The 1153433-nt window shown below is 35.0% G+C and overlaps 47 protein-coding genes, 11 long non-coding RNA genes and 21 pseudogenes across 139 annotated transcripts in view; 43 read left to right on the top strand and 36 right to left on the bottom strand.

Moving 5' to 3' along the window:
• The window catches only part of LOC145966241 (uncharacterized), a 6003-nt gene extending 4778 nt beyond the window's left edge, over positions 1–1225 (bottom strand). For 2 of the 4 annotated variants that reach the window (XR_014436997.1, XR_014436998.1), the window contains exon 1: positions 994–1224. The gene's annotated coding sequence lies outside the window, so the exon portion shown is untranslated. Of the gene's footprint in view, positions 1–993 lie in introns of all 4 variants that reach the window. The other 2 variants (XM_083090199.1, XM_083090198.1) reach the window with 1 other exon arrangement.
• A 1180-nt stretch (positions 1226–2405) lies between these two features.
• On the top strand, positions 2406–37795 carry Dip2 (disco-interacting protein 2). 7 transcript variants are annotated; one of them, XM_083092427.1, is made up of 17 exons: positions 9305–11881; positions 12224–13149; positions 15307–15378; positions 19160–19366; positions 22219–22383; positions 24538–24732; positions 25451–25955; positions 26070–26406; positions 26585–27398; positions 27472–27902; positions 28039–28270; positions 30914–31026; positions 31148–31534; positions 31594–31929; positions 32011–32307; positions 32387–32943; positions 33108–37795. In XM_083092427.1, exons 1-17 carry the CDS (start codon positions 11058–11060, stop codon positions 33358–33360), a joined length of 6651 nt encoding a protein of 2216 aa, XP_082948553.1. In that variant the 5' UTR covers positions 9305–11057; the 3' UTR covers positions 33361–37795. The 7 variants fall into 7 exon arrangements, with proteins under 7 accessions (XP_082948558.1, XP_082948559.1, XP_082948553.1 ...); XM_083092426.1 differs by having other exon boundaries at positions 30896–31026; XM_083092432.1 differs by lacking the exons at positions 9305–11881; positions 12224–13149 and adding an exon at positions 2406–2634 and having other exon boundaries at positions 30896–31026.
• Positions 8147–9085, bottom strand: LOC145967487 (uncharacterized). The gene is made up of 3 exons (XR_014437435.1): positions 8914–9085; positions 8644–8763; positions 8147–8397 (listed from the first exon to the last, which is right to left on the bottom strand). It is a non-coding gene; the product is annotated as an uncharacterized LOC145967487 (long non-coding RNA).
• A 4552-nt stretch (positions 37796–42347) lies between the features above and the next one.
• On the top strand, positions 42348–72602 carry Ae2 (anion exchange protein Ae2). 7 transcript variants are annotated; one of them, XM_083092300.1, is made up of 10 exons: positions 42348–42714; positions 52363–52559; positions 62457–62634; positions 62760–62841; positions 63077–63457; positions 64652–65339; positions 65861–65923; positions 68538–69132; positions 69265–70363; positions 70437–72602. In XM_083092300.1, the coding sequence occupies exons 2-10, from the start codon at positions 52503–52505 to the stop codon at positions 71107–71109; spliced, it is 3816 nt and encodes a 1271-aa protein (XP_082948426.1). In that variant the 5' UTR covers positions 42348–42714; positions 52363–52502; the 3' UTR covers positions 71110–72602. The 7 variants fall into 7 exon arrangements, with proteins under 7 accessions (XP_082948426.1, XP_082948425.1, XP_082948427.1 ...); XM_083092299.1 differs by having other exon boundaries at positions 52360–52559; XM_083092301.1 differs by lacking the exon at positions 42348–42714 and adding an exon at positions 43615–43889 and having other exon boundaries at positions 52360–52559.
• A 1453-nt stretch (positions 72603–74055) lies between these two features.
• On the top strand, positions 74056–75759 carry Mos (proto-oncogene serine/threonine-protein kinase mos). Its single transcript, XM_083092292.1, has 4 exons — positions 74056–74193; positions 74260–74441; positions 74581–74972; positions 75129–75759. The coding sequence occupies exons 1-4, from the start codon at positions 74117–74119 to the stop codon at positions 75423–75425; spliced, it is 948 nt and encodes a 315-aa protein (XP_082948418.1). The 5' UTR covers positions 74056–74116; the 3' UTR covers positions 75426–75759.
• LOC145967432 (U6 snRNA-associated Sm-like protein LSm5) lies at positions 75420–76179 on the bottom strand. Its single transcript, XM_083092294.1, has 3 exons — positions 76021–76179; positions 75751–75947; positions 75420–75605 (listed from the first exon to the last, which is right to left on the bottom strand). The coding sequence occupies exons 1-3, from the start codon at positions 76064–76066 to the stop codon at positions 75573–75575; spliced, it is 276 nt and encodes a 91-aa protein (XP_082948420.1). The 5' UTR covers positions 76067–76179; the 3' UTR covers positions 75420–75572.
• Positions 76180–76533: 354 nt separating this feature from the next.
• Rox8 (TIA1 cytotoxic granule associated RNA binding protein Rox8) lies at positions 76534–82739 on the top strand. The gene is made up of 3 exons (XM_083092291.1): positions 76534–77813; positions 78804–79100; positions 79371–82739. Exons 1-3 carry the CDS (start codon positions 77226–77228, stop codon positions 79665–79667), a joined length of 1182 nt encoding a protein of 393 aa, XP_082948417.1. The 5' UTR covers positions 76534–77225; the 3' UTR covers positions 79668–82739.
• A 2187-nt stretch (positions 82740–84926) lies between these two features.
• Spas (spastin) lies at positions 84927–95275 on the bottom strand. 8 transcript variants are annotated; one of them, XM_083090540.1, is made up of 8 exons: positions 94892–95275; positions 94199–94728; positions 93852–94022; positions 93004–93264; positions 91336–91703; positions 90847–91178; positions 90458–90768; positions 90083–90356 (listed from the first exon to the last, which is right to left on the bottom strand). In XM_083090540.1, the coding sequence occupies exons 1-8, from the start codon at positions 94894–94896 to the stop codon at positions 90151–90153; spliced, it is 2184 nt and encodes a 727-aa protein (XP_082946666.1). In that variant the 5' UTR covers positions 94897–95275; the 3' UTR covers positions 90083–90150. The 8 variants fall into 8 exon arrangements, with proteins under 8 accessions (XP_082946669.1, XP_082946670.1, XP_082946673.1 ...); XM_083090543.1 differs by lacking the exon at positions 90083–90356 and adding an exon at positions 84927–89500 and having other exon boundaries at positions 94199–95270; XM_083090544.1 differs by lacking the exon at positions 90083–90356 and adding an exon at positions 84927–89500 and having other exon boundaries at positions 91336–91691; positions 94199–95269.
• Positions 95276–105146: 9871 nt separating this feature from the next.
• On the bottom strand, positions 105147–108734 carry LOC145966588 (general transcription factor 3C polypeptide 5-like; annotated as a pseudogene). Its single transcript, XR_014437080.1, has 8 exons — positions 108581–108734; positions 107746–107880; positions 107133–107655; positions 106476–107042; positions 106092–106285; positions 105814–105996; positions 105600–105734; positions 105147–105458 (listed from the first exon to the last, which is right to left on the bottom strand). The product of XR_014437080.1 is annotated as a general transcription factor 3C polypeptide 5-like (transcript).
• Positions 108735–111605: 2871 nt separating this feature from the next.
• Positions 111606–114788, top strand: LOC145966598 (solute carrier family 35 member G1). Its single transcript, XM_083090799.1, has 3 exons — positions 111606–111917; positions 113471–113686; positions 113930–114788. Exons 1-3 carry the CDS (start codon positions 111606–111608, stop codon positions 114419–114421), a joined length of 1020 nt encoding a protein of 339 aa, XP_082946925.1. The 3' UTR covers positions 114422–114788.
• Positions 114789–114966: 178 nt separating this feature from the next.
• LOC145966584 (uncharacterized) lies at positions 114967–125922 on the bottom strand. Of its 4 annotated transcripts, XM_083090774.1 has the most exons (8): positions 125785–125922; positions 124513–124872; positions 123834–124301; positions 123351–123746; positions 122439–122564; positions 121918–122154; positions 121354–121681; positions 114967–121120 (listed from the first exon to the last, which is right to left on the bottom strand). In XM_083090774.1, the coding sequence occupies exons 2-8, from the start codon at positions 124833–124835 to the stop codon at positions 119687–119689; spliced, it is 3312 nt and encodes a 1103-aa protein (XP_082946900.1). In that variant the 5' UTR covers positions 124836–124872; positions 125785–125922; the 3' UTR covers positions 114967–119686. The 4 variants fall into 4 exon arrangements, with proteins under 4 accessions (XP_082946900.1, XP_082946898.1, XP_082946899.1 ...); XM_083090772.1 differs by having other exon boundaries at positions 123351–124301; XM_083090773.1 differs by lacking the exon at positions 125785–125922 and adding an exon at positions 125015–125740 and having other exon boundaries at positions 123351–124301.
• Positions 125923–126929: 1007 nt separating this feature from the next.
• Positions 126930–128796, top strand: LOC145966596 (flavin reductase (NADPH)). Its single transcript, XM_083090797.1, has 5 exons — positions 126930–127217; positions 127722–127886; positions 127975–128064; positions 128306–128437; positions 128514–128796. The coding sequence occupies exons 1-5, from the start codon at positions 127145–127147 to the stop codon at positions 128660–128662; spliced, it is 609 nt and encodes a 202-aa protein (XP_082946923.1). The 5' UTR covers positions 126930–127144; the 3' UTR covers positions 128663–128796.
• Naa80 (N-alpha-acetyltransferase 80) lies at positions 127609–131982 on the bottom strand. 2 transcript variants are annotated; one of them, XR_014437081.1, is made up of 7 exons: positions 131790–131982; positions 131082–131364; positions 130076–130195; positions 129847–129980; positions 129384–129724; positions 127969–128084; positions 127609–127881 (listed from the first exon to the last, which is right to left on the bottom strand). XR_014437081.1 is itself a non-coding variant. In XM_083090796.1 (5 exons), exons 2-5 carry the CDS (start codon positions 131231–131233, stop codon positions 129369–129371), a joined length of 762 nt encoding a protein of 253 aa, XP_082946922.1. In that variant the 5' UTR covers positions 131234–131364; positions 131790–131981; the 3' UTR covers positions 128174–129368. The 2 variants fall into 2 exon arrangements, 1 of the variants encoding a protein (XP_082946922.1); XM_083090796.1 differs by lacking the exons at positions 127609–127881; positions 127969–128084 and having other exon boundaries at positions 128174–129724; positions 131790–131981.
• A 261-nt stretch (positions 131983–132243) lies between these two features.
• Positions 132244–136529, top strand: Twisted (Protein O-mannosyl-transferase 2). 2 transcript variants are annotated; one of them, XM_083090782.1, is made up of 14 exons: positions 132244–132502; positions 132771–132854; positions 132938–133022; positions 133140–133244; positions 133349–133457; positions 133541–133809; positions 134039–134145; positions 134352–134544; positions 134774–134977; positions 135055–135206; positions 135295–135383; positions 135467–135615; positions 135695–136104; positions 136266–136529. In XM_083090782.1, the coding sequence occupies exons 1-14, from the start codon at positions 132420–132422 to the stop codon at positions 136369–136371; spliced, it is 2145 nt and encodes a 714-aa protein (XP_082946908.1). In that variant the 5' UTR covers positions 132244–132419; the 3' UTR covers positions 136372–136529. The 2 variants fall into 2 exon arrangements, with proteins under 2 accessions (XP_082946908.1, XP_082946909.1); XM_083090783.1 differs by lacking the exon at positions 132244–132502 and having other exon boundaries at positions 132771–132831.
• Positions 136530–136581: 52 nt separating this feature from the next.
• LOC145966585 (post-GPI attachment to proteins factor 6) lies at positions 136582–146655 on the top strand. Of its 5 annotated transcripts, none has more exons than XM_083090780.1 (6): positions 136582–137181; positions 140578–140858; positions 141245–141528; positions 141731–142360; positions 142439–143372; positions 143657–146655. In XM_083090780.1, the coding sequence occupies exons 2-6, from the start codon at positions 140677–140679 to the stop codon at positions 143817–143819; spliced, it is 2193 nt and encodes a 730-aa protein (XP_082946906.1). In that variant the 5' UTR covers positions 136582–137181; positions 140578–140676; the 3' UTR covers positions 143820–146655. The 5 variants fall into 5 exon arrangements, with proteins under 5 accessions (XP_082946906.1, XP_082946905.1, XP_082946903.1 ...); XM_083090779.1 differs by lacking the exon at positions 136582–137181 and adding an exon at positions 137199–137320; XM_083090777.1 differs by lacking the exon at positions 136582–137181 and adding an exon at positions 137336–137732.
• Positions 145689–149282, bottom strand: LOC145966593 (uncharacterized). Its single transcript, XM_083090794.1, has 5 exons — positions 149192–149282; positions 148730–148815; positions 148289–148475; positions 147905–148046; positions 145689–147350 (listed from the first exon to the last, which is right to left on the bottom strand). The coding sequence occupies exons 2-5, from the start codon at positions 148813–148815 to the stop codon at positions 146944–146946; spliced, it is 822 nt and encodes a 273-aa protein (XP_082946920.1). The 5' UTR covers positions 149192–149282; the 3' UTR covers positions 145689–146943.
• A 1568-nt stretch (positions 149283–150850) lies between these two features.
• LOC145966594 (uncharacterized) lies at positions 150851–152786 on the top strand. Its single transcript, XM_083090795.1, has 4 exons — positions 150851–151161; positions 151317–151500; positions 151646–151811; positions 152394–152786. Exons 1-4 carry the CDS (start codon positions 150889–150891, stop codon positions 152548–152550), a joined length of 780 nt encoding a protein of 259 aa, XP_082946921.1. The 5' UTR covers positions 150851–150888; the 3' UTR covers positions 152551–152786.
• Positions 152787–153197: 411 nt separating this feature from the next.
• LOC145966587 (L-asparaginase) lies at positions 153198–160763 on the bottom strand. 2 transcript variants are annotated; one of them, XM_083090784.1, is made up of 9 exons: positions 160659–160763; positions 158883–159151; positions 158224–158335; positions 157565–157679; positions 156839–157175; positions 156061–156375; positions 155217–155521; positions 154791–154964; positions 153198–154461 (listed from the first exon to the last, which is right to left on the bottom strand). In XM_083090784.1, exons 2-9 carry the CDS (start codon positions 159040–159042, stop codon positions 154096–154098), a joined length of 1884 nt encoding a protein of 627 aa, XP_082946910.1. In that variant the 5' UTR covers positions 159043–159151; positions 160659–160763; the 3' UTR covers positions 153198–154095. The 2 variants fall into 2 exon arrangements, with proteins under 2 accessions (XP_082946910.1, XP_082946911.1); XM_083090785.1 differs by lacking the exon at positions 160659–160763 and having other exon boundaries at positions 158883–159160.
• Positions 160764–229208: 68445 nt separating this feature from the next.
• Positions 229209–230238, top strand: LOC145966604 (uncharacterized). Its single transcript, XR_014437086.1, has 3 exons — positions 229209–229332; positions 229690–229768; positions 230072–230238. It is a non-coding gene; the product is annotated as an uncharacterized LOC145966604 (long non-coding RNA).
• Positions 230239–231997: 1759 nt separating this feature from the next.
• LOC145966602 (uncharacterized) lies at positions 231998–235921 on the bottom strand. Its single transcript, XR_014437084.1, has 3 exons — positions 235718–235921; positions 233698–233899; positions 231998–232603 (listed from the first exon to the last, which is right to left on the bottom strand). It is a non-coding gene; the product is annotated as an uncharacterized LOC145966602 (long non-coding RNA).
• Positions 235922–238108: 2187 nt separating this feature from the next.
• Positions 238109–240043, top strand: Saysd1 (SAYSVFN motif domain containing 1). Its single transcript, XM_083090798.1, has 2 exons — positions 238109–238355; positions 238465–240043. Exons 1-2 carry the CDS (start codon positions 238203–238205, stop codon positions 238813–238815), a joined length of 504 nt encoding a protein of 167 aa, XP_082946924.1. The 5' UTR covers positions 238109–238202; the 3' UTR covers positions 238816–240043.
• On the bottom strand, positions 239361–242799 carry LOC145966591 (uncharacterized). Its single transcript, XM_083090791.1, has 7 exons — positions 241788–242799; positions 241486–241622; positions 240851–241072; positions 240632–240786; positions 240177–240369; positions 240015–240096; positions 239361–239859 (listed from the first exon to the last, which is right to left on the bottom strand). The coding sequence occupies exons 1-7, from the start codon at positions 242063–242065 to the stop codon at positions 239655–239657; spliced, it is 1272 nt and encodes a 423-aa protein (XP_082946917.1). The 5' UTR covers positions 242066–242799; the 3' UTR covers positions 239361–239654.
• A 3481-nt stretch (positions 242800–246280) lies between these two features.
• Positions 246281–247444, bottom strand: LOC145966605 (uncharacterized). The gene is made up of 3 exons (XR_014437087.1): positions 247296–247444; positions 246521–247035; positions 246281–246402 (listed from the first exon to the last, which is right to left on the bottom strand). It is a non-coding gene; the product is annotated as an uncharacterized LOC145966605 (long non-coding RNA).
• An 839-nt stretch (positions 247445–248283) lies between these two features.
• LOC145966385 (Y-box-binding protein 1-like) lies at positions 248284–250109 on the top strand. The gene is made up of 2 exons (XM_083090440.1): positions 248284–248325; positions 249320–250109. Exons 1-2 carry the CDS (start codon positions 248284–248286, stop codon positions 250007–250009), a joined length of 732 nt encoding a protein of 243 aa, XP_082946566.1. The 3' UTR covers positions 250010–250109.
• A 10449-nt stretch (positions 250110–260558) lies between these two features.
• On the bottom strand, positions 260559–263358 carry LOC145966600 (uncharacterized). The gene is made up of 3 exons (XR_014437082.1): positions 261759–263358; positions 261396–261589; positions 260559–261067 (listed from the first exon to the last, which is right to left on the bottom strand). It is a non-coding gene; the product is annotated as an uncharacterized LOC145966600 (long non-coding RNA).
• A 5681-nt stretch (positions 263359–269039) lies between these two features.
• LOC145966384 (uncharacterized) lies at positions 269040–274641 on the bottom strand (annotated as a pseudogene).
• Positions 274642–282279: 7638 nt separating this feature from the next.
• LOC145966603 (uncharacterized) lies at positions 282280–283482 on the bottom strand. Its single transcript, XR_014437085.1, has 3 exons — positions 283333–283482; positions 282688–283229; positions 282280–282586 (listed from the first exon to the last, which is right to left on the bottom strand). It is a non-coding gene; the product is annotated as an uncharacterized LOC145966603 (long non-coding RNA).
• Positions 283483–285991: 2509 nt separating this feature from the next.
• On the bottom strand, positions 285992–288052 carry LOC145966601 (uncharacterized). The gene is made up of 4 exons (XR_014437083.1): positions 287838–288052; positions 287205–287755; positions 286795–287103; positions 285992–286034 (listed from the first exon to the last, which is right to left on the bottom strand). It is a non-coding gene; the product is annotated as an uncharacterized LOC145966601 (long non-coding RNA).
• Positions 288053–288876: 824 nt separating this feature from the next.
• LOC145966592 (uncharacterized) lies at positions 288877–292096 on the bottom strand. Its single transcript, XM_083090793.1, has 2 exons — positions 291664–292096; positions 288877–291105 (listed from the first exon to the last, which is right to left on the bottom strand). Exon 2 carries the CDS (start codon positions 290880–290882, stop codon positions 290052–290054), a length of 831 nt encoding a protein of 276 aa, XP_082946919.1. The 5' UTR covers positions 290883–291105; positions 291664–292096; the 3' UTR covers positions 288877–290051.
• Positions 292097–292596: 500 nt separating this feature from the next.
• On the bottom strand, positions 292597–298267 carry LOC145966589 (uncharacterized). 4 transcript variants are annotated; one of them, XM_083090789.1, is made up of 5 exons: positions 297653–298267; positions 297419–297562; positions 297078–297167; positions 296925–297004; positions 292597–293931 (listed from the first exon to the last, which is right to left on the bottom strand). In XM_083090789.1, the coding sequence occupies exons 1-5, from the start codon at positions 297980–297982 to the stop codon at positions 292983–292985; spliced, it is 1593 nt and encodes a 530-aa protein (XP_082946915.1). In that variant the 5' UTR covers positions 297983–298267; the 3' UTR covers positions 292597–292982. The 4 variants fall into 4 exon arrangements, with proteins under 4 accessions (XP_082946915.1, XP_082946916.1, XP_082946913.1 ...); XM_083090790.1 differs by having other exon boundaries at positions 296925–296989; XM_083090787.1 differs by lacking the exon at positions 292597–293931 and adding an exon at positions 295377–296412.
• Positions 293927–295329, bottom strand: LOC145966590 (uncharacterized; annotated as a pseudogene).
• Positions 298268–301749: 3482 nt separating the features above from the next.
• Positions 301750–679208, bottom strand: Pxb (putative Hedgehog signaling attenuator pxb). Of its 3 annotated transcripts, XM_083089604.1 has the most exons (8): positions 574853–574974; positions 574420–574463; positions 390563–390740; positions 354329–354441; positions 326310–326565; positions 314574–314685; positions 310053–310409; positions 301750–309434 (listed from the first exon to the last, which is right to left on the bottom strand). In XM_083089604.1, exons 3-8 carry the CDS (start codon positions 390722–390724, stop codon positions 308785–308787), a joined length of 1650 nt encoding a protein of 549 aa, XP_082945730.1. In that variant the 5' UTR covers positions 390725–390740; positions 574420–574463; positions 574853–574974; the 3' UTR covers positions 301750–308784. The 3 variants fall into 3 exon arrangements, with proteins under 3 accessions (XP_082945730.1, XP_082945731.1, XP_082945729.1); XM_083089605.1 differs by lacking the exons at positions 574420–574463; positions 574853–574974 and adding an exon at positions 676942–679208; XM_083089603.1 differs by lacking the exons at positions 574420–574463; positions 574853–574974 and adding an exon at positions 411872–413180.
• Positions 630859–863848, top strand: LOC145965985 (uncharacterized). Of its 6 annotated transcripts, XR_014436933.1 has the most exons (5): positions 630859–631929; positions 632343–632388; positions 660363–660478; positions 726539–726644; positions 782720–782876. It is a non-coding gene; the product is annotated as an uncharacterized LOC145965985 (long non-coding RNA). The 6 variants fall into 6 exon arrangements; XR_014436935.1 differs by lacking the exons at positions 726539–726644; positions 782720–782876 and adding an exon at positions 863628–863848; XR_014436936.1 differs by lacking the exons at positions 726539–726644; positions 782720–782876 and adding an exon at positions 831174–832187.
• LOC145967104 (uncharacterized) lies at positions 647646–649535 on the top strand. Its single transcript, XR_014437302.1, has 3 exons — positions 647646–648226; positions 648347–648460; positions 648534–649535. It is a non-coding gene; the product is annotated as an uncharacterized LOC145967104 (long non-coding RNA).
• LOC145967617 (5S ribosomal RNA) lies at positions 692941–693060 on the top strand (annotated as a pseudogene).
• Positions 693501–693620, top strand: LOC145967619 (5S ribosomal RNA; annotated as a pseudogene).
• LOC145967611 (5S ribosomal RNA) lies at positions 694069–694188 on the top strand (annotated as a pseudogene).
• LOC145967620 (5S ribosomal RNA) lies at positions 694623–694742 on the top strand (annotated as a pseudogene).
• Positions 736595–736714, top strand: LOC145967618 (5S ribosomal RNA; annotated as a pseudogene).
• LOC145967616 (5S ribosomal RNA) lies at positions 737152–737271 on the top strand (annotated as a pseudogene).
• LOC145967610 (5S ribosomal RNA) lies at positions 737869–737988 on the top strand (annotated as a pseudogene).
• LOC145967608 (5S ribosomal RNA) lies at positions 743353–743472 on the top strand (annotated as a pseudogene).
• Positions 743744–743863, top strand: LOC145967626 (5S ribosomal RNA; annotated as a pseudogene).
• Positions 744135–744254, top strand: LOC145967615 (5S ribosomal RNA; annotated as a pseudogene).
• On the top strand, positions 744526–744645 carry LOC145967625 (5S ribosomal RNA; annotated as a pseudogene).
• Positions 744917–745036, top strand: LOC145967614 (5S ribosomal RNA; annotated as a pseudogene).
• On the top strand, positions 745308–745427 carry LOC145967613 (5S ribosomal RNA; annotated as a pseudogene).
• LOC145967624 (5S ribosomal RNA) lies at positions 745699–745818 on the top strand (annotated as a pseudogene).
• Positions 746090–746209, top strand: LOC145967612 (5S ribosomal RNA; annotated as a pseudogene).
• Positions 746650–746769, top strand: LOC145967609 (5S ribosomal RNA; annotated as a pseudogene).
• LOC145967621 (5S ribosomal RNA) lies at positions 747041–747160 on the top strand (annotated as a pseudogene).
• Positions 747433–747552, top strand: LOC145967607 (5S ribosomal RNA; annotated as a pseudogene).
• On the bottom strand, positions 812644–833462 carry LOC145965986 (uncharacterized). Its single transcript, XR_014436939.1, has 3 exons — positions 833044–833462; positions 824487–824698; positions 812644–813051 (listed from the first exon to the last, which is right to left on the bottom strand). It is a non-coding gene; the product is annotated as an uncharacterized LOC145965986 (long non-coding RNA).
• On the bottom strand, positions 837364–894644 carry LOC145965983 (uncharacterized). Of its 5 annotated transcripts, XR_014436932.1 has the most exons (4): positions 894236–894644; positions 893767–893813; positions 875903–875950; positions 865851–866336 (listed from the first exon to the last, which is right to left on the bottom strand). XR_014436932.1 is itself a non-coding variant. In XM_083089606.1 (3 exons), the coding sequence occupies exons 1-3, from the start codon at positions 894254–894256 to the stop codon at positions 837513–837515; spliced, it is 390 nt and encodes a 129-aa protein (XP_082945732.1). In that variant the 5' UTR covers positions 894257–894644; the 3' UTR covers positions 837364–837512. The 5 variants fall into 5 exon arrangements, 3 of the variants coding, with proteins under 3 accessions (XP_082945732.1, XP_082945735.1, XP_082945734.1); XM_083089606.1 differs by lacking the exons at positions 865851–866336; positions 875903–875950 and adding an exon at positions 837364–837834; XR_014436931.1 differs by lacking the exon at positions 875903–875950.
• A 1076-nt stretch (positions 894645–895720) lies between these two features.
• Positions 895721–958713, top strand: LOC145967258 (BTB/POZ domain-containing protein KCTD3). Of its 5 annotated transcripts, XR_014437324.1 has the most exons (13): positions 950175–950370; positions 950659–950972; positions 951048–951200; positions 951350–951538; positions 951649–952128; positions 952376–952492; positions 954161–954318; positions 954435–954621; positions 954815–955093; positions 955435–955634; positions 957540–957869; positions 957944–958188; positions 958292–958713. XR_014437324.1 is itself a non-coding variant. In XM_083091969.1 (10 exons), the coding sequence occupies exons 1-10, from the start codon at positions 896014–896016 to the stop codon at positions 955632–955634; spliced, it is 2109 nt and encodes a 702-aa protein (XP_082948095.1). In that variant the 5' UTR covers positions 895721–896013; the 3' UTR covers positions 955635–956765. The 5 variants fall into 5 exon arrangements, 4 of the variants coding, with proteins under 4 accessions (XP_082948095.1, XP_082948092.1, XP_082948091.1 ...); XM_083091969.1 differs by lacking the exons at positions 950175–950370; positions 957540–957869; positions 957944–958188; positions 958292–958713 and adding an exon at positions 895721–896045 and having other exon boundaries at positions 955435–956765; XM_083091966.1 differs by lacking the exons at positions 950175–950370; positions 957540–957869; positions 957944–958188; positions 958292–958713 and adding an exon at positions 943842–944231 and having other exon boundaries at positions 955435–956765.
• On the bottom strand, positions 908842–947091 carry LOC145967255 (uncharacterized). Of its 4 annotated transcripts, none has more exons than XM_083091961.1 (8): positions 946580–947091; positions 941382–941682; positions 938051–938142; positions 922079–922185; positions 920982–921283; positions 919255–919432; positions 915345–915514; positions 908842–913868 (listed from the first exon to the last, which is right to left on the bottom strand). In XM_083091961.1, the coding sequence occupies exons 1-8, from the start codon at positions 946624–946626 to the stop codon at positions 909081–909083; spliced, it is 5985 nt and encodes a 1994-aa protein (XP_082948087.1). In that variant the 5' UTR covers positions 946627–947091; the 3' UTR covers positions 908842–909080. The 4 variants fall into 4 exon arrangements, with proteins under 4 accessions (XP_082948087.1, XP_082948086.1, XP_082948088.1 ...); XM_083091960.1 differs by having other exon boundaries at positions 938051–938145; positions 946580–947089; XM_083091962.1 differs by lacking the exons at positions 938051–938142; positions 941382–941682; positions 946580–947091 and adding an exon at positions 922990–923128.
• Positions 956317–960024, bottom strand: Sras (Ras converting CAAX endopeptidase Sras). 2 transcript variants are annotated; one of them, XM_083091970.1, is made up of 6 exons: positions 959790–960024; positions 958510–958615; positions 958301–958439; positions 957983–958219; positions 957845–957907; positions 956317–957768 (listed from the first exon to the last, which is right to left on the bottom strand). In XM_083091970.1, exons 1-6 carry the CDS (start codon positions 959909–959911, stop codon positions 957554–957556), a joined length of 882 nt encoding a protein of 293 aa, XP_082948096.1. In that variant the 5' UTR covers positions 959912–960024; the 3' UTR covers positions 956317–957553. The 2 variants fall into 2 exon arrangements, with proteins under 2 accessions (XP_082948096.1, XP_082948097.1); XM_083091971.1 differs by having other exon boundaries at positions 959299–959931.
• Positions 959480–974169, top strand: Fbxo11 (F-box protein 11). Its single transcript, XM_083091964.1, has 8 exons — positions 959480–960638; positions 964551–964865; positions 965467–966261; positions 966487–967339; positions 967449–967669; positions 968035–968253; positions 968330–968537; positions 968631–974169. Exons 1-8 carry the CDS (start codon positions 960545–960547, stop codon positions 968758–968760), a joined length of 2835 nt encoding a protein of 944 aa, XP_082948090.1. The 5' UTR covers positions 959480–960544; the 3' UTR covers positions 968761–974169.
• A 15970-nt stretch (positions 974170–990139) lies between these two features.
• Positions 990140–1009310, top strand: Side-iii (sidestep III). 4 transcript variants are annotated; one of them, XM_083091657.1, is made up of 16 exons: positions 990140–990555; positions 992828–993373; positions 993733–994244; positions 996926–997058; positions 997994–998202; positions 998642–998752; positions 999650–999856; positions 1001255–1001400; positions 1001514–1001664; positions 1002198–1002328; positions 1003100–1003259; positions 1003999–1004295; positions 1004933–1005253; positions 1006512–1006802; positions 1007320–1007429; positions 1008756–1009310. In XM_083091657.1, exons 3-16 carry the CDS (start codon positions 994058–994060, stop codon positions 1008867–1008869), a joined length of 2568 nt encoding a protein of 855 aa, XP_082947783.1. In that variant the 5' UTR covers positions 990140–990555; positions 992828–993373; positions 993733–994057; the 3' UTR covers positions 1008870–1009310. The 4 variants fall into 4 exon arrangements, with proteins under 4 accessions (XP_082947783.1, XP_082947782.1, XP_082947784.1 ...); XM_083091656.1 differs by having other exon boundaries at positions 992095–993373; XM_083091658.1 differs by having other exon boundaries at positions 990140–993373; positions 993872–994244.
• A 581-nt stretch (positions 1009311–1009891) lies between these two features.
• Positions 1009892–1012132, bottom strand: LOC145967055 (uncharacterized). Its single transcript, XM_083091660.1, has 3 exons — positions 1011848–1012132; positions 1010793–1011059; positions 1009892–1010341 (listed from the first exon to the last, which is right to left on the bottom strand). Exons 1-3 carry the CDS (start codon positions 1012001–1012003, stop codon positions 1010099–1010101), a joined length of 666 nt encoding a protein of 221 aa, XP_082947786.1. The 5' UTR covers positions 1012004–1012132; the 3' UTR covers positions 1009892–1010098.
• Positions 1012133–1013263: 1131 nt separating this feature from the next.
• Positions 1013264–1014846, bottom strand: Med6 (mediator complex subunit 6). Its single transcript, XM_083091654.1, has 5 exons — positions 1014595–1014846; positions 1014282–1014441; positions 1014013–1014187; positions 1013586–1013832; positions 1013264–1013509 (listed from the first exon to the last, which is right to left on the bottom strand). The coding sequence occupies exons 1-5, from the start codon at positions 1014623–1014625 to the stop codon at positions 1013430–1013432; spliced, it is 693 nt and encodes a 230-aa protein (XP_082947780.1). The 5' UTR covers positions 1014626–1014846; the 3' UTR covers positions 1013264–1013429.
• A 264-nt stretch (positions 1014847–1015110) lies between these two features.
• On the top strand, positions 1015111–1026781 carry Lrrk (Leucine-rich repeat kinase). The gene is made up of 4 exons (XM_083091632.1): positions 1015111–1015395; positions 1016758–1016854; positions 1016943–1017023; positions 1017585–1026781. The coding sequence occupies exon 4, from the start codon at positions 1017598–1017600 to the stop codon at positions 1025065–1025067; it is 7470 nt and encodes a 2489-aa protein (XP_082947758.1). The 5' UTR covers positions 1015111–1015395; positions 1016758–1016854; positions 1016943–1017023; positions 1017585–1017597; the 3' UTR covers positions 1025068–1026781.
• A 749-nt stretch (positions 1026782–1027530) lies between these two features.
• On the bottom strand, positions 1027531–1028575 carry Mrps23 (mitochondrial ribosomal protein S23). The gene is made up of 4 exons (XM_083091655.1): positions 1028393–1028575; positions 1027962–1028123; positions 1027780–1027885; positions 1027531–1027704 (listed from the first exon to the last, which is right to left on the bottom strand). Exons 1-4 carry the CDS (start codon positions 1028434–1028436, stop codon positions 1027576–1027578), a joined length of 441 nt encoding a protein of 146 aa, XP_082947781.1. The 5' UTR covers positions 1028437–1028575; the 3' UTR covers positions 1027531–1027575.
• Positions 1028576–1028645: 70 nt separating this feature from the next.
• Mcm3 (minichromosome maintenance 3) lies at positions 1028646–1053703 on the top strand. 3 transcript variants are annotated; one of them, XM_083091646.1, is made up of 12 exons: positions 1028646–1028849; positions 1029103–1029215; positions 1029293–1029501; positions 1029680–1029810; positions 1029888–1030126; positions 1030236–1030478; positions 1030744–1031107; positions 1031409–1031713; positions 1031837–1031987; positions 1032101–1032522; positions 1032780–1032988; positions 1053521–1053703. In XM_083091646.1, the coding sequence occupies exons 1-11, from the start codon at positions 1028781–1028783 to the stop codon at positions 1032976–1032978; spliced, it is 2445 nt and encodes an 814-aa protein (XP_082947772.1). In that variant the 5' UTR covers positions 1028646–1028780; the 3' UTR covers positions 1032979–1032988; positions 1053521–1053703. The 3 variants fall into 3 exon arrangements, with proteins under 3 accessions (XP_082947772.1, XP_082947773.1, XP_082947771.1); XM_083091647.1 differs by lacking the exon at positions 1053521–1053703 and adding an exon at positions 1037008–1038834; XM_083091645.1 differs by lacking the exon at positions 1053521–1053703 and having other exon boundaries at positions 1028647–1028849; positions 1032780–1033074.
• Positions 1028670–1045413, bottom strand: Na (sodium leak channel non-selective protein na). 3 transcript variants are annotated; one of them, XR_014437277.1, is made up of 31 exons: positions 1044981–1045413; positions 1044307–1044440; positions 1044026–1044211; positions 1043578–1043801; positions 1043168–1043442; positions 1042613–1042860; positions 1042026–1042415; positions 1041648–1041839; positions 1041436–1041573; positions 1041135–1041341; positions 1040804–1041000; positions 1040611–1040733; positions 1040179–1040352; positions 1039933–1040112; positions 1039596–1039848; positions 1039261–1039428; positions 1038929–1039137; positions 1038599–1038719; positions 1038352–1038485; positions 1038112–1038277; positions 1037280–1037474; positions 1036980–1037197; positions 1036540–1036763; positions 1036142–1036278; positions 1035905–1036041; positions 1035494–1035644; positions 1035289–1035426; positions 1034876–1035050; positions 1034451–1034797; positions 1029452–1029509; positions 1028670–1028804 (listed from the first exon to the last, which is right to left on the bottom strand). XR_014437277.1 is itself a non-coding variant. In XM_083091633.1 (29 exons), the coding sequence occupies exons 2-29, from the start codon at positions 1044409–1044411 to the stop codon at positions 1034619–1034621; spliced, it is 5244 nt and encodes a 1747-aa protein (XP_082947759.1). In that variant the 5' UTR covers positions 1044412–1044440; positions 1044981–1045413; the 3' UTR covers positions 1033282–1034618. The 3 variants fall into 3 exon arrangements, 2 of the variants coding, with proteins under 2 accessions (XP_082947759.1, XP_082947760.1); XM_083091633.1 differs by lacking the exons at positions 1028670–1028804; positions 1029452–1029509 and having other exon boundaries at positions 1033282–1034797; XM_083091634.1 differs by lacking the exons at positions 1028670–1028804; positions 1029452–1029509; positions 1043578–1043801; ... (1 more) ...; positions 1044307–1044440; positions 1044981–1045413 and having other exon boundaries at positions 1033282–1034797; positions 1043173–1043313.
• Positions 1045593–1054908, bottom strand: LOC145967045 (ATP-binding cassette sub-family C member 5-like). 9 transcript variants are annotated; one of them, XM_083091635.1, is made up of 26 exons: positions 1054634–1054897; positions 1054216–1054555; positions 1053774–1053873; positions 1053460–1053612; positions 1053104–1053262; positions 1052891–1053038; positions 1052578–1052811; positions 1052324–1052497; positions 1052056–1052203; positions 1051792–1051940; positions 1051431–1051541; positions 1050725–1050835; positions 1050078–1050217; positions 1049543–1050001; positions 1049324–1049450; positions 1048748–1048893; positions 1048560–1048666; positions 1048296–1048483; positions 1047812–1048088; positions 1047584–1047737; positions 1047370–1047498; positions 1047001–1047277; positions 1046722–1046887; positions 1046455–1046638; positions 1046194–1046386; positions 1045593–1046064 (listed from the first exon to the last, which is right to left on the bottom strand). In XM_083091635.1, the coding sequence occupies exons 3-26, from the start codon at positions 1053848–1053850 to the stop codon at positions 1045810–1045812; spliced, it is 4266 nt and encodes a 1421-aa protein (XP_082947761.1). In that variant the 5' UTR covers positions 1053851–1053873; positions 1054216–1054555; positions 1054634–1054897; the 3' UTR covers positions 1045593–1045809. The 9 variants fall into 9 exon arrangements, with proteins under 9 accessions (XP_082947761.1, XP_082947762.1, XP_082947763.1 ...); XM_083091636.1 differs by having other exon boundaries at positions 1054216–1054515; XM_083091637.1 differs by lacking the exon at positions 1054216–1054555 and having other exon boundaries at positions 1054634–1054898.
• Positions 1054909–1056216: 1308 nt separating this feature from the next.
• Positions 1056217–1061885, bottom strand: Glo (heterogeneous nuclear ribonucleoprotein glorund). Of its 4 annotated transcripts, none has more exons than XM_083091649.1 (9): positions 1061758–1061885; positions 1060776–1061065; positions 1060254–1060397; positions 1059338–1059476; positions 1057642–1057910; positions 1057352–1057545; positions 1057131–1057250; positions 1056881–1056980; positions 1056217–1056567 (listed from the first exon to the last, which is right to left on the bottom strand). In XM_083091649.1, exons 2-9 carry the CDS (start codon positions 1061032–1061034, stop codon positions 1056479–1056481), a joined length of 1314 nt encoding a protein of 437 aa, XP_082947775.1. In that variant the 5' UTR covers positions 1061035–1061065; positions 1061758–1061885; the 3' UTR covers positions 1056217–1056478. The 4 variants fall into 4 exon arrangements, with proteins under 4 accessions (XP_082947775.1, XP_082947777.1, XP_082947778.1 ...); XM_083091651.1 differs by having other exon boundaries at positions 1057657–1057910; XM_083091652.1 differs by having other exon boundaries at positions 1057738–1057910.
• A 1868-nt stretch (positions 1061886–1063753) lies between these two features.
• Crm (cramped chromatin regulator) lies at positions 1063754–1068082 on the top strand. The gene is made up of 10 exons (XM_083091648.1): positions 1063754–1064339; positions 1064428–1064688; positions 1064817–1065020; positions 1065307–1065497; positions 1065643–1066137; positions 1066264–1066422; positions 1066554–1066697; positions 1066836–1067150; positions 1067237–1067350; positions 1067448–1068082. Exons 1-10 carry the CDS (start codon positions 1064153–1064155, stop codon positions 1067550–1067552), a joined length of 2175 nt encoding a protein of 724 aa, XP_082947774.1. The 5' UTR covers positions 1063754–1064152; the 3' UTR covers positions 1067553–1068082.
• A 2775-nt stretch (positions 1068083–1070857) lies between these two features.
• LOC145967042 (ETS homologous factor) lies at positions 1070858–1076206 on the top strand. Of its 2 annotated transcripts, XM_083091630.1 has the most exons (8): positions 1070860–1071072; positions 1071156–1071252; positions 1073173–1073308; positions 1073753–1074010; positions 1074259–1074324; positions 1074424–1074504; positions 1074583–1074778; positions 1074864–1076206. In XM_083091630.1, exons 2-8 carry the CDS (start codon positions 1071211–1071213, stop codon positions 1074973–1074975), a joined length of 891 nt encoding a protein of 296 aa, XP_082947756.1. In that variant the 5' UTR covers positions 1070860–1071072; positions 1071156–1071210; the 3' UTR covers positions 1074976–1076206. The 2 variants fall into 2 exon arrangements, with proteins under 2 accessions (XP_082947757.1, XP_082947756.1); XM_083091631.1 differs by having other exon boundaries at positions 1070858–1071252; positions 1073173–1073254.
• LOC145967040 (uncharacterized) lies at positions 1075656–1082181 on the bottom strand. The gene is made up of 8 exons (XM_083091629.1): positions 1081182–1082181; positions 1080942–1081079; positions 1080610–1080818; positions 1076991–1080022; positions 1076637–1076773; positions 1076238–1076456; positions 1075925–1076119; positions 1075656–1075804 (listed from the first exon to the last, which is right to left on the bottom strand). The coding sequence occupies exons 1-8, from the start codon at positions 1081746–1081748 to the stop codon at positions 1075745–1075747; spliced, it is 4557 nt and encodes a 1518-aa protein (XP_082947755.1). The 5' UTR covers positions 1081749–1082181; the 3' UTR covers positions 1075656–1075744.
• An 839-nt stretch (positions 1082182–1083020) lies between these two features.
• Positions 1083021–1089348, top strand: Alpha-man-iia (alpha-mannosidase 2). 2 transcript variants are annotated; one of them, XM_083091620.1, is made up of 8 exons: positions 1083023–1083166; positions 1083643–1083788; positions 1083882–1085239; positions 1085313–1085651; positions 1085726–1086034; positions 1086216–1086747; positions 1086888–1087040; positions 1087227–1089348. In XM_083091620.1, the coding sequence occupies exons 2-8, from the start codon at positions 1083654–1083656 to the stop codon at positions 1087809–1087811; spliced, it is 3411 nt and encodes a 1136-aa protein (XP_082947746.1). In that variant the 5' UTR covers positions 1083023–1083166; positions 1083643–1083653; the 3' UTR covers positions 1087812–1089348. The 2 variants fall into 2 exon arrangements, with proteins under 2 accessions (XP_082947744.1, XP_082947746.1); XM_083091618.1 differs by having other exon boundaries at positions 1083021–1083788.
• On the bottom strand, positions 1087296–1091071 carry Naa40 (N-alpha-acetyltransferase 40). Of its 5 annotated transcripts, XR_014437275.1 has the most exons (6): positions 1090395–1091071; positions 1089896–1090315; positions 1089407–1089792; positions 1089153–1089311; positions 1087718–1087934; positions 1087296–1087622 (listed from the first exon to the last, which is right to left on the bottom strand). XR_014437275.1 is itself a non-coding variant. In XM_083091625.1 (5 exons), the coding sequence occupies exons 2-5, from the start codon at positions 1089899–1089901 to the stop codon at positions 1087856–1087858; spliced, it is 630 nt and encodes a 209-aa protein (XP_082947751.1). In that variant the 5' UTR covers positions 1089902–1090305; positions 1090382–1091071; the 3' UTR covers positions 1087296–1087855. The 5 variants fall into 5 exon arrangements, 4 of the variants coding, with proteins under 4 accessions (XP_082947751.1, XP_082947753.1, XP_082947750.1 ...); XM_083091625.1 differs by having other exon boundaries at positions 1087296–1087934; positions 1089896–1090305; positions 1090382–1091071; XM_083091627.1 differs by having other exon boundaries at positions 1087296–1087934; positions 1089896–1089998; positions 1090382–1091071.
• LOC145967038 (3'-5' ssDNA/RNA exonuclease TatD) lies at positions 1090514–1095206 on the top strand. Its single transcript, XM_083091623.1, has 2 exons — positions 1090514–1090884; positions 1092700–1095206. The coding sequence occupies exon 2, from the start codon at positions 1092729–1092731 to the stop codon at positions 1093641–1093643; it is 915 nt and encodes a 304-aa protein (XP_082947749.1). The 5' UTR covers positions 1090514–1090884; positions 1092700–1092728; the 3' UTR covers positions 1093644–1095206.
• Positions 1095161–1104472, bottom strand: Mus201 (rad2 superfamily protein mus201). 2 transcript variants are annotated; one of them, XM_083091616.1, is made up of 10 exons: positions 1103960–1104472; positions 1099758–1100580; positions 1099374–1099549; positions 1098701–1099144; positions 1098378–1098594; positions 1096799–1098255; positions 1096602–1096700; positions 1096312–1096525; positions 1095928–1096158; positions 1095161–1095857 (listed from the first exon to the last, which is right to left on the bottom strand). In XM_083091616.1, the coding sequence occupies exons 2-10, from the start codon at positions 1099843–1099845 to the stop codon at positions 1095199–1095201; spliced, it is 3585 nt and encodes a 1194-aa protein (XP_082947742.1). In that variant the 5' UTR covers positions 1099846–1100580; positions 1103960–1104472; the 3' UTR covers positions 1095161–1095198. The 2 variants fall into 2 exon arrangements, with proteins under 2 accessions (XP_082947742.1, XP_082947743.1); XM_083091617.1 differs by lacking the exons at positions 1099374–1099549; positions 1099758–1100580; positions 1103960–1104472 and having other exon boundaries at positions 1098697–1098943.
• On the top strand, positions 1103582–1112029 carry Su(h) (recombining binding protein suppressor of hairless). Of its 2 annotated transcripts, XM_083091622.1 has the most exons (3): positions 1105082–1105097; positions 1105728–1105782; positions 1107265–1112029. In XM_083091622.1, the coding sequence occupies exon 3, from the start codon at positions 1107379–1107381 to the stop codon at positions 1108906–1108908; it is 1530 nt and encodes a 509-aa protein (XP_082947748.1). In that variant the 5' UTR covers positions 1105082–1105097; positions 1105728–1105782; positions 1107265–1107378; the 3' UTR covers positions 1108909–1112029. The 2 variants fall into 2 exon arrangements, with proteins under 2 accessions (XP_082947747.1, XP_082947748.1); XM_083091621.1 differs by lacking the exons at positions 1105082–1105097; positions 1105728–1105782 and adding an exon at positions 1103582–1104841.
• Positions 1112030–1112244: 215 nt separating this feature from the next.
• On the bottom strand, positions 1112245–1136064 carry Ck (unconventional myosin-VIIa ck). The gene is made up of 27 exons (XM_083091615.1): positions 1135431–1136064; positions 1130883–1130929; positions 1124780–1124893; positions 1123798–1123944; positions 1123521–1123705; positions 1122727–1122848; positions 1122386–1122642; positions 1121660–1121825; positions 1121133–1121263; positions 1120648–1121043; positions 1120180–1120560; positions 1119938–1120093; positions 1119225–1119818; positions 1118690–1118899; positions 1118112–1118486; positions 1116965–1118005; positions 1116311–1116555; positions 1115876–1116236; positions 1115435–1115553; positions 1114970–1115366; positions 1114658–1114840; positions 1114353–1114554; positions 1114155–1114283; positions 1113956–1114052; positions 1113789–1113886; positions 1113534–1113703; positions 1112245–1113241 (listed from the first exon to the last, which is right to left on the bottom strand). Exons 2-27 carry the CDS (start codon positions 1130898–1130900, stop codon positions 1113035–1113037), a joined length of 6501 nt encoding a protein of 2166 aa, XP_082947741.1. The 5' UTR covers positions 1130901–1130929; positions 1135431–1136064; the 3' UTR covers positions 1112245–1113034.
• LOC145967269 (uncharacterized) lies at positions 1126293–1127222 on the top strand. Its single transcript, XR_014437327.1, has 3 exons — positions 1126293–1126469; positions 1126736–1126909; positions 1127025–1127222. It is a non-coding gene; the product is annotated as an uncharacterized LOC145967269 (long non-coding RNA).
• Positions 1136065–1137951: 1887 nt separating the features above from the next.
• On the bottom strand, positions 1137952–1141924 carry Wdfy2 (WD repeat and FYVE domain containing 2). The gene is made up of 7 exons (XM_083091613.1): positions 1141644–1141924; positions 1140896–1141037; positions 1140611–1140816; positions 1140118–1140357; positions 1139887–1140025; positions 1139613–1139812; positions 1137952–1139538 (listed from the first exon to the last, which is right to left on the bottom strand). The coding sequence occupies exons 1-7, from the start codon at positions 1141802–1141804 to the stop codon at positions 1139400–1139402; spliced, it is 1227 nt and encodes a 408-aa protein (XP_082947739.1). The 5' UTR covers positions 1141805–1141924; the 3' UTR covers positions 1137952–1139399.
• A 462-nt stretch (positions 1141925–1142386) lies between these two features.
• On the bottom strand, positions 1142387–1151727 carry LOC145967029 (proteasome activator complex subunit 4B). The gene is made up of 14 exons (XM_083091610.1): positions 1151595–1151727; positions 1151228–1151486; positions 1151006–1151146; positions 1150320–1150485; positions 1149836–1150234; positions 1149163–1149311; positions 1148070–1148389; positions 1146823–1147822; positions 1146308–1146581; positions 1145531–1145914; positions 1144859–1145428; positions 1143158–1144768; positions 1142837–1143058; positions 1142387–1142687 (listed from the first exon to the last, which is right to left on the bottom strand). Exons 2-14 carry the CDS (start codon positions 1151482–1151484, stop codon positions 1142544–1142546), a joined length of 5637 nt encoding a protein of 1878 aa, XP_082947736.1. The 5' UTR covers positions 1151485–1151486; positions 1151595–1151727; the 3' UTR covers positions 1142387–1142543.
• Between the last annotated feature and the right edge of the window lie 1706 nt (positions 1151728–1153433).

Below are 1153433 nucleotides of genomic sequence, written 5' to 3'. Positions count from 1 at the left end.
TATACGAGATATAATTATCAATGTAAATGATAATGCAATGCAATTTTTTAATATCACAACAGTTGCGAGCAAAAAGAGCATTAAAACCAGGCTAAAGTTCAAAGAGAAAATTGACATTTTATATACAAATTGTACACAATTCCCCCCCCTTTATGTATTATATTATCTTAACTTATCATTAGATATATATTTTAAATAGTAATAATTAGTATAATCAAGAGATACGGTAATATTTCGCGTCAAATCACGCGCAGTAATAAAATAAAAAATAAAGCAATTTTAGACGATACTATAAAAATATCTTACCATATATATATATTTCGAGTCGTTAATGTGTGTATGTATATGTCTGTGTAAATGCGCTTTCTTCTCTTTTATTCGTATATAAAATATAAAACATATTCATTTATAAAATACACATATATATATTCTCATAAAAATACGCTTTTTAGCATGTTAGCTATAATAATATTTCTTATCTAGAATAATGCCAGAAATTAAATAGATAAGACTTTTATTCATATATATTAGATCAAGGTTTATAGAGGTGCATTCTTATCAAAATACAATATGACAAATACAAGATATATATACATACGTAAAAAATAGCCACATACATATAAAGCTCCCGAAGATTAAACAATGGAAAGCGGAAATGTAAATAATTATATATAAAAAAGAAAAAATATATATATTCGCGAATTTTTTTTCAAAGAGGCAAAAATGTAACAAATATATTTTTATTATCAAGAAAAGAAGAAATGTATATTTGTATATGCGTACATACGTACAAATATATACGTAGTAAAATAAGTATCGATTCTTTTGTGGAGGAAATATCGAAGAGAAATAAAATAAAAAATCACGCGGAAAATAACGCATAATTAACGAATTGGAGCTCACGCTATTGGATGTTATCGCGATATTTAACATGACCTTCGTAGTCGAAGCAGCTTAAAATACGGTATCAATCCATTTCGCAAATTCACTCACCAAGTTAATTCCATCGGTGCGGATGATGTCATGGTCCAAATGCGATTAAACTACAACGCGAAAATGCGGTTAAAATACAGCGCGATGTCACGATCACCATAGAAGTGCACAACACATTTAATTAACGATTTTATACAATGTGCATGACTCGCATCGCGTTGCACGTCTTCAAGTGTCTACGGTAATTTATAGCACTAATCTCACACACAATCAACATCGAATCGGATTGGATCGAGTTTTGAGTCATCGACTAAATAAAATATTAAAGACCATCGACCAGTGTTGGCAGGCGAGTCAGGTTTTTCGCGCATGCGTGATAATAGTGGCTAACCAGCGATGTACCACATGTGGAAGATTTGGCGGACTCGAGGAAAATTACTTAGCATACAGACATAGTTGAGTGAAACACAGTTTATTAAAAGTTTTGTGATATTTAATAAATAGTCGTGAGTTATTCGTATAGTGTATGATAAAAATGTGTGCTGTTGATCACAATTTTCTAAGAGAAAATTTTTTCGGGCGACCAGTGGCACACCTTTTTGCCTGTATTAGATACTTCATTGAGGCCTCGTTTGCCGCGCATGCGCGAAAAACCTGACCCGCCTGCCACACTGCCATCGACTCTAAGTAAATTTTTTTTTTCATAATTATCAGCGGGCTTGGAAATAATGCAGGATAGAAAATATATAGACGGAGCGTCAGCTGTGTTGAATTTCTAAAATATAAATTTTAATATATTTTTGTTTCGTTCTCCCTTCAAAAGTTTCATCCTCGAAAGCTCCATATTAGAAGGAAATAAAATGTGTTGCTCTTAGTATTTAAATTATCTTTAGTTTATTTCATAATTAAATAACTTAGTTTATTATATAATTAATATTATAATTAATATTATAATATATTAATTATAATATTAATTATAATTAAAATTAATATTATAATTAAACTTATAACTTATAAAAATAAAAAATAGGAGCAATTATTGACGAAAGATACTATTTTTATTAAAAGTACGGTTTCACACTCATCTTCCAGCGTCAAAAAATATCACGTGACTAAAAATAAAGATACCCATACAGCATAAATTGTTGTTACATTGCAGCAATATTGCTGCAATGTAACAACAACGGTCTGTATTGTATGGGTATCAATTCGTCGTTTTTCGATTACGTAATGTCTTTTGATGCTAAAAATTAAGACCCATATTCTGAATCCTCTTTTATCGATAAAAGTGCCTCTAAAAGTGGTTTATAAGCCTTCTGATTAGCTATAAGCCACTTTTAGAGGCATTTTTATCGATAAAAAAGGATTCAAAATATGGACCTAAGTGAAAACCTACCCTAATGCGGAACGATCTTTATACGTCGGGTTGGCAGCCTAGTAACATTTGGACGTCTATGATTTTTCCAGCACGCTCGAAGCGCGAGATCCCGTCAGGTGGCGCCGCCAGCAGCACGACGGTCTTAAGTCAGTGTCAGGCAAGATGGCTGAACGGTGGTGACGAGTCGTGGTATGCACCGCTGGTGGATTCGCTATCACGGCGCAGCGTGGATGGCCTAACGATGGCCGAATACATCGACATCGGCAAGCTCCCGGAGGACGTACGGGAGAAGCTCGCCGAATTGGATCTCGAACTGTCCGAAGGTGAGTGAAGTTTTTTTTCCCTCAACCTCGTCGCAGGGCGAACGATGCGACGATCGTCCACCGCCCTTTGCGACAAATCCTGTCTTTATTCGTTGCGCTTTTTCCTCTCTCCTCTCTCCCTCTTTCTTTTTCCCCCTTTGTCTCTCCATCTCTCTCTCTCTCTCTCGCTCGCTCTTTTTGATTCACCCCGTGCTACATCGAGACAGAATCCCCTAGAAGCCCCCCCCCCCTCCCGTTTATTGATAAAATCGATAACACCTTACGGCCGTTGCCGTCTCCTCTCCATTCCAAACTCGTTCTGTTATTAGGGATACTCGGTAAATTTTCGCACTGCTTTTTTTTTGTAAATCTAGCAGCGAGAAAATATTGTTTAAATTCGTCGTCGCTTATGCGCTAAAAACAAAGGAAAATGTTGGGGGAGGAGCGAGAGGGCGAGAGATAAATTTCAAAATACACTGATAAAGCATATCAAAGCGTAATGTCAATGCTATTCGTTCACGGTATTTCTCGTCCTTTATTTCTAAACACTCAATGGGCGTTCATCCTTTTCAAATAAATAGAGAACTCCTTTATCCTTCAATCAAATTCACATTGTTACGTAGTTACTTTTACAACGATCATCTTTTGTATTCTTACGCTTATATTTTATTATGCTTGCATCATTTGCTCTTAGAATTTTGAATTAAAATTTTAATCGGCTTGTTTTTGAATGAATGAAACCATAAACGTCATTAGAAAGATTTCAAAATTTATCGTTCTATTTTGAAGCATTCAGTTTCTCGAATTTATAAATACTTTGCGCGACATACTTAATGTATGTCTATCATTGTGACATTTCAATATTTCTAAGCTTCAATATTTTTATTCGATGAAATTATGCTTTTATATTCGCATAGCTTTTATTTTTATCGCGAGAACTTAAGGAAAAATTCGACGGATCGATTACATTAAAAATTAATGAATCTAATACATTTTCTGATTTATGAATTTGACATCATGCAACGCACTTTTGCCCTTTTAAAATAATTAATTTATGTGTATGAGTTAAAGATTTTTAGAATTAAAATTTTGATTTTTATGAATTTTTGTATACAGTCAAAATCGCGGTATAGTTATTATAAAAAAAAATTAATAGCCGTTTCCTAATTTTTTATAAAAAGAAGTGTTCGATATAAAAATATATATATATTTATTTATTTATTTTATATAGAGTTTGAGATTAAATTATATTCTGCGAAGCAATTTTTATTTTAATTCACACAAGTTAATTAAAGTAAAATTAATTTAAGTAAAGTTATTAATTTTATATTTTAAAATGCTTTGTCGATGTCAAATTTATAAATTTCGAAATATTAGATTTATTATCTTTTGCATAGCTAATTCGTCCAGTTTCTCCTTAAATCTCATCGATATGGATCTTTCGACATTGCGGTCGCGTCGTGAAATTACACCTGCGCACGTCACGTTACAAAATTATAACTCGAGCGTGCACCGGCTCGACATCGCAGACACAGGTTCATAGTTTTTTTTTTTTTATGAGTAAATTGCAACCGAAGAATATGTTTATTTGCATTTGTGGTTAAGGCTATTAAGATGAGAAAGCGACCGGTTTTTCAAGTTACTTTTGCCTAAATAACTTTTATAAGATGTCCTTTTAAATTAAATATTCTTTAAATTAACAAATTAATCGTTTGTTATCGATTAATTACGAAATATCATATTTTTCATTAAATTTCGTTTCATAATTGTGTGTACAAATTAATTGGATTAAAATCTTGTAGAAACATTAGACACACGCATTCATATCTTCTCTTTCTTTCTTATAACTGCTATTATGAAAATATTGAATATTCAAGTCGAGGAATTTGAGTTTATATATGCGGTCGATGTTCCAAAAAAACCTTTTATTTAATTTCTTAAAGTTCACTGCGCGATTATTGATATACATGATATATAATCGTGATATAGTCGACGAATCTTCAAATTTGAAAATTCCCGATAGTTTGGAACGAGCGTCAATTAATCATTAAAGTCATGGTTTACGGACTATATCATTCGTACACTAGTTGAACAAGGAAAATACAATTTCTTTTGGTCAATTACTTGCTCGGTTAACATACAGCACGATTGTAATGTAAGCGGCTTATGTAGTCCGGCTGTAAATAAGACTTAAAAGTGTCTATGTTACACACAGTGGCGTCATGCATCCGCATTAATAAAGAAGAGACAGCTCCATTGTGACGCTCAATTTTGAATTACGCGAATAATTCTTGTTACACAGCATTTTTACGTGCTTCTGACTGATACTTTATAGTCTTACAGCTTTGGTTACTCTGTAAGAAAAATATAAATTTACTTTTCAATTAATTAAAGTTATTTTTAATTAAATTTTGCCAAGCAATTTTTAATAAACAGTAAATTAGCTGACTGATATTTTAGATTACATGGTAAATAAAACTGGCAGTACGTAAAAAATAATCCTTATACTTGAAAAAATGGCTAATTTATTTCGAAAACGTAATCAATTATGCAAAAAGTTATATATTAATCATGTATGTGTATATGAATAATATATCTCATAGAACTCTGAGAAGTTATATTATCGAAATTCGATACGTAAAAAAAATATAAAGCAGAAAGATTTCAGTTGCTTTAACTTTGTGTATCATTATTACATGCATTTATGCACATGCATGTAACTGCAAAATACACAGTTGTACCTTTGTCTTTAGTAAAACTGTGTTTACAACTCTGTTTTTTTTAAATATTTGATGCAATTTTTTATTCTGTATAAAGAAATTTAAAATTAGTTTAGGGAATATTTTAATTTTAAGCTAACGAAATAATAGGAGATATTAATTTATGAAGAAGCATTATTAATACACTATTTGTCTTGTTAAATAATATTTAATTGACTCAAAAAATGTTTTTCAGTCTAGATACAAAAATTTATTTGATTCTTAAATGTTGATATGTCTAAAAGATTCTTTAATTCAAAATGTTTGGAATAGTATATTCACTTTTTAAATAATCTAACAAAAAATATTCTAATGGGCTAAAAAAATTATTGAAGAAATGATATAAAGAAATTATTGAATTTAATAAATTAATAATGTAATAATTAATTTTAAAATAAAAATAAGATATTTAGAGTGTGATGGTAAGGATGCTTTACTTTTTTGGTATTTATTTTTTAGAATAAATTTTTTAAATTATTTGATGTATTACTTTATAAATGTTACTAATAAGAACTTCTATATTTTTAAATCTTTCAATTTAATTTAAAAAAAATTAAACAGTTATATGTGACATCTATTTTACTCCAGTTTGATGAATGTTTTATCCATTTATTGCAAACACATGAAAATCGTTATTTGAAGATTTCCTTTCACATACAGATTTTATCGTATTTATCGATGATTCAGATCATTGACAAGTTATGAAGCCATTTCTTTGTCGCGTAATCTTTTTCGTCGCATAATCCTTTCCCCCAGATATGCACGATGTTAAGTCATAAAGTCTCGATATACGAGCCGTTGATATGCCTAGAAAAAGAATAGAAAGCGATCTCAACCTACAATTTCATAATTGCTGTGTTATTATGCGAGGCCAATTAGAGGTAACGCGTGCGTTTATCTCTACGATTTCCATAGATTCGCGGTTGCATCGCGATTGTCTAATCTTATAAATTATCATTAATTCTGTACAAACATCTCTATATATTGGAATCAATATAGAAAGCATCTTATAGATGAACAATATTCTTTTTCCTAAATAAGTGTTAAGTCATAAATATACTAAATGCTCAAATAATTCATCGCATTTTCTCTATGAATGAAATCGTTTAAACTATCTGAAAAGTGTCAGCTTCAGAATTCTGTTTCAGAAGTGAGTTCGTGTGACATTTCTAAAATACGTACTCCTTTGACACTTTTCGTTTCACGAGAGACAGCGAGGAACGGGATGAGAGACAGTTGATTAGCTCCAATTCCATCACACGCAGGTGCAATTGCGAGAGAGCGGAGTATCATGCAGCAGCACCTCCTCTTTCACGAATCCGTGTATAAGATCAAGGTCGACAGATTCATGGGTAAATGTCCTGGAGTGTCCTTGAGCCGGTGCGCAACGCGCATCATAGACGATTCCTCGCGCTCTTATCGACCATTATAATGTCCCTCCTCCGCACAACGTCCTAACAATGTACCTATGTACGGTGCAATGGTACGCGTTTGCCGTCACCGTGTCCAGGACCAACGGTATCGAATATCTGTGGTATGTAAGATCGTAAGGATTCGCGATTCGCGCTTAGAACGATGGTTTCCTCGAGAGTCATTTGAAAGTATTACGTGGAAATGTTAAGGCTTGTGTAAAATTGCGTAATTATCATCATATGGGATGTCCAATGAGACTTGTACTCTGAATTTCAATGATAGATTTTCTGGTGAGTTTGGGGTCAATTTCTCCTCAGCAAAAATAAAAATAAGTAATTTTATAGAATCTTACGAAATTATATAATGATTGAAAAAGATGTCGTAAAATTAATTTTAAAGAAATAATCAGATGAGATAATCAAAATCATATTTTTTAATTTAAAACGAACATTTTTTTAAATAGAATTTGTTTTGAGTTATAAAGATATATAATATCAAAAAGTGGAAAACTGTAAATGATATTTCTCTTGATATTTCGTAGCTAAAAAAAAATTGGATTCAGGATAATTACTTTGAATTATTATAATTAAACTATTGAATCATGAGACACTTTGCATATCTCGAAAGTTATTTCTATCAACAATTAATTATATTATTAATTTCTTCATCATTAATCTTTTTGTATTTGTACAAGAAACGTTATTGCGAAATATATAATTCTAAAAATATGTATATGTGACACAAAAAGAGTTGAAAATAGGATATTTATTCTTTAGAAATAATGCGTGCGTTTATCTCTATAATTTCCGTGGATTCACGAAAGATTGCATCGTGGCATTGTCTAATCTTACAGATTATCATTAATTCTATACAAATATCTTTATACAACAAACATCTCTATACTATAAATATCTCTGTTTGGAAAACGTGCAATTTTCAGAGAACTTTTTTTATCTTGAAAAATTAGAAAATTCTTATTTCATTGGAATAAAGGAAATTTAAAGAAAAAACTATTTTTTATTAAGTTGTTAAATCTTTATATATTCTAATCAATCTAATTAGCAACAACAACACACACATGCATATAACTTGGATGTGAGTTTGTAATAGTAGTGAATTGCATAATCTTCTAGACCATTATACTCTATGTATTATGTATAATATACTATTATATACTTTATATACTAATATTCGAAACTTAAGTGGAGCTTCAATTTTTTTTCATGATGATATTAATAAAAAAACATTAAATATAAATTCATTTCAATTATGAATGAGTGGATAATACGGAATGGCTTATAACGATGCTTGATTTTGAGCAAATATTTTTGCTCAAAATTGGATTTAAAAATTCTCTAATTTTGCCTGAAATTTTGAGCAAAAATATGTGAAAAATTATGAAATTTTAAGACATTTTTTAAAGATTTAAATAAACATCTTGGCACAAGCATCGTTATAAGCCATTCCATATTATCCACTCATTCATAATTGCAGGCGAACTCGAAGCGTTTGACTTCAGGAGACGATTGAGCGTAGGCGTCTCGAATCTCATTCGCGGAGAGAACATTGATCGCATGTTTTCTCTAGTCTGCAAATATCGTCATTTGTTGGACTGAAAGAGATGCAAATGCTTTATGATAAATTGCTACGAATGTGTCTGGACTTGTGCCATCTTTCACTGCGTCCACCCCCATTAATTACTTGGATTATACCAAGTATATTGATACTTCTAGAAGTATATTGATACTTCTAGATCGAAAAGCAATCGACCCATAAATTGAAATTTTTTCACGAAGTAGCATCGTTTAGCGTTTATCTGATTTTCATCTTGTTAATTTTATTTTAAATGCATTCTTACGTTTTCATGCTCAGAGAAAAACATTATTGGATGGTTGACAATCAGTACTAAATGTGCGATGGGAGCCCCTGAGTCCCTCTCGGAACTAGGCTTCGCCAAACAAGGCAAAGAATTAAGGATCTGCGAATAAAAGAAAGAGAGAGAGAGAGAGAAATCCTAATTTAATAACAATTATCTATCGATACGTGTACGTTATATTTTGCGTGGATTTCAACATCGCGGAACAATATCGCGGTGGACCGAAACTCCAGTTGATCCGCATAATCTTACCTTCAGAATCTCTCTCTTAGAAGGAGTTAGCACCAGAGTCGCGAGATCTCGTGGGGGCTCGGGCGGCGCGGCGAAGGGTGTCAAGCGAGAGATGAAGCGAAGGAGAGTGGGATGCTGCGAGCGACGAAGGCAGGCGAAAGTCGACGGACGGCATGCCATCACCACTCTTATATTTTCCTTCTCTCTCCTTCGCCGAGCAAGTTCCTGAGCGTTCAAGTCCTCTCGCTCGCTCCTAGTCTGGCAACTTTTACACGCGCAAGCCAGCTTCCCACCCGTACGTTTCCCTCTCCCTCTCCCTCTCTCTCTCTCTCTCCCTCTCCCTTCTTGCACGCGTATGTGTGTGTGTAAGAGAGAGAGAGAGAGAATCGCCAAGAGTCGCGGAGAAGGCGCAAATGCCAGTGATTCGACACGACTTGGAGTATGCGTCTCGACGCGAGACGAAGCGAGCGTCGCGCGAATTCGAACGCGCGGACGCGCGGCATCGGGTACATCGCGCGATCTTGAAGTCTGCCTAGCTCGCGAGCGAGGTCCTTCTCGAGGCGCGTCCGTATTCGCGAATCTCTGACTCGGCGAACTAACACGTAATTTTATTTTTCAAACAACTTCACCGCGCGTTGTTTTCCAACGTGCGAGTAAATTATCTGGTGGCTCTGGCGAGGCAAGAGCGATGGAAAGGCTTTATTCGCCTTCGATAAAACACGAGAAAATATTCTGGATGGAGATATCGTAGAAAAGGGTGTGTGCATGTGCCCCGAGCAGTGATGCAGTAGTGATTTCAAATCGAGCGAACATGGAGTTCGCTGCGTTTCCGCCGAAAGTTATGATCTTTCGATGATACTCGCGAGAATTTCACAAGTGTTTGATTAGGTTGAAGTATAAACGAGGAATTATATACTTTAAGCAGTGAAAAATGATTGTACTTTCATAGGACTCGTTGCCAAATATAGGTTTTACTTGCCTAATTTTACTCGATATTAAGTGACAAAGTCCTAATTTTAATAGGCCTTTTATTTATTGATCAAGTATCGAGTATATTGAGTAAATTGGATTTAATTGGAAATCCTCTTATGTGCGGAAGGCATTCCGCGCAGAGGAGTGCGTTCGAATCGTCGAGAGAGGTCGCATGGAGAATGGCGGAGGAGAAGAGGATAGAAATGAAACAAACAACATAATTGTTCGAGGGCAGAGAAAGTATCTGAGTTTCAAGGTACATCGTGTTACATTTCGTGTTTGCTTAAACCATCGAGCAAAAATCCAACGTAAAGCAGGATCGATAAGCTAATCGATTAGATATGGGAACAGAGTAAAACCATGAATTAGGAAAAAAGCTTATATAATTCATCGGTCAATGACTATTATGTTATAATATTAAATGGAGGCACAAATATAGATAGATATGTCTTAATGTTGAAAGTGTATCGTGTGAAAGTGGAGCAATCTTGATTCGAGGAATTTTAAATCTAATGATAAAATCGTGATAAATAATCAACATTGAACTTGTCTCGCTTAAAAATAAAACCTGATTATCGATTTTCTCGATATCGAATGCATTGATTTTGAAGATGCTCGTACAATCCGTGCCAAATCTCCTCATGTAAAATGATCACCTCGGTTGAGCCGAGGATACGCAGGAAGAAAAGGGAAGAAGAGGACAATGAGGGAGGAAAAACGGCAGCGACGTCGAAAAAGGAAAGCCACGCTGATCATTCACGATTTGAGGACTTCGGTTCTGTTGCACTTTAGCGAGTCTTAACACAACACAGAGAAAGGACGAAAAAGGAAAGAGAGAAAGAGGGAAAGGCGAATAGAAGGATACGAATAGCAAGAAAAGGGCGAGGAAGAAAGAAAAGCAAAGAGAAAAAGAATCAAGAAGGAAACAAAGTAATCGAGATAGAGAAAAAATTAATAAATTCACTATTTTCACAAATTTTTACTTTTATAAATCCAGGATTATCTTTATATAAATCTTTGTTGATCAGGCAAATGACTTTTTCTTCCGTATATCTAGGAACTCATTTATCAATTCTTACAGAAATATATTCACAGAAATATATTCGGCTTATATCGGCTACCATTTCTTGAGCATAAATCTATAGCGGTCCTCCTTTTACTTTTGCGAGCTGAGATTGATCGTGTTGCTCTTCATGAGGCCCCTCTCTTTCGAGAATCTGAGAAGGCTCGTGGGCCGTAAGAAGGATCGCAATGAGCCTTCCTTCAAGCGTAGCGAGTCCTTCAAACGAATTTCAATTAGGAAGAGTTACCTGGACCGGGGTAAACGACGGAATCGTATCCAGAAGAATCTGGATACCACTGTTAATTTTCCTTTACAACCAGCAGCAAATGAGAAGATTATCTCTCAACAAATTAAGGAGCAGGAAGAATCGAAGAAGAATCAAGAATCTTCCCTTAGTCGCGATTTTATCACCTACGACGAATGGCTTCAAGGTGTTCGCTCTGCCTCCCGCGAGAAGCTTCACGAAATTAATGTCGAGTCTCTTCAACATGTCAAAGTTAAGGTCGCGAAACCTGCCAATCAAACCGACTTGGCGGATTCGATCACTGAGGATCTGAAAATTCTTCAACTCGATTCTTCGCCCATCTTAACGCCCAAGCCCAAGCTTTTTAGGATCACCGATGATGAAACGATCGAAAAGCATGACACTCCTTCTTGGACCCAAGAGTCTTCCATGGAAGGATCACCTAGCGTTAGCATTAGTCTTGGCAGGATATGGAGGGATGCGGTGCCGGTTCCGGTACCGGTTTCTGTCTCGATTCCGGTATCAAGCTCTTCTTTCGTCTCGAATTCTTCTCACCATTTTCTGGACAGTGCCTTAAAGGAGAAAAAGCCGCAACCGACTATCACAAGAACGGTCTCGGCGCCTGAGAAACCTGTCAGTAAGGACAACACTACTTCATCATCCTTCGGTTTCTCTCTCAGGATCAGCAAGCTCGCGGATTTCAGACCAGGGTGATTAAGATTGAAGCTTGCCGATTAATCAGTGATAGGAGAACGTGTTTCCTTGATTAATGTATTGGAATTTTCGAGTCTATTTCGAATACATTCAGATTTTGTATCTAAATAAAAATTATTATATATTGATTTGAATAGCAGATTATTATAATTTTACATTAATTATTATAAATCTTTCCTTGAGATTACACAAGTTTGTTTAATTTAACAAAAATTAATTAAATTAATTAAACAAATACCAATAGATCATTCGTATTTTCACGTTCACTGATTGATCGACTAGAATTTCGTGCTGACTTGAAGAATATTTCGATCGCAATCTTGACTCTTTGACTTTAGGATGACGCGAAACTGTCTCTTTCGCCGGAAGGCACCGAAATTGTCGCCTAGCATAAGCACGGAGGGTTACTTCAAACGAACAAGCACATTCAGATGCTCTCGTCGCCGAGGTGGCAAAAGAAACTCTCAACGCGCCAGCAAAAAGAATCAACAACCTGTTATTCAATCTCGCACCAGCAGTCCGGTATGGTTTATTCCACCGGAAAGACGTCGCTCGAGACGCCAACGAAGAGTCTGGCGGGAGATCAGATACTTTCCTGACGAAGGTCCACTTCTGGAGAGGATCAACGACTGGTCGTCAAACGTGTCAGATGATCAATTCGATGATCAGAAATTGCTGCTATCGGGCGATTTCAACATCCGCCGGGAGGATGATGCTTTCAATTCGATTGTTTCGTCATCATTGGGTTCTTTCTCGGCAACGTCGTCCTCATCATCGGCTTGTCCAGTTCCAAAAATTAGTGATTTTAACGAAGATAAGTTGTTCTCTGAAGAATTAAGGACTAACGGTCTTCTGGCTCGTGGGACCACCTGGAAGCTTTCAGCGACGACGATGACGACGACTGCGACAACGACGGTAACGACGACGATAATGTCAACGGCGACAAGTACGGCTATTTCTGGAAATTATTTTGCTAGCAGCCGCTTTCTTAACTTTTTGGCCGAAGGTATTGTCAAGGAGAGGTCGAAGGGTGAGAATTCCAATACGGATTATACATGTCTTTCGTCGACCGACAGTGAAGACAACAATGCCAATCGCTTTAATGAGCGTAGGAGAAACACCAAGTTGCCGCAGCAACAACAGCAGCATCTCAAGAAATCTGGACCCAGGAGACGACCCTTGCGTCGAAAGTCAGAATTAAAAAGAGCATCCGGTCAGCCGGTGTTCCTCGTGCGCAAATGCTCATCTTTGAGGAAACGCCCTAGTAAGATCTAAGCTACAGTTTTCTATAGGTTGTGGTTATTATTCCTGTAAATTATCATTACAGGAATAATAATAATATAGTGATAATAATAATAATAATATATTATTATTATTATTATTATTATATAAATACTAATAATATATTATTATTATTATATAATATATTATTATATTATTATTATATAAATGATGTATCATCTATAAATGATAATTTACAGGAATAATAATAATATAGTGATAGTAATAATAATAATAATAATTATTATTATTATTATTATTTAATTGTAACTTTCCGTCAGCCTCTGTCGACATTAATTGTGCAACACATTTTTCACAATTGGTTTCGAGAAGCTTGTTGCTCACGATCACAATTTTGCAAGCGTATTGTGATCACGGTTTAACGTGTGTCTCGTCATGACTTTTGCTTTTTCCTTCAAAAGTTCGACGACTTATAATGCAGAGAAATTCTTTCGTACTAGAGTCGTTTTGATCATAATTTCAGATTAGCTTCTTTAATATATTTATAGCCGAATAAAAATCACTTTCTCATATATGTATTTAAGAAAAAAATATACAGAAAAAAGTAATTTTTTAATCAGGTTTTTTCAATTATATATGACTAAATTATAATTTTAACATACATTTTATCACATATTGATTAATTTTATAGGGTTAATTTATTTTTTTATGTTAAATTGCATGTGAAATTTTTTTGCAAAAAGAAATAAAACATTTTCATACAATAAATATATAAAATAGAATGTAAAATAATATATAAAATAGAATGTTTTCATTTTAGATAAAATACGGACATGTATATATCTAATTTCTGTTTTGATTTCTCTGAGCACAAAACATATTTTTCCGTAGATAGATTCTTATACTACGTTTCTTTCGATAAATTGTTGCGTATCAAGATGAATTACGATTTGATTTAACATATCGATGATGACGGAAATCGTTGAAATACACTGATTATCATAATCGCGATAGTCCGGTTTTGTTTTGCGAATATAGGAAAATCGTGTCTCGGTCGTTAGGATCAATTCCTCAGCGTTTTCTCGAGTTACCAGGTGTAACGAAAGGCGAGTATGTACTAACCAGTTTTATATCGGGACATGGACGAGCTGCGTCATTAGTATCGACCGCCAACCGTGCGTATATCGATCTAAAATTCAATCCCCTGCATTTTAATCTTGCAACTTGTTTCCAGCAATTCAAAGATCTAGAATTTACGCTATTGGCATTACTCTCTCCTTATATTTTATCTCTCCATTTTTATTTACTCTTCCCATCCTCTTGATGTGAGTGGATATTATACCTTTTCAATATTTTTTTAGATAGACACTTCGTACATATATTATGATAATCGTTGTTCGCGTATATAGTGCAATAAAATAAACATATCTTTGTCTGATATTTCCATTACAAAAAAGACAAATTTATAATAGATAATATATTTCTCTTAATAATAATTCAGAATGTTTATATTTATTAAAAAAACATTCTTTTGTGGAAATGGAAATGAAAAACTGGACTCTTTAGAAATTTCTTGTACCTGAAAAAATCCTGAGGAAATTTTATTAGAACTCAAGAAATTTAAAAAAAATTTTCTTTTTAATAATTTAGCTCTTATATTGCAACAGTCGGCAAGCCAAGTGATTTATGTTTTAAAATATAAGTACATATATGTATCTGTTTATATATTTAATATCTTAACAAAATATTAAATGTACATATTCTTTATTATAATTTTTAATAATAAGAAATGAAAATATAAGAAATATTTGTCTTATGAAAACTATTCAGATTTTTTTTAATACATTTGCAAATTTAACACTTGAAACTTAAATGGATCTGTTTTTTTTTCTTCGTGAAAAGCATTAAAAAATGCATACAATAAAAAAATATTTTTTAAAAAGATGTATTAAAAAATCTTTAAAATATTCACTTTATCTGGAATTTTGAATAAAAATACTTAAAAATCAGGGAATTTTTCTTCTCAGATTTGAAACACTAAAATTTGTAACTCAATAAAAAATTCAAATTATTAGGATATTACAAAAATATAAGAATTAATGTGTGAGACTTGCTCGTGATATTATACAAATTAATTATTAGATTGGACAATTAATTAAACTGTTTTTTGTTTTTATAGGAGACATTACGCAGAAGGGTTACGAGAAAAAACGGACACGTCTACTTCAGCAGTATGCTTCGAAACAGATAGGTGAGTCTCTTTCGCTTTTCTAGAATTCATTAAGATTCCCGCAAATGCAAGATACCATCGCTCATTATCCACAATATGCGGCAACAGAGCGGATGAGAAAATCAACGATGTGAAAATAATATTATCGCTTCAATATCATGTTTGATGATTATTTTAATATTCGATCAATCGATTATACACATAGAAATTGCATAATCTCGTATTATGAATTCGAGACAACTTTTAAACGAAATTAAGGGACACTTCATTTTTTTGTACGCTTTGTATTAATTTTATTTAATAATATTTGTAGTTCATAAATATATTACCAAATTATAAGTCTATTTTCTATGATGTTTAAGTTTTCTATAGTCCATAAATATTATCAAATTATAGGTCAGTTATATTATTTATTTTATTTATAGTGTTTGGTCAGTTATATCAGTTATATTATTAATTTTGTTTATAGTGTTTGTGTGAAAGCGCGCGTAAAAAACTTTATAATACAATCAGTGAAATATTTTGCATTGCGCATATAATTAAACAATATCTTGTCGGACGGAAAAGCAACTGTCAGTTTCTAACTTTCCAAGTCTTATCCCTCGTCGCATCTTGACATGTGTAATGTTGCGCCATCGAGAGGCAATGCCACTCGCAATATCAATCGTGTTCCGATTCTCAAGGGACATGTGCTTCATTGTGTGCACAGTGGCAATTAGATGGCAATCTGTATAAAGAAGAAGGGATGAAAACGCAATTTTCACGCGGCACGTGTCATTTTTACGCTCGGCACTTTGCAACTGTAATGTGCAATTGTTGCATCATGCGAGTCGCTCAACGCACAGATTGAAAGAAAAATTGCAGTTTTAAAAGGAGCGTACGCAATTCCAAGCGATTTTATTTCCATTTATTTCCTCGAGCGACGTTCTTTGCTTTTAAGGATGGGGTCGACGAGATCTCAAGCTTTACGAAAGTTTTACGGGAGAGATCTTAACGTTGAACGTCAGCTTACAGCAGGTGCAAAAATTTCATGCGGGCTGTGTTTTCGAGCCGCTAATCGTTATGGTGACTTTGCAACTCTCTCCGTCTTATCGCTGCAAATTAACGGAATTACACAATTGCCGTCACAATTTCACGCATTTCTCGTTGATGCGCGATTACCTATTAATTTAATGCTCTTATAATTGGAGGTTCATTTTCACTAATTTGGAACAAGCTTCAACACATGCGATCATTTAAAAATATAAATTATTTGAAAATTTAGTTTGACAATTTTATAAATTGTCTAACATATAGAAATTCTCTAAATATGCTTTGCAAAAAGTGTATTAAAGATTTTACACATTCTCTAATTTATTAGAGAAGGGACATCGCATTTAGAAATCTTTGTGACATGATCGCTAACTTTTTAGTAAAAATTTTAAGGTTTGCAATTCAATCATTTTGAGCACTTTACGCAATCTAACAATTTGTATGTTTAGCGCAATTATTCAATTTTTATGTAGAAAAGTTTATTTCCTCTTATATATATGTATTTTTTATGTTACTTTTTTAACTTTTTTAATCTTGTATAATTTCAGCTATGTATATTTGGGAATACTTTGAAATATTTTTAGGTACAATAAATTTTGTCTATAAGTTAGAAAATATCGGTTTTGTTTTTTTATATACTCATAAATATTGAAATTTTTCTTTTTTCTCTTATTACTAGGAGTGAAGAATTTTTTTCGTGATTTTAAATTTTCAATCTTTTTTTGAAACCTTGTTTTTTTGTAAATTTGGTAAATTATTCTACTATTACACTGTGTATATTTTTTGTAACACATTAGTATAGCAAATTTGATTTTAATTTAGTATTTGAAGTTTTTTTTTATTGAAATCTCAATTATTTTATTTGTCTCTAGATACAATTATCATTCCCAAATACAACTATTTGTGTCTTTCCAAACAACTATCTAGGGGCAGTTCTCAAACAGAAAAAAATTACTTAAAATTAAGAAATTTTATTTCAAGAAACTATAAAATGTTAAACACTCATTATGTCTTCATAGGCAATATTTAAAATAGTTAAAATTCTTTACATGTCAAAATAAAAAAAATGTCATTTAAATGTTAGCTAAACATCATAGCCTTCGCTGTTAGAGTTTTTTTGATATCAATTTTCTCGGTAATCGTTGCTTGTCACGCTTCCTACGCAATAAAATTAATTTAGAAAGTTAATAAATTTAGAAAGTTAGAATCGACCAAAGAGCAATGTGTACATCATCGTTTAAGAGAATCTCGTACGTTTGCAATAAACTATCCTGTATAGTTGTGCGGACGCGCCTTTGCACCTGCAACTGTGATCGGTAGAACCGCTGCAATCGGCTTGCAGTTTAACTGTACCTACACACGGAAGAAACGCTTCCGCGTTATCCGCTCATTAATGCTATCTGCCATTGTCGTGAACGAGCGAGTTGAACCAACGACAGTTTTCTATGAATTCTAAAGAATCGACCTAGTCAAATAACGGCAAACTCTTTTGCATTAATTCTTCAAGCGCTCTATTTTTCCAGAACTTGTAGCTTCTTTGATCAATTTTCGAAATAAAGGAAATCGTTTTCATGGCGTTGAATGGTTAATAATACATTGCGAAATCCTAATAAAAAAATATTATTTCATTTTATCATTTTTAATGACGATTTTTTTAACGATAAGTATCTTCAATTTCTTTTCCAAATATTTCAGCTATAAACAGATATCTATTTCCTGGAAAAACTCCATGGAAAGCTTGAAATTTTCAGAGATTTTTCTTTGCGCTCAGGAAAAATTTTTATATAATTTTATTAAGACTCAGGAAATTAAAAAAAAATTTCTCTTTATTAATTTTATTCTTATGTTATAAACAATCCATTGATAAGCCAAGTCTTGAATTATGTGTTTAACATATATTATAAATATACATTTTTGTTTTAATATTTACAATATTTTACAAAATATTGAATATGCAATACATATTCTTTATTGTAATTTTTAGTGATAAAAAATGAAAATGCAATTAAAAAAAGATTTATCTTACGAAAGATATTTAATTTTTTCAGTATATTTGCAAATCTAACACTTAAGCAAAAATTTATAAAAATTTCTAATACATTTCGGGATTCATAAATTTTATATTACACAAAGCTTTTTAACATTTTAAAATATAAAATAAATAATTAATTTATATGCATAAAAGTAAAGATTTGTCGTTTGAATATAATTTAACCTCAAAATCATAACTATATTATTTTATACTATTTTATTTATATCGAACTAACTTTTTTATAGTGATTGCACTATGAAAATTTTAGTGACTATACAAATATTCATGAAAATAAAAATTTTAATTTTACAAATCAAATTTTTACTTCAATTCACGTAAATTAATTATTAATTTTATATTTTAAAAGGCTAAAAGTGCAAATTCATGAAATGTATTAGATTTATTAACTTTTGACGTAGCTGATCCAATTCCTCTTTAATTGGCTCCATGCTTTTTCTTCGTGTAAGTGAAAAGCATTAGAAAACGTATATGTTAAAAAAATTTATTTTAGAAAGTTGCATCGAAAGATCAGTAAAATATTCTCTTTATCTAGAATTTTGTACAAACGATAAGATACCCTGAAAGCTCGGGAAATTTTTTTCACATGACTCGAGCGTGGACATCCTGGGAAATTGTCGATACGGCTTCGAGATAAGACAGTGGCAGGACGCAAATATGAATATTTAAGACTAGGAATAAAATGCTCCAGTTGTGTGCATACGCACTTATGGATCGTAGGGTCTGGAAATGGTGGTATGGGTGGTGGAGGTGGTGATGGTGGCGGCGGTGACAGAGGCATTGATAAAGGACCGGAGAGAACGAGTTACGGAAGCGGCGGAGGTGGGGAAGGAGGAGGAAGCGGCAGCTATGGCGGCGGCCGACCGCAGCCACGTGCACGGCGCACGCAACGACGCGTCACGCACAACGAGAAGCGTTATCACTCAGGTAGCGCCATGCATTACGTAGCCAGCGAAAGAACGAACGTTCTTCCGAGTTGCGGCAAACGGGACGTTGATTAGCGCGCGTAACGTTATTGATTGTGTCTCAATTTTGCTTCGATCTCAGCTTTCAGCTTGTACCTCTCTGTAATGAACTTTATAGGAAATGATTGTTATAGAGTGGCTGTCATTAGAGATTAGAATAGAATGACGTAAATTACACTCGATTTTATTCTCTGGATTTTATTGTCGTGCACACGTAACACATACACACATGCATACGTAAGTGAATGAATAGCATGACTTTTTAGCTAACAGGATGTTCACCTCCTAGAAATATGCGGGAAACCTGAAATCTTCAGGGATCCCTTTTGTACTTGGAAAAATCAGGGAATTCTTATGGTATTTTATCGGGACTCGGGGGATGTTTTAAAAAATTCTGTTTGATAATTTTGCTCTCATACTGCAAACGATAAGCACAAACTAAGTGAATTATATGTTTTAAAATATGTTATAGATATTTAGCTCTGTTTATATCAGATATTATATATATTATTACGGTGACCATTCGTTCTTTCTTCTAAAGGACAGTCCTTTATTTTAAGTAGCTGTCCTTTAGATTTATTCATTTTTTTCAAAACTCAATTTTGTCCTTTATTTTTACAATTTGTCCTTTATATTACAATTTTGTCCTTTATTTTTTATTTAGCGTTTCAATGTCTAATGTCGTTAATTATATTTAAAAATTTTTTTTCATTAAAATGATTCATATTAAATCCGTTTTTATTTTTTATTATCCGAAACCTATTTAAGAAACTAAGGGTTTGTTTCAACATATAAAAGATATAAGAATACGTAGACTTCTGATAGTTACAGAGTAGTTTTTTTTTTGTTCGGCGATCTCCAGGCTTGTCCTTTATTTTCTCTTTGAAAATATGGTCACCGTATGTATTATAGATATTTATTTATTTGTTTATATATTCAATGTCTTAACAAAATATTGAATATACAGTACAGATTCTTTATTATAATTTTAATGATAAGAAGATGAAAATATGCAAGTAAGAAGTGTTTATATTATTTAGTTTTTTTTTTTTTCAATATATTTCCAAATCTCTAGCACTTGGAACTTAAAAGCCTTTGTATTTTCTCTTTGTTGGGTGAAAAACACTAAAAGATATGCAACAAAAAAATTTTAGAAAGTTGCACAAAAAATCTAAAATATTCCCTTTACTTGGAATTTTGGGCAAAAATACCTGGAAGATCAGGGAGAGAATTTTTTTACAAAATTAAAATAGACATCCTATATAAGAATGTCACGATAAAATTCCATTCCTCTATAATTAATATAAATTTTACGAGATAACAGCACAATATTCCTCGCTTCGAAATTTCTTCGTTCTTTCAATCCGTATCATTGTATATATCACATGATCAAATTTGTATAAAAAAATGGATGTAAATCCTAGAATGAATATATATCCGTTTTCTGCACATTATTGAAACGAAGTTTCATCATCATCATCATCATTATCATCATCATCATTCATCATCATCATATTGCTTGTACTTTTCTTCATGTAGTCTTGCCTGCTTACTCCCTATCTCGCGGCTGTTGCCTCGAGACGCTTTTGCACCTTTAGATACTTTTGTAATTTGACCAGGCGATAATCGAGACTGATTGTTCCATCTCCGAGTGACTAGATTGTAAGCCAGCCGGCCTCGATATTCTCGCTATTAAAGCCAATCGTGTCCTTACTATACTACTTGTTTACGATAGGAATTTTCAATACTTGACAGGATATCTTTATACATGAGAGATACTCGATATCGATTATAGGCATCACAGGCATTACTCTTGACAAGAAAATTGTCTCGTATTTTTTTCCTTTTTTTTTGTAGGGCGCGTTTCAATAAAATTCGATTTCGATAGATAATACGCGATAAACTCACGTAACGCGAATCTCCTGAAATCGCTCGGTGATTATTCCGACTGAATCACGGCACCGACCGGCCCTCCTCCTCCTTCTCCGACCTTCCTGCCACGGACGATCGATATGACGAGTCGCACTCACGAGACGCAGCATCATGGTAAAATGACCAATCGTTAATGACGCAATTAGATGGTTAGCTCGCATCCGGATAAACAATGCTCTTCCACGGTATACAAATCATGGAGGACTTGAGAACAATAATAACCGCTTCGAATTCACTCTAGAATCGGGGTCTCAAACTCGACACTTTAGCCATATGATGGAAGTAGGGAAAGACTATTTTCATTCTTTGTGATCTTTTTGTTAGATGACTTAAGTTTTAAATGTATATTTTCTTGTAGCGATATAATAGATTGAAACTTAAAAGGCTTAATTAGATATTAATATTTAATTATTATTTATTAATATTTAATTAGATTATTTTGGTAGATTTCAGGAAATATTTCATCTACTCTTTGCATAAGTTTGCCATGATCTGCCAACCATGCAAAGGAAGATGGCACATTTCGGTTAGGATAGACCCTTGCCTTAGGATCTATGGATTCTTGATTTCTATCTTTGATTTCAAGGAGCTTCCTTGGAGCTTTAACATCTCGCATCGTTAACATGAAACAGTTGGATTTATTCTTTCCAACGCTTCTTGAGAGCTCTGGAAATTCATTGCGTTTGATTTGCAATTAATAATAACAAAGTAAATAAAGGGAGAGTACTAATTCCAAGCACCTCCGAGCTTGTTTATCCGGATGCGATGAGACCGAAGAAAAGCGAACGATGACAAGTCTTGCGATGACGAGTCTTTGCAGCCGATCCTTGTAGCGTCCCAGTTTTGTCTATGTGCCGTTTGTCGTTGTTATTTTGCATGCAGGTGGTCGCTTAGCGCCTGGCGGGATCGCCAGTCCCCCAGGATCTGGCGGTTTCACAGGGAACACCGGGAACTCGAATACAACTGCTGCAGCGGCGGCGGTAGCGGCAGCGGCTGCGAGACGTGGTAATCGCAGACTCACACGCAATGAGAGCCGCTATCATTCCGGTGAGTACACTTGCACAAGTGATGCTAGGAATACCGGAACTACCATCCAGGTAGTACGACAGTAGGTATATATCGTTGAATTATTTCTTCTCTCATGTTCCACATTTTCATATTATTCAAGTCGAATTTGCAGATCTATCGATTATTTCGGTCTACAGACACAAATTTCTGCTCGTCAAAATAACAGATGACTCTGACAATGAATAGCGATATTGGGTGAAAAATTATGACTTAAATTTTTGATTTAAATTGATCTTCTTTCTTCCTTTTTCTCTTCTCATTCAACATCCTAGAAACTCGTTTTTACAAGATATACGACTTTTGATTTTCTCAAATATTTATATAATGCATCTTCGAAATATCTAACAATAAATAAGTCGACATAAATAAAATTTTTTTCGTCAAAAGAAATCTAGAACGTATATGATAGGTAATTTATATTTTTGTGCATGAAAAAAAATTATACTATTATTATATTTATCACAATTTTGATGAAATATGTGTAGTATTGAATGTGATTAACATTATTTACCTATCCGAATAATTTTTTTATCACGTCTCCAGCTCTGCATTAGTTCGAATAAATTTCGAAGCTTCTAGAAGCTTGGTTTGCGCGCCTTGTCCGCATATTTTGTGCTTCTTGCTATTGTATGAAACGTCGTTTCGTACAATCGAGAAATAAAAAATTCGCTTCGCGTTTGAAAGCGTTGATAGAAGGATATATATTTATCTCAATGCAAGTACGGATAATCTTCCATCTGGTACACCGTTATCGGCTGACGAGTCAACAAACTGTATCTTATTGAAAGATCGAAAGTCGGTCCAGGCACATTCACGTCGACTCGTTTGATGTATAGGACGTCTTACAGTAATAATGTAGAATTTCATCATATTATACATATTATACAGATTATTAAACAATAACAATATTATGAATTTTTATTCCGTTAATAATATAAAATTTCATTTCTTAAACGTTGAATTTTGTAATATATTTTTAATATTAATCAAATGTGAAATTTTTTAGAAGAAGTATAAACTATAAAACGAAAATTATAGAAAGAACTGTACATAAAGAGAACAGATGTTTAAACTGTACCTTAAAATTATCTTTTTACTAATAGTGAAAGTTTTAAAATAGGTCATTTTTAATCATTTCACTATTTGTCACTTGAATATTTATTATATTGAATGTTTTATGTAATTGCTTAATTTTTATAGAAAAAGAATTTGTTTTTGTATTTCATCTATTGGTATTTTTTATGTTGATGTATATATGTTATGTTCATGTATTTTATATATGTAGTGTATTTTTATTGTTCTTCTTTTTAAGAAATCTTTAAAAAAATTAAATATACTATGCATTGTTCTGTATGGATGTGTATGTATGTTTATTAAAAAAGCAATATATCGTTAAAAAATTGTTTTTTATAGAAAGTAAAAAAGTATCAATTGCACGTGCTTGTTTAATAAAGGTACAACTATTCTTTATGTTTCAATAATTTTTAAACAGGAAAACAAGATTTAAGAAAGGTTAAAATACATGCTAATTTAAGAAAACATGAAGATTATGTGAATATTCACATTTATGCGCAATATTTGAAATAAAAAAAATAAATAGTGAAAAGTCTAAAATTTGAAGTAAAAAAATATTTCTAGGTATATAACATGGTATTTTTTATTGTATAAATAGAGTATATATTGAGATATCCTATAGAAGTACAATTTATAACGAACTGTTCAATATTGCATGAGATTATAAGAACATTGCGAATATATTATCTGGAAATATACGTGTAATTTTATGTATACTTAATTGTAAAAATAATGCGCTTTTTTTACAAAAAGAAAAGAAGAAATTAATTGCAATTATATGTACAAAAAGTTTTTAAGAAGACTATTCGGACTGATTTTATCACATTTTTAATGAGCACCAATATTAAAATGAAGCATTTATTAAGAATCTTAACTCAATTTTCTTCAACCTTTCCATGTTTCTCTTAGCATTTTATTTTCACAAACCTTCCACATATATGCGTGCGCATACGCTACAAGAATGTTGAGATCATCAGTAATATAAAAGCGAGAGTAAAATCGAGTGCTTTGTCACCCGCCTTCGTCATTCGTCCAACTAATCGGTTCCTATGTATTTAGAGGTGCGCCAGGAAGCAGTGCAGCAGGCTTTGGCAGCGATGCAGGGGCGGCCAAAACCGTCCTTGCCGATGCCATCGAAGAGAACTTCTGTGATGGCCAGGAGCCCTGACCGGGAGAGACGCGACAGCGGTGAATCCAGTAGCGATGAGGACAGCGTTGTCACCGAGGAGAGCCCTGGCGCAGGTGGTCCGACCGGTAAATATTTATTTTACTCCCTTTATCCGGCTACATGTCGGAAGTGAATATAAACGATTCGAGAATTATATCTATGAAAAGTTTTGTAAAAATTACTTTTTCAATGAAATCAGTGAATTAAGCAGAACACTAATCGAACAACAATGTGACATAATCGTAAATATGATTTTATTCATTTATTCTTTCTCGTACAAAAAGAAGGGAAGATACTATCAAGCACTGCATATGTGCTGTACACAGAAAAAAAGGACATTCTTGTTTTGAAAATATATTTAGTTTTAACATGGAAATCTTGAAATGAGATTATATTGTGTTAATTAAAGAAAAATATAATTGCTTGAATAATTGCTTACTTGAATGAAGTCATTTTACACAGTTCAATCAAGAAAAATATATTCTTATGATTTAAGACTTAATTTTCTTGAATGGAAAAGAAACAATGTTAGATAAAAAATAACATTTTTAAATCAAAGATTATAATTTTCTTAAGTCTAAAGTAGAATTAAATAATTATATATTCTTGAGATGACAATTACAATATTAAAATAAGACTATAATATTGTTAAAATTTACAATTATTAAGTTCTTCTAAGAAGATTATAAATTGTTGCATATATATACGAAAACAATAAACGCGTTAGTTTAAGTATATAAGTTTTGATTTGACACTTATTTTTTTTCTGTGTTAACTATTAATAAATGATCATCGATACCGTAGGTACCGGTCTTTCGGATACCAGCAGTACTGGCTCTGCCCGCGATACTCCACCACCGCCGAGACCACCGGCGAGAAGGCCACCCGGTGCAGATATCACCGATATTGCCGAGTATACACCGCATGCCTATTGTAACATCCAACCGCCAGACGTGACTCACGTGACAAGTAACACCCCGGTCGGCCAGCAGCAATCGGCAACGCGTCGACCTGGCGCCGACCGGGTCAATCGCTATGCGCACGTGGTCGAGGATCAGAATAATACCGGCACCACTGGCCGCTGGAAGGTTTCCGCCAAGATCCAGCAGTTATTGAACACGTTAAAACGACCGAAGCGTCGGCCGCTACCTGAGTTCTACGAAGACGATGACATCGAGCTAGAGATCGCCGCAAATCCGAAGGATCCGAATGCTCCTAAACCCGAGGGTGGTTCCATGACGTCGGCGATTGGCGAAATATTATCGGTGCCATCCGGCCTGCCGCGATCTCTTGAAGCCGCGATTCAGAGGTGAGCTACGATCGAAGAATAGTGTCATAACAATTTGTGATTGATTTAAGACTAAACCTGGATTTACAGAGATTCAGCGTTCGATATAAGAATTAATTTATTATATATCTGCAGGTACGGCTCGGCGTCGTATAAAGCACCTGTAGCCACTGTCTTAGACCCTAATGGCAAACTTTGCGTAACGCTCACGTATGGGAAACTGCTCAGTCGTTCCCACAAAATCGCCTATACTCTACTGAATAAGGCTCTAAGTCGCGGTGGCGATTGTTGCCTAAAACCCGGCGACAGAATCGCCCTAGTTTATCCAAATAACGATCCGATCAGCTTCATGTGCGCTTTTTACGGCTGTTTGCAAGCCGGTATTGTACCGGTGCCCATCGAAGTTCCTCTGACCCGACGTGATGCGGGTTCTCAACAGATTGGTTTCCTCCTGGGAAGCTGCGGAATTCAGGTATGCCTTATGTCACCTTATTTGCCGATCAACATTCTATTCTATGTTTGCATGTCCAATTAACTGTACAGCTTTGCGAGTTACATTAGTCTATTAATGTTACGTAATTACATACGTAATCGTAATAGTTCTCCAGATTTTAAGAATAACAGTATTTATATATCTTGATATTTTTCAGGTGGCGCTGACCAGTGAAGCGTGTTTAAAGGGTCTGCCAAAAACGGCAGCCGGTGAGGTGGTGGCCTTTAAAGGTTGGCCGAAATTGCATTGGTTTGTTACCGAGCATCTGGGCAAGACGCCTAAAGATTGGTTATCTCCACCGCGACTCACTGACGACACACCCGCGTATATCGAATACACCACTGACAAAGACGGCTCTGTGATGGGTGTGACCATTACTAGAGCGGCGATGATGGCTCACTGCCGCGCTCTTACGCAGGCTTGCGGCTACACCGAAGGCGAGAATGCCGTTTGCGTGCTGGATTTCAAACGGGAAGTTGGCCTTTGGCACAGCACTCTGACCAGTGTGCTGAATGGCATGCACGTTATCTTTATCCCATATGCCTTGATGAAAGTCAATCCCGCCAGTTGGATGCAGATGATCACAAAGCATCGCGCAAGCGTTGCCGTCGTGAAGTCACGAGATCTCCACTGGGGTTTGCTTGCCACTAAAGATCATAAGGATGTCTCCTTGGCATCTTTAAGGCTGTTACTCGTAGCGGACGGCGCGAATCCCTGGTCACTATCATCCTGCGATCAGTTTCTCTCGGTATTTCAATCCAAGGGACTTAGGCCAGACGCTGTTTGTCCTTGTGCCTCTTCCAGTGAAGCCCTTACAGTCTCAGTAAGAAGGCCAGGACGCGCAGGAGTGAATGCGACTGGTCGTGGAGTTCTTTCCATGTCCGGGTTGAGTTACGGAGTTGTCAGAGTAGATCAGGAGAATTCTCTTACATCATTGACGCTGCAGGATTGCGGACAAGTAATGCCTGGAAGTGAGTCAATCGTTTATGCAAGTCGCATTTATATAATTCATTTTTAATGATTTTTTGTCCTTGTATTTTTTAGGTATAGTAGTCGTTATTAAAATGGAAGGACAACCGTCCATTTGTAAGACGGATGAAGTCGGTGAGATTTGCGTACATAGCGCGGCGACCGGTAGCCAATATTGGGGCTTACAAGGACTTACTAACAACACTTTCAAAGTATCGCCTTTACAAGCTGATGGTACTGCCTTGGGCGATGTAGAATACACGCGATCAGGCTTGTTGGGTTTTCTCGGTCCTGGTGGACTCGTTTTCGTTTGCGGATCACGCGACGGTCTCATGACAGTGACCGGCAGGAAACATAATGCTGACGACATTATTGCCACCGTGTTGGCAGTCGAGCCGATGAAATTTATCTATCGCGGTAGAATCGCCGTTTTCAGTGTGAGGGTCCTCAGAGACGAGAGGATATGCGTCGTTGCCGAACAACGGCCTGATTGTAGCGAGGAAGAGGTATGTTTTGAAAATTGAATGCTATTTTATTTATAAGGCGGAGGATGAAGAAAGAATTCTATTTTATTTCCTAATAAATATCGCGCTTACTGGAAATTGACTTGGACATATTTTAAAAGTTTGTTATTTCATCTAGAGCTTCCAATGGATGTCTCGAGTACTGCAAGCAGTCGACTCGATCCACGCTGTGGGAATATATTGCCTTGCCTTGGTGCCACCCAATTATTTGCCCAAAACGCCATTAGGCGGTATTCATCTATCGGAGACGAAACGCCGCTTTCTCGAAGGTGCTCTGCATCCAGCGAACGTGCTACTTTGCCCTCATACCTGTGTCACCAACTTGCCGAAGCCGCGCGAAGTTCATTCAGGTAAGTAAAGCTAAATTTATCAATGAGTATTGTATTTTTTGAAATTCTTTTGAGCAGGTGAACTTAAATAAATTTCAAAAATTATCCTTAAAAAATGCTATGTGCTTGTTTAAAAAGTTGCAAAGAAATGTATTTCTTTAAAGTATATTTTATTTTCGAAGTTATTGTACATAAAGTGCTGCTTTATCTAAAAAGTTGTAAAAAAATATATTATTTTAATATATAGGATATCCACCAAAAACAAGATAATTATCTCTTTAATTCAGATGATAAAAGAATATTTCAAACTTAATTTAAATGATTTTGAAAGGCGAATGTGATACAAAGAAAATTTTCTTTTAAAGTCATTTTTTTAATGGAAATATATAGTTAAATAGAAATATATAGTTCTTTCTTTTGCATATTGCCAATTGTAGTTAACTAGATTTGTGGTTAATTAGATCAGAAAAATGTTAGGAAATTGAGATTCCTTAAATAAACATTTTTACATTAGAACTTTGCAAATTATGTTCTGCTTATATTGCATGTAGAGCCATAATAAATATTTTTTTGTTATATAATTGAAATTCAATACAAATATTCGGTAATTTCATTCACCATTCTAAAATATTTTCAATTAAACTATAAATCTAAGATTAAAGACATGAAATCATAATTGGTCACATTTAATATTAAATATTTTATGAATCAAGATAATGTACACATTTTTTTTAATTGCACTATGTATGAATGACCGTACAGCGAAAGAAAATGAGTGTGCTTGAGTGAGTATAAAAAAAGAAAGAAAGACAGAGAGAGAGAGAAAGAGTGAGAGAGAGAGAGAGAAAAAAAATAATAAAAAATGAGAGAAATATTCGTTAGAATTTTAATTAGCATATCAAGATGGATTTCTCATACATCTATACAAAATCTATATAAAATTGATAAACTTAGAAATTTGATCCACATGATATAATATCCTTGTATATACGTACATGAGTAATTATTTATATTAATGAACACACATTTCTGATGTTGAGCTTGATAATTATAATTAAAATATTGCGATTAACATTTGCTTATGTCTTAATCGGAGCCTTGTACAAGTTTTTATCTATTTATGTAAATATGAAAAATGCAATGTGGTGAATGGATAAGTCTCATATAACTTTATATGCGAAATAAAATTTATGCCACATTATCTTTGAAACAACATCTATAATTAGACGGTTCTACATAAACTTACAATCTTTCACGCGAATCGTAATCCATGTCTGTTGTTTTTGATATGAAAAGATAATAATAAGACCTTGCTTCGCGTGAAAAGTTGCAAACATACTATGAATTATACTTTGTTAAGTTAGACTTCGTTTCACATCGTAAATACAAAATATGAAGTAGATATCGCTTTCTCGTAAAACATTACAAACTCATTTTATTATATAACTATTAATATCCGATTTGTACCGAAAGTATCGATTAGTATGAAGTAAAGGAAAACTGTAAATTTATGAAAAATTGTCTAATTATAGACTTCGTACCGAAAATATCAGCCAACATGGATTAGACTTCACGTAAAAACCTGTGTAGCCTTTCACTTCACCAATATTCACATATTGCATTTTTAACATTTATATAAATACATAAAAAATGATACGAGACTACTGATTAAAACAAAAGCAAATGTTAATCAGTACTTTATTATACATATTAAGATCAAGATCACCAAAAATATTGTTCGTTAATGTAAATAATTATCCATGAAAGTAATTATCACAAAGTAGGTATATCAAAATCATAAAGTTTGTTTTTTAATTCATTTGTGTGTGTTATATAACGTTTATTTAATAATAGATATATGAAATAAATTGCTATATATTATAAGAATTTTTGAACGATAAAATACAACGTATATATATGTCTTTTTCGAAATACTATTTAGATATTGTGTGGTTCAACAATATTATAAATCTTTCCAAAAAATATTTGAGAGCCACAACTATCTCGCGAAATATTTGTGATTAAGTTCGAACGAAAAGTCTTATATATTTTTAGTTAATAAGTTTTTGACACAGTTAATTACGCTTAGCATGCTATTCGATTTAATAATCCCTCTTTCTTTTGTCTGAATTCCGAACATTGTCGTATCCTAATTAAGTGCAAGTATAATTGAATCTCAGTAACTGATAAAAAGATAAGTTCTGTTCTTTTATTTTAGTTATATTTATTATTAAAGCTTTTTGTTATTATTTTAGTCATTTTTATTATTAAAGCTTTTTGTTATTCTTTTTTTGCTAGAATTTAACGCTTTTCTTTTGCACTTTGTTGTTTACTTCTACATCAATAATTTTAATGTATGATGCAATCAATCTGGCATCAATAATCAACCTGGACTTATACAATCCAATAAAGAAAAAATTCGGGGATTTTCAAGCATCCATGGATTCAAAGTAAATCCGCGTTAAAACACGAATAGACCTGGAATGGAAGGCCCATGCGAACGCGTATTACTGGCTCCGATGGCAAAATCCAAATTGTTCTAGTTTTGATTTTCCGGCCTCAGTCAGGGAAGAGTGTGTGAGCTACTTCATTATCGGGTTGAGTGTTTGTGTTGGTTTACTAACGGAATGGTGCGGGGGCGTGTAGCGGGGGATTCTGTTGCAGATGTCGGTCCGGCTAGTGTTATGGTGGGAAATATTGTCCAGGGCAACCGATTAGCCTCGGCGCAAGGACGAGACATGGGTGTCTTAGACGAGGATAGCGATAATGCCAAAAAAGTTCGTATAAATCTGATAAAAATAACATTTAATTTTAGAAAAACTTTAATTCCTTCTTCTCATGTATAGAATTTGTATCAATATGCATTATATATTTTATAATATCTCATCGTTTGTGCAGTACCAATTCATCTCTGAAATTTTACGGTGGCGCGCTGTTAGCACTTCGGACCATGTGATATTTTCATCGTTAAATGCAAAAGGTGCTGTGGCCACTTCATTGTCCTGCTCGCAGCTGCACAAGAAGGCCGAGAGGATCGGGAATTTGCTTCTAGATCGAGGCAGAATCAATACCGGAGATCATGTGGCGCTCATCTTTCCACCCGGTACCGATCTGATATGTGCATTTTATGGCTGCTTGTACGTAGGCGCAGTGCCGGTAACTATCAGGCCACCCCATCCGCAAAACCTTCAGACAACTTTGCCGACCGTTCGCATGATCGTGGACGTCAGTAAATCCATTCTCGTGTTGACCAACCAAAACATCCTCAAGTTGCTCAAGACAAAGGTAACTGAAAATGCTCATTTAGGTAAGCGAAAGTATTATCGATTGGCATTGTCTTGTAGGAGGCGAATAACGTGGTCGAGGTAAAGAGTTGGCCAATAATCTTGGATATGGATGACATGCCAAAGAAGAAACTGCCGGTCATGTATCGGGCGCCTACCGCGGAAATGCTGGCCTATCTGGACTTCAGCGTTTCGACGACAGGAATGCTCGCCGGTATCAAGATGTCTCATGCGGCGGTGACTTCGTTGTGCCGTGCTATGAAGTTAGCGTGCGAACTCTATCCTTCCAGACACATTGCTCTCTGTCTAGATCCATATTCAGGCCTTGGTTTTGCATTGTGGTGTCTTAGCAGTATATATAGTGGACATCACTCCATATTAATACCACCATCTGAGGTAATTTCTTGTGGCAAAGACGTTTTTATCTTCGGTTCCAATGATTGCTTCAAATTGATGGTTTTATTAATTGATGGTCAGGTGGAAGCCAATCCCGCGCTCTGGTTATCAGCAGTCAGCCAATCTCGAGTAAGAGATACGTTCTGCTCATATGGTGTCATGGAGTTGTGCACCAAGGGACTCGGCTCCTCAGTTCATGCACTCAAAGCACGAGGAGTCAGCCTTGCATGCGTGAGGACGTGTGTTGTTGTCGCTGAGGAAAGACCACGAATAGCATTAACGACGAGTTTTAGCAAACTATTTTCCGCCCTAGGCTTGAGTCCGCGCGCGGTTTCCACTTCGTTTGGCTGTCGAGTAAACACTGCCATTTGCTTACAGGTAAGATTGATTAGTGGAGTTGATCCCTTCAGTTTGTAAATCATTTATAAATCGCTACTTTGTCAATTTTGTTGAATAGGGGGCATCCAGCCCGGAGCCTTCGACAGTCTACGTGGATCTCCGCGCGTTACGTAACGATCGAGTATCCTTGGTAGAACGCGGTAGTCCGCATTCTTTGTGCTTGATGGAATCGGGCAAGTTGTTACCCGGCGTAAAAGTGATCATTGCGAATCCCGAGACGAAAGGTCAATGCGGTGACTCGCATCTAGGCGAGATCTGGGTGCAATCGGCGCATAACGCGAGCGGTTACTTCACAATCTATGGTGATGAGAGCGATTACGCTGATCATTTCAACGCGCGGCTGGTTACTGGTAACACGAACGAGGTCTACGCGAGGACTGGCTATCTCGGCTTCTTAAGGAGGACCGAAAGCGTTCAGCAATCGGTGATCAGCGATGTGCCTGGTGATACCACTAACCCGACCGAAGCCGATCTCGTATCAAATGATCCGGAATTGCATGATGCTGTGTTCGTTGTCGGTGCTCTCGATGAGGCCATACTATTGCGGGGTATGCGCTACCATCCAATAGACATCGAAAACAGTGTCATGCGATGTCACAAGAAAATCGCGGAATGGTAAGTTCTTTTTAAATCTCTTCCTCTTAAATCTTATTTGTATTTTTACTTTATCTCTTTTCATAATAATGTCGTTCGATAATCCTGTATTCTGAATACTTCTCTTAATTGTATTGACGGTTCGTTATTAATCGAAAATTTGTTATCGTGTTTCTTTTTTCCAGTGCCGTATTCACATGGACCAATCTCCTAGTGGTAGTGGTAGAATTGGACGGTAGTGAAAGCGAAGCTCTCGATCTCGTGGCTTTAGTAACGAGCGCTGTGCTCGAGGAACATCATTTGGTGGTCGGCGTAGTGGTTGTAGTGGACCCCGGTGTGGTGCCCATCAATTCGCGTGGTGAGAAGCAACGGATGCATCTGCGCGACGGTTTCCTCGCGGACCAACTCGATCCCATCTATGTGGCGTACAATATGTGAACGAATGTGCAAGAGAAGGTTCTCACTCCCTTCGTATTCCGCCCTCCTCCCCATCGACGTTTTTTATCCAACGTGCCGAGAGTGCAATGGAATTCCATTCGCTCCACGTACGACGATAGAATGAGTGATCTTTGCGAAAATTTAGCTAATAAAAATATCTTATTCTCGTTTATTTTCCTTTTTTATTTTATTCTTGGTTTTTTAAAGAGGATTTTGAATTATTTGGATCGTGTATATATAAATTCTACTTTAGAGTTTCTAAGAATTCGAAGTTTGGTTTTATAGATTTTTTCTCAATCCAACAAATTTTTATACGAATATGTACTTACTGGCAGCTTACTTTTAATCAGTTACCTGCACACAAAAATCCATTATTAAAGCGAATAACTTGACATAAAGCATAAATAAATGAAATACGAATAAATATTTCGATAGATGGAGTTGTACTGTGTGTCAAAGAACGTTAATACACACACTCCAGCAATGTGAACATCATCGACAAAACGTACATGTGTGTAAACTTGAAATATTTTTAAAAAGTTTAACTTGCCGCAAATTGTCCCTTGGAAACTGATTAAATTGAAAAATCAGTATCGTATTATATGCACATATATGACACACGATATGATAGAATAATTGATGACAAATCATAAGATCATCGATGATATAAGTGAAATCATAAATTTACAATTATGACATCATTCAGTTTTTATAAATAAATATTAATTCATCGCTGAAATATTCACTATATATCTTTTGACCATTGATAATTTTATGATTCTTTCGAAACTTCAATAACATAGCATAGATCTAAATTTCATTATTTGATTCTTGCAGTTTTGCGAAGTAAAAAGCGCACGAAAATTTTGGTTTATTAGACCGAAACACGCACAATATCTCGCAATTTTGTATTTAAAGCCAAAGTACTATATGTATAACATGCAACACACGTCTTTTTACATTAGCTGTAAATTCCACTGCGAAGAACAAGAGAACTTTTCTCATTGATATTGAGGAATAACAAAGAGTTTCGTCGCAATGGTGATTTGACGATTTATGATTAATCATTCACAATCGTTTTTACGTTTTTTAATTGAATCTTTTTTTCTAATTTACTAGAAAAGTCGAACTTCAAATTACAAATTTATTTGGAATTTAATTGGTCAATACAATTCTGCCCCAATCTCTGCACAAACAAGTATATAACTAGCTCGCATGTAAGGATGTAGATACGTTGCGACATTAAAGCTGCCAAGCATACAGTTTTGTTTTCTTTTTTTATTTATACAGATTTAAAAAAAACGAAAATGTTAAATGGCGCATATTTTACTAGCCTATATATGTAGATGTAAAGATGAGATTTTTTAGAAACGATTTTAGTAAAAAGAAAGATGTATTAAGATATAATTGAAAGTTTAACACACGCAGAGATTTAGTATTAACATTTTGTACAAAAATACATCTCAACAGTTTTATACATGAACGACGAAACTCTTATAATAATAATTCTTATAATAATATAAATAGTTAGTGAAGATTCCTGAACTTTGTCTAGAAACGTCTAGAAACGTTGAAAGTTGTGTGATCCAAAAATAGTGTGATTGCGATTGTTTTCCCTCGGAAAGACTTTTTTACTTACGAATATATATACAAAAAGTTGCGTGTTGATAATTCTCTAATTTTATATTCTAATTTTTTAATGTAGTGCGGCATAAAACACATATTGTTGCGATAACTTGCGAAGTTCGATTATAATAATCACATGTGCATTTTTCGTGCGTAAAAGATTAGTTAAATATCGTGGACATTAACTGATTAAAAAAAAAGAAACTAGATTTTCTTATCGATATAGACTTCAGTCCAAAAATTTTAGTCATCGTATGCGTATCCTTTTTTAATTGTTAACTCGACTGAATTTAATTCCATTCAAAATAAGATTCCGAGAAAAATTTAATTTTGAATTAATTTAGCCATTATATTTACCTATTAGTCCGTGACACTTGTACGAAAACACAATGGAGCGTTTACAAACGATTAGTAAACGCGAAGTATTATCGATAAGCGACAACTTGGTCAGTGCAATATACGCATAGTGATTTATAATCCCTTGCGGATTAATCGTACCGCAAATTTTCAATGGTTATTTACAGGCAGCTTTTTCATAAATACGTAATATGAGAAAAAAGCGTTTCTTTCTCTGTTCCTTCTCTTTCTCTTCCTTTTCCTCATTCTTCTTTTCCTTCCTCTTTCTTTTTTTCCCATTCTTTCTGCCTCCCTTTTTTTTATTTTTCCTTGCCTGTTTCATCTTTTCCCTTTTTTTCTCTCTTTTTTTTATTTTGAAAGATCCGTTAGTTCATTCTGACTCTTTTATATTTGCTTATTCTTATTTTTTTCTTTTCCTCTCATTGTTAAGTTATCGTGCCATGTTATCTTGTGTTAATTTCTGCACTTTTACGCATGGAAAAATGCACGCGCCTGTAAATAGCTATGTTTATATATGCTCGGTTGCACTGACAACCTCGGTTAATTAACTGTCATTAAAATGTTACATCATTTCGTTTTTTGTCTTAAGTCCTAATTTATTGCAATTATGATATTACAATACAATTATAAACAAAGAAATGTTATAAATTAACGGTATAGTTATTCAACACCTTAATTAACCAGTTAATCATAATTGATCTCATCTTGCTCTCTCATCAATCTTTTTCTCTTCTTTCCTTTTTCCTTTTCTCTTTCTCATTTTTTTTCTCATTTCTTTTTTTCCTCCCTCTTTTTCTCTCTTCTCTCTCTTTCTCTTTTTCTTTTGTTAATGACATTCTTTTAGAAATTTGTAGATGATATTTTTTTTAAAAATTTATTTAAAAAATTTATGGTTAATTGACATGTTAGTGCAACTGATGCTTAAATAACAATAGAATTTATTAAACTGATTCAGCTTTTACGCGGAAAAAATTAAACTTTACTTTCTTTATTTATCAGCATACAAGAAAACAATTAAAAATTTTTTTATTGGTTTATTATTGATTTAAGCATAAATTTTTTCGAATTTTGCGATGCAGATGCGTTACAGCATTGTTTTGAAACTCAAAGATTGACTCCTTAATTTTTTGTGAAAAATATAGTTTTCTTAAAAGAAGGAAATATTATATGAAAATATAATTACGAAACATTATTCCTGCGAGATATTAGATTGAAATAGAAATATTCTATTTTAAAACCAAATAATTTTTCATGAACGATTCTGAATTTTAAGATTTTTTTTCTATGTCAAGTTTATTATACGATAATGTCGATCAATTTTTTTTCTTTGTACGTGAATGAAGAATGTAATAGATGCCTCCCGAGGAAAGTAAGAATGTGCAATGAATAACTTTACATTGGACGACGAACGATTGTTATAACTACATATATAATGTCGATTAATGATAGGTCCATTACATCCAATAACATTTGGATTTAGAAATATCCGAATCCTTTGATTTTTTATTTCACGGATGTATGTGTACTAAAAAGAATGCTGTCAGACACACATGAAAAATACAAATAATATGCTGCGTTAAGGGATTAATAGTATTTTACCATTTATACATGATCGTCGAGGAAACGATGGGAGATTATTTCTGTCAAATGCATTTAATTTTAAGATCGATCTATCCTCGGTCAGAAAAAGGAGATGTTAAACCTGGCCGAGATTAAGCATATATTTGCCATGCGATATAAATAATCAATTATATTAAAATTGCAGTACAGATAATTGACCGCGATTGATTGATTGCATATTATATAGTTATTATGCAATCAGCAACGAAATTTCATATTAAAATTTTATGTGCCACTACGCAAAATATAAATATTACGATTTAAAAAAATTATATATATATAAAATTATTGTTATCATTATTATTTTTGTGTCTATCTCATCGGACAAGCATAATGATGTATCAGAGGGAAAGAATTTGACTTGTTCTCAATTTAAGGATCTTTGCACAGTCTTATTAGCGGGTTCAGAGGATATGCGTGAATGCCTGCGTGCATATGTAAGAGATGACTTGCTTGTATTATGTGTATAAATGTTGATAATTAGTTAATAGAAATGTGTGACATGTCGGGATGTGTCGCGCGGATCCGCAGATCTACGTAGGACGCAGGATCCCTCAATCCCCAAGCTACAATTCTAGAAATCGAATCTAGAGCCGATCCTTCAATCGGCATATATCTAGACCAGCACAAGGCTGTGTATATACAATGCCCTGCGTTAGAATTTATTAAGGTATAGTTTGTACGTTAAACTATATATATATATAATATTATCATCATCATCATTATCATCTTTATTATTATTATTGCGAATAATATAATGATCATTGTCTTAATCAAGCCGATAGTATCATCATGCCTCATGTATATCATATTAAAAACGAACATATTAATACTCGCGTGTTCGTACCTGAAATGTTCAATCCTTTCTATGATCCATGCACTTTCCGATCTTAAATTGTTCTCAAGGACGAGAATCGATGTGAAGAAATTTGCGTATTCCTCTGCAAAAGCATTTCTAAAAAAAAAATAATTCGATAAAACTAAATATTTCATCAAATTTTCGTTGTAGATATATTAAATCTTGCTATTGTAAATTATACTTGTTTTATAGTGATTTTCTATTTTTAGTAACAGAATTGATTTTATTATCTGGCGGACTTCATTAAAGCTTCTAGTTATTATTGATGTTATGTTGTATTAGAAGCGAGAAATATGAGTTTTATTCTTAAGTAAAATATTTTGAAATAAATAAGTTTTTTTTAAATCAAATTTCTTGTATTCAATAATCTGGATTGGTAAAATATGCCGAAAACTGTTTTGATTCGTGAATTAATAAGTTCATCAATTGTAAGGTTCATGTTCAGATTTTGTTGAAAATATAGAACATGTGTGAAATTATATAATCATTTATTAATGCAGGATAAAAAAAAAGTTTTTAACATATTTTTCTAATCCATATTATCGAACACGTGGTTTCATTTAAAAAAACTTATTAATTTTACGATGTATTTTTCTCTCGCAAGAATACGAAACTCGTATGATTTTTCGCTCTTGACATTATTAACAATTAAATATAATTGTAATGAGAATACAGGACCTTTAATCAGTTAATGTAAACGCGATTTACATATCGAAGTATAAAATTATAATTCAAATTGTTACAAAAATCAATCGTAAAAACTCGTTTGTTGTCTATCACATTTTGGCTGATTATTAATATAATTGCATATTTTCCAACATTGATCGAATAACTTTCTCATTATTGATCCTCAAGATCAAGAGACACGATCTTGCATCAAGTATAAATAACAATGTGGCATTTAATTTTTAATCCTTTGAGGACGACAAACATATATGTATACATTTAGAATTTTTTTTCAAAAGAGATGACAAACATTTATATAAATCTTTAACTTTAATCAATAAATGTAGCATTTTTTCATATTTTTCACTTCTCTCAAAATTTGAAGTTTTTTGAAAATGAAATTAATTTGATGATTTTCAAGAATTCAATTAATCAGAAAAATTTTCAATTAACATGTGAAATCAATTGGGACCGGAAGGAGAACAAATGCAGGAAAACACTTATTGATAGATATTTTCCTTTCTTTCATTCACTCGAAAATAACGAAGATGTATCGTTTCTAGGTAGTATCTTTCAATTCAATTTAAGAAAAGAAAAGGATTAAGATATGAATGTGATGTTGATCTCTGTATAACCGATTGCTTCGAGTATCATATTAAAGCAATCATGCTGATTGCTTTAACTAGTTTTTTATCAAAACTACATTTACTTTCATTAAACAAAAATACTTTTTATAAATTTTATAAAAATTTGATTAAAAAAAAAGTATCCGTCCTCAAAGGGTTAACAGAATGCGTCGGATTAATTCGAATTTGCGGTGAATTTTACAAATCGAGTACTTTTCCTCTTTCTACCCTCTCCTCCCCCCTTTCTCTTTTCACAGCACGATATAAAGGCAGGCCGATAAAACGCGCCCCGTTACGTTGATCCCACAGAATTTGCATAAATGCATATGCAGCTTACAAAGTAGGACCATTCTGAATATACTTGTTGCGAACCGGTGCATGCATATGCGATCAGCATAATACAGCATGAACTGGTAATCTGCATATACCCATTGATAGTGCAAGATGACGAGTGAAAAAGGACAAAAAAATGGGATAAACGGATCTCCGAGCGTGCCGCGGCGATGTATATTCATTAAAAGTTGTCGGCGGGGAGAGAGAATTCGACTTCTCTCTCGGTCTCGATTCCACGACCGACCCAATTTTGCGCGCTCGCCGTCATAAAGAAATTGATTGACGTAGTACGCCGGAGAATCGTCAAAATTGTGCCCGACAATGCGATCGTGGCACGAACGTCCGCGGCAATGAACGCATGCTTTCTCTTTTCTCGTTTGATAAAAAAAAAAAAAAATATTCTGCAGAGCTAGCGTTGCGTTTCTTTATCGTCCCATAATACATAACACGGTGACTAATCGAGGCGATCAATATTTAGAGCGGTTCGATTTTTATGTATTTTTCTTTCGTCCGCGAGCAATTTGCAGATAAAAGCTTCGAATATATTCTCAAGTGTTTCTTCTCTCTCTTCTGCGTGTTTATATCATAACATGTGTCTATAGTCTGTATATAAATATCCTCGTCTCCTTTTCCTCTTTTTTTTTATATGCAGTTTGATTTAATTAATATTTCTACAGCTACTTTGTTCTATTATGAGGAAAAAAAGAGAGATTGAAGACAACTTTAAATGAAAACATTTTCATATTTTCATCTTATTCTAAAAGATTTTAATAAAATCTACAGAAACTTTTGGTTTGCGAGAAACATGTAAATTAAAACTTATAAATTAACAGAGGAAAAGGAAAAGACACGGACAAACAAGTATGCAAACATCGAAAAAATAATTGATTTATTTGGATTAAATAAAATATCATTCAATATTATGTATCAAATTTTGATTTTAAATATCACACATTCATAGAAAAGTAACTAATTATCAAAATATAATTATTTCGAATTAATATCATGGTGGGATACGCAAGATTTGACTAAATCACGTGGAAAAGTGGCATATTTGTTCAAATTTTCACCGCTGGAAAAAAAGAAGTCTGCTTTGGTTACCATGATAACAAAAATTTTAAACTTTTTGATATAAATTTTTTTAAGTGATACACAATACAATTACTTTCATAATAAAAATAGTCACTTAATCGATAATCTCTGCATCTAGTTAGAATTAATTTGATATAATTAATATTTCTATAGTTGTTTTGTTCTATTACGAGAAAGAAAAGATTGAAAGCAACTTTTATTTTAAACGAAAACATATATATTTTCTTCTTATTCCAACAAAATTTTGATAAAATAATAAGATGAAAATATTTAAGTGTATTGGTTTGTAAAAAATATATATAAATAAAGAAAAAAAACAGGAACAATCAAATATTACAGAATCGACAGAGCTATTTATCTTTTTGAATAGTATATACAAATTTTTTCTCTCTCATGGAAAATCGTACTTTTTTAGTAATTGTATCTTTTTTATCAAAATGCGATATGTCAATAAACTCTCGAATGCAGGGACTCGTGCGGATTGCATATAGGACGATTCAATTAAAAAGAAAAAAAAGAAAACAGTTTTAGTAAAATTCGAAAGTTGAATTTGATTTCTCGAAACTCTGGAGAGTCACGATTTTAAGTAATTGTATTTTTTCTATCAAAATGCGATCTGTCAATAAACTCTCAAATGCAGGGACTCGTGCGGATTGCATATAGGACGATTCAATTAAAAAGAAAAAAAAGAAAACAGTTTTAGTAAAATTCGAACGTAAAGTTGAATTTGGTTTCTCGAAGCTCTGGCGAGTCATGATTTCAAATAATTGTATTTTTTCTATCAAAATGCGATCTGTCAATAAACTCTCGAATGCAGGGACTCATGCGGATTGAATATAGGACGATTAAAAAAAAAGAAAATAGTTTTAGTAAAATTCAAACGGAAAGTTGAATTTGGTTTCTCGAGGCTCTGGCGAATCAAGATTTTAAGTAATTGTATTTTTTCTATCAAAATGCGATGTGTCAATAAACCCTCAAATACAGGAACTCGTGCGGATTGCATATAGGACAATTCGATTAAAAAGAAAAAGAAAAAAAACAGTTTTAGTAAAATTTGAAAGTTGAATTTGGTTTCTCGAGGCTCTGGCGAATCAAGATTTTAAGTAATTGTATTTTTTCTATCAAAATGCGATCTGTCAATAAACTCTCGAATGCAGGGACTCATGCGGATTGAATATAGGACGATTAAAAAAAAGAAAAAAAAGAAAATAGTTTTAGTAAAATTTAAACGGAAAGTTGAATTTGGTTTCTCGAGGCTCTGGAGAATCAAGATTTTAAGTAATTGTATTTTTTCTATCAAAATGCGATGTGTCAATAAACCCTCAAATACAGGAACTCGTGCGGATTGCATATAGGACAATTCGATTAAAAAGAAAAAGAAAAAAAACAGTTTTAGTAAAATTCGAACGGAAAGTTGAATTTGGTTTCTCGAGGCTCTGGCGAGTCACGATTTTAAATAATTGTATTTTTTCTATCAAAATGCGATCTGTCAATAAATTCTCGAATACAGGAACTCATGCGGATTGAATATAGAACGATTCGATTAAAAAAAAAAAAGACAAAAAACAGTTAATAAAATTCGAACGAAAAGTCGAATTTGGTTTCTCGTGGTGAGTAACGATTTGAAAAAGACCACGACATCGGCGCGCAAACGAGCCCGCTTGGGGGCAACTTGGCTCGGTTCGCGCGATTGGCTGGCTCTGGCCGGTCAAACAGAAATTCAGTTCCCGCTCTACTCTTGTCTCCCGGTCACCTACGGTTAATATCGGCGTACGGTGAACGGAGCGGGCAAATGAGCGAGCGAGCGAGCGAGCGAGACGGACGGAGCCGGGTTTCCCATGGGAAGAGCCGAACGTTCCGAACTGGTCATCAGTTTGTCAGCGGCGCCGCTCTCGCGCGCATGATCACCGCGCGCGCAAACGTATCTTCCGTGTGTGCCCGTGCACATAACGTTGTTAGATACACTGTAAACATATACACGCGTATGTCACATCCGTCTCCGTAAAAGCCGGCGGACGGTGAGACGCTGAGAAAGCGGAGCGCGAAGGCGGAAAGGCCGGGGCCGGAATCGTGCCAGGAGAGCGGACTCTCGTGGTCCGGTCGTGGCAGCTCGAGCAGCCACGACGCCGTTGCCCGCGCGAGTGGTGCGCGTCCAACGATCGATTCGGAGCATAGGTACGTACATATATGACTCGTGTCACACAATAGATCGCGTGTGCCTGGATCATTTTCGCCGGAAATAACAATGGCGAGCGCGAACCGGAGTAGCGGACCCTCCTGCTCCGCGTCGCCCATTTCTCCGATCTCTCGCGACAGTTTATGCCAGCTTATTTCGCCGGTTGGAGAAAGAGGCGCGAGAATCGTATATATCTTGAAAATCTAGAAAGTACGACACTTTCTTGTCAACTCGAACGCGATGCACACTTTTCTCCTATTGAGCGTAAGGGAAGAATAAAATTATACAAAAATACCTTCTCTCCAAATATAAAGACCGAGCTATATATTTTGACAGCGTTCGAGCGGTTTATTGCGGTGTGAAAAATTACACGCGTCGTAATAAAATTAAATTATCGCTTCTGTTTATTGCTCGTTTATACGTTTGTCGCGTCGATTGAATATCGATTTTTCATATTAATGAATCAACGCGGGCAAGCGCAATTTTTTTTGTTACGCGCGAGAAGAATCACCGCTTATTGTTTCACAGAGATCGACGAGCAGGATACGCATATTTGGGTCCTGCGTCAGCACGATTTCTCTGGAATGCGATAACATAACTGAGACTATAGAAATACATCGGTCAGCACGATAACGTGCATAGATAAGAAAGCTTTTTTGCGAATTAAAGGAACGATAACGAAGCGAAAATACATGCATACACACATATGTACCCGAATACACGTAATACATAATTCTGACACGTAAGGAGAGATCCGCGCCAACGTTCAAAATTAGATCGGCTAATAAGCGAAATAAGACACAGAAGGGAAAATTCGCGTCGAATGAAAATAGCTTAAAATTGTTAGAACGAGAAATAAGGACCAGGGAATAGACGGTTCGCAATTTATTTATTTTCGGATTGCGAAAGTGGTTCGTCACGTTTTCTTTCTATATACATGGCCTGGCATTCTCGAATACATTATACTACTTTTTCCCTTGTCATATGCATGCTTGTCCGCCGATATTACATTAGCTCCGGGACAATCGTGATTGATGAAGCAGACCGTTAGCTCATATCGAAATAGCGTAATAATAGTTATAATTAGATGTGCTGTTTCTATCGTTGACGGAAGATGGGATTTTCGGATTATTTAAAGTGCGAAATGTGACCTAGAGGGAACACTTTTATCATAGTAAGTTTATAATAAATTATATCAAAGTAATTTTATAATAAATTAGTCTTTTAATTAATGCGGACAAAAAGAATTCTTTTACTTGGCACAAGCTTCTACGAAATAAAAACATTAAGTATTTATTAAAAATTATCGGAAGTTGCTTGTTTCGCTTTCAATAATAAATGATTCATAAATCTCAGAATATCAATTTACGATCGTACCGAAGCTTGTTCAGGAACGATCGATTTGATATAAAATGAATGAGCTTCATTATTTATTGCCCGATGGTTTAGTCAAATTTTTTACACGCAATCTATAGTTCAATTTCAATCGTTTCATCGATATGTGTATAATTTTTGTATTGTCTAACAAGGTTATTACTTTTATCGTTTCTTTTAAATATCAGCAAATCTGAAATAATTTAAAGATAATATTTAATTAATTTTTTAAAGATAATATTTGAAGAATAAAAATATTCCTTTCGGAGATAATATATTTGAATAATTCTTTGATAATTACCCGCAAAGATCTATATAATCCAAGATACACTTTACAAAAATATTTTAATCAATTACATATTAATTTACATAATTAAAAGTATCTCATCTTATGTAAATTTTTCAAGATCAATGTAATATAATAATTTATACAAAATTATACATATTATCATTTTATTTTTTTACAGTATAAAAAAATTCCCAATTAGTTATAATTCCGAAATCAATTTTATCATGCAAAAATTTCTATCTTGTTAAAAGAAAAATTATTAATTATTATTTTTAAAAGAAAGAGAAGTAATTTTTTTATAACCATTTTTTTATTAACCTCATAAGTGTTTAATCGTCTTTTAAACTCGTTATAATGATTGACTTCTTTTATATTTGTCGTTTGTTGATAATTATTAACAAGCTTTCATTATGTGATATACTTTTATTGTTAATGCAAAACATTTGTGCCGATACACGAATGTGTTTTATTTACGATACAAATGATTTATTGATGAATTAATGATAATAAGCAACCACTACGACACTTAACCCAGGACATTTAAATTTATTTGTACATTTTTATAAAGCATTTCTTGATTTGTTTACAATAAATTTTTTGTTCAGATAACAGTATTATTTACAAGATTATAACATAATAATCGTCATCGTCGTATACATGTCTACTTTCCTCTGACTTATAAGGATATACGTAAAAATCGCGATTTTTAATTTAAAATTTTTTACAAACTATGCAAACAAATTTTAACTGCAAATATATTATAGTACACAAAGAATATAGAAAAAAATAATATTCAATTTTAATTCGTATTTGCACATTAAGATGAACAATCTCCTTAAGACACGTTGTAATCTTGATGACTCTCTTTATGACTCATAAAATCCGTCAAGAAGCTTCTGCTGAAGCTTTCTTTCTTTTCGGAAATGGTCAGCATCATCGCTGTCATTTTTCGTTTGGTCATGGCTCACTTAAAATATCGCGATTATCAAAGTTTGCAGCTTTGATTATCAGGTTATCGAAGTCACGAGACGGTCTCGCATTCAATGAGCTTAATCGCACACGCGACGTCTCGTGACGATGAATCATCGTCCTAGCGTACGTTGAGCACCACGGAGAGACACCACGTCCTCGTTCCCCATACGGGATTTCGGCCGCCGATCAATTTGCATAATTCCGAAAGCGAAATATAAGCGACTAGATTTTTAAGGAGCAGAAATATATCCTTTCGCGAAAGAAACTTCCAAGTTAATTTTTTTAATATGAAGGAAAAATTCATTTTTCCATTTTTTTAAATATACAATTATAGAGAGTCACATGATCAATAAAAAACGGCAATATATGCTAAATATAATATATATATATATATATATATATATATATATATATATATATATATATATATATATATTATATTTAGCATCATGAATGTCTTCCACTTGGAGATATCTACGTTCATTTTGAACGCATTATTTTCAAATATTTACATCACGACTATTGATTCGATAATTTCCTAACAATTAGTTGACAACTGTTTGATATATTAAATGCAAGGTTAACAGAATATAATTTTTGTCATGTTTCTTGTTTGGTCATAACATTGCTAATTCTTCCGAGAGCCAACAGAGTAATGATGCATGAATATCTAAATGCATTCGACCTGAAAATAACTATGTCTGTTCAAACGTGAACGCATTTTGTGATATCGAGGGTATACATGGTGTGAGAAATGCCTTAACGTATGATTTTGCACGTATTGAAATGCACGTGTCTCGTCTCTGTACATTTGTGTGTAACTGTTAATCATTCGAGAGATGGTAACGCTATTTTAAAAGGCAAAATAAAATTATTATAAAGAAATTATTATTTTATTATTATTAATTTTTTAAATAATTGCTATCATTAATCATTATTATTTCTTATTTTTCATATAACCAATAATCATTATGTCATTATAAAAATGAATTACGTGTACCGATAATGATATGCATGAAAATTACGTGTCAAGATATTATTATCACATCCTCTGTAGATCTACATTACACAGAGTGTTTCTAAAGTAACTATCTGTTTTGTAAAATAATAGGAATTATAACAAAACATATTAAAAAAATGTATATAAACAAAATATATATTTTATGAAGCTAATTTAATTACTTTCTATGTGGCCATTTATGTATATATAATATCTCTATAGATCTCAAAGAAATCAAATGTTTCCGCGAAATGCACATTCAAACATTACAAGTATTATCTTTTGAACTTCAATACAATTTTAGTACGATTTTGAATCAGCTTTTTAATTCTTCTTCGATACATGATGTCAGGAATGTCTTTATATGTGAGATTAAGCGCATTTTTGAAGCAACATATTCGCGAACCAAGCGCATTTTGTTCCTTACACAAGAATTTTTCTCAGAGTAATTTCATTTAAAAAATTGACGAAACACACGTTCCATTACACACATGTCAGTTATATTGTTCGTTATTTATCATAACGGGTGTTTCGACAAGTGATTTATTACGCGCGACTTCCGCAAGAATTCATAAAACTCAATTTACTACTATCAATTTACTTTAAATACCGTCATTATTGTTATCGTCAATGAAAGTAATTTTTAATTTTATCCGCGTAATTTAATGTCTGCCAAACGTCTACTTCTTCGATAAAAATCCTAAGAGAACGCACGTATATATAATGTGACGTCATTTGATATAAGTCAATATTTAAAAAAATATTTATGTAGTATTTAAAGGGATTGATATAATAAAATGATTTATATATATGAAGAAAAAGTAAATTGTCCATACACATTCATTACATTTCACTACAATTCACATTTTACATTTAGTCTTATAATATAATAACGAATACATGTGAAGATATATAAAAACAAAAGGATAGCTTTTGTTCTTCGATTTTATACTTCGATTATATTCAAGTGAATTTCTTTTTAATAAAACTTCACATGTCATTCACGTAACTTTATTTGAAATCCCGTATCTTGCACATTCTTTTATTTATTATATACTTGAAATACAAAAAATTAGTATTGACAAGTAATAAAATGCGAGATAAATAGTTGCAGTAAATATAGAAAATATAGAATAAATTTCTTGTAATTATGTATTGTCTTTAATGATTTGTACAGAACAATCAAGAAAAATTGGATGGTTAAAAGAAGAAAAAAAAAACGAGAGACGACGCGCGTAGTAATTTTGATGATTGTCTAATGTGAGCAGCATGTTAATTGCACTAAGTAAATGTTATCGCGTAGCAGGTGATTACCAATGTGACATTATTAAAAGTTCATAAATTGTCTTAACATTCCAAGAGAATTTCAGTACCTTTATTAAGTTAATATAATTAATATAATTAATATAATTAATATAATTAATATAATTAATATAATTAATATAATTAATATAATATAATTATAATTAAATAATAATGTTTTTAATAAAAATTTTAATATAATTATATGACATTTAACATAATATTTCTATTTAACTTTTCCAAATAATTTGTTCTTATAGTTTGTTATAAATATACATTAACGATGGAATATAATATAAATGATGATATGATTAAAAAATGACAGATCAAGAACGGAAAATTTCTATTACGTTTGTACAATGGAACCGATTCAGAATCGATTTCAATGAAAAATATCGAATGGTTACAGAAATTACAAAAGAGACCAAGCGAGAGATTGAGAGGCTCTTTCTTTGTTCTCATTTGCTTCAGGCATGGAATTTTCCACAGAAGAACGTTTTATGAGGTCTGTTGAGCGATTATAAAAGGAATGCGGTCCATTTCTTTTACTCCCCATCTTATCCCATATAACATCTTTAAGGTCCATCTTACACTTTAATTTACACACAACAATTATAATTAATCAATACAATTTATTATAATATTAAAATATTATCTTCAGATAAGAAAAGAAAACTTGAATAGCAATTTAAAAATATTATTTTTCGCAAATTCAGTTATGCAAAATACACCTTTAGGAGATTAAATTACAACATCTTGATTGTAAAATTTAGTTATTTTAAATAACTTTAGATAGATTAGTGATATGATGATATAATTTTTAGTTGAAAAGCATGTGTCAAAGAAGAGAATTTTTCGTTTATTTTATAAATAACGCGCTTTTCATTGATTGACACGCGCATTAAATTGATCTAGTAACTGTGCCCATTTTCTTTAAAATCTGTTCCATCTCGCCCCTTCTCTTTTATATATATATATATATATATATATATATATATATATATATATATATATATATATATATCGTTAGTCATCGCACCGCGGACCATGTGCGTGCACTTTGAAAAGACTTAAAGTGGAGCATGAAATAATATAGATGTTTCTATACAACAGTGAGGTCTAAATAGAATAGATCTCCATGTGAATGTTCTGCGATATGATTTCCCGTTACAATACTTATAGATTATATAAAATTCGAAAACACATTCATCATAAAATAAATACAAAATTTTTTACAAAATTAATGAAATTTATCTATCGCGTTAAATAGGAGTAATTTATTGTTGTTATACAAGGTCGCAATTTTCTCATTATTCTTTCAGGAATTTGCATTATAGAAGTATCACGTTATACAAGGTGTTTACTACATATTTAAATATATTTTATTAATGATTTATTAATGATTACTATAAGTAACATTTGAAAATTTTTCATTTTTTTGTGAATTTCTCCTATTAATTTTATATAAAGGAAAGAAGCGTTTTTAATCTTCTCTCTTCTTAGATTAGCTTCGAATTATTGTTATTCTACGAGAGCAGATAAAATATATGTGGCGAAAAATAATTTATTTTCCTCAGATTTTAGATAGATGTATCATAATTAAACAACGCATTTTTATGAGTCGCGCTACTATTAATGGGCTCAATCGTATATACAGGGTGTCCCAGATACACCCCTTTTAAAATGAAAATAAATGGCTTTTATCAAAAATCGCGAACAATTTTTAAGTAAATCGGGTACGCTCTATCAAATGGTGATATTTTCAACTTTTGATTCCGACTGGAAATACGCCATCCGGATCGGAAGTTGAATTTTTTTAGGGGAACATGGTACTTTTTATTATAGATTTGAATTGTACGTGAAAAAATAAGAAACTTTTGTATCAAACGTTTTTTCTGAAAGTGCCTCTGTGTTACTTAAAAATTGTTCACGATTTTTGATAAAAGCCATTTATTTTCATTTTAAAAGTGTACGGGTGGTCTGGGACACCCTGTATATGCGCATACGAAGCATGAGATGGATATATATCAGGATTCTATGATGTAAAACCAGGTCGAAAAACCTTCGCGATGGTCCCTCTCATTTATATAACCTTGTCCCACAAAGACGACGCCAAAACGAGGGAAACATAGCGTTCCTTTCTCTTACAAGAAATCATCTCGTTCATTTGCACGTGCAGGATCTCGAAAAATCCTGCCGACATCCGTCACGCCACTTACCAGCCTCAATCATCGGAGATATTCCTCGAATATTGAAGAGGAAAAATACGGAATAATTCTTTAAAGAATGCACGACAGAAAATCAATGTTTGTTTTGTTTTTTCATGTATCTGCGCATATTTATATGACAAAGCACGACGTAATGTCTATATATGAGTAATAATTCTTTCTTACCTTATTAATTTTAAGCATATACACATAAATCACATAAATCTAACATAAAAATATTATATATATCCGCAGTTGTCGAATAAAAATTAATTGACTAGGCTCGTAATAAAACTGCTCCATTATTTTGCATTCGGACCCCGGAATAAGTAAACCGATTCTCATATTTGTTTAATAAAAAAATTCGATCGATCGCTAAACAACCTCCGGACATATTATTCTTGCATACGTTCGATAACTGTAATAATTTTAATGTCAACGTCGCTAAAAATTTGATGAAGCACGTCTGTAGAGAATGTCACGCATTTGTAGCTTGCGGGTTCACTTCATATCCGGCAAGCTTACGTCACACGGACAGTGCGAAGTAAGAAAATCATTTGACTGATTTTGTACACCAAATATATGTATTGTGTTAGTGAAGAATATTAAAAATAAAAAAGTCTCATCGAATATAATCGATTTTACTCGCACGATTCGCTGCTTGTATTGTGTCCTATGAATGATGGTAAAACTTAACGGGACAAGAGCGCAAGAGGTTGTAAAAACAGGCGCCTGAAAATAAGACAACTTGACGTCACGTCATAGCAGATGTTACGTTTACAAAGGATCCATCTTTTTGTCGAACAAACAAAACCGACGACAAATGGAGAATTGGTCGATTTCCTCGCTACCAGACCTCCTTATTATAACATTACAATACAGGTTTAAGGTGCTTCCATACCGAGTGTATTGGATGCAATTTCATTTTTTTAAAGATTATACGCAAAAGTATAAAAGTTTCAATAGAGAGAAAAATGTGTGTGTGTGTGTTTATGAAATTAAGTAAAAAATATGCTTATGAAATTTAGAGAGAGTTTCATACATATATAATGTAATTACTTTCCTATTAATAAGAAATGATGAATGTTATCGCATTGTTATGAAAACATCTTTAGATCTATATATCTTCATATATATTCGCACGTATTTCATATCTATGCAGTCTGTTGTGTGAATGAAACTAGTCGTCAAGCTTTTAAGATCATTATTATTACGGTGAAAACGTAAAAATCTTGGAAACGTAGGAGATCTCAAAATCCTGTACAAGAATGCGAAAGTAAAGCAAAGGTAGTGTATTTTGCATAAAATGTCTTATGACGTGAGTAAAGAGAAGTGTCAAAGTAAACAATATAAGTATATATAATGTAAATACAATATATTATGCATGTATTGTAACGCACAAAAGAGACAAATTTTTCATTCCGAATGTTGATGTAATCATCGTTATGTAATTGTAGTGGGACAAAAGATGGAAAATTACGTGTCAAACCACTCGACAGACTAAATTATGTTGATTGTCGATCACACGAATACATGTCCCAAGAAATGAAAAGTGTATGTGTGTATGTGTGTGTCATTACATCTCACAGCTCATTACAGCGCGTACTTAACCCAAGACAAATAAGAGAAGACTGACTGCATTGACTTTGTTCGCGATTGTCACCGCGTTGTGAAAAATTAACAATTAATAACAGATTACGAGGTAAACTAACGAGACATGTACAACAATGAATCATTTATGGCACAATGTTTGGATTTAATTTTTGAAAAAAATGTGAAGATATTCATATGTAACTATAATTTCGATTTCAAACAAGTACAATGAAATCGAAATATTGACATTTAAATTGCATTAAATTAAAGTATCGATGTGTTGATATTGGACTCGTGCCTAAGCTACTTTAATAAGTATAATGGCGAGTATTAAAAATGAGAGAGAGAGAGAGAGAGAGAGAGAGAGAATCCTTCATCAGTCACTTCTGATGAGGCATATTTCATTCCGAATGTCATACTGTTGAGAGATCTTTACGATTAGTCCGCAAACAAGTGTTCGCGAGATTGGTATTAATAGTATAATTTCCTCAAAAACATTCATATCCTCTTTATCGCAGAAAATCTCGTTTAATTTCGCGTTTCGTTCATAATCAAACAGTAACTTTGATCTCTAATATTCTATAGATTTGCAGTATCTATATCGCGAAAATATTAAAGAATATTAGAATATTGAAAATTATTTAGAATCTAGCAAGACATATAAAGTTGATCCAATTCGAGTCTGTAAATTAATTGTTTCATTGAAGTTTTTTTTTCTGATAAACACAACTCATAAACGATTTTGTTTTGCTAAATAAATGCATACAGATACCCCGATTAACTAGAATTAAATCTTGAAATGTACATCCTATATGTTAATCTTCTAAATAAATATAACTCCTTTTATTCTTGTTAGAGTCATTCTATTGTATTGTATTAATCGCAATTGTGATTATTCGTGTTTCAGCAGCCAGCAGAACGGAGCTGTCATCACAGCGACTACTCCACATGTGGATATCGCCATCCCAACTTAGGATCGGTCGGGCACCCAGGAAAAAGACACAGCCTTAAGCTGATAGCTGCGCCATCAGCTGCTGCGACCGGTGAAAGATGGAGAACACTGATGGATCTAGAAGAAAGCTCTCTTTCCTCGGCTTCGGCAAACGGGTATCAGTGATTTAATGCTTAATCATGACTTAACTACAGCGCGCAATACTTAATATTTATAATTAATATTTATAATTAATATTTATAATTAATATCTAAAGATATAATTGAACGAGAAACATTCATGCTTGTACATCTGAGAATATTATCGATTGGTGTCGGATGATCTAATAGAGGTAGCGGTATGTCGATAAATGATATTCCATATCGGGATCGATATGCATTCAAATGCGTACTGCAATAAATGTAATATCACATTACTTGACTGGCAATGACAATATCTCGTATATATATACATGCAAATATTGCAACCATCTTTGCATTCTTTTTATTTTTAACAATAAAATATGAATGTCTCTCTTCGATTTTCATGTTTAGTTTGGAGAGAGTAGCTTAAAATAAGAGATACATTTTTTTTATAAAATTGTTTTCACACATACATACATTTTAAAGATTGAAAATTCTGTCGAAGACAACTCGTATTTAATTAATTTTAAGCGGATTTTGCCGAAACCATAAGAGATACATAAAAAATGTTTAAGATGAAAATTTTATGGCTTTAAATATATTCTTTATAATAATAGATTTTAATTTTTTCAAAGAGTGAATATCTTTAAAGATCTACTTTCTAATCTATTTCACATTAATAATCTAACAAATTTTAAATTTTTAAAATTTCTTGGCAGCGCTATTTATGTTACGTCTGCATCGCGCTTATATATATATCGCACGGTATTTGATAACAACCTATTTATTTCACATTCCATACAGTTGCGTGCACATGCATAGCATACAATATATTAAATGAATAATTTAAATATAAGAGGATAATTTTTTAATACTTTTGGCGATATTTTTAGCTAAATAATTTTAACATTTACATTAAAGAAAAAAATAATATCGTCAAAGGCATTAAAGATTATCCTATATATATATAATACATAATAAAAAGTTTAATAAAATGTTATATAAATTATAAAAGATAAAACTTATATAAAAAATGTAATAAAAATTATATGCAGACAAATATTATACATTATGTATTATAATATTCCATATTATGGAATATATTATATTACTTTGTACATATAAAATTTATATAAAAATCAAAATGTTATAATGTTTTCCTAGAACAATCATTCGATTTTATATTTTTATAATTTGTATAGAAATGCATACATTTTTCATAAAAAATATTTTAAGAAAATTACGATATATATATAGGCAATTCTTTTCTCACATTTTTAAATTAAAAAAAACAATATGAAAATTATTCTTCTCTTACTATTTTTAAATTATTCTTTTTATTTTCCCTATAAATAGGGCAGAGTTGTACAGGAAAGAAAAACATATATGAATATATTTTTATATATAATTATGTAGAAAATTATAAATATAAATATTAAAAGCAATAAAACTTTTATCTGAGACATTTTTCTAATATATATATATATATATATATATATATATATATATATATATATATATATATATATATATATATATTTTATTTCTCTCATGATGATAATATTTACGATATTAACTTGAAACTAATAATATATCACTCAGTTATCTACAGCAGAAAGAAAGATCTTTACAAAAAGATGCATATTTTTAATTGAAAACTACTCTTTATATATACTCTTTATATATACACGTTCAAAGTCCATTACAATTGAGAATAAATTCTTCTATATGTTTGCTTGTGTGAAAATCCTTCATATCAATTAACACTTTTAGCGCTTTTTAAATTTTTCTCACCAAGTATTCGTTTAAATATATAGCATATTTATCTAACAATAAGTATTTATGCAAATATTTATGATAATTATTATATCATATCGCTATTATATTTTGGGGATAATAATAGATCTTTTTTTTGATTGTGAAGAAAGCGATATTTTTTATAACTTTTATTTTCTCAATTGATTTGATGAGAGAAGGATTAAGAAGCAATTGTAACGTGAAACTTCAAAACGATAGTTAGTGACTCATTGACTTTTACACTTCCGGCACAATCATTGCAAGTTTTATTGCAATCATGATAGATTGTGAAATATAATAGATCTCTTTGATCTGTTAAGAAATATATAAACATTTCTATGAAGAAAGAAATTATACAGTAGATACGAAACGCTCTGCAAGAATGTAAAGCTTTTGTTAAATATAAATATACTATACTATATATAATATCAATCTTTTCGTGTCATTGGCATTAGTCGACAAAGTTTAACACTTTGAATATTTTGGCGTATAATTGGAGATAGAATATTTTTATAATATTTTAGAAGACTTAACTCTTTTCTTTCTCTTTTAATTAGCTCCTAGTCAATGAATTTCATTGTAATAATATTAAAAATCGATCATTAAATCACACAAAATCATCAGAAGATTGCAAAAGATTTTATCCGATTATACAGGTCTGATATTTTCTATCATTTTTGCTAAGAAGGCGACATTAATTTTCTAGTGTATTATTCTGATTCATCTAAAAAAAAAATCAAAATTCATCTAAAAAAAGAATATGCAATAAACATAGTCTTCATTCAATTTTGTCGACTAAATAAACAAATTCGTATACTTTCGCACGTGCTATCGTTCGAAATGAACGTAAGCATATGAGGTAATGAGGTTTCGTAAATGTGAATCATAATGAGATCTTCATGTCAAACATATTCTTCATGTCAAACATTTCGTGCATACAGAACGAGTTGTATATAGGAGAGGAGATCCGTGTTAGGAAGTAGCGTGTGGATTATCACTTCATCGCGATTGTCTCCTAACTCTGACATAGATTCGTAAAAGCGGGACGACCTCGAGCGGGACTGATTAGCCTGATTGTTGACGGTCGCAGGTCAATAACCATTTGATATCATATATGCGCGTGATATAGGCAAAGACGCGTGACTCGCGCGGCCAGCACGTGATTTCGATCGCGAGGAAAGTTGCCAGGAACGCGCTGCGATCACATGCTTCCACATTGCTCACATTATATATTTATTATACTATAGTTTCTTACAGTGTGAGGAACGTAAATTTTCAGAGTTGCGTTCCAAAATTTATTTTTCTTTGGACTAGAATGGCATTCGATCGTCAGTCAGAATAAAAGAACCCAAAATTTCTTTATCCTGTAAATTTTGAAACATTAGTCAAGCGAATCGAGGACTCGACCAATCGAATATCGTCAACATATGCAGAATTATAGTAATCAAAACGGTTGCATAATCACAAAGAATCGAATCCAGACGTTTATCCTTACAAACGAATTATCGAACACATTAATATTGAATTGATTACGAAATCTCGGTTTGATCGATCACGGATGTTCATTCTTGCTCTTTTCTATTACTCGCAATTTTTTTTCACTAAGATTCACAACGTTTAATACGATATAATTTTTTCGATTTGCGATTAGTTTCGTTTCGTTTCATCTGGACCAAACAACGGAGTGTCGGTCGCTTTCGCTCCTTCGTTTTTATATGGAATTGAAAATTGTCTAATGAAAACGCAAATTGGACTAGCATTCGCGAAAAACGATGTTAAAAAAGAGCAATTTTTTTATAATAGCAATAACAAAACTTTCTGAAATTCAAAGAATATTCATTAAAAAATAATAATTCAAAAAATTAGAAAATTATTAAAAATTGTCCACAAGAAGTTGGACAATTATTAGGCAATCTTTAAATTATTGAGAGATTCGAGATGGCTATATTTGTATCGAATCACGCGGTACCAATTTGGAACATATTATGAAACAAATTATGAAGAACACACACGATAATTTTGAGAAAGAAATATTTTCAGTTTTTTAGGAAAATTATTTTATCGAAAAATTGATTTACCAAATTGATTTTTTATTATTCTCTTTCTCCTTTCTTTTTTCACACATACCGTAGCCCGAGAGCAAACAAAGAGGTCAAATTCCTGAAATAGATCCGCTTTGACTAATGCTCTTCTGTTGCATTCTCATCGTGCATCGCATAAGTTTAAGGTATTAACAAGTCTAGCGACGTTCAGGGTAGCGCTTATGCAAGGTCGGAAGCCGCAAATTCGATTATCAAGAATGGCGTCAATCGTATCCGCGCTATCATGTAGAGCTGATTGTCGCCGGCGTTGCCAGTGTACAGGTGGGCCGCTTATGTCGGAGCTTGTTGCGCGGTTTATCCGCGCGAGAAAAATCACTTCCATGTTCGCGACAAAGGTAGGAATATCTGTTTTGTAATGATGTTAGATTCGTCATAGGATACGCTCCTCCTGCTCATTTCTTTGCCGCTCAACGAGACAAGCAAGATTATCCGTTTGTTATGCAATGATTGTACAAAGCATTTATTTATCGATTCACTTTAAAAGCTGGATAGCCTCGAAGCTGTCCAAGTCGTCGGAACATACCTTTGCGTCGATAATTCTTTTAATAATAATTTCTAAAAGACTTTATCGTTTACAATATTTTGGATATCAAAAAATCGTTTAATTGCAAGTATGAATGCAACTGATTTTTTTATATTGTGATTGTTAGTTTAACAATGATGAAGAAAATAATAGTAGATAAAAAATTTTTCAGGGAAAAGAAAAGTTCATGTGAACAATTCGAACAATTTGAGGTCTGTGTTTTTTCTTCATTTTTTTATTCACGTTTAATTATTTTTCTTTCTCTTTTTTTCTGTCGTCTTCTGATCACGTTTAAGGTTCATGTAACTCGCCGCCAAGTGAACTTGTGCTATGAGATAAAAGTAGCCAATCGTTTAAAGCATGAAATTTTCTTTCACAGAATCTAAACATCACTTTTTTTTGCATATCTTTTACATTTTTATTTTATTTTTCTAGAATATTAACTAAAAAGATCGATAAAAATGTCGGTGCGAGAATTATTCTTCCTTGCGTGAGACTTAATTGCAAGATTCTTAGGAATCACGTGTACGTACATTGACCATCTTGTTAATTGCGGAAATAATCCACGAGAAATAATTGTCGATAAAAAACGAAGATTATCGTTTGTCATTGACCGACAAATATTAAACGCTTTATCGATTCTTCTGTCGGAAAAGGTCACCACGAACGTATCAGGGAATAAATTAGAAAGATTGCGATTCAAAGTCGATTAGCGCAGAGAAGCACACGTCGAATAGGAAAACTTGAACGATGATGGAAGAGCTTATTGTTGTCTTGTCGATAATAATAATAGTGTTGATGCTAATAAAAGTGAAAAGATTGGCGATCCATATCGCGATGATGGAGTTGTTGATGAAGATCAGTAACAAATAATAGATATCGATTATCTCTTGTGAAAATAATCAACGCGAAAATGCGAAAAAGATTCCTATAAAAATTTCTCTAAATAAATGTGAAACTTTTTATCCAAAGATTTCCAGATTGGTTTTTGTCATCTAGACAAAAGTATGCGATATATATTTGACAAAAGATATGTACAGGATGAAAGTAGACAATTTCCATAGGCATATAATACAAGTAAAAATAATTCCATAAGTTAAAAATCTTATGCATCTTTACTGAGATATTGGTCTTTAAAGTTAAAATTTGAAAAACATTTTTCTTAAATAACTTTTATATCACTTCAGAGATTTTAATAATTTATAATAATTATTTTTATGTCAAGTACAGGTATTTAAAATAATATAACATGATAGATTTCGTAATATCATGGCGAAGAGCCAAACGCAAATTACTTATAAGCTTTTTAATTTAAAACAAGACGATAGGTTTCTTTTATTTTTAAATGTTTTTAGATTTTTTCCACATTTTTTCTAAAAAAAGTTTCATTTTTCTCTCTCTCGTAAAAACTCACTGTTTCCGAGAAAAACACATTTGATTGATAAAAAAATAAAGTTTTATTCACAGATAATAGAGCAATTGTACGAATGCATTGTAGAAAAAAATTTTATAGGAATTTATATAGGATTATTTTTACCTGCTCTTTTACGTGCTTACTTTTACCGAAAGATCCTGTATATATGTGTATACAAAATGGAACCTGTATATATATTTGGTGGGAAAAATTGTTTCTCTTATATGTTGCTTCTTTTATTCCTCGTGCACGTTTCTTTCCCTTCAATGATCGATAACATCTCTATGACCTAGGCCGGGGTTGACCCGGTCAATGCAATTCTTGTTCCCCCATCGCGCGTACCGCTTGCTATTCAGCACCGTCAGCTGAGGTTTCCCACCTGCGGTTGTGGAGATTCCCCCTCCTACTGTGAGCTTTCTCCTCCTTCGAGCTGTTTTACTCGAGTCTTTTTATTCCGGATTTCACGGCCGATTGACACTTGTTGCGTCTCCCAGTCTCCGTCAATCATTTGCCTGCGCACAGCTCTCTGATGACAGCTCTCTTATTCCAAATATGCCAAGGGACTGGCAGTTGTACCTTTCTTTTTTAAGAAAGACCATAGTTTTTTGCTATATATATATAGAAATGTTAACCATTCATCAATTGTGTGTTAATTGAGTTATAGTGATATAGAATTAATAGCAAAATACTGGACAGATTGTCCAATAAGTTGCATTTATTCTTTCTCTTTCTAGCTTTCTTTGTCTCTTTTGAATTGTTATGTAAAAGACTTGCACAAGATCTGACAGAGAAAAACAAATTCAATAGTTTTAACATGCGAAGAATGTCTTTTATACGATTTATTTGTACTTCCAAATACCTCAAAATACCTTTGAAATACTTCGAAAACTTGTCCATTCTTTATCCATCTTCCTATTCTTCCTATTTATTTTACCTTATTTAAATGTATTCTCTTCTTGTTAATCTTGGAACAATTTCCATATTTTATCTCGTGGTACAAAGGAAATTGATTTCTTTTATTTATTACTTTCTTTATATAAACATCTATCCTTTTTAAGAGGCAAAATGCAAAATTGCATAATCTTTTTCTCTTTTATCTCAGATTTTTCTCTTTTATTTAGATGGATATCTATTCATTTTTTTCCAATATAACAGTATACAGTGTCTTCGAAAAAATCTCATTATCGTTCGAAATAAAAATACACTAATCCTGAATAATATTGTTTAATTTAAGCGATCGAATAAAAAGCGGTACACTCGGTTGTACGGTCGTTGGCCAGGAAATTAGCTTACAGGAAATTGAAAATCTCGAGTGGAAATCCCGATAAATCGCGAGTGGATGGGTGGGAAGGGAGGAAATGAGACGGGAGCGGAGAAAGAAAGGAACGAAGGGGTTACTCTCTGATTGAGCATATGGGGTTAATATCGATCCGTGTGCGCGCGCCTTCGCTTCCTCGGACTGTTCATGCGTTTCCCCACCATCCTTTTTCCCCTCTTTCTCTCTTCCCGGTCTTCCCGGCACCACCCTCCGCCCTTTAGTTCGAGTCCCTCCAGTTCCGAGCGCCAACCGGCCGGGTTGTCACTCTGCCCGGGATGCCATGCCCGAGGTCGCTGCCGGTTCCTCCAGGAAATCGTTTCTGGAGCGGGCGCGGAGCAAACTTCTCCGCTGGTTACGACGTTCTCTGCGGACCACGCACCAGGTGATCAAAATGGGCCATCTTGTCCCGCTCACGAAATATTGGCCCGTCATCCTAATCACCACTCGCACTTTGACTAGACAATTTCCCGGGGAGGCAAGGTCTCCGTGCTACTCTTGTAGCTCCTTGCTCTTGACAAATCTATTTATAATTCTATTTAATGAAGTATAAGGAAGATCTGTTATGTCATGCAAACAGTCTGCGGAAGTTGTCGCAATCTATAGGTTCGGGATATGGACTTTGAAGTCTGTGAAATCCAAATATTCCCAAATATAAATTTTTACAAGTCAGATACAGTGACAAATTATTCTTTTATCTAAAATGTATTGTCATGTAATGCACAATAATGCACAAGAAATATATAATCTCCAACACTATTCTATTTCTCTCTCATTTTTACTTATAATAAAATTATTATCACGAACGTTATGAACTAGATCTTGCATGAATTACATTTTTTTAGTTATTACATAAGCAACGATATTTGACATGTTATAATTTCTCTTTTAATATTATATTCTTATCTTTTTTTATTGTAAAAAGATGGACATTTTATGTTATTATATCCACGCTGAAATGTAGAAATCATATTGAAAGAAAGTCTGTTCTTAAATTTCCAACGTAATCTTGTTGCAAAAATAAAGCACTAGTTGATGAAACCGTGTGATGAAACACGGCTACATTCTTAATTTAGTTTTACCTTAGCTAGTTTAGTTTTACCAAGTTCTTGGACGCTGACAATTCGCAAGAGAGAACTTGGCCAAATAACTCTGTGACATTCATTTTGATAGTCGTGCCGGATGACGTGTCAAATTAGTTCGATACTGTTTCGAAATTCGTAATAAAGAAGATTCTTATATATATTTTTTTTCATATCTTTCTCTTAATATTAAAATGATTGATGTATCATAAATGTTTTTCTATTCAAAGTTGAAATTCATATCGAGAGAGTATCGGCTTAATTTTTTTACGATAAAATAATTTTACAACTTGAGTTTTGCCGAATAAAAAAGCAAATATATGCTCCTGGACAAAATTAACGCATAATTTTTTTTTTCACTTTTTCTTTAAAATTTTTCGTTAAAATTTAAATATCAGCTTTTAAAGAAAAAGTGAAAAAAAATTATGCGTTAATTTTGTCCAGGAGTATATATCCGAGTGGGAGATCCATTGCAGATCTGCCACTATACAAAGCCAGTTTTCTGATAACATGTAACGAAGTGCGAGATCGATTCTCTCACAATAGCTCTTTGGCTATTGTGAACAAACGTTATGCGCTTGACCCGGGCAGATATGCCGGGTAATGTATTTTTAAACTTGTATGAGAAAGTGAAACATAAAACAAGGGAATGAATTTCAAAGTGAATTTCTGTTTTACAACAAATTGATAATTGATAAAATCGCACATGAATTAGCGCATAGTAAATTGGCTGCAAGAGGTGAATGTAATCTATCTTTAGATTACGAAAATAATTTGGATTTCAAAGTGTGATGAACGAAATTATGAGCTAACGAGCTAATTGCAAATTTAAGATGTCTATTCCTGAAACATCTATTTTTCGCAAATACCTTTAATGACATTTATATGCATGTGAGATGTGAAGAGTCAGAATGCGTAACTAATAAATACTTAAAACATTATACCACTGTTAATATTCGACAGTGTTAATATTTGTCAAATGTACAAATCTACAAATCTCCTAGAATAGGTTGATAATATATTTGTCTAAAATAACAGCCTGATTATTCGTAAATACCTATATCAATTTTTTCTAAATTGCATAGATGAAATAGCAATAAAAGGAATTAAATGCGCTTAGTTGCCTCTTGTATAAAATATCCCATAAGTAGAAATCCTTAAAACATTTTAAAATTCGGTAAAAGGAAAGAAATTGGTGGAAACAATCTCTTTTTATAAACGTGTAAACTTTTAATGAAAATATGCAGTGGTTCTTCGATAAACGATCTAAAATATAATAAGTAATTCCTTACGTCAAGAGACGTTATACATCAGACGGTTTTATGTAATAGTCTGGTAATAACTAACAGGTCACGTATGAAACAAGACATAAAACTCTTTGCTCTTTGTACAATATTAATCCCGAGGAAATATCAAGAACTTTACGTGCAATGAGTGAACATTCTATATATATATATATATTTTTTTATAGAATTATGATGGTATGATTTTATTGCAGCATAAAATGTGCGACAAGAATAAGAAAGCGATATCTTTATGAGAGACTCGAAAACTTATTTTACGCAAAGTTTGATTTAACATCTTATCGAAGACACCTGACATTAAGGACATTGTTCCTGCTGTAATCATTAAAATAATTTAAGGCGCTGAACAAATTGCGACAAATGTCAATTTATGCCTCTGTTTGACATCGTTAGATCGATGGACATGGCGCGGAGATGGGACCGGAACTCGACGAGGAGATGGAAAAGGTCTTCGCGATGGACACCGCAGAGAAATTCGACGTAGCCCGGCTCGGTTCGCCCTCGGAATCGACTGGATCGGATCGAGATCGCGATCGCGGGCCGCCGCGACATGGCGATCGCGATGTCAATCGTAAGTTATCTCTTTTCTACTATTTTTATATTTCTGTATATTTATATTTCTCTATTTTTCATTTCTGGAATCGTCTCTCATTGAAATCGAAAACAATAAAAAACCGATAAATTTTTTTTTTATAGAACACCGAAAAAGAAGTTACCCTCATCCGCACATGCCCCTAAAAAGTTTGCATTCCAGATCTATGCGTCGACATTTTTCATCGTAAGTTACGTTTCAAATAAAAATATACATTTGATAAGATCTATTTCTTTTGGACTTTCTGAAATATCTTTTGACGTTCTCACTCAAAAATATGAGTAATGATAGAAATTCTTGTGATGCTTCTCTAAATTTTAAGATGTGATGTTATTAAAATTCGTTTGAATGTGTGTTGAACTTCTTCGCCGAATATTGACATCAAAGAAGGTAGATCTTATATTACTCCAATTGTTCTTAGTGAAGGATCGACGGCGGAAGCATTCGAGAAGGACCACAGCAATGGTCAAGCAAAGAGTAATGAAGTCCAGGAGGTCGATGGAACGAATCAAAACGGATTGCAACTTCCCATTGCACCTGATCAAACCGAAATCGAAGGCGATGAAGAGACAGCGGAGGAAACTGAAAACGTAATTAGTAGCGAGAGCGAGGCACCAATCTCAGAGAGAGCAGCTTCCGGTTTCAGCGACAGCCCGACCGTCGGTAGTCCGAGGGTGCAGTTCGAGAAAATCAAGGAAGAAGATGGACCCAGCGCACAAATGGAAATACAGACAGATGATGCTTTGAGTGGCCTCCACGAAGATGATCGAAAGTGCCGACGGCATCAAAAACATGAACATAAGTAAGTTAATTCGATCTGATGACTTGAAGAGAGGAAAAAGAGGGATAAAAAATAAAGAAGAAAAGTCGTAACTTTGAATTAGTGTACTTAGCGTCAAATAAAAAGATAATGTCTTTGCGATCTATATACAGGGTGTTTCTTAATAAGTGCGAAAAATTTTAGGAGATGATTCTTTGTCGAAAATTAAGGGGAGTTTTTCATATAAACATTAAAAAGTTCTAATAAAAAAATTGAAGAGGGGTTCTAGTTTCATCCCTTTATAACAATATGGGAGGCTGAAAAAAATATTAATAACCTTTTTACTAGTAGAAAATATTCACCTAATTTCATTTCTTTAACTTGTCCCAAATTTGAGAACAAACTTAAAATCTAATTTTTACGCCCCATTTTTGGAGAAGTGTAACTCCACAGGGAGGGATGTATGAGTATATGTTTATATGAAAAACCCCCCTTAATTTTCGACAAAGAATCATCTAAAATTTTTCGCACTTATTAAGAAAAAAACACCCTGTATATTTATATATAATAATAGTAGAATATAAAATCTCTTGAAAAGTGACGATAAAATACACTGAAGTGAAAATATAATTTCAGTTTATAATATACCGTGTCTGCAGATGTTATATACGTAAAAAGTCGAATTGTCCTCGATATTTAAGTGAAAATTAAAATCTGACATTTTAAATCATAATTGGATTCATATTTGCTGTATAAACTGTGCAATTATGAACACGAAACGGTCGATCTTTTTTCGTGCCATCCCGAGCAACGAGCTAGATTCGTGGCGCGACAATTTCGGTACGGAATGGTACCAAACGGATATATTAAAAATTTACAGGGTGTGTGCTAGAAAATGTATATCAGCGTTAATTTAGATAGGACCAGAGATTCTTTTTAATTGTTTTCGCAGATAAGAAATTCTTCCGCGCAAATGAGAACTCTATAATTTACCTGTGGCACGAAATAAATTGAAGTTATACACAAGAAGATAAGGACCAAACAAAATGCCTCATTATATGTATAAATGCATTATCACTATTATTATTGCAATAAGTTTAATAAATCTTGATTAATTTGAGATGTCTTTCTATTGTGATAAAAATATCAGAGAGTTTTCTTTCTTTTATAAAAAATTCAAATTTAAAATTCTTTTAAAATACAAAAATATTTGATTGATCAATTAACTTCTTTCAGACGTCATCACCACAAATCTCGCAAGTATTCCCTGCAGGAGGACCCGCAATGGCGGAAACGGTCAGGAGCCGGTCTATCAGATATCTCGAGTTTACTGACTCGACGCGTCAGCGTCCAGCCGGAGGAGGCGAGCACCTTGCAAGAGCTTGACATCGATGATTTGGAATCACATCGTAGTGATGATCCGCGCGGTATGCGCCGACATAAAGCCGCCCACTCTATAGTGCAGATTGGCCGACGTAAAGAGGGTGGTATCCCTCTCGATACTTTTAAAAAGATGTACGATCACTCGCCGCACAAGGTATTCGTTCAATTAGACGAGTTACATGGCTTAGGCGAGGAACGTGAATGGCGTGAGACTGCCAGATGGATCAAGTACGAGGAAGACGTCGAAGAGGGTGCCGACAGATGGGGCAGACCTCACGTGGCCTCTCTCAGTTTTCATTCACTGCTAAATCTCCGTCGTTGTTTAGAGACCGGTGTAGTCCTTCTCGATCTGGAGGAAAAGGACTTGCCTGGACTGGCCTATAGAATAGTCGAGCAGATGGTCGTCGAGGAGCTGATCCTGGCCGATGACAGACCAGTCGTGATGAGAGCGCTGTTGCTTAGGCACAGACATGTGCATGAACACGAACGCGGTTTCCGATTTGGCGGCAAGAGGAGTTATTCCAGTTACACCAGTCTTCAGGTAATTTAGCTTTAGCGCCAATGCTCGCCGTGTACATTTATCGTGCGCGCGAAAGCGATTCCGATTAATCTCGATTAATCGCAAGACTCGCTTCGAGATTGCTTGTGTTAGAAAATAAATAAATATCGATACAGAAAGTGAGGGAACCGTAATAATCAATTATTCAACCAGATAATAACCGTATTTACAGGCTTTAGGGTTGCAAATATAAATTAGATTCGACGAGAATTCCAGCTTAATTTTTGCTATGCCAGACTGATGCAATCCTGGATTTGCATGTATTTAATTTCGAAAACTCGGCAAATAATAATCGCGACGACCATAATGGATGCTGATACATTTTGCCATAATTACGCGTTGAAATTTAGAAAGAAAAATGAATTTTGTATGTTTATTTCGCGATCTATGGAAATGTCGAAGACCACCTGCGAGGACGATGTGTTACGCGGTCAGTAGTGAGTAGTCACAGTGGGTGACAAAAGATAGGCTTGACTGATAGTGTGCTAATGTTATTTCCACAGTCCATCTGGCTGGAGGAAGAAGATGCTGCGCGGGAAGCCGCTGAGAACCATGTAACTCAACATGTAAATCTCTCGTTTCCCGAGAATCACACAAACGCAGTCTTTTTTTATATATATATCTTCTTGTTACTCTATAATCGTTCATTCTATTCGTCCGCTACTTTCATACAAATATTTTTCTATTTCTTAAACTAAACCCGGCATGAGTTTGCGGGACAAATAAAATGTGTACATTTATAAATAATTATAAATTTTTTCTTAAAATCCTTTTTTAAAAGTATAACTGTACACAATACAAAACATTTATTGGATAAATATTTTTTATTAATATTTTCGATTTTAATTTGATTTAATACGTTTTCTGTGTATTTTATATATCAATTATCGACAATGTTGCAGCACAAAATTTATATATCATCAGTTTATCATTAGCTCTAATAGCTAAATCGATATATAACAAAAAACACTGATTAGAACAGTCATTAGCAATATGTTACTATATAAGTATTGTAATACTTATATTAGGTTACACAGCATATCGAAAAAGAAACCAAACTTTAAAATTTTCATCATCAATTTATCATTATCTCTAATAGACAAATCAATGTAGAAAAACATTAATTAGAATTACATTAGCAATGTGTTACTATATAAGTATTGTAATACTTAATTTACACAGTGTGTCGAAAAGAAAACTAAATTTTAATTTTTTCCCTTGAAATTAACAGCATTATGTAACATCTAAATATCAGAAAAGATAGTTAAGCATGCTTATCCCTTCTATCGAAATCCTTTATCAAAAATGGCTTCTATCAAAATTTGATCGAAATTAAACAAATAATTGTGCATCACCTAGCATCTACTATATAACTATTTCCTATTAAAATGAAAATGACAATATTAGATAACGTTAAAGCTATAGAAGCAACCAAAGATTATTGAGGCTATCCCAAAGATGGATTTACACAAATTGGATTTACACATTTATATTTTGGTTCAACGTGTCTGTTGTATTGATGCAAGAATGATTCAGGTATTTTAAATACATATTGATTTTTGACAAAATAAATAATAATTTTTTTTATTCAAAAAATTTCTTTTCCGACACATTGTGTATACATAAATAAAATTCATTTTAGTCACATAATCTTTGGAATAATTTTTGATAAAATTTTGCTTATATCGATTCAAATTTGCGATTTTTTAAAATTATTTTGATAATATAAATACCACGGTTTTGTTTTGTGATTTAAGCAAACAAATAAGATCACAGCTCATTCTTGCAGTTTTTCCATTGTTACGTCCACAACTTGCAGTTTTTCCATTGTTACGTCTCCGCGGGTGTCTTCTTACAATTAGTGGCTTACTTAGTACGGCTCCTGAAACCTATATTCTAGAAGTTTTCGTGTAGTGCCGTCCACGTCGATCAATAACGACAACTTAAAATGCTTATAATCATGTGTATCCCGCTTCTCTTCATTAGGCTTCAAAACTTTATGTATAATTTATTTATACTCTTTTTTTCCTAATTTTCTATATTAAAACCACGAAGATATGACACATTTCTCCGGCATTGAATAGTTCGTATAAACTATTTTATATATCGTAATCTCGGAGATCAGTTTTTCAAAACGTTGAACCGTATCTTCGTGTATGTATTACTTTATTTTTGTGTATTAATTTATACTCACGAATATATTCTTTATAGCGATAGAAGAGTTTTTTTCAGTTTTTAGTTTGAAATCAGTACTTCTAACAGAGTGTTTTCTTATTGTGCGATATTTTGTCTATTTCTATGCGTCATGAAATGCTAGAATGCAATCATGTTCTTTTTGTTAATATGTTTTTACTTTTTTTATTCTGTTAAAAAGCTCAATCTCAGCTTGTTATTCCTTTTTGTTGGGGAACTTATCACATATTATATTATTTTTGAATATTTTATTTTTCATAAGTTATTAGACAATATCATGAAATTAGACGAACAGATATCATTCTATCTAAGTCTTAAACACATTTCGTAATTTGATGAAGAACCGAGTTGTATTAACATAAATGAAAAAATTATTATTTCTCGATTTATTAATAGAGAAGATCTTTAATAAATATTTATAAAAGATAACATCTCAAAAAAATTATCTTCATTTTATGACATATATTTTACGGGGTAGAATCTTGTGTGATTGTACTTTAAATCGCATGAGCGACTCTTTCTGATTAATATATCACTTCTTTACTGATCAGTTTATATTCATTTTAAGTGATCAATGACTTTGATGTTGACAAGGCGTGATCTTCGATAACTTGCAATAGATTTTAATTGTCATTCATTGTTTCAAAAGCTATAAACAATTTAAATAAATAAAGAATATGCTTTCTGCAAAAGTTATTCATAACAGCACAGAAAGATTGCAGACATATTATATATAATGAAGATGACTGATGAGATATTATTTTTTATATATATTTATTGATTTTTGTATTAATGAACAGAGAATATATCTTTTACTTACTGCTAATTCTTCTACTTGAATTATTTAATGATATGTATGTTGTTCTAGTTTCAAGATATTGAAGTAATCGATATAGAATTCTCTCACGAAAAGTTTATATAGTCTTTCTTCGACAAAATCAAAAAATTCTCAGACAGCTCTCTAAAAAGTTTCGAAATATTCGACAGAATCTGCACGACGCGAAGCCGAAGATCATATCATCGAATCTGGCGCTCGACAGTAATCACACCGTAGTCGATATAAAGGAGGAGCTAACATATATGAGTAGTAACGAAGACCTAAAGAAGAGTCACAATGACTACATTCTGAAGAGGATCCCAGCTGGTGCTGAGGCGATAGTTGTTCTCGTCGGCGCTGTCGATTTTCTGGATCAGCCGACAATAGCTTTCGTGCGTTTGGCCGAGGGTGTACTGATGCCGTCCATTACGGAGGTTACAATACCAGTCAGATTTATGTTCACTTTGCTGGGGCCAAGAAATGCAGATCTGGATTACCATGAGATTGGTCGATCCATTTCCACGCTAATGGCGAACACATCATTTCATAAGGTTGCTTATAAAGCGACCGAAAGACGAGAGCTATTATCAGCCATCAACGAGTTTTTGGATGATTCGATAGTATTGCCACCCGGTGACTGGGAGAGACAGGCCTTGTTGCCATTCAATGAGCTTAAGGCGAAGAGCGAGGCTATCAGAAAAAGAAAGGCCAAAGCGCTCGAGGAGAAGAGCAAACCAGTGCAAAGTGAAGCAGCTATAAAGAAAGGTAATTTCTTCAAAGTCTTTTAAAATTCGTAGTATCTTGATGGATGAATTGAGTATTTTTTTCCAATTTTTTAAATTTATCTCATCTTCTTTTCTACGTTTTTACATAACTAATCACGTCTTCAATAAATAGCTCTTTTAGCCGGCGAAGAGGAAAAAAGACCACTGGACGATGATCCACTGCGACGTACCAAACGACTATTTGGTGGCCTCATCAACGACATCAAGCGTCGTTATCCTTTTTACTTGTCCGACTTTACGGATGGAATGAACTCTTCTTGTCTCGCGGCGGCCATCTTCATGTATTTCGCCGCGTTATGCACTGCTATTACTTTTGGCGGTTTAATGAGCGATAAGACGCAGAATACGATTGGCATTTCTGAAACCTTGATTTCTTGCTCATGGACGGGCGTGGTGATGGCTTTGTTTGCAACTCAACCGCTGGTGATTATCGGCACGACTGGTCCGCTGTTGCTCTTCGACGAGAGCTTGTACAATTTTTGCCTGGCGAACGACCTTGAATTCCTTACTGTACGGGTATATGTTGGCGTTTGGATGGCTATTATTGCCGCGATAGTTGCCTGCGTCGAAGGTTCGGTCCTTGTGCGGCTCTTCACACGTTTTACCGAAGAGATTTTCACCGGATTGATCTCCATTCTCTATATCGTTGAGACATTCATCAAGCTCTACAATTACTTCGTACGTAATCCACTCCTCTACGAGTACAGCTTCGGACCAGACACCAACAACACCATCTATCCGCTCTATGTCGTCGAAATGCAAGTAACTAATTCACTGAATGAGACCGGGGAAAGCTTGCACTTGGAAAATGCACGCGAATTGATACCGAGTCGCGACATCGCTGGATTGTTGATCAATCAGCCCAACACGGCTCTGATGTGTACTATTCTTTGCCTCGGTACATTTCTGGGCGCCTACTACTTAAGAATCTTCCGTAACAGTCATTATTTGGGTCGTAGTGCCCGACGAGCCTTCGGAGATTTCGGCGTGCCCATCAGCATCATTATCTTCGTTTTAATCGACTACTTGACTATGGTAAAGACAGAGAAGTTGCTTGTTCCCGAAGGTCTCACCCCAACCATGCCTAACAGAAATTGGTTCGTTTCTCCAACTGGCTTTGTAAAACCTATTCCAGTCTGGATGATTTTTGCTTGCGTCGTGCCAGCTTTGCTGGTTTATATTCTAGTGTTTATGGAGACTCAAATATCAGAGTAAGTAAATTTAATTCATTTGAGCCTAATTATCAGCTGTGCTTTCGACTAATCAATCATATTTGATGTGCAGATTAATCATCGACAAAAAGGAACGCAAACTACGTAAGGGCAACGGTTATCACATGGATATTGTAGTAGTCTGCCTGATGAATGTGGGGTGCGGTTTGATGGGCGCACCTTGGTGCTGCGCCGCGTCGGTGCGCTCCCTCACTCATGTATCTGCCGTAACCGTGATGTCGCGCACCCACGCGCCCGGTGAGAAACCGCACATTGTCGAGGTGAAAGAACAGCGGGTGAGCGCTCTTCTGGTCGCGATACTGGTAGGCGTAAGCGTACTGATGGCGCCGCTTTTACGTCGGGTGCCGATGTCCGTCCTACTGGGTGTGTTCCTCTACATGGGCATCTCGTCAATGAACGGCGTACAGCTGTTCGATCGCGTCAAGCTGTTTTTCATGCCAGTCAAGCATCACGGCACAGCAAACTATGTGCGGCGCGTGCAAACCTATAAGATGCACGTCTTCACCCTCATACAGATCCTGTGCCTGGCCGTGCTGTGGATTGTCAAGAGTACAAGGGCTGCCCTCGCTCTACCCTTCTTCCTCATCCTAATGATGCCGTTGCGTGCTCAGATGAGCCATTTCTTTACCGCGGCGGAATTGCGTGCTCTTGATAGCAAAGGATCCGACCACGGCGAGGTCGAAGACGAGCTCGACTTTTACGAGGAGGCTCCGTTACCTGGTTAGACTGTGCCTTATCGACATGTCTCTCTCTCATACTCTTTCTCTAAATTCGTCTATCTTTTCAAAACTATTTACTGATATACCTGCCTCATACATCAGGGTCTCCTAAAACGTCTAGTGCCAGTCGGAGAGTACAGAGTTCTATTTTCATCAGATTGAGATGTATAATGTTCTAATATTGGGTTTATTGATAGAAAGATGAAAAGTGATATCCAATGTATTTTAGATAAATGATAGCGTCGAGAAAATCGACAATTGCCAGAGATTGTTGGACTTTATTTGTGGATTCTCGGTTGCACAAATCTTTCCGCAGATTTTGTATGAGATACTTACTTTCGCAGATTTTTAGTCTTTCATATATCCTTAATTATACATAAAACTAACATTCTATGAGCTTCTAATGAATTTTTGTTCGCGCACATAACATTGCAAATCTTTAAACTTTCAAATTTTAATTTTATAGATTTTAGTTTCAGAGTTTCAAGGAATAGCATTTTTATTCCACGATTCTTCAAATTTCTAGATACACGAATATTCAATAACATTTTTTAATAGCTACTTTGATTACATCTATATTTATGCAGTTATTTTCTATCATAAAGCTGTATATAAATAGTTTCATTACATTACCGTATATATTAAAGCGATTAAATTATATTCGTGTATACATCTAATGAATGCTAAGATATGTTTACGTTCTTGAAACGGAAAGCCTCTGAGTGCCTCAAGTTTGATCGTTCGACGATACAATGCTCAGGAAAAGTTAATGTAATGGCACATGGAAATAGTGCCAAATGCGTTACGAAAATGCGAAATGCGTTACGGGAATAACAGTTTGGTTAGATGATGTGATCGCCGAAAGATAATCATAATTCTTACAAATATCTTTCCTTCCTCTTTCTCTCTTCCATATGTAGATAATTCTTTAATTATTGAATTCTACACATCGAGCAATTTACAATTCTTAATATCTTAGATTCTTAGATTTCGTGCGAGACACATTTTCTTCTTATATTTCTTCTTCATAATTGCTTCGCAATTTCTTAGTTTTACAAATACGAGATTCTATCAATTCCACGAATAATGAATTTCATATTAATATCTTATATATAATCCGATTATTAATTCCATTGTTTCTGCAAACTTTTCCACATTTGCACGTCCTTAAATACATTTCAATTTTTGATTCCTATTTACATATATACATATATATATATATATATATATATATATATGTATATATATATACACTATCTTTAAATACACAAGTACTTACACATATGTACCTGCATATTATTATGCACGCGCGTACAAGTATACACACATATACACACGCAACTCGTATATCTCATTGACTTGCATAGGTACTTTTGCGAGAAGATACTTAAAGATAGGCGAGAGATTTCCTTACATATATATATATATATATATATATATATATATATATATATATATATACATATTTTTATATTTAGACACGCATTTACACATTCAGATTTTCATAAATCTCCATTTCCAATTCCATAAATCTTTGCACGGAATAGATCTTCCGTTAGATTTATGGATTTTTCAATGAATATACGAGTCCTGCAGATTGGTCGAAATTGCAGTGTTTTTATTTCATCTAATTTCTAATGCGTTGCGCACGAATCTCATTAAATATATGAATAAATTCATAAAATATATTAAGTTAACATTTCATGAATTTCTAATGAATTTTTGTTCACGTACATAATGTCGTGAATATTTAAACTTTTGCCAAAAATCATGATTTCAGAGTTTTAATTTTAAAGAATATAGTATTTTTATTCCATATTCGCATTATTCATTATGTACCATGATTTTAAATCATTTTTACGTTTAAAATTCGAAAGAAGTGTGCGCGTGCTTCCAGCAAATTAAACAATCGATAATGCTAAATAATTGAGTGGTCCGAAGCCTATAATAAGGAATAAGGCTGGTGAGAGAAGTAGAAGGCTATAGTTAATTGAATAAACTATTTTCAACTAAAAGATATATATGTATATAGAGATGATGTATTGTATTTTCATTCTCTTTAGAATATATGTTATTAAATCTCTATAAAGTCGCTTATATCAGATATATTGATTGTTAATTAATAGTAGGATAGAGAGGTCCAGAGATAGGAGAAAACGGAAACCCTGATACTCTCTTAATCATTGTGATAGCAAGCAGAAATGCTCGAAAACCAAGACGATATCTTAGCACTTTAATGTTGATAACAAACAAGTTTGTAATGCAGATTTTAATTAGTGATGACATTTAATCGATCATCGTAAATATTGATGCACACATGTACATGCAGACATATACACATCTGCATGAGTTACTATTATATGGTATTATAATGTAACGAGGGCGAATTGTTGGAGCGATAGAGCAATTGTAAATAATCTAATTAATGTACAGTATTAAAAAAAAGAGAAGAAAAAAGTAATAATTAGCAATAGGCTCTTGGTAGCTAATTTACCTCTTGAATTTTAGCGACTGAAGGAATAAAATATATTTTAATTGCATTCTCTGCTGTTTAATATTTACATCGTCCCAATTTTCCTTTATTATTTTTTAATCGAAGTCTTCTAATGTGTAGAAAGAAATTATAAATCGTATTTCATCTATTTGAAATTATCTCTTCCTTGCGCGTTATAATATGTTTATATCATAATAAAGATGTTTTATCTATCGTCCTTGGACGTATTTATGTACAGCGAAATACACAAGAATGTATATGTGTGTATTAATGGAAAAAATCCTATTTTTCCACAGTAATGCAATGGAAATTTAACAGTTTTCTATGTAAGTGTTTGTGAAAAATTCGATATAATTTCTCATGTCTATATTTTGATGTATAGAATTAATTAATATTAAAATATTTCTATATTTTTACGTATTATATTTTTCTATATATCCATGCAGAATATAGAAGAATGCTAGAATATAGAATATTTCTATGTATAGAAATTATTATGAATACAATAATCGAACATAAATGGCTTCGCCGCGAAAATTAATACCCGTGTTGAAACATCTATCACCTCGACCATTCGAAAATGCATCGAACATTAGGTAAGGATAAATAATATCTTTACTATTACATGTCAAGTTAAATAATCGTAAATAATAATTTAATAGAGCATCTTCAAGTCCGAAATCGCCCAACATTTTAAAAATTGTGAAAAATGAAAATTTGTTGTCGCCGTTTAATATCGATACTCCGAATAGAGTCAGATTGTTAAGGGACGGTCTACCGAAAAAACATCCTCCTGTACTGGGCACAGGTGCTTTTGGTACCGTCTACAGGGCGCTTTATAAAGGTATTTTAATATTTATCAGTAAATTTTATTGTGATTTGAAAAACGCATAAAGAGATGAGAAAATCGTAAAGCACAATAGAAATTTAAACTTTATATATATTACATATATTACACCTCCTCGTGTCCCTTTCTTTCTCAGGGGATCAAGTAGCAGCTAAGATAATTGAACGCAAACGGAACGATAACGAAATAATAAACTCGGAGAAACATGCGGCCGTTCTACGACATGCTAACATTGTGAAAATATTGAATGTGGAACAGGGTAGCAGCTTATCGCTGATAACGATGGAGTTGTGCGGTACATCGTTGCAAGACAGACTACAAGAATTGGTTCTATCGAAAGAGAAGCGGGTTTCCATTTGGCGAGACATCGCTCGTGCCCTCCAATTCTGTCACAATTCCGCAGTGATACACGCGGACGTCAAAGCGACCAATATTCTGATAGCTGCTGATGGTCGAGCCAAACTCACAGACTTTGGTAGTTCTATACTAATTGGCGAACCACAAGTTTCGATTCAGCCACAAATACACGTATGCAATTCGTTAAATATTTATCATTAAAAGAAAGTAGTTTATCTTCTAATTTGCAGTTGTGAAGAGAAAATAATTGCAATAATTTTCTACAATGATATTTTCATATACTATATCTTTATTTAAAAAAAGAAAAAAAATTTGTCTCTTCATCAGGGCACACCAGGTTACACAGCACCAGAAGTGCTCAGAGGAGATGTACCTACATTTGCCGCTGATATTTACTCACTAGGAATTGTTGCTTGGCAAATGCTGTCTCGAGAAGTACCTTTCCACGGATTGCATATCCATACTATCATATATATCTCTGTAAAAGGAACGCGTCCTAAAAGTGAAGATCTCGACGATGAATTTGATGGAAGATATAAGGAACTGTTCAAAGCAGCATGGTCGCAGAATATCGTGGATAGACCAACACTAAGCGAAATAATCAATAAACTTAATCTCTTATAGTCAATTATTAATATTTATTTACCTGTGAAAACAAGCTCTTAAGCATTCAGAGGATCTTATTTGTGATATATAGCTAAATTATCATTTGTGTCTTAATGGAATAAATCCTGAGAGTTATACGTTGGTATGACATATTGAAAATCAGTTTTATGTATCTGGCATCTCACCACCAGGTACCAGCTGGAAAAAAAATAAATTATAAACAAAAATTCTTGCCTGATTTTTCTTTTGTATGCCTCATATGTCAAAAGTGTAATCTACTTTGAAAATTTTAAATTTCTTAAAATTGAATGGAATATTAGATAACACCAAAGTAAAAAATTACCATAGTAATGTTGCTGCCATTGAGAAGAATTTGATCCAACTTGGTGACTCTACGACCTTCGGGAGTTGCCTCGCTTTCTGTTACATCCTCCAACAACATATTGACGAAATCGTCGAAACCTTGCAAAGTTCCTACAATCTCCTTGTCATTTTTCATAATGATATGTATTCGAGAACCAATACATTTGTCGACTAATTCTGCAAATAAATTTTAAGAAAAGAAAAGATTTGAAGGAAGAATATATTTACACATACAAATTAATTATTTTACCTAAAGGCAACAACGTAGATGGATTCGTGCTCACCGAAGTAGCCATGGTGATTCGTACATATATATTGAAGAAAAGTAAAGCCACCGACAAGATGTTGTTAAAGGCTTCATGGAGTAGCTTGAAAAGAAAATTTACCGCGCACTGTCGTAAATTTGAGCAAGATCCGACAGTCCACACTGTCAATTGGCCAGTTGAATACTAGGATCTTCTGATTGATCAATCTGGTTACCTTAAATATGTATGGACATGGCTAGGACTCTGCATTTAACTGACCAATCAGGGCAAAGAAATTTTTTGTTTCTTCTGTCTTGATTGGTCAATCGAACGCTACTCTACTTCAAGGAGCAGAGTAGTATTTAATTGACCAATCAGGACAAGAAAATTTTTTTTTCAATCCTAATTGGTCAATCGAATCTTGGAGGAGTAAATTTTGGAACTCAGCCCAGATATACAAGCTCTAGTGAATTTCGCAAGACCAATGATTCGTGTTGGTTTACGCGCTACCCGATATGAGAGCTCGACTAGTAGCACACAAGTAGCTAGTAGTACAAAAACACGTGTACGTTGATGAATTCGGAGCATCGGAATCGCCGTATTTATTATAGGTTAATCGTTGCGGAGAGAACGTCGAGGAAATTGTCGAGTGGAGCAAACTGTCCAGTAACGGCGGTGGTGGCGGTGGTGGTGAAAGGTGTCGCGTTAAGAGACATTTGCACGGGGAGGCGTACGCGCGCTGGCGTTTGCACGCGCGCGTGCGAAAGGAAACACGAGCGCGAGAGCGAGAGCCGCGAGCGCGAGCGGCCATTTTAGTGTAAGTATGACGTAGAGAGGCTGGGTGTAACTTTGCCGTTCTTATCGTTGTGCGCGAGAGAAAAAGATAATCGACTCTCGCTCGACCAGGCGAGCGACCGATGTCGAGGCCGGTGGCGAGCAGTTAGAATCCACGCGGACAGACGTTTTGTTTCAACGCGGGTGATGAAAGTCAGCTGTCCAGCTTGTCATTGTCATCTCACCGCGCACATAATCTCGTAACGACGCGCGCTTGTTGGCAGCGCTCGCGGGGCAGTCTCGGCGTGGCTGAGAGGGGAAAGTGTGCAAACGAGCCGAGGTAAGGCAAACGAACGAACGAACGAATCTTTCGACGGGAGATCCCATCATTAGGAGTAGCGAAAGCGCGTTCGCGGCGGCAGCAGCGACCGGGGAAATGAGCGAGGAAAGTAATCCGCGTACTCTGTACGTGGGCAACCTGGACGCCTCGGTGTCCGAGGATCTTCTTTGCGCCCTCTTCTCACAGATCGGCGCGGTAAAAGGATGCAAGATCATCCGAGAGCCCGGTAACGATCCGTATGCCTTCGTCGAGTTCACGAATCACCAGAGCGCGGCCACGGCGTTGGCCGCCATGAACAAGCGTTCGTTCCTCGACAAGGAGATGAAGGTTAACTGGGCGACCAGCCCGGGCAATCAGCCGAAGCTTGATACCAGTAACCATCATCACATATTCGTGGGCGATCTGTCGCCGGAAATCGAGACGCAAACGTTGAAGGAGGCCTTTGCGCCCTTCGGCGAGATCAGCAATTGCAGGATCGTACGCGATCCGCAGACGCTGAAGAGCAAAGGCTACGCCTTTGTGTCGTTTGTCAAGAAGTCAGAGGCCGAGGCGGCGATTAATGCGATGAACGGTCAATGGTTGGGTTCGCGCAGCATCAGGACGAATTGGTCCACCAGGAAACCACCGCCGCCGAGATCCGAGCGGCCACGACACTCGAACAATAGTAAACCCAACTACGAAGAGGTATATAGAGCCAACCGGATTGCTCCTGGGTGGTTGTGGTTAGAGTAGCTTCAACTAATTCTTTACATAGTGAAATTTGCGACTAGGATCTATGTAACTTCTAGGATCTATGCACGCAGTCATTTATTTACAATTTTTTTTGCCTATAGGGTGTTCAATGTTGAACGATTAAACTTCCCCAGGATGTTCCATGAGAAAAAAATGTTATATAAACACAGGTCTGGAAATACTTTATTAAAATGTTACAACAAAGATATCAAATATGAATAGTAGAATTATTATTAATACATTACGATATGAGTAGATCGTTGAGATTTATTTAAGAGGGACCATTTATTTGGTCTCTGAGAGCATCAAATCTTATATTGCTAAACTTTTATCTATAGGAAAATATAAAAATGATAATCTACAAAAAGAGTTGTATAAGAATCGATCAGTTTATACAAGAATCGCAATGGGAACTAATAGGCAAAATCAATGATATTCGCTGAACTAAAGCAAGATAGATATGATATTTGTAGTGTATTAAATTCAATCTCTTAATAATGTCGATTTTGCATTAGAAATGTGGGATAGCATTTTGAAACAGAAAATTAAATAAACTTTTTTTTCATATGTAATATGATAAGATATTTCTAGACCTATGTCTACATAGAATTTTTTCTTATTTCTAATTATAAAACATACTGAAAAAATTTGATCATTTAACTCAAACACTCTGTAGATATATCTCATATATGTAAAGATATTTAAAAATTTATCGTGTTTTAGTTTAATATTAATTTTTATGCAAATGAGAAAAAAATTGCAATTATCATGGATTTGGAATAAATAGCTCTTTCTCATTTATTTATTTTCTTAGTGATAAATTCAAAGACAATAGATTTAGTTAGACAAGAAGGAAAAAAAATTAAATTTATTTGTTCAATCTTAATTTTAATGCCAAATTTTATACAGTAGTCTAAAAATCAATTATTGTTCTCTCAACAGGTATATAATCAAAGTAGTCCTACCAATTGCACTGTATATTGTGGAGGTTTCACAAATGGCATCACAGACGAGTTGATAAAGAAAACATTTTCCCCCTTTGGTACCATCCAAGACATAAGAGTGTTCAAAGACAAGGGATATGCTTTTATTAAGTTTACAACTAAGGAAGCTGCAACGCACGCTATTGAATCGACGCATAATACAGAAATCAACGGTAGCATTGTCAAATGTTTTTGGGGAAAGGAAAACGGCGATCCAAACAGCGTCGGTCCTAACGCCAATCATCAAGCTCAACAGGTTATTGTTTACATACCTATGATTACAAATCGTTCATGGTCCGGTCATTATACACCATGTACATTTATATGTATTTATTTCAGATTTATTAGCAAGCATAATGAGAGCATTCGCACCCCTCTTAGGCCTATGTAAATTACTTTATTTATCTTTTGTATCCCATATTAGCTAAAAAATTTATATATATCTATATATACATATATATGTTTTACATCTTTTACGCAACTGAGTCGTATAAAAAAATAGACGTAAATTTTTTTTTTACAACAGGTGACGGCAGGAGTAGGACAGTACGCGTACGGTTATGGCCAACAGATGGGTTATTGGTATCCACAGGGCTATGCACAGATGCAGGGACAGTTCTTGCAACCTCAATACTATGGTCAATATTATGGGCAACAGGCACAATATATGAATAGCATGAGGATGCCTGCACCAAGCGCGGGTGCCTGGCAGCCGACGCAAGCTACCGCCACACCTCCGACAGCGAGTGCCCCCTTGCCACCAGGCCAGCAGCCCACTATGGTAACATATGCCACTATGCCACATCAGTACCCTACACAATGAAATTGATCATTGACCAGCTAATTGTTACGTACGATATAGTTGCCTCGGGGCTACTACGAAAATCGTTCTGTCATATACCTAGAGCAACATTTATATTTAAGTTTTCGGCGATGTGTGTGTGTATGGCTGTGTGTGTACGTGTATGTGTGTGTGTTATAGCACACATACGGCAATGCCGGTTCTGTGAACTAAATATAATTTCGCTCGAAATTAAACGTTCGCAATGGAAAGCAAAGCAAAAAAAAACAGAAAAAAAATAAAAACATGGTATGCCGGAATCTTTTTTGACTAAATGGAAGATTTGTTCTGAAGGACATTATTTTTTTTCTACGTTCCCTTTCCGCTTCGCCCCCTCCTTCCCGTCATAGAGAAACTTAATGTAACGTTAATTATATCGAGGTGTAAATTTCTCGCGCACTGATGATATTTCGTGTACCGTTTCATGTACCGTGTGCCATCATTGCGCGATGTAACGTAAGGATTTAAGTTTTACGATTTTGTATGCCGATGTTGACCAGGTATATCTCCGAACTCTTCGTTGCGGCCCCTAAAACTCAACCGAGCCCCGCACCCGTTGGGCTGCGCAAGCGCTGACGTGCGGCAATTTTGCGTTGTTAATACTGTTTTCATATTTTTGCCATCGCGAGAGACAATCCCCTTTTTAAAAAGGGGAGTTTCCCTTATTTCAATTTTGGATCATCAATGAACGACACACGCGCGTTTATTTGAAAATGAAAATAAAGCGCATGATATTAATACCGAACATAGTTAATAAGATAGAAAAGCGTGATTAGCTAGACACGGTGCCTGTGATGTATAGCTAGACTTGCGGATGCGTGTACGCCAAGGCGTGTGCGGGGCTCTTTAACAAATAAAACTCTGTGCGCAAGAGTCGACTAACGAGTTATAATTTTTCTCGTTATGTGATATTTATCGTCGGTGGTTGATGTATAAAAAAAAACAATTTGCTATAAGAGAGATAAAAAGATGATTTTGCTATAAACATTAGTGAATCGAGATTTCCTTGTGTGAATGCGAATTTGAGCACACTAATCGTTACGACGATGTGCATTAACGGCGTGTCGACCAACGCTCTCTCTATGCTACGTTGCTTGCCTGTTTTCAAGCATTATGTTCTGTTCGTGGAATGTTCGTGATTAATACGTTATGCTTATTATATCTTTATGAGAATCCTTGCCATGATTTTAAAAAGAAAAAATAAACATGAATATATAGATCGCTCATGAGTGTATAACAGCAAGTACGAAGAGATTGGTCAGATATCGCCATCAACATATTCTATCGTAGACTGTAAGTAATTTAGTGATTCTCCACCGTTTATATAAACGACCTAGCCGATCGAAAAAAATAATAAAAATAAATGTAATTTAAGTCTAACGGTAATAGTAACAATAAACACACGCATATACTTCCATCGGAACATATTTCTCAATCAGGGACAAGTCACACATTGATATCTTGGAATATCTCCGAATTAAGATACAAGAGCATTGAAAATTAAAAACGTGTGTGTATGTGGGTGTGTGTATATCTCGTAATACTTCAAGTATACAGATGTCGATAATTGATTTTTACACGGTGAAACGATATTTATTCTTTCGATTGACAATCAACCGTGATATATCCACACGTTTCTTCGAATTATCATAGTCTGTATGGCACGATTCGTGATTCCTTCGTGTCTTCCAAATTTACATATAACGGAATTCGCAGCACAATTGTAACAAGTTGGTTTTATTTTCCTTAGTATCTCCTTAAAAATAAAGTTCCTGTATTCTCATTGCAGCTATATTGAATTGTGACGCCAGAAATAAGAAATCGTGTAATCTTTTCTATTGCAAAGTATTTTTTTTAAATGCTATCACTCTTGTATTTAATAATATTATTTAGTAAAATTCATTATCGGAAATTGCCTTTTTGTTATATAATAAATGCACACATATATAACTTGTCTTACATTTCGAAAATGGAAGTTCTCGATATATTTTACCATTTTATACTATTAGTACTATTAAGTACAATAATAATAGCATATAAAAAAAGTTTATTTATTTCACATGAGAAAGTTTTGCATCGCAGTTTCCTGCTTCTGATACTATAATTCAATGTAGCATCAGTAAAGGATCAGGAGCTTTTAATCGCTTGGGGCTCGAATGACTTTCCGATCGTGTACTGATTTAAGGAAAATTTCATATGATGTGTATTGAGAGATCTACTGTGTAAATGATCATCTCACGTACTGATACACCTTGCGGACATCGCATGCGTTTATTACTGCTCGTTTTATTTTTGCTCGAGACTTGTTCTTCAAAGCGTAAAACTCAAATACTTTGTGGATAATTATAAGATTATAATTGATTATATGAATGATTACTTATTATTACTACAATAATCTTTTGAGTATTAACATCTTTTTTTTATTATGACATGCGAGTACTATTGATTGCGCATAATTGTTTTTCATGAAACAATTTTTACGCACGGACCTCGATTTGTGTGTTGCATTCGTTGCATTATTCTGAGTACAATTCAGTACATCTATTAGGAATTCCAATTCTTTGAAAGAATGAAATAAATATTCTATTTAAAGAATGACGAAGCGCCATTTCATTTTGTATTGCGAAATTTTCTGACAGATGCAAGTGAATTTAATTCCAACGATGTTTGACACGAGATAAATATTAGTATCTCAGTTCACCACCGACGGTAAAAATGCCATGAAACTTTCAAAATCAATTTGTATAAAGTCAGTATATAAGCGAGCCGAGATAAGAAAAAGGGGGTAAAACGGAGATAAAAGCTGGGCATAGTAACGATTCGATTGCGATAAGTGATATCGAAAGACCGAGAAAACTAATTTGAGGACAAAAAAACGGATTTGTCTGCGGCGTAAAACCAGCAGAGAGAACGAAAAAAAAAACAAAAAATGTTATATAAAAAGTAATTTAGGTATGGCAGGGCATGGAGCTCTCAAAGATGCTTAGGATAACGTTATAATAAAAACAAATTATCCTTTGAATGAAAAAAGGAATAAATATTTAAAATACACAATATCTTTCATTATTTTCGTGATCCTTTGTTTCCAACTTTCTTCCTATTTATGTATTTGATCTATTCTTCTCTTATAGCGGCTAGGAAATGAGGTTTATATTTTATAATTTAATTAATGATCTCTCTTAAAAAAAATTAAATCATAAACTAAATTTGTCCCCCTATATGTTTAGACACACATAATATCAATATTATTTGTGGCGCGTATAAGATTGATATCAAATGAAATATATATTCATGTGTATACTATATACAGGGTGGGCCATTTTAATCTATGCACCCAAATTTCTTTGTACCTAAGACAGATACGGAAAAATGATTCAGACAAAAGTTTTATGGTTTCGAGGGGGCCATAAGATGGTATCATTGGTTTGACCTTGAAGAGTTATTTGAAGGTCACATGAAGGTCACCTTTAATTTCTTAAATGGAATCTACTATTTGTCATTGCACATTCTTGTAGCTTATCTCGAGAGCTTTCCAAAACACTATAATTAAGTACTTTTTTGTTAAGTACTTTTTGAGTTATGAGGCTTGAAATAATTTCTTAATTTTACATAACCGTAAAATATCTTGTAAAATATTCATTTTTCGATTATCTTACCTTAATACTTTTATGTACAAAATAATGAGAGGAATCAATTGGTGTAAAGAAAACACATAGTTGTTTTTAAGAAAAAATATGGAATTGTTAATTGCAAATTACATTTTTTTTTCGAAACAATTATGTGTTTTCTTTACACCAATTGATTCCTCTCATTATTTTGTACATAAAAGTATTAAGGTAAGATAATCGAAAAATGAATATTTTACAAGATATTTTACGGTTTATGTAAAATTTAGAAATTATTTCAAGCCTCATAACTCAAAAAGTATTTAACAAAAAAGTACTTAATTATAGTGTTTTGGAAAGCTCTTGAGATAAGCTACAAGAATGTGCAATGACAAATAGTAGGTTCCATTTAAGAAATTAAAGGTGACCTTCATGTGACCTTCAAATAACTCTTCAAGGTCAAACCAATGATACCATCTTATGGCCCCCTCGAAACCATAAAACTTTTGTCTGAATCATTTTTCCGTATCTGTCTTAGGTACAAAGAAATTTGGGTGCATAGATTAAAATGGCCCACCCTGTATATAATATATATTGAGTATTCATATATATTATACTAGGTATATACATGATTTTTCTTATTTTTTACACTCACAGTAATCTTTCACATATCACATATAACTTACGAACGATTTGTGTGCACAGTGATCTATCCGAAAAGTATCACATATTTTATTATTCATATCTTAGCCAACATATACATATCTTTAAGCCAAAAAATTTATGATCCTTATTATATAAGGATGTTAAGTATAATAATAACAAGAGTTGTATATAATTAATTAATAAAAGAAAACAAAAATTGAAAGACATTGAAAATATAATATTTTTAGAATTAAATATGTATGTTTTTGTATCAGAAATATCTCTTCTAATGTCATGCAGACTAACAAAATAAAAAATTATGATTCAATTGCGTTTGAAAAAACTTTTGCGTTACTCTTACCAGAAGAAAATTTAAGAGGAAAAATTAATATTTATACTATATATACATATTTATTATACTCTATAAATGCATTCCTGATTAAAGCATACACATTGATAAAATATTGATGTTTCATAATTCTGTACATGCGCTACACTATGAAGTATTACATTAGAGCATTCAAGTTATTCTGAAAAGTGTATAAACATCCACTAGATGTATATAATTATTTTGCTAAACATGTATAATACTACTGTGTGGCATATTTATAAGAATATGTCATTATTCGTGCTTTCATGAAAGTTGATAAACTTAAAGACAATATATATAATAATTATTGACATAAATAAACTTTAATATTCTATACTAATTTATCATGAGCAAAAAAAAGATACACCAAAAATGTTCACGCAAAAATTCGGAGGGCATCGTATATATTATCAAGAAATATTTGCTAAAGATTTGTATTGACAATTTAACATGTAATTCACAAAACATTAGCTTACTGAAAATATTCTAAATTATTACTATATGTACACTGATACGCGCACGCACGCACACACTCGCATATCTGTATAGAGATCACATACTTCTGTTTTATAATTTAAAGTTCACAAATAAATATACATATATGTTAATCATAATAACTAATTATTTTTATTATTAACAAAAATGAATAATTTGTCGTAAAATTATCATAAAAGAAGATATACAGGGTGTTTCAGACCACCCGTACCACCCATTTAAAAACTAGAGAAGGTTATTTCAAAAAAGTAAAAACATTTTCTTTATAAATCGGGTGCGCTCTATCGAATGGTGATATTTTCAACTTCTGGTTCCGGCCGGAAATAGGCGATTCAGACCGGAAGTGCATTTTTTTAAATGGAACCCCCTATTTTTTATTACATATTCTTGTAGCTCATCTCGAGAGCTTTCCAAAACACTATAATTAAGTACTTTCCGAGTTATATGAGGCTTGAAATCATTTCTTAATTTTACATGAACCGTAAAATATCTTGTAAAATATTCATTTTTCGATTATCTTACCTTAATACTTTTATGTACAAAATTACATTTTTTTTTCCGAAATAATTGTGTTTTTTTTTTACACCAATTGATTCCTCTCATTATTTTGTACGTAAAAGTATTAAGGTAAGATAATCGAAAAATGAATATTTTACAAGATATTTTATGGTTTATGTAAAATTAAGAAATGATTTCAAGCCTCATAACTCGGAAAGTACTTAATGAAAACTAACTTAATTATAGTGTTTTGGAAAGCTCTCGAGATGAGCTACAAGAATATGTAATAAAAAATATAGGGGGTTCCATTTTAAAAAATGCACTTCCGGTCTGAATCGCCTATTTCCGGCCGGAACCAGAAGTTGAAAATATCACCATTCGATAGAGCGCACCCGATTTATAAAGAAAATGTTTTTACTTTTTTGAAATAACCACTTCTCTAATTTTTAAATGGGTGGTACGCGTGGTCTGAAACACCCTGTATAATAATATTAATTAATATCATGGATTTTTTAAAATTCATGATGTTAATTAATATTATTTTTTTAAATCGTCAATACAATCATTGATAAAATAGTTGAAGATAATCAACAATTATAAGTAATGTTTAAAAAGAGAAATCTCTTATGTGCAAAAAACATACGCAAATTTTTGTAACTTGTAATTCAAGTATTTAAGATTAAATAGCATCATTAATATAATTCATCATTGACATAAAAAAACATGACCTCTGATTATTATTTTAATTAATTTGTCATTAACATATTATAAAAGTAGTAAAATAACTTAATCAAGGCTCAGGATATTCCATAATGGAAGATCAGAATTTTTAAATGATTCATCTTATGTGAAGTAATATTTGCTGTGCAAAATTATCATAAATTCTAATCTAACACAACTAATGCAATATTCATATTTTGAAATATATGTATTATAAAATAGCATATATAACTTAACAGTAACTGTAGGCAGTGCAAAGATTGTTATTAAGGAAACTAATATCACAAATAACTCGAAAATAAAATTCGAGAACCAATATCCTGATAATGATGCCGAATAAAGCTTAGTTTATTACAGTTGCGTAAAGGAATAAATCGAATTCTTATCAGTTATCACCTTATGAGCATTATATGCCCATCATCTTGAAAAATTATCAAGTCACAAGTAGATTTTGGAAAGATTCTCTTCCAGAATATTTGTATATATTGCATTCTTGTGTACTCGAATGCATTTTAAAGTGTCGTAAATAATAAAAGCTGTACATACAAGATATCAAGTATGTACATTATAACATTACGTTTTCGAATGCATTACATGATTTTCTATCTGCACAAACATAGATTTAAAAATCTCGAAATATCGCGAATAGAAAGCATGTTGAAATTGAAATACTAAAATTGCATATCTCTTATATTCTAATCATGAAATATATCCTATCATTTACTTAATGAATATATCATTTTCTATTCGTGCACGAAGCGTGATGTGTGTCATTTAATAACTACACATTAGTTTTATTTGTAACATTTTTTCATTCTTCTATTGCACAAAGGAAGCATTATACGCGAATGAAGCTTCATTGGAAATGAAATCATTATCTTTAATATCTTGCGCAGCAAATCTTATCCTACACAACTATATGGCGGTATATTCTGTATAATACTTCGAACAATTGGGAGTAAATTTGCGTTATATCGCAATTGTAGCATATATATCTCATGCGGACAATCCCATGTTAAATATATTAATTCCAGTATATCATAATTATCCTACTTTTGAGCACCGGAAGTAGACAAATGTCATAAAAAAAAATGTATTTGTACACGTATATATATATATATATATACGCATGCACACACACACACACACACACACATCTTTGCACATGATAATAATATATCCGCATTGTTTATACATAAACTTCACAACAAATACTTAAGATTTTCATATACAGATTTAGATTCATTCAGTTCGTTGTTTATAGAATTTTGTATTAAAACAGAATTTCTTCTGCTTCTCTTTTTTTTTATTTCATGCAAGTATACATCGCCGCGCGATCTTCTTTATATCGAAATACAAGAAATATCAAATAAATATTGTGAATCAGTATCAAACATAATTAGATTATATAATGCAACATTTGGAGATACAATTAGTGCGATTTGTGCGAAAATGACGCGTATATAGATGATATTTACTTATAAACGATGTTTACTCCTCTCGCGCTCGTTTTCGCATACTGTAGTGATACATGTGTTATATATACAGGATGTGATTTGAAAAGTTTCCATCTTGTTTATTTTGTGATCGACTAATTTTTGTAAAAAAAAATGTCAAAAGAAATCAATTTTGTTTACAAGAGGATGAGGATGAAACCAATTATCACATTCATACGTTTTTTTTTAAAACAAAATTAATCTTTCTTGGCATTTTGTAGAAAATTAGTCAATTACAAAATAAACAGGATGGAAACTTTTCAAATGAATATCCCATAAGTATTTATATGCTATATGTTTATATATGTTATATGTAATATACTTATATCATGTCGTGTACAAATCACACGACTATAATGTTTTTTGTACCCTTCATGATACCTTTTTATTATCTGATTGGACGAGCACTGTTTCATTTGAAAATGCAGTCTTTCTACTGTCATGATAATGGATCGGGTCATGTCATGGTGTTAAATTGGTTCGCTCGCGTCAACTTTATAAATAATATATGTATACAATCGAGTATTTATAATTTTGTAAATTCTCATTACATTATACAATTGCAAACTATGTGCTTAATCACATTTGTTTTCTTTTTTTAAATATCTAAAGTTAACTATGGTAATACATAACGTTCTCTCTCTAATATTTGTTTTTTTAAATACAATTTACCACATAAACAAATATCATACATTTCAAATACTAGTAATCAAATACTATTGAAGAAACTTAAGAAACTGAGAGAATCATGGAGCTAATAAATATATAAATACGCATAAATAATAATGTACTTTTAATATCGGAATGGTAACGTTAAAGCTATGAGGGGAAATCAGAAAGTAAGAGATTCCCAAATTATGTACTTTTTTAATACTTAATTTTTGGTAAAGTACTTACATCTCTCAAATCATATCTACACTACTTACTTATAATCACCTTTCCTGTTGTAGTATTTGTTTAAATGAAAGATCCATGTATTAAAATATCTGTCGATAGAATTTTGTAATGTAGCATTTTTGCATTTCATGCTTGACATCATCATTTGATTAGAATCGCTCGCAAAGATGTGAAAATTGTGAAAACAAATGAAAATCTGTTCTAATCAGATAATGTCAAGTAAAGTCTAAAAATGGCTACATTAACAGGATCCAATCTTTTATCGGCAAGATTTTGAGACGGATCTATCAGTTTAGACAAGACTTTAACAGAAAAAGCGACTATGTTGGAAAATAATGTAAGAATATATTTATTTGAAAAATGTAAGTACTTTATCAAAAACAAGGTATTTAAAAAATATATAAATTGTGTGAATCAATTGTGTGTACTTTCTCATTTTTTTTGTACATGCTAGATTATAAATGCAAATATCTGAGCATTAAGTAGAAATAGAGTATTATGTATCTCATAAAATCAATGTGAAACATTCTTTGACATACATTTTACTTTAAATCACTTACAAAATGTAAGTTTTATTCACAAAAGATCGCTCTAATGTAAAAATAAGACAAGAATTGAACAACTACATTTATAATGCTAGGTGCAATAACAATACGAGTCAATCTAGTAACTTATTTGTTGTTAAGATGAAAGTATCTTAGGAATTGAAGAATATATCTTCTTTATCTTCCTGCTCGTCCTCTTTATAAACATCGATATATCGTTCATTGAAATTGAATAAAAATGCAAAAATTGTTTTTGTATCGAGACATTCGAAATTACATGTTTCTTTCGTTATTTGTAATTCCACACATTTGTAATTCCGTTTTGTAGAATATATCTAATTCAAAATACGATTATTCTCAAAGTCCGAATAACTCTTAAATCATAGACTCACATCTCCGTATTCGAAGTTCCATTTTTCATAAGTAGTTAAACTTGCCGGCGAAACGGATCTGCGAATTCTCCTGAGGGAATCACGGAAATCTTGCATTGTGATATTACGGACAGAATTGAGATCCAATTCTTTCACCTGATCTGGATTCAGTTCTGAGAATAATACAAAAATAATTATTTTAGTGTTGTTTAGTTAGTGTCTAATTAAATTAAGATAAGATTTCATAGATCTTTTCTAAAAATGAATTTTAAAGCGTAATATAGAAATCTAATAAAACTTTTTACATCTTTACCAGATTTTAAAATGCACAAAATTAAATAATATATAGATACAATAAAATTTTAAAATATGACTATGTAGTAAATATATATTATTAGAGAATGTGTATATATTTAATTGATAAGACTATTTCTAAAATCAAAGAGATCAAAATGAATTAAATATAAATATAAAAAATAAAATAAATAATTAAATCTACGTGTGATTAGTCCAAACGATAAATCAATGCTATAAGGAAGGCTTGTTTAGGATCAAGAAATTCACAGGTGGTATTGCGTGTTTTACAAATCTATAATTTTAAAGAACAATTTATAAACATACAAACGTTTTGATCCCTTTTAAATCCTTTTCAGTGTGACAAAATATTGAATATTTAATAAAACATATAAAAGAAATTAAGACTAAATAGATCAAGTTATAAAGGTAAAACAAACGGGAAACTAACACTGTACAGGTCAAATAATAAAATTGTAAAGTAAACATCATATCGCGATCGAGTCAGTAAAGATTACAGACAAAGATTTTAAATTTTAACTGGATAATACGCAAATAATAACATAGAATTTTTGCAAAGAACAAACAAGATTGTGAAAAAAATAGATCTTTGTCTGTTGAGAATGAGGATGAGAAATATAATGCTTAACATCGTACGAAATTTAAAATGCGTTTGCGTCACAAAAACCTGCGAATTTCTTGGTCCTAAACAAGCCTTCTTTATAGCATTAATTTCTAAAATCGAGGGATTATGTTTTAAAATTAGCAGCCAAATTTCTATTCATAATTAAACTTAAAAACACAAAAAAAGCCCAATAAAGTTGATTTAATATTACCTCTGATAGGTCCAAGTGCTGCATCCTTAGCTAAACCAGTCAAATCACTTCCTGAGTATCCCTCTGTTAGGACTGCCATCTCGTTCAATTCTTCGGGTGTTAAAGGATCATTATGCTTGGCCAAGAGTCTCTGAAGTAATACAATTCTTGTCTGCAGATCCGGCAATGTAACATATACACGTTTTGTGAATCTCCTTAAGGCAGCTTCATCCAATTCTTGTGGTCTATTTGTAGCAGCCATAACGAGCACTCTCTCCTCAGGATTGCAAGGCAAACCGTCAAATTCGACTAAGAATTCTGTTTTTAATCTCCTAAAATATCAAATTGATACCTTGATTTCTTCGCCACGGCTTACAAACGAAGTGTACAAGATAGATCAAAGTATATACCTGGAAGCTTCATGTTCGTTATCTTTTCTCTCGCTTAACAACGAATCCACTTCATCGATGAAAATAACGGACGGCTGTAATTCCCGTGCAATCGCGAACAAAGCTCTTACTAATTTCTCACCTTCTCCGACGTATTTGGATGTCAGACTAGCGGCGGAGATTGAAAAAAATGTTGCGTGGCACTGAGTTGCAACAGCACGCGCCAACAACGTTTTTCCGTTTCCTGGCGGACCAAATAATAACAATCCTCTAGCTGGTGTTCGCAAACCAGTGAATAGTTCAGGTCGTAGCGACGGTAGAATTACCATCTCTTGTAAAGCTTGTTTTGCAGTCTGAAAATCAATATTGTAAAATAATTAATGAAAATAAAAATAAAGTTTTTATCCATTTAATTAGTAAGGAAAACAATTTGATTAGAACAGAGAGAAAGGAAGGAGAAAGAAGAAGAGAGAGAGCTAAAAAGAAAAAAAAAAGAGGAAAAAAATATACCTCTTGGCCAGCAATGTCTTCCCATTGTACTGGCGCTCCTCCTTCTAAAATTTCATCAAGAATCACTTGCGTAAGTTTTGGATCCACACCTTTTAAGATAGGTACTTTTCTAGTTGGCGTGCTTCTGTTACTATTTGAGGTAGTGGGTGTTCCTGGGCGTCGTATAGGTGAACCATTGCCCGGTATGGATAGCTGTCTTTTCACGGAAGGCGGTGTAGACGATGGTTTGATAGGCATGGTCCTATGGCAAGGTTGAATAGGAGTCGACCTACCCATACTTCTTGGCAATGTCTGACTCTTGCTCAGAGGTGTTCCCGTTATCCGTTTACCAGGAACTGACAATTTTCTGCCAGATGCTGAAATGACATCTGCATTTGCAAATAAAGCTCAAAAATAGTAATGTATCATTTTGATAATATAAAGGAATATATATATATATATATATATATATATATATATATATATATATATATATATATATATATATACACACACACACATATATATATATACATATATATATTATATATATATGCGCACTACTCTATAATTATTAAAAAATAAGCTTTTCCTTTTAGCAAAATTTCTGAAAATGTATAGTTTTACACATATCTCGTTTTTCTAACATGCTAATATAATAATATGCATTTGCTGTTTTCTTGAATCTTGCAAATCTTGATAATTCTGTTGTAATTAAATTTAATATTCACATTTTTATAATGAAACACTTAAAGAAATATTATTTGAGTTGAGAGAGAGATGTAAAATAAATTATCTTTTAGCAGCAAATGGCACTTTCTAGCTCCAAATAAGAAGTAGACATTATTCATATAGAGTGTCCGAAATGTGTCAGGATAACTTAATATTTTGAAAAATATGCATTTTATAAAAAATGTTTCAGATAAAACTTGCAGAATATAAAAGATATATTTTGCTTTAACAATTTGACTTTATGTTGTACAATTAAATTAAAATCATATTCTTGGAAACTTCTTCACTTGGGATAAAATCGTGTTCACTACAAGATGCCCTCTCAAAGTCAAACAACTTTTATCTAATACATTTTTTAATTTTGCATATTTTTTGAATCTCAACTTAAATATAAAACACCCTATACATAAATTTTAATTCAGTTTAAACATTAAATTATTTTATGAATAATAGAGCTTATAGAATTTTTAACTACAAACTTTGAGAAATAAGCTAAACAAAGAATACATCTCATTGTAATTCTAAGTAGATTAAATAATATATAATGAAAAAATATATATTATGACTTTTTCAAATACAATTGTGTTCATATGTATATATTAAAATGTTTAATAAACTTTGTCTGTATTTGATAAATAACATGTTAGATCTATTTGCAAAGCATTATAATGGAAAATTTGGGAATTATATATAGAAATCTAAGAAATTCTACAGCAACAGAAAGAAGCATTTCTAAAAAGATATAACACGGCGTTGATGCATGCATAATAACTACAAGCTTACATTTGTCTAGCTAATCCATGTGAAACGTATGATATGCATTAGGGCTAAGAAAGAACAAGCATTTCTTCCAAATGAATAATATGAATCAAAGAAAAGGAGGACACTATATATATTATTTACATGCATTCGACTCTTTTATTAAAGTTTAAGTGCAAAATCTCAGACGAATAATACCTTCAGTAGTATGACAGTTTTTTGGCGAACGTGGTTTTAGCTTGGGAATTTGGGTACATATAGTCTGGCCGCTATTAACTGTCGCGTTTATACTGTTCGTGTTCTTAGTATGATTAGCGTTAAATGAAGTTTGAGCAGTTTGAAAAGTGTGTATATTGCGGCGAGCCCTCAGATGCTTTCCCAAATGCTTGCCGTCCATTTTATTTCCAGCAGCGCGATATTGATTGTTGATACCCAGCTTTCTCAGCTCACACACACTCACTACAAAAAAGGAAAAAAACATTCTCTGCCATGCTGCAATAGGCTAAAGAGAAAATCAGGCTGATCTCTTCCACAAGTGTACCGAAAGAGTACCGATGTATTAAATATCACTATTGTTAGTATCAAATGTGTGATTACTCCAATTGCTATATAAATACTGCTATATGAAATTAGACTATTAATTATATTAGTATATTTGGAATAAATAAGTTTGAACGTTATTTTGCCTCTGCAGAGAAATGCAAAATAAAGATTAATTTGTGCACAAGAAATATAAATCATACAAAATTATTAAACGCGACATGCATATATATATATAAACGTACACGTTCGTACATGTGGAAGAAAATAAAATAAATTGCACACGAGCATGCCAAGTACATCGATATCCTTTCTCTTGCCATTGTCAAAATTTACCTTTGAACACTTTGTTTTGCAAATAGAACTGGTATGAGAGAGTACATAATATTGCATCGATACCGACAAATTTATCATATTCACGAGTAATAGAAGTTTATACCATAGGTAAATAAGCGTGGAGTAGCTTAGTCGATGCGCAAAGCAAATATAATGACGAGTATACTAACCGAGGAAATCAAGCCTATCTTTTGCCATTGCCAAGTTTGTACACATCTTGTCGTGAAGTCTTTGTGCGTGCTCCCATACTTCACCATGTCCACCGGTGCACTCTACAGCTATTCCTTTTTCAAGTTCTCCAATTCCCTTCTTGTACAACTCGATCGCCATTTCTTTCTGTCCTGTTGCAAGAAGTTAACACTGATCAGATATTAAATTGTATGTGCAAAACAAAAAATCTTAGACTATACTATATTAATTCTATAAAATATAAACATTCTCTTAAATCTCTATATTATAGTTATATTTTAGTTACTTGTTGCACATCTTTAAAAAATTGCACTAATAAATAGTATACCTTCATTATCTTCATCAATCTTGAGTGCCTTGCTGATAAACTCGAATGCTCTGCGATGATGGTGCTTTTGCTTGGCAAGCAATGGATCTCCAGGACCTGGCCCGATCGGACGTCTAGGCAATTGCGACATGATCTCTCCCTCTACCTGACCACTGTTGGTCAAACGACCATCCGTCGGCTTTTGCCCAACAACAATCTCCAACTGGCAGACCTGTTTGGACGCTTGTCTACGCTGGATCAACTGAGACGTAGAGGTATACAGATACTTGAACACCATAAACAATTGGTATAGCAGAGTCCGTAGCACATTAAACAGTAGTATCAGCGGGAAGGAGACAACGTAGAGATTACGCTTGTGCACCGATGGCTGCGGACCGTCCAAGAAGCGATGATGACTGTGGTGATAATGATTGTGATGATGACCGCCGCAGTTCACCGTTGTCGTGGTTTTCTCGCCGTTCTCGCTCTTTGTCACGCACAGCTTCTTCGGCGACTTCGTGCCGAATTTTCGTATCGGGCGTGCACCATCGCTGTAAGACATCTCCTAAGGATACGGAAGGATACTCTCCCCGCTACTACTACTGAACCGCGCCGCTCGTGATCGCCGTCGACGATGGTGGCAGTCGCGGATGGTCGCGCCAACATCCCCAATGTAGCGATCGGGGAACAGATCTGTTGGAGGAGAATACTTACATCATTCCCGGTTGACCGTGCGAGAGTAGGACTAAAGGAAGGAGGAGATGCCACGGGAAGTCACGTTGAGAGATTCGTGGAAAATTTCTTGGAAATAACAACGGGACGGTGATGACGACGGCGAATCAACTTCTCGTTCGCTTCCTCCTTGCGTTCCTCTCTCACGAAACAGCAATCAACGAAGGAATGCGATCCTTCACTCTTGAGCATCGCTTGTTTTCGTCCGCTCACTCCGATATACCTAGCCTGGCATTTCCCGGTGGTTTACTTCATCCATAGATAATGTAAAATATATAGATTAGAGAGAAGACTGATAGCGTTTTCGACTTGTCGGGTTCAATCGCTCCAGGGTAGTTTACTAGACGTTATTGATCAATCACAGCCATTCTTTTGAAAAATGTAACCATATATTCTTCAGAAGAATGACTGTGGTTGGTCAGTAACGTCTATAAACTACCCCGGAGCGATTGAACCCGACAAGTCGAAAACGCTATGAGGGTGGGGTCCCATGGAGCGTATTACGATACGCGCGTATCGGGCGTATTGAAAATCTGACCAATCGCAGACGTAACTTTCCCGTATCACAAACAGCGGAACGTCTGCGATTGGTCAGATTTTCAATACGCCCGATACGCGCGTATCGTAATACGCTCCATGGGACCCCACCCTGAGAAGTATCATGGCCCGCTTTTAGATCATTCCTGAAAGCGATACGCCCTCTGTGGACATTAACAAACGTGAACTACGTGAAACCACGAATGTTCTCGTGCACGAAATGCCGGTAGCACCAGTACACTCCGCGACAACGATTCGTTCCGTGGCCCCTCTCGCGGCGCAAGGGAGACGTAGATGGCCAATCAACTGGCAGCATAGCAGCGGCTGATTGGTCAGTTCTACGCTCCCCTTGCCCCGTGAAGAGGGGCCCCGGAACGAATCGTTGTCGCGGAGTGTACTGTATAGCAAGACATGTATATAAATTGATAGTAAATAAATTATTCAATCGCGAAAGATACTGTAATCTTCCAATGTAATGTTCAAAGATGAAATAAATATTTTTCTATATTCATTGTCATATTTATATATTTTTATTTACAAAACACAAAATGCCTGCTGTGGGATAAAATCATTTTTAACCGTATTTTCTATAAATCTTAATTAGCAATCAACTGATCTTTGATATTTATCAATCATTTTTTTAATTTTTTAAAAATTTAATTATTAATACATGTACAAATTAATCACTGATTCTTCTGAAGTTTTTATAATTAAGATTCGAAAAATATGATGTTGCAAAATATTTTAAATGTCTCTTCCTTTATATAAAATATAAAGAATTCATATAATATGTTCCATTTTAATATAGCCAACATTATTTATATATTTTTATTATAATTTTCATACCAGCATAATATTTTTATGCTTAATACTTTATATAATACAATGTACTAAATTATAAAATTTAATATAATTACAAAATAGTATTACTATTAATAAATAGGTTGTATGCATACTGTCCTTTAGTTTCTAATCATTTCCAATCACTATGCATTTCTATCCAATATATTCTCTTTTTCGAGTTCTTGAATTATTATGGTTTATTGTATTCCTTTGTGTTAACATCATAAAGACTACCATCACTTGTCATGCTTATTCCTTCCTATGGAATCCATCGGAATACTTTCTTTGTTCTCAGGTATAGATATATTCAAATCATTGTAGTTGCCTTTTTCTATTTTCTCGATTATTGTCTCTTTTTCTTTCATTTTATTCAAAAATATTAAGATAATTAATATAATATATATTTATATAATTTTGGCATCTCTATTAGTCTGACTCTTCCTTTTCGATTTGTTCGGCATGGCTGATCCTACCGGTAACTACGGCCGGAATTCATAATTCACTCTTATATTTAAGATCATCTTAAGTAAGTTGGAATATAACTATTTTACTAACTAAACGGAATCTTAAGAAGCAATCTAAGACGATATTAAGATTAAAATGATCTTAAATATAAGAATAATCTATACGAATATCGGCGTACATTATCGCCGGCATAGGTCTCAGGTTCACGAGAGTACGCAAACCTCCTCACCCGGCAAATGCCTTCGTTAAGATGGAGATACATCGAGGAGGAAAAATTATTTTTTTTTTTAATTTTATTTTCTTTTAATACAGAGTTTCCAAACAGAAAATATAATATATATATAAAATATATATTACATAATTATAATATATATATGGTAACGTGTAAATTACAATTAATTTGCAATTACATAAAAAACACATTACAAAATAAATATATAAATAAATAAATATATATATTACAAAATATATGACAAAATATAATACAAATTTAATATAAAACATAATTTGAAACTTAATAGAAAATAAAATTTATTACACAGAATTACACGAAAGTGTCCAAAGTATACGTCTAATATAAAATTTACTAAGAATTTTTACATAGACTAGACGAGACTGATTAGTGATGATTAATTACGCGATATTTATTATTAATAATCGACATACAATAATAGAATTTAATTAGTTTTATATAAATAACGTATAAACATAAATAATCATAATCAAAAAGAGTCATTAATAAAATTGATCGTCTCTTCGATTGTAAAAGAAAGTATTTGTATTATTGATGCATTTTGTGCAGACTATCTAAAAAATATTCAAAACGCATAAAGATAAAGCAAGCTTCGATGTAAATCAAAAATTAAGTTACAAAATAAATCACGATTTAAAATTTGCGCGAAAACGCGACGAATAAATAAATCGATAATATTCGGAATATTCGATTGGGATATGCATAACTTTTATAATATAATAATCGAAGCCCTCAATAGACACGCGATATAATTACTAACACCCACAAGTGTCGATTTATTTGTGATTAATACATAATTTTATATAAATGTCGCGATTGAGAAAATACATATTGAAAATGCATATTGTATTTCGCGCATGATTAGTTAAATGAAATAAAATAAATCTTAAAACTTTACAATTTTAAATATAATTAAAATATAATTAATATATAATTAAAAAATTGCGTTATCGCCACCTTTAATAGAGAATAACGAATGATTTTATCAAAGTCCCTCTAATAATCGATATAATAATTAGAGTTTAATAAGATTTATATAATGTAAACAATTGCAATTAAAACAGTCATTAATAAAATTATCGATCGTCTTTTAAATAGTAAAAAAAATATTTGCATTATTAGCGCAGACTATTAAACAATATATTCGATTTATTCAAATATTTAATAACATAAATAATTTGATATTGACAGCATTAACATATTTGAATTTAATATTATTAAACTTAATACGCATATATTTTTAATTTTTGAAATAAAATATAACATGTTAAGATATAAACATTAATAATTATGCAATTTCTTTAATATTCCTGAAAATAATTTTGATAATTTAAATTTCATTTCTAAAACATTTTTATTTTTAAAACTTGTTACAATTGTATTGTATTTTTCAATGATAATATCAATATTAGATTATAATTAAAACACAATTATAACTATATTTACAATTTACAAGTTTATGATGTTATCAATATCAAATAAATATATTCAATTTATTCAAATGTTTAATAACATAAATAATTCGATATTGACAGCATTAACATTTGGATTTAACATTATTTAACTTAATACTTATTTAATTTAATATTTTTAATATATATTTGAACTAGAATATAACATGTTAAGATATTTCTTAACCCTTTCACTCCTGTAGGGATATATATGTCCCGGTGATATAATTAAATAAATTTTGTTCGTCTTGTACTTGTTGAACCTTTTTTCTCAATACCTAACCCATAGAATTATAAATTTCCAAAAATACAAAATTAGGAGTGAAAGAGTTAAACATTAATAATTATACAATTTCTTTAATATTCCTGAAAATTTGAATTTTGAAAATTTCATTTTAAAACATTTTTATTTTTATTTTTAACATGTTATATTTATTTTTACATTTTTAAAAATAAATTCAATTTAATTTTTTTAAATAATTTTGATTTATCCCTAGGATTATTGGAATATTAAAAGAATTGAAAGAAATAATGATCTTAACAACCCTATGAGTCCTAACAACCCTATGATCTTAAGAACTCTATGAGCCCTAACAACTCTACTTCCTGATTAACTAAAATTATTCGAGATTTGGGGAGCCTACCTCTAATCATATATATTTTAATCAATGCCCTAATTACATTCCCTAACCGTATGCGAGCTTTTCTTCAGGCCAGTTGACCCTACCTTTCGTTGATCCTGGCCACTTTCTTGCTCGATCTCTAATCACAGATCGAAAAAGGAGATAAACAACTCCTTCTTTTGCCGGCTAATTACAGGCAAATGAGCGTAAATATTTCACGCTCATCGTAACAATCGTTCGATTTTACGATCATTAAATATTTGAATATAACCTTATTTTAACTAAAATAAAGCCAAATTACTACAAATTTCTATATATTATATTAGATTGCTAACACGGCTATATATGATAAGTCATTTATTATCATGTTACAAGTTATTTAATGAATTAATCATTTGGCTTTATATTAAGTTAAAGTAAAGTTTAAAACTAATATCTACAAACAAATTCTACGATGGATGAGCTAAGAAATTAGAACAAGATAAGTGTGCGTTATAAAAATAAAGTAGCATCAGAACTTGATAAAATTGATAAAATTATTAATGTGTGTTCTTTATTTAATAAATTAGATAAAATCTTTACAAACAAATCTTTTCTTGATCTTCTTTTTTTAATTATTATTTCAATATATTTTTGCAATAGATGCAAAGCATCTCGAAAGAATTTATTAAAAGTTATTTAATTTAATCTATCCTACTCATCCATTTTAAGGCAACGGATTTATCTACAATCTACAATCTACATATACATCTACAATTTCTACGAATCCGTTATCTTAAAATTAAATAAAAGTTTTTCTCACTTACCGGCACTGATGCGCAACAGCGGAGTTGTTGTAATCGAAGCTAGTTGTCTATAACATACAAATATAAAATTCATTTATAATAATGCTCAAAATGCAATCAATATTTCAAAAAATTTTTATCGTGCGAAATTTTATATCTGATGTGTAAAATAATAAGCAGAGATAAACACGTGTGGAAAAATTTTATAAATTTTTGAAACTGTTTTTTAAATAGAAAGTTTTATGACCTTTATAAAAATCTTTTTCTCTAATTTTCTCTTTAATTCATTTAAATAATAAGACCGAATTATTATGCGTACAATTTATACCAACTGATATACAAATAATAAATATTCACCATCAGGTTGCTCCGCCGATGCAAGATGCCTCTCCCAGGCCTCCTCCTCCTCTCATGTTGTTGACGCGCGAGACTTTTAACGGCACTCCCGCACTCACGAGCGATATTTTTATATCGCTATTTCCGCTATTTTACGCGCGATACTAAACGGCACTCCCGCACTAATTCGGTACGATTAAAAATTTGGTCGCGCGATGTATATATTTAATATATATATACTTTGTACGACACTCCCGGTTTCGGTACGAGCGAAAATCCCATTTCATTTTACAGAATCAACTTCGAGCCAAAAGGTCGGGAATGCAACGATACAACGAGCAAAGACTAGGCCCGAACCGGAAAGAAGACGAAACGATTGACGGAAATAGAGGAAAATGAAGTTCACCAACTCTTTTTCGCGCATAATTATCCTATCTCGTATCGAACCTGGACCCGCTAAGCACGATTTCAGGTGCTTCGCCCGGAACACGAAGTTTCCCGCGATTGCAGGACATGGCTACACCAGGCTGGTAGACGGCAAAAGAAGAGGATACCCACATTTTTTAAATGCTAACATTCAGCAATTTAGAAAATGGGGAGGCAACCCCTTTTACCGAGCGAAAATCGTGCCTAGGGGAATCCACTCGACTCCTCGACAGGGTTAACACACGCAGTGCGTGTGGCTGTAGACGAGCAAAGAGAAGGGACTCATTAACGACCATTCCGAGCAATCGATTGAGTTCTAACTAATTCGGGTCGAATCACTTGACGAAGCACGAAGCGCGAGTGTACATTGCATAGCAACGTGTGCAAACTCGAAACATCCCAGTTAGTTGGCATCGGAAGTAGAGACTCGTGACATAATAAATATGAAATTGGGATTTTTATACGAAAAGTCCAACGCGGAAGCGCGAAAACGCAACGACGCGAGAATACTACAACGCGGAAACGCCGCCGTCCGCGACACGTTGACGGCACCGACGACGCGAAAGGGTACTTAGCTTCCCTTTCAGGCTCCTTAAGATTTATCCTAAATAGAAAAATTTAAGATAAACCTCAAGGCACCATCCAAGTACTAAGCCCTCCCACCCCGACAAGGTGTACCCAATGGGAGGGTTATATTATATATGATTTTATATATAATATATTTTGTGGAATTTATTTTGTAATATACTATATAAATTTAAATTCGCAAATATAAACGATAAATAAAAATATAAAAGATAAAAGAAAATATATTACATAAAGCAATGTTCAAAATAATTGATTTTAAAACTAATTATTGCGCGCAATTAATTTTTATATTTTTACTTTTAAATTGATATATTTTAATATTATAAATTGCATAATTACAAAATAATTTATATTTCTTAGATATAAACTTTTAAAAATACGATAAATAAAAAAATTCTATTTTTTTATATGTGAAATATTTAAATATATATATTAATATGAAATATTTTATAAAACATAAGAAGTATCTCAAAATATTAATAAAATATTTTATAAATGTTTTAATCATTTTAAAATAAAATGGAATATTTTTTATAAGTATATGTATTATATATGTATTATATGTATTATATATGTTACAATTTAAAATCACTATTGAATCACTATCAAAGAAATAAAACGAAACGTGAAATATGTATAATTTGAATATATACTAATGATAAGTAATTTATATATTGTTGCGTCCGCGAAACGATATATATCGAACGCGCGCGACACAATCGGCATACGCTGACGCTCGTGCACTCGTACCTAATAACACGATTTAAGGTGCACAAGAATTTTAATAAACCGCGAGTAACATACAAGAATAATCGTAAAACGGATCACAAATAGACGCGCGTCCACACAGCTTGACAGCTGGACTCAGACTCTCTGACAGTCGTTGTTTATAACAACATCTTGACAACGCGCGCGGAAACGATCTTCTTCGAAAGAATTCAACGGGTGACGAATACATTCAGCGGGACGGGACGCGGGGACGCAACAATATAATAAATAATGAATGTGATAAATAATTTATATTAATGACTTACATCATATCTTATTGGTCCATCGATTTCTAAAACCTCCTTTTTTCTTTTGCTTTCTTCGCTTTTTCCTCGTGGCACTTCAATCTTCGTTACACTCATTTGAATTCCTTGTTGCACTTACACTCATTCACGAAAAGTTCTTCGTTGCACTTGCAATTGTGTTCAGAGAAAGAATTTGATAATATATGAAACGTCTCACATCACTACTTCACTACTCAAGAGCCACTGAGCGAATGATTGTAAGTCAGAAACATTACCGCGGTACTGTTTATATCGCCAAGGTTGACTATGTAAAGAAAGAATTTGATAATATGTGAAACGTCTCTCACGTTACTACTTAAGGTCACTGTGCGAATGATAATAAAGCCATGTAACATATTAACAATAGCGCGATACTGTTTATCAAGGTCGGACACGGTGTTATTGATCATTCTCTCATTGCCAAAATATTTTCTGTAATATAAAATATTTGCGCGAGGAATATTAAATTATAGAAGTATTTTAATTTATTGCTTAAGATTAATTGATTATTTATTAAACTATTCATCATGAAGTCTTTCGTTATGCTAATTATTTGCATTTATAATTCGATTGTTTTATTTTGTGTTCCCTCATAATCTAAATTATATTTAGATTGTCAAATAGAACGATAAAGAAACACGGATGAAATATATTTGACTTTAAGTATTAAAATAATAATTATTGTCTGTAAAGATCGCAATGATCGAAATGATTATTTCATATTTTGGATTTGTATCACTTAATCGATTCTCGATTAAATTGTATACATCGCGAAATATACATTTCGAGATCTATCGTAGCGACGTAATTTTACGTATTATTTAGCATATATGAAATTAAGTATTAATCATATCAAATTCTTAATGTACCTATCAAATCAATCACGTTCAGAAAAGGAATTTGTCGAAGCTTCTGGCATCACTTTGTTTGGATTCATTGCGCGAATGGTAACAACCAAAGCATGTAAATATTAATGCGCTATATATATGTTGCAAAGGACGCGGTATTATTATTAATTTGTTGCAAAAATATTTTATATATTATAGCATACATGTACGGGAGGGGAAATATTAAATTAATTGAGAGAAATATTTTAAATTGTTGATTAATTTATTATATGATTGATGTATTACGAATTTTTATATTAATATCGACTTTGCGATTTGACTGTCAGACTAAAAACAATAACGAAATAAGCATATTTAGTCAAGTTAATATTTTTTTGTATAATATCTACATATATGTCATGATTACTATATAAATAAGACATTTAAATAATTTTCTTTTTTTAAGAAAAAGAAAGAGAGAAAGAGAAAAATGACTCGTAGTAATATTAATTACAATTTCAAAAACATCCTCTGATTATCTGTTATAAATATAAACGTTAAGCACAAATTCCCTTTTATATAAAGCAAAGTGTCCAAAATCATTGATTTTGAGAAACTAATTATTACGCCCAATTTATATTTTTATTTGTCCGTTGAACAGATATTTAATATCATCAATTGCACAATTATCGAAAAAATTTTGTCTTGAGTATAACTTTTAAAAAGTATAATGAATAAAAAAATCTAATTCTTATATATAAAATATCTAAATAAATATATTATAAAACATATTTTATAACGTATTAATGTATCTATTAAATATTAATATATCCATAAGGTTTTCATGTATCTCGTATAAAAATGTTTTATTTTATTTTATAATTTTAAATATTTGAAAATAATTTTAAATATATTGAAATTAAAATGTGGAATGTATGTTATATATATTGTATGTTATATATATGTGTCTTATATATTATATATACGTTATATTGCATGATAATTTAGAATGAATCACTATCCAGACAAAAGAACGAACAATATTTATTGTGTGAAAATAATATATAAATATGATAAATAATAAAATTATTTACCGCATATGTGTGTGTGTGTGTGTGTGTGTGTGCGTGTGTGTGTGTGTGTGTGTGTTCCGTACGTTGCCTAATACTTTTCCAGATCTTTTTTTTCTCCCTTGTATATTCTTCGCTGTTTCCTGGTGGCACTCATCCGCGTAAATATGATTAATTACAATTAGTAAAATACGATTAATTACCATAGTCTAATACGTGGGACATTTTGCATGATATTCTCGATCGCGGAATAATCATATGAAATTCGCACTTTATTATATCATAAGAGCAACATTTATACGAGATTAAAATTAATAATATAACGGTAATAAGCAGAGCGAGTAGCACTAGTACTGTTGATGTATATATAATATATATGCATAAAACACAAATCTCGTAAGATCAAAAATTAAAGTAATGAAAAATCGTGATTAAACTATTGTTTAATTAATAATTAATTTATACTTACTTTTTAGAAAAATTTAATCAAAAGATACTTATTAATTATAATAATTATAACGAATTATGTTGCAATATTAGTCACGATCGGGTTGGAAAAAGAATTTGATAATATACGAAGCGTTTCGCACACTACTACTTTATTATTCGAGTGTCACCGTGCGAATGATGACAAAGCTGTGACATGTATAGCGCGTTTGCTATACGTCGCCAAGGCCAAACATGGTATTATTGATAATTCTCTGCCGAAATATTTTACGTACTACATATACACGCGAAATTTTAAATTATAGAGAGTAAAACTTTAGAAAAAAACACCAGGGTCGAATCGTCTTGGCCTTGACATATGTTGTCAAAGTCACTGTCCTGAGTATATATATATATATATATATATATATATATATATGTATGTATGTATGTATGTATGTATGTATATATATGGTAAATGTTTACGTTACACAGCTCGAAAAATTTTTATTTTCATATATGTTGTAGAGGATACATTCCTAAGTAATACACTATTTGAATTTTGCAGCGCTCTTTTCGTTTCTAAGATATACACTTTTGAAGTTTCATACTTTTATGTCATCTTTTCGTTATTTCCTATTTATGTGTTTACATTTTTTTGTTTACATTTTCTCGTCACGGTTTCATGTTATAAAGTGTTTGTATATAACTTCCTTCGTTTTGAAAAGTATACATATGTGGACACCGTGGGTTCCGCCCCCACAACGTTTTAATAAACAACGAGCGACGGCTAAAACCTTCTGAAGGTTACTCAGAAGGGTGCCTCTATAACATATGTCAAAGTCAAAGTCATCAGAGATTACTCCTCTAAAGTAAATAATTACCGAATATTACATTTCAATGTATTTTTCAAAGAGGTATCTAATAGAAAAATGCAATTAGATTTTTTTTTGTATATTCATAGTTTTAATTACTTAAATTCAAGCTAAATAAATTTTCATTAATCACATTCAATTCCAAAGTAGACGTAACACTTGATCGAGTTTCTGTAGAATTCGCTTCGCCTTTTTTCGTGCTTTCATGAATCGTTTTATTAGTCTTTAATTTAACTATATTTCCGTTTTCGTGGAAGCGATGTTGGATCTATATTAAAAAGTATAATATATAATTTTATTCTTGATATATATAACATAATGTTAATGAAGTTGAAACAAGTACGTACGGTCCTCAGGAATGTTCATCTTTTTCTCAGAACAGCATGCACTTGTTTGTTTAAAATTTCTCTGCATTGTACATCAAAACCATTTGGCAACCATCCTCTCTTCTCGTGACATTTTATACCAGGTAAAGAATCAGGGAGCTTTGCCAACATTTCTTGTATTTCTTCTATTAAAATGTCGCAATACTAATAACAAAATAAATAAAGATAACAATTTTATTTATTACACGAAATCAAGTATTTTCATTATCAATACTGCAAAGAAAGGAATTAACAAATACCTGATAAAATATTTGCCGGCAAGGAGGTACCATACCTTCCCGGTATATATATACGTTCTCATGTAAATGATGTTCTTTTTTCGGACTTTGTTTCTGACTGAAAGTGGTGAGTACAGCAGGTTTTTGTTTACAAACAGGCGCAAATTTGTATGGTAATTTATAATTTCCTTTGCCTCTATCAGTAATTAATTCATCTATAAATCATACATAAAAATTTTACCCAACAAACACAGAATATTGCAGCAATATTGCGGCAATATTACAACATTGCAGCAATGTTGCTGCAATATTTTGGTTGAGTGGGTAATTGTTTTTAAAAAATATTGTTATATTGCTTATGTGAAATATTAAACACCTTTGGCAATTAAAAGATATATAACTTACACGTAGCTTTTAATCTATAATCTAACACCTGATACTTTCTCGCATTAATATCCTCCCTTGGATCGTAACCAAGTTTCACCCACATGTTTCTCCATGGTCCGGTCTTAAAAATATACGCTACTGCTAGTAATAATATCTTCAACTGTTCACGTGTAAATTGTGTTTTATATATAATGGCATTTTTGGACCAAATTGGACGCTCTTCAAAAAGTTGGTGCACTTTTTCTAAATGTGCATTCTGAGGAAACTTTACTTTCATAGCTGTTTCAATGCCTATTGGTGCTGCAGTAGGTACTCCTACTGTGGAAAAGTATATATTATTGGAAAAACCTGCTTGACATTTTTTGTTTTTATTCTCTGAATTAGAATCTATCTTAGTTTTTGGTACGTATTGCCGCACAGTGTCCATTTTGCTGAATCTAGCTGGTAGCGGAATGTAAGGCACGTCATTCTTCAACCAAGAATAAGGTGGAATGCCTACTGGATAAATCAAATTATATATGCACTCCAATTTTTTTGCATCTGATTTGCTCTGTGTCATTGGTACATATTGAAAATCGCATAAATCTACAAGAGAAAAGAAATATTAATATTCTGAATAAAAAGAGGATTAGAATCATTATACGGATGTTTTACACAATTTATTATAAAACATACTGGTAAATACGAATTCAGTTTCTACTTTTCCTAATATTTTTAAACATGGCAATTCATAATCTATTTCTTGGGACAAATTTTCATATTTGCTATTGTCAAAAGTAGGCAGTACATTCCTTTTTCCTTCTGGAGAGTTTTCATTTTCATGTGTACCATCTAAATTGTTTATATTATCTGCAGTACAATTTTTCTCTATAGTATTTTCAATATTAGCATTATCTTTGCAGCTATCCTCTTTTATCATAACGTTAGATATACTATTAATCTGTTCATCCTTCAACAAATGGAATGTTTTAAGATTTTCTTTATTAATAATGGAAGATCCAGTAGCTTTCAGATCTGCAGTATCTGTACACTTTGATTTTGTAGCTTCTGTTATATCTGCTTTTATTATCCTATTTTTTTTCATCCTAACTCTGAGTAAAAAACCAATTGTGCTGTATCTATTTCCATAGGTAGGTTTGCTATTTACATCATCAGGTCTGAACCGCAATCCTAGTCTTCTATTAGGGGCATCTGCAGTCTGTTAAATGACTAAATATATATATAATTGAATAATTGAATAAATTTTAATATAATTAATTGAATGTAATATCTAATTTGTATCATGTACCATAGAAATAGAACTAATGCCTCCTAATGTCTCGATTGCTTTATCAACGTTAACTACGTTACCCGGATAATTAATACATATCAGTTTCTTATCAAATCTGTATCCAGAAATTACCGGGCCTGGATACTGGTCATCCTGTTGATTCGTTTGTATTTATAAAAGGATATTCAGAATAAATCTTTAATTAGTCTTTAATTTAATTCGCTCATCTTACAAGTGTAGGCACGGAAGTGTCCCCCTCCGATTTTGATGAGCTTTTAATATGTTGTTTTCTAGACAAAAATAAGGGACACGTATTTTTTTATACGTGCCCATACGCGTCTAGAGGGTAAAACACCCCTTTGAAAAAAATCGGTTTTTTTCTTTCGAGATGAATGTTTCAGAAACTATAAGAGATAGAAAAAAATTTTCAAATTAAAAGTTAAATGGCTTCAAGAGTACTTTACAACAATAACAAAAAAAATGTTGAAAAATTATTTTGAAAAATTAAAAAAATAAAAAATTTTTTTGTTATTGTTGTAAAGTACTCTTGAAGCTTTTAATTTGAAATTTTTTTTCGTATGAGCACGTATAAAAAAATACGTGTCCCTTATTTTTGTCTAGAAAACAACATATTAAAAGCTCATCAAAATCGGAGGGAGACACTTCCGTGCATACACTTTTAGATTTTGATAAAATACTCCCATCCAAGTTTTGTGTCACAGATTTCTTTTAACCTTGAATTATATTTTCTCCAAATATAATTATAAAATTTTTGTTTTTATGCAAAAAGTCTTGGAATGTGAGTGTATTTACATCAAAATCTGAGTCAGTTAAATTGAATATTTATCCTTACATTATTCTCCGATAATTTGCTAGAGGAATCGTCGCTATCCATTTCTTAACGATAATCTGTAAGAGCCCCACGTAAGTCAGTAACGGCGAGAGGACGAAAATTAAGGATGACGACTGAACAGAATTAACTCGTGTTACTCGTAATGTGCTTTAAGACCTTTGCACAATGCTAGGCAACAGGTAATAGGAATAGGGAATAGAAACTATTCACCAATAAATATGCGGAATAGAAAATATCCGCCAATAAGAGCAGAGAATAGATACTATTTCTGTTCTTATTGCCTGTTACCTAGCATTGTGCAAGGGTCTTTACGCCTTAACATCTCATTGTAGATGCCGCTTAACTTTGGCCGTAACTTTAATCCTTAAGAAAATGCCGGAGTCCTGTTTTACTGATAAAATGACATATTTCTTTTTGTACCGAAATTTTTTCATTAGTTGCACAGAATAATAAATGCTTCTCCACGATTAAAGTATATACAGAAACACAGCGGAAATCTCCCGATTTTACGTTAAAAACAAAAAACAAATTGAAAAATTAGTTTTTTATCGGGGTCAAATCGTAACAATATTTGCTTTGTATGTACAAAACAAAATATATGTAGATTCCCGCTAGAGATTGTAAGAAGGAATATAAATGAACTTTTAGAAATGAGTTTAGAAGCCTAATGAAAAAGATTTCGATAAATAAACCGAACATTTGTCTATTATTAAGCATGTGCTTATTTTTTATTTATTTTCTAAAGGAAGAATTTTACAAGCATTCTGATAAAAAGGCCTATACCTGTAATATCTATAACGACCAAGTCTTTGTAGCAAGAGTTGCGTCGCCAATTCATATTGATCAAAGATCGCATATTTATAACGCTGGATTCTTTCAGGAATGTTAAAGAGACACTGCGAAAACTTCACAATATCATAAATACATAAACATAAACAGGATTCGTTATTTGGATATGTCCGAATGACATATAGAACATTGTATACGCACCGGCAGGAATGTATTATAATTTAATTATTATTTAATTTAATAGAATGATTGCCGGCCTTTGGTGCACGCGGTTCAACCGCATTTCTTAAAGAAAGAAAAGAAAAGTATGCATATCGATACTAAAGCACACGAGACACGTATAGAAACAGCGCGGTATATAGCTGTCTCGCTCGCACTCTCTCCGTTCGAGCATCGAGAGAAGGAGACAGCTATTGGACATCACTAACTCGGTACGTCTTGTAGTGCTTTCTCTCTCGCTCTTATAACGTGCGCAAAGGACTCAACATTGGAGCGTCCCCCACCATTCTACTCCCACTTTCTCCTTCGCTGCTTGGTTTACGTACGTGTGCGCTTTGCGTGTTTGCGTATGACGTCTGTGACCGTCACACACACAATGGGATTTTATTCCCGCCGGTGCTGTACAAAATATCGGTTCTTAATCTCGTTGTCACAGAATCTATACAGGGTGTCCCGAAACTAACGCTTGATATTTTAAAGGCAGATTCTCTGGCCAATTTAAAAATGATTTTTCCTCAGCGAAAATGTCGAGGAAGATCATTATTTTTTGCATATTCCCAATTTTTGTCATCATGTATCTTTCTAACTAAGCCTTAAATTAAAATTATATTAAAGTAAACTCTATCTAAAATTAACTAAAGAATGTGACTTTATTAATATTTTATTCCCATAAGCCTTAGTTTGCGAAAAATTCTTTATTTTCAATCGTTTATAACTCGAAAACTATTAGTGCCGCGACACCCTGTATAGGTCGTACACTCTGTAACGTCATTCTGGATAGAGTAAAATGTTTTAATCAGAAAATTACAAAATAAATTAACACGATTACGTATTTTAAATTTGTGCTAATTCGTGATTATGAAGTATCATAAACGTTCAATTGAATACAATTTACAATGAAGAAAGAAAGTGGAAAATATCAAGAACGAGAATTTCAAAGGAAAACCAATACGTTATTAATTATATTTTTCCTCAGAAAAAGATAGGCATGCTGGCTTCCGACTGACCTTCCGTATGAAACAGCACCAACGAGCACAACGCCGTAGAGTGACCACATCCCCCAAGATCCCTCTAGTATATACTAAAATCCCCACTGTATCAAATAGCAGTGGCGGATGGATCCTAGATAGAGTAAAATGTTTTAATCAGAAAATTACAAAATAAATTAACACGATTACGTATTTTAAATTTGTGCTAATTCCTAATTACAAAGTATCATAAATGTTCAATTGAATACAATTTAGACAAGTGAAGAAAGAAAGTGGAAAAGATCAAGAACGAGAATTTCAAAGGAAAACCAATACTTAGGTATTAGCGTGTTTTTAAAAAAAAATTTGATAAACTTTTTTAAAGGCAATTGTTATAAAAAGATAAAGAATCGATGGAAAGTACTGGCGCGAATATATCAGTAAATCGACCAACGAGCTCTATCGAAGAACAGTGTTCACAATTTTGCGACGAATGTTTCGACGGATTTACACTACCAAAAGATTTCGTGGATCATTAAGTTTATTAATTTTTTATATTATAGATTAATTTTTTATATTTCAGATTGTGAAGAGAATCTTACGTATAAAAGCGAACTATGTATAAATTATTGATACTGAATATAATTTCGTCATTATTTTTACAAATATATCTTTCAGACTCTTTGATAATTATTGAAACAAAAAATATCAAACGATATTCAGCTTTGATTAAAACGGAAAAGGAAGATGCAACATAAAATAATTGACAAGGATGCAATATTCTATAATTTTAGAAATTTATCAATTTCTGCTCAAAATTTGTTAAGTAATATTTTTTTGTTAAGTAATAATAGAAGAGAAGACTGAACAAAAAAAATAATGTCACGATTAATCCCCAATAATCATCGATCTAAGTTATGCTAGTTACGAGCGAACAGCGTCGCAGATGTCGTCCAGACGACGTACATTATGCAGCTCTTGCGCTGCGTCGATTGCTCGACACGCTCGCCTCCTCACCTTACGTCGTGTGTCGCGAGTGTTGAACCACGATGAAGTTTAATATAGAGCCCACTACGTCCTACAACAGCATCCATCCTGTCTATTACTACACCGAACAGTTCGCCAACAATGGCGAGACTTATCGGGAGGACACGAGATGGTACGGACTCTTTCTCGCATTCCTGTCGGGTATCTTCTTCACCATTAGCGCTGCTCTGGTTAAGGTAGTACGCAACGTGGACCCTATGATCCTGCTGGCCATCCGCGCTCTGATACAGAGCCTGGTGATGGCTGTCGTGGCTTGCAGATCGTCCACAGATCTCTTCGGCCCTTCCGGACGGAGGATACTCATACATTTTCAGGTAACGTACATATGTGAAAACAATATATGTATATCGTCTTCATGTGTTAATTATTATAATTTTCAAAACGCAATAAAAAAGAAAGGCTAAAAAGACCGTGGCGCAAGATGTTAGAACGTAAAAAATAAATTATAATAAAAGACTTTAAGTAAGAGATATAATATATTCATCGGGGGATCGTCACACGATATAAATTTGTGAAGAATAATTTTCACGTATGCGGTTTTATTGCGTCCTTTTTCTGATGAAGAGGTGAGTTGGCCTTCTTTCAGAAAATTTAGCTTATAGCCAGACATTATTAGTTTTTTAGTTTACTAACTATCTATGCGCTTTCATTCCTCACATCAATTGTTAGCGTTTAAATTTTGCGACCGTTATTATTGTACACAATGTCTATGTGTGTCCTATCGCGTTTGTCTTTGTTTAATCGCGCTCTGTTATTATCATTTTATATTTTAATTTTGTTTATTTTCTAACGACTTCTTGAACATTGAAAATGATCTTGAAAAGATCGAAACGTACGTATGTAATTTTATTTTTATATCTAACAGATTATTAATATATTATGTCTCTTACTTAGAGTCTTTTATTATTTTTTACGCTCTAACATTTTGCGCCACGGTCTTTTTAGCCTTTCTTTTTTTATTGAGTTTTATTATCATCTAGACCGTATATTGCTTTTGTCATTGTATTATAATTTTCATTAAGATCATATTTTCATTAAACTGTATCAAGAAATAATCGAGACCTATATTAAAAAGCTGTATTAAAAAATTTGAAAATAAAAAATAATTTATAGTTTCGGGGGATGGAGGCAATATCTATTAAGAATACTTATTAAGAATTATTTGAAAGAATTGATACATATCAATAAAAAAATTATATATACAATTCCTTTTTTATTATATAAAATTTTTTTTTAATTATATAAAGAAAAGTTGAATCTTGATCTCTCTTAACGAAAATTATGATAATTAATGGAGCAAGTGGGAATTCATTGAAACTATAGTTCAATGCTTTTTTTGTGTCTAGAAAATATTGTAATCCGAAGAATATATGAAATTTCATTTCCTTCTGCCGACCAAACTGTACTTACGTAATGATGTATCAATCGCTCTAGTTTTATAAAAGAAATACCTATCGCTCTAACACACGAGACCAATTGTTCGCTTCTCTCTTAACTGATTACATGTACGAAATAATCACTTATCCGCAGGCGTCCGGCATTTTACGACGCATATCATATTATTGCATTAAGCCGGAAAAGATTGGCAAGCATTATTTCGTAACATCTGCGTTCGTAAAGTTTAGCCCACGAGAAAACCGAGGTGCTTTTGTTTTATAATGTTACATTAATAATGCAATAGCAAAAAATTGAAGCTAACTAAGCTAATTGAAGCTAACTTATAATAATAAACTGTTATTAGCAATTGATAACAATTATTTTGGTAAAAATGAAAATCGATATTCACCTTCATAAAACGGAGACACAAGTTTTGCTTTTCCTTACAATTGTTTCATTCGATTTTTATCACCTGATCCTGTCCTTCTAGGGTCTGGTAGGTGGCATGACTCTGTCATTGCTGTATTACACCTTTCGAGAATTACCTTTAGGAGATGCCACGACAATCATATTCAGCTCGCCGGTGATCGTCATCGCGCTCTCCTTTCTCTTCCTGAAGGAGCCCTGCGGCATCCTGCGGATCCTGGTGATCTGCACACTCTTCACAGGTGTCATCCTCGTCGCCAGACCGCCCTTCTTATTCCAGGTAACCGAAGACGAAGAGAAAACGATCTATATTCGATGATAAAAAGGTCTCACAGTTGGGTCAAGAGATTGTAATTGAAGGATACAAGCCTAGTTTTTTTGAAATAAGATATTAATCTTCTCAAATAAGCTATTAATCTTTTTCAAATAAGATATTAATCTCATAACCGAGGAATTTTAAGTTTATGTCAATCTTCACAATCATCAATCAAGTCAATCTCTCAATTGACATCTCTCCTTTTAGATGCACCATGCCGAGAGCTACAATCTTATGGGATATCTATGCGCCATCCTGGCTACCCTTTTCACTGCGTTCAATATCGTCGTCATGAGAAAATGCTCGGAGATACATTATTCTATCCTGGTGCTGAATCTATCGTGCTGGTCGTTCGCCTCATCCATCTTCTTCTACTTTACGGTATCCAGTCACAACACTCATGAATTCCACAAATTCCGGCTGCCGCACGACTGGTTCACTTGGAGCCAGATTATGCTGGTAGCGTTGACTGGTCTAATCGGCCAGGTTCTGGTGACGAAAGCATTGAAGATCGAAAGCGCGAGTAAAGTATCGGTCACCAGGTCGCTGGATATCATACTGGCATACATGATCCAGGTGTATCTCTTTGGCGAGAACCCGACATCGACTAGTCTGACAGGGGCGATTCTCATCATCTTCTCCGTCATTTGTATGGGCTTCGAAAAGGAGATCTACGCCGTCTGCGATTTCATTCCTTAGCTACGAACAAAACGATCGTTCGCGATCGAATAAATCGCGAGGGAGAATCTTTGAGGGCGAACAATCTGATCTCGAAATCTGTACTCGTGACGAAAATAGGTGCATCGCAATCTCTCGGCAAGATTCAATTTTCCCTTAAAATCACTGACGATATCGAATCGTAACAAGTGATATTAATAAACACTAACGTTAGTATATTAATAATATCAATTTATATATATTTTTCAATCAATTGTTGCTGTACAATAAGTTTCCGAAGAGGTCGATTGATTCGCAAATAGCATTCACGCTTTCGTTAGGTTCTCTCCGTATCCTTTTGCACTTCTCCCTACATTTTAATTCTTAAAATGACAATACACGACGGAGCGTCTTGAATCTCATGATAATAATAATAATAATAATGAATAATAATTATAAAATGACAGTAACAATGATAAAGTTACATAATCGGTTTCAAATCTACATGTATACAAATATACGTAGTTTTGCAATGATGTAAGCGGGTAGAAATGTTTTCGTTCGACACTACATATAATATATACATATATATTTATATCGATGATTTATTCAATGGGAAATCAAAAAAGGTATACAACTACGATTAACAGTAAACCGCTATACCATATCCAAGGTAATATAATTATGTACATGTGTGATTTTTTCCTCTACTATCTCTGTGTCTCACGTCCCTGACGAAATACGCGAGAACGCGCGATCCTGTTAGTTTTGGAGAACGGACGCTACGTCTTTATTTTCTTTTTTTGACAGTGTGCTTAAAAATCTATACACATTTCAGAGTTCGATTTACAATTCGAGAGATACACGTAATGTAGGACATACACGTGTCCGCGCACGCATTCTTTTTTCTCTCTCTCTCTCCCCCTTTCACACACATCCACGCATTTTTCTCTTTCATTCTGTCTCTCTCGATCAAATAGTGAAATTTTCGTCATGCAACACTTTGTTATATCCTATGACTAATCTTACTCTATGTTCTGCCTTATTTTAATTAGAGAAAGAAGTCGTATATATAATTACTTACACTATATACGAGTGACTTCTCACTTGAAAAAGGTATGTGTGTGCATATATATGTACTTTTATTTTGCCTCGCTCTCATTTCACCCTTTCTCGTTTCACATTGCATATTTTCCCGTCACATCTCTTGCACCCCAATACAATCGGATACGCATCGTCTTGATGCAATCGCGAAAAATGTAATCGTCAAATTCATTCGGGGAGACACACACGATCGAGAGATACACCGATAGCGATGTAACAGAGGAATGTATGTCGCGACAAGAATCCTTTCGCGAAGAAGGGCGTAGTTTTCGAGCGATTTACTCACAGTAATTTTCGCAATCTACAAGTCTTCCATGTATGTGTAAATATATGTATATATTTACATGTATATATTCCTCTTTCTCCTCCGATATCTGTTTCTCTTATTTTACATTGGTCATATATCTCTCTCGTCCCTAGCGTATAATTCTCGCGACTGTACAAGTAAGGGACACGTATGTCTGTGTGTCTATATTCTGGTACAATAATCATCTCCCTCTTTTCTCGATTCTCGTATGAAGCAGCTGCGTTTTTCACGCAACTGTATATATAAATCTATGTAGTATTGCTAAAGGAGGAAGTTGTGTTAGCTTTGTCATGTAGCTTGGGACACATGCGATAGAAAATACTACGATACAATTAAATATCTCGAATAAAGAGATCGTGAAGATTGGACGAGATCGCGAGAGGATGAACGAAATTTCCGACTCACACGACGAATCTCTTCGATGATAATCGTCAATTATCGTTGTTGTGACTGACGTCTACTTTGAAAGATCTTCGATTTGGAAGAAAATGAGACATAAACAGTAAATTGAGTAACTACGATAATTCTCTGTAATAAATATAATAATTCTCCCCTATTTTTCCAAACATTGTATGAATTTAAAACTTCTTTTCATCCCCTGATGAAGGGTGAAAGCTTTTTTTTCCATCCTTAAGTTTCCGATGCGCGCGATCTCCCATCTTCACGATATCTAAAAAAAGATGCTCTTCCGGATTCACTCGCCTACACTTAGAATTATCGAATCTTTGCCGGCTTTCAGATGTCAAGCTAAATATCCCTATCTTCTCAGACAGACCCGCTTTTTTCGACATTTCCCGGAGAAATAGAAACGAAGTTTTTGGGTAGGCACTGCACGCCGCCGATCCTTGTCATCACAGTATCAAACAATTAAATGTACATCTTACTACACTTCGAGAAATACGGAAATTTTTTCATCGTATCCAAAAATACGTTTTGGCTACAAAAATAGGGCACACGCGCTCGTTTCTTTGTTTCTCCACCATCTTTTCTTTTTCTTTTCATTTTTTTTTGATTGATTGCTTTAATCAACATCGTGCAAGTATGAGTACAAATGTCCGTCTAGAATACAATGTCAGCATTAAGATGAGCATACATTCGAGTATTGTTATCCTCTCTTTTTATTTTAAACATTCAATAAGGTCTACGACTGCAACATAAATATGCAATGTATGTCCTTTTCCCTCTCTCTTTCACTTTCTCTATTAAAGTTGACAAGATTTTTACTTCCGGTAATTAAATATAATTACCGTAGTCATCAAAAACACATAAAAATTTCATTATCGAGATAGTGTTATCCGAATAATCTGAAAAATTCAAAGTCATGGCAAGAAAGTGCATAAAGTGTTGAATCCGATATATTCTTCGTCGTCATAATTATTTTATAAAAAAATTGGGTATATTTGAAAAATAATGATGATTCACATATATCATATTTGATCCAGAGGTTGATTATAATTTTGGAATCACAATTTAAAAAAAAAAAGAACACGGAGCGTCTCGCTAAGTGACAAAAGCAACGTCAACTCATGTAATGTGTGCGTGAGAAAGATAAAGCTTTTGTGATTCATCGAGATGGACGTGAAAAGCTGTTTATGCATTAAAAAGTTTATGCTATTTGTACTTAAGTCAAAATAAAGCTTGAAGGAAAATCAAGGAAAATCTATTCAATAAATCATTTTTTTTGCTCAAATTGTTCAACATTCGCAAATAGGAATACATATATTATGCATATATACACATATTGAATTAAGGATGAATATTTTTACACGATATAATACGAAAATTTATTAATTAATTAAATAAAAAATTTATTAATAATAAATAAATTTATTAATAAGTGTATTTATTTATTTAATAAATGTATTTACTTATTTAATAAATGTATTCATTAAATAAATAAATTATTATTAAATACATGAAAATCATGGATCTGATATGAGCAGCAAGACTCTCTGAAAATTAAAGTCAAGAAACCATGCAAATTTCTTATAACACGGACTAGCATTATTTATACCAATCTGTACATTTCTTTTTCCCATTCATAGGAACTTAAATGAGATCTTTCTTATTTATGTGATGATTGGCAACAAAAAAAGGTATCTGAATCAAGCCATGTCAACTTGCAGCCACACACAATAATATGTAGAATAACAAATTTATAGTGATTTATTATATTTTTTTAAATAACAGCTATATCAGTGCGGCATTTTTATACAATTTTGAATATATGTATATATATATAATATGTATATATCAGTTTTTTTCTTATAATATATCAAAAGAACTTGATATATAACCATCTTAAGAAACTACATTTTATGTACAAGAGACCACAAAGTCGTTAATTTTGTAAAACCCGACAATGTCCAAAGATCTAAAGAAAAATCAGTTTTGTTAAATTTGTGAATGTCGTGATGATTGTGCTGTTGAAGACAATGCTTAGAATTGATTCTCTCTTTATCTTTCTATTCTGTACTCTAACAATATGTTTAATAATATAGTAATGATAGCATACGATCGCATCACATTCAATGAACAGATCACTGATTACGATACAAACAATTGTATATAAACTAAAATTACACTAAAATTATGCTAAATTGTGCTAAAAATAAAAACTAACATTCATACAAATACCCTACATGTAGTGCTATACAATTATTTTATTAATTCTTGAGAGCAATTCACGTTTTTATGATGATTTTTACAGAGTTACTGTTAATCTTCTAGCATTTTCTGCATTCATGCAATCATCTCTCAAGTTTCATGACATCTCTCGCGTCATTATTATAATTACTTATTGGTAATATAAATATTTTTTCAATTAATTTTCTTTTTCCTCCTCCAAAAAAATAAAAGCAAACGTCATAATTAATAGGATAACAAACTTGTAGTTACAAAATAAAGATCTCACGACGGAAAACCCTAAATTGCAATGCATTCAAATTCACAAGTACTAAAATAAAGGTGGCTCGTGGTAATTCAACACTTTATTCCTTGCCTCTGTTCGCTTATTACGAAAATAAGTTAATCATTCATTCTAGTCGATGTACTCGCACATACACATGGATATTCAGAATTCTTTTCATATTAGTATCGTACTGTAACGTACAAAGAATTGCATGGTTTTTGTCTGCATATTATACCATATTTTACTTCTCGATTCAACTTGTATCATAATACTTTCTGTATAGAAAATTGTTTAACTACAATTTCATCATCATATCAAGTTTCAATATTAAAAATTCTAGACCAGATAAAAATTCCGAACAATACAAAAACCGACGGTCCATTCGCGTCGGATATAATGTGGAATAATGTTTTCCTTTAAGGGAGATACAATACTTTTCATATGTCATAAATTATAATATATGATATAATGATAATTATATCATATATCATGATATATGATATAATATATAGCATTTCATGGTATCATATACACACCTCATGTCAATTTCATCTATAGTTTGATATAATCAGTTATCAAGTATCTACTCAAACTTCAGAATTGAAACTCTTGAATATTCGCGAAAAATATATAATACAAGAGAAACATATCATAAATAATGATAAGCAAATCAAACAATGACCAATAAATCTTCCAATGCGCGAAACATGAAAATTCGAGTACATTCGATAGAACGATAAGTATATATATGTTTGAATCATGACGCTTGGTAGAATAAAGAGTGAGGAGAATAGAATGATTGGGAAAAGGAAATGATAATGAGCGATCGAGGATAATGGTGATATAGGAGAGGATCAACAACCGTCGTCTCCTACGAAACAACAAACCTCAGACTGTGACGAAATATTCGATTTGATTAAACTAGTATGCTTAAAGAAGTAGAACAAACTTCCGCGCCGCTTTCCGGCTCGGATAAATTATTAAATCAAATGTGTATCGGTACGTGCACCAATAACTCAGCACGGCTGGAAAACACCGCGGCGCACATTTCGCACGTATACTCTACTGCGTCTGGTATTATTGTTTCCGGGACATCGTCCACCGGCGTAATCACACTATGTACAGCGAGCATCCTCGTCTGCGGTGCCGATTCCACCTTCACACTAAGTTTAACGTTGTTATCTATGTTGTCCATTTCCTCAGTCGCGTCATGCGGCAATATGCTCTCCTCCTCTTCCTGAGCGGTGACAACACTCGCCTCAAAGGCGACTTCCAGATTGCTACCGTCCACCGTGTGCTCCATCAGTCGCACTGGAGCACCGCTGTTCTCCAAGTTATTATTATTGTTATTATTGTTCTGTAGTTGCTGCAAATGTTGCTGCTGCTCTTCCATTTCCGGTTCAATTGTTATATCCAATTCCTGCTTTACTATCGTCTTTTGCCTCTTGGATCTTTTCAAGGTAGTTGACCTCTTTTTGGTCGATTCCTGACCCTTACCGAGTGTGAGAATATTGCCGTTATTATTCCTGCGACTGTCGCTGGTAGCCTTTGGTACGCCTGGCTCTTGTTTAATGTTCACCATTAACTGTTGTTGTTGTGGCTGCATTGGCACATCCTCTTTTACCGGTTTTGTCGGGAATATAGCCGGTGTAACCTGCAGTTTACCTTCAATGTGGTAACTGACATTTTTGGTACGTGGTCGATTCCTCTCACCACCAGGGAAAATACCAGACTTGTGCTCATTTGGCATCACCTTCGGCGTCCGTGTTACCATCGTCTTCGTTTTCTGACCCTTCTTCACGCCATCGCTACCCACTTCCACCGGTACTCGCGTTTTTTGCGTGTGTATCATCTTCGGTCGGCCCGATTGGTTCGACGATTGCGTCTCTTTCTTCTCCTCTTTGCGAAGTTTCTTCTTCGAAAGTTTCGACTTAGACGCGTTTAATTTGGAATTGCTCACGATCGAGTTTATGTTCTGCAGCGAGCTCTCAAAACTCTTCAGTACATTCTGGTAACCTTCCTGGACATTCGACCGTTGTTTATTTTTCTTGCCAAGTTTTCGCTTCGTGTTGTCCTCCGAGTCGGAACCGCCACCACCGCCACCGCCGCCACCGCCGCCAACACTGCCACTACCGCCAGTGCCGCTTTCCATCATGTCGTACGAAAACTCATTCTTACGTACCACTGTATTCGTTTCGTGTGGCTTCAACTTACGTCTCCTCTTGTACTTGCGCGGTCCGGTTTGCGGCTGACGACTCAACGCGGTATTATCGTCGCAGTGCTGTACTATGTGCGCCACTATTTCTTCAGATGTGCCGAATGACAAACCGCATACCTTGCATAAAAACGGCGTCACACTACCCACGCATTTTGGATCCGGCCCAGAATGATGAGCGCGCACGTGTTCTCGAAGAACCACCTGCGATGAACAAAATATAAAATTCAATTATTTATTCTACAAAACAGCTTTTAAAAACGGAAAAACTTTTTTTTAATGCATTAAATGTAAAATATTTAAAAAATACAATTTAACATTATTTCAATGTTCTATTACAAAAATTCTAATATTCAAAATGATATGACGTTATCGTCAGATTACAATTTATGAATCTTTTCCGTTTATATTTTCATGCAATCCAACAATCAACTTACTCTTTGATTGAAAGCCCGAGAACAGATTGCACATTCGTATGGTTTCTCGCCGGTGTGAATGCGCTCGTGTTTTCTCAACGTACCGCCGTCAGCAAAGGCTTTCCAACAAAACCGACACCCATAGGGTCTCTCACCCGTATGGATACGTATGTGGATCTGTTGCGAGCTGCGACTTCCAAAAGTTTTACCGCACTCGCGACATGGGAACGAGCGACCGCCCAATTCCTTATTATGTGAATGACGGTGACTAACAAGAGCCCTTCCATCGGGGAATTCTTCGCCGCATTCATCACAAGCTACCATTTTATTACGATGAGATACCATATGTCTGCACATAACACAATTATTTATCTAATTATTTACATTACAAAAATGTGCGAAGAAAATCTTGTTTAAAATAAAGAAGAATTTAAAGAATTACAAATAAGAAAATTAAAGAATTACAATAATATTACTATAATACTCTGACCATATTATTATGAAATATAACGTAATATAAAGTAATAATATAACGTAAATGCATACGTCCAGAGAAGGTAGCAAAAATTTTGTCATATTTATTACCTTCGCAATCTGGCTTTACTGTGAAAGCGTTTCGCACACTTTGTACAACTAAAGGTCTTATCGACATTATGCACCCACGAATGCTTCAATAAGCTGCGTTTATCCTTGCATGTTTTGCCGCAAAGCGTACACGTATTCGGTGGCGCGTCCTCGGCGTGATTCTGTTGTACATGCTCCGCAACTTCAGCTTCATCGCGGCATCTCGCCCCGCACAATAGACAACGGCGACTAGGAGATCTTGTTTTAAATAAAAATTATCAGATAAATATATATATATATACACACACATATATATATATATATATATATATATATATATTTACATGTATATTTATGTATATGTATATTTATTTATCTGATGATTTTTACGTCTACCGCGAAATTCATTCTATTCGAAGAAGAGAAATCCGATCTGCTCCGTATACAATCAACATATACTATTGCAATATATTTTAAAATTGAATACTATTTTCGCGATTATGTCAATTGCTGAATAATGAAAGAAGAGAATGCAACTATACCTCGAAGCATGAAGTTCTGCATGTGCTAATAATGCTAATGCCTCCTCGAACCATTCTCCGCAAACATTGCATACATGATGCTGACTGGAACCCTCCATTGTGTCCACTTCTTGCTTGATATGAGCTCTATATACACAATATTAATCTTTACATATAAACAAATTGTTGATATTAATATTTGCAATACAAATTTTTAAATTATTAAAAATAAAAATGTATAAATTTACATATGAATGGCTTAGAAATGTCAAGTGGTCACATTCAAAGTAGATTTCGAGTTATTAGCAGATTTGAGATAGAAACAATGTGATGTATTATCAATCAATATAACTACATTGAATATCTGTTTTTTAAAGTCAATCAGATTGTACAGTTAAATATTTTTAGATGTACTTATAGTAAAAGTGAACGCAAAAGTCTATTTCTAACTTTTCTTTTTTTTTGTACTACTTGGCATCTGAGTCATTCATACCAGATTAATATTTATTATAAAAATTATTATAAATATAATTATAAATATTATATAATAATTATTATAAATATATTATTATAAAAACATTCTAATTATACTATAATTTTAATCGTGATATTTTTTTAATTATTGATGCATACTTGTGTTAATTTTCTATACATACACACACCAACTAAAATTTACATATAATAAAAAGATTAATTCCAAAAGAAATGCTGATACTTTTAATAAATTCTGAAAAGTTTCTTTTATGTAATTCTTCAACATTCTCAGTTAAGCATTATGATGCTTTAAATATAATTCCATTAAAAAAAATATTACTTTTCTTAAATCTATAAATTTTCAATTATTGATAACTTAAAAATTTATTTTTATGAAAAAATTGTTTTTATCTCATACCTAAGCCATTGTATTTAAAAAGCGATAATTAGATCTCTTACTTTTGATGGCGTTTGAGCAGATCCAGACGATGAAACAGTACCCCGCAGGTGTTGCAATAAAACTCGCCAAACTCTCTCGTATCGCCAGTGTAAGTGGTATCGTTATCATATTCCTCCGTGTCAGATACCTGCGGGGGAATAGTACCGCCATGTTTGTCGCGCATATGATCCCGCAGACTGCGGACATCCCAGCACATCTCGCCGCAGGTGCATTCGAGTGGGCTGTCACCACCATGAATCCGCGCATGTGAAGCTAAAGCCTTTTCCCTAGCAAAGCCGATACCACAGAACTGACAGACGTAGGGTTTGGTCGGATCGGTAACAGGCCACTGCGGTGATTGTTGCTCGACAGACATCTCGTCCATTTGCCACCTCGAACTGGACGCGTAATTGCCGCTGCGGGCAAAATCAAGCGGGTCGATCAGGTCGTCTTCAAGTAGCGAAAGCGTGTCCTCGTAGTTATCGTACGGTTTATACACATACTTGCCCATCTCCATCTTGATGTTATTTTCGATGTTGTTGCGCTTCGGCAGACCAACCGCAGTATTGCTCTTCCGCTTGCGTGGCGCGCTCGATTGCACCTTCTTGCGTCTACCCTTGGTACCACCTGTTGTCGAATCCTCCTCTTCGGCTTGTAGAGAGTCTTCGTCGTTCAACTCGTCCTCCAGACCGTCCCGTGACGGTGGATACGCGTGGGTCTTCAGATGATTATTTAAGTCGCACTTGCGCACATAACGTGCTCCGCATAAGTTACAACCATGTGGCCGATCTGTCTGATGCGCCACCATATGATTCATCAGATTCGCCTTTTTACGGAACCTACGACTGCAGAAGTCACATGGATATGGCCGGGCGTTCTGGTACGAGTCTTGATCGATCGGCAACGGTATCTCCATGTCGTCATACTCCAGCAAATTGTCATGCGTCACCTTCGTTTCTGGAATCTCGACCCTTCAAATGAAATAACTTATTACAAGGCGGCAAGTTTTGAAAAAATTGAAAAAAAAAGTCAACTCTGTAGGATCTCGATCGAAGAGTTTTAAGAGCATAGAGATATCCTAGATCAAAATACTAAATCGTTAAGATAATACATATAAAGCTTTGTTAAAAAGATGCATCGATTATAATAATTTTTCAATATACATATCTATATTGAACTTACCCATCATCCGGACCAGGTCTATCCCAATTATCGGCTATTACTTCTTCTGTCACCTGTATATTCAGATAATCGTGGCCCTGATCTTGCGGCACAATATAGATAGATTCCATATCGGTGGTCTGAGGTACCATCAATATCTCAGACTCTGTTGTAGACGCTACATCAGGAACAGATTCAACGGTTTCCTCCACTACAACTTCCTCGCAAGCGCCTATTACCTCCTCTTCCGAAGCGACCAATTGTGCTTCAAGGCCGCATATCACTTCTTCGTGAAGCTCCACATCTCCGACCCATTGCAAATTTAGATCCCCGGCGACGTCCATTTTGTTTGATCTTCGAACTATTTGATCACTGAAATCACTGTAACATATTATGGATTAATAAGTACCTGTGTCTCGCTAATTTACATCATGATGTCTTATGATTATCATAATCGTATAAATCAAACTGGAACTGATCTCGCAAACTCATTACACGAACGAGAAGCCTTTCTTCCACAAACCTGTTACACAGGTCGCATCCCGCGAGTTTTACACAACGGACAGCGATTTATTTATTACTCGACGTTTGCGTACAATTGTATACGTTCTTATCGCAAAATCGTCGAGTTGGTCTCGAGACGCAACGTGCAGTAGGATGATTCTCCGCGGATTCAAGATTACATCATAAGAAGAGGCGAGCCTCCGTCGAGGAACCGCGATCCTCGGACACTTGACACGTAACAATATTCCCGGGAGGACGATCCGACTCCCGAGCAACACGCGAATAATTCTCGGCAAAAACTCCTTCCCCCTCCCTTTTCGCGTAAACCACGCGACAAACGATAATCGGAATGAACTTGGCCCGAACTCGGCTGACGAATCGTCTTGGTTGCGTCGCCGATCGTGTCTGTTGACGTCTCGGCTCTAAGGTTATAATTATATAGGTTATAGCGTTTGTGTAACGAGAGAGGTTATAACGAGAGGGAGATACGTCAGGGACGTGGCGTCGTCGGGCTTGGTAGCGCTAACACGCTGGTGTATCCGCGACGCCGGAAGCGAGGGGACCTCGAGGACGAGCGTCGCCAAGCGCCCCGAGCGAGGACGGACAAAGTGCGACGAGGCGCGAGCGAGCGGAACCGCCGTCTCTCGGCCGCTCTTCGCGTGGCCCCTTTCTCTTCCATCTTCCGGAGGAAAACGCGCGCGCGACAGGGGACACGGCGTCGCCGCGCGTCCGACCCGGGAGATCGGTGCGGGAGACGCGGCGCGTCCGCGGATCGCGAGATTTACTTACTGTTAAAGAGCCAGACGGCTACGACGCAGCCAGCAACCTAACCAAAGAGCACTCGTACGCGGTCGAGGGAGTGCAGCGTCGACCTTCGGTTGTTTTCAATCTGGTGGGGGATGCGTTTAGAAATAAAACGTGACAAAATGGCGGCGGCCCGTAATGAATGCGCGCGCGCGCGCGCGAGCGTCCATCTGTCACGGGTGCGGGATGACGTGTAGACGGGAAAGTCGTCGCTTTGTCCGTGATTTCAGCCAACGATACCTCGATACAGCCAATAGGAGGATTCGATTTCTAGGGACCTCAGCGGCAACGCTTTTTACGCTTCAAAAACGCGTTCTATTGGGCTGCGTTCGGAAATATCATCCGAGTGTACCCGGGTATCATTTTATCCTTGTTGTTCACCGAATGTTAAACAAGGATAAAATGATACCCGGGGGCACTCGGGTGATGTTTCCGAACGCAGCCCTGAGGATTCATCAAGATTCTTGTTTTTGCGCATTTTTAAAAGCGTCGTTCTAAAATCGCGTTCTCAAGTGGAATTATGAGAGGTTTTGATTCGACTATTGTCATTGTCAGTCAAGATACACTTGTCTCTCTCTATCTTTTTATATGCATATTAATTATACATAATAAATCAAGAGATTCGATGATTCGTTTTATCTATATGTACAGAAATAATAGGTCATAATTTATTACATGTTTATTTAAAAATTGAAAAAGGGGATGGAATGTAAATAGAATGAAATTAGATAAATTGACTCAATAAATTATATTATACTTAGATTATTATATTCATATATAAAAATTAAATATATATTATAAAATTGTATAAATATACATTATAAAATTAAATATATAATTAAATAAATATATGTTATTATAATTAAATAAATAAAAAAAAAAAAAATATATATATATATATATATATATATATATATATATATATAGTTTTATAACAGCAATTATTTAGGTTCAATATATTAAGATAAAAAAATTTTTTAATCTAATATTAATAATATAAAATATATAATAAAATATTTTCCGCAATATATCTTTAATTTTTCTTTATCAAACGCTAGACGCAAACTTCTAAGGAAAAATACATTAATTATGTATTAAAAGATGCTAAATATGCCATCTTGAACAAACAATAGAAACGATAAATAATACCTCTATTGCATAAGAAAGATAAGCTATATGTCAATCTGTATTCATTATCATTGCTATCACCGGTGCGGTTATTAACATATTCGCGGATGACATCTCGTTCTTCTCGAGATGCGCGCAAAAATGATTCGTCATTTTCTGTCTATCGACACTTATAACCGTGCGTGCGGCTACGTGTTAACGCATTATTGTCGGCGAGATGAAGCGAGTCGTGATATTCGGTGCTACCGGAAACACCGGCCTCTGTTCTCTGTCATCGGCCGTGGAAAATGGTAAGTTTTCCGATTCCGATACCACTTGCATGTGTGTGTGATTACGAATTTCATTCGGTCTCTGATTCGGATTCTTGATAGTGACATGGTGCACAGCTGATAATGTCATTCTGTTTATTGTGGTAATTGCGTGCAGTTAGTGTTGTACCGAAGCTTCCCTCTGAATAATTCGAGTGACGATGATCCATGCAAGAGAGATCGTTTTCTTTTTCCAAATTGAAGTACTTAAAGTATCTCTGTACAAAATGATTCAATGATATAATTAATATGAAATCATGTAGACACTAAGTAAATCGTTTGAATTAATGTATATTGCCTCTATCCATTCATATAAATTATATAAATTCAAATAAAATCCATATAAATTATATATAAATAATTGTATTTATGTAAATAATTGTACATGATGTGATTTATATTGCACTGTAATTATAAATCTATGTATATGCATAACATTAGCCTTTAAATTTTATTTGTGATATTTTTTATATTACTTATTATCAGGCCTGGATGTAAGAGCCTTTGTAAGGGATGAAGCCAAAATTCCTGAGAATCTTAAAAGTAAAATTGAATCGGTCGTTGGAGATGTCACTAATGCAAAACAAGTTGCAAAAGCGGTAGCTGATAGAGATGCTGTTGTTGTAGTCCTTGGAACTAGAGCAGACTTGAGTATATGCAGAGATATTGTCTTATATTACTATTATAATATAAAGTAACATATGTTAATATATGTTTATCTATTTTATGTTACCTTTAGGTCCTACTACTGTGTTATCTGAAGGCTTAAAGAATATAATAGATGCCATGAAAGCGCACAATGTTGAACTAATCTCCGTATGTCTATCTGGTAATAATTGAGAAAAAATCCTAAAAATGCCAAAATAAAAAATCTATTATATTCAAAGACAAATTATATGTATATAATTTATTTATTTAATTATTTTTGTTCTATATAGTGTTACATTTTGCACTGAATTGTTTAAAAAAAAAATTATCTCAGTACTTCTAACATGTTAGGATTTCCTATATTTAATTATTTAATACTTTATACTTGTTTTTTTACAAATGTCTATATTAATTGCTTTCAGCATTTTTATTTTTTAAACCTGAAGCAGTGCCTGCTATATTTAGGGATGTGACTAAAGATCATAAACGCATGTTTGATATGATCAAGACAAGTGAACTAAAGTGGGTGGCAATATTACCACCGCACATAACAGGTACATGTAGAGAAAATGAGAAAGTTGGCCCTCTCTTATATTTACCAAAAAATTTCACTAATTTTATATGTTTCAGAAACACCAAAATCAAAATATGTTGTTACATTCGACTCTTCGCCTGGACGCTTAATTTCCAAACATGATTTGGGCGCGTTTCTCGTAGAGTGTCTTACGAAACCTGAGTATTACCAAAAAATCTGTGGCATTGCCACAGACACTTCATGATGTGAGAAGAAATGGAGGAATACGTAAATAATGAAATGCATGCATTTTTCTAGTGAAAAAATATATTAAATATATATATATATATATATGTATATGTAAATATATATGAATTATATACATTTTTGTGTAAATGATGTTATCGCATTTGATAATTTTAACATCTATATAACTGATATGAATTGCATGGATCAAGAAAAGCGTATTTTTGTATTATTTTGTTGCACGAACAAGACAATAAGGAAAGCATGATACTTAAAATAAATATAGAAGCGCAGTCTGACTTGCAAAATAAATTGTACTAAAAAATTGAGAAATCTATCTATCTACCTACTAATTATAAATTAAAGTTATAAAAGTAACTGAAGAAATGAATTATAAGAACGGTATCCAATATCTTGTTTATATCGTTCGGTTAAATTGAAAAGACAAATGCACTTTACCTTTCATAATTATCCGAAATGATTTGCCTAATCAATGTGCACTAATTAATATGATTTAAGTAAAATATTGCTCAAATTTTCTATTACAATACGATATGTTAAATTATCTATCCTGTCCTATAATTTACCCTGTTCTTTAATTTACCCTTTTTTTGTCATCGATTTCATTCTAATCGTCGAAACCGTTCCACTTCACTTTTAATCGAATGCGAAGATTCAGTAAGAACAAGGAAACCCTCAGAGGTATTTTGATATAACGCTAGGAATCATAATTTTTTTACCATATGTGTTTTTTGGGATAGCATTCGCGTGTCAAAAAATTTCGATAATTGGAACGTCGGCATCGGGGGTGGTGGCGGCGGCGGTGGCTCTCCAGCGGATTGATCGGCGTTTCGTTCTTTAAATTTCGTCCTACCGAAAGGAGGACTAGCAGTTATGATGTCGTTAATGCCATACGCTTTGAACGGATCACACATCTTGTATCCGTTTTTATAATAAAACACTTCTTGACCGTCCGTTTTTAGATATATATTCTTCAGGCCTCTTTTCGCAACGTATTCTTCCATACCACGCAATAATCTAGACCCTAATCCTTGAGATCTACACCTATAGTCGATTACAACTGAAATATTATAGATTCTTTATTATAAAATGTTAAATGTATTCATTATATGGTGTACATATGACCTGAATTAATAAATTTCAAAACTACATACATGCAATAGGATAACTGGTTTTGCTTACCAGATTCTATGAAGCAGCTAATTTTTGATCTAGCAATCAGAGATATTTTGCAATGTCCAAGAACCTTGTCCTTATCATTAATCAGAATCAAGCACGTGGGAAAATCGTCGCAAGATACATTCAGAGATTTTATACTGCAATATAACAATACAAGAGCTGTGAATTTGTCGATACATTCTTTCTATCTTTTTGTAGACCGTCTTTAAGAACTAAGGGGAACATAACACACCGTGCAGTTTCGCTTCGAGGCCATTCAGAATTAAGTAACTTACAACAATCTCTGATCAAATCAGGCCGATGGTGGAGAGGTATCACTACGTACTTAGCAGTGCTTTCCGTCATATTTTGTCTGCAATTAAAATTTAATTATTTTAAAATCTTTTCATTATTAAATATAAATCATATTTTAAATATATTATTTTATTTAATAAAATTTAATTATTTTGAAATCTCTTCATTATTAAATATAAATCATATTTTAAATATTTTAATTATTTCATTTAAGTATCACATAATTTCTCAATTTTTAAATCATTTCTCTAATAGTAAAGTGCCTATTACATATTCATGCAACATAAAAAAATTTGTTTCAGATCTTCTATAATTTATTAAATTATTTTGAAAATAAAATCTTCAAATTTTATAAAATATTCAGATATACACCTTCCTTAATTAAATTTACTGCTACGTGCAAAATGCATAAATTTTATATTGTATATAGATCAATCAATAATTATATATAAATATTTTCCAATATATATTTTATATATATCCCCTTTGATTAAATTTTATTTAACATACAAATCTTTATCTCTATCACGCTATAAATACATTCTATATATAAAAAACAGCTTTATGAGTTTGTGATATAGCTATCAATATCTATATATAAATATAAGCTAAACCACACAATCTATAAACCTTAATCAATATGTATACATATTTCTGACATGTGTTTCACTCTTTTCAATCAAATATTTTTTATAAGGCGTCCAAATCTCAGTTGACATATACATCCCTTCCTGTCATATATCTATAATTATATTCCGCATATGAATATAACTATGAACACAAGTAGTACAGCTAAGAAAACATTTTCTCGCAGTGATTGTCGCAATGAAAATTTTATTAATCCATTGCACCGCATTCTCGCAATACTTGACACTCAGGTGGACGTCACTGACATGACAAGTGACCGCGAAGCAGAGGGAGGGCGGCGAAGAGGGTATTCTTACCCGCCTAATTTCTCAGCGAGGTGGAGAGCTCGTTTGCGCGGACTCGAATGGAAATGGCATCCCGGTGGCGACGGTGTCATCGTTTTCCGCTCCGGAATGATATTTCGGTCTGATTTTATCCCCACCGCGTTATGCCGAATAACCATTCCCATGTGCGTCCCTCTCGTGCGCACCCGTCCCACCTCTCTCTGATCCCCGGCTTCCTTTCATCTTCTCGGGTTTCTCGAGATTTTGCATTGTTCCTTATATATATCTTCTTTATTGACTAGCCAAGATTCGCTTTCTGTTAAAAATGTTAACATATTTCGATATATCTGATTACATATCAATACACTTCTACCCTAAATTTTGCACGATTCCTGTCGTTAATTTGCTAAGAATCGGAGAATTTTAAAATTTTGCGAGCATGGAGTCTATATTTTTCTGATACAATGTGTCAAATCAGCTGTATTATTATATCACGTTTTCTATTTATAACATATGTAGGATACGATTTACCAATTATGTAAAAGAAGAAAAGAATTTAAAGTGCACTTGGAAATTTTCAGAAAACAGACAAGGGATTTAAGATTCTTATAAAATTATTTATAAATTAAAATATGATAATCTAATTAATTTAATAGCATAAGGAGCGCGACATTAAAGAAAAGTTTTATCAATATATCGAATATGCAAATTAACGACAGAAGATACAAACGTCAAAAGAACCTCTAAGAAATTCCACCCGCGTCTATCTAGGAAAGACTCAATGAGAGACAGTATCGGCGTTTGTCCGTGACCGATTCTATTAACGTTCGTCTCGACCCCGAAAGCCCCGAAGCGACCTTTTTTTCTCGGTATCTCACTTTTCCCCGTAACCTCTATTCTATATGCGGAACCGTAGTGGTAGTGAGTGACCTGCATTTTCGCGCACGTGACATCGGTGACGTCATCGTCGCCGCGACAACAAACGCGACGAATCAGCAGGCGCGTAGTTGACGTAGAGCGCTTCTTGGGCGCGTCCAATAGGAGCGTCTCTTTTCTAGGGACAAAATGTCGTCACCTAGGGAATATTCGAAAACGAGGTCTCTCATTGGACGTCGCGCGATACGCGATACGAAATTCAATATAGAGCGTGTGTACTATATTACGTGCGTGATTCATGCTTCATTCATATGTCAAAACCAAAATTAGTTGGCTTCCATCCGTGTATGAGGGTAGTGTGTGTTCTCATTTTTATTTATTATTTGCCTCTTGAAAGAGAAGCCGGAAGATTGTGTAATTTTTGTACGTTTTAATTAAACAAATTGATATATATCTTGTTCTTTATGAAATAAATACATAATAATAGATTAAAGTATGAAGAGCGCTGGCCAAGAGACCGTTTGTAAATTAAAAAATGCGGCGAATGCGGAAGTAAACGAGAAGATGAACAGTGCAACGTATGTGAAACTATAGTTTTTAATTGAAATTATCGTAATTATAATCCTACTCTTGACGAATAAATCATATCCTAAATAAATTATATCCTCTTCTTTTTAAAAATTTCTTCTAAAAAAAATATCATTCTTGAATATAATAATAATTAATATTATTAGAGAATATATGTATAAAGATCAATTATTTCCTTATAAATTTGATGCAAAACACGAATAGAATAATTTATTACAATATTTAATAATTAATTACAATTCGCTTTTATACTTGTAGAGATTGGTGGCTCGTGTTTGGAGGCATAACTGCACTTACTTTAATTACTAGATTTTACAAAGTAAAAGAACCTGAACATGTATGGTAAGATGGAATTAAACATTTTATTAATTTTATTTATATTTCATTGATTTAAGACAAAATTCTAAAAAATTTTTGGCTTTCAGTTGGGATGAAACACATTTTGGTAAAATGGGCAGTTGGTATATAAATAGGACATTCTTCTTCGATGTACATCCCCCTTTGGGAAAGGTATATAATTTTTCAAAAAAAAAATCTTATCTGTTATTAAGATAAATCAAATATCATATTAAAATATCTAAGATGCATAAAAAGATTTACTAAAAAAATATACTTAATTACTTTTAGATGCTCATTGCTCTGTCTGGATATATGACAGGCTACGATGGTAGATTTGCCTTTGAAAAACCAGGAGATAAATTTGAGAATGTCAATTACGTCGGTATGAGAATAGTAAGTTAAACTCAGTTATAAAATAAAAAACAAAATGTATTAAAAGATACAAGACTGATTTGAAATTGAATTTATAATAATTTTTATTCGCAAACATTTTTTAGTTCTGTACAATTTTGGGTGCATCCATTGTCCCTTTATCTTATCTCATCGTATGGGATCTTACCAAATCGATTTGTGCTTCTGCCCTTTCTGCTATTTTCATTCTATTCGGTAAGAATTGTTACACATTATAAAATTTAAACTTACAATTCGAGAATCAAATTCAAAGAGATCATTAATCGTTTGCATTTCAGATGTAGGACTGTTGACGTTAAATCAATACATACTCTTAGATCCGATACTACTGTGTTTTATGATGTGTGCGACGTGGGGAATGGCGCGCGTGGCGTCGCTCCAAGATCGGCCATTCACGCGATCCTGGTGGTCCTGGTTATTGTTTACCGGAGCCTCGCTCGCATGCACGATCAGCGTGAAATTTGTCGGGCTATTTGTCGTTTTACTCGTGGGTTTTTATACCGCATACGAGCTCTGGCGAGAATTGGGAGATTTGTCTAAGCCTATCGTAAGTAATTCTCGAGAATTATTTCAATTTCAAGGCTTTTAATGTGACAAATAACGAGCTTTACATTAGCTTGCTTTATTGAATTGAGCTTAATATCAAAAATCAATAAAAGTTGATGTTTGATATTAATAAAGATCGATGTTACACATAACGCTATTAATTTGATAATTAGTAAGATTCCAAGTAATAGTGAAGTTTCCAAAGATCGATTTCGATTTGCTTTTTGCAGTCTTATGTGGGCAAACATTTATTAGCACGGTGCTTTTGTCTCATCCTATTACCAGTTTTACTTTACATGCTATTTTTTTATATCCATCTTTCCGTTTTGAATAAAAGGTAAGAAAGATTATTGTGCGTCGATATACATACAAGATATTTCCTCATCATTTATCCTATTAAAAATATCTATATAAAATACTTTTGATATTAATATTGCCTTATCCCTATGTGAGTACCTTGTGTATAATGTATGCAAATTAGTATCATATGTGCGAAAATGGCTAATATTCAATTTACACAAATGGACATTTATATTTATCTAGCGGAAGTGGTGACGGATTCTACAGTTCCGAATTTCAGTCACTCTTACGAGGGAATTCCTTATATAATGCGACGATGCCACGACAATTAGCATATGGTGCCACTATCACATTAAAGAATCATCGCACAGGCGGCGGATACCTGCATTCCCACTGGCATTTGTATCCTGAGGGAGTCGGCGCTAGACAACAACAGGTTTTTTGGACATATGAATATTATACATAATGTATATAAAGGGGTAAGGTGGAGAGTTTGATCTCAGATAAAGTGATAAATTTATGTCACTTGTCAAAAGATATAATACATATAATGCATATCTTATTTCAATTGAAGAGAAACGTAAGGTTACTTGATACGAGTAGGCGACTTTAAATGAGACAAAGTGTCCCGCAATAACACTAATTCACGTATCTGATTGCGTTAGATCACAACCTATTCCCACAAGGACGACAATAATCTATGGTTAGTGAAGAAATTCGACACGGACGTGATACCATCTGAGCCGGAATTGGTCAAACACGGTGATCTCATTCGCCTGGAGCACATTATCACGAGACGGAATTTACATTCGCACAAGGAGATCGCTCCGATATCGAAAAAGCACTACCAGGTCACCGGATACGGGGAAGTAAGGTGATCAATATATTCCCGATATGATTACTCACATGATTTGTCCGTCAATCGCCTTTTTTTCTCGTCTCTCAGAACGGTACGGGTGATGCTAACGATGTCTGGAAAATATTGATAACAAATGGAAAAAACAATGATGTAGTGGAAACCGTGACGAGTAAACTGAAATTCGTACATTATCTTCATCATTGCGTCCTAACGTGCAGCGGCAAAACGTTGCCGAAATGGTTGGTAGAGACAAAAATTACACTGATCCTTTTCATAACTCATACGGCAAGGTAATTTTTTACTATATCAAATTTTTAATTAATGCAGGGGATATAGTCAACAAGAAGTCTCTTGCAACCCCAATATGAGAGATAAAAATGCGTTATGGAACATCGAGGACAATCAGTATGCCAAATGTAAGCGAGCGATAAAAGATGATTGAATCTACGATTGAATATACGATGAAAATGATATATAATGTTGTTAATTTTTTTGTTAGTACCAAACGTCAGTTTCCGAGTATACGCGCCGGGATTTCTCGACAGATTTCTGGAGTCGCACGCCGTGATGCTGCAAGGAAATTCGGATTTGAAAGTGAAAGAGGGAGAGGTGTCCTCGCGACCTTGGCAGTGGCCTATAAATTACAGAGTAAGTTATTTTGACTTATGAATTCATTGCATGCATCCTGGCACTTTGCAGCGAATTCTGAAGAGATTCTTATCTTTAGGGGCAATTCTTCTCCGGAAACAATCAAAGAATATACCTACTCGGTAATCCCGTCATTTGGTGGGGAAACATAATCTTTCTTGCAATATTCGTCATTCTTTACGTTTACGCATCCGTGCGCGAACAACGGGGCTGCGTCGACGACGCCGTTATCCTTGAGCAGCGCGGCAAGATAACACATGCCGGCAAGTGGCTCTTCCTCGGATGGATCCTGCATTATGTACCATTCTGGGCGATGACCAGAGTGCTGTACTTCCATCATTACTTCCCGGCGCTGCTGTACAGTTCCATGCTGACTGGGATTATATTGAATCACATTATTGAGTGCCTCCTACTGTTGTTTCCCGGTAAAGTGGGAAATACGATTTATCATGTTGTACTGGGAATCATAATCTCCGGTACTGTATACAGGTAAAAGCTCACTTTTCACTCTAATTCTAATTTTATTGTAAAATTTTAACAATATCCCGAAAAATTAAAATTCTTTGAGCGAATGTTATTTTTATGTCATATGTTTAAAGATATGATATTACTTTTGAAGTAATTATTATTTCGATTAAATTGAATTACAGTTTCTATCTATTCTCGCCGTTGGCTTATGGGATGGACGGACCCTCCGCCATGGACCCCGAGAGCTCGATGCATTCTTTGCGATGGATGGAATCTTGGGAATTTTAAAGTCTGATTTTATCGACGAAGTCGGTTTATATGCAAAGTATTTTATACGTACTTAAATATTTTATATTCATATATATGCCTTCGAGAACGACTAAGATGCTGGAAAAAATGCTCATCTTATTTATATTAAGTTTTATATTAAATTTTATTTTAATTTTTATGAGCTATACATATAGCGGTTTATACACACCATGGTTTATATTTTTTACAAGTTTATTTATACAATATTGAAATGATTTAATAGTGAATTAAGTCTTTTCTCAGAACCGTGCGATTACTTGATGGAAAATTAACTTTCCCCCGCAATTTTTTTCAAGAATTTTGCAGAAAAAAACTACCATGTGTATATATATATTCTCTACATTTCTTAATATTACAATCTAGTACTCGAGATAACATCGTCTTACGAGCGTAAGTGGTAGCATCATCTTCCCACATCATTCATTCAATCGTGACGACAGCACGATTACATACATAGGACGCATACATGCATTGGCTCACTTATCTTGGGATAAGTTCCACTACGCTCAATCCGGGTTATTTAGTTGGCCATAAAGTTACTGATACGGGAGATTGTTCTCTCTCTATCGCATTACATGCAATAGTTCAGGAAAACTCTCTTTTAACGATCATCGTGATTCGCCGCAAATCCATCCGGATGTCAGTCATTAAACGATCGATTGCGAATCGATAAAACGGGCAACTCTTGTTTTCCGAGATCGTTGAATTACATGGCCATGTACGGATCGGAAAAAAGTACGCGCGCGTGGGCTCTTGAGTGACGGAAGCGCGGAGGCGGCGCGTAATTTCGTAAGAGCTAAGAAAACTCGATTAAAAAATCAATTAAAAAATGAAAAGAAAACTCGATTAAAAAGCATTTAACCGAGGAACAAACACTCAGATAAGAAGAGGGATTTCGAATCTGAAAAGATGTCTCGACTTTTAAAAGGTTCCTTCCGTAAAGTTTGACGAGGCGTTTGAGGAGGCGCTTGAGGAGGCGCGTGTGCCAGAGACACAGCCCCGGGTTCCAAAGCGCTTGGCGGCCGAAGGTCGACGCGCGCGCGCGCGCGCTCGTTCCCAGTGACAGATACACACATGTACACACGCGCGGGGGATACGCACGCGTATCGCCCCTCGCGGTATCGCCGCCGATGACGACAGAGACGACACCGAGGAACGGGGCGAGACGAGTCGCGCTCTCGGATATTCGGCCGCGCTTCCTCGCCGCCGGCGGCCCGTCGTCAGAGACAGTCGTCCGGACGGCGGACCCTGTACAACGTCGCGGTGGTCCAGCGGATGCCGCAGTGCGTCGTCGTCGGCGGCCGCTCGTGTACGACATATTGCGGGCTCGCGTAAAATAGGTAGGGATTCTCGCGTAAAATAGCTAGGGAGTCTCGTCGACGGGACGATTCTTTTTCATTTCCTATTTTATATAAATGTATGTATATAGATAGAGAGGATGCGGGGTCGATTGTTGTTGGCGCACGCACTTGTTGCTGCTGCGATCGCATCAATGGTGGTTCCCGTCTCGCGGACGGTTCTCAGCGTCGAGCGCGACGACGCTGTTTTCTCGTCGTGGACCTCGTGTGCGTCGCGACGACGACTGCGCGCGTCGACGCGTCGCGCACACGAGGCGAGAGCGCGATTTTCTCCCGGTCGTCGCGTACTTGTTTTATCGCGCGCATAACATATGCGGATAGTTCGATATAATGAGGAGAGAAAAATTGGGAAGCGAGCAACAATCCACCTGTGCAATGAATGGAGTAGTTGGAGTATTTTTCGAATAGCTTTTTCGAGAGCAGTATCGGCGATATTAGTGATAAAATCGGGTTTGCGATGATCTCAGTATCTCGATCTTGATTTGCAAATGCGAGTTTTGTTTTTCAAATAATTTGAATCGCTTCGTGGAAAAAGGTAAGCTTGTATAGATTTTAATGCAAAGCGCGTTACTCCGATTTTCAAATCTTATTTGGTAAAGTAATTTTTGATAAAATTTGATAAGAAATATGCGTAAATAATCAATCGATATTGAATTGGTTATATAAAATATTGACACACCTGTATGTGCACACGTATATATAAAAAGATATAACTGATATTTGAAAAATGCGTTTAGGTACCAATTTTGCAGGCGATAAATTGCTTTGATCGGTAATTATAATTAAATCGTTTTCGCTACAAAAATTGTACGCATGCAGATAGAAAAGGGTTTAAAAAAGCATGTTTTGAAAATTAAATTTCAGAATTAAATTTCGTCAATTCTATTCAGCTCATCAATCTACTTATTATTACGCACACGGTTTTTCCTAACTAATTAAATAGCAATTTATCTTACGCGTTTACGTCATCAAAGACGTCACTTTCTCGAAGCTACTCGGATATACTATTCGATTTTCCGTAATGTAACGACAGTATCGTGGTCTACTTTACGTGACTACATAATTATAGATCACTTATTGCTGATCGCATGAACGATTTGCCTCAAAACAGCGCGATAAGCTTTATTTTATCGATATCCGACCGCGTTATGACAATATCGGAAATCAATTGTTGATGTTTTTTTTTTAATAACTTTGTCCGAGACAGCTCGGATTAATTAATCCATAATACGGATTGCCAGCTATCGTTCATAGATCCCTCTAACTGATCTCATTGCGTTCAACTTTGTCGACTTACGTTCGTCGATTTGTCCCCTTATCAAGCGCGGTATCTTGGGCGGAAAAGTTTTGTCCTTTTATTCGTACGTTTTGCGCGCGTCTTCATTATATTAAAATTCAAATCAAGTTTTCTGTTTTTCTTTTTTCTTTTTTTAATACAGCGATTCGATACTATTTCTGTCAAAGGACTCGTTAATTTTCCTCTTTGAAGCGGTATTTTCAATTTTTCGTCTCGCGAACGAGAGGAGTGATCTTTTATTTCTCGCACAGCACGAATAATCGATTTTTATACTCATAATGAACAACTCGCCAATTACGTAAAGGTAGAGAACAACAAAAAGCCTCTTTGTTCTCCTCCGCTTTTCCATCCGTGAAAATTCCACTGGGATTTTTTTGCCACGGAATTCAAATTCAATTTACAGTTCTTTACAATTTCCGCGACTTTAATTTTCCGCTAAATAACTCGCGGTAATTAAGTCGCGAATTATCGAGTTCCTTTCCCTCCCCAAGTTCAAAGGGAAACATCCATCATTGTGCGAGATTTCGTCGCGAGTGCGAGACAATCTCGGACACATTCGCGGCACTTAACATCATTCGCACTTCTTGAACGAATAAGCGCACTTATGCACTTCTTACACTGCCCGCAGGAAGTGTGAATTAACGATGGAATCTGACCTACTTGACCGTGCATATCTCGTATCTCAAATCTGCTTCTCTTTCTCTTTCTCTATCCTTCAATCTCTTAAATGAGTTCTATAAGAGTTATACGCGAGAGAAGGCAGTCCACTTTAGCGACTATCCGGGCACGGAAGAAATAATGGGGTCGGATAATGTTAAGTCTCGTGAATATTGTACATCCCTCCATCAGTCATTTCGCTCAGGAATACCAAAAGTATTCTTCGAGCTTGTAGAACGTGCGCGCGCCCGACAGTTACTCTTGTCTCTATAAGCAAAAGCGTAAGAAAATATTTTCCAGCTGTAGTTATTGATTGAATGCTCGATATATAAAAAGTGACGGAAATAGAAATGTCACACCGACATCGGCTACTCAAGTTCTAGAATATTGAAATAGATAAGCAGGCATTTATCGCTTGTCGTCTCGAGTAGCGATAAATTTACGAGGCAAAATATCTATTAAAAGAATGAAAATAATAAAATAATGTGATTGACCGATACTATTAATTCGTACAATCAATTAATTTGCCAGGCTCTCTTATCCGACCTGTTTTCGTTATTTATCGACTCGTGAAATCTTTATAAAGTATTATACGAACTCACGATGCAGGTAAAAACTGATAACTGATCTTATTTTTAACGTAGGTTGAACTATTTCACGTTATCATCTGAAATATTTTTCTTTATGCAAATTTGCAGTTTAATTAATTATAATAAAAGCGACACGTATAAAATGACGTAAAAGAGATTAAATAAAAATCTTCAAAAAGCACGATGAAGAAATATCCTTTTTAAAGTCGGACAAGAAATGATATTTCAGATGACGCTAATATTCAAGTAAATCGAGAGAATTAATTTATCGATTTTTGTGCAGTGCATTTTACATTTAGTTCCATTACAAGGCTGAGCTTCTGCTTCCTCGCAAAATTCTTTGGAACCGGACGGACATCCTTATGTAGCAAGACGTCGGAATATGCTTGAAAGCGCTTTAACCGTGCTGTTGGCATGGACACTTGCGGCTCAGCAAGGACTATGTGGCAAATTGGAGAAAGTGGCCCAGCAACCGAACAACGTCCTGGTGGATTATTACGCCTACCGTCACATCTCGATTGTCCACTTCAATGTGCCCGAACTCTCCGTCGCGATCGCCTTCAAGTATGTATCGGATCCAAGGAAATTTGAACGAGTTACTCGGGATTTTGCATTTTTAAAATGCAGTCGAAGAGAATCAATAGCGAGATTATATTTTAATTTGAATGTTTCCTGCGCGATTATTAACTATTTTTACTATTTCTCTCCGACCTCTGGAGGAAGCGACCTTACAAATTTAGACTTCAATCCTAATTTTTCTCTATTAACGTACCTATTTTTTTATTAAATATTTTAATTAATATTATATTCGATGAAAAAAATTTAGAGCGATAAATTTCCCATTCCTTCGAACTTTTCGAGGCTGAAACTTTCTGTTATTTTATTCTACTTACATGTTCTTTCCCTCAAATTCATCCGAGTCTTCACAGAGATGCCTTGTCGCGTTACAGATTCACGGCGAAAGAAGAGAAGACTGGCGGGATAGGTAGATGCCTGCCACGCAATGTCTCGTTGTACCTAAAGTCCGGCAGCTTGCCATTCGTCCGTCCTGATGGATCGAAAGTAGCCGCGAAATTAATGGAGATGAACAAACGACGGCGACATTATGGCCTGGAGATGCAGAGCAACGGCGATCAATATGTGATTAAGATAGAGGCCCCGCCGGCGGGCGATTGGTACGCAATCGCCTTCCGATCCTGGACCAATCCCGACACGGGGAAGATCAGGCAGCAAGGTAAAAGACTCAGTTTATTACGACTCCTTCAACGAGTAGAGATTATATCACATTATTTGCGTTTTTCTAATTCATTAAAAGAGTACAGAAGCTTTTTTCTATAACTAAATATATATCTATACAAATAAAAGTGATTCTATTTTTGTAGAAATAGAGCCAAATCACCGATATATTATAGGATTAATAGAAAACTCCTTTGCAGGTCTCAGCGCATCCTGCGAGACTGTATTAGATACCGAGATGTTTATGGAGGCACCAGCGACAACATCACTGGTGAATCCCGAGGTTGAGCACGAAGTGCAATTGGACGAGGCATCCGACACGACGATAGTGCAGTATCTTATGCCGGATGTCGGTCTAGCAGAAGTGAACCTGACTTTAAGATCGTCCTGTGGCGAGGATTGCGAGATTGTTGTTCATATCACGGCGGAGGACAATCTCGCTGGTGGTCTGCTCAACTCCACGACGACTGTCTTACCTTTCAAGCCCTATGCTGGTGGCTTCCACTATGTAACCCTTCGTCTACTGGCTGGAAACTCGTCGAACGTGACAATGCGATTGGACTGTCAAACTAACAGGGATGATCAGGTGACGTCGGTAGTGCTGTTGAGGAAGTCCTTCCCGGAGTTTTTCCTCTTCGATTACGAACACCTACGCAGTAACGACACGAAACCCCAGGCGTTCAACGTGACCGCCAACGCTCTCTCCGTCCTTAGCTTCGAGATTGGTCGAGTGTACGATGTTGGCGGTACGGTGACTCTGGGCTTTAAACTAGTCGACGTGGAGGAAAAGTACAAGAAAAACATCGTCCTCGTGGCCTGCGTTTCTTTAGGTTCATTTATATGTCCTTAAAATTCTTCATTAATTTTTTAAAAATCAAACGGATCTTAAATGAATTAATTTTTTCCAGGTTATTACTCCAACATCACCTCGGGTGGCGCCTGCGTTCGCGCGCATACCGTCACGACAGCGGACATATACGTGAACGCGACCGAACCGGCTTACGTACACATTCCATTTCCCGAGGCAGGAACCTGGTACGTCAGTTTGCGCGTTTATTGCCCCGAGAAGGAGGCGACGGCGATGATGACAACGACGACGACGATGATGACAACAACGACAACGAGCAACAGCAATAATAGCAGCACTTGTTCTTGCGCCCACAGTTGTCTTCAGGGTAACACCGTGTGCGACAAATGCGACTGTTTGCCGCGCTGCACCGTCGCCCGGGTGGAGAGCATCGTGTCGTCGTCGCCGTGCATCGAGGGTCGTTGCGGCACACGTGGCAAGTGCATGCACTACATGAGCGGTGGCTTCGTCTTCTCGGCGTGTTATTGCACCGGCGGTTATCGCGGCTTCGACTGCGCGGACGCGACCTACGTTCTCAGCACCAGTGGCATACTCCTGCAGTTGCTCGCCTTGACCTTCAGCAACTTTGCCTTCCTTGGCTCGATTTATATAGCGATACGCCGCGAGTACTTCACTGAGGCGGTCGCCTACGCCGCGGTCATGTTCTTCTCGACGTTCTACCACGCTTGTGAGGCCGGCGAGGACGTCTATAGCGTATGCATTATGCGACTGAGTGTATTGCAGTTCTGCGATTTTTTCAACGCGCTGCTCGCCATCTGGGTGACCCTGGTGGCGATGGCGTCGTTTGGACCGCGGTTGACGGCTTTCTGTCAGGTAGCAGGTGCTATTGTGCTCGCCATGGGCGCTGAGATGGATCGCACGGCGCTCTGGGTATTTCTATTACCGGCTGTTACTGGTTCCGCCTTGATCGGTCTGTCCTGGGGACTCAGATGCAGGAGGAAGCGAACTGTCAGATATCCCTCGCGTCCGTACAGGTAAGGAAGTGAAAAAGAAAGGGAGAAAATAGCTCAAAAAAGATCGATTTATCTTTAAAATAAAATTCACAAATTGATACATCACCAATTGATACACAAACAGAGTGATAAAGCAAAAACTAAATTATCAAACCAGATAAACTCGGTTCAATCAGATGTCTTTCGTCTTTTTACATGCAATATTTGGCTGTCAAAATTTGGCTGTCGTTTACTGCTTTTGATATCCTTATTGCTTCATAAATATAGATATAAAATGTTGATGATGTGACTTTTCCTCTGTTTAGAACTATCTGCTTTCCAGCTGGATTTCTTCTTGTCTCTATGGGCCTCGTGTGTTATGCCTTTCTACAAACGCGCAAGAATTATTATATTATTCATAGTCTGTGGCACGTATGCGTGGCAATAGGAGTTATTTTACTTTTACCGAAGCGCCAATATATGAAATGATAGTCCAAAAACTGCATATACGTTGAGGATAAGTTCAAGGAAAACGAAAATATTATCAGAAAACTGCGTGATAGTAAATAACCAAAGAGATATCAGGGAAATTATTAAGATATAAATAGATGTCATCGACGATCCTACAATTTTTATATAAAATAAATCAAGTGTCGTTTTTCATTTTGAAAGACGAATACAATTCGGAAATTTATGTTAGTTTAATATCCAACGTTCATTAATATTTCATTAATATTTTTATATTAAACTCTTTATTTTGATATTTAATTTTTAGATAAATTAAGACTTAAATTATTATATTATTGAATTGCAAATTATTTTTTTAGCACAAGAAACTTTTGATTAAAAAGATTAAGACTTATTTCTTTAGAGAGGGAAGTTTCGCAATTTATAATCTCAACTTTCCATCATAAAGACGCTTGATTAATTTTGTAGAAAAGTTGTTCGATTGATCGAATACATACACGGTGCACATATATGTATATCACAGAGATATTATTCTTCTAAAATCGACAGTGTATAGATATGTAAAGGAGTTTTCAAAGTGGAATAGATTTTCAAAGGAGAGAAATAACTAAATCTATCGATAATATACGATATTTAGCAATAAGACGCATAAAGCAACGACAGTATTAAATCAAGGTGACTTGTCCGTAAAGGAAAAATATTTTCGAGCCTGCATAATTCAGCATGACTGAAAAGCAAGTTCTTGCTCATTTCGACAAATAAAGAAACCGAAGAAAGTTGACATCAATGGTACTTGATTGTTCTTTTAAATTTCGATAGAGTTAAGATCTCTGTTGACTATAAATTTCTGAAATAATATACGGAAATAGATTGAAAAGAAATCATTAATTATTGCTAAAGTGTTGAATTGCTCTTGTGATGTTGGATTTTATAAAAGCGTAGTTATCTCTTGTTTAATAAAATTTTTGCGAAACGCGTTTTGACGTTTGTAAAAAATCTTGTCGATTGCACGAAAATTTAAAATATTTCACTATATTTTATTAATTTACTCGCACGTAACGACAACTGTTTGCTGGACCAACATATATTTCTAGGATATGTATAATATTTTAAATGCGTGAAGAAGGGTTCTCGTGCGAGAATGGAGCTTTTTATTTATACAAATATTTCCTGCTATCTTTAGCCTCCTATCAACTGTTATAGCAATATTATAATGCCCTGTGATTTATAATTATTACATATTAATTTTATTGTTTTTTAAAGTCAATTTAGTGAACTTTATGAAAACATGCCATATCCGATCAGTATACATTCCTCATTGTTCTCGTCTCTTATGTATAGATATCTCTTATCTTAAATTTTAATTTCTTTTTATCAGACTTGTAATAGTTTAATGTTTATTTGTTATGCTAAGATAGTAGTGTACAAATGTAAGTTTAAGAGAATAAGGTTTTTTCTCTTAAAACTTTATATCTCGCACATAAACCTGCTACGAGAATACGCGAGGGTAAATAAAAAAAGTAAAGATATATATATATATATATATCTTTTCTATTTTAAATTTGACGATTAATGTAGGAAAGAAATATATATTAATATATTTATAGTATATATAGAATTATATTTTTCTCTATATAAAGCATTGACATCTGAATAGATAGACGGAGCCTTTTGAGAAGGGTAACTGATAAATGCAGTAAGGGGGGAGTGCATGAACTTCGGTTAATTCCGTCAACGTTCGACTATATTCGGCACAATTTGACATTACATGACGATTCCATTGACATCATCGATTCTCAACTAAATTTTCACAGAAATGTTTAAAAAGTGTTTATTTAAAGAAAATCGCTAAATATAAAAATAATATGAAAATATATAATAATATTAAATAATATATAAAATATACATATATACTTATATACATACATATATATATATATATATATATATAATATTATATATTAAACAATATTAAATATATATAAATTTAAAAATAATATAATAAATATAAAAATAATATGACATTAGTCACAACACAACTTCGCACAATACATGTGAGCTGAACTTTGATGTCAATGATTGGAGTCGAATTATTAACCGATCATTATCGGGAATAACCGAATTCAACCGAAGTTCATAGAGTCCTCCTTTACCGCGAATATCAAAGTCCCCCTCGTCCTAATCGATAGCTAATGCTCCGTCTATCTATTCAGATGTCAATGATATAAAGTATGAATTTTTTTTATTTTTTTTTTCCTACAATACAGAATTAAGAACAGAATGAGAATCTGTTATTTTTAACAGTCAATTTTTTCGTTGATTCAAATTTTTGCAAGAATTGCTCTTCTTAAAATACGCATTATATAATTTCTAATTAAGTGATGATAATTTCTCTTCTTTTTTGATCGTTTTCTTTTCAATTAGGGGCGTCAATTGAATTGCGACGAGTCGAAGAAATGGAAAAGACACCTCGTGTCTTTATTTTTCGATTCACCCTTGCGTCTGTGTGCGGATGTATGCGTGTGTTGTCCGAGGGGAGCGTCGCGTATACATAGGATAAAACGACATCGTCATGGGTAGTGCCTGTACTGATTGTTGACACGTGTTAAGAGCGACACGCCGCAACCGTGTCGCGACTCTAGTCGATTCTATTTTCTTCAATGTGAAAGCTGTATAGACTATATAATATTTTCTACTTTCTATAGGCGAAAGACAAAAATTTGTCACGTTGAGCGCACGAGCGGGGGAGGAAGGTTCGAGAGAGAGTTTCACTTTTATTATTAGTTTATACACATACACACATACACACATGTACAGATGTAATTCTCTACGAAATAAAGATGAGACTATCGTTGTACGAATCGAACTAGAATATATCGCGAGAAAACAGCAACCGAAGCATCCGCTCCTCGTGGTAAACGATGCTGCATCAGTATTATGTATATATTTTAAAATTATCAACGGATTGTCGTCGCCTCTCTTTCCTCTTCATCTCATTGTGAAAAAATGTACTGGACATATGACTTAGTGAATCAGACATCAGATATCATTTTCATTGCTTTTTTCTTGATTTAAGAACCTTAATCACCTTTTTCGCGTCGTCTTTCGAAGGAACGACATAAAAATTACATAAATGAATTAATTGTTATAGCGACGAAGCCGCGGTGGGCGTCGTGACGCGCGCGTTTGCCGTCGCGATGACGTTGGCCAGCAGTGACAGCATCGTCTCCATCGAGAAGCCGCAATGCGGATACGATCTCGAGCAGTTTCTGTTAGCCCTGCCGGTCTCCACCGCCTCTTCAATCGCCGTGCCTTGCATGGCGGTGCGGAACACCTGATTGCTGGTGATGGCGTTCACCATCTTGTCGAAGGATGTCACTTTCTCGTCCTTGTCATCCTCGTTCCCGCTCCCATTCTCGTCGCCAACCGCGGCGGCCGCCTGCTGGGAATAGGTGCACACCGCGCGTTGCATGCACGAGGTCGTGTCGATGCCGTGACGAGCGAGGACGTCATCGATTTTCGTCAAGGTCTGAGCGAAATTGGAGTCCTCACCTGCATCGGATCGGTCTATATATAATTAATGTTGCCTGGGAATATAAAGGATCTATACGATGCTGAAAAGTCCTCTATGAAATTTGGAGTCAAGCTTTCTTTAACGAAAAAATCGAAGAAGATCATTGCATCTCTTTTTTCTTAAATTTTATTCTTAGCTAGATAAGAGATCTCAACTGGAAAATTTGAAAAATTATGAAATTTATCAGATCCTTTATATTTGGTTTCGTTTGACGAAAATTTAAGCAATGCACAAAGCTGTATTATTTATCAAGAAATTTCTTATAAATGAGGTGTCATAATTTTTAAATAATTATGAATTTCAAACTTGAGAGTCTTCTTTTTGAAGTTTTGAAAATCGTCGTGTTGTAAACAAAATTAACAATAGTACGTTTTCAACGGCTTGCAGCAACAATTTTTCTCATCAAGAATAAGAAGTCAAATTTCTAAAAATTTATGGAAAACCTGTGAAATTTATGAAATCAAGAATTCATAAAAGAAATAAAATAGATGATACAGAGCATTCAACCGATATGGATGAACGATATACTTACTTCTCGCGTAAGCACCATAAGTGCCCGATAAGATATAAAGCAACTTTGGGATGATAAGAATTGATCCCACGCCAATGATGGCTCCCAAGAGAAGTCCGCCGAGATCTATCTTGGCTGGTGCGTAAGGGGACATCCCGTAGCCCTAATCGAATCAATAAATTTAAATATACGGAAACGATGAATTTTCGAATTTAATTAATTAATTTCGACTGTCACCAAAAATATCAATATAAAATATCAGTTGTTTCTACAAAATTTTTTCACAAAAATGTATACAGAATGAAAGAGGGTGCAAAGAAGAAGAAGAAAGGGAGAGAAAAAAGTGTGTTCTAAAAGGTATTTATAAAAAAATGGAAGAAGAGAGAAACACAATTCAATACTTACGCTTCCTGTACCTCCGATATTGGTGAAACCAAATCGCGCTTCCTGACCGCGATCCGTGACGTCGTTCATCTCAGATTCGCGTTTCGGTAGATTCTCTTCTCGTTGTTTAATCTGAGACGACGGCATAGCTACCTGATCCTGCGCTTTCGCATGCTTTTCCATATAACTGATGGAACTTGGCACAAACCTGTTAACGAAGGCATTATATTGTATGAGAAATGAGAGATATATAAGCTCTTTAAAGATAAGCATCTAAGAAGATAAACATCTAAGAAGAATATATTAATCTTTCAAACATTTAAATAAAGTATCTGAATTTTTCAAATATTTTGTTAGATTTCTTTCAATACCTTTGTAAAAAATTTTTAAAGAGAAGGCATATATTTTAGATAAATATTGAATTACTCATATATTATTTAGGACATTGTTAAAGTGACTTACCCTCCATCATCAAACTTTGGATTGCAACCGACCAGAACAGCGATACAGCTTATTACCATAGTTAAAGTTCGCGAAATTCGGGACATCTAAAAAAAAAATAGACAATTCAATAAATAATAATAATAAATATCTTATAAATAATAATAAATACAATAAGTATAATAATAATAATAAATATCCTATAAATAAACGCAAATAATACTAGCATATTTCAATGAATTTCCATTAAAAGATTCCCATTAAACGACAAAAAAAATTACAATTTGTTGATATTTTTATCCTATCAAAGTTTAAATCATGACAATATTTTTCACTCTGAATATAATAAATTGTTTTCAAAATTTCACATACATATATAGCGGGGATTTTAACACACTTCACGTTCATCATCAAGATAATTATTTTATCAAAGACATTCATTGGATATCGCGCGAGTGCAAGGATAATATCGAACAAGAATACCTTCGGCAGTGGCAAAGGCGAGGCTCTCCGAAGCAAAGTATGATGATCTGAGGTTAATCTTAGAAAACGAGATATGGCGATTCATTCAGTGTCATGGACTGGCTGCGCGGAGACTGCTTTCGGGCATATATAGTTGCTTTGGTCGTCTGGACACGACAAGTCGTGGACATAATTGGAGCCGCGGTTTCGCTTTCATTGTTAGGTCTTCATGGGACGTTGACACGCGATGCGTGACGCTCATCGTCGTCATTCGAAGACGAAGAAGGCCGCCTCTTCATCTGCGTAGCGGCTGCAGCCGCTTCGTCACGTCGCCAGTCAACTTCGCTCGAAATCCCGAAGCTGAAATAATGGCCGTACCGTCAACAATTGTCCTTTTAAGACATTCACTGACTTCTGACTGATTTCGAGACATCTCCGGCACCTCGACACTATCCTTCTCCATGCGTTATTTCCCGTCGCGTTACGAAACACGCGCAATCTTAGGGGTAGTTACGAGCAATACTTGCTTAATTATTTATTATTTTGTGACTTTGAGATTTTCGAGAATGGCATATATAATAATTTGGCGCAAAAAAATAAAGTATCGAAAGAAATATAAATAAAGTATCGAAAAAATATAAATATATAAAAATATATTAATATATAAATATACAGCAGAGGTCATTTTAGACATTTTATAATTTGTGACAAAATTTTATATTTTAATATAAAAATTTAATATTATACTTATATATTATAGAATTCTATTACAAATTAGATATTATTTAAAACAGACTTAAAATGAAAAATATTTATAGAATTTATAAAAATATTTTCATAAAAAATATTTTATATACTCATATGTATAAAATATATGTTTTTATAAAGAAAGATTATAGAAAAGCTTATAGAAATTCTTATAGAAAAGCTTATTAAAAAAAAACGAAACTTATTAAAAAAACCGAACTTATTAAAAAAAACGTAAAAATGTTTGTAAAAAAAGAATTATAGCGGTAGAAGAATCAGAAAAGACTCCCATAAAATATATATTTTATGGCTCTTTATATATTGGAATATTTATAAATATAAGAGGCTGCGGAAGCGGATACGAGCAGCAGGATCTACGCTACAAGATCACGTATCAGAGACCTTCCGGTGAAAGAAATTTGCGCGGAAAAGAAATTCCTTGTCATGAACATTCGATGTGTTTGCGAACGAGTTCAGTGGAGGTGGAAAAGGACGGAGTGCGAATCGAGAGGAGGACTCCCCTGTTTCCTCGCGAAACTCGCGTGTCGCGCTCTCCCCGGTACAAGCACGACGGAATTCGTTCTGGACGGTGCCCCGGAAAATTCGTCGAAAGCCACGGTCGGCCGGGTCTATCTCGAATTCTGATTTCGTCGCACTCTTTCTCCGGCGGTGAAAATTCGCGCTCATAATCCGCGACAAGCGGCCGTCGTAATTATCGGAGTCCGATGCATTATGGGCTCGTGCAAAAAGAAAAAAAAAAGACAAAACAAACAAACCGCCGCCTGACGTGTAAAGGCGACTAATATCTTTTGCACTCACCACGATTTCGCCGCCTGGGTTCGTTAATTCTGTCGCGAGAAATCGGTATTTCCTGCTTCGATAGGGGTGGGCGAGCACGTGTTGCGAATAGGACGCGTCAGTGAGGTGGGGGCCCGCTGCACTCGTCGTTGAAAAACCCTCGGGTGGCACAAATGCATCCCATTACTTCGTGGAAAGTTGAAGGTAACGAAAGCACCGCGAATCGAAGAGAAAGTATTAATATTCTGCTCGATTTAACGACCGAGCAAAATATGAGGGCTCTTCCGAGTGATTCGACCATCCTGATTCTTCTACCCCTCGCGTTATTCTTCGTGCGTGTCATCGGCGACAGCGATGCGAGAACATCCACGAAGTTTAATAGTCTAATTTTCAATGGCCAGAAGCCACAACTTGTCTCGTTTAACAGTAAAGAAGGAGATATCGAAGTAAGTAGTGTTGCAATTAATATAGAAGTATTTTTTACGTGCATATGTTATATCGCGCAATTTTCCCTACAAAGTATCCAGTAATTCATCAATGAATGATTACTTAAGTTTCACTTTTTTCAATAAATAAATCTTTCCAATAATAAATTTTCCAGATCAATTGGGACGTATCGGTACCTTTCTTCAGGATACCGTTGAGTCATGTAAACAAACATAACGAGATATCACCGCTGATTGACGTTAATACGAAAGGATTGTCGGTCGCTGGCATATTGACAGCCATTCTCACCTTAGCTGTGCCCGTCTTGTCGAAGCCAGGTCCTGGAACGCATTATCGAAGTATGAACCTTTGTCTTATTTATATGAGAGATCGTTGATCTGTGTGTGAACACATTCAATAATAAATAAAAAAATATTTATTATATAATTATAATTATATTACTCTCTTAAATATACTCATCCGGAAAAATGAGTTTATTCGCAGGTTCCGATTCGCAATGGTCTCGAATGGGGAATACGATAAACGAGATCATGCTCGGCAATAATTACATCACACCCTGTGTACAGCGTATCATCTGTTCCATCGTTTCCGAGGCGAGTCACTCCAACAATCCTACGAGTACTGATAAGATCATCGATGGTTTATCAAGGTATGAATAATTTGTATATAATTTTCTTGTAATAGTATAATTAACAAGGAATAATTAAACGTTATTTCGGATCTTAAATATCAATCTTAATTTGAGAGAAATTAAAAATATCTGTAAAATATAATATTGTATTGAATAGAGAAAATTTATTTATTTATAATAAATAACAGCTTATTAATTTAATAAAGCTAATAAATTTTATGAAATTTAAATAAAAGAGAGTTTATAAGAGCAAGGAATAAACGCTATGCAACGTGCGAAAGTAAGAGACAGAATGAAGTAATTTATTTATTCTTGAGCGCTATAATAACGCTAACGATTAAATAATAATTAAAATAAGAGTAAAGATTTCGCTTTCTATCGAAAATTGTTGACAATCATTGTTGATTGTACACGCACGTTTTGTCCAATAATATTAACATTAATAATGCGAATTTAATTGCTCCCATTAATTGCTTGATTCCAGAAAAAATCAAATATTAAGATTATTAACACGCAAGATACAAATTATAGAGTTACACGAAAAATTCCTTAATTAATTATATGAAAAATTAAATATTATTTTTAAATATTCTTCAACAGTCACGAGTGGTTTAAGGAATTTACAAACGGCACAGTCCTTCAGGAAGCTATAAGGATAGGACGAGAAAAACATCACGACTGCGGACGTATTTATAAGGAATGCTTTGTGACACCGCGAATCCTTAAAAGCATAATGATGCAATTCGGCGCAATCTGACATTTAACATTCCACGTCAAACGTTAATTAAAGGTATTATTGATCGAATTTTTTACGCGTGTTTCTCTTTATCTCATCGCCCATGTCCTTATTATTTATTGCAGCAAGAACAATCTATTACACGTGAATTTTTGCAAAAACTTAGACATCGCTATCGTCGTCAAAGGCCAGCGAATCTGTCTCACGTTCAATTTTGAAATCACTCGCGGTGTAACGAGCGAGTTACATCAGGGAAGTCGATCTACATTATTCCGATGCACGAAGTGTGAAATTTCGTCGCGTTTAAGAAATCGCTTTAAGTGCAATTCAGATGACACCTCGGCGCGCTTTCACTTTTTCTTTTCTTCACACAATCGCAGAAAAAATCAGCCATTTTAGTAAAGCAATAATTTTGTTTATCGTATAATCCGTTTTATTACTCTCGCGGAAAATTATGATTTCAATTTTTTTACACCACTACAAATGAAATTAAAGAAAATATAAATATGCATAATTTTTTCTTACACATTTGAAAGAATTTGAGAAAATTTTTTTGCAAAAAGTGGAAGATAAATAGAATCAACTAGAAAAGATACTCAAAGCGATATTATTTATGTATATGAGAATTTTAAAAAACTTGATTGTTTTAAAAAATGCATTATTCAAGATCAGGATATACAATAAGATTTTAATTTGATTTTGATACAAGGAATAAAAGCAATAAATCAACTTAAATAATCACAGCAATTATCAGTTTAAACTATCACAGAATTATTATCATATAACTGTTATAACTATCTTAAAAATTATTACACAAATATTACGATTTCCTACTGTTGTTTCTACATTCATCTGAAAAAATCTAAAAAATATATATGTATTCAATTTTGCATTTATTATTATAAAATGTGTGCAATAATACACGTTGTAATATACACACAAAATTCAGCTGCATATAAAAGTGTTAAATTCTCCAATAGACTAAAAACTATACAATTATTTGTTATTGAAATTATGTTTGAAAATATTGAAATGCGCATATGTTATATTTCGATAAATTGTGTCTATTTCTATCCATAATCTTATAATATATTTTTTAATCTTTAAGACTCGATTGCGCCGATTTTAAAGCAAATTCGTGTTAAATATATTTCCTTTCTCCGCTTAATGTAATTTTTATAATTAAATTATAAATAATTAAATTTTGAAAAAGAGAGGGAGCAAGTCGCTATTAGCACTTGTTTTAGGCGAAATTCGTAATTTTTCTAAGATCACATTCTTCCTCTCCTTCCTCCTCATCATGTACATTAGGCAAAAAGATTAAAGGCCTATCTCTTTGCTTCCTGTTTCTTACTTTTTGTCTATTGCGTTTTTCTTCTCTGCACATTGGCAATCATATGAAAATCATTTTTGTCACATATTTCTTGTCTCTTCCGGGGTTTATCAATTTTAATCTCCAGCGATAGAAAATAAAGAAACGTAAAGCAAGACACGAAGCAAAGAAATAAACAAAAAACAAGAAACAAGACGCAAAGAGCACATTGTAGATGAGCTTTAAGATTACATCTACGTGTGCGATTTCGCTGTGGATTCGACCACGATATTCCGTCTGAAAGACGCCAATAAATGTTTCGCATTCTCGGCTCGCACGGTTTCCGCGAGTTCCGCTGCGGTTTGTCCCAGCATGTCGAGGCAGTGCGGATCCGCGCCGTGCTCCAGCAGGAACTCAATCGTTTCCGGGTGATTGTGAAGAGCGGCAAAGTGCAGCGGGGTGCGTCCCGAGACATCGTTCTGGGACAGATCGGCGCCGGCCAGGAGATATGATTGTAAACGCTTCGTGTTCCCGACACTCGCGGCCGCACACATTCGCTCCCCTATCAGCAAAGCGTTGCCGTGAAAATGCGCCCCGCACTGCAGCAGCAGCTTGATGATCTGGAAGATCACGTGAAAATGTCCGCGCTTTTAACGCTGTCGATGAAGCAAGTGATTCTAGTTTTTTAATCGATTAACTAATGATATCTTCCGGTATAGAATTGGGACTACGAAATCGTCATGATTTTTTACAAGACATAAATAATGTGGACTTTTTACAATAGAAAGATAATCTCTTATAAAATATTTATAGTAAAATCAATAATTTGGAATATGTTAAAAATTTATTTCTACGATTTCAAAGTATCTGAGATTCTTTTAAAATTTGTAGAATATGATAGTAGGGTTTTGTGAAAACAAACAATTCGCAAGATGCAAGTTTTCTTCACCTCGTGACGATCGTATTCGATCGCATCGGTGAGAGATGTGCGATCAAAGCGATCTTTGATATGAATATTTGCACCCATCTTTAGAAGACATCGCACGACTTTTATATCTCCTTCACAGCAAGCTACATGCAAAGCTGTTCGACCGTCTGCGTTCGCCTGTGAAATATCTGCACCCTGAATAGAGAAAAGTCATTAGAATAATAACTTAATGTGTAAGAAATTTGCATCATTTTTATGTTACAATATTTAATTAATATCCTTGCTAATAATGCTATTCTAATTTTGATTTAAATTTTCTTTGTATAATTATATAGAGAAAAAAACTGAATAATGCAAAAGAAAACGGGAAAGTGTCTGAAAGATGTACTAATTTTTCGAAAAATTATCTAATCGACGCGAAATTGAATGAAAGTGAAAATTACTAACGTATCTTTGTAACGATTCGAGTTTTATGATGTCACGTCTGATCACAGCGGCACTCAGCATAGCTGGAAACAGGATCGATCCCAGCTCCTGCAGCTCCGCTGTCGAGGATAATCTCAAGGATTTAGCGACAGCCTCCACCAAATCCCAATCCTGCAATGTAGGCGGTTGACCGGCTGTCAGTTCGCCACGCAAATTGGTTTGCATCATTTGCCGTTTGGTTTCCGTATCCCATTCGTGTTTCGATAAGACATACGCGAGTTTCGTCAACGCGGCCTCCGGAGTCATATCGAATCCCAATATTACTCCTGCATATTAATAACAAGTTAATTTCTGCGAATTACACATATTTATTAATTTTATATATATTTATTAATATATTTATATATATTTATTAATATTTATTTTACATATATTTTATTTTATATATATTTATTAATATATTTATTGATTTTAACGAGTAACATTTAAATCTCAAATGTGCGAAGAGATATTTATGTTTACATAATTTTCTTCTTCGTTATGCATCCTGTTTTACATGAATCTCATTATATTTCTCTTAATATTATATTTCTCTATATTTCTATTATAGCATATTTCTTTATAATATTTTTCTTATTACATTTCTCTTATAGTATATTTATCAATATGATATCTCTTCACACATAACTTTTTCCGAAAAATAGCTTAGGAAAGAGATAAAGAAAATTAAGCTTTAATATCATATAAAATTAATGGAATATTTAGACAAATTTTTCTCTTCCAGTATTATTCATACAAACGATTGTGCGTATATTTAATGCTTTTTTCCATAATAAATATCCATAAATAATACCATCACTCGTACCATTTTTTCGGAGCAGTTTTCCAGCTTCGTACGCATCCGATACGCATCCGGTCGCGCATTGCGTGATATTCACGATGATGACACCGCGCTTCGTCGCCGCGCGAAGCTCCTTGATAATGTCATCGCGATTCGTCGGAAGGTTCCCCGTGCCATAGGATTGCAATACGACCCCCTCGATAGGCGATTGAAGAAACACCTTGACCAGATCGGACGTGATGCTGGGAAACAGCCGGAGCAGGCCTACGTTTCGATTGAGCGACGCGTGCACGGAAAACTTCTCCAAGGTGCACGAGCGGAAAATCGAGCGATAGTTCACTGCGAAGTAACATCATCTTCGAACATACTATATATAGAATATTTCGGAAGTTTTTTCAATAAACTTTGAGATGTTCCTTTTGGAAGAAGAGTACCAGTATCTTTTAGTTTAATAAAAAAATAAATTTCGCTTGCAATAATGCGGCATAATAATTTTAGCATATAATATAATAATTTAATAATAGCAATAATAGCAATTTTAGCATATAATATAATAATATAATAATTTTAGCATACAATGCTATTATTAAAAAAATTATTATTAAAAATAAATTATAAAATATATTATTAAAAAAATATTATTAATTACATAATTATTAAATACAAAATTATAATAATTAGACTATTTATAGAGCCTCCAAAATATAATGCGTTTGAAAAAAATCCTGCTGTATATAAATCTTGTTTTTTTAAGTGTTGAGAAAAAATTTTAGAGGAATTGCTCTCTTGCTTTGAATCCAACCTTCGATTTTGATGTTCGCCGTGGCCAGGGGTGGAAAATTCGGCGAGTGGAAGGCCTCGAAGGAGCTCGCGGATGTCTTGCTCGTCCGATTGCCGCGCAATAAGTTCGTACCGAAGAACACGCATACCTCGGGTATGCTATAATTCGCTGCGATCACAAGAGACGCCAGGAAGTTGTCCAGGCCGTCGCTTCTCGTGTCGAAAATCGGCATCTGCGAACCAGTCAGGATGACGATCTTGCCCAAGGATTCGAGCATGAAGGATAACGCGGATGCTGTGTAACTCAGAGTATCGGTACCATGAAGAATCACAAATCCGTCGAAATACTCGTAAGATTCCTACAGAGGGAAAACTTGTGAAGATCGCTTCTTGTTAACTTAATCAGATACGGCAGAGAGCATCATATTTATATATATATAGCGCTTTGATTGCAAGATTGCAAGTTTTGTCATCTTATGATGATATGTTTCCTTCTGTTTGACTTGAGCATTTATCTTGAATGTTTATTTCAAAAAAATTAAATGCACACGTAAACTGCTTGTTATAAGTAACTGCTTATTAAGTAACTGCTTGTTGTATTAAGTGTCGCTATTAAAATATATTTTTATAATTGCTTTTTTATCATAATTTATCTTTAATTCTTATCTTTAAATGAGAGATAAGGCAATGTATATATTTTCATGGGATAATTCTCGCTGTCGCTATCGCTATCGATGAGTCACAATACCTTGATATCGTTAGCAATGCGAATCCACTCGTCCATAGTCATGTTACTAGAGTCGCAAAGATTCGAATATTCTAACACATTATAAATGACTCGGCGATTATCTGTTGCGGTCATGCTGCAAAATTAGGAGAAAAATATTTTTAATATTTCGCAAGGGGAAACGAAAGGTAAGTAGGATCGATTTGCATTCTTCCATAAATTCGCTGGAAATGTATTGCAATTTTTATTGCGTTTTCCTGTAGGAAATAAGTGAATTGAAAAAAGTCGAAAGAAATTTAAATTTTTCATTTTTAAATATATAGATCAATCTTCTATTATTTCTTCTTTTTCGATGTATTGACGCTGATTTGCAAAATCAGACGATTGTTCGATCTTTTATCATAAAATATGTAGTATTCAATATCAAAGAATATGATGTGACATAAAAATGTGACATAAAAAGTTTTATCAAGGAGTGACGTATCTAAGAAAGATACAAGATTATTTAATATTTTCATTTGAATAAATTGTAATAGGTTCTTTCTTATTGAAGAAGATGGAATTAATATTCTGAATCCAAAAATGTATATAAGGAAAGAATAAGATTTTGGCAATAATTATTTTTCAATTCCTCATTTTTGCATATTTTTACAGTCAACCTGAATCATATTTGTACTTACGGTAGCACTAATGGCCCCATCGCTCCGAATGTCTTCTCGGCATATTCACGATCATGGAGCTGCGGATATTTCCGTAGATTTTTGATGAATGCATTAGCTATTGGTACCAGTACTAGAAAATAAATATTCTATTATTATTTATAAGACTGAAATTTTACATAGACGAAGATAAAATTATAAATTTCTTACAAACTAAATTATAATAAAGTAAATAACTTATTTTGTTAGAAATTTTTGATTATATATATGTATAATCTCTATACAATATGTTCTGTAAAATCGATTTATTAAAGATTTATTATATTATAAAACAAAGAATGTGTAAAACGAAACATTAATAGTAGAAACATGTATAGAGAAGAAGCAAGAGGTGTTTCTACGAAAGTGAGAATTTACAGATTATATACTCTAAGAAAAATAAAGAATTTAAATAGTCATGAATTCTTATGAAAATAGATAATAAAAAAACGGAAGAAAAGAATTTTGTGAAATCAAAGAATTAGAATACTAAAGATTTAAAATACACAAGAAAAATTGAAATTTATAATGTGTGTGTGTGTGTGTGTGACTTTTGATTTGCGATTCAATAAAATATATTTTGTCTTTCTTGAAAGTTATTATAATTTTTCTAAATTTCACAATTATGTATTGATACTTACCTCCTTGCTCATTTCTCACCATTCCTATTGTGCCACCCGTGTAAAGCACCAAGACGCGTCCTTCTGGCTTGTTAGTCAAACCGGTGGGACTTTTCTTGACACTTTCCATATTTTCATCATTATTAGTATCGGCATGTGATTCGCAAAGTAATCGTGACATAATCGTTCACGCGTGTTCAGCTTTCATGCACGTGCTCTCGTTTCAATGACTCCTACAAGACTGATTTCTTACGCAAGATGAATCGCTGATGCCGCATGAAATCTTGCCACTAACAATATATGTTCTCCAGAGATACAGATATGATATATAAATAGATAATAGTGAATAGAATGTTTTTTATCTTTTTCTTCAGAGATGGAATATCGCATGCTTTGCAAAAAAAATGCATATATTTATACATATTACAGAATATTATATATTATATATTTATACATATTCAACAAATTGCGATGATATATAAAAAAGAGTTCAGTTTATGATAGTTTATGATAATGATATTTTTCCAATTCTTCGACGTAGCAAATAAAAAATTCTTAAGAAATATTCATATAAATTATGTAAAAAAAGTATTATTTAAAAAAAAAGCTTATTAAAAATCTTTAAATTTTATAAGATTTTTGTTTCAATAATGGAAGATATTCGAATATATAAGGAGATTAAATCTAAATTAAGATAAGAGATTATTTTAGATTGCAACTTTTTAATGAATATGCAAAATACGTCATTATAGCTTCTATATAATATGCTACAAATATGATATATAAATAAAAGAATATTATTCTATTTTTTTATTATATATAGTTTTATAAATAAAACCATATTTGGAAAACAGTATACATTTAGCTCTACATTTTTTATTCATTTATTGACTGAAATTCAAATAAGATAAATATATTCATTGATAATATCTGTATCAACGTTTTGACTTAATCGCTTAAAATGTTATTCGTTTCATGAAATCATTCATTATATACTTATATAAAAACGAAATAAGCGAGGAATAAAAGCCTTTTTGTTATTTTAATTTTGTATAACAATTCTATACCTGAAATTCGTACATGTGAATCATTATAATATTAAACTATTGAATTTAAATTGATCAACATATCATTTCATATTCATTATCGAAAAAAGATTCGACAAACATCAAGTTTTAATTCATTTTTAACTTATTTATTCTATTTGTTAAGTATAGTCATTGAAATGTTACAAAATTATAATATTTTAAAATTTGATGTAACATATTCATTAATTGCTATATGAGATTGATAAATAAAAGCCGAGTCTGCAGTTTTTTAGTTGTTAACATTTTATTATATATATACTATATATATGTAATATATATAGTATATATTATATATTATATATTTATTATATATATACTATATATATGTAATATATATAGAAAGGAGAGAGAGAGAGAGAGAGCATAGTTTCTAAATGTAATTTCTAATAGTAATTCAAAATATTTTTTAATAAAGAATGATAAGTTTTCAATTAAAGCCATCGTTAATATTTTGATATTTTATTATAGTGATTATATAGATAAAATATAATAAAATAATAAATAGATAATAATAAAATAATAAATAATAAAATAATAAATAGAAAATAATAAATAGATAATAATAAATAGATAAATAGATAAATAATAAATAGATAATAAATAGATAAATAGATAAATAATAAATAGATAATAAATAGATAAATAGATAAATAAATAGATAATAAATAGATAAAATATAAGAAATATAATGACTATATGTAATGTTTACGTTGGGAAACTACGTTGGATACTATAGATGATAAATGAACACAAATAGAGCAATAAGATAATTTGCGAAATGATAACGTCTACAACCTTCCATATTGCTTCATACATGGTATAAGCAGAGAGAAGACTGAGAGATGTCATGGCCCGCTTTTAGGTGATCCCTGGAAGCGATACTCCCTCTGTGGACATTAAAAACGTGAACATGAACTACAAAGTCAATGTCCACGAATGTTCTCAGAGGGTAACATATATGTCTCTCTGATAATATAAATAATATAAATAAAAATATAAATAATTTAATTAATAATAATTTATTATATAAAAATATTAGTATGCTCTCTCTTTCCACGCTATTATTTATTTATTTATTTATATGTGTTCTTTTTCTTCTCAACATCATTTATTTATTTTTTATTTATTTATTTATTTATTTAGCTCGCGCTATGTCAGTCTTCTAAAATGCAAAACTAAATATTATAGAATTTGACCTTGAAAATAAAATAATCGAATAAATTCAAATAATTAGCATAACGAAAGGTTCCGTGATAAGTTATTTAATAAATAATCAATTTTAATTAATTAATAAAAATACTTCTATAATTTAATATTCCGCGTTAGCGTATATTTTATAATATATAAAATATTTCGGCAACGAATTATCGATAACACGGTCGAACGGTGTTCGACTTTGGCAATACAAAAAATAAACAGTAGCGCGCTATGTTAAAGCTTTAATATTAGAATTAACTATATTTCGACCAATGCTTTAAATTTTCTCAATCCTTGTTATTAAACAATATACAATTTAATCGAAAATCGATTAAATGATAGAAATCCAAAATATTAAATAATTACTTCGATCGTTGCGATTTTTACGGACAATAATAATTATTATAATATTTAGAGTCACAAATATATTTCATCCGTGTTACTTTATCGTTCTACTTGACAATCTAAATGTAATTTGGATCGTGAGAGAACACGAAGTAAATCAATCGAATTATAGATGCAAATAATTAGCATAATGAAAGGATAAATTGTTTAATAAATAATCAATTTTAATCAATAAATTAAAATACTTCATTAATTTAATATTCCGCGTTAATGTACATTTTATAATATATAAAATATTTTGGTAACGAATTATTGATAACATGGTGTTCGACTTTGGCAATATAAAATATAAACAGTAGCGCGCTATGTTTCAGCTTTGTCATCATTCGCACGGTGACTCTCGAGTAATAAAATAGTGGTGAGAAACGTTTCGTATTGTATTGTAATTTTTTTACTAAACACCGATTACGATTAGTATCGAAACATAATTTGCTTTAAATATTAATATAAATTAATTAATTAAAAATTAATTCACGACATGAAACTGTATCGCAACTATAAATCTTTATCGAATCGCGCAATCATTCATTACCGTGATTAAAAATTGAAACAAAATATACATAAAAGGGGATAAGAGACTTAATTATGTTATGAACTTTCGATCATTGATGCTTATTATATTTCATTAACAATATTAGAATTAATTATATTTCGACCAATATCTTAAATTTTAACAATCCTTGTTAATTAAACAATGTACAATTTAATCGAGAATCGATTAAATGATAGGAATCCAAAATGTTAAATAAATGCTTCGATCGTTGCGATCTTTACGGACAATAATTATTATTTCAATACCTAGAGTCACAAATATATTTCATCCGTGTTACTTTATCGTTCTACTTGAAAATCTAAAAATAATTTGGATTATGAGAGAATACAAAGTAAAACAATCGAATTATAGATGCAAATAAATAGCATAACGAAAGGCTCCGTGATAAATTGTTAAAAAATAATCAATTTAAATCAATAAATTAAAATACTTCTATAGTTTAATATTCCGCGCGCGAATATTTTATATTACAGAAAATATTTCGGCAACGAGAGAATTATCAATAACACCGTGTTCGACCTTGATAAACAGTATCGCGCTATTGTTAATACGTTACACGGCTTTATTATCATTCGCACAGTACCCTTGAGCAATAAAGTAGTGACGTTTCATATATTATCAAATTCTTTCTTTACATAGTCGACCCTGGCGATATAAACAGTACCGCGGTAATGTTCTTGACTTACGATCATTCGCTCAGTGGCTCTTGAGCAGTGAAGTAGTGATGTGAGACGTTTCATATATTATCAAATTCTTTCTCTAAACATAATTGCAAGTGCAACGAGGAACTTTTCGTGAATAAGTGTAAGTGCAACGAGGATTAAAGTGCCACGAGAAAAGAGCGAAGGAAGCAAGAGAAAAAAGGAGGTTTTGGAAGTGGATGGATCAATAAGATATGATGTAAGTCATTAATATAAATTATTTATCACATTCATTATTTATTATATTGTTGCGTCTCCGCGTCCCGTCCCGCTGAATGTATTCGTCACCCGTTGAATTCTTTCGAAAAAGATCGTTTTCGCGCGCGTTGTCAAGATATTGTTATAAACAACGACTGTCAGAGAGTCTAAGCCCAGCTGTCAAGTTGTGCGGACGCGCGTCTATTTGTGATCCGTTTTACGATTATTCTGAATTCTTGTATGTTACTCGCGATTTATTAAAATTCTTGTGCACCTTAAATCGCGTTATTATTTACGAGTGCACGAGCGTCAGCGTATGCTATGTATTTTGCCGATTGTGTCGCGCGCGTTCGATATATATCGCGTTCGATATATACCACGTTCCGCGGACGCAACAATATATAAATTATTTATCAATAATATATATATTCAAAATATACATATTTCTCGTTTCGTTTTATTTCTTTGATTGTGATTTAATAGTGATTTTAAATTGTAACATATATAATACATATACTTATAAAAAATATTCCATTTTATTTTAAAATAATTAAAACATTTATAAAATTTTTTATTAATTAATATTTTCAGATACTTTTATGTTTTATAAAACATTTCAAATTAATATATTTATTTAAATATTTCATATATAAAAAAATAGAAATTTTTTTATTTATCATATTTTTAAAAGTTTATATCTAAGAAATATAAATTATTTTGTAATTACGCAGTTTATAATATTAAAATATATCTATTTAAAAGTAAAAATGTAAAAATTAATTGCGCGCAATAATTAGGTTTAAAATCAATTATTTTGAACATTGCTTTGTATAATAGATGTTCTCTTATCCTTTATATTTTTATTTATCGTATATTTATTTATATTTGCAAATTTAAACTTATGTACTATATTACAAAATAAATTTCAAATTATGTATTATATTATATATAAAATTATATATAATATAACCCTCCCATGGGGTACACCTTGTCGCGGTGGGAGGGCTTAGTACTTGGATGGTGCCTTGAGGTTTATCTTAAATTTTTCTATTTATGATAAATCTTAAGGAGCCTGAAGAGGAAGCCAAGTACCCTTTCGCGTCGTCGGTGCCGTCAACGTGCCGCGGACGGCAAGCGCTTCGTTACCGCGTTTTCGCATTGTAGTATTCTCGCGTCGTCGCGTTTTCGCGAAACTTTTGGACTTTTTCATATAAAATCCCAATTTCATTTATTGTCACGAGTCTCTACTTCAGATGCCAATTAACTGGGATGTTTCACCGAGTTTGCACACGTTGCTATGCAACGTACACTCGCGCCTTGTGCATCGCGGCACTTGGTGATGCCGGCCGCGCAGAACGTATGTCCAGTACAAAATGTACATGGGCGCGCGGGTTCGAGCTTCGCGCTCGATCGGCTTAGTGATGGTCACGCTCTACTTCGTCAAGTGATTCGGCCCGAATTGTCTAGGACTCGATCGATTGTTCGGAATGGTCGTTAATGGGTCCCTTCTCTTTGCTCGTCTACAGCCACACGCCCAACGTGTGTTAACCCTGTCGAGGAGTCGAGTGGATTCCCCTAGGCACGATTTTCGCTCGGTAAAAGGGGTTGCCTCCCCATTTTCTAAATTGCTGAATGTTAGCATTTAAAAAATGTGGGTATCCTCTTCTTTTGCCGTCTACTAGCCTGGTGTAGCATATAGCAACCGCGAGAGGCATAATATGTCCGGGCGGAGCACCTGAAATCGTGCTTAGCGGGCCCAGGTTCGATACGAGATAGGATAATTATGCGCGAAAAAGAGCTGGTGAATTTCATTTTCCTCTATTTCCGTCAATCGTTTCGTCTTCTTTCCGATTTGGGCTTAATCTTTGCTCGTTGTATCGTTGCATTCCCGACCTATTGATTCGAAGCTGATTCTTGTAAGTGAAATGGGATTTTCGCTCGTACCGAAACCGGGAGTGCCGTTGAAAGTATATACATACTAAGTATATACATCGCGCGATCAAATATAAAATTTTTAATCGCATCGAAATAGTGCGAAAATCGTTAAGTATTCGCGCGTAAAATAGCGAAAATAGCGATATAAAAATATCGCTCGTGAGTGCGGGAGTGCCGTTGAAAGTATCGCGCGTCAACAACATGAGAAGAGAAGGAGGCCTGGGAGAGGCATCAGGCACCTGTGAAGCAACTCTATGGTAAATAAATTATCGCTTATATATAATTATTTATTAATTGCGTACGCGCGATTTAAATTAAGTAATTAATCGCGTAATTTGATTTTTTATTTACATGACTTAAACAAGAGAAAAAGAGAGAAATTTTTACTTAAAAACTGTAATTTAAAAGTTTCTACGTTCGAATAGCTTTTGATCGAATTATTAAATTATTACTTATTAGTAGAATTTTTTTCAAAATTTATAAAATTGTTTATCTGCTTATTATTTATGTGCGTCGGATATAAAATTAAATGCATATAATAATAATTTTTTGACCGTGACTACAATTTGAATCTTCTTTGTATGTTACAGCCCAACAAAAACTATTGTGAGAGGAGGAGGAGGCCTGGGAGAGGCATTTTGCATCGGCGAAGCAACCTGATGGTGAATATTTATTATTTATATATCAATTGTTATAAATCGTACGCATAATAATTCGTTCTTATAATTTAAAGGAATTAAAGAGAAAATTAGAGAGAAAGATTTTTAAAAATATAAAAATTTCTATTTAAAAAATAATTTCAAAATTCATAAAATCTTCCCATACATGTTTATATCTGCTTATTACTTTTGCACACTAGATATGAAATGCCGCACAATAATAATTTTTTGAAATATTGAATGTATTTTGAGCTTTGTTATATATGAATTTTATATTTGTATGTTACAGACGTAGTTTTAATAACGACAACGTAGTTTCGATAACAACAATTCCGTAGTTTCGATAACGACAACTCTGCCGCTGCACATCAATGTCTCGGTGAGTGACAAAAACTTTTATTTAATTTTAAGGTAACTGTAGAGATTGTAGATAAATCTGTTAACTTAAAATGGATAAGGATAGATTAAATTAAATAACTTTTAATAAATTCTCTCGTTCGAAATGTATTGCATCCATCGCGAAAATATATTGCAGTATTTTAATTATAAAGAAAGAACATCGAGAAAAAATTATTTTTGTATAAATTTTACCTAATTTATTGAAAAGAACATTAAAAATAAATTCTAAATTATTAAAATTATTTTTATTTATTATTTTTTCAGGAATATTAAGAAAATTGTACATAATTATTAATGTTTAAGAAATATCTTAACATATTTACATTGTAAATATTTATAATTATATTTTAATTATAATATTGATATTATAATTGTAAAATACAATATAGTTATAAACTATAATTAATTTAACTATAATTATATTACATGAAATTGTATTTTACGATTGTAAATTACATGAATACATTCTTATGTAAATTACACGAAAAATTATCCGAAGTATACGTATAATGATTACATAATAGTAATTCATTAAATTAACATATTTAATTCTATAGTATATATTTTTGAAATATTCATAAAAGAATAATTGTTTGTATTTTCATACCAAAGAGTCATTAATAAAAAATAAATTCGGAATCTATTTATGAATTCCATATCGCGCGGAACTGAATATTCATGAAATAAATTATGATTGCGAAAATACCGTGCTCTTTCCGCGTTTTTTTCGCGTTCTTAGATGAGATTGCCGTTTTAATAAAGGATCTTATTGCCGTCCCCCTCAAATAATATTCTTAAATATTGCTAATTAAAAGTAAAAAAATATCAAATAAGAGTATAAAGAGTCGATGTTGAGTTAGCGATTAAGTATTAGCTTCACAAAATTTAACGATCGGCTTCGATGTTATGAAGTTGCGAGTCAATTATTATACGGATTTAGTGATACTTTCAATTCGATTTATGTATTTACGAATTTCGTATCCGAAATAAATATTCGTAAAATTACGGAAACATATCATATTTATTTCTGCATACTTTCTCTATTCTTAGACGAAATTGCCATTGTAATAAAGGATCTTACCGCTGTCCCTCTCGTGAAATAATATTCCTGAATATTGCGCTAATTAAATTTAAAGAAGTATGGAATAAGAGTGTGAAGATTCGATGTGTTAAGTCAACGATTAAATATTAGCTTTATAAAATTAAACGATAACCTTCGATATTATAGAATCGCGAGTTAATTATTATGAATTTAATAATTTGTTTCTTCGGTTATATTTGTGTATTTACGAAGTTCGTATCGGAAAATATTCATAAATAAATTAATAAATTACGGTTGCGAAAACACCGTGTTTTTCCCTCGTTCTTTTCGCGTTCTTAGACGAGATTGTCGTTGTAATATAAGAGTCTTATCGTTGTTTTTTTCGTTAGGTAAACGTTAATGAAAGTTGCGTGACTCGTACCGCCGAGGAGTCGAAACGATTTTCATCATGGAGAATTATTTCTTATCGGTTTTTGTAAGATCCATTCGCGACGTCTAGTTCGGTGCCTCGTTGAAAATTGGGAATTTTTATTGTAAGATTGGAACTAATCCCAGGTTTTCCTGGCAATTTCCGACAGCAATGATTTCGGTAGTCATTCAACGACGAACGCCATACGCTTCTTTAAAGTCGAATTAATTTAAATAATATATATTTAGATGTGAGAGAAAATGCATCTATTTTTTTCTTCTCGTTAAAAATGTTCTGTCATTATTAGGATTGGTATTATTATTGTCTAATGCCAGAAAGATTTAATAGTAGATTAAATATGGATATAGCGTTGTGTATAAATTTTTATTAATATTATATATTATATATACGCGAAATTATACATGAATGTTACATAAAATGTGCGAATACTTAAAAATTTTGAGACGAATCGAATGGGTACCCTTATATCAGCAAGATATTGATTAAAAAAAAAAATTATTAATTTAAACATTATAAGAATAAGAAAATTTTAGAAAATTAATCTAGAATTAATTATATATTTAAAATTATTTGATTTATTTTATTTTGCACACTATTCGAATTGAAATTTTTTAAATCTTGCTGTTATCGGGTTCGATTCGTCTCGCGCGCGCAAACGGTACCCCAAAATTATTGTGTTCGCACATTTAACACAAACTCCAATGGTGCATGGATTTTATTATTTATAAATATAATCGTTCGTAATCACATTTCTATAAAAATTGCTATATCCATTTAATTTTTAATAAAGAAATATATTTCTTAATAATGGAAGAACATGTTTTCTGACGTGAATATCAATTTCGTGAATCGAAGATAATGACGAGGGAATTGTCGTTGATTTATTACTGAAATCATTGCTATTGGGAATAGTCCGGAAGATCCGAGATTCGTTCCCTCCTACAGTGAAGTTCCCGACGTTCAATGGATCACTTAACTTTTTTTCGCAGATTGATCTTGCGAAATCTGATGAGAAACAAGATGCTAATCGTTTTCCATTTTTAAGATCGCTCCTCTTTTTATCGCATATTACCGGTATATCACCCGCGTATTTGATAACTTCGATTATTATATTATAAAAATTATATGCAATTAAATATTTGAAATATTATCGATTTATTTATTCGTCGCGTTTTCTCGTGAATTCAAGTCGCGATTTATCTTATAAAGGATTCGCAAATGAATCGGACAGTGAGTACTATATTCGTAAACATTATAGACATCAAATTGTCTGTCGAAATATTTTCGCATTTATATGATATTAATTATATCGCGCGCGATAATAATGTCTATTGAGGGCGCTTCGATTATTATATTATAAAAGATATACATATCGCAATCGGATATTCCAGATATTGTCGATTTAATTATTCGTCGGGAATTTTAAATCGCGATTTATTTTATAATTTAATATTTTATAATTTAATCGTTGACTTACATCGAATCTTTGTCTATCTTTCCACGTCTTTGAATATTGTCTTTAATAGTCCGCGCAAAATGCACCAATAATGCAAATACTTTCTCCTACAATCGAAGAAACGATCAATAATTTTATTAATGACTTTTTTTATCATGATTATTTACGTTTATACGTTATTTATATAAATCTAATTAAATTCTATTAAATTCTATTATTGTATGTCGATTATTAATAATAAATATCGCGTAATTAATCATCACTAATCAGTCTTGTCTGGTCTATATAAAAATTTTTAGTAAATTTTATATTATACGTATACTTTGGACACTTTCGTGTAATTCTGTATAATAAATTTTATTTTGTATTAAATTTCAAATATTTTATATTAAATTTGTATTATATTTTGTAATATACATTGTATATTATATATTCTGTATTAAATTTTGTAATATATTTTGTAATATATTTTGTAATATATATATTTGTAATGTAATTATTTTTATACTACATAATTTAATATTTTGTAATGTGTTTTTTATGTAAATTGCAAATTATAATTATAATTTACGTTGTATACATTATAATTATGTAATATATATTTTATATATGTATTATATTCTCTGTTTGGAAACTTTGTATTAAAAGAAAATAAAAATAAAATAAAAATTTTCCTCCTCAATGTATCTCCCCACCTTAACGAAGACATTTGCTGGGTGAGGAGGTTTCAGTACTCTTATGAACCTGAGAGCTATGCCGGCGGTAACATACGCTGATATTCATATTCTTATATTTAAATTCATTTTAATAATGATCTTAGATCGCGTCTTAAGATTCCGTACAGTTATTAAAATAGTTGTGTAACAATTTCCAACGTATGGGCACACACATACAGGTAAGTACGTATAGGTAAGTAATTTATAAAAATTATTTATCACGTTTATATATTATTTTCAAAATAATGATTTAATTGTTTTATAAATAATCAATTAAATAATCTATAAATATTAAAATTCTTCATTAATATTTCGCGTGTATAATATATAATGCATAGAATATTTCGGCAACGAATTACCAATAATATGTTCAGCTTTGTTGATATAAACAGTAACGCGTTATTGTTTACATATTACGGTCTCGTAGTCGTGTGTGTGTGTGTGTGTGTGTGTGTGTGTGTGTGTGTGTGTGTGTGTGTGTGTGTGTGTGTGTGTGTGTGTGTGTGTGTGTGTGTGTGTGTGTGTGTGTATAGATGTAAAAATGTTTTAAGGCTTCAAAATTACAGTTATATTAAATTTTAAGATTACCTTTGATTAAATAAATCCCAGTATGGGTCCTAGGTGATTGTGCGAATAGTTCCCAGAGACCGGATATTAGTGTTCAAAGATGAGTCGTCTGAGAGGTTTTTTAGTTGCCCAACACTACCCCATCAGATCCGATCGATGCGCTATAAAGTGTATTTCTCCCTGCGCGAAAAAACAAAATTGAATTAATTAATACATTATTCAAAAACAATCGAATAAATTCAAATAATTAGCTCCGTGATGAATTGTTTAATAAATAATCAAATTTAATCAATAAATTAAAATCTAATAATTTAATATTCCGCTCGTGTATATTTTATAGTATATAAAATATTTCGACGAATTATCAATAACATAATGGTCGACTTTTACAACGTAAACAATAGCGTGCTATTGTTTGTATGTTATGGTTTTGTTATCATTTGCTCGGTGACATTCGAGCAGTAAAGTAATGATGCGAAATGCTTTGTATGTTAATTAATTGTTTAATAAATAATCGTTTAATTAATCTATAAATTGAAAAACTTCTACAATTTAATATTTTCATGTATATATTATAGTACGTAAAATATTTCGGCAACGAATTATCAATAACACGGTGTTCGACTTTTGACAATATAAACAATAGCACGCTATTATTAATATGTTACGGCTTTGTTATCATTCGCACGGTGATACTCGAGCAATAAAGTGGTACGAAACGCTTCGCATATTATCGAATTTCTTTCTAAATACGATTACGATTAATATCGAAACAATTTGATATAATTATTAATAATTAAAAATTAATTAACTTATGAAAAACGACATAAAATTGTATCGCAGCGATAAATCCTTATCGAATCGTAATCATTAATTACTGCGAATAACAATTGAAACAAAGGATACATAAAAGGGGATAAAAGAATTAATTTTGTTATAATCTTTCGATTATTAATGCTTATTATAATAATTTCTCTAACGATACTTATTAAAATTAAATAAATTTCGATCAATTTTAAATTTTCTTAATCGGCAATCACTCATAGAATATTTCAACGACGAATTATAACAATAACATAGTATAAGTCGGCCTTGGCGATATAAACAGTATCGCGATAATGTTTATGATACGATCATTCGCACAGTATCCTTGAACAATAAAGTAGTGACGTTTCATATATTATCAAATTCTTCCTTTCCATAGTCAACCTTGGCGATATAAACAGTACCGCGGTAATGTTTCTGACTTACGATCATTCGCTCAGTGGCTCTCGAGCAGTGAGGTAGTGATGTGAGACGTTCCATATATTATCAAATTCTTTCTCTAACGACAATTGCAAGTGCAACGAGAAACTTTTCGTGAGTGAGTGTAAGTGCAACGAGGAGTTCAATCGAGTGTAACGAGGATTGAAGTGCCACGAGGAAAAAGCGAAGAAAGCAAAAGAAAAAAGGAGATCTTGGAAATGGATGGATCAATAAGATATGATGTAAGTCATTAATATTTTAATTATTTATTACATTAATTATTTATTATATTGTTGCGTCCCCGCGTCCCATCCCCTTGGATGTATTCGTCACCCGTTGAATTCTTTCGGCGGGAAGTACGTCGACGGAACAAGATTGTTTCCGCGCGCGTTGTCAAGATGTTATAAACAACGACTGTCAGAGAGTCTGAGCCCAGCTGTCAAACTGTGCGGACGCGCGTCTATCTCTGATCCGTTTTACGATTATTCTGAATTTTTCTGAAGCGTGTGTCGATCGATTGTGTCACACGCGTTCGATATATATCGTTTCGCGGACGCAACAATGTATAAATTATTTATCAATAGTATATATTGTTGTATAACAACGACGGTCAGCTGAGTCGAAGGATAGCTGTCAAGCTATTCTTCCGGACGCGTTTTACATTACGGGTCGTTAACGCGAGATTTCCCCTGTTATTATTTGTTGTTTGTGTATTCTGTGTTTCTAATTAAAATTCTTAATTTCCGTTAAGAGTGTCTTGTTATTTTACGCGGTACGCGAGTGCCCGATTGTGTTGAACGCGCTTCGATATCTCGAAGTCGCCGCCGCGGATGTAACAATATATTGAAAATTTATATATTTCTCGTTTGGTTTTATTTCTTTAATTGTGATTCAATAGTGATTTTAAATTGTAATATAGAAAAAAATAGAAAAAAATAGAAATTTTTTTATTTATCATATTTTTAAAAGTTTATATCTAAGAAATATAAATTATTTTGTAATATGCAATTTATAACATTAAAATATATCTATTTAAAAGTAAAAATGTAAAAATTAATTGCGCGCAATAATTAGTTTTAAAATCAATAATTTTGAACATTGCTTTATATAATAGATTTTCTCTTATCTTTTATATTTTTATTTATCGTTTATATTTGCGAATTAAAATTTATATAGTATGTTACAAAATAAATTATATATTATATTATATATAAAATTATATATAATATAACCCTCCCATGGGGTACACCTTGTCGCGGTGGGAGGGCTTAGTACTTGGATGGTGCCTTGAGGTTTATCTTAAATTTTTCTATTTATGATAAATCTTAAGGAGCCTGAAGAGGAAGCCAAGTACCCTTTCGCGTCGTCGGTGCCGTCAACGTGCCGCGGACGGCAAGCGCTTCGTTACCGCGTTTTCGCATTGTAGTATTCTCGCGTCGTCGCGTTTTCGCGAAACTTTTGGACTTTTTCATATAAAATCCCAATTTCATTTATTGTCACGAGTCTCTACTTCAGATGCCAATTAACTGGGATGTTTCACCGAGTTTGCACACGTTGCTATGCAACGTACACTCGCGCCTTGTGCATCGCGGCACTTGGTGATGCCGGCCGCGCAGAACGTATGTCCAGTACAAAATGTACATGGGCGCGCGGGTTCGAGCTTCGCGCTCGATCGGCTTAGTGATGGTCACGCTCTACTTCGTCAAGTGATTCGGCCCGAATTGTCTAGGACTCGATCGATTGTTCGGAATGGTCGTTAATGGGTCCCTTCTCTTTGCTCGTCTACAGCCACACGCCCAGCGTGTGTTAACCCTGTCGAGGAGTCGAGTGGATTCCCCTAGGCACGATTTTCGCTCGGTAAAAGGGGTTGCCTCCCCATTTTCTAAATTGCTGAATGTTAGCATTTAAAAAATGTGGGTATCCTCTTCTTTTACCGTCTACTAGCCTTGTGTACTGCGCTAGTGATATAGCATCCGTGCGGGTCACCTGAAATCGTGCTTAGCGGGTCCAGGTTCGATATGAGATAGGATAATTATGCGCGAAAAAGAGCTGGTGAACTTCATTTTCCTCTATTTCCGTCAATCGTTTCGTCTTCTTTCCGGTTTGGGCCTAGTCCTTGCTCGTTGTATCGTTGCATTCCCGACCGGTTGGCTCGAAGCTGATTCTCAAAAGTGAAATGGGATTTTCGCTCGTACCGAAACCGGGTGCCGTTAAAAGTATATACATATTAAGTATATACACGCGCGATCAAATATACAATTTTTAATCGCATCGAAATAGTGCGGACATCGTTAAGTATCGCGCGTAAAATAGCGGAAATAGCGATATAAAAATATCGCTCGTGAGTGCGGGAGTGTCGTTGAAAGTATCGCGCGTTAACAACATCAGAGAAGGAGGAGGTCTGGGAGAGATATCAGGCACCGGTAAAGCAACTCTATGGTAAATAAATTATATTACTTATATATAATTATTTATTAATTTCTACGCGAGATTTAAATTAAGTAATTAATCGCGTAATTTAACTTTTTATTTACATGACTTAAACAAGAGAAAAAAGCGAGAAATTTTTACATGAAAACTGTAATCTAAAAGTTTTTACTTTTGAATAGCTTTTAATAGTATTATTAAATCATTAAACTTATTAAAAAGAATTATAATTTATTAATAGAATTATAATTATAAACTTCTTAATAGAAATATTAAATTATTAGTTAATAGTAGAATCTTTTTTAAAATTTATAAAATTGTTTATCTGCTTATTGTTATATGCGTTGGATATAAAATTAAATACATATAATAATAATTTTTTGAAATGTTAATTTTTTGACCGTAACTACAATTGGAATCTTCTTTGTATGTTACAGATCAATGAACTATTGTGAGAGGAGGAGGAGGCCTGGGAGAGGCATCTTGCATCGGCGAAGCAACTTGATGGTGAATATTTATTATTTGTATATCGATTGTTATAAATCGCACAATAAAATATTTGTATATCGATTGTTATAAATCGCACAATAATAGTAGAATCTTCTTCAAAATTTATAAAATTGTTTATCTGCTTATTGTTATATGCGTTGGATATAAAATTAAATACATATAATAATAATTTTTTGAAATGTTAATTTTTTGACCGTAACTACAATTGGAATCTTCTTTGTATGTTACAGATCAATGAACTATTGTGAGAGGAGGAGGAGGCCTGGGAGAGGCATCTTGCATCGGCGAAGCAACTTGATGGTGAATATTTATTATTTGTATATCGATTGTTATAAATCGCACAATAATTCGTTCTTATAATTTAAAGGAATTAAAGAAAAAATTAAAGAGAAAGATTTTTATAAAAATCATATTAAAAATTTCTATTTAAAAAATAATTTCAAACTTTATAAATTCTTTCCATACGTGTTTATATCTGCTTATTATTTTACACACCGGATATGAAATTCCGCACAATAATAATTTTTTGAAATATTGATTGTATTTTGAGCTGTGTTATAAATGAATTTTATATTTGCATGTTACAGACGTAGTTTCAATAACGACAACATAGTTTCGATAAAGACAACTCCGTAACTTCAATAACAACCCTGTAACTTCGATAACGACAACTCCGTTATTGCACATCAATGGCCCGGTGAGTGACAAAAACTTTTATTTAATTTTAATGTAACGGATCCATAGAGATTGCAGATGTAGATAAATCCGTTGCCTTAAAATGGATGAGCTAGGATAGTTTAAATTAAATAATTTTTAATAGATTCGTTCGAAATGTAATGCATCACGAAAATATATTGCAGTATTTTAACTATAAAGAAAGAAGATCGAGAAAAGATTATTTTTGTATAAATTTTACCTAATTTATTGAAAAGAACACTAAAAATTTTATCAATTACATCTGATGCTAATTTATTTTTATAACGCGCATTTATCTTATTCACTTATCTTATTTCTAATATCTTATAGCTCATCCATTATAGAATTTGTTGTAGATATTGTTTTTAAGCTTAATATAAAGCCAAATAAATCATTAATGAAATAACTTGTAATATGATAAATGTAATATGATTAATGTTATACACATATTAATTTTATATTTTATTATAAATTGTGTATTACTATAAAAATTTATTATTTATATATATTATTATAATATCAATCAATCTTTATTGGTAATCTGGACAGAGGTTTTTATATTATCAGAATTTTATATATTATACTAGGCTGCTAACAACTAAAGTCAGGATAACCATTTACAATTGGGCAGGATACATATACAGATTAGATTACTATATATACATATTGTTTCATTTCGCCGGCATTTATTAAAATAAATATAAACTGCAACGAGATAAAAATAAATATAAGCAGTTATAAAATATTAAAATATAGTATTAAAATAAATATACAAGCAATAATTATATAAATTACAATTGCATCTTTCGAGAGTGACAGTGTTATGTTAAATTCTGTGATACCCGGAATAAATTCTGCCCAATTATAAACGGTTGCTCTTGTTTTATATTTTACCATATGAAATATGGCCGTGTTAGCACTCTAATACGATATATAGAAATTTGTAATTTGGCTTTATTTCAGTTTAAAAAATGAAATTGAATTTATTTTTAAAAATGCTTTAAAAATAAAATCTAAATTATTTAAATTATTTTTTTCAGGAATATTAAGAAAATTGTACATAATTATTAGTGTTTAAAAAATATCATGAATACATTCTTATTCAAATTACACGAAAAATTATCCAAAGTATACGTATAATAATTATATAATAATAATTTATTAAATTAACATATTTAATTCTATATATTTATTGAAATAATCATAAAAGAGTAACTGTTTGTATTTCCATATCAAAGAGTCATTAATAAATTCGGAAAATTTTTATATATAAATTTTAGATATATATGTATAATTTTATATATTTTAAATTTCATAAATATTTGATTAGAAACTTTACAAATATTGCTAATTTTCGTGTCGGTATTAAATATAAAAAATGTAAAAATGTAAAAATACGATGTTAAATTAATGATTAAATACAAGCTTCACAAAATTTGACGAACGTCTTTGTTATAGAATCGCGGCTCAATTATAAATTTAATGATACACTTTTCGTTAGATTTATCTATTTATGAATTCCATATCGCGCGGAACTGAATATTCATTAAATAAATTATGATAGCGAAAATACCGTGCTCTTTCCGCGTTCTTTTCGCGTTTTTAGACGAGATTGCCGTTTTAATAAAGGATCTTATTGCCGTCCCTCTCAAATAATATTCTTAAATATTGCTAATTAAAAATAAAAAAATATCGAATAAGAGTATAAAGAGTCGATGTTAAGTTAGCGATTAAGTATTAGCATCACAAAATTTAACGATCGCCTTCAATATTATAGAATCGCGCGTTAATTATTATGAATTTAATAATTTATTTTTTCAGTTATTATATTGGTACACTTACGAATTTCGTGCCGGAAAATATTCATTAATAAATTAATAAATTACGGTTGCGAAAACACCGTGTTTTTCCTTCGTTCTTTTCGCGTTCTTAGACGAAATTGCCATTTTAATAAAGGATCTTATCGCTGTCCCTTTCGTGAAATAATATTCCTGAATATTGCGCTAATTAAATAAAAGAAATATGGAATAAGAGTGTGAAGATTCGATGTTAAGTCAACGATTAAATATTAGCTTCATAAAATTAAACGATCACCTTCGATATTATAGAATCGCGAGTTAATTATTATGAATTTAATAATTTGTTTCTTCGGTTATATTTGTGTATTTACGAATTTCGTATCGGAAAATATTTATAAATAAATTAATAAATTACGGTTGCGAAAACACCGTGTTTTTCCCTCGTTCTTTTCGCGTTCTTAGACGAGATTGTCGTTGTAATATAAGAGTCTTATCGTTGTTTTTTTCGTTAGGTAAACGTTAATGAAAGTTGCGTGACTCGTACCGCCGAGGAGTCGAAACGATTTTCATCATGGAGAATTATTTCTTATCGGTTTTTGTAAGATCCATTCGCGACGTCTAGTTCGGTGCCTCGTTGAAAATTGGGAATTTTTATTGTAAGATTGGAACTAATCCCAGGTTTTCCTGGCAATTTCCGACAGCAATGATTTCGGTAGTCATTCGACGAACGCCATACGCTTCTTTAAAGTCGAATTAATTTAAATAATATATATTTATATTTAGATAATATATATTTAGATGTGAGAGAAAATGCATCTATTTTTTTCTTCTCGTTAAAAATGTTCTGTCATTATTAGGATTGGTATTATTATTGTCTAATGCCAGAAAGATTTAATAGTAGATTAAATATGGATATAGCGTTGTGTATAAATTTTTATTTTTTAAGTAATTTCATATTGTAATAGTTTTTATTAATTGTTTGATAAAAATGATTACGAACGAATATATTTTATTATTAATTATTAATTATTTCTAGGTACTGGGGATATTAATATTAGTTTTTAGTTTCTTTTAAGAAACTATTTGCAGGTATTGGACATCCATCGTCATTTTAGAATATTAGTTTTTAGATATATACCATTTTATATATATGTATAATAAAATACATGCACAAATTAACGTATCCAAAATATTTTTATAATTTTTATTAATATTATATATTATATGTACGCGAAATTATACATGAATGTTACATAAAATGTGCGAATACTTAAAAATTTTGAGTCGAATCGAATGGGTACCCTTATATCAGCAAGATATTGATTAAAAGAAAAAAAATTATTAATTTAAACATTATAAGAATAAGAATTTAGAAAATTAATCTAGAATTAATTATATATTTAAAATTATTTTATTTATTTTATTTTGCACACTATTCGAATTGAAATTTTTTAAATCTTGCTGTTATCGGGTTCGATTCGTCTCGCGCGCGCAAACGGTACCCCAAAATTATTGTGTTCGCACATTTAACACAAACTCCAATGGTGCATGGATTTTATTATTTATAAATATAATCGTTCGTAATCACATTTCCATAAAAAAAATCGTTATATCCATTTAATTTTCAATAAAGAAATATATTTCTTAATAATGAAAGAACATGTTTTCTGACGTGCATATCAATTTCGTGAATAGAAGATAATGACGAGGGAATTGTCGTTGATTTATTACTGAAATCATTGCTATTGGGAATAGTCCGGAAGATCCGGGATTCGTTCCCTCCTACAGTGAAGTTCCCGACGTTCAATGGATCACTTAACTTTTCTTCGCAGATTGATCTTGCGAAATCTGATGAGAAACAAGATGTTAATCGTTCTCCATTTTTAAGATCGCTCCTCTTTTATTGGATATTACCGGTATGTCATCCGCGTATCAAATGACGTCGAATTATATTATAAGAATTATGCGCAATCGTATATTTTGAATATTATAGATTTATTTATTCGTGTCTATTGAGGGCGCTTCGATTATCATATTATAAAAATTAATACATGTCGCAATCGGATATTCCGAATATTATCGATTTATTTTATTCGTCGCGTTTTCTCGTAAATTCAAATCGCGATTTATCTTATAAAGATTCGCAAATGACTCGGATAGTGAGAACTATATTGGCAAACATTATAGACATCAAATTGTCTGTCGAAATATCTTCGCATTTATGATAATAATTATATCGCGCGCGATAATAATGTCTATCGAGAAGCGCTTCGGTTATTATATTATAAAAATTAATATAGATATCGCGCAATCGGATATTCCGAATATTACCGATTTATTTATTTGTCGCGTTTTCTCGGGAATTTTAAATCGTGATTTATCTTATAATTTAATCGTTGACTTATACATTGAACCTTTGTTTATCCTTCCACGTCTTTGAATATTGTTTTTAATAGTCCGCGCAAAAGGCGCTAGTAGTGCGAATATTTTTTGCTACTATTTAAAAGACGATCGATAATTTTCTTAATGAATGTTTTAATCGCGATTATTTACAAATTGTGTGATAATTTGAGTGATAATAATATATCGCGCACGCGTCTTGATGATTTCGATTATCATATTATAAAAATTTTCCATTTTATCTTATTTAACTAATCATACGCGAGATAGGATATGTATCTTATTTGACGGCGTTCATATAAAATTGCGTGTTAATCGCAAATAAATCGGATAGTGAATTTTATATTCGCAAATATTACAGACCTCGAATGTCTGTCGATATATATCTTCGCACTTATATGTGACAGCATAATTATATTGCGCGCGTATCTATTGAGGACTTCGCGATTATTATATTATAAAAATTATACGTATCGAATATTCCGTGTATTATCAATTTATTTATTCGTCGCGTTTTCTCACGAATTTTAAATCACGATTTATCTAACTTAATCGCTGACTTACATCGAAACTTTGTCTATCTTTCCACGTGTTTGAATATTGTCTTTTATAGTCTGCGCTAGTAGTGCAAATATTTTTTTTCTACTATTTAAATAGACGATAATTTTATTAATGATTAATCGCGACTATTTAAATCATTATATAAATCTTATTAAACTCTACTAATACATCGACAATTAGAGATATAGTTAGATAGTTAAATTATTAGAGAGGGACTTTGATAAAATCATTCGTTCCGTTATTCTCTATTAAGCGTGACGAACAACGCGATTTTTTAATTATATGTTAATTATATTCAAAATTGTAAAGTCTTAAGATTCATTTTATTTCATTTAACTAATCATGCGCGAGATGCAACATGTATTTTCAATATGTATTTTTTCAATCGCGACATTTATATAAAATAGCGTATTAATCGCAAATAAATCGCAAATAAATTCGCGAATATTACAGACCTTAAATGTCTGTCGAAATATCTTCGCACTTGTGTGTGATAGTAATTATATCGCGCGTGTCTATAGCGGCACCGATTATATTATAAAAATTATACATATCGCAATCAAATATTCCGAATATTGTCGATTTATTTATTTGTCGCGTCTTCTCGCGAATTGTAAATCGTGATTTATCTTCTAAAAATTCGCAAATAAATCAGACAATAAATTCTATATTAGCAAATATTATAGATCTCGAAATATCTTCGTATTTGTTTGATAATAATTTCGTCGCGCGCTGTCTATCGACGGTTTCAATTTTCATATTATACAAAAATTATGCGTATCGTAATCGAATATTCCTAATATTATCGATTTATTTATTCGTTATTTTTTCTCGCAAATTTTAAATCGTCATTTATCTTGTATTTAAATCACTGATTTATAATCGACGCTTGCTCTATCTTTTCGCGTTTTGAATATTGATAACCTACATAAAATGCGCCAGTAATGCAAATACTTTTCTCTACAATCAAAAAAACGATCAATAATTTTATTAATGACTCTTTTGATCACGATTATTTACGTTTAAACGTTATTTATATAAAACTAATTTCTATTCTTAAATTTTATTATTGTATGTCAATTATTAATAATAAATATCGCGTAATTCATCATTGCTAATCAGTCTTGTTTGGACTATGTAGAAATTTTTAATAAATTTTATATTATTCATATATTTTGGATACTTTCGTGTAATTCTTTGTAATAAATTAAAATTATTTTTAAAAAATTAAATTGAATTTAGTTTTTAAAAAGTTTTAAAAATGAAATTTAAATTATCAAAATTATTTTCAAGAAGATTCAACAAATTGTATAATTATAAATGTTCAAGATATATTTTAAAAATTAAAAATATATCATATATATGTGTAAATTAATATATAGCTATAATATTAAGTCCAAATATTGATGCTATTAATATCAAATTATTTATGTTATTAAACATTTGAATAAATCGAGTACATATATTTGATATTGATAACATCATAAATTGTATTTTGTAAATTGTAAATAGTTATAATTGTATTATAATCCAATATTGATATTTTTAATTATTGACATAGTTTTGTATAAAATACAATTATAACTATAATGATATTACATAAAATTGTATTTACGATTTTAAATTACGTGAATACATTCTTATGTAAATTACACGAAAAATAATTTAAAGTATACGTATAACGATTATATAATATTAATGTAAAAATTCGATACGAAATTAATGATCGAATATAAGCTTTACAAAATTTGACGAACGCCTTCGTTATAGAATCGCGATTCAATTATTATAAATTTAATGATATGCTTTTCGTTAGATTTATCTATTTATGAATTTCATGTCACGCGGAACTGAATACTCGTATTCGTAAAATAAATTAATAAATTATGATTGCGAAATTCCGTGCTCTTTCCGCGTTCTTTTCGCGTAATTATACAAGATTATCGTTTTAACAAAAGAATTTTATCCCTGTCCCTCTCGTCAGATAATATTCCTAAATATTGCTATTTAAATATAAAGAAATATCGAATAAGAGAGTGAAGATTCGATGTGATAAGTCAACGATTAAATGTTAGCTTCACAAAATTTATCGCGATAACCTTCGCTATTAAAGAATCGCGAATTAATTATTATGAATTTAATAATTTGTTTCTTCAGTTATATTTATATTTACGAATTTCGTATCGGAAAATATTCATAAATAAATTAATAAATTACGGTTGCGAAAACACGGTGTTTTTCCCGCGTTCTTTTCGCATTCTTAGACGAGATTGTCGTTGTTCCTTTCGTTAAATAAACGTTAATGAAAGTTGCGTGGCTCGTACCGCCGAGGAGTCGAAACGATTTTCATCATGGAGAATTTTTTCTCATCGGTTCTTGTGAGATCCATTCGCGACGTCTAGTTCGGTGCCCTGTTGAAAATTGGGAATTTTTATTGTAAGATCCCACAATGGCTCTTATGTGGCACGTGCATTTAATGCGTTGAACGCATTGCGTCGTCGGTGCCGTCAACGTGTCGCGGACGGCGGCGTCTCGTTACCGCGTTTTCGCGTTTAGCTTTCTCGCGTCGTCGCGTTTTCGCGAAACTTTTGGACTTTTTCATATAAAATCCCAATTTCATTTATTGTCACGAGTCTCTACTTCAGATGCCAATTAACTGGGATGTTTCACCGAGTTTGCACACGTTGCTATGCAACGTACACTCGCGCCTTGTGCATCGCGGCACTTGGTGATGCCGGCCGCGCAGAACGTATGTCCAGTACAAAATGTACATGGGCGCGCGGGTTCGAGCTTCGCGCTCGATCGGCTTAGTGATGGTCACGCTCTACTTCGTCAAGTGATTCGGCCCGAATTGTCTAGGACTCGATCGATTGTTCGGAATGGTCGTTAATGGGTCCCTTCTCTTTGCTCGTCTACAGCCACACGCCCAGCGTGTGTTAACCCTGTCGAGGAGTCGAGTGGATTCCCCTAGGCACGATTTTCGCTCGGTAAAAGGGGTTGCCTCCCCATTTTCTAAATTGCTGAATGTTAGCATTTAAAAAATGTGGGTATCCTCTTCTTTTACCGTCTACTAGCCTTGTGTACTGCGCTAGTGATATAGCATCCGTGCGGGTCACCTGAAATCGTGCTTAGCGGGTCCAGGTTCGATACGAGATAGGATAATTATGCGCGAAAAAGAGCTGGTGAACTTCATTTTCCTCTATTTCCGTCAATCGTTTCGTCTTCTTTCCAGTTTGGGCCTAGTCCTTGCTCGTTGTATCGTTGCATTCCCGACCGGTTGGCTCGAAGCTGATTTTAGTAAGTGAAATGGGATTTTCGCTCGTACCGAAACCGGGAATGCTGTCCAAAGTATATACATATTAAGTATATACATCGCGCGATCAAATATAAAAATTATATGTATCGTGAACAAATATTCCGCATATTATCGACTTATTTATTCGTCGCGTTTTCTCGTGATTTCAAATCATGATTTATCTTATAAAGATTCGCAAATGACTCGGACAGTGAGTACTATTCGTAAACATTACAGACATCAAATTGTCTGTCGAAATATCTTCGCATTTATGTGATAATAATTATATCGCGCGCGATAATAATGTCTATTGAGGGCGCTTTGATTATTATATTATAAAAGATATACATATCGCAATCGGATATTCCGAATACTATCGATTTATTTAGTCGTCGCGTTTTCTCGAGAATTTTAAATCGCGATTTATCTTATAACTTAATATTATCTTAATTTAATCGTTGACTTGTACGTCGAAGCTTTGTCTATCTTTCCACGTGTTTGAATATTGTCTTTTATAGTCTGCGCTAATAGTGCAAATATTTTTCTTTACTATTTAAAAAGACGATAATTTTATTAATGATTAATCGCGATTGTTTAAATCATTATTTAAATCTTATTAAACTCTACTAATACATCGACAGTTAGAGATATAGTTAGATAGTTAAATTATTAGAGAGGGACTTTGATAAAATCATTCGTTCCGTTATTCCCTATTAAACGTGGCGAACAACGCGATTTTTTAATTATATGTTAATTACATTTAAAATATGTAAAGTCTTAAGATTCATTTTATTTCATTTAACTAATTATGCGCGAGATGCAATATTTATTTTCAACATGTATTTTTTCAATCGCGACATTTATATAAAATAGACATTTATATTAATCGCAAATAAATTCGCAAATATTACAGACCTTAAATGTCTGTTGAAATGTCTTCGCACTTGTGTGTGATAGTAATTATATCGCGCGTGTTTATTAGGGCTCCGATTATATTATAAAAATTATACATACCGCAATCGAATATTCCGAATATTGTCGATTTATTTATTTGTCGCGTCTTCTCGGAAATTGTAAATCGCGATATATCTTCTAAATATTCGCAAATATATCAGACAATAAATTCTATATCCGCAAATATTATAGATCTCAAATGTCTCGAAATATTTTCGCATTTGTTTGATAATAATTATGTCGCGCGCTGTCTGTTGGCGGTTTCGATTATCAATTACATAAATTATTCATTATTATTACAAAAATTATGCATATCGTAATCGAATATTCCTAATATTATCGATTTATTTATTCGTTATCGTATTTATCCGTTTTCTCACGAATTTTAAATCGTTATTGATCTTGTATTTTAATGTATTTTGACTTACATCGAAGCTTGATCTATCTTTTCGCGTTTTGAATAAAATTCTATTATGTCGATTAATAATAATAAATATCGCGTAATTCATCATCGCTAATCAGTCTTGTTTGTAGAACTTTTTAATAAATTTTATAGTATACGTATATTTTAAATACTTTCGTGTAATTCTTTGTAATAAATTAAAATTGTTTTTAAAAAATTAAATGTAATTTATTTTTAAAAATATTTTAAAAATGAAATTTAAATTATCAGTTATTTTCAAAAAGATAAAACAAATTGCATAATTGTAAATGTTCAAAATATATTTTAACATGTTATATTTTATTTAAAATATAAAAATTAAATATATAATTTACACATATATGTGATATATAATATTAAGTCCAAATGTTAATGCTGTCAATATCAAATTATTTATGTTATTAAACATTTGATAATAAAACGAATCCATTTATTTGATATTGATAACATCATAAATTCTATTTAGTAAGTTGTAATTTGTAAGTAGTAAATTGTGTTTTATAAATTGTAAATAGTTATAATTGTATATTAATTATAATTTAATATTGATATTTTTAATTATTGATATTTTTGATATTGATATTTAATATTGATATTTTTATTTTATTGAGATAATTGTGTATAAAATACAATTATAACTATAATTATATTATATAAAATTGTATTTAAGATTGTCAATTATATCAATGCATTCTTATGTAAATTACAGGAAAAATGGTCGAAAGTATACGTATAATGGTTATATAATAGTAATTTGTTAAATTAACATATTTGTTTCTATAGTACATATTTTTGAAATATTCATAAAAGAGTAACTATTTATATATTCATATCAAAGAATCATTAATAAATTCGGGAAATTTTTATATGAAATGTAAAAATTCGATGCTAAATTAATGATTAAATGTAAGCTTTATAAAATATGACGAACGTCTTCGTTATAGAATCGCGAGTCAATTATTATAAATTTAATGATATACTTTTCGTTAGATTTATCTATTTATGAATTCCATATTGCGCGGAACTGAATACTCGTCTTCGTAAAATAAATGAATAAATTATGATTACGAAAATACCGTGCATTTCCGCGTTCTTTTCGCGTTGTTTTCGCGTTCTTATACAAAATTATTGTTTTAACAAAAGAATTTTCCCTCTCGTTAGATAATATTCCTAAATATTGCTAATTATATATAAAGAAATATCGAATAAGTGAAGATTCGATGTTATAAGTCAACGATTAAATATTAGCTTCACAGAATTTAACGATCACCTTCGATATTATAAAATCGCGAGTTAATTATTATGAATTTAATAATTTGTTTCTTCGGTTATATTTGTGTATTTACGAATTTCGTATCGGAAAATATTTATAAATAAATTAATAAATTACGGTTGCGAAAACACCGTGTTTTTCCCTCGTTCTTTTCGCGTTCTTAGACGAGATTGTCGTTGTAATATAAGAGTCTTATCGTTGTTTTTTTCGTTAGGTAAACGTTAATGAAAGTTGCGTGACTCGTACCGCCGAGGAGTCGAAACGATTTTCATCATGGAGAATTATTTCTTATCGGTTTTTGTAAGATCCATTCGCGACGTCTAGTTCGGTGCCCCGTTGAAAATTGGGAATTTTTATTGTAAGATTGGAACTAATCCCAGGTTTTCCTGGCAATTTCCGACAGCAATGATTTCGGTAGTCATTCAACGACGAACGCCATACGCTTCTTTAAAGTCGAATTAATTTAAATAATATATATTTAGATGTGAGAGAAAATGCATCTATTTTTTTCTTCTCGTTAAAAATGTTCTGTCATTATTAGGATTGGTATTATTATTGTCTAATGCCAGAAAGATTTAATAGTAGATTAAATATGGATATAGCGTTGTGTATAAATTTTTATTTTTCAAGTAATTTCATATTGTAATAGTTTTTATTAATTGTTTGATAAAAATGATTACGAACGAATATATTTTATTATTAATTATTAATTATTTCTAGGTACTGGGGATATTAATATTAGTTTTTAGTTTCTTTTAAGAAACTATTTGCAGGTATTGGACATCCATCGCCATTTTAGAATATTAGTTTTTAGATATATACCATTTTATATATATGTATAATAAAATACATGCACAAATTAACGTATCCAAAATATTTTTATAATTTTTATTAATATTATATATTATATATACGCGAAATTATACATGAATGTTACATAAAATGTGCGAATACTTAAAAATTTTGAGACGAATCGAATGGGTACCCTTATATCAGCAAGATATTGATTAAAAAAAAAAATTATTAATTTAAACATTATAAGAATAAGAAAATTTTAGAAAATTAATCTAGAATTAATTATATATTTAAAATTATTTGATTTATTTTATTTTGCACACTATTCGAATTGAAATTTTTTAAATCTTGCTGTTATCGGGTTCGATTCGTCTCGCGCGCGCAAACGGTACCCCAAAATTATTGTGTTCGCACATTTAACACAAACTCCAATGGTGCATGGATTTTATTATTTATAAATATAATCGTTCGTAATCACATTTCTATAAAAATTGCTATATCCATTTAATTTTTAATAAAGAAATATATTTCTTAATAATGGAAGAACATGTTTTCTGACGTGAATATCAATTTCGTGAATCGAAGATAATGACGAGGGAATTGTCGTTGATTTATTACTGAAATCATTGCTATTGGGAATAGTCCGGAAGATCCGAGATTCGTTCCCTCCTACAGTGAAGTTCCCGACGTTCAATGGATCACTTAACTTTTTTTCGCAGATTGATCTTGCGAAATCTGATGAGAAACAAGATGCTAATCGTTTTCCATTTTTAAGATCGCTCCTCTTTTTATCGCATATTACCGGTATATCACCCGCGTATTTGATAACTTCGATTATTATATTATAAAAATTATATGCAATTAAATATTTGAAATATTATCGATTTATTTATTCGTCGCGTTTTCTCGTGAATTCAAGTCGCGATTTATCTTATAAAGGATTCGCAAATGAATCGGACAGTGAGTACTATATTCGTAAACATTATAGACATCAAATTGTCTGTCGAAATATTTTCGCATTTATATGATATTAATTATATCGCGCGCGATAATAATGTCTATTGAGGGCGCTTCGATTATTATATTATAAAAGATATACATATCGCAATCGGATATTCCAGATATTGTCGATTTAATTATTCGTCGGGAATTTTAAATCGCGATTTATTTTATAATTTAATATTTTATAATTTAATCGTTGACTTACATCGAATCTTTGTCTATCTTTCCACGTCTTTGAATATTGTCTTTAATAGTCCGCGCAAAATGCACCAATAATGCAAATACTTTCTCCTACAATCGAAGAAACGATCAATAATTTTATTAATGACTTTTTTTATCATGATTATTTACGTTTATACGTTATTTATATAAATCTAATTAAATTCTATTAAATTCTATTATTGTATGTCGATTATTAATAATAAATATCGCGTAATTAATCATCACTAATCAGTCTTGTCTGGTCTATATAAAAATTTTTAGTAAATTTTATATTATACGTATACTTTGGACACTTTCGTGTAATTCTGTATAATAAATTTTATTTTGTATTAAATTTCAAATATTTTATATTAAATTTGTATTATATTTTGTAATATACATTGTATATTATATATTCTGTATTAAATTTTGTAATATATTTTGTAATATATTTTGTAATATATATATTTGTAATGTAATTATTTTTATACTACATAATTTAATATTTTGTAATGTGTTTTTTATGTAAATTGCAAATTATAATTATAATTTACGTTGTATACATTATAATTATGTAATATATATTTTATATATGTATTATATTCTCTGTTTGGAAACTTTGTATTAAAAGAAAATAAAAATAAAATAAAAATTTTCTTCCTCAATGTATCTCCCCACCTTAACGAAGACATTTGCTGGGTGAGGAGGTTTCAGTACTCTTATGAACCTGAGAGCTATGCCGGCGGTAACATACGCTGATATTCATATTCTTATATTTAAATTCATTTTAATAATGATCTTAGATCGCGTCTTAAGATTCCGTACAGTTATTAAAATAGTTGTGTAACAATTTCCAACGTATGGGCACACACATACAGGTAAGTACGTATAGGTAAGTAATTTATAAAAATTATTTATCACGTTTATATATTATTTTCAAAATAATGATTTAATTGTTTTATAAATAATCAATTAAATAATCTATAAATATTAAAATTCTTCATTAATATTTCGCGTGTATAATATATAATGCATAGAATATTTCGGCAACGAATTACCAATAATATGTTCAGCTTTGTTGATATAAACAGTAACGCGTTATTGTTTACATATTACGGTCTCGTAGTCGTGTGTGTGTGTGTGTGTGTGTGTGTGTGTGTGTGTGTGTGTGTGTGTGTGTGTGTGTGTGTGTGTGTGTGTGTGTGTGTGTGTGTGTGTGTGTGTGTGTGTGTGTGTATAGATGTAAAAATGTTTTAAGGCTTCAAAATTACAGTTATATTAAATTTTAAGATTACCTTTGATTAAATAAATCCCAGTATGGGTCCTAGGTGATTGTGCGAATAGTTCCCAGAGACCGGATATTAGTGTTCAAAGATGAGTCGTCTGAGAGGTTTTTTAGTTGCCCAACACTACCCCATCAGATCCGATCGATGCGCTATAAAGTGTATTTCTCCCTGCGCGAAAAAACAAAATTGAATTAATTAATACATTATTCAAAAACAATCGAATAAATTCAAATAATTAGCTCCGTGATGAATTGTTTAATAAATAATCAAATTTAATCAATAAATTAAAATCTAATAATTTAATATTCCGCTCGTGTATATTTTATAGTATATAAAATATTTCGACGAATTATCAATAACATAATGGTCGACTTTTACAACGTAAACAATAGCGTGCTATTGTTTGTATGTTATGGTTTTGTTATCATTTGCTCGGTGACATTCGAGCAGTAAAGTAATGATGCGAAATGCTTTGTATGTTAATTAATTGTTTAATAAATAATCGTTTAATTAATCTATAAATTGAAAAACTTCTACAATTTAATATTTTCATGTATATATTATAGTACGTAAAATATTTCGGCAACGAATTATCAATAACACGGTGTTCGACTTTTGACAATATAAACAATAGCACGCTATTATTAATATGTTACGGCTTTGTTATCATTCGCACGGTGATACTCGAGCAATAAAGTGGTACGAAACGCTTCGCATATTATCGAATTTCTTTCTAAATACGATTACGATTAATATCGAAACAATTTGATATAATTATTAATAATTAAAAATTAATTAACTTATGAAAAACGACATAAAATTGTATCGCAGCGATAAATCCTTATCGAATCGTAATCATTAATTACTGCGAATAACAATTGAAACAAAGGATACATAAAAGGGGATAAAAGAATTAATTTTGTTATAATCTTTCGATTATTAATGCTTATTATAATAATTTCTCTAACGATACTTATTAAAATTAAATAAATTTCGATCAATTTTAAATTTTCTTAATCGGCAATCACTCATAGAATATTTCAACGACGAATTATAACAATAACATAGTATAAGTCGGCCTTGGCGATATAAACAGTATCGCGATAATGTTTATGATACGATCATTCGCACAGTATCCTTGAACAATAAAGTAGTGACGTTTCATATATTATCAAATTCTTCCTTTCCATAGTCAACCTTGGCGATATAAACAGTACCGCGGTAATGTTTCTGACTTACGATCATTCGCTCAGTGGCTCTCGAGCAGTGAGGTAGTGATGTGAGACGTTCCATATATTATCAAATTCTTTCTCTAACGACAATTGCAAGTGCAACGAGAAACTTTTCGTGAGTGAGTGTAAGTGCAACGAGGAGTTCAATCGAGTGTAACGAGGATTGAAGTGCCACGAGGAAAAAGCGAAGAAAGCAAAAGAAAAAAGGAGATCTTGGAAATGGATGGATCAATAAGATATGATGTAAGTCATTAATATTTTAATTATTTATTACATTAATTATTTATTATATTGTTGCGTCCCCGCGTCCCATCCCCTTGGATGTATTCGTCACCCGTTGAATTCTTTCGGCGGGAAGTACGTCGACGGAACAAGATTGTTTCCGCGCGCGTTGTCAAGATGTTATAAACAACGACTGTCAGAGAGTCTGAGCCCAGCTGTCAAACTGTGCGGACGCGCGTCTATCTCTGATCCGTTTTACGATTATTCTGAATTTTTCTGAAGCGTGTGTCGATCGATTGTGTCACACGCGTTCGATATATATCGTTTCGCGGACGCAACAATGTATAAATTATTTATCAATAGTATATATTGTTGTATAACAACGACGGTCAGCTGAGTCGAAGGATAGCTGTCAAGCTATTCTTCCGGACGCGTTTTACATTACGGGTCGTTAACGCGAGATTTCCCCTGTTATTATTTGTTGTTTGTGTATTCTGTGTTTCTAATTAAAATTCTTAATTTCCGTTAAGAGTGTCTTGTTATTTTACGCGGTACGCGAGTGCCCGATTGTGTTGAACGCGCTTCGATATCTCGAAGTCGCCGCCGCGGATGTAACAATATATTGAAAATTTATATATTTCTCGTTTGGTTTTATTTCTTTAATTGTGATTCAATAGTGATTTTAAATTGTAATATAGAAAAAAATAGAAAAAAATAGAAATTTTTTTATTTATCATATTTTTAAAAGTTTATATCTAAGAAATATAAATTATTTTGTAATATGCAATTTATAACATTAAAATATATCTATTTAAAAGTAAAAATGTAAAAATTAATTGCGCGCAATAATTAGTTTTAAAATCAATAATTTTGAACATTGCTTTATATAATAGATTTTCTCTTATCTTTTATATTTTTATTTATCGTTTATATTTGCGAATTAAAATTTATATAGTATGTTACAAAATAAATTATATATTATATTATATATAAAATTATATATAATATAACCCTCCCATGGGGTACACCTTGTCGCGGTGGGAGGGCTTAGTACTTGGATGGTGCCTTGAGGTTTATCTTAAATTTTTCTATTTATGATAAATCTTAAGGAGCCTGAAGAGGAAGCCAAGTACCCTTTCGCGTCGTCGGTGCCGTCAACGTGCCGCGGACGGCAAGCGCTTCGTTACCGCGTTTTCGCATTGTAGTATTCTCGCGTCGTCGCGTTTTCGCGAAACTTTTGGACTTTTTCATATAAAATCCCAATTTCATTTATTGTCACGAGTCTCTACTTCAGATGCCAATTAACTGGGATGTTTCACCGAGTTTGCACACGTTGCTATGCAACGTACACTCGCGCCTTGTGCATCGCGGCACTTGGTGATGCCGGCCGCGCAGAACGTATGTCCAGTACAAAATGTACATGGGCGCGCGGGTTCGAGCTTCGCGCTCGATCGGCTTAGTGATGGTCACGCTCTACTTCGTCAAGTGATTCGGCCCGAATTGTCTAGGACTCGATCGATTGTTCGGAATGGTCGTTAATGGGTCCCTTCTCTTTGCTCGTCTACAGCCACACGCCCAGCGTGTGTTAACCCTGTCGAGGAGTCGAGTGGATTCCCCTAGGCACGATTTTCGCTCGGTAAAAGGGGTTGCCTCCCCATTTTCTAAATTGCTGAATGTTAGCATTTAAAAAATGTGGGTATCCTCTTCTTTTACCGTCTACTAGCCTTGTGTACTGCGCTAGTGATATAGCATCCGTGCGGGTCACCTGAAATCGTGCTTAGCGGGTCCAGGTTCGATATGAGATAGGATAATTATGCGCGAAAAAGAGCTGGTGAACTTCATTTTCCTCTATTTCCGTCAATCGTTTCGTCTTCTTTCCGGTTTGGGCCTAGTCCTTGCTCGTTGTATCGTTGCATTCCCGACCGGTTGGCTCGAAGCTGATTCTCAAAAGTGAAATGGGATTTTCGCTCGTACCGAAACCGGGTGCCGTTAAAAGTATATACATATTAAGTATATACACGCGCGATCAAATATACAATTTTTAATCGCATCGAAATAGTGCGGACATCGTTAAGTATCGCGCGTAAAATAGCGGAAATAGCGATATAAAAATATCGCTCGTGAGTGCGGGAGTGTCGTTGAAAGTATCGCGCGTTAACAACATCAGAGAAGGAGGAGGTCTGGGAGAGATATCAGGCACCGGTAAAGCAACTCTATGGTAAATAAATTATATTACTTATATATAATTATTTATTAATTTCTACGCGAGATTTAAATTAAGTAATTAATCGCGTAATTTAACTTTTTATTTACATGACTTAAACAAGAGAAAAAAGCGAGAAATTTTTACATGAAAACTGTAATCTAAAAGTTTTTACTTTTGAATAGCTTTTAATAGTATTATTAAATCATTAAACTTATTAAAAAGAATTATAATTTATTAATAGAATTATAATTATAAACTTCTTAATAGAAATATTAAATTATTAGTTAATAGTAGAATCTTTTTTAAAATTTATAAAATTGTTTATCTGCTTATTGTTATATGCGTTGGATATAAAATTAAATACATATAATAATAATTTTTTGAAATGTTAATTTTTTGACCGTAACTACAATTGGAATCTTCTTTGTATGTTACAGATCAATGAACTATTGTGAGAGGAGGAGGAGGCCTGGGAGAGGCATCTTGCATCGGCGAAGCAACTTGATGGTGAATATTTATTATTTGTATATCGATTGTTATAAATCGCACAATAAAATATTTGTATATCGATTGTTATAAATCGCACAATAATAGTAGAATCTTCTTCAAAATTTATAAAATTGTTTATCTGCTTATTGTTATATGCGTTGGATATAAAATTAAATACATATAATAATAATTTTTTGAAATGTTAATTTTTTGACCGTAACTACAATTGGAATCTTCTTTGTATGTTACAGATCAATGAACTATTGTGAGAGGAGGAGGAGGCCTGGGAGAGGCATCTTGCATCGGCGAAGCAACTTGATGGTGAATATTTATTATTTGTATATCGATTGTTATAAATCGCACAATAATTCGTTCTTATAATTTAAAGGAATTAAAGAAAAAATTAAAGAGAAAGATTTTTATAAAAATCATATTAAAAATTTCTATTTAAAAAATAATTTCAAACTTTATAAATTCTTTCCATACGTGTTTATATCTGCTTATTATTTTACACACCGGATATGAAATTCCGCACAATAATAATTTTTTGAAATATTGATTGTATTTTGAGCTGTGTTATAAATGAATTTTATATTTGCATGTTACAGACGTAGTTTCAATAACGACAACATAGTTTCGATAAAGACAACTCCGTAACTTCAATAACAACCCTGTAACTTCGATAACGACAACTCCGTTATTGCACATCAATGGCCCGGTGAGTGACAAAAACTTTTATTTAATTTTAATGTAACGGATCCATAGAGATTGCAGATGTAGATAAATCCGTTGCCTTAAAATGGATGAGCTAGGATAGTTTAAATTAAATAATTTTTAATAGATTCGTTCGAAATGTAATGCATCACGAAAATATATTGCAGTATTTTAACTATAAAGAAAGAAGATCGAGAAAAGATTATTTTTGTATAAATTTTACCTAATTTATTGAAAAGAACACTAAAAATTTTATCAATTACATCTGATGCTAATTTATTTTTATAACGCGCATTTATCTTATTCACTTATCTTATTTCTAATATCTTATAGCTCATCCATTATAGAATTTGTTGTAGATATTGTTTTTAAGCTTAATATAAAGCCAAATAAATCATTAATGAAATAACTTGTAATATGATAAATGTAATATGATTAATGTTATACACATATTAATTTTATATTTTATTATAAATTGTGTATTACTATAAAAATTTATTATTTATATATATTATTATAATATCAATCAATCTTTATTGGTAATCTGGACAGAGGTTTTTATATTATCAGAATTTTATATATTATACTAGGCTGCTAACAACTAAAGTCAGGATAACCATTTACAATTGGGCAGGATACATATACAGATTAGATTACTATATATACATATTGTTTCATTTCGCCGGCATTTATTAAAATAAATATAAACTGCAACGAGATAAAAATAAATATAAGCAGTTATAAAATATTAAAATATAGTATTAAAATAAATATACAAGCAATAATTATATAAATTACAATTGCATCTTTCGAGAGTGACAGTGTTATGTTAAATTCTGTGATACCCGGAATAAATTCTGCCCAATTATAAACGGTTGCTCTTGTTTTATATTTTACCATATGAAATATGGCCGTGTTAGCACTCTAATACGATATATAGAAATTTGTAATTTGGCTTTATTTCAGTTTAAAAAATGAAATTGAATTTATTTTTAAAAATGCTTTAAAAATAAAATCTAAATTATTTAAATTATTTTTTTCAGGAATATTAAGAAAATTGTACATAATTATTAGTGTTTAAAAAATATCATGAATACATTCTTATTCAAATTACACGAAAAATTATCCAAAGTATACGTATAATAATTATATAATAATAATTTATTAAATTAACATATTTAATTCTATATATTTATTGAAATAATCATAAAAGAGTAACTGTTTGTATTTCCATATCAAAGAGTCATTAATAAATTCGGAAAATTTTTATATATAAATTTTAGATATATATGTATAATTTTATATATTTTAAATTTCATAAATATTTGATTAGAAACTTTACAAATATTGCTAATTTTCGTGTCGGTATTAAATATAAAAAATGTAAAAATGTAAAAATACGATGTTAAATTAATGATTAAATACAAGCTTCACAAAATTTGACGAACGTCTTTGTTATAGAATCGCGGCTCAATTATAAATTTAATGATACACTTTTCGTTAGATTTATCTATTTATGAATTCCATATCGCGCGGAACTGAATATTCATTAAATAAATTATGATAGCGAAAATACCGTGCTCTTTCCGCGTTCTTTTCGCGTTTTTAGACGAGATTGCCGTTTTAATAAAGGATCTTATTGCCGTCCCTCTCAAATAATATTCTTAAATATTGCTAATTAAAAATAAAAAAATATCGAATAAGAGTATAAAGAGTCGATGTTAAGTTAGCGATTAAGTATTAGCATCACAAAATTTAACGATCGCCTTCAATATTATAGAATCGCGCGTTAATTATTATGAATTTAATAATTTATTTTTTCAGTTATTATATTGGTACACTTACGAATTTCGTGCCGGAAAATATTCATTAATAAATTAATAAATTACGGTTGCGAAAACACCGTGTTTTTCCTTCGTTCTTTTCGCGTTCTTAGACGAAATTGCCATTTTAATAAAGGATCTTATCGCTGTCCCTTTCGTGAAATAATATTCCTGAATATTGCGCTAATTAAATAAAAGAAATATGGAATAAGAGTGTGAAGATTCGATGTTAAGTCAACGATTAAATATTAGCTTCATAAAATTAAACGATCACCTTCGATATTATAGAATCGCGAGTTAATTATTATGAATTTAATAATTTGTTTCTTCGGTTATATTTGTGTATTTACGAATTTCGTATCGGAAAATATTTATAAATAAATTAATAAATTACGGTTGCGAAAACACCGTGTTTTTCCCTCGTTCTTTTCGCGTTCTTAGACGAGATTGTCGTTGTAATATAAGAGTCTTATCGTTGTTTTTTTCGTTAGGTAAACGTTAATGAAAGTTGCGTGACTCGTACCGCCGAGGAGTCGAAACGATTTTCATCATGGAGAATTATTTCTTATCGGTTTTTGTAAGATCCATTCGCGACGTCTAGTTCGGTGCCTCGTTGAAAATTGGGAATTTTTATTGTAAGATTGGAACTAATCCCAGGTTTTCCTGGCAATTTCCGACAGCAATGATTTCGGTAGTCATTCGACGAACGCCATACGCTTCTTTAAAGTCGAATTAATTTAAATAATATATATTTATATTTAGATAATATATATTTAGATGTGAGAGAAAATGCATCTATTTTTTTCTTCTCGTTAAAAATGTTCTGTCATTATTAGGATTGGTATTATTATTGTCTAATGCCAGAAAGATTTAATAGTAGATTAAATATGGATATAGCGTTGTGTATAAATTTTTATTTTTTAAGTAATTTCATATTGTAATAGTTTTTATTAATTGTTTGATAAAAATGATTACGAACGAATATATTTTATTATTAATTATTAATTATTTCTAGGTACTGGGGATATTAATATTAGTTTTTAGTTTCTTTTAAGAAACTATTTGCAGGTATTGGACATCCATCGTCATTTTAGAATATTAGTTTTTAGATATATACCATTTTATATATATGTATAATAAAATACATGCACAAATTAACGTATCCAAAATATTTTTATAATTTTTATTAATATTATATATTATATGTACGCGAAATTATACATGAATGTTACATAAAATGTGCGAATACTTAAAAATTTTGAGTCGAATCGAATGGGTACCCTTATATCAGCAAGATATTGATTAAAAGAAAAAAAATTATTAATTTAAACATTATAAGAATAAGAATTTAGAAAATTAATCTAGAATTAATTATATATTTAAAATTATTTTATTTATTTTATTTTGCACACTATTCGAATTGAAATTTTTTAAATCTTGCTGTTATCGGGTTCGATTCGTCTCGCGCGCGCAAACGGTACCCCAAAATTATTGTGTTCGCACATTTAACACAAACTCCAATGGTGCATGGATTTTATTATTTATAAATATAATCGTTCGTAATCACATTTCCATAAAAAAAATCGTTATATCCATTTAATTTTCAATAAAGAAATATATTTCTTAATAATGAAAGAACATGTTTTCTGACGTGCATATCAATTTCGTGAATAGAAGATAATGACGAGGGAATTGTCGTTGATTTATTACTGAAATCATTGCTATTGGGAATAGTCCGGAAGATCCGGGATTCGTTCCCTCCTACAGTGAAGTTCCCGACGTTCAATGGATCACTTAACTTTTCTTCGCAGATTGATCTTGCGAAATCTGATGAGAAACAAGATGTTAATCGTTCTCCATTTTTAAGATCGCTCCTCTTTTATTGGATATTACCGGTATGTCATCCGCGTATCAAATGACGTCGAATTATATTATAAGAATTATGCGCAATCGTATATTTTGAATATTATAGATTTATTTATTCGTGTCTATTGAGGGCGCTTCGATTATCATATTATAAAAATTAATACATGTCGCAATCGGATATTCCGAATATTATCGATTTATTTTATTCGTCGCGTTTTCTCGTAAATTCAAATCGCGATTTATCTTATAAAGATTCGCAAATGACTCGGATAGTGAGAACTATATTGGCAAACATTATAGACATCAAATTGTCTGTCGAAATATCTTCGCATTTATGATAATAATTATATCGCGCGCGATAATAATGTCTATCGAGAAGCGCTTCGGTTATTATATTATAAAAATTAATATAGATATCGCGCAATCGGATATTCCGAATATTACCGATTTATTTATTTGTCGCGTTTTCTCGGGAATTTTAAATCGTGATTTATCTTATAATTTAATCGTTGACTTATACATTGAACCTTTGTTTATCCTTCCACGTCTTTGAATATTGTTTTTAATAGTCCGCGCAAAAGGCGCTAGTAGTGCGAATATTTTTTGCTACTATTTAAAAGACGATCGATAATTTTCTTAATGAATGTTTTAATCGCGATTATTTACAAATTGTGTGATAATTTGAGTGATAATAATATATCGCGCACGCGTCTTGATGATTTCGATTATCATATTATAAAAATTTTCCATTTTATCTTATTTAACTAATCATACGCGAGATAGGATATGTATCTTATTTGACGGCGTTCATATAAAATTGCGTGTTAATCGCAAATAAATCGGATAGTGAATTTTATATTCGCAAATATTACAGACCTCGAATGTCTGTCGATATATATCTTCGCACTTATATGTGACAGCATAATTATATTGCGCGCGTATCTATTGAGGACTTCGCGATTATTATATTATAAAAATTATACGTATCGAATATTCCGTGTATTATCAATTTATTTATTCGTCGCGTTTTCTCACGAATTTTAAATCACGATTTATCTAACTTAATCGCTGACTTACATCGAAACTTTGTCTATCTTTCCACGTGTTTGAATATTGTCTTTTATAGTCTGCGCTAGTAGTGCAAATATTTTTTTTCTACTATTTAAATAGACGATAATTTTATTAATGATTAATCGCGACTATTTAAATCATTATATAAATCTTATTAAACTCTACTAATACATCGACAATTAGAGATATAGTTAGATAGTTAAATTATTAGAGAGGGACTTTGATAAAATCATTCGTTCCGTTATTCTCTATTAAGCGTGACGAACAACGCGATTTTTTAATTATATGTTAATTATATTCAAAATTGTAAAGTCTTAAGATTCATTTTATTTCATTTAACTAATCATGCGCGAGATGCAACATGTATTTTCAATATGTATTTTTTCAATCGCGACATTTATATAAAATAGCGTATTAATCGCAAATAAATCGCAAATAAATTCGCGAATATTACAGACCTTAAATGTCTGTCGAAATATCTTCGCACTTGTGTGTGATAGTAATTATATCGCGCGTGTCTATAGCGGCACCGATTATATTATAAAAATTATACATATCGCAATCAAATATTCCGAATATTGTCGATTTATTTATTTGTCGCGTCTTCTCGCGAATTGTAAATCGTGATTTATCTTCTAAAAATTCGCAAATAAATCAGACAATAAATTCTATATTAGCAAATATTATAGATCTCGAAATATCTTCGTATTTGTTTGATAATAATTTCGTCGCGCGCTGTCTATCGACGGTTTCAATTTTCATATTATACAAAAATTATGCGTATCGTAATCGAATATTCCTAATATTATCGATTTATTTATTCGTTATTTTTTCTCGCAAATTTTAAATCGTCATTTATCTTGTATTTAAATCACTGATTTATAATCGACGCTTGCTCTATCTTTTCGCGTTTTGAATATTGATAACCTACATAAAATGCGCCAGTAATGCAAATACTTTTCTCTACAATCAAAAAAACGATCAATAATTTTATTAATGACTCTTTTGATCACGATTATTTACGTTTAAACGTTATTTATATAAAACTAATTTCTATTCTTAAATTTTATTATTGTATGTCAATTATTAATAATAAATATCGCGTAATTCATCATTGCTAATCAGTCTTGTTTGGACTATGTAGAAATTTTTAATAAATTTTATATTATTCATATATTTTGGATACTTTCGTGTAATTCTTTGTAATAAATTAAAATTATTTTTAAAAAATTAAATTGAATTTAGTTTTTAAAAAGTTTTAAAAATGAAATTTAAATTATCAAAATTATTTTCAAGAAGATTCAACAAATTGTATAATTATAAATGTTCAAGATATATTTTAAAAATTAAAAATATATCATATATATGTGTAAATTAATATATAGCTATAATATTAAGTCCAAATATTGATGCTATTAATATCAAATTATTTATGTTATTAAACATTTGAATAAATCGAGTACATATATTTGATATTGATAACATCATAAATTGTATTTTGTAAATTGTAAATAGTTATAATTGTATTATAATCCAATATTGATATTTTTAATTATTGACATAGTTTTGTATAAAATACAATTATAACTATAATGATATTACATAAAATTGTATTTACGATTTTAAATTACGTGAATACATTCTTATGTAAATTACACGAAAAATAATTTAAAGTATACGTATAACGATTATATAATATTAATGTAAAAATTCGATACGAAATTAATGATCGAATATAAGCTTTACAAAATTTGACGAACGCCTTCGTTATAGAATCGCGATTCAATTATTATAAATTTAATGATATGCTTTTCGTTAGATTTATCTATTTATGAATTTCATGTCACGCGGAACTGAATACTCGTATTCGTAAAATAAATTAATAAATTATGATTGCGAAATTCCGTGCTCTTTCCGCGTTCTTTTCGCGTAATTATACAAGATTATCGTTTTAACAAAAGAATTTTATCCCTGTCCCTCTCGTCAGATAATATTCCTAAATATTGCTATTTAAATATAAAGAAATATCGAATAAGAGAGTGAAGATTCGATGTGATAAGTCAACGATTAAATGTTAGCTTCACAAAATTTATCGCGATAACCTTCGCTATTAAAGAATCGCGAATTAATTATTATGAATTTAATAATTTGTTTCTTCAGTTATATTTATATTTACGAATTTCGTATCGGAAAATATTCATAAATAAATTAATAAATTACGGTTGCGAAAACACGGTGTTTTTCCCGCGTTCTTTTCGCATTCTTAGACGAGATTGTCGTTGTTCCTTTCGTTAAATAAACGTTAATGAAAGTTGCGTGGCTCGTACCGCCGAGGAGTCGAAACGATTTTCATCATGGAGAATTTTTTCTCATCGGTTCTTGTGAGATCCATTCGCGACGTCTAGTTCGGTGCCCTGTTGAAAATTGGGAATTTTTATTGTAAGATCCCACAATGGCTCTTATGTGGCACGTGCATTTAATGCGTTGAACGCATTGCGTCGTCGGTGCCGTCAACGTGTCGCGGACGGCGGCGTCTCGTTACCGCGTTTTCGCGTTTAGCTTTCTCGCGTCGTCGCGTTTTCGCGAAACTTTTGGACTTTTTCATATAAAATCCCAATTTCATTTATTGTCACGAGTCTCTACTTCAGATGCCAATTAACTGGGATGTTTCACCGAGTTTGCACACGTTGCTATGCAACGTACACTCGCGCCTTGTGCATCGCGGCACTTGGTGATGCCGGCCGCGCAGAACGTATGTCCAGTACAAAATGTACATGGGCGCGCGGGTTCGAGCTTCGCGCTCGATCGGCTTAGTGATGGTCACGCTCTACTTCGTCAAGTGATTCGGCCCGAATTGTCTAGGACTCGATCGATTGTTCGGAATGGTCGTTAATGGGTCCCTTCTCTTTGCTCGTCTACAGCCACACGCCCAGCGTGTGTTAACCCTGTCGAGGAGTCGAGTGGATTCCCCTAGGCACGATTTTCGCTCGGTAAAAGGGGTTGCCTCCCCATTTTCTAAATTGCTGAATGTTAGCATTTAAAAAATGTGGGTATCCTCTTCTTTTACCGTCTACTAGCCTTGTGTACTGCGCTAGTGATATAGCATCCGTGCGGGTCACCTGAAATCGTGCTTAGCGGGTCCAGGTTCGATACGAGATAGGATAATTATGCGCGAAAAAGAGCTGGTGAACTTCATTTTCCTCTATTTCCGTCAATCGTTTCGTCTTCTTTCCAGTTTGGGCCTAGTCCTTGCTCGTTGTATCGTTGCATTCCCGACCGGTTGGCTCGAAGCTGATTTTAGTAAGTGAAATGGGATTTTCGCTCGTACCGAAACCGGGAATGCTGTCCAAAGTATATACATATTAAGTATATACATCGCGCGATCAAATATAAAAATTATATGTATCGTGAACAAATATTCCGCATATTATCGACTTATTTATTCGTCGCGTTTTCTCGTGATTTCAAATCATGATTTATCTTATAAAGATTCGCAAATGACTCGGACAGTGAGTACTATTCGTAAACATTACAGACATCAAATTGTCTGTCGAAATATCTTCGCATTTATGTGATAATAATTATATCGCGCGCGATAATAATGTCTATTGAGGGCGCTTTGATTATTATATTATAAAAGATATACATATCGCAATCGGATATTCCGAATACTATCGATTTATTTAGTCGTCGCGTTTTCTCGAGAATTTTAAATCGCGATTTATCTTATAACTTAATATTATCTTAATTTAATCGTTGACTTGTACGTCGAAGCTTTGTCTATCTTTCCACGTGTTTGAATATTGTCTTTTATAGTCTGCGCTAATAGTGCAAATATTTTTCTTTACTATTTAAAAAGACGATAATTTTATTAATGATTAATCGCGATTGTTTAAATCATTATTTAAATCTTATTAAACTCTACTAATACATCGACAGTTAGAGATATAGTTAGATAGTTAAATTATTAGAGAGGGACTTTGATAAAATCATTCGTTCCGTTATTCCCTATTAAACGTGGCGAACAACGCGATTTTTTAATTATATGTTAATTACATTTAAAATATGTAAAGTCTTAAGATTCATTTTATTTCATTTAACTAATTATGCGCGAGATGCAATATTTATTTTCAACATGTATTTTTTCAATCGCGACATTTATATAAAATAGACATTTATATTAATCGCAAATAAATTCGCAAATATTACAGACCTTAAATGTCTGTTGAAATGTCTTCGCACTTGTGTGTGATAGTAATTATATCGCGCGTGTTTATTAGGGCTCCGATTATATTATAAAAATTATACATACCGCAATCGAATATTCCGAATATTGTCGATTTATTTATTTGTCGCGTCTTCTCGGAAATTGTAAATCGCGATATATCTTCTAAATATTCGCAAATATATCAGACAATAAATTCTATATCCGCAAATATTATAGATCTCAAATGTCTCGAAATATTTTCGCATTTGTTTGATAATAATTATGTCGCGCGCTGTCTGTTGGCGGTTTCGATTATCAATTACATAAATTATTCATTATTATTACAAAAATTATGCATATCGTAATCGAATATTCCTAATATTATCGATTTATTTATTCGTTATCGTATTTATCCGTTTTCTCACGAATTTTAAATCGTTATTGATCTTGTATTTTAATGTATTTTGACTTACATCGAAGCTTGATCTATCTTTTCGCGTTTTGAATAAAATTCTATTATGTCGATTAATAATAATAAATATCGCGTAATTCATCATCGCTAATCAGTCTTGTTTGTAGAACTTTTTAATAAATTTTATAGTATACGTATATTTTAAATACTTTCGTGTAATTCTTTGTAATAAATTAAAATTGTTTTTAAAAAATTAAATGTAATTTATTTTTAAAAATATTTTAAAAATGAAATTTAAATTATCAGTTATTTTCAAAAAGATAAAACAAATTGCATAATTGTAAATGTTCAAAATATATTTTAACATGTTATATTTTATTTAAAATATAAAAATTAAATATATAATTTACACATATATGTGATATATAATATTAAGTCCAAATGTTAATGCTGTCAATATCAAATTATTTATGTTATTAAACATTTGATAATAAAACGAATCCATTTATTTGATATTGATAACATCATAAATTCTATTTAGTAAGTTGTAATTTGTAAGTAGTAAATTGTGTTTTATAAATTGTAAATAGTTATAATTGTATATTAATTATAATTTAATATTGATATTTTTAATTATTGATATTTTTGATATTGATATTTAATATTGATATTTTTATTTTATTGAGATAATTGTGTATAAAATACAATTATAACTATAATTATATTATATAAAATTGTATTTAAGATTGTCAATTATATCAATGCATTCTTATGTAAATTACAGGAAAAATGGTCGAAAGTATACGTATAATGGTTATATAATAGTAATTTGTTAAATTAACATATTTGTTTCTATAGTACATATTTTTGAAATATTCATAAAAGAGTAACTATTTATATATTCATATCAAAGAATCATTAATAAATTCGGGAAATTTTTATATGAAATGTAAAAATTCGATGCTAAATTAATGATTAAATGTAAGCTTTATAAAATATGACGAACGTCTTCGTTATAGAATCGCGAGTCAATTATTATAAATTTAATGATATACTTTTCGTTAGATTTATCTATTTATGAATTCCATATTGCGCGGAACTGAATACTCGTCTTCGTAAAATAAATGAATAAATTATGATTACGAAAATACCGTGCATTTCCGCGTTCTTTTCGCGTTGTTTTCGCGTTCTTATACAAAATTATTGTTTTAACAAAAGAATTTTCCCTCTCGTTAGATAATATTCCTAAATATTGCTAATTATATATAAAGAAATATCGAATAAGTGAAGATTCGATGTTATAAGTCAACGATTAAATATTAGCTTCACAGAATTTAACGATCACCTTCGATATTATAAAATCGCGAGTTAATTATTATGAATTTAATAATTTGTTTCTTCGGTTATATTTGTGTATTTACGAATTTCGTATCGGAAAATATTTATAAATAAATTAATAAATTACGGTTGCGAAAACACCGTGTTTTTCCCTCGTTCTTTTCGCGTTCTTAGACGAGATTGTCGTTGTAATATAAGAGTCTTATCGTTGTTTTTTTCGTTAGGTAAACGTTAATGAAAGTTGCGTGACTCGTACCGCCGAGGAGTCGAAACGATTTTCATCATGGAGAATTATTTCTTATCGGTTTTTGTAAGATCCATTCGCGACGTCTAGTTCGGTGCCCCGTTGAAAATTGGGAATTTTTATTGTAAGATTGGAACTAATCCCAGGTTTTCCTGGCAATTTCCGACAGCAATGATTTCGGTAGTCATTCAACGACGAACGCCATACGCTTCTTTAAAGTCGAATTAATTTAAATAATATATATTTAGATGTGAGAGAAAATGCATCTATTTTTTTCTTCTCGTTAAAAATGTTCTGTCATTATTAGGATTGGTATTATTATTGTCTAATGCCAGAAAGATTTAATAGTAGATTAAATATGGATATAGCGTTGTGTATAAATTTTTATTTTTCAAGTAATTTCATATTGTAATAGTTTTTATTAATTGTTTGATAAAAATGATTACGAACGAATATATTTTATTATTAATTATTAATTATTTCTAGGTACTGGGGATATTAATATTAGTTTTTAGTTTCTTTTAAGAAACTATTTGCAGGTATTGGACATCCATCGCCATTTTAGAATATTAGTTTTTAGATATATACCATTTTATATATATGTATAATAAAATACATGCACAAATTAACGTATCCAAAATATTTTTATAATTTTTATTAATATTATATATTATATATACGCGAAATTATACATGAATGTTACATAAAATGTGCGAATACTTAAAAATTTTGAGACGAATCGAATGGGTACCCTTATATCAGCAAGATATTGATTAAAAAAAAAAATTATTAATTTAAACATTATAAGAATAAGAAAATTTTAGAAAATTAATCTAGAATTAATTATATATTTAAAATTATTTGATTTATTTTATTTTGCACACTATTCGAATTGAAATTTTTTAAATCTTGCTGTTATCGGGTTCGATTCGTCTCGCGCGCGCAAACGGTACCCCAAAATTATTGTGTTCGCACATTTAACACAAACTCCAATGGTGCATGGATTTTATTATTTATAAATATAATCGTTCGTAATCACATTTCTATAAAAATTGCTATATCCATTTAATTTTTAATAAAGAAATATATTTCTTAATAATGGAAGAACATGTTTTCTGACGTGAATATCAATTTCGTGAATCGAAGATAATGACGAGGGAATTGTCGTTGATTTATTACTGAAATCATTGCTATTGGGAATAGTCCGGAAGATCCGAGATTCGTTCCCTCCTACAGTGAAGTTCCCGACGTTCAATGGATCACTTAACTTTTTTTCGCAGATTGATCTTGCGAAATCTGATGAGAAACAAGATGCTAATCGTTTTCCATTTTTAAGATCGCTCCTCTTTTTATCGCATATTACCGGTATATCACCCGCGTATTTGATAACTTCGATTATTATATTATAAAAATTATATGCAATTAAATATTTGAAATATTATCGATTTATTTATTCGTCGCGTTTTCTCGTGAATTCAAGTCGCGATTTATCTTATAAAGGATTCGCAAATGAATCGGACAGTGAGTACTATATTCGTAAACATTATAGACATCAAATTGTCTGTCGAAATATTTTCGCATTTATATGATATTAATTATATCGCGCGCGATAATAATGTCTATTGAGGGCGCTTCGATTATTATATTATAAAAGATATACATATCGCAATCGGATATTCCAGATATTGTCGATTTAATTATTCGTCGGGAATTTTAAATCGCGATTTATTTTATAATTTAATATTTTATAATTTAATCGTTGACTTACATCGAATCTTTGTCTATCTTTCCACGTCTTTGAATATTGTCTTTAATAGTCCGCGCAAAATGCACCAATAATGCAAATACTTTCTCCTACAATCGAAGAAACGATCAATAATTTTATTAATGACTTTTTTTATCATGATTATTTACGTTTATACGTTATTTATATAAATCTAATTAAATTCTATTAAATTCTATTATTGTATGTCGATTATTAATAATAAATATCGCGTAATTAATCATCACTAATCAGTCTTGTCTGGTCTATATAAAAATTTTTAGTAAATTTTATATTATACGTATACTTTGGACACTTTCGTGTAATTCTGTATAATAAATTTTATTTTGTATTAAATTTCAAATATTTTATATTAAATTTGTATTATATTTTGTAATATACATTGTATATTATATATTCTGTATTAAATTTTGTAATATATTTTGTAATATATTTTGTAATATATATATTTGTAATGTAATTATTTTTATACTACATAATTTAATATTTTGTAATGTGTTTTTTATGTAAATTGCAAATTATAATTATAATTTACGTTGTATACATTATAATTATGTAATATATATTTTATATATGTATTATATTCTCTGTTTGGAAACTTTGTATTAAAAGAAAATAAAAATAAAATAAAAATTTTCCTCCTCAATGTATCTCCCCACCTTAACGAAGACATTTGCTGGGTGAGGAGGTTTCAGTACTCTTATGAACCTGAGAGCTATGCCGGCGGTAACATACGCTGATATTCATATTCTTATATTTAAATTCATTTTAATAATGATCTTAGATCGCGTCTTAAGATTCCGTACAGTTATTAAAATAGTTGTGTAACAATTTCCAACGTATGGGCACACACATACAGGTAAGTACGTATAGGTAAGTAATTTATAAAAATTATTTATCACGTTTATATATTATTTTCAAAATAATGATTTAATTGTTTTATAAATAATCAATTAAATAATCTATAAATATTAAAATTCTTCATTAATATTTCGCGTGTATAATATATAATGCATAGAATATTTCGGCAACGAATTACCAATAATATGTTCAGCTTTGTTGATATAAACAGTAACGCGTTATTGTTTACATATTACGGTCTCGTAGTCGTGTGTGTGTGTGTGTGTGTGTGTGTGTGTGTGTGTGTGTGTGTGTGTGTGTGTGTGTGTGTGTGTGTGTGTGTGTGTGTGTGTGTGTGTGTGTGTGTGTGTGTGTGTGTGTGTGTGTGTGTGTGTGTGTGTGTGTGTGTGTGTGTGTATAGATGTAAAAATGTTTTAAGGCTTCAAAATTACAGTTATATTAAATTTTAAGATTACCTTTGATTAAATAAATCCCAGTATGGGTCCTAGGTGATTGTGCGAATAGTTCCCAGAGACCGGATATTAGTGTTCAAAGATGAGTCGTCTGAGAGGTTTTTTAGTTGCCCAACACTACCCCATCAGATCCGATCGATGCGCTATAAAGTGTATTTCTCCCTGCGCGAAAAAACAAAATTGAATTAATTAATACATTATTCAAAAACAATCGAATAAATTCAAATAATTAGCTCCGTGATGAATTGTTTAATAAATAATCAAATTTAATCAATAAATTAAAATCTAATAATTTAATATTCCGCTCGTGTATATTTTATAGTATATAAAATATTTCGACGAATTATCAATAACATAATGGTCGACTTTTACAACGTAAACAATAGCGTGCTATTGTTTGTATGTTATGGTTTTGTTATCATTTGCTCGGTGACATTCGAGCAGTAAAGTAATGATGCGAAATGCTTTGTATGTTAATTAATTGTTTAATAAATAATCGTTTAATTAATCTATAAATTGAAAAACTTCTACAATTTAATATTTTCATGTATATATTATAGTACGTAAAATATTTCGGCAACGAATTATCAATAACACGGTGTTCGACTTTTGACAATATAAACAATAGCACGCTATTATTAATATGTTACGGCTTTGTTATCATTCGCACGGTGATACTCGAGCAATAAAGTGGTACGAAACGCTTCGCATATTATCGAATTTCTTTCTAAATACGATTACGATTAATATCGAAACAATTTGATATAATTATTAATAATTAAAAATTAATTAACTTATGAAAAACGACATAAAATTGTATCGCAGCGATAAATCCTTATCGAATCGTAATCATTAATTACTGCGAATAACAATTGAAACAAAGGATACATAAAAGGGGATAAAAGAATTAATTTTGTTATAATCTTTCGATTATTAATGCTTATTATAATAATTTCTCTAACGATACTTATTAAAATTAAATAAATTTCGATCAATTTTAAATTTTCTTAATCGGCAATCACTCATAGAATATTTCAACGACGAATTATAACAATAACATAGTATAAGTCGGCCTTGGCGATATAAACAGTATCGCGATAATGTTTATGATACGATCATTCGCACAGTATCCTTGAACAATAAAGTAGTGACGTTTCATATATTATCAAATTCTTCCTTTCCATAGTCAACCTTGGCGATATAAACAGTACCGCGGTAATGTTTCTGACTTACGATCATTCGCTCAGTGGCTCTCGAGCAGTGAGGTAGTGATGTGAGACGTTCCATATATTATCAAATTCTTTCTCTAACGACAATTGCAAGTGCAACGAGAAACTTTTCGTGAGTGAGTGTAAGTGCAACGAGGAGTTCAATCGAGTGTAACGAGGATTGAAGTGCCACGAGGAAAAAGCGAAGAAAGCAAAAGAAAAAAGGAGATCTTGGAAATGGATGGATCAATAAGATATGATGTAAGTCATTAATATTTTAATTATTTATTACATTAATTATTTATTATATTGTTGCGTCCCCGCGTCCCATCCCCTTGGATGTATTCGTCACCCGTTGAATTCTTTCGGCGGGAAGTACGTCGACGGAACAAGATTGTTTCCGCGCGCGTTGTCAAGATGTTATAAACAACGACTGTCAGAGAGTCTGAGCCCAGCTGTCAAACTGTGCGGACGCGCGTCTATCTCTGATCCGTTTTACGATTATTCTGAATTTTTCTGAAGCGTGTGTCGATCGATTGTGTCACACGCGTTCGATATATATCGTTTCGCGGACGCAACAATGTATAAATTATTTATCAATAGTATATATTGTTGTATAACAACGACGGTCAGCTGAGTCGAAGGATAGCTGTCAAGCTATTCTTCCGGACGCGTTTTACATTACGGGTCGTTAACGCGAGATTTCCCCTGTTATTATTTGTTGTTTGTGTATTCTGTGTTTCTAATTAAAATTCTTAATTTCCGTTAAGAGTGTCTTGTTATTTTACGCGGTACGCGAGTGCCCGATTGTGTTGAACGCGCTTCGATATCTCGAAGTCGCCGCCGCGGATGTAACAATATATTGAAAATTTATATATTTCTCGTTTGGTTTTATTTCTTTAATTGTGATTCAATAGTGATTTTAAATTGTAATATAGAAAAAAATAGAAAAAAATAGAAATTTTTTTATTTATCATATTTTTAAAAGTTTATATCTAAGAAATATAAATTATTTTGTAATATGCAATTTATAACATTAAAATATATCTATTTAAAAGTAAAAATGTAAAAATTAATTGCGCGCAATAATTAGTTTTAAAATCAATAATTTTGAACATTGCTTTATATAATAGATTTTCTCTTATCTTTTATATTTTTATTTATCGTTTATATTTGCGAATTAAAATTTATATAGTATGTTACAAAATAAATTATATATTATATTATATATAAAATTATATATAATATAACCCTCCCATGGGGTACACCTTGTCGCGGTGGGAGGGCTTAGTACTTGGATGGTGCCTTGAGGTTTATCTTAAATTTTTCTATTTATGATAAATCTTAAGGAGCCTGAAGAGGAAGCCAAGTACCCTTTCGCGTCGTCGGTGCCGTCAACGTGCCGCGGACGGCAAGCGCTTCGTTACCGCGTTTTCGCATTGTAGTATTCTCGCGTCGTCGCGTTTTCGCGAAACTTTTGGACTTTTTCATATAAAATCCCAATTTCATTTATTGTCACGAGTCTCTACTTCAGATGCCAATTAACTGGGATGTTTCACCGAGTTTGCACACGTTGCTATGCAACGTACACTCGCGCCTTGTGCATCGCGGCACTTGGTGATGCCGGCCGCGCAGAACGTATGTCCAGTACAAAATGTACATGGGCGCGCGGGTTCGAGCTTCGCGCTCGATCGGCTTAGTGATGGTCACGCTCTACTTCGTCAAGTGATTCGGCCCGAATTGTCTAGGACTCGATCGATTGTTCGGAATGGTCGTTAATGGGTCCCTTCTCTTTGCTCGTCTACAGCCACACGCCCAGCGTGTGTTAACCCTGTCGAGGAGTCGAGTGGATTCCCCTAGGCACGATTTTCGCTCGGTAAAAGGGGTTGCCTCCCCATTTTCTAAATTGCTGAATGTTAGCATTTAAAAAATGTGGGTATCCTCTTCTTTTACCGTCTACTAGCCTTGTGTACTGCGCTAGTGATATAGCATCCGTGCGGGTCACCTGAAATCGTGCTTAGCGGGTCCAGGTTCGATATGAGATAGGATAATTATGCGCGAAAAAGAGCTGGTGAACTTCATTTTCCTCTATTTCCGTCAATCGTTTCGTCTTCTTTCCGGTTTGGGCCTAGTCCTTGCTCGTTGTATCGTTGCATTCCCGACCGGTTGGCTCGAAGCTGATTCTCAAAAGTGAAATGGGATTTTCGCTCGTACCGAAACCGGGTGCCGTTAAAAGTATATACATATTAAGTATATACACGCGCGATCAAATATACAATTTTTAATCGCATCGAAATAGTGCGGACATCGTTAAGTATCGCGCGTAAAATAGCGGAAATAGCGATATAAAAATATCGCTCGTGAGTGCGGGAGTGTCGTTGAAAGTATCGCGCGTTAACAACATCAGAGAAGGAGGAGGTCTGGGAGAGATATCAGGCACCGGTAAAGCAACTCTATGGTAAATAAATTATATTACTTATATATAATTATTTATTAATTTCTACGCGAGATTTAAATTAAGTAATTAATCGCGTAATTTAACTTTTTATTTACATGACTTAAACAAGAGAAAAAAGCGAGAAATTTTTACATGAAAACTGTAATCTAAAAGTTTTTACTTTTGAATAGCTTTTAATAGTATTATTAAATCATTAAACTTATTAAAAAGAATTATAATTTATTAATAGAATTATAATTATAAACTTCTTAATAGAAATATTAAATTATTAGTTAATAGTAGAATCTTTTTTAAAATTTATAAAATTGTTTATCTGCTTATTGTTATATGCGTTGGATATAAAATTAAATACATATAATAATAATTTTTTGAAATGTTAATTTTTTGACCGTAACTACAATTGGAATCTTCTTTGTATGTTACAGATCAATGAACTATTGTGAGAGGAGGAGGAGGCCTGGGAGAGGCATCTTGCATCGGCGAAGCAACTTGATGGTGAATATTTATTATTTGTATATCGATTGTTATAAATCGCACAATAAAATATTTGTATATCGATTGTTATAAATCGCACAATAATAGTAGAATCTTCTTCAAAATTTATAAAATTGTTTATCTGCTTATTGTTATATGCGTTGGATATAAAATTAAATACATATAATAATAATTTTTTGAAATGTTAATTTTTTGACCGTAACTACAATTGGAATCTTCTTTGTATGTTACAGATCAATGAACTATTGTGAGAGGAGGAGGAGGCCTGGGAGAGGCATCTTGCATCGGCGAAGCAACTTGATGGTGAATATTTATTATTTGTATATCGATTGTTATAAATCGCACAATAATTCGTTCTTATAATTTAAAGGAATTAAAGAAAAAATTAAAGAGAAAGATTTTTATAAAAATCATATTAAAAATTTCTATTTAAAAAATAATTTCAAACTTTATAAATTCTTTCCATACGTGTTTATATCTGCTTATTATTTTACACACCGGATATGAAATTCCGCACAATAATAATTTTTTGAAATATTGATTGTATTTTGAGCTGTGTTATAAATGAATTTTATATTTGCATGTTACAGACGTAGTTTCAATAACGACAACATAGTTTCGATAAAGACAACTCCGTAACTTCAATAACAACCCTGTAACTTCGATAACGACAACTCCGTTATTGCACATCAATGGCCCGGTGAGTGACAAAAACTTTTATTTAATTTTAATGTAACGGATCCATAGAGATTGCAGATGTAGATAAATCCGTTGCCTTAAAATGGATGAGCTAGGATAGTTTAAATTAAATAATTTTTAATAGATTCGTTCGAAATGTAATGCATCACGAAAATATATTGCAGTATTTTAACTATAAAGAAAGAAGATCGAGAAAAGATTATTTTTGTATAAATTTTACCTAATTTATTGAAAAGAACACTAAAAATTTTATCAATTACATCTGATGCTAATTTATTTTTATAACGCGCATTTATCTTATTCACTTATCTTATTTCTAATATCTTATAGCTCATCCATTATAGAATTTGTTGTAGATATTGTTTTTAAGCTTAATATAAAGCCAAATAAATCATTAATGAAATAACTTGTAATATGATAAATGTAATATGATTAATGTTATACACATATTAATTTTATATTTTATTATAAATTGTGTATTACTATAAAAATTTATTATTTATATATATTATTATAATATCAATCAATCTTTATTGGTAATCTGGACAGAGGTTTTTATATTATCAGAATTTTATATATTATACTAGGCTGCTAACAACTAAAGTCAGGATAACCATTTACAATTGGGCAGGATACATATACAGATTAGATTACTATATATACATATTGTTTCATTTCGCCGGCATTTATTAAAATAAATATAAACTGCAACGAGATAAAAATAAATATAAGCAGTTATAAAATATTAAAATATAGTATTAAAATAAATATACAAGCAATAATTATATAAATTACAATTGCATCTTTCGAGAGTGACAGTGTTATGTTAAATTCTGTGATACCCGGAATAAATTCTGCCCAATTATAAACGGTTGCTCTTGTTTTATATTTTACCATATGAAATATGGCCGTGTTAGCACTCTAATACAATATATAGAAATTTGTAATTTGGCTTTATTTCAGTTTAAAAAATGAAATTGAATTTATTTTTAAAAATGCTTTAAAAATAAAATCTAAATTATTTAAATTATTTTTTTCAGGAATATTAAGAAAATTGTACATAATTATTAGTGTTTAAAAAATATCATGAATACATTCTTATTCAAATTACACGAAAAATTATCCAAAGTATACGTATAATAATTATATAATAATAATTTATTAAATTAACATATTTAATTCTATATATTTATTGAAATAATCATAAAAGAGTAACTGTTTGTATTTCCATATCAAAGAGTCATTAATAAAATTCGGAAAATTTTTATATATAAATTTTAGATATATATGTATAATTTTATATATTTTAAATTTCATAAATATTTGATTAGAAACTTTACAAATATTGCTAATTTTCGTGTCGGTATTAAATATAAAAAATGTAAAAATGTAAAAATACGATGTTAAATTAATGATTAAATACAAGCTTCACAAAATTTGACGAACGTCTTTGTTATAGAATCGCGGCTCAATTATAAATTTAATGATACACTTTTCGTTAGATTTATCTATTTATGAATTCCATATCGCGCGGAACTGAATATTCATTAAATAAATTATGATAGCGAAAATACCGTGCTCTTTCCGCGTTCTTTTCGCGTTTTTAGACGAGATTGCCGTTTTAATAAAGGATCTTATTGCCGTCCCTCTCAAATAATATTCTTAAATATTGCTAATTAAAAATAAAAAAATATCGAATAAGAGTATAAAGAGTCGATGTTAAGTTAGCGATTAAGTATTAGCATCACAAAATTTAACGATCGCCTTCAATATTATAGAATCGCGCGTTAATTATTATGAATTTAATAATTTATTTTTTCAGTTATTATATTGGTACACTTACGAATTTCGTGCCGGAAAATATTCATTAATAAATTAATAAATTACGGTTGCGAAAACACCGTGTTTTTCCTTCGTTCTTTTCGCGTTCTTAGACGAAATTGCCATTTTAATAAAGGATCTTATCGCTGTCCCTTTCGTGAAATAATATTCCTGAATATTGCGCTAATTAAATAAAAGAAATATGGAATAAGAGTGTGAAGATTCGATGTTAAGTCAACGATTAAATATTAGCTTCATAAAATTAAACGATCACCTTCGATATTATAGAATCGCGAGTTAATTATTATGAATTTAATAATTTGTTTCTTCGGTTATATTTGTGTATTTACGAATTTCGTATCGGAAAATATTTATAAATAAATTAATAAATTACGGTTGCGAAAACACCGTGTTTTTCCCTCGTTCTTTTCGCGTTCTTAGACGAGATTGTCGTTGTAATATAAGAGTCTTATCGTTGTTTTTTTCGTTAGGTAAACGTTAATGAAAGTTGCGTGACTCGTACCGCCGAGGAGTCGAAACGATTTTCATCATGGAGAATTATTTCTTATCGGTTTTTGTAAGATCCATTCGCGACGTCTAGTTCGGTGCCTCGTTGAAAATTGGGAATTTTTATTGTAAGATTGGAACTAATCCCAGGTTTTCCTGACAATTTCCGACAGCAATGATTTCGGTAGTCATTCGACGAACGCCATACGCTTCTTTAAAGTCGAATTAATTTAAATAATATATATTTATATTTAGATAATATATATTTAGATGTGAGAGAAAATGCATCTATTTTTTTCTTCTCGTTAAAAATGTTCTGTCATTATTAGGATTGGTATTATTATTGTCTAATGCCAGAAAGATTTAATAGTAGATTAAATATGGATATAGCGTTGTGTATAAATTTTTATTTTTTAAGTAATTTCATATTGTAATAGTTTTTATTAATTGTTTGATAAAAATGATTACGAACGAATATATTTTATTATTAATTATTAATTATTTCTAGGTACTGGGGATATTAATATTAGTTTTTAGTTTCTTTTAAGAAACTATTTGCAGGTATTGGACATCCATCGCCATTTTAGAATATTAGTTTTTAGATATATACCATTTTATATATATGTATAATAAAATACATGCACAAATTAACGTATCCAAAATATTTTTATAATTTTTATTAATATGATATATTATATATACGCGAAATTATATATGAATGTTACATAAAATGTGCGAATACTTAAAAATTTAGAGACGAATCGCATGGGTACCCCTATATCAGTAAGATATTGATTAAAAGAAAAAAATTATTAATTTAAACGTTATAAGAATAAGAATCTAAAGAATTAATCTAGAATCAATTATATATTTAAAACTATTTCATTTATTTTATTTTGCACACTATTCGAAATGAAATTTTTTAAATCTTACTGTTATCGGGTTCGATTCGTCTCGCGCGCGCAAACGGTACCCCAAATTATGTGTTCGCACATTTAACACAAACTCCAATGATGCATGTATTTTATTACTTATAAATATAATCGTTCGTAATCACATTTCTATAAAAAAATTGTTATATCCATTTATTTGTCAATAAAGAAATATATTTCTTAATAATGTGAGAACATGTTTTCTGACGTGAATATCAATTTCGTGAATTAAAGATAATGACGAGGGATAATTGTCGTTGATTTATTACTGAAATCACATTGCTATTGGGAATAGTCCGGAAGATCCGGGATTCGTTTCCTCCTACAGTGAAGTTCCCAACGTTCAATGGATCACTTAACTTTTCTTCGCAAATTGATCTTGCGAAATCTGATGTAGAAACAAGATGTAATATCGTTCTTCATTTTTAAGGTCGCTCCTCTTTTTATCGGATATTACCGGTATGTCATCCGCGTATCAAATGGCGTCGAATTATATTATAAAATTTATGCGCAATCGATTATTTTGAATATTATAGATTTATTTATTCGTTGCGTTTTATCGCAATTTATCTTATAAAAATTCGCACGTAAATCAGTCGATGAATTATATATTCGCAAACATTACAGACCTCAAATTGTCTATCGAAATATCTTCGCCTTTGTGTGATAATAATTATATCGCGCGCGTGTCTATTGAGGGCGCTTTGATTATTATATTATAAAAATTATAGATATCGCGGAATCGGTTATTCCGAATATTATCAATTTATTTATTTGTCGCGTTTTCTCGGGAATTTTAAATCGCGATGTGTCTTATATTTTAATATTATCTTAATTTAATCGTTGACTTATACATCGAAGCTTTGTCTATCTTTTCACGTCTTTGAATACTGTTTCTAATAGTCCGCGTTTCTAATAGTCTAAAATGCGCTAGTAGTGCAAATATTTTTTTCTACTATTTAAAAAAACGATCGATAATTTTTTTAATGACTGTTTTAATCGCGATTATTTACAAATTGTGTGATAATTTGAGTGATAATAATTATGTCGCGCGCACGTCTATTGATGATTTCGATTATCATATTATAAAAATTTTCTATTTTATCTTATTTAGTTAGTCATGCGCGAGATATGTATCTTATTTTCAGTCGCGGCGTTCATATAAAATTGCATATTAATCGCAAATAAATCAGATAGTGAATTTTATATTCGCAAATATTACAGACCTCGAATGTCTGTCGAAATATATCTTCGCATTTATTATGTGACAGCATAATTACATTGCGCGCGTATCTATTGAGGACTTCGCGATTATTATATTATAAAAATTATACATATCGAATATTCCGTGTATTATCAATTTATTTATTCGTCGCGTTTTCCCGCGAATTTTAAATCGCGATTTACCTAACTTAATCACTGACTTACATTGAAGCTTTGTTTATCTTTCCATGTCTTTGAATATTGTCGTTAATAGTCTGCGCTAGTAGGGCAAATATTTTTTTCTACTATTTAAAAGACGATTGATAATTTTATTAATGACTGTTTTAATCGCGATTTTTTTTACATTATTTAAATCTTATTAAACTCTACTATTACATTGATAGATACAGATATAGTTAAATATGTAGAGTATTAGAGGGACGTTGATAAAATCATTCGTTCCGTTATTCTCTATTAAACGTGGTGATAACGCGATTTTTTAATTATATATTAATTATATATTAAAATTGTAAAGTTTTAAGATTTATTTTATTTCATTGAATTAATCATGCGCAAGATGTAATGTGTATTTTCAATATGCGTCTTCTCAATCGCGACATTTATATAAAATAGCGTATTAATCGCAAATAAATCGCAAATAAATTCGTAAATATTTACAGACCTTAAATGTCTATCGAAATATCTTCGCACTTGTGTGTGATAGTAATTATATCGCGTGTGTCTATTAGGGGCTCCGATTATATTATTAAAATTATACATATCGCAATCAAATATTTCGAATATTGTCGATTTATTTATTTGTCGCGTCTTCTCGCAAATTGTAAATCATGATTTATCTTCTAAAAATTCGCAAATGAATCAGACAATAAATTCTATATTTGCAAATATTATAGATCTCAAATGTCTCGAAATATCTTCGTATTTGTTTGATAATAATTATGTCGCGCGCTGTCTATTGGCGGTTTCGATTATCGTATTACAAAAATTATGCATATCGTAATCGAATATTACTACTATTATCGATTTATTTATTCGTTACCGTTTCCTCGCGAATTTTAAATCGTTATTTATCTTGTATTATGCGCCAATAATGCAAATATTTTCTTCTACAATCGAAAAAACGACCAATAATTTTATTAATGACTCCTTTGATCACGATTATATATATTTACGTTACATAAAACTTATTAAATTCTATTATTGCCTATCAATTATTAATAATGAATATCGCACAATTCACCAATGCTAATCAGTCTTGTTTTGACTATGTAGAAATTTTTAATAAATTTTATATTATACGTATATTTTGGATACTTTCGTGTAATTCTTTGTAATAAATTAAAATTATTTTTAAAAAATTAAATTAAATTTATTTTTAAAAATGTTTTAAAAATGAAATTTAAATTATTAAAATTATTTTCAAAAAGATTAAACAAATTGCATAATTATAGATGATCAAGATATTTTTTAACATGTTATATTTTATTTAGAAATTAAAAATATATAAATACATAATTTACACATATATATGATATATAACATTAAGTCCAAATGTTAATGCTGTCAATATCAAATTATTTATGTTATTAAACATTTGAATAAATCGAATCCATTTATTTGATATTGATAACATTATAAATTGTATTTTGTAAATTGTATTTTGTAAATTGTAATTTGTAATTTGTAAATTGTAAATAGTTATAATTGTATATTAATTATAATCTAATATTGATATTTTTAATTATTGACATAAATGTGTATAAAATACAATTATAACTATAATTTAATGATATGCTTTCCGTTAGAATTATCTATTTATGAATTCCAAATCGCGCGGAACTGAATATTCGTATTCGTAAAATAAATTAATAAATTATGATTGCGAAAATACCGTGCTTTTTCCGCGTTCTTTTCGAGTTCTTATACAAGATTACCGTTTTAACAAAGGAATTTTATCTGTCCCTCTCGTCAGATAATATTCCTGAACATTGCGCTAATTAAATATAAAGAAATATGGAATAAGTATGTGAAGATTCGATGTGATAAGTCGACAATTAAATATTAGCTTTACACAATTTATCGCGATCACCTTTGCTATTATAGAATCGCAAGTTAATTATTATAAATTTAATAATTTGTTTCTTGAGTTATATTTGTGTATTTACGAATTTCGTATCGGAAAATATTCATAAATAAATTAATAAATTACGGTTGCGAAAAAATTACGGTGTTTTTCCCGCATTCTTTTCACCCTCTTAGACGAGATTGACGTTTTAATAAAAAAGTAATCGTTGTTCCTTTCGTTAGATAAACGTTAATGAAAGTTGCGTGGCTCATACCGCCGAGGAGTCGAACCGATTTCCATCATGAGAATTATTTCTCATCGGTTCTTGTGAGATCCATTCGCGACGTCTAATTCGGTGCCCTGTTAAAAATTGGGGATTTTTATTGTAAGATCTCACAATGGCTCTTATGTGGAACGCGCATTTAATGCGTTAACGCACATTGCGTCGTCGACTTTCCATCGTCGGTGCTGTCAACGTGTCGCGGACGGCGGCATTTCGTTACCGTGTTTCCGCGTTGTAGTATTCTCGCGTCGTCGCGTTTTCGCGCTTCCGCGTTGTATAAAACTTTTTGTATAAAAATCCCAATTTCATTTATTGTCACGAGTCTCTACTTCCGATGCCAATTAACTGGGATGTTCGAGTTTGCACACGTTGCTATGCAACGTATACTCGCGCTTCGTGCTTCGTCAAGTGATTCAGCCCGAATTGATTAGAACTCGATCGATTGCTCGGAATGGTCGTCAATGGGTCCCTTCTCTTTGCTCGTCTACTGCCACACGCACTGCGTGTGTTAACCCTGTCGAGAAGTCGAGTGGATTTCCCTAGGCACGATTTTCGCTCGGTAAAAGGGGTTGCCTCCCCATTTTCTAAATTGCTGAATGTTAGCATTTAAAAAATGTGGGTATCCTCTTCTTTTGCCGTCTACTAGCCTGGTGTAGCATATAGCAACCGCGAGAGGCATAATATGTCCGGGCGGAGCACCTGAAATCGTGCTTAGCGGGTCCAGGTTCGATACGAGATAGGATAATTATGCGCGAAAAAGAGCTGGTGAACTTCATTTTCCTCTATTTCCGTCAATAGTTTCGTCTTCTTTCCGGTTTGGACTTAATCCTTGGTCGTTGTATCGTTACGTTCCCGACCTATTGGCTCGAAGCTGATTCTCGTAAGTGAAATGGGATTTTTGCTCGTACCGAAACCGGGACTGCCGTCTAAAGTATATACATATTAAGTATATACACATCGCGTGATGAAATATAAAGTTTTTAATCGTTCTTATACAAGATTACCGTTTTAACAAAAGAATTTTATCGCTGTCCCTCTGCAATTGAGTATTTTGAATATTATCGATTTATTTATTCGTTGCGTTTTATCACGAATTCAAAAGCGCGATTTATCTTATAAAAATTCGGATGTAATTCGGTCGGTGAATTGTATATTCGCAAACATTACAGACCTCAAATGATTGTCAAAATATTTTCGATTTTCTATATTTACGTGATAATAATTATACCGCGCTCGTGTCTGTTGAGAGCTTCGATTATTATATTATAAAAATTATACGTATCGGAATCAGATATTCCGAATATTATCGATTTATTTAGTCGTCGTGTTTTCTCGGGAATTTTAAATCGTGATTTATCTTAATATTATCTTATAATTTAATCGTTGACTTATACGTCGAAACTTTGTCTGTCTTTCCACGTCTTTGAATATTATCTTTTATAGTCTGCGCTAGTAGTGCAAATATTTTTTTACTATTTAAAAAGATGATGGATAATTTTATTAATGATTAATCGCGATTGTTTAAATCATTATATAAATCTTATTAAACTCTACTAATACATCGATAGTTAGAGATATAGTTAGATAGTTAAATTATTAGAGAGGAACTTTGGTAAAATCATTCGTTCCGTTATTCTCTATTAAGTGGCGAACAACGTGATTTTTTAATTATATTTAGAATTGTAAAGTCTTAAGATTCACTTTATTTCATTTAACTAATTATGCGCAAATTGAATTTACTTTTAAAAATGTTTTAAAAATGAAATTTAAATTATCAAAATTATTTTCAACAATATTAAACAAATTGCATAATTATAAATGTTCAAGATATATTTTAACATGTTATATTTTATTTTAAAAATTAAAAGTATATCATATATATGTGTAAATTAATATATAGCTATAATATTAAGTCCAAATGTTAATGCTGTCAATATCAAATTATTTATGTTATTAAACATTTGAATAAATCAAGTACATTTATTTGATATTGATAACATAAATTGTATTTTGTAAATTGTAATTTGTAATTAGTAAATTGTGTTTTGTAAATTGTAAATAGTTATAATTGTATATTAATTATAACCTAATATTGATATTTTTAATTATTGACATAAATGTGTATAAAATACAATTATAACTATAATTATATTATATGAAATTGTATTTACGATTGTAAATTACGTAAATACATTCTTATGTAAATTTATGTAAATTACGAAAATTATCGAAAAGTATACGTACAATGATGATATAATAGTAATTTCATTAAATTAACATATTTGATTCTATAGTATATATTTTTGAAATATTCATAAAAGAGTAACTGTTTATATTTTCATATCAAAGAGTCACTAATAAATTCGGAAAATTTTTATATAAAATGTAAAAATTTGGTGCTAAATTAATGATCAAATATAAGCTTTACAAAATTTGACGAACGCCTTCGTTATAGAATCGCGTGTCAAATTATTATAAATTTAATGATATGCTTTCCGTTAGATTTATCTATTTATGAATTCCATATCGCGCGTAATTAAATAATCGTAAAATAAATTAATAAATTATGATTATGAAAATACCGTGCTCTTTCCGCGTTCTTTTTGCGTTTTTAAACGAGATTGAATTAATAAAGAATCTTATCGCTGTCTCTCTTGTCAAATAATATTGCTAAATATTGTTAATTAAATATAAAGAAATATGTAATAAAGAATGTGAAGATTCGATGTGATAAGTCAACGATTATTACGAAATATTAGCTTCACAAAATTAAACGATCACCTTCGATATTATAGAATCGCGAGTTAATTATTATGAATTTAATAATTTGTTTCTTCGGTTATATTTGTGTATTTACGAATTTCGTATCGGAAAATATTCATAAATAAATTAATAAATTACGGTTGCGAAAACACCGTGTTTTTCCCGCGTTCTTTTCGTGTTCTTATACGAGATTAATGAAAGAGTTATCGTTGTTCCTTTCGTTAGATAAACGTTAATGAAAGTTGCGTGACTCGTACCGCCGAGGAGACGAAACGATTTTCATTATGGAGAATTATTTCTCATCGGTTCTTGTAAGATCCATTCGCGACGTCTAGTTCGGTGCCCTGTTGAAAATTGAGGATTTTTATTGTAGGAATGGAACTAATCCCAGGTTTTCCTGGCAATTTCCGACAGCAATGATTTCGGTAGTCATTCAACGACGAACGCCATACACTTCTTTAAAGTCGAATTAATTTAAATAATATATATATAGATGTGAGAGAAATACATCTATTCTTTTCTTCGTTAAAAATGTTCTGTCATTATTAGGATTGGTATTATTATTGCCTAATGCCAGAAATATTTAATAGTAGATTAAATATGGATATAGCGTTGTGTATAAATTTCTATTTTTCAAGTAATTTCATATTATAATTAGTTTTTATTAACTTTTTGGATAAAAATGATTACGAACGAATATATTTTATTAATTATTAATTAATTATCTCATTTGAAAAATTATTTCTAGGTACTGGGGATATTAATATTAGTTTTTAGTTTCTTTTAAGAAACTATTTGCAGGTATTGGACATCCATCGCCATTTTAGAATATTAGTTTTTAGATATATACTATTTTATATATATGTATAATAAAATACATGCACAAATTAACGTATCCAAAATATTTTTATAATTTTTATTAATATGATATATTATATATACGCGAAATTATATATGAATGTTACATAAAATGTGCGAATACTTAAAAATTTAGAGACGAATCGAATGGGTACCCTTATATCAGTAAGATATTGATTAAAAAAAAAATTATTAATTTAAACGTTACAAGAATAAGAATCTAGAGAATTAATCTAAAATTAATTATATATTTAAAATTATTTCATTTATTTTATTGTGAACACTATTCGAATTGAAATTTTTTAAATCTTGCTGATATCGGGTTCGATTCGTCTCGCGCGCGCAGACGGTACCCCAAATTATTTGTTCGCACATTTAACACAAACTCCAATAATGCATGTATTATATTATTTATAAATATAATCGTTCGTAATCACATTTCAATAACAAAGGTTATATCCATTTAATTTTCAATAAAGAAATATATTTCTTAGTAATGGAAGAACATGTTTTCTGACGTGAATATCAATTTCGTGAATTGAAAATAATGACGAGGGATAATTGTCTTTGATTTAATACTGAAATCATTGCTATTGGGAATAGTCCGGAAGATCCAGGATTCGTCCCCACCTACGATGGAATTCCCGACGTTCAATGGATCACTTAACTTTTCTTCGCAGATTGATCTTGCGAAATCTGATGTAGAAACAAGATGTTAATCGTTCTCCATTTTTAAGGTCGCTCCTCTTTTTATCGGATTACCGGTATGTCACTCGCGTATGAATTGCAATTGAATATTTTGAATATTATCGATTTATTTATCGTCGCGTTTTATCGCGAATTTTAAATCGCGATATACATATCTTATAAAAATTCGCAGTAATTCGGTCGCTGAATTGCATATTCACAAACATTACAGACCTCAAATGATTGTTGAAATATTTTCGATTTTCTATATTTACGTGATAATAATTATATCACGCACGTGTCTATTGAGAGCTTCGATTATTGTATTATAAAAATTATACGTATCGCGATCAAATATTCCGCATATTATCGACTTATTTATTCGTCGCGTTTTCTCGTGAATTTTAAATCGCGATTTATCTTATAATTTAATCGTTGACTTATACATTGAAGCTTCGCTTATCTTTCCATGTCTTCGAATATTGTTTTTAATAGTTCGTGCAAAATGCTGGTAGTGCAAATATTTTCTTCTATAATTTAAAAGACAATCGATAACTATATTAATGAAAATTATTCGTTCCATTATTTTCTATTAAACGTGGCCACAACACGATTTTTAATTATATTTTAAAGCTTATAGAGCTCATTTCTTCTTATTCAGCTAATCATGCGCAAAATAGGATATGTATTTTATTCTCAATCGTGAAATTCATATAAAGTCGCGTATATATTAATCGCAAATAAATCAGACAGTGAATTTTATGTTTATAAACAATACGGATCACAAATGTTTGCTAAAATATCTTCGTCTGTCAACATTTGTGTGATAATAATTATATCGCACGCGTGTCTATTGATTCGATTATTATATTATAAAAATTATGCGTATCTCATAATTGAATATTCGATTATTGTCGATTTATTTATTCGTCGCGTTTTCTCGCGAATTTTCAATCGCAATTTATTTTGTAATTTAATCTTTGATTTACATCAAAGCTTGTTCCAGCTTTACACGTTTTAAATATTTCTTTTCATGGTCTGCACGAAATGCGTCAATAATGCAAATACTTTGTTCTACAATCGAAGAAATGTTCAATAATTTTATTAATGACTCTTTTGATCATGATTATTTACGTTTATACGTTATTTATATAAAACTAATTAAATTATATTATTCTATGTCGATTATTAATAATAAATATCGCGTAATTAATCATCACTAATCAGTCTTGTCTGGTCTATGTAAACATTTTTAGTAAATTTTATATTATACGTATACTTTGGACACTTTCGTGTAATAAATTTTATTTTGTATTAAGTTTAAAATTATAGTTTATATTAAATTTGTATTATATTTTGTAATACATATTTCTAATGCATTGTATTTTATATATTCTGCATTAAATTTTGTAATATATATATTTGTAATGTAATTATTTTTATATTACATAATTTAATATTTTGTAATGTGTTTTTTATGTAATTGCAAATTAATTATAATTTTCGTTGTATATATTGTAATTATGTAATATATATCTTTTATATGTATTATATTCTGTGTTTAAAAACTCTATTAAAAAAAATAAAAATTAATAAAAAAATTGTTCCTCCTCAATGTTTTCTCCCCTGTATCTCCGCCTTAACGAAGGCATTTGCCAGGTGAGGAGGTTTCAGTACTCTCATGAACCTGAGAGCTATGCCGGCGGTAACATACGCCGATATTCATATAATCTATTCTTATATTTAAAATCATTTGGACAACGTATGGGTACACATACATACACATATAGGTAAGTAATTTATAAAAATTATTTTTATAAAAATTATTATTTATCATATTTATATATTATTTTCAAAATAATGATTGTTATACTCTGGTGCTACCGGCATTTCGTGCACATAGCACGGAACAAAACCAGAAATTGTGCACATTATATATTACCCTCTGAGAACATTCATGGACATTGGCTTTGTAGTTCATGTCCACGTTTTCAATGTCCAAGGTCTTATTTATTAATAATATATTATTAAAAAATAATATTTCTTAATATAAATCAGTCATATGTATGTATAGTTTTGACATTGAAAAGGACCTGGAGTAAGGTCGAAACGTCTGTCGACAGAATTTCTTTCATATTCTTTGCGATCTTTATTTTGTATGAGCAATATGCTCCAATAATTATGTAATATATTTTAAGAAAAATTTTTTTCTACGCAATACGTTCAGCGTTTCTGGTTCTGTGGCCTTTACTTTTGATTTGAAATATATTATGATCTTTTGATCATCGATGCTTATTATAATATTTCTTTAACAACATTAGAATTAATTATATTTCGACCAATACCTTAAATTTTAACAATCCTTGTTAATTAAACAATATACAATTTAATCGAGAATCGATTAAATGATAGGAATCCAAAATGTTAAATAATTGCTTCGATCGTTGCGATCTTTACGGACAAAATAATTATTATTTCAATACCTAGAGTCACAAATATATTTCATCCGTGTTACTTTATCGTTCTACTTGAAAATCTAAAAATAATTTGGATTATGAGAGAATACAAAGTAAAACAATCGAATTATAGATGCAAATAAATAGCATAACGAAAGGCTCCGTGATAAATTGTTAAAAAATAATCAATTTAAATCAATAAATTAAAATACTTCTATAATTTAATATTCCGCGCGCGAATATTTTATATTACAGAAAATATTTCGGCAACGAGAGAATCAATAGAATTATCAATAACACCGTGTTCGACCTTGATAAACAGTATCGCGCTATTGTTAATACGTTACACGGCTTTATTATCATTCGCACAGTAATCTTGAGCAATAAAATAGTGACGTTTCATATATTATCAAATTCTTTCTTTACATAGTCGACCCTGGCGATATAAACAGTACCGCGGTAATGTTCTTGACTTACGATCATTCGCTCAGTGGCTCTTGAGCAGTGAAGTAGTGATGTGAGACGTTCCATATATTATCAAATTCTTCCTTTACATAGTCAACCTTGGCGATATAAACAGTACCGCGGTAATGTTTCTGACTTACGATCATTCGCTCAGTGGCTCTTGAGCAGTGAAGTAGTGATGTGAGACGTTCCATATATTAAATTCTTTCTCTAAACACAATTGCAAGTGCAACGAGGAACTTTTCGTGAATAAGTGTAAGTGCAACGAGGATTAAAGTGCCACGAGAAAAGAGCGAAGGAAGCAAAAGAAAAAAGGAGCTTTTGGAAGTGGATAGATCAATAAGATATGATGTAAGTCATTAATATAAATTAATTATCACATTCATTATTTATTATATTGTTGCGTCCCCGCGTCCCGTCCCGCTGAATGTATTCGTCACCCGTTGAATTCTTTCGAAGAAGATCGTTTTCGCGCGCGTTGTCAAGATATTGTTATAAACAACGACTGTCAGAGAGTCTAAGTCCAGCTGTCAAGTTGTGCGGACGCGCGTCTATTTGTGATCCGTTTTACGATTATTCTGAATTCTTGTATGTTACTCGCGATTTATTAAAATTCTTGTGCACCTTAAATCGCGTTATTATTTACGAGTGCACGAGCGTCAGCATATGCCGATTGTGTCGCGCGCGTTCGATATATATCGCGTTCGATATATACCGCGTTCCGCGGACGCGACAATATATAAATTATTTATCAATAATATATATATTCAAAATATACATATTTCTCGTTTTGTTTTATTTCTTTGATTGTGATTTAATAGTGATTTTAAATTGTAACATATGTAATACATATACTTATAAAAAATATTCCATTTTATTTTAAAATAATTAAAACATTTATAAAATTTTTTATTAATTAATATTTTCAGATACTTCTTATATTTTATAAAACATTTCATATTAATATATTTATTTAAATATTTCATATAAATATAGAAATTTTTTTATTTATCATATTTTTAAAAGTTTATATCTATAAGAAATATAAATTATTTTGTAATTACGCAGTTTATAATATTAAAATATATCTATTTAAAAGTAAAAATGTAAAAATTAATTGCGCGCAATAATTAAATTTAAAATCAATTATTTTGAACATTGCTTTGTATAATAGATGTTCTCTTATCCTTTATATTTTTATTTATCGTTTATATTTGCGAATTTAAATTTATGTACTATATTATAAAATAAATTTCAAATTATGTATTATATTATATATAAAATTATATATAATATAACCCTCCCATGGGGTACACCTTGTCGCGGTGGGAGGGCTTAGTACTTGGATGGTGCCTTGTGGTTTATCTTAAATTTTTCTATTTATGATAAATCTTAAGGTGCCTGAATGGGAAGCTAAGTACCCTTTCGCGTCGTCGGTGCCGTCAACGTGCCGCGGACGGCAAGCGCTTCGTTACCGCGTTTTCGCGTTGTAGTATTCTCGCGTCGTCGCGTTTTCGCGGAACTTTTGGACTTTTCATATAAAATCCCAATTTCATTTATTGTCACGAGTCTCTACTTCCGATGCCAACTAACTGGGATGTTTCGAGTTTGCACACGTTGCTATGCAACGTACACTCTTGCTTCGTGCTTCGTCAAGTGATTCGGCCCGAATTAGTTAGAACTCGATCGATTGTTCGGAATGGTCGTCAATGGGTCCCTTCTCTTTGCTCGTCTACAGCCACACGCACTGCGTGTGTTAACCCTCGAGGAGTCGAGTGGATTCCTCTAGGCACGATTTTCGCTCGGTAAAAGGGGTTGCCTCCCTATTTTCTAAATTGCTGAATGTAAGCATTTAAAAAATGTGGGTATCCTCTTCTTTTGCCGTCTACTAGCCTGGTGTAGCATATAGCAACCGCGAGAGGCATAATATGTCCGGGCGGAGCACCTGAAATCGTGCTTAGCGGGTCCAGGTTCGATACGAGATAGGATAATTATGCGCGAAAAAGAGTTGGCGAACTTCATTTTCCTCTATTTCCGTCAATCGTTTCGTCTTCTTTCCGGTTTGGGCTTAGTCCTTGCTCGTTGTATCGTTGCAATCCCGACCGGTTGGCTCCAAATTGATTCTCGTAAGTGAAATGGGATTTTCGCTCGTACCGAAACCGGGAGTGCCGTTCATAGTATATACATATTAAGTATATACCTCGCACGATCAAATAGAAAATTTTTTATCGTATCGAAATAGTGCGGGAACCGTTTAGTATCGCGCGTAAAAAAGCGAAAATAGCGATATAAAAATATCGCTCGTGAGTGCGGGAGTGCCGTTAAGTATCGCGCGCCTAAGACTGAGAGGAGGGGCAGGCCTAGGAGAGGCATCAGGCTCTGGCAGAGCAACCTTCTGGTAAGCAATTTATTTATTTGTAATTATATATTAAATATTAAATATATTTATTATAATTTAAATTAAACAATTAATCGCAACAATTAATTTGATGTTTTTATTTATATTTTTTTATTTATATTTAAATAAGAGAGAATTAAAGAAAAAGATTTTTAAATTAAAGTTATAATCTTGTAAAGGTGTAAGCTTTTATAAAGTTATACGAGAATTATTAGTAATGTTTTTTAAAATTTATAGAATTATTTTATTAATCTGCTATTATTATATGCATCGAATATAAAATTCAATGTATACAATAATTTTTGAAATATTAATTATTTTGAACGCTGCTACATTGGAATCTTTTGTATGTTATAGATTGATGCAACAATTTTGATGATCTGAGAGGAGGAGCAGGCCTAGGAGAGGCATCCTGCACCGGCGGAACAACCTGATGGTGAATATTATTATTTATATATTAATTGTTATAAATCGTTAACTTGTTATAAACGAACAATAATTCGATCTTATTATTTAAATGAATTGAAAAGAAAGATTTTTATAAGTCATATAAAATTTTCTATTTAAAAGACAGTTTCAAAAATTTATAAAATTTTTCCATGCGTGTTTATCTGCTTATTATTTTACACATCGGATATAAAATTTCGGATATGAAATTTCGCGCGATAAAAATTTTTTTAAATATTAATTGCATTTTGTGAGCATTATTATAAATGAATTTTATATTTGTATGTTACAGACAACTAGCTTCGATAACAACAACTCCGCTGTTGCGCATCAGTGCCGGTGAGTGAAAAAAACTTTTATTTAACTTTAAGGTAACGGATTCGTAGAAATTGCAGATGTAGATGTAGATTGTAGATTGTAGATAAATCCGTTGCCTTAAAATGGATGAGCTAGGATGGAATAAATTAAATAAATTAAATAAAATAATTAAATTTATTACAAATTAATTAAATTAAATAATTTTAATAAGTTCTTTCGAACTTATGTTTTACATCTATTGCGAAAATATATTGAAATATTAATTAAAAAAAGAAGAGATCAAGAAAAGATTTTTTTGTAAAGATTTTGTCTAATTTATTAAATAAAGGACACACCCATTAACAATTATCAATTTTATCAATTTTTGATGTTAATTTATTCTTATAATACGCACTTATTTTCTAATTGCTCATAGCTCATCCATCGTAGAATTTGTTTATAGATATTGTTTTTAAACTTTACTTTAACTTAATATAAAGCCAAATGATTAATTAATTAATTAATTTGTAATATGATAAATACACACATTAATTTTATATTTTATTATAAAATATAATTTATAGAAGTTTGTAGTAATTTGGCTTTATTTCAGTTAAAATAAAGTTATATTCAACATTTAACGAACGATCGTGAAATCGAACGATCGTTACTAAATGAGCGTAAATATTTCACGCTCTTTTGCCCTTTATCCGGCAAAAGAAGGAGTAATTATCTCCTTCTTCGATCTCTGATTAGAGATCGAGAAAGAAAGTGGCCAGGATCAACGAAAGGTAGGTTCAACTGGCCTGAAGAGTGCGGTTAGGGCACGCGGTTAGGGCACGCGGTTAGGGCACGTGACTAAAATATATACATGATTAGGTGAAGTGAGTGATGATTAGAGATAGGTTCCTCAAATCTCGAATAATTTTAGTTAATCAGGAAGTAGGGTTGTTAAGGCTATTAAGTAAAATCATTAAAATTCTTCTATTAATATTAGGGTTGTTAGGGCTCTTAAGATCATTAGAATTCTGTAATAGTAGGATTGTTAGAGCTATTAAAATTATTAGAATCCTTTAATAATAGGGTTGTTAGGGCTATTAAGTAAGATTCATTCTTTCTTTTAATATTCCAATAATCCTACGGATAAATTAATATTATTTTTATGAAGTTGAATTTATTTTTAAAAACGTTGTAAAAATAAATATAACATGTTTTAAAAATAAAAATGTTTTAAAAGTGAAATTTAAATTATCAAAATTATCTTCAGAAATATTAAAGAAATTGTATAATTATTAACGTTTAAGAAATCTTAACATGTTATATTTTATTTTAAAACTTCAAAATATATGTGTATTAAATCAAATATAATATTAAATCCAAATATTAATGCTATCAATATCAAATTATTATATCGATGTTATTAAATATTTGAATAAATCGAATATTATTATTTGATATTGATAGCATCATAAATTTGTAAATTGTAAATTGTAAATTATAAATAGTTATAATTGTATTTTAATTATAATCTAACATTGATATTTTAATTGTAAAATACAATACAATTATGACTATAATTATATTATATGAAATTGTATTTACGATTGTAAATTCTTATGTAAATTACATGAAAAATTATCGAAAGTATACGTATAATAATTACATAATAGTAATTAACATAATAGTAATTCATTAAATTAAAGTATTTGTTTCTGAAGTATATATTTTTGGAATATTCATAAAAGAGTAACTGTTTGTATTTTCATGTCAAAGAGTCATTAATAAATTCGGAAAATTTTTATATAAAATGTAAAAATTCGATGCTAAATTAATGATTAAATATAAGCATTATAAAATTTGACTGACGCCTTCGTTACAGAATAGCGAGTCAATTATTATAAATTTAATGATATGCTTTCTGTTAGCTTTATTTATTTATGAATTCATATCGCGGAACTGAATATTCTTAAAATAAATTATTAAATTATGATTACGAAAATACCGTGTTCTTTCCGCGTTCTCTTCGCGTCCTTATACAAGATTATCATTTTAAAAGAATTTTATCGCTGTCCCTCTCGTCATATAATATTCCTAAATATTGCTAATTAAATATAAAGAAATGTCGAATAAGAGAGTTAAAATTCGATGTGATAAGTCAACGATTAAATATTAACTTTACAAAATTTAACGATTACCTTCGATATTATAGAATCGCGAGTTAATTATTATGAATTTAATAATTTGTTTTTTCAGTTATATTTGTATTTACGAATTTTGTATCGGAAAATATTTATACATAAATTAATAAATTATGGTTGCGAAATCACCGTGTTTTTCCCACGTTCTTTTCGCGTTCTTAGACGAGATTGTCGTTTTAATAAAAGAGTTATCATTGTTTCTTCCATTAAATAAACGTTAATGAAAGTTGCGTGGCTCGTACCGCCGAGGAGTCGAAACGATTTTCATCATGGAGAATTATTTCTCACCGGTTCTTGTGAGATCCATTCGCGACGTCTAGTTCGGTGCCCTGTTGAAAATTGGGAATTTTTATTGTAAGATTGAAGGAACTAATCCCAGGTTTTCCTGGCAATTTCCGAAAGCAATGATTTCGGTAGTAATTCAACGACGATACGCTTCTTTAATGTCGAATTAATTTAAATAATATATATTTAGATGAGAAAAATGTATCTTTTCTTTTCTTCGTGAAAAATGTTCTATCATTATTAGGATTGATATTATTATTGTCTATATATATAATGCTAGAAAGATTTAATAGTAGATTAAATATGGATATAGCGTTGTGTATCAATTTTAGTTTTTCAAGTAATTTCATATTGTAATTAATTTGTATAAATTTTTTGATATAAATGATTACGAACGAATATATTTTTAATTAATATAATTTGTCTCTTTTGAAAAATTATTTCTAGGTGCTGGGGATATTAACATTAATTTTTAGTTTCTTTTAAGAAACTATTTGCAGATATTGGACATCCATCGCCATTTTGAAATATTAGTTTTTAGGTATATACCATTTTATATATATATATAATAAAATACATGCACAAATTCACGTATCCAAAATATTTTTATAATTTTTAATAATGTTATATATTATATATAAGCGAAATTATATATGAATGTTACGTAAAATGTGCGAATACTTAAAAATTTCGAGACAAATCGAATGGGTACCCCTATATCAGTAAGATATTGATTAAAAGAAAAGAAATTATTAATTTAAACATTATAAGAATAAGAATCTAGAGAATTAATCCAGAATTAATTGTTTAAAATTATTTGATTTATTTTATTTTGCACACTGTTCGAATTGAAATTTTTTAAATCTTGCTGATATCGGGTTCGATTCGTCTCGCGCGCGCGAACGGTACTCCAAATTATATGTGTTCGCACATTTAACACAAACTCCAATAATGCATGTATTTCATTATTTATAAATATAATCGTTTGTAATCACATTTCAATAAAAGGTCGTTATATCCATTTAATTTTCAATAAAGAAATATATTTCTTAATAATGGAAGAACATGTTTTCTGATATGCATATCAATTTCGTGAATTAAAGATAATGACGAGGGATAATTGTGGTTGATTTATTACTGAAGTCATTGCTATCGGGAATAGTCCGGAAGATCCAGGATTCGTTCCCTCCTACAGTGAAGTTCCCGATGTTCAATGGATCACTTAACTTTTCTTCGCAGATTGATCTTGCGAAATCTGATGTAGAAACAAGATGTTAATCGTTCTCCATTTTTAAGATCGCTCCTCTTTTTATCGGATTACCGGTATGTCACTCGCGTATCTGCAATTGAATATTCTGAATATTATCGATTTATTTATTCGTCGCGTTTTATCGCGAATTTTAAATCGCGATATACATATCTTATAAAAATTCGCAGTAATTCGGTCGCTGAATTGCATATTCACAAACATTACAGACCTCAAATGATTGTTGAAATATTTTCGATTTTCTATATTTACGTGATAATAATTATATCACGCACGTGTCTATTGAGAGCTTCGATTATTGTATTATAAAAATTATACGTATCGCGATCAAATATTCCGCATATTATCGACTTATTTATTCGTCGCGTTTTCTCGTGAATTTTAAATCGCGATTTATCTTATAATTTAATCGTTGACTTATACATTGAAGCTTCGCTTATCTTTCCATGTCTTTGAATATTGTTTTTAATAGTTCGTGCAAAATGCTGGTAGTGTAAATATTTTCTTCTATAATTTAAAAGACGATCGATAACTATATTAATGAAAATCATTCGTTCCGTTATTTTCTATTAAACGTGGCCACAACGCGATTTTTAATTATATTTTAAAACTTATAGAGCTCATTTCTTCTTATTCAGCTAATCATGCGAGAAATAGGATATGTATTTTACTCTCAATCGTGAAATTCGTATAAAGTCGCGTATATATTAATCGCAAATAAATCGGACAGTGAATTTTATGTTCATAAACAATACGGATCACAAATGTTTGTTAAAATATCTTCGTCTGTCAACATTTGTATGATAATAATTATATCGCACGCGTGTCTATTGATTCGATTATTATATTATAAAAATTATGCGTATCTCGCAATTGAATATTCGATTATTGTCGATTTATTTATTCGTCTCGTTTTCTCGCGAATTTTAAATCGCAATTTATTTTGTAATTTAATCGTTGATTTACATCAAAGCTTGTTCTATCTTTACACGTTTTAAATATTTCTTTTCATGGTCTGCACGAAATGCGTCAATAATGCAAATACTTTGTTTTACAATCGAAGAAATGATTTTATCAATAATTTTATTAATGACTCTTTTGATCACGATTATTTACGTTTATACGTTATTTATATAAAACTAATTAAATTCTATTATTCTATGTCGATTATTAATAATAAATATCGTGTAATTAATCATCACTAATTAGTCTTGTCTGGTCTATGTAAACATTTTTAGTAAATTTTATATTATACGTATACTTTGGACACTTTCGTGTAATAAATTTTATTTTGTATTAAGTTTAAAATTATAGTTTATATTAAATTTGTATTATATTTTGTAATACATATTTCTAATGCATTGTATTTTATATATTCTGCATTAAATTTTGTAATATATATATTTGTAATGTAATTATTTTTATATTACATAATATAATATTTTGTAATGTGTTTTTTATGTAATTGCAAATTAATTATAATTTACGTTGTATATATTATAATTATGTAATATATATTTTTTATATATATTATATTCTGTGTTTAAAAACTCTATTAAAAAAAATAAAAATAAATAAAAAAATTGTTCCTCCTCAATTTTTCCTCGCCGTATCTCCGCCTTAACGGCATTTGCCAGGTGAGGAGGGGTTTCAGTACTCTCATGAACCTGAGAGCTATGCCGGCGGTAACATATGCCGATATTCATATAGTCTATTCTTATATTTAAAATCATTTGGACAACGTATGGGCACACATACATACACATATAGGTAAGTAATTTATAAAAATTATTTTTATAAAAATTATTATTTATCATATTTATATATTATTTTCAAAATAATGATCTTTATACTCTGGTGCTACAGGCATTTCGTGCACATTATATATTACCCTTTGAGAACATTCATGGATATTGGTTTTGTAGTTCATGTCCACGTTTTCAATGTCCATAGAGGGAGTATCGCTTTCAGTGATCACCTAAAAGCGGGCCATGACATCTCTCAGTCTTGTCTCTGGTGTAAGTAACAAGGTGTGCTATCTTCTCGGACGAATTTTGGTCACATTCTGCGCAGCACCAAGTTTCCGCCATCTTACAAAATCACCATGGCAACGCGACGCTGAATTTAAACGAAATATCATGAAATGTTATGATACACAGTGTCATTATGCACAGTTTTGCAGCAGTTTCGTGAGTTTTGTGAATGCAATACAAAAAAAATTCTTTTTATATTATGTTTTTTTCTATTATGTTTAGTTAGAACAAGATCATACATAAGACTTCGAATAATTAATAAAAAAATTTCGGCAGAAAATAATAGAATAAAATAAACATAAAAGAAAAATGACAAAATTCACAAATAAAAAGTAATTTCATTTTTATTATATCTTCTATATTGTTTATTATGTGTTATGTATTCTCTATCGTTTATTATATGTTTATTGTTTCTTATATGTGTTTATGTGTCTTATATTTGTTTATTTATATTTATATGTTTGTATTTATAATTTTCTAAAAATATATTCACCATAATTATAATTACACACGAAAGATTTTTCATTAAAACCCTTTCTCTTGCCCGAATCTTCGTTTTAATATCCATTTAAATTATACAAGATGGCGGAATCTTGTCACGCTCTCTTATTGCTCAGTAGAAATGCCTGCGCAGTAGCACACCTTGTTACTTACACCATGGCTTCATACATCTCTAGTTTAATTTAATCCGTATTGTGCGAATTTGACTTGAATTTCGCGTGAATGCGATGTCGCCGATATCGCTCAGAGAAAGCGAAAGGTGCGAGGAGAAACAGAGACAGAGGACAGACAAAGAAGGACAAAGTTTAAGAGACAGAAAATGGATAAAATAGATAAGACTATTATTGGAGCGCGTAAACAATCAAGGTCGCGAGTCATTTAAAGGAAAGAGAGAGACGGATAGAACAATATGAGAGAATAGTGGAACCGTTGACACTTTTAAAACGAGGCTGAAGAGTCTCGGAATAGTTTTTACAAAGTCTTTATTGCGCTATGCAGTTACATAAAACTGGTGCGATTCCATGCGCGAATGCATGTGCATAAGGATGGCGCGATTTCAATGCACGATTCGATGGGATCGAGATTAAATGCGATCTCCGTTGTTCTTGATACAGTCACACGAAAGTTATAATTCTCTTAATTAACTGCACGCGACTATCGAATTAAAATGCAAGTTGAGGTTGTCGGTCCTTGTGCTAAAGAAAGATCCCGAATTCGGATCACTCGTCACTCGCGAGACTATAAATCGTTTCCCGAGAAGAATCCACTTCAACGAGCGTTCCTTCTTCATTCTGACTTTTCGGAATACAGAAAATTCGTTAAAAATTGTATTGAGCGGTGATCGAGCGAAACTTCTCGAAAAACAGTTCGGAAGGTGGGAGCGAGTCGAGTTGCGCAGAGTGAAAGTTTCGAAGTTTCCTCAGGAGTAACAAAGACCCGAATATGATGCTCTCACGTTTATATTTTTGAATTTATTTTATATGAGCGAGGGAACGAACCCTTCATTTGAATAGAAATACCTCGATGCGAATAGACACATACAGAAAGACAAATACAGACTAGAAGATATAAATTATTGAACATAACAAATAAATTAATATGATCGACATCACATGATTATTTAGTTAGACTCTAACACGTATCATTTTAGCCAAATAAAAGCTATGCCTTTATTCACGGTGATATTATTACTATACTGCTATGAGTGTTGCATTAATTGTAAAAGCAAATAAAATTATTTATCCTATTTTTGCTATATATTAAATATTTTATGAATATTTGAATGCATTTTTCTTCATACAAAAGTACGTAAAAAAACGAGTAATCTTTCCAAAAATTTTTTGTTGTCAAATACACATATAAGAAAGACGAAGAAATAAAATATACATTCCAAAGTATTTCAAAATACAAAAGTTTTTCAATTAAGATAAAATTGAATTCATAATTCAGTAATTTTAAATTTCTAAAAGAAAAGATATAAAATTATAATCAGTTTTTAATTTTTCTTCTATTTATTTTTATTATTTCTGCGCGATTTTTCGCAACTAAATCATTTATTTTGATAAAACTATTTTAATATAACTTTTGTGTAATTTCAATTGTTGAGTAATTAGCTGTTTATCAAATCAGTTTTCTTTTTTAATAGAGAGATTTATACAAATAATTTGTGACATAAGAGAAAAAAATTGGACACCCATTCGAGTTATCTCGATGTATAGTCGAGTCGCGAGCGATGTAAAGTCAGCGGCGTCCATGACAGCTGAACAGCTGAATCGAACAGCTGATGCGTCGAGTAGTGTAAACGTCATCACGATGTATTCGTTATGATCGCGCTTTATCACAATGTCGATAAATGAGAGATTAGAAGCTTACCGGCGCAAGAAACATAGGGAGAAGATGACAGAGACGATCAAGAGCACCGTGATAAACGCACTTCCGTGGAATCGAAATGATGGGAGCGAAAAATCTGCCAGAGAATTAACGAAAGACGAAGAGGTGAGGTTATACCGGATTATAACCTCGATTTGTAAAGTTTTCGGTTCTCTTTCTTTTCTAAAAATTATATAAAAAATTTTATAAAAATTATAATTTTCTTTGTTTCAAGGTTAAACTATGTGAACAGCAGCTAGATATCCAGGATACAGAGGATATTCCCTTGGAGGAAAATGCACAGGAATCGACAAGTACAGTACTTATAACCAAAGTGATTTATTTATTATATTTTTTGTTGTGGATTACGTTATACGCTATTGCACTGAAATATGAGTTCGGTGCTGTTTATTTCGTATTATCAGCTTTGCTCTTTATCTGCTTAAACACCAGATCTGGACCAAAGCGGCGGGGTGAGCCTAGTGCTTACTCTGTCTTTAATCCAAATTGCGAAGCTATAGAAGGGACACTTGATGCATCGCAATTTGAGAGAGAAATAAGATATGGTATAGGTGCAACGCGATAATATAATAAATATAAAATATATATATATATATATATATATATATATATATATATATTGTATGTTTGATGTTATAAGTTAATCAATGCATTTGAAATTTTTCAATATGATTGGACCAAAATAATAAGATGAATATATTAATGTGTTTGTTGTATAATGTAAAATCTATAATAATAGCTTTGCAATTTTGAGAGAGATTAGGCTAAGGTGATTTATTTGAATGTGAAAATCATATTTAATTCATACAAATTTATATCTAAAAATTATTATTTATATCTTAATATAAAGAAAATTTAGTGTCTCTTCTACGATGAAATCACGAATTTAGATTTAATGAAGCTTTATAGCTTTAAAGAAAGAGATACGAAATGTGATATAAAAGGCACATGTTAAACATATATAAAAATAGGAATAAGAGAATTATATATTATATTATTTTTATATACATATATACGTATTATATATATATATATATATATATATATATATATATATATATATATATATATGTATGCATTTATATTTATATATACTTGAGATATTACAAATAGAAATATGTATTTTATATATTTTGCATTTACCTCCAAAATAAAATCATCTTATCTACATAAGCAATAAATATCAGATAATAATATAAAGTAAAGCAGTGCTAAAATAATCTTCATATTTCTATAGAGAATTGATTTTTTTTATAATACAAAGAATATCTTAAATTTAATAATTCAATCTATTTTGCCACTTATATTATTTTGTATATAAAAATAGAATAATGAAAAATATACATCGTTATAACAATATATTATATTGCATAACAATGAATGTTGTCGATATTTATATTTTTTCTATCTCTCTTGTAAAACTTGTATGACATCTTCGTAACATTTTGTCATCTTGTCCAGGTAATTCAAAGTATCGCTGTTAGATTCGAGTAATTGTTTGCGAAATGTCGCCAAATCAGTTCTAGAACGATGCAAATTTTCGTCGAAGCATAAAAGCATCTTATCCAGGTCCAAAAGCAAATCATTCCATATCCTTACGTGTAGTGACCTAGAATATATCGTCGCATTAATATAATTTTTTATGCTACATCTTGAGATTATTTTGTTAATAAATTGAATTACAATCGTGATACAACACAGCGTTATTTATATAAAAGTGAAATTTTACATTTGAATCATTAATTGACATATTGTTATATTTACTGAGTATTCTCCGTCTGGTCGATTTTTACATGAAGATCTTTCACTGCTACAAGCAGAACTCTCAATATTCTCTTCAACTTCTCTGAAAATATAATATTCTATATATAATTTCGGTTTTTTAAATATTTTTGCTATAGAAATAATAGAGAACGAAAGATATACCCTTTGCGTCTTGAAATTTGTTGTTGTCGATTGATTCCAATACCTCGTTAACAGTTTTGTTAAAATGCTTTGGATCCCATTCAATAACTATACTTTCGGACAGTCGCCACATAGTTTGACTAACCATCTGTGCCAGAATTATACCGCGTGACCGTAAACTTTGATTATGACTATTTGCAGAATTACTATCGTTCTGTATAAAAGAAAGAAATTAATAAAAAGATATTTTTCCCTAATTAATATCAATTAAACACAAATTAGAAAGTATACCCTGGCGAAAATAAATATCGGAGCGTAAGTCGAATGTAAGGAAAGAGTAACAGAAGTGTAAACGAAGCTTCTGTTACTCTTTCCTTACATTCGACTTACGCTCCGATAATTATTTTCGCCAGGGTATACGATTGAGATCTAATATATAGCGTAATAATACATTTTATCGAATTGAAAATACTTACGAATAAAAATATCACTTGCGGAATATTCAGAGAAAGGCGGGGACCAAACACTTCATGTTCGAGATATGTCCAATTACGATCAGGGATTGTCTTAATGGCTTCAACGGCTATTGATCGTATCACGTCAGATCCGGATAAAGCCACGTGTTCGTTAGCTAAAATCAGAAAATTTCTCTGTATTGTGTTTATGGCATAGAATTCCTCGAGATTTGAACAAACCTCGCGTAAGACGGCCATGCACGGCTACGTAAGCCACGACTTTTCGTCGTATAAAAGTAGGCAAAGTCTGTGGACAAACATCCAAGGATATCAGAGACACGCAGAAAATCAGGCTTCGTCGTGGCCGCCAATCATGCGCGGAATAAATTCTGTCCAGGACATGCGCTAATTCTAGAGCTATCGCGATACCGTCTTCGTTAGCCGATAAGATGATGTATCTATCTGAAACAATTTGATAGGATAAACAGACGAAATTCTGTGAAACAGAAAATATTATTTTTCTGTCTCAAATAAAATACACGCGACATTGAAGTATTTGAAATAATCGATCTCTAAAAATTATTATATGTAATTTTAATTATGGAATAAAACAAACAATAATCCCAATAATAAAAAAAATATAAACAATAATACCAATAATAAAAAAAAATATATGTAATAATATTATATAAAATATTTCTAAATTTGTGATTATTATTAAAAATTATTTCATATAATTGCATATGAATTACGCTGAATCATGAAAAAATAAGATTTTTTTTAGAAATCAATTTTTAAAAAATTTTATATACAAACTTTTTTATATAAAGTTTTAAATAAATTTGATCAAAGCGTTATTTAATTGAGAAATTTACCTGATTCGCGCGAGCCGCGAACAGTTGCGCGAACGCAAAACCTATAATTGGTTACTTCATGAACAAAGGATAAATTGGAAAAGAAGCCGTTGATGCGTCGTATGTTAGCTTCTATTAAGTCGGGTGCCTGCCAATTTCTAATGAGAGGAAATTAAAATCATTTATTAATAAAGAATTCAATCCTTTATTTTTTTAACGATATGCAAAAATTTTCTGTGTGCACTGATATTTTTATATAGTTTTATAATAATTTTTTGATCACTTTTTTTTAAGTAAGTAAACAATTTTGAGATGCTACGTACATGGCACGTTCGTAGTCGAACGACGCTTTCGTTAATTCTAGAAGCGCCATTTGCTGAAGATGCTCCGTTGTCCGGAGACCATTTCCGGCCAATTCGCTCCGTGTCTTTTGCACTCGAGTTTCCATCGATCTCTCGGTGGCAAAGCGGCCTAATAAAAAGCCGCAGAGGAGACAGAGGAAACCGACCGAGAAGAGAAACGAGCAACATAATCGTTTCGTTACAAATTCACTCGACTCGTCGATATTGCGGGCCATTTGGAAGCTGAGGATTCGCTGCATTCTTGCAGGATGTTCGTAGGAATTTTTTTGAGTGTAGCTTCTTCCTGTCTTACTTTATTATGTCATACTTTGTCGAATAAAATCACTCTTTTTGGAATAATCACATGGTGAAAATGACGAACGAAATGTCTGTAGAGGTTTTTGAAATTATAAATTACGACTTATGTATTATTATTACAGTAAAATAAATTCGCTTTTGACTGTTTCTAAACAAAGTCCACGTGCACAAAATTCATCTTAAATCAATATTTCCATGAACATAATTCAAGCTAGAAAATATACGATGAAAGTTTATTAAAATATGACGTATAAGATACTCTTGTGATTTATTCGCGCGCAAGTTCTAATTGCTCGATAAATCGCGAAAACGATTTACTGATTTTGATAATTAACTCGACGAAAAATCACAGATACGGTGTCCACGTTGTTTTGATAACAATTATTAAAACGATAACAAATTGATAATTTGTTATCACGCACTTCATATGTCACACTTTTGTCTTCTCGCAGGAAAATTATTCGTTGGATTTGATCCACTGTAAAGACGGCCAACTTGACGGTTTTCCGTTGTCTTTGTCGTCACCAAATATTGCGTGGGTCCTCGAAAATATATTTTACAGTCCGCCTCTTCGACGTCTCTCGTTTATTTTATTCTCACGTCGGAAGAGCGCGCGCGTCGTTCTCATCTTTGCTTCTTCGGAGGAAGATAGGGAAACGAAAGGAAAAAAAGGCATGTAAATAATATACAGGATGCGCGTAGGAAAATACAACGAGATCTATTCTCGAATCGAATCCGCATTTAACTCTGAGGCCCGATGAAAATATTTCGATGCTTTAAATCTTTTATTTTATTATACATAAATATATCGTTATTTTTTTAAATTATTTTAAAAATTATCAAGCTTTAGAAATTAAACTATTAGTTAATTAAGAGATACAATAACATGAATAATTATGAAAATAGAAGATTTAATTATCGAGAAAAATAAAACAGAATTGTAATTATAAAAATTTTGAGATATTTTAAATTTGACGTATATAAGTACTTGAGAGGCAAGATAATATAGGATTAAAATTCATGAAAAATCATAATACAATGCACACATATACGTATACATATACATATACTATTACATGTTTCTTTAGACACCGCGTAGATAGACGTCAAGACTGTGGACGCCCCAACTTATTTCGAGCAATAATACGATGGCGGTTCGTTTATAAATAGTTTTCGATGTATTACGTGCGCGTGCAAGGTTGTTCCAACTATAGCACGTTCTGCACCGATTTTCGAAATATCCACAGATTTTTCACACCTATTAATGATAATACTCATTTCACCATATTTCAAACATATTCGATAGTTATTCGTTTTAAATGTACAAAAACGTTTTAGAGAGAAATAGAGATTAATTCATATCATCTAAATCAAACTAAATTAAAAATTAAGTTTATATTTCAATATACAGAGCCTAATTTCTTATAGTTATTTAAATTCATGCCGGCGGAAGATGGCGTTATTCTTTAATTTAATATATATTTGTAGGCGACCGAGAAGTATCGAGTTGGGGGGTCTGAATAGCTCAGTGGTAAGAGCAGTCGCCCGGCAAGCGAAAGACTCGGGTTCGATTTCCGATTCAGCGACTTTCAGCCCGATATTTTTATCACCTACAACACTACAGGGGGAGAAAGAGGGATAATAATTAAATAATTTCTCGAATTGAGAATTATTTAAATTTGCTTGGTATTGTACCAAGAATGATATTGACATGAAAAGAAATAAGTTTCAACATTAGAGATCGAGATATTTTCTACTTATTTCCTTTTATCTTATAGTTAAGTTTTTAAAATGCTTGATATTTTCGAGACTCGGCATCCAACGACATGGTTTTATTTTATGTTTGTTAATAAGATGCCATCGTAGCGATCTTTTCAAATTGAATTATGCCAGACATAACGAACATTTAAACGGCTTTTCGTGTATACATAGATGATTATATAGTTTCTTTGGTGTACAGAAAGCTTTATGGCAGTAGAAACATTGATACTGTGTCTTATCATAATTCCTTCGATACATTAATCCCTCATAAGCTTCAGGACAAAATATACATCAGTGGTTTACACCGTGCCACTTTCGAATGTGTCTCTTATACATGTTCGGAACGAAAAAGACTGAATTACAACGAAAACAATAATTTGATCCGTCATGTTTTTGAAAAATGTGATAGATTCAATCTGCTCTATATCTGTATCCGTTCTGACATTTGTAGCAGAAAAATTTTTGAGATTTTTTGAGAAGGCGCATTGCTTGATTAAAACATTTTACTCCGACTAGAACGACGTTATACGACCTGCACGGAATCTGTGACAATAAGCTTAAGAGTCGATACTTTGTATTATGTTCTATATCTCATCCGAACGTATCCATAAACAAATAATGAATCTTGTTCATGTTTATGTACGGCTTAATGATGTAATGTGAGGGTTTTCGCAGTTCCTTTTCAATTAATGTTCCTGAGTAAATCCGGTTGTAAATCATACAAATATGACTAACAATTTTCAACTGGATTTTCAGAAATAAATTTTATGTTTATATCCGAAGTTCTATAAAAGCTTTCTCACTGTTTCCTCAGGTAGCGATGTTACGTGACAATATGTGATTCGTGATCGATATGAATTCACTCATTTCTTAAGTATAGAATAGCTTCCGAAAAAAGAGAAAAATAATTTATTTAGATATCAACTGAACAAAAGTAAATAAATTTCTAATATTTAATTACAATCGAGGATAATAATATTGAGCAAGATATTTAGAAATATATTCTTTATTGTATTTAATTTCATCTCTCCTTAAACAGTTTTCTTTATGAGAATTAAATTATTATATCTCAATCTAAATTTACGTACGTTGAAGAAGAAATAAAATTAATAAAATGAGAAAATTGTCTTATAAAATTAATAAAATTATTTCATTTGTCGAGAAAATTATTTTATTTAAATTCGTCGGCATTTTACATATATCATTTATTACACATTATACAGGGAGGGCTTATTTTAATTAAACCACTCAAATATCTCGAAAAACATTAGAGAAAAAAATGAAACGAAAAAATGTTTCAGACAAAAGTTATTTGATTCGAAGGAAAAAAGATAGAAATATTAGTTTGATGTTGATTGTAAATATCAAGATCAAGGTTAGCCTAATTTTTTAAATAAATTCACCTTAATTTTTATATCAATTCCCTGCAAAATTTAATATAAAAAATTATAGAGATATGATGACAAAAATTTAAGAGTTTAAAAATATTTTATATATGAAATTGAGACATAATTTTACATAAACTTCTTGTAAAATATCATTTCCCGATTATTTTATCTTAATACTTTTATGTAAAATAATAAGAGGAATTAATTAGTGTACAGAAAACGTGCAGCTACATAGTTGCTTTTAAGGAAAAATATATAATTACTCGTTGCAATTTCAAATAACTTTTACCTTAAATCTTTTAAGGTCTCTGAAATTAGTCTCTTAATTGTTTAAAAAATTAGATTAATCTTTACATGATCTTGACACATACACCCATATCAAACTAATATTCTTATGTTTTGTTCTCCCGCGAACTAAACAACTTTTGAAACATATTTTTCTATATCCTTCGTATTTCTCGAAAATGAATTAAATGAATCTCTTTTATTAATCTATTTTCTTACTATCGTACATTATTAGTTAATTTTAAATTACTATTTTACAAATTTAAAATTGTTAAATTGGAATGTTCCGTTTTGTTCATAAAATTACATTGCTTAAGAAAATAGTCAAAAATAAAAACATATAATGTATATAATTTTCATAAAAATTATAATTGTCTTAAAGTTATCAATAAATAAATGAAATATATGAAATAACATATATGAAATTGATTTATATAATTGATAATAATTGCAAAGCCATTTAGCATATAATCGTGCATAATATCCTTAAATTATATCTATTTCCTAAAGTGTCATTTATTAACTAAAAATTGATTGTTTACGTTAAAAATTGATTGTTTACGTTAAAAATTGATTGGACGTTATTATTTTCAATTCATATGACATGAATTGATTAATTTTAGTATATATCTGTACGTATCTTCTCTATCATTATCAGTATCAGTATATATCTCTCTGTAAACGAAATTGATAGATAGAAATTCGCAGAGTGCGAATGTTTCTTTGGTATTATTTATTCGTATTATTGTGCATTTAAAGCTCTTCCTAGCGATGGATTAACAAATGCTCATATAAAGTATCAAAATTGGGTAACTCCTCATCGCAATTGAAACATTTGAGTGAATCTGTATGAAAATGTAGATAATCATATAATCCATTTGAAAAACAAACATCATATTTCGCGAGAGAGAGAGAGAGAGAGAGAGAGAGAGAGAGAGAGAGATTATATAAATATTTACTTACCATGTTTTTTTAAATGTTTGTAGTAATTAGCGTACCGAATAAAGTTTCTTGAACAAATAGTACAAGTATACTTATGCACTTTCACGTGCTTTGAATAATAATGTTCATTCCACGCTAACATAGTTTGAAAGGTTATTCTGCATATAATGCATTTGTAAAGTCTTATAGCATGGATTTTCTCGTGTGTGATCACATCTTCTTTTTCGGAGAAACGGATTTTGCATATGCGGCAAATATGCACTCTATTAGGCAAATCATGTAAGATGTTATGAATATTATTCAATAGATCTCGATAAGTATAATTCTTCGAAGATATGGAGTCTGCTTCTGGTTCCATCAAGCTCTTCGTGTGATTTGTATGACGTTTCAGCATGTATTTTTTTGAGAATATTTTTCAATATCTTCGCAATCGTGATTTTTTGTTTATATTTTTTTACAATTCGCTCCAAGTGCCTTCTTTTTTATAAGTTTGTCTTGTATGAAACGCTCTTCGGCTCTCTTGATAATCATATGCTCTATATACATACATATTATAGAAATTCATAATAATTGCAGAAAATCTTATAATTATTAAATATAATTATAATTATTAAATTGGAGAAAAACGAGATTGTTTAAAATAGTATCGCAGCAACTAGAATAATATTGTACTGTTGTCTTACATATATAAATGATATTCTATTGGATATTCTATTAGACTTGATGATAAACTTAACTGTTAGCGCTAATACAATGCTCTATATGAGCTATATTGCTATCCAAATGATAAACAAACCTGCTTTCACATTTATATTTTATAAAAGCCTCTAGAGCTTATGAAAACTTCTCTACTATTTCTTCAAATAAGATAATGCGATTGATCGGTAGGAATGCAAAATCGGTGATGAAAAATACTTGTCATAACACATGGTACATAGAATACGTCGGCTTTTGCACTGCTATTACTTAAAATGTGTACGCGGAATCGTGATAGACGATAGTTCGATGGTAGGGCAATATTTCGATCATAAACAATTTTTTATTTATTATGTGTATATACAAGATGATTCTTTAACGTAATTTTCGAAATACATACGGATTTTTCTTGGATTTTGGCAATTATGATTCTACTAGATAAATAAAGCTCGTTAATTCTTGGATTGTAAATGAGATATTATTTAAATATTGTCTAAATAAACTGTAAATGTTTAAATAAGGATAATGATAGTATTATGAAAAATATATAAGATTTATTTGTCTTCAATAAAAATTAACCTGATTATCACGTTTTTCATCTTTTTATCTTTGAAAGATGAATTGCTTACAACGCCAAATCGAAATCGACATTAAGGAAAAGAATATACTGCAATGAACAAAATAATAAAGTCAGTTTATATAATTTGGATTGATAATGTTCTCTAATCATTTAATACATATGCAGACACAAACTTTTAATACATATACAGATACAAACATTTTTGCATTGGAATGTTTTATATATAAAAAATAACTAATATTATGTCTCTTACTGTCTTATTATTTACTAGTAGTAGATAATAAAGAATCATTATGTGTCCTAAAATATCGCATGTCATGGATTTGCGTGATTTATTTTATAGTACAAAGTAACTGTAAACGAAAAAACTTAGAAATATAAATGTAAAACTTATATAAGAAATATAAATATAAATATAAACATATTTCTTTCTTTCTCTCCCTCTCTAATACTTTCTAAAAAAAATTTCAAAAATATCAATTTTTTAATAATGCTATATTGGCAATACATGCCCAACAACTCTTTGTTTTATGATACAAAAATATCGAAAGTATATCAAAAATATAGAATAAAAATTTCTCATATATGCGAATTTTTATTTTCGAAAAATTTGGCTTCAGAATTCAGAATGTTAATTAAATTATATAATCATTAATTATTGTAGACGTAATAATTATAATCATTACAATTACATTGTAATGTATACATATGTATACATTATTACATGTATAATGCATGTATACATATGTTACATGTATACATATATATACATGTATACATATATATGTATACATGTACATATGTATGTATACATTATTAAAAATTATAAATTTTATAATTATTATATAATATAATTAATGTATAATTAATATTTAATAATTAGAATTATTGATATAATAATTAAATTATAGTGATATTATTAAGAATTGTGTAAAATTAAAGCGAAGGAAAAACGTGACTAATTTTTCAATTTTTCATTTTTTGACTTCTTAACAAGTTTTATATGAGAAAAAATTGTATTCTATATATTGATACATATGTGTCCTCTATCATATATATCTTCAGATATAAAATATGTGACTATTTAAAATTACTCGAATTCAACATGATTTAACCATTAAACATGATGAGATTACTCGAACTAACCTAGTAGCCTTTTCGTGAGGCAAATTTTTTATTACAGAGTTTATAAATCATTGGCGCATTATCGATGGATGAAAATCTTTGGATTGTTTGATTTTTTCTAGACAGATAATAAATTCGTTCATTTCGGGAATGTGTTTCATCAGGATATCATTCGTTTCTTTTATGCTTGTGTGCGTCAGTCTAGTAGGATTAGAACCATTGTCTTTTATATATTTTTCCTTTATATTCGTTTATATCTACTTGTCACTTGTTTATTTATCCGATAAGCGTATTCTGGGAAATGTATTTATCTGCGATGCTAAACATTCAATTGATTGATCGTTAACAATATTATTTGTAAAAGAAGAGATATTTTTTGGATCTTCGTCGTATTGATTACTTCAGTTTGGATTGAATAGATTTTATTATATATTTTTGGTGTGACCGGGACTGTAAAATGGTTCAACGTCAAGAGTGGCTACGGTTTCATTAATAGAAATGACACCAAAGAAGATGTATTCGTCCATCAGTCGGCAATTGTCAAAAATAATCCGAGGAAGACCGTGCGCAGCGTTGGAGACGGCGAGGTCGTAGAGTTCGATGTCATCATCGGCGAGAAGGGTCACGAACGGAAACGAGTCGCAAACGTCACCGGTCCAGTGGGTGAAGCAGTTAAAGGCTCGCCTTATACGGCGGACAAGCGTCATGGATACCGCGGTATCCATTGGGTGTATCCAAGACGCGGTAACGGACGACCTCAAAATCGTAGACCACGCGAAGGCCAGGAAGGTTACGATCAAGAAGAAAAGAGCGGTGATGATGCGAATCTGACCGAAGACCAGGCACCGCAGCAACAGCGTCGCTATAGGTTGCGACGTCATTACGATGGTTATTATCGCGGAGGACGGCGTTCCGGGCCCGCTTCCACGCAAGCAGAAGGCACCGAGGGTAGTGAACAAGTGGAAGGAAACGGAGAGGGTAATATCCCGCCGCGCGGTGGCGGTCGTGGACGCGGTGGTCCGTCACGACGTTCACTTCCGCCGCAATTTCCGCGAAGGAAGAGGTGGTGGTCCGGTACGACGTCCTCGCAGTCAGGATGGCCAAGTTAGGGTTATCTCACCCGGTAAATATCTTGCATCTTTGTCGAGAGCAGCTATTGTCCGATCGTGTATAATCTGATTCTTTGACCTAAAAGATAAAAAAATAAACACATGCTTGTTATTATATGTATAATCATTTATATTACATATTTTCATTATATTAATGCAATAATGTTTCAATTTTTATTAAATAAAAAATTCTATTAAAAAGTAAATATAAATAACAGTATATTTTCTAAGATAAAATTTCATATTTGCAAAAGATTTTTATGTCGTTTACTCTCTATCATTTATTAATGTTTGTATATACAATCATATATCATATAATAAAATTTTATACGTATAATATTTATATATTTGTGTATAAAATAATTTATATTTTATGTATAAAATTATAAAATAATATTTTATGTATAAAATAATTTTTAATGAAAACACAAGTCTTGATTATGCAACAGATTTTTGAATAATTAAAAGAAAAAGCTCTTATGATATGGAGAAAATTTGTTATTTACTTATAATTTCATATTTACTAGAGGAAAGTAAATATAATCACAAACTAGGCATATGGGAAATTCATTATTTTTCTGTTTTGAACAACCAAATGTGTCGTAATCACTGAATTCCAATATCAATAAAAATCCACTCTTTACATATACAACAATGCTACATATAGGTTTATATCTTACAAGTTATAATTATCCTTTAAGGATAATTACAACTTGTAAGATATAAACAGAAGTGTCTATACTTGTTAGCTACATACATATATATATAATATTTTCCTCTCTGATAATTTTAACATATATTTCCTGAAATCTACTTACAATCTTTTTTGTTTAGTCCTCTTCTTCTATGTCTTAGTGAATTTTGAAGCAGAATTTGATATTAAATTTCCAAAATTATAGAATATTGCATCGTTGTCAATTATTTTATGTTGCATCATCTCTCTTCCGTCTTAATCAAGGCTAATTATCGTTTGATTTTTTGTTTCATCAATTTTCAAAAAAATTGTATAAAAGATATTATAGTTGTAAAAATAATGACGAAATTATAATTCATAATTATTATTCAGTGGCAATAATTTACATATAATTTGCCTGTATTTGTAAGATTCTCCTCATTCCATAATATAAAAAAAATTAATCAATAAATTTAATACATCTATAAACATTTCTGAATGATAGTGACATGGATGAAAAATAAGTTTCACACTAAAGATCGAAGTTTTCTTCTTATTTCTTGTTATTTTTATAACTAAATTTTTAAAATATTAGAGATTTTTGAAACTCGGCAACCAGCCGCATGGTCTTTCGCGATGTTTGTTAACAAGATGCAATCGCAGTGAGCCTTTCGTATTAAATTTCTTCGCGCAGACCGAACATGTAAATGGCTTTGAGTGTAGACGTAGATGATTATATAGTTCCTTTGATGTATGAAAAATTTTGTGGCAGTATATACATTGATACCATGTTTCAACATCATTCTTGCGATACATCAATCCGTTATAAGCTTCAGGACAAAACGAACAGACGTGTCTTATATTGTGTTTTCGAATATGTCTCTTAAATATACTGTGACGGAAAAAGACTAAACTACAGCGAAAACAACATTCTAATCCATTATGATCGAATAAAATGTGAAAGTCGAAATCTGCTTCTGGTATATATCCGTTATAACATTTGAAGCAGAAATACGATTCTTTATTTAAGATCCTTGCTTGATTTATTGGTACCCTTGCGCAGATTCTTGCCATTGATTCTTTATATAATAGTTATCTTCAAAAAAGTTTATTAAATTTCTTTTTAAAAGGCACGCTTGTGTAATACCTAGGTATTGATTTTCCTTCGAAATTCTCGTTTCTGAACTTGTCACCAGTTTCTGTCTTCACTTGTCGAAATCCTGTCCAATGGAACGTTTTTTGATTCTCCGTAATTAGGAATTTACATAGATTTATGTTGTTAAAAGACACGAGACCGTGTTAATTTATTCCGTAATTGCGATTAAAACACTTTACTTTGATTAGAATGATTTAGACGTTATAGCATGTACAACCTACACGGATTCAGTGACAATGAGCTTAAAAGTCAATACTTTGTAATGTTCTGTATCTCGTCCGGATTCATAAACAAACAACGAATCTTGTTTATATTTACGTATATTACGTTTATATTACGTACAGCTTTTTGAAGTTTTTGCAGTGCCTCTTCAGTTAGTGCTCCTGAGTGAATCCAGCGTTGTAAATCATATAAATATGCAACTCTTGATATCAATTGATGATGCAATTCTTACTGCGGAAATTTATTCACTACAGATATTGCAGATATAAGGCGTTTGATCGGAATACCAGAGCCAATTCTTGCTCCTACTTGTTCGATTCGATGATATCACTTAAACTTAACTGTTAGGGCTAATATAATGCTACATGTACTATCCAAATGATAACACACCTACTTTCACATTTATATTTTATAAAAGCCTCTAGATCTTACGAAAACTTCTGTATTATTTCTTCAGATAAGACAATGTGCGATTGATCGATAGGAATGGATCGGTGATGAAAAATATTTGTCATAATACACGGAACATAGAATGTCGGTTCTTGCACATGCTATTACTTAAAATGTATACGCGAAAATATGACGATAGTTCGATGGTAGGGCAATATTTCGATCATAAACAATTTCTTATTATGTGTATGTACAAGATAATTCAACTGTAATTTTTGAAATACATACGGATTTTTCTTGAACTTCGGCAATTAAGATTCTACTAGATAAATAAAGTTCGTTAATTCTTGAATTGTAAATGAGATATTATTTAAATATTGTCTAAATAAATGGTAAATATTTAAATAAGGATAATGATAGTATTGTGGAAAATATAGGTAATATGATTTATTTATCTTATATATGTATATACTTTTTCATGTGTATCTTTTCTTAGATATAGGATATGTGTTTGTTTGCAATTACTTGAGTTTAATTCCAATTCATATGATGAGATTATTCGAACTAGCCTAGTAGCTTTCTCATAAGGGAAACTTTTTATTACAGTGTTTGCATATCATTGCCGCATCATCGATGGATGCATCTCTTTCGGCTTTGGATTATTTGACATTTTTTTCTAGACAGAAAATAGATTCGTTAACTTCGGCGATGTGTCCTATCAGGATATCCTTCGTTTCTTTCATGCTTGTATGCGCCAGTTTAATGGGGTTGAACCTTTGTCTTTTATATGTTTTTTTCTTTATATTTGCTTTTTTGTTTGTCATTTGTTGATTTATCCGATGAGCGCATTCTGGGGATTGCATTGTTTATCTGTAAGAATAAATATTCAATTGGTTGTTCATTAACAAAATTATTTGCAAAAGAGAAGATATTTGTTCGATTTTTTTTGATCGTATTGACTGTTTCAATTTGGATCGAATAGATTTTAATATTGCATTTTTCGACAAATCTTGTATCTTTATTGAGAACAGCTATGCGATCATGCATATATTCACTCTACATATGTATTAACATGCTACATATACTTTAAGAAAAATTACAAAATGTAAGCAGAAGTGTCAATATTTTTTCATATATATACATATATAATATTTTGCTTTCTAACAATTTTAAAATACATTTCCTGAAATTTACTTACAATTTTTTTTACACAGTCCTCTTCTGGTATTACTTAACGAATTTTGAGGCAAAAATTGATGTTAAATTTCCAAAATTATAGAATATTGCATAATTGTCAATTATTTTATGTTGTATCTTCTTTCTTCTGTCTTAATCAAAGCTGATTATCGTTTGATTTTTTGTTTCAATAATTGTCAAAAGTCCAAAATATATATTTATAAAAGTAATGACCAAATTATATTCAGTACCAATAACTTATATATAGTTTGCGTTTATGTAAGATTCTCTTCATAATCTGTAATATAAAAAATTAATCTATAATATAGAAAATTAATAAACTTAATACACCTATAAACATTTCAAAATGATATTGACATGAAGTGAATTAACACTAACATTTTAACACTAGAAATTGAGGTATATTTCCTTCTCATTTTACAACCAAGTTTTTAAAATATTAGGGATTTTTGAAACTCGGCAACCAGCCGCATGGTCTTTCGCGATGTTTGTTAACAAGATGCAATCCCAGTGAGCCTTTCATATTAAATTTCTTCGCGCAGACCGGACACGTAAATGGCTTTGAGTGTAGACATAGATGATTATACAGTTTCTTTGGTGTATGAAAAACTTTGTAGCAGTATATACATTGATAGTGTGTTTTATCATGCTTTTTCTTTCGATACATCAATCCGTTAAAAGCTTCAGGACAAAACATACAGACGTGTTTTACATTATGCCTCTTTAGCATGTGTCTTTCAAAAGATCTCCGATTGAAAAAGATATTGAAATCACAGCGAAAACAACAATTTAATTGTTTATGTTTGATTAAAGCATGATAGTATAAATCTGCTTGTTGTATATATCCGTTGTGACATATGTTGCAAGAAAATAAAACCTTTTCTTTGAAAAGGCTCTTTGCTTGATTTGCTGATATCTTCGTGCTCGTTGACATTGATTCTTTATATAATGATTCTCTTTAAAAGTTTATTAAATTTTTGTTTAAAAGGCACACTTGTGTAACACCTAGGTATTGATTTTCCTTCGAAATTATTGTTCCTGATCTTCTTTTCTACTTTCTTTCTTCACTTATCAAGATCCTATTCAATTGAACGTTTTTTGATTCTCCCTAATCAGGAATTAGCACAAATTTATGTTGTTAAAAGACAATCGTGATAATTTATTTTGTAATTCCAATTAAAACATTTTACTTGGATTAGAATAACGTTACACGTATACGACTTACGCAGATTCTGTGACAATAAGCTTTAGAGTCGATACTTTGTACTATGTTCTATATCTCATCCAGACGTATCTATAAACAAACAACGAATCCTGCTTATATTTATGTATGTACGGTTTTATGAAGTTTTCGCAATGCTTCCTTAATATTCCTGAGTGAATTCGGCATAAATCGTACAAATATGAGAATTTTTTTTGTTCGAATTGATGACTATTACCGCGCAAATTTGCAAATATTGCAGATGTAGGACTTTTGGTCGGAATGCCAAGACACATGCTTGTACAATTCTTCCTTTAGAAATTGCGGTCGCACAGATCACAATTATGCGGTAAAACTTGAGAATGATAGAGCCGATGCACGTGCAAGTGCAAGGACGTCTTCTGTTCGAAGGATTTGCCACAGATCTTCCACGTGTGTATCTCGCCGGTACATTGAATAAAGAACAGGAAGCAGGAAGCAGGAAAGAGCATGAAACTGATGAAACGAAAATTCAGTGGTGGGTGCAACGTATACGTCATCCAATTTTACTAGTGACACCTGGTGCGTTGCAAATCAAGTTCGTAATACAACCTCAATTTTGTTGATATGATCGAGTGTATCGATAAAAAAACTAAATCACTTTTATGATTTGTAATGAGTGAATTGATAGAAAGATGACAAATTGTTATTTATATGGACATTTGAAAACTCAAGGACGCACCGAAATGTTCCATATGTAAATATATTTATGTTAGTAAGAGATTTACAAGTTAAATATAAACGTTTGAAATTTACCGCTGTTCTTTCGCTTCCTGTGACGTCATGAATACGTCATAAAATTAACTTCCGGGTCCGCCCGTTTGACACATGCTCCTTCCTGGTATTCTTTATTTAAAATGGTATGGGTGCTCGTCTCCTTCGATGACCTAAAGCGAAAAAATGGCCGCACACATCGCAAACGCCGTCGTGGACGTCATGCACGTGTCTCATCACGTTGAACACCGATCGGAAGCTCTTATCATCGAAAGCAGATAGAATAGAAATAGATGTTAAAATCAAAAGCAGATAGTTACAGGGTTGCACGCCTACATGAATGTTGCAGTGAATTAAGAGATTACACGAGATGGAGAGTATTTTCCCGCATTCTTTAGACATGCAGGAAGTACAATTATTCTCCGTGATGTTCAAGCGAATTAATTCGATATGTTTATGTTCTGATATTTGTTTGCACTTTCTCGAGTATCCATCATCATCCATCAGCGGTTCTTTCGAAATTTCTGCCTTTTTTCAAAGAGTTATACCGATAGAAATCTGCCGAATGACCGTTTGATTCCAATCTTTTTCAATCTTGAGATCATCGAGAGTTAATGATAGATATTTCTTGCTAAATCGTTGGATGAATTTTCTCGATATTAATCAATAATCTTTTCATATTGAATACATAGTCCTTTTGCAAATTATCTCCAATATGTCTCTTTTTTCCATTCGATACTCGATACATCCATGTGAAAAGAGAATTAACTAAATGACTCAACTTCAAATCTTTTAGAGAAAAATTTATTCCAAATTCTTCGAGAGAAAAATTCATTGCAGTTATAACTTTCTAATATTTTTGTCCATGATTCCATATAAAATTAGAATTTTAAATGCAACATTTTAAAATTATCTTTTCATTATGTGCGTTCGCTTCTCAAAAAATAAAAAACTTTCCAATTTGAATGTTATATTGAAAATGTACTGAATAGCTCTTGTAAGATAAAACTTTTCCATTTTCATAGCATTTTGCTAAATCATTGAATATATAAATACGAGTAAAGAATATGTATTTCAAATATATACAACAAAAATATAACTTAACAGATTGTAAACTGCTTGCAATAAAAACAATCATTAAAGATAGAAAGAATTTTTTTAAAGAAAATTCTTTAAGTTTCTATAAAATTCCATAAAAATTCTCTAATTTTTTTCTAATTTTTTTCTAGGAAAAATGAAAATCGTTTAAAATTGCAGTTTCTTCAAGTTTTTCAAAAAATACAAACCTGTAATTAATTACAATTGGTTTGTAAAATTAAAGTGTCGTGGTGATTAAAATAACAATGCATACATGTAATCAATTTATTTTGTTAATTTGTGATACTGAACTGCAACTGTTAACACTTATTGTACAGATATTTACAAAAATAAACAATAAATGTTTGTACGCTTCTATCTGAAGTCTTGTAAAAGCTTTCTCATTGTTTCCTCAGAAAGCGATATTACATGACAATATATAGTTTGTGATCAATATGAATACATCGGTCATTCTTTTATTCATTAAAGAATTAAGAAAACGTTTCGTAATATATAATAGATTTTTAACATGCATTAATGACATTTTTTACGAAATCATTTGAAAGTTATTCATTCATTTCTTTAAGTATAGAAATGCTTTTGAAAAAAGAGAAAAATAATTTATTTAGAAAAAAATAAAACTAAATAAATTTTTAATATCTAACTACAATTGAGAATAACATTATTGTGCAAGAAATTCTGAAATACAATCTTGTCTTTACCGTATTTAATTTCACATCTTCCCTTAACTAGATTTACGGGACCAGATTCACGAGCAAAATTACAGAAACCATTACTATTATTTCCTAGCAATTTTTGCTGATTAATGGAATGATACGAATATATATCCCACATTATAACCCATCAAATTGATGGGTCTCGTAAATTGAGTGTTAAACAATATTTTCTTTATGAGAACTACTATTATATATCTCTATATATATACTATTATTATATCTCAGTTTAAATTTACGTACGTTAAAGAAGAAATAATTAAAATTAATAAGTTGAGAAAAATTGTCTTGTAAAATTAAAATTAACAAAATGAGAAAATTATTTTATAAATTCGTCAGTGCTTTACATATATCATTTATTACATATTATACAGGGGGTGACTTATTTTAATTAATCCACTCAAATATCTCGAAAAATATGAAAGATATGAAAAAATGTTTCAAATAAAATTGCTTAATTCGAAAGAAGAAAAAAGATAGAGATTATTAATTTGATGTTGGCTGTAAATGTTAAAGTCAAGATTAACATAACTTTCTAAATGAAATCACATTTTTTTACATATTTCAATTCCTTGCAATATTTGGCATAAAAAGTTATTAAGGATATAATGATCAAAAATTGATAGCTTAAGAAATATTTTATATAAGAAGTTGACAAAATTTATTATAATTTTATATAAACTTCTTATAAATTGTTTATTTTTGAATTATTTTATCTTAATACTTTTATGCACGAAATAATAAGAAGGATCAATTAATGTAAAGAAGATATACTAATTGAACGAGCAGCTGTAGGTGTTTTTAAGAAAAAATATATAGCTGCTCCTCGTAACTTCAAACAACCTTTCCCTTAAATTTTCCAAATTCTCTGAAATTAAACTGTTAATTGTTAAAAAATTAATCTTTACATGACGTTGATAAAGATCAGACCAAACTATTATTCTTATGTTTTTTTCCCACCAACCTTTCAAACAATTTTTGTTTGAAGCAACTTTTGTTTGTTTTTTTTTTCCGTATCTTCCATATTTCTTGAAAAAGAGTGAATTGATTGAAATGAGCCTTCTTTATATTTTTTTACTATTGTATTCTACTATTGTGTTAATTTTAAATTATGTTACAAATTTAAAAATGTTAAATTGGAATGTTTCATTTTATACATAAAATTACATTGCTTAAGAAAATAGTCAAAAATAAAAACATATAATGTATATAATTTTCATAAAAATTATAATTGTCTTAAAGTTATCAATAAATAAATGAAATATATGAAATAACATATATGAAATTGATTTATATAATTGATAATAATTGCAAAGTCATTTAGCATATAACCGTGTAATAATATCCTTAAATTATATCTATTTGCTAAAGTGTCATTTTTTAACTAAAAACTGATTATTTACGGACGTTATTATTTTCAATTCATACAACATGAATTGATTAATTTTAGTATATATCTATACGTATTCTATTTTAGTATATGTCTGTACATATCTCTCTGTAAACGAAGTTGGTAGAAAGAAATTCGCACAATGCGAATGTTTCTTTGGTATTATTTACTCGTATTATTGTGCCTTTACTCATATAAAGTCATTTCGTGGGGATGGACTATCATGGAATGCTCATATAAAATAATATAGTCGGGAAACTTCTCATCACAAATGAAACATTTGAATAACTCTGTATGAAAATGCAGATATTCATTTTAATCCATTTGAAAAACAAACATCATATTTCGCGAGATATCATATAAATATTTACTTACCATGTTCTTTTGAATGTTTGTAGTAATTAGCGTACTGGGTAAAGATTTTTGAACAAATAGTACACATATACTTAACCGCTTTTTCGTGATATGAATAAAAATGTTCCTTCCATGCTAACATATTTCGAAAGTCTTTTTTGCACTGAAAGCATCTGAACTGTTTTATAATATGAATATCCTCGTGTTTGATCACATCTGCTTTTTTGGAAAACGGAATTTTGCATATGCGGCATGTATACACTCTCTTAGGCAAACTAGATAAGAAATTAATATCATTAATTAGATCTCGAAGAGTATAATTATTCAAAGATGTGGACTCTGCTTCTGGTTCCATCACCCTCTTCGTGTAATTTGTATGACGTTTCAGTATGTATTTTTTCGAGAATATTTTTCAAGAATAACCTCGCAATCGTAATGCGTGATTGCCGATTTTTTGTTTTCTGAGTTCGCTCCAAGTTTTTTCCTTTTTATAAATTTGTGTTGTATAAAATGCTCTTCGACTCTCTTGATCATATGCTCTATACATATACATATTGTTAGAAGATCGTAATAATTGCAGAAAATCTTATAATTATTAAATATAATTATAATTATTGAATTGGAGAAAATCGGGATTATTTAAAATAGCATCGCAACAATTAGAATATTGCACTGTCTTACATATATAATTGATATTCTATATGTCCGACTCGATGATATATTAAACTTAACTGTTAAAGCTAATACAATGCTCTATTCAAATTATAAACAAACCTGCTTTCACTTTTATATTTTATAAAAGCCTCTAGACCTTCTGAAAATGTCCGTACTATTTCTTCAAATAAGATAATGCGATTGATCGATAGGAGTGCAAAATCGGTAATGAAAAATACTTGTCATAACACATGAAACGTAGAATATGTCGGTTTTTGTACCTGCTATTATTTAAAATGTGTATGCGGAATCGTGATAGACGATAGTTCAATTGTAGGGCAATATTTCGATCATAAACAATTCTTTATTTATTATGTGTATGTACAAGATGATTCTTTAACTGTAATTTTCGAAATACATACGGATTTTTCATGAATTTTAGCAATTATGATTTTATTAGATAAATAAAGCTCGTTAATTCTTGGATTATAAATGAGATATTATTTAAATATTGTCTAAATAAACTGTAAATATTTAATAAGGATAATAATATAATCATTAATCATTCTAAAAGTAGTAGTTATAAACATTATAATTACATGTATATATATGTATGTATATATACATATGTACACATTATTAATAATTACAAAATTCATAATTATTATATAATATAATTAATGTGCAATTATAATTATTTGTCGATAATTATAATTAGTAATGTAATAATTAAATTATAACGGTACCATTGAGAATTGTGTAAAATTCAAATATAGGAAAAATATGACTAATTTCAAGTTTGTTTTTTTCACAAGTTTTATATGAATAAAAATTGCACTTTATATATATTGGTACATATGTACTCTCTCATATATATCTTAAGATATAGGATATGTGTTTGTTTGCAGTTACTCGAATTTAATTCGAATTTATATGATGAGATTATTCGAACTAGCTTAGTAGCTTTCTTATAAGGGAAACTTTTTATTACAGTATTTGAAAATCATTGCCGCATCATCGATGGATGCATCTCTTTCGGCTTTGGATTATTTGACATTTTTTTCTAGACAGAAAATAGATTCGTTAACTTCGGCGATGTGTCCTATCAGGATATCCTTCGTTTCTTTCATGCTTGTATGCGCCAGTTTAATGGGGTTGAACCTTTGTCTTTTATATGTTTTTTTCTTTATATTTGCTTTTTTGTTTGTCATTTGTTGATTTATCCGATGAGCGCATTCTGGGGATTGCATTGTTTATCTGTAAGAATAAATATTCAATTGGTTGATCATTAACAAAATTATTTGCAAAAGAGAAGATATTTGTTCGATTTTTTTTGATCGTATTGACTGTTTCAATTTGGATCGAATAGATTTTAATATTGCATTTTTCGACAAATCTTGTATCTTTATTGAGAACAGCTATGCGATCATGCATATATTCACTCTACATATGTATTAACATGCTACATATACTTTAAGAAAAATTACAAAATGTAAGCAGAAGTGTCAATATTTTTTCATATATATACATATATAATATTTTGCTTTCTAACAATTTTAAAATACATTTCCTGAAATTTACTTACAATTTTTTTTACACAGTCCTCTTCTGGTATTACTTAACTTTAAAGCAGAAATTTTGAAGCAGAAATTGATGTTAAATTTCCAGAATTATAGAATATTGTATCGTTGTCAATTATTTTATATTGCATCTTCTTTCCTCTGTCTTAAACAAAGCTCATCGTTTTGATTTTTTTTGTTTCAATAATTGTTAAAAAGTCTGAAATATATATTTATAAAAATAATTACGAAATTATATTCAGTATCAATAATTTGCATATAGTTTGCGTAAGATTCTCTTCAATCTATAATATAAAAATTAATCAGTAAACTAAATACATCTATAAACATTTCAAAATAAAATTGACATGAAAAGAATTAACACTAACATTTCAACACTAGAGATCGAGATATATTTTCTTCTTATTTCTTGTTATTTTACAGCTAAGTTTTAAAAATGTTAATGATTTTCGAAACTCGGCAACCAAGAGCATAGTTCTTCGAAATTTTTGTTAATAAGATGCCATCGCAGTGAGCCTTTCGTATTGAATTTTGCCAAGCAGTTCCGACATCTAAACGGTTTGTCGTGTATACGTAGATGATTATGTAATGTCTTTGTTTTACGAAAAACTTTGTGACAATATATATATTCATACTGTGTTTTATCATGCTTTTTCCTTCGATACATCAATCCGTTTTCCTTAGTTAAGCCTCAGAACAAAATATCCAGACGTGTTTTTTACATTGTGCCTTTCTCGCATGTGTCTCTCAAAAGATCTTTGATCGAAAAAGATATCGAAATCACAGCGAAAAGAACCATTTAATAAAAATTGTTTGCTATGTTTTATTAAAGTATGATAGTATAAATCGTCTTGTTGTATATATCCGTTGTGACATATGTAGCAAAAAAATGAAACCTTTTCTTTGAAAAGGCTCTTTGCTTGATTTGCTGATATGCTAGTTGTTCACATTCATTCTCTATATAATGATTCTCTTTAAAAGTTTATTAAATTTTTGTTTAAAAGGCACGCTTGTGTAACACCTAGGTATTGATTTTCCTTCGAAATTCTTGTTCCTGATCTTCTTTTCTACTTTCTTCCTTCACTTGTCAAGATTCTATTCAATTGAACGTTTTTTGATTCTCCTTAATCAGGAATTAGCACAATTTATGTTGTTAAAAGACATAATCGTGATAATTTATTTTGTAATTCCAATTAAAACATTTTACTTGGATTAGAATAACGTTACACGTATACGACCTACACAGATTCTGTGACAATAAGCTTTAGAGTCGATACTTTATACTATGTTCTATATCTCATCCGGATATATCCATAAACAAACAACGAATCCTATTTATATATGTTCGGCTTTATGAAGTTTTCGCAACGCCCTCTCAGTTAGTGCTCCTGAGTGAATCCGACACTGTAAATCGTACAAATATGCGACCTTTGATCGAATTGATGACTCTTACTGCGAAAATTTGCAAATATTGCAGATGTAGGACTTTTGATCGGAATGTCAAAACACGTGCTTGTATAATTCTTCCTTTGGAAACTGCAGTCGCACAGATCACAATGATGCAGTAAAACTTGAGAATGATATAGCCGATGCACGTGCAAGGACGTCTTCTGTTCGAAGGATTTGCCATAGATTTTGCAGGTGTGTTCTCGCTGGTACGAGTGCTCGTCCCTCGATGTCCTTAAAGCAACGCATACATCGTAAACTTTCTTAACACCGACATCATACACGTGTCTCTTCATGTTGAACGCTGATTGGAAGCTGTTGCCATCGGAAGCAGATAGAATAGGAATAGATGTTATAATCGGAAGCCGATAGTTATAGAGTTGCACGCTTATATGAATGTTGCAGTGGACTAGGAGATTACACGAGATAGAGAGTATTTTCCCGCATTCTTTAGACATGCAGAAAGTACAATTATTCTCCGTGATCTTCAAGCTAATTAATTCCACATGTTTATGTTCTGATATTTGTTTGCACTGTCTCGAATATCCATCATCATCCATCAGCGATTCTTGATATTCATAATTTTTAATTATTTTACAAATTTAAAAATGTTAAATTGGAATGTTTCGTTTTATACATAAAATTATATTGCTTAAGAAAATAGTCAAAAATAAAAACATATAATGTATATAATTTTCGTAAAAATTATAATTTTTTAAAAGTTATCAATAAATATATGAAATATATGAAGTAACATGTATGACATTGATTTATATAATTGATAATAATTGCGTAGTCATTTAGCATATAACCGTATAATAATATCCTTAAATTATATCTATTTCCTAAAATGTCATTTTTTAACTAAAAACTGATTATTTACGGACGTTATTATTTTCAATTCATACAACATGAATTGATTAATTTTAGTATATATCTATACGTATTCTATTTTAGTATATGTCTGTACATATCTCTCTGTAAACGGAGTTGGTAGAAAGAAATTCGCAGAATGCGAATGTTTCTTTGGTATTATTTATTCATATTATTGTGCCTTTTAAAGTATTTCCTGGGGATGGACTATCATGGAATGCTCATTTAAAATATCACGGTTGGGAAATTTCTCATGACATTCGGCACATTCGAACAATTCTGTATGAAAATGCAGATAATCTATTCATATAATCCATTTGAAAAATAAACGTCATATTTCGCGATATTATATAAATATTTACTTACCATGTTTTTTCAAATGTTTGTAGTAATTAGTGTACCGGGTAAAGTTTTTTGAACAAATAATACAGGTATGCTTATCCACTCTCATGTGATTTGAATAATAATGCTCGTTCCACGCTAACATAGTTCGAAAGGTTATTCTGCACGTAATGCATTTATAAAGTCTTATAGCATGGATTTTCTCGTGTTCGATTACATCTGCTTTTCTGGCGAACCGAATTTGGCATATGCGGCATGTATACACTCTCTTAGGCAAATCATGTAAGATGTTATGAATATTATTCAATAGATCTCGAGAAGTATAATTATTCAAAGATGTGGACTCTGCTTCTGGTTCCATCACTCTCTTCGTGTGATTTGTATGACGTTTCAGTATGTATTTTTTCGAGAATATTTTTTAAGAATAACTTCGCAATCGTGATGCGTGATTGTTGATTTTTTATTTAGATTTTCTCACTCCAAGTTTTTTCATTTTTATAAGTTTGTGTTATATAAAACGCTCTTCGGCTCTCTTGATAATCGTATGCTCTATGCATATACATATTGTTCGAAGATCGTAATAATTGCAGAAAATCTTATAATTATTAAATATAATTATAATTATTAAATTGGAGAAAAACGAGATTATTTAAAATAGCATCGCAACAATTAGAATAATATTGCATTGTCTTATATGTATAATTGATATTCTATTTGATATTCTATTTGACTCGATGATATCGTAAACTTAACTTAGTTAGTGCTAATACAATGCTGTCCAAATGATAAATAAACCTGCTTCCACATTTATATTTTATAAAAGCCTCTAAACGTTATGAAAAGCTTCCGTAGTATTTCTTCGAGTAAGATAATGCGATTGATCGGTAAGAATGCAAAATCGGTAATGAAAAATACTTGTCATAACACATGGAATATAGAATACGTCGGTTTTTGCACCTGCTATTATTTAAAATGTGTACGTGGAATCGTGATATAGACGATAGTTCGATGGTAGGTCAATATTTCGAGGATAAATAATTTTTTATTTATTGTATGTATGTACAAGATGATTCTTCAACCGTAATTTTCGAAATACATACGGATTTTTCATGGATTTTTCATGGATTTTCATTTCATTTTCGGCAATTATGATTCTACTAGATAAATAAAGCTCATTAATTCTTGGATTGTAAAAATGAGATACTATTTAAATATTGTCTAAATAAACTGTAAATGTTTAAATAAGGATAATGATAGTATTATGAGAAATATGTAAGATTTATTTGTCTTCAATAAAAATTAACCTGATTATCGTTTTTTATCTTTTTATCTTTGAAAGATGAATTGCTTACAACGCCAAATCGAAATCGACATTAAGGAAAAGAATATACTGCAATGAACAAAATAATAAAGTCAGTTTATATAATTTGGGTTGATAATGTTCTTTAGTCATTTAATATATATGCATATACAAACTATGTTATTTATACACTTTTGCATTGGAATGTTTTACATATACAATAACTAATAACTAATATTATCTCTATTACTGTCTTATTATTTAAAAGATAATGAAGACTCACCATATGTCTTCAAATATCACATGTCATGTATTTGCGTGATTTGTTCTATAATACAAAGTAACTGTAAACGGAAAAACTTAGAAATATAAATGTAAATAAATATAAGCATATATTTCTGGTATTTTCTAAAAAATTTCCTAATATGTATAATTTTAATGATTCTATACTGCGATACATGTTCAGCAACTTCAAATTTCATGATAAAAATATATTGAAAAATTATATCGAAAATATAAATTAAAAATTTGTCATATACAGGTTTTCATTTTCGAAAAACTTGACTGTAAAATTCAGGAAACTAATAATTAAATTATGTAGTCATTAATTATATCGGTAATATAAATTAAAAATTTCGCATATATACGAGTTTTTATTTTCGAAAAGTTTGACTTTAGATATGATATTTTGAATTAAATTATATAATCATTAATCATTCTAAAAATAATAATTATAAACGCTATAATTACATGTATACATACATATGTGTACATTATTAATAATTATAAGTTTTATAATTATTAAATTCTATACTAATACTATTATTATTTTATTTTATTATTATATAATATAATTAATGTGCAATTTTAATTATTTTAGTCAATAATTATAATTAATATAATATTATAATTAAAATAATAAATATTATTAATATAACATAATTAATAATTATAATTAGTAATGTAATAATTAAATTATAACGGTACCATTGAAAATTGTGTAAAATTCAAGCATAGGAAAAATATGACTAATTTTTCAAGTTTGATTTTTTAACAAGTTTTATATGAGAAACAATTGCACTTTATACATATCAGTATATATGTGTCTTCCCTTATATATATATATATATCTCAAGACATAGGATATGTGTCAGTATGCAATTACTCGAATTTAAACATGATGAAATTAATCGGACTAGCCTAGTAGCTCTCTCATATAAGGGAAACTTTTTATTACAGTGTTTGCAAATCATTACCACATCTATGGATCATTACCGCATCTCTTTCGACTTTGGATTATTTGACATTTCTTTCTAGACAGATAATAGATTCGTTAACTTCGGCAATGCATTTTATCAGAATATCCTTCGCTTCTTTCACGCTTGTGTGCGTCAGTCTAATCCAGGTGAACCTTTGTCTTTTATATGTTTTTCCTTTATATATATATATACAATGTTTTTCTGTTTGTTGATTTATCTGATGAGCGTATTATGGGGAATGTATTTATGCGACGGTAAACATTCAGTTGGTTGATCGTTAATAATATTATTTGTAAAGAAGAAAATATTTTTTCGCTCTTCTTCGATCATATCGACTGTTTCAATTTGGATCGAATAAATTTTAACATTGCATTTTTCGGCAAACATCTTGTATCTTTGTCGAGAATAGTTATAGACAGCTGTGCAATCTGATTCTTTAATCTGAAAAATAAAATATAAGCATATGTATTTATTATTAGACAATCATTTATATTATATATATCTTCATCTTATCTTAATTAATATTCCATAATTTTTATAAAATAAAGAATATTAAAAATCTAAATATAAAATAAAGCTATATTTTCTAAGATAAAATTTCATATTTTCGAGAGATTTTTCCATCGTTTGCTCTCTTTATCATTTGTTTGTAAATATTATCATGTATCTACAATAAAATTTTATGTGTTTAATATTTATATATTATGTATAAGAATAATTTTTAATAAAAACATAAGTCTTAATTTTACATAAATTTTTAATAAATAAGAGGAAAGATCTTATACAGAAAATTAATTATTTATTTATAATTTCATATTTGCTAGAGGAAAGTACATATAAGCAAATAGATAAGACATATAGAAAATTTCATTATTTTTCTGTTTTGAACAAATATAATGTAATTACCGCGATTTCCATTATCAATAAAAATTTACTCATTACAAATGTGTATATATATATATATATATATATATATATATATATATATATATATATATATATATATATATATATATATATATATATATAATATTTTGCTTTCTAACAATTTTAAAATATATTTCCTGAAGTTTACTTACTAATTTTTTTATTCAGTCCTCTTCTTCTGATATTATTACTTAACAAACAAATATTACTCAACAAATTTTGAAGCAGAAATTGATAAATTTCTAAAATTATAGAATATTACATCGTTGTCAGTTATTTTTTGTTGCAACTTCTTTCTTCCGTCTTAATCAAAGCTGAATATTGTTTGGTTCTTTTTGTTTCAATAATTATTAAAAAGTCTGAAATATATATTTGTAAAAATAATGACAAAATTATAATCAGTACCAATATAATTTATATATAGTTGCGTTTATACGTAAGATTCTCTTCACAATCTGTAATATAAAAAATTAATCTATAATATAGAAAATTAATAAACTTAATATATCTATAAACATTTCTAAATGATATTGACATGAAGAGAATTAACACTAACATTTCAACAAGAGATGGAGATATATTTTCTTTTTATATCTTTCTACAATTTTACAATTAAGTTTTTAAAATGTTTTCGACACTCGGCAACCAACAGCATGGTTTTTTGTGATGTTTGTTAATAAGATGCAATCGCATTGAGCTTTTTGTATTGAATGTCATCGCGCAGAGCAAACAATTAAATGGCTTTTTGTGTATATGTAGATGATTACATAGTTTCGTTGATGTACGGAAAGCTTTATGGCAGTATATACATTGATACTGTGTTTTATCATGCTCTTTCTTTCGATACATTAATCCGTCAAAAGCCTCAGGACAAAATATACAGCCTGAGTGTTTTATATTGTGCCGCTTTCGATTGTGTTTCTTAAGTTTTCTGTGATCGAGAAAGAGTAAATTACAGCGAGAGCAAGAATTTGAAACGTTATGATTGAGTAAATGGTGAAAGTCCAAATCTGCTTCTTTTGTGTATCTTTCGTCACATATGTAGCAAAAAAAAAAACGATTCTTCGAAAGGCTCATTGCTTGATTTACTGACATCTTTGCGGTTCTATATTAACAGTTCTTTATATAATGTTTTTTCTTAAACAAGTTTATTAAATTTTTTTTAAAAGATAATACTTGTATAATATCTCTAAGTATTGGTTTTCCTTTAAGAGTCTCGTTCGTGATCTTCTTTTCCACTTTCTTTCTTTATTTGTCAAGATTTTATTCAATTGAATATTTATAATTCTTCCTAATCAGGAACTCGCATAGATTTATATTGTTAAAAAATACAACCGTATTAATTTATTTTGTAATTCCGAATAATTTCACTTTGATTAGAATGACATTACAGCGTGTACGAGCTACACAGAGTCTATAACAATAGCTTAAGAATTATTTTGTACAGTGTTCTATACCTCATCCGGACATATCCATAAACAAACAACAAATCCTGTATATGTTTATGTATGTATGGTTTTGTGAAAGTTTTCGCAGTGTTTCTTTAGATAGCGTTTTTGATTGAATCTGGCGCTACAAATCGTATAAATATATGACCGTTGATCGGTATTAATACGTTGATGACAAACGACGCAACTCTTGCTGCGGAAACGCTCGTTACAAATCTGGCGCTGCAAATCGTATAAATATATGACCGTTGATCGGTATTAATACGTTGATGACAAACGACGCAACTCTTGCTGCGGAAACGCTCGTTACAAATAGTGCAGATATAGGGCTTTTGATCGGAATGCCAGGACACATGTTTGTCTAATTCTTGCTTTCTTCGGAAACCGCGGTTGCACAGGTCACAATGATGCGGTAAAACTTGAGAATGATAAAGCCGATGCACGTGCAAGGACGCCTTTCCAGCACCTGCTTTTACTTAAAATGTGAAATCGTGATAGTTCGATGATGTAGGGTGATTTTTTAAATCATGAACAATTTTTTATTTATTATATATACAAGATAATTTCTTCAACTGTAATTTTCAAAATGTACACGGATTTTTCCGTCAATTACGAATCTACTACATATATGAAGTTCGTTATTAATTTCTTCTGGGATTGTAAATGAGATACTATTTAAATATTGCCTAAACTGTAAATATTTAATTAGGGGGAATGATAATATTGTGGAAAATATGTAAGACTTATTTGTCTTCAATAAAAATTAATCTGATTTTATCACGTTTTTCAATTTTTTATTTTTAAAAACTTATTACTTATGATATGAAATCTAAAGCGGCATTGAGGAAGAGGTGGACAAAATAATAGTCTGCTTAATTTGGTTTTGAGAATGATCTCTAGTCATTTAATACATATGCCTATGAATTATATTATTTATACACTTTTGCATTTTTTTGGAATGTTTTATATATACAATAACTATTATTATCTACTGCTTTCTTATTATTTATTAATGATATCGGCTCATTATCCGCTCTGAAATATCACATGTCATGGATTTACGTGATTTGTTCTATAATACAAAGTAACTGTAAACGGAAAAACTTAGAAATATAAATGTAAATAAATATAAGCATATATTTCTGGTATTTTCTAAAAAATTTCCTAATATGTATAATTTTAATGATTCTATACTGCGATACATGTTCAGAGCAACTTCAAATTTCATGATAAAAATATATTGAAAAATTATATCGAAAATATAAATTAAAAATTTGTCATATACAGGTTTTCATTTTCAAAAAACTTGACTGTAAAATTCAGGAAACTAATAATTAAATTATGTAGTCATTAATTATATCGGTAATATAAATTAAAAATTTCGCATATATACGAGTTTTTATTTTCGAAAAGTTTGACTTTAGATATGATATTTTGAATTAAATTATATAATCATTAATCATTCTAAAAATAATAATTATAAACGCTATAATTACATGTATACATACATATGTGTACATTATTAATAATTATAAGTTTTATAATTATTAAATTCTATAATACTATTATTATTTTATTTTATTATTATATAATATAATTAATGTGCAATTTTAATTATTTTAGTCAATAATTATAATTAATATAATATTATAATTAAGATAATAAATATTATTAATATAACATAATTAATAATTATAATTAGTAATGTAATAATTAAATTATAACGGTACCATTGAAAATTGTGTAAAATTCAAGCATAGGAAAAATATGACTAATTTTTCAAGTTTGATTTTTTAACAAGTTTTATATGAGAAACAATTGCACTTTATACATATCAGTATATATGTGTCTTCCCTTATATATATATATATCTCAAGACATAGGATATGTGTCAGTATGCAATTACTCGAATTTAAACATGATGAAATTAATCGGACTAGCCTAGTAGCTCTCTCATATCAGGGAAACTTTTTATTACAGTGTTTGCAAATCATTACCACATCTATGGATCATTACCGCATCTCTTTCGACTTTGGATTATTTGACATTTCTTTCTAGACAGATAATAGATTCGTTAACTTCGGCAATGCATTTTATCAGAATATTCTTCGCTTCTTTCACGCTTGTATGCGTCAGTCTAATCCAGGTGAACCTTTGTCTTTTATATGTTTTTCCTTTATATATATATATATATATATATATATATACAATGTTTTTCTGTTTGTTGATTTATCTGATGAGCGTATTATGGGGAATGTATTCATGCGACGGTAAACATTCAGTTGGTTGATCGTTAATAATATTATTTGTAAAGAAGAAAATATTTTTTCGATCTTCTTCGATCATATCGACTGTTTCAATTTGGATCGAATAAATTTTAACATTGCATTTTTCGGCAAACATCTTGTATCTTTGTCGAGAATAGTTATAGACAGCTGTGCAATCTGATTCTTTAATCTGAAAAATAAAATATGAGCATATGTATTTATTATTAGACAATCATTTATATTATATATATCTTCATCTTATCTTAATTAATATTCCATAATTTTTATAAAATAAAGAATATTAAAAATCTAAATATAAAATGAAGCTATATTTTCTAAGATAAAATTTCATATTTTCGAGAGATTTTTCCATCGTTTGCTCTCTTTATCATTTGTTTGTAAATATTATCATGTATCTACAATAAAATTTTATGTGTTTAATATTTATATATTATGTATAAGAATAATTTTTAATAAAAACATAACTCTTATTTTACATAAATTTTTAATAAATAAGAGGAATAGATCTTATACAGAAAATTAATTATTTATTTATAATTTCATATTTGCTAGAGGAAAGTACATATAAGCAAATAGGTAAGACATATAGAAAATTCATTATTTTTCTGTTTTGAACAAATATAATGTAATTACCGCGATTTCCATTATCAATAAAATTTACTCATTACATATGTATGTATGTATATATATATATATATATATATATATATATATATATGTATATATATATAAATAAACAATGATAGATATACTTTAAGAAAAGTTACAAGATGTAAGCAGAGGTGTCTATACTTGTCTGTGATGTATACGTATATATACCTCAGACAAATATAGACATATTCGATGCATATATACATATATATATATATATATATATATATATATATAATATTTTGCTTTCTAACAATTTTAAAATATATTTCCTGAAGATTACTTACTAATTTTTTTTATTCAGTCCTTTTCTTTTGATATTATTACTTAACAAACAAATATTACTTAACAAATTTTGAAGCAGAAATTGATAAATTTCTAAAATTATATAATATTACATCGTTGTCAGTTATTTTATGTTGCAACTTCTTTCTTCCGTCTTAATCAAAGCTGAATATTGTTTGGTTCTTTTTATTTCAATAATTATTAAAAAGTCTGAAATATATATTTGTAAAAATAATGACGAAATTATATTCAGTATCAATAATTTACATATAGTTTCCGTTTACACATAACATTCTCTTCACAATCTGTAATATAAAAAATTAATCTGTAATATAGAAAATTAATAAATTTAATATATCTATAAACATTTCTAAATGATATTGACATGAAGAGAATTAATACTAACATTTCAACACTAGAGATCGAGGTATATTTTCTTTTTATATCTTTCTACAATTTTACAATTAAGTTTTTAAAATGTTAGAGATTCTTTAGAGAGACTTGGCAACCAGCAGCATCGTTTTTGAAAATGTTTGTTAATAAGATGCCATTGCAGTGAGCGTTTCGTATTGAATTTTTCCAAGCAGTTGTTAGCCGGATAGTTTACCGGACATGTAAACAGTTTGTCGTGTATATGCAGATGATTATATAGTTTCTTTGGTGTACGAAAAACTTTGTGGCAGTATATACATTTGTACTGTGTTTTATCATGCTCATCCCTTCGATACATCAATCCATTATAAGCTTCAGGACAAAACATACAGACGTGTCTTATATTGTGCCGCTTTAGCATGTGTATGTCAAACATTTTCCAATGGGAGAATAATAAATTACAGCGAAAACAACAGTTTTTTCCCTTATGATGGTGTATAACGTGAGAGTCGAAATCTTCTGGATGCATAAGTCCGTTGTAACATTTGTAACAAAACTTTCCTTGATATACTGATATCGTCGCGCTAACTCTTGCCATTGATTCTTTATATAACCTTTTTAAAAAAATTTATCAAATTTCTTTTGAAAAGACACGGTTGTGTAATACCTAAGTATTGATTTTTCTTCGAAAATCTCGTTCCTACTCTTTTCCACTTTCTTTCTTCACTTGTCGAAATTCTATACAATTGAACGTTTATTTTGTAATTTTTCGATTAAAATATTTTACTCTGACTAGAACGACGATTAAAATACACAGACATGAGATTCTGTGATTCGGTTGACACGGAATTAAGAACTGATATTTTGTACAATGTTCTATAGCTCATCCGGACATATCCATAAACAAACAATGAATTCTGTTTATATTTATGTATTTATGGTTTTGTGAAGATTTCGCAGTTCCTCTTCAGTTAGCGTTCTTGAGTGAATTCGGCGTATCGTAAATATGCGATCTTTGATCGATATGAATTGATGACGCAACTCTTGCTGCGAAAACTTGTTTGTTGCAGGTATTACAAGTATAAGTCTTTTTATCAGAATGCTTATCCAATTCTTCCTTTAAAAACCACGGTCACACAACTCACAATGATGCGGTAAAACTTGAGGATGATAGAACCAATACATGTGCAAGGGCGCCTTTTGTTCGAAGGATTTGCCACAGATTTCGTACGTGTGTAGTCTCTCGCCAGTAAGGATGCGTCTATGCTCGTTCTTCGATGTCCTCAAGGAGATACAAAGGCCGCAACATATATCGCAAATTTCTTAACGTCATCGTAATAATCACGCACGTGTTTCTTCATGTTAAACGCCTATCGGAATTTCTTGTCGCCAGTAGAACAGTTGTAAGGTCACACGCTTATATGAATGTTGCAGTGGATATGCAGATTATTCCAGATGGAGAGTATTTTCTCGCATTCTTTACACTTGTAAGAAATGCAATTCTGATCTTCGAGCGTGTAAATTCTGCATTTTTATGATCTGATATTCGACTGTCTCGAGATTCCATCGCATGGTTCTTTCGAAGTTTCTGTCTCTTTTCAGAGCTATATAAATGGGAATCTGCCGAATGATCGTTTCACGATTCCAATGGTTTAATCTTGTGATCGAGATGAGTCAATGATAGATATTTCTTGTAAATATCGTTGGATGTACCTTACCGATATTAATTAATAATCTTTCCGTATTGAATTCGTAGTTTCTTTGCGAATTGTTTCCAACATGTCTCGCCTTTTCATTTGATACTCGACACACTTCTATCTGAAAAGAGAGTTAGCCTGTTCGCGGCAGCCGAACAATGTGATGGTTTATGATTGAGTCTCTTATGATTAACCAAGCAATGTTTTTTGTCGGAATGAGAAACTGTAATTGGTACAATATCAATATTTTTTATTAGAGTGACTCAGACGGTATCGCTTCAATTTGTATTTGGTACGGAAGGGACGGCTTTACACATCGCAAGCATTGGACTTTTCGCCGATGTGCTTGGTAATATGCACCATCAGCGGCGATCGTGTGCAAACACCTGTGAGATCTCTTAATGCAGATGTGCATATGATAGCATAAATCCGCCTTTTCGCGAATTCATGTAATCTACATATGCTGTATGCATGCCACCTTTAAATCATAAGAATAAATTTTTGAATGTCTTCGAAAGACATTATGTAAGTCCGTTTTTTAAATTTTCGGTTATTTGTGTGATGCTTCTGTGCTAATTTCTTTTGAGAGATACTTTCGCATGGTTGACACATGATGTTGATTTTGTTCTGGATTTTTCGAGATCTTCACTTTTTTTCTTTATCTTTTTCACTTCTTGATCCTCGTTCTTTTTATGTTCGACTCTTCGTAATTAGAATTTCTGACACATATATCTCTGTTGTAGAAAAATGAGATAAATTAAGATAAAAGTTTAAAATGTCTATTCAAATTTTCTAAAGAAAAATTCACTGCAAATTCTTGTGTTTTTCAGATATTTTTGTGCATAATTCCATATAAAATCAGAATTTTAAATGCAATTTTTAAAAATAATTCTTTCATTATGTGTGTTTTTTAGGCTTCTCGAAAAATAAAAAACTCTTTCTAATTTAAATGTTATATTAAAAATGTACTAAAAAGTACTGAATAGCTTTTGTAAGATAAAACTTTTCCATTTGCATAGCATTTTGCTAAATCACTGAATATATAAATATAGAAATATGTATTTTAAATATATACTCCTGGACAAAATTAACGCATAATTTTTGTTCACTTTTTCTTTAAAATTTTTCGTTAAAATTTAAATATCAGCTTTTAAAGAAAAAGTGAAAAAAACTATGCGTTAATTTTCTCCAGAAGTATATATAATAAATATAACCTGGCAGATAGAGAACTGCTTGGTATAAAAACAATCATCAAAGACAGAAAGAATTTTTACAAGTTAACACTTATTGTCCAGATATTTACAAAAATAAACATTAAATGTTTGTACGCTTCTATCTGAAGTCTTGTAAAAGCGTTCTCATTGTTTCCTCAGGTAGCGATATTACATGACAATATGTAGTTTGTGATTAATATAAATACATCGGTCATTCGATTATTCATTAAAAAATTAAGAAAACGTTTCGTAATATATAATGGATTTTTAACATGCATTAATGACGTTTTTTACGAAATCATTCGAAAGTTATTCATTCATTTCTTTAAGTACAGAGAAGCTTCCGAAAAAAGAGGAAAATACTTTTAGAAAAAAATAAAATTAAATAAATTTTTAACATCTAAATACAATTGAGAACAAAATTATTGCGCAAGAAATTCTGAAATACAATCTTGTCTTTATCATATTTAATTTCACATCTTCTCTTAACTAGATTTACGGGACCAGATTCACGAGCAAAATTACAGAAACCATTACTATTATTTCCTAGCAATTTTTGCTGATTTTTATTAATGGAATGATACGAATATATATCCCACATTATAATTCATCAAATTGATGGGTCTCTTAAATCTAGTGTTAAATAATATTTTCTTTATGAGAACCACATTATTATATCTCAGTCTAAATTTACGTACGTTAAAGAAGAAATAATTAAAATTAATAAGTTGAGAAAAATTATCTTGTAAAATTAAAATTAGAAAATGAGAAAATTATTTTATAAATTCTTCAGCGCTTTACATATATCATTTATTACATATTATACAGAGGTCGATTTATTTTATTCATTCAAATATCTCGAAAAGTATGAAAAAATATTTTAGATAAAAATTGTTTAATTCAAAAGAAGAAAAAAAGATAGAAATTATTAATTTGATGTTGGCTGTAATTATCAAAATCAAGATTAACTTAACTTTTTAAATGAAATCTAATTTTTTTACATATTTCAATTCCTTGCAATATTTAGCATAAAAAGTTATAAGGATATGATGATCAAAAATTGATAGCTTAAGAAATATTTTATATATGAAGTTCGGACATAATTTTATATAAACTTCTTACAAAATATTTATATTTGAATTATTTTATCTTAATATTATTATGCATGAAATGATAAGAAGGATCAATTAGTGTAAAAAAGATACACTAATTGAGCGAGCAGCTACATAGTTGTTCTTAAGAAAAAATATATAGCTGCTCCTCGTAACTTCAAAACACGTTTTCCTTAAATCTCTCAAATTTTCTGAAATTTAATTCTTAATTGTTAAAAGATTAGATTAATCTTTACATGACGTTGACATTTATATCCAGATCAAACTAATATTTCTATGTTTTTTTTCTCCAAACAACCAAACAACTTTTGTTTGATTTTTTTTTTCCATATCTTCCATATTTCTCGAAAAAGAGTGAATTGATTGAAATGAGCCTTCTTTATATTTTGTTACTACTGTATTCTGTTACTATTGTATTAATTTTAAATTATTTTACAAATTTACAAATATTAAATTGGAATGTTTCGTTTTATACATAAAATTACATTGCTTAAGAAAATAGTCAAAAATAAAAACATATAATGCATATAATTTTCATAAAACTTATAATTTTCTTAAAGTTATCAATAAATATATGAAATATATGAAATATATGAAATAATATATATGAAATTGATTTATATAATTGATAATAATTGCAAAGCCATTTAGCATATAACCGTGTAATAATATTCTTAAATTATATCTATTTCCTAAAGTGTCATTTTTTTAACTAAAAATTGATTGTTTACGGACGTTATTATTTTCAATTCATATGATATGAATTGATTAATTTTAGTATATATCTGTACGTACCTCTATCATTATCAGTATCAGTATATATCTCTCTGTAAACGAAATTGATAGATAGAAATTCGCAGAGTGCGAATGTTTCTTTGGTATTATTTACTCGTATTATTGTGCCTTTTAAAGCACTTCCTAGCGATGGATTAACAAATGCTCATATAAAGTATCAAAATCGGGTAACTCCTCATCGCAATCGAAACATTTTAGTGAATCTGTATGAAAATGCAGATAATCATATAATCCATTTGAAAAACAAACATCATATTTCGCGAGAGAGAGAGAGAGAGAGAGAGAGAGAGAGAGAGGGAGATTATATAAATATTTACTTACCATGTTTTTTTAAATGTTTGTAGTAATTAGCGTACCGAATAAAGTTTCTTGAACAAATAGTACAAGTATGCTTATGCACTTTCACGTGCTTTGAATAATAATGTTCATTCCACGCTAACATAGTTCGAAAGGTTATTCTGCATATAATGCATTTGTAAAGTCTTATAGCATGGATTTTCTCGTGTGTGATCACATCTTCTTTTTCGGAGAAACGGATTTTGCATATGCGGCAAATATGTACTCTATTAGGCAAATCATGTAAGATGTTACGAATATTATTCAATAGATCTCGAGAAGTATAATTCTTCGAAGATATGGAGTCTGCTTCTGGTTCCATCAAGCTCTTCGTGTGATTTGTATGACGTTTCAGCATGTATTTTTTTGAGAATATTTTTCAATATCTTCGCAATCGTGATTTTTTGTTTATATTTTTTTACAATTCGCTCCAAGTGCCTTCTTTTTTATAAGTTTGTCTTGTATGAAACGCTCTTCGGCTCTCTTGATAATCATATGCTCTATATACATACATATTATAGAAATTCATAATAATTGCGGAAAATCTTATAATTATTAAATATAATTATAATTATTAAATTGGAGAAAAACGAGATTGTTTAAAATAGTATCGCAGCAACTAGAATAATATTGTACTGTTGTCTTACATATACAGGGTGTCCTAGACCACCCGTACACCCCTTTTCTTTTAAAAACTAAGCATTTTAGAGAAAAACGTTTTCGACAAAAATTGTATGGTTTTGAGGGGAACATAAGATGGTGTCATTGGTTTGACCTTGGATGGCATCGTTAAGGTGAGATCAAGGACACCTTTAATTTCTTAAATGGAACCACCTATTTTTTATTGCATATTTTTATAGCTTATGTCGAGAGCTTTCCAAAACACTATAATAAAGTATTTTTTCATCAAGTACTTTTCGAGTTATAAGGCTTGAAATAATTTCTTAATTTTACATAAACCATAAAATATCTAGTAAAATATTCATTTTTCGATTATCTTACCTTAATACTTTTATGTACAAAATAATGAGAGGAATCAATTGGTGTAAAGAAAACACAAAATTGTTTCGAAAAAAAAAATGTAATTTGTAATTAACAATTACATTTTTTTTTTCGAAACAATTATGTGTTTTCTTTACACCAATCGATTCCTCTCATTATTTTGTACATAAAAGTATTAAGGTAAGATAATCGAAAAATGAATATTTTACTAGATATTTTATGGTTTATGTAAAATTAAGAAATTATTTCAAGCCTTATAACTCGAAAAGTACTTGATGAAAAAATACTTTATTATAGTGTTTTGGAAAGCTCTCGACATAAGCTATAAGAATATGCAATAAAAAATAGGTGGTCCCATTTAAGAAATTAAAGGTGTCCTTGATCTCACCTTAACGATGCCATCCAAGGTCAAACCAATGACACCTTCTTATGTTCCCCTCAAAACCATACAATTTTTGTCGAAAACGTTTTTCTCTAAAATGCTTAGTTTTTGAAAGAAAAGGGGTGTACGGGTGGTCTAGGACACCCTGTATAAATGATATTTTATTGGATATTCTATTAGACTTGATGATATCGTAAACTTAACTGTTAGCGCTAATACAATGCTCTATATGAGCTATATTGCTATCCAAATAATAAACAAACCTGCTTTCACATTTATATTTTATAAAAGCCTCTAGAGCTTATGAAAACTTCTCTACTATTTCTTCAAATAAGATAATGCGATTGATCGGTAGGAATGCAAAATCGGTAATGAAAAATACTTGTCATAACACATGGTACATAGAATACGTCGGCTTTTGCACCTATTACTTAAAATGTGTACGCGAAATAGTGATAAACGATAGTTCGATGATAGGGCAATATTTCGATCATAAACAATTTTTTATTTATTATGTTTATATACAAGATGATTCTGTAACGTAATTTTCGAAATACATACGGATTTTTCATGGATTTCGGCAATTATGATTCTGCTAGATAAATAAAGCTCGTCAATTCTTGTAAATGAAATATTATTTAAATATTGTCTAAATAAACTGTAAATTTTTAAATATGGATAATGATAGTATTATGAAAAATATGTAAAATTTATTTGTCTTCAATAAAAATTAACCTGATTATCACGTTTTTCATCTTTTTATCTTTGAAAAATAAATTGCTTACAACGCCAAATCTAAATCGACATTAAGGAAAGGAATATACTGCAGTGAACAAAATAAAAAAGTCAGTTTATATAATTTGGTTTGAGAAGGTTCTCTAGTCATTTAATACATATGCATATACAAACTATGTTATTTATACACTTTTGCATTGGAATGTTTTACATATACAATAGCTAATAATTAATATTATCTCTATTACTGTCTTATTATTTAATAGAAAATGAAGACTCACCATATGTCTTCAAATATCACATGTCATGTATTTGCATGATTTGTTTTATAATAAAGGTAACTGTAAACGGAAAAACTTGGAAATATAAATGTAAGTAAATATAAACATATATTTCTCTGGTATTATCAAAAAATTTCCTAACATGTATATTTTTAATGATGCAATACTGCGATACATGCTCAATAACTTCAAATTTGATAAAAATATATTGAAAAATTATATCGAAAATATAAATTAAATATTTGTCATATACGAGTTTTCATTTTCGAAAAACTTGACTTTAGAATTCAGAAAGCTAATAATTAAATTATATAGTTATTAATTATATCGAAAATATAAATTAAAAATGTCTCATATATACGAGTTTTCATTTTCGAAAAATTTGATTTTAGCTATCATGTTTGACTTTAAATATCATGACGATGTTTTGAATTAAATTATATAATCATTAATCATTCTAAAAGTAGTAGTTATAAACATTATAATTACATGTATATATATGTATGTATATATACATATGTACACATTATTAATAAGTACAAAATTCATAATTATTATATAATATAATTAATGTGCAATTATAATTATTTGTCGATAATTATAATTAATATAATATTATAATTCAAATAATAAATATTATTAATATATCATAATCAATAATTATAATTAGTAATGTAATAATTAAATTATAACGGTACCATTATATATTGAGAATTGTGTAAAATTCAAACATAGGAAAAATATGATTAATTTTTTGAGTTTGATTTTTTAACAAGTTTTAAAAGGTAAAAATTGTACTTTATATATATTGCTACATATGTCCCCTCTCATATATGTATATCTTAAGATACAGGATATGGGTTTGTTGGCAGTTACTCTAATTTAATTCAAACATGATGAGATTAATTGGACTAGCCTAGTAGCTCTTCCATAAGGGAAACTTTTTATTACAGTGTTTGTAAATCATTACCACATCTATGGATGCATCTCTTTCGGCTTTGGATATTATTTGACATTTTTTCTACACAGATAGATTCGTTAACTTCGGCAATGCGTCCTATCAGGATATCCTTCGTTACTTTCACGCTTGTGTGCGTCAATCTAGTCGGATTTTGTCGTTTATATGTTTTTCTTTTAGATGTATTTGTTTTTCTGTTGATTTATCTGATGAGCGTATTGTGGGGAATGTATTTATCTGCGACGGTAAACATTCAATTGGTTGATCGTTAACAATATTTTGTAAAAGAGAAGATATTTTTTCGATTTTCTTCGATCATATCGACTGTTTCAATTTGGATCGAATAGATTTTAATATTGCATTTTTCGGCAAACACATCTTGTATCTTTGTTGAGAATAGCTAGAGACAGCTGTGCATAATCTGATTCTTTAATCTGAAAAATAAAATATGAGTACATGTATTTATTATTAGACAATCATTTATATTATATATAACTTCATTATATTAATTAATATTCCACAATTTTTATAAAATAAAAAATATTAAAAATCTAAATATAAAATAAAGCTATATTTTCTAAGATAAAATTTCATATTTTCGAGAGACTTTTCCATCGTTTGCTCTCTTTATCATTTGTTTGTAAATATTATCATGTATCTACAATAAAATTTTATGTGTTTAATATTTATATATTATGTATAAGAATAATTTTTAATAAAAACATAAGTCTTAATTTTACATAAATTTTTAATAAATAAGAGGAAAAGATCTTATACAGAAAATTAATTATTTATTTAGAATTTCATATTTGCTAGAGGAAAGTACATATAAGCAAATAGATAAGACATATAGAAAACTTCATTATTTTTCTGTTTTGAACAAATATAATGTAATTACCGCGATTTCCATTATCAATAAAAATTTACTCATTACATAAGTGTATATATATATATATATATATATATATATATATATTAACAATGATAGATATACTTTAAGAAAAATTACAAGATGTAAGCAGAGGTGTCTATACTTGTCTGTGATGTATACGTATACATACCTCAGACAAATATAGACATATTCGATGCATATATACATATATATATATATATATATATATATATATATATATATATAATATTTTGCTTTCTAACAATTTTAAAATATATTTCCTGAAGTTTACCTACTAATTTTTTTTATTCAGTCCTCTTCTTCTGATATTATTACTTAACAAACAAATATTACTTAACAAATTTTGAAGCAGAAATTGATAAATTCCTAAAATTATAGAATATTACATCGTTGTCAGTTATTTTTTGTTGCAACTTCTTTCTTCCGCCTTAATCAAAGCTGAATATTGTTTGGTTCTTTTTGTTTCAATAATTATTAAAAAGTCTGAAATATATATTTGTAAAAATAATGACAAAATTATAATCAGTACCAATATAATTTATATATAGTTTGCGTTTATACGTAAGATTCTCTTCACAATCTGTAATATAAAAAATTAATCTATAACATAGAAAATTAATAAACTTAATATATCTATAAACATTTCTAAATGATATTGACATGAAGAGAATTAATACTAACATTTCAACATTAGAGATCGAGATATATTTTCTTCTTATATCTTTCTACAATTTTACAATTAAGTTTTTAAAATGTTTTCGACACTCGGCAACCAACAGCATGATTTTTTGTGATGTTTGTTAATAAGATGCAATCGCATTGAGCTTTTTGTATTGAATGTCATCGCGCAGAGCAAACAATTAAATGGCTTTCTGTGTATATGTAGATGATTATATAGTTTCGTTGATGTACGGAAAGCTTTATGGCAGTATATACATTGATACTGTGTTTTATCATGCTCTTTCTTTCGATACATTAATCCGTCAAAAGCCTCAGGACAAAATATACAGCCTGAGTGTTTTATATTGTGCCGCTTTCGATTGTGTTTCTTAAGTTTTCTGTGATCGAGAAAGACTAAATTACAGCGATAGCAAGAATTGAAAACGTTATGATCGACTAAATGGTGAAAGTCCAAATCTGCTTCTTTTGTGTATCTTTCGTCACATATGTAGCAAAGGGCTTCGAAAGAGCTCAATGCTTGATTTACTGACATCTTTGCGGTTCTATATTAACAGTTCTTTATATAATGTTTTTTTTTTTTACAAAAGTTTATCAAATTTTTTTTAAAAGTTAATACTTGTATAATACCTCTAAGTATTGGTTTACCTTTAAGAGTCTCGTTCCTGATCTTCTTTTCCACTTTCTTTCTTTATTTGTCAAGATTTTATTCAATTGAATATTTATAATTCTTCCTAATCAGGAACTCGCATAGATTTATATTGTTAAAAAATACAACCGTATTAATTTATTTTGTAATTCCGAATAATTTCACTTAGAATGACATTACAGCGTCTACGAGCTACACAGAGTCTATAACAATAGCTTAAGAATTATTTTGTACAGTGTTCTATACCTCATTCGGACATATCCATAAACAAACAACAAATCCTGTTTATGTTTATGTATGCATGGTTTTGTGAAAGTTTTCGCAGTGTTTGTTTAGATAGCATTTTTGATTGAATCTGGCACTGCAAATCGTATAAATATATGACCGTTGATCGGTATTAATACGTTGATGACAAACGACGCAACTCTTGCTGCGGAAACGTTCGTTACAAATAGTGCTGATATAGGGCTTTTGATCGGAATGCCAGGACACATGTTTGTCTAATTCTTGCTTTCTTCGGAAACCGCGGTTGCACAGGTCACAATGATGCGGTAAAACTTGAGAATGATAAAGCCGATGCACGTGCAAGGACGCCTTTCCAGCACCTGCTTTTACTTAAAATGTGAAATCGTGATAGTTCGATGATGTAGGGTGATTTTTTAAATCATGAACAATTTTTTATTTATTATGTATACAAGATTATTTCTTCAACTGTAATTTTCGAAGTGTACACGGATTTTTCCGTCAATTACGAATCTACTACATACATGAAGTTCGTTATTAATTTCTTCTTGGATTGTAAATGAGATACTATTTAAATATTACCTAAACTGTAAATATTTAATTAGGGATAATGATAATATTGTTGAAAATATGTAAGACTTATTTGTCTTCAAAATTAATTTGATTTTATTACGTTTTTCAATTTTTTATTTTTAAAAACTTATTACTTATGATATGAAATCTAAAGCGGCATTGAGGAAAAGAGGTGGACAAAATAATAGTCTGCCTAATTTGGTTTTGAGAATGATCTCTAGTCATTTAATACATATGCTTATGAATTATATTATTTATACACTTTTGCATTTTTTTGGAATATTTTATATATACAATAACTATTATTATCTACTACTTTCTTATTATTTATTAATGATATCGGCTCATTATCCGCTCTGAAATATCACATGTCATGGATTTACGTGATTTGTTCTATAATACAAAGTAACTGTAAACGGAAAAACTTAGAAATATAAATTTAAATAAATATAAGCATATATTTCTGGTGTTTTCTAAAAAATTTCCTAATATATATAATTTTAATGATTCTATACTGCGATACATGTTCAACAATTTCAAATTTCATGATAAAAATATATTGAAAAATTATATCGAAAATATAAATTAAAAATTTGTCATATACAAATTTTCATTTTCGAAAAACTTGACTGTAAAATTCAGGAAGCTAATAATTAAATTATGTAATCATTAATTATATCGATAATATAAATTAAAAATTTCGCATATATACGAGTTTTTATTTTCGAAAAGTTTGATTTTAGATATCATGATATTTTGAATTAAATGATATAATCATTAATCATTCTAAAAATAATAATTATAAACGTTATAATTACATGTATACATATATATGTGTACATTATTAATAATTATAAGTTTTATAATTATTAAATTCTATAATAAAAATATTGTTATATACTATATAAATACTATATACTATATAAATACTATTATTATTTTATTTTATTATTATATAATATAATTAATGTGCAATTTTAACTATTAGTCAATAATTATAATTAATATAATATTATAATTAAAATAATAAATATTATTAATATAACATAATTAATAATTATAATTAGTAATATAATAATTAAATTATAACCATTGTACCATTGAAAATTGTGTAAAATTCAAGTATAGGAAAAATATGACTAATTCTTCAAGTTTGAGATTTTTTAACTAGTTTTATATGAAAAATAATTGCACTTTATATATATCAGTACATATGTATCCCCTTATATATATATATATATATATATATATATATATATATATATATATATATATATATATATAAGGGGAGAGACATATGTACTGATATATATATCTCAAGACATAGGATATGTGTCAGTATGCAATTACTCGAATTTAAACATGATGAGATTAATCGGACTAGCCTAGTAGCTCTCTCATATAGGGGAAACTTTTTATTACAGTGTTTGCAAATTATTACCACATCTATGGATCATTACCGCATCTCTTTCGACTTTGGATTATTTGACATTTCTTTCTAGACAGATAATAGATTCGTTAACTTCGGCAATGCATTTTATCAGAATATTCTTCGCTTCTTTCACGCTTGTGTGCGTCAGTCTAATCCAGGTGAACCTTTGTCTTTTATATGTTTTTCCTTTATATATATATATACAATGTTTTTCTGTTTGTTGATTTATCTGATGAGCGTATTATGGGGAATGTATTTATGCGACGGTAAACATTCAGTTGGTTGATCGTTAATAATATTATTTGTAAAGAAGAAAATATTTTTTCGATCTTCTTCGATCATATCGACTGTTTCAATTTGGATCGAATAAATTTTAACATTGCATTTTTCGGCAAACATCTTATATCTTTGTCGAGAATAGTTATAGGCAGCTGTGCAATCTGATTCTTTAATCTGAAAAATAAAATATAAGCATATGTATTTATTATTAGACAATCATTTATATTATATATATCTTCATCTTATCTTAATTAATATTCCATAATTTTTATAAAATAAAAAATATTAAAAATCTAAATATAAAATATATAAAGCTATATTTTCTAAGATAAAATTTCATATTTTCGAGAGATTTTTCCATCGTTTGCTCTCTTTATCATTTGTTTGTAAATATTATCATGTATCTACAATAAAATTTTATGTGTTTAATATTTATATATTATGTATAAGAATAATTTTTAATAAAAACATAAGTCTTAATTTTACATAAATTTTTAATAAATAAGAGGAAAAGATCTTATACAGAAAATTAATTATTTATTTAGAATTTCATATTTGCTAGAGGAAAGTACATATAAGCAAATAGATAAGACATATAGAAAACTTCATTATTTTTCTGTTTTGAACAAATATAATGTAATTACCGCGATTTCCATTATCAATAAAAATTTACTCATTACATAAGTGTATATATATATATATATATATATATATATATATATATATATATTAACAATGATAGATATACTTTAAGAAAAATTACAAGATGTAAGCAGAGGTGTCTATACTTGTCTGTGATGTATACGTATACATACCTCAGACAAATATAGACATATTCGATGCATATATACATATATATATATATATATATATATATATATATATATAATATTTTGCTTTCTAACAATTTTAAAATATATTTCCTGAAGTTTACCTACTAATTTTTTTTATTCAGTCCTCTTCTTCTGATATTATTACTTAACAAACAAATATTACTTAACAAATTTTGAAGCAGAAATTGATAAATTCCTAAAATTATAGAATATTACATCGTTGTCAGTTATTTTTTGTTGCAACTTCTTTCTTCCGCCTTAATCAAAGCTGAATATTGTTTGGTTCTTTTTGTTTCAATAATTATTAAAAAGTCTGAAATATATATTTGTAAAAATAATGACAAAATTATAATCAGTACCAATATAATTTATATATAGTTTGCGTTTATACGTAAGATTCTCTTCACAATCTGTAATATAAAAAATTAATCTATAACATAGAAAATTAATAAACTTAATATATCTATAAACATTTCTAAATGATATTGACATGAAGAGAATTAACACTAACATTTCAACATTAGAGATCGAGATATATTTTCTTCTTATATCTTTCTACAATTTTACAATTAAGTTTTTAAAATGTTTTCGACACTCGGCAACCAACAGCATGGTTTTTTGTGATGTTTGTTAATAAGATGCAATCGCATTGAGCTTTTTGTATTGAATGTCATCGCGCAGAGCAAACAATTAAATGGCTTTCTGTGTATATGTAGATGATTATATAGTTTCGTTGATGTACGGAAAGCTTTATGGCAGTATATACATTGATACTGTGTTTTATCATGCTCTTTCTTTCGATACATTAATCCGTCAAAAGCCTCAGGACAAAATATACAGCCTGAGTGTTTTATATTGTGCCGCTTTCGATTGTGTTTCTTAAGTTTTCTGTGATCGAAAAAGACTAAATTACAGCGAGAGCAAGAATTTGAAACGTTATGATAGAGTAAATGGTGAAAGTCCAAATCTGCTTCTTTTGTGTATCTTTCGTCACATATGTAGCAAAAAAAAAAACGATTCTTCGAAAGGCTCACTGCTTGATTTACTGACATCTTTGCGGTTCTATATTAACAGTTCTATATATAATGTTTTTTCTTACAAAAGTTTATTAAATTTTTTTTAAAAGATAATACTTGTATAATACCTCTAAGTATTGGTTTTCCTTTAAGAGTCTCGTTCGTGATTTTCTTTTCCACTTTCTTTCTTTATTTGTCAAGATTTTATTCAATTGAATATTTATAATTCTTCCTAATCAGGAACTCGCATAGATTTATATTGTTAAAAAATACAACCGTATTAATTTATTTTGTAATTCCGAATAATTTCACTTTGATTAGAATGACATTACAGCGTGTACGAGCTACACAGAGTCTATAACAATAGCTTAAGAATTATTTTGTACAGTGTTCTATACCTCATCCGGACATATCCATAAACAAACAACAAATCCTGTTTATGTTTATGTATGTATGGTTTTGTGAAAGTTTTCGCAGTGTTTCTTTAGATAGCGTTTTTGATTGAATCTGGCGCTGCAAATCGTATAAATATATGACCGTTGATCGGTATTAATACGTTGATGACAAACGACGCAACTCTTGCTGCGGAAACGCTCGTTACAAATAGTGCAGATATAGGGCTTTTGATCGGAATGCCAGGACACATGTTTGTCTAATTCTTGCTTTCTTCGGAAACCGCGGTTGCACAGGTCACAATGATGCGGTAAAACTTGAGAATGATAAAGCCGATGCACGTGCAAGGACGCCTTTCTAGCACCTGCTTTTACTTAAAATGTGAAATCGTGATAGTTCGATGATGTAGGGTGATTTTTTAAATCATGAACAATTTTTTATTTATTATATATACAAGATAATTTCTTCAACTGTAATTTTCAAAATGTACACGGATTTTTCCGTCAATTACGGATCTACTACATATATGAAGTTCGTTAATAATTTCTTCTGGGATTGTAAATGAGATACTATTTAAATATTGCCTAAACTGTAAATATTTAATTAGGGGTAATGATAATATTGTGGAAAATATGTAAGACTTATTTGTCTTCAATAAAAATTAATCTGATTTTATCACGTTTTTCAATTTTTTATTTTTAAAAACTTATTACTTATGATATAAAATCTAAAACGGCATTGAGGAAGAGGTGGACAAAATAATAGTCTGCTTAATTTGGTTTTGAGAATGATCTCTAGTCATTTAATACATATGCCTATAAATTATATTATTTATACACTTTTGCATTTTTTTGGAATGTTTTATATATACAATAACTATTATTACCTACTACTTTCTTATTATTTATTAATGATATCGGCTCATTATCCGCTCTGAAATATCACATGTCATGGATTTACGTGATTTGTTCTATAATACAAAGTAACTTTAGATGAAAAAACTTAGAAATATAAATATAAATAAATAAACATATATATCTAGTATTTTCTAAAAAAAGACCCAGGTAGCAGAGTGACGTCAAATAACATCCTAATAACGTTTTAATGATGTCATTATACATCATTAAGACGTCTGAAGACGTCATCTTGCTACCTGGGGAACTTCCTAAAATGTCAATTTTCAATGATGCTGCCGATACATGTCCCACAATTTCATGTTTTATGATAAAAATAAAATCCTGTCTTTATATTCGCAAAACGTGTCTGTACTGTTCAAATTTTTTAATTGTTGTTTTTAATTGAATTGAATTGAATTTTCATATTATCATCATAGCATTATATTATTATATCGTCGTATTGTTATATTAGCATATATAATGTATTATAAAAACTATTTATTTGATATAATTCGATATGAAAGAGTATATCGAAATATAAATTAAAAGTTTCTCTATATATGTTTTTACTTCCGAAAAATTTGGCTTTAGAATTTCGGATGTTAATAACTAAATTACATAATCATTATAATTATTGTAAAGCTAATAATTATAATCATTATAATTACATGTATATATATGCATATATCTACTTACATATGTATATATTATCAATAAATAATACCAGTAAATTAATCATTATAATTTTTATAATTACTAGTAATATAATATAACTATATAATACTATAATTATACTAATATAATATAATTATAATTATGGATATAATTAAATTATCACGATATCATTAAGAATTGTATAAAATTAAAGCATACAAAAAATATGACTAATTTTTCAATTTTGATTTTCTAACAAGTTTTCTATAAGAAAAAATTGTACTCTATATATATTGACACATATGTCCCCTCGTACATATATCATAAGATACAGGATATGTGATTGTTTTACTTGAATTTAGTTCAAACATGATAAGATTAATCGAACTCGATTCAACTTTATTCTTGTGAATATCCGCACATCCCTAATCTTAAGCGTTCGTGACTTTTGAGATAACGTTTCTGACCAAAACTGATTCCGCATTGCTGACACGTATACGGCTTTTCCTCAGAATGGACACGTTTGTGCCTAGTCAAGTCATTCTTCACGCCAAAACCCTTGCCACATATGTCGCATGTGTGACTTTTTTCACCCGTGTGCACCGTCAAGTGACCAAGCATTCGCTGTCTCCAGCGAAATCTCTTGGCGCAATAAATGCACTTATGCGGGAATTCGTCTGTATGAGTCTTGCTGTGTATATAGAGGGACGCTTTTGTCTTGAATGTCTTGCCACAGGTATGACATACATACGGGCGCTCACCGGTATGAATACGCCGATGATCCTCCATGGCAGTTTTCATAGCGAAGCTACGGCCGCATATGTCGCAAGCGTGATTCTTCACACCATCATGCACGTGCTTCAGATGATAATACAGACTACCGCTCTGAATAAATTGTTTGCCGCAGATATGGCACGTGTACGATTTCTCTCCTGTGTGCGTGCGTACATGAGCCCAATAGCTTTTCCGCGAGGGAAACTTTTTATTACAGAGTTTGCAAATCATGGCCGCTTCATCGATGGATGCAACCCTTTTGGTTTTGGACTGTTTGATATTTTTTTTTAAACAGGTAATAGATTCGTTCATCTCGGCGGTGTGTTCCATCGAGATATCCTTCGTTTCTTTCGCACAATTTGTGTGCGTCAATCTAATAGGATTGAAACCTTTGTCTTTTGCATTTTTGTTTTTCTGCTTGCATTGCTCATTGGTTGATTTATTCGACGAGCGCATTATGGGAAATGTATTTACCTGTGATGGTAAACATTCAATTGGTTGATCGTGAACAATATTATTTGTAAAAGAGGAGATATTTTTTGAATCTTCGTCGATCGTATTGATTACTTCAGTTTGGAACGAACAAATTTTATTCTTGTATTTTCCGGCAAGTATCTTGTATCTTTGTCGAGAATAGCTATGGACAGTTGTCCGATCGTGTATAATCGGATTCTTTAATCTGAAAAATAAAAAATAAGGACATGCTTAATAATAGACAATCATTTATTCATTACATTAATGCAATAGTGTTCTAATTTGTATTAAACAAAAACTCTATTAATAAGTAAATATAAATGTAAGTATATTTTCTAAGATAAAATTTTAGATTTTCCAGAGATTTTTTCATCGTTTACTGCATCTGTTAATGTTTGTATATACAATCATATAATCATATACTATAATAAAATTTTATATGTGACATATAAGCGGACAAATATTGATAAACGTAATTCGACGATTACAATATATTTGATTGTTCAAAACAGAAAAATAATAAACTTTTGATTACACTTACTTTCCTCTAGCAAATAAATAATTATAAATAAGTTATTAATCTTCTCTATATCATAAGATCTTCTTCTCTTATTAAAAAATTTTTTTGCATGATTACATATAACATAAATTATACATATATATATTCTACACATATAAAATTTTATTATAATATATATACATATATGTTGTGTATTTTCCTCTCTCTTTCATAATTTTAAAATATCTTCTGAAAACTACTTACAGTTTTTCTTGTTTAGTCCCCTTCTTCTGGTGTTATTTAATGAATTTTGCAGCAGTATTTAATGTTAAATTTCCAAAATTACAGAATATTGTATCGTTCTTAGTTATTTTATATTGCTTCTTCTTTCTTACTTCTCTCTCTCTCTTTCTTGCATCTTAATCAAAGCTTATTATCGTTTTATTTTTTTTGTTCCAATAATTGTTAAAAAGGCCAAAAGATAATATTTTTTTGAAAATAATGACGAAATTATATTCAGTACCAATAATTTCCGTATAATATACTTTTATATGCAAGATTCTTTTCAATCCTTAATACAAAAAGTAGTACAAAACATTAATCAATAAATCTAATACATCTAAATAATTCTGAAAGATATCAACATAAAGAAAAATAAATTCGAGCACTGGAAATCGTTTCTTCTTATTTCCTCTTATTTTACAGTTAAATTTTTAAAATGTGCATAATTTTCGACACTCGGCAACCAGCAGCATGGTCTTTCGAGATGTTCGTTAATAAGATGCAATCGCATTGAGCTTTTTGTATTGAATGTCGCCGCACAGAGCGAACAATTAAATGGCTTTCTGTGTATATGTAGATGATTATATAGTTTCTTTGATGTACGGAAAGCTTTGTGACAGTATATACATTGATACTGTGTTTTATCGTGCACTTTCCTTCGATACATTAATCCCTCATAAGCCTTACAACAAAATATACACGAGTGTTTTATATTATGCTGCTTTCGATTGTGTCTCTTAAGTTTTCTCCGATCGAAAAAGATTAAATTACAGCGATTGCAAAAATTTAAATTGTTATGATCGATTAAAAGGTGATAGTCCAAATCTGCTTGTTGTGTATATTCTATGTGACATTTGTAGCAAACGAACGATTTTTCGGAAGGACTCATTGCTTGATTTACTGACATCTTTGCGGTTCTATTGACATTTCTTTATATAATGTTTCTTTTTACAAAAGTTTATCAAATTTCTTTTTAAAAGACACTTGTATAATACCTAAGTATTGCTTTTCCTTTAAGAGTCTTGTTCCTGATCTTCTTTTCCACTTTCTTTCTTCATTTAAGATTTTATTCAATTGAATGTTTATAATTCTTCCTAGTCAGGAATTCGCATAGATTTATGTTGTTAAAAGATACAACCGTATTAATTTATTTTGTGATTCCGATTAATTTTACTTTAATTAGAATGACAGCGTGTACGAGATACACAGAGTCTATAACAATGAGTTTAAGAATTATTTTGTACAGTGTTCTATATCTCATCCGGACATATCCATAAACAAACAATAAATCCTGTTTATGTTTATGTATGTACGATTTTATGAAAACGTTCGCAGTGTTTCTTTAGATAGCGTTGTTGAGTGAATCTGGCACTGCAAATCGTACAAATATGTGACCATTGATCGGTATGAATACGTTGATGACGAACGACGCAACTCTTATTGCGGAACCGCTCGTTACAAATAGTGCAGGTATAGGGCTTTTGATCGGAATGCCAGGACACATGTTTGTCTAATTCTTGCTTTCTTCGGAAACCGCGGTCGCACAGGTCACAATGATGCGGTAAAACTTGAGAATGATAAAGCCGATGCACGTGCAGGGATGCCTTCTGTTTAAAGGATTTGCCGCAGATCTCGCACGTGTGAGGTCTTTCGCCGGTATGGGTGCGTCTATGCTCGTCCCTCGATGCTCTCGAGGCAAAACAACGGCCGCATACATCACAAACAAATTTCTTGACGCCGTCGTGGACCTCACGCATGTGTCTCCTCATGTTGGACGCCGATCGAAAGCTCTTGTCGCAGATAGAACAGTTGTAGGGTCGTGCACCTGTGTGAATGTTGCAGTGGATCAGCAAATTATACGAGGTGGAGAGTATTTTTCCGCATTCTTTACATTTGTAGGAAGTGCAATTGTTCTTTGTGATCTTCGAGCGAGTTAATTTCGCATATTTGTGTTCCGATATTTGTTCGCATTGTCCCATATTATCTCGAGAATCCATCGTGCTGTTCTCTTGAAGTTTCTGTCTTTTTTCAGAGTTATCCAGGTGGGAATCAGCCAAATGATCGTTTTGTGATTCTAATATTTTAATCTTGAGATCGTCAAAATGAGTCAATGACAGATATTCTTTGCTGGATATTGTTGGTTGAACCTTCTCTATATTAATCGATAATATTTCCGTATTGAATTCGTAGTTCCTTTGCGAATTGTCTCCAATATATCTCGCTTCCTCATTCGATACTTGACACGTCCATCTGAAAAGAGAGTCACTTGTTACTTCACGGCGTCCAAACAGCGTGGCGGTTCATGATTGAGTCTCTTATGATTAACTAAGTAACGTTTTTGTCGGAATGAGAGATTGCAATCGGTACAATGCCAAGGTTTCTCGTCAGAATGGATCAGACGATGTCGCTTCAATTCATACTTGATTCGGAAACAACGGCCGCACACGTCACAGGCGTGCGGCTTTTCGCCGGTATGCTTGGTAATATGCACCATCAGCGGCGATCGTGTGCGAAAGGTTTGCCCACAATAGCTGCACTTGAACGGGAACACGTCCGAGTGCGTACGATTGTGCACGAATAGAGAGGCTTTCTGCTTGAACGTTTTACCGCACACGTTGCAAACGTATGGTCGCTCGCCAGTATGAATGCGTCTGTGATCTTCGACATTGCGCCGTGTTGAAAACATGCGGCCACACAGGTCGCACGATACTTTCTTGATGCCGGCGTGGGTCTCCTTTAAGTGTCGGGCCAGGCCCTGATTTACGCGAAATCGCTTGCCACACAAGTGGCAGGTGAACAACCGCTCGCCCGTGTGAATGCGTAAATGCCAGTAGAAGGTGTATGGCGAATTCAAATTCTTTCCACATTCGTTACAATGATAATACATCTTACCATCGTGTTCCATTCGGGCGCGCAGTACCGTATCTGTGGCTACGAATGACTTTCGGTTTCTCTTGGTGAATTCGGGATGCATCTCTCTTATATGGGCGTTCAATAGCTTTCTTTTTTTTGTAGTATGTTTGCAGTATTCACAGGAATAAGTTTCGGATCGTTTTTTCGAAGATTTTGTTGATGGAACATGATATTGATCTTCATCATTGTTCTTGATGTCTTCCATCAGATGATTGAAATTCCAATTCAAATTATGATTTGTTTCCCTCTTATCTTTTGTCACTTTAATTTCTGATGAATCTTCTACGTTGGTCTTATTACAAATCATCATATGACGTATGAGATGATATTTTCGTTTGAAGACGCGTTGACAGCTATCACAAATGTAGTCCTTTTTTACAGATTTACTCGTTGATTGTAGAAGTATTGATTGATACTTTAAGGAGTTTGAATCCGTTTTTTCATATCTTACAATATTGTAGTTATCCAGCAAATCGCGTGTTTCCCTTTCAGAGATTTCTTTAGTATTCTCTGCAATCAATGTCGAACTTCTCGCTGGATTGTTTTTGTACTTTATTATAACATTATTTGTCCGCAGAGCAGCGCTACGAGAGGAGCGGCATGTCACGAAAGATTTTTCCGTTGCTGGCTCACACCTGGAAAAACAACAAAGGCGGCAGGTTTGAATCAGTTTCCTTCTAGGTATAATGAAGAACCATATAGAAGGAGAGGGAGATAAAGAAAAAGAAGGAACATTGCGTCCAGCGCACGCAGTTATCACTAAGCGATCGCATCTTTTATCGTTAAGATGCTCGCAAAGATTCGTTGTGCCGGCTCTTAATGTGATTGTTCAGATAGCGCTTTTGTCGAAAGGCGAGACCGCACTTGATGCAGACAAACGGCTTGCTCTCGGAATGGATGAGCTTGTGTCGCGCAAGTTCGGATTTGACACGGAATTTCTTCGCGCATACGTCACACGCGTGGTTCTTTTCGCCGGTATGCGTAGTTATATGAGCCAGTACTTCCTGCCGTCGACGGAATCGTTTGCTACAATACGAGCACGCGTGCGGGAACTCGTTGGTATGAAGTTTGCTGTGAATATAGAGGGACGCCTTGGATTTGAAAGTCTTGCCACACGAGTCGCAGACATACGGCCGTTCGCCGGTATGAGTGCGCCGATGATCCTCTCGCGTAGCCTTGGATGCGAACGATTTGCCACACAAATCGCACATAAAGTTCTTCAGCTTCGCGTGCACGTCCTTCAAGTGCCTGGTGAGTCCGCCGGAATCGCGAAACTGCTTGCCGCATACGTGACAAGTGAATGGTCGCTCGTCCTTATGGATCCTCATGTGACGCAGATATGAATCCTTCAATCTGAAGCACTTGCCACACTCGGCACACAGAAAAGATTCTTCTTTATGTGCTGCTTTGCTGGTTTTGTACGGATCCTTATCCATTTCGTTATCGAGGGAACGCACCAGTTCATCGTCTGGAATTTGATCTATCTGGATTTTCTCCTTCTCACGCGCCATCGTTCGATGAGGCTCGTTCTTCCTATTAAAATCTCTTATAGAGTTTTGTGTGGGGATATGCTTTTTCTTCATCTCGTCACCTTTCGTCGATCTCAAGGGATCGTTCTCCAGTTGTTCGGACATGGCGGGAGGTTGATTGTGCGTCGTGTCCATTACGGCGACCCAAATCGGATCGCTGTCCTCGGTCGTCGCATTCTCAGTCTTTTTCAGGTTGCGCATTTTCGGTTGGCATCGTTTTCTGTATGGCTTCCAAAATGCATTCTGCGTGTCCGGGGACACTTTAAACGGTGTCCGGACGCCGCATGACCTGCAAAATAGCCGAAACTTGACTCCAGATTTCGTACTTGCGGCGGACGATTGCCGTTTTGAGCTGGTTATATTTCGGCGCTTGTTTTTCTGGGTATAATTTTTAAAGCCAACCTCTGGGCGTTTCGGTACATTATCTTTTTCTCTCTATTCTGAATCTTTCATTAAGATGTCGTAAAAATTTTCTTGGTGTGCCCAACGCCGGCAAATCGTTCTTTTATCTCTTTTTTTTTTCTTTTAAATGATTGAGTCATCGGTTACAATGCGTTACGATTGTATGTATTCAGTCAGATCGATCATATTTCCATCTTTTCGTAAGACGTACAGAAAACATTTAATAAGCAATGACATTTATATATTTTTATTCATTTATTCTATTAGCCACACTATAAGTATGGTTGTGGCGATTATAAGCAAAATTAGATTCACATAAACGAGCAAACAGTAAGAAAGAAACTTTGTTCTCCTTTTCATATGCAGCTAATAAATTATGGGAATATGTGAAATCATTACCTGTTAGATTTATTAATTTCTTCTATGCCATGTTCTCCATTTTTCGCGCCAATTTGCTGATCAGGCTGCAATAAAAAGATCTTATTAAATATTTGCGCAATATACTACAAAGAAATTTTTTTTTATAGTATTATACTGTTTTATTATATTTACTTGCGAGTTTGTCGTGTTTGATACAGTAGTCGGAGTTATTGTTGTAACTAATGTGGAAACCTCCAAATTATCCAAAGATGCAGGATAATACTGGAAAGTTAAAAAATATATAATTAATATATTATTAATGTGCAAAAAAAAATGAAAGAGAGAAGCATGCAGTTTACATGCTCGAGAGTTATAAGAAAATATAATCAGAAAACATAGATGCCATAATAATTTTTATTTTATTTTATATCTTCTTTTATCTTGTTTTACGTTACATCTTAGATTGCAGTAAAAATATACTATTATAATTTTCTAAAATTTTAAACACTTTTTAAAATAATGTATTACTTTACCTGTTGTTTATTTTCTAGCGTTTCTTGCATTTTCAGTAGCTTCTTCTCCGCACTTAGACATCCCTCGCTTAATTCATGCCAGGCCAACAATGTCCCAGCACAGTGATGACACAGTTTCAATGGCAACGTATCACTTTCGGATATCTGTGAAGTAAATAATGATTGAATAATGTACCATCACCAAGATACTCGATGCTTAAAAATTGCACTTTGGCAATCAAGTACTGTACACACGTGTATCGGCAAGTATTTGAGTATTTTACTAGGCAAATCGTGTTCCGTTCCTTCGCCCTCGAAGATGGGTATTAGATTATCGCACGTATTGGCGCATGTCCTGCAGAAGTGAACCCACGCGAGGATTTCCTTCGTCTCGTGCTTGTGGAGTGTCGTTTCCTCGACGTTCTCCCCGGAGTATCGCTCGCCCTGGTCCTGCGACACCAGGAAGAAGTCGTCTTCGGTCTCCGACTCGTTGCGTTCCCGCTGCGTCACTATCCTCTTCACAGTCTCGATTAGCATGGCATCCTCGCCGGAGGATTCCAACATCGTCGGGTTCTTGGGTTCCATGCCGACGAAGACGACGACCACGTGTCCGGCACGCGATCAATGTGATGACACGTCGAGCGGTCCGGAAATTCGTTCCTTGCGCGACTTTGGTCAAACGCGTTGACTAGTGTCAGTTTCAGGAAACAGATGTTGCAAATACTTGACGCACCAACAATGTTTGACACTTCTTTCTGTTTGTTTCATCAGCATTTACAATCACCTTTGACAGTTTTCCAAGGGATACTGAGAGTCTATGGCTTTAACAACATGAGATGCCACGGGACGCTAGACATCAGCAGATATGAAGTGTGACCAAATATTACATTACATCTTTCCCTTCGTGAATGGGATATGATCATTTATAAAGTTGCCTAGACTGGGAACAAGCGCGTAAATTTAAAAAGATTTCTCTCTTTCTCTTTTTGAAAGGCTTTTGGAAAATATATTTTTTTGCAAAGTAATTGCGTAATTTTTGATTAATAAGGATTTAAGATAATCGAGATTATAAACTAATAAACAATTTTTAAGATAATTTAGAACAGATAAAAAGATTCTCTATATTTTTTTTTCTTCTATTATTTGTCATTATTTATAAGCTTATAGAGAAAAAAATTTTCAAACATTACATCTCTATTTTTCTATTATATCTTTTTCTTGCTTTACGTGAAAATAAATTTCAATTTTAAGACAATTTTACATTGATTGTCTTTTATTTTTTTTCTTGTATGTACATACAATGGATATTTGAAAATATTTTGTTGCATATATTACGGGAGTAAGCTCTATTATTATTATTACTATTATAATTATTATCATTATTATTATTATCATTATTATTATTGTTAATATTATTATTATTGTTATTATTATTATTATTATTATTTTTATTATTATTATTATTATTTATACACACACATACATAAACGGTTGAGCTTGAGATGCGATCAATAGCAATATAATACCGTAATTCGAAGCAACGTTAATTTGAAATCCGCTAAACCTTTTGTGCACCCTTCCAATATTTTTTGATCCTCTTGATTTACTGGATTTGCATTCATTGTCGCCTGAAAAGCCGATACAGCTGGAAATATCATTATTTCCATTTCACACCGTTTGAAAATTTGATAATCTCTCTCTCTTTCTCTCGTTCCCTCTCTCTCTCTCTCTCTCGTAATTGACTTGGCTCGCAATAAATGACCACGACCGATGGTGATTACTGTTCTCGCGAATGTAATGAGAGGATTAAAACAACATTGCGCTCTCATTGTCGTATTTAATTATTAACGATATACAGAGGGAGAGGGCCACGCAATCCAGTGTACGTGCATTTTATTGACCGATCAAACAATAGGATTTCATATTTGCACGCGTTCGCGAATGACACGCACACGATGTAATGACGACGATTTAAGAGCGCTCTCGCAATTACATGATTAAATCGGGCACATTCGGTATACGAGTTTACAGCGGTATACACAATTGGGTGATAACACGTAAATTTGCTATCGGATATTCGCGTACAAATGACCGTACATTCGCGCATGGCGAGAATAATAATTTTGTAATAGTAATCTGCGCGCAAGCAAGAATATTATCGGATTCGTGTCGATAGTTTTTTTATTAAATCCGATATGTTTATTGGGATAGTCATCGCCGCATGAATAATCACTACTGCGATTAATTGGCTGCAATTAATTAATTCACGTGATTCGACTCGTAAGCGTATGAAATCTATCCATTATTTTATCAGTGATTTATTCACTTGTAAAATAGAAATTAAAGCAAAAAGGGGGGATTAAATTATTCTATTGTGATATTTATAACCGATATTTCTTTTTTTTCTTTATAATACTTGGTTCAAGTTTATCTCGCATCGACACATTCGTTTCATCGTAATTCATTAATAATACACGTCACGCTGGATTTACGCGTTTGAAATGCATGCGATATGAATTTCGATCGTGATTATCGATATGAAATTGGCAGCTCTATTCAAGATGAAACATCATGGCGATGGAAACAGAACGAATACGGTATTGAGATAAATAACGCGACGCGTTTCATTAATAAATAATATCCACAACATCCATTACGGTGACTTGACATTCATCGTTCGCGTATCTTAAAAATGCATCAGTGACTTGTGAAGATGCATATCTCGTGAGATTTATTCCATCTAAATATATACATATATCCAATTCATAAATCTCTCACACGAACAGTCGGAACCAAATGGTTATATACTATTTTTCTCAATATATATTTCATATTTATAAATATTCTACAGAATATTTATTTTTTAATATTAATTCATTTATATCATTTATAAAGCGAAGTAATTAAAACGCGAATATATATTATTTTCTATTTGAAGTGTATGAAAAAATGCACGAAAGTGCAGGGCAGGAGCAACAGGTGTAGCAACATTGACGTATCGGCGCAAAATTGGCCGCGCGCTTTTCGAATTCCGTTCGTGACGTCATGCGAGATCTGTCATCGCAGCGCGCGTACAGACCGAACGGATCGTAGCTTCGTAAAACGCGTAGCTTTCGCGTTATTCCTTCGCCGTATTGTGATAAAACACGCATCGCATGCAATTAATATGCAGAGAAGTGCTGTGTAAAGTGCAGTCAGTAATTAATGTACGCGCGATTGTTTTCGCGAATTAATCGTGTGCGAGGAGAGTGTCATGGAGGCCCAGCGGAAAAATTGAAAGAGGAATGAATTAAGGAGATGCTGCAACAACGACAAGTGGAGTGAGTAATATATAATCTACGTAATTTGTCATTTTTTACTCATGAAGCATTAATCGATCTCGTATCTTTCTCTCTTCAGTATGTCATTTTTTACATTAATGTGTGTATAATATATATAATGCTTAAATAAAAAAATATTGTATATTTAAAATACTTATACATATATGAATATATCAGAAAAGGAAAGTGGCTTTTAATGATTTTTATGAGATGATTTTATAATATATTATCAAAACTGAGATAGAAATATTAAAGAGACCTTTAGTTAAGGCTCTCTAAAAAATATCAAGAAATCAATTGTCATTGTAACATATTTCTTGATGCATTTTTAAATGTTTTGCTTAATTTATTCTTGATTTGTCTTCTCTTCTTGCCTTTTGTCTATTTAGTTTCTTCATATTTTTCAGTTGATATGTTTTATATCTTTTTTCCGTTTTTGCTCACAAACACGTTTTAATTTCATTAATTTTTATCATACTTAATATAGTAACATGCTTTTAAATATATAAACACATTTATATCGTAATTCAAATACTTTATAATATGTAAAAAATTAATATTATTAGATTTTCGAAATTTCGACATCTCTAATATATATTTTTGCGAATAAAAAGTTTAAAAATATCATAATATAATTATGTATAAGATATATTACTCGCTTGTATTTTTCTATATTTAATTCATATTTATTTTTTGTAATATACTTTGCAATTTGATGAATCTTTTGCGATTTTATGAAATGAATAATCTCTTCAATATGATTTCTTCAATACTTGAAAAAATAATATAAAAAGTTATAATTCTCATAAAAGATTAATAATATACATATAATGATTAATGGATGATTGAATAGCATTTTTTAAATATCCACATATACCACGAAAGATATATTTATCGGCGGCATGCAATTTTTATTTGTTAAATAGAAAGAATAATTATAGTTGAAATAAATAAGGAATCAATTTTGAATTTCTTGATAGGATATGAACTCTTCGCAATATGATCGGGTGAAAATAATGATAGACGTCGCAGTGAAATCGAATAGTAAATCGTTTATTAGTACGAAGGTGTGTGATAGTGTCTCGAGATTGCCGTCTCGGAGCCGCCGACATTTCGTGATTAACAATGCCGGGCCGTGATGTCGTGATACCGTGACGTGAACGAGTGTGACAGAGCTTTTTCTTGTTCCTTAGCTGAGACGTAAGAGATAGATGTTAGAACTAGTTACCCTGTTCTGCGAGCTGGTGCCGCGCTCTTCCGTCTACGTCGACGATTCTGGCCGATCTTCCGCGAGGATTCTCCTCTTTGAGAATCCTCCTCGCAGTCGATCGACCTTCGATCAATCTTCGATGCAACAGCGAACTTAATGGTATCGATACTCGGGCATTGATGTAGATTAAGTTATCGTAGTTCGAGCAAACTTCACCGATAGGGTCTCGCGTTGAGCAAGTTGCTCGCGCTAACCCCCGACTAGTGATTCGAGTTGAATCGTTGATGAAGTTAGATCAGACTAAGCAGATTTCATCCGCAAAACATCGGAGCAAAACCAGATAAAACGCTTGCAAATCGCACATTTAGCGCTTTCAATGAGACAAGGATAATCCTCAATCTAGACATCAATCGTTATGTAATTGATAGACGGTAATGAGTTGGATTTCAATTGATTTAAAAAATGAAGATGACATTTAATACATTAATAAGAGATGAGAGAGTTACACAATTACATTTAGTGATATTATGCGCTATTTAGTTTGGATAAGATAAGAAGGCGAGAGACGAAAGACTTTTTATAGCCATATTTAGCGCTGAATGTAATTGTATGATTCTGCGTGTTTTATTTTTCCAAATTGAAGGCCGCTTCGATAGATAAAAAACTTAATGCGAGATAAAGTTTGGCAGCCGGCTTTAGCGTTAAATGTGCGTTAAAACATGATTTAAAGCATCAATTTTGAGCATCTTCAGCGTGACGGAAGAGCGAAACGCCCGTGCGAGCTAACTTTCAAGAGATGCTACTTGTTACCTCCTTTCTAGGAGATACTCTAGTGCCTATGTTATTGTGTCCTCTGTTCTGCCTATAGCGCTAAAACCGCCGCTAAGAAATAGCGGTACCGAAGTATGCAGAGAAGGGGTGGTGGCGAAAAGTGTGCCTTCCATCCCCTCAGAACGCAATAATAAATAATAATAATAACTTCGCGATTCGTATACGCGTTTGAAAGGTATAAGGAAACGTTCTCTCTACCTCTATAACTTTCGTTCGTACATTATCTTTTTTATTTCTCTTTTTTTCTTTTCTCTTTCTCTCCCTCTCTCTTTCTTTCCAATTTTCTCTCACTTATGTTTCTGCTCTGCAAGAGCTAGGTATCCTTGCACACATAATACAAGGGAACAATAAAAAGTGTCGAGACAGTGAACGAAAGACAACGATTTTACAAAAATGAAACATTTCGGAGCACAAATTTCCCATGCAATGATCCAGCAGTGTTCGCGTGTAAATTTTTATATAAATTAATTTCATAAACAAATTTATAAAATACATTTAATTTCGTGGCGTAAAAAATTTTCAAGTAAATTGTACATTGTCTACAATTTTATATGTTTTTGAAATTTGAATGGATCGCAAATAGATAAGACTTGTAATATTAAATAGATTAATATATTAAATAGATAAGATTTTTTCTTTCGACCATTTTTGGGTGAATATCATTTCAAGAAATTCAAGGTTCGAGATATTTTATGTTGTTTCGCATTCAAGTGTGTGCAAATCAAATGGATAAATCAATGAATAATCTATGTATAATTACAGAATATATATACATATATAAAATGAATAATACATGTATATTTTCTTTTTTCGGCTTATTTTTTTTCAATATACGATGCTTTTGGATCATTCATGGTCTCGCGCACATTTCCCTCACTCACTCACTACACTCGATATGCAACAATTAATCGCGGTCTTTGTAACGAAGATCCGCATTCGATCGAAACTTTTCCGTTCGCTTAAATAAAAACAATAATAACTTAAACTTTCTGCAGACATATCATACAAGCTATGCACAAGAATAAAATAAAACAACATTGCGAAACATTCGATCAACATGGACGTAATAAGATACGAAAGCGTGTAATTCTGCCTCTCGCGTTTCCTCAATTTTTATTTTTTTCTCTTTCTCTCTCTCTCGTTCTAGGATTTCCCTTCGAATCTTTCTCGATCTCCGTATCGCCTTACATTTTCGCGTTATGCGCATTCTTTGATTGTATGCAGTGTTTCTTTTTGATGACTCTCGTCGTGATAAGTACACACTGTACTTATCTATTCTTTTCTTTTCACTTTTCACTCTCGCGCTCTAGCCAGTCATGCTCTCGCAATTATAACTTTTTTTATTCGGCTAGAATATACTTCCTGAGGAATGGTGAGAGCTGCCTTAGCTTAATTTCAGGAATTGAGCTAATTAGCCAATTAGAAATTTCGCTCCTGGTGCGCGTGAAAATAATCTAACATGTTCGAAGAATTCCAAATGCAATTTACGAAGTCGTTTCAGTACGATTCGTCATCGTCTTAACTCATTAATTAAATAGTAAATTAAATAATATTTTACTGATAAGTTGCTCGCAGTTTGTCGCAAGAAAGTTGACGAAAGAAACAACGTTTCTTTACTAATTAAATTAGTACAGAATTATTCAACTATTTTATGCTTTCCTGATTAATTTAACTCATTTACAAAATCTATAATTTGCTAAGAGCATGAAACATTGTAAGAAAATAATCAGCGATAAACTGATAATCCTCAGACTAATAAAAATGAAGCGCAGTCTCATTTTACTTGCGCAATTCAAATGTAAGATGTAATGATAAAAAATATATAATAAATATAATAAATTTGAAGGAGCGAGAATTCTACGTTATTGCTATATTTAGAATAATTTAAGCGAATAATCGACAGCATGACTTTCGAGAGCGTTACATTAGCATAACTTTACTGGTAATGTTGCGCGATTAACAAATTTCTTTGTCGTGCAATCTGAACTTGCGCAAATCGATTTTCTCATATAAAAACATAAGCGATTGTTGCCTCGCTTGATTTCGATTCACACGAGTGAATTATTATTAGCATTAACGGGATATTATTTTTGGGGACTGCACCACAGGGCCGGCACTCTGATTAAGATATTTCCAATGATGCTCTTATTTTATGTGTAATTTTTAGGTAATTTGGATTTCATCAAATATATATACATGTTAGTGATGAAATTATTGATGAATAATTAATGAAAATACTAGAGATTTTAATTTCTATCATGAAAATTTTAATTAGTTGCACGGTTTGGTATAATACAATTGTTTTCTTAAAATTTTCTCAACATTTAATTGTGTTTATTTAACTTGATAACGAGATTAAGTAGGAATTGCATCGAGCGACAATTGTAAATCTATTCTTTTCATGATAGTGCTATTTTGAGCCTCGCAATTTTTTAATATTTTGCACCGGCCCCGCTGTGTCGATCGCGCAAACTACCCTAATCTCTCCCGACGCTCGTACATATAAAATTATATTTACAACAGAGTGATTATTTCTTTATGTTGAGGTATTCGCGTCTAGGCGCGTCTAAAAAGAGAGCGTGCACTAATTCGAGGAGCGAGAGGAAGGCTCGCGAGAGGACTCCCGTGAGAGACTTTTCTTCTCACCTTCGTCCTGCTCGACTCATCTTTCAATCCTCTCGCTTTTGAAAAGGGGGGAAAGATATAATGAATTCTCCTCCCTTCGCTATCTTTGTCGCGTTTATCGTGATTGCGACGCGCGCGCCTGCCGTTACAAATAATTTAAAAATTATATTTTTATCATATTTTTTTTATAATCTCTTTTTGTGTCTCTTTCTTTCTCTCTGTCCTCCTCTTTATATATAGTTTTTTTTATGTATATATTAAATTTTATTTTTGTTTTCTCTCGTTCTTGCACGCACGGGAAAAAGATCTCGGTAACGATATAGTTATAGTACAACTATACTACACACGGGTGGAACTCTTCCTCCCGGCTTTCTATTTACATGGCTCGCCGTTTACTTTCTTACACGTGCGGTATGTATAAAGTGATAGCGGTATTTATACGACGTACTAACATGCGCCTGTGTATCCCTCGACTTTCCCTCTCACTCTCTTGTCGCCTTGTTCTATCTCGCTATATATCGAAAATTCGAATAATTTTGCACCCCTGGCTTCTGTCACTTTGTTTCGTTGTATAAAAACTATTAATATCTCTACATTTTATATAATTTTTTAAAGTTTTTTTTTAATCTAACGTCGACTAGTTTAGTGCACCATAATTTATTAGATATTTTCTTCTTTGCATAAAACTACATATTTCTGAGGTATAACAAACGAGAATCTAAAATTATATTACATAAAGTTATATATAAAGATTGATGTAATCTAATGGTCCAATGTTGTCAAAATTAATTATATATTCAACCAATTATGACATTTCTTTTCTACAGCGGGACAAAGTAACAGTACTGAGGAACAAGTTGCCGGCTTGCAACAATTAAAGCGTCCCGCGAATCCGTGCGACTACCGATCGAAGATCGTTGATATCGACATACATATACATAATAACGTAACCGATCGCAATAACAGTATGCTTAATAATGCACACGAATAATTTGCGCCATTCGCACGCGGGTCTTTGTCCGCAATAAAGCCGGTGTTTGCCAAAATGGCAGTTCGAAACAGAATTGCATGCCGTGATTTCGGTTCATGAATTTTCCATAACACGGTTTCCGTTACGTTATTAACGACAACAATGTCGACTTCGTCTGCGAAGTTGACCGCGGCAATTGCTTCCACGAGAAAGCAATTCGCATTGCGAGAAAGAGCTGCATTGAACTGCGAAAAGAGAATTTTTATAGTCATCAATGGCTTTCGATGTCAAAACAGATGACGCGAGATGCATACGCGAAGCAAGCTTCATCGAAAAGCTTTTTCGAGATGAGAAAGAGCGTTTTTACTTTCTCAAAGATAAAGTTTCCCTACAGCGCTTTTTATTCTCTCTTTCTCTGTTTCTCTTTATCCAGCAGCCTTTATATGGTTCTACGCAATGCTTTTAGAAATTACAAAAATAAAAGACTCGCGCGGCGCTTGAAATCTTTGTAAAAGCGCAAATACGTGCTTATGTGTAATAGTGTACTAGTCATGTGCTAGTCATGCGTGGCAACTATGGTCTTTGACATCTTTCATGCACGTTGGAGTCTAAATGAGATCCATTTGGGAATTGTTTCTTATGAATATTCTCGCATCGACTTATTACGCTATACGTTATATATGATGTTTTTGTAGAAAAAAGAATTTTCCATTTAAAAACATTGAGATTGAATCAATTTATTATCACCAGCTTACTTGGCCAGGTAAATCATTAATAATACATACTTCAGTTCGAAATTTGAAAGATTAGGAAAAGAATATATTTGTTATAATAATTATTAATCATTTCTATTCTGCTAAACTTGATGAAATAATAAACTTTCTATTTAGGTACAAGGTATTGTTTGGAATCGGATTTCAATTTTGAAATATCGCCTACATTTCCCTATTATATAGTATCCATACAATACATTGATTGTATATAATTGAAACTAAATTTTATTTTTTTTTTTTTAAATTTGATATCTCCTATTTTCTCGCGCGAAAATAACAGAGAGTGTAATGCTTGTGCTGATTGATCAGATTCCAACGTGCATATATCGTTCTTTCTTCCCTCAAAGATTACAATATGTTTCAAGGATTCAATGTTACTCTATCACGTGCGTGCATTTATTATTATATCTCGAGAATTTTATTGCGTGTGTATAGATGCTTAGACGAGGCCTTCTAAGCTGGTACGAAGAGTGATTATTATTGGACTAGAAACGCGGCATAATCGCATAGTACCGTCTAATGTCGCTTGCCGTGCATGCGATCGGATCCGCTTCTTCGAACGGGGGGCTCGGAAATCTAATTATAGGTTTCGTAGTATCAAAGTTTGTACGAAACTTGTCGGCCGGGTAAACAGGCCCGGTCGTTTAGGATAGGACTGGCAGTGGATCGGTTAATTTGACCACGAAGCATCTCGGCACTAACTTGATCCGCAATCTGTGCAATTTAATTTAAACAATCTTGTGTTTAGCCTAAAAATATAATATGTGAATTTTCTATAAAAATGTCACATCAGACTTAAAAACCTGTATTATTTTCTCTCACAGATTTTTAAAATATAGTTTTAAAATCATAGTTTCATTCTTGATACATTTTATATTTCAGATTCGCGGTGCTATTTTACCTCACCATCTATTAATACTATTTCAACTTATACATATTATTTTAAATATTTATTTTGAAAATTAATGTTACATTTTAATACTTGGCGAATAATCAAGTATTTCGCGCGATTGTTTATTTGCAAAATTGTTTGCGGATCGCTTGAAAGGGTAATAGGATTGATCGTCTAAAGTGACTTCAGTACTTTTTCTTTGTGATTGGTAGTCGCACAATTTGCGGGCGACGACGAGGACGAGAACGACTCGTTCAGATTAACGCATTATTTCTCTCTACGTATAAATTACAAACGATTAGACTAAAAAGATAAAAGTAATTGTTAGCGTCCTTTGGTAGCAGCCTGAGTCTCATTAGATTACAAATAAATTTGTTAGATAGTCTTGCAATAGTATCGGCTACATGTATAAATCACTAAGAGATCACTGCGTTCCTGTCGTCCTAATCTCGTCACTTGCTCGCGAATTTCTTCGCTCCGACTATCGAATCAAGTCTATCATGTGAATATATCACGGTCGTCGCGACTCGACCAGCCGTAGTAATCAGAATATCCTTATTGACTCTTAACCGTGGACGTCGAAGTATCAAAATACAGCAGTTTAGCACAGCCGAATCGGCATCAGCCGCTTTCTCCATTAAACGTGCTCGTCAATCCATCGTGACTGGTGGCAGAAACAAGACTTTTACAGTCTCTCATCGTCTCTCTCTCTCTTTTTCTTTTCTCAACAAGAGTACATTTCGAGGAAAATACACTCGGTCCTCCATTAGGACATAATGTAGTCCGCGGAATGATGCGAGTGATGCGAGTTTCGGTGCTTGTCCCTGCGATGATTTGTCCGGGAGTTACTGCCGCGGGTGCCGCTGGTACCGGTGGTGCCGGAGGTGTGATGACTGTAGCCACTATCGCTGCCAAAGCTGCTGTCAGGTTGGCCCTGATACAATCTGCCAGTGGTGGTCACTTGGTCACACGCTGCGTCCCGGGTCGAGTTAGTGTAATACACTGGCTGGCTGTACTTGTCGTCGCCGAAGAGTCGATCGGTCGGCTGCGAGTACGTATCCGAATACTCGCCGCCTACCTGGGTGTAGAGTGGCGTCGTGACATCGGACTGACTCTGCAGGCCGTAATAATCGCCGCCATACTGTTGCTGCGGTTGCTGCGACGACGATAGGTACTTGTACTTGTCGCTGCCGGACGATTTGATGCTGCGGGACGAGCGCTCCTTGCTACTTCTGTTCTGGCTAGAATAGCGATGCAATGGACCTAGAACCGGCACGCTTTCGTACGGGTTCTCCTCGAGCCGCGGGGCTTGTGCGGCCGGCAAAGGCGGCACGAAGTACGGTAACCTGTGCGCCACCGATGGGACGGACTGTTGACGTTGGGCGATGTTGTTGCCTGTTCGAGTACCGGCCACACCTGAAAGCGGAGATTCAAATCAGTCAAGATTTGGAAACATTTAATTTATTACGAAATTATTCTAGAATTAGGTAGAAAAATCGAAATAGAAAAAGTAATCAATATTCGGGAATTAAGATAAAAGGATAAGAAGCCGGAAGAGTTAATCTAGAAAGAGTTTCAGATTTTATGAATTTATCAATAATTTGACATGAAGAAATAGATAAAATATTTATACATATGTAGATTAATGAATTGACTCAATAAATTCCGAGTCAAAGTATCCATGTACAAATAATACACGGTAAGTAGGTGTAAACAATAAAACAGCGAACAGTAAAGAATAAGTAGAAATGCTCGAAGAGTGTAAAAAGTATGAGAAAAAGAAATAACATCGATGGGAATCTAGAGAATCTAGAGAACTATATGTCGTCGGTCAATAACAGTAAATATCTACAGCGTGAGGAAGAGCAAATATCGTTGTTAGTTTAACGCCCCTCGCAATTACGAAGTCTTTCGAGCGACATTTACTTTCTTCGAGTAATATTTGAACCGAAATGTCTGTCTCTATCATCTTCTCTCGCGTATTTCTTTCCATCTCTTTGCTAAAGCGTCATTATGATTTAATCGTCTGTTTACCCGCGACGCTAGGATAGAGTTGAAGCAGCGCGTCCAGCAGCATGCCCTCGTGGAACTCGCCCACATCGTGATTTTTGTCCCGTCTACGTCTGTCGAGACTTCTGGGGCTGCGACCGCGTCGCTCGCGTGGTTGCCTGCCACCAGCGGGACACGTGCCCCAGACAGGACCGCCGCTCGAGGTGAGCATCCTCGCCTCGGACGGTTCTCCCACCGACAGCTCGTCCTCGGCGAACTCATCCTCGCTCGCTGGCTTGGATGCGTTGGACGTGCGGTGATGGTGACGATGATGATGGTGATGGTGATGTAGACGATTGCGGGCGTTCAGCTCGTTCTCCTCGTCCGTCTCCGGATGGTCCCCTGCGGAGTAGAGGGATTCGTTAGAATTTACTTAGCGCCGCGACGATGGAAAGGGGAAGGAAGGCAATTAATCGCGAATAAAATCTGCCCGACAATCGGGCAAGATTAATTAGACGTTGAGAAACTAGAGTATTCTTCGTGGCAAACGCGCGATGAGAATTAATCAGGCGGGTAATTAGAATCTTCCTGAGGAGATAAATTATTTAGAAAAGTGAGAACTACGGGAGAGATATGGGGATTATTTCATGTACGGTGACTCACGAAATTGACCAAGTGTCTCGAAAAAATATCGAAGTCATTTAAATATGTATCAATATGTATTATTAAAAATTATTTATATACAGGATGTATCTGAACTGATGCACTAAACTTTAGGAGCGTATTTTAGAGGTCAAAATAAGACTTTTTTTTCTTATGAACATGGGTCCGCAAATGAACCCCCCTCCGAGCTAGAGGCCCCTAAAGTTTGGGGAAAAAATTAAAAATTGGCTGTATTTCAGAAAAAAAAAAAAAAGGTTTTGACGTTACCTATCACCCTCTCTTGAGAGATAAATAAATTTGCGTTGCGGGTGTTTAGTCAATTTCACACATTTTCGAATTTTAGCTCGGAGGGGGGTTTATTTGCGAACCCATGTTCATAGGAAAAAAAGTCTTATTTTGACCTCTAGAATACGCTCCTAAAGTTTAGTGCATCATTTCAGATACACCCTGTATATATGTATATTTCTTTCTGGTAATATACACTCTTGATAAAACAAAATTTCATAAAATTCTTTTTTTAACATGTTAAAGGAAAAGGAAGAGGGCGTATAAAAAATTTTAAAAATTTTAAAAATAAAAATTTTATTTTTTAAATTTTTTATACGCCCTTTTCCTTTTCTCTTATCATGTTAAAGAGAGAATTTTATGAAATTTTGAAAACGTTTAATCAATTTCGTAATCGTGAAAAAAATCGATTTTTTTAAGAGGACACCTCATACATATAATCTCATGCTAGCTGCTATTGCAATATTATTCTCTGCTAGACGTCGATTGAAAAACAACTGTGTCCGGAATAGAAATTATTTCCTCCAATCATGGGAAGCGAAGGATTTGGCTTCGCTTGCAGGAACAAGATGGATCGTAAGCTCGAATCTCATTTAAAACAAAAAAAGTGCGTCTTGAACGATCGGAGATTTTGCCGTTAAATCGTCGGAATAACCCACACGGTCCATTTCGACCGATATTTCGGCGTAACCGAGGGAATTCGATTTCGCGCAGGAATTTTGCTCGTCGATTCGGCTACGCGAACGCGAGGAACGGTCGTCTCCTCCGTTAATTGCCTCGCGTTATTCCGTCGAACACGAGCGTTCGGCCGCGATCGATACTAACGACACAGCGGGGCGTGTACGCTAAAAAAAAATTGGCGAATGTCGTACGAATAATCGCGGCGCGACGTAAAAAAGAAAGGAAAAAAAAACCGATATACGCTCGGAATGTCAAGCTCGCGCGGATTCGCGGCCGCGATCGATTTCGCGAGAAATCGCACGAGCTCGTTGGATTAATTTTTATGCCGCGGCGGAAAAGACGAAAGCGGAGAAAAGAGAGTGTATCGTTACATCGAACTGTTCTCGAGCAGATCTGGAGGTGTTATTAGGCTCTTCTATTCTCAGACTCTGTTAAATCGCTCGAGGTAACCTCTGTCATCTTGAGCGAGTGTTCTCTCGAAATATCCTCCGGTGTGTTTCCATGGAGAGATAGAAGGATGACCCGTTAACGAGTCGATTCCGACCGAGATATCCTGATTCTCAATTTCCATCATCGAATTTCCGAGTAAATAGCGCGATACGTTATTAAGCAACAACAGCTTCGACTGATCAAGTAAATTTATATATAAATAAATCGTATACGAAATAATTGTTTATTATACCTCAATTTTAAAATATAGGTCAACTCCGTGTATGAAATATATTTTTTGTTTTCGTAAAATAATTTTCAGGCGCTTCGAAGAGTAAGTTGCAAAATTATTAAAAAAATACAAAAATATACATGTAGATTTATATATGATGGAAGAGAAATGTAGCTTTATACAAATTATTGATATTATAAAAATTATTTTCCCGGGAATTATTTTATCCAAAGTGGAGAATTTCATTTGACACACAGGTTCAATTTGATCAATTCCATGAGTGCGCGGGTTATCATCCTCGTCGACGTGATCGTCGAGCGAATCTGAACGATCCGTTCAATTCCCTAGCGTTTTTACGAGCCCGCGAGGGACAGGACCACCCCCTTTGAGATCGATGTTCTCTCTCGTCTCGAAACTGGAGAACGACGACGCATACATAGCGTATACACACGCGGGTCGGGCTCGTGGTTACGACTAATGCACGCGGTGCAGCATGTATATTCGATTACCGGGTCCTCGTCAAACGTCGAAAGCCTCATCACCATACTAATTAGCCGTCCAACTAATGGGAAGTATAAGTCAGAGGTCGTGTCACGCTTATCTCCCTTTGGTAAAATACACGATGGCACAGAAGAGCTACGGGAGGGATCGCTACGGAAAGAAAGAGAAGACGACAGAAAGAGAGAGATAAAAAGAAAGAAAAAATGATGAGTTTATGGGAGAGAAACAGACGAAAAGATGTAATGTAAAACTGCACTCATCAAAATCTCGTCTCTTGAAATGAGTTCAGATTGATTATACATGTACATATATACATATGTATGTATATATATTTACTATATAAATCTTGGAGAGAATTGAATTAGTTTTGTTGTTCATCATGTGATTTTTTTTATATCGCAGAGTGCATATTTTATAGATTTTTATAGATATTTTATGGATATTTTATAGATTTAGAAATCTCTCATGGATTCTTGAATTTATAGATTTTCGAGCATTAGATATGCTTAAATTACTCTTATAAATTTTTGATGAATGCTTGTATATTATTTTTGATGAAGAAACTTCGGATTCGTAGATTTGATTCCATAGATAGAAATCATAGAAATTTATATTTACAAATTTTCTCTCTTACTGTGACTTTTCTAATTTAAAAACTTATATCTCGGAGCGAGTCCATGTTTTCATCCGTAAACATTTTTACTCATTTTTCGTTCAAAAGTCTATTCTTTTGCAATCTCGTGAGATTCATATCATATAATACCGCAAATTCATTGAACTCCGCAGATTCTACATTCGTAAAGTGTATTTTTGCGATACGCAAATTTTCACGTGTCCTTGAAAAGTTCCATCGATTCTTTTTGCAAATCTGCCGTACCATGGATCTTTCTGTAAATCGCGACATGCGCGAATTTACCGGATTACTCTGATAAATGCAGTATCTCACAGAATCAGAAAGGAGAAGGACGGGCGAAAGGAGGGAAGGGGAGCAACGTGGAGGTCTCACAAGCGCGCGTTAGTCGGGATTCAACGCAGCCGTATGTTAATCGTGTGTTAAGCCAACCGACAGGCGGACACACCGTTGAAAACTCTCGTATACTCATGCCATACCTATGCGTTTGCCGCGGGCATGTTCGATTCCGAGGATACTCCGTTACTTGCGTCTTCAAAGGCGAGTCTCATCTAGAAGGAGAGTGCGTAATTTGCGTCTGCATGTGAACGTCGTTTTCAACGCGTCACCGAAAAGACGACGGGACATCTTGACGATTTTGCTGGGATTTTTTTTATTCATCGTTTTCGGTTCAATTTTTCGGTTCATCGAATAGATAATATAATTAAGCGATTTTCTACATATTTCTTTTTTATTTTAAATTCAGTTTGCTTGAGCTTTATTTATATTTTTACTTATTTCTTCTTTTTATCGCCCTGCTTTAGTTTGCATTATCTTGCTAAATAATTTTATCAATCGAAAGAATCTTAAATAAATATATCATACTATTTTCTTCTCAGTTTTTGACGAATTCTCTGCCAAAATAATGTATGCGTAAAAAAAGGAAAGGATTGCAAATTTTCAAATTCATCTAATTAAGTCTAATTTAAGTTTGTTTTTTAAAATTAAATCTTTTAATGAAAATATTTTTAATTCTTCCTTTTCTCCATCGCCGCATTGTTGTTCTCGAGATCCTCCAGTGCGATGTTCCCCGTAAAAAGACCGCACGTAAAAGGAGACGCTTGAGCAAAGCCGTCCAAAGTAAACATCGATTATCGGCACTTACCGTTGCTGAGCTCCTCGTAGACAGGATTATAGAGGTCCTGCGATGTGTAAGGATCAGGACCGGGGCTACTGCAGACGAACACCCCTCTTCCACTTTCCTTGACGTCCAACATCTGCCGTGATAAGAAAACTGTCAGTTAGAAAAAGAGGAATAACACGCGATGCAGAAAAGAAAGAAGTATATATAATTATTTATATTTTTTTTTCCATAAAATATACCGCATTGTTAAATGATATGACGTATATGGCGTACTTGCAACTCTTATTTATACTTACACAAATAGCATGGAAGGCACAAATAGGTGTCGCAAATACTAAAAAAGTCGATCAGCACCGATAGTTTTTTAACCATGCATTATTGAAAATTGAGGAGATGCGCCTTGTGATTAATTTTACGTTCGATAAAATCTCAATTTTACCGCGATATTATAAATTATGCGCCGTTTGAGGATTAAGACCGCCGCCATTTCCCTCGCTTTGCGAGGTTGAAGGGTAATTAGTCGCGAGTTGTGACTAAAAATGGGTCAGCTCGTTACAAACGAGCCCGGGTTTTGCGTTGTTTTACGAGGCTCTTTAGGAACGGCGACTTGTTTACGACGGCGCTGGAAAACAATTAGCGAATAAAGGAAAGGGACGCGGGATAGCGAGATCGAGGAGGGAGAGGGGGGACCGGGGGAGAGACGGTGAGAAGAAACTCAGAAGCGAGGTGGTAACTGGCACGAGCGAGAACCTTAACACTCTTTCGGCTTTGTGTTTTCCGACGATTAACTCGTTCCTATTGCTTTACCCTCCCATTTTCCTCCCCGATGAAAGCTCTCGAACTCTCACCCTTCTTATCTCGGGGATTTCAACCCCGGAAACGCTGACTCGGTCAACGGAAGCGAGGGTGTCGAAAGTTAATCCCCAAATTGGCAGAGAGTTTATACATCACGACAGAATAATAAGAAACAATCTCGCCACAAGATTCAACCCGACGAGTCTTGTTTTCGTTGACACTCTCGTCAGGTTGGGTGATTAATTTTCGCGCGTCAATCATTCGGCTCGATGGAATTTTAAATGTCTCGCGGAAGATGTCAATACTCGTTGAGGTCATCCAAATCGAGTTGTCAGTCGATCGCATTTTTCTTTTGTGAGATTCATTAAATATTTTATTATCGGATCACGCATACGTCAGAAGGATTAAAGAGATCGGACAGTTCCTCTCTCCTCATCGCAGGACACGAGGGTCAATTGAAACGCTCGATTGGCGGCAGAGGGAAGCGCATATGACCGATACACGACATAATTGCGGACGCGAATGGTTTAATCCCTTCACCTCGAATTTAGAACACGTCGTCGCAACAGCTCGTCGTCGCAAGTGGTTTCTCCTCTTCGTTACGACCGATGGTTTGCGAGGCGAATTTGCCACGGGCTTTGCTCTTCGATTCGACCAGAGTATCGCGTTAACGGACGCAAATGGCGCGCTGCGATCCCCAATCTATCTCGCTCTATCACTTCACTCGTCGGGGATCCATAACGTTCTATGATCCCGCCGGGATACCATTCACACACACGGCGATTGAAATTCCGCTCTAATTTCGGGGAGCTTAATTTCTCGTACGATGGATATCGAATATATTTCTCGAGTGCCAAAAAATGTGGATTTTGTTTCATCCCTGGAGATTTAGTCGCGAAGGTACATAATGCTAAAGATTGGAAAAATTGCACCGTTTACAGAGGAAAAAATTCCACGTCAAATTGATTGTGCAAAATCTTGAGAGATCAAATACTCGTGTGTTCGAATGTCCTTCTATCACGTCCGAAAGTTACACAGTCTTCCCGTTATAATCCCGATATCTTTATCCACCGGAAACTTTTCCACCCACATGCGATCGAAAGAGCTCACGATTGCAAGTGTTAATTTAGAACGTTTTCTCCTTCGTGAGGAATTTTGTTTTACCTCGCGCGAATCCTAATGTAATCTCGCGTAAAATAAGACGATTGTGTGACGTAAATTCGACCCCGTGCGGGGGTTGAAATATCACTGATGGAGCGTGTAGGAGTATCGGGGGGGAGGGAGGGGGTCCACGTCGCGATGCGGTATACGTCTCTATCTAAAATTATATCTCCCGAATTGTGTCGCTTCCTGCTCTCCTCGGGCGGATGAATAAATGGATTCGATCGCCGGATGTATCGGTTATATACAGGGTGTATCTGAAATGATGCACTAAACTTTAGGAGCGTATTCTAGAGGTCAAAATAAGACTTTTTTTTCCTATGAACATGGGTCCGCAAATGAACCCCCCTCCGAGCTAGAGGCCCCTAAAGTTTGGGGAAAAAATTGAAAATTGTCTGTATTATGGATTGCCTTATTATTTGATAATTGATTTTGACGTTACCTATCATCCTCTCTTGAGAGATAAATAAATTTGCGTTGCGGGTATTTGGTCAATTTTACACATTTTCGAATTTTAGCTCGGAGGGGGATTCATTTGCGGACCCATGTTCATAAGAAAAAAAAATCTTATTTTGACCTCTAGAATACGCTCCTAAAGTTTAATGCATCATTTCAGATACACCCTGTATATCGTGTGTCTATTTTTCGTATTCTCGAGATTTGTCGCGGCAAAGATACGATAAATATAGCAAATCTCTCTCTTTTTCTGCTAAATGCGCGATAAAAGCGTGGGTCGAAAGGTCGAATGTCGATTTTATAACACATTGAAAACAAACACTGACAAGGGCATCCTGTCGAATTACGTTCAGTTTACGAGGCCAATCGATTCCATTTCATTGTGCGCAGAAATAATCACGTGGCGCGAAACAGATTTCATATTGATATCGCCTGATCATGAATGAGGTATTATTTCCCGTGCGCTATCGGTTAGCAATAATATTATGTTGCACAAATCGTAGGATGCTATCGAATGGCGAAACCTCATTAAAATATCTCTGACTTGTTCATCTATTTTGTGCAGCTTCATATTTTTATGCATCCTTTCAAATGGCGAAAGCAATTATACAAAATTATTAAAAAAAAAATTATCAGAAATAATATATAATAATTAAATATCTCAAAGAGACTCTCTCTCTCCACATATTCATTTACACGTTTATTTAAGCATTGAAATGTATGCTTTAAAGCTTGCGTGTGCAGAAGAACTTTATAAACCATCTTTATTTAATCTTTGAAACTTTTTCTATTTTCGATTTTACAGCACATGTGATTTTCAATCCGTCTGTATAATTCTCAACTATATACGGAATATTTGCAATAGGGTCTGCTATTTGCGGATGCAATCGAGTGCTCTAAGACTCGCGAGTGCACAAATTGCCAGACTCGAGTTAACCGCTTGGTTCGCGCGGGGAAAGGAGAAAGGATTGAGGGGGAGAGGCGGCTACTGCAAAGGAAACCGACCGGACTTCTCGCATCCCCCATTGAATTCCCCGAGGCGGTACTATCATACTATCACCGGGAAAAAAACGATCCCTCATTTCCCCCGGATTCGATGCTAGCGAGTGCCGGCAGTCTTGAAAGCGTACAGGGGTTTATTATCGTGTTTAGTTTGCGGAAGTCGTCATCATGGCATCTGCGATTTTTCGAGTGTTTAGCTCATTTGGCCCTTATATACCTACTAATCTTATATATTTAACGATTCCGGAGAAGCGCTTTGTTGATCATTATGATAAGTTTTCCGACATTTATTTATAAAAATAAATATTTTGATACTAAACGACAGGCTCTCAAAAAATCGGAGTTATGTAAATGTGACATTTAATTGTTTAAAATAATCATTACAAGAATATGTATTTATATTCTTATATTTTTTATATGTATACTTTACATATTTAATTAATGTATAATATAATATATGTATTTAATATAAAAGAAAAAGGGAAAACTTGAATACATTGAATTTAAATATTTTATGTTGTCGAATTGTATTTAGTTAATTTTGATTTAATGTTGAATAGTTAAAAGCATTTTGTGATATCGAGCCTTCTCTATGTTTAATATCCAACATACATTTGAGTGACTTTGATTAATTTTTGAAACATTTTCTTTATAAAGTCGAGGCACGATTCTCTCTTTAACTTGTACCAGTGACAAGATAATTTTTACTTAAACGTTCCTCCTATATAGCCCTACCTCGTGCACGAGAAATAGAGTTGGGAGACTCTTGAAAGTCGAATTACGAGTTCGCCAAGTCGCGTGTCCAACCTTCGACCTTTCGGAATTGAGTTAGGCACCATTAGCGCGAGCACGAGATAGAACGAAGGCGGAACTGGGTTCTCTGAATCGAACTTCCGTTCATAGCTCATCTAAACGGTGCGGAATGGCAGGACTTCTCCTGCAGGCGAATAACGAAATTTATTGCACGTTGATTGACAGACTAAATAAACGAAGTCGGAATTGTTGTAAGATATATCATATTTAATTATACTAAGATGAGACCTTTCTTTAACTTTTAACAAATTTTCTCGTTATGTATTTTTATTTCGCGGTTACATCTATACATCTTTTTAAATATCTCATCTTGTAAATGTCTCTCTCTCTCTCTCTTTCAATGTTAATATTAGATTTCTGACAGATTTTCTCTGATTTTATTTGAAAATGCTTGATAAAATAATTTTGCATTTATCGAGAACAGAGAACAGACGTCGGTTCTGTCCTCGTAAACGCACTAGCGCATTTTTAGGCGAGTTATGCGAATTGGCAAAGTTCCACACGTTCGGAGAATTTTCAATCTTCCGGCTGAGAAGTTTGATATTCGGCCGGTTTCACTCGGACTTGATTATCCTAATGATTTTACGGTACCCGACGCGAGTCTCACTTGGTCGAAGAAGCTAAACGTATAAAAACGCGACCGACTTTTCCTTCTTCCTGCTCTGTTTTTTCCTCCGTCGATATTAAAATTCTATGTCTGTTATATACGTCTTTTATATAATGACCTGGTGCTCGCGGGGGCCTTTGAAAAGTTGATCGTTTTAATGACCCCGTGGCCCCCGTAGGCGGCGGCGAGCATCTCGCTAAACTTAGATCTTCTCTTGGACGTCGGCGACAGTGCATACTTTAAAACGTCTTAGCTGACATGAGAGGAAGAAAAGAGAAGAAGAAGGGAATGATGGCAGAGGTCGCCTCGTCCTTCCAACTAACTGCAAAAGTTCGCGGTATAAATAAAAAATTGAGGACTTTTCTAAATTAATTTCGACCGATTTAAGGATTTTTCTGAATTAATTTTAATTGAAAAATTCGTGGATTCGATCTTTCGTGGCTAACGAATTTAAGAATATTTGGAAATAGCGATATATTAAAAGCGGCGAGAGATCGATTTATGATTCGTGGCAATTTATGGCGTCTCCTATCAAAAAAGGGTAATTTTATCCTTCTCTACAACATTTAAATGAATAAACTCATCTCTTTCTAATATCTAATGTTTCTTGGCGTATTACTTCGCGTATCTAAAGAGAAGAAGAAGGGAATGATGGCGGAGATCGCCTCGTCCTTCCAACTAACTGCAAAAGTTCGCGGTATAAATAAAAAATTGAGGACTTTTCTAAATTAATTTCGACCGATTTAAGGATTTTTCTAAATTAATTCTAATTGAAAAATTTGTGGATTTGATCTTTCGTGGTTAACGAATTTAAGAATATTTGGAAATAGTGATATATTAAAAGCGGCGAGAGATCGATTTATGATTCGTGACAATTTATGGCATCTCCAATTAAAAAAATTAATTTTATATTTGTGATTCTCATCAAATAAAACAACGAAGAAGCGAGAAAAAGAGAGAGCACGCAGTTTTATCCTTCTCTACAACATCTGAATGAATAAACTCATCTCTTTCTAGTATCTAATGTTTCTTGGCATATTACTTCGCGTATCTCTAAATTTAAGTGACAACCACCGATGCGCTGCAGCGTCCAACATACTCCGGATAATATCGAGTTCGTGTGTATGTAACAGCGTACGTGCGCGTGTGTGTGTGCATCGCGCAACACATACACCGACATGTGTGTCGTGACTGTATCGCATTACTGTAACCGGCTAATTGTTAGTTACTGCGCCAATTGCATTAGGTTCTAAGCCCAGGGTGACCGACTCCACTACCTCCTCTCTCCACCCATCTTCCCCATCGTTATGTCGCTACTGCTTTGCAGGTACACCGTCTCGAGCTAACGATACGGCCCCGGCGCGCGTAATCGAGCCTACAACAGGTGGATGTTAGATCGATAGACTTCCGCCAGCGAATTGACCGTCCACCGGTTTATCCGGTGCTGAGCAGCAAGATTTATGATGCGATCGATAACGGTAAAAAGAGCCCGCGGACGAAATAATTATGGTTTAGTCGTGACGTCGAATAAAGTTCCACCCCTCGTCGTCACGATTCTAACTCCGTAATACATTTTCGTAATCAAATTGATCTCTATCGGCTGTAATTTCCTTATCACGCGTTTAACTTTGGTAATTCGGTTGTTCCGCGTTGCATTTAAATTTTGCGCGAGAAACCTGAAATATTTGTTATCGTTTTATTGAACTTTTTAATGAATTTTCTGATTGACGGATATTGTACGTGTCGTATTGAATAGTTAAATCGAGAATCGATCGAGAGACAATGAAATCTTAACAAGCTTATTTATAAGCAAATTAATTGCAGCTAAAATGAAACATATTTAAGAGATGTTTCCTTTGTCCTTTCTTTCCTTGCTTATTGTTAGAAGAAAATTTAGAATTATGAGAAAAATTATATAAAGAGAGACTGATGTGTAACTAATCTAAAAATTATAAATGAGGAATTTTTTAGCAAATTTTATAAGATTGTAAAATTAATATTGTATCTTGAAATATTTAAATCACGTTATATTCTACGCTTCTATGCAGAAATAATTATAGGACATATGCTTGAAACTGAATTATTTAAAGAGCAAATGAATCTTTCAAAAATCGACGGCGTTTCATATGTGTAATATCGATCAATGGTTTAATAATATTCAAATATTTGAGTTTTACTTGACCTCGTTCTACGGGCTCACCGTAAAGACGTCAGCATTATTAGAGAAAGGGACTTCTTTTGAGAAAACGCGAAGCGAAGGATGATCGATACATCGACGAGACACATTATTATCGAAATTTTCTAGTCTACCAAATTCTTTTGATTCGCTGACATTCAAATATTTAAGCTTGACTCCGTGTTCGCGAATCGACAAGCTGTCACGCGTGACAGAAAAAGACCGTGAGAGGAGAGCTCTTATGGTGAATAAAAATAAGAGTATGCCAAATAAAAATGCAATCTGCACAAAATGCAATTAATACGTGACTGCTGATCGATCGATTACATTAGCCGAGAAACTTCAAGAATAAAAGTTTTAATTTCATTAATTTCATCATCGGATTATCTCCTCGCGCATTGAATAGAATCAGATATCAATCTTTAAAATGGCAAAGTCTTATTCGATTTTCAAGATTTCTAAAGAAAATTCATCTTACCATTATTCAGCGAAAGAAAGCATTTTTTTACTTTTCTTCAATTCTTATTTCCGATGAAATGCAGATCTTAAGGAATATACATAGTATGTCATTTTCCGCAGATTCTTTTATATCCAAATGTATACAGTTTTTTTTTAATTTTTTAAATTCTCAATTTATAATTCCTATAATAATTTCTGTTCCACTAGTTAAAAATCAAAGTAAAAATTATCTTGCATCAGAAAGAACCCCAAAGAGAGAAAGAGAGAGAGAAAGAGAGAGACGAAATTATTCGGAATTGACTATTCTCTCGATTCTATCCGATAGTTTCGTTTTATCTCGGTGATGATGTGCAAGGCGAAACATTCCGAAGCACTTTGACACCAAAGAAATCGCGAACGCCGCAGAAACGGATTGGAGCCCTTTCTCGAACCTTTTCATGTCGGGAATCAAAATCGGAGCACGAGCTATATTCGCGCTTCTTTTGTTCATCGTCTTTTCGAAGATCGCAAGTCGCTTTTCTTTCGGGCCGCTCAAATATTTATGTCTCTTGTTCGTTCGTTGGCGAATCAACGAGTCGAAATCGGCGACGCGTGGTTATCGAGATTTTCGGGCGTCGACCTCGACCTCGCTGCAAGTAGTAACAGTCACTGCTGGCTCCGTCCAGGACGAAAAGAGGACGTGAGATGCGCGTATCCCGTTCCCTGCCTTCGCCAACCCTTCGACAATTAAATTACACGGGCTTGGGCTACGGAGAGAAAACAGAAGAAGAAAAAGAAGAAGAAGAAGAGGTGGAGAAGATCCTCGCGCCGCTGGATATTTGCTCGACTCCATTTGCGAAATTAGAGATCTATTCGTCCGCGCGGGAGAGATGGCAATCGCTTCTGGGGAGCAAAGGTGACGCGGCACAATGGTGACGCGTCAATCTCTCATCCCCTGCTTCTCCCTGCTTTCCTTCGGAGAAGCCGCCCTTTATTCCCTCTTTTTAACCTCCCGTTTCTTCCCTCGCGAACCTCCACGGCCTACTTTCTTTCCCATCTCTTGCCATTTGTGTTTGCGAGGATTCATCACCGAAAAGGAACTCGCTGGTCGGACCGATTCTGATTAGCGGAACTTTGTTTGAACTATTATTAAATTTGTCTTCCTCTCTGTAAAAATGAAAAATTCCAAAAAATAAAGATGATTCTTCGTTTACGACAATTATTCGATTAATGCAGAAAATTAATCGATGCAACCAGCGAGCGAGCGCATTTCTCAGTCAGAAAAAGTTTGAACACAGAAGTGGTTATTCCGTGTCCACGTGTATTGTGTCATTGTATCGGGGGACGATTTTTGGTTACGCGAGAAGAGAACTCGGCGTTTCCCTCTCCCCCTTTGGTCGCGCTTCCGGTACCCTTTCCGTGACACTCGCTTCGAGTAAATCCGCGTAAATCTTGCGTCATGAACGGGATGCGAGGGACGGGACAGGATTGTGGACCGGGTCAATAACCACTCCTCGTCAAATTTTTCAGCAAAGTAATTTTATTTCTCTCAAACCTCTCCTCTCTCCCATCTCTCCTTCTTCTCTCTTTCTTCCATTAACTCAAGATATACACAGGACTGTCGTTTCGTCCTTCGCCTCGTCGAATTCGCGACGTTATTCACAGGACACCCGTGCCAACCGTTCGGCGAGGCGTAACTAATGGTAATAAATAACGGTAATAATACTAATAATGATAATAATAATAATAATCATAGAGTAAGGATAATCGTAATAATAGCGATAAAGACGACGATGATAATAGCGGTGTCCACAATCGTACAATTATAATGACGACAGTTTAGATCATTTACAAATCGGAAAAATCAGGCTCTCCTTCGCGACTTCCGCGCGTAAATGCGTCCCTTATCTTTCTTTCCTCTTCCACCTCTTTCTTCATATATCTATATATATATTAGATCCTGTCGATCGCGTTTCTTTGTAGGTGTGCTATTTACAAAATTCACGGGTCTAATCTCTAATCTATTTACAACCATAGAGTGCGTCCGGCTGCCGTGCCCGCGCAATCGACGAATAAGGCCCCGCGCGTTCCCTCTGTTAACCCTCCCAACTTCCTTCCGCGTCACGCTTCCGCTCTCCATCTCTCCTCTTCGCACGTCGTGCACTCTTTCGATTTATTAGGTTGTGGAGATTGCACGGGCACGGCTCCGAAGTAACAAAATAAATACTGACTAGCCCGCCCTGGCGCCTTCTGCGTCGGCGGCGGCGGCGAGCGAGCGGACGAAAGCTTGCGTGACTCGAACGTTTAATTGATAAATTAACGATAAGCTGACTTTTTTTCCCTTTCGTGTATGTTTCATCGAGTATGCAAACAAAAGAATCGAGAAATTGTTTGCTCTGCGAGAGATTAGGTGCCGATGAGCGGCTGCTTATTTCTATTGTTATGTGTAATATTTTTTTCCCGGCTCTATTCAGATTACAAGATGCTTTCTCCTCTAGCAATTATTATCTTTATATATAAGTTTAGATAAATAGTAAATTGTTTCCTCTTTAGTTTAAGCATATAGTGCACGTATAAAGTTGCCTTTTCCCTAACTACTTTCTTCTCTAGAAACGTGAAAAAACTAGCTACAGTCCTTTTCAAAGTGCAAAAGCATCGTGTGATCTGAATTGTTTAGAATTTTCGCAACATATATAACTTTTAATCAAGAGTACAGACGGTCAATCTTTAATAAATCACAAAAATTAGTCAGCGTTCAAGAAGAAACATAAATTGTTTACACTTTTATTTGGTGCAATGTTTCATTAGAATCTCGTAAAAAAAAACTTAAATGTATCTTTTAATTCGCAAACACTGACTAATCTTGCTTATCGCGATTTATTAAAGCCGCTCGATATAATTACAAGACACTGGAAATATCGAGAATCGAAGCTCTTATGTGAATTACAGCTTGAATATTAAATAAGAAATCGGCCAGGGCTCTCTTGCAGAGGAAACAGAAATCGAATCACGAAGCACACACAGCCTTAGTGTCAATGTCAATATGGAATACCTTGTGTTCCGCCTCCGTCCGCTCGCCGGAAGCCGAAGGGCGCCAGATAACCTTACGACGATAGCCTTAGACGGGACACAGCTGCGACGTCCCTTCTCTAACGTCACGTCACGTCACGTCGCATCGCGTCGCGTCGCGTCACATCACGGCACAGGAAGATAGCTCGGTAATCGGATGTCGCTCGGTCGACCTTGACGCGAGATATGTCTCGGGGAGGGGACGCGCGTGTCCCACGGGGGATCCGAGGGTACGTCTCTACGACGCCGCGACGAGACTGTCGGCCGACGGCCAGGACGGCGCGTGTCACGTGTCCTGAACGCGCAGGTAGACGTCCTGCTCCGGTTGGCTGAGGAGATGGTGTATCTGCTGCATGGTGCAGAGCGGACAGACCTCCTCCTCGGTGCCGTCGGCGACGAGCCTCCTGGCGGCGCCGGGCGCCCTCCTGCCGTTGTAATCGATGATGTACGAGTAGCCGTCCGAGTCGACCGAGCTCGATCTCGCGGTTGTCGAGCGCAACAGCCGCTTGCCAGGGGGGTTCGCGGTCTCGGCGCGACCACCGTACCTCGCGGCCTCCAAATCCGAATCTTTGAAATCTATGTACGAGTAACCTTCGGAATCCACCGAGGGTCGTCTGCGACTCGTCTCTCGGACCGCGAGCTTCGTCGGCGCCGTTGATCCGGTAGAACTCGATGGTGTCCGAGCGGGGGAGGCGCGCGGTCGGTGAGTGGGAGTGATGGGGATTCCGGAATCGCGGGGCCTCGCGGGAACCCGCGCGTCGGCCGGATAGCCTTCAGCGACCAGGCCAACGTCGAGATCCCGACACGAGGGAAGCTCGTCGCGACGGATCGCCGCGGGCGCGGGTGGAGCGGGAGGCGAGGGAGGCCGTTGGCTCGTGATCAGGGCGTTCTGCGTTGCCAGCAGCAGGTGGCTGTCTCGCAAGAGATTGCTCTCGTTTCGCAGCAAGAGCGGACTGTTGGCGCCGCCCGGGGCAAATCGAGGGCTGGCGGACGATTGAGCGGTGGCGGCGATCGACAGGGGGACCCCCTGCGACTTGGCCAGGAGGGCGCGCGGCGTCCGGTAGCCGCCCAGGACTGCCCGCGACGGCTTGTCCTGGACGCGCAGTATCGACCTGGGATCGCGGTAGTCGAGATAGTCGAGGTGATGCGGCTGCGGCGGTCTCGTTTCCCTGCGTGCAGGTAGCAGCGGTGGTTCGCGTGATGGCGGGGGGGCCCGCGGTTGGCCCTCGTGATTTCGTACCTCGATCGTCGGCGCCTGGCCGTGGCCCGCCGGCAGGTGGTTGTGCAGCTGCGAGTGCGACACCGCGTGATCCGGCAGATCCTCGTAGAGGACGGCGCCGCCGCCACCGCCGCCGCCGCCGCCGCCGCCGCCACCGCCACCGATGCCGGGGCCCGGATGCGGCTGGCCGTCCGGCAGCACGCGGCCTCGCCCGGCGACTGCCGCCGCGCCCGCTGCGCTCTTGCACGGCAGCAGGTTTTGCACTTTCCGCTTGTGCCTGCAACAGACAAGAAGAGGACATTTTTTAGACATTTTTAGATGGGCGATAGAAAAATATTTCGTGAAATTGTGCGTTGATTACGCGAATGACGAGACTAGCGTGTCAAAATTGCAGGTTTCTAATAGTTTTCAAAGAATTGTGTAACAAGACAATAAATCGATAGCTATCTATCTTGGTGGTGGTTTAATCAAAATTGTGCACTAGGTATGCTTTAGGAATAAAAAAGATGTTTTTCCTCTTCTCTCTTATTTTCGACCCTCGTAGAGATTCGGACATCGCAAGTTAAATTCGGTCAGCCGGGAATCTATACATCGTGCCTGGTTTCATTCGAAACACCATCTCGGAAAGCTCATAGCGAATTCCTCAAGTTGGACGAGCGTAGGATGTTGATATTCTACTTTGCTCTCATCTCCTCTCTCCTTTCCTACTCTCCCTCGTTTCCCCGACCCCGCAGCCGACCAGTCCCCGTCGACACACCAGATTAGTTGGGAGCTCGTTGCAATTGTTTGTACAGGCGGGTGCTTTGCTGTGGGCGCACTCGAGAGCTTTCCTCGGTGTAAACTTTAATGAATTGGGCACTGCGTTTCCCTATCGACGTCGTTTTACGTACATACAGGGTATTTCGGAACCGTTGCGCTTTATTTCGATTTATATATTCTTTGATCGTTATCAAAATAATTGAAAAAATATCGAGCTATCGACAATTATCGAGTTACGTGTGAGTAGCGAAAGATTCACTGAAAAACTTTTCTCGACTTTACAAGGATTTGAAAATGTTAATAGATAATAACATTTCGTTTATTTTATTTTAAATGAATTTCATTTTTAACAGAAATTTAATCGTCGCTAAATTTGAGAGATCAAGAAGGATTCGATGATTCTGAGACACCAGGTACAACGACGGCTCTTCGCCGCATTCATCATCTCCGACGCGAATTAACATATGCTCGTCGAGCGCATAATAACGCGGTCGTGATTACTACCTGGTCTATATCCGCGCGATTGTACAAATATACGTGTGTAATATGTACATAAATTGGCCTATGCTCTCACTTTGAATTAGCGTTGCATCTTGCGCGAAATGCAGGCGATTTAATTTTGATCTAATATGGGGACAGATATGTTTACATCGTTAAACCACTGCACTCTTTTAGCGTAGAATAATTGTTCATTTTGCGAAAGGAAAATAGTCGGAGAAAAAAATCTATTTTAAGGTTCCATTAAGCGTGTTTTTTTAGCTTTCAGCGAAATTACCTTTCCGAATTTTATTCTAGTTTTTAAAAGTGAACATAAAGATATGATTTAACGCACAATTCTTCGAATCTATAGTGAAAATTTGTACTTATCACTAGTAATAATGAGGGAAAATATAAATTAAGTTACAATATTGAGTAAATAATGTTTATATTAAATATATAACTGATGATGTTTCTTTTTTAAAGTTACTTTTCTACAGAAATTTTAGATACCCAATTAATTGTTCAAAAAAATCGATTCAATCTTTAAAAATCTTGGAAAAAGCAAATATTTTATATTTAATTGATTTATCTGCTCTAATTTCATAATTTAAAGTAAAAGCTATGTCAAGAGATACAAATTGTCAAGATAAATTTATTTTGTTGATGTAATTTAATATTTTTGCATTGCAAATTTTTTTATCGATACAATAATTTTAAAAAATATTCAAACATATTAAAATAAAATAAACAAAATAACATATTTTTTCTTTTCATATATACATACACGCGTTTCTTATATAGTATGTACATCCTATTTCAAGTAAAATATGTCTAACGATTCGCATGGAGCGTGAGCTGTGAAAATTCGCACGATGAAGAATACGCACGAGTGATACACGTGCCTCTCTGACCTGTCCATCACGGTTCACAGTCGTCTCCTCGACTATGTTCGCTAATCGTGGCTCGCGCAGGTTAAAGCGTTTAAACTCGGATCGTCCGACTGAGGGGATTCACTTATCCGAGAGGATTCGCGGTATAAACGCCGACTCTGACGAGGGTCTGCGAGCTCTGCCAACCGGAGATAATGACGCCGGAAACATACGGCCGCTGATCTCCGCCGTACTGCAGAGCTTCTACCTTTTTAAAGGGATTTCTTTGTCAACGGCGACGTGTCGTTGATGCTGCGTAGTCGTAAATCACGAGAGAGATCGTGTAGAATTTACTTAATTCTGTTAATTCCTAGCGCAATAGAGTAATTAATAAAAATAATGGTGTGCATTCTCTCTGAAATTTTCAGAACATATATCGGTAAATTTTTAATTTTTTCAAAATGCTCTTTTTTTTTAAATCAATAATAAAAATTCAAATTTTCAAATTTTTCTCTATACAATTAACGTAGAGAATATCAGCTGTTTGATATAAATGCAAATGTCATTTTTTTAGAATTCATATTTTCAATTGTTCCTTGACGATTAATTAATAACGATAATACTGTACCAAATAAAATTTTTTTTTAGACTCGAAGAATTATAAAATCATACTTTTGTACACTATCCTTACTTAAAAAATTTCCGCAGAAAGATAAAAAATGACGCGTGACGACTTTACGAATTCAAAATGATTTTAAAATTTATTTCTTCGTAAATTTATTTCATTTTTTTTCTAAGAATTCGAAATTGCAAATTAAACGTTGAAAAATTTTTGACACAGGACCCTGATATCCTTCAATCGTGCAGCCTTACACAGACACTTACGATATTTGCATGTACACGTTCATGTATATTCAAAGACCGGCGTGCCGCTCGACTCGCAAAGTAGTTTACCCTTCAAGTTTTAATTATCTAATTAACTCCGTCAGTTCGATAATATTTGCCCGTGTAATTAAACCGCAAGCTAAGGTTAACAACTCGCGGTGCACTTCCAACAGTAGGTCGGAGTTGGAAAAACGAAGAGATCCAAGTCTTCTAGTTGATAAGAGGTAAAGAAGAAGGATGATGATGGTACGTTGATGAAAAAAGAATAAAAATGTAGACTGATCGATCATAAACTGAATACAATTTCTGCTTCGTGATTGACTTTGTATATAAAACATTATGTAAACATTCGTAAACAATTAAAAGTAAATTTGTTCATACGGATTGTTACACTTACACATAAATATACAAATTATTTAGCGATAAAGGCGATAAGAATACTACTCACAATTCATGAAAATTTGATTTCTCTGAAATACATCTATATTTGCGGCTTTATTATTATAAATTATTTTTTAAAATCATTTTTTAATTTATAAGAGTGATATACACATGTATCTCTATGATATTTCAATTTAATATAATAAATGATAGCTTCGATTATTTTTAACGAAATTTCATTATGACTTTATACATATATTCCCAATGGAATATCGATCGCATTTTCACCCGGCACGTCAATTCTTTCCCCCGCGCTTCGTCACAGTCATCGTAATGATTTTTCATTACGCTCGCTCGCGACTATTCGTCTTCCGCACCCCGTCTTCCATTTCCTAATGGATTTCATTTAATCATGATGATACGGGGAACGAGACGGTGATGTGTTCAAAATGCGACAGAGTAGAGGAAAAGTTCGGCTGGCAGGCAACGTAGGAAGCGTTTCTAGACGGTTTCATACGTCCATTGATTGTCGAAAAAAAAGCGCAGGAATTACATTAAGCTTTCTCCAACGAATTGGAGTTTTGATTCTCACAAGATACCCCGAAAATAAAAAAATCTTGGGCAAGAGTTACATCTTTAGATCTATTTATTTGAAAAGAGAGCACGAGAGAAAATATTCGATATATTTTTAAGAAAAAAATTCTTTATATCCTTTGAAAAGATATACGAGTATTTTAACTTTAATCTCTTCTTTTTAATGTTCGACGAGACGTTTCCGAGTGCGAGGGCGAGGGCGAGAGCTGAATCTGTGGGACACGAAGACGCAGGACAACGCAGGACACGACGCTGCTCGGGATCTTCCTCGGGAAAGTGGAGTCGAGGGAGTACCAAAGTGAATTCGCTCGACGCTAAGCGCTGAATAGATCATTTAAGCCGAGCTTTTAACTCGAGCTAATTAAATACCGTCCCTTCGTAGCTCGCTCCTGTACTTTCTCTCTCCTCGTTTCCTCCGATTTTCCCGACTCTCGCATATCCTCGTAACGCAACCGGTGCACGTGGCAATTGCATAGGTCTGCTGGTCGTTCGAATGCACCTTTGATATCAGCGTGGAAATAATACGGAAACTGAAACGTCGATAATTGAGGGAATCTTAAATATGAGCAGTCATGCTGAAAGTGCTGGCAACTTTACTGGGATTGACGTTTTGAAATTATTCGATTTATTTATTGTCTTATTATTAATGCATATTTTTATTGCTTTTATTATATATATTTGATGTATTTTTATTTTTCTATATTTTATTTTGTTCGTTTGTTTTTTTTTATGCGCACATTTCTTTATTATTTTTATCAATATATATTATACATATACAGTATTATTTTTATCTACATTTTATATATATTTTAATCATATTTCTAATTTTTATATTTTATTAAAGTTATAATCTCTAATTTTAATAATTTATATATATATGTATATATACTTATTTATTTATTTATTTATTATATGATGATTTTAACAAGAATAATTTTACATATTATTAAATTTGAAGTTGCGAACTAACTCTCTTGTAAATTATATTTTCAAAATTATTTACATGTACTCTCAAAACGACTGCTTTATTTCCTTAATTCTTATTATTCTCTACCGCATACATATATAATGACTTTATAATCTTGAAACGGCGAGTTGCGGCGCGGATCCGAGAGCGATGCGGGATATTTAGGAGCGGATTAGCGAGCCCTCGTACACCGTAGGGCCAGATTCGATATACTCGCACGTACGTGCACCGAAGGCATCGAGATCGGTTATAAAGCTGGAGCTCCGAGACACTTGGATCTCAAAGTTTACTCGCTGTTGCGCGCGCGCGTGCGCTCGAGTTTCTCGCAAGCTTCTCGAAACTACAAATTTTGCATATCAATGCGCTCTGGATACACCCCGTCGACTCGATAAACGATTTTCCGCCCTCGAGCTCGCCCTCGACAGCGCGTTTCACGTCTTCGAGTCCCGTCTTCCTCGTGCCTCGTACCAGGAGCTCAGTTAGGCTTAAATTAAATGAGATATCGATTTGTTTTTTTTATATACGTTTTATAAATAATAATTGGGGTAATTAAGAAGAAACTTTTTTATAGAATAATAATTTAATGAACTTTTTAAGTGTTTTAAAAAAAGAATATCTCGAGTCACGAGTATTAAAACTTGCAAAACTTTCCATCTAAATATTTGATGGAAATATTACATCGTAATTTTTACATTTCGATTTAATTTTTTTATAATAAATTTGCATAATATTTTAATTATTATTTGCCATCTTTAAATCGGCATAACTTTATTTTTAATAACCGATAAAAACTATAATATCAAAGCTAAATATTAAAACATTTCGCGTTAATACCGGGAATAAAATATATACATATATCGATGCTATCGTAACTATTTCTGAATGCGGTACATTCGTTCGATAGCTCGATGTAAAACCGAATCCATCTCGTATCTACGCAGCGCGAAGAGGAGGACGAGATAGAGGGGTAAGGGAGAGGGGGAGGTGGATATTGTTTTGCCGCTATCGCGTAGGGATCGGTGCGGCCTTATCAGCAAGGTTTAGCATACAGCTAGCATTATTCTGGTTCAGTCATGCGGCAGCAGGGTGGCCGGTTATCAGCGACGGCCCCGTCGAGATCCTCATCGATCCTTTCCCCGATCTCCGTATCCCGGGGGCGATAGCCCTTTCGCGGCCGAGCCCTGCCCGAAACCCTTTATGACCACGGACCCCTCCTATCTCTACGTTACGGGGTTTACGGTCGCGAATAAAAAATGATTTATTCCAGCGATATGCGAGCGGGATGCGCGCGAGTTCTTGCCGTTTTCGATATCTGGCAGCCTGGACTACAAAGCCTGGGCCACAACCGCAAGGCCGCAAACCGATATATCCTACATCGACTTTGAGCGGCTGCCGTTTTCTTATTTAACGCTTAAGGGTACGTAGTAACGGAACGGTTGATGCGTTTTTGATACCTAGATGCCCGCGCCCCAAGTGCATTTCACCTTACTATTAGAATGCACATTTCATACATCCCCTCGTCGGTTTTTGGATTCTCCAATGGAAAATAGATACCGCGGGAAATTCTTTCTCCATTTCTCCCCTCTCCTTTTTTCTCCTTCATCCGCCCTCCCTGCCCCTCTTTTGGGAGAACGCATCGTTGTTATGCAAATCGTGATTACGGAATCGTAACGAAAATTCGCTCGCGAGAGATAAAGATGGCTTTTCCGAGCGATTTTTAAGAACCGGCGTGTGCCTGACGCGCGTTTAAAATATACGGATATTCAGGAAGGGTAGGGGGTGGAAATGGGGGAGAGAGCGAGGAATTGCACCCGCGGGGTCGATCGATGGCCTTGCACCGGCGACCGCGTACAGGAAGGCAGAGGTGAAGCTTTACGAGGCGCAATTTTTTTTCAGGATAACGAACATAAGGGTGCGGTTGACGGCGGGTTAGGCTCTTGCCAGCCGAAGCGGTTTAACCTTCGCGGGAACAAGCTGACTCAACGGGAAGAGGGTGCCGATGTTTTAAGCACCACCACAACGGAATCGCGATGTGTTCTCTCGTCTGTTTACGTCCCGATAAAACAGGATCGACTCGTTTCGACTCTTATACCTCCCGAAAGATAAACTTTTTAGTTCAACGCGATTATTTACACGGAGGATAGCCTTGATCGCCGAATTTATTTCCGTTGTTGTTAAGAGATAAAACAACCAAAAGCTACGCAAATTGCCAAAAAACAGACAAAATAAAATTTAAGTTTGATTAGTAATCTTTGTATAAAGATTCAACATATCTCTGTATAAAATAGAATAAATATAATGAAATTGCACGTTACGTCATCCGATAAAACGTAAATCAAATATTGCAGAGAATTTATAAAAAATTGCATTGATTTTAACGTAATTTAGAGAGAAAAAATAATACGTTAGAGAAAATATATATATATATATATAAATAGCAAGAAATACATAAATTCATTTCGTGATGTATAATGCAAATTTCGTGCGCGATTCTCAGGCATCGCGGTAGCAACAAATTCCGACTGCGGCGAAACAAGTCTACGCCAGATATGTTCACGGATAACTCTGCTGGCACGTTCGTAACCGATAACATGCGGTTTCGTCTGCAAATTTGCACTGTCCGGGACGCGAAACCGCCGGAAAAACCGCCGCGGTCGAGCCGAGCTTCGCATCTCGTTCGCTAACAATATAATTAATACGCTATCCATTGCCTAATCCGACGCGACTCAATCGCGCAACGTTAACGGAACGTTAACCAGCAATCCCCCCCCCCTTTCCCGCCAATTTTGCCGAATTGGAACGGCAACAATTTAGCAGGCCGAATTATCGGGATAATCGAAATCTCTGATGAAGCGAACATTTGACGAAAAATACGGATAGCACGAGAGAATTAATAACCATCCATTAATTTTAATAGCAGATTAAACTATATTGTTCTCCTTGCGAGATATTAAGCGCTCATTCTTGAATGTGTGTTATAATTAAATTCTGAATTATACACGGAAATTATATCTCACGAATATAAAAAAATCCGTATTCATAGAAAATATCGATAAAATCAATTCAACGAGAGGTAATCGTGATTTTATTCAAATCGTTTATCGAAATGAGAATAGAGTGCGAATTGACTGAATTTTATTTACATAAGCAAGTTTAAACAATTTTGGGAAACGCATTGAATCGAGAATTGCCTGCAGTTTGCCGCGATGTAGTTTCGGTTCACCTAGAATTTCCATTTGCGAGGGTGGTTCTTGGGGAGATGTTAACAGCTACCCTGTAATACGTAAGTTACGTTCTGTAAAGCCGGCAATCTCGAGCCGGAAATCCGGCAAATATGTAACACGGCATTAGCGGCGGTAATTTACAAAACTCCTTCATCTCTGCTCTCTGCATTTGATCCCCAGCGGCGATGGCAGATTCAAAGGTAAAAGCGAGGTAGAGAAGAGTTATAAAGACGATGTTTAATTCCACTTCGAGTGTTCCAATTAATTACCGTCATTGATTACGGTGCGCGCGGACGAAGGAGAGATTGACTTTATAAAAATTACAAAAATTTATTTAAACTTTTAAAATATCAACTTGTGTTGATGTTCCGTATCCAGGAATTTTTGTGGCATTATCGAAGAATATGAGCCGTGGAAGATTTAATTTTGGAGATCCCCCTAGATCCGTCCCTGTTCGAGATAACTCCATCTCTCATGGAAACTCGAAGAAGGTAGCGCGATAGGGAGGGACGGAGGTTAATGAGCAAATATAATTACGGGATACGTGAAATACTGGGCCAGCGGGACAGGGATCGCAGGTTCAAACGAGTTCCGAAGCTGTTCCAAAGTTCTTAAGCAGCGCTTGTTTTCCTTCCCCTCTCGGTCCCTCGTCCGTTAAACTGGTTGCGGAATGAAAACGAGGCTGCTTAATATTTGACACGCCAACACGCGAAAATCCCCCAAAGTTGATATCACGGTTAAGAGAAGGGAGAGCGGAAGGGACAGCAGTAGGAGGGTTGGCAAAGAGAGCCGATGAAAGTCTGAAGGAAGGAAAGCTAATCCAGGAGTTGTTTATACGTGCGTGGGGAGCGGACGGCGACGCCCCTTGATTGAAACACCGCGGACATTTAAATTGCGAAAGTTTACGAATAAATTTGTATGCTAAGGCCGAGGAAAGCCACGGCCGCCTTTTTCGGGATGAACTGAAGGCTGGGATTTGCCTAATGAGAGCGAACACTCGCGAGGGAAAGCAAGCGAGCTTTCGCAGAAGGCTTCCAGGGAGTAGGCTAGTCTTTTGTTCCTTGTTTGTTTGCGTTTTTCGCACATTGACGCTTGTTGTTAAACGGCGAATTAGAGAGAGAACGGAAGCAGTTCTTGTCGGAAAGTCTACGTAAAGGTAAATTAAAATTGACTTTTTAGCACATCAATATCTACCAATAATCAGTGACGTAATATTCTATTACAAAAAAATGCAAAGAAAAATAAAATATTTTTATCTGTAAAATATATATATTTTGTTAAACTGCTTGATTTTTAAATATGATAAAAATATCGTCTTGCGAGGGGTGGAGTTCCATTCTATCTATCACAATCAATATTGTGTGACTAACACTGCTTGGAATATTGAAAGGCGGCAGATCAAGGACCACCGGCAGTGGAGAGCAAGAGAAACAAAGCGACTAGTGGCTGCAAGTACCAGTGGGGGATGCGGGTGGGGAATTAGTAAGTGAAACGGGACTTGATTAACCGTCTGGCCGTCCGTAGGAAAAGAGAAGGGAGAAAGGGAGAGAAAAAGAGACAGAAATCAAGAGAGAGAGAGAGAGGAGGAAAGAGAGAGAGAGATCTAACACGAGGAAGGGTGGGCGCTGTAATGACCTCAAAGGTGATTATAGACGGAGGCGTCTCTAAAGTTTCGCCGTGTGTCCTACGAGAGGGTTCGCGAATACTCGGCCAGTCGCATTGTACTTCGGCAGGCACGTAAATGAAGAGATTCCCAATGATTCCAAATGAAGAGATGCCTGAATTCTCTCTCTCTCTCTCTCTCTCTCGCTCGCTCGCTCTATCTCTCTTCTTTGATGTTGGGCATTAATGTCGCTTCGAGGGGTATGTCGGTCCTCCTTGAGATCGTTACCTCGAGATATGTACCTCAGCATAACTGATCAATCAATCTCGAATTGTTCCTCCATTTCTCAGTTCACTATACGAGCCTACAATGATGATACTAAGCAAATTTATGTTTTCCTTAAGGAACGCAAACGAATAATTATACTTGTCCAAATATGAGATTTTATTGATATCTTGAAGTATTAGATTAATTAATTTGCTTGAACTTGAGAAGAAACTGATTGACATATATTGTTTGACCTTTTTTGATCCTTTTGCTTGATATTAAAATCACGTAATATGCTACTATAGGATAAAATAATATGTGCGATATAACAAAGATTAGTTTTATAATATAATACACAACATTTAAATTATAAAATTTTTTTGCTAATTTTTAGAGATTAAATAAATATTAAAATTTAATTAATAATTCTAATAAGAAGCAAAAGAAGGCTAGAAACCAAAGACGCAGGTAATGCAATAAAATAAAAAGAAATGAAAAGAAACAGTAGGGTCGCACAACTGTATCGTAGACATATGCATTATAAAACGTTGATAAAAATCGGATATTGCACGAAAAAGAACCTCTGTACAAATGAACATAATTCGATACAATTGTGCGACCCTACCGTTTCTTTTCAATTTCTTTTTATTTTATTGCATTGACTTCTTTCTTTTATTATTCAGTTAGTTGGTTTAAATAATATTATGTTTTTCTTGTTTGACTTTGAAAAGGACCCAGAGTAGGGTCGAAACTTCGTCGACGCATCATCACCTGCGTCTTTGGTTCCTAGCCTTCTTTTGTTTCTTATTAGATTTATATCATTTGAACAATTTTTACACATTAAAATTTTTTTTACTTTTTTAATTAATAATTTATTATAATGTATCGCGAAAATATTTACTACAATGTAATATTTTTCTATAGCTAGTATAATTCTACAAGTATATCCAGAAGTCGGTTCGCACATTGCATCTAAAAGATATGAATCACAGAACCTGAAAGCGAATTCGCAATTTATAAGCAATCGCATACATTGATATTCTGACAGATTTTTAATCCGCAGAAATCTCCAAACGTGAATGTCACTCGTCAAATTCAAATATCGAATTTGATTTTATTGGCTCTCTCTATGCATCTCTTTTTCCCTCTCTCTTGTTTCTTCTTCGTGTCTCCTCATAAATGTTGAATATTCAGGAGCCGTTCATCCGATAGATGGTTTAACTCAATGATAAGGGAATAAAAGCGTGGGAGGAAAGAGAAAGTGGAAGAGCAGTAGAGGGAAACGAATATTATGCCTGGAAACGTGAGGAAATTAGCTTGCGCCAGTTTTAATATCCGTTTTATTTTATTTCACGTGGCCGACTGGATCAGCAGCGAATTTCTCTCTTCGTCGGGGTCTCTTTTCGCGTACCGCTCACAAAAGATCGCGGTGTAAGAGACGGGATGGAAGGGATCAGGGAAGCCGGGGAGGAACGAAATCGAGCAGCCAATTTCCTAAGCAAGGATTATTTTCCACGCGCGGGAAATTAAATTTTCGTGCTCCTCGCGCACACGCAACGCGAATTCATTTATTGGACGGATCGAATGCGTGGGTTGAGTCGAACGCGTGACTTTAAGCGAGTTTTCTGATATCGTAAAAATCACTGCTGTACGTATTTCAATGGCAAACTCTTTACCGAGAGTTGAAATTGATTTTAAAAAGTTTCTCTTAATTAAAATGTACATATCGAAGTATATAAATTACATTTATATAAGATTCAATAAATAGCAGAAATTTATCATCGAATCATGCAGGATTAAAAAAGTGTTTAAAAAGTATAAATAAAAATATTATTAATAATACGACGAAAGTTAGTCTCTGCGAGTCTTAATAAGCTTGACGTTTCACGATGGATGATGATTCATCGTTGCTATATAGATCGTAAGGGCGATTTAGAGGCTCAATAAGGGAGAGCAATCGGTCCTCGAGTCTGATGCTCGTTCCTCGTCATTAGCTCGCCGCGTTCCGGATGACGATGTTTTGAGAAAATGAGGTCAGTGGAGTCCGCGTTATTGCTACATGAGGGAGTAATTAAACAGCGGCGGTGATTAAAAGCCTCGTGAACCGTCGACCGTCACTTCGCGACTTAATTTATTCCAATTCTGGCATTAATGCCCGCGTGACTTTCGTGGGAAAATATCGCTTCGCGTTTAAACGACGTCATTGAGTAGCGTTTTACGAGTCGAGCGCTCGCTGAATAGAGAACGAAGAAGAGGTAGAAAGTTAATTGTTTGCTTTTCTTCCCGTGTGGATATGCGCTCGAATATAATATTCGCTTTCTTCAAATATTAGAGCCAAATATTGTCTCGGTGGAAAATTAACAAAAATTATCGAGTATAATATAAAGTTAATAAAATGAAAAACATGAAACGTGAAACTATTGTCGAAAAAGTTGGAGACTGCTGTCTTCGTGACTTGGTGCTATTCAGCAAGATAAATTACAGGAATTCTCAAATTCCAATTTACAACACGATTATCATATTAATGATATGTCTCATTCGCAAGGGAAAATTTCCAATTTTCGTAATAACAGTCTCTCTTAATCTATACTTCAGTTCATCTGTAGATTAAGCGCCTCTCCCACAGGACACACTTAATGTACTTTCATAATTAATTCTAAGTCAGGTGCGAAGTTCATCAACGCTCGAGAGGAAGCTGCGATTGCATTAGATCGTTTTGAACAGGCGACCCATTTCCACTCTACAGCCTAGAGAGAAAGAGGAAGAGAGAGAGAGAGAGACAGAGAGGGAGAATAAGAAGTTAACGAAATTTCGCTGGTCTGATTGTAGAAATTCGACTCGAGTCTCCTTCAACGTAGTTAGCATAATATCGTTTATGTAATTCGGGCGCGCCTGTCACTCTCGTGCGCGTTTTTCTCTTCTTAATTCCGCGGCCGTTCATTATTCTAAACGAGCGCACGTCGCACAAGCGGGAATATGGTTTCACATTTGCGGCACAGCGGATTTATATAGAGCGAATCTGCTGTTGCAATTACACATGCAAGATTGTCTTTCCTCTAATTAATTGCAATCCCCGTATATAGTTTCAGGAAAGAGAGTCTAGTTTTCTTTCTCTCTTTCCTGCCTTTTCCCACTTAACATAACGACATTGCAAATTGTGTTCATTGTTAACTTTAAAGCACAAACACGAAACTCTCCGTGGAACAATTTCATTTATTACATTAGAGCGCAAAGTTATCTCGCAAATGCCGTGTCTTGCGGTTCTCACAGACTCTTACGTCAATGAAAAATCCGTGCATAAATAAAAAAGTTATTTTACGAAATAATTGCGATTTGAAAATTAATGATGATACATGAAGAGGACGGTGAACTGTATCCCTTCAAAGAACCGATGTCGATGACTCTCGAAACCTTTATCATAGTCTATCGAAACAATCCTCGAAAAAGAGCCGGCGATGCATGACAATTAAGGAACTGTGGAACAATATGAGGATCATCTATCTAGAAAGAGAGAGAGAGAGAGAGAGAGAGAGAGAGAGAGACAACAAGGAGAGAGGAACCGGCGATAATTCTGTCCGATGGAATCTATCGGGAATTCCGGAAGATGCCTCACTCGGTTCCACATCGGTGAAGCACATTGTGCCCGGTTCGAAGAAGAGAACGCACTAAAGGGAAGAGAGGAGGGCCAATTATTCGCGAAATGCAGTCTAATACGTAGGTAGCGAATTCGCAGGCAAGAGACGCGTTCTCTCTCTTCTCTCTCTGCCTTATCGGGCAAGACTTCTCTATCCTGATATCCGTCTCACCCCTGCGGCTTAGTTGCGTATCCGCAACGTGCGGTCGACATACCCGACGTAGCATAGGTAACATAACTGGCGCAATGTCGCATTAAGCCGCGTGTATGCCGACTAATCGACCCGCGTGCCGTTAGTGCGTACACATTCGCGTCTACGTTTGCGTGCGTATACGTATCTACGTGCGCGATCGCGATATGGAAACCATTATAGAGCCGGTTCATGGTGATATATTGCGACAGTAAAATTTAGGCAGGGTTTCACGCGAGTGCGCTTTTAGAGAAAATTTAATCGCCGTAGTTGTCGATGTTTTTCAAGTTCGACATTTGATCGTCACTCGAGTCTCTAAGTATATCTGTCAAATTCGCATCAATACCGATTAAGAGATTCTTTAGGAGCGAAAAACATTTCGCAGGGACGCACTTTCACACAAAAGATAAGAAATTTCGACTATTTCTACTCCATAGAATTATTTTGCGAAAGCTAGGACTATTAATGTACGTGAGTCGTCAACCCATAACCGTGTGTGTGCAATGATAGTGCGCATTCGTGTATGCGAGTAATGCGTATGGAAACGCGCAGGATCTTAGCGCGCGCGCGCGAGTGCGCAAACACATATGTGCACACAGACACTAGGACGCACATGTGTTATTCAGGTAGCGCTATGCATATCTGGTACATAAACGGTGGCGTATCTCGCACCACGTGTTCACGTGAGACGCGTGTTGGTTGGCGACTCGACGACGGCATCTCGCCATATAAGCGCTTATGCGAACGTCACGAGGACGAACTACGACGCGTAGGCAGGAAGGAAGGAAGCCGTGGGGACCGCAGGGCGCCAAGGGCTCGTGGCATTTATGGGGATACATGTGCGGGGACAATGATGACGATGACGTAATTATGAACGGTTAGGGTAATAACACTGTCTGCGAGAGTACAATGGAATGCGATTGCGATAACGCTCGCATTTCGCGCGACACGCATACCTCTTAAACAGGGTCTCTCAATGTGCTGGGAGATGCCGTTTTCCAATTTGGTGGATTGTTCTCAGATCACTTATGTAATTATGTCGGATCAGAATATACACAGTAAAAAATTGTGCGTCCATGTGTTAAAATTTTCTTATGTTATTATTATTATTTCTTATATTATTATATGTTATTATTATTATTTCTTATATTATTATTTTTATAACGTTTTCATGTGTTACATTTATGTCAACTTCATAACTTAACACTTTGTATATGTCTCTTAGAAATGGAATATTATTTTGAGTATTTTTAACACAATCATTTTCAACAATCAACATGTCTCAAAGTCAGTTTAACATTCTAAGAAAAGTTAAAGTAAATCTTCAAATAATCTTGAACTTTGACATACAAAATAATCAAATTTATTAAAATCAAATGTTTCTATTACAAATTTAAGTTAAAATAATTACTATTATATGTTAATATCCTACAACAATTCTTACGAATTATTGTAACTATTTTTTCATGTAATTTTTAATTAATTTGCATGTTATTTTTACATTACACTTAAAGTCACAATAACAAAAATAAATGTAGAGTATTGTGTCAATTATTTAACATTTTTAGTTTGTCAATAAGTAACATATGACGAATGAGTTATTTTAACTTAAAATTTAGAGTGGACTTTCTGGGACATGTGAAAAATGTTATAATTAACATTTTATTTTTTACTGTGTACACGTCGCGCTTAGATTCGATAATTGACCCCTGGGAGCTACGAAATAACGAACTTTTTGAAAAATTTATATAAAGCTCTTATAAAATCAAAGGAGGGGGAGTCAAAGGTGTCTAAAAAGGTCTAATAAAGTTTCTTGATCTCAAGAATCTTAGAGTTTGAGCATTCGGAAATATAAATATATCTGAATGCGATTTAAAAGCTTTCGGATTTTAAAGAAACGATTCTACAGAGAATCCAACAGATTAGAAATTCCTTTAAAGATTCCAAAGTATAAAGATTTAAAGAACTTCGAATTTATACATATGTATAAGTATTCTGCGAGAATCTTAGAGAATCTTTTTAAGAATTCAAATCTATAAAAACGTGCAACAATAAAACATACATCGAAAATATTCGATGATCATTATTTACTCGTCATCTCCAATTTTTATAATAATTAAATAATTTTAAAAAATCTCGATATGTTCATTTAAAAATAATAATTCTAGATTATATAATTTGAGATTAATACTTTCATGTTTTATAAATTAAAATGGAGAGATATTTTTGTTAATCTTTATTTTATATATAAAAGAGTTGAGATTAGAAAACATAAAAAAGCACTTAAAATTAAATTTGCTTATAATATATTCATGAAAATAAATTGCTCCCTTTTTACTGCATTAAGGGAGATTTAGATATCTGTATGGAAAATTCGGAAATTTTATGTAATACTGAAATGTCTTTTTTTTAAATATAATCTTTAAATTTAAATAAAAAAATATTATCATACGAATAAAAATAAAATTAAATAAAATTTTCAAATTTAACATCCAAAAAATTCTGTATAATTATCTTTCTAATTTACAGAACCGCTTTCTTTGCAATATTTTAACAGTCCTTTTGAGATCTCAGCTTTCGCAATGATGCTAGATAACAAAACTGTCTCATACTTGACAATCAGCTCCAGCTACGCAAATGAGAAACACTGTTAATGCTCCCTCTCGCAACATCCTCTCCTCTGTCTATCGGGTCCCTTTTATTATTCCCCTCTTAGGTCGCATTGGCGAGTATATCACTGGCGGAACGACGGCGGTATATCTAGCGCATTCAACGTTGGCCAAAATCGGAGGCAAAACGGACGGTGCTCCGCGTCGCGTGTCGCGACGTAACGGATGAGAATTGGCGCGTCGCCGCGAAAGCTGCGTCCAGCAGCCACCGCGTTGCAGTGCGACACAGTCACAATGCGAATTAGCTTCGTACTTTCGTAATCGGATCGAATCCACCGATGGTGTGCCGGGCCTGCGCTCGATCCCCTTCACTGCAAAATAGGGCCATCATCCGTGCGCTTGTATACGTACGAAGATACATAGGAGAGGAAGGATACTCGTTCTCGCTATATCCTCGCGCATTTCCCGAGATACACGAACGTTGCTTCTCCGCTGCATTTCCAGCTCCTCATCAGCATGATGGCGCTCGAGCGAGATTGAAAAATGATGATTACGAACAACGAATTTATTTATAACTCTGGTACCTTTATGATGAGAAGTCTTCGGTTACATAATTCGCATAGAATTCGATAAATATTTCGTTTATCGGCTTAAAAAGTGCCCGCAAACATTTATCTCGCTGGCGAGGTATTTTCTCTGATATTTTAATCAAAGAGTACGTGCGTAATACGGCTTGCTAAAAGCTAGATTTAATCGGGCGTAGGCGGAAATGAGCGAGGGAGAAACTTTTCGCGCGGACGATAAAGCTCGAAGATCATTCATTTAGCGGAATAAAGTCCGCGCGCGCAACGCCGCCCCGCAGGATCGATTAGTATTCATGTTATGCGCGAGATCTCCGTAAAGGAGCTTAAGTCTCGCGCAAATTGAAGAACGTATCTACCAGCCACTTATTCCGTATCTCATTAAACTCGTAAGCCGCGATCATCCGTGCCGGCCCAGCGAGTTTCGCATAAGCTCGCCAACTCGAGCTGAAAGCTCGAGAATTAAAATAAGATCATTTAAGGACACATAAGAGAGAGAGAGAGAGAGAGAGAGAGAGAGAGAGAGAGAGAGAGACTATTGCGCGGCTATTTTTATTACGACAATATGAATAAACAAAATTAGACATTGTCGTGTCAAAAACAGCTCCAAAATTCTCGAATAGAAAATTAATTATCTTATTAAAATTTTCAGATTCGATAGCTGTAAGATTCGGAAATTGGAGAGCTTAATAATTCAGTTTGTTGATTCTATTTTAAACTTAAGATGTAAGTTCAATATCCTCCAAGTTTGAAAGTTCGAAAAAGACGCGAGAGATCGAAGATTCCAAATTTCGTAGATTGGAGAAACGACCTATTACTAAAACTCATTCGCTTGCATGTCATGATGTCGCGTTGACAAGTTGCACGACAGGACGTGCGGAGGCATCATGGGAAATCCTGTCGGCGCCTGCGAAGGACCCAGGACATGTCTCCTCGAGCACGATGTGTTCTCTCTCTCTCTCTCTCTCTCTCTCTCTCTCTCTCTTTCTCTGTCTCTCTCTCTCTCTCTCGTCGAGATGAATGCATGCCGTCGCCTCTGATGGCCTGTCATCACCAATTATAACCCATTCAGGACTGCGCTGTGGGTTAAATTATCCATAGACTGGACCAGACCCGTTCCGAACACGTGTGTAGAAACAACAAGCGTGAATCCTCCTCTCGCGCCCTCTTTGCACCCTCCTGTCCTTGTAACGTCGCCCCCGATAATTCGTCGAAATTGCAGCCGCGCACATAACGCAGGCGGTATCGCATGCAACGCGTTGCAAAGTGTTGCATCGACTATCCACCCCCGAATGCCATACACAATGGTATCTTGATTACTCGCCCAGTTTTAGGTACAGGAGTGTCCCCGAAATAAACTAGTGGACAACCCTCCGTAAAAAATAACGACCACTCAACGAATAATAGGATAAATTATAAAATAATCATTAGGATATTTTTTGAAAATGAAGAGGAGAAACCCTTTCGTTTTTGTGCAAATTATCGCGAAAATGTGAAAATTTGGTGAAGCGAAAATCCTCGTGCGACGTTCGATTTATGTATCTCGCAGGTTTAGCCTCGGCATCATTTCTCTTCGCTATCAAAACTGCATCGCCGTGTCGTAAGGCCTTTCTTGGTCTCACATTTGTGCCAACGTACCGATGCAAAATTAAAGTGACAGCAAGCAGGACACGGGATTATGTGAAGCCGGAAACGATTTATTCACGCTAGAAACGTTTCGCAAGGACTTTACTCAACGAGTTCTGTCGTCTTTGAAGTGACCGGAAATCCCCATATATCCAATCCGGTGCAAAATTGAAAAATAGAAATTGAATCGTATCTAACCATCTAACTATATCAAACTATATATGTTATAAATTTCCAATTATAGAAAAATATAAATTTCTCTTTTTTCATAAGATTTTTATGAGCATTATAAAAATATTCTCGTAATTTTAAAGAATGATGATTAGAGCGAAGTTTTTAAAATAACGTATATTTATGATTGTAAATATATAAAGCTCGCTATTTTTAGAAAACTCATAATTTATAACAAAATTCACGAGTTAGAATTTTGTTACAAATTATAGATATCCTCTAAAAAAAGCGAATTTTACATGTATATTAATAACAAACGTAAATAATATATGTTATTTTAGAAATTTTGCTTCAAAATTAAAATTATCATCTTTAAAACTACGAGAAAATTTATATAACGTTTATAAAACACTTATGAAAAAGAAGGAAATTTATATTTTTCTAAAATTCTATACCTATATATAATATAGTTAAATATGATTTTATTTCTATTTTTCAATTTTACGTCGAGTTGAGATCAAAAAAAGAGTAGCATAAAATTATAAATAGAATTCTATCTTAAATTTTGTCGCAAATTATAAATCGTTTAAGACAGATTTAGTTCTATCAATTATAAATATAAAGAGTATAAATTCTGTTCCTTAAACTTCGAATTATTAACCAATAAATTATTTTTATAATTTATTGATTAATAATAAACAACATTGATGTGTATCACAATTTTACATTACCTTCTACATGGTCGTTGTGATCACAATCACCTTCGCCGGATAAATACACACGTGGTCGATAAATTCTATTTTCCATTTAGAGCCGTACGCGCGATACCTGACCTTTACTACACTTCTGATCAACAATATATGTACAATCTATTCACATATGTATATCTTAAATTTTGTCGCAAATTATAAATCGTTTAAGGCGGATTTAGTTCTATCAATTATAAATATACAGAGTATAAATTCTGTTCCTTAAACTTCGAATTATTAATCAATAAATTATTAATAAACGAATTATTAATAAACAACATTGATGTGTATCACAATTTTACATTATCTTCTACATGGTCGTTGTGATCACAATCACCTTTGCCGGATAAATACATACATGGTCGATAAATTCTATTTTCCATTTAGAGCCGTACGCGCGATACCTGACCTTTACTACACTTCTGATCAACAATATATGTACAATCTATTCACATATGTATATCTTAAATTTTGTCGCAAATTATAAATCGTTTAAGGCGGATTTAGTTCTATCAATTATAAATATACAGAGTATAAATTCTGTTCCTTAAACTTCGAATTATTAATCAATAAATTATTAATAAATAAATTATTAATAAACAACATTGATGTGTAGCACGATTTTACATTACCTTCTACATGGTCGTTGTGATCACAATCACCTTCGCCGGATAAATACACACGTGGTCGATAAATTCTATTTTCCATTTAGAGCTGTACGCGCGATACCTGACCTTTACTACACTTCTGATCAACAATATATGTACAATCTATTCACATATGTATATTTCATGCTAATTTCGAATTGTTCTCCGTTTTACTAATGAAAATAATCACTATCGAATATTCGTGGTTGACATCTTTCAATTGTGTTTCCAAGACTAATGATATGCAAAGCGACTTATGCTTTACCCCGCTGCCTCCCCCCACTCAAGTCTCGCGAGAATAACAAAGCGACCGCATGTAAACAATAACACGCAGAAGGCAAACGTGCTGAATGCCGCAGGATATATAGCTAATATATATTTATTATCGCTAACATTTAACGTAACATGAATTTAATGTAACATAAATAAATATGCGGATTCTATCGATTATAATTTCAACCAAAATTCGATTGTTGAAGAATAAATTTTCTACATAAAATTAAAATTTTTTCTGTAGATCCTCTTTAAATTTTACACCCTCGCGTCGCTCTTTCGAGCGACTACACGAAGGTTTAATTCTAATGATTTCAAGCAACCGTGTCTGGCAATTTTCCCGCCGGTGTTCCCGGTAATATCCGTAAGTGCATCCCGCGATTTTCTTGCGCACCCTCGTTTTTGCCGATGTCTCGTCGCGTCGCGAGAGGGAGGAAAAGATGGAACGGAGAGAGAAAGAGAACCAGTCACATATATATTTTTCAGATACCCGGGGCGCACGTGGCGTTAACAAGCGATGACTGCGAGGATGAAGATGACGGCCAAGAGATGTCTGATGCATCAAGGTAACAATGTCTAAGCGAAACTGCGTACCCACTCTACTTAATTGCTGGTTTTCATGCGGTATATGCGTGTATGAATATATTTTATATATTCTCTTAGATTGTATCTTGTGGAAAGAATATATCATTTATCGTTTGCAATTCACACATACAACAGACAAAGAAAGAAAGAAAAAGAGAGAGAGAAGGAGAGAGAGAGAAAAAGAAACATGTTTAGCTTCAAGGATGATAATGAATCTAAATAGATGACAGAAAGAGATGCGATATGAAACCACACATACACGTTAAGTGTTAACATAGAAGAGAGGAAAGAGGAAATTTGCTATCGCATCTAATCGCGTAAGCGGAAAGAATAAAGTTTGAAAAATAAGCAAAGAAGGGAATTTAAGCCGGTTGATTCTTTTTCTAATTAAGGATGCGCATTTCCGGTAAAATACATTTTACTTTTCCTGATACTAAAATTTTATCTCTTTAATTTCCGGTTGTTTCGCTATAGTTCCTCCACTTGTTCCAACAAGGGAATCTCATTTAATTTTTTATAAGGAATAAAAAGAGAAATATTGGGGGATTTGTGAGAATTCAACAGCCAAGCCATAATTTTGCAAATTAAGAATTCAATTTTACACCAATCTGAATTTCCGACATTTTTTATAATTCGTATATGTTTATTACATTATTGTTACATGTTTATTCGCCGTCATTGCGATGTCGAGATTTCACCGGAACTTGACGTTACTCGAAAAACAGTTATCGGATTTCTCGACAACGAACTGAAGATATAAACAAGGTAAACCGGTCGCGCTTCCGATTCGTTGTTTGCTATATACGGGGTTTGTTTATCAATCATATACGATCTCAAATTGTGTCACGAAAAAGAAATCAAAATATAAGAGAGAGAGAGAGAATCCTTCAGTAGTTTTATGCTCTTCGCTGCTTATATTCTTTACTTATTTTCTTTTATACTGCTTTTAATAAATATTAAACTTTATATTAAAATTTAGAATTTATAAATTATATTTCATAAAAATATAAATTAACACACTTTGTCATCTATTATTAATTAAATACTCTTATTTTCTTGAAAAATTACTCGCATTTATCATTTGAACAGAAATAACATGACGGAAATAAAATAAAAGATTTTTTCTTCTATTTGTTCCATATAAATTTCTATTTTTAAAATTTGAAGAATTAATTTTTCTAAATCGCCCTTAAATTTCTTAAAATATTAGCTAAATTAACTTTTTATATTTAACAAAAGAAAACATTAATATTTGGAAGGATCTCCGTTAAAAATTTTTAAATTAAATTTTGCGTTTTTCACATTTTCCTTCCAGAGAGATATTTTTGAAACATCTCATATTGCTTTTTTTAAAAATTTTCCGAGTTAGTTTTAGACACTGACATTCCCTATAGAGGTAGACGAAACGACGAATGGAGAGGGCGAAACGCTCATGCAATGCAGATCGTTAAAGCAACCTCGTCGTACCGGTGACCCAAATGTGGCTTATGGAGACAAAGCGCAGCAAGGCGGCGGGAAATTGAGGAAAAGGGGAAAGAGTCGATGGAGAGGAAACGTTGCGATGGAAGAGGCAAGCGTCCGTGTTCGTTTCCGCTCTTCGCAATTCTTCTCTTCCGGTTTACTCGAATCCGAGTGACGTTATCTTATACAGGAAAATATTGATAAACTGAGTTTCCCTATTTTACAGAGTTAAGTTCCGTTTGACATACGCGACACGTTATTTTCTGACGATAGGAATTATAAATAAAATAAAAATTTGTTTAAATAATTTTAAAGAGAGAAAGATGGTGTGTCATGAATATTATAATAGAAAGATTACATTAAATTTGAAAATTTTTTAGCGCATTAAATTATTTATTTATCATTAAATAATAACCTCCTGTTCATATAATTACGATAATTGTTAATTCTATCATAATAAATGATAATCCGATCAGATGAAGTAAGTACATTTTAACGCTAAACTCACGAGACGTGAATGCGAGGTTGCGGCTAGTGTTCGCACGATATACTTTGTGGTAAATGTGGCCATTCGCTTTTCGTTTCTCCATTACATTGAATGCGATCTCGGTACATTAAATAAAACTCGGAATCGGACGGCCGCATTCGGATCGCGAACGTGAACAATGGTGCGAATGCGCGCAGCTAAGACGCGATAGAAAATAGAATTGATGATAGTTAAAGCCCGCAATGGCGGGATGAGAATAGTGGAATACGAGGATACGCGAATGGGAAGGAACATGATTCTGATTAGCATACAAACTACGCGCGACCGTGTTCTCTCCGCGTTCCGATTGTATGCGCAGTGTCATATAACTAAAGAGCCATTGATTCTTATGGCGAGAATCTAGATTCGCAGCCTCCAAATCGCTCACGTGAAAATAAAACAAATTATACATTATATATAATGTTAATAAAATGTCATATAAGTTTTTCTTCCAATTCCTTTTTATATTTTTATTCTCTTTATTTATAGAATTATTTATTTTTGGATTTTTATATCAAAAATAAAATGGCATCTAAAATTATTTATTTTTGCAATTTTTATGTCAAAAATAAAATGACATCTAATATGAGAAAAGTCAAGAGTTAAATAACTTTTATTCGAAAGTTTATACGTAAACTTTAAACTTGAATAAAGATTCTCTCATAAAAGAGATTGCGATTCCAAGTTCGTAATTTTGCTTTCAGTTTTTATATCGTTTTAGTTGCGGCATAAAAACAAGAAGAGATATATGTAATAATATGGAGAATCGACGAACACGAGGAGGAACCGTGAAAGCGTGCGAAATGGTGAGGAGAAATGTCGAGAAAAGGAGGCCGATGCCACTCACAAAGTAATGAGCCACAAGACGTCGCAACACTCGAGACGTCACGCTCGATAATGGACCACAGTCATTACGAACGCGAAAACAGAGTCACGATTGTGCCCCGAACTGGCCAAGAAATTTTAACGAAAGATAACAGAAATTTGCGTAGGGACAATAGCAGTTATTTATAAATTTGGATTCTGTACTGCTAGTTAATATTCTAGATTTTTTTTAAAGAAAACTTTTATTATTATTTCCGTCTATTTTAAATCTTAAGAAACTATTTCTCAGAAAGAAAAAGAATGATTCTTAATATATATATTTTGCGGGTATTTTTTTTCTAAAATATCAGAGTTAATTTTTATATAAAAATATTAGAATAAAAATTTTTACATAAATTTTAATTTCCGTAAATAAATGTAATTCATAACCTCTGATACAATTTAATTTTCTGATGTCAATAATATTTCCAATTATAAAGAAATATTTTAATTCTTCCACCAGACACACATTAAATTTTATTATAATCGGTCTTTTTTCGTCGGGTTTACAAGAGTCCATTACACGGTTATACTAGATTACGATACCACCCACAAAGATACGAATACGTGGACACTGGTAACACTTGAGATATGTACTAGCGATATGGTCGTCAATAATGGCCGGGCATAAACGATAAAAGCGCGAAAACAGGACCGTCGTTGTCGCGGCGAGTAAAGCCTTCGAGGATCGTCGCCATAAAATCGCATCGGATTGAATGCTAGGCACTGTGCGGTATAGAATCGTCCTCTCGACCGGTGATTTCTGGCTCGATGTCCATTGATCGGTCATTAGATAGGACAGAAGCACTGCTCATTAGCGACGGGTTAATCGCGATTTGATAGTCTATCGAGTGATCTGGAGATCACATGACGCGAACGGTCTGAATCAATTGCCAGACGAGAGACGATATTCGAAGATTAGAGCGAGGCAAATATTAATCGATATAATTGGACGAAAATCTGTGTTTTTGTACATTAGTAAATTCCATATTAAATATTTCATTAATACCTGTTTGCTTTAAATTATTTTTATTCTTTCCCTAAAAGCCCAGTCTATTCTAGTATGAAAAGATGATTTTTGGGAATTTTTTCTTGAATATTATTTTAAAATTGATTTTTTTGACGTTTTACAGTTATGTTTTTATTTATGTTTATATAGTACGTCAGTATTTTTATATTTTGGATATTTAGCTGTTTTCGTTCAACACGAGTCTCTACAAGTAGCACGTTCAAAAGCGAATATGATATGCTGTTCCCTATGTAATAGTATGAAATGAAAAAACTGGGTTTAATTTTATTTCGTAGAATATTTTTGAGATACTGGATTAGAGAATTTAAAAAATTAATATTTGATATTTTTTTACCTTCAAGCAATAAAAAATTTTAGTAAAATTGAAATATATTATATAATTTTAAAATGACATTACTTTATTATTTTTCAATCTTTTATAATGAAATTAGATTCAGTGTCCCAAAAATATTCCTATGGAATAAAACTACACCGAGTTTTTACATTTTAGACAATTACACGAGGAGCAGCATGTCACACTGTCAAAGCATTTTTAAACATGCTACGAACAGAAGCTCGTATTGAACAAAAAAAATTAAATATCTAAGATTTAAAAATATTGTTTATATATATTGTTTAAATCTCAATAAAAATATATGAAAAACGCTAAAAAAAGATTGATTTCTAATATTTATCAAAAATTCCTAACAATCATCAATTTTTCGTACTAAAATAGACTAGGCTCTTAAACGAAAAAAATCATGTACTGCGAGTGCTTTATATTTTTCCTTCTTAAAATTAAATTTTGTAAATTTTGTAGATTTTGTAAATTTCACTAGGAGCATAAGAAGTTAACTCGGCGAGAAATTTGCAGATCTCTCTTCGGAAAGACGTTGAAAATATCGCACGCGAAAGTGCACGACATCAAATTGTGTGTCGAATTGTTGTTCTTCTCGAATTGTTGTTCTTCTCACGCGTGTCTCCTATTCGTCTTATCGAGCCGTTCCATTTTTTACCGCGCGATCCAATCAACGCGCGACAACCGGGGCGAAAACCGGGGGAGAGGCCGCGACTGCGTCCGTAAATCTCCCAAGTAAGCTACCCCGGTGAATGTACTTTCCCGTGTACCGCGGATCCACGAACCGTGTGCTGGCCTAGCATGAGCTACCGTGTCACAAATTACCGGCGCGCTGTTCCGCTGTCGGCGGAACGTAACAGCGCCTGGGCGCACGCCCATTTCGAGAATGGCCTATTTCTGCGTAATTTACGGAATGTCAATTAGGCGTATCGTCCCCCCTCCCCCCCGTCGAGTGATCCCGTGGTGCGAAGGTCGAAAGAGCTCTTGAGACAGTTTTTGTTTGAATTTTACAAATTTACGAGGCGTTTGCAAAGACAGATGGAAAAAATATGTACGAGTTTTCCTGAAATTTTCTTGAAAGAAGGATTGGAAGAATGGAACAAACCGTGGCCGAAATGGAACGGACTGGAATTGTGTGTCAGTTTTGGAAATTTCGAAAGAATGCTTGAAAAATTGCGGGTAGGCCCTTGCAATTTTTCTGGATGAGTTATTACAGTTGCTTGTAAATCAATACGCGAGCAGCAAGTCCAACATCCTTGGTTGGCGTAGAACAGGAGGCATTTCGTTTTTTTTTTTTGCCTAATTTATGGCCCATTAATGCAACGACGTCGTCCCATTTCCTCTTCTGTCGCTTGCAAATCAAGATGATGGGGATAAAAGTTTTAAATGGAGAAAAATAACGGATTTTGCGAGAGTAAATTTATGCGATCTCGATTTTATTTTCCGTAAAGTTATCCTCTAATTATTACGCGCGGTCTTCTTTTTTTCCACGGCATCGCCAAGATGGCATCCTCGCCAAGATCCTCCTCGTTAATTACAAAGTCATCATCTAATCTCGAGCACCACGACCTAGATCTCGGTACGCGATATGGGAACCAGAACCACAAGCTGTCGGGAACACGGTTAGGTATTAATTAAAGTGGCAGGCCTTCTCATCGCATCTTCGAGTGCTCTATATTCGAGTAATTTAGAATATGCTCGAGACACCACTCTCTTACATGTTCTCGATCGCTTCGCTTACTACCGTCTTAAACTGATGATAAAAGCCATATCGTAAAAATTCGTGTAGCAAAATTACCAGCATAAATCTGCTAAATATATGAATATTAAAAATGTAAGAATTGCCCCCTTTTAGCTCGTTCCGTTCGCGAAAGTTATTTATTTCCGGATATTTTTTATCACACACACACACACACACATGTATTTTATCTTATTGGGTATTTTATATTTTAGTTTTCATTTCTTTAGTTTTTATTTATTTTTATTTATTTCATTTTTTCCAATTTCTATGGGAGATATATATTTTTCGAGAGTGATTTATTCTTGGAGATTTAAATACCGTTTACCATTTACCGTTTGCCGTTTACCGTTTGCCGTTACCGTTGCACGAGCAATTTAAAAGAACAAACAAAAGAAACAAAGAAATTTTAGAAAGTTTCAGAAAATATATGTATGCAGCTGCTATTGCGCAAACCTTATTCAACGACTACTTTGCAAAGCAACGTATTCCAAAATGTAGACCAAAAGCTCCCCTCGGTGCGGCCCACCGCATCGTAGATCATCACATAGGACGAAGAATAACCGTGACGCTGTCGGAAGCACGCCACTTAGCTCCGAAGCGCCTCGCTTCCTCGTCCTTGCTCTATTTTTGGCTAATTTAGGAGCGATAGGTAACGTTCTTTCTGGCGTAACCTGCTTGAGCTCATCCTCCCTCTGCTCCTTCCACTCATCGTCGCTTCCCTCCCCATGTGGTCGTTCCATTGTCTCCCCTCGGGTTGTAAGGATCTCGGGACGGTCTCTCTCGAACCCGTGAAATACGGTTACAATCTGAACGACTTTCCGACCTCGAGAAGACGTCCCGGCGCGAATGAAACCGGCGCTTTATTGAGGAAGGCGACCACCGACGGCCTCGATGACCTCGTAGGGATTTTTGCATGCCTCGTCATACGTACGATATTGCGTGTGTTCAGTAACAGAAAGAAAAATGATAGGGAAAAAATGTACTCACTTCCAGAAGACGACGGACACGATCGCGGCCATCAGTAGTAGAACCACCGCGCAGGTGATGATCAGGGCAGTGCTTTGCAGCGATGGATTCGTATGATAAGAGGCGTCGATCATCTGAAAAGAGATAATTAAAATGTTAGAATATATTAGAGTAATTTATGCGAATGTCATTTTGTCAAAAAAGATTATTTTAAGACAAACGATTCAAAGATTATTTTAAGACAAACGATTTGTAAAAGTGATTCTTCCCGACTATATGAGGTGTCTTCGAATATCTCATACATGTAGTACGAATATTCATAACTAGTATGAATTTAAAAATATAAATTTTTATTTTATGGTAAAAAAATACATATATATAATAGTAGAAAGTAGCATAAATAATAGATTTCAACATAGCATCTCTTAAATTTTTGTCTTTTTATTTTCTTTCTTTTGTAATTGGCGTGTTTTTTTAGAAAAATTTGTTTTTATATGTATTTTGTATATTATTTTTATCATCGTATATAAAAATCTTAAAAGTCAATTATGCAATTTAATTTTAAATTCAATCTATCAAATATATATAGTAATGTTAAAACTTTTATTACTACGGCCAATTTATTTATAATAGCAAAATACGATTTAAATTTTACAAACACGTCATATCTCGTAATTCTAAAATTAAACGAAAACACGTGTGCGAATCTAGTTCTTACATTCTATTCGACGTCACCAATAAATTCCGGTAATTCGTTGAATTTATTCGCAAACTGATCGCCTACTCTTACGTTTACAGAGCGGATTTCGACATCTCGCCACTTTAAAGGGACCGGAAACCGGTTCGCGGTGATCGATATTAAGAAAGAGAGAGAGAGAGAGAGAGAGAGAGAGAGAGAGAGAGAGAGAGTGAGAGAGAGAGTGAGTATAAATTTCCTCATTTTCTCGCGGAAGAGAGTTGTATAACGCGCTATAGCGTTTTGTGGTAATATTACGCGATACCGCGGCGTGTTATTACGCCGCTGCGGGCGCGATAATACCGGAAGAGGCGAATTAATCGCCGTGGAAACGGCTTCGTTCGTTCATTCCGAAAGATTGAATCGAGACAGCGCGCAGCTTTGTGCTTCCATCGCCGCCATGAAGACGCGCTTTTGCACCGAAGAGAAACACTGCGTTAACCACCGTCTACGTGTCAAAGAATTCGCGTATTTTCACTCTTACTTTTAGTATATATTTATCGTTGTCTGTATTTATTTCTATTCTATAATAAAATATCAAAATTTTAAATATAGATCTAATATTTAAAAAATGTATAATATTTAATGAGCTAAAACTGCGTGGCTTCCATCGAAATATACTTACCAGCTATTTTTACAGCTGCTGTTCAGTGATATACTAACTAAGAAAAGGCTCTTTAATAAACCAGTTAACAACAAGTTATTTTATACAGGAGAAACTTGACAGTTTGATAGAAACTGAAGTGATTTAATAAATTTTCCATCAACAATTGAAAAATTGATTTACCGAAGTTTTATGAGAAATTAACATTTAAATAATTCATTGTTCGATATCTCCTATAAGAAGATTTCCCAAGACTAAGACTCCCCCTTCGATAATCTCGCTCGAGGCGATTACGGCAACGAATTGGGTTGCGAGAAATCCGGAAATCGATGGATCTCTCATATCGATAACGACGAGAAATACCTCCGATCCTTATTTACGTCTCTGCGGAGGAAAAGGCGCGAGGGGAATTTCGCGGCCGAAATTCCTCGTTTCTCGAATTGGCGATATCGGCGATGTCGGAGCGCCGGAAATTCGTATCGGAATCTCCACCTTTTCCCCCCTCCCCTATACAATTGTGGCAGGATTCTTCATAAGAGGCACGTAGGTGCGCCGGGAAGTGCCCGGACACACGTGCTGAGTATGACGAAGTCGAGGGAACGGGAATGGCACGGTTTCTTTCGCTTCTCGGCGAGTTACGTGGGTCGCCTGCGAAAAAGGGAAAGTGATTTTCTCGAAGGAGTGACAGGACTCCCGGAGCGCACGAAGGGTGTACACTTCCGTTCAGCCTCAGATCGGATCTCGCTGCCATTTCCATTGTTGACTTCTCGTCGTATCGATCGAGCAGAGCATTGTGAGAGCGAAATTCATTTATCTGATTTTGAAAGAGGCTCAGAAAGGCTGACTGAGAGGGTTAGTCAAAGAGTTGGTTAAATGCGCATTGATAGACCATGTCGTCTCTTGCTAAAAGAGGGACGCGATACAATGCGCAGTATGGAGTCAGAAATTAAAATGTAGGTTGTTTTGACACGCCATACAAGAAGGCGATATTTATCGAAGGCCACGTGAACGGAAATTTTCGTCGTCGCGAATGAAATATCCTCGTCCTTGCCAACGTTTTCCTCAAACTTCAATTCCGTCTACGAAATTCATACATATATAAAAATACTAGAACTCGCAAGACAATATGAACATATTCAATTTTAGCTTGAACGACAAATGAATGAGTCTGAGTAGTGACACAAATCAAGCTAAGTTTGATCCCTTGGATTCAATGATATAAAAATAATTTGAACGCTCCTGCAAAGATTTAAAAAAATGACAAGAATTTCTGTGTTTACTTAAATCAATATTTAGAAATACAAATACACGAACAGGCTTCTCTCTTCAATTTAGACAAAATTCTTAATATGTCTAAAAATTCGAAATATTTCCGGCAAATTTCTTGCACTTTAAATGATCGAAAATCGTCATTCGACTGAGAGCAGCGTGCTTTTAATCATCATTGATCGATATATTTAGCGGATATAGAGATTTTAATACACTTTGATGAATGCATCTTCTCTCGTGAAAAGCGCAATGAGGAATACACGAGCGATGAGATACATTGTGCGACGTGCTACCTGGCAGCGGGCCAAGGAAAGCAGTATTTATCAAAGCTTTCGCAGATATGCATGTAATACATGTGCTGTCTATATAAGCGCGAAAGTTGTGTCTGTGCTTTTTGCCTATACCGCCTTCTTTTCTTTCATTCATTCTCTCTTTTTGCAAATTTAAATGTTAATCAAACTTTAGATTAACATTGAAATGTTCTCATACAACGTGTACTTGTCATGTTTTCATATAAAAAAATGTCATCTTAATACGTTGCTCGCTGAGCGTCCTTCTTCAAATAATTTTAAAGCATCCTGAGAGATAATTTTGCTAAAAGACGTTAATTATAATTCTGAACAATATAATTTATTTGCAATAAGAGAATTATTAATTTAATTTAATTATTTTTCTATTACAATTACATTTTTTCCCTTCCAAGAGATTCTGCCCTTTTGTTCCAGGAGTCTCTTATAATGCAGCGTGCATCTATCCATTTATCTATCTATCGATCTACCTATCTGTCTACTCAGCTCTCCCCCTTTTCATTTGCTCTTTCCTTTCCTTTCTCTTTTACTCTCGCATCATCGAAAGGCAGCTTGTCCTCTTCTGATCCGCTTCGTCCTTCGCGCGGCTCATCGCTCATCATTATCAGGATATTAATGGCGCCGGCTAATGGATTCAGTTGAGAGACCAGCGTCAGTAAGAGAATCTCCCCCCCTTCTCTAAAAGTGATCGTCTCTCTTCATCTTCTTCTTGTCCGTTTTCATGGCGTGTCAGAATTCGAAAAATAGATACCGATAACATGCGATGTTGTATTTTATTTCTCACCAGAAAGACGATAGATTTCAGAAAAAAATGAGGAAGCAACAAAACAACAAAATAATCTCAAATTCTTGAAAATCAAGAACGAAGGGATTGCTACGTGCGATGTAATGTGATGAAAAAGAAACCGAATATTATCCTGTTGTAATGATAGAAAAAGAGAGAGAGAAAGAATTAGTGCAACGTGGTACAATATGGTTGCAACTATATATGACATTTCGTCAAAATATACGAGAACGAACATTGATCGGGACTTTTGATGAATTGCGTAATTAACGAGAAGAAATAAAACAGCAATTATCAATTTGTACTTAATTTATATAGATAGCAATTAATTTAATTATATTATAGTAACTTTTTTGAAATAGAATAATTTTTGTGATTTTTTTCAAAGAAAATTATTTTTTCTTTTTTTATTTTATTTTTTTATTTTATTATTTTTTATTTATTATTAATTTCTTATCTATTATTCATGTATTTTTATTTAATGTGAAAAATAAATTTTTAAAAAATAATGAAACGTTTGATTTCGAAGAATTTCGAGTCTAAAAGTTCGTCGTCGATAGACGCAAAAGAGCGATACTACCACCAGGTATAAGCGGCGCGTACGAGCTTCCGGATTCACGCGGTGGAACATCGGGCGAATTGAAGCCGGGTAACCCGACACCAGATCCAATTAATGGGTTTCTCGTGGAAAACCGCGTGCGCGTTGCGCAATGAACGTAACAACGATCGTAATCGAACGGAACTGCGTCGTAAGGGAGGGTGAAAGTTCCCTGATTGCGGAGGGATATGGGATAGGGATCGCGATGGTGAGAGCACGCATCTTGCAACCTTACAAATTGCATAGAGTATCTGATTACATTTTTTTTCTAGCGGATGATAAATTTTATACGACACTGCTTAAAGGATATCGAAAATTTACCGAAAGAACGTGCATTAAAAATTTTTCTATAAAATCAACGTTTTAATAAGATTTATAAAAGATAGAATATTAGAAGTAATACATCCTACCAAAAACTCTCTCTTTCTTTCTTTCTCTTCAAAAAAAGTTTTGATATTACACGATAGTGATAATACTCCATGATCTCGATGATTAGGATTTTTTCTTCTCTTTTCCTCATTCGCGAAGATAACGTAATTAAAAGGTTCCTAGTTTCACTATTTGTACTGCACACTGTATATACCACGCATATATTTCTGACAGCGCGCTATCAGATCAAGTTGAGAGAAAGTGTTCTCCGATCGGACAACGATATTTCAATTAAACGGTGTCCGTTCGACACAGGATCGAACGATCGATCGTCGATCGAGAATTCACTCCGCCATCGCGCATGGGAGCGAGGAAGCGATAATATCGCGGAATTGTTTATGGATCGGTGAACAGCTACTGTTCTTCGATGCCGCTGGTTCTCTATCGCGCTTCGGCCAGCTAGGCGATGTGTGTATTATTGGGTAGACGTCATCTGCTGCCGCTGAAATTGTCTGCCGCCAAAGAAAAAGAGAAAAGAAAGAAGGAATATTTCCGACAATTCGTTCATCGATCCGATACGTAATTTCACATTCGTAGCAAGCTCACGCGAATGCAAAAATGTGACGTGAGACGTGACGTACCGTTGATTAATCTCGAGCTTCTCATTAAAGGAGGCTACTAGTCCGTCGCGCGAATGATTTGAGAAGAATCTAATTGAAAAAAATATTTAAAATAAAAAATAATTAAAATAAAAATAATTAAATAAAAATTAAAATAAAAATAATTAAATAAAAATTAAAATAAAAATAATTAAATAAAAACTAAAATAAAAATAATCAAATAAATAATTAAAATAAAACTTTGATTAGAGACCGCCGGTTTGAAAATGATATATTAAACTTATACGCGTGTTGTAAAAATTCATATCTAAAAGATTGTAGGGGCATCGAGCTTATTAAAAACTCAAGGAAGGGAGATTATCTCTCAGACAACCTTTCGAGCAACGTTCTTCGAAAGCTTCGACGTGCAATTGTTATCGTAATCGACTGCCCGGGGTGAATGTAACGTCGTAACGATATCTGGGGACCGATCTTATTGGCGAACTCTAAAGGTGCCCCTCGATTGCGAGTTTCGGATCCTCCGATTTGCCTAGCGTTTCGATTTGGCGACGCTCCGATTAATTAACGTCGCGGTCGTTAACGAAGCTCGACGGTGCATGGAAAAAAGGGGTGAGATGCGCAGCGAAGAGGAGGGAAGGGGGGCTGGAAGGAGGGAGTGACAAGGGACCGAACGGGAGAAGTAAAGAAAGAAAGATTCCCTTCGGTTCGACTGGATGCAATCGATATCGCGTAATGCGATCTCGCGGCCTGAGTGCAGGGAAACATACATACATATTATATTTCCAGGGGGTATGTTTCAAACGCGTACGTGTGTACGCGCACGAATAATACACGTCACAAATTGGATACATTGAAGGGGGAGAGACGCGGAGAGCGATCTGATGCGTTCTATAGATTATGCTTTTGTTTCACTACCCATAATGTTGCTTGTTAGCAAAACAGTATCTGAAAGAACACCGATTATCTCGCCGGAAATATAGAAAGAGGAGGAGCGTGAAAAATGCTGGGTTCTCTCTTTCTCTCTCTGCTTCATATATAAAAAAATATTGAAGGAAACACGATACACACGCGCGAGACTGGAAATGCAAGATAATAAGATATTAAAATAGATGAATTAAAGCAGATAAAGATGCGGAATAGAAAGAGGCAGAGCAGAGTTAATGGTATAATTTTAAAAATCATATTCAACGTTGAACATTTCTCCTCAATACCAATCTAATAACGATGATTGCACTCGCTGTTAAACAACGATTCTAATATAACAATAACGTCTAACGATAGTCTGCTGCAATTATAATTGTCGTAATATATGTATTATTGATTCGCAGATATTCACCCCGCGTTCAATTGCAAGCGACCCCCGCGGAGCTTATACGTACGTGGGCGTATCCGCATGTGACGCACGAAACGCAAACGAGCGTACACGCGAGACGTTAAATTCAGTGGCGTGGCATTAGCATAAACCGCGGCGGGGGAGAGGAAGAGAGAAACAACAATAGCTGGAGATGAGACTACGAGACAGATAGACATGCATAGGGAAAGGCTGGCGGAATGTCTGTTGGCTAAATCGAAAATCATCTCGTTCATTTAACTCTCTCTCTCTCTCTCTCTCTTTCTCTTTCTTACGTCTCTCTTTTAATTTATATTCTCTGCTTTTCATCCTTTTCCTTTCGCTTTTCTTTCCTCCAGCTCGTTTTTGGTTTCACCCCTCATATATCGCTTACGAATCTTTATTTAGAGTCTTCTTCCTGAATGCGATTGATCGTTTGAAATGTCAATATAATTTTTATAAAAGAAAAAATCGTTTGAAATGTCAGTATAATTTTTATAAAAGAAGAAAATTATTTTGCACTTAAAATACACGAACATAAATTTTCTTTTCTATTATGCTTTTTCTTCTATCTCTCTTTTCCTGCCGATTTTTGCATTTCAATTGGTTCAGGACAGTTCAGACACGCTAATTACGCATTTGTCCAGGAATTTGCATGCGTTACCCCTCTAAACGTGCGAGAGTAGGAGAGAATTCGTGTGTCTACGCTGTGTATAACGATTCGTTACGAGCCCTCGCGCAATCAACGATTCAATCACGCCAGATCACGATCGACATACGCGTATCTTAACGACACAAAATGCCTCGTTGGTTACATTTCATAAATCTCACGATTGTGCATATATTATTCTTATTGAACTGAATAAATCCTTGAGATATTAACAATTCAGATCTCTCAATTTAAATATTTTATTTGTATCATCGAGAATATAATCGATAATCTTGAAATTGATGAAGAAACTTTTATCAACTCATTAAATAGTAAAGTAGCACTATATTTATGAAAATTAATTACATACTATATTTATGAAAATTAATTACATACATTTTATATATAAATCTGACGACTGTGCATTTATTTCTTCACTTGTATTGAACTAAATAAATCTTTGACATTTAATAGCTTACATCTTTCAATTTAAATATTTTATTTAATATTATAACCATCGAGAATATAATTGGTAATTAGCCAAGAAATTTTTATCAACTCATAAATAATAAAATAGCGCTATTTATGAAAATTAATCAATTAAATATGATATCAGAGTTCTTCGCCAATTTATATGTAGCCTTTTTATTAGTCTATATAATTTTCTTCCCTTTAAATATATCATCAGGTATATATGATGTTTTCTGATGATTAATTTTTCGAAAAAGCACATATTACTAGACGCCTTATATACTCAAGTCACAAAGAGAGATACATAAAAAGCAATCACCGAGCAGGCGACTTCAAAACGGGCGAAAATCGCAACGTGTGCTAAACGTGCTTTTAGCATTTCCACGGAAGCGATACGCTTTCGCGGTATCGGGGCCTTTGAAAGACCGGTCGTAAGTACCGCTAAGCTCTGTTAAGCACACTCCGGCTCACCGTAGTCGCGACAATTTCCATGCCGGACATATCAAACGACGTATCAAGCACGACGACGAGCTGAATTTTGGCAAACTAACGTACCGGAACGCACGATCGTGATCAATGAAAGGGATACCCCGATCGGCCGTGACGTTCCTTCGCAACGCGATTGAAAACCAACTCGTGCTCCCTGATGTACGACGCGATGCGTTCCGTCAAAATTCTGTGATATGAAATAACATCAAATAATTCGCGGTTGATTTTGAATGAGATATATGACAAATCTTTGATGTATGCCAGAATAATTTGATGAAAATTAGTGACTTGATTCCACGATAATTTATGGAGCACTTCTTTATTCAACCTTCTTTTCAATGTGAAAATAGTGGACTATAATGTTATAATTTTAATACAATTTACGATATAGAAAATTGATCGTTCTATACAATAAAGCGAAAATAAGAGCCATTAAATAAATTATACGAATTTATTGGCATTATTTTTTGACACTAACATATATTTCTCAATTTATTATTTACGTAATTATTAATATAATATTTATTATATTTTGAATGTTAATCGAAAGGGATCGTATTAATCCTTTGGGAAGTGGATTCTAATTACTACGCTGCCAAGCTGGAATGTAAACAAGTAGAGATATTCTTAATATCTGAATGAAATGAATCTCTTTCTGCGAAACGATCAGAGGAATGCAAAGAGAAGGTAAAGAGAATGGCTACTCTCCCCTCCATCAACACGTTGAAGAGTTTTCCGGAAAGTCAAGCTCCTCTTCTGGAGCGCTCTTCCAGAAAGAAGCGTCTTAAAGCGCTCGTGCAACTTGATAAGCGAAGGATAAAATTAATTCGCCCGCGGAGCGAATCGAATCGCACGTTGCAATCTCGGAGCAAAGCCGGATGTCGGAGCGCGGCTCCGTTAAACGAATGACACAGATTTTTCTGCGTAAGAGCGAACTCGCGTTTCCCGTCTTCGGGTCTCAACAAACGAGATCGCGGATCCCCCGAGTCGACCCCCTCCTTCCCTCCCTCCCTCCCTGTAACCTCCTCGTAACTCGATCAATCGAGTCGCTTGCTTGCTTACAACCGGCCGGTCTCGCCCGATCGCGCGAATCGATCGCGGGAATCGCCTCGAGGAGTTCGGAAAAGGAGCAAGGAAACGATGCGGTTGAACTCGACATCGTCAAACTCCTTTACGAAGAAGAGAAGCATGTACTTTCACCTTTTCCCGCAGAGAATATTTTGACACTTTCATACATGAATTATTTTTCTCAAAGGGAAAAAATTATTAAACTATTGAATGCACGGTTTTTATATACAAATTATTCCAAAAAATACAAATTATTCCGACTTTTCGAAAATCTCATTTTTTTAAAAATGAGAATTGTTTGTCAGAAGTGGACATAGAAAATAGCATTTATATAACAAAAAAATATATCTATAAGATTGTTTTTTTTAAATATAAATGGTTAATGTGAAAAATAAATAATTTATTTATAAAATTTAATTATAAAATCCTATTTAAAGTATTGGGTTTGTCAAATAAATAAAGTGCTTGATTTATCGAATTAAAAATATATATTCCAAATACGTATTTTTTCATTAGAGGTTTCAAATAATTAATAAAAATAATTATTTTACGAATTTGTATTCATTTTCCATTATGATTGATGTCTTACATCTATTTTCATTCATGTTTAATTAAATTATAGTTGTTTTTATAAATTAATCTTGAACGTTACATTAAATGATCATTTTTGAAATAAAAATGTATTTGCTTATTCATGTTTTGATTATCTTTTTATTACAATATATTTAAAGCAACACTTGAAATAAAAGAAATAATATTTGAAACTATTAATATAAATTCGAAAATTTCAAATATTATTTTAAATACAAATCTTTGATAACACTTTTTAATTCTAATTAATAATTTTTTAATTTATTATATAAATATGTACAAAAATACTTTCCCCATATATTTAAATGAATATTTTTAATAATTCGCGTTTGAAATGTCCATCTCTCTTCATCATTACTATTCATTAATGTTATTATATAACGTATATCAATCATATATATTCTGGTATCATATTTCATAAAATCCGCATTCAAATAAACTCTATTAAGCTTTAATACTTGGGCTGAATTATCGAACTCTAGAGGACGCGTCTTGCCGGGGGAGAGGTCTGCGACCTTCGCATACCCTACGGAGAGATAAAAGGAAGAAAAGGGCTGTGAAGAAACGTGACGAGGACCATGACGAAATTGGCAGGGAAACGTATCCGGTCGGGCACGTACAACGAATCAGTCATTTCTATGAAACGATGCGGAGAATGAGAAGAGCGCGGGGGAGGATGAGGAAGGGGGTGGGAGGGCAAAGGGAGGACAAAAGTGATAGCAGACAACCGGATGGCGCGAGATAGCGATTAGTCCCAAAAGTTCCCGGCAACGAGATTTCTCCGACCGACGATGATGAGGAGACGAAGAAACTTTCCCTTCGGCGCGTGAGAAGGTGTGCGGTTTCTCGGCGCGGTTTTCCCCTTAACGCGTCCCGCTGGGCCCGCCTAATTCATGCGTAAGTGGATAACTCGAGTTAGCTCGGTGCTTAACGTGAATCATCGGCAACTTTTCCCGATGTTACGTTTGCCGGCACTGGCTAAGTTCCATAGAAGATCGATCGTCCTTTATCGCGTCGTCTCGTGGTTCAAACGAGGACAAAATCGTCGCCGTCATGAGAAAAGAACCACTGAATGTGTTACGATACCTCAAGATGGCTTGAAGCCACTTTTTGAATAATTGATGTGCTCTATGAAAATTACCAACTTAATTTTTATCATTTTACGTAGCTTAAAATCTATAAAAAATGTGATTTAAAAATATGCATTATCATACTTTATCGCCTCTTTATATGTTTTCAATCGTTTTTAATCACCGTTTTTAAGAAAGAATTGAAGATAAAGTTTATTTAATTTTTGTTTACAATTAATGTTATTATTCTAAAGAATGGAATTCAGGAAAGAATGTGTCCTTGCATAGGGATACATCGAATGTGTAATGAGCTGCCATACTGAAACGAGTCGAAAGGGAACTCCCAGCGTAGTTCTTTCCATCACGATTCCCTTCGGACGGTAAATCCTACATCGTGTCGAAGGCCAACAGGATGGAGAATCCTTCCAATTTCTGGCCGAACGTGCTGATTTCGACGCGCGTTTTATCGTCGGGATTCGCCATAGAATGAAAATCCGGAGATGAGAGGGCAAGAGAAAGAAAGAAAGAGAGAAAGGAAGTGATATCGGGCCGGTCTCGTCTTCTTCCGGATGAAGACCATGAAAGGCCATCCCTCCGAGTTCATAGATTTACCTCTTTGGTATCTTGAAATTTCACAGACTCCGGCGCGTTAGTCAAAAAATAATTTCTCCTCTTTGTGATAGAATTTGTAAATAAATGCGATTGACAGACAAAGCTGGAACGTTGAAACAAAGTCTGTTAAAATTAATTGTTACGAAAGATTAAATCGCCAAAGGCTTTTCAATATTCGTTATTAAATACTAACGAATTTCACGATTCAAATTCCGTTTTTTAAATTTTAGTTAAGGAGAGAAAGAGAAAGAAAGAGAGCTCGGCTTCAAAATGAATTCTTAATAATCTTTTACTGAAAGATATTAAGATATCTGCCATTCTCCTCTCGGATGATTCCTCAATGTATCTCGAAAGGAGCGACGTTAATTCTGAGACACCCTACATACATATATTTCACGTAACTTAGGAGTATCCTTAGACCTCGAACTTTATGTCCCAGGAGTGGCATCTTAGTGCCGTAGGGTTAAAGGCGAAGTGCACCCGAGAGCGGTGGATCACATCCCTCTTGGTCGTCCCTAAGGATCCCTTTGGCGGCTTCTCGGATGTCGCGGGGACGCCAAAGAGGATCCAGTGCGGAAGGAATCCGGGCGAGGACTCGCCTCTCGAGAGGAGAGGGAAAAAAAAGGATCCCTCTACACCGGTTTTGATCGGTGTCGGTTTTTTCTTTCTCGTGTTACGACGTTTATTATCGAGGGACGCCCACTGACACCCACGTGTCCTTCCTCCGCAACGTTCGATGAAAAGTTCCTTATCCGCGATCCGAGGTCGGGCGCGAATAAGGCGTGTAATTAATGCGACGCGATACGCACGTGGGCGAACGGGGATGCATATTAGCCAGTCGATACATTCACTTGTTCGCAGCATAACAGCGCGCGAAACGAAGCTGAATAATATTTCAAAAGATATAAATATCGACGGTTATCGTTCTATCGGTTTCCACTCCTTTTATTTTCGAGATACTATTTTAATGATAAAATTTTTCAATGAATTCTTTTTCGAAAGTTATTCTCGTATTATATTTTCGTATTTCAAAAAATTTGCAATCAAACTTTACGAAAATATTCTATTTTTTCTGCTATTTATTTGCTACGAAAATAATCAAAATGATCAAAATAAACGTAAGAAAATGTTCAATTTTTGCTTCATTGATTATTGAGATGTAATTAATTTTATATATATTTTTCTTGATATATTTAACATTTTCTTTCTCTTCAATAACCATTGAAAGGCTTCTTCAAATGACACAATTCTGTTTCCGGACTTTATAGAACTTTTCTTTGAGATCTCGATGTATACTAGAGAAGAAATGAATCCTCAATGGGATTCCGCTCGAAAATTCGGTTTTCCCTTGATCGTATATAATGTCTACCAGCACACGGATTAAGGGGAGAACATTGCCGCGAACCCCTTTCGTTCTAATGATGCCTTTGACGACCGCTCAGGTATCACTGAAGGAAAAAGGGGTGGCATCTGTGAATTGTTCCCCTTCAATTCCACGAGAGATCTCTTTCATGTTGCTCCAAAAAAACGTCGAATATATGTATTTTAAGATCCGCAACTTAAAGAGTTCTAAAACTGCATGATTTTTTACACAAATAGTTAAAAATATTTTACTAATATTAATATTGTTTTTAACAAATTCCAAAATGATTTCAACATATCATGCCGATAGATATATCGTGTGACAAGTAAGAAAGGAATAATGTTCGACCACCTACACGAGCAATTCGATTCTGGACGAAGTGATGCGATCGATTTACATTAACTTCAACGTCAATGTAAATCATCCCACTCTGCATTCGCAATCACTGGACCGAAACGTCATTCGCCGCGATTTTAATGATATCCGGTTCCGTGAAAGCTAGGATAATCCTATGGTAGACTTCTACGATGATTCACACCTTTGCTCAAGATAAATGGCACGAAATATTCTCCTTCGTTTTCCTCCTCATCTTTCTAAATTAATCGATTATTTCCTTTGATTTTACTTCCTGTATTTATCTTTTGATAAATACACTTCTATAAAAGGGGATCTTTAATGTATTTTTATAATCAAGAGGATTTCGGATATTCCTTAGATATCCTGAATTTTCAGTCTAATTCTCCTCGCTTTTTATCTCTTCGCCGTCAATAATAAATTTTGAAGTCGATTCATCGCGAAACGAATCGACTGATATCCGATATTCCCGAGAAAACCCACAGCGGTGTCCTCTTCTCTGCGGAAAAGGGGATCTCGCGGTGGTTTTAACTCTAATCCCCCGTGAACAATGTTACCGGCTTTAATGTTCGTTACGCGCAACATGTAATTTTCCAACGAGCGGAGAGAGAAGGACGGAATCCGCCATCCCGAAGAGGGTGGCACATTTGTCTTCGCTCGCCAAAACCTCGCACCTGAGAGCGCTGGGTCTTAACGCGAGTTTACGGCGCGATCGGTTATACGGACCACTAACCCACTGCCATGGAATGCCACAGCGTTGCTTTTAGAATCTCGAGATTTCCAAGGCTGACGGAAGAGTAATGGTTCTGTGTGCGAATAAGATGATGTTTGGGAAAAAATAAGAAATTCTTATTTTTTTTTTCGTTAATAAATACAATATTTGGATAGTAATTTCTATTTTCGGAATTTTTCACCAAGTTTGACCGAACGAAACTTTAGATTCTAGTTGCTATTTTAAAAATTAAATTATTAGATTAATTAAAAAAAGAGCAGCTAAACATGCAGCATACCTTTTGTATACGTAAGCATGATGGATCGGGGACCGCAGTGGTGAGACCACGTGCGAGAGCATTTTATGGCCCACGTTCGTATACTTGTGTCGCACGTTTTATGCTAAACACCGCGAGAGAAAAATATATACTTTTGCAGCGCGAAGTATTATCGGGGACACCGACAGGCGATGTATAATTCCGCTTCTTCTCCCTTCGGTCTTACCGTGCGGTGGCGGAAAGGGGTCGAGTGCAACACAGGATGCGGTGGAGGATTAGAGAGATGCATTTGTCTTCGCTCTCCGAAACGCATCTGGGAGTAGTGCTTACCACTCGTTATCAGACCACGATTGGTTGCAATCCAGGAACCTAGTGAGACATACCAGTCGCTAGTTGCAATTGCAACAAAATGTATGATATTTATGGTACGTTGCTGTTAACATTAATAGCATTATTTACACAGTTGTATCGAATTACGCTCAATTTTCTCTGTTTTATTATTTTTATTTCACAATATACGTATAAAAAATGTAATAGTGACGAATACACAATAATTAATACATATCCCGTAAAGTGAATTAATATCCGGTTTTCGATATTTTGTCGTTTTATTTAAACACTACTTTTTATTCTATTATTATAATTCAATTATAAATTACATGTTGTACATTACAAAATAAAATGTATGGAACAAAGTGTTCTTTTTTATTTTACGGAACAATTAAGTATCACGGAAATAGAAAAACAGTTACAGAGACATTGTGTGCCGTTTATGTCAATTATATCCATAGCGAGAATGATGACTCAATAATGTAAAAATCATGCAATCTCATTAAATGGACCAAATTGCGTAATTACCAGACTTGAGTCTCTTCGGAATTGAATGGCGGCGAGATATAATTAATGATAAGACTGACGTCAATGTCGACATGATGATGTCATTTAATGCGGTAATATAGCCCATTCGCGAAAAATGCCAGCCGCGCGCCGGGATACAAATTGATTTACGGGCCGCGATTCATTTATACGCCCGTAAATATTGCGCGAAGGCAAATTGGGAAATATTAAAGTCACCTAATTTCCGTACGCGTGTAACGAATTTTTTGCTCAAAAATGAGAAATCTCATTCCCTCATTTTATTTATTTCTCTTACTTTACCGACCCGTGATAGCGAGATTCAATCTGCCGTGTCCGTATTTTGTCGGCGCGGCACACTTTTCCCCGCGTAATTCTTTTCCTTTTAATTTCCTGCCTCGTCAGCTTTGTTTCGCGACGAAATCACACGCTCCCGTCCTCCGTAATCATTCAATTTATCTACGCGACGAAAATTTGGGTCAAGAACGACCGTACACGTATGTATATGTAAATGGAACAAAAATATTCGTCGGTTAAAAGAGAAGAACGAAAAGTCAAATATGAATGTTCCCAAATTTAAAAATCATTTCACGATCTTGATTTAATATATTCACGTTAGATTAAAAATAAACGTAGGGATTTTTTAAATATTGACCTAAGAAATATTCCATAATAATTTATAATTATATTAAAACTATAATATACATGATATTTTTCTAAAACTCGATTTCTCTCTCTCTCTCTCTCTCTCTCTCTCTCTCTCTCTCTCTCTTCTTTATCAGATATCTAGGCCGTGTTCCGAAATTACTGCCAGTACTGCAAATTCTATAGTGCACGTTACATATATTATATATTTTCAGTGCTGGCAGTAAACTGGCAGCAATTTCGGAACACGGCCTTAATAATTAACTGAAAGACTCACTAGAACCGACATCACTCTCTCATGCTTGATGCATCTGCATTTACTTATATGCATCGCGTAACTTCGTGGAAGACCAGCCGATGAAGGGGATGAGAAAAGGGGTGAATCGCGTTCGGCGAAGCGTGACGTGTCGGGAATCGTTCCGTTTCGAATATCAAAAACAATTCGCCGCCGTTGCCACGCGTCCGTGCGACCGGCAAGAGGAGAGGAGGAGGAGGAGGGAAGCTTTTCCATGCAACTTCCGCTGCTGGGAGGGATTTTAGGCGAACGAGGGACAGTAGCACGAGGGGGCGATCGTTCTCTCGGACGGACCGGCGACGGATATTAAAGCGTGTGCGGAACGCTGCTCTTTATGTCATTAAATACACCCACGCACGCAATATAGCACCCCTCGCTACCACCGACGCATCCATGATTGTCGTCCTGCGAAGGGGGAGAGAGGGAGAGACCACCCTTATAGCGCGATTCAGCGTTTGGGGGGGAAAGTATTGCGATTGATTTTGGGAAATGACGAGGGAAGAGTCTGGTTAATCATTAACTACGTCTATTTATACATAGTTTCAACGAGGTAAAATTCCTTAATTTAATACATTTTTTTTACTTGTGAGTTTAAGAAGTATATATATATATATATATATATATATATATATATATATATATATTAAATATGATTTTTCAAATTAAGAAATTATTTCAAGCCTCATAACTCGAAAAGTATTCGATAAAAAAATACTTTATTATAGTGTTTTGAAGAGCTCTCGAGGTAAGCTACAAGAGCTTTTTTTGGGGGGAAGAGATTGCCCTGACACCCTGTATACACATTTATTTTCTTATAAGTATTACAGTATTAATTTAATATTGCTTTTGTCTTTGTATTTAATAATCGCGTCCTCGTATTAATGGACTCACAATAACTGCCATTTGAAGTTAATGCTGTAATAATTCAAGTACACATAATGGATGTAAATTAATTTTTGATTGATTTGATAATCCATCGAAGGATCATATTCTCTCTTTCCCTCTCTCTCTCTCTCCCTCTTTCTTTTTTTATATATATACTGATAAGAGTAGAATATATATTCCGCTCTTATTTATTTATTGACAGCGCGCTATTTGAATGCATCGAAATATCTCTAAGGGATTAAGCGCAGGATATTTTCATTCGGTCAGGCGGTACGGCATTCAATATTTTATTTGTCGTTTGATGTTAAACATTTAATCGCGGCGGCACAATATTGAAGCGCGCGGTTGTAATACCAATAATGGTCCACTTTCGGCGATCAAATTTGGAATGTACACACTGCGAGTTCTACCGCCGCATTTGTTCTCCGCGAGAATGCCGATATATTCGAACGCTATCGGAATGTCGATCTGCTGCGCATCATTAGACTCTAATTCAAGAGGTTCTTTTTCTCCCGAAACTGAACAATGAAATTAACAAATGAAATCGATCAATACTAGCAATATGTACGGAAAATTGAAAATCGCTATGTGAGATAATGTACTACATTTTCGCTCCATTAATTTCCTATCTTGTGGAAAATTTAATACTCTCTTTTTCAGTCCATCAAAGTAATCTAAGGATCAAGAGTGCAACATAATAATCGAATGTGGCTAAACTTGAAACGCGCGACTCTTGCTGGTAAATCCTGCCTCTCCCTTCCTCCCTGCGAGCGACTGTCCCTCGCGGTGGTTTTATTGCATCGGAGATGGGGCGAGGAAAATGATTGAGTTGGACGTTTCGATGGCGATCGGTGGTTTTCGATTGTTTCCGGGCGAAATTAAGAGGCTTACAGTGACGAACCCTCCGAATTGCCCTCTCCCCTTCCCGCGAAATCGCAGCGATTTTCGGGACAGTTCGAATCTACGCGATAAATTCCTGCAATAAATCGCAAGACGGAAAAGCCCGAACGATAAATTGTACATCGTAATAAAAGATTTATCGAGCGCATGCGTTATTTTATTCATCATTCTGCTATTTTCTTTTTTGTCTCTTTCTCTTTCTCTCTCAATTTATCTCTCACTATTCCAGCCTGCATTTGCATAGCGATAATTTTTCGTTGCTGCTCGTAAAAATATTGGAATGTGTACTCGAGCAATAATCACACCGTTTAACGCGATATGAAAATAACAATATATTTAATAGAATTTTGTTTTAGAGGATAAAAAAATATCGATTTGAAATATTGCGAAATCTTTAATAAACGGATCGGACACATTTTTCTATTTTATGTTATTGAATGTTAAAATTTACCTAGTTATTATCATCAATGTTTTTGATGAAAAAAGTGAAGCGAAATCGAAGTTGATCACATGGCTGAGAAATTTCCCCGTCTCTTCGGTTTACTTCATCTGGTTGTTATTTCCTTCGCACTATAATGTGAATACGCGAAATCCCGTCGTAAAATTTGCTTAGACGTAACGATGCTTTACGATATCTGCGCCAATGCGAAAAACGAAAGAAACATATGTTTTTCACAATCGAAATACGAAGAGATAATAAAGATCGTACAATACACGCAAGATTTCGTAGCATTCGTGTTTCTTTATTATTCGGCATTGTTGAAGATGCAAATTTCTGAGAAAAAAATTTATATACACATTAATTTTAAAAATGTACTTAAAGTAAAGAAAAAAACAATAGTATTAAATTTCTCGGAATTATATAATAAACGTAAAGGGAAGAAACACGTATATTTAGATATACGGATATAGTTATTTGAAAAGATATCTAGATACATGAAAAGATACAACTATCTAGCTACTGTATCTCTAAAGGGAAAGAGAAAAGACACAAGAGAACAGCAGGAGTGTCGTATAAACAAGGGAGCTATCGAGCGAGCTTTCGTTGTTTCTCGTCGTTTCTCGTCGTCTGAAGGGTGAAAAAGGGTTCTTTCCTGATCATCGGACTGCTTCTCTTCGATTCCTCGCCTCCTTTTTCTCCCGTTAATCCTCTTGAAAAAGGGGGCGTTCGAAATCTCGCGCTAAGAGAAAACGGAGGAAGGATTTCTCTCGCCCTGCCGAATTCAATTCTAGGATTATCTACAATAAATAAGCCGCTACGTCGACGTGGCCCGAGTATGATCAGTGATCCTGGAAAGCGAGAGCGTTACTCGAAGATGAATCAATCTTGCTGATTTCACCGCGTATCCTATTGAGAACTTGGCGAACCAGAGAATCTTCGATTAATTGCGATTTATTTTCGCGATTTCTTTTAATCTCAGAGATAATACATCATGAAGCCCTAAAAAGTTCCTGGAGCTTTCAATTGGTATCCGTATAATACATAGTTACTCTCACAAAGATGATTAATATTTTAAAATTAAAAAAAAAAAATATTTTCAATTTTTTTATATATGATAAAAAAATGAAAAAAAGAGAGAAAAGAAAAAAAGATTTGTTATAGTTTGCATGTGAATTTAAAAAAATACAAACAACATATTTCTAACGCAATATATTTCTATAATAATTTTTAGAAATTATTAAAATATTTAATCAATTTCCTGAATCACTATATTTTTTAATTGCACATTATGCTTGCAGTTGTAATTAAGAAGCTTTAAAATTTAGATAGCACTCTATAAAGTATAGTTCTATCGTATTATCGTACAAAGAGTAAGCCTATCCTGCGAGAATTTCGCGATTTTAATTTTTATAACAAATTTTCCAACGCTTTTCTCTTCGATTGATAGAGCTTGACAACTGATACTCTCTTCAATAACTACAATTAGAGAAACATATCTACCCGTCGTGCGACGCATATTATCATTATCCTCATCATCCGCTCGTTCGAGCGGCGAGGATTCGTCAAAAGCCCTTAAGAGACGGCCCATGTCGGCCATGAAAGCTCCAGGTAATCTCGTGAACGCGGGATGTCGTCGACAAGCGCGGGAATCGCGTCGTTCCTGAATAATTTAGCGCTCTCGGGCCGCCGTTCTCATAGTAATATCGGCGGTTTGCGTGAAAGAGGGATGAAGGGGAAAGGGGGGTGATGTGGAAGTTCAAGCAGTGGGATCGGGCACGCTCGTAGTCGGGGACTATGAGTGCTATATCGCATAGATATATGTTAGGCAGAGTACTCTGCGGATCTCTATCTCTCTTCTCTTCTGTCACAGCTCTCTCTCTCTCTCTCTCTCTCACACACACTTTCACCGACTCCTCGCTCTCGCGCGACTGCAGTCGTTATCCGAGAGTTTGCGTCCAGAGTTACGTCGCGTTTATCTCCTTTCGAGAAATATACCCGCTCCGAAAAACTGTCGTAACGTTCTACCGTCCAATTGTCGGATCGTATGTGTCGTAAAAAAAGTATAAGTACATATGCGGCTCGTGCTTCCAGCTTTCAGGAAACTCTCGCTTTCGGGCGAGTAAATATTGAGGTAAATTTTATTCGATATGTATAGTTTACGAGATTAAATTATCTAGATACTTAATGATATAATTTTTGTACCCAAAAGAAGAATAAGATGTCAATCGAGTGCGCGTTGTTAAAAAAAAAATTGCAATAAATAAGTTTCTCACGTTGATTTGACAACATCCTCTTCTCCAATATATTTCCATCTTCCTATTCAGGCCCCTTTGCCCTAGTATATAAGTAAACTTCCCGAGAGTCACTTGCCGAAATTCGCGCATCCGGAACAACCGCCTCGGAGTCGACGATTCTCGTTTCCGGCGCGCTCGCCTCGTTTACCGCAACCCTCCCGAGAATTGGATATTACACCAAGCGGAGGAGGGATGGCGAGGGAAAAAAGAGGAAGCCGGGGATTCGTGCGTGCCTACTAACTGGAAAATTAAGACGAATGTTCCCGTCCGCTCTCCTTTTGTCCTCGTCGTCATGATATTGTTTCACGCCTTCGTGAAGACACCCCTCGGCAGCGGCCAATCAGGAGATGTATCTCTCGTATCATGCCGCGGGATACGAGAATTTGTCACCGAATATCGAATCCCGTCAATGTCCCTCGGCATGACGCGCGGAGATATGAACGCTTCTAACCCTCCTTACAAAAGCACGCCACGTGTCTTCCTGCGGGAGATGGGGATGGGACGTAAGGGAAATTTAACCCTTTAAATTTCCTTTGAAGTCCCGTCTCCGGATGACGTGAGACCCTGCGAGACATTACTCGTTACATTGTAATAAACTTAATTTTACATCGTACCTCCGAGAGCACTCGGAGAACTGCAAATGTAATCCGAGTTCAAGCTGTACCTTGCAAAACAAATTTCGTCTCAACTTTCGTCAGATATGACGTAAACTACATAATTTATACACATATGATATTCCATTTGTCATAATCGTCTTGTAATCCTTTAACGCCAGTTTGGAAGCGTGACGAGCAGGCTAGATACCGATAATTTACATCGGTGTCGGGCCCTCGGAGGGTTAACAATGATAGAGCGTAGCGTCGTCAAAGTTTGCGAAAGTGTTCATTAGGAGTTAATGATGTCATTAAACGTCGCGGAACGTCGCATTAACGACGTTTTACGAGTAAAGTCGGATGCGAAAGCGTAAAACATGGAGTGCGAGAGCGTAATCAAAGATTCGTGTGATTAAGTTACTCGACGTAATCGGAAATATTCATATTTATACATGGAATGATCCATAATTAATCCATATTATGTTGTAAAAGTATAAGTTGTATATTTCAAATCTCTGCTAATTAACATTAACATTAACTTATTAACATTACGCATTTTGCGATTCAAAAAACGCGCGACCCTATTTTTTCCGTAAATCTATTTTATGCTCGCAGTTTATCTTAAATGTTAATTAATGGAGATTTTTGCGCGAGCGCGTTTCTAAAAATATGCGTAAAGGTATCGACGACGAGAGATTAGCGAGGCGCGATGCATCATTAATTACGGCGGGGTAAATTAAGTAGTTCGCGGGGGCGGAAGAAGATTCGAAAGTATCTGTAGCGACGAAGGGGGAGATGGGGGGCTCTTCTTCAACGACCTTCGCCCTCGACCGTATTCCTTTGGCAAAACGACCTTGCACGCAACGAACCTTGAATGCTAATTAATGGCTTTCCGATAATGCACCCTTACAATCACCTTGAAAGAAGGGGGAGAAGAGGAACGGTTTATATAATTCACGGAGGATCGACGACACGATCATTCGATCTTCGTCGCAAAGTTCGAAGTGATTTGTTCTCATTGGACAAAACTGCTCCGACATCGTTAGACATTGGACTTTCTTACGGGACGATGGTTTCAAATTGTAGCCGTCAGCCAAACTGGATGTTTATCTTCCACTCGGTAAACAGAATAATTGCCAAAGGTATCTTGCAAAAAAGTCGTAATTTTTTTACTCATTAAAATTTGAAAACAAGAACTTATTAAGAGAGTTCATTATCGTTTTATCAATTACATCCTTGATTTATTTAATCAAGTAAATATTTATCTAAATCTGTATATTTATTAAGTAAATATTTTTTTATATTTTTCAATTCTACCTTTACAATTGATAAAATTTTTTATTGAATTACGAAATATATATAATATGGAAAATATGTGATAAAAATTTAAAAAAAGCAAAATTAATAAATAATTTAATTCCAAGAGTATGATAGAATATTTAAGATAAATTTTGAAAATTGCAAAAGATAACTTCATAGGCCATCAAACACCGATTTCGGGAATAATTCGAATGAACAGAAGATTTACGACGAATATTACGGATATACAGAATTAACATTGTATTGATTATCCACAGACCTAGTTTATTTCGCGATCATAATGGACTGTTATATTTCCGGATTCGAAGTCGCATACTTTTCCAGACGATCCCGTTTTCCCGAGACGATTAACGAATCTCGAAATGGGGAACAGAGGGAGAGATAACCTCGAAGAACTAGGGGAACCTGGTGGGATGACGTTTGCGGTTTTGCAACACCCTCGTTACCAACGTCGAGCCTCGCCTTGATTATTCCGGAAGCGCGTAAACATCGAACCCGACCGGTCGCACCGTCCCTTCCCTCTGCCATATCAACCCTCTCGCGTGGGAGAGAAACCCTCTCCGTAAATATCCGTTTTACGGAGAATAACGTTTCCTCGCGTTGCACCGAGGTGAAACGTCGCATTAACCGCTATCAATATTAACGTCGCGACATTTATCGACCCCTTTAGATAAATATATGAAGGGACAATCGCGTTGGTGCTGTAAAAAAAACATCCGTTTAAAGGAGAGGAGCTGCGTTATAAAATATTTTAACGAGAAGAGAAATTACGCGAGAGAAAATAATAAACGTATCGTGTAATCTTATATAATTATATTTGCGAGATGGAATAATTACGCAAGATTAATTCTAGTACCGGTTACTTTAATAACTGAATACGTTCTTAATGCTCGCGTAATGGCAGTGCAGCGGAGAGTAAACGCGGTTCATTCATACATATGAATAATCGAGCGTAATTAACTTGCGTTATAGCTGTAATAAAATATAACCGGGATGTTTAACTGACCGAGGGTAATTTAATTCGCTATAGAATTAATTTCGATTCTCTCTCTCTCTCTCTCTTTTTTCATCGAGCGACGATCACCGAGCTACCGGATGACGTAATAGTATTTTGCGGGACGGCTTTAACTTCCGTCATCGCGAAAACGAGGTCGCTGTAAAACTCGGGAGTCAACTTTAATCGCCATTGGAGACGTGCCTCGCGAAAATCGTGTTAGCGCTCGGCGTTACTTTGTTAGTTTGCAATTAGCTCGAGTTTGACTTCCCCGCGGAAATGACGCGAATCGTAAACCTGGGAAACGCATATATCTAAATAAATTTATCCGCCACTTCTATTTACTCGAATTTTCGAAATTCAAGAGAGCGCTCCACGACTAGGAGAGATATAAAACATTTTATATTTTAAATAAAATATATTTTAATAAACAAAATTATTACCAAATTTATACCCAAATATATCTTTTTTCATACGTATTTCAAATATATTATTTATCATACGTATTTATAATAATATCCGTCAAATAATTAGGAAAATTGCATTTTATGAAATACAATAAGATCCACGAGAAGGTTTCAGGAAGATACAGAAGCGCGGAGAATATATTCAAGTCTATTTTCCAAGTCCATTAGATCGACAATGTTGCTTATGCTTATGTTGTCGGAGGAATACCACAAAGGAAGAAGGTGAAGGAGGAGAAGGAGAGAAGATCGGCTCCATCCGAGCTCGTTTGTCGCCATTGTGGCGGGTCGCGAGAGAGAAGTCGGGTCACGGCTTTACGCGGCTGAGCTTTCCGACGACGACGACGACGACGACGACGACGATGACGCCGACACGGGCGAGAGCTCGCCGCAAGGTCGTGAAAGTTTTCACGCGCTTGTTTCCACGAAAGCCTGCTGTGTAAACAGCCCCGACGCTGCGACGATGTCGGGATCCGCTTTCCAACGTCTGCTCTCTGTTGTACTCCAATTCCCTTTTCCCTGCCCTCGTCACCGCTTTTCATCGTCGCTCCGGAGTCTAATTATATTATCAGATGACAGATCCGGCTGTGATGACGTTTATATCCGGGGTACGATGACGTGAAAAATGCGGAAGTGTCAAAATTTTCGATTTAGATCTTCTGCTTTTATTTTTGGGCTTTATTTTCATGCTTTTGGATATCTAGGATATCTGAGTAATTTTTGATATTTGAAAAGTAATATGTACATGAATATTTTCTAGATGGATGGATATTTATTATAGGTCGTTTTTTATAATATAATTGTTATATAATAATTATATTTTATAATTAATATTATATGTATTACATAATTATATATATTATTTAATAAGAATTAGAATTAATTGACAAATAGACCTTGTGCAATTTTTGAATAGACTTTCGATTCTACGTATATATATAATTTTAAATATTAATTACTTTGAAATGATAAAATGTCAAATTAAATTTATATAAAGGTATATTTGATGTAAATATATTTATCCGATTTTTCTCTCGAACAGTCGTTAAACATCTAAATTCTTTACTAACATATCTTTATATGAGAAAATGTCCTTTTTTGCTCTCATCTGTATAAAATTCTTGCTCGCGTCTACCGACAGGAAGCGATCGGATCGAGCACTTTGAGCACCATTTTAGAATTGTACGTCGTTACTTACATTCCGTTAAAGTTCCAGAAAAGCGCGATCTTTTTCTCCCTTTCCGACTCTCTTTCTCTCTTGCTCTCGCTGAAATTCCCGGTGAATGAAAGCGAGGAAATGCGTTCAGTGCGGCGGGGCAACTCGGCGCATTCGTCGCTATCAAAGACGCAAATCAGCTAAAGGATGGGAGGATACGCCAAAGAACCTTTCGTGTGTCGACGATGAATACGATACGGTGTACTCGGAAAGCGGAAAAGTAGTACGGCGAGTAGGTAGGGAAAATAAATTGTGGTCCGGTATAGAGTATGCTAAGCAAGAGAACAAAGCGCGTCACGTCAGTCCGATTCCCTTTTGCCGCGTATGGGAAAACGCTATGGCGAAACGAAGCGCAAAAGAACGCGCAAAATCATTCCCGTGTCCGCCGGAATAGATCAAAGAATACATTTGTTTCGCGTTATTACGTTATCATGCGTTGATATCGGCAGATGTAACGAAATTATTCACGTAATACGACGCAATCGTTATTATTGAAATTGGAATTTTGCGTTCATCGAACGCGATAATCTAGCGTTTTATCCCTCCACGTCGGAATACCATACATCATGATTGAAAACATGGATGAAGAAAAGAAAAAATTTTTTCTTATATACGATTGTATTGGATGTCTCAAAATCAATGGTGTTTTTTAAGGATGGATTTTTTGGATATTTTGTAGACGATTTTTTTCAGCGAAAAGGTTGAGATATCAATAATTTAATTAAAGTTAATTAAAGTATCAATAAGTTAATTAAAGTTACGAACAATTGAAAAGCAAACTAAATTTTTTTGAGCTATAAAAGATTAACCAAACGTTCTTCATTCAATTTCAGATGGAGTTTATTTTAACAGAATTTTAATTTGAAATTTAATTGCAAGGATATATGATGGAAAAAATTTCATTTCTTTTTTTCAAAAAAATGATGATATTCTTTGACATTTCCTCTAATGAAAAATCTCTAAAAATTGGACAGAATATTTGCTATCGCAAAGAAACATTCGGTGGTGGTTTTAGGACACTTTGTACATATTATGTACTTTTTTCAACAATAAATGATATTTGGTATAAGAGACGATTGATATTGATTAATTTGGCTGAAATTATCTCATTCATCCAGATTTATTCGGAATATAATTTATTCGGCTTGGATTTTTCATCCTCCAGCGATCGAGACGTAACGTCACGCTTTTTTAAACTCTTAGTGGATAAAACTATTCCCTAAAGTAACAAGGCAGGAATGGCCTTCTTACCCTACTAAAACACACCAACGCGATAGCGCGAGTTGCTTTTCCGACCGCTTCTTTTCCCGGCAATGCTCATTTTTCAGTCCTCCAGTTCCCATCAAGACGCGCGAAGTTCCGTCGAGACTGCGAGAACGCGAATGGCATTCCTTCTGCATTTCTTTTCGCTACCCCCCCTTCTCCCTTCTTCCTTCTTTTTTCTCTACGGCGTTCACGATTCTCTTTTTCGCGACTCTCGAGGCGTCGCGTCGGCGAAAACAAAGCGGATTCCCTCGCGTAATAAAGAGACATCGCTCGGCGCAAAAAGACTTGACCATCCGCTTTTTTGCCCGTCATCTTCTTTGCGATTCAGTCTCACTCTGCTCTCTTCTCTTCCTTTGACGAGAGGAAAATCTTCTATCGGAATCGCGGAGAGCTTCGACGGCTTCATTGTCCGAGATACATACTTGTAATTGCAAATAATAAAAAGAAATATTACATAATATTGAACAGATTGCAGCTCTTGTCGTAGAGCTTGAAGGGGCACTAGAGCCCTTTCAATTACATCATCTATTTTAAAATTGACAGAAAAGCAATAGCTCCTTCCCCCCCCCTCTCTTTCTCTCTCTTTCGAGAATTCCCTATGCAATCGTGCATTTAATAATCGCGCAACCACTTTCAACATCGTCGTCCTTAAACATCCACCCTCGCCGCCGTCAGCCAGGAAGCGGCCAGGTGGCCAACACCGGGAGGGGGGAAAGGGATGGCTTTCGCAATCTCGCGCGCGGCACGACTATAATTCAAATCCAAACTTGTCCAATTGTCCGCACTCGTCGCATTATACCGGGCGACTTAATCCGAACTTTTGCCGTTGCCAGGGCTAAAGCGAAATTCGAAACGGCACCGGCGACGAAAAAGCGAAGAAACGAGACGGCGAGTCGCCTTCTCGCGCGCGATACTCGTGTATTTTCGCGAGCGGGGGAGCGAAATATGTGCGTGCGCGAGCGGATATTTCCCCGGGTCGCCTCTCCGAGGCGCGCGCAAAACGAGACAGCGAGAAAATTGCTTCGCGAAATTACCAATCCCATAAGCACGCCAGATGAATATCGCGAATGCGCACGCTCGTCGTCGTCTACGACGAGCAACTTGCGGCACCGGCAGCCAGGAGGAGAGAGGATCGAGATGAAAGGAGCGAAACTAGTCGCGGCATGCCGTGCATGCAGATTAATTCGCGCCTCGGCAAAGTGCGAGCGAATTGCCCGTGATAAATTGACGCCCGACCTCGCGTTGCTCTCGAGATGGGTAAATGCTCGTGAGAGGTGCGGTGTAGAAATCGTTATAAAAGTAAATCCTCCTCCCCCCCTCTCCCTATTCTAGTTAATGATTTAAATATATTCCGAGAGACATGATTCTTGTCATGCGAATCTGTTCACGAGGGGATGGGAAAATGAGAAATGTTTGTGCACGTATGTATCCCGAGTTCAATTTAGAATTCTCGAATTCAACATAAAACGGAATGCTACTTTGTCAAATTATCTTCGTAGTCGATTAATCGGACACTCCGTCCGATAAATAAATAATTATTGTATAATATATTAAAATACATTTGCAACTGAATAATTAAAACAATTGCAACTGAATAATTACAACTATGCGGATAATTAAAATATATTTGCAATTGAAGTAGTCGAGTTAAGTAGCCTAATTAAATAAAATGTAAAATTATTCATTGATTAGAAAAAAACCTATTCATCTATGAACAAAGATACTTTGTTTCAAAACCTTCAAATAATAATAGAAGATAAATAATAACAGCGAGGTAAAAATTTATTCAATATATCATTCACAAACTTGATATAAATATTCCATCGCTAAATCGATGATGAATCAATGTTTAGAAATTGACAAGAGTAAAAATAAGTGATTTATGAGATGTTAAAATATCGCAAAAATAATTGGCAAGAGTAGAATATTTGATTATTGACCGACTGATTTTGGATCGCGACCAGACAGGAAATCGAGAACGAACTCGATTGACCCTCTCCCGGATTAAATTAGCAATAGTCAAACTAACTATAACTCACCTCGCGAGATAGATTCGATCTTCCTCGGGCAAGAATCTAAATTCGCTCTTGCGCATATCGCGAGTCCCTGGAAGAGGGAAACGAAGCCGAAGCGAGTCGGAAGTGAAGAGCGAGAGGGCGGAGTGAGGGGGTGGGGGACGGAGAGATATAAGCTTCTCAGAGAGTCAGGAGATGTACAGGGACCTCGAAGCGGTACAATTATATCTCGATTAAGATTCAGGCATGGATTTCGCGAAGCTTCTCGTTTCATCTTCCTTCTTTTTTTTCGGAGGGAGGGCAAGATAACGAGGAGATTAAAAATCACTCGAGCGGGAGCCGGAACGCAACTTACGTGAAAATTTCATGTCCGAGATTAAATGCGACTGCTATGCTACTGTTCTATGATCCCGAGAACGGTCGCACGATAAGAGAGTCGAGCGTCCGGCGAATGAGAGTCGAGATAATCCGACGGGAATTAAAGTAACTCGACTTTCAGCGTATAACGCGAAACGAGCATGTTCTCCGTGATATGGAATTCCTAGGAACAAAAAAAAAAGAAGAAAAAATTCACAAAGAGGGTCGTGCTCCCTCTCGGTTTCGCAAAGCGGGCTAATATCGTCCCTCTTTCTCCTCTTTCTCAAGAGAAAGACAATTTCTTCGGCTGTTATTCCGCTTTTTTATCGCTATTTCCTTCCGTTTCTCAATTCGCACTTTCGAACCGCTAGCGTTTCTCTTCGCTCGTAAATGGCCTCCCACACCTTCTCTCGCGTGCGCGCAGTAAAATCGCCCGCGAAACGCGAACTTTTACGCGCGTTACGTAACATCTTTCGGTAGGAGGATAGTCCTCGGACGAGAGTAACGAGGGAGGCGAAGATATTGCGATGGTCCGAGGAAAATACGTCGCTGTTTCGGGAAAACTTGTTCTCCAGGTAGAATAAAACGCGTTCGACGATCCTATCAACGAATCTGTCCGATACATTATTAGCCGCAAGATCGCACTTTCGGGAGATAACAAGCTTCGCCACAAAAGGGACGCTCTTCGTGTGCGATCATATAGAAAATATAAAATTTATGAAATCCTCTTTACGCAGGATCCCGCCTTTTCTTCCTTCATTGTCATTCCAATTTCAAGAACCGCAGATGGACAAAATGTTTACCGTGTTTCCAGCACTTATTGCAACGGAAGCGCAAGAGCCGCGGGGGGCGAGAATTCAATTAAGGACTTACCCGATGCGTTTAACGTCCCGTAAAGCCAGACGCGAGAGAAAGCGCAAAAACCATCACGAGGGGAAGGGAGGGGAGGCAGGTTTCCCCGGAAACCGACGGGGATTTGCGTCGCGTTAAATGTGCATTTGCCACCTGCACGCGCCACACTTCGCCGGTTAATCCATCGACGACGTTAAATCCTTAAAAACCGCAATGTCGAGTATAAAGTAGAATTCTCGATACGCGAAGGCGAGAGCTTTTGAAATTTTGTTCCCGAAAAAAAACAACAAATGAAATCGTGATGAACACTGGTGACAAAATGCGAACGCGAAACTCTATTGCAATTCAAATCTACGATTCAATCTCTACAAGAGCCTGACGCAAGATGATCGTGCGTCAGAAAATTAATTTTTCCGTCAAACTAATATAGTGTGTACAGAGCGCGAATTTTACTTGGTCCTATACCAAGTCTATATATAAATTTGAGACTTCATTTTAAACTCCTCTTGCCCGTCTGAAGAAGCGTAGGCGGGAAAAACAGAGAGGAGCGTGGGAGGGATTTATTAAAATTAAGTCTCGAATTTAGATTTATGTATAGATACTTGATGTAGAATCAAGTAAAATTCGTGCCGTGTGCATATTAATCAGTTCCACAAAAGAATTGTAATTTTCTTATAGGCTCGTGAGATTTGAATTCGTGCTTTCACTTTAGAGCCTTATTAATCTCTTAATTTGTCAATTACAATTTACAAGGGTTTTGTCTTCGCGAAATGGACGCGGTTGCGATCTCCCTCCGTGATGCAGTCGCAAATAGAGAAACGCTACGTCGAGCAGTTAGTCGAGATTAAACACACGCAGACTGCGATTGTGCGTCGCGCATTACGTCGTTATTCAGCGACGATAATGGAAAATGATTAACAATCGAGGTCGCATCGCGCGGCGTTTCCTATTTATTGCCGTTTCGCAGGAAACGGGGGGTGGAGAGTCTTATTATCCGGTGGACAATTAATTTCGATTCTGGTTCCGAGTGCGCGCTCGATGTCGAAATAATTCGCTGACACAAGTTACGGGCCGTGTCTTTATTGGATCGCGATTTAATAGCGCGCGAGGGTACAAGTATGGACAGCAACTCGGGCGAGGCGAACCTTCGACTGCAACTCCTGAATTAATTTTACCTCGGCGTATTTCTCGAGGATGCTCTCCTTCTACTGCAGCGACAGCGATATTAATCATCCGATACGCTAATTGCGCGTCCGGCAGTTACGAATAGTCAATGATCTGTAGTATCTAGCAATACTGCATTTCGGAAACGATATTAACTGCGCTAAGTAATGGAGACATGTATCTCGATAACAGTGAGCGAAACAATGGCGTCCCAATTCAATCGACTTAATTAATGTATTTGACATGTCAAAATATGTATTTTTCATTTTTGTGAAGGAAATTAAAATAATCAAATTTATTGAATATGTTAACCTATAAAAAGACCCTCCAACATGCAATCACTTAAAACTGGATAGAATTTTCCATTATTAATTTTTTAGCGACGTATTTTAAAAATATTTGATTTTACGAAGTCAATATTTGACGATACATTTCTTTGAAAATTTTGCAAAGATACAAATTAGTCTTAAAATTCCTCGAATCATTACAGACTTCAAGGATGATTAAAATTCTGCGAAGTCTTTTTGATGTCCTCCGTAAAGTGTAATATGTCATATGTAATAGTCCTGCAGAAAGATGTAATGAAATCTATCTAGCTGGTTATTTCGAGGCTACGGTGTTAACTTCTCGAAATATATCTTCTCGCGAGAGATACGTCTCGGGGGGAAGGATGGCAGGAGACGTGTCTCCAATTATCCGTAATGATGTAAAATCGCGCGGCGATAACGGGTCGAGCGCGGCGAGCGACAAGGTCGGAGCACATGTTCCCTATTAATAGTCGTGCAGCGTTTTTATCGCGTCGTGGGTGCACCAGGAGGAGATGGCAAGAACGACGAGGAAAGGAGATGGCGTGGCAAATACGTTTCTCTGTTTTTTAAATGGTCACATCCGTTTCAGAGACAATAGCGAAACGGCATTTCTCTCTCTCTCTCTTTCTTTTTCTCTCTTCGACTATTCGCATGGTCGACTTTCCTCTCTATTTACATCGGTCCCGAGACGATTATTCTTACCGCCGTTTACTTGTAACGCCCAGCTGCGCGTCGAGCACTGATGCTTTTTATCGCGCACGATTTAACCGATGATAAGATGTAACGAGCCTTACGTTTCGCCTTACGAGTTTTCATTGAGGATTTTGATTCTTCTTCAACGAACGGATTTCCGCGACCATTGTTTTCTTACTTCATCGAGTAGTTATTTTCGATCCGCTCGTAATTGTGGAATCGTTGGTATCTTAATGATGAAACTGCTCCGTTTCATTTCCCGCATCAGTTTAGCTTCCTGCCTTGCTATTTTTAAAGAGAAATATATACACATGTGTGCATATATCTTTGATTCTTTGCTATCATCTCGTTCATCTTATTCGCAGAAAGATATTAAGATATAGAATGCTACGATAATAATGATGTCTCGCTCTTTAAATCTCTTATAATGATCGATAACGTGATAAATTTATATATTACATTCATCTTCGATTTGGCTTAAAATTTGCATGAAGAGCTTTCTTTTTATCTACAATTAAGTATTATGATATTTCAAAGCCGGGTGAATAATATTTTCCTTAGGGAAAATAATCAAGTGGCATTTTATAATGAAAATATAAAAATGTGCTCTTTACGAGAAAAATTTATTTTTCAATTAAATTTGTTATACTTTCATGTTAAATAATTGCAAAAATCCAGAATGTGCCACAAAGAGGCGCATTCCATTTTTGTATTCATGATTTTCTTCGTGTGACATACTATAATGATAAAAATCTTAAATAAATGAGTAGACGAGGGAGAAAGTGCTCATGCGTTTATTTTTTAGATGTACATATGTAATACTAAATAATTGGCAGCTCGATATTCGACCTTCTAACATAATGACTAAATATAGAATAAGAAAGAATTGCAATTTTTCCAGCGTTAAAATATCACGACTCTTAATTATAAGTCGAAAGAAAGCTCCATGCAAATTTTATATCAAATTGAAGATGATGATCCTAATTTTCCAATAATATTCAAAATGCAATCATCGTACGCGATTACGGTTTAACGACCAAGAATCAAGAGACTCGTTACGTCACTGCCAAGTTACCGTACGTGAGAAGAAGTCGCATCGAGGAGAGAGATCCGGTCAGCGGAGAGAATCGCGTGACGCACTTTAATTGGAATTCTTTTCCCATCCGTGCAATTCCCGCTCCATTCACGTCCGGTCGTGCGATATAGATCACGCGAACGGGTCAAAGACGCTGCATGTACCGTACGGTGTAGCGCGGTAAATATTAGAGCAGGGAAATGTTAGAACACTGTGGAATCTCTCTCTGATTTATGTACGTCTACGTATGCACAAGTACACACGCACGTGCGTTTATTATACGAGATTCGCTCCGCGTGATGCGCTTTAATATTGAATTTTTTTTTCGCGCTCGCTTTAATCCGGTCCATTCCATTTCGTTCTCGCGTTACCTAAAGGCATCGCATTTGCGACGATAATACTGGACATTTATATATTCGCTCTTGTGGCGCGTAATTTGTTCCGGTGGAACAGAACAAAATAAAAATTAATTACGCTCAACGCGTGTATCGGAGTGTGTGTGTTCTGCTCTATTTATTTAAAATTCGATAAAAAAAAGCGAAAACAGCTTCGTATATCAATATACCCGTTATATCGTTGAAATTATTATCGTTACATTTATATCGTAATTAATTAACGTGTTACTATTCGCGTGCACGTGAATACACTCGACAAATTATTAGAGCTTGTGAAGAACAAACCAGATTTACATCCGCGCTATTGGAAACGTAACAATGCCCCGGAATAACATCCAATGGAAGCTCGATAAAAGCTTTCTAGCGTGACGAGCAATGAATTGTCGAAGAAATACACGGTTTTTTTACATATTACACGAGCCACGCTTCGAAGGGGAAGGTCTGGAGGAGGGAACGGAAGGGGAAAATTGGCGAGGGAGGGAAAGGGGAGAGAAAAGAAACGCTTTGAGACAAGACGGAAAAATCCCGGCGAATGCTGATTGCTTTAATTGCTCGAGTGCTCCGTTTATGTATTTTACATTAACTCCAACCACCCTCCCCAGCCCTCGATGCCCCAGAGCGCGCCTTTTTGTCCCCTCCCTCTCCTCCCTCTTCCATCACCCGTTCACCATGATACTCTATTATTCAGGGCAGTTCTTGCGCGTACTCGACGGATCAAAAGAGATAACAGCAGGATATCCAATTTATCTCCTCCGCGGGGGAAAGAAGCGCTTTGACGAGCTTCTGCGATTGTAATTACAATTAAACGCCCGGTACTTGGCGGCCAATTTCTTACAGGGATACGTGCAGGATTTTCGCTCGAGTGCTCCGGCGCGTTGACTTTTTTTTCACGACGAAGAATCCGCGCGCGTGTCGGAAAGATTCAACGACTCGCGATCGTGATAACGCTTCTCGGACATGATGAGAATTCAGCACGTTTCGGTAAAAGCTGCCCGCGTCAAATGTCATGTAAATTCGGCCGCGCTATTTCACTCAGATAAATATAATAATCGCATTAACATGGCAATTTATGTTAATTTTCTTCTGAATATATTCAATTAGAATAAATATATATAATCGTAACAATTATTTTTTTTTGTTCTGAACGCACACATAATTAAATAATGCGTAAACTATGCGTGCTGTATAGTTGGAAAGAAAAGAAATGAAAGCTCGGGCGGATCTTGAGGAATCTTGGAGAAACCACATTTCCAATCATTTTTCTCACGGCTAAGTACTCGCGGTACGACCCTCTCAAACTTCTCGCCTTTTTTTTCTTCGCCGGTGTTTTAATAATCGCGAAACTCGAGCGCGCATATTTCAAAGCCGCGGGTATTCGCAGAACTTCCGACCATCGATCTTCGAATTCCGGTATTCGCTCATGAATACGGCGCGCAAATATTCTCCCGTGCGAGCGACGAGCGCGGGCAAACGACAAAAGCGATAACTCCCTGCATCTCGAATGCGCGTATCGATCGTACGGGAGGAGATCGATATAAGCCGTGGAAAGAAGGCTGAATTACGGAGTTAGTTACGGATCTAAAGTAGCGAGGCGCATCGTGGAATTAGCGAGCGCGTCGTTCGACGAGTGCCCAGGAAAGGCGATTTGCAGATTAGTTCGGGCCACCGATGACGCGCGCTTTCAACTATCCGCCCCTTCAGACGAAATAGAGTATCGTTCGTGCACCGAGAGAGAGCACCCCGTTAAAACAATCGAAATAAAGCAAGCGGTCTGTTCTGGGAATATTACGTACGGAGATGGGACGCACATTTCAACTGCAGACGACTAATAAAAGCAATTTAAATCATTTCGTTTAAATAAGAGTTGCGAAATATTTCTATGAAGGAAATTATATAATTGGTACAAATATACATGCAGGAAATATTAATTTGAAATTTGTAATAATTGAAATTGCAAACATAAAATAAATTAGTTTTAATAAATTATCATATATTATTATTACAATATATAGTAATTGAAATATTGCAATATTTTTGAAGCTCGTTAAAACTGCATACCAAACATTTACTTTATTATTTCAAGTGCTGTTTAGTAAGAAAAATAATTAGAAAAGGGAAAAAACAAATGTGCATTTATCTTGAAAATATCCATTAAGTACTGAATGCTCAACATCAACAAAAACAACTGCAATGTGTATATTATAATAATAATTTTAAAACATGAATAAAAATGGATCTAAAGAACGTAAGTTGTAAAGAAAGAGCTAAATAGAATAGATACAAATTGATATAAAAATATTTTACCATGAGAGAGATAATTATACATTAATTGATTATTTGAAATCGCTTTTTAACGAGAAAAAATGCATATTAAAATATTTATTTCTGATTCTAATTAAAATCAAGAATACATATTAAATTGATAGAATACATTTTAAATTGATTTTAATTAATGTATAAATAAACTATTATTTCTCATTTTAACCATTTATAACACAGAAAAAATATAGTTATATGTTAATATTTTACTTTTCCGACTTCAAAAACTACTTTGAAATGATTAGAAAGAGAAAAAGTATTTTATTAATTAAAATCCCATTTAAAGTATATATTTACTTGATTTTAATTAGAATTAGAAATAAATATTTCAACTATGCCTATCTCTGATTGTATATAAATATTAAAGCTTATATTTATATCACGTAAAATGAAGAAAATGTTGTTTGAACTGATTAACATTTTTAGTTTCTCTTGATTTCCGAGAGATCTTAATAAAATATTCTAATAAAGATATGTCTTGCAAACGTAGACTCTCTCAATTGAGATCGGATCGGGAAGTTAAATGAGAGATTTCCAGAGATGAGGGCAATATAATCAGCCCTTATCAATGCAGCACTCCGCAAATCAGGTTGCATAATTGAAGAAAAAGAAATAGTCGAGAACGCAGACTTACCGGGATAGCAACGCAGTCTTCGAGCTCGGCGAGAGGCGATTCCGAGCAGAAGGTGCCCTCGGTGAGGAAGGGCGGCCGGGGAGGCGGCGGCAACCGGAACTCAGGGGGTGGCCCGGGGCACTCCGGGCACTCCGTGCTCTCCAGCGTCTCCAGCTCCTCCATCCTCCACCTCAGCGTGCTGAAAAATCGAGAGTATCACCGATTAATCTTATTGACGAAGACACATTAATCGGAAGCACGAAAATGGGAGGAAGGTGCGGGTGAAAATATATTGTTTCTCGAAAAAAGTATTGTCCGATCGTGAGTTTCGCGATCAAGCAATATTCGATAAATACACTTAGGAGCATGTCTACAAAGACATTAACGTGGATTTTAAAATTTAAGACTGCAATAATAATTAACCTTTACTCGCTCGCTCGCGTGAAATTAATGAAAATGCGCCCGGGAAATTACATTAGTATGAAACCGTAAAGTGGCGCGTTTTTATCAGAGGTATCTAACTGTCCAATAAAGAATCCCATGTCGGAAAGCACGGCCACATCCGGCACGTGATAAGATAAAGCCGTCCTCGACGGACACCTGCGCTCGTTCCAACCCTTTCGTCCCGTCCAATCGTGGGAATATACTTTTTCTTCATTTTTAATATGCAAATGTGTAATTTTAAAATTGGCTCTGAAAGCTCAATTTTTGTTTCTCCGATCGCATCTGAAACTCATTTGAAATATTTTCATCTCCATTTGTCGAAGATTCTAATTAATATAATGACATTTCATTCAGCGATATTATCAGTTTCCTTTTTTTATCTAGAATATATTTTAAATCTAAGTTTATGCCAAGAAAACTTTCCTCGAAAACTTTCTTCGACTCAAGTCACTTTTTGTTCGGTAGAGGATGAAACCGATTGAACTTGCGGATTCGATGACGAATTCCAGAGAATCAAATATACACCGTATCGTATAAAAGAATATAGAAATGGAGGATAAAGACAAAGGAATTGAGACGTGGAGGGAGAAAAATCGCGGCGTGGTCGGTATGCTAATGTCCGGGGACTTAATTAAGGTCTCATAATGAATCAGTCACAGGGCTGGGCTAGAGTCGCGCGAGTAGGTGCGCGCGATTGTGCCGGTTGATTAATTGTCTCGTGCCCTCGCACCCCGTGCACTACCGTACGCATAACAGAGCAAGGAAGAAGAGAGAGGGGATGATGCGATACGCTCAGCGCATATTCGTCATCCACGATTCGCCGGCCGATCGATACTTCCGGCGGTCTTCACCGACGATGATTTCCGTGAATGTGAAACAAACCTAAATTTCGAGCACAGTAGAATCTCCCACGTTTCGTATAATCATATTAATGCGTGACGTCATTTCAAATATAGAAAGGAATATACGAGAAAAGCCAGAAAATAAATTTGTACAGAAAAGCAAGGAATATACAGTAAGACAGAAAATAAAAAAGATAGAGGATTAAAAGAGAGATAGAAAAAGATAAAGATTAGGAAGAAAAATGATACGAGAAATGATATGAAAAAAACAAGAATTACGAAGAAAAGAAGATGAAGGAGGGAAAGAAAATTTAAAGAAAAAAAATAAATATAAGGAATTCAAGAAGGATAGGAAAAATGATAGAGAAAGAGAGAGAAAAAAACTGAGGAGAAAAGAAAAGAAAAGGAAAAAAGCAAGTACCAACGAACACGGAGAGTAGAATAAGGAAAAAGATGAGAAGAGGGGGACAAAAGAAAGCAGGAGAAAAAAATAAAACGAGCGGAAAGAAGATGCGACTCGGTGATGAAGAGCGTATCGAGGCACTATTTTACACATACCGACCTCATTCCATCGAGGTAACGATGGCCAAAAATTATGAACGGGTAGAAGACCCGGAAGGAACGGGGAGAGAAACAGAAAGAGAGAGAGAGAGAACCTAGGAGAAATCGAGGGGGTTTCGCAGAGTGAGAGAGTCCGGGGTAAAAGACGAACCGCGAGAAGGGGATGCACCCGTCTGCGCGTTCAGTTTAATAAATGCAGTCTTCCTTCCGTCCCGTTTCTTGGCTCGTCTTAGGTTCAACGACGCTCTACGTCGACGTAGCGAGCGATGAGGAACTGCAACCCTACTCGCTCATCGCCGCATCCCTCCTTTTCTTTCCCTTCGTCCCCGTTTCTCTCATTCGCATGCAGAACGGAGGGCGAAAAAGCAAACGAGCGAGCAGTGCGAGTACCGCGCTCATCTCGTTTCCGATTGCGCGAGATCCAAATCTACAGTTCGCGTGATTTTTATTTAATTCCCATTTCCGATCAGACTGACTGTCGGATTTCTAGCGGTCGAGCGGTATTCGTTTTTTTTTTCCAGACAGAATCCTGAGAATGGAAGATATATCTATCTCTTTCGCGCATGACCAAATTGCGGGCGTTATATGCAAATGAAAGGCGCGGCCATCGTCTCCACGGTTAAATTTCACTTTCCTTACGAATCATTATTATGACAATAATTGTTTCGAATATAAGGCACATAATTACATTGTAAACCAAGTCCCGCTTCTTGACTGTAAAGTTGAAGTGAATAAAGTTTATATATATAAGGCACATAATTCAAAAAATTTTTACAAAAAAAAATTTTAGAAGTAAAAGAAAATAATTTGATTATTTACTGTGGAAATAAAAATATCTTGTATTATATTATTCTGTGTTATGAAGGGAAAATTCCAAAGTATTATATAAAAATATATGTGAGAATAATACTTGAGAAGCACTGAAATTTGCTTATGATGGATATTTTATTATTTTCTTTTTTTTAATTTGCCTTAAAATTAATTCTTTACTTGGATGATATTTTTAATTTAATTAAGATAAATCTAGCGAGTAAGGCGCACACGCTCGTAAAGTTAGGCGAGTGTGGTTGTCGTACTTCGAAGTGAAGATGAAGTGGAAGATAATACCCGGAGCGGCATGATGAATTACAAGTAGAGAAACAGAGTTTCAAATTAAATTGTTCAGTTTTGTATTAATTGCTGCCAGTCTAAACGTAGTTTTAATTTAAATAAAACACAGCAGAAAAGAGAGAGCAAACTATAGAGACAAAGTTATACCATTAATTACGCATGCATCGTAGAAACATATTAACTTCTTTCATGTCTCATGTTATTAATCATAACGCTGCGCACGTAACATTTTGAATATATCGCGGTTAAATAAAATCGACGGTATAGTCATAATATATTTCTCAGCTTTATATTAAATATTGTTTCATCGTTTCAAATTTTTATGAGCGGATTAAAAATTAATAAAAGCCGATCGGAGCATTTTTCATATTTGCTCGAGGTAAACACAATAAACGCACGCGCGTTTATAATATTGCACATTTGGATCAAAAAAATACATTCGAAAATAGAGAAAGAGAGAGAAAAAGAGGAATAGAAGGAAAAAAATAAAATGTCAAATTCAAGAGAATCGATTCGGTCGTCGCGCGAGCCGAGAAAATCGGCCACCCTCGAGCTTACGAGCGGCAAGAAGAAAGGGAGGCGGTGAGAGGAGGGGGTGGGAGAGCAAGAAAACGAGTAAACTAAGGGGGACGCCGCAAAGTGGTCGGATGCTTTTTCCGAGTGGCCGAGCGAGAGCGACTGTCGGGGACTAGATTGACCGCGGCTCTTTTCGGCGTTGCCGGAATTGCCGAGGGATTTATCGAGCGGCGCTCTTACCGATTGGACCCCCCCTCCCCCTCCCCCTCTCTTACCCCCTCGTCGTTCCAAGTCGTCGGAGTCCTCGAGAAGCTATCGAGTTAGAAGAAACGGTCCGGCGCGGTTGTGATTATTGGTGCATGATTGATTTTATTAGAGAATCAAGAGGGTTTACTTTACTCACGGAATCACGGGGCTCTCCCTTTGATTTCGCAAACTGCGCGATTAATATCTCGCAAAGTAGATTACATCGCGCAAATTCCGGTTCGCTGATTTCAAAACAATTAATATTATTCCAAGAGACTTGAAATTCAAAAATTTCAAACTGAAAAAAAGTTGTAAACAATTTTATTTTCTCGCGAAACAAGCAATTATTGCAAAAAGAGACGAAACACAGAGATGTGTGTGTGTGTGTGTGTGGGCAGAGTGTAATATTTCGAGAGAATATTTCCAAGTTTCGATGAACAAACGAACAAATTCAATCTGGTAATTTCTTTATCTCTCCCTCTCCCTCTTTCTCTCGTTGCCTCTTCCTCGCCATTAAAAAAAAAAAGGTTAATCCCGCTGAAAAAAAATAGGTTGCGCGCTGATAAGGGTTAAATTCCGTCGTACGCCGGGGATTAATCCCTTTTCTCTATGCTACCGGATGCGCGCGCCTGTGTTGACCACGCTCTACGTTTTAATTAGGCAAATTTTCGTCCCGCGGCCATTTGTCACGATAAAGCCTCCTCCTCGTTCAGTCGCGCGCGACACCCGTCCCGAAAAATCCCCGAATGACCCGGTCACGTACGCGCGGTACCGGAATTTATCATTTCCTCCGGTGCAAGCTTCCCGGCTTGGCAGGCGGCGTATTTTTCCCGCGCCTTGTACAAACTCTATGAGAGGCAACGAAGAGTTATGATTATCGCGCGACACCGCGGGTCATGTCAGCTGTTTTCACTATTTTCGGGCTTGTTTCGGGCTTCGCTTGTTCCCGCGTTTCGTGTTTCGGATACGCGATGACGATTAGATAAGAACGGAAGGTCTTCAATTTGTTTCATCTTTGCATTTCTCGGCGAGATCGTGAAAAAATGTAGCAATGCAAAAGTGAGTGAAAGTTTTCATGCAAGTTGAATTGAGAAGAGAAGCGGAATATTCGATTGTTTATAATTGTTGGAGAATATGAATGAGAAAATAATTCGCTGTCGGCTGTTTAAAGCGTCGTATGATGAAAAAAGGACACGTTCTAAATGAGCGAATTTCTTCCGTTTTCAGAGGAAGGGCCAAAGAAGGCGAAAGGCCTTATTTTCCGGAAAGACTAAGCGAGTCTCGTAATCACTTGGACAGGCGGAGGCAAAGGAGTCGGCGAAAGGAGAGGCGAGTCCTCCTTATACAACCTTATAAAGGCGGCCGAATTAGCCTGCGTTAAATGCGGGCGGCGCGGTTGGCTTTACGAAGGATAAAATCGGCGGATTGTCGTTTTGCGCGGCGTCCGTGTCGGCGTTACGAAGTTTAAATTAAGTCATTTTAATCCCGCGGGAAAAATGGGAGGGGACGGGGGGAAGGAGTTGGCGCGGAGAGAAGAGGCATCGAGGAAACTTCGCCGGTCCTCTTGTTAAGTTCCGACGTTAAGTAATCAGATTAGCCCCGGAACTAACCTCGAACGCCGCTGAAAACGTCGTTGCGGAGAGGAGAGTCCCTTGCGTTAATCCAGTTGCGCTCCGGCGAAATTTTGGTTCGGTAATCGCCTAAAAAAAGCGAACGCACGAGGGAAGAAGAGGAGCTAACACCATTCGTCGCGGAGAGCCTCGGATAAATGTGAATTCTTCCTCGAATGAAATAAACGGACATAGATTTTCGGAACAAAAAGTTGCCTCGAATCTCTCTCTCTTTCTCTCTGCCGATTTATATTATATAAGGTTTAATATCATCAATTTTCATTCGTGACGAGTAATTTCCTCTTTATCAGATCTTTTAGAGATTTCAACATCGTGACATCCAACGTCAGCGACATTTCTTCAGAATTGCCACATTTGACATTTTCATCAAAAATCCGTCAAGACTTTTCTTTTTATTTTAATAAAGTTTGGTAAAAAAAAGTGAACTTATTTAGGAAGATTCTCGGGAGAAAAATTGAACGGGCAAGTTTGAACCTCGCGGAATTGAAGGGAAACCGTTTCGCTCTCCAAGGCGGAAACTTGAGCGTCGCGCCGTCACGTTAATAATTATAATTGCATTATTGCGCCGTGACGTCCGATCCGGCGACGTCGTCGGCTGCAAATTTTCAAGCGAAGCGCGAGTATCGGGGGAAATAATCCCGACTTTTCCTCCCGCAGCAATAATTCAGTCGGGCCCGACTCGGCTTCCGCGAATTGTATTTGGAGTTAATCGTGTTTCTATTGCGAAAGTAAGGGGCTTCTTCAACTTTTAATCTCACAGAGATTCCCGGGATAGCGAAAATACGACGCTCGTATTATAATTCACTCCTTTCTAACAGAATTCAATTATAAATAAATTGAATGAATTTTCGAACTAATTTCGCGCAATTTGTCATAACATCGGTACTATGATAGTTCATGATCTAAAGTGTAGCGTGCATTTTAACACTGATTTATAATTTTAAAGCTATTTGTGACTATATAATTTTCCAATAATTTATTATATTGAAAAAATATGAGTTTCAAAATTATATATTTTCTAAATAGGAATTTCCAATATTTTTTTATTGTTTACCTCTAATGTTTATTATAGTATTCGCTTTATTAATTCGCGAAAGCGTTAATTCGTACACGAAGATGCGATGATGCGGGAGGAGAATTCTGACTACCAGCAGTTCCCCAGATACGAGTTGCGAGTGTCAACAGAGTGCCAACGGGTACCTTGACAGAAGAGAACCGCCACCGCCGCCGCCGTCGTCGTCGTCGTCGCTTGCCCGTCCGCTGCGCTAACGAGAAACTCCTTTAATTGGACGTTAACTCGCTCGACGATGCCGAAGACACACGAAACAAACTTTTATCGAGAGCACGCGGGAATCGAGTGCGTTACTCTGGTCGATTCAACGGGTATCATCCAGAGAGAGAAAGAGAGAGAGATAGAAAGATAGAGAGAGAGAGAGAGGGAAAGGAAGAGAAAAAGAGAGAGGAAAGGGGAACAGAAACGCCGAAAGAGAGAATCTCGCAGGAACCGGAGCGTTAATCTCGTTCGCCGCCTTCCTGCCGAAATAACGAGTCCGACTGAGCTCGCCGCCGTTAATTGGGCAAATACAGTCATTAGCGGACGCATAAAGATAGGAGGAGGCGGAGAAGAAGACGAGGATTCTCTTCAGACCGAAACGACGTACATATGAATAATTCCATTCCGAAAGAGGCTACTCCGTTTTTTTTTCGCTGCTCGTTTCTCTATAAATATGAATCGCTTTCGGAGCAAAATGAAGAAACGAGATTTATCGATCGTTTTTTTTAATAAGTAAAAATATTTGACGGTATGAGAGCGTGTAAAAAAAATTAACCAAGCTTTTATCGAGCTTTAAGGCTGAAAAACCTTTTCCGCGAGGGCGTATATCAATAGTGGTTTTTAATCTTTCTAAAAAGAGACAATCGATAAAACGATGTAAATAATAATTAACGCAGACGTTTAATAATGATTGCAGAGATTACGCGAGATTTCGTAGAGATTGGAATTTTTATAATCCAAGCAAGAAGAATAAAAAACATTCTTCCCTGGATACCTCTAATTAAAAAGCGCGTATGAGTGCGACTTTATTTTCCTGCATGATTCGCGTCACCATTTCCGGTAGCGCAAAACGAGCCAAACGGCTAGTTGTCGCATTATTTCAGCATTAGCTTCGCTCACTCGGCTCGTATCTCCTGGTTAAGTGATACGAGCGCTACTAATACACAGAGAGGGAGGAGGGCCGAAAAGAGGATGGGGGAGAGCGGAGGCTGCGCGTGTATGGCTAATGCACAACTGTTATTACTGCAGTTTGCAAACAGCCGGCAGAACGGTAATGCAATCAGCGGTGATACAATCACGCGTGTACCATTCCGGTAACTTGGGGAGGGAGCGAGCCCGCGAGGGGGGGATGAAACGGAGGGGTGGGAATTGTAGCGACGTTTCACAAAGGCCCCGATGAACAGTAAGCCATGATGTTGGAAATCCTCCTCTCCATCCTTCCGTAAAATCTACGGTAGATAAGAGACCACTCCAAATAAATGTGAAACTTGATGTGTGTTCCAACGACAATCCAGTCTCCAGATGTGAAATTTTATTATCCGAGCTACGGTTCTTTGTGTTCGGCGTCTCGAAATTTATTCAAATAACACGCACAAGATGTGTATATATATTGGAATCTCTTTTCAGCAATTTTTGTTGAATTTTTATTGGATTGGTAATAATAATTATGCCAATAATAATTGTATGTGTATAAACTGAGAATTATATATAAATTAAATCGCCATCGAAATTAACGTGAAATTTTGTTGTGTCATACCCGAGATATCATTATTTACTATATATTGACATTACATAAAATCATAAATTTGATAAACAAAGTTAATTTACAGTTTAAATGCGAAATGGGTTTAGAGTTACAAATTACTAGAATTATCATTATCATATCATCGTATCTCTCTTAAAATATTTTGCAAAATTTTCCATTGACTCTGATATGATTTCTGATGATTAATAATTATTTAAACAATTTCCGCAATTAATAAACTATATAGTCCTCATATATATATTTAATGCATTTAATGCATATTATTAATGCATTTTTTAAATATCATTAAAACAATACGTTGTGTTGTGTCGCGTACTAAATGCAATATTTCAACGGATATATTAAAAAAAATATTAATGATAACAGAATCGCAATTCCCCTCCCATTAATTAAATTAATTGTGTTAGTTTTAATACTAACATTATAATAATTTATAATATGCAAATAATCCAACGTTAACGTGTTACATTTTATAAATGATTATTTTATTTAATTACTTTTGTGAATTTTACGCAATTTAAATCACGGAGTTTATTATTATTAAATACACGTAGTTTGCAAAACTTTCCCGATCATCTTGCGCTTAGGAAAATTGTTTTAACACTTTAGTCGACTTTGCTTAAACATAATCACGCAACGAATTCGCGATGAGAGGAATATGACGGGCTCACTAACGGTTTATGCAATGTAATGCAACTGCTTTACATATGCGCTTCATTTCTATACACATAGTACGTCCCACATAGTAAAGGTAAGTACTCTATCCTTGGTAAATATATTGCGTTCTTTACACATTATACAAGGTGTTCCGCAATCACCGACTGTACATCTTAATGAAAGTTTATTTCTTAAAACATTCAAAGTTTTCTTCTACAAAAAATTAAAATTAAACAAACAGATTGAGCAACTCGCTAACTAAACATCAAATTAAGACTTAATTCAAATACTAAACTTCGTCTGGCATTTATAGAAAATTTTATTTATCAAAAATATTTCACTTTTTCACTTGTATAACTTCAAATTCCCTCGTCTGCTTATCGTTAAAATTAAAATCAGTGCAATAGATAGACGCACGCGGGAGGGTACACCAGGTATACGGGACGAAGGAACGTCGGGGATCATGAGAACATAACTCCGGCGCGGAAAAGACTCAAGACGACCTCATCTCTATGTTAATCTTCCCTTCGCCTCAAGCTCCCCGCGTCCTTACCGCGCTTAAGGACCGCGCCGGTCCTCCGTCTCCGAACGACGTCTCTCTCTTCCTCGTCCTTCCTCGCGACTCGTTTTGCGACCTCGGGGCCTAGCCGGTTAGCCATGGCTTCAACCTGGCGGACCACACCGACGCGAACGACTTCGCGATATTTGTTCGCGCGACTGGAAATAGGATACGCGCGCCGAGAGGATGACGGTGAACACCATTCGCGATTAGTATCACTCGCAAAGAGGCAGGGACGAGAATAAGGATTAACGGATGAATCACCAATCTCCGTGTCGTTTATCTTTCCGTCCGTCGTAAATGCAGGTTATTTACATTGTAATATATTATGATCTGCAGATTATTTTACTCGAATAGAATAAGAAGTAATTATCAAGATAATTATTTCACTGAAGTAGAATAATATGTAGAGCAACTTCAATGAAAGTTGACAAATGAATTACCAATCTCCGTGTCGTGTATCTTTCCAATCGTTGTGAATGCAAGTTACATTATTGTTTGTGATTTGTATACATTATTTTATTCAATTAGAATAAATAATAATTATTAATTATTAATAATTATTTAAGTAAAATAATAGAGATATGGAACAACTTTAATGAGGGTTGACAGATGAATCACTAATATCCGTGTCGTTTATCTTTCCGTCCGTTGTGAATATAGATTATTTACACTGTAATAAGTAATATTCATGATCTACATAGATTATTTTACTCAATTAAAATAAAAAATAACTATCAAGATGATTATCTTTACCAAAATAGAGAGACATGGAACAATTTCAATTAACGATAAATGATCAAGATCGAAGAAAAAAAATATCAAAGGCAAAGGCAAGGATACACACACACGCACACACTTTCTCTTTCGCTTTTCGATTAAAATTTCCACGAGTTATTCAGAGAAGCGTACTTATTCCTGGTAAATCGGCGATGAGAATAAGATCGTGAGAACGTTACAAGGCGGTGAAGGAACGTTAGGTTGAAGAGGAAAAAACGTCTTGCCAAAAACGGGCGATAAATATCAATAAACGTTCCACGGGGACGAGCGATCTCTCGCGCGTTCGGAATTAAAACGGCGCCGATGTCGCGACGCGCGTATTATTTACGACGAGGATCCCCCTCGCGCGGTGCGTTACGCGCGGAAATTATAGCGTAGGTGTCCGCCGTTTCCCCGATACCCTCGCAGATTTACGGACCGTTAAACGCGACGAATTTACGCGCGCGTCTTTTCACGATGCTGTTCGCGACCGCGGCTGACTTTATTATCGTCTGTGTCGCGCCTACGCCGATGAGTCGCGGTTTAACGGACTGGAGTGGCTCGCGAAAAAACGTATGCGAGCATCGAGACACACAGGACGTTTGATGAGGCACGAATCGAATTTCTCAACGATATTCCAGCTTGCGGCCAAGTTCCTTCTCGCAAAAGTTTCAATAAACATCATTGCTTCATCATCGTTTCAATAAACATCAAATTAATAAAATGTATAAATGCTAATAATAAAAAAATGCTAATAATAAAATAATAAAATTAATGCTAATAATAAAATAATAAAATAAATAAATAAAATAATAAAATAAATAAAATAAAATAATAAAATAAATAAAATAATAAAATAAATAAAATAAAATAATAAAATAAATAAAATAAAATAATAAAAATAATAAATTCAATAAAATATATTTATCTGATAATTAACACGAAGTTTCGTACAAAAATAAAAAGTAATGCCGATACATAAAAATATACGGGTAACGATATAAATTTCACTCTATATGAATCTTAACTTTGAACCTCGGGAATTCCCGTCAATAGCGAAAGGTCAATGGTAGCGCGGGCGTTGGGAGGACGAGAAGGGATCGAGAAAACTCAGCGCGATATGAAAGATGAAATTATTTACAAGCCCGACCAATAAGCTATCAGAAAGCTATTAAAAGTTTTCGCGATCTAGAAATAACGTCCACACCCGACTGGCTGCTTTCCCCGGGGAATGATCCATCCCTTTTCCCTGCAACTCTCCTCTTTCTCCCCTCCCGCATCTCCAGATCTCCGCGGGAGAGATGCGTGCGCTTTTTCCCTCTATTTCCAGCCCTTTTCTTCTGACCGCCCGTCACCGTTGTTAGGGAAGAAGAAGACCACTTCCGGCATCCAATGTTAAAACGCGGTCGACGGAAACTTTTCCCGCTACGGCTGGGAAGATCCTCCGTCCTCTTCCTCGGGCTCTCCTTTGTCTGGATTCCCTTTTCCGAAAGCATTTAATAGTATTGCATGATTGAGGCATGATCGAGAGAAAAATGGAGCAATTTTTTGAATTTGTGTCGAAAAATTACCGAGTTAAATAATCAAGAAACGCTTAAATTCTAAATTATTAATGAATATTATTAAACAATCAAGAGACGACTGAATTCTTTATGCGTTTTTTTGATGGTATTGGATGATTGAGGCATGATCGAAAAAAATGGAGCAATTTTTGAATTTGTGTTGATCGATTAGTATTCGAAAAATTACCGAATTAAATAATCAAAAGACGCTTGAATTCTAAATTATTAATGAATATTATTAAACAATCAAGAGCCGACTGAATTCTTTATGAAACGTTTGATGGTATTGGATGATTGATGCATAATTGAGAGAAAAATGGAGCAATTTTTTTGAATTTATGTTGATCGATTAGTAAAAATTGCCGAAAAATACCGAGTTAAATAATCAGAAACGCTTGAATTTTAAATTATTAAGGAATATTATTAAACAAGAGACGATTGAATTCTTTACGAAGCATTTGATGGTATTGGATGATTGAGGCATGATCGAGAGAAAAATGAAACAAATTTTTGAATTTATACTGATCGATTAGTAAAAATTGCCGAAAAATACCGAGTTAAATAATCAGAGACGCTTGAATTCTAAATTATTAATAAATATTATTAAACAATCAAGAGACAATTAATTCTGAATTACTAATGAATATTATCTATTTCTTATCTGATTAGAAAATATCAGTTTTTTAAATATTTTATTTCATGTAAATCTTACAAAATAGCTTCTACGTAAATTTTGCTACTCTTTCCGAAACGATTAAGATATTATATAGATTAGGAACTATCGTTTCACGTTCGAAATCTAGTTTCGGGACATATTGGAACATCGAATGTTACATAAATCGAAATTTTGAAATCGGAATCACGAAACGTCGAAATTGTCTATTATTTTTTTAGATGGAAATTGTTACTCGTTTTACAATCGTTATCAGACCAGCCCATTTTGTTTTCCACAACAGCATCGTTTGCGATTTTTCTGTCGAAAGCGATTATTAACTCACTCTCTTGTTTCTCTTCCTCGAATATTTACTTTTTTTCGCCACAATCATTTTTTTTTAAGAATTAAAATTTAACACAAAAGCTATATATACGTATATACCTGCCGTAAAAAAAAAATTCGCCTGAAAAATGACGTGGATAAAGGTTTAATGTTCGCAATTATTTACGTCGCTGAGATAAAACGTGTTGGTTTTGTACTTCGCAAGAGAAACGGGGAGCATCACGAAGCGTAGTCGAATAGCCGACCATTCAGATTCAAATTTCGATAGGTCCCAACCATTGGTGGCACTATCGATTCATATTCGATCCGATCCAGACAGGCATCTGGACGACACGGCGCGAAATCGAGAGAGATTGTTATTCGTACGATAAACAATCGAAAGCTCAAACAAATAAAAAGAATATAAATTTTCAGAAAAGAGATTTTTGCAAAAATTCTGTGTCATTTAAATAAATATATCCTGCATCTAGATAATTTCATTTAAATTTTATTATTTAACAATTGAGCCTTAATCGCAATATATGTGATAATTTTCGAGTCACCTTGGTTACATTAATATAAAAAAAACCAATTAATTAACAAACTCGATCTCATTTCTCTAATAAAATTGGAAAAAGAAATATGTATATCGTGTAATAAAAATTTTCTCTTAATCTGATAAATTTCGTGCGTGGAAAATCAAGGTCAAGATATTTCGGCAATCTTGTCTGATCCCTCGAGAGAACGTCGATACTCCCATCACGAACCCCGCAATTACCCGATAGAGAGTTCGAAGGGCGAATAAGGGTGGCACGGTCGAAGGTCTCATAAAAGTGCAGAAACTAAGTTGGCACCCTCGTCGTTATCGAAATACAACGAGGGATATCTCAATCTCCGTTATATATATTCACCGTAGACTATTTTATTCACGCGATATATTAATTTCCGCTCGTGCTTTTAACACTCTTATAAGAAAAGAAAGCACTCGCAGAGCACTGCAATCTATATTAATGAATATAGTTATTATATTTAACAAATCTATAATTACATAAAAATTTTAATTAATATATATCAAGTCACATTTCTCTTCCCTCTTGTATCCGCCAAGAATCTATCTAATTTAAAACAGTAATTAAACACATATGACGGTACCCTCGTCGCTGATAATAACGACCGTCAGAGGATAGTCCGAGTCACCCTCTTGACGCGAGATCTCGATCGAATTGCCTACAACCGCCATCTCCGTTGACTACAAGTTACAAACTCCTCCCGGAGATCGTTTAATTCGAGCTGCCAGCGGTGGTGACGCAAGGATGCGCGTCGAAAGGGAAGGTAACGGGATACCTAAAACTCGGGCGTCACCCTCAAGACGCCGTTAAACTACCCTCGTAAGTTTCTTCCCTGCACATCACCTCCTCTTCTTAGTTTTACCTTCCCCACGAGTCCGCGAGGAAAGCTTTCGCACGCACGTGTCTCGGGTTCCTCACCGGTACTTTATTAAGCCCGGTCGCCCCATCCTTTAATGGAGATGATTTCGGCAAGCTTGCATGTTACGTTAAGAGGGTGGCGAGCGCGCGCTAAGGGATGCCATGGGATATCGGCGGAGGTAATCTCGGTGTCGTCGCTGATCTTAGAATGTTTCAGCAACCTGTGATTTTTTAGATACATAAATAATGAGGTTATCTGAGACTTTCATCTCAAGTTTTGAAAAAAGTTGTATATCTGGAAAGGTACATTTAAATAGAAGAGTTTCTAGAGATGAACAATATTTTCCAGAAGGAAAGTTTAAATTGCTTTTTGTCGGAGATATAAGGATCTTTCTTCTTTTATCTTTTTTTCTATTTCCAAGCTTAAATATTTTACAAGAATTATGAGTTTAAATATTTGCTACATTCAAAAATATTACGAGTTAGACATTTATGAGAGAATTATCCTTATAAGAATTTTTTAGATTAAAAAAACAGAAATTAAACTAAAAAATACAGTACTATAATACAGTACTAAAAGTAAATTAAAAATGTATAAAGAGAAAAAAAGGCGGATTAATTTTTGCGAATTTATACCGATCTCAGTTTTCACAATATATATATAAAAATATATGTTGACATTTCGCGTCTACAATTAATTCTCACTTATTTTCCTACCTTCAAGGATACTTTAAAGCGCATCAAAATATTTCAGAGATAATAGTGAATCCCCAATTAATTTTATCGTTTAGTTGGCAGCATCTTTGACACTCTCAAAAAAAAAAGTCAGTGTGTCGAGGTGTCAATGATGCGTCCGCGTAAATGACCGTGAAACGTGAGACGAGCGACGAAAGTTTTATCACGCTCGACATCGCATTAACGGGCGCTCGTATCGGAACTTCCGGCCACCCGAAAAGCGTCGTAGGAACCGTTCCTTATCCGTGGACTATGCCGTTCGTAAAAGTATTTCTCTCGCGCTCGGGAGGGACACAATACGAGGAGAAAGAGAAGGACGACGAGACGCGGCCGGCCATCCAGTCGGATCAGGGACACTAATCGCGATGGACTTAACGAGCGATAAAGCCCAGACTGGTGTGTCCATCGGGTAAACGTCGCTCGGTTTGTCGTCTGTCGTAAACTCGGTTTAAGTGGAATCGCCGCGACGCGAGCAAGTTTGCAGCGTTTCCTGAGGATGAACCGATGTGGAATTATTCGTGTGATACATGACCATTTCTATTAAAAGTTATTCAATCCGATTCTCTTCCCGCGCAAAATTAGCAGGAGTTTTCTCAATGCAACATACAGATTGAAAATATTCCTCATAAAAGCTTGTTAGTGACATGGAGGGAAAATTATTGAAATTTATTATTTTAATATCATTGATATTATTATCTTAATGTGCTCATCAATTTCATTGTGTTTAATTCGTTTTTATTATTTTCTTATCAATATTCACGCATAACTGGATAAATCGAACTTTAGGCAGTAATCTCGTTCCGTTGGCGATTTAAAGCTACATTGTAAATTCAAAATATCGTATAAAAGATGAAAAATAATAAATAATAAACAAGAAATAATTTTAATATTTTTTTTACTAGTGTTACACATGTGCTACACATGGACGATTTTGCGCAGCTAAATTGTTCTTGATACAACTCTATTGGACTACAGTATATAAATGCAGAAATGGTTAGCATGAAATTTGCAATGAATTACACGATATAGCGAATTATACGAGAAAGGGAAATTTCAGCAATTTCGTCTACGTAAACGTTAACCCGAATAAATGAAATAAATTAGGAGAGCCTTAGCGTGTTATACCATTCATATGCAAATGTACCTTGAAAAACATTGAATTCGTAGTACGCATATATTAATTGATCGAAAATTAAGTTCTCTGTGTATTTTGATTAAAAAAAGACTATGTAACATTTATGTTTGCGTTCGATATACAACGCATTTTATTCTTGAAAATATCAATATCAGCCAATAAAATGGTTGTTTTTAAGCGAAACTCTTCCCCTTTGAGAGTGCATCGCTCTGCGATTTGTGTGCGCGACGTCTATGCAGCTTCGTGCATCGATTCGTGCCTCCACCTCGCGCCGAGTCGCTGCACTTTCGTTTTGTCCGTTTGAGCCAGGACGAATAGTGACTGCCGAACGCTCGTTTCAATGTTTTTATCGGTTACTGTGTTTGTTTCCATCAACATAATATTTTGCATAAAAATACATGTTTTTCAAAACGACCGCGAAATATTAGTCCGTTGCATGTAAATAGTTTCTGCTCCAAAAATTACAAAATAAAAAGAACGAAAAAAAAGACAAATGAGAATTTTTATGCAGTTTTGATTTTTTTTTCACCCAATATTTCCAAAGTTACAACCGCAATAGCCCATTGTGTACAATTTCACTCTACACAAAATTATAAATATCAGAAAATTTTTTTGAATTGTTCAATTTTAATGCTTTTGTACACAATTATTTTTGGGAAAAATAAAAGTCGATACAAAGACATTTTTATTATTCATGTATCTTCTTTTATTTCTCTTTTATTTCTTATTTATATTAATCCGAAGTTTTAAGATGTTGAAATAAACAAGAACTCGTTCCCCAGAATCAGAGTTTTATAATTTGGAACTAAGAAAAAGCTTCGATATTACATAATGACATTTATAATAATTGCAAAATTTTTTATACATTATCAAATAGAGGATATTAAAATCTCACAGAAGAGGAAAGTGTAGTAGATGTCCAAATATTCCATTCTACAAATTTGATTTAGTGTCTTCAATTTCTTTTAAAGGCGATGTCACTTTCATCATTTCTACAAGATCGAAGATTTACACAGTTATTTTTGCAAAGAATAAAAGTCGATATATATAGAAATTTTTATATAGACTTTAATCATTCATCTAAAATCTTTTTCTATATTTCTTGCTTGTCATTATTAATCTTAAGATATTGAAATAGACAATTACTTGTTAACCAGAATCGGAATTCTACAATTTAAAACTAGGAAAAAGTTTTTTGACATTACATATCGATATTCATATTAATTGTAAAATAAAAAAAAATTCCTCATATCATTCTTCGTATATTATCAAATAGATTATTAAAATCTCGCATGCACGGAAATATTCCATTCGGCAAAATTCGTTTAATGCCTTTAATTCCTTTCAAGGGCGCCGTTTCGACGTACTGTTGGCCGTCTCTACGATATGGAAGATTTTCTTGGGTAACGGCCGAGCGATACGCGGGAACGACATTGTTTTCAATCCGCTCGTTGGCCATCAGGATGATTCCGGCATCGTTGACTAAATCGCTTTTGGCACGAGCGCGCCCGGCATAAAGAAGATAGTAATTTTCTACGGACGAGAACGCGCGCTCTAGTCCTAGGACACCGGCTCGAGACGTCACGTCCGCGTCTCGCTCCGGAAGGATACCGGGAAATAAAGTAAGCGTCGGACATCGCCGCGAGCAGGAGCGAGCGAGGCCGCGGGTCACATTTTCGCTCACGGCCATCCCACCCTTCCCCCTCGCCCCCATAACTGTCCCTAATAACTGTCAGTCGCAGTCGCACTTATAAACCCCTCCCCGGATCCGGGATTCCTCCAGACGAGATTAATCCCGCGCTCAACCCCCGTCCGGGCGAGTACGTTTGTCGTAACTCTCTTTAAATCCGAGAATAGCGTTTATACGATGAAGAAAAGACGCGGTTTCCTCCCGTTCCCTCGGAAAGAAGAAATCCGATGAAATGTAAGCTCGTATAACTTTCCGCCGTTTTAATCGTACCGGCCAAAAACGCGACTTGACTTTTCAAAGGAGAGATGACCATAATCAAAATTATCGTTTATGGATGTAATTTTGATATTTTATATTTTCATCACTATTTTATTATTCTTTTTTTTTTTCTCCATTTATTTATCTTTTTCAGTTGCTCGACGGATTATGCTAGCTTTCTCTACAATTTTTTTTCTTTTTTTTTATTAATATCTGATTGAATTCGGCTGTCGCGTTACGTTTTGCTTACGAGAAAATATCGGCATCGTGGATTCGATCAATCTGTTGACTGTTGTAGCGCATGAAAAGATTATGGAATCCTGTGAGAATCGTGTCGTTCGCAGGAGTAAAAATAGAAGTCATTCGCGGAGGGTAAAGGAACAAAGATCTCGAGCTTTACGAACCGTTATAAGTTATATTCGTAGAAGACGATATGAAAGAACTCGTTGTCACTGTCGCAATTATGCAATCTTTTTCGATTTTTCTACAAATTATTTCTTGGAAAAAGATTGCAAAATTTATATGTCAATTATATAATGCAAGTTTTTATTTAATATTTGGATTATTAATTAATATTACGTATTCCTAAACGAAAAGTGCGTACACGACAACTGTTACTTTTAATTTGACGCATCCGAAAGGAATTTTGTCTCGACGATGTAATATTTGCTCATTCTGCAACTCAACCGTGACATGTTGTGGCTGACGAAAAGGAAACCTGTCACCAGGGTATACTCGAGAAAATAACAAGGACTCCCGCATTTGATTCGGTCCAACTTGTAACATCCGTAGAGATTTTCGCGGATTTCGAGCGCGCACAGCGTATAATACTTGTTCTGGGAAACTTGTGTCGGGACGTTCGAGAAATTCTTATCGTCGCCGAGATGCGCTCGAGCAAATAACAAGGAGACGCAATTTGACACGATCGAAAATGTAAGGCACGTGGCAATTTTTTTGCGGTCTCCGAGCGCAAAATATATCGCGACGCTCAATTTTTCAGCGAATAAAATTGTCGAAAGTAAATTGTATTTTTAACAAAAATCAATCAATTATAATTCTTTAAATTCGCAAATAAAAAGAACAAGCAACAAAGAATACGATGCAATCAAACAAAATACAAAGGCAATTTAAAAAAAAGAAGAAAAGAGATAAGAGAAAATGATAAAAATCCTTGCAATCGATAGAAGACATAATATATATAAATGTGTATGTTTTGTGAAAAACAACACTTTGAGATAGAGTAGAAACAAGTTACACGAAGAAAGACGCTTGTTACACTCGACGTCTATTCGGAAAAACAAGAACCGGTTGCAATCGAGGCGAAGCGAAAAGGAGCATAACGTACGCTTGAAATTTCTGCCGTTTTCGGAAATACCACGGTGAGACATTTGAGCTCGTCGACGAGGAAAAATCCTCATCGCCAGGATGCACTCAAGAAAATAACAAGTGTAGCCGCGCTATCGGAATCGATCGAAGAGTGAGAAAGCTCGACGGGAAAAATTTCTATCGTCGAGGGCGCGCATTTGCGAGATTAAAAGAAGGGAACCTGAGTTGCTCGTGTGACGTAACGCACATATGGAGTTCGCAGAAATGACTATTTCTCAAACGAGTCGCGCATCCCGGGAGCCCGAGATGTGCCCGGGACGACACGAGACGTGCGTCTCGCGACTGTGTATTGGTATTTTACGGGGACGGGGACGACGCGCGCTCGATTCTCCGAATTCCGAGCTCGGAGCGTCAAGATGCTCCGGGAGTCGATGAAAAGTGCAAGAATGTCGCGGCCAGGATGCGTTAAAACCTCGGTTCGAGCGGCAGTAAAATTTTATCGCCGCCACCGACTTTTTCCCTCGAGAAAACACGCCTTCGCGAGCGCACGCGAAGAAAGGATCGCTCGCGATTTATATCGGCTCCGCGAAACGTCAAACGGGCCGGAAAACGCGAGCGTCTACAAAATTATTTATCCTTTGCTCAGGATTTGTCATTTTTAAAAATTCGATAAAATATCGAGAACTCTGAATGTTTATGTTTATTGTAATTAATCGTGCGTCATATAATTCTCGCTTATTATATACATTTAATTATTAAATTGATAATCTTTCATTTTTATTTGTACAACGCGTCTCATTCTAGCACATTATTTGTCGTTTGCTCTTAAACATTTATTCGTAATTGTACATCATCAAGCTCTCAATTAAATTATTTTGGAAATGACAATGCGTCTGCGAGATGAAATAGGATTTATGTCATTTTTAACATCCATAAAAAATTAACAACTCTGCTAAAATTTATGATTATTATAATTAATCCCCGTTCGATTATTAAATAAATAATCCCTTATTTTCATTTGTACAATACGCGTCATTTTCACCTCGTCTCCTATAATTCCAAACGCGTCTTTGCCCTAAATTATTAAGGCTATCGATCGAAAGCAAAGTCCATTATTCCGCGCGAACCGGAAGGATCCCCCTCTCGCAAATCCGCGATCGATAGCGCGATAATCCGCGCAGAAACGGGTCACTCATCCGCGCGCGAAAAGGTCTCTCTCTCGCGATGGAAATCGTCGTTCGTCGAGATGCTTTTAGGAGGGAATCCGAGGTAATCCTCTTTGCACCGGGTTGCGTTAAAAAGGAGGACAGCGCGGTGGGCAGAATCCCGAAAAAGCGGAGCGCGTCGAACTTTACTGTGCCCCGAAACTTGCCACGTGACACGCGAGTAATTCACACGATATTTTCATCTCTCCTTTTTTTCCCGTCCTCTTCCCCTTTTTCGAGCAAGAAAGACAAAATTTTCCCCAAAATCGCGGTATCCCAAACGAGAATGAATTCGCATTCGTTTCCGAATACTTTTATTTCTGAAAAACTGACAGCTTTTCCTCTCTGCGAGAGTTCCGAAACTTTCTGTTTAAATAGATTTTACTTTGTTTAAATAGATTTTATTCAAATGTAGATTTTATCAGATTTAAATGGGTTTCTATTTTATTTAATGTATTGATAAAAAATTATTTCAGGTACGATTATTACGATTTAATCATCATGACATGTGTCTGTCAAGAGTTTAAGCACGTAATCATCTTTTTTACGCATCGAATTTAAAATTATCTCTACGCTTCTCATATCACGAATCAAAATGCAATCTCAAGTTTCCTCTCCCACGATGATCATTCACAACTGTCAAACAGACATGTCATTCTCTATATTTCTCGATTCCCGAATCGCGCGTATTCAATAAATTTTATATTAATTCCTTTCACACGATTTGCCATTTATCGAGCTAACCACTATCGATAATTGTTTCACTTCCGAGGGACGAATTCCCCTGATATACACACACAGTCGTCCTCGTCGTTTTCTCAAAGTTTGCGAAAAGACGACGACAAGGAAGCGATAAACGTGCACACGCTTACCTTGGGAATCCGGCTGCGACTGCGGCGAGACGACGTCGTCGATTCGCTACGAGCGCATTTCCCCGCCGCGGATGATTTTCCGTCCACGCGCTGCGTTTTTCCGCTCGCGGCGTGACAGAGCGCGTGACACTCGCCGCCCCGTCGACGATTCACCTGCACTAACGATGACTTTGGCGAGGAAGTATCGCGCGACACTCGTGGGACGACGCCTGTGGCCGCCGACGGTCGTCGGCGATCTCGGGGCCGATGATGCGGCAAGTGCGGCTGCGATGGCGATGAAAGCCACGTAGAGAAAGGGCTAATCTCACCCCTCGCGCGGCGTTATCGCTGCGAGACGCTCGTCAAGTCGGATCACAAAGGGCCGTCTGGTCGTCTCTCCCTTGCCGTGTCGTCGCGAGGGGCAGCCTCGCCAACCCCCGTCGCTTGAGGTCAGTAAACTGCGCCGGCAGACGTTGACGCGCGACAAACACACTGCGCGAAGCGCCCTTTCATTTACTTTCTCCAAGAAAAAAAGGGACGGCGCACTTCGGACCAACTCTGCGTTTCCCTCTATCTCGGAAAAACAGTCGCGCGTGTTTTCATTCGGACGAGCTTCTTCTTGTAATCCACTTTTTGCGGCCTGACGTCGATTCACGGTGTAAAAATGTGGTGAATCCGGGAGCAGATGAGTTTCCTAATCTCGGTCGATCCTTTGCGTCGGAAAATTGGCAAGGTGTCCAGAAAATCGGAGTCGAGAGGAGGCGACGAAGGGTTGAATTTTCACCTCCGAGAGATATAATATACATCGGCGATGCCCGACAATTCAGCTAGCGAGTATCGTACGTCGGGGAAAATCCGTCGAGCTCGCACTCGCGCTCTTTCTCAACCGGCGACACGTTCGTCTAACACCGCCGCGCTATTTTTCCTGCGGAAACATCCATCGGGGGTAGCGGCACACGTATATATAATATATACACACACGCGCACACATATATATATGCACATACACTAGACTCAATTTTCACCTTCACTTCGACACCCTTCGATAGCGCGTCGAAAATCTCGCCACTTTACGTTCGCGTCGCCGAACGATATTTCCCTTGATTCGGCGCGAGAGATAATATATAATTCTCTCGTCGAGTTTATTCAACAGACACAAGGGAGGATCTATTCAGCTGTTTATCCTTCACTGTTACTTCGCACTCAACTCCGTTATATTTCATCTACCGAGGACGCGATTCCGAAAAACTGCACCTCGAACTTTCAAGTCACTCGGAGTTTCTTTTCCCCCTGTCTCACCTGTCATCCGAGAACGACGCTTACTCGCCGGCCGCGCGCGGCACACTGTTGCTCTCCGCGCGATCGGCAGCCTCGAGCTCGCCCGTCCCCACCACCGCGCTCACCCCCACCACCGCGCGGCGCTCCCCACCACGCGCGCCATTGCGTTGGCAATTTCTCCCCCGCGCCCCGCGCCAAAGTCGGCGAGGCCCCTCTTCCTTCCTCGGGATGCGTGTGGCAGACTCCTTTCATGAGGGTGCCGGGCACAAGGCCGGGGGAGAGGAGGGGAGGGGTGAGAAGGACGCAGGCGTTTCGTCCTCTACTACGGTGCGTCGTATGCGAGCGTCGTTCGGGATAGCTCGAATTTGTAACGCTACACCGATCTTGTTTTTTTCTCGGGCCCGAGACGACCCGCTGATACACCAACGACTTTTTCACTCGAGTTTTGTTTACATAGGTATCGCTTGTTTGTTTGTTTTTGTCGTGATCGAGAATCGTGATCTTTCGGAATCGAACTTCGAATTTGTACCTTGATACTATTATTCTTGATTATTGAAACTAATTCTTTGGAAGATTATTTATTCTGAAAAATTGATCAATTATTGTGTATTTAAATTTTGCGCTTCATTTTCTTAAACTTGTGTTCTTTGATATAATTAATTCATTAAATTAAGACTACGAAAATTTAAAATTAACGTCATGGGAGAATGATTATTTTTTATGTGCAACTTGAAAGCGACTAGTTTCTTGTTGGGTTGGGATTAACTTTCCGCGAGTGTCACGTTTCATGGTCGGATCCAGTTTGGCGGATCCTTCAAGTCGGAGCTATTATTCGAAGGACCAGCGTACCTGCTTGTAAAGTGGTGCCCTCTCGACTGTGACAAGACTCTATTGTACACAAAAGGATGTTTCGCGTAGACACATGAATAATAACGTCCTTAGAGCACGTTTTCCACGCGCATGCATTTGTCGAAAGTCATACATGCCACTCGTGTTGGCTTGTTAAACCTAGCGTTAGAAAAGCGAGGTTGAAATTCTCGTTCTATTATTTTAACAATTTAAAAAAAAATTGACCAATAATAATTCTCATCATCGGCGTCATTTTTTGTGAGTTACAATAATTCTGAAAACGAATTATAAAAATGCGAGCGATATTCTAGAGAAATATTTATGAGAGAAATGAAGAGCATCGGTCTAGAGTCTAGAGTATCGGTTCGTTATTTGAAATTTGTAGAAATCTCGGAGTCAATTTAAGTGAAAATTTTCCGTTGTCCATCCTCTTTTCGTCGCGCGCTCTCCTCGAGAAGGCGAGTTTACATCTCGCTTGCTCGCTAGCTCGGTAGCTTCGCGTCGACGAGCTCGTACAATGAAAGCAGAGCCGGTAAGAACGACAGAGCGTTCCGTCGTCGGGATTTCGGGTAAATAAGAGACGGCGAGAGCGGGTATTTCACGACGACGACGACGTTCGTGTCGTCGAAACAACGTCTTACATTAGACGGGAGAATCAGATGCGAGTGCGGTTCAAACAAGGAAACTCACGTCGGCGCGGAAAACGCATTGATCCCGCGAGTCGCGTCCCGCGAGAATTTCTCCTCGGCAAGAATCGATTGTCAAAAGACGACGATTCCCACGGGCGGCCTAATCGACCGACGCGTTTGACGTTTGCTCCCTTCCTTCCCCTACCCCTTTCGCTTCTTCCCTTGCTTCCTTCTCAATCTCCTCCTAGAAAAGTTTTTCCGCGTATGGATTCCTCAACGAAACTGGGAAAGACTCACCACCTGCTAAGCGATATCGATTATACCACGTTGCGTTTTCGCGAGCGACCTTGGATGCATAATGGATCACGTGACCGATAATGATCTCGCCTTGCTGCGATACTCGTTGCAATTGCTTCGTAGAACAGATTGAAAAGTAAGCAGGGTGTCTACTCAAATCTCGTAAAGAAACTCTCTTAAAAAATTTTCTGATCTACAAGATATTTTTAAAATTCCAGGTAAGGGAATATTTATAAGATTTTTTGGTCAACTATCTAAAATAAGTTTTTTTTTTATTATACGCATTTCTTAACGTTTTTTTACTACGAAAAGGAAAAATACAGAGCCATTTAAGTTTCAAGTTAGATTTGCAAATGTTTTGAAAGAAATAACTTTCATAAGCTAAACATTTTTCACTTGCATAACATCTTCATTTCTTTATCATTAAAAATTGAAATAAAGAATCGCATATTCAATATATTTTGCTAAGACACTGAATATATAAACAGAGATGTATATTTATAACATATATCTATTTATAGATATATATTTATGACATATTTTTATTACACATATACAAATTCACAACTCGGCTTGCAATATCGACGGATTGTCTAAGAGCAAAATTATCAAAGAGAGAATTTTTAAAAAAATTTCCAATAAAATTCCATGAGATTTCGCTGATTTTTCAGGTACAAAAGAAATCCTTCAGAATTTCAGATTTTCCGTGTTTTTCCAGAGAATAGAGACCCTAAGTAGATATCTACATAGAAAAGCATCTTACGAAGCAAGTAAACTTGTAATCTTGAAAATCCCAGCTTGCCAATAAACTCTGTTTCCCGTTTTTATCACCCTTTTTTATTGAAGATTAAAATATATATAATATTAAAATATATAACCTTCTTTCCTATACATTGTGTAGGAGATAATAAATGGAATAATTTACCAGCAATTTTATTAATAAAATCACATTACGATTTATGAAAATTATTAAATATTGGCATACTGTCAGACTTATTTTTCCGCGTATTTTTTATGGAAAAAAATTAAAAAATCTGTCGCACGCGCGTAAATAAGCGCACTCGTGTATCCGCTTTAATCGTTGATCCATCGAGATTTATATCACTCCGAACCTCACGATTCTCGCGCGGAGTCAAGCGACTCTACCATCTCGAGTACGATATGTTCTTATCGGATCTGCACTTGGCGTATAGGAAGTCGGATTAGACGGACGGGACGTCTTCTTATCGATTTCTTGCGGCGGAAATCCGCGGATCCCGGTGCCGGAACTCGCGCGGGAACTCGTAATTTGACGTATGTGGGTCATCCGGCTCTCTCGCGAGACTGAGAAGAACGGAAAGAAGAAGGAAGGGGGAAGGGGAGAAGGTATCTCTTCGGACGGGGGATATCTGTTCGGACAGGGGGTTATGCAGCACGCGAAAGGATATCCTCGCGCGCGCTCGGGAGACCGGAAACGTGCCCGAGCAGTTCGACGCGTCTTGTAATATTACGGAATCCCCCCTGCAGGACGTGTCAGAGCAGTACGTGTCAGAATGACCATTACTCTTGTGAAGAATAAGGAGAATTGTGGAGGAAGAATTTTATATCTTCCGCGCCCCCTCCCCTTCCCCCGCCTCTCCCACATGACACGATTTTTCACGCTTTTTATTTTTTCCATTTCTCACACGGAAAGAGCAATTCTCGCTCTCCTGAATCGTGTAAGGTGTTTGCGGACGGGTCAAGGGAGTTTATTTTACCACTTTAGCTCTTGTGATTACAATTCGAAGGAATAATACACGCAGAAGGTGCGAGGAATCGAAGCTTGGATTTTTCAAGATCTGTCATTTTTCGCGAAATCCATGCGAACGCAACAATAGGGTAATTTATTCGCAATTGCACGAGATGCGATATTATGCAACGGAATTCATTGTTATAGGCGTGTATGATATGCATATTATAATTGAAGCATACACAAAGAAGACCGCATAAAATCAAGTTCCATGCGCGACACGTGATATTATAACGGTTGTTAAAAAATTGTTTGAAAACAATCCGCCTCGACGCGCAATCCACTTCTCTTCGCGACATATTTAACATGGGAAAATAAATATATCCACGTATGCAAAATTCCTAGGGTGCTTCGTCTTGTGCGCGACGAGCATCCCATCTGTGACGCACGCTATTTCCATAATTATTAGCTCTTGTCACGTGACCTACTTCCTCCGCATAATTTTGCAATCTCGGCGCTGTAAATGTTTTTGCAGGAAATTTTTCAGAAATGCATTCGCAATGATATGTACCAGAAAGCGGATAGCTATAATACATGTCCTACTTACGCAGGTTATAATTATCTATTTTTTTACAATTTTCATATTAATATAATATTTAAAAAAATTGTTTTTTCTATTTAAAGTTTGTATATTAAAATTATTATTATTAAAATTAGTATTCAAAATTAATTTATTTAAAACTAATACGAGAGAGGGAGGGAAAAAAAATAATAATAAAGTTATCCGTATACATATAAGCGAATGATTGTCACAGATATACAAAACCATGTAAATTTTTTAAGATTAATAACACTTGATTATATTTAAAGAAATACGCGTTTTTCGTAAATTGCATCCGCGAATTTTCGTAAATCATTATTATCTGCTTCATTTCATCGGGTCGCAAGAACTCGAGGACCAAAGCTAAAGATATCTCCTAGACTTCTCTCCGACCTACTAGCTTCGCGTTATTCCATGCGCGCATTTTCATCCCCGGAAACCCCGGAACAAGCGACCGTGCCGCGTCGCGATGCGGAGGGGAGGGGAGGGGAGGGGTAGGGGATCGGCAAAAACGAAGCACCGGGGGTTGCCGGCTGTGTTATACAATCGTAGCGACGCGATGGATGGAATTAATTAAACGCTACCGTTTCTCTCGTCCCCTCGTTCTACCCGCGCCATTTCCCATCGCCGCCGCCACCGCTGCCGTCGTTGCTGTATTTACTCGGTGGGCTTTGAGGATCGAATTGCAGACGCCCCGTGAGAGAGGGTCTCGCTGTTTGCTCCTCTCCTCCCTCCCGCGACTCCGTTATGACCGACCGTACCCCCTACTCTTCCCGTATCAACCCCTTTCCATTTCGCGGCTGCTATTGCGAAACTATCGGCGGATATCCGCAAATACCGCGAACGAGAAGTATTTGGACGATCCCCGTACGTTCCACGGAGCGAGGGATTGGGGAGAAGAGGAGGAGGGCAGGACAGGACGGGGTTCCCGGACTACTTGTCCCCCTGTTGGCCGGCGGCATTGAAAACTTCGTCAAACGAGGCCGAAGACGGGTACCGGGATGTAGGATTCTTGGAAGGAGGCGAGCGAAGGGGGAAGAGCGGAGGAGGGAAGGGAGGACGTAGAGACCAAGAGATGTATTTACCGAGCAGTTTGGGACTAAATCGTCCCTCTAGAAAAGAGTAAGCTGCGCACACAAAAGAATGGACAATGTGGACGCAGTGTCAAACGAGCCCGACAGAATGGAGACAAGCTATACGAAGAAGTTGACGATTCGCAGAGTTTCGTTACGTAGTAATAGGTTAAAAAATTATATTATTATGTTCGATGTTTAAATATTATATAGACACGGTCGTGAAAAATTTAAACAACCAGACGGTGGACGATCATATTTGACTTTGACAGAATAAATAAGAAAATATAAAGAGAGAGAGAGAGAGGGAGAAGAGAGGTATTTCATAGATTAAATATTAAATTATACTCAATGGACATTGGATGATTAAAAGTTGAACGGATTCAACGGAATCGAAGAGGATAGGTATGATAGGCAGACAAATACATAGAGATAGATAAATATGTAAAAAGAGCGAAAGAGAGAGAGAGAGAGGGAGGGTAATATCGATCGCAAATATCGGAGCATTGGCGCGGTGTCAGGTCGATACTCTCGAGCCGTTGTTCTCGAAGACATGTCCGATGAACGTGTAGGAACGAGGAGCTCTGCTGGCACATGTGAAATATCCTTAGCAAGCGTGCTAAGAATGCCTTAAAGATCGCAAGTTACGCTCCTCTGTTTAATGGATCTGTTCTCTGGCTGGCAACGCGATGAGAAATTTCCTTCAACTTTCGAATTTTCGATTCTCGGTAAAATTGTGCTGAAAATTTTTGTTTCTCCGACACTCTCGAAATGTATAAGAAGAAATCTATACCGCGCTACTGATCCAAAGTCTCCCTTTATCATTTATTCACGTTTCCTTTTTTGTATCGGTGATGCAAAATAAAAAATAAAATAATAATAAAATATAAAAATATAAAATAAAAATAAAATATAAATATAAAATATAAAATAAAAAATCAAATGATAATAAAATATTTTACAAATGTGGGATGCTTTTCTAAAAGTCTTCGCATATTTTTTCCAGACAACCTGAAGAGTATCTCCGCGGCTCGGGAGACTTCCTTTATTTCTTCTCGATGCTCGAATCTGTTTCGCGATTTTGTGGACGCTGCCATGCAAATTCCAATGGGATAATTACGCGAGATGTGAAATATTATCGTTCACCGCGTCCGTGTCGTTTACGTTTCAACCGACATGTTTCCCTCGCTAACGAAGAAATGTCGATGGCGATAAAAATTCCGTCACCGATAGGCGCGACCGCAGGTGCGGTTGATGAAACGATGGCGAGGCCCGGGCGTTGTGTTGTCAACCGGCGCTGATGTCAACGACGGAACCGGGCCAGCCAACTGCAAATATTACCACGTCGCGTCAGATCGCCGCCTGTGTGTGTCGACGTTTCCCGAGGGATATCCTCGGACATGTATGCCCGAAAAAGCTCCCACGATGTTCATGAAACCGCGGTTGTCGCACCGCGGGCGACGTTCGACGGATTCGACGTTGGCGAATTCGATCTATCTATCTGTCTATCTCGCACACTAGATACGATAATACGTAGGATTAGTTCGAAAAATAGTAGCCTTGTTCGAGAATTAGAAGGCCCTCACGTCACCAAACTCTATCGTTGTCCGTTAGTTTAATCGAGAACGTGTACTTCATCGATAATCAATGGAGAGTCTCGTAGAAAGAGAGAGAGAGAGAGACTCGATTTGGTGGTAGAAGAAATTTATAGAGGATCCATGGAATCGAGAATTTTGCCAAGAATATAATTTAAGGATCTACAAAAGATGGGAAGATCTGAAGTTATGGAAAAGAAAAATTCAAAATATCAAACGAAGGATTATATTGAAATATTAGAAAAATATAAATAGTAAATTATAATATATTGAGAAATATATTATAAAAAATATATATATATATATATATATATATATATATATATATCTGTATGCGTGAAAATATAAAAGTAAAAAAATTATAATTAAACTATATAATTTAAATTTGTAAATAACTTTTTTTACCGTGCGTTTTTTTCGTATGAAAACTTTTCTACGAGAGAGAAACTGCTAAAACCGCACAAAATATTTTATCGGAACGAAAAGCGATAGCGTGATGATTAAGCGCGATAATTCGAAGGACTAAGGTCGGTCGTAAACGAAACGATGGAAAATAATGTGGGGATAATGGTGATGCTGTTTAGCAACAAGATAATCCCTCCTTTTCTCTGAAAAATAGAGTATAAAGAAGAGTGCATCCATGGCGCCTAACGCTTTTGAGCGCCAAAAGCTTTTTTTGGAAGCACTCGAGGCGTGCCCTGTTTGTCGACGACCGCTCCCGGTAAGGTGATGCAGCGAATTTCCCGAGTGTTTGTTAAACATCCTCGTCGTCTTGTGTACTATCTTGACGGGAGTATACTTTCCCTAGCACTCTGCAAATCGCGCCGTCGGGACTACATCGTTAATGTATTCTATAAACGAATGGACCCTCCCGGAAAAAAATGAAACGCATAAAGATCCTCGACTCCGTCGAAGATCCGCAATTCAGAATTCAAGTTTAAGATATCGTCCTTATATGACATCCTTCTGGATCTGTGAATCCTTTAATACGTAAATTTCTGACAAGATTGTATCTACATAATTCGAATTTGTATAAAATTTATATCTTGAATTATTACAATTTTCTAATATCAATTAAATTAATTGATGGCAAATTAAAATTACGTGACTTGTAACTATTGTTGCAGCACATTAAGTATTTACGTGTAAAGTATTTTCAAAAAATGTAAATATGAAACTTTCAAATTATACGTTCCCTTTCTATTTTTATTACGTTCTATAATTCTCACAAAAAAAGCAGTTACAGATTATCTACTAGCGATGATACATCGATAGGCAAACACGATAATCCTCGGTTCCTTCATAAGTTTGTTTAATTTATCTACTTTGAAGTCCGCTAAATAAGATAAGCACATATTTTTTTCACCAAAATATACAGAACATATCAAAGCGATATCCCGAACAAACATTATATAATATCATATAAAATTCGATATTTGCTTTATTTTTCAAAACTCTCGAAAATAATTATAACGATAAATTATACGTTATTTTTGAATATAATAATTTACCTTACCATCTTGAAAATTAAATATTATATTTTAATGACAAAAAAGATATGTCATATATAAATTTTATTTTATTTATATATATTTATATGTATTATAATTTTATATACTTATATTTGAATTTACATAAATCATTAATTGTATCATATAAATAAATTATTAATCATTTATAATTTAATAGAAGAAATAGTTTACGCTTATTTTTATTATTTATTTTAAGCAGCATTTTGCTCTCTGAATAACGTAATATATTGCGATTATAAATATTATAATCAATTTTGGAGCAAACATTAATGCAATTTTTCAAAGATTAGTCACCAGTTTGCTCGAAACGCAGTCTCTATTGAATGAAAACTGGACGGAGACGTCGACGTGCGTTTCAACACGACGTGCCAAACGAACCGCATGTAAATCTCTTTCGATTTATTCGCGCGAGAGCTTTCTCTCTCCCTCTTTCTTTCTCTATGCCTGGGGCCCCCTCGGTTTTCTTTATCTTCCGGCTTTTTCGGTGCCGGTCGTCGTCGACCGTGTTAGACGTGTCGACCCTTCCACTATCCCGAGAGAATGGAGTTTGCTATAAGACGAGTTATCGGAGTGTTATCGGTCGACGAACTGCATGACTAAGAATAAGTAATCGTCGCGTGACCGATTCTCTCTAATCGAATGATATCTAAAATCGAAATTTTTCATAAAATATACTATATATTTGTTCGTTTATATAATCACGATTAAAAGACATTTTTCTCTTCGTATAAAAATATTTATTTATAAATTGAATAAAATTGGAGTTTTTCTTAAATTTTCATAATATTTTTAATTAGATATTTATGTTTATTATATTATTTACATTAATAGTTGAATTGAAATTAATTGGAGTATTATTATAAAATTAAATCTGGCATTCTTGATGTATATTTAATATTCATTCTTCACACACACACATATACACATATGTATGATGTGGGATCAAGTAGAAATTAATATCCTACGCTGCTAAATATAAATTGATTATCTTATTCTGTCTAAATTAAATCTCCAGGGTCGCTCTGAATTTTCGCCATTGATTAGTTGCGCGTTAAAATTAACATCCTCGAACGTCGAGCTCATTGACGGCACACGGGAGTCGTTATCGATACACTCGTCCACATTGTCGGACACAAATTAAACGATACTCTTTGACCCAGCTGTGTCTCCTCCCCTGGTTCGCGACCGCCCCCCCCCCTCTCACCCTCTCACTGCGTGTCGCAGGTGTCTGTGTATGAGAGAGTCTCGGTTCACTGATTTATAGTGCAAAAAGAAATCGCCGGCGTAGGTGGACGATGATTTATCGTCCGGGAATAAATTGCGGATACCTACACAGCTGCCAGAGGTCGTCACTCCATACACGAGGACGGCACGTAGAGAAAGAGAGAAGGAGAGAGAGGGAGGCTGGAAAAATCAGGTGGAATTCATAGTTACGATCGACAGTGGCGGCTACGTTGCATACGTACTCACGCTCGCTGTACGCGAGGGAGAAGGGAGGGGGCGAGGGGTCCTGGTTTATAAATTTCTGAGACTCCCGATGAAACCCCCGAAGCCTTGAAACGCGCGGATTTATTGCCAGATCCGTCGCGCACAGCCGCTTTCGCTGAATCGCTCCTCTCTCTCTCTCTACTTTCTCCATTTTTGTGTTTTTTTTCTCGATACTCTCCCCCTTTTTTTCTCTCCCGCGCGCTACGTATCGCCGGAAACTTAATAAATCGCGAGTTTTTTGTTGCAGCTGCCGCGCCGTGTCGGCCGCGCGACGGTTTAGCAGTTTTATTCGCGCCCTTCGGGAGTAAATACTCTGGGGGTTTGTTTTAACGTCGCGGCTATCTGCGATTCGGCCGAATGTTTGCGCCGCGTACCTTCGTTAAGGACGCCTGTTCTTGTTTTATGGTCAAGAATGGGGAAAAATTGCGTTACGCTCGTTACGAGGGACGCGTAATCTATTGGAGTTTGTGAATAATCGATAATCTTGATTAAAACAATGCGATGAAAAATTCGAAAAAAATATTATATTAGACAGCTATAGTATACGCATAATAATGGCGAAATAAAAAATTAATTTGTCATTGTGTAAGATATTGAAAAATTTTTTAAAACTATCTGAAACATGCAGAGATTGCGCAATAAATAATAACATGATGGAAATAAAACAAAGGATAAATAATCATTCTTGCCTGACGTTCTTGATATTTTATTTAACATTAAAATTAAATTTTAATAGAGTATCAATCATGGTGCGTTTTAGAAATCCGGATTTTTCGCTTTTCCTACTTCGTCATTAAATATAATGCATAAGGTGATCCAAGTTATCGGATCGCGAATATACAGGAGCGCGGTAACATTTCTCGTCCGCAAACGGAAATGCTTGGATATTTTGAGGTTATTTGCAGCTGCATATTTCGACGATACTATATCCGCTCGCGGTCGCGCAATATTTAAAAGCCAGATTCGGCGGTCTCGGCAGCGAGACGTGTTTTGCGAACGGACGAAAAACGGCGTATTCGCCCGCAGAATCCGCCAACTGTAACTCATTCCGGCGCGCAATATGAAGTGGCGGCCCTTATGACGGAGGTCGGGTGTACGAGCGAAAAGGAAAAATGGGGGTGTCCTTTCTCCCGTCCTATCTCCTGCGGATTTTACCACCGGCACGTGAGTCGCGTTTCCGTGAAAAAGATACTTGACGTTTCTTCCGCGCGGTTTGCCGACGAGCTCGAAATTCTGCGGGCGGTTTCGCTTTGATAAGCGCGACAAATGTAACTGAAGCACGAAAAACATCGGTTATTAACGAAATCGCTAACGAAACCAGAAAGATATCGATGAGATTACGTGTAATTTGCTGATGACATATCGGTGACTAAGCGGCCATAAAATGATTCATACCAGAGTTTTATCGATCGATATAAAACAATAAAACAATAAAATATAAAACGTAATTATATTACACAATTTCCTGGAAAAATTGTAAAAATAATCTCCTATATAAAAAAATGAGATAAACTATTAGAAACATTTTTCTGGTATCAATATTTTTATATTGTCCTCTTTAATCGAAATAAAAGTGAAACTTGGACAAATATACTTTCCCAATTATTTGGTAAAATTATTTCTGTAAAGAGAAACATTATATGGTACCATAAAATACTGAAATCTAATTGACTCATCTTTTGTAAGGCAACTCAACGATATCTAGAATATTATACCAATCATTATAATGAGCTATCCTTCCAACCAAAACAACGCACATGCATATGGATGACCACCGAATCCTCGCTTCTTTTTTTTACCTCGTTCCCTCTATTTTGCATTCGTCCCTATCTATCTCTCTCTTTTTGACCTGTCGCTCGATCGACTTCACGGTGCCGCCAATTAGCCACCCGCGGACTCGGGTGCGACCATAAAACGCATAAATCCGTCAAAGAGGACTTGTGGAATCCGTCGACGAGGCCTCGCGAAAAGATCCAGAATAGCGATGAGAGTCGCCGCGGGGCGTCGATGCGGGAACAATGTCGCAGAGTTCATCCGCATCTCCTTTTTTTTTCCAACAGTCCCGCCTCGTCCACAAACACGACCTTCCAGGAAAAGCGTTCACGTTCACGGAGACCATAGTGCTCCAATATCGCGGTGTCTCGAAGGGACGATCGATCGCCCATCGTCAATGAATGTGATTTTGTCACAGTTCTCTTCCACTTCCGTCAGGGAATATTTTTTTTGCACGTCTCTCCAATTTTACGAATCGCAGCGAAAAATGCGAGGAATGAGAAGGAAAATAAAGAATATTTCACATTTTTTATACTGAGTTAAAAATTCTCCCCAAATTGACATTTTTAATTTAAATACACGTGACATTGTATCACGTCGAGCACTGTAGATTAACCGTACTTGATTCGAAATTTTCTTCTCGCTCTCCTCTAGCGATTGAGGTACGTGTCTGTATAATTCTCGGCCGCTTCATTTACCCCTCTCGCTTCCTGTATTTTATCGTGTCCGGACGCTAAGGAGGACGCGCCTTAATTTTCCCCTGGCTGGTTCTAGAATCTGGCGTGCCGTTGGCCTATCCATTTCCTAATCCCACCGAGGAAGGGGTAAAGTCGTCGTGTTGTGTTGTCTGTCCCGGGATAAAATGGCCGACGCTCTTAACGTAAAATGCCTCGGTAATTCGAGATTTCCGGCAGCGTTTCGCGCAACGAGGGAAGCAACGGAAGTTTTCTTCGAATCGCGGAAGAGAAGACCGCGGTGAGGGAGTTTCCTCACCGCGAGAAAGCGAGAGAGAAAGACGAATTTCGGGGATGATGGCGCGGCAAGAGGGAAGGCGGGGAGGGGAGAGAGAGGAGATTATACTCCGGTGAGAGTAACCGGCGGTACATCCTTAATTGAACCATCGTTCTTGCACGCCTAACGCATTCGTGAGCCATCGCTCTCCACGAACCGCGTGCGCGCTCGCGTGCTGGCTTATTTGGAAACTTAACAAAGCAGTAAATCCTGCCGCCGGGACTCTTTCGTCCGACGTGATCCACGCACTTTGCCGTCTCGATGTGAACTCACGTCTCGTTCGCTCGCGAAGAAAAAAAGAAAAGGAAAGGAGAATACGAGGTGTTTCTCGTCGCTTTCTTCGCTGAGATAGACATATCAAAGTAATTTGGTATTTTATCTTGGAGTAGTTCTTATTTAGGTTTCTAGTCAAATAATGTTACAATGAATAATTTTGATACAGTTTATGCGAATGTAGAGTGATGGATGTATTTTAAATATATATTAGGTAAAAATAATCATTTAAGAAAATAGCTTTGTTTCACTGAAATATTATTTGCAAATTTATTTCCCGATGGAGATGTAGGCAAATATATATAAAATATTTATTTAAAATGTAATAATTAAAATAAAAATTAAAAAAAAAATATCAAATATTCAAAAATAATGTTTGAAATTCTTTTAAATCAGAATACAATGATTATTATATTTCAAATGTTTTTTTATTTCTTGTTTTATTTTAAATATTATTTTATATGTTATAGAGTAAGGAAAATAATTAGAAAAATGAAAAATAAATAATATATTTCTCCATTTCTCTAAGTTATCAACATTGTGTACGTAATAAATATTACATTTTTAAAATTAAGTTTATGGATTGAATATTCATGTTAATTAATCGATTATAAAATATTGTGTAACAAGTACATGTTAATTTCTATACAGAGATAGAGATTCGAGAAAAAAATTCAAGAAAGAGTGAGAGTATCCTTTCCTCGATGAGATCGAAGAGAAACTGCCTCCAAGAAGAATTAAGAGGGACAATGAGATTCATTACATCGCGGCACATCTAAGGTGTGAAGTCTCACATTTGTATGCGTCATTACGTGCACAATAGAATTGCATTACGTGAAAATTCTCTCATCGCATGTTCGCTTTCATAATGCCATGTAATTGTGTAACTTTGGTGGTAACTGAATCTAATAATGCGATGTATATAAAATATTAATATTAAATATATATAAAAATTAATATATATGTATAATTAGAGAAAAATAATTAAAAGAATTGAAATATTTTTATATCAATACTCCAAAAATTAAAATTTATGTAAAAATTTAAATACGAAATAATGAGTGTAAGAAACTTTAGTATCGGTTTTAACAATTTGTAAACTTTACGAAAATACTAATCACTGACTATCAGTAGACAATATTCGAAAAAAATATTCGATAAAATTGAAATTATTTAAAAAACCGATGTGCAATATTTAACCATGTTTTTTAAACACATTATATGTTTTCGTCGTTTGAATGAAATGAACGAGATTTTGTCTTCGGTCATCACCGATCGCCATGCCGTGGAAGAAATCCCTGAAGATCGATCCGGTGCGAGGTACTTCACGCCTCGTCGTGAGTGTAATCGCCGCTCTTAGCGCTTTAATCCCTCGGCACGGCTCCGATCTTCGAGACTTGGGACTCTCAGCAGGAAGACCTCATGAGCACACTCTACTCGGGCCCTCATCCTTTCCCTCACTCTTCTCCTTGTCACTCTTTGTACCTGAATTTAGCTGGAATGTTGTCTTTGATGGTGACCGATGATCGCCATTTGCACTTTCAATGAGATGAGAGAGAAGGAAGTGCACGAGATACTTCAAAAAAGGTATTACACATCAGCTCGCAAAAATCTGTTCATCTCGAGAAAAAAAATTTTATATATCGAAAAATAAAATCGACAGTTTGATAAAAATTTGGCATTTGGTTGATTTTTTTAAAAATAATTTTCTAATTCCAAATTGCTCTTTTTTGCTTTATATTTCTCTATTCTCTACTTTTCTTTCTTAGTTTCTACCTATTAATCGATTCTCCATAAATCTCGTACACGTATTCTTATGATTATCGCTATTCACCAACACACTATTATATCAAAGTTTTTTTTCTCTTGATTCTCGACCATCTTTTGGAACCCTCTCCTCATTTTCCGCGCTTCGCCCTGCTGTTAGGTCAGTAATCGCCGCTTTATAATCTGGCCCGCTTTGGGAGACGTCAGTTGGCACGCGAGTCCCCGAGGCAGCCCGTGTGTTGTGCGTCGACACGGGCCGATCCTCCTCGTTCACTCGGATTGCTTGAGAATCGGAGGGATGATATCTGAATTATCTTTCCCGGTGTTTTGGGCCGAGGTGGTCCGTTAAAACGCTGAACGTTGGAAAGACGTTGGGGGGTGGACTGAGGAGAGGGGAGAGGGACGAAGGAGCAGTTGGGTGAGATGCAGGAATAATTGGCGGTCAGGTATGCTGTTCGGTCGAACCGCTTCCATGTATATTCCCTTCGACATAACTTTTTCTTAAAGCGAAGATGTCGATCGTAATGACTATATAATGCGAAATTTTTTTTGTTGCGGAAATAAACTATTTTTTCAAAATAAACATCACGCAATTGCGCATACATGATGTGATGCATTGAAAGGAATTTCGTTAAAATGAGAGCTGCATTTTCATTTAAATCGTACTTCGAAAAGCCATTTGTATTCCAATTTCTTCACGCTGAAACAAACGCATTTTCCTCATTCAAACAAATGGCTCTCTACGCATAGAGTTCGAGTATTAGGAAATTTACGATACACCTTGTAGAAAATGTTGTTATAGACGGGTATTAAGTTGTAGTTTGCACCGCAAAACCGCGGGGCCAAGTACTGCACACTTCTCTCGTCGAGTGTCTTTCGGGCTTTTGTGTATTTGCATAAACAGAAATTCATCGCGAGGGCTCACGATGGAGCCCGCGAGTGCAAACATCGCGGAGTGCATTTAGGGTGACAGGGTCAGTCTACAAACACGTCCCCGAAAGCACGAGGGTCCACATGAACACGCGGATAAAGCCGCCCTACAGAAAATCCTCGACAAACTGTCACTGCGACGAGGCTCGTCCTTCGTTTGAGGGGACGGGAAAAAAAATCGAAGGCACCTGGCGGCTTAAAAACTGGCGAAAACGATCGATAACATCCTGTCGATGCATCGAATGCGACGTGGCAAACGATAAAAAAAATGCAAAGCGATTGCTACGAGGGATACAAGTTACAAGCTACTACAATGATTTGTCGTCGGATTGACCGACATGATTTGTGCAAACGCGTACGTATAATACGGCCATTAATTCCGGCGTGAAGCGCTTAAATTTGTCATAGCCATTTAATTCCAACATTATTGGACCCTTTTGGATTCTTCGATGCTCAAGCGAGAACTCGCGGTTTAAAATCACAGGCTCTCTTCGCTTCACTCGTAGACTCTAATCCCCTTGATTCTGGTATTTCTAGATGCATCTAAATACTAAATCCGTCCGCCACGTCGGATTTCCATTTCTTCGGATTCCGTTGGGAACGCGCGGATCAAAGAATTATTAAAGCGTCACAGTGATTAATTATGTCGAGATTAAACGGATTAGCGGCGAGGATCGGAATTAAGGGAGCGCGAGGATACCCCTGGGGAGAGACCGCGCGAGCGTGCACCAGAGGAGATTGAGCGGTCTTCATTACCTGCCGTCCGCTCATTATGCTCTCAGTTTGAATTCTCTTGCCTTTCCCAAGCTGCCTTTCCGTCACCTTCTGCCGCGTTGGTCTCTAGTTTCCCGCAACCGCGAATAATTTTGTGCTTCTTTCACAGCTACACCTCTTCTCTCGAGGGATACCTGCTAGACGTTAACTATACGAAGATTTTCATAAAGTAGAAAAACAACACGAGAGAGAAAGAAAAAAGAAGAGAGTGGGAAAATGCTTGACGATGGTCCAGAATGCGGCATAGTTGCTTGATAATATCAGCGTAAGAAGGAGAGAGAAAGTAGTCGGAGCTTAGTTATTAATGGCATAAAATATTAGTTGGATAAACTTGCAAGCCTCTCTCAAAGTTCCATTAATCATAGCGCGAGATGATTAATACAATTCAGCTACTATTTGAAGAAAATATGTTGAAAAGCAATTAAAAACTAAATAATATAAATTAACTAAGAATATGTACACACACGTATTTTTATCGCAAATACGCGCGAGGAAAACTGCGAGCCATTTATTCCCGGCGATTGCTCGTCTGTGTATTAATCACGATAGCCCTAATGAAACGTAATTCGTACGAGCGATATTTTATCATTTAATCCGCGCCTCGGATTACACAGACCGATTAATAACGCGATTACGATCGCGCACTCCAAGCCCGGACGATATTTCATCGTTTGATCCTGCAACTGCCCCGCGCGGGATATAATCGGGGCTCCATTACTACTCCTAACCGGTCGTGTGGATGGACAGGCAAGGTGTTGTGTACCGCCGCATGTAATCATCACGGCGGCAGCGAGCCAACAGGTACAAACCGTCCGTTGGTGTCCGTCATGTCCCGAGATAGCTCCCAGCTCTCGAGAGAGCGTCTGCGAAATTCTCTGCGGCGGCCTGGTTTGCCACGAAGGATTCTCTCGTGAGAGAAAGACAGAGAGAGAGAGGCCTCGTTGGTCGAGACTGGAGCATCGCACACCTGACCAAAGAGAAACGACGGACAGATCTGTGGAGTGTACCTGCTGGAACAAAGGTTTAGCTAACTGCCGGTCGCCGCCGTTGGAAGCCGAAACGCACACACGCGTAAAGGCGCGTGCACGACACGCACACAGGTAGCCGACACCCACATGCCAAGAGGACGTGATCACTGTCCCTTTTCTTGGCGTCTCTATTAGCATCGCCGGATGACGGCTCGGGCTCGCCCGGTTTCTCTTGGAAACGATATCGTTTGCGGGAGGCGGGATGTCTCTCATTTTAAATACTTCGGCGTAGAGAAAGGGTTTTACATCTGAGACGATGGGGGAAACAGGGAGGAAGAGGAGGGTGAGATATCGATTCCGGTGACGTCGCAAGGACACCCGAGCTGGAAAAGATCCTCGCGTACAACCAGTCCCGGAATTGAAGCCAGAAACTCGTCGGACGATCCTGAATCTGAGACGTAACCCGAGTCGTTCTTCGAAACGTTTGTGGACCGTTTGCTTCCGCGAATTCCCAAAAGTCGGTGAACGTATAGACATCTTAATGTTAAATCGGAATCGTACGAAATGTCTTCTGTAAGATAAAGCGATGATAAAGATATACAAATCATGTAGGAATTTACAAGAAAAATTAAAAGGTATAATTACAGGATATAAAAAGAAAAAAAATCGAAAGCTTAACATTTATCAAGGATTCTATGAAATTTTAAAGATATATATGTAAGGTTATATAAAAAAATCGAATGAGCATCTCAATCCCATACAATCTTTAAAGTTAAAGTTATGTAAAATTTCATTTATAGAAGATTTAAGAAAAAAAGAGAAAATGCAAGAATTTATTTAGATAGATTTACACTTGTTTTTTTGCAATTTAATAATATATATATCCATTATATCACATTGTCTAAATTTAACTCTATGAAAGCACACAGAATTTTATATATATATATATATATATATATATATATATATATATATATTAATATTTATGTACTTTTTGCAGCAGAAATATTTTATTTTTTGTTTTATATTTTTATGCTATTTTCGTTACATTTTTCGCGAGAATATCTAGGTTGGATTTTGCTCCGCAGAGCTTTTGCTATTCGCGTTTAGAGTCACAAGTGTAGCTCACCAGCCGGACGGCGGTAGGCCGCGTTCGCTCGCGATAGCGTAATCGAGTTATCGCGACGGCGCCGTCAACAGAAATTCTCTCGCGTACGAGGATAACGTCCAGGATACATATGAGAGAGAGTGAGAGAGAGAGAAAGAGAGAAATAGAGAGAGTGGACGAGACAGAGGGAGGCCAGGGCCAGAGCCGGAGCAAGACTCGATTTTCTACCACTAGAAGGGTCAACGAGCTTTTAACCGACACGTACGGTCCCTTTCTTCCCGGGGACACGACTCGTCCACTACGTGCATATTGCGTACGCCGTCCTTTCGTAAGCGCTATATTATCTTTATGTGCCCCGATGACCTTAGCTTTTGCTTATTCAGGGTTTTATTAATGCGCTTGAATTCACTGCGCGACCGGAATAAACCCGGCGCATTGATGTCGGATATCCCTTTTTGTAGTGATAAGGCGATATTGTAGAGAGGTTGCGCAATTGCATTGTACCACGTTAACTGAAACGGGTTGGTAATTTAATAGTAATCCTAAATTGTTTAGCTGTGTTTAGGGTATAAAGTATAAAATAATGACAATTATTTAGTAATGCTAAATTGTTTAGCTGTGTTTGGGATATAAAGTATACAATAATGACAGAATAATAATATTGATAATATTATTTTAAATGCAATATATATGATATACAACAGATATAAATATAGCAAACAGTTGCAGTGAATAAAATTGCAAACAAAAAATAAATAAAAAATAAATTAACAATATTTTTTACATTGGTCAACATAAAATTATTGAAAAATTAGAGTTTCGATATAATATTAAAAATTGAAATAGATTAAGATATTTGTATGTATTATTATATTTTAATTATTATATTAGAAGATATTGTATTTTTTACGGAGAAGTTTTTCTTCTTGATACCAGATGCGCCAAAAATATCTGCCATTAAAATTAAACTCGCGAATATATTATGACATCTTGTCTCATACTTGGAATTTTCTAATCAATTCAAATATCTCTCCTCATTAGAATAAATAATTTCAATCTTCCTCGAACGCGACAAGAACCTATTATGATCCCCGAGCATCATTCGGAGCTTCGAGCACCGAGGATCGAGCTCGATGCATCGCCATTATCCCCCTCCCCGTTCCCCTCTCTCTGCGATCCTCGGATCATCTCGTGGACGATAACCCGTAATTTCTCCCCCTTCTTCCATCACCTGCCGAAATCACGGGAGATGGCAACCCCGTTATTGTTGCCTCACCAAGCCATGCGATTAAGTCGACACCGGAATTAGGTTCGCGGGGGGTTTTCTCAGCCCACGTGGCCGCCGATCGCCTTCTCTCGGCGCGTTCCCCGACCAGGTCCAAGTCGCTCGTCTCCAAGTGTGCACCTCCATTTAACGCCCTCGTAATACGAAATACGGCGCCGAAACTTCCGCCCCGGCCGTTTCTACCTGACGCACCGAACAATGGAGACCCATCATCGCCAGGCCGGAGAAGATGCCGCGGCCCCCGCTCGTTAGTCCGAGAAACACGAAGATTTAGACCTCGTCGACCAGAGGTCGACCGATCGTATCGTCTTGCGGATGAGTTTTCAGAGACGTGTAATTTGTGCGGCCGGCGGACAAATAACGAGAGCGCTCACAAAGTGAAATCATATTTATCTGTCCAAATTACGCAGCACTTAAACAATTCCGTGTTTGATTTCTCGCGAGAAAAAAAGATTCAAATTATTCTTTCAATCTCCACGTAATACCTTAACGATATTTATCTGATTATTCTTTCTCGGTTTGTTCCTTTTTTAAAGCGCCACTTAAATTTCATCGTAATCAAATTTTTTTCTTGCGAGAATTAAAAGGGAAGAAACTCACGTGACGTGTGATTATGAAAATATCCCATCAATCAATCTTTGTCATCACGCTCTTGCCACGATATCTCTCGGCTTCGCGACATTATTTTAATTTCATTTCGTCACGCGATACATCCTTGTTTCCCGCGCAATATCTCTGAAAATTTCGTGGCTCGGCTATCGAAATATATGTGCATATTTAACGTCAAAAATCCGGCTGCATTTCTGCACGTCGCACGAGCCGTCTCTTTAATTTCTTGATGGATCTCACCGATGGTCGACGCCGACGGTAATCATCAATTTCGCTCGCGAATACCGCGTCGTATTTAATTAAATCATACCTCCAGTGCCGTGTAATCGGCGCGACGTATCGACACCGAGGGAGACGTCGAGGAAGAGGGGAAGAAGGGAATACACAGACATAGATGGAAAATGAAACGGCACACCATCTTGTCGTCGTTCACGTCCGATGAGCACCGATACACGCGAGTACACACGCGTGCGACGATAATGCCGCGGCCAGCGAGAGGAGCACGTTTCCGGTGACGCATCCGCAAACCTCTCGCTCTGTCCGGATATTTCTAATTTTCCTCGTTTCCATCGTCCATCTTTACGTAGCGGATATCGGACTCGGATAGTCGGATTCGCGCGCGATTGCCGCCAGATTGATTTTCCGGGTATGTGTAATCCCTGTATTTACACGTCTTTTTCTCTAATTTCACTTTCATTTTCTACTTGACTCTCCGCGTGTAATCCTATAGGAGCGTAAATGGAGAATCGCGAATGAATCGCGATGTACTTTTCTAAATTTCGCCACAAACATCGATGTGATTGTTAAGTGAAAATCAAAATTGAAAGCACAAATATATGATTATTTCATTAAACGCGTTTGTTGATAGAAAAACACTTCAAATATTCATACGTTGCATTTATACGTACATTGTGTTGATAATTATTTCAATCGCTACAAACTGAAAAAAAAATAAACATGCAGTTGTTTTACGAAAAAATATTATTATTTTATTAAAGGGAAAATGGATTTCAATTTTGTGTTTACGATTGCATTGACTCGACCACAGCCTCTCGTTTGCGAGCAAACTGTTTGTACCGGGCACAACTGTTCCACTTTTGCTGGAAAAATGCTTCTAATCTCTGGCCCGCTTTCAGCGACATCCGCTGCCACGCATTACATTCGCATTACCGGACAAGGAAGAGAGAAAGAATCGAGGCTTAGTGATAAGCCTAAATCAAATGACGCGATTTTTCGATCTCTCCTGTACCACTTATTGATGTGCAATCTTTTTTAAAATATTTCGTTAGATAAATCAAATTTATTTTGATAAATAACTGGCGTTAACTCGTGTTACGATCATTTTCAAGAGAAATATCTATCTAACATCGCTGAAAACACCATTGTTCCGTTTGATTTAGGCTTCATGCTCGTTAACGAGCGACAAGTCGCGCTTCAAGATCTCGTGGCCGGAAAAGGAGAAACGCGTAACGCGCGTTTCCCACACGTGCGTGGCCTATGCGTGGTAAAAGATACGTATCTCTTTCCTAGAGGGATTGTTCTAGGGCGAAAATACGCGCGCTGTCCCTCTAGAGAGATAAGTTAAAAAGGATGTCGTAACCTCGCTTGTGGCGTAAGCCCGTGCCTGCGACACAAAGCCGGACGATTTCCATAATAATCCGCCGGTCGTCTTTGTATCGCATTCGAACCAGCGGTCTTTGAAAGCCGCCATATCGGACCCTCCACGGGAAACTGGAGCACGAGTGAGTCCCGTCTGCAAAGCCGGCTTTACGTGTGTTGATGCTCTTATTCGAAAATTTCTATTTTATCCTTTCTTCGATGTATACGAAATATATTTGTCCATATTACACGATATTACACGTGCACATGGCTGTTATGTTATTTATCATCCAAGAATTTGATTGTCTATTTGAAACGGGAATAATTCTTTTAAAAAATCGAGATATTTAAGTACGTCTTGTACGTCTTCTCAAGCTGACACTCGTCTCCTCTCGATCAACCCCGGACTGGAACTGGTTGGAATGTTATTCCACGCACGTCTCCAGATTAAGAGTCGCGCTGTCATGTTTTATGGGGTCGAATGACAACGCGAAAGGTCCGAGATCCTAAATTCTCGAAAAAGATCTCGCGCGCGACCTTTCCTTTACGACTATCCTGCTTTTTTTCTGGGATAGAACGGGCAATCAGGATTTCGAAATTCCGGAAGACGTGACTTTCCTATCTTGCTCGAGTTGGATGAATTCGCGAGATTCGTTTTTGAATAATTTATGACACTGTCAAAAAATTCTACATAGCCATCCTCGTAAGAATGTAATGTCGCGATTCCACGGTCCGGTAACGTCCCGGAAATATTCATCGCAATCTGGACTGGTTTATTTCCAAACGACTCCGGATTTCCGGTCGCGGTCGCTCTCGCTTCTGAAGGATAAACGGTTATTTTACGAGCATTTCTAGCGCGCGTGAAAAATGCGTCGTAAAAAAAAAAAATTGCGCTGCGAAACGAAACCTTTTCGAAATTTGGCAAAAAAATATCCCGCGCGGAAACTTGCGCGGGCAAAGTTAAATCAACGTCAACCGCAGTTTCCACCGTCAAGTTTTGATTTTCGCAACAAGAGCTCTCTTCGTCCTTTAAAAATGTAACATTTAATTACAAGATTTTTCCTCGCGAGAAATATCCCGTTCGTTGAATCGCGCGACGCGGAAGTTACTTCCGCTCTCTGCGCTCTATCATTGAATCCTCCTTCGAGAGTCTTTCCGCTTCGCAGGCGCCCTCGATTCTCCGGAAACCTCTCGCCGAGACGATATCGTCGAGAGACACGGAGCTTTTCTTTATAATACGGGAAAAACGCGTACTCTCGCTGCCGAGAAACGTCGGGCTTATGGTCTCTTCCTCTCCCGAGAGTGCAAGAGGTAGGAAGAGTGGGGCTCGAGGGGGGGGGGGGGGACGAGGGTCGCGGCGCTTCCTCGGCTCGTCGGTGCACGACGTAAAGGCGAGTAAGGAAGTCCCGTGGAACCGGTCCGGATTTTATTTCGTCCGCGTTTGTCTTCCGCTTGGATTACGCTCGCGGCTATAAGCGGAAGATAAGATACGTCGAGGATACCTCGGTACGTAAGGTCGCCGTGACATATGGCCGGCGTACGAGCTTCCTTTTGGTCGTTCTCTTCCTCTATCTTTCTCCCTTTTTGTTCTTCACCCTGGGCTTGATCTTTTCTTTCCGTCGTATTGTTTCTCTCTCTCGCTCCGTTTCCCACTGTCATTTATGATCAACCTGCTCACCTAATGTTTCACCGGTCGAAAGGAAACTCGTGCTAGCAGATGAATCATTTATAGGAAGGACGTTTCTCTCGAACGATCGCTGAATATAATTATCGTCGATTATCCACGAAGTGATATTTACAAAAATTTTTTCTCGGATATTTTATCCCTCGATCGATTCTGTTTAATTGATTGAACTGTAGCCTGACTGCGTTGATTGCGTTGATTTTTACTGATTTAATTCGATAGGTTCTGATATTGTAAATCCTTGCTCTCTCGGAGATTTTTCATCGCTTTCATGTTCGTAATATCAGCCGTTGACGTTTATGGTCGCGCAGTATTTCGTTCGCAGGCGTGGTCGCGCGATACAGCACGCAATGCATATCAGTTAAGGGTATCCACAAATGGTGTATGTAACAATTTTTTTCCAGTTAAGGGTGTCTAAGCCCCTCCTATGTTTTCCTCGAATCAGATTCTGTACAAGGTATTTTAAGATCGTACGTAAATATTCTAAATTTTAAGAATCTTAAATCTCTAGAACTTTCATTTTCGATTCAACTTGTAATTGAAAAATATTTATCTGATTAAACATCAAATTAATTTAAATGAATATAATGAAAATTTAAATAAATATTCAGAAGAAAACCATCGAGTGATATATTTTTCTTTTTATAATAATTATTTTCCATTTTAGAAAAAAATAATTTTATAGTTTTTAGAAAGAAGAACAAAAATACTACACATGCAATACATTTTTTATATTTGTTTTTTGTAAGAGATCATATCGAGATATTTTTTTAAATAAAAAATTATACAATTTTTTAATCAATTTTTCTAATAATTTTGCATGTGAAAATATTAAGATAATTATCAAAAAATTAATGATATATGATTTTGCGATATATTTCATAATTGATTTTAATAAATTGATTTTATATATATTATAACAAAACGTGACTAAAAGCTGAATTTAATAAAAAAAATTTCATACATGGTTTATATAAATATAGTATATCTTGAGATCTCACTTAAGTTGTTTTTCTTTCGATTCGTCGAGACGTATCGTATTATTTCGAGACACCGAGTACAGGGAACGAATGCCATCAGCACCGGCGACTCCTTTTTATTACCTTTTCGGAAGATCGCGTGCACGCGACGGTCGGCATCGGACGTAATTAAGTGATTATCTCGTCCTGGGGTGGACAAGAGAGTCAGTCGGGTCGGTGTATCGCGTTCCAGTCGACCAATAAAGCCAAGACCCGCCGTTTTTGCCGCGAGCATAGTCATTCTCCACCCGCTCTCGTACTTTTTTGCGTCCTTTCCTGTTCTACCTGTTTCCCGTGGATCCTCTCTTTCTTTCTCTTTCTTTGTTTTTTCTTCCTTTATTTCTTGACCAAATTGCCCCGATCCGCGCCTGGAAACAGCGGGGAGCTCAACACCTGCCGAATCCGGAAACGATGATTCTCCAGCTCGATCGAAACGGATTGATCCTTGGAAGAAAGACTAAGCGTCTTTGAATTTGCCGTTCAAAGCATATACATATATATAATTATTAAAATCTTAATTTTATCTACGCTTTAATAGCCTTTTTTTGCCGACGAGATGCAGGATTTCGAATAAATAAAAGCCAAAATGGAAACATTATCATAATTTAAAAAATGCACCTTTATTAAGAGAAAAAAATGTAGTTTTTCCTAACAAGGACAGAATGTCACAACAGGCAGCAGATTCAATTCCGAGGGGTCCATCCCTTGCCGGGCGCTGCAAATCAAGTTTCGGGACGCTTTAAAGCCTCGTTATTATACGACGAATGAGATTATCGCGTGTGAAAGGACACATTTTTCTCTCGACGCTGTAATAATCCCGCCCGAAAATTTTCGACACTCGGCACTATGAGAGTCATTGCGCACCGTTGCGCACAGAATGCAATTTCGCTACCATTCATGCATCCCGTCGAAGATTTTACTCTTTTATTCTCGTATAGAACGGGGAGAGGGGACGCATTGCGAATCCTATTTGCGTACTTTTAATTATTTACAACGGTATTATAACTAATAGAGCTGTTACAGCAGCTTGTTGCGATAAAAACGGAAACGCGAAATGAAAGATTAATGCACCGAGCTATAAAAAATCGCGATGAGATTTCGCCGGGGAATAAATGGATCGGGCGTTTTTCACGCTAGGTGGCTCGCGCTCGAAATTCTCGTTGCCGGGCCTCCCCCGCGCTAACGATTCCCCTCCACTTCCCCCCTCTTTCCCTCATACTCGCCGATCGCACGGCGTTTAATTAAAAGCTAAAAAGCTAAAAAGTTCCGTCCGATCGATCACGCAGCCAATGAACTACCGATTTCGCGATTTGCCAAAAAAAAAAATTTTGCGGAACGACGTGCTTTGCGCGGTTGGCGATCCACCGTAGCCTCATTTCGCGATGAAACTGCGCGCCCGAAAACTCCGTCAAAAATTGGTCTGAAAAATTCCGGCGCGAACCGCCACTTTGCGCCGCTAAACCGACAATTTCATTTCCACCGTAATCGTCCAACGTCGAATTTGCCTCGTGTCGACGCGTTCGCACAATTGGAAACGTCGATCCGCGAAATTTTTTTCTCCGCCGAGATACCTTACGGATGGACGCTTGCGCGAGCGTCTGCCGCGTCGAGATCGCCGACAGCTCAATATGATGCTGAAATCTTTGATTGCGAAAATTAATACGTCGCCGCAAAAAATTTTCGATACTAAGAATTTCTAACGAGCAAGGCTTTTCAGGAATCGCGAGCCTCTGGATCTGATCATTTTTAGCGCCGCCGTTTCAAGAATCTAGACGAGGATCAAGGCCAACCGGTTTGCCAAGCGCTAAAAAAAAGGGGGATCCGCGACATCCTCGCTCGAGCCTAATCGGAAAGGTGGATCTCTGGTCGAGCGTAATTAAAAATCCACTAAAACCTAACAGTTCCTGGAATTTTAAATAGTCGGCATGAACGACACAGGCGTGTCGTCGCGTGTCGTGCGTGTTGGGTCCGAGTGCGTTAGCGCGGTCGCGCTGAATTCTTTCCCGCGACCGGTCGTCTAGCTCGGTAATTGTCGGTTTCGCGTTGTTAATGTCTTCATGCGGCGGTGGACAGCGGCGACTAACCGGTTTGCCAGATGGCACGATTCCCAATGACAGTCAGACAGTCAGCTTCTCGCGCGTCGCAGCAGGCGACGTACGCTTATCGCACGCACGTCCGTCGATTATTATGTACGTACGCGGCGCGATCGGCATAATTATTCGATCCCGACGAATATTACGCTAATCGCGTCAGAGCCGATTAAAGTAAACAGTGTACAAATATAACAATTTAATATGTAATGTGTACATATAAATTTTAAATCTTTTACCACTGGAGTTAATAATTTAGCATTATATTTAAGTGATGAGATTGATTTTTTATCTACGTAATAATTTATGTTCCTCGCTGTAATTATTTAGTAGTATTTATATATTTTTAAAAAATAAATACTGTATATTCCTTTTCTTTTTTACTATTTTATATATCTTTTATAGTTATTTCTGTATCCTTTTAATTTCTAAAAGTATTGATCTCTCATCAATAAACGAATAATGATATTTCGAGAATCTCATTAAAATTATGACATTCAACTTTTAAGATAAAGCTCGTCTCGAAATATTTACGTGTATAACTTTTAAAATTTTTTAAATGAAAAAATGTTTGCAATAAATCGTTACAGTAATAAAAATTTTATAGAGAGAAATGTGTGTATATATTTTCGAAAAATATTTTATTGTAAAAATGTTTGTCAGTCTTCAGTTCAGTAAGTTAAGTTGTCTTCGTGATCTTTCATGATACCTATATAAATTTCATGATAATGTTTCAGACTTGCATTTAAGATAAAATGGGCATTAATATTGAAACGAGACCTTTATTTCTGCACGATTTTCGAAGAGACCATTATCATTCTCATGGCGAGTGGCGCGAATCTTATGAATTTCTGATAGTGCTCTCGTGCTTAGCGTCAATCCGCGACGAATTTAAATCTTGTATTAACTCTCGTCTTGAAGGCGGTCGGTATTTCAGCCACGATGCGCACAAGTGGCCTTCGGCAAGTTCGGAAAAAATTTACACCACAAAGGATGCACAAATTTTAATAATGCTTGAATATTATCGCTCTCTCCCTCTCTATCTTTCTGCAACGCTTGGCGCATCCCGTCTTTTCTCCCCCCCCGTTTTCCCCAGTTTTTTTTCCAGCATCTCGCTGGATCCCGATAGCGCGGCACATTGAATGTTCCTTCGGGAGTAACACGGCCGGAAAAATTCAGTCGGGCGTGAGCGCGGGGGACAGAGGAGCGCGATTAATCGAGTTAGTCGTTCGCGATTTTCCAGCGGGATGCGGGCGGCTCGGACGTATTATTCGATGCAATCCGGTGGGACGGAGGTGGGAGGTGGAGTGGTTTGAAAACTGTGAAGGAAAAGGGAGAGAAAAAACGCGAGGCGATGAACATCGACGAATGAAGCCAGTTCCGCGGAAAGCTCCTTATCGGGGGCGGCGCGGGACGAATTTATTCGCGCCTCGACGACTTCGAAACTCTAATCTGCCGGCGCCGTTCTTTCAGCCATCTTTCCGCCGATCGCTCTGAGTGTTTTTAAATGCGCCTCGCTGTTCGCCGTCGGCGCGAAAACGCCGAGACTCCGTCGGCGGAAAGTTTCGTTTTTACTTTCCTAGAATGAGGCAAAGTCCGCGTGCTTTATTCCACATCTCTTTCAATAGAATATCTTTTAATTACTCCTCAGCAGTTTGCGCGACACCTCGCAATCAGTTATGAATTGTCTTGACGTTGTTAACAAGTTTCTTAATACGTGAGCAGTAATACTGATCGATGTAATATAATATGTACATATAATCATAAATATATATATAGATATATTCTATGAAAATTGATTTATGGAAGTTTTCCTTTTTATGTTAAAACAATAAATCAATTCTAAATTGAAGGAAAAAATTATAACTAAGAACGATAATTATATTGCAAATATATTATTTATTAAAATTAATATCAAGGACAACTTGTCAATGTGACGCGCAAACTATATTTAAAATAATTATTTAAAAAATTTGAAAATTTAAATAAAATGTTACTAATTTTTTTGAGGCTAGTAGAAAGATTTATATTCTTCATAAAATTAATATAAAAAATTAAAATAAATGAAAAATAGTTATTTAAAAAACGCAATAATGACTAGAATGATTTTATGTAAGAAGTTATAATTGAAACAATAATTTTATGCAAAAATTATTTAAAACTTTGTTTAAAATAAAATTTGAAGTTTTCAAACTTACTCTCTTGCATTTATTATTTCAGATATTTTTAGTTTTATTAAATAATTAGGAAAGTGACACAAATATGCGTTTATTTCAAAAATAATCATCGCTTATTTTAACATCAATTTAAATAGCTCTAATAATTTAATAAATATATACTGTAATTTTTAACAATAATTTAATAAAATATAGACAAAATCTAGAAATAGTAAAGAACCTAAGAAGATCTAGAAATAGTAAAAAACCTAAGAAAGGAATAAATTGAATGTATTATATAATTCTATCTATATAAAAAGTCTTCAAATATCTTTTCGTTTATAAATAACAAGAGAAATAATTATTTCAATTGGCTATTTAAAGTTTTTAACAAAAACTACATATTTAAAATATTTACTTCTAATTCTTAAAATAAAAAAGGAAAAGATTAAATATTACAAATAGGATTTTAATCATGCAACGTACAAGTAAATTTTATTTTCATTTTATATTTATTATTTATAACTTAATAGGAGAAATAATGGAATTCTAATTTTCTATTGGAAATACTATTTTATTCACTTTTGCAATCTTTATACAACGAGGAGGATAATACGTACATAAAAGGATTAAATTAAATTCCTTTCACAATTATGATATAAAACATGACAATGCGTATCCATATACACTCGCGCTTGCAATCATGAAACACATATTTCGTGGATAATCGCGGATCTTATCCACGATGAGAATCGAGGCTCCTGCCGGAACAGGATGTAGAACATATGCGGGTGGCACGAGTTTAGATTCACGAGGTGGAAGGTTGCAAAATGTATGCGCCGATACAAAAGCTCTCCGGGGAGATTCGCGCGCGGGAAAGAGATCGCATGGAAATACGGAGAGCTCACGTACACGTACATATATACATATACATGTATATGCAAAGTGCAGACTTCACGTGATAATGCGCGAATCACTTGGACCGGAAATTCCGTAAGATAGGCAGACGTGCGGAGGAGCGAGGCAAACATTAATTCCATTGTCTTTGGCGAAACGGACTGACTGGTGCCGAGAGAATGGCGCAGCTTTCGGTTCCATTAAACGCCAACATATCCGCGCCGAATTATATTATAATAACAATGTGAAATCCTAATATTCAATGGACTGTGACACGGTACTTGAAATGCTAATATTGCAACACACTACGCCAAGGGATCTTTTGTTTTTATATGTAAATTTTTCATTTTCATAATAATATGTTTTAATAAAATATTTAATTTCTTTCCATGTTTCAATAATATATTTCATTAATTTTTAATAATTATATTCTTTTCTTTATTCATTCTAAAAATATTTGGAAATTTATTATTCTGATCAATCATTATGACGCTTTAACAAAAATAAGCGATATTTCAGTTAATTATTTATCATCGCATGATCTCATTTTAATATTAAATTACGTAATATCAAAGTGGCATTGTAAAAATAAACAATTATTTAAATGGCATTGTAAATTTATATTTATAATTCAGCATTCAGGAATCAATTTCTATCTTTAAAGAAATATTCAATATACTTGTTCGTAGTTGTTTATTTTAAATTAATTTTTATAAATTTTCAAGTATATATTTTGTTATAAATTTTTTCCCATTTTTTTTTTAAATTATTTGCGACAAAAGAGCAGAGTTTATAAAGTTCGTAAAGACGCAAACATATAACATTATTATCATTCTAGATAACGTGTGTGCTACATGCAATCTCACATAATCCGCGGTTGCTCTTGAGCTCGTTCGCGAAGAATCCCGCGAACTCGCTATCGCGTCATCGTGCACAACTCCAGCTGCGAAGTTAGCAGGGCGGACAACGCGCTTGTACACGATGAACATTAATTCCAGATTCCAGCCGCGGCTTCTGAAGATTCGACGAACCCGCGAATTAGACGAGACGAATATCTGCGGATGAGGTCGCGCGTTAATCCGGTTATTATCAAAGTCAGCCGTCGAGTATAAGCCCTTGATTCTATTAAATCAATGCGCATAAGCGATATACGGAGCAACTTAATGGCGAACGTGCGTTAATTCTCTATATCCTACTAGTCTAATGCAATGCACTGTAGTTTGTGTCTCTGACATCTGTGTTTTAGGTGCGCGACCAATGGTACGAGTGTTAATGCTTTATTGTGTTCTTCTTATGTCGAACATGTTTCTATTAATTAAAATGATTAATGCAAAGATTAATTAAAAATTTAACACAGGTATTCTGATATAAAAGTATAATGTACAGTGTAGCAATTTTTTATTACACCAATTGTATATTTAATCTTAATATAACTAACGTTTTTAGTTTCAAAAATAATTGAGTTTATCTTTTAAAAAACTGAATTTTCCATCGAAATATTTTCTTTTAAATTTTGAGGATAAATATCTCGTTAATATAAATATTTTTCTTCATCTCGAATTTTTAAAAATTTAAAAAATCAGAGAAGAGAGACATTTCTTTCGATAAAAATACAATAATACCTTGAATTCCTAGAATTAAAAGAGACGGCATTGATCGTCTTTCTTTTTATTTTCTTGAAGTAAATGCTTTAATTCCTTGTTATGCCATAAATGCTTTTCAATTTGCTGTTATTTATAAAAATATTATACTCCATCTTAATTACTATAAAGGCGTCTTTGGAGTCACAAAAAATTCTGTTTTTGTATCGTCCATGGCAATCCTATCTCGTATCTAGGTCTCTCAAAAGGTCTGGTATATGCTGCGATGAAACACATTGTGACCTAAGCACGAGGCATAGATGCACTTCTGGAATATCATGTACGCGAGGGATACGAATGCGGTCACGAAATGACAATAATGCAAGGGCGTTGGAAAGCGCCGCAGGGCTCGAAGGGTGCGAGAAATTCCCGATGGAACACGTTGGATATGTGTGTTATCTCACCACGTAGGATTTTTCACCGCACATAAGATAAGAAATTGTCGAATATTAAAAAGAAATAGAAAAGAAAGGACAGTGCACGAATTGTTAAATATTATCTTATTCGACATATTTCGCATGACGATAATACATGCGTGTATGCGTATGTGTTAAGTGCTCTCTGTGCATGGCCGAGTCATGTTTAAAATATTTTCTAGAGAGGTGGAACGAGGCGATCGGCAGCGCGTAGCGGTGCTCAAAGCACATCATAATGACATGCCATTATAGCGACCATTTATGGCTAATTTCACCGATATGTATCGCGTAATTTTGATCATAATTTAAAAAGCTAATTGTGTTTATTATTTTTTACACCTAGAATTAAAGGAAAAGGTATACAAAAAGTTTGTAAAATAATAATTAGTGAAATATTCGACGAAAATTTTTGATAAAAAGTGCATATAACAATGATTCATGTATGTGGTAAAAAATTCATAATCGTCGTAAACGCCCACATGGATTGTCGTCCGAAAGTCGGGAAAGCTAAGGAAAACTGGAAAGGGGTTAACGACGCCCGAAAGTGAATTTCGTGGCGGCCTTCGTGGCTGACAAACGACGGCCGTCGTCGTCGTCGTCGTTTTTTTAGGGGTGCGACGCCGGGCGTCGGGCCATCCCTTGTGAAAGGAAGGGCGAAGGGAGAAGGGGGAGGCTGTCTGGCACTCTCCCCGCGGAAAATACCGCAGCGCAAACTGAAACTCCGTCCAGCAGCCGTCGCTTATTTATGTATGAAACCGTAGCCTACGTACACTCTCTGGTCTCCCCCTCCTGTTCCCGTTGTATCCGGCTTCTTCGCTTCGTGCCTTTCGTGTCCACGAGCGAATTTGTGCGTTATTCATACGTCGCGACTGTGAATGATGAGCGACGTCCATCCCTTTGCCTCCTCACCCTCGCATACCGTGGAAATTTCGCCGAGAAGTCGGAAAGTCACGGACGCGCCTTCCATCATAACGCGACTAAGCCTTAAGAACGTCAAACGCGTCTCTCGAATAAGAGAAGTTGCGGCAGTCTTGAAATTTTGACAGAGTCGTCTGGAAGTTGTGGGAAATTTTTGATTATCACTATTATTATAAATACTATTTTAAAAAATAGTTAAATTATATAATATTTAAATAGCTTAGCTTTAGATTGAATGTATTATTATTTTTTCATCAATACAGATTGAAAAATTACATATATATGAAATCATTTTGAAAAGTATAATTATTCTTGAAACATCTAAATATTCACGAGACTATCGTGTTAAAATCTTTTAATTTATTTACAAACATTTAAAATCGTTTTCATAAAATTTTAATTCATTAATAGACATTTTAGATTTTACAACGCCATGATATCGTCTCGAATTATCGATTATATCCAATATTTTTTCGAATTCTTATTTTAATATACTTTAAATAGATCTGATAGAGCAAGAGATAACAAAATAATAAAAAAAAAATTTATGAATAAAAATATTCCGAAGAAAGGATATGTTCGGGGAACCGTTGGATTTAATCACGCGTTTACCCGCGTCTTATTTACGCTTGATATCGCTCGACTCCCGGTTCTCTCGTGATCGCCGGAAGCACGAATTCATGAATTGGATTTTCGCTCGACGCGTTGCTCATCGCGCTCGTGGGTGTAATAACGCGCGTCGCGTCAACGTTGAAAGCAAACGAAAATAACTCCGAGGCCCTGGCGGGGCGATACTACTTCGCTGACCCGAAAATATTGTTTAAACTTTCGCACTCGACCACACATAACGGTCGCTTATACATGTATCATTCGGTTGCATCAAAAATTTGAATTTACTAACTCGTTTCGTACAAAGAGAGTACATCCGCTGTACATCAGCGAATCAGGAAATCACTAAAAAAATTGAAGTCTTTGTAACAACTTTATAAGAAATTTATTACAAGAACTCAATAATCTACTGTTTCCTTTGAATATTCTTCAATTCGATAATAATTAATATTAAATAATTTATATTAGATTTGACTTGTGAAATATTCGATAAATCGAGGAATAAAAAACCTTCCTGTTCCAAACATATTATTATTCTTTTCTATATTTTCAAGTTCAATTTGTTAAGAAATTTATAGAGTAAGAAAAAGAGAAAAATATTAAATGAAAAATATGACTATTTTACGGCGCTCTCAACAAGCATCCGAAATCATTCGAGCCTCTGACAAGTTCTACAGCATCAAGCGAGCGAGTTTACTCGCGACGCCGAGTATATCGATCCCCGAGGAAAAACGTGAGGAAACGAACAAACCGTGCGGGCAAAAAAGTCGAAACCGACTTGCGGGTGAGGAAAGTGCCGTTCGGGATCGCGGCGGGACCGCGGGTACCGCCAACTGGACGCAAAGTGCATTAACGCTGGAGGTCCGCAAAACCGACACTGTCGCAAAGTACCGCGACCGTGGCTTCTCGCAAAAAGTCGCGGGAACTACGCCGATGGTAAGAAGTATCGACGAGGGGTTGATCATACGCTCCCCCTTCCTTCCCCCCTCCCCCTTTCACCCGATAAGTACATCGCAGACTTCATTACTCTATGCACGTGCGACCAAGTTCGCGCTGGTAATCCCCGGAAGTGACAACTGCTGCTCCCGGATTGTTCCGTAGGAAGGGAAATGAAGAGCTTAATCATTTCTGTGTGTCATGCGTCCTTACTTAGTACCAAGTTGCATTTGTGGCGCTGGAGATTTAATATGTAACATTGACTGGTGGAGACCTTCGCAGGTCTTTAGGATAATTATTGTGATTATTAACACTTGCTAGATTGGCTTGGTAAATTCTCAATCCTTCAGGCCTTTAAGTAGATAATCCAGAGAGCTATTTCTATCGCTAAAATGTTTCGAAAATTTGAGAAAACATTTTGCACACAAATGTTCATATGAATAAAAGTCGTATATGTCGAGAAAAATATCAAAAATTTAAAAATAAAGTTTTTGTCTCGTCTTTTCCACATCATTCGTTATTTATGTTACGACAGTTTGAAAAAATTGAATAGAGATCAAAGAACCCTCTCGAGTTACGATATCGAGCGAGAAGTTGTTTATAGATAGTTTCCATCGCGAATATCGAAAGATAGTCGATAAACATTGGCAATGAATGCGATATTTTTCTCGAAAATGTAACGAAACACGAAGCAGAGCGGCGTCGGCGGAGAACGACAATGAGGCTGAACAGGAGAAGGAGGAGGAGGAGGAGGAAGAGGAAGAAACGGTCGCGGATAAGCGGACGGGCAACGTTGCCGCCGGACAGAGTGAATTATGGGACAATTAGTTCCGGCAGATATATAAGCCCCAGACTCAGAACCGCTCCTCGCCTCTCTATCCTCGCTCTCGCATCCTCTCTTCCTGCCGATTCGCCGCTTGTCCGAAGGGGAGAAAAGAGGACTCGCTCGCCGGGTCTCGCGGGAAGCGTCCGCGGGAGAGCCCGAGCTTTCGCGCGCATCCGAAAGCTAAGGAAAGGCACCGGACGACTCGTTAACCACCGACGCAACGGTTCTTTGTGTCTAGTCCGGGTCTGACTCTTTGTGCTTTTGTCTTCTTTTTTTCCTCCGTCGCTTCCACTCTACCACGTTACGCGAGAGCGTTTTGTACGTCCGGTGGATTTCTCTGAACATGAAGAAAATTCGCGCTTTCGATGCTTTTAAAATTTTCAAGATTTAAAAAAATTTTCTAGCGGCTCTTAAAATTCATTAAAAAATCAGAAAATTCTTCTATGGAAAACCAAGAGTATTTATGACTTGAAAAGATAGAATTTAAGAGTCTAAAATTTAAAATTAAAATAATTAAGGGAAAAAAATTTCCAAATACAGGAATCCGAGATCCAAAAGATTTTGCGATCGCTGATAACACATCAAATAATTAAACGACATTGTTGAATATAATTTTCAAGAATCGCATAAAAATGTGATAGTTGAAAGATAATTATCACTCGACAGAACTGAAACTGACCCTTGGTACTTTTAAGGGAAAAGTTTCGATCGAGAAAGGTGGGTGCGAAAATCCGGAGCAAGATCTCGTCCAGGATTAGCGGTGAACCTATCTCGGAGCAATGCGGTTGTGCGCGATCAGGCAGATGTGGGGCGTCTCCGGTGAATGTCTTGTTCAATTATGCAGCGACCCGAAATACCTGTCCGCTGACGAGCCCGTCGTCCTCGGGATCGGAACGCGCTTGTAACTCGCCGAGGGACGATCCGTCTCTTGGTGACGCGCGCGATCTTTGGAATTTCGACGACGGTGCTCAAAAGCGCAAATAGACCGACGCATGCGGTCTCCGCGATAGAGTAATTCCGCCGAGTGACATTCCGACGCTTTATCTTAATTGAGAGAAGCGCGACTTTATTAGATTAATAATGCTGCTAGTTTTAGTTCGCGATCAATTCTGATTCGAGATTATCCCGATTAGTGGTATTAATAGTTTATCGCGAGTATATATAATTCGTTCGCAAACGTCAAAGTGTCTAAATAAACTCCACGGATTGATATATTAAGTTTACACTCATGAAATTAATTGGTGCAAGATATTCTGTCCTTTGACAAGGACATCTATTGTTCCGTGATAATAGAACATTTGCAAATTTTACAACTTTGATGATATCATGATTAAGTCTGTGAATATTTAACAAAATCGTGATTCCCAGCATCTCTTTTGTTTTCACGAGTAAAACGTACATTCATTTTTATTAAAAAGAAATCAATTTCAATTTCATCGAAATATCTATAGTTAAAGAAAGCGGTTGGTCCGATGTATCGATGTATTTAATAAAAATCTGTACATGTACTGTTCGAATAAAATCGAAGCATGTTGATTGAGACTATCGGCAATTCCGTTGAATTTCCGCGTATGACCACCGAAAAGGCAATCAGCGTACCCAACCATCGACATCGAGCTTTATCTGCATCACGGGATCATCGTCGCGCGTAAACTGCCGTAATAACCCGCCGGATGACGGGAAGGATCGTCCGCGTCCATCTTCCGGGATTCGGGTAACCATCGCACGGTTATTAACGGCGGTTTGGTAATTTCGACGGTATGTTGCGACCGCATATTGGAAGTATTTTCATCGTGTCTCGATAATATCAAAAATATATGAGAGACAGTAGAATCTCAAGAATAATAATTTAAATTTAAGATTATAATACTTTAATGTTATTTACAAGTTATTTACTAAAGTAGGTGTTTTAATCTTTATATTTTATATAAATAAGAAAAGAATAGACATTTTAAAATATATCTGTTTTATAAAAATAAACCGTTTTCTCTCTTCTTCCCTATTATATTAAAAGAATATTTTTAGATATGCAATTCTTGAAATAAAATGAAAATATAGGATATGAATGAAAATACTTTTATGATACATGACGGAAACACAATTTTCGCAGATAAAATTCATTTAGTCTGCATGCACGTAAATTATTCAACAATTTTTGTAAAACTACCTTTAATTCTCCATAATATTGTTCCGAATTATTGTCATAATAAAAACTGTAATAATTATTATAATTTTCAAAGCTTTTTCTCTCATTTTTAGCTTTCGCAATGTTTATTTAAGCTACTCGAAGTTTTTCACATATTGAAGGTCTCTGAATTACTTTAATAACATTTATATTTAACACGAATCGTATTCAAATAAAAGAAAAAATATTTAAAGAGATTTTTTGCATATTGTTTTTTCGCTAAAAAATATCTCTCAAGATTAATTATATACAAAGTGTACGCTATTATCGATAATCACTCGTAAGCTAATAGAGTCGCACCTCGATACTTTTCCGGGGCTGTCAATATCCAATTAATATGCAAGCTAAAGTGGCATTATCATCAGTCAACCCCGCTTCTCAGTACCAAAGTATATCGAAATATCGATATTTCAATGTAACAACCGCAGGGCCACGAGCGCTCCCTTGTAACTCGCCTTGATTGAAAATTTCGCGAATAGTCTGCGGCATGTCGCTGAGCGCGACCGCGAAAAATTGCACCGCGATCGGCAGTCGATCGAGAGGTCCGCAGAGAGGGCCGTCCGTTTTGGGACTCGGTGAATTTGAATTTGTTGCGGTCGACCCCGAGAAAATGGGATCGCGCGAATATACCGCGCTGTCGTTTGCCAGGTGGACGCGAGGACCGTTTGACGTTTCTGCTTATTTTCACGGGGCGAACAGATAAATCACGGAGGGCCACCGAAACCGCGCTTCCTCGCCGATCCTCGTCGAGAATAAATGTAACGCTGTGTCGATTCGTTTGACGAATAATGAACGATTATTTTTATTTTATTATCTCTACATAATCGATTATGTACAAGAGCACGACCTCTTTTTTAACTGAATTCTTATTACGTTTTATATATGCTTCGATGACAGAAAAATACGGATATACAAAAGAGAATAAAAGAATAAAGAATGCACGGTGGAAAAAGGAATAAAAAAAGTACATTCATAGCCTTAGGATGTAAATCTTGTGTGTTTTACATGCACGTATCATCACGATTATTCGAATTCGTTTAAAGTTCTAGATATTTTTGTAACCGTGATTCTTTCGATTGAGAGATTCTTAAGCTCTTAGTTTATGGATCATATAATCTTCGAATGATTTTAGGGGAGCTTGAAGGAATGTTAATCTTTTGGATCTTTGAAACCCTGAATTTATGATTCGATCGAAAATCCTCGGAGAGATTCCGAGATAAATCTATCTATGACGCAGTCTGTCTCCGATGCTGTTTCAGGCTTAAATCTCTCTCGTGGTCTCAACCAATTTTATTGCGCATACATCGATTACATACGGACACTAAACGACGTAATACATGTTGCCTCTCGTTTCTTTACAAATAATAAGTTCGCGCTCGTGTATAAGACTTATTGTTCGCCACGACTTATTGTTTGCAGATTCTTATTACGATCGCGCGATTGACAGCATAATTACGGTGAACGACGCACCCTAATCCGTACTGCAGTTTCTTCATCTTCATTCCATCGACGATCGAATGCAGCTTGCGCGCGGTCAGGGTGGGTCGAACCTCTTGATTAATGATCCCGCTAATCAAATAAACAATTCTACATCTGTCGACCGAGTGTGTTACCGAGTCGCGGCCAGACGTCCGTCCCCTCTGTCTTTTTCCGGCCTCTTCTTCTGCCCCTCCCCGATCCTGAAGAAGACATAGTTTATCTTCGGTCCCCGACAGTCGTCGTCGATTCGTTTGCTCCTCACCGCTCGACTCGAGCGTTCTCTCGGTACCGAGGAGCAGCGATGCAAGAAGCGGCGGATGCTGAAGAAAAGCACGAGCTTGAGTTCCAGAGTGGATTCGAGGGGGCCCGGAAAGGGAGAGCGGGGTCCCGAAGAAAAACGCGCTTGCCTCGCGGCGTGACTCTAGAGTGGCAATTAGAAGGATTAATGATTCCGTCTCGGGAGTCTTTCCCTCGGAGAAGGCTTCCTCGATCTAGAGGAGGGCTTCGTCGTCGGTGTCGTTTCGGGATCTGGAGCGCGGGCCGAAAATCGTCGCGATTAGATCGCGCGAGTGGAGTCGCGAGCGCCTTCATAAATCAACGTTCTGTCCGTTTAACGTCGACGAGAAGACACGACGTGTTTCTACCAGAATGTCGACTCGTTCGGCAAGCGTGTAATGTGGTCAACGCTTTCGGAGGATCTATAATTAGGGTGGCAGGGTGATTATTAATCGTTTGGGTCGCGGCTGTTACACCAATGGAATCCAGGAACTGGTGAGGCGAGCAAAAACGGCATACTTCCATAAAGTGACATAATCAGTAGCTTGTTTATTTTTTTTAAAGAAACGAAACTTAGATCTCTCGATAATTTAAATATAATTTTATTTATATGTAAAATAATAAAATGTTATAATAAAATATTATTATATTGTATATATAAATATATACATTAAAGAAAATAAAATATATAATTAAGTGTGTTTATATATTTTAATTTTTCATGTATTTTATACACATGTGCTGAGATGAGTGATTCAACAATAAAAGGTCTTGCACGAGGCTTGAATGCGCCTGTAAGAGAGTAAAAAAAATGTTCTCGAAATTATTGCGATTAACCCGAGGCTACTCCAGCCTGAAGTTTCGCAAATTGAAACGCACAACTCATCCGAACGTTGGCTGGAAGCGAGTCTTCCTCTCTCTCGTCGTTCCTTTTGTCGTTCCGCGGGCACGCACGGCGATTTTCACGGTTTCGCCACGACGGGGCGAATCGAGACGTCTCTGTTAAGCGAGCAACGAGGTACGCCGTCGGCGGGGAGACCTCGGGACCGTGACGACGTCTCTCTTCGGGTCGGCGACGACGGCCAAGACGACGACAACGACCGTCGTTCCTGGAACGAAATTACGGCGTTGCGCGCGCTCAAAGTAGATTTACGAACCGCGAGCATGAGCGCCGGGCGATACGCAGATAATTTTGCACAACTCGATGAGAACTCGTTTAACCATCTACTCTCACGACCCGTTATACGTACGCTCGGCTACAAACAGGGCTCTCTTTTTCCCGCGGCCGTACTTCTCGAACGTCAAACGACGCAATTATGTCGCTATTTTTATAAGTGTCTTACGAAAGAATATTAACGTAATACGAAAAGAAGTGAAGTAGAATAAACGTATTCCTTATGTAAAAGATGAACAGTTTATCATGCAAATCATCTCTCTACCCCCTTCAGTCTTTCTCCGGTTCGCGCTTTTTCTAACAAGGCGCAAGTTAAGAGCAGCATCTCTATGAATTCCATATTTCGAAGTTCGTTTCAATTCATTTTAAATTCGTAGTAAAATTTTTAAAAATTAAATTTCTCGATATATTCCAGAAAATATGCTTCTATTTTTTATTTTAAATACTTTTTTTAATTTATTTTCAAAAGAAAATTATACGTATATGCAAATAAATGTATGTAACATATATGTAATAAATTTCTATTCTCCTTTAATTAATTATAAGTATTTTCAGAACATATGAAATATAAAATTGAAATATAAAATAGAATTAAAAAAATTGAATTAGAATTAGAATTTATAAAATAGAAAAAATATATATGTTTAAAAGAAAATTAAACACATATGTATATTTTAATTATATTTTCTACTTTTTATAAAGTATATTTTATATGTTCTGAGGATACTTATAATTAATAAAAAAAAGAATAGAAATTTATTAAACATCGAGATTTATCGCATGTCAAAATCACATGCCGAAACTTTATATCAAAAATTTGATTCTTCGATTATGATACAATCTACTTAAATTTATTAAGTCTAAGACACATTGTTCGCAACATCTCGAACGTTCCTGATTTATAGCATCCTCGGTCGACGACGATCGGTGTCGTCGCGTAATCGCGAAGCCACGTCGTTGTGTCGCCCACTCTCGGCGCGATGCAGCGGACGGCGAGCAAGATTAAGTCGCTGTTAAGCCGAAGGCGGCCACGTGCTCTCGCACTCTTTCTCGTCCCGTCTCTCTTCCTGCTTCCCTACATTTACCTCGGCAGTACGTAAATCACTACGACGGAAGCACGGACAGTTACGAGTTCACCGATACAAACGATTGTGTTTAGCTCGCTCGCGGAACACGCGGCACGACGCGGAGAAGAGGAGCGATCTATACGGGGTGCTCTAAAAATACATATATCCATGGCAATGTATTTTTGGGACAAATTTGAGCTTGATTGATTTTTATCGATGTCGATGTAAAAAGAAGATCGATTTGTAAGTTGTAGAGAATTTTATAGAGAGTCATAGATAGGATTAGGAGACGAGAAATTGAAACTAAATTAAGTACGATATAATTAATTAAAAGATATATACTTAAAAATGTTAAAATTGTAAATCCATATTTTTGGAGCCTTTTGAAATTCAAAATAACATATATATTATTATTGATACTTATATTAATTATTATTATTATCAAACATTTCTCTCGAGTTTTCAGAGTCATAAATTTTCAACTAAATCCTTAAATTATCGAATCTTTGAAAGTTTAATTTTCATTAAGTAAAGTTGTTAATTGTTTGAATTAATTTATTGAAGTTTACACCGACGAAAACTCCGGATAAGGTCAAGAATGAATTATCTCGTTACGCGATATTCTCGGGACACCTTGTACAGTCGAAGAACGAGGATGTGGAATACAGAAACCAGAAGACGGGAGCCATCCAGCTGTCGCGACCACATCAGAGCGTGTCGCGTATATAACGTGATACCCGTCTCTTTCCGTGCAATTTAAATGTTTCTCTGTCCGCGTATAAACTATAATCCGGCATCTCTCTCACCACTGTCATCTCTTACAATGTTTTCTCTCGTAAGACATAGCTCTGCGCTGCATAAAAAAGCGTCTTGTCAGATTCGCAGTTAAACCTCTCACGCAAGTTCGATTTTTAGATCATTATTTTAGATTACGTTATCTAATAATCAAAATTTATTAACTAATTGCTTCCGCACGATTTAAATATTTTTCTGCTAGAGATAAATTATAAATTTCCATATAGGACTCGAACTTTAAATTTTTGAAATTTAAAATCATACATATTATTATTGATACTTGAAAATTAATATTTTATAAAATTATATATTGATACTTATTAATTATTATTATTGATTATTTTTCTATCTTGATATATCTCGTACAAATATCCCTCCGATAATCACGCATCTCAGAGTTTGAGAATGTAATCGCTTTTATAAAAAAAAATCATGCTATTAATACTCGCTTCTTTCATATCAGATTATCTATTCTCCTTCGCTTCTCTTACGTAAGTGTTACGAAGAGGCTTCGTTGAACGTGCAATAAATCAAATCCATATCGTCGATAGTGTGTCTCTAGTCTTCGTTATTACGCGCGATCGCGTCTCTTCGCCTTTCTTCTCTCCAGGCGATTCTTCGCTCCAGTTTCCATCGCGACTTCACTGGCGAGCTTTCTTCGCGCCATCATCCCTCGGCGGGGCTATTTTTGCCGCCGGCTACATGCAAATTCTCCTCTGTCGTACGACGACACGTACCATCGTTGAAAATTGTCTCCCGGCATCGTCGTTCCGCGTTTAATATTTTAATCCCTCGCACCGTGTCGGGATTCATTACGCGAGAGCCTTTCCAATGTCGAGCGTTTCGTCGCTAAATGTGATCGCGCCAACTTTGAACAGCATTTCTACATCGGTAAAAAAAAGAAAAAATAAAGCAACGTAAAGCGCAAGAGTCAAGGATGTATTTCGATGAAATTAATTTCGTCGTTTGATTTTAAAATAAACGATATAGGCGGGATAGAGCTTGGATATAAATCATATTCGTCGAATGTGATGGAGCGTGAAGCTACGTGTCATATTTTACCAAAACTTTTTCAACGATGTGTCATCGATATAACTATCTGCCGCCCATCGGACGAATGGATTTTGACGGGATGGATTAATCAGGGAATCATAAAATTAGCTGTCGTCACTTTTCATCTCCATCATGCGAAATTTGGCGTGCGCCCGCGCAACGGGTCGATCGCCATCGTGTTTTATTTACAGCGCATGAATAAATAGCGACACGAAACGCCATCGAGAAATCCGCGCAGAATGCGCGCGACAGTTGTTTGAACGTGCAACGCGTTCATAAAGTACGATTAATCCTCTCGTGTGCAAATCTCTCCGCGGCAATTTCGCTAGATTCCCCGTTAAAAGATTCAAACCAATAGCAATAAAATATTATGCGATAATTGAGGCTGTCAGATGAAAAAGAGAAAAAAAAGGATTTGCGAATCATTAATTTTCGAAATGCGAACTCGGATGTGACGTCGAGAATAAATTTACGCGAAACGGCGAGAGTTTTCCAAGAGAGCTGTTGGTATCATTCAGAGGTGCCCCCTTCTCCCCCGCTTTTCTTTTCGCGTAAGGGGAGATAAATCGCGTCTAAAATATCGCAACTTAGTTATCACATTAATTTATGTTCGTTTTCAAGAGCTTCGTTTCTGGAGTTTGCGCCTCTTTGTCTTCTTCAATGCGTTCTGAAACTTCTTTCCAGCTTGTTCGTGAACTGGTATCAATGAAGGACGCCGCTTCTCGGAGCAGCTCTGCATCCGTTAATTAGCGCGATTTCGGAGGAAAGGCGAGATCCGGATCGTGAATCGGATCTCCTCGAGCTACCGAACTCGATAGTCTCGTTTTCTCTCCTACATCTTGTTTCTTTTTCGTTCGCGAAATAATACCGCAGATAACTTTTTCGCACGATAGTAGTGTCGAGAAGGGAAGGGGAGGACCGCCAGGAAATCTTTCCAGTGGTTTTACGGATCCGCTCTTCCCTCTCGTTACTACTGCATGTGCGTGAATCTAAAATAAAACTCGCGCGGCCAGTACATTCAGAAACCGAGAATCGCGTGAAAATATTTGCTAAACGTTTTTTTTCTGCAAATTAAATTTTAACATTCACATTTTCTGCGTTCGGTACAATATTAATTTATACCTGCAAATTTGAACAAAACTATCTAATAAAAAAAAAAAACGTTATTTTATATAAAAATAATTTCAAAAAATTCCCGAATATCTCTCCGACGAGGATCTAACGTTTGAGAAAAAATTTCATTCGTCTCTTTAAATATCTTTGTATATATACCAGATGGTAAAACCGACGTCGTGCGTGTTTCCATGGGGGGGCTGGCTCTCTAGGCTTCAGGGACGCCGTAAAGGCCGTGTCAATTGCAGATTGCGCGGCGCGTAATTCCGGTATAACGACAAGCGCGTACAGGGTGTCCGCCTATAATTAAGCTGACAAGGTATGACGACGTACGAGGGCATGGAACAATGGCGGGTGGACCGGCACTCGGTGCACGCTGTCGGTGCACGAAAGAGTAAGAGTCGGGACCCGCAACGTCACGTCACGCGACATGACGCGGCCGTGTCACGCCGAAATGTACTCCGGCCTCGACGGAAGGGAGAGGGGAGGGGGGAGGGGGAGGTGTAGATGAGTGCGACGACACATCGTGATTATTTATCGGTGCATCGGAAGGCCGCTGCTATCGACCCGTTCGGATCTGCTCCGAGCCACCCTTCGCCTGATGAGATGGAATGGTTAATGGAATTACGCGGGATATCGCGCGCCGTCGGGACATCTTGGATAATTCCGTTCATGAGATGACTGCGCTTTAATGACGGGTATCGATGGAATTGTCTTGCGCGTCTGCGATTTTCGCGCGCAGGAAAAAATTGCAAAGGTAAAATATGTATTTATAAAATATATATTTGTTATTATAAATGTTTATTTATATATTAATAATAAATATTTATTATTAATACATAAATAAATAAATAAATATACATATTGTGTATGTAAAAAGTAAGATGTTTGCAGAAAAAGCACCTAAGGTAAAATATCGGTCCTGTATTAGATGAAGAGGAAAAGTAGCAAATAATCTTTCCATCAATCTGAAAGCTTAATTTTCCGTCAAAATTTCGATCCGATGATTATCCAGGCATTTAACGCTGACAAATGAAAAAATTACGAAACATGTATATTCGCAAAGGAAAATTAACTTTAAACGATATGAAGAAACCGTCGTATTAAAGCATGCGTCAGTGGTTTTCTAGCTGCATAAACCGTCTGTAATTATTTTCATCCGCTGGATTTATGGACATTCCGCGAGGTCGCGATGAATACGTACAAAGCGAGGAGAAAAAAAAGGAACACGTACGCGCGCTTTATACCGCTGCGAACAAAAACTTGAGCGAAAATGACGAGACGGTGGGAGATGCGGCGTTTGAAACGCGAGATAGGATATGTAATTTATATCGCTGTTTTATTGCGAGAACGCCGGGCGTTGGAATCTTTTTACATGCATTTTTTGCATGTAAATACGCTCGCTTTCGACGCGAATTGCGCCAGAGAACGGTATTTGTAACTTTGTTACATATTCTCAAACACATATACCCACACGTATACAAAATGTGATAAGCATGTAGAAAAACATACAAGAATGCTGCGATTACGTTGTGATAATTATTTTAGTAATGTACGAATATTTATTTTTATTGGCCATTATATAATAGCTGGATTATAACGCTCCAAAAAAGTTCCGTTCATGATATCGTGCGGAAAAATATGATAAACACAAAATGGACAGAAAAATGAGGAAAGAGGATACGCTATTGATAATTTCATTATTTTATATATAATGTATCAAGCGTGGAGATTGCTTTTATTTTCACGTTAAATGCATACTATTAAAAATTTATAGAATAGGTAAATATGTAGCTTACACTCCCGAAAATATGTAAAACTTTTTTTTAAAGCATGATAAAATTTTTATGAAGATAAAATATGTATTTATCTCTCTTCGTTTTTCGAATACTAATAAATTAAAATTTCACAATTTTTTGTTAAAAAATAATAATTAAATCAATAATAATTAAATCGACAATACCAATTAAAAATATTACATCGTCTCCAAAAGATACAGAAAACACAAGTACATGATTACATTTTTTTTTATTTTTTCCCTCCAACTGTTTTGCTCATGTTCATAAAATATGAAAAGTATATATGTTATTTGTTATTCCCGGTTTCCATAAATTTAATTAATATACAATTATTATAGTATTTGTTTTGATATTATTTAAAATGCATTACCAATACTTTTTAATATAATTGCCAACGATTTTTATATATCAACAATATGCATTACATAAGTATACTATCTATTTTTCTCCTTTACAATCCCCTTCAATATTTTTAGAGAGATTTTTGTAAATATGGAATCAAATATCAGTAACAATTTTAAATAATACTGTTGTCAAGAATACCAAGAATGTATTGAAAGCAAAGTAAAGCTATTTTTAAAAATCAAAAATTTAATAGCAACAAACGACAACAAAAGTTTAATATTTCTGTAATTATTTTTAATGTTTACAATATTAAAATAGAAAATAACAATAATATAATTTAGTAATATTTATATATTTTTATTCATTAAAGTAACAATCTCTTTGTTTCTATGAAAGATGCAATATTTTTGAATCGGTAATGTAAATTATATATATATTAACTTTTTCATATAATTTTATCATTGCGTCTCAACAAAGTATGAATGCAAAGTTAGATGCATCTGCACCAGAAATACCGTGGAAATTGTTGTAATTTGTAGTGTAAATTTCCATATAGATGTCAGCGTACTACGTGTACTGTTGTCGAAACACACAAAAAAAAAAAAGAAAAACAAAAAAATTTATATGCAAAATTCGCCATATATTGTTGAAGATATTCAAAAAAGTTCAATACAACCCGATAGATATCGCACACGGGTATAAATTTATTTTTTTTCCGAGCTGTATGTTATCGTTTCCGTTTAATCGATTCAGCCCCGTATCACTTTGTAAAATACAATATGCAGAATAAAATTCTGTAAAATAGAAATTATATCGTAAAATAAGAAACAATGAGGAATAACGCTATGCATATACGAAAAAGATTTTTCTTTCTCGCGGAAGTATAAAAACATCTCTATTAAAGCATGATTCGACAACAATATTTCATTAACAATCAGTTAAATATCTCCTCATCAAAGTAGCGACGATTAAATCGTTGCAATTATTATAAAAGTCAGATAAACACCGCACCGTAAAAATAAAAAAAAATTAACCGGTGAAATGCCAAGGGGAAAATTACTTCGACATTACTTTGTGTCCCGAGTTCGCGCAATGAAAGTAGATGGAAGCGTGAATGAAAGAAGGATATAAAGTGTTCAATGTGCATCTCGACGACACGGAGAGAGGAACACGTCGACGAGAGAAAAGGGAGGCAGAAAGACGAGGTGCGGGTTTGTCGAGAGAGCAGATTTCGAGAGTCTCGTTCTGAACGAGGTCGAATGAGAGAGAAGCGACCTCGCGCGCGCAGTTTCCATTGTCGAAATGTCGTGGTCGGTTCTCTACGGGGAGAGATAGAGAGAGAGGAAGAGGAAAAAGGAGCAATGAAGACGACGCGACGAACAAAGCGATGGTTCCTGGAGTAGGTGAAGAAGGAGATTGGTCGGGGGTTTGCAATGTCCGTGGAACGGGGTTGATGGCGGTAAACGCGCACGCTGGCTCTAGACAGTTAAGACAAGCCAAGTTTTCCGTTGCTCCCGATTGTTTTGCCGCATGTCGCTAAAGGCAGACCTACACGGCTCGTTCCATGGTTCAATGGAACAAACGAACGGAATTATGAGATTCCAAGTGTATTTTAATATGTAAACGTGTAAATAAAAATTACAATTTACCTCAGAGGTAAAAAGTTGAAGCAACTGATTGTTTAAAAATACTTGAACTCGTGGATTCAATTTGTTCGAAAGTCGGGACAAAGATACAAAATGACAAACCTAGATCCGCTCGAAAAGTTCCTTTTATCGCAAATATAGTTCCCTATTTGGCAACGAAAGAAGAGAGAGAAAGGTTGCGTATGTGTGTGAATGAGAAAGAGAACCGAAGAGATACAGTCACGTGCTTTCACCAGATGACACGAGCATTGGGTCAATTTTGCCGCTGACTTCTATATACGGAATGAAGTGTCCAAGAGATGTTTTCTGCTTTTCGTTCTTTTCGTTCCGTTTCTCGCCGTCCAGGCGTCTTTTATTCGCGCGACTTTCTGTTCACCGCAACGAATCCAGAACATTATCCAGTTCAGAGATGACATCTTTTGGAAGATTAGTTGTCTTTTCTTACGATTTTATATTTTCTCGCGTTAAAGTTTTATTAACATGAGACAAATTTACACGGATAAATAAAAGTAGCAAAAACACTAATTCATTCAAAAGCCCAAGATTATAAAACTCAATGTAAAATAGACTCTGTAGTAATAAATTATTTAAAAAAAACCAACATAGATATTTCTTACATGTCGAAATATCGGTAAACTATCTCTTACTCGCAAACATCTTCTAAAATGAAAACGCTTTCTCTGAAGAATCGAGCCATAATTAGACTCGACGACTACGAGATCGCGCTTTTCGTTTTATTCCTAGAGCACTCGATCCTCTCGAGATATCCGCTACACTTATGTCCCGTGACGAAGACGAGGCTGAGATGAGACACGGTCTCGCCGACGAGGGGGATGAGACGCGCGTGCATCGGCCGCGAAGATAATGGTGTGCCTGAGCGAGGTATTTTTAACGCGGTGGAAACAATAACGGTGCTGTCTGGGATCGCCGATCGTGCACCGGTGTTCCCAGAAGTCCGCGCCGGCTCGCGGGAGACGTAGACAAGAGAGACCTTGTGGCGCGTACCTGAAGGAGTCACTTGGTGCGTGCGATGGCTGACCACTTTAAGGCGCCAATTGACTTCGCTGTGGGATCCCACTGTCCTCGTGGCCGACGTATACTTCACGTGTCGAGACGGGCCGCCCACGTGGAGTCCGGTCCGCGATCACGTCATTGTGAAAAAAAGTCATAAGAGCAGTGCCAAGCGGACAAAGCTTCAATTTTCAATTAATTTAATTTGAAAAAAGAAAAAGTAAGGGATATTTTGATCGTTACAACGATGTAATTTGATGGCAAGCCTTTATAATTTTAATCTCTTGTAAATAAATGATTGACAAGTGGGTTAATTCTTGTTTCTGTTATTCTATAATAAAATTCTCGGATTAAATTTTTTTATATTTTTTTATATCAGATTGTGCGTGTACAAATTTTTCAAAAGGAAAGAAGGGTTTTATTCATGTCCATATGGAAAAATTGTAATTTTAAACTGTTAAAAAGAAATATAAAATTACAAAAGAAAGAGAGGATGTGTTAAAAAAATTAGAATTTTAATGCAATGCATTACACATAAATAATTTGTGTAATACATTGCATAAAAATTCAAATTTTTTCTAACGCATCCTTTCTTTCCTTCGTAATTTTATACCTCTTTAACAGTTTAAAAATATAATTTTTCTCTTTAACAGTTTAAAAAATTAAAATACATGAACAAATTAGATCCCGCTTTTATTTCACCAGATATATATTTCTATTGTCTTTACTCATTGCATGGCACAGTGTAATCCAAAATCGCGATAAGCAGAAACCGGTAACGTAGTTGCGCAAATATATTGCCGTTTAAACAACGTCACGATGGCATCGTCGATACGCGATAATTCGACAACGTTTACGGCGTGTGTCGAATTGCCCTTAAGTTCAACCGCCGCTATCCATCATCCATTTTTTCGTCATAATTCCCGGAATCTGAATTTATCCGATCGGCCGGGCCGCGATTATTATTCTCTCGGTAATTAGTTCCGGATTATACGTTCGTATGTACGTATCGGGCGTCGACTCGCCGCCCGTTGGTTGGTCGAGAAAAAGAAAATAAAAAGAAAAAAAAGGCAGCACGATAAACGTCGATTCCGCTGCGATAGGCGGTTCGCGGAAAAGAAATCGCGTGCGGATAACGAGCGCCGGTTTGCCTTATCCGACGGCCATTGGACGACGAAACGCGGGCTTCCTCCCTCCGAACGTCACGATCGCGGAATACGGGGTTGATTCCTCCCGTCGTTTTGCTCCCCTGTACTCGTCCCCATCCCCCCATCTCCTATTCTACTGCTCTGCCTGCACCCTTAGCGCTTATGAAACCCGCGCTGACTATATTCCACTGGAAATCATGCGATCGTTTGCAAGTCGCAATGTTCGCAGTTTTGTCCAGAAGATTCATTGCATTTCCTCTCGTCTCTTTGAGATTCTTTGAGCAATTTGGAGATGAGGCTCTTTCAGCGAAAAATGTCACCGTATCTCGCAGCTTTTCGATATTTGATGTCGGATATCTTGGTAAACGAGATTCACAAATTCAACTCCTAATATCGAAATAAAATCTATTTAAAGTCAAAAGTATAAAAAAATCAATCTTATTTATAATTAATTTATTCGTATCTTTGAAATTGAATATGTGGGCAAATGTGTTTATCAATTTCTTATCAAAGTTTGCATTATGAAAAATTAATTAAAAATGAAACTTCTTTGGAAAAAGAATTCAATCTCTCAGAAAAGAATATAATAAAATTATTTTAAATAAAATATAAATGTGTTTATCAATTTCTTATCAAAGTTTGTATTATGAGAAATCAATTAAAAATGAAACCTCTTTGGAAAAATATTCAATCTCTCAGAAAAGAATATAATAAAATTTAAATAAAATATAAATCTGAATTATTTTAAATAAAATATAAATCTGTTTTCAAACATTTTCACGTATACATGATAGAAGTAGAAAAAATTCAATATAAGCGGGAATAACTCTTTCCAGCTGTCACGTTTGAAGGCAAATATATGGCAAACATTTTCTCAATTAACTATTTGCATAGTTTGTACAATACGAAGGCCGGAACGATGATTATCGAACTGTCCTCTTAATATAAACGGTTACGATTCCGAGTACCAATATGTGCATTCACGTTCGTCCGGCCTTCCGCAAAATTTATTTCCACCTTTCGACACACATTCGGCGAATGAAACGTTCCGCGAACGAGCATCGTCACGGAAGGACGAGCAGATTACGTCGTCGTCACCGTCGTCGTCGTCGATATCCTGTCACCGCTTCATCTCGCGTTCAAACTTTTCCACCGTAGACAAATCCCCGACGAATGAGCGAGCGACGCGCGACTAAAAGCGGGTATTCGCGAGCGAATAATTTCAGAATTAACATATATACGTGCGGCGGATTCGCACAGTTATTAATTATCCCGCCCTCCCACTGAAACTCTTTCGAATACGCATAATAAATAACTCAATTCTGTCTCGAAAATAGAGAATTATCGCGTAATGTATGTTGCAGCATAATACGCATTCGACGGTGATATTTCCCGGTGAAAACGCGAGAGAATTCCTCGCGAAGCGATATTTTCCACTTTCCGTTTGATAGCCGCACAACAGCCGCGGCGTATAACTCCGAATACCATACGCGGATCGATCGCTATATTATTACGACCTATGACGAATGCCGTGCTCTATGACGTCTCAATGACGATAGCATATTCTATGACGATGTAAATATGACGTCATTGTACGTCGGTCATAGGGAACCTTCAAAGAAAACTATTTGCGGCCGGCGACCTTTCCAATCGTATCAACTCGCTAGGTATATTATGTATTCATGCTCACCCTGCTTTTTCCTATGCGCTATAATACGCGTGAACATTTGCGGGCATATTTCCGTGAAACTTTTGCGAATTATCTCAACTATCGGCAGACGTTGAGGAGACACGCTTCAATTTTAAAAATTAGAATCTATTGTTTCCGATCGTTTCTGCACCGAAAAAATTGTATTCTTGAGATGTATACTTTATAAATCCTCTTAATAAATATTCTTAATGAATAAGAATATATTCTTAATTTGCGACTTCTGCGCCGCAACTCAAATATTAAATAATAAAAAACATCCCATTAAGTATATATTCTTATCTGTTAAGAATATTTAGTAAGAATATTTAATACAAGAATATCTCTTTAGAAGATTTTCCTCTTCAATTAAGAGGATCCTCTTGGCGCCTATTTAGTAGAATATATTATAAAGATAAGTGCATATTCTTAAGATGAGAATACAATTTTTCAGTGTGGTGATTTTTACGTTTGACATTTTCACGCGGAGATTTGAACGGCGTTTTATCGATCGACAAGCGCAAATTATTTCGACTCTATGAACAAGTTCGGCGGTGCATACTAGATTTTGAGAAAACGGTCGGAAATGGCACGGAAATGGCGTGCATCCAGTTATAGGAAACGCTCTTTCCATCCGTTTGATATACGTAATGTAAAGCATTGCAAAATTACCCGTCTCAAAATTCCCGGAACGAGCTTAACTGCTTCTGAAAATCTGTTAACCGGCTAAGGCGAAAGGCATCACGTGACTCGGTCGGTCTCGCGACTGCAACTCCTGGCTGGATTAAAAAAAAAAGAAAAAAGAAAGAGGATAACCGGTGCGCTAATGGCCGTTGTGCAACCGCGCGATATCTGCTAACCACTGTGAGGCCGACGAGTTTATTCCATCGGCGTCCTTCCTCGCGACGATCTACTTGGAAAATTACAATGCGCGGGACGGTCGCGCCCCGTAATTGCATCGCATACTTCCTCTAAATCGCATTCTTATGCATTATCTGCATTTATCACGCAAACCCAAACTTTATATATTTCCGCGAACCGTCACGTCATTGCGCGCCAATGCGATGGCAATCGAAGAAACGCGACTTCCGGAACTTTTCCCCTTCCTCTACTCGGCGATGATGCATCTTGTATTTTCCTCCAAGGATCGTCCAAATTCCTTCTCGATTTATACTTGCAGAAAAAGAATCACAAGAGAGGAAGACTCGAAGATTAAAATGTAAATATACAGAAACTATTTTGATAAATATTACGTTATTTTATTCTGAATTCATTTTGAAAAGATAAAAATAATATAATTAGCTATTAATATAATTATAATTTTAGGCTCGAGGGCAGGTAACATATTTTTAAATATAATATTATAATAAAATATAAAATATAAAATAATAAAATATAATATAATATAAATAAAATATAATAAATAAAATAATATATAATAAAATAATATATAATAAATAAAATATAATATAAATATAAAAAATAATATAAAAAAAAATAATATAAAATATAATATTTTAAGGTTGTGCTCAACTGTATTATTTTAATTTCTAAGGCTACTTGAAGATTAAACAGACTAAATAGGTTGTTATAGCTTTGAAAGCTTGAAAGAATTAACGCTATAATTCTCCAATAACGTTCGAGCGGACGAGCTATTTTTCTAACGAGAACCGAGAGAGCGAGGAGAGTGGAAGCGAGATATCGATTCGACTCCGTTCGTGCGAGCAATATTTCTTTCGCGAACCGATATCGCGGTGGCCGCTCCTTTCTTTCTTTTTAATTTCGGCCGATATCTTTCGATCCTCTCGCGTGCTTCGACCTACTTAAGACAATCGGCTTCTGTTCGCCTATCGCCAGTAGGGACATTAAGGAAGGAACGCGGAACGTTTTGGAAGAATCAATGCTTGCCCGTCTTCGTTGCTTGAAGGGATCCTCGATCGCGTCTTATTCGAACGATGGATCGCGATTTCTTCGTCGAATGATGCCGAATGCGCGGCGCGTGTTGTTATAATGTTTCCGATGACAGAACAGGGGATGATTCGATTGTTCGCGGTGATGTCAAGTTTTACGACGACGAGATCCAAAGCGGCTCCCGGTGGACCTCTCGCACTGCCAGCTGGTTACATATCATTCGACCAACTTTCGAGGAGTTCTCCAAAGATATTGCCGTGAAAGAGAGAGAGGAGAGAAGAGAGAAACGAGAAAACACATCATTCTTGAGTTCGATTCGGCACGTGCTCGCGATTGGGTTATATCGTCGTATCTGACACATTCGAGTCGGGTGTTATGTCGCCATAACTGGCGGATATCTCTTCCAAAGCTTTACAAGCTTACAGCACACTCGCGTACACGCCGTAAAGTTATTTAATGGCGTGGTATACTCGGTTTTTCGGAGATCATGCGCTCTTTCTCAACTAATGGCATGGACTTTGAACAAGAGATTGACTGGAAACATGTTGTCGCGTCGAATAAAGCTAATATTTTATTAGTCGCTTAGATTTTTAATCTGAGAACAAATTATCGAGATATCTATAATTCTGCAAATTTAAAGATAGAGTTGGATTAATCTTTTGCTAAGTAAAAATTGTGCATTGAAACGCGCTCTCTTTAACTTCTTCATGATTTTTAATTATCCAAGTTTTCTAGATTTAAAATCTAATATCTTCAAAAATTTTATGGACACAACTATAGTAAATATTATAAAAAAAAAACTACATATAATGATAATAATTTCCCTCCCTGATAAAGTGAATTGAAATATTCACGAAACGTCAAAATCAGAGATAAAGAATTTACACGGTTTAAACTCTCTCTCGAAAGCTAATTGTAATATTCATGTATATCATGAAAGTTTCAAATATCAAATAATAACTTATTGAATGCAACAAAAACAGTCTGCAATTTCTAAAATTAGAAATAATTACACAGCACAAATAAAACTGTACATCCCCTAAAGGGATGAAGCGTCCAATAAAATGTCGAATAAAAGGCTAAAAATATCAGTTCACTCTCTCGTTTTCGAGCGCTACGTTCAAGAGTTATTATCGTTCATGGAAATGAGATAAACAGTATCGTTTCCATTGGAGGTTGGTGAACGTATTCACATAGAGATGACCGAAATCGGCGAACGCTCGCTCAACGGAACATAAGTGAGTTATCTGCGTTTTCGCTCGAACGAGCGCCGTCGTTCTGTGTCCGAGCTTGCTGACCAACCCCCCCAGCGTGCAATTAATTATGCCAATTGATCGAGTGGGTATCGGCCCGGCATGGCCATGCATGTTAATGTGCGAAAGGACATCTGTTTCCCCTCTGCCTGTATCCGCTTCGAGCGTACACAGAGACATATATGCGCAATCTGCACTTGGTGCCTGTCCGACGCTTCGCCGAGAAACGAACACGCTTGTGAGCGTGTACACGTGTGTGACAAGTGCGCGCTCCAGTTACATGCGAATGCATCTGAAAGAACTTCTGTCAGACATATGACTCTCTTTTTAACCCGCTGTCATTATTGCTTTACCTTGACTTTTTGTAGGGCGAGCTTGGAAAAGAAATCCAAAAGTAACGAAACCACCTCTCGGAGACAATCGTATACCCAGCTCTTGCTGGATTACACCTTTTGCACACGAAGTAAAAAGATTATGAAAATTTGATTGAGAAAGAAATTTTGAAAAAAGAATTCCGAATACACACAATTTTGTATAATTCATAATTCCTCTCTTTCAAGTTCATTTAAAGTATATATGTCAAACTGATCTAATCTAAAATTTCTCTGTCTTTAGTTATTTTGTGCGGTAAATTTTTCTTAAAATTTTTTCGACTTTTGAAAAATCTTACCATTAGAAAAATTTCGTTTCCATGAAATTTTCTGTCAACATTTCTATTCCAATTCAATAGATAAACACACGCCATTATACTTTTTAATCGTTTTACTTTATTCGAGTAATTCTCAGTTTAGTATCGTGCAGTGGCACTGATCATACATTTACTACCACGCATTCGCGCAATGCGTGCACGCATTGTACACAGAAGGAGATCAGGTGGACGTTCACAATGATTTTACGGGATGGGTCGCGATGTCCTTAAGCCCGGGGACATATGCTGCGGATTTTTATGGCCGTCCCACCCCTATATACGCCCCACGTATGAGTTTACCCTCGCGCGATACACGAGCGAGTCGCCGACGTCATTGTATGGCTCCCGCGTCGAGGCGCGGGATCATCAGCGCTCATTGTCATCGACTAATCGAATTTGGCACCGACCGACCAAATTTACCCTACGTGAATCGCCCGAATGTGCACGTGTAGTTTCGTCGTAAACACGAGGGATAGGAGGTTTTCGTTCTTTTCGGTGCTCGCGATGTCAATGAGTTCGTCGACGCACATTTCGAATGTTTACATATTTGACATTTCTGTTCTGATTGAATGAAAAAAATCGTTAATTATTCTTGACGGATTTGAATTATTCTCGAGAATTTGGTTAAATTTTAAAAAAATCGTTTAATTATTCTTGACAGATTGGAATTATTTTGAAGAATTTTGTTAAATTTTAATCAAACAATTTAATTAAATCTTATAATACAATTTTTTTGCTTTTATATCGAAGTAAAAGCTTGGATGAAGATTAGAAATTTTTCATATCGTGTGTTTGTCGATAAAAGTTGAATGCATTTTAAATTGTTCGATTTTATGAGCATAGCAAGGGTAATGGTTAAATTTTGCTAAAATAAAATTGCATTTCCATTAAATATTTTCATGGTAGAATTGTACTTTTTTCTTGTTAGAATGAAAAATCATCCTATTTGAATAGAGATTAGAAATTTTTCTAATAGAAAAATTTGATATGTGTCGCGTATCACATGTTGCTAAAATTAAATTGTTTATTAAATCTTCCGGCTTCATGAGAACGTATGTATAATAATAGAGATTGTGAAATTTTCGGGAAATATGTAACATTGCATTTTCGCTAAATAATTTCATGACGCAATTTTATCTCTTCCCATCAAGGATAAAAACTTGTTTGAATAAAGATTAGAAATTTTTCCAACGGAAAAATTCTCTGCGTCGTATTCCACTGCGAAAAATTGAACTGCATTTTAAATCTCCCGACTTTTGAAGTTAGCAAATGGAAATTGCGCGACGTTATGTGAAGGTATCGCGAGCGACATTGTACGAAAATGTACTAAAAGTACAAGAGAGGCAGATTGCTACAGCGTTACAAGCTGTAATGTTCATGTCGAGCGAACTCGAATGTCTCGTATTTAAGAATCACCGACACCGCGAGCGTAATTTCTTTGGAGCAAGCGGCCTATTTCTATCTTTACGTCGATTTCACTAGGATCGGATTAACATTGCGGTAAACATTGCGGTGGCGGTTTCAGAATGATCGGGCTTAACGGTATCGGATTACCGTGGTAATATCTTGGAAATATTTATTGATTTGTGAAAAAGCATCCCGTGAAACCCAGACTTTCTATATCCATTCTACGCGTCAATCTAATCAACATGTTTACTCTAATAACATCTCTCTTTTTAAAAATTACAAAGACGCAAAAAAAGCTTCGTTACAGACCACACACCGTGTGTCTATTTCCGATAGCAGCCGCTCACGCGTACCATGCGTGTGTCGATGTTTAAATATATTCGTCTAATTATATCGACATTATTGATTGGACATGAATTTTGCGTTAACATTAATATAATCAACAATTGAGGTAGCTAATGAATGTAAATGAAGGTGTAGTTAATAGACAAATCGTTCATTGCGAATTATTCCGGGATCAAACCGGCTCTGAATCTTTTACGACCACCTATCACGCGTATACGAGCATCACGCTGCGTGAGCACGGACAACACCTTTATAGGATACTACAGAAACCTGTGAAGGGGTTATGGGATATTCCATGTGGCATTTAACGAGCATTCTGCGTTCTACGCAAAACACCGGCATCTTCGTAATTTCCGGAACATCGAAATTACCTTTGCTATGCTAACACGAGCAAAAATCAATTTCTTTGAGAAATAAAAGATGACATGATGCGAAAATTTATTAAATAAAAAAATTATGATAAAATATATTTCTATATTAAATTTATGAGTTGTCTATTAAAAAAAATATTATGTAATGAATAAAATAAATTATATACATAAGAAAATGATGGTTATAATTAAAATTTGTTAGATAAAAAATCATAAAAAAATGTGTACTTTTATTTTCATTTTCCTGAATATTAAGATAATGTAATATAATTAATGAAATTAAATAAAGCTAGATTTTCGCAATCTCAAGACCTGAGAGAGTCAGGCATCCGATGCGGAAAAGGGAGATAGGCTCTCAGCTTTCGCTACAGCACATGTGCACCTCGTGTATGGCCATTTTTGAGGCTAAAGACCGGTGTGTATTCCGGCCCCCGTCGTATAATACGCAACAACAGCGTATAATACGCTTCCGCGTGCAGTAGCTATTAAATGACTGGTTACATGGCCCGACAGACGCGGCGTAGTCGCTTCCTGGAGCGTGGAACGTAAGAGGAAGAAGGACGGAGTAAGGAAGAAAGAGAAGAGGAGAGGGAGAGAAAGAGGAAGGATTCTTACAGAGATTCCCTCGGGGACCATCTTGTCTATGGATCCTAAACAGAGCTAACATGAGATGAAGATGAAGATGAATACGCCGGACTGCGCGACGCTCCTTCTTTTCGTGAGAACGTTCCTGGGATTTACCGGTGCCTGCTTAACGATGTCTTTAGGGAAAAGAGTGACTAATACGCACGATTTAATATTTTATGCAAAAAAATATACATACGTATATTGTATATTTTTTTTCTTTATTCTTTTCTCACATAAAATGCAAACAACAGCTTTCCTTTATGGCACTTCTTCAAATCTGCTCTTTTTCCTCTTATCTAAAAATTGCACATATGTAATATTATTTTGAATGGTTTTAACGAATCGAAATAAATCGAATTTGAAAATTTGAATTTTTTTAGATTACTGACTCTTTAGTATGATACTCTTAAAAGCCGAATTTATATCCGAATAAAATAAATTATCGATATATAGAGATTACACACTTACTCTTGGCAAAATTTTGCATTTTTAAATTATCGGCAAATAAAATTTAATAATGGTACATTCTCTCATCTCGAGAGAGGTTGATCTATTAACTTGCAAAAAATTGGCGTCTCGTGAAACGTTACATTATTAAACGTACTACGATGTAATCGGACCTGGATTTTAATCAGAAAAATTAACACGAACGTGAGCGCAATTATGCAGTTCAAACAAAAGCATTAATGAGCAGAAAAGATTTTAATTGAATTCTCCTTTGACAATTTTCGGCCGTTTAATTTGTTCGTCGGATGATTGAATCTTTATCGGGTTTTTCACAATTGTTTCGACTATCGCGCGAAAATTGACAAAGTAGTTATACAACCGAATAGATCCACACTCCCCTCTCACACGTATACACACAAACACAAACGTACATTTCACTAGCAAGCGAGAAAACTTGGAAGATGCTCTCGAGAGGTATTGTGCGGTCGGACTTTGAGTGGAAAAAGATGAATATCCGTAGAAACGTCAAGAATTGTTTTCTTCTTTCAGTATCTTTGCCCTTTTTCCTTCACTCCCGTCTGAGGTGAAAGACGTTGCACTACATTTTCCAACGGGATGAAAATTCATCATGCTCGCGATACGAGCATACGGCCATTATAATCGCGCTGCTTCGATATCGATTAGGAGTATAATTACGCTGCCATTGTTAACGAGATCTTTTTCTTGAATAACAACTGTTTCCAAGATCATTTCAATTGTAATGGAATCTCTTTGTGTTCTTAAAGATACTTGGATGCTTCTTGATTCTTACATTATTAGTTGAAGAATCAAATTACGCGTGTTATTAAAAAATGTAATAATGTTTATTAAACAATAATTATTCCCTGAAAACAATTTTTATCATTATTCTTAAAAAATTGTTAAACTTTTAATGCAACGTGGAATTCATGTTTTTTAAATTAATAATATTTAATGCCAATAATTAATAAATTCTTATTTACTAAAATTTAAAACAGAATAATCTATTTATTTTAGGAATGTTATGTTATCTAAGTCAAGATGTAATTACCACGTATCATTATAAAATGCTAAATAATAAAATAAATGCAAAATAAATGATAAGAATTTCCATCAATGAAATTAATTTTCAATTTTAAAAAATAGCAAAGCATGTTGTATTTCTTTTCTTTTCAGGTTCGTTCACCTCGTCATTAGGAGTCGAAATTTTTGATCGATTTTCAGGAAGATCCTACGTCACTTTCGCAAACGCATAATCTAAATAATACCCTCGCAATCAATATCATAAACGAACAGTTCATTTATTCCGCTCGTAGGTAACTTCGGCAGCATTCGATTTTCGAGAAGAGCAAGCACGGAGAATCCTTCCCGAAAGAAAAAGATAATACGAAGTTTCTTGGGTGCCATACCTCGAACGAGGAAAGGGAAACAGATATCGTTTACTACTCTCGCCGACGTTCCTCTGATACTCGGCCGTGTATCTTGGGAGCAGCATCTCGTGTCCGGATGGGAAACGTTTCCGAGTCTCGCGAGAGAGACTCCTCTCCCCCGGAACGTGCCGATTTTATCGGAAAGGAAACCCTTTTGCATCCCTCGCTCGTCAGACGATTCAGCTCACGTATTACTCCTCCTCGACCATCTCTCAACAAAGTCCCCCCGCAGGTTTCGTCCGATCGCTCTCGTTGTTTATCGGCCTGGTCTAAGGTCGCCCGGATTGTCTGCGATTATATTTCCAGGCAGTTTTGTCCAGGATGTTCATGCCAATCGATATAGTAAATACACATTTCAAATGCAAATTATTGAAAATGTATAATCATTTAAATGATTTCTTTCAAATATATTTGAAAATTTATTTTTAATAAATTTATTTTCTATAAGAATATAATGGAGTCAAGAATATAAAAGAAATATTTAAATTGCTGTAATTAAAATTGTTAATTAAAATGATATATATTTATACTATATATATTATATGAACATATAAATTATATTTATATAGTAAGAAAAATGATTATTTCAATTCATATTGCGTGGTCTAAAACAAAAATATGAAATACACACTTGAAATATTTATTTTTAATTTTTAACTCAATTATAAATAGAACTTTAATTAATTTATTTTTATTTCACGTTAAGTATTCATAATTAAGTAAAAAAGTATCTTCCTTTTAATATAAATATCTATATTTTTATTGTAAATATTCTTCCCATTTCTGTCGCCGTTTGAATAATTTATACGTCGTTAATTTTCAAGTTAAAACAAGCAAATACATCAGCAAATATTTATTAATTAAGGAATATCGTTAGATATATATAATGGAATCTTTTTGATTGAAGATATTTTCAGATATCGCGCGCAGTATTATAAATGTTCAAGCATTTCGTATGAAATGTTTCGAGTTAGTAAGCAAGAGAGAATGGCACGATAAAATTGGTGAAACTACACCCCAACTAACGACTACTAAGTTTAGCAAGTAACCTTAATTTCTGATACAAGTTACGCTTTAGTCAGGCTCGTAACTTGGCTCGACGAAAATAAAAGCACGAAGATACTTGCAAACTCGAGGAGAGAGGAGAGAAAGAGAGAGAGAGAGAGAGTTGCGGTGCGAGCATCTCGATTGCCTCCGGTATCGCCGCGTCGCGTAATTTACCGTTGACGCTGAGACGCTGCGGCTTCGCGGATGCGAGCGTCATCGAATTATGGAAATGCGTCCGTTCTAATTCTCTTTTATTATTTCCCGACGAGAATTTCCCCGCCATCTCTATGATAATGCGTAACGGCGCATTTTTCCATTCGGCGTCCGAGGATCACGAGGCGTCCTGTCCGGAATCGCGCCGCGTGTCCTGTATCTCTTTCGCAAATACACCTCGACGTTGTCTTCCGCGAGCGCATCCGTACCATGACGCGAATGACGATGGCTATCATCCGTCCTGCCCGTTATCGGACGACACGGGTCCCTTCGACAGAGGGACGCGTCACATCCAATGCATATCCGTGTAATATCTTTCGATAGCGTCAAAGGAAATCGATTTATAGATAATTTGCGATCCGTTCTTCTCGCGCGCAAAATGTCTCACGTTCATCGGAATTATATTCGTTTGCAATAATTTATGTTGGAAATTGAAACATGTGAATTATATCTGATACAATTATTCTTTAAGCTTTAATAATTTGGCGAGTGCAAATCGTATACTTAATTTTAAAATGGGTAAAAGAATTCAGAAATATACATCCAATGTCAAAAATAAAAACAGATAGCTAAATAAAGTAATAAAGTATTTAAAATTGCCTCAAAAATACGAATTATTAATAATTCACAGTTTATTGTCTCATCAAATGACAATTTATCGCATGACAGATCGAAGGAGAACATAATGGATTTAAGCTTACATCGGAAAAGCATCACGTTGAAATTCAATGCATAATGCAAAATCGCAGGAGGTGTGTTGAAAAATTCGCAGTTTGACAGTCGAATGATAAGTCTACCTATCGTCTTTCGAAGGAGAAGAGTACAAAATTCGTCAATTAGATTATAACAGAGCCGTATTTCGCGCTCGATAAGTAACGAAGGGAAGGACTCGTAAGACAATTCGAGTGGAGCTATAAAATTTGTAGAGAGATCTCGCCGTGAAAGCTCCGTATTTAAAATCACCGAACCGAAGTCGCGCGGCTCGCACAAAGCGCTCTCAGATATATGGAATATCTTAAATAATTCCCCCGGGGAACTGACGTTTTATCGACAACAAATCACTCGCACATCCTCGTTCGTTCGTTCGCTCGCTCGGGAGCGATCTTCGATATTTTCTCCCGTGCCTTCGCGTGCATTCTGCATTCTCTTCGGTAAGCTCCCTCGCGTTCTGTCGGCAGCCAGCCATTCAGAGCGGCGCACATGCGCGCGTATACATACACTATTGGCATTACATACACATACGTGCAGGTACGCCAATACCAGCCGATAAAAGTGCGTCTACGCACGTACACGCACGTAGACGGGAGAGACGAGCACAAATCACGAGAAGCGCGTCCGGGAGCGATGCATCACGGAGCGCACTATTGATGGCTGTCCCCTGCAATTGACGTGTGCGAGCGTCGAGGAAGTAGGGGGGGAGGAGGAGGAGGAGGAGGAGGAGGAGGAGGAGGAGGAGGAGGAGGAGGAGGAGGAGGGGTGCACGCTACGCGCATCTCGATCGCGGGTGCACGCGACCCGATGCCCTCTTCCTCCACCTCGTCTTCCTCCACCGCACGCGAAGGAGAGGAACGATATTTACCCGGTGATGGATGCTCCATCCGTCAGACGTTGCGCGAGATATCGCGCCCAACGCGGCCACGTAGACGTAACGCCGTCGACCCGACGACCCCGCTCGCAACTCAATGCGGCTCCCGGCGTTCGCATGCGGATCGACGTCGTCCGTCGCGATGCATTCATGCCTGGGAGAAGCGACGAGGACGACGAGGGGCTGGCTGTGTCGTCGATCGAAGCTTCCGCCCGCGGAGCGAAAAGCGAGCGCTGGGAAGCGCGGGACGTCATCGGCTTGATGGGGCTTGTCGTTGACGCGATCACGAGATTACGCGAGTTGCATATGTGAACTCGCAGCGAGCTTTACAATAGGTTGATTATGATTCTGGAGATCGATGGGGGAAATTCTTTCTCATCAATTTTACGGCATAAATCATTCTTAAAGTAATTATGATTATATGTATATAATATTTATTTAATTTATTAAATATCATACGATATTGTATATTTAAAGTTGTGTATCAAATAATATTTCAATACACTAGTTTTTCTATAAAATATATATACACACACACATATATATTTTATATTTAATTTTATGCTAAATGTATTTTTAAGAATTAATCATTACTCGATCTTATAGTTATTGCAATTTCCATATATAGAATATTTCGCACAGTGAGTTCGAAAGTTGGTATTTTTTGGCAAATTTAAAGATAGCTATTTTTTATAATTGTAGTAAGAAAGAATTGAAAATCTGGGAAATTTGTATAGAATATTGCTGAAAGTTTACACCCACAAAAGCGAGTATTTAAGCCGATGATACATTCTACATATAAATTACCGCGGCGATAAGACTAATAACGGGAAAGCACGCGTTTGTTATCATACATACATTCGCGCATTCGCTTTTCCGACAATATCGGTTATTACGATAATAGTCAATGCTAATCCATCGATTATCGTTCGTGCCGGCAATAACATTACCGGTTAGACAATAATTCGATATATCACCAAAGGCGTATCCCACGGGGAACCGGCAGGGAGCTGCTGCGGAGGTCTACGCTCCACGTTCCCGTTAACCACCGACAGACGGCGGACTCGATTGCCCAATATCGATCGTTGCCATAACGGTGTTATAACGCAAACACGCCAAATGCGTTATGTCGAATTCGTCCGTCGACTAATAACGCGGTTAGTCGTGAACTTAGCACGTAACTATTAGCGTCCGAGTAATTCGCGATATGGAATAATTTATCTCTTCGCACGATATCAAAGATCTACCTCACACACACGGTTATTTATATCTTTAAAGCGAGTGAAAATTTTGTAAATTCTCGCTGAATTTAAGATATATGTATTTGTATCCATGTGTATATGTATATTAGAGAGCATTAAGGATTTTTAGTCTTTATTGTTTTAAAATTTGTTTTCGAGAACGAAAAATAATACGTGAGTTTTGGACTCCAAATTTTAATTTTCGTCTGCTTTTTTAAGAGCAAACGAAAAGATTTAAAAATTTGTAAACATGTGTTCGTAGAATATGTAGTAAACAATGTATCATCAAAAGAATATTCCGCTGCTCCTACACTACATTTAAATTACATAATTTGTAAATTGCAAGAAAAATATTTTTGAGCTACGAGTCTCTGATAAACAAACTAAGTTCATATTAATTCTGAAACGCAGCGAGTAATTACTAAAAAACAAGCGACAGATATGTCAATTTAAGAGACATCGCTTTGCTTTTCCCCTACTTTCGAATCTGCGACAAGAGTCCTGCGAAAAGGAGTCACAAGTATATTAATCACTCCAATCGAGATTAATAATCTTCGACTGGAAACGTAGGTGCGTCGTCACGCGTCGCTTATAACTTTGCGAATTCAATCGGGAAGCTGAATATCCCTCCTGAATCGTGTCCGACACGAGAGGGTTTGACGAGGAACCCTCGACAAATTCGCCGTCAATTCTGCAGACAGTTGGACATGAGTTAAGCAAGCGAGAGAGAGAGAGAGAGAGAGAGAGAGAGAGAGAGAGAGAGAGAGAGAGAGAGAGAGAGGGAGAAAGAGAGAGTTACTGGCGGATCGATCTGAAGTCGCACAGCACTTTGGGCACCGTTGATCGACACCTCCATCGATACGCGTCCGAATGCACGGACGCCGCGGCCTACCCTGACGTTAATCCGGCCGGATGCGGGAAACCGGAGAGAAACCGCGGCCGCGGCGGAGTCAGACAGCCGTAATTGGGGGATCAGAATCCCGTTAACGGACCGACCGACGAGCTGACGTCCGTCCGGCCGATCGAGCGGAAGAGAGCAGAGCTTCTCGCCCTCGCGCTCATCCCTAAAGCGGGGGAGGGGTTTCCTTTTCGCATGCCTCGAACACGCGATGTATCACCGAGAGTCTACATCACAAGTTTCCTGCCTGAGTTAACCAAGTTTTGCGCGGAACGCCCGACGTATAAATAAGAGGGAAGGATATTCCGCGGAAAGTTGCGGTCGAGCTTGATGTCAGGCTCCAACGCGGAGATCATTTCGCTTCAGGACGTTGGCGAGAGTTACCGTTATCAGTAAATTACATGAAAATATACTTTGTAAAGGCTTGTTTTATTATTTCTTGGAATATTCGAGTCGCATTATTCTGTACTCTCTAAAAGTGAATCAGTGAAAATATCACTAATTTAAACGGTAAAATAAGATTTCACTGAGAATCAGTGAGTATTTTACTGATCTTCAGTGGAAACGCTTATTTTTTTGTTATTTTATCTTATATCTCACTGATTATGGTCAGTTAAAATAAAATTCACTGTAAAACCAGTAATCGCTAGTTCGTTCGTTTACCGCTACGATCGTTATCTCTCTCGTATTTAGTTTTAGTCATAAGAATTATATAAAGTTTGCAAAGAGCGACAGATAAAATTAGAAGTATTACTTCGATTTAATTTCTGATACAATCTCAATAGAGAGGCTTTAGATATTAAATCGATCTTATATAAGTCGGACAAATAAATGTTTGACGACTTAATGAAAATTATGAAGAGATGAATTATAGTTTAATATTATTGACGATAACGAAAGAAATATTACTGATATTGAGAAATATTACTGATTGAAACAGTCAAAATTATTAACTGATTCTTTCAATAAAATATCACTGATTTACAGTGCTGTACTTATAACTGCTGCAATCAGTGACTATTTACTGTTTTTCAGTGATAATACACTGATTCACTTTTAGAGAGTAGATTTTATTTTTCAGTCACACGTTATTATCGATAATCAAAATTCTTTATTACCTAGATTTAAGGATGTTTTGTACCTATTTTCAAAATATTGAGAATTTAATGAAAATTGTACAGAATGTCCTTACATATGTTTAGAATCTTCAGTACAATTTTTAAATCGATTCACTAAAGCGTTCACAAGTTATAAGGATTTTAATTTGCCCCGAATTAACATGTGTTCTTATGGGAAACGTATAACCACGTCGATTCAAATGACAAAAACACATGGAAATAATATTCAGAATTTGTTTAAAATTTGCAAAAGTGTAGTTTAGATACAGAGGAAATATTTGGTCAAATGATATTATACAAGTACTAACTGGTTAAAAAGATATTAAATATAATTCAATGAAATTAGCCATATATCTGACACAAGGCGAAATTCTCTGCCAAAAGTTAATCATTTCGATTAACAAAATTCGGAATATTTCAGTAAAAACGCAATAAATATTAAAAAATACATCTCTGCACTGTAGCTAAGATCAAATTGTAATATTCCACACAATTTCTCATACTCAAAATACACCAAAAGTGGATATTCGTCAATATTGATTTTCAGCTACTTTTTGCTGGGATTGTACATACAAAGCATCCTTACTTGAATCGTTTAAATTTATAAATATTGATTTTCTTTGCAGATTCTCTCCTTTCGACGCTGTCCCAGCGCATATTTAATAAGGTGTCGTCCGTCCACCTATCTAGCCATGCGATCTTTATTTCGTCCAAGTCTCGGAGTTTCTCTCGAGAAATCGAATTCCCAAGTCTGATAGTTTTTGTAGTATGATAAAAGTGGGACGCTTTTCGAGAAATAGGAAAGAGCTACCGCATCTCTCTCCTCGGATATACTCCGTATAACTCCGTCGATTCGCATGCGACCCATTTTATAGCGCGGAATCATGGCTGCAAAGTTATTGAAAACAACGAATGCGAATCTCATCGTCAGATTCGCATCGATGCTTTACGAGCTCATAACCGATTCATAGCGACAAATGTACGACACGGGATATACGGGCTCCGAAGTAGAGTAGCGATGGTCCTCAAACGTACTCGCGGAACAAAGTGAATATATATGTATACGCTCCTTTCAAAAGCGCCATCGATAATGCATCTTCAGACGATATTAATGCACGATCGGAATTCCGCGAGAATTCGAACAGGTAACTCGGTAACTCGAGTCTCGATCGATCGATTTGACTCGCGAGAGTTGCATCGAGTGCCGCCTCGAATGAAAACAATCGCGCGTGGCGTTTCACATGTTTGCGTCGACATTTACTGTATGATTGACGACGAAATAAAAGCAGCATTACTATATGCACTCATATTTGACATCACTTTGATTACACTCTGATACTTTATCGATTTTTCATACCATTGTGACGGATTGATATTTTATTCGAGCGCTATGAAAAATGAATATCAAGATTATTCTGTCAATGCACTGTCATGCGCTAGTCATGGCGTACATTGCATACTAGCTGTTCTTTTTCTTTCATCCATTAGTTTGTCGATCAGTTTATTTTTATATCAGTTTGAATCGGTATTTTTTTATCGACAAAAAAAATGAATGCAAAAATGCCCGTATAAAAAAAAATCCGCACTTTATTTAAGCATCAATTTGTGAAGTGTCGAGAGGAGTCTATCTGACGCAAATATATCTCACACGAGGGGCCATTGCTAGACGCTGTTCGACGAGATCGCGGAGAATTATTGAAGATCCGTTTCGCGAATATACAGCTGAATAGTGTTCCGTAATAAACTTTATGTCATCGCTTCCCATCGTAGAAGGCAGCTACCTGACGATGCGATGCGCGAGGCTATTATGATGTAAAAGTCGTTGATATGAAGAGTCCTAGCCATCTCCTCCTTCTCGTACCTGTGACTCTCGAAAAACGCGATTATTACACGAAGCAACATCAGCGAGTCAGAATTTATTGTAATGGTTGACCGGTTGTGTGTATGTACATGTGTGTGTGTCGTAATTTCGGCGAAAATTATAGTCGTCATTTCACTCCGGCAAATTATCTTCGTACACAAGTCATTGCGACGTTTGATCACTTGTCCGAGAGTAATTCCCGTTCTTGGCGCGAGTGGGAATTGCTTTGTAAATTTTTACCGTCGAAAGTACAAGCCAGAAATATGGCCTCAACGATAGTCTTTGGACGAAACACGAGTGAAAGATCTCAAAAATGTAAATCTTTGAAAATATAAAAAAATGTACAAATGATTTATGCTGTCTATAAATCATTTCTTTATCGAATTTTTAATTAAAAATTTCACAGTTTCTTTTCTACCAATTAAAGAGAAACGTAGACATGGAATAGGTAACTCCGGAAATCCTTGAGATTGATGGATGGAGATAGGATAATTTATAGAGGATTATCGCGGTCCGCGAGATCTTGTTCCGGCATCCAGCGAGATTACGCGGAACGTCGATGTGGTGGCCGATAATGCCGAGGCGGAACAATTAGAACGTGCGGAAAAAGTCAGATACGGGAGTGAGATAGGCCGCGATACGGCAACACGCCAGAAAACATTGTATGCAATGGAGCTATCGTCGTCCACACGCGATGCGCTCCTCCGTTGCACCTTATCGAGCGTCTCGTTTTTGGAAGAAAAAAAATTCGTTGAATATAATAAGATAATTTTTTTAATTTTGACATGTGAAATATCTCGATACCATAGTAAAGATTAAAATTTAGAAATATTACGAAAACTATGGGCTCTGACTGCAGGGTATTTTTATGATAAGATACTAAGATGAATAAATAAATTATTACATCCCATATGCAATATTAAAATTGATTTCAGGAAAATTGTGTGATAATCTTTGTGTGTGCAAAAAATTTTATGTGCAAAAATTGTATTTAACTTTATTTATTTATGCAACAGAATATTTTTATTTTATTCCAAGAAATATATATTTAAAAAAAAATGTCATGTATATCTTATTTTAACATTACACAAAATATCCCTTAAATATCTAGCTTTTCCTGCAATCAGAAGAGAGCAGTTTATCTTCCTAAATATCAAACAAATTTATTTTTGAATGTTTATGCTATATAATTTGTAATCTCTTTCGTATTTATAAAAATTAATGTTTTTCTTTGAATTTGTAAAATAATAAAATATTAACTACATCGTATATCAAGTTAATCAGAGAATTTATTATTTTTATACTTTATTACCATATCAAAAAATATCTCTAAATTATTACGTATTGTTTTATTTGCAAATGTAATCACTCGGATATATTTTTTTAAATCTTTATTAAGCGAAATTATTACGTATTGTTTTATTTGCAAATGTAATCACTCGGATATATTTTTTTAAATCTTTATTAAGCGAGTATCACTTAATCCTTGGGTTTTAATGTTATATCCAGCGCGATGCATTCTCCAAAAGATACATTTCAATTCTCTATTTGATTAAATTCGTGTTTATAATCAGAATAAAAGCTTTTTATTTCAAACCATATTTATACTCTTGCTAATTTATTATCAAATTAACTAATCTTTATTTTCTATGGAGAAACACAAGAAGAATAACATAAAAATTCTGACACAGTAAATACATGGCACGTCTCTCTTTTCTTATTATTTTTACCTACAAACTGCTCGTTTTGATAGTAATATAGGTCAAACTCGGGCAAACAATAACAAAACATGGAGTTTATGTAAACACGAGTCGCGATGCCATCGATCAATATGATAATATGCTTTAACAACATTTTATATATGGAGGCTTTACATTACTTTCAAAATAAATGTGATTTTATTTATTATTATCTTTCCCATCTTTCCGATTCGTCATTCGCATACCTCTATATTTTAACTACACCACCGTGGGCGAGACTCGACGCTGTTTATTTAGACTAGTGGAACATCCACCGTGCGGTCTGTGCATTCCCTTCGAATTCTGTCGGGACAAGCGATATTCACAACGCGGACTAAAAGAAAATATCGGGCTGAGATTTATCGGTGGCGATTAGAAAAACAGAGTGGGTAACGATCGAAACGACGCGCGAGCGTCTCGGCGCTTAATTGCGCGGAGTGAAGACGAATTTTCCGGAACTAACGAGCGTCTCGTCGTCTCGCCATGATAGCGACGCGGACGATCGAATCGCTCTCGTTCTTCGCTCTCTCTCCCTCCATCTATCCGTCTATCTGTCTCTCGCACTCTACATTCTCTTGCCTGCCTTCGCTCTATTTTCGAGTGCCACGCAAGACGCCGCAAGTTCGCGGGCTAATGGGCGCCTCGAGTATTTCTGCGTTCGGCCCGTTAAACGGGCCAATTTACGCGGCTTTCTGATCTCGACGCAGGCTACGAACCGCGACGCGGTTCAACGGCGAGGGAGAGCGTCTTTGAAATTTACGGAAATTGCGCGGCCCAAGTTGAAATCACGAAGCACTCGAACAATAACTCGGAAGATTTCCTACGTTTATGTTTTAAACTAGTGTTTGAGATTAACAAGACTGTTATCAAGAGAAGAGCGATTAAATTTATAAAGGATACTAAACGTCATTGTATTAGATTTTGAGTCTTCCAATATAATGATCTTGTGCAATGAGACATATAAACATATGCACATTTGTATACATTAAAAGTGCACTTTTATATCTATCAAACTAAATTTGAAACAATCTTGATGGTGGGAAAATTAAGGAAATATTTGAAAAAAAATCAGGAATAAAATTATCATATGCGGTAAATAAAAGATTCTTTCAATTAAATTTATAAAGGATACTAAACGTCATTGTATTAGATCTTGAGTCTTCCAACATAATGATCTTGTGCAATGAGACATATAAACATATGCACATTTGTATACATTAAAAGTGCACTTTTATATCTATCAAACTAAATTTGAAACAATCTTGATGGTGGGAAAATTAGGGAAATATTTGAAAAAAAATCAGGAATAAAATTATCATATGCAATAAATAAAAGATTCATTCAATTAAATTAGCTAGTAATGTAAAGAGTTCAATTTCCTATTCCTATTGACATTATCAGAGTAATTAATTTAGGCCAACTCGTATTTAGAGCAGTTCATTAAAGAGATACAAACGAATAATTGGAATTTTGTAGGATAAAGAACAAAAAAAAAAGGCGCATTTCATAATTAATTAATTATGGTTACATACGTACAAAGCGATGAAAGAGCGCGAAAAGTACTTTATACGGTACTCATAGCGCGTGTTGGTTTTCGAAAAGCTGCGTACTTCGCGAACGCCATTCGTATTAACGACGACGATTAAACGCGGAACGCTAATCCACCTTCTTGCTTTTCCTGTGTCATTGAGCCACCAATGAGACCCGCTTATGACGCGGGTTGCAAGTTGCAATCCGGCGAGACGGTGTGTTCGGGGCTCCAAGCCCCGAAATTGCGTTAGAGCCGGCCGACTAACGAAGGTAGACTTTCGGAGGCGGTATTACGCTAAAGGCAGGGCTTAAAGCCCGTGGTTTAATCCCGCTTACAACATACGCGCGCATAAAAGTGTCGGTACTTCCGATGTTTTCTACGTTAACGAGCGCGTTACGCTCGGCTACATCCATCGTAATATAATTGTGACCGCGTTATGTGAAACATTCGAGGCTTTTGACGTTCCAGTTAATGTCAAGCAATTTGTATATTTATAAAATGAATTTGGATACTTGGATATTTTTAAAAAAGTAATTAAATCAAAGCAGAAAGGAAAGAAAATTTGTAAATTATATTCAATTTTTTTTAAATCCTCTTCCTCTCTCTCCAATTTTTTAAAAAAATTTTTCTTTTCTTTCTCTCTCTCTTTGGATTGACAAAAAAAAAATTCTATGTTATATTATCAAGTTCAAAATTTTCCTTAATTTTATCATCGCCGTGTATAATCGAACTCGTGTATTATTTATATATAAATCGCAATGGCATATCGAATTTTCGTTAATCGCGAGAGCATCATTCGCGGTGCGCATGTAAATAAGTCATGAATTACGCACGGGATAATGAAGTCAATGGTAAATTATGATTATCCCGAACGGACTGCGCGCGCGTGGATTGGAGTAAATAATGGACCATAACATAAATAATACGTCGGCGAGTAAACTATAGCGCGAATGAGTTTTAAAACGTGCAATTAATGTAAACGCTTCGTGAGACGAGCTTTAAGCGACGATAATTTACAATTGTGTCTCGTGTCATATCTCGATTCGCATAGATTGGAGCGCAATTTCTCCTCGTTTTTCTTTCTCTTTTTTTTTTTTTTTGGAGAATCATCTCGTCTCGCGACGAGAAACGCGGACCCGATCGATGAGATTTTAATTGCTCGTTTCGAGTCGTTTTTTGCCAAAGAAAAATAGAAAGAACGACGAAACGCTCGCGCCGCTCTCTGTCGTCCTCTCGCATCATATTTCGCGCGTAGCGAAATTAATTGGCCGATGGCGACCGTCTCGCACGAGCTCGTTTCAACATTGCTTTCAATTATTGAAGGCGCGCGGCGTGCTTTTGATCGATGTCCAACTGAATTGCATTCACCTGTCGGTTTTTCTATAGTCGATATTTTTAATATTATTAATCAGAGCGATATGATTTAAAACTTGAACAATTCCCTTAAATACGAAAAAATACAAGAGCGACAGAGCTTTATTTATAAAGCAAACTTTGTGTCAAAACGGTGATCGATTGTATGGTGATAATATGGTAATACAAGTCTTAAATCTGCATAGCAAAATATATGTATAAACTAAACTGTCGCGAAGTGAAATAAAACTCAAATTTAGCGCTCTATTTATTTTACACTTTAATTGTCATTAAATTTTGCTTGATTTATTATATATCATAAACATCTTTTAAATCTCAATCCATAAATTTTATAGGATTTTATTTTTTAGAATAATAAAACAAACTCGAAAGAAGCGTGTACATCAAATATTTTACGTTAATTTATATATCTCTCGTAGGATCTTTATAATTTATATTCTCAATTATATTATCAGCTTATATTGCGCTATATTCAAATTTGTTTTCTACTCTCTGCGATTATTCTGTTTCTTTTTAATATTTTTAAATATTTTTATATATTTATATATTTATATAATGTTTATATTTACGTTATCTTATTTTTCAATGTTATTCTTTGTTACATTTCCAATTTATTATTGTATTCTTTCTTTTTTTTTAACAGAGGAATTTTTTTTCTTAGAAGATAAACTATTAATCGTAAATTATATACCTATTAATTTATTTTTATTGCGATCATAAAGTCGATATTTGTGAACACAGGTCTGTCAGATCGACTTTGGGCATTTAATTTTAATTTCATCGATCGTCTAACCGTGTTCCGCCACATCATCACAAAGACCTGCAAGATATTTGCGCGGCATACGCGATGATATCTCGATACTCGACGATCCGCAACGTGGTGGATACGGCCGAGTGCATCGTCGGCGAGCAAGTGCGGATGCTGCCTCAGCAACATTGCCTGCATCCCTCTCTTTGCCTTTCTCATCGTCTCCGCGACTTCCGCGATCCCCCGGGGGGAAGAGGACGACGCAAGGGAAAGGAGAGGACCGGCTGAGAAAAAGAGAGAGAGAGAGAGAAAACCGAGAGAGCGACTCGTCGCCGCAAGGCCGTAGTGAAACAATGCGGGCATCGATCGATCCTCTCTCCTCCTTGAGTTGCCGTGTCGAGTTAACTTGCCCCGGTCTCCCTTCTACTCTTTCCCTCGTCGCCGTCGTTCTCGTCGACGCTCGGAATTTACCTCGCGCGAGGAATTTCGCTGCACGGCCGTGCTCGCGTGTCACGGCGATCGCTCAATTAAAGACAGGACGGGGAGAAGATGCGATTCCGCAGAGTGTAAGTACCTTGCTATCTTGGCCGCAACTTGCGATGGATTACTATGGTTTCCGATAGGAATTTTGCGACTTGCGCGCATTGATTTTATTTCTTTTATCGATGCGATAGTAGATGGATTTTATTCAACGTGCTTTAGGATGGAGCCTTTGAATAATCTTCAGTAGCTATTAAATATGCATATAAAAAAATATGACGTAAGAAAAAAATAAAAGAGTAAAGAGTAAGAAAAAAAAAGAAAAATTTTAATTTCATCGTTATAATTTTCATTTCCATCATTAAAATAATGAGGGAATATTTAAAACAATAACAGATAAAGTTTAAAAAATGTTACATTCTCTCTTTATAATTTCATATTCTTAAATATGTTCATTTCTTATTAATTAGATTGTAAGAAAAACAGATAATATATTTTTAATTTAAACGATTCGATTAACAAATATTTAGTCTTGATCGCAGAAAGTTTCAAAACAGTTACCAAAAAAATTTACGAAATAATATGATATATATCTCACATATATCTTTTATAAATTTCTGAGGGACTAATAAAAATATTTCATAAAATAATACTTGTTCAGATAAGATGAAAAAGAAGCATGAAAGAAAATAAATTTCTTTTCTGTAAATAATTTTCAATCAATTTGTGTGATGATTAAATTTCGCAAATTGCTAACGGACACTGACGTAGTCTTTTTTGCGATGCATTTTGCAGATAAAAACAAAAAATATACGTAATGTGTAGTTTCAAGATAAAATTATTGGTGCGACTAAAATCTAAACGTATCAGTCGAGATTTTCTATTTGATTCAAGCGATTGCTCGATCGTAAGAATGACAGTGTATCCTCGTAATCTATTGCCGACTCTTTTTTTTATTTTGCTCATATCTCTCTTTTTCTCTATCTATCTATCTATCTATCTATCTATCTATCTATCTATCTATCTATCTATCTATCTGTCTTCCTACACGATCCAGTCTCTAGTTATTTCCAGAAACGTCCGTGCCGAGGAATCTTAAACTAGTTCCCCTCGAGCGAGTCCGGGCGAGCGAGGTGTTGTCGCTTTCTTGGACGATGTCGCAGACTCTTCTCCCTTCTGCCCCTCTTCACCCAACTCTTCCGCCAGCTCTTTCGAGCTCGGTATCCTGGACTGGACGTCTCGCGGGACCGCCCGAGCAGTGCAAAAAGATTCTCGTCCGGATAATCCTCCATTGCGCTCTATTCCTAGGCGTCTCGCACTTATCGGACTTGTATCTCAGCTCCTTCCGCAAACGCCGGATCTCCTTCCGGCTATTCCGCGGCGGATTTTAGAGCGATACCGACACGTTCGTCGCCTCGTTTGAAAATCGCGTCGAGGGAGTCGGCGACAACTTTTGCGCCAGGAGAGAACGATTATGATGATTGATAAACGCAAGAGTGTTTCTTCAGAAAATGTGAAAACGCCGTTCCTGAAAATGCAACGGAGATATCGAAAAATTTCTATTATTGCACAGAATATCTAAATTATTCAAATATGCTCCTCCCTTTCCCCTTTGACAGATAAAATAAATCTTTATATAATTAAAACATGGTGCTCTTTAATAAATAAAAAATTGTTTTTCTTATCATTTATGTAGAAATAATCACACTTATCATTTTCTGTGGTTATAAGATAAAATGTAATAAATCGTTTTTAGGAAGAGGACTGCTCTTTTACTTTTAAATTAATTTTATCTCAAAAATCATCACAATGAACTGCTGATTCTGTATCAGTTTTAAACTTTCGATTTATTCGTTTCAATTTATTTATCAGGACGTTAATTTTGATATGCATTTTGTTGCAGACATTTCCACATTTCCGACATTTCCGACAATTATTAAGTTTTTACATTACAAGCCAGACTCATAACAACTTAACAAAACACTTCATCCTACTTGAGAACGTAATGGATATTTATTTGCTAGTTTGCTGGAAGGCGCAGTGACGATAATTAGCGTCATATCCTGTTGCAGGCGCGTCGTAAAACATGCGATAGGCTCTTCCATACTATGAAAAGGGGATCGCGTAATGAACGTTCTCAATAAAACAGCAGCTGGTCCATTCCGTCTCACGTTCTGCCGCGAACACGTAAACCCGTCTCTACTCGTGATTAGTCTTGTTTACTATCGCGACCGTCTTAATAGCTTGCCAACATTCGTTTTCATGCATCGCAATAAAGATGCACCTTGTCTTATTATCTTTTATCCATCGACAATAAATGTCCAAAGATGCAGCAGAAGTTAATGGCAAAAATTAGCAAAACTTAACAAAGCAAATAATCTTACAATAAAAGACAGATATATTTTTTGGATATTAATAAATATTATTAATATTCAAAAAACATATTAATAATTTCTGAAATAATGAAAGTAAAATGTAGTCATCGAAAAGTTTCTATTTTTTGAGACATTTCTTATGTTGTGCCATGATATGTTAAAATAAATTATCTCTTAAATACTATTGAAAATTTTTTTGATAATCATATCTTAATACTTTTACGTGCAAATTGTTTAAAATAATCAGTTTGTACCATAGAAAAGCTTCATATAATTATACATAAAAATATCCACATTGTATTTTATAATAAAATTCATATTATAAAAAAAAATTTGTTTCAAAAAGCACATGATATTTTCCGTCAAAATAAAACTCACTCATGAATACTTTTCTCTAAAATGTAAAACAACATTTAATAATTAAAAAATTTAGTAATTTAATAAGTTAATAATTTGGAATAATACAAAGTATTTTATTCTATAGAGATATGATATCAATTGTATTATTATATATTATATATATGTAATATTATATTATTATTATTATTGTTATATATTATTATTATATATTATTTATTGTTAATACTATTAATGTCAATAAATTAATAGTACGCATTATTATTATCAGTAAAATTTCGTTTCATCAATTTAAACATTTCTCGACGGGAGACAATCTCGTAACGCAATTTTTCTGAGCGCGATTCCCGACTTTCGTTCGGCGAGCGATTGCTACGGGAATAAGAAGCTCGTTATAAATTCTCGCGTCTGTCCTGGTAATAAAATTGCGCGCGCGGCGACGACGGCAGAGAATCACGTTATTACAGCGTTATTTCGCAGGTTTCTTGCGGCGGCGATTAGCGGCGTATGGAGTTTATAGCGTGCTCGGAAATGCGCTTTTCCAGAGCGCGGCACGACGACGAAAAGAAGGGTGTTATCGCGATAAGGGTATCCAGTTTTTACTATCCCTATTCGCCGTCATCTCCCCAGCGAGGGAACCGCACGCGGGGAAGATAAAAACACAATCGAGTCTCGGTTGGCCATGCTCGGCGAGGAAGAAAGACCCGGTGCCTGCGCCGCTGCCCCCGGGAAGAAGCGAGAGAAAATTGGGAAAAAGAGGACAAACGAGAAATGTGCGCGGAGTGGTCGACGGAGGTTGCCCGTAAACCCTGAAGCATCTCGTGGGATTCGTATTATTCTTTCGCGGAACGTCGTTAGAGAGTGATAGAAGACGAAAGAAATGCAGGCGACTAGTATTACCTGATGTTTCTTCTCGATGTTGTAGATGACAATGTTGCGTGTATCTGTGTGCGCAAACAACAGAGGATACAGGGTAAATAGCGGCAATTGGTGGTAGTTAATGACTGGAGCTCATTGTCCTGTGAATAGGACAATTGTTTGCCGCCATCCTGCTGCGTTAATTGACCACGAGATGGATTTCGATGCAATGTAGTAGAGCATCCCGAGTATGGAAAAGAATAAATCACGAGCGAAGCAAGAAGCGTGAAACGCGATGAAATAAACTATGTAACAACATGCCAAGTTACGTGAGATTTTTAACTAATATTTTGTGTGAGATTCGCGTGATATAAAATAAATACTGCATTATATTAAATTCGATAAAAATGTAAAATATTACGCCATTTAACGCTTTAAAAGATTTTTTGTTCGTTTTAAGTAAATATATTATTTTAGAGAAGCTGACCAGAATAAATCGGATCGCATTATTCAATGTGTATAATAGTATGCGGGAATCGCTTGGAGTAAATCGCCAGCAAAGCTAGCCACTTTTGTAGAAATAAATTTTCCCATCGTCGACCTTGATCCAATAGATAGTCAATTGATACATCGAGTCGGGTAACCCGAAAGATTGGTCGCGAGCTTGAAATGTCAGCAAAAACATTCTCATCATTGCGATATTTTGCTGAGTCGTCGTTTCTGTCATTAAAAATCCTCCTGCCAATTGTTAAGGTTCGCGGACAAATATTCTTTCTAAAACTATTTATTATATTATATATTTATTATTTTTATTATTATATTTATTATTATATTTATTATATATAAGGTTTTATAATATTTCTCTTCATTATCTTATTTAAGTAAAATACATTTGTGCGTTTAGCGCACGTGTATCTTTCCGTACTTCAACTTTGGCGCAGGAAAATAAACTCTTGTCTTTCCATCTTTAATTAATAAGTTGAATCCACCTTTATTCTCAAATCGACGCGGTTCGCTTGTAGCATTCGTCAGAACTCTGCGAGTGGCAGCATCATCAAGCACCCTTTCCTAGGCACTGCTAATGAGCAAAACTTTTCGCGCTTCCAAGGGGTTGACACCCTGCCGCCAGAATGTTTTCAGCATTTATTGCCGCGATGAATGCGAGGTGTACGCGCGAGGATAACGGAAGAACGAGGAGGAAGTCGCCACGAGGGAGGTTTCAAAAGAGAGAGCACAGTGCGTATCCCCCTTTCCTCTCATTCTCCCCGGATCCTGGAAACTTTGAATCGACTGAATCCCTTCCCCTTTTTTTCGTGTCAATCGACAATCCCGAAAAAAGGATCCTCGGAAGAAGGAGCCGCGAGAATTTTCTTAGTGGATCATTCGTTACGCGCTCCTTACTATATATTCACGAGGGATTCGTAAGGGTGAGTGAAGCGAGAAGGGAAGCGGAGGAAGAAAAAGAGGAAGCATCGACTCGGCGTTCTGACAAGCGACACCGATCGATCTTCGCGCGCGAAAGCGTTAGTGTTAGGGAAGGAAACCTTTTCTCAAATCGCATCCGTTACGGACTCGCTCGCGGGGGTAGTTTTCAATACCCTTCGAAAGAATGAGATGACTGTAATGATGTTAGAACGAGCTGATTTTAAAGTTGCGAGATTGATTGATGTAAAGTGCGTAGATAGGCATTAGGAAGTATCGCAAAGCGAAATATATTACTGAAACAGAAGGGTGATTCAGAGTTACTGTCAAAATTGAGGAGACTCTCATTTTAAGAAACGTCGTTGTCTTATGATATAGTATTGAAATGTCGACATTTTGCAAAAGTAGGCATTAATATTCTTTATTTAAAAAAAAAATTAAAATATTTAAATAAGAGTTATTTCTTTCGATACAAGTAGCTATAAGACAGAATTAATCATTCGTGTATTAACTACTAAAAAGTCCATTTGAGATATTGAGTTATCATTATTAACCAGAAATATTTTAAATACTGTATACATTTCTTAGAGATATGTGTTTCTTTTATTAAGTTATATTATATTAATTATTTTTGTAAAAATTAACATTAAAAATATATAAATAATAATTTCTAGTTTAAAATTAAATGCGTATTTATTTTCTTATGTATCTAATTATTTCCTAATTAGATAAAATATGAAAAATATTTGGAATAATACAAAATATAATATTGAAAAATATATTTCAAATAGAGAAATAATTTTCAGTTATAAAATTTTGCAAACATTATTTCAAACAGAGACTTTTAACTTTCTCTTAAAACTATTATTTTAATCAACAATTACAATTATATTATATTTATAAATAAATATATTCTTATATATTTATTATTCCCTCAAACGTAAATATATTTATTAATAAAATTTTACACGAACAACAAAAATATTATTTAAATTTTTAAATATTATTAAGTATTCAATTTAAATTATTTTTTATAGCTTGCATTTAAAACATGTTTATCAATTTTGTGATTATTTATTTGTTTGCAAATATCTCTCATATTCATATTCATATTCATATATTCATATATTTTTACAAATATCAGGTCAGATAATCATAATCATTGTATTTTCCATGTATATACGTACATACATGCTCCGATGCAGTTCAATCCGATCACAATGAAATATGCCGGCGATGCAATTACCCGCGATTCGTTACCGGGAATTTCCGCGCGGAAGCTCCCGCGCGAGGAAGGATAAATCGCCAGTGGAATCGATGGTGGAAAAATTTGGGTCACGTCGCCATTGATCTCCATTCGTTTCGCGAGAAGAACGACTGCGGCTACCACTATCGCCGCGTTTGATTCATCGATCGCCAAAAGAGAGAGAGAGAAAGAGATAGATAGATAGAGAGGGAGAGAGAGAGAGAGAGGGCAGTAAATGGCGACGTGATTTAGGTAAGGGCAGTCACCTATCTACCCCGGCGAAGCAGGCTGGGCAACTCCAAGTTACCGGTGGTCGGAATTCAATTAAGTCTTAAGCGTATCTCAGAACTATCGCGCCCGGTAGGTCGCGGTGACCAGGAGGAGCTTCTCCAAGAGCTGGAAACATAGGCGGTAGGTAGTATACATATGTACTCCATTAAGGTGCGTACCTGTCTACCAAGTAACTGGGGTATCTAATAAAGGGGCTATGTATAGAGCGGACTATCTTCACTGTATCAAATTTCAATAATCAAATTTCCTCCACAAAGCTAGCAATAATCCTTCTTTTTAATAAACTTTTAAAATTCTAATTTAAATATTAGTTTTTAATATTAAAAATTATAGAGATAATGGCAGCGTTTGAAATATCTGGTTACATATATTTCTGGTTTCATATTAATATAATAAAAAAAATCGATGTTATCTCAGAGTGAATTTGAGAATTTTGTTTGTCGTAAAATAAAATTTCCCATTTATAAATATTATTAAAATGTTTAATTAAAATAATTTATTAAATAATTTGACGAAAAAAATTGTTGGTAAAAGAAGAAACATAAATTTGAAATTTGTTTATATAACTGTATCTTACATTTACATTTCGGGGGATTCATGGCAAGGCCGTTGTGGGTGGATGCTGCGCAGGCGATAAGTACGTGAGAACACGCAGGCGGACAGGGTAAATCAGGGGTGCTCAACCGATTTTGTGAAGTATACATATGTTTTATTGTCACACCTCACAGTTTTTATCTGTTTCGAGAAACGACAAGCAAAAAATATTATTTGATAATAAAACAAATATATATAAATTAATTGACATTTTAAGTAATTTTCATGGTAAATTTTAATGTGGAAATGTATATTCTGATTTATTGTTAGCAAAGATGGCACATTTGAAAATCTTGTTAATATTTTTCTAAAAATCGAAAAAATAATAATTTTCTTCCGTGCAATAAAATAATATAAGAAAACGTTAGATGAATTATGTTTTAAATTATTGTGAATCTTATATTGCACATAATATAATTTTGTTCGATGTGTAATATCTCTCTCTTAGTAGTGCTTATAGAACAGTCGAAATTTTAACATGTTATAAAATTATGAAACTAAAAGTGCTTCCACTCGCCCTAATTTTATGAAATATTTTTATATTATATTAGAACTACATTTCGAATTACATCAATGTAATTTCATATATTAGATATAATTATCGCTTAAAATTTTTTACTTTAGATGAAATTAATAATCCAGCAGATATCAGAAGAGAATGATCACCTCTGAGAGAACTGGTAGCTGATGTACCTGCGTTTGCCTGGCTCGCATTACAAGCGAGACGAATTATTAGAGCCGCTAGCGAGTTGACCCTGCCACGCTAACTGCATTACGAGGAGGCTGGCGAGATCGCATTACTCGTTCCACAGCCTTGCCGCATCCTCCGACCACGTGCTACGGAATCCGCACCCACTTGCGGGAACACATCTCGAGGACGATGTCAAGATGGATACGTGATTCCATTACCGTTGTTAGCGATATATTCGCGAATTCGCCGGTCGTGTCGGGATGTTCTCTCGCTTTCGCCATCAAAACACACTCTGCGCGAATCCCAACGGAATCTCGAATTCTCGATGTTGGCGGAGAAACGTAAGATAAGATCGCGCGTAAATAAGATCGATCGTACAATTTGCACCCCAAACATTTTCTTCTCCACTTTAATTGTATATATCAAACATCACTTTGTCCGAATATTAATGTAAGATTCCGATCGAACAGTTTTTTTATCGAGAGACACCGTGTGCTTGTAAAGGCTCATCGATATTCCTCTCGAGGAAGTGCCCGCGATTAGCAGTTCATCGACCTCTCGCCGCTTAGGAATTACTTATTCAACGTACTTCTATTCGTCGGATCCGCCCGTGACGATTCACGAGCGAGACGGAACAGCCGAGCCATACGATATAGCTCGAGAGGAATCGAAGCGAACGAGACGGCATTGCGACGAGTTAATGGTTTGACACCTGATATAAACTCGAGGAGAACTCGCCGGTAATTGCTGCCCCATCCCGCGATCCTTTTCTCGCCATTTCCACCTCTTCCGGTCGACTATCTCTCGTTTTCGCCGGAGCGAGATAAGGGAAGGGTCGAAACGAGCGTACGCGTCGAACGTCGTTACGATTCCTTTACCTATCCATCCACCCACCCACCTACCTACCTACCTACCTCGTCTAGAGCGTCGCGAGAAGCGTTTAAGGACTCGTTGCTTATTGGTATTTATATTGGGTTTACTTTATTGGATATCCGGAGAAACGAGACGAGTAAATTTGAATACGCGGGAGGAATTGATACACGAAACTACGAAACTTTAAAGATACAGTTGATGATTTTCATCAAAAATCGCGAACTACTGAAATAATTCATAATTAAAAGCCGCACTTGAGAAACGTTATTTTTTTCAAACAATTTCCTGCGAAATTTTTTTCTCTCGCATTAAGAAGAAGGAACAACCGCTTTCGCTAAAATTGTCAACTGCAATTTTAATTCAACGCGCACGCGAAATTGTTCCTTTTTGTACCTCGCCAATCTCGACTCACTGTCACGGATATCGTCCTGGCGAGGTTTTCCTTCGCGGTTGGCGCGACTCCTGTCCGGGTTCCTTTGAGTCTGCGCACGCGGGTAACGAGAAGAGAGTCGCCTCCTGTCTCGTTTCCCCGGTCGAGAGACACGTCCGTGTGATACTCACCTGCAAAAATAAAAAGGAGATGTGAATAGAACGCGTCCGGGGCGTCGCGCGTAAAAAAAAAAGACATAAAAGTGAAGAGAGGGAACGTGTATGCGTGTGTGCACAAAGTGCATCCCTCGTGCACGGGAGAGCGGCCGCGCGCGTCGCGCACAGCTTCCCTCAGGAACATCCGACAAATTCCATGGAAGTAGCGACGCTCGCCGGCACTCGACGAGAGAGCCGCGTTCTCTTTGTATTTAAATGCATGCGGTAATAAAAGGCACGTCCGCATCGGCACGGTACGTGGCTCGCGCGCGTCAAGTTACCCTTTTCACTTCTCTCTCTCTCCCTCTTTCTCTCTCTCTCTCTCTTCCCCCGCATCCACCCCCGTTTCCCGCGTAGACGCGTCCTTCCTGCGCGGCTCTCTGTCGTTTTTTTTTCCACCCGCGGGGCGAATTTACATGGAGCATCGTGCAATGTCTCTCTGTCGAATCACGAGCGCGTTTTGATAATCTCTTTTGAAGCTTTTCTTTCTTTCCCCCGCGTAATCGCTTCGCGGAGAGATTATATTCGGAGCCATAATTGCGGCTGGATTTACTCGAGGAACGCAATGATAATTATAAATTCTGACGATTATTTTATGCACAGAAAAAAAGAGAATGTTATATATATAGATGTGTCCGAGTTCTAAAATATCTGCGACTTTTCGAAAAGCTCTACGATCGAAAGGAAAGCGAGATTCTTACGAATCCGATAATCGTACCGGGTCGATTTGCCGTCTCAATCGCGAGCGGGCTTGCTGCTTCCCTTTCTTCCTCGCGGAATTTAATTAATCAAAATAAACAAACGCCGACGAGGTTTTCATGCCAGACATGACGGACGTCGTCGGACTAATGGAATTTTTAAGTAAACGGGTACAAATTACTCCGAACACACATTTGTTCCGCGCGGCGCGGCGTCGCGTCGAGCATGAATTTTCAAGCAAACATAGCTGTAAATTACTCCGAGTATTTGTTCTATTCATCTACCCTCGAAAAGAGGAGGGGATTGACGATAGTCAGCTAGTAGAAGGTGAAGCAGATGGACATGTCGCGGTCTTATCCCATCGAATCTCGCCGATTATCATCGAATAGAATTGAATTTCCTCCATCCACTTTACATCAAATAGTGGCATCCGCACTCACATCAATTTACATCGCACACTTAATAAGTTCAATTATAAAATTGTTTTTAACCAGAGACAAATATAATTATCAAGATTGCATATTTGTATAAAAAAAATCGTGGGTTAAAAACGTACTTCTCAAAGCTTTTATTATAATTCTATTTTACTGCCAGGAAAGAGAGAGCTGAATGAAAAAGTAATTTGATAAAAATAACAAGCTGTATGAAAATAAAATATTTAAAAATACCGACAATAAAAAATCCGACAGTCTGCGCGGTGGGACTGTCGTTCTTCGCCAACGAGGCGTGAAATTATCATCCGCGATAATCGCGGACATTCGCGTTTTCCCTCGAGGCTTATCGAGCGTCGCGTCGTCGCTGAATAACGAATTCACCGGATTGTGTTCCCTCTATATCTCTCTCCCTTCCTAACCCCTCATCTGCGGGAAGCAACTGCGAGTCGTCAGACTTTATCTCGCGCTGGCACGCCGTCGTGATATTCGCGACAGGACGAAAGTTTCGCGAGTCCGCGGCGGTGAAGAATGCGACGTTCCAGCCTGTAAATTCTTTCTTCCCGTCCTCCCCTCTTTCCGCTGACGTACGAGCGCAAAACTTGCGCTTTTCCATGTGCATACCTTATCAAGCGGCCGGGGGCGCAGTAACCGCGCCCCGGATCTTAACTGACATCTACATGCGACGAGAAAACAGCTGTTCCCGTAATAAAGATTAACTATCTCGTCCGGTTTCGTCCCCCCTTATCGCGATGGACGCACGGGGGGATCCCCCGTAAACGATTTTTGATTCCTATACGTGTGTATGATAGATTTCGTGACGAATTTGGTCAATATTTTCCTCGTAGTTTTTCTGTGTTTTTAGAAGTATTTTTGGAATCGTTCCTGAAATTCATATGTTTTCGCTGGTCAGAGGAATTAAATCTTTCTTCATATTATTGTTTCGATGTAAAAGTTTTTCGCGAGGATTAATAGAGGAGTTTCCCTCTTTTCTTATATATGCTCAAAGAATTAGAGGTAGCATTGTTTCGAGGAAGACTCGAGGAAACTTTTGGCACAACGGCGATACCGGATTTCCCGATGGATTTCGCGCTGGAAAATAGGTCGAGCGAAAGGTCAGCGAGAGATTGCTTCCTCGCGATGCGCTTCCAAACTTCTGACGAGGACGATGATGTTCGGTATTGGTTGGAAGAGAGAAAGTGCGCGCTCGGCTCCAAGAGATCGGGATCCTACTTCGTGATACACGAAAAGGATCGGAAGTTGATAGCAAGTTTTCGGTACAAAATACCCCGAAAGCTCGCAACGGGGATACTCGCTTATAGCTTTGGTCTGTCGAAACAAACGGTAACGGTAATGTTGGAAAGAAACAGACGGAAGCGAAAAACGTGAAAAAGAAGGTCAGCAATAGAGGATACGTGTAAGAATCACGGAATCGGAAAGAACTGCTAGGTGGAGCGACGAAGACTTGAATGGTGGAAGTCCAGATTGCGAGTTCTTTGTAAAATTCTTTTTTTTTTTCCAAAATATTTTTACAATGTTAGGAATTTGATTAACTAAGAATTGATAATGAGAAAAATAACTATTTTAGGTAATATATATTATATTTCAAATTTTACGCAAACAAATTAATATTTAAAATATTTTTTAATTCGTAAAATTAATTAAATATTTTAACTAGAATGTTAATAAATTGTATAAATTTTTTAAGGAAAACTAGATAAAAATATTTTTATCTTTTATTTTAAATAAAATCTTATTTTATCCACACCCTTTACTTATAAAATATAAAATTATTACAAAAAAATTGCAACTTTAGATATTAATTTAAATAGAAATCCATCATGAGATAAAAAAATAATAGAAATTTAAAAAAGTCTTTTTTAAATATTAATTTTAAGAAATTTGAAAAAAAAACAACATAGTATCATTAATAAAATAAAATTGCTGATAAAATTGTTTCAAACAATATAAAAAATAATAATTAAATCACGTAAAATATTTATAAAATGTTGCATAGAAAGGAAAATTATGATCTAAATTATTCCTCAAAATTATAAATTTGGAATGCAAAGTTAAAACCAATCTAGGACTTGGATACGAGCGATCGAAAGCAGAAGATTCGGATAGAGTGAAAGCATAAGTTCGCTCCAGGAGTCTTCTACTCTTGTCGTCGCTCGTTTCTTCTTCAATTTCGCCGACTACACAGTGTGTAGTACACACTCGGCTCTTCCGGTCTTCCGCTGAAGAAACCCCGTGCGAGATGGCCCGGAAATAACGCGACCAATCACAAACGTAGAAGATCCGTCTCGTCACGACTTGCGAGCTCTCGGGATACTTTCGATTTTTCGTCTTTTCTCTTCGAAAGAGAGAGAGAACGAGCATCTTCACGAATTCTTTCGGTAAATCGACGGTTGCACAGGAGAATCTATCCGCTTATCGAGGCAGAAATAAGTCCTCATCGCCCTTAGGTTGCTATCGGTACAGATCATAAAGGAAAGAATATTAAAGCCTATCGCAAATATCTATGATTCCAAACTGTATCCTCATTTGTACCTTTTCATTTTCTCAACCGCGACGTGAAACATAATCTCGAAAATAAACCTGCTTAACAGGCTTTTTCTAACGCAATGTTACATTTAATTAATTAACTAATTTAAATTATATAGAACTGAAATTAATATATTACACATTAATTACTGCAAAAGATATCACATAAATGCTGTCGCTCTTTTTACATCCACAGATTCTTTGATCAATTTACTCGTACAAGTCGAAGATAAAGAAAAATAAACGCGTTTGACATTAATATAATGTTAAATTTTATTGCATGTAATTGAATGAGTAAAAATGAAATTAAAAATACAATATAACATATTTATATGTGAGATGTCACGAAGATATTGACTTCTTTGTTCGCGAATTCTTTGACCAATTTAGACCGGAGGATATATCGAAATATATGAAATTTGTATGATTTCAAAATGAATAACGTTTAATGTCACAATATTAAATTTAATTCATTGAAAATTTAATTCATAAAAAAGTAGAAAGAATTGAAATTAATGATAAATGTAAACGCGTACACAGAATGTCATATAAAGAAACTGGATCTCTCGCAGATAGAGAAATTGATTCGTTTAACACTACTTTGACATTTCAGATAATTAATCAATATCGAGATATAAACTTTATACAAGTTTTGCAAACAAATACGCTTCCAGCGTTCTCGTATTTTGATTACGTTTAAACGCTGTTATCGCTTTAATTACAAGTTATCATTTTAATTGCAAGTACAGGGACGCTCGCAACAAGGCGGCCGTCCGGGACGCGCGTTAATTCAATTTCGCGTTAACCCGCCCCCAGCTGTCCTCCCTGCGTGGGAAAGTCCGGGTTTCTTCCTCTCTCGCGACAGTTTGCAGTTGGCCAACTTTTCCCGCTTCCTGTTTTCCTCGCTCCCGGACTTTCGAAAGTGGAGCAGCGAGAATTGGCCTCTTCTTCGCGCTCTCGTCGAACGAGGAAGATCTCCTCCTCGGCCCGAGTTAGGTCCACGCGTGCGCGCGCGCGGTTTCTCGCTGACAAATGACCGGCGATTATTGCTGGTTTAAGCCAACAACCGTGTGCGAGGGACCGCGGGCGGAAAGGAGAGGAGGAGGGGGCATTTCTGAATTATTGCCGGTGCCGTGACAAATTATTCGAGGATGACGCGCCTGGTTGCGCGGCGGCGCGTCCCGATAGTCGCTGACGTGACGAACGATGACGCCGGGATATCTCGCCGTTCATTAATATCGTCCGCCACGCATAAATCTCGCGCGATCCCTCCTTCCCCCCCCCTCCTCAATTTTAATATCCCCTTTCCTCATTACGGGTAAAAATTAATTTGCGGCTTTGCAAAATTGAAGCGTCGTCTACTAAGGGTACCTAGAGTCCCTAGAATATAGAGTCTGGCCACAGTATGTGTCTCATCTTATTCGTCGAAACGAAATTTGTAAAAAAATGGCGGAACCAATAGAAATTGTTATTAGACAGCTTATTAGAACTGTTATTGGGAATTGTTATTGTTATAAGGAAGCTTAATAATTGAAAAAGAAGTGAGACAAGAAAATTACAACAATTGTACTCTCTTTTTATCAATTTTTAATTAAAAAATAAAAAAATTAACTTTCAATAATAAATTTAAAAATTTCATTACTTCTATAGTTGAAAATTATATTTTAAGAGATGATAAATGATAAAAAAATAAATATACATTAGAGCATTTTGAGATATGTCATTCATAAACTGCCACCATGTTTTTTCAAAACTTCTAGATACGCTCATATATATATTGCCGCCATATTTTTTCAAAACTAATTGAGTGACCAGACTCTATATTCTAGGGACTCTAGGGGTATCTAGTTCCTTCCTACCGGCTTTTAACGTTCTTAAAACAATATGCTGGAAAGAGCGGTTCGTTACGAGGGACAATTTTTTTTCGCGTCGCGAAAAACTCGGGAACCCACTTGTCGATTCAATTATAGTGCGGCGAGAGTAACGAAGAGCGGGAGGGGGGGGAGAGGGATATAGTTTGTCGACGAGGAGGCTCTCGCGTTTATACACGTGTCTTCAATCATGGACGTCGCGTCGTCGCCGTCGGTATGTCGCGCAAGTTTCGTTCGTTAACCGCTTCAGCGGTTTCGCCAGGCCGCTCCGTTTGTTGGTTTTAGAGCTGATTCGCCGGGGATGAAGCGTTGCAAGTTTCCAGAATGAAGAGAGAGAGAGAAAAGGGAAGAGGAGGAAGGGGGGCGCCGGAGCGCTTTATTATCTCGCGGGCTAGACTCGGCTTCACATAAGTTTTCTAACTCATTTTCCGCTACGTAAGAAAAATGCCCTTAAGAAGGCGTTTCCTGCTTTACGCTTCCTCGAGCTCGATAACATGCAGAAAGTAGTTCCGGAAAGTTTCGAATTTGTCCCCGAGCATGGTTACGCCCGCTTGATACCATGGAAAGACGGAACCGGAACCGTATTATACCTTCGTTACGTCAACGAAAATTGTTCCAGGCAGACTGTATCGACATGTATATATATATATATTTATGTCTTTAACAATATAATAACAAGGAAATATATATATATATTTTTTTTTTAAATAATAATTATATATTTTATATTATATATTTAATAATTTTATATTATATATTTAATAATTATATATTTTATATTATATATTTTTAAAATAATAATTATATAAATATATATATATATATATATATATAAATTTCCTTGTTATTATATTGTTAAGGAATGTTGGACTCTTATCTGATTTTTAATAAAGCTTGACGGATTTATAAAGCAAATTTAACTAAATTTCACATTTTAGAGGCAGAAACAATTTTCCGAGATTTCATAAGCTGAAAAGGCTAGGGGAGTATAAAGTTTCTCTTTCTGCTCCTTAAAAATTTATATAAAGTTGAATAATTTAAATTATTATTAATAATTATATAATTACAATTATTAAATTATTATTAAATTTATACCTTTCATAATCTACGTTAAGTAAAAAAAAAAACAAGAATTTATAAAAAAATTGCTTGGCTCTACAAAATTTTGTGAATTTCTTAAAATTAATCAATCAACTTTTTTCAACATAATTTTACCATAAGATTTTACCATAAGAGATGTTACTGCTTGCGATCGTCGTGTTGAGCGAAAGCACATGAGATATAAATTTCCCAACGAAAACGAAAGTCTCTCTCTCCGAAAAGAAAGACAGAGTCTTTCGGTTTGTTTACGGAGCCGCAACTGGCGTGATCCAATCTAAACGGGTTGTCGGCCAATTTCCGGACGGCGGGCGCCGCATCCAGAGGACGACTAATCGCCGGATTCATCGCGATGTGTAAGCAGCGCGTGTACGAGAAGAACAAGAAGAAAGAGAGAGAGAACACATCGGGTAATTCACGCGGCAGGGTAGAAAAGAACGGCGCACACGTGCGACTCGTGACAACGCATTAACCCCGGCGTCAGCTAAGACAGGCGTCAGCCTTGCGCGGCTTTCGACCGTCGCTACACCAGCCGTGTCACTGTCTTGTCAAGTCGGAGCAAACTTACGACTTACATTATATTTAGATGCCCCCCCTCTTCCATCCTGTGGTAAAACGCCTCGCCGAAAAGCTGTCGATGCACGCGCGAGCAAAGACGAAAAACAGCGCTCGCTGTTGCACGACGTGGAGACGACGCATTTACGCTTCTTGTTCTTACATGCCGAGTGATAAAAGACGTATCCATCATCGTTTGGTCGTTTATAAACGTCTCCCCTTGGAAACAATTAATCTTAATATGTCTGGAACGTGTTTCGCAGACTTTTTTGATTCAATATTTACATCAGTATTGATCATGTAAAGAGATATTTTGAAAGAGCCGTGAATTAAATTTGAAAAAATTAAATTCGAAATTACCAGCGAATTGACACAATAAAAACGAAAGGTATATATAAAGTAATACAAATATTTAAATCAATTTTCCCAATTAGATTTTTATAATTATAATTAACACAGAGTTCCTTAAAAACATTTAATTTTCAAGAAAATTCTTATACATTAGAATATCTACAAGTACATAAGATACTTCGATTAATTCTTTCCTGCTAATAAAAATTGAAGATTATTATCAATGGATGATTCGGAGTATCTTTAGTATAATTTGCCATCGCGAGAGGAAATGCGCTGGAAACGGAATTATGATTCGTAGAGAAATGCGTCGGAGTTATCAATAATATCAACGGGACCGAAAAAGGGAGAGGAGCAGGGTGGGAGGAGGAGGATGAGGGTAAAGGAGGCCGTGAATAAAAATTTCATGCGGATTTTTACGTTTACGCGGGACGGAGGATATAATTCTTCAGACGTACGTATCGGTATGAAGTAAGAGAGATCAATGTAATCCTCGAACGAGGCAGTGAGAATAATCTCGGGTATACCTAGATAGAGAGCGGGCGCGTATGTGCCGTAAGATATCTCGTAAAATATCTAAGCACCCCGGAAGGAGTTCCATCGCGGTAAAAATCCTCCACGAGTCGAATCCACGCGCCGGCATCGCGATTTCCGCCCTTTTTCAACCGACACGTGTCCTATCGAGAGCTCTCGCGAACGACTGCTGCTTTCCCATTTCTCGAAACCGACTGAGAAAGAGAGAGGGAGAGGGAGAGAAAAAGCGTTATGCAAAGCACGTTGTAATGTCGGCGTTTTCGAGGATCGCGAACCTTTTCATTTATTTTCAGATCGCATATAAAACCAACCCGGAAATATTATTTCCTGCACGTTGCAATTTCATCGCGTCCTTTTGTCTCCGAATTACAAAACTCGGATTATTTCGCGTTATCGATTTATTTATTCTTGACGTTCTTTGGATATTGAATTTTTATGATCGCAAACTCGCAATCGTGAGAGATATTACGCAGCGAATTCTCCGGAATAATCGAGAATATTTTCGCGGATATAGGTTTATCGCGGAGCAGTCAATATATAATTCTCAGCGAATTTCCGCGAATTTCCACTGAAACCGAATAAACTATCCGGATCCTGTCACAGCAACGAGAGTTTTCGTTCGTCGCATGACTTTCCGCCACGCTTCTGTTTTCGTGCCACTAAAAGCGGATATCGTATCCGCTGAAGCTGCGGTTTACTGTTTCATATGGCTTGGATAGCGACCGCTATAATAGTAACACTTAGAAGCGGCTTTTATTTCGGAAAACGTGGAATACCCGATTTTTATTTCGGCGTTGTGTGAGACGCCTCGCGTTTTATTCGCGGATCATGAAATTTTTATTTCACTCCGATACTTTACGCGTGTAACACACTTTCTACAAGGCTTTTATCCATTTGGAAATAGAGAAAACAAAATGTTTTTTTTTATAAAATATGTTGTTTATTGTAAAAAAACAAGCTGTTTTTTTCAAGATTTTGTTTATTTAATTTAATATTTAACTAATACTTATATTTTGATTATTGTAAGTTGATTTTTTATTATTTTTTACTTCTTAGATAATAGATTTGAACTAACCACCACTACTTTTATAGATGCATAAAAAGTTTGTAATTTTTAAAAGTACATTTTAATCATTATTTTAATATAATAAAAAACCAAAGTTCTTATATTTTTAATTAATTTTTTTTTTTCGAAAGTAATTTTAATGGATTAATGAGATTTTTGTTACAATATGAAACACGATGTAATTCGAGTAATTTTTAATTAAATGCACAACAAAATATATAAAAATATTTGTTATGCATTTAACTGAAAATTATTTTCGAAATAAGATAAATTAAAAATATTAAAAACGTAATTTAAGAATTTTAGAGTTCTTTTATTATATAATCAAAAATATAAAGAAAAACAATTTAAAAAATAAAAAAACAAATTTTATTTTTTTTATATATTAATATAAAATAACATTTTTTTTTTCAATGTTTGTTTTCTGTTAGAAAAAAATGATTTTTTTTACATCTTTATTCATAAATATCATGCGCAAATGTATCGCGAATACATTTTTCAACAGTAACGACGTCTGTCGTTTTATCGAAGGGATTGCTTTATATTACTTCATAAATAGTGTGTGTGTCGATTTTTTGTATATGTAATAAATTTTATATTTTATAAGAAAACTGATAAAAAATATCTTGTTACATTACTTATAAGATTTATGTTATATAAAGAATATAAATCTTCTTTATCTCAAACAAAAATTTGTCTTAAAGCTTTCAATTTTTCTGAAATCAATCTTTGATCTGCGATAAAAATTCAACTCTTTATAATTTTATGCTGTTATGTACGAATATATATTCTGAAAAATGTGTACGATATTTTGTATATGTGTATTTTTCTTTTTCAAGTGTTTTTCACACACATATTACTTGACACATTAAGTATAAATGTGATCCTATTCCGAATTTTGTCGCAAATTAGATTATTTAGAACTTAGGCTTATATGTTTCGTCATTTTTAACTTCTGTTACTATTTTTTTCCTCAATGATTTGAATGATACGCAATAAGAACTTATTATGTTCTTTCTATCAGTGTTAATATTTTATGGACATTTATTTTGCGTATTTCATCGAAAGTGCGAGAAATTGATTTTTCACCCGCTTTTTCTTCTGCCTTGTCTGTCATTCACTCGGAGGAACAAATCTTCGCAGCGAGCCGAAAATAAGAAATTTAAAGCGAGTCATGGCCCGCTTTTGATGATCATCTCAAATGAATTGCCGATGGCGAAAAAGTAAATCTTGTAAACAGTATTGCCATCAAAAAGACCCGTCTGCGTCAAATGATGAAAGCAATAGAACCATGTTTTAAACACGTTTGCTTTGAATAATGATACAAAGTGAAACTCATAAATTTTTGTCTTTGAAGCGATAGAAGTTAATAGCTGTAAGACTAGCGATAGTTACATCGCACAAACTATATTTTTCGTTTATAAGTTACTCCGGATTAATTTTGAACTTGTTTTCTTAATCCGTTTCCGTCAAAATGTCTAAAAGAATGTATGCTCATCGGATGCCTTTAATCTTCAAACAGCAAACGTCGTAAAAGTAAACTCTGGGTCAATTTTGACTATAGTTAAATTTCTTTTACATGTAAATCTCTCGAAATAAAATTTTTATATATATTAAATATTTTAATTTTATATTATATTTTTAAATATTATATATATATATATATATATATATATATATATATATATAGCTTCAAAAAAATATTACTATGTGATAATCAAAGGAAAAATAAAAATATCGTAAATCAAAAAGAATTCACACTCAACAATATATATGAAATATTTGTTTCGATTATCATAAACTTTATGAAAGATATAGATCAATTAATTCATTCGGCATGATGATTAAAAGCGAGACATATAAATACGCCTTTAGCGTAGGTGATAGTTGTGCCTATAGGGCCAGCGAAGGATATTAAGCTTCTTCTTTTACGACGCGCTATGCCTCGCGGCTTTTACGACGCTGCTTGTCTTTACCGTAAATCCCTCAATCCCTCGGGAGTCAATTGACTTTCCCGCGGGTTACGAGGTGCCGAGATGCTCTTCCCTTCTCGTCGGCGAGAAATCTTCAACTCCCTCCCTTCCCACATTCTTTGTTCGTTAATACGGTCCGCTTCACCCTTATTTCTGTCGGATTAATGCTGTATCGCGTCTTAATCGATACTTTTCTTTTTCCATGTATATTTTTGTAACGTATTTAATAAAATATTTTATAAAAATTCATTTACATGAATATTAAAATAACTATTTAACTATTTAACTAATTTGATGATATTCTCATTTTCTCTTAAATATTAACTTTGATGAAGTACCATAGCTTTGGTTTCCGTGTAATGTAAAAGAAAGAAATGAAAATCGACATAAATCTCCTAAACCTATATACACTTTTATTTTCCGGTAATTAAATACTGCACTTTATCAAAGCTGATATAAACTTGATCCGCTTAGTTAGTTTACTCATCAGAAGCGCATAGTTTGTATAATACATTCATTGCTCGTTTATGTGTCAAATCGGCTTGTATCGGAAGTTCTTAAAGTTCGAAAATTTCATCATGTGATTTTCTTTGACAAATTATATATTCTAAATAGCAAAATAATTTTTTTTAGTAATATCACATTATTTTAGTCACATTAGTTTATTACATTATTCCTTAGATTTCTAAATCTGTTTTGTTTTTTAATAATATTTATTATGCTTTTAATTCAGTTAATTGCACATCAATTTTAAGAATTAAATTAAATAAATCTCTTTTCAACTTTTAAAAAAATTAGTTTATCGACTTAAAACTGTGATACAAAACTGACAAGAAAAGCAATCTTTAATAAATATCAAGATACAAATTTTTATTTAAACTTTTATCCAAAAGACAAAATGCTATGCCGATTATGATATTTATTATTTATTTATGGAATGGACTCTCTTTATCTTTATCATTACTTCTCGTTACCGTCAGATATTCAATTTTCGTTTCAATTTTCCGAAAGATAAATTTTTAGCAAGAGAGGAAGGTCTGCTCTTTCCCCTCGAGGATTATCAATTCAATGATGCAATCTGAATATAAGTGGCGCAATTGTTGTAATAATCTAGGTGTGTATTTGGTAATGCAACGGCCAAATGGATGCTCGCATTCATTCATACGATATGCGGCAAGATGAACTAGTCTGCGCGCATTTCGCTACTATTTCGCATTTCAAATCAGTTATCCTCCCTCAGTCGACGGCAAGATGCGGCCATTTGTACGGCTTGCGCCTGGTACCTGCCGACATTCCGTCGACGCCTTGCTTTCTCCCGTAAAACCGGCATTTTCGTGTCCTCGCGTCTCATATGCAAACGCGAAAGTGCTATGAATGTACGTGTGTGCATGTGCATGTGCAAAACGCGTCCTTCAAATGAGATGCTGAGGAAAATGCCGCGAGTTGAAAGCCTCGAGGCAAAAGAAAGGTATACATACAAACGCGCAAAAAAATAGAAACGGTTGTGTTGCATATTTTTTTGAAATGATAAAACGTGAATCACAATTAGATGCAAAGCGGACACGCCGGTGTAATTTAAATGCCTTATTTATTTAATCGTATAATTCTATCTTAAAAAGAGCCGTTTCATTAGCGGAAATTTCCGCTAGCTTTTCATTTTATGTTCTTAAAATTAATTAAAGAGTTGTTTGTTCGGCTCTCTCTTTTATGCGTACATTTCCTGAATTGAGATTTAAATGCTCAATTTGTAATTGTCACGGTATGAATAGATATCGAGCGTCGCGGCATCAAATGCATAAAAAAAGCAGAAAAATCCGATAAACCTTTATTATAAATTTACGAGAATAATTCGACTGCAGGATACAAAACACATTGGTATACGAGTATATTATATAAAAGCCATTCACAAAAATTTAATTAATAGGATTTTCTAACGAAATATGATATTTTCTGTTTATAAGATATTTATTAAATGCAGGAGTATTTATTTATACGTAGAAGTATAGGAAGAATAGCGATACGAAAAGATCATAACTCCTAGAAGTAATTTCATTGCGGCAAAACTCTACACAAAGTAGACTCGATAAAAGGATATTAGAGACTCGCGCGGTTTCCCACGAAAATTTCATTAGCGGAAATTTCTAACGAAACACACATACACAAACATCATTTAGTTATACTTGCGCTTAATTATATATCCGCAAGAGGAAGAAAGATTACGACGCGACGAGAGTATACTTTCTCGGTACTAATAACGTCGTATGTATAATAAGCAACAAATATATAACATTTTAAAGAGGAGACTTTAATATACGCGACGTATGTGTCTCGATAAAGGAACGTATATTAGAAACTCGAGGCTTCCCACGAAGCTGCGAGAAGACGGGGATACGAAGGGGATGCGGAGACTCGGGGGCGCAGAGGGGTGGAGGGTGGCCGGCGGCGCATTTCCTACGTTACATAGGCGGCTGTAAATTTCATATGCGCATTCGCCGCTCTGTGCTAGCTTCGAGCTCGCATATACATATCTATGCACGGTCCGACGCGGTAACGACCGCTGGCTTGCCTCGTTCCAATGAAAGTCTCCTTCTCGCGAATACCCAAATTCAAGTATTTCCCTCTCAGGAGGGAGGGAGAGAGCGGGAGAAAGGAGGGAATCGAGTGAAAGGGGTTTCCCTCTGCGAGTTGAGAGATAACATCGCATGCTTTTAATAATAGATGCATAAGATTTCTAAATAAAAATGATGTAATAATGCAAGAGTAGAGTTAAAAAGGAACACTAGTATCATAAATAATAATACGAATGATGTTAAGAAATATAATCTCTCTGTTAAATTTCAATATGACGTTAAGAACGAAATTACATAATATTATTTTTTATATTAAAATATCAAAATAAATGTTATAATATTTAATTTAATAAAATTATTATCGAAAGACATATATTGACAATACTATTACAAAATAATTACTGCAGAGATTGAGTTTCTCTAATTTCCATGCTATTCTCTTTCCGACGTGAAAATATCGCATTTACCTCTGCGCTTGTATTTTAACTCGACGGGAGCGAATTAACAGGCAGCGAATTATAACGAGTTTCTCGGGGAGATCAAAGATACCTCGCGTTCAATCGCGGAAATCTGCTCGTCTTTGAAAAACGGCGTCCAGTTTCAAGGAGCGAAATTAGCTTCTATGCCAGGCGATTTATTCTAGTTCCTCGCGGCGATATAATGCGCGGCATCTCGCGTAATTCACGGGTCGGTTTTTATCGACGCACTTTCAGAGCGTGCGTGATAGGGGAGGAGTACACAATGAGACTAATTTCCCGACGGTGACAGCCATTTAAATATAAAAACTACCGATAAGTGAATAAAGTCAGATGCTGCGTAAAATTTAGTTCAAACATTTTTTTTCAAATGCAGCTCGAGTCTTTTGTCAAACGATTTGAAAGAATCGTGGAAATACCTGACGTATGTGAAATGTAAAATATTTCCTGAAACTACAGTGTGAAAGGGGTAACTATCAAACGTGATATTACTAGCGTTGAAGGGCGCGACGTAAAAAGAAATGAGACCCGGTTTTACGTTTATTTTTTATAGATGAGAAAGAGAGAGAGAAAAGAATCGCTTTAAAAATTTTAGTTATCCCTCCGTTTGCCCGCCGAGCTTCTCAATTTTCGACTCGTACACTTTTTCCAACAACCACCCACCCTATGTTTAATCTCGCGGATTCCTGCGAAGCGTGACGTATGCCGGATCGTTAATTTTTAATTCGCCCGCCTTTTCATTTCCGTTCGTTGCCGATTCGGCACGCACGACGTTATTTTAATCCCCCGGGGGAGACGAGGAGGGGGAGAGAGCAGCGACGAACTATCGCCCGAGAGAACGTGCCAACGGGGGGGACCGGCGGAGTAACGCGACAAAAGGGAACGGGGTTAGCTCCATAAATTAGGGGCACGGAAATTTCGACGAGGGACCCGCTACTTTTTTTTCCGTACAAAATGTCCCGTCGAATTGGCTCCTGCGAACGTCGACAAATATCGATGTCCTTCGCGGGGTTGAACTGTAATTTTCACGCTTGCTGCGTTCCACGGTTCATTTTTTATCCGCCTACGACCGAAACATGTTCGTTTAATTCTCTCACATTCCACTTAAGAGAAGAACTTTTCGCCAAGAATCAAGATTCGAGTAGAATGGAGTAATAATTCAAGCAATTTTATGAAAGAATTGCCAAGAGTTTGCGCTAAATTTACAAATTAATGTATGCAAATCGAAAAATGTAACACACTGTGCATTAATGTTGACATTTTGCATATAAGAGAAAGAGAGAGAGGGAAAAGAAGAGAAACATCTAATCTGAAATAGTCTTTAAAATTAAAATACAGAATAATTCGTCGAAAATTAAATTTTACGTGAATAACAATGTAAATTACGAGTTTAATAGAAGGCAAAAGTATCTGAAATATTGCTTGAGAAATGACATTATAGCTTTTCTCCATTGTACGCAGTTATGTATTAAGCATTACGCTCGGAATAATATTTCCGATAAAACGTCTTCGAGTCGAGCGCTAGAAAGTAAGTTAAGTCGCGGGACAAATAGCGCGTTTTACATAGCTATGTGAAACGCAAATGAGCATATTTCCCGGTGCCTGTACTCGATGGAATTGGAAAAATGCGAGCGGAAAATACGGCGGGCAAGAGTGCAAGGGAAACGCCGCGGAAACTCTAGTTTCCACGTCCAATTCGTAGAAATGCTCATGAAATTCGTATCATAACTTCACGATCGATCGACATCTTGCGTTTCCGAGGACTCGCGAATGCGGTATTCGATACATACAGGTAACTTTGACTGGAATTTAATACCCCGACAATCTTTCCTCTTCTTTTTTACGCACCGTGTAGTTTTCATGCTTGCCGTAACAAACTCTTCGCGAGAGTTCTCTTCGTGTTTGCGGCTGGTGATTAAAAAAAAAAGCGGTAAAAAGCGAATTACACCGTTTGAAAGACGCGTTATCAGTTTATCGATTCGTTTTGAAAGTAGAACAAATGTAGTTTGTAAGATAAAGTAAAAAGAATTTTCAGTGATTGTTAGTTAAATTAAAAATTGTATTAAAAAATCTTGCTGAAAATATCTTGTTAAAGTCAGAAAACAATCAATTCTTATTCAATTAGTTCTAACTATACTTTACATTAACGAATAATTAGAACTATAATTTAGAATTTAGTTGTAAAATATATATATAATAAAATAAATAAAAATATAATTAAATAAATATAAAATAATATTAAAAATAAAATATAATATTAAATATAATTATAAATATAATAAAAATAAAACTAAGAAAAAATGAATTTTCTTAGAAAATTGTCAGTATTTGTATTTAAAAGGACATCCTATCCTTTCACGATACTTTCCAGTATTTTAAAATTAACATGATATTATCCTTTCTACGATTATATTAATATCCTCGCGATTAATGTACCATCGGAGCGAGGTACATTCGATATTGCGATTTATGGCGCATAAACCGGATACTCGCTATCCGTGCAATTTACAACAGTCGATCCGGAACGGATAGCATAGAACAATTTCAACGCTTCTGATGAGGAAAGGTAGTTGGAGGAGAAAACGGAGGGTGGGAGAGAGAGAAAAGTGGCGGCAGAGAGCGGTGGCGGCGGCGGCTGCTGCTGCTACTCCTATTCGAAAACGATCGTATCCGCTCATCGACTCGATCTATTACGACGGCTCGTAACGACGGAAATTCCGCTTATTGCCCTCCGCGCGGAACCGTCGCGTCGTGTCGCGCGCGCCGGAATTATGCCCGGCGACCGTCACGCGACGGCGATAATTCCCTATTCCGTCTGAGAAGTTTAATCGAAAGACCACCCTCTCTCTTACCTTCCCCGTCTCCTCCGCTCCCCCCTCCCCCACCTCCCCATCCGGTCTTCCAACGTCCCCCGCGACTATTCCGTCTTATATGCGCGGTATAATATACGGGGTGCGTTAAGAGGAGGGTTCGACCAGAAGCCTGGAAACGTCATCTACGAACGTGTCGCCTTAACTCTCGGATACACTCGAGGTTGCCAAGTATCCAAGTTGCACAAATTATATGTATCGAAACGATAGAAATTTGAAACATATCTTTGTTACGTTTTTTTCTAATTAAATATCAAATTCTTCATATCCATATTTGTATTTTGAAATTTGGATATATGTTCTCCCATTCAAAAAGAAGATCGATATTGGATACATATTGGAGAGAAATACAGTATTTCAAATAAATGATAAAAATGTTTACGAAAGCTACGTGTTTTTGGATTATAAATGATATTAATACGAAACAGCAAATTCAATTGTGTTGATTAAAATTTTAGTGGAAATATTCAATTAATTTTACAAATCACAAATATATATATATAAAGATTTCAGATACGCGGTTTTTGTTACTTTTATTTAAATAAAATTTAAATTATTTTATTTAAATATAATTGAAACAAAAGTATTTAAATAATTATTTTTCAATAACTCTCATTGAAAATATCGCGTTGCGCTTTTTGAATCGCTCATCACACACTTTCTGGATACTCCTTCAAACACTTATAATGCCAAGTGATAATTTTATGAGTCGTGACTCTTATTCATTGAAGATGCGATATGATAGCAGAAATTTCTCTTTGTTAAAGAAGCCAAGGCTCGTTACCGATCTGCGACTCGCCTCGCTGAGTTTCCCCAGACGTCTCACGACGCGACAATGGAAGCGACTTGGATTTGTTTTTCTTCAAGAGGGTTGTTAGTTAACGCCCCGTTACTTTCGCTCCCTCGACGCGACATTAACTTTGTTAATGCGGACAGACCCTTCCGGGTTTAACCCTTCATGGGTGAGAGCCTCACGCACCGATTATGCAAAGTACGTCCTATCTTAAAGAGCCACAACACGCTAGACCGCGTGTTCCTTCACGCATACAAAGAGTGCGATCCGCGTGCGACGCGAAACAATTTCAATCTTGCTCTTGTTTAATTTAAATAGATGAATTTTCCTCGATATATACGGCACGTTCCATTCTTATCGCTTGTTACTCAAAGGGTTAGTTCTAAGGAGAATTTAATCGAGAAATCATTCGATATTAAAAATTCGAGAATAAGTTTCAAAGGTCTAAACGAGTAACGACCCTCCTTCATCGTTCAATTAAAATTTTATATTCTGATTTTAACAGATATTACTAAAATAAATATCTAGATATTTAATATAAGAAAATGAAAAGATTCTTTAATTTTCACAACGAATTATTGGGTCTGTTCTTTTTAGCTGCACTGCTGCACTAGTGCAATAAGTTGGAAAGAGACAAACATACTTTCTTTCATTCTAACTAATTGCACTAGTGCAGCAGTGCAGCTAAAAAGAACAGGCCCATTATCGCGAATTTATGTCTTTATTAATAATGAAAATAAATTGCAGTTTTGAGTAATAACTGTCAATTTTAAAGGATATTTTCCGCAACTTTTATTTTAATTTTGTGATCAATTGTGATCCGAAGCAATCCGAAGTATCCTCAGTGAATCTCAATACACAGAAATTGTTTACTAATTGATCAATTCTTGACATTGATACTATCGATGTGACATCAAGTGGTCGCTAAAAGCAATATATGTTTGGAACTAATATTTGCGACGAGCCAACTACCAATGAGCACACCGCGGACGCGGATTCGCCGAATCAAATTCTCGCATACACACACGCAGCGGCCATATGTCGCTAGATAAATATCTCGCATCCATAGGTAGAACAAACTTTTTGTCCAAAACGCAATGGATACCGTGTTATATTTATTCCGGAGTATCGAAAATATTTAAACTCCCCGTGCGATCGGATATTTTTTATCGATTTATCGTTTCGTAGTTACGTTCGCGAGTGCATCCATCGCTATGCAACGTTGCGAGATATTTTCTGTGTATTTCCGTGATTGTGCGCTCCGAGAACTAGAGAGAACTACTTTTTTTCATATACAGTTACTCACAAAATTAATCGAACATTTTTACAAACTTTACGCAGAGCTAGAAAAGCGATGCGAAAACGTGAATTGCATGATTTAAAAAATGCATTATATTATTTATTTACTGCTTCGTTACATGGAAGTAGAATAACTGCGATGTCATTTTATATATTTGAAAGGCAAAGTAATGTAAATTTTCGATAGTCACGTTGAATTTTGCTTTAAAAATGTTTCATAAAAATTTAATTTTCGGTTTTAATTAAAAAAAAAATAAGTTTAAATATCACTTTATTTTAAAAATTTCATAAAGTAATTAATATATGATAAAAAGAAAAGAGAAAAAAAAGCAAGTATAAAAATAAATTTTTATAATTATACATTACTTCACAAATATATATAGAAATAACATATTTCTAAAATAATAAACTTTTTTAAATAGACTTGAAAATTTTAAAACCCTTGATCTTATGAGTCAAAGTATCTTTATCATCCTCTCTTCCTTATATACATACAAATATTTTTATCGTATGCTCCGCTGTTAAAAAAATTGCTCGATATTCTCTTTCTCACATTATTTTAGTTTCCGTAATAATTCACCGACTCTCTCTCTTTCTCTCTTCCGACTTTCATTATATTTTTAACGATTACGTACCGCACGTATAGTCTAGTACATAATATACAGTGTTCTCCAAGAGAACTCTGTTTTAGCGCAAGCAATAAATTCTATTCCATCCTTTACCTCTCTCTCTCTCTCTCTCTCTCGTTCGTCCTCTCGTTGCCTATCTCTCTCGGTTCGCTTGACGGCCATCTATTCCTTAATGCATGTAAATGAGATGCTACGCTTTGCGGATACCACGTATTTCTCCGGTTGTGTGAGTGAATGAGTGGACGAAAGGCAGAATAAGAGGGGCAGATAGCGACGAAAGCAAGAGAGGGAGAGAAAAAGAGAAAGGGAGAAAGACGAAATTTCGAGAGGGACGGAAGAGGCGGTTAGCAGTTAGCTTCTGTCCGGCTGTATCGGCGACGCGAGACGAGATGGTAGATAGTACGTGGGGAATGCATCACGAGAGATGTAGAGCACGGTAAATTCGCGGGCAACGCTGTGCGAGGTAGCCGTTAGAACCGACATAAACGCGACGATGGTGATGCTGATGTTGTTCATCCTCAATATTGTCCTTGTACGCGTACAAAATAGGACGAATACCGTCGACGACGGACTACGCAAACGTCTTTAATACGTTACCGCGTAAACAAATTTTTAAAGTATTTTTTAAATAATTTTTAAAAGTATTTTTAAAATAATTTTTAATAATTTTTGAAATAATTTTTAAAAATAATTTTTGAAAGTATAATATGAATAAATTTAACATATATAAAAAATGTATATAATATAACGATATAAGAAAATATTTGATCTATTCCAAAATTTATCAGATAATTTGAAATGTGCTTCAAGATATCACACACATATGCAAAAGAGTAGTATTTTATTTTTGTTCTTCATTAACAAGGAAAAAAATTGCAGCGACATTAGCGTGCTTCAGAGGGACATACTATCCGCAATTCCTGCAATAGCTATTAGTGGTACTCGTCACGAAGGGAACAATACTTTCAAATCCCCGGAAGTAATGGCCGCCGTGTAATCACGGAGAGTGGTACCGTTGCCGTAAATCCCACGTTTTCGTCACCCATACTGCACGTTACAGTCGGCACGAGGTGCGTCCTATCTTGCGAATACGTTTCGACACGGGAAGTATTTCAGGCTTGCCCGCCGTTCGCGATTCGTAAACCGCGATATTCGCCAATCTCACGGCTCGTGACATCGTAACGGGAATGAAACGATGAACAATGGCACGCGAAACAAGCTTTCGACCCAAATAATTCAAATCGATGACATAAATATCCGAACGTTTCTTCTCTCGGAAAGCAATTTGCCAACAGTCGAGAGGGAAAAAGAAAAAAAAACAAAGAAGCTACGAGAAATTGCGAGGAGAAATTAAATTATTATAATAAATTAATATTTTTCATGAGCATTATTAATTACTCTGATGTCAATTCTGTGTGTCAATTCATATTATTTTCGACACACAAAATTTATCCGCGTAATTTTCAGCGAATTATTCGAATCAACGAACTGTGGACTATGATAAAGTTTTACCGCATTCGTATTTGCTCGTCGTCGTTAAACGTTCCCAGTCCCCGTGCAGGCGCACCTGGTGTTCAATTCAATATTAAACCGGTGACGACCGTCACGTCGGTGACGCCGATGCGACAGTAATTCCGGACGGAATCGCGAATGCAGCCGCGTCGCGAAAGTATCGGGATAAACATCGAGCGCAGCTTCGGGAGCAACAACGGCCGAAAAGTAAAGGACGCGGAGACGCGTCACCGGGGACCTTTATGGCGCTGCGAAATCACCCGCGACGCGTTACGGGACGACGACGACGGCCATCGTCCCGGCGTAAGTCGGCGCGCGGATTTTTATGCGTCCCCCGATCCGTAGTAACGCGTTGCGGATTGACGCCGACGCGGTATATAATGGCGCGTTACGACCTTACGTTCTCCGATACACCATCTCCCGTACGATGCATTAGCGGGCCTCTGTGTCCCGCAAGTGCACATCCGTACATTCGTACGGATCCATCTGGGATTATGCGAATTGACTTTGGAAATCTCCGGGTCGGACAGCCCGAATAAACCTGATATTTCTCCCGGATGGCTGCGTCTTTCTTCCATTAATACAGAATTGCAGGAGAATTAAATCGAATATATCTATATTACATTCCTTATTTCGTATTTTGTTTCGCGTGGGTGTACATGTAAAAATAAATTTAAATATTTATCTTAAATTAAATTAAAGGTAGAGACATTTTTTGAGACGATATTTTCTAGTATAATTTGGAGGAAAAGTGATAATTATTCAATAAAAATTTTCGCAATAATTTATAAAGAAAGAGAAATTTTTAATAATTAATTAATTAATTGAGAAAGAAAAAGCTTTAATAATTATTAATTAATAATTAATTAATGAAGATTTATTTAAAAAATGATTAATCTATAGATATTATAAAATAATGTACACATTACTTTTTAGAATAATTCTTTACGAAAGAGAAAAATTGCTTGTCTGTCAATCTGTCTTAATAATTCAGGAATAAAATCCTTCGAAATATTATTATCAATATTTCAAAGGATTTTATTCTTGAATAACTTTAAAATTTACTGATTTAAAATATATTATACTAACGAAAGACAGAGAAAGAGAAAAGAAGAGAGATATATATCAAAACTTTATTAAAGTCCTTAAAATTAAAGTTAGGATTTTGCAGACATCTCGTATGAAATATCATTTCTGTGAGCGACATATTTTTTAACGAATTCGCGAACGTTCTCAATTTGAAGAAAATTGCACGTCGCAAACGTGCAATACGCTCGTCGTTCGATGACGTTTTACGCACGTGGCGTAAAAAGGTAGCTTGTAAAACCGGCTATTAAAAGTGCTACGACATCGTTACCAATCGCCGCGTTCCGCGTAGCGTGATACATTTTGCGCTCCTGAAAAGCCAACGAACGAATGAACGGTTCACGTCAACATCTGCACCTTTATTCCGGCAACGGCCACGCGGTGTGTCGTTGCGTTGCGACCGCAACGCGTGACGATAGTTCCATGTGCGACAGTACTATAGAATATAGCCGCAGCTGGTGGAAGGGTTGATGACCCCAGTGCCAAAATATTCAACCCCTTCTCGTTAATTTTGCATCAATTAATTTTCAAAAAAAAAAAAAATATTAATTTATACAAAGTAATTTACTTATATATGACAGTCTTTTATTTATATAATATGAACTTTTTATAAAATGCCAAAATAAAATACAAAAATTCGACAATTAATAAAAAGTCGAGCATTTTTCATAAAAAGGCTGATATAAAAATATAATATAAAAAAATTCGCGAAATATACAATAGATTGTGATAGATATTTTGTAGAATATACATATGTGTGTGATTATTATAATTCCAAAGACTCCCAAAAATTAAACAAAATCGAAATAAGATCGATTCTATTGTAAATTTTTTATTTTTTAGACACCTTGTGCAATATCGCATAAGCTATTGGCGAATGAAAGGATATTTTGTGCTTTACTCGAAGCTTGTTTATCGGCAACCACTGCATATGGATGTGTTTCACTTCGACCGGGCTTTCTTCTTTCCTTTATCGCGGAAATAAAAAAGGGAAAGAGAGAGAGAGAGAGAGAGAGAGGGTGTCTGGGATAAGCCATGGGGCCGACTGAGGGAGTGAAAAAGCGCGGCGCGTCGTGATGGATTGGCCCGGGCCAATCACCTCGTTTGTATCCATTTGCAAGGAATATTGTTCCCGGCGATCTCGCCTCGCGCCTTTTTTTCCTCCTGCCTCGTAACCGGGGCTGGCGCATGATTCATCTTGACGGAAGGAGAAAACGGGGGAGGAGGAGAAAAGAAGGGGAGAAAAGAGAGAGAAGGAGAGAGAAGTCATTCCGGCAGAAGGTGGATTCCGCCATCTCACAATGACGTTCTTCAAGAGCGATTAATTTTCATTAAGCTGCCCCGGCACCGGTCGCCTGCCATTGTCCGTTGCTCGAAATCCGACGAGATGTACCGCCTACCTCTGATCTCGACTATTTGCAACAAAGCGGAAGAAAGTAGCTTTATTCGACAGAGTTTTTATAGAAGAATGCATGACAAACGAGACGAAAGTTTGTTTTCCTTCGAAATGGCGATTTATTACAGCTCTTTTGATATCATTGCAGAAAATAATGAAGTGAAACGTCTACCAGTCATACGCAGCGTTTTGTATAACTTATTCATAGCAAGTAATTTCGATATATTTCTTGATCATTCTTCTTCAACATATACATGTATTTCGATTATTATCGAACATTAACAAAAGTAAAGGTAATTTTAAATTCGCTATTCAAGTATCTAACTCTGCTAGCAATTATTTACTAGTACTACTTTACTAGTACTACAATTAACTAGTACTACGCTTAAAACACTTAGTTTACCTTATAGTCGGTGTTCCACTTTCTCACATCCGCATCCTGCATTTCGGCCAAATTACCGTAGCGCGAGAGAGAAAGAGAGAGAGAAAGGGTTAAATATCAGAGCTTTTCGAAGCGAGCAGCTACGTTATCCTATATTTCTCTGGAGAATTATCGCGACTGCTTTTCACGCGGCGAGAGGAGAGGAGAGATGAGGCGTCTTCTATTGGATGGAATTTCTCGGTTGTTTGTTTCGCATAGTTTTCGCGGCATTAGCATACGGCTACGACGAGCTCGATGAGAGAAGGAGGGTTGTTCCCGGCGGGATAAGAGGATAACGCCGAGTAGGTCGACAACGAGTAGATCTGTCTAACGTCGTTCATCGGGTATCCAAAGGGGAGGGTGCGAATGGAAATAACGCGGGCGGAAAGGAGTCTCCTAGTTGCCGCTTAACGAGTCGGCTGATAATCCATAAAACTTGCTAACAAACTCCCATCCTCTTTCTGTCTCTTCGTCTCGAAGGTTTCAAACCCCACCTCGATATTGTTTAACTGCCGTTTCCGGCGCGACCCTTATCACAGGCTTTGTTACGCGAGGGAGAAAAAGGGTTCTTCCTTGAGAAAGACCGATTATTTCTCTCGCAAATTGGAAAATATAAAACTGCGAGAATACGAGGTGCTTGCGTCTATATATTTGCAAGTGTACACCTATATGGAAATAAAGAAGTCCTAATTGACATATTATACACAATTCTTTGATGATGAGTTTAATTTATATAAAATTCTAATGTTCTAAAGTTAAGAAATAAGAAAAGAATACCGATTATGGAAAAATTCGAGAGTTACTTTAAAATCTCGCCGCGTGTCAACGCGACGAATCTGACAGCGAGACAATCTGCGGAAAGGTCGACGCCTGATCTCCACCTTGACTCGAAGAAAACAGACAGTTGAATCCGCGAAGTCGCGCTCTTCGTCGTGTTGCAGTTGGTGTACCCCCGAGGGAACATAAAGCTCCGGGAGAGAACGCGCGAAAATTCACTTATTCAAGGGGAGGGGAGGGTCGAACGGGGGAGAGAGGAGTCGCTCTGAAAGACAGAACGGAGAGAGGATGGGGAGGAGGACGGGGAGGAGGACAGAGAGACCCACCTGCCATCGCGCTCTGGCTCGCTCCTTTCTTCGTCTCGCTCCTCTTGCCGTCTCACCACGGCGTGATTTCATGCAAAGCGCTGCTTTCACGGTGCGGTAATTTCATTTTCGCAACGAACTTACGACCCCCTCTTCCTCGTCCCCTGGCATCCTCTCGTCGGCTCGTCCTCTGTCCTGTCACTCTACGCTTTCTCACGCGCGCGCGAGAGTCCTTTTCTCTTCTCTTCCCATCTCCTCACCCTTTCGGAAGTTTGTGCTAAACGCGCAGTTTCATTTACATCGTTCTGTCCACTTCCAAAGTACGAGCGTGTCCTTTCATCAAGGATGTATCGCTTTTATCCCGAGTTAACCAACTAATTCTACTTGGATGTTTTTTTTTTATATTTTATTGTTAGATATTTATGTATTGTCTGTGACGTAAAATTGAAGGATCCAACAGTGATTTCAATCATATTACTAAGTATTAAAAAAAATTGATATAATTTAATTTTCGTAACTTTTAGTTACTTGAAAATTGGGGAATATGAGATTACAAGTAAAATATACCCTCGTGAAATTGTATCTCAGGAATTTTAAAAATTGTTTAGAAGTTTATTGTTTTGGAAATATATTGTATCATCTTTTAATAATATAAATTATTAATATTTACATAAGTTTATAAATTATATTATTAATATATAAATTATAAAAATTTATATAAATGTATACTATCTTTTTTCATTATATTATATACATAAAAAGTTTCAATATAAAATTTTCGAAACATATCAAACTTGATCATGATCAAATTTGCGAGTAGCCCTATCTCCCCTTCAATCGCACGAAAGACGGATACAAGTCGCTCAAGATGAGGAACACTCGGTTAACCGCGGTGAGCGAGTTGGAGCTTTAAAACGCAACCGTATAAGACGCGACGGATGCTGATGGCCGGCCGCATGAGACGAGACGAGCAGAAGCTGCGGTCGGACGCATCGGTGCACCGCATCGGTGCAATTCACCCGGGGGGGATGCTCCGAATCGGTTTTACGAAGTTCCATTACGGCACTACCTGCTGTCGACTCACTCGTTCGCCGCCGCCGCCGCCGCCGCCGGCTTTGAATTCTCCCGATAAAGCTGTTATTGGCTGTTTGCGTATTTATTGAGGGAGATCCCCACCGATGGAAATGAGAAATATAATTGCGTTCCGATGTTCCATTATGGGGTGCGGGATCGCCGCGAGGCCGAGCGCGGTCTTCACTTTCGGCACTTTGCGCAGAAGAATGCGAATCGTTTACATCGTTTACAGCATTCGTGCTGTACCGAACCGTATATTTTTCCTCTCTTTCTCTCTCTTTTTATTGCTGATCAGAAAGACCCGTTTTTTTTTTCGCAGCGATAGAAACACTGGATTGGTAGATTTTCAGCAGAAATCATTAAATCATCTAATGCAGGATACGATGGAGAGTGCGCTTATTTGTCAGCGACAAAATCCATGCATCTAAATTTGCGTTTGTGCTCGGCGGCGATGAATGCAAAGCGACCATTCGGGTTACATTACGTCATCGAAATTCTACGTAATTACGTGCCACAATGTGCCTCAATTGTTGTAATCGCACTTAATACAACCATATTCGCTCGAATAACGAGAAACGATCGAAATCGTGCGAAATTGATGCGTGCCACGGATGTAAAGTTCTCCACGTGAGAGAAGCTTTCGTTCGTTTTATCGTTGACACGATATTTTTGATTTGCCGATCGGAGATGTCCAATCGATGGTAGGAGTAGATAGCTAACGAAATAGCGTTCAACGATTGACATTTCGCGAAGGTGTGATTTCTGATGCGCGCTTACAAGCGTTTACGGCGCTTTGATCATGCTTCCCTTTCAGCGCACCCGGTATCGATCGGCTGCGGTCGGCTTTCGCGGCGTTTCAAAGTCAAAGCGCCGCCCACACAAATGGAATATTGGATAAAACGCTACACATACACACATACGAATGTCGATCTTAATGAAAGCTACAATTCCGCTGCCCCTTCTTCCGGCGCGATTGGTTGGTAAAAATTGCAAATTGAGCCTCATTTTATCGTAATCGGTTAAAATCAACTCTGAAAAAAGATTTGACCAATCGCGTGCCATGTACCTAACCGCTGCCGTGGCTGGTCTCGAATTATGTAAATCGAATGGATCTCACAGACGCATGCGAGATATAATAGTCATTGTAAGGTTCTTGATAGTAAGTTGGAAAGAAATCAACTTTGCAATTTCGTAGTAATAATATACAAAAATAATGATAAAAATAGTTAAATAAGCGAGTACAAACATTCTCGTGTCGCAAAGGATCTAAAATATTTGCATCACAATTGCATTATAATTTTTATAAATTATGAACTTTTCAATCAAGTGATTTAATTATTATTGCAAAATCGAAACGTTTTTTAAAATATTTATTTTTATGAAATATAAAATTTTTACTTTCAAATAACTAAATATTAAATTATTTGAAAATAAAAAAAATTTCGTGCTTCATAAAAATAAATATTTGAAAAAACATCGATTTTGCAATAATAATTGAATCAGTTGATTAAAATTCATAATTTATAAAAATTACTGATTCTAAAGAACCGCACTGATGAATATTCATAATTAATGTCTCACATAATATCTATCAGTCTTGATTATACAAAATCACATGTTTGTCTGCTGTAATCATGTTTGAACTTTCGCGAAAGCGAAAACGGGTGAGACACAATTGGTTTCAAGTCAATTGCAGTTAGCTAAATCGATTGGTTGCACGCTCGAGTAACTCGCAAGTGATCGCTTACATCGCTTTCACGGTCCGCATTGTAATTTTCGAATTTGAAACTCGAACTGCGCACACACACCTGCCGCGACGTTCCCCGGAGTCATGTGCGCATCGTTAAATTGACGTCTCGTGCAACAGGCGAAACGTAACGCATTGTTAACACGACACGTTATGTAATACATTGACGGAAGTGCATTCTCCACGCCCACAATTTAATCAAAATTGCGGGTTCAAGTGTTCGAGCCCTCTTAAATAGGTAACTTAATGTTCGATAATTCCCTTTTACAATACCAAATTTCTCATTTAACACAAATATATGCATGATACTTCTATATTTTTTTTAGTTATAAATTAAAAAAGTTTACAAAATCCCAGAAAAAATTTTGGGATCTTACATTTGTTAACTTTAGGTAAATTTTCTTAATAATTGAAAGGAGAAGTTTCTACGTTAAATTTCTGGTCAAATATTGTCTATCAAAAAGTCATTAAATATACAGTGTCGAGTACTTCGTTAAAAGATAAGTTTTAATATTATCAGTGTATTGCTAGATATTATCGCGCGTTAATTATATATAAAATATAAAATTAATATAAAATGATATAATATATATTATATATATTGTGCATACATAACTTCCGCGATAACACATACATCGTCGGATCTCGCAGCGAGACGCTAACGCTTATACTACACGTATATCGCTCTTGCGAAAAGAGCCGGCGAAACGAGCGATACGCGGTGGTTCGCCATATTGCGGATATCAAACCGGTACGTGCCCCACATGCGGACCCGGAGAATTCACCCTGCGCTGCCTACACTTGTCATCTTCCTACCGAATGTCCAACTATCCGGCGACGAAGGCACGAATGTCATTTGCCCGATCGTTCTCATACAGCGCGAGGATGCAGTGCTCTCGGCGTACGTGAATCTAACCGGTACGTGAAACGTGGCTAAAGGTAATCATGCGGCACGACAGGTGCCTGAGAGAGAGAGAGAGAGAAGGAGAGAAAGAGAGCCAATTATTGGTAAGGATGAAAAACGAGCCGCGATGAGAGGGAGGCTCGCGTCGAGGAAATTGGCCGGTGTCGTACCCTCGCAAAAGCGGTCGCGGAAAGCGGGAGAAAAATTGCTGGCTGGTCTAAACAGCTCTTCAAAGGGAGCTGTTTTGCATGGTAATTATTCGCGCGGCGCATCCGAAATAACTTCCGGCGTGATGCGCCTCCAATCTCTTCCCTCCGGGAAACACGATGGAATTAAAAGGAGCCTCGCGCGTCACGCAACTTTTCGTGCGGCCGACTTCTTACGGGCTGACTCAATGCCTCGGAAACGATTCTAAAAGCGACTCAAGGATCCGATAGTGAAATTATACGCGCGAAATTGAAAAAGAGAGAACCAGACTGTTAGTTGTTCGCCGGTTTGCGAGTCGGGGTAAGTTTACAGTGCGAACTCATTTGCGGTCGTAATTAGTTTCGCCGATAATGAATTAATGTGGCCAATAATAATGAACGGTAAAATTACATGGGGATTTTCGAGAGGGAGTTAATTGGTCGTCCATTGATTATTAATTAGTTAGAGTTTGTAAGTTTGTTTAACTTTGCTGTTGTTTCTTCTTCTTTCGCCCATTTCTTTTTAATAACAACAAGGGAAAATCTAGATAAATATTAATTATCATCTTCTTCATTCTCTTTATGTGTATGTAAATGTATTCGAGATAAATTTTATATATATAGAGAGAGAAATATCTAATAATTTATGTAATATTGTAAGCATCATGTATATTTTATCCCAATTAAAATAATTAACTCCCACCAGGTATCTTATAACGATTAACATGCGAGTTGAGTTAATCGATCGTGAATCCACGATTATATCATCTATGTGCAAAATAACTATTGTCGAATACAATGCTATTCATTGCGTAATAAACATTATAATCCTTCTATTTATGCGATACACATTATAGATATTATTGCAAACTTCTTCTCTATTTTCTCTTTTATTCTTTATGATCTTCTAGAGATCCACTTCCGATTCAGTCAGAACAATCATCATGAATTTTTCTTCGAGTATATGAAATTTCAGGAGATACCAGCAAACGAGAGGGCATAACTTTATATTTGCAGCGTGTATCGTGACGTGAGATCCCGTGCGATCTGAAATTCGTCTGGAAGAAGGGTTTATAAATAATTCCTCGTGCCTACGTTTCGGCCCTGCCTGCATTTCTCCGGGTCCATCCGCCCCCTCCTGACTCCCTCCCTTCCTATCCATATAGCCCGTGTTCCTCATCCTCGTGTGGACCGAGCTATCGTAAAACTTTCAGGCACGCTTGAGTTATGTACGTTGTCATTCGAGATGGGGAGAGGCAGAAAGTTGAAGGGAGCTGAAGGTGAACGCGCCTTTTGCCTAAGACCTACCCCCTCGATAATATCGAGCTTCTTGCGGGAGCGACGAAAAGTACGCATCGATTACGAGCATGAGAGCGAAACAAGAGAGGCACGAACGATTCTCGATTGAACCGGAGCACAACCTTCGTAAATAATTCCGTGCCTTTCTTTTTTCGCTCGACTTGAGTCGAGGGTGCCAAAAAGAACTTCTTTCACGAACACAATTTATAAATCTAGCGATCCTCGAGCGAAACTACGTAGAATAAAAATTTTATGAATCTCGAGAATATAGGGAGAATAATTCACAGAATAAACTATTAATTTGATATCAAATTATCAATTAAAAATATGTATATTTCTTTTTTATTTAAAGCAATGTTTTGAGTTATGTGGTATATTAATTTGGATTTTGTTAAGATAAATATTAATTATTTACTCAATACACATATTATCAACTCAATACAATCCTAAATATTAACTCAATGTAATTGTACAAATTGTAGTTTCATTGTAATAATTCTGGATAGAAAAACACTTGCCAATCAAGAATCTCATCATTAAAGAATTATTAATTTTAAAAACTAAAAATTTTTCAAATCTGAATTTATATTAATTTTATAAATTTGTTGAAAATTCTCTAACTGAAAATGTCATTGTTATATCTTGTAAAAAGTATTATTATGATTTTTTCACATCAATACGGTATTCATTTTTCCTGGGTAGATGCATAAATTATAAATACAGTTGATGACCTGATTTTTACTCTGAAATTATAATTTGAATATAAAATTTTCGCGACAAATTGAATATTAGATACAATTAAATATGGAACACGATGACGTCATATTTTATTTTATGCAGCATCGAAACAATGGATATATTCAATATCCAATAATAATTTCGATTTTCTTTTATATTACACCGTACATGTAAAACTACCGTCAAACGAGAGAACGTCTGATTGCGCGTTTTGCTCGTCCCTAAAGATTTTTCTACTTAAATCACGAAGCATCGCTCCCGCTCGAAGATGCTAGTCAGGTGAACGACGTCTCTGCCTGCGGGCGACATTGATTATTCGATAAGAGAAAAAAAAGCAGCACGGTTTAGGAGATAATCCTATTGAGCTGTAGAAACCTAAGAGAGAAAAGAGGCCGACAGGACGAAGAAGAAGGGTGAGGGAGACTTCTCTAAGGGACAATATCATAAGCGATTCGAGGCACGGTGTCCTCTCTCGTCGTTCGTGATTCACCCCGCGAATGTTATCAGAAAGAACGCGCTCATTTTCCTTTTGACCTATGATTTTAAGTTTCCCTCGTTAGATTTCATGGAAATCATAGGAATGATTTTATGAATTCAAGTACAAGAACAAATTATTCGCGCTCCTGAATGTATTTTGACATATTTAAATTCTTTAATTTTTTAAAAGCAATGTACTAATGTATACAGCAAAATATTGTATGAAAAAAGATTTTATAATGTTCTAAATTTTTAACTCAATTTAATCATTTTTATCGTGTTATACATATTTTCGTTTACATTTCAAAAAATTTATGATACTTGTTTTTTTTTTAATTACTTTAATTTCAGTTAGTAACAAAATGAATCAAGCATCTTTAATACGATAATAAAAACGAACGAACATAAAAATTAACTTTTATAACTTGTACAATATGTTATCAAAAGGATATAAATATAATACATACATAATACACATTTTCCTGAAATAACAAATTTCTAAATAATCTTGTATTTGAAAATTTTCTAACATATATCAATTTTGTAAGTTGTCATTGTATATCTTTTCAATTTAATAAACTGTGCCTAATAAATGTCGAATGAATATACTTATCGAATCTACTTTAATTCTGTTCCAAAGAATAGTTCGTACAATTTCAACATCGAATAGTATGCGATATCAGATCATTAAGTCTGAATGGTCATTCGGGCAACTTTCTAAGATCAAACCCCACGAAGAGTCTTCCCTCCTGTCGAAACTTAACGACCGAATCCTTCTAAAGGAAAGATTGCGAAGGGTTTTCCAGTTTTATCCCGATCCCGAATTCTCTTCTTCACTCCCCGCGCCATCGTAATTCCATTTGTCGACAGTGGCGGGATTGGAAACTGCTCGCGCGATGAATGTAAAATTGTGAACGATAAATTCTCACGTGGAGTGAAACAATTCACCGTTCCGTACTTCCGTCATTAGTCTAAACTTCAGAGGCTTGTGCAATCATAGAATAAATGCACAATTTCAAATTTCTTCTTTATATCCAGCAGATGAATGAAAAATCAATTAGTGCCAGGAGAGTTCACTTTAATTAATGTTTATGATAACGATCTTTATCATTACGAATTATATGATAATTGTATGAGATATATAATTATCATATATATTTTTTTTTCTATGATATATATACATATATATCATAGGTAAAATATATACAAAAACAAAGATTTGAATAGATTGCATAGATGGAGAATACTATCTTTCAAAGATAAGGATTCAATCTGTGAGAGGCGGAAGTTTCCGAAAATCTGCTGGATACACGTGGCGCTGCCAATATGCTGACGAGCGATAAAAAAATATACGAAACACAGTTATCGCTCGTGCGTGTGTTATCCTCGATAGCGCGATTGTGTATAAGTCTGCGTTATCGGACGAGAGCCGAAAACCAATATGATATAACTCTTCGTCCGGCCTCGTCACGTTTCGTCACATCAGAGATATCAGAGAAGACAGGACATGACGAAGCTGCGTTTACGTGCGAGAGGAGGGGATCAGCTTTTATTTTTTTCGACCGTCCTTTGTATGCACTAGGTATTACGTTATATACGAAAGATAAACCAAGGATGCTCCGGATCAATTTTTTTTTGTAGCACAACAGAGAGGATTGTAATAACCTAGTCTATTCTAGTTGCCGTAATTTAACGCGCTTTGACGTTGCGCAGCTTTCCTCTCTCTGCAACAAGTTCATTGTAAACTCATTGCAAACTCATCATGAAACTAATGTACCATTTTCGTCGAGCTTTGATACATACATTTTATAACATTCTAAACGAGATCAAGATAAATTCTTCAAGGCGCGTAGATTCTGCGTTTTCTGATAGTGACAATCAACGCACAGTCCATAAAGTAAAGTCGTTACTGACGTGTAATATTTAGGTTGATATCTGTAGCGTCACAGCCGCGCGCAACTTCGATAAACCAGATGAGATTTTGTAAATTGCTTCGGTCGGAGCTGGCGAGCGTGTATGTAACGCTTTTGCGAGAGCGACGCGTATACCGAGGTGTATGACGAGTCGAAAGTGATTGAATACTTTATGTGTACACGTACTGAAAAGACTCTCGCAAAGGTCGCGAGCTTCGAAAAATATCGTTCAGCAACAGTGTATCTCCGGTGTAAAGCGTTGCAAAAATATTTTCAACCAGGTTGCGAGATCACGCGCATATATAGAGTGTTTAGAAAAGCTACATCTCTGTTGCGTCGAAAGCTTTGCAACGTACAAAAAGAGATATATACAAATTATGTATGTTTAAAATAAATTAAGTAATATATATGTGTATAATTTTTCACATAATTTTATATTTTATTATTTTTAATCTAATTTAATTTTTAACCCAATTTTTAAATTACTCTTTTTAATAATTAGTATATATTATTATTTTTTTTATTATTTTATTTATTCTCATTCTGTAAATAATTTTCTTTGCAAAATATTTAAATATTTTTTTCTGTACACTTTACATGAAAAAGAACACTCCTCGAATTGAATCGGAATCAAAGCCGGGGCTGTATATACATATTATGTCATGAGACTATTTGACTTTGCGGTATCCTTCGTATCATAATATGTGCATTAACGCGTTTTAACTGATATTGTTTCTGCAGAGGGGCAGATGTTGTTACAGCGAGCATTCGTTATCCCATTATTATTCATGGTTTCCTCGGCCGGACGAGAATGTTTTGCATAACATGAATATGTGGGGTCGAAATATTATTGCGAATTTATTCATTAAAGTTTTTCTTAATACACACGAATAAATGATAATGCGCGGCGCAAACGAGCGAATTTCTTGCGGACTTATTGCGACACGCAATGGGAATTAAAAAAGTCTCGGAATAGTAAACATAACTGGAAAAATTTTTTTCTAATGAAATTTAAAAATAACATTAGACAATAAATCTTCTTATGTATTATATAATTTCTATTATGTATAATATTTATGTACACATTATTATTTATTTAATCTGTTACTTACATTATATTTGTTATACATATTGTAAACTAAAAAATGCAATTGTAAATTATTTAAGAAAAATCCGTAAAAATATATTATTTATATTTTTACGGATTTTTCTTAAATATCTGTATATGAAATTCGCAATAATATTTCGACCCCACATATTCATGTTACGGCGAACAAAAATTGTACGAAAATATATAACAAAAATATAAAAAAGTAACATAAAAGATAATATAAAAAATTAATTTTCTCTACACGTTGCTTTCTGGAATACATGAGCTAGTTGAAAACATGAGCCAAATCAAAGATAAATCTTTTCACAAATGAAACATTAGTGTCAAATATATTTCGAAACACGATTCTGCTACTAAATTTCGTGCGATGATTAATGAACAACGTTCGGAATGCGATATGCGGTATCTAATTACCGGGATTGTAATCGAATTTACATGGATATAGGATCGCTAAATTTCAGGGGGGGACTTTCTCTCACCTGCTTTTGTTCGCGCGCGCCGGTTACTTTGATTACAAAAACGCAATAGGCGCGTGTATATTGACGAAAATGCGATTTAAATGCGCCCGTCGGAGAGATACCACATGTTACGTGGAATTTTGAGCTAGCAAAATCAAGAGAGAGAGTGAGAGAGAGAGAGAGACAGAAAAAAGAGAAAAAGAGTATGGAGGCTGGCCCTTCAATTAAAATTCCCTAATAGACTCGGGCAAAATGCTCCGCGCGGATATTGCGATTTTTTTATCGCTTCTCGCAAATTTATATTCGGCGCATGAGCGCTCTTGTGATCGTGTTACAATATCGGCATATCGTATCTAAAAGCACGAGATACGTTATTGTTGAGCACGGATGTTGGAAGAAAAAATCGCGCGGAAAATGGCGCATTTCAGAATATTGGCGATAATAGACTAGAATAAAATATGAAACAAGAATAAAGTTTTATTTACATATATCTTTTCTGTTCCTAAAATAAAATTGTACAATCCACAATTTCCCTTTTTTGTCAATCACATTATTCAAAATTATCTTAACAATTATTCTTAATATTATCTATAGGCAATTAATATGATATGATATAATTTGTCAGTTAAAAATTTTTGAAATATACGTCGATTATTTGTTATCATATACTGTTATCAAAAAAATGTTCTATCAGCAACGGTCACATTACGTTTTTAAGTATCAGTTCTTCGATTACCGAACCATGCAACGTATTTGGATAATTGACCGCTCAGAAACACTGTGTGCTGTTGCCATATCTTCTTTTAATTTTTCTACTAAATTAATCGTGAATACCGCAATATTTTGTATTTTTTTTTTATTGTGAATTTTATAGAGACTTTCCTGTTAATTATCAATAAGCACGCACAAAATTATGTAATTGCAAGGGAAATGAGGATTCTCGATTCGATTTATGAGAGGATGATAATAATCGGAATGTCGCAGGACGTAGATGATGCCGAAGGATAGCATATCCGAAGCTGATGAACAATTAACGCTCACGAATCATTGAAAAATTCCAAAAGTGCAGAGAAGATTTTGCAAGGAAGATTGAAAAAAATCGAAGGGAAGAATTCTTACGAATGCGATAGTCAATCGATATTCCAGCCGTCGATCTCTCGCAGGAGATGAAGTAGGTATGCACACACATAAGTATGCGACCCCGTGCCTCTCCCCCTTCTGTCATTTTCAATCCCTCATTCCTCAATGAAGTTTCCTACCGCTATGTGACTATCTTCCTAAGGTATGAACATGCTCGATTTTCGAGAAATATCGCAAAGAAGAAAACTGTAAAAACTTTTAATTAATTAAAAGATTTTGAGATCGATGCTCTATTTAATAATCTCTTTTTGAAAAAAAAAAAAAAAAAATATTCACATCATCTCTAAAGATTCTAGAAACGCAATTTTACGATAATTTCTGTATTACTATTATCTTTTTCAATAATTAATGGACAATCTAAAATTTATTGATAAAAATATAATTAAATGAGTCATTGATTTGCGTTTTACACATGACATTTTAGACTTGCATGGTAGGAAAATTAGCTAGAAGATAATCGCGCAGCTTGTACACGAAGTGGATCGAGTACAAAATCGTAGGATAAAAAATGTAACTTTTGATGTAACCAAGTGATGTAAACAAATATGTCGGCATAAAGCAAAGACGGATTGCGCAAACCAACAACGAATATAACGCCGACTGATTCTGAATAAACTTGGCGCAAGACACGGCGCGGATTACGAAACTATTAACTGTCATGCAGTCTGCACGATAGTTCGCTAATTCAGTTTTCGCGTAAATTACGCGCTTGTTCGCGACGCGACACGCCCCGAGACGAGACGCGAGTACGCGCTCGCGAGACGCATCTTGCCACCGCCACCATCGTCCGTGATATTACGTGATAAGAATGCCGGTGAGATGTAAGGGCTAATTGCCCACGCGTTCAGATGTCGTGATTAATAGTCACCTTAATTATCTCGAGTTAACTTGCTGCGACGACTTAGTTCTCGGCGACGCGCGCGATGTCGCCCAACTTGGAGGGCTCCAGCTGTTCGGACAAGATCTCGGGAATGCGAGTTTGCGTTTTCCACATAGGCAAAGGAGATAGAAACGAGGAAATATCGCAGACTTACGATAAGCAACAACATCGAAATAGAAATTTTTACTTTCTATTAGAGAGAAGATGAAAAAGTAGAAAAAAGAATAAGATGCTTCACGAGAAATTTAAATGATGCGAGAGCTTCAATTGTTCTTTCGCCGAAATTGATATTTAATTTCTGTTTGAAATTCGAATTACAAAGTTTTCTAAATTAAGTTTTAGAGAAGCAAATAAATAATGAAACATTTTATTTTCTATTTAATTTTATCAATATTAATTTTTGCTTAAAAAGCTTAATTTATATTTATTTTATTGAAAAATATTAGCAAATTTCAATTTCCTGGGTAAAAATTAAATCGTATCGAACTATATAAAGAAATGTGTGTTTCATAATACAGCGTTACTCTTAAAATTTAATAGGATAAAATTTCGACAAATTTACTATTATGGAAACTGCTGCTCTATAGAGATATTAAAATATATGAGAACCTTTTCATCGTACATATATATAAAAGTGATAAAATTATTCCATAAAAAAACTTTTTTAGTCATAGTTCTAGATAAAATGTGAGAGCAGGAAGAGAAAAAAAAAGGATGCAGCGTTTCAATCTGTTCTTCGGAAAATCGAGTTATCGATGATAAAAAAAAAGTATCCTTCTCAGATTCTCTCTCTCTCTCTCTCTCTCTCTCTCTCCCCCTCCCTCTCTCTCTCTCTCTCTCTTTCTTTGGAGATTTACAGAGAGTTTTAATAAAATTGACGTGGCGTTTTGTCGATTATTTCCGTCTGACTCATCACCCGCAAGTCTCATCAATGATCGAGATAATAATTAATGAGCGCGTTTTCATCATAATTCGAAACGCTGCTTCATTCGGTGCTTTTCGTTGCGTGCCATTTTATTTTTATTGCACTTTCCGAACAACATTCGTAAAAGGGACGAGCAATAGGGAACGTTATAACGTAATGTGCTAATTAATACCGCTACTAAATTAATTTTTGCACGGTGTGGAATTTTGATAAACTCAAGTAGCCCGTTGCAATGGGTGAGTAAGTAATTTTTAATGTATCGCGATATGTAAATATATTTAATTATATTGTATGAATAGATTATACTAAAAATGAATATAATTCTGCAAGAATTGGAAAAAAAAGATTCTATAAATTTTTGCTCTTATATAAGAACATCTCCCTTGAATCGTAAGGACCGAGCGTTCCGCGATTCCCTCTTGCATGTGAATTTTTTATCGCTGATTTTTTTGTCACGCATGAAATCGCGAAAGTTAATATAACCGCGAAGGAGAAAATCGCGAGCTTCACATACAATTTCAGAAGCATAAAGAGAACATATCCATACCGCGCCCATCGCGAGTTTGTCTGGGAAAAGATGTTCGCGAACGATCTCAAACAGCCGAGCGTATCGTCGGCATAACCCGGCAAGAAAGACAAAAGCATCGACCGACGGATTCCCGAGGGAGACGCGCAGGACGACGTCCAGAAGAAGAGCGAAGAGAAGAAGAGGAAGAAGAACTCATCCGAGACGGGATGAAGGGCAGACTCGCGCTTCTGGCGATTCTAGGGGGAACGACGGGGAAAGCGAGACGGGGGAGGCCTCTCCCGCGGGTCAACGGGATGGGGGAGAAGGGCACCAGTCGGGGGAAGGCACTCATAAAACCGGGAAGCATGTGATTTCCCCCAGGAGGGGGGAAAAGGCGCGGCCGAGAAAGATCTCACGCCGTCTTGTTCTTCTCCCTTCGTTGCCATAACCCTCCCCTAACCCTTCCCCTCCTTTATTTGCTAACATCCTTTTCTTATCCTGCCGTTTCCTTCGCCCCCTTCCCTGCTTCGCACAAAGCGAGCGAGGTGGTGTTTTTTATTTGTTCGAATAAGCGCGGCTGCGAAATATCCTGTTGTTACTTGTCCGGATTTTCTTTCCTTTTTTTTTTATTAGACGGATTGTCTCAAAGGATATGTGAGGATTCATTCTTGGCAAAAATCAAGTGTTGTTTTTCGTCGCGCAAAACTAAAATTTTCGGCTAAAAACTAAAACTAAAATAAAATCGGAACATTTAAATAATAATAACTCGAATAGAAAAAGAAGAAGATATTATTCGTAGCGAAATTCGCGATTTTTTCGCCCCGTTGAAAAATATTGAAGGCGTTTTGGATATTTAATACGGTGAAATGTTTTTATGTCATTCACCTTTCCAACTTTAATACACAATTTCAGTTTAATATAATTTCTAGCTTTTCAATATTTATGTAACTAGATTTTGCTGAAATTAAACGCAAGAGGAATGCAATTTTTGCAAATTTTCGTGAATCTTTGTGTAATGCTAGAATAGCATAATTTTTTTTTTTTAAATGAGCATGCCTGCTTTCTTCTTTTTTTATCGTGGAAAACCAACAGGAACGCGGCGATTTTCCGCATATTTCCAGGCACGGATCATTTTTATGAGAGGAAAGTTTGGTCTCGCGAAGCGTCTCTCGGGATTTGCCGTCTGCGGCGGATCGTTACTGAATGGAAATCGTTACAGAGATTGTAAATCCCGCAAGCGCACGCGGAACAAGAATGAAAGAGAGAGAGAGAGAAGGAAAGAGAGATAGAGAGAGAAGGGGAGAGGAAGCTGAAAGAGAGAAAAAACAGGAAAGAAAAAAGACCGGGAGAGAACACAAACGCGGCATTTAACAGACAAGCGCGCGGAATCAGCGCGCTGTGCAAGCGGAATTTGACATTTTTATGTAAAGATCGGCGCGGCTCGGCGATTTTTCGCGCTTAAAACGAACATGTCTCGATAAACCTCGTCATTTCGTCTGCATTGAAGCAAACAGCGACGCGTAAAGACTATTAAAGCTGAGCTCGCCGTGTTTCCCCGATAGACGGAATACGTCCCAGATAACTTGATTACTATAGGATGTTCGTAGAATCGTGAAACTTTGCAGAAATGTTTTTTCATGTCCGCTTACCGCCTGTGCATCGCACGACCTGCATTCATACGTTTGATAATTAAAACGTTGACGGTCAATTGCGCTGTACGTCTCCGTTAATTCTAATCCCGGGAAAAAACTAAGCCAGTAAAATTAAATTAAAAATACTGCGACGTGAAATATACGAGGAAAATAAAAAAGAAATTTAATCTTCTTAACGCAATTCTTTTTTATAGGATTATATTATGTACATAATTAAGCGTAAGATGAAAATTGATCTTATTTATTTGCGTCACGACCGACTTCACTTAGAATGGAAAGAACAATTGCAGCCATAAAAATGGGATAGTCACTGGTTTTTAAAATAGCCTGTTTACGCAAGTAACTGTTCATCTGACAATCAATTTTTCAAATTTGTATAATACATTCATCTCTCGTGATTTTATTTAAAAAATTCATAGATAATTCTTTGCATTATTCAAGATATTTTCATATCTCAAAAATTCTATTCTATATTTACGACCTTCATGGAACAGAATTCGATCAGAATAGAATAAAATAAATAGCTCGGTAAGAGCTATCAATCGATATCTTTAAAAAAATACGTGTGTAAAATGCGTGTATAAGATACACAAAATCATAGCTGGCTGCTGCATCATTTTTATCCCTGGATGCATCGGAGGATTAAGGGCTCGAATAGGAGCGCTTTACGACGCTTTATTTCGGGCGAGGCATTTTGCTCGGCGAATCGGCTGCGCGAACGTTCAAGCACGAACTCTGCTTTTAATGCTAATAAAACCCCGGCGCGCGAGCATAATGATCTCGCCGCTCGCTTTCTAAGCGAGTTCCTAACACACGAATTCGCGCAATTGCAGCTGCGAGTTCGCAATCCGAATCGACGTTTCTTCGTTAATAAAGTAAAGAGAGAAAGAGAGAGAGGGAGGTTTGCAACAGTTACGCAAGTCGCAATCTTTGCTTTACGGCCAGAAGCTCGTAAGTAAAGTTACATTCTAAAAGAAAATTACGTAATATACACCTATACATATATTCTATACGTATTGAGGGCTTGTCCCATTTGGCTGAATCGATTCAGCAAGTCGCAAATTTCCAAAGGAGTGTGAGAATTCCATTTGGGAACATCATGAATTTACGAGGCGACTGAGGTCACACACAATGTAAGTTACGGATGTATAGTAACGGCGAGTGAATGGAAATGGAGGGCGAATCGGATTTTAAATTAGAAACTATCTCGCTAACTCACTTCAACTTCCTCTAACTTCTCTATTCGCTAAGAAGTAGTTTCTTCTGTGTTCACTCCTTTGTATACTTTCTCCGGAGTGTGCGAGAGAGAAATCGTCTGACTTCCATCCCCATCCATCGTTTAAATGCGTAAGGTGAAAATCGATAGCAGGGGAAATGACGATGGTTTCGGAAATACTTTATTTTCAGCGTTATTATTTTTTTGCAATTTTCTACTTTTTAACATGTAATATGATTTTAGTAACGTTAAAGTTTAAATTAAAAATAGATATATATGTTTTTGTTAAAAAAATATTTGTAAAAAAATAAGAGAGTAAGATTCTCGTTCGTCGAATTATTCCTTTAATAATTGTTACATTTTTACAAAAAGAACAGAGAAACATTGTTTCGAACACATCGAAGAATGCATACATATTACTGATTTCCGATATCTGATAAACTGACGCGTTTTATAGAAAGATTTTCAAGAATTGATTTATATCGCTTTCAAAATCAACGACACGGTTCCATATCGCGCACTTTATCGTGTAAAACGCCGTACATTTTTGCAGTTTATTTAATATACGAATAGATTACCATCGAACGTGCACGCGAAAGCACCGCGAAAAACAAAGCCGTGATACGGTATTTCGCGTAAAAATACGATCCAGCTGAATCGTAATGGTTGTGTCGAGTGAAAACAGTGGACAAAAAAAATCTGACGTGAATGTGAAGAGCCGCGATGTTTAAAGCGGATTAATTCATTTGCTATTTTGTGTAATGAATACGACGTAAATCTCGTGGTTCAGTGACTTTGTTCCTTCTTGTCCGATTATTGAAACAGATTCAGACCTTCGGCGTTTTAAAACCGTCTGCAATTTCGAAATCCCGATCTCAAATCTTGTCAAAGTGCCCGCGGAATTCCTGTCTAGCGTTAGATCACAAATCAGATTTCCGACTAGTCGGCGCAAATTACTTTTCGCGAGCCGATACTCTGATAGTCTGGTTAGAACCAGCGTGCACCTGTGTTTATTTATGCAAATTGGTGCTTTGTATCGCGCTTAGTTAATTATTGCAACAAAGGGCAATAGGTGTGCGTTGCGAGAAGTATTGCAGTAAATATCGAGCGGCTAAATTGTTGTGTTGCGATCATTTAAATTTTTTTTATGAGAAATACGCGCAAAAACTATAAGTTTACACCAAAATGCAAGAATTTAATTTTTAAATAAAATAAAATTACGTCTTGCGATCAACGATGATGACAAAGGAAAAATCCACAAAGTATCTGACACAATTAAAACTACATTTATATTTTTTAAAAATTTGCATTCAACACTTTTGAAAATGAATATATAAATTCTTATATTTATACACATAAATAAAAATTTTGATTCAATGGTTTTCCTCTTCTTTTCTTCTCCATCTGGCCTATTTTTGCACGAGAAATAAGCGAAGACCTTTACGTTCGAGAGGAAACACGTTCGCGTACGATGTCGGAAGCGGTCAATCGAGAACTGCAACGACGGTATCGACATGGAAAATATTTCTGCGTTCGTCGCGAGAATCTGCAGAGAGATCGTACGAGAATATTTCAAGAGGATTCTGAATCATCTCTCGCAGCGATAAGTCCTCGTGTCAATAGAAGGCGAAATTCTAAAAACCGCATTCTCGTCACGCAATTTAACGCCTAAGATTGGCGTACGCATTGCGGATATCTTAGCCGCTGTCACTGCGGCATTATTTCCGCATTTACATTTCGCGAGAGGCGTCGCGTGACGCGCAGAAATATCCATTTTACTCGAGTCGGGTCTCGAAGTGGTATGTCAAATCAGATATGAAGTTTTCAAACTGATTTACACACAATCGTCGTCGGCGTACACGATCTTAACTCAACCGTCGATCGTTAAGACGTTCATTAGGTATTCAAGGAAAAGAGACCTTATTAAGTCTAATCTCAACGTTTTAAGCCGACAGAAAGCACACCATTATACCTCAAACATTCGCGTTAAATTTCTTGTTTCTATCTTTTTCTTCCTGAAATTCTCCAGAGTATTTTTTCCTAACAGTGAAATGCAAGAAATCTCATGTATTCTGACTGTAGCTCTTATGTTATTCTATATTTACAATTATTTAATAAGTTTATTATTATTATTAATAATAATTATTAATAATATTAATTATTATTAATAATATTACTAATATTATTATTAATAATAATTAATATTATTAATTATTTAATAAGTGTATTATTATTATGTTATATTAGATAATTATATGCTTATATAATTTAGTTCCTAGCTCTTTTGCAATCTTTTACATTCCACATTTATCAATTTCATTCTTACATTTCGTGCTTGAAAGAATTTCTCTCCCCTAGGGATAAAACAAATTCGTTCAGTTACTTCCGCAAAAAGAAAATTAAAATTAATCTCCTAATGCACGTACTCTCTAAAAGTGAATCAGTGAAAATATCACTAATTTAAACAGTAAAATAAGATTGCACTGAGAATCAGTGAGTATTTTACTGATCTTCAGTGGGAACGCTTACTTTTTTGTTATTTTATCTTATATCTCACTGATTATGGTCAGTTAAAATAAAATTCACTGTAAAACCAATAAATTTTACTGTAAAATCAGTAATCGCTAGTTCGTTCGTTTACCGCTACGATCGCTATCTCTCTCGTACTATTTTAGTCATAAGAATTATATAAAGTTTGCAAAGAGCGACATTTAAAATTAGAAGTATTACTTCGATTTAATTTCTGATACAATCTCAATAGAGAGGCTTCAGATATTAAATCGATCTTTATAAGTCGGACAAATAAATGTCTGGCGACTTAATGAAAATTATTCGTTCGTTATCTATTTAAAATAATAAGTTCAATATGCATGTAATATATAAATAATATATAAATAATATATAAATAAAATAAAATTTTTAATATAATAAATATTTAGTAAATATAAATAAAATTTTTAATTTTATATGAAACAGATAGAGAGATGAATTGTAGTTTAATATTACTGACAATAACGAAAGAAATATTACTAATATTGAGAAATATTACTGATTAAAACAGTCAAAATTATTAACTGATTCTTTCAATAAAATATCACTGATTTACAGTGCTGTACTTATAACTGCTGTAATAAGTGACTATTTACTGCTTTTCAGTGATAATACACTGATTCACTTTTAGAGAGTATGTTTTCCCAGACTTTTGAGTAAATCTTTATGGAGACCGAGTCAGCCAAACGCCAAATTGTTCAAGGAATACTATCTCGCGCGCAATAAGACACAAAGATATCGCTCGTAAATCCGCGGTAATTACTTGCCCGCGTGTAATCTTGAATAATCGTACGACGTCGCCGATAATCCCCGTGGCGCGTAGCTAACGAGATTTTCATGGGACATTAGGTCGTCGGTGCGGAAGTGTCAATATCGTGGCAGCCACAATTTCGCAGACGTCTGCGCGGTCTCGTAACAGTTCCACCACTCGATCCACAATTTATCGCCTTCCTCGGCTTCCCCGCTCTCCCCCTCGCCTCCCCCCTTCCGCCACCTTCCACCCTTCTCCGTTCCCACGTCCTCGTAATACACTTGCGCGTGCACTTACTAAGTTCGAAGACAGGATTTGCATGCATCGGCAGGGAACCGCGACAAGTCGAGCACAGTGCTCGCTCAAACACAAACATGTGTGCATGTGTAACGCATACGTGCATGGGCACTGTGCATCGCTGCTGCAACGTGCGGAGGAAGGCAGGACGGAGAGCGGGAAGCGGAAAGGGAAGAAAAGGAAACGCGAGATATCGAGTAAACGACGACTGCGGCCGAAGGATGTTATGCATCGCACGAGCTGCATGTGCATGTGTGTATATATGCACGTATACACACCCATACACGGACGCACGTATATAGATACAGTACATCTCCTCTCGCCGTGATATCTCCGCGGGACTTTTGAGCCGCACGAAGGAGCACGACGAGCGGAAAATTGAAATAGTTACGGAATACGGCCGTGACATAAGTACACTGAATGTGGATGCTACCGAAATTCATCGGAGATCTATCTAGATGTAAAAATCTTTCTTCCTCCTCACGGTTATCTTCTAAACACTTTGAAGGGTGTATTACGCGATTTTCATCCAACGTTGACAATAGATTTATCAATTGACAGTCTCAAAAATTTTTGAGTAACAACATAGTATGTTTTAATTCAACCTTCTTCCATTTTTAATTTTTGAATGAAAATACAAACGCGTACTACATTTTTAATCTTATTTTAAAAAATTGTATAACAATAATGTAATATAATTTATTTAAATTGTGAAATAATAATGTAATTTAATTCTCAATTATACAAGGTAATTTCATAGGTTTAATGTTGATTTTAGAGTTTAATGTGAAAAATAAATTTTTGATGTGCAATTTTTGCAATGTTACTTACACAAGTAACACGTGCACGTGGTAGTAAACAACGTCATCAAATGCACAAACACACACGCACATGCACATGCGTATATTATACTCTGACATTTGGAATAAATTTCTAGCGGAGTAAAAAGCTTGTCGTTAACTTGAATCAACTGCTCTCGAAACGATGGCAACGGATGGTATTTCCTCATTCGTTTCAGGGATCAACATCTTCCTTATTTAATAACGTTTCGCGATCGATCCTCTTATTCGTTCGTGCTCCTCTTCGAGCTGCTTTAACAGGGAAAGCACGTTCGAGTATACAACCATTAAGACGCTCGCGAGGAAGAGAATTCGAGACGAACGGTTTATCATGCATCCGGTTGTGCTCGGCCAGCTATCGGCAAAGTCCTTGAAAGGAGGTTTCCGATCGATACGCTGAGATACTTATGCCATTTACAGTATTTACAGTTCGAGATATACTGGGTGTCTACTAGGTATTTCTTGTACAAGTAAAGAAAAAGAGAGAGAAAGATTTTACATGAAGAATTTAGTGAAATTGAAGCACAAAAATACCAAGATTTTAACCATTTTCAAACGTACTGTTTTTATAGTTTTCTAAACGTGATTATGATTTCGCACAATATATATATTAAATTTAATCACTTTTCTCAGATATTAAAAGTATTTTAAATATTCAAGTATAAAAATTATAGGAGCATAATTTTTCAATATATCGTACTCTTATTTTATTCCAAAAGCAAAGCATCATTTAAAAAATAATAATTTTCTAAATGAAATTATAATTATACGTACATCATGTATATTTGAAATCTAATCGTTATATATTTTTCAACACAATAATTTTAGATAATTTTAAGTGTTGGAATTATTGGAGCAGAATTATCGAATATACAAAAACTATATGAGCATTTTATTTCAAATTATTATTAAAAGAATAAATAATAAGAATTGTGATTGAATTGTGATATGAGAAAATTAAATATATATATGATAATTGCTATTATTTTTTTCTACATTATTTTTAATAAACATATAAGAAAAAGTTTACTTTGCGATAGACAATCACTTCGGGTTAGGTTCAAAGTATTTAATCGCGAAGAAAGGCTCGATTGATCCGAGACGCCCTGTATTTCCGCGAGGCGGAAGAAGTGACCGGGTTCTTTCCTCGATTTTTACATCGTGCCGCTTCGTTACCTCTCACCGAGCTCGTCGGGTTGCTCCCTTTGCAGTGTTATCCGAGTAAATGCATCCCTTAAGAACAGCGTTATTATAGCTCCTTCCTCAGGGAAACGTGCCGCTCGAATAAGGAGGACCCTCTTTGCTCGAGAGCCACCGCCTTTCTTTGTACCGGCCACTCGAAGAACTTGATTCTTCCACTGTAGCCTTTTCCTCCTCTCCTCTATCTTCTTACCGGGCACTCTACGGTAGAGAGGACATCCAGATCTTAAAACTCAGCCATTAATTCTGCCTGCGTAATTTCTTCTTTCTTGGAACATCTCGCCAGTGTTTACTCGAGCTGCGAATCGTACTATTAAAAAGCGTTGAACGACATCCTTCGAAGCTCGCAGTCTTTAATCCTAAAATATGTATTATCGATGCCACCTCGAAGTAATTTAAAATGAAAATACTAATAATTTGAGATTCTTTCATTAAAATCATTATAATTAAAAGATGTATAGAGATAGTTTAATTTCCAATGTGACGTTTGATGTGATGAAATTACCACTTACATCGAATGTCTTTGTCAATATTATTAAATAATATTTTTTTTTCTCTTAATATTTTTATTTAATCTATTCATTTATAATAACTTTGCAATAAATTGATCGTGTAACCTATAGTCGGTTACAGATAGTCTCTTCCATCCCTACAATATTTTTATATCTCTAAGGTATAAAAGTTTCGAAACTATTTTCAATGCAAAATGATCCAAATCCAACATTCAAACCTTGTTTTTTTTTTATTATAAAAACCGTCCATTTTAACCGAGATATTTTTTGGTAACGAGATCCAGGTGTATCGCAAATATCGCGATGTGGCGAGAAGATGCGAAACTGATGGTTGTGTATGAGGCTGATGCGGGGTATACGAGCTATCCATCGTTCGGTAAGTGTGTAAGTGTACGTAAGCCGTGCTCTTGCCGAGGATATGTAGCGTGGGATATACATGCCTGAACCTCACGGACCATTTCCTACAAAGCCATGCCTGGGTTACATAGGCACTATCACCAACACCCCCATCTTACCGTCGTAACCCTCGATCTCTTTCCTCAACTTCGCAACACGTTCTTCGTTCAAAAACAACATACCTGTGTTCAGCATCACGAGATATCGCACCGAAAATAGTGCGCCTCCATAGGATATCTCCGTCTGATCAAACACCAAATTTCGCGGAAAGTTATACGCGACCTTTCCCTCTACTTCGTTTTATACAGAATGTCCAACTATAATCAATGAAATAAAAAGAGTGTCTTGAAAATTAAATAAAATATTTTTCTTTTCATGATCTTATAATTTTAACATAAGAGGAGAGGAAAGAAATCACATTGATTTAATTAAAGTAATTTTTGTTTAAATCAAAGTTATCTTCAGTTTTTTAAATGTATATAAAAACATTAAGGTTTAGTCATAAAAAAATTAATAGTTTTTGAGATATTGCATAATTAATTTTTGTATAAAATATGAAATCTCGTAAAGTGTTTATACATTCGTCCAGTTAAATTTTTCATAAAATAATGGATTCAATTGGTAGCCTCCTATTTTTGTAAAATTGCACATACAATTTTATAAATGGAATAATTGTTTCTTTTTTTATAAGAATTAATCCCTCTCGTCCTGTTATGTAAAAATATAAAATAAATTATAACATATCTTGCATGATTGATTTAATATAATACTATTATATTATATTAAATTTATACTATTTAATACTTTAATATTTTAATATTGCAATACTATTGTATTAAAATAAAGTCAAAGAATCAATAGTTGCATAGAAAAAAATAAGTACGATGACCATATTATGGTCTTGTCATTTTCAATATCAAAATTATTTTGATATTGAAAATATTTTCGAAATCATAAGATACTATGAAAAGAACACAATATCAAATCAAATTTTTTTTATTTCCAACTCTATTGATTATAATTAAACATCTTGTACATACATTACGTTTTACATATTATATTTATATCTTTTTTCAAAATTTTTTAATTATAATTTAAATTCTTATAATTCTAAACATTCTATCTACTTAATTATTAATTATTATTTATTAATCTGTAAAAAAAAGTTTGACTATTTTTAATAAAGAATTTCTATTAAAGAAGAATATATTTGCTATCAATACATATGTATCATATTTCATCATTCGTACAATCTTTAGAAGACTAAAAAAAATTTTTTTAAATTATTTCCACTCTATCAAAATTTGATTTTCGTCCGCAGGTCTCTCTTTTCAGTTCTGCTAAAAGAGACTTAAGGAACCTGGAAGAAATTGGAGAGGGTTTTATAGGTTCTTCGTTCGTGCTTTGCGAATCATTGCGGTATATATTCATGTTCAAATCGCGAGCTTTTGGCGATTTTGAAATCGTGCTTTAAGACTCTTTAAGTATCGAACGCCTCTCTGTGCTTGAGAGTACCGTTGCATCGCATAATCCTCGAGTAACTCATCGCTAGAGAGAAATCGAACACTTTATTGCAGTATTATAAACTGTATATATAAGTAATATATAAGACTATATATACGTAATATATAAAAATATATTATATTCAGTAATATATAAGAATATAAGAATATTAGAATAAACTGAAAGAAGTTTCTCTTCAAATAAGAATATCGAAAATGATTTTAACGAAACTTTATTGCCATAACACGCTCTATCTAACGCTCTATGTAATTCATAGTTAGGATTTAATCGTTATTCATCTCTCCTTTTAATCTCAAAAATATAGATAACATTAAAAATAAGAAATATTTTTAAAATAAACACCAACAATTTATCAGATATGAGATCATTTATTAAAAAAATCATTTTGTTATTTTTTACTTTAAACATCGTTCTATCGCAAGTTGTGCTATCGATTACACATCCCTATAACGTGGCTTCTACCATATCGCGAGGAATCATACACGAAATCCCACGAATGCCCTAAAATGGTTATTAACTAAAAATCGAATTAATTCTAATGGCATCAACCTCGCACGCGTTCCGATCGTTCGATCGGATCGCTTCGACAGAGCAGCACCAATTATTGCGGCGGTTTCATTAGAGCCTGTTATTAACGAGACGACGCGGCATCGTCGCCGTCACTGTTGTCATCGTCATTCCAGAATGCGAGGGTCGTCGGCGATATGGTCATATCGATGTCCCCCATCGAAAACGACCGATATATTCGCTAATATCCAATGACGAAATTCCGCACGCGCAATGGCAGCGATCAAATTATAATTTGCTCCGAATAATAATATCCTTTCATTCGCCGAATTAATTTCAGACCGTTATAAAAAAATATCTTGTGATTCAGAATAATTCTCTACGATATATTTAATAAAATATTATTAATATTGGCGTATATTTCTGCCTAATGCAGTTATTGAGTTATGTGTTCGAAGATAGTTTCATCGAGAGTAGTTTTGGCTGTTGCGAAAAATAGAACTCCAGCTTGAAATCATACATGAAATTGGAAATTTCTTTTTATTAAAAACTTAATTTAAAAATTATGTTTCAATCTTATATTATTAAAACTTAATTTAAAAATAATGTTTAAATCTTATATTATTATAAAATTTGATTCATAAATAATTTTTTCATATTAATACAATGTTTATGTGATTAACATACTTCAGCTGATGTATATTCCCTTTTTAAGCTTTTAATTCATAGATTGTAAAAGGATTTACGAAACTGTAATACTTTTACAGTAAGTATGTTGAGCGTTTGTTTTATAATAAAAATCCTTTTAAGCATCCAATAAGTGTTTTTATCGGGAAAAGCGTTCTGTTAAATGTGCGCAAAATTTTTCAGCATTGAAAACATTATTTGCTCTTTTCGTTGACAGGCAAATGCGACTTGCGATAATACGATCCTACCATACAGATATAAGCTTACAAGTACAACGACTGATAACTTTGCACGAATAACCTGTCGCATTATACAGTGGCTCGCTTTCACGTAAAGGGAGAAATCGATACCGCCAGGTCGACAGGGTATAGAGAGATATACCCGAAATTACGAGTAACATTAATAACATCGAAGACCGCTCGAAGTTTGCTCGTCGTAAATGCATAAAATATACAAGAACGCGTTTACGAGCGCATGTATTCGTGTATACTCGACTATGTATTGTGTTATCATACATACAAAATGCACAATTTTTTTTTGTACGTATATAAATGTTTGAATGCACGATAAAGTACTGATACGAATAGCGACCGCCAATTAAATCGATTATTTGTGGCTGCTCTTACTCTGCTTATTCGACATCATATTCTACAACCGCATAATTTTTGTCGGTTCTCAGTTTTTAAAAAAATTTTGATGACATTATATATTCATGCTTAATTGTAAATGACCTTGTTATGTGTTTATGTGAACTTATTTGTGTATTTTTTCGCCAATTATGATTTGTACGTTAAATAATTAAAATTTATAAGCTGATTTAATTGTTAAAAAATACGAACAGATTGATGTTAAATCACAAAAGCACAAGCCATGTGCGCTATTTGTGTGTAATATTTGATTGAAATTTCATCGATTCGTAAATATTATTTTTATAAAAAAGATATAATATTTAAAAGCGTAACTCGTTTACGAATGATAAATTTTTGTTTTTTCAAGAGAATGTTATTTTAAAAGTTATAGTTAATTTTTTTTAAATTAAATAAATATATATATTCATATAAAATTAAATTCTAATTAAATAAATATTCATAGAGATTAAAATCGCTTCAAAAATTAACTCATATTTCAATATTTTAATTAATCTTAAGAAACATTTTTATTTTATATTTTAATTCCAAATCTAAATCATCTTAAATTTCAATAAACTTAATTATGCCTCATTTTCCAAGAAAAAGTATACCCCAAACTGGTCAAGAAATCTGTTATTAACTGCAGTAAAGTGCACTGCAAAGCGATTATGTATTACGTAACATAACTTTCCACCCGCATTTCGTTCATCCGTTTCAGACTCGTTTTTTATCCCCGCAATCGTTAGCGAACTGCAAGGACTTAAATTGGAGCCCGTTTTGTCAGAAGAAGTAATTCTGTTTGAAATCTGACCGCTTTTAAAGAGCTGCGCGTTCGTGCCCCGGCACCGGCTTCCGAAAGACGTATAAACCGCTTTATTGCGTTCTTGAGTATTTTCCGCGCGGATCCAGTAAGATATCGCGTCTTAATCGTGCCCCTTAAATCTCAATGACAAATCGTAAAGCCGTTACGTTCCTATTAACTCCTATGAATTTCATGGAATTATCATCGGCTTTCGGTAGACAGACGATGAACATTTAGTCGATAATTTATTCCGCGCATTAAATTTCCGCCTCATATGCTGCACGATACATTTGTGTTATAATCGATAGGTCAATTAGATTGCTTGCGCTCAGCAACGAAGGGGGGCGTGCGATGATTCTATTAACTGTGAAAAATTGTGCACGTAAAATAAAGCGCTATCGATTAAAAAAAGCACTATTAATATTAACTAAAAATCACTATTAATATTAACACTATTAATATTAATATTGATATTAATATTAATATTAAACACTATTAATACTAACACTATTAATATGATAATATAAATTATCATTGAATTATAATTGAAGTAAAAATATGCTAGAAAGAAACTCGCTAGAAATTATTTTTATCTAGCTTCAGTAAAAAATCGTAAACAATTTTAAGCGACCTTTAAAATCTCAAAAGGGAACTCTATGAATGTGAGAGTTAAACTGTTCCAGATGAAACAAAGAGGAGACAGAAACAGAACGAGAGCGGAAGAGAGGCATATAAAGACGTTCGTCCAGCACCACTTGACATTAGACAGCGCGGAACACCGGAACTTGGATGCCCGTTCGCGGAGGAGCAAAGATAGGCGGACGTTCTCTCTATTCCGAGGCGAACCTATTCTGAGCCTGTCGGAGCGTAAGGAACGAGCTACGGGGGGTACCAGCGGGGAAACGGAAGGGGGTCTCTGGTTATGCCAGATGCCAAATTTTACGAGCGATGCCTCCTCCCCAACCCTTCTATCCCTTCTCTTCCATCCCTCGCGACGACGACGGCCGGCGCCGTTCTCCACGTCGTTTTTTTGCCTTGCAAGCTGTTTTTTTTTTATCTTTGCTCTTTTCCCTTTCATTCTCTCTCTCTTTCATGCCACTTTTCGCGGTCGAGCGGAGTTTCAATCGTAAATCCTACGGTAGTCTCGCCCTCGCGAATGCGAGCGCGAGTGCGAGCACGAACTAATCCTGCGAGGAAGGGTAAAGGGCGAAATCTTGGCGCGGAGTCAAACGTTCCTCGCGAGCAGAAAGAGAGTGCCGGGACAGATTGATGTCCTTGTCGTCCCGGGTATAGTTCTCAGTTTAGAGAATTTATCGCGAGCGCGCGTAGTCGATGTTTTAGAATATCGCTCAATGTCCAGAACGCAAGAATTTTTCGAAAAATCGCTAATAATATAAGTAATCATTGCAAGAAAAAATTAAGAATAAATTAAATAATCTTTTAATTTCATCTACTATCTTATTTTATCACGTTTCTGCATTATTTATTAAAATATATTTATTAAAATATATTATTTATTAAAAATAATATTCTTCCCGTTATCTTTTTATATAATTGCATATCTTTTTTTATAATTGACGATATATTAAAATTCTATTATTAATTATTAATCAATAATAATTAGCTAAATACTCTTATAAATTTTAAAATTGCGAAATTTCAGGCAAATTATAGCTCTTCATTTTCTTTATTGCAACTCTGATTATAAAATTTAAAATTTTATCTCGATTTTTAAAAATAATTTAACGAACCTGCAAATATACAGCAAAATATATATTCTCGAATCTCTCGAGACTGATAAGAAAGAATCTGCATTTATCAGTGCGCTTGAGCGCAAAAACTTTCCGTCCCGTCAATCCGCTGATGCGAGGATATAGATGCGCGTATAGATGCGCCTCTTTCTCGATTTCGCGTTGCCGTCGACGTCACGTCCATCTCATTGTTGGCCGGACAATAGAATAAAATTATAGCCGCCATGCTAATATCTACAGGATGGGAGATGGATTCGCGTGTCGGCTTGATTGAAATGTCACCGGCGCAGATAACCGACGCGAATTCGAAAGGAGGGTGCGTCAAGTGGACAATGGACTTGACAGGTGCTTCGACGGACTTTCGCCTTCCAGTCACACATTCCCGCATCGCGCCCTCCCTCCGTTCCTATCAGAGATATGTCCCGATAGAAGGGCCGCGCCTACAACTCTTTAATTAAATTATCACGGGTGTAGTAATTAAAAGAATGTAGTTGGTCGGGAAATCTACAGAATTTTGTACAAAAAATTACTAGCTGCTCGTCTTGCGTTAATTCTCTTATTGAACAAAAAATACGAATATTTTAAATAATAAGACATATAAAGATCTTAAAATCTTATCAAAAATATATATATTCTTGTTAGAAAATTTTATATTTTTTAACGATATGAGAAATATTGAAAATTGATATAAGAAAACAACAAAAATTTTTATTTTTATTTATGGAAAATGTAATCTGGACAAAATAGGACAAGAATTAGAGCGAAAATCGATGAAGAATATTAAAATATCAAATCTTGTTGAAAGTTATTGTTGTTACTTATATATATAAAAAAGTCCTTCGTCTTTTGATGTTAATTATTTTTCATATTTGAAAGAAATACACATATTTATTTAAAACTTTCTATTTTGTCAAAATGTGAATAAAATTTTTTAAATTATAGAAATTTATAAAACTATTAAACTTATAGAATATCACTTGATTTTATTATTACAACTGTTGTTATATTAGTACTATTTATTATTATTATATGATACTGTTATTATTGTAATTTTGCACAGTAAAATTTTAATGACAGAGTACCGGAGCTTGCTTTGGAGTGAACGAGATATATATTTTTTGATCATATTATCGTCAACAGTTATCGAAGCACACACATACACACACATACACAAAATATTACATAATCGTATTGTTTTAATATTATTGCATCAAGCAACATCCAGATAAATAATCATGAACGTCGTTGTACGAAAGCACTTCGAAGGGAAACAAACAACGGTGTGGTTGCTAAACAAATATTGGTTTTGACAGGTGTTTATATACACTTTCGCTGCTCATTAGAATCACACCTCGTGCACATCGATCCACCTCACTTTCAAACTCGCATCCCTTTTAAGGTCAATGCACCCGAAACTCCGAAATACAAACGGCGTTTCCAGATGACAATATAACATTTACTTTCTATACAAGAATTATAAACTTCTATGTTTTTAAATTTTTTTATAATTATTTTATATATATTTCCATGTGTGTGTGCGCGCAAATATATGTATAAATGTACAAATATATAAATAATTATAAGGAATTTAATATAATTATTATAAGATTATTCCAAGATGATATTTTATTGTTTTTTAATAATTTGGGTTTTGGCTCAAATAAACTTTGGCTCAAACAAAAAAGCAAATTCACGTGTAATATATCGATATTTATTTTTACTCGATTTGTTAGATCTGCTACGACTTTGCACAGCAAAATTATAATATATTTAATGTACTGTTGGAAGCAGCTTGCTAGATCTCTGCAGAATGCAATTAGTATCACCTGCGCGTCGAGAAATAAACTTTTATAATGTAATGCGTCATAATTTGTAATATATTGTTAACATCGCGCCGAGGAAGGCTCAAAAGATGATTCGAAACGCTCCCCTTTTATTACTGTAATTTTAATTTGAAATAATAAAAAAGAAGGAAGTGTAATTTCTTCCCTGCGCTCCAACTACCGCGCTGTGGCTCTTACGTGCAATTTCGATTTAATTTTATTGTTTGATATCTATTTTAAACAATTTTTATCTAACGATAGAATATTAATGTTCTGGTTTATATTTGTATATTCCAATTTTTCAATGTATCTTCCATTAAACTCAATTTTAGACGACTTATAATTCGCGATAGAATTCAGAATAAAATTCCATTTATTATTTTATATTGTAAAATTACACCCATAATAACAGCATCATATAAAAACCGTTCAATCGTATATTTTGATACAAATACTTTTGATGCAAACTGATATACAAATTTAAAATTTTTAATATTTAAACATGTGTATTCTGATTCTTTTCAAATATTTCATTTTACATGACATAAAATTACAAATAGAAACTCTCTTTATCATTATCTTTATAGATTATAAAATAAATTTAGTGCGGGATATATATAAAATTACGAAAGGTATTTTAATTTATACGGTTTAAAACTAACTCCCTTCCCTCAAACAATTATCTAATGATTGAACCTGTTCGATAAAATTTTTCGCAAAATCAACGTATCGCAATTTCCCGATCGCGAAACCGTGGATAGGCAGAGCGACATCCGTGCGATCGTTCTGTCGATTCCACGCGTAACCGCGCTCAGGACGTTACGGCGTCCTGTCACCGCTAAGCCGTCGGACACGCGACCTGATGTACGTGGGAAAGCGCCAGCACGTGCACCGTGTCGGACGCAGATCCGACAGCCTCCGTCAGGAACGATCGTCGTCGTACGAGCGCGCGTGTCTGTGCGTGTGACGCGTTGCAATGCACGCCGGATTCTGCGGCAGCGCGCCGCATGCGGCCACAACCGCGACCGTCGATCGAAAGTCGAGAGGTCGACACGGGATCGAAAACAGCGTTTTCAGCTGTGCCGTGTCTTTGACATTCGCGATGACCGCTGTTCGACACTGACCACTGCTCGTTTTGTCAACGTGTATTGTCGAGCTGTCAAAAATAAAAGACACTCGTGTATTTCGTTATGTCATTATTTCAGGATGTCTTTTAAATCTTATAAAAAATTCTTTGCAGGTATTTTTCAAAATTCCAGATAAAGAAAATATTTTAAAGATGTTTTTTAGTGTGACTTTTTGAAATAAGTTTTTTGTTATGTGCGTTTTCTAATGTTTTTCACTCGTACTTTATAAGGAAAAAAAATGTGTAGAGCCTCTTAAATTTCAAATGCTAGATTTCTAAATATGAAATATCTGAAAAACTAAATAATTTTCATAAGATAAATATTTCTTACTCGCATAAAATTTTCATTTTTTATCACTAAAAATTATAATAAAAACATGTATTTCATATTCAATATTTTGTTAAAATATTGAACATATATAAGCACAAATATAAATATATATTTATAATATATATTTTTTATTTATAATATATTTTACACATAACTTTCATTTGACTTGCCGAGTACAATATAAGAGCACAATTATCAAAGATGAGATTTTTTAAAGAAATTTCTAGAGTTCCAATCTCCATGAGAATTCCCCGATTTTTCCAAATACAAAAGAACTGAGAATTTCAAGTTTTCCATGTTTTTCCAGGAAGTAAACATCCTGATTCTTTATACGAATGTACATACGTCATTTCAGATTCAAGATTTAAAACTGTCACATAAATCGAATCTTACGTCCAATGGACATCGTTTGATGTTGCAATAAAATATTTCGAAGATACACATTTGATAATATCCAAAGAGAATTTATTTTTTACGTAAATAAAATTAAAATTAATAAAATTAATACTATATAAGGAAAGCACTTGTTTCTTAACACCTACAATCATGCAGTATTTACTTGAATGCAAATGTCGGTTAAATCAATGTTTGATTTTCAACAAGCATAAGACAATAGCCTCTTCCAGCGCGCTTTCAGGACAGAAATGGACGCACCGCCGTTTCTTCTTACATATAATTTGCGGGAACCTTTAATGATTATTTGCGGGATCGAAACAGAATCGCGCTAGTCATTGATGAACCATTTAATCACGATATCACCGGCATTTATCGAGTGCTGAAGGGCGGAATTATCGGTGGGTTGTTTGGCGCGGATAGCAGCAGCAAGTTAAGCGCGGTGGTTTGCAGCAGCGAATGCCGCAACAGCGCAAAATTTCGCTTTGGTTGCCCGCATTACCGTCGAACGCGCGACTCTGCCAATATGTATATTTTAATCAAGGCTCGAAAGAGCGCGAGAATCGCGCGGGCAACCGAGAGAGGCACGCTCGTGCGTGCACGCGGTTACACGCGATGTCACGACATAATGCAGTCGGAAATCCATTTTCTTCCTTCGCTCTCGATTTGGTTACGCATACCGGTCCATAACGGCGTGAGGTAATATGTATTATTAACAGTACCAAACGCCAATGATATATATGTATATTATTATTCGAAACGATAACGCCGTGGTTGAAGCTTGACGTGATTGAAATTAACTGCAGCGTTGTATTGATGGAATAATAATATGACGTTATATAGTGATTCATTAAACGTTAAAAGATTGTGCGAGAGTGTTAAACATTTGTGTGTCAAAACGTGTGCTTTTTTTTAAGTTTCCGTCCTCGTTCATAGAATTGATTTTCTCAATTTCATTTTTTACAAATAGAAATCTGAAACAATATTTAAGCGAATTATTTTTAAATAATTAAAACAAATCTCTATCGCTTTGAAAAAAATTAAAATATTTATAATGTGTAAAAAAATAGATATAATAAGATAGAAAAAGACCTGCGTGCTTCTAATATGAAGAATTTTTAATTTTCTCAATTTCATTTTTTGCAAATAGAAATCTGAAACAATATTTAAGCGATTATTTTTAAATAATTATAACAAATCTCTATCGCTTTGAAAAAAATTAAAATATTTATAATGTGTAAAAAAATAGACATAATAAGATAGAAAAAGACCTGCGTGCTTCTAATATGAAGAATTTTTAGAATTATTTTTGTTTTAATTATTTGAAAAAAACGAGTCGTTTAATATCTAATTTTAACGTTCGCGAGATCATCTAAAGTGAAAATTTATCACAACGGAAATCTTTTACGGTATCGCTTCAACCGGAATTTCGCTCGACTGGCTCGACGCCAGTAGTCCCCGAAGACCGGCGTACCGGTAAGTAAGTAACTATCGATTACTGGAATGAAAGCCGAAATCTTGACTCGCGCACCTACCTGGAAACCCACCTAGCTATCTCGTCTCGCCTTGAGCCACCCACGTGGTGAGCGAGCGCATGCACGGAAAGTTCCGGGCGAACTTACCGCTATAAGCAGGAATACCGGTCAGCGGCTTCCGCTACTGAATTATCGATACAATATAAGTTTCCTCGGATACGTGCGCTAGCTTTGGCCCCGAGTATCCGAGCGATCGATCGACCGGATATCGAACGGCTGCCGATCGTCGAGAGGCCTGACAGGTAATAGCTATGGCAAAACTTATCGAGTCGGAAAATTCTCGTACCACGGCTCTATTAGGTCACCGTCGAGGTGTGGACTGTCAATCGTATTCATATATATCGTATTAGGAAAGCAGTGAGGTTGAAATATTTAATATATTAAGAATCTCAAACATCTTCTCTCTAGATATCCAGATTAATAAGAGACAATTTATTTTCATCAAATCATCAAGTGAATTTATTTTTGCGTGTTTATATTTTTTATTATTTTATTGCATGTAGAAAATAAAGACTAAAGGAAAGAAAATAGATTTATTTTATATAAAATATTAGAGCACTCTAATTATTCAATCCAGAATTGCTAGAGCAATTGTCGAAATGTCGCCAAATTATTTTAATTTCAAGCAATAAATATCCTTTAAACAATTCGTAAACTTTTTGTTCCGGCAAATTTTATTTCATAAATTGACCCATCTTTTAAAATAAGATAGATTTCTGGCGATACAAAAATTAAGGATATGATTGCCGTTCGCAATCAATTCAGGTGAAGTCTACAAAAGCGACGACGAGACAGAATGCTTCGCTGCAGCGAAATGGTGCATGCATCGAAATATTTATTCAATAATTGTTGCCCGAGTGGACGTTCGTGGAGCGCGCAGGTGCGCAAGGAAGCCGGGTAATAACGTTATTGAGATGGTAAAAGGAAAGAGGAAAGGAAGAGGGGCGCCCTCCCCTCTAGATTATGAAAATTATACCGGTCCATTCGAATGGAGATGAGGAGGCGCACTTTTACGTACGTTCGCCGCATATATATCGGCCATCGGAGCGTATCTGTTTGTGGAACGTGCCTAGGGGCGGGATCGGAGAGGGAGGGGGGGAGGGAAGCGACCAGCTCCGTAGCTGCACGTGATGAATTAAATATCCAGCCGCTTATAAAGCTGTCATTAGAGAGTCTCTTTAGCGCGACAAGCACTATTGCGCGTGCTCGACAGCGACCCAAATGCATTTAAGTTTACCGAAAAAAGTCGGCCTAGCGAACAAGTTTTCGACGCGATATGAAGTTTATGGAATGTTCAGTGAAGTGTAACAATTGAAATAAAATAATATCCTCCTACAATGCACGCGTACGGTATTAATATTCTGTGGAAAGTTTACTTATAAAAATTTTAAATATATAGTTACATCTTCTAGATACTTATTGTTAGAATTTTTGTCAAATTAGTTTTTAAATCTATTTAAGTAATTTAAAATAATTATAGAATATTTAAGTACAGTTAAAATAATTATAGACATAATGATAATAATGGAAATAATTTATAATAATAATGGAAATTAAATGATAATAAAAATAATGAAAAAACCTACGTATTAAAAATGATAATATCTTTTATTGTATATTTCTTTAGGATCTCGATTGCAATTTTACTATATAAAATGCAATCTTGTTATCACATAAACTTCGTTAAACACCATGTATATGTATAACGAGGAAGATAACAACATTGAAACGTCTCAGAGATGAATTCGGGAGAAATTGCATAACAAATTAAACATCTTGGAAATCGTGTTATAAAAGAAATAGTTACAAGTCTGTGTAAACTCATTAACGAGAAATTTACTGGAACGTAATAATTATCATAAATACCAAGAAACGCGCGATATTGCAATATTATTCCTGATCTCGATATCTCGAAACTGGGTGAAGCTGACGAGAGTTCTTACATAATAAGAAAGAAGATTTTCTTAATGACCCCATTAAAGTCTCGTTACGAAACAAGTACAGTTTCTCTATATAAATGTATTGCGTACTATAGTTAAACACGTAATTTAAGTTTTGCTTTGAGATGAAGCAGATCTTTGTTTCTCAGATAGGAAAATCTAGTCGATCGAAATAAATAAGGGGTATACTTATACACACACACACACACCAATGTGTGTGTGTGTGTGTGTGTATAAGTGAGAGAGCAGAAGAGTAATTAAAATTAAAAATTGCATTTTTATTAAAAAATACAAAACAAAATCAAAATAACCTGATTCGATATATCATAAAAATTTAAATTTAGGCGTAGCATTTTAAGTCATCTAATATAATATATAAATTTGTTCATTCACTTTTAGTAATTTTGATCCCCTAAAATTTCTATATAAATTTATATATATATTTATTCTTCGATTATTCTCGGTTGCCAATTTTAATCCGTTTACCGATACACGAGGAACATAACCATTTCCTGTATTGCTTACAAATTTCAGGTGGAATTATCAAGGGACCGTAAATTCAATTTTCGCGAACCACCTTGTTTCGCCAAATTATTTCGATATAGAACGATTCTTCAACCATCAGAACGGAAGGAAACGATAATCAAATCGATTGCTAGCGTCATTCGTTCGAGCACAGTTAATAATAATTTCAGGTTAATTTCGACTATCAATAACTACATGTTATGCTTTATATAGTATAATATATGTACGCCCTTTGAATTGCCGGTCGCAAAACTGCTCCGGGAAATTTTGCCTCGCGTGTTTGTTTCTGAAATGATTTGTTTTTGACTTTTTATTTAGCTTGATGTAAATTTTAAATCAATATTTCCTTCTTGGATCATTTTTGATAAAACATTTTCAAGTAATAAAAAAATTAATAAAAATCCATGAATAAAAATGCATAAAAAATATATTTTTTATAATTAATCTTTAATTATATAATGCAAATTAATTAAATTTTCATTAAAATAAATGGAGGAAAAGCTAAATTTATTTTTTCGTGAAAATTTTGCGGAATCCGAATATTCTGGAGAATACTGATGTATGAAATTAAAAAGTTTGAAAGTTTCCGTGTTCTAAACGACAGCTTAACGCGCATAAATTTAAAGACGGTCATACATTGTTAATCCGTTCGCGTTGGCTAACCGGATTATGGTCAGCGAATGAATTAACCCCGGGGTGTACATAGGATGCAAAAGCATATCCCGCGAAATTGCTGATTCTACGTAGTTAAATATATGCACATATTTAGTAAATTATACATACAATTGGAATATAAATAATAGTAAATATAATTTCGGTATTATATGAATGTTAATAAATGTTGCTTAAATTTTTTAACTGCAATACTTATCGCAATTATTCCCTATTTAATATATACATTATCTCAAATTTATAATTAGGAGCATTTTATGATTATGTTATAAGTGTGTATAAACAAATAAAAATTTAATGCTACATTTAATAAATTATTGATTTTACATTACAAATTATTTATATTTCATGCTAATTATTCGCGAAATATATATAAATTAAAAGAAAAATATAAAAATTATATTTGTTAAATTTTATTTTAAAAAACAATGTTTCAACTTTTTGCAAATTAAATTTTTAGGAATTTCCAGGAATTTTTAGAATTGAATATTTTAATAAGTAATTTTTTAATAACTACCCAATTTTGTTAAATAATAATTTAAAGTTATTTAAAAATAAAATAAAATATGTATCTTGTGTATCTTTTTTACAAAAGATATATTGTATTCAATAATATTATTTTTGTCATTAAATATATGTCTTATTAAATATATGTCTGCGGAAATAATAATTAATTATTAATAAATTATATCAATTAATTGTACATTGTTTCTAACTATGATGTGTATATGTATATATCATATATTTTATATAAAATTGCACTTGTACGTAAAATTACTCTTTATTCTTAGCATTTTTTCGATACACATCGGCTAGGCTTTGACTTGTTTCTCTTGCTTGATTTGTCGGTTCCTTTTTGTGGCATTGTCTTCCATCATCCTCCCTCGCTTTATCTTTTGTTGCCAGTTCCTCCGCTTTCAACGTTACCGCGGGCTGTATCGGGTTTCCGTCCGCCCGACGATTTGTCTTCGGAATTCTCTGTTTCTTAAAGCATAAGCTACTTTTTTTTATTTCATTTTTTTTTCTTTTGCTGCGAAGCAAAGTTCTACGCGAAGTTGAAAACCTTAAAACGTCGTCCATTTCGTCGACATTGTTTCGCCGTATCGAGTGTATCGATTACAAAGGCATGCTTTTCTCTTAAAGCTCCTTAATGCGATGTTGTTTCTCTAGTTTGCTCGTAATATTAATATTAATAAATATATATAATATATAATATATACATATATATATATATATATATATATATATATATATATATTTATATATGTAGAAAATGTGGAAAAGTGCGCAACACATGTATATGAAGAGAGATCACTACGTCCGAAATCGGATAGAGGATTGAGGATATATATATTTTGTGTGTGTGTGTGTGTGTGTGTGTGTGTGTGTGTGTGTGTGTGTGTGTACACACACACACGTACATATAATAAATATATAGAAGATAAAATACCAATCGCGGGAATTCTTTCATAAAGAAAATAAATAAAATAAACTTATTATAAAGTATAATGAATTTATTTTTCTTTTCCTCAAATAATAATACTCATCTCCAGTAAATTATCCACATGTTATCTAAATAAATAAATTATAAATAAAATTATAAAAAAGATAAAATTTATCAAATTAAAATTAAATTTATATTTCTTTACATCTTCAACACAAAAAAATATATAAGATATTTATCTATAAAATTTACATTTTTTGAATTTTTTATTTTCTCATATAATTCCTCTAATAAGAAAAAATAAATTTTAAAAAGTTTTAATATGTTATATATATATTTCTTTAACCACACTTTTTGTTTATTTTATCTTTTACTATTTTTTATTATTAGTCTTGCACAAATATATACTGAAATGATTGAAGATAAATAAAAATTAAAATTTCAAATACATATGTATAACAAAGATACTTCCGGCACAGCCATTAATACATTTTACAAAATACATTTTACAAAACCTATGATGGCCTTTATTTTTTTATAAACTTTAAAAAGGCGAGACAATACAACATTATTTAATCTTGAAAAATTTTCTCTCTCTTTTTCTCTTTTTCTTTTTATTCAAGTGTTTATACGTTGTACATATTATATAATATTATTTTCGTGAATATAATATGATTTCTCTAAATAATAGTTCATTTATTAAGAAACGTACAAACAATAAACATTCTTTATGCTTGTCTTATATTTGACATAAATGTTTTCATAAAAGATTTTTATTTTACGATACCCCATTGTTCTCAATATACAGTCTCTCTCTCTTTCTCCCTTTCTCTCTCAACAAAAAGCAATTTTCTGGAAACATAAAACCTACAGTTTTTTTCAAGTCTTTATTTGTACAGCATTATGTACAACATAATACGTTTTTCATTATTTACATGATTTACACAGCCCAATTGCCTTTTTCGCTCTTATAAATATGAGGGAAATACAATACATGATTGTACGATCAACGGCGTATCTCTATATATACATCTCTGACCAAAAAATAAAATTTACCGAGAGTACATTCAACGTGTTTGCGCAGCTATAAGCACGTATTCACGCGCACGCGATTGCGCTCGTGTTGCAGACACGCGCTTCCTGCATCCGGCGATATCGCACTGAATCCACCGATAAATTATGCGAATTCGCTTAAAGGTGAACTCACGCGATCCATTTCTGATATCGTGATTTGGAGATGAATAAATATATATTTTGAATTTTCAATTATCTCATAATTAATCGTAACATCTTGAAACTTGAACTGCATAAATATGCAGAAATCCTTGAAAAAAAATTCTAGACATCTACAAACATTCAAAAATATACTTGAATTTTTTTATATAAAGATAATTAAAAACATCAAAATAAATTATTTGACACATAACACGACATATGATTGCAATTTAAATGAATGTCACATAATAGATGCATGTATACAGTCCTGCATATGAAAAACAGCTCTATACGAAATCACTGTATTACCGATGCGATCAGTAATGAACGCAATAGCGATCGTTGAGGTCGTTGACACGCACGCCATGCCGATTCTCTTCTGCTCGATATTCCAGTATTGAACGCGATATCGCGACATTATTGAATCGCGAGCGGACAGCCTGCGCAAACGCGCTTGATTAGAGATAATTAATTGGGCGCGAGCAAGGCAGATAGATGGCTGAGTAGATAAACAGTCTGTCTCTCTGCCGTTTGTATACAGTTGTGTTCATAAGTTCTCCGATACGTTCGTGATGCTATGGTAAAATCAAATGTTTTTGAACACCTATTTATTTAATTACTATTATTTAATTATATCAAGAATAGATCAAGAATTATAAAAGTAAAACAAATAAAAAAATATCGAATTTTTGTAATTCGAGTAACATTTTAATTTTTAAGTTACAAAACAAGATAAAGTAATTTGTTTAAATTTTTGAAATATACAAATATCAAAAATTTAATAAAAATAGAATGGACATGCACTATTATATATTGATAAGTGTGTAAAGTGAGTTCGATTTGATTATGATTGTTTATGAATTCGCTTTAATTGAATAGATATTGACGAGTACAGAATAAATATAGATTGATGAATAGATAGAAATACTAAAATTCTTATGCAATATTGTTAGAAATTGTCGAAAAAATAAAACTAGTCGATAAATTTTGTATCGTAACGATAACATGAATGTTGAAATAAACGAAAACGAGATTGCATATACATGGAATTTCGACAGGCTGTAACTGATGAATCGTACGGTATAGGAAACGGCGCAGATTTATCGTTCGTGCAAAGCGTATCGATGGATAGATGAATAAATAAGTAGTTAATTTATAACGTTAATCCCGTTATCTCATTACTCATCCGCGTATCGCTTATCCGCGAGCACTCGGGAGCATCTCTCGAATTATAATTGTAGATGGGGTCAAGCGATTAAGCTTGGACCTCCAAAGTGTACATAAAATCAATGTTAAACAAGCTGTCGTGCAAATTAGCGCGAAAAAAATTGAATCACCTTCGAATGAACATTTTTTTTATTTACATTCATGCTCTTCCACTTTCATTCAACTTTGATTACGAGTTTCTTTTTATCTTTCGATAATAACGATGAGATGAAGAATTCCGTAAATGCATCGTCAAATGCGACCGAGTGCAATTGATAAAGGAATTGCATGATGCATTCTATTGTAATCAAAAGTTCAGTGTTTCTAAGGATACATCACGATATATTCAACGATGTTCTGACAGGAAATCGCTCATATAAGACAACGTCGTGCATTTTATACAAGTGCGATTTCTTTCTTTTGTCTTCTTCCTCGAGGCTTCACCCCATTACAACTCTTTTTCGTTCATAACAATAAACTTAATTTAGATTGTATATATTTTTCAGTTCTTTTTTGACATTCCACGAAAAATGTTTCAATATAATTTTTAACAAATTTAAGAGAAAAAATTAATACAATATAGATACACGACATCCTTATGCTTAGACTGAAAAATGGCTTATCATTAAAATTAATAAAGCTTATAAGCAACGTTTATATCTCGAACATATTTAATATTGAAACACGAGCATATGTGCAATATGTTTCAGAAATCGCGTATATCTTCTGCGAATTGTAGAGCTCTATCGATTCGTGCATTGCGTTTTATGCAAGCACGATTTCTCGCATTCTCCCCTACCGTTTCCTCCACCGTGTCCTCCGCGGAGTTCCAGCTTCCGCGACTCGTCTTCGTCGACGAGAGGAATGCATAATTTAAATGCCCCACGTCCCAGTTTTCGTCTTTTCAAGAGAATCACTGATTGCTATGCCGGGAGGTGCTTGCCCCGTGACTCAGGGACGAGGACCCTCAGCATTCATACTTCGGCTTTCATGGCTCATTCCTCGCGTCGACGAGCGGCCTCTGGTTCGGAGATTTTCCGCGCTGATGTGTTTTAGCGGGCGCGATACGACGGCTCCGGTTGTTGGCGGTGCAGCTAGTAGTATCCGATAGCAACTGTCCCGGCTGTGAGCGATAAATCGAATTCCCTGGGAAACAGGAGCAGTTTTCCCGCGTAATATACGGATGACTCGAATTTCGCGGCGCTTTGATTTACGCGAATTTCGATGCGGCGCGAGCGTTACTCGTAACGCCCGAAATAACGTCCATTCCGCGGTGAAACACCGCGACTGTCTGCCTGTTGCGAGATATCAACGACAAGAATTTTCAGAGCGCGAACCTCTGTGAAATGTAAGCGATAAATTGAAGAACCACGCAATTTCGAATCATAGAATTATAAAAAGCGTCGAAAATATATTGTTTTCTTTCTCTCTCTGTTTTTTGTATAAACAAAATTTTGCTCCTAAAATTCGAAATAATTTTAAGACACCCATAATTCTCTTAATCCACTTAATGAATAATCAGCATTAATTAATTTATTTAATAAATTTAAAGATATTGTTATCACAGAGTGAGACAATAAAAATATAAAAAAAATGTTTAATTAAACTGTTAAAAATAATTACATATAAAAAATAATTTAATTTTTTTATTATCTGTACAGTTTCTATTATATTAAGTGTCTCTTTTTTTTATTCTCTCAAAAAGAAATATATAATAAAAAAATTTGTCTAAGTAACCGTCATTAAAAGCTAAACGCGATAATTATACGGGAATCCGTATAATTAATTAAGCGTATTACACTTTTAACGTCAATGTTCTTTTATCGATTAATAACGCAGTTTGCAATGACAGGATTCGTCGTTTGGACGATGTCAAAATGGGATTAAAAGTTAACTACAACAAAGCGCGCGTTGAAACTAGCGCAGCCTTAAGGCGTCGCGTGCTTTAATGAATAATGATCATAATCGGGTCGCAGATCATTATGTTTAAGATTTAATCGGCTCTCATTGAACCCCTGCCTGACAAGAAGATTATTATGTAACAACATCGACGAGCGCGTTTAATTGGCAGTCGATCGACTTGCGTTTCCGTTCGTTCAACATCGAGGCAACACAACTTTCGATAACGTGAAAACTTTCCTCAATAACTTTCCCTGAAAGATTGGCCTTTGGAAACCTCAGATTATCCTCGTTTATCTTGCGCAAATTTGCCGAGTAACTTTTACGTGTAAAATGAAAGTTCTTTCCTCTCCTCCAGAACTGTTCCAAAGTGTTAGAAATTGAATATTGTTTAATTATATTCTCTCTCAGCGACTGTAGTGAGATTAATTTTACCCATTATAGTTGTTAAATACTTTTGTACAGAATACTATAAAATATTTAATCAAGATATTATCAGCACTGTTAACTCCCTCAGTTTTTGCTATGTTTCGTGCAAAGCGTCGAGACATCGAGGGAAAAACCAAAAGTTTCTTTCGACGCTCGAGAATTTATCGCTTCGGCCTTTAAAGTCATTTACGTAAATGGTAGCGGCCATTTGCGTAAACCGATGTTTGCTCAACAAAAACAAGCAATCGATTTACACCCTCGATCAGCTCGACGCAACGCGCGTCAACGAACATCTACGTCAAATTTTCACGTTAGCACCAGCTTATCGGGTGATCCCATTTAAATGAATATCACGGCACCCGAAATCAGCGTGATCGCGCGAATACGGTGAATGAGCACGCCGCGTTAATCGATCGTTTTAATTGCAGAAATGTTAGCGAAAAGTGAGCGACGGACGGACGGACGGACGGGCGGGGGTGTTCGACGCCCGTCGAGCTTTTCCGATGGCAATATAAAGCTGAATGTTTTATCTCGGACACGAGCGCGAACGTTTGCGTTCACCCCGCAACACGTATTTCCCCGTCAAAGACGAGTTTGATGAAAATCATTACTCGACACGTTAAATAAATCGCGATTGTATTCGCGAGGGGAAACATGGGAAACCGTATAATCGCCGAAAATGTTTACGCGTCGAAATCGAAGGACCCTCATATATTCTGCGAAGTAAATTTATATTTTATAACACGAGAGAGAGAGAGAGGAAAACTCGCGATAGTGGAAATTTTTTTTCGCGTACTTTATTGATAAATAAAAACAAGGGAGCTCGAGAATATATCGAACGATACGATTATCGATCCGTGACACCTGCGCACATGTCCCGCGCGTCCCCGGGAGAGGCCACCGCCCCGGATTCATCCTGAAAATACGGTCGACCATAAAGTCAGTTAGGTAAGCCGCGGCCTTAACAATAGGAAGCCACGCGCCATATGCGGCCCCACATGCCGTCGTTGGGATGCGCTTCGGGGTCGGACGCACCCCTCAACCATGGATGCGACCGACTTTTTTTTCTCTTTCCCGATCTATTATCGACTGCGAAGGGGGCGCATAATATGAAGACCGCGCACTCTGACACGTGATTCATATGACTTATCGTCGGCGATTATCGATTGCGTCCTCCGAAACCGAACGATTTTTTTTTTTCAGGGTTTCCGCCTGAGTCCGAATACACAAACGTTCGATGGGGTTACCGTCTTTCACGCTCGCTATTAACTCTTTTTTCGCGATTAATCGACTCGAACCGGATATCGTATTATGGTTATGATATAATTAAAGTTTCGTCAGCTGCACAGCGGTTTTGCACGATAATTACTTTGTTAGAACGTTATTCAATACTTTCTGGAAACTATATATATGGAAATTATATTATTTATATATTTATGCCTATATTGCATAATCACGTTCTAACTTTTAATCCAAGTTCACTAGATAAAATATGAAACAATGAAATTTCTCAGACACTAAAATTCTTACATTTTTATAACATAATAACTAGGTCGATAAGAAAAATATTTTCTCGCGCGATATTATCTTTGCGAATAATATTAATACTACGACAAAAAAGACCACGTCTCGAACACCATTAATATCTCAGATCGGTACAATATGCATAAATTGTTTAATTTATCGCGATCGAAATGATGCGATGTGTATCGCTCCTCTTTCGAGCGTTTATCCGATCGACATTTCATCCCGATAACGATCGAAATCTCGTAGCGGGCAGATTTTAAAGCGATGCACGCGGTTGGATTCCCGATCGAAATCGCATCGCGATGCTGAACCGGTCGATGTATTCATGATGCACGACGACGGGGCCGGATAGAGAGGTTGCGCGATGCAAAGGGGGGGAAGGAGGAAGGGCGGCAGAAGGGGAACGATGCGTCCCGCTGCTGCTGTGTCGCACCCGGTATATATACGGTCCGGTATCTGCCGCGCATGATAAATCTCCCGTCGCGGTTCGAGCCTCCATCGTATCTCGCCGCGGCTATTTTAATATTTTAAAGTTCCACCCTAAACGCGCAGTATATCAAAACTTGCGTCATAAATTACTAGGCGGTTGCTACCCCACCGCCACCGTCACCACCCTCCCGCTTTTCCCCTGCTGACATTTTGCATCACCACTCCCGGTGCAGAGATAGCCCCTCGAACGACGAGCGCATTTCGCACTTGCCCTTTCGTTCGGTGACGTCGAGGAAATTAACGATTGATGGGTCCTGATCATAACCGACCTGTCTCGCGAAATGTCGCGACGTATTTGGACTACTGACCTGTTATATCATCGTGACACAATTCGATAATTCGAAAATAAATCGTACATTTTCTGACAACCATGTATAATTAATAATCAATTAAGTTTTTTAATCAATTAAATTCTTGTATAATTGATTGTTTGAATAAAAGAGCATATAATCAATTGAAAAAAAAACTCTTTAAATATGTAAAATGCAGAATAACATATTCTCTGTTATTAGATTCACGAGCTTTTTATAGCAATTTATATTCCCGAGATAATATTCAATTATTATTATATAATTCAATTTAATTATATAATGTTCGATCTTGTCTAACCATTTCGTTCAAATGCACACCACGATGCGCGAGAACCGATTTATGAGCCGTCACGAGTGGTAAAAATGCAGAGCTAATTTCAGTTTTACAACGCGGAGCGAGTAGTTATAATGAACGCGCCGAGACCCGATAAATCCGGTTTTACTACCGTCCTAATGCTTAACCACCTGCTGAATTGATGTTACTTAAAAGGTAGTAAAGTTAGATTGTCTTCTGCAACCAAATTTGGCTATCTTCCTACATTTATTCCAACGGAGTAGTTCCTACCGTTAAGATAGTGCGAGACCTAACATACGTGCGTGGCAGATGTCTGCCCAGACATTTACTGCATTTCCTCTCTCTTTCTCCCCTTCTACTCTCCTTCTATCGATTATCCTTATTATCCGTATCAGTACGTTATTAGCAATCGCCATTTCTTCCTCGCACTTGAGCGGAAATTACGACTTAATCAACATTCCAACATAGCGTCGTCGTCCTCCCTTTGGGAGCCCCGAAATTATTTAAGGTCGCTGTTATCTTAATTATAAAAAAAAGCATTGAAGCATTTCAAAAAATATAAATATTATATAAAAAATATTTAATATATAAAAATATTTCTACACATAAATATAAAAATATAATATTTATTTAAAGATCTATTTTTTTACGAGAGATGCAATTTGATGTAAAAATAAATACATTGATTTCAGGCGGTAAAAGAATTTAAAGGAATTTTATGATTTGATTTTGGAGCAATAAATTATTTTACGAGATAGAGAAAAAGAACTCGAGGTTCCTGAAGACACTTATTAAGAGACTATTACATTGTTCAAGTCACTAAGCACCAGAGTGATACGGTAAGAATTTATTTAAGAGGTCGGTGACCACTTGAGTCAGATGTTAATTAATCTTTAATGTCCACGACGAGACGTAGCAAAGTGAACCAACGACAAACAGGCACTACTGGAATGTACCAATACGGTAAATTCGCGCTCAGGACTGTCATATTAATTGTCTTAATTGCCCCGGCGGGTTAACGAACGTGTGTAGCAAAAAGTGCATCTGCGACCAGCGGTATCTTTGTCGACTTCCTCGGCATTCGTCTCTTTTTCTTAACCCGGTACATCTCTCGTGCCAGACAAAGTCATGATGGGAATGTTTGAGTGAACAAAAAGTAATCTTGTCGTATCATAAAATGATACAAAAGAGGAACCAAGAGAGATTAATCTTAATTTTATTCCTTTGAAACATTCAGTATATATTACATGTAATATGGCATACAATATACAGTATATCTTTTATCAAATGAAATGATAAAATGATACTCTAATAACGATATTTTAATTATTCTAAAAAAATGCATATAAATATAATTTTTTTTATTATTAGTTTAATTATTAATTAATTTTTAGAAAAGAATTTTGAAAAATAATAAGAAATATATTTTTTGAAAAAACATTCTTTTGCTTCAAAAATCATTAAAGAAACATGTAGAATAATTACTGCAATTATAAAAGATTATCCCTATGCTATCAATAAAGTTAAACATTTTACGCCGCTCGCGAAAGAGTATAATAAAAACGGGTATGAGAGTTTTCCAAGATGGAGGAACATGAAAGATAAAACAATACCGAAGTTTCGGTAGCCTGTCCGTCATCTCCGAAACTTGGATGTAACCGGAGCTAGTCGGCGCTACAGGATGCAGCATGATGCACACAGATCGCTTTCTGCTTTTATCGTGAAATTTAATGCTTGCTCTCTTTGCGAACCTAAGCACGAGTTTAAAATCGGTCGATCGATCCGTCAGGTCACTCGGATAAGCAAACACTCGCAACTCGCTCGGTGTGATCCTTCGCGAGCAGGCGAAAGTCGCGGATAACGAAGTTCGGTCGTAATGAAGGTTTTACGAGGCACCCGATAAATTTTGTCGAGAGCCTCGACCTTATAGATATTACTTCGCAAAGTTTGCGGAAATCGCGACGATAAAGCGATCGTCTTCGGTCTTTCTTCATTATGACGCTGCGAAGAGCGCGTAGGATTTTTCGCTTAATACGTCGTGGAATCTAAAGTCGTGAATTTTACGAATCAAGGGCGATCAGTGGATAATAAAACATAGAACGGTTATAGAAAGCTTTTATTACTATTGAGAGATTTCGAAGAGGATTTTCTTGCCGCTCGAATTCTTTCTCGAGAAAAACGTATCAAAATAATATAAAAATGTAATAAAATATAAATATAAATATAAAATATAAATAAGTTAATATAAATAAAAGTTAAGCTCCTACATTATAAAAAAATAATTTTCATATAGACAAGAAAGTCCTTGATCCTATCGCAATTTATGATATGCGATTCTCATGAGCTAACATTGCCATTTAAAATTCCTGACGAGCGATTCATAGGCCATTCATAAGATTTATAATCCCTCATCATTCTGCCGCGAGCGATGGATTTTGGGCGCTTTTTCGAAGAGAATCGCGGGAATTCACCATAGAGCGAACACAACCCATGAAGAATCACCGACCCTCTTGTGATTCCGTGTAAAACGTCGAAGGAAACGCCGCAAAGAACGGCAGTTTCACGAATATTAACGGCCGTTCCCATCTGGGAAGGATGTGCTAGTAAAAAAGCATTAAGGGGAGTTATTATCAGACTTCTCTGTATTCTCCCACATCCACTTTACATTTTCCGAGGGATCGAAAAGAACGAAATGAGATACGAGATAGCAAGTGCAAAGGGAGACCCTTCGCGTCTCTTCCAAGGGTATCCTTATCCCCTTCCCGCGTATTCGCGCCCTGAGGATACGAGATCGATTAAAAGGAAGAGAGGGGAATCAAGGACGACGCACCTTTTCGTCTCTATCACTTTTCTTTCTTCGTTTATTTTTCACCCAGATATGTTGTCGTTATCAATACCGTCGAGACTACCTTCCTATGTCTCTCCCAATCAGTTCTTATCTCGTTCTTGTGTTGCTTTCTGTCTTCTCTCTCACCTTCTTTCCCGTGCAACGCGGCTTCGCAGTCTATTTAATTTAAATAACTTTTAAAAGTTCCCGGCCTTTCTCTCGCCGTGAATCGCAGATATCAGATCTCCGCTTTCAGGCTCTTTCTATCTTCTTTTTTTCCTCTCCTTTGCCGCCATATTTTTTCTTTCTTTCTACTCTTTCTTTCCTGGTTATCCTGTTCCCAAGGATACTTTAAAATTGATAGCAAGCGTCTTCGTCCTATCGTTCGTTTCCTCTTCTTTTTTTCTCGAGTTTCCTTTCCCACGGATTAATTGCCCTTTTTCTTCGTTTCTTTTCTTATAACTTTCTCTTCAGCCGATGAAATCTTTATTCACTGATTAAATTCTGAAATAATTTTGGAATTAACGATTTCATTTCTGATATTCATGTTGCCTCGGCAATATGATTTATAATGGTTCTGGCAATGTTGGTGCAATCGTGGGAGAACGATGTATATCAATCATATTCCTTGGTCTCTAAGAGGGCTTGACAAAGAGATTCATCGGTCAAACGATGCGAAATGTTCAAAGTGCATCCGGAAAAAATTTCATTCCTCTGAGTTCCTTTTCTAACCCACTCGGCAATCCACTGCATGCTCAGCTGCGTTCGCTTTCCCCGTGAATGATCGGAATATGCTTCACAAAATGGCTCAAGAATTCGATGTTTTTATTCAAGATGCGATTCCCCCTTCTTCTTGGAGATAAAAATGGAGAAAGTTGTTCCCGCTTATGCGAAAGATATTTAACATTTATAATAATTAAATTTGGAAAATATAAATTTATTTAGAAATTTCATCATAAGAAAATCTTATTCTAAATAAATTGGGCATGGTACAGTAAATTATACAATGGCTAGTTATAATTTATTAATAATCTTATAAAAACTGAAATATGAATTACTATTATTACGTAATAATTTATGGAGTCAGTATTTATTTCATTAATAAATACATTTATGATTTATTTATTTATAACTTGGTACCATTATCTGCAAATTTTATATAATTAAAAATAATTTGTGTCTGGAACTTGTCCCATATTTTAACGAGATATCGCGCAATTTCAATTTAAATATTTATATTTTTACAAAATAGTCATCCCAAATATCAGAGTTTCGAGAAAATCATGTATAGCAGGGAATCCTTCACTGAATCGCCTAAAAAACCGAAGGTCGCCACCGGAGCAAAGGATAACCATTTAGATGACGACGACTACGCTTACGATCGCCTTCTAATCCTATTAAAACGTTATCTGAAATCTCGATGTAGTTAGCGCGCGCGTGTTGCGTACGTGTGCACAGATAACCGCCTTTTTATTCGCCGATAAGCCCGAGACCCAAGGAGCTTTTGTCCGACGCGGTGTAAATCCGCGTTGCCGAAAAAAAGAGATCGGGATAACGCGCGCACGGATAATTGAACCTTCGGTAAATCTACTCTTTCACTTTCCCTCGCTTATCCTCCCTCTGATAAAGTCGTCTAGTTTCGACACTCTCACGTTAATCCCACGCAATGTACAAGTTTCCCGTTATTCAAATTTGTGATAGAATTTTAATAGAATTTTATCAAATAGACAAAAGATTGGAACAATCGATTAAACATTGACTCTCCGTGCAAAAAAAAATAAATAAAAAGTTTGAAATTCTATATGTAATAATTGAATTGTATATATAATACATATGTAGACCTTTATTTTATAAATTAATTATCTTTGAGGTTGAATTATATTACTCATATAATGCAGATTATTCATAATCTATTAATAAGAATATATTTCAAAAGCATCTGTTTATTTTATATAATAAAATAGGATTTTAAATAAATTTTTTAACGATATAAGAAATTTTGATAAGTGACATTAAACAAATTTTTTTGCGAACTTTTTATAAAAGAGAACGTAATTTTGATTAATATCCTGTTAAGAGATTATGTATCTAAAAAGTTCTAAAAAAATTTTTTAATAATTTAAAATTATTAATATAATTATTAATATAAAATTTTCAATAATTTTAAATTATTAATATATAATATAATAATTAATTAATTATTAATACTCTCTTCTCATGTGTTGTTAAAAAATTTAAAGTTTTTGAAATCCAATTTCTATTTTATCAAGATACACAGAGCTTTTTGGTACAACCTGTATTATAATTGCTTTTATTATTTTTCAACTTAACAATATCAGAATATTTATCATCAAGCTGAGGCTTGCTATTCCTGAATATATTACTATGTTCGATTTCTGGAATTTCCCAAGCCCCGACGTAGTGACCGCGAAACAGACAGAATTTAGTACCGAGATCTTGACAGACAGACACGGTGTTATCCGATCAACAGCAGCATACCGTACTCTAACTGGTCAGAATTTCTCGTTGATCATCGAGATCGAATTGCAGCATGCCATCAACGTAATATTAACTACTCTCCAGCGATTTCGCAGTCTCTCTTGCAACTGATCGTGTTCGAGTATCGATCCTCGATCGGATCCTCGAGGAAATTCTCTTAGAGCTTTCACTTAGATAAAGGTAAGCTATAATGGCATCTCTTATCGACGAATTATACATGATGAAATGATTGTTTTTAAGGAAAACGATGATATATATTTCAGATAAAATCTGAGCAATAAAGCGAAATAAATTTGACGGAAATAACATGTAATTTTCTTAATAACAATTTTATCATGTATTGCATGAAACTATGTCTTTCTTTATTCTTAAAATATAAAATTCTACTCTCTCATATTACGTATTATAGATATATTGATAGATAGCAAATAATGATATAAATTCTACTAAAATTGATGTGAGAAAGATAACGATTATAATTTTATACAATAATAATTTTTCATGTATTATAAGCTTTATTTTAGAGATAAAATTGTTAATAATGTGCATATTTTTTCCTAACATAAAAGCACATTAATAAAAGAGACTTGATTTGAAAACAGTGTTAATTTTAGTTTACTTTAAGAAATGATAATTCATTCATTAATTTAATTTAATTAATAACGAGCAATGCTCTCTTAAACAGGATTACAGGATTAACAGGAGAGATAATTTAATTTTCTATTAAAACCATTATTATGGTTTGCTATGGTTTATTATTTTATCAATAGAGATCATCTAATTATATTTGAATTCAAATTAAACACACACCACACTTTGTTCAATTTAAAGTTAATAATTCTATTATTTATTGCAAAGAATACATTTTGTATTTTAAAAAGAGAATTAAAAAATGTAAGGTACAGAGTATTCAAAAATATAATTTCAAAAATAATATTAAAACTACTAATATTAAAATCTAAAAATAAGTTGTATAAATGTTAATAACTTTTAACTTTTTTAGTTGATTATTTTGTTTAATTAACATTTTGTGTTCTTTGACGCAAAGATATATTCAACGTTAGATGTGTGCATCAAAATAAAATTATACATTTTGTATATGTTACAATGCATTGTTTTAATTAATATGTATATATGTTATATATTATGGTAGTTTTTTATGTATACTATATGTGTTTCTACAAATAATAATGATAATGTGTAAAAAACAATATATATTTAAAATATATTAATTATAGTTTTCTTATTTTTGACTGATATATTATTAGCTATTTTCTCTCATTTTCAAAATTTAAATATATTTATTAATTTTAATATCTTTATACATATTCAATAAAACATAAATCAATAAAAAAGTTTATAACCTGAATAATATAAAGAATGAAATAAAAAATAAAATTTAAAACACTCACCCATATGATGCGTCGTAGCAAAGTGAGAAAATGTAAACGTTGTCCTGTAAATTATAAATATATTCAAATTATAGTAGAATCAGAAATAATTAATATTCTTAAAAATTAAATAATTTTAGAAAAAAAATTCCGTTTTTTTAAACACAAATTTGTATAAAGAAATTTCTTTAAATGTAAGTAATTATAAATCTTAAACGCATATTGAAAATATTTTATCTATCTATACACACACATAGCATATATAAATTTATATGAGTCTATAAAATATTAAATATTTTAAATTTATATCTCAAATTTATATTTCAAATATAAAATATTTTATCTGTATTATAGACATTGTTAAAAATAACACACTAATGCGGAGCAAAGTAATTACACAAGCAATTGTAATTCTACAAGTAATAATGATAAGTAAATAATAATAAGTAATCACCTCATGATTGCTCTACCGATGCCCGATGCCTCCCTGGCCACCTCCTCCTCTCTCACTTCTTTATGGTATTCACATTTCACACACAATCACTCGCGAAAATACGGTTTGATAGATTATGATCGCGCGATACTTTATACGATACTCGCGATATTAATCCCGACATTGTTATAAAACGCGCACTTTGCTAATCACAGCGAAAGAATATCGCGAACTACGGCCAATTCGCACTCGCGAATTAACGTCTCGTCTCGTAAATTAACGCGACGACTGATATCGAAGAACGGAATGGCGTCGAAAAATTGCGTAGCACGTAAATTGCGCGTCGCTTCGCGGCGCGTCGCGTTACGTCACGTTACGTCACGTCGCGGCGACGCTACACCTGTTGCTCCTAACCTAACCGCACTTTCGTGTACTTTTCGCACTTTGAATAAGAAATGATGCATTCTCCCGTTTTAATACGATTACCCTCTCCTGCACAATGATATAAATGAATAAATGATGGACGAGAGTTCAGATTAAAGATACATTCCCGCGGAGTAAAGAATACTGGAAAAATATGATCACCGCTCTCTCGTGACCGATTGCTCGCGTAATAAATTCATCTTGAAATGAATCTTGCGAAATGCACCCCTTAATATATTCCCGATGTAGATGTGCGGAATTTATGATGCGCGATTAAATATTGAATCGAGTTACTACATTTATCGATTAAATACATACAGACGTCTAACTCGCGTTTCGAGTCGATCCGTTCTCTCTCACCGACACCTGGCTAATGATCGGAAAGTTTGAAACTAGCAACTTCACTTCGTACGAGTCATGAAATTGAGTCAATAGGTAATTAAGATAGACTATCCGAAAATCACGTACAATCGCGAAAACAGTTTGATAGGTTATAATCGCGCGACACTTTATATGGCACTCGCGACATTGTTACAAAACACGCACTTTGGTATATCACGGCGAAAGAATATCGCGAACTGCGGCCAAGCTGCGATTCGCACTCGCGACGTCTCGTAAATTAACGCGACGACTGATATCGAAGAACGAAATGGCGTCCAAAAATTGCGTAGCACGTGAATTGCGCGTCGCGTCGCGTCGCGTCGTATTACGTCACGTTATGTCACGTCGCGCGCGTTTCGAACATATAAATCACGAGTATCAAAAACCGATATTATGCTTTTTCGTTATTCGAATCAAATAGCCAACATCGCGATATATTTTTATCGTTTATCGCGGGAGTTAATCAATTGATTAGCGCAAATTGTTTTAATAACGATAGTGTGATCGCCTCTCGAAAACATTACGAGATTACACGGCTCTTCTTCCCGAGCCACGTCGCGCGAATGACAAGGTGACATAAACCAGTGATGCCAGATTCTGACCTTTCGGTAGCATGCGGTAGCATGGAGGGGGTAATAGAAGGAGACAAAACATGATTCTCTCTCGCTCTTTTCTCGCAGAGAAGAGCAAGAGAAAATCATGTTTTGTCTCCTTCTATTATCCCCTCCATGCTACCGCATGCTACCGAAAAGCCGGAATCTGGCATCACTGACATAAACATGAGCGCGTTGTACGCAAAATGTCAAGGCCAAATATAATACATATATCTGACATATTGTTGTCATGTGAATTATTTAATTCTTACTAATGTTTTGTTGTGCGTCGATTGTTACTCGATCGCGACTTTCGTTATTGAAATGCGCACAAAAACTTTCGATATTTATAATTTTATGCGCGCTAAGATAAATTTCTTTGAAATAACTTTTGAATTTTCTTTTGAATGATTTAAACTATATAATTAATGATATGCGAAAAAGAGTATAAATATAGCACAAAATAAATTTAAGATCATCATTTTTAATGCTTTCACAATATTTTTACAATTTTATATGTATTATATAACAATTCTGGAATGTTGATATTATCATATAATACAAGTTAGAAGCGAAAAGAAGAAAATACTGAAATAAATAATTACGAAAAAATCAAAATCATGTGAGAAATTTCAATATAGAGATAAAAATTTTTTTTATTTCATTGGTGTTTATTTACCCGATAAAATTTATTATATAATTGGTTTTTTTCGACGTCAATGATAATTTCTTAGCGGAAGGAATTTAATTTTATTGATGCCTAAAATTTAAACGATTATAAACGATCGATTAAAGTAGGTAATAAATGACCGATAAATGATTGAAGGATTAATTTATGACGAATTGTTCGTCAAACACACACACGCACACATAAAATCTCTCAACTTCATCGATAAAAGCTAAAACAGCCAGCAGATGCGAGATGGTTAGGAAATAGAGAAAACACTCGCCATTGGATACACGAAGCCAGGCATGATATGACATAGTGCGAGTCGAGGTCCGAGCTGCGAGAGCGACAAATGGCGAGCCATTTGCGAAATAACGCATCGGTAAATCCACCATGCAAAACGAACGTCAAAACCGCTTCCTCCGTTCCTTCCATCCCGCAACCAAGCGTACGGATTTTCTCGATGGAATCGCCACCGAAAAATCCCCGTTAAAAAACGCACGTCCTTCCGTGCCAAATAATTGAACACATTTTTCTAACATGTATACGATGCCTATAAAATTATATTTTTTTTCTATTTTCACGCAAACAAAGGAGATTCCGTGATATTTTCCATCAGAGATTCATGCTATGTTCTTAGAACCTTTTTATTGCATTTTATTTATTTTATAAAAATTAATATTTAAATCGATTACATTTTTATTTATAAATTTCGGCCCCAATTCAGTCTTTTTTGAATAAGTTACAATTGACATAATAAAAAAATCAGACGCTCAAACCTATCCAACATTCTGACGTCCATCGCGAATATCCAATGCGAACGAAAGGTTCGAAGATAAAAATGTTTTTCTTATTTTACTGGAGAGAAATGTTCTTTCTTTTTGCGCTCTCAATCTTGCATTGCTCTCAATCTTGCATTGGCTCTTAATAACTCACTTTAAACACTAATACTAATATTGTCATATCCAGAATCTTTAGTATTTGTATTCTTTATTTCTTCTATTTTATTTTTAATTTGTAAATATTTTTACCATGCACATTATAAGGATATATATTTATGTTCAAGAATGAGATATTGACTTTTCTCGACTTCCGCGTAAATTCTTTATTTGATTTCAATGTTTCGTGAACATTTCATCAGGGAGGAGCAACCTGATAGTGAGTTGTTCCTTGACAAGTATCCCTTTATATAGTGACCCAGGAGAGAGGAGTAGAAGAGGAAGGAAGGAGGAATAAGAGGATATTGTATGAAGAAAGCGTATATATCGATTCAGCAGCTCTCACTTGGTAAAACGCCTTTACCATATCGAGAACGCCATAAAGCCAACACAAAGGGACGCAGCAAGACATTCGCATACCGATGTTGAGACAAGGCGGAGGGTCACGAATCGACCACGATGTCTGCCAAATCGAAGGGGATAGACCTTACCAGCAGACTGCGACGAGGGTGACGGGACGGGATGGCGGGAACGGGACAGGAACAACGGCAGTTAGCCTACTATCTAGCATGTTTATGGTAATTCGGGCCATCCCGCACTGACCTGGGAGTAGCATGCATATACATCAGGCTGCCTCACTTTGACGCGGATCCATCCAGCACCCTCACCGCCCTCCATATTCTCAACGGAGATCAAACATCGCCCGGCACTCTGTTCTCGTCGTCTCCACCCCTTTCCGTCCCTCTGCCTCCTCCGGTTTCGCTCTTTCGAACTTCCGGCTCGCTCTTCGCGACATTCTCGCGAGAGTTACGCAATTTGGTCGCCGGCCAACGTTTTCATCGGCTGCCGGAACAAAAGGTCGAACAAAGAAACGAGACGACGTTAGAAATTTCGTCCCGCCGGGATCCTTCCGGAATTCGCTCGCGCTCTCACTTCCGACAGCGGCTGTGAATTTTCCGTTATGACGCTCGTAGCGAAAATTTTGAAGGGAATGTCGCAAACGACCGCACATTTTTTCGCGGCCCCTCCATCCGTCCAGACTGCATTTTTGTCGTAGATTCTTTTGACGCGCCGATTTTATCGAAGTGTCAGAGGCAGGAAGGCCAAGGCAAAACTCTGAAATTTTGCGACTTTATATCTCCATGCTATGTGAAGTATTCTTTATAATCGTGAAAATAATTTATATATGTAGTTCATATAATTCGATTGTCAGGAAAAATTGTTTCACTTATAATTAGATAAATACTTTTCGGTTTCTACCTAAATTTCAATTCCCATAAATTATAATTGTAATCAAGAATTTGTTGAATAATGATGTAGTTTAATTGTTGCATAAATTGTTTGAAAATTTCTAATTGTCGCGTCCTATCTTTGTAACAATCGTGTAAATTGGAATAGTGAGAAGTGAGTAAACGCCTTTGTGCGAGGAAACTGTTGCCCCCCTTATGCAAATCTCGTTTACAGGCAAATTTTCGGAACAGCGTATTAAGCGGACAAACAGCAAGAGCGCAAACTTGTTATTTGTGTTTGCAACTTTCTGTCAATGCTTAACGAGCTTTGCTGAGGCGCGATCGTAGACAGACATTCGCGCGAACCTCCTTGCCTTACTCGCTCCGTTTTTCTATCCTGTCATTCTTGTCTCTTTAATCTAAGCGTGCTTCCAAGACACCCGATCTCTTCCCGAACCTCTTTATCCACTTATCAGTCGTTGCCGTCGAGCGAGATCAGAGAGAACATCTCGATGTCGCCTTCGGCAAAGGGGTAGCTTTATCCCTTTATCGGGCTATCGAGCCGGCTGTAATTCGCCCGGCCAACCCGTTTGATCGACTCTTCCGTTCGAAATCTCGCGTGCGTTCCCTGGTCCCCTTTGAAATCCGCAGTGATCTATGATCAAGATCAAGGTAAAAGTGTGGCTCTTTCGAGATGAATGATCCCTTGAAAAATTTAACCCCTTCCGGATATATCGATTCCACAATCTCTTGACCGACTAATCGACGACGTATCGTAATCAGTTTGACGTTCAACTTTCATGTAGTAGCCTAACGAGTGAAACGATTGCAGACGAAGAACGACTTGGTCAAAGTCATCGATTTAGATTTGGACGACTTGCAAAATTGATACAACTTTGCGAAGCTACCACGTGAATATAAATGACATTTAAACTTTATATGTTTCTAATTAATCGATTAAAATGAATTTATTAAAGGAATCAATTTTTATCATATATATTTCGAATATAATGTTGACATATAATGTCGACATTCTAAATTTTTTTTTAAATCATTATGTCAGATTTTAAAAAGTTATATGATTAAAAAAATATTGATAAGATTCATCATTGTAATTACCCTTTATATGATCATAGAAATACAATTATAAATGACTTATTTATTCTAATTGCTCCTCGACAATTAATATCATCAATGTAATTAAGAGAAATTTATGGGGGACACGACGAGACAAATTTCAAACTTCTGATTCGAAAAGTAAATAAAATGCGATCGACTGTGTGGGACTGTGTAACCGCGCTCGTTGTCTGCGAAGTGAATTTGCGGTAAAGCCGGCGACCAACCGCAAAGTTAGTCGCTCCATCTAAAGTTCTCGTCACAGGTTCACATTGTTGCTCGCACGTAGCAACACTTCCGATCGTTCGCTTTCCCAACGGGATCGTTCAGCGCGAAACGGAGGACCGCAAATTCGTAAGGAGGGACCAAAGTTATCACGATAGATAGATTGATAGCTTTATCTCATTTAGGATAAAAGTCCTTCATGAGAGGACGAAAATAAGAAATGTTATGCAAATTTCTCGAACATTATAAAATATTTGTCTTATTGTGGAGAATTACATCATACGAATAAGATAGTATTTTTTTCACACATACACACACATGTGTATTATAAAGATTGAACAAAATATAATTTACATAATATTAATATTATAAAATATAAACAATAAGATTCAAGTGATATTAAATCGCTTTTCCTTAAAAACGCCTAATAATACATAATATGAATTTAAAGCCATTTTTCCTCTAAAAAAATAAATATTCCCTCGCTTGACCCTATAAATTTTTAGGAGCAAATTAATTTCTTCGAATTGTATCTCTCTCGCATTTCGCGGAAATAAAAATCATCAAAGAGCCCCTCGGGCAACGTCAGCTAAACTTTCCACCCGCGTAAGCGTCGTGTAAGCAGTTCTAAAACGACCAGCAGCAACACGAACTGGATTCATCGTGGAAGATCGTGTCGGACACGGTCGTCGTCGCTAACGAGAAAATTAGCCATTTGTGACCATACACACATACACACACACACACACACACATATATACCGTGGAACCACAGAACCACGTTCGTTGCTTTCGAGCTCTCGCGAGCGCCACGTAATTGCGCGAAACTCGCGTGGACGATGGCGAAATCGCGTGTATTGCCGTATCATTTCATCGAGATAGCGAACTGATTCGGATTCCATGATGGTCTCACCGGGAGAAACGCCGCGGGGTTTTCAGAACGATGGAATTTTGCGCTATCGCAAAAACAAACTCACGAGAGCACGAGGCGTAACCCACGTTCCGTTAAGATTTCAAGTAGGATCGGAATCGTTTACGATGCACGCACGAGCGGCAGGTGAAATTAATAATATAAAAACCGGCAGCGCGCACCAGGAATTGCGGCGCTTTTAAATGGCGTAAATTACACCTAGTTGTGTTGGACTTATTGCAGGCATGACACGGTAACTCTTGTGTTACAGCGATGCTGTTTGCTGCAAGTATTTTTATTGCGCTAGTTGAGGCGTCATAAAAATAATGCCTTTTATAATTTGCTTTTTCGTATATGACAGTTATTTTCCACTCAAATAAATTGTTAATTTGGAGATTTCTCTTGAGGATGTTAATTTCAAAACGCCACTGCGAAAATACTAAATTTAATTAAATCGAATGATTGATGTATTCACGTATTAATTCATTATTACATAGTGTCGTGTATATTTTCTCTTATGTGGGTACACAATGTTATTATCTATGTATATAAATTTGTATATCTGATTCATGGCGCGAGTTTATCCGGATCAGCTGATTGAAGCATAGAAGCGAGGAGTGTCTACATGATTAAACTCCCGTTATCGAGATTAACTCTCCGAGCATTTTACATTCGTATGCCCTCCAAATTAAGCGCATTTAGTTTCTCTGCAGCCGTTTATAAGAAAGAAAATCTATTATATATAAATTTTCTTACAGCAATTCAAGAGGACGCTCTTTGGTCTCTCCAGAGGAATCTTTCAATCATTCAACATATCATTACAAAAATATTTAATTCCAGATTTTATTACAAGAATATTTAACATCCGGTTTCGCTGACAATGAGACATAATCAGCTTCAAATTCACCGAAGAACCTGTTGTAGGAATTAAGACAGGATTCTCCAGAACGTAACAACCCGCAGCACAGGCTTTCAGGGGAGGAGAGGGCTAGGGGATGAAGGGGACAGTGTTAGTTACATCGTATATACGAGCCGTCTCACGATCGCGCGCCGGCTTTTACGCGAACTCAGAAAGCGAAGCTGCAAATCCGCGTGGGAGATGCTCGCGGTGCGACGCCCGCAATCGCCTCACCTCCGTAGCGGACGCCAGCATGGTGTGGCGAGTTTGCATATTTATGACTGTTTATAATGTATAATTGACGGGAATCCGCGTGCCACATCGGGCCAGATGAAGCCACCGGGCTAGAAGCTACACCGCCTTCCGTGAGCCTCCGAATCAGATTAGCGGCTTTGCATTTCGGTCCGACCTCGACAGCCGCGACCGCACCCTCTCTCTCACCCCCTTCCTCTATGTCTCTTTCTCTCTCTCTCTCTCTCTTCCATTAGCTCTCTATGCCCGTTATATCTGCTTTACGTGTGGCCAACGTTACGTCCGGAAATAATTCCGCAAATTGCATAACGGATTTGCCTCTAATTGCAATCAGCCGTCGCGTATTCATATTTAATGCATTAAGCATCATATAAAAGTCGAAACAGTGACGGACCGAAGTGTTTGAATTAGAATTTATAGATTCCCTATCTAACGCCACGATGATAATTTGAGATGTAAACAAACGTTTCAAGCAACTTTGCACAAAAGGAAAGATCATTTCCAAATTCTCTTAATAAAAATCTCTCCGAGAAATAGAGATATGTCAGTTTAGGATATCCATGCCAATTTTGAAATCTTCAGTTGTTACTTCGTGCGTGCATCTGGAAAGTCTGAAAATAATATTTAATATTTGAGAAGAAAAGTGCGATTACTTAATTATTTTATTGTTCAAACAATTTGATATTTTAATCTATATTACATGTACTTATAAAATGATCGCATTCCGTGAACGCGAACTTTATGCTTGTATTTACGTCGGGCGTGCACCGACTGCATAATGAAAGTGAGCAATGGTGCGACCGTGTTTCACTATACACATACATCGGTCGTAATAACCGTTTTAATCGGCGGTAAAGTCGCGAAGTTTCATTGACATTTTATCGCGGCTGATTATTCTCGACACGCGAACCTCTCTCGTGTCGAACAAACGAGCCGGGTAAATTCTTTACTGCTGTGGCGAAAGCTCGCCTCTCGCGCAACTTAAACGTAATCCTACAGCGCTTGTAAATTTCGCGGTGACGCTTTTATTCCGCTTTTATTTCCACGCATGTTTGCCTCTTCTTCCCCGCAACATTCATTTCTCGCAATCTTCATTTATTTATTTGTTCTTGATTAAACTAATGAGAAATAAGATATATACAGTAATAAAAAAGACTTATCTTTATGCATATATTTACATTTATTTAAAAATTGTTGTTTAGAAATTTATACATTTTTGTATTAATTTTATTTACGGTAGGATTTAAAAAAAATTCAATTAAAAGGAAATTTATATTCAAGACATAACTCTTGATAAAAATTCTTGCTAAAATTAAGTAACATAAAAAATTACGTTAGAATTAAAACAATACCTGCTTTCAGATTCCTCAATTTTTCTCTTTGCCCTTTGCAAAATGGACGAATTATGCAACGCGCTCGGCGATATTAATTACAATTTTGACGCGAGACTTCCTTTTCATTTCACTCGCACCGACACGACGAACGTCCGATACATCCTCTTCCTGGTGTTTATTTATTTCTTTTCTCTTCCCCCCGTCGTCGACGCGCCGCATACTAACGTCGATACTCGATCGCTAATTACAGGGCTCCGCGGGAGGGCGAGCGAAATCATAGGGTTAAGGAAGGACTCCCTTAATGGGCACTCCGGGGCCGCGCGCGGGAACCAGACGGGCCCCCTTCCGGAGAAGGGGGAGGCCAGCTGCTTCTAATTGAGACATCAATGTCGATATAAACCGGCCGCCCAGGCGCGACGTGAACCGACGCGTGAAACGCAAAGGCGTGCCTCTCTATCTCCCTTTTCTATGGATGTACACACGCGAGATGGAAGTCGACACGCGTTTGCCATGTATACAATATTCACGGCGGGCCTTGTGATCGGGTAGAGAGGCGGCCGGAAATGTGGGTCTCGCCGCTTCGCACCGCTGCCGATCCATTTCCTGTACGCATGCGGTGTGGTCGGCTATTTTGCCAGTCGATAGTTATCCAGCTAACGACTCTTAATTTCGAAACGCATGCGCCAATCATGCCGCAAGTGGAAGCAGTTCTCAACTGATCGTCAGTCATTGTTTGCGATAATGTTTGCTGTGTTGTGTTTGAAAGCAAGGGTACATGTACAATTAACTTTGGCGTTTTATCGTGTGTTTTAACAGCGACACGCGTATAAAAGTATTTACAATACGTATAAAATTGATACGATTTGTTTCACATGTCCGATATAAATCAATTCTAAAAGTGTACTTTATTAAATGATAAAATTTATACTTTCCGCGTGGAATGGGTCTATATTTCTAGCTTCGATTGAGAAAAGATACGCATCCTTCGATGATAAATTCTGTCAAACAAGAATTTAATATTTTTTATATTTTTATTTTTATATTTTTATTTCTTATATTTTTATTTGTCATGCTACGATACAAAATGTTTGGTAAATGTTTGAGAATCCCGGACAGTATTATAAGCAGGAACATGGGTTGATCGAATGGAAAGCGTAGTGGGACCGGCTTATCATGAGATTGGTAAATACGGAGAAATTATACGTAATTAACGTGTACCACTATAATTAGCGGGTACGATATGGCATGTATGTTCAACGCAACCATGATCTGATTATTTTAGCATTACGCAATATGGAATATATTGGTAGAGCTTTCGGGCTTGTAGCTCTTGCGTGTCACAGATCGGAATATAGTCTTCCATTTCTCGATAAATTTTGCTCGGTGTTTGTTGCACGTGTTACATATTCAGTTTCTATTCAATTATTCTAGATGTCTATTTTGCGTTTTCACGATCATTGTACGAATCCGAAAATATAACGCGTATGTGAGAAAGCAATTGACACAAAGGGTGGACGTTCGAAAAGCCGATTAATTCTAAGAATAACTTCGCACCCTCGCGAGCGAACAACAGCTGCCAGAGTGGCCGAAAGTTCGGCTCGTATCGCGCCTCTATCATCGTCGTCAGGATCGTGACATTGGTTGCTCATATCCGGCATCAAACTGCGCGGAACACCCCGAGGGCACCGGTTGGTGCAGGATATTGAAGTCCACTAATAACCTCTCCTTCAGAAAAATATTTGACGATCAGATACTGGTGGCATGGCGTGTTATCGATGCTGAAATGCGGTTCTCTCGATAACGCGATGAACTTGTCTAAAACAACGTCCAAAATAATAATTTTTAATTAACAAAATTTTCAATGAGGGTCCGACTCTAACGAACGCGTCGACTTCGCCACGTATTGAATCATCGCGAAATTGCATTATTGCGTATACAAAAACTCGGCAGGTCACTGTGCTGGAGGAAACAGAGGCAGGGACGGGGGATAATTAATTAAAAATTCAGCAAATTCAACATGTCGAGCTAATTATCGAGACGTTCATTTTCTAGCTTGTATCAATTATTAACAGTAAATGAAACTGTAAAGAGAAAATGAGAATAATTTTAACAAAAATCCCTTGTTTTATTTAGTGCAAGTATATCGATTTATATCTTCAAGAATCGTCCCAGGATAATATTTCGGTCCCAGAGCGATGTCTTGCTTTCTGATGTAATTAAAGAATCCCTAATAGTGCGCGGGATCAATTACGAGGTCTGTGGCGATACATTAATACACATCCCATTCGTCACCGACATAATATGTGCCCTCATATCTGGAAAGTGCTTCGAAATTAGCCCCTCCCTTAATCTGTACTTCTTTCATCTCTTCTATATTAGTCGATGAATCATCGGCCGAAACCGGCGTGTGACGGGCGTGCAAATCACAATTTTCCACGATTTCCACTGTGCGGTCGGTGGCGGTTCGCCGCGTGATTGCGTGTCAGACGTTGGAGCGAGACGTAACGCGTTGCGTGCTGGATGAGATCTAAGCGGATTAGCCCTCCGCCTATTCCTCTTCGTCTTCTTCGCGCCACGTGGGATGTTCGTGGGAAAGCAGAGACTGGCGGTCACGGGCTCGACTTGATGCTTGATGCACGCGTGCATGTGCGCGGTGCATATGCACGCATACACGCATACACGCACGCACGCATGCACGCACGCATGCACGCGCCTCTCGTCTCGCTCGCACACGAACGATCGACGCGTGTTAATAGCTGTCCTCTATCGAGATAGGATTGGGCGGGGGCCAATCTAATAACTCAATCCGCTGTCCTGTCGCATCAAATTATTCCCAGCACAAGTTTTGTAAAGGCTTCACGAGATGATCTTGATGTAATTTGACGGGCGAGGCTTATCCATTCGCGTTCTCGAGGACAAAAAACTAGGGTCGCGATATAATGAAACGTAACAAAGACTATCGCAGTTGCAATCCACATGATTTTAATCACGTAGCTCTCAAGTATGGATACATAGATTTTAACAAAGGCTTCAACGAGACAGAAAAGAAACAGAAATAAAGATATATTAAAATAAATATTTGTATAAAAAGGACGGTTTCTAATCAAATATGTTAAGAGAATGTATATTTTTATAGAAGGAATTAATAAACCTTTTTGATAAAAATTTGGGAGCGTTAAAAGTTTGAATAATAAATGAAAATAACAAAAATCAGTCTAAATCAATATACTTATTTTTTAATAATTAAGCGCTATATTTAATCAAAGCTGAAATTTTATTAAAAAACATTCGACTTATAACTGTTTAAGGAATTTGATAAGAGGGACGTTGATACTTTGTAATATTAGAATTTTCAAAATCATAAAATACATGATTTTCGATTTAATAAAGAAAAAAAATTAATAATTCAATAGAAAGTATATTCATAGTTGTGAGCTGTGACAAACAGCCCATATAAGTATAAAATGTACCGCGTCCAAAATGGTGGAGAAGTTATCTTAGGAGCCGTGAAACACCGGAAGTCGATAGATGCTTAGATGTTTCGCGAAGCAACCGGAATAACGTGCACCTGTGCATATGTACACGCACACACACGTATACGTGTGCGCGCGTTGTACATTTGGGCTTTACAACCGAGCCATAAGACATTTCCTTAATTAAACCCATCGATTCACTGTCGACTGATTAGACTGCGGTGCTATACTAAGTATAGGGTGAGCGACGCTCCCCTTTTTGCGCCTTTCATGTTCGGAGGACCTTGGAAGATCCTCGTCCTTCGACGAATCTCAATGCACGTGAAAATCACGGTACTCATTTACGAAATAAATGGTGTCCTCTGAAAGATTGATTGTCCTGATGGATATTTTAAATTTTGAAGAGAGATTAATAATAAGGTATTTTTATCACAGTTTTTGAAGTATAATTATTATCGTCTTTATTGTACTCTCAGTTTCCAATATTTTCGCCGATTATGATGTATCATCAATGCATTATTTTCTTATATATTTAATTTTTATGTAATTTTGAAAATAATTTATATAATTTGCATTTTTCATTGAAAATTTAATTTATTGCATGTAACTTTTCAAGCAGAAAAATCACTCACTTTAATTTTTTCAAATGTAATATTTAAATTTATATTCATGTCAGAAAGTTTAAAGATTTTAAAACATTAAATTTAAAAAACATAGTAATTCAAAATAATTTCAATAAACTAAAATTATAAATTACAACGAAATGAGATGAAAAGCCGAAGAATCCCGTTTTCCTTGCTGTAGTATTAAATATACTTGGAGCAAATCGGAACGAAGGCTAATGGCCATGTTGACAAAACGAGTAATTCTCGCCGAGCCTATCTTCTGTCACGGATACTAATTAATGCCGGAAACTGCAATAACCGCAGCCCATCTTGGCTCGGCCGAAATCTCTTAATGAGACTCTCGAGACGGCCGCAGCGAGTTCCTTAGTGTGTCCAAGGAGAATTCCTGAGCGCTTGTTTGAGTTCAGTAGAATATTAATTTAGAGATCCTTCTCATTCCTCGCCCCACAGAGTCTCGGGGGAACATTTTTAATCGAGATCCTAATTATTCCGTATATTATACGTCTCGTCAGATATAGTGTTTGAGGACTTTCCTTAATCTCTCTCTCCCTCTATGTCTCTTAGTTCGCATCCCTCCAGTGCAAATAATTTTCTACAATAAACACTAGCGTATGCTAATTTTATCGTTATTAATAGAAAGATATTTCTTTATGATAAACGAATTATATATATACAATATAAACAATCTCTTGAATGAAAAAGTATAATACGTTTGTGTGTGTTTAATCTTATTTCTGTATCACGAGTGTGTAAAAATTTTAAAAAGAAATAATTGTTAGATTATATATTCTTAGTATCTATATTCAAGAATAAAAATCTCTAAAATTTACTAAAATTAAATTACATAATAATCCGATCAAGCGTTAAATGAAACCGTGCAAAAACTTAATTTAACGGGTACAAAAAATTTGACCACCAAGCATATTAAACGAACGTTGCTGGATTTACAACACCGTGCAACAATATTGACCGATGTAGATACTGCTTAACATTGGCGTTCTCGCTTGTGTTCTATGAGCGCACTTGCTTTATCAGAATTGCAAATGCACCAGTTCTACGAGAGGAGGACAACGAAGGAGACGAAGAGAGGGGAAGGACAACGGAGGGTAAAATGAAAGAGGGAGAGAGAGAGAGAGAGAGAGAGAGAGAGAGAGAGAGAATGGAGGGCGGAATGTGCTTTATAGTTGCGAGAGAATCGACTACTCGAAGCTAGGTATGCCATTAAGCCGACTTGCCGAGCTAATAACCGCGACGTTGCTCTCTTTACGGTGTTACTATCGATTAATCTCATCGACGAGCAGCAGCCGATAGCATCGATTCGCCAAGTTTTGCTCGCTCTCTCCCCCTCGCTCGCCCGACCAAACTCGTTCCGGTAGTCTTGTAAGTAACTACACGCCTCGTATCCCGCCTTCGAGATCAGAAGTTATTTAGTCGAACGCGTCTCGCGCCGGCAACTTCCGCGTGATTCTCACGCCCGAGCGATAAGGATCCACGAGTCCCTCAAGAAGGACGTGAAAATGCGACGCGCGCATTAATCGAAGTCCGTAAATCGCGCGTTACACGGGGATGAGAGGGAAAAGATTAGACAAGAGAAGGGAAAAAGGGGAGAGTCGAGGTTAATTAAAAGTTTCTTAATTTCGCGCGCGTGTACACGTTGCGCACGTGCGTAAATCCGCTTCCGGAAGCCTGGGACTGTGATTATGATAAATTGCAGTGGCAGATATATATCGTGGATCTTGGGTAATACGAATTTCATAAAGAGTAAATAATTCTTGCTAAAAGTGCAATCTTTTTAATTTGATTTCTACTACTTTAAACTCGTTGCAATACATTTTTATCAAATTAAAAGAAAAAATTTTTTAAAGGGCACTTGTTCGCAACATTTAATATTTTTTAAACTTTACATTTAATTGCACGTTTATGTTTTTTTTTTAAATGTAATGACACACGTCTTTCACATTTTAGTAACCAATCTGGCGCAAAATAAATGCGTTTTTTTCACATCTGCATTATTTTCACAGGTCTGTTACCTCGAGCGCGTTCTTTGTAGCTGCATCTCTCGCGCTTGAAATGAGACAAACGTCTACTCTCGCTCGCAGCGAAAAAGGGGACACAAAGGGAGCGCGCGAAGTGCGATTGAAAGGACCAGATCTCTCTCAACTCGGCGATGCGAGAGGACGCATCGTTATCGTCGCGAGGCCGACGTCAGCCACGGAACTACACCTTCTCTCCCCTGCATCTGAGGAAGAGTCAAGGTTGTATCAATAACGATAGGGATAGGGGAGATCCGGTCGAGCTTTCGCCGCAAGCTGCCGGCGGCGGCTCTTTCACCGGCGCGAGGGATATCCGGCGCAATGGATCGGGACGTGTCCCGGGATTTGCGGATTAGGTCGAGCCCGAGACCGGCCAAGGAGCCGCCGTTACGTCTGCGTCTGGCTTAACCGCGGGGATAGATAACGCTGCCGAAGGATATACCGAGCTCGGATAGTTATGGGCGCACATTTTACACCGCCGCCGCCCACCCGGCGACGTGGTAGCGCGATCGTTGCCTTTAGCAACTCGTTCTCTTCCGTCGCAACCGAGCCAGAAGATAATGGACCGTTCGGTCAGCCATCGAAGAACCGTCCCGAGGACCATCGAGGCTGGCTGATTTATTGAATATCAGCGTTTCGAGAATGTAAAATTTCGGATAGATATTTACTATTTTACAATAAAATAGAAATGTAATATATATTTTATATTAAAATATTAAGTTATTTATTGTAAAAAGTATATTATATAGCTCACATTTGTGGGACTAAAAACTGTGCAAAAGAAGAGAAAAAATTGTATCTTTGTCTAAAACTATTATTAGGATAATTATAATTATTGTATAATAGAAATATGGAAATAGTGATATTATATTTGAAAAAAAAATTAGATGGAATAACTTCAGAATTTGATATGCATGGTTTAAATAAAATTATGTTAAATATTAGAGTATGATAAAATTTTAAAATAAAAATCTCTTTGCTATATTTGAATCAATCTGATCCAATAATAAATGATTTTATATAACAATTTTATATAAAAAATCAATATTTTACATCGATATTTAAAACCTTTCCTTTCTAACGCATCATCATAATGAATAGAATTATATTTCTGATACTTCCTAAAGCACTTCGTCGAAATGAAACCTCCTCTCTGTCATATCACATACAGCTCAGAATTAAATAGAAAATTAAATATAACGTCGCGGAAAAATAGCGCGCGCCTCGTGAACCGAATAAAAACCGATCTCGAGAAGTAGAGAGTTTCGCTGGAAACCCATATCCGTTCCCAGGAATATCCTAGCGATAACAAGTCCAGAGCGAAATGAATTTGACGTTTCAATTTGCCGGTAAGTTCATTCTCTCACCGGTTTCCGGAAGCACCGCGGATATATCCGGCTACGAAATTCCGGCCCCACGACGAAAGAAGCAGCCGTATATCTATCTATATCCACGTACACGCGCGCGCGTCGACTTCCTTATAATATCACAGAATCTCGGGGACAGGTAACGAACCAAGCACTGGTCCTGTAAGTAAATCAGTGTAACAAGCCGTCCTATTCGCCGTTCGAGCGGAAGTTCGCGGGAGATGGGAGAAGGACTTCGGAGCCGAAGGCAGAACCCGGAACTTCTTCGTTCACGCTCGAGCTGGCTCCTTCGATTTGGCTTAAGGGTCCGATCCCTTTACCGCGCGCGGAGAAACCCGGCACGCTCGGCAAATTTTTCCCGAGCGAACTTTAGGAGAATATCAGCGAATTTCGTGATCTGAACGAAGGAAGTTGATCGAGAGCAAAAAAAAAATACATTTGGCATATATAGTTTATTTCATAAGTTTAATTTATTTATCGATTATTCTCGTCGGACAAATAAATTATTTTTTTTTTTCTACAAATGTTAGAATTAAACATCGATCGCGCCTCGAAAGCCTAAAATCCTTTATTTCGAGAATTGCGCGGTAGCCGTCTGATCCCGATGCGAATACTTATGTATAGCGGATATTACTCAAACATAAATCTAGCGGCAGCCATCGGCGAATGGACCTGGCGACCGGCCAGGACGCTTCTTGTAAGTCGGGATACGCAGAGACGGGGCTTTTACGCGGCGTGTGCGCGCTCAGTCAACGGTTAACGATGTGTCAAAACTATTTTCGTTTCCACTTTTCACGATACATTTATGACGAGCTTTACGAGTGCGAACGCGCGCGATTGCCACAAAAAAAATAATTCAAGCGCGAACACAAGAACGATCTACGGGATGTCGCAAAACAAGGAGATAAACTATTTACGATAAATACGAAAATAAACTGGAATAGAACTATATCGTGTCGTCCGATGCGAATAATCCTGCGATCAAATTTGTTGTCAACTGAAGGGAAAGAGACACGAAAATGTAAAGAGTAATTTATAAGTAGAAGAATCTTTCTATGATATTTTATTTTTTTACTACTTTGATAAAAATCTTTAGTTAAAATTATCACAAATTCTTTTTTTTATTGTAATGTTAAACATGTAATGTAATTTTGCTTTTTCGCATAATAGAATATAAAAGTATATAACAGATGATATAAATTATTTATCTTATTATTAATAGAAAATTTCATATTTGGTGAACTGCATCACATGGATAATTCTCATTTCTTCGATAGAGTTAATATCGAAAATTAAAAACTACGAAAGAAGACCAAGTCTTGAAGGTAATATACCTTATATAAATACGTATTACTTGAAGGGAAGAATTTCACTCAAGATTTCTAGTACATTTTGTATAGTGGAGGCGAAAGGGAGTAATCGGGTTATGATACTGGGGGTTAACTACGTTTCACTGCGGTTACATCGAAATTCCGTTTGCCCTATGGACTGTGAAACGAGCATCATAATTATTTCACGTCGACGACGAAAACGAGAGAGAAAGAAAGGCGGAGGAAGAAAGAGAAACATGGAAAAAGAGAGTGATGAAAAGGCGCAAGTACAAGGTAGTCGGCACACAAGCGTCTCGGAGGTATTTAATTCACGTCAAAGTACGGTTCTCTCGTACAAAAGAGAATAGGATGCCGAAAAGGAGGAAGACAGAAAGAGAAGGAGAATAGACGGAAGCGGGTCGCCGCCGAGCGCGGGTGGATGAACAGTACCCGTGTTTCTCGTAACCGCAACGACCGAGTGAAACAGCAGCCAACTCCTTCGCTCCTCCGGTTATCCTCGTACAACGCCTTACGAGACAACCGGGTCCTATGCACGCGCGTACATGTTTACATGTGTAAACCGACGTTTTCCGCGAGAATCCGCGTAGTTAGTGACTCGACCGCGGACTTTTGTCGACGACACTGCGCTTAACACGCAAAAACGTTTGTTTTGATAAATGGATAAAAGAGATCTCTTCTAGATGATTTGTAAATTTAAAAATAGCTTTTGTTAAACTTTCGTTGATTTTCATTGGTATGTTTTTAATTTCTGTAGAACACTGAGGGGTAGTTTAAAGATACAATCCAATATGTAAAAGACTTCAATTTTTTTATTTAACACCATTATAAAAGTTAGATTTTTAACAGATAAATATTGTATATTAAAGAAAATTAGATGCAATATTGTAAAAAATATTATAAATGACAGCAATTTGCATGCAAAAAAATTGAACTTGATATACGAGATTATATTTATATTTATTTTATTTATAACATATAACAGTTTTTCTACTTTTATTTCAAAAATAGAAAATTAAAAAATACATCACATATATATTATTTCTGTATTACACGCAAAATGTTAAATTTCTTTTTCTTTCAAATGTTTGCGTTTTATGATTTTTATTATTTTTGTAATAAATAAAATAAAAATCAGGATATCTATTTCAAGCATTTTTGTGAAATATTAGAATGCTTATCAATTATAATCCAGAATTATTATTATTATAGGATTATAATTATTAATTTTATATTATCATATCAAAATGATTGTAAGTTATTTTATACTATACTATTTATATATAATATATCAAAATCGATTAAAAATCTTTTATTATAATTATGATTATGATTTTTCGCTATTATATTTATGATAGATTGGCAAAATAATATATTATTTTTAGTAATTCTAATTATATTAAATAAATAAAGATGCCACGTGTTGTTTATGTACATAAATCTGGGAATAATTCTAATCAAGAATTAATTGCAATGGTTGAGGAGTTTAGTTTGCGGAAGGACACGAGTGTCCTTATGTGCCAGATTTCACGGCCCAACCGGGTGCCATGAGACCCTGAAGCCCTCGCTGGTCGTTGTCCATAAAGCAGAGAAACGGTAATGATTCCGTGACAAGTAGTTTGTTTTACTCATCACTTCTCCTAAATTATCTAAGTAAGCGTCATTTTGTCATGCAACACTCATACGTTTTGTTCATGAATGAGTAGCTTTTTAAATTCTTACCGGAAGTTATATTAAAATCATCGTTTTCTCGAAGAATATATTTCAACATATTCTCGCAGCACAATTTCAAAAAATTTCAAAATTTTCTTATAGAAAAAAAATACTTTTATTATAGCGAAAAATCGTTTTACCTGTAATTGAAAATTTTAGAATTAACATCACTTTTAGAATATATAAATTTTAGAATCCTTCTTTCTCCTAAATCCTTTTCTTGCCAAAAATTATGCCCTAGCAGAAGATATAGCAACCGTATATCGTACAAAATATAACGTACGCGTATAAAACACAACGTAAAATTTATTCGTCAGAATTTCCGTTTGGCGATATCTGGCAACGTTATCCGCGCAAGCACAACGAATCGAGTATCTTCGCAGCTTTTTCCTACATCCGCATATTCTATATTTCGACACTCGGCATGTGCGGATTTTCCCGACACGTTGTGGAAACGCATTGTCAAAGCGCGATATACCCTCGCCCCCGATATATCGACTCAGCGCCGTCAGACGGAAAAAGGAATCTCCTCAAGGACCCTCCTCTCTCTCTCTCTCTCTCTCTCTCTCTCTCTCTCATGTTGAGAAGCGATAGTGGATAGATTCTCGCCGGTTCGATGTAGCGCGAGAAAGTTCTCCGGGAATGGACGCGAGGTCCTTTCGCCGATTGCCAACCAGTCGATGAAAACCGAGTCGCTCTAGTAACCTTCGCATAAGGCATAACTTTCTGGTCGCTGAAAGGCGGAACCGTCTCAAGCAGCCGCGCTAGCCGGCTAGCTCGCTACTCCCTATATCGCTTCTCGATATCGCGCGCGATAGGTGATTCCGATTTAGAGCTGTTTACCGTACGCGAAATGGGAAACGTGCATGGCCGATAAACGGAAATGTACGTTTGGCGAATGTTGCGAGAAGGAGAATTTTGCTGGCTCCTACTCTGACTGGGTGGTTTCAAGCTTTTCAGCTGGAATTTCCTCCTCGCCGGATAAAGATTGCTCTGGCATATATGGATCACAAGTAGATTTTTACATATATTATTTGCTACATATATTTAATTATTTGTGCTGCCGATAAGCAATTAAGATAATCTAGGAAAATTAAAAGCAAAAGTTTTAATTTATAATTCCCTTTTAGATTTTTTAAAAGTATAGAAAAATTCTGCATACGTATGTATTATGATATTAAATTTGTATTTACGAAAAATTGCGATGAAAAACCTAGAAACTTGCAAACATGTATTAATTTAAATTTAAGGACATACAGATTCGATAACATTTTCATTCGCGAAATTAAGCGAAGTTTATTTGACGTTAGCTAGTCTAAGGCAAATGATATTTAGAGACCGAAGTAAGCTGAGACTCACCGATACTCGAGATCCGGTTCGCCAAATCTCGCTTTGCTCAGCTACACGAGCGGATGCACATGTATAGAGGATGCACGTGCAATCATTTCGGTTAGGCAATGCGTTTGCCATTCAATCTCGCCGCAACCCTTTGCTTGCTTACGAAGTATTACAAACTCCTGTAGGCAATCGGGCAATAATAAGCTACCATGTGGCGATACACGCGACCGAGAACGGCTATCTCGCTCGAAACGTTGACTCAATTAAGATCATGTTTTATTATTTCGCTTGCATTAATATTTTTTCAGTGCTCTTGGACGAAAAATACCTCAATCTTGTTGTAATATATAATTTATTTTATATTTCGATATTTGAACGGATTAATAAATTCATTTTGACAATGGATTATAAATTCTTTTGAGAATGTTCCTTCTGAAAAAACAATTTGTCCAGAAATAATTAAATAAAATTATATATTAATGTCTTAATTTTTAATTCTCATAACTCTCGTTATCGCTTTATTTTTAATTTAGAACATTATAAGAAACAATATTGTTGGAAAATGTTCAATTTCATTTTCTCAGCTCAGTATTATCTATGTATTATTATTTCCCACTAATAAATCCATCGCGACGGAGTCGTAGTGTCTTCGAAATATGCGCCAAAATACTGCAAACAAAACCGAATGGATTTGCAACTGCAGTTACATGAGTCGACCGAGCGGAATCTACCTCTCGGCCAAGTAAGTACGGGTTCCCTTTACGGTTAAGCTGGTAACTTTGCGCGAGAGAGCACGTAATCTTAGTAGGATAATAAAAGACAACTTTCGGACATTGGAGCACGGTGCGGAGACGGCCTCCCAATTTAAGGGCATTATTATCGCGTGCGGGACCTCGTAAGGATCTGGTAAGTTCGATCGTTTGCTCGAGATTACCGCACCCGTGCGTTTTCGGTTACCGTCAGGAAATGGGAAAGTAAAGTTTTCCAGCTCGCTCCCTTTGCTTTCCTACCATCCCTCCGCCCCCTACTTTGTTCTTACATTTCGCGGCAATTTTTACCGCTGCCTCATGTGTACGACTGGCTTTAACGCGGCACGGAACTTACGTCTCTCGGGAATAAAGGGTAGAGTAGAAACAAGCAAATTATGGATGCCGAATTCAGAGGGGTGAGAGCAGAAGTTAGGAGAAAGGCTTTCAAAGTTCGACCCTAATATTTATTTTTTAAAGACTAGAGAACCCTCAATAATTATCTTGGCGCGTGTTTTGAAAAAAGCCTCGGTTGCCAAATGTAGTACTCAGATTACTCAAATAAATCTACGTAAATTTGTCAGATTTCTAGAGAGAGTTATTATTATTTTTTCACAGCGAAATCAATCATGAGAGATAGAAACAAAAAAAGAAACATCTTTGATAGTCTGCCCCTATTATTGTAGAGTTCTCTAAATTTAATTTTAATTTCGAAAAATAAATATTAAATCCAAGCTCTTAAAAATTTTCCGACGAGAATACATTTTACTTTGAAATTCGCGAAAGCGTTTATAGTAAATCTTATAAATTGCGAACTCGTATTTATGCTCTTTCTACTCTTTTCATTCAAGTGAAAAGGAGCATATGTTCGCGCCAAAAGCATTTTACAATTAGTCGAAGAGAACACCAAGTAGATTGATCCTTCAAATTGTTTGAGGCTAATTAGGGTCAAAGTCCTATCCCATCATCCCGTCTTTCCCTGCTCTTTTTTTCTATTCTTCCTGTCGTGAGTCTAATGAAAGTAACTGAAATACTACTACTGAATGTCTCGCTCCGGATCTCATTCTCTTAAGGAAATACCGACTGTCCTAATTCTCTCTAAGAAATTAGTCATGGCGTCCATAATTACTAAGAGAGGTTTTAATCTTCCCGAAGTTGTCCCGCGCTGTCTGTTATTTTACGTGATCGTATTACTGTGTATTTAGAAAAACAATCATCGATATTGCGCTTTTTGCGAAATTTGTATAATATTTATTTATAGCGTTTTACGTTAAAAATATTCTTAATCCTATTGTAATGTTGTGCATTTGAAAGATTAAGATCCGTATTATAAACACACGCAATTCTATAATTATGACTATGAATAAATTAAATCATATAACATACATGTGTAACGGCCCGATGATGAATATTGCTGGTTGATGAGCTGATAATCTGTATCAGATGTAATTCTTACCTGAAACAAAAAACACAATATTTCACATTATTAACATATAATATATGTATATTATTTAAGAGTACATTTTTATAACAATTATGTTATATCATTTACGAAGAAAATTTTTGATACAATTGATGCAAAGAATTATTTGCATATATGTACATCACAATAAATATTTTTATTAAATTTATTCTTATTAAAAAAAATTCAGTTTTATACATTTAAATACTCAATAAAAAATATATTTACAAGAAATTGATTAAAAAATTTATTCAAATCAATGCGTACTGATGTAATTTTTGCTTCTAACAGCTGTATTAATTTTTGTTTCAATTCTAGGTTTGTTATTAAAATTCGAGAGAAAAAAAGAATAAATTGCGATAAACCTGTCGTGGCGAAAATTCGATTAGATTGATAATCTATCGGAACGGCCATTTCTCCGGAAACCTCGAAGGGACTCTAAGGACCACCGTATATACCCTCGTTGAGGAAGTCGCCAGCAATAAACCTCACCGTTTCATTATCGACACCTCGTGCCCCCTCCTTCTCCCTCTCTCTTTCACTGTTGTCGGATTCACTTTTTCCGCGATTGAGCGATAAATCGACACGAAATTTCCGACGCGGAGTGCAATTATCGGCAGCGGTCGCGTGTGTTCACTCGATCTGTAAATCCCCCCTTTCCCCCTGTTCATTATTTTCGAATGGGCCGTCGGTATAGGACCCCTCGGGCCCCGCTCCGTCAATGACGGACGGACGGTCTATAATTCAATCTTGTCAAATCCATTAACGGACGCGGTCAGCTCCCATCGGCACGAGGCAAGCTCGATCTGACTCACAAGGGAACATTCGGTTCTCATATAAACTTCATAGGGGAACGTATACCCTCACGTGCTGTTAAATATTGATTTTTGCACTAACGTGGAATTAATTTTCTCTTAGCAAATAAAGACGAAACGCGAAAAAACTTCTCCACAGCAGTTTAATTTTCCGGGATTTCAATTATTTTGAAACGAAGTACACTCGTAATTAGCTGAGGAGTAAGCTTTTTTTATTATTTTTCCATACTCTAGTGCATTTTATTAAGCCTTACATCCTCGCTAAATAGCGAAGATAAGATGCGCTTTTTTAGCTTTAGCATGATGCATTCCCCATGTGTTTTGTAAACAAGAAGAAAAGGAAATGCGGGAAAAAATGGCATCGAAGTGAATCTTTCAACTGCCTGCGAGTTCTCGTTGTTTTGCCCAAGCGCGAAGACGCCAGCTGAAGAAACAGTCCTCTGGATCCTCGTAATTGCAGTCGGAGAGATCGCTTAACGAGAATATACGTTTCACTAAGCGTAACCGTCCTGATGATTTGTATCTTTAATATACATTCCGTTGAACACTTTGCGAAACAAATATCACTTTCGACTTGGTCATTTCAAAGTCTATTCCCTTTTCAATTTAAACGCGCGCAAACCCGAACTCTCATCTCCATCCATAACAAATTCGCTACAACGATAAAATTGACTGTAAAAAATTTAAACATCAGAAAATATACATGCGCCAATGTTGATCGCTGCTCCTTGAAATATTTATCAAGCAAATTAATTCTGCGGATTTCACGTTATATGGAAAATAAGGAAAGGGGGAAAATATTTTAACGCAGTCGCGCGCTCACGAACAAAGCGAGCGAGTCGCATTACATCAATAAGTCCGTATTACATCAATAAGTCACGTGCGGCGAATAAATGGAGAACACGGCCGCGGACGTAGGTCGAGAAATAATTAGCGCTCTCGTTTTTATCTGGCGTAGCGCGGATAATAATTCCGGAACGAGTGCGCGCGAACGCGAGCGAATGAACTCGCGCGCTCGTAAATCTGATTTATTGTTCGACCGCATTTCGCGCGCTCAACCAACAACGTCGGGCGCTTATAAGGGCGTCTCCTCCTGTCGCGATTAATAAATTTGCTGCCGCTCTCGCGTCCGCGTGTAGCGCGTAGCGAGATTAATAACGAGCGAGTTCTCATAGAAAAAGTAAGCCGCGCATCGTCGGCTATAATTAAATTCGCCGCATTCGCAGCCGCGAATTTCGCGCACATCCATTTCCCTAGATCTCGCTATCGCATATAAACAATAATCTCATGACGGGGATGAGGGAAAAAAATGTACGTTCTTGTAATAAATATTCTGATATTTTTGACAGTCCGCCCCTATTATTGTAGAGCTCTCTAAATTTAATTTTAATTTCGAAAAATAAATATTAAATCCAAGCTCTTAAAAATTTTCCGACGAGAATAAAAATTCTTTTTTTTTTTTAATTACAAAGCTGCGTGCTTCGTGTCTCATTTCGCATCGCCCGTCGGCCGGGATAAATTGCTCGAATAACAACGCCGCGCTGTAAAATTCGCGCGTGATACCCCTTTTTCTTTTTCGGCGAGAGAACCGATGCGCTAGGTTTAATTCGTTTCCAAGCAGCCCGTTCTCGTTGGGGCGAGAACCAGCAAAACGACCAGAAACGCATAATTATGAACCTCACCGACGGCACTTCATCCGTACAATCACCGGAGGCGCGCGGCTTTCTCTCGCCGGTAGTAATTTCGTGTTAAGATTAATTATTCGCGCCAAGTGCCGGTCACGCCGTGCGGCGCGAACGGGCGAGCCGGTGCGCGTTTTAATTGAATTAATCAAGTGGCGCACTCGCGCACGTGGCCTGGCCTAGTTTGTTCACGCAACAACGCGCATCTCGTTTCCATATATATATATATATATATATATATATATATATATATATATATATATATACAATATGTATACAAAAAGCAATATATATATATATTCCTTTCCGAATTAACGAATTTATAGCTGTTAGATTTGACGAAATTCCGCGTCCTTGCAATTAGTGTACGCGCGACACACACTCGCCGAATTTCGCGATAGCCAAAATCGCGCCGATTAATCGACCCTTTAGACGTTTGGAACACGCACACGTTTATTGCTTGCACACATTTTGAACGTTTCGAGTTTAATTTTCTCTCTCTAGTTCGGGTACTTAAATCGTTATTATCCAGTTCAATACTTGGGTGCCTCCAATGGAAACAATTCGCAACTGCTGAAAATTGGTTTCGTAGAAATTGCAGTTAAATAGAAAAAGATTGATTATTTTAAAGTGGTTCGATAATAGAATAGAAAATCTTTCACGAAATTAAATTGATGCGATTATTTTACTCCTTATTATCTTAATATATTGTTAAACAATTTAATAAAATTTTAATTTAATAAAATATTTTACATCTAAGAAATAGTATAATTATTCTCTGCAATCTACCTCTCTGATATTATCTCTCTGATATAATTTTTAAAATATTATATCAATCTTAAAAAATTTGAATTTAATTGATAGAGAATTTTTGAAGTTAAAATCATACTCTAATTATGAGTATCAAAAAGTTCGAGAAAAGTAAATAATTCTCTTCTTAAATAAAAGTTCTCAAGTTCCTTTTCTCAAGTTTTTTCTTGTTGTGAACTATATCATTAATATATATTATTAATATATACATATATATACATATATATCATATAATCATAATAGTTTATTACATTGACATATTGCAATTGATTGCTAATAGCAAATGCGTAAATAGAGCAAGACAATGTTGCGCTCTGCACGTGTACTAACAATGGAGTAAACAAAGAAAATTACTGCTTGCCAATGGTAGAGCGTTAGGTCCAACCTCCTGCCTCCTGCGTCTGATAGAGATTGTTTGGACCGACTGGAGGGACACAAATCCCTCTTGTTCCCTCGCAGACCTGGCGTAACGAGCCACCCCCGCGCCCACAACGCTCTTAATGAAACCCGATGCGATCCGAAGCCGAAAACCCTTCAGGCTTGGTTGCCTGGAAGCCACCCCTTTGACAGGCCGTTTCAGAGACGAGATAGGAAAAAGGCAAATTAAATTCGCAAGTAAAATCGCAGGGCGAGAGAGAAAGAGAGAGAGAGAGAGAGGCATCTAAGATGAAAGAAAGAAGGCAGGAGTGTTAGCCGCGACAATGGCCTTGTTAAGGCACCCACTAATTGCGCCCAGCGTCTTAATGGATCCTCGTGAAAATTGCATCGACCTAAGTCCGTCAGAGCGAACGACGCAACGCATCTCCCGTCTGCCACTTTCCGTTCCTCTCGTCCCTTCTTTTTCGTCTTCGTGGCTGTTGTCTGCCTGTACAGGCTTTGTCCTGGTCCGCCTCCTCCAAGTCGGTATTTCTTCTACAGTTTTGTACATCCTGACGAGGCGTGTTGCATTCGACGAGCCAGTAGAAAGATTCGGGTAACAGCTGGAAGCGACCTTTTTGCGAGGAAAAAATTGGATTTTGATTGAGTGGTCTGAATGGCATCTTTAAATTGGTTTTTGAGACTGTAAAAGTGGCGCGAGAGAGGTAAACGAAGGTTAAATTCACGTAGTTGTTGAGAGAGAGGAAAAATGCGGATGTGAAAAAAAGGACAAAAAAAAGAAAGTATACATAGCTCGTGTAATGTTGAATTTTTCATATATATATATATAAGTTTTGAGATTATTAAAAAAAAGTTATAGAATGGAAACAACATTTCTTTCTCTCTTTCTCTTCTCTCAAGATGTTAAAAGAATTCATTTAAAAAAAAAAATGTTATAATATCGAGATAATAGGATTTATAGTTTAAACAAAATTATAATTGCAATTTAATTATAACATATAGTTATAATTATAGGATATTAATTAATCAAGTTTAGGATATAGTATCTAGATAATAAAATTATAATTAAAACAAAATCAAGTCGCACAATTGTTCGTTTTTATTAATTATTTGTTTTCTACACTTTACTTATCGTCTTCGAAAAAAGAAAAGATATACAAGCGAAAAAAATAAATGAAATATCATTCGAAAATAAATAATGCAGTCTAAATAATTACGGAAATATTGAGACTTGTCTTCAATAATCGGCTAAACGCTCGAGTTGCTCGTCAATCCTTATTCTGCAATTTTCTCTTCATTCAATCCTCCCTTTCTTTAAATGCTGTTTATCTTATTACCATTCATTGTTTTTCGTACTTTATTCTTATGATTTTTTCTCATAACAATATTTTATTATTTTTATATTTTATATATATTTTACATTACAGCACTTCTGCCCTTCTTTCCTCGCATGAAGTGGCAATTATATTTCTTTATATTACAGTAGTATAATTTTCTTCTTTACAATATTTCCATTTTCATGCAATTTTGTAAATCTTGTACGAGTTTTTGTGCGAATCTCGCAAGCGGATAAGTCGATGCGCGCGAATAAGCCCTCTTCATTTTATTCTAATCCTCTATCTCTTCCATGCTCTCTCCTTTTTTTTATTCTACTTTTCCTTTTTCCGGCTCGGATTTAATCGGCCGGATCCTCCTCGACCTCGCACGAACCACATTAAATCTCCGGCCGACGACAGTGCGCGAACGCATGGCGGCTATTTTAGCAGATCAAAGACAACGACCGGAGAGATTGATTGAACGGCGGCACGCCCTGCTGGATCCTCACGAGAGTCTTTCGATAAATAAGTCGCACACCGCAGTCGCCGGGGATTGTTTCGTCGTGAACTTCGCGCCGCTTGTTAACGTGACCCGCATTCTCGACATTCTCCCTTTGCTTATTCAGAAAGATTAACACTTCTGCCCTTCTTTCCTCGCATGGAGTGGCAATTATTCTCGACGTTGAGTAGTAAAATTTCTATATAGCGTATACAAGCTGTTCCTGAATTAGCCAGTCGAAATTCGCTGGCGTGTTCTTACCTATAATTTAATGAACGCTTATTTTATATTTTTCATAAATGTTGTTTTATATCTGTATTTGTATTGTATAATCTTAAAAATTCTTATTATTCATTAAAAAATACATGTCTCGAATTAATATTTATATTATAGATAAAAGATATTGATCTTTAGAAAGTGTAAACTAATATGAATAGAAGATAAATTAAGCTCTTTAAAAAAAATTAATTCTGAAGTTTGATTAATAGTTAACAAATTATAATCTATATATATTTTTAAAATGTTTATAATTTATGTAAAAAAATTCATAAAACATTAAAATATATTTTTTTTTAATAAATAAAAATTTGCATTTAACTTAGTAACTTATTATTAAATTCAATTTTATATTTCATAAAATTGGACATTATATCTTACCATTAATATCTTGTAGCTTTGTTCTCAGATGTGCAAAAAACGATTCTTTTAACTTAATTCTTTTATTCTGTCGACAAAGCGCGAAACCAGATTCGACTTCCGTTCTTTAAATAGATCGCAAATTATGGTCGAGTATAACCGAGAGATTGATACTCTGGTCACGGACGGCGAGATCCTCTTATGCCTCTTGCGATACAACCTCCGATAAATAAAGTCCTACCCTTGGTGTACTCTCGAGACGCTACTTGCTTTATCGTATACCTTACTGTTTATAATTCCGCTTGTTATCGTAACGTGACGAGTTCATTTCAGCATTTCTTTTCTCGGTACAACAGTGCGCTTTTATTCACTCATAAAAAATAATGATACCTCTTATATCTTTCATTATGTCGGAGAGAGAAAAATATATTATACATAGGATAGTGCAATTATCGAGAAAGAAATTGGGTATATAATCCATGATAAAATTCTCTTGAGAAATCAGAAAATCATATAAAATTTCATTAATATAAAAATCAAAATTTACATAATATACAATACATAAATATATATTCTAGTTAGATATTAATAGAAATCGAGAGATATTAATAAAAATAGAAACTATTAAAAATGTGAAAAGAAGATTATAAGAGAAATTTAATATCCAACATATATTCATATTCAATATATATTCATTATATTCATCATATTCTTTATATTTATAAAACAAAAAAGTATTTAAAAAAAGATTCATAAACATATATCTCATGCCATCGTAAATTACATCGTACTGTATATTTGAAAGACATCGCGTCGCATTTCAACCGACACCTTATGTACGAATTTCTTTCATTTATGCATTTATGCATTTATATATTGTTGTGTCTTCTAAATACCGTTTCCTTTTCCTTGCTTATCGGTGAGGGATAGTCTCTTCGTAGTCATATATCAGAGGTGATTAGCTCGGTTTGCATGTCACGTCATGACGACCTCGCGACGTTTTGGCTACCAACGTGTTCCGATAACGCGTATTTACATTCCGAGGTGCTGACGCACATCCGAAACGCGTACGTTGCATTCGCGCAAAAGAAACGTCCCACTAAATATTCGCGTGCGGACCCCTCATTTCGCGAACGCATGCGATCGCACTTAACGAGCGGGTCTCCGTAAATAAACGATAAGCCCCCATTCTCGAAATTCCCTAAGCGGCTTCACGTGTTTCTCGCAATATTAATTTTTTTTTTCTAACGAAAGGGAAATTTTAATTGAAGAAAAATTATGTTTCTTGCTATTTTGATAAACTTACTAGCTTCGCAAATTTTTATTTACTCGAAAGATTTTAATTCTTTACGTGCAAATTATTTTTATAAATATTGTTAGAGGTCATTTTTAGATCATGATTTCTTAACTGTGATCAAATTTATAATCTCTCTCTTATAAGAATTTATTTTAGAGAGTCTAATTTATCTTTTATTCATAGCTTGCTCTTTAAAGATTAATATTTTTTATTTGTAATTTAAATTGTAATTCAAAACATGTTCTTTATTGTGGATAATAAAAAGAAGATTATTTACATAATACAAATATAAGACAAGCTTTCATGCATGAGAAAGTTTAGAGAGAAAAGATTGAGTTATATGGAAAAAAAACGCGTTTTGTGATGCAAATGTAAATCGCTGGCATCGGACGCGGCTCATTAAGGGATCGGAAGGAGGGTTGCGACGAATTTCTTGCGTCTCGATGGCATCCCAACGACGTGCCGAGTGATTCCGACGTGGACGCGTGGCGTCGTGGTTCGCTTGCCGCGTAGTCGACGCGTCCCGTCGACTCGAAAATATATGTCCCATCGAGATCACGGGCCGCCATTCGTCGTCCAGCGCTAAAATTAAGTGGCATCGCCGAACTCTGCTCTCGTTCGCTAAAATACGCCAAATTCGCGAAAGAAAGAAGCTTTCATTTCGGGAATGAAAATTTTATCTATCAAAAGTGGTGCCTCTTTTATAGATATATACATGGAAGTCGTTGCTTTAATGAACAAAAACATGTATATATATTGCCAAATATTTTATTATTGTTATTTTGTGCTTTAATATTATAAAAGTTACGACAAATAATAATAAAGAAACAGAAATTGAATTTTTGATTTTCCAAAATATCCTCGCTTTGCTTCCAATACTGTTGCATATATTCTTGGCTTTCTTGGCAATAGTTTTTTAAAGTTATTGATATTTGATTTCAGTCTTTTACAGTAGTTGAGAAAGATTATAAAGTGGAGAAATAGACATACATTTTTCGTAATATCGTTTACATATAAAAACTGTTTATAACTGAAAGCTTCGATAATATAATATAATCAGTATTAAAACAAGTATTATATTAATTAATTTTAGGAATCAAATAATAGATACATGTAATATGCACTTGTACATTTCATGAACATGTCCACAAAATAATTAGGAAAAAATAAAAAATAACTATTTACTTGTATTTACTGTACTTTTAGGAGATAATGCAGTATTTTTAAACGATATACTGTAAGAAGAAATTTTTTAATTCTATTCTTTGGGAATAAAATTAAATTTTCGTTTGTATAAATACAAAATGAAATATTATTCTTAAAGTGGAGCAAAATGAGGTACATTTACTTGATAAAATCGGGGTAAAATAAGAAATAAGATGCAATTCGACGAGTGCCAAAGGGTAAGGAAGGATTATTACACGGAAATAGCGTAACTTTTTTTATCGCGCGGCATTCGCCCTCGATAAACAATCAGGAAAGAATCGGTGTCCGGCGATTTCGAGGAAATAAACGAGGTTGTCGGCAAGGGGGAGGAGGGTACTCTCGAGAGCCACGCGATTGAAGCAGAGGAAAATAACTGGAGTTTATCGGACTCTTTGAAGACCGAGATTGGAAACGTCTCTTTCACGACTTTACGGTAGCTGTTGAGAGAAAGAAGGGGGCGGGAGGGCGTCGTGAGAGCGAATGAGAATAAAAAAAGGGATAAAATGGTAGACTCTTTCATTTGATCGTTAATGAAACAGTGACGATTAACGACGAGCCGTAAAGATTCTCCTGCTCCTTTACATCTTTCTAAAGTGCATGTTTCCTCATAAATCTGACAATAATTCTTCAATGCTGTCTTGATCAAGGTTTTGTTAAAATACAAGATCAATTCAGAAAATTCGAATCTTTTTAATGAATTCGGTATTATTAAATAACATTAATTACGTCGCAGTCGAATTTTTCGCAAAATAAATATCGGCAAAAGAATTACGCCAGGCTTACAAAAAGAGGCTGAATCCCGATATAAATCGACATGGATTCAACGAGCGATGGCAATAATAGCGCCCGAAGAGACGACGCTCTTTCGACGAAACGACACTCTCGCGGAGTCAAGAGAAGAGAGCTGGATGTTGGAAGGACAGACTCATGGCTTTCCGACCATTCTCTCTCCGTCGAAAGTCTATAATTCTGCGACGCTTCGATGGGAACCCCGAAAGAAAGAGCGCGGTGGAGGAATTGAGCCTGATCTATGACTCTCGTTACTTCGCCCGTTTCGTGGCCTGCTTCCAAGGTTGAGGAAACCATCTCTTACCCTACCTACGTTACCTACCAACCTACCTACGCGTTCCGGGGTCGGTTGCATAACGATAGGATCTAGTGCACGTTGCACACGTGCCAGGAAAAGCCTTTTGTTCCATCTCCATCTCGCGCCATGTAAGCCCTTTGACGCCGTCACGTGCCGGCGTTTAAATCTCGAGCCGATATAAAACTCCTTTATGAGAGAAAAAGAAAAAAAAAAGAGAGAAATTGAAGCTTATTTCGATCTCGCGAGATTAGAGATCCCACGTGATTCACAACGACGGAGTCGTTAAGCTCGTAATAATTAGAGAAGCGTTCGTTATATCAGTGATAAATTTCGAAATTCAAATAACTCTCTTTACGCTACATTTGTAATTTTAGAATAATTAATTTTTTGAATAATTGATTAATAATATTAGATGTGTGTCTACACACACATATATTTTATCCAAATAATCTCTTCAATTATTGAATATAAATTGCGAATAAAGCTCGCAATCGGCTCCTATAAATCTGGTAACTTTAGGGCCAATAAATGTCCGGCGCAGTTTCTCTCTTCTTTCGGTCGTTTCATTATTCTATTAACGTATGAAATCCGCTGGCCGTTTACGATATCGGGAAAAATTGACGATTGTCGAGCGAAATTTTATTTCCCCAGTTGTATTATCAATAATAGAGCGATTTATCAGGCGGTTTAGACGTCATCACGCTGCTCATCACCGTTCCTATTGATCGAAAGTGCGAACGTCAGTGCGTACGGGACGCGGACGCATTTTCTGAATGGCCATTCAGCGAATTTTGTAAGCAACAAATGCAACATATTTGGTATTTACGGGCCGTTCACGGGCCACAGGCGAATGTAAATGGTTTTAAACTGCAATCGGCGATTCATTCGGCCCCTCGGCGACTCGGCGAAAAAGTGCTCGGCGAAAATTGAATAATCGAGTCACTCGTCAACGGGCACGGTTGTGTCAATGAATTTTGCATGCGGTCCCTTTTGAAAGTATAATGTTATTGTGTAATCCAATATTGTGGTAGACATTCTCGCGAGTATACGCACAACCTCGCTAACAAGCGACAATTACATTCGGACAGTTCTTTGTACAGAAAAAAAAAGCAAATGCAATTTTTAAATATCTTCTTTCGACTATGTGTCAACAAAACAAACTGTATAAATAAATAAATAAATAAATAAATAAATAAATATGTATATATTTTTATAAATTAATATTATTAATTGATATTATTAATCAATTAATGACAAAATTGTAAATTTAATATTTATAAATTTAATATATTAAATTAGACAAAAATATTTAGTTTGTAAGAAACATTTATATCTTTTATTGTCAATTAAAATAAATTTTTTTCATACAAAGTCATTAAGTTAATTTAATTGGAAAGATTGTAAAAGCACCATTACCAATAATATCTCTCATTCCAATCACGCCAAATCAATGTTACACGGCGCTAAATTAGGTCGGTATTAACGTGACAAACTTTCCATTTTTTTAACAATCTCGGTCGCGGCTCGCTCTCGTTCGTCATTGTCGAGCGACGAGAAAGAACGAAAATCCTGGTGATCCAGGTCGAAGTCGAGTGTGATAGAGGCAAAGAGAAAGGCTCGCTTGCACTCGCACCATTACTCTCAAGTACTTTGTGACAGCCGATAATTGAACGTGTCCTTTGATCCCCCCGGCGCTACCCTCATCCGGCAGGATTTTCAGATTTTGCGACAGATCGGTGATAGATCGACGGCACGCGCCATGTTTTGTCGAACACATATATGTACATACATATATTTTTTTCCCCTTTCGGTTTACGCGTGTTATTCCAATTCCTCTTTTGGCGAATTCGATTTTTATTCGGTAGAGCAAAAATTTTCGTTTTTAACTTTGCACGCGCGATAAATTTACACAATTTGCTTTTTTAATTAAATGGAAGTTATACAAAAAAAATTGTAAGTGATTTGAAGATCCAATATATCTAGGCATTTTGATATATTTAATGTTGCAACAATTTGTTGCAACAATTAAAGCTTCATTTTCGCTCAACGAAAACTCGTATAAAGTTCATTAACAGATTTCTTTTTATAGGCATCATAGAAAATTCCATTTACAGTCAACACTTAGCAACACTTAGCTTCCTTCAACTCTCCACCATCTTATAAAGTTGATAATTCAAGATTAATGAGAATTTTATCTTCGCTTGATATCGCGACGCAATCAATAAAACACCATCAAGCAAACAGGGTTTTTCTAGCGCGGATCGTTTTGTGCGGATTAAAAGTTAATTCTCACTCTAATTGGAAATATGATCGCGGCGGGAAGTAAAAAAGAAAATAGTCATTATCGCCGATAACGAAGTGATCCGCGAATATTGACCCGTAGCTAAGAAAGAGGAGACCAAGTCTCGTCACCGTGGCTTTTAATCTCACCGATGACGTCTATGACGACGGAAATTCACGTTTCTTTTTTCGCCGGGGTGGAGATTAAAGATCTACTCGATTCTAGGCAGAGATTAAGTCCTTCGGTCTCGATCTTCGACGGACGAAGAGTGTACAGGTGGATGTTGGGAAAAATTTTTCCGATAATCTTGCCTGGCGGAGATCGGTTCTCGGGTCATCCCAGGTGGTCGTCAAAGATCGCGCTAACAGTTCACAAAATTCTTGGATTTAAAGTCCTGAAGAAAAGAAGTCTTCCTCTCCCAGACGAGATCGAGCTTGAAGAGCTGCCATTGTCACGTAGATTTTAAATTAAAGAGAGACAACTCGTCCTTGCCTCTTATCCTTTCGATGGTCCCTTCGTCCTTGGACATTGGTTAGCATCCGCGTCATTGATTGCGCGAGCCAAACCAGAAGAGGAAAAATTGCCGCGGTCCCGCAAAACGAGTCAGGGTTTATAATTGAATCCGCTTGTTGCAGCTGATGGGCAACCGATTGCTTTCGTTTAGCAAACACTAACTTTTAATTATTTCCTCCCACGTACAGAGCGACGAGCGGGACGAGAGCTTGCGTGCGGATGAGAGATTGATTCGGCTAAACAGTTCGCAACAACGGATTCAACGCAGCCGAGCGAGTAGACGACAAAAAAAGAATATGAAAGTTCAAATGTACAGGATATGTCAAAAACAGGATATGTAGAGGACCTTAGAAAAAGCACGTTAGAAAAAGAATATCGTTCGTTTCAATTTCGGGTCATTATAACCTCGCTTATAAAATTATAAATTATAAAAATAAAAAACTGCGCGAATGAAACTTCAGAATATTTCACATGATAAAATCTTATTCTCTCAATTGAATTAGACTGAAACAGGATTTTAATTTTCAGCACTTTTTATTACAATAATAAAATTGAATAATAATTTAACAGATTTGAAGATACACTAATTTACAGAGATAAATTCAATAAATTCGTCTAGAAATCCAAAATTACTTTTGCCACATTCTATACGCACGCCGTATATAAGCTAGAGAAAGAGAGAGGTATAAAATGGGGAGAAAAAAATACGACAGGGAGAATCGCGCCGCAACAATGCGCAACAATTGTCGAATCTAACTACGCAAACATCGCCGCCTGCTGATTGCTTCGATTCGCGCTGGTTTTGCATTCGGAATCGACGGCGGGCCCCGGCGTAACGGTAAAAGAATTGTGTACGGAGGGCGAATTAATGTGCGAGTCAAGCCCGGGATTGGAAAAAACAGAGCGGTTTTCGCGGTCGATGGTTGCACGTGCTAGCACGCGTATGTACGAAACGACCGTTTTTCCCCGCGTTTTCACCGCGGTTCCATATCGTCCTTGGACGGGAGCCCTTCGACGTATTTTGTGAAAACAGTTATTACGTGCCGAAAAACGGCCAAACTATGTGAAAAACTAGAGATTCGAATACCATGAATGCCCGTATAGAACGCGCGTGTGCATATAATAGTATATAGTTTAAAAAAAGTGCTTTAAAAATAAATTTTTTTTGCGAAAAAAATAGATTGTGTATTAATAAGAAAGAATAAAATTTGTTAAATACAAAAAGACAACACAAATGTACTTATTTCTTATGTCTTTTTATTGTCATATCTTCATTCTATTAGTGATAGGAGGATGTTATTGCGTTTTTTATTGCTTTCTGAATAATTTCTTTTTAAATTTTAAAAGGATTAAAATATTTGATATTCCGCCTATGACTCTTAAAGAGAATGTATAATATTTCTTCGTGAGGAATTATACAATATATATTGTATTTTATATGGAAAATTAATATCCATAAATCGATTATGCATATTTGCGAACGAATTTTTTGACTTTTTTCATTTAGCGAAGTTAAGCGTAATATAATTCAATGTCTTGATAAATTGAGTTTTTCTCTTTTATTCTTTTTGTTTCATCTCATCATTTATTCTTTTCAATAAATAATTTAATTTTTCTGTTTTTATATTATTTGCTGGAATACACAAATAGACATAATTTTGTAATAAAATAACTATTTTTATGATTTTTTATGATTTTATTGATTTTGTGTATTTTTTACAATATAAAATTTAATACTAATTATTTCTAATCATGTTAATCATTATTATAAATAACGTAAAAATTGAGTAAATGAAAAAATACGAATGAGAAAATATTAATACATCTTCTATTTTTAATTTCTATTTTTAATTTTTTAATGTATATAATATTTTTTGTTATATTATTATAAATACTTTCCAAATAATGTATCTACAGATGTAATCTTGCGATACATAAACTAGAAATATAAAATTTAAATATTGCAATTATAATTACAGATTCACCAGTGGTTATTGCACTGTTTCCTCATGAAAGTGAATATTGCACGCGAGTGTTGGACATAAAAGTCCAAATAAATGCGCGTCGAAAGCGTAATATTAAATCGCACGTCAAATTTGTAATCGAGTGCATTTTCGCATTTCTATCTGCGTATTATTTATGAATCTTCTTCGTCGAACTTTTGAAATAATTAGAAACTGGCATCGCGATGGAATGGCAAATTTGCATTTACATTACAATCGATAAGTAAATTATTTCATATTTTGTTCTGATCAAGATTCTTATTTTGTATCAAATTAAATCAGGAAAATATCTTGGACAAATAATAAATTTAAATATATGTATACATAAAATTTTAAAGCAAAATTCAAACGCATCGCCAAACGCGCATTATTTGGCGTAAACGTGCGTATGGACACAATTTTACTTCCCCCGTCGATGACTAATTAAACAGTCGAATTAGCGGCGATTACTATAATTTTCACGACACCCGCGATAACGCACCGTATGTCATCGCACCCGATTATGGTCCGCTATTTGCGTTCTTCCGGCTTATTATACGAGGTATTCCGTAATTTTCGTTAAAGGCCTTCGTTTAAATACCACCCGGATGATGCTATAAAAAATGCCAATAAATTTTACGCCACGTTTCTCTTGGCGACAATCAATTAAATACTCGAATTGCCTTCAATTCGTCCAATTTTTCGCGCGATGGAGTCTCACATGTCGAATATCGCAAAGCTACTCGTCTCTTTCATTTTCGATTAATTTGACATCGATTTCTCCACAATGAAAATTTCACATGAACATTTCTCTAATTCTTGAAACCTCAAATTAAAATATCTGTTTCGCAATTAAGTAATAAGCGTTAAAATAATTAATTTAACGTTTATTTTATTGTCGAGATATTTAATGTCAGCCAATTATAACAATTAATTTATCGTTATATTTAAAGTCAAAAATCGAGAAATTTTATGCATAATAAAACAATTTAATTAAAAAAACTAATGGTGATACATTTCCAATAGAATATTGAAAATAATTATTTAAATATTATGTAAAAGTGAAATATTGTTTAAAAATTTATTTTTTGTTATGAAAGATTTGTAACAAATATGAGATGCATAATAATTTTTTCAAGAAAAAAATATTTGCATTAAAATAAAGTTATAAAAGAAAAATCAGAATATCTCATTTTTCACATATATAATATAACATAGTAAGAAAAATAATTATAAACATGACAAAACAAATATACCTTTATTAAAGTATCTGTTTATTTATTGTCAATTTACAAAAATAATTAGTATAACTTGATGAAAAAAAAAAATATAAACAAAAGTGTTTAATTTTATACAGTGAAGTGTAAAAAAAAATCCATAAAATGTAACATTTATAAAATATTAATTTTGCGATGTATTTTTAAATATTTTGTTATTAATATAATGAGAGAAATAAATATATATTAATCGATTATTTCAAAAAGAATCTTCAATGAAAATTAAATGTTTGAAATATTTCTGAATCACAAAATTCTTCAATTAAATATTTTATATGAAAGAGTTTAATTAATTTATGCAAATATAATTTTTTCTATACATTTTACATTATATGATCATTTACATCATTTAATTAATTATTTATAATTAAATAGAACAGAAATATCTTTAGCTGAAATACTTTTTTTATTATAAATATTATTTGCTCACTTTTGGAAGAAATATACTCTCTGTATCGAGATCGCACGATGCTTTTTCCCGGAAAAATAGCCGCAGATGGACGCGCATCGAAGCAATTAACGAGCCGAGCGTTTAGCATAGATAATCACTCGGGGGAGTCGGGGCCGACGAATGCTATCCGAGTTCTCCGCGCATTCGCGATCCCCGATGCAATTATCAATCGGGATAGCCCGCTGTGTATTAACATAATCAGATCAGTCCGCCTCTGCTGCTGCTGCTGCTGTTGCTGCTGCACCAAACCGTTCCACAACCCTTCCGAGCGGCCGTCTCGCTCGCCTTTCCACCTCTATTTCGCCATCATCGGCCGAGCCGAGCGGAACCGATCCTCCCATCTTGCTTTCTCTGTGCTGCCGCAACAACGCAATTAATCCCGCATGCTGCATGATGACGCGGCCGAAAACGCGGCTGAAAAACTGCTGCGAAGGCGTCGAGCGATTATCCCGATTCAATCGCTACCAATCCAATCGCGCTCTTATCGATTCGATTCGATATCGACGATAGCATCTTATCCCGTCATTAGGATGAATGGAACTCGATAGCAATAAAATCTCAACGATCGAATGTTGTGAAGTGTCTAGCGAACGTGATAAGTCGGAGAGTTCATCAGATTGAATGATTGTTACTCGATACGAGAAGAGAATATATATATTTGTTATAACGGCACAGATAACTAGCGATATGTCAACCATGGAATTTAATAATTATGTAAATCTAAGGAAAACAGCGCTATACGTCATTAGAAATGCGCGTGCGACATAATTAAATACTAATAGCCTGCAGTCGCTAGATAGCACGGTAAATTGAATTGCATCGATCGGCTCGCAAATCGCGAAATGGAAAACTAATATTTATGTTCGATGTATAGAAAAAAAAAGTAGCAAAGGCAATAAATATTTTTTTTCTCGATAATAACACGCAGTTGCACGCTGCGCTCTTTGACGGACATTTCATCAAGAAATAACCTATGTAACGTTCTATTATGACAGGAAAACAATGTTACTATGTCTAAAAGGAAATTTTTCTTATACGTATCAATCACTGTTTTTGATAAAAAAATTGTTTGAAAAATAAATCCATATAGGTTGCTCTCTTGATTTTTTCAGTTTTTTTGCAGTTGTTTGTGTGCGCAAATTATAATCGACGTGATATAAGTGAGATGCTGAATGATTAAGATAATGATCCTCGTTTTCTTGGATAAATAACGAAAAACATGGTTTACTCGAGCGTAGCGGATATGCCAGTCTAATAAATCGCGGGAGGTATTCGATTAAGGTTAATGTAAAGAATAATGTACTTTTATCGGTGATAACCTAAGTGCTGGCTCGTGTAATTTACAGCGCGGACCATTAGCTCGAACGAGGGTCGATAGGATAGTAATAACCGCTGTACGGGCGTACTTGCACGAGAGAAGAGGACGCGCCCGTAATAATGGCGGGCGGATTAATAAGTATCACGAGTCCGTATTGGAGTCCACGGCTAAGCGAGATTTATTAATGAATTGCGAGGTCATAGGACCGGGGACTGATAAATAATTCACAAATATCGAGCGACATTAAAACCAATGTAAATATTAACGATGATCGATAAGATTCTAAATGTTTACATCATCAGTTATTTCTTCGTGACGAAAGCGCAATTAAAAAAACATAAAAAACTCAAAAGAAGCCTATTACTCCCTGAAATAAATTTAGTATCAGGCGAGAATATTAAGAATCTAACGTATTCGAAAAGCACGCGCCTCGGCTAATGATCCGACTAATTAAACTTCATTAGCCAAAGAATTTCTCGACGAAAAAAACACGGCCATTAACGCCTTCCTGTAAGTAATTAGTATTAGATAAACTAGCATGCGGTTCATAGTTTGATAACACTAAAACTCTTGGATATTTCTGGAGAGTCATCGTCGTTAAAACTTTTGAGAAAAATAAAGAATAAATAATTCTAGGATATTCGACGGATTATAAAAAGGGTGTTAATAAATTGTAATGTTAAATAATCTTTCCTTGAAATATGTTTATATTTTATGATAAATTATTATGATAAATTATTTTAAAATAGTATTATTGAAATAATATTATTTAAAATAAAATGTTAAATAAATTGTTTTATATTTTATTACACTATTATTTTATTTAATAATTTAAATTATTATACTTCAAATAAAAATAGTATATTTTTCTACCTATATTTTACGAAAAATCAATTTTTAAATATTTCATATTTAATATTTAAAGGCAAAATTGTTTACAATATTATTTTTAATAATATTTGTATATGAAATATATGTGTTATCATCGCTTATATATTATCCAGAACAGTTTAAAAAGATTTGAAATAAGAATCAAATGAGTCGAGAACAGAGATGCTAAAAGACAGATGGAACAAAGAGAGCATAGGTATATAAATTCTTCCCCCTTCAAAATTTCACAGAAATAGTATATCAGAAACGTGTATGAATCACTCAGGGAGCATTTACGAATGGCACTCTTCGAGATAGAATCTGTTGAATTACGCGTGGAAAAAAATCGGCAGAAGAGGGCTGCTTCCCGAGGACGAATTCGATTCCTGAATTTTCGCGTCTGTTTCTTGAACCCCGAATGGAGAGGAAAATGTTGGCGCGTATCTGAAGGGAGGAAGAAAGGAGAAGAACTCTTCGCGGAAGACGCGATACATATTCTTATTTGTTGCCACGCAATATTTCCGCCGCTTCCGTGAAGACGTATACGCACGACGGATTCCTGAGGGAATTGCGTTCCTCTGCCCTCCTAAGCGAATTCCGTCGCGTCGCCGGAGAGACATCGAGTCAGTTTTCAGTGTTGCTTCGACGCTGGTGAACACCTAACCCCCGCCTCCTTCGAGCATGAATCCTGGGAAAGAATGGAAAATAGAGAGATTGGGGGATGGAGAAAGAGGGATATATATCGACTCCCTCTCCCGATGGAATCTTGGCTTGCTTTTCCATCTTTCGGGAAATTGGTAGGGCTCTACGGGCCTCTCTCTGGAGGCCGCATAGGCCACTTTTCTCCTTTCAAAAAACCTCGAGCGTAACGCGATTTTTTATGCAAAAACGAAAACCTCGTGGGACATTCATATCAGGGTGTTTTGCTGACTTTAGAACGTCTCGCGAAAAGAGGATGCACGAGTATATACTCAGCCTGAATTTTTTATAGATAACTAGATATAACTGAATCAAAAATATATTTCATTTTATCGATTAGTATCAATAAAATAATATAAATTTAACTAATTATTCATAAAATTAATCAAAGATTAAAATTCTGCACTTCCAAGTTTGATTGACAAACAACTTTATTTATAAATATTTTTGAAACTATTTTTGCACGCGTTAAAAAATCTATTTTAATAAAGAATTCAATGGAAGAAATGGCTTTATATTATTCTGTGTAATTGCATGGAAGTGAAAGATACATATTTATCGTTAAAAACTCAGTAATTAATTAAGGAAATTATTTCTTATTACATGTGTAGTAAAATATTTAAATATTTTTACAAATTTGTCTTCATCCTATTTATTTCTTTTGACATTTTAGATTTATTTTTATTCACGTGTCATTAAATTATGACAGTTGTTTCTATAAATTGTCATTAAAAATAAAATGCATAGTCACTGTTTAAATAAATATGTTTTTATTATTTTCTCTATTATTTTTTATTTTATATTTGAAATATAATATTTGGGGCACAATACAGGAAATATATTAAATATAATATTTAATATGGTTAATGAAAGTTTAAAATCTTGAAATATTACTTCAGATGACAATTTCTGTATGCATTTTTGTATGATAAATCTTTTAAAAATGTCATTTTATTTAATTAATAATTTCAATTATTGTATTTTAAATAAATTTTCCTATATTAATATTAATGTGCTTATCACAAAAAATAGTAATATTACATTATTATTATTATTACATTTTATTTTATTTAAATATACCACATTTAAATATACTATATATATTTAAATGTAATTATTTTTAATCATCTTTATTTTTAATTTGAAATATGTTCTACAGTGTAATTACACTACTGGTTAGCAGACTGTGGTCACAGTCCACGTAGATGACGAGAATGCACATTTCGCGGGCGTAACCGGCCATGAGAGCGTTAATGTCTCATCCGGTTGGGTGTTGCACGTTTGAGAGTACGACGACATTCTGCAGAAGCTTGAACGAATATCCTTGTTCGGTCGCGCTAACGCGGTCTCGCGAACCAGGCGACACGTCTCGCCTCATTTTACAATTGCACTGAAAGACGTTAACAAGGCGAGAGTCTGTGATTCTCCTCTTCTCGGCTGTTACCGAGCATTACGTGTAATTAACACGTGTCGACCGGCGAGTGAAATTCGCAAAATGTCCTATTCAGTTTGAAAGACTACTTAAAAGACACGTTAGCAATATTGCACTTTGTATCACGATTGGAGATATAAAGGGAATAAAAGTGTCTTGGAAATATTGTTTGAGAGAAAAACTTTCATAAAAATTTAGAATTTGGAATTATGAATAAAATTTGGAATTATGAATATAAGTACGATTAAAATGTTGAAAATTGCATAGATATATGTATAGATTAATATATTAATGTGAAGCATATTTTACAGTAATGTTGAATATTTAATCCTAGAGAGGATTTCATTTAAAAATCAGTTTCTCTTCTTAGAGAGAAAAAAATTGTTTACCTCTGCAACATCACGTTTCTATTTATTTAAGTTTGATGGAAAAATAACGGAAGATTTTTTTAACGAAAGGGAGAAAACAATTAACAAAATAAAATTTAGTGCTTCAAATGGAAAAATTGTGAAATTATCACTAACACATTCCCGTACTAAAATATACACTATAAAGGGCTATAAAAAAGATATAATCTTGCCTTTCCCGATGTTTTTCGCGCTCGATATGCGAGTTAAATCACCTCATGCAATATCGCACGCATGCGCGTAGCTAATGAATCATTTATTCTCGCGCTATGGAAAGCCCATTTAATGTTAATTTCTTTAATATTCCATTAAAATGCTTAACTTTGTCGGCATGAGCGAATTTTTAACGGGTCTCGTTGCATCCGGGGAATAATAGCACATCCGCACGTGCGCGAGCGCCTATTTTTCTACCACGTTCGTCGCGTTGCAAAACGATATTACCCGCTTTATAACGTGTATAAATGCACTCGATACGCGCGGTCGAATGAAAAACCCCGATCGATAGAGCGATAGCCTCGCGAAAAAGCGTAGCTTTATGCCGGAAAGCCCGAGGCTCGCGAACCGCGCGAGGGATTCCACTCGATGCGAGAGAGTCTCGCAAAAATCCGCGAGTCGCATAATAAACCTCGGAGAATTCAATTTATCGAAAAGTTTCGTGCAACTATGTGGAAGTAATTACGGATACACGTAGAATCCTGCGCGATGCAATGTTACTCTCGAATTGCTCTCTCTATCGCGTTCGGAACTTCCCCGGCGTCTATTTATAACCTGTATGTCGTGTTGTGATCGGTAATAATTTATCGATACTTGCTCTTATTCGCGGTAAATGCGGTTACGAGTATCAAGCTTCAAATTAATTTAGATTTTTCTTTCATCGTTCATGTTTAAACTGTTTGTAAACTGATAATAGAAGATTATCTAGGACATCAATGTCGAATCAAGTCTACCTGCGGCAGGTGTGCGACTGTAAAGATTCTCGAAAGGTTCGCTGCAACCTAGGGATTAGCTCTATGAACGATGCTGAAAGCCGGAAGGCATATGGACGGATCGTAAAGTCGATAGCCAGCAGCTTAACGAGCCCGTTAAAGCAATCACGGCGAGAGTCGCGTGTCCGAAGTGACGAGGAACATCCGTGCAAGGGTCGACTGACACCAAGAGAGACATGAAGAAGGGGAGGGGAGGGGAGAGAGAGAGAGAGAGAGAGAGAAAGCAAATGCATCTATTTGCTATGAAACCTGTTGACCCCTAATATAACAAAACAGTTTAGAGATTACTCTACACTAATAGGAAGAAACTCAGGTAAAATTCGCAATACGCAAGAGAAGGATAAAGTAAAAAGAAACGAAGTATTACTGAAGATTTTAGGAAAAATTAAAAAAAGGAGAATGTTAGACATAATATATGACGAAGATTTTTGTAGAATAAAGTTTTATAAAGGAAGGGAAAAATGCGAGAATTATTAAATTATAATAACACAGTTTAATATAATAACATAATTTAAATAATAACACAATTTAATTATCAATAAATTTTTGAAATAAATAGAGATAGAAAATGAAACATATCAAATAAAACAAATAGTCGTAAATGGAGAAAAATATAAATAGGATTAAAATCTCAATAAATTTATTATATGACAATAATCAATTTTATTAAATTAAATTAAATTTAATGAATACCTCTCAAAATTCGCATTTTACTCGCATTTAATTCGCAAAATTAATAAAGATAATATTAATAAAATATATAAAAGCATGTATTATATATAAAATTTATTTATAAAATAATTTTTATATGTATAAAATTTTAGCGCCGGAAAAAATACAAAGAATAAATCCTTTACTCTAATTATTCTTCTCTCATAGTGATTGATTAATGAAGCAAATTAGAAAAAGAAAAAGTGATAGGAGAAAGAAGACAAAGTCGCTGTTGACGCGAGAGAAGAGACGAAAAGATTTATCGTCGCATAATGCACGTGCTCTTGAATGCCGGTTATTATAATATCTCGACATGGTGAACTACGCACTCGGCGTATTATTATGATAAGTGCTCGTCGTGTGGGAGTCGTGAATGACACGTGCCGGGTGCTCTACATCGCATTTTAAAGAGCAATTTAGAGACGGGATGATTTTTTCAAACGTCATCGCAATACAGCTCATACACGGTACGCCACATGAGTTTTAATTTTAATTTTACGCCGCATATTATGCATGCTATATATGATATGTCTGCGACATTCATATGCTGCGCTCACTGGCCTGTTTCATACAGACATTTTTCACCTCAAGTATGACACTGATACGTAAAATTTTTAATTACTTTATGATTTCAAAATGCAACTGCTTATATATATTGACTTGTTCCATTCATTAAAAATTTGGAAAATTCCGTTTTCTTTAATTAAATTTTTCTTTATGTTTTATGAAATTTGTTTTTTTATTCTTTTCTCCTTTTTATACAATATTCTAAAATTATCAAATTTTTAATGAGAAGATTGAAATTGTTTCCTTCTTAAATAATGAGAGAGATCGAAAGATCTCTCGAGATTTAAGAGATCAAGAATTTTCAAGTTATAAATGATTGAAAAAGAAAGATAAAATTTTGCAGATTGAAATATGAAATATGAATAACGAAATTCTTCAGTTAATTTCAGATGAAATTTATCTATCTTAATAATAGATTCTAAAAAATTAGAAAATTGCAATAAATGATGATATTTTTGGAAATATTTATTAAAAAGAAGTTGATTCTACAAATTAGCTAAAGCATCTATTATTCTATCTATTATTGAAGAAATATTTAATGAGGTTGTAGAATAATCGATATATTTTTTAATCAACTATATTTTCGACTTTCAGTTAATATTTCTAATCAATTACTTTTTTCGTATCATTATCTATAAAAGAGAGACAATCTTTTTTCCAGAATAAAAAAAATAATAGCTTCTCTCCTTTACAGATGTATTAAATTTTTGAATTGACATCATTTAGCATGGCAATAAGCATTAAGCGTAAACAGGGATTGTACTTCACGAGTGCCACACAAGTCGACCTTATACCATATCACTCAGAAATTGTATGAATATGCAACATCGCATACATATACATGCGTATGCGTACGTGCGTATGTGAATATGTATCTTTGTGAAGAGAGCACACGCGCGGCGCACGACAGCGGACGAAGGAATGGAAAGGGTGGGGAAGAGATAAAAGGGGTGAAGGGAACGAGCGAGATTATCTGCGCGGCGTGACAGGAGATTATGTCTGCCTGTCTACTAAACCGCCTTCTGCCTTCGTGCTCCTCTTCTGTTTCTACGTTCTCGCCGTCTGAGCGTGGTAGCATAAATATAAAGTACCAGTGCACGCTATAACGATGCAGAAGTAGCTTGGAAAAAATTCCCCGTCAGATTGCAGCTTGCCACGATGATGAGTTTTCTCTCTTAAGTTGTTGAGAAATTCAGAGAGATTTCAAGCAGTTGATAATCCTAAGCAAGGAATCTTGATTAGAATAAAGTTCATTCGCGTATCACGAAAGACGTGAAAAATATTTTTGACACTTGCGTGTCATCTTCCATTTCGATACCCTACGTTTATGTTACATGAGTTTTTCGTTTTTTTTTTGTTCTTTTATTTATATAGAGACCGTTCAATCTGAGAATGCGACGTGTTTATCCGTAGAATATGAAATTATTAAGAATAACCGCTTTACGGACATTCGCTCGTAAAATATAAACATGTAGCGGGACGATAAAAATTATATGTAAAAAGTACGCGCATTGCGGCGAAAACGGGACGAATGCAGGAATCGACATCGTTGACTTTTTGAGAGGCGTTTCCCTTCATGAATGTTGTAACGTGAGCGGCCGTTGCAACCCCCTACGGCTGTAAAACCGGGATGCTTCTTACCGCCGAGATTTTAATATTTGATCTCGCGACGCAGCAAGAGAGAGAAAGTGAGAGAGAGAGACAGAGAAAATTTGGGATACCAGTGCCAAGATAACGGCCGCAAAAAACCGCGAACGTGTAAAAAGTAAAAAAATAGCCGTATTAGAAATCACGAGACTCGCCATTTAAATATTCATTCGCGGTTGCTTAAGGCGGCATCGCTGTAAAGCGAATTTATTTAAACCGAGAACTCAGGATCTCTCTTTGCGGTAAAACGTTGCGGACTTTTTAATCCTCGTTGCCTGCTTATTGCGGGATCAATAGACACCGTTGCGAATTAATGAAATATGATTTGCGGTCTATCGCGAGAGATGTCTTTCATCAATCTTGTTTTCTCTTGGTAATAATAACTGCATGAATAATTAAGACCTACTTTCGCTCACTGACACAAATGATAGAAACATAAAAACATGTAAAATATGCCTATCAAGTAAATATAGAAAAAATATATTACATAAAATGTATAAAAGTTTCGATGCAATTTTTTAAGAATTGTAAAAAATGTCCACAAACATTTTAAACTTCGAAGTATAGTTAGGTTTAAAAAAATAGCGCCGAATTATACGTGATGAAACTCGTATGAAGGGCGCATATGGTGCTCGCATAAGGCAGTACTGACGATATTAGGACGCAAATCGGCGATCGATGGTCTCCTCATATTGCCAGCCTTCGTCGGCCGCCTAATACGAGCACGAATTCGATTTTCGCCCTAGATGGGCCGATAATGCGGATACGCGGCTGTTAAACCAGAAGTGTGTTCGCATTCCATATATGCGAACCTAGCGGCTGCGACCTAGCCTTCCCAAGGTAACCCAATTAAAGGGTGCATTACCGAGCATTCACTGAATTATGTAGAGCCGAACACTTCATACTCGTAAGCCACTTTTGCAATTTGGTAATTGACTCTCTTCTCCGAGAAAAGAGATCCGGATCAGAATCCCGTAAAAATTTAAGCCATCAATTTCCTTTAACTTCGCGGAAATTTTAAAAATTAATACATCTCTCTTGTGTGTGAGCGATATTGAAACAAAAAAATATATTCGCATTTACTATTTCCTTCATTTGTTTCATCGCTTTTCTTATATGTTACATAAATAATGTATTTCAGAAAATAAAAGAACTCTATAATACTTTATCTTTTTTGTAATATATAAATTGAGTTATTTTTCAAGATTAGAGAGACTTAAAGTTATTTTAATTAATATAATTAGTCCAGGGATAAAACGAAGTTTTGTTTCTATTAACGAAAAATATTTAGGAAATAGTTAATAATCCATTAGTGTCTCTTTTAGTCTCGTTATTTTATCGCAGGCATTTCACCATTCCATTTTCACTGTTCCGTGACGTAATCGCACCCGCATTCGAGGGGGCGATCGACAACAACGATGGGTGGGAGTAACCTTTCTAATTAGCGGAAGGCTCGATACGGACTCGGGAGCAAACGGAACCCTAATTAGACTGCGGGAGTATCGCACTGTAACAATCGATGCTGTCATTTCATGTGAAAGATATCGGACTGCGCAACCTTATCAGCGGGCCGCACTCTTTGAACGCGAAGCATCGACGCAACGACAGGCTCAAAATATCGGGACGATGTTGTTTCACGATGCGTGATGCTCTCAAAGCGAAAGACGCGCTTAATTCCTCGTGAAAGGAGCGTTAATTAAGAGCTCCCGGCTTAACCGCGTCGAACAAGATCGGCGAAGACGAGGAGAATTGGGTCGAATTCTGTGCAAACTTCTCTCTCCTTTCTCCTTCTCCTCCTCTTCCTCTCTCTTTCTCTCTCTCTGCTTTTCTATGCATTAATCAAAATGCAGATTGCATACATAATGTTAACAAACATTTTATGTTTACGTTGCGGTCTTGATTTATAATTTATCATCGAAGTTTTTTATAACGAAAAGAATTTCCTAAAGAAATATCGAAAAATGTATTACGCGAAACTGCATTTCGTTGATAAATATATTTATATGATAAGGCGGATACTGTACTGTACAAAATTTATAAAAATGAAATTTATTCGTATCATAAATTATATCACTAATATATATACACTAGGTTTTTTCATCTCAGTGGTCAGAATATCAGAAAATTGAGAAAAGATAATGACAAAAAAATATTTTGAATAAAAAAATAATATTTTATAAAAAAAAGAAAAATAATAAACTTAAAATTTATAGATAGATTAGAAAGAATATTATTATATTATGTCATAAAAATAAATTAACGAAAGATAAATATACCATATCGATCGACAAGAGTAAACGATTGTCTCAATAGAAAAAGCGTTCCATTTTATGGAATACGTTGAACGTTAGCGACTTCACTCGACAGATAAATCCAAACTTTTTCATTCGTTTCAGAATCTAGTTTACAAAGCTTTGTCAGCTTTGACGGAATTTCGTGGACGCCGGTTAAGCGGATTTTAATCGAAACTTCCTCATCAATGTGTGGATCGATGGAATCAATGCGATGCAACCTTTCGCAACTTGAAATCGTCGTGGAATTCCCCTTTAAAAGAATTTAAAAGTTGCGATCAATTCGAGAAAATATCGTATGGTTTATTATTCCAACTTACAAAAAGCATAGCATTTCCAAATGTTTTTCAATCGTTTTTTGTTCGATAGTTTCTGAAAATATATTTTTAGCGATTTATAAAATGAACCTCATATTTACATATTTTATATTTCAGATGCATTCTTTCAAAATGTATTATTCTTAAAATTTGTAGCCTCACTAATATTGGCTAGATTGAACTAGTCTGAAAAATTAATGAAATATATAAGCACAATGTGCATAACGTTAAAAGTATCTGGTTTCTTTTTTATATACAATTGTATTATATAAAATATTTTATTTTTCGATTTCGATTCTTTTGAAAATTTCGTCTTTTGTTTTATTAAAAATTGATAAAAACTTTGTTTTGAAAAGTTTGAAATAAAAATTTCCTTTTTTTTTCTAATTTTGGAAAATATTATTTGAAATATTTTTTAAATACGTTCGACTGTTTTGAAGGGGTTGAAACAGAATAATGAAGAATATTTGAATAATAAAGGACTTCGATACGCTTATAAGTACTTAAGGATTGGCTTTCTTCTTTAAAAGAGCGTAACTTTCTATTGATCTTGCAAATTGTGCCTTTTCCTGTTCTCCTTGGGCCATTTTATGATCGGTCCTTCCGAGCGCCAGCTTCGATTTTCGCCAACTTTCTCGTGTCTATTATTTTCCGAGAGCATTATACTCGCCAAATTACAAAACAAACGTAGGAAGATCGGAATTCCTAAAGCGACTTGTACTCTTCGAGAAAGATGACTGCACTTTTGTCACTCGCTTCATTCCATCTCCGCTTCCGCTCTCCTCTTCATTCTCTTTTTTGCTTCCATACTAACTTTTTGCCAAGTTTTTAAGTCAAGTTTGTCCTCGTTCTTTCACCTTCGTCATTTCTCGCTTTCCGCTCCAATAGATCTTACATATATCTAAAATTTAGCACACAACTCATAAGTCTTAATAGATCGCTTTTTGATATCCGCCAAATTCCGCTTTCCTTGCAAAATCAATCTATTATTTAATGTTTTGTAATGTTTGATTTCTCTATTATTTAATATTTTGTATATTTGATTTCTTTTTAACGTTATTTTTTAGGAAATTATTTTAAAATATTTTGTTATCATTTAAAGCAATTACTGACAGAAAATATTGAATAACATAATGCAACAAAAAATAATTGTCTTATATTAAAGAAAGAAAATCATTATTTCCGATATTTTCAGTTTTTATATCGAATACACAATTCCGGCTTCTAAAATATTCCATTACATCATAATTTTGAAAAATTTAATATTAAAATTGTAAAGAGAAATATTTTAACTTTAATATTTTATTACATTGCTACGGCATATATGACATGTGATGTTGAAGATATTTTATGTTTAAAATTAAATATGTTTTTAAAATTTTCAATCCTCAAAAGGAATTTATTGCGAAGATTAACAGATTTTTATGAACACATATTAAGTCTACCATCAAAGTTATGTTAATTTCAGTCTTTATAACAAATTCTTTCTAAAGATTAAAAATTTCAACAATATATTCCATTTTGGGATAAATTTAAATGGGATAAATTTAAACGCGTTAAACGGAAGCGCTGCTGTAGTACAATAATATATGTTACTACAGTCTTCTTTCACAAATTTAATTTCATATTTCTCGGAATTATAAAATAACAGCATTTTACAGGTCAAAATTTTCTTCAACAGAAAAATGATTATTTTGAAGAAATGATTATTTTGAAGAATTTTTTTAACTGTAAATTTTAGAATTCAGCAATCTTCCATAAATTATGATACATTAATGTACAGGTTGTATTTCTTAAGATACAAAATTACTAAGCTTTACTGTGTATGGTTATGGCGAAAAAGATACGACAGAAATTAAAATATGAGCATGAATGTGTTTCCGTATTGAAGGCTCTAAAAGGATCGCAATCTCGGAGCACAACACACACATCCAGGGGAATTTCCTTTCCTTCCTTCTTTCTTTTCTATGGCGCCGTCCTCTAGAAATTCCATCCTCGAGGACACGCAGGAGGATGACGAGAGGAACGAGATGTTTTCATTTAAAAGATCGTATTAACTCACCTCCACAGCCCGCATTTCCGCACGCTAGTTTCCACGAGGATTTGTTCGCCATCTCGTAATAGTTGCGCGCATCCTCGCGCGTTCATCAGCGCAAAGGAGGTGTCGGGCACGTCGTCGTGAAATAGTTTGCATTCGTGAGAACGCATTTATATAGCACGGATATAAATTCGTCCCCCTCTCCAATCCTGGTAATGCGCTTTAAACTCGCAAACGGTCACCTCAATAGCGAGTTTCTCTTCAGATGCTCTTACGTGTTTAAAATATCTCAATCATCTCAAAGCTTGTCCTGTCGGCTTGGAATTTGACATTTGTGATAAATGATAAGGAATTGTTGTACTGAGAAAGCGACTCTTTTGTAATCTTTTCATGTGAATAATTTTAAAATGTTGAAAAGTTGCTATTTTAGCAGTTCTAATCACTTTGGAAAATGGAAACTTTATCATACTAACTAACTTTGGGGGGTAAAAATTATTTCCTTAGTTTGACAGAATTTGCAATGATCATATCGTTCCTTGTAAAAGTTACGGTGGTTAAACACCACAAGTTGTTATCGTAAATCAACTAAATTTTCCATTTAATTAACAATGCAAAGTCAGCATAAGGAACTAATTTAAAATAATTGTCAAAGTTAAGGAATAATTCAATTCTTGAATTAATTCAAAAATGTACTCTGACGTATAAATTAGAGCGTATAAAATACAAAATTACTAAAATAAATATAAATTATTACATGCTTTTGCGGAATAATTGGAAAACGAGGAAAAAATTGCGAGAGTTATTTAAAATATGTCCCGATCAGTTCACAGTTCGACTGTTACAATACTATACTTTTATTCACGATCGGGTGAACACGCGACTATGAATACGCGGATTCTCTTTTTCATCGAGGATTTTATGGAAGCTCACTTCGGTGCCATTTTCACGGCACCTAACGGCACTTTAAGTACGTTCATCCTTCCACTCCCTTCCTTGGAAGAGAAAAAGTTTCGCAGTGGATTTTTCAAGTAACGTCACCCATGCAAGAAGTAAACTCGCAGCCCACCATGTCGGCATCAAAGGATCAATGAAAAGTCGGCTGGATTTCCTTCAAGATGGATCGCACGGCTCCGCGAGTGACGACTTCTTCTGCTTCTTCTTCTGCCTCTTGCCTTTTCAATCTTTCGCCGCATTCGGTGAAATTGAGAATGAAAAGCATCGACAAAGATTCAAGTTTCCAAAAGAATTGACGGGTTAATTAATTTTGGATCCCCCTATATTTTTAATCTAATCCTCAATCTTGATAGAAATAGATCGATTTTTACACCCAAAAGCAAAAATATAACATGATTTTACGTCGTAAAAATCCTGAAAGAAATTGAGGTAACGCAATGAGGAAGAACTTTTCGATTGAGAGCTAGAGAGAATCCCTCCTTTCAATTTCGTATTTGTTCGCTTTCCGGCGAAATAATCGCGAAATTACGTTTCCAGGGACCACGGCCATTCAGCCCTTTGAATCTCCCAGAATCCGTTGATTCTACTGTCGTGTAAACGCGATGGTTTCACCGATTCTAGTCGATTGTTTCGTGCGCGCGAATCAAGACAATTCGGCCAAAGAATTTGTGAAAAGTTTCACGAGAGGAAGAGTTTACACTCATTCTCCGCTTTCGGTTCCTTTACCGACAAAGAATTGGAAAAAAGGAGAGGATGAATCAGAGAAAGAAGGTTTTCTTTGCCACCTGGAAGATAATTACTGGCTTGAAGAGAAGCTCTCTTTCTCCTTCTCTCTCTCTCTTTCTATCACCGTCTCTACTGGAAGCTTTCAATTAGTGAGTTGCGGGCAGGATTCTTCCGTAGGATCCCGCCGCAGGAGACAACTTCGACGGAAGACGTCATCTTATTAGAGACCTCTAATAAGAGTCACGAAGTAACATTTTCGATTCCGATTCCAATTGCTTCAACTAACCGACAAAGTGATAATAAATCTGAGAATGTCAAGAAGTTTTGCGAAAAGATTGCAAAAAAAAACAATTTAATCACCGAACTTTCAGTAGAAATTTAAGAGTAACATATTCGTTTGAGATTATTATTTGGCACTTATCTTTTTGGAATAAAATTATATATAAATCATATATTTTATATATATCTATATTTAAATAAAAATATTAAATATTATATAAATATTTTATTACAAGTATTTAAAATAATTTAAAATAGAGAATTTAAAATATTTTATACTTGCATATATTATATTATACAGTGATGTAAAATGGAAGACAAATAAGCAATCTATCTTACAATAAATAATAAATAAGTTATAAATTGCTCACCTCATAATTGTTCTACCATCACTCGATTCCATTGCAAGGCTTCTCTTCATCTCTTGTTTCCTATTCTTCAATGGCACTTATACGATACCCAAAATACGGTTAATTATAATTGCGTACGTTAATCGGCAGAATGCAATGATCACGACATTTTGCACGATATTTTTAATGTTGATCGTAAAAGGCAAGTAGTAGTATTGGAATGAAACCGATATTATATATATATAATATATATTTATTATCGATATTACCGATATTATATATATATATATATAATATATATTTCGCATGTTTCAATAACAAAACACACGTAAAATACGAATCGACTTTGACTCAAATGACTAGCGTTTAATTAAGAGAAATACAAGTATTATTTATTTTAATAAATTTAGCATTCACGTAATATATATGAATTCGCCCTTTACACCGTTGTAATTTGTCAAAACCTTTCATTTGTATTTTACATAGCGTTGAAATAATACAGAATTATAACTCGTTCAGTACTTGAAAATAACGGGATAAAATTCACATATCTTTGCGCGTCACAATAATACTATCATTAACGTTACTAATATAAATAATATACATAATACGTTCATATCTTACATTTGTTTTTTAGCGCGTTTAAAATTTTGCACGACTACAACGAACATACTATGTATTTGACTTTCGTGTTTTATTTCGCATGTTTCAATAACAAAACACGCGTAAAGTACGAATCGACTTTGACTCAAATGACTAGCGTTTAATTAAGAGAAATACAAGTATTATTTATTTTAATAAATTTATCATTCATGTAACATATGAATTCGCCATTTACACCGTTGTAATTTGTCAAAACCTTTCATTTGCATTTTACATAGCGTTGAAATAATACAGAATTATAACTCGTTCAGTACTCGAAAATAATAGGATATAAAATTCACGCACCATTCACAATAATACTATCTTTAACGTTACTAACGAATAATATACATAATATGTTTATATCTTACATTTGTTTTTTAGCGCGTTCAATATTTTGCACAGCTACAACGAACATACTATGTATTTGACCTTCGTGTTTTATAATGTATTTGACGTGTACGTGTTCTTGTTTACGCGCGCTCAGTGTCTTGTTATCATTTCGAGTGAGAAGGTAACGACGCGAGACGCTCTGTCAAGTATCCTTCGAAACGCGATTATCGCTTATAATTATTACAATTAGCGCGATTATTAGTTGACGTGATTGATCTACTTCTGCGATAAACGACACTTGAGAGTATTACAGTGAGGTACAGGTTATTTGATTCGACAACAAAATTATCAGCTGTTTATTAATAATACGTGCATTTAGCGACACTTACACGCACTGGAAACGTATTATGCTTGCAATATTAAATTTACACAATATTATACTTCCCGACGGTTTATAATCTCTTAATCAGTTATTAAAATATTCGATTAACGTAGTAGAGTTGGAATGAAGCCGATAATATTTTGGGTGTGTTCCGATATTCACTGCCAGTATACGTGACGTAACTAAACTATAAAGTAACTAAACTATAAAGTACTGGCAGTGAATATTAGAACACAACCTTCGTATGCTTCAATAGCAACATACTTCAATACGCACGTAAACATACGGATCGACTTTGAATCAAGTGACTAGTGTTTAATTAAGTAGTACAAGTATTATTAATGTAATATTTTAATATTTATTATATTCACGTGACATATGAATTCGGCATTTATACACTGTTGTAATTGGTCAAACTTTTAATTTCATGAAATTTATTCGATTGTGGAAATAGACGGTAGACCTAACCTAACCACATATATATAATTGCAAAATATTCGGTGAATGTTTATCCTTAATTTTAATTTGCATATTTATTTATTATATAATATTAGAGGTTATATTACATTGCTGTAGCATATAGTGCGTGAATTTTATTATGTGATTTTTCATTGTCAAAATTTTTTATTGCTTTTGCATTGTGTTTCTTCATCACAATATAATAAAATACACATCACATACATATCGAGGATCCTGCGTGATTATTGCTAATTATTGCACGCGCGAATTAATAGTGTTTTCGCGAGTGTCGTATCGTAATTAATAGTCTTTTCGCGAGTGTCGTACGAGTGCCATGGAAGGATGAACAAGATGAGCAAGGACAACAAAAGCTGAATAAGAGAGGAGGAGAAAGCGAAGCAACGACGAAGTGAGCAATTTATAATTTATTTAATTCATTACTTATTAATTACGAAATTGAACAAATTGTTCGCTTATTTCAGCGATAATGATTCATTTTTACATCATGTAAAATAGTGTATATTTTGAAATATTTTAACGTTGCTTATATCTACGTAGAATTAATAATTATAAAAATTATTTGTCTAAAAATTTATATGATTTATAATATTTTATAAAAGTTCACGTCGAGAAAAATGTGTTTTATTTATTTGAAAAATTATTTTTCTGATTCTTTTATTAAATATTTAATTAACAGACATAAAGATATATTTATTTAACAGATATAAAAAATTTCAGTGAACGTAATAATCTTTTTTTGGAACATTAATTATTTCGTATGCTGTTTTATATATAATTTGAATATATATTTTTATGTTACAGATCACAACAGATTTTGTGTACTATTCCGCTGTTACGCACCGTATCGGTGAGTGTTTATCTTTTATATTATTTTCTTATTTTAAACCTCGAGAAAGAAAGAGAAAGAGAAAAAAATTTAGAAAAATTATACATATAAGATGAGGAAAATAGCTAAAAGATTAAAATCTCTTTTGCGATTATGTCAGTATATAAAATTATTTCGTGACTTGGAGATTCATTACTATCGCTATTTCAAGCCCATATTTTGTGGATTCTGCATTATTTTCATGTATACAAAATGACGCATAGAATGCGACTCATCGTATAATTCAACTCATTACTATTTATCTATTTCTCCCTCTCTTTCTATCTCCATATTCGCTTATGTACATACATTCATATGTACGTACCCGCGATTTGCAGAAGAGGACGCGCACATATATGCACTGCATCGCGTTGATGCGAGATGAAATACCGGTGTCGCTTGATTTCCAACGCTGAGAACTCCGGAACGGCTTTCAGAAAGTTTCCGGCGAAGGGAGAAACGTTTACGACGGTTGAAGTTGTCGGTGACTATTCGGAGAATATATCGGTGCGGAACCAAAACTGTGTGGACAGAAACGAATTCATCGCAAACGTTTAGGAAACCGTCGCGAGCGTGTCTCTTGGAAAAATTTTAGATCTCGATCTTTCCTTCGCGAATCTATTCAGATCGAAGCGTAATCGAGAAATCATTTAACGTCGAGTGTTATCGTAAATGCATACAATGCATCCACGAAGTACGAATAAACTTATGTCATTTAGCAGTTTCAAGTTGAAAGTTTTGAAGCGATCGGTTTCTTTTTATTAATACGTTTGTAATTGCCGAGGTAACAATCTGCAGCTGTGTGTGAAGTTTCCGCGTGCTTTCAAAGTTAAACGAGAAATGACGTTCTGCTACAGTTGTATTTTACATCAATTTGCTATGAATAATGATGTTAGCAATTTCCGCATGGTGTAAAGCGGCTGTTTACCCGAGGAAACGTTTGCATGATGCAAACTCCCTGTTTGCGTACAGCCAAACATTTCACGCGTGAATGTAGGACTATAAATTATGCAAGTTCCCAAAGGGAAATAATACATTTTACTTGATAAATTAAATATCCTTATCCATATTCTCGTCCTTAGCTCTGAGAGAGCTGAAAGAGAAAGAGATATTCTAACATAAATATATTCCAGTGATTTGTCACATTATCTTTTTTTTGTCAATACAATTTTATTTTTAAATTAATTAATGCATTTATTAATTTATTAATTTATACATTTATTAATTTGATATTTATTTTGCTAAATTTTACTTCATTTTTTTAAAAATATCCATTCATGTAGATAGCATTTGAATTTTATTTTAATTAGATCTATATGACGGTGTTTCATTAATATTTTTTTACATTGTATCTCGCTGAGTATCTTGCCTGATCTTATAATACAATATTTTTTAATTCTAGCATTAATAAATGGATTTTATCACTTTCGATTTAGATTTCTTTACCATTTTATATCTCTCGAAGTATCGAACACGCGAAAATTTAGAACCTTCTTTTACAGTAGTAGTCTGGGATGAAAATGTGGTAGGAAATGAAGGGATTTGCGAGGTAGAGAGGAAAGTTCGGGCGAGACATACTATTCTTCGCGGGCGGTGGATGCAACGATTTCGCGCGTTGCTCCACGAGCATCCCGGCATTTCGCCTCTGGCGTTCGAGCGGAAGTACTAGAATTGAAAATCCATTATCTCTGTTTTTGCGCGGAGACCGGTGAATATTTATGCTCGTACTCTGCTTCCCGACGCGGCGAAAACAAGCACGACTTTCACTTACAGTTTCTCGATGTCAGCGAAATTGAACATTGTAAGTCGTAAGAATGATACAATTGCAGATTAACCGCTTGGAGTCGATCGTTGTTGTGGAGATTAATTGCATCACGTTATGTTATATTAGTTTGGCATGGATATAAAAAACGTATATTCTGAAATTTATTTAATTATAGAACCAAACAAATAGAATTATAGAATTATAAAACTAAACAAATTAACCCCTTAGAACTTTATTTTTTAGATATATATGTGCGTTATTTTTCTGCAAATCAATAGTTATTTTTAATTATCCAAATAACTAATAATAAAAAATAATAATTAATAATTATAATTAATAATTATAATAATTAAAATAAAAATTAATAACTGAAATAGTATTTTTTTCGAATTCAATCGTACAAATATATCTTGCCATGAGATAAAAGAAGAGTAATTTAAAAATCTCGGCAATAATACTAATAGTAGCAAGAAATATCGCAAGATTCTTTGCGACGATGATGTCTCTAGATTATTCATAGAAACGACGCGAGATTAACGATACCGAGTAAAAGAGCAAAAGCAGAAAAATAACGGGTTATTGGAACAAGTTATAAAAAAGTACGTTGCAATATTGAAAAGCATCGATTGATGTGTATCTAGGGACGAATCTAATAATCCATGTGCTTGGGCTGACGCCAATCTGAAGTCTGCAACACGTCGCCGTGTCGTGTGCATCAAACAGATGCAATTGCAGTCTGTCATAGAGCCGATGCACTCAGAAATGGATTAACGTGCATTTCTAATAGCTGTTTGGCCAAGCAGCTATTCTGTAGTTTCTACCAGTCTCTTTGCTAATGTCTGGTCGTAAGAAAGCAAATTACGCAGCTCCAGATTTAAAATTATAAATATGCTTCACGTTTATGTTCTTCATCAGAATTTGTAATTTTCAGAGCAATTAGGGACATTACTATCATTATTTTAATAAGTTTCAACGAACTAATCAAGAAAAGTACCTGTTAGATTTGAAACAGTGATAGAAAATGATAAAAAATAATTCAGGAATTTTTTTTATAATTAGGATAAAATTTTTCCGACTTTCGGATTTCATCTGGTGAAAAAAATGGAGAAAAAATTATTTTTATTACTTTTTATTTCAATCCTCATTTGATTTTTCTATAAATTTCTTTTTAATCAAGTAGCAGTCCAATGATGGTGATTTTGATTTTATATAAACATATCAAATACAAATTTTTTGTAAATTTTTTTATAAACTTTAAATGACATAATACTTTATCACATGAGAAATAGTTTCAATCATTCAATTGGACGTGTTTCGCGTGCGAGGTGTCGAATTAATATCGAGATACTCTCGAGTGCGCTCACAGCATCCGTGCGGAAACACGGTCGCCAGAAAAGACGTTATCTCGCGACTGCGACTTCCCCGAGGGAGGTGTGCAAGTCAAGTGTAATGTTAAAAGGAAAAAGGGTATGAACGCGCGCACACGTACCCCTTCGGATTTAAGGCTGTGATCCTGCGACTTCTTCGCTGTGTTCACTCCCTTGTGCAAATATGTTTCCTTAGGGTTCGTCCGCTATTGGAAACGTGGAAATCTCAGATAAGCATTCTCGACGCGCGAACGGTCATGCATTATCAGCGTTATATGTTGTGTTTGCACTTCAACGCCCCTTCTCGCTTTGTGTTGCGGCGAATAAAGGCCTAAACGACGGATCACCCTTCAGATCAGTTGTGAGATCTCTCAACGGAGTTGAGAAATTATAGGGGGAGGAATCATCGTTTTATAAATTCATGAAATTGTAGGATATATTTTATAGGAATCCCTCAAAACACCATAGTATACAAACTCAATAAAAAAAATGTATTAATTTTTGATAAACTCGAAAATTTTATAATAATTCAACAAAAAGTATAACTTTGCTCTTTAATCTAAAAGAGGGGATAATTATTCCATGTTTTTTATGCTGCATAATTCTGGTCATAATATGTCACAATTTTAAATTCAAGGAATTGTAAAAAGAATTGTTTTAATATATTTCATCATATTATAACTGTAACATGTGACGTATTGAAAAAGTATTATTTCATTTAAAATTATATATATTTTAAACATTTTTTAGTCTTAAAAGGATTTCATATTACGAAAGTTAAAATTAATTTTAAAATTAAATTTTCATAATCAAATATTAGGTCTATTGTGCAGGAAAATTATAAGTTTAATTAAGTTGTAAATATATTCATTTAAGTAAATTGAAAATCACGAATTTTGTATGAATATTTTTTTAAATTGATTATTTAAATTTAAAAAAGCTTTTTAGATTGCTTACATAGAATATAACTTTAATGTCAAAATAAATTTGAAATGACGAAATCAATACAATCCTTGTCAAAAATAAATATCTTTTAATTTTGACAAAATTTATATAGTTTTTAGATTACTTAATAATCTAATATTCTAAAATTAATGAATATAATGTGGCAAATGTAATAGAAATAATTTATTATAACGTATAAGATAACAAGCTTTGTAATTAACAATATTTAATTACAAAAGTTTTTTAATTTTAATTTTTGTGTAACAAATTTCTTTTGAAATTGTTTTAACAATGTTTAATTTCAAATAAAATTTTTTCAATAAATAAATTATATAACCTTCTTTGCAATTTTAAATTCAAATTTCATAAGATTGCGATGTAATGGAGCATTTTAGAAAACGGAATTACATTCAACATTCAAAAACTATAAGAAATAACTAATCCCTTGTTCTATTGTTTTCTTTTGAAGTACGCAGTATATAAAATTCATAATTAAAAATTAAAAATTATATAATGAGAAAGTTCATAAATGTTTCTATATTTCTGTGATTATTTATAACTTTGAAATCTTTATACTGAGGTTTATTTCTTCAGAAACATGTGGGATTATTTGTGGATGTATTTGTCTCAGTTCTCTCGCTTATATTCTTTCTGTCATTCCGTGACAATATTATATGAGCTCGGCAACATCGCCATTCGAGGATGCTCAGACGCATAAACGATATAAATGACGCGAACGCGTCGTTCTCCCCGGGGTCGAAGATATTGTTTCGAAGTCGATAAGTCGACCTCGTGGGGTGCATGTAAGGAAGAGAGGAGGGATGGCGAACAAGAACGGAAATATCATAGTGTGGTTCGAAGAAGAAAGCGCACATAGAAGCTCGCCGGGAGACCACGATGTCACCTAAGAGATGATGGTAGTTGAAGAAAATGGCGTCGCAAAGACAGGCTAAATCAGTGGCAGCAAAACCTAGTACGCGTAGTTACACGCGTTTTATCGCGACACGTTTTACGACAAGATCCATAAAGCAACGTAGTTATGTAGTATAGTTTATATCTAATGCAGTGAAGAGTCTACGAATCTCTCGAAAGAAATAAATCGAATGTAGATTTATCGTTATCGCTCTGTTTATTCCGTTTAATATTTTAGTCACCTTTCAACGATATAACGTAGGATATTATTGGATACTTTCATCATATTATTCATCGTTTTGCGAAACATTTTCAGATATCGAAAGAGAGCACTAGAAGCTTTATAAAATTAAAAAATCGGATTATTCTTATTTCAATATAACACGTTATCGCTTTTTTTATTTTTGGCACTTGTGATGAAGGATTTTATTGAATCAGTCGGAATGGTTAAATCATTGGGCGAAAGATAATCTCCTATAGAAAGCAAATGTACATTGTCACTGTTCTTTTACTTTAACGTAACTCAAACGTAGAGTCGAATAGGATCTCCGAGACAAAGGAGACAAAATGGCAGCGCCCGCATAGAAGGCACCTACGTGTTTCTTGGCGCAAACAACGGCGGTCAGGCCAAAGCCGCCAAGGGTGGTTCCGGGGTTGAAGGGGGTTTCTCCCTCAGTTGCACTAGCGCGGATCGGTCGAGAGGAGGCGGTAAGGAAGATCGAGGAGCCAGCTATAGGCTCGTCTGCGGGACTCGAGGGAGAAAAGGAAGGAAGGAAGGAAGGAAGTGTGGGCCTAGCGAGACAATTTATGGCTACTGGAAACAATGCTGCCGTCGGCCGACAAAGGGTGCTCTCCCCTTCCATCCTTCCACCCTATGTCGGCCGAACCCCCGCAGCCGCGACGAAGTTAGCCAGACTCTACGGCCCCCGGCTAACTTCGCACTCACCCTTTCTCCTCTCGGGTAGGGTCGTGTCACCTGTCGAGTATCCGCAAGGTAATTTTCCAACGGGTGCAACAACGTCTGACCGCTTGTCTGCCCTCGCACGTTTCGGGGAAAGGAAAGGAAAGTGTAATGCAACATGTTTTCTTCACATTCCGTCGAAAGTCGAAATTTATCGCACCTACCTAGCAAGTTCGTAAACGAGGAACTTAGATGAATGTGACAAATTTCGTCACGTGTCTTTTAACCACCGAAAAATCGAAAGTAATACTTTTCTAATAATATTATTTTCAATTTTAAACTCTAGAAAAATTTCACGTTGATAAAACAATAGACAAAGTTTGAAACAAGGATCTATATATAGGAAGATAATTAGCACCTTAATTATCTTTGAAATTATAATAATTAGAAAAAATGTTTATTCAAAGATTATACATACTAGCAGGAAGAGACGGTCAATTTTTTTTATAAATGCAATTACTCTTAAAAAATATACATATGAAGATTACTTTCTGAAATTTTTATCAGTATGATTTTTTATATCAATCCTTTTTATTATTTTTCATATAGAAATATTAAAGTAAAATCATAAAAAATTAATAATTTATTGGACATTTTACTTTTATTTTAATATATTATACAAGATGTGAAATATTCGAAAATGTTATAGATATATTTCAGAAATAATTAAATGTCAATTATAATCGGACCAAAAATGAATATCATATTAGAAAAAAATTATATATGAATACATATTTTTTAAATTTATTGTCATATTCTTATTATTTAGAAAATTAAATTTTAGGTAAATTTTAATTTTAATTAAATTTTAGAAAATTAAATTTAAGTTTAAAATTGTTTAATTTCTTGAATGAATAAAGGAAATCAAACTTTAGTGTCAAACACAATATAAGATCGCTCTTTTTGCTTTACATAGACATTCATAATCATTCAGTATGGTAATCTGAATTTGCTATTTACAAAACTTTTCTCCCATTTTCACTCGAGAGGGATTTACAAATCCGAATCTTAAACGACACAAATGACGTTACGGTTCGCGCTTACGGAGCTGTATTCGACTTCTCGTGCTTAAAACCAATACTTTCGATCAATGGAACATGCTATCAGTCGTCGCTTTATTCGATCCGATAGAACGAAATGGACTCCGAAGTAACGCGAACGATATCATCAGCGAGACGAATCTTCCTTCGCTCAGCGCGTTTGGAGTCCGTCCAAAGAAAACGCTGAAACTGAAACGGTTTGCGGAAACGGGTGCGTCGAACTCGTGCACGAAAGGACTGACCTAAATCCTGCGTATCTTCTGAAGATTGAATAACGTTTTCGCTCTGATCGCACGCGAAATTTTCCTCTTTTCGATAATAATGACGCATTCGCGTGATTAAACGTTAGGTTGATTTACCCCGATTTTCATGTCGTCTTTTTCTCGTCTTATCTGAATAAGATGTCTGCTTGGAGCTTTCGCTTATGCAGAAGAAAAATGATAAAGAATAATTTCATACAAAGTACAATATTGACGTAATTTAAGAATGAAACACAATATTTCTTAACTTTTTTACGTTAACTATTTGACATCAAAGTATGATAATTATGAAATATTCTCTACAAGGAACCATAGGGAGGCTGTGTGATAAGTATCTTCGCTCATGTTAGTTTTATATAGTAAATCTCCTATGTGTGTTTGAGCCGCTCGCGAAATTGGCTCAGATATGTATCTCGAATTTCAACGCTGCAAGTTTTAAGAGTATCAAAGGACAGGATATTAAAGTCTCTTACGGAAGGATGGGGCGTGGGGGCAAGTCGCTTCACAGTGACGTAAAGTATCGTTACAGCATAGCTTCCGGTGCATCCGACCATTCCCGCCTCCCCCATCGTATTTTATACGAAGCGCGGCATTATACCCGATGTTTCGCGAGCGCGAAATGTAATCCCGTATGAATTATCTAGTTCCGGCGAATCTCCAAAGAAGGTCTAAAAAGCGCAGGAAGACAAGCGAGAACATTACCCGAATGGAATTCGTAATTATTAAAATTCTAATCATTTTCATGTCCTCGTTATCTTTACCTCGTGATTCCATTTACCTCGAGAGTTCCCGGACTATCTTGAGATTATCTCCTCTTGAAGGGTAATTGAAGATTACGAAATGACCGGGATTGAAGATAAAACTCGGACATGTGCCAACGATAATAATAAGTGTGGGAAATAGAGAGCGAAAGTAATTACTACCTCTTAACTTTTCGAGTAGAAAGGAAGGCTACATGTTGCTATGCTATACACTATCCATATAAAAATAATACTCTCTTTCCTCAATTATAATATAATATATATAAAATGCAATATAATAAACAATACTTTGTTATATCTATAAAATTGCATATAATTGTAATTATTAAAAATCTGATATTATATTATATTATATTAGTGAAAATATAACTTATTGTTAGTTGCATTTCTGAGGAATTTCAAAATACGTTTTTTTATTATAAAATGGGTTCAATATTCTTCGTCGAGATATCCGCACATCTGCGAAGTGTGTTTTTATCCGGACACAAAACGCTCGGAAACGGTTAAGGTATCTAACAGTGTTGCAGAAATCACAGCGTAATCTCGCCGATTCTCGAGTTAGGGTCATGCGCATCTTCACAGTATCGCTTAACTGCTTGCGAGTGTCGTTTTGAGCCGGAAATGGAAGATTTGCGCGGCACGAGGGTCCCGGTTCCCATCGTCGGCGATCGTGGGCGAGTCAAGCGAAGAACGAGTGAAGCCGATTCCGGACGACGTGTTTATCCCCCATACGCTAGATCAATGCAAATGTGCCGCATTTATGTGACGGAGTTCATTGCAATGACCTATCGCTATGAGCACGACGACACGTGAGTTGCATCGTTAATTTAAGTAGTAGTTGAATATACATTAGTTGAAATACGATAGTACAAAATTACAGGAATGTGAAATTCCTCAATATTGATTTAATACTTATGAAGTAATTACATTATTAATTAGAAAAAAATTGACATTCAACTAAAGCAGAGAAAATAATTAAATTAATTTTTCCCGCGATCCTTTCGTACTGAATGAATCCTTCTTTGACAATCAAACAAAGTAAATAAAATAACATTATTAAAAGTAAAAATAACATTATTAGTAATTTATTTATTTATTCAATATAGTCATGGAATTATTAATAATTAATTTATAAACATACATGTGTGTATGATGACATGGGAAAAATAAATTTATGTAAATTGCAGCATAATCTCAAATAAGAATACATGAAGTTTCAAGTATGCGAGTGTTAATAAAAGAAAAATGTCACTCTCTCAAACGAAGAATATCTTGGATTAAAAATAAGAGAATATTCCTGTATTTTTATCTGGTAGAATATAGCAGTCTCGGTTCCAAAGTTGATTAGAATTCTGCAAATCCCGATAATCCGATGCAAAACGATATGAATGTTCGGATTTAGATTTTTTTGGTCTGTTAATATCTAAATGAAAAGTTACAGTTTTAATTCACGCAGTGCACAAAATGCGAACGTTATTCCACGACGAGGTGAGAGTATAATTTCGATCATATCGAGCAAAGGAAATTCCGCCTGTCATGTGTATGGCAGACAACGAGAAAGATGCAAAATAAATTACAAGAAATGACATCTTATCTCTCATTTATCATGACATTTATTTCTCATTATTTTTGACTTGATCCATAGCATATTTCATGAAGTACATAATGAAAAGTACATAATGAATTTTATTAAATTGTGACAAATGTAATTATATTTAATTAAGCGATATCTTCTAAAGATTCACCAGCTTGCATTTTAATGAAAAGAAGTTTTATTTTATGAATTTATTTATATTTCAATTTTATTACTATGTTACGTACTGTTATTATCATTTTTATAACTTGCGATTAAAAAGTAAAACATGACTTCTCCGACAATTTTAATTTATTTATAACTGGCATACACATAAATAAACCGCCTGCTGAATTCTTTGATGACGCGTGATTTATATGGACAGCGGTTGTAACGCAAACGATTCCGGGAAAATAATTTCAAGACAACAATGGGGGGAAATTCCGCGGTTCACGTCGATGGTGGCAACATTCAAGACGAGAAGCATACGCGTAGCATCCGCGTGTGTGGCCGCCGAAAACACGAGTACGCAATTATGCGACCGCGTTAAGTCTCGAGACGCTTCAACGGAGACAAGACTGGCTGGCATGGCGGTTGTACAGTCGGCGAATGCGAAGTCGTTGTCGTTTATGCCGTGACAGTTTCGAGTCATTAGGAAACCTCGCAGCAAGGCGCGCACAATGCGACTGCACAATAAGATATAGGGAGCTTCACAAATCCTGTCCCTCGATAATGCGACTTTTTGAATTTTTTCTTGTCCATAATTTGAACCACATATGTTGTTTAATTTTTCCGTATTTAAACATCACGATAATTAAAAATCTCGCGGTAAAAAATTCAATTAAAATTCAAGGAAGAAAATTTTGAGATATTTATCATATTGTATAAACAATTATTTGACACAAAACACATTATTGGTAAATTGTTTGATTTCTGCGATATCTGTGGTTCAGATAAGATAAAATTCCGCTTTATTTCGGCGTAATTTTCATTCTCGTCTTGTGGGAATAAAAATTATTACATAATACCTTTTATTAAATCATTTTAAAATTATATACGCTTGTACTAAATAATTTAAAAGTCTAAACATCTATATGACTAGAGAAAAACATGATTATGAAAATGAGAGGATCAATTTTTTTCTGTCTACACCGCGTGATTTATTGCATAGCTGTCGGATAAGATTTGTTATCGACACGTCGAACTATCAATTAACATTTAATACGATACGTCGGCGATAATCGAGGCGCGATACCACGTTCGCGACGCAGCACTTTATTCATCTCATCGCGTTAGCGACGAAGGGAGAGGACGCAGCTCCTGCTTTGAAAGCAAGAAACTTGATCGTAATTCGACGGGAACGCCGTAAAGGGATCCTCGTTATTGTCGAGCATCTTCTGGCTGATCGAATGAGAGCGAAGTAACGTCATCGGCGTGGCGGGAAGATCGCCCAAGAATGGCAGTCCCATTTCAACGACACGAATCGTTCATAAGGATCTCCGGGGTGAACCCCCGACAGGAGCGGGTTTCTCGTGCCACTTAAGGGTCGAACACGGCCGGGATTTGCAGGGGGTACGCCGAGTCCTGAAAGCTACGCAAAAGCTCCGCGGAGAGCGAAGATTGCATTTAAGATACTCGACTCGGTATTTATAGACTTCTAAGGAATCAACAAGGAGCCCCCCCGGTCCCGAACAGGATCGATCACCGTCATTACGCGAACACATCGTAGAACCTTCGCCCCATTACCCGTCCGCTCTCCTGAAAATCGTGATTCACTGTGTCGGAGCAAATAGATCGCGAAAAAAATGTTGAGGAAGGATATGCGCGCGTTTTATTGAGCTGGAAATCTTTTATTAAGGAATATGACTTGCGAAAGAAATATTATAATTTTAAATATTTCTTAACAGAGAAATAAGATTGAAGTTGCTCCATCTTTTTATACTTACAATTAAAAATTTATGAGTCACATACAAAAGAAAGATATTCAAGTATAATCAATACAATCATTTCAAGAGAGAAACGATTAATCAAAATAATTTTTTTAATGAAAATTAGGAGATGATATTGGTATTACTTTTCTTACATAAAACTATATAATTTTTTTATATAAATTGGTTATAGTCCTTCTGTATATAAAAATAATTATAATTTGAAAAACAATTAATGAGCTAATTTCATAATTTATTTTAACATAAAATATGAAATATCTCATAAAATATTCACTTTTCAATAACTTATGTTAATTAGCGTATAGAGAATAATGAGGAGAATTAATCAATGTATAAACTGCATAATTGATTGGAAAAAAATATGTAATCAAGTCGTGCAAATATAATGCTGCACTTGTATAAAGATAAAATTGTTAATCGAACCTTTATTATTCTCTAAAAAATTTAGCGAATATTTATTTGAATAATTAGAGTTTTAAAAATAATTCAGATGCTAATTGTATTTTATTGATTTCGAGAGTTTCAACGTGTGTATCTTGAAATCCATGTCTATATTTATGTTGACCTGGAAATCAAGAGCTTCATTACTCTAATTACATTATCCTGCGTTATTATATGTTCGATCACGCGAGTGTCGGATACCCTATCGGCAAATTTGTGTTCGAATAATAGTATGTTTTGGCTGCGCTTGTTGAGTACAGCGCGCCTCACGCAAATAATGCTCTATACATCTCATTTGTGTCATTCGAGATAATGCACGAAGCAAAAGGATAATATTTCCAAGTATAATCAAAATGATACACCGTTAGAGATGTCTGAATGCCGAGATGATAAAAAGCTTTTCTCTAAACTGTCAATATTTCATAAAGGAAAAACAATTAATAAACTTGTATTTATATCATTATGTTTGAAATTTTATATTATACCTTGAAATGGATTATTAAAAATGTCTGTTTAAAATGTAATTATTTTAAATGCTCTTTTTTAATCTAATTATAAAATATATATCAATATATATGCGATTTTACATCCAACTAGAAATACCGTATAATTTGAGAAAGCGGAAAAAAGTATTACTAAAAAATTAAAAAAAATTTTTAGCTGATATATTTTGACCTATATTGAATTAACTTTTCCTCACGAGATTTAAGATATATATGTTGGTTGATTAGTAAATTTATTTTATATCGGTATAAGTGAAATTGAAAAAGGGATAAAAATAAGAGTTGTACGAATATAGAGTTTTGTAACTTTTCTTTTCAAGCAAAAAAAGAGCGTAACTAACAATAAGTTTTATTCCAATTACTTTTCTTGATATTGTATCTGCATATTCTTTATATTCTCGATTTTGTGCGACGGTGAAATCACATATGCATATATGAATCAAATAATATGACGATAAATTGACTCAAGCCTGACAGAAGCCTCGGGAAGAATCCTTAAGAACCTGTTGTCGCATTTCCAGCGATAAAATCATCCCTTTTTCCCTTTTCTCTCGTATTGGGGCGGATTGCCCGAGGGTAGAAAGACCGCGAGGCGCGATAGTCGACGACTCCTTCAGGGAGCACCAACACCTAAATTAACCGTGGAATCCCGGGATGTGCTGCGGCGGCAACTTGCGGTGTGACGCCTGGAGCTAGTATGTATGTTCCCCAACTCTCTCGCAAATTGGGGAATCAGAACTCTTCTAGTCCGACTCTCTCGCGTCTTCCTGAATGTCAGAAGGGATGGGGGAGAGGAGAGTAGGTGAAATTTCCGCGAGTAGGAGGAAGCTTGACGCGTTTACGCCACGGGAGACCGGCTCGACGAGACCATCTAGTGGACAGTACACAAACAAGGACAATTAATGTCTGATGATGTACACTGTTCTCCGCGCTCTGGCCTTGCTAGTTGGCTGAAATGTAAATTACATTGTTTGCAATTTCGATGTCTTGTAATTGTTTGATGAAAAACAACAATCTATTGCACTTTATGCACTGCATATCGTATGATTGTTTTGAAAGTAAAGAATAAATTATAAATTTTTCATAGTTTTCTCTAAAGATATTCATAATTCAATTTGTCATTTTAACAGATACTTTTATATATCATTTCAATCATATTTAAAACATTTATTTATTTACAAATTAAAAATTTATTTGTAAATGTTAAGTTTTAAAAATCTTTTTAAATTAAGTATATATTTTTATATTAAAATTAAATATACACTGAGAAAAAGAGTTGTTAACCTGACTAAACCGTTCAATTAAATTATTATTTTTCTAATTGAAATATGCAAATTTTAATTGAATAAGTTAAATAGATAGGATGTTACATTTAATATTTATTATTTAAGTATTTAAATATTTCAATTAAAAAAATAATGATTTAGTTGAACCTAAAATAATGGTTTAGCCAAGTTAACAACTTTTTTCTTCTGAGTGTATATATTTATATTTATATTATATTTATATAATATAATATTTATATTATATTTATATAATATAATATTTATATTATATGTTACATATGTTTTAATGTTTTTAAAAATTTTTTTCAATTAGTTTAGTTTTTCTTTAATAAATAAATTAATACCATTATATAAAACAGAGCCAACAAAGGCTAGAACGACGTACATGCATTAGCTATAATAGAGCTCTCGACTTTGTCATTCTCGTCGTAACATTCAGCGCAACTTTAGGTAAGGAATAATAGATCGGATGAAGTACAAAGAACGCGGGATTGATTGAATCGTAAGAAGTAGCCGTAATGCTTAATAACGTATCAGGATGAATGGGGGTTGTATCGGGAATCAAAATGGAACGATGTCGAAGGGAAAGTATAAAGGGGAGAAAAAAAGAACGCGCGAGTGTTGGTGGAGGCACTCTGTATCTTTCGATTCGGAGAGCTCTCTCCTCGATTTGAAGAAATGGGAATCCAATTTGGAAGCTCGGATAGGAGACGAATCTCGTCAGGGGACACTAAACACCCCATTGTCGGGGAAGCGACTGGGTGGTACTTAAACCCGCCAACCGTCACTCCCTACCTTTTTTTCCCTCATCATCCCTCTTCAAACTATTCGCGTCGCTACCTCAACGTGCGTGTATTTATCTGTGCGCTACGGGAAACAAACCAAGAGAAAGGAATGAAAAAACGGGGAATGAGAAGACCAGAAAGCTCCTCTTGTACCTTCGCACGGAAAAGAGCTTTACTGTGGAATCGTCGTCTCGCGCCGTTAAGCGCGCGAGGGTGGAAGAAGAAGCGGCCACGAAGAATGTTCTCTAGAATTTGTAAAGGGTGTCTAAAAATTATTCAGCGAGATGAATTTTTTGAATGAAACCATAAAAAATTTTGCCAAAATTTTGTTTTATTAATGTTTGCTTAATATATAATTTATCCTTTTCATTTTCCCGCTTTGTTTTAATAATAGAAATAGAAATCTCTCTCTCTCTCTCTCTCTCTCTCTCGCTTCACAAACTTTTATAGAAAATTATAAAAATATTTAATTTGTCAATTTTTCGTGAATAAAAATTCATAACAGAAAATAGTTGATAAAATCTTATGCTGTGATCAATTTTAAATTTAATTTAATTTAACAAAGCTGTATATTTTTCTTGTAAAACTTTGTAAAGAAAGTGGATGAAGACATGAACATGGATGAAGTACGAGCGAAAAAATAAAAAAAGAACGCGACCGCCCGTCATTTGCATTCAAGCGTCAAGTTTTCCTAAACGGACTCCATGCACAAACAGAGCTTGCAAGACTCTTTGTTCTAAAACCGTGGATTTATGCGCACTTCACGTTCCGTATGGGATTTATTCTCTCCATCTTATACGCACAGCTGGACACTGTAAAAATATACGTGCAGGCTTGTAAAGGCAGTAGAAAAAAGATTGTTTGAAAGATGTGGTAAAAGGAGTTTACGTTACAAGTTTGTGAAATACATTTATAGAACTATAAAAAACGATGTAAATAACTAACAAAAAAATAAGAATGTCAAAAATGGAAAGAGTGAGTGTCTACAAAAATTTCGGTATTCACATGATTGCAAAAATCGATAAGATGTGTAAAGACGATGGCACAATTGGACGAGTTAATCTCTTGATTTTCACAAAATTATCTCTACGTAATTTCGATGGTAAAACGCGAGTGTATCGAGCGTGCAGGAATTTCTACGACGAAGGTTTTACGTCGCGAAGGATTTTACAGGGATTCCTTCAACTCGTAAAGACAAATTAGGCGATACGATTTTCCGTCGCACTTCATTGCACGCAATAGCGACATTTTCTCGGAGAAAAATACTGCAAGGTACTGATTTCGAGGATATGGATGCGATATATCGTTGGCTTAACAGTGGCGAAACTTTTTAGACAGTAACATCAATAGTAGCACATTACAATTAATTAATAAAAATTATTGTCCTTTCAGAGTTATTGTATATTCATATATTTCAAGAACATACAATTTTCAAGAAAATATGATTCTTTTAATATTTACTCCTACGTAATGTTTCCTTATCTAAACGATAAAATTAAAAGAAATGTAATCTGTCAAACGAATAAATCGAATTTTCGCGATATTCGAAAAAGATCAAATTAATCTCCGTCATTTGCAGATCGTCCGAGGTAAACAAATAGAGGGCGAGGCATTTAGCCGCGTGTGCGGTTGATCGGAGCGGATTCGTAAAGTATCACTCGATGTCGGAAAACTATCGACGAGGGAAAATAATAACGAATAGCCGGAATGGTGATGAGGGGGAGGGGATTACGCGCCAAACCGCGCGCGATAAATCGCGCGACGACGACAATTCGCGCCGAGTTGCACGCGCGCATCATCGAGCACGATAGGAAGCAATAAACGACGCGCGGATGTGCACCCCGTCTCGTAATTAGTTTTTCCAACGAATTAACCGCATCGCGTCGCACGCGCGCGCGCGCATTCATCAGAGCGAACGGCGGTCTGGTTCCGTCCGCGGAATTGATGTTTCGCTCGAATCGAAATCGCGGATCGGCCGACTCTTCCGCGCTGGACGAATTAATGAATTTAATCTAGTTATTTCGCCACGACACCCGCGAGTTCAGAAATTGCGATCTTTTTATCGATTCAAATGCCGATTGGTTTCTTTAATCTTGCCAGATGCTTTTTAATTTCCGGTTACATATCTGATAATAATAAAGTATAAAATCAAAACAATTACACGCGCTTGTCTATAAATTTTCGCTTTTTTTTTCTTTTAAAGAGGAAGAGCTTAATCTACTCGTTGTACATCGAAAGAAATAGGAATCGCTTTAAAACCCGTCTCGCAAAATCCTAGCTGAAAAAACGTCAAACGCGGTCGCGCGGATAAATCTCCCGCGCGCGTTATGCGACATGCGAGGCCGGAAATTCTCGGGGTTGGAATTTCGACACTCGTCACACCAATTACAAACAGTTTAAGCCACGCGCGCGTATATACGATATCGCGTTACATCCGACCCGTACTCGGGGCGATATTTCTGTTTATCGTAAACAAACAGTCGTGTCCCTCGCCATTTGTTTCGCGCGATCGCGAAACGCTCGAATCTCGTAATCCCGTCCGCGTTAAATTTGCCGAATGACAAGGAAATAAAAAAAATAAATAAAAAAAAAGAGCGAAAGAGCATCCTCCGACGCGTTCGGATATTGTGTGAACGCACCCTCTGTTTGTATATATATATATAGATAACGACACGCTTCTCTTTGTCTACGAAATCCGCGCGTTGACGTGCGGGCGGCGTTTGCGCGTTTATTTGCAGGCGGAATCGCTCGATGCAGTTTCCTCGCGTGATCGTGTGCGTAACAATGCACGTTCGTGCATACGCACGATGTGCGCGGTGTTCGCCGGTGGACAAACTCGCGTGTGCATACACCAGGATATCCCGTCTGCATCCTTTCAAATCAAGCGCGTCCTCTCAATCGCGGTATCTTTGACAAATTTCAAATCGATTTCCGTCAGCGGATACTTGATATAAAGCTTAGTAGTAAGCTTGTTTTAAATATAAACTTTTGACATTAAATATCGACGGAGTTGTAGTCCCGCTGAATTAAATTTCAAAAATCGCGAAAGCTTCTTTCCTTCCATTCGTATTTTCCTGCGCGATGCTGCGAGATGTTTGTAGAATAAAATAAAACGTAACCGTGAAGAGGAGAGTGGGAAGGAGAGGTACCGAGTAAAGAGAAATATATCTTGAATAAATCTGAAGAATTTCAATACGTTTTTAAGGAAGGAGATATCGCAAAATATTTTCGAGGAACACAAATGCGTTTTACAGGGCGCGTTTCTTTTTTGCATACGTTTTTTGCGTGATAGAGATTTAAGCATAAATTATCTTTGAGCAAAAGTACATCCATCCGGCATTTTCGTTTCATCGGCTTAAGTGCATAAGCACGGTCTACGTGTATACTGTACGCGCCCGTCTATGTGTGTACGAGCATATTTCCCGTTGAATCTCTCTCTATAGCGAAACTGCAACGCTGGCGGGCTAATCGACGTGCATTGCCGAACGCCAACACGGTTTTCACATGCGACTGCAGCTGGGTGCATCTCACATCTCACAACGTGCGACGATTCGAGAGAGGCTTCAATCGAATTTCCGTCTCGTTTCTCATCTTGCCGTTTCGATGATCCGTACAGTTGCGGATCGTTGGCAGACTTTCGCGTGTAATAGTGACAGAGTATTGATGCACCTCCTCTTCCTCTCGTTTCTCTTATCGAATAAAGAATTGTTTTCAAATCAACGATTTTGAACAATTTTCGTGTAATTGCATCGAATGGTATTTTTAGCCCGAGTTATTTTGCGTATTCTCTCTTTCGCGTTTGATTGCTACATCTTGTTATAGTTTCTCTAATTAAGCATTTAAAAATACTTCATAATATGTCTGAAATTCTCTTGACTGATTTAATACGATTATGATATATAAATTATGAATTCAGTTTTTCTCTTAGACCAACTGCAATAATGTAATAATTTTTCAATAATAGAAAGAACTAATAATTGAAATTTTTCAAATACGTGAGAAATATACGTTCGTTTAATAATCATCGTTAAATCATAAAAAAAAGACTAGCTATTAACTTTTTCATTGTGAACTCATGCTGTTCCATCCATTCAAAAGCTTTCAATTATTTCACTTGACACATTACATTGATCGTGCTTTTTACTGTGAGAGGGCTTTTTATTCACTTCGAGAGAAAGAGAGATTTTTTTTGGATAGATATAACCAACACGTGAAAATATATCAGTTTGCTAAATTTTTCCACTGCAATAAAATCACTATTAATAGAGCCGGAAGGACATCGATGGTTGCCTCCCCGCCTCCCTCTATCGCGGCAGAATTCAATGTCCCGAGGGTTTTCCCGTTCGCAGTCGTTGCATTTGACAAAAATCGAGCTCGCCGCGACTTGATGTTCGAACTCCGCCCGAGGCGAACTCGAGCTCGAAACTCGGTCGATTTTCCGCATCTTCGTTTTCGTGCAAGAAAAAAAAATATCGAGACTAATTCCAATGCAGCGCGCTAAAAGATTTTTAAAAAATGAAGAAAATTGTTCCCGATAGAAAGGTTTAAATACGTATAAGTTTTTGGCAAATAGAGTTTTTAGATTTTAAATTCTAATCGACAAGCTTTGGTCGAAAACACGGAGCATCTATGACATATCGCGGCAAAAATAATGTTGGCGTTTCTCGCGAATGAAAAAAAAAAAGAACATGGTGAATTTTTGTTTGTTCAATTACAAGAAATTTTACAATATAATTACTAATGAAATATCTGTATCGAAAATTTATAGCGTCATTAAATTTGTAAACGATTGTTTTTCACGTTGGAACGATAATGAATTCGAAACGTTATATCTGATTGCGTTTTTCGCCCGCAATGCGATATGAATGATGAAAATCGTTTCCCGCGGCAATCGAGACAATTAAAACGCGGCGCATTTTCGGTCGGACGATAATCAATTACATTGCACGCGAAACAAAATATGGTAGACGCTGTAATCATCGAGCGAAATCGACCTCCCTCCCCCGCTTCCCCCGTTGATATCTTGATTGGACAGGTATGCGCGCGGAATTGCTTTCATAAAGTGGATCCCGATGCGGTGTGCGGTACAATACAAACGCGACACGTACGACGAGCTCGCGGCTCATTGTCATCGGCATAACGATGACGATATTCGCGTTCATGCATTAGATTGATTACGCGTCGATGATGGGATGCACCGTCATATCAATTCCCGCCACCTTTGCGTATAATTTGCGCCCGTGATTCTACCGGCTGTCCCCTGTTCAACGTGAAACTCCACCACCAAATTGAATCGACGCGCGATCGATTGATGAAAACCCTCGAAGGGAAATTTCACGAAATTTGCAGGTGAATTCTATAATTCCTTCTGTTAAGAAAATCGCTCCGAACTGGAACAATCGATTGTGCTTCGCATCGATATGAAAATAGGCAGATCGCGTCGTTGCTGCTCGATACGTATTATGCTGATTGAGACTCGGATGATATCATATTTATCGGAGCTGGGGGCAAGCGCGAGGGGAAGGGGACGGAAACCGGTAAAACAAATGGAAGAGCGTGTCCGCAGATGCGCGCGACTCTGTAAATCAGTTCTTGCAGCGGAGAAACGCGACGCAGCTGCGCTCGCGTTAACGGCCCGACCAACGGTTTTCCATCAGCCGCGTTTTTATATTAATTACTTCGCCATTCGATTCCGCGGAGACGGGGGGGAGGGAGGTGGGCGACTTCGATGTGGACGGCTCGGAAAACCGTTCTCGCCCGGAAGCGCGTTCGCGCAACGGAAACGGAATAGTCCGAATGGACATTTTTATGCCTCGTCGGTTCATTCTCTCGTTTCGCGAGTTTTCGTTCAGAAACGTTTGCCTGAAACCGTTCATGCGCGGCGACGTTCAAACGGATAAATTTGGCTTTCGCGAAATACAGGATTTTTCGCTTCGCCTCGCGACCTTGCATTTCTGCGCTTATATGTATTTGTGCGCGTACGAAATTATTCGCGTCATATTAAGGCTGTGTTCCGATATTCTGCCAATACTGAAAATCTATAGTTCACGTCACACATAGATTTTCATTGTCCTGGCAGTTTATATCGGAACGCAGCTTAAATCAATACGATTGATCTGAATTAACTTGGAACGGGATTCGCAATTTATTTAATTTCTATTTTTGCTCGTTAACCAATAGGTCAAGAGGTATTAAAATTTCTGACTTCCAATGAATTTTCCGCGCTTTTCCCAAATAATGATGTTTATATATTTATCAAAATCGAAATATTTATATATTTTTTTACTTTATATTCTATTAAATTGTACTTATCTTTACCTTTTTAGATAAAAGCACATATAATCTTTAAGAGTTAATAATTTTGAAACAAATAAATTTTTAAGAGATATAAAGATAATCTTATCTTTTTTCTTCATTTTATTTCATCATTTAGTTAATATAAATAATTCTAAACATAAATTTTATAAACGAAACAATATGATATTTTGATATAAACATATTAATTTATCTTTCGAAATGATAAACTTTAGATATCAAAATAATTAAAATATATAAGAAATATATACAGATATTAATATAATAAAATATAAAATACCTAGTTCTTTGACGAATTTGTAATCAACCTTTTTTGTAAAGAAAGTATGAGAATTTTATTTAAAATTGATAAAATATATGTATATAAAATAGTGGATTTGACATGAGATACGATTATAACGTTTGCTATAATTATTCTTCACGAGTTTCGAGATTAAAATGTACGAAAGATACGATGGCGGAAAGTTCAAGCTCTCGACTCGGCCCATCGCGCTCCGGCAAAGTCGAAATTTAAAGTCTCCGAAGGTTTCCCTCTCCTCGTTCTTTTTCCCCCGATGCTGCAAAGCTGGGATTAAATTCGAACAAAGAGGATTTCCCGCCGGCTTTACCTTCCGTGCCAACTTTACTCGACTGTGCGAAAAACTTTGCGAAAAATGATCCGATGGGCGTCTCTTTTTTCCGATCAATCAAGCCGTTAGAAAAACATAATTTTCGTGTAGCGCGAATCACATAAAAATCATTGCTATAATGATATGATTTTAAAAGACACACAAAGGAGATAAGAATACGAAGTATTTTTAAATTTAAAAAATATTTTATATTTTTTTTATTATAATCTTAGGCATACTTGATGTATGTCAAAAATATGGAACATATATAACAAATTTTAATTAAATTACATATTCCATTAATTAATGCTTGGTAGTAGCTTCTTTTAACTCTTGTGCGGAATTTCTATTTACTTTTTCATTTTTTTTAAAATTATTTTGCTAAATTTATGCATTTTGTCTTATTTAGAAGTCAATAATCTATTCAGTATGAATTACAATTTTTATAAATTAGCATTAAAATCTCCGTACATATTGATAAATAAAAAAATAAATCATCTGGAATGTGCGTTATACTTATTTAATGTCAAAGATTAATGTACTTGAAGGATATAGGAAAAGATAAACGTAAGTTTTGATTTGACACTCGCCGGATTGGAAAAGTCTATCTTAGAAAGTCAGAAAATTTTCAAGAGGTATTAAAATTTCAGGCTTCCAATGAGTTTTCCGCGTTTTTCCTAAGGTAGAACTCGGCGCGGCAAGAGTCTTTTTCTGCAAAGAAAAGTCTCCCATCCCTATCCATGGGTTCTTATGCAGTGAACTTTTGCGGAGCAACGAAGATGTCAGTTGCAGGTGATATTCTGGTTTCCGTTAGAGGAATGTTCGCGTGATCGAAAAACGATATCGATTCATGGCTTCAATATACTAGGAACGTCCACATCGGGTTTGTTTTTATCGCGTCATTCTTTGACAAATATGGAAAAATATTTATACATAATATTAGAAAATAGTCATTCTCTTATATGTCGCAAAATTTATATTTAATTATTATTTATTTAATATTAAATTATTATATTAATATTATTATGTTTATATTAATATTAAATTTATATTTTTTATATTTTATTATACTTACTTGAAACTGCAAAAAATAAAAAAAAATACACTTTTAAATTTCTTAAATTAATATTTTTTCGAAAATATTTTTCAAAAACATCTAAAGAAATCTAAATTATTGTAGATTATACTATTAAGCAACAATAGTGTAGATATATAAATTTGAACGAAAAAAAAGGAAAGCAGAGAGAACACAAGAGATAACGGTAAAAGAATTTAAGCGGCACAAGTGATTCTTGAGACTCCACGAAGCTCGCTACGACCATCAAGCAGACGCATGGCTTCCACTCACATGCGATCGTTATTCGAGAGCTAAGAGGATCTCGAACAATCTCGAAAGGGTAGGTGCGAAGAGCTGCTTGTGCGTGAGCTTCAGGGGTTAAAGTAGACCCGTAAAGGGTGCGAAACTATGCATACGAACGCGAAGAAACCCTTTAAATTCGCTCTCGGTGTCAACACAAAAAAGAATATATCTAAAAATATATTTAAAAATAAAGACTTAATAAAAATGTATTATTTTTCAATTTTGTTTCATTAATTAAAATTGTAATTATTCAATTTTAATTTATTCAATTTTTCATGCGATTTATATTTAGCATTTTAAAATTTAAAAATGTTGAAATTTCTTGTAAAATATGATAATTTTTAAATTCTTTTATTTTGTGTATTTTAATGAAAAAGGAAAGACTATTTTTTAAATCAACCGGGAAGTATTTGTTATTAAAATTAAAATCTTGAATTATATAGGACAACATACATATAAATGTTTAAATCTAAGCGATCTAGGATTAAATAAATTTCAATTTAGATTCAGGACATCTCATTTTAATTCGACAAATGACGACTGTGGTTTATGAGCGACATGCAAATTTCCATTGTGGATATCGTCGTCCCCGCGTTATCCTTCGAAAAAAAATGCTAGATCAAATGTGGTCCGCGTTGTCCGGTTAGAAAAAAGGAATTATGAGCGTTCGACTTAAATGCTCATCTGAAATTCGTGTACATCGAATAGCGTCGTAGCGTTTGCGTAGAGTAAGACTGGACACGGCACGTATATCCGGTATACGTAATGGTTACTGGCACATAAATTATTAATGAGTACACACGCCTATACGATAAAAGCTACGGCTACAGGCAGCGGCTGCATCTAGTTGCGACTCTTATATACACGTAGCGTGACGCCGTTCTTCGCGAGACACTCGTATGCAAAATAATTTAGGCCGCAAGTTCTCTTCGGGAGAGTATTTCAATTAACATGACGTGCAACATTTTAAAAATCAAGAGAGAATTATAGGGAACTACTTTCATGTAAATCTGATGAATAAATCTGATTTATAATTAAGCATTCAAAAGCACACGTTTTCCCAAGTCGTAAACAATTCAAATATATACTTTCATTAATACAGGTGTCGATATTGTGTTTACTGCAGCATCATAAATATTTCGTTATTTTATTGTATTTTCTACTTTCACTTAAACGCAATTTTTCTCGGATCCACTCTTTTTTTTTCTATATCCCCAGTTTCCTTAAAATTACTGTTAAAACTACTGTTAAAATTATTGGCATTTTATTCGAATATAAGAAAATATTAAATTTAATTTACTAAAAGTAATATTCTCGGATTTCAAAAAAATATATAATTTTTTTGCTATAATATATTAACATAAAATCTTGTTAAAATCTGTTTTACAAATGATTCTCATGACACAAACACATCCTCATCGCATTCCTTTCCCGAGGGAAATCTTCAGAGTCCTATTTCTCACTCTTACCACGGAGACACTCGGTTTTCTTCGCGTAAAAATCATCCAATTATGCCCGCGATTATGCTCGCTTCTCGTTCCTACCACCAAATGACGACATATTTCATCGCCATAGGCGCACTTGATTGACATTTATCGGCTGCATCGTCTCGGTGGCGTTCAATTAGCGAGACGATAATCCGCGATTCTCTCGCTCCCGTGTAATTATGTAAATAACGCGCGGAATCAGACGTCTCGGTAAGATTTCCTTCGGCGACGCGGCATGCGGTATAATTATCATAATTATTTAGCCGCCGCGCGATGTCAAGCAAACACTCGAGAGTGTATACCGAGTGGCGAAAAACGAGGAGTCGGATAAGTGCCGACGACGGACAAGAGACGAAGGTACCGTAAGGGGAAAAAAAAGAATCGAAAGCTCGCTCTAAAAATATCGCGCCGCGGGAAAATTATTGTCCACCGTCATTCCGCGATTCCGCGGCACCGGCTACGTCGACGACTAAATATATCAGGCTTCGTGGGTATAAATATTTGTAAAATAGCGTCGGCAGATGTGTGGCCAACTTTAGTTACATACGACGATACGGATTCCCCGGCTCGACGTTCGTAGTCGACTCAAAAAGGGAGAGGGACACCCTTTTACACGTATTTTATTAAGCGGCATCTAAGTTGGCATCGCGTGTTGCTTAATATGCAAATACGTAGAACAATTATTACCACGTGGAAACGAGGAATCAGTGTCGCGTAGACTTGCAAGAATACTTTGTATCTTCTTCTAATCTAAAAATATTCTTAGATATTTTTCTTATGCTTTTATATTTACTCTTGTGTATTTTTAAGTTTTCTTATTAACTTGTGAAAAGATTGAGTCAACGATGTATAGCGTGTAACTCGTATACAATTAACAACGAGTAGCGAAACGAAACCGTTATTAGTATAAATCTTGCATCAAGCCTTAGAGGTGTTAAAGAGCGAAAACGTGATCGAGTTATCGGCAGCTTCTTTCTTCATCCACTTTAACTAGCGATCGGATCTATCGCGACAGCCTCGAACGACTAAAGTCTCTTGGAAAAGCCGTTAAAAACTTTTCGATCGATTAAATTTCACGACACCCGCGCCATCGATTCATCGTTTCGCGTCGACACGACGAACGAGATACTTAAATTGGCTTTGACACGACGTACGGCGATTAGGATCGCCACGTTGTATTAATGGACCTCCCGTTACTTTGCACGTTGACGTCCGCTTCCGGGCCATCTGACAGTTTTTTCCGAAGGAAAAAATATAACCCGAGAGTGAACTCGCGTCGCTACTATATCAATGTGAAGAAATGTGAATCATATTTTTGTATTCCGTGCAGCGTTTTCGAACAGACTATATATATGGACGCGATGAAAATATATTGTCAAACGTAAATTTGTGATGGTAGATAAATTAACCTGCCTGCAAAAATATGGAGCGGTCGATAAATTGTAGTGAGCTTGTCAACGTCTGTCAAGTTAAAAGGCGCGGCAGATTTATACATATACTAAATTATAAGAAATGAAATGTGTAGCTGCTGATAGACTGTGTCTAAAATACAGTCTTATGCATTTATAAGCAGAAACAGAGGAACATCTTTTTTTATAATTTTTACAAAAGATCGCAATTGGATGAAATTATGTCCATTGATTGAATCATATCACAAGTCCTTTCCGCGAAGAAAGATATATTTGTAATAATAACGTTAAAAAGACAAGTGAATAAGGAAGGAAAGGGGGGGAGAAAAGGAGGAATCATTAATAACTGTCGATAACACAAAATTTCCGGTTCGCTCGCGCGCCAATTACGAGGACAAAAGTAATTCCCGCTTGCGACGGGTTCTTAATAAAAACGACTCGATGAAAAAGAACCTACCGTTAGTATCAGTCCATAACATTATACTGTCGGCGATCGCGATAATCTCGAGTTCGAGATTTTTTCTCGTTACCGCCTCATTAGCGTCGATAACTCCCTGTCGCGAATTTAATCGCAGATTAAGAGGTTTGCACTGTAAATGACGATAAAAGGAGAAGGATATTCGGAAAATAAAGATTACTTCGCGAATATCCTTTAATGAAGCCTCTAAATGCATTTAGCTGTCTTTTATTTTCACATTTGGATTATTTAATTTATTTTACGTCAATTTTTTTTACACAAAAGTCTTCTCCAGTATTTATTCCGAATATTCTGAATCCGACTAAAATTCTTTTAACAGATAATGCGTTTATAAGTAATTAAAAAATAATATACAAATTAATTAATATACTAAACGAGAATTTTAATATTAAAAGATCAGAAGCATAATTTTCTCGAAAATGTAGAATTTCTTGAATATGAAAGATCAGCTCTTGAGAATTCGCGAGAAAGTACTAATAAATTGCTGTACATGATTTCAGAATTGCATTGAATGTTAAGACGAAGTGAAATTCAAGCAACCGTATTTATTACACGATAAATACATGCAAGCTTTGATGTTGGAAGGCACAAGTTCTCGCACGCATGCATGCGTGTTCGAACACCCGCAGTTACGCTGACAGCTTGAGCGATGTTTAACAAACAGCATAGCTGATGTCTTGGGGTTCCTAAAACAATCTTACCGATGTCGGAGTTCATTCCCGTCTTTCGTATACGATGCGGTTAACTTGCATTGCTCGTATTGCATCGTACGCAGCATAAATTATACACTCGAATTATTGTGGTGAAAATTTCGAGCGTTTATGACGTAATAGCGATGTAATAATCTGTGACAGTAGTGTATTGATTTCTCTACTAATATTTATTATTATTCGATTCGTGTATAATGAAACAAATGAATGAATGAATTTATTGCATTATTGCATTTATTGCATTGATTAATTTTTGTTGTTGCAACACAAAAACAAACAATTGCGTGCACATATTTTTTTTTAATTTTAATTTATTTCTAATCACGAATTTTGTAAGATCCTGTATCAAGTTAAAGTTTCGAATTCTTATTTAGAACGTCGAGATCAGATCGCGATGGACTGAAATTACGGACGATGTGAATGAACTTGATTAATTGCTGAGTCACGAATTAGTCTGTGAATGTCGGGACAGCGGGATGTAGAATCGAAGAGCAAGAGCAGCTGAGTCAAAGTGAGAATTGTAACAAAGGCGAATCGAGGACCCAACAGAAACTTTCGATCCACTTCACTCGACTTGTTGAGTGGCAGTAAAAAATTGCTTTGCTTAAAGAGGACCCCTATTTTTGTGGCAGATTCGATCGAGTTTTTCAATTGCAATTCTCGACTCACAATCAGTGGGATATAAAATTCGACAATTTTTGTTCGCACTTTTGCATATGTATTAGGCACGACAAAAACGAATTTTTTTTTTTACATAAAATACAGGAGGAAAAAGTGGAGCCAGAAGAAGAGCTTAAGACCAGTTCATATAAACGTCATTCATATAAATACAATTAAGCAATCTAAATTAAAATTTTATTTTAGCATTATTTTTTAAAAATAAATAAATATAATTTGATGTGAAGTATGTGCAAGAGTCACAAATGTTAATGGGGTATTGATAGAATGTATCGATGCGAATCTTTATAACTTTGATTAATTTACCAGCACTTTAGCTATTTATTTCGATGATATAAACTTGTGCCATTTTCATACTTTCAGAGAAAGACAGAGAGAGAGAGAAAAGAGACCTTACGTATATTGAAGCAGCAAGGAAAGGACGCTGATGATGCATTTAAATGTCCCAGTTGCACGTTCATCTAGTTACTGGCGCATTGGTAAGTGTACTAAATACATTAATTACATTAGTATATCTTAGGCGGAGAGAGAGAGAGAAAGAGCAGTTTCAAAGACGCGACCCAATTTGCATCGCTTGCAACAGTCGGAAGGACCGAAGGCGCGCTTCTGGCCAATAGTTTAGCTGGAAGCGCGTTTCGATCGAATCGATCGTGCGATCGGTTCGATGCGTGCTCGCTCTTGCACGACTCGTGCGCCAAATTAATTATGCACGGCTAGTATGAGTTTACCCGAGCGGTTTACATGGCAGTAACGATGACTCGCGTGAGCGCGAATATGCTACGCGCCAACGTTAAAGGGCATAGTGTGTACCCAAGCGATTTGCAGCGGTCATTAGTTCGATAGTGGATGAGTTCGTTACAAAGATACGAATTTGTTTTCTCCCCGGAGGGAGCGAACGGTGCGTCCAGACGATCGAGTTAATCGCGACGCTTTGTACGATTCTATATCGGATATTTAGCGCAAACGAGGATAAATCATGAATAATGATCTTAAGAGAGAGAGAGAGAGAGAGAGAGAGAGAGAGAGAGAGGAAGAGTCTCTCTCTTTCTTTAATCCAAATTATCTCTAATTCAAATTAGAACAGTAAACATCGAAATAACTTCATTATCTGAATCTATCGTAAAACTGATGCGAGATCTCTGTTTTTCGCAGTATTTAAATATCAAATTTTCATAATATATTAATGTAATGATATTCAGTTCGTTTTTTTAGGAATATGAAAAATTCAACTCTTAGTAAGAAGCGTATGAATGGCATAAGATTGTAGACGTTCCATCGTAACTTTTTAAGTTTGCTGGCGTCCGACTAGCCCGGCAAACTTATATTGATATTTGCATTCCATTTTTATTCTCCGTTCAATTTCCTCTCCTTAAAGTCTCCCCGTTGAGTATTACTTTGCAGTCTTATCACACCGCTCCCCATTTCGAAAAAGGAAGATGGGGAAGAGTCATATCTCGTCAGAAATCGCTTTGAATCGCGCGATGAGTAGTTCATTATCATATATATATCATAAAATGTGTATATAAAATCGCAACAGATATCCTTCGATTTCGTTCGAGAAGACACAATGAAAGCTTACTCCGGTAACGTTTTTAAATTCAAGATTAAAACGCGGCGAGCTCCCCTCCCTCAGGGGTTCGAAGAACACGGAGGGAAACGGATTCTATCTTCTCGCCGGGCGATATTATCGCCCGGAACTATTTTTTATCCCCCTCTCCCGTCTTACCTCGGTAGATGGGGAAACGGAGAAATCGCTCCCGCCTCGCGTTGATTAGTTCTGTTGCGATATCTCTCGGCCGCCCCGCACCTTCCGGTCCCCTGAGAAAACGAAGGCGAGAACGAGGAGGGTCTCTATCGCGCGTGGCGTTTCTCTCTCTTTCTCTTTTCTGTTTTCTTTCTTGTTTCTCTTTCTCTCCCTCTCTCTCTTCGATCACCGCTCTTTGCTCTGACCAAAGAGGATTAGATGGAGCAAAAGTTATACGTGGAACAACAATGTAAAACATTGTAATAGGTTTATTTTGTTAGGGATAAAACGTGGTAGGATAACGTTATGTCGGTAAAAATTGCCTCATGTAGTGTTTTAAGGAAATACTCGCAAGAAACGATGTTGAACCTTTAAATTAAGGCTTACACTTTCTTAGATGGCAAGCGATTCTAGAGGATCTTCGCTCCCTTCTATTCTCTTTCCTCGTGATTCTGACTTATTTTCCGTAAATAAGTCAGCGGGTTACATTGACCGAATGTTCGGTTACAGGCCGTTTCCAAAAGCATCACGTGCCGGCGATAAAGCGAGCGAGATACTCGCGTTAGCGGCGATCTACTAACGGCTTTACGGAGTGCCGGATGAGAAATTTTCGTGCGCGTCGACGTGATTTACTCTTCGAATACCGCGAACGCCGAGGTCCTTGACGCGAAAAACCGCCCTTGTAACGCATATAGCGGCTGCGGTGTTTTAACGGCACGCGCGTAATAATGCTTTCGTTTGTTTGGCTTAACGTTAAGCTTAAACCCTTCCTTCAACGACCTCTTTTATGTCTCGCGCGAATGCATCTTGGAGAACCGGATTAAACTTATACTTTGCCGTTAATCTCATTAAGTGTAAATTGTTTGAATTTATTAAAAGGAGATACGTTAATTAATCAGAGGCGGACATATTTCGAATGTAGATTATTAAAAATATATCTAAATACAATAGTTTTTTAATGCAAATACATGGGAAAAAATATCTATTTATATTAGCATGATATGAGCAAAAAATTATTAATGTAATAATGTAAAATTATATTAATATAATAATTTAAAATTATATTAATATAATAATTTAAAATTATTAATATAATAATTTTTTAGAAATTCTTATATATACGAAATGACATAAAATTATCGAACTTGCACTGATTATTATTTTTTATAATTTATATATCTTATATTATTTGAAATTTATTTTAGTTATATAGGAAATATTAATAAACCGAAAAAATTCGTGCAGTTTTGATGAAAGAGGTGTAACGAATGGATCTAAGAGACACAAATTATAAGAGAAAAATAAATAGAAAAAATCTAAATATTTCGCTGCCGATATAATGAAATAATTATTTGAAAACTTAAAAAATCAACATAAAACGAGAAAAACATAATTAAAACATTTATTTCTGATTTGTAAAATCAAATGTAAAATTAAAAATCTTTGAAATAATATTTTGAGACAAGAATAAATTATTTTTTTATATTAATTATTTAGAATTTAATAAGAACATTAACTTTATATATTTCTATACTATTTTATTCATCTTTGATTATATTTAAATAAAACAAAAACAATACAGCTTGAAAAAAATATGTTTCTCTTGATAATAATTCTAAGAACGCCAGAATTTTTAAAGAATATTCAAGAAAAAGAATATACAAGTGTAATTATAGCAAAGAAAAAGTCTAAAATGTAGCAATGTATTATGTAATATTATCATTTTACAGTAACTCTTTCATTATTTCGTAGCTTCGTTTCTGATTTGAACGAACCTGTAACGTATCTTGTGAGAAAGTGGCGCGTTCAGGTGATAGATAACAGGATGGTCTCGCCTTTGCTCTCACTCTCGCCAACCCCTGTCCACCGCCGATAAATTATTCGACGCGTTGTTTTCCGCCAAAGATTGCTTGCTCTTTCCGCCGGTGGTCATCGTCCCAACAGAAATAGAAATAAGAGAAAAAGAAAGAGAGAGAAAAATAATAAGATGGCAAACGCGCGTAAAAACTTAGGGAATAGCTACAAAAGTGGATAATTTAATATAATTTTTATGGGAGTTTTAGCAAGATAATGGAAACATTGATTAAAATTTTAAATAATGAAAGAAAGTAGTCCTTTAATTCACAATTGTAAGATTTTTATTGAATGAATATAAGAGAGAATGAAAAAAATATCTCTTCTTATAAAATATAAATATGTTATTTATATTAAAAAAATATTCTCTTACAATATAATATAATATTCTTATATTATAAATTATAATTTATAATATTATATTATATATTATAATTTTATACAAAATAGTAGATGTAGATTTTTCTGTAGTTATGCTTTATTTGTCCAAAGTTTGCATTTAGACAAATTAAAAATAAAAATTCAATTACACGATCATTTTTCATATTAAATATTAAATTGTATATGATAATTAAGTTTGTATTACTACGTTCTTAAAGTGAAGGGAACTTAAAATTAGTTGCAGGATAAGATTTTGTTGTATTTTGCATTCTCTAAAGTTTAGTCTTGAAAAAGAAAGAGTCTTTAATTTACAGTTCTATGCAACTTTGTAATTATAATTCGGTTAAAATTCTCGCAGAGAGAGAAAGTTAACTTCAAGTTTATCAAAGAACGCATTCTTTAAGTTTTCTACAAACGTTACAAAACACCTCGTATTATCTCAAATCTTTTGAAAATTGCTGCTTACTTCGGTAGTTCGACTTTCAAATCGAGTTATATTTTAGACGCTTCAAAAAGACGCTAACAATAAATTAATCCATTTTTCTTCAGAAATTTATTAGTACCGAATCTGTGAGAAAAAATACCGAAAGGGATGGTTGTAACATCATTGTACCCTATAATGGAAATCGGTTTAAGAAAAGGGAGAAGGGGGAGGGACGAAAGAGAAGCGTAACTGCACAGAATCGCGAGTGGCTGACTAAATTTATGTACGAAGAAGGGTGCGCTTTCGAGATTCGCGAAGGGTGGAATTTCGATCTCTTCTGACTGATGCCAGTCGATGAAAAAACCGACCCACCCCTTATTTAGTAGCCAGATGCGCATACATCGATCCAATCACGGGCGTTTATTCAAACTGTTTACCCGACGACGCGATCAAGCGATAGAAAAAAAAGTTAACGGCGACAAAAAAATAAAGAAATATCTTATTTATAATCTTAAGAAGTGTGCATAAGCTTTTCTTTATTATCAAATATTATTAACTTTTTACACTCGTAACTTTCTATAATATATTATATAGTTAATGTTATAAGAAATAATCACAGAATATTGTGCTCTTTATTTTTATATAAGTGTTATATTATCAATCTTTTTTATATATGTGACTTATAAAATAAAATAATTTATAAAATAAATTTTATAAGATAAAATAATTTTATAAAATGAAGAATAATATAAAAATTATTAGGACTAATCAAAATATTTGACATAATACATGATACATTACGTATAATGTATTCAGCTTTATAATTGTTGCAGTTTATTTTTAAATATATACTAATTTTTATTCGATGAAGGTACGATAAAAGTACTAAAGGCCAAGTGGAGTAAAATGTAGTTATCGCAAAACACAGGGAAATCCCGCATACTTTTTGGACTGGATTTGCTATTTCTATAGGGTTAATCTCGTTTCATGTCAAGTATGTGTCATGGGGCGTCTCTGAAGGACTCGTTGTCTCGACCCTCGCGGCGAGACAGCGTCATCGCGGCTCGCAGTCGGATTCGATTGTGCGAAAGTAATTTCGGTGAGTGGCAAGTCGGCGCTTGTAAGCGAGAACGTAGCGGTTGGCAGAATAGGAATACGCGGCACCCTCCCGGGGGTAGCCGCCGACTTTATTTTATTCCGGAAATCGAAGAAGAAGTTGTTCAGGAATCTCCTATTTATTACGATCGACACACCCGCGGGAGCCAATTACCCTGTTTCTGATGCAGGAGCCTGATTCCGTTTATGTGAAAACTAGATTACCTAACCGAAGCTAGGGAATTTCGAACTGGCTCATCTATGTGTTTCTGGAAATGAACTAGGATATCGTCTTTTCCTTCACAATATCTTGAATCCGAATAAATATAAATACTTTTCGATATTTTCCTTCAGATAAGAACAACTGCAGTTTCATTGAGGAGACTATCTCTATTTTCTCATAATATCATATTATATTTAACGTAACGCATATTTCGATGAATGTCCATTCCTCCAGGTGGCGATATCTGAGGAGGTAAAGCATCCAGCTGAATACAATGGATACCCTTGCGTATGCGAGCTCACGTCAGTCCGCGAAACAAATGACGAGGATAACGATTAGCGCGACAACGCAACACTTCGATTTTGCGTATCGTGCCACGCGTGTTTGCATTATGATAACGACGATGCGTTCATGCGAGACGGTCGATAACTCGTTCGACTACCGAGAAACAAGCGGCAGTTGTTGCGATCGAGACACCTATGACAGTCGACACCTTGTGCATGCGTATGCATGGCACGATAACACACAATCGGTCTTAGAAAATCAACGTTTGCTCGGAGCATCCGTGACAGTTCGCGATCGGCGAAACGTAAACGCGTGTTCTCTCGAGAAGCAATGATAAAAGATGACATCATTGGCAGTCGCGGACAGATGATTGAAAGCGAGCGCGTTCAATGAAGTCTTTATCGAGATGCATTGAAAGTAAATTTTTTAATATCAATTCAAAGAGATTCTACGTAAATTCTATAAATCGATACACTTCACGATTGGGATATTCTTCATTTTTTCCAATTTTATGAAATGTCTCCGAATTTTTCAAAATTTTCGTATATAACTTCAGAAGTATTTTCAGATAGAAAGTAGACATTTCTTTTGATTTTCATAGTTTGCATAAAATACTTACGTGTATATTTTATGTTTTTGTGAATTTGCAAAGTTTTCATATTTATCATCTCTAAATTAACTTTAATATTCTACGAAAATTCTATAGATATCGATAGACTTCACGATTGGGATATTCTTCATTTTCTTTAATTTTATGAAATGTCTCCGAATTTTTCAAAAATTTTCATCTATTCGTACATAATTTCAGAAATATTTTCAGATAGACACACCCTGATTTTTATACCTTGCGTCAAACACATACGTGTATATTTTATGTTGCTGTGTCTTTGCAAAATTTTCATATCTGCCATCTCTAAATTAATTTTAATATCTGTTCTAAAATTCATATCTCGTTCCGGAATCTCTGCATATTCTCTCTTCCTTTCATCGTATTCGCTTTCGCTAAACGCTCTCGTAACGCGCACGCGAGGTATTCGACATAAATTGTGATACACGAACCGGGGAGCGTTAACGACTGATTAATAACAACGACAATCGCGGCTCGAATAATAACCGCTTGGTAATTCCGCGAATGCCTCTGCATCGACGCGGCGTGCCACGCCGATCGTATTGAATTGCAATGCGACTGCTGTATAAACCGCTCCGTATCTTTTATTCGCAATGTCGATTATGCAAAACATCCGCAGGAAGCGATGACGTACCTTCTGCGAAGGGAAAAAGATCAGCGTGTCACGTGCGAATATAAAAGCGCGTCTACGCGCGCCGTATCTTGAATCCGATTGAAAATTGCAAAATGTTTTGTCGTGGGAAAAAAAATTAATTTTAAGCTTCCTTGGTCAGAGAGAAAAAACGGGATCTTCGAGATAACCCCGTATGCACTTTAAACGATTTATCTCGCATGAAATCGTTCGAAGCGAGGGAAAACGAACGCGAGAAAGCTTCATTTTTCATTTGCAATCGTCGATGTGACATAAACCGTGTAAACTCATCTCAGCCGTGTGATAGTTCGCTTGTTTACCGGCGAATAAAGCCGCGAGCGAGTAAAGTCGCGACGCGTTACAAGCCGATGTATGTAACGGCGTGCGCGTTTTTCACGCGCGGATACGCAACGTTTCCGCCTCTCATACATAGAGATACGAGTGATTTACATATATATCAGTTTCATTTCGTTCGAGAGCGCGCGAGCGTTCGTAGCCCTTTTACAGCACGCGCGGCTTCCACGTGGGCGTGGAGAAAGGGGGGTGAGAAATGGGGTATGCGTATACACCATCATGGAACGTAACACCGTGGAATCCCCCATAGGACGCGACAGATGCCGGCTCTCTCGCGCGCACAATGTCTGTAACGAAGACAGAATGCGTTATTATTATTCCTTTAATTCGATTTTATCTGCGCGAGGAGATATATGGTTGCTTACGTACAGCTCTAGAGAGCTACAAATAATACGATGGACTGACTTTTTCAACCCTTGAGAAAGGGTAAATTTACAAAAACGAAAAACGAAAAACGTATCGCAATTTCGAAAAATAGGTTCATAAATGTGAGAAGGAAAATATTTGTTATTTTTATATAAAACGCTTCAAGTTATGATTTTCTTGAAGAAAAGAATCATTACGTGTATCTATTAATTATTATATCATGACATTATTTTTATTTAACTGCGTTGCGTGAAATAATCGCAGCTTATTCAAATTCATTGATGTAACATTGATATCACGTGTAATTTCCAAGTCGCGCGGAAAAGATAAAGTATCGAGACAAGACATCCCGGACGCCTCCGCGTTTAACTCTCGAGCCGTGGAATCGCTCGTTGGACGGAAAAAGCGTAAAATAAATAATGTTCTATGGAGAATCCAGCAGAGTTACGAAAGTTTTGTTCATTGTGTGCCGTTGTAGCAAGTATCCACACGTAGCCTGTTCGAGAGTGTCGCACAGAAATCCGGTTTCCGCCTTTATTCCTGCTTAATGGTTACATACCGAGTCGCAACAGCGGACGTCTATGAATAAAGAAAAATTCAATGGTTCCAAAAGTGGAGGATAAACTTGCTTTTTAAAGGAAGTTGAGAACGATTCTTTATGAGAAATGATACAAAAGAAACTGTGGCTATGGCCTACAAATGATAAAATCAGACGCGTGCCGAGAAATTATTTCCATATAGGATAGCTATATATATATATATATATACAAATTTTTAAATAAATTGTTAGATAATATTTTTATGTGTTTAATTTGCCGCTGCTGAAAATCAAAATTCAATTTTCTATATACGATATAAAAATAACATAAGTTTATAATTAGTATATATATTGAGCAAATCGGTTTTATTTTAAATTTGTAATATTTTTTTGCCCTTATATTTTTATGGAAATATCATAAAAATTTAAAATAAAAAACTGATGTACGCTCAATTTGTATTATATTTTTATATGGTATACAAAATTGAATTATTTGATATTTCCCCAGCAGTAGCAATAATAATTATTCTAGAGTTTAAAAATTGCTACGTAAAACTTTTGGTATTGGAAAAAATGTATTTATTGTAAAATAATCGTCCAACGAATATAAATTGAAATAAAATATTTGAGAGTGATGTTAATATATGATAACAAATTTAGAAAATTGAGCGAGTGAGATTAACAATGATTGATGCATCGATCATTTGTCAAAATTTGCTAATAAATTGATTGTCAAACTTATTTGAATGTAGACATAAAAACGCACACATAGAAATAGAGCTCGGTTGAATTTTCTATGAATACTTCTCATATTTTCAAAATTCCGAAAATCTGCAAATCTTCCTGATTGGCTTGTGATTCATTCCATTGAAATAACGTTGATGAAATAAATCTGAAAAACCTTAAAATCCTATTAACGAATACAATGAAAACGGTGACGGTAACTCGCAACGAGTTTTGCCGGTCAACGAGCAGATCCTACGACAGAGCGTGATTGATTCCTTAACAATCTCGTCGCAGGATTTCGGCCCCGCCCCATCGCACGAGAGGTGGCTCGATAATGCAAATTTCACAAACGCGAGTGGTAGTCGTGGTAATTATGTATAGGGTTGTTGGAAGCGAGAGACAGAAAGAGAGGCAAAAAGAAGAGAGCGACAAAGGTTCGGTAGAGAAAGAGATGGAGAGAGAAAGTGGAAAGCAACACCGCGACACAGGGTACAAGCACCAGGGGTGTCACTCGCAGCTGTTTCAACCCCACGTAACGCGAACGAACCGCCACACCCCGCGAAACGAATCAAGGAGCAACAACAGTCACTCGGTCATTAAGGGGCGTAGATCGTTGTTTGATTACGGAGGCTGAGCCTAACTCTCTTCCTCTTCTTTTTTTTCCCCCTATAGGGACGGACGATTATTTTTCTCGAGGCTAATATTTTTTGTCATATCAATCGTATAACACTCTTGTATACTAGTGATGTTTACTCTCGTAAAAGTGTTTCACGATATATCGTATGTGACAATTTGAATAAAAATTATCCATCCACTTTGCGCCGCGACACGTTTCTCTCATAATTTCAAAGATTCAAGAGGGTATCCCAACTATTTTCTTAGAAAATGTTGCGAGTGAAATGAAAAAAAGAATAATCTACAAAATTCTGATAAATATTCTTCCCTCGAAATCCGATGAAATTATATTTTTTATATAGATCCGTCCCTGACTTTCCATGTAGACGCGTCCCTTGATCTCTGTCTTACTGAGATTGTTCGTCCCGAGGAGAGGTCGAGGTTGGTATCGTAGCCTTGGATATCCTCGGTAGTCCCCTCGAGTAACCGCGTTACGCAAACAAAACGGGAGTCGAGTGAGACGAGCAGACACGCACTCGAGCCGCAACACGAGGAAATCTCCGTCGAAGCTGTCCAAAGCGACTCGGGCGGGAGTTTGGCTCGAATGTGAGCTGGTTAAAAGGGTGAAACCGAGAGGAGTTCGTGTAATAATCCCAGAATCTGGCCAACATGTTTATACACACAACTCTGAGATTATATCTACGAGTAAATCACGTGTGGCTTTATGGCGGCTTTTACATAAAAGGGGTTTTAATCCAAACTTTGGGGTGAAGATATTTTGTGCGAATATAAAAGAAGAATACAATAATAAAATTCTTCTAAAAGGATTTAATTAAGAATTTTATTTTTCCGATATGAAACTACATTTAATTAAAAATATAATGATTTGATTATATTTCAATTCAATACATTTTAATATAAAATATACAAATTAATTATTAGGTATATGAATAAATTAAAATTAGTCATATTTACAGTTAAATTATACAGTTTAATTATAAAAATATATATCTCAGTCTTACACATATATACACACAAAATGCCATATGCGAAAATTACGATCAAGCCAGAAAGAGATGTTTGTTACTGGCGATATATCAGTGAAGCGGAAGCGCGAGTTAACGAGCGCGAGCAATTATTTGTATTATCTCGTAATGCGCATTATTATAAACGTAATAGTCGTCTCATTTGTATATCGGGCTAATTAAACACGCGCGCGCGCGCTTGTCTGCTCACCTTTATATGTGCAGCTCACTATAACGAGCGATAAATATGTAATAATCGTTAGTCGCGTCGGGCGCGCGTTGCGTTGCGTTTTCCCAAAAATCTCAGTTATTTTGGCGGCGACCCAGGTCGCGACGCGTCGGTCGATAACCCCGTTCGCATAATTACCGCGAAATGAGAGCCGATTTGTTTGCCGTTTGCCTTTGTTCGAGGAAAGCCGCGGAGAGGGTACGAGCGGTGGTATAAGTGCGGAATTCTGTCCGATGCCAAGTCGCGCGAGCGCCGCTGGTGTTGCGCGATAAATCGTCGAGCGAGCAATATTAATAGCCGGAATCAAGCCGATACATAAATTCGGTGGTTGAGGCGATATATACTGAAATAAGGTATCTCTCTGCGCGCCGCGGATGATTCATTATCTCCCTATTCTGTGTGATCTAAATTCTTCAGATCATATTCGTACACGCGTGTGAAAAGTGTATCATGTAAAAATTTATTTCAAACGAGATGATTAAGTGAAGAGCGCTTTAGATATAATTTATTATGCGGAATAAAATTCTACAATTTTTTTTAAACAATATGATTTTAAATACTGATAATAATAATAATAATAATATTCGATTTTTTAAACAATATTTTCTAATTCATGTAATAATAAAATTTTATAAAATTCTCTGAGTTATATTCTTTTGTCATTTTTTATATAAATTGTAAATTATGTAAAATAAGCTTGAAAAATCGTTTTCGCAACTTATAATTACATAATATAATATAATAACTAATAATATAATTAATAATAATAAAATAACTAATAAAATAACTAATAATATAACTGAGAATAACTAAAATTTTAGAGTTTTAACTTTTTACATGAATACTTATATAACTGTGAGAATAAGCGCTCGATGTTCATTCACGATAAATATTCAAATATGTCGGATATGTTGGGCATGAGAAACTTCGTATCTAAATATTCGAATAATATAACCATTCGAGCGAACGAGAACCGCGAATGCATTCGCCAGTGCATTCGTTCCACCGTCCTCTCGATCGCAGTTGGAACGTCTCCAGAGAGCACGATTCTCCAGGACGAATCTCGGCTCGCGAATGTAATTCGCTCCGTGTATTTCTGCGAGCGTGGGACGACCGGGGATAATAAATTAAATCGACTTGTCACCGGTCGCCGACACTAAATAATACTTAGTGTACTCGCGCTGGATTAACGCGCGGTCTTTAACCGCGAGGCCGACCCTCGTCACTCGCGGTTTCCGCGTCGCATCGCGCGACCGACCTCCTATTTCACGGACGCACGGAACTCGTTGGGGAACGATTTACGGGAGCGGGCGTGAACCAACCGCCACGAGAAGACGCGGAGGCTGTGTCGAAGGAACACGCGGCGACAGGAAAAATAAGCTATGATGATTAATGCGGATTAAAGCCGGATTAAGGACGCGTTGACGTCCGTATGTGTGTGTCATCGAATTTATATAAATTAATCCAGGCAAGAGAAAATAAATCTGTCGCCTCTTTGTCGTAGACTCCATCGTGATAGGAGTTTGCGCTCGGGCTTTCTCCTAATTACCATTCGTTTGTGAATTAAAGCCGATTCGTTCGCCGGTGATTGAATTGCATTATCGAGTACTCCAGTTTTATTCGTTTGAAATTATTACGTAGAATTGCATTTGTCTGCTTGAAGCATCAAAAAAATATATCAAATATGTATATAATTTTAATATACATAGTATATATAAAATAGGAAAAATTTAGAAAAAATACTAGAAGAAAATTAATAATTTAAATTTAAATTTAAGTAAGTGTATAAATCTCTTTCTAAGTGATTAGAGAAGGAACTTCTTGTTTCTGGCACTAAGCTTTTCAATTTCTAGATGAGACGCTAAATGCCAGGCGGAGAGTCCCACGCGAAGTTAGTCCGACGACATCCGTCGGTGCCACAGAAAATTCGATTGTCGCGTAAAAAAGCTTGTAAACAGGACCGTTTGGGGAGACTTATTATTTCCTGCCTGTCGTTCCCGGACACTCCGATTACGACAGCGCTCGTTTCGAGACACGGGACGACGACGGGCATTTATTTTCGACGCCGGCGAGGACGACGGGCGCCCCGAGTATCGATTATGGGAGGCGTTAATGAGGCATCGTCACGTCAATATTCTCACGCTTATCCGTCTACCGATAAACGAAAACACGGAGTGTCGTTCGCAGTTACAACTCGGACATGTTCCCGTCTTTTAACGGCGATGTTCGTTTTGTTGGTCTCGCCGTAATTCGTTCGTTAGTGTACATACACGAGACCAAAAGCCGCACGAAAAACATTTGCTCGATAAATTGAAAATTCCACGCTTCCATTTGCCTGGAGTTTTACGTAAACCCGAAGTTATCGTCCAACTTGGGGAATCTTATTATTTAAGTTTGTTTTGCAAGAATTTATAACGAGACCGTTCTAAGTGTTTCTTCAGAAGGACTGTTGCCTTTACTACTAAACAATGTAATAATTGGCTATTTATCTTTATCATTATTGCGCATCATTATTAAATTGGAAAGTGTATAAACAGCGATGTGTGCGTGTTTTGGGTCCGCTATCGTTGATTGGCTTGGAAGACACTCGATGAGTAAAGTAAATCGAACGTAATAAGATTGTCTTGTTACGTAATAAGAACTTCTCGCTAAATTGAACCTAGAGGAAGAGAGCTATTAGAAAAATACGATATCAAAGTCAATTAATTTTAACAATCGATGATGATTAATTAATTTTAAAAAATGAGATAAAGATTCTCTTAACGATTAATTTGCAGTACGGTTGAATTTTATTATAACGACATAATGAAATTTTTACTGCGTATCCAGCAAATTCCTGGTAATTTTATGTAACGATATTAAAATATCAGGAAATTTGATAAAGTTTGTTCCAGTCAGAGATCTTTACATATTTAAAAATACATACTTTTTATGCATATATAATTTTTTGCACATTAAATTTTTACCAACAAGCATTTACGCATCAAAATTATTAATATTTAATTATAGATTATTGTGAAATTATGGTAAAATTGATGACGCGAGAAAAATTCACACGTTAATGCAACTTTACGTAATCACCGGAACTATTCTCTCGTTTCGATCGTCTTCGTATTTTAAACTCGAATCGAAAATAAAGCGATTCATCGTCGTAATCGTTCTTTTGTTGCCTCGAACGAGAGAGGCCGTTGATCTCCGGGCATTCGTAGGTGCAAAAGAGTCTTTAATCACAGAGGATTCCTACCGTTTTGTATCAGTCAACGTTACGGGACTCTCTAACGACGCGGTCGTCATTATGCAATACGATCAGAGGCCGGAGCGAAGTGCGAGCGACGTAGATCGACCGACTCCAGAAGTTGGAACATAACTCAGAACTTTATCGCTGATCCCGCTCGTTAAGGGGAAGCGCTTTTTAGGACACCGCGCCGCTCGATAACTTTTCTTCCGTCTCTCATTCAGGGAACGCGCTGTCGCAGAAAAAAAATATATATACTACAGTAAAATCTGAATATCATGAGGTAGCCGAGACACGCTAATGTTGTAATTGTAAATTTAATACATAAATTATAATTAATTAATTCTCAGATTAGAGCCTAGGATTAAATCGATATTAGTAAATACATGGATTCAATCTATACATGTTTTATGTTTCCAGTGACAAATGGATCTCGTGTAAGTCAGAATTTTATTTATTAATCCATGCAAAGAGAAAAGGCGAATCTTCGATACATTTTCCCAATTTGAATCAAAGTGTCGAGCCAAAGCTAATTCATTCCTAAAGCAAATGTAATTCGTAAAAAAAAGAAAAATTCGATCCTGCGATCTTTCGATGTCATAATTCAATATGATCCCAGCGCGCGTGAACACACACTGAGAAAAATCGTTTGATTGTACCAACAAGACGTATATGATTGAAGGCATTTTGGTTAAATCAAACAAGAATTTCTAGTTATCATGATAAGACTCGATTTTTTATAACTAGAACGTTTAATAGATTTTATCATAAGGATTTGGTTAGTATTTTCTGGTTGGATCTATAAAATTTCTTGTTACATTAATTTCTTTGCTTGCCACTAGGCGGCGAGCCACTCTTAACTTAACTCGTAATCAATATTGGCCATGAAATGTATATAAAGAACTAGTATTAACATTAAATCCAAAGTATATTTTTTTTCTCTTACGAGCAGTAGTGTCAGAAAGAGGACGCTAGCTCTCTGATTGTGTGTGTTTGAGCTGCATCCCCTTCTTGCATCACTGTTTATCAGTTTAATTTCTAACAAACTGAATTTAAAATAATTTATTCAATCTGGATTATAATCTGGATTGAATTTATCCAATAATCTTGTTGGAATTCAGAATATTAAACAGACTTTTGAGATTAGATGGAAAAAATTTTAGACGACTTGGTGCTAGTGAGTTTAGTATTATTAACCAGAAAATTTGGTAAATTTAACAGGAAGAAATTAATCATATTCATCTGGTAATTCCTACAAGAATTCTGGTTCGTCCACTTTCCAACAGACATACTGGTTGAATCTACCAGAATTCTAATTAATGCAACTAGATTTTTTTCTCAGTGCAGGAATGCCTTTTGAGAGGAATGCATAAACGCGCGAATGTATACACGCACTCTACGCAAATTACATATATGGATGCTCGCGCGCGCACAACGAGACTTTGGGGCTCCCAAGTAATTCCCGTTCCCTTAATGGAGATAAGCCGGAACATACGACGCGGTTTTCTCAGGTGTCGTAATGAGCGAGGACCTTAATATCGCGGTCGACCTGCTTCCTGTCCCCTCTCCCCGTTCTCCCAAAACTCCACTTCCTCCTCCTCCATCCCCTTCGTTCAAGCGGACGCAGGTGCGGCGAAATTGCCTTGTCGTAGAATCCGAATCTCCCTGCTGCAAACGGTCCCCCCTAATCCCTCCGCCCTGTAAGCACGGCTTTACGAACCGCGCGAAAGCCGAGTACCTTGCAGGTACTACACGCGCTTCCGTGTCCCTCGGGGACAGTCGAACGCCTTGCTACGAGCTGCCGGGTTATCGTCGTTGAAATAATTAATCGCGGCTGCGTGCGAGATCGATAAAGAGCGCCTCTTTCGTCCTCAAAACCCGGAATCAGAAAGCCATCATGAGCGTCACCGCGTTTGTTAAGGTCGTTAATCAAAGTAAGATTCGCGTGCACGTCACGTTTACTATTAGGAGGGAGAGAAGGGAGATATTTATCTTAGGTATTTAACCACGCGGATCTTGAGCGAGAATTAAATGAGCTCGACTATCGCGATTCGCTGCAGCTTATAAGATTATCATTTCAATGTATATGATAACGAAGAAAGGGGATTTACTTCTCGTAGCAAGCGAGCTTTAAGCGACATTTTCCTGTACAACTGCTGGCGCCGACGCGTATGTACTCGACTCCTCTGTATATCCACGAAATTAATTTAGATCGTTATTTGAGTCAATAGAGTGCACAGCTCGAGCCGCGCCTCGTTATGTGCGTTGCAACATTAATTACTCTCCGTCTTGCCTTACCGTGCATCTCCCAAGAGTCTCAATCACCTATCTCGTGTATTGCGCGCGAAACATATATATATATATATATATATATATATATATATACGCGAGCGCGAATTTGAATCACCCAGGGAAGCTTTCGCGCCGCTGAAAGTACCTCGAAGCGGAAGTCGTCGACGGAAGGAGACGAAAAGTTGGTACGCGCGGAAATTTCTACGTCGAACTCGCGAATGCGATGAGCTACTTTGGCAGAAATTTGCGAAAGCGAGCGTTGTTCTGTTCTTCTATCGAAATGGATCGAGAACTTACCGTGCAAACCTGGAGGGAAGCTCCGTTCGTCACGTGCACCCTGCCGGCATTCTCCGTCCCTCCTGCCGCTCGCGACGTTGTCCTTTTCTCGCTGGTGGGGTCTCGACGACTTTCGAAGGCTTAAACCGCGAAGGAGAGTCGCATCTTTTAGCTCCGAATCGCTTTCGGAGCCGGCAGTGATGAAAATTGGCAAAAAGATCGTCCGTCGATAATCACTGTCGCGTCGAACGAAACGATCTTGAAGAAAATACTCGTCCGGCGAGCCTGTCTAGTTTATGAAGTGCTCTCGAACAACCCGATTTAACACGATGATCGGCGCAGGTCGGGAAATTAATCTCACGGTAGTCTTCTGTGAACATTCTTTAACGAGTTTCGCTTCCTTGCAGCTTTCTTTTCGTGCAGTTCGTGTATATTGAAGTATAAAAGGCGATCTCAAAGGAGGGTGATTGACCTCTTTATTAAAAGTGGTCACGTCGAAAAGAGCGATTTCGCTGAAGAGAGAAAGACAACGATATGTTATCGACCTCGAAAGATCGTTAATTGTCCCTCGTTAGCACGTTATCTCGATTCTCCAGCTCTTCGCTGAGCGAAAACGCTCTCGTTCTCTCAAATTACTATTCTTCTCTTCGATTCGGTTACGAATTTTCAGCCTCGCAACGCTCGCGATCATCTACGATCGATTTTATTGTCTCGATCGTGACGTGCTTCGTAGAGATCGATAAGGCGCTAACGCGCTAATTGGCAGACAGAGGCCACCGCATTCTAACTATCGAGTTAATTATATTTAATTGGCGGGCCATTAATTGTATCCTTAATTACGGCTCCGAGATATCTCGTGCCCGGCTCTCGTAACAATCGAGACGACAATGCACGATAGAACGGACCACCTCGTCGACGTAAACGAAGAATGTGTTTCGCGTACACGAAAGGGGACCGCCACATCAGCGAAGAATAGCGAACTACAACGAAGCAAGTCCGGGGCTTAATAAACGATCTCCGAGCAACGCTCAACGTCTCTTGCTTGATTTAATCCTGCAGGTGTTTCTTCGAGATCGAAGAGAGCAGGATCTAGCCCGTGATTTTCTCGGATGAAAAGAACTCGTTTGTCTCGAGGACAATCCCTTACGAGGCTCCTTACGCGTCTCGATGCTCTTTCCCGAGAGGATCGTTCGCTTCTCGCGCGCGGGGAAGAGGATCGTCGTCCTTTTTTTAACCGGATCGTCCTTTTTTCCGTGCTTTGTCTCTACGCAAAGCTTCGTTATTACGACGATCGATCGGTCACTCCCTTTCCTCCAGACTCGTGTCTTGAAGGGCCCGCGAAAATTATGTGCTATTCGAGAACTGCTTCGTGCGAAATTACCAAGCCAAAACTGATTACGGTGAGTATGAAAAGTGTCAGTCGCGTTATTGAACCTGCACACTGTCATGTGCGAATTACAATAGATGAGGCACTCTTTGTGACGAGATAGGTAGATTCTGTATCGAAGGATGTGAAACAGAACGATATAGGTACCTCTCGAAGCAGATCGCGCGAGGAATCTTAAAGCTTTAAACTACTCTTCGTGCTACTCGCCATTCCGTTGCTGCGGAAAAATGCCGAGCTTCTTGCGGAAAACGTCGTACGGTCTTGGCAATGTCTATTTTGTTGATTTAGGGAATTCTTCGCGATGTCTCTGTCTCTGTAGAAAACATGGAGCGCTTAGATGATAAACCCTCTTCGCGATATGTAACGTGAAGGGAGAGCATCAAAGTATTATTATATTACACTCACTGTGTGTTTCTACGCAGACTCGTCTGATCCTTAAGCGCGATCTAAGCCAAATCGTGAAACTTTACATGCGCGTAACACCCTTGGCATCACGGTTGAGTCCCGTTGCACGGAAGATGCAAACGCGCTCCATTCGTCACCATCGACAGGCAACTTTAATCAACTTTAATGAACTCCAGCCCCAGGGAAGTCTCGGCGGATCGATTTTGAGCTCTCGTTACGTCTCTCGCCATTGCTCGTAGAATTTCCGCGAATCACGGGTGTAGTTTCGAGGAGTGGCGAGATCTCCCAAAAAGAAGGAAGATTATCTCCGGCGATCGCGAAACTCGCTAGACTCGGGATTGTTCCTCTCGGCGAACAGTATCGTCGTTAATGCTTATTCAACCCTTACACGGACATCGGACTCGCGGCCCGAATGGCCGTCCGCTCGCGCGAGCACTCGACAGAGGACTCCGAGAGGAGAACCCGGCGCGGAGGAGGCACCCTCGCCGAGGTAGAGGAGAGGTCACCCCGCAACGAAGCGGGCTCTCGGCGCGACTGAGAGGCTCGGGATCGCGGCAACGAGAGCCACCCCCGCCGCTACGAGGAGGTGGCGGAGATCCGCGGCGAGGGGGAGGAATGGTGGTGGCGTGTAGGTGCGCGAAAGAGGAAGAGGACGAGAGGGCGAGAGCGAGGACGAAGAGGGAGCGCCGTGCGCGCAGCCGCGAGTGCGAAAGCTGGACCGACAGTATTAATTGTGTCCTCTCTCTCTTTCTCTCTCTCTCTCTCTCTTTCTCATTTCATCTTCCTTTCTTTTTTCTCTCCTCATCACGCGTGAGAGATCGCGACGATCGTAACAAGGAGTTTTCTATCGTATCGGGTTCTCCTCGGTTTGCAAAGAGGGTTGCTCGCACCCTCTGCACAACGCGCTTTCCGTCAAACCAAACGCCCCATTCGCCTCCACAGCGGACCCCTTCTATTCCGACTACTCTCTCTCCCCTTTCCCCTTCCTTGACCGCTGCGCCTACCCTGAAATAATGGACGGATAATCTGTTCTGGCGCGGTCCCGCCGGGACTAAAAGGTTCCTACGAATTCGTCGAGAACGTTTTCCACGTTCCCTATCTGCCCCTCGACCTTTCGATCTCGGTTGCTTTCTCAACTTTTCCAACCCCCTCTCTCCTCTTTCTCTCTCTCTCGTAGATCGCTCGCTCAACATTCCCTTTCTCGATTGTTGCCCTTCGCTTTCCCCAAATTCGTGAGATCGAACGCGGATCTCAAAGTTGCTCTACGTAAACGGACAGCAAGGATCAAGAAGTGAGTTATTCGGAAAGATCAACATTGTTCTACAAAATGTGTCGTGGCTTTCATCCGCGCGTGGCAATCTTGCAATCTGGCGGTTCAAATCGATTTAATCCTGTAGTAAGCTTCTTTGTTGCTCTATAAATGTGAAAAATTTATTCCTATGTTTATTCCTGACGACGAAAAATGGATAATCACTACATATAAAAATATTGCAAGTTATTAGATTCAATCTAAAAAATAAAAGAAATCACAATTTTTTTATATAAAATTTTTAATTTTTTAATTACGACGGTTTGAAAGTTATTTTTTTCCTGACAAATCACTTGTTTCTCTACAATTTTGCTTTTCACAAAACAACACAATAAATTTATAGACAATACCTCTTTGACAAGAAATCAGCAGAAAAAGCGCGATTTCTCTCAAAATTTAAAAATATATTACATTAAAAGTCACATTAAAAAAAGGCATTATAATTACGACAAAAGTAAGCAAAAAATAGATCTTTTAATAATTGCTTCAATGTAAATCAGATAATTAATTGAATGAGAAACAATTGAAAGGCAAAAAGATGAAATGTTTTTTTTCGCTATTTTTCAGTTCTATTATAATCTTAAAAAATATTACTAAATACAATAATATTTAAGAAGAATAAATTTATATAGAGTTTTCTGTTCAGAAAATAATAAAAACGAAATAAACACGACATTAAATTTGATAATTTGTGTACCTTTATATCATTTGCGTACTTTTATTATATTATTCTAATGTATCAGAAAATAATTTCTGCAAATATCTGCATATAAAAAACCAAATCTATTTAAAATCTACAGATGTCTCTTATTTTTAGTCAGTTTCGTGTCGATAAAGCCGCAAAGTTACGATATATTTATAAGTCTCTCGGAAGCGAACTTAAAATAATATCTCCCTTGGATACTTTTCCGATCGACTCAATATTCGACCCAATTTTCGTCGTCAATTTTCCGCGGATATACATACCTCGAGTGTACACGAGTTAAAATCCTCCTCGGCTGGATAAATACGGGGCGGTTAGGGCGCGCCCTTAACGCCGCGTTTGCATAGAAAGCACGTTTTACGGGAACGGCTGGTGTTCTGAGGCTCTATTGGCGGTTTTGGTGGCTCGCAATTAGAAGTGTAACAGCCACACGCGTCGTAAACATAAAACTCTTGTGACACACTACACCTACGTCTCTGACTTTTATGTCCGACAGTCGTAACGGACGACACGTGTGAAACTTGAAGGAGGACGAGCGAGATGAGCGAGCGGTCCCACGCCATGAATAAGGAAAATGTACTCGCTTACGAAATCCGTTCTGTAATTTACATCGATGTGTATCACGCGAGAGGAGAAAAGAAAGGAGAGAGAGAGAGCATCGAATAAATTAGTAATATTATTCGAGAAAGAATTTAATGCAATTATAGTGAAAGTTCTGTATAGTATGCGCGGAGATTTTTTTCTTACATCTTATGCATTATGTATAAACGAAAGTATGAAAGAAATAATTTGAAAAAATAAATAGTTATTAACCTTAATCGATAAACTTTGCTCTCACCTTCTCGCGAAACTTGACAGTTAAGGACGCGAACCGAAGACAAATAACGTTTGCAGTAGACTAAAGAAAAGCACTATACCTTCTGGGAGATGCGGGAGGACAGCAAAATTCGCGGTAACTTCCATAAATGAGAGGATCGCCGAACGACGAAACAGGCGAAAGTCGCTCGAGGGTATACACCCTATTTCGTCAGCGGAAGTCCTCGGGATCCTGTCTCAGGAGAGGAGAGAGAGTGAGAGAGGAAGAGAGAAGATGGGTGGGGGAAGGGATCGTCGTAAGAGGAAGAACTTACGCCCTCGATAGGACTTCTCAATCCGAGAAGACCCTCTCGAGACCCCCGCGGTAAAGACTCGTCAACTCGATCGGGACTTTAAAACAATTTTGATATCTCATCTCTGGCGCGCGTCTCCTCGCGCGACTTTCTGAAAGCGGCTCCCAAGATACTTTTCAATCTCCTACGGCAAACTGCATCATGGTCTGATTGCCGATTCAAGCGCGCACGTGAACAACTAAATGCGGAGTCGCGACGAATTTAATTCGACGATTTTTATATAAGACAAACGGCGTTTTATAGCATCTTAATTATTTAGACTTTTATATAAAAAAACCAACAGGCTATTTTTCTATTTTACTATTTTTTTTTAAATTATATATAAAATTATACAAGAAATAAAATTTTAATCAACTTATATCTTTATATTACGAAAGAAAAATTGTTCTTGTGTCATATATAATTTATTTACATTTTTAATAAAATTTAAATTTGTGTCTCTCACTCTCTTTAATCTTAATTATCTTGACTTTATATAATATATCGCTACACGTTACTAGTCTTGATATAAAAACATATTTCTTTTACACTAATCTAATTTATTTTATCGAAATATTGTAACATCTAATTTATTTTATCGAGTTTTCGCTAATTTTTTCTCAGCTGTTTACGCATCCGAGAATTGCATTCCGCACGTTAATACGTTCGCTTTATGTTTGATATTAATTACATTTCGTTTGCAGGCAATAATACTGCGCAATGATTCGATGCCAATGTAATCCACGTTTATATTAATTGCGTTGCTTATTAATATCAAGCCATTGGGAGGGAATCCGATTATATTCTCCGTCCTGAAAAACTAGGAAATTACGAAGATTTGACGCTTGCGAATTCAGCAATACTTTCACAAATCGCACGATCCGAGGGGATTTATAGTTGATCGCACGCCCGATTACGGTAATTCTCTATCGCATGATATAAACTCGACTGCTAAGCAACTTCTAACAATGGATGCGACTGCACCATGGTCTTTTGTCTTCCCGGAACTTTCACAATGTTACATTTTCCTATTGAAGTCTCAGTTAAGGCTAGTAAGTGACATAATTTTGCGCGATCGGCAAGAGGATTATATCCGCGAAAGTCCAAAGTCAGTTATATCGAAAATCGTAGGAAGTTTCTCGTCTCTTCTTCGACAAACTAATTGATCGCTAGAAAGAACTGCTAATGCTAATTTCGGCGACATGTCGCGATAAAGCGAATCCGCAATTGTATCGAATGAAATATGGTAACGAATAAGAAGACGATATTTTTATACGTCAAACGGAAATTCTTTTACAAATAACGATTCCTGTGGGCAATCGCGGAATTACTCGCGGATTACTCGCAAGAATTATATCTAGTTTAAGAAAGGTGGATTGTGTTATTTAACTTTGCTTTTCGCGGCCCGCGCCTCGCCTTATTGAAACCTTAGCTAAGGCCGCAGAACATAATTTCGCGAAATTGGCGGAAGGATTATCCGCGGAAGCCGCTGTAACTAAGCGTCTGCACGGAAACTTTTCTCTACGCCGATTGAGGCGGAACGCGGAGAGAGAAGGAGAAAAGGAGAGACGAAGGACGAGAGTGGAAGAGAGTGCGAGGGAGGATAGGAACAAGAACGGGGATAAAATCTGGAAGAGCGCTGTATCGATTTCTCGCGCGGCAACCCTTTGCGTTCTGCTTCTTCGTCTCAATCTCGCCCTTTCCCGCCTCTCCTTTCTCTTTCTCCCATTCTCTGTCCTTCTTCCTCTCCTCTTTCTCCCGGTTGCTCTCGCGACCAAATAAATTAGTTGTCACGAGAGAGCAGAAGCCGGCCAGCTGGCTGGCAGACGGACGATAAAATTACCCGAACGAGCTTAGAGCGCGGGACAAAGTTGAGCCACGCCAAGAGCATTTGCGGAAAGGGTTTGAAGGCGACTGGGATCGCTATTCGTACCTAATTCGCTTCGCGGAAAATAGAAGGTGGACGTTAACCCGGAGGGCGAACGAAAGTGCGGGCGATACGATTGTCACGATCGCCCATTCTCCTAACTCGATCCATGAGCATCCGAGAGAGGAGAGAAAAAGAGAGAGGGAGAGAGAAAGAGGGAGATAGGGCGGGTATACTGCCGCAATTCCACATATCTAACATGCTCCTGCAGAGGAATTCTCGACCGAATGCAAAACTGTAACATTATTCGCTGACGAGACCCTTCTCTAGCATTTTAATAAAAGATTCATCTTAAAACGGTACATACGCGCATTTATGGGATTTTCAATGTGTGCACTCTCGTTTTCACTATGTCGATGAATTTTAAGATTAGGTTACGAGATCGTTGAACAGGAGATTTTTCCAAATCTTCTAAAAAAAAAATCTTTGAATTTTCAAATCTCAATATTTGGATTCTCATTTTTTAATTTTGGTCTTTTAATCTTTTAAATGTTTAAAGTGTTTTCAAACTTTTTTTTATTAATATATAAGCCTTGAATTTTACATGTTTCCTTGAATGTACCATTTCATATATTTCCCGAGTATTTCATATTCTCTACCATAATATATTCATATCTATTTTAAAAGTAGAAAATTTAACACATAAAGAGATTGATTATGACGTTTATTAAATATATGGGTATAACTTTATGGAACTTGACAGCTATTGAAATGTATATTTCCGTCTGTTATCCAAGTTGATATCGAAACCGATCTGTACTTATGGAGCACCACACAATGCTCTCACCTTACCACAATAATACTTGCGACGTCTTCGGTTCGATGCATTTGCTATGCATTATATATATACGCGACGTCGCAACGTAAACGACATCACATCGAATCAGATAAACGTCCGAAGGAGCTCGATAGTTTCTCGTTGCCGAGAGAAGACGTTGCCGTTGGTCTCCCCGCTCATCCCATCTTTCTCATCATCATCCGGAGAAACAGCAGCCGAAATGATTCTCGCGATACAATATACAACTTGTAACACGTTCTCGCGTACGAGCGAGCGAGCTATCGAAAAAGGAGCAGCGAAACTGGAGACACGCCCATCGGGGAAGAACGAAAATAACTGATATAGCCTGCGGGAACAAACCACCCCTCGAGTGTCGTGAAGGTAGCTGCGCTCCGCGTTTTCACGATAGGAACGAAAGAGCAACCCTTGGCGTTGCTCTGGTGTTGTCGCGCTCTTATTTTCCCGTGCATTTTCGGACGTGTCGCGATTCTCTGCCTGCGCACGACAGTATCTCGTTGTTCATCGGCAGATCCCACGTTCGATACCTCGCCATTTCGAGCGAGCTACCGACAAAACATACGAGAGAAAAGCAGAGAGGGAGAGAAGGAGAGAGACATTTTAGCATTTCACGTATCATATCAACTTCTCGATCATATCAAATTATATTTGGTACATGTACTTTCATACGCCATGTGTTCTGACACATTTTGAAAGTAGAACAATCAACGTCAGTCTACCAGAAGTGAGCAAAAAATAATATTCGAAATAAGAGAGAGAGAAGTAAAAATATTTACGTAAAATATTCTTCCTATCTCAGATATTATATATGATTAATATAGAATAATAATTTATTTGTACGTTAATTTATAACAAATCGTACTTGAAATATTTAATTGATTTTACAAAGCAGCAAAATAAATATTTCAAACACACACACACACAAATATATATATATATTAGTTTAATTACTTAATTTAAATTATTTCGTTTTAAATAAAAAATATTTGTCTGTAAAGAAATAGATAAAAAATAATTATTAAACTTTTATTCATTTTTTCTTTATTAAATCTCTCACAAATTTACGTTAATTTCAAAGTAAGACCTATGCTAATAACTGTTTCTACTAAACTTGACTTGGGAGGTGCGCCAAATATATATATTATACATATCTAAGTAAACTGATTAATATATATCTTCCTTCGAATTTCTCGTATATGTGTAATGCGGTACGGATGAAATCAGCATAGGAGCGACATTAATATCCATTATATTCCCAACGATCCGCGCTCAACTTCGAGTCCTGCCAGTCGCTCCGCTTGCTTCTCTCCTTCCACCCGGGCTTCTCTTCGTCTTCTTCCGTCCGTTTCCGAAGCAACGGCGTATCCGCGGACCATTTCGTGATTTATGGAGAAAGTTTAGCCTCGCGATTATCCGACGAGGCCCGGTACCGCGACAGTTGGCGACTCGTCCTTCGGTCTTCCACATCCTGCCGCCGCTTTCCACCCCGTAGCCAGGACCGACCTTCCCGATTTCCGCTATCTCTCTTTCCGTCATTCGCTCGAATTAGTCCGAATCGCCATTCTCACCGCTAGATAGAACAGCGGCACGCGATTACCATTCCGAAATCATGATTTCGCGAAAGGGCAAATCTTCCATGCCGTTTCGTTCGACGTGAACAGAAGGGACCGGCGTGCTCGTAATTAAATTAGATCAGATCCCGCACGTTTGTATTAACCCCCACGCACGAATTAAAGCAGAAACATTTCAGTGGAAATATTTTTGCGACAACTAACGGAAATATAAATTCGTGTCTTAAAATTGAATTTGCGAAAACTCCCTCTCGGTTAATGCCGTGCAGTTAAACTCCTTGTTCTTGGAATATTCTTTTATTAAAAATGTCAGATCCAGTGTTCGTTATGCGCGAAGAAATTCGGACCCACCAACTTTATTGTAACAACGAATTCATATTTTATAAAATTATATCAGTAAATCTAAACTAGTATGCGTTTATAAATTTACGGACAATCTGTATATATGTATGAATATGTTGTTACTGTTCACTTATTCGTCATATGTCTCCAATAAAATTTAAAATTCAATAACATCGCTGGATTTTTGTGCAATTAAAATGAACTTATCGTTTGATAGAAAAAAGTTTGCGCGAGAGGATTTTTTTGCCGTTTTGATTTCTATAAAAATTTGTTTTCCATTTCAATCGAAGGACAACAAATTGATTGTCTATATAGAAATTATTGACAGTCCGCAGATACTCAAGCACTATCGCAATCGAGCAATGTACGTAGATGTGTGCACTAGGTTTAATAAATACAACAATCAATAGTTCTGTCAAAATGAAACTCGCTTACAATCAATCAAAAAATGCCATTTATCCGTTTTTAGATCTAAATATCACGCTGTCAGTACAAGATCACCGTAACTTGAGAAATGTTGTTTTTGAATTACAGCCATCATCATTTTCCATGATTCATGCTTCATCAAAAGCATTTTTCTTTTTTCAAAAAACAATTACGATAATCTTATATTGACAATATGATATCAATTTTGTTAAATGAATGATCGTCGATGTGATCGTCGATGGGACTCAAAAACTTCGTTCTCGATTTCATATCAGACGCGTTGAAATAAATAATCATCGTTGTTTCTGTTTTCGCAATCGCATCAAGTTTATGTAAATACTCTGCAGAGTCATAGTACACTTCGGCAGTGTAAGCTACTTGAACCAGTTTAGAGCGAGCGCACAAGGAGAGTGTAATGTCTTTCAGACTAGATAATGCGACGTCTCTCTTCGTGTTCTTGCTCTCGAGAGTACGCGTCTCGTGCCGGCGCCCGAAAAACCGCTCCCCCTCTTACCGCATTTCCCTTTGCATTTCCATCTACCCCTATTCCCCTCTCGTCTTCGTCCTCTCTCAACCCTGTCGCTTGCTCGCTCATTCCAAACAGATGTCGCGTTATGATTCTCGGTGCGAGAGCTGGAGCAACTACTACCCGCCTACGATTCCTCCCCCGCGCGGCGTCTACGTTCGCCAGATGTCATGTAAAAAGTTCGCTCGACGCTAAAGACGCCTGCACATGCTGTGTTTCCGCGTGTATCCGAACGAACGAGGCACGAGAATGCGTCGACTATTAAATCGTCTTACGAGAGAGGCTTGAGAACGAAACGAAAGTGAAGACGTTCTTACCACAGAGCTGCATGCATCTACAAATAAGAAATAAGAGATAATATATAATATATATGTTCTACGTATAATATAACATTAAATAATATTTGATAAATTTTTGAATAATTTTAATTGAATAATTTGAAATTTAATAATATTTGATAAATTTTTGAATAATTTTAATTTGATATTTTTGAATTAAAAAATATAATTATATATCAAAGAGTAATTAAATACTTTTATTTAATTACTATTTTTTGTAATAATTACTTTAATTACTATTTTATACAATTGTATTTCAATTAGAAAGAGATGATAATGCAAAATTGTATCTCTGTACAGAATAGCGGGATAAACTTTTTTTGAAAATAGCGAGCTAAGTTAAACTTGTTTTTTTCATGTTTTTTTTAATTTTGTGCAGCGCGTTTCCGAAATGTTCATTAATTTTTACGAGTTCTCGCGTGATGCAATCAACTATATAAATGATTTATATAAATAATTAATGACTCTTTTTCGAGTGCGATGCAAGCAACGCGACGTTTATACATCAACGTGCGAATTGTAACAACTCTCGGTAGTGATACAAAATAATTGAAATAACAAAGGGTGATTGAAACGTTTTAATTATGGTTTTAGGAAAGAGTATATCGGACAGTGTCGGAACTGTAGTGGGCTATACACATATTTCGTTCATTCGAGCCACCATCGATCTCTATTGCCTTCAAGTGCGACACGGTTTCAATCTCGAGAGTGAATCAGAGCCGAGCAAACTTATGCAAATTGTCAGATGGATACGGAAATAGGTTTTCCATAACACAGTTACATTCAGTAACGTTTCCTTAATGAGAATGCAACTTTAATGACTTCCGTCGCGTCTGGGAAGAACTTTGTTATTAGATAAAATTAATTCCTGCCGATGCTCTTTATCGAACTGCATTTAAATTATCATTCGTTATTCATGTAGTACCAGATTAATCGCTTGCGGATCTCGTAAACTTCTTTCTCATGTTTATGTCGAAATAGAAGAATACAGGTTTCTTGAGTTAAAAATATTACGTGTTTAAAATATGGAGAATAAAAAGGATACAAGAGCAACGTCAATCATTCCGAGAAGACTATTTAAACAAATAGATGTAGTAATCTTACCGAGATTATTAAGCCGTGTGCGAGAGAGACGTTTCATTCCAGGGGCTGATAATCGCCCTGGCCGACCCCTAACCGAGAGAAATTAGCCGCGAGTTAGCCGGAACTGCTCGTCCGAGCCCCAATTTCTAGCGCCCTCGAGTAGGAGGCCCCGTTTATACGCGCGTGATTAATGTCTTTAATGTCGCCCCCGATCTCGTAATTCCGTCCGCGATTTTAATAACCCTCGGCCGCCTCCCGCAACGACGACGACGACGAAAGCGTGATATTGTGCGACGCGCGTCCGCTTTTATGGGACCCATTTAATGCCATTCGCGCAACGAGGCAGGAGCTTATCGCATAGGCGGTTCCGCTTTCGTCTTAGAATTGAAAAAGGGAATGACAGATACAATTTTCTGATGAAATAATTCTTAACTAATAATTAATTCTAATAATTCGATCCAATAATTGATTCCCTTTGGATTATTTATTAAAAGTATCTAGAGTCTAATTTAAAAAATACATATTACACACTCAATTATTTTCTCGATACTGAATCGTATTAATTTCCCTCGATGTGGACGCCATTGCGAGGAAGGGGAGAGGGGAACGAACTCATACGGGGACAGACGGTGGACCGTGTAACGGCACGAGTAACAACAGCAATATGCCAGCGATATCCCGTGGCGATGCATTAATGCGAGATGCAGCGGGAGAGATGGGGGAAAGAGGGGAGGGCAGAGGGTGAAGAAGCAGGGGGGCGAGAGGGAACAGCCCGCACCGCGGGCGTGCCGTGTCTTCTCGCGCCAAGGATGAAAGTTTGATGAGATCCCAGCCACGTGACTACCCAGCGAGATCGCGGCAGGTTATACGTGTGTGTTATAGGTGGACCCCCTCGAGTGCCCCCGGGTCGCCACGTGCCGCAGGAATGTCATTATATGGGAGGGGGAGGAAGGGAGGAGGGAGGATGAGAAAGGATATTATGAATTCGCAGCTGGCGCGGACTTGCGTCTTATTGCGCTCGCGGCTTTCCGCCTTTTGCGATATTAACTTCGCTATGTACATTTCGGAACTCAGACCTACCCTGGACGCGTAGGATATCATCTCCTTGTTATTACGTCGAGAATTCTAAAGAACATGAATTTTACTTAAATCCTTTGGATTCGTAGCTTTCGAATAAAAGTTTGCAGAATGGAAATTCATTTTGATAATTTGAAATAAATTACCATCAAGAGAAAAATAGCCTTAAGTCTCCAATAGTCTTACTTCTTTTAAAGTTAGCTAAAAGAGATGAAAAATACCGTAGTATCCCAAAGAGAGATCTCTCTTTTACGCGCGTTTATTATTACTTAATTTAGCAATTTATATTTTATATGCTAGTGCAACGAATTATCAACATCCAAAAATATATCCATTTTTCATATAAATTTTCTATTTACTTGTCGCGAGGGAACAAAACAAAAGACAAAGAAATTTGTAATAAATAATAAACTCTGTTGTTAATTTATGCTGGCGGAAATTCGCGAAACCAAATAATAGAAGTAGCGTGTAAATATCATTCTCGTAGAGAGCGCGTATGATTAATGGCGCGAATTGAAATTTCAGGCAAATTTCGCGACAAATTTCAGCAGATCGCGAGAGAGCATTCGTTGGGGGACCAGGTTTCGCGAAAACTTTTCGCAATGGAATCGCAGCTCGCCACCAGCGATCGACGGCAAAAAAGAGGAATGACCCGCACGAAACCCTAAGGGAGGTAAGAAGGAGTTGCTTCTTTTCCCCGTCACGAAACTTACGTGCATGCGCCTTTTCGCGTAATCGGACTTTGGAAAACACAGTTAATGCGCTCCGGGCGATAAACTTCTCGGCGAGAGATGCGACACGGCAATTTTGTCCGCTGATTTAAGCCACGCTGTAAAAGCGGCCCCGCAATTAATTCCTAGCTTTTTTCGACGGTTCCCACGGGGAACCTCTAAGGAAAAGTTTGTTAAAGTTGGCGATGGTAATATTTTCATTCGCCATTGAACGAATTAAAAGGAGATCGTCTCTTGGCGACTTGGTTACATCGCTTGAAAAGTACATGTAATACGTTTTTAATATTAATATTATATTAACATAATACTTGAACATTCATTCACAAGTACATTTATATACAATCTCTATTTCTATTAACAAAAAAATATATAAAAATATATAGAAATAAAAATATATAAAATAAATAAATAATAATAAATAAATAAAAATATATAAAAAATATATAAAATATATAAAATATAATATAATATATAAAAATATAAATAATATATAAAATATAAATATAATATATAAAATATATAAATATATAAAATATAATATAATATATAAAAATATATAAAAATATATAAAAATATAAAAAAATATAAAAATATATTACTCTTGAAATCAAGAAATAAAATTTTTAAATTTGTGAGGTTTTCCTTTGATACAACAAATTAAATAAAATAATTCGATACATCGAATATAAAAGTATACTATTAGAATTCTTCGCTCGTAAATTTCTCTCGAGAAGAATCGATACACTATCGCTGCGAAATACGCGACAGTTCGCTTCGTTTTTTCGAGGACGACGCGTCGAACAGCCCAAACTTTTCTGATGCCTCGCAAGCGTTCCAGTATATAATTTCTCAACAGCGCGCACTATGATTTCCTTCGCTCGGAGATGCTGCCCGACGTGAGTATGTCGGAAAACTTTTCACCGGCGGAAAAAAAACCGCGGTGGGAAAGTATGCTTGCAGCGCGAGGTGAGTGCGAGCGAGCCAGCCGAGGCTCCGTCTCATGTAACGTCAAAATGCGCTGGTAAAGTTACCGTGTAATTTCGCGAAGTACGTGAAGAAGAGACGGGTCGACGTTGCGCCGAGCCATCCTCGTCGCCGTCATCGTCGTCATCGTCGTCGTCGACATCAACGCGCTACATCGACGCTTACGAGACACAAGGAAAAGCTCGCAATCCCTATCTGATTTTCACGAGTATCGCATACGTCGCGAATACGTAGACGACTAAAAATCGAAATCGCGTCTCTCTTTTTCAGACGCTCTTCTCGCAGGTTCAGAAAGTCGAGGCAACTAATTTAACATATCGAATTTTGAAATAATTGAATAAGTTTCGTTTCTTATATATTCTGGCAGGTTTAAAGATTTTATCCACTGACATCTTCGATAAATTATAATTGTAGATAAAATAATGATGTTGCGATAATGGGATAATTATATACTTTGTCCGATCTCTTATGGTTTGACGGAAATGCACGACTTCTGATGCTGTATATCATTAAGCAAGTTCGACGTACAGCGGCCAACGTATACGTCGAAGGATATTTCCTACGTGCCACGTCAAAGTGCTAAACTCACCGTACAACTTCGGCAAACGAGAAAAGGAGGTCGACTATCCGCGTACAATGCGAACGCCTTTGGCGGAACAAGGAGACCGCTTGACAAACTCGATGACTCGATTTGCTCGGAGTCACAGTACGATCGCGTTAGATGTACACTAGAGATATAAACGCATCATAAATAACTCTAATTTGTTGTAACTTTGTTAGAAATATCGCGAGCTACAGTTTCGATACATCCCAGGTAGCAAGATGACGTCTAAAGACGTTTTAATGTAAAATGATGTCATTAAAACATTATTAAGATGTCATTTGACGTCAATCTGCTACCTAGGATATGACTTCGATTACGGACTCAATCGTAAAATACACATATGTACAAGTGAATGTAATACGACCAAAACGACAGACATTCTTCATGTAAGAATAAATTTAAAAATGTCAAACAAAATTGTTTTGTACGAGGAATTTCCTTTTTGACAAATTTAATTTTGAATTCTAGAAAATTAAGAACGTATTTATATTTGATGAATGTTGAAATACACTACTTAATTGGAAAATAGAGACATATCAATTTAGGAGATGTCGATTTGGTAATATTAATTTGCAAATATTAATTATCTAAATTAATTATCATCAATTAAAAACATATGTTAATTTTTTATTTGTTATCTTACAACAAAAAATGTATTCTTTCGTCAACGGTCAAATCACGTTGTAAAGTACCGGTTCTCGTCCGATCACCGTAGTCAAGCAACGTTGAGCACGGTTAGTACTTAGATGGGAGACTGCTTGGGAACACCGTGTACTGTTAACACTTTTTTTGTATTTTCCTAATAGATCAATTAATCAATTGAATATTATACTTTTGCAATATTACAAAAAAATATTTTTATTATTTATGTATTTTTCTGAATAATTTCTATTTAATTCTTTTTTAATAAAAATCAGATCTCATAAAGCGTAATACTTAATTATTGATAGGATATATTATGTCGTTTTAAAGATTTTAAATCCTGTCTTAGTATAGGTTTTTATAATTACCATTTATTCTCCTAATAAAAAAAAATACTTTGGACTTAAATTTTAGAAAAGAAATTATTACAATTGTAATTAAAACGTAATACAATCTGACTGTAATAACGAATTACAAATTACACGGCATTTATTTAATAATTACTAGTAGTATTTATGGACAATTATTACTTTTTATAGAAATTTGAAAAGATATAACTTTTATTCATTATAGAAAACATCGTTAACGGTCAAATCACGTTATAAAGTACCGGTTCTCGTCCGATCACCGTAGTCAAGCAACGTTGAGCACGGTTAGTACTTAGATGGGAGACTGCTTGGGAACACCGTGTGCTGTTGACACTTTTTTTGTATTTTCCTAACAGATCAATTAATCAATCGAATATTATACTTTTGCAATATTACAAAAAATTATTTTTACTATTTATGTAGTTTTTTGAATAATTTCTATTTGATCCTATTTTAATAAAAATCAGATCTCATAAAGCGCAATACTTAATTATTGATAAGATATATTATGTCGTTTTAAAGATTTTAAATCCTGTTTTAGTATAGGTTTTTATAATTAACATTTGTTGTCCTAATAAACAAAATACTTTGCACTTAAATTTTAGAAAAGAAATTATTACAATTATAATTAAAACGTAATACAATTAATGATCTGATTGTAATAACGAATTACAAATTATACGGCATTTATTTAATAATTACTAATAGTATTTATGGACAATTATTACCTTTTATAGAAATTTGAAAAGATATATAACTTTTATTCATTATAGAAAATATCGTCAACGGTCAAATCACGTTGTAAAATACCGGTTCTCGTCCGATCACCGTAGTCAAGCAACGTTGAGCACGGTTAGTACTTAGATGGGAGACCACTTGGGAACACTATGTGCTGTTGGCACATTTTTTTATTTGTCTAATAAATCAATAGATCACACTTTTGTAATATTATAAAATATTATTTTTGTTATTTATATTTTTTCTGAATAATTTTTATTTTTAATCCTTATTTAATGAAAAATCGATTATCTTCTAATTGTAAAGGGCAACATCTAATAACTGATAGAATATATTACGTTGTTTTAAAGATTTTAAGTCCTCTTTTGGTATAGCTGTCTATAATTAACATTTATTGCTAATAAACGATATTTATTGCCCCAATAACTGAAAGTGTTTAAATAAGAAATTATTACAATTGCAATTAAAACAACATAATGCTATCTAATTGTAACGAATTATACATTATACAGCATTTTCTTAATAATAATTAATATAGAATTTAAAAAAATTATATTATTTTTATTTGTTATCATGCAGTAGAAAATATATACACTCGTCAACGGTCAAATCATGTTGTAAAATACCGGTTCTCGTTCGATCACCGTAGTCAAGCAACGTTGAGCACAGTTAGTACTTAGATGGGAGACCACTTGGGAACACCGTGTGCTGTTGGCACATTTTTTTGTATTTTCTTAATAGACCAATCAATTAATCGAATATTACTTTTGCAATATTGTAAAATATTATTTTTATTATTTACGTATTTTTCTGAACGATTTATATTTAATTCTTCTTTAATAAAAATCAGATGTCATGGAATTTCTGATAAGTAATGTTACGTCAGTTTAATGATTTTTAATCCGATTTTATTATAATTCATTATAATTAACATTAATTATCTAATAAACAAGGTACACTGAATTGAAAGTTTAGGTGAGAAATTATTACAATTTCAATTAAAGCGACATAATGCAATCTGATTGTAACAGCGAATTGAAAGCCTCGAGCGAAAAGATTGAAGCGTTACGAATCGTATCTAGGAGACAAATAGACGGGTAGACGAGGAAGCTGTCGTCGGCCCGTGGCAGGAACCGGAAACAGTGTTAACCCCCTTGAGCGAGCGCGGTAAACCCAGTTAGTAAAACACGTAGCACCCAACGCCAAGTTGCGGAGGCGGCCGAAACTCGCGACAGACGCGAGGCGAACGTAGAGGGATGAATACAGGCTGCGGAGGATAGGGTGGCAGTGGGTGGTCGGTGGGCGGCTGGGAAGTTTCGGGACAAACAATAACTACAACAACAACAAGCGGCGCAGGCAACTACGTCGTGCACGCACCGACGATAATTACAACAATAACCGTAACGACGTGAAACGGAGGTGAGAGGGGGGGGCGCGGAAGAGGAGGGGGACGGGAGCGGCAGTTTAATTAGAATCGTGTCTGTCGCCGACTTAAGCTCCCTCTCGCTACGAGCAGGATTTCGCCCCTTCTCGACACATAAGTGAAAAATCCGCTTAACCCTCTCGCGCCTAACGGCTTGTACGTGTCGCGCGAGAGGGATAAACCGAATAAGCGTTTCGCGAACGCGTGCGTGAGCGTATTTACGAGAGATGTAATATACCTAAAAGCGATTATCAAGTAGTCATAAAAGGGACATTTATTGTGGAACGGTTAAAGACAGGAGCGGACACAATGTGGTAGACACAAAGTGGTACAATAAAGAGAGGAAAAATAATGTTTAAGATTTTTCATAGACTTGAAAATATATATAAAAGGAAATCAGAATAAAATTTCAATGTGTGAAACTTGAAATGTTACAGAAATTATCTAATGTATCGAACTTCTCATCGTAATTAATTAAATTATAAAATCGGTCTCTATTCAATATATATAGATTAATTTCTTGATTGATTTTGAATGCAGTGGCGAATAGATATATATGCAACATTTCGAGCAATTTCATCTTGGCGAAGCGAATTTCCAACTTCTCGAATCGATATCCATCCTAACCGCGAACGGAGATGAAGGGTCGGTTTAAAGGGAAGGAGGATGGGAAGAGGAAGGACATGTACGCGGATGGGAGGTTTGTCTACCTTGTTTGCCGCGTCCATATCAGAATGTTATTTGTCCTGGATATCCCATGGGACTCAGTGACGCTCGATCCCTATGTCCACCTCGAATTCAGCTCGTGCGTACAGGGACGCTTTACGCACGAATACTCGATACGTATTCTCGAGTGCTCTGATTTAGAGGCATTTCAAAGGTTAAAATACTTGATGAGTCCTCTCTCTTTCTTGAAATATATATATAAAACTATATACTTTATATAAGTATTACATTATTTTTCGACTCTTCTTTCTTAAAATATTATATCAATTTTTTAAAAAATTACATTATAATAAAGACATTATTACTGACTTTTTCTATTATTTTTTTCGTCTTCTTACATCATAAAGTAGTAAAATCTTCGATTATTAACAATTAAAAAATGAATAGACATTCTGATGATGATGGGATTTCTATTTTTTATTTTTATTACACAAGTAGAGGAAGATATATTATATCATATATATTTAAGTATTAGAATAAATTCATGATTTTGATGATGAAATTTGATGATGATTTTAATATGAATAATATTTTTTACACTTGTCACAGATTTAAGAAAATATTATATTTTATTTAAGGAAAATATATATAATACACATATATATTATATATTTTCTATACCACAATACAAAATTTATATGTATTAATTGCAATTGATGTCAGATTCGAAATCGTTAATAACTTGTATTATCAAAAAATCAAATTGAAATGAAACGGCAACTTGAACATCCACTTCACGACGTCATTTCTTTTCTCTATAGAAGAATTTCGGGAGGACGAGTAGCTATTCGAAAGACCTGGCTTTACCAGGCCGGGAAGACCAAAATTTTGCGATCGAGCTGAACGCAACGAGAGCTCGGGCTTCTCGGGCGAGAGTGCAGCTTCTCGCTCTCCTCGGGGTAATATTTAATTTCTTGCCCGACTGATTCCCTTCGCCAAACCCTCGGAACGCTCCCCCGAGGACTTCAATGTCGCACGGCGTCCCGACGCCGTGATAAAACGCCCAGCACGAGCGGCGAGAGAAAAGAGAGAAAGAGAGAAAGAGAAAAAGAGAGAGAGAGGGTACCTCCCATTGAGATACTCTCATTTTTTTCTCCCGAGAAAAAAAGAGAGAGAGCCAATTTTCAGACCATCGGGTTATTCCACGACGGACGTGACGTATGCGACGGCGAGGCGCGGCTTGATTTGGTGTCCAGCGGCGCGTCGCGACGTCGACATGTCGTTTTTTCACCGCGACGACATTCTGCCGCTCGAGTCAAAGTTAAATAACACATATAGTGTGGTCAAAAATATTCCTACTTTAGCTTCTTTTCAATTTTCATAAGTGTAATTAATTTATTTATGTCAATAATTTATGGCATTTCTAATACAATCAAGAAGACTTTTTGAAACAGCTGAAAATATCTTCTAAAACTATTTTCACATCAAGAACACTCGCGCATACGATGAAAGTTACGTTAGAAAAAGTTTAAAACTCCTGTAGGAGATATTTTGAAAATGTTTTTTTGTGATATGTATTGCGAATTTTATCAAAATACGGGGTGAGTCGACTGTTTAAACAGGATTTTCGATATCCGGCTCGTGGCGTGTCTAAAGGAAACCTTGGCGTCGCGCGGAAGCGATATTTTTCCAAGGGCAAAAATTGAAGCGTGAGTCTTATTAGATGACAGAGCGATCGATTATATGCATCGGCGCTTCCGAATCTCTCGAGCGATTTCTCGACTCTCGGCAGTCACTTTCTTCCGTATCGTCCTTCGGCTTTCCATCCCCTTCTATCTCTTTCTTCTATTTTTTTCTCGTCTTCGTCCTGCTCATAATTGATTCCCGAGCCCGGCGTGTCGCTCCTTCGACGAGTTTTTCAAGATGCAACGGAGCGGAAGCGACGAGGGCTCGACGGACGCGATATCAGTTCCATCCACACCTCGCCTCTCCGCGTCTCCTCGTCACATTATTTTTTATCAGTCCTCGCGGACAAACCTCCCTTGCGCGCTACATTTGCTAATAACGAACGATAAATTCGCTTTACGACTGCACTGGCGAGATAGGACGGAAGCGAATTCACACCGCAGGAAGTGCGCCCGGGGACGATGCATCCTTCCTCTCCCTCCCCCTCTTCTGCCGTCTCGCTCCCCTTCATCCAAAACTTTAAAAATATATCAGAGAATGTTTCATTTCACTCGCGAAAATTTAATTTGTTAATTCTGATAAAGTTTATGAAATTAAAAAATATATTTAGGAGCAGATCGTTGTTTCCACGTTATTCGGAACAAATAATTCAAATACGATTAAATTGACGATATTTTACAATTGATTCAGGCAACGTCAATATATATCGTGTCTATAGAGAATTTAATTAAATAATTAAAGCTGAAATGAATATCCTCTTCAGCTAAGAATATTCAATGCATTTCGCATTTAATGCCCAAACACACACGATTCGATATATATCGGCCAACAAACGCGAAATGTTGGTAGCATCTCTGATTATCAATGATTGTCTTGCCAAAAACAGTACTTCGGGAGAAGAAGGATCTGTTTACAAGCTGTTTACGTTCGAATGGCGCACGAGCGCGCTTTGTCTGGAGCAAATTCTACAAGGAGAAGAAGCCGTATAATCGACACACTGCCGCGGCTTTGCCTCGCGAAACTACTTGGAGCCAAGTTCTTCGTTGTGGTTCTTTCTGCTTCGAAACTTCCTCGCAGGCGAAATATCGCGGCGTCGAGAGCGCCGAAGAAACCACGCGAACACAAGTCCGGCGACGACGTAGCGATCGCGACGTCCGCCTGGAAGCTCGAAAAAAGCTCCCGAGCATCGTATTAAGCTTAAGGCGAACAGCACGTACGGTTTCGTGCCTCTAGAATTGAATTGTGCAAAAGTATGTGTTAGGGGAAACAACAAGGAGAAACAAACTCGCTCAGAAATAAGAAATATTCGCGTGGAATTATTCCTTAATTTTTTCGATCCATTTAAGATAGTATTATTTGAGAAACCTAATTTTTCCTCAAAATTTTCCCAACTTCTTAATCGCTGGTAAAATTACATCTTTTACAGAATACATGTCGACTATTATTGCCAACAATCGAACCTTTCCTTTACCTCAATCAATCTAAAAGTTCTCAAGAGTAAGCGAGAATAATAGCGGTGATCTGTGTAGCTAGAGGACAAACTGTGATTCCGAAACACCCCGTAGAGTTTGCAATAACACGCCCGGTGCTCGGCGCGCATTTCTATTTCGTTAACATCCCCCGAGTACTCCGCTCTACATCTTCCCGTTGCTATTTTCTTCAGGAGCTCCTTCTTTCCCGCTTTTCTCGTCTCAGGGAATTCTTCTCTCCTTTTTGTTTCACGACTGTTTTAACTCACATGCTCCTCTTCGCTCGACCGCTTCCATGCACTCTATGAGAGAGAACGGGCTGGAGAAGGAAAGTGGAGCAAAAAGACGAAGAAGAGAGTACCGGGTTAAGTAAGAACGTTTAAATTCAAACAGCCGCGACGCCGGAGGTGTTCAAGATTAAGGCTCGCTAGACCATCCTTTTTTTTCCTCCGGGAAGAGAAGCGGGAAATTCCTGGTCGGCTTTATAAATCTTTCGCACGGAGCCAAGGAACGCAAGGAAGAGAAAGCGAATGAAATCGAGCAGGGACGTTGGGATGGAGGAAAGGGGTGGGCGAGCAGTCGCTGGGCCAAATTGAAATAAACTTACGAGGCTTCTGGACGGAGCGACGAATAATTCAGACTCTGGCTGCGAGGAGTTGCAAGTTGGCCAATAAATGTTGGCCTCATAATTCCGCGACTACAATAGATACAGAAACGTTTGACATTTGTATTGCCTGTGTCGGTGCAATCTCTCCTGCTTCCCTATCCGTCATCGATATTACCGCCTGAAGAAAAGATCAGGAATATATAGGATCTGTGTCTTTGGAGCGAATGTCTTGAAATATTGACAAACCGATAAATCTGGATAAACAAAATTGATGGATTCAATGGTAAATAGAAATCTTATAAAATGTACTCGAAAGATGGGATATATATCTTTAGAAAAATTCTTCTGGTCTTAACAAAAATATTAGAATTCTCTTTAAAACAGAAAGAAGTTTAATAGTCACGCGCTTATTTTTTTTAATCGAAATGTAAAATCTGATATAAATATAACCCCAGCTATAAAATCTACTCTCATCTATTCGTTCGCATTCTCTTCTTCATCGAGTACAGCTATCCTTGCATTCTTCGTGACGAGTGCACTCGCGGATGAACATGTAGCGGAGATATAGACGGAAAATAGGAGGGAAAGAGAGAGACAGAGGTAGGGTAACGTACGAGTGTCTCGAGGAGCTATCGGCCTCGGGGATTATTGGCTTTTATCGGAGTTTGCAGCGCGAGCCAAGACACGTTTCTGTCTCTCATTGTATTTGCGTCCCATTTGGCAGCGCGTTTTCAATTCGGCGTGGCCGTGCATTTCGCGGATACCCGATCGGGGCTTATTGTCTCTCCTTCGGATGGTACCGCGATTTTCCGTCGTTTTCGGGTCACGAAATAGTCGTGCCAGAAATACGCCGCGCTTGCCATTCAAGCGAATTTGGTCGACGCGCTTAATAGAATTTATTGCAAAAATTAAATTACGAAAGAATGAAAAGTTCGTAAAGAAAAATATTGCAAATATAAGATAGCAACAAAATCGAGAATAAATAATGTAATAAAATGAGAAAAAAAAGATAAAAATAGAAGAAAAAAAAATTAAAAGAGTTGAATAAAAAGTTTAATAAATTTCATAAAATAAAATGTAAGTGAAATCTTAGTAGAAATAAATGCGGATTCAGACATTTCTGTTGCAAATATCGATGCACTATTGTTGATTGGATTGGATTCTTACTATTGATTGGATTGGATTTATTCCATTCTCATATCTCATTCCTTACGTTTTGCTCGTGTAAAACGCAAGAAATAAATCGGAAAAATGCGACGAGAGACAAAACGCGTCATCGTAACACGTCGTTTAATGTCTGTTGTTTTTACTGATTCGAATCGTTAACGATGTTTTCCTTGATCCCGGAATTAACCTTTTTTTACGTAATGAGAAACAACGAACGAGGATGATCGTATCTTCTTTTTTTGTTATCTAATTAAGGCCGATCGTCATTGACACGGATTTGTTTTGGAGTAACGTGCTATTAATACAAGCTTGCACCTGCCATATTTTTCATTATTCCCGGTATTCAAGGCAAAACAACCGGTCGAACGAACGATAGATATTCGATTAATTACGACGGTCACTGCCACCCCCTTTCGCTTTCATCCCCTCGCCGTCTCTTTCTCTATGACGCACGTGAACATCGCTGATAAAATAGTAAGCTATTTACGGTCGCCTTTTTTCGTTCGGAAGCGAAAAACGACGAAAGGGAAGGAAATTAACCCACGCACTCGACGCTGAGCGAACAACAATGTTGTAGAGATGCGCGGACGACGAAATTAACATGGATGCTCGATCGCAGGCAATCGAACATGATCGATAAACGATTGGCGAGCTTTTGAATGGATCTTTTGGCAGTCTTTCTCTTGGCACTGCTCCATGTTCTCGCGCTCGTCAGCAAGATGATTAGATTTTTTGGTCGATAATGAGTGATACGATCTGTTTGCAAATATTTACAATTGATAAACGACAACTTTTGGTCAATGCGTCTATCTCGAATTACGTTATTAGTGTTTGTATGTGAGAGAAAAAGAAAGAGAGAAAGAGATGAATAATCGAGGACCGAAACTAAAATTGATTATATATACAAAATCCATATTCATTATATTTTTCTTTCGAATCTCGATTATTTATCAGCGCGCGCGAAAACAATTTGTAGCGTGGGAGGCGGATGTGTGAGAAAAACGAAACATCGATGCACATGCGGCCGTCGCGTTGTGATTCGAGAACAAGAATATCGACGCTCTCTCGCGCGCGATCGAACAATTTTGCATTACCGAACGAATTATCGAACGAGTTAAATATGCGAAATATATCGAGCACATCAGGAACGAGCTCTCGCGCACTGTTGAACATAATTAATAGGGATATTATTTGCCACATCGACAATGCTTTGTTAATGCTAATTATATCCCAACATGTCCCTCCTGTTTCTTTCGCCGCTTTTTTCCCTTCTCACTCCTTCTCTCTTTATTTCTATCTTTGTAGTTTACCAATCTTTCATCTCGTCATGATTGAGCGAACAACTAGGACAGTCAACAGGGAATCCAAGAAAAAAAGGGAGGGAAAGCTCCGATATTTATAATGCAAACATTTACCTCCCGGATTATTAATAATCCGTGTTATCGATACGGTACGCTTTTTCAGACAAGTGAATTTTTGAGTAATTTTAGTCAAGTCATTCAAGAGTTAGCAATTAGTTCGATTTCTGTATAACTCGTTTGATAAAATAACTGTGAATATTATCGTCAATTTCCGGAGACATTGGCTGCGTTCAGCAGAAAAAGTTGCTTTGCAACTGTTGTAAAATTCGTAAACCTAATTGGTGTAGGCTCTTAATTTTGGCTGAATCTAAGAGCATACACCAATCAGATTCACGAATTTTACAACAGTTGCAAAGCAGCTTATCCTGCTGAACGCAGCCGTTGTATACGAGTATAATTTTCGATCGCGATTAAATTTGCTCCAGTTTTCTTATCGTCACAATTTACGTAATTATTCGTCATTATATCGCGATTAGGAATCCATAAATATTTCATGATGAACGCGATTAGAAAATCGGGGTCCAGTATGATCACGATTGTACCCGGTGTGTCAAAAACATACAATCCGAACCGTCCGATCGGTCTATCGATTCGCCGCAACGCCTCTCCGCGTTTATTATTCACCGGCCTCACCGGCAACCGGGGGATTTGATTGACATCGAATGGAGGGCGCGGCGTGTGAGTAAAAATATTTAAGATTTCATCCGCGTGAAAGTTTAAGCTCGCGCGGCCCGCTGTAACAGTCCATTTTTCGCGGCTCGATCCCCGTGGAGAATACGAATCGGGACGCGGAGCAACTCGTTCGTTGCCCATCGTCCCTCCATCTTCTCTCCTACGCTCGCTCTATAGAGCAAGCCGTATAACAAGTATACAGCGGGCGAGTATAGTGGATCCCGCGCGCGAGATTTCGAGACACGAGTTTTCGAAAATGGCACGGTAAATATTTCAACGTGGACGGACGAGCAACCCCGGGAGCCGCATCTCGCAGGATTCTCTCCCAGGATAACTGTTCGCCTTTAGAAGCCGCTACTTCGAATACGCACATATGTGCATAAATGTGCAGCCACTTCAAACGACGAGCTTGTTGCATTATTAATTATCGCGCTCGCTCGAAATCTTTCTCCATATCCGAGAAGATTCGCGCGTGACATATATATATATATTCTCATAAAATCTCGCCGAGCTTTAATTTCATTCTCTGAATTTTGATAACATCTTCCTAGTAATTAAATTAAAATTAATTAATGTAGAATTGATCCTGAGATAAACAAAATAACATTTGAAGTAGAAAATAAACATATGCATATGTACTTTTTGCCATTAAATAATAAACGTAAAGATAATAATTTTTATTTATATGCTCATTAAAATTGTAATATTTAATTCAGCTTTTGAAATAGAAATAACTTACACATATTTTTTGTCAAAGACTTCAAGTAATTAATTAAAATAATTAATTAGAATTATTTCTAGTAATATCTATATATTTTAATATATACTACCACAATATAGATGTTGTCAAAAAAAGAGAATCAGTTCCTATCCATCTCAGCTCTTTATTTTAAATAAATCGAAAATTAATAAATAAAATTAATAATTAATAATAAAAATTAATAATAAAAAAATTAATCAATCGAATTTAAATAAATCGAAGTTGTTCCAGTTGAATTCGGACAAGAATTTTAAATATAATTTACACAATATATATATAAGGTGCCTCAAAACTTTCGTCTCTTTCTCTCCCATGGAGGAATGGGAAAAAATGTCGAGGCGTGAATACTTGACGAGCGATTAGATACGAAGCATGAGTCCTCGCCCCTCAATCTTCAAGCTTGCGAATAATGTCGCGACGCCGCCGGCTAATTATTCGGCAACGACGCGAGCCATCCGACACGCGTCGACGTCGCATCGTCGTCATAAACCCTGACAGCCCCTCTTCTCGCTCATCCCCTCGGCATGGTAGCTGCGTTAACGCGATAAGTCGAATTCCTCGAGCTAATGAGAGAGACCGTGCGCGCCTCTCGATACCGATTGACCTGCGGCGATCGTCAATATTTCAAGAGGAGTCTCATCGCCCGCGGCGCGACGCCTTATCGCAGCGTCGGATAATTTACAGAGGCGCGTAATGGAGATTCCCGGGAACCCGGGGATCATCGACTGCGCCAATAAATCGCCATAAGACTGTAAGAACGAAGGACGAAGGTCGAAGAATGAAGGACAAAAGGGAAGGGAGAAAGGAGGGGAGGAGAGAAAAGGAAGGGGGACACACTTTATTATTCCGGAGCAAATCCCGTCGAGGTAAATATATCGTGTGATGTATATAGATATAAATAGCTCTAATATAATGTAAATGCCTTCGAAAAAACAGGAGCATAAAGGATAAAAATGAAGTATTGATAAAATTATGCGTAGGGTTTATAAAACAAGTCACGGGAAGTTTATAATTGCTAAAACAAACTCTGTTGAGAGCGAACTGATAGATAATTTCAAGAAATTGTGTATTAATATAGAATCACGTCTAATCCATAAAATCGTTTCGTAACAAACAAGTGGAGGAAGAAAAGCTATTTATTCAATATCCTAGAATAAACTTTGTTAGTATATATAAGAATAAGATATACGACGCGTATCGCGATTATGCAAACAGAAATGCAGTTAAAAGATGGAAAAGTTAACAATCATTTCGAGTCACAATGTATAAAGTTGAAAAAGAAAAATATCGATAAAAATACTCTAGGATGACAGAAATACACAGGATGAGAGAAATAGAGATAAATGAAGTGCGACGAAGAACAAAACGTTTCAATAATTCCACATTCTATAGTTCAGCTTTCGTAACCCCTGAAAATATGTTCGATATGGGAACTAAGTGACAGGAGAGAAGGAGGGGGTAGAAAACGGGGGTACTGTTCTTGCACGTGACAAAAACACAATCGATGCAGTTTACTCCGGCACGAGATTAAAGATCGATGGAAAACGTTCGCACAATAGAGAGAGAAAGGGCCTTGTATTGGGAATTCTATATAGGCGTGTGCCTTCCTTCTCCCTTCCCCTTTTCCTCTAATACAGTGACACAATGTTGCACCTAGTTGCACCCCTCCGTTGTCTCCTATCTGTGCATGCTGTACATTTTCCATAAATGGAAACATGGATTGTTGATATTCAAATACGAACTATAAATATTTTTCTTCATGGTAATTAAATTTATCTTTATGGTTTTTAAATACTAATTAATAAAGTTCTGCGCGTTATATATAAATATACCATTCGTCTACGTCTCTCTTATTATGCTACTAATTTATTTATACATGATATTGACTATTAGTAATTTAACATGATTTTTAACGTTAAGTAATAAATATATCTCTCTCCTCTATTTATTGTTAAATGGAATTTTAAAAGCTTTGAATTTTTGTCAATATTCAATCTTTATTTTAAAGATCATAGAACTTGCGATCAAATGAAAGTGCGCGATATTTAGGACAAGTTTGTCAGTTTCGCAAATAGATAAGAAAGTCTTATTTTCGAGTTAACTCCTACGAAACTTCACTTCAATAGTATTTTAGTTTTCGACTGCAAGTTTCAAAACCAACAAATTAAAAATTAAGAGAGGCTATCAGAAATTTCGATCGAGCTACTGTTAGAGAAAAAACGATGCATATTTAAAGACGGTAAATTCTGCACACATATATATATCACATGTATGAGTTTATCTATATCATCTGTGTCACGGGTGCAAATTCTCTTGTCACAGGAAATTATCGCGATCGCTTCTCGCGAATGGATCGATGCACATTCGACGTGACTCAACTGCCCTTTTACCTTGCTGCATAAAAGGGGGCCCGTTGTTCGACGAGCATATAATCTCTGTATGTCGCGTATATCTTTGCCCGTTCTGCCCACTCGGTCCCTACCGGGCCCACCCCTGCTCGCGCAGTAGGACTCACACAGCCTCCATTATGCGACACAATCGCTAAATTGTCACAATTACCGGTTGCGTGGGGCGGGCTAGGGTGCCAGCTGCCGCGTCAGCTGACGAATTCGTCGTCTTTTCGTCGACGACGGAAAATTCGCGCCGTTGTAATTAATCCCGCCTGTGCGCAGCAGGAAGTGGCAGTCGTGAAGGCACGCCTGTCGTGAAAGATGCCTGTACGAAGGTAGCAAGCAAAATATATACTACACAATAGCGATAGATTGCATTGTTATATCGCAGAGATATGTAACTTAAGAAAAAGCAGACAATTAACTGAATTCTTGGTATTTTTCATTAAAACAGCACATTTTGCTAAAGCCCAGAGAAATGTAACAAAATTGACATTATTTAAATCAATGTATACAATTTCTCAACACAATTAAATGAGGGAGAAGGGGTGCGCGTTTTACCAAAATTATTAATACAAATTTAGTTTCTTCAGTTACTTTATTCATCAGAAATATATAATCTGCATTCATTGTTTAAATGCTAAATTAACTTTATCAAGTATTCTTGAAATTTAAAACATTTTCTCTTGCAATTTTAGTGAAAATTGTAATGTAATAGTGATAATAACAAACTATATTTTCGATATTACCACGCTATTTTGTATATTTAGGCTTCTAAATTTGTTTTATTTTCTTTTTATCTTTCTTATGATTGTTATCATACTGTAGTTTTATTAGATATGTTGGTTTATTAAGAAATCATTATTTTAAATTTTAATTTTCGAACGCTTTCAAAAAAGGTCATTTGAACAATATTATCCAAACTGTAATATCTGTTGAACAACAATTTGTTGAATTTTAATAAATATTTGTAAGTATAAATTTTAGCTGTAAGGCTAGAGTCCAGAGACTTTTGATATTTTCCTCTTTTAAAACCATATCAAATAAATAATAAGCTTATAAATTTACATATATATACATATATTTCATAATTTTAAGATAATTATAAAATTATAGATTTACCGCGGGAAAAAAGATAGGAAATAATAATAATACTTTCTTCCCAAAAATAATACAAGATTTACAAAAACTTGATTTTTCGTTAATTTCAGTCAGCGTCAATTTATAGTTAAATTTGTCAAATTTTTTTATAGACGGTTTTTCTCGATCCAAGAAATATGTAAAAACTATAGATATAAGAAGAAAAGAAAAGAGAGAAAATAGTTACAATTTATAGTAAATTTTTGGCGTCTATTGTTTGCCAATGTGAAACGACATGACGTCTATTGTTTCGGAGGAAAGTGACAGAAACGTAAAGAGCCGACAGACAAGCGGACCGAGGTCTTTCAAAACAATCCTTGTCCGGTTATTGTCGAGCGTTCTCATGCCTGTCATCAATGATTTCCGGTGTTCATACCGTGGCAAGTTGAACCTATTCGATTATTGCATTATTTGTTCGACAAATGTTTGGTCGGCACGTTTGTCATTTTGATCTTTTGTTCGATCTATTGTCAATCGATTAATACATTTTTATTTTACAGTAGGAAGTAAGTATTATTTCTTGTGAAAATTTTATTATTTATTAAGAAATTTTTATATTGTGATTTTAAGGAGAAAGAAGAAAATTGTAATTTTGATTTTTTACATAGTTTCAAGTTTTATTAATATTTACATCTATCAGTTTTTAAATTTTACAAAAATTCTTAAACTTTTACTTTTTCACGTTGAATAATTAATAATATTAATGAGAAATCACAAGGTAATTTTTTTCTTATATTTTATATTGATTTTAATCAAATTTTAGTAGCAACACATTCGCTTAAAAACTTAACATTGAACATTGAAGAAATATGACAAATCTGATCTGCCTCGATATTTTTATCAAAGAAAATCGACTGGATTCATTCAAATCCGCTTCAAAAATATCATATTTTTATATGTATATATTCCTTATTACGATGCAACAGACGAAACGACAGCGGTCGTATAACCAGCACAAATCACGATGTATTTGTGAGAAAAGACGTAAGGCGGCCATCACAAGGGAGGTGGCAATAGCGACGGGAGTTACCGGAGGGGTCGTGAAACAGCACATCCGGACGGTCGAAGCCGGCTTTTACGAGGGTCAAGCATTTTCTAATTAAGCCAGACCTGGCGCGTAAAATGTTATGGCGCCGCTCGAGTGACATTTCCAGGGTCACCTCCATCTCTTTCTCGTGGCAGAATTAATTCACTCAGGCTTTCCCGGTCCCGATAAACACGCGTCACAATGGTGACCCGCAGAATACGTATGATTTTGTACAAGGTTGAGTTAGCGCCTCGTCGATGGCCCTTGAGTCCTTGCGAAATTAAATCGTCGAAATTCGTCCGCTTAATAACTCTAAACAATAAGATATATCCCGTTTATACATCAAGGTATAAAATATTTCATGTTCGTCAAATATTTTTGAAAATTTGTTGAATTTTGTTATATTTAATATTTAAAATATTAAGAAATCATTAAATGAAAAATATTAAAATAACAAACAATAATTGCAAATTATTGTAGAAAGAAAAATCTTTTAAATAAGAAAACTGTAGATCTGTCTCTATATAATTTGTGTAATGTACGTTATGTTACTAAAGACAATTTATCGAAGTCAGATTGCAACTTTGCAGACGTACTGTATAATATAATTTTATGAAGCTCTCATAACGGCAATTTAGAGGGACCCTTGTTACATTTAGGATTAATTATACATTCGACGCGAGCGTTGGCTTGAATTGCGCGAACTCCGGCGTTATCTGTCGGTGCAACCCATTAAACGGCCTGTAAAAGTTTTTCCGACTGAAAGATCGATGACGTAATCTATTATGTACGCCAAATTATCTATCGCACATATCTATCGCATTGAACTCGGCGATAACTTGGATGAGATCCAACCCACGCACGTATAATCGAGTTAGCGTGACAGGTGCGGGTGTATCGCCAATACAAATGACTGCATTGAAACGATAATGAGGGATGAAGATATAACAATACTCAGGGCGTTTTAGGAACGGTAGTAGTTAGCAAGAGGATGGAAAATATGTACGAATACTCGCTTTTATTGGTGAAATTATACAAAATTGTACGCAACTCGACGTACGAGAAGAATGGAAAATTCAAGAAATAATTTGAGCATGAATGTTTTATTCTTATTGACATAATAGCTTAATAAACAAATTTTAATTACTAATAAAAATTATAAATAAAAAGGAAATGTCATTGAAATCAAACTTGAGGCTACACATTGCTCGAAATCTTCTGCTATATGTGATTTAGACTGTTTTCCTTTCTTGCAATATGATCGTTTTTTTTTTACTTCAATGTTTGCATAATACCTTCGTAAAATTTGTACACTTTGTAAATTTGGATCCCTTTCTCACTCGTTCATATGAAAGCGTACGCTTTCTGGAGAATTTAATTTCCAAGGCTAGTACATACCCTCTGTTTCGCCGGCTCCGGCAAGAGAAGAAAAAATATGGCACGGAACGAATACAAATATATAAAACAGCCGGTATCTCTCGCAATTTTCCGCGAGATACCAAAGGCGCGCACCCTCCGCGCATCAGAATCCGCGCGCTTCAGCTGTACCGCTCTACGGACGACCGCCCGTAGATCTTTTAATATGACGCAGCATAAGTCCCTGATTGCCAGCCATAAACTTTTTATGTACTCTTCTACATATTAAGTGCGTATTTACCAGCCCGCTTGCGAATGCCGTCCCCCTCACGACGCAAGGGGGTCTTATGACAGATTTCTCGGCGTTTTGCTCTCTTATTTTCCCTTCGTAGACCGAATATCTCTCAGGATATTATGCGAAAAATCTTGAATTTTCTGAAAATAGATTTTACAATACACTTTTATACTGATGGGAATAGATGTGTAAGATATTTAAATTTAAAAAAACTGTTTATTTTATTTTCTGGAAATGATAGTTAAAATTACGATTAAAATAATGCTAAACTTGTCTTCTAACAATCAATAACAGATATTAGATTGTTTAAAAATAATTAATTTAATTTTCTTATTTCACAATAAAAAAAGCTTCACTAGCTAATATGTGTGACCGTCCACATGTGTTCATAGGTTTACTAAGATTTGTTCGAGGGATCAAAAGTGGTGGAATTGTTTTCTGCCATATAAGATCAGAGAAGTAAAGAGAGAGACAAACAGAGGAGATAAATCAAGAAAAAAGAACGTATAGTGACCGCGTACATTAATGTGTCCACGAAGGGCAAAAGGTTCCTAATCATCTGAACCCTCGGCCTGTTTCTTTTTGGAAGTGCGCCCCCTTAATTGGCCAGATCGCCGTTGACTGAAACCTGCGTATGGGGTGGCACATATAGTCTGGTCACCAAAGAAAAACAAACCTAACGTTATTTCTCCCCTCGCGAGCCAATCCTTGATCTTTTGTCCGCTGCGTTTATTCCTACCGCACTCTCGTCGATCCTACTTCTCCGTTTTGCGGAGGGATCGTTCAATCGAATTAAATCCTTTGAACTTTATTGGCCACGGCGGGATGACATTCCGTTAATTATACCTCCAATTCGCTCCCGCTTTAGCCACTCCATCCTTTCGCGATTCGGTAACTTTCGTCGACAGTCATTTGTCTCTTCCGCGTCCCTCGTTTCCAACTTTCTAATTCCCCTATCGAGGAACATTCTTAATCACGTTTAAGTATTTGCGTATTTATTTATACGGGATATCCCAGGGACATCACTTTCATCTTCCCTGATTAGTCGATTTTTATTTTCTCAGTGGAAATAGTTTACCGAGATAATCACAGAAGGGTCTGAATAGGACGGATAAACAGAACAGTCGGAAATTTGTCCCCTGGAAACCGATGACCTCGTTAGCATTACGAGTACTGTGTTATTTATTATACAATCAGAGGACGGGAAGATTATTTACTATACGTTATATTAGCATCATGGTGTTTATTTGATTATCGTTTATTAATACGTTAATTATTCAGCTTCATTCAAACATCAAATTATTTGCTATTTCCGAACAAAAGGGGATTTATTATGAACAGCGCTTTTGTGATAATTACAATACTCGCGTGAAGCTCGAAATACGGGTATCGTTAACAATCAGTCCATCATCCGTTTTTCGGAGCTCTAGCTACGAATTTCCAACGTATATGAGAACATTTTCGCAAATGGATCGAATTTAGTAGAATGCATTTTTAATGCATTCATCATTGTTTTTTCATCGACTGCATATATTTGCGGTACTGAAATAAGCGTCCCTTCATTTACGTATCTTGGTAAAATTCGAAGATAGCGCTCGTCGAGAATGCGCCATGTATATGTATATCGGGTGGTCAAAATCGTTTCGACAAATTAGGCGATTGTATGATAACGATTTTTAATTAAGAGATTTAAATGAATTTACACCAAATTTTAGAAAGATAAAATATTTTTAGATCTTAAAGTTTTTATAGCTTTATCGATTTTTTAAATAAGTCTTTCGCGCAGAATCGCTCATAGCTGAGACGAGTCACCCTGTATATAGACGCGCGCGTTCTTGGAGATTTTTGAATGCAAGTGCGGCCGCATTCGCGCGCACTTTATTTCAGTCACGTAGCGATACAATCAAATGTTGGGGATGCGTGAAAAGAGAAAGAGAGAGGAACAGAGCGAGAGAGAGAGAGAGGGCGCCGTACAAAAACATCGGGTCTCACTCATCCCCATCCCCGTTTCTTCTACCGCACGAATAGAGAAACCATCGCTGCTGGAAACTTTTTACTCGGCAAATCGAGGGATGAGTTTGAGGGGCTTGAGAAGAACCGAGACGAGGAAGCAGGAGAAGGCGGAAAGAGAAGGCGGCCTTTAAAGGCGCGAAAAATTTCGAAGCACGATAACGTTTCCAACTCTTCTCGCGTTTCTTGATCTCGGTGAAAAAAGGGCGCGCGCGCGCGCGAGCCGAGGAAAACTTTCGTAATATTCCAGCGCGTTTCCCGTTCGACTAACGGCGGCGAATTGGCTTGCGCCCTGCTGGCCGCGATCGAAATTTTCATTTGCCGACTCTCTTTTTGGCTCCTAATTTCCTCTCGTAGCGAATCGAGGCGATCGAGAGGCCGAAACTTTCAGAAGCAAGAAAAAGGAACGTTCCACTTGCGTCGAATATCGCAACGCTTATCGAAATTACCTCCACTTCCCACCCGCCCTCGATTTTTTACGGAATATAATTTTATCGCGAAGGTGCAACATGATAAGTTTGCCATCAACTACTTATTGTGATTTAAATTAAAAATTGAATTTAAAGTTGCAGAAAATATATATTCCGACATCGTCAGAATTAATCGAGAGACGAACCGGTTGCCCGCGATTATCGTGAATTCGCGATACCTTCGTAACATCAATTTAGCCTGTCTTCATCTCGTATAACGTAATAGGGAACGACGATGTCGTTGTAATTTTACGCCACGGCATCTTTTCGCGGCGCTGCATTTCGGAGAGACGGGGGGGTTTTCTTTTTTTTTCTCTCTCTTCGCGTTGCCTTTCTTATTTCACGCGCGACAGCGTCGTCTAACGCGGATTAAATTAAGCACAGGTGTTAAGGAGGAAAGAAAATGGAGGGAGGGGAGCTAAAATGCATTCTCGGTGTTTTCCGATGCTTTTAATTGTCAGGATATACAGCCGACGACGAGTTATTACGCACTTGAGCAGTGCCAAGCCGGTTCTCCGCCAATCCGGAAAGACGCATCTAATGTTAAGCCTCTTACGGACAATAATTAAGGGTGGATCGTCCGAGGGTGCCGTTGGTGGTTGGACCACGCGACGGAAAATCGACCCGTCCGATAAAAAGCTGGCCTGTTCGACGCTCAATGTCGTCCTGTCTAAGAGGATTTTGCATTAATTATTGAATGAACGATCGCTAATGTGTGCACGAATAATTTACCGAGATTGTAAAAATGTAATGATATAATCGAATTCGAATGGCCGTACCACACGTTGTTGCACAAGAGAAATTCGGTAAAAGATTAAAATTTAATTTATTAAATATTAAATATTGCGTATAAGCCGTACAATTGACATTATATAATATAATATTCTAATAATTATATATATATTTATATAAATAAATAAATATATATATGTATATAAAAGTACACACATATACAATTATTTATGAAATTGATAAGAGAGATCAAGTATATTTCAAAAATTTCAAGAAGTTATTTCTAAAAATATATATCACACATTTTCTCTCTCTTCCTCTCTTTTTAAATATATAACATTTATTATTTATTTTTTGATAATATACAAGCTATAAAATCTCTTTTTTACATGTTTATTCTCTCCTTTCGCTGTCTTTTCAATATTATAAACATACTTTAATTTTAAAATATTTAATCAATTTTATTAATTGTATGTGTGTGAAATAATAAATAAACGATGTGTATAAAAATATCGGTTAATTTAACTTTGTCTATAGCATTGCAAATTTTTATTCTACACATATATACATATATTAAACATTCTTATGTAATACATATCTATAATTAAATTTGCATGTATGAATAATTATGCAAATCTAATTATAGATATTATATATAGTTTGATTATCAAAAATTGATTATGTATATTCGACCTATAATACGTTTTTTTCACTCATCATTTCCACGGAGTTTTTAAAAAACGAAGAACCCTAAACGAAGGGAAAACTGGAGTCAACATTAATTTGCGATCCGCATGCATAAATCTTTTGGGGCGCGCATTCACGAACTTCGCGAGGCGGAGAAAAAGTCAGAAGATCTAGAAAGAGATATTAAAAAACATCGTCGTGTTTACCTCATCAGATTCTTCATCGAGTGTGCGCGGAGAAAGGGGAAAAAATGATGAAAATGAGAAATGAAATGAAAAAAGAGAGAGGGAGAAAAGTGTTGGTTTTTATCCTCAAGAAAAAAAAATTCGCAAAAATACGCAAGAGGAATATAATTATGTAGATAAAGATAAAAAATGTATACAAAAAAGTTAATGAAAACAGTAGTGTCGATCAAGCTCGTGCCAGATAAATTACATCGAAAAATTCACGTTGTACGAGACGCTTTGAAATTATCGTCCACCGTGAAATGAAAGAGGAGCTCATAAAAGGACGACAGGTCGATGGAGAAAGATCGATCAAGAGTGAGAGTTTTCGCGAGCGGCGGTCTACACGTCGTCTATAAATCGCGAAATTCTCTCGATCGAGTTGCGCGTCTATAGTGGTGGCTGAACTCAAAAACTTTTTTCTACGGCCGATGATCTGCGCGACTTTACGCGCGAGAGGAGCTCCAAAGAAGGTAGGAAGACAGCCGTAAAATTTTACGATCGAAAGGAAGGAAATGGCGGATGCGTGAGAGTCAACCTTGTTCTCTGATCGGGCCAATATCGAAACAGTTGCCAATTCGTTTTCGAAAATTTGACATATCACGGATATTTCGATGTCGATAGAATCAAGTAATAGAAAAGAAAGATCCGAATATAATTAAAAGTAGGTTATAGAGAAATAAAAGCAGACTTATTGTCATCAAGTGATTGTTAAGTAATTGGTCTAATGGCGCTCATGCTTGTAGAAAAATTTTAATTCAATAATCAATGAAACGAGAACGCCAGATATGAGCTGGGTTAAATCGGTTCGATCTAAATTGGCTCTAAAGCATACTCCATTGAACTTAATCGCTAGACAAGGTATCACCTCGATAAGAGGATGCATGTCGCGCTGCAAGCAACGAGCAAAAAAAAAGACACGGGAGACTCGTGACGAGAGTAGTTCGGGGTGGGAAAAAAAGCAAAGAGCTGAACGAAGAGGAGCTTCTGCAAGATAAATGGACCAGCTGGCGTCCCGAACGCGTCACGGATGAAGGTTACGCGACCTCTGAATACATTTCCTGCTCGCGCACCGCCGTATATAGTATGCATGAATCGATATATGGTGCTCGACGACTCGATTCCGCGAACCGTTGCTGAATCGCATCGACGTTTAGCTTCCGTTCCAGCGTTACACAAGACGGAACTTACTCTCAAGCGTTGACACGACACGATTCGCATCGTGTCATTCGTACACCCTCCGCGTCTCGCCTCCTATCTCTTCGTCTCCTTCTTAGTCACGTGTCATGTGTTTTGATTTATTATTTTTTTTTTTTGGAAATACTTCGAAACGCGAATGACCGATGTCATTTTATGATGTAGATGTGAGAGACTATTTCGCATCTGTATTTACGCTATTGAAGCTTCCAAGCAAGCTTCAATATCCGGTTGATATATAATCTGTTCTGTAATTCTGTCAGGTAAAAGTTTTTAAAGAGGAAAATTTTTCATAAAACATTTAATCTGTAAGATGTTCATTTTACTAGGAAATGAAGTATTCTCTGATAAAAAATCAATGCGGCAACGCACGCGTGTATAAACTGTAACCGCTTGGGAAGGATTAAAATCACGATGTAGTAGTCGATTTGCCGTGGTTCGTGAAGGGTTAAATTCACTTTAGCCGGTCGATCGACATTTGATACAGCGTGCAATATACATTTAGCGTGCTTCGATGCACTTCCCTCTTGGAATAGCGATGCAGAATAAAAGCAGAGTAACCGGAAAACAAGAAAAAGTGAGATTTTTCGATATACGGGCTTCCTCGGATTGAAAGTAGAACTTTTACTTGCGATAAAAAAATATACAATTCCCGACGTTTTTATCCTAGAAAATAAATGGAGGTTTAAAAATGCATCGACTTACGTTTATTTCAACGTCGTTGCATGATGCAATAAAGATTTTCCTGCTCGTACAATACCCGCTTCCATTTCCAACGTACATTTAGCACTAAATGATCCGCGTGACACATTTAACGTTAAATCCGTTAGGGGTCCGATGTCTAAATCTCATCGCCTCGTCAAATAAAACTCAGGTTCTTTTAGCGGCTCTTTAATTCTCATCTCGCGTCGACATAATAGAGAGATAAAATTTAGAATCGGATACCGCACAAGCGGCACCTATCTCTCTCTAATTTCCATTTTGCGTTTACGTCGAACGCAACTTCCGTATTTCACGCGAAGCCGAGGGTTGAATTTACCGTTGAATTCGCGCGCCGACGTTATCCAGGCGACCGCATCGAAACAGTTGGATCGAAAACTTGCTCCGTTGTTCGCCGCGATGAACAGGCAGACAGACAGACAGACAGGCATACAGACAGACAGACAGACAGACAGACAGACAGACAGACAGACACGGTGGTTTCGCTTTCGCGTCGACGATGCAACAGTGAGGCTGCCGCATTCGTCGAACGTCAATGGCACACACCGGCAATCTTTCGCGGCCGATTTGCTCCCACCAGCCAGTCAGCCAGCTCTTTTAGCTGGACCGGCACTTTTTGCACCGTTCCACGATGACAGGACGTTTAACGTATGAGCACAAACGTTCGACGGTCGTACACGCACGAGCAACGTGCCAGGACCTCTTTTTGTTGGGGGCTTCTTTTATTTTGTCGACGATGGCCACGATTCATCGTGATCGAATTAGAACTTCTGTTAACCCACCGTTTCGTCATCCCTTTCTCTTTCATCTCCACGCATAAAGCTGTACTTTTTACTTCGTTGTAGACTATAGACCGTGAATACAGTGCAAAAAGTGTAAAGAAAGGGAGAGAGATATGGTTATATCATCTTTATTGTACTGATAATGAATTTTCTCGCAACAAAAATCGCATTCATACTTTTACTTTCAACGGTTAAAACAAAATATTACTGAACCGAAAAATCCAATCGAGACATTGTAAGAAATTAGATTTTTTTTATCTATCTATCTATTAATAAAGCTTAATTTTTTAATATCACATGTTATATATAATATTTAATTTTTCAGTAATTGTTTTTGTAATGAAAATGCTTTATTCGATAATCAGCTTTATTACTGAGCTCGGTTTAATAATTCCATAATTAATCTTGGATTATAACGAGCGCGCAGTTTCTCTTTTAATTTTTAAAATAAAATATTTCGAAAAATATAAGGGATCTATTCCTCATTCTCATTAAATGCAGCAGAATTACTAAGACAAATAACAAATAAATCTTTTGTGCGTGTGTGTGTGTCGCGCCGTATCCGGCGAATAATTGCATCCGGTTAGGGACAGGAGCCGGACCGTTTCTACGCCGCCTGAGGCCCGAGAGATCGGAGTGTCCTTTTTAATAGTAGCGCCGTCGGTTGACGCGAGCGAGTTTTGACAGACAGCTCCTGTCGGCACAATAGCAGCCGCGGCCTATTGTGCGCGCGAAATTATACATGCATGCAAGCTACGCTACACCCGGTATAAAACGTACAATACGCACGATTTAACCTGCTGGTCCTCTTTCCTGTCCCTCGTACCAAGGGCCTAATGAAGACGGACGGGTCGCCCTCGAGGCGATCTCTTTCCCTCCTTCCCTGCTGCTTCTATTCTCGCTCTCGTCCTCTTCCTTCCTCCGTATTCTGGTGACACTCCATCCGAAAAGGATCTTCTCAGCTCTTTCGTGCGCATTTAAGATTCGTTTTGTAAGACACACAGCAGGAAAAAGCGTAAAGGGCGGAGGGTAGAGTAAAGGGGTGATACTGTTGCACCGATGGGTGCGCTGATAGCTTCGCTCGAGGTGTCGAGTAGTCGCAGCGCCTGCAAAGCTTGTCACGAGCAGTCATCGGCAGGAAGAAAGGAGTTGACAGTAGTAATTTGAGACCGTGGATAACTAATTTTCTATCATTCAAAGGGTGAATGACGGTTCCTGACCGTGAAAGTAGAAGGATTGTCAACCCTTAGCTTCTCCGGTGTACAATACAAGTCTTTAACTCTTTCACTAACAATTATACTATAAAATCTCTCCTCAATTACTTTCGCGAGTTAATTGTTAATTTCGCAGAAATTATATCTGTAACTCTCAATTAATAAATTATTTTATATCGAAAATAATAATCATCTATTAAATTCTCAAAAAGAAATATTGTCTACTAGCCTCTTTAAGAATTCGTTATTGCGATTTTTTTTCGATAACCAGGCGACGCGAAAAAAAGAGAAAACATGGAATTTTATTAATATTCAACGAAGAATCACCTTGGTCAATATACGTATCACTTCGAACGGTATCCAGTATCCGGGGTGAAGGTTGATGAGGGTAATGGACGCGAGATTCCTCCGCGAATGTTCCTTCCCTCGGTGTCGCTCTTATTATTATCATCGTCATTATTGTTACTGGCTGCGCTTTTGTCGATACGACGCGGCGGCAGCGGAAAGACGAGACCGGGTCGAAGGGATGGTTTAACGAGTGCGGCCGCGTTGTAATACGAGACTCGAGAGCATCGGGGGATGTTCCGGACGTTTTCTTTCTTTTTTCTCTCCCTCTCTCTCCCCCTTGGCGTGCCTTTTTTCAGACTCGACGTGAAAGGGAAGAAGGGCGACGTGATCACTGTGACTTTTGTTACCCAACGTCACAAGGAGAGCGAGCGCAACTTTATGGTCACCGCGATTAAACCACTTCGCGCTATAGCGGAAAATAACACCCCTGTGTGTGATGGCTATTCTCGCCTCTCATTGATACCGCGTTGAACGTTCGAGACGTGTTTCATTAAAAAACTCCTCGTTAATTTTCATTAAGAACAGCTGTAGCTTCAACTTTTTTGGCTCTTTTTCGACGTACGATATCTTTCAAAAGACAGAATAGAATGGAAACTCGCGAATGGCGCAAAGTTTGGTTAATATTTTATTATACATATTTTGTAAAAAAATTCCTTCTCTCTCTTTAAGCTCAACTATACCTTTAATCCTTTAATTTCTTTTCGTTTAAATTCTTTGCACAAAATTGCCTGAGAGATATTTTTCAACAAGTATAATAGAATCTCTCAAAAGACGCGACTTTGCAGTTAATATTTCATTCTTTTACTCGTCAGTTTTATTTTCCAGCGCATTAATCTAAGAAAGACACTTTCGCGCTGTACGATATTTAAATAGCCTTTATCTTTCTCATATCGACCGCATAATTAAATCTTCAAATTTCTCCAAAGTAGCGGTAACCGCGGTACGAAAGGGTTTAATTAGGATATCGTTACCATAAATTCCGCAACCAGAAAAAAAAAGAAAAAGAGAGGGAGTTCAACGTTATCGGCTGGAACGTCGTGTTTGTGCGCGGTGCAACGCGGATGCATTCAAGCTATTGCATTGTGGCGGATCGCTTCGCAGCTTCCGCTATAACGATCGACTCTCTCGCTCTCTCAGGCATTTTATTATTCGCGAAATATTCCGCGCCGGGGGTGCCGGGGCCGCGGTCGGGGCCGGGTTCATCGGCGCTTCTGTTAATTAATTTTTATCGCGCTCTGGCGCGGCATCGCGATCGGAATTCCGCATTATATACCGCGCGGCGAGGAGGCGGGAAGGGGTGAGAGCCGCATGTGTGCATGCGCTTGAGCGCGGCGCATAATAATAAAATCGCATGCCTCATCGATTGGCAAAACAAGAGTAATCACGAGTAATTGCGAGAGAGCACTTTTTGTTGTCGTTGCGGATGAACGGGCCATTTAGAGCGGGCGTATTAATTAATACGGCGCGCGATTCCGTTCGGGCCGCCGCGATATGAAAGGATTTCGGATGCGCATTAAAATTCCCGAACGAGGAGCGGAATCAGATTTAACCCTCTCCCTCTGCTTCCCCTCGCGTCCACTATCGCTCGTTAAACGCGCGCGTTATTACACGATTTATTTACTTTTCGCTACAATTGAAGTGGAAGAAAAATGACGAGCGAGGAGACGAAGAGATGTAAACGTACAATGTGTAAAATAATACTGGAAAATTAGCGGTAGATGTATATATCCTTAATATGTTTGCATAAATGTTAATTATTTTTTCGAATCTCCTGATAAATATTTTTCTATATTTATTTATATAAATAAGTATGAAATTTGTATGTGTAGGTTAACCATCTTTGTGTAAAAATTTTTCTTGAGAAAAATACTAGCACGTTTAAAACTCTTTCCTCGAAACTATAAATCCACCTTTTTCCAAATCGTGAATTCGTTATTAACGAGAAGAGGGGAAAAGCGTAAAAAAAAGGGAGAGAAGGCAGGTTTTAGAGAATTTCATCTTATTCGAGAAAATTAAGAGCTCCCACATAAACAAGTGTGGAAACCTGTTTGGATAGCAAACATCACGAAGTGGTTCTGCCTTAAAAATTTTTCCTGAAACAGGGGCGTGCATCCGCCTCTCTCACGTCACGTTCGCCGAGGCACGCGTATAATTAGCATTGTAAGAGGAAAAAAGGAATAAAACGAAAAACACAGGTGCGGTTAACGTCAGCTTGGCGAGGCATTATGCAGAAGAGACTGCGCTGCAGGGCGTGCGAGGGGACGCCGCGGCGCCCTTTGTTCGACGCGTGTTCGAGGATCAGCAAGAAAGCGTTTAACTTTTTCGTCTCCGCCCCCGCCGCGTCCGCTCGCGCGTATCCGACCCCGGATATATCGCGGAGCGCTCGCTTTTTTTTTATTAGCCCCGTTGTAAAATAAATTAGGGGTGAAATTATTAAAGACACCCCTCTCCCCGTCCCTCTCGACCGCGCTTTCGAGCCTTCGCTAACGTAGTCGGATGTAAGAAGAGGGTCGGTTCGAAGCGAGAAAGAAAAAAAAACACGGAAGGTTCTCCATTGATCGTGGGATCCTTGCGGTAAAGGCGGGTTCACGTTCCCTTAATTATTATATCTAGGAAATCCAGGTTTCTGTGTGAAAAAAAGGTTCGAACCAGACTCCATAGCTTTTAGCTACACTTTTCGTAATGGACGTGGAACAAGTGTATAATCCGAACTTTAGAAAAAGAATGAGAAAAAAGAGAAGGAAAATTGTAGAAAAATATAAAAAATTAAGAGAGCTAATTTCTCTTAGTGCTGATATTTAGATGTACCTAAAAATTTTGTGTAATTTTTTATATTTGAGTAGCATCTCTTACGCGATAAAATAATAGAGGTCATTATAAATTTACATGAAGATTAAGTAATTTAAATAAAACGCCTTTGGTTTACAAAACTTGAAAAATTAAGTTTCGCGATACGTTTCAATCAAACAGAAATTGTCAAAATACGCGTGTCGAAGATTCGACGAGGCGCAATATTAACGTTATTGCTTCGTCGTCCGTCGAAGAAGGATGCACGAGGAATCTCATATCATTCGCAAAGACAAGTTCGACGCGGCGCCGTAAAAAATCGTCCTGCCACCACGGAGAAGGAAAGATAGGAGCCATCACGAGTCTCGATAGGATGCCGCATGTCTCCCCGCTCGAGTTTCTTCTTTCCATCGCGCGAGACACCCGTTATACATCAATGCCGGAGCGAGGGTGGGTGGCCAAGGGGAGGGGGGGGGGGAAGAGGGCGAGCCGCCCTTCGAAAAATCTCATTTCGCCTTCTCTACACCGGGTTAACACCGAAAACACGTGCTGCCGACTTATGAACTTCCATTCTTAATGGTTCATGAAATTGCCTTATATTTCACGTCCGGCAACACGTACATGGGGCGGAACGGATTTCGGAGGGTCCGTACTCACCAAGCGGGGACAATATAACGTGGATTCGCCTTGTGGAAATTCAAAAATTTCACCGTAAAGACGGCGCGGCCGCGTCTCCCGGTGGCGTTTGATCGATACGTGGTGAAAATAGAAAGATGAACCATGGAACACATGGAAGAACACCGTCATTTCTCAGAGGGAAATGTTGCGGTTTAATATAGCGGCACTCTATCTTACGGCCGTATATAATTTCATGCTCATTACTATTATTTCTCGTCATTTTTTTCATTTATCGTTGAATTATCGTTATCGTTATTATATATGGCTGTCGTTAAATCATTTGATTTAGCAGAATCACAGAGATATATGATATCATTGTATGAAATATCTCCGTGTCTCATTGATCGTGGCAGTTGTTTTAATTTGATGGATCCAATAGCCACGAATAAGTCGAATTTTTCGAGGGAGTTGTTCGGGACAATTGTCGAAAAATGGATTTCAATGGCGTAATAATTTCGACACGGTCGATCGCGCGCGTCGAAAGATAATTCAAGGCAAACTAATTTCGCGAGTACGCCTGTGCGACGGTAAATCCGAAAAGTCAATAAATAATAGCGCGATTGTATCACGACGGGCGGTTTATGAAGTGTCGTTTGTTTACCCGCTAAGCGCGCAACATCGAGGATGAAATGCAACCGTATCTGTTACCTCGTACGCTGTAGCCGCAATTATTTACCGTTCGATTTTTCCACGCATCTTGCATGCGACCGCACGTCCCTTTATCGATGCCGACGATCGTTATTATCGCGCGATCCGACATACGACCACGAGAATATGACAAATACGACGCCATAAAGCTTTGCAAAAAGAGCTCTGCAAAAAAAGATCGATCTGGGGAACTCTACCATTTTACATCTCTATATAAACCTCGATATAAATAGAGTATGTAGCTTGCATATACTGTTAGTTGCTTTGGGACAGAAATATCTTAAATATTTTTTCGTTGTTTAATAATAGATTTGAAAGAGAATTTTTGGATGTTGCATAATAGAATTACACGAGATATCAGGATTAGTTTTGATATGATCTAGTTTTAAAATTTGAGACAAGATTTAATTATCAAGACATATATATCAAGACTATATCAGAATTGTCAAGATTATTCTGGTTTTGTCAAGATTATTAATTTTTTAAAAAAGCAAAAACATGTATCTGTAAATTAGATGACGGAAAAATCATTATATTATATACGAATTGAAAAAATTTTATTTAATAAATAAAAACACTTATATTAATAAACATAACATAAACATTTACGTTAATAACATTTATATTAATAATATTACGTTAATAATATTTATATTAATTTAGAAACAATTAATATAATAAGCAAAATAAACGATATAAAATTTTATATAACTATTTAGTTACACAAAACTTTATATATAGCACGTGTATGTACTCGATTCTTTGATTATGTGCGTGTGAGCTGCATTTGCATTCTGATATCATTGTATGCAACTGCTTTTTTGTAAAGACAATGAATGTATATATAGTTTTGAAAGGTAAACAAAAATAACATGAAAATAGTAATAATTATATATCTTAAATTATATTATAGAAATTATGTTAAATATATTTAAATAATTATTATTCAATAAAAATTGTTAATAAAATCGAGACGAGATAATACAGGACGAGAATTTTTGCTACAAAGATTTACTCAATATCAAGACAAGATTTTGAAAAATTTTCAATACCAATATTTTACATTTTTACGAATATTGTCTTGTCTTGAGTCTTGTCCAACCTTAACGGATAATATGCGCATATTTATCATATCCGAGAACAATATTGAGATTATTTTCACGTAATATTTACTTTCACGGATCCATCTCTTGAGTGCATTCTCATTCCACAGGCATCCATCTGCAAAATAAAGCATCACTTGATGCATTAACGTCATTTGCCTTTCGCGCGCGGATTCATTAGTTAAGGAGTCTCTCCCGTTTAGTTACCGGCAGCAATCAAGCTCGCGTCGATTAATCGCGACATTTTACACGAAGGAAAAGGAGAAGAGATAAAAGAGTCGGGGAGGAAGGGGGAAGGGGAGGAGAAGGAAGGAAGGAATCGCCACGAGCGCCAATTAAGCGCGCGGTTGGCGAATCTCCCGCGTGCGATTCGTATTCTCCGCCGAGCGAAAATTCGCCGCGAGCGAAACTTGGTAACACTCGTTAGCTTCGATTTATTCGCTTTTTCGTCGGCCGCGCACGTCCCCGCCAGTTTCTCGAAGCCGAAGACAAAGTTGGCAACTCCGGCCGCATTAAAGCGCGGCTACCGCGCGGCTTATTAGTAAAAAGCATGACAAACGACTCGCGGTTTAACCCCACCGGCTCGACTCGACTTAGCTAAGGCCAGCCGCGGACTGACCGGCCCCAGTTGGGCCGTATAAGCGGGCGTACAACACGGCGTGCATAGTGATATACGGCGATTTTTAGTCACGCTTTTATACAGAAATAAATCCACCGGTTAACGCGCCCTCCGCTCCCCAGATTCCCGTTAAGGGCGCGCAAGTAAGAGTCGTCGAGTAGAGACTGAAACGAGGCTCTCGTATAATTACGCGAATAAAACACACGCAAAAATATTACGTTTCTTTTATTTATTTTTGTAATTATTTGAAAGAGACACGTTATATATATTATAACTGTATTATACTATAACTGTATTAGTATTGATTTTATATATAAATGCCGCGTGACAATTTTTAAATGCTAGACGAAAAGTATTAAAACCGACATACCATTTTTCAAATTTCGGAACCACAGCTAAAAATTCGGAATAAACATTTATATTCATATTTATCAAAAACCTCTATCTATCATCATAATTTTGATCTTTAAAATTAATCTGTTTATTTAAAAAATTACAGAAACGTAATAAAAATATGTACAATAAAGTACTTTAATAAATTTTATTGAGGTAATTTTATTATATTAAAAAAATTATTGATTTTAAAATGAAATTGTACTTTTTTATTTTTTAATTACAAAAATAAATATTTGCAAGAACACACACATTCCTCTTTTTAATTCTTAAAATTGAAATTTCTCTACGATGCATTTACAAAAAAATACATACAAAAAATTATCTAGCGAATTAAGTCTATATCAGTCTAATAAGCCTATATTTTTTTTAAGCAAGTTGAGAATTTTAAGTAAAAGATGAATAGTATACTAACAATTAAATTCCAGTAATAATTTACGATATCCTTAAGTATTTTTACGTAATGAATTAGTTAAAGAGAAAAAAGTGGAATTTTATCGCGCGGTGACAAAAAGTTCCAAGAGTGCGTCCTAATTGTCTCTCGAAATTCCGGTTTCGTACAAACTCGAAGGGGGAAAATTTCAGGGGTTCGCGCCAAGGTTTACGCGTGCGATGAGATGCAGATGGCCGAGAGGCGACATTACTAGCATGGGGCTGTTAAGTGATCCTAATGCCGGCGGCCTAATCGCCGCTAATAGCAGTGATCACCCTCTCTCCCTCCCTCCCCCTCCTCCTCTTCTCTCTCTATCTATCTATCTATCTATCTTTCGTCGTCTCTGATGCTCCCGCGCACGATTGTCATGCACTTTGACTAACGTTTCTGACGCTCATCTCCGCCACCCTCGTGTTCCGTAATGTGGATTACGCCGATGGTCACGCGTATTAATCACCGTCATTTCACACGGATACCGCGATTCTGGTTAGCCGGATCGCGCATAATAATGATGGAGAGGACGAGTTGGGCGGAAGAGAGAACCGTATGGATTAACGCGACCGATCTCGATTATCGAAGCGCGAGGGATATTTCGCGATATATTCCCGGCCTTGTCGCTCGCTTGTAAATTGGGTCGAGATATTGTCTCGGCGGCTGTTAATCTTGCCATGATAATAAGAAAGGATTTTGCTGACAACCGAGTTTTCAGGTGAACATGGAATATAAAGAGAAAAAAATTTAGAGTGCCTTGTATAAATTATAACGTATCCGAGTGAGAAGATTATTAATTATCAATCAAAGCTATCCAATTAATGCTGAAAAATGATAAAAATAGTCAAAAGAATGATAAAAATGATAAAAATAGTCAAAAGAAAAATGATAAAAATAGTTAAAAAAAAATGATATTTCAATAGTCAAACGAAATTTGAATCTGACTAAACTTGAAGTTTATTTTAGATACCGAATAAGAAAACAGGGCATAAAGCTTATGAATTACAGCGATAATTTGTTTCACTAATCGGTGAAAATTTATGGCAGATAGATAACATCACCGATTTAACGACGCTAAATATTCCAGAACAAATCGTTTATCCTTTAGTCCATTACGGCTCATGTTAGTTGCATTAGACATTAAATTAGAGATTAGCGAGAGTAGCAAGGAATATCGTCGAAGGTATTAATTAAAATTCAAACACCGAACCGAATATCTCCGGGGTTGTTTATCTGCCTGTTTCGTTTATCCAGGAATGTTATTATTCGACGAGAGCGAGTTTTTACGGATCGGAGATGGACCGGGAAGAGATACGACGATCGTTTGGTGTCGATTAGGCGCGGACATTAGGGTCACTTAGTACCGGTCAGGATCGTACTTCGGTGGCGAGCGATACCAATCTAAATTTAAATACACCTTACACCTTAACACCTACTACTATTTATTATGCCATTCAGCATTCTACGAGTCTCGGCAGACTGGAACGCCGGCCAATCATGCGCCCGTTAATGGATCGTCGAGAGAGCGGACGCCATAAATCACGAACTGAAGATGAGCTCGCAGGTAAGAACGAGAGAGAAAGAGGGAGAGAGAGAGAGAAGGGGGTAGAGGATGTTGCCCCGAGGTTACTGTTAAGTTCACCTACATCCTGAGAAATATTTGTCTCATAAAATTACGCTTTTGCGACTCTTCAAGAAAATGATTCTTCGGCATCTTCAAGGATATGGATACTCAAGAATTAATAGTTCTTTGTATAATTTTTTAAAAATATATAAGATTCTCGTGAATTCTTTTTATTTCATATAATTCTAAAAGTTTATTTCAAAAATAGAATGTTTTTTTTTTGCCAAAATAGAATTTTAATACCTCCAAAGCTTTCGAAAAGCTTATCTCCAAAAGAAGCGCCAAATAGGTTTCCAAAGTTCGTTGTCTTTAATCGACGAAATTCTAATATAATCCGGATTGTATCGATATCAGCTGATTAATTGTAGCTTAATCAAAATATTGCCAACTAATTTGATATCGGCAGTAAGAAGAGACATCATGTTCAGCAGATCTTTTGCGAAGTGAATCGCAGCTTGCTTTTGCGAGTCCGATGCTAATGCATAGTCGAGTGTATTAATTCGAGCATGAGTCAGATGGGCACAGACAGAGTGACACGTTCTCCGTGCATCCGGGACATGCAAATTAATGCATCGGAGTGTACGTGCCGGAGCAGAACGATCGGATAGCTCGTTTCTGACCCCCTCTTTTTGCACGTCCTCATTTACTCCGGCATTTACAACCGTCCGAGAGAACATTCCGGCAATTCGCGTTAACGCCTCGTCGGTTCGCATCGGCCCCGTCACATCCCTCCCCCTCGTCCGAATGAATTTACGCGTGCACTGCTTTCGGGTGATGCTTAAAAGCCGCTTTTCTAACATTTCCGGTTAATGATACAGAAGTGCAAGTCTGGACGACTTGGTTTTTCAGTACGTAAAATGAGAAAGATGTATAACATGTATAACATTATCTTTTAATATCTTGTACAGTAATCATAATATTTATTCATTCATATTTATTTTCAATTTTTAAAAAATTTTTCCTAAAAAATCACATCAGTCACTATTCGATTTTGAACTTTCTTATGCTCGTCTATTTTCTATCATCTAAAGAATTAAGTCTTAAATTAAATCTCAATATTAATAAGAAAGACAATACTTATAAATTTTAAAATATGTCCATATTTTTAGCGATTAATCAAAATGCAATGTGTTCATACACATAATAATGTACACAAAATATATTTCGATTCTGTAGTCGAGTATTCTCATAGTATAATCATTGGTAATATCTGGATACTTAATATTTCACGACAAATACAGTGTTTGCTTATCAAACCGCGATCTGCTGAGATCAGTCGATGCAATTTCCGCTAGCGATAACATGGCGTTTTAATTGTTATTAATCAACGCGTATATTCGTCTCATTTTAGCAGTGACATAAATTAAACATGAATAGTAGAGTAATATACGTAATTCACGATATGTTTAATGACCGAATTAATTACTGCCGTTCTCTATTCCTGGAGTATATTTCCGCATAATTTATTTATTTTTCTCGAATACGTCAGTCCCCCCACTCGGTACGTTTGCCTGTCAGATTTGAATTCGCGCGAATTGCGCGAATCGCAATGCGTAACTGATAATGATGAGCGCTTTAATTATTCATAACCATCATTTAGAGCATGCATCATATATATTACGTGATATTAATTTATATGATATAATTAGTATTAATATTAATCGCTGCAGCATTTATTTCATGCTCTACATATTCTTGCTAATAGTACAGTTTTACGCTATTATCTTGCATTTTAATTTTTTAGTTCTCCGAAAATTATTCGTGTCATTTTTGTTAAATTACTATTTTATATATCAAATTAATAAACGTATTATAAATAATACCAATTAAAACCACACTATATAAGTCTCGTAATACACATAATATAACAGTTTGTGATAAAATATATATGTATAAATGTGAATAAGAATTTATATACTCTAGAATAAGAATTAAACAATATTAAAAAATTAATTAAAAATGAAAATAAAGTAAAAAATAAAAAATATAATAGAGTAATAATAGAAAAATCGAAGAGAGACGCGAGATTTATTTTTCCTCCGCGTTCACGACGTCAATCGAAATAACGGAATGGGATGAGTTCAGATAAATGCACGACTTTTACAGATTGCGCGGGAGACATATCGATTTTTGCGAAGCCCAGACGTAAACCCATCGATCGTCCCTCAAAGGCGCGGTTCGGCGACCGGGATGTCGGCGAATTGTATCGGCAGCATCTAGAGACCTTTATTATCCCCGCGAGAGCTTTAGGTATACTTTAGGGGGAGGGGAGGAGGCGAATGATGGCCGTGACTCGCAAGTTACTTTCCCCCATCATCCCTCGCGCCATTCGCGTCCTTCACACTCGCGAATGGCCTTTTCGGTGGGGATACTCGACATTTTTCACTCCACCTCCGCACCGACTTGTGCTGAGCCACGCGTATTTCATTATTTATCAAGGAAGCATTGTGTTCTCGCGACCCGGATAGTCGCATATACGCTATTTCCGAGATGAAAACGGGGTCTAGAGTCGCATCGAATATACTTTCCCGAGATGTGTTTGCTACCTCGGAACTGCAAGATTCAACGTCACTTCGTGATTCGGATAACATTCCACCTATTTGAATAATAGACAATATATTTGCGATGGGATTTTTAATTATAATTTAGACTAAATTTTCTTTAACAGAAATTCGATTTTACATTGACATTTTCTCTAAATTCGAGATTATATATTTTTGTAACTAAATTTTAAAATATTTCAAATTTATTGAGAAATATAATTCTTTTTTATCTTTTTTTTAAGTTTGCTGAAAACTCTATCTACATATGTATTTTGACGTATATTTTCAAGTATTTCTTTCAAAAAAAGCATGATTATATTATTCCCAAATTTTACAGAGATGGCATGACAGTTTCTCCCTTTCTTACTTTCGCTATAGAAAAGCATCAATTCAATATAAATCAATGAAAGTAATTTAATCGACCACACCGGCAATATTTATTGATGAAAAAATTCACAACGTTTCGACCATGGGTTTTGGTCCTTATCAAGTGAACTGAAATTATTACATATAATATAAACAAATGAATTACAATAAGATGTGACCAAAAAATGGAGAAAGAAGAAAAAATCATATACATACATTGTCTTAGATAACTAATACGTGGTGAGAAATAAAGAAATCACTGTGTCAAGTCATGTCGACCTCTCGATCCAACACAAAGAGAAAGACTAAACCGCCTTTATTAGTCTATCATAAATATCGTTTAAACTTTCAGTGTCCTTTTGTAAGTTAACAGTGTTGTCAGACTTTTTGATGAAAAACATTTCAGCAATTTCTCTCTTTCTCACATGTCTCTCATTATGCAGAATAATCGGTGTTGACCAATCGAAGTCATGATTAAGTTCCAGTTTATGTTTGCTAACCACAGAAAGATTGCTTTCGTGCAATTTAATGTTGTTGCAATGTTCTTTGATACGAGTGCCTAAATGTCTTTTTGTTTGGCCAATATATGACATATTACAATTTTTACAGTTTAACTTGTAAACGACCTCAGTCCTGTTATTAATAGGCAATCTATCTTTTCCACGTTTGATTAATGAATTCAGTTTATTAGGTACATTATAGACAACCTTCAGACCAACATTTTTAAAAAGGCGACTAATCTCATCGCTCAAGCTCTCTACAAACGGCAACGAGATGTAACATGATGTAGTCGCATTATCACATTCCGTATTCATATTTACATTGCCGCGATGTTTCAAAAATTCTAGTCTTTTTTTAACGTAACGGTTTGTAATTTGAGTTGGAAAACAATTGTTGGAAAGAATCTGTTTAATAATATCGATGTTCTTAAAATGAAATCGAGCGTCAGATAATAAAATTGCGCGGTCAACAAGGCTATAAATGGTGTTAATTTTATATTTAAACGGATGTTTGGAATGAAAATTAGTGTATCTATTAGAACAAGTAGGTTTTCTGTACCAATCCGTCAAAAGCCGACCATCCGAGCGAATAACAGTCGTGTCCAAAAAACCAATACGCGAATCAAACTCAGTTTCATGTGTAAATGTCAAACGTTGATGATAGTCATTGAAAGTCGATATAATCTCGTCAATTTTTGAGCGTGGAACAATGGTAAAAATGTCATCAACATATCTATAATACAGCGGTACATCAAAGCTCAATAAACTCAAGCAATGCGTTTCTAGATCATCCATAGATCAATATAAATCAACTATTAGTGCACACACACAATATGACATCACGGTAATAAAATCTAGGTTCCAATTCGTGCCATCGAACCTACTTCTTTTTCTTTGGAAACATTTATGTCAATATCGTTACGGAAAATTAAAAAAACTTGTGGTCGTAAATTTCCAAACGTTTCCAATAAATTCTTCCTCCATTCGAGGATTCCCTAAAGAGAAACACGTCTTCCTTACAAAGCGACAAACGATTCCTTTTGCAATAGGAGGAACGATTACGATGTAACAAGTTTTGTGAGTCGTCCCCGAAGAAGCACTTCGATCCGCAGGGGTCGTGTCCAGTCGGAGGAGCTGTCGACCCCTTTTGTTCGAGACAATCGTCCCGCTCGTAATCACCGTCTTCAGCATCGCTGATGCGAATGGATGCAAGGAGGCGACCATGAGTGATTTAGGACACTCGTGTAACGCGATACGTGCCGCGTTACAACGAACAAACAGCGGCACCGCTATTAGAGATCTGAAACGACCATAAACGATCCCGTAATGGCGAAAAGAAGACCGCATACGGTGGAACTCTGTAAAACCTTACGGACGTATCGTAAATCTAATCCGGATACGCATCATCCCGGAGATGTTCTTCGTGGCAGATCGAAAATATCTCGGCGAGAGTATTGCAACAGCAGGTGGATCTCTCCGATCGGTGTTTTATAGCGATATGTAAATTTCATCTCGCGGTAATTGTTATCTAATCATTATAAAGAACGAGAACAAGTTTTTTCTTGCTGTAATGCATGAATTTGAATTTTTTTGTAAATATATATATATATATATATATATATATTTACAAAAAAATTCAAATTCATGCATTACAGCAAGATATATATATATATTTACAAAAAAATTCAAATTCTCTCGCCGAGATATTCATGACTGTATATCGAGAGAAATTTTATTTTAATTTTTTTTCGAAAATTATCTAAAAAAGACCACACTCTCATTAAAAAAATATACGAATTGCAGACGCTGTGTAACATTTTCTGTGAAAATATCCATTAAAATATTTCTTAATAACGCAAAGTGAAGCTTCATTTTCTCGTGTAATATTCAAAATAGACGCATCACTTGAGAGATTGAAGTTTCTTGTTCCCATGTTTCTCTATTATGAAATATCATATCCAGGAGGAAAATAAAATTCCATCACCGATATATTACACTGCAATTTCCCAAAAAAGTTTTGGAAAAATATGTATTTTAATTAGCAAAATCTTTTCAACAAAAATCAATTAATATAATCATATCTCGAAAAAATTTATTGTGATAATATAATCTACAATCACATAAATTTTTCCCGTTTGAAATCAATATAATGTAAAAAAATATAATGAATTATTTATCAATAGCATATAAAAAATAGATTTATCATAAATTTTATAAAATACTAATTTTTACATAAGACTGTTATCACTGAAAAGAAGCTTTGGTTTCATGGGAACGCTTATTCGGTATCAAAAAGGATTTTGATATTGAGATATAAGAAGTGACAAATTACCCACAGGAGAGAGCGTTATTATATCCAACTAATACTTTTTCCAGATATTCTTATCGTAACGTGCGTAAAGTGCGTCTGATAAAATTCACATTATATACGATATCGCGTATACGCAAAACCCGTATACGCGAGGAAAATACCTACGAGGGGAAGAGATTTTGATTTCGCGGAGGTTCGCATATTCCACACGCGCAGGCCGTTTCGTTTTCATTCGTTAATCCGGACTCCCGGGCTAATTGCACGCGGATCTCTCGGATATTGCGTACCGCAAGCCGCCGTCCCCGTCGATGAAAATGGCGGCGAAAGTCGACGCTGCTTTGTTAAATTAACGTTTATTAGCTGCCCCTTAGTAAATCCCACGGTTATCGCCTCCCGTCGCGTTAATTTTCGCTCGCGAAAGACGGACGCAAGCGTATTTCGAAAATTTCAAGAGCAGCGGGTATCGCATTTGTGTCTCGTCGTTGCGGTTTCTTTTCGAATAACCGCTCGTACCCGGCAATTGTACTGTATATTCCGGGAATATACAGCTCTCGCCCTCAAGTCGGCCGACATTTCCGCTTCTCTTTTCCGAGTCGCCGGATAAAAGGAGGAAAACGCCGAGAGCGCGTTTATTGCGACGCGGTGTAATTATTTCTCGCTCTGCCGCGGAAACGCGAGATCAACTCTTACTCCTCGGTATACTCGGCGGTTTAAAAAGCACCGAGAGAGACGTTTCGAATAATCCTTCTCCATTGCTAATTGCCGCTATACAACTTGAATTTTGTCGTTATTAAGTAGTAATCGAGTGCATCTCCAGATGATTACAATTGTCATGTTTCATAACTTCCTCATCATCAGACCATCAGGTCTTTATTAGGGTGTCCCGGTTGGGTGTATATCAAAGTGCATAATATTAAATTCATTTAATGTTTTCTAAAGCATAAAGTACGTGTGTGTCTGACTTAAGCTTCATTTTTCTCATTTCATATAATAATAAATATTATAAATATTTGACACAAAGTTTCTAAACATTTTATTATAGTCTGGTGAGGATTGTATCTCTCTTCTTTTCGTGACTTTTTCTTAAAAAAATAAAAATAAAAATATCAAGATTATTTTCATGCTTCGTAATTCGACCACATGGTCAGAAATGGTTGACAGCACGTGGCAACCGAAAGTCTTGCGATACTTCCTTGCCGATGATCCCTACCATGTGTTTCCAAGCACATCGGAGAATAACTTATGGACAATTAACACTTCCTGGAGCGATGTGTCGGCTTTCGGCAACGTTACGAATTACAATGGTGACGATCGGTTGACAAATGGCGGCATCCCATGTGACAAGGAGGAGGTTTCCCTTTTTTTTTTTAAACGAACACGATCACCTGGGGTCCTCGTGAGGGCCTCGGTCGAGAACAAATATTTAAAATGCGCAAATTGGCAGGCTTTTGTATCGGGGCGGGACGAATTAAACTCGTCGTGACAATTTTTCAAAATATGTGCGCTGCGCGTAAAGAATTTAATTACTTAATGGCTAAAGACTGTGAGAGTCAGTTTCGCACAATATTCACAATATTCTATGTGTGCTTTTGTATAAATTTCAATTAGCAGATTAAAGTTCGCGCCAGCGGTGCCAGCGATACTGCATATTTTTAATATTCGGGATCGATTATTTCGTCGGTGTTTGATGCATCATAATGCTCTCAAAGCTTCATATATATACAAACAAGTTTTAATGTATCTTTAATCTATTAAAAGATATTATATATATATTTTTTTTACGAGGGAAAAATGTAATATAATTCTTTTATTACATTATTGAGAAGGGCTGTATCCACTCTCTGCATTATTGTTATATTAAGGTCAAATGTATCGGATTTTTCTCGGTTTAACGCGGTTTCTCCGAAATGATCCGCGATCTAGGTCAACGTTTCGGCCTTTCGGGAAGCCATTATACTTTATCGAACTGCCGCAGCGCGATTTGATGGGACTCCGATGTGCGCAATTGCAGCGAAGAGCGGGGCGAACGATTCATTGAGAGAAGCCGCATTTTATTAATATACCGCGAGGGAAAAAATAACGCGAGCGTTTATAGCGAGGCGCAGTGACGCGATTCTGACGAGCTTCCAACGGGCATTCATCGGGACAATTATGCGTGGTATGACGACGCTAATTTCCGCCGATGGAAATGCGCGACCCGCGTAGCAATAAACGCGCGCGCGAGGTAATTCTCAGCCACGCGGTGATAACGAGCGAATTGATTGGAATGGAGATAACACGCGGGACACTTCATTTGCAGTTTTCACCCGGTGCCGCTTTGTGCGACCGGAAAGGGGCGCTCGCAATTTGTTTCAAGAATTCATTCGAAAAGATACGGGCGTAATTGTATCGATACCTGTGTATCTCGCACCGCGTTCAATTTGCATGCTTGATTGATATTGAAAATTTAAATTGTCGGGTGTATTTTAATCTTGCTTTTTCAATACCCAGTTGTCTCAGCGTGTCTCACGAAGAATGTGACGAGTAATTTTAACTTGTAACAAGCAACGATAAATAATTTTGAATTTTAATAAATAATAAAAATGACAAGTAATTTTAAATTCTGATAAACTTTTTCTGGTAGAAAAGATTTTTTATTTAATATATTGAAAAGTATATTAAAGTCCTTCCGCGAGATATTAAGAAGATATCATCTGAAACCTATTTGAATCATATTAAATTATATTTAAACATAAAAATGAAGGTAATCTCAAGAAAGAATCTTGTCTATACGAGTCTCTCCAAGATTATCATCATCCCCGTTTAAGCTCAAGCCGCACGCTTTCGCGTTCAATAATTAATACGAGACGCGCAAACGCTCGCAGCTTGGAATTCGTAATCCGCATTATGATCTACATGGCAGAGAGAATGCACGATTGCGGTCGCTTGCACGCATGTAAGATGCACCTAACCGCTAATGCGCGTTAGCGGAGTCATCGGGTCGCGTTTAATTCCGCAAATGCGCGCCCGCGCTCGAATTTGTTCCCGGGATACCTTCCCTGGGAACAACTTCCTGCGGGAAGATCGCCGCTCTTACGACAACCACATGTTACCCAAGGAAGTCGTTCCCCGTGTACGTAAAGTGGGGGAGGAGGGAGGGCACGCTTCCTGGAGCGTGGATCTCGTCTGAGACTTCAGCGGCAGCCACCTGTCCCGGGGTCCCCGGGGAACGGTAGCTGGGGATATGCGCGCGTAGATTCTGAAACTCGAGAAAATCTCCTCCTCCGCAAGTCTTCGTTCACCCCTCCTCCCCTTCCTCTCTCCTACCGTCCTCCCTCACCCTGTTCACGTAGAGAGCGGCAGGAATCCTGTTACATGACGCGCCACGTGGCGCGGGCATGTTGCCCAGACCGATTTTCCCCGTCGTCATTCGCGGGAAACGAAAACGTATGACGCGGAAGAGAGAAACCTGGATCTAGGAACCGTGTCAACCACAGGAAGCAGTCGAGGAGCGGAGGAAAGGTACCGAAGTCGACATACCATTTTGTTTTGTGAGCTCTAGTTCCTCAGCTGAAAGTTTCAAATAATAACTCATATTTTCTTTGATATTCACCGCTTATTATTAGATTATCAATGTTAATGTTGATAACGTTGTTTCGAAATTTTGAATAAATGCTCTCTTTTAAAAAGTGGACGTAGGTGGAAAAATTAACATTTCGATATAGCCATTAAAAACTATAAAATATAGTAAACAACATGAAAATGAATATGAAACATTTTGGAATTTAAAAATATGTAGAATAACGTAGAATTTTAAAAAATATTTTATGCTACAATACATATACACTCTATTTTTAATTAGATTACACAGTTCGCCTAAAAAAATCACAGGAAAAAATTGGCATTCTCGATAAAAAATATATGTTAATTTTAGTATCTTTCTATTAATCTCAATTTTAACTTCCTTTTTAACGATAAGCAAAATGAGTTGTAATATTTAGTGAAAATTTAATTTTATTGCTTTCTCTTATCAATTATATCATATAGAATTTTTAATAATTATTAATTTTATTTATAAACAAATATTATGAATAATCTGACAAAGATTAAAAAAGAAAAATTCCGACAATTTTACTTATTATTATGTAATAAAAAAATCTATTTTTCATACAATATGAAATAGGTTCTTTCGTCAACGGTCATATCACGTTGTAAAGTACCGGTTCTCGTCCGATCACCGTAGTCAAGCAACGTTGAGCACAGTTAGTACTTAGATGGGAGACCACTTGGGAACACCGTGTACTGTTGGCATGTTTTTTTTATTTATCTAATAAATCAATAGATCACACTTTTGCAATGTTATAAAATATTATTTTTATTATTTATGTATTTTTCTGAATAATTTCTATTTTTAATTCTTCTTTAATGAAAAATCGATTCTCTTTTAATTATAAAGGGCAATATCTAATTGCTGATAGCAGGATATATTATGTTGTTTTAAAGATGTTAAATTTTCTTTTCGTATAGTTGTCTATAATTAATTTATTGTCTTAATAAGCGAAATTTATTGCCCCAATCACTAAAAATTTTTAGATAAGAAATTATTACAATTACAATTAAAACAACATAATGCATAATTGTAATGAATTGTACATTATACAGCATTTTCTTAATAATAATTAGTATAGAATTTAAAAAAAATTATATTATTTTTATTTGTTATCATGCAGTAGAAAATATGTACATTCGTCAACGGTCAAATCACGTTGTAAAATACCGGTTCTCGTCTGATCACCGCAGTCAAGCAACGTTGAGCATGGTTAGTACTTAGATGGGAGACTGCTTGGGAACACCGTGTGTTGTTGACACTTTTTTTGTATTTATTTAATAGATCAATCAATCAATCGAGTATTATACTTTTTCCATATTACAAAAAATTATCTTTATTATTTATGTATTTTTCTGAATAATTTCTATTTGATTCTTTTTTAATAAAAGTCAGATCTCATGAAGCGCAATACCTAATTATTGATAAGATATATTATGTCGTTTTAAAGATTTTAAATTTGGTTTTAGTATAGGTTTTTCTAATTAACATTTATTGTCCTAATATACAAAATACTTTGCACTTAAATTTTAGAAAAGAAATTATTACAATTGTAATTAAAACGTAATACGATCTAATTGTAATAACGAATTACATATTACACGGCATTTATTTAATAATTACTAGTAGTACCTATAGTCGATTATTACCTTTTATAGAAATTTGAAAAGATATATAACTTTTATTCATTATAGAAAATACCGTCAACGGTCAAATCACGTTGTAAAGTACCGGTTCTCGTCCGATCACCGTAATGAATTGTACATTATACAGCATTTTCTTAATAATAATTAGTATAGAATTTAAAAAAATTATATTATTTTTATTTGTTATCATGCAGTAGAAAATATGTACATTCGTCAACGGTCAAATCACGTTGTAAAGTACCGGTTCTCGTCTGATCACCGCAGTCAAGCAACGTTGAGCACGGTTAGTACTTAGATGGGAGACTGCTTGGGAACACCGTGTGCTGTTGACTTCTTTTTTTTTATTTTCTGACGGATCAATTAGATAAATGTTACAATTTTGCGGATCCTAATATTACAAAGAATTCGGACACATTTCTTACTTATGATTTTTTATTCTTCTTTAAATTATTAGCTATGATACATTATTGAGAAGTTGAAGCTAATGGTTTAGGAAACATATATCGGTTTTGATTTAATAATTCTAATGCAATTTTCCGATAGCATTATTGTTTCCACAATTGTTTCGTATCTTTTGCAACGAATCTTTTGTAAAAAGGAGGATTTACAATGATCTACAATGGATTTCTAACACTATTAATTCATAAGAGTTGCGATCGATCTTATCTATCCTTCGCCGTCGAATAGACTTTGAACGGTTCGACATAATTCATGAAATCCCCTGGATCGTTCTTTATCCCGACGAATATCATCGATGTGCCCCAACGGCAATTGTTGTTGGCGGTATTATACACAAATAGCATCCAAGATAAATCATCCAAGTGGGCCGAATCGAAGCGCACTCGCGTTCGTCCATTGTAGCGATATTCCGCAGGCTTTGTCCGAAATTCTTCGGCATCTGCAGGATACGCGGCTCCTTCCGATACATGACACGCGTGAAGGGTGTGTCGCCCTGCCCACTCCCTTGCATCTCGTCCTTTCATCCCTCCATTTCTCCCAACCTTTTGCCCCCGCTCAGATCTATCTCTCTCTCTCTATTGCGAGCGCGAATTATTGCTAAGTAACGACGGCGCACCAGTGACAGAGAATCCCGCAACTTTTTATTAGATCCTCGGATTATAATGTCTCTGTCATCCCTCGGGATAATTTATCGAGACAGGAGGCGCGAGGCTGCGTGAATTTATCGACGGGTGTTCTTGCGTTCTGTGCGGTGCGCCGCGAAGTGTCAGCGAGACACGTGTTAAATCGATTATTAGTGACCACGAAAGCAAAGATACGATCGATGTCCTTGTGCATATCGATTTTTAGCCTTTCGAAAATATAAATTATTATCATTTATACTTTTACAATTTCTTATATTTATATATTTTATCATGTTTTTAAAAATTTTTCATCTGAAAATATATATCTTATAGAATTATAGATTGTGCAATAAAATGTTGAAATATATACACACAAATCACCAAAATATATTAATATTATATTATAATTTATTAGATATATTAATTGTAATATTAAAAAGTTTAATATTTTATTTAAAATTATTTTTTCTTTTACAATTTTTATTAATATCTTATAAAAATTGATCTCTGAATTATTTAAGTGATTAGATTATATATAATCTTTTTAAATTTTGGTGTAAATTAAAATATGAGAGATTTTATATTTTCTAATGGTTTAAATCCTTATTCTTAATATATTTTTGGAAAAATGATTATTGTATGTCCTTATAATTTTTGTAATTCACAATTTCTTATCTTTTAAATATTGTAATGTAATTTTAAAATCTTGAGCTTTCTAAGTCATAACTATTTGTACATATGTTTAGTTTACAAAACTTATATTCTGCATTATATAGCAAGTTGCAAAGGATGAGATTAAAGCAAAAAGCACTCTTGGGAAAATAAAATCGTCAATGACTATCATTCAATTATGAATAACGATTACCACCCCGCGTCGGCGGATAGACCATTCTCGCGAATAAGTAATAATCCGGTTAGTTTCCAGTTTCTAGCCGTAAGGATCCGACAGATAAGATAACAAAGGAGGTAATTGACTCGGGGTTGTGCGTCATTAATGAGCCTAAAGTCGATTGCTCCTTTTACTAGGCGTGATCGTTGCGTCGCCTCGGGCGAGCGCGGCGCGCATCGCGTCGGGTTAACGACATGGTAAAGGCGATTAACGTAGAATCCATTAGACGCGCGATTTGCTTTGTGAAGGATTTAAGGGGAATTGCTTTCGATCGCTAAACTTGTTGTCTCGACAAACTTCGAACTTCTAATCGAGTTTTTATCCAACGAAGCGCTCTCTCGAGATGTCAGCGGCGCGTTTATAAAAATTAATTGTTTCTCGCAAACGCTGTATTAAAAATCGATCGATTCAATTTGCCGCGTGTTCTGGTCTTTGAGATTTTTGACATTTACAATTATGTCGAATTTTCATTTGAAAATTCTATAAAAAATTTGCAAATTTATATCCCAACTGACAACTCGGTTCTTTGAGAAACTATCTAATTTAGGGTTGCAGATATCAAGCTAGTCCTGATATTGTCTTGTCCCATCTCGAAATTCGAGATAGAATCAAGATATTTTTAATTAATTATTAAGACCATTTTATCAATACTATGATTAGGTTTGTCAAGATTATTGATTTTTAAATAAAGTTAAAATAGTGTAAATTAAAAAAAATCATTATATTACATATGACTTACTTAAGAACTTTTATTTAATAAATAAAAATATTTAATATAAATTTGAGAAAATACAATAAACAAAACAAGCAATATAAAATTTTGCACAATTATTTAGCTACATAAAATTCCGTAAAAGCGTATTTTTACTAAAAAAATTCATTCAAGACCGAAATAAGATTTTAGTTTTCGAAAATTGTATACAATATATGTATAAATATATGTTGTCTTGTCTTGAGATCTGTATAATCCTAATTTAATTAATATCCTCATTTAGGTAAAATTGAAAGAATTAAAATAACTGCGAGTAAAAGATTTAGTTTAAAGTTTAAAGTTCCGAATATGATGAATAGCCGGTATTTCAGAGAAATCACTCGAAGAATAGAGGAGTGGATGAACGTCTGAATAGTGGCAAGCTTGCCGCAGTTTGCTCTCTTCTCTCCGAGAGAAGATGTTTATTTATCCACGCCCGAATTGACCATCGACAGCTCGACGCAACGCTACAAATCGATCCCTCCACATGCTTTTACTCCTCCCCCAAAATCTCGCGAAAACAAAACGGGCCGCATCTTTCTTCGTCCCTGCATCGGCGATTGAATAGAATTTACGAGAGTGCGATCACTTCGCCGTACATCGCAAATAGCCATCTTCGGGATCGCGAGAAAGCTTCCGCAGCAATACATTAGAAAGATTGCTCTATATTTATTATTGATCCGCTATATCAAGGAAGCGAAGCGAATAACGGCGATAAAATTGAGTAGCATTCCTTATTCAGAACGATGCGCACAGTAACTGTGAGATATCGAAATAATAATTTATATTTATGAGATTTGTGAACAAAGTTATAATGATTTGAAAAGAATAAAACATTTAAATTATTAGAAGCATCAAAGTAAATGTCATTTTTTGAAATGGGATTTTTTAAGATAGTTTTTTTCTTTTATATAAATTAAAAATTATTTATTCTAATTATTTTAAATTTGCAAAAGTATTGAAGTAAAATCATTTAAAAAGTAATTAAACAAAATATCTTTTATTTCATATATTTTGACAAAAAATATTTGAAATATTTTGTAAAGTATTTACTTTATTATAATATTTTCATACATAGAAGAAAATGAATTTATTGATTGATGATGAAATTATATAATCGCATTAAAATAAAAAAGGAATCGCATGTTGCAAGTGCAACGTTGAATTTGCATGAAGATAGGATTATTAATTTCATTTATTCAAAATTTAGCGAATATTTTAATGAAAGAGTGAACACACATTTATATTTTATCATAATATTTTAAAATAAATTATAAAATATCGCGCATAACTGATTTTTTTGATGAGATGTTCTACTTTTGGAATATAAATGATTAAAAAGTTTATACACACACACATTTGTAAAGAAATTTATGACTCTATTTAAAGAATTTAATGTAATCTTGCAATCATCTAGTGCACTTTTTTGTCTATACTATCTATATATTAAAATTATATTTTTTATATTTTATTTGTTAAATGTAGTTTTCTTTATATGTACATATATTAAATAATTTTGAAATATATAAAATACTATGGAAAAAAACTATCGAATTTAGTTTCCAAAATTTAATGATATTGACTACATAATTCGATATGACATTAAAATAAAAGTTATGTATTTGAAACTTAATATAAAAAGAAAAAGAGAGAGTAAATTATTCTTGCTTCCATTCTTTAAAAATGCAATAACACAACTTTCAAGATTTATTAATCGTGAAACAAAGATTTTACGAAAGGACCTGATGGTCGGCACGCGACATTCGTCCTATTATGTGTATTTTCCCAGGTTCGGTGGGGCCGACATTATCTGCGATAATCTCGGGACTCGTTGATGGTACGAACAGCTGCGTGCTAAATCCCGAGGGCGCATCTCTCGATATTTCCGGCGACGCGACGAGAAGACTGCCTGACGGTTGTCTCTCGCGCGCGCGTTCCTAAGAGTCCCCTAATGAGGCTACGGCATGTCAGCCTGCTTAGAGACACAGGTATCTGCAAGAAAGGAGGAGGATCGACGGCCCAAGTGCGGCTGGCACGCGAACTATGTCAACGAAGTCCTTCACTTGGCTACGATATAGCCTGCATTGTCTGCGTAGATGAAATCCTCCTCGCAAGTACGCCGAAATTTAGCCACGACGTGTCGAAGTACGTCGATGATAAGGAGGAGAATAATGGGATTAAAGTATGAAGAGAATAAATGAGAGCACCAGATATAATCTAACGATAATAAATAAGAAAGATTTGGGGAAAGTTTCGATAAGAAGTATAATTGCAATTGAAACAATATTATGCAATCTATTTGTAATAGTAAATTATACATTATATGTACAAGATTTTCTTATTAGTATAGAAATTTAAAAAGATATGTTATTTTATTCGTTATCATGTAATAGAAAATACGTTTATTTGTCAATGATCAAATCACGTTGTAAAATACCAGTTCTCGTTCGATCACCGTAGTCAAGCAACGTTGAGCATGATTAGTACTTATTGTTAGATGGGAGACTGCTTGAGAACACCGTGTGCTGTTGACACTTTTTTTGTATTTTCCTAATAGATCAATTAATCAATCGAATATTATACTTTTGCAATATACAAAAAATTATTTTTACTATTTATGTATTTTTCTGAATAATTTCTATTTGATTCTTTTTTAATAAAAATCATATCTCATAAAGCGCAATACCTAATTGTTGATAAGACATATTACATCCTTTTAAATATTTTAAATCCGGTTTTAGTATAGGTTTTTATAATTAACATTTGTTGTCCTAATAAGCAAAATACTTTGCACTTAAATTTTAAAAAAGAAATTATTACAATTGTAATTAAAACGTAATACAATCTGATTGTAATAAGGAATTACAAATTACACGGCATTTATTTAATAATTACTAGTAGTATTTATGGACAATTATTACCTTTTATAGAAATTTGAAACGATATATAACTTTTATTCATTATAAAAAATATCGTTAACGGTCATATCACGTTGTAAAGTACCGGTTCTCGTCCGATCACCGTAGTCAAGCAACGTTGAGCACGGTTAGTACTTAGATGGGAGACTGCTTGGGAACACCGTGTGCTGTTGACACTTTTTTTTGTATTTTCCTAACAAATCAATTAATCAATCGAATATTATACTTTTGCAATATTACAAAAAATTATTTTTACTATTTATGTAGTTTTCTGAATAATTTCTATTTAATCCTATTTTAATAAAACTCAGATCTCATAAAAGCGCAATACTTAATTATCAATAGGATATATTATGTCGTTTTAAAAATTTTAGTATTTATGGACAATTATTACCTTTTATAGAAATTTGAAACGATATATAACTTTTATTCATGATAGAAAATATCGTTAACGGTCATATCACGTTGTAAAGTACCGGTTCTCGTCCGATCACCGTAGTCAAGCAACGTTGAGCACGGTTAGTACTTAGATGGGAGACTGCTTGGGAACACCGTGTGCTGTTGACACTTTTTTTTGTATTTTCCTAACAAATCAATTAATCAATCGAATATTATACTTTTGCAATATTACAAAAAATTATTTTTACTATTTATGTAGTTTTCTGAATAATTTCTATTTAATCCTATTTTAATAAAAATCAGATCTCATAAAAGCGCAATACTTAATTATCGATAGGATATATTATGTCGTTTTAAAAATTTTAGTATTTATGGATAATTATTACCTTTTATGGAAATTTGAAACGATATATAACTTTTATTCATTATAGAAAATATCGTTAACGGTCAAATCACGTTGTAAAGTACCGGTTCTCGTCCGATCACCGTAGTCAAGCAACGTTGAGCACGGTTAGTACTTAGATGGGAGACTGCTTGGGAACACCGTGTGCTGTTGACACTTTTTTTTGTATTTTCCTAACAAATCAATTAATCAATCGAATATTATACTTTTGCAATACTACAAAAAATTATTTTTACTATTTATGTAGTTTTCTGAATAATTTCTATTTAATCCTATTTTAATAAAAATCAGATCTCATAAAAGCGCAATACTTAATTATCGATAGGATATATTATGTCGTTTTAAAAATTTTAGTATTTATGGACAATTATTACCTTTTATAGAAATTTGAAACGATATATAACTTTTATTCATTATAGAAAATATCGTTAACGGTCATATCACGTTGTAAAGTACCGGTTCTCGTCCGATCACCGTAGTCAAGCAACGTTGAGCACGGTTAGTACTTAGATGGGAGACTGCTTGGGAACACCGTGTGCTGTTGACACTTTTTTTTGTATTTTCCTAACAAATCAATTAATCAATCGAATATTATACTTTTGCAATATTACAAAAAATTATTTTTACTATTTATGTAGTTTTCTGAATAATTTCTATTTAATCCTATTTTAATAAAAATCAGATCTCATAAAAGCGCAATACTTAATTATCGATAGGATATATTATGTCGTTTTAAAAATTTTAGTATTTATGGACAATTATTACCTTTTATAGAAATTTGAAACGATATATAACTTTTATTCATTATAGAAAATATCGTTAACGGTCAAATCACGTTGTAAAGTACCGGTTCTCGTCCGATCACCGTAGTCAAGCAACGTTGAGCACGGTTAGTACTTAGATGGGAGACTGCTTGGGAACACCGTGTGCTGTTGACACTTTTTTTTGTATTTTCCTAACAAATCAATTAATCAATCGAATATTATACTTTTGCAATATTACAAAAAATTATTTTTACTATTTATGTAGTTTTCTGAATAATTTCTATTTAATCCTATTTTAATAAAAATCAGATCTCATAAAAGCGCAATACTTAATTATCGATAGGATATATTATGTCGTTTTAAAAATTTTAGTATTTATGGACAATTATTACCTTTTATAGAAATTTGAAACGATATATAACTTTTATTCATTATAGAAAATATCGTTAACGGTCAAATCACGTTGTAAAGTACCGGTTCTCGTCCGATCACCGTAGTCAAGCAACGTTGAGCACGGTTAGTACTTAGATGGGAGACTGCTTGGGAACACCGTGTGCTGTTGACACTTTTTTTTGTATTTTCCTAACAAATCAATTAATCAATCAAATATTATACTTTTGCAATACTACAAAAAATTATTTTTACTATTTATGTAGTTTTCTGAATAATTTCTATTTAATCCTATTTTAATAAAAATCAGATCTCATAAAAGCGCAATACTTAATTATCGATAGGATATATTATGTCGTTTTAAAAATTTTAGTATTTATGGACAATTATTACCTTTTATAGAAATTTGAAACGATATATAACTTTTATTCATTATAGAAAATATCGTTAACGGTCATATCACGTTGTAAAGTACCGGTTCTCGTCCGATCACCGTAGTCAAGCAACGTTGAGCACGGTTAGTACTTAGATGGGAGACTGCTTGGGAACACCGTGTGCTGTTGACACTTTTTTTTGTATTTTCCTAACAAATCAATTAATCAATCGAATATTATACTTTTGCAATATTACAAAAAATTATTTTTACTATTTATGTAGTTTTCTGAATAATTTCTATTTAATCCTATTTTAATAAAAATCAGATCTCATAAAAGCGCAATACTTAATTATCGATAGGATATATTATGTCGTTTTAAAAATTTTAGTATTTATGGATAATTATTACCTTTTATGGAAATTTGAAACGATATATAACTTTTATTCATTATAGAAAATATCGTTAACGGTCAAATCACGTTGTAAAGTACCGGTTCTCGTCCGATCACCGTAGTCAAGCAACGTTGAGCACGGTTAGTACTTAGATGGGAGACTGCTTGGGAACACCGTGTGCTGTTGACACTTTTTTTGTATTTTCCTAATAGATCAATTAATCAATCGAATATTATACTTTTGCAATATACAAAAAATTATTTTTATTATTTATGTATTTTTCTGAATAATTTCTATTTGATTCTTTTTTAATAAAAATCAGATCTCATAAAGCGCAATACCTAATTGTTGATAAGACATATTACATCCTTTTAAATATTTTAAATCCGGTTTTAGTATAGGTTTTTATAATTAACATTTGTTGTCCTAATAAGCAAAATACTTTGCACTTAAATTTTAAAAAAGAAATTATTACAATTGTAATTAAAACGTAATACAATCTGATTGTAATAACGAATTACAAATTACACGGCATTTATTTAATAATTACTAGTAGTATTTATGGACAATTATAACCTTTTATAGAAATTTGAAACGATATGTAACTTTTATTCATTATAGAAAATATCGTTAACGGTCATATCACGTTGTAAAGTACCGGTTCTCGTCTGATCACCGTAGTCAAGCAACGTTGAGCACGGTTAGTACTTAGATGGGAGACTGCTTGGGAACACCGTGTGCTGTTGACACTTTTTTTTGTATTTTCCTAACAAATCAATTAATCAATCGAATATTATACTTTTGCAATATTACAAAAAATTATTTTTACTATTTATGTAGTTTTCTGAATAATTTCTATTTAATCCTATTTTAATAAAAATCAGATCTCATAAAAGCGCAATACTTAATTATCAATAGGATATATTATGTCGTTTTAAAAATTTTAGTATTTATGGACAATTATAACCTTTTATAGAAATTTGAAACGATATGTAACTTTTATTCATTATAGAAAATATCGTTAACGGTCAAATCACGTTGTAAAGTACCGGTTCTCGTCCGATTACCGTAGTCAAGCAACGTTGAGCACGGTTAATACTTAGAAGGGAGACTGCTTGGGAACACCGTGTGCTGTTGACACTTCTTTTTTGTATTTTCCTAATAGATCAATTAATCAATTGAATATTATACTTTTGCAATATTACAAAAAATTATTTTTACTATTTATGTAGTTTTCTGAATAATTTCTATTTAATCCTATTTTAATAAAAATCAGATCTCATAAAAGCGCAATACTTAATTATCAATAGGATATATTATGTCGTTTTAAAAATTTTAGTATTTATGGACAATTATTACCTTTTATAGAAATTTGAAAAGATATATAACTTTTATTCATTATAGAAAATATCGTCAACGGTCAAATCACGTTGTAAAATACCGGTTCTCGTCCGATCACCGTAGTCAAGCAACGTTGAGCACGGTTAGTACTTAGATGGGAGACCACTTGGGAACACTATGTGCTGTTGACTTCATTTTTTTATTTCCTGACAGATCAATTTGATAAATGATTTTGCAAATTTTAATATTATAAAGTATTCGGAGAAATAAAGAATTGATTTTTACGCATTGTCATAAAAGTGTCACCGATCAGATTATAATTTTATCGCTTGTGTGCAGAAAACTAGGAGTAAAAAATTTACAGTTTCACGTGACAACGGTTTGTTCGCTACTTGAATCAAATTTGTTCACTCCCGGTAATTATAATTTCTTTATATATGTGGGCTTTATTTTTTCGGAGATTATTATTGTTAAATTTGCGTAAGAGAAATATTCGCAACAGTTCACGACTCGTGTATAATAATCTGTTACAGTCTAGCTATTTTACTGTGGTACTACGCAGAGAAATTAAACGCACGACGGTATGTTTCACGCACACCTGCGTTCCAGAGTATTAACCCTTCGCAGTAGTACCACCCACCCTGTATAAACTAACGTTTTGCGCATCCTCCGCAATGATTTTCAACTGCAAAATGTAAGCAAGATAAATGTCATAACGACGTGTATTAAATAATACTTAAGCGAGATAATTATGGCTTTACGCTAAAATATAAATTTCGATTTTAGGAACACAAATTAAAATGTCCCACTTCTTAGAAGAGATCAATAATTTAGGCAAATGAGGCTTTGCATGATTAAAGGGCAATCAAACTTGACGATAGTAATATTTAATATATCAATATAGTACTAGTACCGCGTTGAATATTATCTTATTTAAAAACGACGCTAATAACTATCTGTCTCTTTTCATTAAGTGCTTAAACTTTAAATGAGACGTTCAAAAGTTGAAAATTCAGGATTAAAGAGATCGTTATTATTATTAAATTGCGACTCTCTCGATGTAATAAGCCATCCGTGCCATTCTTTTCTCGAATGCATCGGGATGCATTCGAAACTTACACAAAGAGTTAGCAATTAATTCTAAATTGATTTGGCAAAACTTTCGAACGTTTCCGGCGAACTTTTCCAGGACGTTCCACTATATTCGGGAAAATGATAGAGGGCAGCTTATAATTCTTCGCTAGAAAACCGCCGCGGTAAATTGGGCCAACAAGGAGACAAGTTGGGAGTTGCCAGCGACTTAACCGACGAACCTGACTCGCCGACACGACGAAGGCTAACGATGCGCCATGCATTTTCCTGGCGTATTTACCGCAAAATGTGACGGAAATGAGGGCGGGAGGGAGGATTCGCTCGACGGTAACCAGGGGACAGGGTACTAACGAGAGAGGAAGGGAGGAAAAGAGGAGGAGAGAGGCCGCGAGAAAGTTTTCGTCCCACGACGTCGGTTGCAACGAGGTCAGATATTAAAACGACTTCCCCGCCATCCCCCGCGTGCGCATCATCCCCTTCGAAAAATGGACGTGTATGCGAAATCGACGGTGCATCGGAGAACCGCGGATTATGCTGGAACTACCAGGTCCTGGCAGCTGAATCGCGACTCTTGTTTCTTAGAATAAAGGATCTCTCCATTCTCTTTCCCTCTCTGTTGCTCTCTTTCCCCTCGAGTGTCTTTCTCTTTCGTCGCCTTTAGTCGCGCTTTTCTCGACTTCGGCACATCCAATTTCTCGAAGAAGTTTACGGCGTAGCAAGCGTGGGAAAATTGCCTGTTATATATTAAAGACATCCTCGGAATGGTAAACAGAGCGACTTTCCGTGAAGATGAAGGGAGGAGGGGCAGAGGGCAAAACGCACGGACGAGAGATTATGCGACAGTCTCCTCTCGCCGGGAGAGGATTATCAAATGTGTTTCTCCTACCCGCGATACCTTATTGCTCCGTATCCTTCCTTTGAGAATGCGTCGCGACCCTTGCAAAGACTGCCTAATTTTCCGACCCCTTCTCTGACGTACCCTGCCACCAGTATTTTCCCCTTGCTAGTTGGCGAACTTTCCAACGAGGAGAACGATATTGAGCTGATATGAAAGGATCCGGTTGCTGTGTTGATGTTTCGAGGGCATATTTTCGAAAGCATAAACGATGAAAGCGCTGCAACTAGCAGGATGTAGAATGTATATAAACGTTTTAACATATACGTTCGATGGCCTAGTTCGCAATAATATTTTCTTCGTGAAAATTTGATCGAAGCGTTACTCGTTTATGGCGCGTCCACAAGCGATCGATCGAAAAGACAATAGTGACGTTAGAATGTACTTCTCAAGGTAAATTGATAAACAACTTTCTCGACGAATAACTTTCGTAATTACGATTCATAGTTATTCATATAACAAATGTTATCGCGAAACTCCTCTTGTTCTCCTCTTATTCTCGCGCGATGTTCTTGCAAATCAAAGTGCTCTCTTCTCCCTCCCCGTCTCCTCCTTCATCGCTTCGTTCGGAATACATTTCTCAGCGTTTCTTTCGCGTGGATAGTCACGTTGCAGCAAATTGTGTCGAAGACGAAGAAAACTCGTCGAAGGGAAGCGGCGCGTTTTGCACGTTTTGCAGGCGACCGGGAAGGTGTTTGCTGCTCTTTTAGCGCTCGAGCACGGTAAATACTGCGCGCGGACGTTAATGAGTGTTTTCGCGTTTTCGCCCTCGACTGGCTCGTTTTTCGGCGATTTCTTCGTCGGGACGAGGCGCTATTAACTTCGTCACGGGACACGCGGGTCCATTTTCTATCCGGCACGACGTTGATCGATCGCCGACGAATTTCTCGTGCGAACGCGAGAAAGCGCGAAGCCAAGCTTACATCGATATCCCAGGCGAGGAGGCCTGGGCCTCGATGAACGACTCGACTTTCAGAAGTTTCCACTTTTGTACGTATTTACACGATCACTGACGATAAGACGTAGGCGACGTAAACGATTACGAATACACGACCGTGGGTCGAGGCTATTAATCAACGGATGCGCGTGTTTACGAATAAGGTCAGGCAATTTCAAGAAGAAAAATACCCTAGAGCCTTCAACAGCCACCTCCACACCTTCTCTGAGATTTTCCGACAAAGATTGATCTTTATCACTCTCGCTCGATTTGGTGATACATCTGTAGGTATATAAAGTACTTCGGTAACTATTAACAATTATTATTAATTTTTTTCGAAACTGGGAGGAAAATTTTTAACAAAAGTTTCAAACAAAAGTTATACTATATACAAGCTATGGCGATGAAGGAAAAAATGCTCAAGACATATTAAGATTACTTTTGTGGTTTTTATAGAACCATATAATACTCTCTTGATATTGAACAGTACATTTAATTTTAAATGTAATTTTGTGCTCGGTTCCGAATTTGTCCGATCTAAGATCATTCCATTTATTGCGAAATGTCGGGCAAAAATTGAGGCGAAAATTAAATTTATCATTGAACGTACGACGTGAACGTAGATCTAATAAGACGCTAATGCATCTGGCGTCTTTCCGTTTCGCTCGAGATTAACTCAGGAGTCTTTTAATTCTGTTTCCGTAACGGTAATCGCGAGATATGTCTTTGACATGTATCTCAGATCAAAATATTAGCTACCACCCAATACAACAGGGATATAAAAGGCTCCGCGAGCATTTATGTTCATAATATCGGAGTCGCGTAGGTGCACATATATATATATATATAAAAGCGAAATGCTAGACGAACCGGAGCATTGATGTCAGAATGATGATGAGGGTCGGGAAAGCTCGTCGCGTTTTGAGAATGCCGAAGGAAACCACGACGACGATGACGACGACGATGGTGCAAAAGTGTCGGGCAAAATGGAGGCGAGCAAACGGAGAAAACTGAGAAATCCCGACGCTGACATGCACGATATCGAGGAATCATATCCCGTCACGGATTCGTCGCCTCCACGGAATCCGTGACGATCCGACGAAGATCCTTTTTCCTTCCGCGCTCGCGTCTATAAGGTATCGTTTGCATGATAAGATAAACCCGGTTATGTGGTCGCCGACAGAGGTGAATTCACGTCGACGCGCGTAGAAGGAAGGAAGGAGTCGATCGATCTTTTATCGTAGTTGCATTGACTCTAACTGTGAATTGGGGAAATAAATTTGCACGATAAAACTGAATGTAATTTCATTGTTCTTCTAGATTTCCTAAAGGCTAAAATATTTGTACACATTTACACTTTAATAAATTAAATTGTAGTTATTAAATGTAGTTATAAAAATTGTAGTTATAAAAATCGCGTTCTTTATTTACCAATTTCTTTATTTATCAATTTTCTATTAATAAACAGTAGAAAATATCAAGGAATTTAAAGAATGAATAATTAATCGCCAATACTGATGATAAATCTAACGCACTCTTTCGGTGAATGGGATTAACGACGATCGATGTGTCCCTAATTATCCTCCACAGACGAAACACGAGCTGTATGCAAAAAGTACGTCATTTTGTACGCTGGTCCCGTCGCGTGGATGCACATAATGGCGATGGCCGAGTCGTAGTCACGTAGTCGCGATCAGTTCCATCGAGTGCGAGCCGCGGGCGATAAATCCTCTCGCAAAAACGAAACACGCGACGCTACCCAGCCCGTCCTTGCCGGGATGGAATCGCGACAGGAGGTGGCGCGAGAGCATCGGTACGGGATACATAATATGAATATAATAATTTATGGTGTATCGGGAGACATCAGCGCAAGATGTTACCAGCCAGCGAGCGACCCTTTCGCCGTTTTCCATGGCCACCCTTCTCTCGCTTGATCGTATTACGGGCGGAAAAGCCCTATCTTCTCTTCATCCCCAACCTCCTGTCACCCGCGCTCGCCGCACGAAGCTCTCGTCTACATTATCTACGCACTCCATACGTAATGCCGTTGAAACAGCCCGCGCTGACGCTTTCGAGACTAATGCGTCTTGTCTCTTCGCTGGTCTTCGGAGCGGTTGGCGCTGAGGTTGCTCGGATAGATATTCGGAAAGCGAATAGAAAGAGACAAAGGGCTGGGAATTTGGAAGGGAAATATTTTGAAGTGTTTTGACAGCCTTCCTCCACGTACGAAAGACTTTCTCCCATTGCTTCATGAATAAACAAGGTTCTTGATTTAATGTACTTGTATTTATTATGGAAAGGTAATGTCAAAGTTGCTATCGCATTCTGCAAGCGGCGATTTTGAATTTCGAAAGTATCTCGGGATTGCCCTCCCTGTTTCGAATTGATCGATAATATTCATCAGAATGTGTACACCCTATGTATCTTCTTCGCACGTGGTTGAATGGCTCGCCGGTAAGGACTGATCAATCGCCAGGAACACGGCGAGGCGAGATAGAAACATGAAATATTATTTTAGCTGGAGCGAATGTATGGGGGGGGATGATATCGGAAAGGAAAAAAAAGGAGGGAAATTTTGAGAAAAAGGAGTCGAGATAATGCGTAGTTATCTTCATCGAAAGAAAATATTTTTAATGCATATTATAAAACCTTGTAAGTTCCAAAAGCTATAAATAAAAAAAGAATAATCTTAGTCCATACATAAACATGATACAAATATCAAGACTATAAATGTATGTCAAAACCTTAAAATGAAAAGAATAGAAATATTCGAACAATCTTGGTTCATGTATTTTTTTATAAAAATATTTTTAATGTTATAAAAGTTTATAATAAAATTAATTATAGTAAAAATATTTATTTATAATAAAGATGTTTTTAATATTATAAAAGAAATACGTTAAACATTCTGTGCTAATTAAACAAGAATTTAAAAGATTCAAACAATTTTGATTCGATGTAAATATGGTAAAATTATGCGATGCTTTGCGTCACATTTTTTCGAGCCTGCGACAAATTTCTTTCTCGGAAATATGGCGGCACACGAAGGAACCAAGAGATTTTATCTCCGGCGTTGTGGTCAGGACGCAAAAATTTCATCAGCCTTTTTTCGCGCGGCAGGAAAAACCGACGCGACGCCGGCGTCGCATCCGCGTCGCATACGCGTGTGTAACGCGTACCACGGAATTAATTACGCGACGTCGCGCGAGCTAATTTGCGTATCATGAAATTAAAAAGTTTCGCGGCTTTAATTCGGACCAGCGAAATGAATCTTAATCTCCGTGCGACCCTGACGCGAGTTAAGCGCTCGTTTTACAGATCGACCGACGTAGATTTCCGTACTCTCCTTTTTACACTTAAGAAATCGAGCCCCGGATACGTTGTAAACTTAAATCGAGCGAAATTTTAAGCAGTATTTTTCTATTAAAACGTATATTTTTGCATTAAATAAACCATAAAAATTACGATCGCGCGTCAATTATCCGAAAGTCTGAAATTATTTTACATTTCCGCTTCATTTTGTTTCGCGTGCTGACCGAAAATATCCGTACTTAAAACATTATCCCTTCCCCTAGAATGTATATTAATTTAGCGCGTGCAGTTTTCCGTCGAATAAATCACGCAATAATGCTTAATTCGAGGAAAAATATATGCCCGAAGCCAATCCAGCTCCAAATTGATTCTCGATCGGAGATCCCAACGGCATCTTTTCCAATTTTAACGAGATTATCAAACTGCAAAGCTCTAATAAAGTCTATGTAGTTCTATTCATTCCTTTTCTCGCTTTCTCGCTCCTCGTCATTTCTGTCGCGTTATTCTATCCGCCTCGCGACGTGTTGTCCTTTTTTCAGATGCATTCGTTTGAATTTCTCTTTCGTATTAATACCCCACGCACCCCTTCCGAACAGAGATTTAATGCCGTTCCGCGCACGCTCGTATAATGCGCCAATTTAATCTCCGCGTAACATGATCGAATTTTTCATCACTCGCTCCCTCGATTCGCGATACACGTTGAGAATATACCCGGATAATCATAAAGCGCTTTTCCCGCGCGTTTACCGACCATAAATATGCGCTAGCTGACAGTCAGCTTTCGAGTGTCAAACAGAAAGAAATATGCACTTTAGCAATTCAATTGATTTTTGTACGCGTTCTTGTGGCGCATCGCTATTACCAGACAATTTCAATATCTCGCGCAAATAAAATAATAATATCATTTTGCAGCTCTCGAGATTGGAAGAGAATGTGCGTTTAGAATATAAACAAAAAAGAAATACATTTCCATTTTTTACACACACACACACAAGAAACAATTTAGTTATTGTTTACGGTTAATTGAAAATAAATATCTCCGTTTCCGTTATTCATTTTCGGTTCTTTTGGCTCTCTGCGCACACGAAAAAATTCTCTCCACCATAATCTTTTCTCTCCTTCGACAGTCGGTATATGCCATTTCTTTTGCAGTCATACTTCAAGTCTACCGACTCTCCCGACTCACTTTTATTTTCCATATTGCCAGACACGACGCATTTTCCGCCGTAGAAAAGCGACGGTCGGCCGCTTTATATTTCGCTTCTCGTACGTCTCTCTCCGCGCGGCATTATTGCGGCTGGTAATGCACGTAAAGGGACGGGAAAAGGGGTGGGAAAGGGTTGCGCGACGGCCGGAAACACGAATTTCCCCTTCGGTGGCGTCCGCATCGAGCGAGAAGTAGCAAAGTAACGATTTACATTCAATCCCGGTGAGTTAAGCGACCGATTTCCGCGACCGGTTTCCATTTGCATGCCGTCGCAATCGCGAATATGTTACCTTAGGCGCATAATTTTGACCGATGTAAAGGAAGGATACCAAAACCATTGGATTGACACGCCACTTTTGGATCTAGCTTTTAGCTAAAAATTTAAAACAAAAATTTATATCGACAAATATTTATCTATCAGACTCGCTCTCGATTTTGATGATATTAATTCGCAATTTGCTTTTTTTTAAAATGCGAAAGAAAATTAACATCTGAAAAATTGATTCCCGAAATCAATATCTATTGATAATTACGGAAACATGATACGTAAAATCTCAAAATCTCGAAAATAAAATATACTTAAAAATATACATAAAGTTATTCTCATCACAATATATTGTTGTCTATTAGTTTTTCGCAGTTAATTATTTACAAACTTGTTTATTTGAGAAAATTAGAACTGATTTTACTTTTTTGTCTTTCGCTCTTACCGAGCATTTATGTGCATAATTCATTTAATTTAAATCAACTTGTTTAAATGGTATTTTGTACTGAAAAGAATCCCAAGAGAGATTAAATAAGATTCTACTCCATACTACTCTGTACTATTCATGAAAACATCCCTCTGCAATGCTGTCCGAATTACGGCATTTATAAGCAGACGGAAACGCAAAAAAACCGAGAGAGAGAGAGAGAAAGAAAGAGAAAAAGAAACGATTAACGCGCGAATAAGGGTGTTTGAGGGGTTTGAGATGTGAAAGAGACGGGAGAATGCCAAACGTCCGGGAATAAGACGAGAGAATGGGAAAGCAGCCGTCATATTTCTCAGTGAACGAACAATAGTGCCCTTAAACGGTCGCCGTTTTGCGCGTGAACATATATATATATTCAAAAAATCGCTATAGCAGGACTTAAGGCGATCCTGGACGAAGGAGATGGACCCAAAGAGGATGAAGAGGGGGAAGAGGGTGAGGGGTTAATCCGTCAATCTGGTATCTAATGGCCGAATTCTACGGACAGAAAAGAGGCCGTTTAAACGACTGTCATTGTCGCCCCGGACAAATTTAGCGTGAAAATGGCGGGGGCTCCGCGAACTTTCATTGTGCGTTTTGTGATGCGAAATGCGATTTGTGCCTGGCATTCTTCGTCCACAAAAAGGGGTGCGTCGGATACTTCACGGCTTACGCGGATTTGTTAATGGCCCTTTTATGACGGGAGAAAGCGCTTAAGACTTCGGCCCATCCGAAATTTCTTGATGAGACTTTAGCCCTTCCGACAGGAAAGCTTCTTGGCAATCATAAACTTGGCAAAAGTAAGAAAGTTAAAGAACTTAAAATGCATTATGGTATTACGACAATCCTTTACCATGCTAGTTAACATAATTAATATTTATATTATTCAAGACAAGAAATTATATTAAAGATAACACGAAGTAGGGGGAGAACGAATGAAAGAGATAATTTTCTGTAATTATGAAATTATTATGTTGCTGCAATTATATTAAAATTATTTTTAATGAAATAATAATTTTAATTAAAATAACAATTAAAATTTTAAGAAGATTTTTGCTAAATAAAACAGATAGTATAAATAATTAAAGAATATATCAAATTGATGTCAAATAACTATAGAAGTAGTTTACGATTTGAAAAACGCATTTGCTTCTATTCTTCATGTATACTTTTTTACAAAAATCTCTCCATCTAATTTAAAATTAATACACAATATAATACATAAGGTTTTTATTGCCACTAGAATTACTTTTTCAAATAATTTTTTATATTTTTGTCCTCAACATTTCTCTTTATGAGTTTGATTCACACTTTATGCGTCTGAAATATTTGTGTAACAGTAAGATATCGCGTGAAATCAATTTCAAAGTGAAATGTAAATTTTTCAGCCAGACTGAACTCTGACCTCTTTGCATGTGTTTGCGATTGTAATCTGGGAAAAAAAATCTCGGTTTTTAAAAGCCGCATCATGTCGGTCGCGCGACCGTTAAAAAGCAACGTCGATAAATACAATGTAGAGATTATTTAAACGAACGAGCTCCGTCTGTATGGGATTTTCGGAGCGAGTGAACGTTTTCGATTGCGCGTTCTCAACATTTTCCCGACTATTTTCCCCCGTCGTTTCACGACAACGAATATACGGAAAAATCGGTCAATATTTCACCAGGCACGGCCGAGTACACTGTTGGTACTCGCTGTCATCGATATTTAAACGAAGTCCGCCCACTGTTTTGAATGGCAAATATTTACGCCGACTCTCCGCGAAAGTTTCTGGATTATGCCGACCTTAAAAGCGGAAGTTCGATTCCACATCAAAGCCGAGAATACGCAGCGTACGAGCTGCGTCTCTTTAATATCGAATATAAATATCGATGATTTTTAACGAGTCTGCGCGAATTAATCATTACAGACAAATAATAAAATTTTGCATTTTATAATTAGAAAAATTTTAGTAAATTTTGTCTATATATTTGAATAGAAGATTTATATATTTTATATTTTTTTGTTTATATATTCGAATAGAATATTTATATATTTTATATTTTTTTGTTTACATATTTGAATAGAATATTTATTTGTCAATATTTTCCAGCGTGCGATATAGATAATTAACATTGACAACAGAAAGAGGCATAAAAACGCCATTTAATCAAATTTTTGTCAAAAATAAGAACCGAATTGAGGTCAGCCGTCCTTTGTGTTTTTTATTTATTAATTATCTTTTCATTTACAATTTTATTTTATAACGAAGAGAATTATGTGCATTTCTCGTAAAATGGCAATTTTCGAATCGCGAATTCGGAGCAATGATGCGCGACACGCGCGTGCCATTGACATACATACGTAATTTCATTAGAAGCCGCGTCGAATCGACAACGCAAGCGCTCCATTTCCTGTTTGTTTCCGGGCAATTCGGGGAATGATTAAACATTTTGTTCGGGTCGGCCGGCACGGTAATTCTCATTGTGTGTACGAGAGCTCGCTCGCGTGCGCCATCCGTTTTATATTACGTGATAATTGACAATAGCTGGTCGCGGTAAAAATGCGCCGGCAATAAACTCTAATCAAAGTCGGTTTGCGCGAATTTCACGCCACGAGGAACATTCAATCTCGTGCGCGAGTCAGCCGCACTAATTACAGTCGACGGAATTGCACGGGGTATACAACGTATACAAAGCGCGCCCGTTACGCCTGGATTCGAATGATAACGTTATAGTAATCGTTATCGTGGAATAACGCAGGAATAACGGCTCCCTATTCAAATTTCGCCTCGATCGAATTACCTTCGTAATGATGAATGTTATCGTGCCGAAATGACGCATTGCTGATGCGAGATGTGATGGACCGTTTTCAATAAATGCGCGAGGTGCATGTAAGAGTGTACGATCTGCTCGAATCTGTCGGATAAATCTAGTAATGTCACTTGACGGAGATAAAGATTTCCTTCCTGTGAACTTTCTCTAATTTGTCATATATAGATTTCTTAATCTGTTTCATTTTAAATCCTTGGCGATACGTGTAACATGTTTTCAAGCGATATATTAATTTTTCTCTCTCGGGAATCAATTTTAAAATCTCATTTTTTTCACTCGCTATTAAAATATTGAATATTTAATAAGAAAGAATAATTTGAAAACAACATTATCAATATTTCGATGCGATCTAATAGAGTGTAATATCTAGTAAATCTCTGCGAGTATAAATTTTGTATTGATTTTTCAATTAGGAGATGGAAAGTTCGAAAACAAAAGAATACAGTCGGTTTTAGTGCCTTTCTCTCGACTAATAGGTTCTCTGATGTGATGATTTTACGAACCTTTGACCTTCCTGCAAAATGTCTCGCGAATTTCACGAACCTTTCTCACAAAATCGTAATTATTATTAACGTCGTTAGCACTAAAAGTAAAGAGACCTTCGAAGGGATGACAAGGAAAGACGAGAGGACGAGAAAGGTGGCGGACGAAAATTTTAGGGACACCCACTTGGGCGCGCGTTAAATGATACGCTCTCACCCTTTAACTCTTTGTGCTCGGTGACAAAATTTAACACCCTCCTCATAGGCGCGCCATTAAACCTGTTGGAAGGGACGGCAGGAGGTTAAAACCGAATTCCCCTTCCTCTCTCCATCGGTCCTTTTTACCTCCCCGTCGACCTTGTCGCGACGAAAGCCGCCAATTTACACGCACGGCGGGGGCGAATTCTCGAGAACGCGGGAAATCTTGCGGGACATAATGGAAAATGTGTGTGTGAGAGAGAAAGAGAGAGAGAATGTGTGCTTGGCGAGATGAGAGGGGGTAGAAGCGCTTGGCACCCTCTCACACGTGGCGTTAGGGGCGGTTTGATCCCTTGGAAAATATTCCCGTTGGAAATTATCGCCGTCACCGGCCTCTTAACGGAACGATGGTGCGTATGTGCTGAGAAAACACACCCCGGCGAGGCCGCGTCACGGGGAGTGTGATAATGAAGATAATTTCTGGAAAGGAGTAGAGAGACCGCCGTAGTGTGTTTTAGCGAGCTTGCAATCGCGCGCGACAAGTGCTTTCGTTCATGGTTAATATTTGTTCATCCGTAAAACGTTAAAAATTTTGTATTTCAATTTTGCTTTAAAAATATCAAATATAAAAATTTGGTAAATCTCCCGTAAACATTTTTCGATATGTAGCTGAAACTCGTAAAAAACGTTGACAACAGTACGTAATTGAATGAAGAGACAAATATATATGAAATGTTTATAATTATACGATATATATTTATTACAAAATTAACGATACGATAACGCATTGACAAATTGCAGCTGGCTCAACTGACGCAGTTTATAAATTAATAATACATATAAATATAAATTATATATATATATATATATAGAATTTAATAATAAATTTTTCAGTGGAGATGACACACATATCGCGTCGTCCGTCATACATACTTCAATTCTGAAAAAAATTCTCTATAAACAACAAATTATTCCCCGGTATCACGTCGACCACAAAAATGAAATAATAGAAATAAAAATCAATCAACCGGATATCATTCCGTATTGTACGATTGTCGCGTTTTTTCCCCGCGATAAATCGGAAGATAACGTTTACAATTCCGGTAGTTTTCGCGAAACGAAATAAAAAAAAAAAATCAGTCTTCAAGCGGGACGCGTCGACCGTCTGGCGCGTGTAATTCGCGCTTTTTTTCCGGATCGGCCAGCGCAATATCGCGGACGAGAGGAGATTTATCGGATCCGCCGCCGCATTAGGAGGGGTCGAAAGGGGTGAGGTGCGGGGGGGGGGAGGAAGAGGGAATCGAGCGTCCAGGATATCGATGACAAATAAACGCGCAAAATCTCCCATTTCAAAGCTTTGGTCGCGCTACTATCGGGTTTAACTAGTGCGGGTATATATTTGGCCGCGATGAATCCGAGACGCGCGGAGGTGGATTTATATCCCTCGCAAGGAGGGACGTCGGGTTCGTTCTCTCCGATTTTTACGTACACTTTGAACGTACGATAGAGTATTTGATGTGCATGAGAAACGGCGTAGTATTTTTCATGCACGTCATAATGGAGCTTTAAACATCGGGATATTTGATTCCCGATGGAATATCTCGAGAAGTTAACCGATGAAATAAAGAAAATATATATTTTTTCAAGCCGGATATCTTTCCTAGCACGTTAATGATTTTAATTGTAAAAGTTAAATTCTGATTAAAAAAAAGACTTGAGAAAGAATTTTTTTATATAAAAGAAGAAAGAATAATATAAAAATAAAATTTATTGAAAGTTGTGGATCTATTTCTATATATTTTATGCTACAGAGTGTTTGCAAATTCTACGTATACACGAGTCGATTATACAAATCTTCGAAGTTCTCATCTCTACGCGTAATTTCGCGCGTTTTCGGCACGGTAAATTAACGAGGTTTATTATAATTACGATTACACGAGACGCGCCCTTTATGAAACTTGCATCTCGCACGCGCGGTGACTTTTCGCGAATGTCCTGAGAATTTAATGAGACGCGCGACACAAGCAAAATCCTTGTTGCGACAACGACATTGTGATAATATTGGAGCGCAGCGTCCTTTGAAACGAGGTCTGTCGCAAATTTATTCTTAATTAGTACAATAATCCAGGAGATATACGAAGATTCATTATCGCACATTCATGAAGTACATTTGCGGTTAATTTATGCACATTGCATTTCGTAATAATATTATAAAATAATTTAAAATTTATTTAAGTCCAATTTGAGTATTAATTAAACAAAATACTAAATATAATAATGTAATAACACACGGAGATTATGCAATACGAGATAAAATGAACGATGTAGTAAAAATATGTATGACAAATTATAAATGCAACTTAATTAGACATAATTAATTTACAGTTAAATTAATTTTGCGTTTATACATTGCAGGCTGTTGCAAAATCATTATTATACAAAATTATTATTATACGAGGGCATTTCGCGCAAGCTATATTCGCTCGATCTCTTCGCGCAAACTATTGCTATGTCGTCGCAAACCACGCGGAGAAATCGTAATGGAGGAATTTTCCCGAAAATGTCACGACAGTTTCCGATGTAGGCGTTTTCCGAATTCAACTGAATTTCCGCCGCGCATCGTTCGTCTAAATCCGTCAGAGGGTATACGCGACATGGGAATTCGGTTTCCGATTTCCTCCTCTGTAATCTCAGGCTGGACGAATCAAAGCTCTCCTTCTCTCTTTCTCTTTCTCTCGTCCATCGTTCTCTCGCCGCCACCCAAGCCACCCTCCGAAAATGCATTATCGAATTAGCCAGTGGCTGTGCGTTCCTTTGACGCCTGGATGCTGGAACGCGAAGAGCGATAGTGGTGTTGAGGGGAAACGGGGGAAAGGGGAGCACGAGAGAGGAAAAGGGCACCCTCGGGAAAGTTCGCAGAGCGCGATCATTACTTCAACGGTGTTATCTTACACAGCTTCGCTATTTTATTCGCGCGGCTTTTTCTCACTCTTGCTCTCTTACTTCCTTCCGAATCACTTATACTCCCAACAAATTATTTACAATCCCAATTTAGATCGCACAGAACAATCGAAAGAGAAATTAAATTTGTTTAAAATTAGAAGGTCTGCTGGTATTATTTTAATCACTTCTTATTATTTTATTTCAAATCTTCTCATTCGTTGGAAATTCTTGTTTGCATGATTGACGAATTATTTGCAAATTCACATTTAAATGATGGAGTGAAAAATAAAGTTTAGTTTAGAATTGTTGCACACGTGTTACTTATACGCGCTTTATTTTGTTCTTTACATTGTTTTTATTTTGGATGAGTGATTATTTATTATACTTATGTAGCTAATTAAATCTTAAAAGAAAATTGAATTTGATTAAAATTACAAAAAGCAGTCGCATGTGTATGTATCTTTTTAAATTCTTAAATAGATTTTATTAACAAGGTTTAAAGTCTTTATTCCTATCATCATTCCGATCATTATTATTTTCAATTTCTTTTCCTTCGTAAATTTTTTAAAAAGATATGCGGATAAGTAACAACCATATCTTGCATTCTAATATAAAATGCAAGATATCGCTTGTTAAAACTTTGTCCTCCAGAATCTCTGCGAGGGTTCGTTCTTTCAATGGCATTATTTTACACGCCTCATTCTTTCTCTCTTTCATATCTACTATCTTCCTTATTCCTTTAGTCACCTAAAGACAAAGCAGATCTTTCAGTAAAAAAAAACTATCAAAGAACCGAGCTCCTAACACTTCACAAAAATCGTACACATCCTGAAATAATCGATTTGAGACAGTTTCTCGTCGCTCGCAGAAAAAAAGGACAAGAAAAAAAAGAGATTTCCGTTAAAAAAAATACTAGATCAGAAGAGAGGAAGGAAAATGAAAGTGTTCAATGGAACAACAAAGGGGTGAGGTGCTATACAAGAAATGGCAAGAGAGAAAATGCGAAAAACTCTCATCCTTGGTAATCCAGCACAGCATACTTTACGACATTATCCGGCGTCTGATCTTGCGGTTTCTTTGCCTCTTGGCCAGCCTCCTTCGTACTTCCGTATAGTTTAAACAGTGTATATATGACTCTGTAACAACGTGCGATCAATATACTTGCTGTGCAAAGTTACGTACATTTTAAACGGAAACAACAAAAATATCATGTATAATTTGTATCTATGTATAAAATAATAATAATTAATCAATAATAATAATCGCAAAATAATAATATTATTACTTTTTTCGCAGATTTTTTTACGAGCGGTCCAAATCAGGAGAATTAATATCAGGAAATTTTGTCCCGTATAATTAACAGTGAAAACGATGGTCCCTTTTTGCGAGGTGGTCGTACTCTAACGAGCAAGAACTCACTCGATCAGCCGACTGAGCGATTCACGACTCAATTGCGGAAGTGACTTACGATTGAGCGTGATCTAGATATCATCGAGATTTTAGATAAAAAACGTGCAAAAAATGAAGTAAATATCCTAGAAAGAAATCATTATCAAAATTTTGCAGGCTATATGTTGGTATTACATCGTCGTGTGAAAAATAATTCTTTAATAATTATTAAAAAATTAGGTTATATTAATTAATTCACACTTAGTATACTAAGCCAATGGGATTTGTTTGTTTCCTAGATTAATATTAAACTGATCCTGTTGCTTTTGTTATTCTTTTTACACTGCATATTTGTGAAGAGAATCTAATTCTTTTGGAAGCAAAGCACACAAACGAGAGAAACACGTCATGTTTTATTCCGCAAACGTTGCTTGCTCTTCTCCTATATTCTGTGAAAAGAATTTAATTTTTGGAAATAACATAGATGTATATAGATGCGTCACTTTTTATTCTACAAATTCTATTTCCTCGTTGTCGTCGAGCTTTGCATTCCGCGGAAGGAATTTAATTTTTGGAAATAAAGTAAACGAGACACGCGCGCCATTCTTTGTTCGAACAGCTCTATTTCCCCTTCATCAGTTTTCGTATGTCACAAAGAGAATTTCACTTTTGAAAATAAACCGAGTGAAATAAATGAAAATAAGAAATACACACATACACGTTTTGTTTTCGTTTTACAAATCTCGTAATGATCACTTTGATAGCAACATGCACATTTAATTGACAAAATATTTATATTGAGAATTATAAATTGAGAATTATAAAGAATATAAAATATTGAGAATTATAAAGAATCATGATAAAATAGTGTAGGAATTAATTATTTCATCAAGGAAAAGGGATGCCTCTAAAATCGCCAAAAGATCTGGAGAAATAATGCTTGACATAGCTCATGTATACGAATAATTTTCTCTCGAGCAAAATCTGCAGTATTTCAATACCTCGTCGTCTTTCTCACATTCGCGAAGAATCTTTCGTGTTCACCAATTATCAGAATGGGCCGGCGATCGCAGCCTCAGCGTTTTACGTTAGTCGTTTCACGAATTTATTGGAACGCATCTCGCGCGGTGATTTCCTCCTTTGTTAACCGCGAAATTCTCCCCGTTTGCTAGAGGGAAGGGAAGGGAAAAATAGCGGCTAGCAAGCTCGAAGAGCGATCCTCGCGACGCTCGATTTAATGGCGAACGGAGTCCACCGGATATCGAGCACCGACGTTCATATAAATCGAGCTGATCTCTCTCGTTCGTGCGATTGCCTTTATGGTCGGCCGGTGAGATTTGTTGGCCCACTCGAATTCGCTGGCCGCGATTATCCGGCCGTGCACTTAAGTGGACCGGGAAGTGAAATTTGTAGCTGCCATAATTTTCCACGCACCGTTACCAAATACACGCAGACACGTTCATTTTCACGACCGTTAGTGCGAGCGTGTGAAATGTAAAAATATCCAAACTATTTTCATTTAGTTTCCAAACTATTTGTCGCTTCTTCATCTAATATAAATCTTAAAATTGTATTATTGTGTTAATATATTGTATCTAGAGAGAAAAAAAAATTTAAATATATTTAAAAATTCTTTCAAGATAATTTTTTCTTTATTAGACCTCTAGAAGCATACGATATGAAATCAATTTTGACGATGAATAATAAATTATAGAAGAATCTCTGATCTCATATAAGATTCCGACTCTGATCTGTTCGTTCAAATAATTGACGAGTAGTATCGTGTAACATTTTTTCGGAAATAATGATAGACGATCGAAAATATTAGTGAATGCAAGGTGCAAACGCGTTTCGCAGATTAGATGTATTCGAGTATTATCGGAGAAGCGATAACGCGCGATATCATGACAATGAATGCGGAAGATTGCGCCGAAATCGTTTTGAAAGTTTGCGCTTGCATGGCGCATCACACGTAAATCAGATTCAAACTCCCACGACTGACACGCGTCCTACACCGCGTGCACAGTTCGGAACTTTCAACAGGTTGCTTTTAAAGCTCGTATCGACAAAGGCAGAGATCTGGCTCCGGTGCAAAAGATCCGTAAGTAGATGCCGTCGATCGGCGACTTGTGGTTTTCTTTATCGGTCGCCATCGAAACCGAACCGCCCAAAACTCCGCTCTTACTAAACTCAAAGAAATATATGCTTATGCTTTGCAAGAAAGGGAAAGGTAACTGCAAACGGGGAAAATACATATAAGCGAAAATATCAGATTCAACTCTTCATCAAAATCTCAAGACTCGTATCAGGGATTTAAAAATCATGAATTTAAAATGAAAAAATGAATCAATCAATTAATAGAATTTAATGAAAAAATAACTTCTTTTTAAATCTAAGGAAGAGAAAGCAATATTATTTTCAGTAATTATTTTTATGCTGCCTCCAAAATGCTTTATCATGTCAGTTTCGATAAATTTGTGGTTAAATGTGTAAAAAAAAAATTATTTTAATATACTTTATTCAATATATTTTATTATTTTACAATTATGATACAGCTTACAATTAGAAATTATTTCAAACAGAATGAAACTTTTCTTTTATATTATAATTATAGCATAATTATGTAAAAATTAAAATCTCTCTTTCTCTTTTTTCAAAATAAATATTAAAATCTATTCATACAATCTCCTATTTTTTATGTGTGTTGCAAACTATATAAAATTCAAAAAATTAATTCTACAAATATTTAATACTTTCGATATTTTGTATTTCTTTCTGCAATTTATACAACTGATACAAATGTCATCTCGATGTAATTGCAATAACACTGATGTGATTCGATCGCGTTATCGATACAATTCCTATTATTTATCATGTCGCGAGAGAATACAGTGAAATATATAATATTGTCGAACTCCGAATCCCTCATTTTCGCCTTTCCTCATTTCGTGAACGGATTAAGGATCTGTTGAATTCTGCGATGTTTTCAGTTCAACAACAAGGTATACAAGGTACGTTCGCGCGATCCTCAGAGATTTCTCGCGGCGAAAGGAATCTGCGAAATTTTGTCGTAACTTTGCCACAGAAGACTACGCTTTCCCGAGAGGCGCTCCGACTTCGACGAGGGCACGTGCTGAAAGGAACACGAGCGCAAAGATCGTTTCCACAATATGTCTTCCCGTTGCAGCCGCCTAATTCATCACACATTTATTACTCATCTGTTCCTTCCCACGCATCAACCTGTCCGATGTTTTCCTTCGGCTTTGCACCTCATGACATTGAAGTTCGCGAAGCAATTATCTTTAACGCAGTAATAAACACAGTAAAAGATTCATGTGATACAATGAATGAAAATATCACAGATCGAACAATTAACAATCTTGCTTTGTTCTAAAAAATTAAAAGTTCATTAACATTATTTCAAATAATTATTTCTCATATATTTGTATCTTTAGTAATGGAATAAACAAATTTTTCAATAATATTTCATTTAATTTAAACTATCTAAATGGTTAAGTCCTCCCTGTAGTTCGTATTTAAAATATTTGCATTATTAATTATATTATAAATTAATAAATTTATATGAGTAGTTTTCAAGTTTGGTATCATTCGAGTATTTTAAATGACATACTTCTACATCCATCGACACTCAAGCGACAACTCAAGTATCGCGAGATTTTTATCACACTTCCGTTGTACGAATGAGCACCGCTATCTCACCCACCCCCGCTTCCGTTCCTTTACCACCCTGCGTTTCGTAGCTGGCGGCGGGTTCCATGGTAAATTAAGCAATTTTATCATACGGGCTCGTAAGCCCCATAGATCCGAGGAGCGGTACTGGGTAGCCACGCGTAACTAATGTCTCCCTATTCATGAATTCGGATACCGACGACGATGCCGTTCTCCTCCGGTTCCCCGCTCTTTCTTCGGCGCGCCTCCTCCGCATATCCGGAACCGCAGCCCGAATACTCGCGGCTTTACCTGAATGCCTTATTGAAATATACCTCTTGGCGCTAAGAGTTATACGAATATGCGGGGTGTCCCGAAAGTCTCGCGCTCCATGTCGGTCCACAAATTTGGTACAACGTGGAGGAGAATTTTCTCTCGACTCTCTTTCTCCGAGAAATCTCATTCAATCCGTATATTCGAGAATGCACGGGAAATAAATTTGGCCCAAGGAGCCCTCATCGAAATTAACGGTCCAGGATCTAAAAAAAAATATCTACGAGAATCTTTGAAATCCCCGCATTCAAAATAATGAAAATAATGGTTGAATATCTTTATACAAAAGTTCTTGCCAATTCACTTCCGGATATCGACACGAGAGCACGAGAGGCGACCCTCTTCTCCCGCGCAATTTACCTTCCCTCGCGTGCGCTCGGCAAACTTTTGCGTTCTGTTTGCCCCCGCACGCAACGCGGTCGCGGAATTTTCGCGTTATTACGCGACCGCGTTGTGTGTACGTCGGAAAACGCCGGGAGAGTTTTAAAACTCTCCGAGAGAAGAGAAAAAGAGAAAGAGAGGTAGTCGCGCGAGGCGGCTCTTGTGCGTGTAAACTGCTTACCGCTCCGTTTGGGGATTATCCGGCTTACGGTTAACTACATACTCCCTTTGCGGAAACGCGTCGGACTCTTTTCCGCGCTAGATACACTTCCTTGTCTTTTTTCCCAAGCCACATTGAAAAGGCGCCGCTCGTTTCTCTCTCGCGGCGAAATAATACCCTACTTTCGAAGTTTAATTATGACGTTGTGACACTACGAATTGCCTCGTGACAAATAATGAATAAACATAGGCAGATTATCTTAATGAATATTTATTAATTGTATCATATTACGAAAGTAAGAGCTTCCATGAAAATATTGAATAATCCAATTTCACGAAAAGATGTGATTTATAGAGAAAATGATAATATAATGTTATCAACATATACTTCAAGTATATCACATAAAAGATAGGATGTTAGATATTTGGAAGAAGATAATCGAATTGAATAATTTAATAGTGCTAATCTATTTTTCTAAATTATATAATATATTCTTCTAAAATTAAATGACTCTCTCTGACAATTATATTTCCACTGTATGTGTGACAATTATCAGGATATATTGCATTATCGGACATCGAAAATATCTTATTTCTTTGCATTATATTTAAGTATCTTTCCTGTTTCACAAATTTATGACGCATTCGACGATCGCTCTCAACATTCGCGGCATTAATAACGAAATATTTCGCGAAAGCGTTAAAAATTCATGACCCTTAAAAATATGGGCGTAGAGCTATGTCAAACTTTTCCATCGACGTATACCTCCGTATTCACGGTGCCGGCTCACGTTCGCCGGCTTAAAAAGGCAAGAGAGAAAATGTTAACGTTCGCTTTTATGGATCTGCATACAGCGCGTTTTCATTACAAACTGCATCGCGCGCCGCGTAATAATGCAGAAGAGAGGATCCCGCTCGCGCATATATAGCTCGTCTATCTTAATCCTCGAGATCGTTTCGCGCTGAAAAATATTTTTCAGCGGCGAGAGATCACCCGCGGAATTTCTGTTGACACTTTTCGGAAAATAACATTCTCCATCCCCCTCCCCATCCGCTTTCTCCTGCGGGGAAAAAAAAGCCAGCGGCGCGATTCGTTTGGAGGGCAAATATTTTCGCTTATGAAATTTATGATGCCACGAAAGTTCATTAAAACGCTCCCCCTATCTCTCCCTCCTCCCCCCTGCAACCCCCTCCTCCCGAGTCCGTATCACGATTACGACGTCAAATATTTTTCCGCGTGTATTTTGCCGCGAAGCACTGTTACAGATTTGCCGCATCCATTTTATTTATTACATCCTTTATACACTACGTTACAATGGACAGTGAAGGATCGGAGTGATATTTCATTAAGCAGCGAGAGCGCGAAATCGATCATCGTCGCGTCGGAGATACTTAATAAATATCAACAGTGCGCAAATATTTAACGACTGACGTTTAGTGATACAAAATGTATCGCGATCTTATTTCGTATAATAATCATCTCTCCTCTGCATAACAAGATGAAAGACACAAGGAATGAGAAAAATTATTTGTCTGTTTTGCATAAAAATCATTTCATTTTTTTTCTCGATATATTCTTCTTTTATGCACGAAAATTTCCGCACGAATCTGCCTCAGAAATTTTCAACATTATATTATCCGTTAAGAGGAGTAGGATTTTCCAGCGGTTGATCATGGATGCGAGAGATCGAAAAATCTTCTCGTGCTCAACAACGAGCATATATATGATCCGCTTAGATATCATCTTTAATCGCATTTAAAAGTTATTCACTCGCATCGAAAAGACGGGCCCCAGGCCGGACTCCGATCGACCTCTCCTCTCATTCTCATTTTCATTCAGAGAGCGACTTAAGCGCTCCGATTGAATGAGCTCTCGAAAAATCTTACAAAGGAAATTAATTCTATGCTTCTGCGTTTTCTGGACACGCCAGGAACGAAACGAGTAAACGTTTGGTGAATGCGATAATGTTTGGACGATTAAATCAAGGGGGGAAGAAAAAAAATGGATGATTTCACGAAAACGAAATAATTGATGTACTAATATACGTCGCTTTTTTCGCAAATCACTTTCATTTACTCAGTTATTCTACATTTGCAATTTTAAACGAGTGCAAGGAAATTGATTGATTGATGCAGCTAATTAATTACAAGTTTGTATGCATCGTTCAATCTCGTACAGAGATATATGGACAGTTCTCTTTTTTTTTTACTTTTATGTAATTTAAGATTCAAAACGAGATGATATTATATTGATTATGTTGGAAATTTTCGAAAACTTTAATCTTGTCTTAATCTTGTGAATCTTTATAGCAAAAATCTCATTTTATGTATTGTTTTTATTAATAATTTTTCGATTTCATTAATAATTTTTATCTAATACTCAACAATTGTTTAAAATAATATATTTAACACAATTTTTATAATATAATTTAATATTATTATTATCATTTATGTGTCATTTATTTATTACCCAAAACACAATATGTATGTGTCATATTTAAAAAAATCAGTTGCATGTATGCAGTGATACTAGAATAAACATATAATTAAAGATCGTGTACGCAAAGTTTTATCTAATTAAATAATAATGTAAAGTTTTATTGTTTATTTTGTTTATTAATAAATATTATAAATTATTAATTGTTTCTAAATTTGTAAACATAAATGTGTTGATTTATTGAATAAAATTTTTTATGTTTGTATTTAATAAGTGTCATTCTTTCTCACATCTCATTTACATATTAAATATATTCTAGCTTTATTAAAAATCAATAATTTTGACAAGACCAATAATCTTGACAATCTTGATATTGTCTTGATACCTAGTAAAAAATTTTATTTTCATCTCGAATTTCGAGACAAGACAAGACAAGCAATATCAAAACTTGTCTTGCAACCCTATTTATTCTCGTAGCTCTTTTTCTCTCGCATCGCCATTGGCATTTTTCAATTTCAGAATCGAGGAACACGGACATTTATGATTTCGGTGGTTTCTGTTTTTGCGTAACTCTACGTGACTCTTCCTGTGCGCCGTTCGTCTTGTTTCGCGTTGTATCGCCTTGCGGTCTCGCTTCGTTGCCTATCACTGATATAATCGAGAGGAACTCGTGCGATCGACGAGTTAACGACCGCGAAATCGGTGGCGATCAGCGTGACCGGTGATCGTTTACCAAGAAAAGGATTCGCCAGAGCTCGCTTTCTATTATCGAACGCGATCGGTGTTAAAGTATACTTCGGATCGCGCGCATCAATTTTCTCGAACCTTATTTGAACTGATATTTTTCGATATATAAAATATATAAGCGATAAATAATAAGAGAATCTTTGATATAATAATTTTATTTCAAAGTATACTTAATCCGGTTCAAATAATTATTATCTTTAAATATACAAATGTTTAAACGTTTGCTTAAGATTATTTTTCGTTTGATTTTAACATCATATTTAAAGAAATTTTAAAAAATTTTAAAATCTTTCTTTTTTTTCTCTCTGTATTTTTATTATGATAATTAATTATTCAAAGAAATATATTTATATTTATTTGAGATTTTCGAAATCCCTCACATCTCTCTCGGAAGGGAGAGAGCAACTACCACACCTTTTCCTGTAATGCTCCAGATTACACGTTTTCTGAATGTGAACTGCGAAATGGATCTACGGCGTGATCTATAATTTACGGTTGTAACAGCTGTTTGTGATAATGACTACTTCTCACTGGGCAGCGTGAACGAAGACACGAGATATCTAGTTTCTTTTCTTTCGAAATTCTTATGATAGATGATTAGACCCGCTGTCCGGCTTTTCCTGACAAAAAATTATCGGTTTATCGATCAGCAATTACGGCTTACAAGAATAAAATTTTCATTTCTGGGAAGCATAAGCAAGCAAAATAGCACACGACAGAGAATGAGAGACAGACTTATAAAGAAAAAGATACGCCGAACATCTAATTCATTATATGCAAATTGATATGAAAATGAGGACCTAATAAAGGAAGGATGTATAAAAAGTGTGATATTTTTTATGTGTTTGAAGAAACTGGAAATTAATAATTAAATATACACAAGAATATTAAGCTTCAGATCTCTAATAAAAATATAAAGAAACATATAGATAGTGTGATACTACGTGTTTAAAACAATTAAAATTAACAAATAAAATTAAACAATTAAAATTAATAATTAAATACAAGAATATTGAGATTGAAATTTGAAAAATCTAGTCTGCTAACTCATAGAGGAAAAATTGGCTGTGTAAAATTCATCGGAAGGAAAGCATTACCATAACTCGGGCAGCAACCGGATAACGCTCCGCCGAGATATACAGTCCATGGAATATCCCAAAACGTAATATCGAAGTTACTCCGTAAACAAGAGCTCCAGAGTGGCTCGAGGATAACGGGATGCCATAACGACGATGTACATCGGCGACTCTAAAGGAAAAATGCGTTATCGCCGTCGTATGTATGAATTCGGAGTAATAATGCACGCGAGTGTCTTTCTGGGGGGAAAAAAAATTTTTTTTTTAAGGATATTCTCTCGTAGCAATATCCTGCTCTCGTCCTCGTCAAGAGCGACCCGGCCTCTCTTCCCCATCTCTCGGCCTCGCCGATCGAACGACGATTTTATTTCCACGACGTCTCCTCCTCGCGAGCAGATGGAGCCGGGACAGCGTGAGATACGCGTTACTTTCACCTGGCTACCCCCATAGACTAGATCACTCGCGCACGGGATGCTCGCCGGTATATTTGCCAGACAAACCTTCTCGACGTCTCCTCTCGTGCGTACTTTTTCTCCTTCTCGATACACAGAGTGCTCTAGATTCCTCTAAATAACCTCGACGGATTAAAATTCTGTTCGAGTAAAGCACACCTCAAATTGGATTAAAAGTATTCAATCGTTTCTTCTTTCTCTCTCTCTCTCTCTCTCTCTCCTTCTCGTCCTTTTTCCTTTCTCATTTCACACTTTTTTAAATTCTGATTATTGCAACCCTTTGCTTTTCTTCTTTTTCGCTCTTTGTATTGTTTGTTATTTCGGAGAACTTTTTTCCGTTTCTTTTTTTCTCTCGTCATTCTTGTTTTTTTTTTCATTTCATCCCTTTTTTCATCCTTTGCTGGATTGTATTATTTTCGCATGCTTCTCTCTTTTTTGTCACTTTCTTCCTCATTTCTCCTCCATTTATCCTTTTCTACTGCTTTCCTGCCCTCTTCTCCTGTTCCCTTTTTCTATCGATTGTCTTTCTCCAGTGTTCGCCTCTTCAAGCTTTATAAGGCCTACCTTTGCCCTTCTCAATACGGTTCTTCATCCATCTTCTCCGACACAGTCTTCGTCATCAAGGATCGCGACCGCTTCCTCTGCGTACCACGATATTACGTAATTGGATTTCCTCCCTTTAAAGGGCCAAGCGGTTCCATTGACACGGCCGAATCGGGAATAACTCGAAAGGAGTTTCCGAGCGCCGGCAGATGCTGCTGCGCGTCTCGAAGGACTTATCGCGAGCACAAAGGACAAGAGGATGGTCCTTGTTAAAGAGTCGTCGAGAGGGCGAGGCCGCCGCCGTATTCAGCCGCAGATTAAACGCGTCTTACGGCTTAATCCGCAGATTAACAGTCGAGTACGCACTCGCTTGGTTCGTTGATTCCGGTTAGCCGGAAACTGAGATCGGATACGCCAACCATGCCTAATCACGTCTTGCTTAATCCGCATCTCTAAGATGTTCGTTTGTCGCTTGTTAACGCCATTTAAGACTATTATGAAATTTCCCTTCCGAAACACGGTATATATTCTTCGAAAATATTTTCTTAAATAAAAGAGAAAGAGAAAGAGAGAGAGAAATTTTTAATGAAAATAATTTGCACAAGATATAAAGTAGGACAAAAGTTATTAACAGAAATAATCAAATATATATCGTATCTCATTATCTATATTTAAGTGCTTCAAGTGTTCATACTTTATATAATCTCATTCATTCGTACAACACACATACACATATATATATAAAATAAAATAAGGTTAAAAATATTATGTATTTTAAATTTTATAAATTTTATCTACATTAAATTATCTCTCAAGAATTATTTTTGTATATTAATATACGTGGAGATATATTTCTAAATTATCATTTATTTCACCCTCTTTCCTTATTCTTCCCTCTTTGCATCGCGCGCGTCCGCAGTCTCGATGTATAACCGTCAACTCAAGAAGTCTCTTTGAAAGGAAAAGTCATTATAATACAACGACACCGACGATCTTTACACTAAATGTCGCGAACGGTTGAGGGGACGAGAGAATCGTCGAGATTCTTCATAGACATTCTCGGGTCGGATTCACGCGCTCGCCGACGACGATTATGTCGTCGAGGAACTCCGCCCAGGGATTGCGGGATCCTGCGTAGGATCCTACGGTGAAACGACAAGAAGAAGAGGAGGAGGGTACGAGGCATGACGAGGATACGCGCGACCGAGCGGAAGCTTATAATTGTCGCCGGACTGAACTGGATTCAAAAAGCCGCGGCGAGGCACAAAGACACCACGGGGTGCCATTATAGCAACGTCCAGGTGTCTTGTCGACACCTCAAAGGAGACTGCGCCGCTTCTCTCGCGAGACCGCAATATTTGGTCGGTTTATAATTCCTACGATAAACGATACACGTATTTTCGCAATAGGGAAGGGAAAATGACTTTCCCTTTTCTTTCGCGCGGCTTCCGATCCGAGAGAGAATCGCAGCGAGAATAATAAGAGCGCGATTTTCTCAAGAGGTCCTGCTGAAATTCTTGTGGGAGACCTAGTTGCATCCTTCATCAATTTTCATTATGTGTGTAATATAATTAACTTCTGAAACTTTTCTTTGGATACAGGGGAAGAAATATAATGATTTCTTTTTCGGTCTAAATTTTGGAAAACAATGATGACCGTGAGCGGTTTTGTACACGCGTGGTATACACATGCACGCGTGAACGAGCGACGCGCTGAAAGGAAATTCAACGGAAGGTGATGTTACAATTTGCGAGAGTCTAGTCGAAACCGTGCAAGAGTAAGCTTCCAGGGAACATTAGATTCACGCTTCGCTGGATACCGATGTCGAACATCAAAGGAAGGAGCTCTCGTCCTGTCAGACGCAATGCCATGATGCTCTCTCTCCCTCTCTCTCTCTTTCTCTCTCTTTCCATCATTTCATCTCTCTCGTCCTCTCACTGTTTCTGCTCCTCACCGACTTCGGCATGAAAACGTGGTCCGGCCGTGGTTGCGGCTTCGTCGGCCATCGGCCGGATTGAAAAGAGAAATGCCGCAAATACGTGGACGCCGACACAAAGGCGACGAAACATCGCTGACCGAATTCGGAAAAGCGAATCCTGGTTAGGTAGTTTCCGCTCTCGTGACCGCGACTCCGCGTGCGAGCAGCCGACTATAGTCGCCGATTCTGTTTCCGAAGAGATAAGTCCGATTAACGAGTTCGTCTTTCGTCGCGACTGCAATGAATACTATAAATCAAGCGGAATCTAAGATTCAAATTTTGAAAAAAGAAAATTTGGAGAATTTTTTAAAAATGTGTGTGCAAAATTAATAAAAAAAAGAAATATTTTTTATAATTAATATTGTAATAACATGAATAATTCTCTAATAAATAATATGAATAATTAAATTGTCAAAATTTGTATAAAGTAATTTTATGTGATCTGAATATATTATTAAAATAATAATAAAATATCAAAATTATATACATAAAGAAAAATCTAAATTATTTTAAGGAAGAATAAAAAGATATGTTGACAATATTAAATTATTTATTTCAAAGAATGTTCTGTTTACGAGAGAGAGTGTAAAAGTAATTATTCTATCATTTTTTGGAAATAATCTCCCACTTTGAAAATAATGTTTTATTATACTTCTATGATCAGTGGATTTATGTACTTCTAATTGTAAGTTAAAAATGACATCTCTAGATTTATTCTACTTAAGACAACAATAATAGTTGGGAAGGTGACTAAGTAGAAAGCACAAGTTCTCGAAAATAACAACCGAGATTTAGTCGAGGATTAATGGACACCGCAAACTTACCGTTTGAACTAGCTCGAACCTTAAATTAAGTAGTCAACGAACGTACAGATTACAAGCTCGTTATAAACCCGGGATAAGTATCCTCGTGTTGTTGTTGTCGTTATTGGGGATTACCTGCGTGTTTTCGCTCCAGGTGACTCATTCATCCCCTTGTTCCCCTTCGACAACAAGCAAATTCGAGAAATTTGGCCAATTTACCGATGCTTTCAACGGGTCGGAAAGTTCTCGAGTCACGAGGACCGACGCCACCTGCGACTTTTCGTTCATGTTTCCTGCAAAGGAAAGACAAGGGGATGAGAAGAAAAGGAAGAAGAGCGTCAGCGTGAGATTGGCGATTCCGCAAATCGCTAATGGCACGAAGCGTTAGGTCGTTAGACGAGTTAGCGTAGCGTGATCAAATCGCTGAATGCAAAACAGACAATGCGGCGAGGATGGGGGAGACGCTTCTCCACCGGGAAAGCGAAAGAAACGAGCGGAGAACGTCCCCGTTCGTCGGATCATCCTGACAATGGCGAACAAAACGCGACACCTGGTTACGAGTCTAATTACGATGGCGATTCTCGAACGCAACCCTCGCTTTTAGCGACCCCCACGATCGTCTGTGCAATACAAACTTTCTCTTCGTGCTTCCATTACGCGACGCAATCATTATTTCCGATATAATCGAGAGCAGACGTCTCAATTTACGAAGCCACTTTTTTTCAAGCGACTTTGCGCAATTGCTAGATTGAATTGAATTGAAATAATTTATTAATATACGGCAAACGAAAAGAGGAAGAGAGAGAGAAAGAGAGGGAATTGTTATAAAATGCGTGATTAAAAACTCTCGGCGGGATATAAACTTTACAATGTAATTTGAGAAACTTCTTAGTCGATGGATTGAAAAATACACGGTTTAACGTGGCACGAATTTATGCGAAGGACAATTAAATGTACAATATTTAGATATAATCGTAATTAGACGATTCTATCCTGTTTATTCGTGAATAAACGGCGAGGTTTCTTATCGATAAGACCGTAAGTCGGACGATGAGAAGAGAAAGATTTTTCCAGTCGGCAGCTAGTATAATTCAACGTCAGATTATGCTTTAGAAGATCACCGAGAGAAGCGTGCTTAAATTAATTCTATTCAGCGACGTCAGACATGACGACCGACGTTAACAGCCGCAGCTCGCTCGCCGCAAATATTTTTGCCCACCTTCTACCGTGTGACACGCGTTCTTTTCGCAGGCGCATCCTTGCACCTGCGGCTTGCGGCATTTCTACGAGTACTGTTGTCCTATATTTCTCGACGGCACGTAGCGAAATCAAGAAAATCTGCACAACGCGCAACGAAAAGTCGCTCGCTCTCGTAGCGGAATTTCCGGATTAAATCGCTGCGGTGCTACATCCGGAAATATTACAGCGCGAATTCGAGAAGAGGTCGATTATCGCTTGAATAAAAATACGTTATTCTTTTTTTTGAATTAATTATTTTTAAAACTGCTGGGAAAAATTCATTGAGATATAAATGGCATGTTATTTATGATCCAATATAGTAAAATATAGAGAAAATATTCAAAGCAACAGTAATCGACGAGAAATTCTTATAATAAAAATTAACTTGTAAAGCAAATTTTTCGTATAATAAAAATTAATTTATCTCAAATTTCACGTGATTGTAAAATTTAGATTGTAAGGAGCTAAATGTGTGTCTCTATCCTAATTATTTTTATATCAATGTATTATGAAATAACATTGAATAAAGAAAAATAGAGAATTGAATTTCAAGCCATTAATATATATAAAATAATACTTAATTATTAGCAAGACAATTTTTCATCAATAATCTATATGTTATCTAAATTGTATCATTGTAATAAATAATTATTATCGCGATAATACTGTGATTTGAAACAATTGTCTGGAATAATAATTGATTCTATTCTCTCTCATTTGCGCTTTTATTCTCGAATAAATTGGTGGCATTAAAGTAATACCAGTTACGGAAATATAAATTATGTTGAAGGATATCGGCATACATGACCTAACAATCTTGATTTGCACACTCTGTATCGATAATAGATAACCATATATGAAACAATCTCAGGTTGAACTAGATCTGTTACGCTCTATTCAGGTAGATTTAGTTCAAAGGGTAACAGACCGAGATCCTGAACTACCGACAGACCGGCTAATCCTGTTAATTACTTCATCGTACACTCAACACATTGACCTGGAATTATCCAGCTAAATCCACTAATTACGTTAGCATTATCTTTCTGCGGACATCAATCAAGATGATTGAGTCTAAAATATAATAAACTTGTTGGTTTCATATGTTATATTATAATAAATAAATACATCACAAGATAAAATCAATCATATTATCATAAATTTTATAACGCTTACACTCATCCTAAATATATTAATAAAAAAATTTACTTTCACGACAGATGACAAAATAGATTTGTGCTTTTAATATTTCTTATCAAATTTCTTTCATGTTTCGTATATATAATCATGTCATATAATTATAATAATAGAGTATGCTGTCTCATGTACTTTGAGGAAACAATCGCAAACTGTGCAGAGAGAGAACTTATTTTATTAATTTTTTAAACATTTCTTTGCGCATTCGAGTCGCGTCTACCTCGTCGTCAGAATGCATCTGTGACTCATTTTTCTAATATTTTTACCTTGAAATATTGCTCAAGCTGTGTCTGAATCTTCTTCTACGATTATTTCTAAAAAAAGAATATATATATGGTTTTTTTATTTCAAATATTTAAGTTTTAGTACCCTTTTAATAAGCATTAGAAATTTTAAAAAATTTACAAAAGTTTTATAAATTAAAAACTATTATCTCTTCAACACATTAAAATGTCCGAGTTTTTATAATTTAACTAACTGTATTTTTGATACATATAGAAAAAATAATTGATATCTATTTTCTGAGAAAATCAGAAAAGAACACAGAACACAAAAGCGAAGAAAGAAAGAAGAGAAAATTAGTTCGATCTAGGACAATATGGATAGAATGAGCGTGTCTGAATGGAACGAGTGTGTCTGGATCCGCAGGATGCGCTATCGTATTCTGAAGAGCCAATCAATTTTTTCAAGCCTTCGGCGAGTTGCGATGACATAGAACGAAAGTATAGAGAAACTATTCATCTATCGGAATGACCCCAGAGGCGCCAATCAAACGCATCGTCTCATCCTGAATATTCAATAAAGATATATGTACACATATAGGACGTATCACAATCATCCGGCGTCTTTTTAATGATTTCTTGATTAGTTTCAAGTCCAAGTTTTTAAACCGATTTAACGACAAAATTAAGAAAGATCATTATTTATTGCACTTTTTCAATTTCTATATTGCATCTATAATTAAATTTCAAATTAAAATAAAAATGTATTAAAGTAAACTTCACTTAAAATTAAAATTAACTAAATTCATAAAAAATCAACTAAAAATTAACTAAAATATATATAATTTTATTATTTATATATTAGGCTTCTTACACAAAATTTAATGGGCAAAAATCTCTTCTTTTCAGTTTATAACTCGAAAATTATTGATATGATACTAATAGAAGAAGACTGTAAATTAATCAAAAAATCTATCATTAAAAAAACATACAGTGATTTTGGAACATCCTGTACATATATGCAGGGATACCGCCGGTCCGGTGCGTCTGTATTAATAGAAAAGCGGTCATCTCTTGATTCTTGATCGATTCTATTCTTACTCTATGTCCATCATTTTCCTATGCGGTACGCTTCCGAGCCGATTCCATTAACCTTTCGAACCGATAATCATCGATATTTTAAAGATTTCTACCGTTTGCGAATCTAATATTGTAAAACGCGAAAACAATTGACCAGACGTTACTTTGGCAAAATCAATATGTCAAAAACAGAGCTGAATGATCAAAGGAGAGTCATGTCGTATTTGTAAAGATTGATAACGTTTATTATATCACAATTATGCAGATTGCTCTCATATACGCAGAGGTTCTAATAAAAAGTATATTATTTTAAAAGATTCGAAATGCTAAATACTAAATATATTGTTTAAAAGTATTTTCATCGAGTATTAATTTTTACTAGATAAATAAATAATTGTGTATACACACACATATATATATTTTTGGATGCAGTACTAACAGCGGATAAAATTTTGAAATTAATTATCGCTTTATGCATATTTTGTATGTTTATCTTTGTTTGCTTGCATATATATGCAGTTAACTAATATTCCTTTTAAGTTTTTAATTTTAATTTTGAATATAAAAAGGGACAAAATACAATATTTGTACATTAATGTAAAATCTTTTCTTTGGCGGATTATTTTATTTGAGTTATATGTATATTTTCCATTTTTCCTCCATATATATGTGCATATGTATACATTTTTAATTTTAAAATTCTTTATTTCCCTCTATTTCGATTATACTATCTTTCTTTATTTATTTCTATAGCACGCATTTTATATATATCATGAATTCTTGGAAATGAATTGTGTAAATTTCTCTTTAACACATATAATTCATATGTAATTTTTTTTTAACTCTTCTCTATATCGCGAAAATTGTCTAATCGAACAACGGATCGGCCAATCCGTCGCACTAAACGCAGATTAATCGCGCAAGTTCCCGCGGCAAACTGAAGCTCGTATCAAACACTACAAAGCTGTCGATACCCATATTAATTTAATCCCACGTGTTCACCAGGCGTGTCGTATGCGAGGTTGACAAGCACGTGTGTGATGTGGAACAAGCCGTAGAAAGCTCGTGCTATCCCCGCATTATTGTGCGCCCCCATAATCAGCAGTCTGACATTATCATTTACCACCCTTTGAGAATCTCATCATTTGAGTAAAATACACTTCTGATAATTAAAAGCAATCATAAAAAATTGAAGCTTATCTGAATCTACCAAAATTAATCAATAATTATATCATTATTTTTATATTTTATGAAAAAGATATAATTATGTATACACACATATATAAATATATACATATAATATAAATGAACCGAAAATTAATTAATATAAAAAATATAATTTTTTTCTATTTCTTTTTTATTAAAAATTTTATTTTTATTATATGAAAAATTAACTTTCAAATATCGGATTTAAAAAAGAGAAGCTCTTAGTTCTACGTGCAAAACATATTCTCTAAAATGAAAGTAATATCGATTTGCAGTAATATGTTTTTTTATAGCATATATATATAAATTTTGATTTCGACGCAGTCATTCTGCCGAAGGCACACTTTCCGTGTTATTTGTCTACGCGCGAAACTGTCGTCATCGACGATACATTGGATTTTCTTTGAAATGCGCGTCACCGCGACACCCGATAAATGTCGAGCGATTAACGACTCGTGTCGAGATATCGCGGTAATTGCTGCCGTCGACGTCGATCATTGCACCGAGTTATTAGTTGCGTTTGATCGCATTCGATGCTTCGCTACTGCTGCGAGAGCTGGTAGATTCGTAAATCCCTGTATCTATTGCAGTTTCAGCACACATTCGATTAACGATGACGCTCGCTTTTATTTGATTGAAAATTAACCCTCGCGTTATTGGGCGAAGGAATATAATATCTTATTAATTTTGATGTTTTCTTTTTAGCTTTTTGTTTACGTATATTACACGAATAATATAGAGAAATATAAATTATAAAGGAAATTTCTCTCTCATATAATAATATATTAAAATAAAATTGTAATAAGTTTCGAAAATTAATTAATTAGATAATTATATAATCGTCGAATTAATTAACTGTGTAATTGATAAATTGATAGTACCGATTAATTAGTATAAAAATAAATTGGAAACTGAAAATGTGATTCGAAATCCGATTAGATATTCGTGAATATTCATATCCAATGTGTCAATCAATGTCACGAACCGATTTCAATGCCACCCTTCAATGGCTTTAGAGTGGTCTCGGCTTATCGATTGACTTTCAATCAGTATGATTATCGACGGTTCTAGTAAATCAAAAATTTAACATCATATATATATTCGTAATCGTGATTTATCGCATTAATTTTACGTGATTTTACGCATCATATTTACCAGAATATTGCGAGAAAAAGGGAAATTAGTATAACAGGTCAATTCTTTGTTTACAACGAAATGTAAAATCATATGCAATAACTAAAAGCTTTTGATTCTAGAAGAGTAACATGTAAACAAATTTTTTTTAATTTTTCTTTGGACTATTATTGCTATTGATGTGGTAATTGAACCATAATGGAATTTCTTTGCTCTTCTTTCGAGATGTTTTTGCAAAGTTATCGTTTCAGTTAATACGGCGAAAAAATTCCACTTCTCGTTGTAATTTTTCGTTGTATGCGTTGCGTTTACCTTGTTTTTATGTTTATGGAAATAAATATTCATTATTATGCGAACATCAAGGCATATTGTTTGTGCAAAGAATCGTAAAAAGGGAATTGGAGAAAATTACATGAATATTCATCATTCCTTTTAAATAGATCTGTGTCTTTATGTACATCAAAAAATTCTTTTTTAATTTCATTACATTTATCAAGAAAGACTCTTTATATCTTTTCTCTATAATTTTCACATTTTAATATTAATATTATAATAGATGATATTGTTTTAACATTAACATAGATACGAGTAACAAAAAAGACTATTAATCACAAAATATTTCGATTCACATACCTCTAAAATATAGATAGATAAGGAATTTTATATCTTTGCTTGACGCATCATTTTAGTGTTGTTCCCATGATTAGATATTCGCTGTCACGTCCGAGCGGAAGGGAAAACATCTCCGGGGTAAAACAACATCTCTCACCGGCGTCTTCGCAGCTGATTCGATGTGACAACACTTTCTGCCCATTGGCCAAGTAAGCGTTGGTCAACCTGTGACCAGAATAACGTTTCGCATTACGTCCCCCTAAAATGTTAGATCACTGATAGCATAAAACATATTCGGCACTTGGACATAACATTTCAAATAATGAGGAAAAATTCAAGACAAACGATTTTGAAAAAATTATGTAAAAAATTTTGATAAGTACAACCTTTCTTCAGGGCATCATCTGACATAACGAGAAGAACACTTTTGCACTTTGACATTGAAATCGATCAATTCTGGAAAGTTGTCTCGTTAATAATTTTATGATTAAGTTTGAAGAAATCAGAGCTTCAGAAATATCCTTCGTCGTCTATATTGCTAAGGGTATCGAAGCGTAAAACGTGCTGTGCAAAGAAGCGCGATAAAGAACATTTCTGGAGCAACTACGGCCGAGATTTTTCGACTAGCGCACAGTCAATATTCGGACGAATCGTGGAAGTCGAGCGGCGTATCCCAGGTCATGAGAAAACAGTCTTGGCCGCGTCCCGGTGCCAAATCTCAATGAACATTCTCTTTTACGACCTCCAAGATCCGCAACGTTCGCCTTCAGTCTTCCTCCGAGATCTACCCTCTATCCAGAAACGACGATGCACAAAGCTCTTTTTCGAAGCGACGTGTATAACGATTGAAACAAGAATATACAAACGTTGCCGCTCTTAATGATCCGGACGTTTCCTGACGACGAAAAGTGCGCCAGACCCGATTTAACGTTTATGCTTCGTAGAAAGTTTCTCAGACATTTAGTACTATTCTGAATTATTTTAGACTCAGGTAAATATTCTTCTTTAAAACACAATATTTTTCTAACTTTTATATTTCAAATATTCTTTTTCTAGTTTGTTTGGTGACTAAAATATCTCTCTTTGTGAATAAATTTTTCTTGAAAATATATGTAGATATTTTCTTTCCCAACAAACTTTGAAAATAACAACGGTACAAGAGGTGCACCTCAAAAAGAACTCGAACAGTAGGACACTTGACATTCTTAACGGGCTCTAAATATAGACGAGTCGCATTACCGTTTGTCCACCAGATATATGCACTTTCAAACGCTTGACGCTATTCGATCGGCCAAATTTTCGCAGCGGGGACACTGGACCTGCGATGCGCTCTCATTGTCGGTGCAAGTACATTCATCCGCATGCACTTGTGACGCGGTTTGGCTTTTCGAGCCGTACTGTGGTTTGTCGGACCGTAGTTAGTTTAGGCAATAAAGCAACCCCCGCGATGAGAGAAGACCGTCGGTTCTCGCTCTCCTCGCTGCACCTGTCCGATTGTTCCCGATCTTGTGATGTACGCCGCTACCATGGGGAGGATTCCTTTCACGCGGTGCCTCTTCTGATGTCCAAGTCACACGCATTCCGCTGAATGCGTCCACTCTTTCCCGCAATAAGCCGTGCGATACACTTTTCGATTCGTTGAATTAATCTAATAAATTAGCCATTGTTACCGTAACTTGTCGACCCGACAAACTTCAAAGTCACGATTGATGATTCGGAATATTCAGCATAAAATTATATTTCAAAGGGGATAATTTATTCCAATACTTTATCTGTATTTTTTTATCATAATCTTGTACTTTTCAAAGAGTATGTTAATTTTGAAGTTTAATCTTTCAGATCTCTTTTTTTAAGTTATTTAAAAATTGGAAACAATATTCTCTAACAAAAATATAAATATATAAAAATTTTGAAAATATTTGTAAAAATTTTTAACTCGAATTTTTTCAGTGGAACCTATAAAACAAAAAAAATATGTAAAAATATTTGGATACTTTTCGAACAAATAAAACTGAAAATCTCAAATATTTCGATACTTTTCACAAACAAATAAAACTTTAAAACAAATAAATTGTAAATTCTCGAAATTTTTAAAGTTTCTTTGAAACGATAAACGATACAATTATGACAAGATATTTTCTGGAATATGAATTAAAAAATTGGAACATCTAGAATCTGGAGGAGTGGTTTTGGCATAATTTCTATAAAGTGAATGTAACGACTATTGACATCGCCGATAATGACTTTGAAGCGATCTCTGTTCTTAGTTTCCGTAACCGAGACTCGCCATAACGAGCGGCAACGATGAATTTAATGCGTCGAGCTCTAAGTCCTTCCGCGGTCCGACTCCAGGTTTATCCCGGAGTCTTGCGTCAATTATCTTCGAGAAACGTTCGCCCGGGCTCGGACTCGCGGCTTCTCCATGAAGTCGCGGAACCGGATGGACGCGGTTCACGAAGTTTGCGAAGTTTCTCGGTCGTTAGTTGTATGGCTATCTCTACACAGGAGGAAGGTAGATAAGGACTCCGAGGCTGGACTCTCTGCGGGCGAACGAGCGAACTTGTCCGGGTCCGGAAACGACCCAGTATCCAACGTCTCTATCCTACACGACTTAGACTTGGAGGATCGGGGCCGAGCCCGTCATATACATATCGTGGCTTTATTCGAGTGGTCGCACAAGTACAGTCGCTTCCTAATGACGCCAAGTCATTAGCATGTTGCCGAAAGACGTACTTTTGCAGATGTTCTCTTCGCCTCAAGACCGTGCAGGAACATAAGAAGAGATATAACGTGATTTTACCCGTTAATTTCCATTCGAGACGACACTTTGATTATAACGAAAGTTTAATATATGCAAAGTAACTCAAAAAAAACGCCCATGAAACTCGGATTTCGCATCAAAATGTGAATGGAGTTTTGTGGAAATATGAGACTAAATCTAAAAAGAGAGGCTGCAAATTGAAATATTCTCCAAAGTTTTGAAAGCGTAAAAGTAGAAAAGCCGAAGCAAAGCGACCGTCACGCGAACGAGTCGACGCTTTCGCTCGTGATTCTGAAAAAAAAAGAAGAGAAAAACAACGGTCGTACGTAATAAAATCCCTGATCGAAAAAAATGGTTGTGTACGCGACCGATGCGCGAGGTGTAATGGCCCTTTCGCGCAAATTCTCACTTGCGAGGCCGGTTCGGAGAGACGAAAATATGGGAAATGAAAGCGTGTGTGCGCGTCTATAATGGCGTCCGTATGACAAGCCGGACAAAGGGCTCGTCAGAGCTCGTCGGGCTCGTCGCTCAATGAAACCCGTCCCGAAAGAGCTGGTTAAGAGAGAGAGAGAGAGAGAGAGAGAGAGAGAGAGAGAGAGAGAGAGAGAGAGAGAGAGAGAGAGAGAAAGAGAGAGAAAGAGAGAGAAAGAGAGAGAGAGAGAGAGAACACAGGGCAGGTCATTCCGACATCGCGACAACGCTTACTTCGATGCCGGAATAAAATGCGCACTGCCATTTTTTTTCGCTCCGTCTCGCCGCGTTCGAGGTTCGTATTCAACGCGCGTTTACCACCCCCGCTGCTCTCAAACCGGGGTTGTCCGGCGGAAAAAAAAGATCGAGGTGGAAAAGCTGGCGCGTACAAAGAGAGCGCCTCTCTTTTAATTCGACCCGCGTTTCCGGTCGCGATGAAAGTACGCAGATTTTCGGTTTCGCAGCTTCCGCCGGTCGTTACATTTACGGATCACTATCGATTGGATCTGCCAATTCACAGATATCGATTATTGTTTCGCTAGTCTTATAGGTCGACGGGGCTTCCTGAGCAAAAGTACACTGATCTGTAGCTTCGTAAAATCTTCCAAAAATATTCTCGCCCTTACAGATTCGGGAAATCGCGTATTCCTTCTCAATTTCGTAACCCACATTCTTGCCGTAACTGTTTATACGTCCGAATTTCTCGCATGATTCACGTCCTCGCTATGGGAAAACGCGCGCTGCATATATAAAGACACCTGCTGCATTGTTCAGATTGCATCGCGTTGAACGTGATAGTTATTCGCAGGAGCGTAAAAATATAGGTTGAAGGCAAACATATTTTTGGCTCACTCGCGAGATGGGTTTCTCTCTCCCTCTCCCTTTCTTTCTCACTTTTTGCTTCGGGGGTTGCGTGCTGTTTCACGAGCCACAATTTGGGGTAAAATCGACTACATGTCTCTCCCACGAGACGGAAAGAAAAGATATAATATCGGGCGAAGTGTAGGTTAAATAAGAAGAAGACTCCCCCCGTGTGGAAGACGGATTCCCGGAATTTGCACGAGAAACCGATTTTTCAACGGGGAGAACAATACACTCACCGGAAACCGATCTGCACGAAATTCGCCGACGTTGCCACATAAATTTTCCCACGCACGTACATTTTATAGTCCACATAACACGTGTTTATCTTACCGATTCGAGCGTTATTTTTATGAACGTCTATCCGCAACTCAAAAAAAAAAAAATATATATATATATTGGCGTTAAAAATAAAGTAGAAAATACAGAATAGAGAATACGATCATTTTTTTCTTCCTGATTTAATTTTCCTTAAATGTATTTTTTATTTGGAAAGATATAATATATATATTCATACATCCTACGGTGTAGGATTATCCATCTCTCGGAAACGCATAAGTACGCAAAGCGAAAACTATCTCTCCGATCTCTTTCCTGTTTCTCCGGCAGATATTACCGGGTAAATCTACTTTTAACTTCCGACTAGAGAAAACGAGGGGAGAATTTTCAAGGCAACTTCGCGGCGCAAAACTACCGAGGGCAACGTGATCTCGCCGTACCAGCTCTCTGGAACAACGAGCCGCGGCTCGTCGTTATCATTTCTCTTCCCTTTGACGTTCTCTCGCGCGAAAATCGCCCTTTTCCTACCACCGGATTGCGTTATCTCGCAACCGCTACGTAACACTGGTAATGCTCGTCGTAAATCGATTAGCCGCTGATTTCGGTTTAACGAGTGCCCGGCGATTTCAGCAAACTCGGGGCCAAAAATTCGCGATGGTCCGCGAGCAAAATGACGACATGTAAAAATACGAGATTTAAATTTATTCCACTGCGTATCTCTGAGATTTTCCAGCGAAATCACATCTATTATTTTATTCTTTTTTTTAAATCTTTTTTTTTCTTCACGTGATGGATAGCGTCGCGGAGTTGTTTCAAGTTGCGCTTCCGGAGTTTCGCGAGCCGCTTCGTCTTCATATTGTCTCGATCGCATTATTTCAGCTGCCAGATGATACTGAGAGAAACGGCATCTATATTCATTAAGAGCCACGAACGTCGTTTCAATTATGGCGAACGAGCGACGGCGGACTCTCTCTCTAGTGCATGCCATAAATATCTTAAACAATGTATTTAATGTCGTAAATTGAAATCTTTTAAATTTTTCGAAAAGTGGTTTATTTAAAAAGATTCGATATTTATTATAATATATCATGAGATATTTTTTATACATGCGCTTTCTTTATTTTAAATCTATTTTTTATTTTTAATAGATTAAGTGGATTATAATTTATTCATAATTAATTATCGAGACATGTATACAAATTTAGCCGAGTTAAAATTGCCGGATCAACTTCCTTTAACGCATTATATCATGCTAAAACTTGCTGTAAATGAAGTTTCAATGAAGTTAAGTGATTTAAATTTTAACGCGGCTACGCTAATGTATCGAGTCTCTTCATACTCTTATCGATGCTCTCGTTCATTCTATTAACCTATTCACGTTCGCGAATTTATAGATGTACGTTATTAAAACTTCAGATATTCCATGAGCGGACGAAACTTTGTTATTCTGTAATCGCCGATATCCGCGACATTTAAAATGTATCGGGCGGCTCGTAACTGCTGCTAAAGTTTCTTCGCATGATTTAAAAGCGATGAAGATCGTGCTTTTGTTAGTTTAGGATCTTAAGAGCTTCTATCTGGAAATTCGCGCAGCATTGAGAAGATTCTCAATCTTGTGTCTAAGGTCAGTTTATTATGCGCTGAATAAAAATTTGCTTACAAGTCAGTTTTTGCCAGAAAAAATGTGGGCTTTAAATTCGAGATCATATTAAGAATTTTGAAAAAAATATTTTTATTAAACTTCACTATAAATATATAAATATAAGGCTTAGCTAATAATATAATAACTCAAATGCGAATTATTTAGGAGACAATCAAATCGTGTTATTGAATATAAAATAAAAAGATAATTAATATAAAAAAGTGATTTTTCAAACAAAGAATTATCTTATTTTAATTCTTTAAAATAGAATGAAATAATATATTTCGAATAATAATACATACGTATTTAATTATTGTTATATTATACAGACAACATTTAAGATATCATTTCTGATTGATTTTCGCGAAGAAAGAGAAAAGGTGAATTTTTAATAAATAAATCATTAGCATATCCAAAATTATCACACTTCCTATTCGTGAGTTAATAAAATAAAGATTATTTACTCCGATTTTAACGAGAGTGAACCGATAGGCATTATATGTCAAAATATCAGAAGCTTTATTATGATTATTATTATTATTATTATTATTATTATTATTATTTTCATCATCATTTCATTATTATTACTATTACGTAATGCACGTCCTTTTATCGCAATTACTAACGAGTTCTCGTCAACCATTGAATTTACCATTCACTCGAAATTGTAGTGTCACCGGACATGTCACTTCGTACAACGAAAAATTCGCCTCGCGATATTACCGATAAAATACATTGTTACCCGACGAAATAAGGACAGCGAGAGGTGACGGCTCGGGAGAAGAACAGCGGTAGATAGCGGACGCAAATATTATCCATTCGCGGAGCTGAAGTTACATTATTGATTTATTTCGACGGCGTTTGACCGCTTTAACGAGATTATCGACGATCCTTCGTCCCATCTGCAAAAAAGCATGTTTTGCGCGAAGCGCAGAAAAGAGAGAGAAAGAAAGAGAGAGAGGGAGGGTGGGGAAGTAGCAGGGGTCAAGTAGCTTACATCACTTGCTTGCATTTTTCAGCACCTCTTGTTCGAGAAGGTAAACACGTAACTTGTTTCAAGATGAACTTAATAGCAAGAGTCTTGTGATTAAATTGCGCCGTTACTCGCCACTTGACTTTCCGTAAAGCCCGCCATTATTTTAACAATGAAGCGAAGTTAAACATCACGTCGATATTATTTCAACTCCGCGTCGGCGATGTTCGTTCGTGACTACTCGCCGCGTGAAGGGGATGGCAGGTGGACGGAGATTGTTTTCGTAATCGGGATATAAGTAAGGGGAGGATCTCTCCCGCTGAAGAGATCCTCCCCTCGTCGGGGGATCATCGCCGGGAATCTTTCTCGGGTTGCATAGATCTCTGCCCGGTCTAATATTCTCTTTCGCGGGATAAAGATGCGCATTAAGGACGAGCCAAAAGATTGGAGAGATGTAATTGTTCGGCCCGGAAATTCTCAATTTTGCTTCCTGGGATTGGGAATCCGAATTACTCTCATTTCCAGCGTACGAAGAGAGAAACTCGGTAGACTTTGTCTAATTCCTAATTTATTAAAGCTGTTAAATTCTCTTTTTTGAAGTCATGTAATATCATGTAATATCATAATCATTGATTTCCGTTTAATCAAATGGAATTTGTATACATTCTACTTATGAATCTTTGCACAAATATAATTATTTCTTCCAAACGAATAAATCTGAATTAACTTGATTGCAAATTACTAAATAAATATATAATCAATATATTCTGTACTATTTATTTTAATAATAGTACTAAATTTCTCAAATTCGTTTACTAGACACTAATATATACTAATATTCGTTAAACTCGATTGATCTAAAAAAAAGTCACGGCTCTGATTGCATCTCAATTATTATTTTCCCAGAATTAGAAAAGCCTCGTTTTACTTTACGTCGCAAAATATATTATCGAATAAATAGCGAGCCGGCCGTACCGTGCTTCGCGCCCCACCACCGTTCGCAATTTCGAGGGCTTCAATTGCAATAAATCGCGAATCGGGGATTCCCCGACTGCGTGCGGGATCGTACAAACTCACGCATTCCCGCCTCTTGGAGGCCAACTCAGATCGGACCGATTCAGCATCCGTGGGATGCCGGGGGATCCCGGGATCGCGCTCGCGCGCGCGCGCGGACGATTCGTCTGATAACTTTCGGCAGGAGAAAACGACGGAATCCAACCGGCACGGAAAGCGGCGCGTTTCCGGATCCGCCGCTCTCGAAGGGAAGGCGGCCACCCCCTGTTCGCGGATAGTTATGCGAGGAATCGCGGCGGTGGTTTGCGGTGCTCCTGTATCGCCTCTCCCCGCCGCGAACCTAAATGCGTTAACCTCCCCCCGTACCTTTCCCCCTTGGGCGATGCCCGCCGACCGCGTTATACCAGCAGGATGCATCGCGGGTGCAACGCGGTGCATCATGGCGCGGCCGCCGCGGCCGAAAGACGCGGCGCGCGGCCATTAATTGGATTCCCGACTGGCAATTCCCGGTATGCCGCACACCACCGCGATTCCCACAGCAGCCCCCTTTCTCCGGTCGAACACGCGCCCCAGGCCGACCGACCGGTCACTCAATTAAACCAGCTCGCGGCGATCTCGTCGCGATACAGACGCAGCATCTGATCCAAATAACGGAGAATTGTACCGGAAAATAGCATTGTTACTCCTAATAAATTTGCGGGCGCTTTACACTTAAAAGAAAAAATATAAATTAAAAGTGGTTTCAAAGATAAGAATCAACGAAAAGATAGTGACAAGGCAAACAAACCACAAGCGTTGATGGTTGACGCAAAACACAAAAAATATAATAATTTAACGATGTATTAAATTACAGACATAATAATGTTTTAGCGAAAGAAAGAATGAACAGTCGCAATAATCAATACATAAGTAAACGCAAACGTTTCGATCCTCTCTGGATCCTTTTCAATGCTATTAAAAGAAACAAAGTATTCCAAAAAAATCGCAAAAGCACTAGAATCATAACGCAATGTCAAACTCGGAGCCGTCAAAAAAAAAATTGCTAACGTACATAAAATTACAGTCGGATCAAAATTTAAGTAATAAAAATAAAAATTTAAATTTACACTTAACTGTTTTCGCGGATAAAATTATTTTTCTTCTCTAGAGAGAAGAATTGATATATTGATAGCGAAAAAAAAAACAATTCTTAAAAATACGACGTTTTTAACGTTTTAAAAATATAAAAACATGTAGAGAGATGGGCGAAATATTTGAGAAATTTATTTATTCAAGTGAAAAATAAATATTAATCCATGTTCATTTTCGTATAAAAAAGTTGTCAAAGGAAATATAATATATATATATTATTATATATATATATTATATTTCCTTTTTGACAACTTTTTTATACTTTTTTATATATAATATATATATATAATACGAAAAGATGTACGATAATTTTTGTCTATTGCTTATTATGTAAAATCAGGATCTGGGATACTTTATGTATCGTTCTTTTTGCACGGACGCCTCGAGTTTTGTATTTCGTCGGATTTTGCTGTTGCGACGCAAGTAATAAAAGGCGATCAGGCCGAACTAATCGCATTCCGTTCGTCGTCGGCCGCGGAATTTTTCTTCACAAAAGCGAACCGCGGGAACCATTCGGCGACCAGCGGCAGTTGGCGGTAAATCAGTTCCGATGCGAAATGGACGGCAGTAAGTCGCTGTAGACATTCTCTCCTTTTCTCTCGTTCATTGTTCCTCAATCTGTCTAACTTTCCCTCTTGTTTCTTCTTCTCTCTTTACCCCTCTCTCTCTTCTCTCTCTCTCTTGTGTCTTTTTCTTTCTTTCTCTCTCTTTCCGATGTTTACGCGACATCCGTTCGACCGCAAAAGAGCTGAAATTCCATCGACAGAGCCTGTTTTACGGGCACTCCCCGGATGGATCAAAGTTTTGTCCTGGAAGTCTTATGTACTCGCGCTTAAACGTTTTCCCCAGCAACAAAAGGTATTCCTGGAGGAAGAAAGAGACTGAGAGAACGGGAAGAGAGGAAATGGCGGAAAGATACCGAGGTATCCGCGGATAACGGAAGTTATGATGCAGAACGATAAATCGGATGGAACCAGAGAGGCTTTCCAGACACAGAATGACCAGGGATAAAAATTGAATTGGCCCCAAAGCTCTTTTACGTTGGACTTGATCCTACATTTGTGGATTTCGCCGAAAAGATCAACAGTTTTTCCGCGGATATCGCTTCTAAATAATAGAGAAACAATCCGCTTTGACGTCTTGGGAAAGCGCACTTTAGTAATTTATTCTCTTTATCATTAATAGCAATTTTTAAGACAAGTACTTGCAAAAAATGTACGGTAAATATTTCTTAAATATTTCATATATGAGTACTTTCTTTTTACGTCTTGAAATATATATTTATATATACATGTATAGAGAAAGTCAATTACAAAGAATCATGCGATATGTTCGCAGATTTCTAATCTCGATGCAATTTCGTATACCGAGTGGCAACGAACGGCATTTCGAAACTTGGCGCTTTTCAGATCAGAAGAAGCAAGTTTTGCCGCTCTACTTGTGGATATATTTGCGAATTTCCCCGTGAAAAGTTCGCCTCAAAGAGAATAAATCGCGCGAATGTCATTAGCGGACACACGTCTGTCCCAAACGATTTTTTTCTTGATAAAAAGAATTTCTTTCCGGCGAATGAATACGTCACAAATGTCATATGCTTATTTTTCTTTCTCTTTCTCTCTTTTTCACTGAGAGTTTCCATAAACATCTTTTCTTAAGTGTCTTATAAGACTCCCAGTTCTTCAGCTGGCCTTTTGCATCAGTTATTTCTCTGATATATTCTTGATATTGCGTTAATAACTATCATTGTGCGTATTTGTGTATGTGTGATTTTCCTTAGAAATTCTCTCATTAAAGAAATATTAAAAACACATTGTTGTTATATACATATACACATTTTTTTAATACAAGATAATAATATTTTGATTATATAATTTATCACGTATGATATTGTAAAGTATTATATGCATAAATATGATCACTATTCTCTAACTGCAAATCTTTTTCTTCCGCTTATATTTTTTATTAATGATCAAGATTTTGAAAAATGCCTTAATATGTAATTTCTGTAAGTTTGTAAAATATTCTCAATTAAAATATTTTTATAAAATTTTCATAACTTATTACTTTTTATTAAACTTTATTTTCTCTCTTTTTCTTCTTTTTGTTCACTCTTTTATTTGCGTTTATTCACTTTTTTATCATTTCTTTTGCATCTTCATAATTTCCTATGTTAATATTTTTAACTATGCAAGTAGCAATTTATGATATGAGATAAATTTGGTGTCTGACTGACAATCGATGCAATCTGACATAAATAAATATATTAAGAAATTATAAACAAAATAAATAGATAATGGCATGTTTACGTCATTCGGATGGATGAGATGGCTGAGATGGATATTCATGATCACAAAGGAAACATTGAGACTTCTAATTAAGAAAAATCAAAGGATAACAAGTCATCAAGAATAGAATAGGAACTTAATTGCAGTTATAATAAAAGCAATTAAGAGAAAATTCACAGTGGATATCATGAAAGTTTAATGGGCGAAATAAGGCAGCAATATTTAAATTCACAGGTTTGCATCACTAGCTGATAAATAAGCTGAAAAAGATCGATTCGAATATGGATATAATTCAGATATGGACATAAACAAGAAATGCACTGAAAAAGGAGGCTAAGAATTTTCAGAACAAGATGAGGAGAGGAACAAGCGAGCGAACTCTTGCGCGTGTTCCGTAATGCTTCTATTAAAATGCAATTCCACATCTTACTCCCTTCCCTTCTCTCCTTCGAAACGACAATATCTCTCTCTCTCTCTCTCTTTTTCTTCCTCTCTCTCCTCCTCTCGGTCGCGTTGTCGACTCTCGTTCGCCTCCTCCTCTCTCCGAGCCTCTTGTTTCTCCCTTTATTCATTAAATAACCGCACTGCCGCTTCCGGGCGATGCCGTGGAGTAACTTCTAAACGACTCTTCCGGAAAATGCAAATGCGCGTGCCGCTTTTCCGCCCCCGCATGCTTCATCCTCCCGCAGTAATTAAAAGGGTACGCGAAGACAACTTACGTACCGAAGAAATTGATGTGTATGTGTAAGTGTGTGTGTGTATGTGTACATTCCATCCTATCTTCTCTTTCCCTTCCCCGTCCATTCTTCACCCCGTGCTTTCGTTTCGTCGCTAATGAGGACTCGCACTGTTCTTCGTTTAAGTACGCTAATTCGTTATTTCGATCACGGGAGCTTTCGGGGAAAGAAGGAGAGACGAACATTCGCATTGTTCCTCGCAAATTTTCCGTCAAAAAATTCACTGGAAGGTGATAATCGAGCGAAATCTATCGCCTTGCTTTAAAATATTTGAGACGATATTCGTGTAAATTTCAAATATTTAAGAAACAAATATTATCAAGAAATTAAAGAATAAGTGAAAATTTAGAATGTTTAATTAATTGAGTAAATAAATACCTGTGAATTATAGGTCAATTGATTTGTATCAAATCACAATAAGCATCCTATGCTTTTTCTATTGAATCAAAAAACAAGCAAAGCCACAAGCACTGTACAATTTCATATTATAATTTCATATGGAGATGTATAATAATATATTTATAATATTCTCTCATTAAATGTCCATCTCTCTCTACGTATATATATATAAACATAGTTTTATAAATTATTCATATAGACTAATAATCATGTCATCATGTTATAACATTAAATATGTAGTGAGATCGTGCATGCAATTCGACAAATAAATAGATATTCTGCATAATGATTAATTTCTATAGAATCTCTCGCAAATAATAGCATCGATATAAATCCGAGAATAATTGCGTGTGCATTTTCATTTTTTTTATAGAAAAAAGACCGTACTTAATCCAGCGCGGACTGCCTTTATTTATATATCATGATTACACCGATTACAAACTAAAAGACCGTGCAAACTCGAGAGATAAGATAGAAAGATTACATATAATAACATACTCTGCGCATACAACGGAATCCTTATACATATTTGTCATCATGTATCTTGATGCATATCTACATATAAATTATATATGCATATCTAACAATATATCTCTTTTACTCTATCCATCGCCTTTTCATCCCTACGAGAATCCAATAGCTATCACGAGATTATATTCGCTGTACTGTTCATCTATAACGGAATATATTGGCAATTGCCAATCTCCATACGTCATCAATGCTTCAGATGCTTGATAGGTTTATTATATGTATGTATACATATATACATATATGTATTAATCGTGATAAATGACTACTTACGTGCCAACATAATATATATCTCTAATAATATATATCTCATATTGTCAGTTCTTTTTCGTGTTTCTGATTTTCTGAGCAAACATTAATTCTAAATGTCAAGTTTCGAGATGAAAATTTATCGTTTCAAGAAAATGCCATTAAAATTTAAAATTATGCATAGCAAATGTCAATTTTCACGGTACAGAGCGCGAAACGTCTAACGTAACATGTGACAGATACAATAATAACATTCCTCGGATGCTCATTCATTAATTCGTCCCGGTATCACTAGAGCATCATGCAAAGGGTAAATTTCAGAGCATCGAATAGTATCGATATGTCCCTCTATGCGTCCTGTTTGTTCCTAGTATCGCTAATGAGTTAGACACGACCGATGAACCGCGTACGAGGACAAGGATGGCAGGGGAGAAGGGAAGCAGAGGGAGTTGACGCAGTGGACGTAGGAGGTCCTTGAATCCTGGTCCCTCAAAGCTAATATAATTATGGAGCGTAGCAGGACCCGGCAAGCAAACGGCTCACGGATACAATCAGGACAATCAGCATGATTGGCGGTCTCAAGTGTACACACGAGAAACTCTGTGGGCGCCAAAAGCTTAAGGCCAACGACTGTGTCACATTGTCAGCGATGTTACTCCTTCGAGAATCCTAGTCATGCGGGGTCCACGCTACTAATAACGATGTCCTTGCTCGTTCTTTCATCGTAATAATATCACGCATTTTTCCCATCAATCAAAGATAATCCCAAGATGAGTGGGCGATATCAAATCATCGAGGATTTCGTCATCTTTCTCAGAGAGTGCATCATAAAAGTCAACAATTGTTCATAGTTATAAACAGCGAGCAATACAGCATAATTTCATATCATATAATTGTGTTATTACGAGATAAAAGACCATCGTTACGTTTTTGTTATATATAATAATTCCATCCTTAGAATCGAGAGATCTTAAAAAAATGATTCCTCTTTCAAAGTATTTAAAGATGATTCAAGTACCTACTTATTTTATAACGAAAACTTTTTTCTTCAATAATAATTTTAAGGAGGATAAGTTATCTATAAAATATTTAACTAAAACTACGACCAGAGATTTGCGATTATCTTTCATATCAAAGATCACACATCGACTAAGAACTTAATAAATCTCAAATCTTCGAGAATCACGATTCTTGCGGCCGATCACCTCCGCGACCTGATACTAATAAATGTTGATACTAATGAATGTCCGCAGGGGGAACAATGAATCGAGTTTCGATTTCGATGATCGCTGACGATCTTTTGGATGACGCTGCAGGGATCGCAGCCAGAAGGATCGCCGAAGTAGGAAATTTGATCCGACCGATCGGTCGAGGTATCAGACGTCGCCAGTTCTCAAAGGGATCGGAGGTTGAAGGGGCAGGCAAGCTCGAGCATTGTTTACGCAGCATATTTGCGCCGCCGATCGATCCATCCGCTTAATCGAAGGACGTGCCTAATGGAATTCGCCGTGCAAGGGAATAATTTCCTCGCCCGGAGAATCCTATCCGCGTTACGTGCGATCGATGCCATTTGCTGCCGTTCGCGTTTCATTAACACCGCTGGAAGCTAAATCAGATAGAACTGTACATTTCGCCCTGTTCGCCTCTGTTACATCTTCGGAGAAATGGCTTTGTATATAGTATATCATGATTGTTTTTTTTAATATGATTTGCAATACGTAATTCCGATCAGAACGCTATTTATAATTTTACATGTCACTCATTTGCATCTAGTTATATATTTGCTAATTTTATATATTTTTATATATTATTTATATTTATATCTTATATTTTATTTATATATTTTCATGAAAAATATATAATGTTGGCTCGTGAATATTAAAAATTTCATGAATCATCGAAAATTTCGCGCGATCGAAGCCACGAAATAAATCGCAGACAAGTAAGCTGCATAACTCCCGCGTGCATAAATATTGCACCCTTATGGATCCTCGCATCCGTCCTACTCTCTTGCATGCCAAGACGGCGCGACTATTCAATGACCGGCGAAAATGCGAGCATCTCGAGAGCAGTTGCGTACGTAAGGCACATAGACGCGCCGAGAAAAAGAGACGAACAAGAACAGGATCGGATATTATTAAACCGAACCGACGAATAGCCGCGGTCGATTCATCCTCTGCGAACGCCATGATGCATGTGCAATGTAGGCCATAGAATTGTCACGCGATCGTGGAGCATAACTTTACGTCGTGATGGCTTTCGGAAACGATCCAGTTCCTTCTTCGCGTTGCATTGTATTACACAATACTCGCCTAAAACGTGTAACCCTTATATATCACACTTTGATCAATCAAAAGCACCCCGATGATGAAATAAACTATTTTCGTTTATTTGCTATTCTTGATCGTAGTGTTTCTTAGTCATTGTGTGTTTATTATTATATATAATTTTAATACAATTGTCAAATGATAAATGAGTTTTTTTTAAACATATATGTAATATTATTGTTGGTCAAGAGATAGGAATAAAAGATTGAATAATTAGCAGATAATTAAATTCCCTTTTAAATAAGAGAAAGAGGAAAAAGAGAGAGAGAGTATTTCTTCGGTTTGCCACGAGGTTGCAGCATCAGATAGAGGAGAAGAATAATATTTGATTATTAGCTTTTCTCATCTAAACTCTCTTTTTCTTATTCTATATGCTTATATAATGATCAGCCTCTCTCACGTGGAAATATTTATTTATATCGCTATCCACGACTAAATAAAGATGTCGAATAAATTTTAATCATTTACAATCTTTTATAAATTTTTTATAAATATATAGAGATAAAATATATATAGGTCATAATTCAGAGATTAAATTCAAATCTGTTCGGCAAAGATAAAATGAGCCAACTCTTCCGCGGGAAACACAAGAGGCGCTCAAGGATTTTTATTCATCTCGATATCCTTTGTCCGAGAGTATCTATTTCCGCGAATTATATTCGCGCTACGTGTGTCGTCGGCGAATTTCGAGTTCTTATTACGAGATCCGAGTGAGCACATAGGAACAGTGGTTATCAGCCACTGGTCTGGAAGCGCAGATAACCACGTATCGTTCAGCGTGTTCAAATTCGCAAGACGACGACATCGTCCACGTCGTGCAATTTCATTTCGAAGCGAGTTTCCGTTCGGACGAAGGATGCACTCTACCTTACGCCGATGATTCTTGTGGAAGATTCTTCTGGAAATCGGTATCTTCCTCGCGAGAGGAGATCGTCACGTACGCACTTCCGTCGAAGACACGGAGATGCCCCAATTGGCCATCGCGCTGACACAAAAAAAAGAAATGAAGCGGACGAAGAAGAAATTCAACGAGGCTGTGAATTTAAGCGGTTTACACTTCGTGCCAAAATGGAAAGTGGATTTCAATAATTAAAAAGCAAGAAAATTAGATTATATATTTGCTACGAGAAGCCTCTTGTATAGCATACCTTGTTCTTCTGTGAAATAATTTTCTCTCTCTTGGAATAATGAATTATACAGGAGAGAAAAAGTTATCTTTTAATTGCTCATTTACATAATTGAATTTCTCAACCGTGATGCAACCGATAAAAAAAGATGGTGAACTGATAAGTGTTATTACTTCTCTGTAGAATAAAAGATAGAGATTGACACATAATTGCTTTTCGAGATAAGCTAAAAAATACACTTTCGTTATCAAACATTCCTTTTTATATTTTAATAACAAATTAAAATTCATCATTATTTGCTAAGATTTCTCTTTCTCTCACCGTGGAAAGAATTTACAGTTGGAAAAAGCCAAGAATTCCTCATATTAAATCTCATTTTATATAAAATAATATCGCGATATCGTGCTTTTATTCATCCGAAATAAATGACGGAGAAGAGCACGCAGCACATCGACCGACATTGATACGGATTAATCTCCACTGAACAATACTAACAATCTCTCTCGCGCCGTGCGAACACCTTCCAACTACCGGACGAGAGCCAGCAGGTAGTCGATCCGGTTGCGAGATCCCAGCGAGAGATCTCGGGGGGCTAGCGTCCAAGAAATGCAACGCGTCGTGTCGCATCGGCAGGGTCGGTCTTCGGCGGCCGCAAAGAGCGTGCATAATACGGGCTCGCTATTGTCGTCGGTGTCGAAGTAAGGGATGACCGAAGAAGGGAGCTGACGGTGTTAATCGCATTGAAAACTGGCGCTCCGTGTCGGACCTCGGTCGCGCTACGATTCGGGTAAAATCGGGTCCGATGCGAGGAGAGTCGCGCGGTCTTCACGCTAAAATCGCGGAAAAGGCGCGGGAATTTGCCGCAACACGGATTTCCTTCGGGAGACAGGGAGGGAGCGAGGGGACTCATCCGAAGGGTGCCACCCGAAACGTATTCGTTGCGCTCCGTGCGACATCGTGGATATTGTTTAGCGAAACCTCCAGCTGCGCGACGTTTGCTTTTTCTCGCGCCATTAAGTTTGAGGCACGCTTGCGAAAGTATTATAACGCATTCTTGGACCGGGTGTGGTCAAACGAAGAAACGTGATGTGCCACGTGATCTTAATACTAAGAGTGTCCTGATGCTATTGGCGTTTTTATTGTTCATGAACCGTAAATCATAACAACGCAACCGTAACAATACGCTTGTGTTGCGTGAATTTTTTTAAAATTAGAGAAATGTTTGAGAAAAAATTCTATTCACTCTATAAATAAAGATAGATATCGTGTATCATAATTATTAAATTATTTGATATGTATATAAGTGTGTAAATAAAGCTATGCTGGCACAAATTTCATAAATCAATATGAAACATTTACGTTAATTTATATTTACTTTATATATTGGTAAATTCATCGCAAGTGAAAACCAGTTTCTAATCAGAATTTATAACTTGCCTTAAAGATGAAAAACATGTTAAAAAATAATGGGATTATTTTCACGATTAAATTATACATGTATAATTTGTTAATTAAATTTTATTAAAAATAATGTAAACTTATTTATATATTTCATTATACGCAAGATTGAATATATACATTGATTTTTGCAAAATCCACAAGCCGAATAATCGAATTAATTGTTTCGATGTAATAATCATTTTAATCGATTCATAATTTCAAGATCGATTATTTCAATATAATGATATTTTATATATCAATTTCGAAATTAACTTCTTCGCGTGGCCTTTACGTTTACTTTCCACGTTTCTGATATCAGCTAATTGACACATTTGAATATGTATATTTCAGATGTACACGCGCGGATGTTAAAATCAGAGACAGCAACGCTCGCGCTTTATCACAAACGATCAAAGCGGCAATTAATATTAAAACCGACGGCGCGGCGCGGAAAATGAAAATAGCTCGGATTTCAATTAAAATGTCCGCATACAATGGACCCGCATAGCGGAAAAATAATACAGTTCCATCCATAATCCTTTGTTGCCGGCATCGAAAGAGAAAGAACACGCGCGATCGCAGTACGAGAGAGCCGAGACGAGAGAGAGTTGATTCTCTCCTCGGAAAGCGAAGAAATGCCTCGGAAACCGGAAAGACCTTGGGGCGCTCCAATTTTAATTAATACCACCCGGCAAACAGAGCGTTCTCGCCTAAACCATTGTTATCCTTGCAATGTGCATTGATCGCGACAAAACAATATAATCCACCCTGTCGGTATTATAATATACACAGCGAACGTTCTTCTCATCATAACAGAAGTTGGCAAAAATATCAAAGTACCGGCATTTGCAAAAATTTTTACACTGAAAATACTCAATGAAATTATAATGAAAATAATTTACGATATTTAAATTTGATGATTAGATAAAAGAAATTATATCTTTTTATCAAATTTTCAAGTTTAATGTAGTCGATTAAAATTTCCATGCGAGTCTTGCGATTATTTGTCGAAATTATTCATCACATCAGCTGATTTATTATTTCGTAATTATTTTCGTATCAAGTATATCAAGTATATCAATATTGACATCACTATGAAAAATATTTAAAAAGCCAATAAGAAGAGATACGAGGATACCGTTAATACCCTAGAGATTCTTATTTTTCTCGACCCGACCAATACATTGTGAATCGTACAAACATCCCGAAACACAACCCTCATTCGCATGCCGCGTGCAAAATTACAATCGCATTAACACACAAAGAAGATTATGCGCAGCCGCGCCGCCGTCATCCATTATTCATAAAAGCGAGCGAAATAAAAAGAAAAAAATACCCGCCGCGCATACACTTCATCGCGCGCGACGATGACCCGCGTTTTTTTCAGATATAAACCGCGGAGGAGAGCGTCATTTTGGCGAGCGCGCCGAGATAAATCACGGAGCGCGTTCGTCCGGCGCGCGCGATGTTGTAATATGCATGTACCGGGCAAGCTGAACACCCGGCCTGGACCTGGACACCGCCGACCTGACGTGTACAACCGCGATGCAGTCGTCAGCGTGTAGTGGAATATATGCAGCAAGCACGTCCGTGTACAGCCAGTCACCTACCGCGCGAATTCCTGCAGGTGTTAGAACGACGAAAGGGCAGAGCAGCAGGGGACGAGGAGAGAAAGAGAGAGAGAGGGGAAGACTAAGGAGACTTCCGAAGGGGTTTATGCATCGCATACGTCTCTCGTGACTCGAACATCGAGAAACGGCGGGAAACCGCGATGCTCGATCGCACGTTTGACTACGAACCACCCGGTGTTACGTGAATCGTGCATTGTGGCCGGAAAAGGAGGAAGACAGAAAGAGAGAGAGAGAGAGACGGTAGGACCGGTAAGTCTTCGGCCCACAATGGCATTCCCCGATCTCCTCTCGGGAACACGCGGTCGTGTAAAGGGACATGTAAAGGGATATATTACCGCGTGTATACCGCCCACGGCGAAACTGAACGCCCTTAACCCGAGCACACAGATTGGAGAACGCGTGTATGTAGAGGATATCGCGCGCGCGAAAACCACACTAATTTTCAAGATGTGTTACCCGAGCGCTGGTCATTCCGGACTCTCGAAAGAGCCCGCGGGGGATCCGCCGCCTGACACCCGATTAAACATCTGTGAATGCGGGCGCGTGTGATTCGTCTCGTGCGTAAGCGTTTGCGATGTATGGGAAGGGTAAGAGAGGGCGAACGACACTTTCGCTTGTTTATTTAATTAAAAAGGAGACTCCCGAAAGATACACGACCTCTTTAATTCACTCTCTTTAATCTCGTATCCATCAAGTTTTATTTAAATTTATTTCATTGTGGAAGAAAGAGAAGGGCTCCAAGAGAGGTCTCGATGTACACATTGGAAACTTTATTATTCGGATCGAAACGTTCCTTAAAATTTATTCGTTCCGTTAATAGCACACAACTGCTCGTAACCATCACGCAGCTCGAAAGCGAGCCTAGTCAGCCGATACCGGAAGACATATATGAAAGCCGCACTAATTTCTCAATAATAGCCGTACTGACCCACGTAACTCCGCAGGAGGTCCGCGATGTTATCGGACCCCATCGTCTCTGACCAGGTATCGAGACGAATTACGTCGCGTCATTCGGCCCGAATCCGAATTCCGTAGAATCACAGCTTCGATTTGAATCTGAAAGACTAACCCTCTCGAAAGCCCAATCGAGCCCAAACCGCTCGTTTAACCGATCATTCTTGCACTCCTGTCGGGCGAGGTACACAATGAACCGTTAACCCTTCGAGCCGTACCTCAGATCGGATGCCAAGTTATATAATACCGTAAATGACTAAGAGTTTACTAGGCCAAGATGCATTATAATTCATGATTTATAGTATCATGATAGCACGGCGCGACCGTTTACGAAAAAGAAAAATCTGGACATAGACGTTGAAGCCAAAATGAAACTACAAACCGCTTCCATTTGCGCCGATGATTAAGCTTTTGCACACGCAATCGCAAGATACGCGAATGTTTTTTGAATCAAACATAATTCAGTGATAAAGTAAAAAAAATAATAATAGAAAAAACATATCAATTTTCTTAAATATGTATGTCTCGGAGATAAAAAATGCTGTCATTATAAATATATTTGAGCTAATATAAATTTCGTTTTTTTAGTTTATTCACAGGGCCGGTTTAGGGGGGGGGGGGGCAACAGGGGCTGAAGCCCAGGGGCCTCCACAAGAGGGGGGCCTCCACAACACAAATTTTTGGGTAAAATTTCCTATCGAATGGTATACAACACAAGGTCTATGTATATTGCTTGACCTTGTTATTTCGCAATAAATTATTTAAACAACGTAAACATTTCTATTTGATTTTGGTTCAAAAATGGTTAGGGGTCTCCATCTCTTCGTTGCCCCAGGGCCTCCACACCTTTAAACCGGCCCTGTTTATTCATCAAAACTACGGTTTATGTATTATTTACTCGTTTGTATACTAAATCAGTTTGTCGAGAGTTGTTGGAAAGTTCGCATTAAAAATTTTAATTTTAGAAGATAAGAGAAGAGCGCACTCTTAAAAATACTTGGTTTCAGAAATATAAATAAGAAAAAGTAAAAATTTTTAAATGAAATATAGAAAACAGTCTTCAGTGAATATTTCTAAGTATAATTGTTTATCTTTAACTTTCAACTAGAAAGCTAGAGCCTAAAGGCAACATGGTATATCGATTTTTAGTACCTCTCCTTTACATTCAATATTCGAAACGAACGAAGGAGAGAAGAGGATAGACCGGAAGATGCACGTTGGTGAAGCACAAGCCGAGCTCAGAGTTATCCTATACTCTACGAGAAAGCCGAAATCTCTCATTCTATTCTTCGCAGTCTCAGCGCGAGGAAGGTCTCGGCTAAAATATTCAAGAGAGATCGAGCAAGTCGATAGCGATTGTCACGCGAGGTCTATTCTTCCGTGAGCGTCGTGACTCTAAAATCGTTCAGGTGGAAGAGACGAAAGATGGAAGGAGATTGAAGCCTGCGTATCCACGCATGTCCCAATATGCATAGATTTCGGAAGTATTTTTTCGAAAGCGAAAGTGAAGCCCAGAGTAGATATTTAGATAGTTAAACGATAGTTTCGAAAATTATGTGAGACCTCTGAATTTAATAAAGAAATTAGAATATATACGATGTACTTAACATTCACATTTAAAACGCGTTGTTAATCGATTTTTGTCCATATATTAGATTTTAGATCAAAATTTAATGAAGATAGACGTAGATGTTTCGGATGTTTAGAATTTGAAGCAGAAGGAACATGACTCTTTATTAAGAATCAATAATCTTTAAATCTCGAAAATTTCAAAACTAATCAAATTCGTGAAAACAATGGATAATCCAGAGTTCCTGATTCTTAAAATTCTGCTATTTCTTATTCTTTTTTTTTACAAATTCAATAATATCGCGCAATATGATGGATTTTGACAGTTATAAACCGTTCGAAGCGAGCCGGACGAGAAGACGCGCTTGTGTTCCCGTTTATTTCGCAAATCCCGTCCATTGTAGTCGCTTAAATGGTCGGCCAAGTGTGTCTTTCCTCCCCCTGCCTTGGATCGCGGTGACACAATGCTCGGTATCATCGAGGCCTGTTTACATAACCCGGCATCTGTCACAACTATTTGTGTCCGGAGACATAGATTCCTTCCTCAGGCTCCGAGCCTCGCAGCTTAAGCTGTCGTATCTTTTGTCGCGCTACCGGATTCTGCGTCCCTCTCTCTTCACGGTCATGCTCGAGTGCTCCGGATCAGCAAACACACATAAGCGCGTCCTGTTCCGCGAGACATTTCATCGAGCATATCCCACGTCTGATGCGTTTTGTATGTTTTTGTTTTGAAAGAAGACGCTTTCTACGCGTGGCTAAGTCGATGGGATGCTGTAAGTATTCCGTGGGATTTGTCAAATATACGAAGATGGTTTGGATTTATTTTACAACGGATTTTCTCCTCATGATCGGAGCGTAAGATTCTACGACTGTGGCTCGATTAAAGATTTTTCACTACCTTAACATAGAGGATTTGTATGTATATGTATAAGAGGATTTAATAGATTTATAGATTTTCATATTCTTGATTTTTCTCGGAAAAAATTTGGATTGTTATTTTAAAATCTCAAACGTAATTTTCTCCTATTCATGATGATCAGAGATCGGTTGTTCCAAAATTTTCAAACATTCCTTAATAATAATTAATTCGTCAAGTAATTCTTTGTAAATTATTTATCTCATACTTTGCTCCAATCGTGCACCTCGAACGAGAAATTTTCGAATATAAGTCGAGTAGGATAATCGATTTTTCTTGGCATAAACCAACCCGAAATCGTCATTGTTATTTCATACGATCGGCGAGTTCAAAAATGAAAGAGCCGTTACATCTCGCAGCCTATCACTATCCATATACTTGCCTTGATTCACGACTGGTTTTACAAAAGCAAATGGTAGACGACGGACGGATTGCAGGTCAAATTATAGGCTCGGCAATTCCGTAGCACACATAGAATATGTATATATATGAATGTCAGATTATACATACAGAGTGATTCAAATTCAGTGCGCAGTCGTTCAACCATAGACGACGGAATCCAAGCCAAGAAAACTTTGCGAAATCCGAATTGCGTAAACGTTGTTTGATGATAAAAAAGTTTAAGAAATTAATCGATCGAATTTTGTCTTGACAAAATAAACTCGAAAGATCTTAGTAAATATTAAAAATAAAAAAAATCATTAAAGATAAAAAATAATAACGATATAAAAAAATAGATGTAAAAGATATTTAATTAAAGATATAACAAATTTTTATTATAAGTGTAAAAAATTAAAGATATAAAAAAATATTATATCCAAAATATATTAAAGACCAAAAATTTCGACAGATTAAAAAAAGATAAAATTCCATGAATATCGAGACACTGTATGTATAATGAGGGTTACAGAACGCTGCACCCATATGCCCTTCATTACATCATCGTGTCGCAGCATTATGTCATCGACTCGACTGTCTCGCCATGAGACAATGATGCATAACTCGAATGAGATAAATCCACCGATGTCGCGCCGATGACTTATGCGAAGTCGAAGCGACTCTCGACGACAAATAATGTTTGCATACATGATAACGATAACGATAAATATCGATATCGCGTCGTGTGTATTTGCCGCGAGTTATCAGCCTCGTTGCGATAAATAAGCGTAAGCTTGGAACAATACCTGAGATATCTAAACTGCTAGTGAATTTTTATTATGCGCGCACGTCGCAGGCTTAACCGATTTTATATACGGCATAAATGTCCTACAATAGGTACTTCACGTACGGAAAGTAATGTATTATAAAATGTGTTAAATTTTGCGTACTTTTACTTTTTTTTCGAAATTACTCGAGGATTTACTTTATAATTACGATCATTTTTCAAACGTATATTTTAACTTTGTAACATATCTCCTTTTTGGAAGTAAAAATGCTTTTGGAATAAAAATGTGGAAATTGAAAGTAATTGTAACACAAAATAAAAGATATGATACGAAATACATAAGTTCGTACTTTATATGCCTAGATAGATAGATATGCGCGAAAGGACTATTACGAGAAGTTATTGCGAATATCGGGGTAACGTTGCCTCGCAAAATACCGAGTACATCATTCGAGAAGTTCGCGAAACTCGGCGCATAAATGTACATCATCGGCTTCGAGCCGACGTTCTGTCGATCGATAAAACATTTCGATTTTACCCGTCAAAATACGATACGCGTATTTTCAACGATCGATGCCGCGCATGCAAGCATCGAACCGCACGTATACATAACTTTGGTAGAAAACGCATAACTTCCGGTAAGTTTGCTCGCCGGCGATACGCTGGACGTGCGATTCGTGGCCACGGTAAACATGAGTTAGTTTACCATTCAAGTAGCTGCATTAGCGTTTTCGCATCACCGCCGTAAAAATATTTCTCTCGCTATTTACATTTCCCAATTCTTTTTTCTTTTTTTTACCAAAAAGTGTAGAGAAAGTTCGCACCGTTGAAAAAATTGGACTTAAATCGATAGTATCGATATAAAAACATCCATGAATTTGCGATACAAGAAATGAAAAATTCTTGTATATTAAAAAATAATATCCTTATTTAAATCAGATTTTGCCAGCAAGTCATGTAATAATCTTCTTGAATCATCTAAAATTTACCTAAAATCCTCCCCGTGAATGAAAAATTTTGAGAAAACAAATTCGCCATATTTCAAATTTTTTCTATTTTTTTTTAATCGAAAAGCGCAGAGAAAATTCACGATATCGAAAAGATTGGATTTGAAAGTATGATCGATATGAAAATATCCATAAATTTATACAATTCAAAGAATTCCTATAAAAGATAATATCCTCATTCAAGATAGATTTTGTCATATAATATTCTCTACCTAATATTCTTCCGGTGAACGAAAAATTCTGAGAACAAACTTGCTACATTTCAAATTTTTCTTTTCTATCAAAAAGCGCAGAGAAAATGCTGTCGAAAAAAACTGAATTTGAAATCAAATGTGATCGATATAAAAATATCTATAAATTTATATATATACCCTTGAAGAAATAAAGAATTCCTATATGTATTCCTTATATATCATCCAAATCAGATTTTGTTATACAATAATATTCTCGATACAATAAAATTCTCTTGGTGAGAGAATAAAAAAATTCAGAGAATGTAGAATCGCTATATTTAAAATTTTTCTTTTCAAAAAGCAGAGAAAACTCGCGCCATCCAAACGACTGGATTTAAAATCAAGTGTAATCGATATATCAGTATCCATGAATTTACGATTCAAGGAATGAAGAACTTTTATGCATTAAAAAATAATATATCCCCATTCAAGTTAGACTTTGTCATGCAATAATATTCTCGACCTAAAATCCTTTCAGTGAACGAAAAATTCTGAGGACACGAACTCGACTTGACGAAATCGAATTAATTCGCAGGAAGATGACGTCGCGCTTCCTTCATTTTTCCCATACCCGAGGGGAAACACGCGGGACTCGTCGTTCGCAAATGGAGGCGAGCAGTACGAAACTCGAGACTCCGTTAATGGAAAGGCAAAGTACGGCGGCCGTACTTTGCAACGACTCAGTCGAAACTGAGCTAACTCAACCGCGCTCGAAATTATCGCGGGTCTCCTCCGTCCGTGCTTTTCCGCGCTTATTGCGGCCGCACCCGCGATATTTTACGCGTTGTAACGCGCGCTATTCCATATTTCCGACGAATACTATGCGACTCGAGTGGTAACTCGAGTAATATCCGTTCGCGTCCGCCAACTTTGTTTCTACTTCATCCTGTCGATGTTGTAACTTGGGGTAACTCGCCTCTTTCTCTCCTCTATCAGCGATTAATCGCGCGACAATTAATCCGCGATATCGATTTTTTTAATCGATATACAGCGAGTAATTAAAATAGATTCGCGTATTCATAAATCTGTAAATTTTGCAGCGTGTGATTAAAACAGCCATCTTTTTTAATTATTCTCTCGACGGGTTTCCATTTCTCTATTTTTATAGATACGTAGTGTATTTTTTTCCATTATTCCTTAATTGCGGAATTTCTTGCTCGCGGAAACACTCGTTTCCCTTAGTTTTTCCGGTAATATTTCCCGCGCCTATTACTCCCGCAGGCCGGGAATACCGGTAATTCGTACTGCACGGCGCAAAAACGCTACTCTTGTATCCTCGCGGGTCACGTAAATATTAATAATATCAAAGAGATAACGCGCGCCCGCCCGTGCATAACTTATCGCGCCGAATGATAAGTCGATCTAATAAAAAGGATGCTATTATATTTCCATGCGAGATATTTATATCCGAAAAAAATTACAATAAAAATTAGATCTCTTAATTGGCTGGTACTTGCAAACTTTTTAACGCGATTGGATAGATATTCTCTCTCGTATTATACGCTTGGAAATTAAATGATTAAATTTATACTTTTCGATATATAAATAAATAATAATAATCTTATTTATTTGATATTTTCCTCGATTTTTAACGAGAGTAACGGTAAATAAAAATTCAATTTTCTTAAAGCTTCGCGGCGTCTCCACTCTTCGAATCTTCTGAATCTGCGGGAATCATGAATATTTCTGTCGACGGAAGGTCGGAAGAATCGGAGCGACTCCGTAACGGAGACGATCCGAATAGCATTTCACGAAGCGAAGAAAATATGAATCGCGCCATCGCTCGCGTCTTGGAAGTAAACGGGGCGATGTATCGCCGAGGTCCCGGAAAGTTTCGCGACATCTTGAATATTACCACTAAATCTCGGAGCTTGTAATGCAGACATTTTGAAATGGTTTCCAGACTGTCCGTTATACACACATGCAAATACATATGCGCGCACACATACACACATATCATTCCCCGCAGACGGCAAAAAGCGGCTCGATCGCGCCATAAAATACTTCTACCATGTTACGGATCGTGACAGGGTGATATTTATGAAACGAGTGTGTTTCGTGTAATGAGAACCGTGTTTGCTAATCCAATATCGTCGTTCCCGTATCTATCCGCATATTCGTATGGAAATTTTATATCCCGGAAACACGTCCGTTTTACCGCCGTTGACATTTTAATTTGCATTCCAAATACGCCGATTAAGATAATATGAGAATTTGATGGTTTTGTGCATATAAAATTTCGATTTTCATACGCGCGTTACATCCAACAGTCGAAATAATAATAAAGATGAAGTTTAGCCCTGTTATTATATATATATATATATATATATATATATATATATATATATATATATATATATATATATATATATATATACGTACACTAAGAAAAATCGTTTGATTGTACCAACAAGACGTATATGATTGAAGGCATTTTGATTAAATCAAACAAGAATTTCTAGTTATCATGATAAGACTCGATTTTTTATAACTAGAACGTTTAATAGATTTTATTATAAGGATTTGGTTAGTATTTTCTGGTTGGATCTATAAAATTTCTTGTTACATTAATTTCTTTGCTTGCCATTAGGCGACGAGCCACTCTTAATTTAACTCGTATTCAATATTTGCCATGAAATGTATATAAAGAACTAGTATTAACATTAAATCCAAAATATATTTTTTTTCTCTTACGAGCAGTAGTGCCAGAAAGAGGACGCTAGCTCTCTGATTGTGTGTTTGAGCTGCATCCTCTTCTTGCATCACTGTTTATCAGTTTAATTTCTAACAAACTGAATTTAAAATAATTTATTCAATAATCTGGATTGAATTTATCCAATAATCTTGTTGGAATTCAGAATATTAAACAGACTTTTGAGATTAGATGGAAAAAATTTTAGACGACTTGGTGCTAGTGAGTTTAGTATTATTAACCAGAAAATTTGGTAAATTTAACAGGAAGAAATTAATCATATTCATCTGGTAATTCCTACAAGAATTCTGGTTCGTCCATTTTCCAACAGACATACTGATTGAATCTGCCAGAATTTTAATTAATGCAACTAGATTTTTTTCTCAGTGTACACACGTATCACGTCGCATATACATTTTTCGCGCGATCAAAAATTCCCTATCTCTTATCAGTCCGAAAAAATTTAATCCCGTTCGTATCATTTCCGCGGCTTCTTCTCCTCTTCTGTTTCCCGACAGAATTATGAGCTCGCGGCAACATGACTGCATTGTCGACGGTACCGGAAAGGTGTTTGTATAGCAACGTATCCGCCTCGCGTGGCGCGTTAGAAACTATTGAATTAACCGAGACGTTGAAAACCGTCGTCGGAACGCTTTATTTATTTATTTTCTTTTTTTTTTAACCAGAGGCCAGCGTCCCATGGGACGCTTCCTGTTTCCCGGATAATTCGTTGCTTACATGGCGCGACGGTCGTCGCGACGACGAGGACGACGACGACGACGACGACGAGGAAATAATTCAATCCCATGTGTCGCGGAGAATACGAGGGTCAAAGAGTGGCCATGATGCATCCCGCGTCTAGTATCTCTCGAGATAAATCTCGCTAATTCACTTGTACATCGCAGCAAAAAAATTATTCGTTGTTAATCATCATTTTATTAATGCTAAAATGCTAAAATATTATTCATCAAATATTATCATCATTTTATTAATGCTAAAATGCTAAAATATTTGTGCAACTCAAGGAAAAATCACGCAGATATACGATAAATATTTTTCGCATTTAGATTGTTAATAAAAATGTGAAGAAATATATAAAATACTTCGGTGAAGTCATATCATTCTTTCTATATCAATATTAAAATAATAAGAAATTACGAAAAGAGAAAATCAAAGGACATTCATTGAAGCGACTTTACATTAAATTAAGAGAGTGTTTTGACGGTAGATTAAATTAAAATACAGCCTCGCGGAATTTTGAAATATATTGAGAAAAGTTTCAAACTCTTCCCGAAATTTCACTTTGAAATCCTCAGACGGAGGGTTTTGTAATTTTCAGGACTCATAAATATTATTCTCGCGAGTTCAAGACACCGATAAAGATGTTAAAAACATAGCGTGATCGCGAGCCAAGGCAGTTCACGACGAGAGATCTCGTGAAACATGCGCTCGCTCACTTTTTTTCTTCGTTCATTGTATATATTATGAGTACATATATGGCGTGGGGGCCCCTCTCTCCGCGCCCTTTCCCGTCTCGCTCGGCCGGAAAGAAGCCGAGCCCTTTAACGCCCGCGGCGAACCTTCCGTCGTCGTGTACCTACATAATTTATGAGGATCAAAAAACGCGAAAAAGTTAATCAGCCGACCACGCAGCCATCGCCTCGCCGTCGCCTCCCCCCGGCTTTCTTCCAGCTTCCAGTCTCGTCTACACCTGCTCACCACGTTCGTCTCCTTCCATCGCGATCTCACCCCGTCGTCGTCATCGTCGTCGTCGTCGTCCTTTGCGAGAGTTTGCCCCTCGGCCATTTCGCCCGGATCCACCTCGTTCCTTCGGAGCTTTGTGTCCCGGCTGTTCCCTCAAGTTCGCATTAATTTCTACCTCGTTTGTGGCATCCGCAACCTCTTCCGCGATATCCTCTCTCTTCTCGTTTTCTTTTTCCTCATCCGCCGTCCATGGCCGTTGTTCCGTTGCGACTTTATAACATCCTGGCAGGAGGCTCGCATAAATCTAGACGTCGTCTCACTTCCAATTCCTCCTACGATTCAGACATATAAATATGTACTATTTATTTTTACGTCGCAATGATCTTTGCCGTTTATCATCTACTGGCAAAAGTACTCGCGTTTTTGGTCTCTATATAATTTCATTTTTAGTTCAAGGAAAGTGAGAGAAATTTATTTACATGATGTAATAATAAATATAATAATTAAAAAGATATTATCATGTAAAATAGTAACAATATATAAATACAATAATTAAAAAGATATTATCATATAAAATAATAACAGTGTAAAATAAAATCAAAAAATATACGTTTGATGATATTTCGCCTTATTAATAACTCTCACTCTTATTAACAACTCTCACATATATTTGATTTTATCTCTTTCTTGCATGTATTTCTCATCGAAATTTATCTTCCGTGCTACGTTGAATACCTGATTAGCGCCCTAAATTTTTCCTCCGTTCTTATTTATCACTCGGGCATTAGAGCACCTAATTAAAAAGGTAGAGGAAGGTGGGGGACGATGAAACGGCGAGGAGCAACCAGCTCTGCATCCCATTTCCCCCGTCGAGAGATTAGAATTTACAGCATTCTAATCGGGGCTACCTAACTCAGAGGCCAGTGATTTGTAGAAGTTCAAGCAGGACTGATCTTTATTATCGCTTTCGAGGTGCTTCTGCATTTTATCCACCATCATAAACATTTCGTTTATTAAATGGATAAAAAATTGCTTAAAAACTGTTACAACGCAGCTCTTGTGGAATCAAAATTTTATCTGAAAATTGTCAATGATATTAGCTATTTCGTTTCGTTCTTTAATAATTTCCGTCTCATAAAATTTACTTGACAAAGATTTTATAAATGAACGAAGTATTAAATATTTCTGCTTATGTATAATTTTTCATTTTTGGCGAAATAAAAACTTACAGTCGACTGAAACTTTTGGCAAATAGTCTACAACGACGCAGATCGCTTTCTAGAGGGCAGTAGTTCCCGGCGCGAACCGAGACGTCGTCTAAAAATCCCGAGGAGAGACTCGTTTCAAAAAGGATAAAAAGAATTGTCACATATGTTTCGTGGCAAAATTATCGCCGCTTTATTCGATGTAAATTCGCGTGGGGCCGAGATCGCTTGAACAGGTCGACTCGAGACTTTACCTGGGATGTTCGCCATTCACATTAGGGAACTTCCTTAAGACATGGCCGCCGGCAATGACGAGACTACCGCGGTACGAAGCGACGAACAATTTGCATAGATGCTAATTATGCGATTGTCTACCCGCGGCAGCTCACAAATTGCTTCGCTACGAAGCGCCATATCCGCGATATCGACGATAATCCTCGCGATAATGAGTTTTCGTAAATCCGAGCGCGATATTGTATTCAAGTAAGACGCCAACTCGAAAGAACCATAATTTTAAGATTGTCATATTGAACAAAGTTGTGAAACAGATTGTTGCAGTTTGACAGAAATAATTGATGTCGCATTGCAAATCTATAAATTTGAATTTAAAAATTTACACGATTAATGAAGCTTCTCAGTCGGTTATTAAAACGCATTAAATCAACAGATATGGAATCTTTTTCGGCTAATATTCTGATTTGATTCCTATTCAAGTAGGACGCCAACTTGGAAAAATTATAATTCTAAGATTGTCATATCAAACAACGTCAAAGTTGCAAAAAATTGCAGATTAGAGATAACATTAATGTCGCATTAAAAATCTATCAATCTGAATTAAAAAATTTACATGATTAATGAAATTTCTTGTTCAGCTATTAAATCAAAAAATAAATTTATCTTCTTCGCAAATATTCCGATTTGACTTCCTATTCAAATAGAACGCCAACTATAATTTTAAGATTGTCATATTGAGCAACGTCAAAATTGCGAGAGATTGCAGATTAGAGGTAACATTAAAAATCTATCAATCCGAATTAAAAAATTTACACGATTAATAAAGCTTCTTGTTCGGCTATTAAAACGCGCTAAATCAAAGGATACGGAACCTTCTTCGCAAATATTCCGATTTGATTCCGTTGGATGTGGCCAGCAAAAGGATCAACCGTCGTCACATTACGCTTCCATTACGCTTCGAGAAAAAAGTAGAAACGATTCCCCTAGTTTTACGTCCCTTTGGGCGGCAATCGAGAGGCAGATAGATAGAGATAGGTAGGTAGGTAGGTAGGTAGAGAAATCGTGTCTCTCTCCGAGGATACGCCGCGGTAGGACAGACGAGGCGAAGAGAAACGGCAGAGCCAATTACTTCCGCTCAGTTACACTCGGCGTAATCTCTGTTAAACTGTTTGTCGAATCATATTGAATTACCTGGCTCGGGGCGCCGATGCTTTGTAGCACGGAGGCCCCTCGAGGGGATCCTCCGTGAGATTAGATTAATTCGCCTGATTTTATTAGGACGTTTCTACAGCGCGACGCGACGGTACGCTGGGTCCTCCTCAACCCCTCTTTGCGCACCCTCGCTCCCTCTCTTCCCTTCCCTTTCGTGAGACTTGCCGGTCGGGGCCCGAAGAACGGGCCAGATGCGGTCGTTCTTTATCTTAAGACCTCACAAAAACGCGCGGAGGCGACATTCTCCTCGGGAAATCTCATTTTCAACGCGGTAGTCCTCTTTCTCTATCTCTCTCTCTCTTTCTCTCAGCCGCTTTTCACCCCTCCTCGAAGAAATTAGTACCGCTTTACGGTTCCTTGCGCACACGCGGCCCACCCTCTTGTATCCCGCATTGAATGCGCGCGGTGTATCCACGCAGGTAAACCGAAAAGGTAGACCTAACCCCGGGAAACAGGGAGGAGAACGACGGTCTCTTTATTCCGCGTTTATCCGACGGCGGTGCACAATGCAATTCTGTTTCCCTCCCCGCTTCCCTGCGAGTCGCGCGCTGGTCGAAGTTGGAGAGAAGTTGATTTCGACGAAACTCGATCTGTGACGAATAATTTTTACGCTAATTTCGAGTCGCCAGATGTCACCCGAGATGAAAGAGGGTGGATGCAAGGAGGAAAAAGGAGGCTGCTTGCGACCGTTTGTGTCCGCAGAACGATTCGTTTAAAACTCGCTCGAGCTCGTTACATCAAAAAATGTGACTCACACGTATAACGTGTGAGATAAATTGCGCGTTACACCTGCGAGCACTTATACATTATGCGAAGACAATCATGCGCGACAATATTTTTCTCTTATTTTCAATTTTGTTTGCTTTATCCTTGTTATTCGAAATGGGCTTCAAATTTTCCGGATCGGTTAATCGCGTAATCGGCTAAATGCAATTTACTTGAATTATAATGCAATGCTCGGGGCGTTTAGTGCTTCGTTTCGGATGTGGGTCACCCGAAATAGCGGAAACACCGTAGGCATGTAGTTCGGCCAATGAGTAATTCAATAAATTGCGATATCTGAAATATTCGGCGCGAATTATAATATTCCCACGATTAGAAGAATACCCGAAACCAATCTCGCGTGTCCGCAGGATATTTTAACCGCACCCAAATATATCTCGACTATTTACGCGGGCATTTCGCAAATCAAATGAATCGCTAAAACTAAACAAACTCGCGTTTACCACTCGCCGAAAGCCCTTTTCAACACGAGCAATTATAGTACAATCGAACTATATTATCGTTCTCTCGAATATATTTGTGACTTCAATTTCGGCGAGATAAAAGAGAGAGATTGTCAATAGGCTAAACGCGGAATAAAATTTGTTGACCGTTGTGCATTGTATTTTCACATCCATTTATTTATTTTCATATACATATATTCCGTTGACCCGCAACATAGTTTGTTTTATCGACTCTACCCCGTCAAACGAATTCCGTTTTGCGGAGACCGAAATTAAATTCTACTTTCTGTATAAAATTCATGACGATGTCAATGCGTCGGATTGCGCTGTTATAAATTAATTACAATTTCGATAATATCTCAATTAAATCATAACTATTTGATCACTGCTTAATTATTCTCAAAGAGAAAAAATTACATACAATTATATAGAATCATATTAATTTCGAACATTCTACTCCTTTATAATCACGATTTTATCATTAAAACGAGCAAGAAAATAACAAATTCCATTTTAAATAGATAATAAATTAATCACGTTAAATCAATTGAGCCATTTACATCGCTTTCTCTTTAAAGCAAATTAAAAATAGTCCTTTTATTTTATACCTGTTATATGTATATGAGTTGTTAATTCTATACAAAATTATTCTCCTTAATCCGTAAAATCTTCCAATAATAGCAGTTGTTGGCAAAAATCATTGAAAAGAGGTATCAAATTACTATATTAATCTATGAGATTACATTAAGCAACTTCCTCTTATCTAAGTATTGCTATTATTATATACGCAATAATTATGAGATATAATTCAATAGTAATGTAAAAATTATCTAAATCGGAAAAAATATTATATCCGGTGTAAATTTTAACAGAGATAAAAATGTTTCTTGATTACATATTTACTACAGTATATAATCTATAATCGTGAATTTTCACGTACGTGTAAATATACGCTTTATTAAATATTCCAAAATAAATTCTTTTATTAATATTATACAAATTTAATATTATAATTTTATGAAAATTTCGTGCGATACATTATTTAACTTTGCGATTCTTCCGCAAATATGCAGCTACAAACAATCAAATTTAATTAATTTAATTTAATTTAATTTGATTTGATTCATTCCTGATTGCTATTTCGAAAAAAGCGCATCTCGCATAACAATTGTATTCATATTATTCAACAAATATTTACAATTCTTATAATCACATAAAGCTTAATACTTGGTTCCAACTAAAAAATATATTTTTCATATGATAATGATTTAAAACGCCGGTTATATATGTCTTCTGAAAAAAAACAATTTCAATTATAAAATCATGAAATTGTCAAAATGATAAATTATTCATCGACGAATTATAAGTAAAATTTATTGGATTCCAAACGAAAGTATTTATTTATTTATATCTTTAGAGCGCACATCAAATTTTTTAAACAATCATATAATTGAAACTAGATATTTTACATACATTTCTGGTTATTTAAAGTCTGGTCGTGTCGATTGAAAAACAACGATTACAACCGTAAAAGAATGAAAAGAGGTGAAAGTAAGTATTTCGAGGGTAACTGAAAGGCTACTGAAAAGGGTTCGTGTTGCAGGGTTAAGCGCATAATCAATCTTCATTACCGAGAGCACAGTTAGCTCTAAACGGTCGTCTATTAATCGCTTAGGACATGCTCCGTGTTAGTTGACGGAAGTGTTGCGGAATGAAAACAGTACGTTGCCGCGCGCGGTATTGTTGTTTTATTCCGAAGCATATCCAGAGAAAGAGAGAAAGAGTGAGAGAGAGCCACGACAGAGAGAGAGCCAATCAGTCCGGGATATACATATACCGAACCAAGACATGCACACATATATAATACGTGGCAATGCGCGCATACGGTATACCTATATACACACAATATATCTAACGATAAATAGCAAATACGTGCGCAAAGTGCATAGCGACGAGTTATCGCGGCGAACACAATTTCGCCGGCGTTTTCTGTTCGTACGAGCTACAAAGCTGACGTGGCTGAGGAAACGCCGCGAATTCCGTCCATATACCAAATATTTTCATATTCCATTCGCGACTAGCTGCCGCCCCGTTCTCCCTCCCTCACCTCCCTCCCTTCGCTTCTCTTTCTCTCACTTTTAGCCTCCCCATCGCCCCGACTTCGTCTCTCTCGCACCACGGCCGATACCAAAGGGTATTGGGATTTATAAGGAGGAACGAAAACTTCGCCCACTCCTCCTCCTCCTCTCCCTCTCCTGCCTCTTCCCTCTCCTTCTCCTCATCTTCCCACAGCGGGAGGAGGAAAAGCAATTTAAATTCCGATCGTTCATAAAGCGGAACATCTCTCTCTCTTTCTTTCTCTCACTCCTCTCTTCGCTATTTTCATCCCCGTGGGCCCCCTCGCCCCCTCGCTCCCTCCCCTCCCACTTTACTCTTAAGCTTTCTTTCGCCTCGCGGCTCTTGCGCTTCCCTACTACTCCCCATACCGCTTCTTCCTTTACCGTTCGTTATTTTGGAACGCGGCTTTTTGGTACTTGCGAAGAATGAAAGCCCGCGAACAAGAGATGTAAGAATGTCTCTAGAGCGACAGTTCTGCCTCGATCGACGTCGAATAGGTGAATTATTATTGCTATATGAGCTGTCACAGTTAATGCGAAAACCGATATTTCGGCCGAGAACAAGCAAAAGTATAAACATGTTTTGATTACGAGAAAAATTTGTTTAAATTTATTTTATTCTAAAAATATGAACAAGCCTTTAAGCTTGTTAAAGGGGCGATACAATATAACACACTATTAAAAAATAAAATATAATATTCGTTTATTTTTATATTGGATATTTTTTGGATCGGCAATTGGTTCCATTGAACCCAATTCCGTGTTTTCGAGCATTTGCTGGAATTCAATGCCATCGATTAAATATTTTCGGACATGTGAAAGGACTAGTTTAGAATTTATGTTACGCATTTTTTTTATAACGTCTCATGCATAAACAAGATGAAGGTGCCTTCGTAAATTCGAGTAGAAGGATGACATGCGCACAAATATATATATATATACACACGTGGTGTTTCTCCCTTTGCGTTTCGCGAAGAGAATGCAGAGGGAGAAAAGCGATTACGGTTATTTCTCGTGGGAGAGCACGCGTTCCCTTATTCCTCCTCCGCCTGACTGCCATTGTTGCTAATGGATCACATCTCTGAATTTCCCTGACATTACGTCCCTCATGTAAGATTTAAAGCGGAGTCCGTCTCTCTGCCCATCGAGACTGTACGGGCTAATCTCTACGACCTGAGCGATAATTCTCCCTCCAGCTTTGCCTTCTTCCCTCTCCCCCTTTTCCTCCTTTCTATTCGAGCATATCTAATACGCACGTAATTTGTAAGCAAAGATGATGTTGCAGAAATCCATTGAGTCCCTTCATTCTTGTCTAAGTGAAAGTCGGGATTGTTTTCTAAAAGATTTTGCTTATTCTGTAAACATTATTCATGTTTGTAAATATTTATAATTACTTGTCTGAAAAATTTTCGGAGATTTATCGAATTTAATAATTATGCTGATTAAAATATAAAGTAAAAATATGTTAATATATTTTAATCATACATTTAACACGAGAGTTTTTTCATATAATTTTGGTTAATTTACAACTAGAAGACCATATTTATACTGAGCCTCTCGTTCACAAAATTTGCTCATTAATAACCCGTGATACTTCTATCCTTTTCTCCCACCTAGCTCCTCGATGTTTGCTCGCAGCTCCGTTACTGTTTTTTTCTCGCTTAAACATATCACATATATGTTCTCCTGAAGGCAGATATATGCTTTTGCTTTATAAGATATATATATATATATATATATATATATATATATATAAATTAAGCGCTCACGCGGAAAAGCGTAAATTATGCCGCATCGGTTTCACAGCAACGAGCCAGAAAAATTGCAAACCCTTAGTACTGCTTAATTAAAATCGTTTAGACCAGATTTTAATTAAGACCGTTAAAAACCAAAATTAGGATGGCTCGCACCTTCGAATCTACCCGATATTACTCTCTCTGTCTCTCTTTTTCTGCCCCTTTCCTCTCTCTCTCTTTCTTTCTCTCTATCTCTCTTTTCGAGCTCACCCTCGGAGATTTATAGTCGGCGATTGTCTCTGTCCATCAACGCTAATCTCTACGACCCCGACAATAACTCTCGCTTTCGTTTAACTCTCTCGTTCATCCCGCTCCTCTTTCTCTCTCTCTCTCTCTCTCTCTCTCTCTCTGTCTCTCTCTCTCTCACTTTTCCTTCACAAGAGAAGTCCATCCTCTCTTCAGTGCGAACGCCCGTAATACATCACACGTAATGCATGCCCGCTTTATGTTTGTAGGACACATCGAGCCCTTAAGCGGAAACCTAAAGCGTCAGCTAAACTGCGGAAAAGCGGGTCATCGAAGTTTGCAAAAATTAATTAAAATCCTCACCGCAAACTTTGTGCCGTCCATCGTACTGCGGCGTCGCTAAAATCCATTGCACACTTGGAAGCTTCTTATGCGGCATTTAATTAAAAACGTTCTCTCTTTTTTTTCACGATAAAAAAATTTCTTTCTTCTTTCAATAATATAACATTACTGTTTTGATTCACATTTAAAATATATAGTAAAATTGATTACTTCGAAAAAAGGAATTATAAAATAACGATAAAAATTTAATAAATTTCATGAAATTATTAAAAAAAGTGAAGCTAAAATTGGTTTCAGGATATTGCAATTATTTTAATTAAGAAACTTATTGGAATATCAAGCAAAATATGTAAAATAAAAAAAAAACTGATGTCACAAAAATCAATAATAATCCATCTAAAAACGCGAAATGCAAGGCAATAAAAATCCTTCACTGAAACATAGATTCCAGAACTCTCGCGACGGAATATTTCGCGCAAGCTCATCTTCCCGCATTCGATCTCGATAATCGAATTTACGACTGATAAATTGCTTCGAATTCGCTCTTAGTCATCTCTCATCTCGTGTACGATTACGTTTTAATATCGCGAGCGCGGATCGGAAACCAAATACTAACAGTGTGCGTGGGTGATCGGCGGAGACGAGGCAAAGGGGGAGGCAGACTTGGCGTAGGCAAGTTCTCAGATTTGTTTCCCGACGGACGTCGCACGTTGAGCCGACGGTAGGGCTTGTCGGATTTTCGGTTCTCCCGGACGACGTCCCGCGGGAGGAAGCCACCGCCGGGATGGCGGACGGGTCTGGAACGAGTTTCTGGCACTTTGCAGCTCAGCGTCTGTTGAATATTTGATTGCGAACACCCTCGCCGCAACTCCCGCACCGGTCGCCCGACTGACTGACTTGACTGATTGATTGACCGACTCGAATTATGCGAAAAAGCGCGATCATTTCATATAAAATTAAATAGATTTAGGGCCATACATTTCGTCTTATTTAAATTAAAGATGTATCTCCATTGTTAATCTAATATTTATTGTTATTTCAGCAGGAAGAAGCCGCTCTTTCTAGTATTAAAGATCAATGAAAAATTACAATCTACAAGATAAGAACAGTTTATCATATATTCCTCCAGGGTGAAATGTATAAAAAGATTTAATTATTTCAAAAATTTACTTTTTTAATAAAAGAGGAAAAAGAAAGGATCAAATTCTAAGAGATTTCAAAAACTTGAAAACGATTCTCGGAAATAGTGCATGCATATAATACATGCATTAACAACTGTATCTTGAAAGCAATCAAAGATGGAATTAAAATTTATCTTTCTCAACATTCAAAATTTACAGCACCCTCGATTCAAACGGCCAACATAAATAAGCAAAGCGCAGTCTTCCGCTTTCGTCATGCGACTCTCTACAAGAACCTCCGTCACTGCTCGAAGCTGATTAACCGTAGCCTATACAGAATGTCCGCGCCACCCTCGCAACGAAACTGATCCTCGTGTTTCGTCATCCTCACCCCTGTCTCTCGCACCCTTCTCAGCCGTCTGTTCTGCTCCCTGCATCAAGTTCAATGAAACTATACAAACTACGGTGGCGTTGCTCTCAGAGAGATACTGAGCCCCTTTCCCTCCCTTCCTCTCTCACATCTCCTGTCTGCAGGGTAGATACGAAAGAGCGGATAAGAGAGGCCAGACAGAGGGAGAAGAAGGAGGAGGGACTTCACCTACGAGCAGAAAAGGAAACGGAAGCGAGAGGCATCGGGCTATGAAAAGGTGCCTCCGAAAGACGCGAGAGGCGATAGATAGAAAGACCAGGGAGGAGGAAGAAGGAGAGAAAGGGTAAGAGAGAAAGAGTGAGAGAGGAAGAGTGGGAGGCGAGAAGGAGATTGATTAAAACGCCGCGGGAGTTCGGCGTTTTCCTTTCACCATTGATTCCGTTTACCAGCGGCCACGCCGGCGCCTCTTTCACTTATCTGTCAACACTTACGTCCGCCAAAGCTCTCGAATAATGGGTTCCTCGTTTCGAGAACGATCGCGAATGGAGAAGCGCGAGGATGGGGGAAAAGAGGTTCGCGAGCGATCGGTGTGGTACCAGCGAGATGAAAAAAGTTTTCGATCGAACCAAAAAGCGCCCTTTATTATCGAAGCGCCTTCTCCCCCCTTCTTTCTTCATCGCGTTCCTATCCTATTCTAGCGTAGAGTAACGTCAGTATTTCCATGAGAACTTTTTGACTGGCGAACGCCTGGCGAAGAGAACATTTTGCTAGCTTTGTTTGCTCGGTAGAATGCTTCAAGAGTTGTTCTCGCACTGGTCATTATTGCGAATTGCTTCGGTAAGAGATAAGTCTTTAACTGTGTGTGCAGAAAATACTATTGACAATTGTAGTGAAAAGAAAATAATACTTTTTATGTGACATGTGACGCGTCCAACTATCATGATTCACGGAATATAGATAGAAATAAATAGGAAAAAAATAATTCTTTTTTTCATGTATTTTTTCATTTTTTTTAAATACGATTTTTTATGAAAAAACCCAATAAAATTCATTTTTTTTATTTTGTTTTTTCCAGATATTTAATATCTTATATTTTGATTTCTCCAATATTTTTGGTATTTTAATTGATAGATTGAAATCACCACTATTTTATAGATCGTATTTCAATTGCCTATACAATTGTTTAAGTTACGTTTTATTATTATTTTTAAATAAATTTTTCACAAACAAATCAAAATTGAACTTGATCTGTGTTGTACAAAAACATTTTAATTAAAAATTATTCGAATCATGTCGTATTTGATATAATTTATTGAAATTTATTAAAAACTACTTTTGGAAAAAGATAAATTAAGAAGAATTTTAATTGTTTATTATATTAATAAAAAATGATAGAGAAAAATAATATTATGTTAAAAAACAATGTAAAAAGAATCAAATTTGTTTTTTCTCAATGTTTGTCTTCTATTTAAAAAAAAAACAATTTTTTATATTTTTATATACAGAACACATCTCTACACAATACATTTTAACAAAATTGTAATAATTGATATCTTTTGTCGAAAATAGAAAAAATGATATGATTAAAAATTGAATAATTGAACAAATTCTTAATTCTTTTCAAAAATACTTAATACTTTTTCCTTTCACTTCATTAATACACTTAAAAGTTGCATTTTATTTCAAATAGAATCCCCCTAATTTTTTCAAAAATCAATCTGATTATTCTAAAAAAAATACAAAAAGATTTTCGTTTGAAAGATTATCGCGAAAGATTAATAAAGATTATTCGCAACGCCCCAAATTATCATCGCGGCGCTAATTGACGATTTCATCTGCCGCTCGAATGACTGTCGGAGGAATTATTGCGAGCATGTTCGTGCGGGCGTAAATCTCGCATGAAGGGTGCTGCGGCGCAGTCTGCTGAATGTCTAGAACGAGCCGGGTCACATACGTACCTCGACTACTTGGCGCTCACAGCTCGGCGACAAGTCTGGCTCTGGAGGTACTTGCGAGCACGCGAGTGTGAATGCATATCCACACATACGTGCATACGCTCTCTCCCCTCATTAACGTCTCGCTCGCGACTGCTTTCTCCCCTCCTTCCCGAGTTTTCCCGGTTCCATTCATTCGATGAACTTTCCTCTTCCCTCTTTTTTCATTGCAGTTCCTATGAACGAAAAGAAGAAATTATCGAAAGCGATTAGTAAGTTGACCCTTTCGATCGTCAATCACTTTTTCATATACTGAAATGAATATTTAACGCGTCGAATTGATAATAGGGTGCAGCTGTTGTGCGATTGAAAAAAATTACGAAAAAAATTTCCAGTTTTGTTTTTAAGATAATAGGATTTTATCTATTCAAGCTTAACATAATCTATAGGTCTAAAGGTTATTCATAGTCATAATTATCAAGATCTTCAATAATATACGGATATATTATAAATGTTAACATATATATATTGGCATAATAAGTGATTAAAAGGATAATTAACAATTATCTAACATCTACATAATTTATTATTAAATAAGTTTTGATAGATTTTAAGCCAAATTTATCTTATGAGATTTAAAATATTAAAAATTTAAAATATTAATAAAATTATATATATAAGCATAACAAAAATATAAATGTTTCGTTTTTAAAAATTAACAGTGATTAAAATGTTATTTACGGCATATAAAATAAATATCGAATAAGATAAATACGAAATAAAATCAGATATATCCAGTTCATCTTAAGCAATTTACTTAATCCATCTTATCGCGATATCTGACGGAAAAATAATTGGAAAAATAAATGGCTCATTCTTTCGCGAAAACCGCCAAGTCAGGCAATCGGGAGAATGCGACCGAAATTGAAATGGCAACCAAAAGTCTCTGAGGATCTTTCAACCCGCAACCCTGACCCAACCGCAAGAGAAAAATAGATATCATATATATATATATATATATATATATATATATATATATATATATATCCAGAAAACGAAAGAGTAACCAATGTCATCAGAATCTCAATTGCTTCGGAAATTTGCTTGAAATTGTTATGTTTTCGCGCAGAGAGATTTTTTATTTTTCAGAAAGTAGCTTACATTCCCTCAGTAAACGTCGCTGTCCAATAATTTTGCGGAATACAATTCGCGTCAAGATAACTGTCGCGATTCAAGAACGGCGACCCTTTGAAACTTTTTTCTTCTTTCCGACCACCGTCACTTCGCAGAAAACACTTCAGCGTAACCCTTTGTGCGATTTCACATAGAGGAGTTTACCATGTAACCGGCACGAATGGAAATGTTGACCATTCTCTTCAACCTCTTTCACAGCACGGTGCAAAAAATTAGACGCGCACAAGGGATGATACGGAAGACCTGACGGGATATAATACCACGTTATTTCTTACGCGATTGTATCTGGCGACTAGACAGGAAAAATAAGCGCGCGCATGAGGGTGGCGGTAAAACGGGCAGATCGGCTTTCATGCCGGTTAATGGGATGTTTTATACCAGACGATACTGCGGTCACAGTGTGACAGGTGGACAGAAGGAGAGGAAGAGAAGGAGGCGGGGGATCGCTGATAAATATTCACCCTCGTTGCTCCTTCCGGATGTTAGTGCGGAAGAGTCGGTGCGTTTTCGTGATCTTGATCGATCCCGCCGCGAAAAAAAGGTGAAAGGCGCGAAAAGGCCCTTCGGCGATATAAAAGAAAACGGTCATTATCTACGACGACCTCCCCGACGAATGAGTCCTATAACTTTGCGTATCGACTGACTTGATGGAATCCATCTTCTTCCGAAATTTTTTGACTTCCTTATCGATAATTTCTCTCTCGAGCTAATGAGAGATTCTCCTTGATCGTACCACGATTTAGCGTAGCTCGATTGTGCGAGGGAAATACATCACAGAAAGTCGATTATACGAATTGATGAGGGATGATAGAAAGTGTCCGGGTAATCGATATTTTGGTTAATGGGACAATCTTTAGCGTGAAATTGCAGATATTCGATAAAAGCACCACGATAATGGTTTTATTTTTTTATTGTGAATTATTCTTATGAAAAAAATAGATTAAACGAAAAAATTATTCAAAACGATTACATAAATAAATTAATGAAATAGATAATATTGTAAAGAAAAATCATTTTTTTAAATCATGCAAGGAACCGAACTAAAAATTCATTTGCCATAATATTCACGTAATAATCTTTCTATTAAAAATCTAAAATATTAAATAAAGTTATATCTACATATTGCATAAATTTTGCATATATAGTCTTTGATAATAAATATGGTATTTGATAAAATGAATTAAAATGAGACTTATATATATAGAATTTTGTATATATGTATATATAAGGTCCTGAATATTTGCTGTTACATAGCATCGCATTCCATTACGGATCGGAAACTTTTTTTCGCGCCATTAAACGTCCGTTTCCATTTTTCCAACAAGCGCGACAGCAGATTTCTCGATAATAATAGCATCATGCTCATGGAACCGTTCATGCGGATTATCGGTATTTTGACGTATCGCGTGGTATCGATACGTCCCGTCAGATAGAGGTCTACAAATGGACACTCAAGAACGGAGAGACAGTATCTCCGGACGAGATCAAACGTGACTGTCTGTCCTGGGTGCCAGTTGACACGTGAAATCTGACGGACCCGTGGCCACGGGACTGTACACACTTTTCGTTTTCCACGCATTTCGTTTTCCAAATATAATTTGGTCGCGACCAGAGAGGAGATTAAATGATCAGATGCGATTTCTTCGCTACGCTAAATCTCGTTTTCTCGTGAAATCTTTTTTCGTGGAATGAAAAATTTAATCAACTGATGTAGAGTGATGTTGATGCGACGTCAAATATTTTTTCTCCCTGATTCATAATTACGCTCGTGAAAAAAAAGGAAAATATTAGCCATATGTAATTACGATTCATACACACGAATCGTTTCTTTTTCAAAACGATTCATACACACGAATCGTTTCTTTTTCAAAATCGTTATTTTTATGACGCTATATACAGGGTAGGCCATTTTAATCTACGCACTGAAATATTTCAAAATCCATAAGTTTAAGACAAAAATGTTTCAGACAAAAGTTGTATGGTTTCGGGGGGGACATAAGATGATGCCATTAGTTTGACCTTGAAGAGTCACCTGAAGGTCACGTGAAGGTCACCTCCAACTTTTTAAATGGGACACCCTATATGCTTTTGCATATTCTTGTAGCTCATCTCGAGAGCTTTCCAAAACACTATAATTAAGTTAGTTTTCGTTAAGTAATTTCCGAGTTATGAGGTTTGAAATCATTTCTTAATTTTACATAAACCGTAAAATATCTTGTAAAATATTCATTTTTCAATTATCTTACCTTAATACTTTTATGTACAAAATAATGAGAGAAATCAATTGGTGTAAAGAAAACACATAATTGTTTCGAAAAAAAAAATGTAATTTGCAATTAACAATTACATTTTTTTTTTCGAAACAATTATGTGTTTTCTTTACGACCTTCACGTGACCTTCAGGTGACTCTTCGAGGTCAAACTAATGGCACCATCTTATGTCCCCCTCGAAACCATACAACTTTTGTCTGAAACATTTTTGTCTTAAACTTATGGATTTTGAGATATTTCAGTGCGTAGATTAAAATGGCCTACCCTGTATATTTCTTTCATATTTATAAATACCTCTCTCATTTTGTTCGAAGCGAGTTATTTTATGTACTTCTGGTCGCGCGACAGTAATTCCAGTTTTTACTAGCTGACTTTTATTAAGATTGCGAGCTGTCTCGCGTCGCAAATAACGGTGCTGTCGCGAAGACTCCCGAGAACAATGGCCGGTACCTTATATTCCTTTACGCAGAATCTTACGCAGTTGTGCTGGTCGCCGAGGGAAAGTAGTGCCCGATTTATGTTACCAGGCGACACCACGCACCATTGTTCTTTTTATCGATTCGATCGGCTGCGTTACTTTATCAAAAGACGTAACGCATGGAATGTTGTAATAAGGATACGCTCCCGTGTATCGCGACCATCGTACCGCAAGTAATAACGTCGGTGGTGCGATACTTCACTAGGTGGTCCCTTTTATCTCGATTGCCGGCTACTACGGGATATCCCTACAATACCGAGTCGTAATAGCGACACGAAACCAGGAGAAGTATTGTACATGCAATCTTGAGAGGAACACATACAAATATCCCTTCGTGTAAAAGAGATAGAAAATTCCAAAGAAATATCTCCTTGTCATTCATCAATTACATCTCACGAAATTTAAGACTACAATCGTCGATAATCTTTTTATTGAATCTATTTTTTTCATCATATCATTAATACACATAAATTAAATAAATGATTTAAATTAATCTACTTAACAAAAAAGTTGTTACATGTATTTTCGATTTTTTCGTCAGCACGACAAGAGATTAAGACAGCCTGCATGTATAAGAGCTGCGAAATAAGACGAGCGAAACTTTATGTCGTGAGACATAATAGATGAATCTGATCAAAGATATAGACTTCTTTAGAATTTCCTATCTCTTTTACACGAAGGGATATTTGTATGTGCTCTTCTTCAGATTGCTTGTACAATACTTCCCCTCGGTTTCATGTCGTCTATGCGCTCGTGACCCAATCATCTGCTGACTGCGGAAAAGTATCGTGTCGTATCTATGAATCTCGATCAGTCCCTCCATCTCTACCGTGCTCATAAAAAGTTTATTAATTCGGTGGCACGTAATTCAATTCTCGACCCGATCCTTCAAGCGATTCATCAGCTGAGTGAAACGCTCCCGCATAAACGTGCTTTCACTATGATTTCGATGTGCCAATTAAACGCAAGGGAAACTCGTATAACATAGGGGAGCCAATCTAAATAATAAACATGCTCGTTTAGAGACGGCATATCCTTGATACCTGTACCGAAGAGATAAACCTTATACACAAGATGTTACTCGCAAGATTATATTATAGACACACACACATCTCTAAATTTTCTTTTTATTCACCAAGAAAAATATATTATTGATACATGAATATAAAGAAAATTCAGTCGAGTATGTCAATTCCTGCAAACTGACATACCAACAATATTTCTATTAATGTATTTACGTTTCAAACAATGGTTTCTGAAATTGAATTTTATGATAGACGCATTAAACTTTACGAGTAAATTCGAAAGAATTATTACTTTGTAAACTTTGCACTATTACGTAGTAATTTTCGAATAGCAACAGTTTTCGAAAGAGCCGAATAACGACGGACTTATATTTTAATTAAAATAAAAATGGAAGTCATCGGAACTATAATTAAAACTATAATTTAAATTATAATTATGTATGTGAGCTTTGTTGTGTGTGTGTGTATTATTGCTTGAATCTCTTGAGATAATTAAGACTGACTAGAATTTTATCTGTACTATTGCAGAAACAGCACAATGTTAATTGAAAAAATAATAGAGATGTAAATAAATTATATACCTAATGGAATCATATGAATGTTGAACTTTTGAAGTAAAACTAATTAATAAAAAAACACGTTTATTAATAAAACAATTAAAATTACACAATGGAAAGAATTTATATTTTAAAATATAAATATTTTAAAAATTTAATTAAACTACAATGTTGTATGTATTATAATATGTAATTTTTCTCGAGAACTGCAATGAAAATTTAGTTTTTCTTTCATCATAAAAATGTTATTGTGTTATAAAAATAATTCAATTAAAAAACTGATTAAAAATAATTTTTTAATTTTTAAATTTATTTTTTTAAATTATATTATTTATATTATATTTTCAACTACAATTATATCAGAAATCATATACAAATATCAATTAAATAATAATTATATTAAATAATAATTTTGCAGAATTAGGATTCTTTATTTGTCTACATTGATTCTGATAATGATAAATAATAATAATACTAACAAGTAATATTATCTTGATAAAACAATTTGATATATTAAAAAAAGTAATTAAATTCAATTGTGTTTTTAAAAAAAAGGTAATTTAACTTCAGACTTGTATCTCGATATATAAGATAATAATATCTAACTAATCAATTAAATCATACAAAGCTATTTCGCGAAGATTACGATCAAAATCCGCGGAAATCATTGTACTGTTGCATTATACTTGCATTAGATATATTTAGCTTACATGCGGGATTAAATTCATTCTATATTCACGAGCTCCACTGCTGAAGCTTTGCCGCGTAAACGACGCGAAAATTCGTCAACGATGTCGCGGCATACGACTAAACCTTTAACGTGTGTACGCGGCCGTCTAACGGCGTGTAACTAATTCCGAATCCATTAAATCCCCCGCATTTACGTTCAACCGTATAAATTGCACCGTAAACATAGGCAGTAAATCGCAGAATCCTGCATGATTTGCGTACGTAATGTAATTATTTCGCACAATCTGCCACGGTGTCGCGAATAAATTCAGCATTTCGTCGTCTGAGATTTTCGCACCAGCGCGACTTACTAATTAATTATCGCGACTTTTGTCGATTGTATTCATGCGACGCTCAAATCGCAAGCTTATAAAGAATAAAAATCGTCGTTATCATCGCCATCTTGGACGAAAAACCGTGTTAATTAACCGTGTTTCTCTCCTTTTCTTTGCTACAGTGATGGAGCAGTCACATTGAGAAAATACCGCTGACCCTATTTCCAGCGTGAGGGAAGCAGGAAAGTTTCAACATTCGAATAATGTCAATCAACGCCCATTACTGCTACGAAGAAGCTCGTCTGTGTTTTAGCGCGCGTCCCGAATCCGTCGAACACCGGTGTGATAAATCCTCGTTAATGACCTGGCGGGATGACTTAACGTTACTGACGTTTCTCGCATTACGACGCGCGTAGGTGAAAGTCTCTTCCTCCGTTGTATTGGTTGAGCGCGGGATGCAGATTCGCGGAACGCGGCTTTGTTAAAGGCACGAGGACGTCTTTATTAATGACACGCGGGAGATCGCAACATTCGGCGGGGCCATTATTCATCGCGAGTTCGACGTAGATAGGGAGAGCGGCATATGAAGAGAGAGAGAGAGAAAGAGAGAGAGGGAGGGAGGGAAAGAGGAGATAGGGATACGCGAGATATGCATAATCTGCAGTTGCATTAACGTGCGCACGCGCGCATTCATTAGCTCGCACAATCGTATTATTACCGCGTTCCCCATAAACAAGACACCGATCCCGCGGCCGATCCCTCGTTTCCGCGAGTGATAAATGATGAAGGCGGGACGTTTCGACTTTCCGACGACCGATGCACCCACGTGCACGTATCTCGCGGTTTATCATCGACGCCCACGCCCTGGACCGCGTCGTTGTCGCGCGTAAATCAAAATCGCAGGCGCCAACACACATCTTGTCGGGGTCCGCTTTCTCCTTCCCTGATGTACGACGGATACGTGATACCGGGATAAATGTCGAAGCTGTGACTATTACATCTCATATTGCTCGGATTATCGATCACTCGGTATTTACGCTCACCTTTTGTTCATTCTGTCTGTATTGATGTAGTTGTATCTAGCCACTTTGATCTTTATTATGAATCAAAGAGACAGAAGAATCATTTTTATTGCCACTTAATTATTATTGCCGGCAAGTGCGTAAGTATATAAATAATTTACGTATTTTTTACGATTATGCGACCTTTAATTAATATAAAGTCACGTTATCATTCCAAATTGATTGATTTAAATTTTTATAGTAATATATAATATAATTTACATTTAGTGAAATATAATTTTTGTAATAAAATGAAACTAATTAAACGTTTATATTTAATTAATTTCATTAATTAAACACTAATGTTATTTGAAAGTACATTACATGTAATTCAATTGATTAATAATTTGGCTTTGTTAATTAAAACAAAGTTCGAGAATAATTTTCACTACGTAAATTTCAAAATATAAATTGATGGATGTGCTAGAAAAAATTAGCATAAAATTAACGTAATAATTTAAATATTACTACTATTATGTATAATTAATACAATCATTACGTTTTTATCAATTAAATTAAATAAAATTTATCAACTGAAAAAATATTTTCTATATTTTTTCTTAAAAAGTTATCTTCCAATTGATTCCTATAATACTAAAATATATATGTTGAAAGAAAATATATCAAAAGTTATCTTATTTAATCTGTTAAATTTATTAAAAATTATTTAATTTTTTCTAGAGTCCATCCATTTTATGACAACATAAAAATATAAAATCCAAATTATAGAGCACAAATTAATTAATATTTAAAAAAATTATTATTATACGCGCCGAATTTTCTATTCGATACACATAATATTAAATAGATACATATGGAATATTTTAATAATTCCTGAAGATTATTTTTTTCTTTAAATGAAATTTTTATCGAATTTATGTAAAAGTATTTCTCTTTCTAATGTGTGCTCTCTGCTTAAATCTAATTTCTCAATTAAATAAACGAACTAAATTAATGCAATTTGTATAACACATAAATAATAATTACTGACCTCGAAGTTGCTTCGCCGGCGTCTCTCCTAGGCCTCCTCCTTTTCTCGGATTGTCGGGTCGTCAGGGTCATCAGGGTTCGTTGATTCACACGAAACTTGTACTCACTAAAAGTTCATGCAGTTTATCACACGCGACATTTCGAATGGCACTTATGAATTCACGAAAATAAACGAGCGATACTTTGCACTCCCGAATTTCGCGATCGCGAAACAATATTTTATTTCGCGCGAAATCTCAATTTCGCATTTATTATTCTCATCGTACTTCCGATAGAATAGTATTGAAACTCATTGAACATTGCTGGATAATGTTTGATGAAAGCATGATTTGCTCCGGCAACCGAAGCGCGAAGACGCGATAAACCTAAGCCATTACTAAAAATCGAGATATCACGCATCACATACATTTTCCACGTAAGCAATTTATGACCCATAACAATGCTTTTTTTACAATATTTTTAGCTTTATTGCTTTGACTATTTGAAATAATAAATGATCGCGCTAAATGTGCGATAAAACTTGTCATTATTATCGTACAGTTATATGTTGTCGAAAGTTGATTAATTGTTAATTGAAATAATTACAGCAAATTATTTTCCGATACTTGTCACTATCGCGTTTCAAATATGAATTCGACAAAATACGAGTGTCTAGTATCACTACTTTACTGCTCGAGGTCGCCGCACGAATGATAACAAAGCCACGGCACGTAAACAATAGCGCGCTATTATTCCATCAAGGTCGAACACTGTTAATTTAATTCGTTACCGAAATATTTTACAATATGTACGTACGTATGTATACATGTATACGTAATATATTGTGCTTCTTGAATTACAAATTAATTATTAACTTCGTAATTGATAGGTCATATGACTCTTTCATTATTATATTAATCACTAAATTCTATAATTTATTATGTATTTGTTATGTATTTATTATCATTAATGTTAATGTAGTTTATAATCCAAAAATAAATTACATTTAAATCGGTAAATAATTTAAAATATCGAAATATACTCGATTTGAAATATTGTTAAAAAGATATAATAGATTATTTATAAGAATCTAAGCGAAACAATAATTTATAATTTTTATCTTTATCATTTTGATTCTTAGCTGTTATAAATGAATAAATCGCGAAAAATACTTTACACTTCGATAAAGGTCTGTCATCGCAATACACGGTTACAGTCGCTTGTCAAAAATTAATTAATCCAATTGTAATGATTATAGTGAATTATTTCTTGATATCTGTCACGATCAGGTTTCGAAAAAAATTGGACAATAGAGCGAATCTCTACCTTACTGCTTAAGTGTTAACGCGCGAATGATACACGCAAAGCGCATGTGACAATAATATTGTATAGCTATACACATTGAGGTCAAATACTATGTGTTACAGTTAATTTGCTGCCATCCCGATAGATTTAATATTTTATGTATTTATTTATAATGCATATAAATTAATGTTAAATATTCTGTATCTTGTATTTCGAATTAATATTGCTGCACATATTGCAAATATAATCTAACGAAAAATAAATTTATTTTACTTTGAACAAGAAAAACGATTTAATAAATTAATTTAGTATTATTTAATAATATTTATTATTATATATCATACTTATATCTTACCAAATTTTAAATGTCCGAATAAAATGATTTTATTTAACACAACAAGGAACCAAGAATGTTTCTCTTAATTTTAATATTAATCAATATAAAGAAATTTAATTACGAATAATGAGTCAATTTCTTTTTTTTTTTATTTACTTCTATTAAAATCACGCAAATTTTTCTCGAGATGCAATAATTTGAAATAGAAAAATGATAATAATAAATTATCTAATTTTTATTTAAGAAAATAAAAACTAAAGAAAACTTTATTTTTTACTATAAATTCAGATTTAACCTTAGAAACTAATTCTTTTGAAGTAGTTAATTAATTATTCAAATCTTTATTTAAGTTATTTATTAAATAATATTATGTTGATTGTGACATTTAAAAATATGCTATTAAAAATTTATCTATTAAATAAATTTGTTCTTAGTAACAAATTTATTATTTCTGACGGATATTTCATAATGCAGATTTTATAATTATATTATATACATTTATATTATATACATTTTAGCAATCTTAAATTATTTGAAAACAAATTTTAACTTAAAAGAAAGAAAAAAAGAGAGACAATGTAATTTGGTTTTGTGTAACTTGTTTTTTGATATTATATATTTCTGTTAATTAAATAATCTTTTTAAAAAATTATTTTTAATAAATAGCATAATTCCTAAAAGAAATAAAATTTATGAAGAAAATTTTATATCATTGGAAGACAGCATGATGTAAAGGCATCTGTTGAAATTATTACCTTCGATTTCATAACAAACACTCAAAAAGAAGACTACTGAATTCGATCGACAGTTATTGATCCTTCAAAGATTGATACTCTACTTTTACTTTGTCCTTTCTCTTTCTCTCCCCCTGCTCTCTTTCTTTCTCTTTCTTTCTCCCCTTCTTCATCTATCTCTTTCTTCCTTGGAATATTCTTTCTTTACTTCATCCCACTGGATGGACCAACGAATGTTACCTGCTTTATCGGCCCCATCTCCCAACGCCAAGATCGTCAATTAACCGGCTGTGGTCTCCCTATCAAACGACGGACGCCGGCCTAACAAGGTTCTTCGCTGGCCGACGCAACGCGGGACTGATTTAAATACACCATTACCGGGTGGTATCTCTCATCGGCAGATCCACACCTCCGACGAATTCTGACACTCATTTCTTGCCGACGTTCGTAGCGAGTGAGAATAAGGGAGCAAAGGGACAAGGGCCGTACCGCGGGCGAAATACATCAGCTGCGGAAACAGTAGGACTTGTTACAGTTGCTGCTGATTAGTTAAAATTAAAGCTTGTCAACAACTATTTGCAAAAAAAATATCTAGGTAGAAACCTCTTCAGGATATAAATCATTAATAATAGAAACTTTGTCTCGAGTACAAAAGTCGTAAAAGAACCGAGACTTTATTAGAAAAATGCACATTTCGATACAATTTTTCAACATTCCTTTAGATTTCATGGGTTTCTCTTTTCAGTCCTGTGTCGATCTTTTATTCTTCCCTTCAAAAATAGCGAAGTTATCTACCATCTGCTTCTCCCAACAATCGCATTATCGATTCTCCGATCATTTCAAGATTTCGCTTGCTTCTCTCTCTCTCTCTCTCTCTCTCTCTCTCTCTCTCTCTCTTCTCTCTTCTCTCTTTAAGATGTTCTGACTCATCTTCATCACTAGCAGTAGCAGCCATGACGCGGGCAGACTATCGCGACATAAAGGTTAACGACTGATCGGTATGGATGATAGAGCCTGTTAGCCAAACGCCATGCACCTTATAAGAGACGAATATGTTCGCGGTTCAGGACCTGTTAACGCTGCCGGGAGCTGATATCTGTGTTCTCCACGGCCCAGAACGGCACCGTCCTGCCATCGTCGTATCCGGTACACGTCGTGTACCAACGGATATTCATCTTGGTGGTCTTTGTCCTGGCAGCATTGTCCGTGCTGCTGAAGCTCACGGGCTGAATTTCGCTGGAACTATCGACGCGCGACCAAGGCAGAGATAGGGTGTCAATTTAGAGGACGTTTTATGGGTCACGCGCGACATGCGCGTCCGTCAACAAGCGTGATTCGTGGGAACAGCGTGATCAGATTTGAGAATCGAGAGGTGTCTTCGCTAAGAAATTTGAAGTCCTGAGAACACAAGGCTCCAATAGATCCATAGCTCAAATTATTGTGCAAGAAAAAAATGTCAAAAATAAATTATTCTTAAATTTTTATCAGATTTATGTACATTTTGTTTCATGTTTTGAAAAGTAAAGAATAAAGCTCTATCATTATTGTTGTCGATTGTCCGCATATTAATTTTTGTACCAAAAATTGTAATTAAAGATAATATCGTCAAATTTATCTTATTTCTAGAATTACATGTTATCTAATTTTCAAGTCTCTGCTTTACTCTAAAGACCGTATAATCTTAAAATTCTAGAGAGTAGCTATAAATTGCAAAAATTTTAGAATTTAAAAATTCTATATCATTAATATCAATCTAGATTTAAAAAGTAAGAAATACAGAAATTTAAGCTGCTAAAAAATCAAAAACTTCCAAGAAAAAAACTTTATTTAAAATCTACAAATTGAAAATTTCAAAATATCTTACAGTTCAAACTCGAGATATCTTACTATAAAAATTCAAAAAACTATTTTATTTCGAAAATACACGAATTTAAGGAACATAATTACAATTATAATATCTGTCTGTTTAATTTAATGTACCTCAGATGCCTGAATATGAATATAATAAGATAATTAAATCTAAATTGTTATTTCTCGATTTTCCTCGAGAAATTGCAAGTGCAAGAGAATGCAATTTTTGCCTCGAAGTACAATATACGAGGGAGAAGTCTCGCGTCAATTTAGAGCATGTTTTATGGATCGTGCTTGACACACGTATCTCCCGGACTTCTGCTCCCATCGAGCGCAAGTCGTTCTCCACACGTTCACTTCCGAGAATAGTGACCCTTCGAGATCCTCTCTCGCCTCTCTCTCGTTTAAAAGGATGATATATCGTATTTGCTTTACAAGACGCTCTCGATAACCCGATCGAGACTCTCCGGTTGGATCGGAATTATTAATTACGATCGAACTCCGTTTGACACGCCTTCGCATCGTCCGAAGTTCACAGGAACGACGTTCGTTCAGAGATTTCAAGATACTCTGACGAGGTCCACGCCTACAAAAAACCATTAAATTAAATGCCGCCTCTCGTATAATTGCACGCGTGTGTGATTCCTACTTTCTTCGGCTTTTAACTTAAGTTTGTCCAACTATATAAGCAATCGAATATAAAAAATTCTGAGATAGAGCATACATAATTTAGTACGTCTTTTTAAAAATTACGAGTAATTTGTCTTTCCAATTAAACATACAAAGCTCCAAAAAATTTTATTTTATCCTGTCAATAACTATCGATGTAATTTTATGCATAAATTCATGAAATTTTTCTTTTACTCAAAAGACACACCTATGTTTTTTTTCAGTAATTTTTATTGTAAATTTACTTTTTATATTCATTTATTATTTATCGCTTTTAGCAAGGAAAATATTAAAATTTCTAAATTCTATAAAAACTTTCATTACATAATTAAATTATTAAACAGTTTTTTGCACACCAATAACTTCAAATCCATCCATCTTAATCAATCATGTATTTCAATGAGAATAATTGCCGAAAAAATTGCTTAAAAAATACCAAAATGCACATAAAAAGTTCAGCTTCAAGTTATATGTGTTCAAGTTATATATGAATACGTATTTCCTGCGCCAAAAATATTTTATACTTGGTCCATTTTACGTTACGTTTCAATTCCTATAGCGCTCATTCATTACTAAGCGCACTGACTACCAATACTTCCATTGTAAATCTCAAATTTCGCAAACAGAGTGCGTGCAAACAAGTTGATCTTTCGTGCGGCAGAAACGCGTCGCTGAACAAACTTTGGGCGTAACCGATGCGTGCATAAATCGTGAGCGAGAGTAAAAAATCAGAGTGCGTACAATGTATGATCGTGCATGGGCGTCGCTAAAAATTTTCGTCAAAAAATTTATACCAAAAAATACTTATCACTATATTTTCATCTTTTAAAAAATATTCTAAAATATTTACATACGAATTATATAAAATATTTAAATTTAAAGCGCTGACGACAAATAATAATATATAATTTTAATCAATAATGATTTTAATCAACAAATAATTATTGTATTTATTATTGTACACTATCTTTTATAATTAAATATCTGTAAAATAGAGAATAAATGTTTTCATATTGTCCTCTATTTTCATTACTTATTAGTTTTTTAATTATAATTTTTAATTTGTTAATTATTTATTCAATTTGCTAAAAATCGGAGTCATTAATTTTGGTGATATAATCTCGGTCGATTTTTCGATTGATTCTTTCTTTCTTCTCTCGATTCCACGCCATGGGATACACCATCTCGCATCCCTTTGGTTGCGCCTATGTGACCGGTATATACGTCACACGTACACGTGGTTGCGCGCGAGGCGTGTCGCCGTGCGATGTGATTTAGTAAAGAGCCCGAGGGCCGATGGATCATCCATTGAATGGTAATCTTCGTGCCCCCGAGGATCATCTCCGAGGCCTGTCCACGGAGATTGTCGATGACGTTGTTGTCAAGATAGCGGATACACTGGCATTCTCGCGCGACATTCTAATACTTGCGCTTGGATAAGCTTTTAATAAATATTCGATTTCCTAAATATTTCACTGGAGAGATGAATAATAAAATAATTCTCTATACGCATAAAATAACTATCTATAAATATTTCGACGGAGAAAAAATAATATAAAATAGTATTTTAAAGATATTGGTAGACGCAACGATTTAAAGGAAAGAAGGGAGAGAGAGAAAAAGATAAAAATTAAAAAAAGAGGAAGGAGAAGAGGGGAAAGAAGGAAGAGAGATGCAGAGATAGCTCGGTGGAATTTCACTATACACACGGTGTAATTAATATATGGCAGTTCGTCGAACGGCCCTGAACTGTTCGCGCATGACGCACGCCCACCTCATCGGAAATACAATACGTATAAATCGTCATGAATTTTGAGAGGCCTGCAATTTCGTATTCAATTGCATTTTCGTACTGGATTCAGGCCCGTCCCCCGTCGCCGCCTCCTACCACCGGCAAAGTCTTTCCCATGTTCGTCCTTTGATTGTAGGTTCGGGTGACTCAGCCCCTGGCACATCTCATGGTTCGCGGTCTTAGGCTTTCAGACTAAGGATCGTACAATTTTGGAAAAATATAGAAATTGCAATAAATATGCCTATAACGAAGCAGAAGAATGTAAAACAGAAACTTCCTCAAAAGGAACCTCTGCAATAAAATTTAGCACAATTTAATCAAAAAATTCCAAAAATAATTGTTCTTTAGATTTTTATAGATTTGCCGAATACAATTCTGGCTATAAAATGATCTCTATTATAAGCATCAAAAGAATTTAGAGGGAATAATTATTTCATTTCTTTGATTTAGAAAAAAATTATTTTTCATTCAACTATATTATATATCTTTTTATATTTATATACTGTTTAAACTTAATCACCCGAGAGAGAAACTCACTACGCGTATTCAAATTGAAAGACAAAAGGAAACGAGGAGCTGCGGAGAAATCGATTTTCAGGTCTCCCTTCCTCCCTCTCTCTCTCTCTCTCTTTCTCTTCCTCTCTCTAATTTTCGAAAATCACGCAAACTTTAAATGTGCGAGGTAGGTAACTCCCGCTGCGCGATTCGCAAGTTCGTGAAACACGTTCGTGGAGCAGTTTCGCGGATGAAAGAGAGGACAAAACATATTCGGGCGGGCAAAGTGAATTCGCGGCGGGCCGCTCGACGGAGACGGACGGGCGATATTTCAAGTTTTGGACGAACGCGACCTGATTCCGTCATATAACGACGGGGGGATAGCCGGAGATGCAGCCCACTCGCTACTTCCCGGCTGCAACGTGAACTCCGCGTAGCACGCGATTTGACTTAAAGCCGCGCAATATTTCTCCTGTCGTCCCGACGTTGGCAGACGTTGGCGCAAAGTTCCGTCCGAAACATGGTCGGCCGAGAAAGTGATTTCGTTCGTATCGACTTTCGAAGTCCTACTCTCTACGACTATGAGCCAACGAGCTCCGAGGATAGGATCACGTTGACAGACAGAATACTTATACACATGTATCCGAAAACTCATAATATCCATATACGCGCGTTTCATACAAAATATACATATTTTTTTAGAATAATTCTGTTTATATATCTCTCATACTCATATAAGAGCATACGCTCTTCAGGATTTTAATTTATAATATTAGTTTAAATTCAATTAATAATCTATATACACATTATTTATTGAAAGGCATAACAATCGATGCATGAGTAAATGACTTTAATATAAGCTAGCCGCTCTAATAATCTATCCCATTATTCTATACATCCCATAATTTCAATTGTGGTTGATTGCACATTGATATAATTTGCCATTCTGATTATTAATTCAATCAACTATAACAACAAACACCATATATTTCTATTAACTGATTCCGTAGACATATTTTATTGAAAGAAACGTACGCAAAAATGCATTGTAATTTAAAAATATATTTTTGAAAAATAAAAGCTAAATTGTGAGAGAGCTGACTGATAAAGCAGAACCGGCATGTGCCGAGTGCAAGAGATATAAATCTCATGATAAATCGAGTGCCGGCGGGGGTGTAGCGGAATAAGCAAATGGCAATGGGAAAGCCACCCTACAGGTGGCAACACCCACGTCCACGCATACACACGCGCGCAAGCAGGTACACATACACACGCAGGATGCGCAGCTAGACGTATAATGCAGTCGAATTACCCGTACGAGGGAGACTCCATCTATCATCCCGCGATCTCATCCGCCGGCTTAGGCGACCCCGATACGTCATTTTCCAAATCTCGCGACGGCGGAGAGCGTCGGCGAGATTCGATGCGTCGGCGAAAGCCGAGGAAAAAAATCTGAAGGAGAGGAATGAAGGGAAGAAGAAGGAAGCGCGACAGAACGAAAGGATGAAATAAGCCCGCAGACGTTGAACGCGGCGTCGCGACGCCCTTCGCCTCCTGTCAAAACTCGACATCTGTCTCGCGAGTTCACCCCCTGTGACCGATAAATTGTGTCGCACAACCGCGTGAAAGTAAATGATTCCGTCTCTTGCGCCATTTTCCTTAGCGTTGACGTTTATTAGATTGATGGCCTCGCATCGCGATCCGCTGTATTCAAGCATTTTGCAAAAGTTTGAATTATTAGAATTATATTTTGCACGTTGTATGTGTGTGATGTGATTGATGTTACAAAAATTAATGAGATTACTGTGAAAAAAATTTGTCGGCATTTATAATTTTTACAGTTAATAAAATATATACTTGATCGATTCATTTCCATCACGATATTATTCTTAATATATATATATATATATATATATATATATATATATATATATATATATATATATATATATATATATATATATATATATATATATATATATATAATTCTGTGAGAAACTCTTTAGAAAATAATTTTTGTCAAAGTAAAATATATCAGCAGTATATATATTATAAAATTATATATTTGTTATTTATCTAGGTTCACAGTCAGTTTGTTGCTTTATTTACGGATGATATTACATTAAAGTCAGAATTATCTTTATTTGTTAATGGTATAATAGAAGAATTGATAACGACCACAAACAGAGAAAGTGATGTAGAAGATATAATTATAAAGTCATTTGCTCCTGTTCTTGACATTGTTCATAAAGAGGCAGCTCAAAGTAATTTGTTTACTTTTCGTCAACAGTGGTTTGTTTCACTGCATATATTTTCCACTATTGAACCATTGGCAAAGTTGATAATTTGTCATAGCAAATCAAAAAATAATCAAGGTTGCGCATATTCAGTTACATTATTAGGCGCACTCTTCAACATAAGCTGCTTGTTAGATCCTTTGAAAATCGATAGATTTTATAAATAAAATTCCACGAGACTTCTTTTTTTCTAGACATTAGAAGCTACACGGATCCTTGATTCTACGAAGAGAACTCTCCTATCATAATCTTTCGATCTATAAATCCTTCTTCCTCAACGTGGCCACGCCTTCACTTAGCTTATCCTTAATACCACAAATTCTTCCCTTCATAAATCCAACGACTTATCGTTACTCGACCTTAGATTGAGAAATCCTAGATTGCACTGATTCTCGATTGCACAATCTTCTCCTATGACGATTATTTAAGGATGTTTTGTACCTATTTTCAAAATATTGAGAATTTAATGAAAATTGTACAGAATGTCCTTACATATGTTTAGAATCTTCAGTACAATTTTTAAATCGATTCACTAAAGCGTTCACAAGTTATAAGGATTTTAATTTGCACCGAATTAATATGTGTTCTTATGGGAAACGTATAACCACGTCGATTCAAATGACAAAAACACATGGAAATAATATTCAGAATTTGTTTAAAATTTGCAAAAGTGTAGTTTAAATACAGAGGAAATATTTGGTCAAATAGCATTATACAAGTACTAACTGGTTAAAAAGATATTAAAAATAATTCAATGAAATTAGCCATGTATCTGACATAAGGCGAAATTCTCTGCCAAAAGTTAATCATTTCGATTAACAAAATTCGGAATATTTCAGTAAAAACGCAATAAATATTAAAAAATACATCTCTGCACTATAGCTAAGATCAAATTGTAATATTCCACGCAATTTCTCATACTCAAAATACACCAAAAGTGGATATATTCGTCAATATTGATTTTCAGCTACTTTTTGCTGGGATTGTACATACAAAGCATCCTTAAATTTACAAAATTCTTATAAATATCTCGACATATGTGTACTCCGAATACTTTTAACAATTTCGCAGCTATACGTCATCACCCACATTTCTAAAGCATATCAATCCATCCTAATTAATACACTCAAATTTTCTCGTTACAATTGAAGACTCATAATCGTCACTTCTCTGATGCATGTTTGTTTTTCACACGATCACTGCCGTCGGGATGCATTTTAAGCTATTCTCCTCTCCGATCTACCCAGATACCCTCCATCGAGAAGGTCGGTAATTACATGGCGGACAGGTTAGAGGGAAGAGTTATGACGCTCGAATAACCGTGGTGTCTTACGCGAGTGGGTAGTAACTTGACCAAGGCATTAAGGCGATCTCCCGCGGCGACCATGCATACATTACACGGGGACCAGCGCCGTTTACTCTTTCTCTGCCCGACGACACGCAGGTTTAAAGACGTACCGCGCGGAGTCGATTAGTAGCCTCCTCCACGAGGATGATCTACAGCATCCTCTCGTTCTTCTGGTTCGAAAAAATTGAGCATGAAATTAGGACGGGTTAGATCTCGACATGTTGACTTATGTTAAATTTCCGTTCCAATGCAAAGAGTTAAGCCTCAAAGATCGAAACTATCCTCCAAATTGCTCTTGTTTTTCGTCGTATTTATCAAAATAAATTTAGGTGTCAATAAGAGAAGATAATATCTTGAGGTACAGTAGCTCAAATAAAACAAAATAAATCGAGATCTGCGAGAAAGTTTACACGGAAAAAAAATTTTGGGTAAACCTGTGAGATGCATTTTTTGAAATATTTAGTTTTTATCAAGTATAATAATAATACAAAATATTTAGTAATAGTTATAAACATTTAAAAAAAATAGTTTTAAATGTTTTACGTTTAATCGAGTCCACTAAATGTTAAGATTAACTAAATTATTTCGTCTTAATCACCTATACATTTAATTGAAACTATTTCACCACAGCAGTGGATAATATTTATCAAGTTTGGATTATTATAATCAATCCTTTTTTTTCAGTGTATAATGTTACATTTTATTTGTAATTTTATTAACGCGATTTCAATTAAACATGCACGTCGTGTGGCGTATATATTAATCTACTAAAATTTATGATAATATAATTTCCAAAAAAATATCAGTCCATAAAAAAATATCACAGTCTGTAAAAAATATAAGAAATATCAAAGTAGGTACAAAACTGAGATTTGGGTCAAACACAGGTTAGTTTTTCGCCCATCTGTCCTTAGGGAAAAAAAGACATATGTTTTACCGTTCTCTCTAGGTAATTTCACGGTCGATTATAGGGCGGCCGGAGAGAACCGGCTCGTTAAGGAACGTTAAGATTAGGTGGAAGCCGAACGTCGAATTTTAACATTTAGATCTCTCGGGCTCAAAATTGTTGCCTTGTGTCTTGTTCTCTAGCAATGATACATGTCGATAGAACTATCGCTATCTCGCTCGCTTCGACGTGGAGATAATCATGATTACATCGCCCGGAGGCGTTACACGTTGTAACAAACACACAGTGGTTGTCATCCTCGATTCTTTTACGGCTTCGGAGATGAAACTAAAGTTCAAAGTGTATATAATTATCATACGATTTCGCCTTGACATTTATTCAAGCAAAGAGACCTTCGCGTCTTACACAAGAATTATATTCGTTTTTTATCTTCAAAATAATATCATTTTTATATAAACAGCTGCAACAACTTATTAAACCTTTCTGTCCATGCATTTAGATTTTCGCTCGATATTGATTTTCGAGAAGACGAGCCTTCGGCGGCCACTTTCCCACATTGGACGTCGTTTTATTTCTTTGCTCGCGAAACGTTTCCCTCGAACAAGGCGACGTCTACTCTCTCGCTGATGAGCCACCGTCGCGAGCAGTCGCGATTCATTAATAATTTTAATAAGGGATCTTAATAGAAAGCGCCAGGGCCCCGCCTTCACCTTCTCCTCCTCCATCGGGGATTCTTTTGCTCGATGAGATCGGAACGGAGCCCAGCCGTCCATTCGCGATTATCATTCGCCGTTAATTTGCCCGGCGCTCCTTTCCGAGACGATTCATCCGGCAAGGAGCGAAGTTCCTTTCGCGGACTGTCTCGCCATTAAGTATTATCGAAAGAGTGAGAGAAAGAAGGAGAAAAAGGACGAGCGCGCGACTGCCTCTTTAACAAGCTACTCGTCCGGCCGATTATGAATTACGGTGCGAACCGGCCCTTTTCCCCCCTACCCCTTCCGTCTCCCATTGCGCTTGATGAGACTCTTCATCGAGAGATTCTCGATATTTCATATAGTAGCTCGCGCGTAATAAGAAACTTCCGCGACAGACGAGAATTTCCCGATCGCGTCGATTTCCTGCGATATTATTGTCTTCCGCTCGTCAAATCGGGGCATCGCCATTTAATAATATACTTTTAAAGCTTTACAAAGTTATTTCCCTTGTACAGGATGTACTTCGAAACATAGATACGGTGTTTACGATATTATATTCGCTGGAAGGAAAAATGAAGAATAAGTCGTAGTTATCAGAATCTCACGTGCAGCGCAGCAAATTATGACGTTAGCGATCTCTATTGATGGTAGAGATTGTTAAATTAAAGTACTGCAAAAACCGTGTAATAATCAGAAATTATACCGTGTAAATTTTTTTAATCAGATAGGTTTCGCTTTAAACGAATAGCCCCCCATTTTGCTTGTATAACTCAGATATTATGTATATTTACACGGCAGTAATTATCTACTTTTTAATCCTTATTGTACGAGAAAAACTGCAGCTTAGCAGCGGGATATATTTCAACGTCGCTCCGTTGAGCGAGCAAAAATCTCTCGCCGAAACAGCGAATTAATTATTTTACATGGACGCCGTTTTACCAGCGCGTCAATCACCGATAGACACCTGATGCGTCAATGATTAATGATCCTCTTCGATTACACGGTGGATCGTGATTTCGAGAGAGCGAGAGCACCGATGATGGAGATTCCACGGCGGTCGAAACAAAAAGGGTTCGAAGGAGGGCGTCCGCCTGTTTCGGGATTCCGGCAAAGAAAAAAACGCACAGGCCAGGAAAAGAGGTACTTCGGCGTCGTCATCGTCGTCGTCCGCTTCTTTCTCTCTCTCTCTCTCCGGTGACTCGACGATTTGCGCGATTGTAAATCAGCCGGTCGCGCTCATAAATCGTGATTAAATCTCGTAAATATCGCTGTTGAACGTCAGCAAAGAGAGAGGACACTTTGTCGATGGAGATTGACACGAGAAGAAAGTAACAATATACGTGAAAAAAAGAAAAGATTTTCCCTAGCTTCTTTTTTCATCATTTTTTTATATACTTATCTTTTTTTTCTTGATGATACTCTCTTTGAGCTAAACAAATATTCTCGAAATTGCGAGAAAAAATCTTAATCCTGCGCATCTTCTATTTTTTAAATTGTCTGTTCGGAAATTTCTCTCATGCGTTAGTTTACTTTAGAATTAACTGTAAGAAAATTTCTTCTTTGAAAATTTTTGATGTTTGAAAATTTTTCCTTTTTATCTCTTCTACGTCTCGTCGTCTAATTTTAAAAATTTAGCCTCCTTTGAAAAATCTGTTATTTTTTTCATGTGTTTATTATATTATTTTTAGAGAAGGTTTTTTATATAAGATCATTAGTCTTTTTTCCATCATAGAGCTTTAATCTTAATTATAAAGATCGACATTCTTTGTATAATTATCGGCGATATTTTTTTTATCATCAATATTCCAGATTTCGAGTTGTACGAAGGAATAAAATTATAAAGTCCATAGGACGTAACATATAATACGCACACAAATACATATTGAAAGTAAGAAATACAACTCAAATGTATTCTTACTTGAAATTTAATCAATTTTATTTGATAATGAAACAATTTCGTTTAGAACTTCAGTTTTTTTTCAAAATTTTATATAATATTAATTTAATATAAATTTCATTTTATTTTTATAATTTCGCATTATTTTTATTACGCACAAAAGCACTTTGCACAAACAGATTTCAACACTTATATTGTCTGCATTCTCGTTATACGATTAAATGTAGTCTTACTTAAATTTCAATCAATTTTATCTGATAATGAGACAATTTCGTTTAGAACTTTACTTTCTTTTAAAATTTTATATAATATGAATTTAATATAAATTTCATTTTATAATTCCGTATTTATTTTTATGACGCAATAAAAGCACTTTGCACAAATAGATTTCAACAATCATGTCTGCATTGTCGTTATACGACCAATTTCGTTGACGAATCCCACGGCGTATCGTCGTTTTCGTCGTCACGTAGACGCTCGTCACGAGACTCAGTTTATTTACGGGAAATTTCGTTTATCCTCAACGCCAGCGCGAACGAGCAATTTCCGAAAAAAATGCCAGCCGGAGGAAACGCAGGGCGCGCGTTCTCTCTCGCGTTTACCATACATAATCTCCTCTACGTCGCCCGCCGTTCTCGCCGTAATAGAGCCTTTTGATCTTGCCTCTCGCTATCTTAAACCGCAACGCGAGTACCTACCTACCTATCTACGAAAGCGCCTCTATCTGGGTCGTCATATGCGGTTCGTTCCTCGCATCCCAGGCGCGTTCATCATCTTCCTTCAACATCTTTGTCCCCGAGGGTCGTTTTCTCGGCTTGCCTTTGAACTCGCCAAGACGATAATTGCGTCATTTTTTTTCTCGCGCGTCTTCCATCTCGCGAGACTGCGCTTCCATAGCAAAATTCGTTGGCTTATATTCGCATACTATATTAATGTTAAATATGGCTGCATGATTCTCAGTCCGTAATGTCAAATATGATCTTCACGTTAAACATTTTATACATAATGTTAATTAAATATTTTATATTTAATATTAATTAAAAAAATTTTTAATAATTTTTCTGCCTCAATTTTTTCTGGCAAGATAATTGCACGCGATAAAATATTAAAAATTTATTTTATAATATTTATAATTTTTATTTTATAAAGTTTCTGCAGTGATTAAAACTTGTTCAAAGTCGTAAGACTTCGCATCTTTGAATTATATTTGGAATTGTTTTCGAAGAGGGTTGCTAAGGGAAAATTGCATATATCTGGAAACTTAGTCAAGACGCAGATGATTCAGGATTGCGACATATGCAAATTAAAAAGATGCTATTTTAAAGTTGCTATTTTAAAAATAAATTTTTGTAAATAATTACCACCGATTTTTTAACTAGACGATCCATCATGACCCATCTCGCGTTTTTTACGCACGACTTAGCTTTACCCACAAATTGAAGAATCGAAAATCACACGCAGTGACATCACGCGCAGATTCGCTCATTGACAAAGTGGTGCATTAAGCGAGCGCGGCGCTGGCAAGGGATTTTATCCCTGAATATCGACGGTCCCCGAGGGATCGGTTCCGAGGGAGAGCGCGCTGTTCATAGTCTAAGAGCCCCCGACTGACAGCTCGCGCCATATATTGATGACGTGTCTGAGCTCGGGCTTCCATTTCACGGCGCTCTGCCTCCGTCTGTCGTATCCGGTTTCGCGGCATTTTCCACCCAGTCGTCGCCCCCCTTTACGCACACATACGTGGATATCACCCTCGTCTCGCGAGACACGTCGGGGTTTGGTCCTACAGCCGGGTGGTCGGTGCTCACTTACAGACGCCTTATTTGCATCATTTCCGACGGTATTCTTGATATCTAACGTGCGGATGATTGTGTCGTATATGAGATGTTTTCCGCATCTATGAAGGCATTTTTAGGACCTACTCCAAGGATGTGAAAAGAAAAATGTTCTAAAAAATTTCGCATATATGTAGCTTTCCATCGTTGGTTAAATCTAGCGAGAAGAAAGTTTATTTCTTTGCAAAGAAAATTTTTCTTTGCGAGAAAACATCTTGATATAAATATTCTGGAGATGTATAATACTTAATCCATCATTAAATCATTTTTCTCAAATGTTTCTTACATATTTACCGATGTAAGGAAGATTAATATAAATGTGCAGCAAGAATAGATTTAATAAAAATTATTATCTCATCCACCTGGATAATAGAATACCTCCAAAATATTTATATCAAGAAAGTGTTTCTTTTATAAAAAAAAACTGTAAAATAAACTTTTTCCTCGCGTATATTGAAACGACAATGATATCAATAGATCATTCTGTAAATTTTACAATTGTATGCAATAGAATTACACATGTGCAATACAAGTAAAATTTAATGCATTGTATAATTGAGATATAAGGATAGTCGAGATTGTTGGGAAATCGATTTATTATTACACACAACAGTCAAATAAGCAAGCGGTATTTGGCGCTGATATTGCTGGAAGGCTACTTGGACAATTACAGAGTGAACTCAATTATATCGACATCGGTCCATGCACGACGCGACAGAGAGGTTTCATTAAATGAGAGACCATCATAGCGCGTAATACTTCTATCTAGTTCACGGTAGATTAATACGGAATTTATGGGCAAAGTTCTGCTCGTATTGAGTCTCGACGCGCGGGAAAGTTCCTGCCAACTGCAGCTGTACCGCGATCGCGAATTTCAAGCAGCTGCGGGGAAAAATCCTGAAAGAATAGGAAAGCCCATCTGAAGCGTTCCTCTATTTACACATAGTTTACACGCTTCTTCCGCGAAATTGTTTGCGAAAATAAATGGTCTTGTAAAATCTTGCTTTATAATTTGCGCAATTCTTGTTTCACATAATTTTATTATCTTATTAATTTTTTAATTAATACCAATTTCACAAGCACTGCTCTCGCTTTCCATCGGGGCAGGTGTGTTTGCCTCGCTGGTAGAAGGCATCGATGGATTTATCTTTACTTTGAATCGAGGGGAACGAAAGAGAAAAGCCAGATTCAATTTCCAATCAAAATTGGAGACACCGAATATCCGAAATATACGCGACTCGACTCCAAGAGTTATTCACTGTGCATATTAGCCGCTTAAGATTAAAGTAACTTCAGCTCGACCGAGGAATTTATCCCCCATCGGGATAACCTACTCAAATTTTTTTCTCATTCCATTCGGGAAAATAGCTCGCCGAGCTAGATATCTGTATCGTTCTCTCGTTCGCATTCGGCGAGAGAATGAGAAAGAGGGAGCCTTTTCTCTCCGTTTCTCTCGTTTTTAACGTAGCACGTCGGCGTCGCGACGTCTCGGTCGCGGTTTAACCGCCAATGCGCTGCCGTGGGACGAGGGAAAATTGGAAATGCGGCTAAAACGAGGAAAAAGTTAAATTAAATACTCGGCTCGCCCGCCGTCCTTTTTACCCGGATTTTTCAATTTCCTCCGCCAACACCGGAGCTTCCTCTCCTCGGCAACGCGTTCTCCGTCCGCGCGGACGCACCGCTGTCACTACGTCTCGTAAAATCGTAGTCCGAGTGCCTTCCGACTTCTTTAAGATAATCACTCGAGAGAGATTCCAGCGACGCGTTTCCTTACAATTGAATTTCTTGCCGTTCGCGCCGCATTCGCTAATGAGACAGTCTCCGGCAAATTCTCTCGCCGATTTTTGAGGTATTATATGGCAAACTATTCATCTTTGAGTATTCCTTTCTTTCAACACTGAATTAATATATTCGAATAATTTTTATTTCTCTTTTTCCCTATATGATTGATTAATCGATGTTTTTTACCGAGTAAGTTTTGTCTGATTTTTTTATTATAATTTAAATAAAATCAACTTTTTTGAGTTTGATTGTCTCTAACTTTTGATGAAATTACAATTAATAACCGAACTATCAATTTTAAAGCAAAATCGTAGTTTATTAATTTCTAAACAGATTAAAAAATAATAATGGACTAATGATTTTCAAGAAAAAGATAGACAAATTTTCGATAGCAAAAAAAGTATATGTGGTTTTCTTTCAAGATATAAATTTATTTCATTAATCAATCAAAAAAATCATCTAATAATAATAATTCCTTTACTTCAGAATCATTAACAAAATTCCTCTCTCAATCTTCCTCTCTATTGAATTTACGAATCAAACGATTGTAAATCAACTGTTATAAGATCTGATTTTAGCTAGAAATGAACAAAGAATGAATTATAATGCAATAAATTGAATTATTAAATGCATTTGTCAACGCATTTAATACTAAAGAAAGAAAGTTTTTGATATATTTTATCTATACTAATCTATACTATAAAATACGAGTGATAAGAGAGAAAAAATTGATTTATTACCACGTATTAATATAAAAAAATTACATGATTTTTCGTTTCATAAGAATTTATAAGTTGTAAAAAAACGTCACATAATCACGATTACACCAAAGAAACTAGGACCACCTTTTAACTCATCCACTGATATCTATCTGATTGCTCAAATTTAAGTCGAGACTTCCGAAAAACGACGACAAAAGGAGACTCTCTTCCTCCTTCTTCACTTTTAATTTATGGTTTTCTGTCTCGAATAAAGACACAGTACTATTTGCAAGGGGCGACTTCTGCGCGTAACTATCGAATTAAGGTGCGCTTCCGGCGGCGGAATAACTCTCCAGCTTAACGAGTCCCCCAAATCTAAGAGACGCGCATCTTAACGAACCGAGGACGGACAGGTGCGCCGGAATATCCAGTCGTCGGAGCCTTCACCTCCGGGAATCCTCGATAGAGTCATTATCGAGCAGGTGAATCCGCGCATACGAAGCTGCGAGAGCTCGGCGGGCACATAATTTTCGGGCCACACCGGGAGTAGCTTTACCTGCGCGTAATGCACCTGCGTGAGCGGCCAGATAATCAGCCGGCGCGGCTCCGACTAATAATTGAAACCGAATCCGTCCGCGCTCGCACACAGACAATGTCGGCGTCGCAAACACACGCGGGAAACGAAATGCGCGAAACGCACGCGAGTTGTTAACCGTAATTGCACTCTCGCTACATCGCTGACTTTATTATGATACATTAACGTGTTGCGATTGGCGGACGGTAACAATGGCGAGCGCGAAGCACGAACGAGAGCGCGAGAATTGCTTGCGGCCATCGCGATTCGTCCTAATCATCAGTTTGTTGTTGGATATTTAATATTAACAAAAAATAAAAGGAAAAATCGTTGTAAATATTTTTAGAGATCGTCGTTCTTTAAAAAGGTTATTTAAGAAAAACGAACTTAAGAAAAAAGGCGAAGAAAATATTTGTCAGATAATTAAAACGTTCTTACTCTCTCTCTCTCTTTTTTTTCCTCCGGAAAAATATTATCCACGCGGAATAATTACAAGACTTCTCGAGACAACTGAAAATGGCTTTCCTGAAAGGCGGCAAAAACTTGCTCGCGAAAAGACATTAATCTCGGGAAGAAATGCTTCTAGTCGACTGCGCTCGATAGCAGCAATAATAATTTCTTTATCGGCCTGGATGCAGCGGGCGCAAGCTGTGTGTCGGGTAATTTTTTTTTTATTTTCGACGTTTTTCCAACGACGGCCATCTGTCGCGAACTCGCAATTGCGTTCGCGACAAGCCTACCGTAACTGACGAGAGGGTGTCGCGTTCGCTTTTAAAGGGGAGGGAAAAAAAACGCGCGTTACTCTCGCGGCTGATACGGTAATTACCGGCGAGATGGGTCGCAACCCATCGCTCTAACGACCGGCTTCATTAACTGGAAACAACCGAGGCTATTCGACAAGTAGAGTTTCGCGTCAATATTAACGGCGGTTTTTCACTCGTTAGCGGAGACGAGCATCAAATGGCAGATAAAAATGCGCTCGAGAGAGCTTTCTTCTCTATTTTCTCCCCCTCCTCCCATCGCCCCTTTTTTCCGCATTCGACCTCTCCAACGAAACTCTCTTCCAAACGGAAACGGAAACGGGAAACCGATCCTGTCGAAAACGGCGGCGCGAACGCGAGAGTTAATAGGAAAACGCCGGATAATCTCTTGTTAACATTTTTTCGCGTATAGTTTACGGGAAAGAGAACCGACGAAAAGTTGGAAACAAAAGCTGTATTGAAGCTTCATTTGCAGTTCGCAAAATTGGCCGTAGCGTTACTTCCATTTCTCGCTCTCTATTCCACGCATACATTCCGCGTGTGTATACTTTTTTAATTATGCTTTATTATTATTAACTTTATCAACGGGGAATAGGGGAGGATTGCACACGCGATTGTAAAATCTCGCCCAAATTTCACCCACGCTTCCGTCGCGCGTCAACCGTCATGTTTATTGTTATCAAAAATTCACACATACACATATACAGGGGAAAGAGGACAGAATTATTTATTAATCGTACGGATATGCAAGCGTGAAATAGACCGAATAATAACAACGTAAATATTTGTCGAGGGTGGATGAATTTTATTTTGACCGAGAATACATTCGCTCCTTTTTTTAACTCGGCGGAAGGAAAAAAGATCCAAAGCTCTCGCGCGTTCGCGTTCGAAATTAATTAGAGTCATTGTGATACGGCTTTTGCGACTACTAAACAATGTAAATCTGTCGTGAATTAGTTACAGTAAATTGGGATTTATGGATTTCGAAGGAAACAAAAAGGTCTTGGGCTGCGCTCGGGACGGGTCAAGTTTTCACCTGCCATCGTCCAATTTCACGGGGATAGGTCGATCGGGGAGGGGATCGACAGGATCGATAGGAAAATCGCCGTGATAATCGGTAGCTTACGCAGGCTGAAAAATCGGAAACGGGTCCTGCCCGGCGCCACGGTTATTATCCCTCCATCACGAGTTAATAATGGTACGCATCTGCCGCTGTTTATACAAAAAATTGTATCCATCGTATACTGATCTACTTCGAGATCACAAATATTCGAAAAATTTTCCCTCAAGTTAGATACATATCTTGTGATGCGTTGGATGATTACCGGGAATTGTACCTTTAAAAAATAATCCTAAGCGTTTGTACTTGTCAGAGAATAAGAGAAAAGCTCTTTAATAACGATATACTTAACAAAATGATGACAAATGGTATCAATTTAAAATCCAAGAGATTACATACGAAATAAAATTTCTCCTAATATGTAAATTATATGTATTATTATTAAAACATATAATCACATGTATTAAGATTAAAACACAGAGTATTAATATCGTTAAATCGAGAAATATTGTAATTTTAACAGGAAATTAAATATATTCCAGTGCACATATTTACATTGTTGCAAAATTAAAATTCTGACCTTTTTACGTTAAATTGTTCCCGGCTCGTTAAAGCCACCAACAAATCACGCAATCAATTAAGTTGTTAATCTAGCGTCTTCATTCGCCCACGAAGACGGGCGTCGACTCAAAGATAACGTAGACAAGATCTCCCTTTTCATCTTCCTTGCTTCTCGCGCGGCCTACGGGCGATTTGCGGGAGAAAACCGTATTTTTTCCCTCCCGTTGCCATTGGATCTTGCGATGGTCGGCCAGCCGCCGTTAATAAAGACATTAACCGGCTGTGCCGCGCGATCCTGCGGCGCGATGAAGACCTACCCGTTCCAGGAGGCCACTTAGAGTTCAGACGGAACGAAGCAGAGACGCCTGCTTTCGGCGAAGTGATTTACGTCCCGCGAACTGTAATTATTAAAAGGGCCTTCCGCGCGAGATCGCCTCCGTTCGCTAGATCCACGCGTTAACCTTTTACGACCCTAGCCCGACTTCAAACTAACATGTTATATATTTCTTTCGCTTTTGCTTATTTGAAAGATGCCGATCGCACGAATATTACTATAAATTATTTTTGAAATAAATTATTACTGTTAATAATAATTATTATAGATATTATTGTTACTCTTAATTTTTAACGCTTTAACAATTATATACTACACATTATATATAATACACTAATAGTCAAAAATATTGCATTATTTATAGAAACAAGGAAATCGTTATTTTAATGAATAAATACATATATAAATATTACCAAACTATATTTTATTGCTATTATTCTTTATGCTTTAACAATTTTATGAACAAGAGCAAAATGGCTAGCAGAAAAAAAAATAAAAAATTTATTTTATTTGCGTTTTCGATATTTTTTGAAATAATATTTTTGTATTGTGAGAGTGATATTATATATATATATGTATATATATAAAATATATCTTTAATTCAAATGGAAAATCAAAACATTAATTTCAAATATCACGAGTACATATAAAAGTGCGCGAAATTGTAATGGATGCCGGATGTCTGCGTCGTTAGGTAAAACTGCTCTGTAAAATCCATCTTCTACTTTCGAGAGAGAATCTCGTAATCTAAAAGACCGAACTTTATTCTCGTGCGCGAGAATCTCAGTGTCGGTTTTATGCCGCCATTCCTCGACATGAGAAGAAAAAAACGATGGCTGAGGAGGACGATAAAGGCACGAAATGAGTCGTCATTCCAGGTCGCGGTTCGAATTTCCGGCACGTTATGTGCTGTCATAACCGGGATTTAAAAGACACAAGTAACGAACAAACGACACTCCTGAGGGGAGTGTGTGTGTGTGTGTGTGTGTGTGTGTGTATATATATAGTATGTATATAGTGTGTGTGTATATATAAAGCGCCGAGTTTATTTTCATTCGCGTTATTGCCTCGTCGACTTCGATGCGTCGATGCAGCCTCTCATTCTCCAGAGAATCATCGATATCCGGACATATACCGGATATCGGTGAATGAATTTACGATAGAGAGAGGCTCGTTTTGCGAGAAGAGAAACGATCGTTCCTAAGAACGAACTTTAATTAACTCACCACAAAGTACTGTTCAATTTTCATCTTATCTAAAAAATGCACGAAATATACGTAATTCGGAATAAAACGAATAAATTTTTTTCTAGAATGTAACTTTCTATAAATATAGAACAATTAATAATCTTATATACATAATTAAATTGATTAATATAAGAATAGAACATATAATATATTGCATTTTTAAAAAAAGCAGTTATATGTTGCAGATATATAATATTATACTTGTGTAAGGATAAAATTATCAATCGATTTCTCATTATTTTGTGAAAAATTTAATGAATATTTTAGAAGAATAAGTGCCTTTATATGAGATGTTTCATATTTTATCACAATATGCCAAGATAAATTATATGAAATATTTCACAAAATATTAATTTTTTTATGACCACTTTAACACTTGATATGCATCATGATCGAAAGAATCGCTAATATAGTATATAAAATAAATTATAATAACTTTATTTTAAAAAATAAAGATCATTTTGAAATTCCTTGATATACTTTAACAAAATAATTTCGATTAAATTATTTTACTTTCTCCTCGAAAATACTGTAAAAAGAAATATCGAATCTGATTGAATTTTTGATTCCATTAATTATAATTGAATATTCTATATATCAACCATTTTTTTTACTTTCGATACAGTACTATTTTTTATATTCACGACTGCACACGAACAGATAAAATAGAATTTCTATCGCGTTGCTCGACTCGTGATTAAATATATATATAATCGGGGGGGGATTATCATAATAGATTTATATAATTCTTTTTACAAAGCAAAACCTCATTTCAACTTTTGTAGCTAAAAAACCCAGCTAATTCGAATTACGCGTTAATAGTAACAATCTTTCTCTCGCGACGCGCAAAGCTTTGCCGAGCCAAATTTATATCGCACATCAAAGAACACATCGATACAAGATTCCTTTTTGTGTACCATATATTATACCATATGGCATTATGGTGTTTTTTACGAGATACGATGTTGATGTTTACGGGGAGGTTGCGTAACTAGTCGAGAACATTAAACCCGAAGAGAAGTTTCTTTTTTCTCACACAAGGTTGGTCGGAGAAGTGGAGGGGTAGGTCACGGCAAGATGAGATGAGATGAGATGAGATGAGACGAGACGTGTAAGGAGCTCGATGGCCGAGTGGTTGCTCGCATTCTTCTCGCGGCGACTCCGTTATATTAACGTCTTATATCCGACCCGACGGTTTTATCGATAATTAAACCAACTTTTCTGCGGCGCTTCCCCCAGACGCCTGCGGCACTTCGCCCGGACACGAGCGGACGACTGCAGGCATCTGACAGCGGCAAATAGGCTTTAACTTGTCTTTAAGGCTTCGTCACTTAAGCGAACACAACCGCCCGAGCGCGGGAATAAAAGTCCGCCAACTTTTTCATCCCGCCGCCTCGGCAGATTACGGACTTTGATAGAAGAGACGAAGCGCGCGTCGATAATGGCAGAGACGATGTTCGCTTTTCGTAGACACCAAGTAGACACGTCAAACACACTAAGCGTTAAGCAACGTCCTAAATCGAAAGATGAAAGGGTTAAACAAGGTGATAATTTCAGGTGTCCTCATAAATTTCTTAGATCTAGAAAATTCAAAATTTAGAATAAAAAGATCATTTAAATATTCCAAAGTATTAAAATATTCTTAAATTCAAAAATATCCCAGATAATTACTATATAATAATATACTCTGTAAAATTTAGTTGTATGAATTACAGTTAATAGTTTATTTATTTAAGCTCGACTATCGACAAATGCCATTAGCTTGTCCAAGGAATATGTGTCCAAGGAATATGTGTACCACTTGCATACTCATATTTAGAAAATTCAAACGATACTTTATTTCACAATTAATACTCTCTCCCGAAATTATTCTAATCAATTCCAGGGCGATATCCATCAACGAGAGATATCTAGATATATTACACGAGATGATAATTTTAGACAATAATTTCCACAAATTTCTTAAATCTAGAAAATTCAAGATTTAGAATAAAAAAAGACCAAATCTGAAGATTCAAAGTCTATAATTAAAATGTTCTTAAATTAAAATATATCCTAGATAATTATTATAACACATTCTATAAGATTTAGTTGTACAAATTAGAGTTAACAGTTGCAATGTAAATGTATACAAAATTAATAATATCAATAAACGTCGATAATAACAAAAAAATAGTCTAGCTTCATTTATGAGAGATCAGGTTAGCCCTTTACAAGCGGTGGTAACCTCGTAAGTTTCTTCATCGCATACAAACGCGGCTACTCCGAAACTATCCTGCGCGCTGCATAATGAGGACGCTTATGTCGGCGTGACTGCAAAATACACGTGTGCCTCAAGGTGTGCGGCGGGATTGCGCGAGATGCGGCCCCGCCAGTGCAACTTGGACGATAGCAGGCGAAGAAGAGGTTTAATCCTCCGAGTGCAGGACGAAACGTGGAGTTTCGGTTAACCCGCCTGGGTGAGATTTCGACGATTCAGCAGTTTTGTTCCCGACCATCCGGTCGGAATGGTTGGCGTTTGTAAACAATTATTGCGCTCCGCGGAAATCTGGCTTAAGAGTTTCGGATTAATCTCGTTGATATTGCATTGCATATTTGTTAATTTCTCACGGTGATTTACATTATTGCGTTGTGCTATATAAAGCGTTAAATGTGTTAGACAATGCTTAAATTATCATATATCCGGGTTGACTACGCTTATGCTTATTGTTAGTACTAACTTTATGGTTTCTAAGAAATAGTTAAATACTTTTTATATTCTCTCATAAATATACATGTATATGCTTTACATTCTCTTCACAAATGAAAAAATGTAGAAATTAATTAATTACTAAGAGATGCGCATATAATATGCATTTAAGCGTCAATCAGGAACCATCTATTATTATAAGTCTTTTCCATCTAAATGAATTCTCAAATATTTTATAAGAGCGCGAGAAAATTATACCGATCATAATCTGCGAACATTTCAATGCAAATAAATTTTACATATCTCAGAGAATGGCAGATTTTTTTATATATTCCCACATTAAAAAGATTATTCATATTTAAAAAATGCAAGTGCATAATTAATCTCCATCTCAATGGCTTTATTCAATACTTTTTGGCCGTCATCTAATATTAAGCTTACACGCAAATTGATCATTAATATAATCTTATTATCCGATTAAATTAGAATTTGATTGGAATGCGATTATTAAATACGTAACAGGAGATCGCTATCGCATTTTTCCATAATAACAGATTCATTCCCTAAATTCTTTTAAAAAGAGGATAATGTTATCGACCGATTATTTTAATCACGAATAATTTCATTATACATAATATTGCAAAAATTCTTTCAATATATCAATATACATAGTTATATCCTTTTCCCGGTGCGTGAACAAAGTCATCAGATTTTCATCGGCAAACACATTCGCTGCGCATAAATAAAAGTGTTGAAATAAAAGCTTTATTCGCGGAGAGCCTATCCAGGCGCATCTTCCTCTCGGCCACGAGGAATGGCAGTAATCCCCGGTAAAATGGCGGGTCGTAGAGACTCGTGCGATTAGCGTGCCAGTCCAGACCGGGCCGGGGGCAAGATGGCCTGATGGATAAACGAGAGGCTCGTTTGGACTTTTGACGACTTCGGCCGAGTCCTCCACGAGAGAGTTGCGTTGCAACTGCAGATCTTATCGCGCCCGTAGCTGCTGTGATCCTCGCATTAGCGGGCACCGATTTTATATGCGCCGTTCCGTTCCGTTCCGTTCCGTTCCGTTCCGTCCGCCATCGATCCGTCCGTGAACCAGCTCGATAATTATGCTAATTGCGCAACAACCAGCCGTCTTGGCGCAATGCCGGTCGAGGAACTCCCAGGCCGCGCGAGAACGCAACTCTCGGCTCACGTGAACCGTACACGTGAATAGTTGAGGTTCTCTGACCTGACTTTGATTACCGATTGCACTGTTTCTTTTTCATTGCACAAAAATTAATTCGTTCTAATATAGTACACTTAGAAAAAAAATTACTTCTTATTAAATGTGACATAAATGTTTTTGATTTTATAAATTAAATTTTGATTTTATTAAATGTACTCAGAAATTTGAAGAAATTATATGTATAAAATTTTAAAGTATCAAAAGAAAGGAGAGAATTGAAACTTTTAAGAGCATTAAAGTCTAATGATTCTAAGACTGAGAGATTTTAAAAGATCGCGAAAGGTCATATCAGCCGAGATTTTCTAAAAATTCCAACTGTCGCTTTAAGAAAAATAAGCTGCTCTTTGACCTTTCGCTGATAGAGCTTTTAAATATATTTGGCGCGTGGCAACGCGACTGTTTTGAATCGACTGCTTAAAGTAAATTGCAAACTTTAGCCAGATGTTGCCCCTAAATTAATACAAGCATTAACCTCGTTCATTGCTAATTCCCCCGTTGCTCCACTTCCGCTAAAATTACATCCTCTCATTCGATTAAGCAAACTCCAAAGTTATATCGAGTTAAAAATGTTGATTTACACTGGGGAACCGATTCAACGTTGGAATGCTCTTCTAACTTTACCGAGCTAAGCGGCTTTGTTCTGCATAAATTTCGGGAAATTGTTCAAACCCTCTCCCCCCAACGTATCATATAAAATTCGGTGATTCTGTTTCAACAGAACTATAAAACCATTACACCGATTCGATAATTTAATAATTGTTTTTTAATATTTAAAAAAATACTCTTTATTGCCGAAAAAATTCCCTCATTCCTTGTATCAGAACGATTATATGTATAATAATACGAAGGAATTAACGGCATGAAATTAACCCGTAAGCGCTTTCTCGTGTTGGATGAAACTAGTAACAACATTATCATAGTGTTATAACAAGCAGGATGCGATTAAAGTAATTATCCAACGTCTCGCATACTCCTAGATGAATTATTTCCAACATATACCATGAAGAGAACGTTGTAAAAGAAGATGAGAGAGAGGTGGTCGAGTTCAACACATTTATGAACCATCAACAGACTTCATTAGCCAAATTATACTTGTATTTGTCTTTCTAACTTTGGCTTAGAATTAATTGCACGCTATAATTATCGTTAATTATGGTTACTGCAGTTATAAGAGAGCAAACGATGTATTATCTTTTCATGTTATAAAAAAAGTTATAAAAAGTATTAAAAAACTAATACATATAAACAACACGAATTTAAAATATATAGGAAGTTTAAAATATTGTGTAATTTTTATACTCGATATGAATAAAAATAAACGTGAATGTAATATCGTTATTAAAAATCAAGATATTTAATAACACGAAAATTTTACGAAGCTCGTTTAATCGCCAGTGAGCTTGAAATTTAATTTAACATTAATTTCTCAATTAAATAACGAATTATCTTATCAATTTATAATTCGATAAATATTGGCAACTGATAATAAATCATATTATGCAAACATTCATCCAATCATTTGAATTTATAATATTCGTCGATGTGTATAATTCATGATAATATTCATTTATTTCCCCGCACAATATAATCGCAACATTCAACAAATGCGGGTCCCTTTCCGGTACGATGAGCGGAAATGTGCAGGAAACTACGAGGCTATTCGGAAGAAATTTATGTGCACATCTGCGGTTCGCGTACAGTCCTGTCGCGCATCAATTAATGCACGTGCAATTAAGATCAAGCGAGAAACATTCCTCTTTCCCCTCGCCATTCTACACCGCTGCAGATCCTCTGTAAAACACACGAGCCTAACCGGCCGTTAATCGAACGCTCCTCGCTGAGCAAAAGGAAAAGCTGCAATTATTCGCGTACGAGAACTCGAATCGGCCAGCCGCGAACGAGAAAGGAGAGAAAACCGAGAGGGTTGAGAGAGGAGAAAGAGGGTCAAAGGGAAGATTAAGAGTGGGTTTTCGCGCGATCAAGGAAATTCTTTTCGAGCAATCGAGAGAAGCGATTTAATATGGTGTTTAAAAGCAAAAGCGTTTAGAGATGCGATTGTTTAAATTTAAGCCTCGAGTAACGCGTTAAATAAATTGGTAAATGATTTGTCGAATAAAATTATATACTTTTTTTATTTTTGTGAATAAATGAAAATTAAAAATGTAAAGAATAAAAATTATAGAGTAAAAATTAAAATTCTAGACATCTAAAATCAATATTTAAGAAGTATTTTCTTTGTAAATTCGTATGTGTAAAACATCATTTCATTAACAACAACATGTTAATTATTATATGTGTCTCAAACTATCTTATAAAACATGAACAAAAATTTCGATCTAAAAGAAATTTTGATAAAGCAATCATTATTTTTGTAATTTTTAGCTATCTGATTTTTCCAGTAAAATCTTACTGCTATAATCAATAAAATACATAAGATAGAAAAAGCAAAGTGTTTCAGTCAGTTTTCACATTGATTCTGTTTAAGAGAATAATAATCCTTCCGTTCTATATATAATATATAATAAACTAATTATAAAATAATTTAATTCGCCACAGAATTCTTGCAAACACTTGCATGATTAAATATTAAATTATCAATAAAATATTAATCCATTACAAAATTTAAATTAAATTAAAATTCAAATTATTTTATTATCAATTTTTCCGTATTATATTTTATGAAACACTCCATATATTTTTGAAGAAAATGCACGACTTTCGCGCGAAAAAGAATGAGAATCGATTCTCACATATTCTAAATCCCGAAGGAATTGGATGGTCTATCTTCCGATTCCCAACATTTTCATTTCTCGAAGAGCTGTGAGGGAAAAATGAAAAAACGAGACTGTATATATAAAGATAAAAATAAAAACAACATAAATGAAAAACACATAAAGGAAAATAGACAGCGAGAAAATTCAAAGATACTTCGCGATATCTTCAACCGTTCCAAGGATAAAGAATTGCTCTCTCTCTCTCTCTCTCTCTCCCCCCCTCCCTTTCTCTCTCTTTCTCTGGACCAGCAGACTTACAAGATGACGAGCGATGCCCCGAGGATACGCGAGCGATGCGCCGGACACTTGGAAAGGACGACTTGGCAGGGAAGAAAGAAAGTCTTCTAAACCGTCTTTGTGCTAAAGTACTCCGCTCGCAACTTGTGCAACGAGCCGCTCTCCGGGAAAAACGGCAGACGTTTAACCCAGTTTTCCACGGGTGAAATTAACGTCTTACTTTAATGCCGAACTTTAAGTATTTCACCGCCGCGCGGTCGAGAGATATATGGGGCTGTCCGCTCCGCGAAATAGCTAACGATTCTTTTCATGAAGAATCTCGGACGCGCGAAGATTCGCTTCCAAGTGATAGAGACTTTACGCTAGACTTCTCTCTTTCCCTCTCGAAACAGTATATCGACATTTCTTTATTTCAAAAATTGATTTATCATTTTCCCTCTCTTTTTCTATTTGCTTCTTTCTTTTTTTCATTTTTTAAACCTTTTCTTCCTAGATACGATTCGACTTCTTCAGAGTTACCACGAAGGGACTTGAACGCATAGGTAGATGTTACCTGGCATAGGGCAACCAACAGAGAGCCTCGTAGTATTAAGTCATTACGTTCGAGCCCGGTCCTAATAATACCCTTCGAGCGCTGGATGAGTGAACGAAGCGAGCAAGGCCCCGTCCATCCATCCAGCCATCCGCCACGATCCTTCGCATCTTCTGCAGAGGTTCTCACAGTGATCAACAACCTTCATCGCGATCGGCCTCTTCGGGATACGAGTATGACCGTCGCCGACACTGTCACTCGCAGATTTAATACTTTGCTGTAAAGAGCGAGGTTACTTCGACCCTTGGGTGTACTTCGGATTAATGCTCTATTAACGATACGAAGGGAAGCAAAAATATCCTTCATAAGATGCGATTATTACCCGCAACAGATCGTATAATCTAATAATTCTAATCGACAAAGCAATCGCAACATTTAACTTTATAAGTTTGCTATATATAACTTACATAATTAATTTTTTTTTATATTAAAAAAATTGAATGTTTTACACAATAAAAAAATGTGCGACCGTATGTTAAAATTTTCTTGTGTTACCACATTTTAATATTATTTTAAGTATTTTTAACATAATCATTTTAAACAATCAACATGTCTCAAAGTGAGTTTAACATTCTAAGAAAAGTTAAAGTGAATCTTCAAATAATCTTGAACTTTGACATACAAAAATAATCAAATTTACTAAAATCAAATATTTCTATTACAAATAATTTAAATAATTACTATTATATGTTAATGTCCTCAACATTTCTTACGAGTTATTGTAACTATTTTTTCATGTAATTTTTAATTAATTTGTATTTTTATATTACACTTAAAGTCACAATAACAAAAATAAAGTATCGTGTCAATTATTTAACATTTTTAGTTTGTCAATAAGTAACATATAACGAATTATTTTAACTTAAAATTTAGAGTGGATTTTCTGAGACATGTGAAAAATATTATAATTAACATTTTATTTTTTACTGTGTAGTTTAAAAATATATTTTTATTTTCTGCTTAATTCGTTGTAAAAGAATCTGACAATCTTTGATCTGAAAATTACGTTAATCCGAAGATTCATTGCAATATATCTACTCTTGCAAAGTCGTTGAAAAATCCACTCTTTCTAGTTTTACGAGTTTCATACACACATCTATGCAATTTATATTATCGTGTATTTATACTTGTCTAAATCTCAGCCTGATATCGCTGTCAGTCTCGAGATATCGATGTAATAATATGATCACACAAACAGTCGGATTTTCCTGACAGTACATCGTAGTTAGACGGACAGTCGGTTACCCGATGCTAATATCGCTGAACCGAAGCGAGTCAATCCGATATGAATTTGCATATGTCGCACGAGACTTTCTACGGATTCCCGTAGCCGCCTGGCACGGATTGTCTGTATGTGAAACCCCGCATCAATAATCCTGTAATAAGATATTAATGCTGGCAATCGCGGTTAGTCTAGTACGTGACTTTACGGGCTGCTCTCGTGCATATCTCTTTTTCCTTCCCTTCCTTTCTTTTCTCTTTGCGCGAAGAAGGCTCGTTCGGGGAGGAGGAAGCGACACGTTTTGCGTCAGGCCTCCTCCTCCTCCGACGCAGAGGCGTATGTTTGTGCGTGCCAGGATCAAGACGTGGATAATAACTTCATATAGAGTGCCGGTGGTCCCTCATACATGCGGATACAACGCAGGCTCACGCCGATCAACTTGTACGAGAAAGTAGTAAAAGCAATCTCGACAATGCAGTTTGATATAAAAAAATTATCTGTTTCCAAATTCAAGAAAGAGAATAATTGCTTCACATAGTTTTTTATGTAAATAATTTTTATTTAAATATTTTATTTAAATATTTTATTTAAATAATATAATTTTGAGTTATAAAATTCTCTATCAAATTATAATTTTGAGAATATTAATTTTAAAAAACTATTTCTTAATCATTTACAAATAATAAACCTAGTTACTTGTTTACAAAAAACTTAATTTTCACAGTAAATTTTCACAGTAAATTTCTTTTAAGGATTCAAAAGTTTTGATAATAATTTTTATTTTAAATAAAATAAAATTTTTTCAACACATTACACGTTGCAATTATAAATTTAAAGCAATAATAAATTAAATTTAAAGCAATAATAAATTATTAATTTTTTCTTACAATGTTAATCTATTTTCTAAATTATGAGTTTGTTAACTCTTTTTAATGTTTCATTGAAAATTTAATCTTTTCAGTTCTGTTTTGGACTCTTGTCGGAAAAAATTGTAGTTTTATTTTAAGAAATATAGTGCAAAAAAAAGCAAAAAAAAATTATTATGCTTTTATCATAAAGATCTTAATCTTTTTATCGATTAAAGATAATTCTTTGTACGAGATCGCGATATTTCTGCATCTGAAATTGTCTCTTTTGATACACCCTGTAACTGCATACAGGGCCGAGCACGCAGCGATCGTGTAATAAGATATTACAAGAGCAAACCCGCAAAGGCCCGTCGGGCATAACCGGGGAACAAGGCTGGTGGTCCGCACCGATTCCGCCGAGCGCGGCCAGAGAACAACCTTGTCGTGTGTCATCATCGATGTACCCCGTTCAAGTGTGTCTCCCTTCACGCCCTCATATAGAAGAAAGCCTCTTCCTCCCTTCATCTCTCCTCCTTGTTCCTGCGAATTTAATTACGTTACTCATTGCGCGAAAGTATTCGTCGTGGAATTTATGCAAATTCATGTTAATCAAAGTTAATTAATATCAAGTTCTTTAGCGGTTATAAAATTATAATTTACAATGCATGGGATGAAGCACGAGGAGCGCGATATTCGTTTTTAATCGATTTTTTTTATCAAATATGACTAGAAATATTTATTACTTTTATTCGTAGCATTTTAGCTTTTAACTTTATTCGATATTTAAGCGTATTAAATTTCTGCTACATTAAAATTGTAATTAATTATACGATATGTATCCCTAAAATATAAAAATAAGATAAATCGCGAATAATCGCTAAGAATCTAATACCATAAGAGTAAGATATATAATACAATGTGAACAAATATTCACGCAAGACATCTTTGGCGAAACGATAATTACACAGATGCCGGACGCGAAGAAAATAAGATGATAGAGATAGGAAAATAAAACGAGGTACAAAGTATAGGTTGCTTAGCGTGATGAAAAGTGACGTAAAATTTCGACGCCGGCCGGATGCGCTGCTCATAAATCTCGCGTAGCTTCCGCGCAATCGATACCGGCCCGGTTTCTCGGTCAAAGCTCGTTAGCGATTCTCCGCGGTGGAGTTGCTCTAATTGGAGATCCCTCGTCGGAGATCGTCCCACCCTGTAAAGAAGCGCGTGTACATACAACGCGTTCGAGTTAAAGCGGTTATTATTCGAGTCGATGGGACCCTCGATCGACGCCGGTGCCCGTCGCCGGTCGTGGAATCCATCGCAAACTCGACGCATTCGTTTTTGCCCCGACGGTTCATTAGCTTGGAACCGACCAGTCTACTTCGACTACTGACAACTTTGTGGAGCGCAGCTTACCTTCCTTATACACCTATCGCTTTTACGAATCGAAGCTTCCAAAATAAGTTAAAATAAGTTTCGATATAAACTCATCCCTCTCGTTCTTGATAATAAATATTATACATATATATGTTCCAATAAAATGTTGCTTCTAAAGTATTTTCGGATAATTGTTTAATGAATTGTCACGCATATGCATATGTTCAAAGCATCTTCGCCAGTATCTTTTAATTTACTTTTAATTATTACGCAACTTCTTAACATCATTCATAATCTCTAACCCTTAATGTATATTTATTCACAATAAGATAATAAATATTTAGTTTACATAATTAAAGGTAATCATTAGTAACAAGAATCAACCAGCAATCACGTTAGGAGAAACAAATCGAATCTCCTAGTAAATAAAGAGTCGAGATCAGTGTCAAGATGATCGGAAATGAGACTCATCCCGGTGCCGCTTTGATGGTCACGGAATGGACATCAACGGATGCTAGTCTAGTTAGTCTAGGGGGCTGCTTAATAGCCGTGTTAACCACTCGAGGATCCTCACTTACGTCGGATCCCATTTGTCAGTCTTAACGCGCGTTCTCGCGAGCCGCGACCAGTCCTTCCCAGTGGAACTCGTCCATCGCGCCGGACACGACGATGGGTCTATGACGCGGAAAGATCACCCATTTCTCTGGAGCGTCCCAGTCGAGGGGGACCGCGCATCGCTCGGCGCTCTATGGTTAGAACTTCTAATTAAAGACTCAATGCCGAGGAAATATCGATTGGATCTCTCTCGAAACGAGCGGTCGCTGAAACAATAGCGCCGAAACGCGGCGCCGATCTCGTCTAGGCGGTTAATGACTATCATCGAGACACCTATTTCTCCTACAGGCGACGTAATTCCCAAGCGTTTTTTTCCAGAGCCGTAAAAATGAGAAAAAATAATTTCTGGATTAGAAATCAAAATAAAGATCGTTTTAAAAATTTTTCTTTGGCGAAATTTATCGTTCTTGGTCATCGAAAGCTAATTAATGTGAGTATAAAAAATCTATTATCTCACAGGAAAATAATTATTATTTGAGGCTGATTTATATATCATTTAAATTGCGATATATCAAACCTTCTTAAAAAACTATACAATTAGCTGAATTTGCTCCCAATTTACAGATGTATAAATAAATGTTAAATGCGATAATTAATTAGATTTATAAAATCGATTATCTCACAGGAAAATAATTATTATCTGAGAGAAGTGGCCTTATAATATTTATATAAATTACGATCATGATATATCAAACTTCCTTAGAAAAATCATATGCTCAATTAAATGTGTTTTGAATTTATGGAATATCAGTAAATATGATAATTCGTAACTTTATGTCTATTATCTCAATAAAAAAATAATTATTATGTGAAACTCTCTCTCTGATATTATTTAAATTACAATCAGGATATATCAAACTTATATTATATAAAATTTTTATATTATAATATTTAAATTACAATAAATCACAATATATCGAACCTCTTTAGAAAGATCTATATAATTAACTGACTTTGCTCCGAATTTACGGATATAGGATAATTCGCAGCTTTATAGATCAGATCGCGATATTCCGGGGAATCCCGCGGTAAAAGCTTTTACCTAACGAGAAGACAAAAGTTGGCACGATCACGTGCGGATTACGACAAGGAGAGATGAAACGGAGCCCGAACTCGGAGAGATCTCGTATCCTCGCTCTCTACCAATTTTCTCCCGGTCGCTTAAAGCTCCGCGATGCTTACCGCGAAATTGGTAGGCCATAATAAACCCGGATCTGATTATCCCCGGGATTGCTTGATTTGCATCCAGCCGCGGTGTTCAGCCCAGGACGACGACGACGACGATGTCCTGGCGCGCGTCGAGCCGAGCCGAGTCGTTTCTCTTCCCGAGGCGCGTTGCGACGAGATTGAGGAGCACGCGAGGGTTTCATGCATGTCATCAAGTGCCTCGCATATTCCAGACAGACGGATGCGAGGAGCTCGCTTTGAACGTTGATGGAACAGCGACGACAATGGGAGCCCTGGTTCGTTCGCCGATTCATAGTAGAATCGCGAGCTACTTCCGCTTCGTAATCCGACTAACTAATCAACGTACGGCTATATGTCGAGGCGGCATTCGCTCCGATTTTCGAGAGAGATATCCCAAATTATAGACTGCCTCAATTTTATTATTAATTACGTGCGAATATCCTCGAGAACCATCTAAAATATATAATTATTTTTATCTAATCTTGAATCAACTTTTGATTCCCAAAAATATGACAAGTGAAGTCTTCAATCGCAGGTGTATTTTATATTGAAAATTAATGTGTTCTAACAAGAAACAAATGTCAGAAGCACGAACGTAAGAATTAGTGAATTTATGCACGACTCGGAGAGACGACTTACTAAAATAAATGAATTAAATGTAAACCTATTTCGTGCCCGATGAAGATAACAAAATATTAACACGGCAAACATTTGATATTAGCTGAACGTGTGCTTTACACATTTAATATTCCTCTCACCATTCAAACTTGTAATCATAACAGTAATTTTATATAGAGATGCCTATGTAAACTTTTTCACGGGAGCTTTAAATACAGCGGGAAGAGTATTTAATGTTGGAGGAAAAGCGGATCATGGTCACAAGAGTTTCGAGTTAATTAATTAAATTTAATTACCGAGCGAGTGATATCCTGGAATATAACTCCGGTATCTCCTCCTTCCACCGCGCATGTAATGTTCACATGCACGAGACGCGTATAATGTGAAACACGAAAAGAGAGAGAGAGAGAGAGAGAGAGAGAGAGAGAGAGAGATTTAGGACCGCTCTTCATAAATTTAACGGCGCACTCCCTTCCATAACTAAAGCAAATAAATATTGCATAACCCGCGACGATCCGTTAAAAGAAAAAGGGCTAATCGCGATATGATCTTCATTACACGGTCAACGTAATCTCCGTTAAATAATCCTCTCACGCTTCGAGGGAGCTTTTAAGCGCGGGCGGCAAAAAAATTCCGTCGGACGAGTCGGTAATCCCAGGGTAAGTCCGCAAGATCCTCCGCCACGGATCCCAGAACCTTCGCGGATTTTAGCGCGGCGATTAACGGATCCCTCGGAAGAATCCTCGGAACGAATACCGTTACTTGGATGATGAGATTCCGATTCGACGATGATTCGTCGTCGGAGGGGCTGCTAAATTAAACGTCGTCAACCGTGATCTTGTAAACAGACAGTTTCCCTGCCGAGGGAGATTCACGACCTTTAATGGCTTGACGATTCGTGCGACTTGACTTGGTGAATTAACATCGACTACCGGCGTTTCGACGATGTCGCAAGTGGATATATCCCGACCCTTCGACACGCGACTCCATCGCAAAGACGTCCGGAAGGTCGATTGTTTGTTTAGCTTTCCTTTCTGTCTCCACCGGGTTCAATCTCTGCCGGCAGACAGTTTATACCGAGTGGCTCTATCTGACACGAGCGCCGTCGTGTTTCGAGAAAGACGTCGTCGTGAAGGGGCTTTTAACTCGCGTAATCGAAACGCATTCCGCGACTTCAATCCTTTAAAGTGGAAGCTTCATTTCGCGACTACCGATTAACGCGTAGATATTCTTGAAAATTTTACATTCTCGAAAACTTCAAAAATACGAATCTTAGTAGAATACAAACTAAATTTCTCAAATCCTCTCGCATTCAAATTCAAAAACCTTGAATAAGTAAAGTAATTAAATTTTCAAATTCTTTTAAAGCTCAAAATGTGTCTCAGATTTAACGAATAAAATATAAAAAAATAATTGCGTCGGCTTCTTCGTATTTCTTATTTTCTGATTTTAGTATAGAAATTTTTGCATTTATAGGTCCTCGAAATTTTGAATTCTTAAAACAATTTAAAATTTGTATGGTAATTTCCGCTAGGATATTTGTCGGTGCACTCAGCAAAGCGAAACTTGATGTAATGATGTAACGGGGAATCCCCCGTGATATAGGTTCTCCTCGATATTCGGGCGCATGATGAGCGATCATGGCAACAGGCGTCTGCCGATGGCTGCCCAACGCGGCAAGTTTCTACTTCATCTATCGCATTATGTCAGTTCTATACGCGTACCATGATTAATCGCGAATACGGGTACTAGCAGTTCATTAGCGTAATTATTTCTTCCTCGTTACATCGTTATACGTAAATCGAATCTACGTAAAGTGATCGCTCGTTTTGTGCAAATTATTGTGCGTAATTATGATTATTATATGTACGTGTAAAAACAGTAAAAAGATTAACATTCTAATAAAAATAAATAAACGAGATTATCTTTAGTCATAAAAAAGATTCTTTTATCATTTTATCACTTTTGATTATTTTATTCACTTTTTTGATTATTAATCTGGAGTGCAATAGATATCAAAATGTTTGATAGCTGTAAAACGATGTGCAAATAAGTCACTGTAATGTTTCATAAAAATTTTATTTGTTTAGCTGTTTTATTTTATTATTAATTTCATTAAAATTCAAATCTTTAATATAAATTTAGCTGCTACATTATATTGAAATTATTACTACCTCGTTTGAAAAAAAATTATTACCGTTTTCCCCAATCTGAAAACAAACCTCAGAGCATTACAATTCGCAATATTGCTAAGATAGTTCTCGTAATTGTGTTTCGATAAATAACTCAAACGAATAAATATAAATCGGAGTGCTTGAGAGAGAAAGACAGAGGGAGAGAGCTTTCTGTAAAGCCGCGGAAGAAAAGCCAAGGAGAGACAAGGGATGAGAAGAGACGAAGCGGTAGAGGATAGCGGGAGAAATGTAAATGGGTACGTGAATATCTGTCAGTAGTAGAGTCGCGGAATGCAAATTCCGAGGAGACAGAGAAAGAAAGAGAGAGAGAGAGAGAGACAGAGACAGAGAGGGAGAGAGAGAAGAAGAGGCTTGAAAGCTAAACGATATTGCCGACTGCATTGCAGTGGCCGGTTGAACTGATGATCGATATAGTATACGGAAGACGTCAACCCGATTTCCGTAACGAATATATACGGAATCTTCGGGGCACATAAAGCAATTTTCACGTAATTGACCCAGTTTCGTGTGCTGCTCGGAACATCCACTTGAACACGTCTTCATCGAAGAATTAACGAAAACGGGAACGACCCGTTTCTTTCTCGCGACATCGCGCGACCTCGTCGCATTCACTTTTATCGCCATGATAATTCATGAAATAATCATGTAGTGATGTGAGCGCATTTGCAGATTATTGCAAAAATACTCACTTAGAAATAGTTTCATTTAAATAAAATAGTATCTGATACAAATTTATCTGTGTCTTGATCTTAGTAAAGTGCAAACACAAGGAAATATTTATTTAATAAAATTAAAATAATAATAATAATTGGAACAGAGTGAAATGCAATGGATGAAATTATACATGCCTGCGAAATTTGAACTTTTGTCAGTTACAAAAAGCAGAGTAGGTGAATCTAATGGATTTTGTGACACTGAAAACGAATCTGGCCGCAGAATTTCCCCAGCACGCCAGGTTTTTGAGTAATTTGTAGTTGAATGGCCCAAAAATCGCTATTTTGGCCAACTTCATGAATTTATTGTGGGAAAACCAAATTTTTTGAAATATTTCTGCCAATGGCATTGTATAGTACTCACTTTCACCTTTCAAATCCACTTTCGATTACCGCCGCACGATTTTTTTTCGCTCAGATATACAAGTTATAAGATCGGCCATGCACAGGGATTCAATAAGCCATTCTAAATCCACCGTGCCACCTCTCTATCTCACTACGAATCAAAATTAGGGTAAAAACATACATTTTTAAATACCTTCTGTCACCTTTTGAAATTAAAAATGGCGCATCCAATATGGCGGATAGAATCACAATAAAAAGGCATAAAATTTAGGAAAATTTATCAAAATGTATAACAACTGTATTAGATATTTCTTTACGATACTTTTTTGGGCAACCGAACCTGACATATGTCAGTCTTTTGAAATTTCAAAATGATGGATCTACCATATTGATGTCTATGAAAATTTTCTTTAACGTAAATTTTCTTATAACTTCATATTTATATATCTCAGCGAAAAAAAATCGTGCGGCGGTAATCGAAAGTGGATTTGAAAGGTGAAAGTGAGTACTATGCGATGCCATTGGTAGAAATATTTCAAAAAATTTGGTTTCCCCACAAAAAATTCATGAAATTGGCCAAAAAAGCGATTTTTGGGTCATTCAACTACAAATTACTGAAAAACCTGACGTGCTGGGGAAATTCTGCGGCCAGATTCGTTTTCAGCGTCACTAAATCTATCAGATTCACCTACTCTGCTTTTTGTAACTGAACCTCGCAGGCCTGTGTTATTAATTAAATTAATATATTTAAAAATTATATAGAAGAATTTAGTATGCAATTTTCTGAAACTAAAAGAAGAAAATCACCATTCTCATCGATAAATATCTCACGCTTGAAAAGGATGCTTAGATGAACCGATTTTTACGACATCGTTAAAGCGACGAAAAAAGCGGCGAGCACAGATCGTCGGCGTGAATAAAGCATCACGCTGCGGAGAGTGCACTGCGCCACTCGGGCCAATAATCTTCTCTATTATGCATAGCTAGTCTATAAAATCGAAGTATCCGCATCGTGGAAGCTTTTAGCCGCGTTTGGCGTAAGGTAAAGACGAGATAAAGACGAGCTTAAAAACATCCATACTTGGTCGTGCAATTCCCTCTTCTCTCCCTCTCTTCCCTCGCTCTTGTTGTAAGGGCGATCCTTTTATCGGGCATTAAAAAAACGGTCCCTAATTAAGGGTGCTAAAAGTTTAGCGCACTTCCGAGATAAACGCGCTTATTTAAAGGAACGATACGGAATCCATTGCGTCCGCGTTCGCCTTATTTATTTCGAAACTCCACGAATGTACAATGATTCCGGCGAAAAGAAAGTTTCACGCTTTCTCATGCGCAAAATGAAATTTTAACAAAGAGCTGCGTCACGTAAAATATTATTTATACTACTTACTCGCGCGCGATGAGTTCAACACTCGCTCAAATTTTCTATTTATTTAAATGTTAGCAAAAATGTAAATTGCCTATGACAATTCCTTCGATCATCTCTCGAACTTAATAATTAAAATTAAATATCTAAAATAATATAAAATAAATTAAAATGAGACTCAGCTCCATTCATTCTATGATGCTTCCATTTATTGCTAAAATTATTCGGGAGATTCCATCATCAGGGATGTTTCTATGATCTTGAAACTACCACAAGTGCAAATTAAGTATATACATATCGACCCCTCTTTCTCTTGTCAAGCATTAACCCTTCGCGCGCGAAATTTGCGGTATTGTGGGGGTGTCCCGTGCGAACGGTATGTCGGGAATTCGCTCGACGCGATCCGCAGGGGTTACGGATATTTTCATGCAAATGTGGATATCTCTTTTTTTGCGCCGCCAACGTGGAACAATAGCGGCCGAATTCGTTCTCGCCGGAATCGCGCGTCGAAATTGTCGGGATTAATGCGAAAGCGCCCCATCGCCCGCGAGTATAAACACTTCCTGAAAAGGGGACGACAAGGGGGCATTGATTCCTTCACTATAGAGGATTTCGGTGTAATTTCACCAGTTAACAAGATCGTGCACTTTGCCCATTGATCTGCAAACGTTTAATGGCAACAATACCTATTAATTGATCCGCAAAGTATAATTTGTATAGCTGAACTATCTATGCTTTAAAATATAATATATAAAATTCTCTATGCTTTAGAGTATATGTAAAAAAATTTAATTAGTCCCATAAAACATTAATAAAATGAAAGAAAAAAAATATTTAAAAATTTCCGTTTTTAATAAAGTGCATTTTGAGAGATAATAGCAGAATAATTTGTATCAATCAATTGTTAATTTTTTAGCTAATAGAAATTTATGAGCTTTGTAATAATGTCTATAACATATAAAGTTTGCACGGAATTTATATGATAAATCATTTTTTTATCCTATGTATAAACGCATAAAAAATAAAAACTCTCTTTTTAACCATATTCCAACCATATTCGATATTCCAAAGTGTCTTCGCAAATCCTGAGATACCATCGCGGCGATAATCGCTACATTTCCCCGTTATCGCATGGCAACGATATAAAAATCGACATGCTTCAAGGAAGTATTGAATACCAACGTCACAAGATGCGCCGAGGAGGTTGGCCGCAGGACTTCGAAGACTCCGCCCGATCTTCCCTCATCATCGTAAAGTTTATGCTAACATGCCGTGTTGTATATACTCTCTCGAGCCCGGTATTACGCTTTAAGCGTACTAGGAGCGGGGGTGGTTTGGCTATAGAGAAGACGGGGCGCGGCCCCCGCTTTCTCTCTCGCAATATGCGATGGGGTCGGGCATGTACAACCACCATCGTGTCACGGCACGTAATTTCAGCTGGCTCTTTATGGACCATCGGCTAAACTTCGAAGGTGGCCAAGCAGAGCGTTCTAGGATCGATTATGGCTTCTTGTCGCATACACAAAGTCTAATATAAACAAGACTTAAGCTGACATCGATTGGAACAGATGTTTGTGTAGCAAAAGATTTTTTTAGAACTAAGTTTCTAAAAAGAAACTATGCCGGGGTGATAAAGATTATTTTCTTCATTTTCTAATATCGTGTTCTCAAAACTGATTAAACTCTTATTACCTTCAAATGCTTGCAAGTTTCATGATCGATCGACTCATATACAGTTTTCTAAGGGAATAAAGAAAGAAACTCTTTAATTGCTTATCATATATATCTATTGTTGATTTAATTTAGTCATCTATTAAATCTATTTATCTTCTATTAAATAACTAATTATTTTTCTTTTCGAACTTTTATATTTTACATATCTTACGTTATTAATAAAATATTATAAAAATATTCATTTTATTTTATTATAAAATTATATATGTCGTAATTAGAATTATTATAATTAGAGAACTTATTAATTTTATTTTATTTATTATTTATAATTTATTACAAAATACTAATTGATAAATTATTTTATTTTATTAAAAATAAAGACGAGAATATTTTAAGCAATTTAAATTTTGATTTTCCTATTCAACATATTTTCCACTGTATTTTTCGCTCCTTTAAAGAGTGACCGCAAAAATCGCCTATTTTTGGTCCCGCGATATTGGAACTGAATTGTGTGCTAAATAATACCTTATGACAAGATATCAATCACAAAAAATTTTTAAGTTGAGGTGAGAATTGGTTCCAAAGATATGGGAAGTCAAAGTTATTAAAATTCATTAACGTTATGACAATTGTGTGGTTCCTTGGATATGGCCAATATCGTGGGATACATGTACCTAATCCTGATATTTGTAATATATCCATAACCATTTCCAAGGAACAAAATCAAGAAAACTAAATCTTAGTATGTGTTTTCACACATACTTGTGGATCGATTTACTTAACAAGAAAAAGAAATTAAAACATTTTTTAAATACATGGTCCGCCATATTAAATCGGCCATTATGAATTTTAAAAATCTGACTTCAAATTCATTGTCAGCAGCTAGCAAAACCCCCGGGTACGAAGTTTTAAATTATCGGACTGAAAGAAAAATTCGTGTTTTAAAGCGTACGGGCTGACGAGTTAATGAATTTTGACTACTTTGACCTCCCATATCTCTGGAATCAATTCTCACCTCAACTTAAAAATTTTTTGTGATTGATGTCTTGTCATAAGGTATCATTTGACACACAATTCAGCTCCAATATCGCGGGACCAAAAATAGGCGAAAAAACCACTGATTTTGCGGTCACTCTTTCCTACACACATGTAAATTCTTTTTTATCCTATAATTGTAGTTAATAAATTAACATGACTATACGATTGACTTTCAAATTTTTTAACTATACAAGTTTGATATCGCAAGAGTTTCCAGAATGCACGTAAAATTCCTTGTCGGAAACTGCGATGTGGAAAATGTGTATACGCCCGTTTCGACGACGCCATACAGAAAGCGTCCTTTTCTCGGAGAAAGCCGCGCTTCTTCTCACCAGAGTGTGCTCGTAAAAGCTGAACACTTAGCCGCGGCTAAGTTATCGTTCGTTTCACCAATTGATTACATGAATTATAGATGTGCTCCGCGCCATCCTTGTATCACGCGCGCCACGAACCGTACGTGGCTATCCTCTCGCGGCTGTTAACGTCCGGGAAGAATTAGAGTCCGGCCGGCTTTAACCACTGTTCGCATCGGCTCGTAACTCACGTTGGAAAAAAATACGGGATTCGTGACGAACAGGGTCGGTCGCGCGGCGGAAACGCGATGAAAAAGGGAGAAAAGAGAAATTTAAAAAGAGAGAGAGAAGAAAAAGAAAACGCGCGGAATAAAAATGCCCCGTCGATCCCTGGCTGTAGTTATTACGATTCCCGAGATTTGCATAATGGCCACGTATGCGAGACACGTCGCGATATTTCATCGCACGCACACTTGGAAACGTTGGGCGGATGGAATATCTCGCCCGGAAATGCCGTTCTCATCGCGACCGCGATCGCTACGCTCGTTACATCGCGATTAATTAATGCGGATGTTGTCGAGCGATCAGCCGCTGGCTAACGATCGACCGACAGATTTTACTTTTTGACGGACGACGCGTCATCCCGATACGATATGCGACCACTATCGCCATTTCCTTCATTTTCTCTCACTAATTTAAAATTGTATTAATTTTAATAACAATAATTATTAAAAATTATTCAATTATTAAAAATTATTTAATCACAACTATTGTTTAATCACGTTCGAACATAATCATATATGATAGTATAATAAATCTTTCGAAAGTTGCGAAACTAAAGCGTGACGAGTGTACAATAAATTTGAGACATTTCGTATTTTTTTCGAGAAATCGCGCTCGATTTCAATTTCTGGTAAAATTTCACGCAAAATCCGCAATAGCCAATCGCGTTATCGATGTCGGCGATTTATTTCTTTTTTCTTTTTTTTTTTTAAACGCGGTGCACGCTCGAGGGTCGCTCGTAAAAGCGAGAAACGGAGGTTACCGCCGACCTCGCTAATGACCGGGCGTAAAACGGTCCGTAAAATTTTACCCGTTATGAAAGAGGGGTGAAGAGACAGGAGGGGGAGGGAGGCGGGTTGCGCGCCAGGTTGTCTCTCCAGAGGTTGAAGACCAGAAATAGGTAAACTCGATGATTATTCGGCACACGTTACTCAATACATCGTTAAACGCGTCCCTGGATAAAACTTGAAAACTTTTGCAACAGGGATGAATTTAACAACGGTCTCCGATTCGACACTTGTCCATTTATATTTGTCCCAAATAGATATTTCCCGCGCATCGTAAAACATGAAGTACTTCAGATCGTTGCAAGATTGCCGTATCGCTTCGATTCAAATGACATGTTGCAATGTACTAAATTTCCTCGTCTCTAAATCTTTTCGTCTCTGTTCGTCTCTTTTCGTCACTAAAAATATAGACTAAATTATCGGCGCGGAAAATGATTGTCAATCAAAATTAAGTAAAATTTACAATGTTTATTTTAGCAAGCTTCTTTGAAGCATCAATTTTAAGGAAAAAATATACGCTTTTATAAAATAATGTTCTTAGTAAGTTTTTCATAAACCACATTTTTTCACGAAATTCCACTAATATAAAAGTATAAGGTCCTATTAAAAGACTATATTTTGTTATATAAATGCTCATATTTGTACGTAAGTTTCTTTTATACATATTGAAGGAATTTACGGTCATTTTGATAGTTATAATCATCAAACGGCTAACATCTCCCTTTCATCCCCGTTTAAGAAGGAACGTTCTGCTAATGCCCTAGTAAAGGGTTGGAAACCACCGACACGCCGGATCCCTTCCAGGTTCTCTCTAGCTGTACATAATCCCGCTACATTGTCGCGTAAAGTGCTTTACGCTGTATCTACGTGCGCTTCGCTGCGGAATTAAACGATCCGAAGGGCAGAAGGGAGGTGAGAGTGAGAGTGAGAGCAGATTGAGAGATTTACCGGACGGCGAGGGCGGCCAGGTGGGCCGTTATTTATGAAAAAATCGATGCTCGCTTCTCGAAGGTATATTTTCGAGGGATGATGGCGTTCGGGAGAGGAGGGTTCGTTCGAGGGTGGAGAAGGAGCGAGCGGGGGCGGCCATGTCGGGATGGATCCATAAAACGGTTTCGTACGACGGTTTGCACGGGGGTTTGCAGTCCCGCGAACCGAGCGGACTCGGCGTTAACTTAGTCCTATGATTGACGGTTTCCGGTTCCGGCTCGCCCCGGACCCACGGGACTGATATATCGCACAGACTTGCCGGAAGTCTGCGCGAAGGCTGCGCCGTAAAATTATTGGCCGGTCGCAGCCAGACGACCTTATCGAATTTCCACGCTCAAAACCGGGCCTAATGTTTCCCCGGGGCCGTTTGAGTGCGCGAACCCTCAACCCTCTTCCGACACGACGCGACGAAATGCGGGGAATCGAGGAACGTCTTCTTCGTCGGATATGCGTGGAGTTCTCGCTTTCGCGCGCTCTCTCGTCCTGTTGGACGTAATAAAACCGTTTACTCTGATTTTGCCATTGAGAAAACTAAGGGAAGTTTCTCCATGATTTTTAAAATATTCCGGGGATCCTTAACACGTGTATTGCGTGTCGCAACACATTCCTCCATCGTTATTCTCAAATTTAGCGCGCAATAAATATGACGAATATGTGAAATCTGAAATATCGATTTTATTTTTGCTCATCTCGAATTTTAATATCATTTCGAGAATAAATTGATAAGAAAAAATAATACTATTCTTTTATTAATTACTCTCCGTTCTTTTAATTGTCACGTTATTTCGTGCAATTAAATAAAAAGCACATACGTTCGGCGCGACTCGCTAAATGCCGCGAGATTTATGTTTACGGTGCAACATAAAATTCCGAATTCGCCTTTTCCGACCAGACATCACCGGGAGTGAATCGCGCTTTACGGTCGCCGACAGGATAGGGGATCGTCGTGCGAATGGCAATGTTGATCGTCGCGTTTTCCACTTGGCAAAGTACTCAATTACTAACGAGTGCCGCCTATAAAACAGTCAACTGTCTTGACGGCAAGTCACTAAGTTGCGCCGCGCAAAGGAATTTGTCACATGCATTTTTAATGAGACTGCGCTCTTAGCGATCCACTCTCGCGCTTACCCTGTAAGAGTATCGCGATATTAGACAGGAAAGGTGCGATCGATGCAGATTCAAAGAATACTTTATCAGTTTCGAGTATTCAATTTTTGAGTAGTTAATTTTTTAACAAACTTTTTATGTTTTTAAACTTTCATTTGTCACTTACAAGATTGAATGCTCGTTCTGAATTTTATTTTTTTCAGCAAGGATCTTTTTCCTTAGTTTTCCCACGCTTAATTTCAGAACCTTTAATCTTGCACGCAAAATAACTTTGTAATTAGATCGCCACTTAATTTTTTGCCGGGACAAAAGGTATCTACTGCGAATGCGTCAAAGAATACATTTTCGCTGCTGCAACGGCCGGAGCGTCCTTCGCCGTAAAAAGAACGAAAGTAGAGGGAAAATACACGAAAGTGACTTACGACCCTCAGCAGAGGACCGGTTGTCCGACAGTCCAGAACGCGGAATTAACAAGGAAGGACACCGGTGCGGCGAGTCGCGAGACGCGAAAGTAATACCCGCTTCATTACCGCGTGTTTTTAATTAAACGCGGATGGTCGCGCTCGCAACAAATTAATTAAGCGACGTCACATTAAACTCCGATATCGGTCGAAAAGCGGACAATTCCAGACCATGTATTTGTCGCGAGCGTGTTGCCGCCGCTCGATCCCGTTGAAATGACGAGCACGGGCGCGTTTGCATTTTTCAGGCCGACGTCGTCTCATATTTTATAATTTGCGCTCTGTTGGCGCAAATCACGCGTTAGTAACGTTAAATCATCGCGGTGCGAAACGCACAGCGACGCGCCGACAGCGCGTATATAAATAAATAGTTACGCAGTAATTATCGCGTGTTTGTCTTCGACGCAGCGTAAACCGGAGTAATGTCGGATCGGAGCTGAAAAGTAATTAAAATCTCGCGGAAACGCGCGTAATTAGTCCATTGTTGAAATTGTAAATCCGCAACTTTGGCACGCTACGTCCCAGCAACTTTCGAAGCTATCGCCCTTCGCATAAATAACTCGCGTCCCCGTATTTTCCGCGGCCATTAACTTATCATTATCTACCTCATTAGCATAGGGAAGTAACGCCATTATTTAAACACTCGCTGAAACGAGTTCGCGCTGAAACGATTCCTACGTTGGTGTCGCGAAATGGAATTTTAAAAAGGACTAAATAATACTTTTCTTACGAGAAACACGTGACGTGCATTGTTATCCCTTTTGATCCCACACAAACATACGTATTATGTTGATGTATTGAAAAAAAAGTAAAAAAATTTTTTCATCAAACAAGCGTATTTTTACTAACAATAAGCAAGCTATTCTCAAACTTATTAGGAAACATAAACAAACTGATATTAATTTTACAATATATTTTATTGTATTAATATATTTATTGTATATGAAACATTAAGGAATAATTATTAAACTCAGTATACAAGAGGCAACGATAAACTATTAGGTAGTTAATAAATTCGTAGCCGTGAAAAAATGTCATGTCGACCGCAGATTATCGCAAATTGAAGCTATAAGCGTACGCGAATATCCAGGTGTTATACGAGGGACGGATTATTTGCTCGGCAGCTTCCATTACCGACTAGCGTCGTAATGACGGTGTTAAAAACGATCCTCGGTTAAGATCGAACGACACAAATTCACCACGCGCGACACACTTCCACTTTATTCCTCTTCTCGTGTTCGGAAATGACGGATTTATTCGAGCGCGAAGCACTTTTTATATTACACGTATAATTTAAAATATAATTTCCGGTATGTATGCTTATCTTTTACAAGTGTTCAATGAATTATTTTGTGTAATTATTACAATGTTTGAAATTATTGAGACGAAAGAAAACTTTTTTAAATCCCCTTTTTCATTTATAATAATATTAAACTAAATTAAATAAAAAATGATATAATTATAATTATATAAAATGATATGAAATATAATTATATAAATATAAATTATATTTTAAGAGCTTAATATTTCTTCCTTATATTTTTAATAATTATTTATATAATTATTTTATACAATTTATATTTATATATATTTATATTTATATAAATTATATAATTAAATATAATTTATATATATAAATATAACCATATAAATATAAATTATATAAAATAACTATTGTATATAAATAATCAAATTATATAAATAATATAACTATAAATAATCATTATAAAAAATATAAGGAATAAATATTAAGCTCTTTGTTTTATTTATACCCGCAATCAAATTATTGAATAAATATTTTTAGATACACAGTAGAAAAATATATATTTATAAACTATGACGTTCTCTTGAGATAATTATATACTTTTTCTTTGTCTTTGAAATTTTTTCGGACATTTTTCTGTGATATTCTTTTTCGTATACGTAAACGTGTCGAGATTTTTCTTCTCCGTAAATGGAAAATGAAATTGCGCGGTAATACACTTCATGGAACGCGCGTTTTCCCAAAGAACGGCAAAGCTCGAATGCGCGCGTACGTGTAACGGGGTGCCGGGTTACCATTAATCTTCAGTTAGCCAGGCATTCGTATTTATTGTACGGATCACACTGGCCGGATGTCGCCGCGATTATCAGCCGGCGGAATTACCTTCCATCAGCAGTAAATTGCACGTGCACATTGCGACATGGCGCAACAGCGTGTTGCAAGTTGCACCTGCAAATGAGCGTATCGAACTCTTGTTTTGTTCCGTAAAGGAACTTGCAAATATATAATCATTTGTAAAAAATTAATAAAAGCAAATATCCTGAAATTTAGAATAATCGTATTAGATAATAATAATCGTATATTAGATTAGTATAGAATAATTATATTTTATAGCAATATCTAAATTTTGCAGCAATGCTGCTTTAATTTAATAAACATCTTGACAAGCAACGAGCTGTTATAAAATCCATTTAAAGTTTTAATTAAAAGATAAAATTTCGCACTGTTTCTATTTACTATTGAAACTTAATCCCCAGAATAATAAGAATTGCGTGTTCAATTATTATTGATTTATAAAAAACCGTTATTTGTTTTAGCTACTTTATTTAATATAACTAATAGAGTAAAAAAATAATATTTTGCAAATAATTGCGATATATCTTTTGCATATGATATTCTCCTTATTTCTGAGCTTGAGAAGCAGATTTAAAGAACGCGTATATTACGAGAAATATAGCGGCTATATTCGAACGTCCTCGGAAAATGAGATGAAACAACGATAAAGGATAGAGCGCACGCGAATACGAATTGCACCCACGCGCGGATGAATGGCGACGAATATATCGCTTTACGCAAACCGGGCAACGTGAAAGTGACTTACGATTTCCACCCCATTGTCCTGTCCTGGGATGTATAAAATTAACATGGGACGAGTCTGTGTGCTACGAGACGTAAAAATAATGCGGAGGCTATATCAGGCCGCTTTTTAATTAAGCAAAGGTTTTCGCTCGCAGTGACAGAGACAATTACATTAATTCAGGCCGTTGACATAACAATTAATCATATTAACCGCGGTAAGTGCATGGGATAAATTAAACGGTCGTTTATAAAGCCATCTAATGCAAACTCTTCCAATCTTGTTAATACATATATTATCATCTATATACAGGGTGTCAGGGCAATCTCTTCCCAAAAAAAGCTCTTGTAGCTTACTTGGAGAGCTTTTCAAAACACTATAATAAAGTATTTTTTTATCGAGTACTTTTCGAGTTATGCTAGAAATAATCTCTTCATTTTACATAAACCATAAAATATCTAAAATATTCATTTTTCGATTATCTTATTTTAATACTTTTATGTACAAAATAATAAGAGGAATTAATTGATGTAAAGAAAACACATGATTGTTTCGAAGAAAAAATATGTAATTTGCAATTAATTACATATTTTTTTTTCGAAACAATTATGTGTTTTCTATACACCAATTGATTCCTCTCATTGTTTTGTACATAAAAGTATTAAGGTAAGATAATCGAAAAATGAATATTTTGCTAGATATTTTATGGTTTATGTAAAAATTAAGAAATTATTTCAAGCCTCATAACTCGAAAAGTACTCGATGAAAAAATACTTTATTATAGTGTTTTGAAAAGCTCTCGAGGTAAGCTACAAGAGTTTTTTTTTAGAAAGAGATTGCCTTGACACCCTGTATATATTACAATAGAAGCAAAAAAAATTTAATATACTAAAATATACTAAATTCGTAAAAGTGCTCATTATATGTGTGTGTAACTGATTTATTTATCAATTCTGTCTATTCATAAATATTCTTGAGTTCCTAGATCCATGAAGATACATAGATCCATGAAGTCTGACATGTCTGTATTAAATTTCAAAAGTGATATAACCATGAATCTATAAATGTATAAGTCACTAAGTTCGTTAAATGTCAGATTTATAAGCCTCATATTTTGAAACAATCTGTAGAGACAACCACGCAACCCAACATTGTTATTACAATAAACAATGAGCCGATTTACATATGTCACAACGTTGCACGGAGCATTGTACCATCACACTTATCAACACTGACTATCTCTCGGCCAGCGTTATCGACCATCGAATCATCTTACAGATAAATCCTTCGCACGTGAATTATTATGACGCGTCGCATTTATCTTTGTTGCGTGGAAACGCGAAAATTTCGAAATCCTATCAAACGCTCAAAAACAAAAAACAATTGAATTTTTACTGAATTTTTGATTCCATGCAATGTTAATTAATAGATGTTTTAATATTAATGATTATGCATTCATTGGATCGAGAGAATATAAAAAATATATTTTATTGATAACCAAAATTATTGTAAAAAACCAAAAATTCAAATCTCGTTTGAACGACGAAAAATCATAATGATGAACGTTAAGCCATTGCTAATTACAAAGTTGTTATCGAAAAACAGTACTTTTATCTAAATGAATAAACAGTAATATTCAAATTTATAAACATCGACAACGTGCTTGTGCATAAATTATAGTGAACTCATTTTGAAATATTTACTAATCATCATAACTTATAGTTACAAACGATCAAATTACAATAAAATTTCGGCACTTTCGAATACTTTTGAATAAAATTGCTTTAGAGAATTTCCAATGAGAAACGAAAAGCAATATACGATTCTCGTTGGAATTTATGTAAAATGACATTTCCCCGATATTTATTCTGTCACGTGGATATAACGAACGGACATTTCCTAGATTTTCTTGATCCATTTACCGATGCATGTCTTCTCGCGATCCGCGCTCTCATTCTCTGAGATTGAATCGTAATAAACTAGCGCGTGACAAATTTTCTTGAGGAAACCGCAATGCGAAACACGTACCGCGAAACACGGGACGCATAAACGAAGTAAACGATAGCGAACGTATTATCAGAAATACCGTAAAAATTTGCTCATTGCAGCGCAGAAATTTTTATCGCGTTGTCCAAAGTTTTACAACAGTTAAATAAACTTTCCTATTGTTCTCATTTCACACTTGCAATATTTCATCTTCCCCTCCCTTATGCGTAAAATTCCTCAATTTAACTTTTTATCTGTAAGCATGCTCGTTCACTCGCGAGACTTAATTTGCATTTCTATTCATTTTTATCCGTTGTGCTTGTTCGACAGTCGAGAAAATCTGATCCTCTCTCCTTAGTAGTGATCTCCTCATCTTACTGCTTGTTGCCAGGCCAGTTTTATTATGTCTCGAATTTAATTACAAACGTTTTTCTCCTCCTTTTCGAGAAAAAAATGTTCTTCTTAGCTCCCTTTCACGACATGGCGTACTTTTATTACACAATTATATTCTTATAGAGCGACTGTGACTATCTCTCATTTTATCACTTTTCCTTTGCAAAGGAAAACTCAAAACTTTCTTATCGGAATCAACATCACTCAAGTTCTCCTCGTTATTTCTATTTTTAATTTCTATTTCTCTGCAAAATTGTCCTTCTTTCGGGACAAATTTTGTAGATATAACATATATCTAATTTAAAGAAATTAAAATTTCATAAAATTGTAAAAATTTATAAAACATATTTCTGAAAAATTTAACATCTAAATACATAATATGCCGAGCTTGGGTGATAATTTTGACAAAGACAAAAATACTTATAACCCTTGAAAAAACCCCGTTGTCGTATTTTTTTTCTACATCAAAAACGAATGAATAATTACACAAGGGTAGCAGTATAAAATATATATTGTATTTTCCTCGCCAACGTGCGACGTGATTGAGTGATGCTCGTAGCGTTCTCCTGCGAAGCGTTTAGCTCGCTTATTTAGAACGCGGACGACCGCGATGATAAAACGATAAAGGAAGAAACGAGAAAAAGGAAGAAGGCAGTCGGTCGCGGGGGGAAAATAAGAAACGACGCATTAGTTGAGAAACACTGGTGGCGGTCTATCATCCGGCGTATATAACGTGGCACAGTTAAATAAACCCCGGGAAATGCATTTCTCTTTACGCGCGTCCCGGATAGCACCGGATGCGGCTGTCATCCCCGTGTGCTCGTGCATCATCCTCCAGAAGACGCGGGATCACATCTTCCCCTTCGTTTCTTCACCGCTTCTCTATCCCTCATCCCTCTAAAAATGATCCTTCTTCTCTCCGTAAACTTCTGCCGACGATTCTTTGCGTCCGCGAACGTTATTAATCCTGCGATATTTTCACCACGTTTACGATATAATTCGGCTCGCAAACTTGATTAATTTCCTAAATCTGCGTTTTTAATATATGACGGGAAAACGCTCGCTAATTTTCGGAAGCTCGTTTGGCTTATATATCTTTTTCTGCCCTTAAAACTTTTTCATGCACATATAATATCATCACGATACCGGGACATTAATAGAATCGTGGGAAGAAGAGACTTTTCTATGATTAAAATTTATTGCGCGATTAGAAATCTCGTTCCAATAAAAATAAGGAATCTCTTATGAGCATGTAGAGCAAGTAAAAATAACCCCATAAATTCTTATAGAATTTTTTTCTACAACGCATCTTTTATTATCATCATTTACTTTCTATCAATCAAATCTCAAAAACAATTTTAACGAAATAAGACAAGAGTATACTCTTTTTTAGAAAAAAATGTGAAAAAAATTTAAAAATAAAAAACCTACCGGCTTCAAAGTTTTATAAGTTAGAATAAGTTATATAGATGATCTAACTCTCTGACGTAGAATCAAGAAATCTATTACGATATTTTAAGGATTTTTATTTAACATAAAAATAATTATTGCAAATTATTAAAATCTGAAAAAGTGATATAAAAGTTATTTAATAAAAATGTTCCTCAAATTTTAATTTTAAAGACAAATATCTCGATAGAGTTGCATTGTAGAACAAAATTTTATATGAACTTATGGTTATTTTTATCTACATGTCCACGACAGACTGCCCACTTTTATCTTTATATGAGAAACTTGCTTTATTGTAAAAACTTTGCTAAAAAAGGAAATGTATCGAAGTAGAACGATAAGTATCCTCTCAATTTCAACGTCTGAATGCAGCATCTGCGATATTCTATGAATTACGCTGTTTAAACTGACAACTAGGAACAATCTGAAGATCTTTAAAAAAAATCTCGCGCGTTTAATCCCCTCCCTTGGGACATGCAACGAAATAGACAAAATGACGGCGGTTGTCCGAACGGGAAACGAATTTATTCTCAACATCGCGCCCCATCTTCTGGATAAAGACGATGACGACGACAACGACCGGTGGCCGAACGATATTTTCAAGGCAGGAAATTTATGCCGCTCGCGCCATTCGTTACGACGACGGCTCTATCTGCTCGTGACGTTTATTAATAACCTTTCTATCTTTAAAGGGAAGAACGACGCGCCCTGGCGTGTCATCTCGCTAACGAGACTAAAAGCTCGTAATTGATTCTCTTCCGGCGCTAACCCCACCAGACGCGACCGTGTTCACGCGGATGAAAAAGAAGGCCGGCTATTAACACCCGTTCATCGGCGACTATTAAATCGGAGCGACATAGCATCTGGCATGCGTCGTCCGACAAGGTTTAGTCTTTGCTACATCTGTTTTATGGAGTCCTTTTTATATCTCGTTATGAGGTACTTTGACAATCGAATACAAAAAGTAGAGATTGTATCTTATAATGTACGCCAGACATTTGTTTGTACGTATCTTTAATCATTGAAGCGAGTTGTTTATGATACAATAACAGCAAATTGATTCGTTATTATTCCGTTTATCTTCCGTTATAAAATTGACAATTGCTATATATAATTCATTGTTTCTCTTTTGCATAAATATATAAAAAAAATTGATGTTTCTGAAAAAGTTAAATTTCTAAATAATATATTTAAAATATGAGAAAGAAAATCAGCTTGTGCATTTGAATTTTGAATTACATTACAACTAAGATTAACGTCATTGCTCTGGTTTCATATTTTAATTATATTATTTAAGTTACAATTGTAGATCTAATTATAAAAAAATTTCTAAAAGATTAATCAATCGAACAAGGATATTTTTGGAACTGCATTAATTATAAGGCTTATAATTGATTTTCTTTAATAAAATCCTTAAAATATCTATAATGCTGGATAATTTCTTTAAAAAAATATTTTATTCAATGTTAATTGTTCGACAAAGTTAACGAATAGAGAGGAAAAGAGAGAAACGTCTCTTTTTATTTTTATCTTTGTTTTATCTTTGTTTTTAAATCTTAATTAACAATCATTAAGAATGATAATGTTGAATTGCTCCACCATATTACTCAAAAAATAATTTTCTTGACATTATATCGCGCAGCACATAATGTCAAGAGAATTGTGTGCATTACTACTGGTATATTTGCCAGAGATTTTTCGTGATACACCCGGCTTGTGAATGCAATTTCTCATTAAAGATAATGCTCGTCGTTCTTCAAGCGAACAACTGCGACCGCGAGTAGGAACAGAATGTAATGCCGGCATTTCTCTTAATTAGGATCGTACCTTGTCTTACTGTGAATAGTGAAACGACGCTCTATACAATCTGTTTTGTTAAACAATAGCAGAGATGCAAGATATCTCAGTCTAGATAAATAGAGTTATATAAAGAAAGCAAATTTTTGAAATAAAGAAGCAACAGTTATTTTTTCGAATTTTGGAGAGTATCAGTTATCGAATTAATGAATTACTATCACACACGCAAATATTCTCAAATAAATTGTCTAATAATTATTGCAAGTTTTATAATCGTATTTAATTATATTATTTAATTATTTGAAAAACATAAAGCTAGATACTTTAAATAAAAAATTATCTTCAAAATTGTATAATTTGTATACTTTTCTATTTCTCTCTCTCTCTCTCTCTCTTAAAATTTTTTATCTAATAATGTCTAAAATTTTTAGGCTAATATTAATTTTGTTAATTTTATTAATTTTTTAAATCTCAATTTTAAAATTAATTTTAATTTAATTTTATACACACTCTTTCAATATCTAAATATTTCATATTTTTTAAATTCAATTGAAATAAGATATTCGAGAATCATGATTAGAGCAATATTCCGTGCATTTTTATTATCGTCATTAAAATTTATAAATTGATCGAGGCAATCGGGAACGAGCACTCGTGAGAGAGATTCAAGTACCAATGTATTCTCAATCGAACGAGCACTCGTAGAAAGTAGCTAGAGTTCATTCGAAGCAATCGACAACCGGTCAGAGAGCCGTCGGAAAGCTATACGAACAACGTCCTTCCGACCTCGTATTCATCCACTTTGCAGGTCTCACAAGAGTGTCGGTTGAGATTGGATGGCCATCGTCGCCATTTGCAAGGTCGATTGCATCGGTCATTTGGGCTGCCGCGACGGTTTCTTCGTTCACGTTTGTCGATATTGGACAATCAAACTACCGTAACAATCGCCATAGCAAGTTGCCGACGAAATAGGAAGCAACAATTGCTCAAGTAACATTCTACAATCGTCAAATCTTTGAATCTACGGTATCGTGGATACTACGAAATTTTTATCATTGATTTTATAATTCTCGGATAAACATAATAAAAAAATTAGAAAATCCTGAGTTCTCTAAAAATTTATATAAATAATTTATATAAATAATAATTTATATAAATTTCACGATTTCTTTTCTAAAAATAATTTAGAATAATTAGTCGCACACTCATCGAAAAAGGAAAGGGAGTTTGTATATTATTTCCATTTTTACGCGGAACTCTACAACAAAGAGCATACGATTTTCTAGACAACGAGTCATACATCAACGAATAGCATAATAACGGAATTTCTATTATACTAATTACGTCTATTGTAATTTACGTGTACATAATAACAATAGCACGCTTCGACGCGTTGTTCGTGTTGCAAACTAAATTACAACCAATTATTTATGTATACCTCTGCTAATTACGAATATCCCATCGGGATCGATCATAATCAAACTCTGGAAGCTACATGAAATTTACAGGAATCCTTTGATGTAAAAGTGCCTTTGAAATGAATTTAATGGTACGGTCAAAGGACGTAACTATCTCGAGATTTCTCTCGCGAATCTCATTTCGCGCGATATCGCCTGAAATCTAGCGGCATAATATCAAGTTTTAACATTCGTAATCCAATATTCCCGTTTCCTCTTTTAATTGATACCAAAATACGTTGCACTGATATACGCGTAAATAGGATTAAAAATTTTCAAAAATGTTTTTCACGAAAATGCTTTTTTTTTGCTTCAAATATTATATTATATATTTGCATGACTTATCAGATATTATGATGCATGACACTAATTATTTGGAAAACGTATACAGGGTGTCCCGAAACTAACGCTTGATATTTTAGAGGCAGATTCTCTGGCCAATTTAAAAACGATATTTCCTCGCGAAAATGTCGCAGCACTAATAGTTTTCGAGTTATAAACGATTGAAAATAAAGGGTTTTTCGCAAACTAAGATTTATGGAAATAAAATATTAATAAAGTCACATTCTTTAGTTAATTTTAGGTAGAGTTTACTTTAATAGAATTTTAATTTAAGTTAGAAAGATACATGATGACAAAAATTGGGAATATGCAAAAAATAATGATCTCCCTCGATATTTTTGCTGAGGAAAAATCATTTTTAAATTGGCCAGAGAATCTGCCTTTAAAATATCAAGCGTTAGTTTCGGGACACCCTGTATATTTAATGTGTCATATAAAAATTATCTTGTGGATTAACAACGTTCAAACTTTCGACATTCGACATTATTAGAAAAACTTCAAATAAAGTAACATGTTTCTACGTGACTTGTTCGACTACGTGTTTCTTTCGGTGACTCGTAAGACCGAATAACTGAAGTCGTCTTAGTTTTGTTTGCTGTGCGATTCACGCAGTCAACTCAACGTTTTGTCTTTTCTTCTTGCATTTGTCTTTCGTATATATTCTTGTATATTCGATCTTACTTTTTATGTTAAGATGAACGATACTCACATAGAAACTTACTAATGGATTTTATCGATTGAAGAATCAAAAGAATTTCTACAGATCAGAAGATTCAAAAGACTAAAATTTCAATATATGTGAATGCGCATATATAAATATTATACAATACATCTGTAACAAAATCTAAAAAACTTGAAGAAAGTATTGTGAAAGTATTTTATAAAATTCCTCTATCGCTATATAACAGTATATAAATCTTCCGACCTTCAAACTGCTGTGTTTTATATATTACTAAAAAATATAAAAAAATATAAAAATAAAAAAAATTATATATTAAAAAATCCACAAGTTATTGTTTTCATACATGTATTCATTTTTATCTCAATATGGCTTATTTAAAACACACACACACACACACACACAATGTATTTCTTGATTTTAATTAATATAACCTTATAGAATAAATGTTATTTGCATAAAAATAACACAATTTCTGTCTTCATAAAAAAAAACTTGAAATTATTAAAATTTTAATATAAAAATATTTAAAATTAAATTAAGCATTTCTGTGAGAGAGAAAGCGTTTTAAATATTCATGATGCAAATCTTTCATGGTGAAAATATTTATATGCTCAAAATAAAACACTATCATGAAAAAATGAAACAAAGAATATTTCCATTATTAAAAAAATATTGTATTTAATCAGAATTGACGATTAATTTTTATTATTAAATTAATGTCCAAAATTAAATTTTTATACGCTACACGAAAATGATGTATGCACGCGTGATAAAAATATATATTTGTATATATACAATACATATCTGTATTTTTAATTATCTGAATCGAAAACATTTTTGATGTCGGTCATAAACTATGATCAAATTATATACATTTTTCCGCAAATTTTTCTCAATGATAGGAAGAATAAAATGTAACCAATTGCAAGCAATCGGTTCCGATCGGCCGGACTCGGATGAAAGATACATCGCGCAGAAAATCAGAACTTCCCGTTTGTCGAATATTGGGAAGATTCTTCCGACTCTTCCAACGAGCAGTCGAGCAAGAAGTCAAAATCGTAAAATGCGACATCGTCTTCGTCGTTCGAAAAAATTTCGCGGCGTTCCGTCGAAACGAGAACGTCGGTCGTTTGCGCGAGAAATGCAACTGACGATGTATTTCTTCGCCGGCGAAGTTTTTACGATGAATCGCAACGCGGATTCCCGTCGACTTGTCGTCCACAGAAGTCCGGCTGTAAAACGCGTATTTCTCGCGACTGACCCGATTCGTCCCAATCAAAACTTTGTCCCGTTTGTATCTCGGTGACTTCCATCCGCTTCGCATCCGTCATCCGCATCGCGTTTATTCCGCTTCTGTAAGTTCCGTGCGGCGTGACTTCACAAAAAAATTGAATCTTCCGGTTCGTATGACGCGAGAAATTCGAGAGTCAGTAAGCTTGACAGTTACTGACTCGGTCAGAGTCAGTTGTGCAATAAGTCACCGAAATGTGATGGTCACATAATTAGTAATACATTAGTAATCATTAATCGATTATATTATATATTAATATAGTCAATAATACAAAAAATAAGCTCTATTTTTCGAGCTTTATACACCTTTTTGTGTATAATTTGATGGCTGACTATACAATATAATTTATACATCTTTTTATATTTTTAAATATTTTTAACTTGAATTTTTTTCTTTCTCGCAAATTTCTTTTAATATAATACTATAAAATATGAATAATAAATTTAGATAAATGATCTGTAAGATAATCTATAAAAATAAATAATATAAAATTTACTTTTATATTTTTTAATTATTTAAATGTAAATTATTATATTGATAATAGCAATAAAAAAGAAGAGACTTTATATTTGACTCTTCTCTGTGATATCCTTTATTAAATAAAAATATAATTTTTGTAAATCCATATATATATACATATATATATATACTTCCAAATTATAAAATATGAAATCAATTAAACTCACCCATAGGATGCAACAGCGGAGTTATCGTACGTAACACACGTTGTCATCTGTAAAATATATAATATATCCAGATTAAACAATGTCAAAAATAATTAAAAATTATACTTTAAAAAATGACTGTTGCAAACTAAATTTTGTATTCGATTTTTTTAAATTAATATTTATAAAAAATATTATTAAAAAACTATAATGTGAAAGCGAAGTTTTCTAAAACGTAAATTTTTCCTAAATAATAAATAAAATAAATGCAATATTTTATATAAATAATCTAAGCGATAAATATATTAAGTAAATTTATTAAGTACTTTAAATATATTTTTTACAATTATATTTATATCATCTAACAACATATATTTTATATGTATGTTAAATATTCAATAGAAATGTTAAATAGATCACTGCGGAGATAAAGAAGCAATTTTACAATTAACAAATATAAATTAAATTAAATATAAATCGCTAGGCTAACCTTATAGTTGCCTGATGTCATCCCGGATCTATTCCTCCTCTTTCGTTTATCCTTCGCTGCTTTATTATGGCACTCGTACGACACTCACTCGCGAAAATGTGGTTAATTATGATCGCGCGCACACTATTCAGTAAAATACAACAATTGCGCGGCACTTTGCACTACATTTCCGACGTTGAGCATTTACGGAAGAACGCGAAAACTACGAGAGCATTGTAATTTTTTACGATTATTATAATTAGCAATTATCAGACCATGAAAGCGCACTCGAAAATTACGTGGTCAAAATTCACGCTAGTACTAACTCTGAATAGTATACACTTGTATTTTAATTTCGAATTATAACGTAAGCGAGAATAAATACACACGCAAGTTTAAATGAAAACTCCACGAACTGCGTCTCGTTTGCAAATAACGCGAAATGCGTAGCGGAATGAAGTTGGCTTCACGGATACTACGCGAGTCTCGAGTGAGGGCCAGCGCACAAACATTGCCGTAGCGCCTTACGCCACCTTACGTAAGAATCTTATGTTACGTGATACGTAAACCAATCTTACGGCAACGCACAAGAAATTCTTACGTTACGTTAATTAACGCGGGAAATACGTAAAGAAAATTCTCTCAATATTACAAATATCATTTCCAACGCATAAATTTCGCGAAACATATATCATTAATAAACAGTATAAATATAATCAAATATAATCAAATAATTTTAATTACGCAATCTGATAATTGCCATTTATAATAGGAAACGGCTGTATCTCGTAGGGTAATATATCGAGAAAAGAGCAAGAAAGAGAATAAAAATTGACATACGCAAAGACGAAAAGATCATTATAACAGACCAGTTTTACGAGAAGAGACTAGACAGAATCACTATCGCGAAGGTTGTTGTATAAAAGAATTTTATATGAATAACATGAAACACACACGCTCATGTTATAATACACGCGACCGTCGATGGATTAATAATATTCTTTACATCTTTCTGCGCGTCGATCCTTGTCCTTCTTTCCCCCTCCCTACGCCTCTTGGTAGTCGAACGTCTCCTTCCCTCACTACATCGCATATCAACATACCGACATACCGCCAAATATGTAAACAAGGTCGCGTCTATTCCGAACTTTCGTACGCTATTGTATGTAGCGCGTTATTGTTTACATAGCTCGTACGTGCCTTATCAGTCGCGTTACAATACTCGAATGAACAGCAACGGCACGGAAGCTGCTCCATATATTGTCGTAGCTTTTAAAACGCGATGATTATTATAATTAGCGATTATCGTACAGTTCGCGTAATTGATTTACTCCAATTGAAAACGATGCGTAAGAATTTTGTCGCCACTGCTATTTGATTCGATAACGAAAAGATATGATATATTGATTGTTTATTACTAATACGCAAATTCGCGAGATTCATACATTAGATACGTATTACGCTTACAATATTAAATCTCGTAAGTAAATTTTATAAGATGCGGATGTTTGTTAGAAACGGAGGTGATATTATCGCGATAAATGATGCATAAATTCCGTATGGTTTTCGAGGAAGGGGGGAGCGGATACCGATTTTATAGTTTTTACGTTGTTTTTCTAGCATAATAAAAAATACGTGTTGCGTGTGATAAATTTTGGAAAACCGTGCAAAATGCATTCATTGTATTTTGCTGATTTGAACGCGCTCGATTACAGTGAACTGTGTTTTCGCGAGTGTTGTGTGAGTGCCAAGAAGAAGCAACAAAAGATGAACAAGAGGGAAGAAGAAAAAAGCCGGAGATGACGTCAGATAACAACGGAGCAGTCAAAAGGTAAATTTGTAACTTATTTAATTTATTATTTATTAATTGTGAAATATTAATTATTTGCTTATCTTTGTTGTAATGTTCTATTTTTTTATATTACTATATTTGTTTTATATATTGCATATATAATATATAAAACATTTGTATTTTATTCTTTTTTAAATCTTTAAAGTATTTAATAAAATATATGAAATATTCAGTATATATAAAAGTCATTTTACGGATTTTTTATTTAAAATTTATATTTTAAAATTTTTATATTTCACAATTTAAAATTTACATTTTAAAACATATATATATATATATATATATATATATATAAAGTATAAAACATAAATATATACATAAATATATATCTGCTCGAAAAAATTATAGTTCTCACCTCATTTTCTGCAATCGTGTTTGAACACGATTATACGTAACATTGCTATAAAAAAAAATTTGCATCTTATAAATAAGTAGTGACTCTGTTCCCATAAAAACAATTATTTATTCTTATACTGAAAATTTACTCTTGTAATAGTTGAGGCTGGAATGAATGTGAAATTTATTTGAGACACACGTTCTTATTTTTAATTCGAGATGTACTATATTGGCGAATAATACCACAATATGCAATATTTTATATGCTTTTTTCGGTATTTCCGATACACTCCTACACGCTTATTTTCGAATGATATTTATTTTTAATGAATCTATTAATATTTACTTTAGTAACGTTTGCAACTACGGTCACGCGAAGTTTATTTGATGAAACTATCGCATTTTCACAGTATATCAACGCTATATATTATATTTACGCATAATACTATAGTCGGTATTTTTCTCGGCATTTCCGATGCTACATTTTTTACTTAGAGATAATATTTTATTTAACAATTCTCACATAAAGTTATAACTCAAATGTTAACAATGATTCTGATCGTGATATTATATTATAATATATTAATAATTACACGAAATACGGCATTGATTATAATAATAATCTGATTTCTCTTTTTCAATACTCACGATACTTGTTTGCAATTAAATTTACATCATAAATATTTTGACGCCACAAAACTGCGCGCGATTACTACAGATGAGTAAAAAGATTAAATATTTCAATTTCCGTTCCGCTTTATTCGATTCCGAAATTCTGAATTTATACTGCATGCGTTAAATATAACTGGCCCGACATGTTAAATATAATTGTCCCATCATTATTTGAGTGCTAATTAACAAACGTAACGTTAATACGTACATGCAAATTAATATAAAATAATTTTGATCACTAATTATTCAGATATATTCCATATATATGTAATCTTTGTACCTCGTTATTTTAATCTCAGTACGTATATGTACATATGTTGTGTGTTAAAATCAAGATCTAAAATTCCGAAAAATTTTGTGTGGGAACTCATCTAAAAATAAACCAAGATTTTTTCTCTGTCATTAAAAAAACTAATTAATATTTTTTGAAACGGATATCCTCCCTTTTGAGCCGCGAAATTCGCCGCCGTACGATCCTCATTCACGGGGTGTCAAAAGTGAACGGGTCGTGCCGTTCGTCGGCGGATGTGTAACAACTGGCGAGCGCATTAGAATAACGCGACGCGGCCAGGCTGCACCGTGCTAATTACGTCCTGCCGTCTAGTTTGTATTAATGCGGGCGTTAGCATTCCACAACGGCCGTCCGGCTTTCCGCGTTACGTCGTCGCGTCGCGTCGTATCGCGTCGCGGCCGAGACGTGCGTTACGTGCGTCAGAACGCACCGGTGACTGTTGTTCCGGCCCCAAAGGGCCATGTTGCAACGTTTCCCTTCCTGCCCTCCAATCCCCGTCAGCCGAGGGATGCGCTGCACCAGGTGGATTTAACTGCAGGTATAAGCCGCGTAGGTGGATGCTCAGCATCATCCCCGAGTCCGAAATCACTTCGCGAGCTAAGCTCGTTACCGACCTCGTACTTTATTTACGCGAATGTTGTCGCTGCCATCCGTCTCGCGATTAACGCAGCGGATACCTTGTTATGTGGAATACGAAGTTGGAAGTTAAAAGATGTTTATTGTCTGTGTCACATACATGTGTCAATGCAATTGACGTGGTGAAAAGCAACATTCTGCTGGAGTTTCATTGAGATTGGACTATTTATAGTATGAATTAAGGAAAAGGATTTTTTTTAAGAAGGAATAAATTAATAAATAAAATATGTATGATCATAAGTAGATCAAATGGAGAGTTACATTAAATCTCTTGTACAATATATATATTGTAATTGATTACATATTCAATTGCTTTATTTTACTTTTTTCTCAAAGAAAATTAATGCGGAATATAAACAACATTTAATAATATACACATTTAATAATATTTATAAATACAAATTAATAATCGTTGATATTCTCGATATATTTGAGAATGTAAATGTATTTAAAATATTCACGTATATTACACATGGTTTATTATTTCTATCACATGATCATATATTATATTTATATTTGGTTCAGAGGATATAAACAATATTAAATGTATGCAAATGGAGCAACAATATTTAATATAAATTAAAGAATATATGAATATGATTTTGTATGATATTCATTTTTGTATATTATATAGTTTATTCAATTTCTTGGATAATTAATCATTTTACTTAATAGAATAATAATATATTTTATATATTTATAAGAAATTTTTTATATATTATACATTTTATTACAATAAAAAATATTTTTTTTTAAATTAAATGCTATCGATAAAAAAATATTTCTTCAATTCCTAATTTGTAGTAAAAAATACAAATGATAATATATAATTTCGAGATATAGTATATTCATTTAAAATGATATATTTCTAAATATTTTTAAATAAAACTACATATGCAAACTTGTGAGTGTGTATGTACGAATAATATCATACATTTGTCACAAAGAGAACAAACTGTAAATAATACTATACAAATGCAAATTAGCAGTAAATTAGAAATTATACTCGCAGTATAACAACTATATCTTTGTTGCATAGCACAACTTATAGTCTTTGTCGTCATATACCGATTGTAATGTATGCAGCTTTCCATGTTATTATTATATTACTACAGTTTTATTATAGTTATCATTATACAAACTATTAAGAAATATCAAATCAAATTTTTTATAATTGGAGAATAAAACGGTCAATATTTAAATCCAACTTTTATAAGTAAAAGTATTTTTACAGCTCTACAAATTTTAAATTTTATATCATGACAAAATCTTTAAATATTTAAAATTAATAAAGTATTTAAGTAATTTTTTAAACGTTAAAATATATACATATGTATTTAGAATATATATTAAATATTGTGTTTATATTAGATTAAAATTGCATTCATATTAGATTACAATATTTAGCGATTCTTACATAGATTACGATAAAAAAAATACTCATTTACCTATCTTCAGACGTTCGCTGCACTTCTTAATTTTCATCTCGAACGAGGAAAGAAAGTTTTTTTCACGCGGATGTATTAATCTAGACAGGGCTACATAGAAATTTCGCTAATTACAGTTCTGGGTAAATCATACTTTGAACAAATAAGTAAAAATGCAAGAGTGGCGCTGGCAGAAAGAAATAGAAATAAACGACAGAAAGGAAGGACTCCTTTTCAAGGAAGCGTTGTGAATTAGTTTCCATTTGCTAATTACATACGGAATAGAGGAAAAGAGAGAAAGATAGAGACGCGACGGAAATAATTATGTTTAATCTTGCAAAAATTAAAAATTCTGAGATGACTGAGAAAAACTTTTTCTTTTCTCCCCTCTAGAACTGCGCGATCGAAATCAGTATAATTTATCATTAATTTATTGTTTTGTCTTCTTTAATCTTATGCATCTTATTTTAAAAATTATTTTCCATGAAAATTTTAGTAGTATTATGTTAATGATTTTATCTAAATATATGACGAAAAATAAAATAATTAAAGTAAAAATATATTCGTACATATATAAGATACTTTAATTTGCATATTTTAAAATCTACAAAGAATAATTAACTATTAAATATACATAATATATTTATAGAATATTTGCTAATATAAACAGAGTAGATAATATTATCATATTGTGAATTTATTATTAAAATATTAATTTATTTATATATTACTACAAATCATAAATATATTATTATATATTATATAAATACTTTAAAGCATATGTCGACAATAAGCCAAAAGTAGCAAACTTTCTCTACAGAATCTGAACAATGATTTGAATAATTTTGCAAGTATTATTTTTCTTATGAAATAGTATTTCTGAATAGTATTATTTTTACTTTAAAATATAAGGAAAAAAGTATATTTTCATAAATAAGATAATATTTTTTAATAAAAATAAAAAATATGACATATACTATAAGTATATATTTTCTTCGTATTATAACATTTGGTTTAATAAGATTGCGAGAGCACCATTTTTTTTAGATTGTATCTTATTGTTTCCTTAAAGAAAAGAATCTTATAAATTTTTTTTAAGATTTTAGAATAATTACATGAAAAAATTCCGAGACAAGTAATTTAATTATAAATTATGGACTGTTAGGTGCGAAATACTTATGTCCTTAGATGAGTCACTGTCCAGTAAGGGATTAAAAGACTGCAGGAATGCGAGAGATACTCGCGTTAAAAGGGTGCAAAAGAAAGGAGCGTGAATCGTGGATTCGCCCGGTGCTTTTCTCGTTGCTTATCTCTACGGCAGATACGCTCGCAGCGTTGTTCCGTAGCTGGTGTCGAGAGAGAAAAAAAGAAAGAGAGAAACACCGGAAAGAGTACGCTATCTGGCATGTCCGTGTACAAGTAAATCGTACAAAATACATGTATATTCTTCTCGTGTACGTGTGTCCGTACGCGTATTCCGCGCGCGCTTTTAACGAGCAAACTTTCGACAAATAAATTTCGTGAATCAGCGCGCGCGTTTCGCCCCAAGGAGGTATTCGTTCGTTCGTTCGTTCATTCGTTATGCGGCCAAGAGATCCACGAACGTTGGCTCTATCTGCGTACTACGTAACTGCGAACGAGTTGCAACTGATGCATCTCCGGGGCACTCTGAAAGGATAGATTTGCATAGGTTGACTATTTACGCGTTTTACTCTGAACGTTTCATCTTAAATGACTATTCAAAGTAAATAAAGACGAAAAAGAATGCTGTTTTTTAATGTCTGACATGATGAATTATATTTCTGGAAACAAATTTCGATTTCTATTTGAGATTTTCTTGAACAATTTTGTAAAGAGATTTAGTATCCTAATATTCTATGTATATGTAACAATTTTAGACTATTTTTGACATATATTTTAAAAATTTTTAGAATACAATAACTCGGAATTAATGATGTGTTTCGAAAATTGAATAAAATTGCTGCAAATTTAATTAAATTTAAAAATTTTATCATTTTTTTATATAAGCCGATTCAACGATAAATGTACAAGAAATATGCTTTTAATAAATAAACTAAATGGATGATTTTAATGAACAGACAAAAATTTGTATTTACTTTAAGAAAGCACAAAATAAAATTGATTATTAAAAAATAGAAATATGTCAATTTAAAAAAGCTATATCAGTTTTGATTATTGATATCTGATGTCAATGGCCAGATGGTTTTAATACTACCTTCTATATATAAGCTGATAATAAAATTTCTGCTTTTAGAAATGTAAAAAAATACTATCAAATATAATATAAAATAAGAACAATTATTATCGATGATTGACAATGCTTTATTTTAAAATGGCGCTAACTGGACGCAATAGAGATAATTTAAACAAAGTAGCCAAACAGATATCAGAGACAAATTAATAATAATATTTATTGTAACTGGGAACTAAGAACGAAAAAAATATCATCGATTCCACGATCAATCATTAGGCAGATTAGATATTATAGTTAATAACGCTGCAAGATTGGAACTCGGTAGTATAGACTACAAGCTTGGAACAGTATGATAGGTTCGATATAATGATTTAAGTGTATAATATATGTATGCATATACATTGATGCAAAAAAACTTAATAAATAAACGTGTATAATTTCTTGAATACAATCTTCAAGTTATGATAAATAGATAAATATATATATCTTCGGAATTTTCAAAATAAACCTTTGCTCCGTATATAATTGACAACAGTGGCAGTGCCGTATCTGATTAAAACCAAGGGCAATATTATCAATGTTTTTAGCGTTGCTGGATTATGATCTTTCCCTAATTGCCTGGCATATCCTATGACTAAAGCAGCTTTGAATTAATTTACACGTTGCGTTGCTTTAGATTTGGCACAGAAACAGGTATGTTCGTGAAGAAAGAAAACATTCTTTTTTTAGTAATCTATTATTAGAGATCTATTTAGTAATCTATTATTAGAGATCTATTTTTAGAGCAGAGAATTGATGAAATTAGCCGAAATAGCTATGTTTGGATTATTTAACTACAAATTATTCAAAAATCTGACGTGCTGGAGAAATTCTGCAACCAGATTCAGCGTCAAAAAACTTATCAGATTCACCTGCTTTTTGTAACTAACCAATCCTAAAATTTCGCAGGCTGTGTAATTATCAAAATTTGTAATTAGAATTAAATATTCAATTTTTTAATTAAGTTATAATCGCGAGAGATTTTCAAATTGTTGTATATTTTTCACAGATTTTTCTTCTCGTGAGTTTTGTTGTTGCTTTACTTCGCAATTTTATTAAACACAAAATTACATAATACTATCGTCTTCCTCTATAATTATTGATCTGATTGATTGTCGAACTTTATAGTCTACTATAATAAGATTTAAAAAGTTTATTTTACATTGGCAGAAACAAAACTTTGAAGAAAACAACGACTTTGTGTTACGAACGGTGGAATATCGTGCTGCTTCTCGCGACTTTAATACTTCAACTTCCACATTTATTCCGTCCCCCGGATGAAGTTCACTTGTCTTTAACTGCACGTCTACGCAAAGCACAAGCAGCTTAAAAACTAATAAGTAACTGTCGCCCAGCCATGTCTACTTCCCTTTTCTCTTTGCCCCTCTGTGCGTTTCTCTTTTCGCTGCTTTCCTTCATTCCTCATGTTACTATTCTATTCTTTCCGTTAACAAAATGAGTCCTATCATCTTGCTATATATTTTTTGTACCCGGATATTTATAGAGAAAATCAAGATAATTTAATAGCACCTCTTAAAAATAAAGAAAATGTTTGGAATATTATACAATCATAAATATCGATAAATATAGATTTTTCTCTTTTTTTATTTAATTAACATTTTTTTATTTTTTACTAACTTTTTGTTATTTTAATGTATATTATCTTATATTATAGGAACAAGTGGGCACGGAAGCTCAGGCAATAAATAAGGGATTAAATTTAAATTAAATCTTGGGTAAAAAAGGGTCGATTTCAGTTTCATTTATTTTAGTTTCGCGTCCCCTATATATTTCTTTTTTCGGTATACTCCATATCTATATATACATTCGCGGTCGTAAGGACGGGCTAATTGCTGGAAATGTGTCTTCCCCTGGTAACAAAATTCGCTCATAGCCCACAGAATGGCTCGACAAAGCTAATTCCTCGCCGAGTTTCTCGCTCTTAAAGCCGAAGTCTCATAAATTCAACGGAATCTCTCGATGTCCTCTAAGATTTAGCTGGAAAAGAAAGAACAAGTCGCGCGCTCGCGGGTGAATTATTTTGCGATCCGACAGTCTGGATTATTGCAATATTAACCCCTTATTTCATCGAGATTCTAAAGCTTTCTCGCTCAGTGACTCATCTTGTTGTCGACATTTTTTTCTCATTCTTTAATATAAATAACAGATATCTTATCCACATAAGTTGATGAATAAATTCGCACTTATAACTATAATGATCTGCAACTTTATAAAAATCAATCGATAATTGTAACTAAAATATCGATTCCGTTCGAAAGATTAATTTTCAGTTAATTAGCGATAAATTATTCGTATAATGCGACGATTAACTTTTCTAAGATTTACCTTGATTTCAGATCTACCGCTTTTTCTGTGATGTTAAAAAAATTAGGCACGTTCGATACTTGCGATCGTGCACATCGATCCGAAACGAGTGTTTAAAAGAGCGATACGTTGGGGAAGACCGTGATAGATACGCGCGATCACATCGGTAGGCGGTGGTCGAAGTTACACCACCCGCCTACAAACCGTGGCAATAAAATGAATTTATCGATGCCGCAAAACGGCGGCTCCTTACTCGCTCTCCTCCCGCGGTCGTACTTCATTTTGCCGATATTAAATGCTGTAAATTCAGACCGCCACCTCCATCCCTCTTTTCCTCTTTGCCTATTTCGCTCTCCAGCTACTACCATCGCCACAGGGTGCTACGGAATCGATGAGCTTGTGTGTGTTGTGTATATAGTATGTATAGTACATATGTGCATGTATGCTCATACGCAATGAGTTTATGTCATATATATGTCATCGAATGTGTCTTGACAGCGGCTATTAACACACTAAATAAAAGAGACATCTTATTTGATAAAACAATTTAAAAGAAAAATTATCTACTTTATAATATAAAAAATTATATATAAAATATAGAAATTATTTTTTTTAATGAAATGTATTTCTTATAGATATTTTGATAGTTGACACGACTCCAATGATATGTGATATAAGATCATTAACAATTATTTAAGCTTAAAAAGGTATAAATGTAATGAAATGAATATGAAAATTTGTTCCATTTTTGTTTTTGCCTTTTTTGTATAATTTTTATATAAATTTATATATGTTTCTCTGTAGTTTTCAATAAGTATATCGATTTTTTAAAAAATATTTTCTCAGATGTCGGAATTTTCATTTAGTTTCAAAAAAGATCATTCACGAAAGAAAGTATAACATAAATTGAGAGCATAATTTGAATATTATTTAATTATTATATTTTTGTAACTATAAATTTTTATTTTACATTAAATTTTTAGCTGGAACTTAGAGCACAAAAGCAAAATTGCATACATATGTCAATCTTGATGTCACTCCTTTATAAGCTATCTATATTATAAAGCATTATAGAGCAAAAATGAACACAATTCTACTTTTCCACTACATTACATTACAGCTACATTATGCTACAGTAATTATATTACTTTGTTATCTATGTTACGTATAAATTAATTACAGCTATATATGTGATATCCAAATATCGCATTATATCCCCATTAGGCCAACACAATTACATTATGTCCCAATTATATTACGTTATTTGATCATCGTGACTATCGGTTGAAAAAGAGCTACTACCAATTTCACGATCGCGTAAAGTAATTTATTAGATAAAATTACGCATCTCTCGTGACACGAATAAATCGATTTGTTGCATCGATCGCAGTTGAACTTCCGTTCAGGCTGCACTTCATTTCTGCATCCGAATGTAATATCGGCGGTATTTCGTAATCAGATTCGTAAACGCGAGTTTTACGAACTTGAACAAATTTACACAAAAAAACTTAATCATATCCGCGTGTAATGATGGCGAGAGAATAATAACGAGGTGGCGAGACTCCAAGCATTCGGGGTATCGTTGCATCAAATTCGTTGCATCGAGGCCAAGGATGTTCGTTCGATCAAAAAACCAACTGACTCGCGGATTTGTGTTGTAACTTTATGATGACAATGAAGCTCAGATATTAATCGCGTATTTTAATAGAGAAATGCGATGTGAGAGCACATGATTCGTGTTACTATACGGATTATAAGATATAATGATTATAAAATCATTTTCGATCGAGAGATTAATAATAAATTTGATTTTTATATAGAAGGATGTATTTCAGACTTAAAACTCTGCATTACAGTTAAAGAAAAAAGAGATTCATTTTGAAATCTATAAAATGTTTATAAAAGAAATTTGTAAAAGACGAAAAAAGTGTTAATTTTATTTTCATTAATTAAATGTATATAATTATATATAATTAATATATATGTATATACATTAAAGCTTCATCACCTTCAACTTACTCGTGCATACACGACAGGGTATATTGACAAGTTTGGAGCGAAGTCCTTTTCGCGTAATTCTCTTCTTTTCTTCTTATATTCATATAAAAAAAAATATGTCGTGATAGGTGAATTTTCAATATAAAAGATAAATTATATTGCGGAATGTATGTAACGTCAAAAAAATGAGATATACGCGCGGGATATATACCTATATGCATCAACAAACTAATATTTTAACATTAACATTTTAACGACAAAACTTTTATTACAATATTTCACACACAAGAGAGTATATTATACAGTAATGAGAAAAAAATATATGAGAGAAAGAGAGAGACAGAGAGAGGGAAAGAGAATAAGCATATTGTATAACAGCTGATTGATTTATAAAAGTATTGAAAATTGACTTCGTAGACAATCTCAATATACATATATGTTCGAAATATCGATATATTATATTTCATTCGTTTTTCCTAAAAAAAAAAACATAAAAAAAAAACGATCTGTTGCATGTAATCTTATAGGTTATAGCTTCTTCATTATAGCTTATAGGCACAAATGATCCGAATAATCCTCACGAAATGCAAATAGAAATAACTGCAAGTCTTTCTCGAGGCACACATAAATTCATGCGATCGCGGCATGACTTTTTGCATAGTTTTCTGCTGCGCTATCTTCATACTACATATGTGTGCGAGCATAAACGAGCATCGTTACGCTTGCATCAGCATCAAAGGCAAATACGACGCGTGGAAAACGGGGCACGTGGCGGCAATTTTCAGAACGTGTCAAGAAGGTGTGTGTGTGTGTGTGTGTCTATGTGTGTGTGTGTTATGGATCGGTCTTTATCGTCACTGGGGAGGAAGTAGCGATCTGCTTCGCGCGCGCGGACAATGCAATTATCAGCCCTCTCCCCTCCCACACCTCTCTGCGAGTAAGTCTAGCATCCGTATCTTTTTGATGAAACTGCAAAAAAATTCTTTCAATGATTTTGGCGCTTTTTATCTGGTGATTATGCATTCATACACGATATTGAGAAATTTTACAAGCTAGCTCTATAAAATCGAAATTTATCAATAATATAAATTTATAAATTTGCGCGAATATTAGTCGCGCAAATCGATCAATTAATACTCTCTTCATTTTTCCCCCTTTCGATAAGCTTTTAAAAACCGTAAAAATTATTCTAGTTTGCATTAGAAAACAATTTGTATGTAGGATGAAACGCTAACCATCGACTCTCAATTTAATAACACTTGTTGATAAAATCATTATATCTAAGCAATGAGCGGAGCGTTTTCCATACTGAACCGTATTAGATCGTTTTATCCTAAAAAATTATTAAAAAAATTGTCTATCACTCAAATAAATCTATTTATAAATATAAATTAGAAGTCCAGCAAAAATATAAATTAGAAGCCAGCAAAAATGGGCATGCAATTGGATGAGAGTTCTCGCGTACTAGAGATTTATCACGCAATAAAATAAAATAGTCGTAAACTGCTCTACGCTGTTCCTCTCCCGTCGAGAGAGCGATATTATTAGAATCACGATTGCCGGCGCGAATCGCACCATATGAAGCATCATGCGAAATGCAGCAACAGCAGCAACACATGCGTCAGTTCTTTATTGAAGCAACGGAGTCCGTGTCGGTCATTTACCTTCGTTTTATATGATGCTAAATATGAGCTTCTTGCCTCATGGAATCATGTACCTTTGTACATTGTCGAATGAAACTAATCGGAAATTTGCATCATTTATAAGAGCTCTTTGCAAGAGTATCAATTATAATGACGGATTTATAAACACAGATTTAATATATATTTTGAGTAGGACAAGATTAGCAATGTCAAAAGAAGAAAGATTAAATAAATTGATAATATATTTAAAATTGACACAGGTTGTGACTAAATTATGTCTCTTTATTTTAATAAAATAATAATATATATTAATAACGTGAAATATGATATAAATAAAAAATCACAGAATATTTTTTTGCCATTTTTTTATTGTAACGAGTGTTAATCTATTATGAATTTTTTATTATTTCGAAAAATAGTATTTATTAAACAATTTTTGTGAACGATATACAATAGTTATATATTTGTCATCTTATATAGCAGAATAATGTTAATTTAGTATTAATTATGTAGCAGAATAATATATATTAATTTTATTTATTTTATAATTATAGATTCTTACAACTGTACAAGAGATGAAAAATGATCCTCGAATATTAACGCAAACTGTGATCTTTTATGTATTGCTTATGCAAACATTGCTTATATGTATATAATATAAAGAGATTTATAGAATTGCAAAGATTTTTATAGAATATACATTTTTATAAAGATTATAGCTTTATAGAGATTTATAAAGATTTATAGAATTCTTAATTATAATAACTTTTACAAGCTAAATAATTCTTAACACATTATTCAAATACATTTAACGGTATTTTTGAACCATAGAACCATAGAAGTTGTATAAAAATTCGTAGAGACATTTACATTATTAGAAAAGATAATCATTTATCATTATGTACAAGATTGTTATTTCGATTAAATATATAATCATTATTTGTGAAAAATGTTAATGGCCTTTGCTTTAAAATTCTTACAATTTAGAATATTCAACAATGATAATTATTTAAATATTGATTATTAAACATTGATAATGTTAAAAAGCATCCTAGATTTAAGCAAACTTAAATATTAAATATGTTGAATATGAAAACGCATCTGAAAAACATAAAATTAAACATTGACATGTATTTGTACAAGCTATAAAATCCATTAACACTTTTTACGCATAATTATGGTCATCAACACAGTTGTTAAAGATAGATCGTTAAATATAATTAAAAGATTAATAAAGTGAAGGGAGCACGAAGTAAATATTATTATAATGTCGGTATTTACAAGTTTCTCTCTTTCTTCTCTCTCTCTCAATACATTTTTATACTTAAATATACAATTATTATAATTATTCTTTCTTTGATAATAATCAAAATACAAAATACATGTGAAAAATAGATTTACAATTTATCATGGAGTGATTGTTAAATTTTCTCAAAATGCATTTGTACCTCTGCTGTTTTCTACAATTCGTCTCCTCTCCTTTAAAAGCTCCAAAAATTTTGCTCTTGGACTACCAGGATACTTTAGTTCCATGTTCAAAGAGCCTACAAATCTGGGATTTGCTGACTCGAGCCTTAAAGTATTCTTTGATCTCTGTGTAATTTTTCGCGCGATTTCCTCTTCTGTATTGAACATATGTCCAAGTTCAATCGGCTTTGCAGGATCTGTCAGACAATCAGGATATTTTACTTTTGTCTCGAAAATGATCGGCATCTCAATTTTGAATGGATTATCATTTTCTTCCGGCAATTCGTTGCGGTCGCAAAATTCTTCAAGATCGATTTCAGAACCGATCGATGTTTTCGAGCCAATATTCTCTGTTTGATCGGAAAGTTTCGTTTTCCTAAAATTCCGGGGGCTACTCTCGATTCCGCGAATGTTGTCGAGATAATCTTCGGCGGCGGAAACTTCATCGAAATTAAGGATTCCACGAGTGTCCCTCCGGAAAGTCTCCCGTAACTTGGAGTAAGTTGTTGGACTACGGGACCTAAGATCGCGTATTTTCCACAGGCGTTTTTGTCGCAATTGTCTCGGGCTTTGGTACTTGCTGAAATCGGCCGCATGCATCAATTGATCGAAAATCTTGCGCTCCAGATCGTCATCCGGTATGATATTGTTACTCTTATTATCGAAATCATGTTCATCGATTTTAATCTGATCTCGTCGTTCTGCCTCCTTTAACGTAGGCTGCTTCGTGACGTCAGTTTGAATGGAAGACAAAAAGGGCAAGGAAATCCTAGAAAGATTTGACTTGTATGTGCAACTTTCAGCATCATTTTCAAAACTCATATTGCCGCATTGGTGGATCACGCTGACATTGGACATCTCAGAATCTATGCTGGGACTCGCTAAACTCGATTTAGCGCCAGTAGACTCGACCTCGATGCCATACCTATCTCGAAGGATCAGGTTGTGTTTGCTGACTTTGTCAATGCACGCCTCCAGTCTCTCGATACCTTTCAGACATTTCTCGTAGGACTCGACAACAACAACTTCGTCCTGTTGCAAGTGCTCGTCGGTGTCATCTTTTAGGTTCACTTTACACTCGCGGAACTCTGTGTGACCTTTATCCGTACTCGGTTTGCTCCCTCGACGGTTTCCTCGTCTCCTGTGACGCTTTCCGCAGCTCTCCAGTTTGTTTACGGCACTCATGTACTCGTTGATAGAGTTCATGTTGCGCATGAAGATCATCGCCTCGTTCAAGTATTCTTCAAGAATGTTTTTCTTCTTCGACATTACTTGAGTGTCCTCGTCGCTGACGCTGCTGTCTGATTCGTTATGATCGGAGAATTCCTTTTCGTCGTTTAACGATTCTCGAGAGTCCTCAGAATTTTGATCTTCTTTCGATGCAGACAGAACTTCCTCGCTTTTCGCTGATTCTACCTTTTTCTGCCGCAAGGATTGATCAACTTCGACATTCGATTGGACGATGTCCAAGTTTTCGGCCACTGCCGGCTTCTTCATCTTCTTGATAATGGATTTTACAGCTACTAAGTTTTGCTTCGGTGCCAGGATTTTGCGGTTAGCCCCAATGTCAGTTATTTCTTCGGGACTGCTGGGATTCGAAAAGGATACCTTCTTCTTACCTCTCTCAATGTTATCAGACTGATTAGACGCCGTTATATTTGTTTCTTCTTCAGAATCATTATCCACGAGACAGGACGACGTTCCTAAGATCAACATCTTGTAATCTTGCATTGGATTCTTATCCAATATCTCGGCAGGTTTTCTCTTCGGGAGCTCCATCTCGGTATCGTCGAAATCGTCATCTATCGACGATTCAACGTTAATCGTATCTTTGTGAATTGTCGAAGCTTCCTTCTTTGTATGCGCGACAACATCTGGAGGACAGACATTCTCGTAATTCTTAAGATTCTGCGTATCCATTGTATTCACGACAATTGATCTCTTCGCGATATTATCTTCGTCAAGACTGTCGTCCGAAAAATTATTATCACAATCCAACAGATCCTTTATGAAAGCAGATTCCTTCAAATCTTCGAAACTACTCACGAAATCTTGTTTGCATGATTCGTGAATCGATTCTTCTGAAATTTTATTGGCTGAAGTACATTCGCTGATTACTGCAGAAGAAGGCAAGCTGTCAATTAGTGATGCATCAGTGTCTTGCTGCCCAGTAGGCGATATGATCATTATCTCTCTATTAAAATCAATAAATTCTGAGCATGGAAAAGTCCAATTTTTCAATAAATCTTGACAAGCAAGTCTGTTTATCGGTCTTTTAGGATTCAAACTGTAACTACGTTTTTTGGCAACAAAAGCCCGCATTAAATCACCTTTCAAGATCGGCTGTTTTTTCTGATAAGGGTCCTGGATATCCCATTCCGTCTTCGCGTCATTTTCCTTTGTTTCGATAACGGAAGAAGTGCCAAGGGAGTTCCTAAAAACCATCGACTTCTTTGTTATGGTTTCCTTCCTTAAATCAGAAGTCGCATCATGATAATTATTGCTTTTTGGATCTTGAAAGATATTTTCAATCCTGAAGACTCTACCGTCCGCCTGAATGGCCGTCGATCTTACTGTAAGATCCTTTAAGAAAGATCTTTCAGCCTCGTTCTTGATCTGTTCCGTCTGAGATTCCTTGTCACTGGAAATGGGTTGCGGCTTCTCTTCCATGGCATCACTGCCGTCCGTCACAGCAATTCTTGACTCTAAGCCATTCGTACTTTCGATGGTTATACTGATCATATCCGGTAGAGATATAGAGATGACATTTCTCTCGGGACTGTTTACTGGCACGCGCTGGCCGATCTCGTGAACCAGACCGCAACAGTGACTGCGACCTCTGTTCTCCAAGCTCTCTTTCTGTCGACTCGCTTCTCGATTTCTGGTTTCTGTTTGCACTGCCGAGTTCCTGCCGGATGATGCAAGGAACGTATTAGTCGAACTGTCCGTGCATGGTATCCTCCTGTCAGCTTCTGGATAAAGCTCGGACATTTCGGCGCTAGACAGATTGCTTTCGGCGTAATTCTGCATATCATCAGAAAGTATGCCGGAGTCATTTCGTGGCGAGTGCAGTTCATAGTCGTCGAAATCGAGATCATTGGCCAAGCTCTCGGCGTCCTTGCAACGGAAGATGCTGGTTTGCGGTCGCCGATCTGTCAGCGTGGCCATATCCTTCACTCTGAGAACGGGCAACCGGTGATTCGCCACAGTCGTCAAGTCATAATCCATATGCTCTTCCGTGAGAACCGCCGCATCCTGGAGAACCACTTTGGGCTCGTCCGTCAAGGACGCCGTGTCCTTGAGACGCAGCGTCGATGTCGTCTCCGTCTGCGTGTCTACGTTGATTTTTCGTCGCTTCATCAGCATTTTTCGCGAGATTTCCTGGAGCCTCGATCGTGCCATGAAATTGGTAGACACCTTGACGTCGGTGCCTTCCGGCGGAGAACGAGTGCCCGATACATTATTAGTCGCCATATTATTGCTCTCTTCCGTGAGCTTTCTGCTGGAGTAAAGCCTCTCCGTGACTGCCGCGACGATGTCTGCACGTTTTACTCGCTGAATCGCCGTGTGATGTCGTACACCGCTCGCGTTTGCCGCTTCCTGATCTAAGGAGTTTTTTCTGCGTAGTAGCTTGTCGCGCGTCAAGCTCGAAATCAGAATCTGCTCGTCCTTGGAGCTACTTGAGCTGCTATCCTTGCTAGTCTTTCTCTTCAGATTTTCCAAACTCGGTTTTCTGCCGATGCTGTAACCGCCTATCTTGCCGATATTGGAATCCTTCAAGCTCTTGTCAGACTCGTTGCTGTTCTTCCTCTGCAGGTAATCCTTGCTGCCGATGCTACCGATCGCTTTCCAAATGCTTCCTGATTTAGCATTCACCTTGCGATCATCGATCTCGCGGATGTTGTTGAGTTTTTTCCCACGATCGGGCAGTGTCGGACGCTTGTCTAAATTCGTGTGCGATCGCTGAAGAGGATCGAGGATCGATGATTCTTTCTTTTTGTTAATACCATCGATCATAGAACCAAATTTCTTCGAGACGTTTAAATTCGACGGCAAATCGATCGAGTTTTGTTTGCTGAACGTACCTCTTGGTCCGCTTCTTCCAACAGATGCCGGACTCGACGGAGTCCTAAGAAATTCGCCGACCTCTGAGTCACCCAAGGTGTTGCAAGAATTCGCCGAAATACTGTGATCGTCAGGATCCACATCGATCTTCTCTGTTTCTTCAAATTCCTCGTTACCACCTTCTATAAAATCGGCATCGATCGAATCTTCCTGTACCTCATCGGAGCAAATTTCCTCGATTTGCGTCGATGACTCTTGCAAGCTGTCGTCCGGTTTAATCAGCACGGCCACTAACGTCGGTATGTCCACGAAGACCGGCTCGTTAATTTCATCTATCACTTCGTCCTCTTCGTCGTTTAATTCGGTGACTTTGGCTTGATTATAATTGTTTATAAAGCGATCGGAAACTTGTAGATGCTCATAAGAATTAAACTTTCTGACAGATCTTGTAGAACCGGTCTCACAAATCGTTACACTATCGCTAGAGTTAAACCTTCTGATCGGAAACACATCGAGTGATCTGTCGTTCTTTGATTGTGAAAATTCGTCCTTGCAATCGGACTGTTTAGATCGCAAAGTGTTGAGCGATTCCTGTTCTTCGCAATACTGAGGATCCGTCGCCGAATCCTTTGAACTTTGAACTTTGCCGCAGCAACACGGTACGCCAGTAGTCTGCTGGTCGATATCCTGCAACAAGGGGTTCATATAATCAATATTATTTTAATTTTAACTGAAAACAAATATAACGTATTCGGGCAATAAAATTTTTGTCCAAACTATTATATATATATTGGTGTCTCAAATTTTTATCGATGCTTTCTCTATAAATTATTTAATCAGAAAAAAGAGGGAAAGAGAGAGAATTGAGATTTTCCTCTCCTATATAATTTTTATTACATTAAAATATTTTTCTATAATTTTTATTATATTAAAATATTTTTATTATTTATTAATTAAGTTTTATTAATTATTAATTAAGTTATATTAAAATTGCTATAATAATATAACTTTTTTGTCTATTAGAAAACAATAAATTGATACTTAAGTCAGAATGGCTTGAATTAGTGACAATTTTTAGTTTTCTATTTTCTGCTCTTGTAACATGTATACATATCATTATGATACACTATTAAAAAAATATTATTACGTGTATACAACAATATAACATATCGGATTTGAAATGGAACATGAAGGCTTTAGAAAAGAGAACGTCGACGGAATTGCAATTGCGAATGAAGTATGAGAAATTTAATTAATCGACAATTATGCGACGCGCGGAAATGAAGAATAGCGTCTGCCTGATAGAAATGGAAACGCGGATACCTCGTTAAAGCGTAACACATGGGCGTGCTGTATTTTATCAGCAATCGTTCGGCCGATCGCTCGCAACGGGCGCTCAATAAGTGTCAAATAAACGATCAATGAATCTCATTTGCGTAATGACATCGGACAATATCGCGCAGCGCCGCTCGTATTGGTAAACCCCGATAATAAACTCCCCCATCCTCCCCTCCCTCCACCCCCTTCGCACGCGAGCTAAAACGCGACTGAAAAATCGGCCGCTATTTATCGCGGATCCGCGCGCTCCACGTCGAGCGAAATTGCGAAATTTGTTTTATAATGCCGCGCTATTACCGATCGCACGCCGCTTGAAACTCATTAATATTTTGCGCCGGCAGCATGCGAATCTACAGCCGTTGTTATAAAGTCGCTCGATCAACATCAGGCCGGGGATTAAATCCTTTCGTGTTTTCAGTCTCGCTTCTGCTGAGCGCGAATTTTTCATTCCGGTCGCGTTAAAAACAAAACGAGGAAACGATATTAATTTTCCTTCGATTGAAATAATATTTCTGCATGTAAAAAGGTGCGAAAAATCGAGAAATCGATGTGTAATGTAATGCGCAAATAATACATCTTTTTCTCTCTTTGTTTCTCTGAATTCATATTAGAATTATCATATCGCTAAAATTTTATATTTAGTTAGAAATTATTTTCTTCTCTCCTCCATTTAAGCATAGTTAAAGTAATTTTTCTTTAGATTCCTTATTGGACAACGTTTGCGTGTTTCTTAATTTACAGGTTTTCGTATTTGATTGCTAAGCTCAATTATATTTTCTCGCGTAATTTCCGCAAATCGAGTAAAATGAATCTGAAATTTCTTACCTTTTGCAGTAACAAAGATTTTAATCTGGCTACCTCGGCCCTTAATTCACGGATGAGCCTCTCCACGGGATCCTCATTGACCACCGGTCGATTGACCACGCTCTGCGCCCTTTGCGCAAATCGTAAGGTATGAGCAGTTTCGTTGTAACTTCCGCTGGCCGGAGATATTGCTGGAGAAGACATAAACTTGTCAATAATCAACGTTAGAAATACATGACAAAAATGTTGTACGCTCCAACTATTCTTAATTTTACTATGACTATTCAATCAGTGCGATTTTCTGGTTGATATTAGTGGCTGCGATAAGTTTGCATTCTATAAGTACAATTGTTTATAGCAACGCTTAAGAGAATCGATACTAAAGGATTGCTTAATGATAGTATCTACTCAAGAGGATCTACTGTCGCAAAATGTCCCAAAATACTGCTTGCTTATTCGAAGATAAACTACGAAATCGTGCGAACGATTTTTCATTCACTAAACGTCTCACGTGCATTTTCTCGATATATAAAAAATCTTCAATTTTACTTGGTCTCTAAACAAAGAACTCTTTTCTTTCATAAGTCTATTGTCAGATACTCTCAATGCAACGAGCGAGCTCGTCGTGTTTATGGAATTAACTTTATTTATTTATTTATTTATTTTGGAAATAAATCTTTTTAGTAAAGAAAATGATATAAAAGAATACATGAATATAAAAAAATTATACAAACTAGAATTGTAGATTCATAACGAGATCTAAATAATAGATTAATTAAGGTATATTTAAAGGTAACAAGACACGAGCAAAAGAAATCAATTCGATCAGAAAGTTTACCGAGTAAGTATAATCGATTCAGTGGTTTAAATTTACCATATGAATTATAGTGAAGATCTTGAAACAGTCTTTTATTTTTAAATGATCTAATTAGAATATGAAATTTTATCTTTTTTAATAATGCAGGAAATAAAATTATTTAACAACTTAACAAGAAATAATATATCATTGAGTCTTTCTTTTAACTAAAATTAAAATCTTAAGATTATTTAATAAATAAGTGATCATAAATAAATAAACATAATTATGACCTGAGAGAGAGAGAACTCATATATAAATTTATCAAAGTAGAAATTAATTTTACTAAGAAAACGATGTTGTTCGCTCAATTAATATGATTTAATTGATATGACATCTAAACAATTGAAGCATATTCTAGTTATTGATAAGTCTGACAGAATGTGACAAGTAAACAATGTAATAATATATTTTAAAAAAGATATTAATATATATATATATTTAAAATATTTACATGAGCGAAATATAAAACCCAGTTTTTATAGGCATAATTTGAAATTAATTATATATACTTGTCAAAAGATAAATCCAAACTAAATAAAATGTCCAAATCACGAATAGAACCAACATCTGAAGGGCGACATCAAGTGTATACTCATGCAAAAAATGTCTCTTTTCGATAAGATGAATGACGCACAAAATTTATTATTAGATAAATTAAAATAAAAAAAATTAAATTAAAAGAATAGATATATTTTAGACTATGATTCAAGGCTAATGAGATCTTGAATAATCGGGAAAGAGAATGTATGGAACGATGCCCTCCACACATGGACCAGTTAAACGAAAATAACTCTCATGCCTCTCCGCCGAGAAATGAATTTTGAGCGAACGGTCTCTCTTTTTCAGACATCGTATAGTGAAATCGACGTGTATACGGTGTCTGTGAGATAACACAATATTATACATACACACTATACATACATACAAACGTGGGCCCGCTGAATATTAAACGTCTCCCCGATAATAAACCGAAATGCTATTAGCAATTCAATTAATTGCCGATAATCAGCGGTTCGCGGAATATTCCGCTACGATTAATTATACATGTCGCTGGATCCGGCTAGAAGTATTCGCACAAAACAGCGCTGTGTGTTTCCCGGCCAATTATACGGATCGCGGCGGATCGACTCTTCCATTTCGGCAATTAATTGTGATGAGTCAAAAGAGGGAAGACGCGCCTTCTCTCGATTAACGTCTCTCTACGTCGCGGGCTCAATTACGTCAATTTCGTTTACGATTTATTCCGAAGCGATAGAAGGGAAAAATATCACGGTGATATAAACGAGTCAAAATAAACGATGACACGGATAATATAAATTTCACGCTTTTTATTCCAGATTAATTCGAAAGATTTTTCGAATGTAATACATCGTTTAAAAATCATATTTTCATTACACGTTATTGTATCACAGTTTCAATCCAAACGGATTATATAGAAATATTTAAAAGTTTAATAGTTTATATTCATATTCGATATAGATAGCCACTGAATTATATCATGTGTTAACATTATTTTATTACACTATTTTAAATTCTAATTCTTTTCAGTTTTAATTGAAAAAAAAATGACATTTTTTACTCGTAGAGATAAAAATATTACTATGTGTAACGCAATTTTCCCTATGTGCTTCATCTAACTATTAATAGAATTTTCTACGGGAAAATAGTATCTCCCTGGTAAAATAGCGACGATGATGATTCTTTTAAAACTTTGTCCAATTCGCGAATGGACCGACATTTATTTCTCCAACTAGGAGAAACTGTCATAAAGACAATCGGATTCAAATACCTCTTGGAAAGAAATCTTTCTAAGGTAATGCTATTGTGAAAGATTAATCTGTCACAAAGTTTATTCTCTAGATCAGAGAGACTAGGAGTTCCTAAATATTTTTCTAGCATGCTCTCTACAGATCTCAAGTCTTAACTATTATTAAAAATGCATTAACCTAAATAACATTCGTCTAAAAATGAACTTTTATTTTGGTGCATTATTTAAATTATTATTCTCCAGTGTGTTTAAATATTTAATAAACCATAATAATGACTTAAAAAACATTGTTTACGAAAATAATTACTAACAAGAATCTTTTGTGTTCATATCAGTTCGATTTATCGATATTGGAATTCTTAGTAATTCTTTATTAAATTCACTGATATTATTGTCATTATCAGCAGCGAGAAATATTCACTTTCAAGTTATATTATAATGAAAAGTGTTATATAAATGATGTTCAACAGACGCGCAATCGACGCTATGAGAAAAATATTGGCGCTAGATAGTGGCATCGATTATGTGTTGCTACTGTCGCAAGTCTACTACAAACTTCTTATTTACCGCTTCTTATTTCTCGCGTCACTACGCTCGTTTCTATCGAAATTTAATCTCCGCGTCTTAGCTCGCCTGGAAAAGCATTTAAACCAATTATATTCAACCTTGGTTTCCCATCGTAGATGGGAATAATTTCACGAATCTGGCGCAGATTTCTTCCTTAATAATTGACGGAATTTAGGAAAAGACGGAGCTTGGAGAAGAGGGCGATAGAAATGGCTGTGTGGCTTTTCGTTGTAATTCAACGGCTAAAGATTGCTTTCGAGACGATCCGAATAATTTTTTCTTAACGAGGCAATCTCATGGAATCAAAGCTGGGAGAACGCGAAATAAATTAATAAATTGGTAATAGCCTATCGTAATTGACTCTTTTAGTACACGCTGGCTGACAAGAGACTCGCACTATAAAAGGATCAATTAAGCAATCGTCGAATCAGTCGTTGGATTTCAATCTATGCGCGAGAGAACAGGGTGCGGCAACAGAAAGGATATTAAAATGGAGGGTTCGAGATCAAAAGAAGGGAAAAGCGAGTTTATAATTTCCTCGCAAAAATACACACGGCGAAACGCGATTTACGCGGGCAGAATATTCCCGGAAGGAAATCTTTTAACGTCAATGGAACGTTTTAAGATCGCGAAAGTTGTAAAGAAAAACGGGAAGAGAATTCGAATTTAAAGAGAACGATATATATACATATGTAAAGGGGAAAGATCAAAAGAAAGAAAGACTGACATACACTTACTGGCAAGCATGACGGTAGTGGCATTTCCTCCGAGTGCATCTTTCAACAACCAAGTGAGAGAGGAATCCCTATAAGGGATGTATCTTTTGCTTGTCCCACTTCCTGTCGAGCCTCTCTCAACAAGTGCGGATATGACGTTTCCCAAGGCCACGAGGCTCTTGTTGATATTCGCGCCTTCCTATAAACGGTAGCAAGAAGATGATAACGTCAAAATGTCAGAATTGAAATTATTAACAATCAAAGAATTTATCTCATTTCAAACTCTAAGAATATACATTCGTCTCAAATTTACAAAAATAATTTCAATAATTATTTGATTTCATAATATAAATTGTTGTTGAAAATTATTGTTAAATCAGATTATATAGCGTTCTGGATCGATAACATCAGGCAGTGAAACAAAAAAATCGGCAATTGTTTATTCATAGAAATTTGTGTTTAACCCTTTCGTAACTCCGGCTTTCCCAAAAGAAATATGTTTTATATGAAGACAGTTCTATAGGTTTTTGGGGGTGCAGATTCTAAATTTACCATCAAAATTTAAATTTAAAATGGTAGATTCAAGATGGCGACTATGAAAAGCTTAAATATCAATATATTTAAAATATGAGCTTAGATTTTATTTTTTTAAATATATATTATTGTTTTTTCCTGAATATACACACACATGTTCGATTCGTAGCGTTATTATACACTTTTTTTTCAAGCGGCGCATCTGCCGCGAGACTTGGATGCCCGTCGCACGCGTCGTCTTATTTTGATTACACATAAAATATTATAATATTTGTCATAACAAAGTTGTAATCACATTTAAATAAAACTTTAAGTTTATATAATTGGCGCATAAATTTTATGATTTTTCGATTAATATACGGTTAAGCTTCATTCTCTAAAAGTTTGATTTTTCGCAAAGTTTAAATAATTATATTTTATTGTAAACATTATATTTCAAAGTGCGCGATTTTTTTACATGTAGCTTGAACCTTCTTCTTTAAAACAAGCCAAGGTAAAAGTCGATAGGATTATTTGTTTAAAAGTTATAATTTTTTTCGTAGGTGGGACATATATGTCCCGGAGGTACGAAAGGGTTAATGTATGACTTTTCATTTAACAGAAACATACTTTCACACGTGAAACATCACAAGCGATGATTCTCGATTTTCCGCGACATCTTGATGATTCTTTTCGTATTTTAGAAGGCATAGTCACACACTAACACGGACACTTAATCAAAGGCTCAAACTGTACATTGCACATTGATTACAGAGCACAAATATATCTAGTTTATCCTGATAATTTCTCTCACATATTATCCTTTAACGTATTAAATCTCGAGATTAAAAATATATTTTTATACTATTTTTATGATTTATATCTTATTTACGAATAAAATAAAAATTATTGACAGACATTAAAACACTGATATATGTCGATAGATCGAAACATACATGTATCTTGCCTCGTCGAGATGTAGAAATAGGAACATTTCAATAACACGATAAATTAACGCGGCACTTCTTCACGCATGTTTTACGTTAATATTTCCGCGAGTAAAACTCTCCGCCGACACGATTAACCGCGATGGCGGCCAGGAGGAGATTGATAACTCGACGAAGCTCTATCCATCCGTCCATTCGACCCGCGCGAATATCGATTTTCATCGCGCGAAATTCAGCTGGCGAATATATCATTCCGACGAAGGATATTATTTTTAGGGAATGACTCACCTTCAGTCGATGAACGCCGCCGCAGGTGGCCGCGCTCTCGCTGCCCGCCAGATCAACCAGGTGCAACCTGCTGCCGGCGCGCTGAGTAACGTCTTGTCTCCCGGAGGACGTGATGCTGTCACCGTCAGAGGGACGTTCGGCATTGGCCGAGCCTTGTTCCCGCGTGAGATCGACGGTCAGTAGAGCGTGGCTGCGGCTGCTGCTGGGATTCTGAAGTGTCGAGGCTGTCTTTCTGGCCTTCGTGCCCTTCTCCACGTATGACATCAACGATTCCAGATCGCGGACCACGTGGCGCGTTAATCCTGGAAGAGACAGGATGTTTGACGAAAGAAAAAGATGATGAATGGTGAAGGAAGGGGAGGTCTAGATAAAAGGCCTATCGCGACGTGTCAATTAAGTTTTATTGTTGGAGCGGTGATTACGATAGTGAGTGAAAGAAAAATACTGTAGATCGGTCCAGAAGTTTTTCAAGAGACACCGAAAGATTTCAGAATTTGAAGTTCCATTATTCAAAAATTCAAAAATCCAAAGATCCAGGAATTATTTCACCTCTTTAGAGTTTGAAGATTCAATTATTCAAGAATTCAACAAAATTGTAATAGTTTAATCAATTAAAAACTTAAATATGTATTAACAAGAGAATGATCTTGTGATAAATTTATTTCTATATATATGAAGAAATCATGAGACCATATTATAGAGTAGAAATCGCTAGAGATAATAAAATCCTATCAATTTTAAACATCAAATTTTACAAATAAATATATATATTCCCTTACGATATTTTATGATTTATTGTGTGAAAGAAGGGGTATTAATAAAGCTGCAAACGTTACTCTCGCGAAATTAATGATACATTTAATACGACATTCGAGATACAATGTTTAATATACTACTGTATTTATCTATTTTATTGGACTGTAATATAAGCGAGGCGAAGAGATATTACAGGGTGAAAGGCGGCCGTGCGGAGAGAAATAAGCGGTGAAGATTTAAACAGCGCAGACTTGGGTACACACTGAATAAGAAGACCCTCGAGAAATTTTAGCCGACGTGCTCGGTAACTCGACATTTCACGGTAAACGCAGGCGAAGTACCTTGAACGTAGGGCCCTAGTCGAGGATGTTCTCGAACTCGGAGCCGACTTGCGCTCGTCGACGGTTGTAAGAGATCCCTCACCCTCTCGTTATATATCTCCAAATAGCTGAAACAGATATAATTTCAAAAGGACTCTCGCATATACAATTAATGTTATTGCAAGCGATTATGTGTGTTATTACATTCTCTGAATTTCCTTTTTCATTATTAATTATATCTAAAATATTGAAAGCATATCTCAATAACTGTGTGAGAATGAATTGGTTGATTATCGATTCATTATAATTAATCATTCATCAATATTCATGTAATCAATCACGTATAATGTTATAATAAGTAGGCCAAAATGTACACAAAGCTCGACTGTTTTATCAAACGTCATAATCACTTGAAAAAATTACACATTTGGGATATAAAAAGTATTATCGATTGAAATAAAGACTCATGTAAAATGTAATAGATTGTAAGCAATGCTTTTGCTATTAGGGCAAAAAGAATAAGAAATAATCAAAACTGTCATCTCACACATATCGTTAACACTATCTTCTTAACAAGACAGAATTTAAATCGTTATATTAATATGCATATCCAGAAAAATATTCATCAATCAATTAAAGATGAATCTATTGACTATCGGGATTCATTATAATCATTCATTAATATTTATATAATCAAGTACATATGAAAGAAAAAGAAATGTTTATAATAAATAGCACTAAAATTTACGCAAATGTCAACTGTTTTGCAAAATATCATGATTACTTTGAAGAATTAAACATTTGAGAACAATAAATATTATCGAGTGAAATAAAGATTTGTACAATAAATTGCAAACAACTGCTCTTGAAGTAAAAAAAAAAAGAGAAATAATTAAAACCGTCCCACAAATCGTTAACACTATTAAACCAACACTATTTTCTTCTCTCAGCAAGATCGAATTTGCATCTTGTCGGTTATAAATACACGTAAAAAAAATTCGTCGGCCAGGTACATAGACTCGTCGATTCTCAACAAAAGAGAGAGAAGAGGTCTCGAAACGCAGCGTGTCGCCGATGAACAAGAATGCGAAGCGTTTCGAAGACGAAGACGAGCGCGAGGAGATCTCACATACGACGACACGTGAGTGCCACGTGCGAGGAGGCTTCTGCGGATCCTCTTAATGTCATTATTTGTGCCGTTGCGCCCGCGAAACGTTCGCACGTGCGCCCGTAAATCGGCTTAACGACGTGATCGGGCAGCCTCGGTCACGTTCACCAGGTAAAACAACCTTTCTCTTTCTTCCCCTTCATCCCTCTTTTCTTCCTTCTCGTTTTTCTTCCTCGATTACATTTCTCGACGCAACAGAATCGACACCGAACAGACCCGTGGCGTTGGTTCTAACGTCATCGACGATATCGCATTGCGATTGCGTGAATGATGTGTTTGAAAAAAATGAAAGAAGTAAATTTAGGATTTGTTACATCGAGCAGAAAATTATTTAAAAAATTAATCTAATCAACTAGAAAGCAACTTGCTTAATAAACTTTGTTAATATAACCCACTTATTATTAGGAATTACCCAGTTATTATTAATATAATCCACTTGAAAATACAGAGAAATTTTCTACGAAGGAGATATATTATAACCATTTGTTTGCAATCTTAATAAAAAGAAAATATTCATTTATATTTATATTTATTTACAAAAATATTTATTTATATAATCAAACAGAATATTAAATATATTTTGATAAAAAAAGATAAAATATGCATAGTTAAATGCATTCCTAATAGTGGATCGTGATTTGTAGCTTATTTTCGCATGGTATGTATCTCGCGAGTCTTTTTAAACTTACTGTTATCTCCTTGAGGATATCGGATCTCTTGAGGGAAAATCCGTATGACACAGACTCCTTCGAGAATATAATACCCGAGCGACATGACGGCAAAGTTCGATAGCCGATACTTAATGAAAATTAATATCCTACATTGAATTATTGCTAATCGATGGTGTCTAATCCCGCCGTTCTCCAGAGAAACTATCTCGTTGTTTAATTTACTCTAACAGAACCATTCACGCCTTTCACGCTCATTATTTGTTGTCGACATTGATCGAAAGCATGCTGTCTTGAGTAAACTTTCGCGTAATAATTTTCCAACGGCTACGATTTACTTAGCATTAGATTTCACTTTTCAAATAAAACCTAAAACATTATTGTATCGGGCGTTATGAAAAATGTACGTTTCGTTTAAGAAACCGTTCGGATTTAGCTCGTCGAAACAGTTTCGCGTGCGAATTTCATCCCCCACCGTCGACGGGACGTGCGAAAACTTCGCCGAGGCAGAGATCGGCGCGCACGTTAATTACTGTTAATTAATGATATTCTCGGGCGCGATGGGGAAAACGCGAAGATCATTTATTATGAGACCTAAACTTTTCGAGTGTCCTCACACATCTGCCGAAACGGGGCTGACGAAGGAGCTAGTTCTCGCGAAAACGGCCACTGCTGGCGTTCTCTTTTTCGTGTCTGGCGAATATTACGCCACCTTAATAGGAATCGATTTCGCAGCCCCCGAATCTGAAGGACGGGAAAACCTTCGGTCGTGAGGGAAGGAATCGTCAAGCATCGAGCGACTTGCCTGTCGCGCGATATAATCCTCACTCCTCGAGCCTGGCGTTATCAAAAAAAAAGAATATTCGGTGCGACGATCTATCGCCTGTGCATTAAGATTTCTTTATTCTATTCTAAAGATAACATCGTCAAAGAATAAAGCAATGTTTGTTAGTAATTTTCTTGCTCTTTTTTTACTGTCACACAAAATCTTACGGTAAATTCGCTAATATTTCATTTTTTCAAGATTAATCTCTTGGAAAATTATATTTGGAATTCAATTTATGAAAATTATCGGATAAATTAATATCGTATCTACTAACAATACGTGAATAAAATATATGCAAGAAATTAAATTTATAAAAAGATTGCATAATTTTAATCCGATGAACAAGAGAAAATATTTTTGGGAGGAGCAGTTTTTAAAAATACGATTTATGCGTCGCTTCGTCGATGAGCAGACACAAGGGGAAAGGGAGGGAGAGACAAAGAGACAAAGGGCTTCCGGCTCCGAGCGGCGAGAATGATAAAGGTAAAAGTTGTAAGCTTCAATGAGCAGAATGCTCGCGATAAAGACGCTTCCGATCACCCTCGATAGTTCTATGTGTAAAAGGCCATAAAGAGCTCTCAGAGTTAACTGACCTGGGTCAACGTTTCCCGTACGCTCCACTTGCGTTCGCGTTAGTTGTGTGAGATGGACATGGCCAGAAATTTTTGGGTAAAGCTTAATTTAAAAAAGAAACCTTTTCGAGATAGTTTTCCAAGAATTTTTTTATATATGTATATATGTAATTTTATCCGAATTATCCGAATTAAAATTACAAGCTAGGAACATCAGCATATATTGACTTTTTAATTATTTACCTAATTTAAAGTCGATGAAATTTAATGAAATTTCTTTGACAACATCCGGATATATTTTTATCGTATTTTTACGATTTATTTTATTGTTTGAAAATCGGATAAAAGTAAACAAACAATATCCGATACATAAACGAACGAATAATCGATACAAACAGTTCGTTATTGAGGTGCAATGGTTATTCGAGATAAATCAAAATAAAGCACAGCTCACGGACCACGTAATGTCGGTATAATATGAATTTGTTTAATTATTAGTTTTTTTTATAGCTCGCGGACATGGAAAATGACTTTGTTCTCTTATTTGCAATGCAAATGCGTGCAATTTCGTATGATATCGTAGCACGATAACGTAGCAGTAATCGAAGAATAAATACAAATGTCCCAGTTACGGTCAGTCTGTCATAAAATACTTCTAACATACAATATTCGCGCAAAATATAATTATATTCTACTATATTTAACTGTGTTGTTTTTGAGCAGAAGAAACTCGTGCACTTTTTATAAAAACCGATATCAATCTCTTTCATCGTTTTATGTGTTACATATCGGTCTTTTTCAGATTACACGTAAATCTAGTAATGACAAAATATCTCATTAACATTAATATGAAAAATAAATTCTTTATGTTGCAATACAGATAAAGGACAATATGTCTGCTTAATGAACGTTAGTGATGATCATACATTCAACGAAATAATGTATATATCACGAGTATCATCTCCAAAACAATCCGTTGAGTGCACCCATCGATCAACAATTATCGTCATTAGGCATTGACATTTAATGCGCGTCTAAGTCGCGTCCCACGTGATATAGCATGCCGGTCGGCTCTTTCCGTCCGCAATGAAACGGTAAGCCATCAAAAGCTCCGCATTACTTATGGCTGATTGATCGATAGAGCTTTCCCTTTCCCGCCCATCCTCCCTTTGCGTGGGTCTCTGTCTTTCCTCCTCAGCTTTCTCACTCTCGACGGAGAGCTTTAATTCGACTCGGAGCGCGTTTTCGATTACCACCCTGATCATTACGCGATCGCGACCGAATCGCAAATTCAATTCGATCCGTTTCTATTTGCCGGATTGATCGTCATTTAGAGCATGCACCGTTCTATTCGAGAAACGAACGCACATTGGAAAAAATTTTGCGATTTCTACGTTTAAATAGAAGGGTTGTTAAATTTTTTTTTCCGATAGACGCGTCATTTGAAAAAGGCTTTTCCTTTTGTTGCATTAATATTTTGTAATCGCATGTTATAAATGCAGAATTTATTCTGATATCAAGTTTTCTTATACAAATTTCTTGTTTTTAACAAGCATAATAAATCGAATCTTGTGTAAAATTTCAATCTATATAAAAATTTGTTTATTAAAAGCAAATGATTTTTTAAATAAAAAATTCTAAAATTTAATTAGAACGTGTTCACGCTAATTATTAAGAAAACGTTCTAATTAAATTTTAGAATTTTTCATTTATTATATAAGAATTATATTCGAATATCCAAATTATATCCGAAAAAGTCTGTTATTCGGATAAAGAATCCGCTGTAGCGTCTATCACGTTTCGCGAGATATGTCGGCATGCTACATGTATATCTAATGCGAGCCTATTAAACTGATACAGGACAAAATATTATAAATAACGTATGTTATAAATAACGTACATTAATTAAGAGCTTTCAGCTGAAAATTTTAAAACAGTCTCTCCTCACATATATTCATAAGTATAAATTAAATATTCGAAAATTTAGCGATGTAGAATATTATCTGTGATCCGCAAAAGAGCATAACATTTTCTATTTAGTTGTATTTTACGCCAGTCATGTGAAACGAATACATTATCATCCTTTTAAATAATGAATATTACCAACGCGAGTTCGTCGTCGCATTATGGAAATAAAGCAGAATATAACGTTCATATCCATCAGCAGAATGAAAGAGACAGAGAAAGAGAGGAAGAAAGAGCGATCGAGAAATATATCTTTTATTAATTAATTTTTTTCGGATATTTTATACGCGAATAGAGATTTATATTTTTTATTTTAAAAACGGAGACTTCATTATTAAAATAAAGAGTTAGAAATCCCATATTGCTCCTTGCCATTTGTATTACAAACGGAATAGAAGAGAATGAATAGAGAAATTCTTACTATTATTAATTTTTACTTAGTTAGACATTGATTGTGTGTCGGATCGATCCAAAATTATATGCTCCGTTCCGAACAATTCTGCTAAAAATAAACAGGCCGATTCAATGCTTGTCTTGCTGAATAATCAATTTGTTCTCAAACAACATTCTTCGCCTCTCAAATCGCCATTAAATCGAATTATATATTTTGCAACGTTTTTTCTGCACGTAGGAGGGAAAAATATGCGATGTCAAATCTAAAAATAGAGGATGAGAAGATAAAATACGACGAGAAGAGTATAATAAAATAGATTTTTAGCGAGAACGAGAATTTATTGAACAAAACTGAAACAGAAAATGCAAGTCTTTCGAATCTATCGCGAGACGAAATGTCAAAAAGAGGACGCGCGCGATCTCCCGAAATCGATGACAGGCCGCGTGACAATTTCCGAACGAAACAAGTGTGTTATAACGTATCGACGTTTAGACATGTGTCGGCCGTAGAATATTGTTGTTGCCTCGTAAATTTAATTATACCTGCACACTTCCAGTCGGCGTTTATTGACAGCCACGATATTCGCTAATAGGTATAATTAATTACACAACGAAACGTGTGTGTCAAATTGCCTTTTCCTCTCCTCCCTTTCCTCGTGGGACTATCTCGTTTGTCTCTGTATACATTTATCTATATATATGTATATATCATGATTGTTGTTATGTTTATGTGCATATGTATTCGGCACATAATAATGAAAGTACGAATGTATGGAACGTGCTCTCGTAGATGAAATGGCCTGATCATCGCTTGGAAAAACCGTAAAAGTAGTTAATTAGTTCCTCGAGCGAGTTGCGGCCGTTGATAAATGTATATAAATTCATTTCATACTCAGCAAGGTCAAGCTTGTATGCGATCTTACAGCTTTATTCAGTTCCTCTTTTAGATCATTATGGAATATGTGATTTGATTAATAAATTTTACTTCATAATTTTTAACCAAAACTAGAAAAGATGAATGGATACTCTAAAAAATACACAATATTTTTTTCTCTCTTTCTATAAATCGTAAAATGATTCAGCTGTTTCTTTCTTGTCAATATAAAAGGGACTTGTAAGTTATTAATATTTTTATTACAGTGAATTTCAATTTCTTCGTGAAAGCCACAAAAGCTCTGTATAAAAAATGCAAAAATTTATATCGGCAATCAATAAGCAACTTCAATATTTATAGATTTTCCGATTTCATTGTGCCAACCGTTGGTTATCGATGTAGTGCTCACAATGAATAAAATTCGCTCGAGCCTTCTTCGCTCTTTTCTTTCACCCTCTCTTTCGTTACATCCCCTTCGTAACCCCTTTGACTTTTACCCCAATGAAGAAATCCCTCGGTCGCTAAATCCATTAGCTGCCATTTTTGTTATTTTCCACTTTGAACATCGGTCTTTGCAACGCTCTACGTCTTAATTCCATGATTCTATTCTCCTTATCCATCCCCCGCTCAAAATAAAAGCCTGTCAATTAGTAATGTGTCGATAAAATTATACAAGTTGTGTAAAATATGCGCATCGATGATCTCTTTCATGTCATTATCTATGCATTATATTATCTCTCTTTTATTTATGAAATTTTTTTCATATGAATAACTTTCATAAAGATCGTAATAAAAGAATAAAAAAGATTAAAACCATTAAAAAAGAATAATGAAGATACTGCATGGGCATGCAAAAATATTACCAATTAATATTCTAAGTAATATAACAACAATTTTCTTTTTTTCCTTTCTCTTATTATTATCAATTTCTTTTCACAATCTTCTTACTTTTTCATTCATTATCTTTCCCATCCTCTTAGTTGGCTTCGTTTCTTTCTTCTTTTTAATTCTTCAAGTTATTCAGCTCAATTTTTCTTTTTCACAGAGAAAAGCGTGACAAGAATAAAGTTCGTGATGGATTCAGCGCTTTCGGATTGCACGACTGAATTTTATTTATCGAGAGTCTTCGCCATCAGACGCGTCGTCTCCGATTTTGGCATAGACGACAGCGCAAATCCATGATCCGACGATCGCCCACGTGTCGACAGGAGCCGTGAAATTCGATGGTCTCGTCTATCAATGGAAGATCCCACGACCTTTGGTGTAGGCCAATATTCAGCGTCGTGTGATTTCACAGCAGCTTCGAGCTCGTCGTTTTCACGAGACGTATCGCTTGGTCTCCTCATACGCGAGATCGCGAGGATTCGATATTAAAATAATTTTTTTTCCAATTCAAAAATGGAACTCGTTGAAAATATTATAAGAAGATTCAATATCTGAAGTAGAGTCTCTCTTGATAAAAATTCGCAGATATAAATTATGAAGATTTACGACCAATAATGTGAGCCAAATGTTACGAATATAGATACCATTCAATAATATTTCTATATTTCTGCGGAAGTTGTATATGTGATTCAGTTTATACAATTTTCGAGCACAGAATCCTGATAGCAAAGCAAATATTCAAAGATCCGAGGAACCGTAAATCTAGTATTTCAAAAGAGAAGACAGCTGCTCAGTCAAAATACGATACTGTAATTAAACACGAAGTTTTAGGTATCAAACACGCAAAAGTTTTCTACGAACAGATCTACGATCACAGGTACGAAAATTTTGAAGAATAAAAATTTTATAATATGATTTGAATTAAGTTACAACATTTTAAAGAAAACATCAAAGAGTTTTTTCAAGATTCTAACAATTCGATTTCTAAAATATGTTTGAATTTTAATCTAAATGCTCTAATATTGGATACAAAGCAAAGATTACTTTCATCACTTTCAGATACTTGAATTTATTTCATATATAGCATTTTGCATATATAGCATCGTCGCACACATCGAGATCATCGCATTGGAACATTCCTTTCGCAAAAGATGCACATCTATAAGCTCGTCTGTTCATCTTCAGGATGGCAGCTTATTTATACGTGTTGCGTGCAACACCTTCTGCGCATCGTCAAGTCGCGAACTAGTATCTGTTTTATGTGTACGTAGATATTTGTATCCGATTGTGTATATGTGTGTGTGCGTGTATGCAAAATGCTATCGCGTTTTACCGTTTGGATTCACGAGATCATACCGCCGTGATATCGCGCCATCGCCGCTAATATCCAATGATACAGGCAAAGCCGAATCGTATCCTTTCGCCGATATGGCGAAATAACGTGGCAGAATTCTTTCTCTCAAATACATTTTTGTTCGTTCCAAAGAGGCCCGACAGACAAATCTTTTCTCGGCGGATTTAAAAATGAAACATTGAATTCATACGTATTTATTTGTTCTTGAAGAAAGATATAATTGGCATCGCAAGAAAGTTTGGCATCGATATGGAAAATAATAAAGGGATACGAAATTAATTATATTAGAAAATTTGGTGCGGCTTTTTCTTGTCGAAAAATAAATTTTCTTAGTTGCCTAACAATTAAAGCTATACTTAAAGAGAAGAGCAAATATGTAGTATATAATATTCCAAACTTATCTTTATTGTTTGGCTCATTTTTAAATATTGTTACTAGAAATTAAATCGAGAAAACTCATCATTATTATTATATAAAAATATCAAAACAATTTTTTTTTAGTTAAGAGCAAATCGTATAAGTAAAAGTTGTAATATTCTTTATAATAGAATATTCTTTTTTATACTAGTTATGCTAATAACTTATCAAATATAATATAGAAAAATTTAATTTAATTCTATAATATAGTATATATATATATATATATAATTATTGTCATTCGCAGATATCATCTTCAAATGCAGTATAAAAGCGTTAACATCCATGCATGCAGAGAGATAGAGAGAATGAAAAAGAGAGAGCTAATATTTATCGCATAAAATATAGTATAATTATTGCCATTCACAGATTTCATCAGATGCAGTGTAAAACCCGTTAATACCCGTATGTGCAGACAGATAAAGAGAAAGAGAACGAGAAAAAAAGAAAAAGAGAGAGAAAGAGAGATCGTTACAACATTATTTCTCATCCGTCAACTACACTCGCGATACGTTTCACTTGGGCTGTATTGTTTGATGATTACGGATGAAGCTTTATACCAATCAATCACGCTTGACGGGTACATTGGGCAGCTGACTCGAGTGGGTTAATGCGTCCATCGATTATAGATGCGCGTTTCAATGATGAATCCACGTCAGAATCGATTGCCGAGTAGTACTGCGTGGCTGTAGGAACGTGAACACACATTTAATCCGCGACAGCGGATGTGATATTTCACAATGACTTCCGGCTCTTTTTCAAGTCGGAAGCCCGCCGCGTCCCCGATTTTTCACAAGCACCGCGACCTGCCGATATATCGATCGCAATTACGGGAGACGCCGCGTACTTTACACACAACGCGTCGAACAGTCCATTATCGCGACGATTAATTCCGATGAAATATCGGACCCGGTAATTTTGATCCATCGCCATGCGAGAATATCGCGAAAAATAATGCAAGCGCATCCACCAAACTATTTGTAGACAAATATTTATATATATATTATAAATAAATATTGCACTTTATATACAGGGTGTCAGGGCAATCTCTCTCCAAAAAAGGCTCTTGTAGCTTACCTCGAGAGCTTCTCAAGACACTAATAAAGTATTTTTTCATCGAGTACTTTTCGAGTTATGAGGCTTGAAATAATTTCTTAATTTTTACATAAACCATAAAATATCTATTAAAATATTCATTTTTCGATTACCTTATCTTAATACTTTTATGTATAAAATAATGAGAGGAATCAATTGGTGTAAAGAACATAATTGGGAAAAAAAAATAATTCCGAAAAAAAAATATGTAATTGTTAATTGCAAATTACATATTTTTTCTTATTTCTTATTCTTTTTTACCAATTGATTTCTCTTATTATTTTGTACATAAAAATATTAAGGTAAGATAATCGAAAAATGAATATTTTACTAGATATTTTATGGTTTATGTAAAATTAAGAGATTATTTCAAGCCTAATAATTCGAAAAGTACTCGATGAAAAAATACTTTATTATAGTGTTTTGAAAAGCTCTCGAGGTAAGCTACAAGAGCCTTTTTGAAAAGAGATTGCCCTGACACCCTGTATAATTTATATATAATATGTATGATATATAAAGTGCGATATTTGTTTATTTAAGTTTTAATAAATCCTGCACTTAGAACCCACATTTTTATAATGCGATGATACAAATTTGTGAATTTGACATTTCTTTTATTTTAAGAAATAACATTCCTCTTTTGTTATTTTTCATCCAATGGAAAACGCGAACGTTAAAGTTTCTGAATCTATTTTGTAGCATTCTCGTTAAATTTAATTTACCCCTAAACACAGTCGACGGCAGCAAGTAGAAATGGTTCGAATGAACTTTCTTGCTCGACCCACTTAACGATTTTACGTCCGGTCGCTGACGGGCCGATGGAATCGGCCTCAAAACGAGACGTAAGACTAGTTTCGTTTTCTCGTGTTAAACCAAAATATCAATTTCTGATGTATAATCGACATCTCACGATGATTGATATGTATTTTTCTTTTAGCGAAATAAAATTTCTCACGGATTTTCTCTCTATATCATCGATTTATATGCTACCCTTAAAATATAGTACTGTATTTTACTGTATTTTATATATCTTCTATATATTTTTTTCTATATATATAATATCTATTTATTTATTTATCGTATATATACACAAGATTTATTTTATTATAGGATTTATTATACACTATTTTAGAGAGTATAAATCTAACAAGAGTATAAATCCAGAAATAAGAACGAGATTGAATATCGAATATTTTTTCCGATTATTTTAATTATCGAACGCGTTTATCTTTTATACTTTATCCCTCAAACTGATCGTTTGCGCGCAGCATAAAATGCTTCGCTTAATTGTCGAAACAAAGAGAGAGAAATATTAAATGATGTAACAGCGAACGCGACACGAATTTATCTGCGAAATTATACGCGTGCAATAACGATGATAAAATAAAATTATTTATTTTTTATGTGATTTCTCGAAAAATATCATAATACAGCGATAATATGTAATTTATTTCCACGCATGTACTTGATGACTGGCACATAAACTTCATGAAATAATAACAAGAAGATTATCATTATAAAATATTTATGCTTCTTTTTATAAGGTTATTTATTTTTCTTTTGTGCAATATGGTAAAAATTTTCTGTTTCACATGAAACACAAGTGACAATAGAAATAATTTTATACATATTTTTAATAGAGATTTAATAGAGAAAAATATTAACATGCAAACGAATCTCGCGGGCTATCTTCATCTCATTCCGCAAGGATCGTACGAAAAAAAAAGAAAGAAGCTCAATAATCGAAGTGTAATCGATTTAAGAAAAATGTATCAAACCTAGAAGGCAAAGGTAAATATCTATCAAAGCAATATCTATCAATTCAAAAAGGATATAAATATATATTTGAGAATTTTCAAATATATATTGGTTCAAAGAATCAGAAAATGAAATTTAAGAAGCTAAGTGTTTTCAAATCTACGGAGCCAAAAAATCCTGAAATTCTCGAAAAGTCTAAAATTTAAAACCTAAATGATATTCTAGAAATTATAAAATATAAATTTAAATATTTAAAAATATTAATTAAATTACATATTAGATTAAGAATAATTCAAGAATATTCAGACATATTTATCTGAACTTTTAGTTTCAAAAAATTCTAGAATTCTATAGATCCAACTCGAAATTTGGGAATTTCCAATTCAATGGCTCCAGAGATGTAAGGACCACAGAATCCAAGGATCTAGTGTGACTAAAAACTAATGTGTCGGCAAGTTGGGAAAGTTCAGGAAACTAAACTTGCTGCATCTTTCGGCGAAAATGCGCGAGACATACAGGAAACGGAAATTCGACGGTGCACATTTGAGTACATTCTTAGTCTTACCCAACTGCAACGAGATTGCGTCCGTCTGGGATTGCGAGTCACGGGGCACTGAGCTTGCAAGACACATCCAGGCCAACAGACCGTGCTTGCAAGCCTCGCGACTCGCAAACTCGACTCTACGTCTATCGTCTCTCCCTTCCACCATCACCCGTCGCAACCCTTCACCTTATTCATAGTATTTTCTTTTCTAAACTCTCTTGAATCCTCAAGAAAGTTGAACGTTGAATTGTCAGATTTTTTGTCTTATCATAGACTTTTATCATCTTGACATCTTAAAATCACGTCAAAAATGTAGGGATTTAAAGCACTATTTTTTCAGATATTATGCTGTTTATGACATTTAAGGTTGTCGAATCCCCTCAAATTTTAAGCTTTTCTCTAAAAGCTTGAATAAAAAATATTAAAGCTTTTGGACTTCAAAAATTTTATAACATTCAGATCGCCGATTTTGGCGAACACGCACATTTAGAGGATTCGAAAGTATTGACAGCCACTTATCACAATCAAATCGCAATTAGCTTGTCTCTTCGCTCGCAACGCGCAATCAATTATTGAAAAATTGAATTTATGCCAGCGCAGTTTTTACAGCTTTTTTTCAAACTAATCCTCGTTTTCATCTAGCTTCGCGTTTAACGACTGCCAAAAATACACGAAGTCGAACTATCCATTTATTCGCGTCACGAACGGTACGCAGTGTGTCTCGGCGGATTTTTGTCGATTGGCAATTATCGCCGAGCGATTTGTTCCTGCGAGTGCGCGAGCTATTTCGGTATACGATGTGTGTGAAAGCGATTAAAGCGGAATAAATAGTAAATCCGGACGCCGAAGGCGAACACGCGAAACGACTTTTGCAATCCCGCAGCGATTTTCGATGCAGTATCAATTTGTCATTATTATACTTGCGGGGAGAGGAAGAGAAAGACTCTCGCCGGCAATTCGTATTGTAATGCGAATTAACCTTACAAATTCGCGATGGCGATTAGACACGACGCAATGATCGTCGACACGAAAGGAACTTAAAGTTATCGATGATGAAGGTTCAAAGGCGCGCCTTGATTGGCGGGCCTTGACCGAAAGCGTCGATTTTTACCGACATATAGAGTGATCGGAGAAGGCGATTTGATTTTGATTCGCAGCAACTTTAATATTTTCACGCGTTATTATGGTACGTATAATATCAAATATTCCATTATCATAGTTGTCACAATTCAACACACGTAACAATATATTTTAATTTCACCAACTTTTCATGGGAGAGATGGTGTATTACATATTTATGATTTTTTTTATAAAATATACCTCATACAAAATAGAATTATTAATAATTTCGCTATTCGACTGTGTCTATATATCTTTTTTTAATTTTAACATGGCGCAATGTTGGTAAAAAACGAGATAACTAAATCACATTTAGTTTGACATCCGACAAAAGATTTTTGATATTAATAACAATTTTGTGTTGTTTACACACATAGTTCTATAAATATCACTGCAGACCATGCCACGTATACGTTTGAGTTTCGTGACTTTTCGATCATCCTGTATCCACATTTCACGTACGTGTGTATTCACGCGGTGTTTGCGAGCAAAGGGTACCATGAGAGAGGGTGCTGATTTTCCCACAGTTATCAAGACGCGGACAGGTTATCGGCGAAGGCTATCTGTTCGACTCGCAGCATGATTAAATTTTCCAAGACGCGGTATATGAGAGAGAACAATGACAATATATCGTGCCTGGCATAAATATTAATCTAGGATCGACAACAGATATACATTACAACGTTTATTTATAACTTTTAAAACTTTTTGTGTAATTGACAATTATATTATATATCTTATCATACATTTATATATTTATTTATATATTTATATATTAAAAATTTATATCATTTTTCATTAACTATCAATGTGTGAAAAGTTATACAAAATTATATTTTTAGTAAAAAAATCTAAACAAATTTATTTCTCATATATCACATTTATTTGATATTAATCAAAATATTAATATCAGGTTAAAATAATTACTTAATGCGTGAAGAATTGATCCTTTTAAATATTTTTCATCGAAGATATAGTCTTATTACAGTATTTTATATATTTACTGAATTTTTTGCATAAGAAAAGTGCAGATATTATACACAATTTCTATTATGTTGGAAAAAATATGAAAAAGTTTATGAAAAAAAGTTGATCGTGTTCAGACAGAATTAATATATTCGAAAATCCGAAGCCACCGCAGTGGCCAACAATACGGAAAATAAAAGAATGCAGATTTCATCGAGGTTGCAGCGAAGTACGACGAACTTTTGGTGGTAAAGGGAAAGGCACGTATTATGCGGTTCACAAGTATCTTCCTGAGTATGTACTTAGTACAAAGTATCGAGATACTTTGAGCATTTTAAGTGATCGGAAAGTTCCCTGTTGATGGTATCGAAGAGAAACTTGCAATTTTCGTCGACATTCTTATTATGTTAGCCTTAGATATTAGATTATCCAGAATTATTACAATTTCTGATAATAACGAAAAATATAATGATATTTCAACGTTGTATATATTTAATTTTTAATAATTATATTGAAATAATAGAGGGATATTATTTTAGTTTTTTATGATGTTGTTAGAATAATATAGAATAGAATTTATCAACCCTAACAGCACATGTAGATACTGAGAATGTTCGAAGAATATCGCAAAAGTATAATGCATATATTCTCAGAACATTCGAGATACATACTATGATATACTAAGTATATATTAAGAATGCCCTAATGTCCGCCTATTTTGATTAATAGTAAATACTGAGAATATCTTGTAATATAATTCATATATGTGATAGAAATACTTTTAATAAATGCAGTAAACGGACACACTATTTCTCATTTTAATTTTAAATAATCTTTTTAGTATTCTGAATCCCAATAAGGAATCCAGAACTAAACTACTAAACAAATAAAGAATTTTAAATTAAGTCAGTTTATTATAAATTAAACTGACTAAAAAGAAAAAAGAAGAAACTTTGGAACTCAAGTTAGCACCAGTCCTTTATATCCATTTCATCGAAAATTAAGTACGAGTTTAGTGGCGTGCGTAGCGGCAAAATGAGGAAACATATGCAATATTATAGAATATCCTGAAAATATATGAGAAAGAATATACTAATACGAGATATGCAAAGTATATTCTGAGAATATATGAAAAATAATATACAACAAGAGATGTTATGAGATTATTCTCAGTATATTACATCTATAACGTATATTTACAATATGAGTATAGAATATTCGAATGATATCATGTGCTGTTAGGGAAATTAAATCACGACGCGATGTCGCTTTTTGACACAAAACGAGGACATTTAGCTTTGAAGTCGCGAATTTATGTTACAAACTTTGCATGTGTGTTTATATATTTCACGGATAATTGAAAAAGTTTTTGTCGAATAATACACTTACCTCACAGTCACGCGATAAATCCTGTCATAGCCATTTTCCTGTCCGATTTTTGAAAAAATTCCTTCGCACAATCGTGGAATGAGTCCTGGATCCTCCTGAAAAAAAAAACAAAATTTAATCTAATTAAAGAATTACTATGAAAAAACATTTGGTCGCAGATTTGAAATACTCTTTAGTTCATTGTAATTTTACTCCTTATATAAGGATATTATGTAAGAGAAAGAGAAAGAGAGAGAATAATAAAAAAAGCTATAATAAAACGTAAAAGAGAGAAAACTTTTCATTGCTTTTACAAGATTTATTTATTGTTAGAATTATCAATTCTAGATTAAGTAAATTATCTGAGTGACATTTCTACAAAATATAAAGCAATTGAATAAAATATGAGAAAAAATCAATACAAAAAAAGAAAGTTTTTGTTCTCTGAACAGAACAAGGATTCAATTGATAAAACCTATTTGAATTGGAAACAATAAGTAGTGCCTTAACAGGAGTCATATCCATTTCCAATGTAATGCATTATTAATCAACATTTGCGAGAGAAAGACAGAGAGAGAGAGAGAAAGAAAGAAAGAGAGAGAAGGAGAATAAAAGAGAGAGGTTTTTTTTAATAATTGAAACCCTATAAATGAACGTGTTGTACGACCACAATACAGGCTGCGCTTTTAAAACGTTGCATCTCTTCGCATCCATTCAGATACGGCCGCTGATTTCACGCGAATACGTCAATACGGATGCCAACAGGCAATTTAATTAAGCGCTATTCCACAAAAACAGATTCAATTTACTATTTAAAATTTTCGGGACGAAAAATGGAACATTGATTTGCTTCTACAACGAGAATTCCTCCTTTCCTCTCTTTTTCTCCCTCTGCCTCTCTTTCTCTCTCATTCGTTAATTAGACTCAGTGATACAATATGATAATTTCGGGAGTGAGGTATGAGAGAGAAGGAGGAGAAGGACAACCAATAATCAGGTTGATGCTGTTCAAACTTTAAATATGCATCGACCAGTTTATGCAAAATGCAAAATATATAGTTTCGCGGGGATGTGTTACGAGAGTGCTAGAGCTGATGAAAGCTAAATATTTCCCGGAAAATTCACCTCGTCGATTTTCGTTTGCCGATACAATAATAAGGCGAGAGAGGTTTTAAGTGAATTAATGCAGCAATTGTGTATTGTATGAGCTAATGGAGTGAGCTTGATTGCATCCAAGATATGAAAAAGTGATTGATATCCAAGTTATTTTACGTTAAGTTATAACGCGTACAAAACGCGCTAAAAAATATAAATTTTTTTTTAAGAATTAATATTTTTTGTTCTTAAAATTAAAATGAAGAAGAATCTAAGATATTTAAAATGAAAATTTTAAAATAAATTTTATTTTTTTCTTATTAAATAATAAAAAAACGCTATATAAAACTATAGTAATTATCAAGAAAATATGAGAAAAAATGATACCAAAATAAATTTATCATAATTCATTAAATAAAATAATAAACCTAATAAAATTTTAAATATTATACATAAACAATAATAATAATATAATTCTTATTAACACGTTGATCCAATGCTCGCAATAAAATGTATACAATCGCACAAACTTGATTATAATAAATTGAAAAAAATCGGAAAAAATTGTATTTCCTATTAAAAAAACCGCGTTTTACTGAAATATTTTCCTGTGTTAAATCTACGATAAACTACATAAAAATTTGAATGTATATGTAGAAAGTCATCAATTTAATCAAAATAATTAAAATTTATGAAACGTTTTAAATATTCATCGATGTAGCTTGTGGCGAATCTGTTGTTGGATGTAACAAAATTTACCGGAGATATTTACAATAAAGTTTATCATATATTTCATCTTTCTATATTTTATCTATTTTATTACTGATTTTTTTAGCATGCCAAATGCGATCTTATTGAAAACGTCTTGATGCTGTTTCGCAGATTTACGGGTTGTAATGTACACATGTATATGAAAAAAACTGTCAATTATGGAAAAGAACACGATATTTTTCTAGATACTAGACGATTAATTAATTATCCAAGCAAATGCGTGCGTGAAAAAAATTGATAAAGTTTGATAACACACACATTTTTCGATGAAATTAATTAACGCATCGGCCCGTCAGATTCGAGTGAAAACTTTTTTAGATCGTAGCGTGTATACATTTTGCATGGATATTTTCGCGGATATTGCGAGTACGTCGGCCCTGATGACAACAGAATGCCATCCGGCCGAAATAAAAGCAAATAGATTGCTCCGCATTGTGCGTGAAAAATAAAAAAATAAAAAAAAAGTAGAATAACGTTCCGCAATGTATTAATAAAACGTGGGGTAAATCAAAATAATTCGACTCGCGCGTGTGCGCTTCGCTTTTGAAAATAATACTGTGTATCAAACGAAACGGGACACCGGCGATGCGTGGAAGGAGTCTATTATGTCCCGTAAAAATGAAAATAAAATGCCAATCAGATTTATTACGAGATAAATCGAAACAATTTGCACATTGTACGTTGACCCGTAAACACATCATCACCGGTTTATTCAGATGGTAAAAGAATTTCCGCAAAGCTGCCGCGCACGAAAATAACGTTGATAAAATAGATATAAAATGCGAAACGCGTTTTAATGGACGAGAGCGTGCTCGAAATCGCAAATGCAATTTTTCACGCATAGACCGTTTCTCTACTCTATCGGATGAAACTTTAATAAAACATTCTCAGAGGGATCTTTTTGTGAAACCGGTCATTCGCATTTTTTATAACAGACAAACCTTCTCAGTACGATAAGGAAGGGGATCGAGTAGTCTCTCCTGTTCTAATAATAAGACTACAAGCATATATATTTTCCGGATTGGATAAAATGAATAAAATCAATTTTTTAAATCTGTTATTTATTTATAGAGATGGCGTCGAAACAAAGGTTAATATTATTAGTATATCGACAAAATATGCAAATAATACTTCATAATAACTCGTAATACACTTATAACTCATTATTTGATGCATATATACGCGATGTGCCGTATTATAAAGTCAAAATAAGCTAAACACTCAATTATTCATACGTCCGATTATCGAGAATCCACATGAGGTAAATTTATAATTAAGCACGTTTAAAATTTGAAATTAATAAAAGTGTTTAAAATTAAATTAACACATTGCATAAAAGCTTTAATTGCATTTTACATTGTGCCTATAAATTAAAACTAAAATGTGGAAATTAAATATCGCGAGGTGGATCATTTATGAATTTCCAATGATTAATCTGCGTTCGAATAAGTCAGCTGAAAATTATAATAAAAGAAGTGTGTGGTACCTTTGTGCCCATCATGGTGTAGGTTTTACCCGACGCACTCTGCCCATAAGCTACCAAGCAATAGTTGTACCCGGAGAACATGACGTCCAGGATGGACTGACCGAGTGTCTCGTAGATCGTCGCTTGGGTGGCGTGATTCTTTGCTGCGGGATTCGACGAATCGAAACAGTAATCGAAAGCATATCTCCGGGTCCTCTCGCGGCTGTCGCCGGCCTTACTCGACGACACCTTCAAATTCGTCAAGGAAATCTCATTCGGCTCCGCGCGGATCACCACTTCGGATCCCGTCAAATTTAATTCCCTGCGTAAATAAAAAAATATATTAATGTATATTAATGTGTTAATATGTTAGAATTTTGAAATCTAATTCTAAAACCATAAAAATCCAAAGAAATTTAAAGTCCAAATAAAAATATCCAAGGAAATTTAAAGTCAAAGAATAGGAGAATAACATAATGTATATCTCGAAATTTAAGAGTCTAGAAATTCCAACAATCTAGTAAAGTCTAAAAGAGCGTTGGCATTTTTCAATTTTAATCTAGAGAATGCAAATGAGAAGTATTCAAATAGTTGAAATCACATTGAAATGACAAAAATTTATTGGGTCATAAGGATTTTGTAAATCAATCTCGGTCGGGACCGATCAAACATGAGAAATAATTGCTAGTATCGTCGCAAATATTTGCGAAGGGGTCAACGAACACGTTGGAACATTGCAAATAGCTTTGCTAACATTTTCGAAGCTACCATTTTTCCGCCTTTCTCGCCTCGTATATACGTGTTACGCTCCCGTCGTTCTTTTTTATTCATGCTTTTTTTTGCCAAGCACATTTTTTCATGCTTCATGGATCGGAATCGATTCATCGAAAAGCGGCGGCGGTGCATGCACCGTACGTCGCGTTCACACGGGGGTATGCGCCCCCTATGTTATTTTATAGAGGGCTTTGCCCGATTTCCTCAAAGCATTTTGCACGACTGATCTCTTTATAAAAATATATTCCCTTTAATAAATTTTGATTTATTAAAGAGAATATCTTTTTATATTAATTATAATGTCTTTTATATTGAAAAGAAGCTATTACATCATCGTATTAAAATAACTTTTGGAATCTATAAGCTCTGTATATATAAAAGACGTAAAAAAAATTAATATCAAACGATTCAAGGAAGCATGAATCTGACAATCTAAAAAAGTTACAGCAAAAATAAAAATCCAAAAAATGTAAAGATTCTCAGAGATTGAAGGATAGATCATAGATTCAAAGGTTCAGCACTCTACGTGTCTTTTGGTTTACAAAGACATGCAACAAGTTTTCTTCGAGGGAAAACCTCGAGGCTTACATCGCAAATTACTGGTCGAGTCGTGTTTTTGGGTCAGTCGGTGTCGTGCGACACTACAGTTTGCGTGTCGGGACAGATAGAATGTCGCGATTATCCTCATGTGGCGTATATATGGAGGATAGAGAAGAGCTTTAACCCGGCCTCTTGCGTGATTCTTTCAACCCTATAGATTCGCCGTCGTCCTAATCGAAACGTCGCTATATGATTTCGTGTCGCGTTTCAAGTTTGCGAGAAAAATTCGAATTCTACTTAATATGTCACACTACCGAAAAAAAACATTCCAACAAAAACGCTAATTTATTTGAATAAAAAAATTTGTGCAATCGTATATATATTTTATATTCTCATAATTTTGTGATAATATAATACAAAATAAGTTATAAAATATTTTGTACAATTAGTAACGAAATAACTTTAATTATAAATTTGATTTTTTAGGAAATATACACTAAATTTATTTTATGGGAGCTATGATTACTATGATGCGGAGCGCGGTGATTCATCTCCGCTCTGTTTATTTGTCCTCGTGCTTTAATCGTTTGAGCTTGCTAAAAACAGATTGCTTCTCCGGAGTCGTTAACTCCGTCTGACAATAAGCTTACGTAAAAAATTTTATATTCTTATTAAACCTCAATTAAAATAATCTTTCTTTTTTTTCTCCTCTCATACTAATAAATCTATGGATTTTTAAATTGCAAATTTTTCAAATTCTTATGTTCTTAGACTTGTAAGTATCTATTTCGAATTTGCAATCTTGTAGTCTTAAAAGATTTTTTACGGTTAAGAGTTTTTACGGTTAAGAGTTTTTACGGTTAAGAGTTTTACGGTTTAGAATTTTTAAATTAAAAAAATTCAATTATCGAAAGATTATAAATTAATCTGTCAGATGTTTTCTCGAGAAAAGTGCAAATATAAAACATTATAAAACTCACGCTTTTTTACATTAAAAAGTTAATATTAATAAATTAATAAATATTAATATTAATAAATTAATAGATACATTAATAAATACATTAATAAATACAAAAAATTAATATTAATATTAAAGTTAGATTTAATATTAACACTCTTTTTTTCTATTCAAAGGGACAAATCACCATCTCGTTATACTCGGTGGAATTATGAACTATAGAGTACCTTTACAACTTGACCATCCCCTAAATGCGTGCCATATTGGTCGATGCATATAAAAGACGTGCGTATCATCCTCGATTCTCTCGACGCCACAGCACGAAAATAACAATGCCGACGCGTTAAGACGATATACGCGTACCTGTCAGACGGAGGCGACTATAAACAGAACAGATGCACCAGCTGTCAACGTAAAAAGGTCGCCCTACGGCCCGTCGCAAAGCCATGGTCCCTATGCGGCCCAACCCCACGCTAAGTCAATGGGAGTATTTTCGTCCTGAACCCCACTCTTGGAATCATTAAGCGACAGTCGACAGCAATGATGCGTCACCTCGTTCGCAAGAAAATTGAGGTTGAAGGATTTAGTATAAGGGGAAGGTAAGCGTAATTTGCGAGATATATAATAATATTTTCATTTGAAGAGAATCATCCCAAATATATCGATCTCATTCTTTTGCTGTAAAGGAGTTTTTAATTTTACTTGGGAGATTTTTTTTTTAATATAAATTACATAAAAATTATATATAAATAGATTTAATATATCTAGAAAAATTTATATATTCAAGGATTTAAAAATTTTATAATCGAAGAATTTAAGAATTTAAAAATTTAAGAGAAAGAAAAAACTACGAAAGATTTAGGAGGTTTCTAAAAATTTTTTTTCTAAGAAATTGGAGATCTGTTAAATCTAACTGAGCAACGCATGGTATGAAGGAGATGCTACATATTTCAACAAATAAAACTCGAGCGAAATTTGAACATTCCTTGCATAGGGAGATACGTATAATAGACTTCGGCGCGCGAAGTCATTAATTCCCTGCTGTAAACGAATTTCGCGAGACCCCATTCTGTATCTTTAAATATCCACGGCTCGTGAACTTAAATACTCGGTTACACTCGATTCACATAATTATATAATATAAAGAAAGAGAAAAACAAGTCTGAAAAATCTAAAAGTATAATTTTTCTTAAATATACTAAACTTTAATATACGTGTGTTTTTCTCATTTTGATGTTGTCTCAACAAATAATTTAATTAGCTTGCTAGAAATATATACGACGACGAAATACGTTACTAAAGTATTCGAAAATTAACCGAGCAGTCGAGGGCAGATCGCAAGAGTTTCCACAATTAAGCACTCCTAAATTATTCGGCTAATGCAGCGCGATTGGACGCACCGGCGCAATGAATCATGCTTTAATTACGATTTGTAACGCGAATAAACGCGCAATAACACGCGACAGAAAGCTTCCAAGAAGGTCCTCAAGTTCTCGACGCCCGATCGCTTTCGTCTGCGCTTCCGGTGATTCCGCTCCGGTCGCCTTTACCGCCTGCGAACGGACGCGCCCGGTCGTCTTTTTGCTGCTACCCCAGTAGTCTAAGTATAGAAACGAGTTCGTAAGTGCCTTGCATCGAGCGGCCACGCACAAGTGCGTAAACTGAAAATTCGAAGGTGCAAAAATTTCGGGACGAGAAGAATGCAAGGAATTTAGAAGTTTCGACATGCAAATCCAGAAAACTTGGAATAAACAAAATTCAAATACAATAATTCAAGACTCGACAAAATTTTTCATTTTTAAGATTATAATAAAAATAGAAAATTATATGAAAGCTTATATACAAAACTCTTTCAATTACTTTCTGTACAATTTAAAAAAGAAGATTTCTTTCATGTTTTTTTTTTGTAATTCTTCAGACACAGTAAATTTGAATCGTAAAAGAAACAAACGTGAAATGTAAATAACATAAATCTTTATTGTTGCTGAAACTTGTTAGAAAAAAATTGTATCGCTCTTATGTTTTAATAATTTTTATGCTATAATATAATTTACTGTAATGATTAGCAACAATATTTCAAAATATTTGAAAATAATAGCAAAATCGTCTTTTAAAAATTAAATAATAGCAAAATCTTCTTTTAAAAGTTATCTTTTAAAATATTTTATCTATGCTAGACACAAGTACAGCGAAATATTGCAAAGAAAATTGCAAACCTTGACCCACATTGCTATATCTCGAAATTCGTGCAAAAAGTGCAGTCTGATGAGTTTAATGATACTGCCAAGTTGAATAAAGAACTAAGATTTATTTTTAAATACAAGAATATATTTGCAAAAGAATGATAATTATTATTATTGTCAAAATATTAATCATTAAGATTTTACCTAGACAGAAAGGAAATTAATTTATTTATAAGGCATTTTTTTTCTAAAACGACGATATAGATTGACTTAAAAATAATATAATTTTCGAAGAGACCCAACTTTAATAATTTTTCTAAACTATTTGTAACCTCACACTCCAAAATATATCTTGATTGAAAAACACATTAATAATTATTATACTCCGTTACTTTCTCTTGATATTTTTATATATCTACATTTTATTTATCTACATTTTCAAGCAGGCAAATTACGTAAAATTAATATTCTATTAAGAGTCACGTAATTATTCCAAATTATTAACGATCTTATCGATCTTATTTGCTTTTTGCACAACGTAATATAAAAATGTAAAACTACAATTTATATAAAAACAATAGATAATTGTACTATCCTTTTTAGACAGTATATACATATATATTATCTTCAGAGATACTTATTATCTCTAGATAATAAATCTTGAATATTGTTTCCTGAACAGTTGCAATCTTTGAATATATCATTCAACAAAGAATTTAGATATTTAAAAAATAATAAAATGTTTCATTGAAGATGGTACTTACCTAGCAGATATCGGTCTCACGCGCACGGCCACCTTGATGTTCGCCATATTGCCATCACGTAAACAACAACGAGTAGCGTCATCCAACTGCCTGCATCTTGCTGATGATCTTCACCGACGAGGTGCTCGCAGCAAGCTCCAAGATCCTCGCCGACAATCGATCGGAAATTGACAATAGGATACACAAACAGGAAACAATCACCTGAAGCGACTCACATCTTCTTAGTTGAACCCACAGCCGTTGCTGCCACAGATTTGGCCACAGCGCGAGACGTGTGGAATCAAAGCGAATTGGTGCACCGACTGCACGTGTTGCACTGCCACGATGAAAATACCCTCGAGTCGCTCCCGAGACCATCTCGCTTCGTGGTTTACCCCACCAAAAGTGAGTGAGCGAGCAAGTTAGTGAGTGAGTGTTGCGACCGAACTTATCGTGCCATTTCGTCCGGACGTTACCCGACTTATTGCCCCCTGACGACACCAACCCAGGGAAAAGAGAGCACCGCGAATTGCCGGTGAATTATGTGTACAAGACGTTTCATAAGAGATCGGCCGATGGTGGTAACACGATTGAGATTTTGAATGAAATGTTTGCTATGTTGAGCTTGTTATTTGGCGAAGAGACGGAAAATTTGTGAGTGAGAGAATTGAGAGACTTAAACGCTTGCTCAAGTATGTCAGGATTGAGAATCTATGTACTTGAGAGCTTAAAATTTCGTGAGTCTAAAAATAAAGGATCTTAAAGAACTCTAAGACCTTCCACTAAAATTCTGATTTACGAGTATGTCTAAAAATATGAGAAACTACGAATTGGAAAATTTAAAAGACATGATCAAATCTTACGCTCCAAGCACGTGAGGACTTAACAATAAGCATTCAATTTAAAAATTAAAAAAATTAAAAATTAAAAAAATGTATAACATTTCAAAGACCTAGCAAGACATATCTATTTATACCGATAAACATTCAAAAAATAAAGTACGCTTCAAAGAAGCTATCTCAAGAGCGTGCTCTCAATTTCACTACTATACAAGATACAAACCGCGATTTACGGATCACCCTGTAATTTAATAGAACAAACTCTCGGTAGATAGACAAGGACAAATCGTCGCTGGTTGCGGTATCGTTGATTACGCTACCCCGTATCGTACGACGAGGGCATGTCTCAGTGTTTAACGGAGTTACTGGGTTACCGTGTTGCACGAGGGTGGGTGACCGCGCGCGCACGTGACTTAACGCGGGTCTTATAGGGCTGAGAATTAATCGGAAGGCGATATGTCTGAAGAGTGCGTTTGTGCTCTGAAGAAAGAAACGTATCTCGTATTTAATAGAGAACCCGTGTACAACCGGTGAAAAAGGTTCTTTTAAGACTCGGAGGGATTTCGCAACTCCCATTCCCCTCTTATCCGCGTATTCCATCTCACCGCGTATCTCGTAACTCGTGGCCTTCATCCCGGGGTCCCCTTGAGGCGCTTCATCCGTCTTTTATGCGATCTTAAAAGTGCTCCACGACTTTGAGGCGAGACCCCCTTTGATCCCCCTGTGCATGATATTTTCGGACTAACGGATTGACTAGCATATTCTCTATGAAGTGGAGTCCGCGCTGCGTCCGCTTCAGTGCTACTGCTGATCCTTACTCTTCGTTCGTGACCATCAAAACCATCATGTAGAGAAAGAATTTGCCAAACACCTGTCAACAATGAAATATTTCAAATGTATTTTTAATTTTCAAAGTGATAATTCTCTTTGTCTCTAACAGTTTTCATTGTATATATTATATATATATTCTTCTTCTCTTCTATTTTGGAAAAACGATGCTATAAAATAAATGAAGAAATATTATTTGTTTCAAGTGCAACGAGAATCTAGTTTTTTATATCGTATTGTTTATCTATATAAAATAAAATAAAGATTAATTATGCGTTAATTGTAGAGAGACATTAATAATATTATTACATGTTTTAAAAAACATTTAATATATATAATATATATATATATAATATTTTTTATGTAAAAAAAAAAATATATATATATATAATATTAAATATATATAATATTTATTAATATATATAATATTTAATAAATATATATAATATTTTTTATAAAATCCATCAGAAAATATTAGTCTTATTGCTCGTATGAAATAATGATATAATTAAATCTGAAACAATTACAAAATTATATGTAATTTAGGAATTGTTTGCGTGGACGTAATAATAGCCAATAATTTGAGAGAAATTTTCGGAAGATATGGTGTAAAATTTCGCGGTGATCCTGGATGGGACACCTTCGATCGCATCATCACGATCTGCAAGTTTCTGTCAATCCAGTAAGCCGATTCGCCCACAGCATCGCTCCGGTTCGTTACAAGCGTTGGTCGTAAATTAATTACAGGCGATTGTGAGATCGGCGGACTGTGCACTAATGAAGATACATGCGTCGGTGATCGGTCGATGCAATTACCGTGCATCGAGCCTTTCAACGCTTGTTAAAACTCCTGCGTTCGATACATTTGTCGGTATTATTCAATTCGAAAAGAGGATTATAGTAAATTTGCGTCGAATGGGAACTTATGCAAGTATGTGGAAATATCTGGATTAATAATAGGATAAATGAATTTTGCGAAACGAAATTACAAATTATATAAATTTGAGTATAATTACTTTTATTTTGTTATTTTTGTACGTCAATTTTGAAAAAAAAAAAAAAAAAAATATATATATATATATATATATATATATATATATTTGCATTCAACAGCTGAGGAAGAAAAGAAATCGTACCGCTTTTCAAAAAATATATATATATATATATATATATATATATACATATAGAGTGCAAGAATGCAAAAATATATAATATGTTAAATGAGATCGTGCTATTCTGTAATGTTTATTTTCTTGTAATCTGCACATTCAATCGGATTTTTCGATCTAGAAAAATAATTCTATGGACAAGATTCATATTAAAAATAAAAATAAAAATAAAAAATTATAAACGATACGTACAAACGATAAACAAAAATTTGGACTTATAGAAACACACAGTACAGCAAGAGATAATTTTAGTTTGAGTTTAGCGTCACTTTAATAATAGAATGCATGAAATTTGCAAAATAAAGTGAGAATTATGCCATTATAAAAATTTGAGTACAATGACTTTTATATGTCATCAATTTCAAAAAGCAGCACAACTTACCTGTCATTTTTTTCTTTTTTCAGTTGAATATAAATACAAATATTTTATCTCTGTTTGAGATAACCCTATAGATTAGAAATCGTCCTTCAGATGTTTATTTTCTTGAAATAATTAATTCCCACATTCAGCCGAATTTCTCGATACAAAAAAGCAGTTTCATAGACAAGACTCACATTGTTAAAAACTATAAATAAACAATACACACAAACGATAAAACAAAAACTTGCTCACAAGGACACACAGCAGAGCCACTTTTAACAAAAGAGTGAATTCAATTGTGAATCTATTCATAATTTTTTATTCGAGATTTTTGTATCGATAGAAGGAATATGGAATATTCGATATAATATCGAAGTAACCATCTTCAGCGCATGTACAGTACGCTGATGTCGCTGATCAGTGTTAGTACATATATAACCTATCGAGGTTGTTTTCATATCAAGGAGTTGTTTTGGTTGCTCGCGATATATTTTTTTTGACGGTCGACGCTCCGGACATGAGCTGTCATTACAAAGACGCGCGGTAGTCGCTGAAAATGGCTGTGCCTCATCTAGGCGTGAGCGATATCGTTCATCTGAACGTTGGTGGCACCAGGTAGATTATTACCCGAGGAATTATTCTTTTCTTTCTGTCGTCAATTTCCAAGTGCGCTAAGTTTATTTAACCTTATTTCTATTTGTGTAGAATCTTTTCAATCTATTTTTATTAGATCGGCAGGTTTCAGGATAATGATTTTTTTTTAATTATATCTTTTATATTTTTATTTAAATGCTTTTTATTTGTATTGTTAGGTTTTATATTTTGTTTCAAATTTTTTATTAAATTTTCACAAGTATTTTTTTCGACTTGAATCTATTAGCGATAAATAATTTCCTTTTTTAGATTTTCGACATCTCGCCAAACACTAACATGGATCCAGGATTCGTTCTTTACAACTCTATTAAGTAATAGAATTGACAGTCACAAGGATGAGACTGGAGCACTTTTTATAGATAGAGATCCAAAGTTATTTTCCATTATATTAAATTATCTTCGTACCAAGGATATTGATCTGAAAAATGTGGATATTCGGACTTTAAGACACGAGGCCGAGTATTATGGCATTACTCCTCTAGTTAAACGCTTGGTACTCTGCGAAGACTTGACTCAATCATCCTGTGGCGATGTATTGTTTTATGGCTATTTACCGCCTCCATGTAAATTAATACTAAGCACTATAATATTATTATAAAACTATATTACAGCAATTATAATGTTCCTTTTGCTTGTAGGCATACCACTTCAAGAACCTGTTGCAGTAACGTCCAATGTCAGTGATGTAACTGTTCATATTAGAGTTGGTTCTAATGCAAGTTCTAGAATTGATGGACCGTCTACTTCACAGTCTACAACAACCACCAATTCTATTAATCCAAATACTACTGGTAATTAAAGTTTTTATTAATCATCTAATTTTGAAATTATTTAATATGTTTTCATATAATTTATCTAATTTATATAAAAACGTGAGAAGAAGAAATAAAACAGTATATAATTGAGGAAAAAAATTAACTGAAAAGGCTTTTGTTTGCAGGCCCACAGAATCACAAAGGAACATTAGGAACGCATATGAGAAATTCTTCTTTAGATTACCGATTGCCACAACGTGGTCTGCCACATTCTCGTACACCATCTCTAGATCTGAGACACGTTAGAAATAATTCAGCTGATCTGAATAAATTATATAAAAACGATATTGGCCTTGTATTTGGATTACAACAAGGTAAGCTTTGATAAATCATTCTTCTAAGATAAATAATATATTAATGATTTTTCAAAAAAGACTGAAATGCTTTATTTTTGCTTTAACATAATATTATACTTAATGCGCAGTTTCATCCTGGGTGGATCCTTTAAGAGTACAGATCATAAAAGCGCATCACAACTGGATAGTTATCGCTTACGCACACTTTATCACGTGCTATCGACTAAAAGACTCGTCCGGATGGCAACACGTGTTTACCAGTCCGCATATCGAGTGCATAATAGAGCGCGTGGCGATAAACGCAAAGATGGGAAGTGGTGCGGACGGCAAGATGGTCGCTATCTCCTATGGCAGTCAAGTAAGACTCTGGGGTGTATCCGAGGAAGGAATCAAGATCAACGTAGGCACATTCAACCTGAATGTCCGCGTAGAATATCTATTCTTCATTGGTAGCCAATTGGTCGCGTTGTCACCGACTGGAAAAATCGGCGTGTGGCACGCGATGACTCATCACTGGCAAATACAAGATGTAGTGCCCATCCTGTCGTTTGACACAGCTGGATCTTTTCTTCTCTTAGGTTGTAACAATGGATCTATTTATTATATTGGTAAGCAAAAGTTAAAATTGTACATTTTTAATAAAATAAGATATGAATATTAGGTATACAAAAATATAAAAACTCTTTTAATGCATCAAATACTTGTTGAAAGACTTTGAAGATCTGTAGCTAAAAAATATTTAATACATCTAAAATATCTTGCAGGATAGAAATAAATTTTTGGATTTCAATTTCAAGTTTTTATTCTTGATTGAAAAAACTTGTTATATAATAACTATAATAATTTTAATTGCAGATATGCAAAAGTTTCCTTTGCGAATGAAGGATAACGACTTGCTCGTAACTGAGTTATATCGAGATCCGACTTATGATCCCATAACAGCGATATCTGTGTATTTGACGCCGAAAACAAGTGAGTCTCTTTCATGTCTATTTTAGTCTTGATAAAAATGCCGGCAAATAACAAGATATAATAGAGGTAAAACCTTCTAAATTAAAGCCAGCTAATATTATTTGTTAAAAAGCGATTTTTTGACGAGTGATATATTTGATTAAAAAACATTTATTAAGGCTGCTTAGTGCAGAATGTAATAACAAACATCATTATAATACACCAACTTAACGAAAATTATTTTAATCGTATGCTAATATAAAACAAAAGCTCTCAAATATATACTAATAAATATATAGATGTATAAATATAATTGTTATTATACTAACTAATGTATATTTTATTTAATAATTTATTAATGAATAAAATATACAAAATATATTCATTAATTTATAAAATTATAGTAATATTATAGTTATGAGATTTGATATTGATTATTAAAAATATTAATGAGAGTTTATTATTACATTCTTTGCTTCATTTTGTACAACTGGATAAATAGCACAAGGCAAGTATGGGTCGACATAAGCAGATGTTCTGCTTCCTCACGTTCGAATTGAAATGTCATTCGCTTTCATTTTATGTTGACTGCATCAAACGTAAATCGTGCGATTAAATAGAAGCAACTGTACCCTCTTCCTCTCAGATAGCATTAAGTTTTATATCGGTACACTGGCGCATTGTCGTACATTTTACAACATATTGGTAACATACACGGGCTCGCTTCGCGAGCATAAAAATAAATATATATTTACAAACGTGTTTCTCACAAGGCACATTTATTTTAATTTATTTTAATAGAATATGAATGTAAAATTCTGTATGTAAGTTTCTCTTCCCGTGAGCGAAAAAATGAATTTACACGAGACACGAGGTAATGTTAGAAATTGCACAATTTGCACATACAACCCTGCTATCCTTATGCGTCCAGTTGTACTAATGCAATGTACTTTTTGTTTTCTTTCTTCATATATTACTTTATGCAGTGGATTTTGTTGATTCAATTTAATTGTTGGAGCTGCTTGCTTGCTCTTTCTATTCATAGTAATATGTTCCATGCCAGCATCTGAGAGGGGAAAGGGAGGTAATAGAAAATATGTATCTTTGCTTGTATATTTTTTTTGTTAATAGTGGCAAATTTTATAGGTAATTTCTAATAATATTTTATTTTAATCAAGTCGATAAACACAAATTAATTTCGAAATATATATATGTAGTTGCTTAATTATAAAATACAATCATGTATAATTATTGTTATTTTTCTTTCTTTTATAAATTGCTTCTGCTTATTGTTGCAATGCACAGCATGCAATATTGTGAGCTTTATTTATAAAAAAATATTTATATACTAATTATTTTATAATAATAACACATTGAAGCATTTGTTTTTTAAATATTATTTTATTATATTTTGAACATTTTCCATTACTGCAATTTTACAAACAAATATATGTACACACGCGCACAATACACATACACGCACACACACATACATATATATAATCCTCTGATGCACTTTAATTATCGATTGATATAATATAAAATTTCATGAATATAGATTTAATTTCTGATAAAAAAAACTTCAGTAACAATCAACATTGCTCAATTTGTGCATATTCTTTGAAATTATATTCTTTAAAGTGCATCAGATGATTGATGCAAATATGAAAAGCATATTTCGTTTAAAAGTATGTCTCTCCCATGCAGGTCTTTGTGGAAATTGGATAGAAATCGCTTATGGTACGAAATCCGGAAGTGTCCGAGTAATCGTTCAACATCCCGAAACAGTTGGCCATGGTCCACAGCTATTTCAAACTTTCACGGTACACCAGAGCAGTGTAACTAAGGTATGTCCAACGTAGTTTATCCCAACACAAATTTTTTGTTATAATAAAATTATAAATTAAATTATAATATATTGCATACACATTTTAATTCCAATCATGCGCGAATTATATTGCAGGTAACTCTTTCGGAAAAATATTTGGTGTCGGTTTGTTCCGAGTATAATCATGTTAGAAGTTGGGCGGTGACCAGATTTCGCGGGATGATTTCGACGCAACCAGGATCAACGCCTGAGGCAAGCTTCAAAATTGTTTCCCTGGAAGCAATTGACCCATGCGTTAGTTACAACGCCGGCAATGACTTTGGTACGTTGCGACATTATTCTTTCTTCGAAATGTTTGTAATATTTTGGAAATATTTGTAAATGATATCTTTCTCTTCAATTCCTTTATATTTCTAACAAATAAATTAAAAATATTTTGTGTTAGAATACTGATTGATATCTTTTCAAGAGTATTATATTAATCTATTATATTAATCTCCGAATAACGTATACAGGGCCGTTTGGCGAACAAGACGACGAGCAAGTATTCGTGCAAAAGGTTGTGCCCGAAACCGATCAATTATTTGTTCGATTAGCATCGAATGGAAAGAGAGTTTGCGTGATACAATCGGTGGATGGTAGCATTATAAGCTCATTTTACGTGCACGAGTGTGAAGGCTCTAGTCGCATGGGCTCAAGGCCTAGACGCTTCATATTCACCGGCCATTCTAACGGCACTATACAAATGTGGGATCTCACAACAGCATTGGATCCGTCTTTCAATGCCACTCAAAGTATGTTACTCTCTCTTTCTTTTCCGTTGTAATGACGTAACGAAATCGGTGAGCATGACTCACATATCTGACATTCTGCGGGAAACAGAAAATTAGCATGAATCACATGTATCTAAAATTCTAGAAATTAAATAATATCTATTGTATAATTCATATAAATTACCTTGTTTTATTAATGATAAACAATGGCCGATATAATTTAATGATAAATATTAATAATATATTAATATTTATTTTTAAAAGTCCAATTATATATACTTATGATATGTCTTTGATTTCATTAATTTAATTAAAATTAATCGCTATTTTATCCTGATTTTTATAATTTCCTTATTTTTTAGATACTTCTGGAGGACCTACACCAGAAGAGCTTTGGAAATTATTAGATCAATGCGATCTGAGCAATAGTCACTGCTCGACACCTTGTATCAGTCCGTCACCTTCATTAATCGCTGCTGGGCCTAGAATTAAGTCGAGTAATGTGTTGTTTCTCAATCAATCGCAAAATCCGGACGCAACGCCTGGATCAAGCCAAACATAAGTATTTGACCAAACTATATTGCAAAAACCAGACATGCTATCCCAGAATTTGCATTTATTTATTTATTTATTTTAATAAAAAAATAAATTTAAAAACTAAAAGTTTACAGTTCCTAAGTTAATATCTTTGCGCATTTATGTGTAATGATCCAACATTACTCTATCAAAGTTTTCTATTTATCTATTTAAATAGTACAATTTAAAAGTATTATAAAGAAGGACTGCATAAACTCTACAACTACGTTTTAAAATAATTTCAACACAATTACAAATTAGCAGTTAGTGTTGAAATTATTTTAACATTTACTATTTTATATATTTAGATGGATGTCTTAATTGTTTTTAAGAGTTTGATGTCTTGAATTAATGAGTGCTTGTTTATTGTTATCAACATTATCATAATTGAGTTTTTCAAGAAATTTTATTATTTAAGAGAAATTGATAAATATTTCTCTCCTTCTCTCTGAAAAGATTTAACTTTGCTTATATTATTTATTATTATTCTAAAACGATTATCAATTTCCTTTTAAGAGAGAATTAATTCAATTGATATTCACATTTTTCAATATAAGATTTTTATGCTCTGTCTTATATAAATCTGTTTTTTAATATAATAAGAGCTTGTCCAGGAAGAGGCATAAACATTCGATAAATTTATAGACTGATAAATGATACAAGTTGAATGTTTTGTTTAGAATTATATATTCTGTATCAATGTTATAAAGTGAATGTGATGATGGTAGTACACAAAATTACATCATTTCCTCCTCTCGTGATGTTAAAACAAGATTAACAAATACTGTCAAATTTTAATAGACACTTATACATAGTTATTGTAAGTCGAAATGACATCATTGTTATATATTTCTAGCAATTTTATATTCTCTCTTTGATTGTAAAACACTTAATATTACTTCAACATCGTATCACTATCAACATGATCTCTAAACGTTATTTAAAAAATTGATTTTCCATGATATCTCTCGATTAACAAATGGTATACATTACGTATGCAATTAAAATTCAAGAATCAAATAGCTCTCATTATATATGTATATATAAGTACTTGTGTACTTTTGTTATAATTTTACTGCATATATAATGTATACATATTTACCATATACGTATATGTACATATATATATATATATATATATATATATATATATATATATATATAGGATATATTGTAATATTGTTACGCAACTGTTACTTCTGTGATTTAAATAAAACATTATGTATATGTATATGATGGCATCGCTTATCGTCTCAATATTGGAATATCACTTCCATTGTACATTTATAAATATCATACATACACTGTACATACAGATTGTTATAAAAGTAGACGATTAGAAAGATTTATTTTACAAACTTCCTTAATATGTTATATTGATTGGTATAATAATATATGTTTTTTGTTTACACAAAAATCTTTCTGAAAAATAAATTAATAAGTTATGATTTATAGGTACATGATCATAAAATAATTTATTAACGCATTTAGTAACGCATAAATACATAAATTCGCAAATAATAATATAAGAGATTCTATTTTCGCATTGTGGTTTTGCGAACAAATTCGCTTATCTTAATAATCATTATAACACCATGTTTTATTACTGCTATAAAAATCTAATTAAATCTCAGGCACTACGGTGATACATTTTGTAACAATCCCGAATTGCACAGTTAAATTATAGGTATATCTTTATACCAATAGTAATAGTTTATATATAGTTATAATTAGTTGAATTTTATTATTATGTTATTATTATGCAATTATTTTAATACTCGCGAGATTTTTCAATAGATGAGTATTCTGCACTCTGTTAGACACAAATACAAAATATCACACAGCAATGTAAATCTTGCTTAAAAACATTTGATCCTAGTATTTGTTACAGAGATCAGACACGTCTCATATAGAGTGTTTAGTCCAGAATAAATTATTATTAAACAAGGATGGATGTGTCATTGGCGTCAAAAGGAAACACCAAGCGACTAAACCGATCACAAACAGACACAGCAGCCCGGCTCTCTTCAGTGGATCCTTATATGCTGCTACTTCAGAAAGATCAGGAAATCCCATATGATTACAGAAAGAATGCGCGGCGAACGGCGCAACAAAGTGTCCTAAGAAAAATACAAAAATAAAAAAATAAACAAATATAAAATCTGAATAACGGTTTTCGTGAAAAAATAATCCCACCTGTCTTGACAAAGAGGAAAGCCGCGTATGCTCCAAATAAAGTTGTATATGCAGACTGAAAACCTGAATTTAATACTCATGTATTTATATTCATTGCAGAAACATCATAGACTTATAGAAAATTTGTGGCAAACTCACAGGATACAAACAGTGCGTGTTTGATTCCCACTCCCATCTTCATCCTCTCCACCACATGATGAAAATGAGCCACTCCAAAGAATAGAGGACATACGAATATGGCAGTAGACGGTGTAAAACATTGTAAGAGCAATGGCAACATGCAAGCTCTGAAAGTCCATTCTTCAGACAGTGGAGCAATTACTTGATTTCTCCACCAGATTAACGTTCGTATGCTTCCCAACCAGTACATGGGTTCTAAAAGTAAAATTTTTTTAATTGTTATTTTTCACTTTTTTTTAGTTATCGAAACCTTAAATGAATTTGCAGAGTACTAGCCTGTGTACAATCGCCACAGCCCATTAAATCCCTGTAGACTCAAGGGACCTAGGAACAGGATCATTGTTAGGAGTAATGGTATCACAGTCGCCTGTATTAAACCCGACCATCGTAGTCCCAGCAATTCCCAAATAGTTACCTAGCAAGTATAAACGACAAAAATAATTGTCATAGAGTAGATCAGAATTATTTAAATTTATTTTAAATACCTTTTGAAACACTTGTTCATTTAATCCAAAGTACAAGGGTGCTGGCGAAATGAGGGTCATGATAAATACGCTAAAAAATCGTTTCTTTATCGTCGATGGATGCTCTCTAAAACACAAGCATAAAACAAAATAGAAAATTAATTATTAGAACATTGTATCGGTATATGGATGTAATTATTTTTCATTTATTATATTGTATTTATTATATATATTCATTTATTATATAGTATAATTAAAAAGAATCGATTAATTATATTAATTATAGATGTTAATTTTGCCAATCAAATGTAATTGGAAATCTTCAATTATTACAAGACAATTATATCTTTTTTAAAGCAAATTTTGTAATAGATACGATATAATTTCTATTATCGTATCTATTAATTTATCGTATTACATTAAAAAATTTGCATAAAAAATATTTTATAATTTTTATTGTGTAATAAAAATGATGTTTGAATTAAAAAATTCAAACATATCGCTAGGCAGATTCTACAATCATATTCAAATATCGCGCCAGATATACATCAATCAAATAAAGATTGCATTCCGTTTCATGCATCATGCAAAATTTATAGTTTTTGTTACGTATATTATAAATTATATAGATTTTTGGGCTTAATACATGAAACAGAATGCAGCCAAATAATGATAATAGTAAAAATAAATAAAAAGTAAAGATAAAACAATCGGCGCCATATTCGAAATTAAGCTATAAACATAAAAATACATAGAGCATTGCCTTAGATAATAATGTAAAAATAATGAAAAATAAGACAGAGAATATACATGTCTCTTTCTAATTCCAGCTAGATAAATAATCTAAATAAATCCGCTCAACGATCCGCATCACGTTCCGCCGAGTCACTAGAATCATGTTATCTCACTAGGAAGCTTGACGCGCCGCCGCCACTTGTCCAAAAAAATACCCGAAGGCGCGACGGCGCCGGTGACAGGAGCAGCGCCACCACGTGCGAAGCTGCGCGCGTCAGTCACGGATATCCATTCGGTCGGTGCGAGGCGGTTCGCGTCCGCGAACGGTTTACCGGGCAGGCAGTGAGTCGACGGGACGGAAGCCTCCGAGACCGAGCCTCCGTCTCTATGAACGAGAAGGAGAGAAACGGGGGACCTGGACGGGCGCTCGAAAACGGGAGGGAAAGGGAGACTGACCCGTCCCGTTGACGTCGCGTCGCGAGTGATCGACGCTGCTGCCGTTGTTATCCGTCACACGTCACGCGAATCCGCGACACACACACATACACTCGCGCGCACACACGTACCTGTTGTGCGGCGAACTCCAGACATAGAGGCTCGCCACATACACGACCGAGAGCGCGAGGCACGAGAGGATCGCGGAGACGCAGTTGTGCGGGTTATCGGTACTCCGTTCCGCGGCCTCCATAACTCCATAACTCCGATGTCGGTCGCCTGTGTCGCGCTCCACTGCGGAAGGGGAGCTCGGTAAAAGCGCCCCGTGGCGTCGGCGGCTCCGACGGAGGAAGAGGGGAAGGACGGGAGGGAGGAAGGCGAAGGAAGGAGAGAGAGAACGAGAGCGAGGCCGAGGAGGTTGAGGCGGCGGCGACGGCGACGAAACGGTGCGGATCGAATGGGGGGTGAGGGACGCGCGACACGCACTCTCGCGGGGCAGAAACACGTCCGATTGGCGGCTGCCCTCTGGGCCAGTCGGCGAGCAGAGATCAAGAAGATGGCCGCCGTGTACGGTGGTAGTGTCGCTATTGTGTAGTGTGTCTCAAGCGTTTGACACCTTCTGCCGAAGCGTGTCCGCGACCGCGGCGTACCTGCTGGGCAGGGTACCCGGCCGGGACTACTCGCGCATCCCTCGTAACCGGGAAGTGCGACGAGTCGCGTTCGAGAGCGGTGGAGAGAAGGAGCGGCAGCAGCAGCAGCAGCACCAGCACCAGCAGCAGCAGCAGGAGGAGGAGGGGGAGGGGCAGGAGGTGGTGGAGGAGGACAACGACGGCAACGGGGACGGACACGAGGACGACCGCCGAGGGCCGCCGACGACACGCGCAAGATGCCAAGCGCGTCGTTCTCGTCGTCGCGCAGCTACGTGCGGAGGTCGCGTCGGAAAAACGCAAACAGGATCCCTTTGCCGTCGAGAACCACGGGTAAGAGAGAGAGAAAGAACGAGTGCGAACGAGCGAGCGAGCGAAGAGGGACGGCGTGAGCGAGCGAGACGGAGAGAGAGAGAGAGAGACGAGGGCACAAAGAGAGTCTCTCTCTCCGTCTCTCTCTCTTCGTATCGGAGAACTTCTTCCAAGATCTCGCTGCTCACCTGTCTGTCCTCTGTTCGCCATCGCCCATCTCGTTCGGGAGCCTCAACGGATCGAGAGTATCACACGTCGTTCTAACCACGAGCTCGACGCACTTCGCCATCTCCGTCGAGTCTTTGTCTCGACGTGCAGACCTGTCAACGCTCTCTCGCCCTCGCCTATCTGTATTCAATTTGTCTAACATTTTTCGCTACCTCTATCAGTTTTATTTCTCTCCCTTCCATTGTATTTTCTTTTTATGTGGGATGTGTAGAAAGGATTGGAAAAGAGCTGGAAGAGTGAATTCAGATTGCATATCTGGTGGAGAGAAAGAAACATTGGTATTCCTTGTAACTATTTGTATATAAAAGAAAGCAAATTATTCAGTATTCTATTCTGACAGCTACACGTGAACTTGTCCAAGTTGTGTCTGTCGTCACTTCCAAGCAACTCCAAAATGTTTCAGCTGAGGTTATGTAGTTCGATGAATCTGTACTCATTGGTCCGATGAATCTGTACTCATTGGCTTCCAAGGGTAAAATTGTCAGAGACTCAACCATAGCCTAACCATAGTTGTGTCACAGCGACAAGGAAAGTTTGAGCAATCATGACTAGCGCAAATAATTAAAAACGCTTAACTAAGACAATATTGTAATAAATGCTGGAATTGTAACAGTGTTTTAATAATTGTATTCAATTGTGCGTCTCCAAATTATATTTTCATCCATGAATAATTTCTCAAACTTGTGAATAATTTCTCATTGACAGCTGTTAACAGTCATATTGCTTTTTAATATTTGTAGATAATATCCGATTGACTGGTGTGGAAATGGTATAATTGTGGATTCGAGGATTTGCAACATGTTTTTTTCAACGAGTTTTAGAACAGAAAAAGTCAGAATTTCTTCGCATCGTGTTATTCTATCCAATAAACAAGACTAAACAAAGAAAATATTTTAACCAACAGTTTACAAAGTCTCTTATCATCTAGCTTGAAGGAATATATAACATAAATCCATGATGTTCTGAGGTTTATGGCTTCAAAAAACTACATAGTACTTATAAGTACAGAGCAAGAATCATATATTTCAATGAAGCAAGAAGAATGAAAGATGATTCTTCTGTTAGAATAATATATTGCAGAAGCTGCATGTTTGATATAATAAGAGTTGAATGATCTTTAAAATTATTAAGAGAACGTGATTGTATAATATAATATTGTATTAGGATAAAAACTCTCGTCAGAGAAGTGATTGCTTTTGTACCTCCCGTGTACACGATCGCGATCTCCGCTTTGCGATCAATCCATCGGAATGTTGGCTTCGGAGTCGTCCCCTTCCCTGTCCTCACGGCCCCCCCCCTCCCCCCATATATTTCTTTTTCTCTTTCTCTCTCTTTCTCTTTCCCCTTTCTTCCCGATTCCGAATCACCGGCGATCCAGTTGGAACGCGGCGCAAGAGTACAAGTCGATCGGTGCCGAATTTTCCATCGGTCCGAGAGAGACGGAGAACGAACAAGAAAGAGAGTGAAAAAGAGAGAGTGGGTATATAAAACTGATACTACATTCATATGGCAAAATGTTTGTCGGACGTATCGATTGGCTATCAGAGAATTCTTAAAATTTTGTAGAGACTTTAGAACTTCTTTTTTCGATAACCAATCGCTAATACTTGATAAACATATGACAAATAATACACATAATATACCCTAAGAACAGAGAAGGAGAAAGAGAGATTAAGAGGACTAGTGGATAAGCGAGTAAGAAATACTTTTGAGATTATAATATGTAAATTTTTTATTTTTTTAGAAGGAATTCAATTGTTTATTAACTTTTCAGCTGTGCAATATTTAAAATTCTTCGATAAGTGAAAGAGACAAAAGAGAGAAAAAATAATTAAAAGTCAGTTTAATTTGTGAACATATATATTTTAGAAGAAAACCAAGAAAAAGAAGAAACTTTTTTAAATATCTTATTTTTTAACGAATGCGAGATTTAATTCCAAACTCTAAAGTTCTAGATTAGTACTATCGATACTTGAATATCTGAGTGTTTCGGATCAAATCAAATAAAACTGTTATGAAAGTGACATTAGATAAGAATAAAAAACGATGTTATTTCGCATGCAAACTTATCTATTTAACTGCAACAGAGATACGCACTCGAGAAGTTTAATCTAAGAATCTCGTTGGGATTAAATCGCACACACGATATTTAAAAAAAAGATAAGATGTTTTAAAAACTCCTTTATTTTAATACATTATATATTCTTATATACAGAAGGAAACGGAAATGAGGCAAGAACTGACGCGATATAATATCGACGATATTACCAATGGATGATTTTTTATGAGTGATGAATTAATGGTGCTCCACTTTCGCGAGAAAGAATCCTGAGAAGAGGATCCACAAAATGCAACGATGATCGAGAGTGATCCTCGAAAAATCACACATCCTGTAGATCCCACGAGCAGAGCGCCCTCCCGTACGCGTGTCCGTGTGTTATCGGCTAGAAAGTGAAATGTGTCTGAAAGATGCTGTTCACCGAAGCGGAGTGGAAGGCGCGTGATGGATTCTGCTCCTTTTGTAGCGATACTCGTTGACGCACCGATGATAATGATTTGATAGTGAATGAACAGGGAGAGAGAAAGATAGAGGAACGTCTGCGAAATATCTTTTTGTCAATTTGTACTTTGGTATACGATGTGCGAATTTCATATTTTGCGATAGCGACAATCGGTCGATAGGAAGATACATCGTGTCTCGTTTTCTTCATGATATAAGAGAGGTAAAAGGAATATATGCAATATATTAAAAATTTTATCGTACGATATGTACTCTCGCAATAAGTTTGACACTATAAAATGAAGCAGTGAGATTTACACATGTATTTCTTTTGCTACTCATGCTTGTAAGGCTTACATATTGAATTTGCATAATGTCAAAAATTACACTTTGAGATATTGTATTGTATGTAATCGCAAGATTGCTCTTTATTAGCAGATTCTTTATATCGATTTACGACATGTCGCATGCTCGACAATTTATGCATCAGCACTTGTAAAACAGGGTCACCTTGTGTCAATATGCAAATTTCTCTAGCGGTATCATTATTAATTATAGAAATTACAACAGATGACAAATGTGTAATGTGCTTTTTGTTTACAATCTGTCACATTAAGTATACAAGTTTATTTCTGTTTGTGTAAATAGGATATATTACTTGTGACACTGTACAATGTTTCTCTCTCTTTCTTCTTCGTCTTTTATGTAACAGATATATATCTCGGATTGAGGCTTACTTTATTCTTTTTTTCATTCGTTTTTCTTACTACATCTACCTTAATAGAGTAATAGAATTTTATTAAGGGTCTTCTATCACAGAAAGAACTATGATTTAATTATGTGATCATATTCCCTTTCAAAATAATGTATACTTTTTCTTCTTTTATATAGATTTCCGTTCTAATAGGACGCTATACGATTTTAGATTTAGGGTATTGAAAGTGGTTTTTTAGTAAATTAAGTGTGATTATATTTCATTATCTTCTTTTTTTCCTCTTTTATACGTAGCTATTCTTCATGAAAGGTTCCTTTCAAAAGTCCTCTTGTCATCAGGTAGTGACACAAAACCACAAAATAATGTATATACGACTTTGTCTTCTTTTCAGCTGAAAAAAAAAAACTACCTGCTTTCCCCTCGCTCTCCTCTTACTTTCCTTGTTTTTGGAGACTAGATATTTTTACTTTTTTATTTTTTTTTTTATTAGCCGAGCCATGCGACCTGCCGTGTCCGACGTCCAATCAGATCCTTCCGGGAGGTGGAGTTGGCGGTGGAGGCGGAGGAAGTGGTGGACGAGGCTCGTCCCCTAGTGTATCCGGGGTAGCTGCACCCTCGCCGTCTCCGCAGTCGCACTCGTCGCCGTACGACTTGAGACGCAAGAGTCCACCACATCCGGACCCAGCGCCAGGCACGAGTTCCGCTCTACCGCCATCGGGTGGAAGTAGCATTGCCGCTACCTTCGGTTCGTCGTCTTTACCAGCGAGAAAGCGACCGAGACGGACATGTTCGCTTTCTACAGATGGTACGTTTCAAACTTGTCACAATTGAAAGAGATGAGTCGAATTAAAAATTGTTCCACGTGTCGAGAGATAAAGAAATAATATTTGTATAATGATAATTATATGTTATTAATATATATAAAGCATATACAGAGTGAGTTTGATGAAAAGTTTATTATTTTCTTCGAAAACAGTTAAAAATAAGAGATATTCATTGTAAAAATTATAGAGGGACATATTATGTGAACTTGAGTAATCTTGAGTGTTTCATACTATTAATTAAAATTTCCTTTTTTTAAATATGAAAGAATATTTTAGAATTATTTCATCAATAGTATTCAATAAATTAGATACTTTTATATCAGTATTTCTTTTCAGAAAGTTAACATTTATTGAATATCTCCTTCTCGTTTTCAGAGATCGTAAATTTTTTATTAGACTCTGTATATATAATATATTTGTATGCAATATAATAAAAATTTCTTTATAATGATGAAAACAAATTTGAGAATAATTCATTCAGTAAGTCTCAACATTGCTTTTTCGTTCATTTCTTAACACATAGATCTTTTTAGAATTTAACTCTGCTAATCAGTCAGATCTAATTTTGATTTTTCACGATAGGTATAAATACAAATACGGCGGCGCATTATCTTCAATACGAGCTACCGGACGAAGTACTACTCACGATATTCAATTATCTTATGGAGCAAGATCTTTGCCGAGTCTCACAAGTCTGCAAGCGTTTCCAAGCAATCGCGAACGACACGGAGCTATGGAAATCGCTTTATCAGCAGGTTTACGAGTACGATCTGCCGTTATTTAACCCAGCCCCGTGTAAATTCGAGTTTGTGTCACCGGACGAGTCTGAGTACCAGAATCCGTGGAAGGAAAGCTTCAGGCAGCTATATAGAGGTGTGCACGTCCGACCCGGCTTCCAGGACTTGAAGTTTAAGGGCCGTAATCTGCCGTACTTTAATACGGTCCAGGGCGCACTGGACTACGTAGACGAGTACAGGAGTAACAGCGGTTCCACGACAAACGGTGGAAGTACGGCTGCGAGCGGGCAAGGCTGTTGCAACAGCAATTCCCAAACGAACGGGGAGGACACGTCGACACAGCATCTAGTATTTCTACATGCAGGCACGTACAGGGGCGAGTTCCTCGTGATCGATAGTGATGTGGCGCTGATCGGCGCCGCGCCAGGTAATGTCGCGGAATCTGTCATCCTGGAGCGGGAGAGCGAATCGACGGTTATGTTTGTGGAAGGTGCAAAGCGTGCTTACGCCGGACATCTTACGTTAAAGTTCACGCCTGATGTCACGAGCACAGTGCCCCATCATAAACACTATTGTCTGGAGGTTGGCGAAAATTGCAGTCCTACTGTAGATCATTGCATTATCAGAAGCTCCAGTGTAGGTAAGCAAACGCTTAATCCTCCATATGGATATGTATATTGTAACATTAAGATATTTTAATAAAAAGTTTTGAACTTAATAAGATTATTACTTATCTCTGTAAAATTTTAAATCTTTACAAGACGTTAATTGAAATTTATAACAAAAGATTTATAATTACTCAATATACTTATCTTTGAAATAAAGTTGATATTTAAACAAATTAATATTATTTCTATACTTTTAGTTGGTGCCGCAGTTTGTGTATCAGGCGTGGGTGCCAATCCATTAGTGAAAAACTGCGACATCTCAGATTGCGAAAACGTTGGCCTATACGTGACCGACTACGCACAGGGCACGTACGAGGACAACGAGATCTCGCGAAACGCTCTGGCTGGCATCTGGGTGAAGAACTATGCGAATCCTATCATGCGGCGGAATCACATCCATCATGGTCGTGATGTAGGAATATTCACGTTCGACAATGGACTTGGTTACTTCGAGGCTAACGATATTCACAACAATCGAATAGCGGGTTTCGAGGTAAAGGCCGGTGCGAATCCGACTGTTGTTCATTGCGAGATTCATCACGGCCAGACTGGTGGCATCTATGTTCACGAAAACGGCCTCGGACAATTCATCGACAACAAGATTCACTCCAACAACTTCGCCGGCGTATGGATCACATCAAACTCGAATCCGACTATACGTCGGAACGAGATATATAATGGTCATCAAGGCGGAGTGTACATATTCGGCGAAGGCAGGGGTCTGATCGAACATAACAACATCTACGGTAATGCGCTGGCCGGCATACAAATCAGGACAAATTCGGATCCGATTGTTCGACATAACAAGATACATCATGGTCAACACGGTGGCATTTATGTCCACGAAAAGGGCCAGGGCCTAATAGAGGAGAACGAGGTCTACGCTAACACCCTAGCAGGCGTGTGGATCACAACGGGTTCGACGCCAGTTTTAAGGAGAAATCGAATTCATAGCGGCAAACAGGTCGGCGTGTATTTTTACGACAACGGCCACGGAAGATTGGAGGACAATGATATTTTCAATCATTTATATTCGGGAGTACAAATAAGGTAATTCACATGTGTAAAAGGATTAAAAGATGCTCGCAAGTCTCGAATGCGTAAACGAAATATAGCGGTCAGAAAGTTGCCTGAAATTGTGTTTCCTCTTTTAATTTAGGACTGGCAGTAATCCAGTAATACGTGGCAACAAAATATGGGGTGGTCAAAACGGCGGTGTTCTTGTATATAATAGCGGCTTAGGCTTACTTGAACAAAATGAGATTTTCGATAACGCGATGGCCGGCGTCTGGATTAAGACGGACAGCAATCCGACTCTTAAAAGGAACAAAATATACGACGGACGAGACGGCGGAATTTGTATATTTAATGGGGGCAAAGGTAAAATACTTAGTTTGCAAAATCTTAATAATTTTTGTATCATACAACTTTTGCATACACACAAATTATAATTATATAAGTAGTGAAATTTTTTTATCGATAATGTGTGTATCTCTGCTTCTCCAAATTTAATTAAATATATTTTATCTGTTTTTGTTAAAATATATCAAATAATCAAATATATAATTATTTCAATTCAAAATTTATCAATTCTATTCAATTGATAAGCTTCTCGCTTTAATTATAAAAAGTATTTAAAAAATAGAAAATTATATAAAATGAAAATAAATAAAGTAAATTAAGTTATAAATGTATATAGGGGAAAAATGGTCGTGATTGTGATTTTCACGCATCTCAATTTGCAGGTGTTTTGGAAGAGAATGATATATTTCGCAATGCGCAAGCGGGCGTGCTCATTTCGACGCAATCGCAGCCGGTATTGAAAAGGAACCGGATTTTCGATGGCTTGGCAGCTGGCGTTGAAATAACCAACAACGCCACCGCCACGCTGGAATACAATCAAATATTCAATAATCGATTCGGTGGTCTGTGCCTAGCGAGTGGGGTGCAGCCGACAACTAGAGGTAAATACTTGCTTACTGGATAGCATTTTTAGCGTGGAAGAAGACAAATTTACTGTATCATTGCGCATTTTTTTAGGCAATAAAATATTTAGTAATCAAGATGCGGTGGAGAAAGCGGTTGGAAATGGCCAATGCTTGTACAAAATCTCATCGTACACTTCCTTTCCTATGCACGACTTTTACCGCTGTCAAACTTGCAACACGACGGATCGCAACGCGATATGCGTTAATTGTATAAAAACTTGTCATGCCGGTCACGATGTGGAATTCATCAGACACGACCGGTGAGAGCGAATTCGCTTGATGTATTTTATTTAGGTGCACATTCTCCATTAAAATGAAATAACTATAATGAAATCGTGCATTAATATTTCTAGATTCTTTTGTGATTGCGGTGCCGGAACGTTGAGCAATCAGTGCCAGCTGCAAGGTGAGCCTACGCAAGATACGGATACGTTATACGATAGCGCGGCGCCCATGGAATCGCATACACTAATGGTCAACTAGGAACTAACCTAAAATAATTTAAACAATCAAACAATTGTTAGAGCCGTAAGTCCAGTAATATTGCGAGCAGACGCCGTGATCCGCTGCCGAGTTCTTTATTAAGATATTTTTCTTCCTCTTCGTACATATATATATATATATATATATATATATATATATATATATATATGCGCCATCATGTAGTTGTTATTTAAAAAATTTCTATTTATTGCAAGAATATTTTGTTATTGTTAATACGTGATGTTATAAAATACTCTCTGGTCAATTATAATTTGACCAATATTATATTATTTCCTTGTTTTTTTTTCTTTTTTTTCTTATCAAGATTATCAGTTCTATTCTTTATATTACTGTTTTTGTTATAATTTTCTTCCTCTTTTATTTTTTATGAAGATATATTTTAAAATTCTTCTCATATGGAAGCTTATTATATATTACATTACATAAAAAATAATATATTTCTCTCTATAAATATATTATTTATTTGCTCTCTCATTTTATATTGAATTGTTGATCGTTTGGTAATCTTTTTCCCATGATTATTTAAAATTATGAGGCGATTATCTTATATATTGAGCTTTTATTTCACATGTTATTTCTCTTTGATCAATTCTTGTTAAAAATTAGAAATTACCCAAAATAATAAAGAACTCGGCAATCGAGAGTCGCCAAGGAGAGAACGGTAGTAATAAAATAACAAAAATCCTCATATGTAAGACACAGTATAATATTAGATATATCAAATTATAATTTGAATGTGTAAACGAGGGGAACGCTAAGCTAATCGTAAATCGAACATTTCACGTGATCCTTTTTATTGAGGTTCTGCAATTATTAAAATTATCATATAATAAGAGTGCAGTGCCGAAGCATTAAAAAAATGAAAGGGAGAAGGAAAAGAAGCACATGTGTGTATACGCCATAATAAGAACACTTGACGCCTCGTAATATACGCTCTAATGAACTTGCTTAAAACTCTAATAATAAAAGCCGCGTTAACACGTAAATAAAACGAATGTAAATTCACACGGTGTGAAACAGTGTATCCGGAATGTAAATTGTGTATATCGAAGCAGTGGTGGTAACGAGTTGAGAATAGGTGATACAATCATATTACCATATTCTTGCGAGCAGAAAAACATCAACGCCACAATAAAAACATAAAGTATATAAATAAGATTTGCACTCAACAGTTAATAAGACAAAAGACTTATAATTATACCAGTGTATAAAGAAACGCAAGAGCAATGCGTGTTGAATATCACGCTTGTCGGAATCATAAAAACTAAAAATTTAAACTTAAATCATCGCAACAAAGGAAAAAGAAGAAACGACCGTAAACCAATCACGCGTCACGCGATCGTAAACATGCTAACACAAGTGCAACATGGACGGATTTGTCGAATCTGTGCTGTACAAATCTCGAAGAGGTAAACGAAAGTAGAAGAAAGAGAGGCGAACGTGAAGCAGGGAAAAAAAACCAACAAGACGAAGATCTGTAAGACACACGGAAACGCAATGTCTAAAATATGTGATATATAACACTCACAACAGGTGGAAATATAATCAAAAAGAAGATGAACATTCTGCTAATTTTTCGACGTAAACATACCTCGTAATTAACGCGTAACGGTTCCATTATATTCGCAGTGATAAATTATGCGATGGTCCTAAGTTGCTCCCCCAACCCCCAACGGGCGAAGTGCATAATAAAAAGACGGGATAAATATTCAAAATTAAGTTAAATTCATGGATAAAAAAAGAGTGTGCGTACAAGAGGATGCACAACGGTGTGTATACCAGTGAAAAAGAAAGGAAACGGATGAAGAAATTGAGCGTTCTCGAAAGAAAAAAAATGTACTGTCCGAGGAACAGTTTTTAAAAAATAATCTCGAATTTTTCAGAGTAATCCGATTTTTTTAATTATTATGTTAGTGCGTAAAAGAAGTCTAATCGCATTACTGTAACTGTAATTTCTCCGGGAGTGGGCACGCGTGCTCCCGCGCGAAAGAAGAAGAGGAAGCGCCTATTAGCGATATAATTTTAGACCGAAATCACCTTTATTTACGCATATACGTGGTATACATATATAGATAAATAGAGAAGAGAAGAGTGAACTCTATTCCTGATAGAGGCATCATTATCGTAAATTCTGTTCGCACGTTAAACAAACGTATAATTCGTTATTATATGCGTATATATATGGTATCTTTTGTATGTCGTCTACAGCGAGAAGCGGCGCGTGAAAATTGCCTTTGAGCTTGCCGACCCGGAAGAGGGTAGTATTATTTACGATGTCATATTATATGTATTATCGTGACGGAAAAAAGCTTGTATATATCCAACAAATAGGCGCGCTTAACGAAAGAAGGATATAGGCACTTTTCACGCGCGCTACATTAGACCTAAAGAGTAAAAAAAAGAAAAAAGAAAAAGAAAAAAATGCGTATCGCGGATCTTTCGATTTTTGAGTGATATAACGTATGGTCTGTTGTTTTGTTTAACGAAATATTGTGCATTTGACGAACTTCGTGAATCCTTTCTTGTCCGATGGTTGAAACGAAGGAACTGCAGAAGAATGTGGCGATGCGACGGGAAATAATGCAGTTAAAGCCCGATATGATTTATAATTAATATCGTCGACACGATTATATTATATATTTTATATATATTGCATTTATTGTGCACCGGAATACGCTCTCGAGTGATTTCTGTTTTCTTTCTTTTCTTTTTTTTCTTTTTTTTTTCTTTTTTTCTTTCCCGTTGAAGTTATCGATTAAAGTTACGGTGCTCTCTAAATTTGGACGTGACTGATAATGAAAATTTATTTGTCGAATTTATTTGTCAGATTGTATAAATTATGGATTGAATTTGAACGCTGGATGTTCTGTATTATCCATGGACCGAATCATTTTATTATATGTACGTAATATGTTGCAGAGAGATATATGTATATGTAGATATATTTTTTCTTTTTTCTTTTTTTTTTTATATCCGAGCAATCGAGATGGGAGGAGAATCACGTGCACGTGCGCGCGTCCTTCATCTCTCTTTTCTCTGAAGGAGAATAAAACGAAACTCTCGAAAGTATAAATTTATCATTGTCCGTGCGGAGCCGTTTTTCCCTCCACATATGCGAGGGAAGCATTTTTCTGCGATTTCTACCTCCTCACATGCACGCGGAGTAAAGGAACTTCCTATTACGGCAAAATTGTCACTGTTGCTGCTTATCCAATGATTCGAGAGCGCACACGCAACGAAAGATTTAAGGAAATTTTATCAATTTTTTTGAATCATTCAACATGCGAAAACCTCTTTCGTCGACAAAATAGAAAACCCGGTCCTTTTTATTATTGAAGCAATGATGATTCGCGATAAAATATTTCTTCCTCCGAGATATTCCAGAAATGTTCCAACGCCAAAAACATTGTTGAGCTTCGATAATACACTAGTCAATCTGTTGATACAACGAGATAATTCGTGCAGATTGCAGAAAACTTCTTTAGGATGTAAGATTAGCGTTCCCTCGACAAGTCTCTTCTGTTGATATAACAAGTAACGATACTCGCTACGACAGTGACAAATTTGACCGTGTCAGCAAATTCTTTTTCTCCATGCACTTTCAAGTATGTATGTTGAGTAATGTTTCGAGTATACATTGTTTTTGCGCAGCAAACCGTGTATATATGTATGTACAACGTAGGACGAGGCAGCAACCAAGCGGCGAGCGATTCGTGGACTCGTATAATAACTTCCCAGCTGCTTCCATTCCGCCTGCTCGAGCGTACGCGTTTTACGGCTTACACCCTCGTGACCTAAAACTCCGAAAAAAGAGGACAAGGGGATGAAAAAAAGACGAACACGTACATACACGCGTACTAGACGCGTGAGATAGGTAAAAATAGGCTTGCACAAAAAACTTACAGGCATATAGACACAAACACACGTACATGATATACATGCACACAGATACACACACGTACACACACGTGGGTCGAGATTCTCGTATTCGGCTGCGGCACGATCCCAGTGTTTCTCTGTTTCTAGTTGTTGAATGTATTAGAAGATAAGGGACTCGGATCACAGCAAAAACGAACCCTTCCTTTGCCCACCCCTATTCCTCTTCCTTTCTCCCCCCTCCTGTTCCGTCCCTTTCCGTTGTGTTTGTCATTCTCACTGTTCCGCTATAAGATCGGCTGACGCTAAATAGAGCTTTATCTTAACGTTCACCAAAGTGACAATCGTCGTTTCGCGCCACGCGTGAAGTCTCGGGAGTGATAAGAATTTTTTCGTCTTGCATAACAAAAAAAAAAGCAGAAAAGAGAAATATTCAAGATAATATAATGATCGCGCGATGGGACAAAAAGGAGTAACACTGATGTGCCGTATCGTTCACGAGTTAATCGGATGTGAACAATCAACGTGTTTCACCCAAGTTGAAGCCTCGAAATATCATACGACAAGATATTAATTATCCGGACATTAATTATTATTCAAATATCGAAATTTTCTTGACGATCGGTAACGAGAATGAAAAAAAAATGCTTTCTCTCTATATATTTATAATTAATTTTGTGTGTGTGTGTGTATATATATATATAAAATTATATATTTTTTTAAATATATATACAAAATTATATATTTTTTTAGATGTTTTATATATATAAAATTATTTATATTTTTATTTATATTTTATTTATATATCTTTTTTTATTTAATATCTCGTTATATCTTTTTTTTATTTATCTCGCTTATATCTATCAAAATTTCGTGCAGGCATAAATGTATATCTTATACATTATTCGTCTATCTTGAATCCGGATAATTAAAATCTTGCTGTATACAGAGCTTCATATTATATATATTGAATTATTTAAAATATCCTTATTACACTATCAAATATATAAAAAAAAGTGTTTTGGGAATAATCGTTTGATTCAGAGGGGGACAAACATGATTGGGAAATTTATTATTGATGTAGCGTGAAAAATTAGTAAATCAGCCGATTCCTCACCTTGATCTATCGGTCTCTCTCTTTATCATGAATTGATCAATCGCTCCATTCCATGAACTATATTGTCCACCGTCAAACATTGACTTTCTCGATTTTCCGTCAGCGAGTACTTGCCATTATTACGTTAGTTGCCATAGCTCCGGTGCGGTAGAGAAGCTAGATAGATTAAGAGCACACAAAGCGTTTGTTGTGCAAACACACGGATCCGCAAAATCAGTAGAAGTACATATAATGTAAATATTAATTTGACCATTATATATATAATTATATATATATACTATATATGTATATAAATATATAATTATATGTATATACATATACATATATATTACATATATATACAATTTATTGATTGCACTATTATATAAAAAAATATATATTATTGTCGATTATAATTTTTATTTTTTTATCCTTTATTGTTAATTTATGTGTATTTTTGTTCTATCGTGGGACGAGACGTGCCGAAAAGTATGTTCAGTCCAATTTTACGGTTTGTCTTTATAATTACAAAAGGAGAAAACAAGGAAAAAAATGATCAATCATTTTTGTACGATTAAATAAACAATCAAATAATTATCCCAAATGCAGATGGATTTCGGCCAATTAAATAGATTTACAGAGCGTGACATTTTACGCTGTTCATGAATCTTTTTCCGCGTACTGATTCAACTGGCAACAGCAAATTGAAGTCTTTTTGTAGAGGAAAAAAAAAAAGAAAAATCGCATGTCGTTCGCTCTCTTCTAACGTGATTATTCATTTAAGATTCATATTTAGCCACACTTATATAAGTAACATATATTAATCACATTAATTAACATATTAATCACATTACAAGACTGTATTAGTCCTTTTGAGGTTGAGGCGAGATTAAGTTAACAATGTTGCATTTTTATTACACACGAAATACCTAAATTATCGTATTATGTAATGTCACAAAGTTGATAATAAGAAGTAGCAATTTTATTTCTCATTCATTTATTTAAATCTCTAGGCGATTATGTAGATAAAATTAATGCGCGTTAACATGTCGGATGAATCGTTGCGTAAATACGGTAAAGATTTGATAGCAAATTTTTTTAAAATTATATATAACATATATTATATAATTTTTAATAAGTCACAATTTTCGAAAAGTCGGAGAGAAGAAATAAAAAATTAGCTATGAAAAAGTTCCCCAATTATAATATATTTTCAATTAAAAATTTTTAGAACACTTCCATGAATCGTGCGAGGGAGACAAAAATATAATATTAGATATAATAATTATAATTTTTTTCTTCTTTATCATTGACTTTCTTATAGGGATTTTTGCTTATTGCGAGAAAAAACTCTCCTTCATAGTTTCATCATGTGATCAGAGATCACGGAACTCTATTGCAATTTTTGCGACATCAAATATATCGCTATTAAATACGTGAAAGTGATACTCATATTTTTGATGGAACAGCGTAAGATTTTTTTTCCATATCCGCAACATCGAGAATTGAACTCTTCAAAGTTTCGCCGGTTTCAATCTCGGATGACTATAGTGGAATGGGATCGCGATCGCATTGAATTTTATTCGGATGAGAGAAAGAGAGGAGAAGAAAAAACACAGAGTTAGTGTCCGATTACGTTATATGATTTTTATATAATTTCCTGTTATAATTTTCTGTATAATATGGTCTTAAAATATTTGAAATCTAATATACATTGACAGAGAGAAACATTATAAATTGTAATCCATTAAAGAGATATATTATCGTATAATGCGATAATTGAAGCAGTAAAAATTTGCGAATTATGCAATTTCATACGCATTCACATATCTTTGCTCAATAATCAAAAGACTGATCGAGATCTCTTGCGAAATTTTAGCAAGTTCCCGAATTTTTTTGTCAAATACTAATTAAGTAATTCTATTTAAATTATTCTTATAAAGATTAATTAACTTGACGGGGTGTCTTAATTCGCGAACATGATCCTGAATTACGTTTACCCAAGGGAATATATATAATTACACGCGTATAAATTTCTCTTTAAGCGATAAGAACGTTTTTATTTTTCACGAACTGCTAGTAAAAATATCGCGGATTATATATATAAAACCAGTTTTTAATTTCGCTAAAATCCGAATTTTAAAGGAAAAACGCGCGAAAGTCATTTTTTCCATATTTTTTGCAAGAATGAAATTATGGTAATTCATATAAAATTTTTTCTTTCCTGACGTTCAGAAAATTAAATTTTCGTCAAAATTATGTTATTTTCACTTTCTAAAGAATACATAATAATAGTCAAAACTGCAAATATTATCTGATCATTCGTTGCAAAGATAATTTTTATTAAGAGAATTTTTAAATCGAATAAGTAGCATGTCTCTTTTTCTGTCATCATTAAAGAAGAACATTCAAGAAAATGAAAAAGAAAATAATGATATTCTCTGCGTTTTTTTTTATGCTGAATAAAATATATATTTCGGTTTTTAAAATGTATAATAATTTTTAGAATTTTGAAATTAAAATTATAAAAAGACTATTTTAATATGAGTTAAGTGAATCCTCGAGAGGTATACTTTACATGTAAAACATTACAATATATATGAAAATGTTATAATATTATATAATTTATAGCAGAAACAATTCTTCTGTGAATAATGAATTAAAAGGCAGCAAATCAAGTTTTTCGACATATCTTGTATAAAACTGTGTACAAGTGAGTTTATATTTCCGGATAAAATTTACACACAAATTCACTTGTATATGAAAAGATGAAGGAAAAGTGAGACGAGATAGAAATTATTGCCATTTTTATACTTATTATATCGTAAGAGGAAAAGAGAACTATTATCACGTCTTTTTTTCACGCTTATCACATTATAAGAGAGCGAGCGAGTATTCCGCGATGAAACGTCTATAAATCGATGATAATTTAATTGAGCTCAATCTCACGGTGCCAACCCATTTAATTCTCCGATGCACTTTTAACAAGTTGGAAGTAATCCCGTGCACGTGATTTTTTTTCGCCGACTATGTATTATAGATACGTTTCGCGTTCATCGGAATTGTAAAAAAAATGTCAAAATTTCGTTTCATGTTTCGGAAGCGAGAGCATCAGAAAAATATAGGAGAATGTTGGCTAGAAAAATTTGTCGCGAAACACCCGGGAACTAAATATAATTCTTTTTTATCTACGAGAGTCCCATAGAATGACGTTCTCGTTCCACGATATCAAGTTAATCGACGCTTTTCGCGATAACGCGTTTTATAAACGCGATTAGCACTAACGTCACGGACAATGCAGGACTTGGCGTTCATCGCGTCCGAATTACGGCGTCGCGAAAGCTTCCTATTGATGCGAATTATATTAAGCTAGAACTTTCGGACTTTACGGCGCGTCGGAGAGTTAAGACGGTGAACGTAATCTACCGTAATACGAATTTCCCATAAATCCGCGTTCGATGTAATCCATGTACGCGGCTAATCTTCCTTTGTTTCCGCTAAGACTTTCCGCTTTGACTTAGCGAATTGACGGGGTACACGGTAATTACGAACCGGTTGCATGATCCGTGGTTTAATCGGCTATAGGCATTTTTTTCACTCTCCCCGGTATAATGTAACTGTAGAATGAGGTAGCTGAAATCGCTAATCGGAGTCAGTTAGCCTAGATTGACGCATCCACGTCAATTAGTAGCTTACCGTGATTAATTGTATGCATTGTATCGCTCTGCTTGATGCACAGTATCCTAAATCTCTACGGAACCAAACTTTTTTTCTCTACGAATATTTCTCTTTTTTACCTCGAAATTGATTTTCACTTTGCGAAAATGTCTTCATTCGTCGCTGATCTATAAATGAAAGGCGATTTCTTAGACTCTTTGATAGTTCGAGCTGGGTTCCAAGAAATCGCAACTAGAGTCGGTGAAGCGAACGATGATCGGTGCGTTTAAGGGCTCCGTTGGATAGTTAAGGCGGTTAAGTTCTCACTTTCCATCTTCATCGCAGCTGGAACGTCACATCGTGTATGACAGGGGTAATTCTTAGTCTAGAGGCACGCGGATCGCGAATTGTTAACGAGAGTTGTTAGTTGGTCAGTCGGTCAAACGCGATTTAACAAGTTTTTCTTTATTCATTCGCGTGTTACGAATGTATCTACAATGTAGCTATAAACCGGGACAGCTCGAGACTTGGAATAACTTCATCAGAGCTGCATGTGGCTCTCATGGTCACTTGCTACGTTGGTCAATTATTAAACTACGGTCTACTAACGTGGGCGCTCCCTGTTTACCTCGTGCAAAATGATTCATAATTGTATGCGAGCTCTCTCGATAGAAACATGATTATCTTCATAAATAAGTTCCCGAGTAGAAATAATAATAAGGCCCTGATTAGGACCTGATCAGGCTAGCCTCATTTAGTGATCAGGTCCTTATCGAGAACCAATTCGAAGACCTTATCAGGAATCGATCTGCATTATTACAACCAATAATGCCAGAACGGATACGCCAGCAACACGCAACTGTAGGAAGGAATAAAACACAAACGAAATCCGCATATGTGTGCTCATAAGTACGCAGATTTTGTTTGTGTTTCATCCCCTTCACTACAGTTGCATGTTGCTAGGGTCCATTCTGACATCATTGATTACAACCCTTATTTAATCGAGATTCTTATCGGGCGATTATGAGGTATAAGTTTATTAATTATATATTATGCGAGAGATTGTAATACAAATAGGAAAAGGAAATCAGGCCAACCTTACATTTTAGTGATCGGGTCCTGATGAGAATATGTACGATCGTGGCCTCATTGAACTTTTATATTTTACATATTCACATTAAAGTATTCCTGAGAGGGTCCTTATCAAATCCCGACCAAAATGACCTCATTACTAAATAATAAAAAAAAGTTTATTCGGTCCCGATCATATCCGAATCAAGCCAACCCTACTGGGATAGACCCGAAGAAAACCTTATCAGGGCCTTATGTATACTTCTATTCGGGTTCTTGCGAATAAAGCTTAGAGAGACATACCAAAATGGAGATTAATAGATGCGAACAATCTAAAAATCCGATATCAAAAGAGTTTCTAAGAATAGAACTGTGTGCTTTGATTAAGCTAAAGTAAATCAATTATTAATATTATTTTAATAGAAAGTGTTTAATACACGCGACGAAAGAAAGAGAAAGAAACTCTTCATTCATCTTCCAAAAGAATTCCATGGCATATATAATAAACTCGTTTTTTAAATGCAATTTATAATATACCTAGTACTTGCGCGGAACATCATCGCTCGCTTCTGGAATGTCATGTTTTTGTCGATCACCCTGTAGATGTTTAATCTAAACAGTTAATTAACCAAGACTGTCGGTGCGATCGATCCTAAGCGGCTTTTCTAGCAAGAGAGAAACCCGAAGTGCTAAGCGCGACGCGATTTCGATTTGGGACGCGAACCCTTCGAAATAACACAGGAATTGATTGAGTCTCTTGCATTCCATAAATAAATCGATCCGTAGAGAAGCTTTAACTTTGCTCCGATTTTAAAAAAATGGATTTTAATACGCGAGGAAATTAGAATTGACGATATTCGTAGAAATATTGTATTGAAAATTTTCGAAAATTTAAATCTTGTTTTGTAAAATCTCGTCTTCTATTGTCTTATCTCAATTTTACTAACAATTTTTATACTTTTTATACTTTTTATTTCTAATACTGAACAATTGTTTAAAATAACACAATCTTTATAACATATAATAGTTGAAGATAAGATAATTATTATGCCATTCGCTTCTCAAACTTTATCTCAAAAGTCAATAATCTTGACGAGACAAATAATTTTTGACAACCTTATCTCGATAACTAATTAAAAATCTTATTTTGATCTTGTCTCAAATTTCGAGACAAGACGAGGTATGGTTTACGACTGAAAAAATTAAAAATAATCCGTGATTGCAAATTAAAAGAAAGGTACCTTGAGAGATCGACGAGAAATTAATCAATGAATATGAAAACTATTGAATTACGATTTCGATCTCGCCGCAAGAGCGTGTAAAAATACTCGATTCCGATCGCGAGATATATACTTTTACCGATGAAAAAATCAAAAACTGCCGATTTCGAACTGATTCTCTTTCGGAGCGAGACATTCTCGCGCGATTCGATTCGAATAAACGGCGATGCCGAACAAAGGGCCTACTCGACGAGCTGCTCGGGGGGGACAAGCTGCTTTTCAAGTGCACCGAACTCGACGTTACGCGAAGATATCGGGTCCTTCCGCGAGTGCATATCCGCTCGCGACGATTCACGACGAGAGAACCGTTGACTGCACCATTAAAGTGTACAATACAAATATATATATATATATGTATATGCATGTGTGTATGTATGTGCGTGTGTGCGTAAAAAAGACCGGAATAAAAGAAGTAACGCGATTAATGTTTCACTTCGTCAGCCGCTCTCGTCCAGCTACACAAAATGCGCGACGCAGACGCTTTTTGTGGCGTCTCTTTCGAGGACCGAGAGCACCTCTAAAAGGGACAACGCGCGACAGAGATCCGAAGCTTCAAGCGAGCTTCGCGACGACGTGGTGTCAATATTTTCTTGTACAATATATATCGAATCCTGCGCGACATTTGAATTGTACATTAAATATTTAGCGAGAAAGATAAATATTTAAATCAGGCGATATATACACATATATATAAGATAGGGTATAGGTGATCGATTTTATCGCGCGTATGCGCGATATTACTAATACATATAGTGTCTAAATCTGAATCTAAAAAAAATGTTATTTTTCCACGTTTTAATAATCATTTTTATTTGCATTATCTTGTATTTATTCAACATTTTTTTCTTTAATTTGAAAGTAAAATTTCGATTTTGTTAGAGACACGCGATCGACGAAACGATTATCACGACGGCTGTATTATATTGTATTATAATGATAATTACGTGTATCATTGCGTTTATCATATTTACGTAAAATCGCGGCTAAATTGTTTCCGATCAATCCTTATCTGCTCCACAAAATTGTCCATCCAAAAATAGCCGAAATAACGATCCTCGGAGCGTGTCCAACGTGTACCATTAAACCGCAGGTTAATTAACCATGGCTCGCGACACATAAAAGCCCGACCGCATCAACATCGCTTTTACGCTCGGCGTAATACAATTACCTATCCACACTCGCGCGTTATGGTAAGACAACGGAGGAGGGTCAGAAAAGTCGTAAAGTCGGTCACAAAGGGTGTTTGAGAGGCGCGGAAAAACCTTGACCCTTTCATCGTAAATCATTTTTCGAGCGTTTTACGGCCGGAGTTCTTGGTCCCCGATCTGCGACGACAGTAAATTGACTCATTTAGGAGCGCCTAATGACGCGTACGCTCGCGAAAAAATGGGAGGAAAGTTGTTGGAGCTAAACGGCCGACACCAGCCTCTATCGACGCGGTGGCGGAAGCCTTTAGAAACGCCGCGGGCTCTAACGATCGGACCGGATCAGCTGTGTCGCGCGATCACGCACCGCGCGCTTGTGTATCATATAAAAATGAATGAGAAAATGCACGACAACTTACGTCATGTGTCGCGTCTCTCTTCGTTGCACCCTAATGGCAGCGAATCGATAACGCTCCAAACGTTATTAAGTACCTAAACGACACGCCGTTTAAGCCGTATCCAACTCGTAAATCTCAACTCTAGCTGCACCAAGTGCCATAGTCCATAGGTACACGATTACGTAGAACTCTGTATAGCGTCAGCAGCTGATCGCGAGAGAGAGAGAGAGAGAGAGAAAGAGAAAGTGTGTGTGTGAGAGAGAGAGAGAGAGTCAGTTATTAATTATGCAAGCAATTAATTAATTCTGCGATTATTACGATTGCACACAGAGTGAGAGAGAAAGAGAGAGAGAGAAAATCTAAGAGTGAGAGAGTGCGAAAGCGTGAGTGAATAAGAAGAAAGAGGCAGGATGACGGTATATAAAGCAGAAGTTACGTTGCCATCGTGACACGTGACTTGATCCGGCGCGAGCAACCGGATAGCGTTTCTCGAATGTCTATACAGACACCAATGCGACAATATACACGTTGAGATTGATTGATTTCCAGTTCACCTGTCGCCTCGGTTACGTATAACACACCCGGTACACATCTGTTATGACTGTACATTATTCGCCGGTTTATTTTTCGACGCCGTTAGTATGCGATTAGATTTGCCGCTTCCACCCCTGACTCGTGAGCTACCTTAAAAATAGCGATGGCGGAGTTTACGAGAAAAGGAAACTGAGAGTGAGAGAGAGAAAGAGAGAGAAGCGTGGAATATAGAACTTGCGAGTGGAACGAAAGACAATGGCGCGTGACGTTTTTTGCGAGACATTATCGAACACTTGGAACTGTAGTAACACAAGTCGCAATTGTATGTTGTAAACATTACTATTTCAAATATAATGCTATTATTAACAGAATATTGCAGATATCGCTTGAAGATTTTATATCATTTTTATCTCACCGTCAATGATTATCGAAAATCTATGTTACGTAAAACAAATAGAACTCGTTGATGCTCTTAATAGTATGTTACCATTAAATTCTACATTTTTTAGCTCGATGACGTTCGATTTTCTTTTTTTAGCTGTTGCCCTTTTTAAAACTCAAATAATCGACAGCAGAGGCCTTATTATTCAATTTATTATTCAATTTAAAGTCTTTTCTCTATCAATATTCTATTTTTCTCCTGTTTCGAAATAGTTTGAATATTCTTAGATCTTTTGCACTTGAAAAATAAATAAGATGAGATTATATTTATATTTCCTGCGTTATAAATTTATTCAATTAAATTTATTCAATTAAATGATCTTTCTTCGATAAATAAGTCGACACATTCATTCTCTTAAAATTATTCATGATTAAATTTCTCGGAATATATAAGTATAATTTAATAAAATCTCTTTGATTTAATTTTATATATAATTTTTTCTTTAATATAATTTTAATTTCAGGTCTATCTACAGAGATATTTAAAGTTGAATGTTAAAAATTTGCAATAAATTCTGGTCTTTCGCAATTTTTGCTAAGAAAAATGCAATTTAACATTTTTTATTAAAATTAAGATATTTTTCCTAATATCTTCTCCAGTGATAATGTTTTACATATCATTCTTAATTCTATCAATCTCTTTGTAAATTTCTAACTTTATTAAAAAGATAATCGCATCATAAATTACGAGCGCGAAATAAATGTCACGAAAATAAATTCATTGATCGAAGAGGGAAAAATATATAGAGCGGCGATAATTTGCAGAATCATATAAAGGTATCTTGATGTAGATTTTATTCTTCGCCTAGAAATGCGTGGTTCGTGTGTCGTGCGTATAAATGTGCATACGCTAATTTTATTCATTATAATAAAGATTTATGCTATTTTTACGCCTGACACAATGCGTTGCGCTGCGAAATATATTTTTATTTGACGAGCATATATATTTCTCCTTTGCAGACGCGCATAAATATATCAGTTGAAGAGAAAAAAAAATTATGTGTATATATTTAAAATTCTTCAAAGGATTAAAAGTAACTTACGCTCAGAAAAATTATCGGAAGAGATGTCTCTATATTCAAGTGGATATTTTTCAAATATAAACGATCGGTTTAAATAATAAAATGTTTAATGGAAGAAATAATGCTGACCACTTTTCGAAAAAATATTGACCATCGAGTGTTATGAAAATACTGATCCGATAAATACAAGCGTTACTCAAATAATAAACCTCCATTGATATACCGCTCATCTGTCCCTTTGTTTTGACGAGAGAAAATAAATTTCGAAATACTTTTCCACATCGGGAGAAACGATGAAAGAAATATCAGCGACATTACGTTCCGATCGCGAGGGGAAAATAACTAAGAATAACAGTGTGGGAGTGTAAAGGCCGCGCACTCGAAGCACGCAAAGGTCGATTACGAACGGAACCGAGCGAGTATCCAGGCATCAAATCCTCCTGCATAATTCCGTGCGCCGTCATCCGCCAGGTGTATAACCGAAACTTAGACCGTCGCGACTAAAAAGGCTACGACGACCCGTTTCTTTGCGACCGATGAAATGAAACTCGTTTTTCGCGTTGAAGCGAAATGAAATAAAGAGGACAAGAGAGCTCGCTTGCGTTCGCTGCACATGAAAAATGCGATATAATGGTTGAGATAAAAAAAAAATCGAAAAGATCTGTTTGTATCCGCGCTCTTTGATCTTGCAACGACCAATATTTAGATAGCGAGATTAATATTTCTATCTCAATATTTAGTTAAACATTTATTAATATCTCGATATTGGATATTGATTTCGTTGTGCGAATGTATTCTATTTATTTAGCTATATCTCGTATCCACGCGCACCTGGAAAAGACGATGGCGCATAGATGGATTTAATTAAACCCACTTCTCTCTCTCTCTCTCTCTTGAAAATATATACCGTATACAAAGAAAAATATCGGGTCATTTCGTCAACATTGATAATTAATACAATAATAAGGGAATCAATACCTTAAATTAGTCATAGAGCCGATTCGATTACGCTGTCATGAAATAGTCATCGCAAAGCGATTGCGCAATGTCAAAGTAGCTTAAATATATCTTGTCTTCTCTCCTTTTCAGGCGGACGACCTGAAATTACGGTATAAATTGCCGCATAGAAAGAAAAGAAAGGAAAGAAAGAAAGAGAAAGAAAGAGAGAAAGTGAGAGATAGAGAGAAAGAGAGAGAGAGAGAGAGAAAGCGGCGCTTATATGCTCGAATTCAATTACACATGAATATCCAGCAGGCATGAATATTTTCGCAACGACGTTGCAGACAGCCCTCGTCTTGGCCAAGCGCATATATAGCGACGATGAATCCGATCGATCGCCGGTCCCGCTGACCGACCTGCCGTCCCATCCCCCTCCCCTCCCCCTCACCCATCCTCCCCGTGCGCTCACGATCTCCGGATCTATCGAGTGCGGATATCCGCAGCGGCGCAAAATTGCGGCCCGCTCGTAATTACGTCGCCCTTTCGCCGCGGGGAAGGGACGAATCGCCGCCCCCCTCCCCCTTTTCCTCCCTCCCCCGTCGGGGGTCACTCTTCGTCAAACATTCACAAGGGCGTCCATCGGAGCGCCCATGGTGTACGAGAGAGGTGTACAACGCGTTGTGTGCCGCATGAAAAAGAGATCAGTACAATGCGCATCATTATATACGCGAGGGGATGCGGGGGGGAAAGGGAGGGCGGGGGGGGAAGGAGGGGGTGGAAGCAGCCCGACATCGATCCGCAACGTAATTTTGCGAAAAGAAGCGTGCCAAGGGCCGCGCGTTCTCGTTCGCCGACAAGAAGTCAGGTCGACATCCGTTCCATCGGCATTGTTCAATTTGTCGCGGTCTTCAACGCGATTGACGCGATTCCTCTCCCTCCGATTTTGACATATTTCCTTCATCCCGTTCTTTCATCTCTCCTTTTTCTTTATTACTTTTCTATTATATTTCACGCGTCTGTGCGTCGCATTCCAACGCGTAATTTAATTTAATCTTATTTGATTTTGTACGATGCACTTCATATATAAGTATATATATTTAATTTTATTTTTAATTTAATTTAATTTAATTTAATTTTATTGTGTACAATTGACGTTATATATGTATAACACAGTTTTATTCTCCATTTTTTATATCACCTAATTTTATTTTATTTCGGTTTTTCATTTTCTCTTGTTTTAACAGTTTTTATTTTAGTCTATTTTGTCCTACTTTTTATTCGATCCTATTTGATATTTCGATGTTTTTTATTACATTCTATTTTTCTATCGAGAGAGGAAAAGAGGAAGAGGGGGAATTATCATCTTCTCGGCATTATTATATTCGAATGCAACAAAACATCGATTATCGCGACAATTAAATTAGTTACATTTTTATGGTCGCACGTCGATTGCAACGTCGTTTTTGCATTTCTCGCTATACGAGGGAAGCTCTCTCTCCTCTGTCATTTAACAACGTTAATTTGCGCAAACGCAATCGTCGTTTAATTCATCTACATCACGTAATTATTCTCGCGCTAACGAATTTGCTCTGTCTCTGTCCCCGCCCTTTTCTCTCTCTCGCTCTTTTTTTTTCCCCCGCCGGTTTACATCGGACAACGAAATGACGGATGAATCTCTCGAAAAGATCGGGTCTCGAATTCGACACTTCTGGATGCGGGTGACGGCGGCGTTAACGATCGTCCTGCGGAAACGCCCAAAGGCGACGGGGGCCACATTTCGAATCTGACGCGCACGCACGCACGCACGCACGCACCCACGCACCCTCGCACGCACGCGACAACCGCCGCCGCTTTTCTCTCGGACACGCGCATCGCTACGCGTATCCTATGCCGAGTATCGGTATAGATGAAATGGATCGAAATGGACCGGGTAACAAGTCGAAATGCACCGGGTAGACAGGTCAATTCACGAGTGATTTCGTCTCACCCACATGCTCCCGCAGTTGAACCGTCTGTCAGAGAAGGGAATATAACGGTTACGGTTACTATCGTACGTTCTCATTTCGCGAAACTGAGGGTTGCCGAGAGTTCATTGAGATGAATTTTGAAAATGAATTTTTTGTGGGAGGAGATTTGCATTCTAATTGCGTAGCTGATTATGGAGTTTAATGCCGAATGCTCAGCGGGGAAGGGATTAAGAAGTTATCAATGAGAGTTGCATTCGCGAGAAAATTTTGACGGACGCGTACAATTGTAAAGTCAATATTACCGGCACATCGGCTGTTTAATGCGGCATAAATATTGATACAGTTAATTAATATTAATTATTTTCATGTTACATGAAAACGCACTTTCCCTTATTAAATATTTAATGCGTTGTTCGAATACAACTGCATGAAAGGAGAAGGAAGTTTTCATATTTCCGATATTATTCATCTTTGCATTAAAATATTTACATCTTTAATCATTGTTTGCGAAATATCCAAACTATTTTCTCGGAATTTTCATTATTTACGCATATTTGATTTTTATGAATAATTCATAAAATAATCATATTTTTTATCTTGTAATTATGTATTATTATGTTACAATATTTTCATAAATTTTAAACAAAAGCAAGTATCTCGTCTCCTCGTCAACGATCCCCTGAAGTGTTATAAATACTGTAATACGACAAAAAAACGTGTTTTCTCCCTTATCTCTCGGATATAACTTTCTCCCCTATATTCAAATCTGCTTCCAAACAGAACATAATATAGAATAAGGGCATTATTGATATCGAGGATAAATGCCATCCGGCAGTTTGAAGAGCCACCCTAACAGCCAAATATTGAGCCATCCCTGATTTCTCCTCCGACATCGTCTGCTCCCGACATAGCTCCACAAAGAAAGTTGCAACCCTTCGCGTCACGTTTTCTTCTACGCCTCGAAAACGTTGTAAATGATTTCTACATTTCGAATGATTCCTTCTACTTTCTAATATTAGTAAAATTTTAACGACATTTATCAGATAATCAGAATTATCTGTTTATTTTCTCGTATCTCTTAAATTTATATTTAATGTTATTCAGTTAGCGAGAGGAAAGAGAGTTGAATATTGATTTAATAATGGATTTTTAGTGTAACACTAATTTAATGATATCATCTGACTCATAATAAATATTGGTTATATTTGATGACATTGGATTAATCCATTTTTATATCCATGGCTCATTTAATATACTATGTTCAGCATTTTTTTAATATTTAAATATTATATTTTAATATTTAAATATTATTTTAAATATTAAATATTAAATATTTTATTAATATTTAAGAATTATATTGCTGCAAATGTTTAATTGCTACGTATTATTTCCATTTTAGCATGCTGGCTTTCTTCTTCATTTGTCTAATTTAGTTTGAGTTTGAATAAATTTTATATCGTGCAAAAAGAAGCTCGCCTATCAATATTATTGTGTCGGATGTAATAATTAAAGTTCTACTAATATAAAAATTGCATTTTTAGAAATGTAAATGTGTCGTTCCATTTTTATTTATATTTGTACAAAGATTTGTACAAATATTTTCAAGCATTGAAGCAGGGAAAACGTACTAAAATCAATCGCGAGCACATCGAATGGGGACAACTCTCGAAAAATAGGACTTATATTAAAAATAAATTAGTGTTTTATAATTCCTCAAGCAAAGTAACACGGAGGATTAATTAAGCATTTTTAACAATCTCTGCGCTAATATGACAATCTAGAACAAGATCCTCGATACGAAAGGAGTTATTTAACGTTAAATGTACGACAATATGAATAATTTCGCGCGCAACTTGCCACTTGATATATTATTGTCAGTTTTATGCTAATTAGATCTTTCAATTTAGCGTTCCACAATTCTATCTCGCAAACGATATTTCATTATTTTACGAATTGCAGTTTGGCAGGAGATCGAAAAATTCTCCCACTTGTATGAAGATCGTAATAGCGCAGGCGGGTGTCACGTTGCGTGTGATTCGATACGCGTTACCTCACGAACGAGAACAGAAATTTTCTCGTTCGTTCATTCGTTCATTCGTTCATTCGTTCGTTCGTTCGTTCGTTCGTCCGTTCGTTCGTGAGGTAATAACGCGCTAGCAGAGGTGTCGTGTTATATACGCCCCTGCGTCTATCGCCCACCCCTAACGCATCGTGACTTCCCTCAGTAAAGGCGAGACTATTACTACTATAAAAGGCTGGATTAAATAGCGGAAGGGAAAAACCTTGGCTTCCAGAACATTGGATCAGCACGATGGTTATTTTTTTCCACCTGAAGACACTTCCGCTATGTTATCTTCGGCTCCCCCCAACACCTTCGTCCTCGTATAGTGTCTCATAAGATCAGGATGACCCGGTCATTATACGCGAATCGCTAAATACAGGGTGGGTATTATCAAACTGACGAATTGCATAATACATGGGAATTGCATAATATATGTGATATAAATAAATATGTTTCCTCTTGATAGAATGTTTAATTCGGTTTGTTAAAGAGAGCTCGATTTTGCTCAATTTTACAAAATTTATAGGTCGACCTTGTAATAAATTTTTCCCAACTTTAATTTTAAATTCAAACTTTAATTTATTTATTAATACTTTCGAAATATTTCTCTTAATTAATCTTTTATTTTAATAAAAACTTGATTCAATGTTTTTCCACAGCTTTCAAACTTTTGTACAATCTCACAAAAATTCTTAATTATATAAATTCATCTTAAAATAATACCTTTAAAATTAAAATAATAATACAATTTATATTTGAATTTACAAGACTAAATAAACTTTGCAACTTTATCTTTACTTAAATTTTCGCGAAAGAAAAGACCGATTTCAAATTTGCCAAGCGTACGCTTCTCAAGTTTGACGTAAACTTTACGAAACACCCCGTATACCGGATAGGTCCCGGTACCTCCAATTTGTTTTCTCATGAATACTTTCCTCCGATCCTGACGACGGCGTGAATGCACCATTCGCGCAGTCGCACTCGCAACAAATACAGACAGCCGCCAGGAAAGTCTACGAATTAAAATCCCGGAGTAAGCTTTCGCCACCCCTCTATTTCATATCTATCTTTCATTAATTTTCGCTTACATATTTGCGCAAAGAAATAAAAATTAAAAGTAACACCAATTAACATAAAAAAACGTCGCTTTAATGAAATTTATAAACGTCATATTAACATATTTTATCATAATTTGTTAAAAATATAGAATGTAGAATTTTTTGTGTAGTAATAATATTTTGTAATCAATTACACAAATTATGTAGCAATAATATCGCGAGAAACATGCAAAGAAATTGAAAGGTCCATAAACTTTAACTGAAAAAAATTTCTGATAATTTAAAGAGAGGAATCCTTAAGAGCTTGTGCCACAGACGGCTAATTACGCGAATCGGAATACAAGAAAGATAATATCATGATAGTATTATTCATCGGTCATATTTTAATGAAACGATTAGATTATAATTTCAACAGTTTTGACTTTATAATCCGCTATTCGATTCAGAGAAACAAATAATGAGCAAAAATTCGAATTTGTCGTTTAATCCAATTTAGCTGTTTACTTTAGAATTCAATCTGATATCTGATGGATATAAGGACGGATATCGAATATTGAAATTTGCGAGAAATAATCGCGCGAAATAATAATCGTTTTCCTCGCATCTCTGCGAAGGGATAAAAAATTCGCCTGAAATCTCGCGAGGGAGGGACGCATTTCCGTGATTCTCGTCGCATTCCGGGACATCCTGCGGGAACCATCAACCCCGTCGTGCACCCCCTGCACGGACAGCCCTGCGCGGCAGCACGTTCTCCACCACCTCCGCCGCCTTCACCGCCTCCGTACGGGGCTGTACATCGCGCGGGCATCGAAACGCGTCGAAACGCGAGGCGGTCGGATCGGACTCGCGCGAATCGATCGGCGGCCCCGCGTCGTCGTCGACGTCGTCGTCCTCTCTCAAACCCGCGGCGGCGATTACAGCGGCGTGTCCGCGCGACGGGGAAGCGTGCACGCGACAACACGCGTCGCGAGAGCATCGGGAATTCCGTCGTCGTTGTCGGTGTGGAAAGTCGCCAAGAGGCACGAGGGTTGGGAAAACGCAGGGCTCTCGTCTCGTCGGAAAGACGAGACTTCGTCTGGGAGATTCAGCCCTCGATTTGCCGGCTGCCAGATTCTCGAGCTGTGGAGGAAAGTGCGAAGTTTTCCCCTGGAATAGGAGATCGTGAGAGACGATGAAATCGACGACGAATGTTGAAATTCGGCGTCCAATAAATCGGCTGGCAACGGGTGTGCGTATAATAGAAATCGGTGCTTTAACTGACTAATATACAAATTGGAGAGCGATTCAGACAAGGGGAGAGGAGATTCGAAACATGCGAATGATTGGCTGTGCATGACTGTCCGTGTTTCCTGCGAAAAAAAAAATCGGCGAGCTATCAATTACGCTTGTTAAGCAAAACGATTAACGCTGTTAAAAAGGCTGAAAAACTGAACCAATCGATTTTAAATACCTTTTAAAAGTATTTTTTTTTTAAAGAGAGCAACAGAGAGAGAGAGAAAATTTGAACGAGAGGGTGAAAATGAAACGTGGGAGCGAGAGGAGAGAACAACGGCCGTATGTGTGCAACTGCTCGTATTTACCGCGCGGAAATTTTTGCTCTCTGTCAAAAAGTAAAACAATTCGCGCCATTGAAAAGCGAGACGCATTTGCCGCTGTTGAAAAATAAAGTCAGATTTATATACAGGAGTAAATTTTTCACGAACTCGTCCGTCACTTTCGAATATTTTGCCGTTTCTATGTGTTTTATATCGTATAGAATTTTCTCATATTTACGCGCACCTTATACATTTTATATCCCCCGACAGTGTCTTTTCCCTCGCGAAGGTCCTCGAAACGATACGGGGGATGATTGATCACGGCGGAAATTGAGGGCCAGCACGATAATAACGCAAGTATCGTGCGAGTATCGAGGTGCACGTCTCTCGAGCGATCTGTCATCGCCATTGTCGAATCGCCTAACGGCGGCCCTAAACCTACCTACCCCAAAGGGGTAGTAGCCCCGGAGGGACGATAATCCCCGCAGAGAAAGGCGGGTGGCCTCTCTCTCTCTCTCTGCTTCTCTCTCTCTCTCTTTCTCGTCAAAACGCGTTGCGCCATTTCAGCTGCGAGCTTCGACGAGTGCTTTAGTGTGCTTCGAGGTGCGCTTCCTCGCGAATTACACGAAGGGCGAAGAAAGAAATTCAACGAACATCAAAAGACCCGGTGATTAATGAGCGCGGGTAATTAAGAAACATTAGGGAAGGCTGCCGAACGACTCCTCGAGATTCTCGTACTATTCGGGGAGAGCGTGTCGCTCCCCGCCGCCCCCTCCCTCCCCGTCCCCTCAAGAGGATCCTAGCCGGAGGACATCGCCGCGGGGTTGGCGGTGGGAGGAGGCCGTCTACCTTCGAGGTAAGAGGGAGCGAGAGAAAGAGAGAGGGAGGGTGAAAGAGAAAGGAGAGGGGATGGGAGGCCTTTAGGGGTGGAAAATCGTTGGAGAATACCGTCGCGGTGAAATCACTCCTCTCGAACGCTCGCGAGACGATCAGACCACGAAGCATCCTCTGCCGGGCCGTCCTTTTGCCTGCCTTCGCCACCTCGCCGTTCGGGTGGAAGTGGAGGAAGTGGCTGTCTGATCTCGGATGGAATGACAATAAGACTCCCCTTTGATTAATCGACGGAAATAGAGAGAGAGAGAGAGAAAGAGAGAAAGAGAGAATTAGTCTTGTCGTCGCGCTCGAAGCGGCGGATTGTTTTGCAAGTGTTAAGAAGTTTCGGCTGCTTATAGAACCGGCTAAATTTAACTGTAACCGAGTAACTTGGTCGTAAATATAGCTATTCAAACGAGCGAGTGACGATTGCAGATAATTGCATTGTAATATCCACTTTTCCACGATTGTGTATGACTGAACGCAAGATCATTAAAGTAAATTAATAAAGATAGCGAGTAATAAAAAAAGGATATACCAGATCGACCTGTGGAGAAGGCTTCAACGTGCAAAAAGGAATCCCCGAGTGCAACGATTAATCAGGCGATTGTGATTAACGACCGGCTCGATTATCCCTTGATTTAAAGTGATTCGGATTAATCCCTTTCGTTGCATTTCGGGGCGAACTTTCCAGACGCGTGGAAACGTAGGCGTATGCGACAATAACGCGAATGATTTCGGGGGGAGACGGGATAAGTAGAGTGGATCGAAATTAGAATCGTGTGCAGCCAGTGGAAGAGGGTCGGCGCTTGATCAGGCGAGCCGGCCGGCCCCAGCCAGGCTGCACTACTAAAAGGAACTCGTTTGCTTAAGGAGATCTGTGTTTGCTCTACACACATGCACGTATATACAGCGCCTACACCGGTCTCTGCATAAAATTGTGCATTACAATCACGACAAAAAATATTGTCGAGTGTGTGTGTCTTTATTCAAGATGAAATAACGATGATGGCAACGATGATAACAACACGTCAATGCGCGCGTTAATGGTATTGCGAGAAATTTGTAATAATCGATCACGTATCATCGCAGGGGAAATATCGGAATTTCGATGCAGCTCGGATGTTTTTGTAATATCTGTCTTTGTTCGTGCCGCAACGTACGTCAGTTTGAAACGCAGTGAGTAATCTCGACCTCCATGCATCTTTCTGGACGAATACCGGGATGTAATCGACGACGATAACCGAACGATAACAAATCACGACCAAGTCAGCGAGAAAAATTGCGGAAAAGGCGACGAATTGGGACGCGACAGAAAAGCTATAGTTCACGAAGGACGAATCGGTGAAAAATAACGATGAAAGAATAACGTAAAATGATAAGCAAACATGTAACGAGTGGGAGAAGAAGAGAGCGCGATTGTGTGTAACAACGTGACCGAGGACAATAACGCTAAGAGAGGATAATCGAAGGCAATCACGTGGAAACATGAGCCGCTGTTGAACTTGATACCGTGACATAATCGAAAACGACGATATATTTTAGCAACGAATCGATCGGGACAGGACAAATATATAGCGACAGCAAAATAGACGAGAGACAACGTTAAAAAAAAACGTTTACAAGTTGGTGCAGAAGGTTTGTGCCCACATAAATTCTTATTTGTAGAGACATGTGTTATTATTTCTTTTATTAATTCTTTTCCTAATTTTTCTATAATTTCTTTTATTAATTCTAATTAGAAAAAAATATACTTTCTTATTTCTTAAATTATTTTAATCGCATTTTTATCATTTTAAAAATAATTCACAAACTCAAATCTTATTTTTTATCAATTTTAGTTAGAAGACAAATATTTTTTTTATTTCTTAAATTAGTTTAATTATTTTTAAAATAATTCGCAAATTCAAACTTTAATATTTAATGAAAGCAAAAATATTTCATTGTCTAATAATATTCTCTAATTCACTATTGATGCATAATTTTATATATTACAGCACATATAATTAACATAACGATTTAAGAAACAAAGTAAAGTGAAGAAAGTGAATCGTGACAGACCTTTTGCACCGACTTGACAGTGATACTCGACAGTGATTAAGAACGCGGTGAAAAAAGTGCAGATTTGTCGTCCAGGTATTTTCGATGTACTCCGACGACGGGCGCTCGAACTTGAAGAATTGGCGCTCGAGTAGGTGAGCGTATATTCTGCGTGTTCGTTCCGCACGCAAAATCGGGACGGGCAGCCGGAGACGAGACGGGACGGGCTCCTCTCGGTCGTGGAATGACAATAAAGGGACGGCGTGCCCGCGGGGTGCTATCATGCGGAGGACGACGGATTTGAGCGGTGCACCAGCGAGGTGTCCGGCGAAGGTGTCCCATCCCTTACGTGGGATGGCACTCGGGACGCTGGCCGAGATTGCGGTGAGACTCGTGATTAGCGGCTACATATTCGCCGTGGTCGTCTACGTAAATGCCAGCGGCAACTGGGATAAGGATGATGACCTAGGTACGTGAATCCTCTGACACGAACAATCGAGACCAACCAACCCCTGTCCAACTTGCCAGAATCTCACGTTGTTTATCCTTCCACCCGTAGACTACGTGTCCAAATTTTTCCGACCTTGTGTCTCAAAGGAGTTCCAGTGAGTTATCATTTTCTTGATACGACCGAAGCAATTGCCAGCATTACGTATTTCTACTCGGCAGGCTCGAGTTACAGAAATTCTGTTAAAGTGAAGTCCGCTTATGAAGTCAAATGATGAGAATGTACTTATTTACTCAGTAACGAAACAATGTTTATCAGTTAATTCTCAACGGACTCCTACTTTAATGGAATTTCATTTCTGAAATTGAAGATATCTTAAGTTTAGTTCGCCAGAAGTTCTCCAATCGCTAATTACTCGAAAACTATCGATGTTTCGATATTGTCGTTGAGGAAAAGCACCGCCGAGTTAATCGGGAAATACATTGGCTAAAAATTCATTCGGGGATTTTTTGAAGCTCATACTAGACTATCGGATATCATATTTTTACGAAAGAATGTAAAAATATAATGAAAAGTAAGAATGCATTCAATTTTTAATTACTAAGAAAAGAACGTTAATAATAAAAAAAAAGTATCGCTCTCTCATTTTTCTGCAAAAATGCCAGACAAGGAAGTGGTTATAGCCAAGCTTGGCGGTTCTCGCTTCCTTTGAGATTATAGTCGTACGATATTAAAGAAGAAAGAGAATTTACTTAATAAAGTTATATTAATTTTAATTTAGCTTCGATTGCTGCGCACATTTAGCATATTCAACATGGAAGTTCTATATTTTATGCATTGTACTCAATATGTATTTCATAAATGCATATTGAAAAGTGGAAAAACTGACAAAGTCACGAGATTGAAAACTGTTAGAATCTACATTTACAAAGAGTTATGATATTTTTTAAATGAAATTAGGTCGAAATGTGTAACGGCCAAGGTTGAATGCACTCTTAAAAACATTATAGAATAAGAAATAAGTCCTGTTAATAGCACGCAGCCTTCAAAAGAGCTTTCCCAATTTTTGAATTTATAATCTGTCCTTATCGAGCGGTTTATATAAAAAATGTCCTATTTTTTTCAAAATATTTTTGTCCTCCACAATTATTCGAATATCTCTCTTTCTAAAGTCCTATTTGAAGTTATTTCTATTTACATTCGCGCGTTGTCAGTTTCTATTTATATCTTTGAAATATCTTTTCTATAAAAAAATGACACGCTTTTAAATAGATGGAACAGATAATAATCGCGCTGATACGAGAGAAAGATGTTAAAAAAAAAAAGATAAATGGCTCGTAGCATGTACATTTTTCATCGGAGCGTCACAAACAAACGTGAAAACGATATCCTGCCGGAAGAGTTCGTATTCGTGTTACAGACGTCGTTCGATTGATGAAAATTGCGGCGTATCGGAAAACGGGAAATCAGACGCAGCTTGTTGCGCGATCGGACCGGAAATCACTTAGAGCGTGAAACCTGCTCAAAGAAATGTTACACAGCGTAATTATATTTCGCGCTGCGCCGGGCGGAAATTCTCCATTATGCGCGAAAATGAACTTCATTAGTGATATTTTTCAAGCTGCTTTCCGGTCGCTTTATTCGAAGCAGAGAAAGCAAAGCGGCTTTCTTTTTATATCGCGAGACGCGGACTCTTTCTCGCGCTCAAACGCGACGTTAAATTGAAAAGAGAAACGTCCCTTAAAAGATCTACACATTCGTGATGCGGCTCCATTTCGCGAAATGAATGCGAAACGATTTTATTCATTTAGAAAAGCCTCGTGATATTACTTCAGCCTAATTAGAATCGCGACAAATAGTCTATAGTCTAAAGAATAAATTTAATCTAATTTTTTTTTTCACCGCTAAATCTCTCTCTCTTCCGTATATTTGAATAATTTGTGTGTATTTGTCTGAATAACTGTACTTGTAATACTTTTTTCTTATTAATTTAATAACTCTCTAAGTTCTTTCACAACATGAAAGCTAACGTTACAGCTCATTTAACTTATTAACTATATAATTGATAATTCACAAAATGTCACAAGTTATTAAATGTAAATAGCCTTTAAAATTACATTAAAGTTTAAAATTGCATTATATTATATAGTAGCTCTGCACATTTGTTAAAATTATTAACTTAATTATTAAGCGACTTGTAATATTAGCTTTTTCGTTCTAAGAAAACAGAGGAGGTATATTGTAAGTAAAATTATTCAAAGCATGTTGACGTTAATGAGATTTAGCTACGAAAATACTAAAAGTTGTATTGTTGTTTGCAGTAAATTCCAAAGAAATTATTAAAAATCAAAGAGACCGAAACTTTACAACTCTTTAGGTCGACATTTAAATTAAATTAATATTATTTAATTCAGTATACAATTGTTTAAAAAAAATTATTTATGCCGAAGAAAAAATTCAAAGGCACTAATTATTGTTTATTGCGAAAAAACATGATTGATTTTATCGCATTGAAGTCGCATAGAGTCGACTTTGCAAGAACCTGAATGAAAAGAGCGTCTGATAAATAGACAAACGTGTAACTTGGAAAAATACAATCTTTTGATAGATAGATTCTTGATTTAATTTAGACATAAATAAGACAGGAAAGTCATTCGCCGACAACCACTGCAATATTAATCATCTTTCTTTCATGTTCTCAGTGTCCACGTCTAAGGTCAGCGCCGTACTTGGTCGTACCGCCACTTTGCCTTGCGACATTGAGCCGTCCACGCGAGAAGATCGCGTATACATGGTACTTTGGTTCCGCGATTATGCGGTGAAACCCATTTACAGGCAAGCAATATCTTACAGTGTAATGTAATCTATTCAAAAAAGTTTAAAGATTCAACGAAAAAAACCCATCTGTGTCTAAGAATCAATGTAATCGATAATATATAGAGTTATTTATAAAATTGATGAAAGATATATTACATATCTTTAATCCATCATATCTTTAATTTTAGCTTTCTTTTATAGAATCCTCGATTAAATAAAATAAAAAACCCATCTGTGTCTAAGAATCAATGTAATCGATAATATATGGAGTTATTTATAAAATTGATAAAAGATATATTACATATCTTTAATCCGTCATATCTTTAATTTTATCATTCTTTTATAGAATCCTCGATTAAATAATTATTAGTGAAAAGTCTTTCTTAAAATATTCAAGTATTATCTTTAATCCATCATATCTTTAATTTTATATTTTTTTTTAGAATTCTCGATTAAATAAAATAAAAAACCCATCTGTGTCTAAGAATCAATGTAATCGATACTATATAGAGTTATTTATAAAATTGATGAAAGATATATTACATATCTTTAATCCATCATATCTTTAATTTTATCATTTTTTTTATAGAATCCTCGATTAAATAATTATTAGTGAAAAGTCTTTCTTAAAATATCCAAGTATTATCTTTAATCCATCATATCTTTAATTTTATCTTTTTTTTATAGAATCCTCGATTAAATAAAATAAAAAACCCATCTGTGTCTAAGAATGAATGTAATCGATAATATATGGAGTTATTTATAAAATTGATAAAAGATATATTACATATCTTTAATCGATCATATCTTTAATTTTATCATTTTTTTATAGAATCTTCGATTAAATAATTATTAGTGAAAAGTCTTTCTTAAAATATCCAAACATTACGGATAGAAAAATTATGAAAAAGGTATGAGATAAAAAAGTGAGAGAATTATACGTATCTTTTCAGTTTTGACGTGCGGGGCCGGGCTTTTAACAAGGCCCTGAACTGGTCAGACAGCACCGCCGTAGGGCCCAGGGCCTACTTCGTCACCGTGACGAAACCGGCCGCCCTTTCCCTGGAGGCGGTTCAGCTGGACGACGAGGGGGTCTATAGATGCCGCGTAGACTTCAAGAACTCGCCGACCAAGAACTTCCAAGTGAATCTTACGGTGATCGGTGAGAGAAAACTCATTACCGTAACGACCGCTCCCCGTAACATCGCCCTGGTATGATTAACTGCGCTCCTTAACGCGTAAAACGCTTCGAGATCGTCCAAAGATCTCTCTCGCGGTAAGAAAACGGAGGGAGACCAGGGTGGAATATTAGCTGCAGTTAACGTTGGCCGATACGCGGTGGTCCTTTTTCATCCCGGGATGCAAAGTTAAACTTGCCGGAACAATCTCACCGCCGTTTCTCGCGGTTTCGCTAATTGAAGGGCCCGGCGCGGTCTAACCCATTTTTCTCAGAAACTTTGGGGGCGGGAATTAATCGAAATTTCATTTTTGCAACTTCAACAAATTAACTTTCGCGAGTTCCTAAAAAGACGGAGACTCTCGAAACCATTATCCGTCAATTATGGAAAGCGAACGCTTCATGTTCGCGATATTGTTCGCAGTGCCGCCGCATCAGCTGTTCATCTATGACAGTTCCGGGGTGCAGGTGGAGAGAGTCGCCGGACCGTTTCAGGTCGGCGTGGAATTCGGCTTGTCCTGCGAAGTGAGAGGAGGTAAGTTGTCATGTATTCTAATTCGTATCCTTGGATTTGTTCAGAAATTTGCAGAGGCGTATCCTACACATCTTGCGTTTCCGTTCGCGAGTTACTTACATTCATAATTACGTTTTCAATTGTATATGTACGTCTAAAAAGAAATGTATTCCAGTTATACATTTCTTCATCAGGAGGCGGTAAATTAGCATTAACGTACAGTTAATTAATTTCGCATGCAAATCGTGAAACAATTGTTTCCTTATAATCTCCCTCTTCTCAGAATTATCCTTGTTCGAGACCGATTAAAGTTAACGACAGAGACAAGAGGTAAAATACGGTGTTTCAGAAGGTAAAACAAATCTCTCCATATTTTAAAAACAGCAATGAATTTACCGTGCGCGATTCTCGTTACGCCTTTCCGTTTGTAGGATTTTATCCGTTGTATAATCCCTCCTTGAGAGAAATCAGGTTTCTCATTAATATGTTAAGTCGGAGATACGAATCTCGGCGAGAGAGTGTGACAAATTACCCGACTCGGCCAACATTACACGCGTAACCTCCGGTGTAAATCCCTTCCTCTCCCTCTCTCACGAGATCGCGTGAACAAATAAAAAGAGACGGAGAAAAAGAGAGAGAAAGAGAAAGAAAGAAAGAGAGAGAGAGAGAGAGAAAGATACATTGGTGGCCTATTGTTAGCAATTAAATACAAGCCCTGGCCTGCACTAAGTGGCCAGACTGGGTATTACGCGGGCGTGTCCGATCGGAGACACCCGGTATTAAGGGTAATTATGGCCCCCGGTGATTTGTCTGCTGTCACGCAAGCCTGATCGACAACGGTATGGAAAGAGAGGGGGAGGAGGAGTTAATTAGCCGCGTATAATTTCCGTTGCTTTCCGTGCTTTCGCGGGCGCGAAGGGAAACCCACGCCGGTGGTGAGCTGGCTGGTGGACGGCAAGGAGGTGAACGGCAGACTCGAGGAGTTCGAGAGCCAGAACATCGTCGTCAGCAAATTGACGGTGCCGCAGCTGCGACGGGAGCACCGCAACACGACGTACAAATGCCGGGCGACCAACACGCACCTTATACCGCCGCTGGAGAAGACGGTGATCCTCGACGTTTATCGTGAGTATCGCCTTCGGATCTTTATTCCTCCCGTGATATTAATGAAAAATATTTTCGCGGACGCGAAAGTGAAACTTGTTAATTTCGCTTATTCTTTCAATGGTGAATCCGATATACAGGGTGTCCCGAAACTAACGCTTTGATATTTTAAAGGCAGATTCTCTGGCCAATTTAAAAACGATTTTTCCTCAGCGAAAATGTCGCGGCACTAATAGTTTTCGAGTTATAAACGATTGAAAATAAAGGGTTTTTCGCAAACTAAGGCTTATGGGAATAAAATATTAATAAAGTCACATTCTTTAGTTAATTTTAGGTAGAGTTTACTTTAATAGAATTTTAATTTAAGACTTAGTTAGAAAGATACATGATGACAAAAATTGGGAATATGCAAAAAATAATGATCTCCCTCGACATTTTCGCTGAGGAAAAATCGTTTTTAAATTGGCCAGAGAATTTGCCTTTAAAATATCAAGCGTTAGTTTCGGGACAACGTGTAGAAGGCTGCAACGATTTAAAAATATATGTGCAAGAATATTCGTGCAAAAATTATATTTATTTTGATTCTCCTCTGCACTTGTGATAGCTAAATATGAGAACGATTGGTTTTTTAACTTCGAAGCGATGAAAAATATTGAAAAGTTAAGAGCCATTAAAGGATGCCATTAAAGGATTCATTTTAATTGCAATCATTTGCGCATTTTAAAAGTTATACGTATGAATAAGAAGAGTTTAGTTAAATTGAGATAATGCGTATATCTGACAAAAATGGCATTTATTTGCCGCAATATTGGTCATGCTACCTCTAATTATGCTTTTGCAAAGTTAATCAAAATCCCCGTAGTATTCAGCCTGTTAATAATTCACATTAGTTAAATTTCGACCGCGAAAAGTAATCCTTTCGCATTTACGTTATCGACTCGATAAATTATTGACAGGTTTGTTGAAAATAGAAGCGAGGTAAACCTGTTATATGGATAATTATAGCTTATACACAACCGTGAAAATAAATTTAATCTCTTCTTTTATTTATTCAGACGTAAATAAATTTCTAGAGATAATACCTTCCTACAATCATTTTAAATGAATATTTTTGTGTTGAAAGTGATATTTATAATCTTTAGAGAAATGATATTATCGTAAATACTTATATATAAATATTCTCATTAAAAATTACATCAAAGCATTTAATAAGTAGAAATATGGAAGGAAAATTAAGAAGTCGAAAGAGCTATCGGAAAAAGAATTCTCATTCTTAAACATTAATTGACCTCGAAAGTATGGCAAACTTCTAAGTTTCGACGTCGAGGCATCGATTTTAAAATTTTTAGAAGGAATGAGAAAACGTCCGTATCACTCGCAATATCATGTAGAATAAAAATAATTCGCCATTGATTCTAGTAAAACCGCTAACCGTGAAGATACTGTCGAAATTAACGGTCATGGAGACTGAAAAGGACTACTCCATCACCTGTGAAACGACAGGCTCGCACCCCCGCGCTCGCATCACCTGGATCGAGGGGAACGAGACGTTTCGGAATGGCAAGGTCGATATAACGATATACTTTAAAGTGCGATACCTTGTGCGATTTTTTTCACCTTCTTTTCTCGAAACCGACTCCAAATTATCCCGTCTACCAATCACCGAATTTGCCAGCAGATGATGGAGAGCGGCAACGCGTCGGTGGTTTTGAGCACGTTGATATTCTCACCCGTTCCCGACGACCACGGAAAGATCCTCAAGTGCCGCGGTGAAAATCCGGCACTGACGGATGCGTACTTGGAGGACTTCTTCAAGCTAAATGTCGTCTGTAAGGAACTCTCTCAAAACTCGGCGAATACAGGTTACGGTTATATCGCGAAATCAATCAGTCGCAATTAATATATCATGCTTCTCAACATTTCTCAAAAATTAATTAGTATACACTTTTAATTTTGCGAAAAAAATCTACTTATCGTTTGCAAGTAATACGTTATTGATGATAATGTTTAAATATATGAAAAATTTTATCGATATAATCGATCAATTGTAATTTTGCTTGATTAAAATATATATCTCGAAATTTTTTCGAGAAATAATCAAACATTTGAAATCGATCGAAAGATGTAAAAAATACAAATACGAATAACATTCGGTAAATCTTGTTTTTTCTGCCTCAATCAGAAGTCGTAAATCTGTTACACGAATAGTCGTATGTCTTATTGATACTCTCTTGCTTTCTTCGCGTGTTCCGGCGGCTTTAATATTTAACGGCCACTTTTTTCGGGATCTACCGAAATATTTCATTACATACGTACGATTGCATTACATAAAATATTAAGCTTCTCGAAAACTTCTCTCCAGTTCCGCCCAAGGTACAGCTGCATCTGGGCAGCACCCTGAACGCGGAGAACATAAAGGAGGGCGATGACGTGTATTTCGAATGCAAAGTCCGTGCTAATCCAGAGCATCACAAAATCACCTGGCGCCATAATGTAAGTCCACAATAATAAGTCTAATTTATTTAGTTTAATTAATCTAATTTATTTAATCTGATTAATCTGATTAATCTAATTAATCTAATTTATTTAATCTAATTAATTTAATTTAATTTAAAATATTCTATGAAATCTCAGTGTTTTTCTTTAGAATTTCGATATAATTAATTTTTATTTTTCTCGTCAAAAAAAGTATTGAGTATTTGATATGTTTGAAAAAAAATTCCAATGAATAAAAAATAGAGGTCTGAAAATGATATATCAATTTCTTGTTATAAGAGAGAGTCAATAGCGATTTTTTTATTTCAATAAAGATCAATAAAGATCAATAAAGATCAATAAAGATCAATCTGAGACTTGATACTTTATAAGAGATCTTTTAAGATGTTATCTGTAACTTCTAAAAAGCCAGATTTTCGAGAAATAAAGAAATTCATAAGAAATAAAATCTTCATCTTCGTTTTCCTCTCGATTTCCATAAAAAATGCGAGAGAGATTTGAAAAAAAAATATATACTAAATCCTAAGTATATGTAATGTGTATCAAATATTTATGGGAAAAAGAATTCTATTGAAGGACTTTTCTCTACTTTCTGGATGAGAACAGTTTGAATGGTGCGAAAAATTTTACACGATATCGATTTGCCACCTTCCCTTTTCTTATATTACCAAAGAAATAGTATAAAACGCTATAGTATAGAACGCTATAGTATAGAATGCTATCGTACCTTCAACCTCCGTGTTAAAAGCGCTAATCCATCAATGACAGGGCGCGATGCTGACGCAAAACTATTCGGCTGGTATCATCATGAGCACCCAGAGCCTGGTTCTGCAGGGTATAGGTCGTGACAACGCGGGAAATTACACGTGTCTCGCCAGCAACGATCGCGGAGAAACGACGAGTCCCATTGTGAATCTGAGAGTACAGTGTAAGTAAATACGCAAGTTCGATTTTGTAAGTGATCCTCTCGAGAAAGCATAACTTGGCAATTGAACGTCGGCGAGTCTAGACAATTGATTTAAAAAATTGAAGCTTCGCTATTTAAATAATACAGAGAGATATTTATAGAAAATTCATCATACATATTTTACATAAACAGATTTAAATATCTAAATACGTGTTATTTATCGAATAAATATTTATGTACATGCATAAATATTTAATAGATATTTGCATTACGAATTAACAGGGAAATCTATATAAAAATAAATTATTAAAATACGTCCGATTAAAAAGATACATTATTGCGGTAAAATTCACCTTTGACCTTTTCACACATCACTAAAAGTTACATTCAACGTGAGATACAACGTTAAATTCCTCCTGTTTCTGTTCCGGTAAACTCCAAAATACGCGTTACACAATATGCCAACTGCGCGTAATTGTGTTCGGTAGCGGAATATCACGGACGTCAGATATGAAGGATTACATTTTAGAAGCCAATTTATTTTCAACCCTCCTATCCAAGCCCTACGGCGAACAACATAATTCTACCGATTAAGGGCGAATAAAACGGCGCTTAAACTCGTCATAATCTCACTCGAAGTTTTGTCGATCGATAGCGGGGATGAAATTGTTTCGTCTTTCGACAATTTCATTTCGACAACTCTTTTTTTCCCCTGATAACGTGTGTACGAACCTCTTCTTTTTTCCTCCCTCTTGACCAGTCGCGCCGGTTTGCAAGTTGAAGGAGGTAACGATCATCGGGGCCTCCCTGGAGGAATCCGTGAAAGTGCGCTGCGAGGTCGACGCCGATCCCAGCGAAGTGGACTTTGTCTGGGAGTTCAACAATAGCGGCGAGAACTTCGAGGTCGCGCCGGCCAGGTTCGACGGCAACAACGGCACCCTGAGCGAGCTCGTCTACACCCCCGAATCCGAGAGGGATTACGGCGCTCTGACCTGCTGGGGTAGAAACGCGATAGGGAAACAGGAGACGCCTTGCATCTATCAAGTCATTCCGGCAGGTGATACATTTATCGCATCACGAGAAGAGAAAGATGGGATTTTCATCATTTTTTTTTTTAAAGTCAGTATCTTTCTTCCTTTTATATCTCGGAATCGAAATATGAAAACTTTTTATCTCATTTTCGCTTTTAGAGAGAAATATATTTTATGTCTCGAAAATGTATTTAAATGTTATACGTATTTTCATGTGTGACATAAACATATGATATTTAGATGCTCGTATTTGAAATTCTCGGCGCGGATATTGTGCTCTTTTTTTTTATCCGACTCGCTTATAGTAGGTTTCTCGTACACGGTGTTTTGTAAATTCGAAAATATTTATTATAATATTAGTTTTCTGCAATGGAGTATTATTTTTTACTTATCCCATTACATTTTACTTAAATTGTTTCTACTTTGTACCTGATTCGCGTTGAATGCCAAGGGAGATTCTTTTTTATTTCACATATATCTTGATTTTTCTTCTTGCGCCTCTCAACAGAGAAAATATATCGAGAATTCTTTAAAAGATGAAAATATCTATCTTATTTTAATATAAGTAAATTCTTGAATAAAAACTTTCAAATAGGAAGGAAATAGGAGAAGGTATGTAAAAGCACGCAAAATCGTTTTCGTGACAAAAACGCGTTTGTGCAGTGAAACCAAATCCCCTGAACAATTGCACCATCAAGGCGTCGCTCAATCAGAGCTCGGAGATCCTGGAGGTCGAATGCGTGCCAGGATACGACGGCGGGCTCCACCAGGAGTTTCGGCTCGAGGCTTACGAGGTATTGACCGGCAATCTTCGAGTGAACGCGTCCAGCGTGTCGGCCGATCTGCCGATCTTCCGGATCGCCGTGGCTGATCTCCTGCCGGCCACGCACTTTTACCTGGTGACGTACGCCGTGAACGCCAAGGGCCGCAGCGAAGTGTCGCTCCTGGAGGACATAATGCTGCGAGATTCGGAGAAGCATACAGGTAATTGAATGTTAAGAAAATTGTTGTTGTGCAAAAAAATGTATTTTTTACAACTTCAAAATTTATTAAATTCTTAATCTATAACTTATTACATCTATAACTTTTCTTTTCATTTCCATTTAATATATAGCAAATAAATTGCGTATATTTTTAAAAATCTGGTCTCTATCGTATTTATAACAGTAGCAATAAGTAAAAATGATACGTCGATAAAACATTTTTATATAGGTACTATCAAATCGTTTTCGAGAGAGAAAACTTCTGGAAAAATAACTATTTTTCTATTTTCTTTTAAAAAGAATTATTAGAGTTCTATTTTCTTTTAAAAAGAATTAAAGAATAATCGATTCGATTTGAAATATAAACATATTCTATATCTTTTTTAAGAAGATTTTTATAAATCAAACAAAATTGATAACATTCTATAAAAAAATTTCCTTAAAAAATGGATCGATAAAAATCTATTCTGTATAATTTAATTTACAATTCGAAATTGATGAGTAATTGTATTTAAATTTTCGATAGAACTATCAAAAACAAATAATAAAACTTTTTTAATCTAAATAAAACTTAATCTAGTAAAACTGAATAATTATTTTGAATTAATACTTTATATTTCAAATTCTGTTCTATTTTATCAAAAAAGTATTTGAATAATTGATTTTTTCGATTAAGAATATATATGTCAGATATATATTTATTTTTCTCTCTCTTAATTTTCAGTGGAAAAAAGATAATGTTCATATCGTAACTTAGGATTTTACAACAGATTTAACATGTTTTCACTATCATTCACACATAATTAATAATATAATTGATTTTAATGACAATTTTTTTAAAATTAAGCTTGTATATAATTCAAAATACACATATCAATTATTTTAAATTAAAATTTTACATCTTAAGCTCTGTTCTAATTTATAAAAAAAGTATTTGTGGACAATTGATTTTTTCGATTAAGAATATATATATATATATATATATATATATATATATTTTTTTTTCCTCCTAATTCAGCGGAAAAAAGATAATGTTCATATCGTAACTTTGGATTTTATAACAAATTTAACACGTTTTCGCTATCGTTCACACATAATTATTAATATAATTGATTTTAATGACAATTTTTTCAAATTAAGCTTGTATATAATTCTATAAAAATATATACATATCATATATCGCGTAGGAAAAAATATTCTTTGACATGACAAGGAACGTGCCAAATCCATTATGCGACACAGAATGCATTCGCTTACAGATACCGGAGTCAGCATGCTGCCATTGATTCTTCTGCTGATCGGTTGCCTGCTCGCTTTCGGCGCGACGGTGATCTCGGTGATGCTGATGATGTATCGACGCCGCGGCACCACATCCCCGGTGCACATCGAACCCTATATGAAACAGCCAATAATCACGCCGCCGGACTCGAGGAACAATTCGATGCTGGACGTGACTCACGGCGACCACACGTACTTCGTCGAGTATACGCTGAAACAGGTCACCGATTACGCGCTCAATAATCAGCCGGATATCATACAGTCGCCGCAAGGTAATATGCTGTCAGGGAACTGCCACTTTTATTTTCCCGATCTCACTTGATCCCATCGAGTTCAATATCCATCGCGACGAATCGTCTAAAAAAGAAAACCATGTCACACGAGAAAGAAAGAGAGAGGGGGAGAGTGTGAGAAAGAGATGGAGAGAAAGAGAGAACTATTTTAGAAATTTATAGAATATTAGAAATTAGTACTATAATATTTCTGTTTCTCTCTTTCATTGTTTAAAAGAGTTTTATTAAATTCGTCATGTCGTGCTATTTTGAAGCACAACGATATTTTGCAATGGATATTCTTGTCGAATAGCGATTTCTAATTCGATTTGCATGACGGTAGTAAGAATTACATTCCCTTAAGCTTCAAATAAGAAACCAAATTCGGGAACTGCTTGTATCGACATTAAATCAGTTTTATTTTTTAATTCTGCCTAGCTTCTGTTCGCAATATTTCATTTAAATCATTTGAAAATTGTATACTAATAAGGTAAAAATACAATGCGTGGAATTTCAGACCAAGACAAAATCAAACGCGAACCACAACTGTTTTTGCCAGTGAGACCAGACACGTTGTTTGCGCCCTACGATATTCATAAGCAGGGGCTGCAGACGAACAGATGCAGCGTAAGTCATTCCAAAAATTATACATTTTTATAATTCTGCATTTTTTAAATAAAAGAACAATTGAGATATATATGTATGCGTAAAACGAATGACACATTATTACAATCAATAAATTGATCCTCCGCGTTGAATGTCATATTATTATTAATATCGACATCAAATGCGTTCTGTCGCATCGTAATTGAAAAAGGAAAGCTTTACTTTAATTCTTGTATTAAAATAATCTCGAAGATAATAATTTATCTTCATAATGATAATTTATCTTGAAAATAATAATTTGTAACAAGTGTATGACATATATTTTTGTCTCAATTCTTTCTCATTAACGATTTATTATTTCCCTATATAATATTTTCTACAATTATATCTCAGTAGAAGAATTAAAGTGAAGTGTGTCTTTGATTCTTTCTTCGACACTTTAAGAAATAAAGTTTCAATATATATAATTCGAAACTCCGATTTAGAAGATTAGAAACTTAATCTACCGTAGATTGAATTTCTATCGATCGCTTATAAATTAAACCAGATTAAACCAGCTACCTCTAAATTCAACTAGCCAATCTCAATTCAACTGTAACGCAGTCTGTTATGAATAATATCGATCCATTGAGACAGTTGGAGAAAAAACAAAAATATAATCAACATTATTTTGTAATCAACAAAATGTTTATTCAAATCTCGTAAAAAAATTCTCTCAAAATTCCTTGATCTTTCAGGTATTTTCGAATAAAATTCCAAGTAAAAAGAATATTTTAAAGATTTTTTGGTGGTTTTTAAAATAAATTTTTTTATTATATGTGTTTTTTAATGTTTTTTTCTCATACAAATATAGAGAAATATAGAGCTATTTAAGTTTCAAATGCTAAATTTGCAAATATATTGAATAGCTTTCGCAAACATACATATAAATAAATTTTTCACTTGCATAACATTTTCATTTTTTAATAATTAAAAATTACAAAATTACAATAAAGAATATATATTAATTGCATATTCAATGTTTTATTAAAATATTGAATATATAAGCAAATATAAAAAATGTATATTTATATTTTTAAATCCATAATTCATTCGGTTTATCAAAAATCACTTATAATATAAAAACAAACTTATCAAAGAGAAATTTTTTTTAAATATTTACTAAGTTTCAATAAAATTCCATGAGAATTCTTTTACTTTTCCAGGTACAAAAGATCTCTCTGAAAATTCCAAGTTTTCCATGCTTTTTCAAGCAGTATAGACATACTTCAAACTCTAAATTTTCTTTTTTCTTTGCGTGATGTCAGCCATATTAAATACGCTCGATGTTTTTTCTTTTCCTGACAGCTGAATCCATTCTCCGCAAAATCCTGGGAGCCTATCAGCTTCAAGGCCGATCGTAACTTGATGAAAGAGATCATCATCGCCAATTCCATACCTGGCCCAGAGAGCTGCGTGTAAACTCGATCGCAGGAGTGAATCGAGACGCCAAACACACACACATACACATACATATATACATGTACACACGCATACATTACATAGCACAGGACGATCGATTCCGAAAGCCTGAAAATTGTATCGCGCGCGTCGGTTGGACACACGCGGTTATCAACGCAAAGTCAACGAATCTCGTGTCTCGCTTGTTAACGCGCGCCGGTGACATATCACACGATGACGATATCGTAGCAGATAACATACATATCAGCATATCGTAGCATATATCGTGGCGCGCCACGATCTCTCCCGAGATCCCCGGGAGTTTAGATCCCCGTCGATCCAGCGCGAGACCGGGACGAGGAGTCGCGAGTCGTCGCGACACGACCTAGTCGCATAATTTAACCGAACGCTACACGTGGTGTACTATTCCAAGTTTAATATATTTTGTGTCAAGTCTTGAAACGTCTCGTCATTTCATAGCGCCGTTCATCATCATATCCTATTCTCTCTCGCTTTATACATATATTGCTTTAATTCATCCTTGTGCATTGCTAAATCAACTTTGTATATTTAAAACAAAAATATTTTATATAACGCAAACTCATTTATATGTATATTTTTGTCTCCTAGATTTTTATTTTCAGCTCATTAACATCTCTTAATTTGCGTATCTGTTCTATCTTGATAAGTGATATATTATTAATGTGTGTGTATGTATGTGTGAGACATGTCCAAATACATTTTCTATCGCTTCAGAAATAATTTCCTATTATAGTTTGTTATAATAATACACACAATCTAATTTGCTCTTTAATTTAATAAAATAGTTTAGCCATCTTTTCTTAGATTCGTATTATAACAGTTATATATGGACTTTCAAAAATAAAATAAATATTTTATTTTTAAAAAAATCTAGTTTTGTGTATCACATATAAAAATATGTTTGAATATAATATTTATTTATATTTTATATATAATTTAGCTCTCTCCTTGTGGAGAGGAATAAATATTAAAGAATCTTTTATCGGAAAAAAATATATATTTATTCAATATTTTATAAAGCAACATACGCATGTACGTGTATATGTATCATATCAAATATACTTGAAACTTTGAGTTTTGTCTCTAACGATAAGACAAAAGCAACATTTAGCAAATCTCGTATCGTATACAATTTGGTAAATATGATATGAATATAAAATAAAAAAATATAATATTGGTACACCAGAGGAACAGCTGATGCATGCGACTTAAAATAACGAGCGTTTGGCATGCTTGTATCTAAGAGTCGACGCGAAGCAGGTACGACTGCTTCCGCAAGCAGTCGCACCCAGGAAGACCCCGTATACCAGAGCGGACCAGACTATCACGCCAACCGCAGCAGCCACCAGTATCAGATATGCTCGATGACGAAAACGATGTAGAATCCTCAGCACCCACTTGCGGTCTACCAACGCTCCTCCGAGAGACGCCGCACGATGCAAGGATGCGGTCTGGAAAGATGCGCGGTTATCAGAGAATATCCGGTTATATAATCATTTAATTACTTAAAAAAGAAGGTAATTTTTGTACAATACTAGTCTCTTTTCTATTATATATAATTATAATATAAGTGCAATATAATTATACAAGTGCAATATATATATATTATAATACATTACACAATCTTTTAGAATTATAATTATAGTATAATATATTATAGTAATTTTTTATAATTATAAAATTTTATAATAATTATACAATAATATATTATAATAATTTTGTAATGTATAAAAAAGAAAACGATATGATTGATTAAATCGATTAGATTTTGATAATGTTTATAATAATTTTTTATAATTATAATAATATAATAAAACATTATTATTGTTATATATTATAATTTGTATAAAAAAGAAAACGATTTTGTTGATTAAACCGATTAATAATAAGAGAGAAATCTACCTCTACATTCGCGTTTATCTTTCCGACAGTCCGGTTTGCAACTGTAACTGCCTTATGCGTTTCGTATACTCCATCGTACTCTTCATCATACGGTTGCCGTGTTTTGCCTTCTTCGTATATTTCATCGTCGTGCGGCATCTCGTGCATTTCATCATATAATTCGCGGACTTTATCGTAAGATACTTCGTTCATGTTAATAGGCATTTCGCTACGAGTCTCTTCGCATACTTCATCCCGTGCTTTGCTAATGGCCAGGTAGCGTTCGTGCTGCATATGATTTTTTTTACGTATATAAAATTATTGTTAATGCGATAAAAAACGAAAAAAATTGGAGGAATTTTGGATAGGAAATTATAATTTTTTTTACGCTTTTACTGTCGTCAAATCGTCGTGGATTTCGTTTGTGAATCTTAAATATTTTTCTAACTAAAACGAGATTATATACATAAACATACAAGTGGTTTTTATTGTAAATTTTTTTATAGTAAATTAAAACAAATGCAAAAAAGAGGCGAAGAAATACAAGAAAGCTGTCGAAAAACGAATAATCTCTCTATTACATTCTATCATTATAAAAAAATAATATTTTATTAAAGTTTGTTACAGTTAAGTTTATTATAGTTAACACAAGAAATGCCTGAATAAGCTTTTATAGTGCATTATATGACAGTATAAACAATTATAAATATATAACGATAAAAAGTTTTCAGCATTCTTTCCCCGTCTTTAAAAAAAATTATATTTTTCTTGTAAAGTTCGAAGGATATCTTCCTTTTACTTTCTTTTTCATAATACAATATATATAATTTGTTTTCAGATACACTTCCTCTTTTCTAAATATTACACTGTAAATTACGAGACGCTTCGAATTATCGAATGCAAAGGCAAAATCAACATGCCTTCGCAAACGGCAGGATGTATCTTAAAACAAAGGGAGAGAGAGAGAGAGAGCGAATGACATTCTCCAAACAGTGCAAAGGATAATTTTAACACTGCCAGGGGCTTTCGAAGGGGATCAATAACATCCAATTACGGAAATACCCGGAGATTCGTACCTGCATGTTCTGTAGTTTACTTATTTGCTGACGGACCAGGCGAACCACCTTACATTTCGCATGTTGACAATTGACCAGGAAAGCCGCGAGGCTCGTCGTCTGCTCGTCCTGCTCCAGATACTGGCAACCGGCGCATGTATGCGCATCGCATATCATTTCTTACGCTGTATAAAATAACTTCTCGCGATGTGCGCGAAGGACGATTTAAAGGGATCATTTTTTGTAGGATAAAATTTGCCGAAGGCGGCTGAAGGTACGGCTGAATCATCATACGTATAAAATGAACAGCGCGATCGTCTTTTACGTCGAAGGTTTATTATCTTTATCCCTTCAATCTATTTTTCCTATTTGTATTTTTATGCTATCTTCTGTAAAATGATGTAAAAATGATATAAGAAATAATAATCAATAATATATAATTTTATTATATTATGATATATATGTAATATTATATAATTATAATTATTTAATTATATTATAAATTAAATATATGATTATACATATAAATTATATCATAAATAATTGAAGTTATAATTAGTTATATGTATAGTAATAAAAAATCTTTTGTATCTAAAATGAAATGAGCGCGTGTTTGTGTGATACAAAATGTATCACGCAAAGATATAGAAAAGATAGAAAAAATACAGAAGATATAGAAGCTATTTTATTATTATACATAATCTAATATTATATAACTAATTATAACTTCAATTATTTATGATATAATTTATATGTATAATTATATATTAATTTATAATATAATGAAATAATTTTATATATATATATATATATATATATATATATATATATATATATATATAATGTATAAATTCAACATAATTTAGTCGAGACTATAATTTACATTCTGCTGTGATTTAACTTTAAAAATATAGCTATTTCTGGCACACATATAGTCTATCAGATCATAAATCTAGCAAGAATAAAATGCGTCTATGCGTCAAATCCAACCACTAATGTGCATAATAATTCCAAGTTACATTATCGATCGATTACTTTTTTATAATAAAATATTTGCGAGATGAAATTGAATATTCTTTCTGAGAAACTGAGATACCATAAAATGTTATTATTAGATTTTGCTAAATTTTCGGCAAACAAATTATTTCTGATACAAAGAGATAAGATTAGATTAGTTAAAAAAATATTAATATCATTCCAACTCCTTGCAATGAAAAGGAGAAATTTAGATTTAAATACAAATTCAAGAAAGTGCATTCTGAATCGATGAAAATCGAGAAGAGTTTTGATTAATTTGAATATCCATATCACTATCACAAGAAATAAAAATAACGTAGATTTACAATTTCGAAGTGCGAAAATAAAGTGCGCGCGAATACTAAATTTTTTCTTTTAAATATAATTATTAATTATTTTCAATTAAAATATGGCAATAAATCGTGTGTTCTGAAGATAAATATATTATTACCTTAAAGAATATATATCTAATAAGATATTTGTACGTGTATGTATAAATGACATACTTTTTTTCTCACATTAGTATCTTACAAATCAGCAAAATTTTATACAAATTTCTTAATAATCTCTCTATCTTTATTATTAATTAAGAAACTCTAGGTTTCTTTTCTGGTGGTGGTTTCATGTCTTTCTTCTCAGTCTTCACTTCTTGCTTAATCTCTGTTGCTGAAACAATTAAAATCAATAATATTAAATACAATATTAATATATAAAATAGAAAAAAGATAAATGGGATACATACAAACTTCTGTTGCCTGATGCACTGGTTTTGGCACTGGTAAAGGGAATTTACGAGTGAGCTCCGTAAGTAACATATCCACTCTCTGCCGTTGAAACAATGAGCTAGGTTCCTCACGTACTGGCGTTTCTTTCTTTGTGGCCAAAGCTTTGCCATTCTTGAAATCCCAAAAATAACCCTTACTGGGATGATATCGCGAACAGGCACTGGCTTCTTCGAAGGCGGATTGCAGATGATGAACCGTGGATAACTGCACAATTGATACATATATATTTCTTACATACAATAATTGACAAATACCATATTATCATATTACACAAAAACATATTAAATTAAAAATATATATATAAAATGCGCGTCAAAATTAATGTCATACAAAATTTCAAAATATGTAATTTTGACATTTTTATTAATATATTTTGTCACTCACCAATCTAGAGCTCACAACAGATCCTAAATCTGGAGCCTGATACACAACACCAGCTATAATGTAATAATCAGCGACTGGCGAAGCAACAGTTGGTGAATGTCTGTGTTGTTTTCTAATCACGTATAGGATAGGCTCCTGCACATGCAGAAGAATATATTCCAAGCCAGTCATATTACTATAAAAATAAAACAATAGATTCAATGAATATGTTTACAACATGATTTAATGATATATATTTATATTTAACAGGAAGACCAATTGACACTCACGTCAGTTGATCAGGACTCAAACGCTGCATCTTGACTATCTCATTATTGCAAGTTCTATCGTAAAATGGATTACTCCTTTCGGAAAAGTAATCCATGATGTTACTTGGATTAAGGACAGGAATCCAAGCACTGTCATGCCAGGATAGGCCTAAGGGATTTTCTGAAAACCGAAATAAAAATTATAAAGTATTAATCATATTAAGGATGAATATACATGATAATCACACTTCCTCACCAATAAAATGATTATTTCGCGTATTTATATCAAGTATTCAGTATTAGTTATAGTTGAGAGGGATTGATAAATCCTTACCTTGTACTGGAGTTTTTCCAGGCATCATCATATCACAATCAACAAATTTACAAATTACAAGAGCAATCGAAGGTACACCTCGTCTATTTACAACACATATCAGGTATATCTCTTGCTTTTTCTTTTATGGATTTCTATTCGCTATCAAATACAATATTGCAATGTAATATTTTCTTTTTTTATTCCTTCCTTCTGAAGTAATCGAACATGTATTTGACAGTATCTTCTCCCCCTTCTTTCATCAGCCTTAAACTATAAATATATAGCTAAATATATGCTTTTCATGAGAAAAACTGAGACCAGCTGACTAATATTTTATCGCGTGCGACAAGTTTGATCGGACGTATCTGATTGGTTACGATGCAGAAATCCCTGGAAATCTTAAAAATTCCCTATAATCGATAGCCAATCATACGACAAAAGTATACAACATCACCATTTATAGAAGTCGCCAGCATTGGACACAAAATTTCCATGTTCCAAGGCGGAATATAAGTTAGCTGTCTACTTTCTCCGTATGTCATCTGTGCACGCAGTTACGCGCAAGTGGGCTGTCAAGTGGTTCTGTTTGCCACCCGGCTCCGTGACTTTCCGTAATCTGTCAGTAGTCAGTAGTGCCGCGCGAGATCGCAATGGTGTTTCGTCTTCGCGTGACGGCAAGTGTCATCGCGATTCGAGACGATTAATTACGATGCGAGTCCCCGTTTCTGGCGACACGCGCGAAAATTATCGCTCGAGCGACGCTTCGGCATCGACGCTGATTCCACCGAGATGCTCCCGCTAATGTAAACTCTGGCAAAGGTAAACGAGAGACTCCGAGAGCACAAACAAACCGCGAATATTGAATTAATAGGGTGTTTCTGAGAAATGATGCAAGAGAGAGAAAGAGCCACAATAGAAAATTCAGCTTAATTAATTAATTGATAATTTTGATATTGAGAAGAGAGATTTTATTTTCGAAGAGAAATTTTCTGCGATGTCACGTCGAGCGAGGCAAGGCATGTAACGTGTAGTTTACTTAAAAATAATCGTAGATTTTTAATAAATGAATTTTTAATTCAGTGATTGTATTTTCGTGCTCCGACAATTTCCGTGAAAAAAATAGAAAAATATATAAAGAGAGATAGCGAGAAAAAAAATGAGAAATTTATACACTCGACGCGTAAGATTTCTCATTTACTTAATTGCGATACCTCTTTCGTGCTGTCGCTTTCATTTTTTTCTCCCGAGACGCACGAACAATTAAACATGGAGGTTAAGAACTCTGTCGTGACAGCTTTCTGTCACGAAACGTGCGTGCAAGCGTATATTTACGCGTGCGCGTGAAATAGATAGCGAACTTGATAGCGTCATTTGAAAATGATCACAATTCGAAATTACGTAAACGATCATTTTGCTTTCCTTGTCTCTATGGAAATAAAACTTTCGAAATGAATAAACAATTGAAAAAAAGAAATTCCGGAATTGAAATGCGGCTATTATTTTAAAAAGAATAATAAATTTAATAATAATTTACGTTAAAAATACGAAGAGATATACGAATTAATAAAATGTAAATAAATGTACTTTCATTATTTCCTTTTTAGAAGAGAAATATGGCCTTTTATTATTTTAATTATTTACAAAAAAGTTAATAATAATTCACGAGTTAAGAAATATCGAGAAACGAATTAATATGTAGTTTCATTATTCTTTTTTTAGAAGAAAAATGTGGCCTTTTATCCTTCTGATTATTTCCGAAAAAGTTATGAAAAATAAATCGTGACTTTTTATTTGTTTATTTATTTATTTATTTTTTTATCAGATATTTTTTATATTTTTATATATTTTTTTATCAGAAATATTTTTACTTTTATTAAATGTATTAATTTGATCGTTTAACCGATAAGCGTTCTTATGTATGTTATATATTGATTTTCCTTTTTAATTAAATAGAAAGGGATTATATATGAAAATTATATATAAAACTACTTATATACATATGTATATAAGTATATGTGTGATACTACTTATATATGTATATATTTTTTATATAAACATCAAATTATTTAATTCCTTTTATGTAGATTAAATATATATTTTATATCATACACACATGCCAATGAGAAAATGCAAGAGCAGTTCGAGCGAGTCAAATGAGTCGAAATCTTGTTTAAATTACAGCTATAACTCTTATGGAGCCTCATTGAATCCGAATTAAAAATCTCGTATGAAACAGGAAGCCTGATTAAAATACATTAATTCGCACCATGTTGTCGAGGTAAATGTATATGGGATTAAAAAATATTTGTGTAAATACATTGATAATGAGACGGTACATATATTACACTGCAATTGATGCATTGTAGAAGTCATTCCGGAGGAAGCAATAAAGCTAGAAGAAATGATATTGACACTGGAAATTATGTAACGGGGTCATAAACAAACTTGTAAGTATTTTATATATGTACATGTCTGCGTCTGTGTGTGTGTATATGCATACACATATACGTATGCATAAATTTACACACACATGAGTTGCACGACATAAAATATGTAATATCTCGTAAAGCATTAATTTTTCGTCATGCTTTTTTGTACCTTTATATTTTTATACGAAAATAACTAGCATTTTATATAAAGTTAAATGATAAAATAAAATTGATCGATATAAAAGAAAAATATGATAACATTTAAAAAAATGTGCAATTGCATATGTGCAAAAGTAAAATCATTATTGCATTTGTATAAAAGTCAAATCGACTCTATTCATTATTCTATGAAGGAGAAATTCTTCCTCTTAGCAAATATATCATTTAAAAAAATTTATATATATATATATATTTATAATATATTAATATTATTAATATCTATATTAATATATTATTATTAATATATTATTAATAATATATACTATATTAATATTAATATATTACATATACAAAATAAGCGCCTTTAAATATTTCATATTTTACCAGTCTTTCTGTCTGATTAACATGTATATTTCGTAGACATCCCGTGGACATGGAGGATTACACGCCGATCGACGAAGACTTTCCGGGCCGGCTGCTACATCAGGCCGCGCTCTGGGACAATGCAGAGCTGCTGGAGGATCTGCTGCGTGGCGAGCACGCGCAGTACATTAACAGCAAGGACTCGTGGGGCAGGACGCCTATGCACGCGGCCGCGATCACGGAGAATTCCCGTTGCTTGGACGTCCTGCTGACCGCTGGAGCCGACCCGAACGTCGTCTGTGGTCCTCGCGGCCACCATCGGACGCCGCTGCACGTGTGCGCGGAGCACGGTCATGCCGGCAACGTGGAAAGGCTGCTGAGCTTCAACGCGGATCTCATGATTCGCGACGACGATGGCCTGCAGCCGCTCGACGTCGCCGAGAAAGGCAAGCACGACTCTTGCATTCATCTTCTGAAAGCGGCGGCCGAGCAGTATGAACTGGCGAAACAGGCGACCCACGCCTCCTTACGCGCAGCTTGTATCCAGGGCGACACTGTGGCTGCCCGCAGCATCATCCAGGGCTTGTCGACCGATCTAGAGTGCGTGATAAACATGGCGCCTAACGGTGCCAACACTCTGCTCTTCGTCGCCTGTGAGAGCGGTCATAAGGACATTGTTCGGCTGCTGTTGGATCACGGCGTCGACTGCAGGATTCATCCGGTCACCAAATACTGTCCGCTCTACATAGCGTGTTATCACGGCAAGGTGGAGATTGTCGACTTGCTGCTCCGACATTTTCCCAAGCAGGTGCAGCAGCTGACAGTGGAGCGTTGGCTGTCGATACACGCGGCCACGATAAACGGTCATCATTTGGTAATCGACGCCTTGCTTAAGTTCGAATATCCGCAACATGTCTATCAGCGTTACAGGGACCCGTCCGGCGAGTTCGAGTACGATCTGCCGTTCGATATCAATGCGCAAGACGTTACTGGTCAGCATGCGCTCTATATAGCCAGCATGCTGGGTAATGTCAAGTGCGTCGAATTGCTGTTGGGTTATCGGGTGAAAGCGAGAACCACAAAGGAGGAGGATGGTGTAGGAGGCGCGCAGCAACTCCCAGTATCGAAACGCAAAATCTCCAGCGGTATCCAGAGACTGATGTCATCTTTGAATTTTCGAAGCAAAACGCCCATGGACAAGAAGGATGATAAAATGATATATCCGGTGAATCTGGATCTTTATTGCAACAACGGCAGCGAAACGGCATTGCATGCGGCTGTTAGAGGGCGACATGCCGAGGTGGTAAACGCTCTCCTTCAAGCTGGCGCCAATTTAGAATTACCTGTCAAAGTCCTGTATGATCAGAACGATCCCGAAGGTAGTTATTCGAGCGTGTTGACGATAGCGTGTCAAAATCGTGACGTAAAGATCGCGGATTTGCTGCTGAAGCATGGCGCCGTAGACAATGAGTGCAAGGCGCTGAAGATTGCTGCACAGAATCGCGACGAGATATTGACTGCAAAATTGCTATCGATTAAGGCGCATCCGGACTCCGAGTACAAAATCAACAAAAAAGCGATGACCGAGTGCACACAAAGCTCGCATTTCTCCGCCTTGTCGTCTTTCGGCCATGTCACCTATTCCACGCTGTTTCCGAAAACGCCCACGATGATCAACTGGCATAATCAACAATGTCGTCTCTCGCAAATCCGATTACAATGGCTAATCGACGCGGTGCTGCACGTCAACAAGAAACTGAGTCCAAAGAATAACGACCTGGTGCTATACGCTATTACACGAGTCGATATCTCCCACAACTCCATAACTTCCGTGCCGTCTGCTATGTTCTATTTGCAAAGTCTGCGTTATCTCAACATGGCACAGAACAAGATCGACACTCTCACGGCCGACTCCAAGAACCCAAAGGACAAGTTGTGCCCGGTTCTGGAGGAGATGTATCTCCAGGATAATCGATTGGAGCAACTACCCGAATTCATTATGAATCTTCCAGCCCTCGAGATTATGGATGTCTCCAACAACAAGTTGCAGTGCCTGCCGCAGAATCTGTGGCGCGCGCCCAAACTCAAGGAACTGAACGCGTCGTTTAATCTATTGCGCGACCTACCCAGTCAAGCTTCGCAGAATGTCCTGAGGAAGTCGCAGCGTAGTTGCGAGGAGACGCAACAAATTACCTTTCGTGGACTGGCCGTTGTACCGCGGATAGAGTCCATGGAATTCGATTCTTTCACAAAGATCGCGAACGCGCAGGTGATCGAGATGGAACGGCCGCATGTATGGACCAGTTCAGTTCAAGTATCAGAAAGAATGAGCGATGACACGGAGAATGGCAACAAATCAGTTTTGGCATCGTTGAATCTGGCACACAATCTCTTCAACAGCATTCCCGTGGCGTTACCATGTCTGGCAGTGAGCTTAGTGCGATTGAACATGGCGTACAACTCTCTGCGATCGATGAGTCACATCACCTCGTATCCAGCGAGCCTGAAACAACTAGATTTGTCGAATAATCAGATTACGCGGTGGCCGAGTTTGCCGCAGGTCGACAGTTCCGACAGCATGGAACAGGCGAATACGGCCTGCTACTGTCCAGCCGTCAATGCGCAATCGCCTAGCATCGTGCCCGGCAATCGGCAAACACCTACGTCGATGCGCGACATTGTGCTGCAGTCGGTGTGCGTGCATAGACGGCATCTACGGTTAGAAAATATGCGTACGCTGATTCTAGCGAACAATCTACTGAATCGCATTCAGTTAACATCGTGCGATGACGGCGAGATGCCTAGTCTAGAGGAAGAACGAAGCGACTCGGATAAGGATTCAAAAGGAATCGGACATTCCAGCTCCAAATCGTACCTACTCTTTCCCAATGTCAGTATGCTGGACGTTAGTAATAATCAATTACGCGATATACCGCACAACATTTACGAGCTTAATAATTTATCGGTATTGAACATCAGTGGCAACAATGAGATCGTCGAGTTGCCGCCGCAGATGGGTTTATTGGGACGTCTATGGAACCTGAACACACAGGGTTGCCGGTTACAGGAGCCGCTCAAGTCGATGATCGAGTCAAAAAAATACAAGACGATGGATGTGATCGGTTACCTGAAGTCGATCTTGGAAGACGCCAAGGCATACGCGCGCATGAAATTGATGATTGTCGGTATTCAAGGGATCGGCAAGACAAGTTTGCTGGAACAGTTGCGGCAGGAAGGCGAGGTGCCGAATAAGAAGAAGGCGTCCGAACATTGGGCCAAACGAATGGGTAACAAGAACATTAACGCAAAGACTGCTAAGGGCACGACTATTTCGACAGTAGGTGTGGATATCGGCGATTGGCTCTATGAGAAGAAAGTACGTGGACAATCGTCTCATGGTCCGGTCTATTTCAGGACCTGGGATTTTGGTGGCCAGCGTGAGTACTATGCAACGCATCAGTATTTCCTGTCAAAGCGCAGTCTCTATCTGGTCGTATGGCGGATCACAGACGGCTTCAAGGGCGTATCCGAGATTTTTCAATGGCTAGTGAACATTCAGAGTAGAGCGCCCAACTCACCGGTCATTATTATTGGCACCCACTATGACATTTTCTACGAGCATAGCGAGGGTCTGCAGCAATATATTCGTGACAAGTTTATTAATGTGGTCGATGCTGAGAAATGTGGCCTACCTAAGGTCATGGAAACGATTGAAGTGAGCTGTAAAACACGCCACAATATCAAGATGCTTTGCAATCTTATTTACGACGTTGTCTTCAGCCTGAGATCGCCCGGTAGCAAGGAATTGCTACTAGAACAGAAGGTTCCAGCTAGTTATCTCGCTCTAGAGGACGTCGTAATCCAACTGGCGCATGACAGGAAGTTATCCGGCCTAGACCCAGTGTTAAAAGCCGACCAATATTACGCGGCAGTCAACAATGAACTTCAAAAATTACACAGATCATTTAGAGATCCTGCTGAGCTGCATCAGGCGACTCTGTTTCTCCACGAAAATGGTATAATCTTGCATTACGATGATGCTACGTTGAAAGATCTCTATTTTTTGGATCCACAATGGCTCTGCGACATGCTCGCTCATGTAGTAACTATACGAGAGATTAATCCATTCGCCAGATCTGGTATAATGAAATTAGATGATATCCAGCACGTCTTCAAATCTTCTACGATATCATCGATTGATACACAGGGCTATATTGTCAGTCTGCTTAATAAATTCGAAGTTGCACTGACATGGGATTGCCGTACGTTGCTAATACCGTCTCTTCTACCGACTGAGGAAGATATTCTGCGCAATAATCAAATCATCAAAGTACCAGTAAAGACGCGCGGTTGGCACGTACGCCATACTAAGAAGATCACATCGCCCACATTTACATGCCTAGGCGCGCCATCCAGCGACAAGAACAACGCTGAGTGTGTACTTACGTCGAGGTCGCAGCCCGATTGTTCCGTCACCAGGCTGTTACTCATGTCATACTTTCCTAGCGGCTTCTGGTCCCGATTGATTACTCGAATTCTCGCTGACGATGCTATTGTCGAGATCGTCATGTCATTTCTGGCGCCGTTCAAGGATTTTGTCGACGACAACATCTTCGCCAGTTTACTAGACTTACAGGCCGAATGGGCGCTATGGCAAACGGGAATCGAGCTACGATATTCGGGCATTACATTGTTGCGTCTGAAGGAGGTTTATTATAATCTGAAGAATTCACCGTACGACTACAGGCAGTTCAAATTCAAGCTTAAACAAGATGGCATTTGGTGCACGGTGGATCTGCGAAATTCTGCCATCCTCGAAATTTGGTTTCCAGTGGATACTCTAGTGATTAAGCAACCTATCATGTCCGATTCCGTAGATGAAGAACCAATGGGCTACCAGGCAATCGTAGTAGAACCGAGACTGGAGAGTATGCCCCAACTAATGGCATTGATTGTCGACCATATCGACATTCTTCTCGAAGATTGGTATCCTACGCTAGGCACGCGCTTTGTTCACACATCAGAAGGTAAATTACTAGTCACTAGACTTATACCGTGCCCGCGCTGTTTGCTCGACAACACTGAAAGCAGCGACATCGAATCCAACGATAGTGATGGTCGGCTTATCGAGGACATCCAAAAGTATTGCGCTGTAAATCGCAGCGAAAGGCAAAGCCAAGACAGCTACAAATCCGACGGCGACAGTGGTGTCGGTTATGATAGTTTAACATCCAGCAGAATGCCATCGCTCGAAGGCCATCCAGATGTGTCAAGACAGCAGACTCCCTCCTCACATCCCGAAGGTATCCTCGCATACTCTTGGATGGTGGAAGAATGCATATTGGCAGCGTACAGTAACAAATCTATCAGCTGCCCGAGGCATTCGGAGATCCCCCTGTCGCATGTCGCTCCAGATATCATTTTCATGGACCTGGGCGCTAAGCACCTGATTAAATCTGAGGAACTAAAGCGAGGCAAACTGCTGGGTCGCGGCGCTTTTGGTTTCGTCTTTCGCGGCAGCTGCCGACTACCGGGCACGCACATTCGCGCCGACGTGGCCATTAAGATGCTGCAACCAGTTTCACCGGGTCCGAACTCGACACAGTCGGCGATTCTCGCTTATAAAGCATCGCAGAGCAAATGGGATCGCGATCCGTTGCAATACGCCTGCAAGGCTTATTGCATGGCGCGTCAGGAACTCAACATCTTGCTGACGCTCAGACACGCTAATATCGTGCCATTAATTGGCATAGTCGTCAGTCCGTTGGCTCTGGTGCTGGATCTTGCTCCTCAGGGCGCGCTAGATGGCGTCTTGAAGAATTATCGTCGTTCTGGTGCTAAACTGGATCCCTATACGCTGCAGGCAATAATCTTACAGGTCGCCAAAGCGGTGGAGTATCTGCATCAGCAACACGTCATTTATCGTGACCTGAAATCGGAGAACGTGTTAGTGTGGCAAATACCGTTGCCATTTCAGGAGAGTTTGGAACCGGTGCACGTCAAAGTCGCCGATTATGGGATTTCAAGGTTGACACTTCCCACGGGAGCAAAGGGTTTCGGAGGCACGGAAGGTTTCATGGCCCCCGAGATCATCAAATACAATGGCGAGGAGGAATACACAGAGAAGGTGGATTCGTTCTCATTCGGCATGTTCATCTACGAACTGATTACACTGCGCCAACCGTTCGAAGGTCACGAGGCGGTGAAGGAATGCATCCTGGAAGGCGGTAGACCACCGCTCATGTACCGCGAAACTCTCCATCCGTGTTACGCGCTTGATCTAATGGTAATATGCTGGGCGCAAAATCCGAAAGATCGACCGACAGCTAGTCAGATCGTTTCGATCGCTTCCGCGCCCGAGTTCACGCATCTGATAGATGTTACCTTGCTAACAGAGCGCACGCAAGTAACAGCGGTTACCATGACAAATCGAGCCGGCAATAGCTCGAATAGCGAGGTAGACAGCTTGAATGGCGATGAGATCTGGTTCGGCCACAACAACGGCGAGGTGGACATGTTATTGGGCACTCAGAAGGGTTGGCTACGTCACGTACGTATTGAGACGCCAGTAATACCGTACGCCATGTACGGCGTGGATGGCTACATCTGGATCGGCGATAACGCCGGCCAGGTGCACGTCTACCTGTGCGGCAACTTTGGCTGCGTGGCCAGCTACAACCTCGAGGCGGATCACAGCAGAGAATCCAAAGTAGTCGGACTGATCCATTTAGAGCAATTGAAGCAGTTCGCTGTAGCGTTGCATAGTGGTCGTATCTTCCTGCTGTCTAACTCATTCACGCAGATGAAGAAGACCGAGGTCACCGGCAGTGGCGGTGCGACAGAAGTGACACGTCATGGTAATGATGTCAAAACTTACTCGCTGACGGCGGTCTGTCGGAAGAGACGCGTGTTGGAACTCTGGGCTGGCCAGAGCTTCGGCCAGATATCCGTCTATACGCTGAAGGACGGCAACCTGGTCGACACGATACAGTTGTCTCATTCCACTGGGACTGCCAGCGACGTCGCCATGAAGAATCTCTTCGCTACGTATCTGACCGGCGCGACCGCCGAAAACTTTGTCTTTTCATACACCTATCCTGGTTGCGTAGTGTACCAGTGGGACGTGGACAGCCGACAAATCGTCAATAAGCTTGACATGTCTAAACTAGTGCCGTGCTCCGAGAGTCTCAAGTCTATCTCTATCGAGGAGAACCTGTCGACGGACAAGTGTCAGGTGACCGCGCTCGAGGCCAGCTCCGGTCAGTTGTACATCGGTACCACCTGGGGCTGCATCGTCGTCGCCGAGTGCGGCACTCTGCGACCCATCACCGTGTTCCGGCCGTTCGAGGGCAAGGTTTGCCAGATCGTGTCCCTCAAATCCACTGACAAGAAGAAGGCACTACTGGCGACCGTTGGCCAAGGCTATCGCAGCCTGATCGCGCGATATACCGACTTCCCACTGAAGAGTCTGGAGAATGAGGAACTCAGGCACGGCATGTATACTTTGCTGTGGCGATCGGAAAACTGGTCGTCGGCTTGATTCTTCCGAAGATCTTAACGTCCGCATTCTCGCTCGTGTTCAACGACTCCAAGTTTCGTTTATCTCGTATACAAAAACAACACCTAAGATTACATTTAATGCTGAATGCGCGGTGAGAAATATAGAACAGTCCAGCTTTCTTCCAATGAATACCGGCAGAAAAAGGTTGTAATAAGGTTTGGTCGGTGCCAATGTAGACATTTTGAGAAGAGCGATGGGGTTTTATCCAGACTCTCTTCTCTTTTCGACATTTAAGTAATGAAGCATTTAAGTGATGCGAAGTTTATAAACGAGTCTCTCTGCGCTCGGGTGAATCTTATACGTCCAACAATATATAGTACCTAGTATATAACAGGCATTCGCGGTGCGAATAAGCGCGCCTGAGGAAAAGACCGTCTCATAGAATTTGAACAAGATAATAATATTGCAAGTTTCAATATTCGATTTTTCTCAAAGCACGCTTATTGACAAAAATACCTTGTGTATCACGTTACAAGCTATATGCTAATTCTTTTGTCCAGGTTGCAGAAATTATCGAGTCAAGAGTATAAGAGAGAGAAAGAGAAATAATCCAGATAACCAAATGTGATTAATCATATTGATTAATCATATTGATGTCATGTTAATTAATGTGATTAATCATATTGCTATCATATCGTCAACAATTATATTATTATCAATATTTATTAGTAACATGACAGAAATGTCATAGATAGTTGGCTATCTGGGAATCTTATTTTGTATAAAACAAAATCCTAAAGATGCATAGAGTTGAACGATACTCTAATAAAGTATGTTTTCGTTTGCATAAGTATAATCAGATGTTACCACTCTTGATATTTGAATATTTATATAATGCTTTAAATAATAAAGGAAAGAGTCCAATATTAATGTAACTTATATCGCAGTAAGATAAAAACGAAAGAAAAACATCTTTCATTATTCTTGATATTATTATCTGAGCTCTTGGATCTGAGTTTTTAGATATTTTTTAATGCTATCAATTAATCTTGATAATATTCATATCGAGATTTGTGTTTTACTGACGTAAAATTCACAATCCTGGATCGATAAAAATACAAGATCATACGTATACTCATATATTTTTCTGATTTAGTTGGATCACGTGCAAAATAATATCTTTCGAATCTAATCGATATACGTAAAAATTTATAAGTCTAATTAAGATTATTGTGGGACACATTTTATATAAATATATCAGCAATGCGTTATTAGACACGAGATTATACATATACACACACATGTTAGAAGCATTTTGTTCAATTAAATCATTAAATTTTCACTTATGATTTAATTACAGAGAAATGGTTAGTGTTGTCCCAAGCGCGTAATCAATGTGATACAAGGTACTCAGCGAAAGAAAAAACGTAAAATATCGAAAACTATTACAGTTATTTTTAATAACGATACTCTCTAATTGTGTTGAATGGCAAGTAGCTCTTAAAGAGATTTGATAGAAATTTTGTCTCGAGAGATATTTGCCTCTTAAGACTAAGCGTTCTTCAGGATCTTTTATTAGTATCGTAATAATAATAAGAAAAGAAAGTGAACAGAGTGTAATATATTTACATACGTCGGATGTAAAACAGTTTTAAAAAATGGCATTTAAAGCGCTGGATGAATATTATTTCTAGAAAATGTGACAAGACCGACCAAGTCTTTCTAATGATATATATAAATGTGTGTACAGCTTGTTCTCCATCATTTCCAAACCAGCGCGTTCGATATATTATATACATTAACATGTTGAATGCCGTAAAGGCTTACCAGTGATATCCAAATTAGTGATCATGCTTGTAATAAGTAAAACAAAATACTCTCAAACATTGGAACAATATTGATATTACAATAATTATGTAAAATAGAATAAACATGCAAACGACAAAACATGCAAAATTTAGTCAAAATTCAACGTGTTATATATATCTTTAATTTAGACAGTGCGTGCGCACGTTTTATACTTATTTTTTTAATTACTTGTACCTGCAGCTCGTGAAGCGAACCACAGTGTGATATATAAACGCAGCTTGTATCCCTTTTTTCTAAGACGATAATTATTATGAAGAAACGAGAAAAAAATTATACATCTATCCTATATAATACTTTCCAGATTATTATTAAGTATGCCTCGGAATATGGCAAGTGATTGATGGTGTAAGATTTATAATTATTCGATTATAAGAGAAAATTCTATGATTGATCTCGACACATTAGGAACACATAGTTGTAAATTCATGTTTACTCTCATCATGAAGATTATTATGATTATCATCTCATACTCAACATAAGTTGTAACTTTATAGAAATCTATTGTTATTTAATGTATTGACTGTCACAAAATACAAACTTGTTGAATAAAACTACTCTACTATCATTTCTACTTCTGTAGCACAACACATATGGTGATACTCATATTTCAATTAATATAAATATTACTACCCATTAAATAACAAAATCTTTATTTACAGAAAAAAATATATTTTGCTATCACTTAAATATATCAAATGATTTATTATCTGTATTAGTCTCTACTTTCTTCAATATTCTTGTTTTTACCTCAGAAGTGTACTGTTGCATTGTCTTTTCATAGGCTTCATTGTCCGATAATTTTTCCTGCTATAAATTGAATATACTTTTAATATAATATATTAAACAATTGAATCAATAAATCGAATAATTTAGTGTACATACCTCTTTTATTGTTTTGTATATAGATAGAAAATTTTGTGTTGCAGATGGAACACTTTCATTGGCTAAATTAATAGCTGGTATGAAGTCTTGATCTTTGTGGAACCTTCTGCACGAACAAATAATAACTTATATATAAAGAGATACAAATATCTTATTCAATGTAATGTAGTAAAAAGTCTTACGCTCGAATAAGATCCTCTTCGTAAAAAATATTTTTGATATTTTTCTTTGGCAATTGTCTGTCAAATCTAGGTTCGTATTTTGGAGGAAAAGCCTCATATACTGCCAACCATAACGGTTTGTCTTCCTGTTTCATAGCTTTACCTTTTAGTAGCGAAACAACTCTAAAATTTGTTCCCATTATATGTAATTGTTGTTCGAAATAAAATTTAAAATTAGCTTTAAATATTATTTTTTTTAATTTCCAAAAGATACAAAAATATACACAATGAATTATTAAATAACATCCAAAAATTCAATTAATTGAAAGTAAAATTTATATATTAATAAAATATCACTTTTTGAAAAAAAAATGCTCTGTACCTTTAAAAACAATCGCTAAATTCAAAAATAATTCTGTCGATAAGGATTACGAAGGATGCGTTTCACTCACCTGGTATAAATCGTGCCAATTTTTTCCAATCTGCTCTGCGCCATGGTGTCCTTTCAAGGATTATAAGAAAAATTCGATTCCGAAGACCCGGTGGTTCGTCTTCACGGATATTAACCTAACCTAACTTTTCGAGCATCATCCCAAGATCCCGTCGCCATTTTTAAAACGTTACAGTGCGGCGTAAAAAAATAAATCCCTAAAAATTAGCACGTGATCTCTGCTAGTGACTTTTCGAGATGCTAAAGTGGCTAATCTGTCGTTTTCCCGCGCAAACAGAACCAAGCCATGCTCGTGTAGCTTTCAAAGCGTTTTGCGAGTTTCTTCGAATTTTTTCCCGTATAAGATCTCGCGTAATAAATATTGCCTTTTGTAATTAATTGTTGCGAAGATGGATACGGAGATCGATCAGAATCTGGAGCAGATAACGCGCGAATATGTTGATTTTCTGGACGACATGGTAAATATTTTAATAATCGACACTTGTCAACACAATGTTTTTATTTCATACCGGCTATATGTTTTAATTTTATTAATTTTATTTAATTTATACATATGTATCTTTCATGATTCTTTGTAATAACAACACCTTGTAATAAGATTGTATAATTAAATTTATTTATATATAAATAATTTAATTATATTTTATTGCAAGACACAAATTATAAGTATTATATCATATTGTTTCTATGATATGTTGATTTTGTCTATAGGAAGATCAAGGCATATATGCCACAATGGTTAAGAATATGGTTCAGGAAAATAAATATAGACTAGTTGTAAATATCAATGATTTGAGAAGGAAAAATCCTGTACGTTCGGCAAGGTACGATAGATTCATTTTTTTATTAACTTGTAGCATAGTTTTGAAAAGTTAAAAAGAATTATGAATATATATTACAGCTTGTTAAATAATTCTTTTGAGGAACAATTGGCATTTCAAAATGCTCTAAAACAATATATTTCGAGCATAGATATTGAATATGCCAAGAGCAACAAAGATTTCTTCGTAGCTTTTGAAGGTAGTTTTGGAAACAAACATGTTACACCAAGAACACTTACCTCACATTATCTGGGTAACTTGGTATGCCTGGAGGGTATTGTCACAAAATGTGAGTACCTACAGAAAGAAAATGTATATGTAACTTTTATTCCACAAGATTTATTAAATTTATTTAAATCTGTTTAATTTTGTTTAATGATTTTATTCATTTGAATATAGGCTTATATCAAAGTGATATTTTTATTCAAAAATTTATCTTTTCATAAAAATAAAATTATTGTTTGTAGGTTCATTGGTACGACCAAAAGTTGTAAGAAGCGTTCATTACTGTGACGTGACCAAAACAGTCCTAGAAAGAGCCTACTCGGATCTAACTTCCTTGGATGCTTTTCCACATTCCGCTATTTATCCAACTACTGTAATTTTCTACATTATTTAAATAAGAAAAAAACATTTATTTATCAATCTCAGAGAAACTTATTATTTTGATTGTAGGATGAAGATGGCAATCCACTGGAAACAGAATTTGGTTTGTCCACTTACAAAGATCATCAAACACTCACTATACAAGAGATGCCAGAGAAAGCTCCAGCCGGACAACTACCACGAAGCGTGGACGTAATCTGTGATAACGATTTGGTGGACTTGTGCAAGCCCGGAGATCGAGTACAGATTGTTGGAAATTATCGATGTCTCCCTGGAAAGCAAGGCGGATACACGACTGGCACTTTTAAGTATGTCTTAGCTGAAGATCGAGAATTATTTTTACAATTTGTGACTTGTGGATCCGTTTTATTTTTGTCTAAATGTATTCTGTCACAATAATTATCTATGCATAATCAGGACTGTTCTAATCGCCAACAATGTGATGCAATTGAGCAAGGAAGCCAATCTCGCGATTTCCCACGACGACGTGGCCATGTGCAAAAAATTGGCAAAAAACAATCCCTGTAAAAATATTTTCGAACTTCTTGCAAAGTCTCTTGCACCATCTATACATGGCAACGAATACATTAAAAAGGCGATCTTGTGTCTTCTGTTAGGCGGAGTTGAAAAGATTTTGCCAAACGGTACGAGGCTAAGAGGGTAAGATTTTACAAAGTTCTTCATGCTTTGAATATTGAAAATGTGATTAATTTAAAAAAATAGATAACTTGTTCTATTGTTTTTTAATAAGCTTTGATTAAGAAATTTGATTTGAGAGATTTGATATTACAGAAATGTTTGTAATTCTAAGTTTAGTAAAAGAAAAGAAAAAAATTCATAGTTGATAACAATTTTGATGAAAATTTTGTTCTGTCTTTAATATTCGTTAATGATCATGGAATAATAATCAGGACATTTTCATTAGAGATATAAACGTGTTGCTAATTGGAGACCCATCAGTGGCCAAGTCACAACTACTGCGTTATGTGTTGTGTACCGCTCCACGGGCAATTCCGACCACCGGACGTGGATCCTCTGGTGTTGGTCTGACGGCGGCTGTTACGGTTGACCAGGAGACTGGCGAGCGTAGGCTAGAAGCAGGAGCGATGGTGCTGGCGGATCGCGGTGTCATTTGTATCGACGAGTTCGACAAGATGTCAGATATCGACAGGACAGCGATACATGAGGTGATGGAACAGGGCAGAATTACGATTGCCAAAGCAGGCATTCACGCCAGTCTGAATGCTCGTTGTTCGGTACTGGCGGCTGCGAATCCTGTATACGGAAGAGTAAGTTCGTACTCTTGTAGCATCCTTTTGAAAAAGAGTTCAAGAAAAAAATATAAAAATAATTATAAGAAAATTCGAACTTTTAAAGGATTCTCTATAATTTATGGAAAGTTTTAGATAAGTTTAAATCAAATTATTTATTTACAGAAAAATCTCTGTAAACCTGAAATTCGTTTCCATATAGAAAATAACATATAATAATTAGATTAATATATAACAAATAAATGGAGTAATACTGATATAAATAGAATGAAATATCTAATGACTTTATAACTAACGAAAGTTTTTTTTCTGTTTTCAGTACGATCAGTACAAGACACCTATGGAGAACATCGGCCTACAGGATTCTCTGCTATCGCGTTTCGATTTGCTCTTCGTTATGCTAGATGTGATCGATTCAGATCAGGATCATGTAATCAGTGATCACGTCGTCAGGATGCATCGATACAGAAATCCTCTAGAACAAGATGGGGAAGCCTTGAGTTTAGGTTCTAAATTGGATATGTTAACCACGAAGAATCCGGATGATGTGGCTATCGAGGAAACACAGACCCAAGTTTATCAGAAATACGATCCGCTTCTACATGGACAAACGCGTTCCAAAAAGTAAATATATTGCAATCTATATATTATTTTAAATAGTTGTTTTAACAGTTATTATTCGATTAATTCTAAATGGTGATTGTGTAAAGATATTATATAGAGATTTTTTATATGAATTTCTCCTAGCGATCAGAGTCTCACCATACAGTTCATGAGAAAGTACATTCACATTGCACGATGCATGAAACCCAAGCTCACAGAAGAAGCCAGCGCTGTTATTGCAGAGGAATATTCGAAACTTCGGTCGGAAGATATGGTGGAATACGATGTTGCGAGAGTGAGTCTTGATACTTTTCTGTTTCTACAAGCTAAAAGAAAGATTGCAATTAATGCCACATATCAAAATCATGTAAAAGAAACTATACAGATATCTCTTTCTGCAATTTTCAGACTCAACCGGTAACCGCGAGAACTTTGGAGACTTTGATCCGGTTGGCGACGGCGCATGCAAAAGCACGGCTCTCGAAGAACATTGAAGATGAAGATGCGCGCGCCGCGATAGAGCTGGTGCAGTTTGCTTATTTCAAGCGCGTACTGGAAAAAGAAAAAAAGAAGCGACGACGTCGCGACAGCGATGCATTCGAGAATGCAGACGAAATTGAAGAGAGCAGACAGCCGAAACGAAGTAGAAAGACAAAAGATTCAGACGATCCGTACGAATATGATAGCGACGACGCGCTCGATGTGACAACCAGAAGAACAACCAGGACGCAGTCGCAAAGGACCAGCACGCCGCCAGAAACTATGGAAACTATGGAAAGCGTGGAGACATCCACTCCGCAAACGGCGACGCCAACAATCACGCAGGAAAGGTAATTTTATTTGAAAAGAACTTGAAATTGATTCTTTATGTTTTAAAATTATATTAATAAAATAATTTAAGAGAAATCATAAAATCGTTATTTGAATAAGTATCAAAACTTTCTCTATTTTTTATTTTTTGTATCTTTATATTTTGAATATATTTCCATTTTTATATTTTCATTTTATTATTAATGTGTGATAAAACAGAAAAGCAAAGATTGACTGAAGAAAGAGCATTCTAAATTATTTTTCCTCTAATTTTTAGATTTGCAATTTTCAAGTCATCGCTTCACAAATTGTTCCAAGACCGAAGAATTCAGACAATTCCACTAAGAGAAGTCACCAGTTATCTAAACACAACACAATCTTTGAACTTTACAAACGACGAGATTAACGCCGCCATCGACACCATGACTGAGGCAAATCAAATTATGGCAGCGGAAGGCAACATCTTCCTAATATAACATCTTACTGGTAATGCTTTATGTTTGTTTTTTTTTAGATAATTGAAACACGGATGCGCGGATATCATTTGAAATAAAAACTTTCGTTCGATGCAATTGTTAGAATATTACAAGTAAAGAATAATCCAACATGATTATGAATAATCAACACTCTTATATGAGATACGTAGTGATGACGTATTTACATCACGCGATTTATATATGTAATTAGTTTTACTTTCCACAATTTTATGCAAATTTTCGAAAAATGACTTTTTACTGTTTATATTTATACTAATCGTCGAATAATAATATAATATCGAATTTCATACGAATAATGATATCTAAACAACATTTATTTGTCCCATACTCGATAAGACAACACATTGGCACATAAACTAGCAACAATCATCAACATTCATTTACATTGACGTAAATATAACGCGATTTCCAACATTAAATCCGCTTCTATAAATGCATAACATAGCAATTCATTTGCATGTGTGTATTATTGCGTCAATATCGATTGCATAAAATTTGACGGATTTGACATACTCACACACACACATACATTTTTCGTCTTATTATAAAAATTCACGACAATATTATATATAAATGTTGCAATTATCTTTCCTACGTTCAACATGCACAACGTATAGTCGATAATTTCATTTGAAAATAAATTACATCTTTGGTCAAGTAATTCTTTTCCGAGTCTTGCACGACTGTTATCTTAAAGCACCACTCATAACAGCATTACTGCTAATTGTAACAAAGATAGTGTAACATCAACATTAAGTGTGCTAACATTTTACAACCGCCGATATCATATCAATCAATTCGTGTAGATTTATTACGATATAGGCCCTCTCTCGAGACATATTTTTATAATAAGGAGAAAAGAATCGAAACAATCTAGGATATCATTTTCACAGGGAATCGGGACCATCTTCGTGACAAAAGTATCTACGACGAATCGCATTTTGCGTTAATTGTACTCACAGCTGCCATTAACAACGCTATCCAAATATTACTTGCACAATGATTAACTTTGTATATCATATAAAATTCACTATACAGTTTACTATACACTATACCTTCAAAATGTTGTGTCCAACAACATGATCGATAATGAATGACGCTACGTGAATGATGCACAGGAAATTTTTTACACATCGACATTTTTTAAAAATGTATCGATGCTCAAGAATTTAAGGAAATTTTCGTATGGACAATCTTCGACACTTACACATAATGCCCCGACATTTGATACGAAATGAGTATGTATATCTCGATTACAATTTTTTCTTTCGTTAAGAAATCGATTCCTTTAACATGGTGAGTTTCAAACAACGCTAATAATAATAGAACGGAAGATTCGGAAAGCGTACGAAACTGTTCTTTGATGTAGCAAAATACTAACGTAGCAGCTCAACATGTTAAAGTTTTTTTGTGATTGGTTTCAATTAAAATTAAAATTATTAGGCACATACCACATTTTCTTCCTCGGATTTCTTTCTCCTTATTCGATGCAAAATTTTTAGGCTTGTATGAATAGAGAAAAAAATTCGATTTTTTTTTACTGCTGAAGATAGGAATTCTCCCTTTTACCATCTGCTTCTGGTCATTTAGTTCCTAATCGATGATACGACTTACAAGATTTAAACCTCGTCTTCGCTAGATTCACTGCTGTAAGCTAATTGCTCCTTCCACCATTCTCGAACTTCCAACATAACACTGGAAACTTTAGGCACAGTTGTCTTGTTGTTCAACGCTTCCCTTTGTTGCCTGCTTTGCTCCGTATTTTCCGTTAGATGGGGTAAATTATTTTTCACCATCGCTGAAAAAAAAGAAGGAAAACGTAACTCAAAATCATACTTAATGTGATATGGAAACTATAACTTAGACTTAGACTTACACGGCGGTCTACTGTTTCTTTTCTTCGATACCGTAATCTTATCTTTCTCCGATCGAACGGATGCGGGATCCGATAATGTCGGAGCCAGATATTTTCTTCCCGAGGCACTTCCTATGCTGTCTGATCTTGGAAGCACTACCGGTTTCTTAACTCTATGTTTCGGAGCTTCGACATCCTAATTGTCAGAAAATTAACGCAAAATAATTCAAATTTCACATTTTAAGATGATTATTGTATAATTTTTATTATAATTTTATTATAATTCACTCGTTTATTTTATATATTTCTTTTAAAAGCTTTAAGAAAAAAATTACGATCGATTTATTAATTTTGATATAAAAATATAGGGAAATTTCTCAGTTTAATTTTTCTGCCAGAAATGCTTGAATTATAATGAAACAAATAACATGTACCTTTGTCTCGGTCTCTTCCTCACGATCGACGCTAATTTCCTTGCCTTTTTCCTCTTTGCTTTTCTCCTCTTGAGCCTCCTTCAACGCAGCCGCATTATTCGTAGCACGAAGTCCGGCGATAAGACTGTTCTGCTGCTTCTACAAAAATATTAAAAAAGGAAAAAATTATTTTCTTGGCACGATTTTGAAGTCAACCGATTCTCACCGCTCGTATTTTTTTCAAACAACCCTGTAACCAAGTTCTAATAGTTTGCTTGGCTACTTCCTCCTCGATTATATATTCGAACTCTTCTCGGGCGAGCAATTCCTCCAATTGGAGCGCTTTTCTTATGTCCACTGAACGGTATGATAACATACTGAAATATTCTTCAATTTAGGAAACATTTTGACAATTACACTCGAATGATATAAAACTTTTTTTCACACACATCGTCTGTACATAGTTGAGAAATTCGCAAACCGAACGATAAAACATAAAGAGGAAAGGACCTAAGAGCATTTTATGGAATCAAATATCCGAAAAATTCACAAAACATCTATCGAAACTTAATTGAAAACTTAATAAAGGAAGTAAACGTGTTTATAATATTCATCACAGTAAAGTCACGAAACTTACTTAATGACGTCGTGAAAAGTGACGTCCTCACCATTGTGCAGTCGCTCCAGCTCGTAGCACATGTACTTGAAGAGCAGGCGATCCTTCTGTGGATCAGTCTCTAATCTACCCTTCAATAACCGTAAGATAAACTTCACCTGAAATACACTGATATTATTATTTGCACTTTTTAAGGATTATTATATTCTCTCATTGGATATGGAATTATTGATTCGAAGTTCATAAGCAAGATCATACCCGCTTCACCGGTATAACACCTTTTTGATGATTATCAACTACATTCCACGTGTTCTGGAAGTTCCTTATGTCGGCGTATGATAATAACGCATCTTCTTCATTCGAATAAAATAAAGAAAAGTTCTCCATGATAATAGCTATTTGAAAAGAAAAATAAAATTTTCACATTTCTTGTCTTCGATGTTCGTTAATTAAATTAATGCAAAAACCTAATTTAAAAAATATTGCTTATATATATAAAAATTAGATTAAATATCGTTTCTCTCTTTTCTTAGGTAAAGCGAGAGAAAAATAATTGCGGAATTTCTTTTTAAATATAAATAATATTCATGTGATTATTTTATATAAATGTTTCTTTGATGTATATCGATGTATATTGATGTATATCGTATACATACCCACTAAAAGATTTAAGACGATATAAGTGATAATGACGTAGAAGGTGCAAAAATATATCAGAGAAGCGTGAAAGTTGCCACAATCCGTTTCCCAGTAATTACCCGCTGGTGTACAATAAGGTGGCTGTATCATGCAGTCGTGCATAATTTTGTTCCAATCCTCTCCCGTCACTATGCGAAAGAGCATCGCCACGCCGGTGACCGGTGACTCAAAATTAGCACGTCTGAATTGTAAAAAAGATTATTTTTAATACATTTTAAATTAGAGAAAATAACACATGAGACGAAGAAAGATCATGAATTAAAAAAAAATAACGATTTAATACCATTAAAAAATCCAAATTAAAAGATATGTATTCTTCTTATACATTCTGAAAACCTTAATTGACGGTAAATTAAAAGTTTTATATACTTACGTACAAATATATATGATTTCTTACCTTCCTATGCCTTCTCCGTACTTCACAGTACCAAAAATTATGGTGCCGGCTAGTGCATAAAAGAAGACAAGGAGAAACATGCCGAATATGATGAAGAAACTCTTGCAGACAGACACACCAACTGTCAACATCAGCATCTTGAGAGTCGTGTGTTTACCGGTGATAGTGAAGAATCTGAGGATCACAACCATAAATCCGATCACGTAGGATAGATCATTCTGAAAACAACGTGATAAATTATAATTCTAGGAAAACAAATGTGATCGGCGAAGAGAAAATCTAATTAGATATCGAACGTACCTTCATTGTGCAATGTATGACGATCCAGATAACGCCCACGACTGTCACGAGCAAATCATATCTGTTTCTTCTGGACTGCCAATAGCCACGTGGTGTAAAAGCAATGTTTTTCATGATTACTTCCACGAGGAAGACCAGTGTCAGAATCGTGGAGACCCTAGCCAGCGCTTCCGTGTGTTCTTCCTCGATTCTCCACTTGGGACGAGCAAGATAAAGAAGAAAAAGAGGAGAAGACCGCAGATTAAACATGAGCAAACGATTAATCACACTAACTTTTAGCCACGGTCTAATGGTAGCCGGCAAGGAACAAATGATTCAAAGTAACAGTCTCCAAATCTGTGGGGCTTCTCTATACGTGTGTAATGTTTTTTTTCTATTATCTTCTATTTCAAAATTGGACGTCACTTTGTCTTTTCAACACGAATGCTCATCATAATCCTATTAATCCTATCGTGGATGCTTGTTCTATAGATGACTAATAAATTTGTAAAAAACTAAATAGAGGAAGAAAGATTACTCTAATAAAAGCTTCTCTCAAGCTCGCGTTTTTTCAAGCTAGCATTTTTAAGCAAGATTGTTTTGTTGTAAAAAATTTTAAGCTAGCATGTTGAATTTACATGATCATGCATGTTATTCTACTTATTATATAAATACTTCCGTAATTAAATTATTATCTAAATAGAGCCTATCTAAGGCGAATGAAAGCAATTTAAATACGCCAATATATAAATAAAAATGGAATAATTTTGGAAGTAATCACGCGGAATCCTAAAAAGTATCTACGGGTTCTATATCTAAATCTAAATTGCAAGATTAGCCTTGTTCAACTCACAGAAACGCACAGCAAAGCGCTATTTATAAGCACCATGACAGCGATGAATCGTTTGAAATAAATGTTCTGCGTAATGTCATAGATGAAAGCTCGGAATTTTTTGCCGTCCGGTCTCGGCGGTAAGTGCAACGGCTGGGCGATTTTTAAACGTTTCTTCAAGTCACACCTGCATCGAAATTTATATCTAGTAGATCATATCGAGATCGAGATTTTCCGATGAAATATCTCGAAGTCTCTCACCATCGTCTCTGATCAACCGTGAGCAAAGCGGTGCCTTTGTTTTCGGAATAATTCGCAATCACGACACCCACGAACAGCGTTAAACCAATCATACAACCGAGGAAGATATAAATGTGTATATAGATTGCATGAACCTGAAAAAAACAGTACACAATATGACAAAAATTATTTATTTTTGTACCGCAAAATATGCAAATTTTTGTAGTGCGTGTATGTGTATTAAAGTGTCGAAAAAGTATTGACTCACAGGACCGAGAGCTTTAATAAGAACATCCCGCACATCGAGCCAGCCTTTGAAAGAAAGTACTTCGAACAGAGCCATCATCGCATCACCGATATTATCAAAATTAAATCGTTTGGGATTAGCCCTGAAATACATTACAATATTAGTAGGAAAAAAGATATATATATAAACATTGTATTAAGAGAGAGAAAGAGAGAGAGAGAATATGAATTATTGATGAAAAATATACATATAATTGAGTGCATAGTATGTACATATATTAATAAAATATAACTATATATAATATATTTAATTGAAAAAGAACTAGAACTATCCATTAACCATTTTGCTCACCAAACTCGCGGTACTAAAATGGACGGATAACTCTCGTTTTTCCCTGGTCGCAGCTTCATTTTCGTCACGAACACTCTTCTCATAAACACGCCAACGCAATCCTCGCGTTTCAAGATAGTGGGATCGTTACATCTCGCTAATCGACCACCATACAACTGTACACCATAACTCGCGAATACAAACATTAACAGAATCAATAATGTCGATACCTAAATAAAGCAATTCTTCATTAATCACTCTGTATAGCGGTTTATAAATCCATATCCAATTATTTCTAGACCGAAACTTTAGGTGCTGTGTTTTAAAATTCTCAATATGGAAATGACATTTACCAGCAAAATTTCTTTGAATCCCCTACAAAGTTCATAAACGACTTTTCTCATGTGCGGTACAAGAGTAAAAATCCTCAATGGTCTGACACATCGTAATATCATCAGCAATTGTGCTCCGGAATTCGGTGGCACACTTTTCGGCATCCAGCATAAAAACACAAGACTCACCTGCAATAATAAAATAATAGCAACAAACATAAATTATTATCATATTACGATTTATACAATTATAATATATAATATATAATCATTATATGATTTTTATTATAATTATAAAAATATTTTATAACATAAAATAGAATTCGATATATATATATTCTTAATGTGTTACGTACGATGTAAATGAAGACGTCCAATACAGAGGCGACGTCCTTGATGTAAGCCTTGGGTGTGAAGAACAGACCATCAGCCAAGATCTTGAGCGCCAATTCGATACTCATGCAGATAACGAAGCAATATTCGGTAATTTGCAACGCCGGTTCTTCCATCACGCGATATTTCGGCGTTTCGAACATCATCGAGATGCATGACAACGTCGTGATGAATATCATCACCCAATCGAGATAAGTCACTAGACCGAGGAAGTTGCTGCAGAGAAAGAGATAACAAAATTCATCAGCTTAAGCATCTCTCTTAAGTTCCATCTCGATGTTTTAATATTGCGAATCTTACTGCAAGCTCTTGTATTGCACTTTCCTTTCCTTGCCCGTTAAAGGATCTTTCAATTTCGCATCGTATCTCGCATAGACGAACAGCTGGCAATATTTTCGGAATTTACTCTCGCGTGGTACCGCGAATAACGGCGTATCGAAAAACGGATGATTCTCTCGCAAATCATCTTCTCGTTGATTTCTGGAAATACAAAAAAGGAAAAATGAAATGTTAAATTAACGAAAGTCTTAAAAATGTACGGCGTACCTTCGCATTTCCGCCTGTTGTCTCTTAGCTTGAAGCAACTTAATGTCTAAATCATGCGGCCTGCTGCGCGCCGAACTAACTCTGTTTATTCCGCCTATGTCTCCGTTTTCCATGAGATGCTCGTATGTCTGTTTGAGTTTGATCGATCCACTTCGGACGCTTCTTCTGATTGATCTATTTTTGTCCGTGAATAGATAAAAAAACAAATAGAATGAAAGTGAAGTGTAAAATATATGATTAGTATCGTTATGAATAATATATTTAAAAATATTATAATTTTTTTTATTTAATAACAAGTTGGAAAAAAATATTAGATCATTAAATATAATGTATATATGGCTCTAGTTCTTAAATTTATAAATCTATAAATCTAATTTATAAATGCCGATTCTTTTATTTAGATTCTTTTATTAGTAAATCTTTTATTCTTACTTTTTCTGATCAATGCGAAGTTGCTTGGCGCTGTTCACAGTACCCTGCGGTTTTAAAAGTCCTTTTCCTGGTACTGGAATCATGGCAGAATCTCCCAACAGCAATCTCTGATTGTTGGAGTCACTAACAATTAAAAATTAGATCAAAGTCTAAGCTTGAGAACAATAAGATCGCGACGCGATGTTTAACTTACTTTATGATATAAATGACAGCTGCTTTCTTCAAATTAGTGACGACACTTCTTACCTTCGGCGGATTGTTTAAGAGCTTTACCGGACGTTGTTTTCTGTACACTATTTTTGAATCGAAGGTCTCGTTAGTTCTTTTAGCAATTTCATTCTCCTCGTCTTCTACTTCAATCACAAACTGTCGCATAAAGCTCTCACGTACCTAAGAAAAGATGGATCGAATATTGATTTCAATGCATTAAATAATTATTATTTATATTTTTTTAAATTGATATTGATTAAAAATTTACTAAAATTATTAATAACGAATCGTAAGAAGGTAACATTTTCACAAACCTTCGGCAAATTGAAGTCTGACGGTACTTTATGAAGACATGTCATTTGCGGACTATCTGGAAATTTTTCAAAGATCCTCAGTCTGAATGGCAAGCTCTCCTTTATCTCGGCGCTTTGTTCACGAAATTTCAATTGTTTCAATTTCTTTATATCTTCGTCCAGCTCAAGATTGTCCAGGATCACTGCGACGAAGAGACTCAATACGATCTAAAAAGAGATAGTTATAATTAATCATATTAATTAATATCCGTTTATATAATTTTAACATTTTTAATGTATCCAGGAAATATTAAGAACGCACCAGAGTGACGAAGAGATGATATAAAATGAAATATACTGCGACTAGAGGTGCCATCGTCTCATGAGTTCGTAGCATAGTCTCGTCCATGACATCGACCCAGGCTTCTTGCGTGAGAATTTGGAACATAGACATAAATGCCTAAAAAATTCATTCTTTAAAGCTTAGAATATAATTATATAATAATAATTTATTAAAATATAAACGTAACTTACCTCGGGAAAAGTTTCAAACTTGGTAAAGTCACAGAGGAAGCAGAAAAGCTGCATGGAAATGCTGGAAGATATTACCAACAGGCACATGGTAAAAATAATGAGACTGCCAAGCTTCTTGCCAGGACCAAAAATTTTGTATACAAAGTCCTCTAACATCGGTGACGCTTTAATAAGCCGGACCACTCTGAGAACCTTTTCATACAAAAAGATATAAAAATTTATTATTGTTTTCCCAAACGTTGTTTAAATTTATTCAAAAATCAGTGCTTGAGAATTCAAAGCAGGCAAAACGAATTTAAAGAGCATAGATTCGAGAATAGAAAAATAAAGTAAAGTGACAACACAAAAGACGAAGAGTCGGAAATAACTGGTAGAGACCTGAAAATAAGTGAATCCAGAGAGATAAAAGAACGGAATAATGTGTATAGTTGTGCCGATGGCAAGTAGCAATTCGAACTTGTGAATCGAATGCTTGTAATAACTCCGGAATCCCAGGCACCATATCTTGAAGAGCGTCTCTAAGTCTAGGAGTATCGTGAAGATGATCTCGGCCCAATAATAATTATCGTAATACGTGTTTCTCGGTTTTTCATCATGCTTGAAGCTCATTGTTGCGGTGGTGATACCGTTTGCTAGAATTGCGCACATTACTACCATACGAAAATACGGCGACCTGAGGATAGTGTGACAAGCTGGAGACGCCAGACCTCCGTGCTTATTCTCATCTAATGTCACCAACTTCCAACCATTGTCATCTCCAGTCAATATCTGTAATAATGAGACCATAAGTAGAGTAAATGTATACGTCAAATTTCAATATTCAATCAAATCATCATTATTTGCTTACAATTAATTTCAAATAATAATGTTTATACGCAATATCTTATTGATAAAGTAAATTGAAAAATAAATAAAAAGATTCTTTCTCTTTTCTTTCAATCTCAAGAAAGATTAATACAACTGACCTGCGATGCTGAACTATTGCTAATGTGGCCTCTAACGCCCCACATTTGTTGAAACTGCACTCGGATTTCATTGAAGGTCTCGGTGATGACAGCAATGAAGACGTTCTTCACCAACCAAGCCAGAAAGAATATCATTGTGCTGAAGTAAAGAACCGCGCGCCAAGCCGGTAAACTGTCGATTGCACGATACATGATAAAGACCCATCCTTCTTGAGAAGCTGCTTGGTACACGGTAAAGATGCTGGTGGCTAAAAGTACCAAATCGAAGTCTCACATATCTCGCAACGCAATTACAAAAACTTTAATTTTTTAATTTCTTGTTGAAAATATTGAGTATTCAAAAACAATATTATAAAAAGATATAGATTTATATTATATTTATAATAAATATAAAATAATATATTTAAAATAAAACAAAATTATATTTTGAAGCTAGAAATTAATTATTTTTGCAATATTTTCACGAGGATATAATATGAAGATGACATGAATTGTCATGGAAAATCAATTTACACAGGACTCTAACGAGGACATAGTATTAACATTAACTACTACCAAACTCATCAAATCCATTGAAGCCTATAATATACTTGGACAATTCCAGCTTCATGCAAATCATTCCTTCGGGGCATTGATATCCAGACTCCGGATCGGTGGAACAAAACGTGTCGGGTATAGCTAAACTATTTATCGTGATGTAATGCGGCTCGGTTGTGTTCAATACGCAATGATTTTTCAGCTCGCCGAAGAATTGCACCCCCAAGAGACCGTATAAGGACATGAAGAACAGAAAGAAAAGCGTCACGTTGTAGATTTGCTGGCTCGAGCGTCTGTATAAATATAAAAATTGAATAGTTAACAATGAAAGAAATTGAATTAAATCAAATAAGTGCGAAATTTCTCGCTTCTAAGTCGCACGAGTTTTTCACGCGTCAACTATCAATTTAAACGTTTAATTTTCTTACTTAAAAATTTGATTGATTCTGGCTTTGGGCATCGAAAATTTGAGGAAGACTCGGAGAAAACGTATCATGATCAGCGGCCTTGGTGCCCGCATAACCGAAGCGTAACTAAACTTTACGAGGAAACCCAGCATCTCGAACATTTGCAGGATCACAGACAGCCAGAGAAAGATCACCATACTAGCGTCGAATTGGCACCAATGGTCTTTCAAATAGGACTTATCCCTCTATGCAATACCATTAGCAATTTTATTCTTTTCCACAAAAAATATAATGATATAATTATACGTAGGAGAATTCCACACACGCTCTCTGTTTTTTAATATTTAAAATATTCGTGAGAGAGATTTTGTTGAGTTAAAATTTGAAAATAATATATCTTTAATATATTTATTAAATTAATATATATTTAAATACTTCAATTCTTCCTCGATGAAGAGAGCAACTTTACCTTTAGTATTCCTCGTATGTGCATTTTGGCGATCATTTCAGCGGTGAATAGAAACGTGACTATCAGATCGCAAATAAAGGTGACGTATTGGAGGGACGGTACTTTTTCAAAGGTTTTTGGCGTGTTCAAGCAAACGGAAGCCAATGAAACTAGGGCACAAAATCGCATCAATCTCCTCACCCATAACTGAAATCATGTAAAGGTTTTCAGAAAAGTTTTGAAAAAAGGGAGTTCTTTTGTCATTTTCAATTTTCTCTTCGTTGATCTGTACTTCCTCTCACCTTGTTGACCCATTCTATGTCAGCGCTCTCATTGAGGGACTCCTCCGGACCATAATCAGCCAGGACGGGTTCCCCCTTGAGGCTCTGCTTCCGCCCCAGCATCATAATAGGAATTATATTCGCAATGGTGAGGCCTGGAAGAAAAACGAATAATCTTATGGAAAAATATATTCACGTTTGTCAAAGTTATCAAAGTTAGAGACACACTATTATTACAAATAATTCCTAAAAATTAAATTTTATCAATTAAATTATTGTATTCTATTTGTGTTCTCGTCATTTATATATTCGACGATGTTACTTCTATCATCCTAAAAATGTATATTATTCGATTACAAATACATTTAATTAACACAGTATATTTTAGAATTTTTATATAATAATTTACTAATATTTTTTTAATTAAAAACATTATAAGAGCCTGAGATATATATTATTACATATAAAAAATATTTAACAGATTTTTAGATTATCATAGATTATCTATAATGTTATGAAAAATAATATAAAATAATAATTTATACTATTAAAAGAATAAAAAAAATCGAAGAAAAATTCAAAAATCGAAAAATTTTTTGTCAGGAATGATCTTCACAAGCAATCTTTTTTATCTGCATAAAAATCAACGTGTTTTTATATATAAATATATACATATATTATCAAAGGGTTCACACCTTTCTTTTAGCTGTTTGCGGAAAACGATGGACACTGCCTTTACGGCAATTTCTATAGACTACATCTTCGGTATAAAGAAACGGTAAAGCTCAACGTGTAATAAACATTTCAGAGGTAATAACAAGCTGTCGCGATGTCGCGACGAACATGCTTCGACCGCATCACCAGCGGTCCAGCACGACCGAAAGTCGGAGCGAACGAGCATGAGCAGTATGCGCTCCCCGCCTCTCGAGAAAATCAATATTTTACTAAATAGACTTTACAGAAATCAAGAGATTGCCAAGTATGTATTCAAAAATAGTTCTATCAAAAATAATCTTCTTTAATTAAACTATTTCTCGCAAACTTTCCTTGTCGGAAAATCGATGGGTCTATCATCAATCTACCTTGACAACGAAAATGTTAATCTTCTGATGCATACAATTTGATGTATAAACTTTCAACACGCACCTGAAAATTATATACAACTAATGTAATGTTCAATGATAATTAAATCGTTATAATAAATCTATCGTTAATCGTAAAATTAAATAAATGTGGAAGGATAGACATGGGAGAATATTCTATCTCTTTTTATTGGTACAGGATACGAGCTTGTAATAAAGAATGTGTAGAGTTTCATATCTCTTTACTTAAAAATTTATTAATAAAAAGTTAGATAGTCATTTATTCATTAATATTGTTCTTTTACGTCGTATCATACTGTTATATACTTTTATATATCAGACGGTATTGTTTCTTTTTTCTTTTTCCATTTATAACCAGTTAATATCATTAGTTCTATCATTTCATCAGAGTGTACGAATCAGATCTCTGGCGAAGATTATTTTACACATTCCTGTCTGTGGCAGCCATCAGTTTCGAAAACTCAGAATCTGGTCGGGAGAGAAGCACGGCCGGTGCATCGAATTCAACGACTTTACCATCGCTCATAACGAGAATGCGATTGCATGTGATCACTGTTTGCAATCGATGAGCGATTGTAAGTACAGTGCAATCCACGAACTCATTTTGCAAAGTATTTTGTACAGCCGCTTCGGTTTCCGGATCGACGGAAGCCGTTGCCTCGTCTAGGATCAGCACCTAAAAAGTGATTTCAATTTCATTCGCTATTTATTTTTATTTTAGCATTTTGAAGAGATTCTGGAAATGAATTTCAAAGAGTTCAACGAGAAGTCATTAGGTAATTAGGTGCTCGATGAAAATTTTTACCTTTGCACTATGTAATAAAGCTCTTGATAAACAAAGAAGCTGTCTCTCGCCAACACTCAAATTATTTCCGCCAAATCCAACGGAAGCATCGAGGTTTCTCGGCATAAGAGATACTCGATCTTTCATCTGAGTCTTTTCAAGAGCATTCCAAATGTCGCAGTCTGTATGTCGTTGGAAAGGATCTAAATTGGATCTTAAAAATAAGATCGATTAAAAAGAAAAGTATTCCAGACAATCAGTAAAGGAATTGGCGATTATTACCTTATAGTTCCACTAAATAAAATTGGATCCTGAGGGATGATCGATAATCTACTTCGTAACACATCCAATTCCAATTTCGAAACATCAATACCATCAATCTTAATAATACCTTCGCAAATCTCAACCAATCGGAATAAAGCTACAACCAGAGAACTCTTGCCGGATCCCGTGCGACCCACGATACCTGAGATAATTAGCAGTCAATTAATCTCTTACATGAAGAAATATAATAAATATGCATTATCGAAATATTATATTTGCCATTACCTATTTTCTCTCCAGCCTTTATGCTAAAAGACACGTCGATCAGCACGAGCGGTAATTCCTCTCTATATCTTAACTGCACAGCCTTAAATTCTATTTTGCCACGAGAAGGCCAATCGTCATCTGGTTTAAGAGCAACCGTCTTGCTTGCACCTTCTCTCTGCAAAGTCTAAATAAAATAATAAAATTAAGATCAAAAAGTTATCAATATATTACAGAGAAAAAAAAATAATTACATATTTACGGGCATAATTATTATAGAAAGAAATTATTTATAGGTACTTTGAGATAATAACTGATCCTTTCTACACTTATAAAGCGCATCTCAGTCTCGGACATTAGTCTGACTGTATATTGAAAAATGCCAGTCATTTGTGTAGCATACGCCATCGCCAGACCAGCGAAGGCTGGCGATAGCTCATTTTTAAATGAAATCACGAGTAACGCAGTTATGCAGGACGAGGCGATCACCAAACTGTCTAATCTTACCGCAGACCATCTCATTGCGGCTTGGCACATTTGTAGACACAGATTATTCGTATTGAATAACTCCTCGAATCTGTTGATTAGAAACAATTCTTAATCCCATATCTTTTTTTATTATTTTTTCTAATTATTGTTTATTATTTTATTATTATATTGAATAATCACCTGTACAAGAAGTTCTTTTCCTTCTGAAACGCGTGAATTGTGTTCAAGCCTTGGATCGTCGTTGTGACAAAACTTAAAACAGGAGACCGTGAAATATTCTCCATTCTCTTCAAATCCCTCATGCCTACTCTGCAAAGATGTACAGGAAATTTCAATTATTGATTTCTATTATTGATTCATATGTAAATTATGCGATAATATTGTATATATTTACCTGAACAGTTTGCTAACAAAGAAGAATAATACACCGAATAAAAATAATGGTATCGAAAACCAAGGCAATACGCCGCAAATAAAGAAAATGGCGAAAATACAGGTAAAAATATTTTGCACTATATTTTCTATCGATATGGGTAAATAATTATCAACTGTAAAACAGGAACGCAATTAATGAAATCAAAAATAAGAGATCGCGATATTATATAGTTAGGATATCACTAACTTTCGTCTATATCTCGACTGAAAATATTTTGTATTCTGCCGCTTGGAGTGCTCTCGAAGAACATTAACGGAGAACCAATGATTTTACGTAGAAACATGTTGTGCAATGTGGTCGAAGCTTTTATCGTCGTAAATGTAATGGCCAAGCCGCGAATGAAACTTGTTAATAAAATGGCGGCGATGCACGCACCATAAATATTACGATAAAACGAGAAGTCAGGATTGGCGTTTATATCCTCCACATACATGGTATCATTACTTCCTGGCACAGTTACGTTCTGAAAATTAAATAAAATAGATATTTCATTTTTTATTTTATATATTTTCGTAACGATATATAATGTAATAATGATGCAAAAAAATAAGCATATATAATGCATATATAATGAATACTTATTACTTAAAATATTTCTTGGTTAAAGAGATGTAGATAGTTTCAAATATATAAATCTGAAATGTTGGATATAATAAAATATATTACTTACACCCCCGCCAGCTTTAATCCATACAGCAAGCCACCAAGTACTAAATGCTGAGCTACCTACGTTCAAAAAGAACGTAAAGAATACAAGAACCGCCACCAAGTAACCACCTGTGGCTTGTATGTACGTATGATAAGTGTGCGATTTAACGGCTCCAGTTTCGGCTTTCTCTGTCATTGTTAAAGTCATTCCTAAATTTAAATAGAGAACAGAATTAGGGAAATCATTTCAATCAGAAGTTGATATTATAGAACTATGCGCGTGCACCTTTGTATGATTTATCCTGATCATCTTCTTTATGTTCAGACTCTGTCTTTTCCGATTCTGAGCCGCCAGTGTCGGTGTTTTTTTGCGTCCCTGCTGCAAATTTTTCACTGTATAACGAAATAAAGACTTATTAAATTACTTTATTTTACATCTATTGTTGTCTAATAATTTATAGGAAATAAACGTACGATGATAAGTTATCTTCTGCAGCAACTGTGCCGCTCTTCACCATCGATGCATACTCTCTATCGTGTCGCATAAGATCTTCATGGGTACCATGTTCCACAATCTTGCCTGCGCTCATCATGTAAATCTCGTCGCAACGCTTCAAAAACTACAACGAATAAAAAACTTGGAACATTTCAGAATTTTGAGAAATGTCAGTTTTCTCAAAATTTATTCATTTTATAGAAAATGATACAAAAAAATATCAAAAGATCCTCCTCATATTTCATCAATAAATGTCTTAGTAGTGAATTCGGTTGAATGCACTAGTGCGCACTGATGTACATTAAAGACTGTTGTATCTTCAATAGCATAAAGTAATTAAAACAGTAAGATAAAATTAATACTACAAATTATTGTTATATATTATTTAATAACAATAATACGAATAACAATAGTAATAACTCGCAGAATTAATTTTTTTGTTTTAGTTATTATGCTACTGTAAATTTGTATACGATAGCTTTTTTAATCAATGCACATCAATGCGCACTATTATAGTCAATCGAATTCGCTATTGAGTTAAATTAAATATGCACCTGAATGTTATGCGTTACGAAGAGAACGGATTTGTTTCTAAGAGCCTCGACAATTAATTTCTCGAATATATACGAGCCGACGTACGCGTCAACCGCACTGAGAGGATCATCGAGGAAATAAATGTCCCTGAAATGACAGATGTTTCGTCGCAAGGCGTTCGTCAAATTTATCAATACAATATCGATATGTAATTTTGGAAATAAACCGATCTTGCGCACCGGTTGGCATAATACGCTCGCGCGAGCGCAACCCTCTGCTTCTGTCCCCCGGACAGATTGACACCCCTCTCACCGATTTCAGTGTCGTCACCACCAGGCAACATGTTCAGATCCTCCTTCAAATTACAAATCGTAATTGTGTGATAGTAACGCTTGGCATCGAACTCCTCGCCAAACAAAACGTTCTCTTTGAAAGTGCCGTTTACGATCCATGCCTGTTGGCTGACATAAGCGCAAGTGCCCTCCCGCAGAATATGTCCTTTCGTCATTCTCAACTGTCCCAGAGCCGCCAGCAGCAGACTGGACTTACCACTACCTACATGGCCACAGATACCGACCAGTTTCCCCTTGAGTGCTCCAAAATGTATGTCGCCAAGAACCTCGATGTATTTGGCTTCTTGCGGTTGATTTAGATTTTCCAGTTCTGTCGATCTATCCGTGATTGATGACAAGTTCTTCCTATAATCAATCAAAATGTAAAAGATTATTCCAAACCTTAGTAGAGATTATTATGATTCTCATAACAGATATTAACTTTTTCTTGCTATCGGTCGACGCGTCCGTTTGAAGCTTCATACTGTCGCAAACGAAAGTACCATTGGCGATGGCAACCGCTTGCGATCTTACTATCGGTTTTGACATCTGGCAACTGCCTTCGTCCAACAGCAGTACATTCTGTGCGAAAGTATTATTTTTCGTTAGCCAAATTATCCCATTTGGTAGATTATTGAAAAAAATGTAATGCACTCATAAAAACAATATTAAAAAGCGAAAGAGATACAGCGTATATACATTCACAGAGTACGAAATGTTTAAATTAATTTCTAGAGTCAAATACAAATTTTATACATATAATTTGTATCAAATATACAAATATATTATTATATAAATATGATAATATAATAATATATATACAAATTATATATATTATATTTATGTAGCAATGTACATGCTTTTTAAACTCTTTCATACTGTACATTATCTATTAACATAATTGTTACAAATAGGCAAAGCAAAATGGCTTTATAACGTGAATGTTACTCTACAGTAAGCGTGCACTAGCAAAACAAAAACCAGATGATTTGATTACAATAAATGATGAAAATATTAATTAAAAAGTATTAATTAAAAATCTCAAATACATCGACTGTACATTCCTGCTAAATATAAGAAGATAAACACCTTTATTCTGCGAAAAGTTATCTTTATCGCAGCAATATTAACTAAGGCCACTTGCAAAAACATGAAAGACGTACGAATTTGAGCATTGAGCACCGATACGAAGGGAAACACCTGAAAAGTAATGTAGTGTAGAATTAAAAACACGACTATGTTAATATGATTGTCCTACGCATTAGCGTGGAAACGTTTTAATGTCTCATGCACCCCCAACTCGATATTATTGATAGCTGACAATTTGAATATTCTGTGTGGAATTCAAAGGAATCGCTAATAGTACCTATTCGAGTGTAACAGAGTGCTTTACAAGGCATGCAGTGTTTGCCCATCGTGTTTATCCTCATTTTGAGCTTTTGAAAGCATGTATCTTTTTACACATTAAAACAACACATTTATCTCGTATATCTATTATTACAGAAGTAGTACTCATAATGTATCTCTTTACTAAATAATCTTTTCATAAATATTTAATTCTGCGAAAATTTTGTTACATCGATCAGATATATCTAATCGATTTGGCAGGCTAAATTTTATACTTGAAGTTAATCATAGATATATATAATCTTGGTGATAAATAAGTGTGATAACAATTTATGGAAAATTATATCTGTCAAACACTGCAAGTACCAACTTCCTAATAATAGGTACCAAATCCATAAATTAAGCTAATAAATTAAGCTAATAAAATCAATCAAAAAACACTGGAGACCTTGAATCTTCTAAGAGCTATGAGGGCGCTGATAAAATATCGCGTGGTATCCTTAAGTGATGTAAGTGCCAGTCTAAGCAAATTTTTGAATAATGTGATCATTGGAAAAACCTGCAATGTATAATCCGTTAAGTGCAACATTGATTGTACAATCCAGGAAAGGACACTAATCTAAAAAGTTGCAAACATCTATAAAAATTGGTAAAAAATACCAGTCAATTTCCTTGGAGAAATTTATCGTCTCATTAGATTTTCTTACCTATGGATGTATTAGATTTTTCCTGACACACATAAAATTATGATATTGATGAAAATAATATATAATATTAAAAAATGTTAAAATTGTATTAATGGATTATACCTGTGCAGCCGTTAATCCACTGCCCGAAGCAACTTGTGCTAAAAATGTAATGATCGCGGATATCACAGGTACAGCGGGTGTTAGAGAGATACTAAGGCTTTGAAAATATGCAGTTTTATGAAGCCAACGTTCTTCCTTCTTGCGTACAGCTGCAAAATACATATTATTTTTACATACATACATATTTTAATTTAAAAAATCTTTTTAATTAAAAAAAATATTTATATGAAAAAATTAGAATGTGAAAGTGTAAATTATTCTCACCAAGAAGTTTCTGACTAAAATATTTTTCCCAAGAATACATCTTAATTAACTTTATGCATTCTAAGATCTCGCTCATGAGTCGCACTCGAGTATCCGTAATATTTACTGATTTTGAGCGAAAATAACCAGTCGCACGAGAAATAAAGTACTGTAAATTAATATTTTTGCTGAAGTACACACAAAGTATATAAGTATATATATATATGTATATATATATATATATATATATATATATATATACACACACTATATAATAAGATTTGTTTACCTGACATGGATAAAATGAAAGGAAAGCTACTATTCCTATTAGAGCGATGGGATTGAACAACCACAATACGTAAATTATACTGCAACTTATGGCTATTGGTCCACTGATAATCATTGGTCCATAAATAATCACGTCAAAAAGCCTTTGACTATCGTTGCAAAATAAATTGATTACCTAAAAATAAGTCGCGAATGTATCGCGTACAGATGCTTCTTTAATATCGTAAATTTTGCAAAACAGATCTAATATCTCACTTCTCCTGTACTTTTATTGCCAAGGCTGTTTAGCCTGATAATTTTTTTGTACAACAAAGCCACACAAGCTGACTTTAGTCGTAACCCAGTCTTGTAATTCATATTCCATGTCCAGGTAAAAAAGAAAGCACGCAGAGAATCGCACAACATGAGTAACAGAACCCATTTAAGACCATCCCAGAAATCTTCTTCCGAAGATTGTACATGCTCCAATATCTTCCTCATTAATATTGTCTAAGTAAAAAAACATTCTGCATTATAACACAAGCGATACAATTTAATAGCAATTTGTCATTGATAAAGATAATATTACAGGACTGATAAATCCAAAGATAAGAGAACAGCTCAATAAAATGCATGATATGCAAATTCTTGTTCGAACAAATCTCCATGCAACCATGAAAAATGAAGCTGCATTGGGACCATTCTTACTTAACTCCTGTTGCCAGAGTATATCAAGTCTAAAGAAATAATTCTTGTTTATATAGTGTAATAATATCTAGATATAATATTGTATTTGATTTACCTGAGTGCATTATACTCGCAAGTATCATATAAAGAAATATCTGGCAAGTCCTTAATCGTAAATCCTTTTTTGTAAGCTTTCCATAAATATGGTGTCATCCATGTTATATATACATAAGAAAATAATCCAGCATTATCTGCTGGCCAATTCTCTTTTTTCCTATAAAATGTATATTTTAATAACTGAGATATAATTATAAACAACAATAAATGTATTGTTATAACTGAGATATTTTTACTAATATATAATAATGTGTATATATTTTTTACAGTTACTAACATATATCTTAAATTCTTAATATAAAAAAATTATTATTTTAATATGTTTAAGATTGAAGAATTTGTTACAATACATACTGATTTTGATATCGCACTGGTATTAAGTTGCTCAAAGCATGATTATACTTTTTTATTCCAGATCTTGGGATATATTCCCTAACTTGTTTGGCTGTACTACTACTCGCCTTTGGTAATAGAGATTGCTGTTGTTGCCTATCAAGCTCCAAAGATCTAGAATAGAGAATTAAAAATAAGTATTAATGAAAGTTCTTATCCTAATATTCTTTAAGCATTATTCGATGATTAAATGCAAATATTTTTAATTAATTTTTTTCCTCAGAGAAACACAAAATATTTTTGGTATAACTCATGTTATACAGATGATTCCATACCTTCCGTTATGATTGTGACGTGTGTTATTTTCAGTTTGCTTGTTATTGCCATTGTACCCTTCCATCGTTTGACTCATCTTTGCAGAATTGTACTTTTATTCTAAAAAAAGATATAATAAGTAATATTCATAGAATCTGAAAATTGCATTTCACGCAATAATAAAGTGATCTTTGAGAAGTGAAAAGATAAGAACTCATCGTCACGAGGAAGCGTATTGCGATAAAAAAATCACACATAAAGATAGTACTACACACACACTCGTACTATCACCTTCCCAGCTTAGGAATATTAAAGCGCGTATTTATAATACATAATTGAAAATGATATACTCAATATGCATTTGACATCTCGACATAAATCAACATACATTTGACATTTCACATAATGTGAAATAATAATAATAATAGTCGCTGGTTTGTCTATCGTACCACTTTTACTCACCTCTCCGATAGTCAGCAGATATACTTTACTCTCGCGACGAGAAGCAATCGCCGAGCGAATCGGCGTGATATCGATAAGAGCAGTACTTAATCTCCCGGCATCGTTAATTAGGTGCGTGTATATTTTTTAAATTCTCGTCCCCGCGCGCGACTGGGGCGAAAATACACACACATACACGTACACACATACGTGCATACATCACACATACACTTCTCGAGTAGATTTAAAAGCTATTAATGGATACGAATACGAAACGCCGTGACAGGAACACAACACGCTCACACATGTAACACCTGACACCTGTAACAGCAGCGGTGTTCAATCTGACGGTGTTCTACAGCTGAAATTCCGAATATCGATAATGATCGAAAATGAATTTTCTTTTTTTTTTTTAATCCACGCCTTTCATTTTACTTACGATATCGAGGGCGAAATTCAGCAGTGAAAAATAGCAGTTTCTTCGATTTAATTTGTAGTCATAAATGTCGATTGAGGTTGAGATTGCGCTCAAGAATTCTACACACAGAATGATTTTTTTTTTTACTGAGACTGCCGTTCAGGATATGCGTGGGTGGACATTGTTGTCACGAATATCAACTTGTTTCTCTGACACATAGTTTTTCTCGGGATTTCCGGGAACTTTCGTTTAAGAGTATGACGAACTTTGCGTGCATTATTTATTAAATGACATGATTAGAATATAAATAGAGACGTTATGAAGCATTTATACACATGCGACACGTCGCATCAATCGCGACTATATAGTAGGGGATGTCCATTAAAAAATCATTAAATGATAGATGATAGCATTGTTGACTTGTTTACATAACTATTATACTAACGATTATATAAAATTGATTATCTAAAATAAATCTTGAGTAAAAAAAAAATATAAATTCGAATAATGTATAATTATATATAGATTAATCTTACTTAATAAGGGCCATTTCATATTATTATAATCACAAATAAATATTTTTAATAAATAATTCCTAAAAAAGATCTAGAAAATTTCATTTTTAAAATAAAAATATAAGGAAGAGAGAAAAAGAGAATACAACAATACACATAGAAATAAGTCTTCAGCAAATAATTGAGATGTAATTATTACATATCAATATCAACGATTTCCAAATGATTTCCAAATCGTACTAAACAATCTGAAATCGTGAGAACTAATTTTTTCAAATTCAACGTGTATGTATTGACTTTTTCCCAAAATACTCTGAGCATTTAATTTAGAAATATAAAATATATCTAACTTATTTATATTTGCGTTTTGTCTTATTCTAAGGAATTTCAATTAATTTTACATAATTTTTTCGTTTTTTTTTAATTCCTTTTATATTCAAATATCTCAAGAGAATACAAACCGAAGCTAGACTTATACTTTAAGAGATGCACACATTGACAGCTGATATTTTTTTGTGCACATCATAACATCTATGTCAAGAAAACTAATTCTTACTCGAAACTTACAATACCTCACAATACATTATCGCATCATGATGAAAGATGAATATGTATGCGTGACTTTACTCTCTGCGCAGTACATAAGATAATAAATTTGTGATTGCAAACTATTAGTCAGTTCTGTACATTACAATCGTACATTTTGCAATTCGTCATTACATCTCGATGCATACAAATATCGTCTAAGCTTGCATCAAAATCATCATAATGCATATAGATAAGGAAAATTATCTAATCATTTAACATTAAATTGAAACGGATATTGCATGGAAAACGAGAAATATTCTTTTCGTGCGTTTAGTCTATCTAATATTGCTAAACTAAAAATACATCTTACAATATATTCTTTAATGAATATTTTTTTGTATTTTAACAATGTATGAGTGTAACATTATGTATTTGATTCAAATTAATAATAATATATATATTATTTGATTCAAATTTATAATATATATATATATAAAATTGGAAATGAGAACGATTATTGAGATAAAAAAATATTTCCGCTTTCCCAACTTCTATATTCACTTGGTAATTAAATCACATATTTTATGTTAAATTTATACAATATATATATATGAAGAATAAGCAAGAACTTACACACTATCGATTTGGCTTACAATCATTATCTAATGTATAACTGTGAAGAATTGGAGAAAAAAAAGGAAAAATTAATCGGTTCGCGTATTGCATCAGTGTGATTTAGAGATGTGTCATTTCACCAATCACTTTGCTTTTTTGAATGTTTTTAGTGATCGTTTATTTAGCGTTAAAAACGCATTGGCCAGTCTCAAAAACTATTGTAATTGTTACCGCCTAATTGTGAATTGAAGCCTCTGTTGTTCGGCGAGTATCCTGGCCTGAAGTTATTACCTAAACCTGTGTACAAATGATACAATATATTATGTATATACACATATATACATCAAGATACTAAAGTTTCTTGTTTCCTGATAATCAGAAATCAATAATCAGAAATCTCAAAAATAAATAAAAGATTGTGAAGTGATAATTGTTTGTGATTAGTCTAATTTTCTAGACCTGTGATTAGTCTAGTCTTCTAGATCAAATCACATATTGATAAAGGAATTATAATATATTTATTGACAATAGCAATAGATTACATCGCTTATGAAATAGATTAGAACTAAATTGTATTTTAATCATTTTTGATAATAATTAGGAATCTTACCTCCACAGAAATTGCCAATGCCACTTAGTGACATGCCACTTGATCCACCAGTTGAGTTCAGAAACAGTTCAATATATCTATGCGACATGTGGCTTTTATCCTATGACAAAATAGGGAAATTAAAATAAGATTTACTTTATATATGCAAACTGTATTCCAATGGTTTTTCTACAACATTCCTTGAAAATCGTTTTATCTAAACGGGTTTCAAATAAAATTTTAAGAAAAAAGAAAAAAAACCGATATAAACCTTGCACATTGCTTTTACGGCTTCCTCGTGAGTCGCAAATTCAACGTCAGCTTCTCCCGATGGACGACCACCATTTTCAAGAATAATGCGAACGTTCACCGGTTCGATTGGTCTGAAGAACTGAAAAATAATATTCAGAATATGTTATTACATCGAGAGAAAGCCTCTTTAAGATACAAAATTTTATATCGTTATTATTAATTACAGAGAAGAAAACTTACATCAGCTATGTCTTGTTCTGTCGCCTTGAATGGCAATCCTCGCATATGAATACTGTGAACACCGGAATTACCACCCCAAGAATCATTATTGCCTCTATAATTATTGCCTTTCATGTCCATACCGCCGCGCATCCCCATATTACCACCGCGAGATCCATAATTGTTTCCACTTCCCCATGGACCGCTATCAAAGTCTAAAATAAAATTGTAAAATCCATAGCGAAAAAATGGCTAAGGTAAACTGCAGGATCTAAGAAGTAGAGATTATATATAGAAATATAAATACATACGTAATGAATTCGTACGTGTATTGTATAATAATTCTCTATTACGGTTTTCTCCTGCGCGATAGTCTCCATACTTGGATAGATGATGTAAGGAATCACCTCTATTTCTGGATCCTCTGCCATTGTTGCTGAAGCGATTCATCCCGCCGAAGCGATCACCACGAGTGTACGGCGCGGGCCTCTGATTGAAGCCGCCCATAGGACCGCCACGCATTTTTGGCCCGATACTCGCGCGTACCTCGGACAAGCTGCTTCGGAAGATCTCGATATATCTGTTAATGATCGAAGATGGAAGCGATGTAGGAGATGTTCATAGAGCGACACGAGCAGATCAATTGTATCGTCATCGTCATTACTGCTACATACTCTCACCATACATTATTATCAAATCGTAAACTCGACGAGAGATATTAACGATTTTTATAAATTCGAGAGATCCCGCGAATATGGTGAGAGAGACGAGAAAAACAAAACTAACATGAAGATTCGAAAGAAATCACTTCTCTGCACAATAGTAGTAAGAAATTAATGATTTACGATTTGATGTTTGTAAGAAAAAAACTTGTGTGTTGGCGTTAAAGTTGACTTTACAAATGTGTGAGAGAACAATTGTATTCATACTAAACCTCCGCACATTTTTCTCTTTTTTTTTTTATTAAATCTGCGAATTATATCTTGCGTCTCTCCCGCGACGAAATCGCTTCTCGATGTATGTATTTACGTCACATGTACCCCATACAAACCCATGCGACGTCGACGATCCTCAGGAGCCACGCTTTTATAATTGCACCTTCTGCAGATGAACATTTCTATCGACGTGGAATTTTTTGTAAATTCAAGTATTATTTAGTATATAATTTATATATATATATAATTTTTTATTTATATATATATTTAATATATAAATTCTAATTAATTTATAAATCCTTCATATAATAAACGTCATATTGCAAAAATTTCCTGATTAAAATATTCTCTCTCGACAAACTTACGTTTTTCATTTTAAGATAATAAATGTTTATCCCCAGAAAGTACAGTTATATGCGTGTCATATCCATCCATGATTACTATCTGTCTTTCTTTCTTTCTTTCCCTCTTTCTCTCTCTGTCTGTAGCGCCCATCGAGCTTTGGCTTGCCCTACCCATCTCCCATGGGATTTGGTGATGATGATAAGGGGCTACCTCCCGCCCCCCGGCACCCACCCACGGGTATAAGTTGGGTCCACAGTACTTTTCGCTTACGTATTACGATTATTTGGTTGTAATTGTGTGTTTTAAGAGAGGCAGTTTCTTTATGTCAGATTAAAAAAAGAAGTTGTCTAGAAAGCTCTTCTTTCAAGAAAAATTTGTTCATTTAAAAATTAATTCAAAAATCCGCGATTCTTGTAGAAGAGTTTTCTCTAGCGAGTCGTAAGATTAAATCGAAAGTAAATTTTTTACATTACACGTTTGAAATACATGAATGTAGACGTCTTGATAGTTTAATGTAATATAATTTATATTCTATTTTTGCTCTTGAACGAAAAGTTTCGTCTAGCAAAAGTCGGATAAAGAAACTGCATCCATATCATAGAATTTGTTCCCGCTATTTATTAAATGAAATGTATATAGCTAAGTATACTACGATCATTAATATAAATGATATGGAAAAGTCATAATATACCCAAACCCAGCTATGTATAGCGTCTCAGTGCCCCACCTGTGTCCTATCTTTTCCTTGTGTTTCTGCAGAGCGCGCTCCGCAACATCTTTGTTAACAAATTGAACGTAAGCCTCCCCAGTACTGCGGCCCGTGTAGTCTGTCGGTAGTGAAATCCCGTTCGGCAATATCTCCAACCCTGACCCACACATAATCAAACATCGACATTGTAGCTTATAGGCACACCCATTAAGGAAAAAGAGAAGTCAGGTTTATTAAAACCCTTATTAAAAAAAAAAAGAAAAAAAAAGCAAGATCATTAAGACTCTAAAATCGCGCTAAATACGCGCACATTTTTCTTTTACTTCATACTTTCTTTTTTTTTTCTCTTCGTGTTTCTCCTTGTATAGACAAAACGATAATTTCTCGCATCCGAAAAACCAGAGTTAAGAATTAAGCTCGATCACCGAGTCGCGTGCAAAATATGTTTTTTTTCCGTTTGTACAAATCATAATAAAATAATCCATAGCACAACTCAGTTCTTAGTAGAATCTTAAATCTTAACTGAGGCATCGATATCGGAACACAGGGACTTTGCTCTAGATGGAATTTACTATCAGTTATTTAATATGTAATATGTTATCTTGCAAAATCCATTAATTTTAATAAATAGTTTTATGATAAGGATGCAATATATTATATGGAGCAATTTTTATAGTTTGTAAAAAGACATGGATGCAAAATAATAATTTGTTTCAGAACCATCGAAAGTATTCTGTCGCTGCGTTCCCGAGATAATCCTCAAATTTCATATCTATATATTTTCATATATATGAGAGGAACTACAAAAACAGAAAGAAAACTACATACTTGTAAAAGATAAACGGGTGTCTGTCTCAAGAATTAATCAAAATATCAATGACATTCATTAATCAATTAATAAACGACACTGGATACGTTATTGTTTGCTAAATACCTGAGAAGAATTGTGCAATTTCTTCCTTTGAACAACCAAATGGCAGACCACGTAATCTCACACAACCATCATCCATTGCATTTTCCAAGTTGAGGCCGCTCCTCTTCACGACCCATTCCATCTCCCCGCGTTTTGCTTTAAAAACTGAAACAGTAGAGTTATTGTAAAATTTGCAAAAAAGGAAATAATTAAATATTCGTGTTAAGACTAAATTATATAAAAATGATAAATTATATTTAAAAAATAAGAACTTAATAAAATAAAAATAAAAACAAATATAATTTATCATTTTTATATAATTTAGTCTTAACACGAATATTTAATTATTTCATACCATCATATATATTTATAATTATTATTAATATATTTATAATATTATTAATTTATAATTATTATTTATATTATTATATTTATAATTATATTTATAATTTCATTTCATCATATATAAATTCTTTAAAAAAATATATATACATATTTTTTTTTTTTAAGAATTTATATATGAAAAATTAATAAAAAATTAACCTTCAATATAACGATGGCCCATATGATCCCTGTCTCTTTTGCAAGCCTTCTCAATATCTTCTGGAGTATCCATTTCTACATAAGCCTCTCCACTGGGGCGTCCCTCGCGGGACATAGTCATGTGAACACCATTCTTGCCATTAGAAATGGAACAGTCGCCAAAAAACTTCATGATTTCATCTACAGTCGTGGACCATGGCAACCCACGCATTTTAACAACATATCCTTCATCCTCGTGATCCCCGCTGCCACTCGACATGATTCTAATGTAATTTTATACTCTAAACAGCCTGCAAAAATGCAAATGTAAAATATTATATTTTGTGCTATTTATTGTTAGCTTATCAAAATATTAGCTATTTTTTTAATATTTTATCTAATATAACAATAGAATAGTAACGATAACAGAGAAAACCACTGCAGCACAAAGATAAGATAACTTGTGCATACAAGATACTAATAATTCCGTAATCAAGTTTCCATAACGTCTAACGTCCCATGCTTATATACGTCGACATTTTGGAAATGATGTTCTTGTGTTACGAGAAACATACGCCGATTACAAACATAACAAAAGAAGGAAACGTGGAAATAACGACGAAAAAATTTCCGCACCTTAAGCCGCTTCTCTTAACTCGAGCTGTAAATATTTGTAAATATTGCTGAAGAACCGAAATAAAAAAACGAAACTAAATCAACAGTCGCAGATAGATCGTCCGATAAACCACGTGCCTCCCACACGTTCGATTACTTCAAAGCGAGGTCGTCAAATCGTTTGACTTGCAAAAATTACCACGTTCGTGTTGCAGTGGATCGGAAAATCCGTGAAAAAAATATTCCTCACAAGAAAATATTCGCAATCACGAGACGCGAGCATTCGGGATTCGATCACCAAGTCGACCAATTTATCGTGGACGATCGTGATACTGTTACTTCTACTCTCAAATTCGAGTTTGTACATTATTGTACGAGCGAAACGTACCTGGGATATTTGTAATCAGAGTCAAAATTAGCTCTTAAACACCTCGAAATCGTGCGATCAGACAAAAAGGTTCAAGCGCGACTCGACTAAAATCGTAACAAAATGGTAGAAGGCATTCCAATGGACGCAGCACAATTGAATGCAATTGCTTATATCGACCAATACCTAGGGTAACGAAAACGACGACCAATCAGGGAGCCCTTTGTTCAATCGACCAATTGAATGTCACTTCCTTTGTGATGCTGCCCATATTAGGTTTGTTCTTTTTAGCTGAACTGGCTGCGCTAGTTCAGAAAGTGTACACTGAAACGTTCTTTTTAGCAGAAGTGACGTCAGATACTGCTGATCTTTTTAGCAGTGCAGTGCTGTTCAGTGCAACAGTTCATTGCACTGCCTGCCCTAGGTCTTGAGGTAGTGCAGCGGTGCAGTTCAATATAGCGATTTATTTAAACACAAACAGCAGTTTAAGATATAATTAATAACGCATTAATTGCGAAAAAGAAGACATAATAGTCATGTAAATAACATTAATATAATGTAAATAACATTAATATAAAGAATATAGATAAAAACAATTATTAATTAATAGAAAAATTTTAAAAATTAAAAAAAAATTTGAAATAAATTTTTAATTATAATTAATAAATTTAAAGTTAATTTATCTACAATTAATTTTTCTACAAATTTGTAATAAAATAAATTTTATTACAAATAAGTCTCTCTTTATCGGATAATTCTGTTATTTATAGGACATTTATGTTTCTCATATTTTGATGTGCCAATGTTAGTACTGCACTAAACCGTTCTTTTTATTCCTCATTCTGCTTGTGCACTGGCAGAATTTTCTGTGAACTCGCTGGTTCTAGTGCAGTCCTAGTGCAGCACTAGTTCAGCTAAAAAGAACAAACCTATTGTATTGTATATATTAAGGTAAGTTTTCATCAAAGAAAAAAAAATAAAGATACCAATTCGTCATTTTTTGATCACGTGATGTCCTTTGACGCTAAAAATGAGCGTCGAGCCCATCAAATGAAAACCTGCCCTAATATATGTGGACAATTTCTTCACTTCTATAAATTTTACTAAAAAATTTCTATAATTTTTCTAAAAAAAAAATATTCTAATTATTTTTACTTTATAAACGTATTTTGATGCGCGGAAATTATTACCTCTGTTGTTTATATAAAATCGTAATTATTTGGAAAGCTAGCAGTAATATCACTAGTCAATCAAACATTAGAATGGCTGTGTTCAGCAGGAAAAGCTGCTTTGCAACTGTTGTAAAATTCGTGAATCTGATTGGTGTATGCTCTTAGATTCAGTCAAAATTAAGAGCATACACCAATCAGGCTCACGAATTTTACAACAGTTGCAAAGCAGCTTTTTCTGCTGAACGCAGCCAATGCTATTTGGTTCAGTTCCTTTCGGCAGAGCTTTCGGATAAGTTCGATTAGGGCTGCGGTCAAAGTGACGCTGAGGATGCTTTGAAGCGTTTGATTGACCAATCAGGTTAAAGAAATCTTTACTCCTTTTACCCTGATTGGTCAATCAAACGCTTCAAAGCATCTTCAGCGTCCCCTTGACCGCAGCCTTGGTTAGTCCCGATCTACAATAGGTAATTTAAGCCCTAAGAAATTGACCAATCACAGTCGAGTATTCTTTTCATACTTGACTGTGATTGGTCAATCTTTTAAGGCTTAAGGCTTAAATTACCTATTGTAGACCCGACTTTATACTTGTGATTGGCGACAATGGTTGTGGTCAAGGGGACGCTGAAAATGCTTTGAAGCGTTTGATTGACCAATCAGGTTAAAGAAATCTTTACTCCTTTTACCCTTTACCAAAGGGTAAAAGGAGTAAAGATTTCTTTAACCTGATTGGTCAATCAAACGCTTCAAAGCATCCTCAGCGTCACTTTGACCGCAGCCAATGTTCGGGGCCAAAATTCCTCCCCTCCCTCACCACTTCTTATCGCAACCCCCTCCCTCTTTATTAGAATCGGCTCCGTTTATGTATTTTACATGTGCACAAAGAAAAGAATATGAAAATAAACATTGAAGACCAGAAATCTAAACGAACATTTACTGAATAACTTTCTCGTGCGTTGAAAACACTCTTTAAATTAAAAAAGAAAGAAAAAAAATTATACGAAAACATATATGTGTGATACATTATAGAAAATTGAAGAATATAAAGAAGAATCTCCACTTAAGAATCAAGAGAGTGCTATGAATATTAGACCCAAACTGACTATTATTTGTATTTTATCATGTTCTTTTTTTTAAATATTGATCGTTAGTTGAATTTAAAATGCTACATCCAAAAAATCAAATTTAACTTTGAATGTAGCATTAGTAAGAATGTCTTCTTTGTAAGTTGTAATAAAAATATTAAAATGGAAGATTCTACAAAATCTGAGGATACTGAATTTGGCAATGCAGCTCCTGCATGTCCTCAAGTAAATCAAACTTATTCAGATACAAAATTCTTAGTAGATAATAAAAATACACAGATTCGCATTGTCCGAGGTAATAAAAAGCTCAAAATCGATAATAGTGATATTAACAATATTGAGAAAAAAGGTATGTATAGATAATACAAATGTCAATTATCAGTACATAACATTAAAGTTACTGAATGATAAAATCTCTTCTTTTTCTCTCAACATAGATGTAAAAGATGAAGAAGCAACAGAGGCTAAAGTAAGATCCCTTAAACGTTCATGCGAATTATGGTCTATGGAGGATAAAAACACTTTTTTTAAAGCACTCAATGAATATGGCAAAGATTTTGATGCCCTACAAAGCTACTTTTTAAATCAAGGCAAAAAGCGTGGTCTCTCAGATACCATGATAAAGAATAAGGAGCAAATTCGACATTTTTATTACAGAACATGGCTAAAAATATCAAAGCATCTTAAGTTCTCAGAAGGTTATTAAAATATTCATAATATATATTAAATAATTCGTGATATGATTTTATATATAATTTATATATATATATATATATATATATATATATATATATATATATATATATATTACTTCTTATATACATAGATGTTAAGAAGACTTCCCAAGAATTATATGGATTAATAAATTATGGTGAATTGAGGAGAAAATTACCTCGTATTCATGAGAAGATTCACTTAAGACTGAATGAATTGATATATTGGGGTTCCACTCAAGTCAGACTTAGAGGAAAAACTATGAGAATTAAAACACCTATATGCAGAGCACTTAGAAAATTAAACCAGTTAGAAGGTATATTAAAAATTTTTAACATATTTAAAAAATTCATATATCATATATAACTAGTAATATGAGATTGTTAAAAATATATAAGTAATATAAGATTGTTAAAAATATATTTACATTTCTATATTTATTTTTATATTCAATTTTATGTCTATTTTATATTTCTATTTTATATTTTATTTTATATTTATTTTTTTATATTATTTGTAAGCATTGACAAGTCTTTTTGATTGAAATAATAATTTAATAATTAATATTGAACTCTTTATAATAACCCTATTTTTTATGCTAGATTGGCAAGAAGAGATTAAATTACCATCTAGAATAACAATCGAATTGCGACCACGTAATAACATGGCATGGTGGCAAGTACAAGCAGCATCGATGAATCCAAGAGTACGCACACTACTTCCAATACAAAGGCGCCTTTCAAGTTTATTGATATTTTTGCAGCAACGATGGCGACTTGCCAAATATACTACAGTATCCTTATTCAATTATGATATACTTTATATTTATATTTATGTATAATTATTATTTATTTTCTAATATGCATCTTGTGTGTGTGTATTTTTTACTAATGTATTCATAAACATGTATAGGAATCCTTAAATATATTATTTAATAGTGTTCCACTATAGAAAATCTCGTTGCTAATGATGTTAAAGATATTCGTTTATTACGAATTGCTCCATTAGAAGGATGTAAAATTGCTTTACCAATGGTCAATCTTGGAGAGTATCTCACTAGTAATAGTGTCAGTTTTAATTCATATGAAAAACGTCTCGGTCTCAAGAGCTCGAGAGTAGATTTGTTAGGGTCTGTGCAATATTTAAAAGGAGTAGGAAAAAAGGGAATTAAACGATATAAATCGGATAAAAAGCTCTTAAATCGCACTGATGAAAATTGTACACTGCCAGATAACAGTAGCGATATGGACCTATTAGAAACAGGAAGCAGTATAGCTGAAAAACCAACGATTATAAACAATATGGAAAAACCATCGGCAGAATCTCATTCAGAATCTAACAAATTCCCTGGTAGAGAAACTATCGAAAGAATTAGAAAAGGTTGGAATATTGAAGAAGCAAATACAATCACTGTGGGTGATCTCTTTTTAATGGTGCGCAACATTTTATATTTATTATTATATATTGAAAATTTAATTTTATCAACTATCACAATAATAATAAAATTTGCATGTACAGTTATATTATTTTTAGAAATATGTTCTCTAATTTTCTAACAGTTTGGTCGTGAATCAAAAGTCACTCTGGAATATTGGTGGGATTGGCTACCTAATGAACAATATGCAACTGATTCACCAAGTATCATGCGTGATGATAGTTTATGTTCAGTTTTGCAAAAATTATTATCACTGGCAAAACATAATTATGGTACAAACAAAGTAAGATATAATAATTATTTTATCAATTTTACAGTCTATAAAATATATAAAGAGTTACTTTCAGGGAATATTAATACAGCAATTTTTAATTATTATTTTTAATTAATTTTTAATTATTAAATACTTTTTAGGTGTATGATAATACAACAGGAAGTAATGAAACAGTGATCTCGTCTCGAGTACCGTCTATTAAGGAATCTACATTTAGAAGACCTCTTATCCCGCAAACGTATAATAAGATTGGCACAGCTGACGCATTTAAAACGCAACTTGATGTAAGTTATATTAAATTCAGTAGTATAATTGCAAAAGTTATGTGTGCGCACGCGTGAATTATCCTACATTAAATGTTTTTGTTTAGAATCTTACATAGAGTTGAAAAGGATAATTGATTTTTAAACAAATATTTACAGAAATTTAAGACACGTTTTAGTAAACGTGGTAGAACAGTAAGACAAAAGAGTCTTGTTATACAAAGGGTACTACCCATTGTATCTGCGCCAAATATGCCATCAGAAAGTTTAACAACTGATGCAAGTAAAATCGGTGGATCTTCTTTGTGTCAAACTCAAACCGATAAAATAGTAGCGGTAAATGCAAGCGAAGCTCAAGATAAAAGCTTTTTAGATACTCTAGAAGCCAGTACAGATGCGAAGAATTCCAATTCAATTATTACTAGCGCAACTCAAATTCTTAAAGAGGGTGAACATCAATGGTTAAATAGTGAGGTAATCTATAAAAATCGCGCAATACATAAACAATACATTTTTCGTGCGAATAATTAGCGTCATGGAAATGATTGAATGAATTGCAGGTTGCAGATTTTTCATTGAGCAGCTTTTTAGGACAACTTGAATCGCCTATGAAAGGATCACAAAGAAGTCAAGCAGGTGAACAGATCATGGAAGACATTCGTCCTTCCTCTGATGTAAATATAAATATGTATAAAATTATATTAGTTAAATATTTTATCTTATTTTATATCTTTTATTACAATTTGTTGTCTTATAATAATAATATTTCAGGTTGTATCACATATGCAATGTCTTATGGGAGAAAATAGTGTAGACTACATGGCAAAGTTTGCAAACTTGGCTTCACAGATAGCTTCTGATGAAAATAAGAAATAGATAATTTAAGAGAATTTTCTACACTAGAGTAAATATTCCATTCTTGTTTTTTATATGTATATTCCAATACTATAAAGTAAGAGTGTATTTATTTAGTTTTTGCACAGATATAATATTGGGATATAGTACTACTGGTGATTACAATCTTAAAACCAAACTACCATATAGCATATTAGTATGTTGTAAATAGCTATTTGTAAGTTTTTTACAGTATTGTAAATACATAAGACAATAGGTAAATGATAATGTAGCGACCGCTATTTCGCTGCTATTATATCATGTTAGTTCCTTTTTCTTAGAAGAAACCACCGATTCTGGTGATAAGAATTATCAATAGGAATTGTGACACAACAGTGAGCTATTCTAGATATCTATATAGCAATATGTTTGTATTAATTAACATCTCTTGATTTCAATTATAATTGCGTGAAAACAATTATGATAATGTGATGAATATAAAACGAAATAATGACTGATAATGAATGATCAAAGTGTAACATGTACTAAATATTATGCAATTCGGTAGTAACGATTATGCGTATCTTGTTTTATTATTGTTTATATAAAAATATTTTTATACACTTTTCTTATTTCTATATTTGCATTATTCAACGAGCACTGATAATGAGCTAAACATCTCGTCACAAGGATGTCCGCGTTCTTAGAAGCGAAGCCCCAGGCCTTTCCCCTGGCCTTTCCCCTGGCGAGTTACGAAATATACTTCAAAATGATTCATAATACTTACGTCCGCGCGTGACCACCAACATCTATTTAGAATTCGTACCAGCTACAGATGTAATTATCCATCATAGACACGATTCCCTCCCTCCTCTTCTGTTTCTTCCTCTCAAATGATTTTTCTTTAAACTGATTAATTATTTAATTTGTTGGATTTTTCCGATTTAATCGTAATTTATAATTGATAACATTTTTATTTCAATTAAATATATTAAAGATTTCTTATTATGGATAATTACATATATATATTACATATATAATCTTGCTAAATTGATTTATAAGTACAATAAGCGATTTGTAAGAATAGATGTAGACCTTCTAACATTGCAAGAAATGTATAAAATTATTGTGAAATATTCGTTACATCGTAATGTTATAAATGATTGCAGAAAATAGGTGTAAAAATGGCTATATGATTTTATTGCATACTTTTACATTACATTTGTGTAAAAATAATTTTTTGTAAATTATGAAGCGCGCACACGTTTTACTGTAAAAATCATAAATCAATAATGCAAAGAAAAAAAAAATATGACGAAGGAAGATTGTGGCTATACCGACGTATACATATCTACGGTGTGCATCATGAGATACTATAAATAAATCCAGACATAGGCGTCTTACCGCAAAACGCAAGTATGTGATTATAATATCAATTTTTACTTTTGAAACTGTTTTTTCAACGCAATATGATGAAAATATTGAAAAATTTTTTAAATTTAAAAAGCAAAAAGGCCAATTAATGAGCTCCCTGATTGACAGTATACGTTTATTAATTAAATTATAATATTATACGAACTCTCCTTTCGAGATCCCCGGATTTGGAATCTTATCCTAGTGTGAAAAAAAACGCGATATAAATTAAAACATCGAAAATTATTGTTAATTAAAATTATAAAATTACGGAGATCTCAAATCCGGGAATCGAAACATCTGGAATTAATATGATATAACCCATACAGCACAGAATAAGCTTGCATCAACATTGCTGCAATGTTACAACATTGCACATAGCAGTGTAATGCTGCAGAAATATTGCAGAGACATTATTTTGTAATATTACTTTGGCAATGTTGTAGCAACATTTTAACATAGCGAAAATGTATAACATGTGTTTCTTTACTTGCCGCTATGTGGCGACACCAAACTTAATTAACTCGTATTCGAATTTTCATCTAAAGTGGATATAAGGCCTACAAAGAACTAATGTAGTAATTATATTTCTTGTCTTGTGTCAGTTAAATTTCTGATAAACTGACTTGATTTATTTAATATTCTGAATCCTAATAAAGGATCTAGATTATTAAATAAATAATTTGTTTAATAATCTGGATCCCTCGTTGGGATTCAGAATATTAAACAGATTTTTCTCCATTGAATGAGTAAATAGGAAATAATTCATTTATTGCACGTATTAAAATATTCTGGTATCGAGTGTATGTAAAATATAATTGATGTATGTATATTATTGAGATAAATATTTAATAAGACACATTTGATAAAAAACACTAATAGATGTTTTTTTCAAAGGCGGTAAATGTTTTTTCTTATCTTTCTTAAATATTTTTTTATATTTTCAGTTTATTTATTAAATTTAAAACGGTCTGCATTTGTAGCAAAACGCGTTTTAATATTGCAAATACGTTGCACCGTAACATTACTACAATCTTACATTGTAATATTTCTCAGGACATTTCAACGTTGCTGCAAGCTTGCAGTAATGTTGCAGAAACATTTCGCAACTTCTATGCAATATTATAATGTTTCAATGTTAGGTCTATGCAACGTTTTTGCAATCTTTCGGTGCTGTATGAGAATTTAATTAATAAACGCACACGTATGTCAAGTGCGGTAGTTCATTAATTGGACTCTTTACTTTTCAAGTTTTTTAAATTTTTTGATCTTGTAAGCAAAAAGTATTTACTTTATTTCGAAAATATTGAAATGTTTCAATTAATCGATTAAAATAATCGCCGAATAAGTTGTCACAAAAAATTACTCGAAATTGTTATTTGTCGATTTATCGCTTAATTTGAAGTAACTTCGAAAAAAAATAAAATATTAATATATGAAATATTAATAAATAAAATTATATCAATTATCGAAAAGTTATATCTCATTAATTGACTTTTTTGCTTTCAAGTTTCTCAGATCTTTTATGTTATAAGCTTTTGCAAAAAAATTACTCTAATTTGAAGATATTGAAATTTTTCAATTAAATCAAAAATTAATTCATCAATAAAAATCTACTCAAAATTATTATTTGTTAATCTATCGCTTAGTTTGAAGTAACTTTTATTTCGAAATGAAAATAAATATAATACTAATAAAGATGAGATAGTGAAGTTGCTAGTTATCGAAAAATCAATGTTCAAAATTTTTTCCGATAATATATTAAAGTGATGTGGTTCGTTTAAAATATAGATCGACGCCAATGAATTGTAACAATTGTTGCGTCAGCTATCGCGGTTCGACGCGCAAACGGCGGTGATTGGCCGCGGCTGCTGAGCGGGAAATCCCTGTTGAACCTGCTCCGCACCGCGGTTGTCTCACGCTGCATTCTTATCTTTTCCACTGAATAAAGACCTCGTATACTTTTAGTAGCTCGAGAGGCGTTCGATGATGAACATCTCGCGCGAAACATCACGTCATCTCGTCGGTCTTAATCTTGTAATTTCCTCCTCCGAAAGGAACAGAATGAATTGTCGCGCGATATCTTGGTGATAATTATCGTTTGATATCAAAGACTCAAATTTATAATTTTCGCATTTGATATATTTTTGTAAATACGGATTTTATCATTGCCACATATATAAATGTGACGAGTGCGATTAATGTGTGTTACATTTTTTCCCGCTCTTTTAGGACGCATTGTTATATGTTAAAATCCAGGTGAAAGTGCCGATATCATTAAATAAAAATGGATTCATTTAATAATTACGGCAGGAATGATCTGAATGAGGTAAATGAAACTTTGACGCAAATAACAGATGGTAATATATATGTATGTGTTGATATGTTTGTGAGATTACTCGGTCTTTTTTATCATGATTCTTTTTCGGATTTTTTTCGAAAATTTCGAATTTTTGTTCAAGTTAAATCTTAAACTCAATTTAAATATATTAGACACTCTTATCGTTCATTTGCAAAATTAACTATATAATAAGTTATACAAGATAGATATTTGCATAACATTAAAAATCAAATAAAGCGATTACAATTTTAGCAAACAACGTTTTGCTTTTTTATTGTTTTATTATCGTTAATTATAAACTTCGAGTTTCGCATGTTTTTTTCACGCTGTGTACTTTATTTGCGAATATTTTCGTTAACTAATTAAATAAAGTAAGAAATTCTCAAAGATTATTGATGTATTTTTTATTGCAAAATATGAATCGAAAATTGGCAAAAAAATGGATGTTTTTTTTCTCTCTCTCTTTTTTCATTTTAAGTTACATAGAATCTATAAACTCCTTTTTCTGAGTTTTAATTTTTGATAAATTTTAAACAACAGATAAACAATAAGAGGAGTTTTTTCATTATCGCTTTCTAATTCTTATCATATAACACAGAATATTGCAGCAATATTATTAATATTGTTGTTATTATTAATATTGCAGCAATATATATATTGCAATATTGCCGCAATATTGTTGCAATGTTCTGTGCTGTGTGGGAAATAAAAGAAGAAAGCGATATCGTTACATCTCATTTACTCCAATGCTTCTATATGGAATACAAATCATTTTCAAGTTATTCCATATAAAAAAAAACCATATGGTGAATATTACACATATTTTTATAAAGCATTTCTTGAGATTTGTAAAGTTTACAATAATAAATTTTTATTCACATGGTAGCATTATTTACAAGGTTATAATAACCATTGTATATCTGTTTTATTCTGATTTATGAACATATATGTAAAAATCACGATTTTTAGTTATGAATTTTTCATAAGTTGCAAAGAAATTGTGCGAAATTTTAACTGCGAAAATTTAACTAACTTATATCACAAAGAATGTAGTATTCAATTTTTGTGTGATTCATGACATAAAAAATTCCCGAAATTTATATTATTTATATTATTTATATTTTATTAATAAATATATTATTATATATTTATTATTAATAACTATAATAATATTATATATAGTATATTATTTATAAATATATTATTTATAACCAAGGCGTCTAGCAGTCAGGGAAAAATCAGGATTTTAATTTATCTGAATTTTCTCACATTTTTTTCTCATTAATTTGACATTTTTTTTTAAATAATGTAAAACAAGTGTATTATTGATATTGAACTTTTGATATTGAATAATATCTTATTTAAGTTTTATTTGTTTCTTGATAAAAATAATACAAAGACTTTTGTGATTCAACTCCTTTAATTGACTTTTAATATAGCGATATATGCAAATTATGCATTTTGAAAAAAGTAATACTGAAAAATCAATTAGGGAAAAATTATTCTTGGTTCCGGAGAATGTGGAAAAATCAAGGAATTTTTTTCTGATTCTGCTAGACACCCTAATAACTTAATTTAGATTATTTATATTTATTATTATATTATTATATTATAACCCAGGTAGCAAGATGACGTCTCCAGACGTCTTAATGACGTACAATGACGTCATTAAAACGTTATTAAGATGTTATTTGACGTCACTCTGCTACCTGGGAACTTAATTTAGATTATTTATATTTAATAAATATATTTAATATTTAATAATTTTTATTGCAAAATTACCTAAGAACTTTGTCATCAGTCAAATATATTATGTATAAATATTATGTATAAAAATTGCTTTTGAGTTATAATTTTCTTCCGTTTCTCTCTTATCCGATATATAATATTCCTGAAATTTGATTGCAGATGTATTGCGGATATATGAATTTAAACGAAGATGAGAACAATCATCTACTCCTGGACATGGATTCTTTGGTTCCTAGGCGAAGTAATTTTTTAGCGAACCGCGGTTGTGAACCAATTAAAAAGAAATGTTTTCTCGGTAACGCACGTAATTTTTTATTTTAATTAAATAATTAGAAAAGGTGTTAATCTTGAGATTTGTTCGAATATTCGTTACGCGTTTTCCTAACTTCGCTACAAAACTCGATAAAATTTCGTAACAAACAATGTAAAATCGTATTATTGTAAAAATGTAATAATACTAACATATTTTTTGTTTTTCCTTATTCGCACGAGCGTCTACGACGGCTTTTTCGCGACGATTTCTTATTACGAGTCTGCAATTACCAATGCAATGATAGTTGTTGGAGGGGATTTCCAGGGACTGTTTAACATTGACGTATTGCATCGATTTATGGAAAATCCGCATTTAACTTTAGCATTTAATCGTTCGATCTCTAAAACAACGCACGCGACAACGAGATGTTCAGATATACAGATTTCAGATATACAGATGTAATTTTAAAAATACCTAATCGAATAGGTGACGAGGAATGCAAGGAGATCGATGGTACCGGATGGTCAGATAAACCCATCAAAAACTGGTGTCAAGAGGAAACAATAAATTGGCTTATGTCAGCTGCATCATATATAGGTCAACCATACAGTTCTATCCAACATAGTCTTGCTGTGTCAGGGAAGGAACTCGTGACTTTTGGTCGACAAGATTTCATCAATTACGATCCGATATACGGGGACCGATTGTACGATCTTCTTCATTCACAACGCGTATCGAATCTGCGTACGTACGTGAATATGCTTCTAAGAATATGCTTATATATAAATTTCAAAGAACTATGAATTTCATTAAACAATAGTTTCTTTGATGAATTTATATTTTAATAATTATGCTTCATGATGGAAAACTTCGGAGTAAAGTCTATCTAAATAGTTTATATATCTAGTAGATACAATAACGCGAAAAACAAATATCGAATAATATATAAATTGAATAATATGATAAACTTAAAATATGAATTTATTTAATAGTGCCATCATACGATACTATTCAACCGCAGGATGAGTACGCATCAGTTATTCCAAACAACATATCTGGTAAATTATTAAGAAAATTTCTATCGATTGTACCGATTCGTATTTGTGCGATTTTCACATTGTTCTTTTGATACACTAACACTTTTGCCTTTTTTCCAGATGCAGAATCGGATAATAGCGTCGAAGTCACAACGAAAAGACTGCCTGGCAGACCGAGGGTATTAAAGACCAAAAAGAATCGTAAGTGTTGGAAAATATTTTTCGACATAATCCGAAAATGCATGTGTATTATATCGATTTAATTGCATTTTTACATAGCTGCCAGTCAAGGAAAATTATGGGAATTTATTAGAGATTTACTACGTAATAGAGAAACGTGTCCTAGTTTAATCTGTTGGGAGGATTATTCACAAGCGAAATTTCGCTTTGTAAAAAGCGACGAGGTAGCAAAACGATGGGGTTCACGAAAAGGAAATACAAAAATGACTTATGAAAAACTTAGTAGAGCTATGAGGTAATAGGATAATTTCGTGTGCGTGGATATGTGCTAAAATTTAATTTAATAAGTTTTAATTATATTCGAGCGGTTATTCTTATAGATACTATTACAAAAGCAAGATATTCCTACCGGTGCTCGGTCGAAGATTGGTATATCAATTTGGTCCAAATGCAAAAGGTTGGCAAACGGATAATCCGAATTTCCGAAATTGAAACGATATTGTTAAGAAAGAATGAATAATAGGATGAAATGTGCGAAAACAATAAAATAAGCCGTGATATTTTTTTAAAAGTGTTAAATATAATCGCATTTAAACACTTTACTAATCAAAAGACCTATTAATAGACTTTGTACTAGAATGTGCCAGTCAGTAATATGTTAATATGTTTTATATATTTTTTAAGGTGCCACATTTTTTATAGTGCCACAAATATAGTTATATTTTTTCACACTAGAGAAACATAATAATATAATAAAATAAATTTCGTAATAATCAAAAAAGAGGAATGAAGCCTGAAGGAAAAGATATTTCGTTTTCCTTCCTTGCTTCAATATTTCTTGTCATATTCTTATGTTTTTAATGTTATCAAAATTATCACATGCTAATTGTGATTGCAACAAGCTTAAGAATGCAATTAAAGAATGTATATAAAGAATACTATTTAAGAAAAAACGGATAATTTTAAGTTAAAACACGAAGAAACAAACCTTTTATAAAAATAAAATATTCTTTGTTATATCATAAATATTCACATTTGTACATATTTACTATATATATATATATATATATATATATATATATATATATATATATATAAAGAAGACATGATTATTCTTATTTTATTACTATATTGTCATGTAATAAATTTTCAGATATAGTTTAACAAAAATAAGTTCATAATTCATTTATAATAATTTAAAATTTACATTAAGTGTTATACTTCTATAAAAATAAAATATTTTTCTTCAAAAAAAACATTTTTATTTTCGTCTCTTTTTTGTTGTCAATGAAAAATTTGACGTTATTTTTCTCTTCCGAGGCTACAAAAAAAAATATTTATCAAAATATACATTTCTTTCTATGTGGAAGCAATCATCAGATAATTAGATAATCAAGTATATATGATAGCGTCTGAAAAAGATTTAATATAATTAAGTTACCTTAGCTTGTGAGTCCTGATCTTCTTCTCTAGTTTTATTGTCCTTTTCAGATGTATTATTTAAGTTAACATACTGGAAGACAAAATTTCTTGCATTTATTGCATGAGAAACAGAGTCACCTTGCTTTGCTAATGATGCTATCTTCGCTAACGACTCTTCTCCTCGAGTTAAGAGCGAACGTTTTTTTATAACATTCTGTAAAATATATAATAACCATATGTAAAAACAACATATAAAAAAATTTGTTATCAAGACATAAAATATAGCAATATTAATTAATAATTTTATCTTAATTTATAATTAATAATCTTACGTATATTGTCTGGGATTTCTTTCCAGTATTTGGTCCATTCAGTAGATCTGTTATATTTCGCGGCATAATTGGTTCCATGTTTTCAGATGAATCTACTTGGTTATGAGAAACATTTAGTTCTTGAGATTCATCATTCTTAATCTTTTTAAGTGCTTCCAATCCAAATTTAAAAATTTGACTATTGCATAACTCATCTTCAATTTCATTATTTGAACATTTCTGTAAATACATAAGACATATTTATATAAATATATATATTTAAATATATATAAATATATATATATATATATATAAATATATATATTTTCCATTTGATCGTTATACATATATATATATATATATATATATATATATATATATGTAAAACGATATATATAATATGTATGTATATTTATGTACCATTCTTTCTTCAAGAAACTTGTCTCTTTCTTGCCTGAGTTTACTCCATTTTGCCTCGTCTTCATCTTCTTGCACATCTATCCAGCCATCGATATCGTCAGTTGCTCGTGATATTTCAGTATTACTTCCTAATTTATCTGATATAATAATGATTATATTAATATTATTATAAATAATAATGCATATTAAATCTCGACTTTTGGAAATTTGAATTTTATAGAATATTTTTATAGAACAAAGTTTTTTCTAACAATCATCGTGTTATATAGAAACAAAATTGCAATAATTATCTAGGTAAATAGAAAATTTTAATAATTATCTATTAAAAAGAAAACCGATTATATATTCTTATACCTATATTTCTCCACTTGAATTTGCGCTCGCGACCCGTTCCACTGGTGTGCAAATCTCCATCCTCAAACAATAATTCTTGAAGCAATTTAACTTCTCTTTTATCTTCATCTAGCATCTGTTTCATATATGTTTTCTCCAACTGGTTTCTCATTTTACGTTCGTCTATATGTTCGTTATCAGCTTCTTCGTATTCATACTTATCCAAATCCTTTTCGTCCTCATCAGCGGAATCCCAATCACTTTCACTCAATTCGGCCTCTTCTTCCAAAAAGTCAGCTGCAACTTGTTTTATACTTTCTTTTTTCGATACAACTTCGTTTTCTTCGGAATCGTAATCTATATATTGTTCTTCTGTCTCCTCGTCCACATCATTCTCTTCATCGTTCTCTTCATTATTCTCTTCATCGGACGGTTGAGCACTTTCCTCCTCCGAATCAGATAAATGCAATCTTTTCACCGAATGTTTTCTGGGTTTCAAAAACGTGTCCGTTTCCAATTCATCATCATCATCTGAAGAAACGATCTTCATTTTTAATCCCGAAGTCACTTCACCAACCTGTTTCATTTTTTTCACGTGATTTACAGAATTATTGGAATCCTCATCTAATATCAGTTTTACATCTTGAGAGTTTTCATCTTCTACTTCGAGACTTTCTAACTGGTTAATATTGATCAGTTTCGTGTTGGAATTTTCGGAACATAATCGCGATTTATTATTAGTGGCTTGTGAGAATAAATCTAAATCAGCTTGTTGCGTGGACTCAAATTTACCCGAACACAATCGCATAAGATATTCATCATCAATAGTTTCTTTAATATCGTCAAATAATTTTTTCTTTAAAATATTTTTATTCCTACTGTTATATGCATATTCAGAAGACTCGTCGCTTTGCGTATTTTCCATAAAAACAGATTTCTGATCTCTATCAATGAGATATTCTTTATTTTCTGTATCTTTCTTATCTAAAGAAGTATTTAATACACTTAATTGTGTTATAGGAGAAACAAAGTCGAGCATACTTGTCTTTGTCGAAGGTGTCTTATTTATTTGGCTTCTAGTAGTAACTTCTTGTTGATTAACAGGCATATTGTTTTTGTTTTTCACGCCGTTATCTTCGTACTGTGTCTCAGACGTATTGACATCTATCGAAACGTATTTTAAATGATTATTATCATTTTCCGGATAGGTCGAATTTGCAATGTTTAAATCGTCTTGAAACTCTTTTATAAATTGCTTCGTTTTTCTATCTTTTTTATTCTGGACAATACTAAAGTTTTCACAAACATTAACGTTATCATCATCTTTAGAATCAGATTCACTTTTATTCTCTATATTTGTGTCTGAATCTATCACATTTTCTTCCTCTTCTTCTTCCTGATTAGTCTCTATCTCGCTTTCACTATCATCCATATATTCTTCTCTACATTTAAAATTTGAAGATTGTTTGTTACACTTTGCTTGGGCCATATCATTCTTGCTATATGTCTCCTCCATATCTGTATTTGAATCTTCATTATCTGTAACTTCAGCTTCATCGTCTGCAAACAAACACTTACTCCTTTTTTTGTCCTTTATACAAACATCATTCTCTTCGGGTTCGCTTTCTCCACTATCACTTGATTCAAGATCATGAATTTTTTCCTGTTCATATGAATTATAATCACTCTCTTCTTCCTCATCCCATTCTTCTTTTTCTTTTTCTTCCTTTTCTCGTAATTCTATTTCTTTGTGCTTCCATTCTTCATTACGTTTTATAGTCATTTGCAACTTTAAATCTTCTTTTAAACGCATTAACTTGGCTCCAGGTTTATTCAATTCAGAATTATCAGTATTAGCAGATAATTTATATGGAAGTAATTCCTTAATTGAAAGAGAATTGTTTGGAGTATTTTGCAAGTGTATCACAGTTTCCTGAGATTTATCATTAGCTTGCTTTTTTGCATTAATAACATGTTTACAGAAAAATCTATCTAATAAAGTATTTACACCTTTTCCATATGACTTTGCATTATTTGTCAAATCAATAATCATACCTGGTGATCCTTTTAGTGTAACTGTAGAATTTGGTACTAATTTTGGTAATTTTTTTTTATTATTTAAAGTCTCATCTACAAACTTTGAAAATGGCAAACCAAGTGCATGACTATCAGTGTCTTTAAATTCTTCTGTTAAATTATTTTTAGTTTTTGATAGAATGTCATTAATTAAAATAGTAGATGATGATACGTCTATTTTATCAGACTTATCCTTTTCTTCATCGTTTTCATCATGTATTATAATAAAATCATCAGAATTTGTAGATATAACAATATTATCTGTCACGCAATTATTCTTCTGAATAGTTTCAACTATTTCTTTATTATTTATATTACTATTTTCTGATACTTTTATTTTTTCTACAGTCAAATTTTTATCTCCATCTATATTAATTGCTTCAGATTCACATTGATGTACTTGTGGTATTTCTGATATGTGATTTTCTGTCATATTAATTTCTGATTTTGTCTTATCACATTTTTCCTTTTCTAAGGAAGCAATAATATTTTCAACTATTTTTTCAACTTCTGTCTCTTGTTTACTGAGACTTATATTAGAATTATTTATTTTACTTTCGAAACATGTATCAAACAATTTTCTTGATACACCTAATTTTTTAAGGTCTTGTTTATCTATTTGTTGTGATAATATATTAGATCTATCATCATGATTACTGCTACTCTCATTTAAGAGAGATGATTCTCTATTTTGATAATCTACTTTGTTAAAGTTTTTTTCAGATATTACAGTATCAAGATGTGTGGGATCTTGTATAACCTTTTCTTCATTATGTATAACTTGGTTGGTCGTATCAGTTTTTTGAGAATTTTGTATACATGTGTCATTGGCATCTATCAATGGTACTTTCTTATATGTAGTGGAAGATTCTTCTATGTCTTTGGCAGCAAAAAATATAGATTGTTGTGTATCATCTTCTGAATCTGAAGATTTGTAAAAGAGTTCTGCTTCTTTTTCTTTTTCTGCAACGACTCGGCTGTTTAAAATTATATTCAAAAATTATTTATTTTGTATTTGAAATCCTATTTTGTAAAATTTATGTAAATATAATGTGTGTATGTATATTATACATATATATAGGATGACAATTAGATAATGTAATAATTGGGCTATTTTTTGGAAAAAATAAATAGAATTGAAAAAATTAAACTATTTTGAAACAAAAAAATCTCAATTTTATTCGATTTATTTATTAGCATACATGCATAATGCAAAAATTATTTAAAGCAATTTGATAGTTAAATTGTTTTATATAAGTATAAATTTTATACTTAAAAAAAGAACAGTGTAAGTTGTAAGAACTGTTTTCAATTTTTTCATCATATATCATTATAACCAAATTATAAATTAAATATCTATTAATTTATACTCGGAATTAATTAAAGAATATCGTTTTGTTAAATTCTTCTAATTCCATAAAATATAATTTGTAAAAAGTCTTTTTTTATCATAACTTAACAATTATTGATGCTTCAACATCTTTATTAAAAAAGAAAAAAAAATAGCGAGAAATTTCTAAAAATATGTCGCCTTTTAGAACATCCTGTATATATGAAAGCTTACCTTACTATTACAGATGACATTTTCAGTTTTGCAGCTGTTGAAGGTGCTTTTGGAAGAGATGTCAATATTTTTTTTCTATTCAAGAATTCCTGTAATGTACGCTGTTTTGGTCTATGATATGGCAGAGAAACTCCTGTTTCTCTCAATAAACGTTGGGTTTCACTGTGTATCTGACGCATTGCCTCATTTTTAGAAGCTCTGATAGAACCCTATTTTATACAAAATAAAAAATTTTACATTCATTTAAAAGATCTTGTTTCATATTGAATATTATAATACAGCTTATTAGAATTTTCGATTTAACTTCGACTAAAGAATAAAAATATGCAAACCTTTCTCTTTTTAACAGATTCTTTTTTCGTATTTTTACTCTCAGATATGTCAAATTTTTCATTTGGAATAACAGAATCTTGTGTTTCTTCTTTCTCTTCATCAGATTCAGAATCTATCAAAGATTGATAGCTATTAGTCTATAAAACAATAAAAACAATATAATTTCAAATAATGACATTGCTTTTTAATTGAAATTATAATAAGATAATAATAAAAGATTTATATATACTTGTGCTTACAGTACTATTTATTGTCTTATCCACAGTTTGAGAAATATCATTAATCTTGTTCATCTGTGCATCATCTTCATCTTCGCTGTCTATTAGCCTTCTTGCATTTTTATTTTTAAGATTTCTCTTATGCTTTGCAATTTTTAAATATTTATCACTAGGACTATGAGCTTCTTCCGATGTTTCACACAAGGTAGATTCATTTTCTGAATCACTATCAATAAGATCTAAAAATCTCTTTGATAATGATTTTTCAGTATTATTATTGTCGTTATTTCCATTGCAATATTTATCATTAGCTTCTAATTCATTCTCTTTACTATCCTCTAATTTATTACGGTCAGTTTCATTATCTAGATAACTATTATTAACTGACACAGAATCACAAGCAATATCTTGTAAGTTTCCTCCAACATTTTCTTCATCTTTCTTATCATGTGCTTCTTTTTCGTCATTGCAATGTGAAGTATCATTGGAGATAGTTGATTCACTGTTAGTGATAAAGTGTTCCTTTTTGTTAAAATTTTCGTTACTTGATGAAACTTCCATCGTAGCAAGTGGATCTTGAGTAATCATTGTCAAAAACTCGACATTTCTTTTTAATAAAAAAATATTAGATGTAGATGTGATATGATATGATATGATATGTGATTATGATATTAGATGTTGTTTATTATATGTAGTAAAAAAGTATCAAGTTAAAAAATATTTTTTATAAGGCCCATTCTACAATGAGTCATTATTCGTTAGTCGTAAGCAAATTGACCAATCACAATCGATTATTTCGAAAGTATCTCTTTTATCGTTTATATTATAGTTGATATCACACGTGATTTATTATCTGGTTCTTCTTCTTCAGTTAAATCACAATATATTTAGTAGACTTCTATCTACTACGACTTTCTATAATAGCTTTAGACCGTTCTTTGATTGTTTCTCTTCGGTACAACCTATGATAACTCATATGTGCTCGTATGTAGTGAATCTAATGAACGAATCACGTGTAATTGCCGCCAATTTGCAGATAGTAGACTATAAAATACATAGACGGGAAGCATTAAAGCATATTATTTTCAGAGACGCTTTTTTTGCACATGCGCAATGAACATCGCATCATTGGCTGCGTTCAGCAGAAAAAGCTGCTTTGCAACTGTTGTAAAATTCGTGAGCCTGATTGGTGTATGCTCTTAATTTTGATTGAATCTAAGGCCCATATTCTGAATCCTCTTTTATCGATAAAAGTGCCTCTAAAAGTGGCATATAAGCCTTCTGATTGGCTACAGGCCGCTTTTAGGAGCACTTTTATCGATAAAAGAGGATTCAGAATATGGGCCTAAGAGTATACACCAATCAGATTCACGAATTTTACACAGTTGCAAAGCAGTTTTTCCTGCTGAACGCAGCCATTGGTTTCTACTTTCAGGTCCGACCAATCAGCGTCGAATTATATCGGAAAATCTAGTAATGTTGCCCAACTGTTGAGTCTGCTGAATGCGGCCATTGAAGTATCAAATTCGTAAGAAAAAAGGACAATCTAGGTCCTTTATTTTTAGAACCAATTTGAAAATGCTATAAAAATTAAAAAAAAATATGCATCAAAATATATATTAAGGTTCCAAAACGTCCTCTCCGAGGAAAATTTTACTCGATGGCCGTTCCGAAACTCTTTTAAGCCTTTCCGATTGGTTCAAATCGGCCATCGAGTAAAATTTCCCTCGGTTACTTACGTTTTGGAACGTAACCTAAATAATTGCTAATTTTTCTTGCAATAAAAATATTCAGGAATTTTTGTGCGCATTTGTTGCCTGTATCATCCCTAGATTGCTTTATGCGCATGCGCAAGATAAAGCATTTTTGAGAACACACTGTTGACAGCTGACAGCGGCTGTCAAAACTTAGACTGTGACCATCTGTTTCTGACAGTTGTGCATCACATTTTTTAATTGTTGCTGAGACCTACAGTGTTTTAGCAAGTTCTTAACCAATCGAAAATGGTCCACATAATTAAAAAATAAAAGCAATTAAATATATATATATATATACTGATAATATAAGATTAATACAGTAAAATAATCGTCAAAAACTGCATATAAATTTTTTAAACTCAAAATAAGTTTATGAAATTCACAAACCCATCTTAAGTTCGAGGAATACGTTGAAAAATCGTTAAAGATTGGTTGACGGCACGTTAAACATTTCTAAAAAAAAAAAAAAAAAGGAATACATTGAGTTTTCTATTCATTGAAAATTTATATTTTAAAATTGATTTCTAACATGTAGTTCTTTATAACAGTAGATGAATTAGATTAGGGAATTAGATACACAAGTTTGCTTTTATTTCAACATTTGGATTAGCAATTATAATGAGTGTAAACTAATAAACTGATGATTGATGATTTACGCTATCACGCTATATTACGATTAAAAAAAAAGTTGCAAACATTTAACTGAAACGTCAAACTTAATGCAGAAAAAAGATTTATGACAATGAGAACCAGAAGGACCATCGCCATTCTCGGAGTGGGCTTGATCCTTGCTTGTTGCGTGATGATCTATTTAATGATGGATTTAACTCTCTTTCCACCTGGGCAAGATTCCAAGCTTTCCATAAATGATGTAAGTTATGACAGTACTGCTTACAATACGTTAATATTGAATCAAGTGTATACAAGATTTACTGTAAATTATAAAATTATGTGATTCTTTTAGAATCAATGGCTTCATTTTGAAAACAGACTCGCAAAATTAGAAAAGGATTTTGATAAGCATCATAAAGTTATGAACGCTTTGCAAGAACAAGCGGCGAAAATTAAACATAATTTTATATCAAACATACAAACAGTCGGTCACTCAAATTATTCCAATGCTACAATACTACATGCAGGAAAAAGTCTCATGTGTAATTTTAATATTCAGAAAGTTCCACAAGTTGATATACAAATGTTGGAATTGTACAAGCAATTAGAGTTTGACAATCCAGATGGTGGAGTTTGGAAGCAAGGCTGGAATATCATATATGATGAAAAACAGTGGCATCCTAACAGAAAATTAAAGGTATTTGTTGTGCCTCATTCGCATAACGATCCTGGATGGTTAAATACTTTTGAAAAGTACTATATATTTCAAACAAGAAGCATATTAAATAATATGGTGACTAAGTTAAGCGAGGATAAGAGGCGCAAGTTTATTTGGGCGGAAATATCATTTTTTAAACTCTGGTGGGACGACCAATCCAAGGTAATAAGGGACGAAGTGCGTCGCTTGGTACATGATGGACAATTGGAAATTGTATCAGGAGGATGGGTAATGCCTGATGAATCCGTATCACATTGGATTGCTCAACTCACACAACTAACCGAGGGTCATCAGTGGCTAAAATATAATCTAGATTATACACCAAACTCGGGATGGGCCATTGATCCCTTTGGCCTCTCTCCCACTATGCCATATCTCTTAAAGAATTCAGGCTTAGAAAATCTCTTGATACAAAGAGTACATTATTCAGTCAAGAAGAAACTGGCTAGGGATAAGAATTTAGAATTTCGCTGGAGACAATTATGGGACAACGATGGCTCCACAGAATTGTTTAGTCACGTTATGCCGTTTTACAGTTATGACATTCCTCATACATGCGGACCAGACCCGAAAATATGCTGTCAATTTGATTTTTACAGAATGCAAAACTTTGGTCTTAGCTGTCCATGGAAGATCCCTCCAAAGACTATTACTAAAGCAAATGTAGCAGAGAGAGCGATGCTTTTGCTAGATCAGTACCGTAAAAAGGCGCAGCTTTTCAAGACTCAAGTGGTTCTTGCACCTTTAGGCGATGATTTCAGATATACACATCTCGCCGAGTGGGAAGCTCAGTATGACAATTACCAAAAACTTTTCGATTACATGAATGAACATCAACATTTGAACGTCCAAATACAATTTGGAACTTTGAGCGATTATTTTGAGGCGGTCAGAGAGAAACGCACTTTAAACGAATTTCCGACTTTGTCCGGCGATTTCTTTACGTATTCTGACAGAGATGATCATTATTGGAGCGGCTATTATACTTCTAGGTAGAAAAATTTTTAATCTTCAATCTTTTGATGATGATAAGTTATTAATCTATTATAATCTTTATGTATATAGGCCTTTCCACAAACGACTGGATCGTGTATTGCTAGGTGCTTTAAGAGGATCAGAAGCATTAGCTGCTATAGCTTGGGCCAAAGGTAATGATCAGTTAGTAGAAGGGACTCTCGCATCTCGTTTGAGCAAGGCCAGAATGTGGCACTCTCTGTTTCAACATCATGATGGAGTTACTGGAACTTCCAGAGACAATGTTGTAATAGATTATGCTCAAAAAATGATAACGGCGTTGAATAACTCGGCTCATGTACTTCAACAATCTATAGCACATTTATTGAAAACTCCGCAAGTATCACCTATAGATGTGGAAGCTGTGTACTTTTCATTAGACGAAACTAGGTACGAGAATAATCTACAAGTGATAACATTTCATATATGCGGCGAAAAATATAATGTATAATTATCTTTCGAAGGTCGCATCATACAAGTGCAGGTGAAAAGCACGTTCTTAATCTTGGTGACGATAATCCTTCGAGAAAGATTATCCTGTACAATTCTCTCCCAAGGCAGAGAACGAGAGTGCAAACTTTGATTGTATCAACACCATTTGTCAGAGTTACAGATCGAAGAGGTCAAATTGTCAAGTGTCAAATATCTCCTATTTGGATTGGTTCGGCTGCATTATCTGCAGCCAGATATGAGCTATCATTTTTAGTTACTGTACCAGGATTTGGTATTACTACGTACATAGTTCACGCGCTACACAAGGCATCGTATGCAAAGTAAATGTGATAAAATGTTTATGTATAAAAGGTGATTCAAAAAAATATATACAACAATAATGTAGACCATTATTGCGTCATTACTAATTTTCTATATACTTTTTTTTCTTATTTTGGATCACCTTATAAAATAATGCATATATTAGAAATTTAATACATTCTATGCTTTTCTTTAAAATAGAGAAGTGTATCCAGCTAATGTCACTATCTTTAATACTGACATTAATCTTCCATCGGTGCCTGGTTTAGATCATCTGACAATTTTGCCGCATATGCAAGAATTTTCCATCACTCAACGGCCAGAATTGTCCGCCTCTTTCGGGAAATCTGGTCTGTTGAAAGCTCTGCGAGTCGGCAACGTCACATTTCCTGTGCATTTGGATTTTGTAAAATACGGTACTAGAGGCTCTGGCAAAGATAAAAGTGGTGCTTATTTATTCCTGCCCGACAAACCGGAACCAGATCCAGTGTTTATGGATAGCAGGACGATCGTTCATTTAGTAACTGGACCAATTTTATCAAGAGTGTTCATAGAATTGCCGCATGTGCGACATACTTGTACATTGTTCAATTCTCCTGGCAGTGACGGACTCGGACTGCACATACTCAATGAAGTTGATATAACGGAAACGCAAAATTACGAACTTGCAATGCGTTTCAATACGGATATCGCATCCGGCGATCAATTCTTCACGGATTTAAATGGGCTCAATGTAAGATAATTCAAGATATAGTATTTTTTTTAAATTAGATTTAATTTTTGACGATTTTAAATTAATTTTTGATGAAATTTGCGAAAGTCACTTTTCCTATTAAATAATATATATATTTTTTTTCTTTTTTTTTAATTTAGATGATCCGACGACAAAGATTTCCTAAGCTTCCCACACAAGGCAATTACTATCCAATGGCAGCAAGTGCATATATAGAAGATAAAAGAGTTAGATTAACAGTCACCACAGCACAGCCATTAGGTGTAGCCTCTATGACATCTGGTCAACTTGAGGTAAATTGAATAGATTTTATCTTATCAAAAGTTTGACGCATGTATTTACAAAAAATATAATAATAAGCTTAAAAATAAAACTATAACATAAAGTAATGTGTGCAATTACACGTATAAAAAAATGTGTACTTAGAAAATGTCTTAATATTGTATATATAATATGCCATATTTGTGTGATTTTCATAGATTATGCAAGATAGAAGATTACTTCAGGATGACAATCGAGGATTAGGGCAAGGCATAATGGACAATCTATTGACAAATCACATATTCACATTAATTCTAGAGAAGAGGGAAACAAATTGTCCTTCTACTGTACCATCAGCAAATCATCCTGCAGGGCTGTTGTCTTTAAGCGGCCATTTAACTTTGGAAGAATTACTACATCCAGTTATAGCGCTGCATCCTCGCAACTCTCTGCCGTTCGATCTACACGCGCATTTCTCACCGCTTCGATATGATCTTCCAGTAGATCTAAACATTGTTAGTCTCCGAGTGTTCCCTATTCCTGAAGGTGCTGGTAAAGGTATTGGTATGGTGTTGCACCAATCAGCCTTAGATACTTGTTTTAACAATTCTCTTCTGCGACATTTCAATGTTTCGGAATCAGGAGAGATAGATTTAACGAAATTCCTCAATGACATGGAGGACTGGACTATAAGTAAAGCACCCCTTACGTTCCACAATGTTGGACCGTCTCTGAAATCGCCCATTATAAATTTGTGTCCACATCAAATATTGCCGATTTTGTTTCATAAAACGCAGTCTTAATCAGGAAGAAAATATAAAAGAAAAACCCAGCATATTTTTTCTTTTTATCCACGTAAATTTTGTTTACTCAAGATTATATAATCCAAGTGTGCTGACGTTGGACTCGAATTGTCTAACTTAAATCTGAAACAGTATTAGTTCATAAAATTGTTATTGTTTTGATTAAGTATCTTAATATAGATTATATATATGTAACAAATACACTATTTAAATACATTAATTGCTAGTCAAAACTATAAGTATAAGAAATCTATCCTCTTTGAAATTGCATATGTATAATGTGTATTTAAGAGAAATGAAAAGATTTCAATACGTATTTTATCTCATGCACAAATAGCACACACATGTGTGCATGTAGATGCAATGAATTAATAATTGCATATACATGCACATAAAATTGAAAAAAAATACATTACATTTCTCATAATTAAAATTATTATTGGTTATTGAATTTAATATTTATTATCACTGTTTTGGTAATTTTGTTGTTTTTAATTTATACTATAAACTAAATTATATTATAAATATTATTCTTGATAATACTCTTGTGATTTAATAACATTTCTAAATATATAAAAAAAAAGAAGAATTTCAAAATAATGCTGATAATGAAGCATTTGAGAATTGAAAGAATGTCAAATCAAGTATTATTTGGAGAGACAATTTTTAATCGAAAACATCGTTTTTCTGTTACAAAATTAGCTAATTTAGCTGCTCTTTCTTGATTTGTTATTTTTTAAATCTCAAATGTTATCAGTGTTTTGATATAAGATAAGGAATATAATTTTCATATTTTATGATTTTTTTCAAATTTCCATATTTGCATAAACATTTAGTTTTTAAAAAAATGATACACTGAAAGATATTATTATAAGATTTATGACTGAATATTGTGAATATAAATGAATGAAACATATTCTCACTGCACATTTAGTGTTAAATATGATTTTTTTAAGTTCTCGGCTTGTTTGTTCTCTGATATAGGAAGGCTATATTAAATATAAGATATATAGATTTAAATAGTTATTTTTAATATTAGAGAATTAAGTGAGAATATGTAAACCAGTATAACGGAACTATTTCTTTATCAAAGTACTTACTAGTCAATTATAGATTCTATAAGATAGACTTGATTTGCATAGCAATTTTATACTTGTACTACGTTGTATACATATTAGTATGAAAAATGTTAACAAGGAAAATTCTAGAAAAAATGAATAGAAATTTTATGTATAATGTAGTACAAAAAAAAATTTTAACAATTATATGTCAATCAGAAATGTTATTAAGAGTATCATCATTATGTTAATCTATTTGTAATAATACTGAGAAGTTTATTACCCAAGCGTATAGAAGAATTGTATCGCCGACAGATTGCGTTTAAAAACCGTTAAAACAATTTTCAACATTTGATTCTGATATGCCATAGATTCCAGAGCTGACATCATAAAACGACCAAGACCTTTACGTCTGATCTCTGGTTCCAATTGTAATTCATAGCTATACACATATATATAAATATTTAATTTTTACCACACATTTAGAGTTTTATTTTACATGTATATATATATAACCTGTATATATAATATACCTACCAATATAACACTACATCGCCATTGTCAATATCAAATCGGAAATGTGAAAAGCCTAAAAATTTATCATTACACGATGCTATTAAGTACCAAGCCATTTCTTCTGTTAGTTCTGCTTGTTTCTCAGCTGCGTCCCAACCCCAAGTAGACTGTTCATACATGTCTTTCATGTTTCTCTCTGTGATGTCAAATATCCAAGAAAGGCATTCCGGCTGTGCATCTTTTGCTCTAATACAAGACAATTTTATCGTATAATCTGTTGTAATATATTCATGGAACTTGTCTAAAGTTTCCAAAGGATTTGTCAAAGCATTTGCCTTGTTAATTAACTGTTGCTGTACCGCTGCCTTGGATGCCAACAGCTGACGCCTTGTCTTTCTGGCTTTTTTCTAAAAAATAAAAAAAATTAGAATATTCAAATGCCGATTAAATTTTCTTAATTAATAAACAATTCTATGCATGAACACAAAGTGCTCAGGTTGGCAAACTAACCTGCATAGTTGACGATATAAATTCTAAATTTTACGCTTTTCTCAATCAAACATTATACACATATACGTAGTCTATAAAATTATTTTCTCTAGTATTTTATATGCTGTAACAACGAAGAAATGATCAATTATAAAGTTAAATAATTTGAATACCGAACTACAATCAACGCGAATCGCGTGAATTGCACGATACAAAACGTGCATCCAGGAACACGATGGTTCAATTGAGCGACTAAATAATAGTCGAATGTGATTGGTGAATTCAGAGATAAAAATCAATCAACCAATTGACATTGGTATATTGGACGGATTCTCTTTTTCGCGCATGCGAATTGAATATATCAATGAAGTAGTTAAATCTTGTGGAATAAGATCCCGTATGGCCTCCGTTTAATCATTTTTAGAAATTATCTAAATATTTCTGAAAAATTAATTGAAAACAAAATAAAAAATATGCATAAATTATATTAATTATTTTTTTATTTACGCGTTTATTTAACTTGTCGCTTGTCCTCTGCGAGATCCCGCCAAAACTGGAGTATCTGTCACGTGGCTGTGACCATCGTTATGTCACGCATGCGTATAAAAGGGAGCCTGTCAGCCACGCTACTGTCATTGTCATATGGGCAAATCCATATGGAGCTCAATCAGTCATAACGAAGAGAGGTAGAAGTGCGATATATATGTATGCGTGTACTTTGATCCATTAGTGGACGGAAATTGAAGGAAAGAAAAAGAAGGAAGATAGAGATCAGTCACGGACTCGCAACATGTAATGATGTGCGATGGCCCGTCAACGTTTTACACACACTCGAGTCACCTCTGCTCCGTTTCACTTGGCTATGTAATGATACGAACGTATGCTACTTTAACAAAAATGATCGATGATTGATTGTCAAAGCGAGAAAATTCACATCATCCAACATTGTGCACGTGTGGAATATATTATTATACGTATCGTAGCTCGTGTATTTGAAGGTTGGAATTGACGTAAGTTCGTCTCCGTCATTTTATTTATAGATCAGTAGTATTTGTAGTTAATTCTCCACATTCGACACAACTCTTTATAGCGTTTGCTTCTCGTTTTACAATCGTGACTCAATCGGGCACCGCGTAAATATCTTGGCTCTTAACTGACATGAATTCTGACGTATTGCGCATAGGTTAAGTACTTGAGTTTAAAAACAAATGCTCGTTTGTTACATTAATTTATATCAAATTTGCTTATATACTTTTGATATTAAATATATGAGGTGTCTAAATGCAATGGCATCATATATAAACACTTTGATGATGAGATATAATTAATGTATATTTTGCTAAAAAAAAGGTGACAATATATCATTATTAGATTTTAATTCTTCAAGATGTTTATATACTATCTTTTTATATTTAGATAACATTTTGTGTATAACAATTTCTATCTCTATGTATAACAATTTTTAATATGCAATAGTGTAGTCCAGTTGGGTTGACCAAATTTGCTATTAATTTATCCATTAGTATTTATTACTTGTCATCTATTGATCATCTTATTTATGTGTACAATAATATATATTAATGATCTATTATGGAAAATTAATACATGTTAATGTTCGAAAAGAGATTTGTATATATAGGGTAGACCATTTTAATCAATACACGCGAATATCTTAGAAACACTGCATTAAATCGAAAAATGTTTCAGATATAAGTTGTATGGCTTGAAGGGGGACATAAGAGGGTACATATTCTTGTAGCTCATCTCGAGAGCTTTCCAAAACACTATAATTAAGTTAGTTTTCATTAAGTACTTTCCGAGTTATGAGGCTTGAAATCATTTCTTAATTTTACATAAACCGTAAAATATCTTGTAAAATATTCTTTTTTCGATTATCTTACCTTAATACTTTTATGTACAAAATAATGAGAAGAATCAATTGGTGTAAAGAAAACACATAATTGTTTCGAAAAAAAAAATGTAATTTGCAATTAACAATTACATTTTTTTTCTTAAAAATAACTATGTGTTTTCTTTACACCAATTGATTCCTTTCATTATTTTGTACATAAAAGTATTAAGGTAAGATAATCGAAAAAAGAATATTTTACAAGATGTTTTACGGTTTATGTAAAATTAAGAAATGATTTCAAGCCTCATAACTCGGAAAGTACTTAATGAAAACTAACTTAATTATAGTGTTTTGGAAAGCTCTCGAGATGAGCTACAAGAATATGTAATAAAAAATAGGGAGTTCCATTTAAAAAATCCAAAGTGACCTTGCCCTGACCTTGACAACGCCACCCAAGGTCAAACCAATGGTACCTTCTTATGTCCCCCTTCAAGCCATACAACTTATATCTGAAACATTTTTCGATTTAATGCAGTGTTTCTGAGATATTCGCGTGTATTGATTAAAATGGTCTACCCTGTATACACATGCACACACATGATTATACATAAATCAAATATGTAATCAAATTTTTATTTATCATTGTATGTTAACTTTTTGTCTAAGTAGGCTCTTGTTTAGTTAAAAGTGCGAGAAATATTTTTAACAAAAATGAATTTATTAAATTTATATCGTGCCTATATCTATGAATTATATTTCTCAATATAACATGCTTTCTAAAAATATATGTATTGCTAAAAATATTCTATTACACATCCAATTCAGATACGCGCGCGCATATGTGTATGTATATCATTGAAATGTCTATATATATAATTCAGAATTGTGTAATCTTATTTTATAATAGAACGATATAATATTTATTATCTCAAATAAAGCAATGTGGATAATATTGAATATTTTTATACTTCAGCTTATTGTGTCTCATAGAAGATTAAAGGAATGGCTGAAGAGGAGAAAGCTGTTCCCTCATCCATGACTCAATGCTATGAAAATTACATTATAGTTGATGTGGGTGCCAATTTAACGAATAAGAAGTATAGTCGAGATTTAGATAGTGTAATACAAAGGGCAAAGGATGCTGGTGTACAAAAGATTATGGTGATAGGTGCCAGTATTCGTTCCAGCAAAGAAGCCTTGAGGCTAACTAGAATATATCCTGGGACACTTTACTCGACAGCTGGTATACATCCGCATGATGCCAAATCTTGGGAGGATCCAGACACTTTGCATGAACTGGAAACCATAGCCAATAATCTTGAATGTGTTGCAATTGGAGAATGTGGCTTGGATTACAGTCGCGACTTCTCAGCTCCAGAGACTCAACGCACTGTATTTCATAAACAAATAGAATTAGCCTGTACATTAAATAAGCCATTAGTAATACATGAAAGAAGTGCACAAAAAGATGTGTTGGAGGTTCTTAGTCAATATAAGAATCGTTTACCGCCTGTTCTGATTCACTCCTTCATTGGCACTGCAGAGGAGGCACAGATTTACTTGAATCAAGGCTTTTATCTAGGTATTACGGGTTACTTATGCAAGGATAAGTCTGATAGCGGAATAAGACAATTGTTAGAAGGTGGACAGGTGCCATTAGATAAAATCTTAGTAGAAACTGACGCACCATTTATGTACCCCAATACTAGAGCCAGCAAATTACCCGCACACGTGAAAGACGCTTTAACCGAACGATCTATGATGTTCCTCCATCGTTATTGCACCTTTCAACGTAATGAACCATGTGCCTTGCCTGCGATTGTAGAAATGGTAGCAGCATTTATGCAAACTACGCCGGAGCAAGTTGCGTTAGCTACCGCTTTTAATGCTCTAAAATTATTCGGTTTAAATCAATGATAATATTCGGATCTCACAAAATTATATATAAAATGGTGCTAATTGTAAGAGAGCAGGTGCTATATGAAAGTTTTATTACGATTTTTAATGTATAAAGCTTTATTTTTTTTTGGAGTCCAATTCATTTCTTTACAATGGTTTTTCTTTTTTTTTCAGAAAAATGGCAGTTATATAATACTTAAGAAAACTGATTTAATAAATTCCTGCTTGCAGATTAAGATAAAGTTGATAATAAAATTTACTTATAATTATATAAGTTTATGTAGAAAGGTATATGTTTTACAGATATATAGTTTGTGTATATTATATCCTATGTATCACATTGTTAATTTTATGTCAGAATATTTTTATTATATTGAAATTTATACGTGAATTTTCCTCTTTATCTCTTCTAATTTTTATGTAAAATGTTGAATTATGCAATATGTTGAAGCATACATATGGTATATATGTAGATACAGATCTATATATAAAATCCAGTATTATATGTTTCATTGTTAATGCATTATATATTTTTGTACAAATATAAATTGTTATATAAAGATTATTTTCTTTAAATATTGTCAAAGACAATATTTCTTTTTCTCTTGACGAATATATGACTCATAACTTCAAAAATAAAAGCGTGCGAATTTAAAATTAATAAATGCACAAAAGAATTGATAGATTTATTCCAATCATTTAATTATTATAAATAAAGTTGCATATTTTCCTTGTTATATTTTTAAAATATTTACTGTATTTTATATATTTCTGTATCATGATGTATATATATACATACATATATATATATATACATGCGCGCGCGCGTAGATACACATACACATACAGAGTGTATCAGAGTCTACCACTAACAGGTTCTTGAGATTATTTAAAGACTTTTTCTCAGCGAAAATGTTGAGACATCAATAATTTTTAATATATTAACAATTAAGAAACAAAACATTTCGCAAACTAAACTTGAGAGGCGTCCATATTTTATCAATTGTATGTTTGTTCAGTCTGTTAACTTATATATTATTATTCATCATAAAATATTTAAATATATAATTTTTAATTATAATTCGTATATATGTACGAATACATGTACGGATGTACATATAAATATATGATTTTACAGAGCTATTGACAGAAGTTTTTATAATTTCTCCTGTTGATCTTTATGTTATTGAAGTCTCTAAAAGTAGAATTATTGAAATATAATTTCTTTAATGGAAAAATAATTTGTATTTTTACACGTATAACAATGCATGTACATAATAATACAAATAACAAAAGTCCAAAAAAGTATATAAATGTAATGTGCAATGTTGCCTATCACATATTATTTATATATATTTTTATACACAATCTTCAAGACCATAGTCCTAGAAAATTGAACGACTATTAAGAGCGAAAGATGTAAGGATGATGCACGACTGAAGTACAGAAACATCTAATAATGTTAGAAACAAAAACAACTAAGAGTGTTAAGTTTGGTTCCGATGAATTTTATAAATAAGTTATTATTCATAATATATAAAAATCTTGTTTATTTTAATTAAAAAAACTATATCTAGTTGCTATCACTTTCTGATAATTCTGCCTCCTTCTTGACCTTTCGTATTACACGCTTTCCCTTTCTTGTTTTACCTAAACCTTGTTTTGATTTTCTAAGTACCTCTATAGCATGCAATTTTCTTTCTAACGCACATTCTTTGTCTTTTTCTCGTTGTGGTATATATTCCTTGGTATATTTTTTTTTATCAATGGATTCAACAGGCTTATTGCTGATAGCATCTATTTTTGGAAGCGATTCCTCATGAGTCTCATCAGTTGCTATCTCGATTGCATCTTCTTTGTTCAATTTTTGGACGGTATTGCTTTTTTTACTTCTTTTAGATTGAGATTCGCCATTAACATTTTCTTCATCCATATCGACATTATTTAATCTGCATAGAGCTTTTTGCACTCTTTTACTCAAGGTTGGCTCGATAGATCGCGGCAATATTTTTTTTTTAAAGTACATGTCCAACAATTTTTGATTTTTGTTTTCCTCCATTCTTTTCAATACTGGTATCATTGTGTCATCAAATTTGCCTTTCGTCCATCCAAATTTCTGTCTGGTATAATCGCAAAGAAGCACAACATTCGGTTTACCCCAAGTAAAAGTCTCTTTCGATTCATCGATCGTAGGAAAAAGGTACGCTTGAGCGACTGCTTGATTTGGAAAATCTGAAATTACCATTTGTTATTGTTTACTCTATTCTTTATTTATCATGTCTTGCAGATGATTACCGCTTACCTCTATCCAACTTCACGTTTCGCAACTTTTTGCGTAAACCCGTTTTTCCGGAAAGTTTTCCCTCTTTAATCCACGAGCAAAACTTGTATAATCCATGTAATATGTTATCCCCTTCGGCGGGAAAGGCGGCTAATATTTCTAGCGCAGTGACTGGTCCAATACCAGCCACTCCTGTGGTATAATCACTACCAACCAAAAGAGCCAATTGTATTAATTGGTTCCGACTAAGTTCTGCAATATATGGTATAAATATGTTATATCCGTTAAATATACACACATATATATATATATATATATATATATATATATATAAATAAAATTTTTGTAAAGAATAATATTTGATTTTATAATTAATTAAAGTATTAATGGTTGTCTCATGCTTACTAAAATGATGTTGAATATCACAGGCATGGAATTGTAGTACTCTTCTGTTATTGTTGAAAAAGTTTTTGTACACATATTGACCTCCAAATAACCAAATATCGGAGTCGTCCGTAATCGTACCATTAGTGAGTTCAATTTGTTCTAAGTATGCGCACTGCGCTTCCGCTTCCATAGGTGCTACTATATATGGTATCCCGAATAAACGTAACAATTCCTATAAATAAACATAATATAATACATGTAATATAGTTATATAACAAAAATTATTTACAATATATCCTGAAATGTACCTGTGCCTCGGTTTGTATCTGATCAGAAATATTGATAGCTTGTCTCTCAAATTTGCCAATGCCTTTAGTAAGTTCTTCCTGCTCACATTCTAATTGTCCCTGCAATTAACAAATTCACACATTCAAATAAATAAATAAGATTTAAAAAATTGAAATAACATTAATTTGTTTACAGAAATAATATTGAAAATATATACCTTTAATTCTATTAAATCTTCTTCATTTGTAGGCAATACTGTTCTCTTCTCTTGTATGTATTCATTACAAGTATCATCTTGAGTAAGTAAATCCATATTATTTTTTTGAATTAAGTTGTTGGAGTCTTGAGAATCATGCATTTTGTCTTCATCATTCGATATATTTTCGACTAACTGAGTATTTTCCAATGACTTGATTTCTGTTTTTTCTATGATCAGCTCCTCAGGTATAGTATCCAATAAATTAGTTTTCAAATTCTTGTTTTCAGAAATTAATGGTATTCGGTGCTTATCATTTTCATTGACAGACTGTTGCAAACATATTTGTTCCAAACTAGTTGGTAAATCTTTATTTTTATCCGTCTTCTCAAATATATCGGCGAAAATATCGTCTTCTAATTTTTCATCAGGCTTGAAAGTTATCTCAACGTTTTCTTTCTTTGTAATATTTTTTGGTGATATTTCCACATAAGGTATTGGAACGTCTTGAATTTCTATAAAATCATCAGAATCGGAATCTGATGTGTCTGTTTGTACTATTGAAATTAATTCAACATTCATATTGTCATTAGATTTTGTAGGAGAAGAACGTTCTTCAGACCTCCTTGATTTATCAATTGGAAATGTGACATTAGATGTTACATCTGATGTTTCAGCATTATTTTTTAATGATTTTTCTTTGAAATTATCTGATTTCGCGTTAAGTGAAATTAATTCGATAGTCATATTGTCATTAGATTTTGTAGGAGAAAAAGAATGTTCCTTAAATTCCACTGATTTATCCGAAGATGTGACATCAGATGTTACATCTAATACTTCAGTGTTATTTTTTAATAGTTCCTTTTTGGTGAAATTATCCGATTCCATGTTAGGTGAAATTAATTCGACAGTCATATTTTTACTGGTTGTGCATGCATTTTGCATATTTTGTGATTCTATAGATTTCGAAACTCCCACATAATTTTCAGGAAGTGAAAATTCCGATTTAGCAACTGTTGGATTTCTATCTTCAGTTAATTCTGAGTCAGTATTTTTCTCGTGCACTTTTTCTTTGCCTGCGGTTTTTGTTTTACGACTTTGGTCTTTATTATACTTCATGAGATGCATAATCTGATTCTGAGACAAACCACTATATTCTAGTAGATATGCTAATGCTGGATTTGTCGCATTTTTGCTTGATTTTTTATCTAACGACGCCAATGATTCATTCATATCAATTTCAGATTCCCTATCACTGTCAAGTGCATTTTTATTTTCGTCACTCGTGATAAATGAAAAATCGTGAATCATATCAATGTCATCATCAGAATCATTTAATTCATATTCGTTTATGTCTTCTACAATAGGTATATGATTACTTGGGCCCGCAATAGATTTAACTTCTTCATTTACATTTTGTAAGATATCATCTTCATCCGTTTCTGATTTATTAGAATCTTTTACTAATGCGTTCTTGTCTGTGAAATGATATATAACTTTATTATATTATAATATATAATATACATATTATTATATATAGTATTATATATAGTATTATATTATAATATATAGTTATTACAAAGAGTTGTGGTACACATACCACTGATGTAAATCAATCTTGTTGTATTGTCCGCGGCTATTCGAAAAGCTGCGTCGTTGCCTTTCGTATTAACGCCTTGTTCAGTCAGTAATTTATCTAATTCTTCCAATGTTAAAGTTTTTCCACCCATTTCCTTTTCAGCAGATTCCAAAGATTCTTGTACATATCGACGTTTAAGCAAACGTGTCAGCTGGTAACCAGAAAATTCTTGTGATTCCTATAATCATATAAGATATAATTTATAATTTATCTTGCTCACACACAGATACAATATATAGGTATGTATGTAGATATATAAGTTTTTAACATTTGTACATACATACTTGGGGTATTTCATGCAAGCGACCCCAGGAATTTTGTTTCCTTGTTTCTTTAAGATCAGTAAGTATATCATAACGGACATCTGCAGGTAATGCTTTAAATTCATTGCTGGTTACATCAACATTGTGTATATTTCCCATCCATTTTGATTGTTTCCTTGGACTTAGCTCAACAGAAGTGTCAGAATCATCCTCATTATCACTAATATAAGTTTGCATATTGCTAGTGCTAGTGCTAGGCATATCAGGTAGAATAAACATATCTTCCTTAGAACAGTTAGTTTGCATATTTAGCATTGCTTGTATTGCTCCATTAGTTTGATCCACCTTAGAATCTTTGTTGAGAGCAGTTTTTACAACGCTGTGCTTTATCAAGTTGTTTATCAAATCTGCCTTCATCTTCTGCGCCTTACTTGTGGCAATAGATTTCTGCTTCCTGCGCAAGGCCTGTGAACAAAAGAATGAGAAGGCTCTTTTCTCACTACCTGGTTCCCACGCTGAGAGAACTAATTACGTACGAACAATATTATAATCAAGATAAAAGAACAGTTTTGTTTTTGCATAAATACATAGTGCGCTTAAAGTTTGTAATATACTATATCTTTTTTGCATTAAATGCACAATATAAAAAAAAAAGATCTTTGTTAATTAGGAAGAATATAATCATTGTATTTACAATTGTATTTTTCTTGAGCATGGGTACACCTCCATCAAAGACAAAAACAGGCTTGATTTTATAATATAAAAGTTTACATATTCTAGTGAATAATCCAAGCAAATGGGCATTAGGCTTAGGAGTACCATGACGATCTTGATATCCTTGCAATACTTGATATATCCATATCGATATGTCTGAAAATTTATATTATATGAATTATCTATTTCTTTTTATATAAGAATTTTTAAGTAAGCAACAAAAACTTCTTCTTATCTATTTAGATTCTCAAAACTTCAGCCATCCAAGAAAGATGGTACAGATAGATATTTGTAAGATGTTACATTAAAAATTATATTTTCTATCACACTCTTCTAACAAAATTCATCATAAATATCAGCTCACCTATTGCCAAGACCTTGCCCTCGAGGCTTTCTAAAGGTACCGGTTTTCCAGATGCTTCAAGCAGTTTCCACAGACCGTGTACCCCCATTATTTAAGACACTTTGATCTTAAAAATAATGTACATATCGCGTGCAAAGATACGCAGCACAAATGTTTTATACGAATAGATTTATTTGGACACGTGTTTTGCGACTTAATCCATTGAATTACAATATATGAATAAAGATCAGCAGTCTTATCAAGACGTAACTTACAAATGTAATATCAATAAACCGATTTCATCCGATATGTAATTAATATCGTAAATGCGAGAGTATCTAAAGATCTGTTAAAAAGCGCGCGTTAGGTCACGAAACGAAAATATCTTCTCCAGCCATGGCTTCGCGATCATTTGATTTGTGATCAACTGACGAGCTTATATCATATATATACGACACTCATGCTATAGATGACACACTCACAGAGTCATGATTTTATACAATGAGCTCTATAAAACCTACACGGGGTTAAATTCGAGGCAAGGTGTATTTTTGGGTGGATCTTTTTACATTTATTACCCGAGTTAAAAACATTCTTCATCAGATACGTAGCAATAAAGTGATACAGTAGAACGCAACTTCCGGGAAGTTTTGGTTTTACTTACCAATTTAAACAAAATGAAAATAGTTATGTATTATTTACTTTTCTTTCAATTCGTAATGCATATATAAATGTTTTTGACATAATATTAAATAATATCAACCAATCGGCGAATTCCTGACAAAGATAGCGATCCATATAGAATGTGTGCATCCTTTTCTATGAATTCAATCGCTCCTTCACCCTTGAAAAAAAAAATTCATTCCAGTATGTTATAACTACAGACTTCTACAAATTATATTAAACCATTAATAGCGATAAGTGATGCAAGAGCAACCGCATTTAATCAGGCAGAATAGATATTTCTTTATTTTAATTTTATTTTAAAATGTATTTTTATTATATTTATGTTTTGTATCGAATTCTATCCAATTAAATATATCTGCCTTTGCATCACATTTTATAATATTTTATACATGTAGCAGTGCAGTGATATATACAGTGTCCGATAATAATAGTTGATCAGTATAGAATCATTGAACTTTGTAACTACAGATTTCTGTATAAGATATCCTGTAATAATTATATTACCTCTCGTGTGCAAGTAGAACGGATTAAATCAAACAGGAAAGTCCTCTATCGTTTTGCGATCTTTGTAATAATTAATGAAATATTAATTAAAAAAACAACCAATAAGCGCACAACGAAAAGAGACAGACATATTATATTATATTAGATATTAACGATTATATTAGATATGCAATGAAAAGTTAGAATTAATAATTAATTTGGAATTAATAATTAAGCGTTTTGGAATTATTAATTACGCGAATTTGGAATTAATAATTAAGCGTTTATTTTAATTATGTATTCAGTAATTGTGTAACAGTTAGATACACTTCTTTTTTTATATTTGCACCGATTAGTCGATTTATTTTTAAATTAATTTCTTGTTAATTATTGCGAAAATCAAAAAATTTGTAAAAGACTTTCGTATTTGGTTTAATTTTTAACACGAGAGATGATATTACTGGATGATTATTACTGGACACATGTATAAAAAAGTCTGTGGTTATATATAAAACTTAGTGATTATACATATGATCTCAGAAACGAGGCATTTCCGCGGATACATATTTATGAGAAATTTTTTTCTTGTTTTAACCAGGGAAATCTGTTCTTACATTTTTTAAACGTCTTTTTGAAACACTCTCTATATATCTGTGCGGCTTTTCGATTTTAATCTGCAGTCTCCGAGCGAAAAAAAAATCTCGAGGCTACTGAAATATTTATAATAAATTTTTTTTAATGATTTTCCTCCGCCAAGAATATTCGAGGGATTAGATAGTAAATGTGGCAAATAGTTATAAATAGTACAACTAAATGCAATTTACATTACGTAATACTATTTTGCTAACATCTTTTTTTTTATTGATCTTAGGGCGAATAAAGATATTGAGGCGGCCACCTTGATATGAAAAATGCATATATTCTTCGAAAATGCATAAATTCATATATTGCATTTCTGTTTCCGTGTATATATATAGTGTGTATGTACATTACTCGTGAATACTCGCATCGGTTAAAGATGTTTATAATAAATATAAACTGTGAGCTGATTCGATATTAACGAATTTTTCTTCTTTTTTTTAGATTCTCATTTCATTGAAACAAAGTATCACAATATATTTTCTCAATTTCAATATTTATAAATTTATAGATTTTTTCTTTTCTAATACGTATTATTCGAATATATTGTTATATAATTTTTTGTTTTATTTCTCATGAAATTTTCTTTTTATTATACATTACTTTATAATTTACTTTATTATACATTTGGATTAAATATATATATGTAGCCCTTTCTTTTATAAATAATCACAATGTCTTTCCTACGTTTGATCATGTAAATAGTGAAAAACAATTATTCTTTCACAAAGTCTTGTGTAAAATTTTTGCGAACAGAAATGATTTAATATGTTCATATATTCAAAGTATTAATAATTGTTTTATAATTTTTTTAATTACTCTTTTAAAAGCCGATCGTAAATTATAAAATTATATAATAAGTTTGTTTAATGATAAATTGCATTATATTTCCTACGGTAAATTCAAGTCCCTTAGTCAAGTACGTTTAATGGCAAATGAATTTTCTGGTCGCGTAGGTTTCTTTCACATGCTTTTTAGCTCTTTTAAACATTCATTATCTCACTGTCCTTAGATTTTTCTTATCCTGACACAATAATTTGTAATTATTTGTAGTAAAGAGATTTTTTACAATAAATAAACAAATTTATACAATAAATAAACAAATAATCAAAAATGCGTACTATGTGTTTAAAAATCTATTTTATTATATATTTATTATATATTTATTATATATATTTTTCCCTTTTTCTCGCAAATATTTAAATATCGCATTAGAATTTTTGAAAAAATGCATAAAGTTACAATTGATTACCAAGAATTATGAAGAGAGAACAAATATATTAATAGGTGTGATTAAATCATCTCACAAATAGTATTAAGTCGAATCAAAGGTTGCTCTTGAGAATTCTTAAATAAAGAGGAAACGTTTTTCGAAATGTTTCAAGCAAAATATTTCGACTAGTATCGCTCGCTTATTCACCCGATTATCTCTTTCTTTCTCTCTCTCTCTCTTTCTCTTTCTCTCAGTTGTGTTCTCATGCACGCACATACATACTTTGGTATTATTACGCAGTATCGGCTGGGCTACACGTTTCGCATACACGGATCACGCGAGGAAATCATACAGATGCTATACATGTGTATATAACAATATGATTGTGTATGTATATTACATATACATATATGTACACATACAAAAATGTGTATGTATGTGTGATACATGTATGTATGTGTGATACATGTATGTATGTGTATATATATATATATATGCAGTTCGCACACACATCACGTGCGCGCGCGCGCACCACACGCACGACATTTATAGATACGGCATATATATCGTATCGTCATCATCACAGAAGTGGAGTGAGGTAGAGGCCACCCACTCTTTCCCACAGCAGGTTTTTCCCACGCCCCCCAGGGTAACCCCAACATCCTTTTGCGGCAGCAATTCCACGGCCCATGGGGACGCTGTCGGGGAGGGGGAATGACAACCGTTGGGGAGGGGAGGGGGGAGTATGAGAGAAGAGGAGGGGGCGAGCGGCACGCATCAGGTAGGGGAGGCAAGGAACTGGAGGCGCTTGGGTCGGGCCATTGTACAACAGTAAAACAATAGAATCTGCAACACCAGTGACGTATGCGAGCGTGCGCAAGCGCCGTGTCATCACGAAAAGTCGCGGAATAAAAAAAAAAAGTGTCATTGCAAATAAAGAGAGAGAAAGAGAGGACGAGAGAGAGAGAGAGAGAGAGGACAAGAGAGTGCTCGATCTACTTTTCGAATACGTAATACAGTCTTGAAAGTGCTCGAGTTAGCGATTCAAAATGGTGCGATTTATAAATAAATTATTTTTGTTATCTACATCGCAGAGTGGATTATAATCCAGAAAAAAAAAAAAACGCTGCAACAAATCAGGATCCAGGATAATCGATATCCTGGAGAAGACAGGTAGGACTCGTACAAGTTACAAACTTACTTTCTCGCCTCTTTGAGGATGTATCCGATATGTGGCACTTTTAAGATCACGAGAGCATTAACTTTTAACATATCGACAAGGTCGATTCTCAAATTGAAAAAATAACACGCTACCGGTGAACGTGATTCGACAATTCGATAATTGAACGCGTTGACGCGACTTCGCGAGCCGAATTCCCGAAACGTCAAATTCACGCCACTGACGTTCGCGCGCGATTTTCATACATCGATGTGAACATCGGCACACATCGGGACAGGCGCGTACTTACGAGCTCACGTGCGAGACTCCCCCCTCTCCTACTCCGGCCACGTTCATGGTGCAGTTTACCTACAATATGGCAGTAATAACTCTATATACGTCGTTGCCGCGAACTCAGTCATCTGTCGGTCGTTGGCCGTGTGGGTAGGCCCTTATACCGTGCCGGTCCAATCACGAAGAAGATTCGTCGATCGCGCGTTAGGAACTCTACTGTCACTTCTCGACGTCCTGTCACTTGATGATTCACGCTGTCTCGACTCTACTGCTTTTCACCCTCGCGTCGAGTTTATATTTTACTCCGTATATTCAAGATTCAAGAAAGCGATCTGCGCAGAATTGGAGGAAGATTCTCCCGCGAATCTTCGCAGATCGAATTTAGACGATTTAAACTCGCCGCTACCGCTGCGACGTCGTTCGTCGCAGGGTTGGCAGGACTGTTCGGAAAATTCGGAAAGTGAACAGGTGTTTTTTGAATGGATTAGAGAGAGCATAGGCGACGGGAGGACGGTGTTTCGCGGACGGTGAATGATCGTCGAGGATTTGCCGGCCGTTCCGGATGATCGATAGCCCGGAGGATGCACGCGGGTACGCGGCTGTCGTTGGCGTCCAGGCGAAAATGAGGAGGTGAGTGCTTTCGCGACGAGCTCTCTTTCCTTTTCCCCTCTGTCTTGCCGGATAAATGCGCGCTGGTAACCTCTCATCTCGGTCCGAAAATGTAAATAAACAAATGCCTGACTTTCCCACACGCCGCTCCGATTGCCCTCCCTTGCGAATTTCGATCATCTCGTAATCCTACATATCCTCGAGCGACTGCACGTTTTCATATTTCTCTTTTATTCTTGCGAGCAGAGCGTATTCCGCTTTATCCATCTCTTCCTTGGTGATATCAGTCAAGTTTATAATAGACACTTTTTATGCTTGCAGTTCTTATTTTTGCTTTTAACTTTTCATTTTTTACGCAAATTTATATGGACAATAATATCATATTAATTTAACTATTGTTTATTTTTTTATACATGCTTTCTTGTAATTTATATATATATATATATATATATATATATATATATATATATATATATATATATATAATATATATATTTGATAAGCAAAATTAAAAATATATATTTTATATTTGATAAGCAAAAATATACAGAGTGATATATAAAAGGAATTTAAATTACAAGGCCAGAATGCGTGTATACATTAGCACGTTTTATATTCTACTATTCATTATCATTGCATCAGATTTAGTTTGTCAGATATTTTCTTGTTATTGAATAACAAAGTCACAGTCTTTCCTGTTTCTAGAATATTTAATTCGACATTCAATTATGTATTATTAGACAAATAATGTGGGAATGATAATGTTTAGGATTACGCAGATTAAAACGTATTGAGAAAATATGATCATGATAAGTACTATATTTCTCTTTCTCTCTCTTGCACCCTGAAATTATTGCTAATGACAATTTTGTTATAATAATTTACTAATTTGTGCTTTTCTATCTAGTTTTAGTAGTTGCTGAAAATGTTTTTAAGAAAAGACCGATACATCTATAATTTAGGTAATTAAATAATGTCTGCAAGAAAGTTGATTACATCTTATTTATTGCATTTGGCTCTTATTAGCCTATTTCTTACCAATTCTTATAATTTATGTTATTATATTACTTTCTCACATTATTTGATACGCATATCCTATAAAATTGGAATTATTATGGAATATAACAAAAACAAATTAAAAGCAAAAGCAAAATTGATATGTGAACTTTACGTATCGCTTGTAAAATCCAAAGTTATAAGAATATTTGATTTAAAAATTTGATTTCTGCAAAGAAAATACTTTTCTACTATTCTTCTATTACTCCTAAAATGAAATATTTGTTAAATTGAATGCTTCTGTAAGAGATTTTATTTTCTATATGAAGAGAAATATAAGAAAAAGAATCTTTGGGATATTCCACAAAGAAGATTAATAAGATTATAAAATTTTCTTACACATATTTGATTTAGCATTAATTTTGATTAGCATTAATTTTGTATAATTGATAAATTGTATTTAATACACTTTAATTATAAAAGATCTAATGTACGTTTTTTATTATATGTGTATATAAAAATAAAATCTCTCTCTACCTATATAATGGATAAAAGTGCTTTAATTCATGTAGGAAAAATGAGCCCAACTCGATTCTCACGGTATGCGCGTATGTACATGTATATTGTTTCCTCTTTCCTGTACTAAGACTAGCAATTCTTGGTGGTTTATTCAAAGAAAGATATCTCGAATTAATTATACTTCCCCTCCCCTTCCCCTTGTAAAAAGCAAAAATTTTTCTCACGCTGAAGTTTTAAATGAGCGGACATTTGTATGCAGTTTGGTACGCTTAATCGCGTTAATAGTGACGTTATTGCATATTATGCGAATACATTATCACGGTATAAAGTCGCGATAACACATTCATTTCATTATGTACAATCTCTTACAATTATTGTATAATTATACATACATGTATTACATACAGATTATTTTATATATCTACTCAATACATAATGGATACAAGTCATTATTAGAAATTTATTAAGAGGAAGAAACACATCATTGAATGCGTTGTTTATTTGTTTAACTACTGTTATATATATATATATATATATATATATATATATATATATATATAAAATCGTGTTTTATTATTCTTTATTAATGCAATTAGTTTTTTATCATTAAACCATGTGCTCTTTATTTTGTTTAATTGCGTACTAAGGACTGTTATATAAAACCGTGTTCTACTGCTCTTACACTTGTTAGGATTCTAATTAATATTTTCATTTTGTCTAATTTCTCTTCAATTCTTTATCTAACACTAGTTTCACGATATAATGATGATTATACGATTATTTAATAATTATATTTAGTAATTATGTTATAATAATTACATTTAATAATTATAATAATTATATTTAATAATTATAATAATTATATTTAATAATAATATTTTGTTGAATTATTAAACTTACATTGAGATATTTGAATTCTGGTTGTATAGGTAGGAGATCAGAAAGTGTCATTCTTGGCGCTTAGAAGATGAAGATATAACAGCGCCATTATAACGGCGGCAGCTTTGTTATCCCGTTCGCACCCAGGACCCGGACTTTTAAATATGCCACATCAGTTTGGACTGCCAACAATGGCACACAGTATGCAGTCCCCGCCTTCACCGACCTCAGTCATGTCCGTTTATCCTCGATTCGGCTCCGGCATCTACAGGCCCGATCAGCAGGACCAGCGATTGACCCGCGAGGCGATGGAGCGTTACTTGCGCGACCGAAGCGACATGATGATCGTGATCCTGCATGCTAAGGTCGCGCAAAAATCGTACGGTAACGAGAAGCGGTTCTTCTGCCCTCCGCCGTGCATCTATCTCTTCGGCGATGGCTGGAGGATGCGCCAGGAGCAAATGCTGCGCGAAGGCGAGAGCGAACAAAACGCCCAATTATGCGCTTTCATCGGCATCGGTAACTCGGACCAGGATATGCAGCAACTGGACCTGAACAACGGCAAGCAGTACTGCGCGGCCAAGACTCTCTACATCTCCGATTCAGACAAGCGCAAGCACTTTATGCTCTCCGTCAAGATGTTCTACGGTAGCGGGCACGACATTGGCGTGTTCCTTAGCAAGCGTATCAAGGTGATCTCGAAGCCGTCCAAGAAGAAGCAGTCCCTGAAGAACGCGGACCTGTGCATCGCCAGTGGCACGAAAGTGGCGCTTTTCAATCGATTGCGCTCGCAGACGGTCAGCACGCGTTATCTTCACGTGGAGAATGGTAATTTCCATGCGAGCTCGACGCAGTGGGGTGCGTTCACCATTCACCTCCTGGACGACAATGAGAGCGAGTCGGAGGAATTTCAAGTACGCGACGGTTACGTGCACTATGGCAGCACTGTGAAGCTGGTGTGCTCCGTGACGGGAATGGCACTGCCGCGACTGGTGATTCGCAAGGTGGACAAGCAGATGGCCAGTTTGGAGGCCGACGATCCTGTCTCGCAGCTGCATAAATGCGCCTTCTACATGAAAGACACGGATCACATGTACTTGTGCCTATCGCAAGAGCGTATAATACAATTCCAGGCTACACCTTGCCCGAAAGAGGCGAACAAGGAGATGATCAACGATGGCGCCTGCTGGACGATCATCAGCACGGACAAGGCGGAATATCAGTTCTTCGAGGGCATGGGACCGGTACGATCGCCCGTGACACCGGTACCGCTGGTCCATAGTCTGCATCTTAACGGTGGCGGTGACGTAGCGATGCTTGAGCTCACGGGCGACAATTTTACGCCGAATCTGCAAGTCTGGTTCGGCGACGTCGAGGCCGAGACCATGTACAGATGCCAGGAGAGCATGCTTTGCGTCGTGCCCGACATCTCCTTGTTTCGCGGCGAGTGGCTGTGGGTGCGCCAGCCGACGCAGGTGCCGGTCTCCCTCGTGCGCAATGACGGCATCATCTACGCTACCGGTTTAACCTTCACGTATACGCCCGAACCCGGGCCGCGTCCGCACTGTCCTCCTGCCGATGAGATCATGCGAGCGCCGCGTGCCATGCACAATCAGGCTAATATACCGCCCGCCGCAATGCCTACCGACGTGCCCTGGAACACTCATGGACAGCCGCCGCAGTCGGGTCTCTGATATCTTCTAGATAATCGTCATAATGCGAACCAAAGTCTACGATGTAGTAGTGATACGGGCGGTGCGACGCCAATCGTGATGTCCCCCGATGACGACGACGAGGATGACAACGATGATGAAAACGAGAGTAGCAGTGACGAGTGCTCGTATCTGGCGAAAGATTTGTTGCTCGAAATCGATAATAGCGTGGCGCAACACGACGCAAACTTGGACAATACGAAGACGTAGCGTTTCGCTCAATGCACTCCACGTGTGGCACCTCCAACTCCGCGCGCTAAAACTGTCTTAGAACTCTCGTAATTTGTTAACAAAGATTTACAGAGATAATAATTTATATAGCAGTTTTTGATTTAACAGTTTACGCGAGGATGTATAGACCGAATATACGGAGTCCGATGATAAAATTTTCAAGAGTGAAGTGAATGGAATTATATAAGATTTGATTCGACACGGCGAAATAAGTTTCGTCGATGTATCCGAAACACTTCCCTTGGAACTTTGTCTCGTCTAGCATTTTATGAAGAATTAAAGAAAAACTATCAAACGAGCGTAGTTAGTAACGAATGTAATACACAATCTTAGTCTATACATTTGCATATTGGTCACCAAACGGTTGTGCTTTTAACACTATATCTATTACGAGAGGAGCTATTACACTCGGAAATCGGTATAGCAAGTTTCATAATTATAAAAGCATTTTTCGCTCTCTTTAGGGTGTCCGTAAAGATCGGGATCAAATTTAGTTTATATAAATTTATGTTCGAATAAGCTTTATTAAGCTTCATAAGCTATAAGTTTTCGAAGTGTCCAAAATTGTTCTTATAACTTTATTAGAATTTTCAACTATATTAAATGGAATGGTATGAAATAGTTATAGCTATGATAGCTTATAATTCTTTAATAAAGCACATTTTCGGACATAAGTTTATATAAATTTTTTTCACATGCTCGACCCCATTAACACATTGTATAATGTGGTCCTTTATAGACACCCTGTATACATCATCGCTAGATTGTAAAGCAAATATTAATTTATTGGGATCGCCAGAGAGTATTTGTTATTCCACCGCGTGGAAATGACTTCGTAAAGGGGGAAAAATGTACGGGAAAAATCGAAAAAAATTATACGGAAGTCTGAGCGTTGCCTCGCGTGAATGGTCTATCATGTACAAAGTAGGATAGAGGAAGGGGTACGCAGTGTATTTTTGAACTGCCAATGTGCTCGATATTTGGTACATTTGTAAATTCGTGCGCGCACACGCAGTGTCAATAGATTTCTCTCATTATTTATTAAAAAAATGCATATACTCTTTTTAGCGAGTGAATGTGTGTATCACGTGAATTGGTGCTGATTGTAAAAACGGCCAGAGATTGATTGATCAAGTCAGTAGAATTCGTATGCATTTTTTTTTCTTTTTTTATATCTCGGAAAAATAATCGACCAGTTTTAAAAACGGCATAGATTTTTCCCTGATACGCGTACGTGTTATTTTATGTATATAGTATTTCAAACGTGTGTATATCTGCAGCACACTTATTGTGATTATGATTACGTGGATCCCGGTGTAATAATAATTACATTAAATATATACCTCGAGATATTCGCGTGAAATTAATTTTTGATTAATCATTCTCTTGTAACCCTCGTATAAAGTATAAAAATCGAATCTATTATATTATATTTTTATTTTTTTTATCTTTATTCAAGAAAGAGATAGACAGATATATGGACACACGATGTCGTGATGTCTGAATCAGCAGAAAGCTATTTTTAAATTATATATTTAATTATATCATCAGAGATATTTAATTATGTCATCAGAGATATTTAATTATGTCATCAAATTTAATTATATTATCCGGATGTCTACTTTCTAAAAAAACCTGGAATTTTCAGAGATTTCTTTTATACTTGGAGAAATCAGAGAATTCTCATAGAATTTTATTGGGACGCAGGGGAAATTCTTAAAAGATTTTTCTTTAATAGTGCTTTTATTATATTATAAGCAATCTACAATTCGTCGATATAAATCAAATTACAAATATATATTAATATATCTTTTGTCATTGTTATTAATATATATCTATCTTTATTTATATATTCGACAAAATATTGAATGTGCAGTACATATTTTTTTATTATAATGTTTAATGATAAAAAAATGAAGATGTTATGCAAATGAAAAATATTTATCTTACAAAAATCACTTAGTTTTTTTTCAGTAAATTTGCAAATTTAGCATTTGAAGTTTAAGTGGCTCTACATTTCTCCTTTATACGAGAAAAACGTAGAAAACGGAGAGCAAATTATGTTCTGTATAGGTAGTTTTCGTAAGATAAGCGTTTTTCACTTGCATAATATTTTCATTTTTTTATCATTAAAGATTACAATTAAAAAATATGTACTGCACATTTAATATTTTGTTGAGTAAAAACTTATTTTAAAAAATTGCATGAAAAATCTTGAAGACAAGATTTGAATAGACACCCTGATCATACTTAGGAGGACTTAAGTGCTATGATACTGAGTTTTCTTTCAGATGAAGGATATTCTGTACTGTAATGTATGTACGTTTTTCTCTGAGTATATTTCCAATTTGAAAAAATTTATTAAAAATTACATCTGTATACTTTATTGTAATTATATCAAGTACAATGAAGATATAAATATGAATTTTTATCTTTTCCTATATAATTTAGAATAAATCGAAAGTTTGTACTACAATCTTTAATTGATCTTTAATCGATATCAGTTCCTGATTGATCCCCAATTTCAGATCTGACGTGAAAATTCTATAATATATAAAATCTATCAATCTCTCGTGTAATCTCTTTTCAATCATAGATTATTTGATGAATTAGAAATTGATATTAGCGAAAGTTTTATGCAAGAGAATCAAAATATGTAATACTTTTTGTTTTAATAATTCTTAAACAATTTTAGCGAATAGCTGTATTAAAAAAAACTAGCAATTTTTTTAAGCGAATAATTTAAGATTTCTTTGATGCGATGCTTTCAATCATTAACGCCTGGATCTTTTTCCTTCTTTTTTTTCTTTACAAGTAATCAAAATACCGTCATCTCCGAGAGGAAATGAGATAGCATCGCTTGGGAATCTGTTCGCAAAGAGATTTGTGTTGGAAAGGGGGAACGATGGTATACATTCCATGGGAATTTACCCACGATTAACGTTTGCGTGTAGAGAACATGGTCGTTTTTATTCACAATTATAAAAGCGAATTAATTACATTCTTATATGAGGCGTTCATTTCGAAAAAAATACTCTGTATATAGACAAAGCGATATTTGAGATATTTTTTATTATAGATCGCATCTCAGCTTATACTCATACTTTATTCATTTCATATAAATTCATGATCTTCTGACACTTGATCCACGTCATTTATAAAATAAGCGACTCGTATATATTCATGGACAGATATAACATTCTGGTAATTCATTATGTAAATGCGCGAAGTTATTACAAATTGCGTTATTCTCAATTAAAATTGATACATATAACCGCTATTATGCCCGTGTTATATTAGCGCGCACAAGAGTGCTTTAAAATCTTAGTTTGAACGTAAGGTCCACTAATAATAATTAAAATAGGGATGGTAATATTTTATACAAGGCTGCGGTGAAATTCTTAACTGTAAATAAATCATGTACAAATCGTTTGGCTAACACAAATTGTGTACATACATAGTTTGTTATTTTTTTTCTTACAAACCATAATATTTAAGTTTCTCTTATTACGAATCGTAAATTAACAGGTAAATGATCAGATATACCCGCGCGATTTCTATACTTTATATAAATTATAGCATTAAATTCTAACGATAGCATAAATTTTTATGTCGTGTATAATAATGTAACATGAACAGTGATAAATATCTCACGTACGTGAAGAAATAAAAGTTTAAATAATTTCTCGCGTTTTCAATCAGAAGTAGAATTAATGAGATAATATTGCGGACAGTTGTGTGTGTGTGTGTGTGTGTGTGTATGTGTGGGATGTGTCTGTCTGTAATATAAAATTATTCTCAAATTTATACGTAAACATGTTAAAAAATCATCATAAAAAATAAATCCAAAAAATTACCGAATACTACGAAATTATTTTTATTTGATTCGTATCGTGCGTTGCTTGTTCATGTTCGTGAGCATCAACGAAATGTAAGAAGTCAAAAGATCGTCCATCTTATAACCCAGCGAGGTTTCACATAAAAGTTTCGAACCTCGTACAAGATTTCCTATCGTCATGTGAAAATAAGTATTGCCGGACGACCAATTAGAGATTCTCGTAAAAGGATGTGTAATCAATATGTCCTAGAAATACATGCATAATAAAATTATCATAACAACCAAATTACTACAATAAAAATAGATCATGCACTAATTGTTAATATACGATGTGTCATTTTATAGTTAAACGTATACTTTATAGACAAGAGAAGAAAAGAGAAAAAAGAAGAGCAGCAAGAAAAGAGAAAGAACAGGAAGAAGGGAAGAAAGAAAAAAAGAGAATAGAGAGAGAAGAATAGAGAGAGGAAGGGAGTAAAAAGAGAAAAAGGAAGAAGAGAAGAGAAAAAGCGAAGGGGGAGAAAGTTATCTTTATTACCTTTGATTGAGGATGTATTAGACTCACACCATGTTTGTTGATGGCGATTAATAGTAATTCGGGATAGTTTGGTTCCGTGCTTTGTTTCACTTCGAAAAACGCGGAACCGAATGTCGGCCATCGATATACGATTTTTAGGAATGTGATTTTTGCATCCTCTGGACTCATGCCTATGATGAAGTAAGTCTTGATGAAAAAATCTACTCTTTTTTTTACAATACACAAGCTATTGAGTTATCTGTGCTTTTTACTTACCAGCGTCTTGATTATAAGCGGCGATTATCGATCTTTTCCAATCATTAACAGTCTGTACTTTGATCAAGTCTCCTGGTATGAGTTCTCTCAACATTTGTCTGAAATTAGTCGATATTTTTCTCTCATGTTTTTATCAGAAATTATATAATGTATCGAGAAATACTTACGGAATTGCTTGTAATTCTTGTTTGTTTTCGCCGAATCGTACTCTATATACCAGAGCTGCTAATCTCGAGGCTTCTTCCTTCATACACTTATGATAGCCTACATACATTGAGGAACAAAAATGCGTGAAACATGATTTATAATTATATAGTACATTGCAATTATATAGTATTATACAATTAAATATCGATCATTATTTACCTCTTAGCAACTTGGGGAGTTCTTGATGGAAATGGAAAATTAAATCGGCATTTCTGTCTTTACCAGGAACTGTATTTGTCCAAAGCTTTTTCATAAAGAAGACTTGATATGTGAATTGCGGCAGAACCCCTATGGATAATCAATTGATTAATATGTAAGAAAAATAATTCCTATTAAAAGTTGCAAAGAAATACGTACCCTCACGTGACGGTCTAGCTTTCCTGATCCAATCGGTTAAATGTCGTACGAAATCAAAAAAGAAATCTCCTTCTGGGACAGAAATGACTTTATCGGCGATTTTAACAAACAAGCTAAAACCTTCGGCCGATCGCAGATTGAGTCTCTGCGCAATGTTTTGGCAAAAATCTTTCGCTCTAGTAGATGAGTCAACTTCGAACGCCTATAAATGGAAATGTAATGCTTAAATAATTGCCAAGAACAAAAAATTGCTAAAATTGCTTAGTTTAAGTTTAGATAAGATAATTAAATAATAAGATACGTGCCTCGTCTGTATCGTCTGGAAAATAGACCTTGTGAAATATTTGCGTGGTTTTATGCTGGATAGCTTCTACTTCCACTTGATGCGGCGGATATTTCCGTTGGCCATTACGCAAGGTCTTCTGTAATCTTTGTAAAGAGTCCTGTGATATAGGATGACGTCTTGTACGCAGGAACAGAGTTAATTCCTAAAATGAAGGATAAAATTAAGAGTACATCATTGAATTTTCATCAAACATGTTATTGATAATATCTTATGGAGGAATTTAATTTTTATTCGAAAAAATTTAATGATTAATGTAATAACTGCATCGTACTTTCAAGAGACTTTGACTGCAAATAAATAGTCCAGTGGCCAGCCACATTAATTCCCACCCCCGCTCTTCACTCAATCTGTTGCGATTATCGGTGAGCTGTTTCATAATCTGACAGTAAATTTCATCCCGTAAAATCTCGTTCTTCAATGGTCCGTCAAAAATTAAATCCGTGTATTCGTTGCCGATGCGCGGCCGTTTTGTTGGTAGATCGCCCATATACTTCAAAATAGCGTTAAAGGCAAAGCATGCTTCTTCGGCCAATTCCTCTTTGGACACGAGTTTCTTTAGAAGTGGTTGCTTTAATGGTTCCCTGGAGTGATGCCATAACTCGTCTGTATGACCACGTCGTGCAGATGTTAAAGTTAGCGTCTTCGACATTGTTCTTTTTGGCGGTGTTCTAAGATAAAAATAATTAGAAAATTATCAGTTTTACTCGAGAATATAAGATGTAATATTTCTATTTACCGGAAATGATCGATTGCGTATTCTAGAAGAGTGTGAGGCTTGTCGCGCGAATCCACACCGTTTATCTGCTGTGGATAGAGCTTACGAGTACTCTCCGTACTTTCGATGCTGAACAAGGCCTAAAAATTAAAATTTTTGTTATGCGACAGAATAAAATTATAGTAAAAAATATATAAAGATACAGAGCAAGAAAAAGAGAGAGAATATACTAATATAAAATATAAAAATTAATTTTTCTTGGAATTTATGCTCTGTTTATTGTATCTTTTACTAGTCCGAGGAATTTAAATTGTATAGAATATTAGAAAAAGATAGAAAATTTATAAAAGAAAAAAATACAATATAATATTGATAAGTAAGTTATTTGAATTATTTTCTCGGAAAAAATTATTCAAAATCTACAACTTTTATAATATGAAAATTATCCATACATTATCGTACCAATATATCGTTAGGTGGTTTCGTTAAGGAAGGCAAAACATAGACCGTTTCAGCCGGAAAATCACCCTTTTCGCCGGTCCTCTCGCAGGCTCCGATACACCATCCTGAGTTAAGCACTGTCTCGCCGGTGCTCTCATCCTCGAGGATAATGAGATCGCCTTTTTGAAAGTTCAAGAACGATGAGGCCTCACCCGGTGGCTTGTAATCCTGCAGAGCTATAACGAATTTGCTACGTTTCTTCAGTCCCTCCAAGAAATACACCACTAAATCGCGAATGTCCTCCGCATTTGGGCTTTGGAACGTAAACTCTTCCCCTCGTACCGTTGACAAACTGAATGTTTGTGTAAACATCTTGTTTGTTCTGCAAAAGTGTCGTCAAGTTTAGAGTATTTTATGATTTTCAACTTAATTTTAGTAGTGTTACGCGTTACATACTTTTGACTAGATACGGTGGTAATTTCAGGGAAAGATAATTCCAGGAGTACTTGCTCCTGATCGTCAACGACATATACTCCGGTCCAATTGACAGCTATAATAACGTCGTTCTTAGGCAGATTTGGTCCGGAATTTCTATAAGCTTCGTAGAAACGAGAAAACAATAAAGGCCACTTGAACTTTGCATAGCTGACTATATCCTCTTTAACGCGTAATGCTGGTACCTTCTCTTTTAAGTAGTAACTCTAAAAATAAAACGTTAAAAATATCGATTTACAGATTGTCCATCATTAGAATCTTAACATTTTTCGTGATTTAACATTTTAAAATTTAGAAAAAAATATTTTTTTTTTATTACATGAAATTTCTCTCTTTCAAATGAAGAATTTCTTATTTGCTTATTTTATATGTATACACTTTTATGGAATAATATAATATTAGATTTTTTTTATAGAATAACATAATATTAGAATAATATTTAAATAAAATGAAAATAAAATAAAATTGTACATATAAATGTTGTATTTATATATGTTCAATTTATCTATTTCAATTTCTTAATAAAATTAATTAATACTCTTGTACACAAGTCTTTTATCCTATTGGAATAAATCATATACGACTTGTTTATTGAAATTTTCGTTTAAAATTTACCTTCTTGTACGCCTGCAAGACGAGATGTCCCCATCGATCGATCGCTTTGTCAATTCCCGTTAGACAATAATCCGGTATGTAATTGGGCAGAAGGGTGTACAGTCGATCGATGTTCATGTCAGTGTGGTATTCTATGTAATATTGCTGCGCTGCAATCATCGCTAAATCTTCCTCTTTGTCACAACGATATTCGCCAAATTTGACACCGCGCACCACCTGCTGATAAATTAGATTCGTGGCCACTTGATCCTCGGTTGGCTCATGCCAAGGTGCAAAGATTTCCTTCCTGAAGAATAATCTCCATGGAGCATTTCGCTCCTGAGCACCTTGCTCCTTGGCGTACTGCTCGCACTGAGAAATAGCATCCATCACATGATCGCCACCACTGCCCAGAGATGACACCTTGTCAAATAGAGCGATGTACAAAGAGAAACCGAATTGGTCCCTCAACGAAATCTTATCGGAAAGCTGATTACACAATTCTCTAGCGGTGGTAGCGGAATCTGCTAACAGCGTTTTTGTGTTACCATCCATGAAAGTGATCGGCAACATGATCGGCTTTTTCGATTTCGTAGCCTGAAGTTCCAACCAGCTTGGCGGCTGATTGCGCGTGCCGTTGTTAAAAGTTCTCCTCAATCTGTCCTCGCAATAGGGTGCATAACCGGGTGGTCCCTCTCTGATAAAGGCTCGCAGATAGTGGACGAATTTCTCCGAGGGCGCGAAACAGCCGACGCAGAGGGATAGCAAGATCCAGCCTCGTGCGTGCGACGATTTAGATGGATTGTTGGTCAGTTGTTTGCAAATCTGACAGTATATTTCATCCCGCAATTCGGCGCGCAATATACCATGGCCAATGATGAAATGCAGCTTCTCGAGATTCGATGTTGGTCTAGCTTCTAACCAGGATTGATAGCTATCGGCAGTATATTCATCTTCCTGCAATTTTCTTCGCACGTCCTCGCCTAGCTTGTTCTTTCGCTTTAAAGTTAGCGACACAAGCTTGTGCCTGATGGAACGTGGTTTTTGTTTGAGGAATGTTTCCTGTAAATGACACAAATATAAAGTATGAGAGTCTTTTCCTCATATTAATGTAATCAATGTATCTAATATCAATTATAAAGGAAGAAAGACTTCCATATATACGTACAGGGTCCATGCCCATCATCTGAGCCTCCTGAAACTCTTTGCTCCTTATAAAGTTCCGTCCAAGCGTTGCTGTTACCTTCGACATCACCGAAGTCGTGTCTCTGTCCATAGTATGAAATCGCGGCTCGGGTAAATCGCCCGTAAATCGAAGTATAGTTATCCACAGAGCCTGAGCGGCCAATTGGTCACCTTGCGTATGTAATGGTAATAATGGATGTTTGAGCGGCTTTCTCGAATACTGGTGCGTGATATTGCCTTGAAAATATGTGGCCGCGAATTTCTGGAATTTAAATTCAGATAAATCCTCCTCATCCTCCGAGGCCATTTGAATCGGGCTAAGTATCTCTTGCTGATCGGCTTTTGGCGCAGGAAGATCCTGTAACAAATAAAAAATTGTATCTTCTATGCATTGAGGAAATTTTTTTTATTATATTACTATTGAATAAATATAAAATTTTCGTTATATTAAATTTTTATGAATCAAAATTATTTTTATTTATCTTATTTCCTCACCGATTATTTGTAATCAACTTTTAACAAAGAAATATGAAAACATTATGAGAAAATATGAAAACTTACGTTAAATACAGATGTTTCTCTCGCCGGAGTCGGAGCCTCGCTGCTAGAATCTGGCAAGAAGTCAAACATAGCTTCGACTAGTTTACTATCATCGACCGGTTCGTCTTGCTTCTTGGCTGCATCGTTAATTAAATTTTTCTTAATTTCCATTCGTCGTCTATCTTCGAGCTCCATTTCGATTTCTTTCCGCTCTAGCTCTTGCATGCGCTCCTGAAATTGATACACGCAATGTCATAGAATTCATAATAATTACATGAATTATGATCGTGACTCGCACTATAAGAAACTGGTCAAAGTTCTCGACAGATAATTAATGTTTTCGCTGTAAATATGAGATCTCGCTAGTTCTTATCCTATTTTTATATATATATATGTATAACGAAAATAATATAAATAACAAAAGAAGTTTACTTTTTTTATTATGATTTAATACTAGAGAGAATCTTTTTTTTATTTTCTATAGCTATAGGAAGTAAAAATTCAATTTCTTCGTTAATTATAGTAATGAATGTAAGATAAGATACGTTTATTTTACCCTGTAATTTTGTTCCGCGATCTCCTTAGCTCGCTTGTTACCCTGGTCCTTCAGTTCGCGTTCTTCCTTCTTTCTTAATCGCAGTGCTTCTATATGCAATCTATACTCATATTTGATTTTCTTGTATCGTCTCTGCGCGATCAGTCTTCTCACGTGCGCCTGTATCTTTACTATAGCCCACAACTTCTTCTGGTACATCTTACGCACTAGGTGACCCCGTGCTCGCGCCTGAAGTGCTACGATATGGCCGCGCAAGTGCCTGAATCTATGTGACAATACACGCGACCTGATGAGCGCCTGTAGTCGCATGTAACCGATTCGCATACGTTTGTATCGTTGACGTTGAGCGTAGCCTCGCCAATACTTCTGTACGATCTTTGCCGCCGTTCTCATCTTCAAAAACCTCCTCCTATAGACCCAGCCGCGAATGTTGCGCTGTAATATCAGGATCTTTCGCGTCAGTACGCGGTCGCGTTCCTGCTCGAGGAAGAGGTCATGAGCATCTTTGAGAAAAACTTTGGTGTGCCCAAGCTGATAATCTGATCGACCTAACACCGCATGACAAATTTTTGAAGTCGCCGTACGACAGTCCACCTAAGATTAATGATGCAAATTTTTTAATGTAAAAGAATTAAGAGAAAAGAGGAAGAAGAGTATATGTGTACATAAGCGTGTTATTAACAAAAAAATAATTTATCTGACAAATTATCTACCTTGTGCGCGGGTGGAATACCCGAGATGAGAAATCGGTATCTTTCCACAAACTCGGGGAAGGAATGACGAATAGGATAACCAGCACGACGAATCCTGATAGTTTCCATCATGCCGGAATATCTTAATTGTCGACAGCAAAGACCTCGATCGAACATCTAAGGTTAAACTTGTGTTTGTAAGATTGTTATAATATTAGGACAGAATCACAAGTAAAATAAAAATATTGTGAGAGAATGTTTACCATTGGTTTTTTATATTCGTTCGGTTTGATGCATCTTATGAAGAAAGGTTGGCAACTGGACAGAGTCTTCATGAGAGAATCCAGCGATTTTTTAAATTGTGTCGATAATGTGGGTGCTCTCTTCCTAGTTTCCGATCCCATTCCAATATCTTCGACGAAACAAGCTTGGAGAAATTTATTCGATGATATGTGAATAAGCTGCAATAGATCCGCGCTGAATGTATCTCTGTTTTTCTCTAGAAAACTCCTCGTATCGTAAAAGACAACCCCCGCAAAATGATTTAGGCCGAAGGATGTGTTGATGTCTGATTTAGGTTTCAAGTAATTTCTATGACTACCGTGAGTTTTGTGAATTTTCGCCAACATGGTTTGATCTGTACCCTGAAAAAAAATGATATACATTTAAAGTTACGAATGGATTTCAGATACATTAAATTATCTGAAGTTTATAAAAAAGTGCATTCGTACTTTCGGAAATTTCGATTCCTCATCAATAAGAGCCATAATGTTGAGCTGCTTAATCGCTATCAGATCTAAAGCGTCCTGGTTATCGACGAATTCTATATGCTGCCAATTTATGGCTTCGTGATTATACTCTTCTTGTTCCAGTTTGAATATATGTTGAACGAAGAATTGCTGGAGATTTTCGTTGGCATAATTGATACAAAATTGCTCGAAGCTGTTGTGATTGAAATTCTCGAAACCGAAGATATCTAATACGCCTATAGCGCTACGGGAATTGTTCTTTGGCCTATATATGGCCTCGTTAATTTTCTTTACAATGTGTATAAATAATCGGCCATATATACCTTTCACGAACGCGTCTCTGATGTCGACCGATTGATCTCTCGACAATGTGGAAACCTATAAATGATACAATTTCGACAGGATACGTTGTGACAATTCATTTCTTGATTTTTACTCACAATCTTACATAGAAAAAAAATACTTACTACTGTCTCACCGTGTGCAAATATAGTTCTGCGAGTGAGCGCATCTATCAAAGATTGTGCTGGTACTCCTAGTAAATATGCCACTCTATGTACATTCGTTTGTTCTGTTATCTCTGTAGCATCCAAATTATCTAGAAATCATGAATGAAAGAATTAAATCTGTCCTAATTTCAACGACATATTTGAAGGAGAGAGCGATTCGATGCATCTGTTTATATTCACTGTCAAGAATCGTCGAAGTGTCTTCAGTTCTCTTCAGTTTCTCGCGTATGTCTGCGTGTGTTACTGCGAGAGAGCGAAAGAAGCGCAACGAGCATTCGTTAGATAAATCGTGCGATGAAACGAACGCATGTCAAAAAGCACGTGACAATATCGAAAATGAGAATTTACTTTAGTTATTCTTTTTTGTATTAATTATGTAACATGTGGAAGACTAACAAACTTCTTGATTAATTTATCTCGATATCTATTCCTATATTTCGAGAATTATCCTACAATTTAATAATTTGCATAATTAACTTTCATACCTACGACAGTGGCTCTATACTTTATATTGCCCATGTGTAACAAAGCCGCAAGCAATTTAAGCACTTCCCAAATTTCCATATCGGAGAATAGCAGAACCTTCATAGCCGATCTTATGTCGGCGAATTCAGCTGCATCGTCGCGTCCTTCGCAAGTAATACTGCCACCCTGAAAATAAAAATAACAATTATGTATATTGATAGAGCACATGTGCAATATATGAAAGTGAAATATACGAAAAGAAGCATTTTTATTTTCTTTTATATAAAGTAAAACATTATATTATTATATAATACTATATAATATTACAATATTTTAGTCACAGATACAGCATAATATATTTAGATAATGCATATAATGTATTTAAAAATATGCAATGACAAACTTGTCATTTAATCAATTAAATTTTTTTTAATACATGAAATATTTGAATACATATGTCTTGCTTTTCATATATTTTTACAGAGAAAATGCGGTATTAATGTTCGTGAAAATATATATGGAGATGTATACTAAATTTATAAGGAAAGATAATTTAAGAAAACTATATTATATATATATATATATATATATATATATATATATATATATATATATAATATAGTTTTCTTAAATTATCTTTCCTTATAAATTATGTATATATATATATATATATATATATATATATATATATATACACATTTATTTGTATTAGTTTTATGTCTTATTATTATATTAATTGTACTTACTCCTATGAGATATTTGTACGTAGATGCATCCTCTAGTTCGAGTTTTTGTTTCTCTTCCCTTGAAAGGCCAGCTAACATGCAATAAAAAATATGATAATTTCTCTCATCCAAGCTTTGAGATACGATCCGTGACTTTTCTAAAAGATATTGCTCAATCTTGGCTCCTTCTATTACGCCTTGCTCGTTGAAATGAATATCGATATATTTGCCAAAACGGGAAGAGTTATCGTTTCTCACGGTTTTTGCATTGCCAAAGGCTATAATAAAGTATCGTTTAATCATTTATTAATTAATTCGGGTTTTAATTTAAACACAAGTTGATTCTAATATTACAATTTTACCTTCGAGTATGGGATTCGCTTCTAAGATTTGCTGTTCGATCCATGAATGTTTTCCGCTGATCGCTGCTAAATATTGTAGAATTAATTTCGTACTTTCTGTTTTTCCGGCTCCGCTTTCGCCGCTAAAGTAAACGATTTTTTTCATTAATAATATGAAGAAAAAGACTCGTATGAATTATAATATATTTTGCACTTATAACGTATGTTCTTTTATAACATTTGTTGTTTTATATACAGGGTGTATCAGACCACCCGTGCCAGCCAAATATCTCGAAAACCAAGAACGGTAGATAAAAATATTTCAAACAAAAGTTGTAGGATTCCAAGTAACTATATTTATTATAGTGTTTTGGAAAGCTCTCGAGATGAGCTGCAAGAATATGCAATAAAAAGTAGGCAGTTCTATTTAAGAAATTTAAGATGACCTTCACGTGACCTTAACAACGCTATTCAAGGTCGTACCAATATTACTATTTAATGCGTTACTTGAAACCCTACAACTTTTGTTTGAAATATTTTTATCTACCGTTCTTGGTTTTCGAGATATTTGGCTGGCACGAGTGGTCTGATACGCCCTGTATTTTTGGTAATATCTATTTATATATTATTAATTATTTTAAAAATAATAAATATGCTTGAAATATTAATTATCGATCTTCTTCGTGAGCTTTGTTTATCTAACAAAAAGTCATTTAAAGTAATTAATCATCAAGCGATTTGTGAAGTCGTGCATCATGATAAATTGTCTTTGACTTCCGCTTTAGTGTCACGTAGAAAGCCGAACTCTTTCGTACCTAATTACTATGCACTGATCCTGGCCATATCGGTTCATGTGCGCATAACTATTATCGCCGATGGCGAATATGTGAGGTGGCAGCTCCCCGATTTTACGATCCTTGTAGAGTTTGATTTGTTCCGCGGTATAAATAGGCAGTATCTGATATGGATTGACGGCGACCAGAATGGAGCCTGTGTATGTCTGTAAAATTATTATGTTACATTGTATTTGCGGCGTATTTATGCACCCGCCTTTTGTTCAATCGATCGTCCTTGATACAATAAGATACTTACGTAAATGAGATTCTCGTTGTAACGTATTAATAAATTTCGCAAAATTCCAGCTTCATGGAGGTCTCCTAAACTGATCATATCTTCTACACCTTGCACCGAGGTGGCATGCATGGCCTTTATCCGTCTCTCTGGTGTTAACCATTGTTCCTGTAGAGTTATTTTCTGGTTAATAAATTTAAATGGAACGATTGAGTAGGAAAATGTGAGCAACCAAATTCTTTACATTCTTTATGGTCAAATTTTATTTTATTTTAGCGAAACTTCTGTCGGTGGATATTGTCATTAAAAAAAAAATTTTAGAATTTTTCTAAATAAATAGTATCCAATTAATCTAAAATATCGATAATAAGTCAAATTTGCTAAAAGAAACAAAATAAAATAAAAATTGATTTTATTTATATAATTTAAGATTTAAGATTTAGAATCTAATTTTTAAAAAATTTAAAATTTTAAAATTTAAAGTTTATTTTAAGCTTATTTATGTATTGAAATAATGATTTTTATTAGAGACTTTGATATATATGTATCACGATTTTTGATTTTTGTTTTCTATTTTGGTAGAAAAATTAGGAATGTAATGGATTTAGATTTGGAGATTAAAGTTTGAATATTTGAATGTTCAAATGTTTATTTCATAATTTTAATTTTATGTTTGTATATTTTTATGTTTGAAAGTTCTTATAAACCGATCTGTGAGTTTTTGTATTTAAGTATAAATTATGTATTTAAGTTTTAATGTAAAAAAATAAGATATATGAAAGAAATATTGTCAAATAAAAAAATATGCAAAATGTAAACCAGAAGCTATCCATAGCCGTAAAGCAAGAATTATATACATATATATGAATAATAATAAAATTTCAAATTTTCAAATTTTTTCGTAAAATATATTTGCAATTAATCAAAAAACTGTAAAAAAAAATTGAGAGATTTTATTTCGTAATTCATAAAATCGTTTGCGTTGTGTGTACTTTATAAATACCTTGTTATCGTCGTCCTTTACTTGGATACGTCTGCCTTCTGCTGAGATTACTCGCGCTCCGATCGCGACGTCAAATTCTCTTCCTGAGATTGGTTCTATCCATATATAATCCCCCTGCAAAGATCTCAATATATTTGCACGTCTTTCTTCACCAGGACAGATTATCGCGATATGATGTAGTTCATAATGGAAATTGTATATTTGTAACTTTCGTAAATGCATTTTCTTCCATGAAATTGCATTTAGTTCAGGTATGCACATGTTATTAGAAGCACATGATCTCTAGTGTGGAACACGATTATGTGATAACTAACTGATTAAATATTACTACGCGTCATCACACTAGGATAAACATGATAACTCAATGTGGTGTAATACAATACGAGTCTGCACATTTTTCAATTTACATTTATTTAAACATTTCTCTATTTAATTAACAGAGGATGTCTATTTGATTTTTATAAAAAAATTTCCTGGAAATTCCTTGATATTCCAAGTATTTTTGTTCAAAATTTCAGATAAAGAGAATATCTCTTAAAGATTTTTTGATGCAATTTTTTAAAATAAGTTTTTTAGTTTTTAATACGTTTTGGAATACTTTGTAATACTTTGTACATACGTTTGTAATACTTTTTATTCATGCAAAGGAAAGATAAAGTTACTTGAATTTCAAGTGCTAGATTTGCAAATGAAGAAACTGAATAGTTTCCCTAAGAAACATTTTTCATTTGCATAACACTTTCATTTTTTATTACTAAAAATTGCAATAAAACATGTATTACATATTTTGTTAAAACATTGAATATATAAACAGAGATAGACATACATATTTATAATATATTTTAATTGCATAATTTGCTTGCCGAGTGTTTACAATATCAGAGTAAAATGGTCAAAAAAAGACTTTTTGTAAAAAATCTCTGAGTCTCGATAAAATTCTATAAAAATTCTTTGATTTTTCTAGGCACAAAAAATCGTAGAATTCCAAGGTTTCCTTGTTTTTCCAGAGAGACACTATTTAATTGTTATTCGGAAGTTCTCATTGTCCTCTATTTAACTAAGAAGCATTCGAATTGAGACAGTAATCACATGAAAGAAAAATATATTAATACAAGTTAGTTAAAAGGCTTCAAGGACCAAAGCATTAGTGAAATGTATGCGAAAGTAGAACGGTTATCTCACTTCATGTAGCAATTCATGTGAAAACGTTTATTTAATTTAAACACGACAAACGCTGCGTTTCAATCCAATTCAGATCCTTTTCAATGTCAGAAAACAAAGTAAAAGTAATAAGCATAAAATAAAAATAAAAGTGAATGAGCAAAACATAATAAAGTATACAAAGTTTCGGAAACGCAAAACAGAATAAAAGGTGCTTACAAAGTCAAAAAAGTCGGAAGCAAGAAATATATTATACCTGCTTCTATTTTTATTAATTTTCTTAATAGTTATTCAGGAAGCAATTTCCACGTATGCCTACGCTACTGTTAGATATGTACGACATACATGTAACCTAAATAATTGTCGAAAGTAGTGAACGTTAGCGTTATACTTGGACGCGGTAAATCTTGCGTTAATCAATGTAATTCACGTTAGTAGTACACGTTGTTGAGTAATTTACAAGTTGGCTAATATGGATTTTTATGGCAATGAAAAATTCTCGCGTTCGTGAATATACGAAAAACAAGAAGTAAGTCAATCGATCAACGCGAGATATGGAATTCGCATTAACGCGAAAGAGTATCAGGAGTCTAAATGGAGTTATGATGTACCGTTGTAATAACTGTATGCTTTACCATTCGGCGCGATGCGCGGCGCGAACGAGTAAAAAGGATTATTTCGCCATTATTTGCTTTTCTTTTATATCGATCGCTCTTCCAATCTTATCGAACTGCGTCCCCCGTTAGATTGATTCGCTTTCTCTTTGCTTTCGTTACTATTGGCACTTGTAATTAGATCAGAGGAGCATCGAGGATTGCATCGCGCTTGAATTTCACACACGTAATATGTAACATTAATGGAGTGCATTTATTTGAATGAGATATTTCAAGATTATTGAGTTTGCATTAATCCTTTGAGAATGGCAGATGTTTTGAGATTTTTCTTCAAAAGACGGTGAACATATATATAGTTAAGTTATTAATTTTAATCATAAGTTTTTAATTTTAATCGATACATATCGCATTTTTTATGTTTGTCACTCATTCCTAAAATTTAAAATTTTCTAAAAATGAAATTAATTTAGTGGAGTCCAAATAATCAGAGAAATTATCAATCAACATGCGCGACATCAATTGGAACTGTAAAAAAGACAAGAAAACATCCGAAGAAACTTATTGATTTCTCCTCTCTTATTCAATCTAAGCTTTAATAAAAAAAGAAAATAAAGAAAATGTGTCGTTTATGTCAATCAATAAGAAGAGAAAAGAGAAGATATGTAGATTATCAGAGTCAAGATATGTAGAATATGATGTTGATTTCTATGTGTAACTGATTACTTCAAAAAATATCATATATTTTAATTCATTTTTAGTCCAAACTGTTTGCATTAAATAAATACCTTTTATAAATTTTGTAAAAGTTTGATTTTTCAAAAAATAGTCAAGAGTTAAAAAAACGTTGACAAATAATAGTTTTTTATTACTCAATTATGATTATTCATATACCATGGTTTAAATTAATTTTCAAGCGAGCGAGCAAGAAAGAGAGAGAAAGAGAAATTATATTAAAAATTAATTATATCGGAAATTATTAAAAAAAAATAAAACTATATATATATATATATATATATATATATATATATATATAATATTATTTAAACATAACATTACACATATAGCATTTTGATATATTTGTTAATCAAACGCGATTGAAGGTTTGGCAAGCGTACGAAAGTAAAACTGCTGGTGGAAGCAAAAGATAGAAGGGGCTTTTATTTCAAGACGAGGAACGGATGAGCTCTTTCGATGTTCCGGTGAAATGAATAATCGGAACGTATACGTGTATCAAGTGTACGATCTCCGACTTCATAGCACACGAAGACTCGTGCCACACATGGATACTGCACGCTAACATCGATGCAAACAGTTGCAACATACGGAACTGCATCACGGAGCGTTTCGTGCAGTGGGAGTTCGATGAGCTTTAATGAAACCGTCTTGCTTAATTTAATTGCAGGTTACTCACATTTGACAGATAAGAAAATGAGAGAAACCAATAGCAAAAATCAATTTTCTTTCGAGACGATGATTTTTATCATCATTTATGCTTAAAACAAGAATTGTTTTGAAATATTTTGCGCTTTAATTCATTATAAATCAAGCCAAAAGTGGAAACTAATCTTTCAAAATTTACAAAGAACACGCATTTCGACAAATAATTCAAATAAATCTTGTATAATTAATTCATGCAGCTTACGTTAGCGATATTGAGAAAAAATGAAATAAAAGCTATTTAAGAAGTCATTGTTCATCACGACTGTTTCATTATTGTTCTTCAATTTGTTTCATTTAACGTTCAAATTAGTTGTATCGAATGGATCTAATTCTTTTCCACGATAAGATGAGAGATAACGATACGGCATATAAGTAATTTCGTATTCCGTTATGCGACAACTACTAGTTTTGCTTGCACAAAATATGAAAATAATACTTGTTCACGAAGTAATAAAGAGCCATCAACTATGACATCAATTAACTGATCGTTCATCTCAAGAGTCGTATACCATCAATCGTTTTGATGAGATACACTTTTTGAAACTAGAAAAATATAAAGTCATTCGTCGAAAATTTTGCAATTGGCATCTCTATCACACACTAAATAATATCGATCTTTTTACAATTGATATTTAAAATATAAAAATGAAGTATTAATAGAGCATCGTTGTCGAAATTACAAGCATTCCATGCTCCGATATTTTTTATAAAATTTGATTGATTCGAATTGATATTTGAAGGATGCTTATATGGGATAGGAAAATATTTGCTAGAAATCCAGAAAAAAATATTCCACAAGATTGAAAGCTATAAGAGAGGCTGGGAAAGGACATATTGACTACTTTGACATATAACCTTGATAAAGAAAGTTTTGAACTTCCCACATGCATTGCATTTTTTTCTGGATCCCTAGCAAATGATTATTTTCCACCCGTGCATTTCATGTAAATTTGACGGAGCAACACGCTGTCGGTCGCCGACTTTCACTTATACAAAACGATCTTTCGTTTATGTATAATACATTGCATGTATTTACTGATATAAGAAAGGCAATGAACTAAATCCTCTTGATTTCTACAATCGTTTTGAACGCATGACAAGATACCGTAATTGATCGTCAGTTCTTTTTTTCTTTTCCTTTTTTATGTAGCGTGTGTTCTCGGCTGTTATTGCATATCAATTACGACAGCACAAGAGTATACACATTACAAAATATATAAATAGATCGAAAATTATTACCGATTATTAAATACCGCTAACTAAGCATACATGGCCTTGCACAATATTATGTGCAAATATTTTATTTTTTTCATTATCATTTATTTTTCTCATTGTATTTTTAATTATTAAAATTATATAAAATGAACTATATAAAATTATTAACTATATATATATTTTGTCTTTCTCTCAAAATTTGCTGCCAGTCGAGTGTCATTTCTCATATAATCAATTCATTGATAAAACGATTTACTTTGATACACCTTTATCATTAAACAATTAAAATATTTGATAAAATTAAAAATTAAAATTAAAATATCTGATACTATTATTTGAATATTGTTCAACGACTTGTCGACGCTATCAAATATCGAGGTTTGCATGTACTTTTAATTATTTACACATGACATTTTGAAAAATGTTGATTTTCTCTTTTTACGACTCGTGTGACATCGACGTGGCAATAATTTGAGAGGATAAGAAGAAGTTGTGTATGCAAAAAAAGATAAGAAATGTTTATTCGCTGCGCTGTCCGTCGAAATGACTACGTGAGCATTATTTAGCGGTACATCATTGTTTACAACGAGAGAACACGATGACTCCCGTTTGGTTATTTTCACTCGTCACAGATTCCTACTGACCGTGTTCGAGAACGACGAGGAAAGCGGTAAATGTAATGGATTAAACTGCGCGATATTGCAGCTTCATCGAATTTTGCTTAGTTTCGCCATTCGATTGATCGATGAATTCACACATAAATTTCTATCGCTTTTCACCTGCGAGAAATTGTTCGCAATATCCTCGCAGGTATGATTAACAAAGTATGGATTATGGCTGCAACAAAACGTGTATATGCATGGAATGTTCTGATATAATATGCTGTTATAATATGTTATCGAAATCCGTCGAGTAGAAATCTGTTAGATGAAAATGATAATTCATTTGTATAATATATAAGATACAACACAAAGTGTTATAAGGTGTTTTCTTTAAAACTTAGCATTTTATAAAAAATATTTCACGCATTGATAGGGTTTTGAAGGGAAAAAAAGTTGACAATCTTGCATTTTAAATAGGAAAAAATAAATTTTAAGTAAGAAAAAAATAGAAATTTACAATGAGCAACTCTATATTTTTTCTTCAAAACAATTATATATTTTCTTTATAATTGATTCCTCTTATGAGTTTATGCATAAAAGTATTCAGACAACATAATTAAAAAAATGAATATTTTATGGCATATTTCATAGTTTACGTAATTTATTACGTCGAATTAAAAGATAAAATATCTCGTAAACTATTCAATTTCTGATCCTCGTATCCTTGTAACTACTTTTATGTCGAATATTGCGAGAAATCGATTTAGTTAAGGAAAATTATGGTTCCATATTAAAAAAATAGGTTGATCTTTACATGATTTTAAAAAAATAATCTTAGTTAAAATTTAAGATTATCAACTTTTTTCTCTCTTAAAATTTTATTAATTTTATCTGAAACATTTTTGTATTAATATCAAGTTTTAAAGAAAATATTTTATATTTTCCTCCAATATAATATGAATATTATGTCAATATTATGTTATGTCCAATATTATGTCCAATATAATATGGAATATTAGTATATATAATATAAATATTATGTCAATTAAACATCAAGAGAGAAAAACCTACCCGTGTGACGATGACCATCTCTTAAGTCGTGGTTGTCGGCACTCCGCCTGGAAACAAAAAAAATATATAAGATTAAATCATATCGCATCAGATGTGCGTTTGTAATTTTAGCTTTAATAAGAAATTAAAGATTCTCTGCTGTAAAATTGGTAAAGATTTAGAAATGTCTATCACGAGTATTATATATATACATGTAACGTCTCGAGGGAAATTTGCAAGTTCGCAGGAATTCATTGAAACTGTTAGAGGAACTATGTAAAAGCACTCGAACTCTCGAGTCTCTCCGAGGAATTTGACGGTTACTGTGCATCGCACGCACGTGTCGTTGCATCTATTTCAAGAAAAAAAACATCCCTATAGACATCGGTCATGTCTGGCGGATCACCGTTACTATAGTAGCAGCGCAAACCTGTTCGCAAAAGTGGGTTAGATAGTTTACGTTGTCGAGCCATACGGCCTCGATGAGATCCGAGAGTCTTCTCGGGATCAATCTCTCATCCGGCACGCACAGCCATCTAATACTGTTCGAATACTGTCGCACGTTTAGATCGTCGAACCACGAATAAAATCAAGAAAAAAAAACGTTTTATAGCGATAATTTTAATGACATATTCCTGGGCTCAAATAAAACGTAAATCCGAGGATGAAGATGTCGAAACTATAATATTTTTTTAAATAGAAAGTTGACAAATCAGATAACTTAAAGTTCATTCAGAGATACAGTACATCGTATAGTATAATAAAAGCCTCGTTTATTATCGAAATAATTACACGCATGATATCAAAATGCTTCGTTGACATATTTAGTCATATTTAAATGCAAATAATTAGTATATTACACATACAGATAATAAAATAATTATATATAAAAATATTATAAAAAATTAAATGTGTAATGGATATGTATAACGCGAGCTGTTTAAACTATCATAAAATATCATATGTCGATCAACTTCCCTCATAAAAATGTTTCGTTCAATATCAATTGATATGCTATTTTTTAATATGCTGTAAGACAGATGTTATATAATTTGGCCATGCATAATAAAATGCGTAATAAAATATATTGATACAAATACAAAATTTGTTGGTTTACTTATTTCAACGAATTTTATCTATGCGGTTTTCTACAAGTTACTTACTGATGTAAAATAAAAATTTTAAATATTTAAAGCATTTTTAGTTATCTACGGAATTAGATATTTAGAATCATACGTATGTACATAAGTCACTAAAACATTTTACTACACTGATAATGGTTGCAAACTAGTCTCGCCAAAGTATATAATGTTTGACTAGTCCTTGTGCAGGTCTTATTTTTTACTAAATTGTAAGATCTTTTCAGTCTATATCTTTAGATAAAATAATTAAATCACATTCAGTTTAATCATAAAAATTAAAATCATATAAAAATTTAAAATTAATCACAGAAATTTATAGAATTTAGTCGTAGAACATTTATGAATTTTACAGAACAATCTTTGATCACTGCCTCTCGAAATAACTTCGATCAATAAGATATCCAACATTTAGCGTGCTTCGACCACAAAGAGTAAAAGATCAATGCGCGATGTGTAAACAATATTACATTATTTTTCTCACGTCTATACAAACCAAAGACTAGTTTTTACCAAGTAATGTAATACATATATATATAAATTGCAAGTTTAAAAAAAAATTTTCTAATATATTATATTATGAATTAATTGTGAAAAAAATTTATGATTTTATATAAGCTATATAATAATTATATTTATTACTTCTTTCTACGATAAACACACGTGTATGCGGTATATAATATATAATCTATACCCAGGATACGGTTCTATTCTTCGAAAAAAAATTGAGACGAATCATATTGATAGAACTCTATTGAAAAATTCTATTCTCTTCTTTCCGGATGAAATGCATCGGTTTGCGCTTGGCTGCGCAATACAATTTAGAAGAACGAACGGGGGTAAAAGACAGCTAGAAATATTACTGCTTGTAGATTGAACTTGTAGATTGAACGAATAAGTACATATGTTTCGCATTATTAGGATAGTTCCAGCAGTTTGTCTTTAGCGAAAAAATTGAATTTATTAGACTTAAAATAAAATAAGAGATAATAATAATAATAAAAAAAATGTATTAAAATAAAATCTCTATAATAAATTTAAATTTAGATTCTCAGGGACATAAGCATCCTTTAAGACCTCGAAGCAAAATTAGAGATTTTACAGCAATATTAAACTCGACTAAAAATTTGTCTAATTTTTTTATTGCCGCATAAATGTAGAAATATAATTTAATATAAAATATTGAATTATTAATTAAATATATATATTTTAAATTATATATTTTTAATATATATAATTTAGTATATATAATTTTTAATAATAATACATTAATATATATTTTTTAATATACATATATTAATAATATATTTTTAATTATTAATTTTATGTATATATGATTGAAAAGATTTTTTATTTGAACATTTAAAGAAAAGGAGCTTTAAGAGACGGCTCCACGTTTGTGTGAGAATACGATCATAACAAGACTTGCTATGATATTTTTTGATATTAATTACAAATATATATTTGCGTTACATCACGCGTGCAAATAATCTTTCAGCAATTCGCGAGTAGACAAACGGCTTCGTTTATGCGATCGAGCATTCCATCTTCTCTCTCAATATAAAATTGCATTTCAATTTCGTCCTTCATATTCCATCCTTCGATTTCTCTTACGTTAACGTGCAATGAGACTCGGCAATTTTTTAACACGCTTATTTATTGTACCGTTAATTAAAGAAGCAGAAATTTGGAATAGAACTATTGACGCACGTCGAGAGATTCTAGAGTAAATATTTGAGCTGTACAGGTATACGAATTACCATTGCTCTCTGAATTAAAATCGTTGCTTTCGTTTTACATACGCAGACATTCGTGTCTCGCCATGAACTTGAGGCACGGGCGTGAGCAGTCGCAGTCATTGACTTTGAAAATATCCGCAGAGAACGGTCAGTGGCGTAGAGCGCCAGGCACGCGAGCAGGAGACTTTAATGGGTGATCGAACGAGGCGCGTTTAGCGCCAGGGAAGCCTGTTAACTTATGCTTCTAATCCTCACACATGCATCCTCTACAAGAAAACTTATATATAGATTGACACATATATACATATATACTGTTCAAGAAGCCGTATTTCAAGTAATATTAGTATCAATCGTAATAAACTTTATAAATAAATTTAAAGAAACATGAAGGAAAAACCTTGATTTTGACAAGCGTGATATACATCTGCCTATTTATCTCTCTCTCTCTCTCCTTCTGTGTCAAAATCAATTACAAAAAGTAATAATAATAATAAATTTATAATTATATAATATATATATATATATATATATATATATATATATATATATATATCATAATAAATAAATTTATAATTTTTACAATTTAGTAACACATTAATATGCAAATCACAATATATTTCCACACATTACTGGTGCTTCGGTTATCGATATTTATCTATATCTCTTTCTTTCTCTTTTTTTCTGTCTCTCTCTCTCTCTCTCTCTCTCTCATGTGTGTTCTGAGTAGTAGTTGAATAATCAATTACAAAAAAATAAATTTATAATTTTTACGACTAATTAATGCAATAGTATACAAATCACAAGTGATATATTTTTCCATGAATTATTGATGGTAAAATATTGAATTAATATTTGCAAATCCAATATACATTAAAAAATTATTGAAAATAATGATTAGAAAAGAGTAATATTTACTATTCGAGAAATACAAATGTACTAACGTATGTATTGCAAAACTATAATGTGATAATATATGTAAAGCTGTAATGTGTTTGAAAAATCAGTTTATCAATAACTTTATCTCACATAGTTACATACTTATCTCTTACTATTATCACAGCACTACCGCGCGATATTCACGCATGACAATCCGAGCGACTCATTACGTTTTTTTTTCCTTTTTTTTATTGAGTCTAGTCATAAAAAGATTTATTCAACTCGTCGACGCGACATTTGTAATAAGAAGGTATAAAGTTTAGCGTTAATTGTAATTGCTCATCTTTCACTTCGCAATCTCATAATCTTTTTATTATAAAAAACCGGTGACCAAGAATTCCGGTGTTTATCGATAAACGCGACGCTAGATAAGACCGCTTTTTTTCCACGACAATCCTTTTAAAGCTCAAGTTGTATCGAAAAACTCAAATAAAAAAATTCGACTCTTCCCAAACTCTTAATAACGCCAATAATCCTCGAGTCCGAATCAGCAATGGCGCGTTCATGGACCGTGAAAAAAACGAAAAAGCGAAATTTTCGTCGCAGTTCGTACGCGTGTACTTTCGCTTTGTTCGTCCGGAACACGCGCCTTCGACCCGTTTGATCCCGATGATGCCCCGGGATAAGAATCTGACGGATCGGTCCTCGATCGCCGAAACAATCCAGCCCAGGAGGGAGCCCAGGAAAGGTGAGGAAGGAAGGAAGGGGGACCAGCGAATTTCCCCCTGCGTGAAACGGAACTTTGGACGACGTACCTGTTGCGAGTAACGAGAAACACGACGAGAGCGGCTTATACGTCGACGGCACGCTCCATTAAAAGGCACTTATACACTGGCACTGTACACTTCCGACGTGGTGGCGGGCAACTCGCTTCTCATGTCCGGTCCCTCCGGGGATCGGCTCCGCGATGATGATGACGAACGGGCGAGAGCAAGATGTACGCGCGAGATGACGGATCGAGGTCTCTCTCTCTCTCTTTCTCTCTCTCTTTCTCTCTGAGCGAATAGATGCGGGCAAAGATGAGGTAAGATCACCAAGGTGGTGAGATCGCGCGCGGGACAGCCGGTGGCGATTTACGGAGTCGTCGTTCCGGAGGATAGATTACGGTGAACCGGCACATTAATACGTCCGCTCGGCGAGCTTCGGCGAGGATCGGGTGTGCCAGGTACCAGAGGTAGACTAAGAGACCCAGACCGGAGGTAGTAGCGGAGTAATAAGCGCGCTTCGGGTTTCCCCACCGAACACTCGGCACGTCCGCGACTCGGTGAAGGGTACACCTCGCGTATCGTGGACGACAATACGGAGCCCGAACTCCGTGATTGACCGAGCGACTCTATCACCGGAGTTGCTTCCACGCCGCTTCCAGGTCACACCATCAGATAACAAGCTACTTGTGCGCTACGTCGTTCACCTGGCAGCCCCGTATCACCTGTTGCGATCGAATCGGCGCGCTTTATCGGCCGCGGTCTGTCTTATCGACGACGCAAGACTAATCGGCTATATAATTTATGTTTTTATAAATATAAAATATTTTGAACATTAATATTCAAAGAATAAATATATATATATTATATAAAAATAAATGTGAGGGAAATGTATAGGAACTTATGCGGTTATTTTCTTTTGCTTTACGTGCCTACGAAAGATCGTCCATTTTTACCATCTTGTATAAGAAGATGTATGTGTTGAACACACATATGTAGAAGTGAAAATAACAGCATACGTTACTTTAATTTTTTATTAATTAAACATATATATATATATATATATATATATATATATAATATTGTTATATTTTATATGGTATCCCACACATAAGTGGGCAGAGATGCATCTTTAAAACAGCTGAAAATAGAAAAAAATATCATAAAGTGAAACTAAATTGTTTAAGACGTTATATTGTTTGTATGCATGTTTACATATATAAATACAATTATTTTTTTATTTTTTAATCCCACTTGTGCTAAAATTAATGCTTTTCATTCTCTACGAAAGATCATTAGAAAAAGTTATGTCTAAAAATTTTATTAAGTTAGAAATTATGTATAAATATAATATAATATTATATATATATATATATATATATAATATATCCATAATTATATATATATATCCATAATTTTGCACGTGGAACACTATGTATATGTATCTATATGTTTACATCATGCGCGCACGCGTGTACACAATTTTTTTAAAATACACAAATGAGAAAGAGACTTGTATACTAATTAAATAATGAATTTTTAATTAATGTTAGTAAATCATAAAAATAATTTCGTAAATTCAAGTGTGATGTGAGAATAAATTTAAACTATAAAAAATTTGATTATTTCAGAATTTGTGAAAGATAATGAAAATATTTATATCGTCTTATCTTTAATATAAAACTGTACTTCTTAAAAAAAGGAAAAATGAAAAAAAATATGAAAGAAAACAATAAGAGTTATAGTTAAACAATAATAGTTAAATGTTTTATAGATTTATTTAGAAAGTATATATCTTGCAAAATTTAAAGAGAATAAAAAAATTAAATTAGAGAAGAGTAAAACCCGAGAAGGATAGAGATAAAAGATATTATTGTAATAGAATTATCATCAAACTTGCTTTTATCAATAATTAGATAATGCATGATTCATAACTGATTATAATATAGATTCGATATTCCCCATCATTATTCATTCTCTTATTGAACAAAAGAAATCGATAAAATTGTGTGACTATCTTACATTGAAAATATATTTTTATTTTGTATATCAATTCGACGTGGATAGGATACATACACATAGCTTAGTCGTTTCTTTTTACATTCTTCTGTTAGTTACATATGTACTGTATTTCGGTAGCGAGTGACAATCATGCAGCGCATTGCGAACATTCGTTCGTTTCTTTATGCATACAATCATAAATTATCGTCGTTTGATGATGTAAATGTTTGGTCGTGTAACAGCGTACGTTTATAATAAGAAGCATATACATTTTTTTCACGTGTTCAAATATTATACATATACTTTTTAGCAAAACATATAAAAATGCGACGGTATTTGCTATAGTGTTTTCTAAATCGGGCTTATAAACGTACAATATATATATATTTGTATTTAATAGATTGTTTGGACAGTACAAATTGCATTTGCACGTTCATCTACTTAAAATCCAAGATTTATTCTATGAATAAATCCGAATGCACTTTAATAACAAGGATGGTCTCTTTTATAATCTCAATGATAGTGATTGATATGAAATAATTATACATTATATTCAGGTACAAGATATGCATTTTATGTACATTGGGTGAGGATGAAGAAACTAATTAAAACAACTGCGATTTCGCGTGCTGTTTATATGAAATAGGTTTTTTGGTGTTATAATTTATTCAGCTATATAAATATATATTCTAAATTTTATGGAAGCTTATTATCACTATGTTATCTCAAAGTTTTTACCATTTCAAAATTGTTAAAAAATTTTTTTATCAATTAACAAAATCTCTATAATGGAGATCTATAGTGTACTAATATAGATAATATATCTATGAGTAATAATAATGTTATCTTTTTATTCGACGAAATAAATATATTTCTATAATAGAAAATATGATAAATCACTACCTTTAAATGTGAATTGATTTTGCATAGCTTGTACCTCTATTTATTGCATTCATGAAGAAAGAAATTTTAATAATCAAGAAAGTAATCGATATAATTAATAGACAATATTTCTTTTAGTCTGTTTTCATAAAAGATATAATAATATTTATAAGTTATATAACAAATAGGACTAGTACTTAATACAAGATACATCACTACATCACTACTTCTCATTTAAAAATGGTATGGTTAAAAATTTATATGTTAAATTATATATATACTAAATTAGTAGTAGGAAGTAATGTAGAAATGTGAACGAATAGGGAATTCTTAAAATATTTGCCTATTTCTATTCTTATATTAAATAAATCATATTACAATAGTTGATACTTTTATATCATTAATCAATGCCGACTCTATCACTTCTCAGCTATTTTTTTCATCAAAACTAAAATTTGAGGATAACAACACGAAGATATTTCAAAAATTATAACAAAATATGCAAAAGAAATTGCATTGTAATATACATGACTTAATGTTGATTTACATATGGGTCTGCCAATTTAATTTTTTTGAATGGAAAATTTTTTGCGTTAACTTTAGTGTAAATTTACCATTAAAAAAAATCCAATTTTATTTCAAAAGATATTGCACATTTTTTTGTATTATGTATGTTTCAATTGTATACACGTTGTATATATCGTATTTTGAATTAGGAAATTCAATTATGAACTTTACACTTTACATTCAGAGACTTAATCAAATATTATTAAAAACATTTTTTGGAGGATGGGAAGGGGAGATAATTCCATCGATATAATATTTTTAAAGATGATTCCATTGAATTAACATGCTTGCACTGTACTCATTATGTTTTTTGAATTGTTCTGATATCTAGTGCAGAAAATATATGAATAAGCATGTGCTGTAGCACTATTTTAAACTCATCGTCTTGATATCCTATTAGGATGACTTGTAACAGACCACCAATTGTATCTGATTATAATCAGATATAACATAATCACAAAAATAGGTTCTGGAATATTCTCCCTTCTTCTGAAATATTCCAGAATATGATGATATCTATATAATTTGATTTCAAATTCGACATTATCGATATCCATATGTATATAATATTCATTGAAACAGTGCAGTTACATCCCAAATCTTAATAACGCGATCCTGTCCGATAGTCAACAATCTTCTCTTAGGAGCATCCAAATCCATCCCAATGATACTGTGTTTGGCATCATGGAAAGATGCTAGGGACAACTGGCTACATAAACCAAAAATGAATCGTTTATTACATTTATTTTGTACCTTAATATCCCTAAGCAAAACGTGACTTACTTCTCTGATTTAAGTTGTATATGACATTGGTCGCAGACTCTCACTTCGAACTCGAAGCCCATCGTTGGTATCGGTATCCGTTGCGACGTGCAGCGGGCACATAATGCGCGGCCGCAATAGCGGCAATGGTGCTGCCTCAATCCTAATTGTCGTTGATCCATCATCGCTTTTATATTCCAGAAAAACGGTCTCCCACAAGCCTAAATTCATTAGTTTTAAATCGACATCAAAAAGTAGCAAGACATTTAAGATTAAAGATCTTGCACGAACATACCTGACAGATGTCAGATTCGACCCACGCTGCAGTTTCTTTCCTATTTGCTGCCATATTCCAACAGACGATTACGCCATCTTCGCCTCCGGATAAAAGCAAACGCTCGTTACTCGCGTAACATAATGCTGTTACTTTGTTACTACAAGAAAATTAGAGCGTTTTTAAAAATAATTAAAATATTTCCGATACATAAAAAGTCAGAATTAGAATAATTTTTTTGTGTATACTCACTGGTGTCCTTGTAATTCATAAGCAGTGCCTTGACGACCTCCAATGTCCCAAACAATAATGCTTTGATCAAAACTTCCAGAAAACAACAACTGTTTTTCAGAATCCCATGCTAATGTATGGATACTTCCTGTATGTGCCTTTAATGTAGTAATGAAGGTAACACCATTATTATCCAGCTTTAACATTGCTATCTGACCAGAATAATCTCCTACGAAAGCATGTTTGGATTGGGCATCAAATCTGTATATGCGAGTTAAGCTTCTCATAGATTTTGATTAGATATTATGATTAGATATTATGATAATATATATTGTGTCATATATATATATATATATATATATATGACACACAAAATATATATTATCATATCTAATCATAATATGTAATCATGTGTCATATATATATGTATATGTGTGTGCATGTATGTATATATGTATATATACATTACAAAAATGTTTTATTTATAGAAATATGAGACTTTGTAAAAGGATACTGTAGAGCAGTGTACCATGCATCTGTTTGGTACGATCCTAATTTCTGTCCCGTCTCAGAACTGTGCAGTTGAAATAATTTATCGCGACCTATACTTAAAACCCATTCAGATTCTGGTGCAAAAATAATTCCTGTGACTCTTGCTTGATGCGCTAGATAATCACGCATAGCTGTCATTCGATTATAATCTTGTTCCAAGATAAATTCCTGTAATTGTAAAGCCAAATAATAAATACAAATTATATATAATTCTAACAAATAAAATAAAAATAACAATTTAACATACATTTATACTTCCATTATCCAAGCCAACAAATAATTGTCTGGTTTCTATGCAATAATACATGGAGGTAGCACCTGCTGGCATATATTGACAGATACTTGGCCAATAATGGCCAGAATCCCGCTTCAACCATACTCTAACTGTCCTATAAGAAAGAAAAAAGGTTGACAAAGAAACACATGATAAGAAAATAATACTAAAACTAATAAAACAGAGTTATTTTTCTATCATACATCAATGATTTTATACTTGCTATACACAGTGGAAATTAATTATATTTTCATAAAGATATTTATTAAAGATATTTTTTTAAAGTATATTATAAATATAAAGTATTTATTCATATAAAATCTAATATTTTATTACTTAACAATATAATGTCAAAGCCTTCTTAGACTTAAATTTATAATTCACAATTCAAAACAGTTCTATAATTTTATGCATATGTTTCATATATAATGTATACTTTAATACAATTTTGACAAAATGATAATTTCGAGATATCATAAATAATGTGATACAAACACGTATATATACAAGACAGGAAGAGAAAGAGGAACATAGTGTTAAAGGTGTGTCCATGTATGAAAAGAATTGCGGGTAATTTTAACATTTAGAGCGACGAATTTTGTTATAATCAAAACAGAATCAATATCGCAAAGACAATCTGTGTGAAGGAAAAAGTACAAAATATCGACGTACACGGGAAACGTCTAATTTCCAAAAATACATGCCCCTGCACAACTAGTACCTGTCATCGCAAATACTGATTACACCCTCTTCCCGCGGAATAATAATAGCGGCATTAACATCGTCGCCGCAGCCCTCCAATTTCGACAGAAGCACCGGTTTGCGATTGCTGCTGAACTTATCGTGATTTACCCCTGGGGCGGGCTTTATCTCCGCTGCCATCCTCGATTGTTTTCAACCACGCGCGAACGTAATTCCTTAATACTATTGTCATTTGACAGTTGTCAGACTTCTTATACTGACCACAGCTCATGCGTTACGAAGATGTCTCCTTCCTCTTCATAATTGGACTTGCACCATGGTGTAAATATATACACAGTAATGACACTTCATTGTTTTCGACAGACTAAGTTTCGCGCATGCGTTCAGCTGAAGATATGGCTGTGCCTATCATTTTCAAGATCGATATTCAGGCCATATTGTTAATTTGGCTCTGTGATTGGTTTATATTATTTAAAAATTGTATTTAAGAGATGGTCTTAAATATAAGAATGGAAACTACGAATACTAGCCAAAAATTGCTCAGATCGCATTCTATCTCATGAATGACGTTACTAACAAGATACTATTGGGTGCTTTCTATTTAGCATACATAATTGATACAAGCTATTCTATCTTTTTTAATAAAGAAAGCAATTATTAAGGATTTATGATTTTACGGGATTTAGTCATTTGTGATGACTTTGTCACTTTTTGTGACATTTCGTCATAAACATGGCGATGATATGAATGATAACTCAAAAATGTCATTCGACTTTTAATGAGCATATTACATTTTTTCGGATATGATTTGCATTGTAATTAGTATTACAATTGTCAATTTTATTATATGCAAAATTGCCATACTGTATATTGTATTATAAAATTTAATCCCCGATTTCTTTCTCTCTTTCTTTCTTTCTCAAGCATAATGCGGCGGTGGCACCGTCAAATCTTGTAGGACAGCCAATTGTTCTTCTGTAAAGTGTTGCGCGTGACCATTCATACCTGTCCAGCCATCATAATGTGTTCGTTTGAAATCATTCAAAGTTTTTCTTATTGTCATCTGTAATCCAAATATTTATTATAAGAAAACTGATTATATTTCATATAATTATATATCCGAATTTGGACAATTATAAAAGTATAAATATATTTCCCATAATATTTAAACATAAAAGTCGTAAAAGAATCGGAAATAAATAACAAAATTACCGGTATGGGTTGCGGATCATTCATATGAGAGCCAAGGTGTTCGAAGACTGAAGGCATATATTTCGACACATCATATGGATGAGCATGAATGAAAGCGCATAGTCCGAGTACACCCGTATGACGTATGCGTATCGCATCGATCTTTTCTGTATTTCTCGACGCATTATCAGTTTGGCTATTTTTCTTATGCAATCGCGTTCTCGCCTTTCTCTTGAATTCCTCCTAAAATCACAGAAGATATTTGATCCTCAAACTTAGAATATAAATTAAATTGCGATTATCCCATGAGACAAAAACTTTAAATAACATTTAACAACTTACCAATAGTTCTTCTACATCCGTGATGAATGTGCAATGCAACAATCCGCCGAGTACTAGACTAGCTTTCTCCCTGACCTCTAAACGTTCATCCTCTAGTAAGTGCAGAACGATATTCTTAATGCAATTCATCCATGATACGTTACTTAGAATTATACCCATGTTATGAAAGACTAATACTTGAAGAAATTCCAAGCTAGTGAATCTAGCAGACCACGACGAGTGTTCGGACAACGTCTTCACTGCGGTCAATGCTATTGGCATAACATCTGGCAATGTGAATGCTTGCGCGAGTGTTGCCAAAGTACATAAGCATAATTTATTGAGCTCCTCATCCGCTTCTGATTGATCGCTTTCTAATTGACATATGATTGGAAAAATTTCATAAAATCCTGGTGTCGCAGCATATAACGAACAAGATAGACTATTTATAATCCATTTGCAGACAGTTTTTAACAATCTCTTAGGGACTTCCTCTTTTTCTGTCTTGGATACTTCTTTTAATTCATCGAATGAAACATTAGCAACTTTTTCTAATAAATTCTTCTCTTTATCTAGACTATTCAATTTAGTTGTATCATCGTCCTCTATAAGTTGCTTCAATTTTGGTACAATTTTATCAATCAAAGTCTGCAATTGCAGAGTTGCAGTGTTAGACGAACTATGCGGAAATTTTAGATCAGCATTGAATACGGTAATCAGCACGGATGCCAGGCATTCACGAACGTTCTGAAATGGATTAGTCAGTAATCGATTTTCCAAGCGTACTAATAGACGTTGCAGTAACTCTGTGACTCGCCATGATTGCAAGACGCTTTGTAACATATAAAGACGGCCGCATTCTACGAACGAAGATTCTGAGTCTTTCAGAAGTGACTCTTCCATCAGGCACTCTAGTAGCCAGTGATGTCTATTTGGATCTCTACGTAGTTGCGCAGTCGCGAAGCATATACCCCAATCTACGAAAGTTTCCTCCGTTAGATTCGCGATTGCAGTTCTTATGATGGGCAATAATGCTTGCCACATATTGCACACCATCTCGAAGGGCCAGTGCTTGGCACCTCTGATGATCCCGGCTGTGATTTCCGCGGCGCATCGTTGGCTGCTTTCGTGCTTGTCTATCACTAGTCGCTGTAAATGCGGCAGAAAATGTTTCAAGTGAACGATCCCATGATTGCGAAATAAGCCTTTAAATAGAAAACATCTAGATGCATTGAATTTGTCTTTGCCTTTCTTCTCTTCCAGACTGAGGTAACTTATGAGCTTTTCAATGTTCTGTGGATTATCAAAGAAAAGATGGACTTCTCGCTCGCAATCCGTTAGTTCGCGCACTTCCATATCGAGACACGGTTGTTGGGATGAAGGTGCATAAACTTCTAGAATTTTCGGCCAGACATAATAGCCTACATATGGTTGGTGAACGTATCTAGATTCATCCCATTGCTCGGTGGTCAGTGGACGAGTCTCATAATTGTACTGAAGCCAAGAATTGTCATTTCTTATTCCGGGACTGATATTTCGACTTTGTGATAAATTCTTTTCATCTTTTGTGAATCCTTGCTCTTGTTCCTTTAACATGCTCTTACTAGACAGACTGCATATATCAATTGCCACCTTTAAGTAAATATTTTAATGCATATATATCCATAATTTATATAAAAATAATTGATATTTATTGTATAAAATCTAATAAAAGTTTCTTACTTTTGGATGTTTTCGCTTTTGTTGTTTCAACATAAATACCACCATTTTAATAGCAATTTTTCTTTCTTCCAAAGAATCATGTATAAGCGCTTGCAAGAAATAACGCACTATTTTTGCGGAATAAGTTTGATTCGGATGAGCCAAACCTTGTATAAAATTCATCGCCATTAATTTATGTCGCCAGTGTAGAGATTCTTCAAGTATACAACGTAATAATTCATCAAGCAGGCCAGTATATGTCGCTAGCCTAGATTTATTGAGTTCTTTTAAGTTATGCGCGCCCTTTTGTATCTCAATCTCATTAGGCTGCGGCAGTGTCGGTTGCGGGAAGCTTCCCCACAATTCGCGCGCAGTTATCAGGCACCTATCAGGTATTTCAAGTTCGATCGATTTTATATAAAAAGATTTGCTTATAGTATGTACAATTCTTTCCTTCATACGAATCACAGAAAGCTTCTCGGATGGTTTGGAAAGTACGATGGCTGGCCACAATAATTTCAACACATTCCAGCCTCCCTCTGTAATAATGGGAACAATGGGTTGCGGTCCGTGCAGTATATATAGAGCACCCTATTTTCGAATAGTTTAAAAATTTAATGTTGATTTAATGTTGTTTTTTCTCAGCAAATAATTCTTATGACAATTAGTATTTTTAACAAAATTATTATTTACCTTATATGCATCGTGATATTCTTCGGTATCTTTTGCCAAGATATCGATAAGATGAGGAATTATAAATGTATAAGAATATCGGAAAGTTTTGAAAGCAGAAGAGAGGCTGGATTGAGCTTTCGCACGCACGTCTGCATATCTGCTTATCGCCAGCGTGAATAGCTCTAATATTATTCGTTTATGAGTCTCCGTTACTGCGACCGATTGCGTGAGCATTCGGAGTTCATGTTGAATATCACAACGTTCCAATATCAATGGACCCATTCGGTCCTTGTTCCCTATCAATTTATCTTCGAATATCCTTTTGGCGATTTGAAAAGTTTTGCGTCGTTCATCATGTGATTCGCGCAGCCGTATTTTTCCCAATAATAAATTAGTCCAAATCTGCAATTTAAATAAAACATTTTCGAGATTAATTTGAAAAATCCATGACATAGCATTTTTCCATGACATAGCATTTTAGCAATTATACGAAAAATATTTTTCAAAAAATGCTGTATTTAAAACTTTTAATAAGTATCTAAGATATGTATATTGTGGGTTTACACGAAACTCGATTTTCTTTTTTTCCTAGTAGAACTCAATAAATCTTATTACACTTACATACTGCACAAAAAATATGTACAACACACACATATACATCCACATTTCTGTAATGTGTGTGTGTTGTATATGTAATGAGATTGATATTCTACTAGTGAAGATAAAACACTTTATGAGATGATTTATATGTGTGTATATATGTATGCGTGCACATATATACATATACATACGCACCCGTATTAATACAAAGAAGCTCTTCGTATTATCTTCTGCATTTTCAAGCATCGTTCGTTGGACTTGACTCATAATCTCAGCGAGATAATGTCTAACATTGCTACCATCAGGCATTGTAACATACTCATTCATTCCATATACAGGCACTAAAGATACATTCCACTCTACGGAAGATTTAATTACTTCAAGTGGTGTTTCTGTCCAAACTGGTAGGACAGATTCAGAACCTCTAATAATGCTGCATATGATATTTAAACTGGCAAGCAATTCTTCCCTACAATTATTTATATATGATTATTTATCTACATATGTATTATCATTCTCGAAATAGTTTTAATATAAAAATAGCTTTATAAACATTTTATAAAAAAAAAAAATCAATATATATTTTATATAATTTTGCTTTCTATTTCTACAAAATAATCAAAATCGTGTGTTCTTATTATAAATTCAATTATATAGATATATAAATTGAAATATAAAAGACTATTGAAATAAAAATTGTATGAACTGACCTATTTAATGTTCTAGAATCTTTGCAGTATTCATTAAGCTTATTAATTTGAACTGTCAAATATCTTGAGAATATTCGTTGTATAGCAGCAATCTCTTCTTTGCCAGGAATATACCATTTGATGCAGAAGTTATTAATATCTGCGCTTTGGCCCCAGTCTCTAATGTAAGGATAATCAGGATCGTTGTAGTCTCTGTTACTGGACTTATATTGGCATGGAGTAATATTCGACAAAGACCAGAGAATACATTTTAATAGATGACAAGCTAGTTTATTTCCGTCTGTCGATCTTAAGAGTAGGACGCGATCGAGGACCTTGAGCAGCGTGTCTATATGTGGTATCAAATTATTTCCTGGAGTATCGACAATCGCGGACAATATGAGCATAGCATGTAGAAGGCGATGATCCAAGTTCTCTTCCTTCAACACGTCCTCTTCTTCACTGACGAGCGGTAAGATGGTTTGCGTGAGTACAGGTACTAGCGCATGCAATGTATCACGTCCGTTAAAGCGAGAAAAACTCTTGCATACGACTGCTGCCAATTGACCTGCGACTTTTGTCTCGAGAATCCGTTCTGTCATGAATGTACGTAACTTATGCAAAGCGCTCTTGAAAATCACGTCGCTAGTCTCCATCAGAAGTGTCGAGCATACACCAGCGAGCGCCGTTTCTGCAATCGACTCTAGTTTGCTTTTCGAGTTACTACCGCGATTCTCAAGCCGCACACTTTCCAATGAACTGGAATCTATGAACATGAAAACTCTGTCCAGAAATTGTAATATAAAATCTTCGAAACGCGATGTCGCTTCGCAAATTATTCTTTCATCTTCTGTCATATCCGCAGTTGATCTAGAGGAATCCACAATGGGAATTAACGTGGCATAAACGGAAATTAAACGGAACGTGGCGAAACATTTTCCAATGTCATTTGGATCGATTCCAGGTAATGATGAAAACAGCAATGGTAATACGTGCATTGGTCCTTCCGAAAATGTATAACCTGTACAAGACAAAATTATATGTGAGAAAAACGGATATAGGGAGAGAAAGAGGGAGAGATGGATATATAGTACTCGAACAAGTATTTTTAACATGTGCCAGAACATGCTTGCATGTCATTGAACACATAGGTAACCCAGGTATTAAATCTCAATAAATAAAATTTTATTATTTTAATTTGTAAAGTATTCCCCTGAATATATGTCTTTGCGATATATATCTATAACATATAATACTGTTCATTTCACCTGTGTTTATATTCTTAGAACCTTGCACCATTGGTCTGGCAACAGCTACCATACAGATCATTGAGGCTGTAAGTTTATGTGGTTCGGTTAAGGAGTCGAATGTAGAATACATTCTTTCCAACATATCTGGTATTACTAAATTCGGTCTCATAGTAGCAAGATACTGTAAAGCGTGGCAGGCATCGTTTACACCAAATTTATTGAACATGGCTGTCATAGCTACAGGTAACATACTTTTAACAAAGGCATCAACATCACTATCAGTTAATTTATAATTGTCAGGAATTGGAGTCTCCCATGTTTTCTTAGCATATCTTTCTCTGAAATCACACAAACAAAATGCATTATTTAATTGGATATACTAATAAAAATGTATTATATTGGCTGGATTCTACAGAGTATATAGAATAATGTAGAGTGTGTGTGTATATACAGGGTGTCCCTGAATAGTCTGTACAAACTTTGTGAATAAGTTCCAGGGACCTAAACAAGCAGAAAATGTCCCATAAACATGGGGTCGGAAACGCTTGCTTCTGGAGTTACGACGGTTCGAAGTTTTCCTGCAATAGCTGGAGAAATTATCACGTCAAATCGCACACGTATTACAAAACTGTGTTTAAAAACATGAATGAATCAAATTATTCATTTGATGAACTGGCGGATATCCATCTGATGTATGGCCGTGCCGGTGGAAATGGACGGTTCGCCAGACAATGCGGCGACATGCGCAGGCTTCCTTGGAATTTAACGGAGGCCATTTCGAGCATTTGCTATAGCAAGTGTACTGTCCTGTTATGTCCGTGGCAAAACCGAGGAAATAAATAAACACAGTTTTGTAACACCTATGCGATTTGACGTGATAATTTCTCCAGCTATTGCAGGAAAACTTCGAACCGTCGTAACTCCAGAAGCAAGCGTTTCCGACCCCATGTTTATGGGACATTTTCTGCTTGTTTAGGTCCCTGGAACTTATTCACAAAGTTTGTACAGACCATTCAGGGACACCCTGTATGTATATATATATATATATATATATATATATATATATATATATATATTACAATCAAAGTGTAAATATTAAATACCTACATACTTGTGTAAACGTAAGATAAAATAATTTGGAAGTTTGACAAGAAGTTCCTTTAATTTTTGCATCCACCATCCAAAATTAGCTGGATGACAATATGTTTCTATGGTTTTCAAAAACTTTTCCAAGTACATCTGTGCACTTGAACCATTTCCCTGCATAAAATATAAATGTATATGCATATATATATATATATATATATATATATATATATATATATGAATAAAATTAATTTATATATGCAATATATATACAGGCCAATTCAGAACAAATGTAATAAACCTTAAGAGTATTTGGAGAATAATAATTGAAGAACATATAAATCAGATAAACATAAATCCTCAATATTTACATAGTTATTTTGCAAGAATTTAAAAATTTTATTCTCATCATAATAGAATTCTTTGATAACCTTTAAATAATTAGAACAAAAGAATGAACAGAAGAATGTAAAATATTATTTTTTTATAATAAATTTTCAAAATGCTTTATGAGCAAAACTTATGTAAAATTATGTATATATTAAAAATAAAATTTTTTACTCAGAACAACCTTCCAAATGATCTATCAAAATTTTCTTACACTTATTCTGAATCAATTTACACGCGCGCGTACACATACATATACTCTTTAAAAAATATATCTTATTATTCACATACTAATTATGTAACCATCTTACCAAAACTGCTACTATCCATGTAGCTATTGATGCTATATCTAGTTTATGAAATTTGTTATTTTGTGTCTGTTTATATGTTACTGGCAAGTGTAAGCATCGTATAAATCTAGTGAACATCAAGGGAATATGTGGTTCCCAATCAATGTATCCAATATTATTATGTGCTAATCTTGCCATTAACCACATCATGTTGTTTTCCCATAGTGGCCCATTATGACACACCTTCCATAGAGTCATAAATTCTTCAAACCATAACTGATGTCCAATGGAATGATGCTCAGGAGGTAGTTGCAATGGTAAAAAACATTCTAAAGTCTGAAGACTTACACACATTGTTTTATTATCAAGAGGACAGAATGTTGGTCTTAGCTCATCTAATATTTCTTGCGTGGCATTCAACTGTTGCAACAATATTGTTAAATATAGAATTAATTACACGTTGAATCTGAAAAAAAGCCTCTTTTTTTAAAAAAATTATTCTTACAGGGAAATAATTCTTTAGAGAGCGAATCATGCAATATAATATATCTTTCAACCATGAAGGGCGACGATATATTTCTGACGATTTTTCTTTTAGTAAAAGATGTATTATCTCATATAGAGGTCTCCATGGAAGTTCTAGCTCATTAGGACTAATTAATTCTTTCTTCCTAAACAAAAAAAAAAAGAAAAGAAATTATATCAAATAAGTTCTATTCCATAAGAAAATAATTTTGCAGCAGCAAGAAATTTGTTTTAATTAGAGCTTTACAATAACTATGTATATAGAGTTTGCTTAAATTATATTGATAACACATGTACCAATGAGGTTCTTGTTCAAAAAGATTATATCCATATTTAGAATCTTCTTTTGCTTAAATAAAATTCATTTTCTCATGGAATCATCACACTTTCTAATTACAGCCTAATGTGATGTTAACAATTTTAATGTAATGTTAATAATTTTTTTTTATCAATTCTATGTGTATATTTTTTTTGAAACTATCTAGATATAGCTATTATAAAAACGTACAAACTAAATTTATCTTTATTTATTTTTTGTACAGTTTGTTCGACCATTATTATTCCTTTATTATTGATTGTTAGTCTTTTCTTTGTTATAAAATTTGATTGTTATCTTTTTGTTTTTAAATTTATAAAGTTTTTAAACTAAATTTCTATTTCTCTTACTTTAACAGTTGAAGCATGGTGGTAGTAAATTTGTTGATGAGATTTGGTTCCAAATTTGGTATGGTAATAAGCTCATACATCAATTTCACAAACGCTATATGATCTTCCTTGCTAAATTTCATCCCATATAACTTTATATATCTAGAATTCAAAATTAAATGTTATAAATTAGCATAATATAGTATAAGAAATATATGTAATCCCAAAAACAAGGCTACTCACATATTTAATTGGCTTGACCAAAAGACACAACCTGGCTTGAGCTCACGTAACATGACTGCACGTCCCAGATTTCCTTTGATCTCGGCGAGCCATACTCGTGATTCCACATCGATCTGGTCTGCGTATGGTAACAGTTTATTATACACCAACTCTTTTTGTGGTCGAAAGCCTAGATCTCTTCTGAACGACGGCTGCTTCCGCAGATTATCCTCCTCACTGCGACTGCATTCGTCGTCAATTATCATCTTGCTTTCCATTGCTATTTAACATTAACAGCGAACGATCAGAGCTGGTTAGACCCGACTAAACTGAATTCGATTCTGAGCAATCAAGTATCACGCGCGGGGTTGAATCAGCAATAACCTACTTATTTCTGCAAATTTCTATCAAGTCATGTTTTCTATCTTCGAAGCCATGTTTGTTACGCGCAAGCTGAACTCAGCTGAATTTTACGAAGAAAGCGCTGTCATCATATGTCAAACTTGTAGTATCCCTAGAAGAGACTAGAGATCATAGATATGTAAGGTGGATTTCCATCAAGAAAACATAGGTAAATATGAAAATGTCATCTATGGCCGCATTCAGCGGACTCAACCGCTAAGTAGCAATCGAACATGATTGGTTTCTACTTTCAGGTCCGACCAATCAGCGTCGAATTACATCAGAAAATCTAGTAATGTTGCCCAACTGTTGAGTCTATTGAATGCGGCCATTGGATATCGAATAGAGAATTTTTTAAGTTCCTAAAATTTTTCTACTTGACAGCCAATCGTGTGACAGTATACTTATGTGTGTTCTTGTTGGAAAGTTCCCATAAAGATAGACCCAGCATTGAGTCTCTATACATTTGCTGCAAAAAGAGAGAGAAAATTGCTGAATTATTTTTTTTTCTTGCTTCGCAGATCAGATGCTTTTGTCAGCCATTATCGCCTTTATATATGCTTAGTTTACATCAAATCATTTGATACGCATATTAAATGGTAAATAACTGTTTTTCTTTTTTAAGTTTCTTAAATAATTGTTTCTTTCTTGCGCTTTTACATTTATTTAATTTGCGCATTGTTTTTAATATTTTCGTCGTTGTTTATTAATTATTTATATTTATTATGACATTTTAATAATTATTTGTCATTATTTATTATTATTTCACTTTTGTCGTTCAAGAACACATTTGTTTTCGTGAATTGCATTTTCAGTATCAATTGCATGATTCATTTATCATATGTGTTCACGCGTTATTCGTGTCCACTTCATACGCGATAGATTTATTTGTTATTCGCAGTTTTAATAATTTCTATCATTTATTAATTTATGAAATGCCTTTAATTTCACCATATCCGTGATTCTGTTTTATTGCCTGGAACATTCGTTATATTTATTTCATTCGCTTTATCGTTTTATTGTTCATTCGACACTAATCAAACTAATTTTTCTTCTGTTTTAATAATTTTACTTTCTTGCTCCTATACTAACAATAAATCTTCTTTCTTCTCTTTATCAGATAATAAATTATATCTTATTGATTAATAAAAATCTATTTTTGTCTTTTCATCTCTTATTCTTTTATAAGTATTTTGTTCGTTAAGCTGTTCTTGCTAACATAAATAAATTTATCATCGTCATCGAAAGATGTAACTTTGACAATTGGATTTTTCTCCTCATTTACTATCTGTGATAAATTTAATTTTTTGAAAGAAAGAGAAGAGAGAGAGAGAGAGAGAGAGAGAGAGAGGGAAGGGGGAGAATTAAGAAAATATATAAGATTAACGCCGCTTTTTTATGTACTTTATAATGGCTGCGTTCCAATATTCACTGCCAGTACCGAAAATCTATAGTTTACGTGACGTACACTATAGATTTTCAGTACTGGCAGTGAATATTGGAACGCAGCCAATATACGCGTATTCTCTAAAGACGATATTCTTTCAATAAAAATCAATAATTTATTTTCATCAATATTATTTTTATTTAGAAATCTTATTTATTGTGAAAGCTTATTTATTTTATAACAAATACTTATTTATTTCTTATTTTAGAACGAATTTCAAAATATCGTTATCTTAGCTTAATAAAAATATTATAGATTGCATCCTTCTATGAAACAAGATTATCTTTTATCCAAAACAAGTCGACCTGCATTACTTGAGTCGCGACCGTTAGATACCTCCGGGAGTCAATTTTATTTCGTAGAGCGGAATAAAAAATA

Source organism: Camponotus vicinus, unplaced genomic scaffold, assembly GCF_025532165.1.
Source record: "Camponotus vicinus isolate PSW18456_S1 unplaced genomic scaffold, iyCamVici1.0 SCAF_2, whole genome shotgun sequence".
Classification (NCBI taxonomy): domain Eukaryota; kingdom Metazoa; phylum Arthropoda; class Insecta; order Hymenoptera; family Formicidae; genus Camponotus; species Camponotus vicinus.
This window is presented reverse-complemented; position numbering and strand designations above follow the sequence as displayed.

What these genes read in the sequence shown, in the direction of transcription:
- Glo (XM_083091649.1), bottom strand. Translation starts at nt 1,061,034, where the DNA reads ATGTCGAGTGGCAGCGGGGATCACGAGGATGAAGGATATGTTGTTAAA. An exon ending in AAGGAAAAGATAGGACACAG is followed by an intron (nt 1,057,911 to 1,059,337) that starts GTGGGGCACTGA and finishes GATCATTAACAG; the next exon opens with ATATATCGAGATCTTCCGAA. An exon ending in TACACGTACGAATTCATTAC is followed by an intron (nt 1,057,546 to 1,057,641) that starts GTATGTATTTAT and finishes ATTTTATTTTAG; the next exon opens with ACTTTGATAGCGGTCCATGG.
- LOC145966589 (XM_083090787.1), bottom strand. Translation starts at nt 297,982, where the DNA reads ATGGAACCCAAGAACCCGACGATGTTGGAATCCTCCGGCGAGGATGCC. An exon ending in CAAACACGACAAACTCGCAA is followed by an intron (nt 297,005 to 297,077) that starts GTAAATATAATA and finishes ATATTTAATAAG; the next exon opens with ATCTTTTTATTGCAGCCTGA. An exon ending in GAAATTAATAAATCTAACAG is followed by an intron (nt 296,413 to 296,924) that starts GTAATGATTTCA and finishes GCTATTTTGCAG; the next exon opens with GTCATGCGGCGTCCGGACAC.
- Rox8 (XM_083092291.1), top strand. Translation starts at nt 77,226, where the DNA reads ATGAGCGAGGAAAGTAATCCGCGTACTCTGTACGTGGGCAACCTGGAC. An exon ending in GTAAACCCAACTACGAAGAG is followed by an intron (nt 77,814 to 78,803) that starts GTATATAGAGCC and finishes TTCTCTCAACAG; the next exon opens with GTATATAATCAAAGTAGTCC. An exon ending in CCAATCATCAAGCTCAACAG is followed by an intron (nt 79,101 to 79,370) that starts GTTATTGTTTAC and finishes TTTTTACAACAG; the next exon opens with GTGACGGCAGGAGTAGGACA.
- LOC145967432 (XM_083092294.1), bottom strand. Translation starts at nt 76,066, where the DNA reads ATGGCTACTTCGGTGAGCACGAATCCATCTACGTTGTTGCCTTTAG. An exon ending in ATCTACGTTGTTGCCTTTAG is followed by an intron (nt 75,948 to 76,020) that starts GTAAAATAATTA and finishes ATTTATTTGCAG; the next exon opens with AATTAGTCGACAAATGTATT. An exon ending in ATGGCAGCAACATTACTATG is followed by an intron (nt 75,606 to 75,750) that starts GTAATTTTTTAC and finishes TTTTTTTTCCAG; the next exon opens with CTGGTACCTGGTGGTGAGAT.
- LOC145967038 (XM_083091623.1), top strand. Translation starts at nt 1,092,729, where the DNA reads ATGGCTGAAGAGGAGAAAGCTGTTCCCTCATCCATGACTCAATGCTAT.
- LOC145965983 (XM_083089606.1), bottom strand. Translation starts at nt 894,256, where the DNA reads ATGACATCAGGCAACTATAAG. An exon ending in TGACATCAGGCAACTATAAG is followed by an intron (nt 893,814 to 894,235) that starts GTTAGCCTAGCG and finishes TATATTTTACAG; the next exon opens with ATGACAACGTGTGTTACGTA. An exon ending in TCCGCTGTTGCATCCTATGG is followed by an intron (nt 837,835 to 893,766) that starts GTGAGTTTAATT and finishes GGTTTTTTGTAG; the next exon opens with GCGTGGACCTCGTCAGAGTA.
- Mcm3 (XM_083091646.1), top strand. Translation starts at nt 1,028,781, where the DNA reads ATGGATACGGAGATCGATCAGAATCTGGAGCAGATAACGCGCGAATAT. An exon ending in AATCCTGTACGTTCGGCAAG is followed by an intron (nt 1,029,216 to 1,029,292) that starts GTACGATAGATT and finishes TATATATTACAG; the next exon opens with CTTGTTAAATAATTCTTTTG. An exon ending in AACGGTACGAGGCTAAGAGG is followed by an intron (nt 1,030,479 to 1,030,743) that starts GTAAGATTTTAC and finishes CATTTTCATTAG; the next exon opens with AGATATAAACGTGTTGCTAA.
- Mrps23 (XM_083091655.1), bottom strand. Translation starts at nt 1,028,436, where the DNA reads ATGGCGCAGAGCAGATTGGAAAAAATTGGCACGATTTATACCAG. An exon ending in ATTGGCACGATTTATACCAG is followed by an intron (nt 1,028,124 to 1,028,392) that starts GTGAGTGAAACG and finishes AACAAATTTTAG; the next exon opens with AGTTGTTTCGCTACTAAAAG. An exon ending in TATACAAAACAATAAAAGAG is followed by an intron (nt 1,027,705 to 1,027,779) that starts GTATGTACACTA and finishes TTCAATTTATAG; the next exon opens with CAGGAAAAATTATCGGACAA.
- LOC145966591 (XM_083090791.1), bottom strand. Translation starts at nt 242,065, where the DNA reads ATGCAGCGAATCCTCAGCTTCCAAATGGCCCGCAATATCGACGAGTCG. An exon ending in TCGCGGCTCGCGCGAATCAG is followed by an intron (nt 241,073 to 241,485) that starts GTAAATTTCTCA and finishes AAATTGTTTCAG; the next exon opens with ATAGATACATCATCTTATCG. An exon ending in CAAATTTCAAGACGCAAAGG is followed by an intron (nt 240,097 to 240,176) that starts GTATATCTTTCG and finishes TTATATTTTCAG; the next exon opens with AGAAGTTGAAGAGAATATTG.
- Spas (XM_083090539.1), bottom strand. Translation starts at nt 94,739, where the DNA reads ATGTCTTACAGCGATGGTGCACGCCCGATACGAAAATTCGGCACGAAG. An exon ending in AGATAGGCTTGATTTCCTCG is followed by an intron (nt 93,265 to 93,851) that starts GTTAGTATACTC and finishes CCTTTTTTGTAG; the next exon opens with TGAGTGTGTGTGAGCTGAGA. An exon ending in AAGACATTGCTGGCCAAGAG is followed by an intron (nt 91,179 to 91,335) that starts GTATATTTTTTT and finishes ATTGATTTTCAG; the next exon opens with ACTGCAAAACAAGCTTTACA.
- LOC145967055 (XM_083091660.1), bottom strand. Translation starts at nt 1,012,003, where the DNA reads ATGATATGCGATGCGCATACATGCGCCGGTTGCCAGTATCTGGAGCAG. An exon ending in GTAAACTACAGAACATGCAG is followed by an intron (nt 1,011,060 to 1,011,847) that starts GTACGAATCTCC and finishes AATCATATGCAG; the next exon opens with CACGAACGCTACCTGGCCAT. An exon ending in AGATAAACGCGAATGTAGAG is followed by an intron (nt 1,010,342 to 1,010,792) that starts GTAGATTTCTCT and finishes GCATCTTTCCAG; the next exon opens with ACCGCATCCTTGCATCGTGC.
- Med6 (XM_083091654.1), bottom strand. Translation starts at nt 1,014,625, where the DNA reads ATGATGATGCCTGGAAAAACTCCAGTACAAG. An exon ending in TGGAAAAACTCCAGTACAAG is followed by an intron (nt 1,014,442 to 1,014,594) that starts GTAAGGATTTAT and finishes TTCGGTTTTCAG; the next exon opens with AAAATCCCTTAGGCCTATCC. An exon ending in CTGTTGTGAGCTCTAGATTG is followed by an intron (nt 1,013,833 to 1,014,012) that starts GTGAGTGACAAA and finishes TCAATTGTGCAG; the next exon opens with TTATCCACGGTTCATCATCT.
- LOC145966385 (XM_083090440.1), top strand. Translation starts at nt 248,284, where the DNA reads ATGCCCAACAACTCTTTGTTTTATGATACAAAAATATCGAAA. An exon ending in ATGATACAAAAATATCGAAA is followed by an intron (nt 248,326 to 249,319) that starts GTATATCAAAAA and finishes TGGATTGAATAG; the next exon opens with ATTTTATTATATATTTTTGG.
- LOC145966587 (XM_083090784.1), bottom strand. Translation starts at nt 159,042, where the DNA reads ATGTCACGATTACTTTGCGAATCACATGCCGATACTAATAATGATGAA. An exon ending in GGTGAGAAATGAGCAAGGAG is followed by an intron (nt 158,336 to 158,882) that starts GTAAGTATCAAT and finishes TTTATTTTCTAG; the next exon opens with TACTGGTACCAATAGCTAAT. An exon ending in TCGAATCGTTACAAAGATAC is followed by an intron (nt 154,965 to 155,216) that starts GTTAGTAATTTT and finishes TTCTCTATTCAG; the next exon opens with GGTGCAGATATTTCACAGGC.
- Fbxo11 (XM_083091964.1), top strand. Translation starts at nt 960,545, where the DNA reads ATGCCAAGCGCGTCGTTCTCGTCGTCGCGCAGCTACGTGCGGAGGTCG. An exon ending in TATCAGAAGCTCCAGTGTAG is followed by an intron (nt 966,262 to 966,486) that starts GTAAGCAAACGC and finishes CTATACTTTTAG; the next exon opens with TTGGTGCCGCAGTTTGTGTA. An exon ending in GAATTCATCAGACACGACCG is followed by an intron (nt 968,538 to 968,630) that starts GTGAGAGCGAAT and finishes TAATATTTCTAG; the next exon opens with ATTCTTTTGTGATTGCGGTG.
- Mos (XM_083092292.1), top strand. Translation starts at nt 74,117, where the DNA reads ATGGCTTCGCCGCGAAAATTAATACCCGTGTTGAAACATCTATCACCT. An exon ending in CTACAGGGCGCTTTATAAAG is followed by an intron (nt 74,442 to 74,580) that starts GTATTTTAATAT and finishes TTTCTTTCTCAG; the next exon opens with GGGATCAAGTAGCAGCTAAG. An exon ending in CGATTCAGCCACAAATACAC is followed by an intron (nt 74,973 to 75,128) that starts GTATGCAATTCG and finishes TCTCTTCATCAG; the next exon opens with GGCACACCAGGTTACACAGC.
- LOC145966598 (XM_083090799.1), top strand. Translation starts at nt 111,606, where the DNA reads ATGAAGTTTAATATAGAGCCCACTACGTCCTACAACAGCATCCATCCT. An exon ending in GGATACTCATACATTTTCAG is followed by an intron (nt 111,918 to 113,470) that starts GTAACGTACATA and finishes CTGTCCTTCTAG; the next exon opens with GGTCTGGTAGGTGGCATGAC. An exon ending in GACCGCCCTTCTTATTCCAG is followed by an intron (nt 113,687 to 113,929) that starts GTAACCGAAGAC and finishes CTCTCCTTTTAG; the next exon opens with ATGCACCATGCCGAGAGCTA.
- Crm (XM_083091648.1), top strand. Translation starts at nt 1,064,153, where the DNA reads ATGGAAGATTCTACAAAATCTGAGGATACTGAATTTGGCAATGCAGCT. An exon ending in GCATCTTAAGTTCTCAGAAG is followed by an intron (nt 1,064,689 to 1,064,816) that starts GTTATTAAAATA and finishes TTATATACATAG; the next exon opens with ATGTTAAGAAGACTTCCCAA. An exon ending in ACATTCGTCCTTCCTCTGAT is followed by an intron (nt 1,067,351 to 1,067,447) that starts GTAAATATAAAT and finishes ATAATATTTCAG; the next exon opens with GTTGTATCACATATGCAATG.
- Na (XM_083091633.1), bottom strand. Translation starts at nt 1,044,411, where the DNA reads ATGATGCTGGGGCGGAAGCAGAGCCTCAAGGGGGAACCCGTCCTGGCT. An exon ending in CTGGATTCACTTATTTTCAG is followed by an intron (nt 1,041,840 to 1,042,025) that starts GTCTCTACCAGT and finishes TTGTATGAAAAG; the next exon opens with GTTCTCAGAGTGGTCCGGCT. An exon ending in CAGACTTCAATTTGCCGAAG is followed by an intron (nt 1,041,001 to 1,041,134) that starts GTTTGTGAAAAT and finishes ATCTTTTCTTAG; the next exon opens with GTACGTGAGAGCTTTATGCG.
- Ck (XM_083091615.1), bottom strand. An exon ending in CGTACAAATATCTCATAGGA is followed by an intron (nt 1,121,826 to 1,122,385) that starts GTAAGTACAATT and finishes TTTTATTTTCAG; the next exon opens with GGTGGCAGTATTACTTGCGA. An exon ending in AGATGATGGGCATGGACCCT is followed by an intron (nt 1,118,006 to 1,118,111) that starts GTACGTATATAT and finishes TGTCATTTACAG; the next exon opens with GAAACATTCCTCAAACAAAA.
- Wdfy2 (XM_083091613.1), bottom strand. Translation starts at nt 1,141,804, where the DNA reads ATGGCAGCGGAGATAAAGCCCGCCCCAGGGGTAAATCACGATAAGTTC. An exon ending in GCATGGTACACTGCTCTACA is followed by an intron (nt 1,140,358 to 1,140,610) that starts GTATCCTTTTAC and finishes TCGCATATACAG; the next exon opens with ATTTGATGCCCAATCCAAAC. An exon ending in ATACAACTTAAATCAGAGAA is followed by an intron (nt 1,139,539 to 1,139,612) that starts GTAAGTCACGTT and finishes TGGTTTATGTAG; the next exon opens with CCAGTTGTCCCTAGCATCTT.
- LOC145966594 (XM_083090795.1), top strand. Translation starts at nt 150,889, where the DNA reads ATGCATCCCATTACTTCGTGGAAAGTTGAAGGTAACGAAAGCACCGCG. An exon ending in GTAAAGAAGGAGATATCGAA is followed by an intron (nt 151,162 to 151,316) that starts GTAAGTAGTGTT and finishes TAAATTTTCCAG; the next exon opens with ATCAATTGGGACGTATCGGT. An exon ending in ATCATCGATGGTTTATCAAG is followed by an intron (nt 151,812 to 152,393) that starts GTATGAATAATT and finishes ATTCTTCAACAG; the next exon opens with TCACGAGTGGTTTAAGGAAT.
- LOC145967042 (XM_083091630.1), top strand. Translation starts at nt 1,071,211, where the DNA reads ATGGATTCATTTAATAATTACGGCAGGAATGATCTGAATGAG. An exon ending in ACAACGCGTATCGAATCTGC is followed by an intron (nt 1,074,011 to 1,074,258) that starts GTACGTACGTGA and finishes TTTATTTAATAG; the next exon opens with TGCCATCATACGATACTATT. An exon ending in TATTCCAAACAACATATCTG is followed by an intron (nt 1,074,325 to 1,074,423) that starts GTAAATTATTAA and finishes CCTTTTTTCCAG; the next exon opens with ATGCAGAATCGGATAATAGC.
- LOC145967029 (XM_083091610.1), bottom strand. Translation starts at nt 1,151,484, where the DNA reads ATGGAAAGCAAGATGATAATTGACGACGAATGCAGTCGCAGTGAGGAG. An exon ending in TTTATCTTACGTTTACACAA is followed by an intron (nt 1,148,390 to 1,149,162) that starts GTATGTAGGTAT and finishes GTGTGATTTCAG; the next exon opens with AGAAAGATATGCTAAGAAAA. An exon ending in ATGATCCGCAACCCATACCG is followed by an intron (nt 1,142,688 to 1,142,836) that starts GTAATTTTGTTA and finishes TTTGGATTACAG; the next exon opens with ATGACAATAAGAAAAACTTT.
- LOC145967045 (XM_083091637.1), bottom strand. Translation starts at nt 1,053,850, where the DNA reads ATGAGTCAAACGATGGAAGGGTACAATGGCAATAACAAGCAAACTGAA. An exon ending in TAGCTCTTAGAAGATTCAAG is followed by an intron (nt 1,050,836 to 1,051,430) that starts GTCTCCAGTGTT and finishes ATTACTTTTCAG; the next exon opens with GTGTTTCCCTTCGTATCGGT. An exon ending in TTATTTAGTGGAACTATAAG is followed by an intron (nt 1,046,387 to 1,046,454) that starts GTAATAATCGCC and finishes CTTATTTTTAAG; the next exon opens with ATCCAATTTAGATCCTTTCC.
- LOC145967040 (XM_083091629.1), bottom strand. Translation starts at nt 1,081,748, where the DNA reads ATGATTACTCAAGATCCACTTGCTACGATGGAAGTTTCATCAAGTAAC. An exon ending in ATGTCATCTGTAATAGTAAG is followed by an intron (nt 1,080,023 to 1,080,609) that starts GTAAGCTTTCAT and finishes AATTTTAAACAG; the next exon opens with CCGAGTCGTTGCAGAAAAAG. An exon ending in ATTCAAGTGGAGAAATATAG is followed by an intron (nt 1,076,774 to 1,076,990) that starts GTATAAGAATAT and finishes TTATTATATCAG; the next exon opens with ATAAATTAGGAAGTAATACT.
- Mus201 (XM_083091616.1), bottom strand. Translation starts at nt 1,099,845, where the DNA reads ATGGGGGTACACGGTCTGTGGAAACTGCTTGAAGCATCTGGAAAACCG. An exon ending in AAGATTGATTTACATCAGTG is followed by an intron (nt 1,098,256 to 1,098,377) that starts GTATGTGTACCA and finishes ATCATTTCACAG; the next exon opens with ACAAGAACGCATTAGTAAAA. An exon ending in AAACGTGAAGTTGGATAGAG is followed by an intron (nt 1,095,858 to 1,095,927) that starts GTAAGCGGTAAT and finishes TGGTAATTTCAG; the next exon opens with ATTTTCCAAATCAAGCAGTC.
- LOC145966592 (XM_083090793.1), bottom strand. Translation starts at nt 290,882, where the DNA reads ATGCGCTCGTCGAATAAATCAACCAATGAGCAATGCAAGCAGAAAAAC.
- Saysd1 (XM_083090798.1), top strand. Translation starts at nt 238,203, where the DNA reads ATGTCGATAAATGAGAGATTAGAAGCTTACCGGCGCAAGAAACATAGG. An exon ending in AATTAACGAAAGACGAAGAG is followed by an intron (nt 238,356 to 238,464) that starts GTGAGGTTATAC and finishes CTTTGTTTCAAG; the next exon opens with GTTAAACTATGTGAACAGCA.
- Side-iii (XM_083091657.1), top strand. Translation starts at nt 994,058, where the DNA reads ATGCGGAGGACGACGGATTTGAGCGGTGCACCAGCGAGGTGTCCGGCG. An exon ending in GGATAAGGATGATGACCTAG is followed by an intron (nt 994,245 to 996,925) that starts GTACGTGAATCC and finishes TCATGTTCTCAG; the next exon opens with TGTCCACGTCTAAGGTCAGC. An exon ending in CTTCAAGCTAAATGTCGTCT is followed by an intron (nt 1,001,665 to 1,002,197) that starts GTAAGGAACTCT and finishes ACTTCTCTCCAG; the next exon opens with TTCCGCCCAAGGTACAGCTG.
- Lrrk (XM_083091632.1), top strand. Translation starts at nt 1,017,598, where the DNA reads ATGGAGGATTACACGCCGATCGACGAAGACTTTCCGGGCCGGCTGCTA.
- LOC145967255 (XM_083091960.1), bottom strand. Translation starts at nt 946,626, where the DNA reads ATGGCGAACATCAAGGTGGCCGTGCGCGTGAGACCGATATCTGCTAG. An exon ending in GTGAGACCGATATCTGCTAG is followed by an intron (nt 941,683 to 946,579) that starts GTAAGTACCATC and finishes TTATTTACGCAG; the next exon opens with GGAATTAAATTTGACGGGAT. An exon ending in GCGGCGTTCATCGACTGAAG is followed by an intron (nt 919,433 to 920,981) that starts GTGAGTCATTCC and finishes TACCGTTTATAG; the next exon opens with GAAGGCGCGAATATCAACAA.
- Twisted (XM_083090782.1), top strand. Translation starts at nt 132,420, where the DNA reads ATGAAGAGCGCTGGCCAAGAGACCGTTTGTAAATTAAAAAATGCGGCG. An exon ending in AAAGAACCTGAACATGTATG is followed by an intron (nt 132,855 to 132,937) that starts GTAAGATGGAAT and finishes TTTGGCTTTCAG; the next exon opens with TTGGGATGAAACACATTTTG. An exon ending in AGTGGCCTATAAATTACAGA is followed by an intron (nt 135,616 to 135,694) that starts GTAAGTTATTTT and finishes TCTTATCTTTAG; the next exon opens with GGGCAATTCTTCTCCGGAAA.
- LOC145966585 (XM_083090780.1), top strand. Translation starts at nt 140,677, where the DNA reads ATGCTTGAAAGCGCTTTAACCGTGCTGTTGGCATGGACACTTGCGGCT. An exon ending in CGTGGCCTGCGTTTCTTTAG is followed by an intron (nt 142,361 to 142,438) that starts GTTCATTTATAT and finishes AATTTTTTCCAG; the next exon opens with GTTATTACTCCAACATCACC. An exon ending in TATCCCTCGCGTCCGTACAG is followed by an intron (nt 143,373 to 143,656) that starts GTAAGGAAGTGA and finishes TCCTCTGTTTAG; the next exon opens with AACTATCTGCTTTCCAGCTG.
- Sras (XM_083091970.1), bottom strand. Translation starts at nt 959,911, where the DNA reads ATGGAGGCCGCGGAACGGAGTACCGATAACCCGCACAACTGCGTCTCC. An exon ending in TGGAGTTCGCCGCACAACAG is followed by an intron (nt 958,616 to 959,789) that starts GTACGTGTGTGC and finishes CTTGTGTTTTAG; the next exon opens with AGAGCATCCATCGACGATAA. An exon ending in ACACGCACTGTTTGTATCCT is followed by an intron (nt 957,908 to 957,982) that starts GTGAGTTTGCCA and finishes TATTAAATTCAG; the next exon opens with GTTTTCAGTCTGCATATACA.
- Dip2 (XM_083092426.1), top strand. Translation starts at nt 11,058, where the DNA reads ATGAGGCCCCTCTCTTTCGAGAATCTGAGAAGGCTCGTGGGCCGTAAG. An exon ending in TGGGAAGCTGCGGAATTCAG is followed by an intron (nt 26,407 to 26,584) that starts GTATGCCTTATG and finishes GATATTTTTCAG; the next exon opens with GTGGCGCTGACCAGTGAAGC. An exon ending in CGGACAAGTAATGCCTGGAA is followed by an intron (nt 27,399 to 27,471) that starts GTGAGTCAATCG and finishes TGTATTTTTTAG; the next exon opens with GTATAGTAGTCGTTATTAAA.
- Alpha-man-iia (XM_083091618.1), top strand. Translation starts at nt 1,083,654, where the DNA reads ATGACAATGAGAACCAGAAGGACCATCGCCATTCTCGGAGTGGGCTTG. An exon ending in AGCGGCTATTATACTTCTAG is followed by an intron (nt 1,085,240 to 1,085,312) that starts GTAGAAAAATTT and finishes TTATGTATATAG; the next exon opens with GCCTTTCCACAAACGACTGG. An exon ending in CACAAGGCATCGTATGCAAA is followed by an intron (nt 1,086,035 to 1,086,215) that starts GTAAATGTGATA and finishes TCTTTAAAATAG; the next exon opens with AGAAGTGTATCCAGCTAATG.
- LOC145966584 (XM_083090772.1), bottom strand. Translation starts at nt 124,835, where the DNA reads ATGGACGTCGCCGGGGATCTAAATTTGCAATGGGTCGGAGATGTGGAG. An exon ending in AGACCTGGTCCGGATGATGG is followed by an intron (nt 124,302 to 124,512) that starts GTAAGTTCAATA and finishes TTTCATTTGAAG; the next exon opens with GGTCGAGATTCCAGAAACGA. An exon ending in CTGCTCAAACGCCATCAAAA is followed by an intron (nt 122,565 to 123,350) that starts GTAAGAGATCTA and finishes TTGTGTATATAG; the next exon opens with AGCTCATATCAAGCAAGAAG.
- Ae2 (XM_083092296.1), top strand. Translation starts at nt 56,623, where the DNA reads ATGGCGTCAATCGTATCCGCGCTATCATGTAGAGCTGATTGTCGCCGG. An exon ending in AGAACCATGTAACTCAACAT is followed by an intron (nt 65,924 to 68,537) that starts GTAAATCTCTCG and finishes AATATTCGACAG; the next exon opens with AATCTGCACGACGCGAAGCC. An exon ending in TGAAGCAGCTATAAAGAAAG is followed by an intron (nt 69,133 to 69,264) that starts GTAATTTCTTCA and finishes TTCAATAAATAG; the next exon opens with CTCTTTTAGCCGGCGAAGAG.
- Pxb (XM_083089605.1), bottom strand. Translation starts at nt 390,724, where the DNA reads ATGGAGGAGCTGGAGACGCTGGAGAGCACGGAGTGCCCGGAGTGCCCC. An exon ending in AAGACTGCGTTGCTATCCCG is followed by an intron (nt 354,442 to 390,562) that starts GTAAGTCTGCGT and finishes ATCTCTTTTCAG; the next exon opens with ATGATCGACGCCTCTTATCA. An exon ending in CTACGAGGAGCTCAGCAACG is followed by an intron (nt 310,410 to 314,573) that starts GTAAGTGCCGAT and finishes TCTACTCCGCAG; the next exon opens with GGGACCATCCGGAGACGGAC.
- LOC145966593 (XM_083090794.1), bottom strand. Translation starts at nt 148,815, where the DNA reads ATGTCCCGAATTTCGCGAACTTTAACTATGGTAATAAGCTGTATCGCT. An exon ending in CCAAAGTTTGATGATGGAGG is followed by an intron (nt 148,476 to 148,729) that starts GTAAGTCACTTT and finishes CTTCGTTAACAG; the next exon opens with GTTTGTGCCAAGTTCCATCA. An exon ending in TTATGGTGCTTACGCGAGAA is followed by an intron (nt 147,351 to 147,904) that starts GTAAGTATATCG and finishes GATCCGATGCAG; the next exon opens with GTGAGGACTCCAATTTCGCT.
- LOC145967258 (XM_083091966.1), top strand. Translation starts at nt 944,173, where the DNA reads ATGATGCGTCACCTCGTTCGCAAGAAAATTGAGGTTGAAGGATTTAGT. An exon ending in GGATTTAGTATAAGGGGAAG is followed by an intron (nt 944,232 to 950,658) that starts GTAAGCGTAATT and finishes TTCCTTTTTTAG; the next exon opens with ATTTTCGACATCTCGCCAAA. An exon ending in CAACGCCGGCAATGACTTTG is followed by an intron (nt 954,622 to 954,814) that starts GTACGTTGCGAC and finishes TAACGTATACAG; the next exon opens with GGCCGTTTGGCGAACAAGAC.
- LOC145966596 (XM_083090797.1), top strand. Translation starts at nt 127,145, where the DNA reads ATGAAGCGAGTCGTGATATTCGGTGCTACCGGAAACACCGGCCTCTGT. An exon ending in TGGAACTAGAGCAGACTTGA is followed by an intron (nt 127,887 to 127,974) that starts GTATATGCAGAG and finishes TGTTACCTTTAG; the next exon opens with GTCCTACTACTGTGTTATCT. An exon ending in AATCTCCGTATGTCTATCTG is followed by an intron (nt 128,065 to 128,305) that starts GTAATAATTGAG and finishes AATTGCTTTCAG; the next exon opens with CATTTTTATTTTTTAAACCT.
- Naa80 (XM_083090796.1), bottom strand. Translation starts at nt 131,233, where the DNA reads ATGGGAATGGTTATTCGGCATAACGCGGTGGGGATAAAATCAGACCGA. An exon ending in CTCGCTGAGAAATTAGGCGG is followed by an intron (nt 130,196 to 131,081) that starts GTAAGAATACCC and finishes TTTTAATTGCAG; the next exon opens with ACAAAATATGACGGAAAGCA. An exon ending in CCTCGAAGCGAAACTGCACG is followed by an intron (nt 129,981 to 130,075) that starts GTGTGTTATGTT and finishes GTTATATTGCAG; the next exon opens with TATAAAATCTCTGAATGTAT.
- Naa40 (XM_083091625.1), bottom strand. An exon ending in GGCGATGTAGTGTTATATTG is followed by an intron (nt 1,089,312 to 1,089,406) that starts GTAGGTATATTA and finishes ATATGTGTATAG; the next exon opens with CTATGAATTACAATTGGAAC. An exon ending in CAATTCTTCTATACGCTTGG is followed by an intron (nt 1,087,935 to 1,089,152) that starts GTAATAAACTTC and finishes ATACTGTTTCAG; the next exon opens with ATTTAAGTTAGACAATTCGA.